General features: G+C 37.8%; 3 protein-coding genes, 3 long non-coding RNA genes, 1 other non-coding gene and 2 pseudogenes across 76 annotated transcripts, besides 30 other annotated features; 6 read left to right on the plus strand and 3 right to left on the minus strand.

The window, feature by feature from the left end:
* RN7SL854P (RNA, 7SL, cytoplasmic 854, pseudogene) lies at nucleotides 109934–110228 on the minus strand (annotated as a pseudogene).
* On the plus strand, nucleotides 141386–723455 carry PDE4B (phosphodiesterase 4B). Of its 12 annotated transcripts, none has more exons than NM_001037341.2 (17): nucleotides 141386–141506; nucleotides 262121–262232; nucleotides 267473–267711; nucleotides 596336–596530; nucleotides 606523–606559; nucleotides 606669–606739; nucleotides 614914–614963; nucleotides 681384–681496; nucleotides 704403–704496; nucleotides 710491–710669; nucleotides 712044–712142; nucleotides 712283–712447; nucleotides 714543–714642; nucleotides 716572–716726; nucleotides 716819–716941; nucleotides 717663–717845; nucleotides 721189–723450. In NM_001037341.2, the coding sequence occupies exons 2-17, from the start codon at nucleotides 262191–262193 to the stop codon at nucleotides 721552–721554; spliced, it is 2211 nt and encodes a 736-aa protein (NP_001032418.1). In that variant the 5' UTR covers nucleotides 141386–141506; nucleotides 262121–262190; the 3' UTR covers nucleotides 721555–723450. The 12 variants fall into 12 exon arrangements, with proteins under 12 accessions (NP_001032418.1, NP_001284369.1, NP_002591.2 ...); NM_002600.4 differs by lacking the exon at nucleotides 141386–141506 and adding an exon at nucleotides 141771–142124; NM_001297440.2 differs by lacking the exon at nucleotides 267473–267711.
* Nucleotides 161048–161277: an enhancer, noted in NCBI's record as "active region_1145". NCBI's record gives its function as "activates an Ori minimal core promoter by ATAC-STARR-seq in GM12878 lymphoblastoid cells {active_cell/tissue: GM12878}" and the evidence as "EXISTENCE:reporter gene assay evidence [ECO:0000049][PMID:35858748]".
* Nucleotides 189934–190200: a silencer, noted in NCBI's record as "fragment chr1:66306741-66307007 (GRCh37/hg19 assembly coordinates)". NCBI's record gives its function as "represses an EF-1alpha promoter that drives an FKBP-Casp9 reporter gene in an ReSE screen in HepG2 liver carcinoma cells {active_cell/tissue: HepG2}" and the evidence as "EXISTENCE:reporter gene assay evidence [ECO:0000049][PMID:32094911]".
* Nucleotides 352444–353026: an enhancer, noted in NCBI's record as "NANOG hESC enhancer chr1:66469251-66469833 (GRCh37/hg19 assembly coordinates)". NCBI's record gives its function as "activates a minimal SCP1, AML or CMV promoter by ChIP-STARR-seq in naive H9 embryonic stem cells {active_cell/tissue: H9 hESC(naive)}" and the evidence as "EXISTENCE:reporter gene assay evidence [ECO:0000049][PMID:30033119]".
* PDE4B-AS1 (PDE4B antisense RNA 1) lies at nucleotides 391376–399594 on the minus strand. The gene is made up of 3 exons (NR_123718.1): nucleotides 399407–399594; nucleotides 395102–395137; nucleotides 391376–391607 (listed from the first exon to the last, which is right to left on the minus strand). It is a non-coding gene; the product is annotated as a PDE4B antisense RNA 1 (long non-coding RNA).
* Nucleotides 443337–443422, minus strand: RNU4-88P (RNA, U4 small nuclear 88, pseudogene; annotated as a pseudogene).
* Nucleotides 577285–577468: a silencer, noted in NCBI's record as "fragment chr1:66694092-66694275 (GRCh37/hg19 assembly coordinates)". NCBI's record gives its function as "represses an EF-1alpha promoter that drives an FKBP-Casp9 reporter gene in an ReSE screen in K562 erythroleukemia cells {active_cell/tissue: K562}" and the evidence as "EXISTENCE:reporter gene assay evidence [ECO:0000049][PMID:32094911]".
* Nucleotides 631211–631510: an enhancer, noted in NCBI's record as "active region_1146". NCBI's record gives its function as "activates an Ori minimal core promoter by ATAC-STARR-seq in GM12878 lymphoblastoid cells {active_cell/tissue: GM12878}" and the evidence as "EXISTENCE:reporter gene assay evidence [ECO:0000049][PMID:35858748]".
* Nucleotides 631561–631640: an enhancer, noted in NCBI's record as "active region_1147". NCBI's record gives its function as "activates an Ori minimal core promoter by ATAC-STARR-seq in GM12878 lymphoblastoid cells {active_cell/tissue: GM12878}" and the evidence as "EXISTENCE:reporter gene assay evidence [ECO:0000049][PMID:35858748]".
* Nucleotides 650266–650325: an enhancer, noted in NCBI's record as "active region_1148". NCBI's record gives its function as "activates an Ori minimal core promoter by ATAC-STARR-seq in GM12878 lymphoblastoid cells {active_cell/tissue: GM12878}" and the evidence as "EXISTENCE:reporter gene assay evidence [ECO:0000049][PMID:35858748]".
* Nucleotides 682389–682448: an enhancer, noted in NCBI's record as "active region_1149". NCBI's record gives its function as "activates an Ori minimal core promoter by ATAC-STARR-seq in GM12878 lymphoblastoid cells {active_cell/tissue: GM12878}" and the evidence as "EXISTENCE:reporter gene assay evidence [ECO:0000049][PMID:35858748]".
* Nucleotides 682479–682528: an enhancer, noted in NCBI's record as "active region_1150". NCBI's record gives its function as "activates an Ori minimal core promoter by ATAC-STARR-seq in GM12878 lymphoblastoid cells {active_cell/tissue: GM12878}" and the evidence as "EXISTENCE:reporter gene assay evidence [ECO:0000049][PMID:35858748]".
* Nucleotides 685812–685861: an enhancer, noted in NCBI's record as "active region_1151". NCBI's record gives its function as "activates an Ori minimal core promoter by ATAC-STARR-seq in GM12878 lymphoblastoid cells {active_cell/tissue: GM12878}" and the evidence as "EXISTENCE:reporter gene assay evidence [ECO:0000049][PMID:35858748]".
* Nucleotides 685922–685971: an enhancer, noted in NCBI's record as "active region_1152". NCBI's record gives its function as "activates an Ori minimal core promoter by ATAC-STARR-seq in GM12878 lymphoblastoid cells {active_cell/tissue: GM12878}" and the evidence as "EXISTENCE:reporter gene assay evidence [ECO:0000049][PMID:35858748]".
* Nucleotides 688862–689156: a silencer, noted in NCBI's record as "tiled region #6178; HepG2 Repressive non-DNase unmatched - State 24:Quies, and K562 Repressive non-DNase unmatched - State 24:Quies". NCBI's record gives its function as "represses a minimal TATA promoter and a strong SV40 promoter by Sharpr-MPRA in HepG2 and K562 cells {active_cell/tissue: HepG2 | K562}" and the evidence as "EXISTENCE:reporter gene assay evidence [ECO:0000049][PMID:27701403]".
* Nucleotides 699105–699154: an enhancer, noted in NCBI's record as "active region_1153". NCBI's record gives its function as "activates an Ori minimal core promoter by ATAC-STARR-seq in GM12878 lymphoblastoid cells {active_cell/tissue: GM12878}" and the evidence as "EXISTENCE:reporter gene assay evidence [ECO:0000049][PMID:35858748]".
* Nucleotides 700747–700836: an enhancer, noted in NCBI's record as "active region_1154". NCBI's record gives its function as "activates an Ori minimal core promoter by ATAC-STARR-seq in GM12878 lymphoblastoid cells {active_cell/tissue: GM12878}" and the evidence as "EXISTENCE:reporter gene assay evidence [ECO:0000049][PMID:35858748]".
* Nucleotides 700847–700896: an enhancer, noted in NCBI's record as "active region_1155". NCBI's record gives its function as "activates an Ori minimal core promoter by ATAC-STARR-seq in GM12878 lymphoblastoid cells {active_cell/tissue: GM12878}" and the evidence as "EXISTENCE:reporter gene assay evidence [ECO:0000049][PMID:35858748]".
* Nucleotides 703462–703962: an enhancer, noted in NCBI's record as "NANOG-H3K27ac hESC enhancer chr1:66820269-66820769 (GRCh37/hg19 assembly coordinates)". NCBI's record gives its function as "activates a minimal SCP1, AML or CMV promoter by ChIP-STARR-seq in naive H9 embryonic stem cells {active_cell/tissue: H9 hESC(naive)}" and the evidence as "EXISTENCE:reporter gene assay evidence [ECO:0000049][PMID:30033119]".
* Nucleotides 721697–721786: an enhancer, noted in NCBI's record as "active region_1156". NCBI's record gives its function as "activates an Ori minimal core promoter by ATAC-STARR-seq in GM12878 lymphoblastoid cells {active_cell/tissue: GM12878}" and the evidence as "EXISTENCE:reporter gene assay evidence [ECO:0000049][PMID:35858748]".
* Nucleotides 722157–722206: an enhancer, noted in NCBI's record as "active region_1157". NCBI's record gives its function as "activates an Ori minimal core promoter by ATAC-STARR-seq in GM12878 lymphoblastoid cells {active_cell/tissue: GM12878}" and the evidence as "EXISTENCE:reporter gene assay evidence [ECO:0000049][PMID:35858748]".
* Nucleotides 723153–723332: an enhancer, noted in NCBI's record as "active region_1158". NCBI's record gives its function as "activates an Ori minimal core promoter by ATAC-STARR-seq in GM12878 lymphoblastoid cells {active_cell/tissue: GM12878}" and the evidence as "EXISTENCE:reporter gene assay evidence [ECO:0000049][PMID:35858748]".
* Nucleotides 731037–731086: an enhancer, noted in NCBI's record as "active region_1159". NCBI's record gives its function as "activates an Ori minimal core promoter by ATAC-STARR-seq in GM12878 lymphoblastoid cells {active_cell/tissue: GM12878}" and the evidence as "EXISTENCE:reporter gene assay evidence [ECO:0000049][PMID:35858748]".
* Nucleotides 746179–746358: an enhancer, noted in NCBI's record as "active region_1160". NCBI's record gives its function as "activates an Ori minimal core promoter by ATAC-STARR-seq in GM12878 lymphoblastoid cells {active_cell/tissue: GM12878}" and the evidence as "EXISTENCE:reporter gene assay evidence [ECO:0000049][PMID:35858748]".
* Nucleotides 749212–750411: an enhancer, noted in NCBI's record as "MED14-independent group 3 enhancer chr1:66866019-66867218 (GRCh37/hg19 assembly coordinates)". NCBI's record gives its function as "activates an origin of replication core promoter dependent on BRD2, BRD4, P300/CBP and CDK7 cofactors, and independent of MED14, by STARR-seq in HCT116 cells {active_cell/tissue: HCT116}" and the evidence as "EXISTENCE:reporter gene assay evidence [ECO:0000049][PMID:35650434]".
* Nucleotides 749903–749982: an enhancer, noted in NCBI's record as "active region_1161". NCBI's record gives its function as "activates an Ori minimal core promoter by ATAC-STARR-seq in GM12878 lymphoblastoid cells {active_cell/tissue: GM12878}" and the evidence as "EXISTENCE:reporter gene assay evidence [ECO:0000049][PMID:35858748]".
* Nucleotides 750073–750122: an enhancer, noted in NCBI's record as "active region_1162". NCBI's record gives its function as "activates an Ori minimal core promoter by ATAC-STARR-seq in GM12878 lymphoblastoid cells {active_cell/tissue: GM12878}" and the evidence as "EXISTENCE:reporter gene assay evidence [ECO:0000049][PMID:35858748]".
* Nucleotides 750253–750382: an enhancer, noted in NCBI's record as "active region_1163". NCBI's record gives its function as "activates an Ori minimal core promoter by ATAC-STARR-seq in GM12878 lymphoblastoid cells {active_cell/tissue: GM12878}" and the evidence as "EXISTENCE:reporter gene assay evidence [ECO:0000049][PMID:35858748]".
* Nucleotides 765415–788529, plus strand: LOC105378776 (uncharacterized). Its single transcript, XR_947467.2, has 3 exons — nucleotides 765415–765472; nucleotides 765824–765936; nucleotides 788316–788529. It is a non-coding gene; the product is annotated as an uncharacterized LOC105378776 (long non-coding RNA).
* Nucleotides 795457–795506: an enhancer, noted in NCBI's record as "active region_1164". NCBI's record gives its function as "activates an Ori minimal core promoter by ATAC-STARR-seq in GM12878 lymphoblastoid cells {active_cell/tissue: GM12878}" and the evidence as "EXISTENCE:reporter gene assay evidence [ECO:0000049][PMID:35858748]".
* Nucleotides 795517–795566: an enhancer, noted in NCBI's record as "active region_1165". NCBI's record gives its function as "activates an Ori minimal core promoter by ATAC-STARR-seq in GM12878 lymphoblastoid cells {active_cell/tissue: GM12878}" and the evidence as "EXISTENCE:reporter gene assay evidence [ECO:0000049][PMID:35858748]".
* Nucleotides 829518–830148: an enhancer, noted in NCBI's record as "H3K27ac-H3K4me1 hESC enhancer chr1:66946325-66946955 (GRCh37/hg19 assembly coordinates)". NCBI's record gives its function as "activates a minimal SCP1, AML or CMV promoter by ChIP-STARR-seq in naive and primed H9 embryonic stem cells {active_cell/tissue: H9 hESC(naive and primed)}" and the evidence as "EXISTENCE:reporter gene assay evidence [ECO:0000049][PMID:30033119]".
* Nucleotides 830149–830778: an enhancer, noted in NCBI's record as "H3K27ac-H3K4me1 hESC enhancer chr1:66946956-66947585 (GRCh37/hg19 assembly coordinates)". NCBI's record gives its function as "activates a minimal SCP1, AML or CMV promoter by ChIP-STARR-seq in naive H9 embryonic stem cells {active_cell/tissue: H9 hESC(naive)}" and the evidence as "EXISTENCE:reporter gene assay evidence [ECO:0000049][PMID:30033119]".
* SGIP1 (SH3GL interacting endocytic adaptor 1) lies at nucleotides 882237–1100015 on the plus strand. 55 transcript variants are annotated; one of them, XM_017002506.2, is made up of 27 exons: nucleotides 882469–882548; nucleotides 883122–883244; nucleotides 974723–974786; nucleotides 981946–981970; nucleotides 984820–984891; nucleotides 988653–988709; nucleotides 991686–991740; nucleotides 992420–992595; nucleotides 1009389–1009400; nucleotides 1016406–1016417; nucleotides 1019871–1019895; nucleotides 1020820–1020871; nucleotides 1022157–1022242; nucleotides 1025880–1025972; nucleotides 1028554–1028628; nucleotides 1030745–1031245; nucleotides 1038024–1038151; nucleotides 1039066–1039192; nucleotides 1043315–1043380; nucleotides 1044310–1044369; nucleotides 1068170–1068281; nucleotides 1078140–1078295; nucleotides 1082624–1082756; nucleotides 1088211–1088413; nucleotides 1089534–1089598; nucleotides 1090148–1090312; nucleotides 1091949–1100015. In XM_017002506.2, exons 2-27 carry the CDS (start codon nucleotides 883235–883237, stop codon nucleotides 1091969–1091971), a joined length of 2553 nt encoding a protein of 850 aa, XP_016857995.1. In that variant the 5' UTR covers nucleotides 882469–882548; nucleotides 883122–883234; the 3' UTR covers nucleotides 1091972–1100015. The 55 variants fall into 55 exon arrangements, 54 of the variants coding, with proteins under 54 accessions (NP_001363464.1, NP_001363478.1, XP_047288015.1 ...); XM_017002508.2 differs by having other exon boundaries at nucleotides 984823–984891; NM_001376535.1 differs by lacking the exons at nucleotides 882469–882548; nucleotides 1043315–1043380 and adding an exon at nucleotides 882237–882283.
* LOC124904196 (uncharacterized) lies at nucleotides 942591–961471 on the plus strand. Its single transcript, XR_007066156.1, has 2 exons — nucleotides 942591–954844; nucleotides 955316–961471. It is a non-coding gene; the product is annotated as an uncharacterized LOC124904196 (long non-coding RNA).
* MIR3117 (microRNA 3117) lies at nucleotides 977316–977393 on the plus strand. The gene has a single exon (NR_036060.1). It is a non-coding gene; the product is annotated as a microRNA 3117 (primary transcript).
* Nucleotides 998011–998180: an enhancer, noted in NCBI's record as "active region_1166". NCBI's record gives its function as "activates an Ori minimal core promoter by ATAC-STARR-seq in GM12878 lymphoblastoid cells {active_cell/tissue: GM12878}" and the evidence as "EXISTENCE:reporter gene assay evidence [ECO:0000049][PMID:35858748]".
* A 1319-nt stretch (nucleotides 1100016–1101334) lies between the features above and the next one.
* DYNLT5 (dynein light chain Tctex-type family member 5) lies at nucleotides 1101335–1127923 on the plus strand. 5 transcript variants are annotated; one of them, NM_152665.3, is made up of 5 exons: nucleotides 1101335–1101460; nucleotides 1103532–1103653; nucleotides 1119263–1119354; nucleotides 1125155–1125279; nucleotides 1126127–1127923. In NM_152665.3, exons 2-5 carry the CDS (start codon nucleotides 1103535–1103537, stop codon nucleotides 1126328–1126330), a joined length of 540 nt encoding a protein of 179 aa, NP_689878.2. In that variant the 5' UTR covers nucleotides 1101335–1101460; nucleotides 1103532–1103534; the 3' UTR covers nucleotides 1126331–1127923. The 5 variants fall into 5 exon arrangements, with proteins under 5 accessions (NP_689878.2, XP_047304624.1, XP_047304631.1 ...); XM_047448668.1 differs by lacking the exon at nucleotides 1126127–1127923 and adding an exon at nucleotides 1122709–1122851 and having other exon boundaries at nucleotides 1124390–1125248; XM_047448675.1 differs by lacking the exon at nucleotides 1126127–1127923 and adding an exon at nucleotides 1122709–1122851 and having other exon boundaries at nucleotides 1125155–1125243.
* Nucleotides 1127924–1144856: the final 16933 nt, after the last annotated feature.

Genomic DNA, 1144856 nt, shown 5'->3' on the forward strand with positions numbered 1-1144856 from the left:
CCTACACTCAGATTTGTGAACACTCAAATTTCTATCCTCAGATTTTCATACTCATTAATTTTGGGCCAAAATTCATACTACCTATGTGGTCTAGAAAAACAACAAGGAACATATTTAGTTTTAAGAGTCCTGTATTGCTTGAGCATCTAAGATACATTGTAGAAGCAAATGCAAATAGCTTCTGGGAAAATCCACATTCAACCAAGACCCTGGGAGACTTCAAAATTCCAAGGAATATAAGGTCATTAACAACATTACTTACACAGGGACATGATCCCTTGACTGACAGTCAGCAGGAACAATGGATGACAGTATCAGAACCACAGAGACTGGAAAACTTGGTCAAATTGCTAAGGAAGGCAGAGGAGAAAAGGGGAAAAGGTTTGGTTCAAGAAGGCAGTACTGAACTTCAGCAGTCCTGTAACTTCCCACTCCAAAACTCCTAACAGAGGAGATCCTCCTTTTTTCTTGTGGTTTAAACCAGTTTGATTGGATTTTATACTGATAGCTAGCAATATCTCAACAGAGAGGGAGAAAAAGGAATTGAATTGAGGTGAAGGCTGGCAAGATGGCTGAATAGGAATAGCTCTGATCTTCAGCTCCCATCGAGAACAACACAGAAGGTGGGTGATTTCTGCATTTCCAACTGAGGTACCTGGCTCATCTCACTGGGACTGGTTAGACAGTGGGTGCAGCCCATGGAGGGTGAGCAGAAGCAGGGTGGGGAGTTGCCTCACCCAGGAAGCACAAGGGGTTGGGGAGCTCCCACCCCTAGCCAAGGGAAGCCGTGAAGGACTGTGCCATGAGGAATGGTGCACTCCAGCCCAGATACTATGCTTTTCCCATGGTCTTCGCAACCCCCACACCAGGAGATTCCCTCAGAGGCCTAAACCACCAGGGCCCTGGGTTTCAAGCACAAAACTGGGCAGCTGTTTGGGCAGACACTGAGCTAGGTTCAGGAGTTTTTTTTTCACACCCCATTGGCATGTGGATCACCAGCAAGACAGTACTGTTCACTCCCATGGAAAAGGGGCTGAAACCAGGGGGCCAAGTGGTCTAGCTCAGCAGATCCCATTCCCATGGAGGCCAGCAAGTTAAGATCCACTGGCTTGAAATTCTCGCTGCCATCACAGTAGTCTGAAGTTGACCTGGGACACTCAAGCTTGGTGGAGGGAGGGGCATCTGCCATTACTGAGGCTTGAGTAGGTAGTTTTCCTCTCACAGCATAAACAAAGCCACCAGGAAGTCCTTCTCTGCGGAGCCCACCACAGCAAACCAAAGCTGCTGTAGCCAGATTGCCTCTCTAGATTCCTCCACCCTTGGCAGGGCATCTCTGAAAGAAAGGCAGCAACCTCAGTCAGGGGCTTATAGATAAAACTCCCATCTCCCTGGGACACAACACCTTGGGGAAGAGGTGGCTGTGGGTGCAGCTGCAGCAGACTTAAACGTTCTTGCCTGCTGGCTCTGAAGAGAGCAGCAGATCTCCCAGCACAGTGCTCAAGCTCTACTAAGGTACAGACTGCCTCCTCAAGTGGGTCCCTGACCCCTGTGACTTCTGACTGGGAGACACCTCTCAGCAGGGGTTGACAGACACCTCATACAAGAGAGCTCAGCCTGGCATCGGGTGGGTGCCCCTCTGGGACGAAGCTTCCAGAGGAAGGAACAGGCAGGAATCTTTGCTGTTCTGCAGCCTCTGCTGGTGATACCCAGGCAAACAGGGTCTGGAGTGGACCTCCAGCAAACTCCAGCAGACCTGCAGCAGAGGGGCCTGACTGTTAGAAGGAAAACTAACAAACAGAAAGGAATAGTATCAACATCAACAAAAAGGATGTCCACACAGAAACCCCTTTCAAAGGTCACCAACATCAAAGACCAAAGGTAGATAAATCCATGAAGATGAGGAAAAGCCAGTGCAAAGAGGCTGAAAATGCAAAAATAGAACTCCTCTTCTCCTCTAAAGGACCACAACTCCTCGCCAGCAAGGGAACAAAACTGGACGGAGAATGAGTTCTGAAGTAGGCTTCAGAAGGTGTGTAAAAACAAACTCCTCTGAGCTAAAGGAGCATGTTCTAACCCAATGCAAGGAAGCTAAGAGCCTTGGAAAAAGGTTAGAGGAGTTGCTAACTAGAATAAACAGTTTAGAGAAGAACATAAATGACCTGATGGAGCTGAAAAACACAGCACGAGAACTTTGTGAAGCACACACAAGTATCAACAGCCAAATCAATCAAGTGGAAGAAAGGATATCAGAGATTGAAGATAAACTTAATGAAACATAGCAGGAATAAAATATTAGAGAAAAAAGAATGAAAATGAATGAACAAAGGCTCCAAGAAATATGGGACTATGTGAAAAGACCAAACCTACATTTGATTAATGTATCTGAAAGTGATGGGGAGAATGGAACCAAGTTGGAAAACACTCTTCAGGATATTATCCAGGAGAATTTCCCCAATCTAGCAAGACAGGCCAACATTTAAATTCAAGAAATACAGAGAACACCACAAAGATACTCCTCAAGAAGACCAACCCCAAAACACATAATTGTCAGATTCACCAAGATTGAAATGAAAGAAAAGAAGTTAAGGGCAGCCATAGAGAAAAGTCGGGTCACCCACAAAGGGAAGCCCATCAGATTAACTGCGAATCTGTCCACAGAAACCCTACAAGCCACAAGAGAGTGGGGGCCAATATTCAACATTCTTACAGGAAAGACTTTTAAATCCAGAATTTCATATCCAGCCAACTAAGCTTCATAGATGAAGGAGAAATAAAATCCTTTACAGAGAAGCAAATGCTGAGAGACTTTGTCACCACCAGGCCTGCCTTACAAGAGCTCTTGAAGGAAGCACTAAACATGGAAAGGAAAAAGTGGTCCCAGCCACTGCAAAAGCATACCAAATTGTGAAGACCATTGACACTATGAAGAAACTGCATCAACTAATGGGCAAAGTAACCAGCTAACATCATAATGACAGGATCAAATTCACACATAACAATATTAACCTTAAATGTAAATAGGCTAAATGCTCCAATTAAAAGACACAGACTGGCAAATTGGATAGACTCAAGACCCATCAGTGTGCTGTATTCAGGAGACCCATCTCACATGCAGAGACACACATAGGCTCAAAATAAAGGGATGGAGGAATATTTACAAAGCAAATGGAAAGCAAAAAGAAGCAGAGGTAACAATCCTAGTCTTTGATAAAACAGACTTTAAACCAACAAAGATCAAAAGAGACAAAGAAGAGCATTACATAATGGTAAAGGGATCAATGCAACAAGAAGAGCTAACTATGCTAAATATATATGCACTCAATACAGGAGCATGCAGATTCAGAAAGCAAGTCCTTAGAGACCTACAAAGAGACTTAGACTCCCACACAATAATAGTGGGAGACTTTAACACCCCACTGTCAATATTAGACCAATGAGACAGAAAATTAAAAAGGACATTCAGGACTTGAACTTAGCTCTGGACCAAGCGGACCTAATAGACATCTACAGAACACTCCACCCCAAATTAACAGAATATACATTCTTCTCAGCACTACATAATGCTTATTCTAAACTTGACCACATAATTGGCAGTAAAACACTCCTTAGCAAATGCAAAAGAATGGAAATCATAACAGACCGTCTCTTAGACCACAGTGCAATCAAATTAGAACTAAGGATTAAGAAACTCACTCAAAACCACACAACTACATGGAAACTGAATAACCTGCTCCTGAATGAATACTGGGTAAATAATAAAATTAAGGCAGAAATAAATAAGTTCTTTGGAACAAATGAGAACAAAGACACGATGTACCAGAATCACTGTGACACAGCTAAAACAGTGCTTAAAGGGAAATTTATAGCACTAAATGCTCACAGGAGAAAGCAGGAAAGAACTAAAATCAGCACCCTAACATCACAATTAAAAGAACTAGAGAAGCAAGAGCAAACAAATTCAAAGCTAGCAGAAAACAAGAAATAACTAAGATCAGAGCAGAACTGAAGGAGATAGAGACATGAAAAACCCTTCAAAAAATCAATGAATCCAGGATCTGGCTTTTTGAAAAGATTAAAATAGACCACTAGCCAGGCAATTAAAGAATAAGAGAGAGAAGAATCAAATAGACACAACAAAAAATGAAAAAGTTGATATCACCACTGATCCCACAGAAATGCAAACTATCATCAGAGAATACCATAAACACCTATACACAAATAAACTAGAAAATCCAGAAGAAATGGATAAATTCCTGGACACATATACCCTCCCAAGATTATAGGAAGAAGTCAAATCCCTGAATAGACCAATAACAAGTTCTGAAATGGAGGTAGTAATTAATAGCCTACCAACAAAAAAAGCCCAGGACAAGACAGATTCACAGTCAAATTCTACCAGAGGTACAAAGAGGAGCTGGTACCATTCCTTCTAAAACTATTCCAAACAATAGAAAAAGAGGGAATCCTCCCTAACTCATTTTATGAGGCTAGCATCATTCTGATACCAAAACCTGGCAGAGACACACGAAAGAAGAAAATTTCAGGCCAATATCCCTGATGAACATCGATGCGAAAATCCTCAGTACAATACTGGCAAAACGAATCCAGCAGCACATCAAAATGCTTATTCACCACGATCAAGTCAGCTTCATCCCTGGGATGCAAGGCTGGTTCAGCAAATGCAAATCAATAAACGTAATCCATCACATAAACAGAACCAATGATAAAAACAGCATGATTATCCCTATAGATGCAGAAACGGCCTTTGATAAAATTCAACAGCACTTCATGCTAAAGACGCTCAATAAACTAGGTATTGATGGAACATATCTCAAATAATAAGAGCTATTTATGACAAACCCACAGCCAATATCATACTGAATGGGCAAAAGCTGGAAGCATTCCCTTTGAAAACTGGCACAAGACAAGGATGCCCTCTCTCATCACTCCTGTTCAATATAGTATTGGAAGTTTTGGCCAGGGAAATAAGGCAAGAGAAAGAAATAAAGCATATTCAAATAGGAAGACAGGAAGTCAAATTGTCTCTATTTGCAGATGACATGATTGTATATCTAGAAAACCCCATTGTCTCAGCCCCAAAACTCCTTAAGCTGATAATTAACTTCAGCAGAGTCTCAGGATACAAAATCAATGTGCAAAAATCACAAACATTCCTATACACCAATAATAGAGATCCAGATCATGAGTGAACTCCCATTCACAATTGCCACAAAGAAAATAAAATACCTAGGAACACATCTTATAAGGGATGTGAAGGACCTCTTCAAAGAAAACTACAAACCACTGCTCAAGGAAATAAGAGAGGACACAAACAAATGGAAGAACATTTCATGCTCATGGATGGAAAGAATCAATATAGTGAAAATGGCCATACTACCCAAAGTAATTTATAGATTCAATGATATTCCCATCAAGCTACCATTGACTTTCTTCACAGAATTAGAAAAAAACTACTTTAAATTTTATATGGAACCAAAAAAGAGCCCATATAGCCAAGACAATCCTAAGTAAGAAGAACAAAGCTGGAGGCATCATGCTACCTGACTTCAAACTATACTACAAGGCTACAGTAACCAAAACAGCATGGTACTGGTACCAAAACAGATACATAGACCAATGGAACAGAACAGAGGCCTCAGAAATAACACCACACATCTACAACCATCTGATCTTTGACAAAACCTGACAAAAACAAGCAATGGGGAAAGGATTCCCTGTTTAATAAATGGTGTTGTGAAAACTGGCTAGCCATATGCAGAAAACTGAAACTGGACGCCTTTCTTACACCTTATACAAAAATTAACTCAAGATGGATGAAAGATTTCAATATAAGACCTAAAACCATAAAAACCCTAGAAGGAAACCTAGGCAATACCATTCAGGACATAGGCATGGGCTAAGGCTTCATGACTTAAATACCAAAAGCAATGGCAACAAAAGGGAAAATTGATAAATGAGATGTAATTAAACTAAAGAGCTTCTGCATAGCAAAAGAAACTATCATCAGAGTGAACAGGCAACCTACAGAATGGGAAAATTTTTGCGATCTTTCCATCTGACGAAGGGCTGATACCCAGAATCTACAAAGAACTTAAACAAATTTACAAGAAAAAAAATCAAACAACCCCATCAAAAAGTGGGCAAAGGCGATGAATAGACACTTCTCAAAAGAAGACATTTATGCAGCCACCAGACCCATGAAAAAATGCTCATCATCACTGGCCATCAGAGAAATGCAAATCAAAACCACAATGAGATACCATCTCACACCAGTTAGAATGGTGATCATTAAAAAGTCAGGAAACAAGAGATGCTGGAGAGGATGTGAAGAAATAGGAACACTTTTACACAGTTGGTGGGAGTGTAAATTAGTTCAACCATTGTGGAAGACATTGCGGCAATGCCTCAAGGATCCAGAATCAGAAATACCATTTGACCCAGCAATCTTTTACTAGGTATATACCCAAAGGATTATAAATCATTCTACTATAAAGACACATGCACACATATGTTTATTGCAGCACTGTTCACAATAGCAAAGACTTGGAACCAACCCAAATGCCCATCAATGATAGATGGATAAAGAAAATGTGGCACATATACACCATGGAATACTATGCAGCCATAAAAAGGATGAGTTCATGTCCTTTGCAGGGATATGGATAAAGCTGGAAACAATCATTCTCAGCAAACCAAACACTGCATGTTCTCACTCATAAGTGGGAGTTGAACAATGAGAACACATGGACACAGGGAGGGGAACATAACACACCGCGGCCTGTCAGGGGATGGGGGGCTAGGAGAGGGATAGCTTTAGGAGAAATACCTAATGCAGATGCAGCAAACTACCATGACATGTGTATACATATGTAACAAACCTGTACGTTCTCCACATGTATCCCACAACTTAAAGTATAATTTTTTTAAAAAAGCAAAAATGAATAAACAAAAAAAACAAAAAAAAAAAAAAAGAAAAAGAAAAAAAAGAAATTGAATTGAGAGTGGGGTGACTGATCACAAGATAGCAACACAGTGTGATTGATTCCCAGAAGGAAGATAGATGGTTATTCTGCTTTTGGTATTGGAGAACCAGGCCTACTAAATGGAAACGGGAGGAGGTGGTGGGGGGAATGACTAATTCTCTTGAGGGAAACTCACAGTCTTTAAAATTAACAAAAATCAGCTGGGTGCAGTGACTCACCCCTGTAATTGTAGCACTTTGGGAGGCTGAGGTAGGCAGATTGCTCGAGCTCTAGGAGTTCAAGACCAGCCTGAGCAACATGGCAAAACCCTGTCTGTACAAAAAAATACCAAAATTAGCTGGATGTGGTGGCGTTTACCTCTAGTCCCAGCTACTCGGAGGGTGAGGTGGGAGGATAACTTGAGCCCAGGAGGTCAAGGCTGCAGTGAGCTGAGATCGCGCCAGCTTCGGCAACAGTGAGAACTTGTCTCAAAAGAAAAAAAAAAATAACAAAAATCCTGATCCAGGCAAAACTGAAAAATATTTAGTGTTTTTTCATCTTTTAGAAATGAAAATAATTCACATAGTTAGAAATTTCTGACAGCACAACATGCATCCAGCAGTGAAGACAAGTGAGCAGCTATTGACTCTGAAACAAAATACACATAATGAAAACAAAAAACAGAAGAGGTTCTAGACAGCCTGTTTGAATGCAGATTCTCCCGGAAAATTTCAGGACAGTTGATACAGGAAGAATATTCCAATTTCTTCTCAAAAAAAGTACTCAGTACAAAAGGATAATTGCGTTGAATGCTGTTGGACATTGTATGCTGAAGTGCCCAGTAAAACTTTCCTCAAAGTCTTTATTTTGGTATAGTGACAAGGTGGTCTGTGTTGAGGACTCCTAGAATAATTCTAGATTTGCAATCTGCTTTTGTCCCTACCTCATTTTGTGCCATTCTTTGATCTTTCCCCTCACTGGTCCTCAATTTCCTAAATTGTCGAGTGAGAAACATGCTTTACTGAATTTTTGAGGTGTCTTTCAACGCCAAATTTCTAAGATCATGTTTCTTTACCAATATCCCTCTTAACCGAGATTACCAGTCTCAACAGTGAGGACAAAATAAGTGCTGACCGAGATGACATTTTTCACTCCTGGATGTATTTTTCTTTTTCACTTAGCACTCTGGGTTTTTTCGATGTGCTGATTTTAATTTCACGGGCTCTTCTGCAGCTACACTTCACAGGCTTTGAAGTAAGACCCATGTGAAACCAATGTGCTGTAGCCACAATAGTTAAATTTCCAAGAAAGGAGTGTCATGTGGATAAAACTGGTAGGAACTGTGAATAGATTGATATGGGTGGTGGCTGAACTATTACAAGCAATTTCATGTAGTTTATATTGACAACGCACTGGGATATGTGATGGACACAAATACATATATTTTAAAGCAAAACATATGTCTATGTGTGATAACCTATCTTTATGAAATTCTCTTTAGTACATATTTTGCCTACAGCTCCAAAGCCTGTGTTTCCAGGCACTGTAATTCCATGGGAAGGCTGTCAGGGAAAATTTTTTACTCTGTAATGGATAAATACTTTGTAGTAAAGCTGCACTAGACTTCTTTTAGATCCTCAAGAGGGCACGATGCCCAGCTTTCGGCTGCCAGGGCCTTTGAACTCTTTGCATTAAAGGTATTACACTTGTCCAGGGAATTAGACTCAACTTACTTATATCCCCAAATTCTATTACTTTTATCTCTTGAGCATCTTCTAAACCTATCCACAATTTTCAATCCCCTTCATCACCATTCTAGTCCAGGTTTCTGTGATATCTCACTAGATGCTGGCAATTGTCTGTTTATTTCAGGCATTTGGGTGAGTGTGCAATGGTATGATATAGCATTGTTTGGCATTTCTCTCATGAGGAATGAAATTGAGGCTCTTTTTAGTTATGATTTGTTCATTCAGAGATCCGTTTTTTAAAAGTAACTGATTAAGTCTTTCTAAATGGTTTGCTTCTTTTTCTTTTCTGTGTAATATTCTATGATAGGGCATATTACTTTAACCATTCACTGACTGTAGGACATTGTAGTTGTGACAAGTTTCTGGCTATTACAAATAAAACTGCCATGAACATTTGTATACAGGTTTTTATGTGAACATAATTTTAATTTCTCTGGATTGTTGAATGGAAATGCTAGGTTGTATAGTGAGTGTATGTTTTTTTTAAAAGCAACTTGATTGAAGTATAGTTGACAAATACAAATTACATATTTAAGGTCTATTACTTGATGTTTTGATGTATGTATACATTGTGAAATGACCACTACAAACAAGCTAATTAACATAACTATCACCTCATGCAGTTACTGTAGTTACACCATTTTCTTCTCTTTTTTTTTTGTGGTAAGAACACTTAAATGTACCCTCTTAGCAAATTTCAAGTGTACAATAGAGTATTATTAACTATAATCACCAAGCTGTACGTTAGGTTTCCAAAACTTATTCATCTTTCACAACTGCAACTTTGTACCTTTGTCTAACATTACCCTATTTCCCTTTCAACTTCAGTCCCTAGCAATCCCCATTCTACTCTCTGCTTCTATGAATTTGACTATTTGAGATTTCCCGTTTAAGTGAGATCATGCAATTTTTGTCTTTCTGTGTCTGGCTTATTTCACTTAACATAATGTTCCCCAGGTTCATCCATGTTGTCGAAATGTATTAGTCTGTTCTCACGGTGCTAATAAAGACATACCCAAGACTGGGTAATTTATAAAGGAAAGAGGTTTAATGGACTCACAGTTCCACATGGCTGGGGAGGCCTCACAATCATGGCGGAAGGCAAAGGAGAAGGAAAGGCACATCTTACGTGGTGGCAGGCAAGAGAGCTTGTGCAGGAGAACTCCTTTATAGAACTATCAGATCTTGTGAGACTTATTCACTACCATGAGAACAGTATGGGGGAACTACTCCCATGATTCAATTCTCTCTGCCTGGCCCCGCCCTTGACACATGGGGATTACCACAGTCAAGATGAGATTTGGTTGGGGACATAACCAAACCATACCACAGGGTTTCCTTCTTTTTTAAGGCTGAATAATAATCTATTGTATATATGCAACACGTTTTTTAATTGATTCATCCATTGACAAACACTTAGGTTGTTTCCATATCTTGACTATTGTGAATAAGGCTGCAATGAATATGGGACTGCAGATATCTCTTCAAGATCCTGATTTCACTTCCTTTGGATATATATTCAACTTTTTGAAGAACCTCCCTACTACTTTCCATAATGGCTGTACCAATTTACATTCCCACCAACAAGAGTTGCCTTTTCTTCACATCCTTGCCAACAGTAATTATCTTTGTCCTTTTGAAAATTGCCATCCTAACAGATGTGAGGTGATATCATATTGTGGTTTTGATTTGTATTCCCCTTATCATTAGTGACACTGAGAATCTTTTCATATACCTGTTGGCCATTTGTGTGTTTTCTTTTGAGAAATGTCTATTCAGGTCTTTTGCTCATTTTTAAATTGCATTTTTTGTTTGTTTTTGCTTTATTTGTTTCTTGCCATTTAATTATATGCATTCCCTCTACATTTTGAATTAACTCCTTATTAAATATATGGCTTGCAAGTATTTCCTCCCATTCTGTAGGCTGCCTTTTCACTCTGTTGATTGTTACCTTTGCTGTGCACAGGCTTTTTAATTTGAGATAATTCCACTCATCTATTTTTGCTTTCATTGCCTGTGATTTTGGTATCATATGCAAAAAAAAACCATTGCCCAGATCAATGGCAAGAAGCTTTTCTCTATGTTTTCTTCTAGTATTTTTATAGTTTTAGGTCTTACATTTAAGTATTTAATCTGTTTTGAGATGATTTTATTGTAAATGGTGTGACATACGGTCCAATTTCTTTTCTCTTTCTTTTCTTTTTTCTTTTCTTTTCTTTCTTTCTCTTCTTTCTTTCTTTCTTTCTTTCTTTCTTTCTTTCTTTCTTTCTCTTTCTCTTTCTTTCTTTCTTTCTTTCTTTCTTTCTTTCTTTCTTCTTTCTTTCTTTCTTTCTTTCTTTCTTTCTTTCTTTCTTTTTCTTTCTTTCTTTTTTGCATGTGGATATCCAGTTTTCCCAATACCTTTTATTGAAGAGAGTATTCTTTTTTCATCTGTGTTCCTGGCACTTTTGTCATAGATAAGTTGACTGTAACTGTATGAATTTATTTTGGGCTCTTTATTCTGTTCTATTGATGTATATGTCTCTTTTTATGCCAGTACCACACTGCTTCAATTACTGTAGATGTGCAATATATTTTGAAATTAAAAAATATGATGCCCCCAGCTTTGTTCTTCTTTCTCAAAATTAATTTGGCTTTTCAATGTCTTTTTTGATTCCATATGAATTTTAGCACTTTTTTATTTCTATAAAGAATGCCATTGATATTTTCACAGAAATTGCATTAGATCTATAGATCCTTTTATTAGCATAGATATTTTGGTAATATTAATTCGTCCAATACACAAACATTGGATGTCTTTCCATTTATCTAGGTGGTCTTTAATTTCCTTCATCAAATGTTTTATAATTTTCAATGTACAAGTCTTTTACCTCTTTGGTTAAGTTATTCTTATGTATTTTGTTCATTTTGTTGCTATTATAAATGGGATTTTTTCATAATTTCCTTTGCAGATAGTTCATTGTTACTGTATAAAAGCACCACCAATTTTCATATATTGATTATGTTATCCTGCAACTTTACTGAATTTGTTTATTAGTTATGACAAACTGTTTCTGAGTCTTTAGAGTTTTCTACTTATATGATCATTTCATCTGCAGGAAGAGATATTTTTATCTTTTTCTTTCTGATTTCGATGCCTTTACTTTCTTTTCTTGTCTAATTGCCCTAGCTAGGACTTCTGGTACTATCTTGAATAGAAATGGTGAGAGAGGGCATCTTTACCTTGTACTGGATCTCAGAGGAAAAGCTTTCAGTTTTTCCCTATTGATTATGATGTTACATGTGGGCTTTTCATATATGGCTTGTGTTGTGTTAAGTTTCTTCTATACTGATGTTTTAGAACTTTTATGGATATCAAATTTTGTTAAATGCTTTTTCTGATGTATTAAGATAATCATGTGGTTTTTATCTTTTACTGTTGTATATAATTTATCGATTTGCATATGTTGAACCATTCTTGCTTGGGTTACTAGGAATAAATCCAAGTTGGTATGGTGTATGATCATTTTGATGTGCTATTGAATTTGGTTTGCTAGAATTTTATTGAGGAGTTTTGCATCTATATTCATCAGGGATATTGGTTTACAGTTTTCTTGTGGTGCCTTTGTTTGGCTTTGGTATCAAGGTGATTCTGGCCTCACAACATGAGTTTGGAAGTATTCTCTTTGCTGCTTTTGGGAAGAGTTTAAGAATGATTAGTATTAGTGTTTCTTTGAACATTAGTTAGAATTTACTCATGAAGGCTGAGCTTCACAGGTCTTTAGCTTTACTTTGTTGAGAGGTTTTACATTTTGATTCAATCTCCTTACTTGGTTTTGGTCTGTTCAGGATTTCCATCTCTTCTTGATTCATTCTTAATGAGCTATAGTTTCTAGGAATTTATTCCTAGGTTGTCCAAATTATTGGCATATAACTGTTCACAATAGTTGCTTAAGATCCTTATTTCTGAGGCACCCATTGTAATGTCTCATCCATTGTAATGTTTCATGTCCGATTTTATTTATTTGAGTCTTCTCTCTTTTTTTCTTAGTTTAGCCAAGGGTTTGTCAAATTTGTTTATCTTTTCAAAAAACCAACTCTTGGTTCATTGATCATTTCTATTGTTTTACTATTCCCTATTTCATTTATTTCTGGTCTAATCTTTATTTTTTCCTTTCTTCTGCTAACTTTGAGCATAGTTTGTTCTTCTTTTTCTAGTTCCTTGAGGTATAAAGTTAGGTTGTTTATTTAAAATCTTCCTTCTTTTTAAATTAAAGCATGTATTACCATAAACTTATTTCTTAGTGCTGCTTTTGCAGCATCCCCTAAGTTTTGGTATGTTGTGTTTTTGTTTTCATTTGTTTTATATATATATATATATATATATATATATATATATATATATATATAAAACAAATATATATATATATAACAAATATATATATAATAACAAATATATATATGACATATATATAAAACATATATATATATATATATATATATATATACTTTTTTTTGAGACAGAGTCTCACTTTGTCTCTCAGGCTGGAGTGTAGGGGTATGATCATGGCTTACTGCAACCCTGACCTCCCAGGCTGAAGTGATCCTCCTGCCTAAGGCTCCTGAGTAGCTGGGACCACAGGTGCATGCCACTATGTCCAGATGATTTTTAAATATTTTTATAGAGACGAGGTCTCACTATGTTCCCCAGGATGGTCTCAAACTCCTGGGCTCAAATGATCCTCCTGCCTCAGCCTTCCACAATGCTGGGATCACAGGCATGTGCCACTGTGCCCGGCCTGTCTTACGATATTTTTAAAATTCCCTTTTGATTCTTTTTGACCCAATGGTTGTTCAAGCATGTATTTTTTCGTTTCCACACACTTGTGAATTTTCCCATTTTCTTATTGTTATTGATTTCTAGTTTTATTCTGTTGTGATTAGAAAAGGTACTTGATATGATTATTTGTTAAGGCATTAAATTTATTGGCATTAAATTTGTTAAGATCGATTTTGTGACCTAATATGTGATCTATCTTGGAGAATGTTCTGTGTGTGCTTGAGAAGAATATGTATTCTGCTGTTGGGTAGAAAGTCCTGTATATGACTATATTAGGTTAATTTGGTCTATAGTGTTCCTCAAGTCACCTGTTTCTTTACTGATTTTTATGTCTGGATGCTGTATCTATTATTGAAAATGTGCTATTGAAGTCTCCTACTATTATTGTACTGTTTATCTACTTCTCCCTTCATACCTGTCAATGTTAGGTGGTCTGATGTTGGGTGCATTATGTATTTACAATTGATGGATTGATCCTTTCATCATTATATAATGAGTTTCTTTGTCTCTAGAGACAGCTTTTGACTTAAAGTGTAATATATATGTATATATATGTAAAACATATATTACACACGCACATATACACATGTATATACATATACACAGACATATACACATATATACATGTGTGTGTATGTGTGTGTGTGTGTGTGTGTGTGTGTGTGTGTGTGTAGCCACCCCTTCTTTATTTTGGTTACCATTTGCATAGAATATCTTTTCCGTCCCTTCATTTTCAGCCTATGTGTGTCCTTAAATCTAAAATGAGTTTCTTATAAACTGTATATTGCTAGATCTTGATTTTTAAAAATCAAGTTACTCTATGCCTTTTGATTGGGGGAGTTTAACTCATTTATATTTAAAGTAATTTCTGATAGATGAGGACTTAATATTGCCATTTTGTTAATTGTTTTCTGGTCTCCAGTTCTTTTGTTCCTCTCTTCCTCTCTTGCTGTCTTCTTTTGTTATTTGAAGTTTTTTTAGTAGTAATTTGTTTTGATTCTTTGCTTTTTATCTTTTGCATATCTATTATTGGATTTTTTTCTGTGGTTACCGCAAGACTTGCATAAAATATTTTGTAGCTATAACCATCTGCTTTAAGTTGTTAACAACTTAGCTTCAAATTGGATACTAAATCTCTACACTTTTATTCCCTCCACCCCACTTTGTGTTCTTGAGGTCAGAGTTTCTGTCTTTTTATGTTGTTTATTCATTAACAATTTTTTGTATTGTAGTCATTCTTAACATTTTTGTCTTTTAACTTTTATATTAGTGTTAAAAGTAATTTACACACTGCTACTATGGTATAACATTATTCTGCATTTGCATGTTTACCTTTACAAGTGAGATTTATGCTTTCATATGTTTTCACATTGCTCTTTAGCATGGTTTCCTTTCAATTTGATGAATTCCCTTAAGAATTGCTTGTAAGGCAGGTGTAGTGATGATGAACTCCCTCAATCTTTGTTTGTCTGGGAAAGGCTTTATTGTGTTTTCATTTTAAGTAATAGTTTTGATGGGTATAGTATTCTTGGATAGCAGAGTTTTTTTCCCCAGTACTTTGAATACATTATCACATTCTTTCCTGGGATCCAAAATTTTTGCTGAGAAATTCACTGATAATTGTATATAGGAGTTCCTTTCTATGTGATGTCATTTTTCTCTAGCTGCTCTCAAAATTTTCTCTGCATCTTTGATTTTGACTATTTAATTATAATATGTCTCATTGTAGACATCTTTATGTTCAATCTATTTGATATCCTTTAGGCTTTTTAGCTCTGAGGTCTATTTCCTTTAGATTTTGGAAGTTTCAGACATTATTTATTTAAAGAAGCCTTTCTGCTCCTTTCTTTCTCCTGTCTCCTTCTGGAATTTACATAATGCATATATTGGTTTGTTTGATGGTGTCCCATAAGTCCCCACAGACTTTCTTCACTCTTTTTCATTTCTTTCCTTTTTCCCCCTTGTATAGTTCCAAATGACCTATTTTCATGTTCACTGATTCTTTCTTCTCCTTGATCAAGCTTGCTGTTGTAGCCTTTTATTGCCTTTTTCATTTCAGTCATTGTATTATTTCAGCTCCAGATTTTGGGGGAGTTTCTTTTTGTGTGTGAGATTGCTATCTGTTTGTTGAACTTCTGATTTTCTTCATGTATTGGTTTCCTGATTTGGTTTAGTTGTATATCTGTTGTCTGTAACTTGCTGAGCTTTTAAATAATTGTTTATAATTCTTTTCAGGCAATTTACAGATCTCCATTTCCTGGGGATTTGCTAGTGAAAATTCATTGTGATCCTTTTGTTATGTCATGTTTCCCTGATTTTTTTGTGTGTGTTCCTTGTAGGCTTGTGTTGATATCTACAAATCTGAAGAAGCAGTCATTCTTCCTGACTTTACAGGCTGGCATCAGTAGGGAAAGACCTTCACCAGTGGGTGGGTGTAAGGACTTTGGCTAGGTGGGGTGTGTGGTGGTGCTGAGTTCAGGGACACTAGGAGGCCACGTGTGGGCACTAGATTGAGTAGGACACAGAAATACTGGTTTTGGGGTCCATAGTTGTGTGCTCTTTGGCACCACTGAATCTGGGTGTGTGTGAGGATGACAGCTCCAGTGGGGACGTGGTGGCACCTAGTCTTGAAGGTGCATGCATGGTGGCACTGGCTGGTGGAGAGATAAAAGTGGTATTGGATCTTGGGGACATTTGGTGGCATTGGCAGAGCAGCGCCCGGGTGGCTCTGGTTTCAGGGATGTGCAATGTCATTGGCTCTGGGTGCCTCCAGCAGTTGTGTTCTGCATTGTGAAGACTGTGGGTGTCCTCAACAGCAAAGGCTGCAGAGGTCCACAGTGGAGGCAAGAGCAATTGTGGTCCTAGATGCTAAAGGGTGCTTGCATCCTCCTGCTTTTCTTTTATCCTATTCATCTTTGGATAGTTATTTAATTATTGTTTGTGGGGCAGGAGGATGAAGGCTGGTACTTCTTAGTCTGCCATCTGGTTGCCATCATTATCTGATTAAGTATTGACTATTTTTTCCTACTTTATTGCTTGCTTTTCTTTTCAATTTTATTTGTAAAAATTATTCAGGCATTTTATAAGTGAATCCTTTGTCAGGTATGTGAATTGAAAATACATTTTACCACTCTGTGACTTATCTTTCAACTTTCCTAATGAAATATTTTGATGAGTAGAAATTCATAATTACAATATATTATGGTTTATTATTATTTTTCTATGATTAGCATTACTTTGTCCTATTAAGAAATGTTAACCTATCCTGGGGTTGTAGATATATTCTTTTATTAACTTTTATAGTCATCTGGAGCTAGTTTTCTTTTCTTGGTATAGTATGAGCTAAGGGTCTCTATGTTAGTTTTATGTTGCTGTATAACCAATCACCATAAATTTAACGGCTTGAAACAACACGTATTTTATGACCTCAGAGTTTCCATGGGTCAGGAGTCTGGCCATGGCTTAGCTGTGTCCTTCACTCAGGGTCTCACAAAGCTGAGATCAAGCTGTTAACTAGACTGGGAGGTCTCATGTGAGGCTTGAGTTGTTTTCCATGCTCACATAGTTGTTAGCCGAATTCATTTTCTTTTGGTTGCAGAATTCATGGCAGCTTGTTTCTTCAAAGCTACCAAGGGAAAGAGAAATATTTTACTGCTTAAAGTTTTTCACTCTAGAAACTATGGTAAGGGACTCTTTTGATTAGGTGAGACCTGCCCAGGATAATTTGCCTTTTTATTAAAGGGAGATTCTATTGTCTTTCTTAAAATAAACTGATTAGAAACTTTAATTACATTGAAAAAAAATCCCTTGCCTTTGCCATATTCTATTGGTTACAAGCAAGTTACAGGTCTTTCCACCACTCAGGGGGAGAGGAATTTGTAAAGGCATGGATTCCAGGGGCATGAATCACTGGGGACCATCTTAGTATTCTGCCTACCATAATCCATTTTTTCTCAATGTATATAATTGACTCAGGCCTATTTATTGAAGACAAGAGAATATCATTTTCCTCACTGTACTGTAGGGTCACTTTGTCATAACCATATGTATGTGGGTCTGTATCTGCACAATAATTTGTTCTATTGATCTTCTTTTCTGCCTTTGTGCCAATGCCCATATTGTTTAATGACTGTAGCTTTACCACATTCTTGATATCTTATAATATAAGTCTCTAAGCTTTGTTCTTCCTCAGTATTACATTGACAATTCTTGGCTCTCTACATTTCCATACAAATCCTAGAATCAATTGGTTAATTTCCCAACCTGCCAAGATTTTGAGGAGGGGAGAAATTTTTTTGCCTTTATTAATAAATTTTGAAAAAATTTAAATTTTAACAATACCAGATTTTCTAATCTATAAACATGATATAGCTTTTTTATTTATATTTAAAAATTTTGTTCAATAATGTTTTATAAATTTCAGTATAGAGGTTCATATGCAATTTTCTTTTATTTATTCCTAGATATTTGACGGTTTTAAAAATGCTATGATAAGTGTCATGATTAAAAATTTTTTTTAGTTTATTGTTGATATTTAGAAGTAAAACTGGTTTTTATATATATCTTACATTATTTCTAAATATATTATTTCTAATTGACAAAAGATCTGTAGAACTTTTCAGAAATACTACATATAAAATGATATAATTTTGAATGACAGTTTTTATTTTTTGCTGTCGTACAATTCTTAATTTATTTCTTTTTCTGGCTTTATTGTACTGGCTAGGTCTTCCATTCTAATGTTGAATAAAAGTGGTGAGGGCACCCATATTTATCTTATTACCAATCACAGGGGAAATTTTTCAGTAATTCACTATTAATTATAATATATTTTCTGTGAAATTTTTTATTTTGTAGTTTCTCTTATCAGGATGAAACATGTAAGAACTATATTTGATGGCAGAAACCCATTATAAACATAAAGACACAAGTTAAAAGTAAAATAGTGGAAAATGTTATATTATGTGAACTCTAATTAAAAGAAAGTTAAATTGCCTATAATAATATGAGACAGAGATTGTAGGGCAAAGAATATTACCAGGGATAAAGAGAGAAATGCCATAATAATAAGGACATAAACTCCTTAAGAGGATATAACAATTCTGAATATGTATATGCCTAAAACCAGCTTCAAAATACTTGAAGAAAAATGGATAGAATTGCATGGAGAAATAGACAAATCCACAATTATATATGAAGCACTAATAATCATTTCCAATAATTGATAAAACACATAAAGAGAAGATCAGTAGGTATATAAAATATTTAACATCATCAAGCAACTATTCATAATTACATTTATAAAAGACTCCACCCAAACAGCAGAATATGCATTTTAAAGGATGCACATAAAACATTCACCAGGCCGGGCGCGGTGGCTCACGCCTGTAATCCCAGCACTTTGGGAGGCCGAGGCGGGCGGATCACGAGGTCAGGAGATCGAGACCATCCCGGCTAAAACGGTGAAACCCCGTCTCTACTAAAAATACAAAAAAAAATTAGCCGGGCGTAGTGGCGGGCGCCTGTAGTCCCAGCTACTTGGGAGGCTGAGGCAGGAGAATGGCGTGAACCCAGGAGGCAGAGCTTGCAGTGAGCCAAGATCCCACCACTGCACTGCAGCCTGGGCGACAGAGTGAGACTCTGTCTCAAAAAAAAAAAAAAAAAAAAAAAAAAAAAAAAAAAAAAAATTCACCAATATGGGCTGTATTCTGAGCCATAAAACAAATTTCAATACATTTAAAAGAATTCAAATCATACAAAGCAAGTTCTTTTTATTCAATGGGATTAAACTACATTCCAATCACCAAAAAAATGGAAATTTCCCAAATACATAAAAACAACATAGTACGGTTATAAATAACTCATGGACAAAGATGAAATCAATAGAAAAAATGTAAAATATTTTAACTGAATTAAAGTGAAAACATAGTATATCAAAACTTGTGAGATGTAGTTAAAGTACTACTTAGCAGGAAATTGACGGCATTACGTATTTAAATTAGAAAAGGAAGAAGCTGTCAAATAAATGACCTCATCTTCAATCTGAAAGAAACTACAAGAGCACATGAAATATGAAGTATGCTGAAAACAAGAAATAATAAATATCTAACCTGAAACAATGACATAGAAAACCTAAGAACAAGAGACAATATCAATGAAACCTAAACCTACTTCTTTGAGAAGATCAATAAAATTGATAAAATCTACCCAGACTGAGCAGGGAAAAAAAAAATAAAAGCACAGTTACTAAAATCAGGAACACGAGATGTGAAATCCCAATAGTTTCAACAGATATCAAAAGCAAAATAAGGGAATACTTCAAGCAATCTTACTTCAGTAAATTTTACATGTAGAAGATAGATACAGGCAAATTCCTGGAAAGATCTAAGCTACCAAATATCAGTGAAGTAGAAATAGCTAACCTAAACATTGCAATATCTATTTACAAAATTGAATTTGTAGTTAAAAATCTGCACAGAAAGAAAACTTCAGCACAGTTGGCTTCAATAGTGAATTCTACTAAACATTTAAGGAAATAATAATAACACCAATTCCACAGAAATTCTTCCATTAAAACCTGGAGGCATCATGCTACCTGACTTCAAACTATATGACAAGGCTACAGTAACCAAAACAGCCTGGTACTGGTACCAAAACAGAGATATAGATCAATGGAATAGAACAGAGCCCTCAGAAATAACGCCGCATATCTACAACCATCTGATCTTTGACAAACCTGAGAAAAACAAGCAATGGGGAAAGGATTCCCTATTTAATAAATGGTGCTGGGAAAACTGGCTAGCCGTATGTAGAAAGCTGAAACTGGATCCCTTTTTTTACACCTTATACAAAAATTAATTCAAGATGGATTAAAGACTTAAGCGTTAGACCTAAAACCATAAAAACCCTAGAAGAAAACCTAGGCATTACCATTCAGGACATAGGCACAGGCAAGGACTTCATGTCTAAAACACCAAAAGCAATGGCAACAAAAGCCAAAATTGACAAATGGGATCTAATTAAACTAAAGAGCTTCTGCACAGCAAAAGAAACTACCATCAGAGTGAACAGGCAACCTACAAAATGGGAGAAAATTTTCGCAACCTACTCATCTGACAAAGGGCTAATATCCAGAATCTACAATGAACTCAAACAAATGTACAAGAAAAAAACAAACAACCCCATCAAAAAGTGGGCAAAGGACATGAACAGACACTTCTCAAAAGAAGACATTTATGCAGCCAAAAAACACATGAAAAAATGCTCACCATCACTGGCCATCAGAGAAATGCAAATCAAAACCACAATGAGATATCATCTCACACCAGTTAGAATGGCAATCATTAAAAAGTCAGGAAACAACAGGTGCTGGAGAGGATGTGGAGAAATAGGAACACTTTTACACTGTTGGTGGGACTCTAAACTAGTTCAACCATTGTGGAAGTCAGTGTGGCGATTCCTCAGGGATCTAGAACTAGAAATACCATTTGACCCAGCCATCCCATTACTGGGTATATACCCAAAGGACTATAAATCATGCTGCTATAAAGACACATGCACACGTATGTTTATTGAGGCACTATTCACAATAGCAAAGACTTGAAACCAACCCAAATGTCCAACAATGATAGACTGGATTAAGAAAATGTGGCACATATACACCATGGAATACTATGCAGCCATAAAAAATGATGAGTTCATGTCCTTTTTAGGGACATGGATGAAATTGGAAATCGTCATTCTCAGTAAACTATCGCAAGAACAAAAAACCAAACACCGCATATTCTCACTCATAGGTGGGAATTGAACAATGAGAACACATGGACACAGGAAGGGGAACATCACACTCTGGGTACTGTTGTGGGGTGGGGGGAGAGGGGAGGGATAGCATTGGGAGATATACCTAATGCTAGATGACGAGTTAGTGGGTGCGGCACACCAGCATGGCACATGTATACGTATGTAATTAACCTGCACATTGTGCACATGTACCCTAAAACTTAAAGTATAATTAAAAAAAAAAAAACGAAGTGGAGGGACTATTTTCCAAGCCATTCCATGAGGCCAACCTTCCCCTGATGCCAAAAGCAGAAAAAAAAAAAAAAATCACAAGTAAAGAAAACTGCAGAAAAGTATCACTCCTGAACATAAACTCTAAAATTCCTAATAAAATTTTAGCAAATTATCCCAACATATAAAAGGATTATATATCATAACAAAGCAGAGTTTATTCCAAACATGGCAGGTTACTTTAACATCCTCAAAATGTTATATATAACACCTTACACATGATCCAGCTATTTCACCCAGAGATATGAAAGCACATGTCTGTACAAAGATTGGTACACCAATGTTCTTTGTCTGTAATAGTAAAAAACTAGAAACAACCCAAAGATCATCAACAGGGGAATGGATAAAAATTTGTATCTGCATCTAATAGAATGTTATTCAGTGACAATGAATTCCCTAAATTCCACTTCCAGCAACTACAGCAATATGTGCCCAGCATTATCTGGAACAAGGCTATTGGCCATGCATACTCTAGTCTAGAAGACTGGGCTTCCAACTGGGATTTATAGTTGGATTCAACAGCTCAGCCAGATGTGTAAGCCAAGGTTGCTGGAGAGTAAGGGAGTCAATAGAGGTGTTATGGCTGTGGGTAGCATAATAACATAGTAGAAAAAAGAGAAAATTGTCAGTGAAAATAAATCAAACCTGGAAGGAAAAGATTCCTGCTGAGTAGTACCTAGAGCTATAAGAGATGCAGGTCAGTCACTAGAACTTAACTTCATCAGAAATATACATACCTAAAGCCAGAAAAAAATAGGGTTCTAACACACTACATATGAGGAAATCAGTTTCCTAAAACAAAAAACCCTTATCGACACATAATGCTAATCCTATTTTTAAACCTAGCAGATTATGATCATTGTTTTAACATCTTACCCAGTTATGGAGAAGCATCTTAACCATTGGGAAGCACATGCTGGAGAATCCACAAATCAAAAATGTAGCTATTGGCTTTGTTGTATTGGTGAAATATTAGCTGGAGATATCAATTAGCTCTGAGTGGCTTGATCTGAATTTGGAAAGAAAAGATAATCCAGGCCAAGATGGTGGCGGTATGTACTCCTGTTGTTTGTTTTATTGTAGCTCGGCCATCCATCAGCATTCTAGAGCAACTCAATGGTACCAGAGTGTGGCTTACTTAGGAGATGGCTAGATAGGTGGGTGCTCATGGATCATTGCTGGGAAATGAAGAGGGGCAGACTTAGAGCCCAGGCCCTCAGTCCTAAGGTGACTATCGAATGTATTTTTTTATACCTAATGTTAATTTTTGAAAGCCTAAGTGGAAAGTCTGACCATTTATTTAATAACATCAATTCTTAGAAGATTAAGGCACTTACATGAAGTTGGAACTAACTAAAATAGTAAGCGGAAAAGTTTCTAAGAGCATATAAAAGTTTCTTGATTTTGGGAACTTTATATTAGAGCTGAAAAATTAAGGTTGATAAAGTGAATCTTGCAGTTCCCAAATTTCCAGAACACTGAGAAACGCACCACAGAACATCTATGTAGGTTATCGTATCTTTTTCTTTCAAGGACTTTTTGATTATTCAAATAATGAAGTAGCCATCCCTTTCTTTCAAAGTTTTACCATAATAAAGACATCCAGTGACAATAGAGTATTCTCTTTGTTTAAAACTCTATTGGGCGGGAAGGGGAAAACTATAAAACACACTTTTGAACATTTGCAGAGACTGGGCATTAGATGATATTTAGGAAGTACTGTCAACATTCTGCACGATAATAGTATGGCTATGTAGGAAAACCTGCTCATTCTTAGGTGATGTACAGTACTCCCTCTTTATCTCTTTGTCTGCAGTTTTGCTTTCCACAGTTTGTTACCAATGGTCAACCATGGTCCAAAAATATTAAGTGGAAAATTCCAGAAACAATCAACTCCTAAGTTTTAAATTGCACACTGTTCTGGGTGGTGAGATGAAATCTCATGTTGTCCTGCTCTGTCCAGCTCAGAATGTGAATCACCCCTCTGTCCAGCATATCCATCCTGTCTGCACTCCCCATTTGTCAGTAGCTGTCTGGATTATCAGATCGACCATTGCGTATCACCATGCTTGTGTTCAAGTCACCTTATTTTAGTTCATAATGGCCCCAAAGCACAAGAGTAGTGATGCTGGCAATTCAGATATGCCAAAAAGAAGCCATAAAATGCTTCCTTTAAGTGAAAAGGTGAATGTGTTTGACTCAAGGATAGAAAAAGAATCATATTCTGAGGTTACAAAGGTCTATGGTGAGACTGAATTTTCTGTCTCTGAACCTGTGAGCAGTATATTGTTATACTTGTTCTATTTTATTATTATTTATTGTTGTTAATCTTTTATTGTGCCTAATTTATAAATTAAACTTTATCTTAATATGCGTGTATATGAAAAAAGCCAATGTATATAGAGTTTGTTACTATCTGCAGTTTTGGGCATCCACTTGGGGTCATGAATGTACCTCCCATGGATAAGGAGGGACTACTGTATGCTGAAGTTTTAGACATGAAGTGTTGAAATGTCTACAAGTTACCTACAAATGGCTCAACCTATGTATACTTATCCTTATGTATATATATTATTTTAAATTATAGAAAAATGCTAACAATTATTAAACAAAGGTAGTAGATTTGTAGGTGTTCACTGTATCCTTATTTTAACTTTCTGGATATTTGAACATTTTTTATAATAAAATGTTGAGCTTGAGGTGTTGGCTCATGCCTGTAATCCCAGCTACATGAGAGGCTGAGGTGGGAGGATTGCTTGAGTCCAGTCCAGGAGTTTGAGAACAGCCTGGGGCAACATAGTGAGACCCCCATCTCAAAACAATTAAATAAAATATTGAAAAAAGAGAAATTTACAAAAGAAAATACTAGGAAAGATAAGCCTCATTAACCAGTATATTTGGAAATATTACCTGATGGACTTTCTTTTCCGTCATTTTCTGACCTCCTTATTCCACAGTCATTTTCCTACTAAGACTAAGTCAAGGGCTGAAATTTATTGGTCTATGGAATGGGGAAGATAAATACAGCTGAGACAAAGAGGTCACTATTCAACTTTGACTTTCAAAATAGAGTTGTTTTTTTTTAATACTGATGCCAAAACAATACAATAGAAAACAAAGACTTTATTTGAAAGAGCCATGCTTTGTTGGTGGTGGGATGGTGTTCAAAGGGCCATAGCTCAGAGGGTTTATGTGGGAGTTATATTCTTACTAATAGAAAAGGAGATTACCTTTTCCAGCATTATTGTGGGTTAAATAAGTTAAACTTTTTTCTATTAAAAAAACTAGAAATGCTCATTAAACTGAAATATCCTTTTAAATGCTTAGATGATCCTACAAAAATTAAGGCATATACTCATGAGCTTAAAAGAAGAAGGAATTAAAAACTAGGGCCATAAGCACCTGAACCTTATTTATTGCTGATTCTCTGCAGTGTTTGCTGGTCTAAGTAACATAAGGCTTGTGTTTTAGTAGCATCTTATGAGAAAATGAGATCTTGGGCCATCAGGAGACATGGGGTTAGAACTAATATCAGGTTACTTGAAGGGCTCCATCTTCAGTAAAATATTTGACAAAATCTAGCTCTTAGCAAGGAAGTATGAGTAAATGAATCTATTTTGTCTTGAGATCTGAGTGGGAAAAAAACCTTCCCTGATAATTCATAACCGGAGTCCTATCTTGACACAAGATTGGGAAATAAATTTATATCATTTGCAAAGTCTAGAACCAAGTCCAAACATTAACCTAAAAGTGGCCCTGTGATATAATATCCTTATTGCTTTTGCCAAAAGCAAATTCAAAACCACTCTGGAGGGAGTGGCCTCGTGGGATTTGCACAAAATCAGACAAACATGACCTCACAGTCCAAACATATAAAACGTGATATAATCTTTGATGAATAGGAGAGAGAAGAAAAACCTCCATATTTGACCCCCCAATAATTTAAGAAAATGGAATTATTAGATAGACTCTAAAATGAACATGAGTAACATCATTTAGGAAACAAAAGGATTGAAATATATGAGAAAAGAAATAGATATAAGCAAAGATTAGACAGATATGAAAAAGACAAGTATAACTTCTAGAAATAAAATACATAGTCATTGGAATTAGAAAGTGGTGAGTGCTGTTGATAAGTCTGAAGTGAATAGCAGGAGCAACTGGTAAATGTCTCTACAGGCTCATGCCCCCAGCTCAGCTACCCTCAGTTCCCGCAGAATAGCAGGAGCAACTGGTAAACCTCTCTACAGGCTCATGCCCCCAGCTCAGCTACCCTTGGTTCCCACAGATAAATTTTGCTAAGGAGAAGATCACAATCAAAATTATGAAACAAAAGAATAAACCATGCACTTTGAGAATGTCATCAGACCAAATAAAAAAAAAACCCACAGAAATTTTAAAATTAACATGTTGACAATCATTAGACAGAAAATAAATAATTAAAAGTGATAAAATAATTATTACTGATCAAATATAGCAAATCTTAAAAAGACAAAATATAACTTCTAAAAATTAAAAATGATCATTACAGTTTTTAAAATAATAGGAGGTTAAATAGCCAAAAAGAGATTAGCGAACTAGAAGATAAAGCTCATGAATTTACTGAGAATGCTTCCTGCAAAGATAAAAAAAGCTTACATTTAGAATGTGTATAGAAAAAAAAGATAAAGAAAAGGAATGTATAAAAGACATGGAAGTGGAGAGAGAAGGTATACTATGTGTCTAACTGGAACTCTAAAGAGAGATAATGAAGAAGATGAGGGAAAGATAGTAGGCAAAGAGTCTTCTGAGAGACAATGTTTCAGAATTGATGAAAAATATTAACCTAAAGACCCAGCAATCATAAGCCCAGGTTGTGAATAAAACTAAATCCACACCTAGACAGATGATGAAACTTCCAAACTACAACCATAAAGAAAAGATATTTTTCAAAAGCAGAGAAAAAAGACAACTTACAAAGGAAGAAAAAATAAACTCTAAGTAGGCTTCTCAAAAGCAAGAATAGAAACTAGAAGGCAATAGAACAATATCTGTAAAATAGTGAGATAAACTAACAATGCACCTGAATCCACCACTGATAGAACCTTGTTGAAAGAACCAACAAATGATTTAGTCAAGAAAGAAATGGAGCCTAGAAGCACAGAGTGAGGTACAGGATGTATTCTTAAGCAAATAAATTAGTCAGCAGGTGGGTAACCTGGGCATATTAAACAATAATAAAAATGTTGACAAACTCACAAGAAGACATTTCTCTATATGTTAAAGTATAACTGTCTGAGTCCATTTTGTGCTGCTGTAACAGAATATCTCGGACTGGGTAATTTATGTCACAAACTGGCTCATGGTTCCAGAGGCTGAGAGTCCAAGATTGAGGGCCTGGCATCTGGTGAGAGCCTTCTTGCTGCATCATAACATGGTGGAGGGCATCACATAGGAGAAAGAGAGAGAGCAAGTGAGGGCCAAACTCATCCTCTTATAAGGAACTTACTCCTGGGATAATGGTATGAATCTCTTAATGAGGGCAGAGCCCTCATGGCCTAACACTTCTTAAAGATTTCACCTCTTAACACTGTGGTATTGGGGGTTGACTTTCCAACACATGATTTTTGGGAGACACATTCAAACCATACCAATAACCTTGCACTGTTTTATTGAAATGGGCACTACAATATAAATCTTAAGCCTTACCACAATTATACAACCTTTCCCTTGAACAAACACAGATGGTGGGTATCTCTAATAATCCTCAGATTGTTGCCATGTCCCAGCCCATGACTGGGCTCAATCTCAGACTTTCAACCAAGAAACATACTTTCATCTTTTATAATATCATATCTGATTACATGATAGGGAAAACAAGATTGCCAGATTATTTAAACATAGATATCTGTGGTTACGGCTAATTGATCACAGTCTCCAAAAATTAAGTAGATAGGTGTGGCTTGACATATATAGGAAGAAATATTTTTAGTTTACTGAGTAGACAGGCATCTAATATGAGGATCCGTGGAAGAAATTCACAGCTTCTTTTTTTTCTTTTTAAAAATTTCAATACTTTTGGGGGTACAGGTGTTTTTTGGTGACATGGATAAATTGCATAAGGGTGAAGTCTGAGATTTTAGTGCACTCATCACCCAAATTGGTACATTGTACCCAATATGTAGTTTTCTTTATCCCTCATCTTCTTCCCATCCTCTCCTATTCTGAGTCTCCAAAGTCCATTGTACCACTCTGCATGCACTTGTGCACCCATAGCTTAGCTCCCATTCGTAAGTGACAATATATAGTATTTGGTTTTCCATTCCTGAGTTACTTCATGTAGAATAATGGCCTCCAGCTCCATCCAAGTTGCTGCTAAAGGCATTATTTTATTCTTTTTTAATGGTTGAGTAGTATTCCATGGTGTATTTATACCACAGTTTCTTTATCCACTCATCAGTTGATGAGCACTTATGCTGGTTCTATATCTATGCAGTTGGGAATTGCGCTGTGATAAACATACATATGCAGGTGTCTTTTTGATAGGAATTGCACTGAATCTGTAGATTGCTTTGAGCAGTATCGTCATTTTCATGATATTGATTCTTCCAATCCATGAGCATGGGATGTTTTTCTGTTTGTTTGTGTCATCTATGATTTCTTTCAGCAGTATTTTGTAGTTCTCCTTGTAGAGATTTTTAATCTCTTTGGTTAAGTATATTCCTAGATATTTTATTTTTTTTGCGGCTATTGTAAAAGAAATTGAGTTCTTGATGTGAGTCTCAGCTTGGACATTCTTAGTGTATAGCAGTGCTACTGATTTGTGTGCATTGATTTTATAATCTGAGACTTTACTGAATTCATTGATCAAATCTAGGAGTCTTTTGGAGGAGTTTTCTAGGTGTACAATCAAATCATTGGCAAACAGAGATCCTTTGACTTCTTCTTTTCCAATTTGGATGCCCCTTATTTCTTTCTCTTGCCTGATTGCTCTGCATAATCTCTTCCAGAGTAAAAACAGAGAATACACTTTTCAATTCATTTTATTAGTATTGGATGTCTCAATACCAAGACTAGACAAAGATATTATAAGAAAGAAAACTGCAGATATAAACAGTTGAAGATAAAAATCTTCAAGAAAACATTAACAAATCAAATCCAGCAAAACATAAAAAGGATAATATATCCCAACCAAGTGGGGTTTATTGCAGGAATATATGACTGGTTCAACATCATAAATCAAGCAATGGACTGCGTGCAGTGGCTCACGCCTGTAATCCCAGTAAGTGGTGCTGAAAAATTGGGCATACATGTGAAAACAAAAAAGAGTCTTAGTCTGCACCTTACGCTGCATAAAAATGTGAATCAAAAATGATTAATAGACTAAATGCAAAATCTAAAATCATAACACTTCTATAATAGAAAATTCCCTAAGAGAAAACTTTCACGATGTGGGTTAGGCAAAGAATTTGTAGACATGACACCAAAAGCTTATGTAAAAGAAAAAAATTCGATAAACTGGACTTTATATTAAAATGTAACATTTTGCTCTGAGAAAGACACTATTAAATATTTGAAAAATAGAAGGCATAGATTGGGGGAAAATATTTGCTAATCACATTTCTGACTAAAAGCTGCATTCGGAATATAGGGAATATTTAAAACTCAACAATAAGACAACAACCTAATTTTACGAAATGGACAGAACGTCTGAACCTTCACCAAAGAAGGAATTTTGGATGGAAAATAAGTATATGAAAATGGGCTCAGAATCACTAAAAATTAGGGGAAATAAAATAAGATACCAGTATGCATCTATAAGACTGTTTACAGTTATCTCTGAATATCATGTGCTGGAGAGGTTGTGGAACCAGTGGAGCTCTCCAACATTATTCGTCACGATAAAAAAGGATTTGACTACTTTAGAAAACAGTTTGGCAGTTTCTTATAAAGTTGAACACATATGGTGGACCATCAAGTGGTCCAACAATTTCACTCATAGGTACCCATTTAAGGGAGATAAAAATTTATGGTCACATAAAAATATGTACACAAATCTTCATAGCCACTTTATAATTGTAATTGTCATTGTCAAATTGTAATTGTAATTGTCAGAACATGGAAACAATCCAGATATCTTTCAGCTGGAGAATGAATAAAAAAACTGTGATACATCTATATAATAGGAGATAACTCAGCAATATCAAGGGACAAGCTATTGATTCCCCAACAACATGGATGAATCTTAAAACCCAAAGACTATGTGTTGTTTGATTCCACGAGCAGACCTATAGGGAGAAAAACACATCAGCAGGAGCAGGGGTTGGGGGTGAGGGGAAGGGGTTTTGTATAAAAAGGAAGCATGGGGAATTCAAGAGGAGGTGGATGTGTGATGGAAATGTTCTCTATAGAATCGTGACGCTATGCATGTGTCAAAACCCATCAAACTGTATGCCATAAAAGTGAATTTTACTGCATGTAAGTTAAAAATCTCAGCCAGGATATGGGAACAATATGGAAAGCCGGCTGTGTGTGACAAAGCGGCTCAGAATGTACTATGAATGAATCACATAACCGATACGGAGGGAGGTGGGGAAGTCAGGGTTTAAACTGAATGGATGCTGTAAGACTCAAGACAAAAGAACTGTATATAAACACTGTACTTGAGAAATTTGTTTTTTTTAAATTTTTAATTTTTCTGGCTATATAGTAGGTGTATATATTTATGGGGTATTTGGGATATTTTGCTACATGCATACAATGTGTAATAATCACTGTTTAGTGATTGGCTGACCCTTAGTTTTAGGAACATGGTTACCAGTGTGCATCTGTTGCTGACTTTAAAAATGCAATTATTAAAGTGAAGCTGTTTCCAATTGGCTGACTTTCAGAATTCTGAGCTGTCATTGATTGACTAGGTTTCAGAAACATGTTTATTGAAATGAATTGTCATTGATTGATTACGTAAATTTAAACTCAGCTGGGTAGTTACTTATTATAATAGCTAGCAAATAACTAGTCTTCTCATAGAAGTGTAAGAACTTTTTTTCTCAACAGCATATTCTCTAATATGAACCTGGATGTAATCTCAATGTCTACATAATATGCAAATGGTTAAGTAATTATGGTGAAGACATAATGGAATATTATGCAGTTAATAACCATTATTAATGTCGCATAGCTGCATAGTAAAAGATTTATAATGTAAGGGTACATTTAAAAAGATTTTAAATAGAATTTTCTTGTTTATGGCAACTATTTGAAAAATATGCGTGTGTGTGTGTGTAAAGGGATCAATTCATAGAATGATGAATAACTCTTAATGCTTTACATGTTTTTATATTTTATATGTATATATGTGTGTGAACACAAACATGTTTTAAAATAAAGATTAAAAAAGCAATTTAATAATTCAACAGATAACAGGAAGGTTTGAAATGTAATAGGAGATGTTGAAGACCAATATGCCTTTAAGACACAAATGAACTCATCTTATTAGAGGCCATAAAAGTGGAAGAAACACTGAACTTGGAATTTATGTCTTCATTTGAGTCTTTCCTGAATCACATTATTATTTATCTGACCTTGGGCGAACCATTTGTCCTTTGTGAGCTTCATTTGCCCGCCTTTAAAATATGACGAACAATCATATGCTTCATAGGTTAAGAGAATTAGATGAGACTCCTGTTATGAAAATGCTTTGTCTTGGAAATGCGGGCTCTTTTTTGGTTCCATATGAACTTTAAAGTAGTTTTTTCCAATTCTGTGAAGAAAGTCATTGGTAGCTTGATGGGGATGGCATTGAATCTATAAATTACCTTGGGCAGTATGGCCATTTTCACAATATCGATTCTTCCTATCCATGAGCATGGAATGTTCTTCCATTTGTTTGTGTCCTCTTTTATTTCGTTGAGCAGTGGTTTATAGTTCTCCTTGAAGAGGTCCTTCACATCCCTTGTAAGTTGGATTCCTAGGTATTTTATTGTCTTTGAAGCAATTGTGAATGGGAGTTCACTCATGATTTGGCTGTTTGTCTGTTATTGGTGTATAAGAATGCTTATGATTTTTGCACATTGATTTTGTATCCTGAGACTTTGCTGAAGTTGCTTATCAGCTTAAGGAGATTTTGGGCTGAGATGATGGGGTTTTCTAAAAATACAATCATGTCATCTGCAAACAGGGACAATTTGACTTTCTCTTTTCCTAATTGAAAACCCTTTATTTCTTTCTCTTGCCTGATTGCCCTGGCCAGAACTTCCAACACTATGTTGAATAGGAGTGGTGAGAGAGGGCATCCCTGTCTTGTGCCAGTTTTCAAAGGAAATGCTTCCAGTTTGTGCCCATTCAGTATGATATTGGCTGTGGGTTTGTCATAAATAGCTCTTATTATTTTGAGATATGTCCCATCAATACCTAATTTATTGAGAGTTTTTAGCATGAATGGCTGTTGAATTTTGTTGAAGGCCTTTTCTGAATGTATTGAGATAATCATGTGGTTTTTGTCTTTGGTTCTGTTTATATAATGGATTACCTTTATTGATTTGCGTTTGTTGAACCAGCCTTGCATCCCAGGGATGAAGCCAACTTGATCGTGGTGGATAAGCTTTTTGATGTGCTGCTGGATTCAGTTTGCCAGTATTTTATTGAGGATTTTTGCATCAGTGTTCATCAGGGGTATTGATTTAAAATTCTCTTTTCTTGTTGTGTCTCTGCCAGGCTTTGGTATCAGGATGATGTTGGCCTCATAAAATGAATTAGGGAGGATTCCCTCTTTTTCTATTGATTGGAATAGTTTCAGAAGGAATGGTACCAGCTCCTGTTTGTACCTCTGGTAGAATTCGGCTGTGAATCCATTTGGTCCTGGATGTTTTTTGGTTGGTAGGCTATTAATTATTGTGGTATGGTGCTGAGAAGAATGTATATTCTGTTGATTTGGGGTGGAGAGTTCTGTAGATGTCTATTAGCTCCGATTGGTGCAGAGCTGAGTTTAATTTCTGGATATCCTTGTTAACTTTCTGTCTTGTTGATCTGTCTAATGTTGACAGTGGGGTGTTAAAGTCTCCCATTATTATAGTGTGGAAGTCTACGTCTCTTTGTAAGTCTCTAAGGACTAGCTTTATGAATCTGGGTGCTCCTGTGTTGAGTGCATATATATTTAGGATAGTTAGCTCTTCTTGTTGAATTGATCCCTTTTCAATTATGTAATGACTTTCTTTGTCTCTTTTGATCTTTGTTGGTTTAAAGTCTGTTTTATCAGAGACTAAAATTGCAGCCTCTGCTTTTTTTTTTTGCTTTCCATTTGCTTGGTAGATCTTCCTCCATCTCTTTATTTTGAGCCTATGTGTGTCTCTGCACGTGAGATGGGTTTCCTGAGTACAGCAGGCTGATGGGTCTTGACTCTTTATCCAATTTGCCAGTCTTTTAACTGTGTCTTTTAATTGGAGCATTTAGCCCATTTACATTTAAGGTTAATATTGTTATGTGTGAATCTGATCCTGTCATTATGATGTTAGCTGGTTATTTTGCTCATTAGTTGATGCAGTTTCTTCCTAGCCTCGATGGTCTTTATAATTTGGCATGTTTTGCAGTGGCTGGTATCAGTTGTTCCTTTCCATGTTTAGTGCTTCCTTGAGGAGCTCTTGTAAGGCAGGCCTGGTGGTGACAAAATCTCTCAGCATTTGCTTGTGTAAAGGATTTTATTTTTCCTTCACTTATGAAGCTTAGTTTGGCTGGATATGAAATTCTGGGTTGAAAATTCTTTTCTTTAAGAATGTTGAGTATTGGCCCCCACTCTCTTCTGGCTTGTAGAGTTTCTGCTGAGAGATCCACTGTTAGTCTGATGGGCTTCCCTTTGTGGGTAACCTGACCTTTCTCTCTGGCTGCCCTTAACATTTTTTCCTTCATTTCAACTTTAGTGAATCTGACAATTATGTGTCTTGGAGTTGCTCTTCTCAAGGAGTATCTTTGTGGCGTTCTCTGTATTTCCGGAATTTGAATGTTGGCCTGCTTGCTAGGTTGGGAAAGTTTTCCTGGATAATATTCTGAAGAGTGTTTTCCAACTTGGTTCCATTCTCCCTGTCACTTTCGGGTACACAAATCAGACGTAGATTTGGTCTTTTCACGTAGTCCCATATTTCTTGGAGGGTTTGTTTGTTTCTTTTTACTCTTTTTCCTCTAAACTTCTCTTCTCACTTCATTTCATTCATTTGATTTTCAATCACTGATACCCTTCTTCCACTTGATCAAATCGGCTATTGAAGCTTGTGCATGCGTCATGTGGTTCTCGTGCCATGGTTTTCAGCTCCATCAGGTCATTTAAGGTCTTCTCTACACTGTTTATTCTAGTTAGCCATTCATCTAATCTTTTTTCAAGGTTTTTAGCTTCTTTGTGATGGGTTTGAACATTCTCCTTTAGCTCGGAGAAGTTTGTTATTACCGATCGTCTGAAGCCTTCTTCTCTCAACTCGTCAAAGTCATTCTCCATCCAGCTTTGTTCCATTGCTGGCGAGGAGCTGTGTTCCTTTGGAGGAAAAGAGGCACTCTGATTTTTAGAATTTTCAGCTTTTCTGCTCTGGTTTCTCCCCATCTTTGTGGTTTTTGATGATGGTGACATACAGATGGGGTTTTGGTGTGGATGTCCTTTCTGTTTGTTAGTTTTCTTTCTAACAGTTAGGACTCTCAGCTGCAGGTCTGTTGGAGTTTGCTGGAGGTCCACTCCAGACCCTGTTTGCCTGGGTATCACCGGTGGAGACTGAAGAACAGCAAATATTGCAGAACAGTAAATGTTGCTGTGTGATCCTTCTTCTGGTAGCTTCATCTCAGAGGGGCATCTGGCTGTATGAGGTGTCAGTCGGCCCCTACTGGGAGGTGTCTCCCAGTTAGGCTACTTGGGGGTCAGGGACCCACTTGAGGAGGCAGTCTGTCTGTTCTCAGATCTCAAACTCTGTGCTGGGAGAAGCACTGCTCTCTTCAAAGCTGTCAGACAGGGACGTTTAAGTCTGCAGAAGTTTCTGCTGCCTTTTGTTCAGCTATGCCCTTCCCTCAGAGGTGGAGTCTACAGAGGCAGGCAGGCCTCCTTGAGCAGCGGTGGGCTCCACCCAGTTTGAGTTTCCCAGCCGCTTTGTTTACATACTCAGGCCTCAGCAATGGTGGATGCCCATCCCCCAGGCTCACTGCCACCTTGCAGTTTGATCTCAGACTGCTGTGCTAGCAATGAGTGAGGCTCCGTGGGTGTGGGACCCTCTGAACCATGCACGGGATATAATCTCCTGGTGTGCCATTTGCTAAGGCCGTTGGAAAAGTGCAGTATTAGGGTGGGAGTGTCCCAATTTTCCAGGTACTGTTTGTCACGGCTTCCCTTTGCTAGGAAAGGGAATTCCCTGACCCCTTGTGCTTCCCAGGTGAGGTGATGCCCTGCCCTGCTCATGGGCTGCACCCACTGTCTGACAAGCCCCAGTGAGATGAACCTGGTACCTCAGTTGGAAATGCAGAAATCACCTGTCTTCTGCATTGCTCACGCTGGGAGCTGCAGACTGGAGCTGTTGCTATTTGGCCATCTTGGAACCTCCTCTTATTCACTCTTTCTAAGCATTTTTTTGTACCCATTAACTATCCCCACTTCCCCTCCCCCACTGCCTTCCCAGCCTCTGGTAATCATTATTCTACTCTCTATCTCCATGAGTTCAATTGCTTTAATTATTAGCTCCTCCAAATAAGTGAGGACATGTGAGAACATCTTTCTGTGCCTGGCTTATTTCACTTAACATAATGACTTCCCTTTCCATCCATGTTATTGCAGATGACAGTTTCATTCTTTTTTATGGCTGGGTAGTATTTACTTGATACATTTGTTTCTCATGGGAGTATGGGTTAGAAGTTTTGAAACTAATTAATTTGGATGTTAAGCTTGAACAAAATAAATGAATGAATAAATAAATAAATAAACACATTGTAAATGATCAAAGCTAGGTTTCTCAGAGTGGAAGAATGAAGTGTCGAAAATGAAAGTCAGGAGGGTTAGATGGAATCTAACCTTGATGCTCTTACCTTGCTAGGGTTTTCTGTGTTTTGGCTCCTCCCTGAACTTTCAGCCATCCCTGCAGGGCTGAGCCACACACAGTGACTCTCCACTTATTTGCTTCTCTTTTAGTGGTAGGCTGCTCTTGTTTGTGACTGGATTCTGAGTTCATGGTGGACATTCTCTGTTGTCTTGAATCAGCCTCAGTCTTAGTCATTTAGACCCAGTGCCTGGGTCTTGAGAGTGGGGCTCTCTGGGCATGCTATATTGATTTTACTACTTCTGTTGCTTTCCTGCTATACCTGTACTGTCCATTTCCAGAGAGCTGCACCAACCAGTGTCTTACTTATATTTGGACCTACAGTGTCTGTGATAATGCCTGGTACATAATAGACCTTTGGTAAATTTCTATTGCATGTAATTGAACGAAGTCGATTTGAGTGAAATGTTTAGGAAAACGAAGCGTTGACATTGCTTGTATTTCACAAGATAGTTAAAAATGAATTAACGAGGAAAATTCTGGTTTGAGAATCATTTTCTCTACCTCTTTATAACTATTTGAAATGACAGCATTCCCCATAATAGATTCTCTTTATTTGCCTCACTTCTCTTCGTAGGGGTGAGATAACTGAAATGTGCTGAGGAATTTCCATGTGGCAAGTGTCATGCTGGTCTTTTAAACACACATCCTCATTTAAATCCTGATGATGCTTAAAATCTCCACTGAGAAAATAGGGGACTTAGTAACTTTTCAAATAACTCAGAAGTAGTACGTAAAAGAGGCAGACTAGGAGTCTAGGCCTGAAGGCATGTAAATATCAAAACCAGCTTGTCAAACAGTGTGCTTCTCATAGAAAGATTACTTCTTAACTTGGAGATGAGAACTTTTCATGCTGTACAAACTCGCATGGACAGTGGGTGAGGACAGACTTCTAGGCTCTAAATCTCCAAGGGGTCAGGAAACAACCATGGGGTGGCCAATCGGAGTTGAACCCATTAAGTTACTTGTGAAGTGAAGAAAACATATCAATCAAATTTTTAAAAGTATAGTGTTTGCAATCTCTTGTCTTTCCAGAGCTCCCGACAACCGTCCTTCTGCTTTGCCTTGTGCTCTGCTGCCACCTGCTGGTCATCTCAGAGAAGGCAGAAGGAAACTTTGGGCACAGGGTCAGTGCTCTGGGATCTTTGCCAGTGCAGCCCTGCAGAGTGACTACGGTGACATCTGCAATTGTTTTCTAGGAGCTTGTGTTGACATTCTTGGCTTATCTCAATTCTTTCATTATCTGAAAAGTTTTGAGTAAAAGACCTGTGCCCTAAGGTCTGAAGTTCCAGCCTTCAAACAGGATGTGGGCAGAGGCCTCCCCTTGCTTCGGTAATAAAGTAGATGGATGGCTGATAGGGAGGGCCCAGCAGTCCCTGACGGGGAAATAGTAGGCATTTTCCAAATGAGAGCTCTTCCCTCTCCCCCTCCCTTCACCAGAGGCCCCTCAGGAGATGCTTGGCTCCTGAAGTCCCTGAAGTTGGAGCACATTTAGAAGCTAAAATAGTACCAAGATTTGGGTCTTCTCACTTGCAATTCAGGACTCCTCTGGCTAACGAAATTCTGCGTATGGACTTAAGCAAGAGAGAGCCCCCTAATATGGGAGTAGGTACAGAATTATAAAGTCTGCAGACACAGCAGGCAGGCGGCGGCTGACCTTACTATGCTGGGACTTTAAACAAGTGTTGCTAAGGTCAGCAGAGCATCCAGACACCAAATTGTGCAGTAGGATAGGAAACTATCTGTTAATGACTTTAGAAGTCTATCATTATTTTTCCACCATAAATCTTGGAAAAAACATTAGAAATAATGTATGTGTGCACATAGTCACACATATACAAAGAATGTAAAGAATATAAAATTTGTGATGAAAGGCTAAATACCAACAGTAGTTATCTGAAGGTGATTAGTGCTTTTCCTTATCTGCATTTTATAGTTTTTTTTTAAATGGTGAATATTTATTACTTAGTATCTTTTAAATTAAAAAAAGAAAGAGTGTCTCTTAATCAGAGACTCTGGCTGTATACATCTGGGACTTTTGGTTGTAAGTAGAATGGACCAGAATCTCCAAGGCAGGAGATGGGAAACAGAAAAGAAAGGTCAGCTCTGTTTTATTCTTGCAGCTCGCTCACCCCAGCAGTTTGAAGATAGAGGACAGGGCTATTTGGCTTCTCTGATGTCGTCACTCACTTGGCTGGGATGACATATGGCTGGTGCTGGAGTCCAGAGATCTGGCACTGGCTGTTGTTCTTATTCATCCTTAATCCTGCATCACCCTTCATCTCTGGCCACTACTTCTGTCCTAGTCCTCCCCTATCATGGTAATTGTCTTGTCCTCATTCCAATCTCTCTTTCTACCACCACACAAAATTTTGACAAGCAAGTGGCTAGAAACCGACATTGTTTGTTCAGTATTAAGTCAAAGGAGAAAAGGAGGAGGAACACAGAGGTGTGGTTTTGTTGTTGTTGCTTTTTTTTTTCTTGCCACTGGAAAGATTTGTGCACACTGACATTTAAAACTTATTAACCAGCCAGGAGTGGTGGCTCACTCCTGTAATCCTAGCGCTTTGGGACGCTGAGGTGGGCAGATCACTTGAGGCCAGGAGTTCGAGACCAGCCTGGCTATAATGGTGAAACCTCTTCTGTAGTAAAAATACAAAAATTAGCCAGGCATGGTGGCACACACCTATAATCCCAGCTACTTAGGAGGCTGAGGCAGGAGAATTGCTTCAACTTAGGAGGCGAAGGTTGCAGTGAGCCGAGCTCGCACCACTATACTCCAGCCTGGGTGACAGAGCGAGACTCTATCACAAAAAACAAAACAAACAAACAAAAAGACTTACTAACCAACAGCTTAACTTGGGCTGAGAGGGACTAAAACTTGGGTCTCTACCTTACCAAGTGAAATACCAGATGAGCAAAATCACGCTCAAGTTCTCACTCCCAATAAGCTTTTTCTTCCCCTATTCCCATTTTGAAAGAGGGTGAATATTCTTCCAGAATCCTAAGCATAAAATATGAGAGTTGCTGTGGAGTCTTCTCCCCATCTTATCAATTGCCAAGTTCTGAAGCTTCCATCTGAGGCCCTCCCTTCTCCCCTCCTTCCCTCTATGGGCTCCCTGTTTTACCCCCATCACCTCTGCTCTGCTCACAGCATGAGCCTTCTGAGGTTTCACACCCCCAGTCTGCCCTCATCCAGTCCATCTGACCTAGAGATGCTGCATTCATTCATCCGAGGGCCAGTTTTGACTGCCTTTTTAAAAACATTTGCGAGTTCTCTGGTATTGACCAAATAATACTTGAATTCTAAAAGTAGGTGTATAAACCCTTCTGCAGTCTAATCCCAGGTTATCATTGACTATTCCCTGTGGGATAACGTTGTCAACAGCCAAACTTGGTGGTTCCAGGCACTGTAGTTGACACTGAGGCTATAGACATGAGAATCGGATGCAGTGCTTGCGCTCCAGTAGCCCCACCTCCTGTTGGAGACACAGTCAGCAGTGGTGTAAGTGCTGTAGAGGGATGACGAAGGCTCTCTAGGAGTCTAGGACAGAGAGGGTCAGAGGCTTCTTTAGGCTAAGGCAGAGAAGGAATAGGAATTAACCAGACACCTTGAGGGTAGAAATCGAGGCTAGGAGACTGGTAGACATTTTAGGAGAGGCAACCAAGCAGTTGCATGAAATTGCAAGAATACATGCCAGGTGCTACTTCACATAGTTTAGGCTGCATGTGAGGAAGCAGTGGAAGAAGATGCAGGGGGCATAAGAACAACAGCACAAACATAAATTTCTTCCTTGTATTCTGCTTAGCACTTTTCATGGGTTTTCATGTTTACTTCTCAGGAAACACTAATATGGGTAAGGTTTGTTCTGCTACAATGTATGCTTCTGTAACAACAGTTAGCTTATACTTGATTGGAAAATAAGGGAATGATTTCAGTATAATGAAGTTGGGTTGGTTCAGATAGTCTCCCCACCCCACCCCGCAAGGCTAGGGGAATTAGAAAAGCAGGAATAAAATCAGAACGTTCAGCAGGAAATAAGAAAGCCCTCAGCTCAACTGTGGCTTAGACTCAGGGCCCTTACTGCTCTATTTTAAGAAAACTAAAAATGAGAGTCTGCCATGGGGCTCCCTCTCTAGAGAAGCCAGCTTTACGCAAGATCCTGGCTCTCGGCAGGTCCATGTCCCCCTCTGTCTACATTCACTGCAGCCCCTCTGGTTCAGAGCTCCACTTCTATCTGCATTTTCTTAGTGCCTACATGATACCATCTCCTCTCTATAACTCTGAGCTTTTTTGATAGCCCCTGAAGCAGCCTTCAACTGTGCTGAGCAGCCTTCAACTGTGCTGAGCAGCCTTCAACTGTGCTGAGCAGCCTTCAACTGTGCTGAGCAGCCTGCCTGGATCGTCCAAGTTATCTCCAGAGATTCCAGCTATTGTTTTTCTGTCTGGTTGCAAAGTTTCACAGCTTTTGAGAGATATGCTCAATTTCATTTTTTTCCCTTTAGTCCTTTATTTTTAGTGTGATTTTGTAGAATGTGAGATTTTTCAGGATCGAGTATGTTGTGCAATAGAAGACATGTACTATTGAATTCTTGTTTCATAGGAGAGGAAATAGCAGCTTAGATGCATGTAACTTGCTCATGTTTTTATGTCTGGTGGATAGTAATGCTGAATTTCATGGCTCAAGCTACTTTGTTTTATGGGGCAGATTGGATAGGGTCTTACATGCTGGCACTTAAAAATCTGTTATCTCTCGGCAACTGGGCCTGGGACTTTGCAAATCGCATTTCCTGAACTCCTTTGCTAGCTGCTTTCCTTAGGTTTTGCCAATGTGAGGCACTAGAAAGTGGCTGAGAAGTGAGAGAAGGGGGAAATGGACTTCCTGTTTTTCTATTCCTGTCCTTGTTTCTCTAGAGCCACAGACAGTTGGCTCCAGCCTCTCCATGTCCCTAAGTTGCCAGCAGCAGCTGGGTCGCCCTTCTTTGGCAGTCAGTGAACAGGCCATGCTATTGTCCTTCACCAGATGGGCTTTAAAATCCCTTCGTAATCCAAGCCCTGGCTGGATTCTTCTTCCTCAGTGGTCTGAGCACCAGCTTTCCAGAGCTTCCTCCAAGAAGTCTGAGCTCCAGGCCCCTGGAACTTCTCCCCAGCTCTTCATTCTGGAAACACCATCTCTCCCTTTTGGATTCCTCACTCCTAGGAGTTGCAGTTGCTTCCTGCAGTTCTTGTTCTCTAGGCCATTGCAGTGGGCCCTCTTGTTCTTCCAGCCTTCCAGCACTCGTGTGACCCATTCCTTGCACCAAATGCCTTCTCTTTAACAAACATAATGTGTTCTGTATCCCTGAGTGAACTCTGACCCAGATATCATGCTCATGAATATTGCTCAATAAAGAAACACGAGTCTTTGAAGGCATTTAAACTGAAAAGTGGCTCCTTGCTGCAGTTCTTATTTCTTCATTTGGCAGCATTTGACTCTGTTGACAACGCTTTCTTCCTTTAAATCTTATGTCATCTTGGTTTCTCTGAAGTAAGACTCTCATGGTCTCCATACCTCTCAGGCTACTCTTTCTTAGCCTCCTATGGAGACTCATCCGCCTTTATTCTGGTGTTTCCTGGGGCCAGATACATGCCTTTTTATTTCTCCAATCTACGCAATTTCCCTGGAAGAGCTCCTCCGTTTCCATAGCTTTAGGTGTTATCCATTTTCTGATGATGCACAGATTCATGTCTCAGCCAGACAGTTCTCCTCAGTCCCAGGCCCATTCATCCAGCTGTCCTCTGGACATCTCCATGGGAGTGCTCCCTATGTTGCATTAGAGGGCCTGGACTGTGATGGAGGGAGACCCGGTTTCAATCCAGATCTGCATCATACCCAAGGCATCCCAAAAAGTTGATAATCATCTGTGTTTCCCACCAACCCTTCTCTCCCTCTGTGTTCCTAGTGTAAGTGGCTAACTCTAGCATTCATCCTTGTCGAACTTGAAAAGCTGGGTGTCCGTGTTGACCCCTGCTTCTCCCTCATGTCCCATATACAAATAAGTCCACTAGATTAAATCTCTTCATTCAATTTACGTATTTCTATCATTACTGTCACAACTCTAGTCTGGCCCACTATAATTTCCAACAGCTTCCTCAAAGGCATCTTACCTTCCAATGATGCTGTTCTAAACATCAACTTCCACACAGCAGTTATTTTCCCCCAAATAAAAATCTAATCAAAGTCTCTCCTCTACTTAAAACTGTTCAGTTCTGATTCTCCTCTTGGAATGAAATACACTCTATAGCATGGCTTATCATACCTTGGTGATCTTGTAACGGGATGCTTCTAGCTGAGGGCTCTTTATTTTATGCAAGAAAAGACGCCATTTAAAGGTTTCCAGTTCTAATATCTCCAGGGGTACAGATGGAAGGCACCGTTAGGAACAGAGATTGCTCTGGGAGGGGTCACTTGTCTCTCTTACTTATGTAAATGTCAGTCAAGATTGTACCCATTGAAGGAAGGCATAATAGGGTTTATTTGAAACTTGGCTGTGGCTACCTCTTGGAAAGCACATGACTTATCTCCAGCGAAGAAGTCAATAGAAGTCTTTAAGTTTCTTGGGAACAAAGGGAACATATTTGACCTCTTCCTTTTTGAGTTTTGTGGTCATTAACACTTCGATGAATTGACAGTCTTAGCTGATATATTCCCTGGCAGCAAAGTTCCCCAGGAAAGAAAGGTGAGTTTGCATGTAGAGAGCTTATATTGACACAAAGGTATAACTGAATTCCCATCCACAGTATTAATATGTACCTGAGGTGGCTCTCAACTAGCAGGTGGATGAAAAGACTCATCCTGTAGATGTCAAGTCAGCTTCAATCCTTAGCCATGTCAGTGCTTGAGCAATGGGTCCATGAACATCTGGGCCATGGCAGGAATAGATATTCTTGGGGCCAACTGCATGGATTTTTTCTCTCCAGGGTTGACCTATTTCCAATTCTGAGGGAGACCAGCCATAGGACTGGCTATATAGTTTGAGAGGCCCTGTGCAAAATGAAAAGGGGTGTGTGTGTAACAACCCTCCCCACAACTTTTCATTGCTATGTAGTTTGAGAGGCCCTGTGCAAAATGAAAAGGCTTGTGTGTGTGGTGGAGTTGTACACACACACACTCACACACACACACACACACACACACACACACACACACACCCCTTTTCATTTTGCACAGGGCCTCTCAAACTATATAGCCAGTCCTTCAAATTCTGTTTACAGAATTTACCAACCTGGACCCATTAGCCAGCAGGTGGAGTGTTCACTTTGGACACTTTTTGGACACTTTTTCATGTGGAGTGATGAGTAATTTGTCTTCACAGGAGTTCATACCTACTGCAAGAATGGTGTGACTTTGCTGTCTGCAGTATCTGTGCCAGCAACATGCTCTGGCAGCTTGTGGAAGTCATAACCTGCTGTATGATATCTAATACAACATTTTTTTAGGCTTGAAAAGGAAGTGCAACAATGGGCACATGACCACAGGATTCAATGATTATACTATTTACTCTAGTACCCAGAAGTGGGTGCCCAAGTAGCACTGGCATGAGCTTGGGAAGGCTAGACTAAATAAAGCATTAGCACTGGGATAGCACCATCCGGGGATGTCCAGCATGTGTTAAACAGATCAGTGGCTAATATATGATGGTGTGCTCTCAATAGCTAGAATATATGGATCCAGGAAACGAGATGGAAGTAAGTGTCACCTCTTTACTTTCAGTGACTCAGCTGGGGAATTTACTCTTTCTATAGTGGGATGCTTAGGTGGTCCTCACAACTTTAAGTTCTGCTGGGTGGAGGTCCTCTTTCTCATAGGAGTGAAAATGCCTCTTCTAGGACGTGCCTGTACGCAGTGTTATAAGTTGGAAGCCATGACTGCCACCTGGCCACTTGGGGCTCCTCATGTGCATAACCCATCGAGCACATAAAGTGGCTAAGCTTGTTGGTATATTGAACCCTAATTCCTATGAGGTGCTGGTATTGCTGCTACACAATGGGGGGGATGAAGGAATTTGTTTGGAACTCAGAGAAGCCATGGAGTTTATTCAAACCTCTAGATCAGGAGCTGTCAAACTTGTTCTTGAAGGGCCAGGTAGGAAATATTGTCAGCATTAGAGGCCATATGGTTTCTGTTACAACCATTTAACTGCTATAGTAGCCTGAAAGCAGCCATAGACAACACATAAAGAAATGAATGTTGCTGTGTTCCAAAGAAACGTTATGTGCAAAAACAGGCAGCTGGTACCCTGCCTACAGTTTGCTGACCTCTGCTCTGGTACCAAGAATTACAAAGCATAGAAGAAGACGTTAAATGCCACCATGATGATGCAATCAGCCAAATCCAGAATGTGAGAAATTCTACAAGACAAATGATTTGCTTTCTTCAGCAGATAAATGATAAGAAAACAAAGAAAGAGGGAGAACTCCTATATATTAAGAGAGACTTAAGAATCATATTGTTAAAATTCAATATGTGAATCTTTGATTATAAAAAGATTACCAGTGAAAATCAATCATAGGCTGGGAATTACATGATGTTAGGAAATTGAAAAAAAATTTTGTTGGGTGTAATAACAGTGTTAGGTTATGATAAAGTCAAAGGTCCTGTCTGTCAGCCATACATAGTGGGGTACTTATAGTGAAATAATTCTATTTCTGAGATTTGCTTTAATATAGTCTAGCAAAATAAAAAAACAATTTTTTGTGTGTATGTTGATGGGGGGAGGTAAGTACTGATGAAATAAAAATAATGGCAAAATGTTGACATTAGTTGAAATTGGTTGTTGTGCACCTGAGATTTCATTATATTATTTTCTCTGCTTTTGTATTTGACAAATTCCATAATACAGAGAGTAAACAATAGCAAAAACAATTTTAATTAAATGAAAATGTTGAAGATATTGGCATGCCATTTTCTGTCACTTTGTTCACTTATGACTTAGGTACTCACCAAATGAAAAACATGTAGAATGCTTCATTCCATTATTACACAACTTTCTCAATTGTCCCTGCTGTGGTTCAGTGTCTAATCTAAGCCTGTGAAAGTAAATAATTTGTTTAAGTTGATTTTGCATGAGGAATTCTTTAGTCTTTTATTTATTTATTTCTATTATTCATTTATTTTTTTAAGACGGAGTCTCACGCTGTCGCCCAGGCTGGAGGGCAATGGCATGATCTCGACTCACTGCAACCTCTGGATCCTGGGTTCAAGCAATTCTCCTGCCTCAGCCTCTCAAGTAGCTGGGATTACAGGCACCTGCCACCACGCCCTGCTAATTTTTTGTATTTTTAGTAGAGATGGGGTTTCACTATTTTGGACAGGCTGGTCTCAAACTCCTGACCTCGTGAGCTGCCCACCTCGGCCTCCCAAAGTGCTGGGATTACAGGCATGAGCCATTGAATTTTTTTGAGACAGGATCTTGCTCTGTCACTCAGGCTGGAGTGCAGTGGTACAATCGTGGCTCCCCGTAGCCTTGACTTCCTGGGCTCGGGTGATTCTCCCACCTCAGTCTCCTGAGTAGCTGGGACTACAGATATGGCTAATTTTTTGTATTTTTAGTAGAGACAGGGTTTCACCATGTTGCACAGGTTGGTCTTGAACTCCTGGCTCAAGCAATCTGCCACTTCGGCCTCTCGAATCTTTTCATTGAGCTAAAATATGTCTGTTGAGTATGTATAAGAATACATGAGAAGACTATCCCCGTTTCCTAATTCTTCCAGTGAAAAATTTAGGGAAAGAAATGTTCATTTATTTTTTTCTTCCATCTGAACATCAGGCACATACACTCCATGACACACATACCCCGTACTCAGTTGTAAAACAACGGTTTACAAGTGTCAGAGACAGGTGTTTTACAACTTCGTACATTAACCTGAGGGCCTGGTACAAAGGCATTTGAGCTTACAACCTCTGTGACACTAGCATTGATATATACAAAGTATCTGCCACTGCCCGCTTTGCATGCACTCTAAAGTTTGTCTCCTGTTGCAATATTTTATTTTTAGATTAGGGAGAGTCTACATCTGTAGTGCCCTTCCGCCACCACTTTAGTAAATTTTATTGGCTCCTAAGCTTTCAACACCCGTGATGATGAATTACTTGCCTTTGATCCCCATCTGGTGGTTTTTTAGAAAACAAAACATGTCAAAAGGGCGGGGTGCAGTGGCTCACGCCTGTAAACCCAGAACTTTGGGAAGCTGAGGTGGGCAGATAACCTGAGGTCGGGAGTTCGAGACCAGCCTGGCCAACATGGTGAAACCCCACCTCTTGGAAGTCTGTTTTGGACTTCCATTTCCTTCTTAAGGATGTAGCCTAGGTTCAGAGGGAAGTCAAGGTCCTGGGAACAAGAAGGATAGTTTGTTTTAAGGTCAGAGCTCAACACAGTCCTTCAGCCTGCGGAGGCAACCCAGAGAAGAAGTCTCCCTATACTGTCAAGAGTAGCATCAGGAAGCAAGTGTCCTCCTCACACATCCTAATCTGAACATTACTGCCCCCCTCCCCTAAATACCACCACACACACTCATAGACAGTCCATTCAGCTCTGGGTTTCAAATGCATATGATTTGTCTTGGCCAAGATTGATCTGAAGTTCTACACAGGACTCTAGCCAGAAGCCTTGAAGCTAGGATCTGAAACCAACCCCCAAATCATATTCTAATTTCATTTATCATCCCAATGAGTGGCCGGCTGGTGGTATCATGGAGAAAGAAAAGAGTAAAGCAACGATCTGAAAACAATCTGTACTTTGCAATGTCTCCTTTAACAAACAGATAGTAACTGAACACCTGAACACCTACTCTGTGCCAGGTTCCCTGTTGCTTTTGTCACCTGGCCTTTCTCAAAGCACCAAACCTCTTCTCCCTCGGGTCTTTGTTTTTTAGACCAAGTATTTGTTTTAATATGTCAATCTAGGCTTCTTGATTATCCCAAGGAACAGTGGAAAAATTCAAAATCCCCTGAAACATCTCCTAGAATAAGCTTGCGTGGAGTTCTTTTTTTTTTTTTTTCTGTTTTGTTTTGTTTTTCTGAGATGGAGTCTAGCTCTGTCACCCAGGCTGGAGTGCAGTGGCACGATCTCGGCTCACTGCAACCTCCGTCTCCCAGGTTCAAGTGTTTCTCATGCCTCAGCCTCCGAAGTAGCTGGGACTACAGGCACACGCCACCATGCCTGGCTAATTTTTGTATTATTATTAAAGATGGGGTTTTGCCATGTTGGTCAGGCTGGTCTCGAACTCCTGGCCTCAAGTAATCCTCCAGTCTCCACCTCCCAAAGTGCTGGGATTATAGGTGTGAGCCACCGTGCCCGGTTGAGCTTGTGAGGAATTCTAATCTGGGGTGTTTCTATTTCTTGGAGGCAGTGGAAGCAGGCTGGGCTTTGGCAACCAGCAGAGTGAGGTCAGAATGCCCGCTCTGCTAGTTATTTGCAGCGTGATCACTAAATCACTTAATGTCTTTGAGTTTTGATTACACCTTTGGTAACATGGTGATAGTTATAATAATAATTACCTAGAGAGTTATTGGGGGATTAAATGCTATATGTATGCAAATGGATGGTCTATAGTAAAAGCCTAACACATATTAGAACCTCCTCATCCCACCAACCTCCAGTATGGTCTTCACTGAATTTCCACCTTGTGCTGCAAAAGTGCTTTTTACTTAAAAAAAAAAAAAAAAAAGATTTAGTTCTAAGACCTACCTAATAGCAAAGGTGGAAATCCATTTTCATACACAGTTCCAATGAAAGTGAGAAGTGAGCAGGAATAAGGCAGACAGTACTGTAGTCACTAATGGGAATGGACTTGGGGTGATGTAAATCAGTTTACCAAATAGGAGGAATACTTTCTTATGAAAGAAATATATTACCAGAAATACCACAAAACTGAGTAAATATCTGAAAGCAGAGCCACTTCATTTTCCTTTTGCCTCCTGGCAGAGTACCAAGCAAAAGCCCATGATAATCTTAATCTTCCGGAGCTCATGCTTTTGTCTTATCTTTTTCTCTGGACATGAGATTAATTGCTGTGTCCCACAATTAATTAATTGCATATTATGTGTGCACTCTGTTATGTATGCACTCAGTTCTCACCCATAAATTTCTTTCTTTCTTTTTTTTTTGAGACAGTCTTGCTCTGTTGCCAGGCTGGAGTGCAGTGGTGCGATCTTTGTTCACTGCAACTTCGACATCCAGGGTTCAAGTGATTCTCCTGCCTTAGCCTCCCAAGTAGTGAGGACTACAGGTGCATGCCACCATGCCCAGCTAATTTTTGTATTTTTAGTAGATACGGGGTTTCACCATGTTGGTGAGGATGGTCTCAATCTCTTGACCTCGTGATCCACCTGCCTTGGCCTCCCAGAGCGCTGGGATTACAGGCAGGAGCCACTGCGCTTGGCCTAAAATTTCTTACTCTTGGAGAGATGCATATCCTTTAGCAAGTGCTTGCATTACCAGAAAGGACAATCAAAACATTCTCTATTTACACATGATCTTTCCGAAGGGTATCTTGACAGGACATATATATCAAAACCCTAAAACGGGCATGCTTCTTAACCCAGCAATTCCAGTTCTAAGATATTATTCAAAGAAAATATTTAATATGTGTTAAAAATGTATGAAGTAGTATGCTATTTATAGGCTGAAATACCCTTAAGTTTTAAAGATATTATAGAATGCTATGTAGCTATTAAAATTGTGTTGTAGAAGAATAATGACATGGACAAATGTTCATAATTAATTTATAGCCAGAAAAACAAGTAGGTTATAAGGCATTTTAAAAATGAATTCATTGCTCTAAAATCTAGGCTTTACAAAGAGTCTACAAAGAAACCATCAAATTATTCAGCTATTACTCTAAAATAAAGGAATTAAAGGAAAATATTTGTTCTATACCTTTGTGCTTTTCATGTTTTAGCAGTTTTCTGGTTATTGTTATTGTTCATATTAGCAGCCAGTGAATGACACGTTCTTTCTCTCTAGGGTCTTTGGGATGCTGGTCCCACTTCCTGAAATATCATTTCCCCCTCTTTGTCTGCTGAAGATAATTATCTGGTCATTCTCCAAAACTCAGCTGATATATCACTGATTTCCAGAATTCTTTACTATGACCAGGCTTTCTTGTGTTTAAAACATCTTACATTTAAAACACACAAACACACACTCATTGAATAGTTACCACAGGCTAAGTACTGTCCTCAGCTTTTTTGTATGTTTTTACTCACTTATTTTTCACAATAGACAGGTGATGTAGAGAATAATATCATCTTCATTTTATAGATAATGTAACTGAGGCTCACGGATCAAGAAACCTTCCCAAGATCACACAGCTAGTAAATGGCTGGGTGAGAATATTGTTAACCCAGGTAGCCTGACTCTAGAACCTATGCTGTAAATTTCTCTGGTAACCCGCATTCTACTAACCTATTTTTTTTTTTTTTTTTTGAGACGGAATCTTGCTCTGTCGCCAGGCTGGAGTGCAGTGGCCTGATCTTGGCTCACTGCAACCTCTGCCTCCTGGGTTCAAGCGATTCTCCTGCCTCAGCCTCCCGAGTAGCTGAGACTACAGGCACACACCACCATGTCCAGCTAATTTTTGTATTTTTAGCAGAGACGGGGTTTCATCACGTTGGCCAGGGTGGTCTCGATCCCTTGACCTTGTGATACGCCTGCCTCGGCCTCCCAAAGTGCTGGGATTACAGGCGTGGGCCACCATGCCCGACCTCTACTAACCTATTTTAATAGCTGCTTTGCTTCTGTGCACATTAACATCTTTTGCACCTGCATCTTCTTGAATACAACAAGGCTAAATTTCCAGCAGCAAACATATTCAGAGATCAATATTTGCAGAATACAAAAAAAATCATCAGCAAGGCTTACCACTGCTATTAAATACTGAATAAGTGTTTTATTATCATACAGAAATGGTAGGAAAAGGAGGAGAAGAAAAAGAAAGAAAAAATCTAAGGGATGAAAGAAAGACAAGAAGAATAACAGGAAGAAAAGAGAATGGTTATAGAGGAAAAAAAGATCTGAGGCTTTGGGGACATTCAACTGACAGCTTCCTTACCTGTATTTTTCAGAAATCTTAATTCTATAATTTTTCAAAAAAAATTTTTTTTTTAAAGCAGTTGGTTGGGTGCAGTGGCTCACATCCGTATGCCCAGCACTTTGGGAGGCCGAGGAGGGAGGATTGGTTGAGCTTAGGAGTTCGAGATGAGCCTTGGCAACAAAGCAAAACCTGCCTCTCTACAAAATAATATAAAACAAATAAATTAGCTCGGTATGGCAGCATACACCTGTAGTCCCAGTCACTCAGGAGGCTGAGGTGAGAGGATCGCTTGAGCCCAGGAACTCAAGGCTGCAGTGAGCTGTGATCACAGCACTGTACTCCAGCCTGGGCAACAGAGTGAGATCCTGCCTCAAAAAATAAAAAAGAAAAAATAAAAAAAAGCAAACTTTTTCCAAGTGAAATTTAGTGCTGAAGACCAGCAAATAAAACAGATGACGCTGGTATTGGGACCAGAGTTTGCTGTACTCACCTGGGGAATTCCTAGCCTGCCCCAGCCCCATGGCAGCCCTGAGACATCTCTGAAGAATTATTAGGATACTGAGAACAGGTTGAAAACCACTGCCTTAAAATTTTCTCTGGGTGATGGTCACAAGTGTGCCTTTGTGAGTAGAATCCTTATCTCCTATAGGATCAAGGTTAAAATCTGTGATCTGTTTCTGAGACTCCATTGAAAACATACTAAATCCAAAGTTAATCACTAAAATAAAGTTAAGGAAAATGAAACTATAAATTATGAAATGCTTATATAATTTCCTTATATATAAATGTTCCTTTTGGCAGATTTTTTTTTCTACATGGATTTTATTGGTTAAAGTGTTTATTTAACTTTGGACTTCAGATGGCTTCTTTTCCTGATAAACATTTCTACACTAAGTATAGGCAGTACCATTGCTCCAGGGATTTTCAAACTGCTTTCAAAATTAGTTTTTTTATTCTGAAATGTTCTGTGGTTACTTTGATATACATGAATTCCTCTAAAAGCTTTTGAATGGAGCAAAAGTTGGTGGAGGGAGTTTTTCTAAGGTAACTTTATTTTCTTCAATGATTCCTTGCTCAAAACATAGAGGGGGTCTGACTTCAACCAGCCAGTCAACAATGTCAAATCTACTCATCGATGCATCAGCATCCAAGACAGAATTACTCAAAGTTGTTAGCAGTTATATATAAAATGTTATTCATTGATACAGTGTTTTGTTTATAAGAAAGATAACAATAGCAAAGTTTTGCAGGTCAAACCAGTATGCTAGTATAGGTTTTGGTCTATGTATTAGTTTATAGCTACCTTTGAGTGATGGAAGTAATAATATTGTTTGCAGCCATAACAGACATGAGTGGATGTTGTGACTAATGTTTACAGAGGATATGGAAGGAGATATTTATATAACACAGGTTGTGTTGCAGTTGTCTTCTCTAGCAGTTTACACATCTGGGACAGAGGATGTGTGAAGTATAGCACAACTTCTAGGATAGGTGGCTGGCTTACAGGGACTTCATGTTACCCAACTAGAATGGGCTCTCCAAGTATCCATTTTACATCCGTGTATCCTTCCAATAAGTCATTACATTTGCAAATACACCAACGTCTATGCATCTTTGATTCTTTAATTGTTAACAGCCCAGAAAAATAGCTACCTTTTCTGTATTAAAAATGTTCTATACTGGGTGTGGTGGTGCACGCATGTAGTCTCAGCTGCTCTGGAGGCTGAGGCGGGAGGATCACTTCAGCATAGGATTTTGAGACCAGCCTGAGCAACATAGAGAGATCCTATCTCCAAAAAATATTTCCCGATGTTCTAAATGCAATCATCTTGTCATTAATTTGATGTGCATTACCTCATTTTTTCCTCACGACAACCCTATGAGGTAGGTACCATTTATTTCCATTTATAAAAGTGGCTCAGGGTCTTTGACCTGCCCACCAATACACAGCTGGTTAAAAGCATGATCAGAATTGAAGCCAGTATTTATCTGACTCCAAAACCATGTCCTTGACTGCTCTGCTAATTGGAACCTTGCAATGTCTTCCAATTAGAACTGTAGCTTTATTCATTTTAATTATTCTTTCACAGTCTAGCTCATAGCAGGCATTTCAGAAATGATTTTTTTAAGGAATGAATGAGTAAAAAATGGTTATTGGAGTTGTGAATACCAAAATAATATACCAATTACTTCTTAAAGTCATCTAAGCTCTGTTTACCTCTCTCCATCTCTACTGTCAGCACTAGCCAGAGCCACCATCCATTTTGCCTGGAATTCTTCAGAAACCACCTAACTATTCTCCGTATCCTTGGCTGCCTATAGTTTATTTTCACTAAAGCAACCAGAGAGAGCTTGCTAGAATGCAAAACATTTCCCCTTTCCCCTCAAAAAACAATCTTCAATGGTTTTCCACTGCTTCTAGGATTAAGTCGCAGGTCCTTAACATAGGTTACAAAACCCTTTAGCCTCATCTCATACCATTTCCCCACAGCCCTCAGTGGTCCAGCCACTCCATCCTGCCTACAGTTCTCATGGTGCTGCTTCCCACCACAGGACATTTGCCTGTCCTGCATTCTCTGTTGGAAATGCACGCTCCTCTTCCGTCCACCCTCCACCTCTAGTAACTCCTCTTCATCCTGTACATCTCCCCTCAGTCCAGATAAATTTCTTCTAAAATTTTCCTTTATGGCACTTTGAACTTCTCCTTGTTAGCACTAAACATTGTTGCAATATGCACTCATTTGACCTATGTTCTGTCTCTCCCATGCAAGCTCCTTTGGGCATGAGCTATCACTATTTTCCTCACTTTTGTGAAGGCCATCCGTGTCTGTCCTGTAGTGGTCACTCAATAGATATTTAATACTCAAATATTTGTTTGAATGTGTGAATAGGATTTGGATATTGTGAGCTTGGATTTCCTGTTTCTGTTCTCTATCTTTATGATTTTTGGTGGTAACTATTTTGCTTAGGGCACTGTGATGTTTAGAACGGATTTAAAAACTTTTAGCACATCTGTTGCCAGGGCCCAACTCCAGGGAAGTTCACAGAGTTAAAATTAGAAAAGCAAAGTATGTGTATGTCAGGCAGACAATAAAGGGAAGTGATAGTCCCAGGATGGCTGGGTCACTGGCCACCTGCGGTTGTCTTCTTTCTCTTCTCATTACCACCTTCCATTTTCCCTCAAGTGGGAGAAAAAGTGAGTACAGAACGCAGACCACCTGCTGAGGTGGGTGCTGCAGAGAGCCACTGATTAAAGGTGGAGATGGAACTCCTTTTCTCAATTTCATCTTCTTGAACCTAATACCAGCTGTGTTTCAAGCTGAGCTACTACACGCCTGCTGGGAGGCCATTTGCTGCATGACACTATGAAAATGATGGCGTTTGCTCCTTCAAGTAAGAGATAATCAGCTTATTCAGAGCCTAAAGGAAGAGAAAGTTTTTTCAATTAGGTATGTACCTTTTACTCTCTATTCCAAGGGTTAAGAACAAAGGCACAAAGTGTGTGTGTGTGTATGTGTGTGTGTGTTGAGCAGTGCTGACCTGGGGTCCTGTATTTCTAAAGCATCTATCACTGTGGGAAAATTCAATTTCATGAAATTGAACTGGTGGGTGCTGTGCTGGCTCTTGCAGATATCTCTGGCCTGAAGCTCTGAATCCTGCATCTGCTTTGTCTCCGACCTCTCTGGCTCCATTATGAAACTAGAACCTACAGAGGCAGAGTACACACTCCCTCCTAGACCACATTATTAAAAAAAATACTTTCTCACCAAAAGAAGGAGAGAGAAGCCAAAGAGATCAACAAAGCTTTTCTCCACAGAGGCGCTACATGTTTATTTTCTAAGACCTTTTAGCTCTCACCTTAGAGAAATAAAAAATCAGTATGTCATTATCTTTCTGAGGGAAGAAATGAAATGTGCTAAGATGGATATTTTTCTTCCTGCTTTATTCATCACATCTGCCCTACATTACTAGCACTCTCAAGGAGGAGGAGCTTTTTTAAAGCTTTTTTTCAAACCCAAGCTCTTTGATTGAAATTTAGAAGTGTTAGAAGGTTAGGTACTGCTTTGGGTTGAGAACTTTGGGGTCAGAGTGTGAAATTTACAATCTAAATATTTCTTACCCTGATATCTAGGATACTAAACAAATAAATTTGTAGAAACTAGAAGCTCCCTAACAAAGTAAAGCTATTTACCTTTCTAGGCTGTCAATACAAGCTTTAAAAGATGATAAATTTGGAATATGGCATACAATTCATTTTGGACCATTGTTAGCCTTATTCTTTTCTGAATAGCACAGTGCCTAGGTCATAATAAGCCCTCAAGAAAATGTTTTAATGGGATGAATAACTAAATGATTCTTTCAACATCATCAACACTGTCCTCTTGAGTATCTAAATTTGTAGGGAAATTTAGGGAGGTCCTTGTCTCTCCAGCTCTTCTTAGCTATAGACATCAATAATGCTCAGCTTAAAGATCAGCACCCCAACCAGTCCCCAAGTTTGTGTTAGAAGACCTTGCCACATGCCTCACCCTCATCAGTGGGGGGATTCTGGAGTAAATCTTGTTGCTTTAAGCCCAGCATCTGCTGAACCTGCATGAAACCTTTTGAGTAAGATGCCTTTGTTCCTAGACCTAGCCAGCCTCCTTCCTGCGGCTAAGAATATGTCCCTATTTGACTGACCTGCAGGGGTTTTGCTTCACAATGGTCAGACACTGGACATCTCTGGACAATCTGACTGCAGGTTTCACCTCTGTCTGGTGGGCTACTTGCACAGATTGGACCCTGTAGTTTAAAGAAATTAACAATAACCAATATTTACTGAGCATTTATGTGTTTGGCAGAATTCGAAGTGCTTAGTCTATTCTAGCTTACTTAATTTTCATGATTGCCCTATAACAACCCTATAAAGTACTATTTTGACACGCTTTTTAAAGATAAGGGGATTGAGTACAGACAGGCAAAGAAGATTGCCCTAAGGTTAAATAGCAGCATGATTCAAGTCAGGTTATCTAATTCCAGAGCCAGTATTCCTAAGTAGTATGCCATAACTAGTATCACTTTTAGGCGGGAAGAATATTCAGTCATCACACAATGATACATTTTAGCAGCTGGTGCCCATTCTGATTAGTTGGGAGTTCCTTCTGTTTGTTAAATATTTTGAGTATCAGTTGTTCCCTTAGGACATTGTGAGGGAGATTCTTGGCCATCTCTTGGAATCTGCTCTGTAGCTAAGTTCATGATGCCACTCCACTTGGTTCTAGATTCCATGTCTTCTCAACCAGTCTCACAACTGAGGCACATGGCTATAGCAGATATGAAGAAGAACAAGTCAAGGTCCTTCCCCTCAATCTAGTTAAGACAGGCCTTGATTATTAAAGAGTGAATTATGTCTGATTTAGGACACCAGCTAAGAGTTTGAACTCTAAAAGTCTATGTAGGTGTTGATTAAAAGTGGAAGTGAAGTTCTGCTCCTGAGACACAGAACACTAACAACTTTCTATTGTATATAAAACCAAGAACAAGAGAAGTTTTTATTAAGTTCTGCTAGCATCTCTGACTCATAAATGTACAAGGAGAAGATGACCAGAATAGTCTTTGCAATGTTCAAGGTACTGAAATAGAAGTCCCAAATAGGAGACCTAGGAGTAAAGCTGTATGTTCTTTTGGGGGAAGTGTGGGTGGGGTGCCTCCATTAGATCAGGAAGAGAGAGTGTACAGAAAAGCACACAAGTCCAAGGGACTAGATTTCAAATCCAGCCTTCATCTTTTACTAGGACCCTTAGATATGAACATATCTTGAACATCCAGAATTCCAGTTTACTTCATCTGTGAGGAAGTATAGGTGAACATATGGGCTTTGCTACAGAATTCCTGGGTTCATGAACTTTTTTTTTTTGGACACAGCCTCACTCTCTCACCCAGGCTGGAGTGCAGGGGCATAATCTTGGCTCACTGCAACCTCTGCCTCCTGGGTTCAAGCGATTCTTGTGCCTCGGCCAAGTAGCTGAGATTACAGGCGCTTGCCACCACACCCAGCTAATTTTTGTATTTTTAGTAGAAATGGGGTTTTGCCATGATGGCTAGGCTGGCCTTGAACTTCTGGCCTTAAGTGATCCACCCACCTTGGCCTCCCAAACTGGTAGGATTACAGGTGTGAGTCACCACGCCTGGCTGAGCCACCCCGCCTGGCGACTTCCTGGTTTCAAATACCCACATTGCCGTGTCCTAAATGGCAAAATATTGGGGAAGTTTTTAACCTGTGAATGCTCCAGTTTCCCCATCTGTAAAATAAGATAAATAATAATTCATAACATTATTACAGGGATCAATGAATTCATTTAAAAATTAAAATAGTGCCTGGCACAGGGGAAGTGCTCAACTAATGTTAGTTATTGTTAAAATCGGCCAAATGGAGATACTGGCAATTACTTCAATTATCTTTCTCATGAGAATTCTATAAGGTAATAACCTACAATGAAATCAACTGGTATATAAAAGATGCTTGGTAATTGTTGGTTTTCTCTCTACCCCAGTAAATATTAGATCCCAGGTAGCAATAGAAAATATGGAAAATGCAAGGCATATTTCACCAGCTTTAGATCAAGCCTATGTTCACAATTCACTCAAAACCTATCTTGAATCAAGTTTGAATCACTAGCAGAAAAATAATTGTCTTTTCCCATGAAATCTCCTTAAATTCACATGTTATCACCACAGATGATTATTATGGTCCTACATATGCAACATTTATGCAAAAAAGTATGAAATTGTCTCTCATTAATTGCAAGAAGCTTACAGCTTAATTTTGGAAACATGATCTTTGCTCCCTAGGTTAGTTATCACTGGAAGGTAAGGACCCCCAAGCAATTAATGAGATTGCTTATACTATGTGCCAAGGAGTGAGGATAGAATGTTCATGATTCCTAATGCCCGCAAGCACTTTTTCCTCTAAAATGGCCATGAGGAGTTTCAGTTATTTCACTACATAATTTTCAATGAATGCATCCAACTTTGGAGCTTGATGGAATCAGACTGCTAAATATCTAATCCTAACTTGGGTATTTACTAGCTCTGTGACCTTTGTCAAATTAGTTAAACTCTTTGTACCTCAGCAACCTCATAGGTCCTCAAAATGGAGTTAAAAATAATATCTGCCTCCCAGGAGTGTGGTGAGGATTAAAAGAGTTAGCACTGACAAAGCATTTAGAAGACTGCTTGGTACTTAGGAAGCTAGCTATCAGTAAGTCTGCCATTGTCCACTGGAATACTTTTTTTTTTTTTTTTTCCAGGGAGAAAATATTTTCCTTTTCCTGGATAAAACTGTGTCTGCCAGGCCTCCATAGACAGGTCTGTCTCTTTAAGTTTCAAAATCAGTCTGGATTCACATATTAAAGATGTCCAGTTCAAGATACCATTTTCCCTTATATATTAGGTTGGTGCAAACGCAATTGCGGTTTTTGCCATTAAAATTGCTTTTGCACAAACCTAATACATATTAAAAGGTAGGACTACCTCTAGTTGCTGAACCTGCATCCTCCAGGGAAGGACATGCATTTCTGCTCTGTTCATTCTCCTTCCCGACAAGCTAGCTGCCATTTCTGACCTTTACCAGATAGCATCATGATCTGGGTGTTTCAAGAGGACTTGCTTTTATGGCTACTTTTGTGGTATTTCAATGCAGCTTCCTTGATGTTGGGAATGGACTCACCACCCCGCCTTTGACTCACAACCCGGCCCCATCCCACCTTGCTATCTATCCCCAGCCCCTGGTTTTCCAGTTATCTCTACAGCCGATTCTTCACCCTCTCAAATACTTCTCTTTTTTTTTTTTTTTTTTTTTTTTTTGAGACGGAGTCCCGCTCTTTAGCCCGGGCCGGATTGCAGTGGCACAATCTCGGCTCACTGCAAGCTCCGCCTCCCAGGTTCACGCCATTCTCCTGCCTCAGCCTCCCGAGTAGCTGGGACTACAGGTGCCCGCCACCGCGCCCGGCTAATTTTTTGTATTTTTAGTAGAGACCGGGTTTCACCGTGTTAGCCAAGATGGTCTCGATCTCCTGACCTTGTGATCCGCCTGCCTCGGCCTCCCAAAGTGCTGGGATTACAGGCGTCAAATACTTCTCTTGATCGGACTTAACATGAGTCCAATCTGCCCTTCTCTTTTGTGTGGCTCATAGCAAGACCACAGGGAATAGGTACTCGTCCCTTGCCCTGACAAACTCTGGGAGTGCTGGCCCATTGCAATGTGGCAGTTTTTATTCTTCACCCAAAGGCTGCTTTATCTTTCTTGCTTGAGGGTCAGGGCAAGTGTCTTCCAGCTTTAAAGCACAATGTAAAGCTCTCCTCGAGGCCAGTGAATGCCCCATCAGTAAGCTTTAAGGTGACCGAGATAAACTTTCCCCTCATTTTGGATGGGATAGGATGGAGTCTCACAGCAAAGTCATGCTTTCTCCGAAGAAATCTCTTTCCAAATCCTCTCTCTCTATATCCACTCTCTCAACCCTATTTTAGGCTTTACGTGTAGTTTGATATCTGCTATGTACCACATTCATCAAAACTGAGATAGAAAAGTTATCTTTTTAACATTCTGTTGTTATTATTTTTTTAAACCACAACTGGGACCAGGAAAGTCCACAGAATGTTCTTTTTTCTTACATTATCAAGGAGCTGAGGATTCAGCTGAAGAAAATTTTCTGTCAATCTCTATTTTGAAGAACACTGGAGAAGGATCACCTGTATAGAAGTAATTAGAAGTCAAAAAATAGCTGGGTCAAATCTCAGTCAGAAGATGATAGAAATCCCAAGTCTTAAACTGGCAGCTCAATTTAAGCCTATTTACGTTGTTGCATATTTTATTTAACCACTGAGAAAGGATGCCAATATTCAGCCTTAGGGACTTAGTTAAAAGCTTTTTAGATTGGTAGCTGCAGGATCTTGAAATGAATAACATTTTGAGGTTTAATAGTGGCTTTGCTGAAAACAAGCAATTCTTAATACATTTAACTACAAGAATAATAAGAAATATGGATTTATATTAACAGGAGCTAGAGATTTGATGTGGGGCTCCATGATGTAAATGGGGAATAACCAATAATCCTTAAGGGAGTTACTAAATAATACTAGTCTTTCTTCCATTTTTTTTAAAATTATACTTTAAGTTATGGGATACATGTGCAGAACGTGCAGGTTTGTCACCTGCATGTGCCATGGTGGTTTGCAGCACCCATCAACCCGTCATCTAGGTTTTAAGCCCTGCATGCGTTAGGTATTTGTCCTAATGCTCTCCCTCCTGTGCCCCCCAACCCCTCATCACTTTCAGGTACACCAATCAATTGTAGGTTTGGTCTTTTCACGTAGTCCCATATTTCTTGGAGGCTTTGTTTTTTCCTTTTCGTTCTTTTTTCTCTAATCTTATCTTCACACTTTATTTCATTAAGTTGATCTTCAATCTCTGATATCCTTTCTTCCGCTCGATTGATACAGCTATTGATACTTATGTATGCTTCACAAAGTTCTCGTGCTGTGTTTTTCAGCTCCATCAGGTCATTTATGTTTTTTAAACTGGTTATTCTAGTTTGCAGTTCCTGTAACCTTTTATGAAGGTTCTTAGCTTCTTTGCATTGGGTTAGAACATGCTCCTTTAGCTCAGAGGAGTTTGTTATTACCCACATTCTGAAGCCTACTTCTATCAATTTGTCAAACTCATTCTCTGCCCAGTTTTGTGCCCTTGCTGGAGAAGAGCTGCGATCATTTGGAGGAGAAGAGGCATTCTGGTCTTTGGAATTTTCAGCATTTTTGTGCTGGTTTTTCCTCATCTTCATGGATTTATCTACCTTTGATCTTTGATGCTGATGGCCTTTGGATGGGGTTTTTCTGTGGGTGTCCTTTTTGTTGATGTTGATGTTATTGTTTTCTGTTCGTTAGTTTTCCTGCTAACAGTCAGGCCTCTCTTCTGCAGGTCTGCTGGAGTTTGCTGGAGGTCCGCTCCAGACCCTGTTTGCCTGGGTATTACCAGCAGAGGCTGCAGAACAGCAAAGATTGCTGCCTGGTCCTTACTATGGAAGCTTTGTCCCAGAGGGGCACCTGCCAGATGCCAGCTGGAGCTCTCCTGTATGAGGTGTCTGTCAATCCCTGCTGGGAGGTGTTTCCCACTCAGGAGGCATGGGGGTCAGGGACCCACTTGAGGAGGCAGTCTGTCCCTTAGCAGAGCTCGAGCGCTGTGCTGGGAGATCCACTGCTGTCTTCAGAGCTGGCAGGCAGGAACATTTACGTCTGCTGAAGCTGTGCCCACAGCTGCCCCATCCCCCAGGTGCTCTGTCCCAGGGAGATGGGAGTTTTATCTATAAGCCCCTGATTGGGGCTGCTGCCTTTCTTTCAGAGATGTCCAGCCCAGTGAAAAGGAATCTAGAGAGACAGTCTGGCCCCAGGTGCTTTGCCATGCTGCAGTGAGTTCTGCACAGTCTGAACTTCCCAGTAGTTTCCTTAATACTGTGAGGGGACTGCCTACTCAAGCCTCAGTAAGGGCAAACACCCCTCCCCCACCAAGCGCAATTGTCCCAGGTTGACTTCAGACTGCTGTGCTGGTAGTGAGAATTTCAAGCCAGTGATTCTTAGCTAGCTGGGCTCTGTGGGAGTGCGACCCACTGAGCAAGACCACTTGGCTCCCTGGCTTCAGGCCCCTTTCCGGGTCGGGGGTGAATGGTTCTGTCTCGCTGGGGTTCCAGGCACCACTGGGGTACAAAATAAACTCCTGCAGCTAGCTGGGTGTCTGCCCGAACAGTCACCCAGTTTTGTGCTTGAAACCCAGGGCTCTGGTGGTGTAGGCACAGGAGGGAATCTCCTAGTTTGTGGGTTGCAAAAACCGTGGGAAAAGCGTGGTATCTGGGCCAGATAGCACAGTCCCTCAGGGCTTCCCTTGGCTAGGGGAGGAAGTTCTCCGGCCTCTTGCACTTCCCCGGTGAGGCAACGCCCCACCTTGCTTCTGCTTGCCCTCCATGGGCTGCACCCATTGTCTAACCAGTACCATTGAGATGAACCGGGTACCTCAGTTGGAAATACAGAAATCACCCACCTTCTGCCTTGGTCTCACTGGGCGCTGCAGACCGCAGCTGTTCTTATTTGGCTATCTTGCCAGCTCTCTCCTTGCCTTTTTTTTTTTTTTTTAAGGGACAGGGTCTTGCTCTGTCACCCAGGCTGGAGTACAAGGGCATGATCATAGCTCACTGAACACCCAGGTTCATGTGATCCTCCCATCTCAGGCTCCCAAGTAGCTGGGATCACAGGTGTGTGCCATCACACCCAACTGATTTAAAAAATGATTGTAGAGATGGGATCTTTCCCTGTTTCCCAGGTTGGTCTCCAACTCCTGCGCTCAAATGATCCTCCTTCCTGGGCCCCCCAAAGTGTTTGGATTATAGGCGTGAGCCACCGTGCCCAGCCCCTTTGTCCTTTTTAAACCCATATCAACCACTTAATAATAAAAAGATGCTACTTAGAGGGAAATTAGCATAAGCGTGTAAATACTGGGTATCATTGAGGAGTGGGAAAGCAGGTGCTTTTACATAATCCAGGTGGAAATGTAATTGTTGCAGCCATTTGGAAGAATAATTTGACAAAATGCATCAACAGCCTTAAAAATTACATATTTTCAATTCAGTAATTTTCTTTTAGAAATCTATCCTAAGGAATGAAAAATAATGCAAAGATTTTTTTCAGAGATATTTTTGTCAATGAAGCAATCTAAAAGTTCAATGATAAAGGTTTTACTGAATTATCATTTATACATCTGTTTGAATTTTATGGAATCCTGTAAAATTAGGATATGAGTCTATATTTATGAATAAAAAAACTGTTTAAAGAAAAACAACCTGAGTGTGGTGGCTCATGCCAGTAATCCCAGCCACTTGGTAGGCTGAGGCAGGAAGGTCCCTTGAGCCCAGAAGTTCGAGGCTGCAGTGAGCTATGATTGTGCCATTGCACTCCAGCCTGGGTGACAGAGTGAGACCAGAACTACAGGAGAATATGTGGAATCATATTCCATGTTTTAAAATTATATATTTACATATAAAGTATATATAGATCAGGAAGAACCAACATTTTAATGGTGGTTATCACTGAGTAGTGAAATTTTGAATGATTTACTCCCTTTTCCTACCTGTGTTTTCTAATTTTTCCATAACAGATATGAAAAATGAGCATTTAAAATGAAGAAAGTAATTAGAAGAGGTTTCATGTGATCCAGGAGCAAAAATATATCAAAAAGAAGGAAAGATGGATGCATCCAACATTAAATACAGAGGGATATAAGAGAAAATGTAGCTTAGTGCAAATGGAAAAGAAAACCAAAACTGGAATCCTTTTTGCAATAAATGTTATTGCTTACATGTTAATTGTCAGTTGTATGGTTCTGTGCAGCAGAGGTTCTCTAAGATACATAAGGCTTAGGATTAGGTAAAAGTAGCTTTTTTATATGGACACAATAAAAAATATACATTGAGCAGAGTTTAACTGCATTTCCTAGATTCTGAATAAATAATTCAATAATTGATCTACTAATATCAATAGATTTTGCATTATATGTTATTGCTTTTCTCACTGAATTGGGTAAAATTTTTTTTTATTTTTGCTTATTTCCTTTCTACAATAGAAAATATCAGTTATATGTAGTTAACACGTGGCCCATGGTAGTTTCAGTTTATTTGCATTTAGCTAAACCCTTCAGAATGACCTTTATACCAGACTCTTTCATCTGCAATACAAGCATATTATTCTGCAGGGCAAATGTTTCTAAGGAAATTTTATGGAAATGGAAAATCTCCAAACATACCATCTTATATCCAAAGGAGAAATTGACATGTCCATAAATAACGAATGTGATTTTTTTCAAGTCCAGTGAAACCAGCATTGGTTGTCTCTGTTCAGGATGGAGGCCAGTAATAAAAAGAGATGCCCTAACTCTGCTATGCATGCCCAAGAGAGAAATGTGCTCACATTATCTCTTAGCTATAAAGAATGAAAAGGAGAAAGTGTTTGTGGGAATAAATGGAAAATCATTAGTTGGCTTCTGTTAAGAGGGCAAGGGAGAGAGCTAATGCATTAAGGCCAAACTAGCTTCTCAGAATATGGTTATCAAACTTATCACCCTCCTCCCTCAACCGTCTCACTCTCTTCATTTTCTATTTCCAAGTGACATGAAGCCTTGGCTTCTAAGATAGTGCAGTAATGAATACCTAAATTCTGTATGTAAAAGAGCTCAACCATAAAATCAGCTACCCATACACCTGTAAAGCAGGAAGAGAAAAGAACCTTTTCCTTAGAATGGACTCTATACAAATGCAAAGACAGTAATGGAATAATAGGAAATAAAAAGACAGAGAGGCACAAAAATGCATATTTTGCAAAACTATATATACCAAATAAACTAAAAAATGCAGTGTTTACTTTCTTAAAAGAAACAGAAAACAAGTGATATAAGTAAAGAAACAAGTGGAAAAACATTCCCGTCTTTGAGTATATTACAGTCTTTCTTGCTACCAAAGACTTTTTAAAATATGATTTTTTTCATAATTATAGACATAATTAGGGACTTTGCTTCCTAATGTTTTCCACGATACTTAAAATGAAGATAGTCTGATGATCTAAATTAATCCTTAGAATGAAGGCTTGTTATTCCTGCTAGGAAAGATTTGTCTCCCTAGACTATCTTAGAAGCTAAAACCATGAACCAGGCTGTATTGTAGTGTCTGCAATGCAGCACTGAACAAGACAGAAAATGTCCCTGTTCCTGGGGATTTTACATCCTAAAGTTTGCATTTGTTCCTGTTCTTGCATTTCTCCCCGCCGTTTATTTTACCTTCATGATTTTGTGTATCTCTTTCTCCCTTTCTCTGTTTTCCCTATGTTCCCTTTTTCCCACTTATTATTTTCTGAATTGGACATAAATTAGAACAAAATATTTTTGATTATGCATTATATTTGTTGAAAAATTGTTTAGTATTTTAATTTTTAAAATAAAAAATCTTTAAAAAAAAGAATGGACTCTATACAAAGTAGTGTGTTCTGAGAGCAGACTAAAGAAAAGAGCATGGTCTCTGATATATGTGCTGTATAAGCAAGTAATAGAAAGTTTTATTATAACACAGCCACATGTATTTGTCTACATATTGTCTATAGCACCTTTGGTTCTACAGTGGCAGATTTGTGGGATCTAAAAATCAAAACAATTGAACTCATGGGCATAGCGTATCCAACAATGGTGGCCAGAGTCTGCTAAGGGTAGTAGGGGATTGTGGGGGAGGTGGGGATGGTTAATGCTTACATTAAAAGCAGTTAGAAAGAATGAATAAGACCTAGTATTTGCTAGCACAACAGGGTGACTATAGTCAGTAATAACTTAATTATACATTACTAAAAGAGTGTAATTGAATTGTTTGTAATACAAAGGATAAATGCTTGAGGGGATGAATACCCCATTCTCCATGATATGATTATTACACATTGCATGCCTGTACCAAAATATCTCATGTACCCTATAAATATATACGCCTATGTACCCATTGGGTAAACTCACTGCTGGATCATATGGTAGCTCAATATTAGTTTTTTAAGGAACTTCCAAACTGTTCTTCATAGTGTTTGTACCAATTTACATTCCCACCAACAGTGTACAAAGGTTCCCTTTTTCTACTCTGTTGCAGCATTTGTTATTGCCTGTCTTTTAGATATAAGCCATTTTAACTGGGGTGAGATGATATCCCATTGTAGTTCTGATTTGCATTTCTCAGATGATCAGTAATGTTGAGCACCTTTTCTTATGCCTGTTGGTCATTTGTATGTTTTTTGAGAAATTTATATTCAAATCTTTTGCCTATTGTTTAATCAGATTATTAGATTTTTTTTCCTCTAAGGCTGTTTAAGCTCCTTATATAAAACATGGTTATTAATTTCTTGTCATATGGGTAGTTTGCAAATATTTTCTCCTGTTCTGTGGGTTGTCTATTCACTTTGTTGATTGTTTCCTTTGCTGTGCAGAAGATTTTTAACTTGTTGTGATCCCACTAGTCCATTTTTGCTTTGGTTGCCTGTGCTTGCCTGGGTATTACTCAAGAAAGTTTTGCCCAGACCAATGTCCTGGAGAGTTTCCTCAATGTTTTCTTGTAGTAGTTTCATAATTTGAGTTCTTAGAGTTAAGTCTTTAGTCCATTTTGATTTGATTCTTGTATACAGAGAAGGATAAGGGTCTAGTTTCATTCTTCTGCCTGTGGATATCCAGTTTTCCCAGCATCATTTATTGAAGAGACTGTCTTCTACCCAGTGTATGTTCTTGGCACTTTTGTCAAAAATGAATTCACTGTGGGTGTGTGGATTTGTTTCTGGGTTCTCTATTCTGTTCCATTTATCCATGTGTCTGTTTTTATGCCAGTACCATGCTGCTTTGGTGACTTAGCTCTGTACTATAATTTGAAGGCAGGTAATGTGATTCCACCAGTTTTGTTGTTTTGTATAGGATAGCTTTGGCTATTCTGGGTCTTTTCTGGTTCCATATAAATTTTAGAGTTTTTTTTTTCTATTTCTGTGAAGAATGTCATTGGTATTTTGATAGGGATTGCATTGAATCTGTAGATTGCTTTGAGTAGTATGAACATTTTAACAATATTGATTTTTCCAATCCATACAAATGAAATATCTTTTCATTTTTTGGTGTCACCTTCAATTTCTTTCATCAATGTTTTATGTTTTCATTATAGAGATCTTTCACTTCTTTGGTTAAGTTCTTTCCTAGGTATTTAAATTTATTTGTGGCTATTGTAAATAGGATTACTTTTTGATTTCTTTTTCAGATTCTTCACTGTTGGCATATAAAAATGGTACCGATTTTTGTATGTTGATTTCGTATCCTGTAACTTTACTGAATTTGTCTATTAGTTCTAATAGTTTTTTGGTGGAGTCTTTAGGTTTTTCCAAATATAAGATCATATAATCTGAAAACAAGGATAATTTGACTTCTTCCTTTCCAATTTGGATGCCCTTTATTTATTTCTCTCATCTGATTTCTCTAGTTAGGACTTCTAGTATTTGCTGAATAAAGTTGTGAAAGTGGGCATCCTTATCATTTTCCAGATCTTAGAAGAAAGGCTTTCAGTTTGGGAAAGGCTTATTGTCTGGGAAAGTCTTTATTTCTCCTTCATGTTTGAAGGATATTTTTGCTGGATATACTATTCTAGGGGAAAAGATTTTTTTCCTTCAGCACTTTAAATATGTCATGCCACTCTCCTGGCCTGTAAGGTTCCCACTGAAAAGTCTGCTGCCAGATGTATTGAAGCTCCATTGTATATTATTTATTTCTGTCTTGTTGCTTTTAGAATTTTTTTATTTATCCTTGACCTGTGGGAGTTTGATTATTAAATACCTTGAGGTAGTACTCTTTGGATTAAATTGGCTTGGTGTTCTATAACCTTCTTGTACTCAGATATTGATATCTTTCTCTAAGTTTGGGAAGCTATCATTATTATCCCTTTGAATAAACTTTCTACCTCTATCTCTTACTCTGCATCCTCTTTAAAGCCAATAACTCTTAGATTTTCCTTTTCGAGGTTATTTTTTAGATCCTGTAGGGATGTCTCATTGGTTTTCATTATTTTTTTCTTTTGTCTACTCTGGCTGTGTATTTTCAAATAGCCTGTCTTCAAACTCAGCAATTCTGTCTTCTGATTGATCAATTCTGATATTAAAAGACTCTTATGCATTCTTCAGTATGCCAATTGCATTTTTCAGCATCAGAATTTCTGCTTAATTCTTTTTAGTTATTTCAATCTCTTTGTTAAATTAACTGATAAAATTCTGAATTCCTTCTCTGTGTTATCTTGAATTTCTTTGAGTTTCTCAATACAGCTGTTTTGAATTATCTGTCTCAAAGGTCACATATCTCTGTTTCTCCAGGTTTGGTCCTTGGTGCCTTATTTAGTTCATTTGGTGAGGTAATGTTTTCCTGGATGGTGTTGATGTTTATAGATGTTCTTTGGTGTCTAGGCATTGAAAAGTTAGGTATTTATTGTAGTCTTCTCAGTCTGGGCTTGTTTTAGCTGTCCTTATTGGGTAGGCATTCCAGATATTTGAAAGAATTTGCATGTTATGATCTAAGCTGTATCCACTCTAGGGGGCATCCCAAGCCCAGTAATGCTGGGGTTCTTGCAGACTCATAAAGGTACTACCTTGATGGTCTTGGGCAAGATCCAGAAGAATTCTCTGGATTACCAGGCAGAGACTCTTGTTCTCTTCCCTTACTCTCTCCCAAGTGAATGGAATCTTTTTCTCTGTTCTGAGCCACTTGGAGCTGTGGGTGGTGTGACACAAGCACCCCTGTGGCCATGATGACTAGGGCCGTACTAGGTCACACCTGAAGCCAGCACAGCACCGGGTCTCACCTAAGGCCTGCTGTAACTTCCTGGCTACAGTCTATAATTAATTCGTAAAGGCCATGGGGCTCTACAGTCAGCAGGTGGCAAAGCCAGCAAGGCTTGTGTCCTTCCCTTCAGGGTAGTGAATTCCTGCTGGCCCTGGGCAGGACCAGAAGTGCTATCTGGAAGCCAGCAACTAGAGTAAAAAACCTTAGAAGTCTGCCTGGTGTTTTCTTATACTGCAGCTAAGCTGGAACTCAAACCACAAGACACAGTCCTTCCTACTCTTCCCTCCCCTTTCCAAAGACAGAGGAGCCTCACCCCATGGTCACCACCATGTCTAGCCCACAGGGAATACTGCCAGACTAATAATGTTGTTCCCTTAAGGCCCAAGGGCTCTTTAGTCAGCTTGTGGTGAATGCTACCTGGCCTTGGACTCACCCTTCAGGGCAGTGGGCTCCCATCTGACTCAGGGCAAGTCCAGAAATACCATCCAAGAGTCAAGTCCTGCAATCTAGGACCCCAAGAGCCTGCTTGATGTTCTACACCCCTGTGGCAGTGTTGGTACCTAAGGTGCAAGACAAATGATATTTGAATAAATAGAAAAAGCAATATCCTTTGCTTTTTCTTCTGCTCTTCTCAAGTGGAAGGAGTTTTTCCCCATAGCCACCACAGCTGGTAATATGCTGAGTCTCACCTGAAGCCAGCAAGTCTTATAGGCTCACTCATGGCCTTTAACATAGTACCTGGGTATCACTGCTGGTTATTCAGGGCTCAAGGGCTCTTCAGTTAGCAGAGGAGGAATACTGCCAGAACTGAGTGCTTCTCTTCAAGGCAGCAGGTTTTCTTCTGGCCCAGGGTATGTCTAGGAATGTCATCCAGGAGCTAGGGCCTCGAATAAGAGCCTCATGATGCTGACTGATGCCCTATCCTGCTGTGGCTAAGCTGGTATCTAAGATGCAAGAAAAAGTCCTCCTCACTCTTACCTCTCCTCTCCTCAAGCAGAAGGAAGGGGTCTCTTTTGGAGCTGAGCAGCCTGGGTTTAGGGGAGAGGTGATACCCACACTCCCTTAGCTGCCCCTGGCTGGTGTCTCAGTAGGTTGCATGCCCCATCAGTCCACTGTCTCTGGGCCCAGTTCAGCACTAGGACTTGCCTGGAAGTTCCAGTCCTTGTGGCCTAGACTGCCTTTCAAGTTTATGTAGGGCCCCAAAGCATGTTAACCTGTGATGGCTAGGCTTATGGGAACTGAAGTTTGCACCACTGGGATTGGTGATTCCCCTCTTGCTATGGCTGATTTAATTGCTCTCTCCATGGGCGGGCATCCGCTGACTTTTGTCTGGTTTTGTTTTCTGTTTTAATAGGGCAGCACTGAGTACATTGCCTCACTGATGCTGCAATAAATATCCCTTTCCCCAGCACGAAGAAACACTGTCTGCACCAGGCTGCTGCTGCCAGGGGATAGAGCAGGGGCATTGTTGGTGATTCGAGAAGGTTTTTCCCACCTCTTCAGTGACTCTTTCAGCGATATGAAGTTAAAACCAGGTACTAAGAGTGTTCACCTGATTTTTGGTTCTTATGAAGGTGCTTCTTGTGTGTAGATAGGTGTCCTTGTGGCAGGGGGTTGGGGGGTTGATTGGTGGAGCCTTCTACCCCACCATCTTGCTCATCAATACACCATTAATCAAAAAGAACTGGGTGAATATCCTGACTTTGTTATCTGTATGAATGTATGTCTTCTAATCTCAAGATATTAAAATACATACCTTGCAGAACCATGGGGGATGAAGGATCATTTATAAATCAGTAAGCATGAGACAAAATATGCTCTTAACAAATAGCTTCTATTATAAGTAATATATAAAGTACATATTTCCAAAGGGTTGTTAAGTATGGTCACACACTGAATCCCCCGCCTCCTCTAAAGCATTTATCCAATAGTAAGTATCCATTAAGTAAGGGGAATTTTGAAATATGAATTAAGAAAGTAAATATTACATGGAATGAGCTCTGCTTATGGCCAAATATAGTGTTAGACAATATCCATATGTCACCTCATCAAACTCTAGTGCCTTGATTATGCATTAAATAAGGCTTCCCTAAACAAAATACTTTCAAATATTCCTTTATTTGGTTGCCCTGAGTTTTTACATTCTTGTCCGGTATATTGTGGTAAGATTCTGGATGTATTAGGGACATATGCTTAAATTTTTTTCTTTTTGAAATAAGAGTAAGTCTACTGTGAAAAGGGAAATGGGAAAGAAGAACCTACATTATGCTAAGAAAGGGCACATATAGAAGTTTAGGAGCTGGAAATTGATTCCTTTGCAATTATAAATTATCATATACCATTTGGAGTGTTCAGGTACTCTCAAGGAGATACACATTCCAGTTTGAAGACCAGTCTAAGGGAATGAAATGGCTTTGCCCAATATTAAATCCTGTAGAGGAGCAAAAAAAAAAAAAAGTAAGTTAGTATTAAAAATATACAAAAAAAGTGATTTACACATGTAATAATTAGAAAAAGTAACCTTTGGCTATGTTTACAAAGTGCATTATTATAATTAAACTTATTGGGTATTTATAACATCACTATGAAGAAGTTTGGAATTAGTATTTTTTTAAAAAAGAGGAAGTTAAGATTAAGAGAGTTTAAGTGGCTTTCTTAAGGTCCCAAAATGAAGTGGCAGAACCAGGACATAAACTCAGTCTTCTGGTTCTAAAGATGTGTACCAGATAACAGTTATTACCTACATCAATAAAATCTGGGACCATTGTAAATAAACATTTAAAATCTTTCTTAAATATTGATTTTTGAAAACTTCCTAAAATTAGAATTTTCAAGTGTTTTAATAAGGGAGTATGTAAAGTGTATAGATTTTTTTTCTTACTGCCCATGTTTTCTATGAATCATCAAGCTAAAAATTCTATTGCTATTTGGTTTTTAAATCAATATTTCTAGAGCATAACAGAATACACATAAAGACTAGCAATCAATAGCACCACAACAATTTCAATGGCCATGACTTTTTTTTTATATAAGATATTCAGTATTTCATTTTGGGATCTGAAACATTAAGGAAGTAATGTGGTGTTTTTAAACTTAACTGAGTACTAATCCTTTTAGTAAATTAGAAATTAAAGCTGACGTACTTCTTTCCAAAATATTCTTTCTTAAGATACTCTAACTTTACGGTTTTTCTCTCATTGTTAGAATGGGATTATTTACCTACTGCTAATTTTGGATTTAAGCTATTGTTTTTGGAGGAGATAATTTTAACACTAAATTTTGAGTCTAAAAACCTGTGTGGTAAAAAGGTAGTTTACCAAACACCATTCTATAAAATAATACCATTTTATAAATATAATTTTATAATACTACTCTTATAAATACCATATTATAAAAGAAGTTTTAGGAAATGCTTTCGGGTACTTAATGACTAATATATTGCATCTTCTACCGAGGAGAGCCTCTGAGTTTCGTGTCCTACATCCCATGGGAGGCCCCTACAGGGGCATGGAAAACCCATTGCATCTCATCACTGCTAACTGACAAATTAATTAAAGCTTATTTCCTGTCCATGAAAGCCAGTGGTCTTGCCATAAAAGGTGAGCTAGGAGATATTCATTTTTCATACTATAGCATATACATTTAAAGAAAGTGTGTGATTTATAGAAAGTAATGTATAAGAAATTACAGTTCATTCCCAAGAGGGTCACTCAAATTAGAAAGATCCATCCTAAAATCTAGGCGTATGGAGTTCCTCCACTTTAAAAATCATTTTCTTAACCCAAGAATGTAAGTAGGAGACTATCCTTTGATAACTATACTGAAAGAACAAATTTAAAGAAAATATGCAGATGTTTCAACGTTTAGAAACAGAAAACCACCACAGGAAATAATTAAATAGAAGCATAACTCCGGCCCAAGGACAAGTGTCATTTACCGGTGTAAGGTGAAATAGGAAAGAAAAGGGATGGTGCAGTGACTTTTTAATAATGCTATTTTTAAAAACAAGTAAATTCCAAGATGATAGATGATGTCTTTCTTACCTTTTTATTTTACTGGTATTTAGAAGACTTTTTTTAGTGAGATGATAATGATAGGAAATGGTGGTAATTGTTTATTTTCTAATTCTCCTCCTCTACAGAAAAAAAAGGCTGGTCTTATTATGTGGGCCTTCCTCTGCCTCATCCTAACTCTAAATGCATGTTTAACACCATAGCATCCCAAAGCCTGGGAGCCATGTGGGATCTGAGGATGGAGAAGACATGCATAAGTGAACAAGGTCCTTCTGATCTTTCAACACACTTAAGAAAAAAAAAATTTCTTACCTTGCCCCAAGAGGCCCCATATGGCTTTCCACCTGCCCACACTTTTTAGCCTCGTCTCTTCCCACTCTCCCATCTGCTCATTGAGCTCCGGCCGCACTGGCCTCCTTCCTCTCTCTTCAAGAGCCGCACATCCTTGCTTTGCCTCATGGCCTTTGTACCCGCTAGTCTGCTTGTTCTCTCTTCCTCATGGCTCTTCAGATGGCTGGCCTCTTCTCACCCTTCAGTACCCAGTGCCCTTGGCCATCCCATCTAAAGTGGCCCCCTTTCTCCTCCATTCACTTTCTAACATACCAGCTTATTTCCCTGATTTCACTAAGTACTAATTTTTATTATTTGTTTATTTCTAGCTTATTTGTTGCCTATCTCCTCCTGCTAGAATATAAGCTCCCAAACTGTAGAATGTTTATCTTTTTTGTTCTCTGTTGTATCCACTTTTCCAAGAACAGTGTTTGGCAATTGACAGTTATTTGATACAATTAATTGAAAAGAAAAAGTGCAGGTAGGGAGAAGAGAAGGGAAGGAAGGAAGAAAAGGAGAAAAGAAGGAAGTAAGGAAGAGGGGAGGGAAGGAGACTGTAGCAAGATTTTTTTTTTTTAAGTGAAATAAAAGTCAACTGATTTTGGCAATAGCATGAGTTTAAGAATATTTTGGTTATATCCTTATTTGATAATTATCTGTAACCTTCCTTAGAACGAAAATTTTGTAAGTACAAAAACCTTGTTGCTTTTCCACTATTGTATTTCCAATGTCTAAAATAGGGCCTGACACAAGGCACTAAATACATATTTGTTGAAGTAATGGATAAATGATGAGCTCCATTTAGGAAATAATGAGATATACTATTAAGAAGCAAGAATATTTTGAATGACAAGAAGTAATCTTTCTAGCATTTGAATTTGAAAATACGCGAAAAAGAAAACTATACATAATGCTAAATAAGGCCCAGCAAAAGCTTACATAGCAATGTTTAAAATAACCACAAATTGGCCAGGCATGGTGGCTCATGCCTGTAATCCTAGCACTTTGGGAGGCCAAGGCGGGTAGATCACCTGAGGTCAGGAGCTCAAGACTAGCCTGGCCAACATGGTGAAACCCCATCTCTACTAAAAATACAAAAAATTAGCTGGGCGTGGTGGCGGGCACCTGTAATCCCAGCTACTTGGGAGGCTAAGGCAAGAGAATCACTGGAACCTGGGAGGCTGAGATTGCATCACTGCACTCCAGCCTGAGCAACAAGAGCGAAACTCTGTCTCAAAAAAAAAAAAAAACCCACAAATTATTTCATAAAATTTGCTCAGATTACCTACTTGCCGCATACTGAACTAATAAAGAAAAGAATGCTCATTAGCACCAGTATGGCCCAGGTAATGTGCTTACCATTTTCACCTGTCACCTGTTTTACCTTACTGGATCCTCATAGCAACTAAATCACATCTGTTTTATAGATGTAATAGGGTGTCTTGGCTAGGCGAACACTCCTATAAAATACAATTAGGAATAGTCCTATAATGTCCAGGCAGGATCCAGAACACAGAAGCTCCTTGCACATGGAATTAGCCGATATGTCTCCCCTACTGTGTCCATTTACATACACTGATCCACACAGGGGCTGAGAAGCCTTCTGGGTGGAGGGCTTACACCTTCAAGTCACTGGATTTCAAGTACATATGAATGTGTTTGACAGACTCACATGACCCTGACAGATGGCAGCTTTTAGGGAACAACATGGAGCCTCTGAGAGTGGCATTGCTATGGCAAAGGAAGAATCTGGCATTATAAGCTACACCTAACCATATGGCTTGTTCTTCAGTGGGGCATGCTGGGTTCTTCTGGGGATCAGTCTGGTGCTGATAATGGAATCTTCTCTCACTCAGCCACTCTGCTGGAATGTTTGTACCCTGTGGAGAAACTGGCTGTATATTAGTCAGGGTTTCAGTTCTAGATCACACAAACTACTTTAAGCAGAAAGTGATTTAACACGGATGCTTACAAAGGTGATGGAAGGACCGGGGGACCTGGAATTAGCCTGAGCTTCTGGGAACAGTATTGAACAGTCCCTGAACAATACTGTAGATCCGGCCAGTTAAGGGTGTCATTCTCACACCATCACCACAACGTGGAGGAATCAGTAAGTTGCTGGAAGCAGAATACCCCACCTCATCCACAAGCCAAGGAGCCAGAAGATGCCACCACCACTGATGGCTCCAGTTCCACTCCATCTCAGCTATGATCCACGCTAGCAGAATGAATGCCCCATGCCCTGCCTCTTGACACCACAAAGCCAGGGACCGTGTCATCACCACTGCAGAAAATCCTTATGCTTCCATGATCATGATTGCCAGCAAAAATGACAAAAGCAGGAGATCAGCTTCCCTCACGTCACTCTTGTCTTCTACATCTTGGGTGGGTGTCTCTTCTTGGAGAAGCTAGGTCCCATACAGAATGTGAGCTGTGAAAGGGGTCCAAGAAATGTTATTTTTCATGTTTTACCCTCCAGAGTGCAGGGAACCAGTGTGCAATATCTGCTATAGCTTACATGTGTGAATTGAAAGTTATGTCTCTGGGTGCTGAAGCCCCTTAGAGCACAAGCAGTTTTGATGTGGGATGACTACAATAAACAGAAGGGGACTCAGATAATCTTGTGGGAACTTCCTCAGTGAAACACCCAAAGGAGAGTCTCTTCCGCATTTTTCAAGAATGACAACAGATATCTGGCAGAGAGGGACAGGGATAGCATTTCAGGTCCACTACAATCCAGGTATGTAGGTCTCTAACTCCACTAACATCTGAGCAGCAGAAAAAGAATGAGGACAACGGTCCCACTTGGGACAGAAACCGCAAGGAATTGTCAGTCCTGAAGCTTTGGGCTCTAAATTAAAGTTGATTCATTAATACATGTAAGCTCCCTTCGGGTCGTGTAGAGAACTGGGGACCTGGAATTGTCATTGTAACGTCAAAAAGAGGGGTTAAATTTCTCAAGATTACCATATTAATATACCTTGATTTGAACTCATGTGGGTCTTTTGGTTATGTTGGTGAAGATGATGAAACTTAGATCAAGTCATCACTTTGCCTACATAGGAGTGGACCTATAATTTGACTCTCTCCAAAGTGGATAGTATTTATATTGGGATACTTTTCACCAAAAGTGACAGAATATCATGCCTCATATTGTCTTACACAACAAGACATTTATTACTCCCCATAATGGGAAGTCTGGAGATGCCATGAGCAGGGTGGCAGGGCTCCAGCTCTCTTCTGACTCATTTAGCTCTTCCTCACTCTGATACTTCAGGTTGGAGACAAGATGGCTGCCCTGGTCAAGGCCTCAGGCCAAGCATGATGATGGCATTTTGAAGAAAGGTGTCACATTCACCTCTGGTTTTCCTAAGATGATGGAAATTCTTTTTTGTAAGTCCCCCGGCAGACTTTCTCTCATGTCTCATTCACTAGAACCAACCCCCTTCTCTAAGCCTATCCTTGGGAAAAGAAATAAGATGACTGTGGTTGGCTACACTAACTAGGATGCACCACTGTAGCTAGGAGTGGACTTGACTTCCCCTGAAGCACAAGGCAATGTGAAGAAGTGTGGTCACCTAAACAATATCAGTTATGCTAGAAAGGAGGACAATGAGGATAATGGAGGTTGGGTAGGCAAGGAATGATGCCAGCTTCGACCTCTCCATTAAATAGTTAACTATTTTCCTGGGGGAAAAATTATGAGAAAGTTACTTTTGTTAAGGTTGGGTGATACACTGAGGAATGAGGGAACACCCAAATGCCAGGGGAGAAGAGGCAAATTTAGAAAAGAGTGAGAGAGAAGATGGACTGTTTCAAAAGATGGAGCACAGAAGGGAATCTGTTGTACAATGGAAACAACAAAGGTGCTTGTACCATAGGTATGTACCCTGGTAAAGGTTTTTATGAGAAGGTCTTCTGAAGAAGAGGCAGGACACAAAGAATTCCACAGTTAAAGAGATCCAGGAGACCAGCTGGAGGAGTGTCTGACAAGAGAGCAGGAATAAAGTGACAGATGAGAAAAAGAAAGGAAAGAAAAGGATGAGGAGACCTGCTGGCCTGTAGTTAGTCAGTGCAAAGTGCTGTTGCTGGGATACCTGTTCAGGTGCTGCTGGGAATTACAGTCTCTGTCAGCTGGGTTCTGAAGAGAAGAAGTGGTTCTTAAGTAGCTGACACCCTTTGTGTCTCTGGTTATTAAAAATACAATTTAATGATGTGGGAATTCAGCAGAGCAGCAATTCTGAGGCTATCACCTTGCACTTACTACCTAGTAAGAGAAGTTTACCAAAAAAAAAAAAAAAAAAAAAGAAAGAAAAAAAGGAGAAGTTTACCACTTTTCTGTTTTCTCCTGGCTGACTTCGGAGCTGCAGAATCTGAGTGTGATCTGTCAAAGGGGTAGGAGCTCTAAATTAAAACGAACAGCACTATAGTTTTTCCTAAACCTTGCCCAGAAAGTCTTAGTTACTGAACCACAAACCAGTCACTGCTGTGGTCCTCTGGAATGCTTTCTAGGGATATCCCTGTACAGATGCTCTCCAGGAACCCTTTCAAACCTCAAATCTTTGTCTCCCCGATTCCTGTTATGTTGCATATAATGCTTAAGTTTGTAGTACCTGGCACCATTATGAATGAATATATGGTGATCTATGAATGGATATTTGAGCTTTACGGATATTTTATGATCTAGGTGCTATTTTATAAAATGTGGACACCTGGTGTTGGCATTTAAAAGAAGCTGACTTATGTAAGCATACTACTATAAAAAGGAGGGAAAAACTAGCCTTAGACAACAGCCCTCTTTTGGTGCTTACTTATCCAATCAAATTTTGACTCTTTGACTCTCACATATATGTCCCAACAGTTGTGGCCTGGTTGAGGTTGCATTATTTGTAAACTCTTTTGGCTCTGTATGTGGACTTGACATCTTGGTCCCATTCTTCACTCAAAATATTCTTCCAATTCCAGCTCCTATGGATTGCTATAAAGGAAATTTTCTGCAGCATCCCTGGACATGCTGGTGTTAGCTCCAAATCTCCTCAAAGAAGGATCAGGCAACTAGCATAAATCCAATCAGGAACATCTCTTTGCTCTTCAAGAGCTAAGCACTGAATGTGGCCATTTGATGTGTTATGCTGAATGTATTTTGAATGTGTTTAGAAGATTGAGCCACATGTTCCACTCATGAGCCTCAGCAGAAATCAAGGGAGAGGCTGATTTTCCTTTAGAAAATCAAGATTCCTTACCAGGAGAAGAAAGTATAGATATTGGGCATCAAGATTGATAGATGTCTACTGTAATCAGTCACATAGAAGTTTCAGGAATTTAATGGGTTCTCAGCCCAAAGTATTTACATTTCAACCCTGTGTAGTGATTTTCTACAAGGTTACGTTGCCTCGGCATCCATTTTAATAGGTTTAATTTTCTGATACCAGAAGTGAGCTTGGTCATCCTTGACATAATTTTCAGTTCTCTGCCTTTTCCCAGTTCCTTAATATGGTCAATCCAGATATCTGTCTTGCACAATCCCCTCCTGGTGACCACCTCCACATAGCACAGCTAGATGCAACCTACCGGACCTGCCCCACTGACCCCCACAACCCACATGGACTGCACAGACATGCTGCAGCAACCATCTCTCCCTCAAAGCATGACCCCATGGAATTTGTGCTGGCTTGCTCAAAATCCAGCAGTTAGAACTCCCCATGGAAAACCTGCATGGGTAATGCCCTGAACCACAGTAAAGACTTCAGTCCACAGGTCCCTCTTTCTCTCTCTTGCTCCCCACTCACTGGTTGAGTGTGTGTGTCCTGGACAGCTCCCCACTTTCCCTTGGCCCTGTGAGGCATGCTGCCCTCTTCTCTCTGATCTGCAAGTAATAAACTGCTTCTGTTATTTTACGCGTTTTGTTGAGTTGCCTCCTCTGGGTCTCAACTAGCCAACACATTTGAACTTAACATTTTTCTTCATCAGGGCTCTCCTAAAGAGTGGCTATCTGGTAGGAATAACCTGGACACAGATCAGACAAGAGTCACAAAGGTGTCATCAGTAAAAACAGGTTTTCTGTGAGAGGCACATTGCTCATGGGTCAGACGCTTAGGCATTTGGCTGGTCTGCCGCGATAAAGAAGAATCCTGTGAAAGGCTCATTGTAAGCATTCATGGCCAAATTCCTGGAGCCCCGTTAGGCAGGGCTACACTTTAGAGCCACTTTTGCAAAAGAGACCTCAAGACCAAATTAGAAAACAAAATACAACACCCTGAAATTAGATTTTTGAATATCGAAATAAAATTTCAGATTGTGGAGTCCAGGTTTTTTATACATCTTGAGAACCTCATCTTTCTTCTTGGTTATTTTAATTATGTATCTAATAAAGGCAGTAAAAATGACTTAAAATAAAAAATTATTTTACATTGTTTGGAATAGATCATTATTAACTTATTCCTAAATTATAGCATCTAAGAGAGTCTCTGCTGCACCTCATTACAAGATGCAAAAATACAGCAATTCCACAGTTGCTTTGTTGGAATAATTCCATAAAATGCAAAACACCATCAAAAGTACCAAAAAAAAAGGAGGCTAAAGATGTGAAGTTTAACATATAAAACAATCTTCTGAAGAGGAATGTGAAGCTCCTTGCACCATGTGATTAGGTATTAGCATATAACAGTATAAAAGGTCATACTTAACTGCAAAGAAATACTTTACTAATAATGGGGTATTGTTATGCAGAGATTGTATTTCTGATTAGAGAACAAATACCATATGTTCACCTGCTCCATGGGCATTCCAGTTTTGCATACCAGGCACGTACTCTGCTACATGCATGGCAGCACTCAATTTGGAAAGTGCTATGTTGCTTGACAACATCCCCAGATCTGCTCATTGGGAATTGAAGAGATTGCCAATCACACGTGGTCTTGACAATCATCCCATCTGCACATGCAGGAAACAACACTAATGGTCCTGTCATCCTTCCCCCCTCAAGTACTCAGGACAGACAATGCACTAGGGGATAATGAGGTCCATGATCTCAACCATTCCTGGTTCCTGCACCTGTATGTTTGCAGAGGCTCAAGGGGTTCCTCTGAAAGCTGAAGATCCAGAGGATAAAAATGATTCACAGATACATGCTTAGTTAATGAAGTAGAATCTCTTTGTTTATCTTGGATAAACACCTGGATATGAATCTGTGTCCAAGGCCTATATCACTTACTTTTATTGTTATTTGTGATTTTAGTTCTGCAGTTCTTTGAATACTAACAGCCTTCCTTCCTGGTATAGAGATCTTTCTGCTTTTTTCAAATCTTATGAAGGAGATAGGAGAGAGTATCAGTTGTGGTTGCTTATGCAGACAAGGTTAGGGGTGGGTATAATTAATTAGGATGCTTGGAAAGTTTGTGAGTTGCCAAAGTGATAAAATCTAAAGTACTGATGACACACTTTGGAGAGGATGGAGAAAGAGATCATGGAATTTTTGCATCATGGACATATTTTTCTCCTTTAGTCTATAAGAGTTTATATGTGCAATTCTTGGCACAAAGTAGGTGTTTAATAAATATATGTTGCATGTTGAATTAATAAAATATAAAAACATGATGAGGGCAGGATAATTTGATTTTCTAATTATGTCTGGGTAAAAATGATGGAGTGATGAAAAAGCATATAATTTCTTTCTAGTCCTTAATTGAATGAGAAAAGAAGTGTTCATTCAATAAGACAAATAAACAAATGCTAGCAAAAAATAATGACCAAGAACCTAACAGGAAAAAGGGAGCAATGGTTTATGGTATAAAATTTAAAAATATGTATGTAGCTCTGGAAAGAAAGAAAACTTCAGCTTTGCTGGCTCCAACTTCACAAAATTAGTTCTAGGGAAAGAAAATGTGTCAACCAAGTTCTGATAATTCTCTTTTTACCCTTCATTTGGAAAGAAAAGGACTTAGGAAGTGGTTTTCTAATTTATTCTCTTTAGTCCTGGATGGAGTAGAAGTAGTTTTGTGAAGAGAGAGGCAAGTGGGCAACCTTATCAACCAGCATTGACTGAGTCTGATGAAGCCTAAGTGCCAAAGCTCCATATGAAACAGCGGTAACAATACAAGGCCAAAGAGACCCGCACTGAAGAGGACATACCTCCTCCAGGCCAAGTAAATAACGCTAAGATTGTCAACCTGAAATAATTGAATATTAAAGCAATGCCAAGTGTGAGCTTCTATTGCAATGCAAAAGGGCATATTTTTCTATCTACTTTAGAGTGTTCTATGTTCCAATAAAATTCTTTGGGCTTTGTGCTAGTAAGAAATGTAACAAACCTGCATGTTCTGCATATGTATCCCAGAACTTAAAGTCAAATAATAAAAAAAAGAAATACCAATGAAAAATGACCCCCCCCCCCACTATTTAAAACTAGAAAATAATTTTACTTCTGCTAGGCTCATTTCTATCGGCACCACCTACCCCTTAAACACCTGCTTTTAACCATGTAACAAGATGCATTGTTATTTGTCCCTCTCTTCCTTTATGTTTATATAGAGTGGTTTTCACTTAAAATATCTGATGATTGCAGAGAGCAGCAAAAATATACTCAAAAGCATGGGGGAAATGATGGCTCTTTCTGTTCGTTTTTTCTCCCACAAATGATGCTCCATATAGTAGTTGGTTCATCCAGCAGGAAGAATGGCAGATGGAGTTTACTAATATATGAGTACATGAAATGGAAAAAAAAAAACAAATAAGCCACCAGGAAGAGGGCTTCCAGAAGAAACATTATGATAGGACATTTATTCAATAAATATGAGCTCAAACATATCTTATCCCTGGAAATCAAGTTAAAACACACAGCCTTGATATTCTTGCTATTTCTGAACCAGGTCCTGTCTAGCTTTCCTGAAGCTATCTAGACAGGACTAGGTTAGCATCTTTCCAGTACTGCAAAAAGCAAAACAAAACCAAACGTCAACAACAACAAAACCCTATGTTTTCTGTGTACTATTTAAACATTGTTGGCGGGCGTGGTGGCTCGCGCCTGTAATCCCTGCACTTTGGGAGGCCAAGGTGGGCGGATCACGAGGTCAGGAGATGGAGACCATCCTTGCTAACACGGTGAAACCCCGTCTCTATTAAACATACAAAAACAAAAATTAGCTGGGCGTGGTGGCGGGCACCTGTAATCTCAGCTACCCAGGAGGCTGAGGCAGGAGAATGGTGTGAACCCGGGAGGCGGAGCTTGCAGTGAGCCGAGATAGGGCCACTGCAGTCCGGCCTGGGCGAAAGAGCGAGACTCCATCTCAAAAAAAGAAAAAAAAATTGTTGAGACTTGATTCATTTGTTCAACAACTATTTAATAAGCTCTTACTTTGCGTCAGGTACTAAGTTAAACAAGAAAATATTTTAAATACGATCAACAAAGCACTCTGCACTCCGAATATTCAACTATATAAGACTGATTGGTCAGCGTTTTCTTGGCTCACCTTAGCAACAGAAGGCCACGCTGGCCTGACCTCAGGGGGCTGCATGCGGGAACTTGACTGGTATTCTCTCTCTCCCTTTTCTGTTCCCTGTTCTCCCTTTTGCTCCTCCTTTCTCTGTTTCCATCTTAATATCTCCTCTCTGTTTCTCTCTGCATATTAACTTTGTTCTCGCAAGCTACTTATTCTTACAAGCATACAACTGTAGCCACAGGGAGCTCTGGACTTGTATCCCTACATATTTGTTTCTGGAAAAGAAAGCAAGCTTCCAGCTTCAGTTAATTCCAAGGATCCTACTTGGCCTGAGGAGAAGCTCAACTTTGGATCAGGTGGTGGGTTACAACTATTAGCCCACTTGTGGTCATATGTCCACTCCTGTGGCCAGGAAGGTGGGGTCTGTTACAATTATATAAGCTAGCGAGAGGAGATAAGGAGTATAATGTTAGGTAAAGAATAGCTATTGCAAAGACCGCATGTCATTAGTGTGCTATTACAAAACATGCTATGAGAAAAACCATCTAAAATTATCCATTGTCTATTTAAAAGAACATACAATTTTAATTAAAAGAGTGCAAAGCATGCTATCAGAAAATCTAAACAGGAAGACATAAAATAGCTGAAAACAATTAAAAAAATACCTAACAAGGTATTTTCCTCTAATCATCAAGACTCAGCTTAAATGTCACTTCTCTGTTAAGTTTCTATCTGACCCTCAAGACTGTCTAGGTACTCCCTCTCATACAGTGCCAGTGTTTCTCCTCTCCCACACTTGCCACATGGAAATTCATTATTTGTTTAAAGTTTTTTCCTCTGGTAAGATTGTAACCTCCACGAGAGCAGGAACACATCTAGAGTCCAGCGTAATGCCTGACACACAGTAAACACTCAATAGATGTTATTTTAATGACTAAAATGAGGCAGTTTAAAACAATCAGATATAATTTTTACATTCTAAATTTGTAAGGATTTTTTAAACTGATAATTTTCAGTGCTATCTAGGATCATTAAAAAGGTAATTCTTACACACCACTGATAAAATTGTAAATTGATGCCACATTTCTAGAGGAAAATTTTGCAATTGGGACTGGAGCTCAAAATGTAAAATGTTCATAGCCTTTGAATTTTATTTAGAAACTTAAGGAAATAATCAGGCAGTTAGTTATACTCAAGGCTGTAGCTGCAAATGTCTCTTTTATAACTTTCTCCCTGTTTTCTTCTTTCTAACTACCTTCATCACCAGCTGTAAACCTCATGCAAGTAAAATATATTGGCTGTTATTTCTCCTTGCACAATTATTTAAAAACTGTGGCTCACCTCCTCTTACTCCTCAAAGTGTGATCTCCTGGCTCATCACCGATGTCTCCAGTACAGCTCTTGAATTAATTCTTAGTGATTTCAATATCTGAGTACATGATCCTTCCAAAATCCTGGCCTCTCAATTATTAAGCCTCTTTTCTCCAATGGTTTTCACCGCCGTCCTTTGAGATATCTACTTCCATGGTTTTCCTCTAGACTTTGTCATGCTGTTCACTACTGTAATCTTAGTTTTCAGAATTCCAACTCTCTAAGCAACACCCTCTGTCTTTAAGGTTCATTCCTTTTATAATATCCTTATAAAGACTGTTAAAGTACCCTAATTCTAACAATTCTTTCAGCCAACCAGGACTATGTTAGTCCATTTTGCATTGCAATAAAGGAATACCTGAGGCTGGGTAACTTATAAAGAGAAGAGGTTTATTTGGTTTGTGGTTCTGCAGTCTGTACAAGAAGCATGGCAACAGCATCTGCTTCTGGTGAAGCCTCAGGAAGCTTCCAATCATGGCGGAAGGTGGAGGGGGAGAAGGAATGTCACATGGTGAAAGAGGGAGCAAGAAAGGGGAAGAGGTGCCAGGTTCTGTTAGACAACCAGCTCTCATGTAAACTAACAGAGTCAGGACTCACTCATTATTATAGGGAGGGCACCAAGCCATTCATGAGGGACCTGTCTCCATGACTGAAACACCTCCCACTAGGCAACCCTACTCTAATAGTGGGGATCACATTTCAACATGAGATTTGGAGGGGACTAACATCCAAACTATATCAAGGACTTACAATCCACCCTGTCCTTCTCATTGTGCTAATTTTCTTCCTCACACCATTAGATTCTATGTGACTTCATTATAGTCATTCTCCTGTCCCTTTCTATCCTCATTGCACTCACATGGTCCAAATAAAATTCTGGTTAAAGCAACTTCTCTATTTATGTCTGCATCTAAGCTGCTGAATTTGCTGGTGGAAAATAAAAATCATGGTGACTGCTCTGTTTAAATTAATGATCTGCAACTGTAAGAGAAACCCTTATTATTTCCTGGTGACCCTGCTATTTTACCTTAGACTTTTTCCTTTCTCATCAGCTCTCTAAATCTCTAACATCTTCCCTTTCCTCTTCTCTCACATCTGATGCTCTTGATTTCTACTTCACAGAGAAAAATATAAGCAGTTGGAATGTACTTTCTACAATCGCTCCCCAACCATGTTTACCAGCCTACAGACACCTGTGCCTCCTCTGCTTATTTAAAACAAGCTTGTACACTATATCTCATCCTTTTCTGCTTACTCAAGGACATTGTTCCAGCAAATCTCTTCTCTCTCTCATGCATCATCAATTTTGTTTTATACTGGATCATTCCCACCCATATGGGACATTGTGCTATTTTTTTTTATTTTGAAAAAACCAGAAACCAAAACTGTCTCCACTTCTGCCATCAGCTACCAGCCTCCTTTTTCTGCTACCCTTTAGAGGAGATTCCTCAGAAGAGTTGTCTGTACTTGATTCTATTTTGCTTTGCATATTTTCTCTTGATTCCCTTCTAATTAGGTATTCATTTCTACCACTCTACAGAAACAGCTTTTGTCAAAATCATCAGTGATCTTTTTGTTTCCAGATCTAATGATCAATTATTAGTGCTCAGCCTATTTGAATTATCAGCAGCATTTGACATACGTAACCACTCCTTCCTGTATCACTTTCTTCACTTGGCTTTGAGACTGTCACTCACTCCGTCTCTTGTGGTTTTCTTCCTACCTACTGATCATGCATGTTTAGCCTCTTTTGCTGGTTACTCATGTCCCTGACTTAAATATTGGAATGCCCTGGGACTCCACCCATAGATCTTTTCTCCTTTCTATCTGTACTGCCTCCCTAGATGATTTTGTCTATTTATGTGGCCTTAAATACCATGCAAATGCTGATGACTTCTGAATTGTTTCCTCATGTCAGACCACTCCTCTGAACTCCAGGCTCATATATCCAATTCCTACTTGATCTCTCAGATGTTTACTTTGCATGTCAAACTTAATAGATCAAGTCCTGATCATCTGATCTCTCCATCTTGCTTGTCCTATAATCCTCCTTATCTCATTAATTGACAACTTCAATCTTTCAGCAGTCAAGGTTTAAATCTTAAAGTTACTACTAACTCTTCTCTTTCACTCATATTATCTATTAGCAAATTCTGTTGGCACTATCTTCAACGTCCAGAGTCTGACTGCTTCTCACTACTTTCCCTACTGTCTCTCTAGCTTAAGATACTTTCATCTCCCCAGATTGCTGCAAGACATCCTGGCTAGTCTCCCTGCTACCACCCTTATCTTATTTTAATCCTCTCAATACAGCATCACAGTGATCCTTGGAAAATGTAAGTCTGATAATTTCACTTCTCTACATAAAACTCTCCAGGGCTCCCATCTCCCTCAGATTGAAAATCAAAATTTTCATCAATGCCTATGATAATCTGGCAATCCATTAACTCTATGACCACATCTACCATTCACACACTTGCTCAGTCCACTCTAGCCACTCTGCTTCCTTGTTGTTCTTTGAACACTTAAGCAAAATTCTATCTTGGGACATTTGCATTGATACCACTTGGAATGCTTTTCTTCCAGATATGCATATAGATCACACCTTAACTCTTTTAGTTATCTGCTAAAATAGCACATCAAAATGAGACTTCATATTACCATTCTATTTAAATTATAACTTCTTTCCTGGCAATTCTCATTTCTATTCTCTGTCTTCTATCCTTCATTAGCCTTATATAACATATTTGCTTGTTGATTATGTGTCTTATTAGAATGTAAGCTTCAGGGCAGGAATTTTGTCTCTATCACCTGAAATACTGCCTATTGTATATTGGCACTCATACAGTGTTGTCAAATAAATAAATGAAATGCTTATCTATAAGATGAAAAATTAGGGACATTCTTAAATATCCAATAATATAATAATGTCTGAATAAGTCATGGCAAATGAATTATGTTTCTATATGATGAAACAAAAATATCCACCAAAATTAGCATTAAGAGAATATTTGATGAAAAGAAAATCCTTGAACTACCTGCAAAATGAAGGAAAATAAGATTGTAAATACATGCATAGTTAAAACTTGCATACGTGCATAATTTGGGAAATAATATAAATTATGTGTTTTCTATTATTTACTTTGCAAAAACATAAGAATGAAAGACTGGAAAGAAATAAGACAAAATAATAATAAATAGTGTCTCCTATTTAGTATTTCTGTCAATGAATTAGTCAATTCAATTAGAAAAGATAATTAAAGTAGCAAAAAAAATAAAGCAAAATTATCATTATTTACAAATTATATAATTATGCAAAACTAGAAAACCTAAGCAAACCAACTAAAAACCCAGTAGAAGCAAAAAAATTCAGTAAGACGATGGATTGAACAATTAGCAAAAATAAATAGCTTCTCAATGTACAAAAGATGATCAATATAAAATAATATGAAAGAATAGGTATGAACCGAAAGAAAGAGTATCTAGAAACAAACCGTGTAAGGAATGTGTAGAACCTCTATGAAGAAAATGTTTAAATTCTCTGAGAGATATAAAAGAACATGTAAGTAAACAAAGAACAAACAACATGCTATTATTTATTGATATGGTTTAGCTCTATGTCCCCACCCAAAAGTCATCTTGAATAGTAATCCCCGTGTGTCGAAGGAGAGACCTAGCGGGAAGGTGATTGGATCATGGGGGCAGTTTTCCGCATGCCGTTCTCCTGATAGTGAGTGAGTTCTCATGAGATCTGATGGTTTAAAATTGGCACTTCCCTCTTCACTCTCTCTCTGTCTCTCCTGCCACCATGTGAAGAAGGTCCTTGCTTCCCTTTCATCTTCTGTCATGATTGTAAGTTTCCTGAGGCCTCCCCAGTCATGCAGAACTATGAGTCAATCAAACCTCTTTCCTTTACAAATTACCCAGTCTCAGGGAAGTTTTTTATAGCAGCATGAAAATGAATGAATACAAGATATTGGTACCGGCAGAGTGGGGTACTGCTATAAAGATACATAAAAATGTGGAAACAACTCTGGAATGGGGTAATGGGTAGAGGTTGGAACAGTTTGGAGGGCTCAGAGGAAGACAGGCAGATGATGGAGGTTGAAACTTCCTAGAGACTTGTTGAATGGTTGTGACCAAAATACTGATAGTGATATGGACAATGAAGTCCAGGCTGAGGTAGTCTCAGAGGGAGATTAGGAACTTATTGGAAACTAGAGCAAAGGTCACTCTTGCTATGCTTTAGCAAAGAGACTGGTGGTGTTTTGTCCCTGCCCTAGAGATCTGTGGAACTTTGAATTTGAGAGAGATGATTTAGAGTATCTGGTAGAAGAAATTTCTAAGCAAAAAAGCATTGAAGATGTGACCTGATGGTTTCTAAAAGTGTATAGTCATATGCATTCACAAAGAAATTATCTGAATTTTGAACTTACATCTACTTATTATTACTGTTTTTTAAAATTTTTTATTATACTTTAAGTTTGGGGCTACAAGTGCAGAACATGCAGGTTTGTTACAAAGGTATACATGTGCCATGGTGGTTTGTTGCACTAATTGACCCATCATCTACGTTAGGTATTTTTCCTAATGCTATTCCTCCAGTTACCCCCCCACCCCCTGACAGTCCCCAGTGTGTGATGTTCCCCTCCCTGTGTCCATGTGTTCTCATGGTTACGCTTCCACTTATGAGTGAGAAAATGCGGTGTTTGGTTTTCTGTTCCTGTGTTAGTTTGCCAAGAATGATGGTTTCCAGCTTCATCCATGTCCCTGCAAAGGACATGAACTCATTCATTTTACGGCTGCAGAGTATTCCATGGTGTATATGTGCCACATTTTCTTTATCCAGTTTATCATTGATGGGCATTTGGGTTGGTTCCAAGTCTTTGTTATTGTGAATAGTGCTGCAATAAACATACGTGTGCATGTGTCTTTATAGTAGCATGATTTATAATCCTTTGGGTATATACCCAGTAATGGGATTGCTGGGTCAAATACCATTTCTGGTTCTAGATCCTTAAGGAATTGCCATACTGTCTTCCACAATGGTTGGACTAATTTACATTCCCACCAACCTTGTAAAAGAATTCGTATTTCTCCACATCGTCTCCAGCATCTGTTGTTTCCTTACTTTTTAATGATCGCCATTCTAACTGGCATGAGATGGTATCTCACTGTGGTTTTGATTTGCATTTCTGTAATGACCAGTGATGCTGCGCCTTTTTTCATATGTTTGTTGGCCACATAAGTGTCTTCTTTTGAGAAGTGTCTGTTCCTATCCTTTGCCCACTTTTTATTGGGGTTATTTGTTTTTTTCTTGTAAATTTGTTTAAGTCCCTTGTAGATTCTGGTTATTAGCCCTTTGTCAGTTGGATAGATTGCAAAGATTTTCTCCCATTCTGTATGTTGCCTGTTCACTCTGATGATGGTTTCTTTTGCTGTGCAGAAGCTCTTTAGTTTAATTAGATCCCATTTGTCAATTTTGGCTTTTGTTGCCATTGCTTTTGGTGTTTTAGTCATGAAGTCTTTGCCCATGCCTATGTCCTGAATGGTATTGGCTAGGTTTTCTTCTAGGGTTTTTATGCTTTTAGGTCTTACATTTAAGTCTATAATCCATTTTGAGTTAATTTTTGTATAAGGTGTAAAGAAGGGGTCTAGTTTCAGTTTTCTGCATATGGCTAGCCAACACCGTTTATTAAATAGAAAATTCTTTCCCCATTGCTTGTTTTTGTCAGGTTTGTCAAACAACAGATGGTTGTAGATGTGTGGTGTTATTTTTGAGGCCTCTGTTCTGTTCCATTTGTCTATATATCTGTTTTGGTACCAGTACCATGCTGTTTTGGTTACTGTAGCCTTTGGTATAGTTTGAAGTCAGGTAGTGTGATGCATCCAGCTTTATTCTTTTTGCTTAGCATTGTCTTGGTTATACGGGCTCTTTTTTGGTTCCATGTGAAATTTAAAGTATTTTTTTTCTAATTCTGTGAAGAAAGTCAATGGTAGCTTGATGGGAATATCATTGAATCTATGAATTACTTTGGGTAGTATGGCCCAATATTTTCATGATATTGATTCTTCCTATCCATGAGCGTGAAATGTTTTTCCATTTGTTTATGTTCTCCCTGATTTCCTTGAGCAGTTGTTTGTAGTTCTCCCTGAAGAGGTCCTTCACATCCCTTTTAAGTTGTATTCCTAGGTATTTTATTCTCTTTGTAGCAATTGTGAATGGGAGTTCATTCATGGTTTGGCTCTCTGTTGTCTACTATTGGTATGTAAAAATGCTTGTGATTTTTGCACATTGATTTTGTATCCTGAGACTTTGCTGAAGTTGCTTATCAGCTTAAGGAGTTTTTGGGCTGAGACGATGGGATTTTCTAAATATACAATCATGTCACCTGCAATCAGAGACCATTTGACTTCCTCTATTCCTATATTCCTATTTGAATCCCCTTCATTTCTTTCTTTCTTGTTTTTTTTTTTTGTTTTGTTTTGTTTTTTGAGATGGAGTCTCGCTCTGTCACCCAGGCTGGAGTGCAGTGGCACTCTCTTGGCTCACTGCAAGCTCCGCTTTCCGGGTTCACGCCATTCTCCTGCCTCAGCCTCCTGAGTGGCTGGGACTACAGGCGCTCGCCACCATGCCCAGCTAATTTTTTTTGTATTTTTTAGTAGAGATGGGGTTTCAGCGTATTAGCCAGGATGGTCTACATCTCCTGACCTCGTGATCCACCCCCCTCTGCCTCCCAAAGTGCTGGGATTACAGGCATGAGCCACTGCACCCAGCCGAATACCCTTTATTTCTTTCTCTTGGTTGGTTGCCCTGACCAGAGCTTCCAATACTATGTTGAATAGGAGTGGTGAGAGAGGGCATCCTTGACTTGTGCTGGTTTTCAAAGGTAATGCTTCCAGCTTTTGCCCATTCTGTATGATATTGGCTATGGGTTTGTCATAAATAGTTCTTATTATTTTGAGATATATCCCATCAATACCTAGTTTATTGAGAGTTTTTCGAATGAAGTGGTGTTGAATTTTACTGAAGGCCTTTTCTGCATCTATTGAGATAATCATGTGGTTTTTATCATTGGTTCTGTTTATGGGATGGATTATGTTTATTAATTTGCATATGTTGAACAAGCCTTGTATTCCAGGGATGAAGCCAACTTGATCATGGTGGATAACCTTTCTGATGTGCTGCTGGATTTGGTTTGCCAGTATTTTATTGAGGATTTTCTCATCAATGTTTGTCAGGGATATTGGCCTGAAATTTTCTTTTTTTGTTGTGTCTCTGCCAGGTTTTGGTATCAGGAAGATGCTGGCCTCATAAAATGAGTTAGGCCTCATAAAATGAGAAAAGGAGGCTTTTCTATTTTTTGGAATAGTTTCAGATGGAATCGTACCAGCTCCTCTTTGTACCTCCAGTAGAATTCGGCTGTGAATCTGTCTGGTCCTGGGCTTTTTTGGTTGGTAGGCCATTAATTACTGCTGCCATTTCAGAACTTGTTATTGGTCTATTCAGGGATTCGACTTCTTCCTGGTTTAATCTTGGTTGGGTGTATGTGTCCAGGAATTCATCCATTTCTTCTAGATTTTCTAGTTTATTTGTGTAGAGGTGTTTATTGTATTCTCTGATGGTAGTTTGTATTTCTGTGGGATGAGTGGTGATCTCCCCTTTATTATTTTTTATTGTGTCTATTTGATTCTTCTAACTTTTCTTCAATATTAGTGTGGCTAGCATTCTATTTTGTTAATCTTTTCAAAAAACCAGCTCCTGAATTCATTGATTTTTTGAAGGATTTTTCGTGTCTCTATGTCCTTTAGTTCTGCTCTGATCTTAGTTATTTCTTGTCTTCTGCTGGCTTTTGACTTTATTTGCTCTCACTTCTCTAGTACTTTTAATTGCGATATTAGGGTGTTGATTTTAGATGTTTTCCGCTTTTTGATGTGGGCGTTTAGTGCTATAATTTTTTCTCTAAACACTGTTTTAGCTGTGTCACAGTGATTCTGGTATGTAGTGTCTTTGTTCTCATTCATTTCAAATAGCTTATTTATTTCTGCCTTAATTTTGTTATTTACCCAGCAGTCATTCAGGAGCAGGTTATTCAGTTTCCATGTAGTTGTGAGGTTTTGAGTGAGTTTCTTAATCCTCAGTTCTAATTTGATTGCACTGTGGTCTGAGATACTGTTTGTTAAGATTTCCATTCTTTTGCATTTGCTGAGGAGTGTTTTACTTCCAATTATGTGGTTGATTTTAGAATAAGTGTTATGTGGTGCTGAGAAGAATGTATATTTTGTTGATTAGGGGTGGAGAGTTCTGTGGTCTGCTTGGTCCAGAGCTGAGTTCAAGTACCGAATATCCTTGTTAACTTTCTGACTCATCGATCTGTCTAATATTGACAGTGGGGTTTTAAAGTCTCCCACTATTATTTTGTAGGAGACTAAGTCTCTTTATAGGTGTTGAAGAACTTGCTTTATGAATCTGGGTGCTCTTGTATTGGGTGCATATATATTTAGGATAGTTAGCTCTTCTTGTTGCATTGATCCCTTTACCATTATGTAATGCCCTTCTTTGCCTATTTTGATCTTTGTTGGTTTAAGTCTGTTTTATCAGAGACTAGGATAGCAACCCCTGCTTTTTTTGCTTTCCATTTGCTTGACGAATATTCCTCCATTCCTTTATTTTGAGCCTATGTTTGTCATTGCATGTGAGATGGGCCTCCTGAATACAGCACACTGATGGCTCTTGACTCTATCCAATTTGGCAGTCTATGTCTTTTTATTGGTGAATTTAGCCCATTTACATTTAAGGTTAATATTGTTATGTGTGAATTTTGTTGTGTCATCATGATGCTAGCTGGTTATTTTGCCCATTAGTTGAGGCAATTTTTTCATAGTGTTGATGGTCTTTACAATTTGGTATGTTTTTGCAGTGGCTTGTACATGTTTTTCCTTTCCATGTTTAGTGCTTCCTTCAGAAGCTCTTTTAAGGCCGGCCTGGTGGTGACAAAATCTCTCAGCATTTGCTTGTCTGTAAAGGATTTTATTTCTCCTTCGCTTATGAAGCTTAGTTTGTCTGGATATGAAATTCTGGGTTGAAAATTCTTTTCTTTAAGAATGTTGAATATTGGCCCCCTCTCTCTTCTGTTTGTAGGGTTTCTGCAGAGTTTCACTGTTACTCTGATGGCTTCCCTTTGTGGGTAAACCGACCTTTCTCTCTGGCTGCCCTTAACATTTTTTCCTTCATTTCAGTCTTGGTTTATCGATGATTATGTGTCTTGGGGTTGCTTTTTTCGAGAAGTATGTTTATGGTGTTCTCTGTATTTCCTGAATTTGAATGTTGGCCTGTCTTGCTAGGGTGGGGAAGTTCTCCTGGATAATATCCTGAAGTGTGTTTTCTAACTTGATTCCATTCTCCCCATCACTTTCAGGTACACCAATCAAACGAAGATTTGGTCTTTTCACATAGTCCCATATTTCTTGGAGGCTTTGTTCTTTCCTTTTCATTCTTCTTTCTCTAATCTTGTCTTCATGCTTTATTTCATTAAGTTGATCTTCCATCTCTGATATCCTCTCTTCCATTTGATCGATTTGGCTCTTGATACTTGTGTATGATTTACGAAGTTCTCATGCAGTGTTTTTCAGCTCCATCAGGTCATTTATGTTCTTGTCTAAACTTGTTATTCTAGTTAGCTGTTCCTGTAACCTTTTATCAAGGTTCTTGGCTTCCTTGCATTGGGTTAGAACATGCTCCTTTAGCTCAGAGGAGTTTGCTATTACCCACCTTCTGAAGCCTACTTCTGTAAATTTGTCAAACTCATTCTCCATCCAGTTTTGTTCCCTTGTTGGTGAGGCATTGTGATCCTTTCAAGGAGAAGAGGGATTATGGTTTTTGGACTTTTCAGCCTTTTTGAGCTGTTTTTTCTTCATCTTTGTGCATTTATCTACCTTTGGTCTTTGATGTTGGTGACCTTCGGATGGGGTTTTGCGTGGATGTCCTTTTTGATGATGTTGATGCAATTGCTTCTGTTAGTTTTCCTCTAAGACTCAGGCACCTCTTCTGCAGGTCTGCTGGAGTTTGCTGGAGGTCCATTCCATACTCTGTTTGCCTGGGTATTACCAGTGTAGGCTGCAGAACAGCAAAGATTGATGCCTGTTCCTTCCTCTGGAAGTTTTGTCCCAGAGAGGTAACTGCAAGATGCCAGCCAGAGCTCTTCTGTATGAGGTGTCTGTTGACCCCTGCTGGGAGGTGTCTCCCAGTCAGGAGGCATAGGGTTCAGGGACCTACTTTAGAAGACAGTCTGTCCCTTGGCATAGCTCGATCGCTGTGCTGGGAGATCTGCTGCTCTCTTCAGAGCCAGCAGGCAGGAATGTTTAAGTCTGCTGAAGCTGCACCCACAGCCACCTCTTCCCCGAGCTGTTCTGTCCCAGGGATATGGGAGTTTTATCTATAAGCTTCTGACTGGGGCTGCTGCCTTTCTTTCAGAGTTTCCCTGTGCAGAGAAGAGGAATCTAGAGAGGCAGTTTGGCTACAGCAGCTTTACCACGCTGTGGTGGGTTTCACACCCAGTTCAAACTTACTGGCAGCTTTGTTTACATTGTGAAGGGAGAACCGTCTACTCAAGCCTCAGCAATGGCAGACTCCCTTCCCCCAACCAAGCTCAAATGTCCCAGGTTGACTTCAGACTGCTGTGCTGGCAGTGAGAATTTCAAGCCAGTGGCTCCTAGCTTGCTGTGCTCTGTGGGGGTTGGATCCACTGAGCAAGATCACTTGGCTCCCTGGCTTCAGCCCCCTTTCCGGAGGAGTGAATGGTTCTGTCTCACTGGCATTTCAGGCATGACTGGGGTACGGAAAACAAACAAACAAACAAAACAAAACAAAACTCTCCTGCAGCTAGCTCGGTGTCTGCCCAAGCAGCTGCCCAGTTTTGTGCTTGAAGCCCAGGGCTCTGGTGACATAGGCACCCGAGATAACTCCTGGTCTTTGGGTAGTAAAGACCATGGGAAAATCATAGTATCTGGGCTGAATAGCACCGTACCTCACGGCACAGTCCCTCATGGTTTCCCTTTGCTAGGGTATGGAGTTCCCCAACCCCTTGCACTTTCTGGGTGAGTCGATGCCCCACCCGGCTTCTGCTTGCCCTCTGTGGGCTGCAACCACAGTCTCAATGAGATGAACCTGATACCTTAGTTGGAAATGCAGAAATCACCTGCCTTCTGCTTTGGTCTCACTGGGAGCTGCAGACTGGACCTCTTCCTATTCGGCCATCTTGCCCTAATCCCCCAAACTTATATTTAAAAGGGAAGCAGAGCATAAACATTTGGAAAATTTGCAGCCTCACCATGCAGTAGAAAAAAACCCATTTTCTGAGGAGAAATTTAATGTGGCTGCAGAAATTTACATAAGCAGTGAGGAGCCAAATGTTAATAGCCAAGACAATGGGAAAGATGTCTTCAGGGCATTTCAGAGATCTTCACGGCAGCCTCTACCATCAAAGGCCTGGAGGCCTAGGAGGAAAAAATGATTTCATGGGCTGGGCCCAGGACCTGGCTGCTCTGTGCAGCCTCAGGACTTGGTGCCCTGTGTCCCAGCAGCTCCAGCTTCAGCAGTGGCTAAATGTGGTTAAGATACAGCTTGGGCCATTGCTTCAGAGGGTGCAAGCCCCAAACCTTGGTGGCTTGCACATGGTGTTAGGCCTTCAGGTGTGCAGAAGAAAAGGATTGAGCTTTGAGAGCCTCTGCCTGATTTTAGAGGATGTATGGAAGTGCCTGGAAGTCCAGGCAGACGTCTGCTACAAGGGTGGAGCCCTCATGGAGACCATCTACTAGGCCAATGCAAACGGGAACTGGGGGGTTGGAGCCCCCACACAGAGTCCCCACTGGGGCACTGCCTAGTGGAGCTGTGAGAAAAGGCCCACCATCCTCCATACCCCAGAATGATAGATCCACTGGCAGCTTGCACCATGCACTTGGAAAAGCCTTGGGTGCTCAATGCCAGCCTGTGAAGGTAGCTGTGGGGGCTCTACCCTGTAGAACCACAGGGACAGAATTGGTTAAGGCCTTGCAAGCCCAGTTTTCCCTGCATGCCCTCTTTCTCTCCTGCCCTCATGTAAGACGTGCCTTGCTTTCCCTTCATCTTCAACCATGATTGTAAGTTTCTGAGGCCTTCCCAGCCATGTGGAACTGTGAGTCAATGAAACTCCTTTTATTTATAAATTATGCAGTCTTAGGCAATTTTTATAGCAGTGTGAAAATGGATTAATACATTTGTGATTGAATTTATTAATGCAATATAAACCTTAAAAGCATACCATTGAGTTTTGGGATTGAAGAAAATAATACTAAAATCCATCTGGAAAAATAAATCTCTAAGAATATGCTGGAAAAAGTGATTAATGATGGTCTTGTCTTATTGTTTATCAAAATATCAAAACAAATTATGATACCATAATAATAAAACCATATTACACCAAATAAGAAATAGAGATTTAATGGGATAGAGTTCAGATATAGACTCAAATATATAGGAGATTTTATTATAAGTAAGTTACTTCCAAATAAGTTGGAATAAAAGGTCTTATTCAATTGATGTTGGAACAACTGTTTAATAATATTTATTTATAAGACCTATTTACACCCAACCCAAAAGGAAAAATCAACACCAAAATAACTGAGATGAATCATAACATTTACATGTTTAAAATGAAATGATGAAAGTTTTTTTCGATAAATCATAGATGCTTTAAAAAATCTTAAAGTTGGGGAGGACTTTCTAAAAGGGCTATAAAATGATATTAAAAATTGTAAAATATAAGACTGACAATAAGATTGACAATGAGGGCCACTGTTGCTGCTGCCACAGTGGGCAATTGCATGGTCATCTGGAGACCTATGGATCTACCACCCCATCTGCCATCACTAGTGCCCATGTACACCTTCTGGATGCCTGAGGATAGGCCTGCTGTACCCCACCACTGCCACCACTCATGCTGTCCAGAGGTCTGGAGATAAGGCCTGCCTTGCCCACTGCCACTAGTGGGTACACAGACCATCCGAGGGCATAAGGATGGGCTCACCCTACCTGGTGCCAGTGCCTGTGTGCACCTCCTGGGGGACTGAACACCAGCCTGCACAACTTGCTGCCATCACCACTGATGCTCACCTGTTATGCCACTGGGAGCCTGGCGACCTACCCACTCATTCCATTGCTGCAACTTGTACCTGCATGCACAGCTTGGGGGCCCAATGATTGGCCTACTGCTGCTACTGTCACTGCCAATGCCACACATCACCCAGAGGCCCAAGGACTGGCATACCTATTCTACTACCACTGGTTCCCAAGGACTGGCTCACCTGGGATCCCCATCCTAAGTAAAGCCTTACCATAGCTTTTATTAACAATCACAGCTTAAGCTACTGAGGCAGTTACAGACATCACTCATGCTGGTAACAGCTGACTAAACCATACAGAGACTACACTACTGTGTACATCCAGAATTGAAGACAAAGCAAAGGACCCTATCTGATAAACACTACGAATATATCTACAGGCAAAAGTTGTTCCCTATGAAAACCAATCCACAAAATTAGAAGCCACTGTCACATCAGATATCAACATAAGGGCATGAGAAACATGACAGATTTCTTGAAACAAATAAAAATGAAAACACAACATACCCAAACCTATGAGATGTTGCAAAACCAGTGCTAAGAGGGATGTTTATAGTAATAGATGCCTACATCAAAAAGTAGAAAGATTTCAAATAACTTAATGGTGCACCCCAAATAGCTAGAAAAGCATGAATAAACCAAACCCAAAATTAGTAGAAGAAAAAAATCAGAGCAGAAATAAATAGAATAGAGACCAAACAAATACAAAGGATCAATGAAATGAAAAGTTTTTTTTTTGAAAAGATAAACACATCAATAAACTGCTTGCTAAACTAAGAAAAAAAGAGAGGAAACCTGAATTAATAATATCAGAAATGAAAAAGAAAATGTTACAACTGATACCACGGAAATACAAAGGGTCATTAGACACTATTATAAACAACCATATGCTAACAAATTGGAAAACCTAGATAAATGGATAAATTCCTGGATACATAGAAACCACCAAGATTGAACCAGGAAGAAATAGAAAACCAAAACAGGTCAATAATGAGTAACAAGACTGACTCACTAATAAAACGTCTCTCAATAAGGAAAATTCCAGGACTGGATGACTTTACTCTTGAATTCTACCAAACTGATAGAACTAACACCAATTTTTCTAAAACTATTTTTAAAAATTGAAGATGAGGAAATTCTTCCTAACTTATTTTATAAGGCTAGGATTACCAGAATACCAAAACCAGCCAAGGACACAACCACAAAAGAAAACTATAGGCCAATATTTCTAATGAACATAGATACAAAAATCCTCAACAAAATACTATCAAACCAAATTAAATAACACATCAAAAAGTTAATACACCATGGTCAAGTGGGTTTTTCTTAGGGATGCAAGGATGGTTCACATATGCAAATTAATAAATGTGATACATCACATCAACAAAACCATATTATTATCTCAATAGATGCAGAAAAAGCATTTGATAAAATTCACCATTTAATCATGACAGAAATGTTCAAGAAATTAGGCATAGAAGGAACATACCTGAATGACAAAGACATAGCTAACATCCTACTAAATGGGGAAAAGCTGAAGGTTTTTCCTCTAAGAACTGGAATAAGACAAGGATGCCCACTTTCATCACTTTTATTCAACATAGTAATGAAAGTCCTAGCTGGAGCAATGAAGAAATAAAAGGAATCTAAACTGGAAAAGAGACAGTCCAATTGTCCCTCTTTGCAGATGACATAATCTTTCATACAGAAAAATTTAAAGATTCCATGAAGAAACTCTTAGAACTGATAAACAAATTAAGAAAAGTTGCAGGTTACAAAATCAACATACAGAAATCAGTAGTGTTTCTATATACCAGTAACAAACTAGAGGAAAAGAAATTAAAAAATAATCCCATTTACAACAGCTAAAAAAAAAAATACCTAGGGATAAATTTAACCAAGGAGGTGAAAGACCTCTGCAATAAAAACTACAAATCACTGATGAAAAAATTTGAAGAGGACACACACCCAAAATAGAAATACGTCTCATGTTCATGGATCAGAGAAATTAATATTGCTAATCATACTACCTAAAGCAATCTACAAATTAAATGCAATCTCTATCAAAATGCCAGTGACATTCTTTACAGAAATAGAAAAGCAATCCTAAAATGCATATGGAACTACAAAAGACCCTGAATAGCTACAGCAGTTCTGAGCAAAATGAACAAAGCTAAAGGCATCACACTACTTGATTTCAAAATATATTACAAGGCCATAGTAACCACAACAGCATTGCACTGGTATGAAAAAACAGACACAACAGACCAATAGAGCAGAAAAGTGAACTCAGAAATAAATCCATGTATTTACAGCCAAATGACTTTCTACAAAGGTGCTGAGCACCTACACTGGGGAAAGGACATCCCCTTCAGTAAATGGTGCTGGAAAAAAACTTGGTATCTATATGCAGAAGAATGAAACTAGACCCCAATCTCTTATCATATAAAAAATTAACACAAAATGAATTAAATACTTAAATGTAAACCCAAAACCATGAAACTATTAAAAGAAAACATAAGGGAAATGCTTTACAACATTGGTCTAGGCAAAGATTTTAAGGCTAAATCCTCAAAAGCACAGGAAACAAAAATAAAAATAGGCCAATGGGACATTGTGAAATTAAAAAGCTTCTGCACCGCAAAGGAGACAATCAACAGAATGAAGAGATAACCTATAGAATGGGAGAAAATATTTGCAAAGTATTCATCCAATAAGGGACAAATATCCAGAATACACAAGGAATTCAAACAACTTAAGAGCAAATAAACAAATAATTCCCATTAAAAAGTGGGCAAAGAATCTAAGTGGACATTTATCAAAACAGGGCATATAAATGGCCAAGAGGTATATAAAAAAATGCTCAATAGCACCAGTCTTTGGGGAAATTCAAATCAAAATGTCAATGAGATATCATCTCATCCCAGTTGGAATGGCTACCATCAAAAAAACAAAAAATAGCAAATGCTGGTGAAGATGCAGACAAATTCTTATACACTATTGGTACTTAATGCATGCAGGGCTTAAAACCTAGATGACGGGTTGATAGGTGTAGCAAACCACCATGGCACATGTATATGTATGTAACAAACCTGCACGTTCTGCACATGTATCCCAGAACTTAAAATAAAAAAATTGCAATTATAGCCATTATTGAAAACAATATGAAGGTTTCTCAAAAAACTAAAAATCAAATTCTCATACAATCCAGCAATCTCATGACTGAATTTATCCAAAGGAAAGGAAATTATTATGTTAAAGGGATATCTGCTCACCTATGTTTATTGCAGTTCTATTTGCAATAGCCAAAATATTGAATCAACTGAAGTGTCCAACAGCAGGTGAATGCATGTAGAAAATGTAGTGTTTATACACAATTAAATACTACTCAGCCATAAAAAAGGAATGAAACGGTGTCATTTGCAGCAACTTGAATGAGCTTGGGAGACATTATGTTAAGTAAATGAGTCCCAGAAAGACAAATATCACATGAACTCACTCATATCTGGGAGCTAGAAAAGTTGGTCTCACAGAAGTAGAAAGTAGAATGGTGGTTACTAGAGGCTTGGAAGGGTGGAAGAAGGAATGAATGGAAGTGGTTAATGGGTATAAACATTTCATTACAGAAAAGGCATAGGCCTAGTGTTCAATAGCACAGTATGGTGACTAGTTAACTATAACATATTGCATATTTCAAGATAGCTAGATGAAAAGATTTGAAATGGTCCTAACATAAAGACACAACTCATGTTTGAGGTGATGGATATCCTAGATACCCTGATTTCATCATTACACATTGTATGCATGTATCAAAATAGCACAAGTATCCCATAAATATTTACAATTATTATGCATCAATTTAAAAAAAGAGAAAAAGATCAACAATGGGCTTCTTCTTTGATGTATACAAAGCATATAGTAATAATAAATAAATAAATAAATACTTCAATAGAAAAAATTTAGGGGATAGCATAAAGAGAATGCTTACAGAAAAATATGAATTTCCAATGCACACATTGAAAAAGACTCTTTCATATCTTACTCATAAGAAATCCACGTCACAGTCAAAATGACAATGAGATCATTTTAAATTACCTTTCATATTGGGATAAATTACAGATTTTGATGATACTCACTGTGATAGTTTGAAGCAAAAGGTACTTGGATATACTTTTGGTGATAGTAATGGCTATTGCAGTTTCTCTAAATGGCAATTTGATAGTTTAACTAAAAATGTATACAAATATCCCTTTTGAGCCAGGAACCTGACACTAAACCTGGCACTAAAGATTTACCCAATGATACAGGTACAAAATTAAATAAGGTATATAATGATATTTTTTAAAAGGCAAAAGATTTATACAACCTGAAGAGAAACCAGAGTATTATAATGATATTTTAAAAAGTGGTATTGGTAATAACAAAACAAAATATTTGACTATAAATGTTCACCTGTAGAAAATTGGTTAAATGAAATGAACTTTTGAGTAATGAAAGATCATGTTACCAGAAAAAAGAATGAGATGGCTCTGTATATGTTAGCGTGAAAAAAATTTGCAAAAAATAAACATATAAGGTACAGGTGTTGTATGTAAACATACAATAAATTAAATACAAATAGTTTAAATATTTGTATATGAAAAAATATATGCTCATATATGCATGAACATTTTCTGAATGAAAACATGAAGAATTATTCCAGTGGTTGTTCTTGGGAAGTGCAGCCGGTGGGAAGAAGGACTTTAATTTTTATTTTTCATCCTTTGGATTGTTTGAATATTAAAATCATTTTCATGTACTATTATAATTTTCTTAGAGATATCATTATGTGCTATCTGCATGGTAGAACTATGTTTTTCATTTACTTTTGTTTCTTTATATATTTCAGAATTTTAAAAAATAATAAATTCTTTTTTTCTTTTAAACCCCAGTAGTTTTGAGTCTGGATAATCCTACATCCCCTGTGCCCTTCTGGATAATCCTGGACATGATGTGTTTCTATGTTAAATGAGTAGGGCGGTATGTTCTATAGAACTTTAGAAGACAGATAACAACAAAGGATTTCATTTTTAGTTTGAGAATTGTTAATCTGTAGCTTTTTCTCATGGAGCAATCAAATAATAGGGGTAGCTGATGGAAAAGGCACTCCTAGATAATGATATAAAACCATTTTCTCTGTGATGAAGCAACGTGACTCTTACTTTTCTTTATAGTAAAAGAACATGCAATCATACTACCCAAAAGGGAACTGAGTTCATTTCAGAACATTTAAAAAGATATAAAATTTCATATTTGAATGTTTTCACTGCCAATTTTTAAATCCTTTTATTGAAAATACGGGCTAAAGAAGAAAAGGCTTCACAGATCTCATGTCCAAAGCTAAAGAAAGCATATTCACTTTATATGTGATAATGGCTTCATCTTTACTTGCATAAAGATCTTTCACCTACATTAATTCGTTTAAATTGTCAGAACAATCCTTCGGAATTTGTATTATTATCACATCCCTTTATGAATGACAGCCTGGGGCTTGAAAGAAGTGAGTCACTGGAGGAGAGTTTCTGCACCAATGAGAGTGCCTGGGAAACACAGCCAGTGGTAATATTTACTGAATGAATGACTTCCTAATATCATACTGACAATAAACACGAGGACAGAGAAGGGAAGTCATTCATGTCCTCAAAGCATTGGATGGGCAGCAGTGGCATCATCAGGAGCCCCAGACAGTCCAGATCACTGCTCCCTGCACCTTGTCCTCAGCCCCAAGTGCACATACACCAAGGGCCCCATTGAGCTGGCTATCCAGCAAGCTAGCCACCTGGCCTTTACCCTCTGCAGCAGCCTAGAGCCACACACAGAAGTACATTAGGTTCTGGAAGAAGGAGGCCTTTCCAGCTTCCAGTTTCAGGAGCATCCGTAGTTACACCTTACTCTTTCTGCATGCCTGCCCATTAGCCTTGGCTTGACTGTATTGCTGGAGGTTTGCTTTCCACAGCCTTCTGATGCAGACATCATGAGCTTCTGGCTTCACATTCACAGTAGTGCCTGTTTTCCTCTGTGCATACACTCCCTCTACATATCTGCCTCCAACTTTGGCTCACCTGCACCCCTCTGGGTTGTTTCTATTCACCTAGAGCCTGTGAAGCTGGCAACCTAGGGAAATTCTTCACCATCCATCATTTTCTTCAATGAGGTATTCTTCTTTTGGTATTCTCCATCAGTTTTAAGATGCCCTTTAGAGCTTTCCTTTGAACCCTGTAGTTACTCTTACATGAGAATGTAATACATCTTTATATTAAGATTTCCCTGTTTAAATTACTGTGTGATTTCCGAACCATACTGATAGAGAGGGCTTGAAAGGACAGTAAGAATCTGGGGAAATAAAAGGGAAATTCTACCCCTCTGAACCGTTAATTTGGAACTCAGGTATTTATATCTGATTTGTCAGTTATTGAGCTTTCATAACTCTATATCTTTCAGTCAACTAAGAAGCATATTGGTTATTAAAATTTACTTATTCCTTGCAAGATAATACACATAAAAATGTTTAGAAAAACAATAAGTAAGGCCTGTTTATCTCATTATATACAAATTATGATTATATTCTTTAAGGAATTTTAGGGTTGTTTAGTGTATATACCTAAGTGTGAAGACAAAAATGACTCCATCTTGGATGCTAATTTGTCATGCTGACTTCTGATTATCTCCAGTACCATTAAAGCTGTCTGATTCCTATTTTATTTACTGTCCTTAGTGTAAAAACATGCACTTAGTGTAAAATCTTCCTTTAGAGCAAAACGACCTTGATGTTATTGCACAAATTATAGACTCTGTGCATAGTCTTATGATGCACATAGCATGCTTTCCTGTTCTGGAGAGTTGCCTTTTTCTCTATAGAGCACGTTTCCAATGGCATATAAGTCCTGAATTTGGGAAGTAATGGTACAGAGATCTACCTGTCCTGCTTCCCAAGACCATGGTTCTGTCCAAAAGTCACCCAATAAATCATGCTTTACCAATACATGGAATTTTCCTGCCTCGTTCTTTAGTTTCTTGGCCCTTTATGTGTTTGCAGGTTGCTTTGCATATATGGCCCTTTCATGGAACACTATGACTCAGACATAATAAATGGATAAGATTCTCAATTGTAGAAAGTTCCTTTCCATGTAAAGAATGAGACAAAAACTTGCAAATGGAATCCCAATTGATAATCTCATTTGATTTCTGTATTAACAGAATTTAATGATGTTTCTCTTTAGTCTGCTAAACTGCAAGGTTGCTGAACTGCAGCCAATTTTAAGGGATTTCTAATGGTTTAGGCTGGGTTAATTTTTTGTTTGTTTGTTTGTTTTGAGACAGAGCTTCACTCTGTTTCCCAGGCTGGAGTGCAGAGGCGCAGTCTTGGCTCACTGCAGCCTCTGTCTCCTGGGTTTAAGCGATTCTCCTTAGGCTGGGTTAATTTTGATTAATCTAGTGTAAAGAACAAAGAATAAGAAAGCTAAAGAGCTGATTTCTTGACTTGTTAAATATCTCCACTTAGAATGTTTTATTTACTGTAGTTATACTCCACAACCCCTCTTTATGCCAATGTGTTCTGCTGACCTGTGCTGTCATCCACCAGAAGAAACCTCAAGACAGCTGGGAAGAAATACAGATGAGCAGGGCAATGTGTGTGCTCCATATATGGGAAATTTTATGCAATGAAGATCATGAAAACATAGTCTAATATACAGTTAACATTTATGGAGCAGGTTCTATGTGCCAAGCATGTCTTATTGCTTATGAGAAAATGCCCGTCTGGTTTCATTGACCATTTTGAAACACCGCAACAGATATATTATACCCAGGAGATAACCTGCTGCTCTTTAGCTCTTCGGTCTCTCCACACGGGCTGGCCAGAAAGACACTTGACTCTGAGGTGATCCAATGCCCTAAAGCAGAAGAACCACACAAAGAAACCAACACAGATATTTAATTGAGCATAGTTTCCAAATAGATAACCAACAGATGGGATTACTAATGTGTTAAAAGAACTTCTGATAATCTAGGAAGCTAATAGGTCACTTTTCCAAAGTTTTGGAAGCAATTCAGGAGACATAGTTGAAAAATAATGATTGAACTCTTTAAGTGATTTGTTTGACCAGGTTACGTTTTGGTGCCATCATATTTACAATTCCTTATATTTACATAGCAAATTGGAAACTGGTGCTTTATAGTTTACTTGATGTTATCACATAGGTTTTCTCTCCTATGATGTGAAGTAGATAAGAAACTATTTTATTCCTCAGATAGAAGAGGAAAGTAAGCTAAAGAGAAGTTACATGATTGACATGTAACAAAAAGACACACTGGAAATGGACCCTTGTCTTCACATTTGCACCCCTGATCTCCCTTGACTACACCACACTGTCTCTCAAATGTCACCACCTGGGCCTCAGTATGTTTTGGGTGTTTTTTTGTTTGTTTGTTTTTGTTTTTTTCTTTGGGGTGTGTGATTTGGTCTGTTATTAAAAGCATTAGTAGGTCGGGCGCGGTGGCTCACGCGTGTAATCCCTGCACTTTGGGAGGCCGAGGCGGGTGGATCACGAGGTCAGGAGATGGAGACCATCCTGGCTAACACGGTGAAACCCCGTCTCCACCAAAAAATACAAAAATTAGCCGGGCATGGTGGCACTTGCCTGTAGTCCCAGCTACTCAGGAGGCTAAGGCAGGAGAATCACTTGAACCCGGGAGGTAGAGGTTGCAGTGAGCCAAGATCGCGCCACTGCACTCCAGCCTGGGTGACAGAGCGAAACTGTCTCAAAAAAAAAAAAAAAAAAAAAGCGTTAGTGAACAGTTTACTTCCTTATAGGACTTGAATACAAGAGAATCAGAAACATTGACCTTTTTAGGTATGTGTGAAAACAGGAAATTTTACAAATAAATCCTGAAAGGAATCACATTATTTTCTTGTTTTTCCCACTGAAAAACCTGATACATTGTAAAGAAAAAAAAAACAAAACAAAACAAGAAAATTCCACAAACTTACCAATGCTCCTCTTGGGAGTCGAAATACTATAAGCCTTGATTTCTATTCCCTCTGAGTCATAATTTTAACTTTTTAGGTATTATCTACCTAAGTTTCTAGAGTTGCTTTTTTAAAAATCGGTTTTTATAGATTTACTCCTTAAGTTTTACACTTAATTTATCTGTTTATAGTCATTTCAAACAATTTCAAGTAGCTGTTCTCCATAGGAAACCATATCACAATATCAGAAGCACCTAGGAAACATTTTAAAACACACCTCTGTTTTCTTTTTCTCTTCCCTACTGAGCTATGCCCCCATTTGTGAAGTCATTCCTTATAAAAGTCCTTGGAACAAATTCATGGAAGCTGGTAAGATCATTCTTCCCGAAGCCTTTTTGGCAGCATAATCAACAAGATAGCAAAGAATTTTACTGATGATGAACAAGAGTCCCAAATCACCCAAGCTTAGCAAAACACACAAAATAAACTAGGGCAATAAAATATGAGAAGCAAATTACATTTTTAATATTCTTTCCATGTTAATAATCTCTAGACTGTTACAATAGTTGCAAGGAATTTAAAAATGCATTACCTATGTACAGTCATGCTCCCAATGGTTTATTATAATAAGATTTTAATCTGACAGAGTTTTTCCAATTCATTCCTCCAAGATATTATTACTTTGCAGAATAACTAAAAGGTGAGCAAGTGCTTATCTGACATACTCTAGGGCATTTATCATTAGCTCTGGATACCTATACCTGAAGAATTCAACATAATCAACCATGATACTTAAAAATTAACTGTGTTAAAAAAATAAACATAAGCACTTTAGGGACAGCTTAAGTATTTCCCAGAAGAAAGACCTAGAATTGGGTGTGGGCCAAGGGAAAAGTTAAAAAGGCAGATTCTGGACACACAAGAATAAAGAGAAAGCAGAGAGAACGAGTGTCCAATGTTAGACATCCTTGACTTTGTTCATGGTCTCTCATTTTTCTAAGCCTTGAAATTGTAAATATTTGAAAATCCCTGCCCTCTCTGAGGTCCTCCTTAATCCTCCTATGTGGGACTGACTCTCTTCCTGATGTATTATCATCACTATAGGGACCTGCCCCACTTTTAGCTCTTTACTTAAGTAATAGTCTCCACTTCCTGCCATTGCTGTACTCCAGCTATAGCTAATTAGATAAGGAGAATAAAACAGATCTAAATGATCTCATCCATAGGTTGGCCAAAACTTTTGACCTGAAGTGAAAATATGGGCCAGACCAATCAAATTTGCCTCTTGGGATTCTGGAATTGAAATGCAGTTCCTGGGAAGAGAGCCAAGGCAAAAAATTACAAAAACTCAAAGGCTGAGTCTAGATCAGGAAAAGACTTTGTATACTTACTGATCTTATGCAAGGTAAAAAGGGGTAATTATTATAACAGAAAGTGGATAATCAGAAAAATTATCCAAAACTTGGAAATAGATAAAAGAGACTATTAGATATTTCTTCAGGGCAGTACTGGGCTCAGTTTTCTATTGATAGGGTATTTTATAACTCAGTGGGAACAGAAGATAAGTTATAGATTTTTGTCTGGTAGACAAGCAAACAATTTCTGTCCATTGGAACAGATACAGCAAAAGTTACAATTCATGGTGCAGAAAGACATTAACCACCTTTGCATCTAAGCCAGATATCTAACCTTAATATTCTTTTATTAAATTCCTTACATATATCTTGCTACTTAAATGTTCTTTGGGCCTGCTTCAATATATTTAATATGTTTCCCATTAACTAGTAAGTTAAATAAAAGCTTTGGGAAATATTTGTTTTATATTCATATGAAATCATTTTTTTTAGTATTTTGGGAATTCTTCTTTTTTTTTTTTTTTTTTTGAGACAGGGTCTTGCTCTGTTGCCCAGGCTGAAGTACAGTGGCATGATCTCTTTGGCTCCTGGGTTCAAGTGATTCTTATGCCTCAGCCTCCCAAGTAACTGGGATTACAGGTGCTTGGCATCACACCTGGTTAATTTTTGTATTTTTAGTAGAGCTGGGGTTTTGCCATGTCACCCAGGCTGATCTCAAACTCCTGGGCTCAGGTGGTTTGGCTGCCTCAGCCTCCAAAGTGCTGGGATTACAGGCGTAAGCCATTGTGCCTGGCCTTGGGGATTATTCTTTAACAGTTTTGGCAGTCATCCATTGATGTGCTAAATAAAACTCACCTAACAGAGATAAGTAAATTGTGTTGCCTGTTGTATACCTTATGGGCTACTAATCCCAGGTACATGTTTTCTTGGCTCCCAGTGTGAATTTCAAGTGATAGGAGAACTTCAAACTTTTCTGACTCTCTTTTTCCCTCTAGTTTCATTCCCTGCTTACTTGCCTGATTTTCTCATGGCCAGCATGTTATTCCCTATGAGTGGCAGTTAAAACTGTGAATTTGGCTTTATGATCTGACCATTTGGTGATTGCTGTTGTTAAAACAGAGATCATTAGACTGATGGAATGGACTCTGTGGCAATAAGATACCAAATTATAAACGAGCTAAGCCCATGCCAGGCAAGTGTTAAGTTATGCACCTTTATACATGAAGAATAAACTGTATTCTAAGTATCACAATGTTCTTTTTCTTCAGTGGCTAAATAAGTACTGACTTTGAGATAAGTAATACAGAAGCAATTGTGGCTCACCTACTGCCTCTTTGTTCAACAAGCTGACCTCTTTCTTCAACAGGCTATAACTACAGTTTTGATTGGGCAAGAGACTGATTTCAGTAACTTTGTCCTGATAAGAGAACACCAGCCATGGACTGGTTCTTGTCTGTTTACAGAGGCTGAGCACTGAGTGTCTTTGTGTCCTCTGCTTCACCTCTTAATGCACAGGGCCTAATTGTAATGCATTTAAATATTAGGTTTCCACCCTAAAGTAAACAAGGGACATATGTAACATGTATATTTGCTTACTACACAATTGCGTGTCCCCCTATTTGTGAGTATTCATAGCTTCTCCTATAACCTGTTGAGTATGTATACTTAGCCAATCTGTTCAGCATAAATTCCTGTTTCACCTTCCCTCCTTCAAAATGCCTGCTCTCAGTCTCTGCTGGAGGGTACACTTCCCAGTCTGTCAGGATGGCCACTCTGCAGGCTGCAACCCTTTATAAGAAATAAAGCTCTCCTCTCCAAGTCTATGAAAGTCATGATTCTTCAGCTGACACTGTGGAAGGAAGATGGAAATCCATTCTTTGCTGGGTGAGAGAAAACAGAATCCAGCTTGTTCGTTCATTTTATTTGCGTGTATTCATGAGCGCAAATCAGTTAAAAATTTTATGCCCACTAAGGAAAAAAAAGTGGTTTGAGCTCTAGACTCATGAGTTTTTGTATTATTATGCTGTGGTATTTTGTAAAATATATTTGGTCTTTGACCCCATTTCCTGGCATATAGCTCATAAAAGCTGTAGAAACTCAAAAATGATGTCTTTTTGTATGCTAAGTTTTTGACTGATGACTGGCAGCCTGTAAGTAGCTTCGGTATGGAGACTGGTCACCAAAAAGACCAAGGCAGGATTACAGGGTTGGGACTTTCAGCCCACATCCCAGCCTCCAGGAAGGAGAGAGGGGCTGAACATTTGTTGACACTAACGGCCAGTGGTTTAATCAGTCATGCCTACATAATGAATCCCTCATATACACCCACAAAAAACAGAAATTTGAGAGCTTTCAGGTAGTTGAATACATGGAGGTTGCCAGAGGGTGGCATGCCCGAGGAGAACATGGAAGCTCCACACCCCTTGCCCCTTCCCCCAGGCATCTTTTTATCTGTATCCTTTGTAATATCCTTTATAATAAACTCATAAATATAAGTAAGTTTCCCTAAGTTCTGTGAGCCACCCTAGCAAATTAATTGCACCCAAAGAGGGAATTGTGAGAACCCCAACTTGAAGTGGGCCAGTCAGAAGTTCCAGAGGCTGGAACTTACAACTGGTGTCTGAAGGGGGTTGAAGCCTTGGGAGACTGAGCTCTCAACCTGTAAAATCTGAGGCCATCTCCAGGTAGAAAGCATCAGAATTGAGTTAGAGGACACCCAGCTGGTGTCTGCTGATAGGTATGTGGGGGACGCCCCCCTCCCCACCATTTAGAAGACTGGTTGTTGATTGGTTGTTGTGGTGGTGCAAGAACAGAATAAAAGTAGTTTGTGGTTTTCTGCTCATGTGTTCACTTCATATCTGTGACTGGTTTGTAAAACAGACTAAAAACTGTGTGCCTGTGATCAGAAAAGCCTGTACCTCTCATTGTGTGTGAAATGTTTTTCTAACTCTGGAAAGTGTTAATACATTAGATTATGTTTCTGAAATTACTGAAAATTTTTCTGACTGGTTTAATAGATAAATAAGTGGTTACAAAAATACAATATTTACTAAATTTGCAAAAATAAAGAGACTAAACTTCTAATTATGTTAAATGTGCTAGACTTTTAAGGAAAGAACATCCTTACATAAGCCGCTAGCTCAAAATCATTTTTTTAGTAAAGTCTAAGTTTCTATAATTATGATTGGTATTTGGACAAATCAGACTGAATTAATAATTCTGGCTTAAAAATCAATCATAGCTTTTTGTTTTTTTTTCTTGAGTTATTCATGACGGAATGTGAAATAAGCATACTCAAAAAATAAAAAAAGGGTTCTGTTTGTTTTCTCATGAAAAGACATGTTCAGATGAACTTCCAAGCCTTGTTATATTGGCTTCCTGACAAAAGAGTTAACATTACTCCTACGTACTGATTAAGATTATGAATAATGCAAATTTGTGTTAAACTGAATTTAATAATAATTCCAACAAACACTTTCATAATGGTAGTCATGTTTTAGAGTGTGTTAACTTAAATATGATTTCCAGAATCCTTAGGTAATTCAGCTACTTGTACTAATGTTAAATTGAGTTACTTTTTGAATAATCTTTGAATAGCTGGATACTTTACAATTAAGATAGACTACTGAACCCTTGATCATTAAGCATAATTGTAAGTTTATTAACTTTTGCTTCTGATTTTACTATACTCTATAGAGTGGACGTGTCTTTGCGGTATGTTGATGAACATGTTCGTTTTTGCTTCATTATTAACGTAAGGAAGAAGAAAGGGATAAAAAAGAGGTGTGTGGTTGTGAAGTACTAAATTATTAGTATGCATGAGATTTGCTTGTCTGTTAACGACAGATTAACTACCTTTTGGTTCTTTCTGTAAAACAGAATTGTTACTTTAGTTAAAAGTTATAATTAATTTGGATGGTTGAGGCTATGTTAGGAGAACTATAACTGGGTATATGATTATATTTTTCATAGAAAAAGGAGAGTGCCTTTGTTTTAAAGGGCCGCTCTGTTCTAGAACATGAAAGAGCATAGTGAAAGATCAGAGCAGAGGGAGAAGACAAATGTCGAGAGGATTGAAAGGGGTAAATTCATCTGCTTTGGTTTATAACACTTTTTTTTTTTTTTTGAAGAGATGAGGTCTTGCTATATTGTCCAGGCTGGAATGCAGTGGCCATTCATAGGAGTAATCCCACTTCAAGCATGGGAGTTTTGACCTGCTCTGTTTCTACCCTGGGCCAACTCACCCTTCCTTAGGCAATTCGCTGGTCCTCTGCTCCCGGAAGGTCACCATATTAATGCTGAACTTAGTGTGGACACCAGATTGGAATAGCACACTGCAGCCTAGAACTCCTGGGATCATGCAACCCTCTTGTCTCAGCCTCTCCAGGAGCTGGGACTACAGGCCTGCTCCGTTGAGCCCCACTATAATACTTTTAAGCCTGTAAAGGACCTGTAAAATTTGTTAAATTTGGCAAAGTTCATACAATTTTGATGGACATGCTGATTTAAGGAGAAAAAAGGAACTTACAAAACTTTTACTGCCAAATATATTAATGTAAAACTAGAATATGGCTATCTCTTTGGTAAGATAAAAAAATTGATGTCAGAGCTTTACCCTCCATGTAATCTACCCAATATATTCCATAACTCATCAGAATAAGCTCTGTTTTTGGTTGGCTTTGTAATGTACTCTGTTAAAGGAAGAATATCTCCTCACTTACAAAGAGCTAAATTTCCATAATGTGCTTTTATATCCATTTGAAAATATTTTATTGTCACCTTGACTAAATAGATAACCAAATGTTATTTCTCAGAGATCCATAATCCAATATTAATCAAACTACCATATTTTTAAACACGTTTTGCCTTTATCAATGCTGGATTTCAAATTAAGAAAAAATAAAGTAAAATTTCAGGATTTTTTTCACACTTGAGGTTATTTTTGAAATTTCATACAAAGCCCCTGGAAATTTGCAATAATTTATTTTGTGCCTTATAAAAAAGTATGCTAAAATAATTAGATTTGTTTGGTGTGCTCCATATTTCTTAATTAGATTAACATTATTATAAAAGCTGTATAGGAAGAATAGTCAAATCAGAAAAGATGCCCAGTCTATCCTAGGTTACATTTGTATAGGAAATGTGCTGCTCATAGAGATGTTTCACAAATTGCACACTTTATGGGAAGCCCATGGAGATTTTTCAATGCTTTAGTAATCCATAATAGGGTTTTACCCTCAAGGGAAACAGTTATCAGCTTCTTAGGAAATAGTAATGTGCTCCACACTCATGTTATTGGTCACTGGATTAAAATAACCACAGCTACTCAGTCTCACTCTCAAACAAGTTTCTGTTTCTCTCTAATACTTGCTTGAAGAACAGGCTATAGCTTCTGGCTATAGTTTGTATTTTCAACATAGATGGACTGACTCAGACCCTGGCAGAAAAAACTTTACCAGATACTCTGAATTATTGGGTGCCTCAAAAAATAAACTCTTGGTGTTAGAGTATGCAGATAGCCAAACAACAGCCGAGAGGGGAGCCCCTGAGAAAAGGAAAATACCAGTGCAGAAAGAAACGCCCCTTAAGATGCTCAGTAATCATTCACCTTGCAGTTAACCTGTCAGAATGTAGCTAGATGCATGCTGATAAGGGGAAGAGGGCAAAGAAGAAATTCCTAAGAGATACAAGGCGCAATTTGTATCCAACACCGGGCCCACGCATGTGCACCAACTAATAGGAGAGAAGGATTCCACAAAGCTGGGGTGGGAACTAGGCGGGGGAGAAGGAGGGGCTTAAGGCAGGAATGGGAAAACTCAAGACAGAAAACGGGTAGAGACTTGAAACAGAGGCAGGAAACTCAAGAGAAAATCCTACAGCATCAAAACCCACCAGCGGGACTCTCAGGCTTCTGCAGGCCCACTCCCTTCAGCAGTCCACTCTGCCTAACCTTTTCAGAGTATACTGTCTCTAAATAAACTCTCTGCTTTCTATTTTCCTTCAATACATTCTCTTTTTAGGCTAAATCAGTTGCTTGGCAGAATTCTTTCTCCAAGTAAGACTAAGAACCGAATATTCCTGCACTTCCTGGTAACACTGGTACAGGTCTTCAACTGACCCTGCTTAGACAATTTTCAGATTGTACCTGAGTCAGGATTTTCGGGACTTTTTCCAGACTGGAAGTCAATGTACTTCTAAAATCTGACTTCTGAAGCAAGAACCACATCAATAACGAGAGAAATAGAATTGATTTTTTTTGGGGGGGTGGTTATTTTTGATATTACCTGAAATGTTCTATTTTTCATGGATATGTGAGGAAGTCCATTTTCCTTCATCTTAAGCCATTTCTGTCTAATCCATTTGGTAGATTATGCTTTTAAAAATTGAAATGAAATGTTAAGAAATGGTATTTGAGTTTCACTGACCCCCCTTTTACTGAATCTTTTTACTTTTCATGGCAATGGGGTTTATATATATTCTCTTTTTTTTTTTTTGACAAAGTCTCATTCTGTCACCCAAGCTGGAGTGCAGTAGCACAATATCGGCTCACTGCAACCTCCACCTCCTGGGCTCAAGCGATTCTTTGGCCTCAGCCTCCTGAGTAGCTGGGGATTACAGGCATGAGTCACCACACCTAACTAATTTTTGTATTTTTTAGTAGAGACAGGGTTTTGCCATGTTGGTCAGGCTGGTTCCTGAACTCCTGGCCTCAAGTGACCCACCCACCTTGGCCTCCCAAAGTGCTGGGATTAGAGGCATGAGCCACTGTGCTCAGCCTATAGTTTATATACATACCTTGTATTAGTCAATTTTTTATGCTATAAAGAAATATCTGAGGCTGGGTAATTTATAAAGAAAGCAAGTTTAATTGACTCACAGTTTTGCATGGCTGGGGAGGCCTCAAAAAACTTACAATTATCGTGGAAGGTGAAGGGGAAGCAGGCACCTTCTTACACGATGGCAGGAGAGAGAGAGAGAGGGTGAAATGGGGAAGATCCCCTAATATAACCATCAGATTCTGTGAGAACTCCCTCACTATTACAAGAACAGTGTTGGGGAAACTGCCCCATGATCCAATTGGCTCCCACCAGGTTTCTCCCTCAACACGTGGGGATTACAGTTTGAGATGAGATTTGGGTGGGGACACAGAGCCAAACCATGAAACCTGTTTTCTTTTCTACCAATACATAATTGCCAAATCAATTATGCAAACAAAGCTGTACCTGGAGTGCCACACTTGACAATAAATCTCATTTAATCAGGTATGACAAGCCCACTGATAAACAGCAAGGATTGATTTTATAAGAGGAGCCTATGAGTACATAGCCCTCTTAAGAAAACTGGCATGGTGCCTGGAATAGAAGATTCTTATCTCAGGTGATAAGGCACTCCTTAGCAGGCCACTCCTGAGCAAATCTTGGGAGACTCAAAAAGAGAAACATTCATTCAAATTTATAGGTACTGTAGGTAGAATCTGGTGAAGAATGTATTCTGGCTTGCTAGGCTCAGGATAGAAGGGCAAATAATAGAGACTTAACAATTAAATCCAAGATTCTTTATGAAAATCTCCAGACAAAAATCAGTTATCTTGCATTTGTAGTTGCTTGATGTTGAGTGGCTCTAGATTTGCAGAGTAAACTCAAAGAGGTCTGTGTAACTATTAAAATTTTTGTTGGTCTAAACCTTAGTAAGGCCAGCCATTTTGTGATTATTAATATTTGGAGATAATACCAAAGAGCGAGATTAACAGAAAATTATTCAAAGTTTGGAAATAGACAAAAGAGATCACCGGGTGTACTTTCAGTGTAATGTTGGGCTTGACTTTCTCTTGACTAGTGTATTTTACAACTTTTTGGTGCCAGAGACTAATTTATAGATTTCTGTCCAGTTTCCTTATGAATTTAATATTTAAATTAAATTACATATTTGATACATGCTCACTTTATATTTGTATGAGAATACAAATTTTTCCAACCTTTTTAAAATTATACTTTAATGCTGGTAATAATAATAGAGGTTATAAGATAGACATTTGGTATTATAATATGTCATATTGCTAAATATGTTTTGATGCCAAATCTTTGAAATCTAGTGCTAAATCCTGATAAGAATTGAGGCTTTTAACTTGCCCTGATGAAATCTCTCTTTCCCCATCTCCATGGTAGCCTTCCCTTGAGAATCAAGAACTCTGTGACTACAGTTATTGTAAAACCAGGGGCCTGATAGTAGCTACTGAAGGGTCTAGATTGGATTTTGAGCTCCCCCAAGTCTCATATCCAGAGAATTGTACTATTTTCCCCATCTGGAAGTTCACTGAAAAGCTCCATTCTTAGAATCTGTCTCATTTAGCCTTAATTATCTCCCAATATTTCCATCTACAGATAACAGTAACATCAGAGGTTAGGGTTCAATATGTGAATTCTGAGGGACAAAATTCAGTTCACTGTAGATTTGAACAGTATCAAAAGAGAGCTGGTTTTCCTATGCTACTACCAGGGAAAGTAGGCTTTAAGACAAAAGTTGTTACCAAAAAACCCTAAGGGGTTTATGATGACAAAAGGGTCAATCCATCAGGGAGATATACAACTATAAACATATGTGCACCTAATAACAGAGTCCCCAAATATGTGAAGCAGGAACTGACAGAATTGAAGGGAGAAATAGATAATTCGACAATAATGGAGACCTCAATACCGCTCTTTCAATGGTGGATAGTACAATTAGGCAGATTAATAAAGAAATAGCAGACTTAGCAACAAACTTGAACTGTATTAGTCAGTTCTCATGCTGCTACAAAGAACTGTCCAAGACTGGTAAAGGAAATAAGTTTAATTGACTCACAGTTCCCCAGGGTTGTGGAGGCCTCAGGAAACTTACAATCATGGCAAAAGGGGAAGCAAACACATCATTCTTCACATGGCAGCAGGAAGGAGAAGTGCCGAGCAAAGGGGGAAAGCCCCTTATAAAACCGTCAGATCTCATGAGAACTCACTCACCATCACGAGAACAGCATGGGGGTAACCACCCCCATTATTCAATTGCCTCCCACCAGGTCCCTCCCATGACACATGGGGATTACGGGAACTACAATTCAAGATGAGATTTGGGTAGGGGCACAGCCAAACCATATTAGGAGCTAACATCTATAGGACACTCCACCAACAGTAGAATATACATTTTTCACAACTGCACATTAAACACTATCCAGCATAGACAATTTATTAATAGGCCGTAAAATAAATCTCAATAAATTTAAAAAGATTGAAATCATACAAAATATGTTCACTGACCATAATTATGTTTACTGCCCATAATGGAATGAAATTAGAAATCAAGAACAAAAGTAAACTTAGGATATTTACAAATAAGTTGAAATTAATACGCTTCTAAATAACTAACAGAAGAACTCACAAAGAGAATTCACAAAGGTAAATTAGAAAATAAGCTGAGATAAATGAAAATAAAAACACAACATACCAAAACTTAGGAGATACATACAGGTAAAGCAATATTTCAAGGGAAATTTATGATTATGAACATCTATATTAAATAGGAGAAAGATCTCCAGTACATAGATTTTAACTTGTTACCTTAAGAAACTAGAAAAAGAAGAGCAAAATAAATCCAAATAAAGCAGATGAAAGGAAATAATAAAGACTAGTGGAAATAATGGAATAAATAATAGAAAAAATAGAGAAAATTAGAAAAATAGAAGTCAATTCTTTGAAAATAATCAACAAAAGTGAAAAACCTGGGCTGACCTAGAAAACGAGAGAAAAATCAAATTACTAAAATCAGTAATGCAAAAATGATATGACTACCTATAGAAATAAAATGATATGACTACTTATAGAAATAAAAAAGGATTATAAAGAAATACGAAAATTATCATCAAAATTCTTTGTCAACAAATCAGATAACCTAGATGAAATGAACAAATTTCTAGAAAGAATTCTCAGAAAGACAAAATCTTTGAGTTCCTAAAACTGACAATAGAAATGAAATAAAAAATCTAGGCCAGGTGCTGTGGCTCACACCTATAGTCCCAGCACTTGGGGAGGCCGAGGTGGGAGGATCAATTGAGCCAGGAAATTTGAGACTAGCCACAGCAATATAGTGAGACCTGTTTCTACCAAAAGTAATTTTAAAATGAGATTGGTGTGGTGGTGTGAACCAGTAGCCCCAGCTACTCTGTAGGCTGAGGCAGGAGGATCACTTGAAGTTGGGAGATCAAGGCTGCAAAGAGCTGTGATCACACCACTGCACTCCAGCCTAGGTGACAGAGCGAGACCCTGTACCAAAACTGAAACCAAAAAACCAAAAAAACAAACAACTAAATATACTAATAATAAGCGAATATATTTTATTAGCAGTCAAAAACTTCCCACAAAGAAAAGCACAGTTCCAAATGGCTTCACAGACAAATTCACTACTATTTTAAGCAGAATTAACAACAGTCTTTCATACTACTAAAAAAAAAAAAAAAATAGAAGAGGAGGGAATGCTTCCAAAATTATTCTATGAGGGCATTATTATCCTGATATGAAAATCAGACAAAGGCATCACAAGAAAAGAAAACTACAGATCAACATCCCTTATGAAATAGATGCAAAATTCTTCAACAAAATACTAGCAGACTGAATACATCAATATATAAAAAAATATTATGCACAATTACCAGTAGGATTCATCCCAGGAATGCAAGGTTGATTTAACCTATGACAATCAATCATGTAATACAGTGTATTAATAGAATAAAGGACAAAAAATCACATGATCATCTCAATAGGCACAGAAAAAGAATTTGACAAAAGACAACATCCTTTCAAGTTAAAAAACACTAAATAAACTTGGATTAGAAAGGAATTTCCTCAACTTCATTAAGGTCATCTATGAAATACCCAAAGCTAACATCATACTTAATGGTGAAAGCCTGGACCCTTTCCATTTGCTATTTGAAAGAAATAAAATGCATCCAGATTGGAAAGAAAGAAGTAGAGCTATCTCTTCTTTTTCTTGAAGAACAGTGCAGTTCAGAATGAGCCAAAGCTCACCACTCCCAGACAGTACTGCACATTTCTTAGCATCACTCCAATAACCATAATGATGACTACTAATATTCTAAGAGCAACTCAGTGTGTCCTGTGTGTCATACTAAGAATAATCTTTTTTAAAAACTTTTATTTTAAGTTCAGGGATACATGTGAAGGTTTGTTACATAGGTAAGCTTGTGTCATGGGGGTTTGTTGTACATATTATTTCATCACCCAGGTATTAGGCCTACCACCCATTAATTATTTTTCCTGATCCTCTTTCCCCTCCCACCTTCCACCCTCCCATAGGCCCCAGTATGTGTTATTCCCCTCTATGTGTCCATGTGTTCTCATCATTTAGCTCTCACTTATAAGTGAGAATATGTGGTATTTGGTTTTCTGTTTCTCTGTTAGTTTGATAAGAACAGCTGTCATTATTTCTATTTACAGATGACATTATATTGTTTATAGAAAACCCTAACTAACCCACTAGAGAATTATTAGATGCAATAAATGGGTTCAGCAAGGTTGCAGCACAGAAGATCAATGTACGTAAATCAATTGTATTTTTATACTCTTGCAATAAAAAATCCAAAGATAAAATTCAGTAAACAATTCAATTTAAGATAGCATAAAGAGAAACTGTGTTCTTAAAAAGAGAATAAAATTCCTAGAAATAAGTTTAACAAAAGAAGTACAGGAGTCATACACTGAAGACTACAAAACATTGTTGAAACAAATTAAAGTAGACCTAAATAGATGGACATACACCACATATTTATGCTTTGGAAAACTCAGTATTGTTAAGATAGCAATATTCCCCAAAGTGATAAACAGATTTAATGCAATGTCTATTAAAATTCTACCTGTTTTTTTGGCAGAAATTGACAAGCTGATCCTAAAATTCATGGAAATGCAAGGAACACAGAATAGACAAAATAATCTGAAATAAAACAAAGTTGGAGGACTCACACTTTCCAATTTCAAACCTTACTACAAAGCTACAGTAATCAAGATAGTGTGGCACTGGTGAAAGGATAGAAATATCTATCAATGGAATAGGTTTGGGGTTCCAGAACTAACTCCTTTCATTTATGAACAATTTATTTTTTGATAAGGAGGACAAGACAAATGAAGAAAGAATAGTCCCTTCAACAAATGACAGTGGGATAACTATATATCCACTGGGACAGAATAAAGTTGAACCCCTACCTCACACCATATACAAAAATGAACTCAAAATGGATTAGAAATCTAAACATAAGTAAACCTTAACATATAGCTAAAACTATAAAATTGTTAGAAGAAAACCGGAGTAAACTTTTGTGCCTTTGGATTAGCAATAATTTCTCACATGACACCAAAAGTATAAATAACAAATGAAAAAATAGATAAATTGGACTTCATAAAAATGAAAAGCTTTTGTGATTCAAAGGACTTAAGGAAAGTGAAAAGACAACTCATAGAATGGGAGAAAATATCTTCAAGTCATAAATTGGCTAAGGAAACTATACATTGAATATATTAAAATCTCTTAAAACTCAACAGTTCAAAAAAACTCAATTAAAAATGGACAAAGGATTTGAATAGACATTTTCCAAAGGAGATAAACAGATGGCCAATAAGCACAAGAAAAGATGCTCAACATAATTAGTCTTTCAGGAAATACTAATTAAAACCACAAAGAGATACCACTTTACATATTATAGGAGACTACAATAAAAATGACAGTTAAAAAGTATTTGGGAGGGTATGAAGAAACTAGAATCCTCATACATTCCTGTATGAATTGTCATGCACTATTAATAAAAATGTAGAACTGTGCATTTGCTTTAGAAAATAGTTTAGCAGTTCCTCAAATGGTTAAACATAGTGTTGTCGTACAACCCAGCAATTCCACTCCCAGATTTACACCCAAGAAAATTAAAAACATATGTCTACACAAATTCCTGTATGTGAATGTTCTGAGGAGCATTATTTTTAATAACCAAAAAGTGAAAAAGTGAAAGCAACTCAAATGCCCATCAACCAATGAATGGATGAATAAAATGTTGTATATTCATATGACGGAATATTATTCAGTTGTAAGAAAAGGAAGTTCTGATATATGCTACAGTATGAATGAACCTTAGAAACGTTATGCTAAGTCAAAGAAGCCAGACACAAAAGGCCACACATTGTGTGATTTTGTTTATATGATATCTCCAGAATTGGCAAATCCCCGGGGACAGAAAATAGTACAGTAATTGCTGGGGTGAAGATAGGAAATAATGGGTAATTTCTGCTAATTAATATGGGATATCTTTTGGGAGTGATAAAAATATTCTGGAATTAGATAGTGATGATTGGTATACTACTTTTAGAATATACTAAAAACCACTGAATTGTATGTTAAAAGGATGTACTTTATGGTGTTTAAATATATCTTAATAAAACTGTTATTTTACAAAACACCTAAAAACATCTGCAATACAATTAGTTGAAATGAGTTTATGGAAACTTTTGTTGTTGCTGTTGGATTGTATCCTGTTGTTCAGCTGATTTATATTATATGTAATCTTCATTTCAGATGGATCTTGCAAGTTATTCTTCCTTTCCAGGATTCAGCTTCCCTTTCTAAAAAAGTTTCATCTCTAATAATTTGTTTTATAAATTTCATGGTTTGTTGTCCTTTATATCCTTTCTGTCATTCATCACTTCTTTGTCTGCTTGGATTCCATGGTCAATTATTAGAATCACTCCTTGACTTATACTCTCAGCGTCTTCCATTGACCTGGTAAATCCAAACCCTAATATAATGCAACATTAATTCCTCTGTGCCTGCAGCTGGGTAGGTGAATGTGGTTGGAGAAAACTGAAACATAATGTTGACTGTTCTATTCTTGACTATTAACTTCAAGATGGTCCTGTTGCTGTCTGACAAACCTATTGTATATTGATCCTTAGCTAATTCAATCTCCGGTCTTTCTAAAAGGAAGGAAAATAAAGAGAAAAAGGCCACTTTCTTTCTCTTTCTTCAAACTTCCTATACTTCATCTCCTCTCTTCTCCCTGTGCTGATGATTATGATCCTCTACTTTCAGTAAGAAAACAGGCACCTTTGTAACATTTCAATGTAATAGCACCATCACATCTTCCCAGCTACCTGCAATTTTATCCATAGACCACAACTTTATTCCTAGTTCAATGGATGAACTGTTCTTGTTCCCAGACTAAGCCTCCCTCTGCTGGTACACAGGTTCCCACCCATCTTTTCTCTTTTCTCCTCCATGATATTGCTCCTGTAAATGACTTCATCATGTTTTTCAAGCTACTGGATTACTACCACACAGCATACAAACATGCTGTCATATCTCCCATCTTAAAATATTGCCACATCCAGCTGCGGTCTCATTCTTTTGTTCCTGTTTAAGAAATGTTTCCAGAAAACCTGTCTAAAGCTATTGTATCCACTTATCTGACCCCTCCATTCTTTCTTCAATCTACTTTATTCAAGCTTTTTTTCCTTACTCCTTTGACTCTTACAAAGTCATGAGTTGATCTCCACATTTACAAAAACTATGTTCAGTTCTCAGTCTTCATATTATTTAAATGAAATCACAATTTTTCATCATTGGTAAGTTTCTTACTTCTTTAAACATTCTATTCACTTACTTTAGGAGTATCACTTTCTCTCTTAGTTCTCCCCCTGATTTTCAGTCTCCATTGCTGGGTTTTCCTTATCTCCATAACCTCTTAAGTATTGATGTGTTCTAGGGTACACCTCTGCTATTCTCAATTGAAACTCATTACATAGGTAAACTTATCTGTACTTATGACTTTATGTACCAGCTACATATTGATGAATTCCAAACTTTTAGGGCAGCATTCAGTGTGAAGGAGATGTGTGCTAACAAATGTGGAGTGTCAGGGGCTGAAACTTTCTAGCTAGTGGAAGCTATTCCACTGAATCTTGTACTAGGTCACCAAGTAGTTCTAGAAAATGAGGGCCCAGTGACCAGCAACATGGGCTAGATTTTGCCGTATCTTAATTCATAGCTGAGCTTGCATTTCTGCACCTTAACTCTGGATTTTAATGCTGAACCTTAACTCTTGGACCTCTGCACTTTACTTAAACTGGTATACCCAAATCATAGCTGTGCTTCCTTTAGAAAAATCAGTAGATCCCAGATGCTTGGCCAAAAGTCCCTTGGCAAATTCTGTTTTGAACTAGGCAGATGCTAACTCTGACCATTTATAGTTTTTGGCAGGCTTGGTACTCAACCTATTCAACACTATTCTAGACACTTAGCATCATTCACAGCACATGGGTGTATTTAATATGTGTTATATGTTTGATAAATGTTGGTTGAATGAGGGAATACAGAACAAAGTCTTATACTGGCCATGAGGGTTTTTTGTTTTTATTTTTTATCTTTCTAAGGCTTACTTTTGAATGTTATCAGAAATGAAGATGTTTTCTGCCCTTCCCTACCTACAGAGTTGATGTGATATGTAAATGAGCCCTTTGGAGGTAAATATGCTACACTCAAATTCACATTTTCACATCACTTTGTCATTTGTAGAATTTACTACCCAAAATCATTTGGTAAACATGCATTGCTATAACTTATTAGAAAATTGTAAGACAATGCAAGTTTTCAGATAATAGCAGGCCATTGGTTAATAAATCAAGTTCAGAATTCTCCAAATTCTTAGATATAAACTTATTGATATGTAGCATAAAGGGGTTTTGGTTGGTTTCATTGTGGCCAAGCAAATTGATTCTATTCACTAGTCAGGAAGGAAGGAAGTGACTCAAATCCATCTAACGAGTTTTATATGTATTTACTCAATCTTCCAACGGCTCTCTGGATTACATATTGTTGTGCATATTATGAATGACCACATATTACATATATTCAAGGCTATACAAAATCCTGGCAACTTCTACTGCCAGGAAACTGTATATCTTGGGAAACTGTATACCCCAGTATAATAAATACTGTCAACTTTAGTAACATTACTGTTGTAGGTCTTCTTGTAGATGAAATTAGAGGATTTTTCAAACATTGTGTGTGGTAATCCATATGAGCGCTTTAGAAAACCAGGAGGTACTGGGGCCGGGCGTGGTGGCTCACGCCTGTAATCCCAGCACTCTGGGAGGCCGAGGCAGGCAGATCATGAGGTCAGAAGATAGAGACCATCCTGGCTAACGTGGTGAAACCCCGTCTGTACTAAAAATACAAAAAAAAAAAAAAAAAAACTAGCCAGGCGTGGTGGCGGGCACCTGTAGTCCTAGCTACTCAGGAGGCTGAGGCATGAGAATGGCGTGAACCCGGGAGGCAGAGGTTGCAGTGAGCTGAGATCGCACCACTGCACTCCAGCCTGGGCGACAGAGCGAGACTCTGTCTCAAAGAAAAAAAAAAAGAAAACCAGGAGGGACTGAAGTTATTTTTGAGGAAGATCGTAGGGGGAAACATGAAGATTTGAATTGCTTTGAAGCTGTTCTTTCACCTTAAAATTAATCATTGTTTACTTATGCTTGCTCTCCCAAAGAATGAGTTATAGAGGTGAAACCAGAGCAAGTCTAAGTTTCCCAGACTATTCATAACCCTGTTGTTCCCGGATTGACAATGATCCTTATTTTGAATTTTTGCTGGTGGCTGTCTATGAGATGAGCTGTACATTCTTCTGAGGTTGACATTATTAGAGGATTGCTCTGTTCCTACTTAAGGGCTGAGGTTTGAGAACAGCAGAGTTGAATTTGTAGATATTACAAGTTCATCAAATGGCTAGGCTCAACTTTATGTTTGAAGTCAGCCAATCTTGGCCTAAAGTCTAATATAAAAGAGCTTTCAAACGGGGATATGGATAAATATATCATTTCGTTAGAAATTGTCATTCCTTTTGACACTTGAATATATGATTAATCAATAAATAAGAAAGATTACATTCCTGAAATAACCACATGAATCATGGTTGATAACATGATTATACTCTGCATGTGAAAATTAGTTTGACCTTTTCACAGAAAGAAATCACTGAAAGTAATGTTATTGTTCTGTGGCACATCAAATTTTTTCCCCAACATTAAAGACAGCCTGGCAGATAGAAACACATAATTCACATTACATTTAATGACTTTTAAATTTATCTTTTAAAATATTTAAATAGATAAAAATTATAAAAACTCACTGAAAAGCTTATTACCCATGTCCCAGATCCTACTCCATCTCCAGAATTAAGCATTTTTATTTGTTTGTTGGATATACTTTCAGAGACTTAAATAATTTGTATTTAACTAAGACAAATACATGTTCTTACATTTATCTATTTGTTATCCAAAGGTAATCTACTTTTTAAACTTAATAACATATCTTAGGAAAATTTCTGTGTTGGTACACAGAAGGATTACTCTTAGTTTTTTCATTTTTTTTTTTTTTTTTTTAGCTGCATAGTAGTATTCCATTGTATGGCTATATCTTTGTTATAAAATACTTGAGCTATTTTCAATCTTCTGTCATTCCTAAAGATGTTGCAACAAATGCATTTGTATATGTATTATTTCATATGTTAGTCAACTTTAGTAACTGTTAGTATATTTGCTTTAATATATTCAGTATATATAATAATTGAAATACAATAAAAATGAGATTTTTGGGTCAGAATGTACATACATTTTTCAATAGGAATCTACATGATTAAATTGCCTGCCAAAGAAGCTGATTCAGTTTGTACTCCCCCAAGCAAAAGGTGAGAGGTGCTTCCAAATTTTCAAATAATTTATCCCAATTCATCTTTTCCTTTTGACTTTACTTATTGTTGTTTGTTTAACCTCTCTTTTATTTATTTTTCTTTTTGGTATACAGAAGTTTTCTTTTTCTTACACAGTCAAATTTTTCAATCTCCTTTTAATGGCTTTTGAATTTAAGATTTGTGTCCCTGTTTTATTCTAGAATTTTTCTTGTTTATTCTTCTGCATGAAATTTAGAAATAGCTTTTTTGATTCTAAAAAATTATATTTTGGAGTAATTACTTTAAATTTATTAATTAATTTAGAACTATTGTCTTTATTATGTTGAATCTACCTGTTGAAATACATGGAATGTTTTTGTTTGTTTATGTTTTCTTTTGTGTCCTTCAGTAGTCAACCAAAGTTTTCTGCATATAGACAGTCATGCATCACTTAATATTATGTTTGGGGAAATGTATGGTTAGGTGATTTTGTCATGCAAACATAACAGAATATGCTTATGCAAACCTAGATGGTATATCCTACTACACAGATAGGCTATACGGTATAGCTTTTTGCTCTCAGGCTACAACAGCATGTTACTGTACTGAATACTGTAGACAATTGTAACACAAAGGAAATTATTTGTGTATCTAAACATAGAAAAGGTACAGTAAAAATATGGTATAAAAGATTAAAAATGATATAACTCTAAAGGGCAGCTTCATTATAATCTTATGGGACCACTGTTGTATATGCATTTATCACTGATCAAAGCATTGTTATGCAGATCACGACCCTATGGATCTTAAACATTCTCTGTTTAGTTTATTTTTGGATATTTCAGCTTTTTTGTTGCTAATGTGAGACATTTTATTCATTATGTCTAACTGGTTGTTGTTTGTATATGTAAAAGCTGTTTTTCTATATATTGATACAACACATTGTTTGTAATAGTTTTTAATTGATTTGCTTGGAGTTTCCAGATATTCTCATATTTTTCACAAATAGTGAAGGTTTTAGTTCTGTATTAGTCAGGGTTTTCCAGAGAAACAGAATCAACAGGATATATATATATCCTGTTGGATATAAATATATATATATATATATATATATTTATTATGAGGAATTGGCTCACATGATTATGGAGACTGAGAAGTTTGACAGTCTGCCACCTGCAACCTGGAAGCACAGAAAGCTGGTATTATATTTCTAGGCTGATTGAGTACAAAGGCTTGGGAATGAGGGGAACTGATGGTATGAGTTTTAGTCCAAGTATGTAGACTTGAGAATCTGGGGGTCTATGGTGTAAGTCCCAGTCTGAGGGCAGGAGAAGAATCAATTTTCCAGATTAAGGAGTCAATATGAGATAGAGAATTCTTTCTTCTTTGGCCTTTATGTTCTAATCAGGTCCTCAATGGACTGAATGATGCCCACCCACATTGAGGGGGGCAATCTGCTTTCTAAGTCTACCAGTTCAAATGCTAATCTCTTCCAGAAACACACTAACAGATATACCCACAAATAATGTTTTACATTTTATTGATACATAATATTTTATACATTTTTGGAGTATTTTTTTTTATGCATAGATTATGTAGTGATCAAATCAAGGTATTAGGGGCATATATCACCTTAAGTATTTATCATTTCTATGTCTTGGCAACATTTTAAGTCCTCTTTTCTAGCCACCTTAAAAAATACAATATATAGAATGACAATATAGTCACCCTAGTCCACTATTGAACATTAGAACTTATTTTTTCTATTTAACATGAGTTTGTACCCATTCACCAGACTCACACCCTTCTTGGCTTCTGGTACCTGTCATTATATTCTCTATCTCCATGTAATCAAGTGTTTTTAGCTCCCACATGTGAATGAGAACATGTGGAATTTGTCTTTCTGTCCTTGAGTTATTTCACTTAACATAATGTCCTCCAGTTCCATTTATGTTGCAGCAAATGACATAATTTCATTCTTTTTTATGGAGGACTAAAATTATATTTCAGAAATAATGTTTAACTAGATATCTGGGCATCTTGTGACTCCGTTGAGATGACACAAAAATTAACCATGATTAACCTTCTGAATTCAAATGGTTAGACCTTTAATTTATTTTTCTTTCATTTTTTTTTCTTGAGACGGAGTTTTGCTCGTGTTACCCGGGCTGGAATGCAATGGCATGATTTCGGCTCACTGCAAAGTCCACCTCCCAGCTTCAAGCGATTCTCCTGTCTCAGCCTCCCAAGTAGCTGGGATTACAGGCTTGCGCCATCACACCCAGCTAATTTTGTATTTTTAGTAGAGACAGTGTTTCTCCATGTTGCTTAGGCTGGTCTCGAACTCCCGACTTCAGATGATCGGCCTGCCTTGGCCTCCCAAAATGCTGGGATTACAGGTGTGAGCCACCATGCCTGGCCATTTCTTTTTCTTCTCTGCATTAACTTATAAGCCAAGCGTAATGTTAAAGATAGTTATAAAAATTGCATCATGGTACTTTCCCTTACTTTAGTGGAAATGCCTTTACTGTTTTATCTTTAATATGGCTTTTGAGTTGAGGTAGATAAGTTTACCTATCTCAGATCTAGAAAAGATCCAAATAAGCTCAATTAGAATCCTTGTTGATCAAGGATTTATATGCACCTAGATAACTGGGAGGTTTTTTTTCTTAAATAAAAAGTGGTTATTAACTGAGTCTTCTGGTTCCCAACTAGTGACATAGAAGCAAGCTGGCTCTGCTTTCCCCCACAGAAAAGCAAAAACAAATATAAAGGCATCAAGATCATCACTAGCAATATTCCAGAACTCAAATATGAGGAAACAGTTCCTAGGGCCACAGAGAAGAGGAAAAATTCCAAGCAGATGGTATGAAACCCCAAAGACAAATCTATAACAATAATAGCTATAGAAACCTGTTAAGAGTTATGCAATATAAAAATTTTTAAACTGCAACAACATAAAGTAAAAATGTGGGAGGGAGTTAAAATGTAGAGTTTTTAAATTTTTTTCTGTGATTGTTTGTTTCTATTCTTTTTTTGTGATCTAACATAAGTTGTCATCTCCTTAAAATAGCTTCTTATAGCTGTAAGATGTTTTTGTAAGCTTCATGGTAACCACAAAGCTAAAACCTATAATAGATTCACTAAAAATATAAAGCAATGAATTAAAACATACTACCAGAGAAAATCACTAACCACAAAGGGAGACATTAAGAAAGGAAGATAGAAATAAGTTACAAAACAACCAAAAGATAAGCAAGAAAGTAGCAACAGTAAGTCCCCATTTATCAATAAACATGAAAGTAAATGGATTCAATTGTCCAATTAAAAGGCACATAATAGATGAATGAATAAAGAATCAAGAACTATGGCAATCATTAAAAAGTCAGGAAACAACAGGTGCTGGAGAGGATGTGGAGAAATAGGAACACTTTTACACTGTTGGTGGGACTGTAAACTAGTTCAACCATTGTGGAAGTCAGTGTGGCGATTCCTCAGGGATCTAGAACTAGAAATACCATTTGACCCAGCCATCCCATTACTGGGTATATACCCAAATGACTATAAATCATGCTGCTATAAAGACACATGCACACGTATGTTTATTGCGGCATTATTCACAATAGCAAAGACTTGGAACCAACCCAAATGTCCAACAATGATAGACTGGATTAAGAAAATGTGGCACATATACACCATGGAATACTATGCAGCCATAAAAAATGATGAGTTCATGTCCTTTGTAGGGACATGGATGAAATTGGAAACCATCATTCTCAGTAAACTATCGCAAGAACAAAAAACCAAACACCGCATATTCTCACTCATAGGTGGGAATTGAACAATGAGATCACATGGACACAGGAAGGGGAATATCACACTCTGGGGACTGTGGTGGGGTCGGGGGAGGGGGGAGGGATAGCACTGGGAGATATACCTAATGCTAGATGACACGTTAGTGGGTGCAGCGCACCAGCATGGCACATGTATACATATGTAACTAACCTGCACAATGTGCACATGTACCCTAAAAACTTAAAGTATAATAATAATAATAATTAAAAAAGAAAAAAAAAAAGAATGGAGAAGTCAAGAAAAAAAAAAAAAAGAAAAGAAATACAGCAATGAACATGGCATTTGTGAGAAAAAAAAAAAAAAAAAAGAATCAAGAACTAACTATATGCTGTTTACAAGAAACTTACTTTACCTGTAGAGACACACATAAACTAAAAGTGAATAGGCAGAAAAAGATATTCCAAACAATTAGAAACCAAAAAAGAGCAGGAGTCACTAAAGTCATATCAGATAAAATTGACTACAAATCAAAGACTGTAAATAGAGACAAAGAAGGGAACTATATAATGATAAAGGGCTCAATTCAGAAAGAGGCTATAACAATCATAAATATTTATGCACCCAAAACCAGAGCTCTCAATTATGTAAAGAAAACTTTAATAGATCTAAAGGGAGAGATAGGCTGTAGTACAATAATAGTAGGGGACTTCAGCACCCCACTTTGAGTAATAGACTGATCATCCAGACAGACAATCAACAAAGAAATATAGGAGTTAAACCACACACTAGAACAAATATGCCTAACTAACACTAATAGAACATTTCATCCAACTGCTGCAGAATACACATTCTATTCATCAGCACATGGAACATTCTCCAGAATAAACCATATTTTAAACCACAAAACAAGTCTCAACAAATTCAAAAAAGTAGAAATACTATCAAGTATCTTTTCTGACCACAATGAAAACAAACTAGAAATCAATAACTAAAGGAACCTGGGAAATACACAAACAAAGAGAAATTAAACAACATGCTCCTAAATGACCAATGAGTGGAAAAAGAAATTAAGAAGGAAAATTTAAAATCTCTTGAAACAAATAAAAATGGAAATATAACGAACAAAAATCTACGGAATACAGAAAAATCAGTACTAAGAAAGAAGTTTATAGCAATAAACACCTACTTCAAAGAAGTAGAAAGACTTCAAATAAGCAACCTAACAATGCACCCTTCCCAGGCCCTTAAAAAGCAAGAACAAACCAAACCTACAATTAGTAGAAGGAAAGAAATAAAGATCAGAGCAGAAAGAAATGAACTTGAGACTAAACAATCAATACAGAAGATCAATAAAATGACAAGATGGGTTGAAAAGAAAAAATCAACAAATCTTTAGCTACACTAATTAAGAAAAAAGAGAAGACTCAAATAAATAAAATCAGAAATGAGACAGGAGATGTAACAACCAAGACCACAGAAACATAGATAATCTCATATGAAAAGTTATTATAAACAACTACATGCCAACAAATTGGAAAACCTAGAGGAAACAGATAAGTTTTGAAAATGAAGAAATAGAAAACCTCAACAAACCGATAATGAGTAATGAGATTGAGTCAGTAATAAAACATCTCTCATCAAAGAGCACCCAGGACCTGATAGCTTCACTGCTGAATTGTAAAAAAGCACAAAGAAAATGTAATACCAATTCTACTCAAACACTTCAAAAAAATTGAAGAAGAGGGAATACTTCCAAACTTATATGAGGCCAGCATTATCCTGATACTAAAACCAAATAAGTATACCACAAAGAAAAATACATGCCAATATCACTTATTAACATAGATGCAAATATCCTCAACAAAATACTAGCAAACTGAATTCAACAACACATGAAAAAGATCATTCAACGTGGTTAAGTGGGATTCATCTCAGGGATGCTAGGATGATGGTTCAACACACACAAATCAAGAAATGCCTACATTAAAAAGTCTGAAAGGGCACAAATAGACAATCTAAGGTCACACTTCAAGGAACTAGAGAAAGAAGAACAAACCAAACCGAAACCCAGCAGAAGAAAAGAAATAATAATTAAGATCAGAGCAGAACTAAATTAAATTGAAACAAAATAAAATAAAAAAATCAATACAAAAGACAAATGAAACAAAAAGCTGATTGAAAAGATAAACAAAATTGATAGACCACTAGTGAGATTAACCAAGAAAAGAAACGATCCAAATAAGCTCAATTAGAAACAAAATTGGTTATATTAGAGCCAATACCATAGAAATACAAAAGATCACTCAAGGATACTATGAACACCTTTATGCATACAAACTAGAAAACCTAGAGGAGATGGATACATTCCTGGAAATACTCAACCCTCCTAGATTAAGCCAGGAAGAAACAAAAACTCTGAACAGACCAATAACAAGCAGCAAGGTTGAAATGGTAATTTAAAAAAAAATTGCCAACAAAAAAAAGTCTGGGACCAGATAGATTCACATCTGAACTCTATCAGAAAGTCAAAGAAGAATTGATACCAATCTTATTGACACTTCCAAAAGACAGAGAAAGAGTGAATCCTCCCTAAACCATTCTATGAAGCCAGTATTGCCCTAATATCGAAATTAGGAAAGGACATAACAAAAAAAGAAAACTCCAGACCAATATCCCTAATGAACATAGATGCAAAAATACTCAACAAAATACTAGCTAACCGAATCCAACAGCATATAACAAAGATAATCCACCATGATCAAGTGCTTTCATACCAGGGATGCAGAGATGGTTTAACACCTGCAAGTCAATAAATGTGATATACCACATAAACAGAATTAAAAACAAAAATTACAGATTATCTCAATAGACACAGAAATAGCATTTGACAAACTCCAGGATCCCTTTATGATTAAAAGACTCAGCTAAAATCAGCACAGAAGGGACCTACCTTAAGGTAATAAAAGCCATCTATGATAAACCCACAGCCAACATTACACCAAACAGGGAAAAGTTGAAAGCATCCCCCACGAGAACTGGAACACAAAAAGGATGCCTACTTTCATCACTTCTCTTCAACATAGTACTGGAAGTCCTAGCTAGAGCAATCAGACTGGAGAAAGAAATAAAGGGCATCCAAATCAGAAAAGAGGAAGCCAAACTGTTGCTGTTCACTGATAATATGATTGTATATCTAGAAAACCCTAGAGACTCATCCAAAAAGCTCCTAGAACTGATAAATGAATTCAGCAAAATTTCAGTATACTGTAATGTGCACAAATCAGTAGCTCTGCTATACACCAACGGCGACCAAGCTCAGAATCAAATCAAGAACTCAACACTTTTTTACAACAGGTGCAAACAAAACAAAAAAAACTTAAGAATATACCTAACCAAAGCCGTAAAAGATCCATACAAAGAAAACTACACTACAAAACACTGCTGAAAGAAATCATAGATGACACAAACAAATGGAAACATATCCCATGCTCATGGATGGGTGGAATCAATAATGTAAAAATGACCATACTGCCAAAAGCAATCTACAAACTCAATGCAATTCCCATCAAAATATCATCATTGTTCTCATCATCATCTACCATCACTGAGAAAACAATTCTAAAATTCATATGGAACCAAAAAAAGAGCCTGCATAGTGAAAGAAAGACCAAGCAAATATAACAAATCAGGAGGCATCACATTACCTGACTTCAAACTCTACTATAAGGCTACAGTCACCAAAACATCATGGTACTGGCATAAAAATAGGCAAATAGACTGATGGAACAGAATATAGAACCCAGAAATAAAGCCAAATACTTACAGCCAACTGACCTTTGAGAAGGCAAACAAAAACATAAAGTGGGGGAATGGACATCCTATTAAACAAATGAGATGGAATAATTGGCAAGCCACATATAGAAAAATGAAACTGGAAATGAGGATTTCTCATCTTACACAAAAATCAACTCAAGATGGATCAAAGACTTAAATCTAAGACCTGAAACCATAAAAATTCTAGAAGATAACATTGGAAAAACCCTTCTAGACACTGGCTTAGGCAAAGACTTCATGACCAAGAACCCAAAAGCAAATGCAATAAAAATGAATATAAATAGATGGGACTTAATTGAACTAAAAAGTTGGTGTGCAGCAAAAGAAATAATCAGCAGAGTAAACAGACAACCACAAAGTGGGAGAAAATCTTTGCAAAGTATGCATCCGATAAAGAACTAATATCCAGAATCTACAAGGAACTCAAACAAATCAGCAAGAAAAAAAAAACAGACAAACAATCCCATCAAAAAGTAGGCTAAGAACATGAATAGACAATTCTCAAAAGAAAATATACAAATGGCCAAAAAATATGAAAAAATGCTCAACATCACTCATTATCGTGAAAATGCAAATTGAAACCACAATATAATACCATCTTACTCCTGCAAGAATGGCCATAATTAAAAAATAAAAAAAAATAGATATTGGCATGGACGTGGTGAAAAGGGAACACTTTTACACTGCTAATGGGAATGTAAACTAGTACGACCACTATGGAAAATGGTATGGAGATTCCTTAAAGAACTAAAAGTAGATATACCATGTGATCCAGCAATCTCACTACTGAGTATCTACCCAGAGGAAAATAAGTCATTATATGAAAAAGACATTTGCACATGCATGTTTATAGCAGCACAGTTTGCAATTGTAAAAATATAGAATAAGCCCAAATGCCCATCAATCAACGAGTGGATAAAGAAAATGTGGTATATATATTCCATGGAATGCTACTCAGCCATAAAAAGAAATGAAATAATATAATTCACAGCAACCTGCATGGAGTTGGAGGCCATTATTCTAAGTGAAGTAACTCAGGAATTGAAAGCCAAACATCAAATGTTCTCACTTATAAGTGTGAATTAAGCTATGAGGACACAAAGCCATAACAATGATACAATAGGCTTCAGTGACTCGGGGGGAAGATGGTAGGGAGGCGAAGAATATAATACTACACATTGGGTACAGAGTACACTGCTTGGGTAATGGGTGCACCAAAATCTCAGAAATCACCATTAAATAACTTATCCATGTAACCAAACACCACCTGTTCCCCCAAAACCTATTGAAATTTACAAAAATAGCAACAACATCAAGTCAAATACTCCAAAAGAGAAAAAAATGTGATACATCACATCTATAGAACCAAGAACAAAAACCGTATGATAATTACAATAGATGCTGAAAAAGCGTTTGATAAAATTCAACACCCCTTTATGATAAAAATTCTTAACAAACTGGATATGGAAGGAGCATACCTCAACACAACAAAGGCCACATATGACAAATTCACAGCTAACATTGTGCTGAATGGAGAAAAATTGAAAGCCATTCCTCTAAGATCTGGAGCAAGACAAGGATACCCATTTTCACCATTTTATTCAACATAATACTGGGAGTCCTGGCCAGAGCAATTAGGCAAGAGAAAGAAATAAAGGGCATCTAAATTGCAAAGGAAGAGTTCAAATTAGCTTTGTTTGCAGATGACATGACCTTATACTTAAAAAAAATCTGAAGACTCTACCAAAAACTATTTGAATTGATAAATAAGTAAAATTATAAGAATGCAATATCAACATAAAAAATCAGCATTTATATATGCCAACAACAAACAATCTGCACAGTAAATCAAGGAAGCTATTTACAACAGCTACAAAGAATATAAAATGCCTAGGAATCAATTTAACCAAAGAAGTAAAAGTTCTACATAAGGAAAATTATAAAATTCTGATGAAAGAAAATTGAAGTGAACACAAAAAATGGAAAGATATTACATGCTTATGAACTGAAATAATTAATATATTTAAAATTATAACATTATCCAAAACAAATTACAGATTCAATGCAATCTCTATCAAAATGCCAATGATATTCTTCACAGAAATTTAAAAAACCCTTAAAATTTATATGGAAGCACAAAAGACTTTAAATAGTGAAAAGAATCCTGAGCAAAAAGGACAAAGCTGGAGGCATCACACTGACTTCAAAATATGCTATAAAGCAATAGTAACCAAATCAGCATGGTACTGGCATAAAAACTGACACAAAGACCAAGGGAAGCGAATAGAGAACCCAGATATAAATCCACATATTTACAGTAAACACATTTTTGACAAAGGTATCAAAAACATGCTATGGGAAAAGGACAGTTTCTTCAATAAATGGTGCCATGAAACTGAATAACAATATGCAGAAGAGTGAAACTAGACTTTGATTTCTCGTAACATAAAAACATAAAATCAAAATGGATCAGAGACTTAAACTGAGGATCTGAAACTATGAAACTAGTAGAAGAAACTATCGGGCAAATGCTGCAGGACATTGGTCTGGGCAAAAAATTTTGGGGATAAGACCTCAAAAGCACAGGAATCAAAACAAAAGTAGACAAATGAGATTGTAGCAAGCTAAAACAGTTTTGCACAGAAAAGGAAACAATCAACAAAGTGAAGAGACAATCCATAGAATGGGAGAAAATACTTGCAAACTATCTATCTGACAAGGGATTAATAACCAGAATATGTAAGGAGCTCAAACAACTCAAAAGCAAAAATCCCAAATAATCCAATTTAAAAATGGGCAAAAAAGCTCAACACACATTCTCAAAAGTAGACATATAAATGGCCAACAGGCATATGAAAAAATGTTCAGCACCACTAATCATCAGAGAAATGCAAAACAATGAAATGTAATTTCATCCCAGTTAAAATGGCTCTTATTAAAAAGGCAGGAAATAATGGATGCCACTGAAGATGTGGAGAAAGGGCAACCTTCATACATGACTGGTGGGAATGTAAAATAGTAGAGCCACTATGGAAAACTCTATGGAGCTTCCTCAAAAAACTGAAAATAGAACTACCATATGATCCAGCAACTCCACTACTCTGTATATGTCCAAAAGAAAAAAAATCATTATGTTGAAGAGATATCTGCACTCTGTCTATTGCAGCACTATTCAGAATAGCCAAAATATGGAATCAAATTATGTGTCCATCAGTGAATGAATAGATAAAGAAAATATGGTCTATATACACATTGCCATATTTTTTAGCCATAAAAATGGGGAAATACTGTCATTTGCAGCAACATGGATGTAACTGGAGGTCATTATGTTAAGTGAAAAAGCCAAGCACAGAAGGAAAAATATTGCATGTTTTTACACATACGTGGGAGCTGAAAAAGTGGATCTCATTGAGATAGAGAGAAGATTGGTAGTTACCAGAGGCTGGAAAGGAAAGGGAAGAGGGAAAATGAAGAGAGGTTGATGAATGGGTACAAATACACATTTTGATAGATGAAAGAAGAAAACCTTGTGTACCTTGTGTTTGATAGATCAGTAGGGTGACTATAGTTTACAGTTATCTATTGCATATTTCAAAATAGCTAGAAGAGAATAATCAAATGTTGTTAGCATAAAGAAAAGACATTTAATGTGATGGATATCCCAATTACACTGATTTTATCTTTACAATTTATATAAATGTATTAAATTATCACATGTATGCCCCAAATATGTTCATCTATTATGTATCAATACAAAATTAAATTAAATTAAAAAGTGAGAAACTCTTAAAAATGGCTACTGAATTTTTCAGATGCCTTTTTAATGTCTCTAGAATAAAAATTTTATGGTTCTTTCTATTTAGATCTTTCCCTATGATTATTTACCTGAAAAAAATTGTTAATATTGAATTATGCTTATAGTCTTGGATTCTTGATTTAAAAGTAAGACTGGTCTATAGGTTTCCTTTATGTGTGGCCCTTATTAAATTTTAGTATTAGTGCTAAATACTTTATAAAATTTAATTGAAAATTTTCCTTCTTTTTTACACTTTTTAATAGATTAGATATCATGAGAATTATCCATTCTTCAACGGTTTGGTAAAATTTCCTTGTAATATTCATATTGGCTTGGTTACTCATTGGAGGAGGGCAAGGAATTGACAATTTTCTCAACTTTTTCCCTTTGGATTTTCTCTGTCCTCTAGGGTCAGTTTAGGTTAATTATATTTCCCACTAAAAATACCCATTTAACCCAGGTTTTCAAATGCATTTGCATATAGTAGAGCATGTACTGTCAATTGGGGCAATATATCTCCGATATTACAATTCGGAGATATTCTAATTCTCATTAGGGAAAAATTAAATTAAAATTTTCTTGTGAAGCAAAAATGAAAAAATGGTTGAAGAACATTATAACAGATTAAAGTAGTCTTTAGAATTATATTAACATTCTTTATTTCTATGTTTAACCCCTTATAATTTCTTACTTTGTATTTATTTTTTTTATTAATTTAACAATTATTTTAAATATTAAAAAGGCTGGCTTTTCAAATTACACATTAGCTCTAATCACCTTCCTTTCTTAACTCATTTATTAATTCTTCTAAATTGTTTAATATTTTTTAGTTTTCTTCTATTTAATAGTTGTTTTTCTAACTTTTTGAGTTGGTGCATAATTCATGAATTAAGCTTAAGCTGTATCACGGAATTCTATTCAGTAGTGTTTTCATACCTCATTATTTTCAAGAAATCCTACAATTTTTGTTCATAAAGTTATTTAAGAGAGTTTTTTGTTTAGAATTTTCACGTGGAAAGATTTTTATTTTTCTGATTTTTCTATTAATTTCTGTTTTTATGGAATTGTGATCATATAGTGTTGTCCATAATTTCCTATTTTTGCATTTTATCTTTATGGTTTAATAAATGGCAATTTTTATGAATATAATATTAGCCCTTAAAAAGAATATGTAATCTCTACTTTTGAGGCACAAAGTCTGATATATGTAGAGTTTGACTGAGGGAGATGAGTAAAACTGTCCTATTTTTGGTCTGTTACTTTCCATATGTCTTTATATCTCTTGTAATAAAACTTGTATATACAAATTTCTGCTATGTATTTGGTTCATAGATATTTATAAATTTCACATCTTCATTGTGATTTTTACTTTTTCTATCATAAAGTGCTTTTCTTTGTTTTATTTAATACTTGTTTGTCCTGAGTCCAACTTGTCTGAAATTAAAGTCATAAGTACTGCTATATTATTATTATTCCTTTTCCATGTATTTGGGTGGGGGGAATGTGCAGGGGCATTATTTGGGTAAAACTCTGCTCTTCCTTTAATTTTCAACCATCTGAACCTTTTTTTTCCAATGTGTACTTATATATAGCATGGAGTTTTGGTTTTAATGCAATTTGAAAATGCTTTTAAAAAATAGCTTAAAATGTGTATTGATTGAAAAATATTTGTCACAATTCTTTGATATATACATGGATACGTGTGTGATTATACACATGCGCATGAGTTTATGGTTCCTCTGACATTTAACAAGGTGTGCACTAAGGTGCAAATTTGCTCTCCAGCTGCTACCTTTATAATTCCATCTTTATATACTCATATTCTCTATTGTTTTGGATATAACAGTTATGAGCAATGATAAATTGGTATGTATCCTCTTCTTTTTCCTATACTGCATTTTATCAGCTGTCATATTTTGTTTAAAAATTACATTTCTTAGTGTTTATCTTTTTATGTTATGCGTGCTTACTCTACTACTTGTATGTCAGCTTTAAATGACATTTTCAACCTCAACAGTTACAGGTGAGTCAGTCAATGAACTTATTCTAATTACCACCATCTTTTTTCTTTCCCTTCCTAACATTTGTGATTTGTGTCATTTCTATATTTTCAAAACCTATAACATTCAAACATTTTTTGTAGTATTAGTTTTACAGTAAAAATATATTTGGTGTTCACCACCAGTCATTTTGAGAAAGTTTTCCCTTTTTTATTCTAGTATATCCCCTTATGGGAGGAATATTCTTTGAGTTTTAATGTTTAAAAATATGACATTTATATATGATGAATAACTAGCCAGATATAAAATCCTTAGATCATTATTTTTTTTCATGAGAATATAATAAGTTTTGTTTCCATTCTCATTGGAACAAAAGCCCATTGTCATTAGGCTTTGAATGTTGCTTTCAAGAAGACTGAGGGTAGGTTGATTTCTTTTTCTTTCTACAAGAATTGATTTTTTTTTCTTTTCTGCTTCAAAGGTTCCTTACATATATATAAAACTCAATAATTTGTTAGTATATTTCTTTGTTCAACCATCATGAATCATTTTTTTCTACTACATGGTATTTATTTTGAACATGTAGATTGAAGTCTTTTTTTTATCAGTTTCAAGAAAGTTTTTTAAAAATTTTGCTTAAACATTTGCTCTGTTCCACTGATAAGGTTTTCTTCTTTTTTTTTCTGGGTGATTTTTTTTTTGTTTTAAAATTATTATTATACTTTAAGTTTTAGGGTACATGTGCAACATGTGCAGGTTAGTTACATATGTATACATGTGCCATGCTGGTGTGCTGCACCCATTCTTCTTTAGAGACTCCAATTATATGTGTGTTGTATTTCATCTATCATTATCAGTTTCACACAAATACTTTTATTTGCTATGTCTTACTTATCTGCAATACTTAGTCCTTTTTTGTATTTCTTCCAATATTGTCTTCATTTCTGTCATGGTTTGCTTTTCTTCTTCTTTCTGCTAAAAAAATCAACTAATTTCATCCTCCTCATCTCTCTCTTGAGTTTCTTCATTTGTGCCTTTTGGTTTTCCTTAATAGATGATGTTTATTTCTTAACATATCAACAAATATGCTTAATTTAGAGAAACTATGCTGCTTATGAATAAGAGCAAAGACTCTAGAACAAGATTAACTGTGTTTAAATACGGGGTCTTCCTCTAACTGTGTGATCTTGAGTGTTACTTAACTTGTCCCTTAGGTCTTTAAATCTATATAATGGTAATAATAATAACAATATCTAATTTACAGAGTTGTGTTGAGAATCAGTTGAGTTCATATCTCTACAAAGTGGTAAGAATATTGCCTGGCAACAGTAAATACTATGCTAAAGTATTATTAGTTTTTTTCTTGCATTTCGAAATTTATAGTCACAATTTTAATTGTCTCTGTGACAACACTTTTTCCTCTCATCTATTAAAAAGTTTTGATGCTAATTTTCTGAATTTTAAAAATAGTATGTCTGTATCTGTGTTATGCCAGTTTCTTCTTTATCACTGCTCACTATTGAATGAATTATTTTTCTGGTCAAATTCCTTAGAGAAAGTTCCTGAAGTGGAGGTTGCAAAGTGGCTTTCCTGTTCTCAAAACAAATAGCTCCCACTTAATGATCCCCAATAATTGACACCTCCCTCTACCCATGCCCATAAAATACTCCCACATTGACTCTGGACTTAGCTACATGACTTGCTTTAGCCAACGGGACATTAACAAACACAACACATACAGAAGCTTGAAACTTGAAAGTGTGTGAACACTACAGCATGAACACTAGGCTGCCATTTCTCTTGCTACTGGGAACATGTCTACCTCCATGTGAAAAAGCCTGACTAGCTTCCTGGGAAAAGGCCCTAGGTGTCCAAGCCATCCCTTCCAGAGGCCCAGATTTGTGAGTAAGACCTGCTGATACCGCATGGGGCAGAGATTAGCCATTGAGCCCACACAGCTGAGCCCATCCCAATTTTCCATCTCACTAAATTGTAGGCAAATCACTGGTAGCTTTTTAAACCATTGTTTCGGGTGGCTTGTTATGCAGCAATAGATTATGGATTCACTTTTACTGTTGCCTCACAAACAGACTGCTTTTAGTAGTTATGGCATCTTTGTATACTCACTTCCTCTGAGACTCTGAAGGGAATTATGTCCAGAAGATCCTTTTCCAGTAGTTCTCTGCTCCCCAGTTCTTAAAAAGAAGGAACAGGACTTTTACATTTCATAGTGATTTGACCATCTTCAAGCACTAAAGTTTTGCTGACCCTGAGATCTGCTCCTACCATGTTTCTGGGAACTCCCTGTTCTCCTTTTGTCATCTGTATGTATGTATCTCTTTTGCCTTCTTCCTTCTGCTTCTGCTCCAGTTTTTGAGAGACAGCTTTGCATTTTACGACACACCTCTCATTTCCCAGAAAACATACTTTTGCTGGCACTTTCTGATACTTCTAGTGCTGGTTCCCATTGCCTCTCCCTGGGCCTTTTCCATATGACTTCTGCCCAAACTCAGCTGCTTTTGGTAACCTTTAGAAGCGCTTTGGGGTTTGTAGGTAAAATCTATATAAATTTGTTGAAAATGGTGTTTGACAGTTTTTTTCCATTCTCTTTGTTAGTTTATGTAATTTTTAGAAAGAGATGAGAAAGATGCTTAAAAAGCTGACATCATTTTCTACTGGAATCCGTATATAATTCTTTTTGCAGTAAGAACTCTTTGGACACATTTTTCTGAAGATGATGTAATAACCTTGGGAGGCTTAGTAATTATTAATACCTTTCAAATTTCTCATATTCAAAAAGGGGCAGCATGATGCTCAAATTGGTTCTTTTTTTCCCCTAGATTGAACTACAATTTAGATTCCTTACACTCTCTTTAGGCAATGGTTGCCTTATATTTAATACATCTAACTAATCCTAACTGTAGTTCAGAAAAAGAGATTCCATTATCATCATTTTACAGATGAAAACTGTGAGAACAATGACTACATTGCGGATTTTGTTGGCTTCCTTTCAGGTGCTTATTGCCTCACTATTATTAATTTTGGCTTTGGGCTCAATTTCAAGGTTATGGATGAGGTAGATGGTATAGTGTAAGCAACAGGTCCAAAAAGGCAGAATAACCAGCGAACACTTGGTAGCATCTCAGATGTGGGGAAATAGGTGTTTTATACTCCAAACGCTAGTGTTTGAATATGTTTCCTCCAAAACCATGAAGGGGAAAGTTCATTAAGTTCCTACACTGATAAGCTCTTAGACATGCCTTTCAATGTACAGGCATGTAAAGCTATTTTGGGTGAATGGGTGAATAGTAGGTTATTAGGTTATTGCCCTTCTTTGGGAGGTCCCTATTTGTCCTTTAATACACAGTTCAGATGGGATTTAAATTCCCTGACCTGTTCCTTCTCTTACATAGAAAAAATTGCTTCCACTTATGCAATTGGCATGTGCTTCTGTTGTGAAATACTTGTGTTGTTTGTCTCGGGCTTTCATAGTTGGTTCTCCTATTAGGCAGTGAGCTCCTTGGGTGCAGAGACTATGTCCTAATCGACTCTGCATCCTTAGCTTCTGCAAAGTGCTCAGTGCACAGTAGGTGTGCATGATGTTTATTGGAATAAATCGAGAAACAGGCGAATGTTGTCTATTAAAGTCATTTTGGTCTCTAGCTACTGTAGTAGTTGGATAGGCAAAGTTACTTCATGCCTATCTTCCTCCTCTTTTCCTTGCCAGCTTCCTTCTTTTTTTCTCTGACTGAAAGGGCTGGACAACCGGGGAAAAGGAAACTTGTGCTTTCCAGCATACCTCTCCCACTCTACACACACACACACACACACTCTCTCTCTCTCTCTCTCTCTCTCTCTCTCGCTCTCGCTCTCGCTCTCTCTCCATCCTGTTGCATTTTTAAAGCAGGCTCAGTCAGGTTACTGAGTGCCTGTTGCTCCATCACACGAATTCCCAAGTTGTGGGACTCACCTTCAGGGGTGTCTTGGTGGAGCACCTCTTGGGAGGTGATCTGACCTGTTGGTTCAGGAGCACTGCGCGTATTCACTCTGGCGCTCCTTTGTGCAACAGGAGACCAGAGGACTCCCACGGTCCCACTGGCTCCTTCCACGTAATGTGCCCCGCTGGCTCTCTCGCCTCCCCCAACCCGGGGGTCTGCGTCCCCTGCGCCCCAGTCCCTCTTTGTGCAGCCAGTAGCTGCAGAGCTCTTCGTCTTGTATTCATGGCAGATGCACAGCGAGTGACTGACACGTTCCAGGGACGGCGAATGGGAAAGAGCGCGGGCGGCCGGGGGAGGGTGTGTAGTGGCAGACGGCCGCTGGGATTATGAATGGGGGCTGGGGGGCCGGCGAGTGTGGGGTTCAAACCAGGATTTTCGGTCTCTGGCTTTGGATAGGCACGCAGGGCTGTGCGTAATCCTTCAGCTCTGGTGGTAAGGGAGATGCAGTGAGCTCCCGGCTGGGAGAGAGGGTTATTTTGCAAAACTCCCCTGGTACCGTGCCCGCGGAATATTGCAGGAGGTCTGTGAGGTAGGTGGGGGAAAAAATAACCTGGGAGGGCAATCAGGGAGAGGCCAGACGACTGGGGACGGCGTGCTTTGCACCCTAGAATTGACAGGTGGTGGCCTCAGCAGTTACAACCTACTACACAGCATCTCGTCCGTGCGATACGGTCACATTGTTATTCCCCGCACCCGGCTGAGGAGCGCAGCGCGGCAGACCAAGTGGCACCGGCGAGCTGTCTCTCTTCCGGGGGGCGGGGGTGGACAGTAGGGAGAGGGGGTTTAAAGGGCCAGAGGACGAGAGAAGAGCTGAGGGGCGCGTCGCCAGCGCCTGTGTCTCCCTGGCGCGGGTTCCCCAGGCTAGCCCGCTGGCCCGTCCGCGCGCGCGCCCCCGGCCCGCGCGCCCCTTCCCGGGGCTCCTGGCCTCGCCTCAGCGGCTGCAGGCTCTTCGTCGCGGGCCGGGCTGCACGCGAGCGCCCTCCGGGCAGACTTTCGTCCCCCACCCCCGGGAGCGCGGAAGGCTCACTCGCAGCGCATGGTCTACCCGCGCCGGGCGGAGCCCCGGCGTCCAGAGCGCTGCGGCCGCGGCGGTGCAGCAGAGGCGCCTCGGGCAGGAGGAGGGCGGCTTCTGCGAGGGCAGCCTGAGGTAAGGGCTGCCTAGGAGGCTGCGGGTTTATTTTTCCTCATTCTCTTACTTCATCACACACTGAAGCCTCAATGGAGAGTGTAGGGTGCTGTGGGGCTGATGTGGGGCAAAGAGGGAATGGGGCCGCCGGGCCTGGATGGTCGTCTTGACGGCGTCATTGTCGCCCCTTGTAGGAAATCCGCCAACCGGCCCCTAGCCTTTCGCCCTCATCTTCTCTGCTTCGGCTTCCGCCCTTGGACCTCTTGACAAGTCACTGGGGAGGAGAGGATGGAGAGAGGCTAAGGGAGAATGGAGAGAGGCAGAAGGATTCAGGGCTTGGAAGCCCTGGAGTAGGTGACGGATGGGCGCGCGGTGCCCAGTGATTGACTGCAGGCAGCGGGCGCGGAAGGGAACCTGAACTACCCAAGAGTTTGCTGGGCTGAGGCTCCAGGATGCTCCTGCGTGCCCTGGTGGCTGGGGCACCAAGGAGGGGCGCACTCAAGCCTCGGCATCACCAAGGCTCTGCCAGGAACTTTTGGGAAGATTTGTCTGGTGTTTGGTGAGGGGGCTTGGACCTTTCTAGCTACAAGAGTGTGTTGGGGAAGGAAGAGGCTCTCCTCCTTTCTCCTGTCACTTTCCTTCATGCCTACTCTCTTCTTCCATCTTCCTGTTTTGCCTCCTTCCTTCCCGTTTTTCACAGGCCACCTTCCTTGTGCGGTACTTCAAACACAAATCGGAACCCACTATGGCCAACAGCTTTAAAGCGTGTATAAGGAGGAGCGCACAGAAGAATCGCTCTTAATTACAGTAGTTATATATGTGTGTGTGTGTGTCTGTGTGTGTCACACACGTGCCTGGGATAATTTTTAGCAAGACTTTGAGACGGTCACCTAAAATTACATTGTACTTACATTAGGTTTACATCATAATTATATGATGCCACTGAACAGAAATGGTAACTCTATGCATTCTGCATCTTAGATCTGAGATATAACTGTTCTTTGAATCACATGCATCGTTTAATTTCAAAGATTTCCAGCTGCTGGAAAACTCTTGGCTAAGTTATAAGAATGAAAGGCACATTAAGCATAAAAAAAGTAATAAATGTCCAGATACTATTTTTATTAGTAGATCATACTCCCCCTCCGTTTCCTTTTGCCAAAAGCTGTTATTATACCAATTATATTCATAAAAACGAAACAAATTTGGAGATTTCAGTGTTTTTACCTACAACCTGAAGTGTAGGTAGGGGTCTAGAATTTATCTGTACATGAATTCACAAGAAGATAGATAAGGCCAATGATTTCACTGCAGGTAAAGGAAGTTGAGCTTCTTCTCTCTCAGGATACCTCATTTCTTGGTATCCCAAGAGAGAAATCCCCTTAATGTCAATAAATATAGCATTGGTCTCTTCAGCTCTTCAAATCAATACTTGTAGGACTTGACTGTAATATGTTTGCTGGCTGTTTCTATTCTTTTTCATTTTCTAAACAACAACGTGCCAATTTTGTTAATTTACAAAAAATAAGTAAGATTGTTAAATGGACTGGAATTTATGAGATGGCATGATCGATGCATTGAGGCTGTTTATCTATATATCTATCATCTTTCTATTTTTCTTGTTACAGTTGGGAGCTAAACAATGTTGCAGTGTGTCTACTTGTATTTTTATCAGCTGATTTGCTTTTCAGTTTCTTTATGGCTTGACATATTTTGCAAAAATGAATTGTCTTAAATTTCTCTAGAGAGTAACCTGTTAGACATACTGTTTGCTTTCAAAATAGGACTGTTTTTTGATTTGAGGAATAAGAAATCAATCATACATGGTTTTCTGATCTTGGAGTCCTTTGCCTGTCTAGAGACAGGTATTTAAGTATTTAACAGTAATAGTTACTGTGTATGTACAAATAAAGGCTTGTTTGATAAAGATACTGGACACAGAAATAATAATTCCATTTTGGTTTACAAATGCAATATTTAAAATTGTGAAGAAATAAAGAGTTCTAGGTTACTCCTAATATCTTACTTGACTTAATTTGGCTAAGGAGCAAGAGGTATATGAAGAGGTCTTCAGTTAGAAAGATTTGGTGGTTAGTAATTTATTATCATGTCATACAATTTCACCCATTTCTATTTCCAAAAACCTTCAAACAGCATAGTTTGGACAAGGTTTAGGATGTTGCTGACCACAAAACAAATGAGTTCCTTCAGGCACTGGCTATTGTAGCCACCATGTGGTAATACAGTGGACACTGTGATGTGCCAAATCGTTCTTCAAGGAGGGACTTGTTGCCCCAGCTTCTGGGAGTGTGGTCAACAGATGGCCTTCAATAGTCAGACTCTTCAGGGATTGCCTGAGCTGTAGAAAGCTCCCTTGTCCAAGGTCACACCCCTTTCCAGCGCAGCTCACATCCAATGGCTGATCCATGTGGGAGTATAAAGGTTGGGCCATTGCAGCACAACTCTGGAAAACTCTGAAGGATCTTTCTAGCTCTGGAGCTCCCTGAGGGCTTGCATTGCAGCTCTACTTCTCTCTTTGGTCCTTTCTGTTTCCTTCCCCATCCTTCCTCAGGTGTGGATAACAAGGCGGTTCCCAAGAAAATAGGGCTTTGAACTTCATTTCAGAATTAGCTTGCCAGGGAAACCCACCTGTGACTATGTTCTTACCCCATACATTCATTTTGCCAGTTTTAATCCATTGGTCTTTTGAAATGTGGTGTTTCAACCATCAAATATGATATAGAAGATGCATATGTGGAAGGAATTTATAGTTGACAGTTTCTTTTTCTTCCAGCACTTGAAAAATGTTATGTCACTTCATTTCAGGCCTCCCTGGTTTCAATGAGAAATTTGTTGTTGTTTGAATTGACGTTCCCTTATACACAATGCGTCATTTCTCTCTGGAGAGTTTCAAGAATATTTTCTATATCTTCATTTTTTGGAAGTTTGATTATGATGTGTTTTGGCATGAATTTCTTTTGGTTTGCTCTGTTTGGGATTTGATGAAGTTTTTAAAATGTAGGTTTGTCTTTCACCAAGTTGGGAGATTCTTAGGCATTATTTCTTCAAACACAAAAGTGTTTCAGCCCCACTCTCTTTCTTATCTGCTTCTGTGACTCTGATGATATGAAAGTTGGATCTTTTGTTGTTGTCCTACAAGACCCCGAGGCTTGGTTCATCATTTTTTTTTCTGGTATTTTCTCTTTGTTCAAATAGAAAACATTCATTGGTCTGTTTTCAAGTTCGCTGATTCTGTCCTCTGTCTTCTCTACTACAGAGCCCATCTAGTATTTTATTTTGATTACTATATTTTTCAACTCAATAATTTCCATTTGGTTCTTTTTGCAGCTTATGCTTATTTGCTGAGACATTCTATTTTTTCATTAGTTTCTAGAGAATTTGTATTTGCTTGCTGAAACTTTTTTTTTTTTTTTTTTTTTGAGACAGAGTCTCACTCTGTCACCCAGGCTGGAGTGCAGTGGCATGATCTTGGCTCTCTGCAAACTCTGCCTCCTGAGTTCAAGCGATTCTCCTGCCTTAGCTTCCTGAGTACCTGGGACTATAGGTGCGTGCCACCATGCCCAGGTAATTTTTTGTATTTTTAGTGGAGAAGCGGTTTCACCATTTTGGCTAGGATGGTCCCGATCTCCTGACCTCATGATCTGCCTGCCTCAGCCTCCCAAAGTGCTGGGATTACAGGCTTGAGCCACCGTGTCTAGCCTGAAACATTTTTTTTTTTTTTTGAGATGGAGTCTCGCTCTGTTGCCTAGGCTGGAATGCAGTGGCACTATTTCCACTCACTGCAAGCTCCACCTCCCAGGTTCACGCCATTCTCTGGCCTCAGCCTTCTGAGTGGCTGGGATTACAGGTGCCCGCCACCACGCCTGGCTAATTTTTTTGTATTTTTTAGTAGAGACGGGGTTTCACCATGTTAGCCAGGATGGTCTCGATCTTCTGACCTCGTGATCCACCTGCCTCGGCCTCCCAAAGTGCTGGGATTACAGGTGTGAGCCACTGCGCCCGGCCAACATTTTTAGAATAAATGCTTTGTAATCTTTGTCAGATAATTCCAACATCTGATTCACTTAATTGTTGGTGTCACTTGATTGTCTTTTCTCATTCAAGTTGTGGTCATATTTTGGACATTTTAGCTATTGTGTTAGAAGGCTCTGGGTTTCTATTTAAATCTTGTATTTTAACAGATAATCACTCTGTTTAGGGTAACACACAGATCCTGGCCTACTTTTGTGGGCAGTGGTTTCAATGACAATTTAATTTCTAGAGGCTTTGAGGTGCTGTTAGTCTGCCTGGTTTGTCTGGTGCTTCCGGGGCTCCCACTGAACGCTGCTGGTGCCACCTGAAGGGGAAGAAGAAGCCTCCCCAGGCCAGGCCCTGTTGTGCCTCTAGGTTAGAGAAGTGTCTCTAAGTGACTTTCAGCCTTGCAGAAATAAGGAGCATTCTTAGACCTGGAACTTGTGGCAGGATTCCTGGTGCCAGTGCTCTGAGGCCACCTAGTATTGTCAAATGGACCCCAGTTAGATGCAGACAAGGAATGAGCCTACCTAGATCATTTCCTACTACTAGGTTAGGAGTCGGGAGACTCTGGGCCTGGGTAATCTGCTGTTGAATAGAGAGTTGGAAGACATCCACTGCTCTATTGCTCTACTGTTCCTCCAGCCTAGAGGTCACTAAGCAGTCCATTTCCCTCTTGCCACCATTCTCAGTCCTCCTTGGGATGCCCCTTGCATTATTTTTATTTTTTAATTTTAAAAATGTTTAAAAATTTATTTATTTATTTATTTATTTTTTGAGATGGAGTTTCGCTCTGTCACCCAGGCTGGAGTGCAGTGGTGCATCTCGGCTCACTCCAACCTCTGCCTCTCGGGTTCAAGCAATTCTTCTGCCTCAGCCTCCCAAGTAGCTGGGATTACAGGTGTGTAACACCATACCTGGCTAATTTTTGTATTTTTTTTAGTAGAGATGGGGTTTCACCATGTTGGCCAGGCTAGTCTTTTTTTTTTTTTTTTTTTTTTTTTTTTTTTGAGACGGAGTCTCGCTCTGTCGCCCAGGTCGGACTGCGGACTGCAGTGGCGCAATCTCGGCTCACTGCAAGCTCCGCTTCCCGGGTTCACGCCATTCTCCTGCCTCAGCCTCCCGAGTAGCTGGGACTACAGGCGCCCGCCACCGCGCCCGGCTAATTTTTTGTATTTTTAGTAGAGACGGGGTTTCACCTTGTTAGCCAGGATGGTCTCGATCTCCTGACCTCGTGATCCACCCGCCTCGGCCTCCCAAAGTGCTGGGATTACAGGCGTGAGCCACCGCGCCCGGCCGTGCCAGGCTAGTCTTGAACTCCTGACCTCAAGTGATCCACCTGTCTTGGCTTCCCAAAGTGCTGGGATTACAGGCGTAAGCCACTGCACCCGGCTTTTTAAAAACACTCTAGTTTAAATCCTCAACCACATTATCCATTACTATCATTGAAAATACTAGTTTGATTGTATTTCCCTGTAATATATATCTGTTAGGTGTGGAGACATAGTTTAAACCTTAGTTCAAGATAGCTTATTTAAATTAAGTTAATTAATATTACTGTAATTACAGAATTAAATGTCAAATCATACCCTGTCTGTAGAGTCTAAGACAAAAATCTTGGTATGTGACGTTTACTCTATGGAACATTTTTTTTTCAAGTTATCTTAATGCATTTGAAAAATATTAGTACTTCTTATTTATTGCCATCTTTGTGGGAAAGGCTAAAAAATCCTTTATCCTGTGGACACTTTAACCTTAGAGAAAGTAAATGACATTATTTCCATAAGCAACTTGCTGATATTTTGAATGGATTAAGGAGCAGATACCAGGATTCTGTCTTTGGCTCTCCTAGTATATCACAGTGCTGACTCATAGAATTATGGCATTTTCAGAACTGAAAGTGATCTTAGAGATCACCTATTTCAACCTTATTGTTTTATATTTTAGAAAACTGACATGTTAAAAAGCCATAAGGAAATCTAAGTTCCTTCAGTTCAGTGATGGCAGGGCTTGTTTATTCTGAGTTCTTAGAATTTCCTAATTTGATATTTTCTTTAAGAAATCAGAATTGCCTTCCTTTGAGAAGGCTTATTAAAAATTTATTTTGAGGTATAATCTCTCAGTACCCCTTTTTTAACAAGAAAAACTACTTCAATAAGTTGGGAGGACATGATTTTTTTAAATAAAAATAGGCTTGTTTGAAAATCTGAGGGACATATGGATTAATTATCCAGAAAAATGAACATATAGTCAAAAATTTGCATTCAATATTAAGTATTTATGGATTCCTAGGAAAGACCTCCAGATACTGTTTTGTGTTATACTCATGCACTAACTGTGGATTGTCTTTGTTGGGGAAAGTGATAGGGATAATGACTTATTTTATAGTCTGGGTCAGCCTTAAAGGCCTGTGGATGGTGACAGTTGTCCTGGGCATGCTACATTGGTATACTGCAGGATTTGTCTCCCTGCAGATTCTAGAGTGGCAGTAGGTGAGAAGGATGTAGCAGGACCAGCAGGTGTTCAAACAGACTGACTGTGCGAAATACAAACAGGGAACTCAGCCCACAGTGCTTGCTCTCTCCTCCCCCATAACACACACACATACACTTACAACATATATTAAGATTCCTTAGAAAGATTCTCCATCTGTTTCTTTCTGCTCTCACCTTCTTACTATATGGAGAAACAGTGTCCTTTTGAGATCATTCTTTTTCTGATAAGATTGCTTTAGTGGTCATTTAAAACCAATTTCACCTATATCAAATGTTAAGGGCTGAAAAAAGAAAGATTAAAGCAGCATCTGCTGTATATACTGGGGGGATTTTTCTAAGGGTAAAAACAAAAGCACATCCATGTTTTCCTTATATCATGGATTAAAAAAAATTAAAACCATAGAATGATAATGACTGAATTCAGAGATCAGGAGGCAAGGCCAGTATTGAAATTACTTTTAAGCAGACTGCCTATATATACTTAAAGGAAGCTCCTATATACACTTCTGTGACTAGTACAACTCCCTGGATGAGAAATAAGACTGAATTGTTTTGCAGTGTCATGATGTGTACCAGAGTGAAAAACTCAATGCAGAAAAATGGGAATGTTGTACAAAAAGATATAACAGAATGAGGCAGTTTTTTTCTAGTTAATTTCCCTAGAAAGCACTTTGTAGGACTTCTATTTGCAAGGTTACACTTTAGTAACTGAATAAGTGAGGACTGGGAATTGGAAGTCCTGAGTTCCAGTGCTGCTATGCAATTTATTGGGTCAGTGACATCCTGTGTGTAAGCCTAAGGGTATAAAATAAGGCCAGCTTATGATAATCTCTAAAGTTCTTTCCAGCATTATCATTTGGTGAAACTTCAGATTAGTGGATATTGTTCGACAAAACATTTGAAACAATTTGTGGTAGGCCCATGCAATTAAGTATTATCCATAAGAAAGATCTCCAGGAAGTTAATATTTGAATTTGAAAGTAGTATAATATCTTGATATGGTCAGAATTTGCAATAGTAAGAGTGGTCACGGTTGGGCTAAGACTATCCAACTATATGGGTATAGCACATAGCACAATTTGGGGAACAAACATTTTGCTGAAATGATAATGACAACGGTCATGATGCAAATATGGATGGCACTAGATTTAACTGGACGGAAGGTGTGGTAGATACTGCAGATTGGCTGAATATCAATTCATCCCCTTTCTCTCTCATCTTCCTCTGCTATACAAGTTGGAAAGCAAAACATTCAATTTTCCAGCCTCCCTTGAAGGTAGCAATGGCCCCTATGACAAAGATTAGATGAAAGCTTCTGGGGAGCACTTCCCTTCTCGAACAAAGCTTCTTAAAACGAAGTCTGTTTCCCCTGTCTCTTACCCCTTCTTACTCCATAGAGCATGGATGATCCTGTGAGTGGCCATCTTGCAAGGATGAGGAATAAATCCATAGGCTTAGGATGATGAAGTGGCAAAACAGATGTAGCTTGGATCCTCGGTGGCATTTTCAAGATGTATCAGCCCTGCACTGCCTACCTCCAGGCTTACTATTCCATGAGAAAAATATAAACCCCTTAATTGTTTCTTCCACTATTTTGTTAGATTATTTGTTACTTCCAGCAAAATACTTTTCCAACTGAATACATGAAGTAATTTTTAAGACCTCACATTTTACATTTTTGAAGGATAAAATTAGTGTCTACAGATCTATGTAATTACTGACCTTGGATATGAAACTTAGGGTACTTTGTACCAATACTTTCATTTTGAAGAAGTTTGGGTGTGAAAATTTTGGATAATTTGTATAATTTTCATCTTATTTTTCATTGCATGAAGAATAGCATGAGACTTCAAGAGTCTCTGTTTTGCATTGCTTAGAGAATAGTTCAAATTTTATTCAATGGGTAAAATTTATATTAAGAAAACTCTTTCTGTGAGTCATACCTCCTACTTAGCCATAATCTTCGGTAAGATAGGGATACAGCTGAAGAATACCAATGAGTCTTGAAAATAATTGTTTTCCCCATTTGGATTATAGGCAAAATGTATAGCAAAGTGGGTTTCCCTCTTTACTATTTAATGTGAGTTTGTTTCCACCAAATTTCTTCTGACTTCACACTGTCACAAACTGAGAAATACTTTAAAAGGAGGAGTGTAAAGGTGAAAGAAGGTTGGAATTTGCAGTACATGGATATAAAAGATGGAAAATAATTTTGTGCATATGACAAGGAATCTACAGACTCTCCATTTGGATTTGTCTGACTTAGTGCAGGGAATTAATTTTTGCTTTAAGCCGTGTGATAAGAGAAAAAGAAGGATTCAATTGGGATATGTTGATAATATTATAGCAGTTAAGATTGCATTCATTTGGGAGTAACCAATAATTTGACATACAATGCTACAACCAGCAAGAAGTTTATTTTTTTTATACAACATAAAGTGTCAGCAGGAAGATAGTTCTTAATAACCGAGGAAACTATGAAGGAATTGGGCTCCTTCCTGCTTTTGACTCCACTGTAATTAGTGTCTCCTGGTTGAAAGTGTCACCAGTTTTCTCCTGGTGAAAAGACAGTTAATAAAGCTTCCAGGCATGACATCTGTACCACAGGCAGGTAGAGGTGGCCAGGCACAAGGCACACAGCAGCTGAGTCCGTCCTTTTTAATAAGGAAAATATTAGCTTCCTGGGAAGTTGCATCTGGTAGACTTCTAATATCTTATGCACCAGAACTATGTCAATGGCCATACCTAAGTACAAGGAATTATGAGAAATAGTTTGTTTGTGTTTTAATTGTTGTCTGGAAAAATTGGTACCTCCCCCAAAATGTCAGGATTCTGTTATATAATGAAAAAAGGGAAAATAGATATGGGGTAGGAAACCACTATTGTCATTGCATATGAAAATATTTTACAGCTTTTAAAATATTTGCGGTGTTGTCTCATAAATTTGTAATCTGGAGATTTCTTAAGATATGATAGTTTAAAATGGTTATAAATTTTTATTTGCCTCATTATCTAATTTTTTTAATCAGTTGTCATTGTGTCAAGAGAGCTGACTGATATATGAAACTGAGTGATAGTATTGCTATTAAGGGAATTATAAGCAAAAAAGTCACAATTTCCTTCTACATTAATGATGACATATATAAGTGTGAAATTCTGAGAAATCAGATAGTGACACTATTGTGTACTATTATGTATTATTTATTTATAAAATGTATTTGTGTACTATTTATTTATAAAATGTTATGCTTTTTTGTTTTCCCTAAATTTTTAATGACATATATTAATATTATCCAAGAGCAAATATATTTTTTAAAAGAATAAAATAAACTTGGCTTAATCTCAGCATTTCTACTTTGCTATACTCATTCAAGATATTGACAAAAATATCCTTCATAATTGAAGGTTTATTCTCCAATTGATGTAGGCACTCTACTTAGAAGCTGTTTATCCACATCAAGGCTAATGGATTTCTTTTTCTAGTTAGTTTTTTCACATTAAAATAGGGAGAGGCAACTGTTCTCACCACACATCAAAAGGATGTTATAAAGACAAATGAAATAATGGATGTGAAGTGCATTATTCGCTCTAAAAGGTGTTATATAAATTCTATAAATAGTATTATTAATGTGTAAAGAAGATGATGGGTGATCATTTCCAAAAGTGAGTATCATAACCAGGAATTTTGAGTGTGGTCTTCAATACAAGTTTTTCAAAGAGAACAATAAAAACAACATATTCTTAAGTTCTTGCATTGAAATATCACTGGTAAACCTCACTGTGAGGGGAAGAGAATGTACAGAAAGGGCTTCAAAGCCAGGCAATTTCTTGAATAATGCAACATAGTAATAGATTTTGCCCAGATATAAAAAGTCCTTTGGGTCTCTTAAATGGTTTGTGAGATGGGAAAACTCGGATTAAAATGTACGATTCCAGTGCTGGAAATAGAATCTTAAATCTAGAATGGAACTTCCAATGCCATATCTTGGAAACAATGAGGTTCTGCTTTACTAAAAAAATCTTCAATAAAGGCTTTTGTAATACTGTCAGTAAAGGTTTTTGTCAGCCCTTTGGACGCCAGCTTTTATTTCTTGAAAAGTAAATTTTAAATAGGAAGTTGTTCCTTATTTCTAACCATGGCAAATGTCATGCTTTCTATGTGCTGGTCACTAGGGAAAATGAATTGTATGATATGCTGATAATGCTTGACTTTGAGCCAGGGAGCAAGGCTTGTGTCTTAGTTTTGTCACTAACTTAATTGTGTAACTGGGAAAATTATTCAATTGTTTCATGTAAAGAAACAGTCTTTAAACTACATCATTTTCCTCTTTAGGCTTTTTAGGCATGCTTAGGGGACTTGTCTAATGGAGATCGTAGGGGAAAGTCACACCTCTGTGGGAAAAATACTGGGTCTCTTTCATGTCAAATTTATGGTGATGAGTGTTTACATGAAATTGTCATGTGAAAAGTGATCTGGAAATAAGTACAAGGAAGGAAGCTTTGCTTTTCTCTGTGCTTTATGCTCTTGCTTGATTTGTTGAAGATCAATGCTAATGTGTGGGGTTCCAAGTGGTGTATGCTAAAGAGACAGTAGCTAAGAAGGAACAAAGGTGGTTAGTTAAGGAGAGCACGTCATACTTTGTAAATCAGATTGTCAACATTATTTTATCTCTTTTTGCTTTACCCCAAGTCATTAGAAAGTCTTGTTTAATTGTCTTGGCTGTCTTATGAAAATTAAGAGGGAGGTTAAATTCAGGCAAGTGTTTTGGACAGGAAGTAGTTCCCCTTGGCCTAAAGCACTGTGGTAGTAGCAGTAGCAGCAATAATTAGAGAGTAGGGAATTCTTAAGAGAAGATAGGGGAGAAATGAAGAGGGGAATAGGGGAATTGTGGCTGCCAAACACCACTAGAGGTCCAGCTGTCATTTTCCAAATGGATAATTTTCTTCCACTGTGCATGACAGAAATATATTTCTTGGTCATGTAATGATACTGAGCTATTCCAGGTGGGCTGGGAGGAGGAAGTGGGAGCTCTCTGACCTGCTGTTTCAGGTGAGTCATGTCGTGGCTGCTCTGCTTCTTGTAGTCACCCAGGGACCTTAGAGTAGAGGTGCTTATTTTTAAAAATTCCTTAATTAATAGACTTTATTATTAATTTTAATTGATACACAATATGTTAACATATTTAAGGGGCACATCTTTTTTTTTGGGGGGGTGGGTGGGGGGTGGGAGGACTGAATCTCACTCTGTCTTCCAGGCTGGGGTGCAGTGGTACGATCTCGGCTCACTGCAACCTCTGCCTCCAGGGTTCAAGTGATTCTCCAGCCTCAGCCTCCCGAGTAGCTGGGATTACAGGCGTGCACCACCAAGCCTGGATAAGTTTTATATTTTTAGTAGAAATGGGGTTTTGCCATGTTGGCCAGGCTGGTCTCGAACTCCTGAACTCAGGTGATCTACCCACCTTGGCCTCCCAAAGTGCTGGGATTACAGGCGTGAGCCACTGCTCCTGGCCAGGGGCATGTCTCTTTTCAGTACATGGATTTCAAAGATGTCATGACCAACTCCATTCTGACAGAGCATGGTGGAGAAAGAGTGGGTGAATATTATGGTGTCCTGGAAGAGGCACACATCCTTTATATTTATATTATTGTTTAGAACTCAGTCTTATGGCCAAACCTAATTGAAAGAGAGACTGGGATATTTTATCTAAGCTGTGTGTCTAAAGAAAAGAAAGCAGATATTTTTGTGGATAGCTAATAGTATCTGCAGTACAATCATTGTGCAGCTTTTTTTTTTAAACCTCTTTCCTACAGCAGATTCCTTGTTTCCTGATTTTTATATCTTCCTGTTTCTTGGTTTAATCTTTTGTATTGATAGGTGGAGCATATCTTCCAATATCTTCCTAAGGAAGAGTATTTAAAGGTAGAACTTTTGAAATGTTTTACATCTGGAAATGTTTTTCTTCTATTTTACACCTTGTGGATGTAGAATTCTAGGAAGCCATTTTACTCAGAATTTTGAAGGCATATTTCCATGTCTGTTGGCTGTCATTTTAGCCATTAAGAAGTTTGATGCTATTTTGAATCTTGATCCTTTAAATGTGAAGTCTTTTTCTCATTTGAAGCTTTTTAACATCATCTCATTCTCCTTGAAAATTTTGAAATTTCAAGATTATGTACCTGGGTGCAGGTCATTTCTAATTTTGGTGGGGGAGCTCAGTGGGTCTTTTCTTTCTGGATACTGTACTCTTCTTTAGTTCTGGAAGTTTTTCTTCTATTATCAATTTTATTAATTCTGAAGTCAATTTTCCCCCATTATTTAACATCTCAGATCAACATGCACCTTTAATCGATGGTGTCTTATAAAAGCCAGATGTCAATCATGAGTTGGTTGTGTAAAAAACATTCTATTGACACCTTCTGACATGACTTTGAAACAAGTGCTAACATTAGCACTATATTAGTGCTAAATTATTTCATTTGGTTTTCTTGGTTCTGTTTTCTAGAATTTCTATTACTTCTTAGTGATACATAAAATAATGCTTGTTTTTGATTGTAAGGTACACAATTATTTTATGTATGACTAAGAAAAAATACTAGCAATGAAACTGTAAACAGTGTTTTCTAATCACTTACACAATTAATTTTATTTTTATTGAAAGAACATGCTTACACTTAAATATAAAATATATGATATATTTCTCCCATGAATGCATAACAAAAGAACACATACTAAAATAGCTTAGATGAGTTATTCTAAAAACTGATTCACTTTCAGAGTTTTAAATTCACATTTGAATCCGTCTCTTCAGAATCCTGAGTCACTAATATCTGTGTTTATCCATGCAGTTCCACTTTATGTACCATCAGTAGAGCTGGTCCTGAAAAGATGCTTAGCAATTATGTTGATCGAGCTTGCCTTGTGATTCCTGCTTTGGGGATGTTGTTAAACATGCTTGATTCCCCACTGATCCTATCTCTTCATTACAGGTATATGATTTCTAGATGTTAAAGGATGCTCCATTATTGTTTCTTAGATTTCCTTGTGACCAAACTCTCATTACTGCTATCTCTCTGACGGCAGTTGTAAAATACTGTCAATTGTAGGGCATATCCTGATTTCAGGGCTGTAATTGGAAAATATACATGGTATTTAGATGCTGAGCCATCAGGATTAATCCTCTAAAAATTTCTTATCTTTTAAAAACAAATTTTCTTTCACATATTACATATTGTTCTGTGTATAGTTACTCTTCTACTGTGTACCTTAATTGCAAGGTAAAGAGAAACTTGAATTTTCTTAAAGTGAAACAGAAATGGCAAGAATCCCTGGGGTCCTTTTACCTCTAACAGCAGCACATCTGCTAGAAAACTCACCTGACCTGGGAGATGATCAAATCATAAAGAGAACCACATTTGTGATTCAGGCACCCCTTTGCAGGTACCTCAGAGAATCATGTCTAGAAGCAGTGGGAAACATTTCTCCAGCTGTCCCTCTGCATAGATTCACAGATTCACAATTATATTATACACATCGTTCTATAACTGCATGTATTCACTCAAAATTGAGTAAAAAAATCGATTTCTCGCATCATTATGAAGGGCTGTATTGTATTCTATTGAATAAGTGTACTATGCTTTATTGAATCCATTCTCTAATGATGAATATTCAAATCACTTTCATTTTAATTATTGGAATTTACCAATGCTTTAATAAGTATCCCAGTATAAATGTTTGGAATTGCTGAGTTAAGGGCTATACACAATTTAAAGGCTTTTTGACATAAACTTTTCTTCCAGAAAGTGTATACCAATGTATGGTTTCACCAACTGTCGATTGTAGTGCTAGTTTCCTCCTATCCCTCTAATCCCATTTCCTCATATCCCTCTAATTCTCGATTTTGTCAAGTCATTGGTCAATGTGAGGAGAGAAAAACGGTCTCTTGGCTATTTTCAATTGGTTTTCTTTAATTACTCATGAGCCTAACGAACTTTTCAATGTGATGTGGTGTCCTCTGAGAGAGAAAGCAGCTGCCCAAGTAGGGTTGGAGTGGGCAGGGCAGCTGGAGTGGCCCCTTGGTTGGTGTCAGTAGAAGGTATCTGTCAGGAAAGGAGTAGTTACTGCTTTGGAGACCTGGAAGGTTTGGAGAACTCTGTGATTTAAGCCCTTTAGCCTTCATGGAGATCCTTTTTGTTACCTTCCCAAAGTAGCTGGATGCCTTTCAGGTTCCACAGTTATTGTTACTTTGACCATAGTGTCTGCGTGAATACAGAGCATCGACCTCTAGACTGTATAATCCTCATCTAGTCCCAGAGACAGGATGGCCTAGGGGCAATAAGTAGGTGAAGTGTAAGTAGGGCTTTGAGTCAGTGAGGATTAAAGGGAGTGTTGGGTCCATCAAGTAGGTAGACAAACACTTTTTTTTTTTTTTTTTTTTGAAGCAGACTCTTGATCTGATGCCCAGGCTGGAGTGAAGTAGTACAATTCTAGCTCACTATAACCTTCAACTCCTGGGCTCAAGTGACCCTCCTGCCTCAACCTCCCAAGTAGCTAGCACTACAGGCATGCACCACCACACCTGGCTAATTTAAAGAAATTGTAGAGACAGGGTCTTGCTACGTTGCCCAGGCTGGTCTTGAACTTCTGGTCTCAAGCAATTCTCCTGCCTCAGCTTCCCAAAGTGCTGAGATTACAGGCATGAGCCATTATCCTCAGCTGGAAGAGCATAAATGTTTGAAGGCAGACAGTATAAGGCATAGTGAGGGAATAGTAAGTCTAGACAATTTTCCACATAGGTGAGGAATGGGAGGACGTGTTTGAAAGGTGGGCTGAGATCACACTGTGAACTTTGAGCATATGAAAGTGAGTTTTAGGAGGGGGATCTTTATCTTAATGGCAGTGGGGGCCCTCTGAAATTTTTGGAATTCTGATGTGGTGGGACCTGACAAGTGTCATGTAGTAGGAAATTTAATAGCATTGGAAAGCATTGGAAATGAATGTGGGTAGTACAAAAGGTTTCTATGTGTATCCTGTACTTGGTAAAGGGTAGAACCTTTTCAGTTATGGCTGATTTGTGTTTAGAGGGACATATAATCAGTTGAATGCTTCTAGTACATGATTGTTGTTATTTTCTATTTCTCAGAAAAAGACAACTTAAGAGTAGCTCATTTTTTGGACACACAGATCAGGCTTTTACAATATGTTTAGGTTTTAACAGAATAACAGAAAGTGGAATTGTTTTTTGAACATGTTATGTGGTGTGTGGGTAGATATTTAGTCTTTAGAAATGCAAAATGGGCTGGGCGTGGTAGCTCATGCCTGTAATCCCAGCACTTTGGGATGCTGAGGCGGGTGGATCACTTGAGGTCAGGAGTTCGAAACCAGCCTGGTCAACATGATGAAACCCCGTCTCTACTAAAAATACAAAAATTAGCTGGGCATGGTGGCACGGGCCTGTAATCCCAGCTACTTGGGAGGCTTAAGCAGGAGAATTGTTTGAACCTGGGAGGCAGAGGTTGCAGTGAACTGAGATTGCACCACTGCAATCTAGCCTGGGTGACAGAGTGAGACTCCATCTCACAAAAAAAAAAAAAAAAAAAAAAAAAAAAAATTGCAAAACGAATTCAGAAGATGCATCAAAAACAACCTATAGAATTGCCATGAGATCGTCAGCTTTGCCAAATGACAGCAAACATATAATTTCAAATGGAAAATACACTCATTAAGCCATTTAGACTAGTGAAGTTATATGTGTTATATTTTATATTCCATTTGTATATGGACTCATTTTTCATATTGAAATATTAGCATAAATGAGGAGATCTAAACACTGCCTTCATTTGATTGGGAAATTATCTTAAGTACATGATATAGGATATTTAAAGAGGCTTTAGCATTCATAGCTTGGAATTGGATAGTTTATGGTTATTTTCTTATTTTTGTTGAAATTTAAACTGCACTTTCTGAAATAGCATTTATTATACTTTCAGATATCATCTGTCTTGACTAGGAAGTCAGTCACTGAATGAGTAATTTTGTTTCTGGTATTACTGCCTGACAAACTGATTTTCAGAGATGGTCATAAAAGCAGCATTAATGATCATTTTTAGAGATAGAATGACAAATATCTTGATAAATCATGCCTTGTGCTTAACTTATTTATGAATAGTTTCTGCTGTGGATCTTTTTGGTGCTCTTAAAATGCAGTTAAATTTGTAGTTCAAGAATTGAATTTTTATTCTTCCAGTAATTGCAGCCAAGGGCTGCACTCTCTTTCAGCCTAGATAAGCCACAGTGACATTCCTAGGCCAAAAGAAGGATGCTTGTTGAAAGCTGGTGGGCAGTGAAAAGGACAGGCAGTGTATAGCTTCCCTTTCAAATGCAGAAACAGGGCTTCTCCAAGGTGGAGTGTTGATAAATTATGGGATATTCCAAAAGTCCTTAGTCCACACTTTCTGCTCTAGCAAAGGTAATTTTTGCTATTTATTTTGACCTAAGTACCTTTATAAAGATTTTGTTTTTTCCTCTGGAGGAAGGTAACTAATATTTATTGAGCACTCACCATGTGCCAAGCATCTTAGGAAATGCTTTAAATGCAGTCTCATTTAATTCCTACTATTACCTTGTGATGAAAGCATTATTATACTAATTTTGAGGATGAAAACATTAAGCCTCAGCCAAGTAATTTGCTTAAGTTTATATAGCGAGGGCTGACTTGTTTTTTTTCTTTCACCAACCCAAAGTCTATACTTTTTCTAGTGCCTGCTTAAGACTCAGTATGTTAAAACTTTAAAAATATTTATTGAGAGTTTCAGTATGTTCCAGGTATATAACTTAGATATATTTATTTTCATTTTAAAGATGAAGAAATGGAGAGGTTCAGATTAATACTTTTTTCAGCATTACACAGAGCCAGGATTCAAACTTAGGTCTATCTGACTCCAAAGCCTATGCTCTTACCTACCACATTGACTTGTAAGACTTTTTCTTAAAGGGTTATATTTTAAAATTATTATTAATATTTACAATTATTTTCTATTTAATTCTTTTCTTAAGTACATAAATGCCATAAGTGCTACCCCCTTTTCATGCAAATATAGTGAGTTAATGTGGAGGATCTACTACTAAATGCCTTTAGGATTCTGCTAAACGCTTCGAATACGTTAGGGTTTCTCAACCCCAGTGCAATTGATACTTTGGGCCAGATGATTCCCTGTTTGGGAGACAGCCTGTCTCGTGCATTGCAGGGTGTTTAACAGCATCCCTGGCCTCTACCAACTAGATGCAAACAACACTCTCTTTTCCCCCTACCCAGTTGTGACAACCAAAAATGCTTCAGACATTATCAAATATCTTTTGTCAGAGAGGAAATCACCTGAAGTTGAAAACTAATGGTCTACATTATCTCATCTTATCCTTAGAACACCCCATGAGGCTCATATCATTATGATCTCAGCTTTACACAATAAGAATAACTTGCTCAGGGTCATATGCTGAGAAATAGTATCTTCAGGGCTCAAATTGAAGGCTTACCTATGACTTTGGACTAATTTTTGTTGTATTTCATGGACTACGTCTTGTCTTCAAACTTAACTTGAGCATCCTCAAGGCTTGGCTATGTCAGATTCTCCTTTTTCTTTTGCCCCAAGGGCACCTAGAAAAGTACTTAATACCCAGCTGTGCTTTGACAGATGTTCATTAAGCAAATGACCCATTTTATGTGGGTCATATTTAAATAAGCATATTTTAAATAAAATAGAGCTGAGTGCAGTAATTAAGAATCAGACACATCACAGGTTTACATCTCATTCCTGCCATTTATTAGTTATAGGATCATGGAAAAATTTTTGACCTATTTGATTTCCTCATTTGTTTGTGACTAATAATCCCTCCTGTGGATAATGTGAGGAGTGAGTTAACATATAAAGTCATCTAGCATAGTACAAGACACAAGGTTACAAAGTTAAGTACATGATAGCTACTAGTAATACAAATAATATTAATATTAATGATAGTAAGGTGGCTTGGATTTTCTCTTTATATTATGACATAATTTACATATACTTTTATTTCAATAAATTTAGAAAAAAATTTCTTGTCTGCCTAAGACAACTTGAAAGCTGCTGTTTCATTAACGTTAAATAAAAATTACATGAAATATAAAATATACAGAAGGTAAATGAGGAAATTAGGGGGAAAAAGTAAAGCCAAACAAACAAACCAAAAAAAACCCCAGGACCATTAAAAGACAAAATTAACATATTGTAGTACTGAGGTTTCAGTGAGGAATTAAGCTTAGTTCCTTTCATTTCACTAAAGAAGTTTTAACCCTTGTGGTGGCTCAAGGGCTAGGGCTTCTTTTGGCTTTGAGAGCAGATGAATTGACTCATCCCTGACCTCAGCCCTCAGCCTTCTGCTGATTTGGCATCTCTAGCTTCCTTCCCCGAGGTCTGACCTTTTGCCTCATTTCCTCTGACTCAATTTTGGGTTCTGTTCTTGGCTTTCAGTTTCTGCTCTGAGAGTTCCTTTTCTAAATTTCTGGGTCCTCTTGTAGGTTAGTTACTCACTTGTTTCAGTTTCTCTGCTGGTCTCCTTCTTAGGGTATGGCCCTCCATGCTCTGCCACACCTGGGTTGCATCAGCTGCTCAAAGGCAGCATTTCTCACCTGCTGCTGCTCTCCCTGATCCAGGGCCAACTTGGACAAATCCCTTCCAAATGTAATTGGCCATAATCATGTAGGTTTTAACTATAGGTTGGTGGCATTAAATTTCCAAGACAGTAAAATGTCAGGGTGGAAATTCATTGTTTTTAGATACTGGAGGGACTTTCTGTGTTTTAAATGCCTCTCAATTATTTTTTTCATCCATTGGCACACTTTGGAATGTTAATATTTGTAGTAAATACTGAACTACATAGATAATGCTGTTTGTGGTTCTAGGAATTACATGCCTATCCTAGGGACTGAGGGGACGACTGTCTCAGCCTCCTATATGATATTATGTATAGAAATGCACTGGTTGAGAAGCTCTATTCTAAAGTCTCCATGAAAACACAAATAGATAGCACTGGGCAGGGGTTGGGAGAGAGTATAACACCTTAAACAATTATTCTCTAGCTTCTTTATTTCTATTTGCCTGTCAACTGCTTTCTAAGGGTCCTAGACAGCCCTGGAAAAGTTGCCCCAGGAATACAAAACCTTAAGAATGAAGATAAGGACACTAAAGTTTCTGTAGGGGCTGGAGAGGGAATACCTAAATCTATTCTAAGACATGTTGGGAGATACTAAAACTGGAACGAGATTGGGAACAGGCAGAGAGTTAGGAGGCTACCGAGGGAGTTCAGGAATGAGGTATTGAGGGTTTGGTTTATTAGCTGCTCACCTGTAGAGGAGTGAGTCACTTATTTAAATTCATACAGAAAATATGTAAGCATATATGGTGGGTTGGTTGTTAATACTTTGTCAAATGCATGCCACTTAACTAATCGTGGGAGGTCACTATAATTACCATTTAGATGTGAGAGGTATACGGAGGGAGAAAGAAGTCAACAGTAATATGCAAGTTACTATTTTAATTAATTGGGGGAATTGAATTGCCATTCACTAAAGAAAGACTAAGAAAAAGATACAGTTTTGCTGGGGGAAATGGCATGTTGAGTTTTGAACGTGCAAGTTTGAGATATTTTTGCCATATAAAATAATACCTATCTGAAAAGTATTTGGAAGGTGGTCTGGAACTCTCAGGAAAAAGCCAGATCAGAGTAAACAGATTTTAGAAGTGAACAATATAGAGATCTATACATTTTCATTGTGGGCCCTGGAAATCATATTCAAAATAGTATGAAAAATGTGTGCCAGTGTAGTTTTTCTGAGGAGGGGGTCCTCTATAGTTTCAAAGAATCACTGCTACAGATAGATGAGATAGGTAAATTAAGACCTTAATGGCAAATGGGTAGAAATTATGATTTTTAAAGTAAAAGAGGAAAATGAATCAAGGATAACTTCAGGGTATTTTTTTCTTTGGCAGCAGTGCAAGAGTAGGAGAAGAAATTGGTTTGTGAAGCTATGGGGTTAGAAATACTGAATTTGAATTAGAATGTAGCTTTGAAAAATAATGTGTCCAATAGGCAGTAGGCACTGCGGCAAAAAAAAAAAAAAAAAAAACAACAGTTGAGAGATCTGGAATATAGATTTGTTTGTCTTCAGTGTTATGCTGATAATAGAAGCCCTGAGTGTATGTGAGCTTTAAGCCAATTATTAGACTAAAAAGAGAACAGTGAAGAAGTCCAAGTTTTGAGCTTTGGGTATTACCCAGAGTCGAGAGCCAGGTGAACAGAAGGGCTGGGGCACTCTGGGCACTTGACAGAAAATTCAGTCGTGAATTGACTACAGCACATTGCTTGCCAAAGCCTTGCCCGAGGCAGCTGCTGGTTGATGGAAACAGCTCAGGGTGTGTGTCAGCACTCTTCCTCTAGCTGGCTGGACTGGTAGTCTTCAAATCCTTTTGCTCCCTCATCCTTATAACAATATTTAAGTCACATCATCTTATTATATGTACATATGTTTAGATGCTGTAGAGAATATGTGAAAACAGAAATTTATGAAGATGAAATACATTGATAAAAGATGAATGTAATATATATATTCTTATAACCAATGGATTATTTTGTGCACCTTCTGTAATGCTTTTTTTTAAAAGAAACTTTATTGAGATACTGCTTAAGTACAATAAGTTAAACTCATTTAAAAGGCTACAATTTAGTGACTATTGACAAATGTGTTCAATTATGAAAACACCACAATCAAGATATTTCCATTACTCTCGAAAGTTTCCTGGTGCCTCCTTGCTGTCCATTCCTCTCTCTAACCCATCCTTTGGCAAACACTGATCTGCTTTCTTTCACTGTGAATTAGTTTTAGTTGTTATAATTTTATATAAATAGAATCATATAGTATCTGCTTTTTTTTGTTTCTGTCACTCAAAGGATGCTTTTTTTCTTATTGCTGTATGGGATATAGCAAAATGTCTTTATACATTTACCTGTTGATTGTCATTTAGGTTGTTCCCAGGTGTAAACTATTACAAAAATACCAGCTACAAATTTTTTTTTGTATAAGTTTTTGCATGGATATATGTTTTTATTTGTCTTGAGTAAATACCTAGTTATGGAAAAGCTTGATTTTTCTAGGTAATTAGAAAGTGCTTGGCTATGCAAAAATTATTGCATTTCCCAGCAAAAGTGTGTTCATTAATTCTTCATTCAACACACATTTTATTTATTTATTTATTTATTTATTTATTTATTTATTTATTTATTATTATTATACTTTAAGTTTTACGGTACACGTGCACAATGTGCAGGTTAGTTACATATGTATACATGTGCCATGCTGGTGCGCTGCACCCACTAACTCGTCATCTAGCATTAGGTAATCTCCCAGTGCCATCCCTCCCCCCTCCCCCCCACCCTCAACACACATTTTTAAGCAAGCATAACTTGTGCTTTAAGAGCCAACATAAATATTACATCTCTGCTTTTGAAGAAATTTAATTTAAGATATATAAATTTGGAAGCCATATAGATGATTAAGTTGGTGTTTCAAGTCACGAGACAACACAATTATTTATCAAATGGTAGTTCAGTTTGGGAATAGAAATTGAGTACTGTTGGCTCTGTAAGTGAGAAAAAATACAACCAAAATTAAAAATTAAACTGAGAATAAATGCAACATGGTATCCTGGATTGGATGCTGGAATGGTAAAAGGACCTTAGTGGAAAAATGGCTGAAGTGTGTATGGAAACTCTGTACTATCTTTACAACTTTTCTGTAAATTTAAAATGATTTGAAAATAAAAAAGTTTATTTTTAAAAAAAGGTTCATTGAGAAACCAATTGTAAAATTAGGAGTTTCTGTTCAATAAAATTTGTCCTGAAGCTAAAAAAATTTAAACTGAACTAAACATTTGATCATATATGACAAAGATACATTCTTATTAAATAAAATGCACTTATCAGTCAATAATAACAATCCTACTCTCTTCAAAGAATATTGGACAAAGTATATAAAAGCAATCAGTAAAAGGATTCATACATATTGCTATATAAGGAAGGAACCATATTCACCTGCCTCAAGTTTTTACATAAAAGGACTTCAGCTACAGTACCTTGTTCCGTTTCCTCATTTCTGACTCCATCCTAAGCTAACTGATCTTAATAATTGGTGAGAAAAAAATAACAACTGCTTGGCTCGGCTCTTTCTCAATTTTCTCTTTTCCTATAGATGCACCTCAGCTGCTTGTGTTTCAGTTTTAGAAGAATCTTGGAAGGTCCAAGTGTTATCAAAAGTCAAGTATTCTTTTCTGATCAGCCTAAACATTAAGAAAGCTATTTTTTAAAATCAGTGTGATTCCTGTTTCTGTTTTTAGTGATTATTAATGCAGTGTGTGTGTGTGTGTGTGTGTGTGTGTGTGTGTGTATGAGAGAGAGAGAGATAGAGAGATTTGGTTTTGGGGTGGGGTGGTGAGTACAATTAATTATCTCAACCCTTGACAGCTAATAAACGCTTGAAGATATATTAATTCTCCATAGTAACCAAATAAGTGCAACTTAAAGCAAGGTTGCTGCTACCGAATTGATAATTCATAAAAGGTTTCAGAAGGAAAAATAGCCAGTTTTGAAGAATTTTTAGTGAAAGGACCTTTAAACTGTGAGTAGAAATATAAATTGGTACAATTTTCCCCAAAGGCAAATTGGCAATTTGTATCAATAACCATAAAATGGTTCATACTCAATTTTGATTTTATGATAAAATCTATGGAAGCAATCACAGATTTCATCACAAAGATTTATAAACAAGGATGTTAGTCAAGCACTATTTATAATGGACAAAGAAAGCAAAACAGCCTTATTATCTAATATGGGGATATTATGCTACTTACTATTAAAGCCATGAAAATCATTTTTTGAAGAGTATTTGTTGATTTGGGAAAATTAATATGATACAGTATAAATTAGATAAAAACAAGATACAATACTATATGTGTGTTTTAATTCGAATTTTGTAAGCAGCTTCTATGTAATAAGTTTTGTAAAAAGCATTTTTATAAAATTATAATTTTGAAAAATAATTTTGTAACAAAGCCAACACAAATACATTCATAAACATATTTGTAAAAAAGTATTATTAAGTGAGATGATTCTTGTGCTCCAGACTTGTAGCTGAGGTTCAAAACTGTGAACAAAGTTTACTATGTACTGCACAGAAATGGTAATTTTTGGGGGTGCACAATGTTTGTGAGGAGTGGGCCCAATTAAAAGGGTGTCCTCATGATGCCTGCCTGCCACACAGGAGGCATCTAAAGCCAGTGTGAAATTGTTAAGCAGAGAACCAAGAGCCAGGAAAATAATCATAAGAGGGTGACAATCTCTCCCAGTTAAGTTAGGAGAGATTTATTCGTTTTCTCTTCCCTGTCTTTGGTGGAGTTAGCCTTTAAGAGAAAAGAGGCAGTATGTAAGGGTGCTGCTTCTTGCATTCAGAACCTTGTTGACAGGGAACCCAAGTGTAGCTTTCATTGGTGGCAGGGTAATGGAAGAGCTTTAAATTTAAGGTTGAAGATTGAAATTTGAAAATGAAAGGACTGAGCCTTAAGTATCAAAGCAAGACTCTTCTGTAACTCTAAATTTACATGTACATGTCAGTACATACATGGCTTGCTGATGGGGTCCCAACTCACTGCTGTGTACACATGAAGTGGTTTTTATTTATTTATTTTTACTGTCGCAGGTCAAACTCTAGTCCCTCCCTTTATTATTGCAACTCTTATTGATGTGTTGACCAGACTCTATATCTAAATTCGTTGTTTGGTTTTTATAGGATTGTGTATGTATTTTGTACATCATGAATGAATGAAAAGAGCTAGAAGCATACGCCCTAAAAATTGAAGATTAATTAATGATCTTTTAGTCATAGATTTATCCATTTTGTTTGCATCTTTAGACTTCCTTGTATTTTCAAAAACAATTATGTATAATAATTTATAATCTCACAAAAATATATATTTCAAAAATGTCTTCTGTAAAATTATAATTGAAGATGATATTCATTGTGTTACTTGATTTACATATTTTACAAGGACACACACATTATTTTTATTCTTAAAAAATTAACACCTCAGGAAAATGTTTCTTCAGATAAACTTGTAAAATTTCTTTTATCAGATACAAATATAGGGCCTCTTCTGCTCTAGTTGTCAAAAAAAAAGCTAAATTCATTGCTCAGCTGTCACTGTTATTGATTTTGCCCTCATCATGTCTAATTTAGAATCCTTCAGCAGCCTTCTAATTATTCCCTGCTCTAACCTCTTCCACCCTCAACAATGCCTTCCAAGGGATATTTCTAGCCTGCAAATCTAGCTATAGTTATTTCCACACTTAAAATTCTTCAGCCACTTTCTATGTCACAAAACCAAACTATGGGCCTGGCACTCTAAGCTTTTCCTGCTCAGGACTCTGCCTAAATGTCTTTTCTTGTGTATTGTTCTTTTCCTGTTTGCATTCTATTCTTCAACCTTATTAAATTACTTGTAATTTTCCTAGAGAGCTGTGATCTTTTCATGCTTTTGCTCTATTTCTTGTGTTCTTTTCTCTTCCATCCTCCTTCTTCCTATTGTCCCTGTCTCTGGAGAAAATTTTTTCTTTTCCTTTAATGGGCTCCCTTTTACCTGGCAGAGTAATCTATTCCTTTCTTGTGTTCCCAGCGTCACATGTACAGAACTGTAATTCTTCATTTTCTTGTGTGTGTCTTCTGTATAAATATTAGGAGATTCTCAAAGGCCAGAACCACGCCTTTCTCAATTAGCTAAGGGCTTATTATACAATGAATGTTTAATACATACATATATATATATGCATACATATATATTCACACACACACACATATATATATATATATATAAAATAACAAAAATCTTCAAATACATTGCCTTTTAAAATCCATGCAACAAACTCAGGAGGCAGATGTTATTATACAGGTAAAGAAATGGAAGCTTAGAGATATTATATTTATTGCGTTGTTATTTGCTTAATACCTGTCTCTTCCACTGGACCATAAGCTCAACAAAGTCAGGGATAGTATTAGTCAAGGATAAGCTAGCATAGGTTGCAATAATAAAACACCCCCAAATTTCAGTGGCTTCTTAAAAACCCCAACATAGTTTGTTTCTCACTCATACTGCATGCCCATTGTGAGTGTGGTGCTCTTCTGCCACACTTAGATTTTACTCTGGGATCAGTCTAACAAAACAGCTGCTACCTTGAACATTGCCAATTGCCATAGCAGAAGGAGAAGGGATGTGGAACCACACAAGGGCTTTTGAACTTCTGCCCATGTTTCATTGGCCAAAGCAAGCCACATGACCTGTCCTAAATACAACAGGATGGGTATATATAATCCACCTAGAGGGATGGCACCACAGAGAAAAATGAAATATATGGCAGACAAAATAATCTATCATAGATAACCCAACTGTTTTGTCCACGATTACATATCCAATACCCTATGCCTGATTCATTGTAGGTCTCAGTATATGGTGATTGCATGATTGAATGTCAGAAGGCTTGTAGGAGTGCCGGAACTGTTATTTGATTAGTCTAACTCCAGAGACCAGTCTGAATGACTTTGCTATTTATATAACTTGGTCTCAGATATTTACGAATATCCATTCTCTGCTTATTCTCTTGTTTGTTTTTGTTTTGTTTTTTTTTTTTTTTGAGACAGAGTCTCGCTCTGTCGCCCAGGCTGGAGTACAGTGGCGCGATCTCGGCTCACTGCAAGCTCCGCCTCCCGGGTTCACGCTATTCTCCTGCCTTAGCCTTGAGTAGCTGGGACTATAGGCGCCCGCCACCGCGGCGGGCTATTTTTTTGTATTTTTAGCAGAGACGGGGTTTCACCGTGTTAGCCAGGATGGTCTCGATCTCCTGACCTCATGATCCGCCTGCCTCGGCCTCCCAAAGTGCTGAGTCACCGCGCCTGGCATATTCTCTTGTTTTTGCTTTGTTTATAATTGTTCTGTAAAGGGCATGAAATTAGTTGCTGTGACTGTAAAAGAATTACAGAAGGAATGACCGCAGAGGTAGAAGGATTCCACCAATGTATAGCTCCAGAGAAATCATGTTACGAATTCACAAGGAAAAGAATAAGAGACAGTATCAACAGAGCAAGAGATTGATTAGACAAAAAGACTACGATTTGGTTGGAAAAGGTCTTTGCTGTCAGATATTTCAGGGGAGTTATGGGGGCAACTAAGTGAAGGTTTTCAGATTTAATCAAACTAAAAGATAGAAGTAATAGCAACAGTATATATCTTTCAGAGCATTCTGAGACTGAAATTGGGAATGGAGGTGTGGTTGAGATCCCATATTGAAGGAATACAGAGATTTTCTCTTTGCAATTGAAATATTCAAGTGGGCTCATTCTCCATTTTCTTAGAAATAGAGAAGGAAAGAACTTTAAAAATTGAAGAATGGATTTTATCTCTGAATAACCACATTAATCTCATTGAATGACAAATCAATCTGAACAATTCACTATGGAAAAAAGAACTTCAAATATTGTAGGTTAGATAGGCACTTTTTGCAATTCTAATAATCTTGTTTTATGGTTAAAATAAAATATGAAATTATAAAGATTAATTGAAGTATTGCTTTCTCACTAATGAGATTAGATTGTCTGTGGTCAGAAATGTGTGTTAGTACAAGAGATTTAGTAGGGGTGAGATGAATTTCCTGAAGAGGAATTCTAGAGGCAGAGTAAGAGCATATGTTTTAAGTAAGATGTATCTTAGCCCTTTAAAAAATTACTTTACCACCTTAAATTTAGGTTTTAATTCAGTCTGTAGTCCTTAATAGCAGTGAGTCAATGGGAAAATTAATCCCTTGGGTTCTTCCTTTCTTCATCTACAAAGTAGAGATATGGTATTTACATTGACATTTTATTTAATAAATAATAATGCATGGAAGTATTGACAATCAATGGTAGCTCCAAAGATAGACAATTAGAAATAATTACAGAAATAATTACTCAGCCATCCACTTTCACTCCTAGGAAAGAGCAGGAAAAGTGAGATTAGATGGACAGAATTTGATCAACTCTGGTTTACTTTTTGACACATTGAAATCTCTGTAAGGTAAGTCAGGCTTAACAGTGCTGCATGGTGGGCCCCAGCCCAGGAAATTATTTTTCCTTAGAGCCTCAGAATTCATTTAGCTACTTGGAATTTTAATAAAGAATTTTACCAACCCTGGCCATAATTTACAAACTCTGTGGCTTGCCTGAATCCACTGAGGAGAGATGAGTACATTGCATGAGACAGGGCACTCTGTCTCTAATGATGACTCCAGCTGACCACAGCTTGGTCAGGCACAGTGGAATGCAGCTTATTCTGCCCCTAGAAAGGTTAAAGTGGTTGCGTCATTTATAAACTGTCAGTCTTTTTTATTCTTGCTTAAGGTTGCAGGAGAGTAATTGCCATAGCAACAGTTATCCCTTCCAATGCTGTTAAGTACAAGGGTGCCCCTTGGTAGAATGATTGGAGATTCAGGAAGTTCTAATCCTGTTATGATTTATTCAATATTTCTTTGATTTTGAAACTATTTAACAAGTTCTTTGCACATTTTCCTGGAAAGTAGCATAGATTCTGTATAATAGCTCTTAGGGCTAGAAGCTGTCTCCTAAAGAAGTCTACTTTCTCCAGTCCTGGTCTTCCTACATATAGAAGTTCTCTATTTCATGAAAACTAAAAAAAACCTGCTTTATCCAGTTACTTGTGTCTTAAATCTATTTTGTCTATACTTCTCCCTAATCTACTTCTCTTTCTGACTTCTCATTTTAGATAATGGTACTAACTTCTCTTTCTACAAACAGAAACTCAGAATTGAGTGTCATTTTATACTCATTCTGCAATCTAAAATTGATCTGCCAATTTTGCCTATTTAGTGCAGTTGTTCTCATTCCTGGCATGCATAAGAATCAACTGTAGAGTCTTTAAAAAATGTCACCCTTAAAACTTATCCCTGGATATGCTGGGATATGAATGTCCATCTTTTGTATTGTGAAAATTTCAGAGATATTGAAAAGTACAATATAAAATAGAAAAATAAGGTATAAATATAGCAAAACAACTGTTTAGCTCCAACTTAGCTCAGAAAAACAGAACGTTACCAACATAGCTGATGCATCCTATGTATTGCTGGTCTAGCATTTCCTTCTTCCTCCCTTCAAGGGTAATTTCTACTCTCAATATTGTATTTATTTTTCCCTTAGATTTCCTTATAGGTATGTGTCTTCCTGAGCAGTAGCTGGTTAAATTTTGTTTGATTTTTATGTAAATGCCATACTGTGTGTAATCTATGACCTGCCTTTTTTATTCTCTATTATAGTTTTAATATTTATTCATGCTGATGCCTGCACCTGTGGCCCACTTATTTAGTGTAGTACTCCACTAATGACTATAGCTCAATTAATTAATCTTCTCTCCCGTGAATGGATATTAAGATTGTTTTCGGTGATTTTTTTTGGCCAGGTGCACATCTTTAGTGCATATATCTAGGAGTGAAATTGCTGTCTTAAACTTTACATTTACATTTTCAACTTTGCAAAATGATGCCTTTTTTTCCCCAAAGTGGTTGTATCAATTTACTCCAACAGTCATGTATGAGAATTTGTGGTGCTTCATATCTCTGTCTTTACTTGTTACTGCCTGCTATGGTTTGAATGTATGTGTCCCTCCAAAATTTGCATGTTAGAACTTAAACCCCAAACGTGGCAGTACTAAGAGGTGAGACTTTCTGGAGGTAATTTGGTCATGAGGGCTCTGCCGTCATGAATGAGATTAATGCCTTATAAAAGGGCTGGAGGGACCTAGCTAGGTCCTTTTTCCCTTCCGCTGCTTCTACCACATGAGGACACAGCATTTGACCCTTCTGGAGGACATGGCAAGCAACAGGTACTATCTTGGAAACAGAGAGATCCAACCCTCACCAGACACTGAACCTGCCAGTGTCTTGATCTTGGACTTCCCAATCTCCAAAACTGTGAGAAATTAATTTCTATTATTGATAATTTGCTCAGTCTGTGATATTTTGTTATAGCAGCAGAAACATACTAAGACACTGCTCAAGATTTTTTTTCCAATTTTATACTAGACGTTGTAAAGTGGTATCGCATACTGATTTTAATTTCCATTTTCCTGATAATTAATGAGGCTGAGCTTCTTTTCTTATTTATATCTGCCATTCTTGCTTCCTCTTCTGAAAAATTCTTATTCTTCTCTCCTGTTGTTCATCTGCATTTTAAAAAATTCTGGACAGGCTGGGCACAGTGGCTCGTGCCTATAGTCCCAGCACTTTGGGAGGCCGAGGCGGATGGATCGCAAGGTCAGGAGTTCGAGACCAGCCTGGCCAACATGGTGAAACCCCGTCTCTACTAAAAATACAAAAATTTGCTGGGTGTGGTGGTGTGTGTCTGTAATCCCAGCTACTCAGGAGGCTGAGGCATGAGAATTGCTTGAACCCAGGAGGCAGAAGTTGCAGTGAGCCAAGATCGCACCATTGTACTACAGCCTGGCCGACAGAGTGAGACTCCATCTCTAAAAAAAAAAAAAAAAAAAAAAAAAAATTCTGGAGAGGTAATTCTGAAGAGCAGCCAAGGTTGAGAGTGACTGTCTTTATGTCTTACTTCTGTCCCTTCCTTATTGTTTCCACTGCGCCTGCACTGGTTCAGGCCCTTGCCATGTTATAACGTCTCATCTGTTTGCAGTACTCTTTTTACTGGTCTCTGAGCATCCAGTCTCCCCACTATCAATTCATCTGACCATTTTCTTCTCCCTGGACCCTAGTTCTGACTGATCATCTAACTCCCTTGTTCAGAATATTGGTGACTTCCACTTGCCTGCAAGTAACATCTGAACGTCTTATATGCCTCTTTGATGAATACCTACCTACATCTCTAATGTTGCTTCCCTCTAGTTTCATCATCTACACTTTCTTTCTGCAGATTCTAATATCTTGTTATGTCAATATGAACACTATAGTTTCTTCCTTCCATGCCTGGCCACCCATGAGCTCCACTGCTTATCTGCTATGTACCCCTTAAAAATGAAAGCAATCATCCATTCTCTGTCTTCTAAACTATTGCAACATGTAATTGTTTATATTTCCCTTGTTCTCTTGACCACTTTCTACCTGGTGTTATAGTTGTCTTTGCCAGGTAGCAAATCCAGGAAGTTATAATCCTTCATTCTCACCCCCCATCTCAGTGCATTTTATATACTAGGGGATAGCAATTGTTTTGTGAATGAATAAAATCATGCAATGGAAATAGAACCCAAGTCTCAGGATTGTCTTTTTTTATTTTTATTTTTTGTAAAATCAATCAATTCCTCAAGGTCAATAACTGAGTCTTCTCAGGCTGGTGTGTTCTTTTTCCTAGGGTATCTTTCACATACTTAGTGTGAAGATAAAAGGAGACCATTGGCTTCATTGTTTAAGCAAACATATTTAATATTGCACAATCAACTAACTGTACCCTTAAGACCATAGATACATTAAAAAAATTCTTAGTGATGAAAAACAGTAATATTTTAGTGTGAGTATGCTTAAAGAAAATAGTTTAAATATTTTAGGAATTAAATCTGGTGAATAAAATGAACTAGGCAATACTACTTTTCATAAAAAATATTGACAGTGCTCTGTATGCAAAAATATTAGAGGATTGATTATGTGGAAATATAAAGGAATAAGACTGAATTTCTTATGTGACTTATAAATTACCCCTAAAGTAATTTATATATGAATACTTCACCTACATATATATATACACATATATATTTATATATATACAAATATATACATACATATATATATATACACACAATTCATAAACCAATAAATTCTCTGATGTGCATATTTGACAACCATTGCTGGCATTTTACAATTTCATTTACAGCAAGCCCTTCTTGGTAGTTTCTTTGTGTGATTGATGCTGAATACAGCTTTGTTGCTGCCTCCTCAGGTCTGAGTTGGTGTGCAGGCAATAAGGAGGTCCAGCTTTCTGAAGCCCAGTTGAATCAGGCTCTCTAGTGATGCTACAGATCATCAGAATGGTTCATTTGGGTGATAACAAAGTTACATTAAACACAATCTATCTCTCATAATGATGGCAGAAGAATGTGGGTGTTTTCTTTCATGAAATCCCCCAGTACCATTTGGATCAGTAGCAGACATGATTAACTGGTGACCCCAAAGCATTTCTTATTCCTTACCTCTTTTATCTCTTTTCCCCTTCCATTAGAATTTGAAAAGCCAGATACATACATGTGACCCTGTTCTGGCCAAAGAAACTTAAGTTTCTGAGAAAGATAATTTGCTTCCCAAGGAAAGGGGTGTATGAAGAGAGGTCATTGACATTGCTCTTCCCCACCTCCCCTTTTTCAATTGTGGACATTGTTGTGATGATATTATACCTGGAACTGTAGTGGTCAGTCTATAACTACAAGGGCAAAACCCTAAAACAATGAGGTGGTGGAACACAAGGATGGAAAGAGACTGGTTCATGATGACCCTGTTTAGCAAAGGAATGAACCCTGGAAATACTTTCCTCCATACATATGCATAAGTAAACAATAAATGCTTTTTTGTTTGCTGCTCATGGATTTTCTATTACTTGAAGCTAGATACATCCTAATCGATAGAATCACATGTTGAAAGAGTCTACTATCCATAATTATCTCAATAATCTGTTTGAAAACATCTATTGGGGCCAGGTGCAGTGGCTCACACCTGTAATCCCAGCATTTTGGGAGGCTGAGGCAAGCAGTTCGCTTGAGCTCTGAAGTTCAAGACCAGCCTAGGCAACATGGACAAACCCCATCTCTAAAAAAAAATTAAAAACAAAATTACCTATCTATCTATCTATCTATCTATCTATCTATCTATCTATCTATCTATCTATCTCAACATTCTCTTGGTGAGTTTTCTGTTATCTGTCCTGAAATGAGCTTCAAGAATCTCCTTTAGTTTTCCTTTCCTGAGATTTTTTTTTTCTTTAAAAACAACTTCTTACTCATCTTCCTTATATGCTACATCCTTCTGGTACTGGCTGTGAATACTTTTACAGTGATGGTTTTATCATCTTTATGGCAATCTGACTCATATTTAAATTTCATCATATTTTGCATCTGGACTAACATAAGATATTCTGTATTCAACGACATGGAAGACTTGCCTGATTTACTGAGAAATTGCTAATTTTGTCCCTTTAGGGAGTTTTAACAAACTCTTCACCTACAGGATAGTTTTCCTTTCCAAAGTTCACATTTCATAGGAATTCATGAAACTTATTGGAAAAGCTGGCTTATGGGAACTAGGTGTATCCATAAATCCTCTTGATACTTCTTGCAAAATAATATTAGTAGTCTAAGTTGTTATTTTTCTGTCCCTGCCTCCTAAGTTACTGATCATTGGACTTAAAGCATAGATATTTAATAAATATGGGACTTTTTATTCTAGGGAAGAAGTTGCATATAAGCTGCTAATATTCAGGTAGAATTTTTTAAAAATTTGCTGAGGCTGAGTGTGGCCTAGCATGGTAGTGAAGTCCCTGGGACCATAATATTTAATAATAGAGGGCTTCATATATTTTACAGACTTTTTCCTCCTGAGGTCCCACCAGGTACTCAGAGTTACTTTGAGGGAAGATTAGAATGAATCCTAAGAAAACTGCCCTTGTTCTCTATAGTGCTAGCTGGGGGAAGGAATAGTAGCCACTCTGAGATTGCCCACACCTACCTCCCTAATCTTCATATGGACAAATGCCTTAATCTGCAGGAGGAAGAGTAACTAAAATTGTAGCCTGAGAGAACTGGTGCAAATCCACTGCGTCTTGGGGAAAAAAACAGGAAAAATAAAAATGTTCTACTCTGGGAAGGGGCAGGAATGTAGGTTTTGTCCAGCAATACTTCCGGAGGAGAAGGAACACTTAGGAAAATTACACCCCCTATTGTGACCCAGGTTCACAATGCCTGATTAAGAATGAAGCTGAATCAGAATATTAGATGCTTTCCACACTCTTTAGCCCTACCCCACCATGTACATCAAATAAAAATAATTGTGACATACAACTGGGAAAGCTCCAACAAGGAGTTTCTCTTTTGAGAGAGGTGCAAAGGGATAGCCCAAAGCAAAGAAGGAAGGCTTCTGAAAAATTACTGCATACATTAAGCACAGGGTATCACTAGAGAAATTTGAATTCTGAAATTCACTGCGTGTAATCATAGCAACTGCAAACATCAAAAACAGCCCAACACCTGATTAGATTAACACAACCCCCTTCCCTACGCTAAACATTTAGCAGAACAAAAGGCTCACTCATCGTCAAGCATTAAAAAACATTTACTTCCATATCTACTGTCAAATTTTTTGTTGAAAGCTGGCTTTCAACAAAAAATTACAAGGAATACAAAAATGCAAAAAAAAGTCATTTGAAAAGACACAAATCAGAGCCCGTCTCAGATATGACATAGATATTGGAACTATCAGAAAGGAAATTTAAAATAACTGATTAGCATGTTAAAAACTCTATTGGAAAAGTTAGACAACATGTAATGGCAGATAGATAATTTTAGCTGAGAAATGAAAACTGTAAGAAGCAAAGGAAAATGCTATTAAAAAAACCCCACAGTAACAAAAATAAAGAATACCTTCAACTGACTCACTAGTGGACTTACATAGTTGGGGAAAGAATCACTGAATTTGGAGGTAGGTGAATGGAAATTTCCCAAAATAAAACTCAAAGAGAAAATAGATTTGAGAAAACCGAAGAAGATCAGAGCATCCAAGAGCTGAGACATTATCAAACAGCCTATTCTACATCTAACTGGAATCCTAGGAGGAGAAAAAAGAGAAAACTAGTCAGAAAAAAATATTTGAAGAAATAATGGCTGAGAATTTCCCAAAATTTGGTAAAACGACACCAAATTATAGATCCAAAAGCTGGAAGAACATCAAGCAAGATAAATGCCAAAACCTCACACTTCAACATATAATGTTTTTAAAAGTTGAAAACCAAATACAAAGGGAAAGTATTGAAAGCAGGCAAAGGAAAAAAGTCATATTATCTGCAGAAGAATAAGAATTATAGCAGGCTCCTCATCAGAAAACATGCAAGCCAGAAGACACTGAAGTGACGTATTTAAAGTGCAAAGAAAAAAATTGTCAAGCCAGAATTCTATATTTTTCCTAAGTGGAAAGAAAATTAAACGCCTTCTCAGAAAAATAAAAACTGAGAGAATTAATGGCTATCAAATCGAATCTAGGAGGAATGTAAAGGAATCTCTTCAAGTCAGAAGGAATGTCATATAGATCAAAAAATGGATCTACACAACGAAATGAGGAACATCAGTAATGGAATAAGTAAAAGTATAATAAAATATTTTCATTGTTATTATTATTATAATTCTGAAACAGAGTCTTACTCTGTTGCCCAGGTTGGAGTGCAGTGGCGTGATCATGGCTCACTGCAACCTCTGCCTCCCGGTTTCAAGCCATTCTCCTGCCTCAGTCTCTCGAGTAGCTGGGATTCCAGGTTTGCGCCACCATGCCTGTCTAATTTTTGTATTTTTAGTAGAGACAGGGTTTCACCATGTTGGCCAGGCTGGTCTTGAACTCCTGACCTCAAATGATCCGTCTGCCTTGGCCTCTGAAAGTGCTGGGATTACAGGGGTGAGCCACTGCACCTGGTCTCCTTATTTTTATTCCTCTAAAGGATAGCTGACTGTTTAAAGCAAAATTGTAAAAATATATATTGTTTTTGTAACATATAATCAAGTGAAATTTATGACAAAAATGATACAAGAGATGGGAGGGAGGAATTAGGAATCTACTGGTTTAAGGTCCTTATACTACACATGAAGTGATGTAATATTATTTAAAGGTTGACTTATTTTGTTAAAATATGTAATTATAACCCCTAGGAAAATCACTTAAAAAGTTTAAAAAAGTTATAATTAATAAGTCAATTTAGGAAATAAAATGGAATAATAAAAATGTTCAGTTCAGCTCAGAGATGGCAGAAAAGGAGGAAAAAAGAGACAATGAGTAAATTAAACAAATAGACGACAGCTAGCAAGATGGAATATATAAACTCAACCAGATTAATAATAACTTTAAACATGAATGGTCTAAGCATGCCAGTTAAATGTCAGAGATTTTCAGATAGGATAAAATAACAAGATCCATCTGTATGCAATGTACGAACAACAACAACAAAACACTTTAAATATAAAGAATTATATAAGTTAAATGTAAGAGGATATGGAAAGATATACCATGACAATGCTAACTGAAAGAATTATGGATAACTATATTAACTTTAAACAAAGCAGACTTCAGAATAAGAAATATTATCAGAGACAAACAGAGGCATTGCCTAATAATAATGGAGCAAATTATCCAAGAAGATATAATCCTGAATGTGTATGCTTGTGATGTGACCTCAAATACATGCAGCAAAACTACCAGATTTGAAAGAGATAGAAACAAATTTACAATTATAATTACAAACTTCAACACTCCTTTCTTATTGACAAAACAAGAAGGCAAAAATCGTTAAGGATATAGATGGCCTAAACCATGCTATAAAAATTATGTATTTGACCTTTATAGAGCACTCCAATCAACAAAAACATAATTTTTATTTTTCTCCAGTGAACACTGAACATTCACAAAGATAGACTATATTCTGGGCCATAAAACAAACTTTAATTAATTTAACAGAATAGAAGTTATACTAAGTTGGTTCTTGGATAAGAATAAAGCTAAACTAGAAATCAATAACAAAAAGATCTATTGAAAATCCTTCAATATTTGAAAATGAAAAAATACTCTTCTAAATAAACTCAGGGTTTAACTAAGAAGTCTCAAGGATAATTTAAAACAAAACGAAACAAAGCAAAAAGCATCTGGTACAGATAACCAAGGGGAGGAGAAAAGCTAGAATGAACCATGTTGTATTAGGTTATAGTCAGAGATGTTGGTACGATCTCATGTTTAGCTTAATATAAATGTAAATGGAGAGATACAAAAATAATTATAGCTAAATGTGTAAATTAGCTCTTTCTGTTAAGAACTAGAGTCAGTGACACTTCAGTGGCAATGAGCATACAGAGAGGTTTCTAAACACAGTTCTTCTAAAAGGAACAAGGGACTCTTAAGACATGGCCAGTTCTAGGGCTGGACAGGAAAATACAAGATGTGCTTGAAATATCTAGTAGTGTCAGAAAATAAATAAGTGCTCAGAAACAAGTTTACAGAAGCCAAGCTGAAAAATGCTTCCCATGGCCAAAATTGGAACAATTTGAGCAAGAAAATAAATTATGTGGCACTGGGCTACAACACAAGTATAAAATAAATACACGTGCATCTACATTGATATAAACAAATGATTGAAAAATAAATAAATTGAAGGAGACCAACCTTTCTTACAGAAATATTACATAATCTATGAAATATTGTCTCCTCTAGGGGGTCAAGCTTAACTCTCTCTGCCTTGAGTGTGGACTGTACTTTGTGTCTTGCTTCCAAATAATTGAATCTGCAAAAGGAAATAAAGTCGCTTCACAGTGGAGAACTCTCATAAACACTGACTTGCCTAGGTGACCAAGGTTAACATCACCAGTGATGAGTCATGTTGATAGCAAGTAACCTCTGATAAAATGAGATGAGAAGCACACTTCAACTCTGTGGCCTTCTTCTCCAAAACACCTAGCCACATTTGAATGAGAAAACCACCAGACAAAACCAAATTGAGCAACATTCTACAAAATACATGAAAGCTACTCCCCAAATCTGTAGAGGTCATCAAAAGCAAAGAAAGAGTGAGAAGCTCTCCCAGACAACAGAAGAGCATGGTAAGGAGACATGACATTTCAGTGCAATGTGATCCTGGAATAGAGAACAGGACACTAGTGGACATACTAGTGAAATTTGAGTTATGTCTGGAGCTTAGTTAATAGTAATGTATGAATATTAGTTTCCTAGTTTTGAAAAATGTATTATGTTTATAGAATGTGATAACAATAGAGAAAACTAGGTGATGGGTACAAAATAATTCTCTGAATTATCCTTGCAGCTTTTCTGTCAGCCTAAATTTACTCTAAAAATTGTTAAAAATAATTTGAACTAAAGGAAAATGCAACATATCAAAATTTGTGGGATGCTACTAAAGCAATGCTGAGGTACATTTTTAGTGCCAAATGCCTCTATTGAAATGAAGAATGAGCCAAATTCAGTAACCCAAGCTTACACCTTGAGAAATTAGAGAAAGAAGCTTAGAGAAAGAAGAACAAGTTAAAAACAAAGCAAGCAGAAGGAAATAAATAATAAAGATTAGAGCAGAGGTTAATGAAACTGAAAACATAAATTCAATAGACAAAATTAATGAAACCAAAAGCTGACTCTTTTAAAGGATCAATATAATTGGTAAACCTCTTGCAAGGCTGATTAAGAAAAACTGACACACATTCCTAATAGCAGAAATGAAAGAGGGGACATGACTAGTGAATTCACAAACATTGATAGAATAGTAAGGAGACCTTATAACCAATTGTATGCCCATAAATTCAGCAGCTTTGAGGGACTGGATCCATTTATTGCAAGATAAAAACTATCAAAAAGAATATTAGAAAACTTGCTAGTTCTATGGCTATTAAGTAAATTGAATTTTTAGTTTAAAACCTGCTAAAGGAAACTCTAGGCTCAGTTTATTTCACTGGCAAATTCTATGAAACATTTAGGATAAAATAGTCCCAGTTCTTCACAATCTCTTCCAGAAAATAGAAGAGGAGGTAGCACTTTCCAACTCATTTTATGAAGCCAGCATTTTATGAAGCCAGTCAAAGATGCTATAAGAAAAATAAACTCTAGATGGATATCTCCCAGGAACATAAACATAAGATTCCTCAATAAAATATTAGCAAATCAAATTCAGCAATATGTAAGTGTGAGACTCACCCCACTGATGAATATCTAGAGCTAAATGAAAGCAAAAATGTCTTCATTCATTCAGCTATTTTAAAAAATTAAACACACATTTATTCAGTATTTACTGTATGTTAGAACATATATCGGGCTCTGGGGGTATCACTTAAACAATGACAGGAAGAAGAACTTCTGTTGTGACCCCTGGAGAAAGAGATCAGTCATAACCATTGGTGAATTCCTTTTAGGAGACACAAAAATGACAAGACGTATGCATGCCATCTTCTTGAGATTCCACTATATTGCTGTGAATTTGATGTTGCTTATGAAATCTTTGGACTCCTAATGATAGGTGTAAGATTGAAAGAAATAATCACAATGTCTAGACAAATTTTTATGAAGATTCTGAGGTAGGAGGTAAAACTTAAGGCTTTGGAAGCATATAGGAACACATTCAGTGTTTCCATTGCAGGATGAAACTTTAGAAGACAGAAGATCTGGAAGTTGAACAGCTGCTGTCTGTAAACTTGAATAAGGACTGAAATAACTTTTGGCTAAAGATAAAAAAAATGATATGCCTGCAAGAAATGTATTTAATTGGCATCTAGGTAACTTGGTCGAGAGTGATTTAAATTAAATGTGGAAATGAAGAGAGGATTTGGTCCAGATAAACATATGACTCTAATTTCTATGTGTCGAGCACAGAGCGGGAAGGCAAGACTGAGAGTTTTTGTGGCATCCAGTGAACCACTGTGGCATTCAGTGATTCAGTTCCTAAGAAAACAATTAGGAAAAGGCCCAGGAATGCTAGTGGTAATTCAGATACCAATTCAAAGATCATAGGAAATATGGAAAGTACATTGAGATTATAACTTGGGAAAGTATAATTGGTCTTATATGTATCACTGAGTCCTGGTAGGATAGAAGTCAACTTTGGAAATGGTGGAAAGGTATGTCTTCTGACAAGTTCAATCAGTGGTTTTCAATAGGAAATAAAGAGTGAGGGTCGTGAGCATCAGAGTTTCATGTGGAATTTTAAAAGATCTGACTGAGTATATTGCTCATTAAAGTTATTAGGTGGGTATAAATAGTATAGCAAATGATTAGAAGATTATAATAGTCATTAGTGTTGCTCAATAATATTTTGAGTTCTACTCTTGAGCTCAGGGAATATAGCCCTTCTGTGCCTCTTCTTTAAAGTTAATGTGACTTTCTATGATGAATGAAAGTGAGCAAAGTGAACAATGTTATCAGGATTTGGAGCACATTTGCATGAGTGAGAAATAAATGATTGCTGTATTAAACCATTTAGATTTAAGGATGATTTGTTACCATTGCATAATCTAGCCCATCTTCATTGATACAAAGATGTATGTCATTGTAAAAATTTATAGATTGGTGACAATATATAATAGATGATTACAGAAGTGGATTTCAACCAAGTTTTAACTATAAAAATGTTTTCTCGAATACAAGCTTACAGAGATTCCCAGTATATAAAGAGATAAATTATGCAACCGCTTTGTTAGAAGCAAAGCTGCACTGGTCTCTAGCCAGCCTTTCCACTTCTCCCCTCACCAGACTTTAAGGCGTCTGAGGTCCTTGTGCCCAATTTGTAGAACCTCTAAAGCATAACAAAACACAGTTGAAAAACCATAGCTATAGGAAGATAGATTTTTAGCTCAATAAAAGGAAGTACTTTCAGTCAGAAATGTCCAAAGATAGAATTGGCTACTAAAGTAGTGAGCTGCTGTCACAGGAAGTGTTAAAGCACCGATTGGTTATACTAGGCAGATGTAGTGATAGAAGGTATTCTGTCATTGGCTGACCACTTCTAGCATCAGAGGTTTTGATTCTTAGGCCTCTTCCAATGGATAACCTCTTCTATTATTCTTTATCTCTTTCTCCGCCTTATTTTTCTTCATTAACATTATCACTTGTTTATGTTATATAAAAATTCATCTATCTGTCTAGCTAGCAGTGTACTGAACAAATTATTAAATTTTCAGAAATTTTTTGAGTCAGTTGTTAAGCACAGACATTGTTAAAAATCAAATTATTTAAACTTACAATTAAATTATATCAAAAACTAGGTAATGACACTCAAAATGCATCACTTTCTAATTACTTGGCTACATTTTGCTGTTACCTGTGCTCTTGAGCTTATTTATATCTATCATGTCTGTATGGTGGATATATTATATAATGATGTGCTATATAATAGTGTGCTATGACACTGAGTTTCTTTAAGCAAGTTTCTTTCTTTCGTTCTCTGTTTTTTTGAGATGGAGTCTCACTCTGTCACCCAGGCTGAAGTGCAGTGGTATAATCTCAGCTCACTGCAACCTCCGCCTCCCGGGTTTAAGTGATTCTCCTGCCTCAGCCTCCAGAGTAGCTGGGATTACAGGTGTCTGCCGTCATGCCCAGCTAATTTTTATATTTTTAGTAGAGATGGGTTTTGCCATGTTGGCCAGGCTGATCTTGAACTCCTGACCTCATGTGGTCCACCTGCCTTGGCCTCCCAAAGTGCTGGGATTACAGGCGCCTGGCCTAAGCAAGTTTCTTTAAGCAAACATTTGGGATATGATGTTGAGTTTCTTGCTTAAAGAATGTGTAAAGCACTTAGTATGGGCCTCTTACACAGTAAAACTTAAATGCATGTCAACTATTAAGTTTTTATACCTTATATGAAGGATTTTAAGGTTCACGTCTATATGCAATGTAGAATTTTAAGAATGAGAAAGGGCGGAAAAACCAGTCATCATTTGCTGAGCCTCTACCATGTGCCACAGACTGTTCTAGAGAATTTACACTAATGGTCAAATTAACCCTTCATAGTCCCATGAGAGAAGTATAATTTGGTATAACTAATACCATTTTGTAAATATGGGAACTGACAGAGGCTTATATATAGCCACGTCTTCATGTCTAAATTGAGGCAGAATCCAGATGATAGCCCACTTATTTTTGACTCCAAATTTCATTTTGCCACTTCCTGGGTTGTACTGGTAAGTTCTAAATCACACCAAAATCAATAGAGAAGCCAAGCCCAACTTTGCATCCATGGTGTTACATTGGTAGTTTGAAATCAGTTATGGTGCAAATAATTACATCACAGGAATCATCAAACTCTGTAAATCAGAGCCTCATCCCTGGAGAACTGCTTGTTAAATATTTACCAGCACACCACTCTATCCATCTATAGCTCTCAACGCCTCTGGAATTTAACCTCCATAAAGATACAGAACATAACTTTGTTATGGTCTTTGTTGTCAGTTCTCAACAAATATTTACTTAGTGAATAAATTAATAATCAACAAATAATAGGACAAGCAGGAATTTTTAAATAAGCAAGTTGAGAAACCAGGGAACATGAATGGGAAGGTTTAGATGAGACTGAAATTGCTTTCTGTCTTTTTCTGGTATGCCTGCTTTGGCTGTTTCATAGGGCAGTACATAGGAAATGGCATCTAACACTCTTCAGTTTGTGTATAGAAATCATCCCTCTCTGTTCTCCAAAGAGAGCTTCCCAAAGCAATTCCTGAGCCATTCACAAGTTTCTGAAGAAAATTTGACATTTTTCCTCTCTTGTGGTGTTCATCGTAAGTGTATTTGCAAGCAGGAGTCCTGATTTTATAAGCAGAGAAAAAATTTTAACCCAGAAAAGTGTTAATTTTCAAAATACGATATCGGCAAACCTAAAGGAGAAGCCAAGACCAATTAGGTGGCCCTCAGAGAAGGCTGAGCAAGTGAAAAATAAAGGCAAATCCAACCATCTTGAGTAGGTTTCACTGAAAAGTTCTCTTGATTGAAATCTATTGATTATCTTAGTGAAGTCACTAGAGGCATCAACTTTTGACCAGTTTGGCCACATTTAAAAAATGTTTTCTGAGGACATTTGCACTGCTGTAGACTGGGGTACATGAGCTGGAGCACTACAGGCAGTTTCCAAGCTGTCTACATGTTAGGTCTGCATGGCAGTTCAAAAAATTGAATTAATGTCCAGAAATTAAATATCAGAGGATTTCTACTAAAAATCTGGATTTCTGAGTTGTCTTGAAAATTCAGTATATCCAGTAACACCAGACCTGTATTCCCACAAGGCAAAAATCCACTTGAGTGAAGTAGCTTTACTCTCTTTTTTTTTTATTTATATATTTTTATTTTTATTTTTTTCCGAGATGGAGTCTTGGTCTTGTCGCCCAGGCTGGAGTGCAATGGAATGGTCTCAGTTTACTGCAACCTCCGCCTCCCGGGTTCAAGCGATTCTCCTGCCTCGGCCTCCAGAGTAGCTGGGACTACAGGCACACACCACCACACCTGGCTAATTTTTGTATTTTTAGTAGAGATGGGATTTTACCATGTTGGCCAGGCTGGTCTCGAACTTCCTACCTCAGGTGATTCACCCGTCTCGGCCTCCCATGGTGCTGGGATTACAGGCGCAAGCCACTGCACCCGGACTTAGTAGCTCTGCTCTCTTTAGATGGGTCATACATTCTCCAACTCACCGCTATCCTTACCATGTCCCCATGTCCTATACATGGTCATCTCTACTCTGTAAGATCATTTATCTGGTCTTGTCTTCCTCTGATATCGCCTCAGAGTCATTTTCCTCATGTAATATTGATTACATGTGATGGTTGGGTGACTAGTGAGGGCTACAGTCTGTTGTTTAGCATCCAGTAATTCTTCTGCGAGGCTGTTAACCTTCCTGGTTTTCATTTTCCTCAGGTGTAAGTGAAGTGGCTGAACCAGGTAAACACCGGGGCATCCTATTGCTCTGGCCTTCTATGCTCACACATACTAAGCTAAGCACTTGTACTATTCTCTGACAGCTTTTTTTTTCCAACTCCTCTACATTTTTGTTTCAACTCCTTTACTTTTTTGTTTCAACTCCTTTACATTTCTATCTGTATTGCTATATCTCTCTTTCTCCATCTTTATCTCTGTCTTTATCATCATATAAAAGATTATTGTTCTCTTACTCTCTATTTTAGAGAAGGATGCCTACAGCTTATCCATGGTAGAGAGGAAGGGTGTTGGATCTTCATGAAGGCAAAAGGGCATGCCTGACCGTCCATTCTCCATTCTTCCTTCCTATGAGAGACACTGCTTTCTTTGTTTATAGTCTTCATGGGGCTTAAGCAGTAAAACACGCTGATTCTAAAAGAGGATTCCAGAACTCAGGGAGAAGACTTCCTTTTTACTTCCGCCATACTTCCTGAGTATAATTTGCTCATAATATAAACAGATCAACTGCTGGAAATGTCACTGTATACTTTTTAAAATTAAACATACCAGCCAGCACCAGTTTTTTTTTTTTTAATCATTAAGCTACCATGGTGATAGATATCCTAGACACATGTATATAAACAACAATTTACATTTTTCTATATATACTGCCCTAGAGATTATTTATATATCATGTATTGTATATACAAAGGACAAAGGGCTTATCACATTTAAATGGATAGCTTCTGAAACAGTATTTCTCAAGTCTGGTTCACAGGGATAAAGATACTACCTACAGGCCGGGCACAGTGGCTCACACTTGTAATCCCAGCACTTTGGGAGGCTGAGGCGGGAGGATCACCTGAGGTCAGGAGTTCAAGACCAGCCTGCCTCTACTAAAGAGACAGGGGCAAAACTCCATCTATACTATACTAAAAATACAAAAATTAGTCAGGTGTGATGGCCCATGCCTGTGATCCCAGCTACTTGGGAGGCTGAGGCAGGAGAATTGCTTGAACCTGGGAGGTGGAGGTTGCCGTGAGTCTGGATCATGCCACTGCTCTTCAGCCTGGACGACAGAGCAAGACTCCATCTCAAAAACAAAAACAAAAAATACTATCTACAATTCATTAGCATCTTCAGTAACTTGAGAACCAGAGTATATGGGGAAAGCTGACGAACAACCTTACTGGCATGGATTTTGTTTTCTTTACAATTCCTATATTTTTAACTTTTATTTTAAGTTCAAGGGTACATATGCAGATTTGTTACATAGGTAAACTTGTGTGTGTGTGTGTGTGAGAGAGAGAGGTCTGTTGTACAGATTATTTCATCACCCAGGTTTTAAGCCTAGTACCCATTAGTTATTTTTCTACCTCCACCTTCTGAAAAGGCCCAGTGTGTGTTACCTTGTTCCCCTCTATGTGTCCCTGTGTTCTCATCATTTAGCTCACACATGTGATTTTATTTTAGCACAACTCCTGTAGTGTACTTTTGCAGTATTTTCTACCACTTTGGATATAAAACATCATTGCAAAAATAAATGCATTTTATTTTAGTGTCATAGCTAGCTGGGTAGTACACAGTTGTTTGAAGGGATTGGGTTTTTTCCTCTTGACTTCCTTTTTTGTTCATTAGAAGTGTATGTCTTGCCAGTGAAACCTCCGCATGTACTTTTTATTTAGAGTCCGTAAGAACGGACATTATTTTTCAAAATGGGTAAAATATTTCACTAATGCATTTGTTATTTTGTGTTCTAGATCATCAAAAAAATGAATATTGACAAGAAATTTAATTGCCCCTTGCTTGTGGAGGAGGACAGAGATTATGTGGAAATAAAAACTATAGTAGAAACACACTTTCAAGCCTTTATAAGGTGTCTACTTTAGAAATAATTTTGTTTAGAACAGTTTACATTTTGATCTAATTAATCTTTTCTTCTTCCTTCCTTTAGATTGTCACTATATATATACGTATATGTATATATATACGTATATGTATATATATGTATATGTATATATATGTATGTGTATATATGTATATATATGTATATGTATATATGTATATGTGTATATATATGTATATGTATCTATATGTATATGTGTATATATATGTGTGTATATATATACATATACATATATATATGTTTTTTTCCTCCCATTTCTTTATTGTAGGAGCAGATAGTGCTAGTGATCGATTTAGCCCTGAAAGATGACTTGATAGTACTAGGTTACTCTAATAGCATTCCTTTACTTTCTTTTTCCTTTAATAAGAAAGGCAGGAAAAAAGAAATTCTGTTTTTCTTGGTGTTTGGAAAAGCTTCACTAATGTTAATTATTCTTACTGATTCATAAGCTCAAGAGGTTTCTGTTGATTAAAAATGACAATTGCAAGCACAGTTTCTGTGGAACCAAAAATACCTTGAAGCTAGTAAGTGTTTTGTATAATTTCATTGTGTTGGATGATGAACTTAAAAAGGTTGTATTAAGAAAAATAATTTATTGCTGAAAATCAGTTGTAACTTGTGGCTTGTGCAGTAGGTGTGTAAGATATCGAATTTTTGCTGTATACTTTAGGATTTGGAAATACTTAGACTATAAGCTATAAACTTAAGTTATGAAATAACAGTTATAAAAATCTCTATATTATTTACCTCCAGCTTTCCAAGATTAGATCTTTTGTTAGATGCATGTTTTGCTGTGATTTTATTTTATTATTTTATACTTTCATTCAATACCAATGATTTTTTTTTTTTAGTATTCTCCTATTATCTTTTTCTTTAAGTTCTGGGATACATGTGCAGAACATGCAGGTTTCTTAGATAGGTATACATGTGCCATGGTGGTTTGCTGCACCCATAAACCCATCATCTACATTAGGTATTTCTGCTAATGCCTTCCCTTCCCTTGCCCTCCACACCCTGACAGGCCCCTGTGTGTGATGTTCCCCTTCCTGTGTCCATGTGTTCTCATTGTTCAACTCCCACTTATGAGTGAGAACATGCAGTGTTTGGTTCTCTGTTCTTGTGTTAGTTTGCTGAGAATGATGGTTTCCAGTTTCATCCGTGTCCCTGCAAAGGACAGGAACTCATCCTTTTTTATGGCTGCATAGTATTATATGATGTGTCTATGTGCCACATTTTCTTTATCCAGCCTATCATTGATTAGCATTTGAGTTGGTTCCAAGTCTTTGCTATTGTGAACAGTGCTACAATAAATATATGTGTGCATGTGTCTTTATAGTAGAATGATGTATAATCCTTTGGGTATATACCCAGTAATGAGATTTCTGGGTCAAATGGTATTTCTGGTTCTAGATCCTTGAGGAATCACCACACTGTCTTCCACAATGGTTGAACTAATTTACACTCCCTCCAACAGTGTAAAAGTGTTCCTATTTCTCCACATCCTCTCCAGCATCTGTTGTTTCCTGACTTTTTAATGATTGCAATTCTAACTGGCATGAGATGGTATCTCATTGTGGTTTTGATTTGCATTGATTTTAAATATATATAAAAAAAATAAGCCAAGTGAAGTTAGTATGTGTAAATTGCACCACATGAGGATAAAAAAGATGGCTGAATTTCATAGAAAACTATATTGTGGCATCTAACCATATCCTTAAGACTCAGTTAATAAATACTTCTGTTTTATATGTATATGTTTGTGTCTGTGTGTGTGTGTACGTATAAAATGGTGAGAAGTATGAAAAAGTTGTAATAGAAGCAAATGAACATAAATTCCTCAAAAGAAAGATAGATTGGACCAAGACATCATATTCAATGTTGCACACTTTAAAATAACTGATTTATAATAAAAGTTTTAAAAGAAAAACATATAGTTATACTAATTAAGCTTGATGTACAAAATAATACCAAATTGGATTTAAAAAGAATTATTTTCTTAAGATACTAAAAAATTATCCTGATTTTTAATGAGTAGTTACAATTTTATTATAACTTTTTAAAAGTTTGTTTGCCTTTAGCATTTCTTAATATTATTGTAAGCATTAACAATACTAAACAAAACAAAAAAGAGTTTGAAGATTCAGTCGAGACAAATAGAAATAACAGTAAAAAAAGTTCCCAGAAAATGCGAGCTATTTAAGGGCATGAGCCATCTCTTATGTTATTTTGGTTAAATAAATGTCTCAGATCGTTAGCTACGAGACCCTGTGCTGGGCACTGGATGAATTAGACACACTTCCTCTGTCCAAGGTCAGATGAAGTGGCTATCTTTGCTCCTTATGTGCATATTTTTCACCTCTGTACTTTTGGTACCTAGCATAGAGCTGAACTCGTAAAAGGCAGTCAATATCCCCTTGTCGCATTGAATCAAATGTTTGTTGTTAGACTGAACAACTGAAATTTCGGAATCGCTATGTTGAGTCATTTTGGGCTTCTCAGAAATTTTGTAAATGAAACAGAATACAGGTGTAGGGTATTTTGAACTTGCTAGGATGCAAATTATTTAACAATATTCGAATGAAATCATTGTACTTAGAGGCCAGGCACGGTTGTTTACACCGGTAATCCCAGCACTTTGGGAGGCTGAGGTAGGTGGATTGCCTGAGCTCAGGAGTTCTAGACCAGCCTAGGCAACATGGTGAAATCCCATCTCTACTGAAAATACAAAAAATTAGCTGGGTGTGGTGGCACATGCCTGTAATCCCAGCTGCTCTGGAGGCTGAGGCATGAGACTTGCTTTAACCCAGGAGGCAGAGGTTGTAGTGAGCCAAGATTGTCACCACTTCATTCACTCCAGCCTGGGTGATAGAGCGAGACTCTGCCTTCAAAGAAGGAAAGAAAAAAAGAGAGAGAGAGAAAGAAAGAAAAGGAAGAAAGAAAGAGAGAGAAAGGGAAAGGAAAGGAAAGGAAGGAAGGAAGGAATTATTGCACTTAGAGTTCATTGCCATTTCTAGTTATGTTAATGCTTAGTATAGAGGAGTCTGGGGTAAGGTACCTGTGTGATCTTGGGGAAGCAGCCTACTGTCCTCAAACTAGGGATTTCTCCATCTTTAACATGAGGGCCAAAAACGGGTTATGAACCAGAAGTCGCAGTCATCTAAGGCTTCAAGGGAGGCCTTGAATTACTTAGAATGGTATGCAAAATGATTTAAATATGTTTGAAAATATGTTTTTTTACTTGGAGAGGATCCAAACTTCAATAGATTCTAAATAAGCCTATATTGCCATCTCTCTGGTCTAAATTATCTCTAGAGTTTATTTTACTTCGAAAAATAGTTTTTAGTGTAACATACAAAAATTTTAATCAATAGATTAAAAGTAGGCAACAAACCATCAACATGTTATTATATAAGAGAAATTCCATTTTGGATTGTTGTCTGTTTTCTACCCTGATTGAATAATTAAACCGTCAAGCAGCTAATGAACATTTATTGATAATTATTATCTATTCTGAGTGGCAATAACAAAAGGAAATAGTGAAAGATATACCAATAACTTTCTTCAAAGAATCCATTATCTAATTAGAAATATTAAATCAACTTAGTCTTTCCCTTCGATGTAGTCATGGAGGTGAATCTTACACCATGGACAATTAGAGGGAGCTATATTTAAGACTATATGGGTTTTAAGCGAAATAGATCATTTCTAGGGTATTTATTAGGGAGATACTATTTTCAAGATGTTGTGCTAATCCAGTCATGCCAGGCATATTTATTGAGTATTGACTTGCCAGACACAAAAAAACACTAATAAATACTATGTATGGTCTCTCAACATTAAGAAAGTGGTTTTTTTTGCAGGAAATACAAAAACAAATAATTATAGTGTTTTTATTCAGTATTATAATTCATATATGAAAGAGTTGCATGGGAGAACAGAAGCGGCACTCTAAGGTGACCCCTTTTTGTGATCCCTGGCTCTTAGTAGTTTGAAGTCTTATTGAGTGGTATAATAAAACATGCAAACAACTAAAACATAGGACAACATATATTGTATCATGATTAGCTGCAAATTGCCATGCTGTTTCTGAGGAAGGAGGTATATTTATACCAACTGTAACAAGGAATATTTAATTCAGCAGATATTTATTGTTACTGGATTTAAGTCCTATAATGTTCATCCGACTTGTTATTCCAAGCTTAAGATGGTACTTAGCACTTGGCATGTATTCAGTAAATATTTGCTGAACAGATAAATACATGAAGACCCACTTCATGCCAAGAATAGTGCAAAATACCCACAAACATAGAGGCAGAGAAAAATAAGTTTGTGCCCTAAAAATGCTCACAGTCATCATATACATGCGTGTGTATTTATTTTCAAATCACTATGTTACATGGTAATAGAGTTGCATGCAGAGCACAAGAGGTACTTCTGAATCTTCACAGAAGAGACATTGACATTCTCAGAGAATGGGTGGCGTCTAGGAGGATGAATAGGAGCTCATGCCAGGAAGATAGGGAAGTGGAGGAAGGAGTTCCAGACAGAGGGTGTTACATATGCATAGGCACTGGCATTTGAAAGTTTATGGATTTGGGGGATAACTATCAAATGTGTAGGATGTATATGGGTAAAGGAAAGGAGAAAGATGAGACTGGAGATGTAGACCATTGGGGACCATTTCTTAAAGGGCCTTTTCTGTCATACTAAGGAGCTGGAGTCATTCTGAAGGCCTGAGGTACACTGAGGAATTATGAAGAAAAGAGGTTATATAGGAGGTATACTCAGGAAGTTTCCAGAAAGAGTGAGGCTGAGAAGGCCCAGCTTCCAACACACGAGAGACATACTTACACTTCCTAGGAAGGCCCCTAGAGAAGAGAATTACAAAGATTCATTTGCTGGCTTCTCTTTCATCATTTGTTTTTATCATTTGGAGCCTGGATACTCCAATACCTATATGGCAAACTTTGCCCTTTCCTTCCCCAAGGTACAGCTGTTAAGAGAGTGCATGAAAATTTCCCACTACCAAATGCCATGGGTGGTTATGAGAAGCACCTCTTGTTAACAGTTAAAAAGTAAAATACATTTTGGACTTTCAGCTTTTCATTTCCTACCTATGGGACATGGAAGAATGTTCATTGGTGTATATAAACTTGAGTTTCTTAATGTGAAAAATAAGGATAAAAGTTTTTAAGTATATATATATGCGTTTAATCAGTCTGTTGAATTAAGTCAGTAGGTGTTGAAAGACAGGATTTGTTTTTTTTCCCTTAAGTCTGCTTTTATCTTACATTTGCAAATAAGAAGTTTTGTATCCAAACATATTATTCTTCCAAAAATTTTAAGGATAAAGATGTACTTTTAAAAGAAGCTATAACTTAGCATTTTCTTTTGGTTAAATATAATTATTCTAAAAATGGCATATCTCTACATTATGTTTGCTTGGTAAAACTGAATATTACTCGCCTGTTTCCACAGTATGACATAAGTGGAAATAAGACAATTATAGAACATCTTCATAACAAAGTTACCATATAAAGCTTATATGAGTGGATGGCTTAATTAGATTGTTTTTAAAGTTTCAGGTAGTTCAGTTTCTTTTTTCCTGGTTTTTACTTTCTGTTTGACCTTCAGAGAAACTAACTGTATTTACCTCAAACATTTCTTATCCACATGTCTTCAATATATAATCATAATATTTGGTACATCTGAAGTGCCTGACATCTGACGCTTCTGAATTGCTTCATAAATGTGGATTTAGGCCTTGGGGGCCAGATGGCAAAAGTCAACAGAATAAAAGTATTTATTAGGTATTCATGATTGTACTGGGTGCTGTACTGGATAACAAAATTGAGAAAGAAAGTATTTTCTATGATTTCAGGTATCCTACAATTTAGCTAGGCAGTCCAAACACAAATACATTTTTGAAGAGGAATAAAAGTAGTGCGCATGGAAGTGTTTGGCATCGCCTTGATGATAGATCTAACATTACCAAAGAAATGTTGTCTCAGAGCTGGACTCTCGCAGACCGTTGTGTTCTCTTAGACAAATGGAAGCTTTCCAGCTAAAACTGGCTTAATTCATTACTATTTACTTGGTAGCCAAAATAACTTACTGCCTTATTTTGTGTTGGATTTGAAATTCAAAAAAAAGTAAACAAAACAAAATAAAAACAAATTTGAGTTTCTTGTAATTTATTTTATTATAGGGAGTTTTGTTCCAAGACTGTTTAGTGACCAAAACCAAAAAGGCTGCTGTCTTTAATATGTAGTTTATTCTCCCCACAAACACATTACTTGAACAGCAACTAAAAAAAGAGATAAAAAGAAGTGGGGAGGATATACTAGGCATTCTCTTCTTCTTGGCTCAAAGCTTAGAGGTTGTGACCAGCTGGACAGCTTTCCAGAAATCATAAGCAGATACTGGGCCAATTGTTTTTATTACAGAATTATGGAGGAATTCTGAGGTGTAAATGATTTGTAAAGCAGCTCTATTTAGGAGTAGTTTTGCGGAGGTTTGGATCAATTCAGTGGGTTGTAGTTTGACATATGAAGTGATAACTGTATGCCTAGACAGTCCCAGCTGCTGAATTTGCAACTACAGTGAAGAGTTCTGCCCACCCCCATCTGTCTAAGGGGCATCTCCACCTGTCATTTCTGTACTCTGGCCTCTATGACATGATAAATTGCTTTTAATTAGAATTGCAGACAATTTTTCATTCTCTGGATAATGTCCCAGCGTACAACATAACATCCAACATAACTTTGGCAGTTCAGAAGTGAGCTTAAACAACATGCAGTACTTCTCTCCACAGTTATAAATAATTGTAAATAATTTGTTGAGAAATATACACTCATTGCAATATAAACATGAAATGCCTTTATTTTTCCAATCTAAATTTTTAGCCCTGCTCTGTGGATCATTTTCTAGCATCCTTTAACAAAATCTTGGCTAGCTTCTATAGCTTCCTAGCCACTTCTCAGTTATTAAGACTTAGTCTAGCCCAGTTTAGAACTTCAGTCTCGTGTGAGTCAAAGCTCCCTCTCTCTACAGCATGGGCTGGAGTTGTAACCCTAACTTTATTGTAGGGGTGAGATATGGTCTGGCTCTGAGATACCGTCAATGTTTTACTCTTTGAGATGAATAAGCTCTTCTGGTTTAAGGAAATGTGGGCGGAATGAAGGAATAGGGAAGCAGAGCTCTTGGTATAGCTGGTCTCATATTGATGATGCTGAACAGTGCTCCTGCTGTCACTGTATTCCATCCAGTTCTGGTCTCTGTCCATGTAGAGCGATATCCACCTAAGTGCTGTGCATGGTCCTCGGGGTGTCAGCTTTACCCCTGCACCCTTTATCTTTAATGACTCTTTCAGATTGAGGAAGTCAGATTTTTCTTAAGTTCTGCATCTCCTTTCTCCGGATGGGTGTCTCATTACAGGAAACCATGAGAACTCCTCCAACTTTTTCTCCAGTCCCTATGCAGGGGCTTAGAGAATAGGGAAGTAAATTACCATCTTGTTCTTCAAAGCCACACTGTATCTTAGTATCTTTAAGCTGTGCCTGGCTGGCCGCCTCCTCCGTGGGCTTTTCCTCTTCAGAAATCAATTTTTCAGAAGAGGGTCCCAATCCCTGTGTTCACATATCTTTCAAACTTCAGGTGTTATGGTCTAAGTTCTTACTAATCTTGTTTGACTCCATGACAGCACTAGGTAGGCCTACAGGTTGTTTCCACCCAGGAAGCATCCAATCAGGGTGGATGTCACGACCTTCCAGTCTCTATCAATGGGTCTCTAGGAGCCACTCTCCCTTAATTCCAGTGAGGAGAAAGCACAGAGAGAGGAGGGTGTGGTTTCTGTCCATGAGCTCTGCATTTCCCAACCCCTTTGGGGGCTGACAACAAACTTCACTAGACTGGGTTAAGTATAGAATAAAGTATATTTTAATAGATAAACATAGGGCAAGGTTGTGGAATTCAGAGAGGCAAAAATGAACACAGTTGAGAAATCGTAGAACATGTTTGGAGACAAAGAAATAGGTCAGTTTGGTTGTGGCATAGGAGGTAATAAAAATCAAGTTTCAGTAAGAACAATTTCTGACATATTTTTAATGGCCTTGAATGCTAGGTTGATGAGCTTTGAGTTAATTTAATTTATGAAGGGTTAAGAAGCTAAGATGCTAAGAATGTAGCTGTGAATGAAACAGAGGGGCAAATTCTTACAAGTTTGGATATTGTTGCCTACATTGTATTTCCAAAGCTTTCTGGAGTAGTAGCAAGTGATTCTGAAAGCTCTAGAATTCTAGCTGTGTATCTAGTGTTAGTTAGAGTTACTTCATTTATAGTTATAGAGAGGAATAGTTTTCATTTCAGTTATCTGGCACAAATGGAGTGTTTTTATCATAAATTTGTATTACTAGCAATTTCTCAGCTTTTGGCAGATAAACTTAATAAGACATACCAATCCATGATAACCTTTACTTAGAGTTACAGGGAAAAACAGTACATTCTTTGTGTATGGTAAACAACTCTTTCCTGGTATTGATTCAATGTGGGAAGAACTGTAACAACAAAGCAGCAATATGACATTAAATTCTTGTTGACCACATTATCTGTTGTAGATTTAAAAAAACCTGTTTTCTGCTAACAGTCATAACATTTTCTAATATTGTTGGGCAATAGCATTGCTTGCTTTTGTTATGATCACTGTTCTAGATACTGTAGTTGTCATGACAACAAAATAACACTAATAATAACAACAATATATAACATGTATTGAGCTCTTACTATATGTCTTCCATTTTGTAAAACATTTTCCATGGGCTCATTTGAGCCCCACAACAACTTCATGAGGAAGGTACTGAGGGAACTGTGGCATAGGGAGGTTAAGCTTTTTGACTATGATCACATCACATGTAAAGGTGGAGCCAGGATATTGTTCAGGCAGTCTGAATTCAATTGCTGGGCTCTTCAACATGACAGCTATGGCTGGGGCTGTACAGAAGTCAGGATTGACATTGTGTTATATTCAAACATATGAGCAGATTGGATGGCTGTGGCCTTCAGATCTTTATTTAATACAAGTTGATGGGGCTACCTCTTTCTCTTAGCCTCTTTCCTTGCTGAAAGTCCCTGAATCCCTTTGTGATTATAGCAGAATGGATATCTCTAAAGCGTGGTGACCTGGTGAGTTGTCATGATTTTCTGCAGTTCTCAGCAGCCTGTGAGTGGCACAACTGAAATCATTGTCCTTTCTTCATTGTCACTCCTACCTTCATGTAAGTGTTGAACACATAGAGAACTAAGAAGCAGAAGGTATTAAGGGAAAGTCCGGAAAGGTGGCAGTTCTTTAGTATACTATCATCATTTGACATCAAGCCCTGAGCTTGGAACATTTGGAAACTCAGCTTTATTAGTACAATAAGAGCTCAGCAAGCTCAGGAAGATGACTTCATCCAAATTAAATGAATGGGGGAGTTAATGTATTGATTAATTTTGTGAATTCATAAATCGTAAGCAGATGACTGGGCCAATTGTTTTTGGAACATTTGGAAACTCAGCTTTATCAGTACAATAAAAGTTGAGCAAGCTCAGCAAGATGACTTCATCCAAATTAAATGAATGGGGGAGTTAATGTATTGATTAATTTTGTGAATTCATTAATTTTTTAATGAACTATGAGGTATAATTTTTAAACAATAAGATGGACCCATTTTAAGTGTACAGCTTTATCATTTTTTTTTTTTGAGACGGAGTCTTGCTCTGTCACCAGGATGATGTGCAGTGGCGTGATCTTGGCTCACTGCAACCTCCACCTTCTGGGTTCAAGCAGTTCTCCCGCATCAGCCTCCTGAGTAGCTGAGACTACAGGCATGTGCCACCACGCATGGCTAATTTTTGTGTGTGTGTGTTTTAGTAGAGACGGGATTTCACCATGTTGGCCAGGATGGTCTCGATCTCTTGACCTCATGATCTGTCTGCCTCAGCCTCCTAAAGTGTTGGGATTACAGCTGTAAGCCACCACGCCTGGCCCAGCTTGATAAATTTTGACATATATGTCTGTGAAATGTCAACCACAATCAACATGTAGGCCTTTCTATTATCTTAAGAGTCTCTTGTGCCAACTTCTAGTCACTTCTTATGCCCTACTCTCAGCCCAAGCAAACACTGATATGCTATCACCATAGATTAATTTTTCTTTCTAAAGTTTCATATAAATGGAATAATATATACTCTTTTGTGGCTGGCCTTTCTTATTCAACAAAATGTTTCTGAGATTCATTCATGTTGTTTCATGTACTAATAGTTCATTCATTTATGTTGCTGACAATATGTTATTGCGTTGATATATGACAAATCATTCATCCATTTACCTTTGTTGAACATTTGAATTCTTTCCAGTTGCCAGCTATTATGAATAAAGCTACTCTCAATATTTGTGTAATAGTCTTATTGTGGATGGAAGGAAGTTTCTATTTCTCTTGGTATATCAGTCAGGGTCCAATCAAGAGACAGGAACCACACCATTTAGGAAATATTTAATTTAAAAATATTATTAAAATCACTTAATAGATAATAATTATTAATAGAATACTATCATTAGACCATTGGAGTAATGGAAAATTGGCTATTAAGAGGTAAAGAGAATTCTAGAGAACATGGGATTAGCAGAATAGAAAGAAGCAACCACTCTATTTGAGAGGGCATGCTCATGGCTCAATAGATAGTGGGGTATTTCTGTAAAATGTCTCACTAACAGGACTCCACTGGCTATTTGCCTTCAGAAGTGCAAGGGGTAAGTGTTGATGGACAGGAACTGTACTTCAGAACTCACTGGAGAGATACTCAAGGAGGGGTTGGGAAGCTGTTGAAGTGGAGGTGCCTTACTTGTCACACTCACTGGGAGGTGATTGTCTGGGTTACCAAGGAAAGCTTTTTACCCAGAGCAGGTTCACAGTGGCACTCCATAAGGATGCATCCTAAAGGGGTTTCAGGGGAAGCTGAGAACAGGGAGGTGCCAGGCTAGCAGTACTCCATTGGGAAGCATCCTGAGGAGGTGTTGAAAGAAACTGGTTAAGTAGAGTTGTCCGGCCAGTGACTTTTCTCTCTGGGTGCCAGTGTATGCCATTCAAGGGAATGTGTTTAACAGGTGGCACTGGTGGGGATCCCACTCTATGGGCCCGGGAGGAAGCTTCCCTGCCAGTGGCACTCCACTGCAAAACTACCTGAGGGAATGCCAAGGGAAGCTGGCCATGAGAACATGTCATATACTTTTAGATACTGGGCACTGCAGAAAAAGAAAAAAAACAACAACACAACTGTGTGCATTTTGAGAGCCTGATGCAAGAAACATACCAGAACCAGAACAAGAACGCCCCTTTTCTCTATTGTCTTTTTGGAACCCTCTGTTACAAAGGGTTGTGACACCTGGCAAAGAATAAATATAGGATTCAGTTCGATTATTACAGCCAGTTATTGCAAATTGGATATGGAACTAAGAGTCAATAAATTGGTAACTGACACACTTGGTAAATGCATAGGAGCACAGTCACTGAGTCATATGTTATGTTTGTATGTTTCTATAAGCAATTGCCAAACTGCTTTCCAAAGCAGTTGCACCATTCGCATTCCCACCAGCAATACATGAGTGTTTCAGTTACTCCATATCATCACCAACGCTTAGTAGTATTGCCCTGCACTTTTTTTTTTTTTTTTTTTTTTGAGACAGAGTCTCTCTCTGTTGCCCAGGCTGGAGTGCAACTGCAACCTCTGCCTCTCAGGTTCAAGTGATTCTCCTGCCTCAGCCTCCCAAGTAGCTGGGATTACAGGCGCCTGCCACCATGCCCAGCTAATTTTTGTATTTTTAGTAGAGATGAGGTTTCACCATGTTGGCCAAGCTGGTCTCGAACTCCTGACCTCAGGTGATCCACCCACCTCAGCCTCCCAAAGTGCTGGGATTACAGGGGTGAGCACTGTGCCCGGCCTGCTCTGTACTTTTTGTAGTGAATTTGTAGTGCATAGTGTAGAATGGTGTAGTGAACAATGAAGTTATTGTAGTGAGTTTGATGCAATATCACTTTGTGGTTTTAATTCACAGTCCTCTGATGGTGAAGGATGTGGATAGTTATTTTAGTTGGCCATTTGTGTATCTTTTTATGAGAAGTTTCTGTTCAAATCTTTTGTCCATTACAAAAGTGAATTATTGGTTTGTGTTCTTATAGCTGAGTAAGAGTGTGTTTGTGTGTATTTGTGTGTATATGTGTGTTTGCATGTGTGTGTATATATATATATTCTAGATGTGGGTGTACCCCCAAATATATGTTACAAAAGTTTTCCCTCAGTCTGTATCTTGCCTTTGCATTTTGTTCACAATGAGTTTCAAAGAGCAGAATTTTAAAAACTTGATAAAGTCTAACATATTTTTAACACTTTGTGCTTTTCTTTCCTATCGAAGAAATCTTTACCTAGGTAACAAATATTTTCTTTCATGTTTTATTCTGTAAGTTTTAGTGTATTAGCTTTCACATTTAGGTCTGTGATCCATTTCAGATTAATTTTTTGTATGAAGTGAGATAATACTTGAGGTTCACATGTATGTGAATATGAGTCCTCCCCTTACCCCAAGGGATGCTCAATTGTTCTAGCAACAATTAGCTAAAAAGTCTTTCTATTTCCCATTGAATTAGTTTAGATGCTGTCAAAAATCAATAGGCCGAATACGCTTGATATGTTTCTGGATTCTCTAATTTGTTTCATGAACCTATGTTTTATCCTTATGCCAGTACCATATTGTCTTGATTACAGCAGCTTTATGGTAAAATTTGCCATCCAACAGTTTAAGTCCTCCCAATATGTACTTTTTCAAAACAGTTTTTGCTATTTTAGCATTTTTTTCTTTTTTTGCATTTATATACACATTTTTTCTATATATATGTTAGAATCATATAATTAATATTTACAAAAGCATTTGCTGAGATTTTGATTTGGATTAAGTTGACTCTATAGATAAATTTAAAGAGAACTAACGTGAACAATCTTAGTCTTATGATTAATGAACATTGTATGTTTCTCTATTTATTTAGGTCTTTCTTTCCACAGTGTTTTGTAGCTTTCATTGTACAAGTACACATATAAATTGTTAAATTTATTTGTTAATCATTCGTGGTTTATGATGCTATTTTAAATGGTATTTAAACATTTATTTTCCAACTATTTGTTGCTAGTATATAGAAATAAGCTTAATTTTTAAAATATTGGGATTAAATCTTGAGTCCTTGTTAAATATAGTTATTGATTCTAAAAGGTTTCTTCTTTCTATTTTTTTAAAGGAGGTCTGTCTTTCTTGTCTGTATGGTTTTTATCTCTTTTCTCACCTTGCTGCTCTAGTGTTGAATAGAAGTAGTGAGATTGGAGTTCTTGTTTTTGTTATCCGATATTGGGGGAAAGCATTCTTTCATCATTAAGTAGGATGTTAGAAGAGTTTTTGATAGATGCTTCTTCTATTGATAGTTTTCTGAGAGTTTTAAAATATGTTTTAATCAGGAACTCTTTTTCTGCATCTACTGAGATGAATGTGTTTTAATATGTTAATGCAGTGAATTACACTGATTGATTTTTGAATATGAAATCAGCCTTACATCTCTAGGATAAATTTTTCTTGATTATGGTATATTATCCCTTTTTTGTTTAGTGCTGGATTCTATTTCCAAGAACTTTTGAAGATTTTATATCTATTTTCATGAAAGACATGGATTTGTAGTTTTATTGGTTTAATTTGTCTGGTTAGACTATCAGGGTTATGCTAACCTTGTAAAATGAAATGAGATTTTTTTCTCTCATCTCCAGGTTTCTAAAAGATTTTATGTAGGATTGGCATTATTTTTTACTTAAATATTAGATAGAATTATTCAATAAAGCAATCCGAGTTCAGAAACTTTTATGGTTCTTGTTCAGATTTGAATAAAGAATTCAATATTTAATTGACATAGGAGTATTCATAATGTTTTCAATAAACCTACTTTATTTCCATTTATTTTTAACTCCTGTTTTTATCTTTTTTTCCTTCTATCTAGTTGAGCTTACTTTGCTCTTCTTATTCTACAACATTAATATGAAAGCTTACATTATTGATTTTGGATCTTTGCTCTTTTCTGTCTTGTTTTCTAATTTAAATCCATGTCTCTCACTGTAAACACTGCTTTAGCTGTTTATCACAGAATTTTATATGTTTTACTTTCATTTTTATTCAGTTTAATATGTTTTCTAATCTACATTTACTTGGGGATTTCCATGTGATTTTTTTCTATTGATTTCTAGTATAACTCTGTTGTGGTCAGATACATCTTTTGAATGATTACAGTTCTTTTAAATTAATCAAGACTTGTTTATGGTCCATGCTATTATATCTCTTGGTACACTTTTCATATACTTGAAGACAATTTGGATTCTACTGTCATTGGGTGTACATTTTATAAATGTCAATTGGGTAAATTTATTGATAATGTTAAGAATTATTTATACTTACAGATTGCCTGTCTGCTTGTTTTTTCAATCACTGAGAGAAGAGTATTGAATTATCCAATTATAATTTTACATTTAGCTATTTTCCTTTTCAGTTCTGCCAGTTTTTGCCTCTTGTTTTTTGAAGTTCTGTTATTAGGTGCATACAAATTTATAATTTCTATGCCCTCTTGATCAGTTGACTCCATTATCATTGTGACATGCTTCTTTTTGTCCTAATTACATTCCTTGTTTCGAAGTCTACCTTATCTAATGTTAAAAACAGTATTCTTATGATTACAATTTTTGTGGTATATCTTTTTTGTCATTTCCTTATAATGTATCTATAACTTTACATTTTAAGTGGGTTTCTTGTAGACAGCATAAAGTTGGATCCTGCTCTTTATTTAAAGAAGTTTGTCAATCTCTGCATTTTAATTGGAGCATTTAAACTTTTATCTAATGTTATTATAGATATATTTCAGTTTTAATCTACCATATTTCTATTAATTTTCTATTTGTCTTTCCTCTTTTATTCTTTTTGTGACTTCTTTTATTTTAGTTGTGTATTTAAAAATATTTTGTGTTATTCTTCATTATTAGCTTATGCATTATAACCCTTTTTTTTTTTTATTTTTGAGACGGAGTCTCACTCTGTCGCCAGGCTAGAGTCCAGTGGCACAATCTCGACTCACTGCAACCTCCACTTCTCAGGTTCAAGTGATTCTCCTGCCTCAGCCTCCTGAGTAGCTGGGACTACAGGCATGCACCACCACGCACAGCTAATTTTTGTATTTTTAGTAGAGACGGGGTTTTACCATGTTGGCCAGAATGGTCTCAATCTCTTGACCTCGTGATCCGCCCACCTCAGCCTCCCAAAGCGCTAGGATTACAGGCATGAGCCACCGCGCCTGGCTGATTTACTTTTAAGAAGTTGTTCTAGGGAGCTTTGCTCAATCTGAGTTTGAAGGCAGAATTAAACTAATACCCTAAGGCATCTATTGTATATAATGAACTATTTTCTTTCTTATGTGCCCAATATGGAGTTATTTATTGACCATCCTTTGGAAAATAAATAAAACAGTCACTCACATGGTTTTCTGTGCCCAGTGGTCCACATGAGAGCCTAGGGTTATTATAGATGATCTAAGAAAGTTGGCAATATGCTTATCATGTTTACCTTCAAATAACATTATACCTCTTCACACATAAGAACCCCAACCCACCTATACTTCTACCTGTCCTCTCCTCTCCTTTTAAAAGACTGTATGTTTTGCTTATATATATATGCAAATATATATATACATTTATTATATACATAATAAATGCATGTTCTTTTTTTGCTTTAAATAGTAAATTTTGTTTTAAAGAAATTAAAAATTAGAAGCAATTTATTTTATATTTCCTCATATGTTTACAAATTTTCAAGCTCTTCATTCTTTTTTTGTGGACTCATTTTCATTGATTCTTTTCTTTCTGTTTGAAGAACTTTCTTTAACGTATCCTATAGTGCATACCCACTGGCATTAAATTCTCCCAGCCTTTTTTTTTTCTGAATGTGTTTATTTTGCTCTCATTTAAAAAATATATTCTCTAGGTATAAAATTCTAGATTGTCAGTTTTTTCTTCATCATTTTAAAGTCATGGCTCCAATGACTGCTGCACACATATTGGTGTCTCTGTAAGTAATGTATCTTATTTTTCTCTGGATGCTTTTAAGTATTTATATTTATCATTACCCTTTGGCAATTTAAATATGAAGTGTGTGATATACTTTTCTTGTATTTATTCCACTTGAGTTTGCTGAAATTCTTGCAAGTAGGTTTATACTTTTCATTAAATTTATTAAAATTTTAGCTTTTGTAAAAGTATTTTTCCATTTTCCCCATCTTTCCTCTCCTCTGGAACTCCATACCTCCTAGTTAGACCTCTTAGTTTTATGCTTCAGGTCATTGAGTTTTTGTTTATTGTTTTCCTATTTTTTCTCTCTCTGAACTCCATTTGGATATTCTTTTTTGGATATGTTTTCAAATTTACTATTTTTAAATTTTCATTTCATAGTATCTGATCTGCTCTTAATATCATCCAAAGAAATTGTTTTTCAAATATTGTTTTTTATTGTTAGATATTTCATTTGATTATTTTCTACATTTAATTTCTCTCTCATGTGTAAATTTTCCTTAATATTAAGAAATAGTTATAATATCTGCTTTTACATTCTTATTTAAGCAGATATTATATTATATTATATTATATTATTCTATCTTTTCTGCCATTTCAGGGTTGGTTTTTATTGACTGATATTTTCCCTGGGTAACATATTTTCCAGTTTCTTTTCCATTTGTAATGATATTTTATTAGATATTGGAAATTGTGAATGTTACATTGTTGAGTATCTTGATTTTGTTTTGTTCTTTTAAATTATATTGATTATTTTTCCCCAGCTGTTGGTTGGTTAACTGCAGCTTAGTTTGATCCTTTTGAAGCTTTTAAAGAAGTTTTAATAGAATGAGTCTCGAGTAGCCCTTTTTCTAGAGGTAGATTAGTCCTACTACTTGCACAGAACTTCTAGATCTTTACTGATTACTCCAAGTGGTCAATGAGGAATCTCTGCTCCATCAGAACTCAAATGTTTCCCATTTCTGGGTGGGCTCTAGGAATAGTTGAACTGACAGCCACCTGATTATTCCGTGTTCAATTTTGTGTCATTTCACCCCGCATAGGTATGTCTTAATATTCAGTGGATTCAAGAAGATTTCTGTAAATATTTCTGGAGCCCCCGCTTTTTCCTATAACTACCTCTTCTCTATAACTCTACTGCATATGTTCCAGCCTCTGGAGTCTGCTTGAAATCTGATCTTTGCGTCCTTGATTTGGTGAGGACTACTGTGTTCTGCTTGGGATCTATTTTCCCTCTCTGATGTACAGAACGTGGCTCTAGGCAGAAAGCCAGGGCAAACATAAGGCTAACCTCATTTGCCTGCAGTCATAGTGATTGCAGTCCTGTATCATCTCTTTTTCTAGGTCTGAAAGTGTTTTTTTGTATCTTTTCCCAGTTTTCTTTTTGTTTACAGTGGGAGACTACATGTGGGCTCATTGTTTCATAACTAGATGCAGAAGTCTCCCAATTTATTAATTTTTGATTGAAGATAAAACTTTTTATGACCAAAATATGCCTATCTATTGTTTTAGGCACTATCTCCCTAATACCACTTGATGGATGACATTAATAATTGAAAGATTTACTGGTGAACATGCAATCAATGTGCAAGGAGATAGAGTTTTTTAAATTATTTTACTTTAAGTTCTGGGATACATGGGCAGAACGTGCAGGTTTGTTACATGAGTATACATGTGCCATGGTGGTTTGCGGCACCCATGAACCCATCATCTAGGTTTTTGTCCTAATGCTCTTCCTCTCTTGCCCCACCCCCACAACAGGCCCTGGTGTGTCATGTTCCCCTCCCTATGTCCATGTGTTCTCATTGTTCAATTCGCACTTATGAGTGAGAATATGCAGTGTTTGGTTTTCTGTTCTTGTGTTAGTTTGTGAGAATGATGGCCTCCAGCTTCATCCATGTCCCTTCAAAGGACATGAACTCATTCATTGTATGACTGCATAGTATTCCATGGTGTATATGTGCCACATTTTCTTTATCCAGTCTATCACTGGTGGGCATTTGGGTTGGTTGCAAGTCTTTGCTATTGTAAATAGTGCTGCAATAAACATATGTGTGCATGTGTCTTTATAGTAGAATGATTTATAATCCTTTGGGTATATACTCAGTAAGGGGATTGCTTGGTCAAATGGTATTTCTAGTTCTTGATCCTTGAGGAATCACCACATTGTCTTCCGCATGGTTGAACTAACTTACATTCCAACCAACAGTCAATCAAAAGCATTGAGATAGAGATTCTTAAGCGTTTGCTTGGCTTGGCCTCAGGAAAGTCTTAACACTGGCAGTCCCACAGATATACTCCTTCCTTCGAAGTAGCCCCACCTCAGTTTAATGCAACTGCCTTGTCAGTGGATAGTGTCAGATATCTTGGAGTTATCCTTGACTTCTGATCTTGTCTTTGATGGTACAATTGAAATTCTGTCAATTGTGTCATCAAAATAGCATCTTGTCCCATTTCCATTACCATCATGCTGGTGCCTGTTCTAGCTCCCTAACTGTTTTCTCTGGGATTTTTCTTACAACCTGCACCCACACCTCTCCCCAGTTTGATGTTGGCAGAGTAGCTAAAATACTGCTTTAAAAATGTAAGTCATATATAGTAATGTTCTGTTCTAAACTTTAATAATTTTTTATCTTACCCAGAGTCAAAACCAGATTCCTTAGAATAGCCTACAAGGCCCTATACAAAGTAGTCTCAGTTAATTTCTCTTTTCCTGGTACTCATTGCATTCCAGGCATAGTAGTGCCCTTGATTTTTCTCAAACACACTAGGCATGATTCCACCTCAGGAATGTTTTCTGTGATTCCACCTCTTAGCATTACTCTTCTCTTTACTTTTTTATTTTTATTTTTTAGAGCCAGGGTCTTGTAGTTTCAAAGGTGACTTTAAATAAAACTTTGCTCATGTTAAGAGAAGCGATGTGGATACCTGATGCAAAAATAAAAAACAAACCAGGTGCAGTGGTGTGCACCTGCAGTCCCAGCTACTAGGGAGCCTGAGGCAGGTGGCTCTCTTGAGCCCAGGAGTTTGAATTCAGGCTGGACAACATAGCAAGACCCTGCCTTGTCACCTATTTTTTATCTTGCCTTGAATGTATTTTTTTTCCTGTTTTAATCATTGTAACATCTCTGTTGCCAAAAACACCATTGGGCATACGGTCTAACTCCAGATATATTTGTTGGATAAGTGAATACTTGAAGTCAGATATCTTAATGACTAGTTACTTGTGCCTTCTAGACTCAGTATTTCTTTGCCTTTGGCAATGTTGTACAAGATTCCAGATTCCTGATCTTGACTCCTTTTTTTTTTTTTCTCTCTAGACTTCACATAGGCCACCATGTTGCCATGTTCTCTTTTTTGCAGGCAGGTTACATAATACAGATGACTAGCCTGGAGCTTTCTTTTGTATTCAAACATATATTTCTGGCTTTGCACAGTTGTTATTTTGTCTGAACTTCGAAGTTCCCAAATAGACTCAGGGATCTATCTCTTGTAGTGGCTTATTTCTACTGAGAACTAATTTTGTCATTTGTGGTTTATTTCTGAAAGTTTCATTCTCAAATGGCAACATTAATTTAAATTCCAGGGCAACTCATTGTAGTCCCTAGGAACCACTTTGAAAGTGTTAAAAATGAGTTCAGTTCAGCTGAGAAGATTTAAATTCATATAATCAGCGTTTATTCCCTGCCACCTCCTTATTATAAATGGTGGTTAGGTGTATAGGCCAACCCACAAAAGCCTATTTTATTCACATGAAGCTGATCTGTAGTTCTAATACTACCATTGTACATACCTGATTTATAATCTTTTTTACACAAGAAAATGTATCGAAGTTTTAAACAGCCGTGATGGCTATTTGGCTGCAAGTTCCAACACATTAATCTACAAACATTTTTAAAACATAGCTTGATGACAAGTTTACATCTACTTGGAAATATTTCATCATCTTGGATAAAATATGACATTCGATGTTGATTAAATATTGTATACAGCAATTGGAAATTAGAAAGTGTTAAGTAGTCACATTTAGACTTAATTTTATAGTTTTTTCATCTATCTTTTATACAACATTTTGGCCCTTCCTTTCAGTCTGTATACCGTATTTTCCTCTTTTCTGTCTATATCTTCTGGTTAGTAAATCACATATTGAGACTGACTGTTTTAGCATTTAAAAGTTTAGCAATTTTGTTAAACAAAAAGACAGAAAATTTACTGCTGAATGGCAAGGGACCATTCTGGTGGCCTTTGTTTTGTTTTAATAGGGTGGTTGAGAGAAAAAAAGATGCAGTTCAGCTCTGAACCATTCTGTAATAGACCATTATTAAGAGAGATGGGAAGAGGGAGCCCTTTACTTCCATTTCAGAGATGTTTGCACTTGGAAGTATATGAATTCTTATGTTTTCTTCGGAGCTGTTTGAACTTTATTATATAATGTACACATTGGCATCCAATTATTCACCTTCAGATATTTGTGTGTTGCCCAAATATTCTAGCACAAATGCTAGAAGTGCCTAGCATTTCTCAAACTGACACCTATGGGTTCCCTGGATCTTTGAGAACTTATTTTTGGTTATCCATGAGTACAGTAATAATGTTTAGATTTTCTATTTCATTATATAAAATAATTGATATAAGATATTCTAGATTATCTAGATGCCCCTTTTGCACTGGTTTACATTTACATTGGAACAAAGTAAAGGTCAATTGATATCACAAAAACTAATGCAGAGTTTAGTCTTAGTTTAAATTGAGAAAATAGTTGGGAGAATTGAACAAGCATAAGACTCTGGTACAAAGATGTAAAATACAAAAGAATATGCATCATGCCACATTTACCTTTTAGGTGAATGTATTGAGTAATTAGGTAGATACCATCTTTGTATAAATTACAACACTTCTTTCTTTTGTTTTGCAAAGTTATGAAAATATTTTCATTAATGATATTTTAAAATTTGGTATTCAGTTTTGTTGTAGAAAGATGTGGACCGTCATATAAAATGAACGATTGGTCGTCAAAAGCGAGCTTGCTGTAAAAAAAGGAAAATAACAAAAATTAATTAATGGTCAATATATGCTCAAAACAACAATGATTAGACCAATGGTAACTGACATACAATGTACAAATACTGTAGATAAATACAGCTTTCCACTACCATACTCATTGTTGGCAACTATCTTTTAGAAAAAAACATTATATATCACATTAAATTAATGAAGTTAAATTAATTGCTTGTTAAGAAATTTCTCCACTCTTCTTATTTCCCTATAGAGAGATACACATTAGAAAAACACCTCTGACATCTTGCCCTACCCCTCGTTTTTGCCCATGCAGGAGTAGTGAATTGTGTGGTTGGAAGATGAAAACCACTGATCTATGTTCTTTGATTGGGTAGAGCTAATCTGGTGAAACACTGTAGGCATTATGAATTAAAACTCTCTCTCTGTTTTTTAAAATTTTTCTTTAAGTTCTTGGATACATGTGCAGAACATGCAGGTTAGTTACATAGGTATACATTTGCCATGGTGGTTTGCTGCACCTATCAACCTGTCATCTAGGTTTTAAGCTCCACATGCATTAGCTATTTGTCATAATACTCTCCCTCCCCTCACCGCTCACCCTCTGACAGCTCTGGTGTGTGATGTTCCCCTCCCTGTGTCCATGTGTTCTCATTGTTCAACTCCCACTTGTGAGTGAGAACATGCAGTGTTTAGTTTTCTGTTCCTGTGTTAGTTTGCTGAGAAGGATGGTTTCCAGCTTGATCATGCCCTTGCAAAGGACATGAACTCATCCTTTTTTATGGCTGCATAGTATTCCATGGTGTACATGTGCCACATTTTCTTTATCCAATCTATCACTGATGGGCATTTGGGTTGGTTCGAAGTCTTTGCTATTGTGAACAGTGCTGCAATAAACATACGTGTGCATGTGTCTTTATAGTAGAATGATATATAATCCTTTGGGTATATACCCAGTAATGGGATTGCTGGGTCAAATGGTATTTCTAGTTCTAGATCCTTGAGGAATTGCCACACTGTCTTCCACAATGGTTGAACTAATTTACACTCCCTCCAACAATGTAAAAGCTTTCCTATTTCTCCACATCCTCTCCAGCACCTGTTGTTTCCTGACTTTTTAATGATCACTATTGTAACTGTCATGAGATGTTATCTCATTGTGGTTTTGATTTGCATTCCTCTAATGACCAGTGAAGATAAGCTCTTTTTCATATGTTTGTTGGCTGCAAAAATGTCTTCTTTTGAGAAATGTCTGTTCATATCCTTCACCCACTTTTTGATGGGGACATTTGTTTTTTTCTTGTAAATTTGTTTAAATTCTTTGTAGATTCTGGATCTTAGCCCTTTGTCAGATGGATAGATTGCAAAAATTTTCTCCCATTCTGTAGGTTGCCTGTTCAGTCTGATGATAGTTTCTTTTGCTGTGCAGAAGTGTTTTAGTTTAATTAGATCCCTTTTGTCAATGTTGACTTTTGTTGCAATTGCTTTTGGTGTTTTAGTCTTGAAGTCTTTGCCCTTGCCTAGGTCCTGAACGGTATTGCCTAGGTTTTCTTCTATGGTTTTTATGGTTTGGGGTTTTACATTTAAATCTTTAATCCATCTTGAGTTAATTTTTGTATGAGGTATAAGGAAGGAGTGCAGTTTCTCTCTTCTGCATACAGCTAGTGAGTTTTCTCAGCACCATTTATTAAATAGAGAATCCTTTCTCCATTGCTTGTTTTTGCCAGGTTTGTTGATGATCAGATGGCTGTAGATGTGTGGTGTTATTTCTGAGGTCTCTTTTCTGTTCCACTGGTCTTTATATCTGTTTTGGTACCAGTACCATGCTGTTTTGGTTACTGTAGCCTTGTAGTTAGTTTGAAGTCAGGTAGTGTGATGCCTCTAGCTTTGTTCTTTTTGCTTAGGATTGTCTTAGCTATACAGGCTCTTTTTTGGTTCCATACAAAATTTAAAGTAGTTTTTTTCTAATTCTGCAATGAAGGTCAATGGTAGCTTGATGGGAATAGGATTCTATCTCTAAATTACTTTGGGCCATAAGGCCATTTTCATGATATTGATTTTTCCTATCCATGAGAGTGGAATATTTTTCCATTTGTTTGTGTCCTCTTTTGTTTCCTGGAGCAGTGGTTTGCAGTTCTTCTTGAAGAGGTCCTTCATATCTCTTGTAAGTTGTATTCCTAGGTATTTTATTCTCTTTGTAGCAATTGTGAATGGGAGTTCACTCATGATTTGGCTCTCTGCTTGCCTATTATTGGTGCATAAGAATGCTTATGATTTTTGCACATTGATTTTTGTATCCTGAGATGTTTCTGATGTTGCTTATCAGCTTAAGGAGTTTTTGGGCTGAAATGATGGGTTTTCTAAATATAGAATAATGTCATCTGCAAACAGAGACTGTTTGACTACCCCCCTTCCTATTTCAATAAGCTTTATTTCTTTCTCTTGCTTGATTGACCTGCCCAGAACTTCCAATACTATATTGAATTGTAGTGGTGAGAGAGGGCATCCTTGTCTTATACCAGTTTTCAAAGGGAATGCTTCCATCTTTTGCCCATTCAGTATGATATTGGCTATGGGTTTGTCATAAATAGCTCTTATTATTTTGAGATATGTTCCATCAATACCTAGTTTATAGAGAGTTTTTAGCATGAAAGGGTGTTGAATTTTATTGCAGGCTTTTCCTGCATCTATTGAGATAATAATATGGTTTTTGTTATTATTTCTATTTATGTGATGGATTACATTTATTGATTTGCATATGTTGAACCAGCCTTGCATCCTAGGGATGAAGCTGACTTGATCGTGGTAGATAAGCTTTTTGATGTGCAACTGGATTCGGTTTGCCAGTATTTTATTGAGGATTTTTGCATCAATGTTCATCAGGGATATTGGCCTGAAATTTTCTTTTTTTGTTGCGTTTCTGCCAGGTTTTGTTATCAGGGTGATGCTGGCCTCATAAAATGAGTTAGGGAGGAGTCCCTCTTTTTTTGTTGTTTGGAATAGTTTCAGAAGGAATGGTACTAGCTCCTCTTTGTACCTCTGGTAGCATTTAGCTGTGAATCCGTCTGGTCCTGGACCTTTTTTTGGTTGGTATGCTATTAATTACTGCCTCAATTTCAGAGCTTGTTATTGGTCTATTCAGGGATTCGGCTTCTTCCTGGTTTAATCTTGAGAGGGTGTATGTGTCCAGGAATTAATACATTTCTTCTAGATTTTCTAGTTTATTTGCATAGAGGTGTTTATAGTATTCTTTGATGGTAGTTTGTATTTCTGAGGGATCAGTGGTGATACATCCTTCATCATTTTTTATTGTGTCTATTTGATTCTTCTCTCTTTTCTTATTATTCTGTGTAGTGGTCTATCTATTTTGTTAATGTTTTCAAAAAACCAGCTCCTGGATTCATTGATTTTTTGGAGGGTTTTTGTGTCTCTGTCTTCTTCAGTTCTGTTTGCTCTTCCTTCTCTAGTTTTTTTAATTGTGATGTTAGGGTGTCAATTTCATATCTTTCCAGTTTTCTGATGTGGGCACATTTAGTGCTATAAATTTCCCTCTTAACACTGCTTTAGCTGTGTCTCAGAGGTTCTGGTATGTTGTCTCTTTGTTCTCACTGTTTTCAAATAACTTCTTTATTTCTTCCTTAATTTCATTATCTACCCAGTTGTCATTCAGGAGCAGGTTGTTCAGTTTCCATGTAGTTGTGCAGTTTTTTTGTGAGTTTCTTAATGCTGAGTTCTAATTTGATGGCACTGTGGTCTGAGAGACTGTATGTTATGATTTATGTTCTCTAGCATTTGCTGAGGAGTGCTTTACTTCCAATTATATGGTTAATTTTAGAATAAGTGCGATGTGTTGCTGAGAAGAATGTATATTCTGTTGATTTGGGATGGAGAGTTCTGTAGATGTGTATTAGATATGCTTCTTCCAGAGCTGAGTTCAAGTCCTGAATATGCTTGCTAATTTTCTGTCTTGTTGATCTGTGTAATATTGACAGTGGGGTGTTAAAGTCTCCCACTATTATTGTGTGGGAGTCTAAGTCTCTTTGTAGGTCTCTAAGAACTTGTTTTATGAATCTGGGTGCTCCTGTATTCAGTGCATGCATATTTAGGATAGTTAGCTCTTCTTGTTGCATTGATCCCTTTACCATTACGTAATGCGTTTCTTTCTCTTTTTTGATCTTTGTCAGTTAAAGTCTGTTTTATCAGAGACTAGGATTGCAACCCCTGCTTTTTTGGCTTTCCATTTGCTTGGTAAATATTCCTCCTTCTCTTTATTTTGAGCCCATGTATGTCTTTGCCACGAAATGGGTCTCCTGAATGCAGCACACTGATGGGTCTTTATCCAATTTGCCAGTCTGTGTCTTTTAATTGGGGCTTTTAGCCTATATACATTTAAGATTAATATTATTATGTGTGAATTTGAGCCCCATATTTCTTGGAGGCTTTGTTCATTCCCTTTCATTCTTTTTACTGTAATCTTGTCTTTATACCTTATTTCAGTAAGTTGATCTTCAATCTCTGATATTCTTCCTTCTGCTTGATCAATTCAGGTATTGATACTTGTGTATGCTTCACGAAGTTCTTGTGCTGTGTTTTTCAGCTCCACCGAGTCATTTATGTTCTTCTCTAAACTGGTTATTCTAGTTAGCAGTTCCTGTAACCTTTTATCAAAGTTCATAGCTTCCTTGCCTTGGGTTAGAACATGCTCCTTTAGCTCAGAGGAGTTTGTTATTACCCACCTTTTGAAGCCTACTTCTGTCAATTCTTCAATCTCATTCTCCATCCAGTTTTGTGCCCTTGCTGGAGAGGAGTTGCGATCATTTGGAGAAGAGGCATTCTGGTTTTTGGAATTTTCAGCATTTTTGCCCTGGTTTTTCCTCATCTTTGTTGATTTATCTACCTTTGATCTTTGAGGCTGATGACCTTTGGATGGGTTTTTGTGCGGGGGTCCTTTATGTTGATGTTGATGTTTATGTTGCTTTCTGTTTGTTAGTTTTTCTTCTAACAGTCAGGCCCCCTCTTCTGCAGGTCTGCTGCAATTTGCTGAAGCTCCACTCCAGACCCTGTTCACCTGGGTATTACCAGTGGAGGCTGCAGAACAGTAAAGATTGCTGCCTGCTCCTTACTCTGGAAGCTTCATCCCAGAGGGGCACCAGCCTGATGCCAGCTGGAACTCTCCTGTATGAAGTGTCTGTCGACCCCTGTTGGGAGGTCTCTCCCAGTTAGGAGGCACGGGGTTCAGGGATCCACTCTAGGAGGCAGTCAGTCCCTTAGCAGAGCTCAAACACCGTGCTGGGAGAATCCACCTCATCAGTATCAGCTGCTCTCCTCAGAGCCCACAGGCAGGAACGTTTAAGTCCACTGAAGCTGCGCCCACAACCGCCCCTTCCCCCAGGAGCCATGTCCCAGGGAGATGGGAGTTTTATCTATAAGCCCCTGTATGGGGCTGCTGCCTTTCCTTCAGAGATGCACTGCCCAGTGAGGAGGAATCTAGAGAGGCAGTCTGCCCACAGCTGCTTTGCCATGCTGTGGTGAGTTCTGCCTAGTCCAAACCTACCAGCCTCCTTAGCACTGTCAGGGGAAAACCGCCTACTCAAGCCTCAGTAATGGCGGATGTCCTTCCCCACACCAAGCTCTATGGTCCCAGGTAGACTTCAGAGTGCTGTGCCGTTAGTGAGAATTTCAAGCCAGTGGTTCTTAGCTAGATGGGCTCTGTGGGAGTGGGACCCGCTGAGTGAGACCACTTGGCTCCCTGTCTTCAGCCCCCTTTCCAGGGAAGTGAATTGCTCTGTCTTGCTGGGGTTCCAGGTGCCTCTGGGGGGTGGCGGGGAGGGGAGGGGAGGAACAAAACTCCTGCAGCTAGCTTAGTGTCTGCCCAAACAGCTGCCCAGTTTTTTGCTTGAAACCCAGGGCCCTGGTGGTGTAGGCACATGAGGTAATCTCCTGATCTGCAGATTGCAAAAACTATGGGAAAAGCGTGCTAGGTGGGCCCAATAGCACAGTCCCTCACGGCTTCCTTTGGCTGAGGTAGGGAGGTCCCTGGCTGTTTGCATTTCCCAGGTGAGGCATGCCCCACTCTGCTTCTGCTCTTCCTCCGTGGGCTGCACCCATTGCCTAAACAGTCCCAATGAGATGAACTGGGTACCTCAGTTGGAAATGCAGAAATCACGCAACTTCTTTGTTGGTCTCCCTGGGAGCTCAGACTGGAGCCGTTTTTATTCGGCCATCTTGCCAGATCCTCCTGAATTCAGTCCCTCTCTGATACAGTCTTTCTCTCTGTCTCCCTCTCTCCCTCCATCCCAACTCCACCACCCCCACTCCTTGAAACTAGTACAAAGCTCTGATCCTGTGTGAATTGTAGCTGCTCTGTAGACCTAAACTTTCTATAAGTAGGCTGTCCCAAGATTTGGACTCGGACAGGTTATCCTCACACCAAGCCATGTTCTTCAACAGCTTTATCAGTATGAAAGATGATATTTTGCTCTCCACTTGTCTCTTTCATTTGATTAGTTCCAATCTTGGGAAAGGGAGGGGTTAATCATTATTGAGCCTCTAAAACTCCAACTTTTTTTTTATTTTGTAAATTTGCCTTAGTTTTATGGTTATATGGGCACTAGATGCAAATAATTGTATTTATTTTTATGTTACATAAATGTAAGTACAATTATAATGAAAATAATTTAAGCCAACACCAAAAACCCCTGAACATGTTTTTCTTTTAATATGCATCCATATAACATGTAAGTAGGAGAAAATTTGAGGCAGCAGAATTGTCACTAACACACTCAAACTCAATCAAAATAAAGATTAAAGCAATTTCCCCAGAAACTTTTAAAAAAATAAAGTCAGCAACAACAACAATTTTACAATATGGTAATGATGATAAGTGGTTTTTGAATTTCCCTGTATTCACCACAAAAAGTGAAAAAGAAACTTTTTTTTTGCTTTTAGACAATATGTGTGACAAAACTAACTGACAAAATATGAATCCTAAAATATTACTAGGTCACGTAAAGCTACCAACAGCAATAATACCTGCATCATAGCAACCTCTAGATATGACTACCCATTTCCTGGAAAGACAACAGAGGAACATGTTATACCTCTCTATAGAAATGCAGTCAGCATATTCCAGTCAATGGGAAGAACCCTGCTGGAGAAATGGTATCTTTAACACATAACTAAAAGAGTAAAAAAGGATTGATTAGAGAGACTTCCAGGGAATATTGGCATATTGAGCAGCTGCAATGTATGACTCATATTTGAATCTTGACTAAAATTATAAAAATTGTAAGAAAAGTTAGAAAACGTGAATATAACTGAGTGTTTGCTTTATTAATCAAAACTTTTTTTGATGTGATAATGGTATTGTGGTGTTTTAACAAAGAATTTCTAACTTTTAGAGGTGTTTAATGAAATATTTACATGTAAAATAATATGGTGCCTTGAAAGGAGGATATAAAATGAGGTATAGATGGAATAAGACTGATAACAAGTAAATAATTATTGAAGCTGGATTATTGAGGTACATTATAGTATTCTCTTTAGTGTGGAATATGTCTGAAATTTCCTATAATAAAAATTTTAAAAGCCCCTTAGGAACACAAAGGGACATTTAAATGAGACGATAAGGACCAAATGATGGACTATTAGACTTCAAAAAAAGTGTTTTCATAGTTCAAAGAAAAGGAAGTCCAAATAAGATTTTGAAATCCTAGGTATCTAGTAAAATTATTTCCAATTCTGTTCAAATATTAGGTGTCCCTAACAATCTACAATAACAGGTAAGAGCAAAGTTATTTCTTTTAACTTTGGAATGTATTTCCTTCTTACAGTTAAAAAGGCTTATCTGATAGATTGACAATTTCCCTAAACATTTATCAAATCATAGCTTTACAATACGTGTGGCTGAGAATGATTCACTTTAGCCCTTTTGGGAGCTGGGGCATCTGAGCTCCTGAGCTAAGACTTCCAGCCTCTAGCTGTGTGCAGCCTTGTCTTTTTTATCTTAATGAACTATACAGATATTGTCATTTCTAAATCCCTGTTATGCCCTAAAAATGCATGGGAAGCACTAGACTATACTATAAATCTGACTTGTGATTCCCTCTACTTAGGAACTATTCTCTATGCCCTACATCATTGTTCAGAAGGTTAGTGTCTTTTCCCAAACAGAGATACACACTTCAGATAGAAGCAGATGCCAATCTGTCAACTAACATGTATTTATTGATTTCCCAGACACAGTGGGAAGGGAAGATACATACTTGATCTTACCATCTGTTCTCTCTAAAAATCCCTTTATTTCTCCACTGGCTTTGATATTACAGAGTCACTAGTGCACTCGAGAGTCTACGGTCAGTTAATAGACATTTAATGAGTGGATAACAAATATCTGTCTAAGTGTTGGATTCTAGAGCTCAAGAGGTAAATATGTAAGACATGGTTCTTGCTATCCTTTTCTTAGTTCTCAGTCTCTTTGCTCTCATTGCTAACTTTGACACCAATGAACTCTACCTTGTAGAAACTTTCTAATTCTTAAGTTTCCAGATGGCTCCCTATGCTCTCTCTGCTCCAAGCTGATTGCATCATTCTAAAAATTCACTGATTGATGCTGCCTCTGATGAAATATAGGCATTTCTATCATCATCTCTCATTTATTTAACAGTATTGATATTACTACTATGTTCCGGGCTCAGGGAACCCATCCGTCCAGCAGGAGACAGAGACTGCTAAAGACTAGTAAAGTACAAGAAAGCGCAATTAATTGAGAGAGTTCTGAAGGACACTGTCTGGTGCTAGGGAGGCACTTCATAGAGAATGTGAAAATTAGCCAGAGTTTCAAAGGATGACATACTGAGTTGAGTTGACGTTTTATTTCCACTGTTCCTCCTTCTTCCATATAGCTGGGATTAGCCATAGAGCATTCACCTATTTATTCATTCATTGAATAAATACTTATCAAGCACCAACTATGTGAGAGGGACTCTGCTAGGCAGATTCAGCAGGTGGATGGTCACCAAACTGGCAAAGGGACTGTATAGCAGGGGGCCCCCAACCCCCAGGCTGCAGACCAGTAGTGGTCTGTGGCCTGTTAGGAATTGGGCCACGCAGCCGCAGGTGAGCTGTGGCTGAGCCAGCGAGCATTACCGCCTGAACTCTGCCTCCTGTCAGATCAGAGGTGGCATTAGGTTTTCATAGGAGTGCAAACCCTCTTGTTAACTGTGCATGCGAGGGATCTAGGTTGCACACTTTTTATGAGAATCTAACTAATGCCTGATGATCTGATGTGGAACAGTTTCATCCTGAAACCACCTCCCTCCCACCACCCCGTCTGTGGAAAAATTGTCTTCCACAAAACTGGTCCCTGGTGTCAAAAAGGTTGGGGACCACTGCCCTATAGGGAATACAGATAATCTGGGTCAGTGACAGGGAGTCACTAATACAGGATCAGTCCAGACAGAGGAATGGGAAATCTAGTCTGATTCTTGGAAGATATTGTATCCTCAGGAATTTGTGACAGTTGTATAATCAGACAATTTTGGAAGTGTAGGCATGTAATGCAGTTAAATCATTGTCCGTTTCAGATACAATCTATCCCATTTACATTAGTTCACATCTCAAATATGTTATCTTGAGCAAAGTTATCCATTCTGTGTCCTTGTTTCCATATTTGTAAAATGAAATAAAGGATAGCTACCCTGTAAGTTCTTGAGGGATATTAAATATAATTTATATCATTCAAGAATTTTTGTCACCTGAAAGTGCTCAATAAATGCAATTGTTTAAAGTTATGGGATTTTGAACTAATATTGTTGTAGCATTTCCTGAAAGGATGAAACAGCAAGGTATGTGTGTATGTATCAGTGTGTGTGTATTATAGACACAAGGTGTACAAGACTTCACAGACTGTCACAGAAAGAATTACTTTGTGAACTACTGATAGTAATTAATCATCATGAATTTAAATATTAGTTGTCAGTTCTCAATGACAAGAATAGCATTCAGGAGGGTTAGAATTCCACTCTGTTTTTCTGAGAGGGAGGCTGGATGGTTTGCGTACATTTGTTAGTAGCTGAGTAAAATTCACCCCTTATAATCTGTGAGGTGATCTTTGTATTAGTCTATTTGCTTTAATTTTTACTGACCAGAGTGCTCGAAAAAGCTGCACTTATTACTTGGCTATACCATGTTTTTTTTTTTTTTTTAAATGGCACTTTTGTATCTTTTAGTAGGAAAGATGAAATTTCAGTTTATTTTGGTTTGTAACTTGTAACTTTTTTCATCAACTAACAGAAATCCTCTCATAAGGCAATTATAGCCTTTAGTCATTATTGCCATAACTTCCACTGCTTTCATTAGAGATGGTGAAAAATATGAGTGTGGTTGTGGAAAGGGTTTGAGAACTAAGACAGCTCACATATGTCATAAGATTAATTTTAGACTAGATATTTTTTCCATTCAATGCTCACTTACTTTCTCCATTTTTTACAGTATCTTGCTAAGATTTAAAATATCCAAGAGATTTTCACCCAGAGAGTATTGTTTCCCAAGAGGGTTAGTTCTTATGCATTTATATTCTCCAAGCTGAATAAATTGCAGAGCTAGGCCAAGAAATGTGTAAAAGGTTTGCATAACCTAACCATGTCTCCAGAAATAACATATTCATTCTTAGATGTTATTTTTGTCTTTAAATCATGTCTGGATGCTCACAACAGCACTATTGAGCATAAAGTGTATCATTTCTCCAGTCTTTCATTAATCCCCCCTTTGCTTCCTTGCTACCAGCCAAAAAACAAACCAGGAAACAAACACACTAACTAAACCAAAATTTTAAAGAATAGGAAGGCCAAAAATTACTTTCTGCTTAACATACATCAAAATTATTGAGGTTTTTTTGAGGTCTCATTGTAAAAATGAGATAAAAACAAACAAATTAATACCTTTCCATCTGTGTGCATTGATGGCACTCCTTAATAAAAAGTCTTTGTGACTAACAAGAAAATTAGCAAAAGAGTTATAATACAGTATTCGTCTTTCAAATCACCAAGAACCAAAGTTTTTAGTGAGAAGAGGGTTACAACCTTTTTTCCCATGTGCATTGGATCCTTTAAGTAAATTATCAGCAGTACGACAAATATCTTATTATTACTATATGGGTGTGACCAAGCCTGTTCTTGTTTAATTTAGAGCTAAGCAGGATAGAGTATCAGAGAGTATAGTAATAGATAGCAACATGCTGTGACTTAGGTAGGTCCAGGTAATATTAGTAGTAATTTTAATGGTCTAAAAGCTAGGTAGATAAGAATGAGAGTATCTGAGTCAAGAGAGTTAGACACCAAATTACAAGTGCCAAAATTAGAGGAAGAATCGGTAAGACTGAAGTCTAAGGGCAGCACTTCAGCCCCAGGGTATGATCAACATTGGAATCTTGGGCAGAATATTTAGATCCAGGGACAGGGGATGATGACAGGGACCTAGTTAACAGAACCGGAATTCAAGGTAGAGATTTGCTTCTAAGGACAAGATAGATACTTGGCTATTAGGGTGAGTCCTAGAGTCAGAATCCTTCAAATGATGATTTAATTTGATCTATTTGAAGTATGCTTTAAATCTCTTCATGACTAAGGTCAGAATTGATCCAGGACCTTGGAGTGCTAGAGCAGGGCTTGCAAGTGAGAGTTAAGATGTAAACTTTTCCCATTTATTCTTCATTCCCTAGTGACACATAGTTCCTTTTTCTCTAATCTGAACTAGTCTGTTAGTTTAACTGTTGACTTAACTTACAGCATGGATTAAAGACAGGAATTCTAGTATTAAACAGATGCCCTTACTAGCTTTGGGACCCAGGTTAGCTTATTCAACTTCTCGAAGCCTCTGTTTCCTTATCTACAAAATGCAAATAAGAAAATTATTTCACAGCATTATTGTTAGCATTGATGTAAAACACTTGGCATAATGCCTGGCACATAGCTAATTAGAATTTGTACTTTATTTTTATTTCTAACTAACTACCAGCTATGAAAAGAAGACTTCAGTTGCCTGAAAGGTTGATACTTAGGCACAAGTTGACACACAACTTTCCATCGTCTGACCATGAATTGTGCAGGCTGCTCCTTCTGCCTCTTTCATTGTGTCTGTCTGCCTGGCTGACTTGTGTGACAGTCCCATAATAATTACCAATAAAAATCATGTAATAATGCTTGCCAAGAAGTATAATACATGAAATTCTATCTCTAGATGTCTACTTAATATATTAATCAATTTCACCTAAGCTTTGAATATGATTTTCAACTCTTGAATACAATATAATATGGAGTGCTTTTTTTGATGGATGTGATTCTTTTGTGAAAACTTAAGCATTGTACCAAGAATAAGATGTGAATGTGTTTTTTTAAAGAGTAGGTGAAGCTAAAAATTGTGCTCTAATGGTTACTATTTTGGTTTCATGCATGATTTTATGGCAAAAACCTACATAAATTGTGTATAAGTTATTCAATTTCTTCCTTTGGGCTTATCAAACTCACAGGTTTTTCCCCAAATTTATGTGTGCAGATATAGTCATATTTCAGGAAATGTGAAGTTTTAAAAATTTTCTTCCTGACTGCTCACCAAATTACTTAGATTTTTTCCTGAAATCATTCTCAGGAAAGTGGTCACATTTACGAGTGATAAAATTACATGTGCAATTTATTGAATAATTGTTAATAATTAATGACAAATAATGAACTGCAGTCAGGAGACAGATTCTGGCCTCAAATAATTTACAGTTCTTAAAATTATGAGTAGATACTTCTCGGTAGGGTCCATGTTTCAGTTGACACTGGGCTCACTCTGAGAACAGGAAGTAATCAGATTACAGTGATGGTTTAACGCTATCTTACTTAGAACTTAGATCAAAGAGTTACAGCAGCTTTATAATCCTCAGCACTCAATGAATAGATTGCCAAAGTAAATCTCAGTTTGTTTAATGTCTAGTGAAGCAGAGGAAAAAGCAGCTATTAAGCATCACAATTTTTAAAGGAGGACAGAATGACAGTGTTAATGGATGTGGAATTTTCTCTGTCCTCAGTCAGCATGCTTCATTGAATACTTATGGAATGAAAAGTACTTGGTGCAAACTACTGTACACTAAGCGTTGTGGTGGGATATAAAAAAGGTATAATAAAGGCATTTGTGTAGGACATTGCAGGTAAAGAAAATTCTTTCACATATATCATCTCATGTGATATTCACAACTTCCATGTGAGGAAAGAATATAGAGGTTATCATTTTTTCCCACTTTACTGATAAAACGACTGAGGATTTTGAGATTAATGATTTATTCAATGACCTGCAGAGCTAGCATTGGATCCACATCTTCATATGCAAATAAATATTCATTCATTCAAACATATTAATCTAGGGACTACTATGTGCCGAGTACTGGTGCTATGCCAAAACAAAAAGCCCCTGCTTTTCCAGAGCTCATATTCCACACGGGGAGGTAAAACTATAACAATTTCAAGTAAAAAATGCTGGGCTGTGGAGGGATGGTGCAGATGTAAGTAAAGCGTACTGACAATTCAGAAAAGGAAGTCCTTTTACTCTGGCAAGAAAGATAGGGATGTCTGCTAGATTTTGAAGTTGTGTGTAGTGGGAGTTCTTCAAAGGGAAGTTGGGACTGGCTCAAGCACAAGATAGAACTCGGGAAGTAAGATGAGTAGGGGCAGCAATGAAACGTGACGGGAAAGAAAGGTTGGGGATTATGTCCCAAAGAGCCAGATACATTTGTTTGAACTTTCTGTGGTAGGGATCACTGAATATTTTTAGGTATCAGAATGATCACCAGAAAATAAGACCAAGATGGTAGAGTGTGATATGTAGATATAAAGTGTGAGATTGGAGACAAGAGCCAGTTTTTTAAGGACCAGTTGGTTTAAAGCTTTTATCTTCTACAATTATGTTGTACAATGCAGTTATTACAATAATCATCACATACTTTCCTCAGTTACTTCTTTGAAATATAAAAAAGACATTTAAAAATGTTTGGGAAATTAATGAAGAATTTAATAAAAAGTAACCCTTTTAGTTGAGTATATGGAATGAACAATTCTCTGGTTACCAAGATCATTGTCTAAGACCAACATTTTATGAAAACGTGGAATTCTACATATATGTGTTAGGGCTTGAAATATATTTCATAAATAGAGGTAGAGATTTTTAAAACAATTCTGATTATTTTCCTTATCTATAGTTTGTTCAAACACATTCTTTGAAAGATTTTTTTCGGCTTAGGATTGACTTGGTGATGCGGGCTCTTTTTTGGTTCCATATGAACTTTAAAGTAGTTTTTTCCAATTCTGTGAAGAAAGTCATTGGTAGCTTGATGGGGATGGCATTGAATCTGTAAATTACCTTGGGCAGTATGGCCATTTTCACGATATTGATTCTTCCTACCCATGAGCACGGAATGTTCTTCCATTTGTTTGTATCCTCTTTTATTTCCTTGAGCAGTGGTTTGTAGTTCTCCTTGAAGAGGTCCTTCACATCCCTTGTAAGTTAGATTCCTAGGTATTTTATTCTCTTTGAAGCAATTGTGAATGGGAGTTCACTCATGATTTGGCTCTCTGTTTGTCTGTTGTTGGTGTATAAGAATGCTTGTGATTTTTGTACATTGATTTTGTATCCTGAGACTTTGCTGAAGTTGCTGATCAGCTTAAGGAGATTTTGGGCTGAGACAATGGGGTTTTCTAGATATACAATCATGTCGTCTGCAAACAGGGAGAATTTGACTTCCTCTTTTCCTAATTGAATACCCTTTATTTCTTTCTCCTGCCTAATTGCCCTGGCCAGAACTTCCAACACTATGTTGAATAGGAGTGGTGAGAGAGGGCATCCCTGTCTTGTGCCAGTTTTCAAAGAACAAAGCTGGAGGCATCACACTACCTGACTTCAAACTCTACTACAAGGCTACAGTAACCAAAACAGCACGGTACTGGTACCAAAACAGAGATATAGATCAATGGAACAGAACACAGCCCTCAGAAATAACGCCGCATACCTACAACTATCTGATCTTTGACAAACCTGAGAAAAACAAGCAATGGGGAAAGGATTCCCTATTTAATAAATGGTGCTGGGAAAACTGGCTAGCCATATGTAGAAAGCTGAAACTGGATCCCTTCCTTACACCTTATACAAAAATCAATTCAAGATGGATTAAAGATTTAAACGTTAGACCTAAAACCATAAAAACCCTAGAAGAAAACCTAGGCTAATATTACCATTCAGGACATAGGCATGGGCAAGGACTTCATGTCCAAAACACCAAAAGCAATGGCAACAAAAGCCAAAATTGACAAATGGGATCTAATTAAACCAAAGAGCTTCTGCACAGCAAAAGAAACTACCATCAGAGTGAACAGGCAACCTACAAAATGGGAGAAAATTTTCGCAACCTACTCATCTGACAAAGGGCTAATATCCAGAATCTACAATGAACTCAAACAAATGTACAAGAAAAAAACAAACAACCCCATCAAAAAGTGGGCGAAGGACATGAACAGAAACTTCTCAAAAGAAGACATTTATGCAGCCAAAAAACACATGAAAAAATGCTCATCATCACTAGCCATCAGAGAAATGCAAATCAAAACCACTATGAGATACCATCTCACACCAGTTAGAATGGCAATCATTAAAAAGTCAGGAAACAACAGGTGCTGGAGAGGATGTGGAGAAGTAGGAACACTTTTACACTGTTGGTGGGACTGTAAACTAGTTCAACCATTGTGGAAGTCAGTGTGGCGATTCCTCAGGGATCTAGAACTAGAAATACCATTTGACCCAGCCATCCCATTACTGGGTATATACCCAAATGACTATAAATCATGCTGCTATAAAGACACATGCACACATATGTTTATTGCGGCATTATTCACAATAGCAAAGACTTGGAACCAACCCAAATGTCCAACAATGATAGACTGGATTAAGAAAATGTGGCACATATACACCATGGAATACTATGCAGCCATAAAAAATGATGAGTTCATGTCCTTTGTAGGGACCTGGATGAAATTGGAAATCATCATTCTCAGTAAACTATTGCAAGAACAAAAAAGCAAACACCGCATATTCTCACTCATAGGTGGGAACTGAACAATGAGATCACATGGACACAGGAAGGGGAACATCACACTCTGGGGACTGTGGTGGGGTGGGGGGAGGGGGGAGGGATAGCATTGGGAGGTATACCTAATGTTGGATGACGAGTTATTGGGTGCAGCGCACCAGCATGGTACATGTATACATATGTAACTAACCTGCACAATGTGCACATGTACCCTAAAACTTAAAGTATAATTAAAAAAAAAATGGGGAAAAAAAAAGAAAGATTTTTTTCTTCATATTGTACTCTCATCTTCATTCAATTGCTTTATTTATTTTCATGGATAGTCAAAGTAGTTCAAAAATTGATATAAGGTTGTGGGGGCGGAAGTTTTTTTAGAATTTAAAGAACAGTGCAGATGAAAGGAGTTTTATTACATATCCTAAATCTTAATTTTTAGCCTGAATCACTTAATAATTACTTTATAATAATCAAATTATTTTATATTTTCTCACTACTCACCAATAGATTCACGGTATGCTTTTTATTATAAACATTTCTGTGTATAATTTAATGCTTGTCAATACTTACAGAAATTCAATGAACTGAAATATTGTCCCTAAAAAGTTGTCAGTATCTGTTTTTCTGGATTGTAAAGTTTATAAATATGATAGCACACAATGGAGCAATACTTAATATTTTGTCAAATAGTTAAAACAAATATATATATACATATTACATGTACATACATACATATGTGTATGAAGTTTTATTTTTAGAGTTAAATTTGTTAAATTAGAAACATAAAATGGAAATATTATTGTATTTAGTAGTAAATCTTTTTATATAGGTGTCAGTGAGTGTTTAAATTCTTCGGAGTTCTCATTAGTAAATTATTTAAATTATTGGTGGCCAGAGTTCCCCAAATATATGGTCTAACAGCTGTTGATTAATAAATTTTCATAATTTATGACACATTGTATGTATATAGAATTATTAATAACTGTTACTTATAATCATACAATATGAAATATTTCCGTGGTTGGAAAATATAGCCTGAAAGTGTGTTTCTGTCCATTTTCAAATTAGTGTGATCATTCATAATTGCTACAAAAAAATAAAATATCTAGAAATACAACTTACAAGGGACGTGAAGAAGGACCTCTTCAAGGAGAACTACAAACCACTGCTCAAGGAATTAAGAGAGGACACAAGCAAATGGAAAAAGAGTCCATGCTCGTGGATAGGATGAATCAATATCATGAAAATGGCCATACTGCCCAAAGTAATTTATAGATTGAATGCAATCACCACCATGCTACCATTGACTTTCTTCACAGAACTAGAAAAAAACTGTTTTAAATTTCATATGGAACCAAAAAAGAGCCTGTATAGCCAAGACAATACTAAGCAAAAAGAACAGCTGGAGGCATCATGCTACCTAACTTCAAACTATACTACAAGGCTACAGTAACCAAAACAGCATGGTACTGGTACCAAAACAGACATATAGACCAATGGGACAGAACAGAGGACTCAGAAATAACACCACACATCTAAAACCATCTCATCTTTGACAAACTTTGACACAAACAAGCAATGAGGAAATGATTCTCTATTTAATAAATGGTGCTGGGGGCCGGGTGCAGTGGCTCACGCCTGTAATCCCAGCACTTTGGGAGGCTGAGATGGGCGGATCATGAGGTCAGGAGATTGAGACCATCCTGGCTAACACGGTGAAACTCCATCTCTACTAAAAATACAAAGAATTAGCTGGGCGTGGTGGCAGGCGCCTGTAGTCCCAGCTACTTGGGAGGCTGAGGCAGGAGAATGGCATGACCCTGGGAGGCAGAGTTTGCAGTGAGCCAAGATCATGCCACTGTACCCCAGCCTGGGCGATAGAGCAAGACTCTGTCTAAAAAATAAATAAATAAATAAATAAATAAATAAATAAATAAATAGTGCTGGGAAAACTGACTAGTCATATGCAGAAAATAGAAACTGGACCCATTCCTTACACCCTATACAAAAATTAACTCAAGATGGATTAAAGACTTAAACATAAAACCTAAAACCATAAAAACCCTAGAAGAAAACCTAGGTAATACCATTCAGGACATAGGCAAGGGCAAAGATTTCATGACTAAAACACCAAAAGCAATTGCGACAAAAGCCAAAATTGACAAATGGCATCTAATTAAACTAAAGAGGTTCTGCACAGCAAAAGAAACTATCATCAGAGCTAATAGGCAGCCTACAGAATGGGCAAAAATGTTTGCAATCTATTCATCTGAGAAAGGTCCAATATCCAGAATCTACAAGTAAAATAAACAAATTTACAAGAAAAAAAAAACAACCTATCAAAAAGTGGGCAAAGGATATGAACAGACATTTATCAAAAGAAGACATTTATGCAGCCAACAAACATGAAAAAAGCTCATTATCATTGGTCATTAGATAAATGCAAATCAAAACCACAGTGAGATAACATCTCATGCCAGTTAGAATGGTGACCATTAAAAAGTCAGGAAACAACAGATGCTGGAGAGGATGTGGAGAAATAGGAACACTTTTACATTGTTGGAGGGAGTGTAAATTAGTTCAACCATTATGGAAGACAGTGTGGCAATTCCTCAAGGATCTAGAACCAGAAATATCATTTGACCCAGCAATCCCATTACTGGGTATGTACCCAAAGGATTATATATCATTCTACTATAAAGACACATGCACACTTATGTTTATTGCTGCACTATTTACAATTGCAAATACTTGGAACCCACCCAAATGCCCATCAATGTTAGACTGGATAAAGAAAATGTGGCACATATACGTCATGGAATACTATGCAGCCATAAAAAAGGATGAGTTCATGTCCTTTGCAGGGACGTGGATGAAGCTGGAAACTATCATCCTCAGCAAATTAACTCAGGAACAGAAAACCAAACACTGCATGTTCTCACTCATGAGTGAGAGTTGAACAATGAGAACACATGGACACAGGGAGGGGAACATCACACACCAGAGCCTGTTGGGGAGTCGGGGGAAAGGGGAGGGAGAGCATTAGGACAAATACCTAAGGCATGTGGGGCTTAAAACCTAGATGACAGGTTGATAGGTGCAGCACACCACTATGGCACATGTATACCTATGTAACTAACCTGCATGTTAAGCACATGTATCCCCAAAGTTAAAGTAAAATAAAAAAAATTATAAAGACAATATGAAAACTTTTGGAACATACTTAAATAATGAGAGTATTTTTTGAGTGCTATGATGTGCCAGGTATTATCTAAAGTCTTTACATAGTTATCTTGATGTCTACTTTATGCAAAATTTTATTCCCAGTTTAGAAATGAAGAAACTGAGACACAGAAAGGTCACACCCTGGTTTCTTCCCTCCTTTTACCCTCTAGACTCCCACTGGTGATTTTATTGGCTGAACTCAGGAGTTAGCTGTCAGGGGTGCCTGAGATATGCAGTAGTCAAAATTCTTCCTCCCAGGCCATAAAATACAAACCCAAAGCAGGGAAGGGAAAAGAGTGGGTCCCAGGGAAAACAGGCCCAGAACTAACAGATAACTACTGTGTAGCAGGTGCAGGTATGTGCTATTTTTTTTCTGATATTTATAAGATTTTGTATGAAATTTTACTTGGTCATTTCTTTGTTTTAAAAATGTTAAGCTCCTGCTAAGTAATTGTGACTGAAATATATATAAAATAAACAGACCAGTAGAAGAAGAGACAAGTTCATAAATAAATAACATATAAAACATAATTCTATAAGGTAAATATGTATAAAATGTATTATAGAAAAATATGAGAAGAGATTTAATTTGGACTGGAGGAATCAGAAGTCTAGAAAAGCTAAGAAAAAGAATGTGACGTGAGCTGGGTTTTGAAAGAAATAGGAAACTAGAACCCAGTTAGGTAGGCATTTAGGCACAGGCTAAACATAAATAAAAGCATGAAAACTACAACGGGAATTGTATATCAGGCACAATGACTTGCCTGTATAGCTGTAGTACAAGGAATATGGAAGAAAGTGGAAAGATAATTGTTCACTGCATGAGCTCAAAGTCATTTATACATTTGAACTGTATTCCTAACCAAACTTAAGGGCTGTTTACTTCCCAGATTTCTGAAGATTGGTTGTATCCATCTTTCTCTTCTCATTGTTTGCACAGACCAGCATAGTGTTAATGCTGTTCTTGGTCTATGTATCATTCCTTCATCATATAAGGACCTTGGAATTACAAAGGAAAAATGCAGTTGGCTTGCCTTCCCCAAAACATCTGTATTTGCTGCTTCCCAAAACATTAATATGCATCATGGTTACTACAAGACTTGCAAAGGTGATGCTGATGTGTCTGTGTCTGGCTTGTTACTGTTTGTACCTTCATTTGCTAGATTTGAAGTCTGGCCAGGGAAATAATGTGGGCAATTGCTCAAGCTATGCTGCTTCAGCTTCCCTTTAATACCTGGTCAAGAGCAGTCTCCAGTGATGCTGGGTACTCTGAACACCTCTGCTGCTTCATGACGAGTAAGGACTCAGAATTTAGACAAGGGTGATTCATACCAGGCCTGAGTAGGTGGCCATCAATGTAATATAAATCTTTTAAAGTAGAAAAGTATTTCCATGCTTATGCTGGTCATGCTGCTCACTCCTTCAGATCCATTCTCTGCTGTTCTCTGTGCTGTAGGAGGTTGATCTCTCTAGGACCTCTTGTTATGGTCTGAATGTGGGTGTCCCCACATCAACATTCACATGCTGAAATCCTAATCCTCAAGGTGATGGTATTAGGAGGTTGGCCTTTGGGAGATGATTAGGTGATGAGGATGCAGCCCTTATGCATGAGATTAATGCCTTCATAAAAGTGACCCCAGAGGGACCCCTCGCCCCTTCTGCTATATGAGGACATGGTGAAAAAGCACTATTTGTGAATGAGGACGGGATCCCTCAGCAGACACCGGATCTACCAGTGCTTTGATCTTGGACGTGCCAGCCTTCAGAACAGTGGGAAATAAATTTGTGTTGTTAATAAGCTACCCAGTCTATGGTATTTTATTACAGCAACCTGAGCAGACAAAGACAGTGCTCCCTTGATCTTTGGACTGCATTTGATTTTTGCCTATGGGAAGCAGTAATAGAAGAAGCCAGGGAAAATGAAGAGTAATTGAGGTATTTCTTACCTCTCTTTCTCCTTCCTAGGCCACAGTGTTTGCAGAGCCTATTTTCCTTTAATTACTGTGAGATAATGAGGCGACCCCCTCATTGCTGACTTCAGCTTTTGTCAGCTTTCAGTAGCACTGTACCTTTCCTTGCCCTGCAGGCCTAGGGATGGTAACAACTCCTCATTGTGACTAGTCCTTGGGTGCTTCACCATTCCTTGTCAGTTTCCATAACCCTGCCTGTACCTCTATAAAATGTCCCTTCATTCAGTGCTCTTAAATTAAATCCTTTGAGTGCATTCTTTGTTTCTCTTCTGCATGCTAGACTACACCATGCAGACTCCTCCTTTTTCAGGACAGTTGGATGGCTCAGATCTCTCAGGAATTTCCCTTAGTCATTTTCCCTCACCAAAGTCCTGTTCACTTTCTGGGCAGCCTGCATTCAGTTACTGATCATTGTGGAGGTATAAAAGGCCTGGTTTGCTTGGACCCTGGCTGGGGCAGCCATGGGGTTCATTGTGACTGTTGTTGAGACTGTGGTTGGCACCAAAACCTAGCATCTCCGCCTGCCAGACCTGCTTCCTGTCCTCACTTCCACAGATGCAGATCCTGAGAGTACTCCCTAATAATTTTCTGGAATGCTTACCTCAGTTTCATAATCTACTTCCCAGAAAGAGCAATTTACAAACACCATTTCTTTAAAAGCACGTGTGCTGGCTGATTGTTATAAAGATTAATTGTCTTCTCTTGTCTATAATTGCCAATACGACCCACAATGGGCATAGTTTTGCTTTTGTGCCTTCTCAGTTCCCTTTCCTGGGATCCTTTATGGTCTTATACTCTTATGCTAATCTGTACTCTTAAAAAATTATCTAAACACACTAATTAAAGCAACCTTAAGTTACCAATTTATGCTTGCTAAATCAGCAAACATTTAAAAATATTATAGCCTCCAGTATTGTTAAAGTTGGTATGGCACAGATACATTTATACAGTGCTAATGGCATTATAAACCAAAATAACTCTTGAGAAAGATTGCATGACATTATATATCATTATGCTATTTGATCTAATAAGTGCTTTCCTGAGAATTTGTTCTTCAACAATTAAAAGGAAGAGCAAATCTACCTGTACAAGTTATCATCTGTTTTGCAAGAAAAGACCACCACTCAATATCTGAAATAAAATACTGAATTTATTAATATTTTAAGCAAGGGAAAGCCTTGCTTGTGAGGCTCAGCCTTTCTGAGCAAAGCATGAAGCTGATTTTATATGGGTTTTTGGCAGTGTGGAGTCCAGAAATTTGAAGTTCTTCTGAGATGTCACTGTTTAGTGATTGGCTGACCCTTAGTTGTAGGAGCATGGTTACCAGTGTGCATCTGTTGCTGACTTTAAAAACGCAATTACTAAACTGAAGCTGTTTCCAACTGGCTGACTTTCAGAATTCTGAGCTGTCACTGACTAGGTTTCAGAAACATGTTTATTGAAGTGAATTGTCATTGATTGATTATGTAAATTTAAACTCAGCTGGGTTGTTACTTATTATAATACCTAGCAAATAACTAGTCTTCTCACAGAAGTGTAAGAACTTTTTTTCTCAACAGCATATTCTCTAATATGAACCTGGATATAATCTCAATGTCTAATATGCAAATGGTTAAGTAATTATGGTGAAGACATAATGGAATATTATGCAGTCAATAACCATTATTAATGTTGCATAGCTGCATAGTAAAAGATTTATAATGTAAGGGTACATTTAAAAAAGATTTTAAATAGAATTTTCTTGTTTATGGCAACTATTTGAAAAATATGTGTGTGTGTGTGTGTGTGTGTGTGTACAGGGATCAATTCATAGAATGATGAATAATGCTTAATGTTTTACATGTTTTTATATTTTATATGTATATATGTGTGTGAACACAAACATGTTTTAAAATAAAGATTAAAAAAGCAATTTAATAATTCAACAGATAACAGGAAGGTTTGAATTTTAGTAGGAGATGTTGAAGACCAATATGCCTTTAAGACACAAATGAACTCATCTCATTAGAGGCCATAAAAGTGGAAGAAGCACTGAACTTGGAATTTATGTCTTCATTTGAATCTTTCCTGCATCACATTATTATTTATCTGACCTTGGGCGAACCATTTGTCCTTTGTGAGCTTCATTTGCCCACCTTTAAAATATGACTAACAATCATATGCTTCATAGGTTAAGAGAATTAGATGAGACTCCTGTTATGAAAATGCTTTGTCTTGGAAATGCGGGCTCTTTTTTGGTTCCATATGAACTTTAAAGTAGTTTTTTCCAATTCTGTGAAGAAAGTCATTGGTAGCTTGATGGGGATGGCATTGAATCTATAAATTACTTTGGGCAGTATGGCCATTTTCACAATATTGATTCTTCCTACCCATGAGCATGGAATGTTCTTCCATTTGTTTGTATCCTCTTTTATTTCGCTGAGCAGTGGTTTATAGTTCTCCTTGAAGAGGTCCCTCACATCCCTTGTAAGTTAGATTCCTAGGTATTTTATTCTCTTTGAAGCAATTGTGAATGGGAGTTCACTCATGATTTGGCTCTCTGTTTGTCTGTTATTGGTGTATAAGAATGCTTGTGATTTTTGTACATTGATTTTGTATCCTGAGACTTTGCTGAAGTTGCTTATCAATTTAAGGAGATTTTGGGCTGAGACAATGGGGTTTTCTAGATATACAATCATGTCATCTGCAAACAGGGAGAATTTGACTTCCTCTTTTCCTAATTGAATACCCTTTATTTCTTTCTCCTGCCTAATTGCCCTGGCCAGAACTTCCAACACTATGTTGAATAGGAGTGGTGAGAGAGGGCATCCCTGTCTTGTGCCAGTTTTCAAAGGGAATGCTTCCAGTTTGTGCCCATTCAGTATGATATTGGCTGTGGGTTTGTCATAAATATCTCTTATTATTTTGAGATACGTCCCATCAATACCTAATTTATTGAGAGTTTTCAGCATGAATGGCCGTTGAATTTTGTCAAAGGCCTTTTCTGCATCTATTGAGATAATCATGTGGTTTTTGTCTTTGGTTCTGTTTATATGCTGGATTACATTTATTGATGTGCGTGTGTTGAACCAGCCTTGCATCCCAGGGATGAAGCCCACTTGATCATGGTGGATAAGCTTTTTGATGTGCTGCTGGATTTGGTTTGCCAGTATTTTATTGAGGATTTTTGCATCAATGTTCATCAAGGATATTGGTCTAAAATTCTCTTTTTTGGTTGTGTCTCTGCCAGGCTTTGGTATCAGGATGATGCTGGCCTCATAAAATGAGTTAGGGAGGATTCCCTCGTTTTCTATTGATTGGAATAGTTTCAGAAGGAATGGTACCAGCTCCTCCTTGTACCTCTGGTAGAATTTGGCTGTGAATCCATCTGGTCTTGGGCTTTTTTTGGTTGGTAGGCTATTAATTATTGCCTCAATTTGAGAGCCTGTTATTGGTCTATTCAGGGATTCAAGTTCTTCCTGGTTTAGTCCTGGGAGGGTGTATGTGTCCAGGAATCCTAAGCCAAAAGAACAAAGCTGGAGGCATCATGCTACCTGACTTCAAACTATACTACAAGGCCATGGTAACCAAAACAGCATGGTACTGGTACCAAAACAGACATATAGACCAATGGAACAGAACAGAGCCCTCAGAAATAATACCACACATCTACAACCATCTGATCTTTGATAAACCTGACAAAAACAAGGAATGGGGAAAGGATTCCCTATTTAATAAATGGTGCTGGGAAAACTGGCTAGCCATATGTAGAAAGCTGAAACTGGATCCCTTCCTTACACCTTATACAAAAATTAATTCAAGATGGATTAAAGACTTGAATGTTAGACCTAAAACCATGAAAACCCTAGAGGAAAACCTAGGCAATACCATTCAGGACATAGGCATGGGCAAGGACTTCATGTCTAAAACACCAAAAGCAATGGCAACAAAGGCCAAAGTTGACAAATGGGATCTAATTAAACTAAGGAGCTTCTGCACAGCAAAAGAAACTACCATCAGAGTGAACAGGCAACCTACAGAATGGGAGAAAAGTTTTGCAATCTACTCATCTAATAAAGGGCTAATATCCAGAATCTACAAATAACTCAAATAAATTTACAAGAAAAAAACAAACAACCCCATCAAAAAGTGGGCAAAGGAGATGAACAGACACTTCTCAAAAGAGGACATTTATGCAGCCAACAGACACATGAAAAAATGCTCATCATCACTGGCCATCAGAGAAATGCAAATCAAAACCACAATGAAATACCATCTCACACCAGTTAGAATGGTGATCATTAAAAAGTCAGGAAACAACAGGTGCTGGAGAGGATGTGAAGAAATAGGAACACTTTTACACTGTTGGTGGGACTGTAAACTAGCTCAACCATTGTGGAAGACAGTGTGGCGATTCCTCAAGTATCTAGAACTAGAAATACCATTTGACCCAGCCATCCCATTACTGGGTATATACCCAAAGGATTATAAATCATGCTGCTATAAAGACACATGCACACGTATGTTTTTTGCAGCACTATTCACAATAGTAAAGACTTGGAACCAACCCAAATTTCCATCAATGATAGACTGGATTAAGAAAATGTGGCACATATACACCATGGAATACTATGAAGCCATAAAAAAGGATGAGTTCACGTCCTTTGTAGGGACATGGATGAAGCCGGAAACGATCATTCTCAGCAAACTATCACAAGAACAAAAAACCAAACACCACATGTTCTCACTCATAGGTTGGAATTGAACAATGAGAACACTTGGACACAGGGCGGGGAACATCACACACTGGGGCCTGTTGTGGGGTGGGGGAAGTGGGGAGGGAAAGCATTAGGAGATATACCTAATGTAAGTGATGAGTTAATGGGTGCAGCACACCAACATGGCACATGTATACATATGTAACAAACCTGCATGTTGTGCACATGTACCCTAAAACTTAACGTATAATAATAATAATAATAATAATAATAATAATAATAATAATAGCATCCCTTGCTGTGTTAAGAATTCTGTAGATCTGTGCTGGCTAATAAGACAGCCACTAGCCATATGTGACTAGTGAGTACCTAAAATTCGGCCAGTTTGAATTGAGGTATGTGCTCTAAGTTGAAGATACATTCTGGATTTCAGAGAGTTAGTATGAAAAAAGGAACATAAAATATCTCATCATTTTTGAATATTAATTACATTTTGAAATGACATTTGTATATATTTAATTAAATAAAATCTATTGTTAAAACAAAAAAATAAATTGCTGAATCTATCCAAAAAAAAAGAAAATGCTTTGTAAACTAGAAAATATTATACAAACTATTATTTTTTCATCTTTCAATTTTCTAATTGTCATAATATTTGTATGTATTTATGGGGTACATGTGGTATTTTGTTATATGCGCTGACTCTAATGATCAAGTCAGAGTATTTGGAGTGTGTATCACCTTGAATATGTATTATTTCTATGTATTAGGAACATTTCAAGTACTTTCTTCTAGCTGTTCTGAAATATACAATACAGTGTTGTTAACTATAGTCACACTATTCTGCTATTGAACATTAGAACTTATTCCTTCTATCTAACTCTATGCCTGTACTCATAACCAACCTCTTTTTATCTCCCTACCCATCTACTTACACACCCTTCTCAGCCTCTGGTATCTATTATTCTACTGTCTACCTACATGAGACCAACTTTTGGTTCTTACATGAGTGAGAATATGTGATATTTGTCTTTCTGTGCCTGGTATATTTCACTTAACATAATGACCTCCATTTCCATCCATGTTGCTGCAAATGACATTATTTCATTTTTATGGCTCAGTAGTATTCTATCATGTACGTATACCACATTTTCTCAATCCATTTGTTTATAGAAGCTTAGGTGGATTCCATATCTTTGCTATTGTGAACAATGCAGCGATAAACATGTAAGTGCAGCATCCCTTTTATACACTTATTTATTTTCCATTGGAGAAATACCTAGTAGTGGGATTGCTAAATTATATTTTTGTTGTATTTTTAGTTGAGAAATCTTCATACTGTTTTTCATAGTGTTTTACTAATTTACATTCCCACCAACAGTGTGTAAGAGTTCACTTTTCTTCACATTCTCACCAGCATCTGCTATTTTTTTTGTTTTAATAGTCGTTCAACTGGGTAAGATTATATCACATTGTGGTTTCGATGTACATTTCCCATTTTTCCCTCCCTCCCTCCTTCCCTCCCTCTCTCCCTCCTTTCCTTTCCTTCCTTCCTTCCTTCCCTCCCTCCCTCCCTTTTTCTTTCTTTCTTTCTTTCTTTCTTTCTTTCTTTCTTTCTTTCTTTCTTTCTTTCTTTCTTTTCTTTCTTTCTTTCCTTCCTTCTTTCTTTCTTTTTCTTTCTCTCTCTCTCTTTCCCTCCCTCCCTCCCTTCCTTCCTTCTTTTCTTTCATTTTCTTTCTCTCTCTCTTTCCCTCCCTCCCTCCCTTCCTTCCTTCCTTCTTTTCTTTCTTTTTCTTTTTCTTCTGTTTTTTTTTTTTTTTTTTTTTTTTACAGGGTCTCACTCTTTCACCCTGGCTGGAGTACAGTGGTGCAATCTTGGCTCACTGCAGCCTCTGCCTCCCAGACTCCAGAGATCTTCCCACCTTAGCCTCCAGAGTAGCCAGGACTACAGGTGCCCACCAGCATATTTGGCTAATTTTTGTATTTTTTGAAGAGATGGGGTTTTGCCATGTTGCCCAGGCTGGTCTCAAACTTCTGATCTCAAGCAATCCACCTGCCTCGGCCTCCCAAAATGCTGGGATTACAGGCATGAGCCACCATGCCCAGCCCAGCACTTATTTTCATATACCTATTTGCCATTTGTCTGTCTTCTTTTGAGAAATGTCAATTTATGTGCTTGCCCATTTTTCAATGAGATTTTTTTTAACTTGTTTGAGTTCCTTCTATATCTGGATATTAGTCTCTTATTAGATGAATAGTTTGCAAATAGATTATTCCAGTCAACAGATTGTCTGTTCACTAAGTTGATTGTTACCTTTGCTGTGAAGACACTTTTAAATTTACTGTAGTCTCATTTGTCTATTTTTGTTTTTGTTGCCCGTGCTTTTGAGGTCTTAGCCATAAAATCTTTTCTAGACCTATGTCCAGAAGTGTTTCTCCTTTGTTTTCTTCTAGCAGTTTTTATAGTTTCAGGTCTTATGTATAAGTCTTTAATCTACCCTGAGTTGATTTTTGTATTTGGTGAGAGTTAGGGGTCTAGTTTCATTCTTCTGCATGTGGCGACCAATTTTCCTAGCACCATTTATTGAAGAGAATGTTCTTTCTCCAATATATATTCTTGCTTCCTTTGTCAAAAATCCTTTGGTTGAAAATACGTGAATTTATTTCTGGGTTTGCTACTTTGTCCCGTGGTGTATGTGTTTGTTTTTATACAAAAACCATGCTGTTTTAGTTATGACAGTCTTGTAATATATTTTGAAGTCAGGTAATGTGGTGCCTCCAGCTTTGTTTCTTTTGCTTAGGATTGCTTTGGCAGTTCAGACTCTTCTTTGTTAACACATGAATTTTAGGATTGTTTTTTCTATTTATGTGAAAAAATGGCATTGCTATTTTGATTGGAATTATATTGAATCTGCAAATTGCTTTGGACAGTATGGTTATTTTGATGATTTATTCTTTTGATTCATGAGCAGGGGATGTCTTTCCATTTGTTTGTGTTATCCTCAATTTCTTTCGTCAGTGTTTTGTAGTTTTCCTTGCAGAGTTCTTTCACTTCCTTGGTTAAATTTATTCCTAAGTATTTAATTTTATTTTTTAGCTGTTACAACTTGTGTTGCCTTCTTGATTTCTTTCTCAACTAGTTTATTATTAATGTATACAAACAATACTGATTTTTGTATATTGATATTATATCATGAAACTTTACTGAATTTATTAATTTATTAGATCTCAGTTTTTTTGTGGAGTCTATAGATTTTTTTCTAGATATTGAATTACACCATCTGCAAAGAAGGGCAATTTGACATTCTCATTTTCAATTTCATTCTTTTGCCTGATGGTTCTGGCTAGGACTTCCAATACTATGTTGAATAGGAGCAGTGAGAGTGGGCATCCTTGTCTTGTTCCAGCTTTTAGAGAGAAGACTTTCAGCTTTCCCCATTCAGTATGACGTTAGCTGTATCTTTGTGGTATATGGCCCTCATTTTGTTGAGGTATGTCTCTTCTATGCCTAATTTCATGAGGGTTTTTATCATGAAGGGATGTTGAATTCTATCACATGCCTTTTCTTTGTCTAGTGACCTAATGAGATGGTTTTGATCCTTCATTCTTTTATGATGTATCACATTTATTGATTTGCATATATTGAATCATCTTTGCATTCCTGGGATAAATCCCACTTGATCATGGTGTATTATCTTTTTGATGTACTGTTGGTTCCAATTTGCTAGTGTTTTGTTGAGGATTTATGTTTCTCTGTTCCTCAAGAATATTGGCCTGTAGTGTTGTTGTTGTTTTCATGTTTTTGTCTAGCCTTATAGAATGAGTAATGGAGAATTTCAAACTATATTATTAAGGTATCAGATTCAATATTAATACTGTAGGTAACTCAAAGCTAATTGCTAAAAAAATAAATAAAATGAAGTTGTAATTTTTTGAAACATAAAATGCTTCATAATATGAAGTATGTTTGGAATTGAAGCCAAGGAAAACACATGCTGCTTCTCAAACTATTTGTCCTTTAATGAGGTGCCAAATAACTCAACATCTGTCTGAGAGTTGGTCATGGCATAAAGGGGGATAACTTTTCTAATATACTATGTGGCTGCTGCTTCATTGGGGAACCTTAGAACAGATGCACTGGCAATGTGGTCTACATTGTACCTTTGCTAACAAGCTTCCTTTGATTTGGAGTCATTGTGTTCAGTAGACATCTTAATGGAAAAGCTACAATTTTGTTCCTATGGAATACATGACTATTGGTATAAACAGTAAATGTAATACACACTTCTTCCTATTGTGAGGTGTCCACTGGCTTCACAGTCCTACCAAAGGTTAAACATACCCCAAAACCGAATCATGCCAAGGCAAGCTCAATAATTTTAAAGTCCAGCTTTTAAAAACTTAAGCAGCTAAGTCACTAATGAAAAAATATCCTATCTGTACCACTGAGATGAGAAATTTAGAACTGCTAGAACTGCTAATCTTATAATTACTAGGAGAATTCTGCAATTTAAAGCTTGACAAATTTTTTTTTTTTTCCTAACTGGCAAAATCTAGCATTATCTTTGCTTATTTTAAAGTTTTAGGTTGATTATTTGACTTAAATGAAATTTAAGATAATTTGCCTTATATTGGTTTTCATTTTCATGGAAAGACCATTTCTATTACATACCATTCATATGTGAGGGTATGTGTGGGTGGCTGAGCACATCAGGTTTCATGTTTATTTTAAATACAGTTAAAATCTAAACTGTTCTTTCCCCTAGAAACTGGGGAATTCTGGAGATTAATCAGTGGATAAACAGACTTTATAGCAGATGAATATATCATTAGTTTCAGTTGAGCTTTGCTTACTGTGGTAACTTGAATATCCAGATGAATTTAATCAATTAACAACTAGACATTGTGACGGATTGAAGTATACATGTTCTTAATCTCAATGTACTTTCACTCTAGCTTTGGAGACAGAATAAACAAGTTAACCAATTAAATAATACCTGTAGTCAGCTGCAATCAGAGTTGTAGGAGGGAGAGAGTCCCACGAGAGTGGTGGGGTTTAAGCTAGTGTCAAAGAATTTGGATACATGGAGGAGAGCAGACAAGCAAAAGAAAGAAGAGTATGCAGGCGTCTAGAGGAGACATAATATAGAATATTTACATATGTTTTGCAAGTGAAGTCTGCAGTTCTATATCCTCAGTTTGAAAACACACACATATACACACACATACACACACAGACACAACTGCAGAATGAACAACAAAGGGACTGAGATGAAACAGCTGCTGTGGTAGTTAGGGGCATTGGTTCTGGGGTGAGACTGCCTGGATTTATGTTCCAACCTTTGTGATTCGCTCTGTGACTTTGAAGAACTCACCTACCTGTACTAAGCCTCAGTTGTTTCATAGGTGAAATGGGAATGACTATAATAGTACCAGATGAAAATGGGAAAATTGAAGGAGAAAAAGTAATTAGAACAATGTCCAGTGTGTGATTAGATGTAAGTAAAACTTATTATCATTTGCCATTTGTGGAAATGTGTTCATAATTTTGTTACCTGTGGTGTATTGCTACAGGACCCTTGAGACCAGAAACTTCTTTTATTTTTAATTAATTAGTTAATTCAGCAATCAGATTTTGAACATTCATTTATAACAAGTGCTAAAGATGAGATAAGTTGTCTAATGACAGGCATCTGCTCTTTGTACATTTTATATGATTAATAGTTGTTGAAATAAGGGAAATAATTATCAGCGGTTGGAAGTATATATTGTCTTAAAGGTTACTTCTTTCTTTGGTAGTTCAACTAGTACTTTTTATAGCCCTTATAAAGTTATGGTATAATTTTTTATATAACTATACTGTATAAATCTTTAGGATCTCATTGGTGTATCATCTTGTGGATGTCTGTCCCAGTAAAGAACTTAGACTATCACATGTAGTCAAGCTCATTGTTACAAAACATGCGCTTCTTATTTTAATTACAGAAGTCTAAGTTTAATAAAAATGTTGAATAGATTCAATTCAATGTAATGAATGTTAGTTATTTCATTTGTTTGATATTTCAGTGCTTTAATGGATTTAATACTAAAATGCTTTTTTATTTAATGAAAAGCATGGCAGAATTTTATTGCAGTGCAAGGTGCACTGTACTAATAGTACTTGACATCTATATAAATTGTTGTGTTGGATTGAATGATTAGTATTAAAAAGAACATAATATTTTTACTTCTCATTGTGAAAAATAAAATCAGTCTTTTAGAGGTCAAATAATTATTCTAGAAGTCATTAATAGAATTGGATACTGCCCGAGATGATCCATGATGTCAGGCCCATGTGATCTGATAATCTCCTTTATACTTGTTCTTTTCTGAAATAAAGCTGATCTATTAATCTCATGTGTTTTTAATTTAAATTCATCAACTTCTGCCTTGATGTAAGAGAAAATCTTATAATAGGATTTCCCCAAATTTTGATTCCTTGCTTTTAGAAACCTAGCAAAGCCATAGATTACAGAATTCTAGAGCTGGAAGAGAAGATATTCCCTTTATTTTATAATCCTCTAATTTTACTGGTGAGGAAACTGAGGCCTGCTGAGTTATCATACTTGCTTAAGACAATAGTCACAAAACCAGACTGAAGCTAATGTTTTCTGTTTCCAGGTATCTATCTACAAACCAGAGACTCATAATATTGATAGTAACTAATTTAAGAGCACACAACTTAAATATTTTGACAGGGCTTACCACAAATGAGTCACTATTTTAATTGAGTGACCTTGTTTAAATAGATCAGGATCTTGTTTTACTGTTAAAGGGAATCACCAAGCAAAACATGCCTCAAAACCTATTTATGCCTTATAGTCTTGAAAGTCATGATGTCTTCAGCTCCCTAATATCAGAACAGTATTTTCTAAAAAGAAAATTGTGAATAACCCTTCACTTAGCTTCTCTCCACTTAAAAGCGTGTCTGCATCTGTACCCACCCTAACCCCAGTCCCTGCTTCTCCCTAGGGATAATTGTCTACCTGTGCTATAGGTCTCTCTTCTTCCACTTCATCAGTTATCCTTTTACCATCAACCACTCCCTGTACATCAGCTCTTTCTTCTAAAAAATAGACTTATTCAAGTAATCTCCTACCCACCCGCCCCCAATAAACAATAACCTTTTATTCATCTTCTGTTGCATTTCTTCTTTGGGCATTACTCCCTTCTCTTTTTTTCTACAGAGATAAATTCCATTAATAAATTATCTACATTTGCTACTTCCATTTTATTAGCTCAAATTCACTACTCAGACAGTATTTTCACAAATTTTCATAAATTAAAAAAGTACCTATTGAAAATAAATAAATAAATAAACATTACCATGAAAGTAAAGCTTGAAAATAAAATTCAATAGAATAATTTTTTATTGTACCCCCTAAAGGAGGAAGAAATGAATTGATGGGTGGTGATTGTGAAAGAGAAGTATCTAGGAGGCATTCTTTGGAAGGAGTATTCTTTCTGCATTGTTTTTTCCCCACCAGTCTTTGGACATTTTAGGGACTCATGGTTATTGTCTACTTAAATTGCTCACAAAGATAAACTCATTAGTGGACTTATTTTTAATTAAAAATGAACATTTCCTAAATTTATATTAAAATGCAAAGATCTTTGACTTGCTGAACAGTTTTTAATAAGAAAAAACAGAGTTGGTGAGCAAAGCACATGAGTAGATATTTCTCAAAAGAAGACTGACTTACAAACAGCCAACAAACATGAAAAAATGCTCAACATCACTAATCATCAGCGAAATGCAAATTAAACCCACAATGAGATACGTTACTCCTGCAAGAAGTACACTTTACTCTTTACTCCTGCAAGAATCGCCATAATTAAAAAAGAAAGAGATGTTGGCATGGATGTGGTGAAAGGGAATACTTTTATACTGCTCGTGGGAATGTAAATTAGTGCAACCACCATGGAAGACAGTATGGAGATTCCTTAAAGAACTAAAAATAAAACTACCATTCAATCCAGCAGTCCCACTACTGGATATCAATCTACCCAAAGGAAAAGTAATCATTATATGAAACATGCACACATGTTTATAACAGGACAATTTTCAGTTGCAAAGATATGGAATCAACCTAAGTACCCACTGAACAGTGACTGTTTAAAGAAATTGTGGTATATATATGTATACCATGGAAGACTACCCATCCATAAGAGGGAATGAAATAATGTGTTTTGCAGCAACTTGGATGGATCTGGAGGCCATTATTCTAAGTGAAGTGACTCAGGAATGGAAGACCAAATATCGTATGTTCTCACTTATAAGTGGGAGCTAAGCTATGAGGACACAAAGGCATAAGAGTGATATAATGGACTTTGGGTACTTGCAGGGGAAGTTTGGGAGGGGGGTACCAGATAAAAGACTACATATTGGGCACAGTGTACACTGCTTGGGTGATGGGCGCACTAAAATCTCAGAAATCACCACTAAAGAACTTATCCATGTAACCAAAAACTACCTGTACCCCAAACAACTGTTGAAATAAAAAAAAAGAAAAAAACAGAGTTAGAGGATTTACACTAAGTGATTTTAAGACAATATTCTATTGGCATAAGGATAGACACTAAGATAGAGAGTCCAGAAATAATTCCATGCCTATACCAGCAAGTAATTTTCTAAGTAACTTAAAGAGGAAAAAGGTAGTATTTTCAACAATTAATGTTGGATGTTATATGGGAAAATTAATTTGTATAATAACTCATGCTATATAAAAAAATTAACTCAAAATGAACATATACATATGAAACTTAAATATATAACTTCTAGAAGGAAATATAGGAACATAATCTATGAAATGATGGGTTGATCAAAGATTTCTTAGAACACAAAATGTCAGACCATATAAAATTAATAAATTGGAAAATTCTAAACCTAAAAACTTTGCTGTTTAAAAGACATTGTGCAGAAAATAAAACGACATGTCTCAGCCTTGAAGGAAATGTTTACAAAGCATATATCTTGTAAATAATTTGTTTTCAAAACATGTAAGCAACTCTTACAAACCAGTAGGGAGAAAAATCACCAAATAAAATTATGGGGGAAAAGTCGAACATCATTTCACAAAAGAAAATATATGAATGGAAGATAAACACATGAAAAGATGCTCAACATTGTTAGTTCTTAGGGAAATGTAAATCAAAAGCATAGTGAGATACTACTATACTCCCACTAGAGTGGGTAAAATGAACAAAAACAGGAACAAAAAACCTGGTAATAGTAAGTTTTGGCAAACGTGCAAAGTGTCTGGAAGTCTCATACACTGCTGCTGGGAATGCAAAGTAGTTTAGCCATGTTGATAATTAACTTGGTAGTTTCTTTTAAAGTTGAATATACATTTACCAAATGACTCAGAAATCGCAGTCTTAGCTACTTACCCAAGACAAATTAAAACATATGTCTTTAAAAATATTGTACTGTACTTGAATGTTCATTGCAACTTTATAAGGTGTGAGGGGATGGAATTTATCACAAAGAGGCAAAATGATGGAAAAATTCTGTGTCTTAGTTTTAACAATGTTAGAGAACTGTATACATTACTCAGCTTAAAGTAGGTGAGTTTCAATACCATTTTTACTTCAGGTATGCTGAGAAAATGATACTTCAGGCTGGGTGCGGTGGCTCACACCTGTAATACCAGCACTTTGGGGGGCCGAAACAGGTGAATCACCTGAGGTCAGGAGTTCAAGATCAGCTTGGCCAACATGGTGAAACCCCATCTCTACTGAAAATATGAAAATTAGCTGTGCATGGTGGCAGGCACCTGTAATCTCAGCTACTCAGGAGGCTGAGGCAGGAGAATCGCTTGAACCCGGGTTGCAGAGGTTGCAGTGAGCTGAGATCACGCCGCTGCACTCTAGCCTGTGTGACAGAGTGAGACACTGTCTCAAAAAAAAAAAAAAAAAAAAAAGACACTTCAACCACAGGATAAATATGGGGTCTACATGAACATTGACCGTGTTTCTCACCACACATAAACATTAATTTTATGTTCTGTCAAATAGTAAAAATATACTATTTACCTTCTTTAAATAAGTGGATGAATGTCTTGTAAAAATTAGGATGGAGATCATTGCCTAATTTCCCATTAGGCATTAAAAATCATGACCAGATAATAATGAAACAGGAGAAGTTACAGATATAAATCCTGGAGAATAAAGGCAATTTTCTCTCTATTCAGTATTACTTAACACAGTATTAGATTTAACATGGTTTACAAATGATAATAATGACAGTTGTTTTATTGTCATCTGGGCAAAGATGAAAAAGAAAATAATAATAATAATAATAATAATAATAATAATAATACTTCAAATTATTTATAGTAATTCCCTAAGAAGTGAATAGGAAGATTTTCTGTAACCTTTGCATTCTATATTTGAAGGATGTTGGTATTTGTTTTAAAAAATGATCTACATTCCATTTTTTATATATGCATGTGTGTGTGTGTATGTGTTACTAGTCTGTTCTCGCACTGCTAATAAAGACATACCTGAGACTGGATAATTTAAAAAAGAAAGAGGTTTAATTGGCTCACAGTTTCACATGGATGGGGAGACCTCACAATCATGATGGAATGCAAATGAGGAGCAAAGTCATGTCTTACATGGCAGCAGGCAAGAGAGCTTGTGTAAGGGAACTCCCCTTTATAAAGCTATCAGATCTCATGAGACTAATTCACTATCACTAGAATAGTGTGGGAAAGACCCACCCCCATGACTCAATTGCCTCCCACTGTGTCCCTCCCATGACATATGGGAATTATGGAGCTACAGTTCAACATGAGATTTGGGTGAGGACATGGCCAAACCATATCAGTGTGTATATACACACACAGTCTGTGTAATGACAGTCTGAGAAACAGAAGTAAGCCCAAAATCTTTCTGTGATCCAGGCAATGTTATTTAGCTTTATGATAAAAGAGAGAAATAGTTATTGGTTCCTATTCACCAACACTGAGGGAGAGTATTATAGACTACATTTGTGGCTGGATAGTAATTTGTCAGTATTTGTTGTTTGCTATAATCATTCATGATTATATATAGTCTGAAAGACTTGGGATAAATGCCATTTAAGAAATTATATTATTTCTTCATCTTATGATTCGTCCTTTTGTGGTGATTGTAATGTTTACCTTGTTAGATTCATCTTGACCTCCTGTCTGGATCCCTGGAGACTGTGAAGCAGTTGTTATATTCTTTTGTAATAAGAAAATTTAGGCATAAATAGCTCAAAAGCAGAGTTATGTAAGGTATTGTTATTTCTATTGTGTTTTTTAAAAGGAAGTGAGGTTGAAAGAGGGCATTTTGTGGTGAAATGAAGAGCATGAGACTTAACTGAAATGGTGGGATTGTGATTCAGCAAAGTATTTAATAAGGACCTACTCACATGCAAGACTTTGCCAGGCATCACTCACTGTTTCATTTAATCCTCAAAATAACCCTGTCAGATATATAGGATGCATTATTTCTATTTTAATAAATAAGAACACAGTTTCAGAAGCGTCAAATAAATTGCTGAATGTTCCACAGTTACTATGGACAGAATTAGAATTTCAACCCAGAGTTTGTCTGAATCCAATTGCAGAGACCTTACCTGTACACAGATATATAATGCATTGGCTTGCATAGAATAAAGTTTATATTGGAGAATCTTCAAATGCCTATCATCAATCCTAGAAATATTAATGCTCCTGTCTTCCTAAAGGCATGCAATACAATTTCAACTTTTCTTTTAGATTTAGGGGTACATGTGCAGGCTTGTTACTTGGGTAATACTGAGGTTTGGAGTATGAATGGTTCCATCTCTCAGGCAATAGGTAGTTTTTCAGCCCTTGACCCCTTTCTTCTTTTCTCTCTCTAGTATTCCCCAGTGTGTATTTTTCCCAATGCTTAGCTCCCACTTGTAAGTGAGAGCGTGTGTATTTGGTTTTCTATTCTTGTGTTAATCTGCTTAGGATAATGGCCTCCAGCTGCACCCAAGTTGTTGCAAAGGACATGATTTTGTTCTTTTTTATGACTGCATAGTATTCCATGCTGTACATATACCACATTTTCTTTATCCAATCTACCATTGATGGGCACACAGGTTGATTTCATAGCTTTGGTATTGTGATTAATGCTATGATTAAAATATGAGTGCATGTGACTTTTTGGGAGAATGATTTATTTTCCTTTGGGTATATGCCCAGTGATGGAATTGCTGGGTCAAAAGGTAGTTCTGTTTTAAGTTCTTTGAGAAATGTCCAAACTGCTTTCCACAGTGGCTGAACTAATTTACATTCCCACCAACAGTGTATATAAGCCTTCCCTTTTCTCTACAATCTTGCAATCATCTGTTACTTTTTGACTTTTAAGTAATAGCTATTCTGGCTGGTGTGAGATAGTATCTCATTGTGATTTTGATTTGCACATCTCTGATGATTAGTGATGTTGAGCATTTATTCATATGCCTTTTGGCCACTTATATGTCTTTTTTGAGAAGTGTCTCTTCATGTCCTTTGCCCATTTTTAATGGGGTCGTTTTTTGCTTGTTGAATTGTTTGTTTCTAAAGATTCTGGATATTATACCTTTGTCAGTGCATACTTTGCAAATATTTTCTTCCATTTTGTGGGGTTTCTGTTTACTCTGTTGATAGGTTTCTTTTCTCTGTGCAGTATTTCTTTAGTTTGATTAGGTCACACTTGTCAAATTTTGGTTTTATTGCAGTTGTTTTTGAGGACTTAGTCATAAATTCTTTGCCAATGCTAATGTCAAGAAGGGTATTTCCCCACCATCATTCTTCACAGCATTGGAAAAAACAATCCTAAAAATCATATGGAACCAAAAAAGAGGCTGCATAGCCAAAGCAAGACTAAGCAAAAATAACAAATCTGGAGGCACCACATTACCTGATTTCAAACTATACTATAAGGCCATAGTCACCAAAACATCATGGTACTCGTATAAAAATAGGCACACAGGCCAATGGAACAGAATAGAGAACCCAGAAATAAACCAAAATACTTACAGACAACTGATCTCTGACAAAGCAAACAAAAACATAAAGTGGAGAAAGGACACCCTTTTCAACAAAGGGTGCTGGGATAATTGGCTAGCCAAATGTAGGAGAATGAAACTGGAACCTCATCTCTCACCTTATACAAAAATCAACTCAAGATGGATTAAGGACTTAAACCTAAGACCTAAAACTATAAAAATTCTAGAAGATAACATTGTAAAAACCCTTCTAGACATTGGCTTAGGCAAGGATTTTATGACCAAGAACTCAAAAGCAAATGCAATAAAAACAAAGATAAATAGCTGGAACTTAATTAAACTAAAGAGTTTTGCATGGCAAAAGGAACAGTCAGCAGAGTAAACAGAAAACCTGCAGAGTGGGAGAAAATCCTCACAATCTATACATCTGTCAGAAGAATAATATCCAGAATCTACAACAAACTCAAACAAATCAGCAAGAAAAAAACAAAAAAATCCCATCAAAAAGTGGGCTAAGGACATGAAGAGACAGTTCTCAAAAGAATATGTACAATTGGCCAACAAACATGTGAAAAAATGCTCAACATCACTATTGATCAGGAAAATGCAAATTAAAACCACAATGTGATACCACTTCACTCCTACAAGAATGGCCATAATAAAAAAAATAAAAAATAAATGGTAGATGTTGGTGTTGATGCAGTGAACGGAGAACACTTCTACACTGCTGGTGGGAATGTAAACTAGTGCAACCACTATGGAAAACAGTGTGGAGATTCCTTAAAGAACTAAAAGTAGAACTACTATTTGCTCCAGCAATCCCACTACTGGGTATCTATCCAGAGGAAAATAAGTCATTATACAAAAAAGATACTTGCACATGCATGTTTATAGCTGCACAATTCGCAATTGCAAAAACGTGGAACCAACCTCAATGCCCATCAATCAACTAGTGGATAAAGAAACGTTACATATGTATATATATATATGTAATTTATATATATAATATATATTATATATATTCCATTTTATATATATATATAATGGAATAGTACTCAGCCATAAAAAGGAATGAATTAATGGCATTTGCAGTGACCTGGACGACATTGGAGACATTATTCTAAGTGAAGTAACTCAGGAATGGAAAACCAAACATCATACGTTCTCACTCATAAGCGGGAGCTAAGCTATGAGGATGCAAAGGCATAAGAATGACACAATGGATTTGGGGACTCAGGGACAAAGGGTGGGAAGGGGGTGAGGGATAAAAGACTACAAATAGGGTGCAGTGTATGCAGCTTGATTTATGGGTGCACCAAAATCTCACAAATCACCACTAAAGAACTTACCCATGTAACCAAACACCACCTGTTCCCCCAATAACGTATGGAAATAAAAAAATAAAAAAGAAGGGTATTTCCTAGATTTTCTTCTAGGATTTTTATAGTTTGAGGTTTAATATTTAAATATTTAATCAACCTTGAGAAAATTTTTGTATGTGATGAAATGTAGGGGTCCAGTTTCATTCTTCTTCCTATGGGTAGCCAGTTACGCCAGCACCACTTATTGAATAGGGAGTCCTTTACCATTGCTTATTTTTGTTGACTTTGTTGAAGATTAGATGGTTGTAGATGTGTGGCTTTATTTCTGGTTTCTCTATTCTGTTCCATTGGTATATGTGTCTGTTTTTGTTTGGGTACCATGTTGTTTTAGTTACTATAGCCTTATAGTATAGTTTGAAGTCAGGAGCTATGATACCTCCAGCTTTGTTCTTGTTTGGGATTGCTTTCACTATCTGGGCTCTTTTTTTAATTTCACACGAATTTTAGAATAGTTTTATTCTAATTCTGTGAAAAATGATGTTAGTTTGACAGGAATAGCACTGAATTTATAGATTGCTTTGGGCATTATGGGCATTTTAATGATAGTGGTTTCTCAAATCTATGAGCATGGAATGTTTCTCCATTTGTTTGTGTCATCTGTGATTTCTTTCAGCAATGTTTTAGAGTTTTCCTTCTAAAGATATTTCACCTCCTTGGTTAGGTGTATTCCTAGGTATGTTACATTTTTGCATGACTATTGTGAATGAGATTACATTCTTGATTTGGCTCTCAGATTGAATGTTATTGGTGTATAGAAATGCTACTAATTTTTGTACACTGATCTTGTATCCTGAAACTTTACTGAAGTCATTTATGAGTTCTAGGAACCTTTTAGTGGAGTCCTTAGGGTTTTCTCTGTATATACTCATATTGTCAGCGAAGATAGACAATTTGACTTTTTTTCCTATTTGGATAACTTTTATTTCTTTCTTTTGCCTGATTGCTCTGGCTAGGACTTCCAGTACAATGTTGAATAAGAGTAGTGAGAGTGGGAATCCTTGTCTTGCTTCTGTTCTTAAGGGGAGTGCTTCCAGCTTTTGCCCATTCAGTATGCTGTTGGCTGTGGGTTTTTCATACATGGCTCTTATTATTTTGAGGGTATGTTTCTTTGATGCCTAATATGTTGAGAGTTTTTTCATGAAGGGATGTTGGATTTTATTTAAAGCTTTTTCTGCATCATTGAAATGATTATATGGTTTTTGTTTTCAATTCTGTTTATGTGATGAATCACATTTATTGATTTGCATATTATGAATTAACCTTGCATCCCAGGAATAAAGCCTACTGGATCATGATGAATTAACTTTCTGATGTGCTTCTGAATTCAGTTTGCTATATTTTGTTGAAGATTTTTGCATATATGTTAATTAGGCATATTTCTGTAGTTTTATTGTTGTGCCTTTGCCAGATTTTGGTATCAGGGTTATGTTGGCTTCATAGAATGAATTAGGGAGAAGTGCTCTTCTTGTACATTTGGTAAAATTTGTCTGTGAGTCCATCTGGCCCAGGGCTTTTTTTGATTGGTAAGTTGTTTTATTATTACTGATTCAATTTCAAAACTTGATATTGGTCTATTCAGAGTTTCAATTTATTTCTGATTCAATTTTGAATTTGATATTGGTCTGTTTGAAGTTTCAATTTCTTTCTGATTCAATCTTGAGAGGTTGTGTGTTTCTTTGTTAATTTAGCTAGTGTTCTATTCATCTTGTTTATCTTTTCAAAGAAACAATTTTTGGTTTCTTTGGATGGATTTATGAGTCTCAGTTTCATTTAGTTCTGCTCTGATTTGAGTTATGTTTTTTCTTCTGATGGCTTTGGGATTAGTATGTTCTTATTTTTCTAGTCCCTCTAGGTGTCATCTTAGATCATTGATTTGAGATCTTTTTAACTTCTTGGTTTAGGTGTTTAGCACTATAAACTTTTAACATTGCTTCTGCTGCATCCCAGAGATTTTGTATGTGTCTCTATTTTCATTTATTTCAAGAAATTTTTTTACTTCTGCCTTAATTTTTTTTATTTACCCAAAAGTTATTCAGGAGCAAGTTGTTTAATTTCCATGTCATTGTGTGGTTTTGAGAGATCTTCATGGTATTGACTTTTATTTTTATTCCAATGTGGACTGAGAGTATGGTGGGTATGATCTTGATTTTCTTGAACTTATTGAGACTTAATTTATGGATGAGTCTGTGGTTGATCTTAGAGTAGCATGCAATGTTTTAACACTTTCTTATATTGATTATGTGTTATTGAAGCCATATCAGAAATGTATGCAACAAATAATTGTTTTGCCAATAGAAATGGAAGATTAGAAGGATCAAATGACTTGTTAATGATTTCATAGTCACTAATTGAGCTCTTATTGGTAGCTAAGTATCAGTGATAAGAAGTTTTGTTTATGAATCAACTACTTTCCTTCATCTTCCTGATAAAATTCCACTTACCTTACAAAAGCACAGTTCAGATTTACTTTCTTGATGAAGCCTTCCCTGGTCCTCCTAGGCAGACTTACATAACTTTCCTCTAAGTTATTGTCACACCTTGTAAAGCATCTCTGTCATATAACTGATTGTATCAGTTGTGCATTACGATTGTGATGATACTCTACTTAGATTCAACAGTCCTTGAGGACAGAAGTCATACTGTTTCATCTATGATTCCTCAATGCCTATACAGTACACAGCCCTCAGTAATGCTCAATAAATTGTTGTTGGATACATGAATGAATAAATGCCCAAGTACATGACTATATGAATTCATAAATAAGATTTTGGTGGGTGCAGAAGTATATTTTTTGGTTTTAGAATGCTTTCCAATATATAAATAAGCTTTTGCTGAAACAAAACCAAAACTAAACAAAACAACCCTTTAATTTAGAGTCTGCAGATATAGGCACTGTAGTGGAACAAACTGTGGACCAAAAGCCAAGTTATGCAACCAACTAGGTGAATGACAGGTCAGCTTTTATGGATCTCTATATTTTATCTGTAAAATAAGGGAATCATGGTATGGCAAACATTACAAAGGTGGTATTTTAATAAGTAAAAGTTGAAAATCACTGCTCTAAGACATTTTATGGAAGTGGGTATAATAAGCACTACTGTAGTGGTTTTCAAGCTTTTCTTTTTAAGTGGCAGAACTTCTTGTCAAGTAAAATCTTACACAGAGTTCCAGAATGTAAAATAGTTAAAAATTAGATGTTGTAGCTGCTAAGTCTCTTTGTCCTCTAATATTTGTTCCTTCTGGCCTCTCATTTCCTGCATATCAAATGTATTAGGTGCTTGTCAAATTTCATGGATGAGTCCATTCTTAGGGCAAAGCTTAATTTCTCATCTTTAAAAATAAATATAGCCTGGGCAATATGGCGAAACCCATCTCTACAAAATATGCACACACACATGCACACACACACACACACACACACACTAGCCAGGTGTGGGAGTGTGCATCTGTAGTCCCTGCTCATTTGAGAGGCTGATGTCGGAGAATCTGTTGAGCCCACGAGGTTGAGGCTGCAGTGAGCCATGGTCGTGCCTGGGCAATAGAGCAAGAGCCTGTCTCAAAATAATTTTTAAAAAATTTAAAAAAACAAAAATAAATAAGGAAATGATAGTTTCTAAATATGAAGACACTTAAAGACCAATAAAAATGTATTTCTATGTTCCTTTATGTTCTATCAAAACAATATTATGTGGCATTCTAGTATTACCACATGAGTTTCAGCCTTCTGCTTTTGAAATTGTTTCTGTTTACATGCTTATTTTTCGTATGTCCACATAGACCTGAATCCCCTGACATTTTAATAGAGCTGGGACAGACAGGCCCAAATTGGATGTTGCTTCTAGGTAGGGAATCACTGGCAGACTTCATATCCAATTATATTTCAGTTAAGCCAGTAAATATTAGGCCATTAATTCATTTGAAGTCCTGGAAAGATTTCTCACATTTTTGTTATCTTCCTCTTATGAAGTCTGTAATGATGTAGTATTTATATTTCTGAGAAAGGAATGCACAGAAATTTTGTGTGCTTGCTTGCTTAAAACAAGAATGAACTATTGCCCTTTGTTGTTTCAGTGGTCTTCCCAAGAAAGGAAAAAAAGTTACTTGATGAAGAGTGTCTGGGGTCTTTGAGTCTACATAGAAGACTTACACCAAATTACTGTCTGTGTCCCATATACCCCATGAAACATGTTTGAACAGCACTGTACAGGTGGACAATTTTTTGAAGTCTAGAGACATAGCACTTGTGAATGAATGTCATGAGTCTTCTGTATTAACTTAAAAAAAATTTAGTATTGGATCAAAGTCTAATTTAGAAGAAAAAATACTTGGTGAATTCTTGTTGAAACATAAGATAAAACAGAGACAAATTATTATGCTTTTTAAGTTATGTTTTAGATATACAGTTTTATACACACAATTTACGTTTTCCAATTTAATGTAAATTCCTATGAGATTACATGAAAGAGTAGCTGTTCATAGGCTCCATATGTTCTGCCAACTGCATATCTCTCCTTTATGTTTCATCATTAAAAAAATCTTCTGATTCCTTTCTTGTTCTGAAATACTACTTTTATTCCCAATTATCCTGTTTCTTGGCCCTGACCCATCCTATTTGCTGCTTGTTCTCTGATAAACAATGCTTATTTGCTGCTTCCAAGTGGCAGCAGACGTAATGGTTAATTTCATGAGCTCTGCAGGCATAGTGCCTGGGTGTGAATCCTGTCTCTCTGCCTTTTCCTAGATTAGTGAGCTTAGATGAGTCATTCACCCTTTCTGGGCCTCAGAATTCTCCCCTGCAAAATGGAGATAAAAATAGTTGTGAGAATTACATGAGATGATAGATTTAGGGACTATAGAATAGTGCCTGCCATAAAGTTATTCATATCTCTGTCAGAAGAGTAGGAATATGTATCCTGTCAATATAGCTGACATTTGCAGTTTACCAGGCATTCTGATTCTATTTCCTGCCCCCTCCTATCTGCTGCTTTTGGATTATCACACTTTCAGGGAATCTAGCAAGAGGCCTCAAGCCTATCTAGTCTACTCATTCAAACATTTTCCAGCAAATATTTATTGCTTGGCACAAGAGATATAGTGGTTGGCAGTATTCTCTATGAGCTTCTGGGAGGCATAAACCTATTCATTCATACAAACAAATATGTAATTGTGAAAAATACTGTGAATAGAAAAATAATGTGATAATACCTTCTTACAGGTAGGGGAAGTCCATAAAGGCTTTTCTGAACAAATGACATCAAAGCTGAAGGCTGAAGAATGGGTTAGCCCGGCAAAGTTGAAGACATGTTATAGTGTAGGAAAAGTTTGGAGACAAGAAGGGCATGCTGGATACACTCTACATCCAGTCGAACTAAAGCTAAATGAGTTACAGGGGAGAGTGATGTGGCATAAGCATAAGGTGGGGAAGCAAGTGGAAGCAAAAATAGGAAGTTGAGGTTTAAAAGTCAAGCAGGGACCAGATCTGTAGGGACTTGTATGATTAATCTTCATATTAAGGGTTTTGCTTTATCCTAAAAATTACAGAAAGCATGAAGAATGCAAAGCTGGGGATTAATATAAGGAATTTTGCATTTTTAAAAGATCACACTGGAGAATAGAGAGAGGGGGAGTGGAAGGGCTTCTCTCTTTGTTTCTTAGTTACAATACCTGGAAAAGGACAGTAGCCTCCTCAATGAAGCTTTCCTTGATAACATTTTGCCCATAGAGGTGGCTTCACTCATTTTTTCACCTAATGAACCCATGATCTGTTGCACTTCTCACACTGCACTGTGAACCTGACCCAGGCCAAGGTGTTCAGTATTGTAGGATGAATAAGCGTTGATTCTCCTCTCCTAAGATGAGACAGGGGCATTTTAAGGCCAAGGACTATGTATATTCGTCTTTGTATTATCCACGGCATCTAGCAAGTCCCTACCACATGTTGGGCTCTCAATCTTTTGTTGATGTTGTTGTTGAGAAATCAGATGAAAAGAAGTGGTTTTTCATGATGGATGGAAATGGGGGTTTTGGATCATGGATGCAATTTAATTTTTTATACTCTCATTGAAAGTTGGTAATATTAATTGAAATCCTAGAGTGGCTGTTTGATAAATACCTTTGAGGGTAGCATTAGAAGATCTAAATTTGAGCATGAGCAGATGCCCAGCAAATATTAAATGAATTGAATGTGTTTCAGCCATACTTGCCTATTACATCTGTTTGTAGATCTTCTGTGGTTTATTTTAGGAGACGGAAAAAATTCTCTAATCCATCCTAAACCTCCACTAATGCCATCTTCACTTTGGCACAGTGATAACTCAGAGATGAAAACTCTCAGGTGTGGAGAGAGCTTGCAATACCAGGTTATTAATAGATTTGAATACAGGGATTTTTTTGTTCTTTTCCTTTTGTTTAAGATGAAACAAAAAATGGCTGAAATGAAAGTGATTTATATGCCTCTTTATGGTATTTTAAACCATAAGAGATTAATCAGTGATTACTTTTTTTTAGACTAGGAAAAATAATTCAACTCTTTAAAACTTACCCACTTAGTATATACTGCAGGGAAATTCACTAACAAATTCATTGAGGCATTATTTACACAAGCAGAAACATGGGGTTAGTTTGTCACTTTCTCTCTGTTGTGTTATTGTTGAACATTAGCATTCAGCTCAGCAAATTGAATATTAAGAATTCTTTCTTTTTTTGTCACCATGTGTATTGATTTCAAATGCATGCCCTATTAGTAATTTACAAAGAATGTATTTTATAGTAGAAATTGGTTTAAGTGGTTGTTCAGGAGACATGTTTTACTCAAAGCAGCATTTAGCCTGGCTACTTTGCCTTTTGATGATTATTTAAAAGGATGCCATTATGTCTTTGTTACTTATTGTTCTCTCAGGATAAGCTAATGGTTTAAGTTCATATTAATCCCTAGCACTTTTCAGTTTTTATCTCAAAAGTCATTGATACTTATTACTTAATTGAAAAAACTGATTCTTCTCTCCAAGCAATGTTTGTGTCTAAATATTGAGCAACTTTACAAATAAAATGACCTTTCTTATTACATATACTTTTTTCCCCTCAAATTTACTTGCTCTTTATTTTTTGCATCATACAACTTCAAAAATTTTGGGGAGGAAGCACATTTGCCTCTGTTTATCTCCATCATATTAAAATAAGAAAGCAGCAATAACTGAGTGCAGTAGTCCTGAATTTCTGAAAGTGTGAAGAGAGCAGTAGATGCAAATTAAGGGGGAAAGTCTAATATTTTATGTATCAAATTCTGATATGTTTATCTAATTGTTGAGTCTTTAGAGTTGTTTTTTATAGTTTGTGTTTATTTCTGCTAGTTTTCTGGAATTTCATTAGTTTCATAAAGTTTACGGATGATTATACTCCAATCCCTTTATTTGACAATTGAGGAAACCGAAGTCCCAGAGCTAAGTGGATAACTAGAGCTAGGTGGATGTCGGGGCTGGGAGTGGAGACAGCAGTTCAGGCTCTGCTTTATCCGGCATGTCTTCCTTCAGTTCATAGTACAGTACATGCTAGCACAAACCAGAAAACCTTCTTTTTCTTGAACTAAACCTTGATGTTAGTTTTAAAAGTCAAGATCCCATGGTCTAGTTTTGAGGTTCTTAGACGTTTATACTTTATGAATTGATAAAATTTCCAAAGAATTAGGAGACTTACGTAGAATTGCCAATTTTTAGTTTTCTCAGTTCAGAACATTAAGAAACAAAGCAAAAATACACCAATGCCTCATTATATTATTGTCATTTCATAAATGGACATTTTCTCATCTAAAAGGAGATGAGTAGGACTTTTCCTGTTAAGCTAGAAAGGGCAACTGTAACCCAAAACAGTGAACTAAAAGCCATCAAACTATTTCACGTTCTGTAAGGATAGACATACACAAGGGTGGTCTCGTACCTCGCTCTGAGGCAGAGGCAGCCAGATGGGTTCTGATTCTAATCCTCATCCTGGCAACCTCTGAACTCTCATATACATAGACTCTAGGTGGGGAGAGGAGGTGTTGGAGAAGTGCGTTATTGGCCTACTGAAAATGAAGAACCATTTCTAGAGACAAGTGCCTTCAACAAAGGACAGGTTAACTTCTGTATCCCTTAGGCTCCAGTTAGGAAAACAAAAGGATTTAATACAAGCAATTTGTCAATTCTCCTGGAAGAATAAAGAGGGTCTCCTCTCTCCAAGTCTCTTCTAGTCTCCTACCAGTGATTTCCATTGTCAGCACCTAAAGGAAGCCACCTAGAAAGAGAATCTGTTAAATATAGTTTGCGATGTAGTCTGCAATGTAGTTTGATTCACATAGCAGAATTTAGAATGATTGGCTTGGGGCTGAAAGACATTGGTAAATAACTGACAGTATCTCTTCTCTCCATTGATCACTTATGGAGAAGGATTTTGTGCTTTTTTGAGAAGGAGAAAGAGAAGTGGAGAGATATAGCAAGGAACAGAGAAGAAATAGCAGCAAAGCAGCCTATACATTTAGGTGTATCTATACATTTAGTATACATACATTTAGTGATATATATATTTAGTGTGACAAGGATGCTTGAGCTTATTCTGGATCAAGTGGACATTGCAGCTTGAGCCATCATGTCATTATTCCAATCAAGAGAGTAGACTATCGGGCAAGGGGACCTTACCAACAGGAGTTTCAATGTGTGCCAGTGGGGGTGGAACTGAAGTTACTTCTCCCCAGTGTGAAAGCTCCTACTGCCCCGTTACAGGAAGGGCCTCATCTCAACACCTTCCTTAGAGAAGGCGTCAAAGTAAGTCTGATTTTACCAGAGAAGCAGAGACACTCAAAAAGGACTGCAATTAAATGCTTAGTTAAGTAAGAAGACTTTTCCCTCTTGTCATTAGTTCTTCTACTCTGCCACAATATAGAAAGAGTTAGAACCTGAAGATAAAAATAGAGAGGAAGAATAAAAGAGTAGTACATTCTTTCTTCCCACTCCAAGTCCCAGACACTGGCCACTGAATTAAAACAGTTATACGATGGGAGTTATGGAAGCAATCTGAACTGTTGTTAAGGAGGAGAGAATAGATTTGATATTGCATATGGAAAACAGTTATTGGAGAAAAATGAAGACTAGTTCATATCTGTGCTCTACTGAGTTCAGAATGTTCAATAAATCAGTTACATAAGAAATAGAATGAAAGCTTTTTGAACATCATCTGCAAAATAAAAGATATTTTTTAAATTGGAAAAAAAGTAGTATTTTTAAACTCAAAATATTACTTTTGTTTTTCTCATTTCTGCATGGTTTTGTCTAGCATGTGTCCATGATATAGAATTTTAAAATAATTATCACTATTCACTGAAATTCCTTTTAGCCAGGTATCACTAGTACTGATAACTCTAACCTGTGAAAGGTGAAATTCACACATTAACACAGAAGTCAGGGTCCTTTTCCTCATTTTAGCCTTTAAATATCTGTGGAGAAAGGGGAAAGAGGAAAAGGTGCAATTATATAAAGAATATTCTAGTGTGAATAAAACAGAACGTTATGAAGGACTAATATAAATTTAAAAGCATCTTTTAAGTGGTGAAATATAAAACCACAGGGAAAACTATTAAACATATATCAGAAATGGAATCTGTCATCACATTTGTCACCTTGGAAATTTTTAGAAAGACTTTGTTTTAATGAAGCATATGGTGTTTTGCTTATTCAGAAGCAAATTTTATAAGGGACAGTAATCTCAGATTAAGAGAACCTGATCTGTCCTCTCACTTACAACATTTGCCTTAAATATGAGGCATTTAAAAACTTTAGTATCTTTTAATATCACTCCTTTTTGTCCTTACGCTAGTAGGGAGCATGGCTCCAGGAAACTGATCACCTTAACTTGTATTACCAATATCAGAAAAAAAAGATATAAAGACCATTTCACCTAGTTTCACCTTGAAAAGATGTAAATAAGACCCAATCAGTGGTACAGTGATAGGTTAATAGTCTTGGTTTTAGAACAAGAATGTTCTGGTCTTAACCAGTAGAGTGCATGCCTTTGGGCAGGCTTCATTACTGTTCCCAAGAAATGATTCCCTCACTTGTCTTGATAATTGTGCCTAGCTCATTTGGTTGGTTGCTTTTATGACATAATTGAAATCATGTACGTAGAGTGCTTAAAAATGGCTGAAGGTAAATCCTCCATCTCTGTTAGCCTAAACAAAAGGCAGCAGAGGTTCCTGAAAAGAATCTCCATTGTCATCTGTGAGTGAGGACACAAAACTATTTTTGCCTTACAAAAACAAATTGAGATAATGCTTGCCGACCTTTTCTCAAAGTATCAAAACCAATCTAGATCTCCAAGTAGGTTCTACTCATTTATTCTTTCAATACTTATTTATTGAGACTTGCTTGTGTCAGTCACTGTGCTAGGAACTGAGGGGAGATATTTAACAATTACCTTCTGACTATTGTAAAGTTTTGGAAGCAAGTCTGTATTAGTCAGGATCCTAGTAGGAAATAGATTGTTCTCTTAAAGAAGCTGAAAGAGAGTTTAATGGAGGTACTATTTACAAAGGGTATGGGCAGGGTTGAGGATAAACAAAAAGGGCTATGAAATACCAGGAGGCTAGCAACAATGGGAAGCTGCTTCCGGTTCTACAGCTAAATAGGGAGGCCTGCAGGATCTGTGACCTCAAGTAGAACGTTTTAGCCATGGCTACACTATGGCCAGCAGAGAGGGTCCCCTCTTTCCTCCTGCCTTCTGATCTTTTGCAACTGCCTCCATTGGCTGAACATACCCAGGAGCCAGAGGGCTAGACAGTACCTGAGAACCAGCCTCCCAGGGCACAGACCAGAATGGAGAAGGGCCAAGAGTGGGTCTGAAGGGGCAGATGAGGAATATCCAGAAAACAATCAATCTATATTTCTTGCTTTTTTTTTGTCTTATATAACATATATTGACTTTTTTCCCTAAATATAAAATAATGTATTTTTATTGTAGAACATTTGGAAAACTGCCTTGTAATTTGTGATCCTGCTTTTTCCGAGTCAGGACATGTGTCCGATTGAAGGCACATGAATTTATATAGTAAGTTATCATACTCAAAGGATCATAAAACAAATTTATTTCCATGGCTAAGACCTTACAAAAATACTCTTGCTTGTAAAAAGACCTACTGATGTTACCCTGGACCATTTTGTCTCTCTGCCTGTTGTAAGCTTCCTCATCATGGCATCTTTCTACATGTATTGCACTCTTGGCATTCCTTTTTATATTTTTGAACATCATATTGTTCTACATTTTCTCCACTAAAGAAATTCAACTCACTTAGAAAACCTTCTATAACCCTTATTCCATTATTATCATTCTTCCATTATCATCATTTCACATAGCATCTTTAATATTTTTTATATGCTCACAACTTTACAGTTATAATCATTGAGTATGTATAGTTTTATATCCTGCGTTTAAAACACATTTAAATCTTGCTTTTCTTAAATTTAGGAGTCTGAACTTTTTTTTTTTCAGGTTTAACCCTAACTATAGAGGCCCTCAATATTGACTATAACCCTGATAAAATATCTCTTGTTGCTTGTCTACTTTTGCTGGGTTTCAAGCAGCCTTTGAGTAAAAGTATTAAAATTCTGCCTGCTGCTGTTTGGTCAGCATTAGAGGGGCATCGTAGTTCTAATCATTCTTTGGTGTATGCCGAGGAAATTCTTGTCCTTTGCATATTGAATCAAATACCTGAAAAGCCCATGGGGTTCTCTCCCTAGAGCACTTATAAAGGCAAAGTTTCTCCCTTCCCCCATTCTCTTATCTACTTTGTCAGTTTCACTGCCAACTCCTGCATAATGTAGTCAAATTATGTGTTAGAAATTCAACCCTGGTTTCCTGGGTGATGGTACAATGCCACTGCTTAGTATTCCTAGTCACATAGCTACAATTTCATCATGCTGTTAATCTATATATATCTTCATGCTAGAGAAGCAGACTTTTTTTTAAATAAGGCATGCATTAAGGGTTAAATGGACACAGTGAAAAAAATATGTAGGAGTCCTTGAGCTCAGCAACAATACAGGATATTTTTGGTACTAAGACCTTGTGAAACCATTATATGGACTAATACTTCTTGGATTTTGTATTTTTTATAGTACATCTTTTTTCAGTTAAATTCTGCAAACACCGAATTCTTTGTATTGTCTTGTAGTCTGTTGTATGACAACTTTATATTTTAAAAATTTTATTTTAGACTTAGTGGGTACATGTGCAGGTTTGTTACATGGATATATTGAGTAACGCTGAGATTTGGGCTTCCAGTGAACCCATCAACCCAAATAGTGAAGACAGTGCCCAATAGATACTATTTCACCTTTTACCCCCCTCCCACTCTCTTCCCTTTGAGTCTTCATAAACCAGTAACTGCTTTGCCTTTGGTTTCCACAATCAGAGTGCACCCTTAAATTCTGGTAGTGTTATAGAGGTTCTTTGTTTCTGCAATGACTTCCAGTGATCTACACAAAGCCAATGTCATGAACTACAGCATCTCTATCTCAAAATAGCTAGATTTGTGTGACTTAAACCAGGAAATTCAAGCTCTAACTACCGGTTGCTAGAATTTTCTGTGATAAGTAATTGCCTACTAGTTTATGCAATAGACATATGAGAGATTTAAACTGGTGGTAAAAATTAAGATTAAGGTTTTTTTCTTTCATGTATATATATTCTGTATTGGTTTACTTTTCTTCACTTTTTTTTTGACAGTATAAAGCAGTCATATTCTTTAAATTCTGAACTCGTCATATTTTAGCTGTGTTACCTTGGCCAAATAATTTGTTCTCTCTGTTCCTTTGTAGAAAAAGTGATGAAAATAATCTAACAAACTGTTGCAAGCATCAAATAAAATATTTTATGGGAATATACTTTGTAAACTATAAAACATTTGTGTAAAATGCATGTTATTTTTAGATTCTTCATGATCATTATTTGGGAGCCTAATTGTTACTCATTATTCTTACTATCTTTTCCCAAATAGCTTTGTACCAATTTCTTGGATTTTTGTATTAATATTTTGTGAAGCTCTTTTCTCAGCATATCAAACTTAATTGGCTTGGGAAATTATGATGTTTGCTTTTACATGTACATTGTACATATTTCAAATGTTAATTTAGAGAGTATGCCACATATTTTTCTTTAAGGATACAGAGCTGTTCTTTTTTGTGTGTTTTTTTCTCCTGTAGGTATTAAAAAGTGTCAGCAAACTGCATTGAATAACAGACATCCTAAGAGGGGATATTTTCCACCTCTATAATGAAGAAAAGCAGGAGTGTGATGACGGTGATGGCTGATGATGTAAGTTTCAAAAGGTCCCAATCATGTTTGGTCTGTTCAATAAAGAAGTCACTGGATAATTCTATTCAAAGGGCAGCTGGGGGCATTTAACACACCACTCTGTGACTAGGTGTTTCTATGACATGGGCACAGCCAGCACCTGGACCTGACGTTCTGTGAGTTGGACAGCAGGAACAATGCCCTCTTTGCATCTTGGAAATGGGCTGAGTTTCACTTTTATGGTTTTCAATCACAGAACCACCAATCTCTAGTCTATGCCCAGATCCTCACTCTCAGATAATTCCTCTTTCCACACTGCTTGCATTATCATCAGTTCTCTGATAACTTTCTTCCACACTTTTACCCATGTACAGCTAACCCTTGAAAGTCACTTCCTGTGGTGGGGTTTTTGACAACTACTCCTAAGAAGCTTGTGATACACACATCCCCTAGGCCTTTGCTACTGAAGTGTAGTCCTTGGACTAGCAGTATTAGCATTACCTGGGTGTTTATTGAGAATGCAGAATCTCAGGCCACACCTCAGACCTACAAATCAGACTATATTTTAATGGGATAGCAGAGTAAATAGGTATGTACTTTGTTTGAAAGCCCCGATCTAAATCATCTGAAGAAATCTGTAAACTATCTTCTATAGCTTTGGATCTTGGTCCTTAATTATCTCTTTGCTTTCAATTGACCAATCCTTCATTAGTGTGTCTTTAATTGTCTCATCTTTACCCAATTACTGTTTGTAATTGAACTAAAAATTATGTGCCGCTGATCAGATATGTGAAAGGAAAGAAGGGAGGGAAGAAGAAAAAACAATTTTCCTTGTTTTCTGTAATAATCCATCTTGTTAAGCTCCTGTTTCACAGATGCTCACCCTATGGGCCCTGTGGTCCCTTTGCCTCATACCGTAGCAAAGCCTTTGGCAAGAATGCTAGAACTAATTCTCAGCTTCCTTCTGTGTTCCTGTAGGACCCACAGTGCAGAGGGAGAGTTAGGTGTGCTATTTAGATTTTTCCTTCCCAAATACACTCCTTTTCCATTGCCATTTCTATTTTTTGTGTCAAAGAATCTAGTTAATGTGTTCTGTTCTGTCACTTGTGGCAGCATTTACTTCTTCTTCTTCTTCTTTTTTTTTTTTCTTTCTTCCTCTCTCCTGGACCAGAAGGGCATTTCCTTAAGTTATAGTCTAAGTTCTCAGTACCAGCGTTGCTCAGGATACCTAAAAGAAAACTTCTGGAATTTAGAAAACTTTTTTTCTTAAAAAAAAAAAAAAAGGCTTGTGATTGTCCCTTAATACTATTTGTATACTGTGTGCGCCAATATTTTGTTTTTTGGAAGAATAAAACTGAGCAATGCCTTCCATACGGACAAACCATTAGTTCTTTCTCATTGCATCCTTAGAATAATAATCCTGATCCTCCCTGAGGGAATGGTGGGCATAGTCAAAAGAAGAGGAAGGTTGCCTGCAAGAAGCATGCAATGGATATGAACATTAACCCCACCATATTGAATAAATATTACCTAGATTTACTCTGTCCACTGTGGTAGCCACCAGCCACATGTGACTATTAAGTATTAGTCTAAATGGAAATGTGCTGTAAGCATGAAATACATCTTGGATTTTGAATATACAGTGCAATACAAAGCATTTCATTAATAATTTTTGATAATATTACATGTTGCAATGGTTATATTTTGCATATGCAAGCCTAAGTAAAATATGTTATTAAACTAAATTTTACCTGTTTCTTTTTACTTTTTAAATGTATCTACTAGAAAATTTAACATTACACTTTTGGTTCTCATTTGCATTTCTAATCACAGAAATTATATGTGCAAATATATTAGGAGATTGTTTCAAAGAAGGGAAAATAGTAAGAGCGATAAAAATTATTCCAACAAACTACTCTTGTAATTGATGGTGACTGCCTACAATGAAATCAGTTTTTGAAGAAAAAATTACTTTTATTATTGTCTCATGGAGTATCATGACATTTAGCTTCAATAGGGACTCTGACTGTCATTTGCTGCTTTCCATAATTTCCATTTCTGATTTCATAAGACTTAAAAAATTATGTCCTGTGGTCCAAATTGAATGTGTACCGAAGCACAGTAGGAGACCTTAAAAATACCTTATTCCATTTTCTCACTATGAGTTTAACCAAAAGAATTCAAAAAGTAGAGAATGCTTCAAAAATGACTGAAATAGACAAAACAAAAGACAAGTAACAACAGCAACAAAACCTTGACTACTTAAGCACCAGCATTTCTCATCTGGACATTTCAATGGTCCTAACTTGGTTGGTTTCGATATGGGGATATGACAAACAGCTCAGTCCTTTGGTGTCCCCTCCCCCTCCTCTCTGTAAACTTCTACTTAGGTGCAGGATTTTACACTACCTTTTCCTTTGTGACAAGCTTTTCAAATTTTATTGGCAAGAATACTGACTTTTAAACAAACAGTTATTCAGAAACAGAAGGATAATCCAAAACTACGTTGTTTCCTTAGGGATTTTTCATATTACCAGGGAATTTTGGAAACCATGATACATTTTAAAAGTTGTGATTTCCAGAGGTAACATTCAAATTAATGTTCCTTTCTGCAAAATATTTGAAAATTTAGGAAAGGAAGTTCAAGATCACAAATCAGTAATTGAGAATTGACTAAATTAAATTTTACTTTGAGGTTTTTAGTAATTTTAGAGTAGTGGTGTATAAATTATGGGTATGAATTACAGAGTGTGAAGTAATTATGAATAAATCTGCATGAGTTAATTAGTGTTTGTAAAACAATATTAAGTTTTCATCTTGAATTTAATTTCTGAAAAGCTATTCCATTATGTTCTTACTTTGTGGCAATGCATTTAATATTAACTGAGGTCTTCTGGAACAAATCTTTTTAACTTAAAGAATATTTCAAATTTGAAAATTTGAGCTTGTTTGCAAATTAGTGTGGGAAATATTTTGTGATAGGTGTGACTTTTTTATTTTTCAAATAACAAGTGCCAAATAGTACCCATTTAGGTCACTTACTACAATTAAACCTGGATGGTAATAGTTCTTTTTTCTAAAGAAGAAAAATATCTAATAATCATATTAGGAGGTTAGGGTGGTTGGCGGTTTAGCTACATGATAGATATCCTTATTTCTGTTCTTTGGTAAGGTGTGTCTTACATAAGAGATAAAGTATATATTCAAGACTTTGCTTTCCAGATAACCAGTGCTTTCTTTACATGCATATTTGGAACTAGACTGATTTACCATTATGATTTCCTTTAGTTTATTCTTAAATCTCTTCAGGAAGATTTTATATATTTTGTCTCCTAAAGAAGTTTGTAAGTCTTTTAAAAAATAAACATATATATTAGTTTTTCCCTTTAGCCTCTAATTTACACACATAGACACACACACACATGCACACACACATACACACACAACATACAGTAAGTGCTAGGCCTACAATGGATTTGATATAATAACTAGTTACTAGACAGTGAAACACTGATACATTCCAGAATGTTTCAAACTCTGGAAAATTTTAAATTGTTTTGTCTTCTTCCTGATACTGAACTATGATTCTACTGAATTTCAAATAAATAGTATTTTAAAATTATAAGTCAAGCACAAGAAAATATAATGGTGTCTCATTTTCTGGTATGGAGGGTGGGGCTCCTGAAAATTCTCAAGCCTGTTCTTGCCTAGATTTCTATCATCGAAGTATAGTCTTGCATGCATCAGATAAGTATAAATCACTAGATTATATGTTCTATGAGAAAAGATACCATTCCTCTTTTTGCTATTGTATCCTTAAATAGCACAGTGCAAAATAATAATAGATGTGTGTCAAATATTTGTTGAATTAACCCAGCTAGATCCTCAAACTTGAGTTAATTATCCTTATATGAACTAGGATAGGGGCCGTGGGGTAGAGGAGCGGAGGGTAAAGAACTTTGTTTAAACTTTAGGAGGTCTAGTCTCAGGTTCTCCTAACTCGAGTCTGAAGAGCTAGTAGGAAATACCTGTCTTTAGTGTCACAGAGTAATTTTCAGGTGAGAGACTGTAGCCTGATGCTAGGACTTCCGTTATTCCCTGCTAGCTAAGTGTGAACAGTGAAAATTGTAACTTTGAAACCTTAAGTTGATATCAGTGACCATTGCAGGGCTATAACATTTTCTGTCTTTTAGCTGGTATGAATGGTACACCAGGCAGAGGCTCATTTGGGCCTCCCACTCCCAACAATCTCAGGACCCATTGTCACCAAAAGATATGGGAAGAATAAATAACTTGTATCATTGAGTACCGCACAATGTCTTTGTCTTCTCACAAAGTGTATGATTAATGTCAGCATTAGGGCATGTACTTGAACGTGGCAGTTCAAGACTGAATAAAGTATACTTCTTTTTCTGAGTTCTTACACAATTTGAAAAAAAAATCTCCAATTGTAAGAAGACCTTTCATAAGAACATAACAGTCACCTCTAATTATCAACATTCAGCTGTTCTAAGATAGATAATATTTTTACTTTAAAACACTGGATGGCTAGGCGTAGTGGCTCATGCCTGTAATCCCAGCACTTTGGGAGGCCGGGACAGGCAGATCACCTGAGGTCAGGAGTTTGAGACCAGCCTGGCCAACATGGCGAAACCCCGTCCCTACTAAAAATACAAAAATTAGCCGGGCGTTGTGGTGTGTGCCTGTAGTCCTAGCTACTTGGGAGGCTGAGGCAGGAGAATCACTTAAACCCAGGAGGAAGTGGTTGCAGTGAGCTGAGATCACTCCAGCCTGGGTGACAGAGCGAGACTCCATCTCCAAAAATAAATAAATACATAAAATAAAATACTGAACGAGAAACTTTATATTTTCTCATAGTTTGTTCCCATAGTTGCAGAACGATAACATTGATTTCCAAAATATATTTTTGATTTTAGCAAATATCATTTTAGCAACTTATGAAAAAAATTAAAATAGGAAAGAAGGAGGCCTCCAATCCACATGCTACAACTAGTAAACATTATCTATATGCCTAAAAATCTCCAGGAATATGCAACTGATAAGTTTATTCTAAAAGCTGAGAATCAGCCTCTTCTATTGTTTTCTCTTTAAGCTTTTGACATCGTTGTTAGATTCTGATTGTGAGATAATCAGGACATCATAAGTGACAGCTTGATCATTTAGTTTCTTCTTTCACTCCATTTAACATTTGAATTTCATTTTCTTTCTCTTCTTTTTTTCTTTCCCTGTGGTTCCTCCAGAATGTTAAAGATTATTTTGAATGTAGCTTGAGTAAATCCTACAGTTCTTCCAGTAACACACTTGGGATCGACCTCTGGAGAGGGAGAAGGTGTTGCTCAGGAAACTTACAGTTACCACCACTGTCTCAAAGACAGAGTGAAAGGGCAAGGACTCCTGAGGGAGATGGTATTTCCAGGCCGACCACACTGCCTTTGACAACGCTTCCAAGCATTGCTATTACAACTGTAAGCCAGGAGTGGTGAGTAGCCTCAAAATCAAATGTCAATTCTAAATTTTTATTTTCCAATTTCTCCAAATACAATTTCATAGTATTAAAATGTGAGTTTTCTGTGAAATACCTAAGATGATTGACATTTTGAGAATTCGTTTCCCTTTAGAATCAAAGATAAGGTCTTGTAAACAGTGGAGATATTTTCTAGTTCTTCAGAGTGGAAGGAACATGCTTCATTTAAAGCTACTGAGGAAGGAATGAGATACATTTACATTAATGTAAAGGGATAACAAAATTACTGCTTATGATCTAACTTTTTTAAAAAGAGCTATACAGTGTGCATCAGTATTTTTTGACTTAGAAAAACAAATTACATGTTACTATATGTATATGATGTTCTTATTGCTGAACTCTACACTTCTCCCTAGCTTCTATTTATTATCATCCTACTTTATTAATCTCAGTTTGTGATTATCTATAAAATAAAACATTTCATTGTAAATTGAAAGAGTAATGAAAATTGCGCTATGAGAGATGCTGGCACTGTTGTGCAGAGTCTATATTTGTGAAAGAGGCTATTTTAAACCAGTGTTGAAAAGTTAATCATATAATCTTACAATTGTGGTTATTGTGCCATGACTGCTTCAAATATGTGCTTTATTATATATTTAATAATTAGTACATTCTCACTTTTCCTTTTCTGTTTTCCTACATCATTTTAAAATATTTTTCAGGAAGGATTGGCTTACATATCATGGAGGTTTATCATGAAAGTGAAAAATATTTTCTCTGATATGATTTTAAATTAATAATGTGTTGCTTTTAAAATCACTTTTTGTTTACATAATTTATCAAGTGAAAGACTAAGCATTAAATTATTGTACAACATTATTGTAGTAAATTATTAAAAATCTATTATTTTTATGGTGTACCATGTACAGAGCTCTGCCACATGCTGAGCTCTCCAGGGCTGATGAGTAGCCCAGTATGTGCTCTTTGAATAATGATATACGGCATCTTGACATCCTTTAGTCAATGTTTACCTGACACACTGAGCATTAGATCACTGAAACTCCAGGTATCACAGTTAATAGCATCAAATATTTAATCAGACAATCTGTGTGATAGAGAATCATGCTAAAACATTTTAAAGAAAATGGGTTAAAAATTTGAGAAGGACTGTCTTACATCTTCTGTTCAGCTGAATTAACATTATATAAGAGTCATAGCCAATCATGGAGAATTAAAAGGGCACATAGGGCTCCCCTATAGGATACTCAATCACATAGCTTATGTGATTAGTCTTGATTATGTGTCTGTATAATTACGGATTTGGAGTCTTAAAGATTTCCAGATTTATTTTTCAGCAGGTTGGCAGTGATACAATTCTATCAGTTGTTAAAGTATTGAAATGCTTTCATACCAGTTGGTAAATATATGCTTTCTTGAGCTCTCTGATTGCCCCTACTACTCTCGCAGACTATTCTCCTGAAGCCTCTAGAATTTCTCACAATCTAAAAACAAAGAGGTGAAGACTGGCACAGAGGAATCTGGTTTTGGTGGGTGTTGGTGCTATATCTGTTGTTAGCTATTTTGAGTAACACCCTGGGTAAAATGTACAGTGCCTTGTAAAGTTTGAGTTCATTTAATTCAAAGACATTTTGGGAGTTGTAGAATTGTTCCTTCCTTAGAAATATCAAATCTAGACTCTGCCATTTGGGGCATGCTTGTTTCTCTTTCCTAGTTGAATGTTTTTATTTTTAAAGGAGGGCAATAATATTTACCTCATAGGCTATTGTGAGGATTAAATGATGTAATCTATCTAAGGTATTTTGCTTAGTAAAATGCATATGGTAGGTAATCAGCAAATGTTGATTTTTGTCCTCTTGATCATTATCCAATAAATATTTTCTGGAAATTAGAAACCATGTCTCTAGTATCAGTAGCCTCATTCTTGGCGTCAGTATTTTAGGTTGAAATGGAAAATTTAGCCATTATTCATGTTCAATAGTCAGTGAGCACCACATATTGGTAATTCATTTATAACATGTGTGTTTTATTTCAATTAACAGGATACTTTTTAAAGTATGAGAATAGAGTATGCAGATAACTCTGAATTTATTTTAAAACATAAGTAACTAAAAGCATTTCTTTTTTTTTTTTTTTTTTTTTTTTTTTGAGACGGAGTCTCGCTCTGTCGCCCAGGCTGGAGTGCAGTGGCGGGATCTCGGCTCACTGCAAGCTCCGCCTCCCGGGTTCACGCCATTCTCCTGCCTCAGCCTCCCAAGTAGCTGGGACTACAGGCGCCTGCCACTACGCCCGGCTAATTTTTTGTATTTTTAGTAGAGACGGGGTTTCACCGTTTTAGCCGGGATGGTCTCGATCTCCTGACCTCGTGATCCGCCCGCCTCGGCCTCCCAAAGTGCTGGGATTACAGGTGTGAGCCACCGCGCCCGGCCCTAAAAGCATTTCTGAACATCTCTTGAAAATCCAGCTTCCACTGGAATACTGATAGCTGAAGACTGGTGGAATTATTGGTGAAGGAATCTGATTAAAAAATGATTTGACTAGAAGTGAGGGAACTGGGTTCAAATTATCATCAATGCCATCAACTTGATGAAAGTTCATAGAGATAAGGAGTACTGCCTAGGACTACGTGAGAGAAAGAATTATGCTTACCACTTAGAGTACCAAGAATATGGAATCAATTTCCATGCCAAGACCAGCAATGAGCAAATGTTTTCTCTAAAGGACCAGATAGTAAATATTTTAAGTTTTATGAGCTTTGCAGTCTCTGTCACAACTACTCATCCTTGCTGTTATATTGTGAAAGGAGCCATAGCCAATGTGTAAACGAAGAAGTGTAGCTGTGTTCCAATAAAACTTTGTTTACAAAAACAAGCAGCAGGCTGGATTTGGCCTGCCAGAGTTTGCCGACTTTGAAAAGTCTCCCTTAGAAAAGTTTCCCTTTCTAGGCTAGTAAAGATCTCTAAGACGTGATCCTAGGATTTGATCATTGTTTTTACAGTTATCAAGGACAAAAACTGACTTTGAGGTCATGGCTGATGTGCCAAATAAGTCATAAGTATGGGACTGTGTGTTCTAGATCAAGCCATCAAAGACAGTGAAATAATTTGAATCCGTTCTAATGAAAAGTACTGCCTAATTTTATATAAGGTTTTATATAAAAACATTAACATGATTTTATCATATGTTTATTTGGAGAAAACAGGCCATCATTACAGAAAAAAGGCCGGGAATATAAGAATAGTGATTTTATTTGTCATGGAGCAAGAAAGAGTTAGAAAGGACTCAAGCCCAGTTTTATTGGGTGACTTCCATTTTGTAGCCTTTCAGATGAGTTTCTATTATAATACAATCTCCAAAAGACACAAATGAACAAACAATGGAGATTACAATACCTACACTTCAAAATCATGTGGAAAATTAAAGAAAAGGTTTGCTATGCATGTAGCACAATCACTTGTTCTTAATGGTTATTTTGATATTATTATTATTGTCATTTTTATTGTTACATTTAGACTGAGTAGCCAAAATTATGCATTTTCTATTATTGGAGGTTTTAGGGGAAACTTAGCTCCTGAGTTCTTGGAACCAACTTGGAAATATGATGAAAGAGGAATTCAGATATGAAAGCAAGATGTTATCTTTAATACTGATAAAGTTGATACTGAAAAATATAATTTATGTCTGTGGGCAAGTGGGTTCCTAATATTGAAACCTATAATTGCATAGATGCTAGACCTGGGCAGGATCCCCTCACCTCTTATACACACATAAATAGAAGGCCTACCCCTACAAAACTTGTAGCATGGAGGATCTGTAGAAATCCTACTCACGTGAGAAAGTAGAGGGAAGGATTGAACTGTACATGGCCAGTTCCCCCTTATGAAAACACCAAGAAAGATTAAATTATTCATTCTCTCTGGGAAATAGTGAGTAAGGCGGCAGAAAGAGGCTGGAAATGTGATGCTGGTGGCATTCCAGACACTTGCAAGACATATCAAACATTTCCCAATTTTTAAAATCTTTTCACCTTAACTTTAGGGGCACATTAGGGATGTGCCTGTTCTTTAGAGGAAGATATCAGGAGTATACCAGTACTAACTTACTGCCATCTTTGTGAAGCTGTTCTCCCAATATTGACCACTGCCCTTTTGAGTATTCCCCCCAACCCCCTCCCCCACAAAAATCTGAATTCAAAGTTTCCTGCTCTTGTAAACTGAAGTTCAAAAAATGAAGTTCTCACATTTATCTTCCATGTCTTCTTGATTTTCTCATTTTGTTAGCAGGACCTTGAAGCATGGTTTAGAAGGAGGGTTTCCTAACCAGCTGCAGCCTAAGTCATCTTCCACTGTAAAGGCTGTAGTTTCTTCAGGCCCATAGGAATTGTATTCGTATAATACCAGGTCTCTGAGGGACTTCACTTTTTAAATAGTTACTGATCTATAGGTTATGCAATGCTGCATAACCAAATTTAGATAATAAGCCAATTCTGGGCCTTGAACATCTATAGTTAATCTATAACTTTAATCTTCTTACATGAGGGTCTTAGAACACTTTACTCTTTCAAGCCCTTCCCTGCTTACAGTTTGTTTTTGTGTATTTTAGTTATTTCTCTCTCTCTGTATATCTTACCACACAATACATTAGCATTATTTTTTGCATTCACCGTTTGATTTGGATTTTCCCAGATACTTACCAATGTTTTGGTTTTAATTCCTCCTCATATCTTAGAACCTCTGCTGGAATTATTTGCCTTTTTGCCTGAAGTAAATTCTTCAGAATTTATTTCAGTTTGTCTGAAAATGTCTTTACTTTATTTCAACACTTTGAAACTATTTTTCCCTGCTTTTTGTCTTCTGTTGTTACTATTAGGAAATCAGCTATCACTCTAATTGTCTTTCTTATAGATAATCTGTCAATTGTTTTTTGTCTCTGGATTTGGGCAGTTGAACTTTGATGTGCCTAAGGATGGATTTCCTTTCATTTATCTTATTTGGGATTTCCCGGACTTCTTGAATATGTAAATTTATATCTTCCTTATCAGATCTGGAATATTCTTTCATTACCTCTTCAAATATTTTCTCTGCCAATCTTTCTCCTCTGCTGTTGGATTTCTGATTAAATGTATTTTATAAACTTCTTTGTCTTCCATTTCTCTTAATTTATTCCACATTTTTTTCTCATTTTGTCTTTCTGGGCTGCATTCTGATAATTGTTTCTAATCTGCCTTCCAGTTTGCTAATTTTTTTTTTTTTTTGAGACGGAGTCTCGCTCTGTCGCCCAGGCTGGAGTGCAGTGGCGGGATCTCGGCTCACTGCAAGCTCCGCCTCCCGGGTTCACGCCATTCTCCTGCCTCAGCCTCCCAAGTAGCTGGGACTACAGGCGCCCGCCACTACGCCCGGCTAATTTTTTGTATTTTTAGTAGAGACGGGGTTTCACTGTTTTAGCCGGGATGGTCTCGATCTCCTGACCTCGTGATCCGCCCGCCTCGGCCTCCCAAAGTGCTGGGATTACAGGCGTGAGCCACCGCGCCCGGCCGCTAATTTTTTTTTCAAACTATGTCTCATTTGTTATTAAACCTATTATATTTTTTTAATTTTGATTATTGTATTTTTACATTTTAAAGTTTGTATTCATGTATTTAAAAATACACTAGATAATGTTATGTGGTTTTCTATTCCCTGCTATCTATTACTGCATAGCAAATAATCCCAACATTTACTGGCTTAAAATAACATTTTTATCTCAGAGTTTCTATGAATCAGGAATCCAGCTGTGGCTTAGCTGTGTGCCTCTGACTCAGAGTCTCTCACAAGACTGGAATCAAGTAATTGGCCAGTACTGTAGTCATGCATATGGGTGGAAAGGTGGGCAGAACTGCTTCCAACCTGATCAACATGGTTGTTGACAGGCTCAATTCCTGGCTGTGGCTGACTAGAAATACCAGTTCCTTGCCATGTGGGTCTCATAGACCTATGTGAAGGCTATTTATAACATGTCAGTTTGGTTTCTCCAGAGCAAGTGTTTTGAGAAAGAGAGACCAATAGAGACTGAGCAAGACAGAGGTCAAAGTATTTTTACAACTTAGTCTTAGAAGTGACATCCCATCACTTTTATATATTCTGTTCATTAGGTCTTACACATGCACAGGGGAGGGGATTCTGCAAAGGAATAAACAAGGAGGTGGAGATCATTGGAGATCAGTTTAGAGGCTGTATATTGCACTGCAGATATTTTCAAGCTTTTAGAGAGCAAGAATAGTTATTTTACCCTTTTGCTCATTTTAGTAACTAAAGTTTTCAGTGAGTCTATTTTCTATTATCTGTGTTTCCTGATAGTTTTTGCTCATGCTTTTAAAAAACTTTATTAAGAAAAATAGCTAATGCATGCTGGGCTTAATACCTAGGTGATGGGTTGATAGGTGCAGCAAACCACCATGGCACATGTTGTATGTAACAAACCTGCACATCCTGCACATGTACCCCGGAACTGAAAATTAAAAAAAATTCCTTACTACTATTTAAAAAAACTTTATTAAAGTACAATCAGTGTGCAAAAAAGTATACCTATCATAAGAGGGCATGTTGATAAAATTTCACAAATTGGACACAACCACAAAACCAGGAACAAAATCAAGAAGCAAAACTTTACTAGTGTCTCAGAAGCTCTTCTTATGCACCCCCCGAGCCCCTGCCCCATCACTACCTCCTCCATACCTCCAACAACATCTATTAGTTTTGTCTGTTTTTGAACTTTACATAATGGAATCACATAATGTGTAATATTTTGCATTTGACTTATTTATTGCCCTCAACATTAGGTTTAAGAGGTGTGCTTAATTTTTTAAAATTTATTGTGTGCTGCCACAATAAATTAAATGTCATTGAAACATTATTTGTAGGCACAGTTTAAGGTATCAGAATAAGGTTCACCATAGAGAATTTGCATTTGATTCTATCAGGTCTCTAGGGGCACTGGGGCATTGGTAGATTGATCAGAGGGTTTCTCAATCATCTAGCTGAAACATGATCATAATCTGTTAAGGTCCACTGCCTATGACCCCACGCCCTCAACCCCTGGCCCTGCTTGAATTATCACTGAGGCTACCCTTCTGGCAGTCTCCTGGATGTAGAGTAGGGGTGTGTTTACTTCTATTTTACCTTTGCAATGAGAAAATAGCCCTTTGAAGTTCTGGTTTAAGTTGGGAAGACTCTCCTTTTGAATGCCTCACCCTGGCATGGCTGGGCTTTGATTACAGTTCCCCCTTGACCCTCAAGGACATCAGACTAATATTAACTTTTACTCTGTGTGGTAAATATCCTCAGGGCAAAAGCAACTTTGACGTCCATTATGCACCTTTGGTGAGAAAAGTCCCCTTACACTTTGACTTGCTATTTCCTTACTAACTTGGCATTTCTTTAGTAGCATCAAGAAAATAAGATGATAGTTTTCCTTATTTTTAAAGCAAAGGTTTTGTTGAGATAACCTTGTGAACAATATTACAGAAAACTTTCATAGCTACTTGCTATGGAGATCTTAGGTCCTTTCATCCCACACTTGTTTTGGCTATAAAATTGCCTTTAGTACATTCTTAAACTGAAGCTTCTGATGATAATTCTTAAGTTTGTGCTCCTAAGGGCCTACTGGGACCTATTTCTTTGACTTTTTCTCCCGAAGACACTATCTTTCCCCAGTATCTGAATGTTTTTGGCTTTGAGTAAAATGTTTGCTTATTTTATGTAGTAGATATTAGTGTCTTTACTGTTTTATCTCCCTTTCAGAAAGGAACATCTGAGTTTGCAATAGTTTAAACTGAATCTTGTTTTACTGTCTTTTCTTCCTTTGTACTTGTAGGCCTACATAGAATTGATTACTTCACTTCTTTTGCTTTCTCTTGCTACTTGATCTAGGTATTGTTAATTATCCACGGATGAGGATAAATAACAAATACACACACACACACACACCCCTTAGGCATATCATATTCAAACTTCAGAAAACCAAAGACAAAGAAAAATCTCTAAAGAAATCAAATAATAAAAACAGACATATAGAGGAACAAGAATAAGAATTATACTGGACTGTTTGTCAGAAACCATGAAAGCAAGAAGAGAGTGGAGTACATTATTTAAAGTGTTGAAATAAAAACTTTCACCAGGCTAGAATTTTATAACCAGCAAAATTATCCTTCAAATGTGAAGGAGAGAGGGAGACTTTTTCAGAGAAACAAAACTGAGGAAACTCATTGTCAGTAGACCTGATTTATAAGACCATGTTAAAAGAAGTTATTCATTAAGAAGAAAAATGATATAGGGCACAGATCTACACAAAGAAGAGTGTCAGAGGAGAAATAAATGAAGATAAGATAACATTGTTTAGTTTTTTCAAGCTAAACTTTCTTAACTATATAAAACATAACTGTTTCAAGCAATACCAACAATGCACTGGGTGGTTATAGTATAGGGGTAAGGGAAATGAAAGACAACAGTGTGAAATGAACAAGCAGGAGCAAATGGGAATATTCTGTTTTAAGATATATATACTACATGTGAAGGCAGACTTAGGTTACTTAAAATATAAATATGTATTATATATAATATATGTAAATATATATAATATGTATTATATATATAATATATGTAAATATATATAATATGTATTATATATATAATATATGTAAATATATATAATATATATTATCTTTATCACATCTGGTACAGCAGCTGCAATTGGAGTCATCACTTTGTTAAACTTATGATAAGGCACTGTCATTCTCCAAGATCCATCTGTCTTCTGCACAGCCAAATGGGAGAGTTGAATGGGAATAACCACTCGTGCTTCTTTCAAGTCCTTGATAGTGGCACTAATCTCCACAGTCCCTCCAGGGATGCGATATTGTTTTTGATTTACTATTTTTCTAGGTAGAGGCAGCTCTAATGGCTTCCATTTGGCCTTTCTCACCGTAACAGCCCTCACCCTACCAGTCAGGGAGCCAATGTGGGGGTTCTGCCAGTTGCTAAGAATGTCTATGCCTATTATGCACTGGGGAAATGACCACAGGATGAGTCCGGGAACCCACTGGATCCACTCTTTGTTGGACCTGAGCTACAACTCCATTAATTACCTGACCTCCATAAGCCCCTGCTTTAACTGGAGGACCACAGTGACATTTTGGGTCCTCTGGAATCAATGTCAGCTCAGAGCCAGTGTCCACTAGTTCCTTAAATGTCGATCATTTCCCTCTCCCCAGTGGGCAGGTACCCTGGTAAAAGGCTGGAGGTCTCCTTGGGGAAGGATGGGAGAAAGATTCACTGCTCAAATTGTCGATAACGTAGTGAGGTCCTTCCTCAAGGGTACCTGGCCTCCCCTTCATTCAAGGAGTTCTGGGTCTGTAAACTGGCTCAAGTCTGGAAATCGATTGAGGGGCCATTATTCTCTGTTTTTATAATTTAAATTAGTCTTTTGTCCATTCGACCTAGAAGTTTTCTGCTAGTATAAATTAAGTACGAATGCAGTAGGCTTCCTATCAATTTCACTTCTAGGAACACCGTGATTAATTAGCCAATGCCATAACTCTACACGAGTCAGACCATTCTGATTGCCACTTTGCCTCTGCTGTCCAATAAGGTAGCTACGCCCACCTTGCCTTTGAAGGTTGAGTGCCACCACTTGGCTCCTGCCACCTCAGGATCTAATTACTCCCATTGTATTTAAATTTTGTGGTTGAGTGACTGCAGTTCCCACTGTTAGATCTGACATACAGAGAAGAGCAATTACAGGGCTCTTCAAAGATGCAGGTGCCACCCTCGCAAATCTATTTTGCAAGGCATTGGTCAAGGGTGTATCTTCTGGACCCTCCCAGCTGGGATGAGAGGTCTAAAGTGACTAATCCACTCCATCATCCCAATCTCCCTAAGCCTCTGGATCCCTTCCTCTCCATTAAACCAAGGGAGATCAGGCATTTCCAGCTTGCTTACAGTGGGCCATCTTTTAGTCCATATTTCAGCTAACCAAGCAAATAAACTATTAGAACATTTTTTAACTCACCAAGCTGCAACATTAGAAGCAGAGTTCCTATGTAGTGGGCCCAAATTAATAAATTCGGCCTGATCCAACTCTGTATTCCTTCCACCATTATCCCACACCCTTAATATCCATTCCCATGTTCTTCAGATTTCTGTTTATATAAATGAGAAAACTCAAGCAGTTCTTTTCCAGTGTAGCGCACCTCCTCATGGGTCACACTCTCAACCTTACTTCTAGGGGCCCGCCGGGACTTTAGTCTAGTTATAGGTCTAGAAGCAAACAGGCAGGTTGGGGGTGGCTCCTGAGGAGAATCAGCATTACCTTGCCTGGCAACCACCTCAGGGGAGGCCATCACTGTTGCCTCAGGCGGCACAGGGTTTATCTCTTCAGACAAAGGTAGAAAGGCTGATGGCAGCATGGGTCGGGGAGGGGATGTTGCCACTACTGGGGATGGGGAAGCTGTTCCTTCTGGCAAAAAAGATTCATCAGAGTTTACAAATTCAGTATCCCCAGCTTCATCAGTGTCTTCCCACATGTTCCTGTTCCAAGTTGCAGGGTCCCATTCTTTTCCAATCAATCTCACTTTAATAGACACCTGGTGAGGCTGTGCATGCACCTTCTGTTGCAGGTCACCCACTTTCATGATAAGAGTTTGTGCCTGTTTTTCCATAATTCCCGCTCTTTCTCTATAGGAAATAAGACTTTCACTTAGGGCAATCTTAACAGACTTGAGGTTCAGTATTTGCTTCTGAAGCCAGGAGACAGAATCCATGAGTTTATCATTTTCTTTCATCACTTTGTCCACTGAACTTAGGCGCAACCAATCAGCTTCATTACGTTCCTTGGTTCTGCACATATGGTCAAAGGTATTATGTATAGAGTCACTAAACTCCTTGCCTCTCATGAGTGGTGAATTGGGAGTGTCAAATGCATTTATTTTGTATAACTCTCTAAACAATCCATGCCAAGGACTATCAGTGTTCTCCATACTATTAGAAGTAGAATCCTTAGCATTTTTGAGTCTAATCATATTAAGCAGCCAACTCCAGAAACTCCCAAACTAATGAAAGAACTCCATTCTTAAAATACTGTTCCTCTAGAACCATTCTTGGTACCAAAATCTATATTTGCCAGAGTTCTCTAGAGGGACAGAACTACTAGGATACAAAGTCCCACAATAAGCTGTCTTTAAGCTTGAGAAGCAAGGAGAGTGAGTCTGAGTCTCAAAACTGAAGAACTTGGAGTCCAATGTTTGAGGGCAGGAAGCATCCAGCATGGGAGAAAGATATAGGCTGGGAGACTAGGCCAGTCTCTCCTTTTCACGTTTTTCTGCCTGCCTTATATTTGCTGGCAGTTCATTAGATTGTGCCCACCAGATTAAGGGTGAATCCTCTTTCCCGAGCCCACTGACTCAAATGTTAATCTCCTTTGGCAACACCCTCACAGACATGCCCAGGATCAATACTTTGCATCCTTCAGTTCAATCAAGTTGACACTCAGTATTAACCATCACAGAGGGCCACTGTTCTCCAGACTCCAGAATGATAGATCCACTGGCAGCTTGTACCCTGCACCTGGAAAAGCTACAGGCATTCAATGCCAGCCCTTGAGAGCAGCATTGGGGGGTCGAGCCCTGGAAGGCCACAGGGGCGGAGCTGCCCAAGGCCTTGGGAGCCCAGCCCTTACATCAGTGTGCCCTGGATGTGGGACATGGAGTCAAAAGAGATTATTGTGGAGCTATACAATTTAATGACCACCCTGCTGGGTTTTGGACTTGCATAGGGCCTGTAGCCCTGTTCTTTTGGCTGATTTCTCTCTTTTGGAATGGAAGTATTTACCCAATGACTATACCCCCATTGTATCTTGGAGGTAACTAACTTGTTTTTTATTTTACAGGCTCATAGGCAGAAGGGACTAGCCTTGTCTCAGATGAGACTTTGGACTGTGGAGTTTTGAGTTAATGCTGGAATGAATTAAGACTTTGGGAAACTGTTGGGAAGGCATGATTGTATTTTGCAGTGTGAGAAGGACATGAGATTTGGGAGGGCCCAGGGGCAGAATGATGTGGTTTGAATCTGTGTCCTCACTCAAATCTCATGTTCAATTGTAATCCCCAATGTTGGAAGTGGGACCTGGTGGGAGGTGATTGGATCATGGGGGCACTTTCACATGAATGGCTTAGCACCATCCCCTCAGTGCTGTCCTCATGATAATGAGTGAGTGAGTTATTGTGAGATATGGTTATTTAGAAATGTGTAGCACCTCTCCCCTCTCTCTCTTCTTCCTGCTCCACCCATGTAAGATCTAACTGCCTCCTCTTTTCCTTCCACCATGATTGTAAGTTTCCTGAGACTTCCCTAGAAGCAGAAGCAGCTATGCTTCCTGTACAGCCTGCAGAACAATGAGCGAATTAAACCTCTTTTCTTTATAAATTACCCAGTCTTGGGTATTCCTTTATAGCAATACGAGAATGGCCTAATACAAAAAGGTATACAGTTTGGGAGAGAGGAAATAAAATTATCTTTGCAGATGACATGACTGTCTTTACAAAATATCCTACAGACTGGCAGAAACAAACAAACAAACAAGAAACACCTCTCCTTGAAGGAAATAATAATCAATATAACAAGGTTTCAGTATACAGAGTTAACATACAAAATCAGTTGCTTTCCTATACACTGGCAATAGACAATTGAAATTTGAAATTATAATAATAAAATGTCATTTACAGAAGTGATACCCTCCTTCCCCCAACGAACCCACCAATTCAACAACAACTCACAGACAAATTCTCTTACTGAGAAATCCAAAACTAGTTGAGAGCCTCCTGCACCCAGACACATCAAATCCCACAGGAAAATTCAGGACACCCTCATGTCTGAATCCCTACCCACAGCTCAATGCCACATGATTGAAAGGAATCATAGCTCCCAGCTTCTCCCTGGAGAGTAAAAGAGTTGGACCATGTGTATGACACTCTTCCAACTTCTTCCTCCCCAAAGGATGGGCCTTTCTCTTTCCAGTCTTGGAGCAGTAATGGAACCCAGCATAATCTAGCCATCCAGGGGCTGGTAAGAACAAAGACAGAAGTTTGCACTGACAGTTACCATATCCTTTCCCTCAGCTCAACACAGAGCAAGAAAATGAAAAATCCCTGCTTCCAACATCTTCTTGGGAAGGGAAGAGTTAGTCTGCTTGGCCAATGCCCCAGTGTTTCTGGGAGCTTCCCAAAGGACTTCCTCTGTCTGGCTTGTTTTGGGGTACTTATGGGACCTGGCATACTCTAGCTGCCTTGGGGCCAATGAGAACAAATATGGTGGTTTGATCTAGCATGCAACTAGATGATGCAGTCCCACCCACAAGCTCAGTGTAGGGTGAACAGGTGAAAAACCACAGATCCCAGCTTCTCTCTCTGTGTGTCATGGGAAGAGTTGGAAAGGGCATCAAATGATTCAACTTTTCTGGGGGCTACTTGAGGAATGGCCCCAATATCACTTCTATTGGAACACTGATTGTACCTAGCATACTCTAGATGGTAGCTGCTAAGAACAAAGAAAACAGATTGGCAGGTTGGAGAGGCCCCGAGAATCCATGGCTGAGCTGGTTAGTGAGGGTCTTCTCCTTTATAAGTTTAGTCTGTGAAGATTGGGAGAGGTCACTGTTTTGTCTAATATACCAACCCTACACAAAGAGTCAAGGAAAATAAAAATAACATGGAAATGGATTCCAAACAAAGGAACAAGATAAATCTCCAGAAACAAAGCCTAATGAAAGAGAAATATTTGATTTACCTAACAGAGAACTCAAAATAACCATTATGAAGATGTTCACCAAAACCAAGAGAACAATGCATGAACATGAGTATTTCAACAGAGATATAGAAAGTATAAAAAGTACCAAAAAGAATTTGTAGAGCTAAATAATACAATAACAGCTCAAAAATTCACTAAAGCAGTGTGACAGCAGACTAAATCAAGCAGAAGAAAAGATAAGCACACTTGAAGACAAGTTATTGTTGTTAGAAATTATTCAGTCAGAAGAGCAAAAAGAAAAACGAATGACAAAAATAAAGACAGCTTAAAGGACTTATGGGACACCATCAAGTGGACCAATGTGCACATTATAGGAGTTCTTGGAGGAGAGAGGAGAGAGAGAAAGAACCACAAAACATATTCAAAGAAATAATAGCACAAAACTTCCCAAATCTGGGGAAGAAAATGCACATTCTACTCTAGGAAGCCCAGCAGATACCAGATGAAATGAACGGAAAGAAACCTACACTGAGATACATTATAATTATATTGTCAAAAGTCAAGGCAAAGGGAGAATTTTCAAAGTAGCAACAGAAAAGTGATTTGTCATGTACAAGGGATTTCCCATAAAACTAAAAGTGGATTTTTCAGTAGAAAACCTTGCAGGCCAGAAGGGAGTGGGATGATATATTCAAAGTGCTGAAATTAAAAAAAAAAAACCTGCCAATGAAAAATACTTGGCATGCCAAAATTCTCCTTCAAAAATAGAGACTTTCCCAGACAAATAAAAGCAGAGAGGCTGGGCGCTGTGGCTCATGCCTGTAATCCCAGCATTTTGGGAGGCCACGGCGGGCGGATCACTTGAGGTCAGGAGTTAAAGACCAGCCTGGCCAATATAGTGAAACCCCATCTCTACTAAAGATACAAAAAATTAGCTGGGCATGGTGGCAGGCGCCTATAATCCCAGCTACTTGGGAGGCTGAGGCAGAGATTGCATTGAGCCGAGATCATCGTGCCATTGCATTCCAGCCCTGGCAACAGGGCGAGAATCCGTCTAAAAAAAAAAAAAGTGGAGAGTTGATCAGCGCCATACTTGTCTTAAAAGGAATGCTAATGGAAGCTCTTCAAGTTGCAACAAATGACACAAACGGTAACATGATAGCACAAGAAAGTGAAACTTGGTAATGATAAATATATAGGCAAATTCAGACTACTGCAAACACTGTAACTGTTGGATGAATCACTTTTAATTATAAAGTTAAAAGACAAAAGATATTGAAAATATCTGTAATTAAATATTATTTAAAGGGATATGGAATATAGAGAGATGTGAATTTTAACATCTATAACATAGTGTGTGATGGGAAAGAAGTGCAAGTGTAGAGAAATTGAATGTAAGTTGTTATCAGTTTAATATAGACTATTTTAAATAAATTATAAGATAGACTAATAGATATTTTATGTAAGCCCCATAGTGGCCACAAAGAAATACCTATAGAAGATACAAAAAAGGAAAAGAGAAAGAAATCAAAGTATATCAGTACAAAATATTCACTGCAACACAAAGGAAGACAGCATGAGAGAGTAAGACATAGGAGGTCAAGGTAGGAGGATTACTTGAGCCCAGGAGCTTGAGATCAGCCTAGACAACATAGCAAGACCCTATCTGTAAAACAATATATTTTTAAAATTAGTTGAGCATGGTGGCATATACCTGTAGCCCTAGCTGCTCAGGAGGCTAATGCAGGAGGATTGCTTAAGCCTAGATAACAAAGAGCTATGATTGTGCCAGTGCACTCCAGTCTGGGTGATCCTGTCTCAATAAAAAATAAAAGACAGAGAAAGAATAAAAAGACAGCTGTCAGAACCACAAGACAAACAGACAACAATGAACAAAATGGCAATAGTAAATTTTTCTCTATCAATGCTTACTTTACATAGACATGGATTAAATTCCTCAACCAAAAGACAAAGAGCAGTTGAATGAATTAGAAAAATCAGAGTAAACTATGTGCTGTCTATAAGAAACTCACTTTAGATTTAAAGACACAGATAGTGAAGGGATGGAAATATATATTCTATGTAAATGGTCACCAAAGGAGAAGTGGCTATACTTATATCAGACAAAATATATGTAAAGTAAAAATTAGCACAAGATACAAGGAAGAACATTATATAATAATGAAAAGGTCAATTGAACAGGAAGATATAACACTTATATGTACCCAACATCAGAGCATCTAAATATATAAAGCAAAAATCGACACACCTAAAGAAATAATACACAAAAAATACAATAATTATAGGAGGCTTCTTTACCCCATTTTTAATAGTGGATAAAACAACCAGACATAAAATAACAAACAGCAGACTTGAACAGCACTATAGACCAAATGAGCCTAACATACATATATAAAATATTCATCTCATAGCTGCAGAATATACATTCTTCTCAGGTGTACATGAAACATTCTCTAGGATACATCACATGTCAGGTCACAAAACAATTCTTAGTAAAATTAATAGGATTGAAATTATACCAAATATCTTTTTGGAGCACAATGGAATGAAACTAGAAATCAGTAGCAGAAGGAAAACTGGAAAATTCACAAATATGTGGAAATTAACACACTCCCGATATCCTAGTATTCTTCGCTTAATGGGTCAAAGAAAAGAATAAGGAAAGAAATTAGAAAATATTGAGGCAAATTAAAATAAAAATACAACATACCAAAACTTATGGGATGCAGAAAAAAAAAAAAAGAATGTGATATGCTGGTATAGGACATTTACCATGAATGGAATTAACAGGATTGATTATAGCTCTGGGTGAGTCAGTGAGTGAATGTGAAGGCCTAGGATGTTACTATACACTACTATAGATTCTATAAGCACTGTACACTTAGGCTACACTAAATTTACAAACAAATATTTTTCTTCAATAAAAAATTAATCTGAGCTTACTGTAACATTTCGTTTTATAAAATTCTTAATTAAAAAAACTTCTTAACTTTTTATGATAATACTTAGTTTAAAACACAAACACAGCCGGGTGTGGTGGCTCATGCCTGTAATCCCAACACTTTGGCAAGCTGAGGTGGGTGGATCACCTGAGGTCGAGAGTTCGAGACCAGCCCGACCAATATGGAGAAACCCCATCTCTAATAAAAGTACAAAATTAGCCATGGTGGCATATGCCTGTAATCCCAGCTACTCAGGAGGCTGAGGCAGGAGAATCACTTGAACCTGGGAGGCGGAGGTTGCGGTGAGCCGAGATCACGCTGTTATACTCCAGCCTGGGCAACAAAAGCGAAATTCTGTCTCAAAAAAAACAAAACAACAACAACAACAACAACAACAAAAACACGTTGTATAGCTGCATAAAGATATTTGTTATATCCTTATTCTATAAGCTTTTTTCTTTTTTTTTCTTTTTTACGTTTTAAAGTTTTTTGTTAAAAACGAAGACACAAGCACACACAATAGCCTAGGTCCTTGCAGGATCAGGATCATCAACATCTGTGTCTTCCACCTCCACATCTTGCCCCACTGGAGGGTCTTCAGGAGCAGTAACACACATGGAGTTGCCATCTCCTAGGATAACAATGCCTTCTTCTGGAATACCTCCTGAAGGACCTGTCTGAGGCTGTCTTACAGTTAACTTTTTTTTAATATACATAAGGGTATATTATAAAATAATGATAAAAAGTCAGCACAGTAGGTTTGTTTACACCAGCATCACCACCACAAGCACGTGAGTAATGCTACGACATTATTATATCACTAGGCAACAACAATTTTTCAGCATCATTATAGTCTTATGGGACCACCATCATACATGTGGTCCATCTTTGACCCAAATATTATTATGCTATACATGACTGTATTGGAAATAACAAGGAAAGAAATAGGAGAACCTCAGTTCCCAAGGTGGAGATCAGTTGTTGTTAAATATTAGAGTGCGTCAGAATCACCTGAAGGACTTATTGAAACACAGATTGCTGGACCCTTAGAGTTGAGTGTCTAGGGTAGGACCTAACATTTTGTGTGTCTAACAAGTCTCCAGGTGATAGTTATGGTATTGGCCTAGGGACCACATTTTGGGAACTATCGGCCTAGATTTTCTCCAAAAGTAGGAGGTTAGGTCAACTGCTGAGAATAAGGGAAAGTGGGCCCTTGAACTCTCCTTTCAGCCAAAGGCAGGCATGTTCTAAACACTGAATCATGTTAAAAGTGAATTTTAATCTGGGGGCAATTCTATGCCAAGCCAACTGATTAGTGGTGGGATTAATTCCTAGGTTTTAGATAACAGCACTGCTTTGCAAATGCTCACAGCTTAATGATACCATAGAATTATTATCAGCCTCATTTTCACTTGTGTAGGAAGAGGCACGGAAATAAAGAAGGCAGGAGTCTTCTTTCAGGTTTCCTTATGGTGGACTCTTTCATAAGAAACAGTTCTGGCTTCTCCTTTGTTGTTCCCTCAAAGAAGATTATAAATATGGTTGCTTGTCTCCCACCTCCATCTGCCTGAGGGCTGTGCTTTGCTTCTGTAAATGTTTCAGTTGGAACATGTTGATTCTGTTTGAGCATCTATTAACTTAGGTGTGATGTCTAATGTTCACTGTCTCAACGTTCACCTCCACTGGGGAGAGTGGTGGCGATTTCCCTGCCTCTGTCTAAGGCTGGAAACATTCGTTATTGTGGAGGGGAAAGTGGTTGGTTCACTGAGGTGGGGGCTCTGAAACACAGGATGTGCTTTATTGCTCCCACAGTCAGTCACAAGTTGACAGTCGCATGAGGCTTTCAATAAAAATATTTTATACTTTTGTGCTGCCTCTCAGCTGCAGATCCTAAAGCCCTGTTTTAAAGATCAAAATACCCATAGATGTGCAAATGCCAGGGATTCAACAAAAGCTGGTGCATGGATGGGAAACTGATGACACACACATCTGTTCAGCTCTCATCAGGCTTCACCACCCACTGGAATCTTTTGGCTACAGAAACTGAATTTGTGATTCGTGCTTCAAGTACTGCAGTCAACAACTCAGCAATTCACAAAGTCTCTTCTGTGATTGCCGTCTTAGGTATGTGAGGTAATGGACAATGGATATTTAAAATTGTGCCTCAACCCTGCTTTACCTCATCACTTATTCCGGTATCAGCCAAATTTATATTAGAATATGGGAAGTGCAGGTTTTATATAAAAGGTGCCTAGGATAGATTCTGGCCTATATAGCTCTAATAATTGGTATAATACTTTACAATATAGATGATATTCTCACTGTAACACATTATAGTATACAACGTCCATTCTGTCCCCTACTTTATTTAAACTCAACTCCATAAGAACCTTGTGAGATGGGCATTATTCCTTAAGGTAAAAGAAGAACAAACAAAAAATGGCTGCAACCAAAATGTAATAATTGGTGTGAATAGTTTTATAATAAAAAAGAAAGACTTCACTTTGGATATTTGATGGCTGACACCTTTCAGTTTCCCACCTATCTTCCTTTTTCTCCTTAGCCCCACATCCTGAGAAGATAAGAGAACCTGGGCTCTCCTCCACTGGTGCCCATGGGGAAGTTCAAACCACACAAATCCCTGTCCTCTAGGAATTCTCATTCTAGTCCCAACCCTCTTAACTATGATAAAAACTCTAAACCATCAACACCACCCCCATCTTGACTTGTGTCACCTTAGGTAGAATCTGAGCCCTTCACCTTGGGGAATATGTGAGTAGTAAACTTTATTTTATATCTGTAATTCCTATGTTTTATTCATCCTAGCATTCATAAATTTCTGAGGATGCTGGATGTTCATATAAATAGGTTTATTAGCTTTAGATAGACTAATGATGCTTTATTCAAATGTGTGGTTATTTCAGATCAAAGAAAAGGAAGCATTGTGCTTGACACAGGGCTAAGAACTGAAAAATGAACAAAATATGGCCTGTGCCCTTTCCTTAGTAGTTATGGTCTGGTAGAAAAGGCAGACATGTACATTAAAAAATTATAAAACAGTGTCATATGTAGCATGTACAAGTTATTGTGGGAATGCAGAAGAGAGAGTGGCTGGTTTTTCCTTGGTTTAGCAATATGTGTGTAAAGTCATAAGAGCATGAAAGAAGATTGTATGTTGAGGAAACTATTTTTAGTTTTATTTGGTTGGAGAGCTGTATTAGTGTGGAGAGATGCAATTTGAAAGGGCCTTAAAGGCTCTGCTGGTACATTGGATTTTATCCTGAGGGCATTGGTGAGTTTTGAAGGGCTTTAAGAAATGAAATAAAAGAAGAACACTTTTGAAGAGTTCACTTTGATAGCAGTATGGAAGATAGATGGGAGCCGAGACAGAAAGATACTTGAGAACAATACTACTTTAGTCCAAGTGAGCAATGACAATGGCTAAATCAGGACAAAAGCAGTGAGAATGGTTAGAGGAGGACATGTGCCAGACACTGTTCCAGGTGTTGGGATATAAGGTTGAAAGAGGACAGAGAAATTCTGTTTTTTATGATGTTTTTATTCTAATAAGGGTATAGAAGAGAACCATTAAGATCCATTCTCTTCTCTCCAGCAGTAAGAAAACTCCACAGATGCAGCTGAACACATGACTACCCAGAAAATAGACTACTTTTCAGCCTTTGTTGCAGCTTCCTCCAAGTCTAGCTATACTAGGTTCTGGCCAAATCATGCCCTTGAAATGAAGAGGCATCCTCCTCCTTTCCCTTTTCCCTTTCTACTGGTTGGAATGGGTACACAGTGATGAGATTTCTTGCACCATGTAGCCAAGGTTACCACAGGCCTGATAGAACAGCAAGACAAAAGGGCTCTGAATATGTAGCAACTTCATGGACAGCTGTCATACCAGGCTGAACTTTAATGTGAAATAACTAAAATTCTGTCTTGTTGTTTCTGGGTGTCTCTTCATCACAGAAGCTGAGCCTACCTCATAAGTAATACTGGGGGAGATATACAGTCATAATGGAGATTTACATGAAGAGAATGCTCAGGTCTTGAACCCCACAAAGGCAGTCATCTAAGTGTATAAATAAGTTATATAAGTATAAGCTGAAGCTGAGTCTCTTAAGCTTAATATATAATTATTCAAAATAAGTACTAGTTGTAATTTATATGCAAGGAAAAGCTTTGTAGACTGTCTGAGCTAGTCAGTGAGGGCTCCTCAGACAAGAAAGATCCACTTACGCAAGGCACTTACACGTGGGAGTGCCAGCCAGTGTGATGAAAGAGAGACTAGAGCTGAATATCTCATCCTATGTCTCATTATTTGAGGAACTTACTAATCCTGTATTAAGAATTTGGTTAATTATTTGATAAAGGCATGAGTTTGTTCATTGAGCTGCAAGCTGATTACAGTAGTAATTACAATAACTAACAAGAAAACTATAGAATGAGATAAATATAATAAATGAAATAAACAAGGTGATGTGATAGAGTAAATATAAGCTGAGCAAAAGAATGCTGCTTTAGACAAGTTTGCTACGGAAGTCCTCCAAGAGAGGTGATGTTTGATTGATACACAAATAATAAATGGCAGTTATTGTATAAAAAGTAGGGGGCAGGGTAGGAACTTTATAGGCAGAGGGACTACAAATACAAAAGCTCTGAGGTGAGAAAGAGCCTGGTATATCTTCATAGGAGAAAAAAGGCCGGGGTGAATGGAGAATGGAAAGCGCGTGGGGAGAAAGAAGGAAGTTGAAATTGTAGAGGGAGGGAGCAATTAGATCATCGAACTGCTTGTAGGCTATATTAAGGAATTTTGTTTTATTCTAACAGCAAGGGGAAGCCATTGTACAGTTTTAAACAAAAACATGACATTATTTGACTTTAAAAAAATAATGTTTTGGTTATGTATAGAATGAACCATAGAAGCAAAGTGGAAGCAGAGATTATTGCAGGAAGGTAATTTGAAACAGGGTGATGCCAGAGGGAATGGGAACAAGTGAAAGGATTTAATTGCTTTTTAGAAACATTGATAGGGCTTACTATGAGATGCAGGTAGAGGTCTGAGAAAAGAAGTCTTCAAGAATCAATCATGCTTTTTGCTTGATTTGCTAGGTTGATAGTGGTACCATTTGCTAAAGCTGAAAACACTCAGGGAAATATTTTTTGGGGTATAAACCAAAAGATCAATTTTGGACAAGTATAAAAGTGTTGATGGCTATAGGAAATTAGGTGTATGAATCTGGGTTTCAGACGAGAGAGTGAAATTTCAGATGAGAGAGAGAATAAATATAGTATTAATACTTTAATAGCTCATTTTATTTATAAAATATTTCAAATATACTAAAAGTACAGAAAATAATTTCATAGGCATAATCTCTTGATGTACCCACCATATAGATTTAACAAATGTTGATATTTTGCTTTTTTTTGCTTCAGAACTTTAAAAAATATAATGTTGCAGATAAAGTTAAAGGATGAGAGCATTCTTAAGGATGATGGGAAGACAGAGGTTTGAATGTTATCTTACTTCTTGTTCACTCCCAATGCTACCTCTTCTGCCAGCAGACAGGTCCTAGAGGATAGGAATGAAGCCTCAGGTTCTGTCACAGTCTTGCCAAGGAGTGCAGAGGAATTTCTCTTCTTTGGGAAGAGGAGAGCTTGGGCATCAGCACTGAAGAGCCCCAAGATTAGGATCAGAATGCCTGGATCCTGGGACAGCTTCGCTCTCAGAAACTCATAATCTCCCACAAATTCACATCTAAAGAAATATACCAAAATTCTTATTTCCGGATTCCTAAAAACTGAGAAGTGACCAAACAGGCAGCTGGACCTTTTCTATCTCTTGGGTTGGGAGAGCATGACGAGGCCAGAGCAAGAAGATCAGAAAGGTTTCCTTCTGATGCCTTGACGTGGCACCAGCAAGGTGTCCTTTACCAGAGGAAAAACCAGAAAGGAGAAAACCTTTAAGATATACCTCATGAAATAGAGTTACTGGGGGAGGCAGACAGTGACCCATGACAAAAAACAAAGTCCTTGGGAGATTCAAATACAAAACAGAAAAAAACTTTCTGGAACCAAAATAATTTTAAGAATTTGACACAAAAATATGTATACATTGTGAAATAGGTAAATGACAACATGTGCATTACCTCATATACTTATTTTTTTGTGATGAAACACTTAAAATCTATTCTCTTAGCAGTTTGCAAAAATATAGTATGTTGGTGTTAACTGTTGTCATCATGCACAATAGATCTCTTGAACTTATTCCTCCTAGGTGAAGTTTTGTATTCTTTGACCGACATTGCCTCAATCCACAATCTCTCCATTTTCTCTGGCATCAGCCTTTTCAAATCACCTTCCTGCGATAGTCTCTGCTTCCACTTTGTCCCTACAATTCATTCTACCCATACCCAAAACACTATTTTTCAAAGTCAAATTACATCATATTTTTGTCCAAAGCTGTGTAATGGCTTCTTATTGCTGTTAAGATAAAACAAAATTCCGTTCCATAGCCTATTAGCAATTAGGTGGTCTAACTACTCCCTGCCTCTACCATCTCAACTTCCTTCTTTCTCTTCCCTTGCTTTTCATTCTCCAGACACACCGACCTCTTCAGTCCCTGCTAAGCATAATTCTACTCTCCACTTCTGAGTTCAATTTTTTTACACTCCATATATAAGTGAGATCATGTGGCATTTGTCTTTCTATGCCTGGCTTATTTCACGTAACATAATGTCCTCCATGTCCATCCATGTTGTCACAAATGACAGAAATTCCTTCTTTTTTTTTTAAAGAATAAAGAATATTTCTTTTCATATATATGCCACATTTTCTTTCTCTGTTCATCCATTGATAGACACTTAGGTTGATTCCTTATCTTGGCTATTGTGAACAGTGCTGCTATTAACATGGTAGTGCAGATATTCAACATAGTTATTTCATTTCCTTTAGATGTATACCCAGTAGTGAGATTTCTGGGTCATATGGTAGCTCTATTTTTAAGTTTTTGAGAAAACTTTCTACTGTTTTCCACAATGGCTGAACTAATTTACATTTTCATCTACACTGTAAAAGGGTTTCTTTTTCTCCACATCCTCTTCAACACTTATCTTTCACTTATTTGATAATAGCCATTCTAACAGGTGTGAGGTAATATCTCATAGTGGTTTTAATTTGCATTTCTCTGATGATTAGTGATGTTGAACGTTTTTTCATATACCTATTGGGCATTTGTGTTTCTTCTTTTGAGAAATGTCTATTCAGATCTTTTGTCCATGTTTAAAATTAGTATTGAGTTGTTTGAGTTCCTTATATATTTTGGCTATTAATCCCTTATCAGCTGTGTGGCTTGCACATATTTTCTCCCATTTTGTAGGTTGTCTCTTTACTCTGTTGATTGTTTGCTTGGCTGTACAGAAGCTTTTCAGTTTGATATAATCCCAATTGTTTATTTTTGTTTTTGTTGCTCATGCTTTCAGGTTTATACCTAAAAAAAGTATTACCCAGACCAGTGTAATGGAGCTTTTCCCCTATGTTTTCTTCTGGTAGTTTTTCATTTTCAGATCTTACATTTAACTCTTAAATCAATTTTTAGTTGATTTTTGTTTATGGTATGAGATGAGGGTCTAATTTCATTCTTTTGAATGTGAATATCTAGTTTTGCCAACATCGTTTATTAACGAATATTCTCATTGTGTATTCTTAGCTCCTTTGTCAAAAATCAATTGACCATTAATGTGTGGATTTATTTCTGGGCTCTCTGTTCTTTTGGTCTATGTATCTGTTTTTATGACAGCACCATGCTGTTTTGATTATTATTGCTTTGTGGTATATTTTGAAATCAGGTAGTGTGGTGCCTTCAGCTTTGTTATTTTTGCTTAAGATTGCTTTAGCTATTCAGGGAATTCTATGGTTCCAAACAAATTTTAGAATTGGTTATTTTATTTCTGTGAAAAAATGCCATTGGAATTTTGATAGAAATTACACTGAATTTGTAGATCACTTTGGATAGTATGGACATTTTAACAATATGAATTCTTCAAAGCCATGAACATAGATTCCCTCTCCATATATCCGAGTCTTCTTCAATTTCAATGTTTTACAGTTTTCAATGTGCAGGTCTTTCACCTCCTTGGTTAAATTTATTTCTAAGTAATATTTTTGTAGGTATTGTAAATGGGATTGTTTTCTTGATTTCTTTTGTGGATAATTTGTTGTTAGTATATAGAAATGCTACTGATTTATATGTTGATTTTATATACTGAAACTTTACCGAATTTTGTTTAATAGTTCTAATAATTTTTTGTGGAGTCTTTAGGGATTTTTATTTATAAGATCATGTCATTTTTACATAGGAACAATTTAACATCTTCTTTTCCAATTTGGATGTCTTTTATTTCTTTCTCTTGCCTAATTGCTCTGGCTAGGATGTCCAGCAGCATGTTGAATAGAAGTGGTGAGAGTGGGCATCATTGTCGTGATTCATATCTTAGAGGGAAAGCTTTTGACTTTTCACCTTTGGATATGATGTTAGCTATGGGTTTGTCATATATGGTCTTTACAGTGTGGGGTACATTACTTCTATACCTAATTTGTTTAGTTGATTTTATTATGGAAGATTTTTGAATTTTGTCAGTTGCTTTTTCTGTATCGAGAGGATCATATGGTTTTTGATTTTTTTTTTAGATTTGCATATGTTGAATCATCCTTGCATCCCTGGGATAAATCCAACTTGATTATGGTGAATGGCCCTTTTAATGTACTGTTGAATTCAGTTTGCTAGTATTTTGTGATGATTTTTGCATCTGTGTTCATCAGGGATATTGGCCTGTAATTTTCTCTTCCTGTAGTGCCCTGTCTGGCTTTGGTATCAGTTTAATGCTGGTCTGAAAATATTTATGTAGCTCAAGAGCAAGATTAGATATAGAAATGTGGACTTATAAGTTTTGGGGCAGATAAATTGATAGTTGAATGTTTTATAGACAGGGAAATGGAATCCACAAATGAGTTTCTAGAATGAGAAAAGGACAACATTTGAAAGGAGGGGGAATGCAAAGAGCAAGTTAAGACAATGGAGATGACCAGCCCTGACCATACAAGAACAAGATCAGAGACAGGAAAAAGAAGCAATTAAGCATACTGCAGGTAAGTCATGTAAAATAAAGGCAGGAAGTGTAGCTTGGGTCTGGAGATTTGGAGAGCATTTATGACTTCCCATTTCCCCATAGGCCCTATGAATCTAGTAGTCCTGGTTCTTACATGGGGAGCATTCCTACCAGAGAACATGATAAATATACCACTCAAAGCTATAGCTGCTACCTGGTCACTTTGGGCTCCTTATACCAGTAGATGAATAAGCAAAGAAAGAAGTTAACATATTCTCTGGGATAATGTATCCTGATCATCAAGGAAAGTTAAGGCTGCTGCTAAATCATGGAAATAGGCAGCACATATATTGCAAGGAGAGTAAAGTTGAGCAAAGGCACTCCTACTTCTGTGCCTTGACTCCCTGCCCATGTGTTCTCCTATTTGGACTGTAGAACCACATAATGGCTATTGGTTTAAAGTGTATTCCTCATCCTAAAGTATAGGGTTCCATGCTATAGAGTGTCATTTTCCCACTAGCACCTCAGTGGCAAATTTGAGTCCATTACATATTTTTCTATTGCTGGCAGCTTCTGGATGGTGTGGTGGTCATAGGATTAGTGCACTCCCTGGCTATTTCCTCTACATCACACATCCTTTGCTGTAAAGTGATCTCTTGGCCTGAGTAAATATTTTGTAGATTCCAATTTGGTTGTCATATGCTTTGAGTTTTTGGATAGTGAACTGGCTGAGACACTGTAGGCAGGAAAGGCAAACCCAGACCAAGAATACACGTTAATTCCGGCTACAGTAAACATAACCTTTCCCTGGGTGAAAGGGTCCTTATGGAATCAACTTGCCACCGAATGGCAGGTTGGTCTCCTTGAGAGATGGTCTCAACTTTGCTTTCTGTTGCAAGGAGGTCCAACATTCATCAACAGCAGTTACTAAATCAGCTTTGAAGAGATGGAGCCTATGCCGTTAGGTCCATTCATAGACTCTGTCTCTATCACTGTGGCTACACTGTATGTAAGACCACTTTCTAGGCATTAAGGTGGTCAAGTATAGAGATTTGCTGACATATCTGGCCCAGTCATCCTTGGGGTTCTGTAGGATTCTTCTGCAGTGGATTCTGTCTGGTAGGCACAAATGTACAATAGAACAATCCCTGCACTTTGTGCCCACTCTCATAGGTTCATCCATATGCCTCTTACCCAGACCTTTTCATACCTGGTCTTCCAATCTTGTTTATTTCAAGGCTGTAACCAGTCAGCTAGGTAAGTCATTAGTCCTTATATCCCAGTTTTATGCCACTTTTCTTCTTTCCCTAACTACTGTTTTTCAGTGCTACTCTGTGGTACAACAGCAATTCATTTTCATCTTACACCCACACACTGAGTTGATCCATCCATGTACTAATCTTGGGCTTTTTCTCCCTCATCAACAGGTCACAGGAAACCCTTCATGAATTCATAGGTGTGAAATAGGGGAGAAGCATTATAACAGTGACAGAAAGCATGCGGGTTTGTGACATATGTTTGTGTATCTTTCTTATACCTTCTTACACCTGCTCAAGTTTGACCCTGGGCACATCCTATCCATGTTATGGTTGATTGCTGCTGGGGTCACCTGATTTTATGATTTGTTGGATCTATTGGTATCTGTGGTGTGCTAGTAAATGATTACTTCTGAAAAATACTGCCTTGGCTTGTAGCATTTGGTGGCTTCTATGGCATAAATATGTCTACTATGGCTGATTTCAAGTGCCAAACTGATGTCAGAATGTGGAGTTAGGAAGAGATGTGATGGTATGAACTGTCTCTAGCACATCACTATCTTCAGCTGGTGAGAGCAGTTCTGGTCACGTGGTCACTTGATGTCATTTGAGTTTCCATGGTTTGTTACTCATTTTCTACTGGGGCCCAATGGTATGCCAGGAATTGTTTATCAATAGTTCATAGTCCTGTACTGTAGATGTCATAGCCTTGCCCTGGAACCCTAGAAGTGTGCACTGTATAAAACACATTTTGCTACTACAATTAATTCCAGTACTATAGGTGATGTGGTGCAAGCAAGAGTCCTGGACCTTATGCAGACCCATTTGTTGCCTGGGGCTCCTCTCAAAAGTTACACCTCTTTGCATCGTTTGGCAAATAGATCATAACAGTAGTCTCAAGTGTATTATATGTTGCACCTCAACATCAAAGAGGTCTGCTGAACATTGTGATTCTCTTTCAAAGCTAGGAGGCAAGATAGTAATTTGCCCTTTACTTTGGAATACATATCCCAGGATGCTCAGAACACTCGGACCCTAAGATGTTTACCTATGGGGCAGCCTCTTGAATCTTCCTCTAGAACACACGTTTCTTTCCAAAGCATCCAGAATACTTGCCACTTTTTGCACATCAGGCACGGTTAACATGACATCCTCAATATAGTGGACCAGTGTGATGTTCTGCAGAATGTCCAGATGACTCAAGGCTGTGCTGACAATGTTATGACAAAGAGCAGGAGAATTAACACAGCCCTGGGGCAAGACTGTGGATATACACTATTATCTGTTTATGTGAATGAGAACTTCTTCCGATCCTTCTTTCTGATAAAAATGAAAAAGAAAACATTTGCCAGTTCAGTGGCGACATACTTTTGGTGTGCTTGGTGACTCTTGGTTAACAGGTGGTCCACAGTTTTTGCAAGGCCAGGCTCGGCTCGTGTATTAAATAGGACCCCATTAGGGACCACCATTCCTGTCTCCTTGAAGACTTGGAGGGTGGCACTAATTTTTGCCATTTCCTTGAGATGCTGTTATGGGTTGAATTATATCCCCAAAGGATATATTGAAGTCCTATCCCCTGGTATCTATGAATGTGACCTTGTTTAGAAATAGGGTGGATGCAGATATTATTAGTTAAGATGAGGTCATACTGGAATAGGGTGGACCCTTTCCCAGTATGACTGGTATCTTTATCAGAAAAGGGAAATTTAGACACAGCTATAGACACAGAGGGAAGACAGTTATGTAAATCTGGAGGCAGAGATTGGAGTTATGCTGCCACAAGTGATGGATTGCCTGGGGGCTACCAGAAGATGGAAGAGATGAGGAAGAATCCTCCTTCTAAGACTTTGGAGGGAGCATAGACCTGCTGACACCTTATTTTTAGATTTCTAGCCTCCAGAACTGTGAAATAAACTTCTGTTGTTTAAAGCCACTTAGTTTGTGTACTTTGTTATAGCAGCCATAGGAAACTAATACAGATGCAATATATATACTATATATAATATATATGAATACATATACATAAATATATATACTATATATAATATATGCATACATATACATAAATATATATAATCATATATATTTATAAATTCATTATCCTCGTGGAAGTGTCTTACTGGCATATCCAGGATCATTCTCTGGGCCTTTGCTACAACAACAGCTATAACTTTACAATTCAATGAACAAAGGGTTCTGCCAACTGCTAAGTATGCCCATCCCAATTGTACATTTGGAAATTGTGCAAAGGCCCACCCGTACCCATTGTGAGACAGACATGGTTTGGACTCCGGTTGCTAGTTGACTTCCATATACCTCTACTCTTAGCAGGAGGGTAATGTATTAGTCAGGGTTCTCTAGAATCATATATATATTATATATATGAGAGCTTATTATGTATTAACTTACATGATCACAAGGTCCCACAATAGGATGCCTGCAAGCTTGAGGAGCAAGGATAGCCAGTCTGAGTCTCAAAACTGAAGAACTTGGAGTCTGATGTTCAAGGGCAGGAAGTATCCAGCATGGGAGAAAGATAGAGGCTGAGAGGCTAGACCAGTCTCTCCTTTTCACGTTTTTCTGTCTGTTTTATATTCACTGGCAGCTGATTAGATGGTGCCCATCCAATTAAGATTGGGTCAGCCTTTCCCAGCCCACTGACTCAAATGTTAATTCCTTTGGCAACACCCTCACAGACACACCCAGGGTCAATACTTTGTATCCTTCAATCCGATCAAGTTGGACTCAGTATTAACTATCACAGGCAATGATGGTGTTTGGGATCTTTGGCTATCAGCATCAATCTGTATTCACGTGTTTGGAAATATCTGAGTAATTTACGGATTGATCGATGGTGTTGCAACATCTTTCTTGTTTTTCAGTTGATGTGTTTTGGGTCACAGAACTGGCTCAGGCCTAAAAGCTGAGCATGGAAATAAGGCTTTTCACTGAGCATAGCTGACCTCAAACTTCTACTCTGCCGTCACGTATCTCTTTTGAATATTCATATTCAAATACCCTTATTGGCTGCCTATCTATCTTGCCCCTAGGGACAAAATGTTCTATGAGCCCTTTCCATAAATTCTGTGGGTCATGCCTTGCTGACTCATTCTGAACTTGCTGTGGATTATAGCCTTCTGTCCACCGCTCTTCTATTGGGTACATGCTGCCACCTAGCCTCTGCTCTTCTCAGATCCTATCATCTCCATTGCTATTAGGGAACCCACTACCATAACAATATCTCACATCATTATTCCCAGGGGTCCTTCTGACCTTATTGCCTTGGGCATGTCTTATGGGCCTCCCTAAGGAATATGGTCGGTACAGGGTTTTCTGTCTCATAGAACGGACCCATTGCTTGCATGTTGCTTCTGTGAGCCTTTTAAGCCCTTCCTCCATCATTTGCTACAGCAATTCTGGCATCTCTATTTTGTTTACTGTAGGCCTTTCCTTTTCTCAGGCTTTCAAAGTTAATTGTATCAGCTGATTACAGCAATCACTGGGGCTCTTGCCAGGGCATTAAATCCTGTGTCACTGGAAAGTGCCACTATATTGCAAAACACTCCCTAACACAGCTGTATAGCCTATCTTCTCTTGATTTAACCCCCTGAGGAACCACTTCCAGTTCCTGATGGTAACATGTTATCCATGTCTTGATGTTTTTAGGCATATAATTTCTTTTCTGCTTTACCTGTCCCAACACTTTTGATCAGGTTATGCTGAGATTTTACTCTAATTATGAACCAAGAGAGGAAGTGGAGCAAGTCCTGAGAAGGTAAAGAAATGTTATCTAAGATACCTGCCTCACTTGATACCTTTGTATAACTTCAAACGTGTGTGTGTGTGTGTAGCTCTGTCTTCCAATAAGAGATAATTGGTCACATTTTCAGGTGCATAGGACTCAGGATAACCCAAGATTTGAGATTCTTAACTGTGTCGATACAGATATCCCCATCCAAGCATCAGGGCCCCACTCCCTTCAGGGCTCTAAGTTTGTGTAAGAGACCTGCCTAGACTGAGATCCAGCTTTCTCTGATGCACTGCTAACAATTAATTTTGTTTTCTCTTGTTCTTCAACCGTGGCTGCCATCCAGGTGCAGAAGTGGAAGTTTTATTTAAATAGTGCCTAGGAGTTCCTGTTACTCTCACTTTGCTAATTTACTTTGTTGATTAATAGACTTGAACCTGTCATTTTCTCTCTTCAATCACTGGTGCTGAGCAGTAGCCAACCAATTCCACATTCTTATAGTTGTTATTTCTTCATATCTCTAAAACACCCAGAGTATTGTCGCAGCTATTGCACCGCTTCCACCTGTATCCCATCACAGGACAGCATAGGTGAAAGCCAGTAAAATGCACCAGCATTCCAAGGACTATCAACATTCCACCTATCACCAGCAATAGGGTTCTCATTATCATCCAGCTGGAAAATGATCCAACTCCAGGATCCCCATCTTTACAGTCTGTCTCTTAGAAGTGCTTCTTGTATCAGTGGTCATAGATTGGGTTCCATTCAGGTTAGGGATCCTTGTTTAAGTCACTTATTGGGGATGTGCTCAATAGGGGAGTGAGGGAAGCAGAATAGGATGGGGAAAACGCCAAGCAAGAATGTGGTCTCAGGAGGGACTAGCTTCAGTCTGATCCTACAGGACACTGGAGCACAAATTACACAACAGAACTAGTCGTACATAGAGAAAAAGAGGCTGGCCTTGTGTATCCCATGCCAGGAGGTCATTGGCTGAGTCAACCCTGGAGAAGGGAGGGAAAGTGGTGTATCCACCCAGGCAAAGTGGCTTCCATCTGGTTCAGGGCGATTCTCTGGAATAGGGGTGAGCTGTTTGTTGTTATCTCCAAAAGTCACAGCAAATGGGAGATGGTACAACCAGAAAAGGGAATGTGGGCAAACACCAGCCACATTCACCACAATATTACAGAGCTATTAGGAACTATAATGATCAGCATGAAGTTTTTCTGTGTCCTAGGTAAGAAATACATTTCTTTAAACCGTCTGGAAATCTTCTATAGTCTTGGATAAGAAGGTTGTGTTTATCTTTCCTCCTTTTTAGTGGAATTATACTCAATCCCAAATGCCCATTCACTATGTTTAACAAGGGACCGTCACGCAAATAGCATCTCTCTTCCTGGTCTGCTGTCAACTCTTCAAGTCTCCACATCAAAAATGTTATTCCCTACTGAGTTAACTTTACTTTTCTCTCTCCTTACCTTTGTTCTTGCATATAATGGTTGCAGTGAGGGATTATGAGAACATCTCCTTTCAGATACGTTGTCACATTCAGAATTGTGTGATCTAGCATGAGAAAGGCTTAACCTTTTTCCTTTCCATGTGCCAGTGAAAATTTCTTTATACTAATACACGTTATTTCTGAAAAGGGGATGAGAGAAAGGGACAAGAGAAGGGATGATACAAAAGTAATGTAGAAGTGGCCAAGAATAAGATTTGGCTTTCCTATTTTTTTAGTTTGAGTTTGGAAATTTATGCATTCTTTTTGTTTGTTTTTGATCCAGTAAAAAAAGTGTCACCTCTCGTCAGGACTTCAATAGTTCTGAAGGGTCTGGAAGTAAGTCATTGTCTCCTGAGTTGATTTAAGGCAGTTTATGATGAGAGTCATTCTGTTTTTTATTCCCTAAAACTCTGAGCATACTGCTGAGTGAATAGTCTGTGCTCCACAACTACTTGAAAAATGGTGATGCAGGCCAAAGTGTTTTGAAAACTGTAAAAATCCATGCGGAAATGAGGTAATATGATTGCTTTAAATTGACCTCTCCAAAGGCTCTTTCACCTTTTACCTGTTTTACCTGTTTTACCCCATATATAGATCCCAATGTTCTTCCTCCTACTTGATGCAGAATGCCTGTTTCATTTTCTCCTTTTTAGCCATAAAAATTCCAAGTATAATTCTAGGGCTTGGTTTGAATCCCACTGTGAGGAAACAAATCCCGATACTCTAAGGTTTGGCAATGGAGGATGAATATCCCTTTAGGGAAAACGATGGCTGAAACCTGTGGGTTTCACTCGTGTCTACTGAGATTCTCCTAAGGGACCTTCTTTTCTTAGGACAGTGTTTTCAAAGTGTAGTCCGCACGTCAGAATATTAGCATTACTAGAGAACTTGTTAAAAATGAAAATGATTAGCTCTACCCCAGACCTATTAAATTTTGAACCCTGATTGTAGGACCCTGCAGTTCATGTTTCAGTAAGCCTTCCAGGTGATTGTGAGGCCCGCTAAAGTTTGAGAACCATTGTCCTAGGGAATCACTTACTGATCACTTTTGATACCACCCCATTAGCTTCAGGAAGTCCTCCTCAACTTAGCACTTTACACCAAATTAACCCTTAATTGTTGTGGCACAGTCAAAACATTTAAACTAGCTTTCCTACCTAATGCCTTCTCCATCATAAAAAGAAAGTGAATTCCTAACATTAATGTATAATTAGGCCAGGCGCGATGGCTCATGCCTGTAATCCCAGCACTTTGGGAGGCTGAGGTGGGTGGATCACCTGAGGTCAGGAGTTTGAGATCAGCGTGGTCAACATGCTGAATCCCCATCTCTACTGAAAAAATACAAAAATTAGCCAGGCATGGTGGTGTGTGCCTGTAATCCCAGCTGCTCTGGTGGCTGAGGAGGGAAAATTGCTTGAACCCAGAGATGGAGGTTTCAGTGAGCCAAGATCATGCCATTGCACTCCAACCTGGGTCACAAGAGCAAAACTTGGTCTCAAAAAAATAAAAATATAAAAATAAAAATAAACCCACCAGTTTTATAGTCAGGCAAACTACACTTTGACTCCTGCTTTTCACTCAACCACGTTGATAGGAAGGCTCTGCATCTGTTAAATGATGGTAATAGTAATATCTACCTTTTAAGACTATGGTGGAAATTAAGTGAGTTGGTGAATGGAAAGCACTTAGCAAAACGTCTGACTCATAGGTGGTTTTCAGTAAATGATAACAAATCATAATTTAGCTTAGTCATCATCATTTCATAGCCCCCTATCTGCAGTGGGTCTCAGAGACTAGCTCTCAGGCCACCTCCACCGGGCATGGAACATTTTTTACCTTTGGAATTTAGAGGCAACCCTAAGCATGTCTTGGGCCCTTAGGGTGTAAGCCAAGAGAGAAGCAGGAATTCTCTTCTGTGTCTAACTTCCACTGTCCAAATTCTAACTTCCACTGTCTTAAGACCCTTCTGTCACCTAGGATATTGTTTTTGGGAAACATCAGGCCCATTCCCAACATTTACAGGGACTGAAGCAGGAGTACAAATGGAAGGCCCACACATCATATATGTATTTATAATTTACAGAGCAAGCTGAAAATGTTTTATACTCTGGGTAGGCAGGATATCAGCCCACACAATCCCAGGAAGCTGTGACTATGTTACATTATGAGATAAAGGGACTTTGCAGATGTGATTAAGTTCAGGGCTTGAGATGGGGTGGTGATCCTAGATAATCTAGTCCGATGAAATCACAAGGGTCTTTATAAGAAGGAGGCAGGAGAGTCAGAGAAGGAGATGTAACAAAGGAAGCCAAAATTGGAGTTGTGCAAATCCATGAGTGAGGTAGTGGGCAGTCTCTAGAAGCTGTGAAAAAGCAAGAAAAGGGATTCTTCCCTTGATCCCCAGTGGGAGTGCCTTGCTGGCCCATTTTAGACTGCTGACCTTCAGAACTGCTCCTTAATATATTTGTGTTGTTTTAAGTCATAAAGTTGCAGCAATTAGTTACTACAGTGATAAGAAACTAATAAACCTCCTACCTTCATAACAGTACAATTTTTAAAAAATGTGTACATATGTTTTTATAAGACTGAAAGTTGGCAAAATATCAATGGTGATTGAATTTGATTATTATTTTGCATAACAAATGGTCTTTGAATGACTCAATAATATTTGGGTGAATAATAAAATAAAGAATAAAATAAAGATACAATTTATTATTATTATTTTCTGTTTAAGATGGAGTCTCGCTCTGTTGCCTAGGCTGGAGTGTAGTGGCATGATCTTGGCTCACTGCAATCTCCATCTCCCAGGTTCAAGTGATTCTCTTGCCTCAGCCTCCCAGGTAGCTGGGATTACAGACATGCCACCACACCCAGCTTATTTTTGTATTTTTAGTAGATACGGGGTTTCATCATGTTGGCCAGGCTGGTCTCGAACTCCTGACCTCAAATGATCCACCTGCCTTGGCCTCCCAAAAAGCTAGGATTACAGCTGTGAGCCACTGTGCCTGGCCTCATTAATTATTTTTATCTCATAACACTTATTTTTCTTTCCTGTATTTCAGCACAATCATGAGTTATATGGTTCAGAGAACTTGTTTCTTATACACAGTATTGCCAAACTAGGCCACCATACTTGAATTACTGTAGTTCCTAGCTAATATTTTTAAATTATTTTCAGTCTGGAGAAACTTGGTTCTACTGAGGCAGTAGCAACCTAATTGTCATTAAAACTCTTAAAGAATACTGGATTAAGAAATAGATTATTAAGTTATATATCACGTTCATGCATTATAAGGGGATTGTCTATGATGCATGATCTCATCATGATCTTATCATGATCTCAGAAAAAAATTACCAAGTATTTAACTTAAGCAAGTGATTACTGTTATGTATATTTTGCTTTTCAACACCTACAAATCAATATCTAGATGCCTAGAGTTTTACTTAAGTTTCTTTTTTCCCCCAATCTTTTCAATGGTGAAATATTAGAAGAAAATTTTAAAAACAGAAGTATGATGCTTAATTTGATCAGTTCTCTCACTACATTTGATACTATTTCTAAATAAGAATGACCAGTCTGCAGGTTCTCATTTGTTTGTGCATGAATTCCTTTGTGTTCATATAAATATTTTCTATTTCCTTTTTCTAATTTTTAAATATTTTATTGTTGCATCTCACATGTAGTTTATTTCAATTTAGAAAAAAGTGTTCAAAATATTTGCAAAGACTTTGTATTTTTTTTAAAATGAAGTAGCCAAACCTAGATTGTTAGTGTTTTTATAAACTTCTGCCATATAATAAGTGGCAAGCAACAATTCATACTGCATCAATTTGTGATTCTCTTGAGAATCGCAAACAAGAACACAGAGACATAAGAAAACAGACGCTTGGCACTTGTGGAAAATGGTGTGTTATTATACAAGAATCTTCTGCTTTAGTTCTGTCAGAGAGGGCAGAATTGAGTAAATACTTTGTCTTTTCTTTTACCAAAATCCTTCCCTGTACCCTGGAGCCCTGTCCGTCCATCCATCTCAGATGTTAGTTTCAGCACAGTCCCGTAAACCTTCAGGCACTGACACATAAAGACCTTTTGTTCTGAGGACTGGGAAGAGAGATGTAGAAAAGTGTTTCCCTAGGGCGTGGACAGTTTATACTACATCCACTAAAGTCAAGTGCAGTTCTGAGGGAACCCTTTTATGGGATTTTGCATTCTCTACCCATAGAAATGTGTCTTTCTCCTCTTATTGGAAAAACAACAACAAAAGCATAGAAATAGTAATAGAACTCACCGCAACAGCATAATGCACCAAGTGGCACATGTGTGCACACTGACACTCACACAAGTGAAAAACTGAAGCAAGTCGCCCAAATTTGCATGGGTAACAGATTTGGGATTCGAGCCCATGTCTACTTCACATTGAGTTCATTCTGGTACGTCATCTTGCTTCCTCAAGAGCAGGGTGTTATCCTTTCTCTGGTTTATCTAGCAGCTTACCTGTATTTGTCACTCAAAACTGACTCACATTTCACCTCCTGGGGAAGGTGCCCCAATTCCCTTTTGAACTTTCTACAGTAACATGCTCTTCAGTCATTTATAGGGTTACGTGCTGTTCTCACGCTGGCCTCTGATTCTTTGAGGACAAGGACTGTGTTTTACTGCTTTCTGCATTTCTGAGGCCTAAGAGAGCGCCTGGAATATATTAGGAGCTGAAATATGGGATAATAAGAAAGCTCTTAATTTTAAAAAAGAAATATGCTACCACTATAATTCAGCATATTAAGCAATAAGTATGGACATGAAATCCAGAAGTCACATAAATTCATCTTTAGGTCCCAGATTGATAGCTGCTGGGATATTTTTAGAGAATTTTGAAAAGATTCCACAGTTTTCTTCAGCAATTTATTCAAATATGGGCCATTCTATACTGTCAGCAAATTCTCTCTGATATTTAACCTGAAGCAGTAACCTATAAATGGTATGCTGAGGCTCTGAGAGAGCTGGTATAATTGCCAAAGTTGCAGTCTTACTACTGGGATATATTTAAGGTTTGGGAAAGTCTTAATTCAGCACATTTTGAAGAGCAGTATTTTTAGTTCCTTGGGTGAATGGTCCTGTTTTAATTCAGGAAACAAAAGGTGCTGGTTTAGCTAACAGTTTGATTTCAATCTCTGAAGCCTTTCCACCAATTATTTTCTTTTTCAAGCAAAATCAATCTTTCCTCCATGTTCTCAAGTCCAATTTATTTAAAACACACACGTACATGTCTGCAGGCACACATACATACACACACATAGTATTACAGTACAACTATTATATACTGTTTTAGATGTAGATATAGAAAGAAGTATAGATATAGATTGCGGTTTCTTGAGTTTCTAAGAGTTTCCTTATTGTTTGCTTCTCCAGTGACTTTGCAATAACCTAGCAAACTTCCAGTAAATGTTCGCGAAATACGTGAATAGTAAATGAGAGAAATGAGGTGGAGCTTGAAATAATCCTGCCACCTTTGTTCCTATCACTGTAAATGTTATGTATACCTGTCTCTTTTCGTAGAAAGTCTTGCACATATGTACCCGGAGAAGAGACAGTCATTGGTGTGATTGCTGTCTTAGAGGGTATGCTCAGCTTGAACTTTACCAGGAAACAACAAATTATTTTTGAAAGTGATTGAAAATTTATACTCCTACCAGCCATGTATAAAGGTTCCTATTTATCTGTGTACTCTCTGATCTTTGATATTGTCAGACTTAATTTTTGCCAATCTAGTAGGTATGTACAGGTATCTCATTGTGACTTTACTGAAGACTGGACAATTTTCAGATATTTATTTGCTCTTTATTTTTTTATTTTCTGTGACATCTCTGTTTAGCTTTTTTGTTCTCTTTTGTTTTTCTTCTTTATTACTGATTTGCAGGCATTTTTACATTTATGTAAATACTAATATTTTGTCTCAGGCTGGCTTGTCTTTTTACCCTCTTTCTGGTGCTTCTTGGTGGATAACATTCTTCATTTTGATGTAGTTGAATTTCATCACCCTTTTATTTTATATGGTCAATGCTTTGTGCTTAAAAAATCCTTTCCTACCCCAACTTTATAAATATCTTTTCCTATATTTTCTCTAAAAGTTTTAAGGTTCGCCACCATTCGTTGACTGATCTTTCTCTCAGTAATTTCCAATGCCATGTCTGTTACACAGCAAGCTATCATTTATGCAGGGGTCTGATTCTGGGCTCTCTATTTGTTTGGCCTGTGTGTCTGTCCCTGAGCCTAATTAGTAATTTATATCAGTAAGGCATTTTCTCCTACTCTGTCACTCTTCAGAAATGGTGAGTTCTTCCTGCTCCTGTACTCATCATGTAAATTTTAAAATCACTGGTTAAATTTTATGAAAACCTGTTATAACTTTCATTGTAATTGTATTGAATTTAGAAAGCCATTTCTGGAAATTGGCATTTTTTTGGTATTGTGTCTTCCTATCTATTAACATTCTGTATTTCTTGATTTATTTAGGTCTGTCAAAGTCTTTAGAAAATATTTATAATTATTATTCTTAGGTCTTGCTCCTCTTTGTTACATTACTTCACTTTTGCTACTATTGTAACTAGTATATTTTAAAAATATATATTTTCAATCTGTGGCTGATCATGGAAATAAAATTAGATTTTATATTTTGACATTACAACCAGCTGTTTGTTATTGATTATTATGCATAATAACTTGTCTTGAGAATCTTTTGTGTTTTACATAAAAATCCATTTTCTGCAAATATTAACACTGTGTTTCTTCCCTTCTAATCTTTACTCCTTTAATTTTTTTCTTGTAATTGTATTGGGTGTTTAGTACAGTGCTGAAAAGAAGTGCTATTATAGTCATGCTCGTCTTGTTTCATATTGTACAGGGAATTGCAATCAGATTATGTCTGTTGTAGGCTTTTTATAGATGCATTTGATTAGGTTATGGGCGCTTTTTGCGTTCTTAGCTTTATAAGATTTTTAAAAATATGCTTGTGTTGGATTTTTTTTAAATTATATTTTTCCCTGCACTTATTGAGATGGTTTTTTTAAAAAATTTATTGATATGGTGATAAATATATTTTCTAATGATAAACTGCCTTTTCCTTCCTAAAATAAGCTCAACTTGGTCAAGATATATTATTATGGTTTTAAATTTATATTTGGAAAGTTTGCCTATATTTTATTTAATTTTTTTGCATCTAGTTTCATAAGTGAAGTTGACTGATATTTTTTTCCCACATTGTGGTATTTTAAAAAGTATCAATGATATGGTAGGCTCTTAGAGTGACTTGAAGATTGTGCCCTCTTTTTATCTTTTGGGGAAGAGTTTAAAATTTATAAATAATGTGGTAGGATTCACCTATACAATATCTGGGTCTGATATTTTCTTCATGGGAAGATTTTTTAAAACTGTGATTCGTTTTTAACCTATTTAAAGCCTACTCTTTATTCTTAATACTGTTTTAATGTTATGTTTTTTCTAATAATGTGTCCATTTTGACTAAGTTTTTTAGTATGTTGGTATAATGTGATACACACACACACACACGCGCGCGCGCGCGCGCACACACATACACACACGCAAAATACCATAGTGTTACCTTATCTTTTTAACCTGTTTTATCTGCAGTTGTATATCTGCAGTAATCTGCAGTTTTGTATCTGTAGTTATGACTTATATAGTTATATTTAAAACTTCTTTTGAAACAAATGTTCGTAACTGCATATCAGAAAAGTATTACAGAAGGTATTTAATCATTTAAATTTGAGTGTGTTCTGTGCTTCCCAGATGCAGAAATAAAATATTTTCTTTTGTTTTATTTTCCAACACAAGAGGGCAGCATTGCTGCACTGTTAATTTCCTGTAGGCTAACACCGCTGTGCCTTGTGTAGGTTTAAATATACAGCACATCTCTTTCAAATGGATAATCATTTGAGGATTGCATAAATGTGGACCTTGTCTATTTTTCACTTACATGACATTCATTGAAATTTAGTTTTGAAAACAATACTCTCTGATTAGCATTTATACATGTTTTATATTTGCTTCATTGTTTCTGATTCTGTAACAATCACCTCATTCTGAGAAGACTAGGTACTGTTGTGTTTGATAGTGTGTATGTATGGTAATTTTCTAGAAATCTGAATTTTTTTAAATGGGCTTTTCAATGATATTACTGAGAAATAGGTAGGGTACTATTTTGACATAAAGGATAAAGAACCCACAAAGTCCATGAGCTTCCTGTCGGATATGAGAGATTAAAACTGCTGCTGACTACACCACCAGGTCCATGTCAATTAACTCATTTGCAGATGGGAGGTGAGAGTGCAAAAATAATATTAACATTAATATTAAGTACCATTACTGGCTACTCATTATAGCTTAGATTCTTTATTTGCTCTACTTAGATTTATTTTTATAACATCATCCTGTAAAGTAGGTATTATTACCCCCATTTTTACAGATGAGGAGGCAGAAGCTTGGGTTGGCTAACTCACCCCTTAGTTCATGAGGGTCAGAAGAGGGTGCTGATTAATAAATCCCCAGGCTTTCTCACTACTGCACACTGCCTCACCATCAACAGCAAAACAGGTTGAATTCGACGATTCAGTAAAAAAGTAATTTTGATAGTTGAGTTCCTTTATCCCTTACCACGTCTATTTCACATATATGATTATTATTATTTTGGTAGAGATGAGGTCTTTTTATGTTGTTCAGGCTGGTCTCAAACTCCTGGGCTCAAGCAATTCTCTTCCTCCTGAGCCTCCTAAACTGCAGGGATTACGGGCATGAGCCACGTGCCTGGCTCACATATTTGATTTGGTCTAGGCTATCTTAACAAAATACAAAATGCTTTGTAAAGTCTACATTTTATTATTGCATTTGCTATTTTTAGCTCTTTATGTCTGAGCAATTGTTTAATGCCTGTGCCTGAGAATCTTTTTCTCAACAGGGGAACTGCGGGGGAGATTCCAGAAGTTCCTTTTAGAGTTGTTGTTTCACTGTATCAGTGCATCGGTGACTGAGAAGGAAGTATTTGCTTTTGTGTGGCAGCGCAGTAAATTCGCAGAACACAGTTCCAAGAAGCCCAAGGCACTAGCAAGAATGATAGGTCACCATCTCCATTATCTGTCGGTGGTGGATATGGAAGATAGCATTCTATATTAACTTTTGAGAAAGAGAAAGTTAGGCAAGAAGAGATTGCTGAAATAGATTGTCTGTGATTGCTGAGGTTGAAAGTTTTTTATTCTTGGCCAAGGAATGTATCTTTTGGGTTTAACATCACTTTAGGAGTCAGACAGCCTTGAATGTTAGACTGAGCTTTGCATTTTTTAGGTCATGACTTTAGGCAGATTCCCTGAGCCTCAGATTCATCATCTGTGAAAGAAAGATAAGACTAATACCAATTTATCCAGGCTAAAAATATATATAAAAATATATTTTTTCAAACATACACATTCAAAAATAATGACCATATTTTTAAATGCTATCCTACGTTGTGTCAAGGGCACCAGTTTCTAACTTAGAGACATTTGCAATTTTGAGCAGTGTCTTCTGAGGCCACTGGGTATCTCTAGAAAGCTTGAAGTTTAGGAGTAAACAGAAAAAAGCTTGTGAACATGCTTTATAAACTGTAAAGATTTGTAAATATATAAAATCATTATAATGGCTCCTCTCTCTGAACTCAACTTCCACTGGATACATGGCATATACTTTTGCATGTATCAACTTAGCTCAAATCAATAAAAAACATTTTTGGACTCCTGGTAAGTCCAAACATTTATTCATTAAAAAAATTATTAGGGACCTAAATGTACACTGTTTTAGGCACTGGAGATTGGACAAGAAACAAAACAGATGAAACCTTTGCCCGTGGAGCTTGTATTTGTAGAGGTGACATATGTGGATCACACATAGGTAGGATGTTTCATAATAATATAGAGAAAAATAAAGTCTAGGCAAATGGCTAGAGAATGGTGGAGGCTTGCTACTTTAGATGGAATTGTCCAAAAGCCTTCTTTGAAGAGGGAAAAAACTGAGCAAAGACTTGAATGAAAGAAAGAAACCAGCCATACATCTGTCTAGAAAAACTGAGTTATTGGCAGAGAGAACAAAAAGTCAAAGGCCTTGAAATGAGGATGTGTGCCTGGTATGTTTGCAAAATGGCAGGAAAGCTATGGTAAACCATACAAATTATTGGGTTTTCCATGTAATCCATTGTCTCTTTGAGAGACGATATCTATTATAATATTATAATTTTATAGCTCCTCTTTTATAGGTGTTCATAATAAGAATAAAGATAATAATTAGTACTTTTTGAGTACTTGCCATGTGCTATATTTGTCCTTACAACCCTCCCAAATAAATATAATTATCCACCATTATACAGAGACTCTAAATAGCTTTCCTAAGGTAGCATATTCAATAAGTTGGTGAGGCAACGGTTTGTCTTATTTCAAGTGCAGGGTGCATAATAACTCAATGGGAAGACAGATGAGTGAAAAATGCGTAGTAATGTCAGAGGGCTTATGAAAGGTACCTAGGGAAGGTGTCATGAAGTTACTTAGGGAAGGTGTCATGTTATGCCATAGAGGATCAGTTCCTTAAGGAAGGAGAAGATGGATTGGGAGTGGAGAGAGAATTTCCTGCGAGAAACAAAGGCATGAAGGCTTGAAAGAGCATGGGGTACATACGCAGTAAATAACAAACAGTTAAGTGCGGCTGAAGAGTCTGTAGCATGCGATTTAACACAGATGCTTCTCCACTTATAATGAGATTACAACCTGATAAACCCATTATAAGTTGAAAATATTGTTAGTCGAAAATGCACTTAATATACGTAACCCACAGAGCATCATAGCTTAGCCCAGCTTACCTTACATGTGCTTAGAACATTTACTTTAGCCTACGGTTGGGCAAAATCATCTACCACAAAGCCTATTTTATAATAAAGTATTGAATATCTCATGTAATTGATTGAATACTGCACTGAAGTGAAAAACAGAATAATTGTATGGGTACTCAAAGTAAGGTTTCTACAGAATGTGCATCCCTTTCACAACTTCCTAAGGTCAAAAAGGGGTCAGTTGAACCATTGTAAGTTGGGGACCATCTGCAGACATGCTCAGGTGCTACTTTGCCAGGCAGGGTCTGCTACTGTAACATAAGACACCTCCCAGCCATGGCTGATTGGACAGAGGTGGAACTCTGACCCACAGGTAGCAGAATCCACTGTTTTACTAGGGACATAGGATGTGTGTGGCTTGACTCAAGCAGCTGAGGTGACTGAATCAGATTCTGACTTTCAAAACATTGAAGCAAGGATGCAGAAACTGTTGCTAGTCCATGAAGGGCCCTGGGATAGGGAGATTATCCAAATTTGGGTGGCTCAAGAGGTCATTGGGCCATGGGAAAGCTGATTAGGAAGCTATCTACAGAAAGAGAAAAATGGAACAAGTACAGAGAGAAGCAAAGATGGAATATTATGAAACCTCGGAGAGAAATGGAGAGCAGCAGATCCTCAGTTTCTGTTGCATTTCCAGTTCTTTAGGCCTCACGAGGCAGGTCTATGTCCTGTCCTAGATCCCAGAGATCTTTCTATCCCAAAATTAGGGGGGCCATGTAATTTAGATCCAAAATGGCACTCTTTTGAAAGTGAAAGTGGCTGCTATTAATAATTACAGACGAAAACCTCCAAATCACTGGGAAAACTGGGTTGTATGTGGTGGTGGGCTAGGAAGTATTTAACAACTGGGTCCCCAGGAAACAACAGCAACAACAAGCCAGAATTTGATTGGTAGTGTTTGTCGATTTCCATGTTGTAAATACTCTCACCATAGCTGATTTCCAGCTACCAACTGGCTTGGAAAATTCCTGAAAATTTAATAATCACCTTTCTCAAGATGCGACAAGTCAGCTCCCGTACACCACTGGATGCATACTGCCTTACCTAAAGTACTCTCCTTCTATACTAACCCCCTGCCCCCACCTTTATTTTTACTTGGGTTTTGTGAGTTTATTTGAACCTTGCAACTCCAAAAGCACCGATTAGAACAGTAGTGCGTTTGGCCCTGCGACTGCAGGCAGTGGGAGGCCTGCCTACAAGCCTGCCCTCCAGCTCCTTGAAGAGAGAGACTATTTTAAACTTCCCTTTCCTCCCCAGCATGCCCAGCACAGCGAGGAGAATGTCGCAGCTGTCAGTAAATGCCTACTGCATTAATGCTTGAGGTGTCCCTCATTGCACCCCTGCAGCAAGGTTGGCCAGCTGTGATTTACAATTTGCCTGTCAGCAGTGGGAAAGTAACTTTGTGACAGCAGCAAACACCAGCTTCTCAGAGGATTTTGAGACCTGGGTTCTGACATTTTTACCTAGATGTGATTGTTGTCAGCTTATCATCCCCTGTCAAGTTCTAGGCTTCCTTGAGCAGAAAATGAAGTTTATTAACTCAGTTATGGGATGCTCTGACTCTTTAGCCACATGGGTGCTAACTGCTTGATCAGTGCCTCTCCTTAGTGTGTTCACATTGGCCTGAGGCGAGCCCTGTCACACTCATTCTTCCTTCTTCAAATAACACAATCATTGCCTTCCAAAAAGCAGAATCATCCATCCTGTTTTAGAAACAAACTGGTTACCCAAACTAATTAGCTGAGCTTGGACTGTACAAATACCTTTTTACCTGGAATCCAGGTTTTTCTTTACATTTTCCTCTCTTTTATCCCTATTTATGCTTGTATGTAAAAATCTTTATACATTTGCAGAAACTGGTAAATTATCAGAAGAATTTGGTTTCTGTCAGCTTTCCTAAAAGCAATTATTTTCCCTGTTTCTGAGAAGTGATAAGAATAAAAAATATTTCCTCTGAACTTTCTGAATATATTATTGTTAAATGATTGATATAACACTTACACTGAGAAAAAAATTTATTCCAGGTCAGGCACATGGGTGAGCTGACACACACATATACTTTCTTCTCTAGCAGTTCTCGGGTGAAAGAGAATCAGGTGAAATGAGAATTCTATGCTTGTACTAATACTGTCTTTTAAAGTTGTTTATTTACAAAAGTCTTCCCAGGTTACATGCCAAGCAATAAAACGGTTAAACAATTAAAAGGTTTCCAAGACAACTTATTGCAAAGTACCATAAAAAGTCAGCTATGATATCACACTTGTAATTGAAGACTCTAAGTCTCAGCTTTCAGTAAGCATGCATTAGTATCAAGAAGGTCAAGATTCATGGATTCTGGTATTTTTGGTTATGGCAAGAGAAATTAACTTTTATAAACCATAGTGTGAAAATCAATTCACCAGAAAACTCTGTGTGTTTACAATGTGTCCATTAATGTCCTGGCTAATGTAAAATGATGAGGACATGAGTCTAAGTAATAGATGTTCATAAAGTGGAATATATAGAGATGTTTCTAGAGCATTATTTAAATTTTGAAAAAGAATAACAATTCTACATCTCCAGTAAGTGAGCATGATTTAATTTGGACAGATAGTGAACTGCTATCTGACCATTTAAAACCATGTTGTAGAAGAATATTTGCTGCTGTGAAAAGATATTCAGAATATATTGCTAAGTGGTGAATTCAGCTACAAAACACTATAATAACAATTTTTGCATATTGTGTATGTGCATGTGTGTGTGTGTATTACATATAGGACTAGAAAAATATAATAATTTAACAGTGGTTATACCCAGTGGATATATCTGGGGAGAGTGATTAAGTCATATTGCTCTATTTGCCTATTTGCATTTTTCACTGTGCTGTTTTTACTGTTGAAGCACGCTCGGCTGTTTTAGTTACAGGAGAACTTATTCTCATGAGTGTACTGAATTTTGAAGGGGATAGAATCTTACACAATTAACTAAAATGAGACATATATATGTGCCAAATGTATGGTGTAGGGTCCTGTAATTCATTACATTCCTGCCCTTTTATTTAGGGACAGGTTTTAGAAAGGTGAGTGGGGGTAACCTAGAGGAGTGAAAACACCTTGGGTAACATGAATTGATGCCTGCTTAAAGAGTTAAGGCATTTCCTCCCCCCCCCATGGAAAAGGAGAACAAAGCTTTTACTGTACGATTAATTAGAATTCAGCTTTGCATAGTCTGTGGTTACAAACTTCAGTGAAATTGGTGCAGGATCCTATTCTCAAAGGGTTACAAAGCACATATTGTTGTCAAAGTACCCAGTACAGAAAGATAGCATCCTCAGAATAAAAATTAAGTACATTTTATATGAAGCGATACACATTAGACACTTTCATAGGTTTAAATATTAAACAGTGGTGAACAGTTCCAGGAATCTTGTGATTTTTTTTTTTTTCATAAAATGAATGCCCTTATTTCCCAGAAATCCAAGACTTAACATTTCTTAACAGCTTATCTGATGGGAACAAACCCAAACTGGCATGTAAATATTATCAACCAGGAGGGTTTCCAATTAATAGATCAAGGTAAAACAAAAATTACATTTTATTCAACTTTTGCCACTAGTGCTTAGCACAGTGCATAGCGTATTATTGGCACTCAACAAAAACATGCATATTTTTCTTTAAGACTGTTGAATAAACAGAACCAACGACAAAAATCACGTGATTATCTCAATAGATGCAGAAAAGGCCTGCAACAAAATTCAACACCCCTTCATGCTAAAAGCTCTCAGTAAACTACGTATTGATGGAACATATCTCAAAATAATGAAAGCTATTTATGACAAACCCACATCCAGTATCATACTGAATGGGTAAAAGCTACAAGCATTCCCTTTTAAAACTAGCACAAGGAAAGGATGCCCTCTCTCACCACTCTTATTCAACATAGTATTGGAAGTTCTGGCCAGGGCAATCAGGCAAGAGAAAGAAATAAAGGGTATTCAAATAGGAAGAGAGGAAGTCAAATTGTCTCTGTCTGCAGATGACATGATTGTATATTTAGAAAACCCCATCATCTCAGGCCAAAATCTCCTTAAGCTGATAAGCAACTTCAGCAAAGTCTCAGGATATAAAATCAATGTGCAAAAATCACAAGCATTCCTATACACCAATAATAGACAAACAGAGAGCCAAATCATGAGTGAACTCCCATTCACAATTGCTACAAAGAGAATAAAATACATAAGAATACAACTTACAAGGTATGTGAAGGACCTCTTCAAGAAGAATTACAAACCACTGCTCAAGGAAATAAGAGGGGACAAAAACAAAAGGAAAAACATTCCGTCCTCATGGATAGAAGAATCAATATCATGAAAATGGCCATACTGACCAAAGTAATTTACAGATTCAATGCTATTCCCATCAAGCTACCAGTGACTTTCCTCACAGAATTAGAAAAAATTACTTTAAATTTTACATGGAACCAAAAAAGAGCTCGTATAGCCAAGACAATCCTAAGCAAAAAGAACAAAGCTGGAGGCATCACGCTACCTGACTTCAAACTATACTACAAGGTTACAGTAACCAAAACAGCATGATACTGGTACCAAAACAGATATATAGACCAATGGAATAGAACAGAGGCCTCAGAAATAATGCCATAATCCGATCTTTGACAAATCTGACAAAAACAAACGATGGGGAAAAGATTCCCTATTTAATAAATGGTGTTGGGAAAACAGGCTAGCCATATGGAGAAAGCTGAAACTGGATCCCTTCCTTAAACCTTATATAAAAATTAACTCAAGATGGATTAAAGACTTAAACATAAGATCTAAAACCATAAAAACCCTAGAAGAAAACCTAGGCAATACCATTCAGGACATAGGCATGGGCAAAGACTTCATGACTAAAACACCAAAAGCAATGGCAACAAAAGCCAAAATTGACAAATGGGATCTAATTAAACTAAAGAGCTTCTGCACAGCAAAAGAAACTATCATCAGTGTGAACAGGCAACCTACAGAATGGGAGAAAATTTTTGCAATCTATCCATCTGACAAAAGGCTAATATCCAGAATCTACAAAGAACTTAAACAAATTTACAAGAAAAAAAACAATCCCATCAAAAAGTAGGTGAAGGATATGAACAGACACTTCTCAAAAGAAGACATTTATACAGCCAACACGCATATGAAAAAGAGCTCATCATCACTGGTCATTAGAGCAATGCAAATCAAAACCACAATGAGATACCATCTCACACCAGTTAGAATGGCAATCATTAAAAAGTCAGGAAACAGCAAGTTGCTGGAGAGGATGTGGAGAAATAGGAATGCTTTTACACTGTTGGTGAGAGTGTAAATTAGTTCAACCATTGTGGAAGACAGTGTAGCAATTCCTCAAGGATCTAGAACTAGAAATACCATCTGAACCAGCAATACCCAAAGGATTATAAATCATTCTACTATAAAGACACATGCACACGTATGTTTATTGCAGCACTGTTCACAATAGCAAAGACTTGAAACCAACCCAAATGCCCATCAGTGATAGATTGGATAAAGAAAATGTGGCTCATATACACCATGGAATACTACGCAGCCATAAAAAAGGATGAGTTCATGTCCTTTGCAGGTACATGGATGAAGCTGGAAACCATCATTCTCAGCAAACAAACACAGGAACAGAAAACCAAACACTGCATGTTCTCACTCATAAGTGGGAGTTGAACGATGAAAACACATGGACACAGGGAGGGGAACATCACACACCAGGGCCTTTCGAGGGGTGAGGGGCTGGGGGAGAGATAACATTAGGAGAAATACTAATGTAGATAATGGGTTGATGGGTGCAACAAACCACCATGGCATGTGTATACCTATGTAACAAACCTGCATGTTCTGAACATGTATCCTAGAACTTAAAGTATAATTTAAAAAAAGAAAAAAAATGCATACTTGATTGAGCTAGAAAATGTGCTTGTCTGGAGGTCTCTAATCTGTGTTGCTAATACATAGAATGACATAATAGAAAGACTATGGACCGAGAAACCAATACTCAGACCAGCTGCGATTGAGTTCTAACGCCAGCTCTTCTGTTAACTCAGTGTATGGGTTCTTCTCCTTGTGGCTCCATTTACCCATTTGTTAAAAAGAGGATTGGACTAGATTAACTCTAATGAGAGTATCTTTCAGATCAGAATACCTAAGGGTTTCTTTTCTTTCTCTATTGCCAAAGCTCATGTATTTATTAATGTATTCCACAGATGCTTATTGAATGTCTTCTCTGTATGTCAGGCATTGTGCTATGTCATGCAGAACAGGCCTGTAAACAAGGCACACACAGTCCCTGGCCTTGGGGTCCCTTCCTCCAGTGAGAAAGTTGTGTTCCCTCCTACTGGGTTGACTATAATTTTTTTTTTAATTCACTCATTGTTTAAAGCAAGATCTTAGAGGAATGGGAAGTTATTCTTATTGGGAGAATTGCTTGTCATCATAGAGTTCTCTTTGATGAGATAGAGAAATTTAGAAAGATTAAACTCCTAAATTGCATTTCCTTGTGAATTGTTGTAATGGACCAGAATAAACACAAATTTGGTGTTTTCTAGCATTTTAGTGACAGTGTGGGTACACCTCACATTACAATGTAAATCCATTTTAAAAATGCAGTTAGTAACTTATGTTTTATTAACTCTCGTATTTTTAGAGTACCAGAGTAAACTGACCGTTTGAAGGAATGCTTCATATAGTGAGTCATATTGTCATGTAATTATGACCCAACCTATATTTTTATTTCATTAAAGGACTTTTCTTAATGCAAAGCATCTTTAAACTTCCATGTAAAGGAGATAATTATATTAAAATATTCATAACCACATTTTGACACAGCATTGCTCGTTTTGTTCCTTTGATCTAATAGTTTGTAGAAAATAGAATGTAACAAATTATCTCATTTAATTTTACCTGAGAAACACCGTACTTTTTCAGGGTGTATAAGTCAGGATAAGCTGGCTATGATGCTATAACAAACAACTCCAAACTCTCAGAGGTTTAAAACACTATAGGTTTTCTTCTTGCTCATATGACACATTCATCTTGGGTATGGATGAATTGGACTGATCACAATTACTCTGGAACCCAGGCTGACAGCCGCCACCATCTCAAACATTTTCATGGTAAGTGCAAGAGAGCAAAAAGAGCTCTGAGAGGGTCTCACTTTGGCAAAGAATTGTGTGGTTATATCCAGTTATAAATCACTGGCTAGAATTAGTCACATGCTCCATATTTTCACAGAGGGGCAGGAAGTACTATCCTACCATCTGCCTAGGAAGAAGACAGCTGGGACACTTGATGAATAATGCTAATTACTACCAAACACGGTATGGAAGAGTTGTTTTCAGGCATTAGCTCCCTTAATTTGCTAGAGAATCAATTAACACTTGGTTAGCTTAGCAATGTATTTAGTTGAAAAAACTTTTTTCTGAATATTTCAAAGCACTAACTTTTTTGAGAAGATCTACTGCATTGTACTACATATTGCTGGAATTCTAGCAACATCTTCAAATTTTAGATTTGTGACAATATTTGTAATGATATGTATTTTATACTTTTGCCCATGGATATTAATGACATTTTTACTGTGATTCTCAAAAGCATTAAAAAAGAAGAAAGGTTAGGTCATATAAATGGTATGATTAGTTTTGTTTCTTTATTTCTTTTTCCCTTGGTGTTTTTTTAGACGCAGAGTTTTGCTTTGAATTGCTCTTCCAGTATTATTTTGAGAGTGCTCTACTAGTGCTTACTCATTTTCCATTCTAATAACAATTCTAAGCCAGAACAAATAGGAATTTATCAGAAAATTATGGTCCACTCTCAACTACTTCTAAATATCAATCTCAAAAGTTCATTTAATAATTCAACTTTCTTAGGTATAGTAATAAACAATGTATAAGTGCCTTTTAATATACATCTTAAAGTATTATTTTTATATTTATTAATACTTGTATTCATTTATAAATTTACTTATTTAACAAACTTTTATTGTACTCATGTAGCAGGCATTCAAACTGATTTAGTGGTTTAAAATATATTTAATTGTATACTAAGAATTTATGAGAATTTACAAATATTTTCTTTTTTTTTTTTTCTAAGTAAGTTTGTTGTGCTTTAAAGGTTGTACGGTTCTATTCTTCCATATGAAACTGACAATACAAACCTAAAAATGGGAAATACATTTTGGACTACATGTCCAGAGGCAGGGGCTAGACTACCTTCTTTCCTATGGCTTTTTGCAGAAGAATGATACATGTATTTGGAAGATAAATGGCAGGGAGGTATTAGTGTAATATATTGCTGTCAAATATTCTGGGATTCATACTTTATTCACTTAACCAGCCAAAAGTGACTATGTGTTTACAGTGGGTCTTATGATTTGGTAAGGACTTAAAATATAAAGATTAAGACATGAGCCATATTCTCATGGAGTTCACACTCAACTGGGGGAAATAGATATGCCAATATACAATTAACAAGTATATAATGTAATAAGTTCTATGGTAAAGGTATCTACTGAGCACAATGGAAATACCAACCAACCTGGAGGCATCAGTGAGATCTTCCAAGAATGGAAGTGACATTCGATTAGGTCTTGGGGTGAAATACACTGGGGAAGAAAGGAAGGAGAACATTGCATCTATAACAAGCAATGCATGTATAACAAGCAGCATGAGTGACTAAATGAGTGAACATGTGAAAAAATGTGCACCTGGAGGACTCCATACATGAGGTGTGCGGTGCAGTAGCAGGAAATGAGGCCAAAGGAAAACCCGGGTCTGGACAGGACGGGATCTTGGCTTGAGTTTGCCTCAAATAAGAAAGGATAGGCTAAAGGATAAGAGAGGAGAGGCTAAAGAGCTTCTGGAGAGGCATTAACTAAAGGGATTGGAATTTATCTAGTAGGCATCTGGGATCATTGAATTGTATAAAGCAAGAGTGACATGGTCAGGCTGTTATATTCAGGAAAATAAGTAATTGTAGTGAGAGACAGAGAGGAATAAATTAGAGACAGTGAAGCCTGGAGGCACAAAAACTTACATCTTGGCTTCATCAGCTTAATTTGCCAGTGACTAGACGCTAGGCAATTGAGATAGGTGACTAATTTTTGTACTTTAATTTATAATATTATGACTATGTGCTTAGAAAATGACACCTGGTCCTTTAATAACTTGATTGCTTTTTCTATATAAAACATCTCCATTAAATTTTCTTTGAAGTACCAATGCATTTTCTAGAAAGCAGAAGACATGTTAATAGCAGCGATTGCCTTTCTCTGCTATGAACATCTATGTGGTACTAAGTAGTTATTTAGGCATCTCTATTAATAGACAGTAATAGGTATGCTGGGGAGATTTCTAAGGGAATCATTTCATGAAGCACCTTATATGACTTTAATAAAAAACCCATTAATGAATAAAGGAATAAGTTGATCAAGTCACACATTTGTAGCCACCAGCATAGTTTGGAGAATGATATGTAGTGGAAGTGAAATGAAAATGCTGAGAGTGATATTTATTCCAACTATTTCCGAAGTAGAATATGATAGTCCCTGAAAATATTCAGAGAGGATGGTGTTATCAGCAGTATGAGCTGTTTTTGAGAAATCGAGAATGTAAATGAGGGAGAATGATTCATGCCAAAATTGACTAACTCCAAGTAATCATCTCTAGAATGCTTAAGTAGGTATTTTGCTATATTCCTGTAGCTATAACAATATATCATTTGAAAGATTTTCAGAAATGAGCATCATTATCAATAATGAAAAAAGTAGGTCATAATCTCTTTTTCCTTTGGACTTTTAAATGCCAAGTCTTGTATCTTATGAATATAAAATCCATTATCTGTGTTACCAAGATATATCCATCATTATTGCTTCTCTCTGTTTTGAAATAACATCATTTTTCCTAGGCAGACTAGGTAGATTCTGGTATAAAAAATTTGGTAATATATTATGACTGTGCATTTATTGGATTTTATGTTTATTTTAAACTTATATGTTTTGATTTTTAAGTTTCTAAACATTTAGGTCCCTTGCACTTTCGCATAGAAGTGTGTTTTAATGCATATGCCTTGTGGTCAGATAGCCAGTTGTTTTGGGAATCAGTTTGCCATTTAGACACTCAGTCCCCCAAAAGGCCGGGAGAATATTCCTTCAAATGGCCCACTGGGCAAATGTGTACACTTCTTTATCTTGCCATATTTTGGAGAGGATATTTTTTTGTCAATTGGGATTATGCATTTGTTAGAGCCTGTGAGTTCTTGGGAGATCCGTGTATCTTAGCTTTTTGAGTTTTAGAATTTTTTCTCGGTATAACATTTTAAAGGTTAGATTATTTGGGAAGAGGTGTGATAAAGCTGAATATATTCCTGTGGAAGAAACAATTTGTAATCTGGATTAGCTTTCTTTGACGGAAAGTAGTTTTGGCCAAAAGGTGACAATATTCTTCAACTGGTAAGTGTGGAATTGGATGAGAGACACAATCAATCTGAAGGTGTATGCTGTTTACCAAAAAGTAGACTAGAAATGGAGGAAAATGAGGAATTAAATTCTATCTAATATACTCTGATTCACTTAGTGTTTCTGCATAACTATTTCTGGACATTATTTTCAATTTTTTCCTTTATTTAGATGCAGTTCCACTGTAACTAGTCTTACTACAAGCAAGCCTTTTCAGTAAAGAGAGGAGAAAATATACTCTACTGTTTTTTATTTCTTTGGAATCAAATGTTTGTTGAATGCTACATTGGGCCATGCATAGAGTTGAACATGACAAATTGTTGCTAAAGAAAATTCTAGACTGGTGAATAATTTGTCTTGAATGTTTTTTGATTGCATTTAGGTAAAGTTGTTGGAGCAAAGTGTTCTGTTGGCTGCAAATCTATCCATTCTGTTTGTTTCAGAAAAACCCAGGGCTAGCCAGCTTTGAGCATTAGTTAATTGACAATATTAGGAAAAAAAATCAGCTCCAGAACCATTTCCATTGATTGGGAAGACACACAGAATTATTCCTTAAAGTGGTCCCATTTCCATAGAAGGAAACTGAAGGTAAATGAGTGACAGAATTGCTTCAACCCACAGATAATTATGAATGAATGTAGATTTACTAATGTAGGTACTCAAACTCAGTGACTATGTTTATATTGATATATAAAATATATATTTATCTTTATGATTTTATGTATAAAATAATATATACTGTATTTTATAGAGTAACTGATTTTTAGAAGAGACATTTTGGTTGGAGAAAGATGTTTAGAGTGAGACAGCTGGGTTTGAATAAAACTTCAGTACTTAGTATTTTTCAGCTTTGAATCTCAGAACAAGAGTTTCTTTGAATGTACAATGGGAGATGAAAGTACATATCATGCAAAGTTGTTACTATATTTGCAAACTTGGACACAATAGACACCTAGGAATTGGTAGTTATTATCCTTTTGCTACTAATTTATGTTTAACAAATATTCCAGCGCTATTGTGATCAGAAGACTGCAGGAAGGTATTGTGGGAAAAACACTAAAAGGAACAACACAAGATCTCTCTCTTTAAAGGACTTTGATACAGTTTTTGAAGAGACAGACACATTCATACATCCAATAAATCTTAAAGAATTCTAATCTAAAGCATACAAAACAATGCAAAACCATTATAGGACATAAATGTAGCACTGGGTTTTTTTTTTTCTTTTTTCTCTTGAGACAGTCTTGCCCTGTCACCCAAGCTGGAAAGCAATGGCACGATGCCGGCTCACTGTAACGTCCACCTCCTGGGTTCAAACAATTCCCCTGCCTCAGCCTCCCGAGTAGCTGGGACTGCAGGTGCATGCCACCATGCCCAGCTAATTTTTGGATTTTTAGTAGAGATGGAGTTTTGCCATGTTGATCAGGCTGGTCTTGAGCTTCTGACCTCAGGTGGTCTGCCTGCCTCAGCCTCCCAAAGTGCTGGAATTACAGGTGTGAGCCACTATACCTGGCCTGGAATAATTTTTATGTCACCAAGATGGAAATTTTAGATCACGGTTGCCCTCTTTTCCAATTTCTACTTAGAGATTTCCTCCTTACATGTGGCGATAATAAAGTACTTTTAATAAACTAAAAAATGTTCTTAAAAACCATTATCAATAATTATGATGTGATCAATGACAATAAATAGACTATTTGTAATTATCATGGATTGCTTCAACCTGATTCTATATTAAGGTCTCATTGTTATTTCTAATAAACTACTGATTGCTAAAGCTGCATTTTTAAGTTGGCTCATTATATAGGAAATATTCAGATGTTAACATAACTATAGGTGCTCATAGTTGATCACTCTACAATGCTTGGGTGTTGCCATTCCCTTCTCCCTGGGTCATGGCAGACATTACCTATTAATCAAGGCATCTTTGTTTCTATTCATTGCAGTCTCACAAACCTTCTCATGTCAGTGTGATATGGTTTAGATTTGTGTCCCTGCCCAAATCTCATATTGAATTGGAGGAGGGATCTGGTGGGAGGTGAATGAATCATGGGGGTGGAATTTCCCTTGGTGTTCTTGTGATAGTGGGTGAACTCTCACAAGATCTGATGGTTTAAAGTGTGTGGCACTTCCCCCTTGCTCTCTTTCTCTTCTGCTTCACCATAGTATGATGCGCTTGCTTCCCTTTCACCTTCCATCATGACTGTAAGTTTCCTGAGGCCTCCTAGCCATGCTTCCTGTACATCCTGTGAACTGTCAGTCAATTATACCTCTTTTTTTCATAAATTACCCAGTCTCAAGTAGTTGTTTATAGCAGCATAAGAACAGACTAATACAGAAATTTGATACTGGGGGAGTGGGGCACTCTTATAAAGACAGCTGAAAATGTGGAAGCAACTTTTGTAACTGGGTAATGCTCAAAGGTTGGAACAGTTTGGAGGACTCAGAATAAGACAGGAAGATGTGGGAAAGTGTTGAACTTCCTAGAGACTTGTTGAATGGTTTTGACCAAAATGCTGATAGTGATATGGACAATGAAGTCTAGGCTGAGGTGATCTTAGATGGAAATGAGAAACTTATTCAGAACTGGAGTAAAGTTGACTCTTGCTATGTTTTAGCAAAGAGACTGGTGGCATTTTGCACCTGCCCTAGAGATCTGTGGAACTTTGAACTTGAGAGATGATTTAGGCTATCTGGTGGAAGAAACTTCTAAGCAGCAAAGCATTCAGGATGTAACCTGGCTGTTTCTAAAAGTGTATGCTCATATGCATGGGCAAAGAGATTATCTGAAACTGGAACTTATATTTAAAAGGGAAGTAGAGTGTAAAAGTTCAGAAAATTTGCAGCCTGGCCATGTGGTAGAAAAGAAAAACCCATTTTCTGGGTAGAAATTCAAGCCTACTTCAGAAATTTGCATAAGGAAAGAGGAGCTGAATGATAATAGCCAAGACAATGGGGAAAATGTTTCCAGGGCATTTCAGGGACCTTCACTGCAGCTCCCATTACAGGCCCAGAGGTGTAGGAGGGAAAAATGGTTTTGTGGACCTGGCCCAGGGCCCTGTTGCTGTCTGTAGCCTTGGAACAAGGCACCTTGCATCCCAGACACTCCAGCTCCAGCTGTGGCTAAAAGGAGCCAGGGTACAGCTCAGGCCATTGCTTCAGGGGGAGTAAGCCCCAAGCCTTGGTGGCTTCCATCTGGTGTTGGGCTTGCAGGTGCACAGAAGACAGGAGTTGAGGATTGGAAACCTCCACCTAGATTTCAGAGGATGTATGAAAACATCTGGATGTCAAGGTAGAAGTCTGCTTCAGGGGTGGAGCCCTCCTGGAGAACCTCTACTAGGGTAGTGTGGAGGGGAACTGTGGGGTTGAAGCTCCCACACAGAGTCCCCACTGAGACACTGCCCAGTGGAGCTGTGAGAAGAGGACCACTGTCCTCCAGACCCCAGAATGGTAGATCCATCGACAGCTTGCACCATGTGCCTGGAAAAGCCTCAGGTACTCAATGCCAGCCTGTGAAAGCAGATGTAGGGGCTGTATGCAGTAAAGCCACAGTGGCAGAGCTGCCCAAGGCCTTGGGAGCCCACCCCTTGAATCAGCATGCCCTGGATGAGAGACATGGAGTCTAAGGACATTATTTTGCAGCTTTAAGATTTAATGACCACCCTGCTGGATTTCAGACTGGCACGGTGCCTGTAGCCCCTTTGGTTTGGCTGCTTTCTTCCTTTTGGAATGGGAGCATTTACATAATTCCTGTACCCTCATTTTATTTTGGAAGTAATTAACTTGTGTTTGATTTTACAGGCTTATAGGCAGAAGGGGCTTGCCTTGTCTCAGATTAGACTTTGGACTTGGACTTTTGAGTTAATGCTGGAATGAGTTAAGACTCTGTGGGACTGTTGGGGAGGCATGATTGGTTTTGAAATGTGAGAAGGTCATGAGATTTGGGAGGGTCCAGGGATGGAATGATATGGTTTGGGTTTGTGTCCCCAACCAAATCTCATGTCAAATTGGAGGCGGGACCTGGTGAGAGGTGATTAGATTATGGGGGCAGATTTCCCCTTGGTGTTCTTGTGATAGTGAGTGAGTTCTCATAAGATCTGATGATTTAAAAGTGTGTGGCACTTCCTGCTTATCTCTCTGTCTCTCCTGCCCACTTGTGGTAAGACGTGCTTGCTTCCCATTTACCTTCCATCATGATTTAAGTTTCCTGAGGCTTCCTAGCAATGCTTCTTGTACAGCCTGCAGAACTGTGAGTCAATTAAATCTCTTTTCTTCATAAATTACTCAGTCTTAGGTAGTTCTTTATAGCAGTGTGAGAATGGACTAACAGAGTGTTTCAGGTAGTCACAGCCAACTAGTTTGACTTGACACATGTGATAGGATCTATTTTTCATCCCATCATAAGCATTTTTGAGTTTGAGAAAGTTCACACTCACTATGTTAACTGAAGCTACCTTGTAGCCCTGTAAATCTATTTTTAGGAAACTTGATCTACTAGTTATAATTCTCCCTTTTTCTTCTGGTCTCATTATATGCTAGAATTCCTTGATTATCAACTCTGAAAACATGGCAGAATGCAGTGGTTCACAAATATTGGTGTGCATCAGATTCACCTGAAGACTTGTTAAGGGATTTCTGGGTCCCACTCCCCAGAGTTTCTGATTCAGTAGGTAGCAATATTTTAAACAGGTTTAGAAAGCTTTTAAGAGATATAAACTCAAGTGATGCCTTTGGTGCCAATCATGGAGCCACATTTGGAGAACTACTGACATAATGAAAAGAACATAGACTTAATTACAGAGAAAAAAGCATTGAGAGCATCATTACTAGATTCTTGAAACTCAATTGTTTTCAATGAAGTTTTCCCAATAATAAAGCCTGTATCATGGAATTACTTGAAGCATTACCTGAGAAATATTTCAAATATTTAGCAGTAATAACCCCTCAGTGAATGTACATTCACTGTACTTTTTGTACTTTGTGCACTTTGTAATAAAAAAATCAGATCTAACATTGTTCTATGTACCATAGGGAAATGGAGATGGCGATGTATAGTTCTTGTTCTTTCTTCCATGAACTGTTGTTACATATTCTAATCTTCAGAAACTCACTTTGTGTTATCCTATACAGCATACCATATTTGCTCTTTGCTCTGAAAAGCTTGCTTTAGGCACTAAGGAGAAAGTTTTACTTTTTTACTTTGAGTTTGGAGAAGTGCACAAATGGTAATCCAGCAGGTAACTGTGTATAAAAGCTGTGGAGCCACATTAGGCTGGGATTTCCCTCTTTACAGGTAATATTTTTAAATGAATGTGATAATACTTAGAGCATATTTTACATCCTGCAAAGGAGTATACTATTCAAATATTTGTGCCAGATTGCGTTGTAAATGCAGCACCATTTAATTTTAATTTAATTTAATTTTTAATTTTTTTTTTTTTTTTTTTGAGATGGGGTTTTGCTCTTGTTGCCCAGGCTGGAGTGCAATGGTGCGGTCTCAGCTCACTGCAACGTCCGCCTCCCAGGTTCAAGTGATTCTCCTGCCTCAGCCTCCAGAGTAGTTGGGATTACAGGCGCCCACCAGCACACCCGGGTAATTTTTGTATTTTTAGTAGAGATGGGGTTTCACCATGTTTGCCAGGCTGGTCTCGAACTCCTGATCTCAGGTGATCCACCCGCCTTGGCCTCCTAAAGTACTGGGATTACCAGTATGAGACACTGCTCCTGGGTGCACTACCATTTAATTTTAAATTTTCACTTATTAGTTCACTTGAATTGCCCTGAAGAATACTTGGTCCGAACATTTACATCTATGGATAAGGCACTGAGAAACAGAAAGCCTGAAGGAATTTCTCAAGGATGATGAAGAACCTGGCTTAGGTTTGATCTCAAAACACAGACTCCTTATAAATAATTCACTCACTTAGGTCATTCTCCTCCATGATTGCTCTTCAGTTTACCAGAGGTTTAATTTGTTTCCCCAAGTATTTTCACATGCAGATTCTTTATATATTACTGTATTTTTGTGCTTAGTAATCTTAATAAAAATATCAAGAGTACTGTTTAGGAAATATGTTATCTATGGCAAAATAGTTCTTAATTATAATGTAGTGTTTTTGGACAGTATAAATGATAGCTTAGAATTGAAAAGAGAATTACTATGCTTACCATAAATCTCCTTGACAACAAGTTCAATGTTTTGAATACTGAATCATTTAGAATTTTATGCAGATTTATAGGTCTCTCACCTTGGCATCTCATTCCTTTTTTATACATCTGGGATTTTAACAGATGTATAAAATCTGTTATAATTATTACTGCTTTATTTATCCCCATAATTGTTACTGCTTTAACAAATATTTTTGGCCGTCCAACTCATTTGTATTTGAAATGTTTGCCTAGTTTTTACTATCATCATCATCATCCATCATCTTCATCTTTCTTCAATATTTATTGAGCTTTGAAAAACTGTGAAAATCAACTTCAAAGAACATCTTGATTACTTTACTGAAATGAAGGTCCTTATTGGAACCCTCACTCCAGAAAAAAAGAAGTGATTCACAGATTCTGGGTCTTCTTTCTAAGGGATATATAATGTCAGTTAGGCAGTTACCATCCCCCAAACTGCTTGCTTCTCATTTTGTAATGAAAAGAAAGCTCTCTCAGCATATAGTATTCTGTACAGATTGCCTTCCTGCCTTTGGCGGAGCTCCTGTTTCTCTGTGAATCATTCCTTGGTACACAGTGTTACCATTGTGTTATCTGAAAGAGCGAATCCTGCTGGGTGGTGGTGCCGCTACTCCATTGGGAAGGTCACAAGTTCATGTCTGCTTTGCCTTCTGTCTAGTGAAATGTGTTCCCACTAAGGAATAGAGAATTGCAATATTTTTCTGCTTATGGAAGGTCAGGCGTTCAGTGGTACCCTAGCAGTGTTGGCTAAAAGGCCATCAATAGTGGCAAATTCAAGGCAAGGCTTAATCTTGCCTGTTGTCTATCATTCCACATGTTTTTTTACACCTCTTCTCAGTGGCTGAAAAATGAATTTGCTTAAGGACTTGGTTGAAGTGACTGAGGATGAAGCAGGAGGCCCTTAATGGGACCCTGGAGTGAAAGCGCTTGCAGTTTAACTAAGTGGTCTTTATTGATTAAGCAGGCATTTATTGAACATCAGCTCTATGCCAGACACTGCTTTAGGTGCTGGAGTTACTGAGGTAAATGAAACACCAAAGGTCTCTGTTGTTTCAGGGCTTTTATTCTAGTGGAGGTGTCAGGCAATAGCAATGGCAGAGAGTGAGTGACAGAAGCTGTTAGGAGATTAAAGCTGAGGAAGGTACGAGAAAGGGCAGGGCTGTTGTTTTACATCAGGTCATTAGGGACAGACTTTCTGAGGAGAAGACGTATGAACAGAAGAGAACCATAGAAAGATCTAGAGAGAGAGCTTTCCAGAAAGAGGTAAAAGCAAACAGATCCTGAAGTGAGTGTGAGTCGCCATGAGACGGGTGCCACAAATTCAACATTTGTTTGAAATAAGAATATTTTGTTGATAATGATTATACACATCTATATAAAATACATTTGAAAACACGACATTATGCACAAAAAACCATCACCACTTTTAAAAATATGTGTATATAATGAAGGTATAAAATAATATTTTCTGTCATAAATTTTTCCCCAGTAGAGCCATCATAGGGTTAAAACAATATGTTTTATACATAATGTACTGTAACTGCTTTTTTAACAACTGAAAATGTACAGAAAAATGGTGTTTTGACTGTCTATCTTTAGTCTTCAGCTGTTGCTGTCACGATTCAGAAATTTGGATCTCTGCCTTAAGAAGCACATTTTCTTAGCTATAAAAAAATCTGATGGAATCTACAACTGTAATCATAGGCTGTGACTTTAGAATATAAATCACTTGTTATAAAAGGGGGGTGTTGGTGTTTCTTTTCTTTTCATTTGATTCTCATTTGTGTTCTCAATATGCTTTACTTTGAGTTTGTTCGTATTTGGATGAAGATAAAATTTTCCTTGGCTTCAGTGTGTGGCAAGCAGTGCCCATTTATTTTAATAGATACTGTACCAACTAAATCCCAATATGTGTCAGGAAATTCAGAAAACTGAACCCAGAAATGATGCTAGACACAGATAGAAAGGAGGACTTCAAAAATTCCTACATGTTACTTTGGTGATTGGTGTGAAGGAGTACTTTATAGTATCTTCTAAAAGTACAGTTACTTTCAGAAAAATGAGAAAAATTTAAAAAGATTAAAAAACACAGTATCATTAGAATTTGGTCTCTTGCCTCTAAATTTTCTAAATTACCAAAAATAAAATAAAAGAAATTTATTGGCTATAGATAATATAGCACAAATTGGATAATTTTAAATCTCAGACATGTAAAATCAGTACAGATTTCACACCAAAACACTATTTGTAGCAATAGTAGCCATGAGAATTAAGTATCTGACCTGGGAGGCCCCAAAATATCAATCTCAGGTGTGTCCGTTAGAAGGTAAAAAATCTGGAAATAGAATCCTGAGATGATATTTCTACCTATAATACTTAAGGTAAAGAAAAGGAGGTACATAAGAAACGTTTCTAGATTTTAACACAAGAGACAAATAAATTCTTTTTGACATGAAAGACAAATAAATTTTGAGTTGCAAATGAGTGAACATGCCAAGGTACGTTAAACTAATATACTTTCTTCCAAAACTGGCTTAAGATTGGTAAAAGTGCATTCAGGCGAAATTATTTTTAAAAATTACTCATTAATAAAATTTTGCTAATTTTTGTTGCTTATTCAAATTGCTTTGTGTTGTCCTGAAATATGAAATTATGGAGAAACAATTCTAGTTTCAGGATACAACTTAATTGGAGTTAATAGGTTTTTAATACAGTGTGTTGTATTTATGTGTATATAAATATGGCGTATTCATGTTTCCTTTTTTTTTTTTTTGCAATAAAGTATAGTGGATTAAAGCCTAAGTTTTGAAGTCAGATGTTTTTGGGTTCCAATACTTACCAACTGGTTGACCTTGGGTAATTCATCTAATGTTTCTGTAATTCAGTTTCTTTATCCGTAAAGTGTAGATTATACAGTTCAAAGGGGGTATTATAAGGTTAAATGTGATAATGTGATGATAATGTATATAAAATTAACTAGTACATAGCAAACTCTCAATAAATAATGGTTATTATCTCTTAGTTCCCAGTGGTTCTCTCTTTCTCTTTCTGCCTTCCCCCCAAGAAAGGGCTGGAACTGATTCTTTTCTCATAGCCCTTAGAAAGAACTAACTCAGCTGATGCCTTCATTTTTGGACGTCTAGCTCCCAGAACTGTGAGACAATAAATTTCTGTTGATTAAGCCACCCAGACTGTGGTATTACCAAGAAGTACTAAGGTAGTGCTGTAAAAATACTTTAAAATGTGGAATTTGGAATTTGGTTGGCAGAGACTGGAAGAGATTTGAAGTGCTTGGTAGGAAAGGTCTAGATTGCCTCCAGGAGACTATTGTTAGACTTATGAATGTTAAAGATGTTTCTGATGAAGTTTCAGACAGAAATAAGGAACATCTTCTTGGAAACTGGAGGAACGGTGATCCTTATTATAAAATAGAAAAGAACGTGGCCTACTTGTGTTCTAGTTTCTTTGTGAAAAATAGAACTTATAGGTGATGAACTTGGATATTTAGCTGAGGAGCTTTCTAAGCAAAGGGTCGCAAACACATCCTGGTTTCTCCTTACTGTTTATAGTAAACTGTGAAGGGACAGACTACATTGAAGAAGGAGTTGTTAAGCAAAACGTAACCAGAGTGTGAAGACTGGAAAAATTCTCAGCCTATCTACATTGCAAGAAATGAGAAAACGTGTTCTGGAGAGAGCATCAAAAGTGTGACTAGACAATCATTTGCTACAAAGAGAAGCATGTGACTCATTAATCCAATCAACCATCTCAGCAAAAGACAGGAATAGATATGTGATCATCCAGGAAACATCTGTGAAAGACCCTCTTGTCTGGTGGTTTGGAACCCTGTGAATTGCACAGGAGGCCAACAAGATTTTTGAGAGTTTTCTATCAGCAGAAACACTACAAACTCTGACTGAAGGTGACAGAACTGGGATGAAGTGAAGGAAAATGGTCAGACTTCTGGGATTCTACAAGCAGGAAATGGGTTGATTGAACTATCTGGCTGGTTGATAATGCAGATAGTTTTTAAGAAAAGAGAAGAATGATCCAGAAGGTAGTTTAGAGGCCAGCAGAGCTGCTTCTGTCATCATTGGTCCAGAGAGCACAAGCCTGGCAACACTGGGGCCATCGCCTCATTGGTTCCAGAAAAATAGGACCACCTCCTTGGTTTCAGAGGGCAGGTCTGGCCACTAATGCTCAGGTTCTAGAAAACTGGTGCCACCCCATTCATGGGCCCAAAGGACAGAACACTGAGCCAAAGAGGATTATTCTCAAGCCTCAACATCTAATGGAATTTTTCGTGCTAGGTTTTGGACTTATGATCTCTTTCTTCCTTTTGGAATAGGAATGTTTGTCCTGTGCCTGTCCCACCATTGTATTTTCAAATCAGATAACTCATTGTCTGGATTTATAGGTTTCCAGATGGAGAAGAACTTTGCCGCAGGATGAATCATACTTCAAGTTTCACCCATAATCGATTTGGATGATTTAAATGAGATTTGAGGCTCAGAGTTGATGCTGGAACAATTAAGACTTTTGGAGGTGTTGTGATGGGGTGAATGTATTTTGCATATGACAGACAACGACATGAATTTTTGGGGTCAGAGGATGGACGTTTATGGGTTTGTGTCCTCCCCAAATCATATGTTGAAATTCTAACCCCCAGTACCTCAGAAAGTGACCTATTTTGGAGAAAAGATCTTTACAGAGATTATAAAGTTAAAATAAGGTCATTAAGGTGGGTCCTAAGCCAACATGACTGGTATCTTTATTAAAAACGGTAATTGCAACATTGAGACAGCATAAAGGGAAAGCCATGTGAAGAGGCATAGGGAGAAGGCAGCCATCTATAAGCCACGGAGAAAGGCCTGCAACATATTCTTCCCTCACAACCCTCAGAGGAGCCGATTCTGCTGACACCTTGATTTTGGAAGTCTAGCTTCCAGAACAGTGAGACAATACATTTCTGTTATTTAAACCACCCACTCATTTGTACTTTGTTATGGAAGCCCTAATAACGTAATATATACTATTGTGTATGTCAGAGGTTCAGACTGTATTATCAAAAAGGATCTAATTTATATTGTATAAGGATAGTTGAACGAGTATAGTTATTTAGGATGGAAGAGAAAAGTATTAAAGAAAATATCTTTGCAGGGCTATATATGACCCAGGAATCCTACATTTGGGTATTTTCCATAGAGGAATGACAGCTTATATTCACACAAAAACCTGTACACGGATGTTTACAGAAGCTCTATTTATAATTGAGCTCAAAACTAGAAACAGCCCAATTGTCCTTCAGTGGGCAAATAAGTAAACAAACTGGTAGAGACTTACAATGGAATGCTATTTGGCAATAAAAATTAATGAACTATTAATAAATGTACATCTTAGCTAAACTTCAAGGACATTGTGCTGAATAAAAACTTGATCTTAGCAGTTTAAACGCTATATGATTCCATTTATATGATATGATTGAAAAGACAAATCAGTGATGGAGAACAGATCACAGATTGCCAGGGATTAGTGGTGGCAGGAAGGATGTGACTATAAAGGTGTAGCAGAGAAAGTTTTCTGAGGGTGACACAACTATTCTATATCCTGAACATATTGGTAATTGCAAGAATATCTATGTGTGTCAACTTTCATAGAACCCTACACCAAAAAAGGTGAATTTTATTTCGTGATAAATTAAAAAGTAAAACAAAAGAGACAAAAATAGTAACCAGGGAAGCTTTCAAAAAATATATGTTCTTGTTCAAGACCAGCATGGCCAACATGGCGAAATCCCATCTCTAATAAAAATAGAAAAATTAGCCAGGCGTGGTGGTGGGCGCATGTAGTCCCAGCTATTCAGACGGCTGAGGCAGGATAATTGCTTAAACCTGAGAGGTGGAGGTTGCAGTGAGCCGAGATGGTGCCACTGCACTTCCAGCCTGGGTGACAGAGTGAGATTCCATCTCAAAAACAAACAAACAAACAAAATATATATATGTTATCTTTAAAAGTCTTTGCTAAAACTCTCAGCATGCTTACATATCAAATGTCTCAAGCCTTTGATTTTACATATGTAATATTGCAGTGTTTTGATTATATGAAATATTATATTGAAGTAAATTTGATTAACTCTAAATTTAATTTTAAATTTAAATTTAAATTCTAGGACTTTATAGCAAGTCTTGACAAATAAAATTCTATTTTCTTCGTTATGAACTAATGAGCCATCATCATTAATGTTACTGAAATTTTTAAAAATTCTAATATGAACAGATTTAAAATAAACAGACTATGTAGTGAAAAACAAATCTTGAAATTAAGTCAGCTGATCTTGATCTAACCTACCATTTTGGAAGAATTTTCTACATTGATATGTATTATGTACCCTTATAAGGCTCATAGTAGTAAAATATTAATTTAGGAAAATATTGTCTCTGTGAAATAGCTTGTGAATGTCCACTTAAACACATAATGGATCTCTGCATATTGTTCTTTTTTTAAGAGCAGTGGAGTGGATTTGATTTAATATTAATGTGTGCTATACTCTATGATCTCTGTAGTATCACAGTTAACTGGACTTATATAGGCAATTATTTACATTTAAAATTTTACAGTGTAGATTAATACTATGTTATTTTTTTCTTATCTATTTCAGACAAGACTACTGACAAAGTAGGAAATAATAAAAAGATAAAAGCTTATTTTAGAGAAAGAGGTTTTCCCAAATATAACTTTGTTTCTAACAGCTATGTCCTTAATATTTTATTCATTTGAAATCACCCTTATAGACAATTTGCTGACAGGTTAATATTATCTTTGGGAACTGGAGTACCCTCTTTTAGTGTGGTTTTTACAACATCTACCATGGGAACAGCTTCCCCTTCCATTTAGGTATCTGACTCATCCTTGCTAATATATCTTGATTTAATGATGACCTAGGGAAGAAAGAGAGGAACTCCCTTAGTATTTTTATTCTATGTAATCTGCCTTCTCAGAATGTGCCTTGTGAAAGAAGCACCTAATTACTCTGCTAAAACCAGAAAGCACTGTGAGGAGAAAGCCTGGCAAGTTTCTCCTACCAGTCTGCCACCTAATGAATAGAAATTGCAACACACTGGTATTCTGCTTTTGCACTGCGGCAGGAATGTGAATAATAATAATTATTATTATTAAAAGAACAAAGAAATGTTAGCTAAAATGGTAAACATAGATAAACTGCTGTGATTTAAGAAGTTTCCATTTGGAATCCTCTGTAAGCTCAAGTATAAAAAGGATATTGGCTGTAATCACTTTCAAGACAGTAACAAAAATGCAGGGCTAATAGCAGGGCATGATTTGACGTGCCAAATTTATTTTTCTTTCATATATTTAACTGCTAAATATTAATCAATCAGAATACACAATGTCAGCCTCTGAAGATACAAAGGTGAATACGATAGTTTATGTCCTTGGAGAGCTCATAGATTAGGCCAGGAGACAAATGAAAAAAAGTACCATAACATATCACAAAACATTCTGAGGGAGACAGCCAATGCTGGTGGAGTACAGATGGATGAAACAGCTGACTCTTCTTATGGAAGTTGAGAAAAAATTTACTGAAGAGTTTTCCTTTGAATTTAGCCTTAATGGATGAGACATGACATGCTTGACAAAGATGATAGAGAAATAACACTTCAGACAGTGAAAACTGCACAAAATAATAAATATACAACATTTTGAAAATGCTACTGCTTAATGCCAATATAGCTCTTACTCTAATTTGAGAGAAATAGCTTATTCCATTTTGTTTGATCCCTCCTCCTTTGTCTTATTCTGCACCAAGGCGATCAGTTATTTATTCATTCAATGAATATTTGTTTAAATACCTACTATGTAGCAAACAGTATTTGGGGAGCTGAGATTACAGGATCGAACAAACAAAGCTCTGTTCCTTATGAAAGTTAAATTTCAGGAGGAGTAAACAGATGATAACAAAGTCGTTAAGTAATATCGACTATGATAAACAAGTAATTAATATTATACGCTGACAAGTACTATGGAGAAAAATGAATCAGAATAGGGGAGGTCGGTAGGTTTAAACAGGGTGATTATGGGGGACTTCATGAAGCAAGCGATATTTGGGCAGATGCTGAAGGAGATGAGGGAACAAACCATGCAGATATACTGGGAAAAAGGAAACTTGAACAACATTTTCTGTGAACAAAAAGGAGGCCAGTGTGGCTGAAGAAGAACTAGGGGGAGAGTTGAAGAAGACGAAATAAGAGAAGTACTGCAGTTGGAGATGGGGAAACCTCATGTAGGGACCTCAAGGCCACTGTGTAGACTTTGCTTTTACTCTAGGTGATGAGGTGTCATTGGAGGGCTTTGAGTAAGCAATTCTTTCTTGAATGGGACCATCTCTAAGAAACATGAAACCATGCTCAAGCATCTAGGATACAAGCCTCCCACCTAGGATTCAGGTGACTCTATCAGGTAGTATGGGCTAAAACTGATCTTTCTGAAGCACCATTTTCCTAAAGATGAGTAATTAAATAGCATCATATGGATAAAAGTGAGGTATTCACATCATCTTATAAAGATATCATGCTAGATAACTTCAGACTCAAGGATGTTAAGTATATGTGAAGATGAACTTCTAGCAATATGACTGGATCACCGTGGGAGCATGAATTCCGTCTTCTGTCCCATAAGGTATCCTCTGTTATAAAAAGCTTGGATAGCATTGGTGAAGTATAATAAAATGGACACTATAGTTAGAGTGGAAAGACCTGGTTTTGAGTATTGGATCAACTGCTTAAAAGCTATGCAATTTTATTTTTTGATTTATTTATTTTTTTTTGAGATGGAGTCTCACTGTTGTCTGCCTGGGCTGGAGTGCAATGGCACAATCTCTGCTCACCACAACCTCCACTTCCTGGGTTCCAGTAATTCTCCTGCCTCAGCCTCCCAAGTAGCTGGGATTACAGGCATGCGCTGCCACGCCCAGCTAATTTTTGTATTTTTTAGTAGAGGCGGGGTTTCACCATGTTGGCCAGGCTAGTCCTGAACCCCCCACATCAGGTGATCCGCCCGCATTGGCCTCCCAAAGTGCTGGAATTACAGGTGTGAGCAACTGTACCCGGACTTGCGTCTTGATATTCTTATCTGAAAATGGGTATAATAATTTACAAATAATGTACATTTGGTCTACAAATATTTATTGACTGTCTACTCTGTGCCATAGTCTATCCCAAATTCCAGAAATACAGTATTGAACAAGACTCAGCCCAGCCCAAAAGGATTTTATATTTCAAACAGGGAATTTCAACAGTATTTGTCTGATATATTTATGAGGATCAAATAAAGTAATATATTAGAAATGCTTACTGCCATATATGGCACTCAGTAGGAATGCAAAAAATGTAAGTTACATCTCTATAATTCTTTTAAAGAGTTGCCAGTTAATTTTCTAAGAGAGCTAGATAACCATTTTTATTCAGTTGAATATTATCTTCTTTTCAATCATGTTAGAATAATTCTCTAGCTTCGTTTTTTAAAACAAAATATAAAAATTGGGAGAAGTTGCAATTTGGGGGTTGCTGTAGTTATATATAACAGTATATTTACTGTTATATACTGTTGTATAACAGCATACACTGCTGGAAGAGGTATGTTAGTTCATTGGTGCTCTGTTACCTTGTCTTTGACTGAAGGAAGGGATCTTGTATAGCTTTACTTGAATAGAGTCTAATGGTTGTGTGTTGTTTTAGAAAAAAGGAACCAGCTAGTGAAATAAATAAAGACATGATCAATAATAATTCAATTTTATTAATATTGATAGTCTTAAATCTGTTCCTCTTTTAAAGATTTTTTTTTAAAAGCTTCTGGATTGTCTTTTTAAAAAAAGCTTCTTAATTCATTGTCTTCTCAAATATCCAGCTTTGTATTTACAATAAGTGGGAACCATGTTATTTTGAGTGCCATGTTGTGCTAGGTATAATATTATTGTATACAAACTGCAGTTTTGTCCATTTAAAATACTTTTGTTTTATAATAGTTGAAAAGTAGTTACTCGTAGAAAATTTATTCCAGGTCAACTTTTAAAGTTTGAAGGATATTGAATATAAAAAGTATGTAATTATTTTCATCCAAAATAATTGTATTACAAAGATGTTGAATTTTAAAAACATTTTAAACCAAAGTTATCATAGTGTCACTATAAATTTATAATATTTTTGGCTGTAATTAATTGACCTTTCTTTTCAATTCAATGAAAATCAAAATGTTTCCATTTTTCCACAATATTTATAATAAGTAATGCATTATTTAATTGTTATTGACTATATAACTATTCAAATCCTTTAATGATATTTTATTATGATAAATTATTGATTCTTATTGCTTTGACAGGATGTGAATATCAGAAATTTCATTATTTAAAACTGAGACAGGCTGGGCACGGTGGCTTGCACCTGTAATCTCAGTACTTTGGGAGGCTGAGGCAGGCAGATTACATGAGGCCAGGAGTTTGAGACCAGCCTGGCCAACATCGTGAAACCTGTCTCTACTAAGAATACAAAAAATTAGCCAGGCATGGTGGTGGGCGCCTGTAATCTCAGCTACTCAGGAGGTAGGATCGCTTGAACCCGGAGGCAGAGGTTGCAGTGAGCCTAGACAGAGCCACTGCACTCCAGCCTGGGTGACACAGCGAGACACTGTCTAAAAAATAAAATAAAATAAAATGTAATTGAGTTATAAAAAATAAATAAACCTGAGACATACCTTTAATTGGATTTCTCAAATAATTCTCAAGTATCTGTACATTGATAAATTAATTGGGAATTACTCATTTCTCCTTCTGAGGTGCCAAGGGCTAAGGGTTATACATGAACCGGAAGGTTTTCATTTTATTCATTAGTTCCTTCCTAGGCACCTGACAGGGCAAATAGATTCTATTTGCCTTTTCTCCTGTTCTCCTGGCTGTCTCTCTCAAATAGTATACTTTGCTGAAATATAGCATAGGATTTATTTTTACTGTGCTTATGTTTACTTTTTCTTAGATAGCATTGGCTATTTCCTATCTTGTAGGCTCATCTTTGATTTCAATATTTGGCAAAGTGTCTCATTTTTTTTTTTTTGGCAGTTTGGCTCTAAAAACAAACTTTCCTCCTCTTGCCTTAAACATTTTTTTTTTCAGAAATAAGTAATTCAGACTTTCAAAGAGTCCGATTATCTTTTAAATTTTATATTTCAATTGGCTGTCTTTGGTATTCCTATCTTTTTTCTAGAGTAGGTAGAATTAACAGACTTTACATATTTTTGTGAACATCACATCTTAGAATGATTCTCAAAATTTCTTTACTTGGGAACTTGGCTGTCATAGTAGGGAAAGTGAAAAAAGTAATGTGGAATCCCACGTGATGGCACATAATTTGGCAATAATAATTGGAAAGTAATTATAATTGCACTATTGTACTGCTTTAGGTAAGTTTATGTCAACATTTCTTTATCTAAACTCCAGTTCACATATAGCTATATCTGGGTTGTGAAATTTGCTGTAATATTTTTAGAAAGAAATTCCTAAAATGCTTACTATATTTTGGCAGTTTTGAAAAGTAAATATGAGAAGTATCTTTTGTAACTTCAAATTGCTGGGGTTTTTTTTGCCAATACATCACTATGAATAATGGCAAAATCACATATTTTCATGTCCCAGTTTTAAATCATATTATTGCTGGAGGAAAGTCCCAGCTTTGTTTTCATAATTCAGCAAATAATAGGTAGCTTATAGCCATATTTTCTCCTGTGACATTACTAATAGTTTGTCTTCTCAAATAGGGCAGTTAAAATATCTTTAGATATTAAAACATGCATTAGAGCCTACTTGAACAAAATTACAATTTTGTAATTGAATTAAAGATCATTCCATTGGGAATCAAAAAACCTGGGTTTTAGTTTTAGCTCTAACATCAGCAGCTAATATGATTTTAGGTAAGTTGCTTAAATTCTCTAGCTCTGTTACCTTGTCTTTGGAATGAGAAGCTGAACAAGGTGATTACTAGGATTCAGTGCAAATCTAAAATTCTATAACTGTGCTTTTGTTCATAATATATTTTAGTTAATTATTGAAATGTTCTGCTTTCCAGAGTAGTACCGTAAACCAGTAATTTAAACCCTTCCTACTATGTTTCAACCACTTTCCCAAGGGCTGGTATGGGTCTTACTTGCTCCTACATGTAGGAGTTAGTCTGCTCTTATTTAGTCCTTTAGATATTTAGCACATTTTAGCCTGAATATCTGACACAGATGAATGATTTTTTTTTTTTTTTGAGACAAAGGCACACTGTCACCAAGGCTGGAGTGCAGTGGCGTGATCTTGGCTCACTGCAACCTCCACCTGCTTGGTTCAAGTGATTCTCGTGCCTCATCCTCCTGAGTAGCTGGGATTACAGGTGTGTGCCGTCAAGCCTGGGTAATTTTTGTATTTTTTTAAGGAGAGACGAGGTTTCCCCATGTTGGCCAGACTGGTCTCAAACTCCTGGCCTCAACTGATCCGCCTGCCTCGGCCTCCCAAAGTGTTGGGATTACAGGCATGAGCCACCACGCTCAGCCCAAATGATTTTATAAGCGTAGAAGACATCTCTCACATCTTAGTGGGAGAATTAAATGTCTCTCTTTTTCACTGAAGTCTTACCGAGAATCATTTCTTTTCTGTCACTCTTGCTGATCTTGCTGATGAGCCCTAGTTCTGCTTTGTCAAACTTATTTGAGATCAGGCTGGCCCTTGTGACAATCATTGCCGGTATAGACTTTTCATAACATCCAGAAACTTCAAGCACCACTATATTGTTTCTACTTCCTCATATGCCTTTTAAAGTATAGAAGCTGTATTCCAATATATATCTACATGTTAGGTTACAGTGATCTGCTTTTGGACTTGAGGCATTTTTTGGACTCGCCTGTCCGTAAGTCTCACTTGCATTCTTTGTGAACAAAGAATACACCCACTCTCAAATGTATATGCCCACACACAAGCATACAGTATCTTGTACACCTATCTGCACACACACAAACACATGCATAGTGCTTGACTTTGGACTCTGTGCTTTAACTGAGAGTATTCATTTTTCCTGGTTGTTACCTTCATTCCAGTTTTGTGAGCTTTGCTGTCAAAGTGGCTGTGCATCTAGCATAGAGTGGCTGCTGTTGGCAACCCATGAACAATGAGCTTAAACAGAAGAATGAGGGTAATGTTTATTGTAATAAAGATTGGGCATTAAATTCCTTGGGGGAATGAACCAAATCCAATGTTTTCCTGTTCGCTGACATTTTTTATATTGATGCTGTTTTGGATCTTCTGGAGAAGGGAGGAAAAAAAAACTTCAGCAAATCAGCTCTTTCATTCAAAAATGGAATTCAGAAGGCTATTTTAGCTAGCTTTTTTTGACAATCCTGGATTTAATCAGTTTTTACTGTGATGAAGACAGTTAGCCTCACAAATTTTGTGGAAATCTAAAGCGATGAAGGGTGTTGTTAAGGGGGAAACAGAGTGCAATTGTTTAAATAATCCTGGGCCAATAGCATTTGGTAGGTGGAGTTACTGTTGTGTGCATTACAGAGCAAGATAATTCTGAATGAAGACTTTAAACATTACACATGCTGGACGGATTCTGGGTCTGCTCTTTGTGCAAACAAAACAAGTGACTAGGTTTTGCTTACTATCCATTAGTGAATGCAGCTTGTTTAATAAGATTTTTTTTAAAAAAATGCATGTAAAGGATTTATCAAAAGCCTTTATGAATATTTCATGAGTTGATATATTCAGCTGAATGAATTCAGTGAGTGTCAGTGTGTAGCTTGCAGACAAACCTCATCCACAAGGAGGCTACTGACATTGGAAGCACTTTGGCGCATTTTCAGAGGCAAAGCCAGCCTGATAAAGCTCCTTGTGACAGCCTGACTTGCTATTCTTCGAGTATGCTGCTCTTGCTCTAAGACGCTCATACATTGGAGTCACAGCTTCGTAAATTAAACTGGAAATAGTTTGCAGACTTATCAGTCTTCTGACCTGCAGCAGTGTCTCTGCTATGTTTGAGATTTTTGTTTTGGATGGTGAAAGCTAGCACTCCTTACAAGACATGACAGCAAAAGATTCTTCAAAGGAACTTACTGCTTCTGAACCTGAGGTTTGCATAAAGACTTTCAAGGAGCAAATGCATTTAGAACTTGAGCTTCCGAGATTACCAGGAAACAGACCTACATCTCCTAAAATTTCTCCACGCAGTTCACCAAGGAACTCACCATGCTTTTTCAGAAAGTTGCTGGTGAATAAAAGCATTCGGCAGCGTCGTCGCTTCACTGTGGCTCATACATGGTAAGATAAGACTTGGAGGTATCTACAGTGCTTTTCAGATTCTCGCATTAGCACCAGTGATCTAGCAGTGTAGAAAATGGAACATTTGAGTTTTGTTCCTAAAACATACTGCAAGTGTGAAATGAATGGAGACCAGGTCAGATGAAGAGTACATAAATGCACTGTGTGCTAAATTGTCATTGTGCTACTAGCTTTTTCCAGATAAAATATGCTTTTAACTGTAGAGTCTTTAAAATTACTGCTTATCAGAATACATAGCTAATTCTAGGTAAGTCGAGTAATAAATGAATTTTTAAAGTCAGTTTTTTGTTTCATATCTGTTGAGGTGGTAGGTGACTTTTTTGTTTTGTGATTGTTAGTGATTTTAAAAAAATAATTTTGGGACATGAATAAGTGTTTTAATCTTAGTTCTAACTTATTTTTAAGATAATGTATAAAGTCTAACTTAATGTATTGTACCATCATGTTTATAGCATATAAACCAGTGAGTTTTTGATTTATTGACTTATCTTTACAATACTTAAGGAAAGGGAAAACTAAGTTCCCACTTCTGAAATTGCATGGTCAGTTACTTTAATTTTTGATTCCAAAATGCTGTTATCTTTAAGAGCTTCTTTTTTTAAAAAAATGGACTTTAAAATTTATAGCTATTTTTTAAATACCCAGCAAATAAATTCAAGAACCCTCTGTAAAACTTGCACTGAGCCTGCCACCTTTAATATACATGTTTACAAGGTATGTAAATATAGTAGGGTAACGTCCTTAAACAGTATAATGATGAAATGTAAGGAAAAAACACGATGAAATTAAATCACTTTTACTGTGAAAGCCAGGCCACTTCAGATTTTTTTGGAGGCTATATTTTCTTTCAGATTAAGGTACCTTTAAAAATTGAGTAGCTGTACCTTAGTTTTTTCTAGCAGGGACCATAGCAATATAGGGAGCATGTACATTTTAAAGGCAATTCTAACACAGTGATTTTGTGACTACATGCTGGGTTGCCAATCAACATTATAAATTGAGGAGATCTGATTTTTAAAAATTAATATTCACTTGAATTATTTTCTACTTATCTAAAATGTTTGTCTGCTTAATCTACTGTATAGTGCATTGGCAAATTAAAGTTACGCCTAGAAATATATAGCTTGCCTTTGATAGATACCACATGCTTAGCCAACACATACTTTGCCTGGCATATATGATGTGCTTATTCTTGCTTTCTGACAATGGACTGTTCATATAATGGCTTTATTGCAGATTTTCTTTGGTCATCTTCTTGATGTATTACATCATGTTGTTTAATTGTAATCTCTTATTTGCAGAATACACGTGGTTAGTCTTTCAAAGCCTACTAATGATGGTAACATTGTATAAAGGGAAGGTTTATGTATAAGGATGTACTGACTTGAAGAAGTCCTCTCTTTTGTGCTTTATCCCACCCCTAACATGTATGTATTTTCTTATAGTTTGCTGAGTAGTATAACTGAATAGGGAAGATATTAGTTATGAAAATAATATATACAGAAAATACACAATTAATAGATGCACATTTTTTCTTGAGTTAATATTAAATTGCTATTTTAACCAAAAGGATATTTAATTTTAGATAGCTAATTTTTAGATAATGATAAGTCTTCTTAAACCCTTGGTAATATTTTTCTTTATGTAGAGTTTTGGTTCTGAACACAATAGTGTGACCTTTCTTTTTCTTATAATAGATTTTTGATGTGCTAAGAACATAGAGCTATAAATACTGGAGTTTTTTACTTTTCCAAAGAACCCCAATTTTAAAATGATTAAAGAGCTAGTTTTACTCATGCATTATACAAATTTTCTGGCAGCAAAAGGAACAATTAAATGGTATCTGAAGTTACCTACGCTAATAAGATGATATTCTTTTAGTTGAGTTAAAACAAAATGTTACAATTGCCAAAAAAAATAGGACTTTGATATAATGCTCTATAATATAGATTAAAATAATTCATTAATCATTAAACTTGTGAAATAACTTTAGTTTTGACTATGATTCATTTTCACCCTTTTTTCTTTCAACTCACACATTCCCCTTCTGATGTTTCTTAGTAAAACAGTTTCACAGTTTGTTTTCAGCTCATGACTAAGTCTTTATTTATATTTATTTCTATTGTTTTATCTGAATACATGCTTAACATTTTTCAAATTTATTTTCATACAACATGCAATGAAAATCTCTTTCTAGAAAATAGACATGTATCTTACATATTTTTATGACTTTTTCAAATCTTAAAAATTTTGCCTTTCCCGGGGAACCCCGATAAAGTCTCTAGCCTAATGCTTCATGCTTTCCCCTTGCTTCGCCTTTTTGTCTCTTGAGCACCCTAACGTCTTTCCAATGAATATAGATGGCTCTGTATGGTCTGCTCTACCTCCTGTCTCTAAGACTCGTGAGAATAATAAACTTTTCTTTCTTGAGTTTCCAAAAAATTTCATGTGCTTTTTTACATAGATGAAATGGTTATATGAGGAAATAAGAGCATAAGTACTTTATTTTTGCCTCTTTGTCATAGTGAAATGTAACCAGCCTTTCACGATCAACAATTGGTATTTTTCCAAACCATGCACTTAAGTTAGAAATTCCAAGATATGCACTTAGAAGTCTCTAAAAACATGTTATTACTTTACAGTAGACAGTAGGCTTCTTTTAAGAAGATTGGATTGTTTTGATTCCAGCATTGAAATTAAAGTAATTTTCATGATGAAGCTAAACAATGCAGAGGATGCAGTTTATATGCAAACCCACTAAACAGTTTTTATTTGTAGATTTCATATTTCAGTCAGATGGATGTGTAGTTCTGGCTTTAAAAACCCAAATTATGAACTGTGGACTAATGGCAGAAGATTTAAGAAATATTTATGAAATTCTGACTCTGGGCTATTTAAAAATATCTGGGGGAAATGTGGATATTCAATGTGTTATCACTAATCAGAGTATTTACAAAATCCTAAATCTGGAAGGAATTTGGATGATTATCTCATTGCTTCCTTTTACCCTTGGGCAGGACCACAATTACTCCATCTTTAACATATGGGAATCTGCCCTACTTTTAAGACTCTAGAGAAAATAATTCTAAAATCTCACTTAGTATACAATCTTACTACTTTATAGTCCAGGTACTAGAAAATTATTTGTTATGATTTATCTATATTATTTATATATTATATATAATCTTTTTTCCCCTCAGTGGATATTATTAATAAAAAAGATGCGTAAGAGCCTGCATGAATCTGAAGATCATTATTAACTGGTGCCAGCGTTTTCTTTTTCATTCACTCAACATATGTAATTGAGCACTGCTGTGAGCAAGAAGAGAAAAAAAATCTGATTCAACCCACATGTATTCCAACACCTACTATATTTTAAGTTTTTTACTAGAATGTCTGCATATGTTATCCCATTTAAGTTTCATTTGGAATATAAGTATACTCCAAATTCATGATCCTTTCAATATTACCTGCTGCAGATATCAAAAGTATTTTGAATTGCTCTAGCTTCTTATAGGTGTTTATACTCCATTCATCATTATTTTGACTCTGAATCACTATCTCAAATTTCAAAATTTTTCTTTGAATTTTGAAACCCAAAAGTGGATACCATACTCTTTGTTAGACGATATGAGAAAATATAGATATGAAACATGTAATAAGTTGCAAAGTGTCAATGGAACCTTCAGAATTACTGAATTGGAAAATTACTGCCAGAGTTCTCAGGTCAGCATAGTATTTATCCCCAATCCCACATCAGGGATGACAACTTATGAAGCACAGTGTTATCCTACTTGGCCTGTATGGCCTGCCTGTGCTTGCCTGGTACTTGTCACACAGTGTCCAGCTTTTATAACCTTCCCTTCTTTGTTGATATCCCAACTTCAGTCGTCAGTTCTCTTTCATCATTAGCAACTTGATGCTCTCTGAAGAAAGCTACTGCAATGGTCTTGAATATATCCTGGGCCCACTGCACCCCCCTGACCCACCCCCGCCCCCCACCCTGCTGCATTGCTGCTCCTTTTTGGAGCTCTCTTCTTGTATTTGTGAGGACTACCCTCTATCTCTCTGTCCATGCTTGCACACAGGAAACAATATTTTTGTAATTAGAAGTTAGTAGGAGAAAAGAGGCTTGTATTCCTTCTTCTCGTTTAGTTTTACCTGTATCTTGGAAATCTTTTCTCGTTTTAACAAAGGTTTATGAAGTCTTTACTTGTCTATCTAATATTTGAATACAAAAGTTTTAAAAGCCATAGTTAGTACTCTAAAGGGACTTATATTTGGCAAGACAACACTGGATTAAGTGGAGAATAGGAAAAAAAACAGTGAATATGGCATATGATTGACCTTAGAACTGCCGACATGCTTGCTGTATTATACAACTTAGTCCTAGTTTGTTAGCTAACTCTACTGAATCTGTGCTAGTAATATTGATCAATTGCCTTGAATTCTATCCTGGTAATATTGGAAATTTTTTGAGAGATGTCTGTCTTTACATGTTTATTGATTCAACATTTGTTTGAACAAAACAGTTGTTAAGAGCCTACTATGCACCAGGCTCTGATCTGGGCTTAGGAGACACAAAATGAGAAAAAGCCCTTGTCTTCAAAGAACTCCTATACTAGCTGGAAGACAAACTTATGCAATAATAATTAACCAATGGTGTGGGAATAATGCTACTGAAGCATGTTGTTCAACTTGTCATGAGGGCACAGAAGAAATAACTACCACTAGAGAGTGAGTCAATGTGTTAAGGGAAGTTTCGAGAAGAGATGACATTTGTGTGGGGTTGTGACAAATGAATAGGAGTTTTCTAGGAGAAAAGTGGGCAGGAAAGGTATTTTTTGGCCAAGGGAGCAATAATTAGGAAATCCTGTTAACAAATAATAACAATAATAGCTCTAATATATTCAGCACTTATATAATGTGTTGGATATTAATTATAAATGTATTTACTCATTTAAGCATATAAAACCCCCTGAGTTATATACTATTATATTATTTTCATTTTATAGGAAAAGGAATAAAGGTCAGACAGGACAAGTAATTTGTTCAAGTTTACACAGAAAATAAACAGCTGAGTTGGGATTTGACTCTGAGCACGAGTGAAAATACACATAGTTCACTGGGGTTTCAGCCTAAGGATGCAAGGTGGGAAAGCTAGGAAGTAAGACTGTGCCAGCAGATTGGAGCCATTTGCTAGGGCTTCCAATATCATGAACAAGAGTTGGAGTTTTAGCCCATCCATTCTCGGTGAGGAGCCACGACAGGTTATGAGAAGGGGATTGCCATGTATTATTTTTATTTTGGAAAGGTACTTTGCAGGTCAGGTAGAGAATGGATTAGAGGACAAGGAGCTTAAAGGTAACTGGAAAAGGGACAATGTGCATTTGAGAGATAATGACTTCTACTTATTTTGTATATCCCGTAACATTGAAAACTATGCATATGACATGTTTTATGACTTAACAAATTATGGTTTATGGAAACTGGGAGGAAAGCATGTGAACTTGGTGTCTCTTGCATTTATCACTTACACCATGATGCTGTAGATAGTACTAGCTGGTACAATACCCCCACATGCATCAAACAATCAGCAAAGGTGCATAGGAGGATGTGTGTATCTGAGGAAAACCCTATTAGCTCAGTCCTAATTTACTAGAGGTGCTTTGTATTTTACTTTAAGTGCAGACTCCTAGTGGGTTAAAAAAAAAAAAAAAGCAGATATTATCTTAGTCCACAATCTGAATCAAATGGCAGTAGAAATCTATGCCTCATAGCCTGAGTCTGTTGCTTTAATCAGAGCAAGCATTTTATCAGTACATCTATAAATAGTGTTTTCCTGGCCTTTTAGTGTCATCAAGTCTTCAATATATTGGATTTTTAAAATACTTACAGTAAAAAGGGCTTTGCAAAGTAATGGTGACAACCCCCAGGACACATGCCGGAAGGTGGCCCAGCAAGCTTGCCAGCTGCCTTTCTGCTAAAGGCTAAACCCATTTTGCTAAATCCCACTTGCGTTCTCTTTCCATTCCTTTCTGTTTTGTTATCTCTCAGTTTTTCTCCTTGGATGTTTATAGTGCTTCCTTCTCTAACATCACTGTCAATGCACTTGCAACATTATGCTAGAAGCATTTAAGCGATTTCTTAGAAAAAAATCTCAAACGCTTACCATGGTTTTCAGGCCCTACATTATCTGGCCCCAGGCTGCTTCCAACCTCCTCTCCTGTTCTCCAGCCCTGTGAGCCTGCTTTCTGTTGTTCAGCAAACTAAGCCTGTATTCACTTCTGGCCTTTGCACTTGGTTTTCTTCTGCCTGGAAGAAAAGTACCTGGATGTTAACACGGTTTCTCCTTATGTCCATTCAGGATTCTACTATCTCCAGGTATCACTATCCGGAGAGGCCTTTGCTGACCTCCCTATCTAAAATAGCACCCTTTCGCCTTTTACTTCCTTGTCTTTTTGGTACTTATTATTACCTGAAAATACATTATAGACATGCTTATTTGTTATATTGTCTTATCCTTTCATCATCTGCCATCCCTGCTAAATTTCATGAGGGCAGTGATTCTGTCTTGTTTTCAGTATCCTCAGAGCATACAAGAAAGGCAGTCATTTAACAAATACTTGTTGAAGAAATAAAGAATGAATATGGTTTCTGTTTCCTGCTCTTTATTCTATGAGCATTTTTCCTATAGCTTGATATGATGGAAATGGAAAGGAAGCTTTGTTGATACTTACTCTATAAGCATTCTTCTCCAATCATCTCTCAATAGCTGTGCTCTCTTTCTGTCAGTAGAGCTACTGCAGCTTGCTTCCTATATTGTATTCTATGATATTGCAGGTATAGATTTAATTATAATATCTCACTAGAGCCTAAATGCTTTACATAGTAGCCTATTTAATTAAGTCACCATGTACAAATCATACCTCCTAGTCTGTAGTGCTGTAAAGTAAATATTTGTCTGTAGCACTGTACAATTATTTATTTGGTTTTTCTTCATTCATCAAGTAGCATGGTTGGTGCATCAGCTCAGGAAAGCTCTACATATCTCTCACCAAATGCCTGAGGAGAAGTGTTGTATGGGGGAATCTACTTGTTATTTTGCCTTCAAAATATTTACATAGTGTACATTAGAATGCTTAATTATCTATATTTTTCCACTGATGCAACATTTACAATATTAACTCTAGCAGCAGCTACAGCAATTTGAGCTTTTAATAGGATTTCCCCAGGGAACTTGGAAGTAAGAAGTCTATGACTTGCAGAGTGAGGAAATTGCAAGTTAATAACCCTTGTACTCTAGAAAAGACGTCACTGAGAGGGAAACTGTTCACTTGGTTCTGCCTCATTTTTTCTTTCCTGAACTAGGAGGTTGGGGACCTCTGTCACTGGTAGTAATTTGTTTGACATAAATATGTTTGAATACCACTGTGTACTTTAGGTTGAAATGAAAAATAACTCAACTTCTCAGGTTGCTTCTTCCTGGAACTTAGGGAGAATGAGGATGACTGCTTCTCAAAACCTTTGTAAAGAGAATGCCTATGAGATGATGTGCTCCCTTGACAGACCAAGGCTTGTCCTCCTCTTCCAAACTATACCTCTCAAAACTCAGCTTTATTGCAAACTATGCAGATTGGAAGTCAGGGGATGGAGGATAGTGTAGCTTCAAAGAGTGCTTCTTTCAAACTGTATTTTCTGGAAAATCAGTGATCTAGGAGCCATTTGGAGATTCCTCGAAAAAGAGGGTGGTGATGATCTGTTTCCTGGTTCTCGGTCAGAACAAAGCAACATGGATGATTATATGCTTGGAGAATTTTGGAGGATTCTCACACAAATTCTATAATCTCCAAGTACTTGAAAACCACCAGTTTAAGAGTTAAATGAGTAGAGGGAGAAAAGAAATCTGTTTAGTTGTGCTTGATAAAGTCACAGACATTTCCAGATAATTTATAATATTAAAATCATCTTCATCTAATATGTCCAGGAATGGCAGCAGGATAAATGAGGAGGATGAAAGCAACTGTGGGTCAGGGAGACATCACTGGTAGTGAACATTTAAAATTTCAAAGTTGAAAGAATAGTACAATGAACACCTTTTACCTAGATATACTAATTGTTAGTGGTTTCTCTTATTTACCTCTTTGTCTCTTTCTGTGTATAAAATCATATATATGTTTTCTTTATGTTGAAGAGAGCACATTTCGATGGAGAGCAATAGTTTTGGGATCAAAAGAAAAATATTATTTATTTTAAAACAGTTTCCATGTATCAAGCTTGCTGTTATTACAATTCATCCGTGTTTTTGCATTTATTAGTAATTTATTCCCTTTTATTATTAGGTGGTATTCCTTTGTATTGGGTGTACTACAACTTGTTTATCTGTTCACCAACTGGATCAAAATTTGGATTTCCAGTCTTTTGGCTATTATGAATAAAGGTGATATAAACATTCATGTATGGTTTTCTGGGTAAACATATATTCTAATCTTTCTTGGGTAAATATCTTAGAGTGGCATTGATGGGTTGTATTGTGAAGTATATGCTTTTTTGGTTGTTATTTGTTTTTATTTTTTTGACATGGAATCTTGCTCTGTCACCCAGGCTGGAGTGCAGTGGCATGATCTTGGCTTACTGCAACCTCTGCCTCATGGGTTCAAACTAGTCTTGTGCCTCAGCCTCCTGAGTAGCTGGGACTACAGGCACGTGCCACCACACCCAGCTCATTTTTGTATTTTTTGTAGAGATAGGTTTTCACCATGTTGCCCAGGCTGGTCTAGACCTCCTGGGCTCAAGCAATCTGCCTGCCTCAACCTCCCAAAATGCTGTGATTACAGGCATGAGCCACCGTGCCTGGCCTATAGTATATGCTTTACTTTATAAAACACTGCCAAACTGTTTTCCATCATGGATGTCCCACTTTATAGTCTTACTAGCTATATATGAGAGTTCTTATTATTCTGTATGTGTGAGGGCATTTTGTATTGTCAAGTTTTTTTTAAATTTTCGTCATTCTAACAGATAAGTAGTGGTAACTTACTGTGATTTTAATTTGTGTTTCCCTTATGACTAGTAATACCGAACATCTTTTAATGTCTTTATTTGCTATCCTTATCTCTTTGGTAAAATAAAATTGTTTATATAAGTCATGTATCAATAAACTTTGCAAATATTTTAATTTTTAAGAGCACACTGACATATTGGCAAGTTATGAATACATTTGTAGCACCGGTTTAAAAAAGAAAACTATTAAAATATAGTAGAGGGCTAAAGGCATCTATCATAACATGATTTTTCTTGCTGATAAATTATTGGTTTTCATTTCTTAAAATGGTTTCTAAGAGATGATGTCTATAAGATTCAAATTTTCTTCCTCAAGAAGGAAGTTTTTTTAAAAAAATAAATCTATAATAATTTTATAATATATATGAAACACTATATAATGCCTTAATGTAGTATACTGTAGAACTTGGGGTTCTATCACTGTATAATTTTGACGTTGTCTGGAATTTATTTTTCATGGTGAATCTTTGTTTTATGTGACTTCATCTGGAGTTGAGAATGCTAGGTTGGGTATCAGTATTTTACCTTGATTTGCTCTTGAAACTTTAGATCAATCCTAGAACTAATTTAATTGTCCTAGACCTCAATTCTTTAACTGGCAAAATGGAGAAAAGAGTTTTATATTCAGATATTTGCAAATGTTAATTTAATTTAAAAAATATCTACCTAGACTGTGAGTTACCTATTTCTTGAGATAATGTATTAAAGTACTTAGAACAGTACTTCAAGCATTATAAGTTGTTTAATAGATGTTACTGTTTAATTATCTGACTAAATCTCTAAACATACACAAACATTCATATTATTGTCAGGGTTGGTTGGTAAAGCAGGAACTAGTTTTTTTTTATTTTTTGAAAAGCATCAGTATGTATGGACTGTGCCAATTTGGAAGAGTCAAAGTGCATGTGGGTTAGTAAAGAAGTACATTTATAATATCCACAGTGTGACAATTCAGTATACTAAGAAACAAAGTATCATTCATTTGCTGTCATGTAATAATCATATCCTAATGAACCAAGCTAAATTATACTAAAATGCACTAATTATCAGAAGACCCAGTGTGAATAGCTTACATTCCCGATAAGAAATTTTATTGTCTTGTTTTGCTCTCATCAATACATTTAAAAAAAAAAAACATTTATCATCTTCACTCTGTGAAAGAGATAGGAAGAGAACCACTTTGAAGTCATTCCATCCACTTGTACCAATAAGCTTAAAAGTAACAAGACAAAGCAAAACATAAGAAGATGCCTTGTCTATTTCAGGATCCGCATATTAAAAGCCAATATAGGATTCAGTGAACAAATGCCTTGGAAGAATTCCAGTGTCATCAAACTTATTTATCTCAAAACGTCTCCTTCCATCCTTTCTGATCCTCTACAAAATTAATAAGCTGAGACTATTTGTTGCAGCACAGAGGATCTGAGCATGCTTCTGTGGCTTATTTCTGCTGTAATTCCCTCAGCAGTTTATACAGGAATTCTTTATCTCACCATCAGGATTCTTTAGGCCAGAAGAGAGGTCAGAGAAGACTGGACAAATAAACTATGGGATCTAAGTCTTTCTTGCTAAGGTCCTAACTGCCCAAGACTTCCTCCTGAGAGTCTACTGTTGAAATTCATATGCAAATTTCAGTTTCATGGGATTAACCCTGGCTGTTGTCTTTACCTGTCAGCCTGCTCAGCCAGGTGTGAGTTCACCCATAAAACAGTGTCTTTCACATGCTCATTTATCAAAACGACATAGAGACTTTAGGATGCCAGGTGATATGATGCAAAAAGCACAACATTTGGTTTCTAACTGCATCTTTTACCATACACTGTTTTTGGGCAAACCATTCAACCTATCTTAGAAAAAGTAGAAAAATTAGAAAAATTAGAAAAACTCTACTTGTATTTCATTAGGCCTTTATGAAGATTAAATGAAGTAATGTGTGTATGATGGTTAGTATAATCCCTGGCCAATGGCAGGTAATAAAAGCAGTCCTTAGTTCACTAATGTATCGAGAGCTTATGATTTTGTGTAAAATTTATATAATATGTATCATAATGTAAACTACTTAAAGATCTTTATAACATGGTTTAATTAAATCAGTTTCATTGAGCAAATGTGGTGCATCTTAAATCCATTCTTTTAGACCACTTAGATATTACTTAGTTTCATAGGATATGACTTTATCATAAAGCACATATTAATTATCCTTACCACAATAAAATAAAAAGTAATAAATCCTTATGTGTTATGGTGTGTAATCACTCTCATTCATCACAGAGACCATTCCAAATTGCAGATTTTGACCATAGAATAATCTTTTTTCTTTAAAATTCCAGTTACCTTCTTGAATTTGATACTTTCTCCATTAGTGAAACTATTAATAGATACCAATGAAGCACTGTTTTTTTTAAGTTAACGTAAAAAACATTTAATGGTCTTTTCAAAGTGCCAGAACATCTCTGAAGTTGTTTTCCTTAGTGGGATCTAACCTCCTAGTGACTTGTTTATATCAGAAAGTTTATTCATGAGAGGCAGTGGAAAAGCACCTAGGGATCTAGATTGACAGAATCTAGACATGTTTCCTGGCACCACCACTTACAAACTGTTTATTTATTTGTTTATTTATTTATTTATTTTTTGAGTGGAGAAGGAGTAGTTCTTTAACCTTTGGGAGCATCAACTTCCTCATCAGTAAATAAGAGATAAAACAATATCACTGATTTCTCTACTTATATGATTTTATATGATTATATAACATTTACAAATATTAATTAGTATGGTTGAGAAGCATGGGAAAAGAAAGATAAAGATTACTTTACAGAAAGTAAGGGTACTCCATCATTAAAATATAAAAATCAAAGAGCTTGACTTAAGTGCCGCAGGTGTATTTCGGTATATGTAAAGAGCATCCCATTAATAAATATTATCAAATACCATACACATTGCTCCAGATTTATTTTATAAAAGGGGGAAGAGTTTCTGCTTTATGGGACCATGTAAGTGAGAGACTGGAGACAGGAGACAGACTAAGTGGTACCTTAAGATCTCATCTACCCCACGGGTCTTTATATCACTTTTAGCTTCCTGCAGAAAGATAATAACAAGCTCATATAACCAATATATAATGAAGTGAAAGTTGCCTTTATTCAGACAACTTTACAGCATTTAAATCAAATTGCTCTTTATTTCTTGGTCATTTCAAAGAATATTTAAGGATGAAAACAAAAATAAAGGTTATTGCTTCTGCTTTGAGAAAGTTTTCCTTCTCACATAATCTTTGATCAGGCTATTGTGTCACTTGGCAACTTAAAGGCAGGAAAAAGTTATATCTTTAAGTCCAGGGATTCTATTTAAATGAATTGCCATTGAAAAGTGGTTATTCAAATCAACTCACAGCTTAGTAACATTGAAAAATAAAGTAAACTACTTTTGGGTTTCACAAGGATCATGCCAAGTTTCTGGGTCTGTCTAAATTAATAAAAATAAGACTTAGGAACCTGTATGGAAATTGTAGATTAAATTAAGCAACTGCTTCATCTGAATAAAGCTTTGCAGAGTCTAATATTATGAAGGAGCTATCTTCATGAATACAGTGCTTGCTTGGGATTCAAGGGATTTGAGTTTTAATGCCAGCTGAATCCCTAATGCCCACGGAGCACATATGCATTCATTTGATGCTGGTAGCTTTTCTGTCAAGTGGGATTAATAATTACCTGCTCTACCACCCTTACCTTATGTATTATAGTATGAATATTCAATACCAGTGTTCACGGAATGCTCTGCCTTTCTGCAAAATAACATGGCAGAAGCATTTAGAAAGGAAAAAAAGTTTCTAAAAAAGTTTTATGCGTATCAGATTTTCAAAAATGTGTCTCAGCTTTAAAATACATTAATGAATTTTGTATTTTATATGAACCCTAAAAATGCTCTTGCCAAGTACTTAGTTATCTGAAAGCTAAGATAATTGTTTTGGGTTTCTTACAGCTTTGCTGCATTTGTGTATGTTAGTCCTTTGTCAATGGATAAACACCAGATTGACATCGCTTAGTGAGTTAACTCTGATGGGTGGCTAGTATTTTCGTTTTTTATTGATTACAACCAACAGATATTTATTGCTGGATAATGCAAACATGAGGCACCATGCCATCAAGGAGCTTTAATCTGGGTAAGGAGAGTATATAGTCATTTGGCATGTCAAATGATTAATTTTTCACAGATACAAGTGTTAAGAGTATATCAGTATAGCCAGGCATGGTGGTTTGCACCTGTAATTCCAACCACTTGGGAGGCTGAGGCGAGAAAATTGCTTGAGGCCAGAAGTTTGAGACAAGCCTGGGCAACATGGTGAGTGATATGGTTTGGCTGTATCTCCACCCAAATCTCATCTTGAATTATAGTTCCCTTAATCTTCATGTGTCATGGGAGGGACCTGGTGGGAGGTAATTGAATCATGGAGGAGGTTCCCCCATGCTGTTCTCATGATAGTGGGTGAGTTCTCAACAGATCTGATGACTTTATGAGGGGCTTTTCCCTGCTCTGCTCTGCACTTTTCCTTCCTGCAATCATGTGAAGAAGGACGTGTTTGCTTCCTCTTCTGCCATGATTGTAAGTTTCCCGAGGCCTCCTCAGCTATGCGAAATTGTGAGTCAATTAAACCTCTTTCCTTTATAAATTACCCAGTCTCAGGTATTTCCTAACAGCAGTGTGAGAATAGACTAATACAGTGAGACTCCCATCTCTACAAAAATTAAAAAAATAATAAATTAGCCAGGCATAGTGGCAAGTGCTTGTAGTGCAAGCTACTCTTGAGGCTGAGGTGGGAAGATCCTTGAGCCCAGCAATTCCAGGCTTTAGTGAGCCCTGATTGCATCACTGCACTCTAGCTTGGGCAACAGAGTGAAACTTTGACTCTGAAAAAAATATATAAAAGTATAAAATACAGGGCCAGGCATGGTGGCTCATGCCTGTAATCCCAGCACTTTGGGAGGTTGAGGCAGGGGGATCATTTGAGGTCAGGCATTCAAGACTAGCCTGACCAACATGGTGAAACCCCATCTCTAATAAAATGCAAAAATTAGCCAGGTGTGGTGGCAGGCACCTGTAATTTCAGCTACTTGGGAGGCTGAGGTGGGAGAATTGCTTGAACTCTGGAGGTGGAGTTTGCAGTGAGCCGAGATCATGCCACTGCACTTCAGCCTGGGTGACAGAACAAGAAAAACGAACAAAACAACCCCCCCCAACCAAAACCAAACAAATGAAAAACAAGTATAAAATACAATGCTCTCCCACTGCTACCAGGTGGAAATGATCTAATTATGAAACTACAGGTTTGAAGAGCAATGGTTCCACTTCTTTTTCCAAATGGCTGTGAGCCTTGAGTCTGCCCCTGTTATGGTGACATACTGAGCAATTAATCAGTAGTGAGCTATACTTGAGAATCTGGTGTACTAGCAATAGGCTAGGTAGTCTGCTGATGTGAGCAGGTAGGAAATATCTCCTAAGACAGAGGGAAACAAATTCGCATTTTAATTTTTTTCACATAAAAATTAGGCAATGATAGAACAATTACATCATATATTTCTTATATCATTTAGTCTTCATCTCCATTTGCAGATGAGAAAGTTGAGACTCAGGAAGGTCGATTAATTGATACCAGGTAAACAAGCTACAAAGAAATAAACCAAGATTTAGTACATGTGTTCTGATTTGGAGTAACACATTTTATATGCTGACAAGGTCCATAGATACAGAGGTATATCATTACACAACCCGCCCCATCCCCTTTGCAACTTCCAACTCCCAGCTCCTGTGGGAAAATATCCAGGGTTACTGGATTCACATGTTCCCTTATTAAAAGCTTCCTCCCAGGAAGGCTTGTAAAATTCATTTGCTCTTACACATAATGGACTCATGGGGTTTAATTTGGGGAGAATAAACCATTAAACTAGAAGAATTAATTTCTACTTACAGAATTTGGCACATTAGAGAGAAGAGACAAAGGGGAGTATTTTGGAGGATGAAAGGTTATGTTCCAGGCATGGAACATAGACGATGGGCTGAATGTCCAGGCATGTCATTGTATTTGCAAACCATTCATTCACTCATTCATTCATTCATTAGCATTGTCAACCACCTGCTTGATTGTGCCCATTTCCTGCCTTTCCTGTTTCTATAGATGAATTATCTGTGTACCTGGTTAAGGCCACCCCTTACTGTGCACTGCATTATATCAGTACTCACCCACAAGGGCTTTGCTCTTGCACTTGTCCCCGCTGTCTCCTGTATCATCAGTTTTCCATTCTATTAAATGGTATCCATTTATAAACATGCTATTTCCCTTTAAAAAGCCCTCTTTGACCCGAGGCACTCCTCTATCTATTGCTGTATTTCATTTCTCCCTTATAAGCAAAACTCTCCCAAATAATTGTACTGCTCTACTGGTTTCCTCTCCTCCAGTCATCTTCTGGAAACTTCTAACCAAGTTTTCTCCTCACAATTCCACTAAAAGTGTTCTTCCTGAGATTATGACATTCCATGTGCCAAATATAATGACCAATTCCTTCACTTGGCCTCCAGAACACTGAATGTCTTTCCTTCCTCATGGGCTTCTCTTTCTCGGTTGGTTCCTCCTCATGTTCCTCAAGTCTAAATATTGGAATGCTCCAGAGGGTTGTGGACCTCTTCATTTTTGTCCTATAATAACTCCCTAGGCCAAGTATCTCAATCTAAATAACATCCGTATGCTGATGCTTCCCAAATTTATATCTCTAGCCAGACTTTTCCTCTGAACTCTAGATCTATGTCTCTCTCCAGCAGCCTTCTTGACAGCCAAAACTTAGCACATCCAAAATGGACATCATGGCTTTCTCCCCCCTACACCATGCCCTTGATGTAACATGTTCCAAATCTTTTCCATTGCAGTAAAATGCAATTCAATTTTTCTAATTACTCAGGTCAGAAATCTTGGAGTCTTGCATGATTCCTGTTTTTCTCTGATATTTCCCATTTCAAATGCATCAGCAAATCCTATCAGCTCAACATTCACAAGGAAGCGAGACTGTCACCACTTCTCATCACCAGCTGTCGCTGTTCTGATCCAAGTAACCATTACCTCAAACCTGGATTATCAAATTAACATCTTACTGGATCTCCCTTCTTTCATTCTTTCCCCTTTACAATTAATTCCTCTTGTAGCTGCCACAGTGATCCTTTATATTATCTGATCAGTTGTTTCATTCCTCTATTCAGAATCCTTTAACAACATCCTATTTCACTCAGAGTATGGGTCAATGTGCATGTACCATGCCTACAAATCTACCCTGGTCTCTACCTATTACTTCTCCAACTCCTTTCCTTCCCCTCACACCATCCCAGCCACACTGCTGCACTTGGTTCTCAGGCTAAGCAGGATTTCTTATCAAGACCTCGGCCTTTTCTTGTTGTCAAGAAAAAACTTTCTCCAGATATCTGTATGGGCTTTTCTTTTCTTATTTCAGGTGGTGTCTTGAATTCATCTAATTGGAGAAGACTTTTTGGCCATCTATAAAAAATAGCAGTGCACATCTTTGCCTTTCTACCATCATTATCCCTGATTTGGGTTCTTTATAGCACCTGATGTATATATCTACATATATATGTATTTTTCTATATCTACATCTATTTCATATCCATATGATCTGTATCTTTATCTATCTATCTATCTATCTATCTATCTATCTATCTATCTATCTATCATCTATCTATCTAATCTTTGGTATTGTCTGTCTCTTTTCTCTCTCCAATTAGAATATAATCTCCATGAAGACAAAGAACTTTGTCTATTTTATTCATTTCTAAATCCTCAAAACTAGAACACATGGTAGCACATGGTAGGTAGTTAATACATATTTATTGAATGAATAAGTGAATAAATAGACAAATGAGTTGCAGACTGTTTGGGTACCTTCCAGTTTTAAGCACTGAGGCCCCATGTTGAATGGGAGAGGGAAATGTGAACAGATAATTTAAAATATTATGTGATAAATAAAATAGTAAAAATAACTATTGCCTTTCAAAGTAATTTTATCTGGAAATATAAATTTTAAAATTTAAAAAATATTATATAAAATTTAATAAGAGATTATTTTCTTTATAAAGAGAAAGAGGGGCATTTGGCAAGTATACTAAACTTAATAGCAAGAAAACTTAAATTCATATTGTGATTACATTGTTTACTAGCTGTAGAATCTTAGGAAAATAACTCATCTAGTCTCTTCCTCCCATTGTACCTAGTATACTATCTAATTTATTTTATAGTTGTGAAGATTTAGTCAGATAATATCATACATAATGGGCATTAAGTAGATATTATTTTTATTTCTTTCCATATCTAATACTATACTTTACATTCATAGGTTAACCTTCTGTGATCTGTCTTATTCCTCTGCAATTTTTCAATGACTTTCTAAATTCCCACTTCATTGACTTTCTTCCATTTTCTTCCTGTGAGACTTTTTGACATCATGTGATGCCATACTCAGCCTCATCATCCCCACGAAGATTAATCATCTTTCTCTCCTTGCTTCAACAATATTGCATGTGATATTTAGCTCTATTTCTATGGATGGAAGCAAGGAGAGAAAGATGATTAATCTTCGTGGGGATGATGAGGCTGAGTATGGCATCACATGATGTCAAAAAGTCTCACAGGAAGAAAATGGAAGAAAGTCAAGGAAGTGGGAATTTTGAAAGTCATTGAAAAATTGTGGAGGAATAAGACTGATCACAGAAGTAACCTATGAAAGTAAAGGAATCATATAATGTGTACTCTTTTGTCTATTTTTTTCACTCATCAGAATTACTTTGAGATTCATGCATGTTGTTTTATGTATGCATAGTTAATCCTTTTTATTGCTGAACACTATTCCATTGCATGGATATACCAAAATGTGTTTATTCATTCACTTGTTGACAAGCATTTGTTTTTATGTTTTTTTGCTATTACAAATAAAACATTCATCTGCCAAAAAAAAAAAAAAAAGAACTGGTGAGTTCTTTAGCTCTATTTCTATGGATGGAAAGCTGGATTAATTTTCAACATTGTAGGACAGTAATAAGTGAATATTTATTCTTTAATTGGAATTATGTTTCTTTGAGTTGCTTGTCACTAATACGTAGTGAATCAATGGAAATGAAAAGGACACTCATAAAGTAACTGCATAGTGAGTACATAAACCAAAACCATGGCTATCTTTTTACCCTGTGCTACAGCAAGGCTAGTGAAACAAGAGCAACATGAATATTTTTAAGAAAGAGTATCACAATGGTAAATTTTATTTGTAGGGCATTATGTAGAAGAGAAAATTTTCAGGAATAATTATATTAGACTCATCTCTTTGATGACAGACACTATTTCCTATTCATATTGCAAAATAATTGGCAAGTACATGTTTTAAAAAAATGAGTGTTTTTTTTCCTGTGAGACATCTGTATTTTACTACAGGTGGGACAAAGTTATTTCGGTCCTTATTTTGCCACTAGGATATTGGCAGGCAGAGGGTGACAAAATAATGTAACATCTGAAATTTCAGGCTATGAGGAAACTCACATACATACAATTTGTCAGACAATTAGGATATTTCTAAAATGTGAACAGATGTATAATAGAAATTAGCAAAATGAAAAATGACCTTTTTTTGTTTTTGATGGATACATAAAGAATTTATATGCAGTTTTCTAGGTTAGCCTAGTTAAAACCTCTTCTTTCTACATATTCAGTTAAGAAATAATTGTTAATTGAGACCAAGACATTATAATTGTTTCCCTTTTGTATTATAATAATGAAAAATATCAAGAATTATATCTTATAACTTTTTACACAGGTCCAAGTGATGTTTTCTGAACTTGCATGCCACATTTTTTTAGCCAAGTGTTCACCAGTTGGGAACTCCTAGGGGTTGTTTATTTTTCAGTGAAAGACAATCTTTTAAGGAGTTTATGTCCTAAATATTTTCTGGTTTTGCAGTAGCATACATCAGACATAGTCATTGTGTTTGGATTGGGATTTTCACTTTTAACATGTTCTCAAATTCTCTAGGCGTTTAATGTTTCCATCTGGTCCTCATAAAAGGTTTCACATTTGTAATGCAGCTCAGGCTCCTACTCAGAGAGCATCATTATAATTCTATCCATGACTCTAGTTTGATAGAGCAGATACTTTTAAAACTTTGGATTTGTTTTTTGCTTTTGTGTTCTGTCTTAAACCTAGGAATAACACTTGAGTTTAATGGTTGTTTCTCTCTGAAAATAATCATAGTGTGCACACCATGACAACAGGCTCACACCCCACTTCCTTCTGTGCCGTTTGAAGCTCCTAGGGCAGAAGGAGTAACCACATTGTGAGCCCAGTATGAGGAAACTTAGCAGTCGTCTTACTTTCTCTTCATTAAACAATCTGTTCTCAGTCATCACAGATGGAGAGGATATTTTCAAGGACTTGAACATTTTCTTGAAATAGCCAAACAACTAGGAATCTCCTTTTGCCATGTTAAATAATAGGTTCTAGGGCACAATTTGAGCAAAGTTCACAGCTTCTAGCAAGGTCTTTTTATGTAGTTAGGTGTGCAGTGCATGTGGATTTGTTTAGTGAGTATGTACTTAAGTAACACTATATGTCAGGCAATGCTCTAACTAAACTTCACAAATAGTAACTCATTTAATCCTCACAGTAACTTTATGAATACGGTACTATTAGTATCCCCATCCAAGGATGTAGAAACTGAGGCATAAGGCAAAAAGACCACAGCTAGCAAGTGGAAGAGCCAGAATTAAAACCTAGGTGGTCTGGCTCAAGAATCCATGGTCTTAACTGTGAAACTGTGCTATGACTGAATGTGTTCAGTGTCAGATTTTCAAAGATCTATTATTATCTTCCCAGAATTGAATTGCACACTTTGTGTAACTCTCCCCAACACCATTCTTGATTCATAATTGGTACTCAGTGAATGTTTTTTTACCTTAGGATTTAATTAAGAGTGAGTGAAATGATAACTGATTTTGCCATCATTTGAAAAAAAGGCAGAACCAAAGGTGAATCATAATGGTAGCCAGTGGACAGGCAGTTTTTCATTCAGAAGTGTCAATGGATCCCGTTATCCAAGGATAACCTATATTTAAGGCCCAGATACTTCTAAGATGATGCTTTGGATTCTACATTTTCAAATCTGGAAGAACTATCTTCATTTCACTAATTGTTCTTTACTGATACAGTTTTTTTAAATTTAAGTGTGGTGAAACACAACCCAAAATTTACCATCTTCGCTATTTCTAGGTGTACAGTTCAGTAGTGTTACGTAATTCACATTCTTGTGCAACCAGCCTCCAGAACTCTTTTCATCTTTCAAAACTAAAAGTCTATACCACTTAAGCAACCACTCCTCGGTTTTTCTTCCCTCTAAGCTCTCAGAAACCACCACTTTTTAAAAAAAAAATAACTCATCCACCTATGGAAATTTAGGTTGCTTCCACCTTTTGGCTATTGTGAATAATGCTGTTATGAACATGGATGTAAAAATATCTCTTTGAGACTCTACTTTTATTTCTTTGGGGTATATACCCAGAAATGGAAGTGCTGAGTCATATGATAATTCTATTTTTAATTTATTTCCCATACGGTTCTCCATAATGACTGTATCATTTGACATTCCCACCAACAGTGCATAAAAGTTCACTTTCTCCACATTCTGACCAATATTTATTATTTTCTGTTATTTTTTTCTGATAGAAGTTATCCTAATGGGTGTTAGATGGCACATCATCTTGGCTTTGATTTGTATTTTCCTAATGATTCGTGATGTTGAGCAGCTTTTCACGTGATTATTGGCCATTTAGTATCTTCTCTGGAAAATGTCTGTTTAAGTCCTTTGTACATTTTAAAATTGGCTTGCTGTGTTGTTGTTGAGTTGTAGGAATTCTTTATATATTCTAGGTATTAGCCCATTGTCAGATATATGATTTGCAAATATTGTCTCCCTTCTGTGGACTGGCTTTTCACTATACTCTTGTGTTCTCTGATGCACAGAATTTTTACATTTTTATGTAGCCTAATTTATCTACTTTCACTTTTTTGCCTATGCTTTCTGGTGTCATAGCCAAAAAATCATTATCAAATCTAGTGTCATGAACCTTTTCCCCTATGTTTCCTTATAGAAGTTTTATAGTTTGGGTCTTGTGTTTAGGTTTTTGATCCATTTTGAGTTGATTTTTGCATATCGTGTAAGATTAGAGTCCAACTGCTTTCTTTTGCAGTATCCAGTATCTTTTGCAGTATGTTTTGTTGGTACCCAGCTCTCCCAACACCATTTGTTAAAGAAAAAAACCATACAGATTTAAGGGAAACTCAGACCACATAGCTATAAACCTGGAGTTCCTCTCATACTTTGGTCCAAACCATAATAGATTTAGAAAGAATCACGACTAAAGTTCTCAACTGGGGGCTCTTTTCTCCTGGCGAGAACATTTAGCAGTAGGTGGGGACATTTTTGGTTGTCACATCTTGGGGTGGGAGTGGGGGTAGCAGTTGTTACTGGAATCTAGTGAGTAGAGGTTACGAATGTTGCTAAATACCCTGCAATAAACAGCTCCCTAAAGCAAAGAAGTATCTGGCTTCAAATGTCAGTAGTGCTGAGGTTGAGGAACCCTGGCCTAGAGTATAGGGAAGTACAGGTTATGTTGTAGGACTGGAAAATTGGGGAATCTCCTTTTTTTGCCATTTGAGGGCTTGATGATCATTGCACAGGTGACTACCTAAGTGTCCAATTATTGACTACTTGGTAGTTGGTTTTTTAAAGATACCTGAATTTCATATACATCCAGTTAGGTTTTAACAACAGAATGCTATTTTGAGCTTAACTTTTGCCTTTAAGACTGTTCTTCTCACTTTCTTTCACCATAATTTTGTCCATTTATGCATTCATTTTCTCTTTTCTGTAAGAAAACAAGTAAATAATTGTAGGATTGATCATAAGAATTGGAGTCCTATTAGACTATACAATAATCAAGGATTACAGAAATGCCTAGAGATTGTTTTGGCCTAGCTGCTCCTCCTACTTCTGAGCTACTTACAGGAGAAAGATGCCCAATTGACAATATAAACATGAAATTAATTACTTTATAATAAATAGTTAATTTATAACACCCAGGCTTGTGTTTAAAATTCCAGAGCTTGGCTCTCTGCTGAACTGAGCTGGAGTACACGACTTCAGCCCAAAGTAATTTTATATTGGGTGTTTATGGTCAGGGAAACTTCGTTGCAGAGGTCATGCTTGAGCTGAGACCTGACTGGCTAAAAGCCTCAAGCCATGAGAACATTTGGAAGAAGAGTATTTCCACAAGAAAAAAAAAACAGAAAATTAAAGTGCAAAGATCTTAAGGTAGGAATAAACTTGGCATGTTCAAGAAATAGAAATAAGGCCAGTGAGGCTGATGCTCTGAGTTACTGAGGATAACAGAAGTATGATGCAACTGCTGAAATCAAATTAATATTTCTTTTTCCAGAGGAAAAGGTGGGGGGTGTTTGATTAGAACTTCTCCTGGTATAAGGGGAGATTCTCTCAACCTTGGACACCTGAAGTTGGCAGGTGTGTAAAGCATTGGTTTTGTATTGCATGGTTGGTTCACGTTATCAATTACTGTTTAAGTATTTATTTATTCACTTTTCAAAAACTGCTAATAATTTTCTATATTCTAGGCACCATTATAGGGCTAGGCATTGGAGAAATTGAGATGCATAAGACAAAATGCTTATGTTTAGGAGCTCGTAGTGTGCATTTATGGATTGGATAGTTGGATAGAACTCTTCTAATTATTGACTATGTGACCTTGGGAAAGTTATTAAACCTCTCTGTGTCTGAGTATCTCCATCTCTAAAATGAGATATTTATTGCAGTTACTTCATGGAGTTGTTGTGAGGATTAAGTGAGTTAATACCTTTAAAGCAGCACCTGAGACGTAATAACCACTCAGTAACTTAGCTATTATTGTTGTGGTGGTTTTACAGAAGCACAGGAAGAGACTCATTAATTCAGTCTCAAAGGTTAGAGAGAATTTAAAAGAAAAGGTGAAGTTTGAGTTCATTCATTAACTCATCATTTGTTTGATAAATATATATCAAGTGCCTACTGTATTCCACATACTACTTTTCTGCTACGGCACATACTTCTTTCTTGCTGCCTGGATTATCTTTGACACCATTATTCAGCTGTCAAACTTTAACATCCACATCATCCTCTTCAATGTAACCTTCTTCAGTTTAAGGAAGAGTATATATTAGAGATAAAAATTGTACAAATAATAATTTAGTTACAATTGTCAACCATGATATCAAGTGTAATCCAGTCAGTGAGAGGAAAAATGCAAGGAACATCTAAAAAGTGTGAAAGATAAGGAAATGTCTTAGCTAAGAGATGCAATATATGAGAGATAAGAAATGCAAAATATCATAAGAAAAAATAATCATAATCATCAACTTTGTAGGTTTCCCAAACTTCTTATAGTTTATGTATTTATCTTCTAATTTTCTAAGAGTTGAGCACTTATAACCAAAAGGGCTTCAATGCTTGCTTTTGAGTCAGCCATAAGTGGATAAGGAGCAAAAGGATGCAGCTTGCTTTCAACGCCAAGTCAGACTTGTGTTGGAGGAGGTGTTTAGGGATGGGTTTTCTAAGGGAGAAGAATATGTAGGGCACCTACTGAAGGAGAAGAGTATGGGCTCTTTGGCCATTCTTGCAGAGAAAACAACAGAGTGTGGGTGGGATAAGGAGCAGAACTAGGCTAGAATAGGGAGCATTAGGTTGGAACAGGAGGGCTGGAGGGTAGTTCTCTGGAATTTTGATTGTGCCTATATAAGCAATTCTTTGCCTTTTTTTGGATTTACATACTTGATGTCTTCTTTCAGACTGTTGAATATTAGAGCAAACATTTGAGAGCAGAGAATTTATTGTATTTGTGTAACCAGTATCTCTCATTCTGCTGCATATATATAAGGCCTTTAGTAAATGTTTGCTGAATTTCCCTATCAATTTATATATCAATTAATGAGATAATAAAATGAGATTGGAAGAAGAGGATCATATCCAGTAGACCTAGCCTATAATTTGTTCAATATTGATGTGTTTAAAAATTAAAAAAGCTACCTAGATAAAAGGCCAAAATATAACATGTAGTTATGACAGTCAGGGTTTATTTAGCATTTCTATAAGCCAGTAGCCTTTCAATTTATTCTGCATGTATTCAGTGGTGGTGGTAGACAACTGGTTTTGAGTCAAAATTGCATATAGGATCACATTTTCTTGCTAATTCAACTTTCTTAGTTCTAGGTTGGTAAATATTGTAGAAAAAGCAAAATGTTTCCCACATGTCTACAGATTTTCTTGCTTTAATAGCTTCATTTGTGATTTTGGGAACCAGAATATTTTTAAATAAAACAAGTCATTTATTCCTGGAATAAGTCCCTATGCCATGCATGTCTTGAGATTAGAAACTCAGCTGAGAGCAACTAGTGATTATTCCCTGACTACAACTATTTGTGAGATACAGAAATCTTAATGATGATAATCCAGTATTAGTGAGATTTTTAAAAAATATATATATATATATTCAAGGGTGCTTTCCAAGAACAATTTATACCTCACCAATTATTTACTGAGTTGTATGTGGAAATTGGAATTAACTGGCACCATTTATTTCAGTTACATTTTGAAACCACTTACAGATTGACACCTGGGTAACTGGCTATATTTTATATAGCTCTGCACGGATCATAGAGTTTTAGAGGTAGAAGTTAGTTTTTTCTTTTAGTGTTACTCTTGTAACAGGATGTATTTAACTGTTTCAGCAAAAGGAAGACAGACGTTTCCATCTAAAGAGTATGTGGTTTTAGGCCGGGCACGGTGGCTCACACCTGTAATCCCAGCACTTAGGGAGGCCAATGCGGGCGGATCACGAGGTCAGGAGGTCGAGACCATCTTGGCTAACACCGTGAAACCCCGTCTCTACCAAAAATACAAAAAATTAGCCGGGCATGGTGGTGGCGGGCGCCTGTAGTCCCAGCTAGTCGGGAGGCTGAGGTAGGAGAACGGCGTGAACCCAGGAGGCGGAGCTTGCAGTGAGCCGAGATCGTGCCACTGCACTCCAGCCTGGGCGACAGGGTGAGACTCTGTCTCACAAAAAATAAACAAAATAAAATAAAAAAAGAGTATGTGGTTTTGACTTTTATAATACAGTAGATTCTGCTTGAATAAATTTTAAGATTAAGTATTTTAATGTGCTTTGTGTAGATACAACAGAAATATCAAAGGACAATTCCAATATGAGGTTAATATTTTAATATCTTATATCAAAATATCTGAGCACCTAGAAACTGGCAGTGACAATTAACAGCTTAAATGATTCTTCAAATAATTCAATTTAAGGGTAGGATTTGGAAACAAGTAGCATTATCAGACTGAAAATAACACCATTTTATAAGAATGTCTATGGATACAATCTTAAGTTAGTGGCGTATGCCTTTTATATATTTATCCAACCATTATCCTCTATGTGCAAAGAATGTGATCTAAAGAATGTGTTAAGGCAGATAATACGTGTGTATTATAATAATTAAAAGGTTCTGTGATACAGACTCTGACCTGAGGATAAAGTACTACAAGATATAATAACTACCATAATTTTATATTTTATAATGATAAAACTACCTATAGAATGAAATACCTTATATCTTACTTTTTGCTGCTTTTGGGTTAATTATGCACTTAAATAAATGGATAGAGTTCTTACTTACCGTTTTCACATTTAAATTCATCCTGATATGATGACATATAGTTTTAATGACCTGGTTAATACTGATGAAAACTTTCAGTGGCAGTGCCTGGGGCCAGTAGTCTGCTGCATATTTTATTTTTATATTATTGCAATAATAACAAAAGATATTGGTGCTTCTTTTCACCTACAAATAATCAATTAAGGAACTGAAGCTTAATTTATTTAAAAAGCAATTTTTAGAACAAGTCGATAGTTCACATAGAGCTATTTAAATGTCCCATGCAAATTGATGGAATGTTCTAGCAAATATTATTTAGAAAATTATTATTATTGTTATTCTTTTTTTTTTTTTTTTTGAGATGGAGTCTTGCTCTGTCACCCAGGCTGGAGTGCAGTGATGTGATCTTGGTTTGCTGCAGCCTCTGCCTCCCAGGTTCAAGCAATTCATCTGCCTCTGCCTCCTGAGTAGCTGGGACTACAGGTGTGCATTGAAATGCCTGGCTCATTTTTGTATTTTTAGCAAAGACAGGGTTTCACCATGTTGGGCAGGATGGTCTTGATCTCCTGACCTTGTGATCCGCCCCCTTGACCTCCCAAAGTGCTGGGATTACAGGCATGAGCCACCGTGCCCAGACTAGAAAATTATTTTTAATAGCTCACATTCTTTGCCCAGTCATTTCACACCGGTATTCCATAAGAGTTCCCTTGCAGCCAGAAACAGAAAGGATTAGATTTTAATATCATCTAACAATATTCTTTTGTTGTTTAATCACACTTTATAGTGCTAACCCAAATCTGATCTGGAAATCTGTTCAGATCCAGTTTGAGGAACTAGTTGAGTAGACAATACTCTCAGAGAGCTACAGGAACTAAATGTACATCTCTTGTTCATTTGTAGACATCATTCAAGCCTCAGGCTTGGATTCTTCGTTTAGGTCTGCCAGTCAACAAGAATTCACTGGGTGGTTACTCATGACAGAGACCTGTATGAGACTGTGTACATAGAAGTCAAAGAAAAATAGTTACTATCGACAAGCATATATTGATACATATAGGCACAATTTTTCTTTCAAAAGTTTGCATTACTGTTGAGGAAAGTAGACATCTATATTTTTATAATGCCTATTTGAAATTTGTCCAGGAAATTCTGTTGCTGGTCAACAGTGTAGCTAGGCCTGGTATAAGAACAGGTCAGGTACAGTAGGATTCTGATTAAGGCAGGTGTCTGGCATAAAAATAGTGAACGTTAGGAAGGTAGGATTCCTGGTATATAGCATTACTTAAAGAACACTTTGAACTCTTTTTTTTTTAATATACTTTAAGCTCTACGGTACATGTGCACAACGTGCAGGTTTGTTACATATGTATACATGTGCCATGTTGGTGTGCTGCACCCGATAACTCGTCATTTATATTAGGTATATCTCCTAATGCTATCCCTCCTCCCTCCCCCCACCCCATGGACAGGCCCTGGTGTGTGATGTTCCCCAACCTGTGTCCAAGTGTTCTCATTGTTCAATTCCCACCTATGAGTCAGAACATGTGGTGTTTGGTTTTCTGTCCTTGTGATAGTTTGCTGAGAATGATGGTTTCCAGCTTCATCCATGTCCCTACAAAGGAGATGAACTCATCCTTTTTTATGGCTGCATAGTATTCCATGGTGTATATGTGCCACATTTTCTTAATCCAGTCTATCATTGATGGACATTTGGGTTGGTTCCAAGTCTTTGCTATTGTGAATAGTGCCACAATAAACATAAGTGTGCATGTGTCTTTATAGCAGCATGATTTATAATCCTTTGGGTATATGCCCAGTAACGGGATGGCTGGGTCAAATGGTATTTCTAGTTCTAGATCCTTGAGGAATCGCCATACTGTCTTCCACAATGGTTGAACTAGTTTACAGTCTCACCAACAGTGTAAAAGCGTTCCTACTCCTCCACATCCTCTCCAGCACCTGTTGTTTCCTGACTTTTTAATGATTGCCATTCTAACTGGTGTGAGATGGTATCTCATTGTGGTTTTGATTTGCATTTCTCTGATGGCCAGTGATGTTGAGCATTTTTTCATGTGTCTGTTGGCTGCATAAATGTCTTCTTTTGAGAATTGTCTGTTTATATCCTTTGCCCACTTTTTGATGGGGTTGTTTGATTTTTTCTTGTAAATTTGTTTAAGTTCATTGTAGATTCTGGATATTAGCCCTTTGTCAGATGAGTAGATTGCAAAAACTTTCTCCCATTCAATAAGTTGCCTGTTCACTCTGATGGTAGTTTCTTTGGCTGTGCAGATGCTCTTTAGTTTAATTAGATCCCGTTTGTCAATTTTGGCTTTTGTTGCCATTGCTTTTGGTGTTTTAGTCATGAAGTCCTTGCCCATGCCTATGTCCTGAATGGTATTGCCTAGGTTTTCTTCTAGGATTTTTATGGCTTTAGGTCTAACATTCAAGTCTTTAATCCATCTTGAATTAATTTTTGTATAAGATATAAGGAAGGGATCCAGTTTCAGCTTTCTATATATCGCTAGGCAGTTTTCCCAGCACCATTTATTAAATAGGGAATCCTTTCCCCATTTCTTGTTTTTGTCAGGTTTGTCAAAGATCAGATGGTTGTAGAGGTATTATTTCTGAGGGCTCTGTTCTGTTCCATTGATCTATATCTCTGTTTTGGTACCAGTACCATGCTATTTTGGTTATTGTAGCCTTGTAGTATAGTTTGAAGTCAGGTAGCGTGATGCCTCCAGCTTTGTTCTTTTGGCTTAGGATTGTCTTGGCAATGCGGGCTCTTTTTTGGTTCCATATGAACTTTAAAGTAGTTTTTTCCAATTCTGTGAAGAAAGTCATTGGTAGCTTGATGGGGATGGCATTGAATCTATAAATTACCTTGGGCAATATGGCTATTTTCACAGTATTGATACTTCCTATCCATGAGCATGGAATGTTTTTCCATTTGTTTCTGTCCTCTTTTATTTTGTTGAGCAGTGGTTAGTAGTTCTCCTTGAAGAGGTCCTTCACATCCCTTGTAAGTTGTATTCCTAGATATTTTATTGTCTTTGAAGCAATTGTGAGTGGGAGTTCACTCGTGATTTGGCTCTCTGTCTGTTATTGGTGTATAGGAATGCTTGTGATTTTTGCACATTGATTTTGTATCATGAGACTTTGCTGAAGTTGCTTATCAGCTTAAGGAGATTTTGGGCTGAGACGATGGGGTTTTCTAAATATACAATCATGTCATCTGCAAACAGGGACAATTTGACTTCCTCTTTTCCTAATTGAATACCCTGTATTTCTTTCTCTTGCCTGATTGCCCTGGCCAGAACTTCCAACACTGTTGAATAGGAGTGGTGAGAGAGGGCATCCCTGTCTTGTGCCAGTTTTTAAAGGGAATGCTTCCAGTTTGTGCCCATTCAGCATGATATTGGCTGTGGGTTTGTCATAAATGGCTTTTATTATTTTGAGATATATGCCATCAGTACCTAATTTATTTGGAGTTTTTAGCTTGTAGGGCTGTTGAATTTTGTTGAAGGCCCTTTCTGCATCTATTGTGATAATCATGTGGTTTTTGTCTTTGATTCTATTTATATGCTGGATTACGTTTATTGATTTGCATATGCTGAACTAGCCTTGCATCCCAGGGATGAAACCAACTTGATTTTGGTGGATAAGCTTTTTGATGTGCTGCTGGATTCGGTTTGCCAGTATTTTATTGAGGATTTTTGCATCGATGTTCATCAGGGATATTGATCTAAAATTCTCTTTTTTTTGTTGTGTCTCTGCCAGGCTTTGGTATCAGGATGATGCTGGCCTCATAAAATGAATTAGGGAGGATTCCCTCTTTTTCTATTGATTGGAATAATTTCAGAAGGAATGGTACCAGTTCCTCTTTGTACCTCTGGTGGATTTCGGCTGTGAATCTGTCTGGTCCTGGACTTTTTTTCTTGGTAGGCTATTAATTATTGCCTCAATTTCAGAACCTGTTATTGGTCTATTCAGGGATTCAACTTCTTCCTGGTTTAGTCTTGGACTCTTACCATTGATTGTGTGGGGATTGTAAATGGTGACAATCTGTTGGTACCTTGGAGAGCTCCCAATAGCCTCTATCTTTGATTTGTTAAGGTGCTACTGAGGCTTTTTGTTGTCTTAGCTTTAGGCATACTTTATAAGCTCTGTCATCCTGGTGGATCTAAAAGGTAGTTAATGCAGCTGTACTTCAATTTGCTGTGTTAGGCTGTGTGGTACTCGGACATTATCTACATTCTGTTAAAACCTTTTGGCCTTCACACCAGATCTTAGGCAATATTTTTGGGTTCCTCAAAGTTTCCTATGCACTAAGGAGGATAGATAGGCTTATCAGTTCACAATGTTGGCACACTTTGTCTCCAGGGGAAAGAGCATTTTTTGGCACAGACAAAAGAAGTATTGCCAAGAACAAGGTAGCATATGCTCAGATCCAATTAGTGGCAGAGACAATAAACACAGTAAGAGTTCAGAGAAGGAAGTTGTTTCTGAGGGCTATGGAACAAGTGAAAAGCTCCATGCAATAGCAGGCCCTATAGTAATGAAAGCATTCAGGTGGAAGAGGGAATTCCAGGTGAAGGAAATGGTTAACAACATTCTATTGATTTCAATTGAAGAAAATTACAAGGCAAAATTTTTATTTTTAATTAGCCTATAATCCACCTGAGGGAGAAAAGAACCATGAAAGCAGAAACCAACATTAGATCAACTACCATTTATGTAGTAAAAAGAGTAATAAGATATAGTGTAAACTTAATAATAATGTTTAGGAGATAAAGCCTTAGGAATAAAGGATCTGTGTTGGGTAGGGTTATTTAGGGCACTCTTGATTTCAGTTATTATTTTGTTTCTTATATTAGTACTTCATTACTATATGTGTCTCAAGTGGAGAGTTGAACTCAGGAAAACAGCCTCAGAAAGAAAAAGAAAAAAAATACTACATACTGATCTCAGTTATACATATTTTGATAATTAATAATGTGAATTGTTTCAGGCGGTTTATTTTTTACCTTTTGTGCTGCCTACCCACTACTTTTCATATTCCAGCCAGCCTCTTGACTTTGGTGTTCTCCATTCTGAGAGACTGTCCATACAAGTATCCTCCATTAATGTGAAGTAGAGTTGCTTATACTTACAAAAAGTCCTAGAGGATAGAAAAACAATCAATAATGGGTGCAAATAATAGATAAACACTATTTTTGATAGTATTCAGTAGGTCTCTTACCAAGTTATTTTCAGAATATCTCTAAAAAATATTAATCTAGCATCACTATACCTTAGAGTTGGAAGTGCTTCAGAGATCATCTCATTTACCCCTTACTCAATCAGATAGCCATCCAACTTGCATCACTTCTGTGATTACTAGGTTCTGTCTGAACATTTTCAGATATGGAAAGCTTGCTACCCCCAAGGAAGCCATTCTGCTGTTGACCAACACTTAGAAAGGTATTGCATTAAACTAGAATTTGTCCCTATGACTTTAAATAGATTTTTCCAGTTTCTTTCCAAAGAAGCTACACCAACTGTGTCAATTCATACGTTTATTCAACAAAATGTACAGGTCATATAATATATGCAAGGAATTTTCTGAGCCCTACAAATGATAACTTGATAAACATGGATATAATACTGTCTTCTATGAGAAGGCAGATTCTTAATACATTTTTTTGGATCAGTAAATAGATGGATAGATGAATCTTTTTCACCATTAAATAATGGTAAACTCTTGATATATAGGTAAAGTTGGTGTATTCCTTGGTAAGTGAAGGATGTGGAATGAGCATTTTAATATCCTAATATCCTCTAGAATGGTGATGTATTTTATTTCATAGCCTATCAGTGTAAAAAAGAGGCAAATACAATATTTATATATTTATTTTCAAATTATAAATATGAATTACTTAACTAAAGTATTATGTATATGAACTAAATAGATGTTTTTAAAGATTTAACATAAGTATATATAGCTATATATTTTAATAGTTTATACAGTGCCCTATATAACCCACAAGTATGATTTATAGCTTTGTTAATTATTTAAATATACTGCCTTTCTAGAAAACCAGCATTTTAGTTGTCCATTACATCTTAGTTGTTTTCCTAACTGGAGTCAAGTGATCACAATATGGTAGCATTTAAGATTTGGCTTAAGAACATATTAGAACTCACCAAGTTTTTCAAAAAATAGGCTTTGAGACAATATTAAGAAACAGAGTACTTCAAGGAAAGAAGTGATAGAAGTAATTTATGAAAAACAATTTATATGAAAGCTTTGTACTTTCAATATAAAAGTACTATAGAAGTAAAACACTATAAAGATGGATAAAAAGGAGAAGTTTGAAACTGTCAAGTAAGCTAAATTCCTTATCTCTTTACAAGCCTAATAACCCAGTTGGAATAACTCATAGAGTATAAATCTGGGATCTCATTAAAAATAAATATTTTCCAGTAACACAATGATGCAGAGGCAAAATGTATGAAATAGAAAATAAAAGAAAGAAAATAATGACTTCATACTCTTCTTACCTATTGTCTGCTATGCCAGTTTGGATTACCACACCACAGGTTTAGCTTGAGACTGAACTCATAATTTCTTCCCAGACTAATGTTTCCATGTGAGTTTCCTAATTCTGTGTATGGTGTCACCATTCTCTGGGTGTCCCAGGCCCCCAACTTTAAACTTAACCCCTGTTCCCCATTTCATGACTAATTGTTTACCAAGTTATTTTGATTCTCTGCAATATCCAGCAAGCAAATTATCCCATGTACTTAGGTACAGTAAAAATTTAGGACTGCTAACAACCACAAAGGTTTGTGCTTTAAGTTTAGTTGTGAGCTCTGAAAAATGTTAGAGTATTAAGTGTCAAACTTAAGATGGCAAGTCCATTTTCATAATTTAGTTTTTAGTTTCAATTTTGAAGAATCTCATCAAATGTATATGTCTCAGAATACAAACCTTTAATAATATAATTATTTTTCTGGTCAGTTACATGTTTTATTGTTTTCTTGATCCTTAGACTTACAACTTCAAATAAAAATGTAAATATCTGCAACATTTGGGCAATATTGCTTTATAAATGAAACTGTACATACAAGTTCAGTTTTTCACTTTTACAAACCTAGGAAATGCCCTTGAAGCATGAATGACAGTGTTTCCTCAAGAGGTTCACATCCTATTACAGTAGAAGGCATGGTCAGGACTCATGCCTACACTTTCAGCTTTGACCCACCCTGGCTTTGGATCTTGGGTAAATGGTTAGTCTCACTCAGAATAAAACTTATACTAGACTTTTCATGTCAATGGTCCCTTTCTATGTCTAGCTAACATTGTGCCTCATGTCCTCTATTATCCCCATCTGGCCCTAATTAGGTGAGGCTGTATCATGGCAGCATAGCTTCGGGATTAAGCTCTCAGGCTTGAAGTCAGATTCTTTGGGTATATGTCCCTGTTCTGCTACCTATGGTAACAGGACAGAAGCATTTAATCTCTATGTTTTGTTGTCTGATTTGTAAAATGAGGTAATAATAACACTTAATTTATGGGTTTGTTGTGAGAATACCACAGGTTAATATATAAAAGTTCTGAGGACTAGCACATAATAACTACTATGTGGTTGCTATTATTGATATTCATATAAAGCACTCAGCAATGTGCCTGGTATATAGTGTGTGCTCACTAAATATTAACTGTTATTCTCATTGCCAGACTCCACTTCAATTTCTGTAAGCTTTATTTCAGACTTTGGTCACAAAACAAAATAGATGAAAGTATATCCTCATAACACAAATGCGTGTTCTTCACCTCAACAAACCAACCAATTATGGCGTCCTGAGGGAGGGTGTGTGCGTCACCTTGCAATGTTGTAACATATGCCTGCAAAGGACTATTCTACAATACATGGCTCAGTAAACTTACGTTTTTCTTAACAGCTGCAAACTAAGATTTGTTTTGAATAATCCTATTAGTTTGTGCCAGTGTTACTGTGAAAGTGCATATTCAAATTCTTGGCCTTTGTTTTACCTGTTAGCTTTAATGTATTTTACTTTTTAATATTATAATCTACTAAAATCTAAAAATATGTGTATTAATCTGTTTCATGCTGCTGATAAAGACATATCTGAGACTGGGAAGGAGAAGAGGTTTAACTGGACTTACCACATGGCTGCAGAGGCCTCAGAATCATGGCTGGAGGAAAAAGGCACTTCTTACATGGCAGCAACAAGAGAAAAATGAGGAAGAAGCAAAAGCAGAAACCCCCGATAAACCCATCAGATTTTGTGAAACTTATTCCCTATCACAAGAGTAGCACGGGAAAGACTGGCCCCCATGAGTCAATTACCTCCCCCTGGGTCCCTCCCACAACATGTGGAAATTCTGGGACATACAATTCAAATTGAGATTTGGATTCAGACACAGCCAAACCATATCATTCTGTGCCTGGCCCCACCAAATCTCATGTCCTCACATTTCAAAACCAAACATGCCTTCCCAACAATCCCCTGAAGTCTTAACTCGTGACAGCATTAACCCAAAAATCCACAGTCCAAAGTCTCACCTGAGACAAGGCAAGTCCCTTCCACCTATGAGCCTGTAAAATCAAAAGCAAGCTAGTTACTTCCTAGATACAATGGAGGTACAGGCATTGGGTAAATATAGCCATTCCAAATGGGAGAGATTGGCCAAAACAAAGGGGTTATGGGGCCCATGCAAGTCCAAAATCCAACGGGGCAGTCAAATTTTAAAGCTCCAAAACGATCCCTGACTTTATGTCTCACATCCAGGTCACACTGATGCAAGGGGTGGGTTCCCATGGTCTTGGGCAGCTTCACCCCTGTGACTTTGCAGGGTACAGCCCTCCCTCCTGGCTGCTTTCACAGGTGGGTGTTGAGTATCTGCGACTTTTCCAGGCACATGGTGCAAGCTATCGGTGGATCTACCATTCTAGTGTCTGGAGGATGGTGGCCCTCTTCTCACAGCTCCACTAGACAGTGCCCCAGTAGGGACTCTGTGTGGGGGCTCCAACCCCACATTTCCCTTCTGCATTGCCCTAGCAGAGGTTCTCCATGAGGGTGCCGCCTCTGCAGCAAACTTTTGCCTGGGCATGCGTGCATTTTCATACATCTTCTGAAATCTAGGCGGAGGTTCACAAACCTCAGTTCTTGAATTCTGTGCATCTCTGGGCTCAACATCAAGTGGAAGTTGCCAAAGCTTGGGGATTCCACCCTCTGAAGCCACAGCCTGAGCTGTTTGTTGGCTCCTTTCAGCCAAGGCTGGAGTGGCTGGGACACAGGGCACCAAGTACCTAGGCTACACACAGCATAGGGAACCTGGGCCTAGTCCACAAAACCACCTTTTCTTCCTAAGCCTCAAGGCCTGTGATGGGAGGGGCTGCTGTGAAGGTCTCTGATGTGGCCTGGAGACATTTTCTCCATGGTTTTGGGGATTAACATTAGACTCCTTGCTACTTATGCAAATTTCTGCAGCCAGCTTGAATTTCTCCCCAGAAAATGGGTTTTTCTTTTCTATTGCATAGTCAGGCTGCAAATTTTCCAAACTTTTATGCTCTGCTTCCCTTATAAAATTGAATGCCTTTAACAACACCAAAGTCACCTCTTGAACAGTTTGCTGCCTTAGAAATTTCTTCCATCAGATACCCTAAATCATCCTTTTTAGGTTCAAAGTTCCACAAATCTCTAGGGGAGGGGCAAAATGCCACCAGTCTTTTTGTTAAAACATAACAAGAGTCACCTTTGCTCCAGTTCCCAACAAGTTCCTCATCTCCATCTGAGACCACCTCAGCCTGAATTTTATTGTCCATATTGCTATCAGCATTTTGGGCAAAGCCATTCAAGAAGTCTCTAGGAAGTTCCAAATTTTCCCACATTTTCCTGTCTTCTTCTGAGCCTTTCAAACTGTTCCAACCTCTGCCTGTTACCCAGTTCCAAAGTCACTTCCACATTTTCAGATATCTTTTCAGCAACGCCCCACTCTACTGGTACCAATTTACTGTATTAGTCCTTTTTCACACTGCTTATAAAGACATAACCAAGACTGGGAAGGAAAAAAAGTTTATTTAGACTTACAGTTCCACATGGCTGCAGAGGCCTCAGAATCATGGTGGGAGGTGAAAGGCACTTCTTACATAGTGGTGGCAAGAGAAAAATAAGGAAGAAGCAAAAGCAGAAACCCTTAATAAACCCATCAGATTTCGTGAGACATATTCACTATCACGAGGGTAGCATGGGTAAGACCGGCTCCTGTGATTCAATTACCTCTCCCTGAGTCCCTCCCACAACACATGGAAATTCTAGGAGATACAATTCAAGCTGAGATTTGGGTGGGGACACAGCCAAACCATATCTGTATGTGATTAGATAGGAAGCTTGCTCTAAGTTGGTAGAATGTAATTTAATGCAAGAGAGTTTGAGTTGAAACAGTTTGAGATAAATATGATTTATATTACAAATATTTTACAGCAAACTTTTTCAATTTGTCATTATTGAAAATGTTTCAGATAAAAATGAAAGATGAAGAGTCTATTGACTCTTTTTTCTTAAGCTAAAATAGACAATACCAATATTAATTTATATATAGTATGTATGAATGTTACTTTTGCTTTTTGATATGAAATATAAGTCATATGTTACTATAATAATAAGCACTACTGACAAAGTTTCTTCTTAATTGTAATCTTTACAGCATAATGAATTCATCTTCCTACATCTAGACATGCAATAATGAAATATTTTAAATACTGAATTTAGGATGAATTTGATTTTATATATGCTTAAATTTGAAATAACCACTTTCAAATTTCTCACCCAGTGATTATAACAATAAATGATCTTTGCTAGATATACAAAGGTACTTTCAAGCAATATTCCTTTTGTTGCTTACCACAATTATGAAGTCTAATTTCAGAAATCTCAGATTAAGTGGGATAGTCAAGCATAGTGACAGAATTGGTATTTAAACCTGGACTGCTTCAATGCCTAATCTGTTGAGGGTTTTTTTTTTTTTTTATCATGAAGGGATGTTGGATTTTATTGAAGGCTTTTTCTGCATCTATTGGGATGACCATATGGTTTTTGGTTTTGATTCTGTTTATGGGGTGAATCACATTTATTTATTTGCATATGTTGAACCAACCTTGCATTCCAGGAATAAAGCCTACTTGATTGTGGTGAATAAACCTTTTGATGTGCTGCTGGACCTGGTTTTCTAGTATTCTGTTGAGGATTTTTGCATCTATGTTCATCAGGGATATTGACCTGAAGTTCCCTTTTTTCAGTGTGTCTTTGCCAGATTTTGGTATCAGGAAGATGCTGGATTTGTAGGATGAGTTAGGGAGAAGCCCCTCCTCCTTGACTTTTTGAAAGGGCTTTGGTAGGATTAATATCAGTTCTCCTTGCATGTCTGGTAGAATTTGGCTGTGAAGCCATCTGTTCTGGGGCTTCTTTTGGTTGGTAGTTTTTGTAGTTTTTTAAATTACTGATTCAATTTGTGAACTTTTTATTGTTCTGTTCAGGTTTTTGCTTTCTTCCTTATTCAATCTACTATTTGACTCAGCAATCCACTACTGGGTATATACCCAAAGAAAAATAATTATATCAAAAGACATATACACCCATATGTTCATCGCAGTGCTATTCACAATAGCAAAGACATGGAATCAACCTAGGAGCCCATCAGCAGAGGATAGGATAAAGAAAAGTGGTACATATACAACATGGAATACGATGCAGCCTTAAACAAGAATGAAATCATGTCCTCTGCAGCCAACATGGATTCAGCTGGAGACCATTATCATAAGTGACCTAATGCAAGAACAGAAAACCAAAAACTGCATGTTCTCACTTATAAGTGGGGGCTAAGCATTTAATACTCATGAAAGTAAATACAGGAATGATAGACCCTGGGGACCACTAGAAGAGGGAGGGAGGGAAGAGGGCATGAGCTGAAGAACCATCTGTTGGATATTATGCTTTCTGCCTGGGTGACAGGGTCATTGGGACCACAAGCCTCAACCACAGGCAATTTACCCATGTAGCAAACCTGCATGTATATCCTTTAATCCATAATAAAAGTTGAAATTAATAAAAATAAAATAAATTGTACAAAAAAACCCTTGGACTTCTAATGCCAAAGACTACATTTCCAGGTATTTAAAGTAAATAGACTAAAATAATTGATTAGAGAATTTTAGGTGAGAGGAAAACACCCTTTCTCTGTGGATTAATAAAAACCCAATTAATATTCTTTCTTTTTATTCTCACCTCTCATTCCTTTATAGAGAAGAGCAATGGAAAGAAGAAGGGAGCAGGGAAACATGGTCAAGGAAGGAAAGTGATTCTCAATCAGGAGAAAAGGTAGCTCTCACTGGTGAAAATTTGGTGCAGTACAACCAAAATACAAAATCCAGTTTACAAAAAATGAAATATTTCAGTGACCCATATATTTATTTTTCTGTGTTTTTCTGCATGGGTTTGGGTTTTTTCCCTATTATTTCAGAATTGGGCTGTAGCCTGCAAGTAAATTAAAGAACACTTGTTTTCATTTTTAATTATTGATCAGCTGTCTCTAAGGTTCATTTACTATTAATGCAGAGGTAGAATTGTGTTTTTTCCATACTCTTTAGTTCTTGATGAACCCCATATGGTTCTGGTGCTCACAGCTCTTCAATAATTCAAGATTATCATGGAAAAATAATCAAGTTTTGAAAATCTAGATCAGTGGTTTTCAAAGTTTTTTCTCCTGTCAACAATAGAAATATTTTTTTTCTAGTTAAATTATGATCTGGACTCAAACTTTTAAACTGTGTTTAAGTGGAGCTGCTTGGCTTTTGTATAAGAAGGAAGGTTTCTCCATGACTCAATTAACTTTCCATCCTCTCCGGTGACCCCAGAGGTAGCTCTTTCAAAGGTTGGGGCTCCTGTTGAACAGAATTTGAAGTACACTGAGATAGATGAAAAGCAGTTAGGATGTAGCTCAGGCTGAGTTCTGAGATAGAGCTGATCTGGGTTCAAACCATGAACCTCACCATCAACTAGGCTTGTTACCAACAGCAGGTAGCTGAACTTCTCTAATATCAGTTTCCTCCTCAGTATAAGTGGGGAGAAAATAATGCCCACCTCATAAAACTGTTTTGAGGATTGAAATAATGCATAAGAAGTATTTGGCATGTATTGTTACTTGTGTCAGTTAATAATCTCTTCTGAGACATATTCTATAGTGATACAATGTTGGCAGTATGATGAAGCCATAGAGATAATGCTACTCAGAGTACAGACTGCTTTCTTGATGACAGACCTGAATATTTCAAATTATAATCCTAGGAGGCTATAGTTTATGCTTTTTTCCAACTCTAAGATTTGTATAAAGACACATATAAAGTGTATCCATTTTGAATAATACATTTAAAGGGATACTTTATCCCCTAAGATGCTGCACTGGTGAAAATCCCTAGGATAATGTGTAATCTTCTTTGACAGTATGTGCACGTAAAATAGTTTCACAAGTGCAAGATGGCAAATGTAATCTTCCCATGTGCAAATAGACTTTATTCCATTGAGGGTAGAGTCTCTACAGCTGAGTTTTTTAATGCCATGGTATCATTTATCTAATTTTTTTTTTTTTTTTTTTTGAGAAGGAGTCTCGCTCTGTCAGCCAGGCTGGAGTGCAGTGGCGCGATCTCAGCTCACTGCAAGCTCCGCCTCCCAGGTTCAAGCCATTCTCCTGCCTCAGCCTCTTGAGCAGCTGGACTACAGGCGCCTGCCACCACGCCCGGCTAATTTTTTGTATTTTTAGTGGAGACGGGGTTTCACCGTGTCAGCCAGGATGGTCTCGATCTTCTGACCTTGTGATCCACCCGCCTCAGCCTCCCAAAGTGCTGGGATTACAGGCGTGAGCCACCACGCCCGGCCTCATTTATCTAATTCTTAATAAGCAATCCATTTTGCTTTGTTTCTTCTCTCCCTCGCTTCCTTCTCTTCTTCCTTGCTTCTATTTGGTGCCAAACACCGCGTTTTATTTATGATATTAAAAAGTAAAGTGAGTGTGATGGTGGCTGGTCACCCATTGTTTTGAATTAATAACAGAAAAAAAGAAATATTTTAGTGGCCCATATGTTTATTTTTATGTGTTTATGTATGTGGTTTTGGGGTTTTTTAGTGCCTTCTATCCCTAGAAGTCACTTTAATCTCAAGACTGTCCAAATAAACTTTTCAGCAAAAGCATCAGGTGAGAAGTCTGGGAGAAACCATCCTATAAAACAATATGAACAGAATGGAGCAGTGAACACAATGCTCCCATTCTTTCTCTGTCCTCCAAGCCATCTTTCTTCTTATAGACTCCCTGCCATGTGTTGCCTGGCTCAGGTTCTACATGTTCATCCTGCCATATTGGCACTGGCTTCTTTGAATTCTGCTCTAGTTCTGAGACGGTGGCGCTTTATTCACTACTAACTCCCAGGACCAGTGCATGCTATTCTTCAATTTATTGTGTAGATTAAAAGGTATCTTCTTAAAAAATGATGCATGCTGCTGGGAAATACAGACACTTTAATTTTACTTAGAATCTTACTTGGAATGTGTTAGTAGCCAGATAAACAAGCAAGACTGACTCAGGAAAGAAGCCAGAGAAAGGGTAAGTGTGTCAAGCAAAAGTAGACAGCAGCACCAAATTGAAAAAAAAAAAAATGAGAGGAGGAGAAGAGGCTAAAGGTACATCTCCTTTTACTTTTCTTTCTTTCTTTCTTTCTTTTTTGTAATTTTGCTTTAAGCTTTCCATTCAAATTATCTTATGCTTCTTGGACTAGCTATTAATATTAGACTTATGGTTGATTAGCATTTCAAAGAGATAGAGGCAATGTATGATGATTCTGAGTCACCTACTCCATTGAATGACAGCTTGACTAACCCAGTGACACATACAGGTCTCAGCCACACCCCTATCCTGAACGTGTCTTCTCAGAATTCTCTCCCTTAATCTTGATCTTTGTGTTCTTCTTTGACTTTCCATTTTATGTCTCTTTTGCCTCTTGTAATGAATTCTCTGTTTTCCTAATCTTCCTCCTTACCTCTTTCAAAGTCTGTGTATTTCTTTCTCCCTCTTTGTGAGTGAGCTTTCTCTCTCTCTTTTTCTCTAATATTTTGCATACCCTTAATTCTTATCTGTACAAGCCATGGATTTTGAATTATATATTTGAAATATTAACTGCAGCTATTTAATAAAGATTTACAACTCTAGGTTTCTGTTAAATAACAAGTAGTTGAAAGTTAAAAATTTCACATTTTACAGGAGAGGTTTTTTGCTATGTAAGCCACTTCTTCTTTGGACTTTAGGTCAGAATATTTAAGTAGAAAAAGAACTATCAGTTCTAATTTAAGCTGTTATTTTAATGTTATAGACAGTAAATTTAAATTATTCATGGCATTATGGAATATTCCTGGGTTTCCTGATCCTCTAGTTTTAGGCTACAGTGTTTCATGAACTGGCTTAACTACAAAAACCATTATCTAAAATCCATACCAAACATTAAAAGGGCAGAAAAGGGGAGAAGGCATACAGACATTGAAAAATTCTGCACAAACTTCAGCCTGTAAGTGCTTTGAACTCACACACAACCTTTAATGTTTTCCTTGCATTCTTTGAATGAACCTCACTTTTCTGTTCAGAACCCTAGCATGTCTAGGAACTTACATTGCATGTGCTTAATCATGGAAGTGACCATATGTTCTTTTTATTTCTAACTTTATTTGGCTCTGTCTGCCCTGACTTTTTCCTCTCTGGTCATAAAGTTTTTATCTTACCATTCAGTTTCTCCCAGAAAGCCTCTGAACCAGTCCAACTTTGTTATTTCTGTCTGCTCCCCGAGTCCTTGATGGAAGTGTGGGTGAGGATGGGGGACTGTTTAAACTTTTCCCTTTTAGGTTACCATCTTATCTCCTTGCTCTCCCAGTATCAATATTCTCTCTGCTAGAGAGCAGCTTCTCAACCTACTTGGGTCCCTTAGGGATGTCTCTGCATACTAATCTTTCAGTACTTATCTGCAATCCATTACTTACCCTCATTAAATACAGTTTGGATCATTTCCCAGAGTCAATGGCAAAAATAAAAAGGAATTTTTAGTTTAATTAAAGACTGGCACCATTTTTTAATTAATTTTTTGACAAATAGTAATTGTGTATATTTATGGGGTATAATGTGATGTTTTGACACATGTTTAGATTGTGGAATGATCAAATCAGAGTGATTAGCATATCCATTACCTCAAATATTTGTTATTTCTCTGTGGTGAGAACACCTAAACTCCTCTCTTTTAGCTATTCTGAAATATCTGCTACATTATTATTAACTAAAGTCATCTTCCTGTGCAATGGAACACCAGAACTTATTCCTCCTATCTAACTATAACTTTGTACTTATTGACCAACATCTCCTCTTTTCCTGTTCACTTCCCAACTCCCAGCCTCTGGTAACCACCATTCTCCTCTCTACTTCTATGAGTTTAACTTTTTTAGTTTCCACATATAAGTGAGATTATACAGTGTTTGTCTCTCTGTGTGTGGCTTATTTCACTTAACATAATGTCCTCCAGGTTCATCCATGTTGTTGCAAATGACAGAATTTCCTGTTTTTGTAAAGGCTGAAAAGTATTCCATTGTGTGTGTATATATATGTATATGTATATACACACTTTAAAATTATTCATCAGTTTATAGACAAAAGTTATTTCCATATCTTGGCTATAATGAATATTGCTGCAATGAATATGGGAGTGTAGACATCTCTTTGGCATACTAATTTTAATTCCTTTGTGTGTACACCCAGTAGTGGGGATTGCTGGATAATAGGGTAATTGTATTTTTACTTTTGTGAGGAACTTCCATGCTAGTTTCCAAAGTGGCTGTACTAATTTACAGTAGCATCAATAATATAAAGTCTTCCCCTTTTTTCCACATCCTTAACAACATTTGTTATCTTTCATCTTGATAGTAGCCACCGTAACAGGGTGAAGTGATATGTCATTGTGGTTTTAATTTGCATTTTACTAATGACTAGAGATGTTAAGCACTGTGGGCATTTGTATGTCTTCTTTTGAGAAATGTTTATTCAAATTCCTTGCCCATTTTTAAAGTTATTTTTTTCCTTGTTATTGAGTAGTTTGAGTTCCCTGCATATTTTGGATATTAGCCCCTTATCCAGCATATGATTTGCAAATATTTTCTCCTAATCTGTGGGTTGTCTCTTTACTCCCTGAATTGTTTTCTTTGCTGTGCAGAGTTTTTTGGTTTGATGCAATCCCATTTGTCTATTTTTGCTTTTATTGCCTGTGCTTTTGGGGTCATATCCAAGAAATTTCTGCCCAGACCAATATGGGTACTCTCCCCTAAGTACTTTTTAGTAGTTTTACAGTTTCCAGTCTTATGTTTAAGTCCTTAATCCATTGTGAGTTTATTCTTGTATTAGGGGTGAGATAAGAGTCCATTTTGGTTCTTCTGTATGTGGACTTCTGTTTTCTCAACAGCATTTATTGAAGTGACTGTCTTTTTCTCATTGTGTGTCCCTAGTGCCCTTGTCAGAAATCAATTGACTATTGATGTGTGGGTTTATTTCTGTGCTCTCTGTCCTATACCATTAGTTGAGGTGTCTGTTTTTACGCCAATATCATGCTGCTTTGCTGTTTTGATTACTGTGGCTTTGTATATTATTTTGAAATCCTGTAGCATGACGACTCCAGGTTTGTCCTTTTTGGTCAACATTGCTTTGGCTATTTGGAGTCTTTTATGATTCCGTACAAATTTTATAATTGTTTTTTCTGGGCCAAGTGTGGTGTCTTATGCCTGTAATCCCAACACTTTGGGGGGCCAACACAGGCAGATCATGAAGTCAGGAGTTTGAGACCAGCCTGACCAACATGGTGAAACCCCGTCTCTACTAAAAATACAAAAAGTTCGCCGGGTATGGTGGCGTGACCTGTAGTCCCAACTACTTGGGAGGCTGAGGCAGGAGAATCACTTGAACCTGGGAGGTGGAGGTTGCAGTGAGCCAAGATCACACCACTGCACTGGGTGACAGAGTGAGACTCTGCCTCAAAAAAAAAAAAAAAAAAGAAATAATTGTTTTTTCTATTTCTGTAAAGAATGACATTGGGATTTTGATAAGGATTGCATTGAAACTGTAGGTCACTTTGGGTAATATGGACCTTTTAAAAATATTAATTCTTCCAGTCTATAAACATGGGATATCTTTTCATTTGTCATCAATGTTTTATAGTTTTCAGTGTAGAGATCTTTCACTTTATTGGTTAAATGTAGTCCTAAATATTTTGATTTTTTGATGCTATTATAAATAGGATTGTTTTCTTATTTCTTTTTCAGACACTTTGCTGTTAGTGTGTAGACATACCACTGATTTTTGTAAGTTGATTTATGTATCCTGTAACTTTACTGAATTTGTTTTTCAGTTCTAGTAGTTTTTTTTGGTGGAGTCATTACGATTTTCTTTATATAAGGTCATGTTGTCAGCAAATGAAGATGATTTTACTTCATCATTTCCTATTTTGATGCCTTTTATTTCTTTCTCTTATCTAATTGTTCTGGCTAGTACTTCGAGTGCTATGTTGAAAAGAAGTGATGAGAGTGGGCATCCTTGTCTTTTTCCTGATCTTAAAGGAAAAGTCTTCAGCTTTTTACCATTAAATATGATGTTAGGTGTGAATATTGGCATCATTTTCAACAATAAAAATGTTTTTAAAATTTTATGTTGTGGCAAAAATTGGCTATGCAAGATATTTTTATCATTTTATAAAAGATTATGGATCAAAAAATATTAATGAAAATAAAACAAAATATATTAAAGCTTCCTCTATTATCTTTATTCAACTTAGGTTTAAATTGTATGATAAATTAGAAATGGAAGATATTAAGAAAATAAAAGGCTTTATAGAACTTTTGTAGAAATTTGAAAGATTTGCATAATTTGTATAGAGTAAAATTGGGGACAGTTTTCCATGAGGTCATAAGTACAGGATAGGAGGGCATTAAGGTGGTGGAATAAAATTGGTACATACTGGTATGGGACATAATTACAGCAAAATGTGTGCAGGGGGTAGGATTCATTTATTCAGTCAGTTGGACAGTCAATTATATATTTTACAAATTGTCTAGTTAGTGTTATTTTGTGCCAGTCATTATACTAGGTTTTGGGATTTCAGTGGTAAATAAAAACAGACAACATGAAGTATAACTGTATAAGCATTCATTGAGTAATAACACAATAATTTAATGATTATGTATGTGTTTGGCAGGAAGACAACCGAAGCCATAGAACCACATAGCAGGGGGTCTTGTTATGCAGAGTGTAGAATCAGAGATTTCCATGATGAAATGATATTGAATTAAATATTAAAGTGGGAGTGAAGAGAACATCCTTTCTGTTTTATTTTGAGATTGGCAACCCTCGGCATTCTTAAAGTTCAAGGGGAAGGATTCAGTACCTAGGGAATAGTAGAACATATGGAGGAAAAAAAGATATCTGCAAGATATCTGAGATGGTAGAAATAGGAAATGAAGTTGTAGGATTTTGTGGTGGGGAAGCGGGTCACAGTTTAGTGCTTTCCTTAAGACAGGAAAAGATACTTGTGATTGTTTTGTAAATAGGCTCTTGAACAGGGAGGAAACTGGTGAAGCTATTGCTTTAAGAATGGTGGCAATAGATTGTTGAGCGATTGGAATAGCTTAAGAGTGAAAGACCAGGTCAAGTGGAAGATAGCTGCATCTAAGCAGTCATTGAGTAATAAGGTCATGAATCGAGATAGCTTAATGTCCACGTGAAAATTATCTTCTATGTTTTCTGTTTTCGTGACATGTTTTCACTCCTATTTTTTTTAAAACAAAATGCAGTTGTGTGTATCTCAGAAGTCCTATTCAGTAAAAATTTTCCCTATACTCTCAGGAAGAGTTTTATTGCAACTCCCCCAGAATCCCACAGAATTTGATTTCTACCTCTTAGTGCACACTCTATGAAACAATGAATTGTTTATGTTCTTGTTACCTGAATAAAACTGATAATTTCTCATGGGCTTGGAGAGTTGTTATTTATTTTTTATAGCATACACAAGGCAGAATTTGGAAAATATTGGACACACAATAGATAACAATTAGATATTGTTATTGATTGACTGAGTGCCTAGATGAAGAGAATCAACATTTGCATTTTTTATATTTTCCACAGGTAGCCTGTCTTGTTGCTTTTCTTCTTAGTGTATCTTTAAGTAAAAGACTTCATAATTTGGAAAATGCCAATACCTTTATTGTTGAAATCAATTGCATGCCTAAAGCAGACAGATTAACTGCTTTTCAAGACATAGAGAATTCATGGTAACTGGTTTATCTAACAGTATTATTATTCAGTTTCAGAATAATACATACCAAAATATGTTGTGTTTTCCCATTCTTAGTGGCTGTTCTAACAGGTTCACCAACAACGTTGTTTACTTCTCTCTTTCTCTCTCTTACTTTCTCTCATGTCTCTATATATCTATAATCTTTCTATCTATCCACTGATCTATAATCCCATGTATATACATATATGTACCCTGAAGCGAGATAAACATGGATTTAAATCGTGTTGCCTTAATTTAACTATGACTCAGAAATGTCATACAGTCACTGAGCCTCAGTTTCTGCATCTGAAAATGGTAAATAATTTCTCTTATCTTGCAGACTTTAAGACAGGATTAGAAATAACATCTTGTGAAGTATTTAATAATTGGTAGACAATTCACAGTGGCTATTATTTTGGTGTATACTTTATGGTACTCATTGTTATGTAGTTGTATATAGGCATAAATGGTTAATGCTATTCATAACTGACAATGTATTCTGATCCTTTTTGGTGGACAACTGAGAGAAAAGTCTGTGGTTTCAGATTCTGCCCCTTTAGGAATGGATAATTGAGAGGAAGGAGCCGGGATTCTTCATTCCTCTCCCTCCATTAGCATCCAAACTGGAACCTTCATGATGGAGGATAGGATGGATTCTCCTGTTAGAGAAGATAGTTGCACCATCTGAACACTGGTTACTCAGGATTCTATGTTTATCTTTTAACTTTTTCAATGAGGACGACTATTGTATTGGCAGAAAGAGTGCTTTTTGATATGGTTTATGTATATGCCCAACTCCTAATGCACAAACCTGTTAGTAGAGCACATTCAGGATACTCAAGCCCTGACTACTGTTGAATAAAGAAACAATAACCCTATTTTATTTAGAGGAACCACCTCAAAGTCTCTTGCAGTAATGCTCAATTCTCTTCCCTTCCTAACTCACCAGGAAGAAGGGGGCTGGAGGCACAAATACATGTTTCTTCCCACTCCCAAAGAGAAAGGCTGTGCAGTGGGAGTAGGCTAGATGTTACAATTCTTTGCTCCATTAGGGGATTAAAATGACAGGTGACACTTCTCTTTTATAAGCTAGGCACCTAGGAAAAAAAGGTTGCTTGTTTTGGGTTTGCTTTATAATAAGAAGAATATGCTGAAGCACAGGGTGCTAGAAAATAAAAGATGGGTAAGAGGTTTGATGAAAGACTGGGAATAAAAGTAGTTGCATTTCTAGAACAGCATGAAAATGTAATCCTACAATGTTTGAGATTGCCATGGATGAAGTTTTAAAGAAGTGACTTTGCTCAGGAAATTAAGTTTTTGATCAAGGAGAGTAAAGGTTAAGAAAGTATTTGCAATTTGGTATCAGGTTTAGAGAAGACTTCAAGTGTTATAGTATAGAGGCCATTTGGAAAGTCAACCCTTAGCCTAAAGTATGGAGAAAGGGGAGGGAGAGGAGGGCTTTTAAAAGGAAGTAGGAAAGACAAAATCGTATCTTGCTCATTTGATAATTTTGCCTAAAATCTGATGGGACTGATCTTAGCTTAGTGGCCCCATCTTTTTAAAAACGTTTCAGCCCATCTTTTCTGGAATTGGTAAGATTGGAAGTGGATAGCAGCTGGGCGTGTCTTCAAATGATTTGTTGTTGAACAGAATAATTCCTTTTCTAGAACTAACCCATACTAAGGTGTTGTATAGAGGTGGAGTAGGGTGGTGATAGCTAGTTATTTATTGGGCAAACATGCTAAGCAAAGTAGCTTAGAAAGTATAATGGCACAAAGATAAACTGTTGGCTTACTTCCTGCTTAGTGAAATATTGTTTATTAAGACTCAATTCATAGTTGGCTTCTATTGATTTTTTACCATCCAGTACTCAAAGATGTGCAAAAATGTTCCAGCATTTGCTCAATAATCAAATGATCACTTTCTTTGTATTGACAATCTCTCTTGATGTTAGTTTGTTCCACATGTCATCCAAGGCTGACAATCGTTATAGTAGCCTCAAGTTTTTCGTCATTACAACTTCTTGACCTCTCTCCTTCTTTCTCTTTCTCCAACTTAAGACCCAGGTATATAGAACCATTTGCAACTTCTACAACATACTGTCATTGCTTATACTTTACCCAGTGGTTGGAACATTCTAACTTACTTCTTCACTTGCCTCACTCTACTGAATTCTCAAGACGGGGCTCAATGTCCTATAGGAAGCATGGCCAGTTGCAGGATGAAGTCAAAGATAGCTGTCTCTGCTACGTGCTCCAGTTAGATTTCTGTGCTTTGTAACAGCATTAATCACAACATATAGCATGTCATTTTCCTGCTCCTCTCTTTCTGGGTCATGAATAACTTGAGGAGGAAGAATCTATTTTACTTTTGCTTTGAAATACACACACACACACACACACACACACACATACACACACACACACACACAGAATACCTAATGTATGATTCAACATAATGTCTGGCTTAGTAGGTCATCAGTAGGTTCAAAGAATAAATGAATATATGAATTGCAAGTGCTTTGCATAATGGATATGTAATAAGTAACTGTTAAATAAATGTTTTCAAAGGAGTTACTCTTCTTGAAGAAAGCAAACTTCTTGATTCTATTTTTATTACAAAAGTTTAAAGATATATTTAATGAGACATTTTCAAAGGAAATGCCATAAATGGAGGTCATTAATCATTCACTAATTCCTTTTCAACCAACTTCAGGTGATTGTTTCCCCCAAATCAAATAAATGTTAAAATTATTTGTATAGCTGTTAAAGTGATTGATATAACTTACATTTAAATGGAAGAAAAGTGTTTTGATAGTAACATTTTCAGCCCCAAGATAGCATGTTTTCCTCATGTGTTTTCCAAAGAAAGGAAGCTAGATTACTATGACTTAATTTATAATATATTTCAACATTGATGGATGAAAAAATAATGAAGTGTTTATTTACCTGAAGAAAGTAAATTCAAGGTCCAATATATCTTAATATACTGATTTATTGCTTATGTAATGTATAATATTAATTATGTACAACTGCATTATACAACATACATAATGGCAGTAATTATGTTCGTGTGTCTGAAATACATTTTTGAATGAGGTATTTATTTATTGAATTCAAAGGGCAGAACAATAAGTTAAAAGAAAGTATAAGGCATGGCCAGAGCTCGGTCCAGTTTCCAGCATACAACAAGCTCTCCATAAAGCATAATTTCTCTTTTAAGGATATTGTCCTTAAGGCAGTGTGCTGTGGTAGTGTTGAGTCAAGCAGTCTGGACTTAATAAGACGTTTCCCTGGCATTCAAAAGTTTTTGATCTGTTAAAGGTAGAAAAATTTTTATTAAAAAGACTATTTTGTATTAGCCAAAAGGGGATATAATCGTTGTTAATGTAAAAATAGATATGATGTATTACTTAAAAATTTTTGACTCTCTAATATCTTTCAAATTTCCAACACCAACAGTAATATAAGTCCAGTAAGCCATGAATCAAATTGGAACTGTACTTCAGCAATGGTGTAGTTCTTTGCAGTGCAGTCTATTATGTTAAGTAGTTTCTTACCGTATGAAATTCATGTGTTCTTTTCATAAACCTAGGATTATAAAAAGTCTAATGTGATGTGTGAGTTTAAGGCTATGAATCCAGCTTTAGGGAGGTCTCATTAAGGAAAAAGGGGACAGATGGATCCATGTGCCTACTGTGTGTTATAGTGCCTACTGAGTGCTTTTGGAATAAAAAGATGAGTAAGTTTGAGCCTTTTAACAATAGCTACTTCCCTTAGAAGGAGGAAAGGAAATTACAGAATACCTCTTTGAATTTTTGACCAGTTATAAATTTTTTTTAAAAGTGAAATAAAGAAGTTAACTAATTGGATTTGCTTCACTATTTCAGTCAATCTGTGTTGAATCTTTGAGCAAAACTGGTTGAGCAGCTTACATGACAGCTCTCCAAGTAAATGGAAAATTTCCCAAGCTCATGCTGGTTAGGAAACAGAAGTCCTCTTTTAAAGCAGTGCAGAACTCAGCAGTTTGGGTTTCATTGAACTGGCTTAGTGGTTTCAACTTATATAACTTCCATATGGAAAGTTAAGGGGAACATAGAAACCAAACCCTCTTATTGTACCACCTGAGAGCAGCTGCTCTTTCGGGGGTTTCTGGTACATTGCCTAGGACCCTGGAGATCTTTTATTTTTCCTAAAAATCTGGAATTCTGTCCAAAGACCAACGAAACCATGAAAGTCAAACTTATGCAAACTAATTTCTAATGGCAGTGAGAGGAGGAAATCCAGTTTAATCTCCTTTTTAAAGTGCACAAACACTTGGAACTGTTTGACCTAACAGTCAGCAAAGGGTCCAGAGAGAACCAACACAAAACAGGCAACAGGATTGTGTTCTCTAGTAAATCATGGATGGTGAAAAAATTTTGTTTTTCTTTTGAAATAGTCTAGAGGCAAATGAGAATATTAGGCTGAACACTGTAAATTACAGACAACTAGGAACCATGATTGGTAAGGACTAAAGATGCAATTTTGAAACTAAAACAAACAAAAAATTTATGTCTCACTTGGTTATGGGAGGACATTGAGAATCAATGAAGGTCTGTCAAGTATTATACTAAATGTATTATACTAAATGTATTATATGTGCTTTGTCATCTAATTTTTTATCACTTCTGTGGGTAGGAATTATTTCAACCTAATTTTTGCTTCTGAAGAAACTGACAGAGAGACGGAATGTGTTTCTAAAGGACTGAAAAGGGGTGAATTTAGGATCGAATCCTAGGTGTGTTTCTACCTGTTTTAAACATACTGCTTTCTATTTTGAGGTGTTTATAATATTTCTTTTAGGTATATGAATTTACAAATGCCAAGAGTGGGTTGAACCATTCTTAAAATATTGATAGTTTCATAAAAAATATTGTAAAAATCTTTACATGCCTAAAATTGATTACTTCTCTGAGAAAGTTTCTACATGATTGAATTTGTGTGGCCGAATGAAAAGACATATGTTTTAGAAGAGAAAAGTAATGAATGATTGATGATTGTGCAGTGTTTCTATCCAGTGATTTAGAACTCAGCTTGTTTGAATTGCTTTAGCAGAGGGATCACAAGCGATATATATTTTTTAAGTAAATGTTTAAAACATTGGCTATATCTTTAATTAGAGAAAAATTTCTGGACTCACGACGAGCACAGAAATTTGAGAAAATTAGTGTAATTAAAACTCAGATGTCCAGCAAGTTTGTATTATATTTCTTTTGTGCTTCATAAGATGTGAATAATATTTTCCAAATAATTAAGACTGAATGTTAACTCTGTGAGAAAAAGAATTTATTTTTAGAAATTTGAATAAGAATCTCCCTTTAAAATCCACATTTCCATGCCATATGTGATCATTTTATGAGTAAAATTTTACCTTTCCTAGAATCCAAGATCATTATTATAAACATCAGCTACTGAGTTACTCTGTTAACTGCCATTGATACAATTTTTACAAAATATAAACTTGAGTAACAACTGGTCCTAGATTTAACAAACAGAAACAAAAATTACCCATTTATTGTAATAATGACATATTTTTAAATCTTCTATAACTGGAATAAAATAACCAGCCACTATATGTATCTGATCCTCTGCATTCTCATTCCAACTGCATGATGAAGGTCAAACTCCTGCTCAATGCATGATCTTTGTCACGAGGTGGAGCTTACCAGGACTTATGACTGTTTACAAACTGACCTTTTTCTCCTTTGACCCCTATCTTTTTCTTAGTATATGTGCTGCTGAAGTAAGCATTCTCCTTTGACTCTTTCCCTTCATTTTATTATTATTTTTTTCAATTTTTCTTTTCAATTTTTTGTGGGTACTCCCTTCATTTTAGAATCTCAAAGTAGCACTTAGTCACCAAATGTCTGTTTCTTCTGTTTTGAAGTCTAATCTAACTCCTCTGGCTCCCCTGAGCTAATGCTGATTCCCAAAGAGAAGGCACCCTTAACTCAAAGTTAGAAATATAATCAAAGTCCCTAAGTTTCCTCAAATATCTCTTTCTAGCATGTCTTTCTGAACTGAGTCTTATCAGAAATTTCTCCTGCAAAAATACTTTCCTGGCTTGTACTTCCTAATTTTATTCAAGAATGTAGCAGGAAATTCATGAAGCATTGATGAAGTGTCTATTATATGGAAGATACTCAGGTTCTTCACCACAAAGATGGCTAAGACGCATGCTCATCCCCCAAGATGCCCATGTTAAAGTGGGGGGCAGGGACATAAAGATGTAATATATATATAGATGATTGTGAAATGATATAGACGAGATTCAATCAAAGAAAAGATGTTCTTGAAAAGCAAATCTCCCACCATGATTAAGAGTCTGACTAAGAATATGGGAATGAACGTGATAGGCAGTGGGCTGAGAGATGTGCAAATAAATGCTGTGTTCTAGGAACCATGTATAGTTAAATAAGGCTGAGCATAGACATGAGAGAGATGGGGAGTGGAAGGAGGGCAGGCTGTAAGGGTGAGAACCATACCACAAATGAGACCATGCTAGGGAATCAGACTTGATTTTACACATGATGGGCTGCTTTTGGAGTGTGTTTATTTTAGATGAATTATTCTGTAGCAACAGTGCAGAAGAGATATTTGAAAGGGGCAACAGTGGAGGCAGGAAAACCAGTTAGGAAGTGATTGTTGTCATCTGAGCTGGATAGGATGAAGCTTTAGATTGGGTCCATAGCGATAGAGATGGAGGAGAGAAAATTTAGAGAAATATTTATTAAATGTACGTGATATGGAGAGTTCTAAATGTTTACCTTGAGCAGCAGGAACAGATGCAGATTTTGTGGGGCCTGAAAATAAAGTAAAATTATTAATTCAAAAGCAGGTATGAAAGTAAATATTTATTTAAAATGAGAGAATAAATCACAAGGTTACACACTTTAATAAAATGACAAGCCACAAACCTCACAAAATTGAGAAAAAGAAATGTATTTTATATAAGCACAAACTCAGTATTTCTTCAGTTCAACTTTCCTTTAGCCATATTCCAAAACTATCTGTACTCATTCTAATATCTCCCAACGTGAAGAAATATGATAGAGATGAAATCAGAATTCAAAGAGAATCAGGAGTGAGCAAGATACATCCCAGAACCTTTGTTCCTGGTGGTAAATTAAGCAATCATGTCTGGCGAAAGTCAGCACTTGTTATTTCTTATCTGCGTAAAATATTTTCCATTTTAAACCAAGAAGACTCTGAATTATCGGGAATTACATGTTTTTGGCCATAAGAGTGGAATAATGACTGTAATCATTAACAGTAAGGAGTGAGGGAGGCTACTCAATGAGGAAAGAAATGTGTAACATTGCTTCACTTAGGAATATTATCCCCCTCTGCTATTCACTCTTTTAGTGCCTTCCTGAATAGAATATCCTCCAATATTCAGATACAATGGGCTCTAGCATACTCTTTAAGAACCAAAATCTTGAAATCTATAATGAATCAATGCAGATAAACTTTTCTGAACTTTAATTAGATTTTTATCTATTTGATGTCTATGCACAGAAACAAGATAGCAAAACTAAGAATAAATAGGATTTTATAAATTGTTTTATTTAAAGAATAGCAAATATTAACTTTAGAGTATTAATTCCTGTGATTTCCTTGATATTTTTTAAGACAATCAGTGATTCCTATGAGAAATGTGGCAAGACTGGTGAAACATGCCATCTTTTAAGCTTTCTGTTCTTCCTTTGAGAGACAGCCCAGCATAGGGATTAATGCAGGAACCATGGAGTTTGACTGATTTAGTTGGACTCCAGGCTGCTTACTGGTTATATTCTACTTAACCTTTATTTGCCTCAGTTTCTTCATCTGTTAAATAGGGATAAAATGACACCTACCTTACTGGGTTATTGAGTGGATTATAGGTGTTAATATATGAAAATATCTTAGAAGCAATGCCTGGCTTCTAAGGTGGCTGTTATTGTTGTTATCCAAAGAGAAGGAAACATAATTTTCCTTAGACTAGCCTAGAAGTCCCTGTACAACTGAGTCAGTCAGATCTCCAGACTTTATTCCTAGCTACTATACCAGGTATGCTGAGCTCCAGCCCAGTGTTGCTCAGTGTGTTCCATATGGATGTTCTGAGATAATTTGTTATGCCCAGTAAGTGTAGAGCTGAATTAAATATTTTAGAGGTGGCAGAAAGTTCCATATAGTTTTTCATGCTTTAGACTCATAACTCCAAGGCTATATGGATGGTCTCTGAAGATGATGGGGCAATATCCTTTCTATCTGTTACCGTGAGCTTTCACTGAACATGACCATAATTGACTGTGCTAAGACTTTGGCCTTTCCTACTTTTGTGGTATAAGTTCAGACCCTTTGAAGAAGCAGTTCATAAATGCAATTAAATAAATTTCACCCCAACATTAGCTGTCCTGTCCTGACAAGGGAAGTGTTGCTTGTTTACTTAGCACTTGTGTCTTGTTAATACTGGTGATGGCCATCTGTGGGTATGAAGAGCTAATGGCTGTTAAGTGACAGACGAATCATTTCCACAGAGCATGCATACACGTTCTTTCTTTGGATGGCGTCTACAGTTTGTCCTTGGCAGACCATTGCTATTTTCAGACTTGCTTCCAGTATCCTCTTGTATGTGTTGCCTCACAGTAACTTGTCACTTCACTTAAGCAGAAAGCTCACGGTTCTCTCATTGCTGTACCTCCTGTACTAGCCTCTGAATGCAATGTTTGGGTGACTGCCATTATCACTTCCTTTGGCTTTTGATCACTAAACTTCCATTATCCAGGCATCACTTGTATTTATGAGTAAACTTTTCCTTTTGCACCACCCCCATACTCCAAGTCTTATAGATGAGCCATTTCCTGACAGCTAAGGAGCAATCAACTCCACTGTCCTCCTACATAATAATGAATAATCTTTTCTTGCAGTCAATAAAACAGGCTCCCACGATCATATCCTTTTATGACTTGGGGATGCTGGTGAAAAATCTTGACCAGATATTATTTGATTTGGGAGAATAGAGCAATGTAAATATGGCATTCAATATGCTTTAAAATAATTATCTGGAAGGTGTAACTTTCATGCTAAACATGATTTACACTACAAAGAAAGTAGTCTAGGAGAAATAAACCACGGAACTTGTGGGCATTTTGTAATTGTCTAATCTAGCTCCTTTATTTTATAGTTGTGGATGCTGGGGCCAAGTAGAGTTGACTTTCTCAAGGGCACATAGTCAAGGAGCAGTGGAGATGCTGGAATAGAGTCTTCTGATTCACAGCCTATTACTCTTCATTCTCGGATGTTTTATAACTGATAATATCTTTGAAAATATCTAAATATTTTTGTTTGGGAGGCTACTTGAGATCACTTCCTTTTCACTGATAGGTCAGAGGACACACAAGAAGTCCACTCTTAACATATCAGTAAGTGAGTGATGGATGAAGTGAAGAGGTAAGTGTAGACACCTCCATTTTTAAGTTACATTGTTGGGGAGATGGGAAGAAATGCTTAATGAATTAGCTCTCCGTCTTTAGTCAATCTATCTACTATGATTTATCCAGTAATGCATTGGCCCCCGGAACTTGGTGCTTTTACATCTAGCACATCTCCATATCTTATATTTGAGTAAACTTTTAAATATTTATTAATTGTTATTCTGAGAGTGGAAATATCGTAAGTGTAGAATAAGGAGATTAGGCTCTACTCTAAATTCTATTGTGAACCTGAATCCTAATCATGACAAAGTCACTACTCTTTGCCTCAGTTTCTTCACATGTAAAATTGAGGTGCTGCTTTAAATAGCATCATCTAAAATTCATTTCAGATATTGTGAATGGAAAAGCTACAATCTCTGAATGTTACAACTGTCAGGTCAGTTACCCTCATGGATTTCATACATTTCCCATGCCTGGTTGTTGGCAGAGGGAAAAGAGTGGGAGTGTGGTGTCTGTGTTAGTATTGCCAGCTGATGGGCTTTAAAACAGGAGTAGTATGGTTTGAGTAACAAAAATACCTTCTTAGGATGCCTCACCAAATAATAGAGGGTGCTGAAGAGAGTATCTAAGTAAGAGACCTGGCTATTTCTGGAGGTTTTTCAACTAGACCTACGTTTAATATTTAAAAACATGAAAACTCATGTAATTAACATGTAACTTATTTGTATTAAAATTAGTATGCTGACATGATATTTTCTAAAACTGGGCCACATATGCATGGATTTCCTAAATAATCCTTCAAGAGAATAGAGCAGGAAATGAAGTGATATGCCCATTTGCAGTGTGGTATGGGGCTTCCTGAATGTATAAATGTGGAAGGCAGCAAGGTGGGGTTGGATACCAGTAATGCCAAGAACTTAATTTCAGCATTTCAACCACCGTGTACATCCTCAAAATGCCTTTCACTTTAATTTTGTATAAATACGAATTGGATCCCGGGTTACCTTTTGCTTTAGAGATGAAAAAAATGTATTTACGTTTCCCACACAACTGCTAGGAATTAAAGTAGTGTGAAAACTCCACACAAATAAATAATACATTTAAAACTATTTTTAGAAGAATAATTCAAAAAGACAGTAGTTTTGGGACATAGGCAACAAAAAGTCCCTTTTACCTAGGTTTCTTTGATTCAGAGATTCAGCATACGGATTTATGGAGACAGATTATATCCTCAACAAATTAAAGAATACAGGATATACACTGTTGTCTAATATAATATGAGGAAACTTTAAAATTTATTTCCATGAATTCTATGTTCAATTGGAAATATATGTTCAATTGAGTATCAGTAGAAAAATCTATTGTTTTTACTAATGACTCAGCTGCTTAAATGATCTATTGTATCGGTGGCCAGTGGCAGGAAGGAGGCTCTGTGCAGTATTGTTGTAACCATGACATTAGTGACATCATTTAGCAGAAATAGAATTTGGGACATTTGGAAAACAAAGCAGTGGCCTCTTGGCTCAACTTTGTGAGAACCTAATAAATTCTAAGAAAGTATAATGGACAGTGTTGATTTCTCCATATATATTTAGTGATTTTACATGTATGCACACACACACACCTACATACATAAAGTATTTCATTTAAATTTACCTACTAATGTATGATATTCGCAATGCCGTATAGACTTTGGGAAGAATGTTAATCTTGTATTGCAAAGCCATGCTCTACTTTAAAAGCAATGCCTCCAGATGTACAGCATACTTAACAGGGCCAAGAAAACATGTAACGTTGATTCTGTTCTGAGATACACCTTTGTTAAAAAGAATCCCTTCAGTTTTTCCTGTCTGACTAAAAATGATGAAAGGCAGGGTATCCTGAATGGCTGTGTTAGAACATCGAGGTATTGGAGATCCGTGAAGGAGCATCATCGTTACTATAGAAACAAATGCTGCCCCTGTCATGGACATCCAAAGGACAGACTGAAAAATGAGGAAGGGAAAAGCAATGGGAGGAAGAGGTGCCATGAAATGAGAATAAAGAAACTACACAGGAAGGACTGAATTAAGAAAAGAACAGCCTGAGGCAGAGTGAGGAATCTAGACACAGAAAATTCCCAATGGAAATGTAAAAAACTGGATCACCACTTGTGTGGGTACAAAGAAATGATGACTTTTCTGTTTTTAAAAGTTAAATTTTCTTCTAAAGTATAAGTATGTTTTTGCCTTTGGAACAACTTTTTGTATCCTGAAGTCTCTCTTATGGCACATGTATACATATGTAACAAACCTGCACGTTGTGCACATGTACCCTAAAACTTAAAGTATAATAATAATAAAATTAAAAAAAATTAAATTTGAAAGAAAACAAAATAAGTGAAAGTATTGAAGATTGTGATAGAAAATGTGTTTGAATAATGAGTATTAGAATCTGTGACAAGTCACTCGACCTCACCTTAAAATAGGGAAACTAATAGCAACCTCATGATTATTGGGTCAGTATAGGAGAGAACCAAATTCAAACCCTGCTCCATGGAGTGAACATTTCTATTTTGGGGGAAAGATTAGGGAACGGAATCTGGGAATATAAATTATTCATTTTAGTATTTCAGAATGAAGAGAAAAGAGAAGATTTCTTTTCCTTTATTCCTCTCGCTGAAAAAGAATAATTTGTTCATGTTTGAAGACTGTGAACAGAGGTAGAAAACATTTATTATATATATGTAAATATATAATTAGATGACAGTTTACAAAGTGAATGAATAGATGCTATTAAAATGCTACTTTTGACCTTCAAAAACATCTCAAATAGGGTTGATATTATTTGGTTATTTGCTGATTTGGATAAATTGCCAAGCAGAATTTTATATCAAGAATAGAAGATATAACGTTTTTCTATAACATTTGATATGTTTTCTGGAAATGTTTACTTATAGATTATTATCACTCATGTATTGTGGTAGACAAGGTGATGTAGCATCCAGATACCTCTTAAAAGAAACACTTCCCAGCTCCTGCCTTTTTATCCAAAGTCATACTATTCACTCCTTAGGGCAGCCTACTTTCATAGCTGATGAAGGTTGGGGTATAAAGGTATGGCCATCTTCTGAGGTTCTGTTGGGTTTACCAAGGTGGTGGGGCCTGCATTGAAGCTCAGCTTTTCTTCTGCCAGTCCTGCTTCTTCCTCATCCCTTTCATGTTGTTGAGTCCAACAAGACAGTTCTTAATAAACATCCTGCATGCTAAACTTCAATTCACAGTCTGATTTCTAGAGAATACAACTGGCATCATATACTTTACTATTACAAGTAAAATATCATATGGATAAATATTTTCTATTTGAAATGTCCGTAAAGTTTTACTTTTAAAATCAGTTTTCACATGTATGCATAGCTTCAGATTACCTGTACTATCCTTTAAAAATTCACAAAGAAAGCTAAAAATGCTTGCAAAAATTGTTAGCTCATGTTTTATATGCAGAATCTTAGTGACTAAGGAATTTTAAGAAAATATTTATAATGATAGGGTTTCAGGAGACCCTAGAGATCGCATCAAACCCACTTGTACAGATAACAAAGCTGGAGCCTAGAGGGCTAAGAGGACTCTTTCAAGGCCATGCCAGGGCTTAGAACACAAGAAGTCCTACTACTGCTTTAGCTTTCTGTGTTCAGGGACCGAGTTTTTTTTTTTTTTTGCCTTTCTTCTCTCTTTTCTTTCCTCTTCTGTTTCTTTAACCTAATTTGCTTCCTCATGTTCGTAAGCCACAGCTGTTTCCCAGAACTGTGAAATCCTTTCCGAGAAATGATTAGGAGTGTGATGTGTGTAGGGTGGTATAGAGAGAGCACCTATAACTCCTGTAATTCTGTCAACTTGTAACTGTGCTTAAAATTTATCAAATTAGAGGGTGTTTTCTGAGCCTCATGACACTAGCGGTTTTCCCAGATGAAGTGAATGTTACCCAGGTTTCCTCTGAGAATCCAGAAGGCAGGCTGATGGGCAGCTTCTTCATTTTACATTCGAGACTACACATTTGTACCTTCCTCCCATGAGCACAAAAAAAGTATTCAATATTTCTTAGGCATTAGATGTAATAAAGTGTCATTAGGAGTTTTATAGTGTAGAAAAATGTATTATTTCCGAGCCCATTTTAGTCTTTCTATGTGGGAGACAGTGTATTTACTGCTAAACATGTTCTACAGTATATGGCCTGAATATATTCTGCAGTTATCTCATATCTAAGCAGGTATTTAAGTAGTTGAGATCCATTTATCTTTCCTGAAATGCCTTAATAATATTTTATAACTCATTAGCGTGTACAAAATACTTTTACGTATGTGTATTAAATGTTTGTTGAATAAATTATACATGTTCTTATATTCAGACATTAGAAAAGAAAGTTATGTAATAATCTCACTTAATTTAAGCCTCAATCTATGAAGTAAATATTATCTTCTCCATTTTCCAATAAGAAATCTAAGAATCTGCAAGTTTAAGTTCTGATAACCACTGGCTTACATTTTCTGTTTATCATGTCCCAGACATGTTCTAGGAGCTTTATGTGTATTAACTATTTCTTTGAACAACCCAGCTGAAGTTGGTACCATTATTATCAATGGCATTTTACAGTTGAGTACAATGAAACACAGAGAGATAGAGTAACCTGGCCAAGGTCACACAGTGGGTGAATGTTAGGAATGGGGGCTGGGCGCAGTGGCTTACTCCTGTAATCCCAGCACTTTGGGAGGCTGAGGCGGGCAGGATCACCTGAGGTTAGGAGTTTGAGATCAGCCTGACCAACATGGTGAAACCCCATCTCCACTAAAATACAAAAAATTGGCCGGGGGTGGTGGCGGGTGCCTGTAATCCCAGCTACTTGGGAGGCTGAGGCAGGAGAATTGCTTGAACCCAGGAGGCAGAAGTAACAGTGAGCTGAGATCGTGCCACTGCACTCCAGCCTGGGTGACAAGAAAGAAACTCCATCTCAATTAAAAATAATAATAATAATAAAAGGAATGGGATGCAGCCTAAGTAGGATGACCAACTATCCTGGTTTGCTCAAGACTGAGGAGTTTCCCAGGACACAGGATTTTCAGTGCTCACACCATAACAGTCTCAGGTAAGTGGAACAGTTGGTTGGCCTAAATCCAGGTTGTGTGCTCAAGGACCTACACTTTTAAGCACCTAGCTCTTCTGTTTCTCATGCAGAAGGCGGTGGATCCAGGGTTTGAACCCTCATTGAGTGACTCTGAAGCTTGTGCTTTTATATTTCCATCATGTTGCCGTGATTTGTATTTTAATACAAATATATCACAAAAAGTGATCATAGATTACTAACGTGTAATATGTTTGGATAGGTAATCATATACCAAAGCCTTATACATTTAGTTAGACAGGAACATGCATTCGGATATTTGTCATGATTCTTTTGTAAACAGCTTTATTGGGGGGATAATTGATAGCAAAAAAGCACATATTTTAGGTATACAATTTGGACATATCCATACACCCATGTAACAGTCACTATAACCAAGTTAAAAAACATATTTATCAGCTCCAAAAGTTTTCTCATGCCCCCACCTTTTAGTAAGTTCTAGATATCTGTTCAACATAGTGCCTATATCTTGTGCTCTTTAAAAGTTGTTAGGAGAGTAGATCTCATGCTTTCATTCCTAATTGGCTTCGTCTCATTTGACAATTGGCTGTTTAATTTTTCTTACACTTCAGTTTCTCCCAAAAGCCTATTCCCTATTTTCCATAAGTTACTACAGACTTGTAGTACAGATTGATATTTTATTCTTCCCTTTCCCATAGTTCACTCCTGAATGATATCTTTCTCATGTGTACCCTACTTCAACTTCACTTTCCCTGATGGGTCTGAAATATATGATGTATACATTCAGTATCCACAGATACCTGCCAGTTTCCTCTTCTGTCATGGTTCCTCCTTATCTATAGGCCCTTCCTTCTCAAAGTGTTATTGTTTCCCTAATCCCAACTCCTCACATCTCTTCAGTTTCATGACATCTTCCTATAATATTGTGCCGATAAAACTGCCTTCAGATTGGAGAGAAGGGAGAAATCAGTGTAAACTAGTGTTGTCATGGACACCTTTATAGAGGTGATATTAGTCAAACTGCGTTTTAAAGAGTGCAAATGCGATTTAGATGAGCATCAGTAATATCAAAGTCTTGATTTTACTGATTTAGATTTGAAGGAAGATTACATCTAGGAACTAAGGAATATTAAATTAGTCTTTCTTTTTTATTTCATGAACTTAATCATGAGTGAACTACTAGCTGACTTATGCAATTTCTAGACTCTGTCTTTGAAGGCAGTGTTCTTAAATTGTGGAGGCACATGGTGCTTAATTGTATTGGAGGTTGGCTTTGCATTGTAAAGAGCATGTTTGCGTAACGCTTATCAGGTGAGTTACTTTTGACTGGCATTTATTTAACTTCCTTGAGCCTCGATTATCTTTTGGCTAGCCAAACTTACCATGTAGAGTTGTTGTAAGAATAAAAATAGATAAAGGATTAATAAAATAGCTAGTTTAGTGCCTGGCACATAGTAGCTATTATTAGTCTTACCTAAAAAGTTGTTATTCTGTTCATGGATGAAAGCAATTGATTTTCTACTTCTTTCAATACTCTGATGAGATAACAAGTACATGAGAATGGATGACTGTGGTTAGTATTGTAGGTCAGGAATAAGAAATTATTTTTAAACTCATCCCACTCTTTCCTTCTATAGCAACTCCTTCTTTGTCTGGATTGAGATTTAAGTAGATGCTTTTCTCCAGTGCTTCAGTACTGAATGTTTAAGAATGCCAGGTATTTTAATTTAAAAGCATACTTTTTCATCAAAAATGATGCATTAAAAATATTAATGTTAACAGTAGATAACATTTTGAGATATAAATATAGCACACTCTGAAAAAATTTTTCATTTAAGCATGTTGATATGTTAGATGTTAGATTGAGGTAGACAGAGGGTTTGTGATTACTTGTTTTGTCTACAAAAAGGTAGCTATCAGAAATGTTCAATATTGTTCACATTCATATTTCAACAGAACTACCACTTTTGGTAAATACCAATATGTGTAATATTTTCTGGCTACACTTCCCTAGAACAAAATTTATATTTTTCCCATAATTGATTTAACTTCATTATTTGAATATATCTTATAGTCAGGTATGTAGGTGATGCTTACTTTATTTATGCTACTAACTTTTTTTAAATTTACTTATTGAACAGTGCTTTTCAGGCTAATGGGGCCTCTGGAGGCAATAAGAAATAGCTGGGAAAAATAGATGAAATGTTTCATTTTAATTTCAATTGTTATTTGCATGCAATTTATTTTCTTTCAGACCTTTTCTCTATTACAGAAGTTATGGGGGTTGGAGGGAGAGAAAGGCAACGAGAGAGAGATGTGTGTAAAATTGCCTTTCCTGGCTGTGGTCAGAAGGGCATATGACTGTGGAAGAATGGTCAGAGACATGCAATGCTAATTGCTTTGAAGGTGGAGGAAGGTGGCCAGGAGCCAAAGAATGAAGGCAGCATCTAGACATGGAGAAAGCAAGGAAATTTTATATCTATCTATCTATCTATCATCTATCTATCTATCTATCTATCTATCTATCTATCTATCTATCTATCATCTATCTATCTATCTATCTATCTATATCCTTACTTGGGAAGAAACTTTGTGGATGTGATTAAAGATATGGAGCTTGAGATGGGTTATATGATTGTGATCAGTCTAATCACATGAATCTTTAAAAGTGGAAGACCTTTTATGCCTTTCCTGGCTGTGGTTAAAGAGAGGTGACTACAGAAGAATCATCAGAGAGATACAATATTGATGGCTTTGATGATGGAGGAATGTGATCATGAGTCAAGAAATGCAGGTCATGTTTGGAAGCTGGAAAAGGTAAGGAAGTAGATTCTCCCTTAGGGTCTCCAGAAAGGAACATATCCCTGCTGATACCTTGACTTTTACCCAGTGAAACCTGTGTCATATTTCTGACCTCCATAAATGTAAGAGAATACATTTGTGTTGTTTAAGTCACTAACTTTGCAGTAATTTATGACAGCAGCAATAAAAACTAATACATGTGTACATTTCAGATTGTATTGAAGGAAATAAATATATTTTCGTTGTTTTGAATGTATGTATATTCATCTCTAGCATAATCTGTAGTAATATAAGCTTAAATTATCATCCCCTACCCAAGACAAATTTATTTATAGGAGTCCCCAGTTTGGTGCACCATGAACTTGCATAGAGGGAACTCTTTCCTTATTTCAAAGGATATTTACTGAGCACTTAGTATACACCAAGTGCTAAGTGCTGGATATACTGTAAATAATAATAGACATGTTTCCCACTCTTACTACATTATTGCAACATTAGTCATTACTAGTTCTGCCATTTTTTCTCATTTTTAGATTGTGCTAAAAAGGAGGAAATACTAAAAGAGTATTGTACTAAAAGAGTCCTTGGATAAGGGCCTCTTTCTTTCTTGGTTTGCAGTTAGCACTGTTCCAACAGTATGAAGACATAAACAATTTTTAAAGAATGGAAGCCTTTTTGAGGCTAATACATATTATATTCGTTCATTTTCATGCTGCTGATAAAGACATACATGAGACTGGGCAATTACAAAAGAAAGAGGTTTATTGGACTTACAGTTCCACATGGCTGGGAGGCTTCACAATCACTGGGGGAAGGTGAAAGGCAAGGAGGAGCAAGTCACGTCTTACATGGATGGCAGCAGGCAAAGAGAGACCTTGTGCAGGGAAACTCCCATTTTTAAAACCATCAGATCTTGTGAAACTTATTAACTGTCACCAGAACAGCAAGGGAGAGACCTGCTCCCATGATTCAGTTATTTCCCACCGGGTCCCTCCTACAACATGTGGGAATTATGGGAGCTATAAGATGAAATTTGGGTGGGGACACAAAACCAAACCATATCATTCTGCCCCTGGCCCTTCCCAAATCTCATGTCTTCACATTTCAAAATCAATCATCCCTTCCCAACGGTCCCCCAAAGTCAACCCATTTCAGCATTAACTCAGAAGTCCACAGTTCACAAAGTCTCATCTGAGACAAGGCAAGTTCCTTTCGCCTATAAGCCTGTAAAATCAAAAGCAAGCTAGTTACTTCCTAGATACAATGGGGGTACAGCTATTGGGAAAATACACCCATTCATAATGGGAGAAATTGGCCAAAACAGAGGGGCTACAGGCCCCATGTAAGTCTGAAATCCAGCAGGGGAGTCAAATCTTAAAGCTCCCAAATGATCTCCTTTGACTTCATGTCTCACATCCAGGTCATGCTGATGGAAGAGGTGGGTTCCCATGGTATTGGGCAGCTCCACTCCTCTGGCTTTGCAGAGCACAGCCTTCCTCCCAGCTGCTTTCATGGGTTAGCATTGAGTGTCTGTGGCTTTTCCAGGTGCATGGTGCAAGCTGTCAGTGGTTCTACCACTCTGTTGTCTAGAGGACGGTGTCCCTCTTCTCACAGCTCCAATAGGCAGTGCCCCAGTAGGGACTCTGTGTGGGGGCTCTGACTACACATTTCCCTTCTACACTGGCCTAGCAGAGGTTCTCCATGAGGGCCCTGCTCCTGCAGCAAACTTTTGCCTGGGCATGCAGGCATTTCCATACATCCTCTGAAGTCTAAGCAGAGGTTCCCAAACCTCAGTTATTGATGTCTGTGCACCTGCAGACCCAACACCATGTGGAAGCTACCAAGGCTTAGGACTTGCACCCTCTGAAGCCATGGCCTGAGCTGTACCTTGGCCCCTTTTAGTCATGGCTGGAGAGGCTGGGATGCGGGAACCAAGCCTAGGCTGCACACAGCACAGGGGGCCTGGGCCCGGGCCATGAAACCATTTTTTCCCCCTAGACCTCCAGTAAAGGAAGGGGAGGGGCTGCCATGAAGATCTTTGAAATGCCCTGGAGCCATTTCTTCCATTGTCTTGGGGATTAACATTTGACTCCTCATTATTTACACAAATTTTTGTAGCTGGCTTGAATTTCTCCTCAGAATATGGGATTTTCTTTTCTATCACATTGTCAAGCTGCAAATTTTTTGAACTCTTATGCTCTGCATCCTTTATAAAACTGAATGCCTTTAATGGCACACAAGTCACCTCTTGAATGTTTCGCTGCTTAGAAATTTTTTCCACCATATACCCTCAATCATCCCTCTCAAATGCAAAGATCCACAAATCTCTAGGGCAGAGGCAAAATGCCACCAGTCTCTTTGCTAAAACATAACAAGCATCACCTTTGCTCCAGTTCCCAACAGGTTCCTCATTTCCATCTGAGACCACCTCAGCCTGGACCTTACTGTTCATATCACTTTCCTCAAAGCCATTCAACAAGTCTCTAGGAAGTTCCAAGCCTTCCCACATTTTCTTGTCTTCTTCTGAGCCCACCAAACTGTTCCAACCTCTGCCTGTTACCCAGTTCCAAAGTCGCTTCCACATTTTCAGGTATCTTTTCAGCAGCCCCCCACTCTACTGGCACCAATTTGCTGTATTAGTCTGCTTTCATGCTGCTGATAAAGACATACTGGAGACTGGTCAATTTACAAAAGGAAGAAGTTTATTGGACTTACAGTTCCACATGGCTGGGGAGGCCTCACAATCATGGAGGTAGGTGAAAGGCACATTAAGTCACATCTCACATGAATGGCAGTTGGCAGAGAGCTTGTGCAGGGAAACTCTCATTTTGAAAACCATCAGATCTTGTGAGACGTATTCACTATCATGAGAATAACGCAGAAAAGACCTGCCCCCATGATTCAATAACCTCCCACTGTGTCCCTCCCCTAACATGTGGGAATTATGGAGGCCACATGCTGAAATTTGGGTGAGGACACAGAGCAAAATCATATCACATATATATTCAGGTATCTTAATATTTTCTCATATAACATGGGATCAAAAGAGAGCTTATTTTCTTTGGCTATATCACATTGTTTTTAAGATACCTCTTACAATGGAACCCCTGAGAATTTAAAACAATTTCTGGCCAAAATGGCAGTAACCAAGGAAAAAGCTCAGTTAGAATTCCAAGTCCATACACATTTGGAATCCAACCCTGACTTCAAAAACAGTTTTTAAGTAAGTCATTCTGTGAAAATTAAATTATAAATGACCCATATGTAAAGATTAATTCTTTAACTACTATAGCATAGCATGCCCCCTGAATGTTAACAGCTCTTATTTGTTTCAGAAGGGACTTCAGGCAACAATTTATATCTTGTGGTTTTCAATCTGGCTTCATTTGTCACCGAGTTGTGAAGCTTCAGGATTAAATTTTGTAGGGCTAGTGAACACAGACTCCTTATCAAATGTTCTTGACTATTACTAACTCTTTCGGTATTGTGCAAAAAGTAGAAAGAAAAATACATAGGACCAAAATATCAAGGAGTTTTTACTTGCTGTAAAATTCTTCCCATATTTAAAATACATAGTACAATACTTGTTGTTTCCTTAAAGGAACATTCAGAAAAATGTAGCACTCTTTATGTGCTTTCCAATGTGGTAGTCATTAGCCAGACATGTGAATATTGAATGCTTAGATTATGGTTGTCCAAACTGTTTACACGTGTAAAATACACACTGGATTTTGAAGATTTAGTATAAGATGAAAACATTTAAAATATATCATAACACACTTTGTATTGATTACATGCTGAAATTGTAAAATTTTGATATATTTGGCTAAGTAAGATATATTGTTGAAGTTAGTATTGCCCATTTCTTTTTACTTGTTTTAAAACATAGCTACTAAAAAATTTATAATTCTAAGTGTGCTTTGCTTCTGTGACTCACATATTTCAGTTGGACAGTGCTGTTTTAGGTGTTAAGTTAGTTATTCCAATTGTAGGAAAATACAGGGAACCATGTTTGGATTCTTAAATATGAAGTGTGAGGTCAGTGTCTCCTGCCTTGTGAAGCCACTCCTGCTTGGTCCTTCTCTTCTTCCTGAGTCTGGTGTTTCAGTGGGGGTATCTTTCTTGTAAAGAGAGTGAAAAATAGGTGTAATACATATAAGAAAATGATTAGAATGTCACTGAATGTCATAAAAAGAAGTGAATAAAATTGAGAAAGAAGAGTGGGCAGCATATTTATTCTGTCAGCTATAACTATGTTCTTTGTCCTTTTTCAGGGAATCTCTAGAACACGTTCTTTGAAAATGAGAAAGATAGCCTGTTTATTCACCAGATAAAGATTACATGTGGTCTTTAGCAAGAAACATGAACTCAGGAGGATGACAGATTTTAACCTTAATTTGAATGGAAGGGAAGCATTGTATAAGAAGGATTAAATAATGTGACTTCACACTGTCTTCATACTAGATAATAACTGAAAACTGATTGGCAATATAACATTTATTATTTTCCCTGTAATACCGTTATTAGAACACAGGAAAGTGGTTATCCAAATGCCCATGCTTTCTAAAGAAGAAACCAAAGGTCTGATGTCTGGATATGAGTTCAGACTATCTTTCCACTAAGAGTAAAGACTTCTCGGTTTCATGAAGGACAGGCTGGTGAAAGGCAAAAAGACAACCTATAAAATGGATACAGAGAGAGAAGATCGAATCATAAAGTCTCTAAGCCTTTGTCCAATTATGAGATATTTTTCTTTTGTTTCAAGACTTTACTGAAGTTCTGTGAGCTACACTCATTGTGTAAAATTGATAAAGGTTAATATTACCATCTAATCTGTTGAATATTATTTTATTTAAACTGATATACCAAAGGAAATCATGAGCTTTGTGTTAGCAAAAGGGAGAGATTTTCAGTATTCTCTTACTGCTTACAAATAACTGTTTTATCACACACCAGGCCTGTCAGTGGGTGGAGAGCAAGGGGAGGGAGAGCATTAGGACAAATACCTAATGCATGAGGAGGTTAAAACCTAGATGATGGGTTGGTAGGTGTAGCAAACCATCATGGCACATGTATACCTATGTAACAAACCTGCACATTCTGCACATGTATCCTAGAACTTAAAGTAAAATAAAAAATAATAAAAAGAAGTTCTTAATTTTATCTCCAGGGAGAGAGGGACATAATTGTGAGGTTCATAAAGAAGCAAATGAAAAGTGATCATACTTGATTTCCCAAATGGATCTTTGCTTGTTTTAGGAGCAAGGATAAGAGGTTGCTTATACACCTAGTTTTGCAAAAGGTTGAATACTTTAGCCATCTTAGCATTTAAACATTGCTGATATTCTATATCCCAAGCCAGGGAAAAGAGATTCTGACTAAGCAAGAAAATCCGAACACTGAAATACCTTAGTTAAAATGAAAAGCAGGAACTACTCTGGGTTTCTTTACAAAATGCAATTTTTCCTCTACAAATAAACTCATTGGTGCTAATCTTGTAAACAGTGGTAACTATGGCACCTAAATAAAAATGGCACTTTATTTCGTTAGCATCATGGAGGGTTTATAGGAGATTACTTTGAAAGATACTCAGGGAGACAACTTGGGGATTCTGTATAACTCTCTTAAAAGAATTCAGAATGCTCTCAGATGATAGAGGAAATTAGGCTTTTTCTGCATGACTTCAAGTGAATTAGGAAGAAGAAAAAATGTTGAAGGAGAAGGACATTTTGTTCAAGTTTACCAAAGAGCTTCCCAACAAATAGAGATTATAGTGAAACTGGTGGCATTTGGAAGCCCTAAAAGTTCAGCTATGAAATAAAGTGTAAAGCAGAGGATTGAAAATTGTTGTAAGGTATGCTAGAGTGGAATTTCAGCCTTTGGTAGAAATTAGGTAGGATGCTAGGCAAGCTGACCTTCAAAGACCCTTCAATGCTAAAATTCTATGAAAAGCAGTGATTGATTTGTGTTAGTTTTCTAAAAAGAAACTTTCAGTATCTGTATTGCATTAAGTATTGCAAATCCAAATGAAATGCATTATTATTTAAAATTGTTGACCATTTTAATACAATTCATTGTGCTCTCTTTCACATCCTTCTTTAGTGCAGTGAAGAACATGCTTATTAGTATGGATCCTCATGTTCCAGAAGAGTCCTTTTTCTGAGTGGTAAATCAAGCATGTTGGTGTCTCTGCAGCAATCCCAAATACAACATAGCCTGGTAGCTGGTGGTACTGCTGGTACTGCTTGTCTCTAGCTTGACCTTATTAAAACATTGATCAGCAATGGCCTCATGTAGCTTATTTGCACACAGCGGCCCCATAGTAGATATCATTTGTTTCATGCCCTAGTAGTTTTGCCCAATGAGTAGTTTAAAAGACACTAAACTTAAAATCCTCACAGCACTGCAAAGATGGGAGTTTGTCTCTAGTTTCTCACTCAGTTGGAATGACAAAAGGTTAGAGCAAAAAGAGGAGGTGAATATTGTTTACTTCAGTGGTTCTAAACCCTGGCTATCCTTTAGAATTGAAGAGTAAAAAATAATTACCAGAGTCTGAGCCCCCTACTTAGGGATTCTGATATAATTTATCTACAGTGGGTGCTGGGCTCTGGTATTTTTTGACAGCTCCCCAGGTAATTCTAATGTGAAGCCAAGGTTGGGAAACACTAGTCTTTTCTAATGTTTTTCTTATTATACTTTGTTTTGTTTTTTAAATTGACACATAATAATTATACATGTTTATGGAGTATATAGTGATGTTTTAGTACATACATAAAGATCAGATTGGTGTCATTAGCAGAACCATCATCTCAAACATTTATCATTTCTTTATGTTGGGAATATTCAATATCCCAACAGTTAGGGAACTGTTGTATCTTCTCTCAAGTCTTTTAAAAACTTAGGTTATAATCAGAATAGAGCAATTTTTTTAATTAACATTGGGTAAAATAGTTTCTTTTTTTCCTTTTGATATGTTCGTTTCTTAAATTTAAAAGTAGGAAATGTCTAAATGTGTTCAAATAAATGAATGATCAAGGCCAAAATCAGAAGCAGGTTTTATATTTTATGGAAGGTACTTTTGCATAAAAGAATCCATAAAGAACATCCAGTATGTTTTCTCTGAGTCCTCTGAAATGAACAGGTGCTCTCCTATTTAGTTAGACCTCTCACTACTGAACATTATAATAATGTTTGGGAAAGATCAGAATTAACAATGAGTCAGTGAGTTACCCAAAATTGAGTCAGTGCTTTTCTTCGGAGAGTAATAAGATAAGTTGTGAACAAAAACTGAGGTATGATTAAACGGAAGTAGATTTTCATACACCTCAATATTACTTATATTTTAGGTTTCGCTCAAGTTTTTCTTAGCCTTTATCAGCAAAAATAGAATTTGCTTCCAACGGTGCTAATGAAGTGTTGTCAATGAAGGAATTACAGGGGTATAGTCAAGGTAAGGGACAAAGCCAGGGTTGATGCAATGCCAAGAAGCTAATGACAGTGGGAAGCCTAGGTCTGAAAAAGTAAAGGTGCAGAAAGTAAAACAGAGTTACTGGGGCAGGAGCTGATGCAGAAGAGAAGGGCCACTCAATGGAGCTGTGGGATTGGAAGTCACTAGCTGTTCTGCACTACTAAAAAAATAAAGAAATGAGGAAAAACAAGAAAAGGAAAAAAAGGAGGCAGTCCAGAGATAGAGAGGGATACAGAATAAGTAGCTATGGTCTGTCTCTCTTTTGCCCTCCAATTTCTTGCTGGTATTTACTGTTAGCCAAATGAAAGCCAAGTGGAGCTTCCTCCTTAGCCCATTTACCAGTAGAGTTCTCATTGACTCTTTTCCTCAGGGCTGTTTTCCTGGACTCTGAAGTCTAATGTTTCCTGATACCTCTATGGAAACTTAGGGTTGCAGTGTGTTTTACTGAATTCTTGGACACTGCACTTTGCTTTCCCATCTTTATTAGAATGCTATATCTTATGTTTTAACTTGAGTGCCAACTCTTAACTATTAGTAGCATTTACTAAAAAATATTCTGAATGAGCTTTATGTCTTTGATATTTCTTGCCAAATCAGAGGTTAAAAAGAAAAAAAAGTTTCAGAAACTTTATAGTCTTTTCCCCTAAACTATATTATTGCTTTTCTCATTTTATAACTCTGCAACATGAATTTGGCTATAAAATAAAAATTTCGTTACTTTTAAATAATAAATACAAAATTAATGTTTTCTTATTCTTGCTATGTAAACATTTCTATGTACTTCTTTAGATTTCTGCGTCAAACTTTTTCTTTCAAGATTTTAAATCAAAGGCCAGAATTTGCTTAGAGGTAGATTTATAAATAATGTATTAAATTAATTTTTTAAACATCAAAGAAATCACTTATGGTATTATTAATGAAATTGGAATTAAAGATTGAAATCAACTAGTTCTTAGTTAACATCAATCTTTATTAATTCATCTATTCATTCATTCATGGAGCTAAATATTTATTGAGTGGTTATTACCGTATGTCATTGAATGTAAGTTGCCATCAATTTTAAGTAGCATCCTGATTTCAGAAACATTAACATGTAAAAAAATGCATACTTTAGAATTAATGAATAATATGTGTGGTGGGTGTATTTCAATTTAGAATAACTTATGGTTGGGAAATAGCTTATGATCTAGAATTGATAACCAAAGGCAAGCAAAACAAAACAAAACCGGATTACTGGAGTTTCAGTTGTCATTTTTATACGTTGCTTTTCTTTTTTCAATAAGTCTGTTTATGTCTTGAATGCGGGAACTGTATTGTACTTCTTTGACTTTCTCTGTGGTGTGATTACAAAATGTAATCATAGAATGTTAGTTATGGAAGAGACTTTGGTGATCATTTAGTCATCTAGTCCAACTTCCTCATTTATAGAAGAAGGAATCAGAGAAGGGCTAGCTTGCCTGATCACCTAGCTAGTTAGTAGCAGAGTGAATGAACACTGAAATTCAGTTCTCAAATTCTTGTTCCAGTGTTTTATCTATTATTATACAATGTAGGTTTTAAGAGTAGATATCAATGAATATACATATGCATGTTGTACGCTTACCGAGTTCATAATTAACTCCAATATTAGTCCTCCGCTTAGGTGCTAGGGTTTTACTTTTATTTAACCGTAGTACAAAAAGGCTTAGTGGTATCTTTTGTCATCTTTAGATATATACATGTGTTAGTAGTAGGTTTTACTTTAGCAAAACTTCATCCATTTCCTGTTATATTAAATGGCTCATTCAGTCTTCTTTTGGGTGCTTTTGTTCTTCCTTCTAGTAACAAAAATTATAACTTAGAAAAATATATAAATAATTTATATGTATTTGTATATTTAAAAATAGAATATGTATCATTTGATCTTTCAGTATTCAATCCTTATCAAGCACTTAATTTTTAATTTCTGTGATGAGTGTTTTCATATAATTTATGTAATTTTGTTGCACTTAGTAATGAGATAGTCCCTACCCGCAGCCTCCTCCATCCCCTACATTACCTAAATTAATTAGTATACATTTTTTAGTCATGTAGATACAGAAAAAGCTTGCCCTGAAGCTTTGCAGATTTGGTGAGTAGTATTTATTATGCAAATTTCCTAAGTGTTCAAAGATAAGTTATTTTCCAGCATTTCCAGTAGGAAATGATTGGTAGTATTTCTGTTGAGTACACAAAGCTGATTTCGCCTTTGAATTTAACTATCACACTTTAGCACCGGCTCTATTGAAATGTTAATGCACATGTGACGTGCCAACATTTAGAAAAATGTAAATAAAATTGGAAAGTTCCAGGTGAATTTATATGTTCCCTAAAAGCTGCAGAATATAATTACTTTTTGACTTTCTTCATTCTGGCTTAAAAGTTATAGTTTCATGTTCATTTCTGCTTTTCAACGCCTTGTATCTTATGTCTCATTCACCCTTCCCCACTAATCTCCTGAAGGCATAGCACATGAAGCCTATTATTTAAGAATGTTGGCTTTTTAGTTTCAAAGGTTTAAATATGAATCTTGGCTCAGACTTCTAACTAGCGATGTGATTTTAGGTATGTTACTTGATCTTCTTAGACTTAGTTCTCATATATGTAGAATATTAAAAAGATTAAAACCTCACAAGATTATTCTGAACATTCAGCAGGAAAAGTAATATAATCTTTTTTGGTTCAGAGCAGTTTTAGATACATTTAAGCTGATATTTTTATTTTATAATATTCACACAACAAAAAGTAGATTGCTGAAGCTAAGAAACCTATAAGACACAGCAACCACATTTTCTTAATCCAGTCTATCATTTATGGACATTTGGGTTGGTTCCAAGTCTTTGCTATTGTGAATAGTGCTGCAGTAAACATACGTGTGCATGTGTCTTTATAGTAGCATGATTTATAATCCTTTGGGTATATACCCAGTAATGGGATGGCTGGGTCAAATGGTATTTCTAGTTCTAGATCCCTGAGGAATCGCCACACTGACTTCCACAATGGTTGAACTAGTTTACAGTCCCACCAACAGTGTAAAAGTGTTCCTATTTCTCCACATCCTCTCCAGCACCTGTTGTTTCCTGACATTTTAATGATCGCTATTCTAACTGGTGTGAGATGGTATCTCATTGTGGTTTTGATTTGCATTCTCTGATGGCCAGTGATCATGAGCATTTTTTCATGTGTCTTTTGGCTGCATAAGTGTCTTATTTTGAGAAGTGTCTGTTCATCTCCTTCGCCCACTTGTTGATGGGGTTGTTTGATTTTTTCTTGTAAATTTGTTTGAGTTCATTGTAGATTCTGGATATTAGCCGTTTGTCAGATGAGTAGATTGCAAAAATTTTCTCCCATTCTGTAGGTTGCCTGTTCACTCTGATGGTAGTTTCTTTTCCTGTGCAGAAGTTCTTTAGTTTAATTAGATTCCATTTGTCAATTTTGGCTTTTATTGCCATTGCTTTTGGTGTTTTAGACATGAAGTCCTTGCCCATGCCTATGTCCTATGTCCTGAATGGTACTGCCTAGGTTTTCTTCTAGGGTTTTTATGGTTTTAGGTCTAACATTTAAGTCTTTAATCCATCTTGAATTAATTTTTCACTCATAGGTGGGAATTGAACAATGAGAACACATGGACACAGGAAGGAGAACATCACACACCAGGGACTGTTGTGGGGTGGGGGGAGGGGGAGAGATAGCATTAGGAGGTATACCTAATGCTAAATGACGAGTTAATGGGTGCAGCACACCAACATGGCACATGTATACATATGTAACAAACCTGCACGTTGTGCACATGTACCCTAAAACTTAAAGTATAATAATAATAAAATTAAAAAAAAAAGACACAGCAACTAAACGTCAGTGCCTTGGGGGAGCTATATGTATAATTGTTCTCGCTTCCGTGAAAAGCCAGGAAGACAACACAACTTGGAGAACTATCCCTGAAGGAATAGCACAGAGCAGAAATACAACTCAAAACCAGCGAAGCTATCCCCAGGGATACAGAGAAAGAGTCTGCAAGCATTTTGCAAAGCAGGCGTTGAAAGAGAAAAAACTTCCTTGGAGAGTTGTGTAGCAGATATTAGAATTAACCAATAGATAGAAATATAGAAACAGAATTGATGAAGAATTGATAAGATTTTGAGAGAAATGACATCACATTTTTAAAAATCAAAATGCAGTGAACCCCTACCCATTTAAAAATTTATATTTTAACATTCCTGAATTTGGAATTGATTAATGTCCTGTCTTCCCCCATCAAGTTGATTTTCTATCTTATAATCAAGTCATAATCCTGGATTGGGGCAATAAAATAATATATGCTTTGCTATATTAACTAATACACTTTGAACAATTGCAGATGAAAATATAAAAAAAATTCTTCTCATTTAAATATAATCGCTCATACAAACACACTTTTATATAAGGCCATTACAATATAGGCAGAAATGGGATATAGAATATAATGAGACACTGAAGAAGAGTAATCTGGGATCATGGAAAAGGAAGATCCAAATGAGATCATTTTTCATTGCTTTGATCAATTCCTTAATTGTACAACTACAAATCTGTTATTTATGGTTTGTAACAGATAGGTACATGTTCAGTTCACTCTTTGGTTACCTGTAGGTAAGTGTCACCTCACAGTGTGGCTAAATCACTTCGAATTGAATTTTTTGTTGTCTTCATAAAGTCCTGAATTAGAAGAATTCCATTCTTCTATGAGACATAGATACTAAATAAAGCTTTAAATTGCAAGTAAGAATTATTTGACAAAGAGAACAGGCTGTGGCCATTCTAAGAATGGTTTCCAGATAAGCCTGTTTCTGTTCGGTAACTGTGTTAACACCCTGCTGTGTTCTTACATGGTCCTCTATTGTGTATTTTAACCTGGGCATTGAAGTGCATCAGCAAAGTCTGACCAATAACTCCAATTGACTTTTCCAATCATGTTCCCATTATTGAGTCTTTGACATCCAAGGAAAGCATGTCTTTCTCTGAGCATCCTCTGTTTCTTTTTGTCTCTTATTTTATGCCACTCATAAAGCTTCGTTTATTGTGAAATACCCTCCTTGACTTATCTCTGTAGGATGAAATCCTAACCAAACTTCAAAGCAAATCTCAAATTGTCACTCTCCAATAAGATGAATTGATTATCATAACATTAATTTCTTTTCTCAGCTCTTCCATAGCATATGATTATACTTCTGCCTTTAGCATTTTCTACAGTTAGTTTTGCATTATACTATTTTCTAGATTTATGGCTCTGATTATCTACAGTTCTGTCTTTCCCAGTAGAGGTCACACATTTATTGAGCACATACTATATTTGGAATTAGCAGTGTTGAAATGAGATGGCCGTATTCCTTGCTTTCTCAGATCTCAAGTCTACTGAGGACATAAAAAGGATAATCTCTAAAATGGAATATTGGTACCATTATAGATAATAATAGGGTGTCATGGGGCTAGGAAATAATGTGGGCCTGGGTCAGAAAAAACTTCCTGGAGGAAATGAAAACTCTGTAAATTGGCCCTTCATTGTATCTCTCACTTAAACCATTTTGGGTGGAATTATGTTTCCTGTGAATCCTTAACTTATATTTATGATTACAAAAAATAAGATTTACTCCTTTTTGATTCTTTGTGTAAAGCTCTGTTATAATATTCCTTCCATTCTTCCTTATATTTACATGTATGTGCAAGTGTGTGCATGTGCATGTGTGTACTATGTATTTTTGTGTTTGCTCATCGAGGGGGACTTTGAAATCTTGATCAGGGTATACACAGTGTTTCTTTACACTTGTTACTCTGAAATTATCTGTTTCACGTTCATACACTTTTACAAGGCTCTGAATTCTTTTTGGGCAAGTGCCACCACCTTCTCATAATCATAGCCACAGGTGGTCAGCTCATATAGGGCAGGCACCCTGTAAATGTGTTGAGCTAGATTGATTAATGTGTCTATATGCATTTTTTTTTCCTCAGGAGAAAAAGGTCTGTTGAAATCTTTAGTTGGAATATGTGAATATTCTTGTTACTATATATAGTCTGTAACTATATGGAGGAAAAGCTTTGAGGGTGGAAGAGACATTTGCAAGCTGGAGAAAAAAGAATGTGTCAGTATATGAGGGAATGGTAGAGGGAAAAGTAGATGGAGTGGGAAGCTGGGGGCGGTGAAAGGTGGTAAAGTGAGACACTAAGTGACAATAAACCATTTAAAAATAATTTGTCCCAAAGTTCTGGCTATTCTGAATTCATCTTTGCTGAGAAATTTTACATTTTTGGCTCACCTTTTGGGAAGGTGGAGATTTAGGCTAGGGAAAAAGTAGACAAGTACAAGTTTCCATGGAAACAATTACCATAAAATATCGACCAACAAAGATATTAGGAAGCAGGAAAGGAAAGAGAAAAAAGCAGGAAAGAGATAGTTGCCATGGAAACATGGACAATCAGAGACATGCACTTGAAGTGATTCCTTCTTATTTATTTTAGTTAAATACCTGATTAAAATTGTTATACTTTAGTTTGTGGTTTATTTTTAAATATTCATAAAGATTTGTTTAAGAACATGTTTTTCTATCTTGGTAAGTTATAAATTCACAGGAATTCAGGGAATATCCTTTTATTTTGATTGGATATGACATCATTTTATTGATTACAAAATCCATTTAAAATATGGCATTTAATATATAAGCTATGAAAGCATTATTTTATAAAAATGACTGTTTAAAATTTACTCTTTCTTCAGAGTAAATTATGTTAATAATTTTTCTTAATGAATGTTAACATTTTTCTTAATGAAGTTTAAATTATTGCTTTTAATTTGCATTGACTAGCAGCATAAAATACTCTAATAATATTAAGAGAGGGTCATTCCAAGCATTTTGATACAATAAAAGCAGGCTCACTTTTTCTCCAAACAATTTTGTATGACTTAAATTTTGAGATCCTTTTTAGGTTTACAATTTTATTTTGGTTATTTTGGCTGTCCACTTACTATATAAACATGAAGGAGTTACTATTAAAGACAATATATCTGTAGTGGATAATTATATAAAGATTAGATGATTCAAAACTGTCCCATCTATAGATAAATGCAACTCAGAGAAATTTGGATTGATAAAGCAGAATATTAAACTCCAATGTTGGCTATAAATTTGTAGGATTCAATTTTAAAGTTCCCTTTGAAGAGTACTTTGGGAATATATTCTGAAATGATTTCTTATTTTTTCATTGCTGTAAAACTGAAATGTAAGGAGCTTACATCATTTCCCACCAGATACTGATAGGAACTTAAGTATTCCCTTAAGTGTCAACTTAAATTGAATTACCTTTTTTGAGAATTACTTTCCCCTCCTGGCTGTCACCTCTTGTCATCTTCTTTGGCATCCAGAGTTCAGCATTCTAAAAGAGGAGCATGTAGACCTCCTGTGGACAGCTTCCCTGTTATGACAGATTTTTTGTATCTTAAAAAGTAGCTTCTTTAGATGCTGTAAGACTACGTGTTATCGATAACCTTTGCAAAATAAAGCATGTTGATTTTTCAGACTCTGTGGGCAACTGAAAAGCCCTTTTGTTTTCTTAAGGTCATAGAACTTTATAGGTAGGAGGAACTTAGAGGTTAATTTGTACAACTCTTTAATTTTAAAGCGGAAAAATTTGAGGTACAAAGAGCCTAGGTGACATGCTGAAGGCCATGTCGCCTGTTTGTCAGTTTAGTGTTCTCTTCACAGCACCAGTACATCTCCAAGACATGGCTTGGCTATGTTTTAGCCTACACCTTCATCTCTCTTAATCTACCCCTAAGCCACCACACGTACATGTACACACATAAACCGCTCACTATGCACAGGAAGCTTTAAGCCAAATCATTCACTGCATGCTTCTCCTATAAAGAAAATTCTGAAGGTCCATGAATACCATGTAGGCTGCTTAAGAAATAATGAGCAAGCATTGAAGTAAAAGAGTGGTGTCCTTATTTCTAAGTAGAATTAACCTTCCCCTCCAAAAGATACACATCCACATCATTATCAAGTGTAAAAGACAGCTGATTTCCAAAATCATTTGATTTGGACTTTCCTTCTCTTTTCTTAGTGCTAACATTTTTCACCCATGTTGCTAACATTTTTTCAAATGTGTGGATATTTCCTTATAATTTCTCTAAGAGAAATTCTACTACTAAAATGCTTTTACCAATTTTAGTTTGTAGACTTAACATTTCTGGGGGAAAGGAGTGCAAGCAGCTAGGTGGCCCTCCAGACTACTAACAAGCTGGAGAGTGGAGTTTTCCCTGTTAAAGAGTGACTATGGCTGTTTTGAGAATCTTGGTGCCTATACAATGCAGCCTTTCAAAATGGTTCCCACATGGCCAACTCACTAGGATTCTCTGTCTTTCCATTCTAGTTTAGTTATTAAATTACACAGAATTATTCAGGTATTTAGTCCTAAATACCTGCTCTGTTCTAGGTAACCTGCTAGGTTCTAGGAACATCAAGGCAAATCATATATGGTCCTTGTCCTGGAATTTTTTCAGTCTAGTGGGGATCAAAGTGGAACAAATAGAAAATAAAGTATAATACATTGCCATAATAGAAATGGGATCTCAGAGCAAACACCCCTAATGCACATCTGTGGAAACTGTAGGATTGATGAAGGTGGAGGTGAAGTAAACAAACAAAATTTAAACAGCAAATAAAAAAAATCCCACTTCTCTAACACAAGTTGTATTCAGCCTTTAGCCCTTTTTTTTTTTTGTACATTCAGCCAGTTCCTTATAGAAACATATTTGCCCTTGTACAGTGATTTGACAATGCCCTCGCTGGGGTTTGATGGCCAGGCCTGCCGGATCTTGTGATTCTCTGGGACAGGGATTGTGTCCTGCTGTGTCTGCTGTGAATTGGTGCGCCCAACAGATTGAACCCTTCCATGGCACATCTACGCACCTTTCTTTACAATGTCACCTAGTACTTAAGAGCAATCTGTGGGATTAGGCAGATCTGTGTTTGATTTGAGGCTTTACCACAAACTGTCTACATTATCTTGGGCAATGAGACTTTATTTCTTCAAACCTATTTCATGTTATTATGGTAAGAATTCAATGAGACAGTGTTGGCAAAAGTTTTAGAAGAGTACCTAGACAGGAAAGTCTCAATAATATGTCAAGTGCTTTATGATGACACGTATGACTATAGAAGGGATGGGGAAACTAGGTACTAGCAGTCTTAGGAGCCCAGCTCTGTACACCCAGCTCATATCACCCTCCTCCACTCTCTCTTGTCCCACCTCCCTTTCCTTTCTTGGCATGTGGTGATGCAACTGTGTCTCCCCCTTGTGCTTTTTGAAAAAAAAATATTTGCAGCCAGCTCCAAGTTTTAGTTGGCAACAAATCCGATAGTAAACCAGATAACATGCTTCTCTCCAAAGTAAATATAAACTGTATCAATAGAAATGTAGTTTTTGGAACTCTGGAAATTCTTCTCTGGCACCCCTGTGGACCATATTTGAACACTTAGCCTAGTTTCAGATGCTGCCTCTAAGGACATTAACAAACAAGAATGAATCCTAGGAAGGGTGTGTGTATTACTTAATGGTATGAAAACCATATCATAGAAGAAAAAAGTTCAAAGACATAGAGATAATAGTGTGGAAAGGAGTAGACCCAGGGTATATGAGAGCTAAATTTAATACAGATAGGGCTTTAATGTCGAGTGCAGTGTTCCTTGGGAACTTCAAGGCTGGAATCCCTCAGCCATTGCTTATATGTTTTGAGCACTGTAATTCGATAGGTGGATAGCACCTGATCTTCAGGCAGGCAATCTTACCCATTTCAGGCTCACTAGCTGTGTCAGAGAAGGTTGTGGAAATGTGATTGCTCATGGATATGTCCTTGGAAGAGGGACTGGAAGACCTTTGGTTTAATGAATTCATCTGCACATTTATAATGGTGAGCATATCCAAATGTTTTCTTGGTCAGAAAAATTTAAGTATTAATAATACCTTCCTTTTGTGAGGAATTGTCAGGTCATGCTTCATTTTGCTCAATAATTATTTTATCTCCTTTCTAATAGTGCTGATTAAGCACTATTTCATTTATTTAAGAAAAGCTTACTGAACGGAGATACTTGGACAAAAGAGAACAAAGCCCATGCTCGTTGAAAACCTAAGTCCTATGAGCAATGCCTTTATTTAAATTGTACTAATATTACACATAACAATATTTACCATTTTAACCACTTTGAAATTTACAGCTCATGGCTTTTAGTACATAAACACTATTTTGCAACCATCACAACCATCTAGTTTCAGAATATTTTGATCATGACCAAAAGAAATTCTGTACCCATTGAACCAGTTGCTCCTCATTTCCCCCTCCCCCAGTCCTTGGCTGCACTAATCTGCTTTCTATTTCTCTCTATATGAATTTGCTTAAGTTGTTGTTCATATGAATGAAATCATATAATATGTGGCCTTTGTGTTTGTCTTCTTCCACTCAGCATAATGTTTTCAAGGTTCATCTATGGTGTAGTATATGTCAGTACTTCATTCCTTTTTATGGCTGAATAATATTTAATGTTATGGATTCACCATCTTTTGTGTATCTGTTTGTCTGTTGATGGACATTCGAGTTGTTTTCAGCTTTTGGCTATCGTGAATAGTTGTGATGTAGAGCAGGTGAGCCCCCAAATTGGGTCTTAGCGCAGGAGGGTTTTTGGCTCTGCCCAGGAAAGAATTCAAGGGTGAGTTGGTGATGTTAGACAGCAATTTTTACTGAAGTGGCAGTGCACAGCAGCAGCAGAAGTGTTGTTTCTTGTAGAGGAGGGCTACTCCACAGGCACTGTGCCCAGAGTAGCCCTGCTCTTCAAGGAGTGGTACCTCTGCTACTGCTATACACTGCCACTTCAATAAAAATTGCTGTCTAACACCACCAGCTCACCTTTGAATTATTTCCTGGGCAAAGCCAAAAATTATCCCATGCTAAGCCCCAATTTTGGGGTTCACCTGCCCTACATCAGCTGGGCTATGAACATTTTTGTACAAATTTTTGTTTGAACAGCTGTTTAAAATGCATTGGGTGTATGCCAGAGAGTATCATTATTGCTGGGTCATATGGTAATTCTTTGTTAAACTTATTAAGGAAGTATCTATTTTTCTAAGTGAGATTTCCAGGTTTTATAGTTACTGGTTTACATGCAGTTTGTGGAATTAGAAAAGGTTCTCAGGGCCTTTATTCCCTCTTTTTGAGAGATTTAGCAATATTCTGTTTGACATGAGAATTTCTAAAAATCCATTTATAATACTGACCAAAATTATAATCCTGTGAATAAATTTTTAGGAAAGATCTTATCTAGGAGGGGCTTTCTATATGCCCTACATATCATTCCCATTTCACAAGGAGTTGTGCAATTGGAGCCCTGGCCTTGCTGCCTCAAGTTGGTCTCTGGCACCATGCAACGGGAAGAAGACCTCTGGGCTTTGTGAGCTGAACTTTGGCTCATGCTCATGTTCACCAAGCAGAAATGTTCTTTCCAATTTTTAGGTTTTTCAGGAGAAACTGAATATCTAAATTTTTATATGATGATCTTCTATGTTTTTAATGCCGGCAACTCATTCACATTTAAACAAAACAAAACAAAACAAAACAAAACAAAACAAAAAAAACAAAACACCATGGGCCAAGCAAAACAAGTCTGGGAGCTGAATTTGATGTGCAGGCCATTGATTTACTACTGCTTTCTTTTTCTTTCTTTCTTTTTTTTTTCTTCTAACTTTTGTTATAGGTTCAGATGGTACATGTGCAAGTTTGTTATCTGGGTATACTGCGTGACACTGAGGTTTGGAGTATGAATGAATCCATCTCCCAAGTAGGAAACATAGTACCCAATAGGTAGTTTTTCAGCCCTTGCCCACCTGCTCTTCTTATATTTCCCAGTGTCTGTTGTTCTCACCTTTAAGTCCATGTGTACTTGATGTTTAGCTCCCACTTGTAAGTGAGAACATGTAGTATTTGGGTTTCCATTTCTGCATTAGTTTGCTTAGAAAAATGGCCTCCAGCTGCATCTACGTTGCTGCAAAGCACATGATTTCATTCTTTTTGATGGCTGCATAATTTTCCATCGTTATATGTAGCACATTTTCTTTATATAATCCAGAGTTGATGGGCACCTGGGTTGATTCAGTGTCTTTGTGAATAATGCAGTGATGAACATATGAGTGCACCTGCCTTTTTGGTAGAACAGTTTATTTTCCTTTGGGTATATACTCAGTTAAGGAATTTCTGGATTTAATGGTAGTTCAACTTTTAGTTATTTGGGAAATCTCCAAACGGATCTACACAGTGGCTGGGTACATCCCCACCATCTGTGTATGAGTTCCCCTTTCTCTGCAGCCGTGCCAGCATCTGTTGCTTTTAGACTTTTTAACAAAGACCATTCTGAGCAGTGTGAAATGGTATCTCATTGTGGTTTTGATTTGCACATCTCTGATGATTAGTGATGATGAGCATTTCTTCATATGTTTGTTGGATACTTGTATTTCTTCCTTGAGAAGTGTCCTTTCATGTTCTTTGCCTACTTTTTAATGGGGTTACTTGTTTTTCGCATGTTAATTTGTTTAAATTTTTTTTATAGATTCTGGATGTTTGGCCCTTGTCAGTTGCATAGTTTGCAGATACTTTCCCTTATTCTGTAAGTTGTCTGTTGACTCCCTTGTTAGTTTCTCTTGGTGGCAGAAACTCTTTAGTTTAATTAGGTCTTACTTGTTAATTTTTGTTTTTGCTGGATTTGATTTTGAGGACTTAGCGTAAATTCTTTGCCAAGGCCAACATCAAGAAGGGTATTTCCTAGGTTTTCTTTTAGGATCTTTGTAGTTTGAGATCTAACATTTAAGTCTTTAATCCATCTTGAGTTAATATTTATATATGATGATTGGTGGTGTTCAGTTTCATTCTTCTAGGTCTGATTGCTTTTTCTTTATGAGCATACCACCACTCAGATGATTACAATACAATAAAATCAATAATAGCTAATGCATTTATGCTAAATACTGTGTTCTGGCACTAGTGTAAACATTTAACACGTGTCAACTTAATTTAATTCTCATGACAATTCAGTGAGGTAGGTGTAATTTTATTGCCATTATTGCAATAGCACACTTTTCAGAGTACTTTGGTTATTTATTTATGAACTTGATTTCCTTTATATGTTGAAAGTTCCTTGTGGGCATGAACCACGTTTTACTTACATTTATGACCTCAGAACTGAGTCCAGTGCCTAGGATATGTAGATATTCTCTAAATTTTGGTTAAGTGAATGAATGAATGGTATACTGCCCTGACTATAATTCTGGTCTGCCCTGCAATAGTAAGAATACTCACTAATATTTAAGGCTTTCTGTGTGTTTGGGACAGTGCCAGGTACTTCTGAGAGATATTAATTTATTATTAAAGGCCACATTGTGAAGAACTTGGGTTCTCAGTCTCTAGAAATAAATAGACTTCCCGATTCAAATCTTGCCTTTACCAATTTTTGTTTGTGTGATCTTGGTCAAATAACATAACTCTATGTACTTTATTTTTTATATCTTCAGATGGTGACAATGATGTAATAATAATCATACCCAACCTCTTCAAATGATTATCACATTCTCTGTACTGTTCTAAGCAATTTGTAAAAATTATTTCTCACAATGGTAGCCAGTTCGTGGATTTTGTGAGAATTAAATAAGTTAATTCATGTAAAGCATTTATATTTTGCTTGGCACATAGTAAGCACTGAGAACAGTTGGTTCTTTGTATTATAACCATTTTACGAAAGAGAAAATTGAGTAGTAGAGATACTGAGTCCATTTTTTTAAGGTTGCATGGCTAGTAAACTACAGAATTGAAATTGAGACTGCTTTCTACCTTGCTTAAAGCCTCTTTCTTTCTTTCTTTTTTTTTTTTCAAGATGGAGTCTTGCTCTGCTACCCAGGCTGGAGTGCAGTGGCATAATCTCAGCTCACTGCAACCTCCACCTCCATGGTTCAAGCAATTTCCCTGCCTCAGCCTTCTGAGTAGCTGGGACTACAGGCACATGTCACCACGCCTGGCTAATTATTATTATTATTTTTTGTATTTTTAGTAGATACGGGGTTTCACCATGTTGGCCAGACTGGTCTCGAACTCCTGACCTCAGGCAATCTGCCCACCTCGGTCTCCCAAAGTGCTGAGATTACAGGTGTGACCCACCAAGCCCGGCCTAAAGCCTCTTTCTTTAATCACCATGTTGTGCAGCCCATCTCCTTATATACACTTTCCCCTTTTCTCCACCTATGTAGCATGTGCTTAATCTCTAGAATCGAGACAAAACTGGTTATTTCTCCCTTCTCCAACCCATTCTAGTGTTTACTGGGCAATTCGTCTTTTAAAAATCATGACAGCTTCCTCATTATCACTATCATAAATTGTACTTTAAATCTGTTCATAGATCTTAGATCTTGTCTTTTCATTTTTTTCTGCATCACAGCCTAGCACAAAACCTCATATGAAAAGCGCATAATACGTGAGAGGTTCTAGCAGGTGGGAAGAACCACTTTATCACCTTCATCAAAGAACACTCCTGTTCTCTTCAAGTGTGGGCCACTTAGAGTTTTGGATGGATGAGCATAAAGGAGAGAAAGAGACCCAATCTAACCCCCACAATCCACTCATCAATTCCCTTATTTATTCAGGAAATACATGTAGATATAATGAATAAACCCTGATGATAAAAAATGGGATGGATTTTGCCACCAGAGAGCCTGCACATCTTTCTCTTATAGTGTATATTGATTCTCTTAAAACAGAATTAAAAATGAAAATGTATGCTCTGAACACACTCTCTCACTGTCTCGGTTTCTGTCTCTCCCTGCTTCTTTTCTCTCTCTCTCTCTCTCTCTCTCTCTCTCTCTCTGTCTCTGTCTCTTGGTCTCTCTCAATTTCATTTAATGCTTTTTTATTTTCAGTGGACCCTGGGGAGTGGACAAGTATTTCTAGTTAAAATATAACTATTTATAGTTAAACTCCTGCTGATTGGGTCACAGTTACACTGGTGCCCTATTTGGTGACTTGAGGGAGCTTGAGGATTTGGACCCTTTATCTCTGTCATTTTGTATATCTGGCAGCCTACAGGTTACATGTGAAATATGCCACATGAACCTGCCAGTGCTTTAAGTTCCCAGCAGATATTCTGCAGAGTAGTAGCACATCGTTTTTGTAGTACATCTGTAATGCCATGTAATGCCACTCACCAAATTCCAGCAAATTAAAGAAACTTCAGAGAATTCACCACAAACTGATTAGAGAATAGAAAGAGTTATTTAGAGAAAAGATTAAAGGAGCTAATTAGCACAGCTTGATGGAGTGGGGACTAAAGGGAGAGCTAATGGCTCTTTGATATTATTTGAAGATACTAAATGTCAAGGAGGAAAAAATATTTTGTATAATGCAACAAAGTGCTATTAAGAGCAATGAGACAGAACTGAGAATGAAAGTATTAAAATGAAGTATGTGAGAACTCTATTAAAATACAATTTGTTAAATTGTGAAGTAGTCTTTCCAATTATGAGGTAGAAGATCTTCCTCAAAGAAATAAAAATACACATATAAATATATACTAACAAGCTTTAATGAAAATAATTTTAATACTTGTTGGACAGTTTAAATGGCCTGCTGTTTTAAACGTTTATTAATTTCAAATTTGAGCAATTATTTCATCCCAACAAAAGCCTGTTCTGTCCTCAGATATTTCTACATATCCTGAAAAACCCTAGGTCTCTAACTCTGTAAGAGAGGCTGAGAATACCAATATTTTAAAAATTATTCTTTAGGATTTCGTTTCATTGGCACATCTCTGAGAATAATGGGAGCTATTGACCAGATTGACATTTCTGTGGTTTTGTGCCATGGCATTTTCCATTCCCAAGTGAGAAAGTTATTCCAGTTCATACAGAAAAAATTGTGTCAAAGTGTTACCAACCAAATTCCACAAATCACCATGACACTACCAATAGAACATGCCTGTAATGTAAGTTGTTGAAAACTGAGCAAATAAGATGCGTTGACAAAACCAGTCAGTCTAAGAATATTGTTATCTTTTTACCAAGTGAAAAGATACTGCTTTATAACTTGAATTGTAGTATTGGGGAAAAAAGGGAAAAGAAGAGACTTCATTACATGAGTAAAATTCAAAACATAATTATTGAAAACATTAGCAAAGGTTTTACTGTTTGGATGTTATTGCAGAAATAGCCTGAGTTTATAATAAAAATGATAGGAAGTCTATAGAAAACAAAGTGGGAAAAGCATGTCTTCGCCAGTGTGTCCCCAGGTGCTGAGGAGCCCCATCTTAGAGGCAACATCAAGGTGTCACCATGTGTTACAGGTACACTCTGGCCTTCTTATCGCTTATTAGAGTGTTGGAGATTTTTATTTTGAAATATTAAATGTATTTTTCTTTTCTTCTTTGTTAACTTTTATTTTAGAATTGTGGGTCCATGTGCAGGATTGTCACAGAGGTATATTGTATAACGCTGAGGTTTGGGGTATGACTGAACCATCATCCTGGTTTTGAGCACAGTACCCAATAGGTAGTTTTTCAGCCCTTGCTCCTATCCCTCTCTCCACAACTAGTAGGCTCCAGTGTCTGCTGTTCCCATCTCTATGTCCATGTGTATCCAATATTTAGCTCCCACTTGTAAGTGAGAACATGTTGTATAAATGAGAAAGAGATCTCCCATCTTCCATTTGGTCCTTAGTCCAGAACTTCTAAAACATTCTTCCATTTTTTGTGGTCTGACTTACTCACGGCTACTGCATCTTTTACAAAGCTTTCTCCATGGTCTTTTGCTCCATGTGAGGAAATTCAATTTTAGTCTCTATTTCTTCCTTTTCCCCCATAAAAATTGCTGTTTAGTCATAAGAGATAAGGCATCTAACATTGGCATCAATTGAGATTAATTCACCTACTGCATATGTCTCTTCTGTTATCAACGTTCTCCATTTCATTCAAAAACTTCAGTGCTAGGTCCTCTTCACTTGAATGTTAAGTCCCACCAGCCTTTGTCTGAGAATCTTACATAGATGATATTCCATGTCCCAAACATTCTGAGGTCTACACTTTCCACATAGAATTTCAACAAAATTCACCTTATAAAAGAAATTTAGTGAAAATAAGTCTCTTTGAAGTAATGTTTAAAAAATCTCATTGAAATATATATTCTAATAACATCTATCTATACTAATTTCTCAAGTAGAATAAAGTGTATATAATAAATAAAGAAAATTCTATGTATGGAATTAGCAATTCAATTCTATATTGTTGATGATTCTAAAGGAAATTTCATGTTTTATCAGGAACCCTGGTAGCAATATGAACTAGTAGAAAGTGTCCAGCCTATAGTAGTAGTACTGGAGAGATTTGGTCAGTGTTGTAACAGTTTGCTCTGCACGACAGGTGGATATATAAAAGCCCATCTTTTCTTTACTATAAAACATTCTACACGGGAGTGAAAAGTAAAACTCTCTCTCTCTCTCTCTCTCTCTCTGTGTGTGTGTGTGTGTGTGTGTGTGTGTGTGTGTAGCTATGAATACTCTGGATTTGCAAAAACACCACTTTGCCCATTAAAATAGCATGTACTCATTTCACAAGTCATCTAGTCTAACATGTCATCAGATTCCTGGAAAGGAAGCTTTTAGTGAAATACTCTTTAGATGGACTAATATATTTTATACAGTCTTATAATACAAAAGGAGAGTTGGAAGGGCATATGCAGAAAGAAGTAAGAAAATAAAATCAGAGGAGCATTAAAACAAAGGAATATGATAGCATTCACTCCCATTCCCCAAATCCCAGCATTGATTAACCTGGTCCTCATTGCATACTTCATCAGGTGCTACTTTGCAGTCTTCTTTTACTATTGACTTTTATGCTTATTTTGCTTTTCACATCTACTGTCCTCTACTGGCTGAGAACAAGGAGCCTCCTTTGTTCTCTCTGGGCTCCTTGCTTATCCACAGTAGGAGAGCATTTTAAACCTAAGTGAATACCTACCTGTGGAATCGATATGAAGATTAAATTCTTATGAAGTACAAGGTATAAAAAAGTTATCTGGTTTCCATTACTTCTGTTTCTCTTTTGACAGGACTTTCTCTTTTTCCAAGGCCCATTCCCATTTCCTTGAGTAAGTGTATAGGCTCTGGCATCAGAAGACATGGGTTTGAATCTTGGCTCTGTCATTTTCTAGTTAAGTATCCTTGGGTAAATTGGCTCAATGTGTTGTGCCTCATTTTGTCAGTTTTAAATGGAGATAGTACTAGTATCTACTGTATAGGAATTTTGATAGGATTGAAATAATATATATATATATATATACAGTGCTTATAAAGCGCTCAGTAGAAAGGCTCAATAAATAAATATTTGTGGTAGTCATTAATAATATATATTTATCCATTTGATTTGTTTTCCAAGAACAAAATTTAATTCATTATTCACTGATGAAATTTGCTTAAAAATATTATGAGTATCATGTAGGTTTGAAATACTATGCTAGGCATCTGTGAACAAGACAGAAATTGTGGTTTTTCTGTATGAGTTCAGAATCTAGTGGGAGATAAAGACAAGCAGGAGGCAATGGGTAGGACAATTACTATGATTAGGCTTGACCTTTGACTCATTCATCCCTCCTCCATAGCCAATCACAAAATCCTCTCCAAAGAAAGAAATATTTTCTTCAAAGTATTTCAAAGTCTCTCCTTTGCAGTCTTCTGCCGCCTCCCTCATCCTGCAGTTTGTTGTTGCTTTGTGCCTATTACCACAACAGCCTTCTAGTTAGTGTCCATGCCTATAGTATTTTCTCCTTCATTCTCTGCCTGCGTGGCCACATTAATCTTCTTTAAACAATGCTTTCATCATGTCACTGCCCTGTTCAGTAACTTTAAATAGCTCGCTTGTGCCTCCTCTGTCAAGTCTGAAGCTATCTGCTAACTTATAAGACCACCCACCATCAGTCCCCAGCCTAACTATATAATCATTTTTTCCACTTCTCCTCACAGTATAGCAGGCATTCTAGTGAGCATGAAAACTGCATGCCAGGGACACTCAATCCTACCTCCAGACTTATCACTATTGTCATAGAAATGACTAACCTTTGAGTGCTTAAGGGGTGCTAGGTATTGTACTCGCTGTTTTCCACAGTTTATCTTTAATTTTTATAAAACCAAGATTCTTCATAGACCTTATTATACTGATTTACAAATGAGGAAAAGTATTCTGAGAGGGTCAGGAATCCAGGATCCAAATCCATGTCTGTTTCATCTCAAATTCCTCCTTCTTTTCACTGTACCTCCTCCATTCCATGCCGCTCATTTGACCCAGAATGTTTTTCTCCTCATTCTATCAATACAAAAACCTTAAATTATCTCCATAACCTAAGTGCTGGTTTAAGTTCTATCTGTTTTGGAAAATCACTAACTCTTTGGAAAATCTGTAACTCTCCCTTCACTAATTTCCTTCATTGTTAAACTCCTGAAATGCTAACCATCAATATCACCTTGTTCCTAACCTTTACACTTGTATCATATGGTATTATTCTGTATGTGCCAGTCTTCTTTCTTCAGCTACATTGTAGGTATATTAAGCATGAACACTCCATGTTATGTCATAATCTCTCAGATGAGTGGCAGTTTTTCTCAGCCTGAAGTGTATACATAATACACGCTTGTTGATAGGATTATTTGTCATCCTCAGCCATTGAGTTATCTTATTTTCTTGGGTCCATGCGGTCAGTACAGAAAGGGTAAGCCTTAATTCAATTTAAAAAATTATACCTCTTACAAGAGAGATAGAAAATATAACAAGAGAGTACATGTTGGGGTGAAAGAAAATAGAAAAATAAAAGTGGGGACAAAGTTGCTGGGAATGTGACTGAAAACATACAATATAATGCTGGAGGTAGGTCCTGTTTCCTATCAGTCAAAGGTGAAAAAACAGGAGCCTTCTCTCTTACAAAATGTATTGTTCAGAAGATAAAACGCAAATCAATCGCTCATAAGCAGTAAATCTATATTTGGTATCAAGACCAGACAGAAATTTCTCCCCATGCGTTCTCATTAAGAGGAAATTGAGTAAAGTCGTGAACACCCTTGCAAACATTATTACAGTATTAACAATAAAGAGCTTCTTAGGAATCTTTCTTATAATGACCCTCAGTCTGGCCAATGACATCATAGCAACAAAGTGAAATACATTAAGAACAATTCCTCAGGTGGGGACCAGAGCAAACTCTGGTTTAGACCCCAAGAAACTCATCCAGTAGAAGGGCTGAGGGATCAACCCTCAAAGTAGGTGCTGTTCCAAATCAATGCTCTAGGGGTCTGGAAGCTCAGGTGTGGAAGTGAGGATCAGATATGGTAGGTCTGGCCTGCTTTTAGTCTTTTTTCAGGTATGTGATAGTATCTTCATTCTACTTGGTGATCTGTCTAGGTTTTAGTAGAAATTTAGACTGTGGCTAGCACTACAGTGGAAGGGATTCTCTCTGCTGGGAACAAGGCAGAGTCCCAAGCATTGGGCTGAAGTTACAGGCATAGTTCTTGTTTTGGTTGGAAACAGAGGTACTGATCAAGAAACCAAAGTGAACAGCCAGTCACATGCATAGAGTTAGGGCAGGGATGGTGGGGGATGTGGGATTAGCTTGATGGACTTAGGGATGTGCTGGTTCACTCAGTTAGGATGCACCAAGTATCACGATTAGTAAGGATGGGGCTGGAAATATACCTATGCCAGGCTCTGTTCTCATTGGCTCAGCAGTGGTCCCCAGTGTGTAGAACGGAATCGCCTGGGGATGCTTGTCAGCATGCACATCCCTGTGCCCTACCCAGGACCTCCTGAGTCAATGTCTTTGCAGGCAGCTGCGGGTTTAACAACCTCCCCAAGTGCTTCTGATGTAGACTAAAATTTGAGAACCATTGAATTAGGGAGTAAGTGGATGAACCTACAGGTTTGAGATATAAGTATCTGTTCTTAGGCTGACTTGAAGCTAACATTGGACACAGAGCAATTTTAGTGGGACTTAGAGGAATAGACACCATCAAATTTTTCATAAAGCATTGAATGATGAAATGGCTTGGAAGAAGTCATTGAGTTAAAAATGGAATTTTTATGACAGAAGTGCAAACAGGAAAATTTAAATGTCCTCTTAATAATGAGAGAAGGTGCACATTTAATGAATGGGGAAGTTTTAATATGAGCTAGCAGCACACCCTGCGTTTACCTTCATGGAAAGCAGCTCTCAGAGCACCTGAGAAGTTTTATTTTGGGAGAAGGGAGATCTAGAGGGCCCACATGCAGCTAGGGAAATAATAACTTGACAGCAGATGAAAACAAAATGATAGGTTGCTGTAGGAAACAGAGTGGCTGGGTACTCTGACTAGAATGTTTCCCTGGTTCTGAATACATTATAACTGCACCAGCACGAAGATCCAGGGCATGCAGTACATATTTCCCTTGGTCTTGACAGGTTATGGGGAATCATGACAAGCTTTGCCTTGTCAAAAAATAGATGTTTTGACTGCAAGTTTGCGCACCTGTCTTTGATGATGAGGAGCTCATCCCACGCTGCTGCTTGTTGTGTTATTGTTTCATTTGTTTGTTGTGATTTAAAATGGAGAAAGAAAAGAATTGGGGAAAACGTTTGAACCAAAGCAATCAGATAACTTCAATAATAAAATGCTACCCAGGCTTTTGTGATAGGAAACCTATGCAATCCCACTGCTAATTCTGTTCTCGCTATAGGGATTCATGGAGCCTATTTTATCAGCTCAGTGGGGTTCAATGTCTCTCCACTCCGATGGGAAAAAAGTGGAATTATCACCAGGGTAATGAAAAACACCCCATCCCATGTTTATAGCATGTTTTATTAAAAGCATGTTGCTTTGGCCTCATATACCAATTGCAATATGTGAGTGTAAGATGCCAGAATAGCTCTCAAGGGAAGCACTTTCCTTCGTGCTAATTTAAAATTCCTCGAAGAGCACGCAGTCAGGTGTGGTGTTAATATTTTGTATCTTTTCTACCTGAGATTTTCATAAAGGAGATGATAGGTGGAGTAGAGTAAAGGGTCAGCTGAGTTTTGGAGCCACCTGGCCAGGGCTGGGAATTTACTATGATTTGCTTTCACAACTATTCTTTACATTTCTGATAGCCCACACTCTCTTATTTTATGTCATAATCATTAGGGAATTTGAATGAGTGTTCCTATTATGATTAAGTAAATAACATTTTACTTATAATTTCTGTTAATAACCACATTTTACTTTGTATAAATTAATTTTCTATTATGCCAGTGGAATTTTCACATTTGACTCTTTGTTTCTGCGAACCTTAACCCAATGTTGATTTTTGCAAACTCCACCATTAGTTCCTTCCAATTAGCATTTCATTCTCCAGCTCATCTTTATCCTAATTCTTTCAAAACTTTAGGGCCCATATTAAGTTCTAGGACAATTAATTCCTACCACAGTGTGTAGTTGAGTAGAGGAGGTAGACTTGTAAAGAAATAACACCAATATAGTGTGACAAAGATAATAATAGAGGTGTTTAAAGAGAGAAGTTTAATTGAGAAGAGTGATATTTCAGTTAGGTCTTAAAGGACTGAGTGGAAATTCACCAGACTTTGAAGAGAAAGGTGCTTATGCCTGGGAGAGAGACCTGCATGTACAAGGGCATGGAGTTATGGAAGAACAGAGTGCTTGGCATGTTCAGAGACTAGTGGATAAGTCTGTACCTGTTCTTTATATTCACGTATTGCAAAAGATAAAGCCAGAAAGGTAGGATCAAAATTGTGAAGTTCCTTATGTTCTATACAGTTGGGCTTGGTCTTTCTCCTATGGGTATTGAAAGGGCAGTCAATGGCAAGTAGGCCAGTATTTTTAAAAGTATCTTACAAAGATTACTCTGGCAGAAGTATGCAAAATGATCTGGAACAGTCCAGACTAGTGGCAGGGAAGTCAGTTAAGAGTTTACGGCAATATCCTTCGCCCACTTTTTGATGGGGTTGTTTGTTTTTTTCTTCTAAATTTGTTTGAGTTCATTGTAGATTCTGGATATTAGCCCTTTGTCAGATGAGTAGGTTGCGAAAATTTTCTCCCATTTTGTAGATTGCCTGTTCACTCTGATGGTAGTTTCTTTTGCTGTGCAGAAGCTCTTTAATTTAATTAGATCCCATTTGTCAACTTTGGCTTTTGTTGCCATTGCTTTTGGTGTTTTAGACATGAAGTCCTTGACCATGCCTATGTCCTGAATGGTAATGCCTAGGTTTTCTTCTAGGGTTTTTATGGTGTCCAACAATGATAGACTGGATTAAGAAAATGTGGCACTTATACACCATGGAATACTATGCAGCTATAAAAAATGATGAGTTCATGTCCTTTGTAGGGACGTGGATGAAATTGGAAGTCATCATTCTCAGTAAACTATCGCAGGAACAAAAAACCAAACACCGCATATTCTCACTCAAAGGTGGGAATTAAACAATGAGAACACATGGACACAGGAAGGGGAACATCACACTCTGGGGACTGTTGTGGGGTGGGGGGAGGGGGGAGGGATAGCATTGGGAGATATACCTAATGCTAGATGACGAGTTAGTGGGTGCAGCACACCAGCATGGCACATGTATACATGTGTAACTAACCTGCACATTGTGCACATGTACCCTAAAACTTAAAGTATAATAATAATAAAAATAAATAATAAAAAAAAGTTTACGGCAATAATTCTGAGACTAGCTGAGGAACCACAGCTTGAGCTGAGGTTGTTGGGTTGGAAGAACATTGCTAAGTAAAGGTTAAATGAACTTGGTGATTGCCTGTGTGAAGCAGAGAAGAGGGGTGGGGAGGACACAGTGAATCTGAAGATTCTAACTTAGGGAATTGGCTGGTGCTATGTCAACTCAGACAAGGCATCTGTGAGAAGAGGGCTATTTATTTATTTTTTAAGGACAGGAAGTTAGTAAGTCAGTTTTAGGATGATGAGATCCAAGAACCTCTGAGTATCCAACTGGAGATGTTTAGTATTTAGTCAGATAAAGAAGCCTGGGGCTCAGGAGGAAAGTCTAGACAGGAGACATGGATTTGGGAGCATGGGGACTAATTATTGGTCTGCCTGAATCATGAATTCACAATGCTATTAATATAACCTATTCGTACAGCTGCATTACATAGATGTCTCATTTACAGATTCTACTCTAATAATTCTTAAATATTTTTACATTTTTTGCTACTGTGTCAGATCTACCCTATGCTATACTTGTATTTTTGCACCTTTTTAGACTAAGTGAAGTAGAAGCCTGTTAATTTATCTTTTTTCAATGTCAATACTATTGAATATTCAACAAAGAAGTGGTCAGAACTTGGGCTTCAGAGCCTAGTAGTCATTGGGGCTTTTTTTCTCTTCTCCCGGACACAATGCCATTATATCCCTCCTCTTCCCCCATCTCCAAGTAAGATTTAGCTACGTGACTAGCTTTTAGCTCTTGAAATGTGAGTAGACAGATCATGTCATTTCTAGGTAGAAACTTTAAGAGTTAGTTTGTGATTCATCACATCCTTTTTTTCTGCATCTGCAGCCTTGGAGATAGAAGCCCTACCAACAAGGGTTCCGAAGTGACTGTATTGAGCAGAGTTCTCCATATGACCCACATTAGACACGTAGTGAGAATGAGAAATAAAATGTACTGCACTAAGCCACTGAGATTGACATTGTTGTTATGAAAGCATAAGCTAGCCAGTCTGGTTGGTAAAGAGGTAACTAGACATGGACTCAAGTCCTGGCTCTGTCACTAACTGACTAACTGTAAAAAAGTTACACAACTTCTTAAAGCTCCAGTTTCTTCATTTTTGGAAATAATTATACTGAATTTGCCAAAACTCTGTGAGAATTAGAGACAAGGTATACAAAGTACCTTGTAAACAATAGCCATCCGCTACGTAGCCGCTATTAAAGTCTGCATCCATCATTTTAGATAGTTACTCAATTTTAGTGTTTTGATTTTGTAATACCTTATGGTGGCTATCGCTCTCAGATTTGTGTTGTGTTCAGATTTCTTGAAAATGTTTTCTCCATGTTTATCTGAGAAATTGTTAAAAATAAAAATAATGAAAGCAAGATATGGCCAAGGACAGGACTGAGTGGTCATGCTGACATAGATCTTTTCACATTTATTAATGGCTGTCTTTAGATAAAGTTGTAAAATTAATTCACCTTGCAATGGCCCCAAACTCCCCATCTTGTTTCTGAGGATACAGAGGTTTTTTTTTCATAGGTATCCTATAAAAGAGTTGCTTAGCCAGTCACCTTGCTACGACTGCATAAGATATAATCACATCAACTTCTTAAACATTTGTAAACTTCTTAAACATTTGTAAACTATTTGTTTTGTGGTATGTTGGCTTTTTGTCTCAAACAGCTGATTGTTCTGTGTATTATGAAGTACTCAAATCATTTCTGAGCCATTATCTTTGCTCACAGGATAATTCTACATCAAAACTTCTGTCATTATGCTATTATAGAGTTATTTTTCTATCATGATCTGATTGCCTGCTTATACTATCCACCTTATTTAAAATGCTTCATTGGTCACACAAGATTTTATCTATTTGTATATAAACTAAAATTCAAAATCTACTTATGGAAAAATATCTCCTATACCCTTGATCTATGTAGATGACAAACTCAACTCTTAGGAAAGAGAAGAAGGGATGATAGGAATTACATCTCATAATTTCATTTTGAAAAACAAAAGTTGGTTGGTATCATGGAAGAGACAGGAATTTCAGGAGAGAGTGACCTTAGCTAATATACAGATAACAAAACTGTAGAAAGACAAGAGTATTAATAAGGCAAATGTATTTGTAGAATAGCAGAAAGAAAGGATTACCTTCAGAGGTAGGCTTGGTATAAAAGGAAGTATCTCTTCTTATGATGGACGAGCTATAAAGCTATAAAGCCTATTTCTTCCAGGGGTGATACAGCTGGAAATATGCTTAGATTCTAAATAGGTTTAGATAGATTTATAAATACATCAATAATGTACCATCAAGGGCAGGACAGGTCATAGGAACATAAATATGATATTTTTGAGGGGAACTTTGGGTGGCCTATCACCTCATACTCTTAAGAGAAGACTTATGTTGGATGGTTCAGCAGCTTGACCAATTTTGGGACATTCCTTTGTTCTTATAAGTGTTATCATAGTCAAATTACTCAGAGGAACAAATAGTTACAAACTCCCCGAGGTCTTAGATGACAAAATTATATATATATATGTATATAATATATGTGTGTGTGTGTGTGTGTATGTACGTATATATATGTATGTATATATGTGTATGTGTATATGTATCTGTATATAAGTATATGTATATATGTGTGTGTATATGTATATGTATGTATATATACATATATATGTATGTATACATATGTGTATGTATGTATATAGACACTGACATTACTCATAATTAAAAAACATCTTAACATTTTTGAGAAAGAGGCAAGGACTTCTTTTACGCTGTATGACGGGAACTAGAGAATGTTGAAAGTCATAGGTCTGAAAATGTTTAATTACAAGTGCGTTTTCTTTAAAATCTATCCTTCAGTTGAGATGACAGTAGCTGTCACCACACCCCTTTCCCTAGGTAGCCAAATTAATTGGGAAAAGAAAAAATGTGTTCATTGGAGTGGAGTCTCACACACTATCACAGTGCCCTTGACAGCACCCTGTTGTGGCCCCTGTTCCACCTATGTGATGGCCTTTCAGACATGACAAACAGTTTTTCTAGTTTCTTTAGGTGAAAAGATTTAACTGCCAATTAACGAGACACCCTAGGTTTAAAAAAAAGTGACCGTAACTTCGTAATTTTATTTTCCTAGCATCTGTTCTATTCAAGCCAAGCCTACTGCGGTGATCTTCATCAAGACAATTCAGGGGTTTCCTAGCAACCAAGTTTCCTGTGGTTTCCTTGGTTATATGTAATGACATAACTCTTATGGGCAACTTCACAAAAACACAGAAGAAAGCCCTCCTAAAGAATGAAATTCCAAAAAAAATCAGGTTACTGCTCACTGAGTGTCTCTGTTTAAAATGGAGAAATTTATCTTCGTGAATGTTAATGACACTAATAAATAATTATGTAGCAATTGCAAAGTAAAATCACATGGTTATTTGATTTCTTTCATTGTTTTTGTTATATGCCTGATCTTAATTTGATTTCTGAAATCAGGATCCTTTTTCCATCTCTTCTAATTGACTGCCACATGCTTAGACATATCCAGCAGATGAAAATTAGACAGTTAAAAAAATTACATGAGAGGTCATTTATTAAAATAGCAGAGTTGTAGTTGCTCAAGAGTAGGAACCAATAATACTGCCTGTTTTTTACTAATAAAGTATATTATGAGGTTTGTATGGCAGTATCAAGGGTTATTGGTGGAGGCCATTAAATAACTGTTAATGTATACTGAGAAGTAAATTTTCCATGCCAGCATGACCAACATTAGCTACTTTTATGTACTTAATTGTTTTTTCCTTCTATATTCACAAAGACAAATTATACTGGGTAACTGTAATCTTTGGTGATATATCTAATATCCATAATATGTCAACCAAAGAAGAAATATAAATTTACACAATTAAGAGTAAAATTTGTGCAACATCGGCTATTCATCCTTGCATTTTCAGTGCCTATCATACAAGGCGGCTTGTGATAAATATAAAATATTGGATTAATGAATGACCAGGGCTCAACAACTCCTTTGGTTTTTCCAGTGGAAATCAGAATTTAATATGAGGATCCCCAGATTAAAGTAATGCACACTTAGAAAAGGAGAAAAATATAATTAATACATCAGAAATTTTTGAGTTAGAGTACAGTAAGTCCTCACTTGTTGTTGATAGGTTCTTGGAAACTGTGACTTTAACTGAACTGACATACTGGATAGTAGAACTAATTTTACCATAGTTTAATTGATACAAGCAAGAGTTCAGTTCCTACAGCATACAGTATATACAGTACCTTGTTTCCCTTAAAGTCACACTTTTCAAGAATCTATCCGTGAGGACTTACCATATATATTCCTCTGCATACTATTCATTTATTAATTAAATATTTATTATGGACCTATTAGGTACCAGGTTCTGTGCCAAGTGCTCAGAGTACAACTGAGAACAAAATTAAATATGATTACAGCCTCAAGAAGCTTGAAAATTCAAAATGTTTAGGAATTATAAATTAGCTAAATGATAATACAAACAAAAGTACAAATACTGTAAAGACAAGATACTGTAAACACAAGATAGATTAAGCCACGAGTTTAACAAAGAAACCTCTTCTGATCTGGGGGTAGAGTGTCCAGGGATAGCTTCTCAAAGGAAGTAGCATTTAAGCTGAGAGATGAAGGCCTAGGTAAGCATAACTGGGAGAAAGTTGGGTGTGGGTGGGGAACAGCAGAGACAAAAGGATAAGCATGTGCAAAGACTTTAGAGGAGCCCAAAGAAGCAGAGAGACCTGGAGTTCTCATTTCTGTCAGTGGGAATGAACCTAGAATGAGAGGAGATTTCAGAGGGTTTCAAAAGGATTCCTATAGGCCATGTTGAGCATTTAGCAGAAACAATCTAGAAAAAGTTCGGAAATGTGGTTCATAGTTACAATTTAACCTTTGTAGTATTAAATGTATTTAAAAAATCACCTAAGACTTTGATCTGAGGGTGAAAGTTTAATTCTGAAGTTACTGAAATAGTTGAGCCCCAGTAGGACAGGGTTTGTGGCATGAATAGGGCATTCGGACAGACTGTGCTCATGGACTAGGGGTCAAACCAAGGAGAAGCTGAAGTCCAGCAGCAGTGTCAATTATCCAGGCAGGAAGATTGAAGGCCTAAGGCTCAGAGCAGGCAAAAAGCATGGTAATGGGGTGGGGTGGAGAAAATAGCACTTATTTAAGATGATTTTATTACGTATTTGTATATACATTATTTCATTTAATTCTAAAAACCACATGATGAGGTGGGTATTGCTTTCTCCCTTTTTATATTAAGAAACTGAGAAATAGAAAGTGTAAAAAGCATACCCTGGATGACATGATACCAGTGAGGCTGGGATTAAAATCTAGGACTTTCTTGAGTTCTAAAATTGTGCTTTTTTTTCAGTGTAATACATTATATTTCCACTCTTCTGTGCAGTAACTTGGGTCAGAGTCTTGATATCAATATGGACCGTATGTCATAGCTGACCACAGCCAATGAGAGAGGAAGATATTTATCCCAATCTTGCTTTCCTGAGGCTTCTAACCAATAAGCTATACTAAGCCTAACTTAGTTGAAGAAAATGCCTTCTTTAACTTTATTTAAATAGAACCACTTATTTATGTATTTATTTATCCAAGAAACTTTATTAAGTTATCTTTAAAATCACATGCTTAGCAATCATTTTGAAAGTGATGCATTTGGTATTTGACGTATTCAATTCTGCATTGAGATGAGGGGAAAAAAAGCATAACACAACTTATGCCGCTCATATCATTAAGACAAATATGGAAAAGTAGAAGGGACCCAGAAATCATTTGGGCCCTTGATGTTCTTTCATTCATTCAATCAATTTTTTATTGAACTTCTCCTATATGCCAGGCACAGTTTTAGGTATTCTGGATATTCCATTGAACAAAGTCCTTGATATCATGGGAAATAGACAAAAACACATAATCTAATAAATTATAATTCATAGTCAGGCAGCAAGAAATAATATGAAGAGAAATGGATGAGAGCATTAAAAAGTGATCAAGTAAGGCCTCCCTGAGGCAGTGAAATCTGACTAGAGACCAGAAAGAAGCTAAGGAGTGATAAATGGAGGAAGACAATTCAAGGCAGAGTGAGGAGAAATCTCAAATACTGAGACATACAGCATGCTTGGTAGGTTGGAGAAATGACTGCGCTTCAGATTTTCTGAAAACTTAGTGATTAATGATTTTTCAAGCTAATAAACTGAGTTTACAATCCTTGTATAACAGAAGAGACTCAAAGATCTACCATTTAGTCAAGGAGCTATGCAGCTGAAACTATATAAATCCAAATCTAGCCTCATTTAATATGAACAATTGTGTTAAAATCAACTTCTTTTCTGCATTAAGATTTAGTCCTTTAAAGTTTTCAATTAGCAATGACTGCGCCTCAGATAAACCTCATTGGCTATGATATTGCTACTGTGCAAAGCTGATTTAGTCCTTTAAAAACTAAAAGCCACTCTCTTGGCTTACGAACTTTGAGAATCACTTTAGAATTGTTTAAGGCAAAGACACAAACTGGGTTAATTTCATAGTAAAGATGGTTCTCTGTTGTTTGCACAGTATTTTATTAATTCCAGAATCATGGAACATTAGAACTTAAAGTGATATCTGAATTCATCTAAAGCACCATAATAGTAGCTAACATTTATAGGGCCAGCTGGCATTCTAAATGCTTGACTCATATTAGCATATTTTGTCCTCATAACCTTTGCAGACATAAATATTATGCCTCTGTTTTTAAATGGGGGAAACTGAGGAATATAGGGGTTAAGTAATTTTCCCAAGGTAATACAACTATTAAGCAATGAACCTGTGCAGTCTGACTCTAAAGTCTTTGCATTTAACCATTGCATACTAGACAGTTGGAAGAAACTGAGACTGACTGGTTAAGTAAAATTTCCAAGATCACACCTTTGGAAAGCAAAGGTGGAATTTCAGCCTTGACCTGTATGCCCTTAGAATTTGAGTTCTTAATTACTATTCTGTGCTACAAGCATCATTCATCTTGGTGAACATCTAGTTTAAACTCCACTTTGAGAGGTAATATTATTCAGTAGAGTGTACATAGACTTTTTGAACTAGAAGAGTCTTTTTTTAAATTCAATTATATACTTGCTATTATAGCTTGCAATCTTGAGCAAATAACTTATTTAAGTCTCAGTTTGCTTATCTATAAAATTTGGGTAGTCATACCTGCCAAATTACATTGTAGAGAGAAATAAATGATGTATTGTGTCTAACATAGCATTGAGTATGTATGAGGCAATTGACATATGGCGCAATTACTGTAATTCTGGAGAGGAAACTAAGGTCAAAGGAACTGTGTCACATAGCTAATAGTGGAATACCTGGGATACAAATCAGGTTCCCTGATTATTATATTTCTTGCCTTGAACTAAAAAAGTACTAAGTAGTGACAAGATTCACAGAAAAATAACCTGCCAATTTCTCCATATGTCTGTTGTTATTCCAACTCAGAATCTGTGATATTAATAGCCATAGCCAATTTGCTGAACTCCTAGTGTGAACCATGCTAGTTCTCTATGATATATGATGTCATGGATTGCTGTGTAATATCATATGTATCACTCTTGCTTTCCCAATTAGATCATAACAATCATCTCACAGGGATTTGTTTCTTGTTTGATTGTTTTTGTGTTTCTTCTGTATCCTCGAGCTTCACCTTCAAGTGTGGGAGAAAAGGTCTTTTATGTTAACCCACAAATCAACTACTTTAACTGCTTCTTAAATTTTTAAATATTTTATTTTATACTTTTAATCAATACATGCTATTGTAAATGTTTATGGGCTACATAATGATATTTCAATACATATAATGTGTATTGATGAGATCAGGATAATCAGTATATCCATTATCCTCCTAACTTATCATTGCTTTGTGTTAGGAACATCCAATATTCTCCTTCTAGCTATTTGAAACTGTATATTATTGTTGACTATAGTCATCCTACAGTGCTATAGAACACTTTGACTTATTTCCCCTATCTAGCTATAATTTTGTATCCTTTAAAAAATCTGTGCATATACCCTTTTCCTTACCCTTCCTAGCCTCTAGTATCCTCTGTTCTATTTTTCACTTCTATAAGATCAACATTTTTAGCTTCCTCATATGAGTGAGAACATGCAGTTTTTAACTTTCTGTTCCTGGGTTTTTTCACTGAAACTGCTTTGTTGAGAGATCATTTACATGCAATAAACAGTATCAACTTTAAATGTACAATTCTATGAGTTTCGACAAATGCATACAGTTGCATAACAACCACCACAATTATGACATAGACTACTTTGTCCAAAATGGCTGCCACTTGTGGCTACTGATCACTTGAAATGGGGCTAGTCCTAATTAAATGCGGTATAAGTAAAAAAAATTATATATATATATATATATATATATATATATATACTGCATTTCAAAGGCTTAGTATAAAATTTAAATATCTCATTAATAATTTATGTTGATTATATATTGACCATATTTTTATATATCAAGTAAGTATATTTAAATTAATCTTACTTTTTTACTTTTAAATATAGCTAGTAAAATATTCAAATTACATATGTGACTGGCACTATATTTCTATTGGGCAATGTTTTCATAGAACATTGTGACCACTTCTAAAAACTTATTCCTTGCCACTTTCTAAACAATCTCCTTCCTGCACCTGAACTCTTGGTGATCACTGATATTCCCTCTGTCACTATAGTTTTGCCTTTTTTAGAACATCAAATAGTGTGTAGTTTTTCATATCTGGTCAGCATAATGCTTCTGAGAGTCATCCATGTTTTTATGAATCAGCTGTTTGTTCCTTTATTGTTGAGTGGTATTTATCATGGATATTCCATAATTTATTTATGTACTTCTCAGCTAATGGACATTTGGGTTGTTTCCAGTTTTTGATTCTTAATGAAGCTGGCATGAACATGTGAGTACAAGTTTTGTATGGACATAGTTTTTCATTTCTACTGGATAAATATATCAGAAGGGGATTACTGGATGGCATAATAAGTATACGTTCAACTTTAGAAGAAACTGCCAAACTGTTTTCCAAAGTGGTTATAATACTTTACATCTCCACTAGTAATGTATGGGAGTTTAAGTTGTTCCACATTTTCAACAGCTTTGTATTGTCAGTCTTATTAAATTTTAGCCATTCAAGTGGATGTCTTTGGTATCACATTGTGATGGTTTTCATTTATGTTTTCCTTTATAACTAATGATGTTGAAGATATTTGTATGTGTTTATTTGCCTGCCATTCATATTTCTTCCTTGGTGAAATGTGTCAATCAAATCTGTTGCCCATTTTTAAATGTTATTTGTCTTCTAATTGAGTTGAAAGGGTGAAGTTATTTATAAACACTGGATATGATAGTTTCTATTTTTACATCTTCAAATTTACTTTTTTTTCTGCAGTGTTTAATATCATGGCAATACAATGCATTGTAATTTTTCATTGCAGATTTTCTTCTCTAAATTTCCAGTTGGCTCTTGGTTATAGCCTATACTTTTTTCTTCCATTATTTTATATTACTCTTTCTCTCTATCTTCTTGAACAAATGAAACATTTGTAGTACTTTTTTAAAAAGATCCTTGTCTACAAATTCTATTATATCTGTTATTTTTAGTCTTTTAATTTGTTTATTTCTCTATTGTTTATTGTCCTCGTTTTTCTATCTTTTTATTAATTATTGGACTTTTTAGATAATACATTGTTTGCTGCTGGGTTTTTTTTTTTTTGTATTTTTTAAAGTGGTGATAGATTTTGTTCTGGCACCATTGGGATACTTTTTGAATCAGTTTGATCCTTCTGAAGCTTACTTTTAACCTTTATTAGAATTGGCCCAGAGCACCAATTAGTCTAGGGTTACTACTATGGTGATAACTATATAATGATTCTTGCGGATGCTCCATGTAAACACACTGCTTGGTAGAAACATGAATTAAGACTAACTCTATGTAAGCTCTGACAGTTGTTCAGAGTCAGGTTCTTTCTTCAGCATTGGGTAGTTTCCTCTCACACAATTGCATATCAATCTTCAGCCAGACTCAAAGGGATGCCTCAGCAGATTCTCAGAGCTCTATCTCAGTGCAGCTCCTTCATCTCTGGTACTTGTTCTTGCAATTATAGCCATTTGGCCTTCCATAAACTCTGATCTCTACCTTAACTCAGAACAAATGCCAGTCTCTGTCTGGGTTCCCCATCTCTGCACTGCAGCCTAGCAACTGCTTTCAGGCTGTACACTGGACGTTCATTGAACTCACCCTGCTTCTTTACCTTTTCTCAGGAATCATGATCCATCATTTCATAGATTTTCTATTTCATTATTCCATCATGGCTGGAAGCATAAGGCTAGATATTTTAACTTTGAAATAAAATATCATCTCTGAAGCCTGCAAAGGTTACATATGCAGCCTGAGTTTTTCCTTTCCATTGACAGTTCAAAACATGGGCACTCTGCATGGGTCTTCAAGAGGTTAGTTTTAAATTTTTGCTCCCTAGGTTCCAAGTAAAACCCAGTTAGAAATATTAACACTTTAACATTCAAGAAAGAAAGTCTAAAGACTATAATGGGCGTACCTGTTGCTAAATTTGTAAGGTTTCATTTCTAAATCAAATTAGAGCATTAAAAAGCAACTTAATTGGAGTACTTTTCTTTAACTCTCCCACAAATGGCTTTGCTCAGCTATATTTCATTATTGTGCTTTTAGCTTTCACTAAGGCCATACAAAAACATCACACCTTCTGGTAACACATGCACACACAAATATAGATACAGTGAGAATTGAATTACCGTAACACATCTCCATCACTTCCTACTACTAAATGTAATTCTCAGATCCTTTGTTCCTGGCTTGGTGAAAATCTTGAAAATTTTTTTAAACAATTTCATTTCATTTTAAGTTCTGGGATACATGTGCAGCATGTGCAGGTTTGTTACATAGGTAAACGTGTGCTATGGTGGTTTGCTGCACCTATCAACTCATCACCTAGGTATGGCCCCAGTGTATGTTGTTCCCCCGCCCCCGTGTCCATGGGTTCTCATGGTTCAGCTCCAACTTATAAGTGAGAACATGCGGTGCTTGATTTTCTGTTCCTGTGTTAGTTTGCTGAGGATAATGGCTTCCAGCTCCATCCATGTTCCTACAAAGGACATGATCTCATTCTTTTGTATGGCTGCATAGTACTCCATGGTGTATATGTACCACATTTTCTTTATCCAACCTATCATTGATGGGTATTTGGGTTGATTCCATGTATTTGCTATTGTGAATAGTGCTTCAGTGAACATATACATGCATGTATTGAAGTAATACATTAGTGGATGCCACTTAATGTGTTTTTGGTAGTTTTGACTCTTATTTCAACTTCATTGTTCTAATTCCTTTTTCTTTATGTCATTTTGATTTTTAATGGAAGAATTACATTTTAAAACAATGAGTGAATAAAATTGTTTTTCTATTTTGGCAATCCTAAACACATAGTTGATATTCAGTAAACTCTGATAAAATGAAAGTAATTGCTAATAGACTAAGCTAGTGAACATATGCAAGAAATTGATTACAAGTCCATTTATCTCAGTCCCAAGCACATATTGACACCTACAATATATAAAATGTTGAGGTGGGCGCCAAAAAATAAACTGACAGAGATGTGGTCTTGTCATGGAGCAATCACTTATGAATTTGATTTTGTATTGATTCAGTCAGAACAGATTGCTTTCTCTGCTTGAAATGCTGCCGCTTCCTGCAAGACACCATACTCAGATAATCTCTCATGTTTCTTACTTAATTCAAGCCCTTCCTTTAACATCACTTCATCAAAGAAGTCTTCCCTGGCCATGTTTCCTAAAATACAATTACCTGTTTATATTTTATTCTCTTACTCTGTTTGTGTCTATATGTATATATACAGACACATATATATGTACATTTGAGACAGAGTCTTGCTCTGTTGCCCAGGCTGAAGTTCTGTGGTGGGATCTCGGCTCACTGCAGTCTCCCCCTCCTGAGTTCAAGCAATTCTCCTTCCTCAGCCTCCCAAGTAACTGTGACTACAGGTGCGCACCACCACGCTGACTAGTTTTTGTATTTTTAGTAGAGATGGGGTTTCCTCATGTTGGCCAGGCTGGTCTCGAGCTCCTGACCTCAGGTGATCAGCCCGCCTTGGCCTCCTAAAGTGCTGGGATTACAGGTGTGAGCCACTGTGTCCAGCCTGTGTTCAAATTTTTCTTTCACTTCTAACCTTAATTTCAAAGTAAGATCTGTGAGGATAGGGATTTGGGCTGATGTGTTCAAACAGTATCCATGAGTCTTAGAACAATGACTAGTACATGTAAATGCTTAATAAATATTCACTTAATCAATAAATGAATTTAAAAAGTGAATCCTCTATGATTAATCTAATCATAGATATGTTTAAGTTTAGCCTGAATTGTCTGTAGCTTGCCAGAATTTCCACTGGTAGCCAGCTGTGTTTGAACTCATGAAAAATACTTTCCAGCTTCACTGTTGTTGTGAGGAGAGTATTCTATGTGTGGAGGTTAACTGCACATCCCCAAAGCAACATTATTGCTGAATAAAGATGCCTAATGCCTTTACTATTAATTATCTGTGGCTATGCTAAACTGTAAGCTTTTGAGTTTTTATCTTTGTATTTTAATAGTTAATTTGAATAGAACCCAGTAATTTTTTTATTTTTATTTTTTATTATACTTTAAGTTCTAGGGTACATGTGCACAACGTGCAGGTTTGTTGCATATGTATACATGTGCCATGTTGGTGTGTTGTACCCATTAACTCGTCATTTACATTAGGCATATCTCCTAATGCTATCCCTCCATCCTCCCCCCACCCCACAACAGGCCCCAGTGTGTGATGTTCCCCTTCCAGTGTCCAAGTGTTGTCATTGTTCAATTTCCACCTATGAGTGAGAACATGCGGTGTTTGATTTTTTGTCCCTGCGATAGTTTGCTGAGAATGACGGTTTCCAGCTTCATCCATCTTCCTAGAAAGGACATAAACTCAACCTTTTTTATGGCTGCATAGTATTCCATGGTGTATATGTGCCACATTTTCTTAATCCAGTCTATCATTGTTGGACATTTGGGTTGGTTTCAAGTCTTTGCTATTGTGAATAGTGCCACAATAAACATACATGTGCATGTGTCTTTATAGCAGCATGATTTATAATCCTTTGGGTATATGTCCAGTAACGGGATGGCTGGGTCAAATGGTATTTCTAGTTCTAGATCCTTGAGGCATCACCACACTGTCTTCCACAATGGTTGAACTAGTTTACAGTCCCACAAACTGTGTAAAAGCATTCCTATCTCTCCACATCCTCTCCAGCACCTGTTGTTTCCTGACTTTTTAATGATCGCCATTCTAACTGGTGTGAAATGGTATCTCACTGTAGTTTTGATTTGCATTTCTCTGATGGCCAGTGATGATGAGCATTTTTTCATGTGTCTGTTGGCTGCATAAATGTCTTCTTTTGAGAAGTGTCTGTTCATATCCTTTGCCCACTTTTTGATGGGGTTGTTTGTTTTTTTCTTGTTAATTTGTTTGAGTTCTTCGTAGATTCTGGATATTAGCCCTTTGTCAGATGAGTAGATTGCAAAAATTTTCTCCCATTCTGTAGGTTGCCTGTTCACTCTGATGGTAGTTTCTTTTGCTGTGCAGAAGCTCTTTAGTTTAATTAGATCCCATTTGTCAATTTTGGCTTTTGTTGCCATTGTTTTTGGTGTTTTAGTCATGAAGTCCTTGCCCATGCCTATGTCCTGAATGGTATTGCCTAAGTTTTCTTCTAGAGTTTTTATGCTTTTAGTTCTAACATTTAAGTCTTTAATCCATCTTGAATTAATTTTTGTATAAGGTGTAAGGAAGGGATCCAGTTTCAGCTTTCTACATATGGCTATCCAGTTTTCCCAGCACCATTTATTAAATAGGGAATCCTTTCCCCATTTCTTGTTTTTGTCATGTTTGCCAAAGACCAGTTGTTTGTAGATGTGTGGTACTATTTCTGAGGCCTCTATTCCGTTCCATTGGTCTATATCTCTATAATCTAAGATCTTTTAGAGTTTTTTGGGTTTGTTTTTGTTTTTAAGAAGAAGATTTCTGCATCATACAAATATTCTCCTTTAAATATGGAATTTCATCATCGTGTTTTCGGGGAGAATGGATGTGTATACCTAAATATTCTTTATTTTGAAATGTGATGAAAATGTAACTAGTACCAGACAGACTGAATTCTGTAAATCAGAATTTATTATTCTAGCAGCACATGGGAAATATTGAAATTCATTTTGCTGTAAGTATAGCTGGTGAAGTGAGCAGTATTGTTGGTTTAGAGATGTTGATGTTTTGGAAAGTTGCCATTAAGGCCTTTTAATCTTACATTTTGGACTTATGAGAAAAATCCCCGGGGCTATTCTAAAATCCTAACAGATGCCTTCTGCTAAAATGCGTACAAAATATATCTCTTTTTCTATATTAGACTTTCATATTTATTTAATACAGGAAACAAATATCTTTTGTATTAGAAAAAAACACAAATATAAGGGATCTGCAAGATCCTTTAGATCTACTTCTTCAATTTCCAGTTGAAAAGACTGAGACTCACTTTCTTGAGTCAGTACAGGACTTTATCAATGACAGGAAATTAATAACAGGCAGTTCTAGAAAGCAGAAACCTACTATTCAAATTACTAATATGCCAAGGTTTCAAATAGTTTAGTTATTGTGCCTTAAATATTGTTACAATAGTATTATTTTCCCATTACAGGTATGTATACCAGAGAATAAACCACAGTCTACTTCTAAGGAAATTAATTATATAAAAGGAAGGATCCTATGGTTCTTTATGAAAACAGTATTTTTTTATAAAACTGATCAATTAAAGCTCATTATTAGCACTGAAGTAGAATTACTTTTTCTCCCTAGGAGAACTGAGTTGTAGGAATGCTTTGTAAATGTGTTTTTAAATTGTTGATTTTATTTAGAATTGGCATCTTTTGCTAAAGAATCACTATGAGTCTTCACCGAAAGGTTGAAATGAGTTGTTGCTATTGTTGAGCATTGTGGGGTAAGAGAAATCCTGCCTCACGCAAATTTATTTACATTGCTTCATCCCTCTCTGTATCTTCAGGAAGTTCAAGGACCTGCAATAAAACTGATGCTGAATGTATTTCTCCAAAGAGTTGGAACTTTACAATATTTGTCCTTTTCCTTTCTTCAGATTTCTTTTTCTTATCCTGCTTCCTATTATATGTCTTAATCTTTTGATATGAGGCCAGCATATGTGCCATTGAAAATGGTCTTAGAGTTTCTCTTTTAGTGAAATTGAATATTCTCCCATACATATTAATAGTGATATGGTTTAGACAATAATTTAGCATGATAAAGCTCTAGAAGCAGCCTTGGCTTTTCTAGTGAACATCATGGCAATCCTTTTAAACTTATTGGTTTAGTATGGTATAAAACTCACAGGTAAAAAAGAAAGCAAATAAATACAAATAGATAAATAAGGTATTTCCATAGCATTCAGTTGGTGTGACAATCATTATACACAAAAATTTGCTCTAGAGATTTCCCCCTGTGCAATCTGTTGGAACTTCTTGGGCTTCCATGTGGTCTCTGAATGAAATTCACTTTTCATTACAAAAATCTTTTTATACTGAATCATATGCTCCATTACTTTCTAGGAAATGGGAAATCATTGCCCACTGTATTGCACAAAAACATACCAACTACCTACAAATGAAATTAAGATCGAGAGGCATTATTTTTTTATTATTTCTTTATTTTATTATTATTATACTTTAAGTTTTAGGTTACATGTGCACAATGTGCAGGTTAGTTACATATGTATACATGAGCCATGCTGGTGTGCTGCACCCATTAACTCGTCATTTAGCATTAGGTATATCTCCTAAAGCTATCCCTCCTCCCTCCCCCCACCCTCCAACAGTCCCCAGAGTGTGATGTTCCCCTTCCTGTGTCCATGCGTTCTCGTTGTTCAATTCCCACCTATGAGTGAGAATATATGGTGTTTGGTTTTTTGTTCTTGCGATAGTTTACTGAGAATGATGATTTCCAATTTCATCCATGTCCCTGCAAAGGACATGAACTCAACCTTTTTTATGGCTGCATAGTATTCCATGGTGTATATGTGCCACATTTTCTTAATCCAGTCTATCATTGTTGGACATTTGGGTTGGTTCCAAGTCTTTGCTATTGTGAATAGTGCCGCAATAAACATACGTGTGCATGTGTCTTTATAGCAGCATGATTTATAGTCCTTTGGGTATATACCCAGTAATGGGATGGCTGGGTCAAATGGTATTTCTAGTTCTAGATCCCTGAGGAATCGCCACACTGACTTCCACAATGGTTGAACTAGTTTACAGTCCCACCAACAGTGTAAAAGTGTTCCTACTTCTCCACATCCTCTCCAGCACCTGTTGTTTCCTGACTTTTTAATGATTGCCATTCTAACTGGTGTGAGATGGTATCTCATTGTGGTTTTGATTTGCATTTCTCTGATAGCCAGTGATGGTGAGCATTTTTTCATGTGTTTTTTGGCTGCATAAATGTCTTCTTTTGAGAAGTGTCTGTTCATGTCCTTCGCCCACTTTTTGATGGGGTTGTTTGTTTTTTTCTTGTACATTTGTTTGAGTTCATTGTAGATTCTGGATATTAGCCCTTTGTCAGATGAGTAGGTTGCGAAAATTTTCTCCCATTTTGTAGGTTGCCTGTTCACTCTGATGGTAGTTTCTTTTGCTGTGCAGAAGCTCTTTAGTTTAATTAGATCCCATTTGTCAATTTTGGCTTTTGTTGCCATTGCTTTTGGTGTTTTAGACATGAAGTCCTTGCCCATGCCTGTGTTCTGAATGGTAATGCCTAGGTTTTCTTCTAGGATTTTTATGGTTTTAGGTCTAACGTTTATGTCTTTAATCCATCTTGAATTAATTTTTGTATAAGATATAAGGAAGGGATCCAGTTTCAGCTTTCTACATATGGCTAGCCAGTTTTCCCAGCACCATTTATTAAATAGGGAATCCTTTCCCCATTTCTTGTTTTTGTCATGTTTGTCAAAGATCAGATAGTTGTAGATATGTGGCATCATTTCTGAGGGCTCTGTTCTATTCCATTGATCTATATCTCTGTTTTGGTACCAGTACCATGCTATTTTGGTTACTGTAGCCTTGTAGTATAGTTTGAAGTCAGGTAGCGTGATGCCTCCAGCTTTGTTCTTTTGGCTTAGGATTGACTTGGCGATGCGGGCTCTTTTTTGGTTCCATATGAACTTTAAAGTAGTTTTTTCCAATTCTGTGGAGAAAGTCATTGGTAACTTGATGGGGATGGCATTGAATCTATAAATTACCTTGGGCAGTATAGCCATTTTCATGATGCTGATTCTTCCTACCCATGAGCATGGAATGTTGTTCCATTTGTTGGTATCCTCTTTTATTTCCTTGAGCAGTGGTTTGTAGTTCTCCTTGAAGAAGTCCTTCACGTCCCTTGTAAGTTGGATTCCTAGGTATTTTATTCTCGTTGAAGCAATTGTGAATGGGAGTTCACTCATGATTGGCTCTCTGTTTGTCTGTTATTGGTGTATAAGAATGCTTGTGATTTTTGTACATTGATTTTGTATCCTGAGACTTTGCTGAAGTTGCTTATCAGCTTAAGGAGATTTTGGGCTGAGACAATGGGGTTTTCTAGATATAGAATCATGTCATCTGCAAACAGGTACAATTTGACTTCCTCTTTTCCTAATTGAATACCCTTTATTTCCTTCTCCTGCCTAATTGCCCTGGCCAGCACTTCCAACACTATGTTGAATAGGAGTGGTGAGAGAGGGCATCCCTGTCTTGTGCCAGTTTTCAAAGGGAATGCTTCCAGTTTGTGCCCATTCAGTATGATATTGGCTGTGGGTTTGTCATAGATAGCTCTTATTATTTTGAGATACATCCCATCAATACCTAATTTATTGAGAGTTTTTAGCATGAAGCATTGTTGAATTTTGTCAAAGGCCTTTTCTGCATCTATTGAGATAATCGTGGTTTTTGTCTTTGGTTCTGTTTATATGCTGGATTACATTTATTGATTTGTGTATATTGAACCAGCCTTGCATCCCAGGGATGAAGCCCACTTGATCATGGTGGATAAGCTTTTTGATGTGCTGCTGGATTTGGTTTGCCAGTATTTTATTGAGGATTTTTGCATCAATGTTCATCAAGGATATTGGTCTAAATTTCTCTTTTTTAGTTGTGTCTCTGCCAGGCTTTGGTATCAGGATGATGCTGGCCTCATAAAATGAGTTAGGGAGGATTCCCTCTTTTTCTACTGATTTGAATAGTTTCAGAAGGAATCATACCAGTTCCACCTTGTACCTCTGGTAGAATTCGGCTGTGAATCCATCTGGTCCTGGACTCTTTTTGGTTGGTAAGCTATTGATTATTGCCACAATTTCAGAGCCTGTTATTGGTGTATTCAGAGATTCAACTTCTTCCTGGTTTGGTCTTGGGAGGGCGTATGTGTTGAGAAATTTATCCATTTCTTCTAGATTTTCTAGTTTATTTGCATAGAGGTGTTTGTAGTATTCTCTGATGGTAGTTTGTATTTCTGTGGGATCGGTGGTGATATCCCCTTTATCATTTTTTATTGCATCTATTTGATTCTTCTCTCTTTTCTTCTTTATTAGTCTTGCTAGCATTCTGTCAATTTTGTTGATCCTTTCAAAAAACCAGCTCCGGGATTCATTAATTTTTTGAAGGGTTTTTTGTGTCTCTATTTCCTTCAGTTCTGCTCTGATTTTAGTTATTTCTTGCCTTCTGCTAGCTTTGAATGTGTTTGCTCTTGCTTTTCTAGTTCTTTTAATTGTGATGTTAGGGTGTCAATTTTGGATCTTTCCTGCTTTCTCTTGTGGGCATTTAGTGCTATAAATTTTCCTCTACACACGGCTTTGAATGTGTCCCAGAGATTCTGGTATGTTGTGTCTTTGTTCTCGTTGGTTTCAAAGAACATCTGTATTTCTGCCTTCATTTTGTTATGTACCCAGTAGTCATTCAGGAGCAGTTTGTTCAGTTTCCATGTAGTTGAGCGGTTTTGAGTGAGTTTCTTAATCCTGAATTCTAGTCTGATTGCACTGTGGTCTGAGAGACAGTTTGTTATAATTTCTGATCTTTCATTCATTATTTTCAGTGCACACCTGAATTGAGAAAAGCACATTAATGAACTTGGGTTGTTGATGTCAACCCATTTTCCTGTATTTATTAAAAATTATCATGTATTCTGAGCTTAAAAATTGTTTTGATTTCTTCACTTAAAAAAGGTTTTCAGCTGTTCACATAATTTAGGAAACAGCAAAACAAAACAAACAAAAAAAAAAACCTGCCTTCCCATGAGACTTTCATGGTAAGTCCACCTGGATGACCAAAAATACTTTTTATTTGTTAGCATTCTTGCTGCAGAAATAACATATTGTTATGCAGATATATTCACTTCAAGGCAAAACACCAAATTATTTTCTAGTGTTTTTCCCTTTAGGAGCTTTCATGATTCTAAACCTTTCATGAGATAGATAAAGTAAGTCTTTCTGAAGATTGGATACTGTAAAATCCAAAACTATTCTAAGCCACCAGGTGAATATGATCAATCTGAGTTGTGTAAGCCTCAACTCAAGACAATAAAAGCTGTTTGTAGCCTTATTGATGCCAAGTATATGTCAATATAAAACAACAGCAACAACAAATCTCAAAACATTGTGATGAAATTAGACTTAAGATATTTAATTTGGATTTTTAAAAAAAGATACACATTTATTTTTTTAAATAATTAAATTGATAAAAATTATACATATTTATGGTACACAGCATGATGTTTTGATATATGTATCCATTACCTCACATACTTATTTCTTTGTAGTGAGAATATTTAAAGTCTACTCTCTTAGCAATTTTCAAGTACACAATACATTGTTATTAAAGAGTCATCAGGCTGTGCAATAGATCTCCTGAAGTTATACCTCCTGTTTAACTGAAATTTTGTAAGCCTTTCACCAGGGTCTTCCCAATCCCTGTCACCTGCCCACCCCAGTCCCTGGTAGCCATCATTATACTTTCTGCTTCTTTGAGTTTGATTTCTTTTTTTTAGATTCATCCACTTGGATTAAAAACTAAAACATAAGACCTGAGACTGTGAAACTACTAGAAGAAAACATAGGGGAAAAGCTTCTTGATAATGGGCAAAGATTTTCTGGATATGATCCAAAAAGCACAGGAAACAAATGCAAAATTAGACAAATGCTATTGCATCACACTAAAAAGCTTCTGCACAGCAAAGGAAACAATCAACAGAGTGAAGAGACAACCTATGGAATGGGAGAAAATATTTGCAAACCACACATCTAATAAGGGATAATATCCAAAATACATAAGGAACTGAAACAACTCAATAGCAAGAAAACAATCCAATTTTTTAAATGGGCAAAGGACTTGAAAAGACATACGAATGGCCAACAGGTTCATGAAAAATGTTCAATGTCACTACTAATCATCAGGGAAAGGCACGTTCATTTCAGTATCTTTTATTAATGACATTATGGTATCTATATATATCTGTTAGTATTGATTTTTAATTATAGCATCCAAAATATTCAGTTTCTGCTTACAAAGCTGTTTTAAGTTATTTTGATTCAACTGACTCATCAAATCAAACAAATGATTTGATATCATTTTCCAATGAAATTAAATTTCTTAATTTCTGTTTTTGACTGAATGCAGATAAAACTCTTGGTCATACAGAAAGTCTGTTCCCACACCATTGCCCTCATTCCATTATATGCATTTTCTACTCAATGTCTTCACTGTAGTATTGATGGTGGATGGAGAGATAAAGTCTGCATTAACTGAAACAAGTTATTTGAATATCCCTTGCTAATCAGTAAGGTAATTAATGCATTGTAACTAGGATGTAGAGCCTGTGAAACCCTGTTGTATAATGCCATGGTACAGACATATCTAAAATAGACCAACAGATGTTTTGAGAAACTTCTTAAAATTTTCTTTGCTTCTTTGGAGTTTCTTTACCAAATTATAAGTAAGAATACAAATGTAGTTGGTGATGATGAGATAATTCTTTGAGCAAAACAATAGAGCTGTAGATGAGGTTAAAAAGTTCATATTAATATTGTCAAGAATTTTTTCATATAGAAGTAATTTTATTTTTCAGATTTTTGAAAGCTGGAGAGATGAGGATGGGGGAATGAAGGAGCAGTAAGGTTTGCCCAATTGATGACACATTTATGTATAATTTTTTCATGCTTTGGAAAACAATTTAAAAAAAAATTGTTCCAAGAAGTTTTAAGCACATTATAGATATGAATTAACTGCATAGTATTAGTTTAAAAATTATTAGAGCATTTGTTAATTTCATATATGACAGCATTAGATAATACTAAGTTCTAATCTTTTGATTTTTCTAGCTCATAGCCCTATTCTGGGTCTCCTTTTCAAGTTTTTTAATATATTCATAATTTAATACATTACCTTTTAAATATTATTTTATTTTAGATTTAGGGGATACATGTATATGTTTGTTACATGGATATATTGAGTATTGGTAGTGATTGGACTTCTAATGTACCCATCACCCAAATAGTGAACATTGTGCTCAATAGGTTATTTTTCAACCCTCACCCTTTTCCTCTCATTAGTAATTTTTTTGCAGTAGGTATTTTTGTTAGGCTATCAGACGTTGAATTAGTGGAACTCTTCTTAAAATGACCCATAGGTGACTCAGTTCATTTCTGTGCAGTACTCTTAAAATAGAGATTTTTCTGACTTTCTAGTTGAGAAAGATCATGTAATTAATTGTCAAAACTTTTAAATCAAAATGCTAGCCTTAATATAAATTTCCAACACTGCAGTGGAGTCAGGGTACCATATAAACCTGATTACTGTGGCAAAAAGCTTGAAGCTTTCATAAATGCAGAACAATGCTGGTAAAGAGGAACCTGATTTTAAAATTATTGCTTAAACCTAGGTTTTCAATAAAGAGCGGAAATTGATGAGCGTTTGAGGGAATAATAACCAATGGTTACAGTCAAAATGGTAACTTCTGTGACATTTCTAAGTATGCAAGTGTGAGATGGAAGTATTTGGAGGGACTGAGAGCTCTTCACTACCTCTAATTTAGGCAGCTTTCACTAGATTGGGAGAGTTCCAATATATATACCTAGTTGCAGGTGTCCATCCTTGAAGAAAGTGAAAAAGGTCAATGAATGAACAGATTCCACAAGTCTTGTCTGCTACTAAACCAACTGGTCAGTGTTGTTGTGGAAATAATGTGTGAAAAGCATAGAGCACAGGTCCTGGCACATAGTAAATACCAAATACATGGTGGATATTACTAAAGGAGGTAGCAATGCTTATTAGCTAAAAGCATAGATTCTGAAATTTAACCATCTGTGTTTTTGTCTTGCTTCCACAATAACAGCTGGGTAAACTTGGGAATGTTATTTAACTTCTCTGAGGCTTGTGAGATAAAAATAGTACTACCTCATATGGTTGTCAAGGAAATAAACGAGAATATATATAATGCGATTAAACCAACTCCTAGTATGTAGTAAGCACTCAATGTAAATATCAGTTATTTCTACTACAACTGCAACTATGATGAGGGTGATGACTATGACTGCTATCACCACTGCCTTCTGCAACTACTGCTGTCTGGCCTATCTTATTAGGAATTGGCTGGGAGCTTGTAGAAAAGCTTTGGAAAAGCAGAATTGGATAAGTCAGGACCTGACTAATCTGACCAATTTGGGCAGAGCTGAAGCTTACTTTGTAACGCCCTGGAAGCAAATATGGAAAAACAGATTATCATGAGGATTAAACTATCTGATAAAACAAAACACTTTTAGCAAGATTATCAAATTATTTATAAGTAAATCATGAAATGGTGCTATTTTAATCACAGATTTAAGGCACACCAAATTCTTACCCCACATGAAAAGACCTGAACCCCAAGATTTAAGAAAAAACTTATATACACTTTAAAATAATTTTCTAACAGTTATTTTGTGTGCTGCAAAAGAACTGACATATTTTCTTATTGTGTAAAATATATATAACAAAATTTATTGCTTTAAACATTTTTAAAGAGTTTGGTGACATTAAGTACATTAACACTGTTGGGCACCCATCATGACCATCCATCTCCAGAATATTTTCATTTTTCCAAACTGAAACTCTTTACCCATTAAACAATAATTCCACATTTCCAGCTGCCTTAAGTTCCTGGCAACCACCATTCTACGTTTTGTCTCTACACACTTGGCTATTCTAGACACTGAATATAAGTAGACTCATAGAATATTGTCCTTTTGTGTTTGGCTTATTTCCCTTGGCATAGTATCTTCAAGCTTCATCTATGTTGTAGCATGCATTAGAATTTTATTGTTTTTTAAGGCCAAATAGTATATTTCATTGTATGTATATGCCACATTTTGTTTAATCCATTCATCCGTTGGTAAACATTTGAGAAGAAAGGCACTGTCCTCAACTTGATTTCAGCTTTCTCACTGGCCATGGATCTATCAGTGATACGTTCTATAAGATCCATCTATTTTGGCCTGATTTGTAGTTGATTAGGAGTCATACTTCTTTAGATTAGGTATTTTTGTCTTGTCTGGTTATGGTTTCTTACCAAAAATAAACAATGCCAGGGTTCACTATAATCATTGTTTCTTAATAATGAAGCAACTAAATGGTACCAGGTTCTTTGGCAAGACTAAATGTTTTATATTGGAAACCCACAATTTATGAATCTAAATGAATCTGGAGCTCTGACATTTTAGAACCTTTGCATTTTGTTCAAGGATGAAGATGAACAAAATTACCAAAGAGCAATGTATATAAAAAGTTGATTAATTTATATACATTGAGTACTTGTTACAGGCAAAGAATCTCCCGAGGTGCTGGGAGGATTATAAAAAAACTGTAACTAACTGAGTCAGGCTTATGACCTTACATTAATTTTTGGAGAACAGGAAGACATCCCTGAAAAATAAAAGTACTAATAAAAAGGTAAATTTTTTTTCTAACTCTTCCAAATTTAATGTTCTTGTATTGCTTGCTTTTGTACTTTTCATTTAGATCATTTATTACAATTTATAATTTATATATTTGGAGAAATTATTGATTGAATGTCTGCCTCACCCCAGACTATAATGAGGACAGAATTGAGGTCACGTCTCTACCAGTGTGACTAGGAACATTGGTAAATGACCATTGAATTAATTAGTTAAGTAACCACATGAGCACAAATATAAAATTTAAGTCATGGGTCAGTAGCCGAAAGAAGATAAGGAAAGATTTACTGATTGTCTACAATGAGCCAGCTGCTTTACAAAGGTACAGATGACAATTACAGGCTAGGCAGTGAGAACATATCTAACTCTGCAGGACCCTCTGCCATTGATGCTGCCTGACTGTTACACAGATTGAGTCTCTCTTTATCTCCCTTGTCACTTGTGTTTTCCTGTGTCACCTGTGTTTTCCTTCTGTGCCTCTATCATTATTGCCTCAACACCTTATCATATTTAATAATTTTAAATTGTTTTTCAGTTTACCAATGGCTTCATGTCCATCCATCAGCAAATCATCATAGCAACTCTCCACTTTACAAAGGAGGAAACAGACTCAGAGAAATGTGATGACTATCCCAAGATACCACAAAAGTAAATACAGAACAAAACTTAAAACTGGGTCTTCCACTTCCAAAGCTAGTGCTGCCCCAAGCGATGGGATTATATTGCACTTTGTAGTGACTGTGACAGCTTTTAAAGTGACCAAGTTTCTTTTTGGTTCCTTTTCTCTCTTGGTGTAGAGTTTTTGAGACACAATTGCATTTAGAATTCTCAAGTACTGAAAGGTGCTTTTCCCCATGGATTTGAATCAAGTGTGCGAATTGCATCCAAAAAGGTTAATCTGTTTACCCAACTAGAACATTTTGCACTGCAGAAATAAAACTAGAAGTTGCATTGCTGGGCTGCTCCAGATGTCCTGTGCTTTGAGCTGCTTTATTTGCATTTGGTATTTCAAAGCTTGTGATCAATTTACAATTATAATTGTCACCAAAATTTTACTTTAACTAGCACTTTGGGAAGGAAAACATCAATTTACATTATTTTGCAGAGTTTGAAAATATCTAATGATTTATAAAACAAAAATGGGTTTCATCAAGACAAGTGAGTACAAAATTGCTGTTGCTGATCTATGTTGTAATCATTTCCTAATACAAGATCTTGTTATTTTCATACATGCATTTTGTATTCACTATGCTAGTCCATAATAAGATAATTTTAATCACTGAGTTATACAGCTGCTCTAAGAGAGTGAAGAGCATAAACATGAATAAGAAAATCAGACAGCTGATTATAAAAATGTATTATTGGATATCTGTCTTGGCGGCACATGTAACTAGATTAACAGTGAGCATGATTCCATATGTAAGGTGTTTCTTACTTTTCATATCTCCTTTAAGATATGCAAAGATATATTTACTTTATATACTATCAATAGAATTCTTGTCAGTGGAGTTAGAGGAATTCCTAGAAATAGCTCAGTTTCTTTAAACTATAATACTACCAGAAAGAAAAGACGTCATAAATTATGTATCAAATATATTGTTTTGAGAGTCAATAGATAATAGCAAACATTTATTAAGTGCTTACCTTAAGCTAGGCTCTGTGCTAAGAACATTATGTGCATAAGGTCATTTAATCATTTGAGAGTAAGCACTTCTACTATTACGAATTGCTATGGCCTGAATGTTCGTGTCTCCCTAAAATTCACATGTTGAAAACCTAATTACCAGTGTGATGGTATTAAGGGGTGAGGCCTTTGGGAAGTTATTAGATCATGAGGGCAGAGCTCTCATAAATGGGATTCATGTCCTTATAAAAGAGGCCCGAGAGAGTTGCCATGGCCCTTCCACGATGTGAGGACACAACAAGGAGGCGCTGTCTATGAACCAGAAAGCAGGCCCTCACCAGAAACCAAATTAGCCAGCACCTTGATCTCGGACTTCACAACCTCCAGAACCCTGAGAAATGAATTTCTACTGTTTATGAGCTACTCAGATGATAGTATTTTGTCATAGTTACCTGAACAGACTAAGACATGAATTCTATCTCAAAGATGAGGAAACTAAAGTTGAAAGTGGTTAAGTTTCTGAAGGTTCTGCAGCCAGCAAGAGATATATAAAGTACCAAATAATAAAATAAATTTTCAAATAAAAGTCAAATCCAAGAAAAGGCAGAAAATACTAATTCTTAGTTCAGAATTTTATTATTAGTCTGAAAAAATAACGTAACTTATATGCAAATTATACAAGCTTAGAATAAAAAGAAACCCCTTAAAGACTCTCTGAAAACACAGACTATGTCTTACTTATTTTTTCATCTCCTTGCATACAGTAGCCCACAATTTTTTTTTTTTTTTTTTTTTGAGACGGAGTCTGGCTGTGACACCCAGGCTGGAGTGCAATGGCACAATCTCGGCTCACTGCAACCTCTGCTTCCTGGGTTCAAGCGATTCTCCTGCCTCAGCCTCCCGGGTAGCTGGGACTACAGGCACACATCACCACACCTGGCTGATTTTTGTACTTTTAGTAGAGACAAGAGATCACCATAGTGGCCAGGCCGGTCTCGAACTCCTGACCTCAAGTGATCCACCTGCCTCAGCCTCCTAAAGTACTGGGATTACAGGGGTGAGCCACCACACCCAGTCATATAAAAAATATGGAGTTGAATTTTATCCAGTGTCAGAACCTTCCAAAATTGGGGAGTTTACAATCCAATTTATTCTTGAGAAGTTCCAGGTATCAAAAAATTCTTTTATCTTTTAAGTAATAATGTTTCTCTCCATAATTTCCCTTTGTTGAAATTGTGTGATCATGGAGCCTAAATGACCATTGGTAATATAATATTAATATTCAAAATGGATGATGCAATTCATACTGACCTGTCAGCAGCCCAATATTAATTTAAACTACTGACCTACATTAATTTACCTCAGAGCAATGGTTCTCTTTTCTTGCTTACTTTCGGGTCAACTTCAAACACACCAATGCCCCGTTTTCACGACAGATAAATTGGTCTGCATATCTGGAGTTGATCTGAACATAAGCATTTTTTAACAACTCCCCAGATAGTTCTAATGTGCAGCCAATATTGAGACTCACTATGATAGAGAAATGCACACTAAATACAGAGGGTTGTTGCCAAGCAAGGAACTACCTGGCTGCCCAGCCAAGACAATCCAGAATAGCATTATTTTTATGAATTCATCAAGCATTTGGGTCCAGAATTTGATCTTAACCTTGCATAAAAGTTAATCAGACCCTAGGAAATTGATAATATGTTAATCAAACATGAAATTGTCTCATATAGAATATAGAATGCCAGACTATGGGGGCGTCCCAGTAGGCACATTCGCTGTCTGAAAACTTGTTCCTCTTTTTCAATTAGTTGTGTGGACAAATTTCTCAGATCATTGCACTGAAGAGCTAGAATCTGAGTGGAAATAGTTGATAGTGTTGGTATATTTTGCTGAAGATGTGAAGAATCTTGATAAAATGGCCTTGTTTTGATGATAATGCTCTTTTGTTTAAATTCTGATGTCCTATAGATTCAAGGTCCTCTGGATATTCTAAATTAATATTGCCAAGTTAACTTATTTGACTCCTGTTTTTCTATGACTTTGTACGTAATCCTCCTTCTTTCTTTATATATAATACTTTATCTTACAGTTTTAGCATTGGCAACATTCTATTTCTTTTATATTTCTTGATTGTATTAGTGAAATTCTAGCACTCCTTAAGCATGGTTTACAGAATGCTTATCCAATGTGTGGAAGACAGAAACCTTAGAGGGTTAGAACAAACATTAGAAGAGCAGTTCGTTCTTAACCTACTTTTCTGCTGAGATGCTCATTAAAGTTGATGTTCACTTGCATGGGCATGCCCGGATTTTGAAAACCTTGTCAAATTATCTCTATTTCTGGGTTTTTTTTTTATCTGGGTCTCTCTCATGTTTTAGGCTTTCCTCAAATGTCTGATGATTCTTGATTGTCTGTTTATATTTAGGAAAGGGTCCATTAAAAAGCTGGTTTGGACCTCTGTGTTCAAGGGTAGTCCTAGCTTTAGCATAATGAGACAGAGAAAGCAGACAGGGCATTCAACTAGGTACTTTGTGCTGGGCTCCCTTCCTCCCCCCAACTCCCACCACACACATCCTGGAAGGCAGCAATGCTTCTGTTTCATCATACAGCATAGTCACATCCTTTAGAATTCTTCCAATTTTTTTGCCTCAAGATTGGACTGAGGGTGTCAACATCCGGAGGTCAGTATAAAGACCCCCCCAGCCCACCACCCCATGCAAGATCTTGCTCTGTCACCTATGCTGGAGTGGCAGTTGCACAATCACAGCTCACTGCAGCCTCAACCTTCTTGGCTCAAGCTATCCTCCCACCTCAGCCTACTGAGTACCTGGGATTACAGGCATGTGCCACCACACCCGGCTGATCTTTGTATTTTTTTGTAGAGATGGGGTTTTGCCATGTTGCCCAGGCTGGTCTCCAGCTCCTGGGCTCAAGCAATCCTCCATCCTCGGCCTCCCAAATTGCTAGGATTACGTGGGTGAGCCACCGCACCTGGCATATATAAAGACTTCTAGACAAGGGTTCATTCTGGTTCCCTTTTCAGCTACAGCCCCAGGATGTCACCTGGCTGAGTCCATCTCTGCCCGCCCTCATTATTTGCCACCCCTCCAATCCAGCTTTGGTCTTCCAAAGTGCCGGTGACTGCCCCATACCCTCTCTTGATCATTGTGTATTGATTGCTTTCTCAAAAATTCCATTTTTTATTTTTTAAATATCTAATGAGGAGAAGGAGACAATTACCTGTGGATAAAAGAAAAACAGACATTCAGGAAAATTATTGAATGTGGACTGCAGCATAGGTAAGTAGGTTGTAGATTATTCACAATTCCATTGGCTCAAGCTATATTCCATCACTTTGTTTTCTCAAGAAAAGTCTTACTAGTTGCCAGAAAAAAAAAGTTGATGATCTTACAGAGATTTTCTTAAATCGAATTCATGGGCCAAGATACTTGAGTGTTACCGAGAAATTACTTCCCACCCTCTTCACAACTGTTTATAAGTGAACACTCTGTTGTGTCACTGATTTAAAAGTGTCATTAAAAGAATTGGGAGTCCAGAAGACCTTCACAAGCCATAATTATAGAAATTATCTGGGAAGGTAACTTTTAATACTGGTGGATATAATATTATGCTTGAGTGCAGTTGGAAGAGATGTGGTAGAAACAGACACAGATTTTACCTAGGTTTTTTTTTTCTAAGTTTCCAGGGCCACAGTTATTTCTAAAGTATTTTTGTATGTTCCTCATAATACCCAGCATATAGCTTTATCCATAGTGAGTACTCAATTTTTCATTGATAAAGTGAGGTAGTTTCTGGGATCCTGGCAGTCCACGGACTTATAAAATATTAGAGCTGAGTGGAATTTATCAGCCCATCTGAGTTTTCTTTGGTTCTGGTACATTTTTCTTTTCTATATGTCATTATTACTTAAAAAGAGGATGCATATGAAAATGGATATGTACAGATAAGATGTGATTGCTTCTTTTTCTTAAAAAACCAAACCCTAAGGAATCGCCACACTGACTTCCACAATGGTTGAACTAGTTTACAGTCCCACCAACAGTGTAAAAGTGTTCCTATTTCTCCACATCCTCTCTAGCACCTGTGGTTTCCTGACTTTTTAATGATCACCATTCTAATTGGTGTGAGATGGTATCTCATTGTGATTTTGATTTGCATTTCTCTGATGGCCAGTGATGATGAGCATTTTTTCATGTGTCTTTTGGCTGCATAAATGTCTTATTTTGAGAAGTGTCTGTTCATATCCTTCACCCACTTGTTGATGGGGTTGTTTGTTTTTTTCTTGTAATCTAGAACTAGAAATACCATTTGACCCAGCCATCCCATTACTGGGTATATGCCCAAAGGATTATAAATCATGCTGTTATAAAGACACACGCACACATATGTTTATTGCGGCACTATTCACAATAGCAAAGACTTGGAACCAACCCAAATGTCCAACAATGATAGACTGAATTAAGAAAATGTGGCACATATACACCATGGAATACTATGCAGCCATAAAAAAGGATGAGTTCATGTCCTTTGTAGGGACATGGATAAAGCTGGAAACCATCATTCTCAGCAAACTATTGCAAGGACAAAAAACCAAACACCGCATGTTCTCACTCATAGGTGGGAATTGAACAATGAGAACACTTGGACACAGGAAGGGGAACATCACACAGCCTGTTGTGGGGTGGGGGGAAGGGGGAGGGATAGCATTAGGAGATATACCTAATGTAAATGATGAGTTAATGGGTGCAGCACACCAACATGGTACATGTATACATATGTAACAAACCTGCATGTTGTGCACATGTACCCTAAAACTTAAAATATAATTAAAAAAAAACCAAACCCTATTATTTCATTGACAGATTGTCTTAGAGTTGATAGCATTTAATAATTGAGTAAGTACAGTCCTTCCTTGTTCCTAACGTGCCCTATTTTTTCTTTCTTCTCTACTTTTGCATATGCATTTTCCCTCTTTCTTGTTTCTTGGTGAATTCCTAAACCTTTTTTTTCAAAATCACCTCAAATGTTACCGCTTTGAAGAAGCCTTCCTGGATTCTCACAGGAACAGCTAATGTCATCTCTTTTAACATATCCCCTTCTTCATCTCTATGTATACTGTTCTTCAATTTCATTTTATAAGTAGCAAAATTCATCCAGAGAGATGAAGGAGCATTTACAAGGTTAAACATCAGAAGAGCCTTAGAGATCCAGAGGAATCTATTTCAGATCCATGTAATCTCCATGTGGCCAGCTGGGCCATGTGGCCTAGTCTCGATTTTGGTTGAATTTCAAAGGTGTTTTATGAAGAAATAGGGGAGTAAAGAGGTCAGAAGTTCATTTTGAGAGATGCTTTCGGAAGACCTCTTTACCACGTAATTTGTGTATTCGGTGGTGTGTTTTCCACTGTGATTTTGGCCAGGGTGCAGCTGTACTGAGACATTCGTTACATTGAGTCTTGTAGAATCAGGTAGGGCCTGACCTTTTAAGACCATTATTATGGAGTAGAACACAGAGAAGCTGCCTCTGCAGCTGGCAACATGTATGGGTAATGGAGCGTATCTTCAGACTGTAGAGAGAAAAGAAGTGCGTGTATTCACTTCCCAGGAGAAATAATATTGTCTAGCATTCTCTATAAACCAAAATACAAAAGCAGTCCTGTGTTATAGGACTCTGCCCATAACTGATGTTATTGCCACAATTCCCAGTTCTGTTTTCTGGGCACAAGCTTCTGCTGGGATTTCCAATTAGCAGAGGGAGCTCTGCAAGAGTTTTGGATTGTGGACATTGTCACTGTTCTGGGTTAAATTGTGTTTCCCCCAAAAGATGTTGAAGTCCTAACTCCCAGTGAATGTTACCTTATTCAGAAATAAGGGTCTTTGCAGATAATCAAGTTAAGATGAAGTAATTAGAGTGGGCCCTAATCTAATATGACTGGTATCTTTTAAAAAAGAGAGAATTTGGACCTTGGGACAGATATACTCAGAGGGAAGACAACATGAAGACACAATGAGAATGCCATCTACAAGCCATGGAATCTCTGAGGTGAGGCTACCAGAAGCTTAGAGAGAGGCATGGAACAAAGATTTTCCCATATATCCCTCAGAGGGGATGAATCCTGCTGACACCTTGATTTCAGACTTCTAACCTCCACAACTGTGAGACAATATATTTATGTTGTTTAAGCTACTCAGTTTGTAGTACTTTTTTACAACAGCCTTCGGAAACGAATACAGTCACTAATTTGCTTTCATCTCTGTGTCACCTCTCCAAATGTCAGCTCCTTGTTTCCAAAATGAGGGAACTAGATAACATGATCTCCAGCTCTAAACTTCCCTGATCTTTCTAGAAGTTTGATAAGCTGGTTCTGCAGCTGTGCCTCTCTTCCCACTTCGTCTTTGATTCCTTGACCTAGACCCTTGGTTTGGATGGGGTATGCCTAGGAGTAGCTCACCCTTCTCTGATCTCCTGGGGGAATTTAATTGAAGTACATTCTCCTCCTGCCCAGTAGTGATGTCAAGAATTAGAGGAAAGACGTGCTGTGTCTCATACATCATGGATCTCTGACTCCTTCTTTCCATCATATCTCCTGAAAGTTTCAGGCCAGATATTTTACATTAGAGATCACAACTTGGACTCAGTACACAAATGGGTTTTATTTGCCTGTACCATTTTTTAATTTTTTAATTAAAAAAATTATTTGCCAGGATGAAAATTCTAAGGTTTCACATCAAAATCTGAATTTCTGACATAGCAGGCCAGGATTCCCACACAATAACAATGACTATTTCCAGCTCAGTTCTGTTGAAAGGTGGTTGCCTTTGAAAAAGTCTGCACTCTCTATTTTGCACTGCCTCTACCCCTCTCTATTTTTCCTTCACCAGCTCCAATTCTGGCTTCTCTCATGAATGCTATCTCCATGGGTCCCACAGGCATTTGAGTTTGGGACCTCTGTGGACATTATGATGAGAACTATTTATTTCCCTACTATTTTATCTGGGAGTACAGAATTTAAGTCATTTTATATGTCTCACATGTTATATCAGAGTACATTATATATCTACAAATGTATATGCCCTTTAATGATTATGCATGTGTCCCCATAGTGTCATGTACATTGTGGACACTAAACAGGTATGTATTTTAAATGTTTTTGTCCACTCTCTAAAAACCAATCTTTTGGTACCATGAGGTCCTTAAGGATAGACCAGAAAATAGTGCTGCCTCAGGGGGTTACTATCCTCTCTGAGGAAGTAAGATATGGAGTCAGGCAGGTAAAGGATCAAGAAGAAAGTGAAAAGTGCGAAGACAAATGCAGGCATAGCATGAGGATAATTCAGGGGAAGGAATGAGCACTTCTGAGTGGGGCCATCAGGAATTTTGCAGTGGTAATGGGGGACATTTTAGCTGAGACTTGGAAAAATGGTAGAATTTGCTCCAACATGAGGAAATATGAGCATTGAGTAGGCAGGTATGGGGGCAATTTTGAAAACAAATAGTTCAGTTTGACTGAACTAAGGGAAATCGTGGGAAATGAGCCAGAGGGGATAATTTAGAACTATCTAACCATGGCATCAACATCAGGTGTAAGGAGTTTAGACAGCACTGAGTTATTAAGCTCCTGGAGGAGCTATATTTATTCTTTGTCCGTGAGTAAGAACTAGACAAGAAAGATGTGCCTTGCCTCTGTTGTTCCAAAAGGAAAATGGCCATTTATGTTTGCATCTACTCTGAGTTTCGAGGTAGAAAATCTTCCTTTTTAATTTTCTTCATTCTTGTATGAGTAGCAATTTTTAGGGAAAGCAGCCGAATACAGTTCTTGGCAGTATGTTCTAAAATAGCAACACAGCATCCTTATCTCTGCTATAACTTCGTATCCTCCAGCTTTCTAACAGGAGCATATTGGCATCTTTCACAGAATTATGCTCAACAACTTATTAGCTGTTCATTGAGAAAACTTATTTGTCATTTTGAAACTTGAGTCAGGTAAAACATTTTCTTTCACATTTTTTCTTTCTCCTTTTCACCCTCTCAACTTTCTCTACTTCTTTCTGTCTCATATCTCTCATTGTCTCCTTCCGTCCCTGTCTTTCTTCCTTCCTCCTTTTTCTTCCTTTCCTCCTTCTGTCCTTCCTTTCTCCTTTCTCCCTCACTGCTTCCTTCTCATCTTTATAATAAAGCAGTTAAGAGCAACAACTTTGAAGTCACATGGCCGAGGCTATAATCCTAGGCTACTGACTGATTGTAGAACCCTGAAATAGCTACTTAGCTTCTTTGAGCGTCCATTTTTCCATCTGCAAAATGGGATCATGATAATAACTACTGCATAAGAATATTGAGAATATTCATGTGTTAACACATGCAAAACACTCAGACCATGTGCCAGGGACATGTTAAGTGCTCAGTAAGTGTTGTCTATTTTTATTGTTATTATATCTGCTGATTTTTTTCACATTTATCCTCACTGAGTTTGGGTTCTTTTAAAATTGTGTAGAAAAATACATTATAATTGTTCTTTGTTTAATTTTAGACCCAAGAGATATATTTTGATATTAAAAAGATTTTTTGTTATTGTGGAATAACATATAGAATCCACAACCTAGATCCATATAATTTGTTAAATGTATTATTGGACTATGACTGATTAAGTGGGTTAATTTTATACATGTAACCGTAAGATCACTTTTAGAAGACTATGGCCATATTGTAGATGCCTTCTTCTATTTGCTGATTGAGATAGAGGAACATGACATATTTTATGTATAAGGAGTCAGAGGATCTTGAGTTTCTTTAGGATTTTTTTCTTTCTCTTCTTTTCTTTTTTTTTTTTTTTTTTTGAGACAGAGTTTTCCTCCTGTTGCCCAGGCTGGAGTACAGTGGTGAGATCTTGGCTCACTGCAACCTCTGCTTCCCGGATTCAAGTGATTCTCTTGCCTCAGCCTCCCAAGTAGCTGGGATTACAGGTGCCTGCCACCACGCCTGGCTAATTTTTGTATTTTTAGTAGAGATGGGGTTTCACCGCATTGGCCAGGCTCGTCTTGAACTCCTGACCTCAGGGGATCTGTCTGCCTCAGCCTCCCAAAGTGCTGGGATTACAGATGTGAGCCACCATGCCTGGCCAGGATTTTTTTTCAAGAGCTCTATATTTTGACCATTTATCTGTTTCTCTTTTCTTTTTCCTTTATTGGGTGCTTCCAGTCTATCATATTTTGACATTTGAAAAGATCAGTATTTTTCCACACGCTAGTAAGCATATTTTACTTGAAATAGGTAGGCCCATGAAATTTTGATTCCTTTTTTTGAAGACAATGATTTTAACAAGAGAAAATGGCTTGCTTTATGTCTTTTCTAATAACTGAGTTCAACGTGTATGATAAGTGAGATTCTAACAGTTTTGGCAAAAGTGCACAAATGTAACTTTCTTGACAGCATTTTGAATGTTATCCCTCCACAGTAGCTTTTATGTCTGTCCAACTTGCTTTCTAAGACACTTACTTTCATCGGCACTTTCAGATTTTTGAATTATACTTTCTCAATTTGATTTTTCAAGTGAGTTATTAGGATATAGGTGGGAGTGGAGAATGCCTGCCTGCCTTTCTTCCTTTGTCATTCCCTCTCTCCTTTCTCCCTCCTCCCCTCCCTCCTTTTCTCCCTCTCTCCCTCCCTCCTTCCCTCCCTCTCTTATTCTTTTATTTGTCTTTTTTTTTTAAAGGCTTTAATGTTATTCTGCTTCTGTTAAGCTGGCAAATATTGCCCTTAAATAATCATCACAGACACTTTCACCCTTCTTACCCTCAATTCATCAAATAAAAACAAATTAATTATGGTTAGATGCATCTACTAAATTGTGAGTGCCTTTAGGCCAAGAGCAGATGCTTTTCAAAATACGTAGAAGAATGAATTTACTCACAGTACTTGTGATCATTAAATCCCTTAGCCTACCAGTGGCTTTTTTACTTGACTTGTACACTGGGTTAAAGGCTCTTGCTCTCCCTGTCTACTTCCATAGGTTATCATATGACAATAATGATAATAACAATACATAACTTTTGTTCAGCTCATGAAAGTTTTTAAAATGTTCCCATATACAAAGTGATTAATGAGAAAGCTCTTTAGAAATACAAAAAGCAAAGCAAATGCAAGGTATTGTTTTCATTAGCAAGTTTAAAGAAAACTTCTGCACTGAAATGTCTGTGTGGTGCCATTAAGCATTTAATTTTATTTCTCAGGTTATGGATTTGTCTCATGAGAGGCGATGTGCTTAAGAACATCAGTTTGAGTGAAGCAGGACTGGCATAATGCATAAATGTACTTCCAGGGAAGTCGGGAAGACACCAAAAAATGTGCTTACTGTTGCCATAGCTTGAAATGGAAAATGATCATTTTCCTTTGTTAGTTCTGAAGAGCTAGCAGATTGACAGTAATACGAAACAGGATCTAATTTTACACTGATGCAAATTAGATAAAATATAAAAATTCTGGTTCTAGAAAGAACACAAGTACTTGCTTATAAATTATTCAATTGGACACTTTGAAAAGAGTCTGCAGTGCTCCTATTTCGGCAACATCCAAGTAGATGTTAGAATGACGGAATGTGTTATTTTTGAAAGTGACTTTATGGATCATCTAATCAGTTGATTTGATGGGGAAACTGAAACACATAAAGGCAAAATACTTTTGCTATGACCATGTGACTTTTTAATGGCTGAACTAGACTCTTTCAATATATCATCCCCCATATTTTGCCTATAATATTTCAAATTCTCACTAGATAGAGCTCACTGAAGGTAGGTACAGCAGGTCCTCTAGTAATGCAGTTTTGTTCAATGTTGTTTCCTCATAACATCAATGAGGGGAAAAAAAAAGTTAATTCCTGGCTCAAGCCACTGTCTGGGTGCAATTTACGTTCTCCTTGTGTTTGCGTGGGTTTTCTCCCAGTACTCCAGTTTCCTCCCACATCCCAAAGATATGCTCCTTAAGTGAATTGGCTTCTGTAAGTGGTCCTAGCCTGAACGAGCTGTGTGTGTGTATGCGTGTGTGTGTGTGTGTGTGTGTGTGCCCTGCGATGGAATGGCAGCCTGTCCAGGGCTGGTTCTCACCTTGCACCCTGAGCTGCCAGGATAGACTCTGGTCATCTGTGTGCTTGAAGTGGCATAATTACCTTACTATTTTTTTTTTTTTGAGACGGAGTCTCAATCTAGTCCATACTGATATTTCTTTCCTATATCTCTAAATGCTTGGACTAGTCATTTTGCAATTCATGATGGCCCATACTATTCCTTTTTTTTTTTTTTTTGAGATGGAGTCTCACTCTGTCGCCAAGGCTGGAATGCAGTGGCGTGATCCTGGCTCACTGAAACTTCTGTCTCCTAGGTTCAAGCGATTCTCCTGCCTCAGCCTCCCGAGTAGATGGGATTACAAGTGCCAGCCACCATGCCCAGCTAGTTTTTGTATTTTTAGTAGAGATGGGGTTTCACCATGTTGGTCAGGCTGGTCTCAAACACCTGACATCATGATCCACCTGTCTCGGCCTTCCAAAGTGCTGGGATTACAGGCGTGAGCCACCACGCCCTGCCCCTTACTTGTTTTAATTACTTTTTCTGAAATGTATGTATATATAGTTCACATTTATTTCAATGCTTAATATGAGAAGTGTTTTGGGCTTTATTTAGAAATTTGGTGATGTTTTGGACACTGTAGGAACTTCACTCTTGTTTACATCAATTAGCCTATGGTAAAATTGGTTTCCTTATCTGGGATTTCGCTTAAAGTTGCAGTTTCCAAGAACCTATTGATGACATTAAGTGAGGACTTACTGTAGTCATGAATCCATTAATTCATCCATTCACCCATTCATCCACCCATCAGTCAAAAATTTGTTGAACATTAATTTTAAGCCACATATATTAACATTGTGCTTTTGTGTTGTTTTGTTTTTGAGATGGAGTTTCGCTCTTGTTGCCCAGGCTGGAGTGCAATGGCGTGTTCTCGACTCACTGCAACTTCTGCTTCCCAGGTTCAAGCGATTCTCCTGCTTCAGCCTCCTGAGTAGCTGAAATTACAGGCATGCACCACCACACTAGGTTAATTTTGTATTTTTAGTGGAGATGGGGTTTCACCATGTTGGCCAGGCTGGTCTCGAACTCCTGACCTCAGGTGATCCACCCACCTCGGCCTCCCAAAGTGTTGGGATTACAGGCGTGAGCCACTGCGCCCACCCAACATTGTATTGTTAAGTGATAAAAGTTCAGGGATAAATAAGATGAGGTGGCTGATCTCAAGGAGCTTATAGTCTTAGTCACTAAGGGACAATAAAAAGGAGTGAATTAATTACTCTGCAGAGTAAGTCAGAGAAATATTTTGAAAAGAGATATTTGAGTTGGAACATGAACACAAAGGTCAGTTCCTAACTAACAAAATAATCAAGATGATAACTTTCTACTAAGCTTCTGATATTACTAATATGAAATACAAATAAATTATTTCAGAGGTAGAAGCTTTCACTATAGTATTTACTCTATGTACCCCCCTACACATTTTTAAACTTTAAACTTCTTGGTCCATGATGCCATTAACTCATCCCAGCCCTGCCTTATTAAGATGAAAGCTTTGACCTAAAATATATATGTTTCAGAAAACCTAGAACAAAAAGTAAAATGATAATTTATTTTCAAACCAAACCAACAAACAGAACTGTCCTTAAAGCTTCTCCTTTTAGAAGAGTTTCAGTTAATAAATAAATGTAGAAGGAATTAGAGAAATACAAAGTTGCCATTAGAACCCAGGAGTAATAATAGTTGCAGGCAAGATCCACCAGTGAATGATAAAATTATTGGTGAAAGTTTGAGAAATGACAGATATGTCTATAGTGATAAAGTGTTTATTTCAAGATATTTTTAATTACAAAAGCAAAAATACTAATTTTGTAATGGAGACACCAAGCAGATTCCACCTTAACAAGGTGATACATTTAATATCAACAGTAAGAAGACAGGTGGGCATCAGCTTTTACCTCACAGGATATACTTCAAGCGTGCATCACTTACAAGGACATTCTGCAAAATGACTAATCTGTTCTCTTTAAAAATATCAAGATCACGAAAGACAAAGAAAGAGGGGGGAACTATTATAGACTGAAGATAAATAAGGCAATTAAAAAACTAAATGGAATATGAGATACTGGATTGGATCATGGAATAGACAAAAGCCATTAGTGGAAAAACTGGCAAAATACCAGTAAAGACAGTAGTTTAGTTAATAGTATTGTACTATGACAATTCCTTAGTTTTTAAGATTGTACTATGAATATGTTCTAGGAATACATCTCGCATGAAGGTATGGCTCTGCATACCTTAGGGGAAACAATAGGGGAGCTGGCTGAAGGATGAATGGTACACAGCAACTCTCTACTCTTTCTGTAGCTTTTTTGTAAGTTTAAACTATTTTCAAAATAAAAATGATGTAAATAATTGTCTTTACACGTTAGGGATACTTCTAACTGATTTGAACTTTTAATAAAGGGTATATAATGTTGAAAGCTGATCCAAATCATTGTGTTAAAGGAAATTTGAAACAAAGGGAAAAAGATGGTTGTATTTCTGTAACATCTTTATTCTAGTACTAAAGTATAGAATTTAAATAAAATATATGATTTAGTTATAGATTAGTCTTAACTAATATCAGAATTAGTCTTAACCTGTCTTGTGCCCCACCTCTGTTTACATTACCCTAAAAATAGTATATAACACAAAACAGAAAGCATGCGATTTCTCAAGTATATTCAGGAGGTTGATTCTGGGGTGTAAAAAGGTGTAGGGCTATACGGCCCGTCATTAGCAAAGAAAACAATTTTCTTTTAATTTAGAAAACATTTTTTTATCCCCAGGAGATATTATTGGCTCAAGATTACTGGCATCATAGTGTTGACTTTTTCATTATGAACTTTCTAATAGCTAATATTTTTATTACTCCAATTATGTCTTTCTCAGTTTCTTCTTTATGGCTGAGAAGATTATTTTAGTCAGCTTGTGACTTTGATTGGGGGATTTTCTAAGCTAAAGTGTAAGAGTTCTTAGGTAATTCTATTTCAGTGTTTAGAATGCTAGATGTCTATACTTTAAATCATGTAAATGTTTATATGTTTGACCTCAACTGATGTAAGTGGGTTTTATTGAGCATTATTTCTAATAATACCATGTGTTTGAAAATCCCACTATTTTAACATAGGTAGATTCTGGGTTTAATTACTAAATTTTTTTCAAATTCTGTGCAATCAAGGTGAAAGGGTTTGTTTCCAAGGAAACAAATGCATTCCATTTTTATCACATAAAATGTTTTCTGCAAGAAAATTCCATAACCAGTCTCCAGGGAGATACCGTGTCATAAAATAGCTCTCCTTGGAGATTTTTCCAAAGGAACACTTTATTTTATTTTTGTTCCCTGAAAATAATACTGTATTTGTGTAATTTTCATTGTATTGAATTTTTAAAAAATTAACAACAGAGTTGTTGCCATCGTCTCATTAGAGTCATAAAATGTACAATTTGGGGAGAATGTGATTTTCCTCTGACCATTAGGTTGCATTTATATCGGAGTCTAAATAGCATGTATTCAAGATGTTCACTTGAGAAGAAACAGCCTGTTCTAATGATGATATTTGTCACCTTGAAGGCTTCATTCTTTATTGGTATTTATTTGATGTTGGACATAACTTCTTCTTCTTAAGAAAATTTGACAGCCACATAATAGTCTGGCTTTGCATATCTATTAGTCCATTTTCACACTGCTGATAAAGACATACCCGAGACTGGGTAATTTATAAAGAAAAAGAGGTTTAATGGACTCACAGTTCCACATGGCTAGGGAGGTCTCACAATCATGGCAGAAGGTGAAAGGTACGTCTTATGTGGCAGCAGGCAAGAGTGAAAATGAGAGCAAAGTGAAAGGGAAAACCCCTTATAAAACCATCAAATCTCATGAGACTTATTCACTACCATGAGAACAGTATGAGGGAAACCACCTTCATGATTCAATTATTTCCGACTTCCTCCCACAACACATGGGAATTATGGGAGCTACAATCAAGATGAGATTTGGTTGGGGACACAGCCGAACCATATCAGCAAACTATTATGATTGAATTAAGAAATAAGGAAACTGAGGGAAGTAGATTTGCTTTACACAAATCTGAGGGATTCTTCTTATGTACTTCTTTTTGTAGTAGTTGGCCTTGCCCATGTGAGTGTTTGCATCTAGAGACGTTGTGTTATTCCTCTTGTAGCTTGGACCTAACATATTAAGTGCTACAAAATGTTTGACAATAGAATAAAATAATAAAACATTTATACATTAAGAAGACACATTTTTGAAATAGAAAACAAGATAACAGTGAAATTACAGTGGGTGGGGATAGCATAATAGTCAAAATTAGAAGTCATAGCTCTGCCCCTTACGAAGTCTGTAACTTAGCATATCATTTAAACCTCTCTGTGGCCGGGCGCGGTGGCTCACGCCTGTAATCCCAGCACTTTGGGAGGCCGAGGCGGGCGGATCACGAGGTCAGGAGATCGAGACCATCCCGGCTAAAACGGTGAAACCCCGTCTCTACTAAAAATACAAAAAAAAATTAGCCGGGCGTAGTGGCGGGCGCCTGTAGTCCCAGCTACTTGGGAGGCTGAGGCAGGAGAATGGCGTGAACCCGGGAGGCGGAGCTTGCAGTGAGCCGAGATCCCGCCACTGCACTCCAGCCTGGGCGACAGAGCGAGACTCCGTCTCAAAAAAAAAAAAACAAAAAAACAAAAAAACAAAAAAACAAAAAAAAAAACCTCTCTGTAAAATGGGGAAAGACATATCTATTTCATAAGGTTGTATATTAAGATAATATGTGTAAAAAGTGTGTGTGCTAGAGGAATTTCTTTAAAATATGGGAACTATTCCATAAAAAGCACTGTGATGCTACACATAATATGACTTTGTCTTAATTCAGGAGATGTATTACATTTTTCTTGTTTTTAATGCAAATTCCATGCATGGGCCAGCTAATGTGAAATAATTTAATTACCTTGCTAGGTTAACACTATCATCTAAAAAACAGAAGTTATTTTTAAAACATTCTGTGAGAGTTTGGACTTCTCTCAGCCTAACCCTAATTCTACAAATCCCCAAAATTCCAACTGCAGAGATCCAACATGCAGCTATCTAACTCATCCCACATGGCTCAAATCTTTACATGACTTAGAAGTATAGATTATCAATCAAAGCAAATGGGAGAATGGATTGATTTGTGAAATGGCAACAGGTCCCTCATGGGAGACCAAGTGGAGCCTCCTTAAAAAGTTTAGCTTGGGCAATTTGTGAACAAAAGGGAGACACTCATGACTCATGACAGACAGTAGCGTACAGGAAACAGTAAATACTGACAACAAAATGTGGCATTTGTAAAACGTTCATTCATTTATTCTTTCATTCATTCATTCATGTGACAATTGTTTATTTAGTGGTGAGTGCCAGGGACTAGGCTAAATGCTGTCCACATACATGATCTCATTTGAAATCACATGAAATTTGGGAAAATATGATCAATCCCATGTAGTGGATGCTGAGGGACACCTCACAGACCCCCACTTAAGGACCGAACTACACTCACTCTCCCAGCTGTCCCCAAATGTTGGCAGTCAAAGCCTCTTATATGATTCTCTATCAAGATATGTGCTCTCAACCAAAGATAGACACCTCACCCAGAATCATGGTCCTTCCTGGGGGCAGCCTGCATCCCATGACTGATTTATGTAGGCTATACCCTATACTCAATTTTGAACTATACTCAATTTTGAACATCGCTGAAGGGTCATCCCAGCTCCAGATCCTCGGTAGGCTCACCTGAGGCCCCTGTTGCAACAGAATCACAGATCATCTCCCTCTGTCAAATCCTGTTTTTCTCACTTCTTATGGGTGTGTTGTTCCTAAAACCACTAGCCAAATAAATCTGTAGCACACAAATCTTAAAGATTCAGATTCTATTTCTTGGAAATTCATTTTACAAGTGAAGAATCTGAAGTTTTATTATTTCACCCAAGCCCATGTAGGCAATATGTGGTGGGATTAGGATGCTGTCTCCAAATGTCATGCATGTTGTAAAAGCCCAGCAATTAGAAATGGGGTTCAAGGTTGGAAATGGCCCTTATAAGGTTAGGCCTTTACCAGGTTTAATTTTTCAATTTCAGGTTGGCAGTCCAAAGTCTCAAAATTAGTCAAAAGTGTTGTGCAAAGGTAAAAAACATATAAAGGTAGAGTGGATATGTCCAAGTGTCCCCAATAGCAGGAAGAGGGTAAGAGCTAATGAGCAAATGAAGCTTGGTGGAAGTATTGACAACTAGAAGAAGATTTTCACACCATTTTTTTATATGGGGGCTTTGCTAATAAGTCAATTCCACTAAGCAGCTACTTATTTGACCTTATTATTTCCAATATGTAATAAAAATTGGAAGATCAAAATAAAGAACTATAAACAACATAAAATATTTATGAGAAATCATGTTTAAAGAACGTATTAATGACATTGAAAACAGGTCCTGAATCTAGAATGGCTGTACATAAGAGAGAAAATGAGTACTTATATTAAAAATATGTATATGTTGGCTATGAAAATGGCAAAATCAGATAATGCTAATATTAACTTTCAATATTTTCAATATTTTCTGAATGCCAGATATATATATATATATATATATATATATATATATATATATATATATTACTAACCAGGGAAAGGATGATGATTTAACATTTTGAACTCTTTTAGTAATAACACATTAATTCAATCAACAATATTTATTGCGAACCTACTATGTACCAGACAGTGTTCTAAGCAATGGGAATAGAACAATGAATGAGAAACATGGTCCCTGTCACAAGACCGTATATCATACCAGAGGTAGGGAGACAGTCAACAAGCAAACACATATGGAAACAAGGCCTCTCTGTCAGCTGACCTCTAAGCAGTGAGGTTTCAACCACTTCAGGATCTGTGAGAAGAGCCTTCTAGGCAAAAGACCAATGTAGAACCCTATGAGGGAATAGGAAGAACTTTGGAAAACAGAAAGAAAAGCAGTATGGCTGAAGCAGAGCAAGTGATGGGGAAGGTATAGATGAGGCTTTAGGGTTAGGTAAGAGCCCATCACTTGTGGGCTAGGAAAGAGAATTTGGATTTTATTCTAGGTGTGATGATAAGTTTTTAGTGTGTTCTGAACAATAGAATGACATGATCCTTTTTTTATAAGATCATTCTGACTTTAGAGTGTCCCTGAAAAACTGAGTATATTCAATGAACATTCAGGCATTACTTATTGAACTGAAGAGGAGATAGTTGGAGAGCACTACAGTATAGCTGGGAGAACATAAGCTTTGTAGTCTGATAGATCTACTTCAAAATCCATCTCTGTTTCTTTCTAACTGGAAGTTATCTTCTGAATTTTAGGTTTCTTTTTTATTTGTAAAATAGGATAATAAAACTTAGTTTGCAGGGCTATTTTTAGGATTGGCGACTCATGTTCAGTGGCTGACACAGTGTTCGTGCTCCGTATTTTGTGATGGCAATGAATGTGGAGTACAGGAACATAATATAAATTATACTGACTTTTCTCTGATCTCATTTGTTGTTGGTGCTATAAAGGCCTGCAGATAAACTCTGACCCTTCTTAAAGAGACAAATAATTGTTTTATTGGCCTTTTAGTTTCAAAGGAAGTTAGACATGAAGGCCTGCTGAGACTGCGTGACTGGATTATTTCTTTCGTATTATTTCTCCCTCTTTTTTCCCCATTGTCTTGAAATTGTGTACCTCAGACCTACTGTTTTTGTTGTCTCCAGATCACACAGAGCAACTTTTGATGGAAACTTGGGCTCACCAGCATACATTTTTGCAGTGTGTGCATTTGCACTTAACAATTCTCTTCTTGGCTTTAGCAATGATTCAAGAAAAAGACCCCAGAGAAGACCAAGGTCATCCAACTTGTTTAACAGGCTTTTTAGGACTAGGGGACTCAGATAGAGCTCAGCAGTGGCATATCTTAGAAAATGTTATGTTTGGAAATTCTTTTCTTCTGAGGTGGCAGTGAGATGCAAGAGTTGATATACCAGGGCTACTTGCTTTGAGGGCATGCATCAAGGACAAGGAACCCCAGCAATCTCCTCCAATGTTGCATTTTTAGGATTTTGTTTAAAGTGAAAAAAATAGGAGGAAGAGGAGGAAATTGGGAGATAAGGACTCAGATACAGAAGCAGGAAGGTTGCCTCTGTTTTTTTCAGTGAGTGATTCTCTTTGTACAGTGCTATTCACATTTTCCCACAATATAATGGTTCACAAAATTTGTAAGGTCCAGGTGATCCTCTCAACTTCCCATATATTAGAGACAGCTTTGGGTATCACCATCAAACAAGTATCTGAAGAAATCTCAATGAATGTTATTATTATTATTGCTTATTTATGAATCTCATTTCACAAACTTGGGAATAAAGTAAATATTACTGTCTTTACTTTCACTAATGTATCCTAATTTCTGTCTCCGAGTCCTATTTTGCTTACCTAGTAGAAAACTTAAGCTTAGGTCTTTCTGGCATTCTCAACCTCAAGAGTGAATCACAATTCCTTGGGCTTACTGCAAAGTATGAATATAGGACAACCTTGTCTTGAGTCATTGAGCCTACAGGCTGACTTGACCATAAGAAGTCTGTTGTTTCTATCCTCATAGCTTCTTTAGGTTTACTATAACAGCATGTGTTACCTCCTTGTAATCCTTGGGGCCCAGGAATCTTAAGCAAGTCTTCCTTTGATCCTCTCTGCCTAGAAGCCATCTCCTTCCTGGTGTCTTGCTACCTTCTCAATATACTTTGGGGAAGCAGAGCCCAGGCCCTTTGTACTCTTAGGCCCCAAACCTGGAAGGTGGGGAGTAGGAGGGAGTTGGTAGCTGGAGTTGGGCTTTCACTCTCTATATGTCCCTTTTATCTACTGTCCTAAAAGCTTTCTGACTTTCCCTATTTCTCCCCTGGGAGACAAGTGAGCTCAGGGCCTGCCTCTTGCTTCAGTGGAAGAGAAGGGAATAGGAAAAAGGCAGAGAGAGAAATGCATAGGTTGCTATCTCAAAACTATATACACAAAACTGGAAAAAAAAAAAAAAGACTTCTAAGGCTGCCCTTAAAGAGTGGAATCTTTTCTAAGATGAGATAGAGATTACAGATGAATATGTTGAAACCAAAAGAACAGTTTTCTTGTTGTGCCAGAACCATGCTGGCTTCCTAGGGAAAACATACTCTGATTCAGCCAGAGAAACAATTATGTCTTAGGCAGATAGTTACAAAGCTGGCACCATGGAGTTGCTTTGAATAAACCAAAGCAATTATGTGGTCATTTAAAAACTTCTCTATTTTATAATTGAATGCACTAAGATAGAAGTGGTACCTAGAAGAGCAGAACTCTCAAAGGTACCACGGCCTTTTACCACATCTCTCCTGAGCCTCTCTTTTATTTTTACAGTATTTGATTCTTCTCTTTTTGATATTTCAGGGCTGGAGGAAACTCCTACTCATGTTATCAGACACTGTATGCCTTATTTTACATATGTGCTTAGACTCAGCGTCCAAAGGGTACCATTGTGGCTTGTTGGGCTGAACATGGGTCCTTGACTTGGGAAGCATAGGTACACGTTCCTTGCTACACTTAATTCATTTGGTGGTCTTTAACAGGTTGCTTATGCTATCTAAGGCTATTTCCTTATTTTAAAGAGAGAAGTGAAAAATATCTAATGCACGATTTTGTTCTGAGAGTCAAATGAAACAATGTGATGAGAGGTTGTTTGTAAAATACTGTTTTATACAATTATTTCCTTTTCTCCAAAACTGTTTATTACATGTGTGCCATGTGCCAAATACTTTGTTTGGTCTAGGCTTTAGAGCCGTGTAGATAAATAAAATGTAGTCACTTCTGTCAAGCAATATAATCTGGTGAGGGAGATAAAACAGAAAGATACAGCGTGAAGTCATATCTGTAGGGATAGAACTATGTCATATCATGCATAATTACATAGTCGTACAAAAGGATAATACTAGAATTGGCTTCCTGAAGAAGTTGATTCCTGGGTTGAGTCTTATAGGATGAAGAATTTGGTGGTATGAGGTAGATGAATGAGAAAGACATGCCAAGGTATCAATAACAGAATGAACAGACAGTGAAGCAGCAAGCACCCATGTGTTGGTGTGTATTGGTGGAAGCAGAGGGTGGACAGACATATCAATATAGCTGGCACTTACAGTTGGAAGCAATATGTAGCTTGAGATAAATATAGGCAGGTAGTTAAAGAACAAAGATTACTTTGATGAAGAACTCAGATGTAATTTTTTAGGTGATGAGAAATCATTGAAGAGTTTTATACCATCAGATTTTTACTTTTTATAGATAACCCTAATGAAGGGATTCGCAGTGTCAGCAGTTAATTTGAGTTATCAGGACTAGAATCAGAGAGACAAGTCAGTCTCGCCATCAGGGGAAGCAATGATGAAGATCTGAATTAGCACACTGGCAATAAGAATAGAGTGTGAAGAATAGGGCAATGCTTGGAGATTGACTTGGCTCTTGGAGATAATGATTGAAATATGGAAATCAAGGATGATTGATGCCAATGACTGGGAACACATATAGAGATAGAAACAAGTTTAGGAGTGGATAAATTTAGTTTGGGGTGCTCAATTTGAGGGCTATGTGAGGCATTCAGTTTGAGATACACATTCAGATGCTGGAATTATGAACATGAACCTCAGAGAAGAGATCTGGGCCAATAATATAGATGTATTCGTATACTTAATAAGTACAGCTTGAGAGACTGCAACCATAGAAGTCTCGTGGTCAATTTTTGCTCTCCAATACTCTCATTTTGATAATTAAAATATCTGGTTTCATATGGTAGTTAAATTTCAAGTTTGCATTTTAAGCTAAAGAATCTGCCCTCCCAAACTTTGGACATGAAAAAGATGGAATGAGGGAGGAAAAATTGGGCCATGAAAGGTCTCTCTTGACTAATACCAATGTAATCTGGTATTGGGTTGATCTGGTTGTTTCAGATGTTTCAAGGTGATTCTTTCTCTTGTGGGTACTTTCATGGGCTCATTGAAGAATTGCCTACTGAACTATGCTAATTATAGCTCCCTTGATGTCAGCAGTGTGTATCCTTAGGCTGGCTACTTACAGCCCCTTCCCATCCCTCCCACTCACCATGCAGTTCCACTTTTTAATGGTCCACTAGTACCACCCTAATCTAAGATATCCTTTCTACTTTAAGTTCTGCTCAGGTGCTATAGCATTTATCCTGAAACATGGACTAGTTGATATTTGTTCTTCCAGGGCTTCAACCAAAACCAAAGTAGAATGAACCCCATTTTTATCTTCTATTTCAGAGATATGTGAATTGTTCAATTAGAAGTGGTAATTGAAATGATGAGATCCTTTTTCTTCCCACCTTCACCCTCGCAGTAAGAATGCTCACAAAGGGGCAGGGCACAGTGGCTCATGCCTGTAATCCCAGTACTTTGTACTTTGGGAGGCCAAGGCGGGCAGATCTCCTGAGGTCAGGAGTTTGAGATCAGCCTGGCCAACATGATGAAACCCCATCTCTACTAAAAATACAAAAATTAGATGGGCGTGGTGGCAGGTGCCTGTAATCCCAGCTACTCGGTAGGCTGGGGTTGAACCCAGGAGGCAGAGGTTGCAGTGAGCCAAGATTGCACAACTGCAATCCAGTCTGAACGACAGAGCAAGACTCCCTCTCAAAAAAAAAAAAAAAAAAAAAAAAGAATGTTCAAAAAGGAAGATAACTGGAATGCAAAATACAAACAGATTGCTGGGAGACAAACCATCATTCAGAAAGTGAGCTAAGGCAGGGAAGGACAGAGACAGAGAAGCAATGGTTGAGATAGAAGGAGAACCTGGAGAGTAAGGAGTCAAATAAATTACAGAGTAAAGAGGTCTAAGAAGGAGGACATAGTCAACATATGGGATGTTGTGAAGAGATGCAATATTATGAGGACTAGGATAGGAAAATATTAGATTTTGCTATGAGATCAATTGCTATCCTTGCAAGGAAATCCAGTTAGAGAAAGGGAAATGGCAAGGGTTTTTGAGAAGTGTGGATGAAAGAGGAGAAATATTAGATATTAGATACAGGAGATGTGGGGTCAATATAGAGTTTTTAGAATTGGAGAAGCCAGCAATGTTCACAGGCTGAGGGAAAACAGGCATAGTGAGGGCTTATTTGAAGAGCCAGGAAGGAAGAAGGATAATTGATGGTAGATGGTTAAAGCTGATTATTTCTCTTTTGGGCACTTTTGATGTCTCGTGGGGTGTAGGAAGGAAGGAGATCAAGAGCATAGTGAAGAGGTTAGGACTGATTAGAAGGAGGGGTAGCTCATCCGCTGAAAAAGGAGAAGTGTGACATAAGCATGCATTTTGATTTGTTTGTTCATAGTGGCAGAAAGCTGAATGAGATCATGTCTGATGGCTTTAATTTTCTCACTGAAATAGGGGATAAGGCTCTGTGCTAAGTGTGGTGAACCAGGATCTGAGTCACTTCTAATCCACTCATTTAGAAATTATAAAGACTGAACTGAATGGAGTGGTATTATTATACCTAACATACAGATCTGGAATCTGTGATTCAGAACACTTAAGTGGCTTGCTTGAGGCTACCCTAGTGGCTAATGTTAGAGTCTGGACAGCATGAAGAGTCCCCAGATCATCAGGTTATTGGCACTTGACAGTCTCAAGAAATTCTTATGTTCCATCTTTATCGGCCCATCAAAGAATAAGAGGTAAAAATAGAAAATTGCAAAAGGAGTTGTAAATTTATATATTCTTTATCACCTTTCCCCTCTCCTTTTTATAACCAAACTTTAACATTTACTGAATATCTAATATCTTCTAGTCACTGTGATAAACGCTATTCTGGGAAATCAAATATGTAGCTGATTTATAGTGAGCACTTATTATGTATCAGGAACTATTCTAAGTATTTTATGCTTATAAATGAATGTAATTATTTTATGAATGTAATGAGGCTGGAGAACTCTTGTCTCCATATTATAGAGAAAGAAACTGAAGTCCAGTGATGTTAGCTGACTTAAACACAGATATTAAATGACAAAGCTAGGCTTGTCTAGCTACAGTTCCCACAGTTTAAATCATTACAATATACGTAGTTTCTACTCTCAAGGAACTTACCTTCTTTTGGGAAAGCAAAAGGAAAACATGGTTGGTTTTAACAAATAAAGCAATCAAAAGCCAGATGATATAACACTACAGAAAAAGTAATGGCCTGGCACTGTGGGTCACGCCTGTAATCCCAACACTTTGGGAGGCCAAGGTGGTTGGATCACCTGAGATCAGGAGTTCGAGATGAGCCTGGCCAACATGGTGAAATCCCGTCTCTACTAAAAATACAAAAATTTGCTGGGCATGGTGGCGGGCACCTGTAATCCCAGCTACTTGGGAGGCTGAGGCAGGAGAATGGCTTAAACCCTGGAGGCGGAGGTTGCAGTGAGCCGAGATCATGCCACTATACTCCAGCCTGGGCAACCAAGCAAGGTCGAGCAAGACTCCATATCTACAGATTCAAAAGAAAAGTAATAATATGGGCCATCATGAATTGCAAAATGACTAGGCATTTAGAGATACAGGAAAGAGATGTCAGATGGACTAGATTGTCTGACAGGTAGGATTAATACATTTTGTTAATACAACACTAATGGCTAACAGGTGTTTGTTGAATTTAGTTGATCAAAGAGAAATAGTCCAGTCAGCCTTATCATTTATGTGCACATATATAAAACTTTAGACCTTTATATTAAACCCAAATCACCAAGCTGGACTTTGCCTTCTTTCAAGTGTTTTCCCTTAGAACTTTTATTGCCAGCAAACCTAAGCTATAACCTTTCCAGCCACTGGGATAGGTTCTACTAACACTGAACTCCAAAAACACCTCTCCAAGTGGGAGAGGGCCTTGATCTTTTTCCTTTTAGCTAAGGAAGCTCTTTGACCACCATAAAAATTTGCTGGTTTTCTCCCTACTTTATCAACATATCAAAGGTATACTGAGAAAGGCAGCTTATATTGGGACCCAAAAGGTCTAATTATAACCTCTGTATTTGTTTTCTATTGTTGATGTTACAAATTACCACAAATTAAGTGGCTTAGAATACCAACCACTTATTGTCTCATGGTTCTATTCATCAGAAGTCCAAGTACAGCATGGTTCAACTGCTTGAAATCTCCAAGCCAAAATCAATGTGTCAGCATGTCTGCCTTCCTTTCTGGAGGTTCTAAGGATGAAGTTGCTTTAAGTTCATGAAGATTGTTGGCACAATTCAGTTCCTTGTGCCTGTAGGGCTGAGGTCCCTGTTTTCTTGCCGAAAACCAACCAGGAAACTCTCTTAGCTCCTTAATACTGGCCAGTTTCCTCATCCCATTGTTCCCTCCATCTTCAAGCCAGCAAAGGCACGCCCTTCTAATGCTTCAAATCTCCTGGGCTTTCCACATCGCTCTCCCTCCAGTAGGAGAATGTTCTCTACTTTAAGAGCTCATGGGATTAGATTGGGCCCATCAGGATATTCCAATATCGTCTTCCTATCATAAGGTCTGTAACCTTAATGGTATCTGCAAAGTCTCTTTTATCATTTAATGTAACATATCTATGAATTCTAAGGGATTAGGGGATCAGCATCTTCTGAGATCCTTCTGCCCACTCTACCATCCCCCTAGAAACAAGGGAGCATTACTCAGAATAGCCACTTAAATAATTCCCCCTCCCCCCTCAAAAAAAAAAAAAAAAACAAAAAACAACAACCAATGGGCCAAACATACAAAAACCACATCTGCACCAGAGCCAGGTATCTGCTGACTCTCCAGCTCTAGTCAGAGAAGAGGTGAACATGTTTTGAAAGGAAATATTTTTCATCAGGCATCCCATTGTATATGTTGGACGTTAGACCATTCTTTACCTATATGAGGTACTTAGTAAATAGTAGCTGCTGTGATGGTGATGAAGGCAGTGATCCCACTAGACTCAACTTAAGACAGAATGCTAGCTACTGAAGCAGATTCAAAGCAATCAAACTTAGCTTTTGCCTTAGGGAAAATGACAGGTACACAAACACAGGATGGAGCAGTAAACGCCTTGAAAAGAGGGACCTTTTTTTTTCCTTTTGATGGCTGTTCTTGATGCTTGTTTTAAACTGTTATCACCCAATTAAAAATGATGCAAAGGGTGGAAAGCAGGGTTTGTTAACACGGGATTTACCCCAACTGCCACTCACTTCCTGTGTAGTGCCAATCTTGCAAATCCAGAAAGGCCAGCCACTCGAAACCGCCTCAGAGAGGGCCAGGAACCAGGAAAGGTCAGCAAAGCCTCTTGGATTTAAAGTAAAGAACCAGGAAACAAAGGGCTCAACGCAACTTTTACAACTACAAATTAAATGCAAAAAATGACACATCATTACATAAGCAGCATAAAATATAATTTAAATGTCAAAAGAACTGAAGATTCTTGAATCATGTAAGAAAAACTTGCAGAATGTGTTAAATGTCTCAATTTGTACTATACCAAAAAAAAGTAAAAAGTAAAAATGGCATTGTTTTATAATGCAAAAATACAGAAATCAGTCTTGTTTTCCTGCTGTTTATAGAAATCCTTAGGCTTATTTTAGCCAACTTTAAAAATATTCATCTTTTAAAAATTCTCATGACTTTCAGGGACTGTGGATATATTTGAGGATAAGAGGGTATTATTTAACTTAAGACAGTGCTTAAATGTGATATGTGTGCCTATTAAAGTTACAGTTAAATCTTTTATATGGATGCATTTTCATTGGGAGGAGTAGGCGTTTCACAGATTGCTCTACTACTTGGAATATGATTTCACATACATTTTTGCTCTCTTGAAAATTAGCTTTGTGGCAATTGGTTTCCCTACTTCTGCCACCCACTTACATTTTAGATCTTTGTTTTGAAGCTTGTGAGATATATTTAACAACATCATATTAACATTTTAGGTCTCTGTCTGAATACAGTAGTTCCACATTCTTTGGCAGATGCAGAATTTTTCTAGTTTTTGGTTGTCAAAGATATCAATGTAAACAAAGCTAAATGTGTGTGTATGTCTATACATGCATTTGTATGTGTATGTGTGTAGTATAAGCTATACCTAGAAAATTTACTCTTCAATCATTTATTAAACATTTATTGAGCTCTTACTGTGCTCCCTGCCATTACCTAAGCACTGAGAATACTAAGGTTACTAGGACACAGTACCCTGGATTCAGAGAGCTCTCAGAATATTGGTTGAGGGAAACTTGGAGCAGTATATTGTGGTAAATGGCAGCCAGCAGTGCAGATAGAAAGCTTTGAGAATATATATATATATATATATATATATATATATATATATATGAAGAAACTTACTTTAAACTAGGGCAGAAAGAATTGAGCAAAGTTTCCCGAAGATGACTTTATTTTAGTGAATAAGTCTTATAGAAGTAATTTGTTTATTCAGGTTTCTAATACTTTTGGCATTTTCTCAGATTGGATGAATTCCTCCAGTTTAGTGGAGGGGACATATGAAGGAAAGGAGAGTGAGTTAGGGAAGAAGAGAGAGTGAGGAGTAGTCTCAGAAAGCCTCCTCAGAAAGCCTCAGAAAGTTATAGCCTCCTGGGCTCTTGCCTCTGGGAAGAGTATACATACAATACTTGCCGGGCCTATGAAAGGCTGGACCTGAAGGGCATCTTAGGTCAGTTTCCTTTATGACAACATTTTCCTGGACAGTCTTCAGTAGTGCTACCTGAAGTCACATAGGCTTCCCTCCCAGGTCGGTCATTCTTCAAACTAGGGCACCAACACAATGTATTCTGCACCTGAGGTATCATGAAAACAGCAAGGGAGTAGAAACATAGTTGACTCTTGAACAACATAGGCATTAGGGGTGCTGAACCCTCGCACAGTTCCAAATCGAATATTACTTTTATTCCCCCCACCAAACTTAACTACTAATAGCCTACTGTTGCTCAGAAGCCTCGCAGGTAACATACTCAATTAACACATATTTGTATATGTATTATAGACTGTATTCTTACAATAAACTAGATTAAAGAAAATGTTATTAAGAAAATCACAAGGAAGAAAAAATATACTTATTATTTATTAAGTGGAAAAGGGTCATCATAAAGGTCTTCATCCTTGTTATCTTCATGTTGAGCAGGTTGAGGAGGAAGAGGAAGGGGGTGGTCTTGCTGTCTCAGGGGTGGCAGAGGCAGAAGAAAATTTGGGATAAGTGGACCTGTATGCTTTAAACCTGTATCGTTCATGGGTCAACTTTAATTCTACATAACCTCTAAGAAAGTCAACAGTAGTGCTAAAAGATTTAAAGTCACTTCTGCCAGTTTACATGTTGCTTTGCTTGGCTCACTTCAAAATTAGGAAACCTATAATCCTTTGCCAAGAATTCAGTATGCAAATATTTTCTAATAAAGAAAATCATAGGAGGAAGTTGAATTTTGTTGCAGTATGCCAACACACTAACAGTGGTTTTTTTTTAAATTTTTTTGACAGAATGCAGTGTTAGAAAGCAAGCATAATAGAGTTCATTTACAAGAACACCTGCTTTAAAAATAACCCTACTGTTAGGAGGAAACAACTTCTGGACTAGTTCTTTTGAATGGAAAAATCCAGAAACGAACAGGAAATAAAGTTGTTGTGTGTTACATACAGAGCATTTGCATCATGGGAAAAGCTTTATATTCCTTTTGAAGTGCCACAATTATGTTCTCATTTAATAATATTGTAATGTCGGTGCTTTGATCTTTTGTTATCTGTCCACATTTGGTAATTTTGTGTCTTACAGCCTTCAGTTCAGAAAAAAAGTTAGTCAGAAAGAACAGTTGAAGGTTTCCTTCAATACTCAGTTCAGCTACCAGAAAAGGTCTCCACAGAAGATTTCTCTCCCAGCATCAGAGAATGGGTGGGTAATATAGAGTAAGCTAAGGGAGAGAGAACAGTTCAGCTCGCATCTGTGCTTCGCATCTGTGTTGTAACAGGCATTTATAAAAGGCTGTAGATGCAGTACGAAGACCATAGCACAGGAGCCACACAGCTGATTAGAGTAAGAAGCCCAGAAAATGCTGGAAGAATCAGAAGAGCATCAGTTTAGTTCAAAAGATGCTTATGAAGGACTTCTCTTTTGCTAGACACTGAACTGCAGTAAAAGTGAAGACAAGGGTTTGTCTTTGTTTCTAGTGAGAGAAACAGGTTCATTCACAACTAACTGTATTATGAGCCATTTATACACCAAAATGCAGAATTCATTTTAGCCAGGGGAAGTAAGGATGATTCATTGAGTAGATAATGTTTAAGTGGAGACTTGACAATAGGGACAATATTTGCAGGTAGAAAATGGAAACGTGGGAATGGTAGGTGGATCAGGCGTTACATCTGGAATCCACTGCAACAATCTGAGCACGGTTGAAGTAAGGAGTAATGCAGAGAGATGAGACTAATAGGGCTTTGGTTAATTGGAACAGGACAGTGAAGTCAGAAGATCCTTGATGCTGTGCCAGCCAGGGTGCTTCTAGGGTGGGAGGTGATGCCATATAGTGGAATAGCAGACACTGCTGGGCATACCTCCTTATGAACAGGACTCTAATTCTAATTTGAAAGCCAATGTGCTTAACATAAAATCACCATTTTCTCAGAACTACCTTGTAGCAAGGGATGGCTATGTAACATAGTTTAGGCCATTGAGACATAAGCAGAAGTTGAAATATAAGCAGAGGACATTCTGAAAGCCTCTTGAAAAGGAGAAAGACACAGCTGACATCTGCCTTTTTCATGTTGCCCTGCACCCTTCTTTCTACTCGATTTGTAGGAATGGGCAGCCATCTTGTAACCACGATGGCAGATGTCTTGTGGGCAGATGTCTTGTGCTAAGGATCCTAGAGCAGGAAGAAATAAAGAGCTTGGTTGAGTATCTGCAATAACTCAGGTCTGCCTACCCCAGACTCCTTGTTATGGGAGAAAAATAAACTTCTTATTTGCTTAAACCACTGTAACCAGGTTTCTGCTAGAGCAGCTAAATTGAATCCTTACTGATATAGTTGGCCTGTGGGGAAAAGTGAAAATAGTTGAGCAGAAAAGTTGAATGGAAGTTACAAGCCCTAAGAATTGCAAGGAGGGAGAAAGGAAAACTTTCCAGATTTTCCCAAGTCAGTACCGTGCAAACGGTTCCAGGTTTTTTTCCATTGAAGAACTGCACGTTATTACATCCATCCATTCAACAATTAAACAAATATTTATTTATTTATTGTGCCACTGTTATGTGTCAGACATTTTACTGGATGCCAGGGATACAAAAAGGTATATGATGAGACCCTTCAGGAAGCACATGATCTAATAGAAACAAGCGCGTCAAAGTTAATCATAAATAGTTTGGATTTGAAAACTGTGATTTATAAATTTATAAAAATTCCTGAAACTCTAGTAGAGAATAAATTATTTTCTTCCAGCTGCACCAAAGATTTGGAATGTAAATTGGTTACTGATACAAATTGAGCATCCCTAATGTGAATATCCGAAATGATCCAAAGTTAGAAACTTTAAGCATTAACATGACACTCAAAGGGAATGCTCACTGGAGAATTTAGACTTAGATTTTCAGATTAAGGAGGCTCAATCATTCAACAGGTAAGTATAATGCAATTATTCCAAAAATCTGAGCTCCAAAAGACTTCTGGTCCCAAACATTTTTGGAGGATAAGGGATATTCAACCTGTACATTAGTGCTGCGGAATAAAAGAGGCCATGGTACTTTTTCACCAGTGACTTTGAGTTAAAGGAGCACAAAATTAGTGTCTTTCTAAAGGAAAATGAATTGAGTAACTGGAGAGGTATTCTCTTGGGAGACACATACATACCACCAGTGGACAGTTATGGATGGCTAGTCTACTTTCATACACTTCCAAAAGTTCCCATCTCCACTTTTAAAAACCACTGCATCCCATCAAAATTCTAACTTTTTACAATAGTAGAATGGACTGATGTGTGAAATAGAATCTCTTTATGCCTTGATGAACCTATGGTGGCCGTGAGTAGCAATCTACAAACTTGACTGCTAGCTTCTAAAACAAACATTTAATATCAGCATTAACCTATTCCTTTCCAGACATTCATCAAACATTATTGATCACCCCCTATATGACAGACACCATGGAAGGTGATGAGAAAACAAAGTAGGGTGGCATGGTGCTTGCCCTTAATTTTCTGGGAGGCTGTGTATCACTGCAAAAGGAAATAGGCAAGGAGCAGGCTCTCCAGTGCAGGCACCTAAGGGAACTGCAGAAAATACATGGATGGTTAATTAGTAGGAAGCCAAGCAGATTTGATAGTATTAGAGTCCAAGAGAACCTTGTAGATAGTATAACTAGCAATGCTGGAGAGCGTTGCAACAGTGGGCAAGGCTACTATTTCTCTGCCCTGATATTTGGACTTTACAAATAGGTGGATAAAAGTTCCCAGGTATATAACTGACCCTTAGGTGCTATGGGCTCTTATGGGCTCCAAAAGCCAAAACATAGGCCTTTTCTGGGGATAAGGGCACCCCATCATTTATCTTTGTATGATGAATGCAGTTATGTTTTGAAGTCTTGAGTCTCAGGGAACTTTGGAGGTCAAGTCATTTCTGAGCTTTTTATTGAAGTAGCAATCCTGTGGTCTTCAGATGATGGGAAGTGATTTCCGCAAAAGCTTTTATGCCTTAATTGCTTGTCCTTTAAGAAATGTGGTATGAGATAAAACAAAGAAGGTGCCTTTCCAGCCAGTTCATTACAGCTTTGCTTCCCACAGTGCATTGTTGTGCTTCTCTGGATAAATACTAAGTAGTGTTTTTCTCCTAATTATTTCCTCAAAGTGATAGTATCAGCCCTGATGTTGAATAATGATCTCTGCTATTATTAAGATTTTGTGTGTGTCTGTGTGTTTTGAGAATTGTGTGACTGCTATATGACTGCAATATTTGCTTCGCTTCACAAAAGTCAGTCAGGACAGGAAGGCATTTGACAGGTTAACTAGTCCACCCCTCACTTCTGGAAGTAACCTTTAACATCTGCTGTTAGATATTCTTCTTCTTTTCTGTTCACAGCCTAATAGAAATATATCAACACTACTCATCCTGAACAAGTTTAGGAGAAGGCCATTGCCTGGGTAGCATGCTTTTTTTTTTTTTTTTTTTTTTTTTTTTGAGACGGAGTCTCACTCTGTCCCCCAAACTGGAGTGCAGTGGCGCAATCTCTGCTCACTGCAAGCTCCGCCTCCCAGGTTCACGCCATTCTCCTGCCTCAGCCTCCCGAGTAGCTGGGACTACAGGCGCCGGCCACCATGCCTGGCTATTTTTTTGTATTTTTAGTGGAGATGGGGTTTCACAGTGTTAGCCAGGATGGTCTCAAATCTCCTGACCTTGTGATCTGCCCATCTCGGCCTCCCAAAGTGCTGGGATTACAGGCGTGAGCCACCGTGCCTGGCCTGGGCAGTGTGATTTTATGGACTTAGTCTACCATGACTTTTTCCCTTGGATGAGCAGCTAAACAGTTACCACTGTTGCACAACTCCACTGTTCAAATCAGAATCTATGTGAATGGTGGTCCTGAAGTTGTGCAATAAAAAATGCACAGAGTCAGACCTCACAACTCTGAGCTAAGATATAGATATTTGAAATGTGTCCACCACATTTCAAGCATCACACTGTTTGGGAGCCTGCTTGCTATTCTGAAGACTCAAAGTTAAATATTAAAATTTCATGTAAATTTTGCTTCTATTCTATTATTTGTTTAAGACACAAATCCTATTTTAAACTACGTACCGTAGAGGAAAATTAGTGTTCCATTAAAAGTGACCATGTTTAAAAATCTGTACTTTCTTGTTCCTATTGCACACTAAAAATGATGGGTAAACACAAAGGACAAAGGACAGCTTCTCTAATGAGCTGTATGCAACTCTAGGGCCTGGAAATTCAACCCATTTTGAATTTGTGGATCTATGCTCTCAAGGGTTTATATATGACTACATTAATAAATCAGCCAATAGACTTCAAATAGGTTGACAGCATGTGAAATCCAAGTGAAAAATTTTGTGCAGTGAGGAGCAATTCATGTGGAAGAAAAGCAAAAATAACATATTTGATCAATATATTATACTTCAGAAAGCACTTGCACATGAGACTGTGACCTTTGTCAGTCAAAGACCATTTTCAAATTATTTGTGTTCCCATTGCTATAAGCAAAAGTAAATTCCTAATAAATATTTCCTAAGTTAATTCTTAATAAATATTCGTTATCATATTTGGCCCACCTAACAGCCCCGTAAGGTCAGGAATACTATCATTTTGCAAAGGATGAAACTGAGGTTCAATATTGACTTGCCCAAGATAACACTGTTAGCTGATGGCAGGATTGGGAAAGGGAACCTGAACCATGTCCCGTGATTCATCAACAGTGCACTGTCTATGACACCAGCTACCTTCCACATGCCCACACTCACAGTTTCCTCTTAATAAACACACAATTTCAGGGGAGAGGAAAAACAGTCCATGCATTTTGAGTTGCTTTTTCTGGTTCAAATGCCTGGTGCAGAGTAAAAGCTATTTTCTAAATCTGGTAAATCTTCTTGTCTGCTTGGATTCAGTCAGACTTCAGAATGGAATGAGCAAATTATAGATGGCAGTAATAGGGTGCTTCCAGTGGGGCGTTTCTTAGCCACTTTATTCTGCTTCTTGGAGCTCCACTTGGAGATGTTTTAAATCACTCAGGAAGAGAAACTAGAGTGAGAAAGCCAGACTTGTAAGGAGCTCTGTCCTAACAGGTGTCTTTAATGATTTGCTATTACTTTATCACTTGAGGCACTAATTATTTGGAACGTACCCAAGTAAACCCTACCAAGTCTTGCAAAAAGACAATAGAAATGAGGAAAACATGTTTTCTCTTCTTTGGGGCATCACTATTTCATCTGTATCATTAAAAGAATACATTCTTGGGCCAGGCATGGTGGCTTATGCCTGTAATCCCAGCACTTAGGGAGGTGGAGATAGATGGATTCTTGAGGTCAGGAGTTTGAGACCAGCCTGGCCAACATGGCAAAACCCTGTGTGTACTAAAAATACAAAACTTAGCCGAGCTTGGTGGTGAGTACCTGTAATTTCAGCTACTCGGGAGGCTGAGGCACAAGAATTGCTTGAACCTGAGAGGCAGTGGTTGCAGTGAGCCCAGATTGCACCACTGCACTTCAGCTTGTGTGATAGAGTGAGATGCTGTCTTTAAAATAATAATAATAATAATAAAATAAATAAAATAATACATTCTTAGGAACATAAGAATTTGCACTAGCTTCCCCAAGGAATTTTCTATGATCTGCTCACTTGTTATCTAAATCCTGTCTATTCTTGAAGGATGCTGAAAGCTTTCTATGCCGATTCTATTTCACACAATAATGTCCATGTCTTACTTTCTATAGTTTGTTGTTTTTTAAACATCTTTATTGATTTATAATTTGCAAAGCATAAAATTTATCTTTGTAATGTTTACAATTTAATTATTTTTAGTATATTTATGGAATCGTGCAATCATCAACCACATTTAAGTTTAAAATTTTTGGGTATCTCCCCTAAGAAACCCTTTATTAACATTCACTCTCCATGAGCATTCACTCTCTACTACCACCATCCTTAGCCCTAGGCAATACTAATCTATTTTCTGTCTCTACAGATTTGCCTATTCTGGATATTTCAAAAAAATGAAATCTTACAGTATGTGATCTTTTGTGATTGACTTCTTTCATTTAGCATAATGTTTTTAGGGTTTATTCATGTAGCATGTACCTGTACTTTATTCCTTTTTATTGTTGGATAATATTCCATTGTATGGCTACACCATATTTTGTTTATCCACTCATCAGTTGATGAACATTTGGGTTCTTTCTAGTTTTTGACTATCATGAACAATGCTGTTATGAGCATCCATGCACAAGTTTTTGTATATAACTAGGAGAGAAATCGCTAGGTCATATGGTAACTATGTTTAACCTTTTGAAGAATTGCCAAATTTTCCCAAAGAAGGTGTACCGTTTTTCAATCCCTTCAGCAATGAATGAGCATTCTGATATCTCCACATCCTTGCCAATGCTTTTTACTGTTTGCCTTTGTTATTTTAGCTACCCTAGTGAGTGTTAGTGGTATACAATTGTGGTTTTAATATGCATTGCTCTTGAATGATGATGGTGAGTATCTTTTCATGTGCTAATGGCCATCTGTTTATATTTTTTTTGAGAAACATCTATCTAAATCCCCATTTAAATTATTATATTTTTAAACTATTGAGTTATTTATATATTCTGGACACAAGTATGTCTGATTATTGATTATATAATTTGCAAATATTTTCTCCTATTCTATGGATTGTCTTTTTACTCCCTTGATATTATCATTTGTAGCACATTAATTTTGATGTGGTCAAATTTGCATTTTTTTCTTTTGTCACTTGTGCTGTTGGTGTCCCTTCTAAGAAACCATTACCTAACAAAAGGTTATGAGAATTTACTCCTGTGCTTTCTTCTGCAACTTAAGGTTTGGGGGTGCTGGGGTGCTAGTAATCCCAGAACTTTGGGAAGCCAAGATGGGAGGATAGCTTGAAGGCAGGAATTTGAGATCAGCCTGGGCAACATAGTGAGACCTATCTCTCCAAAAAAGTGAAAAATTATCCAGGTGTGGTGGCACATGCCTGTAGTCTTAGCTACTCAGTAGGCGGAGGCAGGAGCATCCCTTGATCCCAGGAGTTTGAGGATGCAGTAAGCTATGATTATGCCACTGCACTCCAGTCTGGGTGACACAGCAATACCCTGTCTCAAAAAATATATAAAATAAGATAAATAAAATGAAAAATAAAGTTTGGACTCTGATAAATTTTGAAATAATTTTTTAATATGTTGTAAGGTAGGAGTCCAACTGCATTCTTTGTTATGTGGGTAGCCAGTTATCTCCTCACCATTTGTTGAAAAGACTGTTCTTTCCCCATTAAATTGTTGTGGAACCCTTGTAGAAAATTAATTGGCCATACATGTGTGAGTTTATATCTGGACTCTCAATTCCCATTCCATTGATCTCTATGTATATCCTTATGCTAGTATCACACTGTCTTATAACTAAGACTTTGAAATCAGGAATAGTAAATCCTACAACTTTGTTCTTTTTCAAGATGGTGTTGGCTATTTAGGGGCCTTTGTAACCCCATAAGAATTCTGGAATCAGCTTTTCAATTTCTGAAAGAAAAAAAAAGGGCCAATGGAATTGTGTCAGGCATTGCACTGGCTCTGAAGATCGTTTTCACATTATTCATTGCTAACATATGGAAATAAAATTGATTTTTATATGTTGATCTTTTGTCCTGCAACCTTACTGAAGTCATTTATTAGCACTAATATTTTTCTATCAGATTCCTTAGGATTTTCTATTTACAAGATTATGACATCTCCAAATATAAATTGTTTTACCTCTTCCTTTCCAACGATAATGCCTTTTATTTCTTTTTCTTGCCTAATTGTACTGACTAGAATCTTCAATATAATGTTGAAAAGATGTGGCAAGAGCAGACAGCCTCGTTTTGTCCCTCATTATAGGGGAAAGCACCCAGTCTTTCACTGTTAAATATGATAGTGGCTGTGGGTTTTTCATAGATGTCTTTCATCGGATTGCAGAAATTCCATTATATCCCTACTTTGTTAGGTATTTTTTCATGAAAGGATGTGGAATTTGTTATATGCTTTTACTCTGTCTATTGAAATAATCATGTGGCTTTTATTCTTTAATTTGTAATTATGGTCTATTACATTAATTAACTTTCGTATGTTAAACCAACCTTGGATTCCTGGGTTAAATCCCACTTGACCATGGTGTCTAATGCTTTTATATGCTGCTGTATCCAATTCGCTAGAATTTTGTTGAGGAATTTTTATATCAATATTCATACTGGATGTTAGCCTGTATTTTTCTTTCCTTGTGATGTCTTCACCTGATTTTACTATCAAAGTAGTACTGACCTCAGATAATGAGTTGGAAAGTGTTTCCTCTTCTTTTATTTGTTGAAAAAATAGATTTTATAAGGATTTGCGTTACTTCTTTAAATGTTGGATATAATTCACCAGTAAAGCCATGTGGGTTTGAACTTTTCATTGTTGGGTGTTTCGTGGAACAAAGGACTTACAGGCAAAGAGAACAGTAAAATGTAATAGAACTTTTTTAAGGAGCAATTAGAAAGCAAAAGCAGCTGAAGCTGAAGTGACTCCCCATTGCCTACATGTTAAAATTTAATCTCATTAGTCTGGTTAATGGCTCTTCCTAATGTGGAACTTGCTGAACCCCTCCAGCTTCATTCATCTCCTGTCACTATTTCTCTCACACTTTAAGCATCTTCCATGCTGAACTCATGATAATAATAGTTACTCTCTTCCAGGCATTGTGTTAAGTCTGACAAAATCTCAATCAACCATTATATTCAAATTCCCAGAAATAAGGCTGCTCTTATTTCATGACTTTGTTCATGAAGCTCTTACTCCCCAGAATGAACTATGCCTTTATTCGTTTCTTCTCCCTGTCTGCCTCTGTCTTGTGAGGCTGAAAAATTCCTATCTGTGGTTTAAAACTCACCTTGAGTGTCACCTAAATAAAACACCAGTGAAGAATGTCTAACAATCTGGGTACTTTTTGTTAATCTGTCTGTTTCTCACCTATTGTAAGTCTTTTGATGGCAGGCACCATATTTGATTCATCTCTTTATTTCCGATCTTCCAGAGTGCCTGTCACATAGTAGACACTCAATAAATAATTGTTGAGCTAATGAATAAACCTGGCTATCCAGAATGAGGCTCTCCCCAGCATTTTGGAGAGCTGAGATGTTATTGTACTTCTCTATGTTTCTTATAGCACCTAGTGCAACACTGAGAAACACTCATTGAAGTTAACTCGACTGAATGATAAATTAATATTATAATGTCAGTAGCACATTTTGAACTCTTCAGTAAAAAGACACCATAAAAACCTCAAAGTAGCTGTAAAAAATAGAAATGATAAAAATCTGTTTAGATGACATCTTTTAAGAAAATACAAAAACAATTCTGTTATGTTTTGATACATAATTACACTTGAAGATTTTTGGTGTAACAGAGCTGTGTTTGAGAATTCTAGTGATCATAATAACAGCACTGCTTGATGCTAGGGGAGGGTAAATCCATTTTAGAAGCTTTTCAATGACAAGCTTTGTTCTCTGTATCTGGAAGCAATTCCCAGTGCTGTTTACTTAAATGCTTTATAATATGGAAAACTCAGGAGCATTGTAGGATCCCCAAAGACAGGAGAAGATTTAATGTTTCTTAAATTCTCCCTCTGTCACAAGATGAAGATGAGCAGGCAGGGTGGCAGCACTGGCTGTGGCAGCAGCAGCACACCACCACCTATGCAAGGTCTGTACTTTTTAACACAGCATTGGAAGCCAGTATCAGTCATGGTTCTCCAGAGAAACAGAACTGATGAGGTATGTATATGTACATATATATAAAATATATATATGATTAAGTGTGTGCATATATATGTGTGTGTGTGTGTATACACATATATATATTTATATATGTGTATACACACACACACACACACACACACACACACACACACTAAGAAGTTTATTGTAAGGAACCAGCTCACATAGTTGTGGGATCTGGCAAGTCCAAAATTTGTAGGGCAAGCCAACAGACTAGAAACTCAGTCGGGAGTCAATGTTGTAGTCTTGAGTCTGAAATTAATAGGTTAGGCTAGCAGACTGGAAACTTAAGCAGATGTCAGTGCTAGAGTCTTGAGGCAGAATTTCTTCTTCTCTGGGAAATGTGTTTTTGCTCTTAAGGTCTTCAGCTGAGCAGGAGACCCCACATGCATTATTGAGAGTAATCTCCTTAACATAAAGTCAGCTGATTGTAGATGTTAACCACATCTACAAAACATCTTTGCAGCAACATACAGATTATTGTTTGATTAAATAAGTGAGTACTATAGCCTAGCCAAGTTGATACATAGAACTAATCATCACAAGGTCCTTTGACACATGGAACATGCTTCCCTCTCCCACCTTGTATTTTCCATGACTTCTCATGCCCCACACCAGATTGCAAAGCTGCTCTGAAGAAGCCCTGCAGTTCTCTGCCTTTTGGTGCCTTTGCTGTTTTCTCCATCCCTACTCTAGATTCTCTCTCCTCCCAGTGTCCAACCCAGTTGTCAAATTCCTACTCTCATCTCTTGGATCCTGTGCAAATGTCATTTTCCTTCCCAAACCTTGGCTGCTTTCTGGTTTAAATATCGTCTCTTCCTCTCTTGAACCCCCAACAGATGTCCTTGAAGTAAAGCCTCCTTGCTCTGCTTTGCATTATTTGTAAATGTATTCATGGCAACCATCCCCTCTCCCTTGTAACCTGAGGGGGGTCAAGAACCTCATGGGTTTTTTTGTTTTGTTTTGTCTTGTTTTATTTTAATGTCTTTGTTCCCAAAAGGGTATAGAGCTTCCATTCATATGGCAATCTTTATTCTTTTTCTGTGCCCTGTGCTGTGCTAGCTTCTCAGGAATATGAAGATTAATTAGACAAGTTTCCAGCACTCTGAGACTTTATAGCCCAGTGCGGAAGGCAGATAAGTCAACCGTAGGTGTCCACAAGAACTCATTGAACTGAATTAATTCTGGCTGTAGAAGTGCAGTCACTTTCCTTTTAGTATCTCCTTACCTCAATACTCCTACATACAGACATTAGCCAGACCAGACAGCAGGCTTGTAGTGGGCTGGAAAGGTCTGTCCTCACAAGACTTATAGAGGAGTAGTGTGTGTGATGTGACCTGAGGGGCATCAAGGAGGTTCGCTGATCCAAAAATATCTCTGTTGCTAAGATGCCTGATATACCATCATTTGTGATTCATTCATCTGGGTTCAGAATTATCCTATCTCTAAATGCACCTGGGAGGAATTACTAAATGCCTACATTAACTTTTTAAAATTCTTTTCCCTTCTTTCTTTACCTTTTTATCTTCCCTTTCTCCTTTAAGGCAGCTAAATTGCTCTCCCTGAAAGACTCCCACCACACAAAGGAGTTAAGAGCTCCTCCCCTTGGTCCCAATAGCACCTCGTGCCTGTTACAGCAGAGATGTTTTATCCTCTAATTCTTATCTGTTTATTGCTTACCTGAGCTCCTCCACCAGACTGAGCTCTTAAAGGGGAAAACTGTTTTTCATCTCTGTAATCTGAACATAGAGCACAGTGCCAAACACACCGTGGAATGTTCTGTAAGATTCCTGGAATGACCAGGCGGTTCTCCATGAAGATATACCTGTTTACCCTTCTTCTTTGATAGAATGACCCATGAGCATATGTAGGGGACAGGCTTGATAAAAGAGAATTGAAGGGCAAAGAGAAGAGAAGAGAGATAGGAAAAAAGGGACTCTCGGGAAATCACTTCTGTGCCTAGGGCCGTCCTTGATCCTGCTGTCTGTTGTCCACTTTTTGGTTTCATTCATGGATAAAATGCCTTGTGAATTAAACATGCTGTTTTCTTTTGTTTTGCAATACATGATCTGAAGTACCATCAGCTGGCAGGGGTTTTTCCAGAAGCATTTTGTCAAGTGGAAAGGTGGCTACACATGCTCCAATTACAAAAGCAAAAATGCTTTCAAATATCTTTTCCTTCTGCATGGATTGAGAACACAAACCTCTTCTCATGCCTGTCTCTTCCATTCGCTACACCTTTGCCTTTGCTCAAGGAATATGCTTGTAAAGATATCCAAAAAGTGCTTTTTCCAAGCCCCTTGTGGTTGCAGAATGCAGACCTGCAAAAATTTCCTCAAGTAATAGGATGGGAACTATAAAATTGCATGTAGGCTGGCACAGTGTGTAATCTTGCACTTTGGGAGGCTGAGGCGCGAGGAATGCTTGAGCCCAGGAATTTGAGACCAGCCTGAGCAACATAGTGACACCTCATCTCTACAAAAAATAAGAAAATAAGGCAGGAGGATCTCTTGAGCCCGGGAGGTTGAGTCTGCAGTGAGCTCTGATCCTGCCACTGCACTCCTGCCTGGGAAACAGGAGTGAAACTCTGTCTCTGGAAAAAAAGAAAGTTACATATAGATTGGAGCTGAAATCAAGATGGAAGCCAAGGTGCCTTTGGAGTCAGCTATTTTCTGTTTTTCTCTCATTAGCTGAATGAGCTCTTTCTTCTGCTCTCCTTCCCTCCACAGACTCATTCCATTTTCCTCTTGCTCCTCTTTCCCTATATGTCTCTTCTCTTTCCTCGTGTCTTCTGCCTACCTACAATTTCTGCTCCCTCACAACTTCACAGGACCCATCATGGCTGCCCCAGACACTCACTGCCTCATGATTTCAGATTCAAAAATATATGCCTCCACGTAGATACCCCATGGTTCATACTTATTTTAATCTTTCCAGAAATATGTTCTTAAAATTAATTTTTAGCAAGGTCAATCAATAAATTGGTTCATTTGCCCTAACATAATCTAGAGCTGATTTTATATTGTTACCTATCATTTGTAACCACTAGATTATTTATTTTTTATATATACATATTTATATATACATGTGTATATATCTATATATACACATATATGCTATATATAGTACCTATAGAATGCCAAGATTTGTGCTAGGTACTGGCAATACCATCATGAGAAAACACAAATCTGCCCTAGTGATATTAATTTCTAACTGATTACTTTCCTTCTAACTTGCCCTCATCTAATCTAACTTCAAATGAGTTCTCTTTCCAACACATGAATCAAACCATGATATTCCCTGCTTAAAATCATTACTGACATTTATCATCTAAATTCACATAAGGATGTTTTACTACCTGCTTCTGTTTTTATTTCTGACCCCTGCCTGATTTCTTGTACTTTATGCTTCTACAAAACCAATGTTAATCCATGCCCTTGACTTGGCACATGACAGAATCAGGAGAAGTAGAAAAGGGATGAAGTAAAGATAAACTTGAGAGACAGGTTGATTCAGTGTCTAAATGTTATTATCCTAACTAAAGTGTAAATATCACAAAACCTAATATTACCTTAATATAGTAAACATTTGATATATTTTTGTTAGAGTGGATTAAAAAGTGGCATTTGTGGTTTTATCTGGCTTCAGATTCATTAGGAATGAGTGAGTGAAAGGAACCTAAAAGGGTGAGTTCATTGGTACATGAACAATTTAATCCTTTTTCGGTCTCAATAGCTATTATTGTGGCTAACAAAGCAACTCTTATAAGTTGCACACAAACAAGAAGTAGGAGAGTGTTTATGATGTCATCATAAATATTTATAATAGGGACATGATACAATGTTTTGTGAGACATTGTTGAGAAAGGTTAGACAGTGAATGCTCATTTAGATCAAAATCAAACACCTGACACTTGTTGAGCATTTTTTAATTTACAAAGTATACTCACATTTATTATCCTATTTAAACTCAATTTTTCAATCTACATTGGACCATTATCTTCACTGGGTAAGCATTCTCTAATATCTCCATCCTTAGACTCCACATTCCCCATCAGAAAAAAAAAACAAACAAACCTGTATATCTTCTTTCTTTTACAGCAAAGCCCAAGAGTTGTCTATGTTCATTATCTTGACTTTCTCACCTAACATTCTTGCGTCAGTCAAGTCAGATCTGGTTTTTGTTCCCACAACTTCACTGAAATTGCTTTTATCAAGGTCATTAGGAATGCCCATCGTGTCTATTCACTCTCTCCTCCTGGAAACACTCTTCTTCACTTGGCTTCAGACACAGTATATTTCACTGGTTTCCCACCTACCTCACTGGGTTTTGCTCCTCCACACTTTTAATGGTCCCGCTCCTCAGTTATTGTCTCTCTTACTCCCAAGGTGATCTCAACCAGACCCTAGTTTTCAACATGATTTGAAAGCTGATGGCTCCCAATTTCTATCTTCAACCCAGTTCTCTCCCTTGAGCTCTAAACTTGTGTAGCCAACAGCCTTCTTAACTCTCTTTAGATAGGCATCTCAAACTTACAATCCTAAAACTGAACCCTGGAGGACCCTGCTGTAATGCCAGTGCTCCCCTTCTCAGCAAGTGGTGCTAAATTCATGCACAGATGCCGCCCTAGCTGAAAATGTAGATGTCATCCCTAAGTCCTCTCTTTTCTCATTCGCAGCATCTTGTCTGTCCACACGTCCCTAGAATCTGACTAGTTATTACTACCTACACCTCTGCCAACCTAGAGAAAGCCACCTTTATTGTCACTTAGACTTCTGGAACAGCTTTTTAACTTGGTTCTTCACTTCCTTTCTAGCTCCTTTTGCAGTGCAGCCAAAGTGATACTTTCAAATGATCCAGTGGTATTCCCTTTACATTCTGATGAAAACCCAGTTTTTTCTAGAACTTATAGACCTTCATGACCTGGGCCCTACCTTTCTGTTCAAACTTAGTTCTACCTTAAGGTATTTGCATTTACTGGCTCTGTCTAGAATTTTCCTCTACCAGACCTTCTCATAATTCATTCCCTCAACTCCTTCTGATTCTACTCAAAGGTAATCTCTCTTCCTCATCCTACAGCTTTTTGTCCCTTAACCCTCTTTATTTTCCTTATTCCCTTACTGGTCAATATAGTATATATTTGCTTAATTATTTATGATCTCTCTTTCTCTCAGTGGAATATAATTCCAAGAGGTTTGTTTTCTCCTGTATTCCCAACATCTAGAACAGTGCTATAATATTGTAGGTGTCCAACAAATAGATATTGAATGAAAGAATGAGATTTAAATATAAACCTTTTAACTAGAAGTCAAGTGTTTTTTTTTCATGATCAAAGCCCATGTAAAAAGTGATCATCTTTTCATATTTTTTGATATCTCTAGCATATTCTGAGGAAGTATTTTGAGAACATGATTTCAGATTCTTTTGGATAAATGGAGATACATGATATTAGAGCACTTGTGTAATTGCAGTTTGTGTTGATGAGGTATGGGTTTATGATAGAGACATCAGCATCATCTCCATTGGTACAGAAGCATTTCACACTAATATTCTACTGCATAGATTGAGGCATAATTCCAACAGTGGCAGGAGAATTGCCCTAAAAATATAGGAATTCACAAATTTTAAACTTTTGACCCAGTGAAACTTAAAAGGGCAGCAGAGAAAACACAATGGTATTACACCAAACTTAAAAGCTACTGCACAGCAACAGAAACAATCAAGAGTGAGGAGATAACCTATAGGATGAGAAAAGGTAACTTGCAAACTGTGCACCTGACAAGGGGTTAATATCCAGCAAAAGAACAAGCAATGCTATTTCAAAATGGGCAAAAGACCTGAATAGACATGTAAATGAGTGACAGGTATGTCAAAAAAATATTCAACATCACTAATTGTCAGGGAAATGCAAATCAAAACCACACTCCAGTAGAGAAAGGGGAACTCATATACTGTTGGTAAGAATGTAAATTAGTACAGCCATTCTGGAAAATAGTAAAGAGTTTCCTCAAAAAACTAAAACTAGAAGTACCATATTATCCAGCAATCCCACTACTAGTTATATATTCAAAGAAAATCAGTATGTCAAAGAGATATTGTCACTCCCATGTTTATTGCCGCATTATTCACAATAGCCAAAATACGGAATCAAACTAAGTGCCTATCAGTGGGTAAATGAATACAGCAAACATGGCATATATACACAACGGAATACTATCCAATCATAACACAAAATGAAATCCTGTCATTTGTGGCAACGTGGTTGAACTTGGAGGACATTATGTTAAGTGAAATAAGCTAGGCACAGAAAGACAAATACTGCATGATCTCACTCATTTGTGGAATCTAAAAAAGATGATCTCATAAAAGTAGAGATTAGAATAGTGGTTACCAGATGCTGAGAAGGGTAGTGGGTAAAGGAAGATGGAGAGAAGTTAGCAAAAGGGTACAAACTTACAGTTAGGAAGAACAAGTTCTGATGTTCTATTACACAATAAGGTGACACGTAATAAAAATGTATTGTATATTTCAAGATAGCTACGAGAGAGAATTTTGAAAGTTATCACCACAAAGAATGATAAATGTTTTAAGTGGTGAATGTGATAATTACCCTGATTTGATCATTACATAATGTGTACATGTATTGGAACATCACACTTACCCCATAAATATGCACAGTTATTAGAGGTCATTTATAAATAAAATAAAACTTTTTTTTTTTTTTTGAGAAAGAGCCTCACTCTGTTGCCCAGGCTGGAGTGTAGTGGCGCATTCTTGGCTCACTGCTTTGCCTCCCAGGTTCAAGCAATTCTCATGCCTCAGCCTCCCAGGTAGCAGGGACTACAGGTGGTGTGCCACCACGCCCAGCTATTTTTTTTTTTTTTGTATTTTTAGTACAGAAGGGGTTTCACCATGTTGGCCAGGCTAGTCTCAAACTCCTGACCTCTCACCTGCCTTGGCCTCCCAAAGTGTTGGGATTACAGGCATGAGCCACCACACCTGGCCAAAATAAAACTTTTTTAAAAAGGAGAGAAAATTCAAGTATTAAAAAGCCACTTCAGACAATCTGTTTGTAAAGTGCTATAGATAATAGGATTTTCGACATGGGCTTGAGTAATCTTGAGGGTTTTGCCTGGTGCCTCAAATCCTCGCATACTGGGGTAGTGTCTTTTATTCCTGTAGAAATAACGTAAAAGCTCTAATATTCCCTGTCTTTATAGGCCATGAATTAAGTGTTCCCTACACTTTCCTGGGAAGCATTTGAAATTGCTTCAAAATTTACAGAGAATAGAGCAGCTGCCATTTATTGTGCACCTACTGTGTGCCCAGCATTTTAAGTCTGTTATCTTATTTGATCTTTAAGTTCCTGAATTAGGTGTTTGTAGTAGACATTTATAGTTTTGTCAATCTGGAATAGCCTCCTCCCTCTTCTAGGAAATGACTCTTCCCATTCACATGCTGGATGTTTTAATAGGGACTTTACATACAGCTCTTGCCTGCTGGCCAGAGGAGTTGTCTGGGACCAAGAATGAACCAAATAGAGTCCTCACACAGGATTTTTACAGTGGGTGTTAAAAGGGGAAAATTGTGCCCTCTGATCACAATACCATAAGGCATAACCCATGCCAATGTCCCACGGTGTAGAGGAGTAGGACTGAGAGAATTTACCAGGTATATGGAGAATAGAGACAGACCAGAAACAAGAGACCCAAAGGTGTTTGAATCCTTTCTGTCTTCTTTGAGGTTGGCGCTGCCTCTACCCTTTCAATCCTTTCAATTGCTTCTTTATATGAACCAATGGCTTCCTCATTTGCTTATGTCTATTTAATTGGCTATTTGACACTTGCAATTGCAGGAGCTCTACATAGTGCAGTAAATTATATCTCCTTTCTATGGATGCAACCCCCAACGCATAAAAAGTTAAATCACTTTTTACCAGTTACGTGGCTACATGAGATTAAATTCAGGTCTGTGGGTTCTAATAACCTTCTGCTCTGTCCAGTGCATTACATTGCCATTCTTTTTACACCTCTGAAAGGGTCGCACTCAGCAGATAGTTAAATATGTGACCCAATCTATTTGTTTTTTTTTAAATGTAGACAAGCATCTAATGTAGTTACAAGAATAAAAAGATATCTAAGTGTCCTCACACACGTCCTTGCTTGTTTCTTTATTTGTAAAATGGCCAAGTTGAAATCTATGACCTCTGAATTTTGTTTCTCATGGAAAGTTGTCTAAAATCAAATAGATTCTTAGTGCCTCTGAAGATCTAATTATACTGACTGTGCCTCTAGGATTTATTTAAATGTGAAAACAAAAGGAGGTGCCTCTATCAGACTTCATGATCATGAGCCAAGTTGGCTTCCAGCCCTCCAGCAATAACTCTAGAGTGGCACTCTCAGAACATCAGTATCTTATTATTTCCAGATCAGACTCCTATCCTAAAAGACATGTGTGCATTGTCAGGAAGAAATTTTAAAATACCCAGAAACAACCAGTCTTCTGGAAGATGAAAGGCATTTTTTTTTTCCTTGAAAATTGTAGCATACAACCCTAAATCTTGAAAACGCATTATTTTGGATTGGTTGCTATAAGCACCTTCCTTTGGCATTCAAATTGGGCATCTAACAACTCCTACAGAACATCAGCAGCGATATAGATGATTATGCTGAAGGTAAAATTAGTACAGTGAAGCCTGTTTCAGCACCGACATGCACAAACAGGTACAGGCGTCAAACCTGAACACACACACACACACACACAATCACACACAATGGTCTTTTTGTTTTCTTTTTAATGTATTCTCAGAAAGGGTGCTAAGAAATTGTCCCCTTTGTCAGCTTTTGATACTCACTCAGTCTGAAGTATCAGAATAATCTTACCCTAAATGCATTTCTGGTTTAATACTCAATTCTTTGTAAAAGAAAATTGGTTCACTTTTTAAGAGCGTCTTTTTCCACAGGTGCTCTAATTATTTTTAAGTTCATATTGATATGATATTGTATTGCTTACGAGATGTTTTAATGCAAATTACCTATGTAAATTATTTAAGTTATGTACCAAACCTATAAGGTTATTATTATTATTATTTATATTTCTCCTGCTTGTCTTTCATCATCACAGAAGCTCTATTATTATTTGCATTTAAAGATGAAGACACTGAGGGTCTATGGAACAAATGACATCCTGGGACACACTTCCTAGCTGTGTGTCCCAGGATAAGGCAGAGCTAATAAGTATATCCCAGAATAAGTCACTTACCCCATTGATACTCTACTCTGACTTCAGATAATGCAAAGAGCAAGGGATTTACAACCAAACATGTCTGGGTTGAAATCTCAAATTCACCTACCAGCTTTGTGACTTTAAGCAGGTGACTTAATCTCTTGGATCCTTTGTTCTATTATCTTTAAAATGAAGGCAATAATAGCCAAATTATAAACTTTTAGTAAGTATTAAATAAGCAACTATATGAAGCCCTTAGCACTCATCAGTGTAGAGTAGGTGCTCACTGAATGGTGCTAGTTTTAATTCAAGTGCTCTTGATTGCAGAAAAAAAAAAGTCACCTATTTGATGTTGATTATCTGAGGATCTACGGAAGCTCCAAATATTCAGTGAAACTTTTATAGTGTAACGTGGTCAGTGCTAAGGTGCCCTGAGGCTCTAGGGATGTTCTCCCTCCTCACTTTATCCCTAATTAAAAACTAATGCAGAGGGACAAGACTTGTGATTTCATAGGCCCTTTGGTGGTAAGGTTCATGGACTTCTCTTTTTTTTTTTTTTTTTTTTTTTTTTTTGCTATTCTGGTGACCCATTCACATATAGCATCTAATCTGTGACTTCCAGCGAAGGGAAAGAGTCAATTCCATACTCCTGTGATGCTCTCATTTGGGACTGGTGTCCAACAGAGCAGGTAAACTCTGTGAGAGAGTGCATCAGATCTTGGGTAAGCCAGCCAGCTTCTCTCTGTTCCATGACTACAGATCTCAGCTTGATGCCCAGCCTATGCAGGTTGAGTATCCCTTATCTGAAATGCTTGGGACCAGAAGTGTTTCAGATTTTGGATTTTTTTTCAGGTATTGGAATATTTGCATATACTTACTTGTTGAGCATGCCAAATTTAAAAATCTGAAGCTCAAAATGCTCCAATGAGCCTTTCTTTTGTGCATCATGTTGGCACCCAAAATGTTTCAGATTTTGGAGCATTTCAGAATTGCGGTTTTTGGATTTGAGATGCTTCATCTGTACTTGCTTCTGGTCATAGTGTATGAATGAGGTGGTGCTGGACGTTTGATAAACTGAGGAGTGAGTTAAGTACTATCAGTTGTTACAATAATGGATCAATTAATTATCAATTGTGTTTTTGACTGTAAGAAACAGAAGACCCAAGTCAACTTTTATTACTTGAAGGCAAATAGTTCTACTGTGGTCATGGAAAGGCTACTGAGCTTCTTTTAGTTCAGTTTTCCAATATCCTAAATCAGGGTAATAATGCTACCATCCTTCTAGATTTGTCATAATGTTTCTTACTGTAAGAGATTAGCCTTAGACTCCAAAGAAGTGTGCTCAACTCCTTTCCCCGCCTCTTACTAGCTACAGTAATCTAATCTAATTCTTCCCGAGACTCACCTGCAGAATGGAATTAACAATACCTTCCTCAAAAGATGTTGTGAGTGACCAATAAGATTTACTGGTAGGTAGGATTGCACAGGGGGCAATACCTTGCATCACATCCCATACACTGATGTTTGTTGAAATTAAATCTGACGTCTGTATATTTAGTCTCTTATCTATTAAATGAAGATAAGGGTACTTTTCTCAGAAGATTGTGATGGGGATTAAATGCAATGATATATGTGAAAACACTTTAGGAACTCTATAATAATGTATAAAAGTAATTATTAGTACTATTAATCTCTTATAATTATTTGTATTATAATATTACATAACCATTATATTATTTTTGTATCTCTTATGATTTCTAAGTCAATAGTATAGATTCTTATTTTTCATATTAAAGAATTACTCATGTAAAGAAATTGCTTAGAAATAAATTTTCAAATGTTTTAGTCCATAAGATATTGTCTAGAGACACATTTATTATAATATACCTTAACAAAACAGTCATGTTTTAGCATGTAAAATTGTTGAGTGAAATAATTTTTAAAATGTCATTTAAAGTTAGTGAGGTTAAAAATTAGTGAAATAAAATAAGTGCTGCCTGTTTAAGTATTTAACAGCTGCCCAGCTTCCCATCACACTTCAGATTTTCAGCACCACCCTATAGAAGATCTTCACCTGGTACTGGTGTGTGACTTACTGCTAAGTGAAGCTGCCTGCTTAGGTGAGGTTGTTTTGGTGTCTTTTATCATGTTAGCTGTTGATGGACAGCCTATGTGCATTTGTACTCTCAGATAACATTTATTCCTTGTTGTTTTTCCTCTAGTGAGCTTTAAAAACAAGTCTTGTGGTGCATTTGTCTATAAGTATGCAAGTCCCTGCCATAGACTTTTTCCATTATTTCCTGATGTTACCCAGCCCTCTCAGCTAGAAACCAAAATTTACTCCATCAACAAGACATGCTTTAGTAGATAGCAAAAAGAGAGCCATTTGCAGACATAATCCTAGAGTAATATATTTCGTATGTGTGTTCTTTTTTCCCCAACCCAAGAAATTACTACTACTGGTGGTTCATCTCTTATGAAAAGACCAGCAATCAGGCCGGGCACAGTGGCTTACACCTGTAATCCAGTGCTTTGGGAGGCCAAGGTGGGTGGATCACAAGGTCAGGAGTTCGAAACCAGCCTGGCCAACATGGTGAAACCCCATCTCTACTAAAAATACAAAAAAATAGCCCGGCGTGGTGGCAGGTGCCTGTAATCTCAGCTACTCGGGAGGCTGAGGCAGGAGAATTGCTTGAACCCGGGTGGCTGAGGTTGCAGTGAGCCAAGACTGTGCCACTGCACTCCAGCCTGGACAACAGAGAGAGACTCCGTCTCAAAAAAAAAAAAAAAAAAAAAAAAAAAGAAAGAAAGAAAGAAAAAGAAAGAAAGAAAGAAAAGACCAGCGATCTCTATTATAGGCAGTAGGGCATAATGCATTTGAAATATAGAGTCTAAGAACTTAAATTCGAGCCCTGACTCTGGATATTCTGTATGAGTTACTTTGAGCACGCTCTGTCTCTCAGACTTAATTTCTTTTTCTTTTTCTTTTCTTTTCTTTTTTTTTTTTTTTTTTTGAGACAGAGTCTCGCTCTGTCACCCAGGCTGGAGTGCAGTGGCGCGCAATCTCAGCTTACTGCAAGCAAGCTCCACCTCCCGGGTTCATGCCATTCTCCTGCCTCAGCCTCCCGAGTAGCTGGGACTACAGGTGCCCACCACCACGCCTGGCTAATTTTTGTATTTTTAGTAGAGACGGGGTTTCACTGTGTTAGCCAGGATGGTCTCGATCTCCTGACCTTGAGATCTGCCTGCCTTGGCCTCCCAAAGTGCTGGGATTACAGGGGTAAGCCACCACGCCTGGCCACTTAATTTCTATAACTTACATTTGAATTCCTGCACTGCTGCTATATCTAATTAACCATTTCCTTGGACAAGTCATGCAATCCTTCTTAGGCTCACTTTCTGTTATAAAATGAGAATAAAAATTTTTCATACTTCAGAGAATTGTTGGGAAGATTAAGTAATGTAAAGTTTGAAAAGTATGGTTTCTGGTATTTATAATAGCTATTGTTATTAATACTATGATTATTTTAATATTAACATGGTAGAATTTGATAAGAGATGCAAATTGCAGTTCATTATTTTTTCTAAGACTATTATCTGAGGGGCAATGGATTTCTCTCAGGAAACTCAAAGAAATGCATTTTTCCTCCTTTAATTTTAGTGAGCTAAATAAAATTCATCGTAAAAGAACTTAATTGTGCAGATAATATAATTTTTATAGAGACAATTCTAAGAAGTACACACATACACAAACTAAAAAAAAACTAATAAATGAGAGTTCAGCAAGGTGGCAGGATATAAGATCAATACATACAAATCAATTGTAATTCTATATAATAGCAATGAATAATTTGAAAATTAAAAAAATAATTCCCTTTATAATAGCATCAAAAAGAATAAAATATTTAAAAATAAATTTGCCAAGGCAGTGCAAGACTTTTATGCTGAAAACTACAAAACATGGTGAAGAATAATTAAGGAAGACCTAAATAAATAGAAGAACGTCCTATGTTAGTGGATTGGAAGACTCAAATTTTAAGATGGTATTACTCCCCAGATTCGTTTACAGATTCAAAATAATCCTTATCAAAATTCCAGTTGCTTTCTTTTTTTTGGAGAAATTGACAAGCTGATCCTAGGATTCATATGGAAATGCAAGGGACCTATAAAAAACAAATCAAACCTTGAGGGGAAAAAAAAAAAAGAAATTGGAGGATTCACACTTTCCAATTTAAAAATTTACTAAAATGGTAGTATAGTACTGACATAAGGTAGACATATACAGATTAATAGAATAGAATTGAGAGGCTAGAAATAAATCTATGCCTGTATAATCAATCTATTTTTGACCAAGATGCCAAGGCAATTCAATGGGGGAGTGGGGGAATCGCCTTTTCAACAAATAATACAGAGACAACTGGATATCCACATGCAAAAGAATGGAATTGGACTTCTAATTTACTCCATGTACAAAAACTAACCAAAGTGAATCATAGATCTAAAAGTAAGAGCTAAAAGCATAACAATCTAATAAGAAAACACAGGAGTAAATATTCATGACCTAGGGTTAGTCAATGGTTTCTTAGCTATGACACCAATTACATAAATGACAAAGAAAAAATAGATGAAATGGATTTCATTAAAGTGAAAAACTTTTTGTTCTTCCAAGGACGCTATTAAAACAGTGAAAGGGGGCTGGGCGGGTTGGCTCACACCTGCAATTCCAACGCTTTGGGAGGCCGAGGTGGGCAGATCACGAGGTCAGGAGTTAGAGACAAGCCTGACCAACATGGTGAAACCCCACCTCTACTAAAAATAAAAAAGTTAGCCGGGCATGGTGGCGTGCACCTGTAATCTAAGCTACTCAGGAGGCTGAGGCAGGAGACTAGCTTGAACCCAGGAGGTGGAAATTGCAGTGAGCTGAGATGGTGCCACTGCACTCCAGCCTGGGCAATAGAGCAAGACTCTGTCTCAAAAAAAAAAAAAAAAAAGTGAAAGGACAACCCACCGAATGGGAGAAAATATTTGTTAATCATGTATCTGATAAGGGACATGTTTCTAGAATACACAAAGAATACTTACAATTCAACAACAAAAAGCCACAGACCGTAACTAACAAATGGGCAAAGGATTTGAATAGGCATTTCTCCAAAGAAGAAACACAAATGGACAATGATCATATGAAAGTAGACTGTCATACCATTAGTCATTAGGAAAATGCAAATCAAAACCACAATGAGATATTGCTTCACACCCACTAGGATGGCTATGGTCAATAAGACAGCCGATAACAAATGCTGGAGAGAATGTAGGGAAATTGGAACTCTCATACATTTCTGGTGGGATTGTAAAATGGTGTGACCATATTGGAAAAGTTTGCCAGTTTCTCAAAATGTTAAACATAAAGTACAACATGACCCAGCAAGTTTACACCTATGTTTATATACCAGAAAAATGATCACATAAATTCATGCAAAAACCTGTACATGAGTATTCATAAAAGTATTATTCATACATAATAGCTAAAAAGTAGAAACAACTCAATGACAATCAACATAAACAAAATGTGATATATGAGTACAATAGAATTTATTTTGGTAGTAAAAAGCAATAAAGTACTGATATATGCTACAAAATGAATGAATTTTTAAAACTTTAAGTGAAAGAACCCATGCAATGTGTGATTCAATTAACATGAAATATTCAGAATGGGCCACTCCCTGTTAGTTAGGAGTAAATGGAAATGGAGTTTCCTTTTGGGGTGATGAACATGGGGTGATAGTGGTGATGGTTGTAAACTGTGAATATATTAAAAACCATTGAATTGGACATTTTATAAATGTAAATTTTACAGCATATGAATTGTATCTTAATAAAGCAGTTATTTAAAAGGGAACTTAAGCATTTTGATATTTCTATGGAAGTGAAAAAGAAAATAGGTTACTTCCTTTCCATTTTCAAGAGTACAAGCAAAGTCTCTCCCTGTGGTTATGGTGGTAAATTAGCGTGAATCATGTGGTGAATTAGCCACATGTCATCTTTAAAATTCTCCTTATCCAATATTCCTAGATCATCTTTGCTAATTTTATATTTTCTTCATAATCTAAAAACAATACTTTAGTAGCATTCTCAAAAGTCATTGTATTGCCAGATTAGATTAAATGTAACATATGCACCAATGCCTCTCTCTTTTCTGTTCAGTCCTTCTCAAAAATTATATTACTCTCCAAACAACCTGAGAAAATAAAGCCTTTTCCTGTAAGAGAGTTACCTTGAACATTCACTCTGACCCAAAATATTATTTTCATGAAAATCACTTCTATTTATTATGAACTAGACCAACTATCTTCTTTCTCATTAGCTGAAAACCTCCAGACTGGCATTTGCTTTTATTCATTTATAAATTAATTCATTTTTCAACAAATATTTATTGAGTTCCTACTTTGTGTTAGGCACTACAGTAGGCACTGACAATAAAGCAGTGAAAAAATACAGAAATCCTCTTTCTCCTGGAGTCACATTCTAGTGCAAGGGTACAGATGATACATATAATAAATATATGGTATATTAGACAGTGATGTTGTGAGAAAAAAAAAGCAAAATAAAGAGAGTGCTGTTGTGGTAGGGTGGTCAGACAAGACCTTGATAACGAGGTGACATTTGAACAAGGACTGAGTAAGTGTGGGAGTGAGCTATGGAGCAAACTGGGTAAGAGCACATGAGGCAGAGAGAAAAGCCACTGAAAAATTCCAGAGGCAGGAGCATGCCTGGCATGGTGTAGTAACCACAAAGGGTCACTGTGGCTTCAGCAGTGTGGGGAATGGGGAGAATGAGGAATGAGGACCGTACCTACCGTCTTGGAGACCGTTGTAAGAACTTTGGCTGTCATTGTGAATAGAAGGGAGGCCAACTGGAAGATGTTCAGCTGGTTAACGATGTGTGACCTGAGTTACATTTCTAAAGAGTTATCTTAGATGCTATTTTGAAAATAAACTGTAGCAGGACAAGGGCATAAGAGGAAGTCCAGTTAGAAACTGTTTTTCACAATTAAGTTTCGACCATCTGTGTACCTGTATTATTTTTTACACCTGTTCCTACTATTGCACAAAATGAGTCCTGTCCTGAGGTCAGCTTCTCTGAGACATTGTGAGGTCAAGAAGATGAGTTATGAGGCAAATCTGAAATAAGGAAATAAGGCATCCCTTCCAGGAACACAGATCCAACTAAAATGCAGGATTATCAGCATCCAGAAGGAAGATAAATGACACTGTGCCCTGAAAAACAGACAAAGGGGAGACCATTCAAACATGCCTTCTCATTTGATTGCAAACCAATCTTTTTCAGTATGAGTCATCTACATTTTACTCAGAAATCCAGAATGCCAGGACCCTTGTCCTCTCTGTTGAATGCCTTTGGAGTATAATTTGTCACTCTGGGAAATGCCATCAGTTCTTCAGGGATCAGAGGATCTTTGAACCTAATACTGTTGTGTCGGGTTAATTGTGATTTCAGTGGCCTTTAAGTGCTATTGTATCTGCTTAGAGGCCAGTCTTCCTGGGCCAGCGGTGAAAGTTTAAATATACACCAGCATGCTTAGAGCAGTCAGGGGAGTTGGCACCAAATCTGAAAGTTGAATTCATTATTCCAGTCACACTGTTATTTCTTTGTGTAACATAGATATTTTCTTTGCTCTCTAATCTTCTGTGATGAAAAAGACCTATAATCTCTCCAGGGTTTTCGCCTTTGTTGTGGTCTCACATATGTCATTCAGGAAATCTGACCCCGTGTGTTAGGTGTTCTCTCATGGTGCACTGAATGAGCTAAACAACGCAGAACGAGTCAGACAGGAGGTTGGATAGCTCCAAATGCAATGCAAACCAGAGAAGGGGAGAGAATTGTATTTGATTAATCAGATCACTGTGAACTTTGGCTAAAAGAAACTCCAGAACATGCTGACATATCACCAGGAACAGAGGAGAAAATGCAACATGAGAATGAAAACAGAGGATACTGTTTAAAGGGAGATATTTCTGCAATTTGGGAAACTCAAATTATTTCTTTTTTGGAGGCATATTGGAAAAAATCCTACACGCATCATGGGAAGCTATCATTCAGATTTGGCTACAGATTGATTTTCTCACTGATTTCTTAAGCAAACTATTGACAATGTTCCTGTTGAATGCTTACATGTTGATTGTTAAGTCATTTGTATTTATATAGAAAATTATATTTACTCTGCAATAGTAAGTGGCATGCCATCAGAAAGAAAAATAAAAGGACAAAGAGTTAAGTAATAATTATGTAGCAGCAAGAACACAGGGAAGATAATGAAAATGAACTAAGTCCCTAGGTGTGGGATATGAATAGCGTACCAGCTTTTCAGGATGTTGCACATTAGTTCCTCAACAACATTCGTGGATATGGTAGGTGTTGGTGATGCTATGAACATCAAATTTTATCTGACAGTTCAGGAATGAAGCTGGGAGATGGTGTTATATTTAAAAACACTGAATAATGAGAAATTTTAAATAAAATGTTTAGGGAAAATACTATGCTTTGCAAAATTATATGATTTTTAGGAAAAATGCATTGAGTACATTTACACATTAAAATTTCCTTACCTTTTCAAAAATTATAGGAGTAGCTTGTGAATTGAGTGGAGTTTTTCTGTAAGAATAAATTATCTGTTTCCTCAGGTCAGGCTACCATCTGTGAATGATATTTATTTTTGTCTACTTGAAATTTAAATATGACTATTTTAAAAAAGCTTTTCCCTGTTGGATTCTTACTAAAAGAAATAGAAGATAATGAGCAGTTATGACAAATTGTAAAGATTTTCTAACTACTCCTAGATATATATTTTTGTGTGGCTAATGAATAGTTGATGAGTATGTCTTTTATCCTCTTTTTAGAGCTATCAGAGAGATTTAAAATAGTTCATATTGCTTAAAATATTTCTGGTGTCCATGAACTGTGTCTCCATTTTGAAGATTAACACAGCAAAAACATGGAATTATGGGTGGTGGAATGCAAAGGGTATCACAAACTAGAACCAAGCAATAATTTGTGTAGTTTTTAAACTGATTTACCCTTTTGTAATATTATAGTACCAGGTTTACATGTATAACAAAGCAGAGGAGTATGGCCATACATTTTAAATAGGAGCATTGCTTGTTTGGAGATTAAACTTTGAACTGCTCTGAATGTCAAGGCTTTTTGGAGAGCAGAAATCGTGGCTGGCATAATTTTTGTGTGCAGTGCCTACCTGGCATGATACTTTCGGGTGGTGTTGATGAGTAAATCAGAAAAGCAAAGCACTCTTAATTAAGAGTTAGAGTTACTTACTCTTAATTTTGAACATAATTAATTCTCATAAATCAGTCCACAATTTTGCCTGCTCACATTTTTTTTTCTAGGATTGGTAGAAAATATCAGAGACATTCAAGGAAAAGGAATTTAGAATTTTTACTATTCCCATAAAAAGTGGAATTCAAAAGAGGATTTTGAGTAATTGGGTCGAAAATGAAATCTTTTCTTCCCATTTTAATAACTTAAGTTGAAGGCAGTCATGTACTTTATGGGATGGAATATTAGTCTTCTGTAACAAAATATAAAAGGAAGCATTTCCTTGAAACTAGAAAACATGGGGTTAGACAGTTAAGAAGGTTCTTGTTGGCTTTCAGACTTTTGATATATAACTAATGTCATTGTAATTTTCTTTAAAAAGAATATATTAAAAAGGGAAAAATTATTTAAATTTATCTGATCACAAAACTCTTTTTGGAGGTGAAGTGCCTATTAATATCTCAGTGGACCTCTGGAACAGCCTGGGTGGTGTGATGTTGCTTCAGTGAAACAAACACTGCCTAGAGAACCAGATCAATACTGTTGAAAATTACAGCTTGTTTACCAGCTATATAACCTCAAGCAGGCCTGAGCTTTAATTTTCTTGTGTGTAAATGAGTTTATAATGCTTCCCTTGAAATATTGTGAAGATTGTGATGTAATATGAAGCACCCAGCATAGTTCCTGGCACATATGAAGCACTCAATAAAAACTAAACTTGTATTGAGAATGAAATATAAAAAAAATTGATATGTGACTCATTGTGGTGTTTAAATGAGATGTAAAAGTACTTAGCGCAGGACCTTGTCCAAAGAATTAACTCAGCAAATTCTAGCTTTCTTTTTAAAAAATTTCAACTTCTGTTTAAGATTCAGGGAGTATATGTGCAGGTTTGTTACACTCGTATATTGTGTGATGCTGAGGTTTGGAGTACGATTGATCCCATCATGCAGGTAATGAGTATAGTACCTAATGGGTTGTTTTCCAGCTCTACCCTTATCCCCTGCTTTTGGAGTCTACGGTGTTTATTATTCCTGTCTTTGTGTCCATGTGTATGCAATGTTTAGCTCCCACTTATAAGTGAGAACATGAGGTATTTGCTTTTCTGTTCCTGCATTAATTCACTTAGGATGATGGCCTCCAGCTGCATCCATATTGCCGCAAAGGACATGACTTCATTTTTTCTTATGGCTGCATAGTATTCCGTGGTGTATATGTACCACATTTTCTTTATCCAATTCACTGTGAATGGGCACCTATGGTGATTCTATGTCTTTGCTATTGTGAATAGTGCTGTGATGAACATATGAATGGATGTGTCTTTTTGGTAGAACAATTTATTTTCCTTTGGGTATATGCCCAGTAATGGGATTGCTGGATTGAATGATAGTTTTGTTTTAAGATCTTTGAGAAATTTCCAAACTGCTTTCCACAGTGGCTGACCTAATTTACATTCTTACCAACAATATATAAGTGTTCCCTTTTCTCTGCAGCCTCATCAGAAGTATTGTTTTTTGATGTGTTGATGATAGTAATTCTGACTATTGTAAGATGGTAGCTCATCATAGTTTTTGTTTGCATTTTTCTGATGATTAGTGATGTTGAGAAATTTTTAAAAGAATTAATTTAGTAAATATCAGCTTCTTTCCTTTTTTCATCTCCTCATCTTCACATTATGTATTATGTATAAGTTGGCAAGCTCTTTTTTTGGAAATCCAGATCCTTTCAGTTATAATATGATGTTTAAAGGAACTTTTAAAAATTACACTTATCCATTGAAATGGTTGATTCACTCATCTTTTTGGTATGTACTTAGTACTTTCTATGTACCAGGTACTGTGCTGGCTTCTGGAATCTGAAGTTGTATAATTATCAGATAGAGTGAACCCCCAAATAAATGAATGATTATAAATCAGCATGTTAAAACAATTATTGGTGTGTATACAGTCTTCTTTGGGCACATGGATACACCTGTATCAGATTGGGGGTAAAGGAGGTGACCCATAATCAGAATTTTGATGGATAAGTAGGCCATAAGTAAACGAAAATCAGAAGGAAGACTTTCCAGGCATAATATAGCATAGCATGACTCATCCTGGAGAATAACTATTGATGTTCTAAGACACGAGAAGGAAAATGATTGCTTGTGACAACGCTGAAAAGGCAATAGGGCTGGATAAGCCCTCAAGAGAACTTCAACTTTCTCCTGAAAGCTGTGAGGGACCATAAAGATATTAAAGCAGAGACGGGCATAAGCCAAAATATGGGGCCAACCTGGAGTCAGAAACTGGTCAGGGTGTTTCCCATAGAAGCTAAGGGTGCTTCCATTGAAATCGAATTGTATTCTATTTTAAGAGGAAAAAACTCAAGCAAGTGCTGCTAAACCCGCAAGAGTCTATTTGAATTTACCTATAGTCTTTGAGGTGGCCCAATGGCTTGGACTACTCTTATATGGCAATTTGCAGTGATCAAAATGGAACATCACAATTAAACTGTTGAATTGTTAAGTGGTAAAATGTTTTCAAGATTCAACAGCTGAAGGCTTGGAAGCCTGCCTAGAGTATCCTTATAAGCCCTCTACCTGATTAAGATTTATCTGTTTTTATGTAACTCACTAAGAGTTAAGAATAACTTTTTATTTTCTCCAGTTGAGCTAATTTGACTTACTTGGGTTTTTTTGTTTGTTGGTTTGTTTTTTGATGCAGAGTCTTGCTGTGTCACCCAGGCTGGACTACAGTGGTTTGATCACTGCTCACTGCAACCTCCACCTCTTGGGCTCAAAGCAATCCTCCCACCTCAGCCTCCTGAGTAGCAGGAGCCACGGGCTTGTGTCACCACACCTGGCTAATTTTCATATTTTTGGTAGAGATGGGTTTTTGCTGTGTTACTCAGGCTGGTCTCAAACTCCTGGGCTCAAGCAGTCTGCCTGCCTTGGCCTCCCAAAGTGCTGAGATTACAGGTGTCAGCCACTGCACCCAACTTTACTTTTTTAAGTTACTTTACCTACAAATTTTTTCCTGCTGAACTACAGCTAATGGTGAATTCAGGTGAGAAAATAAAATGGAACTCTACATTTTCAATTACACCACGTCAATTAATTATAGGTTAACGATCACTTAAATGCAGTAGGGGAGCTAAATTTTATGAACTCTAGGGGAAATCCTTGAGCAAAGAGAAGAATTATGTTTATAGTAAAACTACTTCTTAATTTATTTGTGTTATATGTATTCATTTTGTACTACATGATTCTCTAAAGCAAGGCACACTTACATTTAGTAAATTTAGTAGGTGGAATTATGTATGGGCTTAACCTAAAACAGTGTTGCCTACTATATTCATCCATTCTCACACTGCTATAAAGAACTACCTTGGCCAGGTGTGGTGGCTCATACCTGTAATCCCAGCACTTTAGGAGGCCGAGGCGGGCGGATCACAAGGTCAGGAGTTCGAGACCAGCCTGACCAACATGGTGAAACCCCATCTCTACTAGAAATACAAAAATTAGCCAGGCGTGGTGGCACATGCCTGTAATCCCAGCTACTCAGGAGGCTGAGGCAGGAGAATGACTTGAACCTGGGAGGTGGAGGTTGCAGTGAGCCGAGATTGCACTCCAGCCTGTGTGACAGAGCCAGACTCCATCTCAAAAAAAGCAACAACAACAACAACAACAACAACAACAACAACAACAAACTACCTGAGACTGGGTAATTTATAAAGAAAAGAGATTTGATTTACTCGCAGTTCCACAGGCTAAACAGGAAGCAAGGCTAGGAGGCCTCAGGAAACTTACAATCATGGCAGAAGATGAAGGGGAAGCAAGGCGCGTCTTACATGATGGCAGGAGAGAGAGAGGGAGGAGGTGTCACGCTTAAACCATCAAATCTCATGAGCTGTCCCTCACTATCACCAGAACAGCATGGAGGAACCTGCCCCTATGATCCAATCACCTCCCACCTGGTCCCTCCCTCAACACATAAGAATTACAATTTGGATTACAATTCTAGATGAGATTTGTGTGGGGGCACAGAGCCAAACCATATCACCTACCAAGGCAATTATATTAGAAGCTAAATTATAGATGTGTAAACATTTCCAGAAACCAGTAAATACTTCTTTATTGAACTAGTTGAAAATCCATGGAGCCCAACAGAGTGTATTTGTCACTGCCAAACACTGAGAAGAAGCCAAGTTTCAGACTCTGCAAGAGCTCATTTTGACAACCATTAGGTTACAGTCCTATGTGTAGTTCTGTTGTGAAGAATATTTTGTTAGCTAAAAGAAGACTCATTGCTTTAATTATCTAAGCCAGTATGAGAAAAATTGTGCCTGAGACCAGGTCCCTGTGATGAAAATAAAACCGGTAAAATAGTAACACTTGGACAAATCCAAATATATTATCTCTGACTGTTAGTCCCTGATAGATACAGACAGCGGAAAACTTCATTCCAATCAACAACTTTTTTATTTATAAACATTTAAGACTTTAAAAAAAGTATTCTTTTTTGGGCACCGTGGACATTTTTCTTCTCTTGAGATGTGAGCCTTAGCACGTGCAGTGTGAGTGAAATGCCTGTACTGTCTACTTTGGTGAGGACAATGTATGTAACATTTGAAGAATGACATTACTTCTTCCTCTCTATGCTATATAATAGAACTGCATACATCCTGCTCCAGCAGAACACACACTTAAAAGTCAGTCTTGTATGAATCATCACATATTTGCTCTCTTTAGCATGGAACTATGTATTAGGAGGGTACAAAATAAGTGTGGTGCACTTGCCTCAAATTTGGGACAGAAAAACAAACTCTTTCTGTTAATGAGATTATTTCCATGAAATGTCATGCAAAAGATTTTTTAGGAGAAAAAAAGATTGATAAAGGACACATTCTTATTCAGTTTAAAAGCTATTTAGTACTTAGAAGCTGGTTAAAGGCAGATGGCTCAGGCTATCAGTTCAGTAGACCTAAAATTGACCTGAGAGCTGATTTCAGGAAGGGATGTTAGCTTGCTCCTAAGACCTTCCTCCCTGTCAGAAATGCAGCTTCCTCTTTGATTGCATAGTTGACTCAACAAAGGCAAGATTTCCCACGCTGAAGACAGATGGGAAAATTCCAAGGTTGGAGGTCGACTGGCAAGAAGCAGGCAGCTAATCTAACGGATAGTGTCTTGAGAGAACCCCGCCTACAAAACCACAGATCTAACACAGCATGGGGGCTAGGCATCGCCTAAAATCTGCAGGTCCATCCACTCTTGGAACATTCCCTGCCTGAGATCACAGCTACCCAAAGCAAGCTCTGTTGTGCCAATCACAGTGAATTAGTCAGATAGCTAAGACTTCCCTCTTAAATAATGCAGTAATTTAATTTTCTTGTGATAATTAGAAGGTTGAAGGAAATAAATCTCTTAACTATAGCCCTCAATTTATTCAAATATAAGTGCAGATTATAGCACAGATGAAGCTATCATATTAAAAGATAATCAAGTTATAAAACTGGTATTTCTATCAAGGCTATTTGTATCAACTAATTAAAAGTTATCTTTTGAATTACCATGCCTGCTGAATCAGCTTTCAGTAAATAATGCTAATGTACTTCACATAAAATAGTTCTATTTAAAGTAAACTATTTCTTAAATATATGAATTATTCAGACTTTGTTGTGGATGGTATGCAAAGAAACATCCTAATCACAACTAATCTCACAATTAATCTTTATTTTCCTTATGTAGCATAAAACTGCATTCACTTCTTAAATGAACACTTATTGAGAGTGCTACTCTCTTTTGCTCTCTGGTCAGTGGCCCTGGCAATACAGTACTTACTAAGAATTAGTCCTTGCCAGGTTCCTGTCTAGGTTCCTCCTCTAATGGGAGGGACAGATATCTGCCAATAAGAAGACAATCTGAGAAATGGCATAAAAGGGCTATGCATAAAGCTGCATGAGGTCCCGAGGAGAGCTAGCACCTGCTTCACAGAGGAGGTGACATTTGACTTCAGTCTAACAGTGTGACAAGGGAGGCAGTCCAGACAGAGAGAAAAACAAATGCAAATGAATGGAGACAGAAATGGGCAGGACTGGCTCAGAGAAAGATAAAACCTACAGTATGGTTATGTGTATTGTTTATTTCCGTCTCCCTCTTGTCCCATGTTACCCCTACCACAAACTGGGATGTGAACACCATGAAGGCAAGAAATGTTGTCTGTTTTGTTAATTAATATATGCCAAATGGTTAGAATGGTGTTTAGCACATGGTAAGGGCTCAATGAATACTTGTGAAATGAGTGAATGCATATGTGTGTGTTAGAGAGAGTTGTAACTGTGTGACTTGGGACTTAGGCATATCCAGGAATTCAGGTGACTTTGTAGAAATAACATCTGACAAGCGTTGGTCTTTGACCCTCTTACCTCCTTGAGAATACTTGTCCTGAAGGAAGATTTTATTTGAAAACTAATAATCACTCTGTAAACTTTATTCTGACAGCAGCAAAGTTTCAAAGCCTAAAAGATCTCATTGTCCTTGAGCAGTGTCATAAGCTGCAGGCAGGAAAAGTCAAGTTTAGGTTGTGTCCACAGCGCATTGAAGCCAGATAATAAATAATGCAGACTCTGTGACATTTTAGGAACCTTAGTTCAAGGATATTTACTGTTAGGCCTCTGGTGTTTTATTGATTTCCAAGTAAGCCACAGGAATGCCCTGAAGCCTTTCCTAAAGGTGGGATCATCATGGTTCAGTAAATAGTCAAAGCTTTACAGGAGTCGATACAGGCTTTGGTGGGCATTGTTTTTTTTAGTAAAAATCTAGTGAAATTCCAGTCACATCATCAAAAATCACTTTCTAAGATACAAAGGACCAAGTGTTAGAATTGGAATTATAATTCACATTTTAAGATACCATCAGGTAGCCTCACAATGCCTACTATTCCTTAAAAAAAAAAAAGAAAAGACAATGAAAGGAGAAAATTATGTATACATCTCTTATTCTAACTTAGTATTTAATAAAGCTCAGGATAGGTAACATATTTTGAAGTTACCAAGTAATGTTTTTTTCTCTTCTCCCCCCCAAAAAAAGAAGTCAAAATAAACAAAAATTTATTATATTGTTTTTAAAAACTACTTTAAATATCTACTCTATGCCAATTTAGGGTACCTTATACCCACTACTTTATTCTTCATAACAATCTATTAGATAGGAACTCTTATCCCTGTATTGCATATTAAAAACAGGCTGTGGCAGTGTTAACTTTTTCATTTTCATGAAAAAAATATTGAGCAGAAGCTGAATGAAAACTCGGTTCCGTGTTATTCTAAAACTCTTTCTACCATATGATAAATAAATACAACTTTTATAATTACTGATTTCTTGATTGCTAATGGCAGTGATTTTAATTTTTAAGTTGTTATTTATAAAGTTTATAAATATTTAAATTTTAGTTAATGAATATGTTTAAATTTTCTTGTGGTCTTTAAAAACAGAAAAATGATATTTATTTCCCAATTTATCCAGAGCTATTTGGTGCTCTTAACTAAAAAGATTTTCATTGTTTACAAGTGCAAGTCAACAAATTTTTATGGCACTCATGGTATGGGCAAGGAGGACTATATAAGATATGCTGCGTGCTGAAAATGTTGTAAATAAGTGAAATATCTTCAAGGACCTTTTGATTACATTTGGATAATGAAATATACATGCTCAATATCTAGTCTATGAATGTCAATCAACTGTTCAGAAAAAGATCTATCTTAACTTTTTTTTTCTTTTTTTTGAGACGGAGTTTCAATCTTGCTGCGCAGGCTGGAGTGCAATGGCGCGATCTCGGCTCACTGCAACCTCCACCTCCGGGTTCAAGCTATTCTCCTGCCTCAGCCTCCTGAGTAGCTGGGATTACAGGCACCTGCCAGGAAGGACTGGATAATTTTTTTATTTTTAGTAGAGACGAGGTTTCACCATGTTGGCCAGGCTGGTCTCAAACTCCTGACCTCAGGTGATCTGCCTACCTCGGCCTCCCAAAGTGCTGGATTACAGGCGTGAGCCACCATGCCCGGCCCTTAACTTTTCATGACTTTGATTGATTCAAAGTTACTGATTTTTTCAGTTTGTCAGCCTTACCATGGAAACTCACTCAGCATATGAATTTGTAATCTCAAAGCACCATCATATAGTGAATGAGCAACACCAGGCTATATAAGTGTCTGTGCATATTTAGAAAGCAATGATAATTTTTTCCTTTATTTGTCAATGGTCAGTGCAGGCTGCATATGAGATGGGTAGCAACACAGAAAATGATGGAGGGTAGGAAGTGAACACAGAAACAGAAGTTATGTGAAGAAGATCCAGGAGAGTGAGAACTACTCATTGCAAATATAGCCCTCTTTATGGGCTGCTCAAACATCAAAAATGTATTTGAAGGAAAAAAAAAGTATATCATAATAAATACTCAGTCAATATAAACTAACCTATTTGTTCCTTACTGAATTTGCAATGTGTAGGATGACACAGATGCCAATCAATAGTTGCTGAATGATGAATAGACAAATGGTCCAGGACATTCAGGTCATTTGAACAATTGTAGTTGTCAATAAATGATTAATTAGCTTGCTGTATAGACTGCTGTAGGCTTCCACCTCTGGCTTCACTGCAATTTCTGGACTGACATGGTAGATTGTACACTTCTTAAAAACACAGGGAACCCTCAGAGGGTGGGAATTTTAAATAAGTCTAAGTGTGATTCTAGAACTTCTAGAATCCTTTCTTACGAGTTCGGAATCCAATGCTTGTTTCTTCAATGAAAACAAGGTCCAGGGAGGAAGGAAATGGGGCCTAATTGACCAAGAGTCCCCCTAAAGATCCATCCCTATTCTATAGAAAGGATTTTAAAACCTCATTGACAAGGTAGATTAACTGAAATAATAACTTCTAATGCTCATGGATTCATTTAACATTTTTCAAACACAGCATGCCATTGTGTGCCTGTTTAGTGGAAACAGAAATGAGTAACATGTTAATACTTTTCAGGAATTCGCAGTCAGGTAGGGAGGAAGCCAACATGTGAACGAATACATGTATTGCAATCTGGTAAGTGTCTGTCATGATAAAGTATTTATTAAGAGGAATTAGGAGATACGTATGGAGGAAAGGGGCAGAAAATATGTGAACATGTGAAACAACACAGCAAGTTGAGGAAATGGAAAGATTATGACACAGGTGGATATTAAAAGTCACATCAGGAAAGTAAAGTTAGAATGTGAATCAAGCTACGTATCATATAGGGTTTGTTGTGACATGTTAAGGAACAGAGTTTTTTCATAAAGTCTTTGAGAAGTCCTGGAGGTTTGTAAGCAGGGAGTGGCATGGCACAATTTATAATTTAAAAAGATAATCATAGAAATAAAGCTCAAGTCAGGGAACTGTTCAGAAGGCTGTAGCAGTAACTCAGGAAAGAAATGATAAAAAGACATGAATTAGGGCAGCCATTGCCAGAAAAAGAGAAAATTAATTCAAAAAGGCAAAAGAGGTGGAATACTCCAGGGTAGGTAACAACTTGGGCAGCTATTCACTTGTTTATGACACTGGCAAGATTTGGGCCGACCACTGGCAGATAAAACAGATTGCCCACAGTTATGAAGGGGTCTTATTTGCTTTTATTGTTAGTGGTAGTGGTGATCAGATGTGGAAGGCAAGAATGATTCTCAAGTTGATAGCTTGATTTACTCTGTGGACTGAGAGAGAGAGAGAGAATGTGTGTATGTGTGTCCACTATCTAGCACTGTGCCTGGCACTGAAACACAATAATACATATTTTAAAATAAATATCTGAAACTAATAGCTGTCCCATTTAGAGTGTCTCTGAGGTGTTTTATTCATGTGTCATTTCATTATTACTGTGCATATGCAGAGTAATTCAAGGACATGTCTCTACTAAGAGATGAAGCTGGGTACAAATCTGCATGTAACAGGCCTCAATGCCCATATCAATACCATTGTGCTGAGTGACAGGAATGATGAATCTAGTCATGGTAGAAAGTTTAGGGCTTGCTCAGTTAGGAAGTTCAGACTTGTAAATAATGTACAAGATATTTGGTAGCTTGAACTGTAATTTATTGTCTGTTTCACAGCTAAATGAATGGGAGAGGATGAAAACAAAACTTATTGTTTAAATCCAAGTACTAAAGAACACTTTAGATACCCACCCTTGGGTAAATATTACCCGATTGGCAAGAAGTTTGTTATTCTAGCTAACCTAAACTCTTAGTGCTGACATTTAAACACATGTTCTCTTGTTCGCTCCTCATTGAAAAAGCAAGTCTCCTGCACAATGGCCTTTCATATTTCTGGAACCTTTTTATTAATTTAGAGGAATACATATCATATATACTGTTAGCTAATGGGATAACATAATGAGCTGATGATACTGTTTCTTGGACAATAGACAATTACTGAAGAATATTGTTTCTGTGTTTCTTACCCTTGGCCAGGTTGACTTTCTACATTGAATAGCTTTAGATTCTATTGAGTGTGGCTACATAATCTTGAGATTGACATTGGTGTTTTCACCCTTATTTTTACTCCCAATCTTCTCTCTACTCCACTTTGTAGTTATTTTACCACCAGCATTGTTTGCCAACAAATACTCCAGAATGAAAGGGAAGATGAGATTGCAGTCAGTTCCCTACTTTTCACTCTGGTTAGAGTGTTCTATGCCTAGCTTTCCTAGGGAACTTTAAAAACGAACAAAAATCTATCTTCAGTGCATTTATTAGTTTGATTTGCTATGATTGGCCTTGGATAGCCTTAGTAGTTTGAAGTTCCCTTCTTTTAAAAAAATAGAGGGAAAAAAAGATAGAGCAAAGACCTTTACTTTAAATAATTATATTAAATGCTATTTTTTTTGATTTCAATATATTATTATTTACTCAGGCAAGAAAGACCATTCCTCAAAAAAGGGCTTAAAAAGTCAGTAAATAATATGTTATGCCTAGCAAGCAAAAAAGCAGTTGGCTCTGCTTCTTTCTTTTTGGTTTTATTTTGAATGTTTTTGAAATAAATGTTAATTCGCAGAGCACTAGCTTCCTTCCTGTCAGTTGTCACAGGGTTTTTCGGTGTGGTTGTTGTTTGCTTCCTAAATGATGGTAAAGCTTCGTTATATCTGTACCTATTTTTTTCTGAACATTTGGACATTTCTTGGAAACACGTCAGAATTCATCATTTGGCTTTATTATTGTTTTGGGGAAATATAATAATTTGTTTAGAATTTTTATACAAAACATATATAGAGAATGATCTTTAATAATTTTTTAAAGAGACATTAAAGAAAATTGCTCTCCTATTTAAGTTAAATGTTTTAGTAAGCATTCTCTTATTTAATTCAGTTTTAATTGCATTATTAATTATCATGAACAAAATATTGCTAGGGAAAAAGCTGAAGAGATAATCTAATTGCAGCTTTTACTGCTTTGAATGATAAAGTACCTTTGATTTGGTGCTGAGCCAGGAGGGCTTGATTGATAATATCTGTCTCAGATGTCACCCTGGGAGAAAAGAATAAAACCTCAGTAGAGTTGGTGCATAGCAGCTGTCTCCGCTGCTCCAATTTTTCTGCCCCATTGACGTCATTGGGAGGTTTCAAACCAGTCCAGGGTGTCTAGTAAACCTGCACATAAATGAAATGAAGAAACAGAAAAACAGTGATTCATAGCCCCACTCTCACTCCAAAGAGGTGGCTGTTATAGCCTTTCAGATAATGGGCAGATGTTTTCTCCTTTACTGAATTTTAAAAAGAGAAAAAAATATCATCAGCTATCCAGAAATGTGGGAAAGCCTCAGACAAGGAATGTGAATTGCGTAAGCCCTTCTGAAATCAGATTATATCACAATGAGCCACATTTGTCCAAAGTTCTCAGATATCATAACCTGTATCCAGCTTGTCTTTAAAGTCAGGAATATCTGAAGCAGAATGTGGCATGGGAAACAGCTTTCTTTGGAGACAAGACTGCTCTCACCACCCAGACCAGTTCCCAACACCATTTCCTCCCCTTCTGTCTTCACAGGCAGCCTTTTGTGCTGAGTTCTAAATGAGGGGCCCCCATAGACAATGATAGGAACACAGAGTAGAATTACAGTGTTTTCCAGTAAAGATTTTTTTGTTTCCTTGTTTGGGGATATGTCTTTTTTATCAGCTTAATACATTAAATACATGATAAACTCTAATCCTCCAAATAATATCACAAAGAACCATTTCTAAATGCTATCACATAGCAATTTAGGGATACAGCTGAGCATTAATGATAAAATATGTTCAGATGCTAATTTTTCATCTGCTGGGCAATTTGGCTGCTGGGAGCAAAAGAATGTTCTCCTTTTCCCCTCCCCTCATTTAACACGAGCAATGACAGGAAGGACTCATAATAACTGAGTAGCTTTCATTTCTTATTTATCCGACAAGTTCCATGAAATACAGTTGAAAAATACCTGAATCTGTATAGCACTTTAAAGTTTGCAAAGCATTATCACTTTCACTTTTTCCAGTTGCATTTGTTAGACAAAACTATAAGGCAGATGTTATATTTATCACCATGTTTTCCAATCCTGTGCCCTATCTTTTGAAATCACTTCAACTTAGCAGAGACGTGTTGACCATTTATTACATGTGGTAAATTATTTAAGGTAAAAGATACATAAGATATAGTTGTCAGTCTTAGTGAGCTTAGAGAACTGAGGACAAAACAAGCATCCACACGTACCTTAAATCACAAGGCAGAATAACATAGGTGCATAAGACAAAGTGTTGGCACCTGACAGTGGGTCTTGAATGAAGGGGGCATTTCAGAGCAATATTCAAAGACTGATAATGTTTCAATAGGTAAAGATGATGGATGTGGCCTTCGGGAGTCAAGGGACCTGCGTGAACAGAGTCAAATAGGCAAGATGATCTGAGGGATGATGGGAATGACACAAACAATGTTTGGAAACTGAAGGCAGGGATCTGGTGAAAGGTAGGTCAGGCTATTAGTGGCTGACCCTAAATGCCAGGGTGAGAAGTTTGTAATAATAATGAGACATTTAAATGCTGAAGCTAGGGAGTAAAACAAATCTGTCCTTTAGTAAAATCCATCAAGCAGTCAAGTGTAAGGTACATGAGAGAAAAGAAAATCTGGCTCATGGTGCCAATTAGGAGGTTCCATATAAATCCAGGGTAGGGAGGTTTGAAGAAACAGAATTATAGGAATTTATTTGTTTAAAAATATTTATTGAGCATCTATTATCTGCCAGCCACTATTCCAGAAATGAGAATATGGCAATCATAGACAAACTCTCTGCCTTTATAGGTCTTTCATTTTAGTAAGGAAGAAATGAAAAGCAAAGAAAAATTTTACCAAAAGCTATGGGTTAGAACCAACAGCACTTAGTAACAGGTAGTTCTGGATGGAAGAAGATTCAGGATTAACTTAGTAATTTCTCTATTTGAGAGAACATATCCCTTAACCTGTTAGCTAAAAGTGCACTTACTCTATGAATTTAGCCTTCTTCACGTGCTACAGTAACACTTCACATGGATACCACATAGCTTAAATATAACGAGGTGTAGAAGCACACTTGGCAAAGCACCAAGTAATACATAAATATTATCCTTATTAGTTGTGAATGGTTGTTTTTACTGTATTGTTATTATAAGAAAATAGTAATACCTCAGAGTTTTTCTTTTTTTTTTTAACTCTTTAACTTTATTGTGCCCCAGTTTACTTTTTTTTATTGTACTTTAAGTTTTAGGGTACATGTGCACAACGTGCATGTTTGTTGCATATGTATACATGTGCCATGTTGGTGTGCTGCACCCATTAACTCGTCATTTAACATTAGGTATATCTCCTAATGCTATCCCTCCCCCCTCCTCCCACCCCACAACAGGCCCTGGTGTGTGATGTTCCCCTTCCTGTGTCCATGTGTTCTCATTGTTCAATTCCCACCTATAAGTGAGAACATGCGGTGTTTGGTTTTTTTGTCCTTGCGATAGTTTGCTGAGAATGATGGTTTCCAGCTTCATCCATGTCCCTACAAAGGACATGAACTCATCGTTTTTTATGGCTGCGTAGTATTACATGGTGTATATGTGCCTCATTTTCTTAATCCAGTCTATCATTGTTGGACATTTGGGTTGGTTCCAAATCTTTGCTATTGTGAATAGTGCCGCAATAAACATACGTGTGCATGTGTCTTTATAGCAGCATGATTTATAACCCTTCGGGTATATACCCAGTAATGGGATTGCTGGGTCAAACGGTATTTCTAGTTCTAGATCCCTGAGGAATCGCCACATTGACTTCCACAATGGTTGAACTAGTTTACAGTCCCACCAACAGTGTAAAAGTGTTCCTATTTCTCCACATCCTCTCCAGCACCTGTTGTTTCCTGACTTTTTAATGATTGCCATTCTAACTGGTGTGAGATGGTATCTCATTGTGGTTTTGATTTGCATTTCTCTGATGGCCAGTGATGATGAGCATTTTTTCATGTGTTTTTTGGCTGCATAAATGTCTTCTTTTGAGAAGTGTCTGTTATCTTCTTCGCCCACTGGTTGATGGAGTTGTTTTTTCTTGTAAATTTGTTTGAGTTCATTGTAGACTCTGGATATTAGCCCTTTGTCAGATGAGTAGATTGCAAAAATTTTCTCCCATTCTGTAGGTTGCCTTTTCATTCTGATGGTAGTTTCTTTTGCTGTGCAGAGGCTCTTTAGTTTAATTAGATCCCATTTGTCAATTTTGGCTTTTGTTGCCATTGCTTTTGGTGTTTTAGATATGAAGTCCTTGCCCATGCCTATGTCTTGAATGGCATTGCCTAGGTTTTCTTCTAGGATTTTTATGGTTTTAGGTCTAACATTTAAGTCTTTAACCCATCTTGAATTAATTTTTGTATAAGGTGTAAGGAAGGGATCCAGTTTCAGCTTTCTACATATGGCTAGCCAGTTTTCCCAGCACCATTTATTAAATAGGGAATCCTTTCCCCATTTCTTGTTTTTGTCATGTTTGTCAAACATCAGATAGTTTTAGATATGCGGCATTATTTCTGAGGGCTCTTTCTGTTCCATTGGTCTATATCTCTGTTTTGGTACCAGCACCATGCTGTTTTGGTTACTGTAGCCTCATTGTATAATTTGAAGTCAGGTAGCGTGATGCCTCCAGCTTTGTTCTTTTGGCTTAGGATTCACTTGGTGATGCGGGCCCTTTTTTGGTTCCATATGAACTTTAAAGTAGTTTTTTCCAATTCAGTGAAGAAAGTCATTGGTAACTTGATGGAGATAGCATCGAATCTATAAATCACCTTGGGCAGTATGGCCATTTTCACGATATTGATTCTTCCTACCCATGAGCATGGAATGTTCTTCCATTTGTTTGTATCATCTTTTATTTCATTGAGCAGTGGTTTGTAGTTCTCCTTGAAGAGGTCCTTCACGTCCCTTATAAGTTGGATTCCTAGGTATTTTATTCTCTTTGAAGCAATTGTGAATGGGAGTTCAGTCATGATTTGGCTCTGTTTGTCTGTTATTGGTGTATAAGAATGCTTGTGATTTTTGCTCATCGATTTTGTATCCTCAGACTTTGCTGAAGTTGCCTATCAGCTTAAGGAGATTTTGGGCTGAGACCATGGGGTTTTCTAGATATACAATCATCTCATCTGCAAACAGGGACAATTTGACTTCCTCTTTTCCTAATTGAATACCCTTTATTTCCTTCTCCTGCCTAATTGCCCGGGCCAGAGCTTCCAACACTATGTTGAATAGGAGTGATGAGAGAGGGCATCCCTGTCTTGTGCCAGTTTTCAAAGGGAATCCTTCCAGTTTGTGCCCATTCAGTATGATATTGGCTGTGGGTTTGTCATAGATGGCTCTTATTATTTTGAGATATGTCCCATCAATACCTAATTTATTGAGAGTTTTTAGTATGAAGGTTGTTGAATTTTGTCAAAGGCCTTTTCTGCATCTGTTGAGATAATCATGTAGTTTTGGTCGTTGGTTCTGTTTATATGCTGGATTACGTTTATTGATTTGCATATGTTGAACCAGCCTTGCATCCCAGGGATGAAGCCCACTTGATCATGGTGGATAAGCTTTTTGATGTGCTGCTGGATTCAGTTTGCCAGTATTTTACTGAGGATTTTTGCATCAATGTTCATCAAGAATATTGGTCTAAAATTCTCTTTTTTGGTTGTGTCTCTGCCAGTCTTTGGTATCAGGATGATGCTGGCCGCATAAAATGCATTAGGGAGGATTCCCTCTTTTTCTGTTGATTGGAATAGTTTCAGAAGGAATGGTACCAGTTCCTCCTTGTACCTCTGGTAGAATTTGGCTGTGAATCCATCTGGTCCTGGACTCTTTTTGGTTGGTAAGCTATTGATTATTGCCACAATTTCAGACCCTGTTATTGGTCTATTCAAAGATTTAACTTCTTCCTGGTTTAGTCTTGGGAGGGCATATGTGTCGAAGAATTTATCCATTTCTTCTAGATTTTCTAGTTTATTTGCGTAGAGGTGTTTGTAGTATTCTCTGATGGTAGTTGGTATTTCTGTGGGATCTGTGGTGATATCCCCTTTATCATTTTTTATTGCATCTGTTTGATTCTTCTCTCTTTTCTTCTTTATTAGTCTTGCTAGCGGTCTATCAATTTTGTTGATCCTTTCAAAAAACCAGCTCCTGGATTCATTGATTTTTTTGAAGGGTTTTCTGTGTCTCTATTTCCTTCAGTTCTGCTCTGATTTTAGTTATTTCTTGCCTTCTGCTAGCTTTTGAAAGTGTTTGCTCTTGCTTTTCTAGTTCTTTTAATTGTGATGTTGGGGTGTCAATTTTAGATCTTTCCTGCTTTCTCTTGTGGGCATTTAGTGCTATAAATTTCCCTCTACACACTGCTTTGAATGTGTCCCAGAGATTCTGGTATGTTGTGTCTTTGTTCTCGTTGGTTTCAAAGAACATCTTTATTTCTGCCTTCATTTTGTTATGTACCCAGTAGTCATTCAGGAGCAGGTTGTTCAGTTTCCATGTAGTTGAGTAGTTTTGAGTGAGTTTCTTAATCCTGAGTTCTAGTTTGATTGCACTGTGGTCTGAGAGACAGTTTGTTATAATTTCTGTTCTTTTACATTTGTTGAGGAGTGTTTTACTTCCAACTATGTGGTCAATTTTGCAATAGGTGTGGTGTGGTGCTGAAAAGAATGTATATTCTGTTGATTTGGGGTGGAGAGTTCTGTAGATAGCTATTAGGTCCACTTGGTGCAGAGCTGAATTCAATTCCTGGGTATCCTTGTTAACTTTCTGTCTCGTTGATCTGTCTAATGTTGACAGTGGGGTGTTAAAGTCTCCCATTATTATTGTGTGGGAGTCTAAGTCTCTTTGTAGGTCACACAGGACTTGCTTTATGAATCTGGGTGCTCCTGTATTGGGTGCATATATATTTAGGATAGTTAGCTCTTCTTGTTGAATTGATCCCTTTACCATTATGTAATGGCCTTCTTTGTCTCTTTTGATCTTTGTTGGTTTAAAGTCTGTTTTATCAGAGACTAGGATTGCAACCCCTGCCTTTTTTGTTTTCCATTTGCTTGGTAGATCTTCCTCCATGCCTTTATTTTGAGCCTATGTGTGTCTCTGCACATGAGATGGGTTTCCTGAATACAGCACACTGATCGGTCTTGACTGTTTATCCAATTTGCCAGTCTGTGTCTTTTAATTGGAGCATTTAGTCCATTTACATTTAAGGTTAGTATTGTTATGTGTGAATTTGATCCTGTCATTATGATGTTAGCTGGGTATTTTGCTCATTAGTTGACGCAGTTTCTTCCTATCCTCGATGGACTTTACAATTTGGCATGTCTTTGCAGTGGCTGGTACCAGTTTTTCCTTTCTATGTTTAGTGCTTCCTTCAGGAGCTCTTTTAGGGCAAGCCTGGTGGTGACAAAATCTCTCAGCATTTGCTTGTCTATAAGTATTTCATTTCTCCTTCACTTATGAAGCTTAGTTTGGCTGGATATGAAATTCTGGGTTGAAAATTCTTTTCTTTAAGAATGTTGAATATTGGCCCCCACTCTCTGCTGGCTTGTAGAGTTTCTGCCAAGAGATCAGCTGTTAGTCTGATGGTTTCCCTTTGTGGGTAACCTGACCTTTCTCTCTGGCTGCCCTTAACATTTTTTCCTTCATTTCAACTTTGGTGAATCTGACAATTATATGTCTTGGAGTTGCTCTTCTCGAGGAGTATCTTTGTGGCATTCTCTGTATTTCCTGAAGTTGAATGTTGGCCTACCTTGCTAGATTGGGGAAGTTCTCCTGGATAATATCCTGCAGAGTGTTTTCCAACTTGGTTCCATTCTCCCTGTCACTTTCAGGTACACCAATCAGACGTAGATTTGGCCTTTTCACATAGTCCCATATTTCTTGGAGGCTTTGTTTGTTTCTTTTTATTCTTTTTTCTCTATACTTCTCTTCTCGCTTCATTTCATTCATTTGATCTTCCGTCATTGATACCCTCTCTTCCAGTTGATCGAATAGGCTATTGAGGCTTGTGCATTCGTCACGTAGTTCTCATGCCATGGTTTTCAGCTCCCTCAGGTCCTTTAAGGACTTCTCTGCATTGGTTATTCTAGTTGGCCATTCATCTAATTTTTTTTTCAAGGTTTTTAACTTCATTGCCATGAGTTCGAACTTCCTCCTTTAGCTTGGAGTAGTTTGATTGTCTGACGCCTTCTTCTCTCAACTCATCAAAGTCATTCTCCATCCAGCTTTGTTCCATTGCTGGTGAGGAGCTGCATTCCTTTGGAGGAGGAGAGGTGCTCTGCTTTTTAGAGTTTCCAGTTTTTCTGCTCTGTTTTTTCCCCATCTTTGTGGTTTTATCTACCTTTGGTCTTTGATGATGGTGATGAAGAAATGGGGTTTTGGTGTGGATGTCCTTTCTGTTTGTTAGTTTTCCTTCTAACAGTCAGGACTCTCAGCTGCACGTCTGTTGGAGTTTACTGGAGGTCCACTCCAGACCCTGTTTGCCTGGGTATCAGCAGTGGAGGCTGCAGAACAGCTGATATTGGTGAACAGCAAATGTTGCTGCCTGATCATTCCTCTGGAAGTTTTGTCTCAGAGGAGTACCTGGCCGTGTGAGATGTCAGTCTGCCTCTACTGGGGGGTGCCTCCCAGTTAGGCTACTCGGGGGTCAAGGACCCACTTGAGGAGGCAGTCTGTCCATTCTCAGATCTCCAGCTGCGTGCTGGGAGAACCACTATTCTCTTCAAAGCTGTCAGACAGGGACATTGAAGTCTGCAGAGGTTTTTGCTGCCTTTTGTTTGGCTATGCCCTGCCCCCAGAGGTGGAGTCTACAGAGGCAGGCAGGCCTCCTTGAGCTGTGGTGGGCTCCACCCAGTTCATTCTTCCCAGCCACTTTGTTTACCTACTCAAGCCTTGGCAATGGCGGGCACCCCTCCCCCAGCCTCGCTGCCTGCAACCTTGCAGTTTGATCTCAGACTGCTGTGCTAGCAATGAGTGAGGCTCTGTGGGCATAGGAACCTCTGAGCCAGGCGTGGGATATAATCTCCTGGTATGCCATTTGCTAAGACCATTGGAAGAGTGCAGTATTAGGGTGGGAGTGACCTGATTTTCCAGGTGCCATCTGTCACCCCTTTCTTTGACTAGGAAAGGGAATTCCCTGACTCCGTGGGCTTCCTGGGTGAGGCGATGCCTCACCCTGCTTTGGCTCATACTCGGTGTGCTGCACGTGCTGTCCTGTACCCAGTGTCCAACACTCCCCAGTAAGATGAACCCGGTACCTCAGTTGGTAATGCAGAAATCACCCGTCTTCTGCGTCACTCACGCTGGGAGCTGTAGACTGGAGCTGTTCCTATTCAGCCATCTTGACTCCACCCCCTGGAGTTTTTCATTTGGTAAATTGTTTCTCATTTTAATTATTTGAAAGCAAAGAGTTGAAATATATTTATATTCATTATGTGTCTTCAAATAATCTCAGAAAAGTTTGGACCTTACCTTACCATATAATCTTTTGATTTTGTTGCTGCTGTGATTTCTGCTTACATGTTAGTGTAGTATACATTATGAAAAATGGTATGTATTGTCTAGGGAGCTCCTAAAACTTGTATCTAGGACTCCAGTACCTAATGGAGAAAGAGGTCAATTCAGCAAAGAATGTGTTTTATGTATTGATAAATTTTGTGAGCTACATCCTCATAAGCATTTAATACTTTAAACACTTAAGCATCTTCTTTGAGGTTATTTATGTGAATGATTTATTAGAGAGTTTAGGTTATTTCTCCTATACATTCACAAGTCTCATAACATTTAAAAGACTGATCTGTTGCTCCTGTTATTAGTAAAATTCATTTTACAATGTATATTTAAAAATTAGCAGAAATTAAAATCTTAATTCACATCAAAGTAAATGTGAGCCACATAATCAGATTACTGTCGAGTCAATAGACTACCTAGGGTTATCAATAATGACCCTACTTATGTGTCTGCCTTTTTGTCAAGTTAAGAATAAGAATCTACATGCAAGTGGAAGGGGAGAATCGAGAGCGTTACCTAGATAATTGTCTTTAAGGAGTATTAGTCCCTTTTCACGCTGCTGATAAAGACATACCCGAGACTGGGTAATTTATAAAGGAAAAGAGGTTGAATGGACTCACAGTTCCACGTGGCTGGGGAGACTTCACAATCATGGCAGAAGGCAAAAGGCACGTTTCACATAGCAGCAGACCAGGGGGAATGAGAACCAAGCAAAAGGGAAAACCCTTATAAAACCATCAGATCTTGTGAGACTTATTCACTACCTTGAGAATAGTATGGGGGAAAACACCCCATGATTTCAATTATCTCCCACGGGTCCCTCCCACAACACTTGGGAATTATGGGAGCTACAATTCAAGATGAGATTTGGGTGGGGACACAGCCAAACCATATCAGAAGTCTTTTTAGGAAAAATAAGATGATAATAAAATGAACTTCTTACATTGATAACTATCCCTGATGTACTAAAAAAGGCTTACTTGGTAAGTATTTACTAATATATATGTGTATGTCTAGGGCCTTGTGTCCAAAACTGTTCTATCTCTCTCTCTCTGTGTCTCTTTGTATCAATTGAAGACTCTTTTGTGATCCTTTCTACCCAACTGAAGATCAGGCAGATAAGCAAATAATTTGATCAGTGACTTCTTTTTGCCTATAAAATTTTAATTTAAAAAAACCATTTGGTAATCATAATCCCCTGTTGTCTTTTCACTTAGAATTTAGACTCAACCGAACTGATCTCAATCTCTGACAAGCCCTTCCCAATTCTGCCCACTGCCCTTCTGCATCCTCCTAGCTCTTCTCACTGTACTGTCCTTACTGTTTGCTTGTCCATATCATGCTGTGCTTACCTATTTATATGATTCTTTCACCTCTTGGCCATGAAACCCCGGAAGATCATGACTGTTTCCTTCATATTTATACCCATTACCCCTAGCGGAGTCTCAGTCACCTGTGAGGTTCTCAAGAAATATAGGAAATATCCGTTAAAGTGAATATTCTTTTGACAATGGAGACATGGCTTTCATGGTTTCGGGGAAAACTTTTATTGTCCTAAAAAAGAGTCCCTTTATCCTTTATGCCAAATACAAAGGCTGTATCTCTCATCAAGTCTTAGGGTAATTTCTGAGTCTTGAGACATATGGCAATTAATAATAATAATAATAGCAGGAGCAGCAACAGTTTACTGAGCACTTGGTGTTTGCCAGGCCTGTGTTAAGCACCAAACATATAATCATACCTCAGTCTATCTATATTTTGCAGATGAAGAAACAAAAAGTTTAAGGTACTTGCCCAAAGTCACACAAATATAAAGACTTGGTAAAGTCAAGATTAACCCAAGTTTTTCTGCCATTAAAGCCTACTTTTAACAGTTATGAAGAATTGCTAAATTGACACATAACAAATCCATTTAAAAAGATATGGATTTTATTTGTACACAGAGCTGGAATATGTCTGTCAGTGTGGGAAGGTACCTGACTTCATGATCATATATGGAAAGAAAGTAAGATGTTTCCACAAGAAAGGAATTTCATGTTGTTTGTCTAGTCCTTTAAACATCTGGATATATTTTGAAACTAATTTTTTAAACTGCCTTTGGTTTGAGTCTTTGAAAATGAAAAATATATTTTATGAAGCAGTCACTGTTCAGGGAGCCAAAATACTTGAATTCTAATCTCAACTTTGTATTTTACCAAACCAGATTCCTGAAACATCCTAGGCTATTTCTTGGTTGTCAAATCAATGATGGAATGATATTGTAGGTTCACCATATCCCGTTCCTTCCTGTTCCTCTAGTGTGCTTCACTTACTTCGGAGAAGTCACTGAAGACCAATTTCAAATTATTTTTGGTGAGAAAAAGCCTGAGACCTGTGAGGGATACTTCAGGGAAATGTTATCATCTCAGAGCTTTAAAATAATCATCTCCCCTGGGTTCTCCGTGGTTTGGAATTCTTATGAAGCTTAATGCGTGAAAAGGACAACAGTTTTCAAAATGTTGGCAGTTTCCTACATTTGACCTTTTAACATTTAGAAACATTGGTCAAGGTATGTTTAAATTCTTTAAATTGTAGCTGACCTTTGGAGAAATAAACATAAATTAAGGTTATTACCTACATGGAATGCTTATATGGAACTATTAGCAAAGTAAAAGTAGTACGTTAAGTACACCATGGAAAAATGCTTTTAGAGACTGAAATCATTATAGTGATAGAGTCACTGAGCTGGAAAGAAACTTGGGAAGCCATCTAGTTCACCCTTCTGTCTGAGGCCATGTCACATTTGAACCATAACAAGAGATTTGAAATCTTTTTTTTTTTTTTTGGGAGATTCAACAACTTCTCTTGGTATCTAGTTCTAGTAACTGACAATCTCACCTGTCAGCAAGTCGTTTTTCATAGCTAACCTAAATCCCTAGGGCTGCACTTTGAACTAACTCACTTTCTTCTGTTCTTAGATGTAGAAAACAGCTCACATAATGACTCCTTTTGCACAGGAAGATTGCTATCAAGATGTTATTCAGCTCTCATCCTAAAGCCAAATTCCCTGAACCTTTCTTCACAATTTCTTTGTGTCTAACCTTTTAGTAACTTACCTTTTGCACATATGGCTCTACCCAAGTCTTCATCTTCTCAATTGTGAGACCCACAATACTATCTAATAGCATACTTAGCTATTATACTCGATGAATTGCTTAGTTGAATATGCTATGTTAACATCATAACTTGGATGCTGTTTCTGTTTAACAAAACATATAATGAAAACTTTTCCTTTAAACAATAGAAACAGAAAACATTGTATTGACAGCAAGAAAGGTTACAAGGGTGTCCATCGCCTTAAAATTCCCCAATTTATAAAAATCATGGACTAAAAATGAATAAATTAAGGAAGATAATTTAACAAATGTTTATAACTCCTTTACATTTCTACTCCATGCTGAGCAGAAGGTTAATGAAGTAAAATAAGTTTTGGTATCAAACAACTCCAATTTCGTACTCCATGTAACTGGACTTAATGAGCAAGTATATTCTAATTTCTAAGGTTTATTGGCCTGATCTTGCAGAATATGAAAATAATAAAAAAGGTGAGTTCCTTGAGGACAGGGTCATTCTTATTTATTTTTGTATCTATGTGAGTTCCTTGAGGACAAGGGCCATTTCTTATTTATTTTTGTATCTCTAGGGCCTTCCCCAATTCATAACAGAGATTAACACTCACTTATGTTTGAATTTTACTGAAAGGTTGCTCGTGAGAATTAAATGAGATTATATATGTGAAAATATTTGGTCAGCTGTTAAACTCTATATAATTGTGAGTCATTACCATTAGTAATTTTAAAAGAGTGATGATTAGTAATGAGTTTTTAAAAATTAAACCAAACTTTGGTTTACAGCTGTCTTTCCAGGAACATTTGTTATTCATTTGTTGCAAATCTACACATGAGTTTCCTAAAATTAATAATCAGTGGTACAAAGCTGGCCATTTGGAGTTTAATGCTTAGACTCTTTTGAGCAAAATGAGAATGACAAGCGAACTCAGATGTGACCAAGGTGACCTCCCAGAGCCAATCCAAATTCACTCTGGCACCAGATGAATAGGACTACCCTGAAAAATTTATAATTTTCCAGAGCTTCCATGACCTTGTGTTCATTTCCCTATGTGGGAGAGAAAAATCAGTGGTATCTTTGACTGACAATAGCACCCAAAGGTTTAAATAACATTGCTTCATTTATTAACAACATGACTAAAAGGAGTCTTTAAGTACTTGACCTTCTTTCATGGGGAACAGCCAAAGGGCCAGAGGAATACACGGACTTAAAAAGCAGTGTTTATGAATAATACTTTAGATCTTTCTAAAGAGCACCATCCCCTGTTTTGCTATTTGGTTTACAAATACTTAGTTTAAGAAAGAAGAACTTTGGAATCAAAGTAGTTCAGATTGAGATCTTAGCTCTGCTATACAAGTAGGTCCTTGGGACAATTACTTAGCTTTTCTAACCTCAATTTTGCTTTCTGTAAAATGGAAAATATATTACCTAGCTCATAAGTTTCCTGGCACTGTTGGGTTCTTGGTAACTTCATTACCTCCTACACCTTCTGATCTCCTTCTTCACCTATTTTGTTAGTGGCAGTTGGCTGGCTGATATGATTTACAAAGCTAGTATGTCCAATGTATATGAGACCCCTGCAAGAAGCAGCAAAAACTATTTGATAAACATTTTATTGAATTTATTTCCAAGAGTGGTATTGATTGCATGATAATGACACAAAGCTATAAACCTCCTTCTTCACCTATTTTGTTAGTGGTCGTTGGCTGGCTGATATGATTTACAAAGCTAGTATGTCCAATGTATACGAGACCCCTGCAAGAAGCAGCAAAAACTATTTGATAAACATTTTATTGAATTTATTTCCAAGAGTGGTATTGATTGCATGATAATGACACAAAGCTAGAAACCTCAGAGAATGTATTGCTTTTTGAGGAATTAACTTAAAACTAGAAAAATACAGCTTTAAATGTAAAAATTGACTAGCCTGCCAAGGGCAAATAGCATAGGAAGGAGTTCTGGAAGGGCAACTGGCGGCCCTGGGTTTAGGCCCACCTGTGCCACAAACTAGAAAACCCTGGACAAGTCACTTTTCTTCTCTGAACTTTACTTGCTTCATCTTTAAAATAGGAGGATGATGCCCTAGGCCTTTTTCTGCATCAACAGTCTACAGAGCTGAGAGTCAAGCATTGATACTCTCCCAAACAGATGCTGCCTAGGCACAGAAGGGTTCAGGCTCCATCTTGTTTTGCTGTCAAACCTTCAAAAAGTGAGGACTGTGGCCTTTAGGCCAGCACATCTCTGTAGAGAAAACATCAGTTGCCCCACTGTGAAGATTCTGAAGGCAGTTTGGTCCCTCCTCCCCCAATTTATTTTCTAGATGAAGAACATGCTATCTCATTTAGTGAGAAAGTTTGTCACAAAAAAGAAAAGTCAGCCATAAAAAATGATGAGTTCATGTCCTTTGTAGGGACATGGATGAAATTGGAAATCATCATTCTCAGTAAACTATCGCAAGAACAAAAAACCAAACACCGCATATTCTCACTCATAGGTGGGAATTGAACAGTGAGATCACATGGACACAGGAAGGGGAATATCACACTCTGGGGACTGTGGTGGGGTGGGGGGAGGGGGGAGGGATAGCATTGGGAGATATACCTAATGCTAGATGACAAGTTAGTGGGGGTAGCGCACCAGCATGGCACATGTATACATATGTAACTAACCTACACAATATGCACATGTACCCTAAAACTTAAAGTATAACAATAATAAAAAATAACAAAAAAGAAACATAAGAGCTCAGGATAAAGAAAATAACAAAATTGGAATGCAAACCATACCAATTTGAAAACAGGCAAATAATTTATTTTGCTAAATCAAATTTCAGAGATTGAAGTCTGGATCTGTTTATGTTGCCGCAGTCCCTCTTGAAATTACCAAATAGGAGTATCACTCTTGGTAATTTAATTTTTATGGAGCTGGAAGGTGTAGATATTTGTGAATCTCCCACTTAAGGCCTAAATTAGATTTCTTCATTTAGAATAAGAAATATGTTTAAAAAGCATACATTTTATTTTTTTCTCCACGTTTTCTGCACCTGAAAAGGGATCGTGTCTAATTGTATGCTCAGCTTAGAGCCATATTCTTGGCTTAACAGAGATAAATCAACTCACTCCACTAAACTAAAAGGCAAAATAACTTATAGATGTTAATCTCTCATAGCTTGCAGCAGTCTTTCCTATTATTAGAGGGAGCAAAAAAAATCAGCCAGAGACACACATGATATTTATACGTATTTAAAACGGAATATTCAGGAATGTTGTTTCTCACAGTTAAACCTGTGCTGAAATACTTTACAGATATGCAACTTAAACTACAGTGAAAAACCATCTTTGCTGTTTTCCTGTGTGCTGATGAGAAAGAATATACATCTCAAAGAGTAGTGGTTTCTTCAAAATCCCCAATCTACATCTTGGAACTCTATTCTGTGCAAATTCATTTCTCCTCAAAGATGAAAATAAATAAACTTATTTAAGACTTAAGGGTAAGGCAAACAAAAAATGCATAGACAAAATTTAGAATACCTAATAATCTGGGATTTAACCTGAAAGTCTTTAAAATGCACTAGCATTTAATTTGAGAGAGAGAAAAAAAAGAAGACCCTACTGCTGTATATTTCTGTTCAAAATTTACTGCTGTTTCTCTGGAATAGAAAAGAAGCAGTTTCTGTTGAGTTGGCAAATTAATGTGCTTGAACAGAATAAAGAGAGCAGGCCAAGGAAATCACACTGCTTTTAATACTTTCTTTGCAAAGAGCTTTTTTGGACCAAGTCCATGACTGCTACAAGTAAGTACTCAGTTGCAAGAAGAATGTGAGTAGAGATCAAGTAGGCTGGAGCTTTTTGTTAATTCACTCTTAATGTTACTAATGTTAATTTGAATCTGGAGACTTAAGATCAAACCAAGCGGCTAATATTCTGCAAGGCCCCGTTCCCTTTCCTAGTGATTCCTGGGGGTAGAAATCATTTCTTAAACCTAATATAAAAATCTACTCTTCTGAGTGATTGCAAAATAGCTGGTGTTAGAGTTCTGTATCTTACCTTTCTATTCACTTATTATGTGCACAGCTACTTTTTAAAATATTTTTTCTATTTATAAAAGAAGTGCATAACCATCATGGAAAATTTATAAAAGTAACAAAAAACATAAACAAAAAAATCATTTGTATTTGACAAAACATTCATAAAGCATAGTCAAGCTAGATAAGCAAAAAGTGGCATTTATTTTAAGTATAATTCATCTTAGAGAAACTACAATAGAAATACATGTGTTTCCAAAGCCTCAAAGACTGTTAAGATTCACTTGGGGCCTCTTTCTGCTCCTCTCTGCACTTCTCCTGTGTTTTTATTTTATTTTATTTTATTATTATTATGCTTTAAGTTTTAGGGTACTTGTGCACAACGTGCAGGTTTGTTACATATGTATACATGTGCCATGTCGGTGTACTGCACCCATTAACTCGTCATTTAGAATTAGGTATATCTCCTAATGCTATCCCTCCCCCTTCCCCCCACCCCACAACAGTCCCTGGAGTGTGATGTTGCCCTTCCTGTGTCCATGTGTTCTCGTTGTTCAATTCCCACCTATGAGTGAGAACATGCGGTGTTTGGTTTTTTGTCCTTGTGATAGTTTTCTGAGAGTGATGATTTCAAGTTTCATCCATGTCCCTACAAAGGACATGAACTCATCATTTTTTATGGCTGCATAGTATTCCATGGTGTATATGTGCCACATTTTCTTAATCCAGTCTATCGTTGTTGGACATTTGGGTTGGTTCCAAGTCTTTGCTATTGTGAATAATGCTGCAATAAACATACGTGTGCATGTGTCTTTATAGCAGCATGATTTATAGTCCTTTGGGTATATACCCAGTAATGGGATGGCTGGGTCAAATGGTATTTCTAGTTCTAGATCCCTGAGGAATCGCCACACTGACTGCCACAATGGTTGAACTAGTTTACAGTCCCACCGACAGTGTAAAAGTATTCCTATTTCTCCACATCCTCTCCAGCACCTGTTGTTTCCTGACTTTTTAATGATCGCCATTCTAACTGGTGTGAGATGGTATCTCATTGCAGTTTTGATTTGCATTTCTCTGATGGCCAGTGATGATGAGCATTTTTTCATGTGTTTTTTGGCTGCATAAATGGCTTCTTTTGAGAAGTGTCTGTTCATATCCTTCGCCCACTTTTTTTGTTTTGTTTGTTTGTTTGTTTTTTTCTTGTAAATTTGTTTGAGTTCATTGTAGATTCTGGATATTAGCCCTTTGTCAGATGAATAGGTTGCAAAAATTTTCTCCCATTTTGTAAGTTGCCTCCCATTTTGTAGGTTTCTCCCATTTTGACACGATCCCTTTTCAGGTGCAGAAAATGTGGAGAAAAAAATAAAATGTATGCTTTTTAAACATATTTCTTATTCTAAATGAAGAAATCTAATTTAGGCCTTAAGTAGGAGATTCACAAATATCTACACCTTCCAGCTCCATAAAAATTAAATTACCAAGAGTGATACTCCTATTTGGTAATTTCAAGAGGGACTGCAGCAACATAGGTTGATGGTAGTTTCTTTTGCTGTGCAGAAGCTCATTAGTTTAATTAGATCCCATTTGTCAATTTTGGCTTTTGTTGCCATTGCTTTTGGTGTTTTAGACATGAAGTCCTTGCCCAGGCCTATGTCCTGAATAGTATTGCCTAGGTTTTCTTCTAGGGTTTTTATGGTTTTAGGTCTAACATTTAAGTCTCTAATCCATCTTGAATTAATTTTTGTATAAGGTGTAAGGAAAGGATCCAGTTTCAGCTTTGTACATATGGCTAGCCAGTTTTCCCAGCACCATTTATTAAATAGGGAATCCTTTCACCATTTCTTGTTTTTGTCAGGTTTGTCAAAGATCAGATAGTTGTAGATATATGGCATTATTTCCGAGGGTTCTGTTCTATTCCATTGGTCTATATCTCTGTTTTGGTAGCAGTACCATGCTGTTTTGGTTACTGTAGCCTTATAGTATAGTTTGAAGTCAGGTAGCGTGATGCCTCCAGCTTTGTTCTTTTGGCTTAGGATTGACTTGGCGATGAGGGCTCTTTTTTGGTTCCATATGAACTTTACAGTAGTTTTTTCCAATTCTGTGAAGAAAGTCATTGGTAGCTTGATGGGGATGGCACTGAATCTATAAATTACCTTGGGCAGTATGGCCATTTTCACGATATTGATTCTTCCTACGCGTGAGCATGGAATGTTCTTCCATTTGTTTGTATCCTCTTTTATTTCATTGAGCAGTGGTCTGTAGTTCTCCTTTAAGAGGTCCTTCACGTCCCTTGTAAGTTGGATTCCTAGGTATTTTATTCTCTTTGAAGCAATTGTGAATGGGAGTTCACTCATGATTTGGCTCTCTGTTTGTCTGTTATTGGTGTATAAGAATGCTTGTGATTTTTGTACACTGATTTTGTGTCCTGAGACTTTGCTGAAGTTGCTTATCAGCTTAAGGAGATTTTGGGCTGAGACAGTGGGGTTTTCTAGATATACAATCATGTCATCTGCAAACAGGGAGAATTTACTTCCTCTTTTCCTAACTAAATACCCTTTATTTCCTTCTCCTACCTAATTGCCCTGGCCAGAACTTCCAACACTATGTTGAATAGGAGTGGTGAGAGAGGACATCCCTGTCTTGTGCCAGTTTTCAAAGGGAATGCTTCCAGTTTTTGCCCATTCAGTATGATATTGGCTGTGGGTTTGTCATAGATAGCTCTTATTATTTTGAGATACATCCCATCAATACCTAATTTATTGAGAGTTTTTGGAATGAAGCATTGTTGAATTTTGTCAAAGGCCTTTTCTGCATCTATTGAGATAATCATGTGGTTTTTGTCTTTGGTTCTGTTTATATGCTGGATTACATTTATTGATTTGTGCATGTTGAGCCAGCCTTGCATCCCAGGGATGAAGCCCACTTGATCATGGTGGATAAGCTTTTTGATGTGTTGCTGGATTCGGTTTGCCAGTATTTTACTGAGGATTTTTGCATCAATGTTCATCAAGGATATTGGTCTAAAATTCTCTTTTTTGGTTGTGTCTCTGCCAGTCTTTGGTATCAGGATGATGCTGGCCTCATAAAATGAGTTAGGGAGGATTCCCTCTTTTTCTATTGATTGGAATAGTTTCAGAAGGAATGGTGCCAGTTCCTCCTTGTACCTCTGGTAGAATTTGGCTGTGAATCCATCTGGTCCTGGACTCTTTTTGGTTGGTAAGCTATTTTTATTGCCACAATTTCAGACCCTGTTATTGGTCTATTCAAAGATTTAACTTCTTCTTTGTTTAGTCTTGGGAGGGCGTATGTGTCGAGTAATTTATCCATTTCTTCTAGATTTTCTAGTTTATTTGCGTAGAGGTGTTTGTAGTATTCTCTGATGGTAGTTGGTATTTCTGTGGGATCTGTGGTGATATCCCCTTTGTCATTTTTTATTGCATCTGTTTGATTCTTCTCTCTTTTCTTCTTTATTAGTCTTGCTAGCGGTCTATCAATTTTGTTGATCCTTTCAAAAAACCAGCTCCTGGATTCATTGATTTTTTTGAAGGGTTTTCTGTGTCTCTATTTCCTTCAGTTCTGCTCTGATTTTAGTTATTTCTTGCCTTCTGCTAGCTTTTGAATGTGTTTGCTCTTGCTTTTCTAGTTCTTTTAATTGTGATGTTGGGGTGTCAATTTTAGATCTTTCCTGCTTTCTCTTGTGGGCATTTAGTGCTATAAATTTCCCTCTACACACTGCTTTGAATGTGTCCCACAGATTCTGGTATGTTGTGTCTTTGTTCTCATTGGTTTCAAAGAACATCTTTATTTCTGCCTTCATTTTGTTATGTACCCAGTAGTCATTCAGGAGCAGGTTGTTCAGTTTCCATGTAGTTGAGCAGTTTTGAGTGAGTTTCTTAATCCTGAGTTCTAGTTTGATTGCACTGTGGTCTGAGAGACAGTTTGTTATAATTTCTGTTCTTTTACATTTGTTGAGGAGTGTTTTACTACCAACTATGTGGTCAATTTTGGAATAGGGGTGGTGTGGTGCTGAAAAGAATGTATATTCTGTTGATTTGGGGTGGAGAGTTCTGTAGATATCTATTAGGTCCACTTGGTGCAGAGCTGAATTCAATTCCTGGGTATCCTTGTTAACTTTCTGTCTCGTTGATCTGTCTAATGTTGACAGTGGGGTGTTAAAGTCTTCCATTATTATTTTGTGGGAGTCTAAGTCTCTTTGTAGGTCACGCAGGACTTGCTTTATGAATCTGGGTGCGCCTGTATTGGGTGCATATATATTTAGGATAGTTAGCTCTTCTTGTTGAATTGATCCCTTTACCATTATGTAATGGCCTTCTTTGTCTCTTTTGATCTTTGTTGGTTTAAAGTCTGTTTTATCAGAGACTAGGATTGCAACCCCTGCCTTTTTTTGTTTTCCATTTGTTTGGTAGATCTTCCTCCATCCCTTTATTTTGAGTCTACGTGTGTCTCGGCACGTGAGATGGGTTTCCTGAATACAGCACACTGATGGGTCTTGACTCTTTATCCAATTTGCCAGTCTGTGTCTTTTAACTGGAGCATTTAGCCCATTTACATTTAAAGTTAATATTGTTATGTGTGAATTTGATCCTGTCATTATGATGTTAGCTGGTTATTTTGCTCATTAGTTGATGCAGTTTCTTCCTAGCCTTGATGGTCTTTATAATTTGGCATGTTTTTGCAGTGGCTGATACCGGTTGTTCATTTCCATGTTTAGTGCTTCCTTCAGGAGCTCTTTTAGGGCAAGCCTGGTGGTGACAAAATCTCTCAGCATTTGCTTGTCTGTAAAGTATTTTATTTCTCCTTCACTTATGAAGCTTAGTTTGGCTGGATATGAAATTCTGGGTTGAAAATTCTTTTCTTTAAGAATGTTGAATATTGGCCCCCACTGTCTTCTGGCTTGTAGAGTTTCTGCCGAGAGATCTGCTGTTACTCTGATGGGCTTCCCTTTGTGGGTAACCTGACCTTTCTCTCTGGCTGCCCTTAACATTTTTTCCTTCATTTCAACTTTGTTGAATCTGACAATTATATGTCTTGGAGTTGCTCTTCTCGAGGAGTATCTTTGTGGCATTCTCTGTATTTCCTGAATCTGAAGTTGGCCTGCCTTGCTAGATTGGGGAAGTTCTCCTGGGTAATATCCTGCAGAGTGTTTTCCAACTTGGTTCCATTCTCCCTGTCACTTTCAGGTACACCAATCAGACGTAGATTTGGTCTTTTCACATAGTCCCATATGTCTTGGAGACTTTGTTCGTTTCTTTTTATTCTTTTTTTCTCTTAACTTCCCTTCTTGCTTCGTTTCATTCATTTCATCTTCCATCACTGATACCCTTTCTTCCAGTTGTTCGCATCGGCTCCTGAGGCTTCTGCATTCTTCATGTAGTTCTCGAGCCTTGGCTTTCAGCTCCATCAGCTCCTTTAAGCACTTCTCTGCATTGGTTATTCTAGTTATCCATTCATCTAATTTTTTTTCAAAGTTTTTAACTTCTTTGCCATTGATTTGAATTTCCTCCTTTAGCTTGGAGTAGTTTGATCATCTGAAGCCTTCTTCTCTCAACTTGTCAAGTCATTCTCCGTCCAGCTTTGTTCCATTACTGGTGAGGAACTGCATTCCTTTGGAGGAGGAGAGGTGCTCTGCTTTTTAGAGTTTCCAGTTTTTCTGCTCTGTTTTTTCCCCATCTTTGTGGTTTTATCTACTTTTGGTCTTTGATGATGGTGACGTACAGATGGGTTTTTAGTGTGGATGTCCTTTCTGTTTGTTAGTTTTCCTTCTAACAGACAGGACCCTCAGCTGCAGGTCTGTTGGAGTTTGCTAGAGGTCCATTCCAGACCCTGTTTGCCTGGGTATCAGCAGCGGTGGCTGCAGAACAGCAGATTTTCGTGAACCGCAAATGCTGCTGCCTGATGGGTCCTCTGGAAGTTTTGTCTAAGAGGAGTACCCGGCTGTGTGAGGTGTCAGTCTGCCCCTACTGGGCAGTACCTCCCAGTTAGGCTGCTCGGGGGTCAGGGACCCACTTGAGGCAGCAGTCTGCCTGTTGTCAGATCTCCAGCTGTGTGCTGGGAGAACCTCTACTCTCTTCAAAGCTGTCAGACAGGGACGTTTAAGTTTGCAGAGGTTACTGCTGTCTTTTTGTTTGTCTGTGCCCTGCCCCCATAGGTGGAGCCTACAGAGGCCGGCAGGCCTCCTTGAGCTGTGGTGGGCTCCACCCAGTTTGAGCTTCCTGGCTGCTTTGTTTACCTAAGCAAGCCTGGGCAATGGCAGGTGCCCCTCCCCCAGCCTCACTGCCACCTTGCAGTCTGATCTCAGACTGCTGTGCTAGCAATCAACGAGACTCCATGGGCGTAGGATCCTCTGAGCCATGTGCAGGATATAATCTCCTGGTGTGCCGTTTTTTAAGCCCATTGGAAAAGCGCAGAATTAGGGTGGGAGTGACCCGATTTTCCAGGTGCCATCTGTCAACCTTTTCTTTGACTAGGAAAGGGAACTCCCTGACCCCTTGCACTTCCAGAGGGAGGCAATGCCTTGCCCTGCTTCAGCTCGCTCACGGTGTGCTGCACCCACTCTTCTGCACCCACTGTCTGGCACTCCCTAGTGAGATGAACCCAGTACCTCAGATGGAAATGCAGAAATCACCCGTCTTCTGTGTCGCTCATGCTGGGAGCTGTAGACTGGAGCTATTCCTATTCGGCCATCTTGGCTCCACCCTCTCCTGTGTTCTTAAGTATTTTGGTAGTTCAGCCTTTTCCAACCCATGTGACTGAAAGCATGGCCATGCCTAAGTTTTAGAATTTATGGCTCATCTATGCAGAGAAAAACTTAAGCATTATACTCTCTCTCCTTTCATACTTAGATTATTTAGAAAGAGACTCATGGGCCCAACTGAGGTCAATAGCCCACCCTAGCACAGTCATATACAGCACAGGCTGGGGCAGAACAGTAAAATGTCAAGACATAGTTGCTTCTACTCTACTCAAGTGGCCTAGGGAATGGGGACAAACTTCCTCAAAGAAAGAGGCTGAGCAAACTTTGTAATAAATCTCCCTTTTAAACTTGGGATTTCTTCACCCAGAGATAACTACTGATAACATTTATATATTTTTTCTTCTGATTTTCTCTTTGAGCTTATGTATTCTTTAATGCTGTTAAGGTAATTCTGTTTGTAATTTTGAATCTAGCTTTTTCCAATCCATCTTTCTTCATTAGCCCTCATCCATAGTTTACTTTTAACAATAATAACTACAAAGTAACAGCAGTGACAATAGGTAGTATGTAGCAAGTGCTGCATTGCTGTTAAGAACTTTGCATTATCTTATTCACTCTCACAATAGAATAATATATATTAAACCTGTTCACAGTTTGCTATGGCTTACAACACACTTTCATAGATATTCCATTTGATCATGCCAACAATGTTGTGAAAGATGGCATTATAATTCATTTCCCTTTTTATGTCTAAAATAGATTCTGTCTGTGCTAGAAAGGAACATTCACTAAAAGTTATACAACTAGTGAATGGTCCTCTCTAGCCAGATTTTAAATCCTGTTTCCTTGAGCTCATGCCCTGTTGCCTCCCCTGGCATTTTTCTGCATTCAGGTAGACTGCTCAGCTGTTCTCCATCATCTTCATTTATGCAGTCCTGCCCCTCCCCTTGCCAGGGACTTTCTAGACACTCACAGTGACTATAGGGACAAAAAGGGAAGGTGGAGAGGTGCGCTGAAGCAATGTGCTAGGAATCAGGGGTTTCTACACTATGATCTCCCAGGACACTCATGGAGTGGCGATGGAAGTGTGGCTTCCAAGTTGTCAGACACAGTCTCTTTTCCCTCAGAACCTGTACTGCTCCTCACCATGGCCTGCCACTGCTAGGCACTCTCGGACCTGGATATTTTCTCTCAGGGTCACCTTTTTTTCTTCTTCCAATCCAGTTTCCTTCAGGGAAACTTGGAATTTACCCTACAGGAGTGATATTCAATTATGAGCTAGCTTCAGAAGATCTACCGGAAAGCTTCTGATTCAGTGTCCCTGAACGTTCAGCAACAGGAGAGTGTCTAGGCTGGAGCAAAAAGAGAATCTCTAGCGGGGGGATACAGCCTAACTCCACCCTCCAGCATTTTATCCCAGATATAGCACAAAGACCAAAGATTAGAGGTAATCTGATAATCTTGAACAGGAAGGTAGAGGAAGCAGCAAGAAGGTAGAAGACTTGGTTAGGCTAGGTATACCAAACATTCTGTATTACTTCCTATTTTAAAAAAATTCTTTGGGTGGGATAATAAGAGATACTGTAAAACGTGGATCACATACTATAATGACCTTCATTCATTTTGTAAGCAGTTGGCTTGGTTCAGAAATGTGCTTGCCAATAATAAGTTGCAGGTAAGGAAACTAGTAAGTGACAGAACTGGGACCTAAACCAGGTGATCTGGGTGTGGCTTGAGTGGACGTGGGCAGCCAGTCACCCATGGAACACAGAGTATGGACCTGACATCATTATGTGTGGAAGTTCAGAGATTGCATGGTCCACTAGCTCAGGAACAGGTTTCATTTGTCTTTGAATCCCTAGCATGTAAGTTAAACAAACTGCAGATATATTATTAGGGTCAACATGAGGAAAATTCTGCATTACAGCCCAGCTTATCATGGACTGATTACTTCTGCTGCCCTTTAGTGCTGTACTGTTTGTTTTCCCCAGGCAAAACATCCAAGGCTGAGTCCACTTGGTGAAAGATTACCAAATCTTGTACTGAAAGGAAATACTACATTTCCCCTGTAAATAGTAATGGAACTGACTAAATAAGCCCAACTTATATGGCAAAATTTTTCAAATTCTTGAATCAGGCTGAGGTAAATGGAGTTAAAAGATTAGGATTTTATTTTTGTTTCCAGAGTAACTTGTTTATACTCATGCTGTTTCTTTATCTATTATATTTCTAGTCTTCAAGTGCCATTATTTCTTACAAATCATATGTAAATTTATAATGATATTGTTATAATATTCATTAATTAAAACTCACTAGCAAGATTAAAGCCAATTTCTTAATGCAATTTATAGTGTTAACAAAGATTTCAGAAACTGAACCCCAATTATTTACATAGATGATATTTTGATGTTGTAAATATTTATGACCCATGGGTCACTGAAGATATAAATTAATTTCCCATCAGTTAAGACCAGCAGTTTAAGGCAAATGAAAAACATTTTCAAAACAGGAATTTATTGTATTTTTAATAATAGCTCAACTTTATTGCTAACCTCGTTACTGGCAAGAACTTGAGAGACAAAATCAAATTTGGGTTTCTTTCTAAAATTTTTTAAAGTTACTGGGAAACATAGTCTGTTTAATTTCTCATATGATACACAAAGGGGAAAAAAACTATTCTAGGATGTAGTCCCAGTCGTAATGGTGAGTCATTGGCTGCAGCAGTCATAATGATAGAGGATTCTATTTATTGCTGTTCTCTAAGCCTCACACAATGAAGCCAGGCAGAAATTATATAATTATTCCTCCTGGATGGATCTTCTCATTCGTTTGTAATTACAAAATACTCTTTGAGTACTTTTATATCCTGAAATTAAGTCTTCAGAATTGCAGAAAGAACCGTAAGGTTTGATCTCAGGCTTGTTTATCCTCCTTATATTTTATTTTGCCAATTAATAGTGTAGCTTCCCAGGTGCTAAAATGTGACTTCTTTATCTTTTGTGTGGCTCAATTACTTAGACTAATTTTAAATAAATCCTAAGGGAAACCTCTTATTTTCACAATTACATGGTATATTTTTCCACTGCTTATAACTTCTTCCTGTATCAATTAAGTAGCTTAAGTTGCTAATGTTCCATGCTCTCTAGGTGTGCCTCTTTCAATATTTCCTGTCCTTTTCGCCACTGCTCATAAATGGTTTCTAATCATTCTTATAATTGTACCTTCTTGGAGCCTTGAGAGACAGGCACAGGTTCTCTTACATAGGCTATTATTGATATTGGTTGCTTTTATTTTCCCTCCAACCCCCACTCCAGATAACAACTGTTGAGTGCGTACCATGTGGCAAACAATGGGAATGAAGAGATTAATGAGCCCTCAAAGAATTCATGATTTACGTAGCACATACTTCTAGCTAACTGTTCTAGCTACACCAGCCAGTTCTAGAGAGGTACCCATGGAGGTTTTGGATATGTGCTTAACTCCTTGAAGATTCTTCTGGAATGATGCCTAAAGTAATTGTCAAGAGAAGCTATGCTAATCTTCCTCTTCAGAATATTCCCATTTCTTTCTTAGTTATAGGTATGAGGAGTCTAAAATATGCTTTAACATAGTAAGCTTATTGTTATAACTGGAACCATGCAAAATCTTAATTTCCTATAATATAATTTCTTGCTCCTCCAAAGTCATTCAAATATTAAATTGGACTTATTCTATATGTTGCTTAGTGGAAAGGTATCACAAATAAAAAGTGGGCCACAATGAGTAGGTCAATTAAATAAATGCAAAAAATATATTGATTTATTAATTACAATATAATACTGTGCTAAATGCTTAGCTTGCATTATCTCATTTAATTCTTACCAAAACTCTTTGAGGTGATTATTGTATACACTCCCATTTACAGATGAAAAACTGAGGTTTAAGGAAAAGATGTGTATGCCCAAATTTCTTAATGACTAAATGGCAGCAGACCAGGACTGTCTTGACTACAAAGAACATGTTCTAATACTGTACAGCTTCAGACTCCTTCATGAGAGCTGTGATGCTCAATAATATATGTCAGGATATGAATACTTAGACTCATGCCAGACCATGTCATAAGCCTTAGACCTTTTTCATTTGTGTTTATAGATAGTGACCTTTTAGTGCAGTGACAATTTCTTACCACACAGCAATCTGCATGCAAGGAATTGCTAATATCTGCTTTGCTCAGAAGGAAGCTTGTATGTAGCATTAATTATGGCACCATTAATCCATTCAGTTATTTATTGAAACTATTATTTGTTGAGTTTCTGCTACATGCTTGGAAGTTTCATGTGTTATCTCCTTTAAACTCACTGTAAAAGGCATGAGGATACCAATTTTCTATATCTGCAGTAATTTTCCCAGGGTTACGTAGCTCCTAACTGGATGTAGTGTCTTGGATTCAGACCCAGCTGTTTGTCTCCGAAGTCTATACCAAACTACCCTGGTAGTTTAGAGCTTATGTTTACCAGAAATTTATGTCCCACCAGCACGTAATTTTTAAACCAACTCTGTTGAGGTATAATTTAAATAAATGAAATGCACATGTTTTAAGTGTGATACATTTGGTAAGATTTGATTATGTATATACCCTTGTAGCTACCACCCCCACTCAAATTATACATTTCCATCACTCAGTAAATTGCTTTGTGCCCTTTTGCAGTCTCTCTTACTCCTTGCCCCAGGCTACCATTGATCTGATTTCCATCACTGTAGACTAGTTTTTCCAATTCTAGAAGTTCATATAAAAGGAATAGTACAGTATATACTCTTTTTTGCCTGATTTTTTCACTTAATGTAAAGTTTTGTGAGATTCATACATGTTGTTGCCTATTCAATAGTTCATTCTTTTTTATTACCAAATAATATTCCATTATATCACACATCACATTTGTTTTTCCATTTGTCTCCTGATGTGTATATGGTTGTTTCTAGTATGGGGTGATGTTGAATAAAGCTGCTATGAGCGTTCGTATCCCAGTTTTATTGGCTCATCCACTGTTGTCCAAAAGAATTTCTTGAACTCTGCATTTGTCCTGAAGGATTCTCTGATTGTTCTTCATACAAGAACTCTAGGAATATAACATGGAATCCAGCTAATTTCTGAAACTCATGTATTTAATTATACATTTACACTAACGGCCGTGTGCACTGAGAAAAATCCTCCTGATTAATGGCATTGCTTTTAGAGTCAGTGATCTTTTATTTCTCATGCAAGTCATAGTCACCACTGTCAGTCAGGCTTCTCAGTTCCAAGCAACTGAAACCAATCCTGGCTCCCTTAAAAAGTAGATGAATCTGGCCAGGCATAGTGGCTCACGCCTGTAATCCCAGCATTTTGGGAGGTCAAGCCGGGCAGATCACGAGGTCAAGAGATTGAGACCAGCCTGACCAACATGGTGAAACTCTGTCTTTACTAAAAATACAAAAATTAGTTGGGTGTGGTAGTGCGCGCTTGTAGTCCCGGCTACTTGGGAGACTGAGGCAGGAGAATCGCTTGAACCCGGGAAGCGTAGGTTGCAGTGAGCCAAGATCGCACCACTGCACTCCAGCCTGGGTGACAGAGTGAGACTCCATCTCAAAAAAAAAAAAAAAAAAAAAAAAGAAAAAGGAAAAAAAGAAAAGAAAAGAAAGTAGCTGAATCTATGAACAGGGGAGAGGGTAGTTCATACATACAATCACAGGAACCTATAGAACGAGGTTTGCCAAACAGGCAGGAGCAAGAAAAACTAGGCAGCTGCCAGGTCCACAGCCAAAGTCATATAAAAAAAATCAATCTGTTGCAGACACTGCTGTCACAGCTACTGACATTAGACTCATCGTTTCTGCTCCTGATCATAAGACCATATTAGTTATGCATGACTCACTTTCCAGTACCTATTCCATTTCTTTTTTGCCTTCAGATGGTTGTGTCTAAGAAATTTCCAGAAGTCCTCAACCTGGGTGGGATAAGAGTAGTAGAACAAGAGTAGTGGGCAGCCTAGAGGTGTGGACCAAAAGCACTTGCCTTCTAATTATGACATCAGGGCTTGCTTAAGCAGTTCCTCCTGATGACAGAGCACAGCAGGGCAGGGTATGCCTGACTGTAAGAAGTGTAAAAAGATAAGATGTACCATTCATGGACAGCCTTGCCACATGGTCACCTGAATTCCGCGTGATATGAACATAATATTACAAGGTTTATAGATTTAATCTCTCCTAATACTCAGACACTATCCAGGTGCAACTTATTTGTATAAAAGACATGGCTTTCTCCAGCTAATCATATTATACGTTCCAAGTCTCTTCTCTCTCCTTAAATTCTGGATGAGTATTTCACACCTTTGCCTCTCTTTAAACTCTCAAAACCTATCCCCACTCTCAGCTGATGATGCTTCTTTCTAATTTACTGAGTAGACAGAAGCAATAAGGACTTTCACAGACTCCCAGTTGATAGGACCTGCACTCAAATACTCTACTTTCCTGCCTATAGATTAATTATCTATGCTCCTATCTAAGGCAAATTAAATAATAATGCTGTATAATGGAGTAAATGATTTTGGTTTATTAATAATAAAATAACACTCTGCTAAGTTCTATGCATGCATCATCTCATTTAATCCTCTCAGCATTTTCACGTGGGTGCTTTAATTAGCCCTGGTTTATAAATAAACTGTAACTTAGGGGAGCGAAGTAACTTGTCTAATGTTCTACAACTAGTATTTGGCAGCAGACCAAGTTTGCGTAACTTTGAAAGCTTCAGAAAATTTTTAATCCCAACTTTGTGATGTTTTCAGTGTATCATAGAACATAGCATTGTTGATCATCAGGTCTCTCATTCCAGGTTACCCGATAAGCCTTCAGCCTGCATCCCAGCTGGCGGATATTCTTACCCAGTGTGAAACCCAAACCTTTATACTTGGTGAATCTAACCCTTGAGACCCTGAATGCATTTCACAAACAGAGATTTTTCTTGCTTTCTACCACCAGGCATGGAGTATCCAAAAGTACTCCAGCACATTCCTTGGATACCTCAATATTATTCTCTGCCCTCTTTGTGCAGCAGCAACTATTTACCAAGCCTATGAACAAACTTGGATGTGGACCTTAGTCTCCTCTTCCAAGATATATCACACAAGGTTCAGCCACTGGGAAACTTTCTCTTCCCCACTGTCCTTCATGGCCAACTCTAGGTGACCTCCCCTATTTCATGTCACAGAATCTGCTTACAGTTGGTACCAAACCTTTCCATCCTCTTTCTCTCATAACCTAAGTAAAGGCCCAATGGGCCTGACCCTCCATTACTTTTCTGACATCCACTTTCCTTCTTACTCTTTTGTCTTTCTGTACATAGGCATCCATACTTTTCCTCATGCCATGCCAGCCTTTGCTCTTGCTGTTATTCTGTCTGAAATGTCCCTCATCCCAATATCCACGTGAAAACTCCCTCCTCTTCTAGCGTTTGCTTGAATCTCACATTCTCCAGGAGGCCTAGCTTTCCCCTCCTCTCTCACCAGAACTCCTGATCTACACTACTCGTTTTACTTTTTTGTAAAAGTAAAAGTGCTTTTCACTTTCTAATATACTATATAATTTACTTACCATTTAAATTTTATTGTCTTTCCCCCCACCAGAATGTTAACTCCTCGATGTCATTTCTTTTGTGCCCACAAGCACCTAGAAAAATCCTGGCCCATACTGGACTCTCATTAAACATTCAATGAACTGACCCTAATCTTAGTGACCTCCATCATGATATATGCTCCCTGAGATCTGCTATAGACTCCATACAACCCCCGACATGGCATCACAGGACAAGCACAATAACAAGGATAAAGTGGAATAGCTGCTTGTGCTGCAGCACAATACAGCAACGAGACCTCTCTTCCTCTGGATACCCCTCAAAGATAACAGCTGTTCAAGTCACCTGGCCAGTGAGTCCAAACAGCACACCATAATGTGGTACATACCGCCTCCAAAGTCTATGGAGGTCCACTCTAGTTTTGTTCCTCCTCTTTCTCAGCAGTGGCTCAGTCAAGCCTTCTTTTCTTTTTCTTTTTTTTCCCCAGTTAGGTTCTTCCCATTTATTTTGTCTCCAGAGACTCTATGATTAATTAGCCAATATTTCTTTATGTGTCATTAAACTCTTAAAGGAAGACTCCTTTCTAAGGAAGCTGTAGGAATCTCCTGGAGATGATATTACAGTGGCATAATGTGAATAATTGTCTCAAGAAAGAACCAAGATACCTTGACTTTCTTCTTCTTTAGAGTGTTTTTGCTCCCTTCAGAGAGAATACCTTTTTAGGTATTTTCTTTCAGACTTTATGGTGAAAATTATTAGTCTTAAAATCCTTTTCAAGATTTACCTTAAGATGCCTATTAAGTACAAAGAATATCTTTGGTGCCCAGACCTGATATCCAGGTGTTCCATGGAATATCTTGATCCCTAGATCTTTGCTACATACCTATAGCATTTCTGTCTTTATAGCAATGTAAACTAAGCACTATAATCACTTTTACTGCAAAATCGTAGGCTACATAGAGTCTCTTGAACTGCCTTAACACAGTTTCTGCATTTTTTTACTTTTAGGATTTCCTCTCTGAAACCTGAATATGTAAGCAATCACCAGCTGTATATATTAAAGCCATTGTTTTTTCTACTTGATGGAGACCACGTGTATGGCTGGATGACCCTGTGTTAAACTGCATTTGGACCATTGCTCTTGACCATATATTTATTTTCACTTAGAATTTTAGATTGTTTGTGGATTTTGGCTCCAGTATAGATTTAGTGCTCTACTTTTTCATTCATGCAGTTTTTCATCACATTGCCCCTGAATGATTTTTTGGAAGTGGAAATATGATTACCTGATTATCTCATTCATAACTACATAAAATCTTTCTATGTTCTCCCATCACTTTCAGGAGAAGAGTTTGAATTAATTAGCATGACCAAACGCTTCTTTATAATCTAGTACTGTTTATCTTTCCAAACTTTTCTGCCAGCCATACAGGTGCCTACAGTAAAAAATAATATTTTTGTATCAAAAAGATGAGACATCAGGCCAAACATACCTGTGGCAAGAAACACACTATGATCTTGGGCATGTGATGATGAAGGCTAAGCAACATCCCATTTTTCTCAAGTGAAAAACTATCTTTGAATCTTGGTTCTTGAAATGTCTACTAGCTCCAAAAGTGGAACAAGCATTTTCTACAGGAAACTGTACATCTGGGATTAGTACTATTTAGACTTTAAATGAAGAAAAGCCTCTGTTTAAGCAAAAGGAAAGATCAAAAGTATTCTCAGATCTTTTATTCATTCATTACTTTCCCTTCTGGCTTTTTTTTCCCTGTAACTTTGAGAGATTTTTGAAGAGGAAGAAGGCAGTAAGGTCAGAATAAGGCACACACAAGGGAGTTGGAGGTGAATTCTTGTTTTCTCAGCACTTGCTCTTGGTTAGGTATTGGGCTGAGGGATTGCACATATATTATTGCATCAATTCTATGATACACATTGCTTTTATATTTTAATATCTCAGAAGTATGTGTTGAAATCAATAGTATTTTAGATTTGATGAAATATGCCTTGCTTGATCTGAACACCAACTTTATTAACAAATTTATTTATTTTTATTTTTTTAACATTAACTTTATTTTACAGATTAAGAATCTGTAGATCAGAGAGATTATTTGCCCTGTGTCACAAGTGGTAGAACCAGAATTCAAGCAGAGGTCTGAATTACTCCAAAACCCATTAACAAATTGTAGACATTACTTTAGATTTGGGATAAATACCTAATGTTTATTATGACAAATTCAGGATCCAAAATAATCTTGACTGGCAACAGCAGCCTGAGACAAACTAAATAAAACTGAAAGTGATCCCCTCTCATATCATGACCTTGTTGGAAGAAGTAAATAGCAATGAGAGAGTCAGGAATTAGACAGAAGTAGAACAGGTACTGGAGTGTGGTAGGGGTTAAAAAGTGAAGAGCAGTGGGTAAAGATGAGAGAAAAAAGTCTAGACTCTAGAAATAGGCAGTAGAAACTTGCTATGACAGGTGAGGGAAAGTTTAGTATGAGGTAATGGGGTGTTTTGACAGGCAGACAGAGCCCAGGAGGTGCAAAGCTCAGCACAGGAAGTACAAAAAGATGCAACAGAATGCCTCAGAAATCTCTTTCAACAGCTAGCAGGTCATAGGCAACAAGCCAATGGGAAGGTTTTAGCATTAGCCAATGCTAGCAAATATTTTCACTGTAGAAGCATATAGTTTTGAAAGTCAGTGAAGAACATCATTTTTTCTAAGATGGTTCATAGGTCAAAATCCTAGGCCTGGGAGATGCTAGAAGGTGATAAGAGAACCAGCAGTAACATAATGCCAAGATGTTAGATGTTAGATGTTGATGTTAGAACTCCTAGTTTGTAGCTATGCTATACTAGAAAAGGAAGAAGAGTGCTTCAGTAGCTCCTATGACTCCACAAGAGGGTAAACATACAATATTACAGAGGAGGGAGGAGTTGTAAGCTGGCCATGTTACTGCTGGTCAAGTAACATAATATTCTACCCTCAGCTGTACAAGGGCTTAGATTCCTTTGGGGATGGAAGAGCAATATGATGGCTTCTTTCTGCAGGAGGCTTCAGAGACAGGAGATTGAGTCAAAGCTGAACATGCCCCCAGGTAAAGCAATGCCCCATCCACATGGAGGCCATGAACCAGAGAGAGGCCAGGGAGAACTCTTCTGGACCAATGAGTGAACAGTTACCTAAGTATATCTCTGCCTCCCCTATTCTTTCTGGAGTTAGGCCTTGAAAGGAGAGCTAAAGGGATGATACATCCCCAGACTCTGTCCCCATCTCACAAGGGGCTACACTGGCAGGATGAGTAAAAGAGCAAAGGCCAAATGTTGAGCCAGTGGTGAGGGGAAGCATGACATTTGGTATGAGATTGGAGTTTTAAAGTGGCATGGAATGTAGTTCCAAAACTGAAAGTGCTTGCAAAGTCATGGGATTTGCCTGGGATGTTATTGAAATGTAACAGCAAAGGGAAACTCAAAAACCATGTGAGGTTTGATTTTATGTGTCAATTGACTGGACCACTGGGTGCCCAGATATTTGGTTAAACATTATTTTGGGTGTGTCGGTGAGGGTATTTCTGATTGAAATACCCTCTATTTTATTTTTTAAAATAAATAACATAATTATGTATATAATATAATATAAATAATTTTTATTTATTTTAAAATATCCTATCTATTTCAATTGATAGGTTAAGTAAAGCAGTTTGCCCTCCTCAATGTGCATGGGCCTCATTTCCTGTTGGTTCTGTTTCTCTGTAGAACTCCTGATGAATACAGTATATTTGAAGAAAGCAATTCAAAAAATAAAAAGTCGTTCTTAATTTATCCCCAACAGAGTTGAGATTTTGCAATAAACTGGTTACAGTTTTGTTATAAAGAGGTATTAGAGTACTCAGTTGTGAATGTTCAACTACACCTCTGAATTTCCTGCATCACTTTTGTGGACTCATTTTCAGTAGACCTAGCCAAACAGTCTTTAAATGAACATATTATATGTTACTTTTGTCAAAAGCACATCATATTATTAGACAAAGCAATGCAATTTGGCCATGAGACTGCTCTCTTAAGACACCTCTGAAAGTGTCTCAAAGCATAGTCAGCTATTAGCTAGGAACAGAATTTCACATATTTACTTCCAAACTAGCCAGTGCATGGTGTGCAAGAGAATAATGGAAAAGAGATGCAGAAACAACTCGTTTCAGGCACAGGGAAGGGGAGGCTGGTTGGAAAAGAAAGCAGTCTTAATAGCACAGTCATTAATTTGCCAAATTCTTTTCTGGACTTGACTGTGACTCTCTGGGTAGTGTGTTATCAATTTCAGCCTCATTACCTATGCACAGCAAGGGAAACTGAGGACAAATCATGTCCCTAGACTTCAGCCTGTTATAAATTCCCTTGCATTTGAGATCAAATAAAGCCTCGAACTTAAATTACTCTCTTCTTACATCATCATGTCTGCTTCATTTGCTCCAAGTTTATTCTCCCAGCATAAAAAATAAGGAAAGTCATTAAGTACAAGAAGGGAAATGGAGTGGTTTGTAGTGGTGTCAGCTTCCCCTCTCCAGATCCTCTCCCAAGTGTGTCATTAGCCTCAGATGAAGGCCATCTGAGGCTATTATACTTAGTCATTGTGTGTTTACCCCAGCATTGTAGCTGTCATTGGCTAGGCAAGAAAAAAAAGTACATCTGGCTGGGATTGTAAATGACACTTGATAAAGGTATTCACAGAAGTGTAGGCAAGGATATTGAGATGCGCAATGACTAGCAACAGTGGGAAGTGGTCACTACTGCTAGGCCTGAAGAAGCAGGAGGAAGAAATGATTAATGTGGCATAAAATGCAGCAGCCACAAGAGCTGCAGTGTCAAGCAGGAAGGAGCAAGAAGAGAGGTGCACTGCCATCTTTCTCCTTCTGCCTGTCTGTCTCTTTTTGATGTCTCCTGTTGGCTGAACTCGACCAAAAGTCAAAGGGCAAAGGAACCCATGGTCAGTCCCTTAGGTCACAAAGATGGAAAATGGATTGGAGGGTGGGGATAGGGAGAGGCAAATGGAGAATAATTAGCTCAGTTGTTTTGCATATTTGTATGATTTGTTTAATTATTTTTATTAGTTTTGTATTTAGTAAAAGAAAATTTATTTATCCATCAAGGCCTAGGTTCTGTTGCGCAATTATTATTTATTATCTACTGACATTCCTGGTACTGCAACTGTATCTGGGATCTTTCAAACAATATTTCAATATATTATGCTTTAAGTTTAGGGAGAAGAGACATGCACATACAAAAAGTGGGGCTGGAAAAGTAGCTTGAGACGAGATCATTGAGAACTTTTACTGGCTGGTGAGAATTTTGATAGGCAGTAAGAAGACATTGAAGGATGTTGAGGAAGGGAGTGTTTTACTTAGAAATGTGTTATAGAAAGATTAAGCTGACAACATTATAGCAGATGATTTGATGGAGGAGAAATTGAAGGCAGGGAAAACTGGGGAATCAGCATTAGCCTGGTAATTGATTATCCTTCCAACACCTCTGTAAAGCTGTTGGGTGCAAATTGTTAGTGGTTTACTATCTAGTGCATGGGAACTGCAGGAAGATTCAATGCACTCCAAAATAGTAGCTTCTAACTACCAAATTAAGGACAAGGAGGAAGCTAGGTTACTCCTAAGTGATGTCGGCCGATATCTCAAATGCAGTGACAGAGAGGGCCTCATGTCATGAAGTCCAAGGACAGTGTCATTAGGGCAGGAATTTACTGGCCTCCATGAGTGGGAAATGAAAGTGGTCCCAGGTGTTCACTGTGAAACAAACCCCAAAGTTACACAATCTCTTTCTAAACTGTTTGGAAAGTACAAAGAAGGGAGGTAGGGAGATGACTCCAGCCATGCTTTGGGCTCAGTGATTACTGCTGTTTCTGCTGACAGCTCGTCTCTCATGGAGATGAGCCATATCCTTAATGATCTCATTTCATTCTGTTTTCCAAAAAGTTATACTCCTCCTAGATAATCAATCCTTTTCAATATCAGTGCTCACCAGCCACCCCCAGCCCAGAAGATGTTAATCTTTCCATGACCCCTCTGGGACCTCTTTCCCACCCTTCAGAAATGCTATGATCTTGGAAGAAATCTGCTGTTAGATCCTTGTACATATGCTATTCTACCACTAGACTACAGTTCCTGAGAGCAGAGATGATATTTATTCATTTTAGCACTCTTAACACTTATTACAAGGCCTAGCATTCGATAGAGTTAAATACATTTTGGTTGGATGGTTGCATCCAGCTACAGATGGATAGCTGTAGCTATCTTTAAAAAAGCTGTTTTATTGGGTTTTAATTGTGGGATTTAATTATGTTTTGTTTATAGAAAAAAATCATGTTCTCATCGCATTTACTAATCTGCATTATTTCTGCCAACAGTATTTGATAGCATCAGTGTTCCTGTCTTCTCAGTTTGAATAAATAAAGTCAAGTTACCACTCACTTAGGGTATATAAATATGTAGGGGTCCCATTCTCACATGGTTCTACTATAATGGAGAGCTTAGCCATGTATGGCTTCTCAAATACAGGCTCAATAAAGATAAGTAACTCAAAATTTTTCTAATATGATTTCTCCTGGAACATGGTGCAGTGGCGAGGGCAACATGATGGCAGGGGTTAGTGGCAGTATAGGTAGACATGTAATGCATGATAATGTGAAGGTGGCATGTTTCTCATTCAGCTCTGTTGGCTGCTACTAAGAATTCATTGCTTTTACTTTGTGCCATAGAAGTTTCACAGAGGTTGAAACTTATTAGTAAATCATCACAGAGAGCAACTTTATAGTTGATACAAATCACCTTGCACATTACAGCATTTTCTTACATTGTGGTTTCAGTTGTGAAGATGTGCTATCTGTTTCCATTCTGCCTGTGGTGTTAGAGAACAAGTCATGGGAAAAGTTGAAATCCAAAGAAATGTGCAAAGCACAACATTATCCCTTCCTGTTGTTCCTGGTCTCTACCTTTGGATTCTGCACCATGTTTTTATGCTGAAAGGTGTTTTAATGATGGCTGGGTTGGGCAATGACATGTGAAGAGGTGTCACTTCACCTGGCCAACACAGAGTTCAAATTATCCAAATAAAACTACTAATTGGGATCTTCAGATCAAACACTGTCAAGAAGACTATTATTGAGGAAGGATTCTGCATGACCTTTCAGAGAAACAAGATCAAAGAGTAGGGATGAAAATGAGCCACATTGTTAACAATAAAATTAGAGAGCAGGAACTCAGCAGGACTTGTAGTTACCACATCTGTAAGGGAGTTAGAAATGAAGCAGCAGAGACAACATACTGTGTACAATTCTGGAAACATTTATCATTTCTCCAGTTTATTATTTTTATGATTTCTTGACAGTTTTTCTATAGTGATTAGTATGACAATGTATAAAACTAGAAGGGCCTGCCAATTTACCCTCCAAGGCAACAAGGAATTAAGGGCAAGAGGAAAATTTCCAAGAGCTGGAAAAAGCTACTTAATTACAGGACAAACTAAGTAAAAGGAAAGAAGAGGGAAGTATCTGGAGGCTTGGAGGTGATCTGGGGCTGAGCAGCCAAAAAGTTCACAAGATTGGATGTTTCACTTGCTATTGGGAAGAAGAGAGGAGTAGCTGATAAGAAGAATGCTCTTTGATCCCCTCTACTTCAAAGCATTATGGATCTAGATTAATATTCAGTACTTCTTTACTCAGGTACTTTTCTTTAAGCTTCACCTCCCTTCCATTAGAGCGAGAAAACATTTTGTAGTTTCTAAATTGTCTCTTCATAAGTTCCAAGGGATAAAGTGGGAGACATTCAGGAGCCTGGTACATTAGCATCCTCTTAATGCAGTATGAAGTTGAGGGGCTTTTAATGTGGATATCAAAACTGATTATTGAAATTGCAAAGAAGCCTTGTATGCTGCTTGCAAGCTGAGATGGATGATGACAGTGGAGCCTTTTGCATTATAAATTAGAATGGCTCCTCCCTTTTTAAGTCATTGCTCTTTTAGGTTGCTAATTTATCTTTTTATCTGTGATTTATCCTTCCTTGCTCACATTCTTAAACGTTTTTCCCTCTGCTGCTATGTTTTAATAGCATAGACTTGGATTTACTGTGACTGATTTGGCAAATTTCAAGCTTTAGAAAGGTGCCTTAAAACTGTTGCTGAGAGCTTTCTGGAGATGGGTAATAACATTGATTGGAATTGATAGTCTCTTGAACAAGAGAAGTTGAAAATGTTGCCAGGGCTCCAAGGAATGACATAAAGTTGATATCTTCATTTATTTGTCCAATCAAGACTTGGCTATTTCTGTCTAAAGTAGTAAACAGACATATTATTTTTACTGCTATTAAAAGTAGCAGTAGCAATAACAATATTTATATAACATATATTAATATTTCAGTTAGGATTTTTTATTTCATACCACATAAATTATCTTTGATAAACTTAAACAAAGGAGAATTTATTGAAAAGATTTTGGGAGCACCTACAATCATTGCAAACCTGGAGAGCCAGCCCTAGAAATAGGCAAGAACCAAGGCAGCCCTAGAGAGAAAAAGCAGGACCCTTCAGAGAGGCTTCCTAACCAAAACCATTGGAAAGTGGCCACCCTCCTAGGATAAAGAGAAATTCCAGCCATTTCTAGCCTCTTTGCCCTTTAGTTGGGATTTAAATTCCACAGATAGGGCATCTTGTTTGACCTACCTCGGATCACATGCAAGCCCCTTGTTTAGGTTGTGTAGACCCCCTGATTATTTATTATGTCAGCAGACTTTATGTAATAGGAAAGACAATTGCTCAAGGGCATAGAGAGATATTGTTAAAAATGGGAATTGAATGCCCAGCAACCAAAAAAATAAATCCATGGTACTTTACTTTTTATAAAAAATGTAAAACATATTCAACTTAACCTTTGCAGCAACACTCTGAAATATACAGGCAGTATTAAAACTGTGTTATAGATTAGGTAATTTAGGATTAAACATATCAGGTAAATTCTCCCAAATCACATAGTAATTCAGTGACAGAATAATATTCAAAACCAAGTGTCCTCATTATATATTTTATGTTTTTCTTTGCTTTCTTTCCTATTCTTTGGGGCTTTGATACACAAACAGATAAGATCATTGAGGAACTTCAGTTCCAAAATATTTTCTCCTTTTATCCCTCTGGCCCTCCCACCCTCTGTCATCACTCCTTGTATCTTTCTTTGTTCCCTTTGGCTAATATTATTGAAAGCTTATTGAATCCTCTTCCCTTAATTAATTTGAAAAGATGAACTTCAGGTACTGAGTGTATTGACTTTTTTTTTTTATCTCCATGTCTGTATTAATTAGGATGAGTTTTGGCTGAATATGCTGGAAATCCTAAAATAACAGTTGTTTAAACAGAAAAAGGTCTATTATCCCACATAAAAGCCAAGGAAAGCCAGGTCTGGTGTGGCTGGGTCATCAGTAACCCAGCCTCCTCTGTCTTTTTGTTCTACCATATTAGCTCTGGCTTCCAATTTCCAAGTCTTTTTAGAAGTTATCATGACGGCTGGAGGGCCAGCCATCTGGCCAGATGTTACAGATTGGAGTAAGGAGTAAAAGCAGAAAGGCAAATGAGGGTTTTCTCTCGCTGTACGTGGTCTTCCTAAAACATCTTAGAGTTTCTTCCCAACAACTTCTGCTTATATTTCATTGGCCAGGACTTAATCACATGGCTACACTAGTTCAAGGGTAAATGTAATATCTCTTTCTGAACTAAGGTTGCTTGCCTTTAATGACAATATTTAATTCTTGGTATTGTTGTGAGGATTAAATGAGGTAATGTGTGTGCATTTTCTAACAAAAGGGTTTGGTAAATAATAAGCACCTAGTAAAAGTTGATTCCTTTCTACTATCTTCCTGAGGCCTAGCGTTCAGAGCACCCATGCAGCCTCCAGTTGTTCATTTCCCATTGCTTTTTGTAGAATCTTATGGTCTAAAGGAGAAGATAAAAGTTTTAAACTCAGTTAGGACTTCATCCAAATGTTAACAATTATGCTGACTAGCTGTATCATCTTGAGCAAATTATTCAACCTCTCTGATCATTCGTTTCCTCATTGTTCAATGTGAATAATATTATAAAACCTATCTTGTGAATTGTTGTAAGAATGATATGATATATGTAAAAATATGCTCCCAGTTTAGTTCCTGACATAAGAATAGACGCTCAAGAAATGTGAGTTGTTCCTCTAGCCCTCTCTCCATCACAAAGATTTGCAGTCACTTATTAGTAAAAGCCTTTCTCCTTGGGAAAAGAAAAATTGGCATCTTAATGGCTTTTCATTATTTTTTATAAAGAAGAATAAAGTAAATGAATAATAAAAGATAATTTAAATAGTTTTGTTTTTCTGCTTGTGAACTCAGAATACTTCAAATATGATAGTTCCTCATTATTATTTTTTAACGAAACGTTAACTCTAGTGTATATCCATTGAGTGTTCACACAATGTGTGCCAGGTGTGTTCCAGATCATAGAAATTCAGCAATAAGCAAAAACCGACAAGGTTTCTTTCTTTCCTGAAACACATTTTAGAGGCACAAATAAATGAATACATAAATAATATAGTTTCAGGTAGTGATGCATGTGGTGAAGAAAAATGCACAGGAAAACGAGATAGAGAAGGATGGCTAGTGTCATGTCAGATAAGATTCTCAGACAGAACACCCTCAAGGAGGTGATGTCTGAACTCCCTGCCCACCACAACAAACAGCCTACAGGACCTTAAGGAAAAGGCTGTATTTAGGTTGATTACTCAGTTTCCCTGAGAGGCCATCAGAACTAGCTCCAACTTGCTTCATATTCAATTTTCCCTCAGTTATCCTCAGTAGTCCAAGCCTCCCATAATCATTTTAGTATTTTGCTCCATAAGGCTTGACACATTTCCTAAGATAAATGAATCTTCCCTAACCTTTCCACAGTGCTGCTGAAATTCTGAATCTGGAAATCATGGAGATTTCCTCCATCCCTAGACTCCTAGCTGATTGTTCCCTTTCCTTGCTCCAACTGACACCTGGCTCTCCCTTGGCCTCTGAGCTACACTTGCAGTGTTCTTTTTTCATTCCCCCCCAGCCCCACATTCAATGCACTGCAGTGCATAGAGAAAGAGGAGGGCCCTCCACTTAGAGATCATTTTATTCCCTACCTTTCTCAAAAACCTTGCTTTTTTGAAGTGCATGCCATCAGACTATACACCTGCTACCCTTCTTTGATGTAGTCAGCCACAGATTTCTGGATCACACCCTCGAATTCACTGAATATTGCAGCATCTGACTCACTCTTTGTCTCCGTGACAAATGGTGGCATCATTTGTGATAACTTCTACGTGCATGTAGATGATGCATTCAATACCCTGGTCTTATAGTTATTTGCTATCATTTTGAATAACCTTTTCTTCCACATCAACTAAGCCATCTCCTCTCCCATGTTTACCTTACACCTTTTAGCTTACCAGTAACTCAACTGTCTCCAAAATCTTGATGTCAAGCATTTCCACTTGATGCCTGACTCTTACTTCCCATCTTTCCAGCGCATCTCTTTCCACTGCTTAGATTTCTACTCCATTACGACTTCCAGCTCATAGACTCTGCCACTTCTCGCTGCTCCCCATTCCCCTCAACCCCTCTCACACACATTCTCCACTTCTTTCTTTGCCAAGCTTAAATGTAAGTATTTGTCATTAAAATTACTCCTTCCTAAACACACTTAGGTGCCCACCAAAATTCTGGGCAAAATTTCGGAGCTGGTCAGATCAATTCTTGCCTACCCAGAATTGGCTCAAGTGCAGCAAAAAATGGCTGGAGAAAAATAGTCAAGCAGCCGGGCACAGTGGCTCACACGTGTAATCCCAGAACTTTGGGAGGCCGAGGCAGGTGGATCATCTGAGGTCAGGAGTTCAAGACCAGCCTGGGCAACATAGTGAAACCCCGTCTCTACTAAAACTAAAAAACTTACGTGGGCACTGTGGCGTGTGCCTGTAATCCCAGCTACTCAGGAGGCTGAGGCAGGAGAATTACTTGAGCTTGGGAGGCAGAGGTTGCAGTGAGCCGAGATTGTGCCATTGCACTCCATCCTGGCAGCAGATCAAGACTCTGCCTCAAAAATAATAATAATAATAATAGTCAAGCAAACAACTCGAGCTCATTCTAAACTAATGACCACAAATCTCAGATGAGCTGTCAATGTTACTCTGCAATTTTATTGCAAATTCTGGTCAAGTCACTCTCTTAGTCTCCAGAACAACTATTTTATGTCATCTCATCTCTACTTAAACCTCCAAAACTATGCCCGTCTGTCGCATTCTTACTGAGAAAATAGAAGAAATCACAAGAGAGCTAATTTATCTGTCACCGAATCTACCAATGTGTTCTGCCTTTTCTTTGGACACAATTCATGAACCATATCCAGCATTTCCACTGTACTCTGGACACCACTTCACCTTGGCTCCTCGAGGACTTTGCACCTGCATCTGTCTCCTCCCTCACCTTGATCATCAATTTCTCTCTCTCTCTCAAACATAAAAACATGACATTAAAGAAGCCTACATGGGCTCTGCAACCTCCTCCAGTTACTGTGTCATGTCTGGCCTCTGCTTCACAGTCAAGCTCTTTTAAAAGTTGTTTTTATTTTCTCACCCCCCGTTCTCACCTCAACTCACTTCAGCCAGGCTTGGGTCTGCTACGCCCAAATGGAAACTACATTCTCAATATTCTCACTTTTGCCAAAACTCATGGCACAATATCAATCCTCATTTTACTCTTCTCAGTCGATAATATTTCTAAGAATTCCTGCGTTTTTGAAGTGAACTCAGATATTTTTCCACATATTTTATAATGGGAGTCTTTGAGAGATATGAGCTCCTTGACCTTCATTAAGTAGATTTGAATGGAATTCAATGAAGGTCTGTTTCTCCCTAGGCACAGGTATACCAGCTCCCATGGCATTTCTCCTGATGGGCTCTAGAGCAAGACGTCTTATGCACAGTTCCAGCCAGAATTCAACTAGATTTGGGCTCTAGAAATTCTAAACTGAATACCTGGGCCCAGTAACCAGGGCAGGGATATTTGATGTTTAATCCAGCTGTGAAATCTTTTTAAAATCACCCTGTGTTTAACTTTGTAAATTATACTGTTCTTTGAGTCTCCTGTTTTATTTTGTTTTCCTGGTTATTGGCATTTCCAATTTCTTATTTTTGTTTATTTGCTTAATGGATTAGTAACTCATCAATAAATTCCCCCTTGGGAGAAGTAACACATTCATTGTATGTGTCATGTTTGTCTTAAAGAAAGCCTAGCTCATTGGATTATTTCTTCTGTTGGTGCAAACACTACAGACCTAGGGCAAACACTTGCTTATGTGCATACTGAAATTCATTGTCATTCTGCTTCTGTATCTTCAGGTCCTAAGCCTTGTGGAATTGGTGTGAGGGTCAGGAAGTGAAGTTGTGCAGTGCAGGAATTAGAAATTCCAACAGACCTTTTGATTTGTCTAGCAAAATGCTTTTAATTTTTTTAACTTAATTTTTTAAAGCTGAGCATGCATTCAGTTCACCAAGACCCCAACAATCACTTTTTATTATCTTTCTATCTCTTGTCTGACCAGTTTTATTTAAAATATCTTTGTTGAGGGTCTTCTACAGGTCAGGCACTGTACTAGGCTCTAGAGATATTGCAGGAACAAGATAGCAAGGTCCCAAATCTCATGAAGCCTGCATTTAATGGAGAGATACTGATTAAAAATGAAGCAACAAATAAACAAACAAGAACATTCCAAATAATGAGAAATGCAATTAAGTTAATAGAATAAGATGATGTGGTGTGAAAAGTGTGCAGAAGGAGGTGTAACTATAGATTGACTAGACCAGAAAACCCTCCTGAGGAGCTGGCATTTGCTCTGAGGAATCAATAATATGAAGGAGCCACTTTGTGAAGAATCAGGGAGAGGATGCTAAGCAGAGCCAACAGCAAGGTCAAAGAGCCTGTGGCAAGGAAAGTTTGGTTTGTTGCAAGAAAAGAACAGTCAGTGCAAAATAGAAGCAAGAAGGAAAATTGTATAAAATGAGATCGGAAAGCAGAGAGCAGATTGTGGAAATTCTTATAGGCTATCGTAAGGATTTTGGATTTTATTTTAAATGTGATGGACAGCTATGGAAGATTTTAAAGCATGATCTAGTTTATAGTTTTTAAAGTTTACTCTGATTACTGTGGGTAAAATAGTTTATAGAATCAAAGAATGGAAACAAGAAGATCAATGACTGTTGAAAAAAATCCTCATAACAGATAATGATAGCTTGAGTGAGGTTTGGAACTATTAAAGTGAACAGAATTACAAGGATAGGACAGACATTGGAAATAGAGCCAACAGGACTTGCTGATGTATTAAATGCATCTCGTGAAGGAAAGAGAGGAATCAAGGACAATTCCAGATTTTGGGCTTGAGCAACAGGCTAGACAAGAGTGTCATTGATTGAGAAGGGAAGGACTGAATGAGCAACAGACTTAGTTGGGAAAAGAAATAATTCTGTTTCGGCCATGTGGCGTCTAAGATGCATACGAGACATCCATGTGTAAAGTTGTGTAGGCACTGGATATATGAGTCACTGCATCCATTTACATTACCCCTAAGGGCTTCTAAGTTTGTGTCTTTGGTACAGACCATAGGTTAAGAACACTGGTTCAGGAGTAAAAAGATCTTTGCTTGAATCCAGTTTTTGATGCTTAACAGCTCTGTGACCTTGAGCAAAATTCTTAAGTTATCTAGACCTCAGGATCCCTATCTATATAATCAGGTTAAAATATTATGTACCTCATAAATTGATTGTGAAGATTAAATAATGATATATGCAAAGTGCTAAACAAAGTGTCCAGAAAAATATAAATATACAATATATATTAGGGATTATTTATTGAACATCTACTCTGAGATATGCCTTTTGTATATATTACTTCACCTAGCCCTCCCACATTCCTAACATCAGCTCTCCCAGCTAAATATCACTCTACAGGAGACTGAGAACAGATTGATACAAACACAGATTTATTTTTTCACTTTTCAAAGAAAATGTACATACCTGCATGGACTACCCCTGACTTACCAACATAGGTAGCATTTCTAAGAAGCTGAAATGGTTAGCTCTACACTGAAATCCACATTTTTATGGATATGCCTATTTCATATCTCTTCTTTGATGTCTGTCATTTCAAACTTGACATGATCTGATCTCTACCCCAAACCCAAATCTTCTGCTGACTTCCTCATCTTAGTTGAGGACATCTCGGGCCTTTTGATTGCCCAGGTATAACACCCTGTAATCATCATCAGTCCTTGTCTTTCTCACACATGCTTTATGAAAGCTTTGTATGAAATGGCTTCATGGTACCCCACTCTCATTTCCTGCTACTCACCCCCTCACTCACTTTGCTCCAGCCACACTGGCCTACTTGCTGTTATTCAAATACACTAGGCATGCTCTTGCTTTTGCACTTGCTGTTTCCTTAGCCTGACACCCAAATATCCTAGACATTCCCCCAGACATCTGTCTTGTTAACCTGACCACCTGTTCAAAATTAAATCTCTCCTGGCACTATTTCCCTTCCCTTCCTTTACCCCGGCTCATTCGGAGAGACACTATACTCTCTGAAGCCAGTTTCTCTGGAGTCAATTCTTCTATCAGTAAAGATCCATTGGTCCTCTGCCTGCTGACTCAGCCCCATGACATGCATTAGGGTTGTCTCTAGCTGCAATATAAGAAATCATGCAACTTTGGGAGGCCAAGGCGGGCGGATCACGAGGTCAGGAGATCAAGACCATCCTGGCTAACACAGTGAAACCCCATCTCTACTAAAAATACAAAAAATTAGCCAGACATGGTGGTGGGCGCCTGTAGTCCCAGCTATTCAGGAGGCTGAGGCAGGAGAATGGCATGAACCCGGGAGGCGGAGCTTGCAGTGAGCTGAGCTGAGATCGCGCCACTGCACTCCAGCCTGGGCGACAGAGCAAGACTCCGTTAAAAAAAAAAAAAAAAACATGCTATAGTGACTAAACAGGGCTTTATTTGTCTCATGCAACAAGAAGTTCAAGGGTAGATAGTCTAAGGCCTGACACGACTCAGTGTGTCACCAAAGATTCGGAATCCTCTTATCTTCTTTTTCTACCATCCTTGTGCTTATCCTCAAAGCCATACTATTGCTACTGATTTTTTATGAGTTCCCTATTTCAGGCAGAAAAAACGAGGAAAGGGTAAAAAGCAAAAGATAAAGAGTTCTCCTATGTTGTAAAGTCTGTCTTCTATAGTCTGCACTGCCTGAAATTGCTTATTTTTCAGCTATTTTTAACCTATAAAATGGCAATTTCATAAGGTCTGACCTAATATTGGGGAAGGAACATCTTCCCCAGAGGCTTTTTTTTGAGATGGAGTCTTGCTCTGTCGCCCAGGCTGGAGTGCAGTGGCTCGATATTGGCTCACTGCTAGCTCTGCCTCCTGGGTTCACGCCATTCTCCTGCCTCAGGCTCCTGAGTAGCTAGGATTACAGGCGCCCACCACCATGCCCGGCTAATTTTTTTTGTATTTTTAGCAGAGATGGGGTTTCACCGTGTTAGCCAGGATGGTCTTGATCTCCTGACCTCGTGATCCGCCCGCCTCGGCCTCCCAAAGTGCTGGGATTACAGGCGTGAGCCACCATGCCCGGCCCCCCAGAGGCTTCTACCTGCATCTCATTGGCCAGAACTATGCCACTTGGACACTCTCAGCCTCAGGCAGAGCAGGACATAAAGATTGTGTGAGCCTTTAAGGCAGCCACTTCAGTGTTTGCCATCCACAATTTTGTTCGTTTTGAGTTACCAATCTTCCATGAACTTATTCAGCTTCCTGGCTTTGAGCCATCCCCCTCAGAGCCTCTGTTACAAGGCAGCCACCACTGTTTCATAGACATGGGGGTTCATAACTCTTCACTAAATCCCTACTCCACACCTCAGCACATGAGAACTTTTGGGTCTCTTATGTGATATCTACAGATTTTGAGGAATTACATTTCAGAGACTGGGGCAGTAATGATAGAATCTCGGGCCTTCTGTCTAAATAAACCATACTGTCATTTCCATTCTACCACATTATCCTGTGCTCGTGTGGCTAAAAAAAAAACCCTGCAGAGCTGAACTTCTAAATCTTTATACATATTATTTAATCTAATCCTCACAGCAAGCTTTTAGCTCTCTCTTCTATTGCTATTTTATACACGAGGAAACTAAATCTCAGAGAGGTTAAATCCAAGGCCCTTTAGCTAGCAAATGACAGAGCTTCTATTCAAACTCAGGTCTGCCTCAAGCCAAAGCCTCGTCCTGATCCATTTCATTAAATTACTACCAAGTATTACAGATCTTTCCTAGGGCAATCATTTTCTTCTATATAGGACTCCTGGAGTCACTCTGAGTATTTCTAATGAGGCTGACAACAAAGGGAAGCTTGGAAGTTTCTAAGCAGTCACTTCCACAGAGTTGCTTAATTTGCCCTAATTCCTGGTTTTTGCAGCCCCTGTCCTAGGCTCTTGCTCACATATGGACTTGAATTTGTGGAAAGGTCAAAAATGATATTCTAGATGGAGAGATAGTCTTGGAGTACAAAGAACATAAGCAGAAATGAGTAAATAAAGCTCTAGGAGAGCGTGTGATCCAGCTCAATTAAAGGTTAGATAAGCCATGGTGGCACATAAGCTTTGAAGGTAGAGTTCAAATCATACCATTAGGATTTTGACTGCCAGGCAGAAGAGTTTGATCTTTCTTCTGTTGGCAATGATGATGTATTGGAGGTTTTGACACAGGAGAGTTAAATTATACTTTGTGTTTACAACTTTAAAAAATCAAAAAATTTAAAAATTGCCTTGAATGCAAAGCAAACATAATAATCCTACCATAGGGATTCCAAGGCAAATTTGAAAGTTTTGTGACATTTTCTGTTATCATTTCTGTTTTCCAAGATAGCAATGAGATTTAATTTGCGCATCACAAAGACCGTTAGCCTTTAAACAGACAAAACAGAAAATTCTTACGTCTAAATTCAATTTTTGTTGTAAGAACAAAAGTTGCTCCTACTAACGTTAAATAACAAATGACCGGAAGCATCTTGCAATTCAATGTTAAAATAGTTCCTGACCAGGTGCAGTGTGGCTCACGCCTGTAATCCCAGCACTTTGGGAAACCAAGGAGGGCAGATCACGAGGTCAGGAGTTTGAGACCAGCCTGGCCAACATGGTGAAACCCTGCTTCCACTCAAAATACAAAAATTAGCGGGGCACAGTGGCATGTGCTACTCAGGAGGCTGAGGGCCAGAGAATTGCTTGAACCCAGGAGGCGGAGGTTGCAGTGAGCCGAGATTGCACCACTGCACTCCAGCCTGGGTGACAGAGCGAGAATCTGTCTAAAAAAAAAAAAAAAAAAAATTCCTAAATTGTAAAACCAGCATGGCAAACGAAATGAATATTATGGCTTCCTTGTCTAGAGTAGAATGGTCATGATTCAGAATATAATTTTTTAAAACATATTGAAGAATATTGAATAATTTAAGTGACTCATTAATAACATTGAGAAGCTACATGCAATAAACTCAGCTAGACCATTTAAGGTACTGGTTTTTATTTGTCCAAGTAATGTCACATTATTGAGGTGGCACAGAAAACAGTAATCCATCTGTGAGTCAGAAATATGTGAGTCAGCAACACTGTGTGAAGAGCCCTCTGTCCTTTTGATTACTCAAACTGATGTTTTGATTCAACTGAGTAATTTACCAGTAAGTTAAGATAATTGAGTATTAAAAAGGAAATCCATGTTGAGAGAATTGGTTGTGAAAAGATGAAGTGAGGAAATGGAGTTATTGACAGAGCTGAGAAGTATTCAGGGATGTCTGTATCAAATAAATCAACCCTTCAAATGACTTGTTTTACTGTTGGTGATTGAGTGAGTCCAAGGACAGGCTTCTAAGAGAAGCAGTTAAAAGAAATGCTTTGCAAATGTGTTTCCTCAAATACTTAAATTTGAAGGCAGTAACTATTCAAAGGATGGATTTGCAAAATAGCAATGCCTTCTTTAAAAACAGGTGTTTAAATTGGTATTGATATCTGAAGAGGAAAATGAACTCACATTGGTTAAAAAGTAAAGACTTCTCTATTCACTTCAAAACACTGGTCTTATTTCCCTCTTTTGAAAGGCTTCCTATGGAAAGAAAAATCAAAGCCTATCACGGTGATTCAGGAGTTTTATACTCCATGTGTGGGTCAAGTGTGAGTGAGGTAAAGGATTGTGACAGTTCCTCAAGGATACTGTCATAGTGAGGCCATCTCCCAAACCTGACTGGTTCCACCTTAATTTGGCTTTGGGGAATGAAATTGGGGACTGTCCAGCCCGATGAAGGGCAAGCTAAGACCTGCTCATAGGCATTTGGTTTAAATTACAAGAAGATTAAATTTCTAAAAATAATGGCAAAGAACAGCAAAGCCTGGAGACTGAGCTTTAATAGAATCATCATACCATTTATTTTTGGAATGTTGACGTTTCTGAAACTCCTCAGATGCAAGATCAATGCTAAGTAGTTTTATAGAAATTGGATGCATTTTCCATAAGATTACCAGCAGAGCAGAGGGCAGTGATATGCAAAAGCAGTGCAGAGACAGTGCCTCAAATACACTGCAAAGCTCTGTCCGGGCGCCTCTCCTGAAGCACCTGGCATCAGCACTACATTTTCAGACCTTTATCTGTTAAAATGTTTTTTTGCCCTTTTGGGGATATACAGTGTGCTAGCCTTGTTGTCTAGCTGCATTGGTCATTCATCATAGTTTTTCTGTAGTTCTCATTGTTTTAAACACATTAGGGAAGGATTGGTAAATAGATAGTATTCTATATCATGATAAAAGCTTGATAAAATCACCTAGGAAATCGGTGTAGAAAAAGAAAAGAGCGTAAAGCTGAGCCCAGGGGCCCTCCAACATTTAGAATTGGAAAAAAAGTTAGAGTTTGGAAAAAGACCTAGGAAGCCAAGAATATAGGAGAAAAACCAGGACAAGACATACCTTGAAAGTCAAATGAAGGATAACTTGGGTCAAATATTCCTGATATTTGAGAAAGATAGTGACTAAGAATTGACCATTGGTTTGGACAAGACGTAGGCCACTGATGATCTTGACCAGAGGGATTTATTATGAAGTGTTGCGGGCCAAATCCTGATTCTAGTGTGTTGAGAAGAAAATAAGTGTTAAGGAAATGGAGACAGCAATAAAGACAACTTGTTAGAAAGTTTTGTTTAAAAAGAATTGCCGGAAAATGAGGCAATGGATGCAGGGGTGCATGGAATAACCACAAGTCTTTTTAAAACACGTATTTATAAGGTACAAATGACATGCCAAAAATGCACTTCTTAAAGTGTACAATTCAGACACATATACATTTATGAAGCTATCATTACATTGAAGATAATAAATATAGCCATCAAACCCAAAAGTTTCCCTTTGCAACCCCTCCCACCTCTCCCTGACACCACCCCTTTCCCCCCAGGAAACTACCTATCTTCTTTCTGTCACCATAGATTGATTTTATTTTCTAGAATTCTATATAAATGGAATTATACATTATGTACTCTATTTATCAGACTTATTTCACTCAGCATAATTAGTTTAGGATTCATCCATGTTACGGCAGTTGTCAGTAGTGCATTCTTATTTATTGCTAAGTGGTATTCCACTGTATGGGTATATCACAATTTGTTTATCCATTCACCTGTTACATTTGGATTGTTTCCAGTTTTTTTTTTACTATGCCAATGCTACAATGAATATTCTGCATAGACTATTATATCATCTATTAATAAAAATCATTTTATGTCTTCCTTTTCAGTGTATTTGCTTTGATATCATTGTCTTTCCTTATTGCACTGGGTAAAACCTCCAGTAAAATGTTGAGTAGAAGCGGAAAGAACAGGCATTCGTACCTGGTTCCTAATTTTATAGAGAAATAATTCAGTCTTTTATCTTAAAGGATAATGTCAGCTGAAAGTTTTCACAGATGCCGTTTACCTGGTTGATATGTAAATATATGTGTGTGTGTGTGTGTGTATAAAGGATGGATGTTGAACTTTATCAAATGCTTTTTTCTTCACCTAATTATGTGATTACATGTATGTTGGTTTGTTTTTCAGTCTGTTAGCATGGAGAACTACATTGATTTTTTTTTGTCTGTTATAACAACCTTGTATTCCTTGGATACACCCTACTTAATCATAAGGTGTCATCCTCTTCATATGTTATTAGATTTGATTTGATATAATTTTGTTAAGAATTGTTCCATGTGTGTTTATGGTGATATTATTCTTTTGGGTGATTGTCTTTGATTTTTATATGGGAGAAACCCTGACCTTATACAGTGAGTTGAGAAATATTCCCTCCTCTTCAATTTTCTAAAATGATGTGTAGAGTCAGTATAATTTTTTAAATATTTCGGGCAGAAGTCACCAGTGAAGTTATCTGGGCATGCAGTTTTCTTTATGGAAATGTTTTAAACTTTAAAATTCAATTTCTGTAATAGATACAGACCTATTCACATTATTTCTTTCTTCTTGAGTGAATTTTGATAGATGGTGTTTTACAAGGAATTCGTCCACTTCATTGAAGTTGTCAAATGTACTGGCATAATTATTATTATTATTTTTGAGACGGAGTCTTGCTCTGTCGCCAAGACTGGAGTGCAATGGCAGGATGTTGGCTCACTGCAACCTCTGCCTCCCGGGTTCAAGTGATTCTCCCGCTTCAGCCTCCCATGTAGCTGGGACTACAGGTGCATGCCACTATATCTAGCTAATTTTTGTGTTTTTAGTAGAGACAGGGTTTCACTATGTTAGCCAGGCTGGTCTCAAACGCCTGACCTCAGGTGATCCGCCTGGCTCAGCCTTCCAAAGTGCTGGGATTACAGGCATGAGCCACCGTGCCCAGCCTGGTATAATTTTTTTTATGATTCTTTATTATTTTTATAGTATCTTTAGAGTCTATCCTGTTATCTCCTCTCTCATTCTTTCAGTAACTTGTATCTCTTCTTTTTTTTTCCTGGTAAGTCTGACTAGAGGTTTGTCAATTTTATTGATTACTCAAAACCTGTTTTGGCTTCACTGATCTCTCTCTCCCTCTCTCTTTTATTTCCGCTCTATCTTTATTTTTTCCCTTCTGCTTCCTTTGTGATTTATTTGCTTTTTCTTGAGCTAGAAACGGAAGTCATTTTTTCTATTTTTTTAATAAAGGTATTTTAGAGCTGTAGATTTCCCTGAACATGCTGCTTTAGCTGCATCCTACAAATTTTAACATATAATGTTTTCGTTGTCATTCAGTTCAAAATACTTTTCTCTTTTCATTGTATCTTTAGCTCATGAGTTGTTTAGACTGTATTTAGTTTACAAATGCCTGGGGCTTTACCAAAAATCTTTCTGGTTTTGATTTCTAGTTTAATTCCGCTCTGATCAGAAGACAAACTTTGTATGACTTCAAATTTTTTTGATGTTTTGAGACTTGTTTTATAGACTAGAACGTCAGCTATTTTGGTGACGTTTCACGTGCACTTGAAAAAATGTCTATCTTTGTCAATTAGTTAAATTGATGATGTTGTTCAAGTCTTCTATATCCTTACTGGGTTTCTGTCTATTTGTTCCATCAATTATTGAGGCTATAATTGTGTAGTTTTCTATTTCTTTTTTCAGTTTTATCAATTTTTGCCTTATGTAGTTTGAAACTCTATTAATAGGTACAGAAATATTTAGAATTGTTATATTCTCAAGAACTGACTCTTTTATCATTATGAAATCATCCTTTTTATTCCTGGTAATATTCTTAACTCTGGAATCTACTTATTCTTTTATTAATATAGACATTCTAGATTTCTGATGATTAGTGTTATCATAGTTTATCTTTTTTCATTCTTTTCCTTTTAACCTATTTGTGTCTTTATATTTAAAGTGATCTATTATAAGCCACATGTAGTCAGGTCATGCTTTTTTAATCCATCTTGAAAATGTCTTCCTTTTAAATGTGATGTTTAGACCATTTACATTTGAAGGTAATATTGCCATGGTCAGGCTTAAATCTACCATGTTGCTATTTGTTTTCTATTTGTCTTATCCATTCTGTTGAAAAAAAATGTTTAGACAAGTTAAATTTAACAGAGTTTAACTGAGCAAAGGATTTTTTCAGAATCGGGCAGCCCTCAGATCAGAACAGGTTCAGAGAGCAGCATTCCACAGTATGGGCAGCAGCATTTATTAATAGAAAACAGTAATGTACAGAAACAGCTTGATTAGCATGATTACTTGGCCATCCAAAATTGAAGCTTGGCTGCTGTGATTGGCTGAGCTCAGCTATTTGTTACATAAGTATAAGCCTAAGTTAAGCTTTCAGTTAATTTATATCGTAAAAAGTACAGAGGAAGTTTCAGGCTAAATTTAGCGGTTCATTATATGCTTTTTCCTCTTTTTCTTCTCTTTTTTGGATAGTTGTTTTATGCTTCCATTTCCTTTGTTAGCTTATTATATATATCTCTTCATTTTTAAAATTTTAATAGTTACTTTAGGATTTAGAGTATAAATTTTTAGTTTATCACAGTCTACCTTCAAGCAATATTTTACCGCTTTATCTAGCTGTAAGAATCTTCAGAATACCCTTCTATTTCCCCCTTCTTTGCCTTTGTACTCTTGTCATATAGTTTACTTCTACATATGTCATGAACTTCACAGTAGATTGTTATTATGTGTGCTTTTCAATCACTTATCTTTTAAAGAGATTTTAATAAGAAGAAAAAAAATGTTTATTCCTTTGTATAGAACCAGATTTCCATCTGGTATCATTTTCCTTCTGCTTGAAGGATTTCCTTTAACATTTCTTGTACTTTGGGTTTGCTGGAGATGATGAATTCCTTCAACTTTCATATGTTTGATGAAAATCTTTTTACTAGTTATTTTTTGTTTGTGGGTTTGTTTGTTTTTGATACAAAACTTTACAGCTTGATTGTTTGCTCATGCAAAATACAAAACGATGATGCAGGAGAGAGTAAATGTATGCAGAAGGGTAGACCATGAGTAGGTGAGGGAGGACAGGGTTCAGGACAGAGGAGTTGGCTTCTGATAAAATCACAGAAATGTATCCATAGCAGCAAGAAGAAAGACAGAACAGTTGTTTACACGTGTGAGTTGATTGATTCATTAATGGATCCAACCAAACTGGTTTTAAATCCACGATGTACCATTTAATAGCTAAGTGGTTGTCAGCAAGTTATTTAAGCCTTTTAAATTTGAATTTTCACGTCTATAAAAACAAGTTCCTTCCTTCCTCAGAAGGTGATTAGAGCAATGAAATGAGGTAATATATACCAAATGTACAGCACATGACCTGGCACATTGTGCCCACTCAATACCTGTGAGAAAAAAATATATAGCTTTTCTATGCTTTACTGCCTAAGTACAAGTGGAAAGATTCTGAAATATCATTTTTCCACTTCTACTTTCTCTGCTTCCCTTTCTCTCACCCCTCCTCCCTTCCCAAAAGAACATATTTAAAATCCAAATGCCAGGCTGTCTGCAGGTGCAGTGTTCAAGACTGATAACATTTGGAGGCCAGATGTTAACTGACATAAACACTATTAAGTGCTATGTAGACCGGAGGCTGAGGCATTGATTTCCAATTTTATGATTATTATTTGAATTTACAGCAAACCATAATGCCATTCCTTCCACGTCTCTACCTCCACCAAAAAGACAATATATGGCCTATTCATTTTCAAGAGAATATAAATTGTTTTTAAAAATATGAAGTTCTTGAAATATTAAGTTATGCTGTTTCACAAACCTGGAACTGAAAATGCACCCTTGATGTGCACCTCAACACCTCCCTAGAGCTCTGCTTGAAAGGTCAAAGACTTGTGAAATTTGATCTGAAAACCAGTCTCATTTTCTGAAATAAATGCAGAGTAATAACGACAAAAATGCTTCAAACCTGGGACAAGTTTTTACATCAACTTATGTTTTAAATCTCAGTTTCCTTAGACTTGATGTGGGAGCTGGCCCAATGACAATAAATAAATATCCTTTCTCTGAGTAAAGAAATACTTTGTAAAAACAAGTTGGGTCTGCTGTGAACCATGGAGGTTATTGTTGGTGTTTAATGCGCTCACACAGTCAATTATTCTTTCATTAATCTATTGAGCAGACATTTGTTCATAACCTGCAGTATGTCCCAGGAAAGTGCCAGGCACTAGTTAGTATACCGTTAAGTGCAACAGATGGCCCTCGTGGGGCTTAGAGTTGTGTGAGAGAGGAAGGCAATAAAAGGGGAAAAAAAAGACAAATAAATATAGCAAAAAGCTTTAATAGGTACTGTGAAGGGAACTTACTTAAATAATGGGTTAAGGAAGGAATTTTTTAGTAGATGACTTAAACTAAAGCTTAAAGAATGAGAAGAAGGCAGCCATCCAGAGAGTAGAGGAGAAAACAAACAGAAAGACCAACATTTATTCATTCATTCACTCGACAAATATTTATGTAGCACTTTCTACCAGCCAGGGACTGTTCAAAGCAAAGCAGATATACCAGGAAGGAAAACACACACGTGCAAAATTGCTGAATTGAGAAAGGATTTGGCATGTTCTGGAACAGAAAGGAAGCTTCTGAGGCTGAATCACACTGAGCAGGGCACAGTGTGGTATTGGATGAGGATGGGGGGTGTGGCAAGGGCTAGATTATGTGAAAATTTGTGATCCATGGCAAGGAGTTTGGATTTTATCCTACAGGCAGTGACATGATTTTATTATTGTGTTAAAAGATTGCTCTTGCTATGTGGAGAAGGTTTGGAGGGTGGAGTTGGGCACAGTGGAAGTGGAGAGATCCATGGGGTGGCTATTCCAGTTCAGATGAGAGATTTTAATGCCGTGGTGGAAACAGAGATACACAAAACAGTACAGTTTCTGTATAGAGTGGATAGGACCTGTTGGTCAACTGAAAAGGAGAAAGGAGGTTGGGAAGGGAAGTAAAATCATGGATGATTCTGGTTTGTACAACTGAGTAGATGGTGGTTCCATTTACTACTATGAGGGAGAATGAGTGAGTAGGTGGTTGGGAGCAGGGAATGAAAACTAAGGGGGCGGGGAAGGGTGGGATAAAGATTAAACTAAAGTTTCCTAGCCAAGTCTTGAAGAATTAAATCAATTCAAAAATTTAATTCATTATGTCAGTGGTTACTATGGCCCCATCACTGGAATATACAAACAGAAGCTAAATGACCATTTATCTGCAATATTTTAGATACAGGTTTCAAACATATATCTAGAACTGATTTTCAAATGGTAGGTGAGAACTTACAAAAGAAAGCAGCAATTTCTTGAAGCCATCACTACTTTAGTAAAAACTAGTTTTCCCAGATCAATCTCATTTCCCTAATTGATCTTGAGCTATTGGAAGCTGGCACCATATTTCTTAATAAAAATCTTATTTAATTAATAGATTGTCTTATTGGCAGAGATACTTAACTTATGAATTAAAGTATTTATATTTTACTAATAGAGCATTTAACGATCTCTTATGATAACTTTAAAAAATGGAGAATGTAGCCTGGAAAATATTGAGCGAGTAGAATATTTTGTATACTCAAAGTGCACCCTGGGGCAGAATCAATGCAAAGCCACCCCCCTCCCTGGCCCTTTATAATGTCTACATACAGAAAACATTCCCACACAAAATTAATCTCTTTTAGAGAACTTTTCCTTTCCTTAGAATTACAGTTTTATAAAAAGTGGTAATTACTATTAAATGTTGTAACATCGTTTAGGGGTTTTAGTAGATAAAAGTTTGAAATCGAGTCTGTGAAATTTCAGCCATAATTAGAAAACATAAAGAAAGACATACTTTGTAATTCCTATTATTTCTGAGAAACATTTTTTACCTGGAAAGGGATAGACAGAGCATTTTGTAAGCTTGCTAGAAATAATGCTCCTATATTTATGAAGAGGGAATGTTTACATATGGTCTTGTTCTGCTTGTGCATTAAATAGTATGACATAGGAACAACACAATGGGAAATTACCAAAGAATCACACTAAAATATACTCCTAAGCATTTGAAACAAAACTTTTAAAAAATGATACTTAACAATTTCAGTAGAGAAACTAAGTGTTGATATTCTTTTTTCATTGTTCACCCATTTCTTGATAGTGAAATGTTTACAACCCAAAAAAAGGATCTCAATCAATAAGTAAAATAATTTGCAAAATATATTTATCATCAAAAATTAAAGCTTTCTAACAAAGGAACATTGAGAAGTACTTGTGGCATTTCCATCTCTCACCACATCAATACCAAAGAATGTGAATGATTTTTGCTGTGTGTGGTCATTGGGCCTCTCCTTTGGGCTTAGAGCCCTGTGGAAGGCATTCTAGCCCCTCCCTGCAGGTGGTATTTGGTAGCACATCCCCAGTTCTTCTTTATGGAGCTAACTTTTAGGGGTTGATTAGGGTACAGGGCAAGAGATGACTGAGTATCACCGTATCACCCACAGTCAGTCTTGTTGAAGTTCGTCTGTGCTGTCTGTGGTGGGTATCAAGGGGAGTTTATAAAAATTCCTTGGTCCCAAACCATTCATTTGTTCATTTGTTTATTCATCAGACGTGATAGGCATGGCCCTTAGCACTGGGGTTAAAAATAAGAAAAAGATTCAAACCTAAGTATCATCTGACTCAATTCTTTAAAGTATAGAAATGAGGATAGGAAGGAACTAAAGGACAAGTTTTACCACTACCTGTATCTGATCTTAACTCAAATGACACCGCCTGAGAAAGGTGGATGGTGTTTCCCGGTGAAGTGCAATAGACAACCTACATGGCTGGATAGAGCGGACCTGCTGACTACCCAAACTAAAGAAACATTATTCCCTTTGTCTCTATCACACTACTATGTTTTATTTTCTTCATGGTATTTCTCACTATCTGAAACTATCTTACTTTCCTATTTGTTGTCTATCTTTCCCTCAGGGACCTTGTTCCATACACTGCTGTATTCTCAGGCGGAGAACAGTGCCTTGTTTCATAGTGGGTGCTTGCTAAATATTTGTTGAGTAAATGAATGCTCATCACCATTAACATAAAACCACACTTGATAACCAACATTTTTTCTATCTCCAAAATGTCTGCAAGTTGTCTAATCTTGTACCTCAGGGATCTACCTCACAACTTCATTTCTGTGGGAAAAGACTGAGGTGTGGGGGGCAGGATACAGGGAGCCCCTGTTTCATTTCAGTTAGTTCCCCCACAGAGCTGGAAGTAGAAGCCGGATCCCTAGAATCTCAGAGCTCTTCAGCATTCCTGTGCTACCTCTGGTTGAGCCTTTCTGTGGAGAAAGCAGTTTTGGATTACTGCCATGAATGTAATTTTCAAAGGCCCTGGAAGAAGAGAAAGCAATGGAAGCTGCTTCTAGACTTCAGATGAGCTGAACATCAGAGTTCGTCTTCCTAGTCTGTGGAAGGGAAGTCATAGACTTTGGAACTGAATTCTTATGGCATAACTGTAATATTCTGCTGTAGCTGTGGCCAGAGGAGTTCTGCCTGCCTTCGTCTAGGTCGTGGGCTCTATATTAGGCTGGCTGTGTTTTTCACAGCTTAGTCCTTCATTAGAAATTAGGACTGGCTGCAGCCTGCAGTGACTAATTATAGAAAGATGGGTCATTGTCATTGTGGGTAAAAACACATGTGCCTGTTAAACTTCTCTGTCTATAGGGATCAGATAGTACATTTGAAGTGATAGCCAATATAATCACTTAAGTAAATGGATAAATATTTATTTGTTTTTATTAAAATGATAGACAAGCATTTGAAGACATTCATTTCTTTTTCTTTTTTTTTCTTTTTGTGAGACTGAGTCTCACTCTGTTGCTCAGCTGGGAGTGCAGTGGCGCATCTTGTCTCACTGCAATCTCCGCCTTCCAGATGCAAGTGATTCTCCTGCCTCAGCCTCCCGATACAGTTAGTTTCTGAGTACAACCGAGGAGAATATTTTCCAATAGAAATTTTAAGAAACACAGCATTTTTTCATGACTATGCCTACCCCCACAACACACACACTCTATACAGAAACATACACCTTATTATAGAAACATTTTCTGTAAGCAAAAACTCCTAGGACGGAGTTCCTGGGATACTGAAGGGAGAATGCGGAAAGAAGAACCTAGTGACTCCCTTTAAGAGCTCCACTGAGGTCATCACCTGCCAGAGGTTTTAATCCAAATGAAACTGGCTTTTTGTCAGATGCGAGAAAAAACTATAAGATCTTTGCATTCATTTAACAAATATTTGTTATGTGCCTTTTGGTGTGATACTCAGCTCTAGGCCCTGGGACTACAAAACTAAATGAAGGCTTCATTCCTGCTTCAAGGAGGTCACCATCTGGTGGAGTGAGAGAGATAAGTAAACACAAGAGTATAGTCTAGCATGGCCGGTTCTGGAATCAAGGAGTCTAAGGGGACATCTGAGGGGTCAGGGCACAGATTGTAAGGTGTAATGAAAAGAGGTCACACCTTAGCAGTTTTCAAATGAAGCTTCACATTTTTCAAATGAAGCTTCACATTTTGGATCCTCCATTTTCTCTTCTTTGAAATGAGGCAAAAAGAATTAGCCTGCCAGAGTTGTTATAATTCAATGATATAAAAGAGACTCAGTGAGTAATTTCTAAGAAAGAAAAGCAAAATTGAGACAGCAAGAGCTCTCTCCCAAAAGGCAGTGAACCATTCTGCGGACCTGTGGATTTGAATCTCTTTTGTGGAGTTTGCAGTCTTTCTAGCGGGTTATTTGTTAGAATAAGCCAAAGAGGTTCACCTAGAGAATGACTAAGTTGCGAAAGAAAAATCTCCTCTGGTTCAGAAATGAATTATTCCTAGGATGTTGCTTCATGAGTCTTTGTTACAGAAATTGGAGTTTGTGCAAGTAATTGGGGATCAGGAAACAACCACCCTGGGGACAATTGCAGGCAATTCTGCGACCACCTGGCTTAACTTGAATTCTAGGAAGTAGAGCTTCTCTTAGGTTAATCAAAGGTTTCATGGTACACCTTGTGGCTCTTTTCTTTATCCCTGATTTTTCCTCCCAGGCTTATGAATAAGGCTTCAGTTATGTTTCTCCCTCCAAAATTGCCAGCAGCCCCACCTGCTGGGCTTGGAGGCTGGGGCCTGCAGCCTAAGGACAGTGTGGCAGTCTGCTGCCATCTGCTGGCTCACGTGTCACCAGCTCAGGGCTGGCTTTGCAAGGATTCCCCAGGAATAGAAACCACCAGGAGAATAACTGTGGGCCAGAGAACGTTCCTGCTCATATTGAAAAATGAAGAGATGAGAAGATGGCAGACACAAGCTGGTATAAGAAGGCTTTTCTCCTCCTGCGAGTTTGTGTAAAGATGTGACCATCTCAAACAGCTAAGCCAGTGATATTTCTATGCAGATTTGTTTTGCTCAGGGAGAACATAGCAGTGCTTTCTAAAAAATGTATCTTATTTTATTTAGATCACTGTCTCACAAGGCCGAACAAATAAATTAATGACACATCTCTGTAGATTCATTTAAAGGAAACAGCAGAAACACAAGGCAGTGGGGTCTGAGGTGGGTATAGGGAAGCAGAAAGAGGGGAGGGATTGGAGAAACATTTCGCAGTAAGTTATAGTATATTTTAGTTGGTTCTGTCCACATTTTTTGAAGACCTACTGTTTACAAGGCTCTGACCCAGGTGCCTGGGATACAAGAATGAGTAATACTTAGTAATACTGAGTCCCTTCTGGCTTGGAGATAACAATGTATTGGGGAGCAGTAAATAAATAGAGAATTAAAACAGAATTGCAAGTACTGTGATAAAGTACTATGGTAAAGGAATCTAGGAGAGCACAGAGGAGGAGCATGTGTCAAAATCAAACTGGACTGCAGTGTCAGAGAGCGCATACTCTGGGAGATGGCATGAACTGAATTTTGAAGATACTAGCTCAATGGAGACTGTAATGGGAAAGACATTCCAGTTATGGGAAGCACCACTTCTCATACAGCCCATCACCCACCATCACTGCCTGGAAGAGCTGAGAACACTAGATACAATGCAAGAGAAGGCTGTTAAAACATTAGGTCTCAGATGAGCAATTGATTCAGTCCAGGGATATTGGCAGAGGCAGGGAGAAGAAGGCAGATCCAAGTGAGCAGGCAACATAAATAATCTTGAAGATCAGAGAGCAGGGCTTGGCAGGGTCTTTGGACCCAGGGAAAAGGCCACTTTCAATGCCGTGTATATATGGGCAACCCCTTCCAGGCAGGTATAAGTCACAATCAAATATTCAGAAACTTGTGAGTAACTTCCTGTCTTAATCTATCTGAAACTTCTGTGTGACCTCATTTAAATGTTGAAGTAGCTACAAGCTCAAAGTTATCAACTGCAACATTATTCAGAATTGCAAATATGAAGAGTGAAAGTAGAGAAAATGCTTGAGAAAATTGTGATACAGCAACTGAATGAAGCAGCTCATGGAAAATGCTAATTCTGAAAACTGTAGCACATAACAAATACTTGTGAAAAAAATCAAGATCCAAACCTGCAGGAGAAAAAATATTCAGAAGAGAAAAAAATAAACTGCTAGTAATGATGTTGTTCTTTTCTCTATTGTCTACGTTTTATATAATATTCTTATATTTCTTTTATAATGATTTTTTTAAAATATAAAGCAGCCTAAAGGTGAAATATGTGTCCTGATGAAGGCAGAGGCAAAAATTACCCTAAACAAATAATGGCCCTATTTATGTGTTTGTTTCTGCTACTGTAGATTCCATTTTCTTCCTAATTGTATTTCAGTTTGTGTGGTATATTCATTTTGCTTATTAAGCCTGTCCTCAGCCTTCCCTTTGCCCACACCCCTCCTCACTCCCTGGATCTGTGGGACGTATTGTGATGTCTGCCCGCTAATTTTGCTGTGACTGGGGCTGGTGTCTGGTTGGTGATTCATGTTTGTTCCAAAGTTGTACATCTGTGTTGGTTGCTTTGAAGCAGTGCCCCAGGGAATATGAAAGGCCATTTGTCTCCCTAAGACTGCTTCTTTGCATCAGAGACTTCTTCCCTGGCTTCGTTTAAATTCCAGCAAGCTCTCCTGAGTTTAAGTAGGGTAAGAAGGAAAGAAAACAAAAGCAAACAGGGGCATCATGGAGAGATCATTGGAGTCAGGGTCTAACCCCAGTTTACCTGGCATAAGTGAACTTCTTGGATTCTAATACTAGGGACAGAATGCCTATGACACTCATTTTAAGGGTAATGCTTTGTGGACTTACCCTCTGCCCACTAGGAATGCCTTTAGCAAAAAAGAAGGCAGAATGAGCCTTGGTGGAAACCCTGAATGGAAAGAGTTCTAAGAGCTCGGTGGGCATACCCACTTGGCACCTGCTCTAAGATTTTAGCACAGATACACACAGCAGTGGTATTCATAATATTTAATGACTGGCACTGCATGAGCACTGATGAATTAATGGACACAGGCACAGTGCTTCCAGACACCAATCCTTTAGTTACTGGATCACCAAGAAGTCCAGCTGACCCTGGAGGGCCTGGGGCAGTGGATGGATGCTAACAGTTTTAAAAGTATGTTAGTGTTTTAATATCCAGAAAGGTTGCACAGATACATACCAGATGAATAACAACATAAATACATGAAATTTCTAAACTCATGCCCACCATTAAGTTTTGTGTAATCCCCTCTTCACTTTTTAAGAACCTACCTACTTTGCCCTTAAAAATAGTTCAGAGCCCATGACCTACTGTTTCTAGGGGTTTGGGTGGCACACAAAAAAGCCCTTATCCACAGAGGGGCTTTTTATTTTGCTCAACTACGATAGATCTCACCCAAGGGAAGTTTGCAAGTCGCTTTATTATATTTTTGCTTGCTGCAATGTATGTGGCTAACAACGTAGCTCTGCCTCCAGGCAGGCTGGCAAGCAGGCTGCTAGTATGAGTGATTGTCCACCTGCCTGTCTGCCTGCAGTCTTTGAAAGGCAGCCCCATCCCAGACCATTAGCCTACTGAGAAAATTCATCTACAGTACCTTGAAAGACCAAACATATTGGATTGTTATAGCTTTTCTTTGGCCTTTTACCCAGACATTATCATTTTCTGCTTCTTATCAGACACCTGGAGTTTGTGGGTTGTCTAAAAGCAGCTTCTGTGAATGGTCTCTGGGGAAGCCTTATAACCCTGCCTTCTGTCATTTCTTCTCCTCATGTTTCAAGGAAACCTACAGCTTCAGGGTAATTTGCTGCCTCCCCGTTTTCATTCAAGAGAGCAGCCAAGGTTGCTTATAGTCTAACTGGCTCTTTATGTACCAAATTACTTTTGGTTGAATTCAGAGACTAAAGAGGAATTTCACTCAGTTATCTATTGGGCCATTCTGGAGTTCTGTCATTAGGAAAGTCTGAGGTTGTAAAGAAATTAGTTGCAAGACATGAGTCTTCCAATTCTGCTCTGCAAGTTACTAGCCTATGACTCTGAGAAAGGTATTTACATCTTGCTAAGCCTCATTTACCTCAAATGTAGAGTAGGATCATTTTATATACTTCACAGGGTTGTTAGGAGTAAATGGAATAATGTATTGGGAAGCACTTTGTAAAGTGAAGAAATATAAGCAAAATCCACCCAAAGTGAGCTGGTTGTAAGAACTAGTGAAAGGAAAGAACCAAGAATGTAGACATAAATCATGGCCGCTGAATTGGTATACAGGAAATTCACTGTTGTGGTCTAATTTGAAAAAAGGAGCATCCTCAGCCCCATATCTTTTGTTCACCATCTCTCTGCAAAGCTTTAGCTGGGGAGCAGTGAGAGTTCTGGAGAAATACTAGGGAAGAGGATTACTGTCAATTTGAGGCTAAGAGAGATTGTGTGTGCAGGAAAAAATGCATATGTAATGATAAAGGAGAATGTGAAAAGGGCACAGTGCCCAGGGAAATACCAGGAGCGTGGATACAGAAAACAAGAGACAAAATCTCTACTGCTCCCGTCTGTGTGTTCATTGATCAGAGCATGTTCAAATAATTCTGGGCTTGAGGGCACCTTTCTAGAGTGACGAAGACCGATAGGAAACCTCATGACACTCCTCTGTGGGAGCCAGTGAATGCATCCTCCCCCAGAGACAAAGCTCTGCAGCCTTGGAGAGTAATTTGGTGTTAGCAGATTAATTAAGTCATTTTCTGTGGTTAAATTTGCAGATGAATATTAAATCTCAGGCTGGGCCTCCCATCTAATAACCCAGTGGAGGTTGTCAGGATAACACTTTGTTCCTGAAACATTTAGAAATACGTGTATTGTATATTTAATGAGACTGTGATATTTATTCATGACAGGAAGAAGTCTTCCAGACAGGAAGACTTTACTCATGTGATAGTTCAGGGTCTGACACCTAGAGCTGTGCTGAATGCCCCCTCTAAAGTTGCTTATTATCACCAAGTTGTTGTATGCCTGGCACCAACGCCGAATTTGTCCAAGTTACTCATGTCACTGAAAGGCCATGGAGTTTGCTCCTGGGTTCAAATTCTGGCTCCATTATTTGCTAATGGTGGGCATGGGTAAATAACTGAACTTCAGTGCGACTCAGTTTCCTATACATAACATGAAAATAATAATGACTGCAACTCTAAGCTGTGTTGAGGATGAAAACTTTCCATAGTACATACAGTTTTATGTAAAATGCTTAGTGTATAGTACCTGCCACACGTTGGTTCTCAGTGTATACTATGTGTCCTCCTCCATGGTTATCATGTGACCAGAGTTTCCCACTTTCTCTTTAAGCTTTGATGTGGAAAATGGCCCTTCCCCAGGTCGGAGTCCACTGGATCCCCAGGCCAGCTCTTCCGCTGGGCTGGTACTTCACGCCACCTTTCCTGGGCACAGCCAGCGCAGAGAGTCATTTCTCTACAGATCAGACAGCGACTATGACTTGTCACCAAAGGCGATGTCGAGAAACTCTTCTCTTCCAAGCGAGCAGTAAGTACAAGCTCTGTCTGGCTTCCAGTTTCACATTTACCTCATCTCTACCCAGGTCACAGTGGCAGCAACAACAATTCCCCATTAATCTATGGTAAGGATGAAGGAAGAAAATGAATATGAGCAGGGGTGACGTGATGACCATTTTAAGGACATTAATGCTCTATAGCATGCGGAATATGTAGCTGGGGTCTCCAAGGGTTTTGGAAAACCTAGACACAGTGTTTACTTTACATCTTTTACTGATACCTTAAAAAAATTATTTTGCTTCATTTCCTGAACTGTTGAGTCATTTATGGCATGAGAACCTTAACACTTTTTATACATCACACTTGAAATTTCAGCTGTGTGTGCAGTTTTCATGAGGCTCCAGCAAAGAGGAAAAATGGTGATTGGTTATATGCATGCTGTCTCAGTAGCCTTTGCTTGGTGACTTTAATAAGATGTCATTCAGACACATGCCTGTGTCCCTTCTCTGAAACTTTAACACAATGCCCACTTGTTGCCTGGCTCCTTGGTGAGACACAACACACTCCACCGCCCTGTAAAGCACTGCTGATATTTTTGTTTTGCCGCTATTAATTGTAAATCTCTAAATTTTATTTAAAGAACAAGATCTAGGTTGTGTCACCCATTTATTAAATTTCCAAAACCAAATAAAATTGGATTCTGGAATTCATGCCTTAAAAGGTTTCTGGGCACAGATACAATTGTTTTTATATTATATGTCATAAAAGTATCAGTAGCTCCCTAAGGTCTCCAGTTTGGAAAATTCCACTCTGTTCTCTTCTGCTATTGGAAGGGAAGTCAAAAATTTCACCCTCTGGTGAAAGGGGGAATTTTGAAGCTACCAGCAAAAAAATATTCCTTGAGGCATTTCTGCCAGCACATTTTAATAGACGCACCCCTGCCCTAAAATATCTCAATCATTGTGTGGGCCCAAATTCATTTTTCAGTCATTTGGCAAAATTTACTGATTCTCTCCTTTGTGCCACACATTGTGTCAATCTCTGGTGATAAAAGACAAACAAAACAGTGTAAAAATCACAGATGAGTTAAAAGCATATCTCATTCTCAAAAAATGTGCATGCTGTCAGGGAGGTTACAGCTAAATAAGAAAGATAAGAGGAACACACACATACAAACATAACAGAGTGAAAGGAAATAACATTTAATGAGCACTTCCCATGGAGCCGAGCTCATGTTCTTATGTTATCTCTGTTAATCTGTCAGGTAGGTGTCTTTATTATCCCCACTCCATAGATGATGAAACTGGGACTCTGAGAGATTGAGAAACTTGCCCCTATCCCATGACTGTGTATCATGCTGTGTCCCATGATGTGGCTAAGCCTGACCATATTAAAAACTTTTGGAATCTTTCCATCCATGTTCTTCAAATTGCAAAGTGGCATCTCTACCACTAGGTAGAAAACAAATGACTGCAGAGTAGAGGTGTCCAAGGCTGCAGGAGAGGTAGGTAGCCAGCAACTTTGCTGTAGATCTTGTAGAACCCAAGGCATTTCTGACAAAAGTTTGAATGGGGGTCTTTGAATGCAAAGATATTGGGAATTCTTTCCTTCACCAAGATAAACACCTTTCTAGGCTTCATCATGGAAGACCGTAGGTCATGTGGTGAGCTCAAAGTAATTAGAGCTTAATTCACATAGTATTTTACAGGTGCAAGATTAGCTTTGAAATCTTGTCATTCCCCAAAAACTAATTCCCTGGCTAAGAGCTCTCCAGACTCAAGCCAAACGGCAGGAAGAATCTCAAGGTCATTCAGAGTCGCCCCAGAAAACTCTACTGCACTTCCAGATTAAATCTTGTGTTTCATTATTTGGAATCAAAAGGTTGTAGAAATGTTAAATTTGAAGAGACCTTAAAGATCACAATCCAACTGAATCTACGGCAGTCAAAAAAGAGGTGTAGTTCTAAATGACACCGCATCCAGCATCCCTGTTACTGGTAGTTTACTGTCCTTTCAATTTTACTGGCCAGTAAAATTCCCCACCACCCGCCCCACCCCCTGCCCCCAGTAACTTTAGAACCTAAATTTTCCAACTTTAAATTTAGGCAAGTAAAAATTATATATGTAAATTATTTAATATCATTCTCACTTTTTAAAGATAAGGACTTAGATAAAAAGTAGTATGGGCACAATTTCATAATAAAAAGCAGCCTTTCCCAAGAAAACAAGGTTGGCAACATAATACCACCCTATCAAAAATACTGATAACAGGATATATTAAAATCTTTGTGTGAATGAAAATAGCACAAGATTTTGTTTTCCAAATATTTCAGTACCACAGAAAAAAACTTTTATATATTTGTCAGTTTTGGAATTATATTTCACAACACGCTGAGAAGTAGAGTTTGAATAATATTAAGCTTCTTCTAGTAATTTAGTTTTAAGTTGGCAAATCCAGTTTCACATAAATATCTGAATCTGAACTAAAGTAATGCTCTTAAAGCTATTTCATATGATTATTAACTCTTTAAGATGAATCGAAACAGAGGAACAGCAGCTCCCCACACTTCCCGCCCCTTTTTTTGCCTTCTACCCATAGATCCAGGAAGCAAGAAGGGTGCTAATAGACCAAGAGTCTAGATGTGAAGGCCACTGGGTGGGGGCTGCCGGATGTTCCCTGCTCACAGACCTCATACCCAGCACAGAGCTGTCATGAATTTTTTATGAATGGTGGAAAACTTTGCATAATTCTACTGCATTAAATCCTAGTAATAAAGGAAACACTAGCTTTTAAATTTTTCTCATCTGAATTTTTTCAGAAGAGTAACAGAAAATTATAGTCAGGGGAGAGTGAGTGAAAAGATATTAAGAGTAAAAATGTGAACAAGAAAAATTAAAAGTAGCTTTAACTTTGAGCAACAAAGGAGAGGATCAGAATAAGGCTTTATAGTGAAGTAAAGCAAGATCACCATTGGGTCCCAAAAGGCAATTTCAGATGCTTTCCTAGATGTGGCAATAGTTTGCTGGTTTCTGTTCAGTTCCTGTGTTGTAGTCATCCCAAACGTAATGCCTTCGTATACTGAGGTACAGATTGCCTCATGGGAACATAAAGTACTGGAAACTAGTAAGGCCAGTTTTACTGCTGAAAACTGTGGCAGGAACCACCATGGACAGAATGGAGTTTTGATTATCCACCTGCAAAGCCACAGGAAAGGAAACTCCATGTTTTTTTTCATTTGGTCATCCCATTTTGCAAAGCCTTACACAGACAAGAAGCTTTTGAAAGCCACCATTTACGTGTGGACTAAGTAGTCTCTAGAGAGAGCCTACTCATTTTCAAGGGAAATGAGACCTAAGAACCAAGAGGAAAAGCAGAAATAATAATCCACTTAAATTTAAAACCTGTTTATTGATGGACTAGCAAAAAGTGCAGTGTGGTTTCTAAGACTTGAGTTAGACTTACACCATCACACTTACTAGCACCATGGCTTTTAAGACATTGAATCTCTTTTATTGTCTCTAAATTATCTGTAAGTAAAAGCACACATTTATTGAGTATTTTCTGTATGCTATCTGTTAAAATACTTTACATATGTTAATTCATTTAATCTCCATATCCCCAATGTGGTAGGTACTATAACTTTCTTGTTTTAATGATGAGGATATTAGGGCACAGAGAAGTTAAGTGACTTCTCCAATAAATGGGAACAAGACGAACCCAAGAAGTCTAGGAGGTAAACTATATGGATATCCAGTATGTAAACAGACTCTAAGTGAGGCTGAAAAATACAAAATAATGCTATTAATTTCTGTTCTGCCTACCTTTCCAGCTGTTAGGAGGATCATATTCATTCTCTCTTTTAATAAGTATGTAAATTTAGGAACTTTGTGAACAAATAAGACAGTTTCTGTGTCTTCAAGGGTACGGAAACATTAGAAGTCAATAGGCAATTTTAGCAGTTTCAGATAAGGGCAGGCATAGAGAGCTATGCACTGGTTTGAAAGGTCTGGCCAGGCAGGAAAGCAGCCTACTCTGAGGAGGTTACAGCTCAGCTAGAGGAGTCAGGCAGGCAGAGGAAGTGCAGGAGAGGCCAGGTGCTAACTAATCCTCCAGTTAGTGTGGGAGCATTTTGGAGAACCACAGCTCAGTGTGGTTGATCCAGAGGATATGAGAGGATGAGGAAGTGGTGAAAAACAAGACTGGAAAAGTGAGCAGGAACCTCATCATGAAGGGCCTATGTTAAGGAATTGGCCTTTATGTTGCAAGTGGAGAGTTACTAAGCAGATAAACATATAATGCAACATTTTAAAAAAATAGCTCTGATTGCAGTATAGAAAATGGTTTAAAGGGTAGGGAAGCTTAAAGGCTAGTACTCAAACCTACAGAGCCAAACAGGAGGCTGCCATGATATTCATGTAAAAGAGGATGGGGATTTATATTACAGATGATCTAGTGAGCAGTTAGTACATATTTGCAAGTCAGGATCAGCAGGAGTTAGTGTTTAATTGAAGGATAAGGAAGAGGGAGGTTTCAGGCTTGGTCGAGAAGATAGGTGGTTGCACTATTTCCTGGGATCAGGAGCATTCTCTTACTACATGAAATAATGTACATGAAAGTGCTTTGTAAACTGTAAATATAACATAAATATGAGTCCTCTTGATTGCAATGGACAGACATGAATTAAGATTAAAGAAGCTCTCATCAGCTGGAAATACAGACATGCAACCCTTTAATTATGGATGCCCTTCAACTTACAATGTCCCAAAAAGCCCATCCTAAGTTGAAAATGCATTTAACACACCTAACCTACCAAACATTACAGCTTAACCTAACCTACCTTAAATGTGCTCAGAACACTTACATTAGTGTACAGTTGGGCAAATCATCCAAAGCAAAGCCTATTTTATAATAAAGTGTTCGATATCTCATGTAATTGAATACTGTACTGAAAGTGAAAAACAGGAAGGTTGTATGGGTACTCAAAGTATAGTTTCTGCTGAATGCATATGGCTTTTGCGCCATTGTGAACTCAAAAATTGTAAATTGGGCAGGGCGTGGTGGCCTGTAATCCCAGCACTTTGGGAGGCTAAGGTGGGTGGATCGCTTGAGTTTGAGACCAGCCTGGACAACGTGGCGAAGCCCTGTCTCTACAAAAAATACAAAAACTTAGCTAGGAGTAGTGGTGCGTGCTTGTGGTCCCAGCTCCTCAGGAGGCTGAGATAGCAGGATCACTTGAGCCAGAGAGGTGGAGGTTGCAATAAGCTAAGATTGTGCCACTGCACTCCAGTCTAGGTAATAGAGTGAGACTCTGTCTCCAAAAAATAAATAAATAAATAAAATAAGTAAAATAATCGTTAAGTTGAGGACCATCCATATAAAAATAAAGATACCTACTGGTATTGATAATAACTATAACTCAATAACTAATCTGCTTTTATGTGCTAAGCACTGTTATCAAGAGTTGTACATATGTAATAATTAATTTAATTTTCACAGAACCCTGTTTGACAGGTAAAAATGTTGAGACATGGAGAGGTTACCTAATGTCGCATAGCTAGTAATAATGCAGCTGAGAAACAAACCAATTCACTTTGGCTCCAAAATCTGTGCTGTTAACCACTATAGTATATATCTCTCCATATGACAGACAAAAATTAAGGAAATTACAAGTTAATTTCTGTGTGTAGTGAGAAAACAGAGAAAGGTGGAATGAATTAATAAAATTCAGAGTGTGGCAGTGAAAGGCAGTATTTCTGCTTTCTAGAAAATCATTTTATTGTTTAGAGCAGACCTACATACACTCAATTCTATGACTCAGTACTAAGACTGGAGTGCTCATTTCGTTATTCTACAAATTTGTAATGTGCTGGCTTTGTCACTAGATGTTGCTCTTGCAATGCAATGATTCTGAATATCTGGACTTGCTCCTGAGAGGCATTGCCTTCTCCAGGGGTTTGGGAAAGTAAGAAGTGTATCAGTTTTCATAATCAATCAAATGTTTTATAATTTCTATGCCATTTGATTCTTAACTAGTGATTTATCAAATTATGATTTTTAAAAATTTATAATAGTTCCATAAATAATCTGGTTGCACTCTAAGAGAAGTTTTTTGTTTTGTTTTGTTTCTTTTCTGTTACTTTCTATAAATTATCTGATAGATTCTCTAATAGCAATTTTCTAACATACAGCATTAGCTTTGGCAGCTCAAATTGTTTAAGGGAACCAATGCTGGGCATCTGTAAAATCCATTTTTTGCTTCTGAATGTTCTGTTCTCCTAAACTTCAAAAGTTCCATAATGATAAAGTCATGTTGACATTATGCCCTATTAATGTTTCTTTATCTCCCTTTAATCTTTGGATTGTACAGTTTTAATAACTCCTCCAACTCATTCAACAGTACATCAGCTCAAGGTACCACCTATGCATGAGATTTACTTATATTAATTAGCTTTTATTAGATACTAGACTCTGGAAATCCGGGAGTCATAGAAGATGCACTTAAATCTAAATCCGTTATCTTGTCCCAAATTCATCCTGTTGTCTTATGAACAATGTGAACTTCACATCAGAAATCAGAACACTTCACTTGACTAGCCTAAAAAAAAAGAAAGAAAGAAGAAAAGCAAGAAAGCAAGAAAGAAGGAAAGAAAAGAATCAGAACAAACCACAAGATCTTCACCCATCTCAAAGTTCATCTTGGGAAAAAAGGTTGGAAAGGGTCAGTTTCTGATACAGTTCACCACACTCCATTTATCACAACTGCTCCTGTCTTGATTATTTTTTCTTTTTTGTATCTCTCCAAGAACCCTGAGGCTCTTCCTTTGGCTCCCTATTTATATGTACCCCCACCTCATGGGGCCACTTCCTGCCATGGCCTTAACTATCCCTACTTTTGTAGGAAACCCCTAAATCTATAGCTCGAATTCCCATATCTCAGTCTTCCTGCTCGATGTCTCCACCCGGATACAAATCAGTACCTTTAAGTTCAACGTGTACCTTAAAAACTCAGTGACTACCTTAAACTCCCCCAACAGGAGGGGAAACTCCTCATTTCCTTATTTCTACTCACGGCTTCACTGTTTTCTCAGATATCCATTTTTTAAATTGAAAATTATATTTCTTTATGACCCCTTATCCAATTAAATGTCAAGTTCTGCAAAACCTCTGGGCTCTCTTCAAGTTGTCTCATTCTGTCCCTTTCTTGACATTACCTATTGGTTCTCATCAGAATGGGTGCAATTTCTAACTATTCTTTCCAGGTCTGTCCCCACTCCAATCTATCCCTCCACATCCAAGGCATTTTACTTTCTAAAACACTTTTCTGTTGGCCCATCTCACTTTCCATCTCACTAAAAACCTTCCCTGGCTCCTTTCTCTCTCCTCTCTCTTTTTCTTTTCTTTTCTCTTTTCTTTTCTTTTCTTTCATTCTTTTTTTCTTTTCTTTTTTTCTCTTTCTTTCTTTCTCTTTCTTTCTTTTTGAGACAAAGTGTCACTCTTATTGCCCAGGCTGGAGTGCAATAGTGCGATCATGGCTCACTGCAACCTCTGCCTCCTGGGTTCAAGCAATTCTCCTGCCTCAGCCTCCCAAGTAGCTAGGATTACAGGCATGTACCACCACACCCAGCTAATTTTGTATTTTTTTTTAGTAGAGACAGGGTTCCTCCATGTTGATCAGACTGGTCTCAAACTCCCAACCTCAGGTGATCCGCCTGCCTCGGCCTCCCAAAGTGCTGGGATTACAGGCATAAGCCACCACGCCCAGCCTGGGTGATTTCTTTCTATGGAGTTAAGTACTGACTCTATAATCTTTGTCTGGACTGTCCATAATATGAGCGTGGGAGGCCTTCTATCCTTATTCTCTACAAATGTCTATAGCTAATATGCTCTGCTCCACCCAAATAGCCATCAAACATCTTAATAAGCGTGTTCAGTATTTTCCCATTTCAGTACCTTTGTTCCTGCCATTTCTCTTCATTGGCAGCATCTACCATCCCTGACTTTTTAAATCCTTCAAAGTTCCTCTGAAACACTGCTCACTCAATCAAGACTTTCCTACTTTCTCTAACCTGTAATTGTCATGTTTCCTTTGGACTTCATGAAGTATACCCATTGTTTTTAATTCTCATTCTGTATTAAAATGTCTATTACAGTTTTTAAAATATTTTTTGTTTCCCCTACTTTGTTTCAGTTTTGGAGTTCATGGATATTTTGTATGATTTGATATGTCAACTATGCAGCAAGTCATAAAATAGGAAGCATAGGCTGGGTGTAGTGGTTTACACCTGTAACTCCAGCACTTGGGAGGCCAAAGTGGGCCGATTGCTTGAGCCCAGGGCTTGAGAGCAGCCTGGGCAACATGGCAAAACTCTGCCTCTACAGAAAAATACAAAAATAAATAAATAAAATAGCTGCGTGTGGTGTTGTGTGCCTGTAGTCCCAGCTACTCCAGAGTCTGAGGTGGGAGGATTGCTTGAGCCTGGAGGCAGAAGTTGCGGTGAGCTGAGATCACTCCACTACACTCCAGCCTGGGTGACAAAGCTAGACCCTGTCTCAAAACAAAACAAAATAATGACAACAACAGCAAAAATGAAGCATAGTGTTTAAAAGCACAGATTTTTGAAACCAAACAGTCTAAATTCTTACACTTGGAATCAGTCTCAGTTCTTCTACTTACTAGGTATGTGCTAGTTAACTGCTCTGTGGATCGATGTCATTTATATAATAGCAATATTAAGAGTACCTGACACACAGCCCTGTTACAATAATTAAATGAGATAATACATGTAAACTGCTTACCACAAGACCTGGCAGACAACAGTAGTGACACAAATAATGCTTACTCCTTGTCAGTATTCTTTTTATTGTCACTGTACAGAGTGGGCACAGAAGACACTTGCCAGATTAAATTGAAGTTTGGAGGTTTCTAGCTGAAGAAAAAGGTGGAAATAAAAGTATCATATTAAATAAGATGTCAAGTTAAAAGCCTATGACAGAGGAGAGGCCCAAATGGATGCATGTGTTGTTCGACTCTGGAGCCCCAGGCCTCGTGTGGTGCCTGGTACAGGGCACATGATTAATAATTATTGGTTGCACTAATGTAGTTAACAAAGAAGGTGCCATATTTGTGTGACAATGATGAGGACAGGGAAGGTAGGCCAGACACTGAGGGAAGTTCACTGTTACTAATTTCTGTGCTGCTATGATGATTCACACTGTAATAGCAAAGTGGCCTGATTTTGTGACTGTAGCTCAAACCAACATGTCTTCTAGTACCTTCAATAGAGAGTTTGCTGAATGTGGGTTTAAGTAGATTTCTCAAAGTATGTGCCAGAGAGACAGTGTGCACTTCTGAAAACACATTTTTGACTCTTCCTAAATACAGATTTACATAACACTAGGTACAGCTTAATCTGTTCTTTGGGACAAAATGGAGTGACAATGGTATGATTATGGCAGGTTCAGCCATACACTCCTATTAAAAGCTTTTCCTTAGGTACTTTAAGAAAAAGTTATATTACAAACAAAAAGTAATGGGATTCCCAGACAGAAATCTGTGTTTAAATGGCATTAAAGCTGTGGTTCGAATCAACAAAAGCCAGGAAATCCAAAGTTAACCTTTATCCAGACTGTTATACCAGTTTTTCCAACTGTGTGTGTCCCTGTGAGCAGCCCTCCCTTTGAATTTCCTGGCTCTGGCAACCAAAATCCACAAGTCGCTTTGAATTACAGTACTCTGGATCTGTTATTTAATGGGAATATATCCTGAGGATATATGCTTACTTGCAAATGCTTTTATGTGTAGTCACTGTAAATTCAGGAGTCATGAATCTAGTACTAATTTTTTCCTTTCAAGCTCTTGGAATACCCTTTCGTGCCAAATTGTGAGTCCTGTCTTATATCCAGGTAGAAGAACTTGTATAACATTTGTGTTGTTAACACTGATAAAATTTAATATTATAGCTTATATGTCACAGTTATAATTCAAGTAAATTTCTAAAGGTTCTTTTTTTCTCTTTTCACCAGACACGGCGATGACTTGATTGTAACTCCTTTTGCCCAGGTATGTATTATGCTGGCCCTGGCTTGCTTTCACTGTCGCTGGTTTCTAAGTCTGAACCTGGCCATTTGTCTTCTTTTGTCCTTAACCGTTTAAAACATTTTTCTTCTAGGTCCTTGCCAGCTTGCGAAGTGTGAGAAACAACTTCACTATACTGACAAACCTTCATGGTACATCTAACAAGTAAGGATTGACTTTTTTGTGGAGTTTGAATCCCTAACATAAAGGCAAAAAATATTGAGCAGCATTTAAAAAAATACAACTATTACATGGAAAATTGTCCTCTAAGCTAAGTTAATATACACAATAAAATTTGAAAACAGGATGGAGCACCATAGTATTTTAGAACTCATACAACACTATAAGTAACCTAGTCTGGGTCTTATTCGTCTTTGTACCCATAAGACTCAGTACCAAGTAGAAATTCACAAATGAAAGAACAAAAGGAAGATTTAATTTTCGTTGACTTTTACATTTACTACTTTGACCAGTAACTGCCATAAATTCTATTAAAATTCTTTTTGAATAAGTTATTAATGAATTCAGATATTCAAACTTAAAATTAAATGTAGCAAAAAGTTCAAGTTCAATTTGCCTAATTTTTGATTGTCTATAAACAAGTTCATGCAGTTTAATGAATAAGAGTGGGATTATCTTCTCCTCCACCTTCAATTAATTATATGATCTTGGCATTTAAATTAATGTTGCTGATCCTTGATCTCCGTATCTATAAAATGAAGGGTTTGAACTTTATATTCCTTGCAGTAACACTTTCTCCAAAATCATTTCGAATCTATGAGCTTAAGCTAAGTTCTATTCGGTTCACTCTTCTGCATGTTTTAAAACAGTATCACAAAGGTCAGAGAGTCATAGAACCCGTGATCCTGGAATGAGAGGACTGGAGGAGGCCTTTGAGACCATTGATTCTCTTGTTTAGTAGAAACCTAAGCTCTCAAGAATCCAGTGACTTGCTAACAACCCCCTCCCCCCGCATAAGTTAGAGACACAGCAGGGCCAAAACCTGTATCTAATTTTTCAGCCAGTGTTCACTACAGAGTATCCTATATCTCCAGTCTTTGTGAAGTTATTTTTCAGTCCTTTACTTTGCTTTCACACACATTTTCATAGAATAGTTTCATTAAAAGTGGGAGTAAACCCTGCTTTGAATGTTTGCTTTTTCTTTCACTGTTTTATGACTAGGCTTTCTTGTGAGATGACTCTGTATACTCTGATCAAACTTCCATGTGAGTGATCTTTCTCACATGTTGTATGACTGTGTCACCCTCCAGCTTGAGGCATTTCAGTGGTCCAGTGTTATCATTAAGATAAAGTTTAAATGCTGGTGCTTGGCACTCAAGACAAATTAATTTGATTGATAGTTGCTTGGGTTTATATGTAGTGCAATGTATATGAAATCTAGAGGCTTGTCTCAGCCTCTTTTGGGTAGAACTCCATTTATTTATTTATTTATGTATTTACTTATCTATTTATCCATCCAACTAGTATTTATTTAGTACATACCATCCATTCATACATGGATATATGCATTTAACAAATAACTACTGGGCACCCCCATCAGTACCAGGCACTGGTAATATAATAGTGACCAGAGCAGACAAGTCCTCTCCTCTTTTAGGGCTTACATTCTAATACAAAATGCTGTAGGATGCAGTGTAAACAATCAGACCAGGTCTCTAGCCACATGGAATTATGTTCAATAATCATGGTCTGTTGTTCTCTGCATACTCTCTTCTCTATCCTAATTATGGACTTACTGTTCTTTCTTCCTAAAATGTCTGTTTCCACTTGCCAGTGTCTGCTTGGCCAAATCCTGATTGTCTATGTCCCATCTCTAGTATCACCTTCACTGAGATGCTTTCCCTGACCTCACCAAACCTGGCTGAGTGGCCCTCATTTGGATCCAGAGTACTCTGAAAACCTTATCACTATCTTTATGGATCTCTGCCCACCACTAGACTGTGTGCCCTTTAGGAGTAAGAATTGGGTTTAGTTTTTCTTGAATTCCCAAGAATAGCAGAATGCCTGACATACAGTTTGTGCTTCATAAAAATTCATCACATATATGAACTTCTGAATAAATAATTGTTGGAGGAAAGACCACCAATTATTTAGAAAATTATATTTGCAGGATTGATTCCTTCTCTATGTTTTTTTCTTTGTAGAATATGGCCTCTGGCTTCATAGCCCATTTCTACCCCCTTGAAAATGATGCACTTGGGCAAGCTAATTACTCTCTCTATATCTCAGTTTTCTAATGTGTAAAATAGGGTTGTTATGAGGATTAAATGAATTGATATTTGCAAAGCACTTAAAACAGCATCTTGCACAAAGTAGGTGCTCAATAAATGTGAGCTATTATAATGGATCGTTACATTTCTCTTGCTGAATCCAGAAGTGGTGTAACACTTTGGGGTTTTCATATCTGTTGTCAGCTTAGATCACCATAAATGATATTCATGGTATTGAACAAATAAAGGTATTGTTACCCCCACTCTATGGATAAGGAAACAAAACTTAGGGAGAATAAATGACTTGGGCAAGAACGTACAGCTTCCAGTGGGCAACAGAGTTTTCCTTGAAACCTGTAATCCTGACTGTCACTGCAGTGCTCTTTTCATTTGCCAAACCTGTTAAGTCTTCTGGGTTATAGGAAGAAGTCCCTGGAAGGCTTTGGAACAGAAAGACATTTAGGAAGAACTTATGGAATAGATGAAGGTCAGAAAGCCTGAAGACAGAGACAGTAGCTAAAACAATATTTTCAGGAATTAAACATGAGGGTATAGCTCTAAACCAGAATGATGGAGATGGCAATGGGGAGGAAGGGATTAATATGGACACATTTTAAAGGCTTCTTAAGCATGGCTGGACTGAGAACCACTACATTGCACAGCACTAGGGAGAAGGCGGGGTGGGTGGTGGTGTTCTCATTCTTATTTGTTAGCATGGGTTTGAAGGTTTTTTACCTCTGTTAGTAGTATCAGAACATTCAGCCCAACCCTGCTGATTAATAAGCTGTGCCAACTGAAACAACTTTCTCAATAATCAGGCCTTTCCAAACCCTTGAGGGTTTTGGTCCTTGTGAACTTTTAGGAACCAAGTACCCCAAGACCATAATTGCCATAGCACAGCTGAAGCACAGCCCTTCCCACACTCTGGCTGAGGACTACCCTTCAAATCACGGCCCCTTGTGTCACCCTTGGTCCAAAGCAAGCCATGCTTATCACAAAAAGCAGGCCTCCAGTGGTAAGATAGTTGTATCTAATGATCTTTCTCAAATTCATACCCATGTGTACAGAGTTGATCCTGTTACTGATTGCAAGTACTACCTTGTCACCAACAAAAATTCAAGAGAGGGCACATTTACCACTAGAGCTTCACCAAAGGGAGTTGAGAGTGGTGCAGTCTAGCTCAGACTCAGTCCTGAATAATGGATTTCAGACATCAGGGAGCTGAAATCAATGAAATCAATTAGCCATCTCTGGAGCAGTCTGGCAGGGGCAGGCTGGAAAACTGAGTGTCCATTTAATGCACTCCATTTTATTTCTAGATAGTGAATACCTTCAAACAACTAAAGAAAAGCCAAGAGAAGGAACTGAAGACAATAATGTTTGGCAGGAATGGATACAACATACAGAAAGCATACCCCCACCCGAACACACACACAGACACACACACAAACACTCACACATATACACAGAGTTATCTTAACAGCTGAAACTGTAGAATTCATGGAACTCAGATATTCCTTTCTGATATACTTGACTTCAGATCCAGGGTGCCACTCCCTGCCTTGAATGTAGCATTTAAGCAATAATTGTGTCCTAGGAGTGGTTTTCATGAGACATCTGGTTAGTGTGGTTTATTGTAGGAAAAGGAACTCCCACATAGAACTATACTTCTCATAAGTCAAGATTTCTTTTATCTTTTGGCTCTTTGCTGTGCATAAAAGCAGTCCATTGTCTGCTTGTGCTTTACCACTCAAAGGGTGGAAATCTCAAAGTTCCTGTTGAGGTGGTTTCCTTGCACCTTCATGAAATATCCCATTGAGGGATGCTTGATTGGACCTGTATTTCTTGGCTGCAAATTAAAACCTACACTTCCTTTGTCCCAGGAGTTAATTTTGAAAATATGGCTTTCATTTAGAGTTGTTAATTCAGATAAGCGTTCTTAAAGCACTTGCTGACTTTAAACAGACTGCTGGAGTAATCAGGTGCGCAAGTGAGTGTGCCCACCATTCAGCAGTCTGATAGCCAGGGGATGGAGCTGGGAGCAAATAGGTGTCATTTATCAATCGACTCTGTCATCAACATCATGAATGTCACCTGTGGCTATCAGGAAATAATGTAACTTCTTTGTATTAACATTCTTCCAAAGCATAATTTAATGAACATGTATGTAATCTTCAGGAAAGAACTAATAACCACTTAATTTTTTTAGTGCATATCTATCCAAAATGTCTTTTATTGCTGTATGTACTTTGGCATGTGAATTAAATTAACTGAGGATCATAAAATGTTTAGCGTTCAGAGCTGGAATGAACCTAGCCAAATTTCCTCAGATGAAGTGAAGCAACATAGGTAAAACTCCTCACACAGGACTCAGTACGTTGTAAATCACCAGTAAATGTTAGTTGCTGCCTGCTCTTCTCAAGTGAGGAAGAAACTAGGAGGTTCCGTGAATTGCCCAAGGGCTATACAGTGGGAAGGTGCCAGAGCCAGGATTAGGATTCCTGTCTTCTTAGTCACAGTCCAGTTCTGTCTCCACTGTGCTATTCAGGGCTGGAAAGTATGAACTGCTATGGCCATATTATCTTCCCTATTTATATCACCATCTTCAGCAATCAGCCACGTAACTTCTTATGATTCTTCCATAAGTTACGGACTTTGGAAACTGAGCAACCAATACCACTTTCCTCTGGCATTCCTTACAATTTTCTGTCTGGCATTCTCATGCCCTACAAGCAATCATGTGGCTTGCAGAAGTCATTTATTCATTGAAAATGTATTGAGCCTCTTCTTTGCACCAGGTCTCATGAATAATTGACAAACCAAATAAACATGGTCCCTGCCTTTCCAAAGCTTCCACACAGAGATGCTTATCTGAATTGACAACTCTAAATAAAGCCATATTTTCAAAATTAACTTCTGAGACAAAAGAATTTGTATAGTATGAGTAATTTCCAAGAAGTCATTGAGAGAATTAGGCACTGTGATTTGACACGCTATAAAGAAAGTAGAGATTTCTGACATTTGGGGTCTCCTAGTTCAGTTTCTTCTTTCACAAAAGTCTTCTTTGGAACTCAGGAAAAGGTGTAAGATAAAATTATTAAAATGCATTATTAATCCAGTGCGTATGTGTTGAGTACCTCCATCATAGCAAATATTATGCCAGATCCCTGTGTTACAGTGGTGCACAATGTTCAATCATTGCTTAAATTTCTCATAGATGAGTTGAAGAGAAAGACAGGAAAATGGGAAATACAATATAGAATGAGCAATGCAGTGGTTCAGTAAGCACAGGAAACTACAGAACACAGGTGAGGGCCACTCACAGAGGGAAGGCTCCTCTGAGGAGGTGATGCCTGAGCAGAGTCCTAGGACATATGAAAGAGCTAGCCACATAAAGAGAAGAAAAGTATCCAACTGAGCAAAATGTGTGCAAAGGCACAGCAACAAAAGAGAGTGCTGTGTTCGAGGAACAGCAAGTGGCATATAGAACCAAGACTGTATGTGAAAAGGAAACCAGATAAAATATTCATATAGAGTATTTGGTTCTCAAATCACTTTCACATCAGTGGGTTATTCAATCTACATTCTATTAACATTTTGGAGTTCCTACTATTTGCCAGGCAATATGGCGGGACCTGAAGAGTATGTAAGCAAAGAGATCAGAACTGGATCCTGCCATCAACAGGTCACAGATTACCAGTGGAGATAATATGTGCCAATATGGACTGTAACATGAAGAAATGACCCTAAAGGTACAAATAAAGCACCATGAGAGATTAAAGAGACCATTCTTGGCTAAGAGGATGGCATCCTTTGGAGAAGGTTTGATGGGTAACTTAACCTTAAGTTAACCTTAACTTAACCTTTGATGGGTAGATTGTTTGGTGTGGAGACAGCTTCCTTGACAGGGGAATGAATGGCCTGAATAATGGCAGGAAAGGGGCAGCACATATTCAAGGAAAAAGAAGTGTTCAAGTTTGGCCTTGGCAAGTGTGAGTCAGCTCTGTCCCTCATTCATTCACTCTTCTATTCAATAAGTATTTACTGAATGCTTGTCATATGAAGGACCATCCTGGGTGCCAGGGATCAAGCGGTAAACAAGTTGTTCCCTGCTCACATAATGTTTACATTTAATCAAAGGAACTATGTATTGAACACTAACTAGACAGAGCCTATTTAAGCTATAATTTTAAAGTGCTACAAAAGAGAAGTACAGGATGCATGAGAGCACAGAGCCAGTCAGTGGTCTGAGATGAAATGTCAGGCAATGAGGAATTATGAGAGATAAGCTGGGAAAAGGATGTTGGGGCTAGAGAGCAAAGACTTTGAATGCCAGGCTAAGGATTTTGGAATTTAATCTCTTAATTTTCCTGAAAAACAGCCCTCAGTATTAGTGCAGGTGTTATCAGCATATAGTATAGTGGAAAGAGCATGCACTTTGGGTTCAGAAAGACTTAGCTTTGAATTCTGGCTGTGCCAATTATAAATCATGTGTCAGTATGTTTCTTAAACTCTCTGAGCTTCAGTTTTCTTATCCTTAAAATGGGGTGATAATACTCCCAGTGGAAGCTAAGAAATACCTAGCACAGCCTAGCAGAGAAAAGCAATCACTATATGATAATTTCCCTTCTCTTGTCACATGTGAAAATTTCATACCACTGAGAGTTTAAAAGTACCCTGCCTAAGATCACCCAGCTAGTAAATTAATGGTAGATGTGGACCCTGTCTATAGACTACGGCTACTAGGTATGGGTACCTACAAGCTAGATTGTCCCTAAAGGACCAGAGATTAATTCAGAGCAGTAGAAAAACCTAGGGAATTAATTCTGTGGCCACACCAGTAGGAAGACTCTTCTTTAGCAACAACGATGCAGGCTGTTCTTTGTCATTTAGAATTTGGCTTCGTTCTCACGCTTGCCTGTGCAAGAGAATGCAAAAAGAAGTGAAAACTACAGATTCCCAGGCCTCATCTCGGATATACTGAAATAGACTCTTCAGGGTTGGAAAAAGAAATTTAATAGCTCCCCAGATGAGTCGGCTGCGTATCCATGTTTGAGAACCACTGGACTAGAGTCTCACTCTCTTGCTCATTGCAAATGTCCTGTTACTCCTTAGTGGAGCAGAGAATCCTTAATGCCAGTGTTTCTGAAAATGTGGTCCTCAGACCAGCAGCATCAGCACCACTTGGGAACTTTTTATAAGGGCAAACTTTTAAGCCCATCCCAGGCCTACTGAATCAGCAACTCTGGGGGTAGGGCCCAGCAGTGTGTCTGAATAAGACTTCCAGGTGATTCTGATGCACCCTAAAATTTGAGAGCCCCGCTCAATAGTATTCCTGAGAAGTTTTCCAGCAGTGCATCAGGAAACAGGAGAGTCTGGTAGAAGTTCTGCAAAACATGAGAAGAAGGGTAAGAGCAGTGAAATTGAAAGGTTAGGGGCAGAGAAAGGAAAAGAAACAAGAAAAAAGGAGGAGCCCCAGTACTATGGGAACATGGGTTTGCTTGTTTCATTTAACCCCTGACATCAGCAGGCTTGTTATGATGTAGAATGACGTCCCAGTTCCTCCATGAAAATTCTGTTCCCTAAGTAAAGCAAGCTGGATGACTGTTCCCAGTGGTTGTGTGACCTTGGCAAGTGACTTCACCTCTCTAGGTCTCTGTCTCCTGAGGTACAAAAATTAGGGGCCTGAAGTGATTGATCGCCAAGGGTTCCTCTGGCTATAACTTTTTACAGCACTGCCCAAAGGAATTGAGATTCACTCTGGCATTTCGAGTGATGCCTGAGCAAGTGACTCTTTTTCTCAGGGCTTCTTGGAACAGCAAAACTTAAAACAGGGGGCTGGTTTGGGACCTGGAGTAAACAACTTCCTTCCTGGAGAGTCTGAGCATCCTGAGGACTTGCAGAGGGAAATTCCAGGCCATCTGGATGTGAGAGAATTGCAGTCATCTACCCGGGTTACAGGAGCTTGCCTTCCGGAGATGGCATTATGTCACTACATAGTTCATTATGACCTGGAAAAGTCCTCAGTAACCATGAGGGTGGGGTGTCGGGGGTGGAATGGGCAGTTTTGATACACAGACTCAGTCCTTCTTTTCTCTGTCTCCACAGGAGGTCCCCAGCTGCTAGTCAGCCTCCTGTCTCCAGAGTCAACCCACAAGGTAGGCCATGTCATAAGGTCTATCTAGATGTTTCAAGATAGAATAATAAACATGCCTCTTATTCAGAACTGTTTTTTAGAACAATAGTGTTGTTTGCATATTGTGGCTCTCAAAAGTATGTCTCTTGGTGACTTTTTTCTAAGGTACACTGGAGCATTACTTCACTCTATTAAAACCACATTAAAAGCAGTACTAAATAATTTGCCCATTGTATGTGCAGGCTTTCAGAATATGATAAACATGGGGTAATGCTGCCTCTTCCCCAAAGAGGAGCAGGAGACAGAGTTGTATTGACAGTGCAGCTTGACCTCAGCTTGCTGGCCCCAATAAACTCCAGGAGAGCTAACATCGAAGACCTAAGGTGCTCCACGTTCGCCTGAGGGCCCCTGCGGATATGTTAGTGGTTTCCCTCTTAATGTCAACTATAGATTCCACTTGAATCTACATCCTTTCCAGGTGTGAAACCAAAGGCTCTTTCCAGGTCACGAATCATTTCTTTTGGAGGGCATCCAACTTTGTTCCTCAACGGTGTTTTGTTTTGTTTTGTTTTTTGTTTTTTAAGAACCTAACCTCTCATCTTTCAGGACAGTGCATCCACTTTTCTTGGTGTGTTGAGAGCTGCAGAGAGGAAGGGCCACCTTGAAGGAACACCATGGAGTTCTGTTGGAACTGAAATTCTTCTTCACACAAAATGCAACCAGTTCTATGATATTTGTTAAAGTCCAAATAATGTTTTCTCCTAAATCTGTTCCCTACTAATGTAGCAGTAGATTTGAGAAAAACCACAGGAGAAACAATTAAGATGAACTCACACTGAGATCACCTAATGCCTGACACCTAACGATGCCTCACATGCTTTTCTATTTCCAGCAGCGCTTCATACTTAAAATCTTTCTCTCTTGGTTGTTGTGTTTTCTTTCTGGTATCCTGATCATAAGTATAACGGAAGTATTACAAAAGCTTAGCTTCTAAAAGAAGGGAACAAAAGCAGCAGATTCTATTGGCTCATTGGCTTCTGAAGTATTTGTGGTGCATGCTTTTTAAAATATTTTTATAAAAGAAAGATTGAGAACGAGAAAAAAAAGTGAAAGAAAGATACTAAGTAAAGGTGAGTTTACTCTAGAGCCTCGTAATATGAAATATAAAGAAGTAAACAGTACTCTATGGACTTCAAAAACCTGGTGTGCTGCATGTACTATTTCTTTTAGAACTTTTATAAAAAGAAACAAAATAGGATGTTTTAACATATAACTCGTGTTACATACTTGGAGATCGAAGGAGGTAGTTTTGAAACTCCAATCATTTCATCATATTGGCCTACCAGTGAGGCAATGTTGCTCACATTTCTGTTAGCCAAATTTACATCAATTTGATTATTTAGACTATGTTTTCTTTTTCTTGTAATAAATACTGACAAACATTAGGAGAATATGTACAATTTATGGTTCTATAAATTAGCTCATTAACCAAAGATGTGGTTGGAAAGATCCTTTTGTGATTATTGGCACAGCAACTACAGCTTGACAACTAGGGATTCTTTTGATAAAGTCTTCTCAAACAATGGAGCAAAGAAATGACAGTACCACTCAGGCAATTTGTTTCCTTCTGTCTCTGTGGCAAACTACAAAAATCTTGGCTTTTCACTGGGAAGAGAATGTAGTGATACCAATTACTACGTAATTACGGGTTTCAAAATCTCCTTAACGTTTAGCCACGGTTAGAAAAGGAAGGAGGAGACACACATCCCTTGTTTTGTTCTTATTATCAGCTTAAATAAGTCAGGCAGATTTTTCCTGTTATTTTAATATTTATCAGCATATGACAAAGAGGTGTGTTTAAATAGAAACTTTAAAGGGGAATGAAAAATAACTGGCTCAGAGCAAACAGAATTGAGAACTGGAGTGCTGCTTCAAAATATGATTTTTCATGATAGTAAGATCAGGTTTTTATTTCTCAGTACTGAAGTTGAATTCATGTATTTCAATTGAAATCTAAGATAAAAGGTACAAGAAATCTACATCAATTTAAACAGATTTAGCAACAACCTAGTTTGCTCAGAAAGCCTGACTTAGATAACTGTATTCTTGTATTGGAGCAATTCAGAGAGAGAGAGAGAAATACCAAATCTTAAAATGCTTTATTATTTTGAACATATAAATGAGAAAAAATGCAATTTATTTTAAAAGCTAATTGTCAGAAACCATGGTAAATTGGTACATTTACTTTTACAAATTGATTATTAACTGAAATATTAAATGGATACATCAAAGGAAAGCTCTCCATTTGAAATACCCCTCTTCGGCCAGGCATGGTGGCTCATGCCTGTAATCCCAACACTTTGGGAGGCCAAAGCGGACGGATCACGAGGTCAGGAGTTCAAGACCAGCCTGACCAATATGGTGAAACCCCATCTCTACTAAAACTACAAAAATTAGCTGGGTGTGGTGGCACGTGCCTGTTGTCCCAGCTACTCGGGAGGCTGAGGCAGGAGAATCTCTTGAACCTGGGAGGCGGAGGTTGCAGTGAGCCGAGATCGCACCACTGAACTCAAGCCCAGGTGACAGAGCAAGACTCCATCTCAAAAAAAAAAAAAAAAAAAAAAAAGAAAGAAAAAGAAAATAAAGAAAGAAATACCAGAAATACCCTTCTTCTCACTATCCAGCCAAGGTTCTTATCAGCTCTCATGGCTCAATGCAAATGTCCTTACTTTGCAAAGACATCTTATTTTTTTTTAAGTTGGCATAATTGCTCCTTTTTTGTGCTATGGCAACAATTTAATTCTCTGATATACTTTAATTCAAGGCTTCTTGTGTGTCTCTCCCATTGGAGATAAAGCTCTTGAAGACAGGGACTGTGCCTTATCTATCTTTTTATTACTCATGGTGCTTTCGCATAGTTATTTTCACATAGTAAGAACACAGTAAGTGTTGAATTGACCGGGAAAACTACATAAAATTTGGGGACTTTATGTGAAGTAAAATACATATAAAATAAACTTTTAATAATGAGCCAATATTTTTATCTCTATTGCTATGAAAATTATTCAAATTGTGTTTTTTCACTGTTAACAATTAGTTATTGCACTGAAGTTAATAGAGGTTTGAAGCACACTCTATAACTGCTTATATATGTTAGTGTGTTCGTATAGGTTTTGAACAAAAAGAGTGAAATCTAAGAAGTTGGCATTTAGCACTTTGAATAAGAAAGCCAGAGTAGAGCAATGGAGAATTTCAAGCCCAGAAAGAACAACGAGGAAGCCATATGCTCCCAGGTTGAGGAGAAAGACGCAGTAAATCCTCCTAGGGGTGTCGAAAATGCCAATGTTGTAGTTTAATGAGCATCTGAATTTGTTTCACATTTTGCCTTTCACAAGCATAAATTCCAGGCTCTCCCTACATGGTGCTCAAGGATTGAAACAGAAAGGAAAAAATAGAAAAAGAAAGAAAACTCCAAAATAAGGCAGGAACTCGAATTCTGTCACCTGTACATATTCACAACAGAAAATTGAAGTAATTCTCAGGATTTCAGGTCCCAAAACTATTTGCAACAGGAAAATGGGGTGCATGCATACACATGTGTGTGTGATAATTGTCGCCTTTTTTCCATTCCATCCTATCCTTTGCTCTTCAATAGTAATCACACATATGTCATGACAGTAAGAATTTACTGAAAAGATAAATTATCAAGTGTTCGCTGTCTTTACAAAATGATTTTTTTGCTTTATAGAAGGATTGGAGAAGCATCCTTTTAATGGCTAGCACATCCGAGTCATGTAAATGTGACTTGATGTAAAATAATATGTATCATGTATACAATATTTTAGCAGCCAATTTGATACATAAGGTGGGGTGCTCTCTACTAAATTTCTTTTTCTAAAATTTATCAGTAAATTTACTGAGCAGGAACATTACCACTGGTAACAGATCAGATGTTATGAAAAACACCACAGAAGTCTATGGGTCACTGGAAATGACAGCAAACCATAGCACCAAGATGACTAGGGAATCACTTTGAGGACTTCAAGCCAGATTGCTGCAGATACTAATGATATCAAAGCCTGGATATCCATAGCCTTGATTTATGGTGATTTTCAACACCAGTCAATTAGAATGCATTTCAAGAAAAGACTGTGTTCAGAGAAATCGTATGAGACATTTCTTTTAATATGTGTCTAGGCCATTCTGGGGAGGAATTGGCTTTTTACCAACTGATAAAACAGAAGAAGAGGCTTTCTCCTTGGAAACCTATTTCTCCATACAGGTTCTGCCCATAGCTTTACTTGATTATGACTATCCCTCCGGAGGTTCATGTGGGTGTACCAGATGCAGGGTCTCTTCAAGTAGTGGACAAGAGGGTCAGTGAGTTATCTTCGATTTTAAGGAATTCAGAAAGTCATGACATTGATTCCGTTCTCATTCTTTGCCAGAACTTTCAGGACCTGTGATGAGACAGGGTCTATATGTGCATGGGTAAAGGGCTCTCTGAGAACCACAGCAATAGCCTGAGAGCAGTGCTGCATCAGATGACTGGAAATGAGGCCCAGCACAAGCAGAACCTTTGCTTGGTTTCTACATTAAGCAAGAACTGTCAGGCAGGATTACAACACTTACGGACAAATAGGAATAAAATCAATCTTGTGACCAAAGGCTCTGACCAGTCATGATAAAGGAAAGATTAGAGGGAATTATAAGAAAAAAGAAAAAGGAAAGAAAAGAGATAAAAAAGAATGGAAAAAGAAAAAGTCAGAAATATCAAACTATGTTTTCTTCCTTATTCTGAATTCTGTGTGCTGAATTAATGGAATAATTGCCTTAATTACTCGCCTTCAGCGTTTAGACAGCCTGCATATAAAATGATAGCAAAAATGCACCAGAAAAGCCCCAGTTATTTTGAGAATAATTTTCCAAATGGTTGTTTTGTAATAATTGCTTTTGTCTAAAATAGCCCTCTTATGAAAGTTTACCCCAGAGCATCAACACTGAGCTGTTTATATTGATTTGCAGTTATTTCATACATATCTAAAATTAAGTATTGGTACTCGCAAAAACATTAATACCTCAGCTAAAGTGCAAACGTTAAAATGTTTCCCTTAAGCAGATATTGTCAAATATAACACCCTGCTTATTATGGTTATTTCACTAGTTCAAAATTAATTTGCAAATTTAGCATAAATATTTCTTCTCTTTGAATGAAACCGAGGAGGCCTCATCTAAGTTCTCACTAGCTGCCTGAACAGTTGAGTCCGTTCCGTGTTGACTCCACTTCACATTTTTGTACTGCTGAGAAACAACATCCACCCACCCTCCCCTTGAAAGTTGGAATCATGCATGTTAGTAAGTATTTCAGTTATGCTATTGACGTCAATGGAGTCATTAAATAGATTGCTGGCCCTCCCAGAGGCAAATCGCTGCCAGGGACCTAGATACAGACACGTTTTTTACAAAGACAACCATCAGGTTTTGCTATAGCAGTAAGCCAGAGAAAGGGAAAAGTTTATACTGTAGCAGACCTATCTCCAAACACAGTTTCTTTCTTTCTTTTGCATTTTAGTTCCGGCCTTTCTTTCTCTTTGGTTACAGTAGGCTCAAGCAGATACCCAGATACTGTTGCCTGAATGTTTTGTGTGCAAAAGCATCTCCTGTAATTGAGACCATGAAGGGAGGTACCCCACTTTTAAAAATGAGTCTCACATTTTGCTCTACACAGCCTATCTTGATGTTGACTTGGTTGCATAAATTATTTAGGCAAATCACTATTGTCTGCCAGTAAGGTCGTGTTTGATATATAGTTCCCTGAATAAACAGTCTCCTCCAAACACACACACACTTTTGTACTTTCTGCCATCCCTGCGTGGCATGTCGCTGCATCCCCTCATCTATGAATCAACCTTTTTGCAGCTAGCACTGTGCTGTAGCATCAGGGATCTGCAGCAAAGGGTGGAGGAGGAAGCTGGGAAGAAAGCTTCACTTCTCTCAGCTGCCTCATCTGCAGCGCTCCCACAGGAGGCTGTCCACGTGCCTGTGTCCTCCCAAACCCTAGCTGCTGCCTGCCTCGAGCCTGGTCATGCAGCTCCCAGGCATGGCAGGCAGAGCCCTTTAGGAAACATGTGCCTCTTTCTGGGCATTCTTGACAGCTCTATTTACCTGCACAGCCCCAGGAGTCAGAGCCAGAGATTCGCCTCACACATCTGGACTCTTCCACCTCCAGGATCGAAGTTAGGGAGACATCTTGAGCAGACAGATTTCTTCAAATCTGGTTGTCAGAAACTATCCCATTGGTTTTAGAACCCATTTCTCTCTTCAGTCCTGTACCTTCACTCCCTGGAGACCCCCAACCCCCATTACTTATCAGTAAGTTTGTATATAAATGCCAGACATCTGACTACCTCTGGTAACCCCTTTTGGTTCATCTGGAGACCCAAATTCATTCACCTACACAACTGTCCCTTTTTCTGTCTTTCTGACTTTGAGTAGCATCTTCATCATCCACCCTTTTATCTCCCTCTTCACCTACCACAGCCAACTCCTTTAGTCTTTTTCTCTAATCTTTTTCCTTTTCTCCCCCACTTCCTCTGCCTTTGTTTATTGTTCCATCATCCTGTACCTAAAGCATTGTGGTGGTCCTCCAACTTGTTATTATTGTCCTCATTCTTTCCCCACTCTAAACCAGCTTCCATTCTGGTACTAGAATTCTTTTTTTTTTTTTTTTTTTTTTTTTGGAGGGACGGAGTCTCACTCTGTCATCAGGCTGGAGTGCAATGGCGCACAATCTTGGCTCACTGCAACCTCAGCCTCCCGGGTTCAAGCGATTTTCCTGCCTCAGCCTCCCATGTAACTGGGACTACAGGACCCCACCACCGTGCCCAGCTAATTTTTTGTATTTTTAGTAGAGACAGGGTTTCACCATGTTGGCCAAGATGGTCTCAATCTCTTGACCTTGTGATCCGCCCACCTCAGCCTCCCAAAGTAGAACTATTCTTATAAACCCCAGTTATGGTTACATTATTTTCTTCTTTAGCTATACTTTGCCTTCAAGATAAGACCTAAATGTCTCACCAGGCATGCAAAAGCCTTTAGAATTTTGCTCTCTTTCTTTGTCCTCATCTCCCACTTTACGCTGCCACCCCCCTGCACAACTGATGGCTGAAGTGCACTGAATATACATCCCTGAAATACACCAGGATCTTCTTGCTTTCCTGCTTTCATATATGCTGTTTCTTCTACCTGGTTGCCTTTTCTCCAAAATATCATTTACATATTCAGCTCAGGGATTATTTTTCACATTGTCACTGTGAACAAATTCTATATATCATCTGATTCTTGGATTCAGGATTAAAATAAATATATAGTCTCAATTCAGGGCCTGGGCCCTGATATATACTATGTGCATAGGAAATACTACTTCCTTTACCCATTTCCTTCTGGAAAGTGCATTTTAACCCTTCATCTTCTTGATATACCTTCTGCAACTCACCCAAAATTACTGTTAATTATTATCTCAAAATCTCTGTTATTACACTTGTCATACTGTATTGTAATTATTTCATTTTTTCCCATTCTAAACTAAAAGCATCCCAAGTTCAAATACTAATCCTCTTTTTCTATATCCTCAATTTATAACATAAAGCCCGGGACATAGCAAATGCTCAATAAATGTTTATGGACTGAACAAATAGGGATGAAATAATGCCCATGCCTGAACCAGATAAGATTAGAAAGGAAGTGAGGCTCATGTTCAGCTTTGTTAAGGCTTACTGAAATATCTGCTAGCTCTCAGGACATGTGCATAGTGCTGACATCCCTTGCTAATCTTGACAACGTGTGACTTTCAAGGCACTTGAAGTGAACTCTTTGTTATCCATCACTTCAGGAAGAAGTGGCAGTGTTAAAAGAAATGGAAGAAAAACAACTAAATGAATTTTTATCATACTATATTGTTCTCTTAGTGCCTGGCATTGTGCTTGCCACAAAGTAGGCACTCAAGTAGCATATTGAATGGAATTGGTTTGAGAACCCAGTTAATCCTTCAGAGAAGTTACTTCTCTGAGACTCACTTTTCTTGTCTGAAAAATGGGCATTTTTTTTTTTTTTGAGATAGAGTTTCACTCTTGTTGCCCAGGCTAGAGAGCAATGGTACAATCTCAGCTCACTGCAACCTCTGCCTGCCAGGTTCAAGTGAGTCTCCTGCCTCAGCCTCCCAAGTAGCTGGGATTACAGGTATGCGTCACAACACCCAGCTAATTTTTTTTTTTTTTTATATATTTTTAGTAGAGAAGGAGTTTCACCATGTTGGTCAGGCTGGTCTCGAACTCCTGATCTCAGGTGATCCACCCTCCTCGGCCTCCCAAAGTGCTGGGATTACAGGCATGAGCCACTGCGCCCAGCTGAAAATGGGCATTTTAATATTCTATATGTTAAGATTGTTGTAAGGGCTAAATGAGAAAAGCTTTATATAGTGATTAAGAGTGAAGACTCTGGAGTCAGACTGCCTCTTTCAAATTCCAGCCACACCACTTTGTGACCTTGGGACAAATTGCTTAACCTCTCTGTGTCCTAATTGCCTCGTCTCCAAAATTAGGATGGAAATTGTGTGTTTTGGTTGTAAGGATTAAATATGTTAACATGTATAAAGCATGTAGAAAGTCCCAGTGTTAGTATTGGTGTTATTAGTGTTATATAACATGACTCAGATAGTACTCAGCACATAGCAAACCACCAATGTGTGGTAGCTAAGATCCCAGCCTTCTGGTATCAGTAGAGAACCACAACAGAAAGCCCTGTTGAGCTCTTTCTAGAAGGTTCTGGTCTACTTTGCTTCCATAATAATACCATCTGAAGGGAGTAATTTTTGAAGTTTAAGACTTTTTTTTTCCTCCTGAGACTATAGAAATCTTGTTATATAGAAATAGTTTTAGAGCTGAAGGTAGAGTTCTCCAGCTCATACATGGGAAAGCTGAAAAGTCAGGAGGGAGAATGGAGCTGACACCAAATATAAAGGGACACCCCTAAATACAGCTTTTTCTCTTAAAAGCAGAGTGCAAAAAAAGATTGTCAAATTACTTAGGACTTCTGGTAAACCAAATCTTAGTTAACTGAAAGCCCTGTCTTGCATAAGCCTGACAGGATGCCACTTTATATGATAGCATCATTACAGCTTGTACAGCACATCAAAGTTGTATTGAAATACATGTTTCAGGGTTGGTACACACCTATTCAGGCATAGGTGTTACAACCCAGGAAGCTTAGCAGGGAGTAGCGCTAGGAGCTGGTGCAAAGCCTCCCTTTGCAGAGAGGACAAAACCCACTAGCAGAGTCTGCAGGAAGGGAAGAGGATTGGCCCTTTTGGGAAAAACTTTACACCCTCTCCAATTACTGCTGAGAAGGAAAAAGCAACCTCATACCCATCTTAACCCATTCTCCTCTCTTTATTGGAAGGGAGGGAGATAAAAAAGGAGGTTGGAGTTAGCCTAGAGAAGAATGAATATGGAAGTTTGCTAAGAGACAAGGAAGGAAGAGGACCACCGAAGTTCCTTTTTCTGCCTCCTGCTTCCCCAAGTGGGTATGATCCTGGGGGCAGGGTGAATTCTGCTTGCTTGCTTCTGATCAACCCCGAGCCAGCACATTATGAAGTTGCCTCCAGAACTGTTCTCGGAAGCCAGGAGCATTTCAGGGAACAGCCTTTCACCCAAGAGGAGGGAAACAAAGCAGGGACTGTCCCCTCAAAATAGAGAACAGGCAACAGAACTCACTGGATCTTTTTCTTGGTTTATTGTCTTGACTTCCTCCCAGTCAGAGCTGTTGACAAGCACCAAAAGCGACCCCTTGGAGTTTTCTGTATTTTTCCTACCCCCTGTCTGGCTGTGTCCACAGAGTAAGCTGGGACCATGGCGATTATCCAGCTTATTTGAATCTTACAGGCAGCCAGGTCAGATAATGCTATTTTCTCTCTGCCCCCTCAGTTGTATTTGGGGCTTCAAATTTCTAGGGTCTAGTCTGGCTAGCACTGCTGGTCTAATAAACTAGATAATGTCCAAAGCCCACATGTGTGCCTCTGATTTCAGGAAAGGTAAGGGGCTAGTGCTTATTCCATTTCTGGTATGTGCCAGGCACAGTGCTAGCCCCTTTGAATATATCACGTCACCTAATTCTCCAAACTAAACTTCTTTGCGTATATTATTGCCCCTATTTCACATATTTGGAAAAAGAAGATTCAGGAAGTATGTGGGGCTCACTCAAGACCACAAAGTTAGTGATAGAATCAGAACTGAAAGCTAGATCTGTATTTCTTGAAAACCCATGCTCTTTCCTCTGCAGTCTAAACCACACTGTCTCTGCCTCCATCCCACTGTAAACCTCAGATGTTATAGCTTATCAAGAAGGGGATGGGGAAAATGTCATAGCAAGAAAGCGAAGTGACTGGACTACCAACAACCTTAATAATTATTACATACTAGAGGACTTTCTTTAATTTCTTTCTCATCTATCCATTTTATTGTAAGTAGTAAGCAAAGGTGTAAGTCTTGAGAGAAATACATCTCACACGTCCATTATTCATTCATTAATGTATTTAATAAACGTGTTAAATTCATACTGTATACAAGGCACTGTGTTAGCCACTGAGGATGCTGTGATGAAGAGAATGTATTCAGACCCTGATCTCATAGATCTTACGGCCCAGGAAATAATGCATAAATAAATTCATGACTATACACTTGATAATTGTAATGAAGGAAAGTACAGAATGCTATGATATTGGCTCACTTTTTCACCTGTAAAAATGGGAATAATACTAGTACTTACCATTAGGGTTGCGGCAATATCTAAATGCGTTATTTTACGTAAAGCATTTAGAACACGCCTGGCACCCAGTAGTATTTAGTGTTTAACTATTATGATCATTAGTTTTATCACTATTTATCATTATCATCATTATCATTAGTCTAGTGTTATTATTGTTATCATTCTGGGGCCTAAAGTAGATTAGAAGATAGGAAAGAACTCTATAAATAAATGACTTTAAACTGGAGTCCTGAACACTGAGTAGCTGGGGTAGATCGAGGGGCGGTGGTCCTGAGAGAGTAACCAACACCTCAGAGATGCCACAGCCAGAGAACTGGGCACTTTGAACAACAGTAAGGGACGCAGCCACAGAGACTGAGAGATGCCAGGTTAAGCAGAACATTTGTAAGTCATGGTAGACATGTAGATTTTACTGCAAATTCAGTTGGGAGCCATTAAAAGATTTTGAGAAACAGATTGACGTGATCTGATATGCATTCTATTTATTTTATTTTATTTTATTATTTATTTATTTATTTTTTGTTTTTGAGACAGAGTCTTGCTCTGTTGTCCAGGCTGGAGTGCAGTGGCACGATCTCAGCTCACCACAACCTCCACCTTGTGGGTTCAACCGATTCTCCTGCCTCAGCCTCCCAAGTAGTTGGGACTACAGGTGTGCGCCACCACGCCAGGCTAATTTTTGTATTTTTAGTAGAGATGGGGTTTCACTATGTTAGCCAGGCTGGTCTTCAACTCCTAACCTCGTGATCTGCGTGCCTCGGCCTCCCAAAGTGCTGGGATTACAGGCATGAGCCACCACGCCCGGCCTTATATGCATTTTAAATACACAACTTCTCTTTGAGCCCCAAGTCTGGGTTAGTGACATCTCATACATGCTCCCAGTACCTGTATTTTCTCTGTAATAATACTCAGCTCCTGCCCCTTCCATGTACCTCCTGGTTAAGAAGACAGGCTCTGCAGCAAGACTGCCTGCACTTAGTTCTAGTTCAATACCTTTCTTTCTCTGTATGATTGTAGAGAAGTAATTCAACATCCCTGGGTCTTGATTTTCTTACATGTTTAATGGGGATAATAATAGAACCTTCTGCATAGAATTGTTTTAAGAGCAAAATTAAAACACTTAGAACAGTGGCTGGCACACATAAAGCACTAAATAAATATTAGTTGTTTTTAATATATTGTAACTGCCTATTTTCTTGACTGTTTATACACTAGACTGTATGCTTAGTTCCTGGCACAAGGCAGGTGTTCAAAAATATTTACTGAAAAAAGAATGAACAAGGAAAGAGAGGTAGTGCAATAAATTGTAACTAAAAGAAGAGAAAGATTGCTGTCCTATTCATGGGAAAATAGGCTTTCTTGAAACTGGGGTATATTCTGATAAGGAGGAGCCTGCTTATGGGGCCAGAGAAACTGAATGACTTTGCAGCTGCCCAGCTGCTACAGCTTTGGGGAACTTGAAATAACATCCGTGGAACAAAAATTTGTTTCAGAATCTGTGATGCCAATCTGGACTGCCATCTGCACAAAAAGAAAACTGGGCTCATGAAAGAGCTTTTTCATTCTCTTGGGCTATGTGACTATCTCTCTGGAAAGCAAATGCAAGGCTAAACCTCCGGAGTTCTCCATTTGCTGCCTTTGGAAGGACAGTCTCACCAAAAGAGCCAGTCATCCTACTAAGAACATAACACTATGACTTCCTTTTCATCCCTGCATTGCTAATAGGGCCTCAAAGGAACAAGGGCTCAGTTCTGTGAAGTAAACACACACCTTTAGTGTAGTGAATAAACACTGGAAGAAGCTTTTCACATATTTGTAAGCTCGGAAGTCTTTTAGGCATTGAGTAGCAGCAGCTCCTTTATTGCTTCATGCAGCTGCACGGGGTACCTGCCCGGACAAACAATGAATCCTTCAGCTCTCTGAATGTTCCAGTTCTGTGCCGTGTGTGTGTGTGTATGTGTGTTTGTGTGTGTGTGTGGTGTGTGCATGCATACGTGCATGTGTGCTGGTTTGTTACTTGTATATCCCAGGGGAAAATAAGGGTTCTTTGCATGCTTTTTGTCAACACAATGGGTCTCTGTTCTCACTGACCTGGTTTTCCTTTATTCCTTCCCTCTCATCACAAGTTTAGGCAGTCTGGCTTTCCTCATCCACAGAGCAAGGCCTTCCCCTGATTTACCCCTCTCTGCATGCTCTTCACACTTCCAAACCATTTTCCATATAGGCCCCTTAAATCTAATTTAAATACTTCCCTCTGGAAAGCCTCAAATGATGAGTCCTGCCTAATTGCTCCCTCCTGTACATGTCCTATGTTGCTTTCTAAAAGCATCATAGCTCTTTATGTCATGGGCATAAGTTCTTCCTTCATTATTTGTCAGGTGTGTGTGCACTCCTTAAGCTAAAATTTTATATTATGGCATCTCACTGAGCCAAGAGGAAGGAGGAGTACTTGTGTGAATAAGACCTAGACTCTGATTGTGAGTTTAAACCGTTTGGAAATAAGAAATAAGATACATTACTTGAGGCCAGGAGTTCAAGACCAGCCTGGCCAACATAGTGAAATCCCGACTCTACTAAAAATACAAAAAATTAGCCAGATGTGGTGGCACACTCCTGTAATCCCAGCTGCTCAGGAGGCTGAGGCAAGAGAATCGCTTGAACTCGGGAAGTGGAGATTGCAGTGAGCCAGGATTGCACCACTGCACTCCAGAGCGAGACTCTGTCTCAAAAAAAAAAAGTAAGATACATCAAGATAGGGACTGTGTCAGTCATGGTCCTCTACAGAAACAGAATCAGCAGTAGGACAATATTCACTTTAAGAATTTGGCTCATGAAATTATAGTGGTTGACAAGCTTGAAATCTATAGAGCAGAAAGTAAATTCAGGCAGTAATTAATGCTGCAGTCTTCAGGCACAATATGTTCTTTTCCAGGAAGCCACAGTTTCTGCTCACAACTGACTGCACAAGGCCCACCAACATCATCGGGGGTAATCTCCTTTACTTTAAGTCTATTGATTGTAGATGTTAACCACATCTACAAAATACCTTTCACAGCCAACACCTAGATCAATATTGATTAAATAACAGGGCACTATAGACTAGCCAAGTCAGCACATACAACTAATTATCAAGGACCCATCAACCAACAACCCCAAACACCTGTCTTTGGAATTAGACTGGAATTATGCCTAGCTCTTCTACAAACAAGATGTATAAAATCCAGGACAATAAAAATTTTTGTATTATTTCTGATTGAGTCTTCACTTCAAAACAAAATAAAATAATCATTCATCCTAGCTCACAGAATTGTTTTGAAAACCAAATGATAGTTCGAAAGACCAGAAGCGCAAGCTATTGGTACTTTGAACACCTTGACAGTGCGCAAGTAGTGGCAGCACACCTGTTAAATATTGGTGGCCACACAAACACATCACCATTCTCTCTACTGAGCAGACATGAGAGAAGAGAAAATCTTGGGCTTTTGCTTTACACGAATGCCAATCAATTTGTGCCTAGTATCTGGAACACACAACTGATTATCTTAAACTCAATGGAGGGAAATATCTTTAAAAGAAGTTAATTTGGACCAGAAATATCTCAGGGGAGGTAGGAGTGAGGTTGGAGCATTCTTTATGTACATTTCCACAGAGTTGAGTATGAAACTTTATTCCCTGTAAAAACAAATTGGAAATTTGAATGTGAATCCAATTTGCCAGGTTATCCTTGAGACGCCCTTCCTTCTCACACCTGGATATTAAAACTTATCTCCATTTCCCTGTGAGTCTTGTATTCCTGTCACTAAAAATTCCTCCAGCCTCTTTGCAGAGCACATTGGCACCAGGCCCCCTTCTAAAGCCACAATGCCGAAGTTCTGATTGCACCTCCGTATTCCTATGTTTCCGGTAAGTCTTTTAAAGACATTTGGCTCCTGCCTCTGGTCTTGAATATTTTAGGCCTATTGAGTTTAGAATCTAGAGAAAATAGCAGATTAAATGTAGCTCAGGAACAAGAGGGTGTTGTCCAGAGAAAGCTGAGAGTGACTGGCACAGCAGACGTAAACATCGTCACCAGGGTGTACATAGCTTTAACTCAGGTACCTGCACGGGCATCACAGGCAGCATGGCACAGATAGTTCACAGGCCTGGGTATCTATGCTTATGGACTGGCCTTCCAAGTGCAGTTTCCTGCTCACTCTTATTTATCTTCTGATAAAGAATTGCTCCCAGCAAATTACTAAACTAAACCTACTGCTGATACTTTTACTCCAGTTGTAAAAACACATTACTCCCTCTGCTTCTGCAGAAGTGGAACATGCTTCTACAATTCCCTTTTCTAAATTTGTTGATGGATTACTTATTGCCCCACTCCTCAAGTTTCTGTGGAGGGGATTCCATCTAATCTTTAACAGGGAACAGTTTTTGGGAAATATTACCTTTTCTCCCTTCTGTGCTGCGAGAGCAGAGGGCAAAGACAAGTAACAGTGAGTGGGAATTATAGGAGAGGTTTTTGCCTCAGTGAGCCTTTTAACCCACTAGAGATCTGGAAGAAAATGGAGTGGGTTTCTCTGGGAGGTGATTTGTTCTGCATTCCCTTGCTAGAAGATCACTTGCCTAGACATATGTAGGAAGTTTAACATGGGTTTTCCTCATTCGGAAGAAGGGTGGATTCAATCACTTCTGAGATTTTTCTTGTGTTAGGAGCATATATGATGGAACTGTGTTTTGGTAAATCAGTTTCAGTTCTACACTGCCCCTAAAGTATTTTGCTTGTTTTCAGAGGTCTGTCCATAAAGCATTTGTTTCAAATACAAGGCATGGGGGAGGAGGTGTTATCACAATATCAAACCCCTGCTAAGTATCAGATTTTCTATTAGGTACTCTGCAAAGGAGATCTGTTTTTATCCTCAACAACCTTCTATTAAGTCAATATCATTATCCCATTTTTTTTAACCAATAAAACTATGCCTCCATGAATGTAACTAGTAGTATAAAGACACTCACTCAGCTTGTAACAGACAGACCTAGGATCGGAACCATAAAGACACTCAGCTAGTAAGCAGTAGAGTTAGGATGTGAACACTGCCTTGTTTGGCTCAGAAGCCTGTGTACTTGGCATGAGCTCTCTGTGCTGTCCAGTAAGTAAAGGTGCATGTGATGCCCACACAGGTACCTGCGTTGAAGGTACGTACACCCTTGAGATGGTGTTTACATCTGTGGTTCCAATCACTCTCAGCTGTCTCTGAACAATACCAACTTGTTCTTCAGCAACATTTAATCTGTTTTTTTTTCCTCCAGATTCTAGAACTAGAGAGAATTTAGAAGAAAATACATTTCAAGCTTTAGTTTTCCCTCATGGGAATAACTGAGCCAATAGGGAGGTGGCAGTGTCTTCCTCTCTTCTAGGAATAAGTCTCCTTCCCTGAAAGACTTTTGGGTTTTGAGTAAGCCATCCTGGCAGGGAAAAGAGGCAGGGGAGAATTTTTAGGACGTAACAGAGCTGTGGGAGACATATCTCCAGTGCATTACTCACTGCTTAAAAGACACCCCCAGCCTCTGACATCACAAGGAGAGAGAATTAGATTTCAGATCAGTAGTGAAACTGAGGTGTGTCTTGCTTGAACACAAGGAGGCAGCCATCCAACTCTAGGCTGGCTCTGGAAAGTCCCATTTTGAATAATTTGCTTCTTATGATGCTTTGTTCAGCTTCCCTACCTTAAGTGAAACTGTGTGACTTAAATGAAAGAGCACTGAGCTGAAACTCAGGAAACCTAAATTTCAGTACTGGCACCAACCAGGTGTGTAACCAGAAGTAAATCCTTTAACCTTTCTAGACTCAGTCATCTTTAGTTTAAATTATTTTGAGTCTTTGAGTCTTAGAATTCAATCTTACTTCAGATTTCTATAATGGCTCCTGGCCCAAAAATAGTGGTGTGTGGGTGTTGACATGGATAATTCTTTGTCACGGAGGAAACAGCCCCTCAGTAAGAATCTGGAATTCAAGCCTAGGTCTCTTTGGTCTAACTCCAAAACCTAGGCTTCTTCCACCTCTCCTACCCTGACAAGAGGCCATACTATTGTTTCATAACAAAGTGTATCTTTATTATTTTTATAATCCCTGTTAGCCTTGTCATTGGCACAGTTCATTAGCAAACATTCATTGAGTGCTTATGAGTGCTGGGAAAATAAAAAGGAAGGGGACATGGTGCCTGACCTAAGCTTAAAAGCATTTTCATAAGGAGATTCTGGAGCCACACTGCCTGGATTTAGATCCCAGTTCTACTATTTTTAGACTAATCATTTCTTAAACTTTCTGCATACCTCAGTTGCTTCATCCTCATTTTCTTCATCTTTAAAATTTTCCTCTTAGAGTTGTTTTAAGGATTAAATTTGTTGCTTCTGTAAAACATTTAAAATAGTGCCAATTATAGAGGAAAGACCAAATACATCATTGCCGTTATTGTTACTATTATATATATATGTGTATATATGTATATATATATGTATATATGTATGTCAGTCCCCTTGTGTCAGGAGTCTTAGAAGGTTGCAACTGGGTCTTGTTTGCTGGCACTTAATAAATGTTTGTTGGATCCAATTATTCAACACATATTTACAATGTTTCTACTATGCGCAAAGCCCTCTGATGGATCCTTGGTAGAATCCAGAATTTTTACAACTTTTTAAAAAATTACCATGTTTTAGAGCTTGCGTAAGTATAATTTGGAATTTTTTTTCTCTTTCAATATTTCTCTTCTTTCTTTTTCTGTGGCCCTTGTATAGAAAGTATTGAGGAACTGAGAGGAAGATATCTCACACATATGCTTGCTAACTTAATCATATGAGCCATCCTGGAGGAGGTGGGGTTAACAACACACCAAAAAGAAGATTCTTCTCTTTCTTAAATGATAAATGTCTTTTAGAACTCTGATGTCAGACAAGAGAGTACTGCTTACTTTTAATGGGTTTTCTGTGTCAGAGAGAGAGAAGGGAGAGAGAGCGAGAGAAAGAGAGAGAGAGAGATTCATTCACCACTTTCTCATTGACTCATTCATTCACCCTAAAAGCACCTGGCGAGTACTCACCACAACATGAATCAGGCATTATGCCTGGGTAATGCTGGATAATGGAGATACAGAAATGAATAAAACATGGTTTCTTCTTTGGGAGAGTTAACAGTCGTGGGGCAGACAAACATAACTTGATTTATAACGCAGTGTAATAAGAATTTTTCAGAAGCATGAATAAAGTGCTCTGGAAGGACACAGGAAGGCAGGTAGTTGGGAGCAAGATCCTATCCTAAGTACAAATAACACTCTGTACTGAGCTGTACCTAGGAAATTTATAAATTGGATTTTATTAAATTTTAAAAATTAGTATTTCCCATAGCTCGGTCATTCATTATACGCCAAGTGTTCAGCCATTTCAGCTCAAGTTAGCATATTCTTTGAGCACCTATTATAACCAAGTGGATTAGGAGACTACATATTAATTCTGACCATGACTAGGACAAGGAAGGTATAAGATATATGATTTGAACTCTGCCTTAAAGAATAGATAGTATTTCATAAGGCAAAGTGAGAAATAGTTTTTAAGAGGGCAGACCATGCTCAAACAAATGGAGGCCAGCCAGGTGCAGTGGTGCATACCTGTAGTTCGATCTACTCAGGAGGCTGAGGCAGGAGGATTGCTTGAGCCCAGGAGTTTGAAGCTGTAGTGCACCAAGATCATTGCAGTGAATAACCACTTCACTCCTACTGGGCAACAAAACAAGACCCCATCTCAAAAAAATAAAGTATGCAGATGAAAAAGTATAGGTTTAATTGCTTAGTTATTGGAATGAAAGTCACCCTAGGGGATTAGTGAAGAAAGGATAGGGTGTAGGGATATGCAGGACATTAGACAGGAAAGATGGCTGGGCAAAGAAAAAAGGGCTTTGCATACCTTCCAAGATTTTATTTTGTGTGCAGCGAGGAGCCACTGATATTTGTTCATCAGGGAAATACATTATCAAAGCAGTGCTTCTTGGGATGGTTAATGTGGTTTTGGCTACAGTGACAGGAAGCAGATTCAGGCTTGGAATCAGAAAACATAACAGAGATTGATGAATTGGGATTACTTGTGTGATCTTGAGCAAGTTCATAATCATTTCTGAGCTTTAGCCTCCTCATCTATATAGCAAGCAAGATGAAATTACGACAAGAGCAACAATCACAACAACAATGTTTATTGATCATTACTCTCTGAATAGCATGGTGGTAGGGCATTTCCTTGTAATGTTTAAGCCTCAAAACAACTCTGTGAGTTCTTAAAAAGGTAAACGTAAATTTACCCATATGACCCACCAATTCCACTCTTAGATATCTACACAACACAAATTGAAGACGTATAGTCTTTCAATATATGTTCCACAAAGTCGAACACAAATGTTATTAGCAGCATTATTTATTTGTTTTTAACTTTTGATTTTTAAAAATATATTTAGGGGGTACAAGTGCAGGCTTCTTACATGAATATATTGCATAGTGATGAAGTCTGTGGGCCTTTATTGTATCCATCACCCAAATAGTGAACATTGTACCCATTAAGAAATTTTCAACTCTCACACCCCCTTACCCTTCCACCTTTTGTAGTCTCCAACAGCCATTATTTCACTCTATATGTCCATGTGTCCACTGTTTAACTCCCACTTATAAGTGAAAACATGCAGTATTTGATTTTCTGTTTCTGAGTTAATTCACTGAGGCTAGTGGCCTCCAGTTCCACTCATGTTGCTGTGAAAGATACCATTTCATTATTTTTATGGCTGAGTAGTATTCCATGGTATATATATCTTAGCTGATCCTGACTCAAGCAGCAGTTGCCCAGACGGATTAGAGGAGTGACAGGAACCAAGAAAAGAGCTGTACAATGCTGCAGGCAGGAAGTAACAAGAGCTTACCAAAGGCACTGTCAGGAAGAAAGAACCAAAGGTGTTGACAATGAAGCCAAACTAGGGTAAGGCTCCTAATTGTACCATATTTTAACTTCTCTAAACAATCATTTAGGATGCTTGATTCTATGAACAAGAGAAGACAAAGAATAGAGGACTTCCTTTCCTTCAGCAAACAGCTGACACACTTTCCCATCATAAACTTCGTAATTCAGGATGTAAAACCAGATCCAACAACCAAACCCAGCTAGAAGGTTAAATAAATAAGTGCTAAATAAATAAACATGATTTTTCTTTTCCTTGGCCCATGAGTCTCCATAGAAGATGCCATGTGCTTCTGGTAATTGAAGTCTACTAGTCAATTTTCCTTTCTTTGTAAAATTGGGGGAATGGCCTACTCAGGGTTATAAACTGAAACTTTGAGGAGTTGGAACTTTTTGTATGTTTTGTTTTACATTTTCTCGTCATGAGCCCCATCATTAATACTAATTATGAATCACAGGTGAGGGAGTGCACCTAACATTTCATCTTTTATTTTGAAATGCTATTAAAACTCAAAAGGCAGAAACATAGCCTGTGGCCTTGGCAGATGCAGGACTAGGTGATTTAATGGGGTTTTTCCTGCATTACTTTCTATGACTGATATTTTGTGGTGCAGATGTGACTGCCACATTGTGAAACATTATTATTAATAAATCCACATTCCCCAAAACAAACAAGACAGCATGGCAAACAGTGGTGTTTGCTCTGTATACATTTGGGTTGGTTTTTCATCATTTCCTAGGACCAAGGCCCTGCTGCTTCCCATCACATTGGTGAAAAATGTGAGAATTCACAGTTTGCCTATTTTGGCAACATAAACATGGGAAAACTTGTGGTCACAGGGTCAGGACTCTTCGTTCTGGAGGGCCTGGTAGCAAGTGGATGGGGTCGTGAGGGAGCTTCCTTAGGGAGGACAATATTGAATCTAGAAGTTCACAAGACTTAGCCCATGTAATAAAGAGAATATTCTGAATACCCTTTAATATTCAGTCTTTCAGTCACTGTCCCCAAAGAGCCAAGAAAAGCTAATGTATGCCCCCCCATGGTAATTAATGTTCAAGCTTGAAGAAACTTGAAGAAATCTTAAACGTAGCAACACTAACTGCCAGGTTTGTTAGCTGTTATAAGAATTCAGCCAGTCACAACACATTCAAAATGCCATTATTAGACACTGACTATGTGTGTAGCAGGGTTCTAAATTACAGTCCCAGTCCTCAGAGGGATTATAGTGAATGCAGGTGGGGATAATATTTAAATGTGACACATTTACATATTAACTAACAATTAAAGTGGATGGTGGTTTTCTTCTCAGTGAAGACTTTCAGAGCTGTCCTGCCCCCACAACTGGCGAGTGGAGCCTCCATCTTCGAATCCAAACAATTCGATCTCACTCTATTAGAGATAATAGAAAGGTCATGAGTTTTGACATCAGAAACTCACAAGTCTTAATCACACATTGCCTGTGTATTAGGTGGATTGTAAACTCCCTGAGGGCAAAGTCTGTTTAAACACTGCGTATCTCAGAACCCAGCACAGTGCCCAACATTTAGTAGGCACTCCACAAATATTTGATGTTGAACACATAAAATTAGCTGTAATCCTAGCAAAGTTAACTTCTGAGTCCAGCGTTCCTCTTGGTGAAACAGGAGGAATCACACCTGCTTTAAAGGAGCTGAGAGGTTGACTAGAACGGAGGGTGAGGAGGAAGACTCCAGACTTTCCTTGCCTGGGCCCAAATTCTGGCCTGGCAATCATTAGCTCTGTGATTTTGAGCAAATAACTTGTCTTTGCCTCTGTTTCCCACACCAGCAAATAAGGACAATAATATCGCCTACGTTTTAGGCTAGGCATAGTGGCTCATGGATTTTTGGAGGCTGAGGTGGGAGGATTTCTTGAGGCCAGGAGTTTGAGAGCAGCCTGGGCAACATAACAAGACCTTATACCTACAAAACAAAACTTTATAAAAGTAGCTGAGCATGGTGGTGTGTACTTGTAAGTCCTAGCTACTTGGGAGGCTGAGGCAGGAGGATGACTTGAGTCCAGGAGTTGGAGATGGCAGTGAGCTATGATTGTGCCACTGCACTCCAGCCTGGGTGACAGAGTAAGACCCTGTCTCTAAAAAAACAAAACAAAAAACTGTATTAGCCCATTATTGCATTGCCGTAAAGAAATACCAAAGGTTAGGTAATTTATAAAGAAAAGAGGTTTCGTTGACTCACAGTTCTGTATGATGGCCTACAGGAAGCATAATAATGTCATCTGCTTGGCTTCTGGGGATACCTGAGGAAACTTAACAGTCATGGCAGAAGGTGAAGGGGAAGCAGGCATGACACACAGCCAGAGCAGGGGCAAGAGAGAGAGGGCAAGGTGCCACACTTTTAAATAGCCAGATCTTATGAGAAATCACTCACTACCGCAAACACACCACCAAGGGAATGGTGCTAAACCATTGATGAGAAAACCAACCACATGATTCAGTCACTTTCAACCAGGCCCCACCTCCAACACTGAGGATTACATTCCAACCTGAGAGTTAGGTGGGACATCCAAACCATATCACAAACCTACTTTTTCAGTTTGTTATGAGGATTAAATGAATATTTGTATAGTTCTTAGACTAGGGCCTGGTACATAGTGTGTTCTATGAAAATAGTTTTAAAATGCCTTATATAGCCTGCTACAAATGACGCTGAATAAATGTTAAAGAACGTGAAGTTTGACCCCCATTTCCTAAACTAGCGCCTGGCTTACTATAAATACACAGAATGGAATATAATTATTAATTGGGTGTTACAGGTTTTCTGAAGCTCAAGCTAGAAATATGGGTTTGTGGGCTAGAAATATGGGGAAGAGCTTCATCAAGGACAAGGAACAAAATTGTACCTTAGTGGAATTAAATGGCAGTGATAAGGAGTTCACAGAGAAGGCATATAATCTGCAAAAGCTGGAGGAAAGAAGGATCAGGTCACAGTCACAAGATGCTCCACCATCAGCAGGACTTGGCACCAGTTTCTGGGAGAATAATTTGTCATGATCCAGCTTTTTAAGTGAGCTTGACCAAAGCTCTGCTTTAGTTCTGTGGTTTCAACTGCACAGATTAATACTTTGATGGCTGCTTGTTTATTCATTTATTTATTGAGGAAGTATTTATGTAGATTCTACTATGTGCCAGACATTTTGCTAGGCAGTGGTGAATAAAATAGAAATGGAAGACTGGGCAACATATACCTGGGTCTACAAAACAATAAAAATAAAAATAAAATAGCCAGGGGCAGTGACACATGCCTGTGATCTCAGCCTCTCAGGAGGCTGAGGCAGGAGGATCCCTTGAGCCCAGTAGTTAGAGGCTACAATGAGCCATGATGGTGTCTCTGCTTTCCAACCTGAGTGACAGAGCAAGACCTGTCTCAAGAAAGAAAAAAAGAAAAGAAATGGACTTCCTCTCTTTTGGACCAGGAGGGAGAGACAGACTATAAACAGGAAAATAAATAGATTTTGATAAGTGCTTCAAAGGATATTAAAAGGGCACGGTATTGCTCAGATGGAAAAATGGGAAAAGGTCTGTCCAAGGAGGTGATATTTCTATGGAATCTAGAAAGATAAGAAGGAAAAAGGAGACTATTCCAGGATGGGAAACATAATATTCAAAGGTCTTGAGAAAGGTATATTTGAGAAAGAAGGCCGGTGTGGCTGGAACAGAGTGAGCTAGGAGTGAGTGGTGAAAAATGGGGTTGGTGGCATATAGACAGGGCCAGGTCTCGCAGGATCTTGTAGGTGGTGGTAAGCTATTTGGATTATATTAAAGCAAATTGGGCAGCCACTGAAAAAAATGGAGAAGAGAAAATGTTATATATATATATATATATTTTTAAAAATGTAACTCAGATTTCAATGTGTAATAAATTGGATTGGAAAGAGAGGATATGAGGGGAATGTTGAAGAAGTCTGAGCAAGAGGTGATGCTTGCCTAATCAAGAATGGTAGCAGGAGGAAGTGAGGGAAGTGGACCGATGTGTAATATATTCTGTAGGTGAAATAGATAAGATGATGCTGATAAATTAGATGGGGAGGGACTGAAAGTAGAAATAGTAAGGGAGAGAAAAGATTCAAGAATGAAATCCAGGCTTCTGGCTTGAACCACTGAGTGAGTATTAATGCCAATGACTAAGTTGAAAATGTTAAAAGAGGGAACATTGAAAGGTGGATTGAGGAAAAACTCAGGAGTTTGGTTTTAGATGTTAATTTTCAGTGATCTGATGTAGCCAAGAAGAGATATCAACACAGCAGAGAAAAGATTAGGCAGAGAGATAAGTTTTAAGAGTTGCACAGATCTAGAAGGGGTGAAGGGCAGTGGGACCCAGAAAGCAGGTTGAGGTGTTGGCCTTTGTTAACAGCAGGGACACCTGGTGAAAGAAGAAGAAGGGAAGATGTGGGTGTAAGTGGAGGTGATAATCATCATCACCATAGCTTATATTTATTGATGTGTACCAGGTAATGTTCTAAGTAAGTTTCATTTATTAACTCAATCCTCTTAGTAACCTTATGAGTAGGTTTGTACGTACACTGTATCAAAACTGAGAGAGTCTCATCTGATGGTCTACATTGTGGAAGGGGAGTCAAGAGGGACATTTGAGGAGAGAAGCTAGGACACAGTTGGGATAGAAAGTATTCAGTGGAACTTCCAGGCAAGACTGAGAGTTCCTCTGAGATTTTAAATTATGAATATAAAGTGAATCTAACCCAAAATGCAAATGGATTTTCCACAGCATTCAGCAATCAGACTTCAGTGGCCTGACTTAATTGGTGCTTCATGTGGAAGCAGGGATAATTTCCAATGCCAGGAGTAATAATCAAGTACACTATTATCCCTTACTAGTATGCTAGCACTTTATGTACTTTCATGAAGCTGCCTTGGGGACTTGGCCACAAGAAACCTTCCACCCACCAGGCTACCCCTCAATCCCTGCTCAGAAGCAGAAACCATGGCTCCATGAAAGAATAATATCTAGAGTGAACTACAACCACTCATCAGAAGGATGAAGAAATTGATGGCTGACTTTAAGCCTCAATTCTGGAAGAGGTCCAAACTGGATGCTTTGTCTTCTACCTCACAGCTTTCCAGGTTCCTCTCAGTGACCAGGGTACCTCCTCTACCTAAGAAATCACCATCAGCTCTCCCCACTGCCAAGAGCTCATAAATGAAGAAGGGATGCAAAATCTTTACTTGACACAGAAAGCTTTAGGTTGACAACAAATAGCAATAGCTAACATTTACTGAGCATGTCTTTTATATCAGGCTGTGGGCTAAGTGCTTTTATATGTAGTATTTCCCTTCATCTTTAAAACAAACCAGTGAGATAGGAATCCTTATGATCTCATACTACAGATAAGAAAAGTGAGCTTTAGGGAGGTTAAATAATTTTTCTCAGACCAAGAAGCTAACAAGCAGAGCAGCCAAGAGTGGAATCCAGGCAGTCTGACTCTAGATACTAGGCTCTTTTAACAAGTACAGTATAATGGCAAATCAGCCAACATCTCTGCTGGATCAAGCTGTTGTATATATCCATTTGTTGTCACATGTTGTCACCTTTCTATAGATGTTACTTAGAAAACAAATGGATTTTATTTCCAACTATATTTAGACCGGTTTCTACTCTCCCATGTTCTCAAAATGAGACACTAATTGTGGGGGAATTATGGAATTAATAGATTTTATTATTTCCCTCTTTTGAAAGCAAACATCCTGTTACAGAGTCAAGTTTATGGTTTGTTGGTTTTTTGCAAGCCTGGTGACCTATGTTAAGAGAATTTCCCCTGAAGTCAAATGTGCTGACACATGTGACAGCATAAGCTGCACTCCATGGGCTCCAAGGACTGGCAATAATGACCTGTTTTTTTTTCCCACCATGTAATTATGAATTGAGATTTGACTTTTAAAACAAATTCCCAGATAATTGAGGTCAATATGAAAATTTTAGTTTCAATATCCGAGTATCTTAACTGTGTAGATTATTTGTGAGTATACTGATAATAAGCTCCTTATGTTGTCCTACTTTTAGGTGGTTGTAGCCTGTGAATTGTTTTTTTCATAAATGAGGGATATATGGATTTGCATGGAGCCATTCACGCATTCTGCACATAATTAGAGCCAAATGGTACTCATTAAGATTGAACATGAGATGTTAATTTCCATTAGCGCCTGGGGAATCTGCATTTTTAAATAAAGCCCCAGATGATTCTTGTATAAATCGAAGTTTAAGAAACATTGAATAGATGTGCTCTAATTGTTTGATTTATTTTCTCTTCTTTTCCTATTAAGGATAAGAAAAATTAAATGACCTTTAACAGGCTTGACTATCACTACAATAGTAATAATAGCCAATAGTTGGTGAATGTTTATCTTTGCTGAATAGTGTTTTATATATCTATTTCATATGTAACACATTCTTAGGCAGAGATTATCATTAGCCCCATTTTGAAGATAAAAAACAATGAGATGGAGAGAGTCTAAGCAACCCAAGATCTCATAGCTACTGAGTGGCAAAGCGAGGGTTTAGAATTATACTTTTGCCTTTGAAGGCCAAGTCATTATCTGGAGACAGATAACAATGGATATAAATCACAGCTTTGCTACTTACCAGCTTGAAAGATGAGTTTAATAATACTGACTTTGCATGGTTATTGTAAAAATGACAGAATAATGCATATAAAGCACCAAGTATATGCCTGCCAAGTAGTAGATACTCATTAAATGGTGGCTATTAAATGTCAGCTGGAAAGTTGAACAGGTATTCCATGATTTTGATCACTGTAATCAGTGAACACACGTAATCCAAATACCTGCCTACATATCGTACACTGTTCTTATTGTTTTAACTCTCCAAATTATTTACATAATTATCTCTACCTCCTCCTTCCCACTATCTCTTTAGATATGATCTGTGCCTAAGACTCCCTAAGACACTAATTCTACATGATTTGAAAAGTAACATAAATACTTCTATTGTTTTTCTATCCTAAGGAAGTTTGAATGAATTTAAGATATTTTCCAATGACTTTAGTACGAATGTTTGCAAAGGGCCAGAGCTCCCTGGAAGTAAGTTGAAAAACAAACCCAGCTGTAATAGCCTGGTGACCCAGCAGCCCAGACCTGCCATTATAACCCATTTGGGGATTGCATGGTAATTGGGTCCATGGCATTTGGCTTAGTGGTTCTGATTGTGACACATGATGATTCAAGTTTATTCATGGACACACTAAAGCATCACAAAATGACCTTTTTTGAGGTCCTTGAGGTCAGGCGGGGAGGGAGGGAGAAGCACTGGGGCACTCTAAACAAAGCAGCTTTGTTTTTACACCGCTTGCTTGGACAAGTGTCTCCTCACGTGCAGCAGTCATTTGCTGTGGAGCTCTTGGCAGAGTAACTAAAATGTGACAGAAATGAAGGGCAAATTCTGAAATCCCCTGGAAAATCACCCTCCCAAGCAAATATTTGCCGTGGTATTGTAGCTCGATGACTTATTTTTTGTCATTCACTTTTTTTGGCTCATTCCTTTCCTTTATGGCCATTTAAAAGGTGGGTAAACTGAATATTTATTGAGCATCTACTATGTGCATTGCATGTACCGTACTGAGTTTATGGAAGATAGAGTCTGAGCTGAAATCATTTACCATCTCTAGAATTCATCCTCCGTGTCTGCAAAATGGGGATTTGGGCTTCATCAGTGATTCCCAAGTTAGTTTATAGTTTATTAAACCATATTCAGCAAGTGATTCCCAAGTTAGTTACATAGTTTATTAAAGCATATTCAACATTGCATCTTCTATTTAAAACACACACACAAAATCTTCAGAAAAATCTTTAGAAACCAAGAAAATAAACTTTAACAAAATCTTCTCAGCCAATAGACATACAAAAAGCATAGAATCTCAACAAAAGGGCCACCTGAATCTGCATAAAGGCTAGGTATGTGATTTTGTTGTTGTTGTTCTCAACCATATAAAACTGGTTGAGAACTCCAGATCAGATAATCTCTAAGATTTATCTCAGGTTCAAAAAGCTCTGTGGCCGGACATGGTGGCTCATGCCTGTAATCCCAGCACTTTGGGAGGCCAAGCTGGGCAAGTCCCCTGAAATCAGGAGTTCCTGACCAGCCTGGCCAACATGGTGAAACCTCATCTCTACTAAAAATACAAAAATTAGCCAGGTGTGGTGGCAGGTGCCTGTAATCCCAGCTACTCAGGAGGCTGAGGCAGGAGAATCACTTGAACCCAGGAGGCGGTGGTTGCAGTGAGCCAAGATTGCACCATTGCACTCCACCCTGGGTGACACAGCAATACTCCGTCTCAATTAAAATTAAAAAAAAAAATCTGTGATTTTATTTGGGCTTCTCTCAACAAAGTTGGTGTTTTTGTAGCTCAGAGAAGATATATCTAGCATTAGAGAAGGATAAATCATTATGGCTTAAGAGATAATCAGTCATTTCTAATATCAACTTCTGATTGTTTATTCATGGACATATGTATGTGCTGACCCACAAAACACAATTTTCTAATTGATTCTACTGATATTGGCCATCAAATCTAATTAATTTAGACCCAAAGTGAATTTTTTTGGTTTTCTAAAGTCAGTCTTCACTATCTTCGTAGCCCAAATTAGCCAAATAATTTAGGTAAGAAGTATTTATTCTACCATTTCTATCAGGTTTCTCTCTGATGCCTGTGCTTTGCAAACAGGTCAGTAAAAGAGATAAAAGAAATAAGCAATAAATCTTAAGTTTTTTTCTTGTCTATCTGTATTTTATCTGTATTTTTTTGTTATATTAGCTATTTTTTTTATTAATTCAGTATGTTCCAGCAAAAGAGGAGAAAAAAACACACAGTAAAGGGAAAATCAAAGAGGAGAGACACGGTTAAGAGACTGACTACATTAAAAGAGAAAGGGGAGGAATGAAATCCAAAAAGAATTTTCAGGGAAAATCTCTCAGTAAAAGAAAAAAAGAGAAAGATATTGCATAGGATGTGTTTCATGACTCATGCCTGGCTCTGTACCTGAGTGATTCATTTGGTGGAAAACATAGCTGGCTCAGAGAACCTTTCACAGGCCCCAGACTTTGTTGAAATCATTTGAAGCTTCATTTTGTGTGTATATTTTCCTCACTTCTTTAAAACTGAAATATTAATTGCTTATGAGAAATAGGCCCTGATCATTGGAGTTTATGTGTATGGCCACTTGAGATTTAGAAGTAGATCAGGGACTTCGAAGTAGGGGAAGTGTTTAAGAACCTGGGACAGGTTTGTTCCTAGTGGCTTTTCTTTATCTCCCAGCAGGAATAAATAGTAGGTCCAAGGGAATCCTGTTGGATAGAGTTCAAAGGGGACAGGCCCTTGGTAGGGGCAGACTAGATTAGTGGCTTTCAAACTTTTTTGATCATGACTCACAATAAAACATATATTTTACATTAAGACTCAGCCCCACATGTCTGTGTGTTTTGTGAAATAATACTTACCTTTACTATATATGCTTTACTTGATATTTTCTATTCTATTATATTTTATTCCATTCTATTCTTTTTGTTTTGTTTTGTTTTTTGTTTTCTGACGGAGTCTCACTCTGTCATGAGTGCAGTAGTGCAATCTCGGCTCACTTCAACATCCACTGCCCAGGTTCAAACAATTCTCCTGGCTCAGCCTCTCATGTAGCTACAACTACAGGTGCATACCACCATGCCTGGCTAATTTTTGTATTTTCAGTAGAGACAGGGTTTCACCATGTTGGCCAGGCTGGTCTTGAACTCTTGACCTGAAGTGATCCTCCCATTTCAAAGTGCTGGGATTACAGGAGTGAGCCGCTGTGCCCGGCTCCCATTCTTTTCTTTTGTTGTTTTAAATAAATGCTGGCAAAGACCTATTAAAAATATTTCACAGCTCAGTAGTAGATTTCTATGTACAACTTTCCAGTTTCTGTCCTCTCTGCAGCACCCTCTAAACACACACATTGTTAAAATACAGCACAATATAGCCAATTTTCAGGAACATCTCTCTGGCACTCCATCCTTCACACTAAAATACTTGCAACTTCTCGAACACCATACTGTCTTTCACTTCCTTCACGTGTCGCCCTCTCTGCTCAGTGCACTTGAGTACTTTCCCACTCCAATTCCCCTTTGTTCATCAGGCTAATGCCCGCTGGTTTAGACCCAATTCAGAGGTCAACGTCTCTTATTAGGGCTGTTTGTTTTCTGCACTCTCCTGAGCATCCGGGGCTTATCTTTATCTCAGCCTTATCATGCTGTGTTATGATGACCCATTTATATGTTTTTCTTTCCCACTAGACTTATTGGTGGCAAAAACTATGTCTTATTTGATATCCACAGGACCTGGCCTAATGCTTGGCACATACCTGATTAATAAATTCTGGATGAATGAGACCTACATACTGGTAGGCACGTGATAGGGAGTGGGCTGACTTCTTGGTAAACTGTAGTCTGTTTACGATAAACAAGAAAGCATACTTTTATGGAGAATGCTCAGCTTCTTTTAGTTGATGTGCTGACCCTCATTGCAATTCTTTTTCTGTTGCCAATAGGAGATAATGTAGCAAAGTAGCTATGAAGTCAGACTGAGGAGCTGCACAGAACTGGATTTGACTTCTGGCTCATCAGTTACTAGCTTTGTGACCTTAGGCATGTTACTTAATTCTTTTAAATCTCAGGTTCCTCATTTGCAAAATAGGAATAATAACCTTCTGTGGCTGTGGTTAGGATTGTGTGAGTGTTATTAAATAATGGCATATGAGCTCCATGAGGTCAGGATTTTTGTCACTTCAGTTCATTGTCATGAACTTAGAAGAGAGGCTGGCGCATATTTGTTGAATCAATGAATATTTTGTACATAATAGACCATCAATAATTCATAGCAGCTCTTATTCATGTGAATTTTTCACCAACTCTTACACGAAATTTTTTGGAGTATGTATGATGTGCATAATAATTCTGTATCCCTTCTTTAGTCAGAAGTTAGGGACCCACCTGTGAGGTGACCCTTCCAGAGCCTCAAATTCAGTGACACAAGATGCATGTAGAAACAGTTGCCTTTCGAAAGAAGTTGTTTTCAGGCTAGAAATTAAGTTTAATCATTCCAAGGCTGTTTGATTCTGTGGAAGTTCTACAGTTCTGTTTTTGAGTCATCGCCCATCGGCATTTGACTCTTCGTGTCTCTTTTCATACATCTCTTAGCCATATCACCATTTGCTGAATATTAGACTCACACAGATTCAGATTCAGAGTCTCGGGGGAAAATGATTGCATTTCTAAGTGTTCTTGGAACTGTTTCACTTGCTTCCTCGACAGATATCTTGTGTAAGGTCCATAAGGATAGAAAATCCATTATTACCTAAGACCCTTTACTGTTTCCCATTTCATGAATAGATGTTTGTATTTCAGGTTTTCACTTGGGTCTTTCCCATGTTCAGTACTTTTATAAGTAACTTATTGTGCTACAACGAAGGTATTGTTTTAGGCTTTTTTGAATTTCATCAGCATGCAGACATCCCTACGTACTATATTTCTACAAAAAACCCACAAACTTTAAAAAGTAATTCCCAAACTCTTAAAGAAGCCAGGCCAAATAAAAGGATGGCATTGCTTTATTTCTATGGCATATTGAAACAGTAAGAATGAAAAGAGATCCTCAAGAGAGCGGTTTTACCTTGCTTTTACTTTCTCATGCATTTATCCAAAAAGTCCTTTTTATTATATTATTCATTATATATTATTCATTGCAGCTCACTCCTCAGATAATTAACCCACTTCTATGATAATAATGTTACTCCATTCATAAGGACTCTGCCCCTTAAAGGTGCTACCTCTCAACACTATTGATTGGGGATTAAGTTTCCAACACATGTGCTTTGGGGGACACATTCAAAGCACCAGAGGGCCTGGTCTAATGATTAGGAGTAATCATTAGAATGGTGTAATTCATCATGGTGTAGGTAGTAAAGTTAAATGATCCAATTTATTAGTCCATTATTCATTCATTAGTCCATTATGGTTGCTTACCTTACATATGACTAGGTTGGTGAACAAGGTTGTCCTATTACTTATCCTATTATATGTAAAAGTCTGCCCAAAGCTGTTTTAATCATTTGTATGAATGTAGGTACCATTTCAAAGTGCACTCCTTATCATAAACTCTTGAGATACATACTAAGATGATATAAAAGAGAGTGGCAAATCCTATAGCACTGTGCTAATTTAATAACTTACAAAGTTCATCAATAGAACAATATACTTTTGTTCTCATGCTGACTCTTGTTCTCAAGTTGAAGATTACTCCAAAGTCACTATAGTCATATTATGCTGTCTGGGGCTCTTCATTGAAATTTTGAAAATAGGAGGAGGAGCATATCCAGTGGTGAAAGAGAAAACATTTTGGTAAGTGGAAATGGGAGAAAAGGAAGCTTGCCTGACTACCTAATAGGCCTTACTTAGTTGCTTCAGTGATGGGGACCTAGTAGACCACAGAAGGGCCAAGCTGTCTGGAAAAGAGAAGGGTTGTCATTTCTGGAACCCCTACTATGTGCCAGATACTTCATGGGTCTTTTACATCTTTAAGTTGAACCTATGGGGGATTTTATTGCATTCGTTTTAAAGATAAGTTAACTGCTGTCCATTTAAAAAAGTAAGTACAGTTGCTTTGCAAGATCACACAACTTTTATGGGGCAGGGCCTGGGCTTGAGTCCAAGACTTCAAAGCTTGTGTTCTTTCCACTAGCCACCTACTCTCAGAATGCTCCTGTTAAACCCATTATGTGGCAAGTCAGGTATGTGTTGCACTTGACATCTTTTTTAGTTTTCCACTTGTACAAACATTCCCTGAAAAATTGTGGAGAGGTTCCATACAGTGGAACTTGAGATTTCATCTACTCAGCCTTCTACCCTGAAAGGTTCCTCTGAGCTCATCACTGTAACCTGAAATGTCTTTCACATGGATCTGAAAACATTTAGTGAAGTAGAAAGTACTGTGCTCATAGTAGTCATTCTGTGGTACCTTTTTTTCCTTTTTAAAAAAAGGAAAAAGTTTAGTTGACACCAAATAGTTGTATATATTTGTGGGATACAGAGTGATATTTTTATATATGTATACACTGCATAATGATCAAATCAGAGTAATTAGCATATTCATCACCTTAAACATTTATCATTTCTTTGTGTTGGGAACATTCAAAATCCTCTCTTCTAGCTTTGAACGTATACAATAAATTGTTATTAACTATATTTACCCCATAGTGCAATAGAAAACTACAACTTATTCTTCCTATCTAGCTCTAATTTTGTATTCCTTACCCAAACTCTCTGTCTTCCTCTTCCCACTAATCTTCCTAGCTTCTAATAACCATAATTCTACTCTCTATTATGAGCTCAATGTTTTTTAGCCTCCAGATATTAGTGAAACTTGCAGTATTTGTCTTTCTGTACCTGACTTATTTTACTTAATGTCCTCCAAGCTCATCCATGTTGCTGCAAATGACAGAATTTCATTCCTTTTCATGAGTGAATAGCATTCCATTATTATATGCCATATTTCCTTTATCCATTCATTTGCTGATGGACATTTAGGCTAATTCCATATCTTGGCTATTGTCAATAGTGCTGCAATAAACGTGGGGTGCAGATATCTCTCCAATACATTGATTTATTTTCCCTTGGATAAATACCCAGTAGTGGGATCACTGTAATATGGTAATTCTATTTAAGCTTTGTTGCAAAACCTCCATACCGTTTTCCATAATAGCTGTGCTAACTTACTTTCCCATCAACAGTTTATAAGAGTTTGCTTTCCTCCACATCCTTGCTGGCTTTTGTTATTTTTTATCTTTCTGATAATGGCCAAAAGCTTTTAGCTTTTCCTCACTCATTGTGACATTAGCTGTGTGTTTGCCTGTTTTGTGTTGAGGTTTGTACCTTCTATGCCTAATGTGTTGAGAGTTTTTATCATTAAGGGAAATTGAATTTTATCAAATGCTTTTTTCTGCCTTTATTTGTAGGACTTTTTAGTAACAAATTTCATTATAGAATGTAAATATTATAAGGAAAAAATATATGTTATAATATGAATTAATAATGGCATGAATATTAAAACCAAACAAAATGCATATTGGAAAAATTGGCACTATTGCACAAACACAGACATCTAGGGGAATGTCTTTCTCTCTGGTGTTCGTGTTTTTACCTTCTTCAGCCATGTGAAAAGACTTTCAAAGGTTCTATTTTATTCTCAGAGTTGACAGACTCACCCTTCAACAGAGTGGGCATCAAAAGCCAATAGCTGCCTTGAGTAAATTAATTTTTGTTGATTTTAGTTCCCCTTTAAGACTTCCTGAGATACTGATCATGGAAATGAATATTAGCGATTTAATTCTGGCACCTCGTCAGGACTCACACTGCATTCCTGGGTGCAGCCTGGAACATCACTGCTGGCTGGACTCACTTCTCCTTGCCCACCAAGGGACCTGAAAACCACATTAAGGTGGAGAGGAGAGTGTGGCACCTCCTTGCTCAGAGATCGGCCAGTTCACTGTACTTTATTGACTGTGGACTGTTGATTTATCCAGCCTTCTCATTTCACATGTGAGGGAGGGCGATTTGGAGTGACTTCTGTGCACTTACATAGCTGATAATAGAGGATGGACCAGAATCCACATCTCCAACTACCAGTCCAGAATTCTTTCCATTCCCCAGTCACTCACTTATTCATACATTCATCTAACATTTATTGGATGCCTACAGTGTGTGTATAGCTGTGACTACAAAGATGAATTGGACGCAGACCCTGAACTCAAGATCTTTACCCTGGCTTGTGTTTTTGATTTCCCAGAGGGTCTGAGGTCCATTAGGAAGGTGACTATCTGCCAGGGCAGTCTCTCCATGCCGGCTGGATTAGGCAATCACTGCTGGCCGTATGCAGTCCCGTTTTCAGTGTCCAAGTCTATTCTTCATAGATGGCCTATTCTCTGTTTTTCTGACTTTCTTACTGGGGTTTCTCACCCAAACATAGCATTACTGATAAATAATATTTAAGTGGCTGAGCTCTGAAGATTAAGCTATTAATATCACAAACAGGCTCCATATTCTCTCTAGTAAAGAGCGAAAAAGAGTCAGTATGTATGTGTGTGTGTGTTTACACATATGAGCATGCGGTGTGGCTCTCTGAGACACTTAGAAGAAAAGTTCCTGCGTGCTCATGAAAGGCCCATAGTACAGCTATGAGTATATTCCAGGCCTCACATGGCTGCAGTATTCACCAGATTACCAATATTAGAGAAGCAGATTTTTTTCTATGGGTAATTTTTAATAATTTAAGGGCTCTCATTTCTCATTATTTCAGAAATCCAACTTGGAGCTTCTCATTTGATCAGCAAGTATTTTCCAAGGGCCTCCTGTATTCTCAGCCCTGTAAGAGGTTTGGGCCTTGGAGGCTGAGTCAGAGATCATGATATTCAAACCGTTTTCACTTTCATTTTGTTGTTGTCATTTTCTCTCCATTTGATCCTGAGGTAAAAAAGGACTAGTAATATTATCTCTATGTCACAGAGGAGGAACCAGAGGCACAGAGAGGCTTAATGACTTGCCAGGACCCTCAAGGCTATAAGCAGGAAAGCAGGGGCGAGACCACCAGGCTTCTTACCGCTAGGACAATGCTTTTTTTTTTTTCTAACTATGCCAGATTGCCAGTCCATATTTTTTTTAATTCAGGAAGGATTAGAGAAAAAATATTGCAAGCATATAAATGTAATCTCATGATAGAATAGTAACAATTACATAAAAATACTAAAGTTCATTTTAAATACTACCTAAACTAGGTCATGAATTCATCCTATAGCTTTTTCTCCCAGCAGGCATAATTGAGTTGCTTTCCCAAATGCCAGGTTATTCTACCCATGCGAGTTATAAAGACCTTTTTCTTGAAGGGATTACTGCTGAACTTCTCCTAAGTCATGACTTTGTGATGGGAGAGATATAAGTAACATGTTCGTTGGGCTTTTATAACTCTAGAGAAAGCTCTTCCTAAATCTTGGAGCTTACTGCTCAGCCAACTTATTGACTTTGTTTAGGAGGTGGCCATTAGCCTCTCAAACCACAGAGGTTTGGACTGTTCAACTACAGTAAGCCCAGAAGCAAAGAGAGATTAGAACACAGCATCACTGGGTGAAAATGGGGAAAGCTAAACTGCTTCGAAATTGCAGTGCTCTGTCCTATACTCATTTCTGGAGGAATCAAGAAGAGCCTGAAGCAGAAGTGACCCACTGGCCTTGGAGACAGGAGGCAATGGAAAAGCACAGTTCATCCACAAACCAGCCTCTCTGAGCATCAGCTTCCTAGCTGCGTGACATTCCCAAGACTCTTCCCTGCACTAATTTCCACATTTATAAAAAAGAACCACAGATGTGTCCTTGATGGTCATCTTACTGTCATCTGTTACCACCACATACGCTGTCTTGTTATGTGGCTTGGGAAAATCTATAAACTGGTCTTTTGGCTTTGATCACCTGATTGATTTACTGTCAGCAGATGATATTAAAATTAGCTTTCATTTGTTGAGCAAATCTGGATGGGCAATTGAGGTGGAAACAGGGAGTGGCCTGGGTGGTGGCTGGAATTAGAATAGTAATCTCTTGTGTTTTAGAGGTTACAAAGCACTTTCCCACATGTAGTCTCATTGAATTACTACAAAGTCCTGCAAGGGCTGGTATTCTTAACCTCATCAGACAAATGAGAAATTGATGTTCCGAAAGATAAAGTGACTGGTCAGCATTCACAAAAAGATTTGGTGGCAGTACAAAAAGTGGAATAAAAGCAAAAGCTCTTGCTTGCTTTCTGGTGCAACACATCAGAGATTGATTAGAATCTACTATAAGGCTTTTTGGCTATGCTGAGATGATCGACAATTAATTATAAAACACTGTCAACATAGACACTGGTGCTCTTCTCTTTCTGGGCTTTCATACCTGCTCTTCTTGAGGTTTCCCTCCCCAACCTCTATCTGTGTGTAACTCCTTCAGTTTATCACTTGGAAACCACTTCCTCTAAGAAGACCCAAGACCTTGCTAGATGCCCATCCTATGGGTTTCCATGGCATCCAAATATTACCCACACTCTGTTCATACCACTCTAATTCAATTGCCTGTGTTGGAATATAGCTCCATTTAGGCACTAAGAATACTTATTCACGAGTCATTCATGAGTGGTTATTTTTTCACCATTGTAACCACAACACCTTGAACAGTAGACCCTGGATAAACATTTCTTGAGAAAATGTTGCCTGATCTGCTGTAGCCAAGAGGAAGTTTTGCTTCCACATTGCCCTCAGGGCTGGGAGGGAATTAGAATCTCTTCCCCTACCCTCCTGCTTTATTAAGGTATAATGGACAAATAAAAATTATATATATTTATGGTGTATAGCATGATGTTTATATATATATGTGTGTGTGTGTATATATATATATATATACACACACACAGTGAAATGATTAAATCAAGCTTGTTAATATAATCTGTCACCTCATAGACTTTTTGTTTATGGTAAGAACATTTAAGATCTACTCTCTCAGCAATTTTCAAGCATACAATACCTTATTGTTAGCTAAAGTCACCGTGCTGTGCAATAGATTTCCATAGCTTATTCCTCCTAACAGAAACTTTGTACCCTTTGACCAATCTTTAAAGCCATCCAAGACAGTACCATTTCCAGAAGGAGGCTCTTAGGAATCCAAAGAAACCAAACTCTAGCTATTTGCATAAAATGTTAGATCATTCCCAGAAGTAAGCCTTAGAGTTGAGAGAGTACTAGAAGTGTGACAAGGATGGAGGTTAGCATTTGTGTATCCTTATGGGAAAACAGGTAAGAGCGGATATTTTTGGAGTTACTGGGAAACTTAACCATGACACTTGGCCTGCTTATGTGTCTGGTATTATTGCTGGGAACCAAGCTTCATGCCAAACCTCTAGCTATCAGATGTCAGTTTTGGGAAGAGACTTGAACTTGCTTATGTGGTTATTTATAACAGTAGTTTTCTATTTTGTGTCAGGTTAGAAGACACCATCACACCACTGAAATATGTTATCAGAACCACATGCAGATAGAATATCGTAAATATGGTAGATGATGAGCAAGACCTAGGACTCACAATTCAGGAAGATACAGAACCCAGCATTTAACCTAGTACCTACATGTACAAAATCCTTTCAGGTATTTAGGAGTTAATAAGCATATTAATATAATCATCCTACAAAATGAATTTGTCCAATCTTGTCAGTGAGGTCATTTCTGCAAAATTTTAAAGGGCTTGTAGAGTTTGACAAGAGATAAACATTACAGGCATTGTGCTGAATTTTCAGCAAAAGCAGTCATAGGCAATATAAAACAAAAGAGCACGACTGGGTTCTAATAAAACTTTATTTACAAAACTAAGAAGTGGACCACCATGTTTGCTACATCACGGTTTTCTGACCCTGGTAAAAATACACCTATCAATTCCCATTTTTACTCTTTCATTTCCTTCTGGAAATCTTTCCTATGTTCTCCATCATCCATAAGCTAAAGCCTAAACTCCTTAACTCTGCTCTGATCTGAACAGTCCCTCATATTTAGTGGTCCTTTTCCTCTCTTTGTGCTCAAGTCACATTTTTCCATGCGGATAATGCCATTCTCAATGCTTTCTACTTAGTCCAATTCTACCCATCCTTTAAGGTAGATGTCTTCAAATGACATAGAGGGGTCATATCAGAATCATCTGGGAAGCCTTTTGACAATAAACACAGTGCTCCTCTCCCACACTAAATTCTCGTAGACCCAGTGAGGAGAATGGGGAAAGCAGGGACATACAGGGTTGGAAAATGTCCCTCGCCTTATTCAAGAAATTCTCACCTTCTTTTAAAACTACTGCTATAGGACATTACTAAAATCCACTTCCTCCAAGAAGCTCTCCCTGATCACATAAACCCATACTCAGCTTTTCTTTCTGTGGACCTCCTCAGTCCTCAATGCTCACAAAATTCATTTTAACACCTAGAGTATTATTTGGCTATTTAAGCTTTTCCTGTGCCAGGCACTGTTATAGGTACTGGTGTACAGCAGTGAACATGACAGTGAATGCCCTTCTCTCAGAAGATGACACTCTAATGACTTGAAGAGACAGACAAGTCCATGTGCCCAAAAGAGTGAAAAGATAATTTCAGACAATGGAAACAAGATAATGGGATAAGGAGTGACTGGAAAGCAAAGCGTAAGGGATGGTTGGAGGGATAAGGAAGTGCTGTTTTAGATAAAGAGGCCAGGAAAAGCTTAAGAAGTCTGTAATTGAGCTTAAAATCAAAATGCAAAAACCCAGAGGAAAAGAACTGCAGGCAGAGGGAATAGCACAGTTTTATCTTTCCCTTCTGTGAAAATCCTATTGAATATAGAATGTTGGAGAAGCAAGACTCATAGAGATATGAAAAATAGTCTTCTTATTTAGGGTTGTTAGATAAAATATGGGATGCCTAGTTAAATTTGAATTTCAGATAAACAACAGGTAATTTTTTTAGTAGAAAGACTGATTGTAGTATAATAACTGAAAAAAAGTATTATCTGAAATTTAAATTTAACTGGGTGTCTGGTTTGTTTGTTTGTTTTGGGTTAAACCTGACAAGCCTACATTTTATTCATAGGAAAAAGGTGGACCAGGGTGATTTGTGTCTAATATCCTCCAGCTCCTTTAAAGCTGTACTGAGACAAAATCCGAATCTAAGCAGAAGCAATTTAATTTGGTGTTGCTATTTCAGAAGATCTTATATTGTTTTCTGACTGTCTCATTGGATAGTAATTTGTCTTCCTGGTAACTCCTTAATAACAGATTCCCTATGACTTTTTAAAAATCATATACTAAGTTCAATATTAAGTAATTAATTTATTCTTTTATCCTTCATCTATCACAAGCCAGTAATAATAGTACTTTCCTGAATAAAAGGTGACAGGCCTCCATTCTCAAGTATAGTAGGAGAAATTAGCAGACATAACTCATTTAAAATCAGCTTGGATCATGACAAAGGGCCGCAGCAGAGGCACCCAATAGACTGCGTTTCTGAGTAGGGAGATCCAGCATGGGAATCAAGGAAGCCTGATGTAGGCCTTGATCAATGGCAAGAATTTCAATAAGGGATTATAGAAGACATCATCCAGGAAAAATAGATCAAAGACAATGTGCTGAAAATAACAGAACTTGTATTGGTAATAAGTCCGTCTCTGTGGTTGAAACAGAGAATAGCTAAATGATAAGAGCATGAGATGTTAGACCTGGGTTTTCACAAACCCTGTACACCAAATTAAGGGATTTTATTTGTTGTCTTTATTTGATACCTTTGAAAACTTGTGGACGTCTAAATATTTTTGAGCTGGCACTTGATGTAAAAAGGGTCACAAATGAAGAAAAGCAATCTGATGCGGTGTAAAAACATGGAGACCAGTAAGAGAGTGACTGCAGAAGTCCTAGTTATTCAAATGAAGACTCAACTCTAATTTATAATAAGACAAAAGGAAAGAGGGCACTGAATGCAATAGATATTTTTGAGATAGAAACTCCGGAGCCTGCCAACTGGTGGGTTGTAGAAGTTGAGAGAAATGGAGGAATTGAAGATAAAGCTGAGATTTTAAATCAACGTGACTGGGAGAAAGACGGTGCCATTCACAAAAGTATGGAAAACCTAGGGAGATTGGTAGATTGTAGGTGGAGAAGACTTAATCATTTTTAAATATTGCATTATAGAATGTATAGCTATAAAGAGCATCATGATAATGCCCAATCCCTTTGTTTCATGTAGAAGAAAATCCAGTGGGAGTAAGTAACTTGCCTGTGATCACTCAGTAAGTTAGTGAAATAGCCAGTTCTGGAAATCTGATGCCCTATTTTCCCTAAACAGTGTTTCATTCATAAGATGGGCTGTCTTATGATGAGTTTATAGAAGTAGAATAATTGTGTGGTGCTGTGCAGTGATCAGTTGGAAATACAGATGTGGCACTTTTGTAAAAGATCGGGGACAATGATTTGGGAGGCATCTAAATGAAAATAACATTTGAAGGTGCGAAAACAAATGTGGTAGCCGAAATAGACGTAGTGCATTTAAGTCAAATGTGACAGATGACAATGGGGACTAAGAAGAAGTCTCCACTGAATTTCACATTTAGAAGGCCATTGGGATGAGAGAGAAAGAGAGGGAGAGAGAGACAGAGACAGAGACAGTGCAGAGTGAGGAGCTGGTGCAGAAGTGGAAACAAAATTTAAAATTATTTTTCTGGAAGCTGACAGTAAAATGAGAAAGATAGAATATCATTGAAGCAGGGCCTAAAGAAAAGCTTTCAGGTTGTTGTTGGATAGGAGAAAAATAAATGCACATGTAGGTAGAAGCAATGAAAGCCATGGAGAGCAAGAGGGTAAAGATGTAAATGAGTGAGGATAGTACTGAAATTGGTGAGGTCCTGCAAGAAACTAGAGGAGACAGAGGAGCAGGAACCAGGAGGACACTGAAGCAGATGGTTAAAAGCGGAGATAGAGAAGCCTCCACAGCACAAAGTGGTGAAGTGGATGGAATTCAAATTGACCTTTATCTCATCAGTGAGGTAGAAAGTTGTGTTCTTGGTTAAAAGTTAGAGGATAGAAGTGGGAATGGGAATTTGTGAATAGTGGAAATGTCTTGACATAATGACTGTGGAGAATCAGTAGAGAGATGTAAACCCAGATTGAGGGCCTTGCTGAGGGTAAAGTAGTGCATTTGTGGTAGACCTAATCAATCTAGTTTCTATGCTGTTCAACTATGGAAGCAGAAGAGAAAATATGAACAATGGGAGATTTCCAGGAATTTTCAGGTGGTGGTGAGTACCGGTTTTTTTGTTGTTGCTGTTGTTATTGTTGTTTTTAAATTACTGTTGATGGAATTAATGTTAGGTAAAGAGTCAAGCAGACTGGGCAAATGTCTGCTTGCCATTTGCTGAATGAAGGAGTTAAGTCGAGGGCCAAGGTCAGGTTCTCAAGGGTGCTTTTGTGCCAGGCTTTAGCTGCATGTTGCACACATTATTTTTTTATCCTTGTGATAATAGGAAAAATTAGATAAATCATAAACTTATGAGGTAACCATTACTACCCCAAATTTACAGATAGAGATCCTGAAACTAAGATTGAGTGAACTGTGTACAAAAAGACCCACAGGAGTAAATGGCAGAACTTTTTCAAACCCTGCCTTGCCGTTGCCTCCAGTAGCCAGGAAGGAAATGCAAAATTGGGCAGATAAGGTAGCTGAGGTCAGATGAGGAATTTCAGAAATAGAGATGGAACACTTCCTAATGATAAGCTCCAAAGTGAAGCAGTGGTGACAGAGGAAGAATCAAAATGCTGGTTATAGATGTCAAGGTGCAAGGAATTAGAGAGTTCATGGATTTTTTTCCGGAAACTTATTATTGAAGTATCATATGCAGAGAGAAAAGTGCACAAATCACAAATGTAGAAATCAGTGATTTTTAATAAAATGAACATACCTATGTAACCACTACCCAGACCAAAAGAACAGATAACTGCCAATTCCATAGAAGGCCCCTGGAAGTCCCTCCTAGTCACTAAACCCCAAAGGTAATTACCATCTTGACATCTTGGCTTAATATCAAAGATTAGTGTTTGTCTCTTTGGAGCTTTGTATTAATGGAATCATACTATTTAATGTACTTTTTAATATCTGGGCATTTTTTGCTCCACATTTGTACTTATGAGATTCATTCCTGTTGTTTCATGCTACAGTTGTTCCAGTAGATTTAACCACTAATATAACCATGCAAATAGTTGCCACCTTTTCTAATGAGAAAAGAGTCCCATTATGTGAGGCCCATAAACAAAAGATTATGTATATTTTTATGCATTTTTATTGGATAGAAAGTGTGGGCAACTTGACAGATACATTTCTGACATATACAGAGCTATGCTAACATTGCATTTAGATATAGTTACTAAAAAATTATAAGAAAGTTCTGCATGTTCTACTCTATAGTACTACAAACAGCCTTGTAATTAGAAAAAAGAAGGTTCAAAATTTAGTGCAATTTACACATACATTGTCGATTCAGGAAAGAGGCTAGGATTCAATGAATGCACTGACATTTTGAAACAAACAAACAAAAAATCCTGTGTCTTTATGAGTGTTTGGAACTTCAGGATTCACCAAACTATTCTTGGTTGTTTGGAAATGATGTACACTTAGTCCTGGAAGAAGATTTAAGGAAACACCACCTGCCTTTCAGTAGTATGTTTCTGGGAAGGCTCTATGTTAACCATTCTGCAATACAAATATAAATAACTAGATACACTTTAAGACACAAGACGTAATGGTCTAAAAAATGATGTTCCAGAGCAGTTGGAAATGCAGACAAGTACATGATTAATATTGCAAATGGGTTTATAAAATCTCCAAGTTGCTCAACCTCCCTTGAGACTCAGTTTCTTCTTCTATAAAATAGAGATAATGCTCCATCTAGCTCCCTGGGCTTCTATGTGAATCAGATGACGTGGTATATAAGACAGTACTTTCCAAATTGTAAGACAAGAATATGGTATGATTCTTACTTGCGGTAAATCCTTTTCAGTTGCTCATTGCAGGTCAATGTGAAGGGGGAATACCCAGATACGTAGCACCACAGATTGCAGCAAAGTTTAGCCAGGTGATGAATAAGTTTGCCTTTGGAATCAGACAGTCTTGGATGGGAGTACAGGCTGTGCCACTCACTAGCGGCTGTGTAACTGGAGGCAAGTTATTAATCTCCTAGAGCCATAAATTTCATTTCTAGAATGGAGATCATAGCATTTGTTAGACTTACCTAGAGGAATAGGTAATTGTAAGAAATGCACCCCTCATGGCACCTTGTGCTCAGAATTATACCAATAAATAGTGTCGGTTACCATAATTCTATTATGATAATAGCAATAATAATAGTATGATGGCTTCAAGCAGCCACTTAGTGCTGTTGATGTACAAGGCAAACATTGACGTCCTGGGGTAGTACCTGCCAGGCTCTCCCACTGTTTTGTTACTTCATTATTTAAGGGAATTTTTCCAGGCTGATGATAGCAGGCTTGGAACCTTGGTAGCTTACATCCTGTGGCCTCTGGGCACCTACAAAATTCAGGTGTCAAGGGAGCCTCATGTGGGAGGGCCTCTGATAGAGGAACTACTCTCCTCTTCTCTGCTCCCAGATTCTCAGGTAAGCCCTGTGCCTTTCTGTAATTTCTTGATGAGTTTTAGAATAATGGAACATATGAGCAGAAAGAGACCTCTAGACATCATTTGGTACAACACCCACATTTCATAGCAGAAGAACTAGGGCTCATAGAGGCTAAGGGGCTTTCTTTTAGAGTGAGCTGGTGATAAAGCCGGGACTATAACTCAAATCTCCCAATACCCAGTTCAGAACACTTTCTTCTCTTCCCCGCTGCCCTCAGGAGGTGGCTTCACCTCCACTCTCTCAATGCAAATGGAGGATTGTTATCTGCTTTAGATTTGGGCTTGAATCTTATTCTCCATGGAATCCCTTGGACAATGCTTTGCACATAATAGTTACTCAGAAAAAAAGTATCTTTAAGTGGAATTCAATTTCTAGGATACCCTCTTCTCATATTCAATTTTTAGAGCAGAAACCAACCTTAAATATCATCTTTAAATGACCAAGTTCATTTCTCTGTGCTGCACATGTCCTACTTCCTAGGAACATTCTCCTCTAGTTGTCCTGGGCAGTCAAGCCATCTTTCCATTGCTCTTCCACTGCCCCCACTGTACAGCTACGTGCTAATGCTTATGTCAAGATAGCACAATATAGTGGCTAAGAGTATAAGACCTGGAGTCAAGAGAGAATGAGGTTCCTGGCTGACACTTACTAGATCTTTAATGACTCTAAACCTGTTTTCTTATCTGTAAAATGGGGAAGGTAATGCCTACTTTGTAAGGTGTTAAACACTAATAGTATGTAAAATCTTTAGTATAGTGCCTAGCCCATATTGAGTGCTCGATAAATGTATTAATATTAGATTGCATCACAATGTATACATTGATATGTCTGTCTCCCCTGTTGAACTGTTATCTTTGGGTACAGAACCTTGCCTTAGTTAATTTTGTATCCATGGGATCTTGAACGGTGTTGTCTGGTGCAGAATAAATAGTCAAGATTTTTAGGAGAGGGAGAAAGAGAAGGAAGGGAAGAAGGGAGGACCAGTTATGCGGTGCAGCTGAGCGCCAACCTAAAAAATTAAAGACCTGGGTTCAAGCTTCAGCTTTTCCATCTACTGGCTGTGGAGTTCTAGGCAGTTACTCAATGTCTGTGAAACACATTCTCTTTATCAGCGAAACAGGTTTGCTAATACTGACATCATAGCATTGCTATGAGGATAATTTGAGACAATGTGAGACTGTTTGCATATTGAAATGTACTTTACAGATTTATACAAATCATCATTGCTATGAGAAGACATGCCTTCACTGTCTCCCTTATTTTACCAGATAATCAGCCACTTTGCAGTGACTCCATCTATGGAGCAGAAAGCACCCCGTTAGGTGCTGTGAGGAGGCCTTTGCTTTCAATATGTTTACTATGCAGAAGGGAGGTTAGAATCCACAACCTCCACTCACAGCCATGGCAGGTAGCTTGAGAGAACTTCTGGCTGGGAGCCTTTGACCTCCACTGACCTACCTCTCCGAGTGCCCAGCAGCAGCAGTCTCTGAAGTGACCCCTAATACGGCATGCACATGCCAGGCCTGCTCAAGTTCATCTTTGGAATGCTGTGTCCTTTGTCAAATGTCACCAGCATCATTTTCTCATTTCCCTCATGACACACATTTTAAAGCAGCAAAGTGTATTCCCCATGATGTAAATGGTACAGTGGCAGAGAGTGGAGACAGAGGGTGCCCTAATGCCAGTGGAAGAGAAAGTCAGGGCTGATTCCTGACCGCCACTTCCCCGCTCTGAGCACCGCATATAGGGATCTGCTCTGAGACCTTTATCTTTACCTTCATACAGAGCTTCTCCTTCCTTACGTATAAATCCCCAAATGTATAGGTCTGGGAACCTCTAGAGAAACACGGATATAGAGAAATTCACCTCAGTGCCTCTTATTCTTCATCAGGGATCTATAAAGCTTTTTCAATAGTAAAAGCAGCTCCTTTTAAACACTCCCTGAAAGCATTACCTGATTTCCTCACATCTAAATCCACATTTCTTTAACCTACTCTTTTCATCTAAATGAGAGCTTTAGGTGGATGTTGAGCCTCCATTCTTAATTCTGGAGGCTTGGGTTTCTCCAGAATGTTTAGAAGGTTTGGCTCACATGGGTGTTGGTATTAGTTTCCTATTACTGCAATAAATATTACACAAACTTAGTGGCTTAAAACGACACAAACCAAGGTTTTGGCAAGGCTGCGTTTCTTTCTAGAGACTCTAAGGGAACATCCATTTTCCTGTCTCTTCCAGCTTCTAGAGGTTGCATGCATTCCTTGGCTCCTGGCCCCCTTTCATTTTCAAAGGGAGCAATAGCTGGTCAGACCTTTCTCACCTTCCGTCACTGTGACACTAAATCTTCTGCTTCCCTCTTCAGCATTAAGAACACTTTCAATTACATTGGGCCCCACTGGATAAGCCAGAATAATCTCCTTATTTTCATGTTACCTCACTAGCAAACTTAACTCCATCTGCTACCTTTTGCCATAGAACAGCACATGTTTACAGGTTGCAGGGATTAGGATGCAGACATCTTTAGGAGAGTGATTTCAGGATCTCAAAATTTCTCTATAGCAGGATCAACAAACTACAGCCCATGGGCCAGCCACATGTTTTTGCAAATAAAGTGTTACTGGAACACAGCCATTTGTTTATTTATGATCTGTGATGACCTTCGTGCTAAAATGGCAGAATTGTTTGCAACAGAGACCATATGGCCCACAAATCTAAAATATTTATTGTCTGGCTCTTTTGAAAAAGTTTACCTCTGCTCTGTAGCACTTTCTGTGTCTTTGGTTCTGACTGTGACTCTTTAGAACATCACTCACAACCTTGTGGATATCTGCTTCATGTTTTAATTACAACCCCAACCCCACTTTTTAAATTCTAGCAGTGTTCTGCCTGCCTCTCCAGCAGTTCCTCCTCTATCATCAATTACCATAAAATTATTTATCCCTTGTAGTAACTCCAAGCACCATAGAGTGTTAAGTCTCTTTACTTTTTCCCTCTGCTTAAAATGCACTTACCTTCTTTCTCTATCTCTTGCCAGGCAAGCTCCTATTTATCCTTTAAAACCGTGCCAATGCATAACTTCCAGGAAGCCTTCTCTAACATGCCCATCCAAGGAGAAGTACTCTACTCTGAAATTACTTCTAGAATTCTAGAATAGAATTACTTCTACTCTCAAAACAGTCTTGCTGGACTGTAAGTGCCTCAGTGGCAGTGACTGAGTGATTTACCCTTCTTGTTGCCCCTGAACCTTGCTGGAGAAACTGGTTCTTTCTATTTCGTGGAGGGAATGGCTCTTTTCTTGAAGATTCACTTCCCTTCTCCTGGCCTCAGTCTCATCATGTGTGAACCAAAGAGTTGGATTAAATACAGTCAGTCTCTAAGGTCCCTTCCAGATTCAATAATCCTTTCCATCCCAGAAGATTTGGCCTGGTTCCTTACAGATGCTGAGGAGAAATCTCCTGCATTAAGCTTGCACCCTGCAGAGTTGGAAATCATCCAAAACATTTATCACTCATAGCTTTGCTTTGACTGTGTGGCAACTGGGAACTGAGGAAATGGGGGTAGAGTGACTGGAAGAGAACAAGGAGTTGCTGAGATAATTTGGGGGAGATCTCTTGTAAGTATTTGGCCCTGACCTTTCTTCAGGAACCAATGAGAAGGCAGCACAGTGGCCTGGAGAGTTGTAATCCTTCGCAGCAATCCATGCCTGGGGCTCCTCCACTTGTTATGGATGCACCCTAAATCCTTGCAACCACGTGGGAGTCAAGACAAACTCAATGTGGTCCAAATTCACATGTCTCCCCCTCCTCCCCTAACTCCCTCACATGTATCAGTGAGGGAGTTTCTGCTCTTGTGTCCCACTCTAAGGCTTTGTGACAATTTTGGACACAATTGTCACCCTTTGTGATGATTTTGGAAACTCGTCTCTCCAGTCCTCCATATCCCATCCCTTAAACATATACTTTTTCCTTCCAAACATTGCTTAGAACTTAGCTCTTCTCTGTTATCCTATTGCTACCATCTATTCTAGCCTACACAGGTAATCCTGACAGTAGAATCTTCCCCAGGTTCCCAACTCTAGCTACTTCCCATTGAGAGCCATCTTACATCCTCCTGCCAGCTTCATAGTTGCACATTCCCTCTCCCCTCATGCCTCACCCCTATTCAAGAACCTACAATAGCTCCATGCATTCCTGCATCAAATCCAAACTTCTTGGTCTCATTTCGTAATCTGGCTCCACTGTTTTTTGTTTTTGTTTTGTTTTGTTTTGTTTTTTTGGAGATGGAATCTCACTCTTTTGCCCAGCCTGGAGTACAGTGGCGTGATCTCGGCTCACTGCAACCTCTGTCTCCCAGGTTCAAGCAATTCTCCTACCTCAGTCTACTGAGTAGCCGGGATTACAGGAACCCACCACTATGCCTGGCTAATTTTTGTATTTTTAGTAGAGATGGGGTTTCACCATATTAGCCAGGCTGGTTTCGAACTCCTGATCTCAGGTGATCTTTCCCTCTCAGCCTTCCAAAGTGCTGGGATTGTAGGCTTGAGCCACCGTGCCCAACCTCCACTGTGTTTTCATCACTCTATTCAGTGAAACCTATCTTGTCTCTGCTTCACATTTCATTTTGGCCGCCATGCCATTCCGCGTATGGTTACCGTTGCCTGGCTTGTAATTCAGCTTAATTCAGTGCATTTTCACAAACACTTATGAAGTACCTGCTCTGTCCAAAGCACAAGCACACCTTTGCTGCTCCCAGTCCTTCTCTGATGATCCAACTGCAGTCCATGGTTTGCCCTTGCTGTTTTCACTTTGTGTCTATGCACTCCTCCCCTCCTGGAGCACATTCCTTGAGGACAATGACAACTGTGTCTTTCACTCTCGTACTTACTGGGACCTACTGTTAAGTCCAGGCTCCCAGACCACCTTTACCCATACATCATTCTCTTCCCACTTGTTCTGTCATCTATAAATTAATGATAACAAATCTATCTCACAAGGTTGTTTTGAGTATTAGAGATATTTTGTTCAGGGTTGACTATCAGTTGATGGTTGCAATGATTAGCATTATTTTTATATCCATCCCCTTAGGGTCTTTCAGTTTTTGTTGCACAAGCTCTTAAGCATTTGGAGTTAGAGAAAGTAAAATGTGTTTTATTACTATTAAACATAGAAGTTATTTCTGTTCCTGAGTCTTGATTGGAAAATTCCACACTCAACCCCACGAATTACTGTAGGTTAATGCATCTAATTTCACCTGTTCATAAGGCAAATGTTTATTTATTTTATTTTTTATTTTTTGGAGGCAGAGTCTCACTCTGTCACCCAGGCTGAGTCTCACTCTGTCACCCAGGCTGGAGTGCAGTGGCACGATCTTGGCTCACTACAACCTCCGCCTCGTGGGTTCAAGCGATGCTCCTGCCTCAGCCTCCTGAGTAGCTGGGATTATAGGCACACGCCACCACGCCGGGCTAATTTTTGTATTTTTTTTTAATAGAGACCGGATTTCACCATGTTGGTCAGGCTGGTCTCGAATTCCTGACCTCATGATCTGCCTGCCTCGGCCTCACAAAGTGAAGGCAAGTATTTATTAAATGCTTGCTGTTTATCAAGCACTGTTCAGTCCTTACCATTAGCAACTTCAGTGGCCTTCTTTTTTTTGAAGGTGAGTCATTCCCTCTTCCTCATCTCAGACCCAGCCCTCCCTACCTACGAGGAAGTGTAGTATGGGAACTGTGGAATTCAGAGTTTTCACTGAGGGCTTGGTTCTGAGCCTTGGCCACGTAAACCTCACTCACTCTCCACCCTCCTGTGTTCTTCTGAGGCTGTGTCTGCTGGGTACCAGCTAGAGCCTTCTGTCTGCTGGCTACCTAGCCTATTCAGTTTCAGAAAAATAATTTCTAATCCAAACTACAACTATTTGAAATCCAGTCAGAGTGTAGCAGTAATTCATTCATTCAATAAGTTCAATCAGTGAGTAAATTCAATTTAGTAAATGATTGCTAAATTAAAGCAATCACCCAGCAAGGCTGATTCAACAATCTCAAAATGTCTGCTGTATGTTTCTGCAACGAACTTTGTAGTGTAATCTCTTCATTAAAAGATTAATATTCCCTTGTTTACTACTATTTCAAATAATACAAATTCACATAATTCAAGGAAATCTTCCAAACTAGATAACATGATATTATATGGTAAATGCCAGAAGAACCAGCAAAACAAAAAACAAAAACATCAAACCTTCACTAATGAGAAAACAACCTTTAAAAATTGCCTTAGGCATCTATAATCTAGATTATCCCAGTTTTAAGACTTTGCAGAATCTGTGTCTAGTTGTTATATGTGTGAAGCTGGCAACAAGAGGCCAAAATATCAGAAGTGACATGCAAAACATTTACAGTCCTGTCTGTATGTGTGTGTTCAGGGGGAGATTGATTTAAGCCAATATTTTCTACCTAGCCTGCACATTTATGTTGGCAGGATTTCACTGGTAAATATTGGTCTAAACCAAACACTGAAATCTTTAATCACATTTAAACAGACATTGCATTATACTGCATTAGACACTGCATTAGAAAGGAACCAACAGGGAAAAAGTAAGCACAGCTGATAGCTACAATCTTTCAAGGGTAAAAAGGAAAAATCAGAATTCAGTAAGAGTCTTCAGAGGGAGAAATGCCAAGAAAACCATAGCTGAAATACAAAATTTTGTTTTTCTAAAGTCTGGAGCTGAGTTCAGTTAAGTGACGTAGTTTACAAACCAGGGGAAATTAGGGCCGGAACGGAAGTACTGCTAAATTAGGAGAAATTGGCCAAAGGAAAGTGAGCTAGCTGTGACATACACAGTGTTGGCTTCTTTCTCTCATTCTCAAACAATTCTTGTTTGCTACTGTGTGGAGTTGGGTTGCCATGAAACCTGAGGCCTAATTTTATATTTCATTGGAAGTTCTGAATCTGTCACATAAAGCAACTGTTTGTCTACCCACAGAGGCTGCAAAAATCATAACTGTTAATCTTTCCTAACACACACAGAAAACCCCAACCCAAAAAGAGTTGCTTGGCTTTCTTTGTTCAGTGTCTTCATTCACATCCAGGGGTTCTTACTGAATCATCCAGAACCCCATAAATCACCTCAAGAGCCTGTGAGTCTCCTACTAAAGTGTTCCTTCCTCCATCCCTCACCACCTCTGCTGCACCAAACCCTACCCCGCACACTTCAGACACAGCCCTAGACTGCTTAGATGCTTACTAAGAAAGTCTTTAGGAGGAAGGGCTGTTTTATCTCTGAAATCTATGCTTATCCCTTCTTAATTAAACTGTCAGGCCCCACATTTTGGTGTAGATGATAAGATTTGAGAGAAGCAGGGATCTTGTTGGGATGAATGGTCAGTCCCACTGAAGGGTGCCTCAAAGAAAAACTGTTTTTTTTTTTAAATTTCTTTTCTTTATTATTATTTTTTTAAGTCAGGCCTAGTGCAGTGCCTCACACCTGTAATCCCAATACTGTGGGAGGCCAAGGTGGCAGGCTCACTTGAGCCCAGGAGTTCGAGACCGGCCTGAGCAACACAGCAAGACCCTCATCTCTACAGAAAATTTAAAAATCAGCCAGGCATGGCGGTAAGCACCTGTAGTCCCAGCTACTTTGGAGGCTGATGTAGGAGGATCACTTGGCCTAGGAGTTCGAGGCTGCAGTGAGCCGTGATCACGCCATTGTGCTCCAGCCTGGGTGACAGAGTGAGATCCAGTCTCTAAAAGAATAAAATAAAATAAAATAATTTATCAGCTCTTAGGCAAGATTGAGGAGGTGGGACTCCCAGGAAAAAAAATGTTGAAGGACTCATTGTGGTTATTGCCAAACCTGGCTGAGGATGGAAATCACCTGAAGCAATTCTAAAAAGAACAAATTCCCAGAACTCAGTCTGCCAAGACTGCTTTATACATCTGGGGTTTAGCCTGGGAATCACCCCCAGGAGATTCAGATGCACCTCTTCTATAGACTGGTATAGTGATGAATATCAACTTTGAATTCAGGCTGGATTAGAAACCACGATCTAATATATACTTAGTGTTGTAACTTTGGGCAGATTATGTAACCTCTCTGAGCCTCAGTTTACTCATCTATAAAACAGGGATAATAACTATTTACTGGGGGTGTGGCAAAGATTAATTAAATATTATACATAGTCTCTCACACACTGCCTGACTTATGGTGGGTCAAAAATAAAGTTAAGCCAATCCAAATGTCTCCTTGAGACTCACCCAACTGAGATAGCCCCTAAGGCATTCCTGATCACACTGGAGGCAAACTGCCTCAGTCTGAATCCACTAAGTCTGTGATTCTGGAAAGTTACTGAATATTAGCAAAAAATCATTATTTTTATTACCACCTCTTTTAAGACAAGCAATTATGGTGGAATGAATGCTGGCCTTTGAGTGTTCACGTCCTGGCTATAGACTTATGACCTAGAATAGTGCTTCCCAATAGAAATATAATAAACACTCTACAGGTAATTTAAAATTTTCTAGTAAACACATAAAAAGAAACAGGTGTAATTAATTTTATTAACATATTTTACTTAATATATGCAAAATAGTTAACATGTAATCAAATATATGCATTTATTGAGCAATTTACATCATTTTTTCATACAAAGACTTTGAAATTCAGCATGTATGTTACACTTACAGCACATCTGACCAGAGACTAGCCACAGTTTAAGTACTCAGTAGCCACATGTGACTAGTAGCTACCATATTGATAGCACAGTGTAGACATTCCAGATTCTAAAGCAAGTCATGTCACCTTCATGAGCCTCAATAATCTCATTTGTAAAAATGGAGATAACTTTAATGGCTTTGTTTGCAGAAGAAAATCAGTAAACTTGAAAGCGCATGTCAACTGGTAAAGACTGTATATAACAGGTTTTCTGCTCTTTACAACACTTAGACTACAAAATACAATGCGATTTTCATAAAGTGATGTATCCAAGGTCGTGTGTGATCTGAGACATCACTCAGGATAGCATCAGGCAGAGACACTCTCCTCTAGGCAGATGAAAGAGATTTTAGCTAGTAGTGTTTCAAGAGGTTGGAAATTTCTTAGTCCTCTTCTCCTCCTCACCCAGCACCTTCACTCTCAACAGCAAACACATTTGCTTCTACTCTTCACTGACTCTTGAAATTCCTTCGACCATTTTCATTCTACAAATAAAGATAAAATTGAGGGATAAATAACCCTTGTGTTCCCTCTGATAACATCTTAATTTGAGGCCTCCTTACTTCTTAAGCTCCTATCTTTTTCTACAAATGATATTCTCTGATGTTAATAATTTACCAAGTGCTTATTCTCTGCACTCTTATAATTTTTATAAAATTCTGCTACCAGAGCAATAGCTCATCTTCTTAAAGATTGTATTGTATATATCAAGAGCACTGAACTTGGAGTCAGAAAGCCTAGATTCAAGTTTCCAGGTTCTACATTTTCTAGTTATGGGATTTGAGGTGAAGCCTGTAGTGACCAGAAGACATGAAAATTCCCTGAGCTTCATCAGGCTTTTCCTCTATAAAATAAAGACAATAATACCTCTCTCGAAAGGTAGATGAGGATTAAAAGAGATAATGCATAAGAAAGTGGTCTATAACTGCAAAGAATTAGACAACTATAAAATGGTATTTAGGGATTTATAAGCCATTTTGTGCATGCTATTCTTCCATTGAGCAGTTTCCAATGGTTCCTTCTTGCCTGCCAAATAAAGTCAGATTCCTTAATCTAACATTAAAAACCTCTCCAAAATTTGGCCCTGACCACACTACTTTTGGAAGTTTATCCTACTCAACCCACTTACTCAAATCAAATGTTCTAACCAACTAGAACTCTCATATTTGTCCTACCCAAACAACACTGAATGGTGTGACCTATTTCTAATTTGGTATATTTCTTAATGCTGTCCATTGCCTTACCTCATTTTCCAACCTCTCAAACTTCCACCCATTCTTCTTTACCAGGCCTCCAAATCTCTCATGATCTCGTTTTCCCTCATGTCCTTGAACTCTATCTCTGCAGCCTCTGAACTTTGCTTGTGTCTTTCTTATGACAGCTATAAAAACCCACGTGGGATTCTAGTAACTCTTGGTGCACAGAGACTTGCAACAAGATGCCTGAATGTGGGTACTCAGTGAGAGTTAAATATCCAAATCTGCAAGTGATTTTGCAGAAGTGCTATTGAGAGGCAAAATGTTTCCCATATAAAAACTAGCCAGCCTAGAAATCTAATCAACACATGAATGCAAAAGAAAGATAGAGCTGATTAGCTGTGGTAACACTGAATAAATCAGTAAAAAGAAGGTGATTTGTTTGGAGACTAGCAAAAAAAGAACAAAGGACAAGTATTGGACATTGTGTCTTTGATACTGTTCAGTAGCAAAGGCCCCTTTCTTTTTGGTAATGCATAGCCCATCTGTTGATATGTTGGGCATGTCTACATTTCAACTAATATTTTCTGAGCTTCTACTAGGTAATAGATGCTTGATGCACAAAAAACTAAAAAAATAGATTCTCTACCCTCAAGAAGGTTAGAATCTAATAGATGAGAAAAACCAAGAGAAATATTTGTAATGAAATATGGTCATTTGGAAATAGAGGTTTGCATATGGTGTTGTGAGATCTTAGAGGAAGGAGGCTTAATCCAACCTCAGAATATTTAGAAAACTTTGTAGAGGAGATGACACTAGGCTGCATCCTAAAAGATAAGGAAGAGCTAGCCAGGTGAACAAAGTTGGGAAAGGCATTTTAGGCAGATAGAAATGCTTGAGCAGAAACAACTATTATACAATCTATCTCAGCAAGGGAGCTGAGTATATCAGGCTTGAGGAAAGGAGCCATTTAAACCATCCAACTAGTTCTCCTGCTCTGATTTCATGCTTACCAAGCCATCTTATGGTTAGAATTTGGCCTCCCACATAGGGAAACATGTGATTACCAGAAGACATAAAAAGCTTTTTATAAATTACTGTTCTCTATTAATTCATTGGACTCTGATTTGCCACTGGGCTCTTGTGAGTTGAACTAGTATAAACTGAATGAACTCAAAATACACTAACAAAATTACATTTCTGGACCTGAAAGGCTGAAGTGACTTGAATTTTGGTCATCAACCAAATTCCACCACCTTAGAGGCCATGTGGTTCTAACTTATGAATGTTTCAAATCCATTTACCTCTCTTCATCTCCATTGCTATTACATGGTTGTAGCTATCATCATCTCCAGCATAGACTGCTGTAATAAAGAAGTCATAATGCCATCTTAGTCCATTCTTGCTTCTATAACAAAATATCTGAGATTAGGTAATTTTCAAAGAGGAGAAATTTGTTTCTCACAGTTCTGGAAGCTGGGAAGTACAAAATCAAGGCATTGGCAGGTTCAGTGTCTGAGGAGAACTGCACTCTCTGCTTCAAGATGGCCCCTTGTTTATGTGAAGGACCTCTTCAAGGAGAACTACAAACCACTGCTCAAAGAAATAAAAGAGGACACAAACAAATGGAAGAACATTCTACGCTCATGGATAGGAAGAATCAATATCGTGAACATGGCCATACTGCCCAAGGTAATTTATAGATTCAGTGCTATTCCCATCAAGCTACCACTGACTTTCTTCACAGAATTGGAAAAAACTACTTTAAAGCTCATATGGAACCAAAAAAGAGCCCGCATGGCCAAGACAATCCTAAGCCAAAAGAACAAAGCTGGAGGCGTTATGCTACCTGACTTCAAACTATACTACAAGGCTACAGTAACCAAAACAACATGGTACTGGTACCAGAACGCAGATATAGACCACTGGAACAGAACAGAGTCCTCAGAAATAACACCACATATCTACAACCTCTGATCTTTGACAAACTTGACAAAAACAAGCAATGGGGTAATGATTCCCTATTTAATAAACGGTGCTGGAAAAACTGGCTAGCCATAAGTAGAAAGCTGAAACTGGATCCCTTCCTTATACCGTATACAAAAATTAACTCAAGATGGATTAAAGACTTAAATGTAAGATCTAACACCATAAAAACCCTAGAAGAAAACCTAGGCATTCAGGACATAGGCATGGGCAAAGACTTCATGACTAAAACACCAAAAGCAATGGCAACAAATGCCAAAATAGACAAATGGGATCTAATTAAACTAAAGAGCTTCTGCACAGCAAAAGAAACTATCATCAGAGTGAACAGGCAACCTACAGATTGGGAGAAAATCTTTGCACTCTACCCATCTGACAAAGGGCTAATATCCGGAATCTACAAAGAACTTAAACAAATTTACAAGAAAAAAACAACTCCATCAAAAAGTGGGCAAAGGATATGAACAGACATTTCTCAAAAGAAGACATTGATGCAGCCAACAGACATGAATAAATGCTCATCATCCCTGGTCATCAGAGAATGCAAATCAAAACCACAATGAGATACCATCTCACGCCAGTTAGAATGGTGATCATTAAAAATCAGGAAACAACACATGCTGGAGAGGATGTGGAGAAATAGGAACGCAAAAAATTCCTGTGTTGAAACCAGTAGGTTTCAACACAGGAATTTTGGGGGGACACATTTAGATCATAACAAATGCTACCAGCAACTAGGATGGATAATTAACTAGGTTACTAGGTAATGTTTTATGTGTTTTGGTATGGTTTACCTCATTTAATCTTCATAACTATCCCACAAGATATGCTTACCCCCATTTTAGAGATGAGGAAATTAAGGCTTAGAGAAATTGAGTAACTCAAATGGCAAAGCCAGATATCAAACTCGTGTATGTCTTCCTGTAGATATGGGGCTCTTGAATACTATTTAGCTAACCTCATATTTCTAGTCTCTAGATTTCATTCTTGCCTTCAAGTTCATTCTCCAAATTGCAGCCAGAGGGATCTTTTTAAAATCCAAATTTGGCTGGGCCACTCCTTTGAAAGAGCTCCACCAAGTTTTCCAGTTGCTTCCAGAATAAAATACAAGATCTTTGCATGGCCTTCCATGGCTGTATATAACTTGATCTAGCTTCTCCTATCAGTCTTTCCCTGTCTGCGTTCATGAGCATACTCTGATGTTCCCCTTGCCTGGAATACTTTCCTCTCCCTTGACACTTAATTCTTATTCCTCAAAATCTCATAACTTTCCAAGGCAGGCCTTCCTTCACATCCCACTTTTCAGATTTTGGGTCCCTGGTTATCCCTATTATAAATGTTTATAGCATTCTACACTTCTTAGTATCTCTGTTCCAAGTTGTACTAAGTTTTTGCATAATTATTTTTCTATTCCTCTTAGGATATAGGCTTCAAGTAAGCAAAACCTAATATTCAGCACTATACCCTTAGAGTTTCATGATGTGCCTACAACATAATAGGCACTCAAAAATTTTACTCATTAATTATTTATCGTATCATATTCAATAAATAATAGCCAACATTCATCTGGTACTTGTAATGTACCATGCACTGTCCTAAGCACTTTACATTTATTTATTTGTTAACCAGATGCTACAGCCCATTAAAATAGATACTATTATTATTCTCATTACACAGATGAGGAAACTGGGGCACAGAGAAGTAACATCTTATGTAACAAAGTTTTATAACAGTAAGTGGTGGTACTGGAATATGAACCAAGGCAGTCTAACCCCAGAGACCAAGCTTTTAATCACTGCTCTATATCCTTCATAAATATTTTGTCAATATATTTACTTTGTTAGAAAAATAATTGGACAGCAGCTTGCCTCTATCCCTATCACTTTCTTGTGTCATTGGTCTTCAATACCAATACAGGTAGATAATTAAGTTCTTTGAACATCCCTTCACATTGGTGGTACATGTTTTAGCTGGATGAGAACAGATTCTCGTTAGCATATAAATGCCAAAGGCAGAGTTCTGGAGAGCAGGTTTTCCTAAGGGTAAGGACATTAAAAGAGTGGGAGGTAGACCAAAAGGAAACAGTGCTATGAGGCTGGCACATCAAAGACATAGTTTTGCCTTGACTAAGCCTATCTCTGTAAAAGAAAGAGAAACTTAGACCATTTATTTATAACAGGCCCAGTGGTTTAGCAAAAAAGTTATGGAATTTAGAATCAATATGTCAATCAATATAATTAAAATGTCTCCTTCATTCTCCCTCCTTTTCCCATCTTCCCCTCTCAATCTCTCTGTCCTTCTTCTTTGCCTCCCTCCCTCCCAGCCGCATCATATCACTTTGAGCAAATTGTTAAATGCATCCAAGCCTCAATTTTCTCACATTCATAATGGAAAATGTATGTCATAATGATAATAATTTCTCTCTTGGGGTTATTTTTCAAGGAAAAAAATGAGATATGCAAGTGAAAGTGCTTGGTAAACTGTCAAGTTATATATATAAGAGCCAGTTGTGATTAGAAGTTTTGTTTTACTTGTAGTCTTAGAGGAATTTGCTAAAGAGATCGGCATCAAAATGACCTACTTTTCACTGTTATTTCCCTTAAGGGCAGTGAACCTCTTCTTTTATGAATCCACCCAGAGTGAAATCCCTGTCATATGCAATTGCAAAGTTCCATATCTATAAAGACATGCTAACAAAGTTCTGCCTAAAGAAAGGCTATATAGGGCTTGCAAACTTTGGTCTTGGAAGAATTGCATTGCAGTGTGTACATGTTCTCCTGTTCTTATGATTTGTTCCATAGATACTTTACCCAAGGTTAAAATAACATGCCCTCTTGAAATGTTGCACTCTAACCTGAGTGTGCTTCATTTACCAAATATTATATATTTGGACATAATAACTCATGATGAAGAAAAATTATATCTAACTCTAAGGGAAAAAATCACAACCAAGATTGCCAAATAAATAGATAAATAGGCCAGTAGCCTCAACCTAACACCTTTGCATAAAGAGATGCCAATTCCTATATGTATGAAACTATTTTACATTTTATCAAGTACTTATTGCACTATGGGAAGGAACCGAAGAATGGAGTAAGTATGCTAACTTAAAGGCATGTAGAGCCATAGGAGCAACCCAAACGTAAGACATCTACAGGGCTAGAAGCTTGTGAATGAAGCTAAAAGTAAAGCTGAATGTAAATAATCCAATTAATACACACTTCTCATTTACAAAGATCAGAAGATTATGGGAGGAAGCTGAGAAGGCGCCTAGCTTCACAGACTTACTATTTATACAAGGAAAAGGGATTTCCAATATAATCATTCGCTACAATGGACAATACCACTCCTGAAGTGTATTGTTCATTGCTGTAATCCAGCACCCACCCAGCAGCAGGCTTGGCACATAGCAGATGCTCAGTGTACTTTTGCTGAATGAATGAACAAACAACTTCCCTATACAATTCTCCACATCTGAAAGGCCACTGACCTGGTATGTCAGTTAGAATTTTGTGAAAAAACGATCCATCAGGTCAGCTCTATATTTTAGAAGTGGAAACCAACAGTCTCTAACTTAAGACAAATGTCAAGAATGCATTTTTCTGAAGTCCTACAGTGGGAAGGACGCTTTAGGATTTCATGGCCAACCTTACAAATGCTTCCTTTCCCAGGGCCAAATCAAAACTCTGTCAATGACTCAGCTGTCAAATACATGTCAATATATCATCAGGAAAGTGACCCAGGACCAGAGAAGTGGTGGGAAGGAGGGGAGAAGTTCCTGACACGTGCCGGATGCTGTACCAAAGGCTTGGCGTATACTGATTCACTTAATTCTCACACCTAGTTTAAACTATCTTCCTGTTTTACAGGTGAGGAAATGGAAGCACAGTGGGCTACTTTTCTTGTCTAAGGGCACATTGCTATTAAATGGCACAGTTATGATTTATAAACAGCTGGGGCAGACTCTACTGTGTTCCACTGAATTTTGAGTTAGTAGGGCATCCTGGTCTATGTCACATTAAAACCAACATTTGTCGTTGTTTTTTAGCTATGTGAGATTTACTCAAACTCTGTTGATACCCATTGTTATAGCTAAACAAAAGGAAAGGAAATGTTTTTTAGAAATTCTGCTCTTGTTTTTTTAAACTGGGCTTCCCCTAGATGGGACTATCTGTTGAAAGCCTACATGGACAACCAGAAAGACAGCAAAGTGCACAAATCACAAGTTTAGAAATCAGTGAGTTCTTATAAAGTGAACATACCTATGTAACCAGTTCCCAGACCAAGAAATAGATCATTGCCAACCCTATAGAAAGCCCTTCAAGTCCCTCCTGGTCACTAAGCCCACAAGGTAGCCAATATCTTGACTTCTATTACTATAGATTAGTTTTTGCCTCTTTGGAACTTTATGGAATTTGACCCATACTATTTTTTCATATACATTTTAATATTTGGTTTCCTTTGTTCCACATTTATGTTTATGATATTCATTCCTGTTGCTGCATGTGGCAATTGGTCCAATTGTTTTAGCCACTAGAATAACTTTGCAAATAGTTACCACCTTCTCTAATAGAAAGGGAGTCCAATTATGTGAGGCCCATAAAGGTTATGTACAGCTCTTTTCTGTGTGCTTTCTGTGGATAGAAAGTGTGGGTGACTTGACAGATAAGTTTCTGATATATAGAGATATGTTGGAATATCATTTAGATATAATTTATAGGAAATTTATATTTGGGTAATATTGTGATGCTTTCAATTGCTAATCATGTGTAATTGAGGGCAGAGCATTTTTTCCTCTCAGCCTCAGTTTTCTCAACTGTATTACAAGCCATGAGACTTAAGGTTTCAAAGTTAAATGATGCCAGATACATAAAGGGCCCCTGTGCCTACTTTTCCAAGAGATCAGTGTAGTCATAAGATTACACTTCCCTGCACAGATTGCAGGGCCAGCTTTTAGGGCACCTGAGGTCTTTCACCAGTGGGGCCACTGATTTCATAACTGCTAAAATGTGTCCCCATGTTTTCTAACTATGAGCAACTAGCTATTTGTGGCCAGGCAGAGGTTTCTAATTACCCTTTCCTGTCACTCTTCTCTGGATCTCTCCCTCTTCCCAACAGGACTCTGCTAACTCACACACCCATTTCTACTAGATTGGCATTTAAAAAGCTGGGGAAGTTGGTCTATGAACCTAAGTATTAGATTAACTGAAAAATCATTGAAACAGAAAAAAAATAAAAAGATCATTGACTGAAAATAAGAATGTTGCTCAGCAGTTTGTACAATGTGATCCTATTTATGTTATATACATATGTATGTTTACACAGACACACAAACACATACATGACATGCACAAAGGAGTCAACAATGGTGATCTCTGACTGCTAAAAATGTGAGATTTTTTATCATTTGAATTTTTGGCTTCTCTGCAATTTTCTATTTTTCTAAATGTGCCTATATCCCATCTGTAACAATAAATGAGATATTTGCAAAATATATTTAATACTAAAAGGTTTACAGTCCATTTTTGTGTTTATTCTCTGATTCTACCTTTCCCATGAGAATAGGATATTTTTCTTATCCTCATTTTAGAGATAAATAAATTTAGTCTTCGAGAACATAGGTAATTTACCCAAGGTAACCCACTGAAGCAAGATGCAGGACAAGAACCATACCAGGTCTTCTGAGTAAATATTGCACAGCTTCCCTGTGCATTAGGTAGATCAGAAAAGGGAAGTGGAGACTTCAGAAATGACAACATTTAGGAAAGCAGTTATGCAATTTTAAATGGAAGAGATCCGAGGGTAAGATGCAACTTTAAATGCAGCATTTTCAGGAATAGGTGCATCTTTCAGTGCTAAACTGAATCCTCTGTTTCATAGACCAAGATATAGTCTTGCTAGGAATCTGGAGGGAACTATTTGCTCTAATAATTTAATCTCTGATTTCTTAGTTTATGCCTTAAGGTAAATAAGATAATCATCCTACTTCCGTATCTATCACACAAAGATGTTGCAAAGATTAACGAATAGTGTGCTGGGAGCTCCTTTGAGAAAAGAGCTATTTGAATACCATATATCATTAGCAGATTAATATTATAATTATTTACTAAATTTCTCTTCCTGTTTCTCAGAGTCAAATGCAATACCCAGCAAACTTATAGAAGGAAGAAAATCTTTCTGTGCCACTCTTGTTGGAGTGAAAGAGGGAAAGAAGAGAGCAAGAGAAGGGAGGTTGGTTCTCCCTACTTCTTCCCTCTGGAAGTTTTTGAAAGCGAAGTTCAACTGCATGACCATACATGGTCCCATGACCTACTCTTACTGCCTCTGAGATTTGCTTCTGTGGTGTTAAACATTGTTTCTTTTCAGGGCCATCTTATGTAAGACAGGAAGAGACCCAGTTTCATGGGCATGTAACCTGTTGGGTTGCACAGGGCCCTATGCTCAGAAGGGCTCCATATTTGCCATCTTAAAACTTGTAATAATACTATCTTTGAACTTGTGTTTTATAAATGATGTCTGATGGGACAATGGAGTATGTGCCAGTGGCTTGGAGCCTTGGCTCATGCACTTCCTCACTTCCTGTCACCTGCCTGTCTCCCTGGACAAGATCCTAACCATCCTCTCCTCTGCTCGCTGGTGCCCTAGGAATCGTCCAGCTTCCTTTTTCCCACCTGCACTTGTGACCATTGCTGCCCTCCATCCCCAATCAGGGTATAGGCACAGGGAGGGTCTGAGTTAGCCACATGTGCTTTGTAGCCTCAGATGGGACATGTTAGCAGCCGTCTTTGCCCTGGGCTGGCATGGCTGTGGTAGACAGAGGCCAGGTCTTGATGGGGATGAACCTCTTGTCCACCCCTGTTTCAGGTACCCAGCATGTCCCTGCTAAGAGGTTGCAGTACCCTTAGCAGTATGCTAAGATCCAAGGGGTTGTCTGCTGTGGATAGGGGCTTGGGGACCATGAGAAGGGAGAAATACCTAATTCGACTTCCCCAGCTCTTGTGCCTGGTGGGGACACAGCTTGTCAGTCTGGCGGCTATCAGGAAGGAGTAGCCAGCTGCTGGTGAGCTATGTGCGTGCCCTTAGTCATAAGAGGCAGGGCCTTCAGGTTGCTGTGAGGGTCTGCACTCACCTCAAGGTATCCCAGTGCCTGAAATAATACAATATTTAAACACACCAAACCATTAATTGTGACAAGTGTACCATAATAATGTAAGACATTAACAATGGGGAAATTAGGATGTGGGATATGTGGGAAGCCCCTGTGTTATCTTTGCAATTTTTCCGTCAGTCTGAAAGTATTTTAAAATAAAAAGTATATGAAGAAAAAACCACCATGACAAGTTGAAAGAGAGAATGCAGAAGAAAGGAAAAAACTTTATATTTTAGTATCTTTTATAGCAATTTTACTGCTTTTTCAACAAGGGGCCCTGCACTTTCATTTTGTACTGGGCCTTTCAAATTATGCAGCTGATTCTTACTGTAAAATCCCTTATTGAATGTGCAATTCAGCTATCTCTCTTTCTTTTCTTCCTCACACTCTTTTCTACCCTTCAATGCCAGGCCTTAGGATTTCTCCAATTGCCATTAGTAATTCTCCTATGCATCTATCACCTACTAAGAACTGGCTACCATCCTAGGCACTTCATATATTTTATCTTATTTAATCCCTTTATAACTTTATGAGATAAATATTTTATCCTTCTTCTACAGATGTATGAAATTGAGGTCTAGGACCACACAGTAAGTGGTAGAAGAGAAAGTCAATATTCATGATTCTCACTCCAAATCTGGTGCTTTTTTTCACAGTGCTACAGATGGACCATTCAGCCTTCAGGTGCCCAGGTATTTGTAGGATGCTTAGGCAATTTGGTTTCCATTCCTCCAATTATTTACTGAGTATCTCCTAGGTGCTAAAACTACAAAGTTATATCAGGGAGGCCAGTCCTGCGCTGCTCTGGTCATTTTCTTTGATTGCATTCATAGGTAGCAGGTGTTTGATATCCCCCTATTTAGTACACTCTAACCTCTGTGCCCATGGCTTAGTTGCCATGATAGGAAGACTATAAAGTGGACACAAAGTCTTGACTGTGAATTAAGAATTTGGAAAGTGATACTCTAGCCTAACTAACATTGCTTCAAAATGTATTAATTTTTGCTTAAACATTTTGATGGCTGATCTGAAGAAGAGAGGACAATGGAGCAAGGTCTCTTCATATCCATTACCTGTTCACCCACATCTCACGTTGTACCAACTCTAGAAGTACCTGAGTGCTTGTTCCATGCAGTAGACAATGAATGAGCTCACTGGTGTATCTTTGAAGAGTCCTTCTCTTTTTTGTACTTCTGCGGGTATAATTACTGTATGTATTTCCTTGGTCAAGCTTGAATAGAAATCAGATCCCTTTTTTCCTCTGCATGAAGGAGAAATGTGATGTATCATCTTGCAGTCATTTTGCATATCAGTGGATTCAAAAGGCTAGGAGCAAGCTACTTTCTCCCCACCGTCCTGGTGAATGTCCAATATTAGTTACAGAGAACCACAGGTTGTGATGTGGAAGACATGAAGGTAGTAAATCCCCAGCAGCTGGGAAGTGGTTGGACTTTTTCCTTTATTAGAGGCAGGGAATGAGAATGGGAGGGTTCTGTCTCTTCAGAAAAGGCTTCCTTGGAAGAAGTGCTCTTCTGGAAGCAAACAGAGGAGGCAAGGGGTTGTTTCGGACACACTAGAGAGTAAGTCAGAGAATCTTCGTGTTGAGGCAGCATTGCAAAATTGAAGATGAAGAAAGGAAGGAAGGTATGTGTAAGTCTGGCTTGAAATGAGTTTTATTAAAAACACCTCAATTCTTGTCTGCACATTTTTGAAGAGTGTGAAAAAAAAATGGAGGAAGTTACCTCCAGTGGTTTTGTGGCTTTTTAAGCATGACATACAGGATATTGAATTTAACCCCTGTTTATCTTGAAGTGTATGAATATTTCGGGGATAAACAAAGCAACTATTCTTTGAAATATGCGTCTGTGGCCAAGTGATTCCAGTTACTTGGAATCACAGTTCTGTTGATTCTCTTTTCTGCTTCAAGTATTTGCACACCACAGACATAAGATTATTCATATAATAATTTTTAAAAACCATGTGGTCTTGCTAGAATTTCTGTATAAATGTATAAAAATGTCTTTTAAATATGGCAGGAATGTTATATTAGAACTCCATGTGAGATTTTACATTTTATTAGTGCCTATTGTGTGTTTGTATTTCAGAAATCTTGGTAGAGTTTATAAATGCTATTTCTCTCAAAAACAGTCGTGTATATAGGAGAGTCCAAGTGCTTTTTACAACTCTCTGTAGCTTCATTAATTCATCTAGCATTTATAAAGTTATTTCAGTGCTTATTAAGATAGATTTCTTAAGCCAGTAACCTGAAGTATTTGTTTAGATTCACAAACTTTTGGATATAAAATGACATGTTAAGGATATGTAAAAAGAATTTTAATTATCTAGCAAAAAAATGTGATTTTCACAACAATATTTTTTGTGTGAAATACCAACAATATTTCCAGAAAGTCTAGAGTCTTAGGGCAACAAATTGGAGCCCCCAGCTTTAATCAAAATAAAAATCTGCAGAGTGTTCACATCTGGCTCCACCTGAAAGTCCGGTTCAGAATTTCCCTGTGATCCTGGCACTTGCAGAAGGGAAGTTTTAGCTTTGTTTAGTATAACAAGAGCTGCAGGACTCCCAGGCCAATAAACGTGTTCACGTAAAACTCCAGACAGCTTCTTTTAGACTGGAGTCTTATCAGGGAGACCTCATTTTCCCTCTAATTAAAGGAAAGATTTAAGGGAGAGAAAGGAATAGCCTATGCCTCTTACTTGTGCGGGTCAGTGTTCGCTGAATTAGAAGTTATTCCAACATGAACACAATCCTCAGGATGAATGACTGCCTAGACTTTGAACGTAATGGTCAACCAGTTTTCACCCGAATTTTGACTGTTTCATTTAGAAGAAAAGCAAAATGAGAAAAAGCTTTCCTCATTTCTCCTTGAGATGGCAAAGCACTCAGAAATGACATCACATACCCTAAAGAACCCTGGGATGACTAAGGCAGAGAGAGTCTGAGAAAACTCTTTGGTGCTTCTGCCTTTAGTTTTAGGACACATTTATGCAGATGAGCTTATAAGAGACCGTTCCCTCCGCCTTCTTCCTCAGAGGAAGTTTCTTGGTAGATCACCGACACCTCATCCAGGCGGGGGGTTGGGGGGAAACTTGGCACCAGCCATCCCAGGCAGAGCACCACTGTGATTTGTTCTCCTGGTGGAGAGAGCTGGAAGGAAGGAGCCAGCGTGCAAATAATGAAGGAGCACGGGGGCACCTTCAGTAGCACCGGAATCAGCGGTGGTAGCGGTGACTCTGCTATGGACAGCCTGCAGCCGCTCCAGCCTAACTACATGCCTGTGTGTTTGTTTGCAGAAGAATCTTATCAAAAATTAGCAATGGAAACGCTGGAGGAATTAGACTGGTGTTTAGACCAGCTAGAGACCATACAGACCTACCGGTCTGTCAGTGAGATGGCTTCTAACAAGGTAAGAGATGATCTTTTTATTCATTAAAGTGTGATCATGCAGGGAGCTCCAGCTCCCCTCACCCCTGTCTGCAGCAGAGTGCACCAGGGAATGCTACCAACTCTAAGAATATGTTTGTTGCTTTGTCTAGAAGATTCTCTTCCAAAGTGTCACACTCTACTTGTGTCTTGATGCTACAGCAAAAGTTTAAAATCCTCAGTACGCTTCAATTTCCAGAAACAAAACTTCTCTCTTACTGATGCAGTTTGGAATAGGTTTAAGGTGAGAGATGTCTGTCTGTAAAGCTTCCAAATCAATATAACATTGAAAGTGCTTTAAAATTTTTTTACAATTATCAGGAAGCTAAAATCTGAGTTAGTCTTGTTGCATTGCAATCAGGTGTCACATATTTATTTTTAAACAAGAAAGTAGTTTAACCTTCATATATCAATGGGAAAGAATGGTCTGTGTTGAAGTTTGATAAATTCCCTCTAAAAAGAAGGATATCCTGGGATTTTCTAAGATTTCTTTTGCGATGCTGGCATGACCTAAGATAAAAAAGAAACAATATGCTTTGTCTCCAAAACCAGAGGTTTTCTTTAAGTTTGCTGATTTTCATAGTGAAATCATTTGAAATTGCTTCATGCATACTGCCCCCAAAATGGTTTTATTTACAATCCCCAGACAAAGCTTAATGTTGAAGAGCCTTAATTATCTATCATTATATCATTTGTTTAATTAACACCTGGACTTAGAATGCTAATTTATGTAGTGAGAGTTGTTGCTTTTTGTTTGTATTTTTACCTTGGAGAATATTATATTAAATACATATTGCTATAAAGTTATACAAAGTTATATATGTGTGTGTACACACACACACACACACATACACTTTGTTAAAAAGCCTTACACCATACCCTCATAGGTGCACATTTCAGAGTCCCAGTCATTCTAGCCTGAAGTATCATCTTGTTGTCTACGTTTCTGGGGCTGAGAAGATATTTTGCTCCACACCTGCCAGCATGCCCTTTCCAGCCCTGAGGTGCACCAGTGAGTGTGTGTCCCTTCTCCAGCTTTCCTGGGGTAAAAGTACCACCTTTGGATCAAGGCTTGCTGGCTGCGGCTCAGAGGATCTGCGCAGAGGAAGCAGTGTGTCCTCAGGAGATCCTGAAGGAGGGGAGGGGGGACTCTTCCTACTTGGAACTCTTTGTTTATTGGTTAATGAAAGGGCAAAAATAAGTCCCTTTCTAAAATTTTAGTTTAGAGTTTAAGTTGGAAGGGAAAAAAAAAGAAAAGAACACATTTGAGGATTAACTATTTATTGACTTTTCTCTGAAGTTCTCAATTGAAGGTTAAACTCAGGGATTTTCCAGGCTGGGGTAAAACTCAACCAACTGCTTCCCCATGAGGAGGGCTTTGCTGTGTAACTTCTCCAAATCACACTGGGACTCCATGTAGAAGGACTTTCACAAGGCTTGAGCCTACTTTGGAGCATTAGCAGACACTCTGTTCCCTGTATTTTGTGGTAATTGACGGCTATGCAAGATGTAGATCCAACATTTATGGGGTAGTTTTTCAACAGCTTTCACCATAGAGAACATGGCAAACTTCAATAGTCACCAAAATATACTAACTAGAGTCACCAAGATAAAGCAGGCAATTAACTCCAAGAAGAGAAAAAGAGTACCCCCTGAGAAACTACAAATTGCCATTAATTTTCATTTTGAGTGTCAATATGCTGTAGTATTCTAATCCCATTCATGCCTAGAGTGCTGGAATTAGACATTGACTGTCTTGCAAATTTATTAAAAATAATCTTATTCAGCATAGTAGTTAGTAAGGCTCTGAGACCAGGCACTCTGTAGACACGGGTGAGGATTCCAATCCCTCAGGCTTCCGCTCCTCCTTTATGGTGTTGTGTGCAGGAAGCAATGAAAGTTGAATAGAGCTAACCCTAACAAAAGGGCTAACCTTCAATGCTGACACAGTTAGCTTAAGTAAAAAGCATGCAGCCTCAGTCATTTTCTAGTTCTACAGTGGAAAGGTTGTCAGGGAAAGCAATTATTTAGTGCATGAATGATGCCCAACTGACAGCTAAGATTAATTTTTAAAAATATCTCTTTTTACTTTACTACCTTTAAAAAATTATTGATTATTCAGATAATTGTCTCAGGTTAAGCTTGAGCATAACATGCACCATGACACATATGATATAAGGCAATGAGGCCAGGGAGTGGTGGCTCACGCCTGTAATCCCAGCACTTTGGGAGGTCGAGGCAGCACTTTGGGATTGCTTGAGCCCAGGAGTTCGAGATAATGCAATGCAAACATTTTTGTGGCCACCAGAAAGAAATTGATCTACACCAGTTCTTTGGGAACTGAATTATCCATGGCAAAAAAAAACTATATTCCATATTCAGTTTTCAATGTTGCTGAAATTATCTGAGATTTCCATCCAAGTTGACATCTTAAAACTTTATCATGATCATCACTCCCTTTACTATGTAGTCTTATTTGGCCATATTTTGCTTACCCTTATCAACTAAGGAGCCAGTGTAAATCTCTGAGTTGCAGATCTGGAAGTGATGTGAAGAAATGTTATAGAGGGAGTGTACTTATCAGTGGTATCCACTACATTTTTGCAAAAACTCTGTGTTCCTAGTTCTGTTTCAGCTACGTGGCCACTAAGTTTTGTTTGCAATGTCTGATCTTAAGAACAGCGATAGGTGAAATTGTGTTATGCTGAGGGGTATTTGGGAATTACATAAGTGCAGTCTACATGCAACTGGTAGAGAGTTAACTGTGTTTGGTGGAGGAAAAGCAAGCATCTTTCATCTTTACTTCATCTAGGTAGGGTTGTGCTTTTTTAGTTTGTTTGTTTTCCTTAATCCTTTAAATTTTGAAGAAAACTGAGTGATTCAAATCTCCTAAAAGACTTTCTCAAATGTACTTCATAGCCTAGAGAGTTAGCTAAGAAACATCGTCCTCTGTTTGGCCCAAATTTCTCTGATCCCTTAATGCTGGCCACAGTCCAGATGGAATTCCAGAATTTTAGAGAATGGTGCTGCCAGGTAGGTTAGTCTTGTAAATTATTTTCCTCCAAGAATTACTAGAAGATGGAATAAGTTCAGCAGAAGTTTTACAAGGCAATGGTATTGTTATTTAAGATGAAAAGGATGGCTAGTGAACCTCCTGCCAGCTGCCCAAATTCGATTAGACATGTTAGAGCTAGCCGTTTTGCTTAACAACAGATTGCCTTCTTAGAATTGTTCATTAATTTTGTGTTTCAATTTTCATCACCTCCTGAATTAGAAGAATTGTCTTACACTTCAGCAAAATGCATCAGAGCATGAGTTCCTCAGTGGCAAAACAGTCAGATGTTTTGAAAACAGGATGCTTTGGCTCTCCATTATAAAAAGAGGAACGGAAAGAGAAACAGTATAGAAAGGAAGAAAGCAAATAGCCTCAGCAGGGTCCCCAGCCCAACAACGGCATAAACAGTGACCTATCTTCCTGACCTTCACTGTGGCTCAGTTCCTGACCTCGTGTCACCAAAGCCAACCAACGTCATTAGAGGAGGATAGGAGGAATGGCGCAGCTGCTGTGAGGGTGACTACAATTTCCTGTCTCCTTCCTGACAGACGCAGTCAGTAAAGTACAGGGTTGCAACAACAGTGGCTGAGGAAGGACCAACCCAGAACAATCCCAGGGAGGCGTAATTGTGACTGGCGGGGAATGGGGAGGTGTTCCTTCCCTCATTGTACTGAGAAACCTAGTCTTTCACCTAGAATTTTCAGGTGAAAAACGTCAAAAGGGTCATTCTTACCCAGAATGCTAAATGTTTTTCAAAAGATGAACATACTGTGGTATTCAGAAAAGCTATATTCAAGCAACTAGTCACTGTCTTCACTTCCCCCACAAACGCCCTCCACTGTCCTTTTCATTCTCCATTGGTTTGGCTCTGGGGCTGTTTTATATGCAGAACAAAGGTTGGGTGCTGCTGGGTGAAAATGGATATTCTGTTGTTGAAGAGTGGCCCTGTGTATTAGTACTTTTTTTTTAGAATGAAGCATTAGGACTTAGCACTTGAGTAAATGTTTGCTAAGATAGAAATGGAAGATAGATGGTCCTTCTTCTCTTAAGGCATTGTGAAGTCGGCTACAGATAACCATCATGAGGAAGTGAGTCCTCCTGGCTATGCAGGCTTATTTTTCCAGTTCTTCAGGTGCAGCCATACTACAGTACTAAACATGGAGCACAAAGGCAACTAATTGCCAGTGCTCTTGGGTTTGCAGGATAAAGTCACACTATTCTACCAGGCCCCGAGCCAGCTGGGAATTAGGCTGCATGACACTGGATGGTGATCATGACAGGCTGATTGCCCTAATGAGGGGTGAACCATTTTGTATTTAACTAAATAATCAATAACTATGGAAAATGCCAGCTCCTGCAGAACTGACAGGAAATAGATCTTACTGGCCAATGGATTCATCTTAGAACTCTGTAAGAGAGAGGGTAGACAGGCGCTCAGTCCTTGAAAGGAATATTCATGCCACTTTTGCCTAAAATGTAATGATATGATTACAGCAGTGCCGCCCTTAGCATAAGATGCATCCATTTGCTGGGCCCTGTGCTGTAATCAGAGGGCCTTAGCCTGGCCTTCCTTCTGCTGCCCTCCACCCAAGGAAGTAAGGAGTTGGCCGGGCCAAGGGAGCAGCTTTGCTCCCCTCTCTAAACTACATTTTGCATCTGCTGGACCCCCACATTCTCTGTCCAAATGGCTTTGAACCCACTTCCCGGCCACACAAGCCTCTTCCTGGGATGTGCTGCAGGCATACACACCCTTAGGCCTAAGGAGTTTAACCAAGAGGCAGCAATGAGAGGTGTGAAGAGACTTGTGTAGGAGGAACTTGGGTAAGCAGGCTGCGGTCCAGGGCTCACGACGGCTGCTCACAGGTCCCTGGAGATGGAAGGACATGGGGAAAGAGGAGGGCCAACCCATATCCAAGGAGTTCAAGAATTCTAAATTCAACCTGACCTTCCAGGCTGTTATGGAGGGATATCTGTCAAGGTAAAGGAGATAGCTCAATGTATATCTTTGTATATTTAGACTTACAGTGTGTGGCCCCACACATGTTAGAGGTGACCCTGGATTAGAGGGCAGAATAGAATTAAAATCAGTTCTGGTAGCCAGGTGGGCACTCACACATTTTTTTGGTTCAACTTTTCTCTCTTTACTGCTCAGATTTATATAGACTAAATTATGGAGGGAGCAAAATAAAGTGAAAAGAGCCTAGGAATAAGCCATGAGTTTGAGTTCTAGCCCTGCCTTTACTTAGGTATAGTAATATAGACAATAAAACTATTTGGAATCTTTCCATATTCTCTTCTATAAAACAAAATAATTGGAAAAGACCCAGCTCTTCAGTTTATTGATTGAATAATATTAGTAAACAACAGAACTACCTTTACAGGTGTATGCAAACATTGTGCTAAGCTCTTTACCTCATTCTGTAATCAATATTCACAGTAACACTTTGAAATAGGTACTGTTATTATTCCTGCTTTACAGATGAGTAAAGTGAGGCATACAAAGTTGAAATAACTTGCTTAAGGTAAATCATAGAGCCAGGATTCATATCCAGTCCATCTGACTTACCATCAATGATCCCAATGAGGCATATAAAGAAAGAAAAAAGTTTAGAGTTATTTAATAATTCTTCTAAGGGGATTTTGGATTGGTTGGTGGGTGATCTTGTTCTTTCAACTGTGGCAAGCATTATTAGTGAGGCCTAGTTCAAATTTATATTCTGTAGCTACCATACTCACAGCCTCTAGGATGGCCATTAATTGCCCTAAGCTCAGTCTTCTTGCCTGGGAAGCAGTGTAAGGGGAAAGAGCAATCGCAATTATAGAAAATGGTTATAAAGTGCTCATAAAAATGCAAATAATAGTATTAAACTAATCCATTGCCTATTTCAGATCAATTTGCTCACTTCACTATCTGTTTCTTAAAATTCTCCAACATAGCCTAAGATAAGATAGTAAAGGTCTGTTCAAAGCACTGTAGACTAACCCCAAATTCCCTTTTTCCCTGCTTCTCAAAATAAAAAGGGAAATAGAGATAAGCTATTCTTGGCCGGGCGCGGTGGCTCACGCCTGTAATCCCAGCACTTTGGGAGGCCGAGGCGGGCGGATCACAAGGTCAGGATATCGAGACCATCCCGGCTAAAACGGTGAAACCCCGTCTCTACTAAAAATACAAAAAAATTAGCCGGGCGTAGTGGCGGGCGCCTGTAGTCCCAGCTACTTGGGAGGCTGAGGCAGGAGAATGGCGTGAACCCGGGAGGCGGAGCTTGCAGTGAGCCGAGATCCCGCCACTGCACTCCAGCCTGGGCGACAGAGCGAGACTCCGTCTCAAAAAAAAAAAAAAAAAAAGAGATAAGTTATTCTTATTTTTTAATTTATATGATCATTCAAATGATTTGGGCAATTTCATTATATGCCACAACCTTTCCAAGGCATGGAACATGACCATAAAACAGAGAATTAATGCTTCAGTAATATGTAAGGGAAATTTTTGGAAGTAACATGTCCACTGTTTTCCTTGGGCATTGTCTTCAAATAAAGATGAAAGAGAAGATTAAGCTATTTATTCTTTGTCATTGTTTCAGTTACTCTTTCTATGACAAAATGGAGTTGTATTAGTGAGTATTAGTATTAGTGCAATTCAGTATTCCAAGTTCTAGTCTTCTCAAAACTTAGCAAATCAAAGAGTTTGAAAGTTATTTGGTGCTTTGTAGTAAGTTTGATTTGTAATCTGTTTTGTTTTATTCAAATAGTTCTTCATTGGTTTTAACAGAACCATTTCTTTACTCAATGGTAATCCATTTGGCCCAATCTTTCTGCCTAACTCACTTGAAAGTCCTCAAGTGAGCAAGTCTCTAAAAAACAAACAGAAATGAAGAGGACATTGCCTTTGATTGTTTTACCTCTGGCTACCTGATAAGAGAGCATAATAGTCTCAAAATCTGATAAATAAATCATTTTAAGGGGAGTATCTTTCTCCACATTGGGGAAAAAATAATAGTTATGTTTAGATTGTCAAATGTAAATGTAAATGTAGAACACTAGTCTTCAAAAATAGAATTCAACCCGTTAGCAGAATAAATGTTTAGTCTCCATTTTTTTAATACTTTTTTCTCATCTTTTAAAAATTGTTTAGTTTTTTTTTGTTTGTTTTTTTTGTTGTTTTTTTTTTTTTAGAATATGTCCGAGTCTAAAAGGCTCCTAGGTTGTATGCCATTGTTGTCTATGAAAGAAAAACCAAGGGCGATGGTGCTTGCATTTGCAGTATTCTTCCAAAACATTTTTCTTCTGAGTAAAAGTGTGCTCAACAAGTGGAGATAGCTCAGACATCTGGAAGCCAGGACTTACTAAACAAGAAGATGCCAGGGCAAATTTGTGCCACAGTCAATAGGTTTCACACTCTTGAAGGCATGGTGCCAGTTGTCAATATGCTTTCCTGAGCATCCTTTCCCTCTAGCATTTTTCAGGGACCTACCAGCACCTCTCTGTCTTGCTCACTTGTACGTGATGTTTCCCTCAAGTGGTGCCAAACTGTTTAGTCTCTTGTGTATTTCACTGTAACTTCCTTTGTTTGATTGACTTTAAAGTAGCCAAGTGCTTCCACAAAGAAAGGACTGTTAAGTTATTTAGAAACGAAGAAGACAGTAAAACTCCTGTTTCTTTTGTTTCTGCTTTGGGAAGTGCCAGATAATTTTTTCTTCTTATGGAATAGATTTTAAAGCTATAAATCTTGCCATTCTGTTCAACAGTCACTTTTTTCCTTCTGCTAATTAATTGTAATTTTAAAATGTATCAGTTTTGAAATCTAGAGCCCCCAAAGATTGAAGTTTAGTAAATTTATTAAAATAAAATGTATCTTCATGGCTCAGTAACTTTCATCTTCTAATTTTTTTAGCTACTCAAAATAATTATAATTTTTTAATTAACTATTAAATACTTTACATGGCTGCCATCCCCTCACTCTTTGCTAACAGCATAGTGCATAATGTTTTAACTTTAAGCAATTATAAAAATGAAATTTGAATACACATACTGGGAAGTAAAAATGACTAAGCCAATTTTTAAATTTTAGATTTAGGACAAGAGGTGTTGGCATTTGATATCTAAAAAGATAGATTTTAAGTAGTTGTTTTAGAAAGAAAATAGTAAAAAGAAAAATTATCAGTAAATAAAAATAGATTTCAACTCAATTATATAGGCTATGCTAAAGCCAATCAGACAGGGCACAGTGAAGTATTAATTTACCAACTATCTAATGTCTTTGGTCACTATTGATGAAATTTGATAAATCAAACCAAAAAAGATCTAAACATTTTCTTTCTAGTTATAGTTTTACATGATTACATTAGACAAAGTCCTAGAACTTTAAGCCTAGAAGAGAGCCTTAAGTATTATTTTCTATTTCTATTTGAAGTCATTTTATAGATGAGAAAAAGAGGTGGCTTTTGCCACTAATGACAAGTGAGGATTAAAGTACCTAATGTACTCCAAATAACTTTGTAAAATATAGAGCACATTCTAAATGAAAAGTAATTTTATTATGGCATGACTTCTCCAAAGTCTTAAGGTGTATTAGTGGGATTCAGGTATTAAAGTATAGGTCTGATCATAAATCTGGCTTACTGTTCATCTTCAGCAAAAGGCTAGATATGTTTGAGAAAGACATGGGACATTCTCTCTTTTGTTTACATTGACTTTTAGACTTCTCATTCTTCATTTACGTTTCTTGAGTAAAAGGTATACATAAGTGTCTTAATAATTTCAAGTAAAGAGAACTAATTTAGTATGCCTGAAAATTTAGTGATCAAAACATAGCAAGAACTAGTTGGAGTGAGTTACTTTAAATGCCCCTGGTTTTAATTTCAGAATTTTTAAAAAAGCCTTAAATTTTTGAGGCTTTTGATTGTTGTTTGCTTTCTCACTCATTCCAATGTCAAAGTTTAGGTAGTAAAAATACCCTGTGGTTAGTGTAACTGCCCTTAACTTCTTTCTATTTCTTTCTTTCCTCTCTCTGAAACTGAAGATGATAAATTGGAAAGTTTTACCACTTGGATTGTTAAGCCTTGGGTTCTCTCTGCCACTTTGCAGAGCTGTTAGCATGGAAAGTTGAACGTGAGATGGTGATTCCAGTTTGACCCTCTCCCTACACCCTAGAATGTTTCTGCACAATGAGCCAGATTATGTAAAGCTCTCACAGCTCAAATATAATTTCTAGACTCTTGAGTCATATTACCAAGATCCTAGTGGAGTTAGGTACAATGGTGTTGGCAGCTGCCTTGTAAATAGTTTAAATCAAATAAGTCTAATTCACAGCATATAGAGACACATTTTTATGTATTTAGCCAACTTAAAATCAGTCTTAGTATGTGTAGATCCCTAAGTTAGCTGATACTGCAAGTATTTTGCCATAAAATTTGGATAAATAATAAACTATTAATGTAATTATTTAAATGTCGGGAAAAATCAAGGGAAAATGACTCGAGGAATTGAGCATCTTGGGATAATATTTATTAAGGGAAATTATTCCAGAAGATCCTTGAGAGTCTAACGTTAGCTCTTTTTTCTCCATAATTTCTAATCATTATTTACATTTCAAAGTAGAACAAAGTAAAAGAAAATTCCTTAGTATATAATGTAAGAAATTAAAAGAAAATTTCGAATTCTTAAGTGAGTAAGAAAGCTTAGTGTTTTGGTTATTGGAATAAGATACAGAAAACCTGAATTAAAAAGCTAAAAAGTGACTGGGCGCAGTGGCTCACGCCTGTAATCCCAGCACTTTGGGAAGCCAAGGTGGGCGGATTACTTGATGTCAGGAGTTTGAGACCAGCCTGGCCAACATGATGAAATACTGTCTCTAATTAAAAAAAAAAAAAAAAGAAAAAAAAGAAAAAAAATTAGCTGGGCATGGTGGCACACACTGTAATCCCAGCTACTAGAGAGGCTGAGGCAGGAGAATCACTTGAAACCAGGAGGTAGAGGGCAGTGAGCTAAGATCACATCCACTGAACTCCAGCCTGGGCAACAAGAGTGAAACTCCATCTCAAAAAAAAAAAAACAAAACAAAGCTAAAATGAGGCCAGGCCAGTGGCTCACGCCTGTAATCCCAAAACTCTGGGAGCCCTAAGAGGGCGAATCACTTGAGGCCAGGAGTTCAAGATCAGCCTGGCCAACACGGAGAAACCCTGTCTCTACTAAAAATACAAAAAATTAGCCGGACGCAGTGGTGCATGCCTGTAGTTCCAGCTACTGGGGTGGCTGAGGCATGAGAATCGCTTGAGCCCTGGAGGCAGAGGTTGTAGTGCACCAAGATCGCACTACTGCACTTCTGCACTCCAGCCTGGGTGCTGGGTGATGGGAGTGAAACCCTGTCAAAAAACAACAACAAAAAAAAACAAAAAAAACTAAAATGGAGATTTTATTGAGGGAAAATCCATTTACAGGCTAGGAGAATCATTTGTGTATAAAAAGGAAAGGCACAGATTTTTTTTAAAAAAGAGAGACTAAAATTGTTAGTAGCTCCTCTTGATTAAAACAGTGGACTTCCAACTTCCTCTCTACCCTCAATGTCAGAAAATCTATGGAAAATATGGCTTAAGAATATTATCATCACTTGAGAATAAAGAAACAGAGGGATTTACCCTCCATCTTCATATTCCATTGACTAGAAAACTTCCCCTTGGCTCAAACATGTCATCAGATCAGACCCTGTGCTATGATTCTGCTCCTAGGACGCCAAACTGTGGGGCTTTTTTTGAAACCCTCCCTTAGCTATTCTAACTTCCATAACATTTTCAAAGGCCATCCTCTTACCTATCTTATCAATTAATACCATAGCTAACATTTTAGTTATCTGGGATTTTATTTATGTCTGCTCAGATTGCAAGTTTGAATGTTTGAGACTCCACTTTCCTTGCAGGATTCGGGCTAATACATGCCAAGGAGGCATAGATTTCTTTCTGTTTAATTGTAAGGATGGAAGTGAAAAGCAAAGAAAGTTTTTGTCAGTTGGTGGTAGTTGATTTTTGGTTTATTTTAAAAAGCTGTCTGCAGTTTTCTTGATCATTTAAGAAATTTGTTGACATGGCACTTTTAATAGATTATCCTGCTTTTAAAGAATGCTGGCATGGGTAATGACCTCACTGGTGGGCACAGAACAATAATAAAGATAGAATTTTTTTTTTTGTATTTTCAGAAATTTAAAGTTATGAAACATTTTTAGACTATCCAGTGGCAATGTGCATTTCCAGTATACTTTTGTATGATGGTGAGAAGCTAGGGACCTTCTAATGGGTCACTAATGAAATGGACTCCAACTCCCACTCTGGATCTCTCACTCATAATCCACAAGGATTAATTTAACCTGCCAGATGCTACCCATTTAGCAAGCTGAAAGGACACAGTGCCCCCCAATGCCTGTAGCCTTGTCTGCTGTTATTGCTATTGCTGGCTCCATTCTATAAGTGAGTCAGATGATTTAGATACATATATGTTTACTAATGCAATGGGTAGTTTTTCTTGGCCAGGCTCAGTATATTATTTGTGTTCTTGTCAGGGAGAGCTACCAGTGAATTTTTTCCTGCTGTATTTTAACACTCAGGAACTGGTTGTGCAAAGTTTATTTGCATCTTTCTTGTGCATTGCATGGGAGTGTCCTTGAGAATATCTTGTAAACATTTGCTAGTATTGTTTTTTAAATATTTAAAAATCAGTATCATTTAATTTCAGAGAATTTGCTTCAACTTACTGGAATTAATTAAAAATGCTTTTGTATTTATATTTTTTCTTTTACATATTTAAAGTATTAAGATAAAGTCATTGTCTAATGTTGTCTGCCATAGTAAAATTTGCAAACTGAGAAAGGTCACATACTGCTTTTCAAGACTCTTTAGGGCCTTTAATACAGTGCTAAAATAGAAGAACTTTGTCAAAAATAAACAAAAGTATGAACTCCTTGGTAGGAGTAGATTCTCTTTGTTTTAAAAAAGTTAAATACATTGGGTTAAAATGAGCAAAATATGAGCTCCTTTTCGTAAAGTTAATAAAGGAGGAATAGAGATTAGGAAAAATTCAGAAATTTCCAATCACTGCTTTTCAAATCTAATCACATGATCCAGGACTTCATTTCCCAGAAAACTCTGCATCTGCCCGAGGGAACATTAGTTATGAGACAGTGCAGAGATTTCTAAGGCCCATTTCTTCACTTAAAGTTTATGTGCTCTCAAAGCTTCCTGTGGTACCAGGATAGAGCATTAAATAGCGTTATTCTCTTTGAGTTATAGCTGTTTCTTATTTTTGTGTTGTTAGATCCAATGTAGCATGGTAATAAAACATATTTGAAGCATCCCTTCCTGCATACACAGCGCTCTTACCTGTGTTCTCGTATGACACTCACCCTGAGGAAGGTCTTATTGTATCCCCATTTTCAGATATGAAACTGAGATTCGGGAAAGATAACCGATTTGTCCAAGTCCTTTACCTACTAAATGTCAAGACATAGAATCAAATCTTGTTCTCTTTGCTCAAAAGTTGAGCAAAGTTGTTCTCTTTGCTCAAAAGTTGAGTTAAAAATAAAAGTTAAAGGGAAATCCACAATTTATTATATTCTCGTATAACTTGTTAACAAAACATATCATCACAGAATTTTAAAGCTAGAAATCAGCGAAGTCTTGTTTTTCAGACCTCAGTTTAGATATCACCTCTTAGAAAGACCTTCTTTTATTACCCTAATTCAGCTGCTTGTTGGTTTTGCAATTTACTATCACAATTTATGGTTTTTGGTTTTGATCATGGAACTTGGTTTTTACTGATATCTTTCATTAGACTGTAAAGTTACTGAAGACATGAATTGTGTCTACCATGTTCACTAGTGAAGCCCCAGCAGTTACACTAGCTGTAGACACATGGTAGGCATTAGAATAAATATTTTTTGATCAATTGCATGAGGTTCAGAAACTTAATCTAATTTGTCCAAGACCAAGTATTTGTTAGTGATAAATCCATTAGAACCCTGGAATCCTGTTTCCTGTTGTGCGGCAATGGCTACATGTAGGGGCCTGCCATGCCTAATTCCAGCTTTCTAATTGTTAGGTTGCATGAGAAACCCTCATCTGGTTCCCAATGACCCCCAAAGTACCCTGAAAAAAGGGAAAGCTTATTCCTACCCTTCTCTTTCATCCAGAGTCAGATAACAAAGAACAAAGTTGTCAGGGACCAGTGCTTTCTTCCTGTGAGCAGAAATGTGAAGCATGGTTTTGGTTGGGGTTTTTGTTTGTTCGGTTGGCTTTTGGTTCAGTTTTGCAATATTTGGCTTACTATTCTCTCAAAAAGTCTGCATCCTGTGGACAAGAATCTAAGCCCTTTGGAGACTAGCAATGGCTATTCCACACTCTCTGGGGAGCCTATTTATGAGCACATGTGTTTGTAATTCAGCCACTCTCCATATCTGTTGGAGAATAGCAGCCTAATTATCTGCCATCATTTGGTTATGTTTTTCATTCCTGGCATATTGGTGACACTCCTCTCACCTGAGCCACATATTCAATTAATTCATATGTGTTACCACATTGATCTTAACTGTGAAAATCTGAGCAAAATGCATACTTGGTGCAGTTATCCTCATGTCAGGTAGTCTGTGGTCAGTCACAGCTTTTAGTCAATAGATAAAAAGTTGTAAAGTGTCTTAATTTGAGAAAATTGGCTAAACCAAAGAAGCATGAATGGATAGTTACCAACAGCTGGATTTCTCCAAATAGACTCTTTTTTTACGGTTTAACTTAAGCATAAGACCATTTTGAGTTATGGTGCTTTTCATTTGACTTGCTTCATCTATCTTTCTGGCAATTCTTGTTTACGCTCCTTAGACTGGTGAATAATCTAAATGTCAACCAGAGAGTCTGAACTTCTATGAGTAACTCATGTGTCACATAATCTATGTGACATAGTAGTGCATCACACCTGCAGCAGCATGCTATGGGAATTCTGTAATTAATTATATATGCTGCTGTCAACAATGAAAAGAAGGTGTTCAAGTATCAAAGAACCAACTGAAACTTCCACCCAAAAGCAAAGCCAAAGTGAGAAAGGTACCATGAGCTCAGATTATTTTGAAATTTACAGATAAAACCTAGCTTCAAGTACAAATCCTGTGGAAGAAAGAGCACACACTTGGTCTCAGACACCTTGGCAGCCACTTCACATATGTTATTCCTAATCTTCCCATTTCAAAGATAGAAAATTCTAGTCTCTAAGAGACTCAATGACTTGCTAAGTTTCTCAGACTAAGTTACAGTACATATTTTATTTCCAGACTCAGTTGAATTCTCAGATGCTCCTATGTCATATTTTATTTCCGGACTCAGTTGAATCCTCAGATGCTCCTATATCATGCTGTTATGACGTTGGGTTAGCTGAGGTCACTGGTAAGGCAAACCTGCAACCAGCACTCCCTCTACTTCATGTTTGCAGTAGAAGCTGCCTCTATAAACCTTCCGTGAACCTAACAAACCTATGCATCTTGAGGTGCATTGTTGTTCAAAGCATCTCTCCATCTCTTCTAAATTATGATAGCTAATAATGGAAAACACAAAATACATAACAAGCCCAACTACCTTTTTTAATAGGATAAAATTGCATAAGAAATAGCTGTCTATGAAATTTATGTCTATTTTATGTTATGAAACTATTTTCATCTTTTATAGTTTTAGTTAATAGTTTATGTGTGCAAACCTCCAACCTGTTACAAATTTTCCTCAATTTGCCGGTGCATACTCTAGCTTAGGGATTACTGAAATATCAAAACAGATAATAATATATATGCTTTCAGGGAAGGAAAGGATAGATCTATGTAGTCCAAAGCTTTCTTTTATTTTTTTGATAGGCCCTAGAGTTGATCTTGAAAATTGCCAGATTAATAGGCTGTCCCAGCCCTGAGAAATCGCTAATCTAGAAGTGGCAATTCCCAAGGCAGGTTTTGAAGCATTCCATTGTCTTTTACCTCAAGGGATGTATGAAAGTCACTAGCTGAAATCAATACAATTAATAATAAATACAATGTATTCTACATGGTATTTTTAAGGGGTAGAGTAATAATCTCAAAAACAAGCTATGATAGATTTTTGTAGCTGCAAAAAATATTAGAAACTTCAATAAGGCAGGATTTAAAACAACCTAAGAGGTACTATAGACTGAAAATGGAATTAACTTCTTAAAGAGAATCATGACCAATACGTAAGGGTTATGAAAAGAAAGTATAATATTTGAGTGGTAGTTTCCCTGTTCTGTGTAACTACTTTCATGTCAGATATGAAGGTCCTAAAACATAGGTGTTATTTTTCACTAGTCAGGAAAGGACACTAGACTGGATGGTCTGTGGGTCTGATCCACAGTAAGTGTTCTGATTGCTGAAAAATACTATAAGTTGTAGAGCTTCTAGCTGCGAAATGTTTCAAAATAAACCTTTGTCATCTACTTTGGAATCATATTAATGCCCTGTGGCCTTAGAATTGACTCTAGAAGCTTTCAGTTAAATATTAGCCGTTATACCTGTACAGAAAAAGTTGTAGAAAGGCTTAAAAGGAAAAACAAAAGAGTGACTGAATAATGTACCTTGATTCCTTGATTTTTCTCAGTTACTATGATGATTTTTGTCATCTGTTGAAAAAGGTTTCTGCTAAATTTAATTATCAGATCATCATCTCAAATCTTCAAAGTTCCTTTTTTTGTCTTTCTCTATTAACAGACAAATTAAAAGGGAAGGATCAAGTATATGAAATGAAATTGTGATGCTCCAGGAACAGTTTTAGGTCTTACGTTTCTCATTGGAAGAAAAGTCCTCTGTCAAAAAGAAAATTTTGAAAAGTTTAAATTATCTAAAAATATACAGTGCCCCTAAACTTAACATATATAATGAGTGTATGGCCTGGAAATCCAATCTCTTCATAGGCTATTTGCACATGCAATATCAGGACCATACTTACAGTTAAAAAAAAAAAAAGATAAAGAAAATTCTTCTTTATCTGAAATTCAAATTTAACTAGGTGCCCCGAATTTTTATTTGCTAAATCTGGCAACCTTATATATGTGGAAACATAATATAGTTTATAAATATTATATATATAGTTTAAAATGCATAGTGAATGTATCAGTCTTTAGGTATAAATAGTTACAGTATCTTTTGTCCATTTGATTACATCACTGCAGCAACTTTCAGAGTTGAGAGAATGTTGGATCATGAGAAATTGCTATAAACATTCTTATGGGAATCACTTTGGGTCTAGGAAACGTCAATTTTTTAGTGTTCCAATAATGTGTGTTATATCATCTCTTGAGAAGTTTTCAGAAATTCTGAGAAAAATGGACAGCAGAAAAGGGTTAGATAGATAGGAAGAAATATGTAATAATTTGGGGAGCTGTTCAAGCCCTAATCTCATTTAGGAGATTAGTTATAGAGCAGCTATATTCAAATTTGTTTGATCTTTTGATATTTTTCAATTCTGTATGAAGGCATTAATGGTTTTTCCCTGCTTTGCCTTTTAATATGTCACTTGAGCAGAGACTTGTCCTCTAACTAGCAAGTAGAATTGATTCTATTGTTGCTTCATCATAATTTTTGATGCAGAATAATGGTAGATATATTCATGCTTGTTTTTCGTTGTATACTTACCTATTGATTACTACGTTGCTGAGCAGTTAAGACAAGAAGCACTCAATTCTAACATGTTTAGAAGAGTTTCTTTCTGATTTGGCACATGGACAGTGAGAATGATCTCACTGTGTTTGTTCCCTGGCACACCAAAGGTTTGCTGCAGATGTTAGTACAGCAGAACTTGTTTGCTAAGATGACCCATTATGGAACACTAGCTGATTAAGCAGACGTTAATGGACAATTGCATGTCCATTATTACTTCTTTGACCATGTTACCAACTCAATTCAATTGCACTTGCTTTTCAAATAAGACAAACCTGTCAATAAAGAAACTGGACATCAAGTTTCAAATGATTGGTAGAGTTTATAGGGAAACACAAAAAGGAGGGAAGAGATGAGATGCACATTGTCAAATAATCTGAAATGTTAAGAATTGTGGAAATTGTTAGTTTCATAAGGAGTTTTAGACAAGCACACTATATCCCTCATTCTGTTTATTTCTTTTTCATTTAAAACTTAGATTTGCTTTACTTCTTTGGGTCTTCATTTCTTCCCATGCAAAATTCCTGAAAGTCAAAAGGAAGATTAGAAGCTAGCCATTTTACCACTAAAGAAACTGAGCCCCAAGAAGTTAATTCAGCTTACCCAAGATTACATATTTGCTTAGGGCCAGAGCTAAGACAGGGACAGACTCTGTTTACTTCATTTCTCACTAAACTGTACCACTGCAGTTTCGACTTCTTTCTACCACTGAAGGCACAGAATGCACTGAAGGCATTCTGTGCCTTCAGGAGGAATTTTCAGCCCCTTCACTTTCCTGATGCCCGGGAATTCTTTTTAAGTTATGACTAACAAAGTATAAAACATGAGTCAAAAGTTAGTCCCTAATAAAGTCATTGTGACTTTAATGACTTCGGCAGTTGTTTCATTCTGCAAAAACAGGAAGATCCCACACAATAAGGCGCCTGTCTCACAGCTGGGCTCCTGCGTAGACGGCCACCCACAAGAGTAACTAACTGCTGGGGCTGCCTTCCTCTCTTTGACACCTTTTTATTCTCTGTTCTTACAGTTTTCTCCTACTGACCTCATCCTGAGGTTATCCATGAGAGGAAGGTACCTGCTTTAGCTAGTCTTTGATAGGGTGAAGAATAGTTTTAATCACTTAGGAGTCACTCCTAAGTGATTTTCAGGTCACCCTCAACAGGCCTAAATTAGTCTTAGAAGAAGCTCTTTCATGGGCTTTATACTAGCTTCCTGTGTTATCACTATTCTGGACTGTTTTATTCTCAAAAACATAAAATCCCCAAATTTTAGATTTGAGAAGAGCCTGCGATCATTCCAGTTCACTCCTCCTATGTGATTAGTTTAACTAAGAACTCATTACCAAGATAGTGCCTATCTTGCCTGCGGATCTTTGCATAAAGCTCAAACTAATTCTCCCATGAGAAATATAGAAAAGTGAAGAAGTGTCCTATCACTTCAGAAGAAACTGGCTCAGAAGAAATAATCTCTGTATGCAGTGTTAAAACTAAAGAAAAATTGAAGCCATCAAACAAAATGTTCCTATCAAGTGTAATTGAATTTTAGCTTTTATTACCTATTCTCTACTTTTAAAATAACTTTTCACTATTAAAGGAACTTATTCCAAAAATCAGACAATTTTATAGAAAAGGTATATTCTAGGCCAATAATATTAAATCACATATCTAGAAAATATACCTTCTTCCCTTTTCAAAAAATAGAAGCAATTTCTAGCAGTGTATGTGAATCTAATGTTGGGCATAAGCTTAAGAAGGCATCGGAGGAATTTTTTATTAGAGTTTATTCACAAATTTTGCTTGTCTGTGTTGAAAAGGGGCATTGGCCATTTCCTCTGGGGACATTATTTCTAGGTAGGCTGTAACAGGGTTTTCCTGTGAAGGCAGATTCTTAGGGAAAATAGTATCTGTGTACATGAGATGGTAGAGACACATTTATCTTTAAAATAATGTGTTCCTGTTTGTGGATTTCTCTACTGAATTTAATAAAGTAAATAATGCCCATTTCCTTCCAATCCAGTAACTCCTTGGGACACAGTTTTACCCAGGAGCTATTTTACCTTCGAGTCTGGATGAAACGTGTAACTTAATAAATAGATTCCAAAAGTCTTACACTATGAAACTCTGAGGGATGATAAATGCTTCCCTTCCTTTGTTATGGTCTGAAGCATTTTCAATTTGAGTTGTTTTCCTCAGTCATGTAGAGGGAGTTTTGTTTTCTGGGAAGTCTTGGTTGCTGGTAAATAATGTGTCCAAACTGTAGGAGGCAGCCACAGAATTTATCATACAAGTATGAAATGTTAGGGTTGATCATTCTCATTTTACACATGAGAGGTGATGTAACTACACAGGAGAGTGAGAGCTGAGAATGAAAAGTCAAGATTTGTCTACTACATTGTGGCTGCCTCTGGCTCAACAGAAACACTCCCATGTGGGAGTCAGATGCTGAAAGCCCAACTAAGCCTAGCTCCTCAACTGTCTCCTCAGGCTTAACTTCAAACATAATTCATATCTATTCTATTTCTTAATGTGTCTCATCACACAGTTAAACACTAGTCATACTAACTGGACTCTACATATACTAGAATGTAAAAGATACCCTTCCACCCCCCGCCGTCTGCTCCTTGAAGGCCATGTCTGCCTTTCTTAGTTTGTACAGAGCCCAACATAAATGGGCCCTTCATAAGTGCTTTTTGATGAGAGCAATGATTGCTTTCACATCAGTGTGGTTGGGCCCTCCCTTATGGAGGAGGAAAACCAACAGTTGTTGCTAAGCAACATTTAAAGGACTAGGTTAGTTTCTGACACTAAGTGACCTCCATTTGCATACTTCGCCATGTTGTGTGTTTTATGGTTGCCTTAAGATGACTATGTTTTTTGGTAGCATTGCTGTGCCCTTAGCAAAAGGCTCATAGGAGAATTAGTTTAAGCCTGGGAAGGAGGAAGGTGATATTCATCTGTTAATGACTTGCATGAGTACACTGATCCCTTCAGTAAACTATGCGGGAAAGGTGAGGAGTTTGGTTTATTTTCAGCCCTGCAGCTGAGAGCCACCTCCCTGATTCCATATTGAAAGTGATTGACAATGTATCCCAACAGGGTCCTGTGGCAATGGAAGACTATAGAAAGAAAATAAACAGAGAAATCTTTCCTCTTATAGCCTTTTATGATTCAGTTTCTACCTGCTCCTATCTTCTGAGCAGAGTTGCCGATATAGCTAGTAAAGAACTGGTCCTACCCTCTCTAGACTGTTTGCTGTTGTGGTTAAACAACATGCCCTAATATATCTATTCCTACTAGAATGAAAGCTGATTAAAAGCATGAAAAGAGTTTTTGTTTGTTCCTTTGTTTTTTTTTCACTGCTATATCATCACTCTTTTCCCTGGTCATTTTAGGTATTCAATAAATGGTTGGCAAATACGTGAAAAAAGGGCATTATTGAACTACTACAAACCTGATTGACTCTAAAACATTCCTAAGTATTTCAGAGAGACTAAAGGAGCCAAAATGAGACAATTGTTTGAATGTTATATTTGCCTAAGTCTAGTGCAGAGAAAATTATGGAAGAAATCATCTGTCTCTAAGCTTTTTACAACATATTTTTACAATGATCCAATTAAAGTTCACTTCTTTGCCAAAATTCAGCTTATCGGTCAGAGCATATAAACTTGTTTTCTTCAGCTTCTGAGTCTTCAGCCTAGGTGCCTGTCTTTTGAGGATTTAAAATGAGAGGCCATTGTGACTGAGCAGTTGTGTCTTTAAAACGAAATAATTTGGAATTCATGTGATTCACCTGGGATTCAAAATTGCACAGAGGTTCAATAAGTAAAATATGCTAGCTGAGATGATTGATTCAGAGATGCCTGGTTACAAACATATTGTATCATGGGAAACACACACACATACGCAAGCAGGGTTACCCAGAAGGAGGATGATTGGACATCTTTGAGAACAATGCCTGGTGCAGTGAGCCAGCAGGCAGAAATACTGGCTTGCATTGGCTTCACCTCCAAAAGCCAGGTCTCCTAGGCACAGGCGATGGCATGACTCCGGGCTTGGATGCTTGAAATAAAGCTATTGTTGGATGCGGATGCTCATTTGAAAGGGGAATGCCTCACAGGAAAAAGAGCCAATTGCAAGTTGGGGCTGTTGCCATGGTGCTTTGCTATTCCTTCAACTTGCTATAGATGAAATAAATCCTGGGAGTACAGGGGTAGGGTAACAGAGGGGAAAGATGAGGAGGGAAATGGGGTGAACCTGGGGCGGGGAATCCCACTGCAGTAAAGCTCTAGTGTTTCCCCTTGCCTGTGCTTTAACGCTGACAAGGAGAAGGGAGGGGCTGGGAAGAAGGGAGAGAGAAACCTGCAGGGAAGGAATGACTTTCTCAACATGCCCTGGATTGCTAAAATAAAATAAAAATTAATTTAAATCCTCAGATTTCTAATGTGAGTTAGAAGATGTAACACTAAATCTCAAACAATTCACCATTCTTTCAGTAAATGAATGTTCATATTTCCTAACACACTCTGGATCCTAGATGGAAAGGTTAAAAGAGTTTAATACATTTGTCGAATGCAATCTAATATGCATATTAATGAGCTGATGGAGGGCAGAAACTTACATGCTGCATAGGAAGTACTTTTCAAATAAAATAAATTAATTCCATTCCCATTCATTTTACTATGAAAAGAGGCTAAATGCACTGGCACACGCTTGGTGTGTGCGACAAATAATCCTCCAAAAAGCTAGTTCACAAAAATTCTTGTGTACTGGCAGCCTAGTCTAAAAACAGCCATGGTCCTAACCTTTTTTAAATGTTTGCTTAAATGTTCAGAAAATCGATTAATCAAATGCATCATCACTTTGATCAATTAGAGCGGCTGGATTTTTGTGCAGAGGCTGCATCTGCAGAATTCTGGTCTGCAGTGGAGAGAGAGGGTTAAGGAACACCTAGTTGAAATGGGGGAGGGTACTGACTTCAGATTTACTTAAATATTCATGGGGCTTCCTCCATTTTAATCTTCTCCTTTTTAAAAGATGGCTGTGTTTCCTAGTCTGGCAACTCCTCAGGAAAGAAGAATTTCTTCTTCCTTGCAGAGTTCAGCTGAGTAGGACTAATGTAGAAGAGTGGAAACCCCTTCGGCCACCAGGGCTATTCATAATTCATAAGTGCTTCAAACCAGCCAGCTGAATACATTTGGACAGGCTCTTGCTCCTTCGTGCAATTCCTGATTTCATTACTCTCTTCTGCCAGGAAATAAGCAGGGAGCATAGGCTTCTTGCAAGAATGGAGTGCGAAGATGGGCTTTGTTTGGCTTAGGAAATGCCATACATTTTGGAGGTTTTTGTCTTTTCTAAGTTTTGATTATTTTATCACTGAATCTGCAGGGCTTTCCTGATCCTTTCGGGATTGCTCTCTCAGAACTGTGAATTCTTTCAAAGGGATTTGTGGATTGTGGCAAGGAGAGCATTCCAAAATGCCTGAGGCAAATTATTTGTTATCTGTATCTTGGGGTTACATCAAGGTGGGTTAATTTGATTGTGTTCTGTGTCTTTGATAAAATGTGAAACGTACCTCTGTGTGTTTTTTTGTGAAGTACAGGACATCTGTAATAATTTGATTTGTGTGTTCATTTAACCCACTGGGACCTCTTATTTTGAAATAAGAGCATGTTATATTACATTTTATTTAAGTGTACTATGCTGTGTTTTAATCCTGTTCTTTTTACTGAATTCTGTTTTTTAAAAGATGCTTCTTTTTTTTTCTTTTTCCCTTGAACTTTTCACATATAATCTCCTCTCACCAAATAGGTTATTAAATTATATTTTAGAGGTAATTTCAGACAAATGTATTTTTAAAAGTAGGTACAGTTTCAAGTGGAATTATCTTGACCTCTATTAAAATTCCTTTTCCTATGTTTGCATCTTCAAAAGTAATCAGATGTTAATTCTAAGAAATCTTAAGAAAACCTCTTTTCCAAAAGTGACGTTGGAATAATTTCAAATTGAAGAGATATATTTTGTAGAAACAGTATTATTTATCTAATGGTATCTGCTCATCCAACCTCTTGATTCCTGGACAGTAAAGTTGGAAACATTTAAAATGAACATTTGCTCTTTTTAAAGTGGTTAATGCATTTTTGTTCTTTATAAACAGTTCAAAAGAATGCTGAACCGGGAGCTGACACACCTCTCAGAGATGAGCCGATCAGGGAACCAGGTGTCTGAATACATTTCAAATACTTTCTTAGGTAAGATATTAACTGGGAAAAACCTGTTTTATAACTGGGGTTTTCAGAATTAATTTCTACAACCTATCAAGGACATCCTCATGTGAATTTGGGATGGAGTTGAGTCATAGAAAAATCCATTTAAAATAATAACTAAGGCCAGTCTTCAAAAGAAAAAAAAATAAGCAGGAAGATCATGTTTTTGAAAAAAAAGAATTAAAATACCCATCCAAGACAGAGGGTTATTATGGGCTAATTGTATTTAAACGGCCCTCAGCCCCACCTTGTCTGCCTGCCTACTTCCATCTTTGCTAAGACCTCTGAAGTAATGAGGGAAATCCAATCACCCAAGCCCTAGAGGCAGCTCCATTAGCTTCTCTGACATGGTAGCCTTTCACTTCCTCCAATAACTGAGCTTTGAGCAAAAGGTTTCCTCTATGATGTTTTGTAGGGGATATGGTTGAGGAATAATTCTATAGTGATTTGGTCCTTGAGAATAAGCTTTGGAAATAATTTGACTATTGCTTTGCTAAGTTATTTATTAAAGAAAAATGGATGGTAAGGGGGAGAATTTTAATATTATCTGAAGGATTTCATCTTCTGCAAGCAGCCTCGTTCTCTTCCCAATCTGATGCTTTATCTATTATTCTCTGTTGTTACATTACTGGTATTTAACACATGATTTGCTGACCAAAAAGATTGCATGAATGGTCCTCAACTATTGTCATGCGTGTTATTTGATTATTTGGGATTTTTGAATTCAGTCTTAAAGGCACTTTTGTCTAACGAACCTATTTGGACTATTTTGATTTAAGAAGTCCTACAGAATCTGCAAATCTGTACATCAAAGTAAATGGATAGCATTTAGATTCTGATTTTGTTGACTTTATATTGCTACTGAATTACGCTTGCTTATGAAACCTCACTTTCCAGGGAAGCGACCCATTCTCACAGCTGAACACTGCATCCTCTCTTCTTTTTGGAATAGCCATATGGCATTAAATCAATGAGCATTTTCCTTGATGCCTTACTGAAACAAATACCTTTTCTGGTTTTATTTCTAAAATCAATCCTATTTCTCTAACACCAAAGCAGTTCTTGCTATCAGCAGATCAATCAGCCCTCTCTTTGAGCAGCCTCATACAGAGCTTACTGCATTACTCTGCAGTGGATGGTCACCAGACGTGATTAACAAGTGCCTTTCTAACAGTTTCTAGTATGTGAGTGTCTGCAGCACTTGATTTTCTCCAGCTGCAGTTGCAACGCCTTTGTCAGAGAACAAAGGAGAAGAATTTTCATCCATCCTAGCTCCCAGAGGTGCCTGGAATCTAACTTTACAGAAAGCATTAAATACTGATCCTTTTCTTCTCCTTTTATCCATTTGAAGACAGGGATCTTCTGCTGAGCATTTCAGATATACCCTGCTCTGTGTAATGCCCAACGATTTTTCATTAGCTGGGAGCTGTTTTAGGGACATTTTACAGGTTAATGACTGTGGGAGAGGAGAATAAAATCAAAACTGCAAGAACCCATTTTTGTCTTCATAAGCATTGCATTTTAAAATACGAGGGCTTGAAGACTTCTCAGAAGAGACACTCACTACTGGAGTTAAAGTTATATGAAGTCCCTGAGCCCTTAATCATCCAAGACTGGACCTAAGCAGTCCTCTTCGTTTGTAGTCTCTTTCAATATCTGCTTATCAAGGACAACGAGAATATCTTAGTCTACTAATTAATCTTTTTTATCACCATAGTCTACCAAGAAAGAAAGCTGATAAGATAATAAAGATGATTCATTCCTCAGAGTAGGAAAAAATAAAAAGAAAAATTTAAAAAGATGCTAAATATGAGCGCTGAGTCTCAACACTGTCTCAAGATGAGGCAGATGTCAACTTTCTTGCCTATTCTGCTTGCTATTTAGGCATATCTCTTGAGCAAAACCAGTCATTTGTCTTCTCATTGTTCCAAAAATTAAATTCAAGAACAAATTGTTGAGGAAGGTTATTAGAATCTCAATCCTTATAGACTCTTAGCATTAAGAGGGTGGTGTGTGTCAGTGGGTGTATGTGTTTGAGGGTGGATGTGGTAAACCCCATCAAACAGACTAGACGGGCAGATTAGAATTTTAAATGTTCTTGAGAAAATATAGGAAGAAAAAAACCTGTAATATTAACAAAAGATGCATCAGTTGCCTCACTTGTAAAATGGGAACACTGGTATAGATGACATCTCAAATCCCTTCCAACTCTAACTTACTATAACTCTGATATGAACTGAGTTTATCAGTTTTGCTAAGACATACCTGGCCATCTAGATTCTCTGTGGTGAACCCTAGGCTTGTAATCTGACAATCTCAAAAAACAAATAAACGAAGTTTGTTTCCAGACTGCCAGTGAAGGGCATGGAACTCTTAGTCTTATCCTGTGAGCATGATGAATGTTCCTGGAAGACCATAAAGCCTTCTTCATAAACTTTCTGATCTGCATGGGACCATAAAACCTTGTAGTCCAATTCCCTCATTTTATAGGAGAGAAAACAGGGGACCCAGAGGGATGAGGTAACTTGACCAAGATCGCTTGGCTAATACTTTCCTCAGCCAGAACTAGGACTTGGCTTTCTTGGCATCTAGACCTAAATACCCTGTCAATCCTTTAACGAGGAAAGAAGGCTGTTAGGAACGCAGAACATATAGAAGAAAATCACATAAGGACTCTTAACTGATACATATATCATTTTGGAAACAAGTCTTTAGGAATCAGGATTGTTGGAGCTAAAAATAAAATGTTTATTAACAGGCCGGGCGTGGCAGCTCATGCCTGTAATCCCAGCACGTTCAGAGGCCGAGATGGGCAGATCACCTGAGGTCAGGAGTTCGAGACCAGCCTGGTCAACATGGTGAAACCCTGTCTCTACTAAAAATACAAAAATAGCTGGGCATGGTGGTACATGCCTGTGGTCCCAGCTACTGGGGAGGCTGAGGCAGGAGAATCACTTGAATCCAGGAGATGGAGGTTGCAGTGAGCCAAGATCACACCATTGCACTCCAGCCTGGGCGAGAAGAGCAAAACTCTGTCTCAAAAAAAAAAAAAAAAAAGTATTAACAGTTTCTAATAATATAAAAGGTTCCTGTAAGACCATGGCAACCACCTCAGTGAGCACAAAATAAGAAGATCTTAGCAATTTACCTTAAACTTGAAGAGCAATATTTCAATAAAAGCCATTAAATGTTAAAAATGTGTCATCCAGGGAGGAGGGAAATCCCTTAATCCAGAGATAGGTGAAACTTGTGTCATTCCTATCTTTTAAAAAAAAGTGGTGCAGGAGGACAGGGAGAAAGGCAGGCAGTAGACTATATTTACCAGTCCAGGCACTCATTGATGCTGTCACATAATGGGCTCCAGGTTGCTGGTGCAAGGGGAAATAGAAGTGTCTAATTTCAAGGGAAACAAAGCAGGACCTAGGGAGAAGGAGAATAAATAATGCAAGATTTTTACATGTTATATTACAATTTAGTTAATATTTTCATGAACAGAGAAAAGTTATCCTTTTAAATCCTCTACTTACCCTCTCAAAACCTAGAACTTAGAATTTTCAAGATGCAAGGAAAAGAGCTTAGGAATTTTGCATAATTGAAAAGTGTGATCTAGCAAGACATGAGCCTCAAATTATGCCATTAACAGAATTTGGATGAGACTACTTTTTTATCCGCTTTTTGTTTGTTTTATACAGGCCAACTGTTTGCTCACTGTATTCTGACTATTCCATAAATGTAAATTCACTCAGTGTTTATTGTGATTTTTTTGAGTCTGAGTTTCTGATTATTTCCACACTGTGCTGGCTAAGCATTTAATAGAGGAAATTCAGAATAGGGAAACCTATTAGTTGTTCCAATGCCTGCATAGGGAAACACCCATTAATGTCAAATTGGCACTATTTGTGAATAATGGTCTTCTTCATTATTGCAGTGTTCCAGACACAGTAGTGGTTCAGCTCAATTACTCACTGTTGCAGGGAATCTTTAATTAAACAAAGGGAAAAGGCTGCTGGTCCTACTAGAAATGGTTATATGTGCAGTGACACAGGAGAATCTAAGAGCCTCTTTAACCGGAGGTGAAGAATGGTGGTAAAAAGGCAGGCCCTATGGTAGCCTTTCATTTTAGCAAAAAGTAGTAGTTATTAGGAGTAAAGTGACAGGGAGAAAAGTAATTTCAAACTAATATAATATATAGGTTTTATGCCAGAGATTGTGTGGCAGGAAAAAGATTTTTGACAGGAACCTCAAGGCCTGGGTTCTATGCTACTAAATCACTGTGTCTGGAGCAAAGTAATTGCAAAATAAATATCTGTTAAATAAATTGCCCTCTGAGCTTGGGCAAGTTGCTGACTTCATCTGAAAAATGAGAGTGTGGGATTGTTATTGGTTCTTAAACCTGGCTCTGATTATCCAAGTCACTTGGGAATCTTTTAAAAAAAATACTGATTCAGTAGGATTGGGTGGGGCTTATTCAGAAAAATCTGTATTTTTCTGAAGTTTCCTGGGTGCTTCTGATGCTGGACTAGGTTGGAAACCCCTAAACTAATTGAGATGACCACTAAAATTCCTTCCTAAGCAAAAGTCATAGGCTTGTGAGTGTAGGAGCTTGTGGACACCTAGAGACAATACTGATATGTTAGGGATGGATAATTCCCTTGCTTCAGTCCCACAGAGAGCAGGTGAGGTATACCACGAAGCCAGTACTGTCTCACTGTGCTTGCTTTGCTCTGATGAAGTGTCCACAGGGGCCTATGAGCAGCCAGAGGTCTCTGGGGAAAACATGTGACTGTGCCATTATCTGCAAGAGTCAAAACAAATCGTCTAGATCCCAGAATGCCATCTGGGAGCATGTCATTTTCAAATGGCAAAGTTGTCTTCCTACTAATTTTCACTGTAACCAGCGGAGGTAAATGTAGGTACTTTTGAAAGCTGCATTAACTCTTTCAGCCACAGGGTGTCATTTAGTTCAATAAAGTAGTTTTTATGCAATTTAATAATTGCCTCTGTGCACCCACCAGCATCCCTGTGGCCTGAAAGAGTTAATGCATTTTTTTCAGAAGTACTGAAGATACATCTCCCTGTGAAGTGAAATGGAATATTTGATGGCTGATATTTTTAATAGCACAATGTAAAGGAAAGAGCTTCTATAAGCAGGTAGGCACTTTTTTTTTCACTAATCCTAGCTCTGCTGTTACCTTGTTGTAACATAATTTTAAAAAATATTATGAAGTATCATAAATATTTAATAACCTTAAACATGTTAATAAGTGTAATGCTTATTACAAACAAGAGGCCTTATTGTTATTATTTATTGGTAGAATTAATAGACTCCAGGCATGAAATAAAACCAAAATTATAGTCTTCCTCTAAACCTCAAATGGTAATAAACCAAGCCCTTAAAGTAATTGTTTGAGGATTATGAACCATTTATATTTCTAACATATATACTGCTTATTTAAACTGAGCCCTTGCTAAAGCCATATGGATTTTTAAATTTTTTTTAAGTAAAAATAAGATGAGCAGATCATGAAGCCTGTTTTTATTAATCTGATGGACATTTTATTATACAAAAATATGTTAATCCCTTTATTTAAAAATCTACATATAAGTATTAGTGCCCCACATTGCAAATGTATAAGTGTGTACTCCTTATACACTCCTTATATACCCCTAAATTACACTGAAAACAGAAGATTTGGTCTTGGGTCCTATTTTTGCTGCTTTCTGGACAAGTTACTTCGTTCCTCTGGGCCTTAATTTGCCTAGCAATAACATGGAACAACAAATCTTATTTTTCTCAACAAATTTTATATTTTCCCCACTTACTTTATAGAACTGCCCTAGAGATACAGTGAAATAGTGCTACAAGATTTTATTTTATAAGATTCTAAAGCTGTTATAGATGGTTAGAGTTGTTTTGAATATTGCAGTGGATTCTCATAGACACATGTGCTGAAAAACATATTCCTTTGTCTGTTGCAGACAAGCAGAATGATGTGGAGATCCCATCTCCTACCCAGAAAGACAGGGAGAAAAAGAAAAAGCAGCAGCTCATGACCCAGATAAGTGGAGTGAAGAAATTAATGCATAGTTCAAGCCTAAACAATACAAGCATCTCACGCTTTGGAGTCAACACTGAAAATGAAGATCACCTGGCCAAGGTGTGTATAAGCTCAGGTTTTGTGCATGTAGCTCTCTGCTTTACAGCAGACGGATGACCGTATACCTTTTAGAAAATAGTATGGATTGCTTTTGCATTATTATTACATTTTGTGTTAGGGAAGCTCATATGAAATGACTTTACTGTGAGCAGTAAGGCCTTCTGAAAGCTGTCATTTGAGGAAGGTTGATTGAACATGAGACCAAGTCTTGGGGGATAGCCTGGATCTCTTATGCTGGGTAGCCATTAAGAATGCCATTGTTGGGGCATCTGATGGAAGATCCTTTTTCCATACCAAAGAACCACTTTTTTTTGTTTTGTCCTGAGTTAGGTTTTTATGGACAGTTCATTATGAATGAAGAATCCTTCTGAAGAGACATGGGGAAAATCCAAGGAAAGGTCAATAGGCAGGTCTGAATTATCCCAGAGGACATTTCAGGGACTGTATGCCAAGGACCAATGGGAAAATCTGCACTAATCTGTAGTGCTGGAAAAGAAATAAAGAGAAACTGACAGCACTGACTCTGGAGCCCAAACTCCAGTAGTGGAGGGAGGCATAGAAAGAATTCATACATCCTTTAGGAGGCCACACAAAGTGACTGCTGAGGTCCTCTCAGCCTTGTGAGAATATGAAATGAGCTTACTGTGAGCAGTAAGACCTTCTGAAAGCTGTCATTAGAGGAAGGTTGATTAAACATTAGGCCAAGTCGTGGTGGAGAGCCTGGATCTCTTACTCTGGATAGTTACTAAGAATGAAATAAATTGGTCCTTAAATCAGATAACCTTGGAATAATCTCACAACACAGGCCTGAGTGATGTTTCTTCCAGGTCCGTCTGTGGCCCAGGAGCCCTAGGATGTAATTCATGACTGGCATTCTTCATGACCTTTTACATTCAATTGGGTTGACTTATGCACATTCTGATAGCTGAGTCTTCCTGATCTGGCCTTCAGTGATGATAACCAAAGGGCAGAGGAGTTTTCCCTGAGACTGTTTTCCAGCTGTCACTAATGGGCCAGTAAGCAGCAAGGGGAGAGACAGGGACATTGAACTAGAGTGATCTCTATTCACTTGTGGCCACCTTTGAAAGCAACATTGGTTGAAGACTGATGCATGTCCAATATAGGTCAGCAACTAAATTTATAAATAGATACTTTCCCTTTTCAGAATAAAAAATGTTCAGAAACTTGTAGCTATCATGAAGAGGACACCCGACCTCCTAGGTCATTTAACTTTCAGATTTTCACACAACTAAAGCACTCTAAGGAGACACTCTAAAGACTTAAACAGCCAATGTCCAAAAAATAAATTAAAAAAATGAGGCATGTTAGCACAACTTTCCTTATTCCTAAATTCCTTTAAATTTTTAATTATAGGAGCTGGAAGACCTGAACAAATGGGGTCTTAACATCTTTAATGTGGCTGGATATTCTCACAATAGACCCCTAACATGCATCATGTATGCTATATTCCAGGTGAGTGAACAGGAGTGAATACTGGCTTTCCAATTGGATGGCTCTTTATGATTTTTTTTTTCCATCTTACTTTTCTGATTTAACTTTCCTCGACTTTTGGACATCTACTTATTTATGTTCTAATCCATTTTACAACACAGGAAAGAGACCTCCTAAAGACATTCAGAATCTCATCTGACACATTTATAACCTACATGATGACTTTAGAAGACCATTACCATTCTGACGTGGCATATCACAACAGCCTGCACGCTGCTGATGTAGCCCAGTCGACCCATGTTCTCCTTTCTACACCAGCATTAGACGTGAGTAATTATGACCTGTTTTGCATTCCTGCCCATCCTCCTTCAAAAATGCCATATCAGCTGGATGTAGTAGCATGTGCCTGTAGTCCTAGCTACTCGGGAGGCTGAGTTGGGAGGATTGCTTGAGCCCAGGGGTTCAAGGTTACAGTGAGCTATGATTGCTCCCCTGGACTCCCGCTTGGGCAACCCTGTCTCTAAAAAAATAAAAATAAAAAAAATTTAAAAAGTGCCTTACAATATACAATATACTTACAAAATTAATGTAATTAGACCACCCTGCATACTTGAACAGGTTCTTTATAAAATGTATCACATCCATTAACTGAGCTATTTATAAAAAATGAATGACATTTCTACTTGTTTTGCTTTCTAATATCAGAGTAACCTTCCCTTTACATCTCTTACTATTAAAAGTATTTAACTGTAAAGCAATTAACAGAATTTCAGGGCAGGAATCATGTCTTATTCTTCATTGTATTTCTACTAAGGGATGCAGTGTATCTCAAAATATCTTGTTCAGTGTCCGGTAAATAGTATATTCTCAATATGCAATTACTTATCTGAACTGCCCAATGCCACCCTAGGTATATATAGAGCACTATATTCCAAGGGGGATATCACAGAAATATAAAATACTCTCTATATTTCTTATTAGTAATAAGCATCCAGAGGCTTAGTCTCCTAAAAAATTATAAAACTGATGCAATGTGTTGAAGAAGTAGTAACTAAAAATCTAGAACAGAAGAATTAATGATGCTGAAACAAGGAGAAACAATATTCATATTTGCCATACCAACTCTGAGAAGGTGGCCGTGGCTCCCTTCCTTCATAGATTAATGCATTTGTGTATACCGATATCATCAACAATGTGTACAGCAGGTCATACTCTTACTTGACAAATGAAAATGATGGTCAAGTACTCCCAAAATGTGCTGGACCACTGCAGGAAGAGACTGGCCATGCCCTGTCCAGCCTCACCTTTACAGATTCAGTTTGGAAGGTGAAAAAAGATTGGCCACAACTTTTTTGTGGCAACTCTATTGCTTGTGTTGCATATTTTCTAAGAAAAGAAATCCAAGAAATCTTGAGAAAGTGAGATGGAGCTAAGGGTGTTTGATCCCTCTGAAGGAGAGAAAGAGTACTGTTTTTATACCCTGTGTAAGTATCATAGAGTGAGGCAACACTATCTATCAACTGCTCACTGTTATTAATAGTATACCTGCTGTGTGGCCAGAAATTGACAATGATGAGTGCTGCAAACTTTTTAGAAAAGGGAGAGCTCAATGAGTGCTTGGGTAATGTGATTGGTCTTTATAGGAGAGGTGGAAACCCACCTCAAGCTGGCATTTGAAGGACCAGAAGATTTAACTAATCACAGAGGATGAGGAAAGACATTTCAGCTCTAGAATGAGCACCAGTATATACCTTATTAATACTAGGTTTGAATCATTGTGCATGGGTGGGGGCAGAGAAGCATTCATGACATGACATGAAGGAATTCAGCAGTGGGGCCTCAGGTTTCACTTCTTAGAAAGGTTCTCAAATCTTCCCCTAGTAAGTGATTAGTGGGTACGTACTGAATGAATGAATAATATCTGAAAGCTTGTGACCACACCATAAATTTAGCTTTGGGAAATAATTTATTGCTTATCTTATGAATCGGGAGTTTGGCCATTTTTCTCTAAGTTATTCAGCTAAGAGTATATGAAGGTTGTTATGTCTCAGAGCAGAGCCAGTCTGACTTGCTTCTTTGACTTGTATCTGCTTGTGTTACATAAGCACCATGCTGCCACATCACTGGTCCAAGAAACAAACATTAGACGTTTACACACTCCATGAGATTTGTGCTAATATCTTTCCAAGCATCAGCCTTTAGGCTTGATGTGAGATTGAGCTCTGGCCATCATCCCTTTCACATCAGAGACTTTATGATGATGAACAGAATCTACATTTACTTAAATTAGTATATTGAGATATTACATAAATCAACAATCCCTCTCCCAACAAGAATAAAGTAGGATACTTTACAAATGAAACTGAATAAGCAGGATAGGCGAATTGGATGTGTAGTTAAATGTGTTTATTTGCCCGACAGGCTGTCTTCACAGATTTGGAGATCCTGGCTGCCATTTTTGCAGCTGCCATCCATGACGTTGATCATCCTGGAGTCTCCAATCAGTTTCTCATCAACACAAGTGAGTTCACCACTACAGCAGTCATTCCAGATAATTGTATGATTCACTGCTTAATTTTTTTCCTCCTAATGTTTTCATTATGGATAATCACAAGGATAATAATGAGGCAATCCTTCCATTTCTCTCAAACTGGTCAGGCCTTTCGTGGATACTCAGTCCAATCTGGCAACACAATGTTTGAGCTGCATGGAGAACTTGGAGAGGGTCATAGGGGAGCCATAAAAAGTACTCAAAATTTGGCAAATACAATATGTAAGGAAAGAATAATAGATATGGAATTATTCATAAAGAACAATAAAAGGTTTGGGGATCCCATGATAATGACTTTTTATATTATGCAAAACTCTCGCACAGAGCATAGTAACTCACTACTGTCCCTATCTGCTTGGGAAGCAGCCACAAATGTTGAATCTGCACATGGGAACCTCCAGGTAAAAATAAGATGCCATAAAAAGCACTGGAATGAGTTTCCACAGTTCAGAAGGAAGGGTCATTAAAAGTTCCATACATTTTCTTCCAACTGCATAGATTTGATTATGGATTGGGAGTAGCAATGACCTGAGTGACCAGGGGTGGTCTAGCCTTAGGATTCCAAGCCATACTCAAAGCTTTTGTCATGCTTAAAATGTTTAGTTTTCATACCTTTGAAAATCCATTCATTTTCTCAAATAATGTACTATCTCTAAGTGCTGGAAATCTAAGTACTTTGAGAATATTGGTTATTGTAGTCATGAATAACATCAAGTACTGACAGTTTTCTAGAAATGCTTTTTGAGCTACTTGCTGTAAAAGAGTCCTGATCATCAGTCCTTGACCTTTATCCAAAGAATATCTGAATGACCTAGGTTTGGAGTACACTGGGTCCTTTTACTTCATTCTTCTGTTGAACAAACAAAATGTTGGGGCAGCTACATGTCTGCATGGATTGTATCAGTTGGTAGAATGTGGTGTCATGAATCATATATAGGCCAGTTAGCCTCACACAGAAAAATGGTCTATCTACCACAGTCACCTATAGCACTGCAACATATAAAGCCTGCTTGTAGATCTGTGGCCTTGATCACAGGATGAACAAAACAAGAGTACTCATTGGAGGTTGTAACTAAGAGCACACTGTTAAAGCAATGATATATGTGTAACAGAACCTGTAATTAAGTAACACATTACCACCACTTGTCTGGTATTCTTGATTAAGAGAAAATGTGGTTTCATAAGTCTGATGACCATATTCTCAAGCAGACTTCTGTCTAACAAAAGATGCCTGTGATTCTTCTATATAAAAGGCAGGCTGGAAGCTGCAGCTTAGGTTTCCAGATATTGCAATTTCTGGTGGAGAGAGCCAAAAGACAGAAAATTTGACATCAGAATTGTTCCCAAAAAGTAGTAATGTTTAGTATCATATTAATAGAAAGCTCTAAAAAGTGACAGTATTTGGGTAAAATGAAGTTTTACATCAAGCATTATCTTTAACCATCCAAAATTCACAATTGCCGGAGATTAGGGAGAATGTAAAATGTGAATATAGCTTGAAAGTCTCAATACAATTCATAAAGTTTAGTGGTACTTTCATGTTGTTCTTTTCCAAAGTACAAAATTTTTGAAGATACATAAAAATAGGATTTAGCTGCTCAGGAATGCCCTTACCTAATATTAAATTCTTCATCTGAGATATAGAAGGAGTAAAAGGATTTTAAAATACAATGAATTTTAATCACAGGGAAAGCTTATACACCAGTAGAAGCATTTTTTGCTTAGAAACTGATGACTTCTGTTTGTAGAGGGCCACTGCTTCTCTAAGAGGAAATGACATGTAGCTGGTGGTTCTTGAAATAATTTGGAGAGAACTAGGTCTGATTTCACTTTGAGATAATGCCAACATTCAAATCATATCCCTTTTTAATTAAGTCATCATTTGGTCTGATTTATTAGATTCAGAACTTGCTTTGATGTATAATGATGAATCTGTGTTGGAAAATCATCACCTTGCTGTGGGTTTCAAACTGCTGCAAGAAGAACACTGTGACATCTTCATGAATCTCACCAAGAAGCAGCGTCAGACACTCAGGAAGATGGTTATTGACATGGTAAGACTTTAGCCTCTCTACATTCCTCACTTACTGCCATTCTCTCTGATAGACTGAATTTATTAAGAGTTTTCATTTTCTTTTTACCCAAGGTGTTAGCAACTGATATGTCTAAACATATGAGCCTGCTGGCAGACCTGAAGACAATGGTAGAAACGAAGAAAGTTACAAGTTCAGGCGTTCTTCTCCTAGACAACTATACCGATCGCATTCAGGTATTTGAGGAAAGTCTTTGATTTAACACAAAACCAAACCAAACTAAGCTGAACAACAATTAGAAAAAGAAAACAAAGATAAATTCAGTTATTGGTATATCCTAGGCTACTCCTATAGCTTAGGGCTTATTTTAAGAACAAGCTAAGGAAAATGGACATTCAAGTTTATCTTCTAATTTATGAGGAAAAATAATCTCTATTTGTGGAACTGCTTATTAGTTATATAAATAAATCGCAAAATCTATTTGTAATAGGGCATACGTGACTGTTGGTTCCAAAAGCTTGTGTTTGGATTTAAATCCCATTGACTTGAAGTTTGTTAGGTCTGTTTTGGATATACAAATTGCCATCAGCTGTTCTCCTCTTTCCACAAGTGGAAAATATGAAGTTATCTACTTTGAGTAATTCTTTGCATTCTTTCCAAACTGAGAAAAGGAAATGATAGCAGCATCTGACCTCTAATGTTCCTTCCAATTTTTAAATTCAATGACTGTCGGTCTAAGAAGACACACGTTTTCCCCTTTGGGACTCTATAAAAGTAAATAACTGACCCAGGCTAGCATCATTGTAATTCCATTTTTTTTCGGTGCATATGTCATAATTATAATGCAACTAAAATGTTCTCGGGTTTAGTACCAAGCGTACTAGTATGAGAGGCATGAGATGTTCCGGCAGTATTTACACCTAATTTTATGAGATTTCCAAAACTTGATGATTTCAGGTCCTTCGCAACATGGTACACTGTGCAGACCTGAGCAACCCCACCAAGTCCTTGGAATTGTATCGGCAATGGACAGACCGCATCATGGAGGAATTTTTCCAGCAGGGAGACAAAGAGCGGGAGAGGGGAATGGAAATTAGCCCAATGTGTGATAAACACACAGCTTCTGTGGAAAAATCCCAGGTATCTAATATGAGATTTTCAAAGTTTTTGTGAGCTCTGCTGATTATAGAGCTGGAGGGTTCTATTTAATTCCGTTTTTCCAATAGAATATGTATATATGAAACAATAAGGAGACAACTACGCATTTTGTTCCATTATAGTCAGGACTCATGCGACTTCTCCATTACACTCAGTTTCACAGGGTGGGGAAAAGTAGTCATCAGAAACCCATCAAAATTTGGACTATGTGTCCCTAAATCATTTAGATAGTTGTCTCTGATGTTAGCAAATCCAGCTGAATAATATGAACATCAGTGTCTCCTCCATCCCAACCCTCTGGATTTCTCCTAGCTCTGTCTTCATTCAAGAACTCTACTCCTCATCCTTGCTTCCAGCCCTCTGTTTTTATCTTCTGTCCTTAATCAAGCCCACGGTGACCATCACCAGAGGCAGTCTCTTTTACTGCATAGTCAAAGCCCTGTCTTGTCTTCCCTCCCAAGGATGCTTCTATGCTTTTGAGAACATGCTGACATTTTCTGGTTGTGTCCAAAGCAACACATTCTGTGTGTGCTCAGGACAGGGGACAATAGTCTGGAGGGGTGAATACAGAAATGTCCAGATGCCAATAGCTGCAGAATATGCAGCAATGGAAAGTATCAGTATCCATACAAAGATTTTTCAAGAAAACGAATGGGCTGAGCCAAGTAGCTGAGATTGAGAATGAGTTCATAGACTGTCCAAGATCTTTATCCCAAAAACATTTGGATTGTTTATTTTCAGTATTTATCCTCTTTCCCTACTACCTGGATACTCCAAATTTGCATATACTTGTAATATTAATATACAGTTCCTTTGCAATATTTATTTTGTTGCTTCTTAGAGAAACCCAACTAAATGAGTTTAAAAAATCTGTGAAAGGGCTGGGCACAGTGGCTCATGCCTGTAATCCAGCACTTTGGGAGGCTGAGGTGGACGGATCACCTGAGGTCAGGAGTTCAAAACCAGCCTGGCCAACATGGTGAAACCCTGTCTCTACCAAAAACACACAAAAAATTGGTCGAGCATGGTAGTGTGTGCCTGTAGTCCCAGCTACTCGGGAAGCTGAGACAGGAAAATTGCTTGAACCCAGGAGGCGGACGTTGCAGTGAGCTGAGATTGTGCCACTGCATTCCAGCCTGGGCAACAGAGCAAGACTCTATCTCAAAAAAAAAAAAAAAAAAAAAAAAAAAAGAAAGAAATCTGTGAAAGTGCTCTGAAGTCTAATATACTGTAAAAATGCAAGTTAACATTGTTAATGAGGGTTAATTCGAATAGCCCAAAGGCTTAAGTGGAACAAGATATGAATCAGTAAGGAGGAATAACACCCTTTTATTAATAGCAGTGATGTTTTATGTTTATATGATGTTCTGTGGAGCATTTCACACATTTTCCATACATTATCTTACTTGGATCCCCAAACAGCCTTGCAAGATAGATAAAGTAGATATTTCCCCAGCATGTCAGGTGCAAAGCTGTCCTCTTGGTCCACTACAGCAGCTCTCTCATCCAAAGCTCTTCACTCTCCATCTTAGGGACAGGTCTTCCTGTTGCCATGACATCGTTATCCACTCTGGTATTTCCCACCAATGGGCTCTGCTGAACACTGTCTGATTGGCCCAGCAGTAAAGCTCTTTACTGGGTGCTCTCAGGATTCATACAGCTCTCTCGTCCTGTGATCTAGGGAATAAATAACTAGCAGCTACCTTTCAAAAACATTCTCAGCATTTCTTAGCAGAAGCAAAACAAGCGAAGAAAGGAAATGACTGCACTGTGTTCAGCTTATTCAATTTTCTCCATTACCTTGAGCTTGTTATTTTGGGTCCCTGGAAAACACCTTGAAAATAGTCTCTAACATTCATTAAGCACACATAAAGAAGTAAAAGGGAGGGAAAAGGAGTGGGTGGAAGTGAGAGAAATATCTGAATCATGTACGGTTGAGTTTTTGTAACCAGTATAGATCAGAGATTCCCTGACTTTGCTGTGAAACTTCCTTTTTAAGGCTAGGAAAGCACCAGAAAGAAGAAGAATAAGAAAATATATATATATCATACATATATATATACACACATCATACATATATATATATATATATACACACACATCATACTATATATATATATATATATATATATATATATATATATATAATTTTATTTATGAAAGAATCACATATGACCAAAGTTCTTGTGTACAGTACAACTTGGATGTATTAAATGACTGGCCAATTACCAACATGTTAATAAAGGAAAGTTTCCAGTAGTGTGGAAAGAGACCTATATAATGTCCCATGGGTGGGTGCCCTTTGACCATCTACCCCTAAATCCCAATGCAGCATCTCTGTAGCTCCCCAGACCATGGCAGGGGAATTCCCTTCCCTCATTCAACTAGTGCCTGTTCTTTCTCTCTACTTGTCCCCACCCCCAGTGTTTCCTGTTTGTCCAACAATGAGGAGGCCAGCGTAAGGCCACACTGCTAGCTCATGCAGGATGCATAGCCCCTGAGTAAACCATAACAGAGCCATAAGCCTGGTATTTAATCACAGGAACATCAGCAAAAGGAACTGCTTAATTGTTTTTTATTTTCCCTTCTTTCACCTGTTGGAAATGACTGCGTGCTCTGTAGATCCAAAACAATTGCATGGATGTCCACCGAGGGGATATGTGTTTCTTTCAGGGCTCAAAGTATTTTCACGTGTTTCATCAAACTCCTCTACCAGCCAAAAGCATTCCACAGAACTTGAGAAATTCCAGAGTAGTCAGGAGCCAGCTCCTCATCACTTTGGAATAGCAACATATTTTAAAGTTAACAAGGAAAAAATATTGAGTCAAAACACGTTAGACCTGGGCCTGCCTTCTTCAGAAAATGACTCACAGAATCCAAGTAGTGGCAAAGTCATTCTTTGTCTTTGGGTCCCTGGAAATCATGAGGATTCCATCCAGACTTCTTATCTGGCGCACATAAAAGGAAATGCAGTCTGTTGTAGCAAGATGAACACGGGCTTTGGAATCAGATGAAGCTGGGACTGAGTCCCAGCTCCACCAGTCACTAGTTATGTGACCTCTGACAAGATATTTAATCTCAATAAGTCGTAGTTTCTGCCTTTGTAAATAGTAAACAGCAATACTTACCTTCCAGGATTAAGAGAGAATACATCGATTGCATTCAGTGTAAGACCCACTGTATTGTGAGTGCCCAAATCATGGAATCCATTATGATTGATCTTTCTGAAGTTATTAATGTTCTTTCTTTGCATGGAAACCAGGAAACCTTGTTTACTTTTCAAGCACCATCACAATAACAGATGTGTCATCTTATTTTTCTCCAGGTTGGTTTCATCGACTACATTGTCCATCCATTGTGGGAGACATGGGCAGATTTGGTACAGCCTGATGCTCAGGACATTCTCGATACCTTAGAAGATAACAGGAACTGGTATCAGAGCATGATACCTCAAAGTCCCTCACCACCACTGGACGAGCAGAACAGGGACTGCCAGGGTCTGATGGAGAAGTTTCAGTTTGAACTGACTCTCGATGAGGAAGATTCTGAAGGACCTGAGAAGGAGGGAGAGGGACACAGCTATTTCAGCAGCACAAAGACGCTTTGTGTGATTGATCCAGAAAACAGAGATTCCCTGGGAGAGACTGACATAGACATTGCAACAGAAGACAAGTCCCCCGTGGATACATAATCCCCCTCTCCCTGTGGAGATGAACATTCTATCCTTGATGAGCATGCCAGCTATGTGGTAGGGCCAGCCCACCATGGGGGCCAAGACCTGCACAGGACAAGGGCCACCTGGCCTTTCAGTTACTTGAGTTTGGAGTCAGAAAGCAAGACCAGGAAGCAAATAGCAGCTCAGGAAATCCCACGGTTGACTTGCCTTGATGGCAAGCTTGGTGGAGAGGGCTGAAGCTGTTGCTGGGGGCCGATTCTGATCAAGACACATGGCTTGAAAATGGAAGACACAAAACTGAGAGATCATTCTGCACTAAGTTTCGGGAACTTATCCCCGACAGTGACTGAACTCACTGACTAATAACTTCATTTATGAATCTTCTCACTTGTCCCTTTGTCTGCCAACCTGTGTGCCTTTTTTGTAAAACATTTTCATGTCTTTAAAATGCCTGTTGAATACCTGGAGTTTAGTATCAACTTCTACACAGATAAGCTTTCAAAGTTGACAAACTTTTTTGACTCTTTCTGGAAAAGGGAAAGAAAATAGTCTTCCTTCTTTCTTGGGCAATATCCTTCACTTTACTACAGTTACTTTTGCAAACAGACAGAAAGGATACACTTCTAACCACATTTTACTTCCTTCCCCTGTTGTCCAGTCCAACTCCACAGTCACTCTTAAAACTTCTCTCTGTTTGCCTGCCTCCAACAGTACTTTTAACTTTTTGCTGTAAACAGAATAAAATTGAACAAATTAGGGGGTAGAAAGGAGCAGTGGTGTCGTTCACCGTGAGAGTCTGCATAGAACTCAGCAGTGTGCCCTGCTGTGTCTTGGACCCTGCCCCCCACAGGAGTTGTACAGTCCCTGGCCCTGTTCCCTACCTCCTCTCTTCACCCCGTTAGGCTGTTTTCAATGTAATGCTGCCGTCCTTCTCTTGCACTGCCTTCTGCGCTAACACCTCCATTCCTGTTTATAACCGTGTATTTATTACTTAATGTATATAATGTAATGTTTTGTAAGTTATTAATTTATATATCTAACATTGCCTGCCAATGGTGGTGTTAAATTTGTGTAGAAAACTCTGCCTAAGAGTTACGACTTTTTCTTGTAATGTTTTGTATTGTGTATTATATAACCCAAACGTCACTTAGTAGAGACATATGGCCCCCTTGGCAGAGAGGACAGGGGTGGGCTTTTGTTCAAAGGGTCTGCCCTTTCCCTGCCTGAGTTGCTACTTCTGCACAACCCCTTTATGAACCAGTTTTGGAAACAATATTCTCACATTAGATACTAAATGGTTTATACTGAGCTTTTACTTTTGTATAGCTTGATAGGGGCAGGGGGCAATGGGATGTAGTTTTTACCCAGGTTCTATCCAAATCTATGTGGGCATGAGTTGGGTTATAACTGGATCCTACTATCATTGTGGCTTTGGTTCAAAAGGAAACACTACATTTGCTCACAGATGATTCTTCTGAATGCTCCCGAACTACTGACTTTGAAGAGGTAGCCTCCTGCCTGCCATTAAGCAGGAATGTCATGTTCCAGTTCATTACAAAAGAAAACAATAAAACAATGTGAATTTTTATAATAAAATGTGAACTGATGTAGCAAATTACGCAAATGTGAAGCCTCTTCTGATAACACTTGTTAGGCCTCTTACTGATGTCAGTTTCAGTTTGTAAAATATGTTTCATGCTTTCAGTTCAGCATTGTGACTCAGTAATTACAGAAAATGGCACAAATGTGCATGACCAATGTATGTCTATGAACACTGCATTGTTTCAGGTGGACATTTTATCATTTTCAAATGTTTCTCACAATGTATGTTATAGTATTATTATTATATATTGTGTTCAAATGCATTCTAAAGAGACTTTTATATGAGGTGAATAAAGAAAAGCATGATTAGATTAGTCTGTAGGCCCACTTATTTCACAATTAGTTCTGACATATGAAAAGCAGATCTTTCTCTTCTCTTGTGCCATTCCCCACAAAGAAAGCCAACCACTGTGTCCAGCCAACATCACAACTGAAGTTTCAGAATCTATGTCCAAAAAGTCCCCTAGTTTGGAACATTTCGCTTTTTTCTTAGCAACTGTTCACCCAGCTCAATGATGCAGGAAGGGGGTTGAGGAAGGAAAACAAAACAAAACCACTTTGCTCATCTCGAACTATTTCCTTCTACCTCTTTAAGAGTCTGAAGAGTTTAATCTACTAGATAAATAAGGGAATCCCCAACTTGGCTGAGTCCTCTAGAAAAGTGAATCATAGATTATAGAACATTAGTATAATGCAGTCAGAGAGTCCCATTGATTCATTTGACACATGAAGAATCTGAGGTCCAAAGAGTCATCTTAAACCACAACCCACAGAGCATGGGTGGACACTCAGGGTTTTCTCAGTGATCCATGCAGCCTCTTGTTGGTCATATGGCTAGGATTTTCTTTCTGGAAAGAACTTTTTATATATAAGAAAAATACTTAATGCTTTGTTGAAATCTTAAAGTCAGCATTTTAAAATATTTTATCCTGAGAAGAGTGTGTGTGTGTGTGTGTGTGTGTGTGTGTTTATGTGTGTGTTTGTTGCAGAAGGTTGCAAACAAGAATCGGTGTTGGCCCATAATAATTTAGCCACAAGGGAGTGCTCTGTGAACCAGTAAGATGGTCTTCTCTAAACACAGCTGAAATTAAGATGAGCCGACATTTCAGAACCAGCTTGCCTGCTAGTTGCAGAGCTATTTCCAACATTTTCCATCATCTCTGATATCTGATTGTGCCTCACCATCTCTGAGAGTTTGAAAAGGAGCAAAATAAATTGCTTACAATAGCCAGAGGTGTGAGTTTTACAATGCCCAGAGCTAGAAATATTTGCAGGTTTGTTTTCTACTGAGAAGAGGTTCTTAATTAACCCTTATTGCAAATAAGAATCATGTGGGAAATACATATATTTAAAAACACTTGTTTGGGGCCCATCCTCCTCCCAGATTTCTGATTGAATTGATCTTGGGCAAAGCCCTGGGCATCAGATTTTAAAAATTTCCCCCAGGCTGGAGTGCACTGACATGATCTCGGCTCACTGCAACCTCTACTTCCCAGATTCAAGCAATTCTTGTGCCTCAGCCTCCCATATAGCTGGGACTACAGGTGCATGCCACCACACCTGGCTAATTTTTTGTATCTTAGTAGAGATGGGGTTTCACCATGTTGCCCGGGCTGGTCTCGAACTCCTGAGCTCAGGCAATCTGCCCACTTCAGCCTCCCAAAGTGCTAGGATTATAGGCACAAGGCACTGCACCCAGTCTCTCCCTAGGTAATCTTAACGTGCAATTGGAGTAGAGATCCACCGCTCCAAAACAGAGAATCATGCCTGCAGCTGAGGTGTTCTTTCACCCCCACTGTCTTCAGATATTCATTGTGAACTCATCATGGACAGCATATTATGCCCAATATAGCTATTTTAAACAGTAAATTTTGTTATATCCTGGTTTTATCTTACTGGCTGACTTCTAACTAACTTTTAGGTAAGATGAAACTGCACAGTTTCACTAGTTTCCTATACGGAAATCTCAAGAACCAGGTCAGACCTCAGGCATCCAAGCTAACTAGACCCTTCATGAGTGCAGAAACCATGCCTAGTACTTTCTCCTCCTGGCACAGCGTTCATGCTCAGACATTTGTTGCATCAATCTGGATGTTGATGATGTAAAATTTCAATTAACAGGAAGATCAGAAGAATGCACACTCTAGGCAATTTAACTTTCAGCTTTTCTCACTTAATTGCAATAATCTGTTCTCAGATGTCTCCCCACCCAGCACTGAACCCTCTCCAAGACAGAACAATGTTTTTTGCCTGGTCTCTTTTTTTAACCTTTGTATTCTTCACCAACAAACACTATACCAGCCCTAAGCGAAAGGAGAACCGGTGATGTTTGTTGAGCTAATGACCCAAGACACAAGTAGAACCCTTTTTATTGAAATTACTTGTGAAATATGGATCTACTTGATTTTCTTGCCAAAGGAGTAGAGTACACTGGAAAAAGCAGAGTTTGACAAACCTGTGTTCCAAGTCTTTTCCTGTACCTTCCTACCTGTGGGGATTTGGGCAAATTGCTTAAATTTTTGAGCTTAAATGTTCTCATCATTAAATGGAGCTAACAATAGACAGCCAAAGATGAAATCAGGCATAGTGTTACATACAGTAGATGCTCAATAAATCTTTGTTATCTGAATGTATGTACTCGTGGATGAAGGGATTAATTAATATTTAAAAACATCCAAAAATCACCTCTAAAAGCAGAAGGCAGCAACACATTTTGATTAATTTAGGGTTCTTGAAATCAAGTTCCAGTTAATCTAGATGTTTCTACATAAGCTTCAAGATTCTGGGAGGATAAATGCTCTCACTTTAACCCATCATATGGGACTATGCTGACACTGATAGGCTCATTGAGTTGGAAGGAAACATGTAAATCATATTATTCATCCTCTTCAATGCTATAGAATCCCTCCAAAAATATGCCTGTTTGAAAGCATCAGGTAATAGATAACTCAGCAAGGCCCTTTTGAAATAATGTAAATTATTAGGTTTCTGGGAATCAAAGTGTACTCTTCTAGAGCAACCTTTCTTGTTTGATTTTTTAAAATATTTCTAGCTAAATAAGGTATGTAATTTCTCCTCTAATTTCCTGTTCCACTTGAAAATAGGAACCAGACTTTTTGACTATGTGACCTTGGGAAAGTTTATATCACCTCTCTGCACTTCGATTTCCTCATCTGTAAAATAGAAGTAATAATAACAGCACCTATTTAATAAGATTATCTTGAGAATTAAATGAATTAAAGCTGTAAAATAGTAAAAATAGTGTCTGGCTCATAATATGCATGAACAAATGTTAACTATATACAGCTAAATGTAGCATGTTTTCTACATTGTAGCTCCTTCAACCATTATTCATATGACCTATCTTCATCGTTCTGGTCAAATTATTCTGGGCTTGCTCAAATAGACAGTGCTCTTTTAGGGTGAGTGCCTCAGAACCAAGCACCATATTTCACTCATGGTAGGGCACAGTGTGATTCTTGCCCTTCTTTTTTCTGGGCTGTATTCTATAATCCAAGATTGTATTCATTTGGAGGGATGTCAGTGACTCATCTGGATAATTCATAAGATGCTTACAGGCAAACCAAATGCTTCATACCTTTTCACATGAACCACTGTTAAACTAAATCTTCTCCACTTTGTTCTTATACAATGAAGTTTCTGAATTTTAGTGCAGAATTTATACTTCTCTGATACATTTCATCTGAAAAACAAGTAGGGTATAAGAAAGAGGGTTTTCAGTTTGAGTGTCAGATTGACCTGTTTGTAAATCCCAGCTCCAGCATTACCTGTACAATGTCATAGAAGGTATGCAATTTATTTGACCTTCAGTTTCCTTTTCTGTAGCAGAAATATTATATATGTATAAAATTATTTGGAGGCCAGGTGCAGTGGCTCACGCCTGTAATCCCAGCACTTCGGGAGGCTGAGGTGGGCAGATCACCTGAGGTCAGGAGTTTGAGACCAACCTGACCAACATGGAGAAACTCCCTCTCTGCTAAAAATACAAAATTAGCCAGGCATGGTGGTGCATGCTTGTAGTCCCAGCTACTCAGGAGGCTGAGGCAGGAGAATCACTTGAACCTGGGAGGCAGAGGTTGCGGTGAGCCGAGATCGCACCATTGCACTCCAGCCTGGGCAACAGGAGCAAAACTCTGTCTCAAAAAAAGATATTATTTGGAAAGGCAAAGGTAAGCATCTAGCACATTCAGGGCATACAATAAATGAGGGTTATTAGTAATATTAATACCCTACTATGATGATTAAATGAGATAATATGTGCATGGAAAAAAATCTTCATATTGCTGTTTTAATTCATTACTTTTGGCCTAAAAATTATTTTGAATTCTCATCCTGATAGCTCACAAACTATGCCCTTCCTACCAGAATTTATTATCTAAAGATAATAATGTATTTTATATTTTTGTTTACAGTTTAGTAAAATGTTAACTAGAACAGGACTGGGATGGGTATGTGTTAAGCTGCCTAAAGTCTGCCTCATCAGCATTGATCCATTAGTCAATGTTCCATGGGCAATGGCACTAAGTCAATTATAAATTCACCTATACACACCATCACCTAGGCCAATCTGGACAAAAACATATCAGGAAAAATGTGATCAAAGACTTTTCTGAAATTCAGACATACCATGTCTAAAGCATTTGCCTTCTTAGTATAATCTATTAGCTCTAACTAACGGAGGAAAGAGACTGTGATAGCATGTCTTGTCCTTAGGGAATTAATGCTAGTTACTGCCCTCTCAAACGGCCTACAAACCATGAGATAATAATCCATTCCAGAATTTTTCATACAATTGATGTCATGCTTGACATCGTGTAGTGCTGGACTCTTTCTTTCTAAAGAGTGGGAAAATATTTGCCTATCACACACCCCCAGATTTCTGGTCTGCTTTGTGTTCTCTCTGATTTCTGATAGATCACCAATTATAAGCCAAAAACACATTGAAAAGCCCTTTCAGTATTGTGGGAAATCATGTGCCTAGAAACATGAAACTACTTAAAGAACAGAGATGCTCTCCCAACTCCCCTTTGCTTTACGTGGCAAGTCTAGCAGAAGCACATGATATTTGTGCACACGGATGCAAGTTAAAGACATATTCTTTTAACTGAAGAACACTGTCTTCTTCCATCAAATACAGTTTCAAAAAGGATCCCCATGGAGTAGTGAAGGATGACAGGGGAATCTATCTCATTTGAATGGGTTCTTCAGAACCTACCATTGATTAATTCAGTAAACATGTACTGAGTCCTGAATACTTTCAGGCACTGTTCTAAGACATTGTCCCTATGTTTTAAGTATTGGAGTATATAAGAAAATGGATGTACAAACAAAAACCTTCAGTCCAGTATAAGAAATGCTGACTAAAGAAACACATAAAGAACACAAAATTGGGAGCATCTAACTCCTTTGGGAGAGTAAATTAGGGAACATTTCTGATAGAAGGACAAGGTTGAGTCTTTAAGAATGTGTAGAAAGCTGTCAATAAACCTGGATCGAGAGATGAAGAGCAGGAAGAAATTTGTTACAGGGGAAGGGAGAGCATGTACAAAGTAGAGAATGGGAAAGAGTATTTTTGAGGCCATTCATAAATTCATTTATTTCAAAACTATTTATAGAGTACATACTGTGGACCAAGTATTCTATTAGACCTTAAGGATACAGGGACATACAAGCAGAGGAAAACCCTATTCATTAAGTAAAGCTGCAGTCAAAGAGACAGATAATAACATTTTTAAAAGTGGATGTGTTGGGCGGGTGCGGTGGCTCATGCCTGTAATCTCAGCACTTTGGGAGACCGAGACGGGCGGATCATGAGGTCAGGAGATCGAGACCATCCTGGCTAACACGGTGAAACCCTATCTCTACTAAAAATAAAAAAAATTAGCCGGCCTGGTGGTGGCACCTGTAGTCCCAGCTACTCAGGAGGGTGAGGCAGGAGAATGGCGTGAACCCGGGAGGCAGAGCTTGCAGTGAGCCGAGATCGCGCCACTGCACTCTAGCCTGGGCAAGAGAGAGAGACTCTGTCTCAAAAAAAAAAAAAAAAAAAAAAAAGTGGATGTGTTATTAGGAATTGGTACAAGTTATCCAAAGGATGGAAATACACTAATGTGAGACTAATTTTTAAAAATCACCTTGGCTAATTTGTAAGAAAAAGGGAAGGGAGCCCTTTATGACTATAAAAACAACTTGTAATAAAGCCCCGTAGTGAGTGGGAGGAGCAGGGCATCCAGGAGGAACTGAAAGCTGACTGGTTTCACTTGGGGTAGTGGAATCGTCAGAATCAATGCTGGTGAGGTGGCACAGGCCAGGTCCCACAGGACCTGCTGGACTATTATAAGAATGAGCTCTTTCTTAAACATAATGAGTGTCTGCCAACATTTTTAAATAGGGAAATGATATGATCAGATTCCATTTGGAAAGATCATCCTAATTGCAGTGCAGGAACAAATCTTAAGAGGACAATAAAGAAATGGGAGATCTGTTAGCAGGCTATTGCAGTTATCCAGCCAAGATGAGATGATACCTTGGACTAAAGTGAGGCTGAAAGATGGATATAAATGGATGGATGTAGACTTATTTAGACATTGCATTTATAGATCTTAGTGATGGATTCTGTTGAGAAGAAAAAGAATCAAGACTAGATCCCGAGTTTTTGCCCAATATGACTAGAAAGGTTAAGTCATTCTCTGAAAAAAAGAAACACTGGGAAAGTATTAGTTGGCACAGAAGCATGATTCCAGTTCTGAGTGTGTTGATGTGAGTGGCTTTGTGACACCAAAGTGCATGTGAAGTAGACAATGGAATATGACAGTCTGGAATTCAAAGAAGTCCAGGATGGGAATTATCACAGGGATCATACATAAGGAATCTGAAGCCATGAGATGTCCCAGGGAGAGAGTGTGGAATGAGAAAAGTTGTGAGAGACAAGACTGACACGTCAGGTACTCTATTAGTTCATAAGAGACATAAAAAGATCGGCATGTAAAGGAGATTGATAAAGAGAAACCAAAGAACTAGGACAACTACCAAGAGACTCTGGCTTCTAAGAAAGCTAAACAAAGAGAGTAAAGAAGGACGTGGGTCACAATATTAAATCCTCCTGAGAGATTTATTTTTTTAAAAAAGGAAAATATTTATTTTATTTAGAAATACGAATATCACTGATGAACTTGGAGTGATGGTACATTAGCTAGTTTTTAGTAAGTAAAGAGTAAAAAGGAAGTAAGAAAAAAATAGAGGCAGTGAGAACACATAAGAAGTTCAGGTGCAATAAGGAAGATTGAGATAAAGCGCTATCTAGAAGAGGATGAGAGGTAAGGGAAACTTTTCTTTTGAAAGTACTAAACATACTTAAGAGCTACTTAAGTATATTTTAATGAAAATGGAAAGCACCCTGCTAAGACAAAGCAATTGAAAATAGAGGAGAGAGATTGAATCATTGATACTGGCTGCCTGAGAAGCAGAAATAATGTATTCCAAAGCACTCACAGAGGGATTAGTCCTGGAAGAACTTTCACAGTGTTGTCGCAGGGCTATATGCACAGCCCCACCATATGTCATGGTCTTCTTGATAATATTATGTTAATCTCTGATTCTCTTGCAGATTTAGAAGCGGCAACACTTCTCTTGCCTGAGATTGGGATGATGTGGCTGAGACTGCCTTCCTGGCAGCCAAATGGGCTATTCAGCAGTCACAACCCCTATGGGTGGTTGACCGGGGTGCCCATTTGAGCTGGGTGTGCTATGTGACCACAGATGGCTTCGGCTGGGGCCTCCGCTTTTATGTAACCATGCCACAAGAGGCACATTAGGTGATCACCCACACGAGCCTGTGCTTGGCTCAGAGCCACTATTGTCTGTAAAAGGTATAGTTACTCTGCTAACACTGTACATACAGCTTGTGCCCATGGCTCGCACCCAGGCTTGCTTGTGCCTAGGTTCGCTCATGTCCAGTGCATGAAGCGCTTGAGAATGCCAGTAGGCTTTTAGTCCCAGTAATGGAAGGTAGCTGAGCTCTGGTATTCCTTGACAGAGAAACAGCTAGCAGCTGTATATGCCGCCCTTCATGCTTGTGGGAGTGTGACAGGATGGGCTGCAGTTGTCATGCAGATGATTTACCAGATAGTGGGATGGGGTAATGATGCGTTCCTGGGTAATGACCCCCAGGACTGGGACAGCACAGACACCCAATTTAGCAAAGTGGGGTGCCTACTTAGAGTAGTGGAGTACTCTGAGTACAAGTCCCTTAGCAGCAGAGCTGCAAAAGGTCTTGGGACCTGTAGTCCTAATGCAAGATAAGGCCATAAGGCCTGAGGCACCCCCATATTCCTGATGGGGCATAGTATACAGATGAATCTAGCCGGGGTGCTACTGCTGCCTGGACCACTGTTACAGTCCAAGTTACTATAGATACCATATGGTTTGAAAGCAGGTGTGGACAAATTTGCCAATGGTCTGAACTCAGGGCAGTGTGAATAGTGACCACTAAGGAGGTGACACCTACAGTAATCTGCACCAATGACTGGGCAGTTTACTGAGGCTTAACCTTGTGGTTAAATACCCAGAAGTTACAGAAGTAGCTAGATGGTCACCGGCCCATGTAGGGCCAAGCCATGTGGCAAAACTTATGGGAGGAAGGATGACCTCCTCTGACCAGGTATGGGGATGAACAGTAACATGTTGTTGCCTGCCCCAATGCACATAAAGGTAGGGAAATAAAAACCTGGCTTAATGTAGAAAGCAACATTGGGGTAGTGTCACCATGGGGTGGTTACCTGCCATAACTTAGAGTTGTTGCCCCCTGTATTACTACTGTGGCCTCTGGGTCCAGGGTTCCTCTCTGTGGGTACGTCTCCCCACTAGAAAAACTCCCTCAGCCTTACATTCCATTCCCATTCCCTTGGGGGTGGAATGTAAGGCCTATGTGTCAGACCCGTGTGTCCAGGGCCTGTGTGTCCAGAACCTATGTATAAGGCCTATGTGTCAGACCTGTGTGTCCAAAGCTAATGTCTCCTTTGGCTTAGGGGGTGGAATGTAAGGAAAATAGATGTGCTGTGGTCAAGAATAAGCTGAGGCAGATAACCAGTCCAGCATGACTCAGCAAATTTGGAGCGCAGGCACACACCTCCGCTCTTATGTAACCATGCCGTAAGAGGCACATTAGGTGATCACCCACATGAGCCTGTGCTTGGTTCAGAGCCACTATTGTCTGTAAAAGGTATAGTTACCCTGCTAACACTGTACATACATCTTGTGCCCATGGCTCGCACCCAGGCTTGCTTGTGCCTAGGTTTGCTCATGTCCAGAGACAGAACAAAGCCACATCAAAACTATATGATTCAAGTGTTTTTCCAGCTACCCACCTGTCATCCACTGACTCCCCTTGGACCTCAGTTAGAACCTGACACCAGGATATCGGGCTGTTGTAAATTTGGAGCTGGCATGGTCACTTTCTCCAAAGCTGCCTGTTATTTCCTCCTCAACAGCAATCTCTTCCTCTTTGGTTGTAATTACATGGAATTGCAAGTCCCTTAGTTACTTCCTCAATTATAAAGAATTAACTTTCTGGGACCTGCTTTTACCAAACTCTCTTGAATACTAATGTTTCTTAAGTAGTCTAAACTATCTCCTCTGAGTCAAATTATTTTGCCTCTTTTGAGCTCTCTGTGTCTAAATTGTCACTGTAAGAATCCTATCAATGCCAACCTTGATAGTGTGTCTAACCAGTCATCTGTTGGTCAGTCAGTCAGTCAAGAAAATGATTTACTAAGTACCTAAGACCTGCTACGCGCTTTCTAGTAACTGGAATAAGTAGTTGCTCTTTTTGTCCTGTTAGCTCTCCTATTTTTCCTTTTCCTAGGTCTTTTGCAGTTAATATAATAAACTTACCCTACCACCTCAGGTTTTTAACATGCTATAACTTTTCTACAATCTATCTTGCTCTCCTATCCATTTCACAGGCACATAGAACTTTAGAATTGGAAGGGAACTTTGAAGTTAGCAGATCTGGCACCTCTTACATTTGAATGTGCATATAAATCACCTAAGGATCTTGTTTAAATGCAGATTCTGAATCAGTAGGTCTGGGGTGAGGCCTGAGATTCTGTATATTTAGCAAGCTCCCAGGTGATGCTGATAGTGCTGGTACTTGAACAACCCTTTAAAGAGCAAAGATCTAGTCTCCTGGTTCATGACTAAGAGTGTACATCAGAATGCCCTGCTTTTGCAAAATACAGATTCTGAATCAGACTCTAGGCAGTGGGGCTGGGACATATGAAGTTTGAAAAGGCAGTCTCAGAATTCCACTTCCAGTCAATATGGAATAACAGGAATTGGATTCATCATCTGCCTGAAACAACTAAAAGAAAAAAAACTGAAAAATCATGATTCACTGGTTTTCAAGACATGAGTGAATAAAAGAGTCATTTCTGGGGACATGAAACAAATGACATAAGCCCCATGATTGTCCTAGTTTACTGCCTTGAAAGTGTCTCCAAGCCATGGAATAGAGGAGAGTAACCCAAGCAGAGCCCGGCTGACTCCAGAGCTGAGAATCAGGCAAGAAAAAGATGGGCAGAGTTCTCAGAGCAGAGTACCAGAAAAGAAGGAGCTTCACAGAGAGAGGAATTCAGAAAGCCCCCTTCAAGTATATAGCAGAACACTGATTAGCACACAAGTGCCAGAAAACTACTCAAGGCAAAGAACTGCTAGAAAGGATAAGAAGTAACAAAGCCCTGTGCTCACACAGGACTGACAATAGTACCTGTATCCATCAGCCAAAAATGTCATGATTCAGGGGGCAATTTCAGAATACTCAGGAAGGACTTCCACAGGTAAGGAATAATGAGTTCTAGAGTGAGCACTGCTACAACCCCACCTAACAAATCTTAAAGGCAAGATTTAAAAAGATCAGTGTTTTTAAGCAATTTAACTGTATTGCAGAATAAATCTCAAGAATATTTATAGAAATACAAATTATCCAGCACCAAAGTAAAATTCACAGTATATGGCATTCAATAAAAAATTATCAGGCATGGAGAGAAGAGACTGTAATTGATAGAAAGGAGAAAAATCATTAAAATACTGACTCTGAATGTTAGAATTAAGAGACAAGAATAGATTTGTAATATTTCATATATATAACTCTCATGTATATAGGTTTTCATCCACAGTTGCAGGCTCATAACTCCCATAGCCCTTGTTACAAACAGATCTACAGAAGTTACAAATAGACTCTTTTTCTCTCTCTCTTTCTGATACTCGTCTGCCCTCCTTTCACCTGCCTAAGGCAGGACACTCATCTAATTGTGGATCATGAAACACTCATTCCAGAGGGGGAATCCTGCCCCATATCCTGGAGAAAGATATGTTGCAGAGATGCCAAGTAGAATCTGAACAGACAGGACTTGCTGGGTGTAGATCACACTCTTTTTGTTCAATCATATTTTGACATGGTTGGCCATGCTTCAATCATGCCTACCCACTGAAGTCTCCATAAAAGGGCCAAGAGGACAGGGTTCATGGGGCTTCTGGAGAGCTGAACTCATGAAGGCTGACAGAAAGGTAAACAAGAACTCAACCACATGCTGGGAGGGTGGCTCATCCCAACTCCAGGGAGACAGAGGCTTCTGCACTCAGGATCCTTCTGGACCTGGCCCTATGTATCTCTTCATCCAGCTGTTTATTTGTATCCTTTAAAATGTCTTTTATAACAACTTGGTAAATGTGTCTCCCTGAGATCTGTGAGCCCCTTTAGCAAATTAATGGAACCCAAAGTGGCAATCATGAGAACTCGAACTTGAAGCAGGTGAATCAGAAGTTCTGGAGGCCCAGACTTGCAACTGACATTGTGGGGTTGAGGGTTGAGGGTTGAGGCTCAGCCCTCAAACTGTTGGATCTGATGCTATCTCCAAAAGACAGTAATGGAATTCAATTGAAGAACACCTAGCTGATGTCTGCTACAGATTTGATTGCTTGCTTGCCAGTGGGGAGAAATACCAAAGTATTTTGGTATTGACTATTGTTTTGGTGTGAAAACAGAGGAAAAATTGTTAGAGTTTTTCTTAACAACAGTAAAAGTTGTATTCCATATGTTTACTACGTAAAGTAGAGATAGGGAAGATATTTTCAAAATACAGTAAATAGGGTTAATTTTAGAAGATTAGATATTGTGGAAGAAAAGATTAGTGAGCTTAAAGATGGAACAACAAAAACCAAATGAAACACAGAGAAAAGAGAATTAAGAAAAAACAAAAATGAATCAATCATCGTTGTGATCATTGTGATTTGGGACAATTTCAAATGACCTAATAATGTATAGTTGTCCCTGAAACTAATTTTCTTCCAAAATCCAAAAAAATTAAATATCTACAATGCTTATATTATATATTTAGTATATTAAAATATTATTTTTTAAATGCTGGAAATTTTCCAAAATTGATTTAAAAAAATACATGCACAAATTCAGAAAGCTCAAAAAACCCAACCACAAAAAAACTTGAAGAAAATTATGTTAAAGCACATGACAATCAAATTGCTCAAAGCCAGCGATAAAAGCCTTAAAAACATTCAGATAAGGGGAAAATGTCATGTTATATACAGAGTAACAAAGGTTACTGAACATAAGTTCAGCAGATTGCCTGCCAGAAGTAATGGAAGCAAGAAGACAATGGAACATCATCTTTAAGACACCAAAAAAGAAAAGAAAAAAAAATCCTGTTAGCCAAGAACTGCTTACTAAATGAAAATACCTTTTTAAAGTGAAGGTGAAATAAATACCTTTTCAGACATAAAAAAGATAAAAGAATGCATGGTCCCAATAGATCCACACTACCAGAACTGCTAAAGGAAGTCCTCAAACAAAAGGACTTCCTTCAGATGGAAATGTGAATCTACATCCAAGAATGAAGAACACTAGAAATGGTAACAATACTATTACATACATACCTTTTTCTTATTTAAAAACAAAAATCCTCCTTAAAAGATAGTTGCGTCTTTAAACAAAAATAAAAACAATGCAGTATATAATTTATGTTGTATATATAAAAGTAAAACAAATGACAGCTACAGTATAAGAACAGAGAATGAAGAAATGAAAGCATATTATTGTAAGGCTTTCTATTACATGTGTGTAAAAAAAAGAACATCTTCAAAGTAGGGTGTGGTAATGTACACTTGTAGTACCAGCTAATTTACCGGCTGAGGTAGGAGGATCACTTGAGCCTAGGAGTTTGAGTTTGAGTTTGATTGTTTTTCTCAAAATATTATTTGGGTTCTGTTCTTTAAAAAATGGATTAATTCATTCTTTCAGTACCTACGTATTTAGTGCTGGAGAAATAGAGATTTAAAAAGACAATCTGTGACTTCACTGAGCTTCATTGAGCTTACCTTATGGGGGAAAAGAGAAGGTAAGAGAATCTTCCATTATAATATAATACAAAAAGTACCAAGCTAGCAGTAAACAAAAGCCATTAAGAAATAATAGAGAAGAGGTTTTGCTAGATCTATTAAGGAGCCGGAAGGGATGTGGCAAGCATTCTGGGAAAAACTGATCAGAATTCTGTAGTTGCTTCATAATTTAGTTTGATCTTTTATGATTTTATTTAAATCATGCACATCTGTGCTTGGGCATTTATGTGCAAATGTGTTAGTGCATTTACATAGTGCCTGACACAGGGGTTGGCAAATAGAAAGTACTCAATAAACATTTGATAAATCAACAAAAATTACACACACACACAAACACACACACATTTTATCCACCAGAAACTGCCTTCAACTTTTTTCTTTTGTGCTTGTTTCTTTCTGCTAACTTTGGAACACCTACAGCTGCCCAGGCTTGGACCTAAGGGTTGAGGTTTCTCCCCAGTCTGGCTTATAGACTTCTATCAACACACTTGCCTTTGGGACTGTATTAGTTGATTAAAGCTGCCTTAACAAATGACTACAAACTTGAAGGCTTACAACAACAGAAATTTATTCTCTAACAGTTCTGGCAGCCAGAAGTCCAAAATTAAGGTACAGGCAGAGCCATGCTCCCTCCCAATGTTTCTTGCCTATTCCAACTTCTGGTAGTTCCAGGCATTCCTGGGCTTATAGTTGCAAAACTCAAATCTCTGCATCTATCTTCACAAACCTCCTCTGTCTCTGTATGCCTGTGTCTTTTCTTCTCCTGTCTCTTATAAGGATCTTTATTATTGGACTTAAGTTGCATTAGATTATCCAGGATGATCTTATCTTGAGATCATTAATTACATCTGCAATGATCCTTTTTTCAAATAAGGTCATATTTACAGACTCTAGGGGATAGGACATGAGCATATTTTTTGGGTGGGCCACAGTTCAACCCACTATAGGGGCATTTCGAGCAGGTTCAGGATGATAGTGAGATGAATAAGGTACTCATATCAGGTACAAAATGTAAGGGAATGCCAAGAAAAACCCTCAGTAATCAAAATAAAGAATATTTTAATGCAATAATTCTTGAAAAATCAAAATTAATGCTAAAAGCCAATGATGAACAAAGTATAAATTTTTAAAGTACAGACAGAATCAGAATTACTAATTTTTTCTTTCCTTTTTGATCTCCAATATGGTTCAGCTTTGCACTAATTTCCAGCAACAGCCCAAGCTTCCGATCCATAGTGAGGATGAGTTCAACCAAGTCCACTGTTTCCTTTGTCACAATTTAGATCACTCTTCTCAGAAACATTGCTCCAGGGAGCTTTACTCAGGAGACCAGGCTGCTATAAACTGGGCTTCCCACTTCCAGTGCAGGCTTATTTATCTTATGAATTGTGCAAACACCTCCTGAGAAGCTAATTAAAATGGAAGTCAGTGCTGCCAAGTCCGGGAAGCCTCCAAATGAGCATCATGAGGCTGCCAGAAAGCATAATTAATACACACACTCAACTTCTCACTGTGGTTTAAGGGAGGGTTGGGGGAGAAGACTCTGAAGGACAAATTAACTCTGAAAGGTGAATATAAAGTGGAACTTTCTGAGCTCCACTGCCAAGCACAGCATGGGCCAAATGAAAGGCACTGGGTATGGGTATAAAGAAATACTTGGTGTTGGGTGGATGTAGTTTAAGAACAGGAATAAAACTGAACTCACTGCATCTTAGTACCATTAAGAAACAAAAAATGTTATTTATATTTGATTTGTGTGCTACACTTGAAGTTAAATTAATAAGACATATCAGTAAGCTGGGCCTAGAAGTAAAATATAAATATAAAATCTGATATAATAACCATTGAGAAAGTGTAATAAAAAATAAAATCACATTTCTAATAGTGATGTAGGATTTTTCTACTCGGTCACTTTGCAAGTTGAGGACCCCTGGCTGGCAACACCCCACCTGGGCCTCTCTCAGCCATGCTGATGTGCCCCAGTTCATCTGTGTTATAGCTTATACCTGCGTTTAGTGGTTCCTGAGCTCTTGTACCATGCTCAAGAAGAATGAGGATATGCAGGGCATTGAAGGGTGAGGAAGATGGAGAATAACGATGAAAATGGCTTTCAGTGGAGAAGTGATGTGGGGTGAGGGTTGTGGGAGTGGATAGTTGCCCCATGGCTGGGTCTGGGTCCCTTCATGGACTCAGAATGGGGAGTGCATACTGATTGGTTTGTGAGTACGCAAAAAGGTTAAAGTGAAGACACCACTCAAAGGTGGGCATGACTGTGTAGAAAAACCAATTAGGAAAAGGTAGGTATATGTTAAATAAGTGAAGGGTGGAGATTAATCAGATGAATGTGTGCCAAATAAGACGACAAGTACTCAATCCAGTCCGAAGATTTAACTTGTAGCTTGGTTTTCAGGCTTTAAACTGTCTTTAGCTTGGACATGGGGTTTTGCCAGGGACCTGCCCCTATCTGCTTAGGCATTTGTCTGCCTCTGTCAATAGCTTGGCAAAAATATTTTTAAATACCTAGAAACAAACTTAAGAGGAAGTAAGTAGGACCTCTAAGAACTCAGAGACTTTACTTACAGCCATAAAGAAAAACTTTAAAAGACTTTACTAAGTGGTAATATGCATTACACTGGGTGAAAAGACTCCGTATGGTAATATAAATCCAACTCAAATTCAGACATAAACAGCGTAATTTTAAGAAAAGTATCAGTGGTAGTTTTGGAGAGGATTTAACAACTTGATTTTTTCACATCTTCTTTTAAAACAAATAATTTCAACTTTTATTTTAGATGCAAGGAGTACACGTGCAGGTTTGTTACAAGGGTATATTGGGATGCTGAGGTTTGGGGTACAATTGATCCCTTTCCCAGGGTACTAACCCAATAGTTCTTCAACCCTTGCCACCCTCTCTTCTTCCCAACTCTGGTAGTCCCCAGTGTCTATTGTTGCCATCTTTATGTCCATGAGTACCCAATGCTTAGCGCCCACTTATAAGTGAGAACATGAGGTATTTGGTTTTCTGCTCCTGCATTACTTCATTTAGGATAATGGTCTCCAGCTGCATCCATATTGTTGCAAAGGATATGATTTTGTTCTTTTTTATGGCTGCATAGTATTCCATGGTAACAACCTGATTTTAAAATTCATCGAAAAGGTCAAAGCAAGAGAGTAGCTGAATACATTTTGAAAGAAAAAATAGATGACATGGGTCGGGCACAGTGGCTCACGCCTGTAATCCCAGCACTTTGGGAGGCCGAGGGGGGTGGATCACGAGGTCAGGAGATCGAGACCATCCTGGTTAACATGGTGAAACCCTGTCTCTACTAAAAAATACAAAAAATTAGCCGGGCGTGGTGGCAGGTGCCTATAGCCCCAGTTACTCTGGAGGCTGAGGCAGGAGAATGGCGTGAATGCTGGAGGCGGAGCTTGCAGTGAGCCGAGATCACGCCGCTGCAATCCAGCCTGGGCGACAGTGCGAGACTCTGTCTTAAAATAAAATAAAATAAAATAAAATAAAATAAAATAAAATAAATAAAAATAAAAAATATAAAACGTGAACTTCCAGGTAACTAAAATTATTACAGAACTATAATGCTTAAGAAAAGGGATAATGTTACTGGCTAAGAAAATTGACACATGAAACAAAATAGCCTATAAACTGAGCTCCCTATGTGTAAGATTTTAATGTGGACTAGAGGCTTTGTAGTAAGTGATTTTTGAAAGGAAGGCTGAATAAATATTGATCTAATGTGGAGCTATTTATTAATTATTAGAGAAAAATAGTTGCCCCTTTCATATGTCACTTAAATTGAAATTGATTAAAGATAGAAATGAATTACAAGAAAGTATATGAGACCATCTGATCTCAAGATAGAGACAGATTTTTCGAAGCATGAAAAGAAGGAACAGTATAGAGTAAAAAATCTTTTCTCCATGAAATTTAAAATCTTTATATCAAAACTCACTGTAAGCAAGTTAAAGGAAATAATACATGTGGAAAATATTTGCCACATGTATGAATCATGATTATTGGCCTTGTATAATAGATGTCTCAAAAATCAATAAGGGTTGATTTTGATTGTTAAATCAAGAAGAAAAAGAAAACATGCCAGGTCCGGTGGCTTGTGCCTTTAATCCCAGCTATTCAAAAAGCTGGAGTGGGAAGATTGCTTCAGGCCAGGCGTTAGGGACCAGCTTGAGCAACATAGCAAGATCCCTGTCTCTCAAAAAATTAAAAATAAAAAAATTAACCAAGTATGGTGGTGCATGCCTTTAGTCCAAACTACTCAGGAGATTGACATGGGAGGATCCCTTGAGCCCAGGAATTCTAGGCTACAGTGAGCTGTGACCTTGCTGCTACACTCTAGCATGGGTGACAGAGTGATGTCCTGTCAAAAAAAAACAAAAACAAAAACAAAAAACAGAAAGAAGAAAGAAAGAAAGAAAGAAAAGATGAATACTATACACACAAAAAAATGAGTGAAACTCATGAACAAAGGGTTCATTTAAAAAGAAATCTAAATGGCCAATTTTGTGTGAAAAATGTTAACTTTATAAGTAACAAAAGAAATGCAAGTTAAAATAAAAACAGATTACCATTTCTCAAACTGATAAAACTATTTTTAAAAAATCAAACCCTATATGTGATAAATAAAACTCAAGTCTCTACATGCTCACTTTTGGAAGAAGTGTCAAGCAGTGCACTCTTTTGAAGTCTTTTGACTATTATATATCAAAAACCTAAAAAAATCCTGCCAATTCTTTACTAATTCCATTTTTAAATAGAACTGAGGAAATGATTTAAATGTACACATAGGTTTAAGATAAGATAGTCATTACAATATTAACAATGGCAAAAAACATAAAATAGTCTTAGTATCTAACAACATGAAAATAATTATATAATGGAATCCTGTGATATTATTAAACTAATATTTTGAATAATAATTATACATCGTAATGCTATATTTAGGTTTAAATTTATTAAAAGCTGTATAATAAATATTTAATAAATAAATACTTGAGCATGCAAATACATACTACAGGAAAAAAGAAAAATTATCCCTGACATATTAACTTTTTCTCAGAGCTAAGCTTTTGATTGGCTTTTTTTTTACACTTTTTCATGTTATGTTGTCCAGATTTTCTACAATTAGAATACATTATTTTATAATCAGGAAAAAAATTAATTAAAAATTTTTAAGGCTTGATCACCAGCTCATAGGATATCGACTCTAGAAAAGAACATTAACAAAAACCTGACCTGCCTTCTCATTTTTCCCATAAAGAAACCAGAGAATCAGAAAGCTAGATGGTTGGCGAAGGCCAAATGCTATTTGCAAGCAGAGTAAATGTGCCTCCCCAAATGTGCAGCCAAATAGGCCTCCCCAAGATAGCCTATTTCAAAGGATCCCTTTACAGGCACCCAGAGGGAGAAGCCACCAGCCCCCAGTGTTCTTGGGGACACGGCAGGCTAAGGGTAGTTTTCCAACTCATCTCAAGTTCTGGCCATTCTTGTTGAAAAGTTAAGACCAGAAAGTAGAGCTATGACCAGGCCTTAGTCCTGCTGCCCAAGAGACCAACCCGCGCCTGCATAGACCTCTGAGCAGATTCTGAGTTCCTTTCAATCTGGAAGGCTGCATGCCTATTTGAGAGGTGAAGGAATTGAGGGAATCTGCAAATTCTACCCACCTCACATCCAAATACACCATGGTTTTCCACTCCTGCCCTAACACTCAGATCTCCTTTATCTAAAAGTAGGTGTCAGTAGTAGTAGCAGTGGTGCTGGGGTCATTCCATAGATTACAATGTGAACGGTAGAGTTGTGGCAGATGGTGGCCTTGGTCTGGGAGGACTTGAAGGAGTCTGCCATTGAAAAAGGGCAGAAATGTACAGGCGTGCCAAGCAAAAAGAACCATGTGCAAAGGCCCAGGGCTTTGATACCGTGTGATGAGAAGTTCAGCAACGTAGGGTGTGGGGGCAGGAAGGATTGACATCTGATGTGGCTGGATTGTGAAAGGCCTTGAAGACTATGCGAGGGAGGACTATGGGAAGTCAACAGCAGGGTGTGGGAAATGGAAGGGAGTGGCAGGTGGGAACAGCGGGGGCTAGGCCCTGACAGAGGAGGAGCCATGTACCAATAGGGGATTGGGCAAACTGGACCAGCAGATAAATGGAAGTACATCCCTGATGGACTGCAGCCAAATTCAGCCAACAGCCCCAGCTCCAGGCTCAGGCCAGCCTGGACATAGTGCAGGAGGATCTAACTGGCCAGGGCCATCTCCCCTGCCCCAGCTGCATATTCCCCTCATGTGGCTCAGAGTGGACAGCTAATAGGGGATCTGTGTTTCAGAAGAAAAGGATGAAACAAGGCCATACCAAAAGAGGAAGCAGCAGAACTTTGCTCAAAAGAGTTATCAGCTGCAGGGAGTCTCCAGAAATGCTGAAAGGAGGCCTGGACAACAACTGCTTGACTGAGCACAGCCAGCTCTGTTCATGGATGACAGACATGCTTCGGTGGCCAGTGAGCTTAGAAGACAGAGGCCTGTGTTCACGTCCCAGCTCTGCCACATCTATAGTGATGGGCAAGTCATTTATCCTCTCCAACTCTCAGTGTTCTCCACTTTCCCTGTCAAAAGGGCATAATAATGGTCTCTATTTCATATGGCTATTGAGACAATAAAACAATTTATTGCATAGAACATTAATAATTCTGAAGGATTGTTGTTAACTTTTTAATCTTCTTCTTTCATCTTCCGGGGACCCAGATCCATTATTTGTATTTGTATTCCAAGAGAAGAGGAACGGGTATGTGAACAGCCACATATTGGGTCACTTTACATGAACTACCCTCTGAATTCTCCCATGGGCCCCACAAGAAGGGCATTAAGATCTCTCACGGGCAGAGAAGTTGAAATTCAGAGAAGCAAAATCACCTATGTAATATCCCAAGCTAATTTAAGGCAAACAAGTAATTCTGTCTACCCCCAAACTCCTGCCTGTCCACCAACCAGACTGCCTTCCCCAGCTCAAATCTCCACAACCTGTTAGTGCCACCTGCCCCTGTACACCTGCTGCCACGGGAACAAGGGTCCCATCCCCTCAGGCCTCACGCGGACCGGGAACATGGCCTTTGTTTTACTGGCAAAGCTGACCCAGGCCAGGACACAGCCAGATCCACCATCCCTGGGCTCGGGACTATTGTGGGTCACAGATATCCCTTTGACAGTGAGATGTCACACCTGGAACCCACTACCTAGCAAAACATAAGAATTTGGAGTAAAACACCATTTTTAAAAATCTACATGTGCCTTTATCCCACAGGGAGTTCCTGAGGCTTCAGGGAGACTTTCAGGGGTCCAGAGAACCCAGAGGGATAAGGGGCTGGGAGTAATTTTAATGGTGTAGGATCTCATAGGATGGAGTGAAGTGGAGAGTTGCGGGAGGCATTTTTACACTGCTTATCCCACAACACTCTCTAATATGGTTTAGCCCTTTCACCACACAAAGTAAGAAGCTGACGGTTAGACACACAGGGGAGAGGCTGCTTCATATGGCAGAAAGAGCTGGGACTGCCAGTCCATGAGATGTTTGTTACAGTTCTCATTTCTTTACTTATTTTGCTGGGTGATCTTGGGCAAGTGGCCTAGCTGCTGTTACAACACAACCACAATGATAACTGCCATTCATTGGGTGCTTCCCAAGGGCTAGGCCTTGTCCTAGCCTCTGAACGTTTATTATTGCATTTCCTCTTCACAATAACCATAGGAGGTAGCCATGATTTTCTCCCTTTCGTGGATGAGGGTTGAAGCATGCTGCAGACTCAAAGCCCCTCCCCAGGGCTCTACATCTACCGTAAGGCCACCTTGGGCAGACACTTCTCCTTTATAGAGCAGGGAGCCTCTGACAATGCAAACGTCAATGTCAGATAATTTTTTTTCTTTTAACAATCGTCACTCTGGATGATGCTGGGGTGGTGTGTGTGTGAGGAGTGTTTCCTAGAGAGACATTCATGACAGTTCTTAAGGTCAGGGGCGGTATGGCTGGAGCCACATTTGTGAAATTTAATCACCAAGATTCCCCTTCTTTCAAAAGAGTAGAGCTCCTTCTTCTCCTTTCCAGGCTCTCTGTTTCCGGAGCTTTGGGCTTTACTCTCTAAGAGTTTCAGATGTGTTGAAACTCTGTAGAATTCAGGGGAAATCTTGCTGGGTCAGAGCCTGCACAGTTATCCCTCTGGGAGTTTCCAGCTTTGTGTGGGCTCAATGTCAACAATTTTTGTTCGAGAAGCTCTAGAGCTGGCCAAAGGCCAAAGTTACCCTGGCCAGGTTGTTGGTGAGAAAACTTAAAGGTTATACTTCTATAAGAAGAAAGAGAAATTGTCTTAGCCACAGGCAAATGACAAATGTGTACAAGGGTTTTACATTTGCCATCTCATTCAGCTTCCACACGGGAGACAGGGGATAGTATCCCCATTTTAAAGAAGAGAGAATTGAATTGGCCAAGGTCACCCAGATAATAGTAGAATTGGGAGAGATTTTTCTTTTCAAAACCAGCTCTTCATTGCCCATCGTTCCTTGCTAATTCTCCAGCTGAGACACAGGATCATGTTGCAGTATAAGAACATACCAGACTAGCTGGGATTAAATTTTGGCCTGACTGTGGGCTAGTTACTTAATCATTCTGAATCTCAGTTCCTCATGCATGAAATGAGGCTGAAATTACCAGTATTTGCTTCACAGGGCTCTTGTGAGTTTTCAATGGGTTAATATGGGGGAAATCTTAGAACAATGTACATGACATAGTGTCAGCTATTTTAATCATATAACTTGATTTAAGAAATGCACTGTTGTTTTAGCAGGTATATAGTGTACACTAGGGGAAGGAAAATAATTCTCAGACAACAAATCAGACTCTGTGCCGGGTGGGTGCTTCAGACTCATAACTCATTTAGAGTGTTACCACAGTCCTATGAGTGAAGCACTTAACAGATGAGGAAACTGAGAAATAATGTGCAATGTGACTAATGTTGCTCAGCTACAGAGTATTCGAGCTGGAACACAAACCCCAGGCTGACCCTAGCACTTCTACCTTTCCCTCTGTCGTGGTGTCCGACGCCACTGGATGGAAACGAAGCAGCCCAACAAGAAAGCATGTGCTGGAAAACACATATATGTGACTAGAGGACCACCAGGGAGGGAAGGGCTGCCATCTTACTAACGTTGCCTTATTTTACAAATAAGTTATTTCCTGACCTAGTCTTCTGTACATTTAATTGTGATTAATACTGAAAATTAAAATGCACAAAGCACAGAGGAACCTGGTATTTCAGGAGCCTCCTGTAATTGATTCAGAATTTGAAGACATTCATCTGTATTTGTTGTTTATTGTCTTCCTACTATGTGCTGGATCTGAGGGTTAGAAGGTTAATGGAGGAGTGACACAAAGATTAAATAATGACACACTGAATGGCATGTTCACTAATGATGATAAGCACCATTAAAGACAGCTGGATGGAATTTAAAGGGGTAGATGGTAGTCTGGTCTGATCTAGCCAAGGGCCCAAGAGACAGCATGCAAAAGTCTAAAGGAAGAAGAGAAGGAAAGGATAAATATCACAGACAGAAAGAAAAGCATGAGCAAAGGCTTTATGGCAGAAGGAGCATAGACTATTTGAGGAACTGAAAGATTCTCTCTGTGTCTAGACCACAGAAAAAATGGGTTAAAGAAGTTCAAGATGAGGTTGGAAAGGCAGGAAGGGGCCAGAGTATGCAGAACACTGGTTATCATATAGAATCGGTCTTTGTTCTAAAAGGATGGGGAGGGATTCAGATAAAAAAAATTAAGATTTTTTTACAAGGGCTGTAAAATTGCAAGTAATCTGTTTAGGTTATGATTAACACAACATCATATCATTGTATTATATACTAACATATGGTTAGTATCCATCATATTGTGAAGGTATGACAAACAGCCTTCAACTTACATCCAATTCTGAGGATAATTAATGGCTATGGGAATAATGTGTTGAGACTCAGTGGGTATATCTGGATCCAGTAGGAATGAATACTATTATCCATTAACAATATAGGCCTGTCCAGGCACAGTGGCTCATGCCTATAATCCCAGCCCTTTGGGAGGCTGAGGGGGGCAGATTGCTTGAGGCCAGGAGTTTGAGACCAGCCTGGCCAACATGGTGAAACCCTGTCTTTACAAAAAATACAAAAATTAGCCAGGTGTGGTGGCGCATGCCTATAGTCCCAACTACTCGGGAGGCTGAGGCATAAGAATTCTTGAACCCAGGAGGTGGAGTTTGCAGTGAGCCGAGATCGTGCCACTGCACTCCAGCCTGGGCGACAGAGAGACTCTGTCTCAAAAAACAAAACCAAACAATGTAAACCTGGAATAGACTGAAGCTGGGTGTTCTAACTGTGGCTGCATAAAGCAAAGGGGCTCTGTCATAAGACTGCCCCAGGTCTGAATCACAGCTGTGCCACTTGGTATCTGCTGGAACTTGGGCAGTTTACTTAGTAACTCAGAATCTCAGCTTCCCAAGCTGTAAAATAGACATAGAAGTACCCATCTTCAAGGGACTTTATGAGGATTATTGGAGTTGAAATGTTTAACAATTAGGCACATGATGGACTTCATAATAATAAACTTTCTTAATGTATAAAGAGAATTTGGAAGTATAATTGCAGAATATTTAAAGTTGAAACTACCTTAGGGTAAGTGGGAAGGAAAAAACAGAAAGGACAACTTATTTCAACTTTTCTCAACATAAGTTATCTTTAAGTATGAGTGCTACACAATAGACCTTTACAAAAACAACCAAGAGGGCAGGTGTATGCTCTGCATGCATTCATTCACCAGGTTTGGTAAATGAGTTACCCATTTACCCCGGTAGTATAAGAGATTATTAAACTGTGGCACCAAAAGACAGACATACTAGATGTTGGACACTTGAGCAAATTTGTAAGCTGTCCATCCAAATTTTTAAGCTGCAAAAAGGAAATTGTTAGAAAACCATTAGATGACTTGCACACATTGAGGAGATGAGACAGTTGGGATGCTGAAGATTAAGAGGATTTGTGAAGAGGATTTCATCAGAGAGAGGTGTTAGTGAACAGAGTCTCAGATAACTCCCGGGTTTTAACTTTTTCAGGCATAGTGCCAGGTACAAAGTTGATATTCAACAAGCATTTATTGAATGAATGATTGAATGAATAACTGATATATCACTATAACCTGAAATAGGTAAGAAATAGGGAAAGAGCATTAAGAGTCTTTAATCTTGAGGCTGCAAATAAATTATATCACATAAAATTAAGAAAGTTGGCTGGGGGCAGTGGCTCCCATCTGTAATCCCAGCACTTTGGGAGGCCAAGATGGGCGGATCACGAGGTCAGGAGCTTGAGACCAGCCTGGCCAATATAGTGAAACCCTGTCTCTACAAATAATACAAAAAATGGCTGAGTGTGGTTGCTCATGCTTGTAGTCCCAGCTACATGGGAGGCTGAGGCAGAAGAATTGCTTGAACCTGGGAGGCAGAGGTTGCGCTGAGCCGAGATCGCACCACTGCACTCCAGCCTGGGTGACAGAGCGAGACTTTGTCTCAAAAAAAAAAAAATTTTAAGAAAGTTTGCAGGTGTGATGAGGGAGCCAATTTTTATAATCTTTGAAGAGTATGGAGTAAAATTATAGAAGACTAGAAATAGTTTCTCCTTTACAAAAAAAGCTGAATTTCAGAAATGATAAAACTGTGCCATTAATTTTGGCAAAACACTAAAGTGTATTTCTAAACAGTTAGTCATGAAAGTAGTCTTCACCAGGAGCTAGCATTTGTCTGTTAGGGTTACTAGAGTAGCCTGAACAGGAACATACTAAAAATAATGTATTCTGATTTTAGGGAGAGATTTGATAGCTGGGTAATTGCAAAAATGTGGTTGCAATGATAAGACAGGCATAATTGTAGTTTGTAACTACCTTACACAAATTCATTAATGGCAAATTAGTCTAGATGGAATCCCTAGATTCAGGATGTAGAGTAGTGGTTTGCAGTCCTGGTCAACTGTTAAACAAGGAAACTTTTACAACACATCAATATCTGCCTCCACACTCAGAAATTTAGATTTTTTTTGTCTGGTATGGAGTCCAGCCATTTGAATATTTCAAAAATTCTCTAGTGTTCTAACATACAAAGTTTTAATCACTATTTTCTTAATGTTCTATTCTTGGCCATGGACTTTACAATATATTTTTAAGGAACATATTGAATGAAGACAGAAAAACTCCTTGTGTTGTGTTTGTAGATGAGTCAAAACTAGAAAATGATGACATTAAGCCTGAAATGAGCAAACAAATGAAAACCTTCAACAAGACAGAAAAATGAGCAAAGACACTCACAAAGTAAAATGTCTTGTTACAGAGGTATTTTGCTAATGAAATGAGTCAACACGTAGAAAGAACTTAGAGCAGAATTAGGTACATGCACACTCAATACATTTATCACACCAAATCCTGCTCACCGTAGGTCAGCATTCTCTCCATATTAGAGAAATGAAGGTACAAAGAATGTGCCCTTCTAGCCTAAGATCATGCAGTAAGTTGCAAACCTGGGCTTCAAACCCAGTCCTGACTCCAGTGTCCAAGTTCTTATTTACTATTCTGAGTGTTAGTGTGAACTTTGATTTTAGGACTGAAAGGGATGTTAGAATTTACCTCAGACATTTTAGAGAGAAAAACTGAGGTTTGGAAAGGTGAGTCATTTGCCCAAATGCACAAAGATAGAGAATGGTAGAGGAAGAAGAACGAGGAGGAGGAGGAGGAGGAGGGGGAGGAAAAAGGAAAGGAAAGCAAAGGAAGGGAAGGGAAGGGAAGGGAAAGGAAGGAAAAGAGGACAAAAGGAAGGAAAGAAGCCAGGTCCTGTGTTTAGGGACCTTTCCAAATCAAAGGAAATCTGGGAAGGTTCTAACTTATTTCACGGAAAAGGAGTGCATCAGGAGGGAAATCCACAAGAAAGCTTTGAGAAATGCTCTCAAAGAGGTTCTGACTCTCACAGGTAGTGCTAGACGTTTCTCAGTAATCCTGAGATCAGTCTATTTCTCTCCCTCACAGCCCCATGCCTGGACTAAGCCTGTTTTGTCTTGTCTTGTCTTGTCTTGTCTTGTCTTGTCTTGTCTTGTCTTGTTTTGTTTTGTTTTGTTTTAGAGGCAGGGTCTCACTCTGTCACCCAGACTGGAGTGCAGTGGTGCCGTCAGGGTTCACTGCAGTCTCTACCTCCCAGGCTTAAGTGATCCTCCAACCTCAGCCTCCGGAGTAGCTGGGACTACAGGCACACACCACCATGCCTGGCAAATTTTGTTTTGTTTTGTTTTGTTTTGTTTTTGTAGGGATGGGGTCTCACTGTGTTTTTCAGGCTGATCTCAAACCCTTGGCTTCAAATGATCCTCCTGACTCAGCCTGCCAAAACACTGGTATTACAGGTGTGAGCCACCATGCCTGGCCTAAAGGTTTAATTAAAGAGGTGAACTCCCATGTCAAGGAGAGTGTTAAAAGGTAAGAATTGAAGTTTGTTTTCTCTGGCTTAGGGAAATCCTGACCCAGAGATGTGGAGAAGGATATTGAAGATGTTTTATACCAAATTATAAAATCTTGGATTAGGAGATTTCAGAAGACTTCCTAACATGTACTGTGGCTGCTCTTGCCACATGAAAAAAACCCATGGTCCTGTAGAGTATGCTCCAGTGATTTCTGGGAATCCCCAGGTGGAATCCCACATGTACTCATGAACCAGCTTTATTGGCTACTATGTTGCTTCTACCCCGTTTTTTCTTTTTTCTTAAACTCATTCTGTGTAACGAAGCTGCCTCACTCAGTAGTGAGAATGAAGATTAAATGAGATAGCACATAGGCACTCAATAAATCAAAATTTGTTGCAATAATGCCATTAATAATGAAGAAAAATAACTCCGCTAGTCGCTTCTGCTATTTTAAACTAGATGTCCACTGGAGTCAAGAGAGACTAGAATAAACTACTAAGGAATATTTGAAGGGAAAGATAATCCTTTTCTGTCAAAGACAGTGATTCAGGCTTCAAAGGCAGGAGGATGACCCAGTCTGGACACAATAACAATTCCAGGCACAAGTTGCTATGTGTTGCAGGCAGGATCTCCTAAATGGAGTCCTGGTGGACACCTGTCCTAAAAGCACCCAGAGCTCACACTGCTCCAGCCTGCACCTCTCACCTCCAGCCACCTTGGAGAATGAAGATAAAGACAGTGATCACTCCAGAGTGCATGCTGAGGCTCAGGGCCTGTGCTACATGCTGCAAGTATGTGACCTCACTGAGTCCTCACAGCAACTTATAAAGCCAATGCCCTTTACAGAAGGAGAATATATAAATTCATAAGAGTTAAATACCTTGCCCAAGGAAGTGTCTATTTTCTGACTGTAAGACACATCCTTAACCCCTCTGTATATGTCAGGAGTTTCCGGTAAATGTTCTCTACCTAGACCTGCAAGAAGGACTCCTTCTCTGCTCATCTGCTTAGACCCTAAAACCATCCCCACATCCTGGCCTCCTATGAGTCTAGCCTGGCTGCTTTGCATCCTCCCCTCATGGGAGTATTTGTGAAGAATGGATTTAGCTTCTTGGCTCTGCAGCTTTGCTTCTGAGCCAGACAGAGGACTCACATGACTCCAAGTGTCAGGTCCCCAGGGACACCAGTGCGAACACCAGCTGCAGCTGTGACTCCTTTTGCACACACTGTTTTTGGAGGAGCTCTTACCACACTCTGAGGGACTGAGCACACTATTCACTTTCTGAAGGGTACTGAAGGAACATCTGGGGTCATCCTGCCTTGGTCAATATCCCTACATCTCTGCAGTAAAAGGCAAGCTCTTCTCACCCTTCCAAGCACGGAAATGCCTGCTGTCAGGGAGAAAACTTCCAGCAAAAGCTGGTGCTTTTGGACAGTACCAGATCTCCCTATCCCAGCTGATTTTCATAATTTCCTAGTCCTGAAATCGAGGCAGCATTTGCCAATGTCTATGCTTCTTGCTGGCAAGAAGATACAGTCTCAGCAGAATCTGCATGCAGCACTTTGGGGAAGAAAACTTGAGTGTTTTCAACATCTATCCTGCAGGCTTGATGTCCAGGTTTCCATGTAGGTCCTTGAAAGTCATGTCTAATAGAGTTGTGTACTACGTGTGCCTCAAGCTCCAAAATCCTTTGTCAGCAGCTCGAAATGACATCTGCTACTTGCTTAAAACCTCATGTCCTTCTTGAAAGTATTAGCCCCACTCTCACATTAGTTTAAGATCCTCATCAGAGAATTTTCTAAAGAGCCTGTATTAAGGATTTCACGGGAAGATATCCTTGATCTTCCTCTGTAATGCATCTCAATTCCTTATAACCTAACCCAAATACAACAAACCAAAATAATTTTGAGATCAGACAGACTGAAGCTGAAATTACCCAAAATGCCACTGGTCAGGTTTCCTGGAAACAGACTCATAGAGGGAGATTTTTGCCAGATGTTTCTTGGAGAGTGCTCTCGGGAACATCTATAAGGGACCAAGGGAAACAGGACTGGGCAGAGAGAGTTGAATAGAATGAAACAGAGGTTTAAGCTGATCCCATGGGGGAGTTCTGAATCTGGGTTGGCCTTTTAGAGATGTCTCAGATTAACCTCTCTGACCTTCGTATCTCTGCACAGACCAGCTTCCAGGGAGAGGTTGTGTGTAACCTTGGATAAGGCAGTTACCTTTGGTAAAGAGAGCCATTTTCAAAGAGGAATTTACTTATGGGCCATCAGCAGGCAATGTTTGCAACCACTGGGGGCACTGAATGCCTTTGTTTTAAAGGTGGGATTTAGGTGGCACACCACAGCATCCACTGCACAAGGAAACTCTCTTACTCTCTAGGAAACAGAGGCCTAGAGAAGAAAAGCGGGTGGCCCAGGGTCACACAGCAAGGTGATGGAATAAAAAAACAGTATGGACTGCTATGGAAACCGGGAGCATTAAAACAAAAAAGACAAAAACAAAACAAAAAACACTAGAATTGCAATGAGGACCATAAACCTCAAAATGTTTTCCCTCTAATATCAATATACCTATTTTTTTGCTAAGCATATCCTATTGTGCCAGCCAGTGTGTTAAGTATGTTACATTAATTAATATATTAACTAATCAGAGGGAACCCCATAAAGTAGGTATTATCACCCTTATTCTGTAATGAGGAAACAATTTAGTAGCCTAGCAAAGTGTCTAGCACATATTAAACATCCGTCTGTCTCCAATGCCTGTGCTTACAACCCACACCTTCCTCTCTACAATTCACCTAGGAGCCTTCTCTCTACCATTGTAAATTATGCTATCGCCCCAATCATCAACAGTTTAAGAGAGGAACAAGTCACCATTCTCTGCCCAGCAATCCCTCACTGCCATGAGAACTGCTATTTTTGTCACCATTTGTGATTCCTTACTAGTCCACCACCATTCTTATGCTGGCTTCATAAAATGAATTTCTAGTTTATCCGGCCAAAGGCCCATGGATCACAACGCTGTGACTAAACATTCTTTCAAGCATACAGCAAATATTTATTGGGTGCACGCTATGTGCTGGCGTCCTGCTAAGCACTTTGCATTCATTCTCTCGTACCACCCTATGAGGCAAATATTTTGATTCCTACTTTATAGATGAGAAAAACAGAGGTTTAGATAGTGCAATCACTGACCCAAGATCACGTAGCCTGGATTTAAATGCAGATCTGTTTTGCTTTGACAAAGCTGGGTTCATTCATTCTCTGTTATTAAGCAAACATTTATTAAGTTCCTACGCACAACCCAGTACTGTGCAGAACTGCACTGGAGATAGAGCTCCACTCAGGACATATGCTCTCATTCCTTGCCTTTGTGGCAGTTGCATTCTAGAGGAAGAGTCACAAATACAAAGGCCTCCAGGGGCTTTGAGTTAAGTGGATGGGTGGGGAGTGCAAGGAGGGGACAGCTGTTCTCTGCCTTCTTAAGGCAGTGACTACTCAACTCCAACCAAATGTTGGTATGTGAGAATATGGGCCCAGAATTGCCAGCTTTTCCATTCTTCAAGAGGAGCCAGAAATCTATATTTTATGCAAAATGCCTTGATGTCTTAAAATTGTGGACTAAGCCAACTATTCTGTTAGCATGAATGTGTGTTAAACAAAAGGCATATGTGGGCCAGATTAAGCCCTGGGGGACACCACGAATGCCATCTTATTCTGAGACTCCTAGAAAGTCAGCCCACTTAAATCCAGGTTAATCTCATGTCGAAATGTCAAGTGCACCCTACATGTTCCCTGAATCTGGGGACTTTGCCTATGGTACAGGAAGCTTTAAGTCATGACTCAAAGTTTTCTTGCTAGAGAAACCCTACAGTTTATTTCTCTTATTCCTTGAAATTCCATTCTTCCCTGAGTCTAGGCTATTAGCTGACCTGCTTCTGTCAGGAAATAGCTGGATTGTGGGTGTCTACAAACAGTAAGAGAAGGCTACGTGACCACCGCTCACAGCCTCCTTCCCCCTTCTTGTTCCTGCTGCCACCAGATGGTTCTGAGATAATGCCACGTCTTTCCTGCAAGAAACAACATTTCCGAGCCATTCTGCTGATCCCTTCTGGCTGTCTTGGGAATGCAATTTCTGGGCCTCTCCCCTCCTGTCATTGCTTCCCCTGTCTTATCTTCAGAGGGGTAGGGGACCTGAGCTGGTCCCTTTCCAAAGAGAGTCAATCATCCACCATGCTGGAAGTACAGGGGCTCACGTAGATGGTGTAAACGTGCAAACTCGAGTTCTGGCTCGCCCATGTATGCTTACAGTATGTTTGGGACCACCCAATCATTTCCAAACTTATGTGTGATACCAATCTCACTCCTTATCTCTGCTGTGAAGATTCATATTCTCTAATCAAACAAGTGGAGTTCTTAGTCTCCCAAAAATCCTGTGGGAGACAAAACAAGATGATCTTTGCCCACAAACCTGGCATCCAGCCAAGCTTTGATCTCTGATTCCAGCCCCTCCCTCAGTCCTCAACATGATTCTCCCATGATGTTAAACAACATCTCTTCATACCTCTGTTGATGACACAAGAGTCAAAGAGTGGGGATCTAATCAGTAGTTACTACCTGCTCCTGGATATTAATTGGTAGGAAGGAGAATTTGGCCCCTGAGATGAGATCAGTATTAGCTGTCAGAAAAAGCTGGCATCATTAATCTGTTTCAGTGTGAACCTGAGGGCTGACATGCAAAGATCTGGGGCTGGCCGGATGCAGTGGCTCATGCCTGTAATCCCAGTACTTTGGGAGGCCGAGGTGGGTGGATCACCTGAAGTCAGGAGTTCAAGACCAGCCCGGCCAATATGGTGAAATCCCGTCTCTACTAAAAATACAAAAATCAGCCAGGTTTGGTGGCATGTGCCTGTAATTCCAGCTACTCGAGAGCCAAAGCAGGAGACTCGCTTGAACCCAAGAGGCAGAGGTTGCAGTGAGCCAAGATTGTGCCACTGCACTCCAGCCTGGGCAACAGAGGAAGACTCCATCGCAAAAAAATAAAAAAAATTAAAAAAAAAGGGAATAAAAAAAAAGGGAAGAAAAAAAAATACCTGGGGTTTCTAACCCAGGGAATATGGAAGATATTCTGAATACATTGCTTGACATTGGCAGACATTGGCTCTTACATTTTACATTTGAGATTTCAGTTATTTTCAAGCTAACTTCTAAAGGCCATGTCAAGCCACCATTTTCAAATTTTGCTGAGGCACAAATTTGGATTGCACAATGAGAAGCAGGTAGTTTGACAAATGAATGAGCCCAGCTAATTGCCTGATACCTACCTTTCTATGGTATTTTGTCTCCACTTAATACAGGATTTCCTTTAATCTTCACAAAGAGCCTGTTGGGGAGGTATTATTACTCTCATTTTACAGATTCATGAATAGATCATGGGCTATGGGCTATGGTAATCTACATAAAAATGAGAATTGAAGAAAATCTCAAATAGTATCTCATTTGCACGTCAAGAGTCTACTGGACTAATTTTTTTCTTCTCTATTTGGAACAATCTAGTTGAAAAAAATACATCACTGCAATGATCTGGAAAGAATCTTTCAACTATACCTCAAGCATCAACTGAGGCCTTCTAGACTATGAGATGTATGAGATGTAATTAGAGTTACCACAGCCTCCAATTCCACCACCTAGATGAGCCTGAATCCCAGACTTGTTTGCCAATTCTCTGAGCTTTACAATCATAAGGGAGTTCCCTTGTCTACAAGCCCTATCTTGATTTCTTTGGTGAGGTCTATTAAAAGCCCAACAAATGTTTTAGGGTTCTGTAGACTTTGCAGACATTTTATTTGCTTGTTTGTTTGGGGAAATGGTGGTTAAAGAAGAGTTTCATGGAGAAGCACACAGCTTGCCATCATTTATCTCACTCTTCATCCCTCTTTTCCCCCTTTCTTTTTCTCTGGCCCTTTCCCAGCCCTCAGGAACAGCAATTTAGTAATGCAATCCCCTGGTCCCTTTCTCTGAAGAGTCACCAACCAACTCCCAGGCCTTGAGGGCCTTAGATTTCCCTCAAGTGAGACTATCAAGGCATTTTCCTATGAAAATATTCTATGTATGTTGCTGTAAGAATAATATTCTCTCCCTTTGGTGATAACAACTATGAGAACTATCTCAACCATGGAAGAGGCTGCCCCAGGAAGTAAGGAGATTGATTCCTCTAGGCCAAAGACCTAGAAAACCGTTTATAGGGACATTGGAGAAAGATTTATATTGATGATTATGCCAAAGTACCTGCAAGATCCTTCAACCCAGAGATCCCCCAGTGCAAGATTTCTGAGGACTCCCAGATTTTGACAGCAGACAGACCTGGATTTGCATCAGTGTTCCATGTCTTGCTGATTGTCAGATTACAGGATGGTATATACCCCATCTAAGACACATTTCCCACATCTGTAAAGTGCACATGATAAATGATAAATGGCAAAGTGTTCCTTAGTTATTTAACACAATGTCCTGCTACATAGCAATAGCAACATAACAGAGGGCTTCTAGTATTATCTTTATTTTACTGTCATTGTTTTGTTGGTAGGTTGTCTACCTCAGAGAAGCAGCAGGACTTAATTTTAAACAGGTATTCAATTAGAATCAAAGAAATAAACTCTAGCACCACTTCTGCTGCATAATATCTGAGCAATGTTAAACACATCACTTAACTGATCTAAACCTCGGTTTCCTCACTTGAAACTATGGGGTAATAACACTCTTTTTTTGATTACCTCAGTTGTGTTACATGAGAAAATTAATGTAACTGTACTTTAAAAATTATAATTACCTTAAAAATTAGTTAAAATGGGAAGATTTACCAAGCAAGTGGAAAGCAAAAAAAAAAGCAGGGGTTGCAATCCTAGTCTCTAATAAAACAGACATTAGGCCAGACGTGGTGGCTCATGCCTGTAATCCCAGCACTTAGGGAGGCTGAGGCGGGCAGATCACAAGGTCAGGAGATTGACACTATCTTACCTAACATGGTGAAACCCCATCTCTACTAAAAATACAAAAAATTAGCAGGGTGCAGTGGCACGCGTCTGTAGTCCCAGCTACTCAGGAGGCTGAGGCAGGAGAATCGCTTGAACCCAGGAGGTGGAGGTTGCAGTGAGCCGAGATTGCGCCACTGCACTCAAGCCTGGGCAACAGAGCGATACTCCATCTAAGAACAAACAAACAAAGAACAGACTTTAAACCAACAAAGATCAACAAAGACAAAGAAGGGCATTACATAATGGTAAAGGGATCAATGCAACAAGAAGAGTTAACTATCTTAAATATACATGTACCCATACAGGAGCACCCAGATTCATAAAGCAAGTTCTTAGAGACCTACAAAGAGACTTAGACTTCCACACAATAATAGTGGGAGACTTTAACACCCCACTATCAACATTGCACAGATCAATGAGTCAGAAAATTAACAAGGATATTCAGGACTTGAACTCAGCGCTGGACCAAGTAGACCTAATAGACATCTACAGAACTGTCCACCAAAAATGAACAGAATATACATTCTTCTCAGCACCACATAGCATTTATTCTAAAATCGACCACATAATTGGAAGTAAAACACTCCTCAGCAAATGCAAAAGAACAGAAATCATAACAAACACTCTCTCAGGCCACAGTTCAATCAAATTAGAACTCAGAATTAAGAAACTCACTCAAAACTGCACAACCACATGGAAACTGAGCAAACTGCTCCTGAATGACCACTGGGTTAGTAATGAAATTAAGGCAGAAATAAATAAGTTATTTGAAACCAATGAGAACAAAGACACAACATACCAGAACCTCTGGGACACAGATAAAGCAGTGTTTAGAGGGAAATTTATAGCACTAAATGCCCACAGGAGAAAGCAGGAAAGATCTAAAATTGACACCCTAACATCACAATTAAAAGAACTAGAGAAGCAAGAGCAAACAAACTCAAAAGCTCACAGAAAACAAGAAATAACTAAGATCAGAGCAGAACTGAAAGAGATAGAGACACGAAAAACCCTTCAAAAAATCAATGAATCCAGCAGCTGGTTTTTTGAAAAGGTTAATAAAATAGAACACTAGCCAGACTAATAAAGAAGAAAAGAGAGAAGAATCAAATAGACACAATAAAAAACGATAAAGGGGAGATCACCACTGATCCCACAGAAATACAAACTACCATCAGAGAATACTGTAAACACCTCTACACAAATAAACTAGAAAATCTAGAAGAAATTGATACATTCCTGGACATACACCCTCCAAAGACTAAACCAGGAAGAAGTCGAATCCCTGAATAGACCAAAAACAAGTTCTGAAATTGAGGCAGTAATTAATAGCTTACCAACCAATAAAAGCCCAGGACCGGATGGATTCACAGCTGAATTCTACCAGGGGCTCAAAGAGGAGCTGGTACAATTTCTTCTGAAACTATCCCAAACAATATAAAAAGAGGGACTCCTCCCTAACTCATTTGATGAGGCCAGCATCATCATGATACCAAAACATGGCAGAGACACAACACAAAAAGAAAATTTCAGGTCAATATCCCTGATGAACATCAATGCGAAAATCCTCAATGCAATACTGGTAAATTGAATCCAACAGCACATTAAAAAGCTTATCCACCATGTTCAAGTCTGCTTCATCCCTGGGATGGAAGGCTGGTTCAACATACACAAATCAATACACGTAATCCATCACATAAGCAGAACCAATGACAAAAACCACATTATTATTTCAATAGATGCAGAAAAGGCCTTCAATAAAATTCAACACCCCTTCTTGCAATAAAACACTCAAAAAACTAGGTATTGATGGAACATATCTCAAAATAACAAAAGCTATTTATGACAAACCACAGCCAATATCATACTGAATGGGCAAAAGCTGAAAGCATTCCTTTTGAAAATTGGCACAAGAGAAGGATGCCCTCTCTCACCACTCCTATTCAACATGGTGTTAGAAGTTCTGGCCAGGGCAATCAGGTAAGAGAAAGAAATAAAGGTATTCAAATAGGAAGGTAGGAAGTCAAATTATCTCTGTTTGCAGATGACATGAGTGTATATTTACAAAACCCCATCATCTCAGCCCAAAAACTCCTTAAGCTGATAAGCAACTTCAACAAAGTCTCAGGATATGAAATCAATGTGCAGAAATCACAGGCATTCCTATACATCAATAATAGACAAAGAGAGAGCAAAATCATGAGCAAACTCCCATTCACAATTGGTACAAAGAGAATAAAATACCTAGGAATACAACTTACAAGGGATGTGAAGGACCTCTTCAAGGAGAACTACAAACCACTTCTCAAAGAAATAAGAGAGGACACAAACAAATGGAAAAACGTTCCATGCTCATGGATAAGAAGAGTCAATATCGTGAAAATGGCCATACTGACCAAAGTAATTTATAGATTCAATGCTATCCCCATCAAGCTACCATTGACTTTCTTCACAGAATTAGAAAAAACTACTTTAAATTTCATATGAAACCAAAAAAGAGCCCATATAGCCAAGGTAATCCCAAGCAAAAAGAACAAAGCTGAAGGCATCACGCTACCTGACTTCAAACTATACTACAAGGCTACAGTAACCAAAACAGCACGGTACTGGTACCAAAAAAAGATACATAGACCAATGGAACAGAACAGAGGCCTCAGAAAAAACAGCACACATCTACAACCATCTGATCTTTGACAAACCTGACAAAAACAAGCAATGGGGAAAGGATTTCCTATTTAATAAATGGTGTTGGGAAAACTGGCTAGCCATGTGCAGAAAACTGAAATTGGACCCCTTCCTTACACCTTATACAAAAATTAACTCAAGATGGATTAAAGATTGAAACATAAGACCTAACACCATAAAAACCCTAGAAGAAAACCTAGGCAATACCATTCAGGACATAGGCATGGGCAAAGACTTCATGACTAAAACACCAAAAGCAATTGCAACAAAAACCAAAATAGACAGATGAGATCTAATTAAACTAAAGAGATTCTGCACAGCAAAATAAACTATCATCAGAGTGAACAGGCAACCTACAGAATGGGAGAAAATCTTTGCAATCTACCCATCTGACAAAGGGCTGATATCCAGAATCTACAAAGAACTTAAACAAATTTATGAGAAAAAAAAAACCACATCAAAAAGTGGGCAAAGGATATGAACAGACACTTCTCAAAAGAAGACATTTATGCAGCCAACAGACATATGAAAAAATGCTCATCATCACTGGTCCTTAGAGAAATGCAAATCAAAACCACAATGAGATAGCATCTCACACCAGTTAGAATGGCTATCATTAAAAAGTCAGGAAACAACACATGCTGGAGAGGATGTGGTGAAATAGGAATGCTTTTACACTGTTGGGGGGAGTGTAAATTAGTTTAACCATTGTGGAAGGCAGTGTGGAGATTCCTCAAGGATCTAGAACTAGAAATACATTTGAGCCAGCAATCCCATTACTGGGTATATACCCAAAGGATTATAAATCATTCTACTATAAAGACACATGCACACGTATGTTTATTGCAACACTATTCACAATAGCAAAGACTTGGAACCAACCCAAATGCCCATCAATGATCAATGTTAGACTGGATAAAGAAAATGTGGCATATATACACCATGGAATACTATGCAGCCATAAAAAAGAAATGAGTTCATGTTCTTTGCAGGGACATGGATGAAGCTGGAAACCATCATTCTCAGCAAACTATCACAAGGACAGATAACCAAACACCATATGTTCTCACTCATAAGTGGGAGTTGAACAATGAGAACACATGGGCACAGGGACAGGAACATCACACATTGGGGGCCTGTTGGGGGTGGGGGCGAGGGGAGGGATAGCATTAGGAGAAATACCTAATGTAGATGATGGATTGATGGGTGCAGCAAACCACCATGGCACATGTATACCTATGTAACAAAACTGCAAGTTCTGCACATGTATCCCAGAAGTTAAAAGTATAATAAAAAAAGATGAGTCAAAATGATGGAGTTGCCACATCTACCTTATGTGCACATCTCACAGCTTCTGTTTCTGGGTCCTATTCTTCCTGGTGTTTTTGTGTTGTCCTCCTCTTGTCTGGGATCCACTGAAGCTCACCAGCTTGTTCATGGTCCTGAGCTGTAACCCCAAATATGCTCCACTTAATCCCTCCTTCCCTGGCCAAAAGCTCAAAAGTGGCCCCTACTAAGAATTTGCTCATGACTTTGTAAGCTAGCACTGTTTGAGAACATAAGCATATTTTCAACAGGGGCCTTCTAGAGAATTGTCCCATAAGCCAACAGGAAGATAAAGATAGTAGAATTATTTTAAAGGGGATAGACCTCATGTTGCCTATGCAGAAAGAGTCTGCTTTATCTGAAGCTAGGCCAGACTCACTCTGTGTCATGTCCCATTGCTTCTTCTATCCCAAGCCTCTATGGATCAGTTGTGAGATCCACAGACACTCATATCCTGTAGCAGCTTTCATTCCATACCAAACTATGTCTCCTGTACAACCAGAAGCAGAGGCATAGATCAGATGACCTCTGGACTTCCCTGCCAATTCTTGGAATGAAGTATCAAAGGGATTCCAGGCAAAGTGATTACAACCCTTGGTCATTTCTTCAACAACAAACATTTACTAAACTCCTACATTAAACCAGGCATTATGCCAGAATCTGAGCACTCAAAGCTGAATAAGATGCAACATAGCCCTGAACTGGGTGCTAACCTCCTCCCATGAAACTCAAAGTACCATAAATTCCTATTTGAAAAGAAAACCAAAAATTCTTCCCAGGCATTTTCTCATTTGATCATAAGCCACTCTGTAATCTAATAACTGATATCCCCATTTAATATAGGAGGTAACGGGGGCTCTGAGGGATTTGTTTAATGTAAAAGAGACATTAACTAGTAGAGTTGGAATTTGAGGAGGGCAGGCACTTCAAGGGAAAGGCAAGCCCATTGTTTTTGGTCTGTGCTGTCTGTCCTTGGGATTCTGAGCCTGTTAAAAGCATTAGTGTGAACCAGACAGAGGTGTACATATATGATTAACTCACCCTAGTACTTCTGGTGTTTCAGATAACCCCTCCTCCAACCCCCTTGCTCTCTCTGCAACCTGCCACTTAAGCCAGGGTAAGTCAAATGCAAAGACAAGGGTGGATTTGCACCCTCTAGGAAGGCAGCATGGACCTTGAAGGGTATGCTGTCTCTGCTTACACCATTATCTTTCTCTTCATCAGAAGGGCCTTGATTAAATAGCAAGCACATTTCAGAATTGGAATGAGAAGGTAATACATAAAACCACAAGCCTAGTTTTAGAACAGTCTCAAAGCTCCTAGGCTTTTTGCCTAGAGAAAATAATTTGGTCAGAGGGCTTTTAGCTCCTCGTTTGGGTGTGGGGGGACTATAGTGATCTGTGTTTTCCATGACAACCACATTTTTTCTATAAATAGATCTGCCCCAAGCAGGGTGCAAGCTTGTAATTAGTTCTTAATACATTTTCACAAATGACTGATCAATGACTGGAAATACATATCCCTTCTCCAGTACACAACTTACTTGTTTCCAACAGTGACAGATTTCATAGGGTTTCTTTTGCATTACCGGGAAATTTACTCTAGTGTTTATGGAAGCTGTCAGGAGTGTATCTAAATATTCAACTCTATCTAAAAAGATTCTGTAATTAGTATCTCTCCAGGCCAAAACAGCTTGAGTCTCAATAACTCAGTAACAAAGCATTATTTCTCTGGCTCTTTTCCTGCCAGCTGTTGCAATAATGAGAGCCCACCCCAACCCTTCTTTTGCTTGTTCTGGGAATCCTCGGGGAGTGGCCAATGTCATATAGGCCCTTGAACAGAGTTCCTGGACACCGAGTTTTCCCTGTTCCTCTTCAGAATTGCAGTGGTGATGTCTTCTGTCACTGCCGATACCAAAGGCTTCATGATATAAGCACAATTCTGGAACATGGTGACCTCTCCATTCCAGATGTGAACTTACTCTGGCTCAGGCAGTATCGTTCATGAGGACGTGCCTTTGGAGGCCCATCCCACCTGTTCTTCATATGTGCTCGAAAGGGTCTGTGTCCCATGACGAGTACAACTTAGACTGCCAAGCTGGGACCCCTGCTGCAAGCCAAAGTGAGCAAGTGTCTGCACTGGCTTTGTATCAGGAGTTGAACTATCCTAGATTTGAACCAGAAGCTGATGATAAGTGTGCTGACAACACTTGAGTCTCTTTTATTCCTGATGTAAGTAGTTAAGCTAATTCTACTTTTGTTCTCAGAATGACCGGAGGAAGGAGAACCAAGCTCATTTACTCTTTACTTTGGAAAAAGGAAACAGCAGAAACTTGGGGCACAGTCTCTTAATGGAAAGTCACCTTAGAACATAATTTCTCAACAAGAAGTTGAGTCACATATCCAACAAGTGCAACAGGTGGGTTTATAATGGCGATGGAAAAGATAATTTGGAATGAAGATTCTTTCAGATGCTGCATTTGTTTGTTATTTATTTCTGTGTCACTCCATATAGGAGTTAATGCCACTGCCAGAAATACTTAAAGATCTCAAAGAAATATAAAAAAGAAGCCCATATAAGTAAAAAAGATAAACATGATTGGGGCATAAGATAGAATTGAAATGAAGCTCATGTAAAAATGCCATTCAAGCAGCCCTAAGCTTCCCAGCATTGACACACACACACACACACACACACACACACAAGTCTGATAGAAGTTATGGGATTCCTAGATTTCTTAGGATTTGTTTTAAGTTTCTCAAGAAAAGATAGCTATTCCTGATACCAAATAGAAATAAATTTCTCCCAAGAAGACTTATAAAGTGTGTTTCATGAGTAATTCCAGAAAATGTGGTCAACAAAAACCAAGGAAAGCGTTCAGTGGGCAGAGAGGGTGATGTTAAGAATGCAAATAGCAGTGCATGAGCACAGAAGATGAGAAGAGGCCCAGCCGAGAACTGTGGAGGCTCTTGTCCTCTTCTTCCCCTTCCCCATACAGGCCTCTCTTTTGCATGGTTTTTGCCCCATCTAGCATCGTCCTTCCAGTTCTTTTTTCCTTAATGGCTCTGTCCTTTTCAACCTCTCTCTCTGTACCGAAGTAAAGTTGTTTCCTCTTCCTGTCCTGAAGTTCAGAAAGAACAAAGTACATGCCCAAGGTCATACAGCTGAGTAGTGTAGTTTACATGTCTTAAGGTTTTGAGTCAGACCTGTGTCAAACCAATCTCTATCCTTAAAGATTTACTCAATATTTAGCAAATATTTATAGAATTCAAACTGGGGTGATCCCATCTAGTCTTAAGACTTGAAACATGATCTGTATACTCATGTCACCCAAGTGTATACTTCTGGTCCTGACCTCTTTCCTGAAATTCCAACTCCTACATCCAATGCCTCTGAGCATGTTCACTCAGATGTCTGGTAAGCAACTCCAAGTGTCCAGATCCAAAGTACCATGAGTCTGGACTTTTCCTCCAAAGCTTTTCCTGCCCATGTCTTTTGCATCTCGAGAAATGATATCTCCATTTACCCAGATGCTTAAGTCAGTTTTCTTACCCTTCCCTCTTCAAATACATTAGGAAACCTATCTGCTCCAACCCAAGTTCAGCCACTTCTTGCCATCCCCAATACTATCATTCCAGACCAACTCTTCTCTCTCCTTTTCTAGTGTTAACATAGCCTCCTATACAACTTCCCTATTTCTAATCTTGCCCCACTCGCCACACAACAGCCATAGCAATCTAGTTAAAACTAAATCAGATCATGGAATTTCCTTGCTCAAAACATTCCAATGCTGCCTTTGTATTGAACAAAACTTAAATAAGGGAGTGGCTTGAAGGTTGTATACAGCCTGGCCCCTATCTCTCTGAACTCATTTGCAAGCATTTCCCCCTTTTATTCACTGTGCTCTTTTGTGTGTGTGTGTTTGTGCATGTGGGCATATATGTACATTTATGTATGTAAACATAATTAGTATTGTGTTTCATTGACAAACCATAATTTTATATAACTTTATGGGGCACAATGTGATATTTTTATATATGTATACAATATGGAATAATTAAATCAAGCTGATTAAGATATCTATCACCTCACTTATTTTTTGTTAGGAAACATTTGAAATTTATTCCCTCAGTTGTTTTGAAATATACATTATTATTGACTATAGTCAGCCTATTGTGCAATAGATTGCAAAACTAATCCTCCTGTCTAACTGAAACTTTTTACCCTATGACCGGCAACTCCCCATTCCCTCCCTCTTCTCCCCACCTCCTCACCCAGCCTCTGGTAGCCATCATTCTACTCTCTACTTCTGTGAGTACAACTTTTTTAGATTCCGCATAAAAGTGAGATCATGCAGTATTTGCTTTTCTGTGCCTAGCTTATTTAACTTTGCACAATATTCTCCACGTTCATCCACATTGTCACAAATGACAAGATTTTCTTCTTTTTTAAGACTGAATAGTATTCCATTGTCTACATGTACCACATTTTCTTTATCTATTCATCTGTTGATGGACACAAGTTGATTCCACATCTTGGCTATTGTGGACAGCACTGCCATGAACATAGGAGTCCAGATATCCTTTGGACATATTGATTTCAATTCTTTTGGACTAATACCCAGAAGAGGGTTTGACTGACATATGATAGTTCTATTTTTAGTTTTTTGAGGAACTTCCATTCAGTTTCCCATAATGGCTGTGAGTCTGGAGTTTGTTCCTGCCGGTGGGTTCGTGGTCTCGCTGACTTCAAGAATGAAGCTGCAGACGTTCGTGGTAAGTGTTACAGCTTTTAAAGGTGACACGGACCCAAAGAGTGAGGAGCAGCAAGATTTATTGTGAACAGCGAAAAACAGAGCTTCCACAGCATGTAAAGGGACCCAAGAAGGTTGCCACTGCTGGCTGGGATGACCAGCTTTTATTCCCTTATTTGTCCCCTCCCATGTTCCATTTCTGTCATATCAGAGTGCCCTTTTTTCAATCCTCCCTGTGATTGGCTACTTTTAGGCTCCTGCTGATTGGTGCATTTTACAGAGCTCTGATTGGTGCATTTTACAGAGTGCTGATTGGTGCATTTTACAGAGTGCTGATTGGTGCATTTTACAACCCCCTTGCTATCTACAGAGCACTGATTGGTGCATTTTACAATCCTAGCTACAGAGTGCTGATTGGTGCATTTTACAATCCTCTTGTAAGACAGAAAATTCTCCAAGTCCCCAATCAACCCAAGAAGTCCAGCTGGCTTTACCTCTCAATCCCCCCTCTAAACAGGACACTCCAACTGCTGCTGGGAATTGGGCGATGACCACTCTAGCTACTTCCTGATGGATAGGGGTGAAGAAGGGGCCCTGCAATTGTAGTGTCCTCCAGAGGGGAACTCTCTAGGCCAGTCAAAGGGCCACTGGGTCAGTCCAGGGGTCCTCGGTAGAAGTTGTGAGTTGAGCTCATTTGGGGTTCCATTTGTAAGACCATCTGTAGCTTGATGGCCTCAATCCTGGAGGTAACAAATTTGACAAGCAGGTAAAAAATACAGGGCCTGAAGGCGAGTAATAGCAAAATGGCTGTCACAGGACCTAGAAAAGGGAGAAGCCATGTCACCCAACTCCAGAGGTTGGTATAAGAGTCTGAAAGGCATTGTCTGATTTCAGAAGCCTTTTCCTGTAAATGCCAGGCAGCGTCTCATACTCTCCCTGACTGGTTAGTGTAAAAACAACACTCTTCACCTAAAAAGGTGCAGAGTCCTCCTTTCTCAGCCATGAGGAAGTCTAGGCCTCAGCAGTTTTGGAGAGTCAAAGAGTCTGCTGCCAAAGAGTCTATTTGGGATTGTAGAGTAAGGATAGATTTAGTTATTTCTTGCAAACTGTCTGAGAAATCCTTTGAGAATGTGTGGTAGTAGGATAGCGAAGTGGACAAACCTGCTACTCTGGTTCCTGTAGTAGTGGCCATCCCTAAACCTATAAGTAGGGGTATTACTTGTATGGCCCTGCACTGACAGACTTGAGCTTTGAGGGGCACTGATAGGTTCTGATTTCCTGGGGCATTGTGAATGTTGGGACTTAGGAAGATTAAGGTACAAGTGCCTGTCCAGTTGGTGGGGAGGCAGATATAGGTTGAAGTTCCATGTAAGAAGAATATGCCTTGGCTGGGTAGACAGAACAGGTTGTGTATGTTGAAAAGGTGTGTGAGTTTGTTGTTTTCATTTTCCCATACTCCTAGAGTACTTGCCAAGGTAGCTCCAGAGCAGCTGAAAAGGGGTGTTGGGAGCAAATTGAGTGGCTCCCTGTGTTCTATTTTCCCATTGGAGAAAAAAACCATTTTGTATCTACTAGGAACCATTCAAGGGAGTGATTGAAAGAGGGGATGAGAAGGCATTCATTAGTGGTGGGAGCGCTGCTGCAGGGGGTCCAGGGTGAATGGTCATGCAGGGAGTATGTTTGCCATTAAAAAACCTGGACTGTTTATTAAGCAGGGAGGAGGTGATAATTTTTGGAGGCCCTGAGAAGAAGGCAAGCTGTCTGAATGGAGCTGTTTGGGTGACTCGGAAGTTACTATGATCAGATGGGGCTTGAAGTTGTAGAATGTAATTACACTGATGGGATAGTAGATGCCCCAGGGGCAGGCCTAATAACAGGTCGCATTGGATGCATAAAAGGGCTTGGAAAGTTAAGATGGTATTTGTAGTTGCAGGGCTGTGTATGGGCTTTTCATTGCTCATGTAATAGGTGAGGTTGGAAATGTAAGAGTGTAAAAGTTGGATTGTGCATCCTGTTAGGGTATTCTAGGTCCTATCAGAGATGGGGAAGTTGGCTAATGATTGCATATTTGGAATTTGGAAAGGGTCTTTTCCTTCATAAGAGGGATGGTAGGTTAAGTTGGTAAAGACCCAGTTTTTTGCAGGAACAGGAGTGGCAACGTAAGCATGCCTGATAGAGAGATGCAAAGCCAACAGTCATTTGCCAGGGAAGGACTGGACTGGTTTAACAGAGAGTGGGTTAAGTTTAGAGTCTTGTAGAGGTAACTAGGAGCTAGTGGAAGGGGAGGGGCAACTATGTGGGGTATCCAAGTAGGCAGGAGGGATAGATAGGCAAAGAGTAAGTAGGAAGGTAAAGAGGGTGCCCTGAAAGATGAGATCATTTTATCCAGTCTGAGTTAATGGTAGGAGTAAATTGCTGTCAGAAGGAAGGATGATAGAAGAAAGGTTGATGTGATTAGGATTTCATCCTGGAGCTACAGTATATAGTCCTACTGCAAAGAGTACAGCTAGTATCCTGGTTAATAATGTGATGAAACAGTAAAAGGATTCCATTAAAGGGGCAAGGAGAGGTGTTAAAGATTATGTAGGTTTTCACTTATCTTTTTTAAGTAGGAAGGGGTTTTTCTTCAGGATCGGCTGTAGGAGTCTTTTTAGTCTGGGATTTTTCTTTCCAAAATAGAAGACACAAGTCCTCCAATGGCTCACAGGTGTATCGAGGCTGGTCTGGCTGATAATGGGACTCCTGAGCTCTCGGTCCCGCAGGTTCTTCAGGGGGTGTCCAAAGCTTAAATCGGTGTGGTGAATCCAAGATTCCACTCCTGCCACCTTAACTGCAGTGGGGGTAGAGAGGATTACCGAGTATGGTCCTTCCCACAAAGAATCCATAGATAGGGAGATAGAGGGGAGGGATTCAAACAACACTAGATCTCCTGGTTGAAATAACACCGTTTCCTGTTCTCTGTGACATCCTTCACATAGGATTTAAGTTTTGTTGATATTTTGCCAAAGAAGTTATATCTTTGACCAAGTTGGCCATTTTCTGATCAAGTAGGAGGTCATTTGTGAGAAAAGGTCATCCATACAGCATTTCATGTGGACTGAACCCCATTTCTTGAGGAGAATTTCGGATTCTCAACAAGGCCATGGGGAAAAGAATAGGCCATGGGAGATGAGTTTCTTGAGTTAGTTTCCTTAGGTGCCTCTTGATGTTTCATTTGCCTTCTCAACCTTCCCTGAGGATTGTGGCCTCCAGGTGCAGTGAACGTGATATTGTATCCCTAGCACCCTGGAAATTCCCTGGGTTATTGTGGCTTTAAAAGCTGGACTGTTGTTGCTTCGTAAGCTTTAGGGAAGTTCAAATCTAGAAATTATTTCATAAATTAGGACTCTAACCACTTCCTGAGACTTCTCTGTCTTGCAGGGGAAGGCTTCTATCCAATTTGTAAAGGTATCAACACAGATCAACAAGTATTGAAATCCCCTTGACTTAGGCATATGGGTGAAGTCTAACTGCCAGTCCTCTCCGGGATAGTGCCCTATTCTTTGTTTTCCCAGAGGGGCCTTAAGATAGACCAAGGGATTATTCCTTTGACACCTCACAGGCTTTGACTACTTGTCGGATGGTCCAGAGGAGATTTGGCCCTGTAAACAGGGATTTAGCCATTTGATGAGTGTTCTCAATACCCATATGAATAGTTTGGTGGAGGGGCTTAAGTATTTTCCACTGGCTGACTTCGGGTATGAGTACCTTTCCCTCTTCTGTCATTAACCACCCTGAGGGGAGAAAACTATGCCCCCGTGAAAGTCCCCATTTTTTTTCAATTGGGGAATACTGGGGCTTAATCTCTTGGAGAGGGTTGTTCCATACCAAGTGTCCTTCCATAGGTATTTCTAATGGGAAGTTCTGCTTGGCAGCAATTTTGGCCTCAGCGTCTGCCCGATGGTTTCCTTCTGCCTTTTCTCCTTCACCTTTCTGATGGCTTTGGCAGTGTAAGACTGCTACCTCCTTGGGTTTTTGCACTGCATGCAATAACTCCATGATTTCCATGTGGTATTTAATGGGGGTTCCCCCAGAGGTTAGGAACTCCCTTTCTTTCCACATTGCAGCATGAGCATGTAGGATTAGATAAGCATACATGCTATCTGTATACACATTTATTCTTTTTCCCTTTCCCAGTTCTAAGGCTCAGGTAAGCACTACTAGTTCTGCTAACTGGGCACTGGTCCCTGGGGGAAGAGGCTTACTTTCAAGTACTGTTACATCACTAACTACGGCATAACCTGCCCTTTGTTTCCCATTCTCCACAAATGAACTTCCATCAATATATAGGTTAAAGTCAGGATTAACTAAGGGGACTTCTAAAAGATCCTCTCAGGTGGCATAAGTCTGGGCTACAATTTGTTGGCAGTCATGCTCGATTGGTTCCCCATCCTCTGGGAAAAAAGTGGCAGGGTTGAGGGCTGCACACATGCGTATTTGAAGCACTAGTCCCTCAAGGAGTAGTGCCTGGTATCTAAGCAGGCCATTGTCTGATAGCCATAAACTTCCTTTGGCACCTAGTATGCCATTTACGTCATGAGTAGTCCAGACAGTTAGATCCTTTCCTTGTATTATTTTGATAGCCTCTGATACTAAAATGGCCACCACTGCAACTACTCATAAACAGTGAGGCCAGCCTTTTGCTACTACATCAATTTCCTTACTTAAGGCCTGACCATCTCACTGTATCGGGGGATCTATAGTAGGCAAAAGCCAGTGATTCCAAGGAACCCCCACAAATGTTTTAATGTCTTAGGGCAAGGATAAGCCAGTATAGGCTGTATTCCTTCCTTGCTGAAGGCCCTGGCTCCTCTGGCTAAGATTATGCCTAGATATTTGACTTGTTGTAGGCAGAGCTGGGCCTTTGATTGAGACCTCTTGTACCCTTCATTAGCTAGAAAGTTCAAGAGATCTAGAGTAGCCTGCTGGTATGAGGCTTCTGAACTGGTAGACAAAAGTAAATCATCCACATACCGAAGCATCAGAATGCCTGGACTTGAGAAGTGGCCTAGATCTTAGGCCAGTGCCTGACCAAACGGATGAGGGCTATCCCTAAACCCTTGAGGCAAGACCGTCCATGTAAGTTTGGATGGGTGTTCTGCGGGATCCTCAAAGGCAAAGAGAAACTGGGAGTCAGAGTGCAAGACACTGCAGAAGAAGGTATCCTTGAGATCCAGAACAGTGAACCATTCTGCTTCCTCTGATATTTGAGAGGGCAGGGTATAGGGGTTGGGTACAGCTGGATATAGAGGAATTACTGCCTCATTGATGAGTCTAAGATCTTGCACTAGTCTCCACTGACCATTCAGTTTTTGTACTCCTAGAATTGGGGTGTTGCAGTGACTGTTGCATTTTCTTACTAAGACTTGAGCTTTTAAATGTCTAATAATATCCTGTAATCCTTTATAAGCTTCAGGCCTTAAGGGATATTGCCTTTGATAAGGAAAAGTGGTGGGGTCTTTTAGCCTGATTTGGACTGGGTGGACATTTTTTGCCCTTCAAAATTGTCCTTTCAATGCCCAGACTTCAGGGTTGATTCCCTCCTCAAATAGGGGACAACAAATGGGTATCTTGTCCCCCATATTCATGTAGATAATAGCTCCAGCTTTGGCTAATATGTCCCTCCCTAATAAGGGTGTGAGACTTTCAGGCATAACAAGAAAGGCATGTGAAAAGAGCAAAGTCTCCCAATTACAACTGAGGAGGTGGGAGAAACACCTGGTTACAGGCTGTCCCAGGATCCCTCAGATGGTAATGGACCTTGAAGACAGTCGTCCGGGGTAGGAGATTAACACTGAGAAGGCTGCACCAGTGTCCAGGAGGACATCAATTTCCTGGCCCTCAATGATTAAACATACACAGGGCTCAGTGAGGGTGATGACATGAGCTGGAGCTTGCCCTGGGCACCCTCAGTCATATTGTTGGATCATCTGGCCCACAGAACCTTTGTACTCTGCAGTGTGCCTTCCAGTGATTGCCTTGGCATAGTGGACTTGGGTGAGGGGGCAGCTCGTTTTTCATCGGACAATCTTTTTTAAGGTGTCCTTGCAAACCACACTGATAACCAGCCCTACCAAGTGATTGGCCTGCTCCATTTCTGTCCTCTCTGAACCACCATGGTTTGTTTGTCTGAGGGCCACGACTAAGGCTGTGGCCTTTCTCTGAACTCACTTTTCCTTTTCAGCCTGTTCCTCTTGGTCCCTGTTACAGAACACCGAGGTTGCCAGGTTTAATAATGCTTCCAGATTTTGTTCAGGGCCAGGGCTCTTTGAGGATCAATTGACCCTTGACAAAGTCGGGTGACAGGGAAGTTTATTTTCTTAAGGCCTCCCATAGCCACTCAAGGAAGGCAGAAGGATTTTCTTGCTTTCCCTGAGTTATGGTGGACATCACTGAATAATTCATGGGTTTTTTTTTCTAATTCTCCTTAGTCCTTCTAGGACACAAGTCAACAGATGTTTTTCACTCTAGTCCCCATGATCTGAGTCTAGGTCCCAGCTGGAATCCATACTGGGGACAACTTGCTAACTAGTAGGGAATTTGTCCCTTTCTTCAGCTGTCATTCTATCATTTACTTGACTAAGATACAAGGTATCTCCAAACTCGGGCTGGAGCTAAAGTCACATTCTTTTCATTAAAGGCCAGGGTTTGATCTAACAATAGCATGACATCTCTCCAAATGAGGCCGAAGGTTTTCCCTAGACCCTTTAGGACATCTGTATACCTATCAGGATAATCTGAAAATGTCCCCAGGTCTACCTTGATCTGCTTTAAATCAGAGAAGGAGAAGGGGACATGTACCTGGGTTGGGCCAAATTACCCTCCCCCTACAGCTTGAAGGGCACATAAGTGATAGCCTGGGGGGTTTTGTGATCCCTTGGAGATTTCTTTGCTTGTTCCCTTCTGGGTGGGGGAGATTAGAGGAAGTTTATCATTAATAGGATGGGGAGCTGTAGGGAGGCAAGGATATGGAAGTAAGCTGAGAGGTCCTCCTGTAGGATATAAATTGCAAGCTTTGCATAGTTGTGGATTCTCCTTCATAGTACCTAATTTATGCTTCCCTGAGGTGGCCATTTTTCCCCATCAGAGAATACTGGGGCCAGGCTGTAGTGCAGAAAAAAAATAAGCTGCTTATTTTTCAGGGTTTGTGGATCAAATTGATCCCAAAGGCTTAGGATGCATTTCAAGGGTGAGCCTGTTGATGCCTGAGTGTTTCCCATCTGAAAGAAAAAACTGCCTACAGTTTTGGTTTGCTTGTTTGTTTTTCCCCCTGCCCAAGAACCTGCAATGGTCCCTGGACCCTGCTGTTCGGAACAGTTGCACTCACTGAAGCAGCAGAGGAAACACTAGTTTTCCTCAGAGACCACAAAGAGGACCAAGGAATGTCGGATTTAGTGGCCCTTATCAATGCATTCTCGAAAATCTGCACCCTTGCCTTTCCTCTTAGGACACAAAGAGGACAAAGAAAAATCGGATTTAGTGGCCATTACCATTGCATTCTCAAAAACCTGTTAGAGTCCTAACAATTCTCCTGTTAGTAATGGGACCTTACCCTTGTCCTATGAAGATGATATGCCTCAAAATGGAGTGGAGGGCCATACCCTGAGGGAGGGAAGGGATAACTAAGGTTGGAAGAGTGAGGCCTTTTGTTCTCACTTCTCATCATATCAATGGGAAGGTTAAAATTTCTGAGGCTCTCAATATCCTAGCTTCAGGAATAGCCTTTGTTAGGCCTTCTGTAGGGGTGGGTTGCCCCTCTACACCTGTGGGTGTTTCTCGTAAGGTGGGATGAGAGATTTGGAAAAGAAAAAGACACAGAGACAAAGTATAGAGAAAGAAATAAGGGGACCCGGGGAACCAGCGTTCAGCATATGGAGGATCCCGCCAGCCTCTGAGTTCCCTTAGTATTTATTGATCATTTGTGGGTGTTTCTCGAAGAGGGGGATGTGTCAGGGTCACAAGACAATTGTGGGGAGAGGGTCAGCAGACAAACACATGAACAAAGGTCTTTGCATCATAGACAATGTAAAGGATTAAGTGCTGTGCTTTTAGATATGCATACACATAAACATCTCAATGCTTTACAAAGCAGCATTGCTGCCCGCAGGTCCCACCTCCAGCCCTAAGGCGGTTTTTCCCTATCTCAGTAGATGGACCATACAATCGGGTTTTATACGGAGACATTCCATTGCCCAGGGACAGGCAGGAGACAGATGCCTTCCTCTTGTCTCAACTGCAAGAGGCATTCCTTCCTCTTTTACTAATCCTCCTCAGCACAGACCCTTTACGGATGTCGGGCTGGGGGACGGTCAGGTCTTTCCCTTCCCATGAGGCCATATTTCAGACTATCACATGGGGAGAAACCTTGGACAATACCTGGCTTTCCTAGGCAGAGGTCCCTGCGGCCTTCTGCAGTTTTTGTGTCCCTGGGTACTTGAGATTAGGGAGTAGTGATGACTCTTAAGGAGCATGCTGCCTTCAAGCATCTGTTTAACAAAGCACATCTTGCACCGCCCTTAATCCATTCAACTCTGAGTTGACACAGCACATGTTTCAGAGAGCACGGGGTTGGGGGTAAGGTCACAGAATCTCAAGGCAGAAGAATTTTTCTTAGTACATAACAAAATGGAGTCTCCTATGTCTACTTCTTTCTACACAGACACAGTAACAATCTGATCTCTCTTGCTTTTCCCCACACCTTCTAGTCTAAGGAGAGATCCTGAAATTCCAGATAGTCCCCCACCAACGGGGTTTTGGGCAAAAATTACGTCCTTTAGATTGGTGAGCCCAGGTGCCTAAAGAAGGGAACAGAGTCCCAAAATTTATACTAGAAATCATTCTTATAGGAGAAACTAGAAGAGCACCAGGGACAGGGAGTGGTTTTTTAGAAGTGGGACTAGCCTCTGAGAAGAGAGGTGGGAGGAATTTTGTCTGACAGGCATTAGGACCCAGGAGGCAAGAGTCAGGGTAGATAGGAAAGATGGGTGAGTCTCACTTAGACAACGTAACTTTGAGAGTTCTGCTCATGGCTGCAGGGTCAACTAACTTTTTGTTGGGACCCTGGAGCTGAATGGCTTTCCTCTCTGTTGACCCTTGGCTCAGCCCAGAAGTGCAGGAAAAGTGGAAGCTGGTTCCACACAAACCAACGCTTCTGACTCCAAAGAGTTAAAGGTTGTTAGAGAGCCCTTTCCCAGAAAGCCTGACACCCGTGTCTTTAGTCCGGCAGCTGACAGGTGCCTAGTGTTTAGCCCTTGAATTCTAAAGAAAAATAGGACAGAATAGCAAGTGAAAGCATATCACTGTGTGGTGATATCGTGGACAAGACCCCAAGATGACAATGCTGCCCTGGGGAGTGACAGACATCTGGCAACCTGCTCAGGTTCCCTTCCACACTGTGGAAGCTTTGTTCTTTCACTCTTCACAATAAATCTTGCTGCTGCTCACTCTTTGGGTCCGTGCCATCTTTAAGAGCTGTAACACTCACCACAAAGGTCTGTGGCTCCATTCTTGAAGTTAACAAGACCATGAACCCACCAGAAGGAACCAACTCCAGACACAGCTGTACTAATTTACATTCCCACCAAGATTGTCTCTTTTCTCCACATCCTTGGTAACACTTGTCTTTCATCTTCTTGATAAAAGTCATTCTCATTGGTGTGAGGCAATATCTCATTCTGGTTTTAATTTGAATTTCCCCAAATGATTAGTGATGCTGAGCATTTTTTCACAAACCTGCCAGCCATTTGTATGTCTTCTTTTGAAAAGTGTCTGTTCAAGTCCTTTGCCCATTGTTAAATCAGGCTATTTGTTTTCTTCCTATTGAGTTGTTTGAGTTCTTCACATATTTTGGATATTAACCCCTTATCAGATGTATGATTTGTAAATATTTTTCCCACTCTGTGGGCTGTCTCTTCAGTTTTATTAATTGTTTCTTTTTTTTTTTTTTTTTTTTTTTTTGAGACGGAGTCTCGCTCTGTCGCCCAGGCTGGAGTGCAGTGGCGGGATCTCGGCTCACTGCAAGCTCCGCCTCCCGGGTTCACGCCATTCTCCTGCCTCAGCCTCCCAAGTAGCTGGGACTACAGGCGCCCACCACCATGCCCAGCTAATTTTTTTTTTTTTTTTTTTTTTTAAGTAGAGATGGGGTTTCACTGTGTTAGCCAGGATGGTCTCGATCTCCTGACCTCATGATCCGCCCTCCTCGGCCTCCCAAAGTGCTGGGATTACAGGCGTGAGCCACCGCGCCCGGCCTAATTGTTTCTTTTGCTGTGCAGAAGTTTGATGTAATCTCTTGTCTATCTTTGCTTTCATTGCCTGTGCTTTTGGATCCATATCCAAAAATCATTACCCAGACAATGTTGCAGAGCTTTTCCCATATGTTTTCTTCTAGTAGTTTTATAGTTTCAGGTCTCAAAGTGTGGATGTCAATGGATAAAGCTGTGCTTCACCAAGCAATCTCTTGTTCTTTGATCAGGAAGAGAGCAGTGCGATGATGCAGGCACCCTAGGGACTCCAATTTTAACAAAGGAGATTTCCAGTTTTGGGGTATAGTATTGGCTGAGATTCAGGCTTCCCTGGTCTAGCATCATTGGTATGAGCTGAGGTATTTGTTTCCAGCAGTGGCAGTGGTGTGGACACCTCCTCCACAAGGGGATTTTGAGCCTGAATCTTTGGCCGTCCTTGGAATTCCATGCACTTCCTAAGATCCTTATTAAATTTCTTTTCTGTTTAACCTAGTAAGGGTGGATTCTGTGTTTTCAGCTAAGAACACAGGTGACATATGGATCATCTGAGCTATGAAATGGTTTAGGTCAGTATCCTTGACCTATACAAGCCCCTCATCAGTAACCAACATAGTGGTCTTTCACCAACATATGTCTTTCACCTCCTTGGTTAGATAGATTCCTAGGTATTTTATTTTTTTAAACTATTATAAAAGTGTTTGAGTTTATTTGATTCTCAGCTTGGTTGCTGTTGGTGTATAGCAGAGCTACTGATTTGTATACATTAATTTTGTATTCTGAAACTTTGCTGAATTCATTAATCAGCTCTAGGAGCTGTTGGGAGTAGTCTTTAGAGTTTTCTAGGAATATGATCATATCATCAGCAAACAGCGACAGTTTAACTTCCTCTTTATCAACTCAGATGCCCTTATTTCTTTCTCTTGTCTTATTACTCTGGCTAGGATTTCCAGTACTATGTTGAATAGAAATGGTGAGAGTGGGCATCTTTGGTTCCAGTTCTCAGGGGAAATGGTTTCAACTTTTCCCCATTCAGTGTAATTTTGGCTGTGGGTTTGTCATAGATGGCTTTTATTACCTTAAGGTATGTACCTTTGATGTAGGTTTTGCTGAGGGTTTTAACCATAAAGGGATGCTAGATAATGTCAAATGCTTTTTCTGCATCTATTGAGATGATCATGTAATTTTTGTTTTTAATTCTGTTTATGTGGTGTATCACATTTATTGACTTGCATATGTTAAACCATCCCTGTATCCCTGGTATGAAACCCACTTGATCATGGTGGATTATCTTTCTGATATGCTGTTGGATTCAGTTAGCTAGTATTTTGTTAAGGATTTTTGCATCTATGTTCATCAGTGATATTGGTCTGTTATTTTCTTTTTTGTCATGTTTTTTCCTGGTTTTGGTATTAAGGTGATCCTGGCTTCATAGAATTATTTAGGAAGGATTCTTTCTCTGTCTTGTGGAATAGTGTCAATAAGATTGGTATCAATGGTTCTTTGGATACCTGTCAGAATTCAGCTGTGAATCTGCCTGGTCCTGAACTTTTTTTTTGTTGGCAATTTTTAAAATTACCATTTCAGTATTGCTGCTTGTTATAGGTCTGTTCAGAGTTTCTATTTCTTCCTGGTTTAATACAGGAGAGTTGTATATTTCCAGGAATTTATCCATCTCCTCTAGGTTTTCTAGTTTATGTGCATAAAGGTGTTCATAGTAGTCTTGAATCATCTTTTGTATTTCTGTGGCATCAGTTATAATAGCTCCCATTTCATTTCTAATTACATTTATTTGGATCTTCTCTCTTCTTTTCTTGGTTAATCTTGCTAATGGTCTATCAATTTTATTTATCTTTTCCAAGAACCAGATTTTTGTTTCATTTGCCTTTGGTATTTTTTTTGTTTCAATTTTATTTAGTTCTGCTCTGATCTTTATTATTTATTTTCTTCTGCTGGGTTTGGGTTTGGTTTGTTCTTGCTTCTCTTGTTCCTTAAGGTATGACCTTAGATTGCCTATTTGTGCTCTTTCAGACTTTCCTCTCAGCACCACCTTTGTGGTATCCCAGAGGTTTTGATAGGTTGTGCTTCCATTATCATTCAATTAAAAGAATTTGTTAATTTCCATCTTGATTTCATTGTTGATCCAATGATCATTCAAGAGCAGGTTATTTAATTTCCATGTATTTGCATGGTTTTGAGGTTTCTTTTTGGAGTTCATTTCCAGTTGTATTCCACTGTGATCTGAGTGAGGACTTGATATAATTTCAATTTTCTTAAATGTATTGAGACTTGTTTTGTGGCCTACCATATGGTCTATCTTGGAGAATGTTCCATGTGCTGATGAATAGAATGTGTATTCTGCAGTTGTTGGGTAGAATGTTCTGTAAATATCTGTTAAGTCCATTTGTTCTAGGGTATATTTAAATTCATTGTTTCTTTGTGTTGACTTCTGTCTTGATTACCTATCTAGTGTTGTCAGAGTATTAAAGTCCCCCACTATTATTGTGTTGCTGTCTATCTTATTTCTTAGGTCTAGTGGTAATTGTTTTATAAATGTGGCAGCTCCAGTATTAGGTGTATGTATATTTAGGATTGCGATATTTTCCTGTTGGGCAAGTTCATTTATCATTATATATAATGCCCTTCTTTGTTTTTTCTAACTGCTGTTGCTTTAAAGTTTGTTTTTATCTGATATAAGAATAGCTATTCCTCCTCACTTTTGGTGTCCATTTGCATGGAATATCTTTTTCCATCCCTTTTCCTTAAGTTTATGTGAGTCCTTATGTGTTAGGTGAGTCTTGTAAAGACAGCAGATACTTGGTTAGTGAATTCTTATCCATTCTGCCATTCTGTACCTTTTAAGTGCAGCATTTAGGCCATTTATATTCAATGTTCATATTGAGATGTGAGGTACTATTCTATTCATCATGCCATTTTTGCCTGAATACCTTGGGTTTTTTAAAATTTATTATATTTTTGTTTTATTGGTCCTGTGAGATTTATGCTTTAAGGAGTTTCTATTCTGGTGTGTTTTGAAGATTAGTTTCAAGATTTAGAGCTCCTTTTAGCAGTTGTGGTAGTGCTGGCTTGGTAGAGGCAAATTCTCTCAGCATTTGTTTGTCTGAAGAAGACTTTATCTTTCCTTCATTTATGAAGCATAGTTTTGCTGGATACAAAATTTTTGGCTGATAATTATTTTGTTTAAGGAGGCTAAAGATAGGACCCCAATCCCTCCTAGCTTGTAGAGTTATTGCTGAGAAATCTTCTGTTAATCTCATAGGTTTTCCTTTGTAGATTACCTGATGCTTTTGCCTCACAGTTCTTAAGATTCTTTACTTTGTCTTGACTTTACATAACTTGATGACTATGTGCCTAGGTAATGATCTTTTGTGATAAATTTCCCAGGTGTCCTTTGAGCTTCTTGTATTTGGAAGTCTAGATCTCTAGCAAGGCTGGAGAGGTTTCCCTCAATTATTATCTCAAATATATTTTCCAAACTTTTAGATTTATCTTCTTCCTTGGAAACATCAATTATTCTTAGGTTTCATCATTTAACATAATCCCAAACTTCTTGGAGGCTTTGTTCATTTTCTTTTATTCTTTTTTCTTTATCTTTGTTGGATTGAGTTAATTTGAAAGCCTTGTCTTTGAGCTCTGAAGTTCTTTCTTCTACTTATTTGATTCTATTGCTGAGACTTTCTAGTGTATTTTGCATTTCTCTAAGTGTGTCCTTCATTTCCAGAAGTTGTGATTGTTTTTTAATTATGCTATTTCACTGAAGATTTTTCCCTTCATGTATTGTATTATTATTATTTTTTAGTTCCTTAACTGGGACTTCAAATTTCTCTGGTGCCTCCTTGATTAGCTTAATAATTGACCTTTTGAATTCTTTTTCTGGCGATTCAGAGATTTCTTCTTGGTTTGAATCTGTTGCTGGTGAGCTAGTGTGGTCTTTTGGGGGTGTTAATAAAACATTTTTGTCATATGTCCAGGATTGTTTTTCTGTTTTTTTTTTGTTTTGTTTTGTTTTGTTTTTCTCATTTGGGTAGACTATGTCAGAGGGAAGAGCTGGGGCTCAAGAGTTGCTGTCAGACTCTTTTCATCCCACAGGGTTCTCCCTTGATATGGTGCTCTCCCCCTTCCTGTAGAGATATAGCTCCCTGAGAGCTGAACTATAGTGATTGTTATTTCTCCCCTGGATCTAGCCACCCAGTGGGGCTACCAGCCTTCTGGCTCTTATGAGGGGCTGTCTGCACAGGGCCCTGTGAATCATCTTCAGGTCTCTCAGCCACTGATATCAGCATCTGTTCTGATGGAGGTGGTAGGGGAGTAAAGTGGACTCTGTGAGGGTCCTTGGTTGTAGATTTGTTTATTGAATTAGTTTTGTGTTGGTTGGGCTCCAGCCAGGAGATGGTGTTTTCAAGAAAGCATCAGCTGCAGTAGTATAGAAAGGATCAGGTGGTGGGTGGGATCATAGAGCTCCCAAGAGATTATGTCCTTTGTCTTTGGCTACCAGGGCAGGTAGAGAAAGACCATCAGGTGTGGGCAGGGTTAAGCATGTCTGTCTGAGCTCAGACTCTCTTTGTTCAGGGCTTGCTGCAGCTGCTGTGAGGGATGGGGTTGTTATTCTCAGGCCAATGGATTTATGTTTCCAGGGAGATTATGGCTGCCTCTGCTGCATCATGCAAGTCACCAGGCAAGTGGGGGAAAGCCAGCAGTTAGTTGCAGTCCTCACGCAGCTCCCATGCAGCCCAAAAGGCTGGTCTCACTCTCACCATGCCCCCTAGTAACACCAAGTTTATTTCCAGGCAGCTGGTAAGCAGGGCTGGGAACTTACCCCAGGCTGCCAGCCTCCTTGCTGAGAAAGCAAGTAGGGCTTTCAGGTTTTGTGCCTCCCTGCCTGTGGCAGTTTCTGTGCTGAGTCTGCACTCCAATTTCCGCCTCCCCCAGGGTTCTGTTCAGGAAAACTTCACATTCAGTCAAAATTGTTATGCACTTCAGCTAGAAGTTTCCTTCTCCCTGTAGTCTTTTCCCAGTTCCTCTGGCAGCCCTCCCCAAGGACCCCTGTGAGATAAAGTTAGAAATGGCTTCCCTGGGGACTGAGAGCACCCACAGTGCTCTTCCCGCTGTTTCTTCTACCCCTATATTTCACTTGGCTCTCTAAATTTGTCTCAGTACCAGGTAAGGTCAAATTCCTCTTCCACGATTTGGACCTTCAGGTTCCCCAGTGAAGGTGCATGTTTGGGGGCAGAAGAACTCCATTGCAAACTTTGGGCACTCACAGTTCTTCAGGTGTCTCTTGGAGCATGCAGTGGCAACCCACTTCCTTCAAAGGGTCCGTGGATTCACTTGGCTTTCCTGGTATGTTCCTGCAGTAGTTCTTGGAGCAAAAGTTCATGATGTGAGTCTCCATATGCTGCTCTGTCCATCCAAGTGGGAGCTGCAAGTTAGTCCTGCCTCCTATCTGCCTTTTTTTCCAACCCTGCCATTGGTCTTTCTTAACAGCAGGAGAGGCTCCCTTCATCCTCTGCCTTTTATATTTTTTGTGGTGCTTATTAGCCCTTGTTACAGTTACCTAGCTCAAGGCTTATTGTAGTTTCTTTCATTCTTATTTTCCCTTTCTGTCTGCATTCCTTTAGCTTTCATTGACCACCTACTCTGTGCCAGACACTAAAGACATATTAGAAAAGAATTATACATAATTCTTTTCTAATTATGACACAAATTCTTTATGTCTAATTAGACATAAAGAAAATATATTATACTCCCTTCCAAAGAACTGACAGAATTCTCAAATGACCAGCAAGCAAGCAACAACTAAAAGGCTGTATGATGTTAAGTCATCTACAGCAAAGTAAAATAATGCAATAACTAAATGCATAGGCTTTGGAGTCAGAATCACCTACACACAGATTCAGGCTCTGAGGCTAGCTGGTGATTTTTACTAAATTATTTAATCCCTTAAGCTTCAATTTCCCCATCTATAAAATAAGGTTAATAATGAGTTATGCATAGGGTGGTTGTGAACATGAAATAAAATAGTGTACACTAAGTACTTAATAGAGTGCCCAATTTTTTGTAATATTCAATAAATATTATTGCTAAAAACAAGTTTGTCTGAGGATGTCAGGAAATCCCTCACAGAGGGAAAATAACATTATTACTTAAAGGAAGCATTCTTAATCTAAGCAGGCAGATGCACCTGTGCATTTTGTTTCTTAGTCAACAATTATTCATTTTAAAAGACTGTTTCTTGAAACATCCTGGGATGAGGAGTATCCTGTTTTGATTCTTCTATTTTGCAAACAGAGAAAATGTCAGAAGCTAATCAGCTCATCCAAGTGCATACCAGTTTTGTTATTTAACCAGTAAAGGCTTTCTGTGAGAAAAGATTATGCAGTTAATCTACATTAAATACTTACTCTGTACAAAGCCTTGTGGGGGATATAGAAATGTAAAACCACTAAGAGACACCATGTGATGTCACTGGGAGTTAATGTTGATTCCAAGATGAGCACTCCACAAAGGCAGAAAAGTTGAAACTGTCATTCTGTATGCCAGACTACAGTGATAGGTATAAAGAAGAGATCATGGTCAAGAGGAATGATCAGAAAAGACTGTCACAAAGGAAGTGAACTTGAAAAGCTGGGCTTAAAAAAAGAATGGAATTTAGACAATGGGTAGAGAAGGGTATGGGGAGTGTATTAGGAAAAACAGAATTTGAGCAAAGGGCATGGTAGTGAAGACACACAACACTCAGGAGAAATCAAGCCGGCAAATTCTCTTTGTGCAGTTAAGAGGTCAAATGACTTTCCCAAGATCACACAATTATTTAGGACTAGGATGGGGTCTTCTAATTTGCAGTTTGACTTGTTCTGCCATGTGCAAGATTTATAACTGATGATTGGGTGTTGCAAGAAGGGCAACATTTCATCATCCTCAAAGAAATGAGACAAAAAGACTGTCTCTAAGGCTTATTGGATGCAGATGTGGTTGCCTTAAAATTCCAGCAGACTCGTGTTTACCTTCTGTGGCTGAGCAGGACCATCCTGTAGGAAGGCTGCTACTGCCGACCTGGTACTCCCACCACATCCTGACACTCAGACTCTGAGTATGTAGCTTTATGGGAATATCCAAGGCCATAGGACTTCCTCAGGACAGCCCTGGCACATGGCCCAGAAAGGTGTTTGGGCCACATAGTCTATCATGGCTCTTCAGAGGGACAGCAGTGCAGGGAGCATTTCTGGACTTTATTTCCCTGGATTGAACAAAATTTGTGAGTTTCCAGTTAGAGTTAGCTCTTCTTAGTGTTGTCCTTTTTTTTTTTTTTTTTTTTTTTTTTTTGAGATGGAGTTTCGCTCCTGTTGCCCAGGCTGGAGGGCAATGGTGTAATGGTATACTCTTGGCTTACTGCAACCTCTGCCTCCCAAGTTCAAGCGATTCTCCTGCCTCAGCCTCCCAAGTAGCTGGGATTACAGGCGCCTGCCACCACACTCAGCTAATTTTTGTATTTTTAGTAGAGACAGGGTTTTACCACATTGGCCAGGCTGGTCTTGAACTCCTGACCTCAGGTGATCCACCCACCTTGGCCTCCCAAAGTGCTGGGATTACAGGCGTGAGCCGCCATGCCCAGCTGTGTTGTCCTTCTTGATAAGCAGTGCCATTTAGAAGATTATATGCTGGAGAAAGAAGATCTGGGTTCAAGTCCTTTTCTAGCTTTGTGATTTGGAACAAGTTGATTATGATATCTTGTTACCATGAGATTGGTTATGCCAATCTCCTTATTTTATGGGTTAAAAAAACCCCAGAAGCTCAGAAGAGTTTAATAACCTGTTCAAAGTTATATGATATGTTAAATATATAAATCTCCATTGAATAATATCACCTCTATCTTCCTTACAAAGCTTTTATGAGGCTCAAATAAGAAAATAAATATGAATATTCACCACAGTACTTGACATGGATGCTAGGAACCCTTAATGTTCCCTTTTCCCAGTAGTAAAGCAGTAGTAATCAGTCACACACACACACATGCACACACACACAGACACCCCACATATACAGCATAGTGCGTAACACACATACATATAAGATTTATTTAAAACGACCTTGAGAAGAAAATTATTAACTCTGGGTCAGATGTGTTTATAAGCCCATTTCTGGGACCACATTCTGGGCTCTACCATATTGTATCTTGGGGTCATGGCTCTCTCACAACTGGAGAGAGGTGCTCCAAGCATCAATTCATAAAAGCTGTTACTAGCACACTATCTCTATCCTGTTTTTTTTAAAATAATACTATCTACCTTGCCTTTTATGAGGTGCAGAGCCTAGCACAAATGTGTCTAATCAGGCTGATCAAAACAAGGGGAATTGCACTGGTATTTGGGCCTGGGGTGCACAGCAAAAGGTCAAAGACTTACACGACCAGGAAAGCTTGTGACTTGGTTATTCCACTTATGATGTGGTTTTTATATAAATGGCCTGCATTCATTTAAGGACAAACATAAGACAGCCCTTCTCCTAGCTTCAGAATAGACTGAAAGTGGAGGAGAAGAGCAGAGAGAAATTTTGTTTTTTTTTTTGGTTTGGTTTTAGGAAATAATTTACAATATTTATATTCTAGGAATTGCCCTAGAGAAATTAGAATTTTTTAATTAAAAAATTTATTTTCCTCTTAGCTTCTTGCAATGTCCACATTATACGGTGCATTAAAGCTATAAGGTCTTATTCCTATTTCAGCAATTCTCAATCAGATAATCTCAGAATGCTTGTTAAAACACAGATCTGTGGGCTTTGATCCAGATCAACTGATTTATAATTACTTGTATAAGTAAGTCAAATAAGTTCTTGGTGAAATTCTCATGTCCACTAGAATTTAGAAACCACTGCACACTCCCTTCTAGCATCTGAAATCACTTCTATTTTTATAGATAAAATAGCCTGCTTTTCAAACTCTTCCATATTTGTAGCTTTGGGTTTCTAGATCTCTTTTAAGCTCACCAAGATCTAGTATTCAGCCTAGTACTCAGCCAGCGAAATTAGATGGAGTAGAATGGAAATTCTACTTGTGCTTCCCATAATAAAGCTTCACTCTTCCCTCTTCCTGCTTCAACTTTCTCCACAAACACACAGCAGTTAAATATACATATTTTTAAAGTTCTATTCTTATGCACCACAGAGCTTAAGAAACACTGCTCCCCTTGTGGTAGGTGCTGGACCAGCCAATGTTTTTGATTAGTAGGTGAGGCACATGAGGAGTTTGTGGTGAATGCATCAGTGGGAGGAAGAAAGGCATGAAATGAAGAATCGACATGATTGTGGTGCCTGGAGCCAGAGAGTTAGCTGCTGGTTCCAGCTCTGGTATTAACTGAGGGTGTGATCTGAGGTGAGTCATGCCTCTCTTTGGGCCACAGGGTGCCTTAGGGCTAGGCAGAATTCTTTAAGGCAGAGCTTCCTAGCTTATATGTAGTATCACACTGGTGTGCCACAAACGGATTATAGGTGTGCTATGAATTACTGCGTTCCTCAGCTCTCAGAATGTGCCTCTAGCCAAGAGAAGCCTCATCAGAGTCTTCTTGGGGACTGGTCTGAGCAGTGTAGGAGTCCAAGGACCACCCTCATAGTCCCTAGAGGAGGCAGTGGGCACCATGAGTCACATTTACCATGCATTTCTCCACTATAATGCCCTGAATGCACACAGCCAAGAAGGTAGGTGTTCTACTGCATGGGCATCTCAGCAGCCATCCATCCTAGCAGTTAGCACCGCAGACCATTCTAGGTAAGGCCTGAGGATCAGTAGGTAGTTTGTGTCCAGCTGCCCAGAAGCTTAGAGCTTAGCCCAAGATGTGGCCAGTGGGGATGAGTGAGTGCAGAAACATGGTGGGGATTTCTGGTCTGCCCAGCAACACGTGATAGCCCAGAATCTGTTTTCACATATATCAGATACTCCTGTTCATCTTCAGCAGATGGACAAAAAAGTCCATTTAGTGGTTTCCATGCTAGCTGTAGGGCAACTGCTCTTACAATGCATATGCAATATACAAATTAGACCTTCGTTATTATTTTGGAATGCTAGATAGCATAAAAGTCTGAATTTAAAGTACCTTTGCTCTATCATAAAAAATTAAACATTAACTTGTCAGTATAAGAAAAGGATAAGCTATTAGGTTCTTTAATTTCAAATGTTGCAAATCTTCAAATAGTTGTAAACAATGGTTTTAATTTTTTAAATTATCTTATTGTGGGAATGAAGGTTCTTGTTGATACACACCACTAGGAATTTGAAACAATCATCATTAAGAAGTCTTACTCAGAGTTTTGCATAGCTATTTTGAATATGGTATCTGTTGGTAAAAAGATATGTCAATGGTAATAAGTTCAAATTTCTAATTTTTTAAAATTATTTTATTTGGAACCTTTATATAAATTTAATATTTGATATTTTTCTAAACATCTTGTATTTTATTTTTCCTATAAGGATATAAATATAAAGAGTGACAATTTTTTTCACTGAACTTTGTTGAGCTATTCCCAGATCACCCTCCAGGTTTTGTAGAGAAAACATTTGTACAAAACAAAAAGTTTTTCTATGTGTGGAAGATGTGACAAAGATTGCCTACAGTGTTTTAGGGCAGTGGTTCTCAACTGGGGATGATTTTGCTTCCCAAAGGGCATTTGACAATATTTGAAGACATCTTCTGTTTGTCACCATTGGGGAGCTACTTATGGTGTTTAACAGGCAGAGGCCAGGAATGCTGCTAAATACCCTACAATGCACAGGAAAATTCTCCATAAAAAGAATTATCAGACCCAAAATGTCAATAGTGCCAAAGATAGAAACTGTGTTCTAGAGCCTGTCTCATTCTTATATCCTGATTCAGAATTATAAATGTTCTCATAGTGGTTGGCAATAACGGATGTGGCCAGAAATGGCCAGCTCTAATCTCCTAACTGCATCTATAATAGCAGACCCTGTAGGCAAGCAAAATGTGGGGCAGGACTTCCTATAGGCCTCCTTGAGATGGTATGCATTTCAAAGCAGCAGTTGTGTAACTTTTATGGCTACAAAGTTAGTACACCCAGGTGAGCATCTTCTTCTCCCATTTTATTTTTTTTAAATATCATATTCTAGAAATGACATTTTTGTTCCATTGGATTGTGACTCATGTTATTTTTCAACAACGCCCCTTCCTCTAGCCCCAACTCTGGATCTCACCATGACTAGCCTGGCTGGGATGGGTGGCCCAAAAGGCAGAGATTTGCACTGAAAATCTTTTCAAATCATTCCCTTCTCCTTCCCGTTCGAATTCGAAAGGGGAATTCAAATTCCTTCAAATTTATTTCGGAGTCGAAGTCATCCTATTGTTTGGCATTAATGTGCTACTTCTAAGACTAAACAAATCTTCCATATCCTTCCTCTCTGATGCACTCATCCTCTTGGTTGTTTTGTTTTGTTTTTTAACACGTCAGGATGATTCAAGTGACTAGGGATTAAACCAGTCTGGACAGCCATACTCCTTTATCAATACGACTCCTACCACTCCTTCAGTCAATTTTTACAACAGGTTCACATCTACCATCTGGTACCAAGAGCAGGTTTAATGGAGCATCAGACACTTTTATTTGTCCTAGGACTTAACAGAGGATTGGCAATTCTATTAATAAATGTACCTGGATAGAAGAAAGATCAATAGATCTAGGGTCTTTGTTATATAAAATTAAGCAAGTTATTCAGTCATTAGAGCCTCATTTTGCTCATATAAAAGAGTAGTAGTGACGAGAGGGCTGCTGATTTTTCCCCAACTTAAAATGAAAGAAAAAGCACTGAGAAATTTTGAAAAGCATGTCAGTATTAGGAAATGCACACTTTCATGGTATTGACTCATTGTTAATGTATCATTTATACTGAAATGAGGAAGTTGGGTTTTACAGTTGGAATCAGGAACTAGTTTACATCCTTTGCAGGGTTTAGAGGCCCTGGAAGATTATGGTCATCAGCGTGACCTGGATAGCGCTTTAATGCTGGCAAAAACAAACCATCAATTTATTTAAGAAATACATATTAGAAACCTAGTATGCTCTTTGTAAACAAATAGTACAAAGTTTTTTTTCTATTTTGCAGAGGAGAAAGCTGAAGCACCAGATGGTTAAAAGGACTGTTCAAGACAGCCTTGCAATTTTGACCAAGGAAGAAAGCTGAAGAGTGCTAGGGCAAGAGAGGAACTACGTCCAGAACAATTCATAATTCCAAATTCTCACTTCCATGATTTCAATGCTGAATGTGTACTTCTCTAGCTAAAAATACAATTGCTTAAGTAAAATCATCATTATTTACAGTCTTGCTGAATTGTGGTGTTGTTATTAACCAGAAACAACAGCTTAAGTCATTGTGTTTTGAAATACTTGATTTATTATCCTGATTGTTTGAAAATGCTACCTGAAATTTTTCCTGGCACTTTTGAGTCATTCTCACCAGGTACACACATCTGGTGTTTCTCCATGACACAGTAGCTGTTCCCCCTTTAATTTCTTTCTTCTTCCTAACAGACACTGGAGTTATAATATCAAACTTCCATTCATGATGAATATTTGAACTACCATGGAGACTGAGAGTCCAGGGAAGAAAATATGTCCTGTTGATATGTATCTCAATGCATCTTCCTTTCTATCTTCTTCCTGGGGCAGCCTCACATATAATTCAGTTAGGAACCCCCTAAATCCTGATCCATGTTGGGAGCCCTCTGAAACTTCAATGTGCATTAAACTCTCAAAACTTCCCAGTCTCTGAAGTTCCTCAATTGTTCAGCATTCCCTACTTGAAAGGCAGAGGACCACATCCTCAGGTCTCCTTTAATTGCATTTACCTGAGACTTGAATTCACTAATTAGGTATGTGGGTGTTTAGACAAAAGACAGAAAATTAGAAATGTGTTTGGAGAACTGGCTGCAGGTTCTGTACTAGCACTAAACTCTGTATGTTTGCAATATTTGATATTTTCAGTTTTTTCTATTTTTAGCCATAATAGGTGAGTGGTGGTATCTCATGGTGGTTTTAATTTGCATTTCATTGCTGATTGGTGATTTTGATAATCTTTTCTAGGTCTTATCTAATCATTGATGATTTTAATCATCTTTTCTAGGTCTTATTATCCATACATACAACTGCTTTGATGAAGTGCACTGAATATGTGTGTGTATATATCTATATCTATATCTATATATATAGATATATATATGGTCCTAGATTTCTTAACAATGGGGGTACATTTTGAGAAATGCATCATTAGGTGATTTCATCATTATGCAAACATTGTAAAGTGAACTTACACAAACCTAAGTAGTATAGCCTACTTTACACCTTGGCTGTATGGTATAGCCTATTGCTCCTAGGCTACAAACCTGTACAGCATGTTACTGTACTGAATCCTGTAGGCCATTGTAACACAATGGTAGGTATTTATGTATCTAAACATAGAAAAGATACAGCAAAAACACAACATTATAATTCATAAGACCAATGTCATATGTGTGGTCATTGACTGAACCATTATTAGGTAGCAGATGAATGACTGTTTATATATATCACCTCTCTCTCTCTATATATATATACACATACACACTTATAAGTATGTATACATATATGTGCATATAGGAATGTACACTTATGTATATACATATGTATATGTATGTATACATGTATGCATGTATCAGTTTGTATACATATATGTACATACTTATACATATACACATATGTACACATAGGTATACATGTGTATATAGGGAGAGAGTGAGTGGTGGTATAAACATGCATACATTTGTATACAAACATATATACATACATATATACACACATATACATGCATATACATACATATGTATATATGCACATAAATATACATGTATATACACATATACACACATATGTGAATATGTGCATAATATACATATATGTATATATACTCCACACACCACACACTATATATCTCCCTCATATACATATATGTACATATATGCATACTTATACGTATATGTGTTCATATATGTATACTTATACATATATGTGTTCTTATATGTATAATTGTGTATACATACATGCATACATATACATACATATGTGCATTGTGTATGTATATATATGCACATATGTATGGTACATATATAAGAATTTATACACATACACATATGTGTATATGTGTGTATATAGAGAATGCTAATATACACATATGTGTGTATATATGTGTGTGTACATATAGAGGGTACATGTGTGTATATATACATATATGTATATATGTGTATATATACATATATACGTATATATGTGTATAAATGTATATGTGTATGTATATATACGTATATATGTATATGTGTACATATATGTACATGTACACATGTCCCCCTGAACTTAAAATAAAAGCAAAAAAAAACTTATGAAGTTACAGTCATCAAGAACAGTATATGGCATTGGCATTAAGAAAGGCAAATAAATCAGTGGATCAGAATAGGTGGTCCAGAAATATATACATATATATGTGTATATACACATATGTACATGTATGTATATGGGTGTGTATATATATACATACATATTTATATATATATATAGAGAGAGAGGGCATAAAGGACTTGGTTAAACATTACAGAGAAAGTGCCTATAGATGACATGGTGAAAATGTATGACGGGCTTATGAAGAAATTAGAACACTGTGCATTCTAGAGCAAGGCATCATGTCAGTTAATAAAATCAAAGAAAAAGTTCTAAGACAAAACTGTTGTCAGTGGAGCAGATGACTGGAGAAAACACTTTTAAAAGCCATCCAGCAGAATGCCTCCTCATCCCTGGAGGTTCCACTTCCTGCTCCTTCAATTGCTCTAAAGTTTCTTCTCACCTAAAAATGTAGAATACAGTGTACAATAACCTTTTAATCAAAACACAGCTTTACAGTTAGAGACTGAAAGCCTGGCTTTGTTGTTGCTGTTGTTTAACAGCTAATACAGGTATTCTGGAGGAGCTACTGTGTCGCTCCGTTACCCTGAACACATTATTTCTTTCACTGTATTAACCCATTTATGCCTGAGGTTGCATTTTTTTGAATTTTTGCACTCAGACCTTGGCAATGACCTTGAGCAGTAGGATATAAATAACTCCCACATGCTTAGTGTTCCATTATTGGGTTAATGATAAGTCATAATTTTTGTTATTAAGTACCTATGTGCAAGTAAGTGTAAGAAATTGATTGCTGATAAGCAGCATATAAGTGCAGAGTCAGGAATGATGTAATGCCAAACAACCACAGATTGTCCACCTGGGTGGCTGAGATAGTGACACTTTTGCTTTCTGATGGCTCAATGTACACAAACTTTGTTTCATGCATAAAATTATTAAAAATATTGTATAAAATTGCCATTAAGCTGTATGTATGAGACACATAAGACATAAATGAATTTCATGTTTAGACTTGGGGCCCACCCTCAAGATATCTCATTATATATGTCCAAATATTCCAAGAGCTGAAAAATCTCACAGAAACACTTCTGGTCCCAAGCATTTTGGATAAGGAATACTCAATCTCTATATATAATCAAGTATTCTATCATTGCAAAACATATTCTGTGAGCCTGTAGATTGTCTTTTTATTCTCTTTGGAGTGTTTTTTAAGGAGTACAAATTTTAAATTTTGATGAAGTCCAAATTTTTAATTTTTTTTCTTTGGTGAATTGTGTTTTTGATGTCATATCTAAGAAGGTTTTGCCTAACCCAAAGTCACAAAAGTTTCCTATGTTCTAGAGGTTTCACAGCTTTAGGTTTTAAATTTAAATTCATTTTTGTTTATTGTACAAATTATGAATCAAGCTTCATTTTTTGCATACAACTATTCATTTTTTCCAGCACTATTTGCTGAAAAGATCATCCTTTCTCCATAGAATTTCCTTTGTACCTTCACTAGAAATCAGTTGTCTCTCTCTCTATATATATATATGTGTGTGTGTGTGTGTGTGTGTGTGTGTGTGTGTGTGTGTGTGTGTGTAGTTTATTTCTGGACCCTCTATTCTGATCCACTGATTTACTTGCCTATCTTAACACCAATACCATATACTGTTTTGATGACTGTAACTTTATAAGTCATTTTTTTAACTTTTAAGTTCAGGGATACATGTGGAAGTTTGTTACATAGGTACACTCATGTCAGAGGGGTTTGTTGTATAGATTATTTCACCACCCAGGTGTTAAGTCTAATACCCATTAGTTGTTTTTCCTGCTCCTCTCCCTTGCCCCACTTTCTACCCTTAGGTAGGCTCCAGTGTGTATTGTTCCCCTCTATGTGTCCATGCGCTCTCCTCATTTAGCTCCCACTTATAAGTGAGAACATGAGGTATTTGGTTTTCTGTTCCTGAGTTAGTTTGCTAAGGTTGATGACTTCCAGCTCCATCCATGTTCCTGCAAAGGACATGATCTCATTCTTCTTATGTCTGCATAGTATTCCATGGTGTGTACGTAGCACATTTTCTTTATCTAGTCTACTATTCATGGGCTTTTGCATTGGTTCCATGTCTTTGCTGTATAATGTCTTGAAATCATGTAAGGCTACTCCTCCAACTTTGCTCTTCTAATTTTGTTTATTTTTGAGACAGGGCCTCCCTCTATTGCCCAGACTGGAGTGAAGTAACATGATCATGGCTCACTGCAGCCTTGACCTCCCAGGCTCAAGTTTGCTCTTCTTTTTCAAAGTTGTTTTGGCTATTCCAAGTCATTTGCACTTCCATTTGAATTCTATAATCAAATTATTAATTTTCACAAAGCCCTGCTCTGGAAGTCCATCAGGCTCCTCTTGTGTTCCTCCTCCCTGGTCACACCTGGACTTCCTCAAGGCAATAAGCTCTGGCAATGGCTTCAACTTGCTTGCTTCAGGTGTCACTGTCCCTCATTGCCTGATGTCTAGAAACTTCAAAAACTCTTTCACGTATTTTTTTTTCTTTTGTTGTTATTGTTGTTGTTTCAGGCAGGAGGATAAATTCAATCCCTGCTACTCCACCTTCCCTGAAAGTAGACTCGTGTTCACATTTTTCGAAGTATCCTTATATTTTAGATTAACATATTGAGTGATGTACAGATAAAATGACAAGACATCTGGAATTTGCTTTAACATACTACTGACATCTGAAAGTGTGGGGGGCCTAGATGAAACACAATTGGCTCCAAGTTGATAACTCTTCATACTGGGTGATGGGTAAAATGGAGATGAAAGAAAGAGAGAGAGAGAGAAAGAAAGGAAAGGAAGAAAGAAGGAAGGAAGGAAGGAAAGAAGGAAGGAAGGAAGGAAAGAAGGAAGGAAGGAAGGAAAGAAAGTTGGTGTGAGCTTAAAATTTTCCATAAAACAGTTTTCAACATAAAGATCTTGATACTACTGCCTAGCTCAAGGGATTGTTGTGAGGATTAAATGTGGAATTGTATGTAAATTGCCTAGAACTATGCTTAGAACTTAACGAAGAGTAGCTATTAATACTACATAATTGTATAAAACCAACTACCAAATATATATTAAAGAAGTCTGATAAAAATTTCTCCTGAAAAGAGATAACCCTTTAGCTAAGAATGAATGCAGGTCTCTGCTCACCCCCACCACCTTCCTATTCCCTCCCGTGGTGCTGTCTTTCTAATGTCACCCTGAGCTCTGGCTGCCTGGCCCAAATAAGTCAACACGTCAGCATCAGGAAAGAGGTATTTGGAGAAGGATTAGAGAGACAATTTTAAGCTCATACAAACTTTTCTTCTTTCTCTCTTTATTTCTCCCTCCCTCCCACCCTTCTCCCTTCCCTCCCCTCTCCTCCCCTTCCCTCCCCTCCCCTCCCCTCCCCTCCCCTCCCCTCCCCTCCCCTCCCCTCCCTTTCCTTTCCTTTCCTTTCCTTTCCTTTCCTTTCCTTTCCTTTCCTTTCCTTTCCTTTCCTTTCCTTTCTTTTCCTTTCCTTTTTTTTTCTGTGCATTAGTTCCTTCAGGGAGTCTCCCAAACCCACCAACACTAAATTTGGTACCTTTTCTCTGAATTTTCCTGGCACTCTGTCCCTCCTACTGTCAAAGCACTTAAATAGGGCCTGGTAGCTCTCTAGTTTGGAACCTCTCTCCCAATTCCTAAGATTTCCTTACATTTGTTTCCATATCCTTAGAGCCCAGCACATAGTAGACACTCAAAGCATGCTCGTGGAGCTGTTTAACTTCATGGTCCCACCTGTCCATCTTTGCGACCCTCTTCTCTATGTGCTTTGTTTCTTCCTCTGTGGGCTTTGTTCCTGCCTCTGTGGGCTTTGTTCCTGCCTCTGTGCACAGCCTGCTGGGGTGACGCTTTCCTGTTTGAGAGTCTTGACATTCAGTTTCTGTTTATGTACTTACTCAGGCTCATTATAAGAACTGGCTCTTTTCTTTTTCAATTAATTGCACTGCCATGAAAACTCTGTCTCTCCAACCCTTCTCCAAATACCTCTTGTTGCTGTGTTGAGTTATTTGAGCCAGGCAGCAAGAGCTCAGCAAGACAGTAGAAAGACAGAACCAGGAGAGAGAAGAGGAGGGTGCTGGAGATGAACAGAGACTGCAGGGGTCTCCTTTCAGGCTGGTCCAGAGCCCCACATCTCTTAGTATGCACTCAAGTAGACCAGGGTGAAAAATTCAATCATGAAAACGAAAGAACTTAGAACCACAAATGTGAGGGCTAGGAGGGGCATCAACATAACTGAACCTTTCATACTTGCTCCAATCACCAAACACACATGTGCACACACATGTGCAAATGCACGCACACACATGCACACACCTTGTCAGCTGGACTTGTCTCTGAAGTTTCCTTAGGTCATTGTGGAACAAGAGAACAATTTGAAAATCACCGGCCAAGTTGGATATTTTTAATTTGAGGAAAGGCACAGAGATGTTGAGTCTGGTATCCAAATCTCACAATTTCTGGTTTCTTTTCTTTCCATTAATTAATCTACACTGCCACCTCTGACCAAAACAACAACAACCATGCTCCATAGATGTATCTGCATTCTGGATGTCACAGCCATAGAAATCTTCCCAGTGTGAATCAAATATTAGTAGACGTGTTGCTGGAAAAATCACAGCTTTCAAGAATGAATCTGAAAGATTTCAAGCTTTTCTCAGAAAGAAAAGGCCGCGTGATATCCAGATTGAGATTATTTGAAAAGCTGAGACTGGGGAGATGAATCTTCTGCTTGGAAGGCCAGAAAACAACGAAGGCCATTTTGTGTGCCTGAGAGAGAGAGAAAGTGGTTTTACACCACCATCTAGTGGTAGAAAGCAATACTGTCGCTAAAGCTCAAAAAGGGTTCATGATTTTTTTAATTCAACCGACAAGGATTTATTCTAAAGTCTCTGATTTGTCAGAGCTTATACTAGACACTGGGGATATAGCAAATGTTAATTACAAAAATCCATATACCAATTTCAGAAATCTCTCTCCCCCTGTTATTCTTACAAGCATCTCTAGTCTGCGGTCTTCACTACCAGGTCCCTCTCACTCCTGAATCTGTAATCCAAAGTGACCCTCAGACAGCTCAGATACCAGAACATAGAGACCTCTTAAACGCCAAGCTCCTGATGTGGACATTTCTGGGGAAGGGGAGGCTTTCACAAGTTCTCCTTGAATGATAACCATTCAGTTGCTATCAGTCTGAGAATGCAAATATATGTGCTTTCTTGAGTCTTGGAGAATGAGACATCAAGATTCAGGTCATTCTCATGGAATTTTGGAGAAAGATTCTTATGATGGAATAGGACATTATATGATGTCTTGAAAAGGACAGCCTATGATGTTCAGGGCTCAAAAAGTATCTGACCTATAATCCAATGACCTATAATCCAATGATGAATTACACACACACACAATAAACATAATTTTAATGCATTGTTACACTTATTAAAAAGTGAGGGAAAACTTCTGAGGCTCTAAGAGTTAAGTAAATAATAACAGAAGCAATGAACTACAACCTGAGCAGGCAGCCGTAGCAGTAAGCAAGTGAGCAGAGGAGGGAGTTATATGGTGGGATTGTCTGGAAATAAATACTTACATTGCTGCAATCAGCACCTCCAATATAGGTTATTGGATTCTTACAGATTGTATTCCATAAAATATAGCTCATAACGAAAACAGAAAAACCAAAACCAAAGAACACACAAGGAGCACATGAGAGACAGCAGAAATAATACATGAAAGATTAGACTTTCAAAGACCAGATATTGGAGTGATCCGAAAAAGAATGTGAAATGCAAACCAAAAATAAAATTCTAAGTCCCCCCAACCAACTCAATGGACCCCTCCTGTCAGCCAAGGGGATTCCAAAGAAACATAAAATACTAGTTCCAGCCATGATGCGAAGGGCAGGGGAATTGGACATGCCTCATTACACCCTCCTCTCTTTGGAATTCAGGCACAACTGTCCAGCATTAAAATTAAAACAGAGATCTCAAGACTGACAAAACAGACTCTGGTAACATTAAGATACCAACTTCCAACCTGACTCAAGCATAGCATCACATGACAGATAGCAGGGCCTGAAAGAAACAAAAGTATTTTACCCCAAATTATAATTCTTTGCCATATTTTGAAATGGCCCTGCAAAGCTGTCTCCTGTGGGGAAAATTTACATTCTGCAGAGAATCCCCTTCCCTTTCCAGGTATTTTTCTGACCCTGAAGGGATTAGATGAGAGTTTAGCATTTTTAAAGGTATGAATAGGAAATATTAGAATATTAGCCATTTATTACTTCTAAGAGCAGCTGCCTATGAGACTTCACCTACATAATAAGAACTGTGGTCTCCACATCACCTTACGTTAACCCAGACACTCCTTTCTGTTGATTCCAGGTCTTTAGATAATAACTAACTCTTTCAACAAATTGTCAATCAGAAAATCTTTGAATTCATCTATGACCTGTAAGCCCCCACTTCAAGTTGTCTCACCTTTCCAGACCAAAGCAATGTATACCTCATATGTATTGATTGATGTCCTGTGTCTCCCTAAAATGTATAAAACCAACCTGTAACCCAACCACATTGGGCACATGTTCTCAGGACCTCCTGAGGCTGTATCATGGGTCATGGTCTTTGCATTTGACTTAGAAGAAATCTCTTCAAATATTTTACAGAGTTTGGCTTTTTGTCAACAGAAACAACCATGTGTAAAAGGTCAAAAGAAATGGAAAAGGAAATTTTAAAAAAGCAAGAAAAACAGAATGTGAAAACTGGGCTGGGCGCAGTGGCTCATGTCTGTAATTCCAGCACTCTGGGAGGCCAAGGTGGGAGGCCTTGAGCCCAGAAGTTTGAGACCAGCCTAGGCAACATGGTGAGACCCCCATCTCTACAAAAAAAACACATTCAAAAAATAAATACAAAAGTTTAAAAACCAATATGGCAGATTTTAGAAAGAACTAAATAAAACTCGTAGATTTCAAATACACACCCGGATCGCAATGGCTGAATGAAACAGCAAATTAAACAAAGATGAAAAGACTATTAGAGAGTTGGAAAATATAACTTGAATAAATTACCTATAACACAGCCCAGAGATATAAAAGGATAGTATATCCAAACAGATGATCAAGATACATAGATGAGATGATGGAAGCAAATTCTAACGCAACTAATTTGGAGTTACAGGAGTAAAAGTTGGTGCACAAGCAGGAGGAGGGCTTGCAAAGCAGCAGTTAGGAAGGTAGGGCGAGATGGTGAGCTGAAATGATCATGGTGGTTATGACGATGATAAAAAAACTGAGGATTCTGAGGTTAATAGCCATTTTCACTATTTTTAAAGCACATCCCACAAGGAGTAGAGCTGATCAAATGATAAAATGAAAGAAAATACACAAGAGAGTTGCTGCTATTTTTAAACGATGAAACTGAATGAAATGGTGTTTGGGAGGAAGCAAAAACAAACTTAAAAATATACAATCCATAGTGATGGACTTGGGAACATAGGATCAAGAATGCTTTGTACACTTTCTTCTTTGTTTTCTAAAATTTCTACAATAAATAGGTAGACAGGGTCTATTGCTTAGGATTGCAAGCTGTATTAGGTTTGCATGGGAAGAAAAAAATGATTTCTCTGTACCCTTCAGGTTCTTTGGCTGAGCCATGAATTAAATTGACATAAGGCATATTAACAGGTGAAAAATAATTTGAATTGTGTATGTATGCACAGGAGTCCCACAAAAATATGAGACTCAAAGAAGAGCTGAATGATTGATGCTTATATATTATGGAATCCTGAGCTACAGACAGAAAGAGGGGTTTGGGGCTCCTAAGGAGTAGTGGGGACAAGTTATGGAAGGATGAGGGGGGGGAAATGTACAGTGAATAAATGTGGTCTCATTATACAGATAAGGATCTCTCAGGTGGTAAGAGTTGTCTCAGGAGCAGCTCTTTCCTTAATACAGATATCTTTATTAATAAAAATTTTCCTTAGAGATGCACATTTATTTTACAAAAGGGTAGCTATTCAGAGCGCTCTTGCATCTAGTTTCTCAAAATAATCTGCTAATAAATAGCATGCCCAAGAGGAATATTTAGGGGTGATTTGTCCTGAGCTCCAACAGTTTTTTAGAGCTACTGTAACAAAATACCACAAACTGGGTGGCTTAGAACCACGGGCATATTTAATGTCTCACAGTTCTGAAGACTAGAAATCTAAAATCAAGTTGTTGGCAGGGCCACACTCTCTGTGAAGCCTCTCGGGGAAAATCTGTTCCATGTCTGTCTCCTAGTTTCTGGAGTTACCAGTAATCTTCATCACTCTAACCTCTGCCTCCTGCGTCATTACACAGCATCTCCCTGTGTGTCTGGGTCTCTGTGTCTCCTCTCCTCTAACAAGGATACCAGCCTTATTGGATTAGGGACCCACCCTACTCCAGCATGACCTCATCTTAATTATATGTTAACTTAATTACATTTGCAACAACCTTATTTCCAAATACAGTCATATTTGGAGGTTCTGGGAAGCACATGACTTTTAGGGGACACTATCCAACACAGTACATGGGTGTTTGGTTTAAATCTTGGCTCTGCTACCAATTAGCTACGTAAACTTGAACAAGCTAGTGGCTATTTTGAGCACCCTGTTTTCTTATCTGTAAAGTGAGGACAAGAATACTCACTCCATAGACCTTTTGTGAGGATTACTGTGAAGGGCTGTGCTTGTGCCTATTGCAGAGTAAATACTTAGCAGGAGAGAGCTATTATTTTTGTTTTCACTGTCAGAAAAAATTTTTTTTAACAAATTTAAAGACAGAGAAAAAAGAATCACCTTGTCAGTGGACCAAAACATGCCATTTAAACAAAGCAAGCTTTGGGAAGCACCATGTCAACCTAACATTCGTTTCTCTCTCACATTATATTTAGTACCTAGTAAAAAACCTAATTTAGCTCAGGATATACTAGGTTCTAGTTAACTGATTGTTTCTGATGCAGGAGATAACATTTGCATCTATTTCAGTCTCAGGCTAAGAGGCTCAGAAAAGATACACAATTTTAGCTAAGAGTACCTGCCTAATCTAAAAGTATCTATTGCTACATTTTTTCATTTTTTTTTTCCTACTCTGCACAAGCTTGACTTTCCAGTTCATTTTAACTTGATGTCAAGTATATCCAAGGCCTTTTGGTTAAGAGAAGGGAGCCGTATAATCTACTTGACAGAAAATAGCTTCCTTATCAACCTAATTAAATTTCTCTTCATTAAGGTTGCATATTATGGATTTAAAGATATGTTATCTGGGAAGGTTATGATACTAACTTATAAGAAATTATTAACATTTTAGGATGTATTATTTTTCCAATAAATTAGACCCTTAAGAGGGCAGTTCTTTCTGAGGTGAGGAAGGAGGTTCAGGAACATTCCAGAGCCTGGTTCACTTCAGGGTACACTTTTTATCTGGGAAAAGGTAGTGAGAGGGTAACTGAGAGCCTCTGAGAGGCAACAGATTTGCCACCTGAGAAAAAAGCCCCTGAGGCAATGACTGTGTTACTTACATGTGTATAATGTTCCATGTGCTCCTCTGAAAATACCCATGTGGCTTTGTGTACACATATATTTAAAGAATGTGTAAGCAAATATAAGCAGGTTATGAAACATACACACAAAACAAAAAGAAGTTGGGTGCTGGAGACACCCTGCCAGAGCCCACAGTTAAGCTCCCCACATCCCAGCCTGTGATCTGGGCAAGTAACAGAAGTTCATTGGGCCGGTTACATCAGAGCCCCTAGGGTTATTTTAAAGATTAACTTTGTTACTATTGTAAAACACGTAGAATATTGCTTTACACAATATAGGTTTTTAAAACGTCCTTAGTAATTCGCTTTTTTCTTCCTGCCAAAGACATGAAGATGTTGTGCCTCTATTTGTTCTTCATAATCTCATTATGAGTTTTGCTTTGGAACAGTAGGTTATAATCACCTGAGGATTCCCTTTTGAGTTGATGAACAGGATGAAGCTAGCCCGTTTCCAGCTGAATCTACATCAAATTAAGGAAAGCAAAAATATTTTTTAAAGAACAGACTGATGTTTAGTAATGGAAGCAATAGTATTTTAGTAGTGAAAAAAAAAAAAAGGCAGTGCCTGCTATAAAGACTGACAGCCTGAAAAACCTAGTATGTCTCTGTGGGTGGATGCTAACACAGTTCTTTATTTTTATTTATTCATTAATTATGTTGTTTGGTAGAGACTGAGTCTCACTATGTTGCCCAGGCTGGTCTTGAACTCCTGGCCTTAAGCAATCCTCCCACGTCAGCCTCCCAAAGCACTGGAATTACAGGTGTGAGCCATGGTGCCCAGCCCAACAGTTTTTACTAGTACCAAAGTAAAGAAGATTTTTAAAAAGGCATATTCTGTCTTATTGCCGTTGTTTCTAATCAGGAAGGCAAACAATGTAGACAGGAACAAGTTTAACCTTTGGGGGAAGTGTTTGTTTAGTAAATATCACATTGTTTAATCCAAGAAGCCCTTTTCCTTCAATCTGTTAGCAAACAGAGGCCTCCCTGAAAATCAGTGTTGTGCATCTTAAATAAATATCTTGACTGGACCAGACCAGCTGGGTCTGACCACAAGGGGAAGCATATTCTGACATTAGGCTTTCTCTCATCAACAGGTTGGATGTGATGGGCCATTGAAAAAGGGATGATGGGTCCTTAGGTATAAGGAGCTGATGGGCTTATGGAGAGAGCCAGATGTGAATGCATTTTGAATGGGCTGATTCCTTGCAATGTATTTTTTTTCAAATTATTCTATTATCATAATGATCACAAGAAACAATGGTAAGTCCCTGTGTATTTTCAGTCTATATATGCCCTGGGCCCTGTTATTAGCCTCCTCCTTCCCCCAGGATGTGTAGAAACATCAAATAGAGCCTACTAAGTCTCAGACATTATTATAAATAGTTGGATACAACAGTGAGGGCCTCTGACCTCATGGAGTTTACAATCTAGAGAGGAAAGGGGGCTACCCTGGTTTAGGTGTCCAGGGAAAGCATCCCCCGAGAAGTGACCCTTAAGCACAGACATGAATTGGTGATAGAACCATGTGATGAGGGGCTCCAAAGCCAGACTGCTTGAGGTCAAAATCCTGGTTCTGTGTGAAGTTTCCAGAACTTTCTATGTCTTGACTTTCCTATCTGTAAAATGGAGATGAGAGTAATTGCTTCATGGTGTTGCGAGGATTAAATGGTTTAGCAGTATATCGTCAATCATAAGGCCGTATTTTTTCCCTACATTTTGACATCTCAAGATCAAGAACTTCTTAGAATGAATAGGGCTTACACTCACTGATGGGCATGCAGCAGTCCTGATAAAGTGGTTAATGATTGCTTAGGAGCTAAGACAGTTGCTGTCCCAGGTGGCATGACACATTTGCATCTGCTCTGTGCCACAAACCATTAAGGACCATTTGAGGAAGAAACATGAAGCCTGATTGTTGGAAAACATTTTGTGTGACACCCTGTAGTCAGATCTAAGATGCTCAAGTATCAAAACTGGGAAATGGGTGTCAGCAGCTTGGAAGAAAATTCTGGAACTGGAATCCCGGAGTGAAGTATTGGTAAAAAATATGACAGTATGAGTCTCTTCATGGCTCTGACATCATTATGTAGACAAACCCGGACTTTGGCAATTCTGTCAAAACTGATTGAGAATGGGCAGACTCCAAATGTAAAGAAGGCTTAGAAATTGATTAAATAATTTATTTTACTTATATTTTCCTTTTTATGTGTGAACAAGTATGATCTCTAATTTTTAAAATTACATCCAAATAAGGATCATTTTTCAATAAGAACAAATAAAAATTCAAAGTGACAAGAAAGCATGGCTCATATTTAATTGGCCACAGTTTTTTTCTTTCTTAGTGGCTCATAAAATAATAATACATCTTACAAAGGATGCATCTTAGAGTCCATGAAAGGTTGGTGAATCTTTTACAACAGTGCCTGGCAGTAGCAAGCTTTTGGTAAACCATTATCAGTATTTCTCGGTTCTTTTGGGGACAATGGTGCTCACCTCTAAGTTTTACTGCTCAGTGTACATCTCTCACTTTCTAAGCAAATCTCTTCATTAGGCTCTTACTACAATTCATGGAGAAAGGAATAAGAGCTAGCACAGAGGAGGTGCTCAGTAATTATTTATTGATTAAATGAATGAATGACTAGATTCCTGCTAAGCCCCCTCCTATTTCAGAGAGCAAGTGTAAGAAACTTCCATTGCCTCTCTAAGGACTGTCCTTGTCAGAAGCTACCCTAAAATTGTAGGCCTTTCCTCTCTCCACCCAGCACTCCAAGTCATAATTTGCTTTCCAGGATGGTGTGTCTCTGCTGTAGCCTGGGATAGAATGGGGCGGCAGAGGTCCCCCTTTACCCCGCTTTGTGCATTGCATGCTCTCAAAGTCTGGCACATTAAGCTATACAGATATATGCAAATTTATATACTGAAGTCCTGGTATAAATTATAGCTCTGTAAGAATACTCTTCTAGTCGTCTTTCTCTCCACCTTATCGTCTCATTCTTCACCCATCTCTCTCTCTCTCTCTCTCACACACACACACGCACACACACACATAAATAAGCACAGGCATTGAGGGGATATTAAAATAATTCTGAGTTGAGGAGAGAGAGTTCCAAGGAATTCAACAGAGAAACTGGTGAGGGCTTTTGAAAAGCAGATGCTGATCCCTGTCCTCCGTGGGTTTAACTCCAAGGTGGTGAATGCACTTAGAGAAAATTGGGGATTTTGGAGTCATGGATGGAGTCCTGTGCTCTGCTTCTCTTGTGTACTGGGAGGCAGCAAGCACCCATTCCCTATGTCATCATGGTTTTGGGAGTAGAGAGGAGACACTGTCTGAGACTTCCAGGCCCAAGGGCCAGAGGCAGACTCTGAGCTCCTTCACTGGCTGTCAGAGCATTGAGAGGAGCACCGTGCTTCTGGTGCAGCCTAGAGAATCGTGGATGTGACGCTGGAAAGTAAAGGAGCTGACGGTGCCTGGAGGCCAGGGCAATTCCCCCATTATGCTATTGTCAGGAGACTCTGAGAGCCCCCAGAAACCTAAATGCCATAGCAGAGGGAAAAAAAATTGGGAAAAAGTATAAAGGGACAGCATTTTTCCTGAATCACCTAAGAATACCGGGTATGACAAACTTTACTCTTAATTGGCAATGTTGCATCCCATTACTGATGGAGTAGGAACTTAAGGAAAAAGCCATGTTTAGTTCAAGAGGAAAAAAAAAATTTCCTATATGTCTAAGTATGTGGCTTGAATATTCTTACCTGCTGTATGCATACATTCTAAGAAAACTCATTAATCTGGAGGAATTATGGGTGGAAGCAGTGTAGTCTAAACCTATAATGAGAAAGAAAATCTCTTCAATTAGCAAGAAGTTCCCTTGCTCTTGTAGTCAGTTTCTTAAAGGAATATAGACCAAAGGCTTATCCGAATCATGAAAAGAAAACAATATTAATTTCTTGTGAATGTTCTCTTTGATTCCAAAGGAAGAACTCTGGATGCTTTTTATTGTGTGCATTGGGGATTTGAGGGATGCTGGCCATTCTTTTCATAGATGAATTAACATGCTAAAGTAATACCCAGAAAGCTTGTTTCCCTAAAGAAAAAATATATAAACTTAACTATGTAGAAATTCCAGCAAAAAGATTGAAGGACACCAAGGACACCTAAGTAATAGAAATGTGAATTTTGAGAAACAGCAGTGGAATAATTTCCTAAAAGAAATGTCTCAGATGCTAGATGTGAAAGAAGAGGCGAATGCCAAACTGTGGAGTGAAAGCACGAGGATTGGAACAGGAGTGCAAAAGGAGTGTGAGAGTTAAACCCTGGAATTAATGAACAACTCTGAACTTATTCAAGAAGTAATGGATGGTTATATCAACTGGAAATATTTCATTCAATAATAAAAGGTTGTCATAAACAAAATTTTAAAGTAGAACATTAAGAATGGTAGAGTTTTTGTTTTGTTTTGTTTTGTTTTGTTTTGTTTTGTTTTGTTTTGTTTTGTGACGCAGTCTCGCTCTGTCGCCCAGGAGTGCAGTGGCGCGGTTTCAGCTCACTGCAAGCTCTGCCTTCCGATTCACGCCATTCTCCTGCCTCAGCCTCCTGAGTAGCTGGGACTACAGGCACCCGCCACCACGCCCGGCTAACTTTTTGTATATTTAGTAGAGAAGGGGTTTCACCGTATTAGCCAGGATGGTCTCGATGTTTTGACCTTGTGATCCGCCCACCTCGGCCTCCCAAAGTGCTGGGATTACAGGCGTGAGCCACTGCGCCCGGCCAAAAATGGTTGAGTTCTTAATTTAGGATTCTTTGCCATTAGCCCACAGATGTCTGTGACATATTTGGCGCCCTCACCTTCAATCACTGGGGGGATTCTGAGCCTTCCCTATTATTGAATGGTGAGTATCATATGTTCCAGAATTAACCAGGAGACACAAGCTGTACATGCTCATGCGCGTATCTTTCCCAACTTAGGTGCTTTGCTTCAGTGAATAAGCCAACTGGAGCGGTGGCCAATGGTGGGTGCTCCTGGCACCCCCTTCGACTACATCAGCACCAAGACATGCTTTTGTTTGTTGTGTCTTTAAAAATCTTGCTTTCATATGAATTTCTTACATTTGTTAGTTTTAAAAATATACTTAAATTAAAAATCATACATTTCAGACTCTATTTTTAAATTTTTTTATTTGTATAAATTTAAGGCGTATAAGTGCAGTTTTGTTACATTGATATATTGTGCAGTGGCGAAGTCTGGGCTTTTAGTGTATGCATCACCTGAGTAACGTACATTGTACCCATTAAGTAATTTCTAATCCCTTACCCTCTTACCACCGTTTCACCCTTCTGATTGTCTAATGTCTATTATTCCACACTCTATGTCAATGTGTACACATTATTTAGCTCCCGCTTATAAGTAAGAATGTGCAGTATTTGACTTTCTGTTTCTGAGCGGTTATACTTAAAATAATGGCCTCAAGTACCATCCATGTTGCTGCAAAAGAACATGATTTCATTCTTTTTTATGGCTCAACAGTATTCTATTGTGTGTGTGTATATGTGTGTATGTGTCTGTATGCATAAATACCACATTTTCTTTATCCAGTCATCCACTGATGGACATTTTAGATTGATTTCGTATCATTGCTATTGTGAATGATGCTGCAATAGACATAGAAGTACAGCTATTTTTTAATATAATGATTTCTTCTCCTTTGAGTAGATACCCAGCAAGATTGCTGAACTGTACATTAATTCTATTTTTAGTTCCCTGGAGACTCTATTTTTTCTATTTTCCAGTCTTCACCAGTTTTCCCAGTAATCCCATTGTCTGCTCCAGGATCCAATTCAAGACGCCATATTGTACGTAGTTTTCATGGCTGTATATTCTCCTCCAGTCTATGACAAGAAGTTTTAATAAATAAATGTTTTGATATCTAACAATTCTTTTAATCTATGTAAATTGAAAACAAGAGAAGAAAAAGTCCAAAAGTTATATATGGCTACGACATATGTTAAGGATGACTGAGACACAATACAGTGCCTTAAACTGCACTAACAAATTTATTTAAATAAGATAAAATTCAACAATTTTAATGTACAGTCCTATAAATTTTGACAAACACATACATCTGTGCAGCTGTATGTTATAATCAAGACATAGAATAGTTCCATCACCCACAAAAAATATTTTATCTATAGTCAATCAGTGCCCTAAAACATCCAGCCAAACACTCCCCTAAAACACTCAGCCGTGGCAACAACTTTATTGGCATGACGTTGCTCATATATCCCCTTGTTATCTTTTAATTACTGTGGACTATGTAGTGATTTCACTGCTCTCATCCCCAGTATTGATTATTTTTGGCTTCCCTCTCTGATCAGCATAACTAGAGATTCATCAGTGTTATTGATCTCAAAGAGCAAGCTTTTGATTTCATTGATTTTCTCTGTTGTTACTCTGTTTTCTATTCCACTGATTTTTGCACAGATCTTTATGATTTCTTGCTTTCTGCTTTGGGTTTAATATGTTCTTCTCTTTCTAGTTCCTTAAGATGAAAACCCATATTACTGATGAGAGGTCTTTCTTCTTGTCTTATATAAGCATTTAATGCTATAACTTTCCCTTCATTACTGCTTTAGATGCATTACACAAATTTTAATTTATTGTGTTTTTATTATCATTCATTTTTAAACATTTTCTCATTCCCATTATGCCTTACTCATTGAGTCATAGATTACATAGAACTGCATTGTTTAATTTCCATTTTCCCCATAATTTTCCAGGTATTTTTCTGTTGATTTCTAGATCAATTTCAGTACGATCAGAGAATATGGTTTGTATGATTTCAATTCTTTTAAATTTGCTAAAGTTTGTTTTATGAGTAAGAAAATGGCAATCTTGGTGTACTTCCATTTGCACTTGAAAATAATGTGTATTGTGCTATTGTTCTATTGTGGGATAGAATGTTCTACTAATGCCAAGTAGGTTAAGTTTGTTGACAGTGTTACTCACATGTTCTCTAAAGTTATTGATATTTAAAATTTATCTGTTCTATTAATTACTGAGAGAAGAAAATTAACATTTCCAACTATAATTATGGATTTATCAATTTCCCTTTTAATTCCATTAGTTTTTGCTTAATGTATTTTGAAGCTCCATTGTTAGGTTCATACGCATTTATGATTGCCATGTCTTCTTTATCATTATGTCATGTTCCTCATGATTCCTGATAACATTTGTTCTAAAGTCTACTTTGATATTTAGTCCCTTCACCTTTCTTTTGATCAGTGTTTTTATAATCCATCTTTTTCTATTCTTTTAATTTTAACCTGTATTTAAAATGAGTTTCTTAAAGACTATATAGAGTTGATGAGTTGCTTGTTTATTAAATTTGATAATCTGTGTCTTTTGTTATGTTTAGACAATTTGTTTAATATAATTATTGATATATTCTTATTAAAACCTACCATTTTGTTAGTTGTTTTAAATTTTTCTGTCCATCCTTTGCTCCTCTTTTTCTGCTTGCTTTGGATTGGTTATCTTTTTACATTCAATCTTATCTACACTTTTGGCCTATTATTCATATATCTTTTAGAAATGTTTTATTTTTAGTAGCTGTTTCAAGCTTTATAATGTGCATCATTAATAAAGCACGGTCTTAGGCCGGGCGCAGTGGCTCATGCCTGTAATCCCAGCACTTTGGGAGGCTGAGGCAAGTGGATCATCTGAGGTCAGGAGTTTGAGACCAGCCTGGCCAACGTGGTGGAACCCCATCTCTACTAAAAATACAAAAATTAGCTAGGCGTGATGGCGAGTGCCTATAGTCCCAGCTACTCAGGAGGCTGAGGCACAAGAATCGCTTGAACCTGGGAAGTGGAGGTTGCAGTGAGCTGAGATTGCACCACTGCACTCCAGCCTAGACAACAGAATGAGACCCTATCTCAATAATAAAAATAAAAATAAAGCACAGTCTTACTAAAACAATATCACACTACTTCGAAGGCTTTAAAAACCTTATAGCACATGCTTCCAATTCCTCCCTCCCATAACTAGTGATGCTATTGCGGTCACACATTTTAATTTTGCATATGCCAAAATACATCACTCTTATTTTTGCTTTAGAAAACCAATAATCTTTTAGAGTAATTAAAAAGAAAAAACTTTTATACTTATCTTTATTTTCATCACTTCCAGAAATCTTCATTCTTTGTATACATCAAAATTTCTCTCTCGTAAAATTCCTTCTGCCTGAAGAGCTGTCTTTACACATCTTGTAGTGCAGGTCTGCTGATAATCAAAGATCTTGGCTTTTGCTGTCTAAAAGAGTATTTATTTCTCCTTCAGTTTAAACTGTATTTTCACTGGGTATAGAATTCTAGGTTTACAGACTTTTTGTTTGTTTAAGTGCTCCAATGATATCACTTTATTGTCTGCACACTTGCATAGATTATGACAAGAAGTCTGTTGCAACTTTTTTCTTTTCTTTGTTTCTCATTGTATGTGTCATTTTCTCTATAACTTTATTTCCAGCAGTGTGCTGTATCTTGCGGTGTGTGTGTGTGTAGTGTTTAATATTTTTGTGCTTGGGGTTCTCTCAAATTTTTGGATCTGTTGTTTGTCATATTTCATTATTTTGGGAAAAATATTGGCTGTTATCTCTTAAAGTACTTTTTCTGTTTAATTTTCTATCTTCTTCCAGGGTTCTAATTACATGTATATTAGACCACTTGATAGTATTCCAGAGTTCCTGTATTCTCTGTCTCTTTTCCTTTTTCACTCTTTTTTTCTCTTCGTGTTTTACTTTGGGTGATTTCTTCAAGTTCAGTGATTCTTTCCTCAGCTATATTGATTCTTCTGATAATTTCATTAAAGTAATTTTTCATTTCTGTTGCAATGATTTTTACTTTAAGCTTTTCTATTTGTCTTTCTCTTTATTTTCGATTCTCTAGACAGACATTTCCCATCTATTCATACATGTTGTCCCTATTCTCTCCTAGAGTGTTTAATAAATTAATCATAGTTAATTTAAATTCCTGCCTGATAGTTCCAATATCTGGGTAGGGTCTGAGTTAGATTGTTGATTGCTTCATCTCTTGACAGTGGTTGTTACATCTTTTTATTGCATGCTGGATAAAGTATACAGGACAGTAGACATTAAGATAAATAGTATTTATGCCTAGAAATAGGAATACTTATTCTTCTATTGGTCATTAGTGTTGGAGTTTGAGTCAATATGGTCAGAAATTCAGCTGGGTTTCAGTTGTATTGTTGCTTCAGTGCCCTGCCAGTTTCATTCCTCTGGCATTACCTTATGCTTAAGATGGAGACTGGTTTACCTGATAATTTTACTCAATGTGCCTGATCTATCCTCAGTTTTAGGCCTTCTCTGAGTATCTGCATATCAAAGAAGTTGTCTCTTCAATTTTCTGGCCTTTTACCCAACAGTAGGCTGCTATCACTTGTTACTTGGCGCTTGCTAGTATGGTAACGGGGAGTGAGAGATGTTTTCTGTTGTTGCACTTCAACCAAATTCCTAAGCAGACCCTGTGGGAAGTTTTGCTGCCCTTCCACCAACAACTTAAGTCTTTTGTTCCTTAGGGTAGAAGGGACTTGGCAGGATTTTGTGCTTTTCCCATAGCAGAGGCAGTTCCCCTTGTCCAGGCTCGTATTAGTTAAGATTTGTCATGTTTCTGGAATCTTCTGTTGTGGAACAGAATCAACATTCTTTTTTTAACTTTTATTTTAAGTTCAGAGGTACAAGTGCAGGTTTGTTATAGTACATAGGTAAATGTGTGTCATGGGAGTTTGTTTTAAATATTATTTAATCATGCAAGTATAAAGCCTAGTACCCATTAGTTAGTTTTTCTGATCCTCTCCCTCGTCCCCCCTCTACCCTCTAAATGGCCCCAGTGTGTGTTGTTCCCCTCTATGTGTCCATGTGTTCTCATCATTTAGCTCCCACTTATAAGTTAGAACGTGCAGTATTTGGTTTTCTGTTCCTGTGTTAGTTTGCTAAGGATAATGGCCTCCAGCTCCATCCATGTTCCCACAAAAGATATGCTCTCATTCTTTTTTATGGCTGTATAGTATTCCATGGTGTATGATATGGTTTGTCTCTGTGTCCCCACCCAAATCTCATCTCAAATTGTATGCTCCATGTGTCAGGGGAGGGACCTGGTGGGAGGTGATTGGATCATGGGGGTGGATTTTCCCCATGAGAACCATGCTGTTCTCATGATAGTTCTCACAAGATCTGATGGTTTAAAAGTATGGCACTCCCACCCTCACTCTCTCCTCTGCTGCCACCTTGTAAGATGTGCCTTGCTTCCCCTTCACTTTCCACCATGATTATAAGTTTCCTGAGGCCTCCCTAGCCATGCATAACTGTGAGTCAATTAAACCTCTTTCCTTCATAAATTACCCAGTCTCAGGTAGTTCTTTATAGCAGTGTGAAGAAAGACAAATACAGAAAATTGGTATTGAGAAAGTGGGGCACTGCTATAAAGATACCTGAAAATGTGGAAACAACTTTGCAACTCGATAATGGATAGAGGTTGGAACAGTCTGGAGGGCTCAGAAGAAGACAGGAAGATGTGGGAAAGTTTGGAACTTCCTAGAGACTTGTTGAATGGACTTAATCAAAATGATGATAGTGATAGGGACAATGAAGTCCAGGCTGAGCTTTTCTTAGATGGAGATGAGGAACTTATTGGAAACTGGAGTAAAGGTCACTCTTGCTATGCTTTAGCAAAGAGACTGGTGGTATTTTGCCTGTGCCCTAGAGATCTGTAGAATTTTGAACTTGACAGAGATGATTTAGGGTAGCTGGTGGAAGAAATTTCTAAGCAGCCAAGCATTCAAGATGTGGCCTGGCTTTTTCTGAAAATGTAGTCATCTGTGTTCACAAAGAAATGGTCTGAAATTGGAATCTATGTTTAAAAGGACAGCAGAACATAAAAGTTTGGAAAATTTGCAGCCTGACCATGTGGTAGAAAAGAAAACCCCTTTTTCTGGGAGAAATTGAAACCCCATTGACTGCAGAAATTTGCGTGCATAAATAAAGAGAAACAGAATGCTAATAACCAAGACAATGGTGGTGTCTTGCCCTGACATGTCTCCAGGGCATTTCAGAGATCTTCATGGCAGCCCCTCCCATCACAGGCCTGCAAGCCTAAGATGAAAAAATGGTTTCCTGGGCAGGGCCCAGGGCCCCACTGGTCTGTTCAGACTTGGGACATAGCACCCTGCAACCGAACCACTCCATCTCCAGTAATGGCTTTAAAAGGGGTCAAGGTACAGCTCAGGCCATGGCTTCAAAGGGTGCAAGCCCCAAGCCTCAGTGGCTTGAGGTATTAGACCTATGGGTGTGCAGAAGACAAGAGCTGAGATTTGGGAACCTCCTCCTAGATTTCAGAGGATCTATGGAAATGACTGTGTATATGTGCATATTTTCTTTATCCAGCCTATTGTTGATGGGCATTTAGGTTGATTCCATATCTTTACTATCCTGAATAGTGTTGCAATGAACATAAGTGTGCATGTGTCTTTATAACAGAATGATTTATATTCTTTAAGGTATACACCCAGGAATGAGATTGCTGGGTTGAATGGTATTTCTGTCTTTTGGTTTTTGAGGAATTGTCACTCTGTCTTCCACAATGGCTGAACTAATGTACACTCCCACCAATAGTGTATAAGCATTCCTTTTTCTTTACAACCTCGCCAGCATCTGTTATTTTTTGACTTTTTAATAATAGCTATATTAGTTTGTTCTCACACTGCTCTGAAGAACTTCCTGAGACTGGGTAATTTATGAAGAAAAGAAGTTTAATTGACTCACAGTTCCATAGGCTTAACAGAAAGCATGACTGGGAGGCCTCAGGAAACTTACAATCATGGTGGAAGGTGAAGGGAGAGCAAGCACCTTCTTCACATGGTGGCAGGAGAGAGAGAGCAAAGGAAGAAGTGCCACACTCTTTTAAACCATCAGATCTCATGAGAACTCAATTACCATTGTGAGAACAGCAAAGATAACCTGCCTCCATGATCTAATCACCTCCCAACAGGCCCCTCCTCCAATTTGACATAAGATTTGGGCAGGGACACAAATCCAAACCATATCAATAGCCGTTCTGATTGGTGTTAGATGGTAACACCAGAAAAGTGTCTGTTCATGTGCTTTGCCCACTTTTTAATGGGGTGGTTTGTTTTTTTCTTGTAAATTTGTTTAAGTTCCTTATAGATGTTGGATATCAGAGCTTTGCTGGATGCAGAGTTTGCAAAATTTTTCTCCCATTCTATAGATAATCTGTTTACTCTGTTCATAGTTTCTTTTCAACTCTGTTTACTCTAGTCACTGTTTTATCTCCAGCACCTGGAACAGTGCCTGACACATAATGGTCACCCAATAAATATTTATCCTATGAATAAATGAATGTATAAGAAAGTCCCTCTGTTTTTCTAGGTATAACAAATTTCATCTCAGGCTGATAAACAGGTAATATAAATTACATTTCTTAAGTGAAATTCATGTTGTTTTGCAAACTGCATGTTGAATCCATTATTCATTTTGGATATATCTCTTCTAAAAAGAAGCAAATAAGGACAATTAAATTTAGAAAATTGGTTTTCGAGTAAAACATAAGAAGCATAAGGAGAGATCAGTCACCCAACAGGTATATCTGAATGCCTTCCATTTGTCTAGCTCTATGATATGCACTATGGGGAGCAGGCACACAAAAGTACTGGAATGAGTCTCAGCAAATAGCTACAAGAGAGTTAGGCAGAAGTTGATAGAGAAAAAATCAAAAGAAAAATAAACGCTAGATCTGCACATACCTGTGCCTCATTGAAAACATTTTTTAAAGATTTAGACAAAGAAGAAGTTAAAGTAGCTGAGACCCATGATAAGAGGGTCCAACCCACAAGGATTTATTGATCATTTTGGTTGACCTAAGAATGTCCAAGCAACATTCATCTACAAGCCTTAATTACTGTTTCATTTTTTTATTTTCTGGCTACCCTACCTCTTGAAATATAAAATATTCTCTAACAATAAGTTCTTTCTAAATTGTTTTTTATGGTGAAAAAAAAAAGCTGGGAAAAAGTCACTTTCTATGCTGCCACCTTACCCTATTGTCATGGTCAGACTATGTTGCCTTGGTAACAACATCAGATAAAATATGCTGCTTTACCCACCTGTGATGTCATAGCAGATGGCATTATCTTGGCAGCAGAATAAAATAGCCTCTCTCTGAACTTGCTATTTGGACTGTCTCAGAAACCTCATTCATAGAAGAATATCACACAATGTCTATTTCAAATGTGGTACCATTTCAGGCCCTAAATTTCTCCAGAGCACATCTCTCTCCCTTCATGCCAATCAACACAGGACTGGAATATAGCCGGTTGGGAGGAACAGGGGTCCCTGGGTTCCTGTAGTTGATATATTTGTTGCTTACACAGTGTCCATTCTCTCTATACTTCCTTCTTTCTAATTCTGTTTAGAGATTCAGCCCTCTTGCAGTCATATTTGTGACTCAGAAAAACTGAAGGCATATGCACTCTGGAAACAGATCATAACTAAGCCAATCACGGAAACCTCATCCGCTTATGAGTGATTTGTTCAGACACCCAGTTTTAAGCTAGTCAGTGCACAGGCATTTCCCTGGTGACTGTACTGGTCCAGAGTTGAGCACATGACCAGTTTGGCTCAATCAGATTGCAAAGAACTTCCATTCCATGGTTAGAGGAAAGAATCTCTTTCACCAGGTCAACAAGAACAAGGAATAATCTTGCCACAGTTACAGTAACCAGCCATGTTGAAAGCATGAAGGATGCCAGCCTGAGGCCAAAGCTGGCACCTGGTGACAGGACAGAGCAGAGAAAATGGCAGAGGAATGGAATCAGAGCTCTTGATTGTGCCTTGCTTGTAGACTGCTCCACCACTGGACTTCCTGATATGTGATAAAATGAATTCTGTTATTGTTTAACATAGTTTAGACTCAAGGTTTCCTGTTTCTTATAACCGAGGGCATCTTTACTGATATGGCTCAAGTACCCAATAACAAACATGGATCTTGGACAAATCGCTTCATGTCTTCATATCTCAGCTCTCATATTGAACAATGAAGGGATTTGATTGAAAACCTCTAAATTGTCCTTCTGGTATTCTAAACTTCCAAGTCTAAAATGCAAAGCATAGTTCTAGGCACCATGAAGTTTTTAAAAGTGTAAGAACCCAAGTGACCAGTTGAGGCCCAAAGCTTGGGAGAAAACGCATTATAAAGCATATCCCATTTTATGAACAATGGACCTCTAGAAGTTTACCTGAAAAGCTTAGTGAGAAGTGCCAAAATGATCTAATCTCTAGTCAATATAAGAAGAATCAAGATGGGAGAAAGGTAGAGGGGAATCTTTTGGAAAGTACAGAGTTCACAAAGAGAGGCTATTTTCTTCTTCACTATCACCTGTGCAGGAGGTGTGGCTGATTGCTTCCCTTCCTCCTAACAAGTGGGGCTCCAGTAGAAACTCTTACAAAGATTGGGCATGCCTGCAACAAGGGGAAACTTGAATTGGTTCCCTGCTCAGAAATATTCTTGGCTAGTGGCTTATTAATCTGCCCCTTTACCATGCCAAACAGGAGGGAGAGAGAACTATAAAATAGCAGTACTGAAAAAAAGAGGTAGAGTCTTGGGTATACTTGAGATTCCTGTGGATGGCACCAAGAAAGGTATTTGGGCTTAACCTGAGGCATCTGCTGAATCAGGGAGCCAAAGCAGGAGGGAGCAACTTTTTGGGGACCCAGGGGATGGTTAAATTGAATACAAGCCAGATTTCCCAAATCATAGTATTGTGCAGAGGAGAGATGTCCTATAGCCTAGAGAGAGGATTTGAATGTCTGCTGTACCTAACACTAGGTATGTTCTATTGCAGATGCACAGTAAATATTTACAAAAGGAAGCTAGGAAAGAAATAAGTTAGCTGGTTAGTTCTTTCTCTATAGTACTTTGCATGGTCCCTGTGTAATTCTTTTAGAAAGATGAAGATAATAAATGCACTATGCCTAGGCTCCTACTACTCCTCTTCACCACACTGTAGCTTCTAAACACATTCTTTCTCCTCCCTCCTCATGCCTTTCTACTCCTTTATGCACACCTGGAACTCCTGATGTATCAAACCTGCTTGCTGCTCCAGCAGTACAACATGTCCTCTCACACGCACACCAGGGCCTGAGCCCTAAATGCTGAACCCCTGGTATGTCTGGAAAATCCCTCCTCCTCTATCGAAACGAGATCTTGAAGTATTCCCTAACCTTCCCATATAAGATTTCCAGGACACCCAGTGCATTTCTTTTCATTATTTGTTATTTACTCCCTGACTCATGTTTAGCTGAAGTCTCATATAATCCAAATTTGCTACTTTTCTTACCTTGAATTAGCACAATTTACTATTTTCTGTATTAGTTTCCAGAGAACATTTTTCCATTGCTCTCTTCCTAATTCTCTGTCGTGACAAAGTTCTTTGGAATTCAAGTTGCATTCTCCAGGGTGTTATCTACTTTTTTCATTCTGGAAAAATGTTGACAGAACTGCCCATACAGAAAAAACCACCATCATTCTCAGCAAACTATCACAAGGACAAAAAACCAAACACCGCATGTTCTCACTTATAGGTGGGAATTGAACAATGAGAACACATGGACACAGGAAGGGGAACATCACACTCTGGGGACTGTTGTGGGGTGGGGGGAGGGGGAAGGGATAGCATTTGGAGATATACCCGATGCTAAATGACGAGTTACTGGGTGCAGCACACCAACATGGCACATGTATACATATGTAACAAACCTGCACATTGTGCACATGTACCCTAAAACTTAAAGTATAATAATAATAAAATAAAATTAAATTAAATTAAAAAAAGAAAAAAGCCTGTTATTTTTATAAATAGGAAGGGTCTTAAAGATTATCTAATCAACATCCTTGTTTCAATGATAAGGAATTTGAGGTCATCAGAAGTGAAATGACTTCTCTATGTTTGTGGAATTACTTTATAGTAAAACCAAAACACAAACTCTGATATTGCAATAGACAGTAAAGTATTGCTGTTTTGTCTAAGACAAAGCAAAATGAAGCATCTTAACTGAGCTCATTCATAATTCCATATTGAAAACACCAAATGTGCCCTGAGTGATCTTCACAATCATTTCAGAACCTCTGGCCATGGCTTTGAATGTAGGGTATTTCAAGCCAATGGAATACATGGCAGGACCATAGCATGTATAATAAAAGAGAATCAACATGTAAAAATACACCTAGTAAAAAATATCATACACTCCCTGTACCTTTCTCAGATTTTGGCATTCTTAAAACTGAGAAGGACTTCATAGGTTACTCAGAGAAGTGACTTCTATATGTCAAGCATTTTAGCAGACTATTGACATACCAGACCTTATTTACTCATCACAAAACAAACTCATTGAGGAAAGTGTTACCTCTATTTTTAAAATGCTAGGACTTGAGGCCGGGCTTGGTAGCTCATGCCTGTTATCCCAGCACTTTGGGAGGCTGAGGTGGGCGGATCTCCTGAGGTCAGGAGTTTGAGACCAGCCTGACCAACATGGCGAAACCCTGTCTCTACTAAAAATACAAAAATTAGCTGGGCATGGTGGCAGATGCCTGTAATCCCAGCTACTAGGGGGGCTGAGGCAGGGACAATCACTTGAATCCAGAAGGCAGAGGTTGCAGTGAGCCTAGATTGTGCCATTGCACTCAAGCCTGGACAACATAGTGAGACTCCATTTCAAAAAGAAAAAAAAATTGCCAAGACTTGGATTCAGATAAGATAAATGCCTTCCTCAAATTTCTAGCCAAGTAATTATGGAGCTGGTGTACAAACTCAGGTGTGTCCAACTTCAACACCTTCTTAACCCTTTGCTCCTAATCAGATTTACTCCCTCTAATCACAGGATTCTTTACAGATTACATGAAGTGAAGTTCCCAGCTTCAGCTGGAAAATCTCAGTCTGGGGTGGATTTTGTTTTGAGAAGCAGCTCTCTTTCTATAGTTGAAAATTCTGGGTTTTCTTCCTAATTTTAGATTCCCAAATTTGCCTACCAGAAACTTCCACTGAGTCTTTATGCAGACTTTTGGAGCAAACCTAACCAAGCTAATTCTTTGTGAGGACACTTCTAAACTTCTTCCATTGTTCCTTGAGCTTGATTTTGTTCTGTAACTAACTAATTGAAATTAGGTAACTGTGAGTCTTCATTTCTTCAGGGAAAACATCCAGTGTTCACTCAACTATTATCGGTAAACTTTTCTTCCTAGGCTCATTCCTGGATGGCATTTCTTGTACTTTATATTCCAGTGTAACTGTATAAGTATAGCTCTCAGAACAGGACATGACTACTCCTCCTGTAGTCTGTTTTCAACTTGATATTACATTTCAATGAATGCAGCCTAAGTTTATTAGCTTTTTCATCAGGATCCCAACACACTAAAGACATATTTTCTGAGTACGACTCTACAAGGCTTAACAACACTCAAGAGACTCTCAGAAATTTAGCCAACACTTGATTCATCCAATTAAAAGGAAACACCATTAACATGCAGTCAAACGCAACTGAACTGGATCTTAACTCCCAACATTCAAGACTTTTATGGGAAATCACAAGCTACTTAGCTCTGTGTTACTTTGCTGAATTAGTTACAGGACCAAATCAAGCTTTGTGGGATTTTTGCCAGCTTCTGTGCAGAGATATGCATTGGCCTCCATCTAATGCCATTTCTAGAAACATCCCAGTTAGTGGAACACAAAAGCAGTAAGACCACAAATTCAAGGCTGGGTCAGACACTAATAAATTGTTTTATTTCACTCACTGTACTTTTTAAAAATGTTCTTTTATTTTAATGAAATTAAAAGAGAAAGCACCAGTTAGACCTTTCTCTCCCACACAAGGGAGAATCGGCAGCAGCCTAGAGAATCATGTATCTCTATGTCCTTAACAAACAAGAAAGATAAGGGGCAGTAGTGGACCTTTCTACCAACACTGAATAACACAGATCTGCATACTGTTAATACAAAAGAGTATAAAGGAAGAAAAATATTTATAAATTTGTGATAGATAAAAAGGATCAGCTAGATTGTAAGCAGCATGAGAACATTTCTGTCATTACAATCCTATTCCATATGTGACATATAATGCTGTATCCATTTGGATGAACAACTAAATGAACCAATAGAATCTAATCTATAAATGGTTGACACTGGTGTGAATCATGAGGTTAAGTGTTTCCTGGTGGGGGCTCTAGATTCTCTTTCAATTAGATGGTTTCAGAGATTTTTGCTGCCATTGACAATTAGCAATCTCTATAAGCAATGCTCTTAGACAAAGTCAAATTCCTCAGTCTTATGTTCCTTCATAATTCAGGTGGATAAATTGAGTGAATTGAGCTCTTCCGCACATACAATTCTATTCAGTTATCTTAGGAGAGAGAATATGGTCAAGAAGAGTATTTTAGGAGAGGTATTGATCAAAGGGAACAAATTTTCAATCAAAAGATAAATAAGTTCTGAGGACCTAATGTACAGGGTGGTGACTCTAGTTAATAATACTGTATTGTATACTTGAAATTTTCTAAAAGAGTAGCTCATAAATGTTCCCACCACACACACATACATACACACACACACACACAAACACACACAAAGATGTGATATGAGGTGATGGATGTGTTAGTTTGATTGTGTTAGTTGTTTCACAATGTATATGTATATCAAATAATCACATTACATGCTTTAAATATATACAATATTTATTTGTCAATTATACCTCAATAAAGATAGGAGGAAAAAATAATCTTTTAGAGCTGGTTGATCTGGTCCAGATATAGACTTTCTAAGTTAATATAACAGGTCCTATAACATAAGCAGGTTTGGAAATAAACCAACTACTTCTTAACAATATCCTGCCTGGATTACTTTTTGTATCAAATAAGGTCAAAAGTAATATAAATAAGACAAATATGTCATCTTCATAACTCATAAGAAATGTAAATTATCTTAGAAAAAAATAATATTTATTAGGTGAGGAGTGTTGGCTCTTAGATAATTTATGATGTGTCATCAGTCACAGATCTTGTTTTTAATAAAGTAATTTAAAAGCAGAGAATTATCAGTATCTCAGTCTTCCTCCTCACTCACAAAATGAGAAATCATATCTTTCCATTTGTGAGATATCAAATCCTGGACCAAGGAAATCCTTTTGTGCCTAGCCAAAGATGTTAGAAAGGATAAAGGAATGAGGCCTCATTTTTTTTTTTGTATTTGACCATGGAATCATTTTATATACAGCACTATTAGTACCCAGGAAAACCAGCATTTGAAATAACACAATTTAGGCATGCCAGCTGATGGTGGAGAAAAGTTAACTATATTTCAAATATAAACTGGCCTTCAAGGTACTAAGTAGTATACATTATTATCTTGTTAAATATTCACCGTATATCTGCCTGGTAGGTAATATTTTCATTTTATTTTATCTTATTTTTTAACTTTTATTTTAGGTTTAGGGTTACATGTGCAGGTTTGTTACATAGGTAAACTCACATCATGGGGGTTTGTTGTATTGATTATTTCATTACCCAGGACTTAAGCCCAATACCAAGTAGCTATCTTTTCTGCTCCTCTCCCTCCTCTCACCCTCCACCCTTAAGTAGAACCCAGTGTCTGTTCTTTCCTTCTTTATCTTCACACATTCTCATCAATTAGCTGCCACTTATAAGTGATATTTTATTTTCTCTTCCTGCATTAGTTTGCTTAGGATAATAACCTTCAGCTCTATCCATGTTCCCACAAAATACATGATCTTGTTCTTTTCTTATGGCTGCATAGTGTTTTATGGTATATATATACCACATTTTTCTTTATCCAGTCTGTTACTGAAGGGCATTTAGGTTGATTCCATGACTTTGTTATTGTGAATAGTGCCACAATGAACATTTGTGTGCCTGTGTCATTATGGTAGAATGATTTATATTCCTCTAGTTATATACCCAGTAATGGGATTGCTGGGTCGAATGATAGTTCTGCTTTTAGCTCTTTGAGGAATCACTATACTGCTTTCCACAGTGGTTGAATTAATTCACACTCCCACCAACAATGTATACGTGTTCCATTTTCTCCACAATCTCACCAGCATCTGTTGTTTTTTGACTTTTTAATAATAGCCATTCTGACTGGTGTCACATGGTATCTCACTATGGTTTTTATTTGCATTTCTCTAATGATTAGTGATATTGAGCTTTTTTACATATGTTTGTTGACCACATATATTTCTTCTTTTAAAAGTGTCTGTTCATGTCCTTTGCCCACTTTTTAATAAGGTTGTTTTTCTCTTATAAATTTGTTTAAGTTTATTATAGATGCTGGATATTAGGCCATTGTCAGATGCATAGTTTACAAAAATTTTCTCCCATTCGGTAGGTTGTTTGTTTAGTCTGTTGATAGTGTCTTTTGCTGTGCAGAAGCTCTTAAGTATAATTAGATCCCATTTGTCAATTTTTGCTCTTGTTGCGATTGCTTTTGGTGTCCTGTCATGAAAGCTTTGCCCGTTCCTATGTCCAGGATGGTATTGCCTAGGTTGTCTTCCAGGGTTTTTATAGTTTTGAGTTTTACATTTAAGTCTTTAATTCATCTTGAGTTGATTTTTGCATATGGTGTAAGGAAGGGGTCCAGCTTCAGTCTTTGGCATATGGTTTGCCAGTTATTCCAGCATCATTTATTAAATAGGGAGTCTTTTCCCCATTGCTTGTTTTTGTCAGCTTTGCCAAACATCAGGTGGTCATAGGTGTGTACCCTTATTTCTGGGCTCTCTATTCTGTTCCATTGGTGTATGTTCCTATTTTTGTACCAGTATCATGATGTTTTTGAGTGGAAGTAGTGAGAAAGGGCATCCTTGTCTTGTGCTGGCTTTTAAGGGGAATACTTCTAGCTTTTGCCCATTCAGTATAATGTTGGCTGTGGGTTTGTCACAGATGACTCTTATTATTTTGAGGTATGTTCCTTCAATACCTAGCTTGTTGAGAGTTTTTAAATGAAAGACTGTTAATTTTTGTTTGTTTGTTTTTTGTTTTTTTTTTGAGACGGAGTCTCGCTCTGTCGCCCAGGCTGGAGGCAGTGGCGCGATCTCCGCTCACTGCAAGCTCCGCCTCCCGGGTTCACGCCATTCTCCTGCCTCAGCCTCCCGAGTAGCTGGGACTACAGAAAGAGTGTTAAATTTTATTGAAAGCTTTTTCTGCATCTATTGAGAAAATCATGTAATTTTTGTCTTTAGTTCTATTTGTGTGATGAATAACATTTATTGATTTGTATATGTTGAAACAACCTTGCATCTCAGGGATGAAGCCTACTTGATCATGGTGGATTAGCTTTTTGATGTGCTGCTGGATTTGGTTTGCAACTATTTTGTTGAGGGTTTTTGAATCACTGTCCATCAAGATATTGGCCTGAAGTTTTCTTTTCTTGTTGTATCTCTGCCAGGTTTTGATATCAGAATGACATTGGCCTCATATAATCAGTTGGTGAGGGGTCCCTCCTCCTCAATTTTTTGAAGTAGTTTCTTTAGGAATGGTACCAGCTCTTCTTTGTACATCTGGTAGAATTTGGCTAAAACCCCATTCTTATGTGTAGAGAGGTGTAATTTATGAGAGCTAAATAAATGAGGCTTTACAATGCCTGAGAATATCAGGCGATTTCCTTAAGAAACTTATAAATATAAGTAAAAATTAACTTTATAATTTCTAAGGATTTCTATCTCCCCATTAGTTGTGAATATGGAGGCATGGTGTAAACTTAATATTCTGGACAGGAAAAGTAATTTTTAGCTTCACTTAGAAAAGAACTAAAAAAGAAAAAAAACATAGACCAGTGCCTGTTCCAAACCCTTTCTGCAATGCACAGAGTTGTAGAGTTTTAGCTCTGCCCAAGAGAAGCTCAAAATATGGAAATTATTTACTCATCCATTCAACAGAAAACAAAATTGATTGTCTACAGCACTGAGAAAACAGAAGTGAATACTAGAGACAAAGTGTCTCTCCTCAAGGATCTTACATTCTAGTGTAGGGAGACAGACAATAAATAAAAAACACAAACATAATATAATTCAGGTAGAGATAAATGGAATTTTTTAAAAAATTGCAGAATAAGTGCAAGGAGACTGATGTGAGATGCATACATTTCTTATAGACAGCAATGTCAGGGATGACCCTCTGTGAAGGTGACAGGTGAGCAGAGCCAAAATGCAATGAGAAAGTGAATCTAGCAGAACCCAGGCCTGGCAGGGTCCTCTAACGCAGTGGTCCCCAACCTTTCTGCCACCAGGTTCCAGTTTCAGGGAAGACAATTATTCCATGAACTGGTTGGTGAGGGAGGTGGTTTCAGGATGAAAGTGTTTCATCTCAGGTCATCATCAGGCATTTGATAGATTTTCATAAGGAGCACGTAACCTAGATCCTTCGCATGCACAGTTCACAATAGGGTTCGCGCTCCTGTGAGAATCTAATGCTGCCACTGATCTGACAGGAGGTAGAACTCAGGTGGTAATGTTCTCTCGCCCATGCTCACCTCCTGCTGTGTGGCCCATTTCCTAACAGGCCATGGACTGGTACCAGTCCACGGCCTGGGGGTTGCGGACCCCTGCTCTAAGATTTCATCAATCTCTGTCCCAACCATTGCAGCAGCTTCTTCCTTGACAGCAATGACATTTAGAGGTTCAGGAACATGGCTCGTGTTTTCTCCAAGGATGTGCAGTAAGAGCATAACTTCTATTCCTCATGTAGTGCCTCCTTTGTCACCACCAATTTCTATCTCTTTTTTCTACCATCAATATTTTAATACCAGTGGCCTGCCTCTAAAGATTTCATGGCCCAACTTTTTAAATGTCAAAAAAAGTATGAAAATATCTGTTTCTTTAGGAATCTTGGTAAAAGAAAATTAAAAATATATATATAAAGGAAGTAGTTTGGGTAGCTTGAACAGTCTTCTCTATAACAAGAATCTTCAAAATTGTTTTCGTAGCAGAAGTCTCTTCTCAGATGAATCTTATGTAAAACAGATTATGTATTATACAACAGAGAAAACAGCAGAACTGTTCTGGATAAAGCAGAGATCTGACTTCCCAGAAACTGCTTGAAAATTCCTCAAAGGCCCTGGAGCAAGATCTCTTTGGACAATGGAAAGAAGATTAAGTTCATCAAGAGTGTCTTTTTAAAAACACTCATTCAAAATATTGAATGATATTCAATATTCATTCTTTGAATTTCTGCTCAATGCAAGGCAATGCCCTATAAACTGAGAGCAACAGTGAAAGACAGGGAAGGGATAGAAAGAAATCACTTCTTGATCTCATTCGGAAGGAGATAAAACAATTCATTATAATGGTTAAATATATGAGATTTGGAGCTATATAGCTTCAAAGCCGAGATCTTTCACCTCTTATCTGTGTGGTCCCAGGTAAGTTAATTAATCTAACTATGCCTCAGCTTCCACAAATGTGAAATAAAACCCATTAACTTGGTCCTTCACCAAATTACTGGTCCCTGCTAGGTGAGTATCACATTTTTTCTTTAACAAAAGCTTTACTGGATTGAACAGTAAGGATACAGCACAGTAAGGAATCTGTATGAGTCGGGAATCAAGGCAGAGTGCTCTGGCACCCAGTGGATGATCTTACAGTGGGTCCGTCTATAATCATTCCTATACCCTCGTTACCTCCTAGTAACTAGGAGGTAATCTGGTCAAAGATTCATGCCTCTAATATGTTAAATGAGATAAAAGCCCCATCCCTGGCCTTGGAGCCTCAAAAGTTTCTTTGCAAGGCTTAGTTACTAAAATAAGTTTCTGGAAAGCGAGGACCTCAGTCTGTCTATTCAAATCCCAGCGCCCTTTGTCCCAGGTCTGTCTTTCGGAGCTACCAGGCTGCAGACAGTATTCACAGTTTTGGTTCTGCTTCTTTGGAAGTATCACTCACAAATTAGATGTCATTTCAGTCTGGCATGCAGAGGTCCTTTCTTCTTTGGTATTAGGAATAAACTAGTTCCTTAAAAACAAGTATGAAGTCTGCCCACCTGGTCACTGTTAGAGGCAGGGAAAGAGCTTAAGTGACTGTGGGAACACAGTGTTTGAGCATGCATGTGTGTGCAGGAGTTGTGAAGGGGTAGAAATGAATGCTGAAGCAGACCTCTTTGATCAATACACCGACCTCACAGCAAGGAGAGTATTAAATAAAATCATGTATATAAAGCAGTTCAACACTTTATATTCATTCTATTGTAGGGAGACAGACAATAAGCAAGTAAAAAACACTCTGTGTTTGTTTTGCTGTTCTACTCAGTAACCATAAAGTGTACTTGTGTTGGTCAAGAGCAATTTGATTGCAAGAAATCAATTTAGTTTAAACTACCTAGACAAGGGGGAGTTATTTATGTATCACTCAGAAAAATAAATATCACACTTAGTTATCTGAGGGAATCATATATAGTAGAGGAAATAGTTTCACAGATGTTGGAAGCATGAAAGGGCAAAAAAGGGACCCTGAACTAACTCAGAAATGGTAACTGCAGGAAGAAACTACCTCCTCTAGGAGGGGGAACGCTGGGGAAACAGAATAGAAGGAGTATGTTCCCAGGGCCATGGATTTCAGGGGAGGTGCTCTGTGGACTAAGATTGCTGAGGAAGAGGCAGCTCCCTTCCAGCTGCTGTTGGCGCCTCTGGGGGCCTGTGCTAAGGCTGCTACTCAGGGGCCAAGACACTGGAAGCTGCAGCCAACTGCCACTAGTGCAAAGATGCTGCCAAAAACAGAAAACAGAAAGGACAGGCTCTTTCCCTTGGGCATTCTTATGTCCTTTAGTGCCTCTTATAAGCTCATGGGAAGCCAGCTAGCAGAGGGGCCTGGGAAATGCAGTTTGCAGAATACAGAAGGGCTGATTGAAGCTGAGAGATAATAGGTAAATAACTGGCAAACTGGTTCATGGAATCCAAGGAAGGCTCAACTCAGAAACCATATGAACCAGGACCTGCATGTAGCTAGGACTTCCTGTTTCTTCTCTAAATTCTGTTTCTCACTGCTCATCAGCTTAGGCAGTTCTGTTCTCCATGGCAATGGCAGCACATGGCTGCCCAAATCCCCCACATCTGACTCCCAACAACCGTGACCACCAGAGATAAATTAAAAATTAATTAAATTATACCTGCCTTTACTTGCTCTAGTATGACCTGGACCCAAATTTGTAGCCTTTTGAATTTCAGATTTGTTTTTTCTTTTCAAGGTAGATTAAATAAAATTGTTGACTTAGGGGAAATAGAGATGAGTGCATGTCAGTTAGAAGTCACAAAGTGCATTTTTTATTCTATTTCATATTATTTCAATAATGAGTCATTGTATAATATCTCAGGAGACATCAAAATTTTCAAAGGAATTATACTTACAGTATAAAAATTTAACACATACCTCTGTTCTGCTTCAGAGTACCATAGTTAACTCTTAGGCATGATTCTCCCTTTGTGGCTCCTTCCTCTCCTCCCACATCCTTTTGGCTAGAATTCCATTAACAACTGCACCACAGTGAGAAAAGGAAGAGAAAGATAAAATCAATGAAATTTAATTCAGACTGTTATGTTTGTACTTCAGGATTTTCAAGCATTTGGCAACAGGCACAGCAGCAAAACAAGCCTACAGAGCCCTGGCCTGCTATGTATTCGCTCTTGACCATGACTCTTTTCTGAGCTTGGGTTTTTAAAATTTTTATTTTTATAGTGAGAATAATAACAATTACATTTTTGCAGATAATATGAGAACCAAATAAGATAACATTTGCAGTTAAAAAAAAATCACTTCTCAGCCAGGTGCCGTAGTTCAAGTCTGTAGTCCCAGCACTATGGGAGGCCGAGGCGGGCAGATCACTTGAGATCAGGAGTTCAAGACCAGCCTGGCATGGCGAAACCCTGTCTCTACCAAAAAATATAAAAATTAGCTGGGCATGGTGGTGGATGCCTGTAGTCCCAGCTACTTGGGAAGCTGCAGCAGGAGAATCGCTTGAGCCTGGGAGGCGGAGGTTGCAGTGAGCCAAGATTGCACCACTGCACTCCAGCCTGGGCAAGACAGTAAGAACCTGTCTCAAAAAAAAAAAAAAAAATTCACTTCTTAGGCTCCCTCTGTCTTCTAAACATAAACACTCTAAGGACCAGCATGAATGGAGCTAAGGACAGGCCCCCCAGGCTTGCATATGTGAGGCAGGTGGCCTTTGCTGACCTTGCAGCTTGCCTATTCCACTGCCAGGATTAGAGGTCAGCAGAGTCAGGGAGGCTCAAGGTCAGGGAAAAGGAAGTTCAAATCTCAAAGTGGCCTAAGGCTAAGAAGAACCCAGAACTCAGAAGGGGCATGGCTACTCTGGAATCTAGCTCAACTCTCCTACGGATGCATTCACTTGAGTGGAACAGCCAGGATTGAAAACTCTGTGCACAAGCTGTTTAACAAGAAGACAGCAGCCCAAAGAACGTGTGAGTAAAGGCAGAAGAATCACAGTCACTTATTTTTAACAAAGTGAGTCCATTTCAATTGAGCTGTGTCTTTTGTTGATACCTAGTGGCTCAATCAGTTACTCAAAGGCAGCAGTTTTAAAACTTCCAAAGACTTCGTATTTGATCCAGGGTAAAACCTAAACTCCTTAGTCCTACATCCAGAGCCCTTCACAGCTATAGCTTCCATTACTTTCTCTCCGTAAGACAGCTCTTCCTCAATTGTGTCCAGCATTCTCATGACTCTTTGCCTTTGACGTAGGTTGTTCTCTTTCCCAAACTGCCTATTATTACTTCTGCTACTCGCCTTTTAAGGCAGAGATTGAATATCGTTTCCTCCCGGAAGCTGCGTGTTCTTACCTACTTCTCATAGCACACCCAACACGATACATAGCAATAAAAATCACTTGTCTCCCAACTAGACTATGAGTAATTCCTCTAATAAGAAGCTAGGGCTGATTCATCATACACTCCACCCCCTTGTCTCTTTCTATCCCATGTTTGGCATTTGTAACATTTTGTGAAATACCAGTTAGAATGGCTATTACTAAAAAGGCAAAAAATAGCAGATGCTGGCAGGATTTTGGAGAAAAGGGAATGCCTATACACTGCTGGTAGAAATGTAAATTAACTCAACTATAGTGGAGAGTAGTGTGGCAATTTCTCAGAGACCTTAAAGGAGAATTACCATTTGATCCAGCAATGCTATTATTGGGTATATACTCAAAGAAATATAAATTGTTTTATCATAAAGACACATGCACGTGTATGTTCATCACAGCACTGTTCACAATAGCAAAGTCATGGAATCAACCTAAACGTCTATCAATGGTAGATTGGATTTTAAAAATGTGGCACACATACATGATGGAATACTATGCTGTGATAAAAAGAATGAGATCATGTCCTTTGCAGCAAGATAGATGAAGCTGGAGGCCATAATCCTAAGTGAACTAACACAGAAACAGAAAACCAAATATGCATGTTTTCATAGGTGGAAGCTAAACATTGAGTACACATGGACACAAAGAAGGAAATGACAGACACTGGGGCTTACTTGAGGGTGGAAGGTGGGAGGAGGGAGAGGATCTAAAACTATTTGTGTACTTCACTTATTACCTGGGTGATGAAATAATGTGTACACCAAACAACTGTGACATGCAATTTACCCATATGCCAAACCCGCACATGTACCTGTGAACCAAAAATAATAATTAAAAACAAACAATGAAACAACAAAAAAGTGGGGTCCCCAGAAAAAAAAAACTTTGAAAGAATGAAAAAAAAATCTCTAAAATGAATATTTACCCCCGAACACACTCTTCTATGTGATTTCCCTTTCAATGAGAATAGCATGGTATAGTGGATAGTAGGTTCTAGGGCTTCACAGGACTTATTCTAGTTCTGGTGTCCCACCTATTAGCTATGTCCCCATAATCAAGTTACTTAACTTCTTTCAACCTCAGTACCTGCGTTCTTTCATTTTTATAATGAAAATAGTAATAATAATAATTACATTTCACAGAAAATGCAAGGTTCAAATAAGAAAATATTTGCAGTTTTTAAAAATATAAATGGAGAAATGCTATACAAAAGTTAAATATTTAAACATGAGAACAACTACAATTTTTAAAAACTGATTTACTCAGGGGATAGGGTAGCAATTAAAATTCAACCAGAACCAAAAAACAGCTAAAAAAATTAAAGGGGGGAAATAGAATGAGGGCATTTCATAGGTGGTTTCCGGTAAGAGGTAAATAAAAGTGGCTAATACTAATGTCCGAAATAAAATTTTGAAGATTTTCAGAGATGAATCAGCAGCTTCCTCATCAAAGAGTGGGAAAATTGCTATCACTGTTTTAACATTGATAATTAAATCAAAATGACAATAAACTAATTGCTTGCTATTAGAAGGCAATAAATAAAACACAAGTTTATATTTGAAATACAGCAGACAATTTTAAGATTTTTTTCTTCTGCTGTGCATCACCTTCACTTTATTGTCACATCAATTCTTTGGAACCACCTCTCACTTTTACTGTCTTTCTCCTTCTTGCCAGCTCCTCTCAGTTCTGACTTTAAATTTCTGCCTTTCCTCTCCTATGAGAATGATCTTTTAAAACAACTTTGAAGATCTTTCTCAAAACAACTTGGAAGATTAGAGCATACAATCAGATCACTTATAATCTCAACTTAGATTGAATCGAGACGCAATTCCAGTTACAAGAAAACAAGGTTAATTCATAAATGAGAACTTCAATTGTACTTTAAAATATAAACTTATGCAGTACTTACTTAATTATGTCATTGCATGTTGCCTCCTGTTCAACAGCCATCTCTTTTTTCCTGCTCAGCGATGCTGTAAATCGGCTTTCTATCCCAGCTCCAGGGGGTGAATGTCAATTATTACAGTTAATCTAGAATCACAATAATTGCACTCCCTTCACCAGTGATTGGTTCCATCGGAGGCATGTTATGTAATCCTGGCCAACTAGGCTAGAGGGAAGTATGCTTCTGGACTTTTTGAGGAAAGATTTTTAATCCTGATAAAAAGAGCTAGGTGATGAGAAATAGCTCATTTATGCTTCTCCATATGATTGTGTGAGCACATGACCTCTGGCTTCAGCAAAGACGAGGAGAGGCAATGCCTCCAGAGTAGAAAGGTTCGAGACTCCTGGATCATTTAGAAGAGGACTGGATTAGCACACTATGAAAACGTCCACTTTCAGATGTGATATTATGTAAAGTAACAAATCCTTTATTGTTTAAGCCACTTTCAAATTTTGTTCCATTTTGCTTTTCCAGCTGAAAACATCCTAAGACATGTAGTAAACTTTTGGTGAATTGAATTGTCTGGCTAACCAAAAGTTTTTAAAAATATCTTCCAGATTATCCTGAGAGAATACTAACACTGCCATCCCCCAAGTTTGCCTGTGAAATTCTAATGAAATACAGAAATAAATGCAAACATTCAATCATATAAGAACTACCGGGAGGGAGGAGCCAAGATGGCCGAATAGGAACAGCTTCGGTCTACAGCTCCCAGCGTGAGCGACGCAGAAGACGGGTGATTTCTGCATTTCCCTCTGAGGTACCGGGTTCATCTCACTAGGGAGTGCCAGACAGTGGGCGCAGGTCAGTGGGTGCGCGCACCGTGCGTGAGCCAAAGCAGGGCGAGGCATTGCCTCACTCGGGAAGCGCAAGGGGTCAGGGAGTTCCCTTTCCTAGTCAAAGAAAGGGGTGACAGATGGCACCTGGAAAATCGGGTCACTCCCACCCGAATACTGCGCTTTTCCGACAGGCTTAAAAAACGGCGCACCACGAGATTATATCCCACACCTGGCCCGGAGGGTCCTACGCCCACGGAGTCTCCCTGATTGCTAGCACAGCAGTCTGAGATCAAACTGCAAGGCGGCAGCGAGGCTGGGGGAGGGGCGCCCACCATTGCCCAGGCTTGCTTAGGTAAACAAAGCAGCCGCCAAGCTCGAACTGGGTGGAGCCCATCACAGCGAAAGGAGGCCTGCCTGCCTCTGTAGGCTCCACCTCTGGGAGCAGGGCACAGACAAACAAAAAGACAGCAGTAACCTGCAGACTTAAATGTCCCTGTCTGACAGCTTTGAAGAGAGCAGTGGTTCTCCCAGCACGCAGCTGGAGATCTGAGAATGGGCAGACTGCCTCCTCAAGTGGGTCCCTGACCCCTGACCCCTGAGCAGCCTAACTGGGAGGCACCCCCCCAGCAGGGGCAGACTGACACCTCACACGGCCGGGTACTCCAACAGACCTGCAGCTGAGGGTCCTGTCTGTTAGAAGGAAAACTAACAAACAGAAAGGACATCCACACCAAAAACCCATCTGTACATCACCATCATCAAAGACCAAAAGTACATAAAACCACAAAGATGGGTAAAAAACAGAGCAGAAAAACTGGAAACTCTAAAAAGCAGAGCGCCTCTCCTCGTCCAAAGGAACACAGTTCCTCACCAGCAACGGAACAAAGCTGGACGGAGAATGACTTTGACGAGCTGAGAGAAGAAGGCTTCAGACGATCAAATTACTCCGAGCTACGGAAGGACATTCAAACCAAAGGCAAAGAAGTTGAAAACTTTGAAAAAAATTTAGACGAATGTATAACTAGAATAACCAATACAGAGAAGTGCTTAAAGGAGCTGATGGAGCTGAAAACCAAGGCTCGAGAACTACGTGAAGAATGCAGAAGCCTCAGGAGCCGATGCGATCAACTGGAAGAAAGGGTTTCAGCAATGGAAGATGAAATGAATGAAATGAAGTGAGAAGGGAAGTTTAGAGAAAAAAGAATAAAAAGAGATGAGCAAAGCCTCCAAGAAATATGGGACTATGTGAAAAGACCAAATCTACGTCTGATTGGTGTACCTGAAAGTGATGGGGAGAATGGAACCAAGTTGGAAAACACTCTGCAGGATATCATCCAGGAGAACTTCCCCAATCTGGCAAGGCAGGCCAACATTCAGATTCAGGAAATACAGAGAACACCACAAAGATACTCCTTGAGAAGAGCAACTCCAAGACACATAATTGTCAGATTCACCAAAGTTGGAATGAAGGAAAAAATGTTAAGGGCAGCCAGAGACAAAGGTCGGGTTACCCTCAAAGAGAAGCCCATCAGACTAACAGCGGATCTCTCGGCAGAAACCCTACAAGCCAGAAGAGAGTGGGGGCCAATATTCAACATTCTTAAAGAAAAGAATTTTCAACCCAGAATTTCATATCCATCCAAACTAAGCTTCATAAGTGAAGGAGAAATAAAATACTTTACAGACAAGCAAATGCTGAGAGATTTTGTCACCACCAGGCCTGCCCTAAAAGAGCTCCTGAAGGAAGCGCTAAACATGGAAAGGAACAACCGATACCAGCCACTGCAAAATCATGCCAAAATGTAAAGACCATCGAGACTAGGAAGAAACTACATCAACTAACGAACAAAATAACCAACTAACATCATAATGACAGGATCAAATTCACACATAACAATATCAACTTTAAATGTAAATGGACTAAATGCTCCAATTAAAAGACACAGACTGGCAAATTTAGATAAAGAGTCAAGACCCATCAGTGTGCTGTATTCAGGAAACCCATCTCATGTGCAGAGACACACATAGGCTCAAAATAAAAGGATAGAGGAAGATCTACCAAGCAAATGGAAAACACAGAAAGGCAGGGGTTGCAATCCTAGTCTCTGATAAAACAGACTTTAAACCAACAAAGATCAAAAGAGACAAGGCCATTACATAATGGTAAAGGGATCAATTCAACAAGAAGAGCTAACTATCCTAAATATATATGCACCCAATACAGGAGCACCCAGATTCATAAAGCAAGTCCTGAGTGACCTACAAAGAGACTTAGACTCCCACACATTAATAATGGGAGACTTTAACACCCCACTGTCAATATGAAACAGATCAACGAGACAGAAAGTCAACAAGGATACCCAGGAATTGAACTCAGCTCTGCACCAAGCGGACCTAATAGACATCTACAGAACTCTCCACCCCAAATCAACAGAATATACATTTTTTTCAGCACCACACCACACCTATTCCAAAATTGACCACATACTTGGAAGTAAAGATCTCCTTAGCAAATGTAAAAGAACAGAAATTATAACAAACTATCTCTCAGACCACAGTGCAGTCAAACTAGAACTCAGGATTAAGAATCTCACTCAAAACCGCTCAACTACATGGAAACTGAACAACCTGCTCCTGAATGACTACTGGGTACATAACGAAATGAAGGCAGAAATAAAGATGTTCTTTGAAACCAACGAGAACAAAGACACAACATACCAGAATCTCTAGGATGCATTCAAAGCAGTGTGTCGAGGGAAATGTATAGCACTAAATGCCCACAAGAGAAAGCAGGAAAGATCCAAAATTGACACCCTAACATCACAATTAAAAGAACTAGAAAAGCAAGAGCAAACACATTCAAAAGCTAGCAGAAGGCAAGAAATAACTAAAATCAGAGCAGAACTGAAGGAAATAGAGACACAGAAAACCCTTCAAAAAAGTAATGAATCCAGGAGCTGGTTTTTTGAAAGGATCAACAAAATTGACAGAATGCTAGCAAGACTAATAAAGAAAAAAAGAGAGAAGAATCAAATAGACGCAATAAAAAATGATAAAGGGGATATCACTACCGATCCCACAGAAATACAAACTACCATCAGAGAATACTACAAACACCGCTACGCAAATAAACTAGAAAATCTAGAAAAAATGGATAAATTCCTTGACACATACACTCTCCCAAGACTAAACCGGGAAGAAATTGAATCTCTGAATAGACCAATAACAGGATCTGAAATTGTGGCAATAATCAATAGCTTACCAAGCAAAAAGAGTCCAGGACCAGATGGATTCACAGCCGAATTCTACCAGAGGTACAAGGAGGAACTGGTACCATTCCTTCTGAAACTATTCCAATCAATAGTAAAAGAGGGAATCCTCCCTAACTCATTTTATGAGGCCAGCATCATCCTGATACCAAAGCCGGGCAGAGACACAATGAAAAAAGAGAATTTTAGACCAATATCCTTGATGAATATTGATGCAAAAATCCTCAATAAAATACTGGCAAACCAAATGCAGCAGCACATCAAAAAGCTTATCCACCATGATCAAGTGGGCTTCATCCCTGGGATGCAAGCCTGGTTCAATATATGCAAATCAATAAATGTAATCCAGCATATAAACAGAACCAAAGACAGAAACCACATGATTATCTCAATAGATGCAGAAAAGGCCTTTGACAAAATTCAACCACCCTTCATGCTAAAAACTCTCAATAAATTAGGTATTGATGGGATGTATTTCAAAATAATAAGAGCTATCTATGACAAACCCACAGCCAATATCATACTGAATGGGCAAAAACTGGAAGCATTCCCTTTGAAAACTGGCACAAGACAGGGATGCCCTCTCTCACCACTCCTATTCAACATAGTGTTGGAAGTTCTGGCCAGGGCAATTAGGCAGGAGAAGGAAATAAAGGGTATTCAATTAGGAAAAGAGGAAGTCAAATTGTCCCTGTTTGCAGATGACATGATTGTATATCTAGAAGACCCCATTGTCTCAGCCCAAAATCTCCTTAAGCTGATAAGCAACTTCGGCAAAGTCTCAGGATACAAAATCAATGTACAAAAATCACAAGCATTCTTATACACAAATAACAGACAAACAGAGAGCCAAATCATGAGTGAACTCCCATTCACAATTGCTTCAAAGAGAATAAAATACCTAGGAATCCAACTTACAAGGGATGTGAAGGACCTCTTCAAGGAGAACTACAAACCGCTGCTCAAGGAAATAAAAGAGGTTACAAACAAATGGAAGAACATTCCATGCTCATGGGTAGGAAGAATCAATATCGTGAAAATGGCCATACTGCCCAAGGTAATTTACAGATTCAGTGCCATCCCCATCAAGCTACCAATGACTTTCTTCACAGAATTGGAAGAAACTGCTTTAAAGTTCATATGGAACCAAAAAAGAGCCTGCATCGCCAAGTCAATCCTAAGCCAAAAGAACAAAGCTGGAGGCATCACACTTCCTGACTTCAAACTATACTACAAGGCTACAGTAACCAAAACAGCATGGTACTCTTACCAAAACAGAGATATAGATGAATGGAACAGAACAGAGCCCTCAGAAATAACGCTGCATATCTACAACTATCTGATCTTTGACAAACCTGAGAAAAACAAGCAATGGGGAAAGGATTCCCTATTTAATAAATGGTGCTGGGAAAACTGGCTAGCCATATGTAGAAAGCTGAAACTGGATCCCTTCCTTACACCTTATACAAAAATCAATTCAAGATGGATTGAAGAATTAAACGTTAGACCTAAAACCATAAAAACCCTAGAAGAAAACCTAGGCATTACCATTCAGGACATAGGCATGGGCAAGGACTTCATGTCTAAAACACCAAAACTAATGGCAACAAAAGCCAAAATTGACAAATGGGATCTAATTAAACTAAAGAGCTTCTGCACAGCAAAAGAAACTACCATCAGAGTGAACAGGCAACCTACAAAATGGGAGAAAATTTTCACAACCTACTCATCTGACAAAGGGCTAATATCCAGAATCTACAATGAACTCAAACAAATTTACAAGAAAAAAACAAACAACCCCATCAAAAAGTGGGGGAAGGACATGAACAGACACTTCTCAAAAGAAGACATTTATGCAGCCAAAAAACACATGAAAAAATGCTTACCATCACTGGCCATCAGAGAAATGCAAATCAAAACCACAATGAGATACCATCTCACACCAGTTAGAATGGCAATCATTAAAAAGTCAGGAAACAACAGGTGCTGGAGAGGATGTGGAGAAATAGGAACACTTTTACACTGTTGGTGGGACTGTAAACTAGTTCAACCATTGTGGAAGTCAGTGTGGCGATTCCTCAGGGATCTAGAACTAGAAATACCATTTGACCCAGCCATCCCATTACTGGGTATATACCCGAAGGACTATAAATCATGCTGCTATAAAGACACACGCACACGTATGTTTATTGCGGAATTATTCACAATAGCAAAGACTTGGAACCAACCCAAATGTCCAACAATGATAGACTGGATTAAGAAAATGTGGCACATATACACCACGGAATACTATGCAGCCATAAAAAATGATGAGTTCATGTCCTTTGTGGGGACATGGATGAAGTTGGAAATCATCATTCTCAGTAAACTATCACAAGAACAAAAAACCAAACACCGCATATTCTCACTCATAGGTGGGAATTGAACAATGAGAACACATGGACACAGGAAGGGGAACATCACACTCTGGGGACTGTTGTGGGGTGGGGGGAGGGGGGAGGAATAGCATTGGGAGATATACCTAATGCTAGATGACGAGTTAGTGGGTGCAGTGCACCAGCATGGCACATGTATACATATGTAACTAACCTGCACATTGTGCACATGTACACTAAAACTTAAAGTATAATAACAATAAATAAACAAACAAATTAAAAAAAAAGAACTACCAAACTTCTAAAAGAATCTAAAATACCCAAAACATAAAAGATTATATATAATATTTTGAAGAAAATTTAGATGACATCAGATACAAGGTTTGGTAGACTCGACCATATAAAAATTTAAACTCCTAAGCATGACAACTATTTCCATAATCAAAATTAGTTTAGAAAAACAAATTAGGAAAAATATAGGCAACATATATATAACAAAGTGTTAACATCCTTAATATAGGAAGATATCATATAAGTCAATAAGAAAAGGGCATTAAAAGGAAAAAAAGGTTAAAAGTATACCCATTCAATATACAAAAATTGAAACTTCATAATTAATATAACAAAAATAAAGAAACAAGGAAACCCTATTCTTTGATTATCAATTTGTCAAGATTGTTAATGTTAATGAAGGCATGGTGAAATGGGTATTCTTACAAGATAGAACTGTGTTGCAACTTTTCCTGATTAAAATTTGGTAACTAATACCAAAAGTTAACAATATTCATCATTTTGACCCAATTATTTTGCTTTGGGGTACTTGTCATTAAGAAAATAGTCAAAACTATTTACAACGTTATATGCATAATAACTCCCATTTCTGATTTTATATACACATATATATACACACATATACATATATGCCCCCAAACTATGGCACTTATTATTTAAAAGTTAGTACTTCCATAGGAAAAATTTCTATGCCACAACTAAAAACCATTTTTAATAAGCAACATGCAATAAAGTTTGTGATAAAAAGTGAAAAAATTGGATTCAATATTCCATATATACAGTATGATCTTGATTTTAAATGTGTTCTACATACATTTCACCCGAAGTTTGCAAACACAAAGCTCAAGTGTACAATGGAATTTTAGTTAAATTTTGGTGGAAAATTGGGTTGGTGAGGTTCCGATAAAACAGAGAAAAGAAAACAATTTGCAGTTCAGTGGCAGATATTACTATTTCTAAAAATCTAGCACATACCAATCTTCCATTTCTTTTTAGTTTCTCACTGGCTGTGTAGCTCTGTGCATTCCCAGGTCCCCACCATGATGATAGGCCTCCTTGCAAATCTTGAGCTACTACATTTCCTGTTACTTTTTCTTCAAGGAAATACATCTCCCCCTTTGTCTTGTCCTTGTCCATCCAAGTCATGTTCTGTGAAAGTGTATTGGGAGTATGTGGTAACAATCCTACCTATTGACACCAAAAAGGCTTGTCAAGTGCTTTCCATCCTGCTTCCCCTCAAATAAATCAGAAGAACCATCTATCATAATCTGCCATTAATCAAGAAGGCAGGAGCAGCGGCTGTGAGTTTTTAAAAATTATTTTTATTTAAAAATAGCATTTCTTATACCTGATCAATAACTATGTGTATATATTTATATCTTTAGCAATACTTATTTCTGGAAAGGATTACTGAAGATTTTTATCTTTGTTTTTATGTTTTTTTCCTATTTACAAAAAACCTCTGTAATAAGTATGCAATCAGAAAACAAACCAAAATGATTTTCTAATGTTTTTCTATTCTGTTTATTGAAAATGCATGTAAAGCATGCTGAAATACTCTCTTGCATTTGTAATATTGACTCACAAATGTAACTGAATCTTTAATGAGTTTGGATAAAACAATAATTTTTGAAGCAGTAAGGATCATCAGTAGGAAAAAGACACTGCTTCTTACTGCAAAATTCTATTGAGGTAGAAAGAAATTGAGGATCATTACAATGGACTTTTGTTCAAAAGGTGCATCATTCTCTAGTTTAATGGACTTGTAAATGAGTCTGAACATGAGTCTAAATGAACAAGAGCCTAAAGTGAACTTGACAGTTGACATTTTAAAATAATAGTGGGCTATCAATTTATTTTCTTGTCATCCATTTCTCTCTGCTGGAAGAGACTACACATGCACAGGAAGAATCATGATTCGAGAGTTGTAGTTCATTAGATAAGGCTGTGTGTGTGTATGTGCATGTATTTGCACATATGTGTGTTTATGAAGGAATAGCCCTGATCTTTGGATTGAACTGTGTATTATATAATTGATTGTATGTTGCACAATGCTCTCAGAATCAAACTTTGAATTAATTTATTTATAAAATTTTCCCAAACTTTCAGTCTCTCAGAGCCTACCTCTTCTGTCAATATTTATTCATATTAACCTATATTTCATTTATCCCATTCCCTTCATCTTTCCTTAACTGCCCAGTGCTTAAAATGCCATTTGACTAACAGTATTGTTATACGTTCATCTTTAAACAGAGAGAGGATTTCCTACCCATCCCTGTACCTAAACCCAGAAAAGAAGAAACAGGGCTGATTTTCCTGTTCTCCAGACTACTTGAAAGCTAATTTTCTCAGCTTCTTGAATCATATCTCTGACTAACATTTGGGCTAGTCATGAAGAGAAGAAAAGGAAGTGACAAAGAAGACGCTCTGGAATAAACCCTAGGAAGTATGTGCCTGGCTGGGTGATCTAGTAAAACAGCCTGGGGTTTTTTTGTCAGGCAGTTCTAGCCCCCATACCTTCTTTCTATGTGACCATGAATATGTCATTAAAACTGAGTCTCAGCTCCTTCACTGTAAAATAGGACAATATGTTTACCTAGCAGGGTTATTATAGTATTAGAAACATTATATGTAAATAATTATGATTGTATGCCTATATCATGTATCTAATATCAAATATGTCCCCCAATATTAAATATTCAAGTAAACATTTAACTTTGAACAAGTGATTAAATTTCTCCGGGCTTCAGTTTTTTTTTTTTTTTTTTTTTTTGTACCTGCAGTGTGAACAATGCTTTTCCTCACTTACCTCCAGTTTTCATTGATCTATAAAAAGATAATGCAAGGGATACGCTGTGTTTATTTTTGATGCCAAAAAAATTGATTATATTTTTCAGGACTCATTTCTTTAACCGATTGTTTACATAATTACCATCCAAGATTACTATGAAGATTAAGTACATAAAGTGATCCAAAAATATTAACTATCATCATCACCTACATTAAGTAATTTTATCTTCCTTACATTGTCAGACCTTGTTCCTGATTTTTGGTGTGAAAAATATTTCTGTTAAATGTGGGCAAAATTTAGCTGTTCTATCTGGGTCCACACTATCTGGGAAGGCCCTTTTGATTCTCCTGGAGGTTCTGTCAACCATTTGTAGGAGCAGCATAGGCACACTGGCTATGATCCTCCTATGACACTTGTTCTCTGTGTTCCGGATACTCTGGCAACTGTGCAAATTATTTCATTGCTGAAAACTCTCCACTCACCATGAACACCACAGGGCGCTTGAGCACTCATGGCCAAAATCATTAAAACCCAGTCTATGGAAACATATGAACATGGAAAGGACAGTGTCCCTTCACTAGCAGCAAGGATTTGCACTGTCAGAGTACAGATCAGGCAAAGCTCCAGGCTGGCTCTCCTGCTGAGTACACTGGCATTTCCAAACTAGTCATGTTAACATGTATCCCCTCAGCCACTGATCAGATTTTTAGTCATCTAATTACACTGTAAAAATGGGCTTTTCTTCCATGGACAGCTTTGTGAACTCTTTTAAGAAGAGAAATAAAATAGATCAGAGAAACCTGCTTCTCTTAAAACTATATAAAATGATAGCTGCTGATTTTCAGGGGAAAACAAGTAAACTGAAAGGTAATTGAAAGGTAAAGTGGGAACCAGGGAATAATAAAGGCAAGCAGAGCTGTAATGAGAGTTATCCAATTATAATTGTGGGGAATAAGAAATGATTCTCCATCAAGCTCTGTATCGCAAAAAAGCATTCATTTAAGGCCTTCAATTGTGAATAATTTTTCCAAAGATTTAAGTGAGGTTACAATAGGTGGTATACAAACAATCAGTTAATGAAATGAGCCATAAGCAGGATGAGTAGTTCTAATATTAACTATAAATTCAGCTTCTCCCTTGCTTTCTCTTCTTACAGAGCAACGAGAAATGAAAGCTGGTTGATGGATATAAATAAAACAAGTATATGTGCAGTACAGTAGAATTGCTTAACCGGAGGCCTGGGGTCAGTCATCTGAATTACAGGCAATAGAGTCTGACTGTCTGGAGATAACAGATTTGCAAAACCTGAAAATCAAAGCTCATACTCTTATTTCATATATGGACTCCTAAAGTGTAATTTTTTATTTTAAGAAAGAATCTTAACAGCTATTTGGTGGCTTTTTAAAGATTATTAAAGACAAATTCCTTTTTGGATCTTAAATAAGATAGAATACAGAAAAGTTTAAATGAAAGAATTAACCAATAGTAATCCCAGCACACAGAAATAACCACTGTTGGCTATTTTATGTATTTCATTCTAATCTTTTTTTGTTGGATGCATATATATAAATCTATTAAAAATGATTCTCACTTTAAAATTTATATTCTGCCTTTTTCATACTGATTGTTATTTTAAGCACAGAGTTAACAAGTTTGATTGTCTAAAATATTCACAGCATTTTGTGAACAGCAAACTAGGAGAGAGATTCAAGGATGGTTACAGGAGAATAAGCTCTCAACTGTAAAATGAATGTCCATGAGTGAAGTAAGTTAGAAAAAGCCTTGGTGAATAAAATAAGAAAAACATCAGGATTAGAGGGGAAACTCAGAGAATGTACAATTCAACTCTGGTGCAAATGTTTAATTCCGTCTAAAGCAGCCTTGCTAAAAGTATTCCTTTAGCAGTACAGACAGTCCCTGACTTAATGATGGTTTGGCCTACAATGTTTTGAGCATGTTTAAGGTATGCTAGGCTAAGCTATGATGATCAGTAGATTAGGCATATTAAATGCACTTTCAGCTTATGACATTTTCAATTTAGAATGAGTTTATTAGGATGTAACTCTGTCTTGAGAGGTGTCTGTATTTCCCAATGGAGCGCTTTCCATTTTCAGACAGTTCTTACATTAGCTAGAGCAATGCTAGTGTTTATAAAAGATAAAGTGTTCAAATCTAGTTAAATAGCATCCAAAATATGTTGCCTAATTAATGACAGGCTCCCCTCCACATATTGATTCTGGGCCTAGGCTCCTTCCGTCTTTGGCACATAGCTTCAAAGGCTTCCAAGTTCATCAGCATCAAGCCAGTGGAAGAAGAAAGAGCATAGCGGACTGTGCAAAGAAGGTGTTCATGGGCCAGGCCTGAAAACAGCCCACGTCACACACCCTTGGTCAGAACTTAATCACAAGCACACACCTAACGCAAGGGAGTCTGGAAAATGTTATCAAAATGTCGGCCCCAGATGAGGAGAAATAGGTTTGGAAAATAGGGCCAATCTCTGCCATAGTTCTATTCATTAAAAAGTTCATCCTCAAAATGAGCCAAAATTCTGCATAAATTGCTTCTGATTTTTTCCTCCAGGACAACATAATTCTCATCCCACTTCCACAAGATAACCCTTTAAATGCTCAAAAAAATAATTTTGTATCTCTCGTATGTCTTATTTTGTTCAATGTAAATACTCCAGGTTTTCTTCTTTTTTTTTTTAATGTGACATTGCTATTAGAGTCATTTTGAGTTGTCATAGAAATAAGCAAATTTATGTGCTTTCATACTCCTTTAAGGCGTGATTTTTTAGGCAAAACATAACTAATATGCATAATAAAACTCTTTAGTCATCTAGAAACTATTTAAGATCACAGGCAAAGTATGTAACACATTTTTAAAATGACATGCAATGAGATGGTAGAATGGAAATTGTTTGCCCTATGTTAGTATCAACTAAAGCACCCATATAGATATCAGGACACCAAGATGAGCCAAAGACAGAGTGCCCAAATCTATATGCTCCCCATATGTAGATTTATAAAGAAAATGATCCTGAGAAACTAGTCCAAGTCTCTTAGATCCTTCAGCCAGATGAAAGATTAAAAATGGGGTCAGAAAGAAAAAATAGAAAAGGAGATGTCTTTGAGGAGTGCATTTGTCTCACTGTGAGTCTCTACCTGACCCAACTTTGGAGCAGAAGTAAAGTGGCAATCTTTTCACATCTAGTCTAGTGAGGCGATCTTCAAAGGGACCACTTGGAGAAAATGTATGTGTTCTCTGCAAGTGAGAGATGCCAAGAATATTGATATCTAAGAAAGCAAGAACTGAGGTCTCACTAAAGGGTGATAAAGAGACTGACTGGTTAAAGGCTCAGAGCCAGAAGGGCACTCTCACATTGGGATCAGCCTTTACTCCAAAGTTTGTCAGAGCAAACAATGAAAGAATGTTTCCTGTGGGCCATGTGTAGGCCTCACAGGAGAGTATCAATCAGTGTGGAGCTTCTTGGGGCCTACCCAATAGAGGGACCTAGAAAAGCAAGAAGATACCTGGAAGCTGAGAAAGTCATCACAAGTCTTATAATCTAGAAAAGGGATGCATCTGCCCAGGTCAAAAGAAATGGAAGAGCAAGGAATCAGCACAGCACATTCATAGAGCCCACAAAAGCACCCCAAGAGAAAGTCAGCCTTGATGATCTGTTAGGCCCATCCTGTTAGGATGGTTAAAGTCGATGCCAATTTAACCATCCACTTGGGACACAAGGCATAAAGCTACACAGCCAAGTAAACACTGTTCTATCCCCTTACCTCATCTCCCATATGGCACCATATGCAAACTATAGGTACTGCGTGGAGACCAGATGAGCAGGAACAGGAGGAGAAGAAGAAACTCACAATGCCTCATCCCCACTGTGGCCTCCAGTCTTAAGCAGACCCAGAGAGGGGAGGCAACAATGGGTGAGTTCAGAGTTACGATTAAAATCCGACGTGGCAGTCCAAACACTGAATTGAGACTGTTCTTACTACATGAAGTAACCTTCAAGACTAAGCAGAATATTTATGGAACCTCCCCAATTTGCCTCCATGGATAGGGGAAGATGATCACAAGTCATTCTTGTCCAACATACTGATTCCATTTGGGTATTTGGAAAATTCACTAATGTGGAACATCTCTTTCCCAGATGATTATGGATAAAAGGAATTTAGTGTAGCCACAGGATATTTATGACATGAAATGAACAAATAGGTACATTCCTGCATTAGAATGGGATTGGCTATGGTAACAAATAACCCCAGAAACCATAGTGTTCTTATGCATAAAAGTTTACTTCTCATTCACAAAGTCTTCTTTAGATCACACAACTCTCCAAGGCTATTCCTTTCTGCTATAAGCTGAATGTTTGTGTCCCCCCCACAATTCGTAAGTTGAAACCCTAACCTCCACTGGTGACATTAGGGGGTGGGGCCTTTGGGAGGTGATTAGATCATGAGAGTGGAGCCCTCATGAATGAAATTAGTGCCTTATAGAAAGACATCAGAGCATTTGCTTTTACTCTGCTCTCCATCATGTGAGGATACAAGAAGTTAGCAGTCTGTAACCCAGAAGAGAGCCTTCACCAGAACCCAATCATGCTGGCACCCTGATCTTGGAGTTTCAGCCTCCAGAATTGTGAGAAATAAATGTCTGTTTTTATAAGCACCCACTCTATTTGTAATGTATTATACCAGCCCAACTGACCAAGGCACCTTCCAAGCAGGGATCCAGCCTCCTTCCATTCTGAGTCTATGCACCAAACAAAGAGCTTCCAAAGTCACAAAAGACAGAATCTGCAGAGCTCACACCTGCTCTTAAATGCTGCAGAGCGAAAATAACTCATGTCACTTTTGCTCACAGACCACTGTCTGGAACTTAGTCACATGGCTCCATCTGACATAAGGGCCTGGGATGTCTTCCTGTGTGCCCAGGAAGGAAAGGAAAGCTGAATGTGATAAGCACTAGTTATTTCTATCACAAATCTTCTGCACAGCAGCTGCAACACTGATAAGAAGAACATTTAATGTTGCACCACTAGAAGGGTTGTAAGATCCAGTTTTCAGCTCAGGTCTCTCTTGGGAAGTGACTCTTCACACCAAAAAAAAGAGAGAAATGAAATAATACATTCTTTAATTATAGTGGAAATATATAATCTAAACAGAGAATACACATATAAAGAGATAAGAACAGTCAGGTTACCAAGAATGTTGCAGGTTTAAATAAAGACATATCATTATTAAGTTAAATATTAGAGACTAGCAAGTTTCAAAGTATGTTTGGAGAAACACTCTCTGAAGAGATCAACTGATGCAAATTAGTATTTGAAGTACATATTAAGTATCAGCATTAAACAGAGACATATGCAATTCATGCTGAGTGTTTTGAAAGAGCAATAATAAAATATACTTATTGTAATAACAGGGTAAATAGACTCAATATGCTCAAAAATGGGGAAGGTAAAAAGACATTTTATCTTTACTAAAAATGCATTATTAATATCATTTTATAGACGAAGAAAGAGGGGACTCAGAAGGTCATATCAGGATTCTTTTAGCTGCAAGCAACAGAAACTCTTTTGCTTAAACAACATAGAAATGCACTATCTCACTTAACGGTGAGTCTAGAGGTCCAGAGGTGGGGCACACTCCAGGAATCAAGTCTTTACCATGTTACCAGGGCCCCATATTATTTCCATCTTTCCATTGTGTCACCCATAGCATCAGCTGATTCCTCTTTTGGTCCTAAGATGGCTGCTACCAGAAATGCTCCCCACTTTATACCCAGCAGGAGAGAGAGAAAAAAAAAACCTGCTTTCCTCTTCTTCAAAAGCCACCTGTTTCTCATTAGGCTAGTGGTTCACAACTGGGAACAATTATGCCTCCACAAAGGAAATTTGGTGATGTCTGGAGACATTTTTGGTTGTTGTGACTGGGAGCAGTGGTGTTCCTGGCATCTGGTGGGTAGGGTTGCTACACAGGATATGCACAGGATAGCCTCCCACAACAAAGCATGATCCAATACAAAATAGCAATAGTGCTGAGGTGGAGAAACCCTGTATTAGACAAAAGCTTCCTAAGGCCCCAAAACACATCTGCGCTCATCAGTGTACCCCTAACACCTAGTGGAGTGCCTTACACAACTTTCCTCTAGACACAGGCCCACAATCACCTTGCAATTTATTATTGGGGTCCATGTTTACATAGAAAGCCATTTTCTCTGGTTCCAGACACTTTGAAGCTAGTGTAGTCTTGTCTCACAGCAGGATGAAGTCTCAACTATATGCAAGACTTTAGCCAGAGGTCTTTAGAGCTCCTGATCTTAGTGAATTTTCTTCTCCAAGCTGTTGAAAAGAATTCTGTGGTTTGAGTGATCTACGAGAAAGGAAGACAAGTTGCTCACTTCACTGAGCTGATTCTGGTGATCCATATCTGTATAAAAGCATAGGTGAGTCTCCATTGCCTGGGTGCCTTGGAGACATCAGGGATTTAAAAGGTCCTGAGGATTAGGAAGGGCCTTCAAGACAGACTGTTGAGAGTAGGGACTTTTAATTCTCATGTGTTTTGTCACCCTAGCTTCTCCCAAGAGACTGCTGGTAGGGTAGGATAGGATAATGTGTATAAATTATCCTTTACATAGTAGCAGTTAAATAGATGCTTTCTTCCTGTTTCTCTTTTCATCCTTGAGCTTTTAAGTCCCTATTCAGTTTTGCAACCAAAAGGTAAAGTCTGGGGGGGAATACAGAAACTCTGTTTTTAATGATGTTGAAGAGAGGAATCTAAAAAAGAACCTTGTAATAATCAAGGAGCCCTGACTTCCACCTTCACTGCTCTTCACATTTACTAGATCATTAGACTGTTTTGTTGAAACATAGAAGCTAACATTTAAAACAGAACTGGAGAAGGAAGACAGGTCCTCTAAATAGTGATGAAGACAAGGAAGATACAAACAGAATTCAATTAGTTGACAGTGATGTAGTCTGCTGTGTGTGACACTGTATTGGACACTGTGGATGACTTAGGCTTAGGTTCCATCTCCAGTTGTTCAGAACACTTCTAACTTAAAATCTCATGGGTGGCACAAGGTATAAATATTAGTAAAACTAAATATCAAGTGTCCATAATTAATAACAATTTATTACAACTCCCAAAGAGAAGTTTCAAGACAATATAAAAGGAATAGCCAAGTGTAGGGTAGTAAGAATAAATGGTAGGCAATTACCGCAAAGTGGAGATTGCTATAGCTTAGCTTCATTTGAGAAGTTTTCAGAAATCAGACCAGATAAGAGATAATTTTTAAAAGACGCACAGGATTTAGGTTGCATGGATTTACTACATGTTGCCCAGGCCAGTTTACCCAATATAATTTTTTTATAGGAGTAGATGTTGATTTGTTTTGCTTGCTTCCAAAACATACACAGCTCCAGAAAATGATTCACCTTTTTTTGTATTTTCTTTTTGAATTGAGATTCCTGAAAACTCTACTTTAAAAATAACAAGTTCTCAAGGTAGTTTCATACATATGTATTTCCCATTGCTCCCTGTGGTTCTTCTTACATAGTGCTTAGAATCTGGGTAGACATAAAACACCAAGGAGATTGTGAATTAATAGTTCTGAACCACACTAACAAAATTTTAGACCTTTCCTATCCCCAATTTCCTTCTGTGGCTCTTATTGTCAGTGGCCTCTGTTTTATTCCTTTAGCCTCTGGTGCCAATCCCCCCACCTTTACCATCTGCCTACTGATCTCTCTCCCCTACAACACAAGAGTCTTTCTAAAACTCAGATCTGGACATACTACTACCTTGATTAATGCTGTCAATGTTTCCTCCTCATTACTTGCAGCAACAGTCTGCAGGGTATGCATATTCCTGTGGATAATAAACAACATCCCAAGGAGTGCTCAAACAAGGATAGTTTTAAAAGAATTGATTTTCAGATATCCAACTTCTATTTATTCTCTTTCCTAAAGTTGATGTGCCTGAGAAAGCACCTGTGGTCACAAAATCGTCAATTGTTCCTTTTCAACTTTCCCAAAAAACAGGCAAATATCACACTTTTTCTAAATTGTTATGGGAAATTCTCTAGGTTGTAAACACCTTCCGGGAACCACAAAAAGGCAACAATTTGAAATATTAGTGTACAACAATTCGAAATATCAGTGTCGTGTAGAAAGTGAATATCCCTCACAAATGGGTAATAAACTGCATTGCAAGTTTGGTGAGTTTCATATTCATTGTTTGTAAAGACTGAGAAAGAAATTGAAGGAAAACCCAAATTGTTAGCTAAGTATAGTTTGATAATGGATCATTATATAATTTTTAGTCACGTGACTCATAAAGAATTCTAAGAACTGAGGGACATTGCTGTAACAAAACTTTTTCCATTTCCATCTATGTATTTATATGAAAAGTTTCTCAGACCTCCATCTTTAAAAATGAAAAAAAATGCAAAAGAATTGATGCTGATCCTTGCCTCATTCTAGCAAAAAATTGACATTCATCCATGGGTTTTAAAACTAACTTTCAGAGGGCACTATCTCTTTTATTAAGAGATTCAATGCCCATAGAAATTTTAAGTTTGTTTAATATTTATTGAAATTTATAATTCAATTATTCTTTTTGACAGACTATCCATGCTCTATATCAAGTTTGAACAGGTTTACTAGCCAAATATATTCATTGTTAATTTAGAAAAATGTCTTCATTTAAAATGTTTTCAAACTTATTTTTGTATTTTAAGTTTTTGGATAAGGGCTTGAGAAATAATTCTGTGCTAACGATTGTAATGATAAACTCAATCAAGATGAAAATTTAATAAAAATATATTATGGTTCCAGAAAAATTCTTAGCTGTTACATTTTTAAGGGAAATATGAGGGAAGATCAATAAAATGCTTTCATAAAAGAAAGTAATTACCAAGATAAAATTTTAAACAGGACCACACTTCTGTGTGAGAGTAGTTTTGTACACATGGAATGTCTACCCATTGTCAATCATCTTAGGAAGAAGTCAATTCTCAAGCAAGCAAGGAAGTTTCAAGTGGTGGCCTTTAGAATTGTTGAAAGAACATTTTTCTCTTGCTGATCAAGATCTTATTTTGGCTGGTAATTACTTATACTTTGACACATGGAAAAGTTGACGATAACTAGGCACTTTGAATCTAAATGATAGCAGAGGGAAGATAATCAATTGAGCCACTATTTTAAACACCAGAAATTACAGTGAGATTTTTACAGTTTTCACAGAACAAGGAGCTTAGCTCTAGGTGGGGAAAGAAGCACACACACATACAGAAATAAACAAAAAATATATTTTTTAATATATACTTCACAGTATCTACTTAAAATATGAGAAACCTAGAAATAAATCTAACAAAATCTGTGTAATATTTTTATGGAAAAGAATTATAATATTTTACTGAAAGACTTTAAAGAAGCCCTAAATACATGTTCATAAATTGGAAGACTCATAGGATGTCAATTCTCTCCCAAATCAGTTTATGAATTTAAAAAGATGAAAAATAAAATCCCAACAGTGGTTTTCACGTAACTTAATATTAAAGGCTGAATTATGGACTCACCAAATTCATATATTGAAGTACCTCCAAATGTAACTGTATGTTATAGATGGGGTCTTTAAAGGAGTGATTACATTAAATGAGGCTATTTGAGAATTCACTAATCCAGTAGAACCAGTGTCCTTGTGAGAAGGGGAAATTTGAACACAGGCAAGTACAGAGGGAAGATGACGTGAAGACACTGAGGAAGAGGATGGCATCTTTAAGTCAAGAAGAAAGGCTTGGCACAGATTCTTTCCCCATTGCCTTCAAAAGGAAGTAATCCTGCCTCACCTTGATCTTGGACTTGGAACTGCCAGAACTGTGAGAAAATAAATTTCTATTATTTAAGTCACCCAACCTGTGGTACTTGTTATGGCAGCCCTAGCAAACTCATACACTTGATAAGCCTTTTCTAAAATTTTATATTGAGGAAGCCCATGAACAGGCAAGACAAATTTGAAGAAACACAAGAGCTCTAAAGGGTATTAATAGTTTATTACAAAACTATATTAACTAAAAGACAGAGTAGTTTTGGTATAGAGACAAATAGACTAGTAGAACAGAATAGAGAGTGCAGAGATAGAGCCTGTGTTTACCAAAAGCTGATGCATGAGAGATGTTGGAGTAAGATTCAGTAAAAGATGCTATAACAACTGAAGTTCTCTAAAAAGAAATAAAAGTGAATTCTTACCTCACATGATACGTAAAAATCACTCCCAAATGGAATAGAGTCTGAAATATGGAAAGAAAACCTTTAAACACCTAGAATATATTGGAAAATATCTTTATGTACTCAAGTTAGGAATAGAGTTATTAAATAAGACACAGTCATAAACACAAAGGGAAAGTAAACAATAACTCTACTACATTAAAATTGAACACATCTGTTCACAAAAGACACAACACATGTGAAAAGGCGTTGTATAACAGCACAAATATTTATAACACGTAATCAATAAAAGAATTATCCTCAAAATATATAAATGACAATTATAAATCTGTAAGAAAAAAATAACCCAACAGTCCAAAAGAGATGAACAGGCAAATCTCAGAGGAGGAAACTTATGAAAAGAGGTTCAATCTCATCTCTAACTTGCATTCCAGGGAAATAAAAACTAAAACCGTTCCTCACATAGGCAAATGTTACAACATCTGCTACCACCAAATGCTGAAGAGGATGTGGGCAAGGAGAAAAGGGTATACATCTCTTGTGGGCAAATACAGTGGTAGAACCACTTTTGAGGACAATTCAGCAATATTTAGTAAAATCAAAACTAAGCATACCCTATAATTCAGTAATCCAACTCATATATATATATATATATATACACACTTAAACACATTTTAATGGGCATACAGAGACATGTACAAGAATTTTCATACAAATACTTTTGTAATAATAATTGAAGAAAGCCTAAATATTCATCTATAGGAAAAGAAGTATATAATTTAACCGCAGTGAAAATAAATGAATAAGAGCATCACAAATAAATATGGATGATTCTCACAATCATAATAATTAGATAAAAGATTAAGTTGCAAAAGAATGTATATAAATGTGTGTATGAACACAAATACCTATATATAAAATGAGATGCCATTAATATCAAGCTAAAATAAAACCATTGTTAATGGGAACATACAAATGAAATTTTAAAAAAGTATTTTTAAGGAATTGGAATTTCAAGCCCAAATTTGGGACAGTATTTCTATGTGGGTGGCGGCATAATGTGGGGAAGGTGATACACAGAAATACCATCGATTTTGGTAACATTTCATTTCTTAAGTTTATTATGATAGATTTGTACCTTTCATATATTTTAAATACTGTATAACACATTAAAAGGTCTGTTACATCCAAATTATTACAAACAAGTAAAACTTTATTAGCAGTCATTATCTTCTTCCTAGCCATCATTTATCATTTCCCATAATTACTTTTATCATTTTTCAGAAGCATAATCTTCCTAAAAATATAGTTGTTTACATTTCAAATGGGTAGAGGCAGACTATGTTGTAGAAAAACTTGATTGAAAGAGGGTCTTTATTTCTTTACATTGAATGGCAACAAAATGCAACAGATAAATCTTTCACATGACAGACCAAAGAAATTTTTCCTTAATAAGAATGACCATAATTAATCATCTAAATGGGAACACTTTTGAGAAAGAAATAGAGAAATATTAAGTTAAATTAAATTAAATGGAGAAATAATAAATGGGGCAAATGAAGTGGAAAGAGGCACTGTCCGAGACAAACTTACTCTTAGTTGATCATTTCACTAACCAATGCCCTTTGCTTCCGTCACTGATTGCTAACCTGGGCTTTCTTCTTAGCACACAAAAGTACCTGAATAAACAATATATTTTGTGTCCCTGTCATAGTTTTCCCTTTATAAGGGCTAATTCCTAGATTTCCGTTTCTGATAAATTGTTGAGCGATCTGGAGAAAAAATTTCTGGTATATATCACCAAACAGTGCTTGATAAGTGTTTTAAAGATACAGTTGAGCTGGAGAAAAGTAAGGTCAGAAAAAGTGAATGCCAGAACAGACAAGAAAGTGGGAAACAAGAGAGATAAAGGAGTTCTTTGCCTTGAAAGTGGCTTTGGTCCTTAATGCTTCAACTGGGAGACCAGAGACCAAGTGGGAGGATGGTCCAGAAACCACTTTTTCCATCTGGGACATGAAAAATGATATCCTCAAGGAGTAATTAGAGGAAAGATGCTCTTTAGTGAAGATATTTGTCTTCTCCACATTGACCGTGAGAAGAAAGAGAAAAAGAAAATAAATCTCTGAGTGTTCTCAAACACAAGCCATCTGTCACATGACTTTGGGCAAGATTTCACACTTCAGTGTGGCCAGTGAACTTGAAATTTAAACAATTTAAAAAATTTAGTTGAAAGTAGTCCCATGGTGGTAGTGTTTGGTGGTAACTTACTGACAGAACATAAATAGATCCTTTTTAGGGAAAATTACATTTAATCACATTAAATCACCCACAGAAAAAGTGATACAGATAAGATTTCCAGTCATATGAGCTCAGAAGTCATATGAAGCAAGAGTGAGCAGAAACAATAAACTGCAGAGTTAGATCTGATAAGATTTATAGATTAAAATTAGTAGGTATTTTTAAAGGCTGTTTAATATGCTTAAAGAACCAAGGGAGTATTAAATAATGACCAAGAAGATGTGAAAAGGAAACAAAACTTTTAGAAATGAGAAATATAATAACTAAAATTAGAACTCGGTGGACAGGCAGAATAGAATATTAGACAAAGCTAAAGATAGAGAATTAAAGGCTATGAAAATTTCACAGATTGCATTACAGATTATTTTATTTTTAATCTTTTTTTTATTCCAGCATACACTTGTAAACAACTCATGGATCAAGTAAGAACTCATAATGGAAAACAAAATACTGAATGTAAAAACTAAAACACTGGTGGGGTCCAGCCAAAGCTGTATTTAAAGGAATTGTGTACTGTAAATGGTAATACTGGGAAATAAAAAGAAGGAAGGCTTAAAATACATGAGCCATGCATTCACCTTAAGAAGTTAGAATGAAAACAAGAGAATAAACCCAAGGAAAGTAGAAGAAAGGGTATTTATTATAAAAATAAAATCAAAAATGGATTGAATAGACAACAAAGATACAATAGAGAAGTTTGGCAAACCAAATTCAGTAATGTATAACAAAATGAATATGTAATATCTGTGTGGAATTTATATCAGCTATTCAAGATTTAAAATGTTAAAAAGCCAAGTAATGTAATTGGACACCTTATGTTCTTAAGAAAGGAGAAAAAAGTATGAAAATCTCAGTAGATGTGGGAAACGCACTCAATAGAATGTAACCCCCATTTATGATGATAAACTGAGAAACAAAGGGAATTTTCTTAATCTGATATTGATTTGCTCTTTAAACTCTATGAGGAAATATCATATTCAATGTGGTACTTACCATTGCTTCATTTTATAGTAGAGACCAACTTATACTGTAATAATATAAACTCCTGCAAGGAAATGTGTTTTCTGTATGGGTACTAGGTATACTGGGTCGCATTTTAACATAACAATAAATAGTTAACTTTTCCACTGGACAAATAAACCTTGAGATACATGATTATTGGAACAGGACAATAATACAGGACCTTGCATCTAATTAGTAAGGTGGGTTCAAAAATTGCATGATGCACCATGGAAAATCTTTCTCATTTTATGAGAATGACATTTGAAAAAAATTGAAAAAAAATTGTTACTTGGCTGTTTCTAGAATTATCCTTTCTAGATTAAAAACAAAAACAAACAAAACTTCCACTTATGATCTCTGAAGGCAGAGAGAACTGGGCTAAAATTCTAATTCTTCCTTTTACTAGCTATTTACTCTTTGGAAGATACTTAAACTGCCTGTTTCTCAGTTTATCTGTAAAATGGGAATGATCACATCTGTATCATAAGGTGTTATACAAATTAAAGAAACACAGAATTTACCATGCACCCGGCACAAGGTCAAAGCTCAACAAATAGATAACAAATTCATATCTATTTGTATTTCCATGTCTATTTCTCTTTTGGAGTAGCTCAGACTTTAAAATCCTACTTACACATTCCTGATTTTATATTTAGCTGCACATTGGGAAATGAAGGCAAAAAGTCTGCATCTAAGACTAGGACTGAGTATTAAAGGTGGAACAGCACCCTCCTGAGGACAAAGTGGATTTGACAGCCATTGTCACCTCAAGAGTCCTTAGACGGTAGCTAGCTGCCACTTGCCTTGGGAACCAGAACCAGCAACATAATTGGCAAGGCTCAGGGCAGAATAAAAATATGGTGCCCTTTGTTTAAAAAGTATCTAGAATTTTGAGACAGCAATAACAGAGCATTAAGCCAAGCAAAGGACCCCTTGAGCTATAGGGTGTTTTGTTACTCCATGGTTGCATGCCCATAAAGCATCTCTCTCCATTTTCACTCATAGAGAAACAGGATTTGGTTCTTATTATTAAACCAAAAGATCTCTTATGTATGATCTTTAGTCAGTAAAACTTAGTTTCAGTTTGGTGTTTTGCTGGAAGACATATCCGGACAGTCAGTTTCCTTCCACTGGGTGTTTTTTTTTTCTTTCTGTAAACAAACTTTATTTGCATTCTCTTATTAACATTAAAGGTTTACTGAGTTTAGTAAGAATAAAAACTCTCTGTAAATGTAATTACTTTTAGAATTTATTTCCTTTTAAAAGTGTTCCTAAAGGAATTCCTGAAACACATCAAATTTTTCAGATCGTTACCTCTGAGGAAAGGCAGAAGTGATGAGAATTTTGGAGGAGAACATGGGAGAAGAGCTTCGACTCTACCTATAATATTTTATTTCCAAATCTAAATACATATTAAAATTCAATAAAGCTGGGTGGTAGGCATACATATAATATATTCAACTCTGTAAGCTTCTGCCTTTGCAATTTTTTATGATAAAAGTATTTCCAAAAATCCTAAACTAATTATGGTCTTTAAATATAATTTGGGGGAGTTAAAAAAAGAATCTGAATTTAAGTTCTGCCATGCAGTGTGGCTGCATGAACTTGGCCACGTTCCTTTAACTCCTTGAGCTTCCATTCTCTTATAAATTGAGAGGGTTGAACATATAATCTTTAAAGCCCCTTTTAGGCTATTAATCTTTACTTCCATGAAACAAACAATATATTTAGAACATAATTTGATATAAGTTACAATTTCTCAATGTGCATAATTAATTGTGAAGTGGTGGGGCAGTGGGGTAAAACTTGGTAAACCTAAAGTCTAACTGAAAAGAGAATACAGTATGTGGGTATTTTTCCTTCTCTCAACTTTGCTTTTAAGAGAAACAGGCTAACCATGAAAACAAAAACAAACAAACAAAAACACATCAAAAGCCTCATGTCAAATATTCAGAAGTTTCCATTTTTTTGTTGTTATTGTTGTTGTTGTTTGTGGTTTTTTGTTTGTTTGTTTTAGAGACGGAGTCTTGCTCTGTTGCTCAGGCTGGAGTGCAATGATGCAATCTTGGCTCACTGCAACCTCCGCGGTTCAAGTGAATCTCCTGCCTCAGCCTCCCAAGTAGCTGGGATTATAGGCACCCATCACCACGCCTGGCTAATTTTTGTATTTTTAGTAGAGATGGGGTTTCACCATGTTGACCAGGCTGGTCTTGAACTCCTGACTTCAAGGGATCTGCCCGCCTCAGCCTCCGGAAGTGCTGGGATTACAGGCGTGAGCCACCTCGCCCAGCCTATTTCAATTTTTAAGGTAGAAAATTTGAAACTTTCAGCTGCGTGTGGTGGCATGTGCCTGTATTCCCAGCTACTTGGGAAGCTGCAACGGAAAGATTGCTTGAGCCTAGGAGTTTGAGGCTGCAGTGAGCTATGACCATGATGCTGCACTTCAGCCAGGGCAACAGAGCAAACTTAAAACAACCTTTGCAAAGATTATGACAGTGAAAGAAGTCTAGCACAGCTGACTCCACAGGCTGGCTTCTAGCCCCACAGGCTGGCTGTCCTCACTCATTCCTGGGTGTAGGCCAAGCTAACCATGGGAGGAATTTAGTTTATAGTTTAACTTTAATGTAAGGATGATTGATAATAGTCCCTTACTAAAACTGATCCCCTCCTGTTCAGGAATGGAAACCACCTTTGTCTGAATTTTTGGCATGAAAGAACAATGATTAGAATTACGGGAGGGGCCTGAATTCTGCTAAAATGTAGGTGTAGCTAAACAATAACCAGCCATTGTCCCTAGCTTGTTTTTCTATAATCTCTTAATGCTCAGGAATCATATGGCCAGAAGTCACAAGATTTGTGACTTTGCCAATTTCTCCTATAGATAACATCACTATTGTAAAACTTAAGATTGGTCTTTTGAGATATTTTTCAGACTTTTGCATTCTGGCAACTCACCCGACTGAGACCAGTGACTCATGACTCAGCTGGTCCTGTGTTTCCCACCCAGAGGTGGACTCAGCGCATGAGGACCATCCGTTTTCCACATTCCTATGATTTCATCACCAACCAATCAGCAGCACCCATCCTCTAGCTCCAAATTGCCCATAAAAGCCCTAGCCTCTGAGTTCTCGAAGAGGCTGATTTGAGTAATAATAAACTCCTATTCTACCACTTGGCTGGCTTTGCATTAATTAAACTCTACTGCAATAATGCTATCTCAGTGAATTGGGCTTATCTATGCCACAGGCAAGAAGAATCTGTCATATGATTACAAGACCATGTTAAAAAAAAAAAGAAAGAAAATTTGAAACCTCTATTTCCAAATATTAGGAACTTGGAAAAATATGCACAAAGCTAGGATTTCTAGTAAGGTGGGGTTCATATACTTTCCTGATACACTTTCCTGATACAGTTTTCCGTGTCAAGAGAGATAAGTCACTAGGTGATAAGCTAGATGTGATTAGGAGGGGGTGGTGAAGACTGTGACAAACTAGAAAGAGTATGTCCTAATTGGATAGTCAGCATTTAGCTTTAGTTTATTATTCCCATGTGTCAGTTTGAGGCTGACATTAACAAAGCTTCCCATTTTCCAAAAGAAGACCCAGAAACCAGAAGATACAGAAACCTGGACTTTTGGATATTTTTCGTAGTTTTTATTTGTTGGTAAATCATGCAGATCTTTTCTTAGAAGTGAGTTGTCTATCAGATAAAAACATCAAAGGGCTCAATTTAATTCATACTATTAATGTTTTACTGACTTCTGGGCTTAAGTGTGTTTGTTGGTTATGTTCTGTTTTGAGGTTTTCAGTAACATTATTATCATGTCTACAGGAATTGAAGCTATTAGTTACTGAGCCCCAGGTTATTACCCCATACACACATTTTTCTGGTGACTTCAGCTCCTAGTTCATTCTCATGCTGTCTGTACTACTTATTATATCTGCACTCTTGGTGATTTCAACATATGCATATGTGATACTTTCACAGCCTGGCTGCTCAGATCCTTAATGTCTGCCCCCCAAAGATCTTGCTGTTCACCCTACTGCAGCAACCTTACTCCCCAGATCACATGGTAGATGTCAAGACTCCTAACTTCAATCCGGCCATAACCCCACCCCACTCTCTGATCACCATCTTTCATCTTTCCAGTTTATTCCCTCTACCCTGACTGCTGGTTCCAATGTCTTTTGACTCTTCAAGTCACCTACCTTCAATTGACCATTCTACCTTTTTACTATCCCTTTGAGGAAAGAAAAGAACTTTCATATGAGCAATTGAGCCCTTTCAAATTATCAGACTTGGAGAGGCATTAAAATGAGACAGCAATCATGTCCTACTTCCTCCCTTAGAGCTATGCATTAATCTCTGGAAACTGCATGCTATTGCACCAAGTAGCTATTAATTAACCTAATAAGGCTGCACCGGACACTACAACCCATACCCTATAGGTTAACAATGTGTAGCCAATCACTAATCAATGTTATTTCTATAAAACAATGAGAATTCCTGACAAACCACTTTGCACCAGCCCACTCCTGTACCCGCTTTTATTTGCCTTTAAAAATCTGCTTGTAACAAACAGAGCTTATATCCAAGGTTACCCGGGTCTGAGTCTTCTGGGCAGCTATCCTCACTTTGGCTCAAGTGAACTCTTTAAATCACATTTTGTGCTTTAGCCTCTTTCTTTTAGGTTAACACCTTAATGCCCCAATATCCTCTCTTGCTTCTTATCCAGTTACAAATTCCAATGTCAATATTTATAGTCACTTACTTGCACATATTCAATTCCGTACCCATCTCTCTCTTTATTTTACCTGAAGGCAAAACCAGAATCCTGGCTAAATCCAAATCTCCAGTATTCCACATCTGCATTTCAGCTGGGAGCGTCTAGGGGAAAACATTCAGCTATGCCAATGGCAGTCACCTTAAATTCCTGACTGGAACCACAAAGGGGACCCTTAATTTTTTCAGATAATTGCCCTATATTTCTCTAGTTTACTATGAGGTAAATGCTAGTAGTAAGAGGTACATATGTACAATAGAAAAAAGAGAGAGAATATTATCATCAGAGAGTGGTGAGAAGATTATGAATATTGCAAATGAATGAATTTGCAGTATGGTAAGAAGGAAAGATTTTTGAAGGACAAAAACTAAATCATGCCATCAACAGTAAGCACAGTGCTTCAGCAAGACATAAAGAAGTGTTAAGGGCAGAATGGATAACCTTCTAAGTGTGGCTTGAGAATCAGCATCCATACTGGAAGCCCGCTAGCTTAATATTCACTGAGGAGAAGGATCAACGTTTGTTAAAGCCCTAAAGACAAAGCAAGGTGAAAATGCTATTGCTGAGCGTTTTAGTGCAGCTCTTGAATGTGCAATGGTTCAAGGCCTATTGATCCCTGCACATCACCAAAAGAGTAATGATGAGGCCAACAGACACTGGGGCATTCTGGGGCTGCCCTGGAGAGCATGAGTTGTGTGGGTGAGGAGAGGAGAAGATTATCGGCTTTTGCTAATTTTTAATGCAGATGAAACTGATCTAACTGTTCTATTTTGGGAAACGTTACCTGAGAGAATAACCATCAATTAGGTAGAAATTTGATCCCCGTTTTAAAACTGCGAAGAGACTGCGAAGGGCCAAATCAAACTATAATTTGGTTGGAACTGCATCAAAGTAATACATGTGAGACCCCTTTCCAACACTTTAGAGTTATAAGCAAATGGACGCAGGAGTAACTTTTTAGAAACTGATCTGCTTTATATTTTAAAAAGGAAAACTTCTATAATTAAATAACAACAATGACAAAACAATCACTTTGGGGTTATATTTAGTCATTTATAACAATAGACTGAAATCTTGAGGGAAAAAACTATATCTTCTGTTCTTTTATTCCTAGCCCTAGAAAATTCTATTAAAGCAAACGCTCAGAAAATATATGTAGATTAAATAAATCACTGAAAATAAATCATAAGACAGGTATCCTTAGATATCAGCCAAAAAAAATCCCAGGAATGTACATATTTTTAGACTATAACTAGAAACTTTTAAAATACCTTTTTTGAAAGATTTTTAAGTTTAAGAGAAGGGAAAAAAATGGGTGTTAGAACTCCTTCTCAGTTAATTAAAATTCTTATTTTCTCTGAGCATTTTCGCTAATTGGTAGGAGAGGGCAAGATGGCTGACTAGACACAGACAAGTAGAACAGCTACCACCAAGGGACCGAAACTACTGGAACACTCCTAACAGATCTTCAGAGGGGAAGCACGGAGAGTAGACAGAGGGAAGACACAGAAGCTGGGGTGAAGGGGGAGGAAGCCGGGAACCCTCCATAGGGCTACCGTGGGCTGGGACTCATTCCTGGCCCCCAACAGCTCTTGGGGAACAGGTGAGTTGAACTGGGGAGGAACAACCCACTCTCACCATGGGCCTCTGGAATCCCGGCAGGAGGAGACCCCCTCAACCACCTTGGACACTCAAATTAACAGGGAGAGCTGCTTAGAGAAGTGGGAGGGGCAGCGGACCAGCTGTCCTGAAGCCCAAAGGGTTTGGTGCAGGAGCATCTGTAATGGAGCGGCTGCCAGAGATGGCCGTCCCCCTAGGCTTGACTTGCTCCCAAAGGAGACTTTATCCTTAGGGGAACTATGGGACATGAACTCTGCAGAGCAGTCTTGCCCATTAGGCTGGGTGGTCTGACCTGAGCACCTCTTGGTCTGCTGACCTCTCCCAAGGCCCCAGCATTGCTGGGCCTGCTTGCAGGGCAGCCTTTGGTGCCCTGAGGGCCCACATCATAGCTCCTGCACTGGTGGGCCGTGCCTGACCAGCAGAGAGCTCCAGTGGGGTGGTCCTCACCACTGCACACCAGCCCAGCCCACCTTCTCCCTCCCAAAACTGCAGCTTCCCCCAGGTCCAAAGCAACCGTCCACATTGTTTGCAAAACACGGGTGAGCAGGTTTTGCCTTCCTTGCCCCTCCTGCGTGTGTGTGTGTGTGTGTGTGTATGTGTGTGTGTGCACCCTGCCCTGTCACTGCTGCAGCAGTGGAGCAGTCCATCCCCACCATCAACTGCCATTGCAGTGGGAGCTTTGACGTGCAGAGCCAGCCAGCCCTGCCCCTGACAGCACCCACCCCTTACGCCAATACCACTAGGGGAGTGAAACGAGGCACAGAAAAGAGTGGATCCTCCCACGCCCTAAGAAATCAACCTTGCCTACAGTGCACAGAGAGGGCACACAGACCTGCACCCACCAGTGCCCCACCCCTGTGCCACCACCACCACCAGCATGACCTTGCACACAACTGCCAGCAGGGCCCCTGGCCTCCAGGATTGCCTCCAGGATTGTGGTGAACCCAGGCACAGAGGCAGGCACTCTAGCGCCCTGCTGCAGCCAATGAGCATTCGCCTCCCCACTGCCACTGAGGCTGCTGCTGGCACGTGCAAATGAGGATGGATCCTGCTGTCACTGCAGTATGAAACACTTTGCCTGACACCACCCATTGGAGGGTAATGACCAGCAGTCTGGGAGTACCTCACCCCTGGACCCCCAGCGCAGTGGGTTCCTAATCTCAAGGAGTCAGGGAACAAAGTCAGGGCCCAATAAAAGTCCCCCACAGTCAGAACACACAGTCCAGGAGTTCAGAGCTGAGTGTTGGCCCCCTAAAATCTTCCAGAAATGAAGCCACTTGGCTGAATCACCTTATACCACAGTCAAACCTCAGGGTCATCAAATAGGATAACAGAAGAAAAGAAAAGCCATCCAAAGGTCAGCAATTTCAAAGATTAGAGGAACATCAGCCCACAAAAGTGAGAAAGAACCGGTGCAAGCACCCTGAAAACTCAGAAACCCAGAAACCCAGAGTGCCTTCTTTCCTGCAAAGGACCCCACCACATTTCTAGCAAGCATTCTGAACCAGGCTGAGATGGCTGAAATGACATAAATAGAATTCAGAATATGCACAGGAAGGAAGATCATTGAGATGCAGGAGTTCATTGAAACCCAATGCAAAGAAGCTAAGACTCACAATAAAACAATGCAGGAGCTGACAGACAAAATAGGGAGTGATATGGCTTGATTCTGTGTCCCCATCCAAATCTCATCTTGTAGCTCCCATAATTCCCAAGTGTTGTGGGTGGGACCTAATGGGAGATGACTGAATCATGGGGGACAGATATTTCCCATGCTTTTCTCCTGATAGTGAATGGGTCTCACAAGATCTGATGGTTTTAAAAATGGGAGTTTCCCTTCACAAGCTCTCTTCTTTTATCTGCTGCCATGTGAGATGTGCATTTCACCTTCCACTATGATTGTGAGGTCTCCCCAGCCATGTGTAACTGTGAGTCCAGTAAATCTATTTCTTTTGTAAATTGCCCAGTCTCAGGTATGCCTTTATCAGCAGCATGAAAATGGACTAATACAATAAATTGGTACCAGTAGAGTGGGGCGCTGCTGAAAAGATACCCAAAAATGTGGAAGCAACTTTGAAACTGGGTAACAGGCAGAGGTTGAAACAGTTTGGAGGGCTCAGAAGAAGACAGGAAAATGTGGGAAAGTTTGGAACTCCCTAGAGACTTGTTGAATGGCTTTGCCCAAAATGCTGATAATGATATGGACAATGAAATCAAGGCTGAGGTGGTCTCAGATGTAGATGAGGAACTTGTTGGGAACTGGAGCAAAGGTGATTCTTGTTATGCTTTAGAAAAGAGACTGACTTAGCCTCCTAGCCTACATCTTTCTCCCATGCTGGATACTTCCTGCCCTCAAGCATCGGACTCCTAGTTCTTCAGTTTTGGGACTCGGACTGGCATTCCCTCTTCCTCAGCTTACAGACAACCTACTGTGGGACGTTGTGATCATGTGAGTTAATACTACTTAATAAACTGCCATATATATATATATATATATATATATATAAAGTAGTAATAAACTGCCATATATATATCATATATACTTTATTAAGTAGTAATAAACTACCATATATATTATATATTTATTTTACATATTTTATATATATATATATATATATATATATATATATATATATATATATATTCATCCTATTAGTTCTGTCTCTCTAGAGAACACTGACTAATACAATTACCAAGAAAAAGAAGTCCAGGACCAGACAGATTCTCAGCTGAATTCTATCAGACATTCAAAGAAGAATTGATACCAATCCTATTGACACTATTCCACAAGATAGAGAAAGAGGGAATCCTCCCTAAATCATTCTATAAAGCCAGTATCACCCTAATACATAAACCAGGAAGGGACATAGCAAAAAAAAGAAAACTACAGACTATTATCCTTGATGAACATGGATACAAAAATTCTTAATAACATACCAGCTAACTGAATCCAACAGCATATCAAAAAGATAATCCGCCATGATCAAGTGGATTTCATACCAGGGATGCAGGAATGGTTTAACATCTGCAAGTCAGTAAATGTGATACACCACATAAATAGAATTAAAAGCAAAAATCACATGATCATCTCAATAGATGCAGAAAAAGCATTTGACTAAATCCAGCATCCCTTTATGATTAAAATCCTCAGCAAAATCAGCATAGAAGGGACAAACCTCAATGTAATAAAAGCCACCTATGAAAAACCCACATCAACGTAATACTGAATGGGGAAAAGTTGAAAGCATTCCTTTAAAGAACTGGAACAAGACAAGGATGCCCACTCCCACCACCTCTATTCAACGTAATACTGGAAGTCCTAGCCAGAGCAATAAAAAAAAGAGAAAGAAATAAAGGGCATCCAAGTGGGTAAAGAGGAAGTCAAATTGTCACTGTTTGCTGATGATATGATTGTATAACTAGAAAATCCCAAAGACTCCTCCAGAAAGCTCCTAGATCTGATAAATTAATTCAGCAATGTTTCAGGATACAAAATTAACATACATACTTAGGAACCAAGGAAGTGAAAGACCTGTACAAGAAAAACTACAAAACACTGCTGAAAGAAATCACAGATGAAACAAACAAATGGAAACACATCCCATGCTCATGGATAGGTAGAATCAATATTGTGAAAATGACCATACTGCCAAAAGCAATCTACAAATTCAATGTAATTCCCATAAAATACAATCAGTATTCTTCACAGAACTACAAAAAAAATCCTAAAATGTATATGAAACCAAAAAACGAGCCCACATAGCCAAAGAAGACTAATAAAAAAGAACAAATCTGGAGACATCACATTACCTAACTTCAAACTATACTATAAGGCCATAGTAACCAAAACAGCATGGTACTGGTATAAAAAAGGCACATAGACTAATGGAAGAAAATAGAGAAACCATAAATTAATGCAAATAATTACAGCCAACCGATCTTCAACAAAACAAACAAAAACATAAAGTGGGGAAAGGACACCCTATTCAACAAACGGCACTGGGATAATTGGCAAGCCACATGTAGAAGAATGAAATTGGATCCTCATCTCTCACCTTATACAAAAATCAACTCAAGATGGATCAAGATCTTAAATCTAAAGCCTGAAACCATGAACATTCTAGAAGATAACATTGGAAAAACCCTTCTAGACATTGGCTTAGGCAAAGACTTAACGACCAAGAACCCAAAAGCAAATGCAACAGAAACAAAGACAAATAGATGGGACTTAATTAAACTAAAGAGCTTCTGCACAGCAAAAGGAGTAGTCATCAGAGTAAACAGTCAACCCACAGAGTGGGAGAAAATTTTCACAATGTATACATCTGACAAAGGACTAATATCCAGAATCTATCAGGAACTCAAACAAATTAGCAAGAAACAAACAAACAATCCTATCGAAAAGTGGGCTAAGGACATGAATAAACAATTCTCAAAATAAGATATACAAAAGGCCAACAAACATATGAAAAAATGCTCAACATCATTAATGACCCAGAAATGCAAATCAAAACCGCAATGTGGTACCACCTTACTCCTGCAAGAATGGCCATAATAAAAAAATCAAAACATAATAGATGTTGGCATGGATGTGGTGAAAAGAGAACACTTCTACACTGCTGGTGGGAATGTAAACTAGTACAACCACTGTAAAAAAACAATGTGGAGATTCCTTAAAGTAGAACTACCATTTGATCCAGCAATCCCACTACTGGGTATCTACCCAGAGAAAAAGAAGTCATTATACTAAAAAGATACTTGCACACACATGTTTATAACAGCACAATTTGCAATTACAAAAATATGGAACCAACCCAAATCCTCATCAATCAATGAGTGGATAAAGAAATTGTGGTGTGTGCGTGTATATAGGAATGATTGAATCCTACTCAGCCATAAAAAGGAACATATTAATGGCATTCACAGCAACCTGGATGGAACTGGAGACTATTATTCTAGGTGAAGTAACTCAGGAATGGAAAACCAAACACCGTATATTCTCACTTATAAAAGGGAGCTAAGCTATGAGGATGCAAAGGCATAAGAATGATATGATGTACTTTGGGGACTCAGAGGAAAGGGTGGGAGGAGGGTGAGGGATAAAAGACAACAAATTGGGTTTAGTGTTACTGCTCAGGTGATGGGTGCACCAAAATTTCACAAATTGCCACCAAAGAATTTACTCTGTAACCAAATACCACCTGTTTCCCCAAAACCTGTGGAAATAAAGGAAAATGCAAAAATAAAAAAGGATGGCCGGGTGCGGTGGCTCACACCTATAATCCCAGCACTTTGGGAGACCGAGGCGGGTGGATCATGAGGTCAGGAGTTCAAGACCAGCCTGGCCAAGATGGTGAAACCCTGTCTCTACTAAAAACACAAAAATTAGCCTGGCATGGTGGCAGGCGCCTGTAATCCCAGCTACTTGGGAGGCTGAGGCAGAGAACTGCTTGAACCCAGGAGGCGGAGTTTGCAGTGAGCCAAGATCGCGCCAGCGCACTCCAGCCTGGGTGACAGAGCAAGACTCCATTTAAAACAAAAACAAAAACAAAAAACCAAAAAAAACACCAAAATTCTTTGGAAATAATGAAAACAAACGTACAATATACCAGAATCTCTGGGACACATCTAAGGCAGTGTTAAGAGAAAAATTTCTAGCACTAAACTCCCATACCAAAAAGTTAGAAAGATCTCAATTTAACAACCTAACCTCACAACTAAAGGAACTGGAAAATGAAGAGTAATCCAACCCAAAGCTAGCAGAAGACAATAAATAACCAAAATCAGAGCTTAATTGAAGGAGATTGAGACATAAAAAAACCATTCAAAAGATCAATTAATCCAGGAGTTGGTCTTTTGAAAAAAAATTAATAAAATAGATAGACCACTTGGTAGACTAATAAAGAAGAGAAGAGAGACGATCCAAGTAAACACGATCAGAAATGACTAAGGGGATATTACCACTGACCCCACAGAACTACAAAAAAAATCAGAGAATATTATGTACATAAAACAGAAAATCTAGAATAAATGAATAAATTCTTGGACACACACACACTCCCAAGACTGAGCTAGGAAGAAATTGAATCCCTGAAAAGATCAATAACAAGCTCCTAAATTGAGTTAATAATAAATAGCCTACTAACTGAAAAATCCCAGGACAGACCGATTCACAGCTGAATTATACCAGATATACAGATAAGAGTTCCTACTGAAACTATTCCAAAATATCGAGGAGGAGGGACTTCTCCCCAACTGATTCTATGAGGCTAGCATCATCTTGATACCAAAACTTGGCAAAGACACACACAAAAGAGAAAACTTCAGGCCCACATCCTTGATGAATATTGATACAAAATCCCTCAGCAAAATACTTGCAAACTGAATCCAGCAGCACATCAAAAAGCTTATCCACCATGATCAAGTAGGCTTTATCTCTGGGATGCAAGGTTGGTTCAACATATGCAAATCAATAAATGTTATTCATCACGTAAGCAGAACTAAAGACAAAAATCACATGATTATCTCAATAGATACAGAAAAGGCTTTGGATAAATTTTAACTACTTTTCATGTTAAAAACTCAGCAAGCTAGATCTAGAAGGAACATACCTCAAAATAATAAGAGCCATCTATGACAAACCCACAGCCAACATCATACTGAATGAACAAAAGTAGAAGCATTCCTCTTGAAAACCAGCACGAGACAAGGATGCCTTCTCTCATCATTCCTATTCAACAAATATTGGAAGTCCTGGTCAGAACAGTAAAAAGAAAGAAATGAAGGGCATCCAAATAGCAAGGGGGGAAGTCAAACTATCCCTGTTTGCAGACAACATGATCCTATATCTAGAAAACCCAGTCTCAGCTCAAATGCTCCTAAAGCTGATAAACAATTTCAGCAATGTCTTAGGATACAAAATCAACATACAAAAATCACTAGTATTCCTATACACCACCAGCAGTCAAGCTGAGAGCCAAATCAGAAAGGCAGTCATATTCATAATAGCCCCCAAAAGAATAATATACCTAGGAACACAGCTAACCAGGGAGGTGAAAGATCTCTACAAGGAGAATTACAAAAACACTGTTCACAGAAATTAGAGATGACACAAACAAATGGAAAAACATTTCATGCTCATGGACAGGAAGAACCTTAAAATGGCCATACTCCTCAAAGCAATTTATAGATTCAATGCTATTCCTATTAAACTACCAATGATATTCTTCACAGAACTAGAAAAAGCTATTTTAAAATTCATATGGAAACAAAAGAGAGCTCAAATAGCCAAGGCAGTTCTAAGTAAAAATAACAAAGCTGCAGGCGTCATACTACCCAATTCATGCTATGCTACAGGGCTAAAGTAACCAAAACAGCATGGTACTGGTACAAAAACAGACACATAAACCAATGGAACAGAATAGAGAGCCCAGAAATACGGCCATACACCTATAACTATACAATCTTCAACAAAACTGACAAAAATAAGCAGTGGGGGAAATGACTCCCTATTCAATAAATGGTACTGGAATAACTGGCTAGCCATATGCAGAAGATTGAAAGTGGACCCCTTCCTTACATCGTGTGCAAAAATTAATTCAAGATGGATTAAATGTAAAACCCCAAACTATAAAAACCTTGGAAGACAACATAGGTAATACCATTCTGGATACAGGAACAGGCAAGGATTTCATGACAAAGATACCAAAAGCAATGGCAATAAAAGCTAAAATTGACAAATGGTATCTAATTAAACTAAAGAGCTTCGCACAGCAAAAGAAACTATCAACAAATAAACAGACAACCTACAGAATAGGAGAAAATTTTTGCAAACTATGCATCTGACAAAGGTTTAATATCCAGTGTCTATAAGGAACTTAAACAAATTTACAAGAGAAACAAACAACCGCATTAATAAGTGGGCAAAGAACATGAACAGGCAGTATTCAAAAGAAGACATATATGCAGCTAACAAGTATATGAAAAAAAACTCAGCATCACTAATCATCAGAGAAATGCTAATCAAAACCACAATGAAATACCATGTTGCACCAGTCAGAATGGCTATTACAAAAATGTCAAAATATAACAGATGCTGGCAAGGTTGCAGAGAAAAAGAAAGACTTATACACTGTTTTGGGGAGTGTAAATTAGTTCAACCATTGTGGAAGACAGTGTGACAATTCCTCAATTATCTAAAAACAAAACTGCCATTTGTTTGACCCAGCAATACCATTATTGGGTATATACTCAAAGGAATATAAATTGTTCTATCATAAAGACACATGTGAGTATATGCTCATTGTAGCACTATTCACAATAGCAAGGACATGGAATCAACCTAAATGCCCATCAATGGTAGACTGGATAAAGAAAATGGGGTACATATGCACCATGGAATACTATGCAACCACCAAAAAGAATGAGATCATGTCCTTTGCAAGAACACGGATGGAGTTGGGGGCCGTTATCCTTCGCAAACTAACACAGGAATGGAAAACCAAATACCGCTTGTTCTCACGTATAAGTTGGAGCTAAATAATGAGATGACATGGACACATAGAAGGGAACAATACACACTGAGGCCTAGCAGAGGGTGGAGGATGGGAGGAGGGAGAGGATGAGGACGAATAACTAATAGGTACTAGGCTTAATACCTGGGTGATGAAATAATCTGTACAACAAACCCTCCGACATAAGTTTACCTATATAGCAAACCTGCACGTGATGCCTGAACTTAAAATAAAAGTTCTTTAAAGGACTGGTTTTAGCTCATTTTTGTGGGCTGTGTAATTAGAGAGTAAATTCCATTTATTTGAAGATGCAATTCACTAACAATTTTGATCAAATTTAGAATGAACGTTAACAGTAAATTCAGAATTGAATATGTTGATATTGGGTTAAATTAAGAAGCTTTTTAATAGTCAAATAATTATAAATAGCTTTTATTGAAAGGTGTGCCCCAGTAATATCTGTTATTTGGGGGTCAATACAGTTAAACTCTCTCATAAAAAAAGAAAATTGTGTTGCATTTTGAATTAACTTGTTGACAGTCTGATTGTATAAAACATGCAGTTCACTGTGCTCCATGCGGTTCCAAAATAGACATTAAAGAAGATTAAAGGAATAAAAAACAAAGTGCTCAGTGTTCTTAGTGTTCAGTGTCCTTTTAGGTACTGAGAACTGTTTATGCCACCTATGATATTACTATTTGTATTCACATGGCTTCTTTTCTGGATGATCTTGTTTCATACTTCATCACCTTCCTTTTTCACTTGATTGCCAGATAGACCGAGGATCCATGCAGACTTGAGAAACAAGTACTCTAGTTGTATGAGCCTGGGCAAAACACACGCACACACACACACACTCACACACAATTTCCCTGTTGCCTCAACTTCCTCATTTGTAAATTCAATTCAATATTTTGAGTGCCTCTCATATTTCAGCATTTGTGCTTGGGTATTCACAAAGGTGATCTGATTTCATCCTCATTAAGAATTCTGTAGGTAATTGGCCGGGTGCGGTGGCTCACACCTGTAATCCCAGCACTTTGGGAGGCTGAAGTGGGCGGATCACAAGGTCAGAAGATCGAGACCATCCCGGCTAACACGGTGAAACCCCGTCTCTACTAAAAATACAAAAAATTAGCCAGGCGTGGTGGCGGGCACCTGCGGTCCCAGCTACTCCGGAGGCTGAAGCAGGAGAATGGCATGAACCCGGGAGGCGGAGCTTGCAGTGAGCCGAGATCGTGCCACTGCACTCCAGCCTGGGCGACAGAGCGAGACTCCATCTCAAAAAAAAAAAGAAAGATTTCTATAGGTAGTCATTCTCATTTTATAGAAGAGGAATCAGGGACTCATAGAGGTGGTTATTTCACCGAGATCAGGTGACTAGTAGGAAGAATCAGAATGAAAAACCAGATCTATATGATTTCTAAGCCCAGGCCTTTGCCACTAAAACCTGCTGCTACCTTCCAGGAAGAATTGTATTATAAATGGAATCCATAAAACTGACCAAATGAACAAAAATGAGTAAAAATAAGGAATACGTTATTAATCCTGAATCCAAAGAAAGATTCCTGCTTCATACATACCATAGACTTTGATTGCTATTGTTTATATAAAAAACAGCAGTCACCCAAGCTAAACATTTGGACTCAATATCCTCCATTTGCTGCATCCCCCATATTCAATGTAAATATATGACAGTACATCCCATTTTAAGAAAATTAAATTTACAATATTTGTCATACAAAGAACGTATAGACTTGGAAACATCATAAACCTTCCTTCTGGTTCAACTGCTTCATTTTACAGATGAGTAAACTGAAACTTGAGAAGTTTAAGTCATCCACCCAAGGTCATCCAACAAGATAGCAACCGAGGTGAAACTAGAACAGAGCTCTCCTGATGGTCTATTAGCACTCCTTTCTTTATATCATGCCGTCACCTTTGCAAGGGATGCTATGGTGCTATCAAATGACAAATTCATCAAATATTTACTGAATGCCGATTGTGTGTCAGGCACTGTGATGTAATAGTAAGCAAAAGAGTGTAATGGTAAGCAAACAAAATAGAGTCTTTGTACTCTTGAGACTTACAGTTTAGTAGGAGTTAGAGACATTTATCAAATAATCACACTAATATATAACTGCACACCATAAAAGCACTATAAAAACTACACAGTGCTGTTATGAGAATGTATAGCTAATCTGCTCTGACAGAGCAGATTAGATCTATGGGAAGTCAGGCTAAGTTTCACCAAAGAAGTGATGTTTGAACTAAAATCAGTGTGAGTGGTGGCCCATAGAGGAAAGGAAAAGCAGAGTGCCTCCTACCTACCTATGGAGACTTGGTTTCCAAAAACCCAAAGCATATCAAAGTCAAAATTAAGTTCAAAGATATAAACCAATGACTCAGAAATGTGGTCCCCTGAACCAGTGTAATGAACTGACAATCAAAATTAAAACATGTCCTGAGATCAAATGCTCAGCAGTTCATTTTAAGAAGTAATCCACCGATGCTAGGAGGAATATTCAAAAGCACACCGAAGTCAAATACGTGTGCACTAAAACTCTAGGGTTGTTACATGTGGTGGTTTGAAAATGGAGATTTGCAAGTAACTATAAAATTGATGAGTGTGCGACATTTGTTGTTGGCAACTTGGAACCATCACCATCAGTCCCTCTTAAGGCTGAAAACTATAATGCTCAAAATTCCTATCCCTGTAAATTTCAGGGTTAGAAATTTGCCAGTGAAAGAAACTTGCGTGAGATTTGAAAAGCAGACGTGAAGCAGAAACTATTATCTTGGAAGATAATGGCCATCCTACATGACAGGCTTCCAGACTTCACAAGCTACTTTTAAGTTGCAGTAGTTTACAGATTTTCCCACAAGAGGCAGCTTTCTGTTCCAGTGCTTTCCCTAATATCACAATAAAAAATTTCTCCAATTGCCCAGCTTCAACACTCCAGATATTTCAAACCCTGTAGATCCTAACAATTTCTGTAAACTCTAATTCCCATATTAAAATACTTATTCTTATAACACTTGTCATGGCTCCATTTTCCCAACCAACCCCAAACTAATGCAACTTTGGGTATTAAAAGTAGTCTCAGGCACATATAAATTTATGGATAGGGATCTTTTATTGGTTCTCTCACCCCATTAGATAAAAAGATATTAATAACCTTCATTTTCAGCATCAATGAGCATCATTACAGCAGGCAGTGGCAAAATAGTTACTTAAATTATCACTGTAGTCATCTGGAGTCAAGTACCAATAGAAGTCAAAGACGTAAGTTGCTGCAATAGAACATGTATATAATGGCTGTGGGATGAAATGATTGCTTCTAAATGTAATAAAGAACTTGGGGGTGGGAAAGAATAATGCACTTAAGACTCTAAAAAATCCAGCTCAAGGCTACGTAAAAAATCAGAAAACTAAAACTGTCCCAAAAGAAACTCTATCTTCTGTAGCCTCAGAGTTGAAATCCTGTGGGTGGCTGAACTACGATACAATTTGAATTCACACCCACTCAGGGTCTCTCATGTTAAATTGAGGACATTGATTGGGAAAGAACTGGACCCATAAAATTGGGAAGAGGATATCTGACCAGATTGTGATTAAGCTAAAAACCTGAAACCTCCATATTTCCCTGCACTTTCCCTGCCAGAAGAAGCAATCTTCCCTTTCTTGTGTAAGAGGGTGACTCATCTTGCTCACAGGCTAATGACTACTCCAGGGATAGCTTTCTTATAAGTGAGTGCTGATCTTTAAGACTAACCCCCACCAATTCCATTGATTCTAGACCTTTAATATGACTCAAATCCCAGTGTACACCAGATGGGCAGGTATTAAGCGCAAAAGTTTGACAGCTTATATCAACAGAAACTTGTAAAATACGGATGAGAAGAGTCCTTAAGGGTGTTAGACCAGTGTGGGAGGAATATAATATTGGGTCAGACTGAATTTAATATGGATGCATTAACTAGAGATTATGAATTCAGTGTACTATCTCAAGTAGCTAGGAATGATTCTAACAGTTCTTGATTGGTTGACTGAAATCTGGGCTCAATAGTGGCTTATAGTTAATGAAGCTAAGATATCAAAACTCTTTTGCTATACTATAGAGCAAGGCTTTCAGTTTTGGCACTATTGGCATTTAGAGTTAGATAATTCTTTGTGGGGATTAAAATTGGTCATTGGGACTGTGGATTGTAGATGTTTAGCCATATTCCTAGCTATTGGAGGCCAGTTGCACCTCTCCCAAGTTATGATAATAAAAAATGTCCCTAGACATTGTCAAATGTCCTCTTGGAGAGCAAAGTGTACCCCATTTGAGAACTACTATTGTAGAAAAGAACATCCAAAGGTTTATGGAGATGTGAATGCTGGAGTAGATTTATTATGAATGAGCTTCTTACCCACCTGCTAGTTATGTCACCTGGGAGGGTCCAGAGTACACACACTTCATCAAGGCTTTGAGAAATAAATTGGCAAAGGCAGCATCAACATCCATAAAAAGGCTCCATAGTGGCAGTTCTCTGCAAAGAAATAAGTGATGCTGCCATGGAAATGAGCCCCTTGAATTAAATAGGTGATGGGATCCCAGAGCAACAAGGTACAAGAAGTGATCAGAATGATTTGGCCTATAGAAATCTTTGGTGAGAACTAATTTATCATGGGGTTCCTAGGACCATAATGAACTACCTACTAAAGTCTTATTTGTGTTGTATAAGCAAAATAAACACATAAAACCCAAAAATTGGTCTGGAGACAGAGGTCCAACATGAATCACTACAATTGATAGTCATGCTTCCTCAACAAATTCTCAGACTTGAGTCGTATTATAGATCTAGATCCCTTTTTAAAAGATATAGTAGACAGAATAATGGCCTCCAAAGGTATCTACATCTTCATTTCCAGAACAAATGAATATGTCATGGCAAAGGGGAAACTAAGGTTACAGATGGAAATAAGGTATTCTAATTAGCTGAACTCAAAATAATATTACCCTGAATTATCTGGGGTGGGGGGTCCAATGTAATCACAAGGGTCCTTAAAGAAGGAAGAGTGAGACAAAAGAGTCAGAACCAAAGAGATGTCATCATGTTTAGTCCAGTGAGACCCATTTCGGACTCCTGACCTCTAAAACTTTGTGTCATTTTAAGCCACTACATTTGTGGTAATTTATTATGGCAGCCATAGAAAACTAATACACTAGGTCACTGTGAGTAAAGGCTCTGCTACACTTACAAAAATTTTATACTGCAAGTCTTCCTCCCAACATTTTCCAAGGGGACTGTGTCCATTTACCACAATAACTGTGTGCTGGGAAAATGAAACCAGCCAAACTTTCCAGGGTTTCATAGAAACTGAGTCTAAACTGATGCTCATTCCTGGAGATCCAAATACCACTGTGGTCCAGTAGTCAAAGTAGGGACTTCTGTCTCACTGTAGGCCCATTTGATCTCCAAGCCTATGTATATTTTCCTAGTTCTGGAATGCATAGTTAGAAAAGGCATACTCAGAATTCCTATGTTAGTTCTTTGATCTGGGAGTGGCAGATACTCTTGCCAGATAGACCTCTCCTTATTAAAATAGTAAACTAAAAGTAATGCTACATCAAAGACTTGGAATATGGAGGGTTATTGGTCCCTATCACTTTGCCCATTCACCCTATCTGGCCTGTGCAGCAATAAGATGAATCTTGAATTACCATAAACTTAATCAGGTGGTGACTTTAGTAGAAGCTATTGACCAGATGTGGCATTTTACTGGAGTAAATCAACACAGTCCCTGATATTTTATCTGCAGTGTTGATCTAGTGGATGTTTCTTCTCTATACGTGTTAATAAATACAAGTAGAAAAAAAGTTTCCCTTATATGGCAAGAGCAGCAGTACACTTTAACTATGTTGCCTTACTTCAACCTCTAATACAATCCAGTCCTCAGGAACCTTGATTGCCTAGCAATTCCAAAAGATATTATTCTAGCCCATTGCATTGATGATATCAGGCTGTTTAGGATTAGCGAGCAGATATCAGACTGTTTAGGACTGGTGAGCAGAAAGTAGCAAATATCTTAGTATACCTTAATAAAATCCATGACAGGTGTTGAGACCACAAAATTCAGGGCTTGTAGACTCAGTAACATTTCTAGGAGTTCTTTAGTCTGGAATATATTGAGATACTCCCTACAAAGTAAGGGACAAGTGGTTTTAACCACTAGAAAAAGCCATAACACTTAGGATGCCCATTTGGATCTTGAGGCTATCTATAATTTACTTAGCCATGCTGCTTTGATTCATTTACTGAGTAACCTTTTCACACTGCTAGTTTTGAGTGGGATACAGAGCAAGAGAAGGCTCTGCAACAGGTACAGTTCAAATCGCTCCACCACTTGAGCCATATAACTCTACAGATCCAATGGTGGTGAAGTTCCTGTGACAGATCCGAATGTTGTATGAAGTCTTGGCAGCCTCCTAAAGATAAATAACACTGCCAACCTTTTGAATTTTGTAGTAAAGCTATGTTGTCTTCTGTGTTAAATATTTTCTTTTGAGAAACAGCTTTCGGCTTGCCCACCAACTTACCATGTGACCTCAGCCTCAGCCATCCAGATTAATATTCCCCAAGTTCTTTCCATATTTGTGTAAGCTCTGTTTTCTTTATTAAGCCCAATTATACCTGTTAATACTTGCATTTGCTCTATTTTCTTGAACAAACCCAGACTGATTCAGTTAGTGACCATCTAGTGTTGGTTTATATTCAGTACCCTTGGCCCCTGTGGTAGTTGTGCCCAGTAATGTAAAACTGCAAGTGGAAAATGGATACCGTGGAAATTGTTTGGTAAAACCAGAAAATGAGACAGAGCCCCTTTCAAGCAGGTCCTGTGAAGAAGCCAGCAGGAAAACCAAGAGCAGATTAGGCAGGTAGACCAGAATACAGCAGTGGAGGGTGTTCCATAATTCAGAGTTCATCCTCTGCACACTGATACCACACTGCAAACACAAATCATTCTAGGCTTCACCTGCTGTTTGGAATGAATGCAATCCCTAACATTCTTTCCAGGTTTGTCAGGGTAGGTTCACAACCAGAGAAACTGAAACTACAGATGAAAGATATCAATGATGTGGGTTCAAAGAAACTGAAAAAGGCATGGCCTGACAATGGGGCTACAAATATACCCAGGGTTATTATAGATCAGAACTATAGCGCAAAGCTTATCACCCATAATATTAAATTAACATACTGAATTATAATCAGCTAATGCCTTAATGAAATTAGCAATCACTACATTGCTTTGCTTCACAAACAGAATATATTTCTCATCTCAAATCCATTTCTCAAGTCCACTCTATGCAATAGAATTTATATTCCTGTCACTATTTATCAAGCAACCCTGAAATTGAAATTATTTATTCAGCAAGACCTTTCTCTTATTCCATTTTATGGGTCTAATAACTTGGTTTAATTGTCAACTATAAAAGAGATAAGATTAGAGAACTTAGTAATTTGTCCTTTTTATGTTAGAAATATTTCACCATGGCCTAGATCCAAGGAGATGAGTAACTAGGGGCACAACAATTTCTTAAAGAAGGAAAAAAAGCAATTGTATAAGCATCTCCGATATTTTGGGTATAAACCCTAAGCCTTTCCAAATCTTTAAAGCCTTAGGTGAACAGGTTGCATGATTAATATTATAGCTTAGACACATATTGATCCATTTAAATCCTCAGGCTTCAACAAATTTTGTCATACTATTCATACTGTTAGTAGATTTTGAAATGAGTTGGACTGGATACTGTTCTTGTTCTGGACAATAATCACAAAACCTAAAAGAAGCAATTGGAGTTTATTTCTACTGGACTGTGCATATACAAGTGTGTTTATCAGCTGAGATTGAGCATTAAAGCACTGCACATGCACGTGTGATAGGCCTGATTACAGCAGAAGCCTCCAAGGCTCCTCCTACCTTTCTCTGCTTCTGTAGTGCCCTCACCTTGAATAGGATCTGTTGACAAGGCCCCTTCTGGACAGTTGCTGACAGGCACAAGGAGCTTATGGGTTTTGAATGGAAAGGATTTGCTAAATAAAGCTTCAATCCAAACTTCACCCCTCCCTTCCAGAGGTCAAGGCACTGAAGTTCTTGGTAGCTATGGCAATTACAAGGTGAACCAATGAATTATTGACATCTTAGGGTTTGCTACTTGACACTTATCCCCAGTTAAATGCGGTTAGAAAATTAAGTTCATGCAATTATATTTTCCAAATGAAAATACAGAGCGAGACAGCTTTTTTTAAAAAAAATAAAAATAAAAGTAGCCATATAATTGAAGATGGTACTGCCTCTGCAGTTCATTGTCAAAGATTGATTATCTCCTAATCTAAACATCAACACATTATCCTTTTGAAATTAAGTATACCAAGAGTCAAGACTCTTTTACTTCTAGGAGTTAATTCTATATAACCTAAGTTCCTCAGCTAATATGACATGTTATGTATTCAAATGTCTTTTATTTCCTTTTGATTTTTTTCCCTCGGTTCTAGCATATGATTTATTTAGTTTGTAATGGTCACTAAAAAGAAGGTAGTGGATACCAGTGAAAAACACTATTTTAGGATGACAATGGCCTTCTTTGGGCTTGACTCTTAAAAGAAATTATGTTATTTTATGATATTCTGATTATTCTCTAACTTCATCCACATCTTTGAACTAAGCTGAACCACTGACCTCTTATTTTGGCTAGTGACCTTGAAAAAGAAAAGAACTTCAGGTCTCACAGAGCTCTTTCAAAGTAAATGATCTTAAATGACTTCACTTCCGTTGTCTCTCACTCTCTAATCCACTTTTGGTACTGTCTGACTTGCACCTCCTTGGCTTTATCTCCTATTTCTAGCATTTCATTTGTTTCTTGCATATGCTTACAAGTCTCAATATTAATGATTTTTGACGTTTAGTACTTCCTGGAATGGACTGAATCATTTAGGACTCCTTTTCAAGTGACAGATAGCCAAGTTGAATTTGCTTGAGCAAAATGGAGAAGTTACTGGTTACTACTATGGACACAATGTCTGTGTCCTGTCAAAAATTCATGCTGAAACTTAATCTCCAATGTAGTAGTACTAAGAGATTGGGACTTTAGGAAGTGATTAGGCCATGAGGGCTCCTCCCTCGTGAATGAGATTAAGGCCTTTATAAAAGAGGCTCCACACAACATTCAGCCCTTTTTCCCTTGCACCGCTTTTGCCATCTGAGATATAGCATTGCCTCTGGAGGATGCAACAACAAGGCACCATCTTGGAAGCAGAGACTAGGCCCTCATCAGACACGCAACCTGCCAGAGCCTTGATCTTGGACTTCCCAGCCACCAGAACTGTGAGAAATAAATTTCTGTTGTTTATAATCTACCCAGTTTATAGCATTTTGTTATAGTAACCAAGCAGACTAAGACATGTATAATATACATACATATGTAAATGTTTATGTACATAATATAGAGATTAACATAATGAAGGTTTAGTTCTCACACATTCAAAGTCTGATGAGGACCAGGCAGCTCTCTGAAATTTGGAAGGGGAAGAAAGGTATGGAGAATATGCAGGATGTTTGTAAAGGCCAGGCCTGAAAAATTCCATTGGCCTTAATTTCGTCATATGACTCCATCCAGCTGCAAGGAAGGCTGACAAATACAGTCTTCCTGTGTATCCAGATGGAGAAAGTGGTGTGATAAGCATGTACCACTGTCTCTGACACAATTTTATTTATTTTTCTTCCTAATATTTTGGCTAGCATCCATAAAATAGTATTAAATATTAAATAACGGTGATGATAAAGAACAATTGTCTTATTTTTTATTTTTATTCTTGATAATGAAAATGTTTTCATTATGTTTCCATTTAAAAAATGGCCTATTTGGGGTCAAGATATGTATTTTCACCATCCTGGGGAAGTTTTATATCTCTTTCTTTGTTAAGATTTATTTATTTCATGAGTGATTTAAGTTGAAATTTATCAAATCTCTTTTTGGCAACTATGAAGACAATTATATGCTTCTTTTTAAAAGCTTAATATTGTAAATTATATTAGTAGACTGTTAATGTTGAATTATTTTTTCTTACTTTTAGAGTAAAGTCTAATATAATATACAATGTTCTTGAAAAGCTCTATTATGTTGGCTGTCATTTATTTCAATTTTTGTATCAATATTCATAAGTAAGATTGAGCTATATTCTATTTTTAATTATTTTTGTCATGTTTTATAATTCATAAGTTGAAGCTTTATGGAGCTTTTTCTCTTTTTCCAGTTTCTTGAGCTGTCAAAATTGCATCGGAGTGATTTGATTCTCCAAAGAGAGAAAGAATTCCACTATGCTTGGGACAGTTGCTGTTGTTGTAGGTTTATGCTTCAAGCACATAGCCACTGGGCTATCAATGTTCAATCTTGGCAGTACCCATTATATCACTGCTTATAGCTATAACATTTTTAAATGTTTAATGAGAATGTTTTTATTACTTCCATGCACTCTTTCTGGCTCTCAGTATGCTCTTTTATCACAGCAATCTGCTCTTATTTATTGCTGCTGTATCTCTGAAATTATATCAAAACTAAAAAACAGATTTTTTGAAAAATGCCTCTCAAGTTCTCCACATTTCCTCTGCCTCGGTGGGGACATTTCCTATGCTTCAGTGAGCTGTAGTTATTTTCCTTCTCTTTTGAAACTGTTGAATTTTCTCATAGATTCAGTGTTACTGCTTATCTTTATCAATGTAGGTCTAGATTAAGCAGTACTCCCAGCTGATATAAATTCCTTCAGCACTCATGTAGCTATGAACACATGGCTCTTGGGATGCTCATAGTCCAATGGGTGAAAAGCATACAAGGGCATGTCTTGTCTTTGGCATAAGTGGGCCAGCACATAGAGTCTTCCCCCCAGGGAAACAGGAGCATGACTACAGGTTCTGCTGGTTTCTCTCTGGATACAATCATATTATGGGTTCTGTTTGCCATAGAAACTTGTGTGTATATATATATAGTATACACACACACACACACACACATATATATACACATATATATACACACATATATACACACATATATATACACATATATATATACACATATATATATACACATATATATACACACATATATATACACATATATATATATACACACACACACATACATAGGCACAGTAGTCAGCATATGACAGTCCAATGTAAGTTTTGGTTTAAAAAAAATCTATCATGAGAACTCATCAACATGGCCCCCAGTGACTGGTTTGAAAAGTGAACAATGATCCAAGCCAGGTCAACCACAGTCCTTCCCTGGAAGTTTTTTGAAGGAGATCTAGCCTAGTAAATCTGTGAAGAGGTGAGCTTAGAGGATGCTAATGGTCAGGCCTGATCATGTGGAGAAAAATTAGTAAGAGAAAAGGAGATGACATGCTGGAAGAGACAGAGAGAGTTCTGAGTACTTGGTTCAGGTAACAAAATTTCCTGGATTGTCCTGGTTCTTGCTTTCCCTCAGCTGTTCAGTTCTTGCTATAATTCTATGAGCTACCTCAATAAATTCCATTTTTGCCCATGTTAGTTGAAGTTGGAGTTCTTTTATTTCAGCCAGGAATAGAGTAACTATGGGAACCCACACACACACAAATATATGTATCTCTTTTTCATCTATATCATCTCATGGAATTCCAATTTTTCAGTCTTGCCAATTTCCAGGACTTGGGCAACATATTTTTCCATCTACATTCACTGAATTACCTCAGTGGGGATAGCAAAAGGGGCAGAGTCAATTGTCATGTTAAGAGCACTACCTTGGAGATACACAAACACATACACAAATCTGGATCCATATTTTAATGCTAATTTTCTTTCCTCCTTTCTTTGTGACTCAATTCTCATTGTCTTCTTTCTCTTTCTAAAATATAAACAAATTTCCCCTTCAACCTAAAATTGGGAGATAGTGAAGAAGCTCAGCTTTTATAGTAGGAATATAATAAGATTTCATTCTGAAACACTATGTAATCAGCCATTACTACCATACAAATGTTATTTTAGAAAAAATGTTGAATGTCTAGTGACTTCAGCAATTTAGTTTTTGGTCTTGGACCAGTCATAAGTACCATATCAGAGCCTGGTATGATCTGGGTTGACATTCACATCCTGAGCTGAACTCCTGAGCAATTCTTGCACTTTGATGCAAGTCAGTTATTTACCCAATCTTTTCCATATACCATTTGACTTTCATTTCAGAATTGCAAAAAGTATTCCATGGTTTTGGAGGCTAGATATTCTCCTTTGCCCTTGCTGGCAAGCAAAAATTATACGATGAAGTGATAAAATTTGAACCACAACCTAAAGTATTGTCTTTGTTCTTGATCAAAACAATTTTTTTTTCAAAAACCTATGAGAGGCCAGGCATGGTGACCCACACCTGTAATCCCAGCACTTTGGGAGGCCGAGGCTAGTGGATCACTTGAGGTCGGGAGACCGAGACCAGCCTGGCCAACATGGTGAAACCCCTTTCTACTAAAAAAAAAAAAAAAAAATCAGGTGGACATGGTGGGGCATGACTGTAATCCCAGCTACTCAGTTGGCTGAGGCAGGAGAATAGCTTGAACCCAGGAGGTGGAGGCTGTAATGAGCCAAGATCTCACCACTGCACTACAGCCTGGGCAACAGAGTGAGACTGTCTCAAAAAAAAAAAAAAAAAAAAAAAAAAAGAAGAAGAAGAAAATAAAAAGAAAAAAACCTATGAGAAAACACCACAATTAGGATAATCTCTTTTGATTACATATTTGAGCAAATTTTATTGAAACAGAACTTCATTCATTGGATGTTCTATTGGATATGCTATTGGTAATAGCATCTTCTTTTTAAAGGATAAAATACACACAACTGATGAAGTTGCGGTGAAGTTTAGCCTTTGGGATTAGCTTTACCACCTTGAAATACACATCCCTTTCTGACAATATCTACAAACTTCTGCTTTTCCTATAAATAGTCATTGACCAAAAGAATCTTTCCATTGACTTGCTGTCTCTAGATAGTTGCTGCAAGTCTAAAAAAACTTGAAGTGTACCCATACCAAACCTATCTGAGAGGATTGCTCTAACACACTGTAAAACTTACATTGGGAGGAAGAAGGCAGGCAGCCTGGGTTTCTCCACCTTTCCCTTACATCCTAACAATGGCCCCCACTCCTGCACCTCAGTGCTTGCACTCACCTCCAGATTTTACATGATACTTTTTTCTTACTTACAACTCCCTATATTCTTTAGAACTACCACTTCAAGCCCATTCCAATTAAGTTCTGAACTCTGAAATTTCACCTCTGTAAAAAAAAAAAAAAAGTCTTTCCTAATTAACCTCATTAGATTTTGATTTCCTACTTAGCAGCCTTTCAGAAATCTCCAACATGTTACATCTTTGGATGCATCACCTGGTCTTTCACTAACTTGTTCTCTGTGCATTTGGTACAACTCCCAGTTGGCTGCAAACTTCTTTGATGCATCTGCCAGCCCTTTGGTAGTAATAATACTAATACTAAAAAGCTAACATGCAGGTCTTATTATGCTCCAGACAAAATGCTAAGTAATTTACTAGCAGAGTATTTGAATACTGTCTGGCACATAGTAAGCCATTAATACAGGTTTGTTATTATTACCATTTATAGCTCAATTAACTTGGCATTATTATTCTCTCCATTTCAGGATAAGAAAACTGTGAGGCACAGAGAATTACATAAATTGCTCAGAGTCACAGAGCTCATTATGTGGCACAAACAAAACTTGGTGCCCATCTATTTGACACGAATACCCATCAATGTTCTTAATCATTACAAAACATTTGCTAAACACACACACACATGCACACACACACACACAAATCAATCCTTTTTGCAATAATACCCCTCCAGTTTTCAGAGCAGTGTAAGTTGTACTCAAGGCAGGTTTTACTTAGGAATTCATTCCCCTTTTAAAATTTAACTGTCTTAGAGACATAAGAAAAAAGTCACAAGTATTTGTATCTCCCTGAAGAATTTCATTTTAAAATTTAGAGGCCACTGAAGTATGTGTCCTTAGGGAGAACAATGGGTTTTTCAAAACTTCTAAATTGCTAAGGAGCTGTGTTTTGCTTTTCAACTATTAATATGCTACTTCAGTCAGTCACCAGTACGTCATATTTGCTTTGGTAGAAAGAGCTAGGCCATGTCCAGGGCTGAGCAATAGAAAAAGTTCATGAGTATATTGCTAATAGAAATGATTAATAATACATTACAGGCTCAACCCTGATCATACCATGCATCTTCTTCCAGTTATTTTGAGTACATTTTCATTGGATGCTCACAATTGCTCTCTATTGTAACAGCTTTTCTCCTGGTCATACTGTGAGATTATACAGGGAGAAATGCCCACTTCTGATGTTGTTTTTCCTGAGTTCTAAAGAAGGCGTTCCCTTTCCTCCCATCTCCTTTCCTTTTTCTCTGCCTTCTCTCTCTCATAGGCTGCCCTGCCCTTTTCTTCCTTCGCTGTCTGAGCTTTCTTGAAGGGAACCAAGGGTCGTAGATCCCCCAGGGCTGGGCCCTTCTGAAAGGCTCCATGGTCTCTGGAGAGCAGTCAGGTGACAGACTGAACCCAACCGGGCCCAGTGACACAACTTCCCACTTAGGCAACTACACAGCCCCCAGATCCCATTCCTGGCAGCTTCAAAACCCTGGGCTCCGCCACAACCAGGCACAACTGCCTCCCTCCAGGTTTCCACTTGGGTGAATGAATAGGCTTGAAGGCGACTCCAGATGCAGGAGGCGCGTCGCGGAGAAACGTGTCATTTAGGAGAAAGTTTGTTTCCTACAGAGACTGCAGTTGGCAGCTGCAGCCCCAGTCGGTTGCGAGAAAAGCTCCCCACCTGGGGAAGCGAGGCCGCTCCCGTGTGCGCTCGGCGGGGAGGACGCGGTGGCGGCGGGACTCGAACTCGGTCGTCGAAGGGCGCCCCGCAGGGTCCCGTCTGTAGCCCGGACGGCGAGCCCAGGTTGGAGTGGGAGGGAGCCGGCGTGCACAGCTGTCTTTGGTCGGGCTCAGGCTTCCGCTCCCTGCCTGCTCCCCTTTCCAGCCTCCCGCCCCAGAAACGATCTCGAGCGTTGCCAGTTTGATTCCAGAGCCCCACTCGGGTGGGTTCTTTTGTTTCTTTGTTTTAATGACAGTTCCCAGCCCTTCAGCATGTCATGCGCAATTAATTCCCTGGCTCTCACGAAGGCAGCTGGGGTGAAATTTCTTCTGCATCATCCTTTTGGGGATGTTTATGATGTGACGTCAGTCGGATTGATTTTTCTCTCTTGAATGAAGGATGGGAGGGGAGAAAGAGAGACGGAGAGAGAGAGAGACGCACAGATGTGCACGGAGGCCACAGACACTGACATTTGGAATTCCTTCAGGGTAAAAGGACACCGGAATGGGAGCTTAGAAGTGTGTTGCTAAGATTTCCGGCTGCACGGAATTATTAAGTTTTTCTTAAAAAAACAAAAAAAGAAAGAAAGAAAGAAAAAGAAAAGAACCCCCTCCGCAGCGAGCCACTTAGGTGCTGCTTTCACGCCAGAGTCCCCTGTTAAGGTGGCAGCCCTTGATAACTAATCTCGGGCACCCAGCCGCTTCTGTAAGCTTAAGGAGACGACGAGGAGGGGCGGGGGAAGTGCGTCACCAGGTGGGGAAGGGGCTGTGTATTTGGTGACAAGCGGGAGGCGATGGGGGTGGAGGGGAATGGGGACGGGAAATAGGTTCTGTGTGCTCTCCGGGGGTATTGTGTCAGGAGATGCAGGCTGGCTACCATGTGACGCGGTCCAAAGCTGAAGGGATTGGCCGAGGCAGCGCAGGCGGTGCAGCTCGGCCAGCTTGCCGTTCCTCTCCCTTTCTCTCAGCATCTTCTTGGTAGCCTGCCTGTAGGTGAAGAAGCACCAGCAGCATCCATGGCCTGTCTTTTGGCTTAACACTTATCTCCTTTGGCTTTGACAGCGGACGGAATAGACCTCAGCAGCGGCGTGGTGAGGACTTAGCTGGGACCTGGAATCGTATCCTCCTGTGTTTTTTCAGACTCCTTGGAAATTAAGGAATGCAATTCTGCCACCATGATGGAAGGTAGGATGCTTTCTGCTATGGTTGACTGGCTTCAGGCAAGGTTTGGGCAGAACAGCATTAAAGAATATGTGCAGCCAGTGTATGTGGCGGTTCTAGAACCTGGTTGCCAATGTTTTGCAAGCAGAAATGCTGCAGTTTGCTTGCAGTGGATCTGGGCTCAGACTAATGGAATCAAACCACAGGGCTGCTGCCTAGCTCAGAACCTACAGAGCTCCCAGCTCCTTTGAGAGAGAAAAGCCTAAAGTGTTTGCAGGGAGCTGAGATGGAGCTAGGAAAGAGCTTGCAGAGCAAATAAGTTGGGCGAGAAGATAAGGTTTTCTGTTCTGGGTTCCTGGGACTACACTGATTAAACATTTACAATGGAAACTTGTTTTCTGAAATTGACATTAGACAGGAGAGGTCATTAACAGAGTTATCCATACAGACATTTTCAGTGAACTGTTTAAAATTGTAAAAATTCTCATAAGGTATTTTTATCTCTGCAGTTTACATCATATTATTGGGATGGGGAGGGCAGCAAATTTGGTCCATAAACTGTAGTTGTATGAGAATGTCATTGCAACAGAATGAAAAATATAAGGAAAATATCCGGGCCTCTTGCCTCCTGATTCGGGGTCTTATCAGGTTAAAAAAGAATTTTGTGCTCCCTAAATGCTTTCCCTGTCCAATGGATTTTAGCCAAGTATCAAATGATTATTTGCTGATGATCTTTTCGCATATTCAATATTGAGTGTAAGGAGGAACTTTCCCTGGAGAGATGCTATTTAAACTATATTTTATTCTGCTAAATTACCCTTCCCAGTCTGACACTGTGACAGCCAAGATTGTCTCCAAAAAGCAGCAAGCTGATCAGGAAAGAAGCAAGCAGCTCTATGCAGGCTTTGATTTTCTGTTTTCACACTATAGGATGGTGCAAAACTCCTGGCCTTTCCTAAGATGACAGGCAGAAATTTGTCCCCAGCCTGGATTTCACAATGCAGAATTGAGTGCATAATGGGTCTCAAATCAGCCATGAAAATGGCAGAGAGGCCACCTCTTAAGCCAAGGTTTGTCCTACGGATTTTAACTATTCCTTAGAAATTTACCAAAATGGAATAAGAGGAGGAAGGTTTCATAAAAACAGCAGTGTAGCCTGTACTTATTTGGCAGAAATGAATTCTTTTTGCTCTCCCTGTCATCATGTCAAACATTGTTAATGTGATTTGGGGGAGTGAAGAATTCTAGAGTCAAAACCCACAGATTTTAGAAGATAGCCTTAAAAGAGAGGTTGGGTATGATTTTGTTATGGAGCTGAGTCTTGTTTGCAAAAGGCTCTCAAGCTAGCCCTTTAAATCCAGGCCTAAATAAATTGAGATTGCTAACACTCTCAGATTAAATCATTTTCATTAATTCAAAATTGATTTAATCTTTGAATAACAAGGCAAGACAGAGTGTTATTTATGCACTTTTCAATTAAAAGCTCATGTGGATTATCTTCTTCAGAAAAAATATCTTGCCTGTAGAGGTACTGTATTTCTCCAGCTCAACTTCATATAGCTTTCTTAAAAATGCATCTGCACACATTCTGATTAGATTTCAGTGTTGCATAGAGAATTGGATGCTCTTTCTTTTCACTTCTTGCCTTGCAAACCATGGCACTAAAGTATCTTCTTTGAAGGTTGTAACGTTTTTTGATGCTCATGAATGATTCTCCTGGTAATATGGTCTATTGTGCCATCCAAGAATGTCAGTTCAAAGCTCTGTGATAAGCTTATCCAGGCTGCCTAAACCAAAATGAGAACTGCAACAAAGACTTGTGCTGGAGCTGAATTAGCACTATTGCTCTGGGTTTGCCAAATTTATCTAATGAACAATGTTATCTTAGCACTGGTATGAATTAGTATGAATTATACTATGGATACAGTTGTCTTTCACCAGATCTTTTGCAAGAGAAATTGGACAGGTGTTCCCACTGGCTTAAATAGCTAAATGAAATTAACATTTATTTCTACCCATAGCTCCTACTTAAATGTTTTTAAGCCTTATTATCTTAATAGTTCGGTGACCTTAGAAAGGCAAATAGGAGTTTAACCAAAAATCAATTTGCTATCAGTTGCCTTCCAACTTAGTTGACAGTCTTTTTGGCAATATACATTCATGTTTCTGGTATTGCATGGCAGAATTTCACCTCTGAATTGCTCTTATTCTGAAGGTGTGGTATATAATTATTATTTCAACTTAACTCATCTCTAGAGATTGCCAGCCTCTGTACATCTACCACAATAACCTTGGAAAGATAAGGAACCTCATAAAAGGCACCCCAAATTTGTCATGGCAGCTCTTCGTTGAAACATTAGTGGACTCTGAGAATGTGCTACCAAACATCTAGTTAAAATCATATTTCTTCTGAACTAGTGTGTCTCACACACACACAGAGTCATCCACCCAAACACATTTCTGGAAAGGAAGAAAACATATATTTGCACTCGTGTGGCTGTACATTTCTATATTGCTAAAGTGTTTTAGTCTGCTGCTCAGAAAAAGCATGGCCATGGCAACTTTTCAAAGGCACTTCTCTACTTTGTGTAAAGCAAGAGTAAACAAATATTCAGCAGAATGGGTCATAGTAAACTACGTTTTGTTTGTGTGGAACAGGATATAGGCTCCATTCATTCAATGCCTATTGGAAATCCATCCAATCATAGATGATAAATGTTACTACCTCCTCAGTGATCCTAATTTTGTGGAAGTCAACGAAATAATTCCCCAGGGACCACAAGCAGGTGATTAGTGGTTTGTGGCTCCATGGTTCTTTTAACATATTTTAATTAAAAAACATATTTTAGGGGACTTGATTTGCTGCTTCCTGCATACTTTATCTTTTGGCAGTGGTTGGCATTGAGTTGTTTCTTTTCTAAAGAAAGCCACATGATCTGGAGCCTTCTGTAGTATAAATATGAAAGGAAAGATGATGAGCAAAGGGAATTATTAACTATGGAGTGTACATATTGGCTAAGCTTACAATGAAGTCTATGTGGTTAGGGCAACTATTCAAGGACTATTTTTTGATATATTATTATTAAAGTTTGAAAATGGCATTCTTTAGCTATCCTTTCTAAGATAACTGGAACTAAGTCAGAGTTTCTTGGGCTATCTGTCTATTTGTGAGGGTGTCTAGAAAGTACTTTCCTTGTTCACGTAGGCCCAACTGAAGGCGTTTTGCGTTTTTAGTTCCATATTCAGGCTCTTAGGTGCTATACTAGAAAGATAAGTTTCTGGGTGCCAATGGTTTCATTTTATATGACAATTTAAAAAATTAACAAGCAAATATTTTTAAGGGCTTACTGGGTTTAATTACAATATTCAGGATAATTTAATATATTTTATTATATTTACTACTCATAATAACCTGAAACTAAGTATATTGTATATACGGTGCTTTTTTCAGTCCTTTTCTACCTTTCAAAAGTAAAAATAATGCATTGAGGCAAAAAAATGGTGGAGTGAAATTTGAACCTACATCCATTTAACCACAAAGCTCATGTTTTTGACCCTCTAGGAACCTCTTAGTTTTGCTTTGCATCAGGTTGGGCATGTTAACCTAATTGAAAAATAGGCTGTAGTGCCTTTGGTTGCATATTCTGTGTCTCTCTGTTTTAAATATGAATATTGACAGAACTATACTCTTTAACTTCTTATTAATGCCTTTTATGTCCAAAATCATTATTTAAAAAATTTTGCATAATTGAAGAGTAACTAAACTTCTGTTGTTGCAATAAACCTTATAAACACTAAGAACTTCTTCTTTTCCTATCTAGAAACAGAGTTTTACTAAAATAACATTTGGAAAATTCTTTGGTTTGGTCAGAAAAGAGCAAGACATCTTGAAGCTGGAGCTGTTCATTTTGTATTTAGTTAAGAAGTTTTAAAGGGAATGCTTCTAATTTTCCTACTGATTCTCTTCTTTAAATGATGAAATTACTTTAGAAAATCTAAACATGCAGATAGAAGATTCCAATATATGTTCCATCACCTGTGTAATTTCTCATCTTCTCCAGTGTTCTGTATCATAAAGAACCTCTTTAGATATATATGTTCCCATCCAAATGTCAGGGGTCATCTTTATACTTCTAAAAAGAATATGGAGTCTTTAAAAAATTAAATTAGATAAACCATACTAGAAGACTCTGGATCATTCTTTCTGTTGGATGTAGCACATACACTATCCATGTTTCAAATAAACAAGGTACAGGAAGTTACCAACTCACAATTTTTATGTTCCTGAAAGTTTGTTTGTGAGCTGGTTACTTGGAACATGTTTTCCCATAGGAATAATGATACAAATAATAGAGTCTCACACAAGTCCATCAAAGGCTATTAACCCAATATCTAGCTAACATGCAAATATTTGCCATAAAATGTGTAAAGAACAGTATGGTTCCCATAGTAATCAAATAGAAGAAAATTATGGCATTAAATGTGTTTTTAATTTTGGATGTTGCTGTTTGAAGGAAAGAAGCTTTAATTGGAGGACAATGAAGAGCTGGAGAAAAAATTAGAAGGTATTTTCAGAATACCATCAAATACTTTAGGTATTTTCAGAAGTTTTAGATACTCATGACACTGGATTTTTCAATTATGTTCAATTTTACCCTCATACTTGTGGCTTATCTTTTCTCAATTCAATTTTATCATACAAACTGCTTTTAAATTATGAGTAAAGTCATGATGTAAACTCACAGACTGAATTAAAAGTGGGAGAGAGAATTTGCTGAGATAATTCTAAAGGAGTTGGAAGAGAGAAAAATGATAAGGGATTATTATGAATTTGGGCTCATGTGTCTGAGTAAGTCCCATTTGGAGAAATTAACTGAATAAGAAAGAGGTCATAGGTAGAACAGAATTGAGGAGCATAGTAAAAGCAGGAAAAAGTACGGTGTGAGGCAGAGGTATTGGGTCTCACAGGTTTGTGTGCTAACTACCAAATGTAGGTGTGGGCACATAATGGCAAGCTTTCCATGGGAGAGAGACTGGGGAAGTGTATTTAGACTTGGGAAGCGATGGGCCTCTATTCTTGGAACTTGTATGTTGGTTAACTACATCTGCAGGATATTAGAAAGATCTGATATTAGAAAGATATTAGGCATCTAGAATTAAATACTTCACATGGCATGACTTCCTTGTTTAAGAAAACTTCTATATCTTCCCATTTCTCTTAAAATCCATAGGCTACAAGACCCTGCATGCTCTGGCCTGCTGTGCCTTTTCAGGCTCATCAAATACTTCACTCACACTGAAAGCCACACTGCCTGCCTCCTCATGTTTAGAATAAACACTTTCATGCCTCAGGGCTTTTTCTTTGCCTAAAACACTCCTTTTGCAGGTCATGGAGTTACCAATTCTCTTGTGGTCCCAGCAAAACTGTCACCTCCTCAGGCAGCCTTTGCTATCATCCTTGTCATCTCAAACATATATCCTGGGCTACTGAGTCCATCTCAGCCCGCTCTCTCTCCTCAGAGCTGTGTTTATGGCTTGTGGTTGCTTTCAGTGCATGGGCTGAATCTCTCACTCAAATGTAAGCTCCACGAAGGCAGAAATCTGGTCTACCATTTTCATCTCTGTATCCTTAGCTCTTGGCACACTATAAATACTTAACATGTTTATTAATTGAATAAGTGAACAAAACTAGATATAAATGGCTCAGATAACTGTATACTATTCATTATTAGGTATTATTTTGGGCATTATGATGGACGTAAGAAAAAAATGCTCAAATATGTATTCTCACTGGAGAAATAAAATCAATAAACATGAAACAATTAGGAAATAAGACAATATTCTGCAGTGATAAATTGTGAGAAATAGATAATATATATTGAGATGCAAAAAAAAAAGAAATAGTTCATTTGAAAATATGTACTTGAGCTTGAATTGTTTTGGTGATGAGCTCCTAGGAAATGATTTCATAATGAAAAGAGGCACATTGTAGCACCACCATTCAAAGAATTCCCAGAGTCAGTTTTGTCAGTATGCTGGATGCTTTTTTTCTTTTCTCTCTTCCTTTGCCTTCCTTGCATTTCTGCCTTTCCTTTCTCTACTTTTCTCATTCTTCCATCCCACCTTTCCCTTCCTGGGTTCTCATTCCTTTTCTCTGGTTTATGACCAAGCCTGAAAATGGTGGCTTATAAAGCCAGCAGGTTCGACTTGGAATGTGGGAAAGTATTTTTAAATAAATGAGTGAATGTAAACGAGTGTAATGTTGTTCGGTGTATTTGTGTGTACAGTGGCAATGTCATGGAATATGAGATTTTTCAGATGCAAATTACTCCTGATTGAAGAATTTGTTAATCTTAGGAGCTCAATGTGTTAGCTGATTTTATGCAGTTGGGCTTTTTGGTTGAAAGAACATGAACCCAGAAGTCAGACTTGAGTTTGAGTCTAAGTGTTGTGACTGCCTGGCTGTATGCCATGAGAAAGTTACTTTACATTCCTGGGCTCTGTTTCCTTGCAAACAAAATGAGATAATTGATGTGCCATACCTCTAGAACTTCCAGCTCTAACAGTCTCTGGCATTTTCTGAATGATTAGGATTCCTCACATCTACTCCCTCCAAGGTTTGAATTCTAATGACTGACTCCTTTTCCTCTCACCTCAGAATATATTCATCCCTGACACACAAATAATTCAAATGCATTACTATCTACCTTTTATTAGTTTAATTTTTCTCTATGTTGTTTATTCTGCATCCACAATTTACTTTTGCCTCTTTGCTGTACTGGAACACAAAAAGTGCATTTATGGCAACCCTCTTCTGCAACTCCTAGTCTGGAACTGTTTATTTATTCATCAAATATTCTGTATCGAATGCACACTAGGCATTATTCTAAGTGCTATAAGCTCAGTAGTGAACAAAACAGATTAAAATGTCTGCCCATGTGGGCATCCTTTTGCAGAAGTCAGTCAGCATGAGTTTATGTGATCCATGGATCAAGTGACAGGTGAGCATTCAGAAGTCTAGCATTCAGATACCCGTTCTGTGAATGTCTTGTGACAGTGCCCCTTGGGCTCATTCTTCTCACACATTTAATAAGTGAATGAGTGTCATGTCCTTGTCTTAGCTCACCATTCCAAGCCCAAAGTTACAGCTGAGAGCTCAGCAACAACTCTAGGCTTGAACATTTTCACAGAAAAGATGTAAATGCCATGAAAGTGTCATTCCAGGATCAAAATTACACATCTACTCACATGTTTTTTGGTGTATACCAAAAACTTTCATTTTTATTTTTGGTTCATATCCACTTCTGTTATGTGTCAGGACTAGTGGTTTAGGATTTTTGAAAGCTTGTGTGGAGTTACCTGTGTTTCTTCTCTTTAACAAACAATTTAAGGAGGAAAATACTGAGCTCATTTAGGGCATTGTCAAAGATTATGTGACATTTGCACATGCTTAAAAGTTTTAAAAATGCTTTATTCATCTAACAGATACACCTGGAGTGTTTCTGATATCTCAGTTGCTGTACTAGGCACAATGAAATGGCAGCAAAACACAAGGCAACAATGTCCCCCTTCTTCAGAAGCATGGAGTCTAGTATATGATACCACATTAGCATGTACATATTTTATTCGTGCAATGTCTCTGTGTGGTAGAAAGAATAAGTACGGTAATCCTCCCTTATCTGCAGAGGATATGTTCCAAGATCCCCAGCGGATGCCTGAAACTACAGATATTACCAAACCCTATATGCACTATGCTTTTTCCTATACATATATATGAGATAAAGATGATTTATATATATAATTATATATATACCTTCATAGATATCAATCAGTAGGTATCAGTTTTACCTATGATCATTTTACCTTTATCACAGGTAAAATTAAATTTACCTATGGTAAAGTTAATTTGTAAATAAGGCACAGTAGGAGATTGGCGACAATAACGAATAATAAAATTTAGAACAGTTATAACAATCTGCTGTAATAAAAGTTATGTGAATGCGGTGTCTGTCTCAAAATATTTTGTTATACAGTATGCACCTCTCTTCTGATGATGTGAGATGTTACAGTGCCTACATGATGAGATGAAGTGGAGTGAATGACGTATGCATTGTGACACAGCGTTAGGCTGCCATTGACCTTGAACACAGGCACTGCGATATGCAACAATATGATGACTGAGACGACTACTAAGTGACTAAGAGCAGGTAGTGTAGACAGCGTGGATACACTGGACAAAGGACTGATTCGTGTCCCAGACAGGATGGAGTAGGATGGCACGAGATTTCATTACACTACTCAAAATGGTGTGCAATTTAAAACTTATGAATTGGTTATTTCTATAATTTTTCATTTAATATTTTCAGATCACTGTTGACTGTGGGTAACTGAACCCACAGAAAATGAAACCTTGGATAAGGAGGGACTTTTGTGTTACTATCCTTATTTTAAACAGAAGGAAACTAGGGCCCACTAAGGTTAAGTGACACTCAAGGTGACCTCCTTACTAGTGGCAGAACCAGCACTTATCAGCCAGGCTTGACTCCTAGTTAAGTGCTGTTTATTTGTATAACGGCGTAACTGGAAAATCTTGCTCATATCCAAAGTGTTTGGCCTAGGTCTCTGACTGGCAAGTAAACAGCAGATTGTTTAAATCTGACTGGATGTTTCAAAAGCCTTCTTCAGAACTAAGCAAGTTAATTTTATTATCAGGTCATGATCTTTCAGAACAGTCATCAACTTGAAGAAGGCCACCTCACACAGAAGGATTTTATCCCAGTGGGCTCTTTTCAGTAGCTCAGTAGAAAATTTCCACAATTTTCTGAGGAAGAGCGTCATGATGTGATGTCACTAGTCCAGTGGACTCTAAACTTTCACAGCTTACCTTCTACCACACGTTTTATCAAAAAGCCTGGTTCCCACCACGAACAAAAGCCCTTTTTTTTCCCTGAGGAGGACAGCTCGGTGTTCACTGATATTTTATGAAAGCTGTGGCTGTTATCATGAAAACATGATAATGTGTGCCATCATTTGAAGATTAACCAAATGGGTTCAACCTCATTTTAGAGTTGCAGAAACCAAGGCCAAATGAAAAGACTTACCTAAGGATTTTTATTCTCTCTGTAAGAGGACAAGTCAAAGTTTATTTTAGTAATGATTCCAAAACTGTGAATAGACAAAGACTTGGAGCCCATGGTGTTTTTCACGTTCAAAGGTGCTGAGGCTGGCTGGGTGACTGCCAAGAGACACAAATGAATGTGTCCCCAGGGTCATTGTTCTACTGAGTACACATACAATGTGACCATTTATAGCTCTCTCCCCTGATTTTCTCAGTGAGTCAGTACAGTGTGGGGGGAAGGGCCAGGACTTGAAGAGGGACTATACCGCCTCTGTGACTGGGTGACCTTGAGTGAGTTCTGGAACGGTTGGCCTCAGCTTCCCCATTTGTAAGGGGAGAATAATGCTGGCTACCTACCTCGTAGAGTCATTATGAAGAGCAAATGAAATAATAAATATACATCTGAGAGAGTGTGGTGCAGATGCCAGTTTTTTTCTCAGACAGTTTTTTCTCAACCTATATACCCATGGTAAAGTTTAATTTATAAATTAGGCACAGTAAGAGATTGGCAATAATAACTAATAATAAAATAGAACAGTTTCCATTGTTCTATTGGGTGTTACTTGTGGATTTCTTAGCCTTTGGAGGCTAGACATTACTGCTTGCTCTTTTGCTTTTTCTGTAGATTATTGCTGTACCTCTCCTGAAGACAGGCCTTACAGATTTCTTTCTCCTCTTCACCATACTATTAAGTTACAAGCATACTCTATCATCCTTTATTCTCAATGTCCATGTGCTAGGCCACCCCTTTCTTGAACATGTATGGCATCACTAATCAATCACAGCCATCTTTCTCCCTAGCTTTAGTATCTATCTCAACATCATATTCCAGGAAATTCCTGTGAATTGATTGGAATTGGCACATGAGATGATATTACCTTGCATTCCTTACCACAAGCAGTTTCCCAAAGTTGAAATACAGGGAATAAAACCAGAATACAGGCCGGGAGAGGTGGCTCATACCTGTAATTCCAGCCCTTAGGGAGGCCGAGGTAGGTGGATCACTTGAAGCCAGGAGTTAATAGACCAGGCTGGCCAACATGGCGAGACCCTGCCTCTACTAAAATTACAAAAAAATTAGCTGGGCATGGTGGTGCGCACCTGTACTCCCAGCTAATCATGAGGCTGAGGCGGGAGAATCACTTGAACCTTGGAAGCGGAGGCTGCAGTGAGCTATGATCACATCACTGCACTCCAGCCTGGGCCACAGAGGGAGACTCTGTCTCAAAAACAAACATACATATAAAAAACCACTAGAATATAGGTGATCTACCTGTGCACCCACCTTTACAAATGCCCTTAGTGAATCACCAAAAATGACATGTCAAAAATTTCTCACAGCAGCAGTTCTGGTAACAATGGCCTGAAATGGTCTCTAAGCCCGATTGTAGGTAGAACCTTACTCCTGTGCTATTGACTGTAACCATTAAATTTCTCTTAGCCTTCTTGTGCACTAATTTGAAGAACTATGTCTACCAGGTAGCCAAGCTAGAGTCACTGCTTGGATTAATTCCTAATTCCTCCTTCCTTCCTGTCCTACATCAGTAGGTCCTTAAGAGCTGTAGATTGTCTTTCCTAAATAGCTCTTGACTCTGTTCTCTCTCTTTCATCCCCTGCTAACACATCTGATCAGACCTTGCTGCTTCCACCTTCCAATGAATCCTCCTCACAGCCACAAAAGACATCAATTTCCTCATCTGCCTTTGATTGTTTACCATGCTTCTAAGATGAAGTCCAAATGCCTTAGTGTGCTGTGCAAAGCTTTCACACACAGGCTGCCTTCAGCCTCATCTCTCACTGGCCCAGCCAGACAGAGCTCCTTGCCATTCTCTTGCCCTTGGACTTGCCATTCCATTCCTTCTCTATATGGAAACAGTCTGTTCTGACTTTTCAAGTGGACTAACGAAAGACTGTCTGCCTTCAGTGAAGCCTTCACATATGCAGCAGGTTGAGAATGAGAGCACTAGCTTTGGAGTCAGGCTGATCCAGCTTAAACCTGTGTGTGTGACTCTAGGGAGCTAGTGAACATGTTTCCTCCTCAGGAAAGTGGATGTGACGATAACAGTCTTTCTCATGGGTAATTTAAACATGTAAGTTTGAAAAAATTAAATCAGAAAGTGCACTTGTAGCACTTGGAGTTCTCCAGAGAGACAGAACTGAACAAATTGTGTGTGTGTGTGTGTGTGTGTGTGTGTGTGTGTGTGTGTATACATACAGAGAGAAAGAGAGAGAGGAATTTTTAAGTAAGGAATTGGCTCACATGATTGTGGGGACTGGCATGGCAGGTCCAAAATTTGTAGCACAGGCTGGCAGGCCAGTAACTCAGGCAGGCGTTGATGGTGAAGTCTTAAGATAAAATGTTAAGCTCCCAATAAATCTTAATTACTATTCTCTTTTAGGCATAGCACATTCTTATACCTGCTTTGTTCCTTGCTCAAAAACCAAGGACTATGCCACAGTAGAGACCATATTTTACTCACTTTAGGATTCCCAATGTGTGCATGTGTGTAAATGCTCAATAAATACCCAGTTTTAATAAATGAATCCTGTGTAAGGATCACAAACTTTTGGTGAAAGAGTCAAGCCACCCAGCATATGGTTATTATGAGAATTAAATGAGTTAAAATATGCAAAACATTTAGAAGAGTATTTGGTCCATAGTAGAAGCTTATTAAATGTCATGTGCACATCAGAGGTCCCAGTAAAGTTCCTGGATGCCAGGCAATACCCTGGATCATGCTTCCTCTGCTCTTCCCAAAGCACCCATCTGCCACGTAGGATCACACTGGCTGAGAGCCACATTCTGGTTCCAGGAGTGTGCAGTTAATATAGTATCTCACATATGTCTGCCTGACTCCTTTAATCATTTCCTCTGATTTTAAGAGGACAGGTTTCATTGCAGAAAACTTGCAAAATAAGAAGATACATAGAAGAAAATTAAATTCCCAAATAATCTCATTGTTAAGAAAGAACCAACCACTACTACAGTTTGTTGAGTGCAGAACATGAGCTTTGGAGACAGACAACCTGAAGTTCCTTAACCCTTGGTGATCTCATCAGCATCATAATTTATTTTACTATTCCTCTGTCGTCAAATATTTAGGCTTCATTTATATATTGAGCAAGAATTGCTTAGATTAAGGAGTCTTGTGGTACGGTATGACTTCTTGGCTCCTATTTAGTAAGTTACCCTGATGAGGTGGTGAGAATTCTGCGTTGGATTCTAGTCCTGGCATTGCCCCAGGCAGTTGAGTGACTTTAAATAAGGCTTTAACATTGGGGAAAGAAAGCAAGGTAGTGAAGAGAAATTGATTTTAATTAGAAAAATTCTAATATCTCCTGGCACCTTTCTTTATTAGTTATGAGGATAAGACCAAGAATTTGCTAGGTGGGTAAGAACAGATTTGGAGTGTCCTTTCTGCAAGTCCCGACTGTGTCTGTTCGGTGAAGTCATCACCTCTCTATTTTCCCATCTGTAGACTGGTAAATTATATGAGTGTTCCTGACTTTCTTACTGGGTTGAATATTGAAGTATTAAAATATATGTGAAAATATTTTGAAAGCTGTAAAATTTTTATGTAAATATAATGTAGTATTACAGCATTATTAGTTTCAGTATCTTGGAAATTCTGGTTTCAATTGAAGAGTTGGGTTAGATATTTTGAAGGCACCAACTCATTTTAAAACTCTATGATGAATCCCTGCTACAGGCAACCCCTTTCCACATATCCTCAAATTTCCATGTCTACAAATGATTTTTTTTTCATTTTTGGATACCAGAAGATAAGCACCTTTCCAAATTTAGTGATTTATTTCAATGGGGATGGATATATGGAATTTTGTTAAACTGAATAAAAATATTGTTAGCAACAATGGATACATAGTGGGACAATTTAAAATGCAGTTTAAAGTGTGTTCAACTGAAATCTATCTTGGCCTAGTTACAAACCCAAATATAGTTCTGTATACAATTTCAGCAAAGTCTAATCCTCTTTATCCAAATGCCAGATCAAACGATTTCATCTGGATTTCTTCTCTTGAGTTTCCTGCTATCTTCTGTCTTCATGGCAACCCAGTTCAAGTTGGCACAATGAAGAACAGAGCTCGTCGCACTCTTGATCAAATTTTAACTAAGACACATAGGAAGTGTTGTAGTGACAGTGCAAGGCGATGAGCTAGCCAGGGGTCTAGGTGTGAGACACAGGCGAGCAAGACACATAGAGATCTTGCTGTCATGGAGCCTGAGTTCAAGTATGAGGACACAAGATTAACAAACCAAATGAATGAACAAGATCATCTCAGATTACGGTAAAATCAGTGAAAGAGGCAAAATGGAATCGTGGTGGAGAATGGGAGGGGTGGCGGTGAAGGCTACTTTAAGTGGTAATGGAAGGTTTTTCTGAGAAGGGGCACTTGAACTGAGACCCCTATACCTTGTGACCCATGAAGCTCTGGAACAGCATTTCAGGAGTGAAAACAGTAGGGTGAAGTGCCTGGGCCTTGGTGAACTCAAGGACAAGAGGGAAGCCAGCATGGCCAGAGACCAGTGAGGAAGGGAACAGAGGCAGGAGAGAAGAACAGGAGATTCACATCAGGCAGGGCTTTATGAGCAATGGAGGTGGATCTGGAATGGATTCTGAAGCAATGGAAAGCCACCGGAGAGGGTGAAGGAGAAGGTCATGCTTTTGCTTGCATCTTTAGACAATTACTTGGGTTGTCGGATGGACTTTAGTAGCTACAGATGGCATTCTAGCTTTTTTTATTTTTTATTTTATTTTTTTGAGGAGGAGGAGGGATTGTCTTGAATCTGTGTTTGAGTAATAAATATTCTGATTTTATTTAAATTTTATGTTTATTTGTGGGAAAGCTGATGGAGATTGGAAGGGATGGTGGTGCCCTCCCCCAAGCCACTCATTGGCACCATCACTATTGAGGTCGGTAGGCTCAAAGTGAAGGTTTAATTTAGCTATTGAATAAACCCTTTCTAACCCAAACGGTTCTGGCATTAGGCTTTTTCAGAGACATGCTGACAGCTGAAAAAAATGAAGATATTAGAGATCCAAGGGTATCATGCACTTTTTTTATGTACTTATTTTTAAATGGCTTTGAAGCACTTCAATTATTTGATAGCCGTTCTGATACTGAATCAGTTTGTTTATTAGGGGGGCTTTTATCATTTCGTCACTGAGGCTTTTTCTCTCTAGGCCAGATCAGAAAGATAGAAATACTTAAGAGATCTTACTGTTGACAGAGGTTGACCTCTCCATGTTTCATTTTTCTCTCCAAATGTTTCCATTAAAAGATTTTGTGTCCTCTCTGAATGTCATCTACTGAGATACCTACTGTTCACCTTAACTAGATTCACCTGTGCACTTCTCCAATTCATAGCCCTCTCTTCCTACCTGCAGGTGCCAAAACTTACTATGCCCTAAATTGCATTTTTACCCAAGATGAAAATATATGCAAGGCTTCCTGTAGGTGGGAATTGTTCCTGGTCTAGTTTCCTTTGGGACAGGAACAGGCCTCTAGTTTTCTTTTATAATTTCTTATGTAATATAGCAGCTAAATGCACAGGCTTGAAAGTTAAAAAACACTTGGGTTCAGATCCTAACTCTGAGACTTGCTGGCTGTGCCCCCCTGGGCAAGCCTGAGCTTAAGCTCCTTCTGGCTACCTGCCTTCCTTCCTTCCTTCCTTCCTTCCTTCCTTCCTTCCTTCCTTCCTTCCTTCCTTCCTTCCCTTCCTCCTGTCTTCCTTGCTTCCTCTCTTTCTTTTTTCTTCTTTTTTCCTTTTTAAGCTATCACAAATTACAAGCTTGTCAGCAACTATTTATTGAGGTTTCAAATATTGTGCTAGGTACTAGATGTACATAGTGAGCAAACCTCATGAAACAGACATTGTGAAGCTTACAGTTTAGTGACAATGACATTAAAATAACACAGATAACTAAATGATTATAAGTGAGCAAAGTTATGTGAAGGAAGCGTTGAATGGGATTCTCGAAGAGCTTTTTAAATAAGGACCTAACCTGGTAAGGTGAGAGTAAGTCAAAGTGGCAAGCATTAAATGACACTATGTGTGTGTAGAGTCAAACATATTTCCTGTTACTTTTACATTCAATTGCTCATGTTATCCTTATTATTACCACTGCCATTGGCATTGTTAATATTATCAGCACCCCCATGCTTGTGCATATCCTTGAGTCAGTGAACTTCCCCAGAACTTGCTACAAGATGATACCAAAATGTTTTTTTACAATACTCTTGGTCACTTGCCTTGATGTGCTCTACATCTGTGCTTCCCAACCCCTGCCAGCTTGCCTAGTTTCTGACCAGGTTATCTGAGCAGTTTCTGGGGCTACACACTCATATTTTGGTTTCCATCTATACACTGACTCCCCAGAATCCTTAGAAGACCTCTGATCTTATTGCTCCATCTCCTAAATAAGTGTCATCTAAACCCAACATCACAACTGCCCTGTTGCTCTGTTGTTCCAGAAGGAAGCAGGAATCTTTTAGGGAATTTTCCAAAAGAAAAGAAGAGTCCCTCCCAGTATCTTTGAGTTCTTTTGAAGAGCTCATTGCTATACCCACTCTGCTCTATAAGCACCTGCTCTGGCTGAATTATGAGACTGAGGGATATTCCTTCTCATTATTCTTGAGAAAGTCTTTCTTGTTCACCACTGGCCTAGGTCCTAGGCCATAAATCTAATCTTCAGACTTCATCATTTCTCCACACCAAAGGCTGTGAAATTATGGTTTATTTTTTATTTTTTATATTGTCAGTGCATATGTGTTACATACACCTATGTATGGCGAACTCTTGATTTTCCTAGCAGATTGGTGAGAGGAAGAGCTCTTAATAGGCAATAGCCCTGAATCACCTCTTCTACTAAAGTTTCTCATAACTGGCTTTAGTTTTCCTTTCCTTTTCTTCCCATTCTCTAATTAGACCTCACCAAAAGATATTTGCCCTGTAACTTGCCAAAACATAACTGCCCCAGAACAGCCCTAGATCTCTGGATATTGCATAATAAAAAGAAGACTGAGAATAACATTATCCAAGAAGTGTTCCATAGTTTCTCTTAACAAGTAGATACAGCTATTACCACTGCCCCTCCCCCAAGAGGAGGGAATATTCAAATCATGTTCAGATTTATTAACATAAAAATAGCTATCATTTCTTGAGCTCCTGCGACATGCCGGAAATTGTTCCTAAAGTATCTATAAACATTTATCTCATTTAATATTCACAACAATTTCATAAGATTGATACTACGATAATTATTTCTATTACACAGATGAGAAAACTGAGGTTCAGAGAGTTTATGACTGGCTCAAATATTTAGGACTTGAACTCATCTGACGAGATCAGGCACATTCAAGGTGGTATGACCATAGACTTGAACACTGATCTATCTGATTCTCAAACTATATTGTGAAACACTAAGAAATGGTGTCTCTTAATTTTTACCTTTGAGGATTTAAACTTACTATATTCCCATATAGGGGCAGAACAATGGCATTCTCTGCACCACAGCAATTGACAGTGATAATAACTAAGATTATTATAGCATGCTTACCTACTGTTCCTATTACATAGATGAGAAAACTGAGGCTCAGAGAGTTTATAACTCACCATATCAATGGTACATCAGCAAATGATGAAGAGGTAATGAAACTATTATTAAGGATGCCTTTGTTCTGGTTATTTTAAATCAGATTGGTTTGTAGTTTCTCATATTTTACTTTGTAGTTTTCTGTGGCATTGTATGATAAAGCAAACTTTAATGAATGATGTTGGATGTTTCAGAGAAATTTGCAATGCCATTTTCAGCACTTAAAGCAATTCTCCTATGTTAGAATGTGATATCTATTTCCACCTTTTGCTTAACAATCTATTGGGCGCATCTCCTACTTTCAGTTGTAATAAAATTTAAATTTTTTAGCATTTCAAAGGCAATTCAATCATCAGTTGACTTCTGTTTAATATGAAAAATATAGTCATTCTGACTTTGTGGTTTGGAAAAGGTTGTAGTTCCCAACTTTATATTAATACTTTCATTGTAGTTAAGGCTTAACACTTCTTTTGATTTTAATATTCTTAACAGATGCTCAACTCTCAATAACTATAATAAGATATACATTTAAGAAATATGTAAAAACATGCCAATCCTCTCCAAGTTTATTTATAGACCTGAAATTGAGTATTTATGCTGTTTACTCTGCAGCAAATACAAATACTGCCCTTAGGTGTTGCCTTTTTACTTGCAGGTTGTGTTTCTTGTTATCATCATAAATTCTTTAGTCAGAGCATGAAAAACAATTGCATAGATGAACGCCATATATAAGGCACCTGCCTCCAACGTGTGCAGAAGTCCAAGATTGTAGATTCTGAGATAAAATTAACTCATAGAAGATGACCCAAGGTTGGTAGTAATGATATTCATTATTAATTATTCTGCACAACTTATCAGTGTACCAGGCTCTGAGTGAGGGGTTGTATAAATGGTGGATCACCTATCTCTCACCATACCTCTATGAGGAGTAGTCTTAATCCCATTTGATAGATGAAGAAACTGAGGCTCAAGATCCCATGCACGGCTAGGGAGTAGCAGAGCAGGATGGGACCACCGGGTCCTAGCTGGTGTGATCTCTGAACCACTGTGTTTACCACCAGGCATCATGATGGGCTTGTTAAGAAAGCTGAGTTGGAGAGGTTCTTGTCCCTTGTCATGAGCGGAGACTTTATGCGGAGCTGCTTGATCACTTCTCATCAACTCCTCTGAGTTCTTGGACATGCCCACTTTGTTGGCTATTGGCTATGTATCTGAAAGAGTCTTTACAGACTTCAGAAAATTCATTTAACAACACAATTTCTGGGGCTATGCTACCCTTGATGCTTCCACCTCACCTTTCTTTTCTGCACTGTGTGCTCATTTGCGCCATCACACTGCTCCCCCTTTTCTTCTGCTCTCTTACCTGGTTGGCATAGTGCTGCTGCTGCTTCCTGTGTTACTCCTGTTCTGTGGTCTCTGCCTTTGTTCTTCCCTCACACAGGCAAGTTTATATAGCAGCAAAGCATTGATAAGACAGCAGCCTTTTGAGCTAGGCTGCTTGACTTTACACCTTAACCCAATTTCACTTACTACTCCACTATTTTGGCTAATTTACTTCTCTTCTCTGTGCCTCTACTTTCTGTTTTCTCAGCTTTGAAATCAATACCTGTCTCATGAAGTTATTTTGAGGAATAAATAAGTTAACATATATAAAGTACATAGCTTAGTGGTTGCCACATAATAATTGCTCGCCTAATTAATCTTCTTTTTTTTGTTTACATTTCCATGATAAGAGGTAATTTACATCAGGAAATCCCATTATTTGGGTGAGAGAGAAAACGACTTCAACCACTATAAGGAAAACGCTTCCTTCAGGAAGAAAAAGCAGATAAGTTTTCCCTTTAAGGTGCTTCTCATTCCCTAATTTTCAAGCTCCCCTTGGCCACAGCAGTGAGTTGGCTGACTGCCACTGGGACCTCAGAGACCAACACATCAGCCAAGTTTTGTTTTTCTCTTAACTCTTGCACTTCCCATCTCCCCAACTCCCAGCTGCCCTTATTCACAATGCTGGGACGACAGCTCCATGTTTGGGTCACGGTTGAACTGGGTCTTGCAGTCTTCAGCGGGTAGGCAGAAAGCTGGGGGAATGGTGGCTTCCTGTTCATTTGCACCACAACAGTCAGGCACTGGGGAATAGATGATAACTTTATATGCATGCGGGGAACAGAGACAGTAAAGAAGAATTCAGAATGACCCTCAAAGCCAGCTGCATACGAAACTTTTCATGAAGCATTTAATTTATGCTCACTGCCTCTTGTTATAGATGGCATTTTTTTTTTCATTTTAAAAATAAAGTCATCAAAAATGAGGCCAACGGCTGGACGTGGTAGTTCACACCTATAATCCCAGCACTTTGGGAGGCCAAGGTGGGTGGATCATTTGAGGTCAGAAGTTTGCGACCAACCTGGCCAACGTGGTGAAACCTCACTTCTACTAAAAATACAAAAATTAGCTGGGTGTGGTGGTGGGCACCTGTAATTCCAGCTACTCGGGAGGCTGAGGTAGGAGAATTGCTTGAACTTGGGAGGTGGAGGTTGCAGTGAGCCAAGATCATATCACTGCACTCCAGTCTGGGTGACAGAGCAAGACTCCAGTCAAAAAAAAAAAAAAAATGAGACCAAGGAAAGTGAAATAATTTGATTAAGAGCTACAGGATTTCAATACCTATGCTCTTCATCACCTCCTAGTGCTGCTCCCTTCACTTTGCTATGCATCCTTCTTCCTACACTAACCTCTCCTGGCCTCAGTGACTTCATCTGTAAAATGATAGGTTTGTCACAATGATGTTGGAGTTTCCTTCCACCTCTGACATTCTGGCACTCTTGGGTTGGCATCCAAGTTTAGAAACACTGTTGCCAGTGGTCACTTTCTGAGTGTCCAGCAGGATGTGTCTGGACAGGCCTCATTTATTCATTGCTGCTTGGTTTATGCGGCAGTCATCTGTGACTCTCTCACTGAATCACATTACAGCTTACATTATCCTGTCTCCTGTACCAACCAAACATACTTTGTTCCATTACCACTGAGCAAATCCTCTAAGGAATCTAACACAGCTCCAAGAATTTTCTTCTGGTATTTGCTTAATGTGTGTTTCCTTCACCCATGAGTCAATACAATTTCAGAACAAGATGCTCCACAAAGTCTAAATGAGGTTGGGGTCAAGTATAGACAGGAAGGAACACAACAACCATTGAGCTCTACTGAGTTAAAAATCTTTTTCTTTGCTTTTTACAATCTTTTGAGATTAGATGCTTTCTCCAAGGTTCAGACAGAATAAGGTCCTTAGCCAATGCAAATAATGCAATTTTGAGTCTGCCTATATGTTATCCATGCTACTGTAACCTTTCCCTTGGTATAACATGATGAGCATCCCTAATCCTAGAAAATCTGAAATCCAAAATGCCTTAAAATGTGAAAATTTTTGAGAGGTAACATGATGCCATAAGTGGAAAAGTCCACACCTAACCTCATATGATAGGCCACAGTCAAAATGCAATCAAAACTTTGTTTCATGGACAAAATTATTTAAAATAGTGCTTAGAATTACCTTCAGGCTATGTTTATAAGGTATGTATATAAAACATAAATGGATTTTGTGTTTAGACTTGGGTCTCATCCCCAAGATACCTCCTAAGGCATATGCAAATATTCAAAAATCTGAAAAAATTCAGAATCTAAGACACTTCTGGGTCCCAAGCATTTTGGATAAGGAATACTCAACCTGTAATAGAAAGAGTCACAAATTGGAAATATCGTTCCAACTTTGCTACCGATTTTTAACATATTGTTTTGATTAAGGCACTCATCTATACAATGCATCTATAAAAGTGATTATCTTTAAAGTGAGTAACCTTAGAGATGCTCTATCTGGAGCCAGGTTAATGCTTAAATCATCTCAACTGGTTAGGAGAACATTAAATCATCTTTCATTCTTCTTTCTCCTTTATCTCATAAGTTCAGTCACCAAGTACTATCAGTGCTCTATTCAGAATGCCTCTCCGTATTTTTCTTCCCCTGTTTCTGTCACCACCACTGTAAATCTGAACATTATGCTACTCCCGGAATCCTGAAATAGATTTCAAGTTGCACATATTCCCAGGCTCTACCCAACTTCCCTCCTAGTCCTTCATGTGTGCCCTCCTCATATACATAGTGCTCACTTCTTGCTCACATCTGAAACCTCCATTTTTCCTTCTCCATCACTTGTGTTATCAAGTTCTCTGGGTTTCAATAAACAGAACCTATCCAAAATATATTTTCTGTTCTCCCACATCCACCATCTTTATCTTATATCTGAACCTTTACCAGGGCTGTTTTCTGCAACTCTGTTCATTTAATTCTTCCAAATCTTTCATGGCCCAGCCCAAGTACAGAAAAGAGCCCTGTCCCTCTTGTTCATCAAGAGGGATGTATCCCAAGCACTAGTACAATCCCAGGCTCATAATAAAAGCTTAGTAAATATTGGTTGAATTAACAAATGACTCCTTTCCACAAAGGTTTCCCTGACTAATGCAGCCCAATTCATGTCAGAATTTTCTAAACCCCAATGGCATCGATTTAGCAGCTATATGGTCTTGTAGTTTCAGAGAATTGCTTTGTTTTCATCCATTTAAGGAAGACCAAAATCAATGAAACTATAAGAAGGTGTTGACCTGGATGAATCCTAGCTCTGGCCATATCTCTTACAGGGTAGAGGAGAAAAAAGCACTACCTATGTATCAGGCCCAGTTCCAAGTGCATTATCCATACTGTTCCCATTAAACTTACAACAGTATGAGGTAAGTGCTAAATTATCCCCAATTTATTGATGTGAAAACTGAGATTCAGAGAGGTTAAGTAACTTGCTTAAGTTAAGAAAGCTAGAACATGGTTAAGCCAGGATTTGAACCCCGCGATTCTGGCTACAGATGTGCAATCATTAGCATTATTCTATGTTACCTCTCACATCACTGCAAAACACAGGAAAATATTGAGTATCTCACCAGAGTAATGCCAAGACTAAAACAAACAAACAAACAAAAATAGCTCCTAAGTCAGCCTCTCTGGTCAATGGAGCATAATATAATCATCTTATTAGGAATGGACAGCTCTTTAGATTCAGCTCTTGCTTATTCATAATCCCCGGTGATATGCTCTACTGGCTGCTTATAAATAGGTCTGCTCTTGTGTTTTGGCCCTCAGTGATGACAACTTCACCCTAGCTGGAGCTCTCCTTTTTTCCTTTGAATTCGCGGGCCCTCTGAAATGCCACAAGGCTAACGGCAGGATGTGCCTTCTTTAAGGAAGCCCTACTTCCTGGAGCTTCTCTGGCAAGCTGTCCTAGGCAGCTCTTCACTGCAAGCCTCTGATCAGCTGAATGAAAATGAAGTGGGCATTTGTATTTCCCCACTGATTGAGTTGGCTCAACTTGACGTAGGTTCAAATTCACAAAAGCGTGTGCAGACTTGCTTCCAGGCTTGCAATGGAGCTGGAGGAGGGCAGGCTGTGTGCCCGGCTTTCTTGCAAAGCATGGCCTTGGATATGTGTCACTGGTACCCTCAAAAACCAAGTCTCCAGAATCCCCCACCCCCACCTACAAGTCATGGGATGATTTGTGCAAGGTGCCCTACTTCTGATGCCAACTGGACCCTGTTCAAATGAGCGTGGAGATCAGAAAGTATTCTTTAAAGGGTGAGTGAACCCATCATGGCTAAAATGATCTGTAATACAAAATATCTCAAACTGTCCCCCCATTGGTTAGTTAACCTTAATATTTTTGCTCTACTTGAAAGCTTTTCCCTTAGAAAAGCCTAGCTCTTAGTCACTGAATGCCAGTTATTTAAGAGAATGTCAGCCTGGTTGAATTATGTTTTCTGAATTCTTGCTTGACAAACAACAATTATAATAGTACCTTGATATTTACAAGTTTAACATTCAGATTTTTTGTATTTGTACAATGCGCTTTAGGATCACAACAAGGAGTAATTTGTAGGTACCCTGAGATGTGACTATGAATCATCCACTTAGGGATGCAGAGGTTTAGGTGAGGGTCAGTCAGAGAATATACCTAGCTCAGTGCCCAGCATCCACATCTCAACAGGTCTGTTATTTTCTAGAGTAGTAATTATAATTTAGGGATTCTTGTCCAATGTCAAGGGTGAACTCTATTTCTGAATCAGTGAAATAGCTTTAGATTTTTGTACAAATGATTGTGACATAAGGCTTTTGGAATTTTCCCATTCCATACTCAGAGCAGACATTGCTAATAAATCAAGTGCTCTAATCAAATGCAGCCTGAATCAGAATTTTCTGCAAAAGGTTAATTGGATGTGATGCTTGAAAATGTGAAAATTGCTCAGTATTGCTGGGCTTTGGAAGGTCTAAAGTAAACTGCCTATTTTTTTTCCCTTTAACTTGAGCCTGACATTAAACTCGGATTTCTCTATCCTCTCCTACACATGTTTGGGTCTCTTAGACAGAACATACAAAGCATTCTCCAAACACATCAGGGAACTGGGTCACTTCATTTGGTCTGCACACCTCTGGCAATGGGATTGGGATAAATGTTTAGGGAGGAGTAGGTAACGAAAAGGAGGAATAATTATCAGATTTCATGTGGAGAGAAATAGGTAAGCACAGGCTAGACAAAATTTCCATTAGGCAAAATAATGTCCCAACCAGAAACTCACCTATTGTTACCAAAAACAGTCTACTTCTTGGCCTAATTTATGAATTGTGCCACACCTGAAATTAACTTTTGTTAGAAGTGGAAATGCACTAATCTATAGAAGACACTTACACTTTGTGGATTTGTGATTCAGTTTTAAATACTTAATACTTTTTGAATTCTTCCATTGTAACAATCAGATGCCTTATATGGTAGGCCTGTTTGCATGTCAGTTTGCCTGCTGGAGCATGAGCTCTGCGAGGATGGGGAATGGGAAACACTTTTTTAAAAAACTTGCTTCCAGGAAACTATCAGTATGCCTTCGATGTGGTAAGCGTGAATGAATAACTGATATTTAGTATGACTGGTTTTAATCACAGAGTCTTATTCACCATGAAGCCGTTATAGACCTGTTCCAATGACAATTTATCTTGATTCCAGGTTTTCCAAAATTGGAGACAATGGCATTCATCTCTCTCTTGCTCATTTTACCCTGAGAGTTGGGCTGGCTTCATGGGTCTGCAATCTGCACATAAGGGCCCATGCTTAGAGGGGCCCTACACTTGGTTTAATACTCTGCCGTCACTTTCTTAAAATTTGTAATAATTTTTGACAAGAAGCCCTGCATTTTCATTTTGCACCAAGCTCCACAGATTTTGTAGCCAGTCCTGCCTGGCTACATAATCTGAAGACTAAGCTAACCCACAACGGCCCATCTAGCACAGTGAGTATATTAGACTATATATTATATTACATAGTGTATAATACTGAAAGTATATAATACTAAACAACCCTGAAAGATTATGTTGTATTGCGAGTATCATTAATTAATAATAGCTAACATTAATTGAGCACCTACTATGTGCCAGACACTGTTCTGGCTACCAAACAGGCATTATCTCATTGAAGCCTCAAAACAAGTCACAGAATTAGACTATATTATATAGTCTAATATATTCACTGTGCTAGATGGGCAGTTGTGGGTTAGCTTAGCCTTCAGTTTGTTTTTTCTCACTTCAAGTTGAATTCACAAATAATGTCTGGTTTTGTGGGTGTGTAGTTCTCTTTTTTTAGGAAAAAAAAAAAACCTTCTACAGCATCCATTTTATTAGAGGGAGACATTCTTTGTCACTTGGGTTCCAGATTAATAATTCTAGAATCCTACCATGCAGGAGTTGTGATTTGGTTTCAAAGAATCAAAGAGAAAAATTTTAAGAGGAGGGAACCCAGAGAAGGGCTAGCAGGTGTAAATAACTTCCATGCCCTTTATTTCATCTGGGGATGAGGGAAAGGAGAAGGATGCTAAGCAAACTTGAAAGCTCCTCAGGAGATCCTTAGGAACCCCGTACTGCTGGGCCCCTTTCTCCTGCTTCCCTTCCAGGGCTCAAGCATCCTTGGGCAATGCTTCTTCAAATTTTGTGTGTGCAGAAAACATGTACCAATCTTGTTTAATATATATTCTGATGCAGAAGGTCAGGGGTGGGGTTTGTGATTCTGCATTTCTAACAGGCTTATAGGGGAGGCTGATGCTATTGGTTCATACTTTGGGTAGCAAGCTGACAGGCTTGCCATTTTTCAAATATTAGGGCAGATCCTGAATTCCTGTTTTATCCTGACTTATGGAGCTACTACTTTTCCTATAAGTAGCCTGGCTTAACCTATCTTATAAATACAAATACCTACACACACCTACATAAGCACATGCATGAATGCTATGACTTAGAATGTTTAGTGCTTCGAGGAAGAGAAAACTCTAACTCAAACTGCCTTAGGTAAGGAGGACATTTATTATTTTATACAACAGAAAGAGCAGAGGGAGTCAAAAGCAAGCTTGAGGAGCAGTAGAGTACATGGCTCCGCAATGTCTTCAAAGACCTGGGCTTTCGTTTCTCTACTCTGCCATCCTCTGCCTTCAGTACATGGCTGTGACTGTGATGGACATCACTTTCAGATAAAACAATGTCCAGAGGCAGAAAGGAGCTGTCTCTGGTGTCTCTGTTTAGAACCCAGACACATTTCCCAGAAGCCCCAAGCAAACATCTCACACTTCATGTCGCTGGTCTGTTTCCAACCCAGTTATTTAGCCGGGGGGGTGGATGACTGGGATTGGCTTAGCTTAATGAAGATAATCAGAGTCCACTTGCTGGAGCCAGGGAGGAGGGGGTCAATGTCCCTTTAAACAAGTAAATATGCAGAGGAATGAATATCTGAAATAAGTCTAAATTAGGCTGGAAAGAGGAAATTTCTCATAACTGAGGGGAGAGAGAATAGGTACTAAGTTGGCAAATTACCAACATAGTGTATGTGTCTACTCACATATACTCCCCAGCAAATAGGCTTTATTTCAAGAAGAGCAATACACCAACTCATCACAGATCTGCAGCAGAGAGGTCTGGAGGCTCAAACCCTTCTCTTTGCTGTCATTGAATTTTTCTTCCCTGAAGCTGACCTCTAAATATTTAGTTTGACTGTGCAAAAATAACCTTTACCGCAGCTTTCTACTGGGAAGCTAATCATTGATGCATAATTACAATGTAGGGCAGAAATAAGTACCCAGTTGATTTTGTTGTTGGTTTGACTTAATTGAAATACTGTATGTTTTTCAGGCCCACCCTCATTAGTTCCGCACTCTATCCTTGTAGTTCATCCCTAAACAAATAGAGGGAACTCTGATGCCCAACGCTTTCTTGATCCAGTCCTTGAAATCTCATGATTGATTTTTGCCAGCATTGTACAATGTGTTTCCTCTGTTTAGACACTAGATAAATTTTACAGTAAGCAATTATGGATAAATTTTACCATAAGCAATTAAAAAACAACCAGGTTTCTTAATAACATTCCTGGGAGACCCAGTGAACTGCCAAAAACTACTTTTAAAAGTGCGTTAAGAGAATTTATTTCTTGACATAAATTCCTATAACAAGAGATGCATTGAGTGTAACTTTTTCCTCATTTACTAATAAATATTTACTAATAAATGTTACTTTTTAAAAAAAGAAAGCAGGACAACATGTTGGACAAAAACACAAACTCTGAAGCCCAACTACCTGGGTTAAATCTCAGTTATGCCACTAACTGTGTGACCTTAGGCAAGTTCTTAAGCTTTATGCTTTGGTTTCCTTTTCTGTGAAATGAGGATAAGAATAGCATCTACCTCTCTTGGCCTTTGTGAATGTTAAGCGTGCATATAAAGAAAAGTGCACTTAGCATAGAGTAAGCCCGTTGTAAGTGTTAACACATTTATATTTTTATATGCCTTCTTCCATGAAGTAGCACCTGTATTTACACATATTTTCTCTAGTCCCCCAAACAACCCTGAAAGATTAGATAATATTGCAGCTATTATTAACTCATAATAACTAACATTAATTGAGCACCTACTATGTGCCAGACACTGTTCTGGCTACCCAACAGGCATTGTCTCATTGAAGCCTCAAAACAAGTCACAGAAATATAATTTTTCTCCTTTTACAGATGACAAAACTGAAGGACAGAAAGATCAATTAAATTGCTCAGTGACATTCACTTTGTTTGGTAGTGGCATTATTGAGACTGGAACTCAGTCAAGTAGACTCTCACATGCTTAACTTTATGCTACTTTTGATATGGGCATACATAGACTAAGGTGTTAAATGACTTGTTCACAATCTTTCCACTACCCCTTGTTCCCTTCCCTCAGTTTGGTCAATAAGCATGGTAAAAAATCTACTCTATATCAGAAAATGTGTGGGAAGTCAGAGATTGTGATCCATAGAACATAGCAGAACTTGAGAAAATGAAGAGATATGTTTAAAAGGGTACTAATAAGTATTCAATCGAAATTAGAGTCTACAGAGCACTCTCATATTGAACTGAACAGAATTAAGGCATTAATTGTCTCACGAGAAGTACCTGCTTTATAGAAGCTTGCTAAAACATGGTGCTTCTGGTAGGGTGCAAAGTAAAATACTACATTCATGGCACAAATGAGGAAGACACTCGGTCCCACCTGTCGGACTCTCTTGCCCCTCAAGTACTACGATGTCATAGTCTTCAACTGACATTGTTACTGCTTTAGATAGCAGAGGCCTTTTATTCAAATGGAATATTAAAAGGGGAGGCCAATGTCTGAAACAGATATATGTTTTATTAGTACTCATTTCTACATTCAGCGTTATAGAAAAGTTACAATAAAGTCCACAAACAAGACCAGTTAAAATACACCAGGATTAAATTTTGCTTCCCGTTTTCATCATTTTGCTTTTGGTTGCCCATTCCTGATAAAATCTTGAGTCACAGATAGCAGTAGTCATACATCTAACAGCTCCTGACTTCCCAAATCGAAGATTTCTTCTGTATCAGTTTAAATAGGTGTGGGAGTTTCTTTTAGCCAAAAAAAAAAAATCTGGCTTTCATTCACTGACATATATTAGTGAGCACCTCCTATGTGCTAAGTACCCAGCAGAGTGCCAGAGTATATGACAGACAGGGTAGACATGGTCCCTTCCTTTGCAATTTTGGAGAGCGGCAACTTCTAATCTAGACTCTGCACAACAGCTAGTTTTAATTTTTCATTTCATTTTTCCAAATGCAATAGATATTAGAGGAAATTTTAAAAGAAGAATATTTGCTAGATGAGGGTTTCAGGGAGATAAAATTCTTCTCTGCAAAGGGGGGAAATTCTCTATCTGATAGAATTTTAGAAGGGATTGAAACAATAGCAGGGAAGAATTCTGGGGAATGCAAAAGAGGGAGTATATGAACAATAAAGACTGGGATAGAGACTGCAGTGGAAGCACGAAGCTGAGAAAAGACAAAGAGGACTAGTGGGTAGGTTCCCTCCATTCACCAAGGAGGGGTGGCAAAGTATTTTACCACCAGCGGCAGAATATGCTTAGGACCGAAACTTCTTGCTCAATTTGTTTATTTGTTTTGGTTTTTTTCTTTAGCAAAAATACTTTGGGCCTTCTTAGATGTGGAAAACTTGCCCCTGGGCAGAGCCAAGGAAAATCAAGGGGAAAGAAAAAATTGAATTGCTCTACAAAAGGAAGTTGGAAAATTTTAAGTATTTAGGAATTGCCCAGGAGGGGACACGGGAAGGAGGAGCATGAGCAAGGTTCTGGAACAAGGTGATGCACAGAGGGGCCAGGCAATTTGGCAGGTGAAAGGTTCTCTGTGATAATAATGGCCTGTGATTTTTAAGAATAGAAATGTTTAAAATGTTATCTGCCTTGCTGTAATGTAATCCTTTGTTATTCCATATTTATTGTTGCTGTTGTTAAAATCTATTACTCACACTCTCTTGCATGTGGTATTTATAAGAAATTGAAGAAAAAAACAGGGAGGCAAGAGCATTGCCCTGAATTATTGGAAACATTAGTATGAAGTAGAAAGAGAAAAAAAAATCAGCTACAAGAGGAAAACCACAACATCAAGAATTTGGTATAAATACACAATCTGAACAAGAGATGCCTAAGAGGGATACAACCCACCCAGTAAACCTTGGGATAATAGGGGAGGGTCAGTGTGTCTCAGGGCCGGCACGGGAGGTACTTCTACTTTAATACTGCAAAGTGTTACATAAGGCCAGAGGATTTGGAGCTGTCCCTCTGTCTGACTCCCGGGTTATTTGGAGGAACATGCCATGTTGCAGCAAGAAGAAACTTTCAAGACACAAATCTAGTCCAGAGCCTTCCTTTAACAGATTTGGTCACCAAGACAAGAGAAGAGAGTGACTTGCCCGATTCCACCAAGGTGAAGGGGAAGAAAGACAACTACCAGATCTCCTGACTGTGACCCTGGCTCTCCATCCACTCGGCTCCTATCTCTTCACAAGGGAAGACTGTGCTTTGATGATGTTTTGGGAAAGTGCTAGTGATTTAGAGTTCTCCAGCAGGCTGATTGGCTTAGCAGCTGGGAAATTCTGAATCACATCGGATGGAATGTTTTGTTTACTTCCTCCCAGCAGTGCTAAAGGGGAGAAAGAGTTTGTTCCCCCACCCCCCTCCACCCAAGTAATTTGCTGGAAGCAGTAAATAATTTCCCAGTTCATCTGATCTCCCTTCTAACCAATGTCTTCCTGTGGTAGTTGAAGAGAAAGAATATCATTTGAAATACTTGACTTATTTTCAGAAGCTAGCAAAGAGAAAGATGAATGTCTCTTCCTTAACTCTTAGAAAGCTACTATCCCTTACTGTTAGGGGCAAATTGTAACGCAGAGGTCCTATCTAGGGCAGCCAGTCCTGCCATGAATAGATGTGTGTCCAGAGATTGTTAAACCCAGACTGTAAGCAATCATATAGTTCAACAGGTCAGAAGCCCTTTCTTAAACCAAATTAAAGTCAACATTCAATAAACAAAAACTGATAAAATTGGAGCGGCTTAGATTGAAGTTAGGAGTTGAAAACATCTTAATCTTCCCCTTACCCTGCTGTAATAGTCTCTGAGACAGATCTCTAAAGAAGCAATTTGGAAACGACTAAACTAGTTCAGCTGACTCACTCTATCAATGGTGATTTCAGAATGACCTTCCCTATGTCCCATGGCTAAGGAGTGGCATACCTGGACTTGAACTCAGGTCTCCTCAGGCTCAGTCCATTGACTCTTCTATAATTCACTAACATGGTAAAATGCTGTCATGACTTATGCCTCATCTGGAACTAAGATCTCCTTGGAAGCAGAGAGTGACCGGATGAAGTTAGGCAATATGTTACTGTATCCAGTAACCAGGGAAAATTCAGTGACATTGAGTCAGAGGAAGCTGTGGTTTGACCTGACCAATATAAACAAATGTACACAAGCAAAGCAGGCGTGGAAATACATATATTTCATGTGATTCTTGAGATAGTTAGGATGTCTGTGTCATCTGCCATTTCCTCTTTACACTGGTCCACATACAGCCCAAAGATGCCCTGCAGTCGTGAGCAGACAATACAAGCAGGAAATCATGCTGCATCAGTTATTCTTTTTGTAAAAATGTAATGGTAGGAGGTGTTCACCAGTCCACACAAAGGTAAAGAAACTAACTTTGATCTAGTGGTCACCAAGAATCACACAATCTACTATCTGTGGGCTTTTAGGGTAGTTACTTCAGTCCCCTCCTTCCCAAGGAGGAATTTACAGGGAAATGAGATTTTACACCTAGAGTCCTCAACTTCATGTCTGGGGTACAGTAAGCTTGCAATAGTACTAGTGAGTATTTTTGTTATGTAACTAGCGTAATAGTAACACTTCTTACAATAACCCTGTGGGGCTTATAATGATCAGTCCTCATTTTCCAAATGAAGAAAAACTGAGGTCTGGAGAGCTTAAGTGCCTGGCCCGAAGTCATACAATCTGGAAGGGGGCAGACAGTAGATGTAAAACCAGGACCCCCTGACTCCACTGCCAGTTTGCTTTGTGCTACAGTGATTCCCCCAGTAAATTTCTACTTGAGTTCCATGTCTGGGGAAAAACGTTTCTGCTAATGCATTGTCATCTGACATGTAATTTGGGTGTCTCCCTTTTCAGTTTAGTGCTAGAAAACTTGTAACCAAATTTATTGCCCAGGTATAATACTCTAACTAATTCTGAAATAATTTATCCCTTTTCTTTCATTTATATGGGCTCTTATTTTTGATGGCCTGATTTTCATTTATTTTATGTTTGAAACATCTTACCATGTTACTCTTGGGATGTCTTTACAAAAACTGTCATCATTATCAGAAATGAGTAGAAATTCAAACTTAATTATGTTAGAGTTGTATTAAGGGGTAAGGGGCATAAAAAGGATAAACCAAGGTTTCTGGCATCAAGAAACTTACAGATTAATTGGGGACAATAGAGCTATACATGAAAACGATGAGGCAGTAAAAAAATTCCAAGTGAGAGAGGTATGAGCAGAAAGTACCTCTGAAGAGAGAGAGATTTCTAAAATTGGAGGTTGTATTGGAAAAGACTTTCTGAAATTTGGGCTTAGATTTCCAGAAAAAGCTGGTCACGGTGGAATCCAAAAGCTAGAAGACTCTCGCTCCTCTAAGTTAAATAAATCATTTGCTTACACATTTATTCAACACACTTTTGTTCACCTCCCTGTGCTAGACTCTGTGTTGGCACTGGGTGGTGAGTACACTAAGAATTGCCTTCGCTCTTGTAGAATATAAAGTGTAGGTTTTCAAGAAAAACATTATTAATGCTACTATGTTATATTTCTAGAAGAAAGTAGAAAGCAGGAAATACTGAAATCAAGTGTAGTGTAAATTGTAAGCAGTCATCTCATTCTCATTTGCCAGCCCATGTAATAGTAAATTTTATTTCAAGTAAAATATTTTAGGTCCTTACGGCTTCAGTTAGATTCAACCCAAACTAGCCATTACACTGAATGAAAGATATATTCACTTAATGTCTTACTTTTATTGGGAGAAATTAACCATTCCGCTAGAATATGTTGGAACAACCAGAAACTGTAAATCCTGTTTTTAGAGGAACACCAGGGTGGTTTCCCTAGCGGTAAACAACCCACCTCAACACAGTCTGTCAGTTTATTTGCTATTTGCATTATAAGATCTTTTAAAGATCGATGTGAATAATGAGCAAGAGTGATCCCTAGGGGCCATCAACTTTCTTAGGCACTGATTCTTATTCCATCCATCATTTTTGTTTCAGAGACTAATAACAACTAATAATTTGGAAAAGGTAACTTTTATATATTTGCCTCCAAAACCTTTTATTTTTTCCATCAAGAAAAGAATGCACTTTTTCTGTGGGATGAGTTCTTTCTATCACTTTTTGAGTAATGAATATTAATCCTCGTATGCAGCAGAATCTAGTCCAGTGGAATAGCACCATTTAAGAGTGTGTTGACCTGAATTGCAGTCCTAACCATACCACTCGATGGGTCTAGTTTTTCATCTGTCATGTGGGGATAATAATGAAAACATGATAGCTATGAAAATATAGTATAAAACATAGAATGTTTTATTGTTTTTGCCTTCCTCAGATGCATTTACTCTTTTTTATTTATTTATTCTACCTTAAGTTCTGGCATACACGTGCAGAAAGTGCAGTTTTGTTACATAGGTATACATGTGCCATGGTGATTTGCTGCACCCATCAACCCGTCATCTAGGTTTTAAGCCCCACATGCATTAGGTATTTGTACTAATGCTCTCCCTCCCCTTGCCCCCCACCCCCTAACAGGGTCCGGTGTGTGATGTTCCCCTCCCTGTGTCCATGTGTTCTCATCATTCAACTTTCACTTATGAGTGTGAACATGCAGTGTTTTGTTTTCTGTTCCTGTGTTAGTTTGCTGAGGATGATGGCTCCCAGCTTCATCCATGTCCCTGCAAAGGACATGAGCTCATTCTTTTTCATGGTTGCATAGTATAACATGGTGTATACATACCACATTTTCTTTATCCAGTCTATCATTGATGAGCATTTCAGTTGGTTCCATGTTCCTATTTCTCCACAGCCTCTCCAGCATCTATTGTTTCTTGACATTTTAATAATCACCATTCTGACTGGTGTGAGATGGTATCTCATTGTGGTTTTGATTTCATTTCTCTAATGACCAGTGATGATGAGCTCTTTTTCATATGTTTGTTGGCTGCATAAATGTCTTCTTTTGAAAAGTGTCTGTTCATATCCTTTGCCCACTTTTTGATGGGGTTGTTTTTTTCTTGTAAATTTGTTTAAGTTCCTTATAGATTCTGAATATTAGACCTTTGTCAGATGGGTAGATTGCAAAAATGCTCTCCCATTCTGTATGTTGCCTGATCACTCTGATGATAGTTTCTTTTGCTGTGCAGAAGATCTTTAGTTTAATTAGATCCTATTTGTCAATTTTCATTTTTGTTGCAATGGCTTTTGGCATTTTCATCATGAAATCTTTGCCTATGCCTATGTTCTGAATAGTATTGCCTAGGTTTTCTTCTAGGGTTTTTATGGTTTTAGGTTTTACATTTAAGTTTTTAATCCATCTTGAGTTAATTTTTGTATAAGGTGTAAGGAAGGGGTCTGGTTTCAGTTTTCTGCATATGGCTAGCCAGTTTTCCCAACACCATTTATTAAATAGGGAATCCTTTCCCCATTGCTTGTTTTTGTCACATTTGTCGAAGATCAGATGGCTTTAGATGTGTGGTGTTATTTCTGCGGTCTCTGTTCTGTTCACTTGGTCTACATGTCTGCTTTGGTACCAGTACCATGCTGTTTTGGTTACTGTAGCCTTGTAGTATAGTTTGAAGTCAGGTAGCATGATGCCTCCAGCTTTGTTCTTTTTGCTTAGGATTGTCTTGGCTATATGAGCTCTTTTTTGGTTCCATATGGAATTTAAAGTAGTTTTTTCTGATTCTGTGAAGAATGTCAATGGTAGTTTGGTGGGAATTGCATTGAATGTATTAATTACTTTGGGTAGTATGGCCATTTTCACAATATTGATTCTTCCTATCCATGAGCATGGAATGTTTTTCCATTTGTTTGTGTCCTCTCTTATTTCCTTGAGCAGTGGTTTGTAGTTCTCCCTGAAGAGGTCCTTCATGTCCCTTGTTACCTGTATTCCTAGGTTTTTATTCTCTTTTTGCCCATTGTGAATGGGAGTTCATTTATGATTTGGCTCTCAGCTTTTCTATTGTTGGTGTATAGTAATGCTTGTGATTTTTGCACATTGATTTTTTGTCCTGAGAAGTTGCTTACCAGCTTAAGGAGTTTTTGGGCTGAGATGATGGGGTGTTCTAAACATAGAATCATGTCATCTGCAAACAGAGACAATTTGACTTATTTTCTTCCTATGTGAATACCCTTTATTTCTTTCTCTTGCCTGATTGCCCTGGCTTGAACTTCCAATACTATGTTGAATAGGAGTGGTGAGAGAGGACGTCCTTGTCCTGTGCTAGTTTTCAAAGGGAATGCTTCCAGCTTTTGCCTACTTAGTATGATATCAGCTATTGGTTTGTCATAAATAGCTCTTATTATTTTGAGATATCCACCATGATCAAGCAGGCTTCATCCCTGGGATGCAAGGCTGGTTCAACATACGCAAATCAATAAATGTAATCCATCACATAAATAGAACCAATGACAAAAACCACATGATTATCTCAATAGATGCAGAAAAGGCCTTTGATAAAATTCAACATCCCTTCATGTTAATAACTCTCAATAAACTAGGTATTGAGGGAGCTTTTACTATTTTTTAGTAATAGTATCCAAAATTTCTCTTGGGAACTAGCTGCTACCCCATATAGCACAGAGCATGTGGCACAGACCTGGCCAGTCAGAATAATAAATGATGATGCTCATGAAAAAAATAAAAAGACCTCAGCAATATGCTCAGGAATGCAGGTATTATTCAAACTGGTTAAATAAGAATGAATTATGAGAATTGTATGGGATGAGGTACTTGATCTCTTCTCCTGAGCTTATACCTGGAAGGATACAAGCCTGAGGCTACAGTCTCCAAATGGTGAAACTTGAGAATGAGGTACCCAGAGAGAAAGAGTTTTATTTTTTCCTTTTCAATGTGTATCTCTTTTATTTCCTTTTTTTGTCTTATTGCATTAGAAAGGGCTTTGGTGCAATGTTGAAAGGGAGTAGTGAGAGAGAACATCCTTGCTTTCTTTCTGATCCTGGTAGAAAAGCTGTGAGTTTCTCCCCATTAAGCATAATGCTTTGTTAGCTGTAGGTTTTTTGTAGATAGTCTTTATCAAATTGAGGTGGTTCTCCTCTATTCCTAGTTTACTGAGATTTTTTTTTAATCAGAAATGGGTGTTGGATTTTGTCAGGTGCTTTTTCTGCATCTATTGATTTAAGAATGTGATTTTTCTTCTTTAGCCTGTTGATGTAATGGATTATTTTAGTTTAACATTTATTTAACATATTTCAAATGTTGAACCAGCATTGCCAACCTGGTGTAATTCCCACTTGGTTGTGGTATATAATTTTTTTATACATTGTTGGATTTGATTTGCTAATACTTTATTGAGAATTTTTACATCTGTGTTCATGAGATATATTGGTCTGTAGTTTTCTTTTCCTACAATGTTTTTGGTTTTGTCCTCATAAATGAGTTAGTAAATATCCTTTCTTCTATTTTTTGGAAAATATTATAGAAAATTAGAAAATTTTCTTTTCTAAATATTTGGTAAGACTAATCAATGAATCCATCCAGGCCTGGTGCATTCTGTTTTAAAAGTTATCAACTATTGATTCAATTTCTATAATAGATATAGACTTATTCAAATTGTCTGTTTCTTCTTATGTGAGGTTTGACAGATTTTGTCTTTCAAGGAATTGGTTCATTTGATCTCGGTTATCAACTTGTGGGCATAGAGAAGTTTATCATATTCCTTAATTATCCTTTTAATGTCCATAGAATCTGTAGTAATGTCCTCTCTTTCACTTTTGATATTAGTAATTTACGATGTCTCTCTTTTTTTCTTAGCTAGCCTGGCTAGAGGCTTATAGGTTTTATTGATCTTTTCAATAAAACATTTTTTGGTTTTGTTCTATTATTATTTTTAATAGTCTTAATTTCACTATGTGAAATGCCATCAGTGAGCATGCATAAATTCTGCCATTATCATCCTAGGAACTTTTTGAAACTTCCCCTGTTTTGTTTGGAAGTGGGGTGTAGAGGGAAAACAAAGTTGATTCCTCCATTGCTATAATCCAGGTATGCATTCCAAAGAGTACACTCAGATTCATTTGGGTCTTTCTGCACATTCCTGGGCTGTGAACTGTGTAAAATACTTTACAATGTTAAGCATTTTCCTAAGGCACTAATAGTCAATAGACAAATGTCTTGCAGGTAAGTTAAATTTGAAGGAATTTTCATATCCTCTTCCCAACTATTTGATCTTTGTTAATAGTGTGATATCCAATAGTTTCCTATTTTAGAAATTTCATTGCCATCTATCCATCAAATCATTCATTATATATGTATTTAGCAAATATTTACTGAGTGCCTACTGTATACCAAGCACTGTGCTAAGCACTAAGGATTTAGTATTGAGCAAAACATATGTAGTTCCCTACTGTCATGGAGCTTAGTCTTTTTGTCCTCATCACTTGCTCACCCACCATGATTCCATCCTCCATTTAAACTTGTAGTAAATTTCCAGTCTCCCAATAATTCAATTTGAGAATTATTGCTTGGGTCTGTCATTCTGTTTCTTTGCTATTCCTGTCTCAGGTCATATCCACTTCATCTCCCCTATAAGACTGTAATTCCTGATCTCCCTGCTACCAAAGTAGCTTGACCATAGTCCACATCCCATACAGCATTTGTAAAATCATCCTCTTGGAAATAAATCTGATGATAAATCTTAGTGTAACTGTGAGTGGGTCAACCAGATAAGTGCCTCCCAATGGGATGCAATATAAAGTACTCAGCACCACCTGGGAAGTATTCCTGCCCTTAACAAACTAAAGTTGAATTGGATTAGGCCTTTTAGAGTAAACTACAAGTTATAGGAAACAGAAAAGGTAGAAGAAAATGTTAAATGAAACCAAAAAGGAAGCAAACAGACAAATGGAGTATATGAAAAGGTCCTAGGACATTACATCAGGTTTCTCCAGTAACTCAACGTTAACAAGGTGGAGGGAAGAGAAAGTGCTCTCAATTAAGATCTCTAAGAATCATTACAACCTAGTACAACATGAGACAGTGATTGGGGTCCCAATTTGAGCAAACATACTATTAAAAAGATATGAGACATATGAATGTAGACCTGATTAAATGATGCCAATAAAATATTTTTAATTTAGTTAGCTTAGAAAACTGATTGTGGTTGGATAAGAACAAATTCAGATGCACATATCTAGAAATGACGTGAGGTGAGAGATTTGCTTTAAAATCATTCATCTTGATAATTGAGTGTTTGATGTACAGAGGGTAATTTTTATATTACTCTCCTTCATGTTTGTTTAAAGAGTAAAATTTTTAAAATTGTTCAGTCATGTAACTCTTAAAAATAATCTGCAAGTTCTCTGCTGGCTACAGAACACAATCTAAGCTCATAAGCTTGCCATTCAAGTCCCTTTATAAAATGGCCCCAAACTAGTTTTTGACCTATTTCTGCATTCCCCATGATTCTTCCTTGCTTAACATTCCTTTTCCTAAACCCACCATATGCCTTTTCATGACTCCAAGTCTTTGTGAATCCCATTCCCACTGTCCAGAATTTCCTTGCCCTTCTTCTCAGGTGACAAATTTACTCATCCCTAAAGTCATAGCACAAAATATTTTCCATTGGGACAAACATCTTGGCCAGAATTAGTCATTTTCTTCAAGCTGCTTCTTTTTCTATGACTCACTTACAGGATTCACTACATTCTGTTGTAATTATCAAGCCAATGTCTCTCTGTCTCTGTACTCCCAGCACCACCATAGTGTCCAACAAACAAGAGGTGCATGATAATCGCCTGTCAAATGAATGCCTGCAGAGTGGATCCTTTCTCTGTGCATGTCCTCCTCATGACCTAAAGAGAGAGAAATACAGAAAGACCATTTTTCTACCTTGCATTGTTTTTCTCCTATCCTATAAATCTCAGAGATTTGACTTCCCTAAAATGGAAAGATAATCACAGTTCTAAACTCCCAGGTGACAGAAATATGCTAATATTTCACTTGTAAACACCACCAACAAATGGACTCTGTCATTAAGATTTAATGATTTTTAGCATAGCTGGGATTTATCTTTAGAGAAACACTGAGACTTGATTCCTTTAATGAACTTTTTTTCCCGACCCAGCAATACCTAATTTCTACCTAATTGCTTTGTGTTGATATTCAGTTTAGTTCCTTGGGTTCCTCCCCGAAATATGTCCTTATGGAGGTTGCTCCCAGGCTGTTTAGCTGCAATGCATTATGTTGTCCTTAAGTCTTGAATTCAAATGCTTGAAAACATGCACTTCCCTTTTGTTTTTTTCACTCTTAGGGACTTTGTGTATCATCAACTTATGATAGTAGTTTCAAGCTCTCTGAGTGATTTTAAGTTCATAATTTTCAGGTAAAATATAACCCACAAGACTGAATATGCAGCCCCTACATAAAAGGGTCTCCTCTTCAGTGTGGTGCTAGGATATTTTAAAGAGCCTACAACAGAGAGAATAAAAATTTGACATGAGTCATCAACTAATGAAGGACAACTACAATGCGATATATCCATAAGATGAAATATTATTCAGCAATTAAAAGGAATGAAGTACTGATACATATACATATTATAACAGGGTAAGCCTTGAAAATATTGTGTCAAGTGAAAGGACCGAGTCAGAAAAGATATATTGCATTATTCCACTTATAGTAAATGTCCAGAATAGGCAAATCTATCAAGAGAGAAAGTAGATTAATGTTTGCCTGGAGGTGGGAGGGTTGGGGGGAAATGGGGAGAGACTTCTAATTGGTGTAGGGTTTCTTCGTGGAGTGATTAAAATGTTCCAGAATTAGATAGTAGTGATGGTTGCACAAGTCTGTGAATATACTAAAAATCATTGAATTATGCACTTACAGGATATGAATTATTTCTTAATAAAGCTGGTTTATCAGTCAGAATGGCTATTACTAAAAAGTCTAAAAATAACAGATGTTAGTGAGGTTACAGAGAAAAAGAAATGCTTATAAACTGTTTGTGGGAGTGTAAATTAGTTCAACCATTGTGGAAGACAGTCTTTCCTCAAAGACTTAAAAACAGAAATACCACTTAACCCAGCAATCTCGTTACTGGGTATATACCCAAAGGAATATAAATTATTCTATCAGAACGACACATGCACTCATATGTTTATTGCAGCACTATTCACAATAGCAAAGACATGGAATCAACCTAAATGCCCATCAGTGGTAGACTGGATAAAGAAAAGGTGGTACATATACACTATTGAATACTATGCAGCCACAAAAAAGAAAGAGATCATGTCCTTTGCAGGAACCTGAATGGAGCTGAAGGCCATTATCCTTCGCAAACTAATGCAGCAACAGAAAACCAAATACCGTATGCTCTCACTTATAAGTGGAAGCTAAATGAGAACACATAGACACGCAGAGGGGAACAACATGCACTGGGGCCTATCACTGAGCAGAGGGTTGGAGGAGACAGAGGACCAGGAAAAATAACTAATGAGTACTAGGCTTAATACCCAGGTGATGAAAAATAATCTGTACAACAAACCCCCATGACAAAAGTTTACCTGTGTAACAAAGCTGCATGTGTACCCCTAAATGTAAAATAAAAGCTAAATTTAAAAACAAAAATAAAGCTGGTTTATTTTTAAGCTTAGGCATGATAATTGGATACAGTATTTTTAGGGTAATGCTTGCTGGTCTATCAAACAACCCCAAACCTTATAGTGGCTTCACACTAGCACATTTGTTTCCTCATTCACATAACAATCCAATGCAGGTATTCCTGGTAGGTGAGGAGCCTCCCACGCAGTCATTCAGAAACCCAGGTTCTTTCCATCCCTGTATCTCTAAGATCTCAGAGTCCTCTGTAATCATCTGGCAGATGGGGACAGGGAGCGGAAAGAGGCATATCTATTTCTCTACCCTCTCAGCTTGGGAGTACCCCATATCACTTCCACTCAAGTTCCACTGTGTTGTGTGGCACACCTAATTGCAAAGGCCTCTTGGAAAAGTGACTTAATTGTGTATACAGGAAGGAGAGTAAGCTGGTTTGGCAAATGGCTAGCCATTCTCTGCCGTGGTGTCCCCACCCTCTTGATCCTCCCTTATTGGTGCTTATCTCCAACTCTTTGCCATGTTTTATTCATCACCTAGTATAATTCTGGATTATATACATTCTCATTGTTTAATTAGGCACATGTGTTATACATCTATGAGAACAATTAGATTGTTTTTGATCCATTAAGGGAAAGGAGAATATGCTTTATATGCAGAACATAGGAGTTATCAACCTGTTCCTTTACTCTCCTTAATTCACTGCCTTTGTCACCAGACATGTCTTTCTTAAGCAAATCTATCCTTGTTACTTCCCCTTCTCGGAACATTCACTGGTTCCCCCTTTCTTATACCTGTTGTTTTCACATGTCTGTCTGTGGATTGCTTGAATGTAGAGTAAAATGGTCAAAATTAAGACATTGTAGTCTGTTGCATGTGTGTGCACGCACGCACATGTATATGTGTGTATATAGTTGATGTCAGATTGCCAGCTGCGCTTGCTCAAGAAATTTATTTAGAGATTATGTCCCTCTGATATTTTGGAGCGTTAAACTATTATTTTCTTTTATGAAACCATGGTGCTAGCTGATTATTTTTAAATGTTCTTCCATTCCAAAATAGATTTAACCTTATACTTTGTCAAAATGTGGGCAAGCATATGACTTGAGAGCAATAGAACTTTTTAAGATGTCTTTTGAGCAGAGTTTATGAAGTTGCCACTCACAGAGCACGTGGAAGGCACATCATCTCCATAGTCCTGATCACATGGTGTATAATTTTGTCCTTCTGCTTAGAAGGCTTGGGTATATATGTGTTCATGGAGATAACAGCAAATGGTCTTCCAGGAATTTAGAAAGCATTGCAAAGAGGATGGGAGGGTTTATATTAGGTCCTGTGTGAATTTCCAATAAGACTGCCAGTGATAGAACAAATTAAGGTCCTAATTACCGTCAATAATGTGCATCTACAAGACCCCATTTCATTTGGCCAACTTTTTCACTCTTAAATTTACTTGGCCTTATGTTTAGATCCAACTTGGATCTTACATTTACTTGTAGATGCATCCCCAAATCCTCTCTACCTGCTGTGGTTTTGGAAAGGAGACATTTCAAAAACCTCAAAATTGGACCTAAGTATTCTGGGCACAAATTTAAATTTAATAAATATATAACCTATCAAACCTATGTGTATTGACATTCTGTATGTGGCTCATTGTGGGTCTTCAGGAAAGTCATGCTGGCCCACTGGGGTTCAGTTTTCACCAATAGAAAAATGATAGTGGTCCAGTCTGACTTCTAAAGCCTCTTTACTTCTAACGCTGTATACCCTAAATTATTCATGCCTGGTGCATGCATAGTTTGTGGTAATATCATATTAAGGACTTTATTTTCCATTCACAGCTAGAATCTGACACACTTCAAAGTAAATAAAATGTGTGGTGTGTGTGTATGTTTAAAGCTTAAATAGAAACCACCTGTCATTTGAGTGTCTTGGAAAGACAAGTAGAGGCAGCATTTGCCTTTGTTATCAGTGACTCATGCTCCAACAGATCCAGGCTTCAGTAGCAGTTTCGTCAGTACGCTAGGAGCCATGTGCAACATGTCTAGTCTGCAGGACCCGTTTTCCTAGGAACACGTGTGCACTGCACTGAGAGTGAAGATGGAGAGATCCAAAGTGAGCCAATATTTATTTATATATTGCAGCAAGAGGTCAGAAAATAAGAATTCACAGTAATAAGATGCAGATGGGACTTGGGATGGGTCCTTCTGGAGTCCTAAAGATAAATATTGTTTTAAAGTTGTTAACAAAGAAGGAGGTACTGTGTTAGCACTCGTATTTTTCTTCTTGAAAAGAAGGTGTTAATGTAGTATCAAGTTAAAAATCACTGAAGAGGAGGAAAAAATTGGAAAATCTGTCTTTCCTGTGAAGTGAAATAATTGTAACCATGTAGCTTCCCATTGCTGAGCCCAAGTAGTTGAACAGTGTAATGTGGGGTTAGGAGCATGGGCTTCTGGAGTCAGCAGCCTGGGTTCAAAGTCTGGCTGAGCCGCATAAAAGCTTTATGAAACATTTCAAGTCATTTACCTTTGTAAGCCTCAGTGTCCTCATCTACAAAATAAAGATGATAGTACTGGCTCATGGTAAGGATTTATAGAGGTAATAAAACCAATGCACATGTGAACACTCAAGGAATTGATAGCCATTTTTCTTATTACCTCAACCTTTAATATTAATACATATCTCAAGATCTCCCAAATCAACCCCTTCTATATTTTTACTCCAGAAATCTATCTGTTTAAATTTTCTAGAAAGATTTACAGTGTTTCTTTTCTTCTCCTTCTCCTCTTCCTCTTCTCTTTTTCCTGATCCCTCCTCTCAGAGTAGATAAGAACGGTACTGGCCACAAGCCAGACTCCTCTTGAAAGAATATGCTTTCAGATTAGCCATGTGTCATCTGAAGTTGTGGATCTGGGGATTAGTCTTCAGTGATTACAAATCAGACAAGGGGTATTATTGTCTTATTTTCCCTCCCACCTTCTCCCCAAGCAGAGCTGCTGCCTGCTCAGGGTGGCAGCTTCAGCTGGGTCATGCCTGGTGCTTGGCATGCAGCTGCAGCAGTGAGAGCTGAGGATGCTTCAGGGTGTTTTTGATGTTGTTCTGTTTTGTTTTTGAGAAGGGCAACTTTTAGTGCATTGGAACCCAGTGTCTTGAATAACTACCTGCCTGTTAAATGCTGGTAATGTATTTTGCCCCAGATGAAGTGCAGGTTGCTACTGAGACCATCCTTCTCTTATCTCTGCCTGTTAAATGTCTTGCCCATTCTTTGAGATTTGTTTCATATTTCTATTCCTCCATGAAGGCCTTTCTTGGTCTCTGTTCTGGACCTCCTTTCCCACTCAGTTCATGGCATGTGCTTACAGCCTGGATCCCTAGGTCTCCTTGATTAATCTGGTCAAGTATCCAGGTCTACATCATATAAACTCCTTAAAAGAATGTTTGTTGTTTATAGACTGACCCTGAACAATTTCTTTTAATTTACGTGTGTCTCGGTTTGATAAGCATTCTCTGCTTTTAACCTAATCTAACCCTGATGCTTAACTAATTAATTTCATCCTTCCCGGCTTCTTATTCTGACCACAACAGGGCCTGGTCTCATGTAAATGAAGGACAAAGAGGAAAGAGGTTCATGGGACTATTTTAACTGATGGGTGTTACCTTCATTTATTTGTATTATAGTGACAAGTGTATTTATCCTATTTCTTTCTTGTAAGCATGATTCCAGGGATTTGTTTTTCTATGTAAAATGGGGCTTTGAACATAGGAAGTGCTCAAATGGTTAATAATTGGAATAGATACACTAATTATCAGTTTAGAAGAGTGATACTAATGCAGTCCTGTGTGTGTGTGTGTGTGTGTGTGTGTGTGTGTGTGTGTGTGTGTTGCATACCCAAAAAGAAGAGGAGGAGGAATAGGACAATGACAGCAGGCTCAACCATAGGTTACATTTTGAAATTTTTCTTTTTTCCCTTCTTTTTCACTTTCCCTTTCTATAGGAAGTCAGGATTCAAGACCAGATGTTTAATTTTAGCACCAAGGTTGGTTTCTATGAATCATTGCTCTATTAAAACCTATTCTAACCAAAATATCTCAATGTTATTTAGAAGTTGGTGTGACTTTTTAAAAAATTTACCTCTTGCAGAGATATTTATATTTTAATTTTTTTCCATTTTTAGAAATACATTCCTATTACTACTGGTACTGGGCATTATTGGGGGTAGAAAATATCCAATGTCATGTAATAATAGTTCCCCAGTCTTGTCTATCACCAGAGTCACATGGGAGCTCCTATTCCTGAGCCCATCCCTGGAGATTCTGAGTCAGGATATCTGCAGGTATCTGCAGGAACTGGAAATTTGTAACTTTAAAAAGCTTCCAAAGTGGGGCTAATGAGCAATGGATGTAGGAACTGGGGTGAAAAGATCAGGTCCTATTCATTAGGAGTTTATAAGCTGCTCGGGAAGATCAAATCATGAGAAATGCTAACTCACAAGCTTGAATTATGTTATGAAATGCCTTACATATTTAACCTGCTTAGCTATGTGTGAAGCATTTCATAAAGGGAAATTTCACATAGCCCATCCCTCCTACAAGGTAGGTAAAGCAATTGTTTTTATTCACTTTTTTCTTAAGGGGGTATTGAGGCAAAGACATTAACTGACTTACTTAGAAACTCAAAGTCCTGACTGAGCCCAGCTTCAAACAGTACATATCCTACGCCCTTAATTGTACAAATGGACTCACTGGTTCAAGGTATTTTTTTTTCTTTTGAGATGGAGTTTCACTCTTGTTGCCTAGACTGGAGTGCAATGGTGCAATCTCAGCTCATCACAATCTCCGCCTCCCAGGTTCAAGGGATTCTCCTGCCTCAGCCTCCCGAGTAGCTGGGATTATAGGCATGCGCCAGCACACCCGACTAATTTTGTATTTTTAGTAGAGGTGGGGTATGTCCATGTTGGTCAGGCTGGTTTCAGACTCCCAACCTCAGGAGATCCACCCTCCTCTGCTCCCCAAAGTACATGGTATTTGTTTGTAGTGAAGCAAATATCTACAACAGCAAGTCGAGAGAATTAGGGGGTATATCTACAAGTCAGATGAGACTGATGATTCAGAGACACATCTCTAACCATGTGTTTTCCTCTTTAAGTATCCAGGAAGTGTGGTTTCACTTCTATTTATTTTGGGGTCTGTAAAATTACATACACATTTACTGATAGGAGTAGCCAAGTCTTGTTATTGTTGCTGTTTATTTTAATTTTCTTTTAAGAAGCTAAGGTGGAGAGAAGTGACTACCTATCCTACCATGTCAGTACCCAACATGCTGTTTCCCGAAGCTACATGTACTCAGCCTCACCAATCTCTCACTGTCCCAGACCTTCATGTTAGTGTCTGTAGAGACCCCATTAAGGTTGAGATGATAGGCATAAGATGGTAGACATAGGAATGCCTATTATCAGAAGTCTTTATAAGGTTTCATAAGATGATAGACATAGACATTTCATAGGATAGAAAAAGAGATCCACATGAGACTATGGCAGAGGGCAGACTTGAAATGAAAAATTTTTAAAGCTGTGCATCTGGACCATGTTTCTTAAATTCTGTGCATGTAGCAAGACACCTGTAGAATATTGTCCTAGTTCATTAGATCACATTATTCGGATTCAATCTTAACATGTTCTGTTTCAGTTCTAACAGACTGCTTGTAATTCTCACAATCTTCTTACTTTTTTGTCCACCCTTGCCTTGGCTCCTTGTACCTATACTAATGGAAATAATCTTTGTTCATGCTTCTTGGATCACCTTTCCTAACTTTATAATACCTAATGAAGACTTTCCTCAAGCATCATTTATTGTTACAAAACCTTTCTGAGCAACATCCCACCCAAATACAACTGGTCATTCTCTCCTCTTCCCCATCTTAGTAAATGCCAACTTTGTCCTTTCAGTTGCTCTAACCAAACTTTTTTTATTCATTCCTGATTTCTCTCCATTTTTCATATTCCACTTTCAATCACCAACTATTCTATTATCTCTACTGTCAGAATATGTCTCAGATATAATCACTCCTCACCTTCTCCAAATCTTTCACTCTGATCTAAGGCACAATATACACACATATGTTTATTTTAATAGCCTCCTAATTATCTTCTCTGTTCCCATTTTAGCCCCATTTCTATGAGTTACCTACATGACAAGCAGGGTGACCCTTTCAAAATTTAAGGCAGATCATGTCACATATTTTCAATATACTTGAATGGCTTCCATCACACTCAGAAAAAGACCCAGACTCCTAACCATTATGTCTGCAAGGCCCTATATAACCTAAGGCCCCACTACAACTCCAGTTTCCACTTCTGCTTCTCTCCAACCACATGAGGGTTTTGCTGTTTCCTGTACCTTTAAGTATTTTCTTGTCTAAGGGTCTTTGCGCTTACTCTTACCCTTGCCTGAAACCCTCTTCCCCTGATAACTACATAGTAGGTCTCTACTCAGATATCACCTAAAAAGTCTTTCTTGAGCATACCACCTAAAATAGCGATCACTACCTCAAAACTCCCTATCTACCTGAATCTGCTTTTTCCTATTCGTAATACTTCTCTCCATCTGACACAAGATGTTTATTTGTACATCATCTGTCTTTCCATATACAGCAGGAATTTTGTTTGTTACTATGTCTTTAACACTCAGTGTGATGTCTATGTGATCAATAAATTAATAACATCCAATATAGCAATTTATTGTAGATATTTCTTTATATATTTGTTTTATCTTAATTATACAAGAATTCTTAATTATTTTTATCTTCAATATCTGGTACATAGTAGGTACTCAATAAATGTTTTGATTCATGCATGACTACATAGCGCTTTTTATGAAGCACCACGCAATGCTGAAATACTTAATTGCTAATTTTACTAGCAGAATATATAACTTTATTCATACAGTATAAAATCACAAAAGCAAACATACATCACTAAAAAATGAGCTGTTGTAACTAACAACCAGCTGTTTCTAAGTGTTATGCTAAAGCGTATTTATTTCTTCATTTGTTTGGATCTGTGCACTCTAACCTATAGAAAAGCCATCATATATACCAAAAGCTTAAGCAAATGTATGGAAAATTTGGGGAAATTTTGTAACATTTTCTCGTCACAATTACTTATCTTCTTAGTGGTCAAAAACTCAAAATCTCACTCTATTGAAACACTCTAAGACATGAGAGTATATAATTAAACTTCACTGTTTTAGACCAATAAACCCAGTCTGTTTAAATTGCCAATTGGTTCATTTAAGGCAGCATAGTACAGTGGTTTAAGAGTCCAAACTCTGCATTCAGACTGTATATTTTTAAATTCTAGCTTGAAAAATTACTAGTTATGCAAACTCAGGCAAGTTCTCAACCTTTCTTTTCTTGTATGTAAATAGGGGTAATAATATCCCTAGCTCATGGTGTTAATGAAAGTATTTATGATGTAACCATAAAACCCATAGAATAGTGCCTTATAAATAGTAGGAGCTCAATCTTAGCTATTGTTACTGTTATTATAAAATATAGTTTTTATTACATTTAATTGTATATAATAACTCTTAACAAGGTTATTTCCTAATACGCTCTGCCAATCTTGACTCAAAGAATAAATAAGAATTATTTATGATTAAATCCATCTCTATAAAAATAATTCATGTGTTGAGGTTCATACCTTCTCTTAAGTTTAAAATGCTTTGCCTGTCGCATCCTCAGCTCAGCTCAAGATGAGTTATTGTACATGATTCATGAGAAAACTCCAAATTAAGTTTTATTTTGTACTCCCTGCTGAAGACTGAAGAGTGATTACCTTCGTAATACATGGCATCAAATGTGAGTTAGGTCTTGATTTATTTAACAATTCACCACTAAAAAAGAAGACTGGATACTTTCACCAAATTTTACTTCAACAAATGAAGACAAAGGACACTAATTAGGATTTGCTTCACAAATTGTTACTGTTTATTTTCTTTTAAGAAGCTAAGGTGGTACTTTGGCATCAGGAAAATTATACAAAAAGAAAAGGAGAGGCATTGAACTATATCTCTGAGACAAAGATGATGGATTCTAAGTATCTTACCTCACAAAAAGAAGGGACTGCCTAGTTAGTGGTGATAACAGGATCAGTCAGAATCCATGTCTTCCACAGTCTACTCAATGCACTTTCCATTCTGCCATGCTTTTAGAGCTGGGAAAGAGGTTGGTTGTGGGTTATCTGGAAATTTGGGAAAAGGTCATCTTGATTTTAAAAGGGCTCATAAATTCTGAATGAGACTAAGTGGACTAGAATAGTAATGGGATAGATAATGTAAAACATTATTTGTATAACATTGCCTCTGAAAATGAAAACCTTTGCTCAGAAGTATTTGTTCTCAGAGGAAGTGGCCAGATGAACTGGTGAATGAAGGTAGAAGAACCTTACTGTCAGCATCCCTACCAGGGATACTTTGTATGAAAACAGGTCAGGTCTTAGCACCACAAATATGAATGGAGAGTCATTGCTCTCTGGATGATCTGAGGAAAGCCATTTTGATTAAGTTTTTGATTAAGTGAGAGGAAAATACACTTCAGTGGCTGAAGATGATTTTTTTTTTTTGTAAAGGGCTTTGCCAATTTATGTCAGTGGAAAAGGAGTTAACAGTTTCCAGTCAAAGATGTAGGAAGTAATTAGAGTCATCAGTGCATGAAATAAACATCATAATTATATTAGAAATAATTGATAATTGATTCATAAATATCTGAATTACACATGGCTTTTTTTAGATGCTGCCTAAAAACTATTTATCAATGAGAATGTGAGACAAATATGCCTATAAGTATATCAAAGTATATGGTTCTTCAGAAAGATGATCCACCTTGAACAATTTAGGATTTTGTTAAGATAAATTAGCCCCAGATTCTCATTCTTAAATCCTTAGATCTTTGTTTAACAGAGGGGCAACAAGATGCTGTATGCTAGGAAAAAAAAAAAGAAGCAACATAATCTACAGGCATATGTTGCTTTTAAAGCAAACTCAACTTAAATTTGGATTTGTACAAAAATTAGATGATTTTATTTCACACATATTTATAACATTTTTATATATATCAAATCTCTGATGTGTTTGACATCAATTGATTGATAAATATCTGAATTACACATGGCTTTTTAGATACCACCTACAAAGTATTTCTCAAGGAGAAAGTGAGATATGTCTATGCTATATAAATAAAAAATTCAGCTGTAATAGTAAGTCAGAAAAGTTTACGTGGTTTTGATGAGACTGAAAGATGGAATTGTGCAAGAGATGAGCCATTAGCGCTTTTCCTAGTAGTAGGAAAGTTGGGATACATCTAAAATATTCTCAAAGTGTAGTCTATGTAATGTTTGCACTGGAAAATTTTAAAGTGCTTATTATAAATTCAGATTCACCCCATCCTACTGAGTCTTGGGGAGTAGGCCCCAATAACTGCATTGCACTTACTTCCTTAGTTTGCTCTTACGCACTTTCGTTCTTGTCAACTACTGGGATTAACTATTTGCTCAAAGGCTGGTTTCACCTTTGCAGAAATTCATGATCCTCATTTTTATTTTCATAAAAAAATACAAGTTCCTTAGTTCATAAACATTCAAGCACAATCCTTTAAGCCCAAATACCCTTTCATTAGGTAAACTTAAGAGGAAACTCTTTTGCAGCCTCAGCTGTGCTTCATTTTACATCCTTGGATAAGCCTTCCTATTCCCCATTTATTTCCCTCCTACATCCGAATTAGTAGTGTCCTTCTTCTGCATACTCCTTAGTCACTTCGTATTGCATTTGTTCACATAGCTTGCTCCTGTCTGCATCACTGATTATCAGCCCCATGAAGGGAGGAATGTTATTCATCTTTGATGCCGTCTCTCCTAGTACAGTAGTCAACACATAATACCTGCTCAATAAATTTTTGTTGCATGGCTTTAGCTTTGGTTCATAAAGGTTAATGTTTCATCTCTATGGTGAACTAAAAGTTGTACTTGGCTAAACTTGGGACATTTTTGCTGAAGAGTCTAGTTCCAACAGGAAGCCAGTGATTCCCAAGAAATGCATTTGAGGTAAATTAGTAAGTAGAATCCTTAGAGGCCTGTTTTGTTGGTGTTGTTGCTTTTATTTATCTTTGAAATGGTACCAGAGGCTTGTCTGATTAAAGTGAAATTGTTGGTTTGGTGTCTACTTCCAATTAGACTATAAGCTTCTTGAATTTATGAATTGTATCTCAATAATCTCCATATTTTCAATACCTATATCTAGTATAGGTGCTAAAAAGAAATAAAGTTTAAATTAAGCTGAATGTTAGTAAGCATCAGCCATAGCCCTTGAAGATAATAAATGCTTATCAGATGCTGTTTGGATTCTCCAATACCTAGATAAATAAATTTATGTTCCTCAAAGAGAAGCAAATCTCTGAATCTTTAAGTTGGAAAGGACTTCACAGGTTATCCATTCCATTGCCTAACAGTGCAAATATCTCTTCTGTAGCCCCTGTTAAAAATCCTCTAACCCATGTTAAAATTTCTCTAGCTCCAGGAAGCTCAGTAACACCAAATGCAAACAAGGACATTTAAACTGATCTAAATGTTCACAAGTTGGGTTTTTTCTTCTTTTTTCATGAACTAGAATCACTCAGGTCAATACTGTACTATGTTAGCTTCCTTAGCAGGTTGTAATTTTCAAGGATTCCCATATTGGTATACATCTAGGGATATCTGAAACTTGACAGTAATTTTAACAGGTTAATGCACTATGTTTAATTAACAGAGAACAGCTTTAAGATAGTGGTAGGTATATGAAGCAAGCAAAACCTTCTTCCCTGTAGCCAAATTTCTGTGCTCCTGGGTATTATTCAGCAAATATGATAGATGAACATGTGGGGATTTCTTTCCTGGTGCTTAGTGTTTTCCTGACACCAGTGCTGTGTTGACCTTTCTTCATGCCCTTCTCAAATGTTTCACACAACTATAGACTGGCAGCTAAGTATACCACCCTTCTCCCTCAAAACAAAAAGAAAGAACAAGCATTGTAAATTCTTACTCTTTCCCTTGAACTGAATTCAGGCAACATTTCTACCTGGAAGTCTTCCTTGAACTATGTTCCAGTCACATGTGTGTTTTCTTCCATTATCATAATTATTTCTTCCCTCTGGGTCTATCTCCTGCTCTGTGCCTTTACCTCTGGTCACAGGATGATTTTCTATCTTGGCTGGAGGCCTTTCCTTATTAATCATTTCACATGTGCCCTTCTCTATGGTGCTTCTTGCATTCTTAGCCATGTTCTAGTTTGTTTTGTTCTGTTTTATTGTTTTTGACAGTCCTCTATAATCTTACATTTGTTTTGTGCTGAACTCTACATTCCTGAGACTTTGATCCACTGTTTTTGTATCTGCCTTAAGTTTAATGTCTATTAGGCCTTCCCTCATGGAGTCTGAGACTTTACTTTTGTGCTGTGACATGTCAGAACGTTTCCTTCTGCATGGAATAGGTCTAGGATATCAAGTTATGCTAACTTTGGATCTGCAGATTTTAAAGTCCGTGAGAAAGCAGGGTGACTCTTTAAGCCCTCCCACTATGGGCAGTGCTATTTTGAGAAAAATTAAAAAGAGCTTTGGAGTTTGTGTGTGTGTGTGTGTGTGTGTTTTGTTTTGTTTTTGTTTTTTGTTATTTTACACCCAGCTAATTTTTGTGGTTTTTTGTTTTGTTTTGTTTTGTTTCAGTAGAAACAGGGTTTCGTCGTGTTGGCGAGGCTGGTCTTGAGCTCCTGACCTCAGGTGATCCACCCACCTTGGCCTCCCAAAGTGCTGAGATTACAAGCATGAGACACTGTGCCAGGCCAAGAGCTTTGGAGTTTTCTAAGGAATCCAGTGAATACCAAGTTCCATGCTTATGAAAGAGTATGTGTTAGAGAAATTCCAAGTTTAATACTGTCTCCAAGTGCTCTGCGAAAATAATTTAGTGATTTTCTGTCTAATTGATTTACCAATTCTTGAGAAAGAGGTCTTAAAGTCTCCAACTACAATTGTGGATTTGTCTTTTTCTTCTTTCCGTTCTATCAATTTTTGTTGCACATATTCTGCAGCTCTATTGTTTAGTGCCTAAACATTAAGAATTGCTAATGTCTCTTTTATCATTATATAATTTTGCTTTATGCCTTCAGCAATTTTTCTTGTTCTGATGTCTACATTATCTGATACTAAGTTAGTCCTTTTTTCCCATGATCAATGTCTTCATAATATATTTTCCCATGTTTTGCCTTCAATTTGCCTAGGTTATTATATTTGAAGTGAGTTTCTTGTACACATTATATAGATGGGTCATATTTTTAAATCCCCTTGACCAATCTTTATCTTTTAGTTGGTATATTTAGGACACTTACTTACACTTAATATAACTGATTAGAGTTTAACTATGGCAATTTTTGTTTCTTTTCTGTTTCCTCATTTCCGTTTTCTCTTTCCTGCCTTCCTGAAGGTTACTTGAACATGTTTTTTCAGAATTATATAATGTTTTTAAGTGTATCTCATTGCATAGAATTTCTAGTGGCTGCTCTAGATATTACATCATATTTACATAACTTATTACTGTATACCAATGTCTTCATTTTACCAATTTGAGTAAAGTATAAAACCTTACTTTCCTTTATGCCCTTTAATCCTTCCCAATTTGTGATACAATTGTTTTAAATATTTCCTCTATATGCTTTTAGCACCACATCAGAAAGTATTATAATTTTTGCATAAACAACCAAAAATAATTTATAAAGCTCAAGAGAAGATGGAAAGCCTATTATATTTACCCATATTTTTGTTTACTGTGCTATTTTCTTCTTTCCTAATGTTCTACATTTTCTTCTTTTATTTTTTCCTTCTATTTAGAGCATCTCCTTTAGCTATTTTTTTAGAGTAGGTCTGCTGGTGATAAATTCTTACTTTTCTTTCATCAAAGAATGTCTTGATTTTCATTCATTTCTTTAGGATGTGCTCACTGGGTAGTAAATTCTGAGTTGATGGTAGTTTTTTGTTGTTGTTTAGTTTGTCTTGGCACTTAAAAGATATTGTCCTGCTTTCCTCTAGTCTCCACAGTGTCTGATAAGAAATCTGCTGTCATTAGAATTGTTTCTTTCCTACAATTATCATGTCATTTTTTTCTGTTTTCTTTTAAGAATTTATTATTTGTATTTAATTTTCAGAATTTCAATCACAGCATATATCATTTCTTTGGGTTTATCCTTTTTAGAGTTTGCTCAGTTTCTTGAATCTGTGAGTTTGTGTATCTTGACAAATGTAGAAAATTTTAAGCCCTTATTTCTTCATCTACTTTTTCAGCTATGCCTTCTTTCTTCTCTCCTTCTGAGACTCCAAATGATAACTATTTTGTTATAGTCTCACATGTCCTTAAGGCTCTGTTCATTTTTTTTTTCTCAGTCTATTTTCTCTATTTTCTGATTTGGTAATTTCTATTGTTTTATCTTCTGGTTCACTGATTCTTTTCTGTTATTGAGCCATCCACTGAGCTTTTTATTTCAGATTATATTATTCAGATGAAATAAATCAACTTTCTAATCCAATCCCTGCAGTGTTTATATGACTTTTTTGGGGCCTCTTGTTACGTTGAAAACCCCTGTTCATAACAGATTAGAATTAGGCTTATTATTGCTTAATCCTAACTAGGTTCCTAGACTGCCAGTGCTTATGTGAACATTCTAGGATACTGCTAATTCTAGTTGACATTACCTTAACAAATTCTGGGGAGTCATCTTTCTGATAGTGGAACAAAGATCCTATTTAATTAACCACATTGCCTCTACCTTAAATAAGCCCACTTTTTCTAATTTGATCCTCTGTCAATCATCTTCACAAAGGTAAGGAAGATGAAGGCCAGAAAGGGAAAGGAGGAGAAAGAAAGGAAAAAACCCTTGTAAAACTTGGTAGTACTAAGTCTTCTCTCAATAAAAGCATCTACTTCCTTTAACCTTTACCTGGAACCTCTATTACTTGCACTTTTTGCTTTTTGATCTTCTTTTCATTAAACAAGACAATAACAAGAAGGGCAACAACAACAAAATCATGGGGGTATTACTTGATCTGAATTACAATATTAGCTCTTAAACTCAAAAACAAAATCTGCTGAAGTATTTATGGAAGTATGCTCTGTTTGTTATTTAGACCCTCTTTGTAATAATTTCACTTATTAAACTTCCAGTGGGGCCATGTTTTATTCTTTGATTCGGGAGATTGCCGGATCATCTTTTAGGATCACTAACTAAAGAAAATGGAATAGCTCCATATATATTTGTCTCCTTGAAAACATCAGAGTATTAAGGCAAATACTGCTGCTGCCTATAGCCCAAGTTGCCCCTGACTCACTGTAGTATCTCTGGGAAGGTACTTGCCCTCATTTTCCTTCAGCATCTCTACCTGCAAAACAAAAAAATATTAGAACTTCCCCTACTTCACTGGACTGTGGAAGAAAAGTAGAGCAAAGTGTTTCAATGTTCTGTGAAAGACAGATTTGTTCATATGTAACATTTGTCACTATTTGAGACCATATACTCCAAGGCAGAGATGTAGTCAGTCTAATATAGTCAGTCTAAAATTACTCTATAGTAATTTGACTTTTACAGCAAAATAAAAGAAATAATAATTACTTGAAGAAGTTAATTTTTCACTCTTTCTAGTTAGTTCTTTTTTTTTTTTTTTTTTTTTGCATTTTTAAAAATTTCACTCCAGACCTGTGATCTACAAAGCTCTAAGTGCAGTTAACTTTCACGGTGTCCTATTTTCATTCTTCATTCTTACTACCCTTTTGGTTTCACATTTAGTTTGTGTCTTATTCTTTGCAGATCATTAGCAATATATTCTCAGTTGAATATCTTCTTGGAAGGAACCAAAACTTCATTAGTAGCAGTAGCATTTGAATTTTAAGGTTTTAAATAAGGCAAACATACTGTCTCCTTGGTTTGAGAACTTTAAAGGTAAAATTTGGTAGAAATGTGATAAGAAAAGAAAAAAAATTCTCTACTGAGCACAAGAAGCAAAAACAGAACTCTTATTCTTTCTTAAATTTTCTCCAACAGTAAAACATGGGCCTGTTTTAATCAATATTAAATTATATCTTACATTCTGTTTAGCATCTGAATATGTCATCATTAATTTTTTCCACTTAGATTCCTAATACCTACATGGTAACTTTTTCTGATAAAAGTTTACATATATATATATATATATATATATATATATATATATATATATATATATATATATGTAAGGCTTGGGGTAAAGAGAAGGTGAAGGATTCAGAAATTTCTCATGACTTAAATGGAAAAAGAATGAATCAATTTAATGTTTGCTGAAGAGGCTAAGACCTGCCTATTTTAGACTTTGTTTTCTTAAATAATTTGGGCACAAAAAAAAAAAAGAAATTCTGTTCTTAACCCCAATTTCTCTTCTTTTCTCAAAAACAAACAAAACAAATTCCCTAAATACTGGACTAGAAGGGCAAGAGTCCCTGAAGCAAATTCAAACTGTTGGCTTTTCTGGGCCATAAATTCCAGAAGAATGGATTTTCCCAGGGGCTCTTGAGCTTGTGATGGGACTTTGTGCCTCCCCACCAACCAGCTTCCAAACAATGCCTGTGGTAAAAACCCAAATGCCTGTGAAAAACACTCTCCTGATGCCATATTTGTTTGTATGTAATTACCCCCAGCCCCTGAATTCTCAACAAATGAGAGTGTTTGACAGCATATTCCTAAGATATTTTCTTTAAGTAAAGGTTTTTATACTTAAGGAATCATATTCAGGTGTCGTGGAAATGTCTAGCTATTTAAACCCTCCATGGCCTATACAAATCTCAAATATTTTTCTGACTACCAAGGTTCTACTACATCCTTTTGGCCTGGCTTAAGTCTCATCTCTTCAATAAAATTATTATCCATTGTCTTGTGAAATTTATGTTGCATTTATAGACAGTGACACACAATTTGTCACATGATGATGGAATATTGCAGATTCTCTCTTTGTTCCCTGTGTGTGAGTTGCCCCATTCAGGTGTTAAATTCCTTGAGGCAGGATTAGACTAAGACCTCAAGTGACTCTAGGTACTAAAGGGATTTTTGCATCCCCTACAACCACCACGTCCAATTCAAAAATCAAAATGATGTCATTCAGTCACATAAGGATAAGAGAGGCTAGCAAATTTCAAAAATTTTCATACTCATTTTGAGAAATGTCATTTTTAACATTGTTTCCCATTTTTAGTGGGACAAGCAAATGCATACATGGCCCACTGGATAATCCTACTTACTTTGGAGATAAAAACACATGTTATTTTTCTTGTGCATTCCTAGGAACAATTAGAATCTACCCACATCTGTTTGATTAAGGAAGTCCTTTAGTAAACTGTATGAAATTGGATGACATGTTAGAAAATAACTTTCATCTAATTATGGGTTGTATAGGTGTGGATTCTGTATATCAGAATTTATTTTATTTTACTTTTTATTTTTACTTTTTACAGAGATGTGGCCCAGCCTGGAGTGCAGTGGTGTGATCCTAGCTCACTGCCACCTTGACTTCCTGGGCTCAAGTGATTCTTCTGCCTCAGCCTCCAAGTAGCTTGCCAAAACTTGGAAGCAACCATGATGTCCTTAGTAGGTAAATGAATAAACCCCGATACATCTAGATCGTAGGATATTATTCAGTGCTAAAACGAAATGAGCTATCAAGCCAGGAAAAGACATAGAGGAATCTTAAGTGCATATTACTAAGTGAAAGAAGCCAATCTGAAAAGGTATGCACCACCACACTTGGCTGATTTTTCAATGTTTTGTAGAAATGGGGTGTCCTTAGTTGCCCAGGCTGGTCTCAAGTGATCTGCCCCCCTCAACCTTCCAAAGTGCTAGAGTTACAGGCCTGATCCACTGCACCTGGCATATATCAGAATTTCTTAAAATGAGAAATACATTTTCTTTCTGTAGCCCAGCTGTCAGTGGCTCACTTGTCCTCCTTTTCAAACTGCCCCAACAAAATATCCACTCTTACCAACATTTCCATATTAGTGATCAATGTAAATTTTTTAAGGCAATGGAGGTATTTTTATATCATGCACCCACAGTAAACTTGACATCGTCTGTGTTCATTGACTTTTCTGTACAGTTGAGCACTGACCATCTTACTGCAGGAGTGAGAAGAGGTCTCTGACCCTTCCCTCTATCTACAGCCTTTCTACACATTCTGAATTTGGTCTGGAAATATCTTACCAAACCATTTCACCAACAATGCCATATTCCTGCTAACAAGGTATCTTGATCCAATTGTTAACAATAAAATTTTCTCAGATAATTGTACCTTGTTTAGGCCAAGAATCTGATTCTTAGCCTCAACATAAGCCCGTTAGAATGATCTAGGTGATGAACACAGATTCTTTCTCATCCTCATTTTGATAAAGTTCCTTCTTTTTCCAGTCCTGCTTACTGTATTTTTTCTTTTTAATAGACTTTTTAGAGCACTTTTAAGTTCACAGCAAAATTGAGCATAAAGTACAAAGATTTCCCATATATCCCCTGCCCCTACACATGCACAGCCTCCCCCATTATCAACATCCCCCATTAGAGTGTGAAGGGGGCCAGCCCCTCCACACCTGTGGGTGTTTCTCGTCAGGTGGGACAAGAGACTGAGAAAAGAAATAAGACACAGAGACAAAGTGTAGAGAAAGAACAGTGGGCCCAGGGGACTGGCGCTCAGCATAGGGAGGACCAGCGCGGGCACTGGTCTCTGAGTTCCCTCAGTATTTATTGATCACTATCTCTACCATTTAGGTGAGGGTGATGTGGCAGGACTATAGGGTAATGGTGGGGAGACAGTCAGCAGGAAAACGTGAGCAAAGATCTCTGTGTCATAAGTAAGTTTAAGGAAAAGTGCTGTGCCTCCATGGGCACGTAGGCCAGATTTATGTCTGACTTTACACAAACATTTTAGTGCAGTAAAGAGCAGTATTGCCACCAGCATGTCTCACCTCCAGCCATAAGGTGGTTTTCTCCTATCTCAGTAAATAGAATGCACGATGGGGTTTTACACCAAGACATTCCATTCCCAAGGACGAGCAGGAGACAGATGCCTTCCTCTTATCTCAACTGCAAAGAGGCCTTCCTCTTTCACTAATCCTCCTCAGCACAGACCCTTTACCGATGTCGGGCTGGGGGACGGTCAGGTCTTTCCCTTCCCATGAAGGCCATATCTCAGACTATCACATGGGGGAAACCTTGGACAATACCTGGCTTTCCTGGGCAGAGGTCTTTGTGGCCTTCCGCAGTGTATTGTGTCCCTGGGTACTAGAGATTAGAGAATGGCAATGACTTTTACCGAGCACACTGCCTTCAAACACATTTTTAACAAAGCACATCCTGCACAGCCCTAAATCCATTAAACCTTGAGTCAACACAGCACATGTCTCTGAGGGCACAGGGTTGGGGCTAGGGTTACAAATTAACAGCATCTCAAGGCAGAAGAATTTCTCTTAGTACAGAACAAAATGGAGTTTCTTATGTCTACTTCTTTCTACATAGACACAGTAACAGTCTGATCTCTCTTTCTTTTCCCCACGGAGTGATACCTTTGTTACATTTATAAACCTACATAGACACATCATTCTCCTTCAAAGTTCATAGTTTACATTAGGATTGACTCTTAGTGGTGTACATTCTATAGGTTTGGGCAAATGTGTAACAACACGTATTCACCATTATAGAATCATAGAGAATAGTTTCACTGTCCTAAAAAGCTGTGCTCTGATTTCCCTCCCTGACCCTACCCCTGGAACTACTAATCTTCCTATTTTCTTCATAGTTTTACTTTTTCTACGATTTCATATAGTTGGAATCATACAGTATGTATGTAGCCTTGCCTTTCCTTCCTTCCTTTCTTTCCTTCTTTCTTTCTTCTTCTTCTTTTTTTTTTTTTTTTTTTTTTTTTTTTTTGAGAAAGGGTTTCACCACATTGCCCAGGCTGATCTCGAACTCCTGGATTCAAAAGATCCTCCCACCTTTGCCTCCCAAAGTGCTAAGATTGCAGGCATGAGCCACTGTGACTGGCCTATGTAGCCTTTTCAGATTGGCTTCCTTAACTTAGTAATATGCATTTAAGCTTATTCCATGTCTTTTCCTGGCTTGATAGCTCATTTCTTTTTAGCACTGAATAATATTCCACGGTCTGGATGTACGATGGCTTATTCATTTATTCACCTACTGAAGGACATCATGGTTGTTTCCAAGTTTGGGCAAATATAAATAAAGCTGCTATAAACGTCCATGTGCAGGTTTTTGTGTGGACAGAGTTTTCAACTCATTTTACTAAATACCAAGGAGCACAATTGCTGGATCATTCAGTAAGAGTATGTTTAGTTTTATAAGAAACTGCTAGATTGTCTTCCAAAGTGGCTGTACCACTTTGCGTTTCTACTAGCAATGAATAAGAGTCCCTGTTGCTCTACAATTCTGTTTACCTTTCACATGGATTGATGGTCAATTGTGTCATAGCACTTACTACAACATGTGGCTGATTTGACACATAGCTCCCTTGTAATGGTCTCTTCTACTCATTTAGAAAACATGGAATACTGGTATGAGCTACAAGGCACAATGAATTTCCCTTGATAGGTCAAAAAGAGACCCAGCTTAGCAGGCACAGGGGCTCATGCCTGTAATTCCAGCTACTCAGGAGGCTGAGGTGGAAGGATTGCTTGAGCCCAGGAAGTGGAGGCTTCAGTGAGCCATGATCTTCATGTATTCCAGTCTGGGCAACAGAGCAGGACCCTGTCACCAAAAAAGATATAAAAACAAACCCAGCTGCGGCCCATTTCGGGTCCTCATTTGCTCTGTAACTTGCCAAGTTTTTCTTTTTAAAAAAATCTCTTATATTTCCTGTTTTTCTAAATAAGATTAAGAGATTCCAACATACTTTAAAGAATATTTATCTAATAATATTCTTAAAGAATAGAACACATATTCCGATTAGCATTGAATGTTTCTTAATGAATAATATTACAAGAAATGAAATAAGACTATTATTCATGGTTAACCAATAACAAGAGTGTGTTTTTCTTTCTTCACAACTTAAAGTTATAAAGTGGAAAGTGAGTATAAGTTTAGAAATTTTTAAATATTTTGGTAGCCATAAAATCTAGAAGTAAGAACAAAAGTTGTTCATAGAGTATTATAATGGGAATAAACAGCTATGTGAAAGGAAAAAAATATAAACTTTTTTTCATTTTAATGTAAAGGTGTGTACCTATCTAAAATTCTTAACACTTATTTAGTCCCCCAAATTATTTCTTTGTATTTCCTTGTAGGTCTCCTTGGGAAACTTGTTCCAATTCAACTATTAGACATATTGTTATTAACATTAACTTACTTTCTTACCCTGTAAATATAACTTTTTTTCAGTAGTTTTATCATCTGTGATGAGATTTGTTCAGTGGTTTGTTAGTGTGATGAAGAAGAGTGTGGTTTAGGAAGGTTGGTTCACAACTAAGCAAAGTGGCTTCAGAAAACTCACTTGGGTCTCTATTTCCCAGGTCTGGCCCTTAGCCTTGGAGATCCAGGTACTTGGTTTTGCCAGTGCTCAGTGATGAGCAGGCTCTGGGAATGTGGGAGCAGTCATGCGGCCCAGACTCACCAGAGATTTGCATATAAAGATTTGAATATAAAATAAACTCCGGTTTATTAACTTGTACTAAGGAAGAAAAGGCCAAGGAGAAAGAGCGGCAGTGGAGACGCACACTGAGGGCATCCCTCTCCTAGCTTGGGTGGGTTGCTGATATTCTCAAGTCCTCAGTCCTCATCTATACATGGGGATAATGATAGGACCCAACCTCACAAGATTGTGGGAGACTTAATGAGGTAATGTATAGAAAATGCATTACCACTCTGCTTGTCACTTTCTAAACACTCAAATATTAGGAGAAGAAAATATTTTTCGCTCCTTTGGTGGGTGCTTTCTCTCTCAGAATGAGATGTTTCCTGGATGTGTGTGGAGTCAGACTAAAATGGAATCAGGAGATTGTAATGAAGGAGTTCCTGGCTTGAGCCATCCTTTCACACTACAGAGACAAATTTTCCAGGGGCACGCTGTTTACTGGGAGCTCCTCACCTGAACCATGCTAAAGACACATTTATCAGATTTGTTTTGCTAAATATCGTTTTCATACACTTCGTGCTGATCATTGGCTTTTCAGCTGGCATGACCTTTCTTTAGCTCTGTTAACACCACTGTTAACAAACAGCTGGTACAGATGTGGCAATATCTTTGCCAGTGCCTGTGGCAGACATCAAGTGTCAACTGGGTTCTCTTCCTGCTGAGCCTGAACTCACCCTCCAAATTCTTCTCATCACTGACCTCCAGGCAGCCACTACCAATGGCTCATACTTTTTACTGGAAGTAAAATGTATTTGTGATCCGGGGAATAGGCCACAAAGAAGTCATCAGTCCCTGCTTATAGCTGAAAACATATTATTTCTCATCAGTGTGCTGTTTCTATTAATCAAGTTTTCACCATAATAAGGGTGATAACTTTCAAACCTTCCACAACCTCACAAAACATGAGCAGATAAAGATAAAAGTTATATTGGTGAACTCCTGAGTTCCACTCTCAGGTTTTGTGCATGTAAGGGAGCTTGTGCTTTTAACATTTCCATTTACTAGCTTTTCTGACCTTTTCATAAAATGTGCATTAAGAGTGATTAATTAAACAAGCCATAATATGGAATCCATATTATGGAATATTGCTTAGTGATAAAAGGAATGAAATACAGATGTATACAACAAACTGGATCTATCTCAAGGGCATTATGTTGTGTTGAAAAGGCGAATCTCAAAATGGTACATACTGTATGAGTCCATTTGTTCATATTCTTGCAATGACAAAATTAGAGAGATGGAAGAGAGATTAGTGGCTTCCAGTGGTTTGAGGAGGGGGAGGAGGAAGGTGGCCATGACTATTAAAGGGCAGCACAAGGAATCCTTTTAATAGAACTGTTCTGTAGCTTGACTATGGTAGTGAGCAAAAGAATCTACATGTGTTATAAAATCACATTTAAAATACAAACCTACACAAGTGCACAAGTGCACATAAAACAGGTGAAATCTGAATAGGTGGGTGTATTGTATTGATGCAGGATTTTTCTTCTCAGTCACTTTGCAAGGCAGCTGGCGTGCCCCAGCTAACCAATGTTATAGCTTGTACCCACATTCAGCAGTTCCTGAGCTCTTGTACCACGCCCAAGAAGAATGAGGATATGTTGGACATTGAAGTATAAAGAGGGCAGAAAAGAATTTTATTGAGTGATGGAACAGCTCTCAGCAGAGAGGGGATGCAGGGTGGGTGGGGTGGTTCCCCTACCAGAAGGCAGGAAAGTCCCCTGTGTGGCTGGGTCTGGGACCTTTTATGGGCTCAGAATGGGGAGTGTGTGCTGATTGGTTTGTGAGTATGCTGACAGGGTAAAGCAAAGACATCACTCAGATGTGGGCACAACAGTGTAGAAAAACCAATTAGGAAAGGGTCGGTATATGTAAAATAGGTGAAAGGTGGAAACAGATCAGAGGAAAGCACATCAAAGGGGAAGATAAGTTCTCAATCTGGTCCAAGGATTTAACTTTCAGGCTTTAAACTGTCTTCTGCTTGGTGGTGGGATTTCACTGGGAACCTGCCCCTATCAGCCTAGGCATTTGGCTGCCTTCTGCCACTCTAAGTATCAATGTCAATTTCCTGATTGTGATATTGTACAAGATGTTAACACTGGAATAGGAAATTGGGTGAAGGGTATGTGGGGTCTATTATTTCTTACAACTACAATTATCTCAAAATATTTTTTAAAAGATCTGCAATGAGCATTTCAAGAATTGCAATTGCATCTATTTCAATTGAGTATCAAATAAAGGCAATTATTCCTTCAAAATAGGAAAGACTGCTGCTCAAATATTTTCAAACTCAAGGTAGCTGTATTCTTAAAATTTTGTAATATTTTTACTTTGAAGACAGTCCCCAAAGATGTATTTACTCCCTCATCTGGCCTGACTTATCAATATTATAACAGAAAACTGGTTTAAAAAATTTATTTTAGTACATGTGCAGGTTTATTTAGTACATATGCAGGTTTGTTGTATAGGTAAACTCATATTACAGGGGTTCGTACAGATTATTTCATCAACCAGGTACTAAGCCTAGTACCCAATAGTTACTTTTTCTGCTTCTCTCTCTCCTCCCAACCTCCACCCTGAAGTAGGCCCCAATGTCTATTGTTCCCTTCTTTGTGTTCATGAGTTCTCTTCATTTAGCTTCCGCTTATAAGTGAGAACATGCAGTATTTGGTCTTCTATAACAGAAAACTGTTTATCCAACATTCTATTAGCCTGAGCACCTTATTTAAAACTTGACAGAATGTTTATGCTATTTGTTTTATTTTCTGTTTTAATATGAAACTGTAAAATAACTAAGCAAAAGTGAGATCTGGTGCTTTTGTCCCCTTAAAAATGGGAGGTAGGGGGAGTATTCTGCAGTACTATATATTTTCAGCCAGAGATGGCAAACATGCAGCAAGTATGTTTCCACTTAGCCCTGATTCTCCAGTCTATGACAGACATCAGATTGATCATTGCACAGAATTTTCTGAAGATCTTACTTCCTCAGAATCCTTCTCAACACACACTCAAGGTAGCCATTAACAGTAAGTTGCCATTGACACAAGATGGAACCCCCGAGTCAGCATTTAGGTACTAATTCTCCTTCTCAGAGTATGGGACTTTCTAGAGTACTCTATCCCCTGTCCATGCCAAGTAAAAAGGATTTTACGCATTAACGTTTTGTTTCCTTTCCCAGTTTCACCTCTTCTAAGCAAGATTCACATGCTTGCTGAATGTTTTTAGCTTGCATAAACAAAAAGTCGACAAATTGAGTAATTTTGCATTAAAATACAACATTACTGAAAAAGTAGTACCATATACAGCTGGTAAACTGTGAACAGATTTTAAAGTCCTATATAGTTCAAGCAGAAAGGGAACACAACTGGCCAGCATGGAGAAAAATGAGTTCTCCTGGGCAAGTATATATTTTTAAAAAGGCATTTGTCCCTTTTTCCAACAATTAAAGTAGCAACCTTAAGTGTTAAAGATTATCAGTATCTAGATGCTGACACTAGTTACTTGATTTGATAGTAAAGGGGTCTTTTAGTCCAAAAGCAAGAGAAATGGGTGATTTTAATTTATTTTCTTTACATGTACTCTATCCAGACTAGTATAAGGAAAGCAATAAAAACTAACACATCATAGAATGGTTTACCTGAAAGAGATAATTCATCTACTTCAAAGCCCCTGAGTACCTACTGTGTTAGAGCCACAGTTTCCCAACTGTGTGCCTAATTTAAATTTTAGCTTTGGAATGCTTTAAATTTCCCAGGAAAACGAAGTGAAATCTGTCAGATGCTGAATGAGCTTAAGGTACTTCACACTTTCAACCTCTGGCCACGTGTATTAGTTTGTTCTCATGTGCTATAAAGAAATACCTGAGACTGAGTAGTTTATAAAGAAAAGAGATTTAATTGGCCCACGGTTCTGCAGGCTGTACAGGAATCATGGCAGCATCTTCTGGGGAAGCCTCAGAAAACTTACAATCGTGGCTGAATGTGAAAGGGGAGCCAGCACTTGACACAGCCAAGCAGGAGGAAGAAAGGTGGCGCAGAGGTGCCACACACTTTTGAACAACCAGATCCCATAATAACTCAGTATCACCAGAACATCACCGAAGAGATGGTGCTAAACCATTCACGAGAACTCCGACCCCACGATCCAATCACCTCCCACCAGGCTCCCTCTCCAACACTGGGGATTACAACTGAACATCAGATATGGGCAGGGACACAAATCCAAACCATATTACCATGCCACATTCCTTTAGATGATGTCATATCCTTGCAAAGCCGAGTTTTAGAGGCTTACTGGGATGAAATGCAAGCACAGTCCAAAATGTAGAAAAAATGTACAGAAAAATGTAGAATGAGAAATGAAGAAGGCAGTGTTCTACCCAGGGCTCAGCAAGCAACATACCCCTCATTAGTAAATAATTATGGTTAGTTAAAAATACAATTCGGTTGTTATTTTTCTTTCAATTTATGTGTATTTTTTCAAACAACTACTAAGTTATTAAGGACATAAATGCTCAAGTTACTCGAACCTAACTACTTAATGAATGAAACTGTTAGGTATTTCTGTTTTATGAAAATATTACTTAAACATCAAATGAATTTGGGAACCTCTGTCCTAGGGCATAGGGGAGCATATTTCATCATGTTATTTCATTTACTCCTCATAAAATCCCATAAGATAGGTATAATCAGCCTAATTTTATACTTGAAGAAATTGAGATTTACAGAGTTTTAGTGACTTGCCCAAATCTACACCACTGGTAGGTGACTGGGGCTACAGGGGCTAAGTGACATGCCTAAAAATTCACAGCAAGTCAGAGGCAGAAATAAAACAAACAAAATCCTGGTGTCCTGATTCTCCTCCCAGGAGAATCCCTTTTACAAAGCTGTACTCTCTCTCCAAATCCTCCCACGCCTTCTCTCTTCTGAGTCTGAATGTACAGTATGAAAAGATAGACTTCCATGCTACACATCTTATTTAACTACGGGTGTATTTATGCTGCCTTAATAGCTGCCCCACTTGATTTTGAGTATACGAGGAAAATGTACAAAATACTATGACTGAGGATTTTTGTTCAGTCTGAATAAATGCTAAAACAATATTAAAACAACTTTAGGCTCCTGTAACCGAGGAGGCTGTGAGGTCTTACAGAGAATATTACCCTCTCCTCGGGTTTCCTGTGGCTAGATGGCTGATCCTGCATTTCAGGGAATTGGACACTTGGGATCTATTTTCAACCTGATGAACTCCAATTGAACACTAAAGAGAGTCTAGATTTTCCCTTCAGCCTTCACAGAAATGATCCCTGATACCATCTTTGTAACCCAGAGGGGCGGGCAGTATTAAAACCCAAGGTCCAATGAATGCTGATAGAACCTTTACAAGGTTTGACACATTGGTCTCCACTGTAATGGGTATTTAAAACACAGCTTTCTCGGGCTCAGTGAGTTTTTGCTTTGCCTTTGTTCAGTGGCATTTAACATGCAGCCTTATGAACAGCACGTTAAACAGTCAGCCTTTGTGCCTTTGGGCTCATTTCAATAGGTTTATAGAAATTTAATTTTTTAAAGAAAATTCATTACCGAAGTTGTGTGATTATGACTCACATTTAAACAAAAATTCTTATCCAAGGTCGAATCTTTTTTCAATTTGAATAGCTTTCGTTTGTTCTACCATTCTGCTAGAAACTAGGGATTCAAAGGGGAACTAGCACAGAGACCCCCCTCCTAGAAATGGAAGTCATGTCAATGAAAAGTCACACTCGTGGTAGTTGTCATAATAAGGCATTTACAAGCTCTGATGGTGGCAGCAAGGAAAGAATAACGAGTTCCACCTAAAGGATGCTACCAAGGCAACGTACATAGAGAAGGCGATGATTATGTTTTATCCCGAAGCACAAGTAGGAGTTTTGCTGGGTGAACATGTGAGAAAGGGAATTCAGAGCAGAGAGAAGAGTGTGCTCAGAAACGAGAGGCTGAAACAGTGCGCGATTAGAAAGGATGCAAGTGGTTGAATGTTACTGGACTATGAAGTGTCAGAGAGAGAGCAACCAGTAAAGCCAGTGGGTAGATTAGGTCATGATAATAAGTGGTCCCCTAAGCCATGCAAGCCTGTGGGTTTTACCAGAAAATGTGCTGATTTTAGGCAGGGGCATGACATGATTAGGTTTGCAAACTAGAAAACTCATTCCACCAATAGTGTGTAGAGTAGCTTGGAACAGGTAAGATACCAAAAACAGGAAGGATCTCTTGGGATGGTGTTTAGTAAACACTGTTTACATGGTGAAACCTTACTAATTTAGACTCGTTTTTGAAAATTTGTGGTGCTTTAGTGCTCAAACCTTTTCCTACTAGTCTAAACGACTTCTCCACATGAACACAGATTGTAGTGCTTCGCTTTCCAGTACACACATGCTGGTCCTACTCAAAAGAAGTAAAGGCCGGGCGCGGTGGCTCACGCCTGTAATCCCAGCACTTTGGCAGGCCGAGGCGGGCGGATCAAGAGGTTAGAAGATCGAGACCATACTGGAGAACACGGTGAAACCCCGTCTCTGCTAAAAATACAAAAAAAATTAGCTGGGCGTGGTGGCGGGCGCCTGTAGTCCCAGCTACTCGGGAGACTGAGTCAGGAGAATGGCGTGAACCTGGGAGGCGGAGCTTGCAGTGAGCCGAGATCGCGCCACTGCACTCCAGCCTGGGCGACACAGAGAGACTCCGTCCCAAACACAAACAAGCAAACAAACAAACAAAAACAAAAGAAGTAAAAAGATTCTGCTAAAAGCAACCTTTATAGTGCTTCAGAAAACTTACACAGTTTTCTCTGTCCATTATTTTTGTCAGAGTTGGGGAGGGGTTATTTGTTTTTGAGTATGTGCATGTGTGTGTGTGTGAGAGAGAGAGAGAGAGAGAAAAGAATAGAATAGAATCCTAACAATCTATAATGAGAAGAAAGCTAAATGATCTAGTCCAGTGTTTTCAAAAATTTATTTACTTAACCCCCACAGTAATGAAAACATGTTCCACTGGACCCAGAATACAGATACACATATAAAAATCAAAAGTGAAGTATTTTACAAAAAAAAGCAGAAACAAACTAAAATACCTATTCTTCCTGTATGTAAGGAGCCCTACTTTTTTTACCGCATTCAATTTCATTTTTAGAATGCTTGTCAAGACCCTGTAAATTGATTTCCTGACTGATTAATGAGTTGTTGCCTGCAGTTTGAAAAATACTAATTTAGTTCAACTTTCATTCTGATTCAGAAAGCTTTTCCTAATTACAGATTAGTAAAGCAATATCTCTAAATTAGTACATAGATCCCTTTCTCTGTAGACCTCACCTTTCTGATGCAATGTCCCAAACATATCTGCCTAATTCCTTTACATACAGACCAAGGAGCTGCTAACATCAGGTGTACATAGAGGAGACTTCATTAAGCTGAGAATCAGTGATCTGGAGAAAGCAGAACATTGGCCTCTCAGACCCCTGGGATTTTCTACTAGAAAAGCTTGAAAGTCCAAATAGATCCAAATTTGAAGTCCAAATAATAGATCTGAAAGATTCAAAGTTTGGGTGGGTGACAGAAAGAACCTTGTCATAGGATTTGAGAGACCTGAAACTCGACCCATGTGACCTGAGCTTCCCAAATACTGAGCCATGGAGCAGTTGCCTTAGAATCGCCTGGAGACCTTTTTAATGTATAAATTCCTGGGCCTCAATCCAAGAATTATGATGGAAATATGAACATTTTAAAAGCTCCCTGCATGATCCACATGTGACCATGATGGGTAATTTCTGATTTGGGCTTTCTGAACCCCGGGAACTTCTTCTAGAGAATGGTGGTAAGATCTGCCTCCCTGCCATGATTGTTATGGAGAACAAATGAAATACTGGATGTATGACGAGTTAATGGTTGCAGCACACCAACATGGCACATGTATACATATGTAACAAACCTGCACGTTGTGCACATGTACCCTAGAACTTAAAGTATAATAATAAATAAATAAATAAATAAATAAAAAGAAATACTGTATGTAAAAGCCCCAAAACAGTCAAAAGCCCTACAGGTGCAAGATACTAACGTAAAGATATATCTAATGCTCTCTCCTGGCTCACCTCGAAAATTACTAATAATAACTAGATGTCTAAAAAGAGAGATTCTTTTCTTGTAGTAAGTTTGCACATTTAGCTCATGGCAATACCAGAAATTTCCTAGAACTTAGGAAGAATATTTTACATAAATTTTTAGAAATGTTAGGAAATTAAGCCCTCAATTAAAACTTTGGCCTCTCTGAAAGAAAATAACATTCTGTGCTCTAGTTATTACCTGTGGGAAACAATGGGGTTTGTTTTTGTTCTTGTTTTCTCTGCCTTTCAAATATATATTAGAAGAAAGATATAAGAAAGTTCACCTTATACATCCTGCAAGTAGGTGAAGCCTAAATGAATCAGTCCTAAAATAGATGATAAATGTTAAGCTAATGCTTTTTGACAAGCATTTGTCTTGGAGAAAGAGAAAGAAATAGAATGTTCAGTTTTTGAGGACAAGGTATTAACAGTTTCTCAGGCTATTTATGGAAAAAAACTTATTTCAGTTCTTTCATGGTGCTTATCAAGTAGAGATTTTTATTTAATAAGCATTAGATGTGTACTAGGGTTATATAGAAATCACATCCTATGTAAGAATTATATATCAAATCCCATACTTTCTGAGTGACAGAATTTGGACAGTATCTATGTTAGTGATCCACAAAGTTAAATTTTCATTTTAAAAATGAGCAAACAATGCTTTCTCAATGGTTTCATATATTATAAAGAATTAAAGAATTTTTTAACTGAAACTAAAGGACTAGAATTAGAATATTCACTTGTATTGCTTCTGATACAGCATCAGAAATATAAATCTAGAACCGATCACACAGACCACACACTGTACTGGAAACACATTAAGAGCTATGAAACACATTGAGAGATGCTTGATTAAAAGCTTAATATAAATTCTCAGGGTAGAAAGCCTAATTTTTTTAAGCAAAATGATTAAAGCAAGGTCTAGAATGGAAGAATAAATTAGTTAGAAAAAGAGACCAATCTAAGTGTGGTTAAGATTATTATCTTTGATAGATCTATGTCTAAACAATTACTTTCCAACTTTCCCCCAATATCTTAATAACAAAAGTTGCTATGGAGTATTTTGTTTTCATTTTAAATAGCTAGATATAATCAACACCTAGCTGCTTTATCAACTTCAGATGAACTTTGGAATGTGTTAGTGGAGGGAATATACTAAGAATCGGAAAAGAGTCCAGAGGATATGGACTACAGTGTTTTGTCTTCTTTCCTTTTATTCCATAATTGATCAGAGAATAACAACACAGAAATATGTGTTGGGCAGCACATTATAGTTTATGAATCCCCGTTATATGTGTTAGCTTATTTCACTTTCATGGTAACCTGGTGAAATAGGTAGGATCTGTCTCTGGAAAAATATCTCTAAGATATGCTAAATATGATGAGATGTTTAAGAAGAAAAAGTGCTGGGGAGGGAGGGACATGTTTCTACCGATAAAAGAAGTTACTTAATTTCTCATCCCTTGGGTTTATTACCAGAGTTCTGAGTTTCGTCTCATAATGTAGCAAAATATTCCATGCAAGAAACCACTAGAATGCACCAGCAAAAGGAAGATGCCGAAATAATGAATGAAAAAGCATTTCCATCATGGTCGTCTCAGACAATGAGATTCCTCCACAGAGAAACAACATAGCATACTACCAAGTCAAATAACGTGAAAATACCAAAAGAGTCAAAATGGACAATTTATATGGTTTAAATTTTTTAAAAGTCGTTTTCTACATTAAGCTGTGTAAACTTCAATCTGAACCCTCACTCTACCATTGCTTTGTTATGTGACCTTGACCAAGTCCGTTTAACTTTCTCTCAACCCATTTTCTCATCCAATGGTAAATAGACAAAATAATGCTTATCTCATAGGATGGTTGGGATGATGAAGTATGTGATGTAATGAATATCCAATTCACAAACTATCACCACTTTGTAAAAATGTGAGTTACTGAATTGGATCAGCAGTGGGTTAACTGGTTGTTTGTACAGTCTGAGACATCTCAGTCTTCTCTGGTCAACCTGTAGCCCCTTACTTCTGACTGTGAATCATTTTGAGTTCTTTCCGCTCCCTCAAGCCAACATCCAATCATTCACTTAGTTTTTCCTACTTTATCTCCTAAATAATTCTTTAATCCACTATTTTTCTACTTCTCCATTTCTATAGCACTGTCCTCTTTTAGGGCTCCCATCATATATTTTGACTAAATAGTCACCATGTTCTCTAAACTGGTCTCCTTATGTCTAGTCTTTGCTCTTCACTTCATCTTCCCTGCTATGTACAAATCTAACCCCATAAATGTTTCACTAACATTACATTTGCTTCCCAGGGGCTTTCAACATGAAGTCCAAGCCACTTCCATGGAACAAAGGGACCCCCATGACCTGACCCTTTAGCCCCATCTCCTGTCACTGTCTTCTTCTTATTTAGTGTTATTTACAAATAGCAAATATTTTTAGTTATTCATACACAGCATCCATTTCATCCTTCTGTGTATGACTTTGGGAGACATCCTCTGAGTAGACATTAAAGGCTTTTCATCTGACCAGCCAATTGCTCTATGGCAGTAATTCCCAGATAAAGCCCCTTACCTTACCCCAGGTACCTCCCTTAAGGGGTAGAGAAATTTAAAAAATTATAAAGGGGGAGTTGTCAAGGCAGAAAAGAGAGATGTGACACCCCCAAGTCATCTTCCTAAAGAATTGTGATGTGGCTTTGTTTTTAACCTGGATACTTGAATTAAGGGGATTGATGCCTCAGTCATTATATCAAACTGTGTTTTAAAGGTGTATGAGAGGAGGCAGTCTGGATGTCACAAAACTACTGCGCTATCTAGTGTGTCTCAGAGCCCTTAACAAACACAGCCCAAACAATGACTCACAACCCCTTTATAGCCCAAAACAAGCTGGTATTTTTGTCATGACCGTTCATCAAGGTTTTTATTTTTGATCCAGAAGGACATGTAGGTGAAGGCTAATTTGGTGTCTGAGGGTGAATGGAAAGAGGATACAACGTTTTAGCATTATTGCTCAATACCACTGATTATGTCTGTGGTTCAATTAGCCGTGTCTTGAGAGAAAAGGCAGTGTGAGTCTGAACGCTCCCGGACTGAGGCCCAGTTTTCCAGGTAAAGTTTCGATTGCTTCGCGGTTCAGCCAAGACCACCTAACCTCGATGTTGGAATTCACCTGAGTATTCTAGAAGGTACAAGTCACCTTTTTTCTCCCTCCATGCACATCTTTTCATCTGGGGAAGATCTGAGGTGTCTTAGACATAGATAATTTCAAAATATAGGAAGCATGAACTTAAGTCCCAGATTTTTTAAAAATAGGCATTATGTAGTAGGAAAAAATACTAGGCCTGTAGTCAAGCTCAAATATGTTTAAATCTTAGTGCCATTTATTCACCACGGGGTCTTACATGAGTCAGTTAATCTCTCAGAACCTCTGGCTACCCACATGTAAAAAGCGCATGGATAATACCTATCCATCAGGATTGATTTAAGGATTAAACAAGACAAGGTATGTGAAAGGGTTTAGCATTGTATTAAATAATTAGCACACAGTAGGAACTATGTCTGTTTCTTCCTTTATCATCATTGGTAATGACCAAGCTCTTTATTTCTATTTCTGCTTCTGAAATAACTGGTTTGGGTTTTTTTCTCCTTCTATTCAGCTTTGAAAGCTGCAGGTCCAGCAAAAGCACGGTGGCTGTGTAATAGGAACAGATGGATGACTAGACCAGCCAGAGGAAAAATAAGAAGGTTCCATGAGGGAGACATGACAGAGGGCTTGGCTGATTGACTGTAATTTACAGCATCCATCATCATGAGTCCAGAAACAGATACTGTGTATTCTAAGCCTGACTCAGGCTCTGATTCCTTCCAAGGTGTTAAGCAGCTCATTTAGTATCTGACGAAGAGTCATCATAATGCTCAGCATAGCTGGGTTGTCTCTGCCAAGATAATTTATCATTCACTGTTTTTACACATTAATGCAAAAACTATATATATTGAGTTCCTACAGAGTGAGGGACTTAAGTTGGGGTTTGTGGATACATTTAGGCAGCCTGTAAACTCCCAGGAATGTTATACACGGATTAGTAGATATGTTCTTGCCTGTATTTTATGAGAGGATTTATAGCTTTTATTAGATTCTCACTGGAGTTTGTGACCAAAAAGAGATTAAGAGTCACTGCTATATGGTGTAAGACTTATCATACCATGTTCATGAATATGTTTTTCCTAGAATCTTAAAAGACATACCCTGATGAAAAAGGGATTGGAGCCATGCACTGTTTCTGTGAACTGTACTACGTTGTAAAAGGAATTTTACTACATTTGATTCTCAATAACAGAATTCGAGCAGGCATTCCAAGTTGTTTCTTAATTGCTGATGAAACATGCTTGAGTTTATAGTACTCTTCTCCTAACCATAAACTTTTCCTCACTCTCTCATATTTCAAAAACGAAACACTGTTTAGTTATCTCAAATGAAAAGTGCCTCGAGGACAAGGAACCAGGACTTGGAGTTTTATCACCCACAGTGTTCAGGTAGCCCAGTATCCTTGCATATGCATTATTTATAAATAAAACCTGCTAGACACTGGGGTGTGGTCTCAGGCAGACATGAACAGCAAGCTATGTCAGATGTGGCCCACCATTGGCCACTAGCTGAATGACAGAGGATGCACCATAGCGGTGGAGTGGGTTTGGCTGGAAATTGATGGCTGAAAGTATTTGAAGTGAAAAACCAGAAGTCATCTTTGTCACTCTGTCACTAAAATAAAAACTGACAATTCAGAGATAGAAACAGTACTGCTTTTCCCCTTGCCCTCTGGCTGGATATATTCTGTGACAGGGGATTCTCCGAAAGGTCTAGAGTAATGCCCCACCCCCCTACACCATCACCACCAGGGGACACCCTCCACAAAGATGCCTGACAACTGGCCTCTTCATATGCTTTAGAGGTGAAGCCTACTTAAAAAGTTAGCACTTGGTGGAAAGGGGATATTTGGTTCCCATTTGCCATCACTGACAGTTCTTTCTATTGCTTTTTATTTTCTCTCTTCATTTAAATTTCTTTCTCTATAACAACACTAGCAAGAAAACTGAGTAGATCAGACAGAACAGACCAGATAGAGCAGATGTTCCCAGGAGTGCTGGGAGAGGAGAATAGGGGAAGCATGCGGGGATCACCAAAGATCTTGTGAGCTGAGTTCAGCGTGTACATGGTCAAGGCATTGTGTACCCCAGATGCCCACTCCTCATCCACCCATCCAGACAGCGTGAAAATGGGGCAAGAATACTGGCCTTGGGTTTCCAAGAGTCCAAATGTGACCCAGGCTCATCACTATCTATCCATGCCATGTTGGCAAATTGCAGGACTTCTCAGAGAGGTCTTCCTCATCTGCAAAGTGGAGATGATTACACCCACTTCACAGTGTAGTACTGTGAGTTTCATGTGATAATGCATGAAAAGTACATGGCAGGCATTTAATAAATGCTAGCTTACAGCTAGCTCTTCTTATTTCACAGAATCTTATTTTCTGGGAGATTAAGATGTATCCTTTTAAAACCTCATATCTGATGATAATATTTCTAATCTGTAATATGTGTATATATATTCTTGCTAATACATTTCTTAAGCAAAAATAATTACACATAATTTGACCTATATTTTGATGATGAAAAGTTACATTTTTGTAACTATTTTAAACCATTTTAAAAGCGCTTTTTACATTGATCATTGTTTAGAATATCAATTAACACACTGTGCTATAATTCAGCAGAGCTACCAGACACTGTTGTTCTGCTTCGGGCTGCTGGCCTAAAGATAAAAGCTCTCTGGTTTTCTGAAGTATATGATGTTTCATTTCCCCTCTGGCAGCTCCCATTAATACTTATGTTTAACTTTGCCCCCTTGGCTCATTCTGATTTTCTGCTGTTTTTCTAGTCTGGAAAAGAGATTAACAAGATTTTCGCTGACCTTAAAACGGGAGGAGGCACTGAGTGAGAGTGTGAGGGTCTCTTCAGTGTTGTATGGACTCGCCATGCCTTATCTCACCTTTCCTTCTGCTTCTTCATTTACTTTGCTGTATTTTTAGGGTGTTTGCTGTATGTATGATACATGCTCTTTTACAAGTGTAGATTAGCAAGTAAGTATTTAGTCGAGGTTTTTTTTCTCAGTAATGGAGGAAGTCTTAATTTAAAAGCTCCTGGTTTGGTCACTTATATCCCACAGGGATGAAGGTCACTTATATCCCACAGGGATGAAGGTCACTTTTGACACTTGAGCCTTTGCTTGGCTTGGAGCCCTCTTCTCAGTATGGTGAATGTTCCATCTGCAGTCAGGACACTGAACTAGGATCACCAATGGGCACAAGATGAATGAGATAAAACGAATGCCTTCAATTGGCTTAAAATCTAAAAGAACAAAGACAATGTAAACTGTAATATGAGGCAAAATTTGAGAAGTTTTATAATGAAGTCTTAAGTGAAATTTGGAAGAAAGGGAAAAATATCCATTTTGAAATCCAACTTCCGGCAGGTATAGTGGGCCATTTCTGAGCCAGCTTGGGAAGGGGAAGGTTTCTGTGGCCATAGTTTGAAGACAAAGTCATCCAAAGAGAGAGTCATCCAAACAGAAGCAAATATGTAGAGCACAAATGTGCAGACTTGTTTAGGGAATAGAAAGAATTTTTGTTTGGTTTCAGAGTGGAGTGCTTAGAGTTACTGTGACAGATAAAACTGGAGAAATACATCAGACCAGGTCCTAATGCCACACCAAGTAAGGAGTTCTGTGTTCTGGTGACTTCATAACAGATTGAATTCTGCGAAATCACAGAGGTTTGCACTAGTTAAGCCAAATGGGAGAACTGAACAAGATGCATGGATGTATTTAGATGACTAGCAACTCAACAGAAGAGACTAGAGCTAGCCTCTGGTTTCAACTGAGTTTCAGAGGAGAAATATCTGGGCCAACCTGACTAGGATGCTAGCAAACTTTTGAATTCAGCATATAATTTATCTTGTAAATGTGACTATTTTAGAAAAAACAAAATACATTTGTGGAGAGCACCACACAATTAACTTCATTCAGATTTGGCATTTGGATCTTGGCTTTTCTGGAGATCCCATTTCTAATGATATCTTATTCTGGGCTTTTTTTTCATCATTATTAAAGTCACCCTTTACTTTCCTTCTGCCTTTGAAGTTACAATCTCGTCAGTTCAAAGTCTTTTTAGAGCACTTAACAGAAAATTTAATCAAAACGCTGAGCCAAATTTCAGCTAAAAAGTTATTAGCGTCACTGGAAATGTGAGTCAGATTTTCAGGTAATGCTATTCAGCCAAATAGGGTTCACCACACTGTTCTAGACATTTAGAAAATAATTAGATATATTTAGTGTAGAAGTAGATACAAAAACCATACTCAGAAAAACTAAAGCTACTCTATATGCTGGAGTACCACAGAAACTAGGTATGAGTTTGTGTTCTCTCTAGGTAAAGATATCAACATTTGTTTTTCTATGTGATTATATATAGTTACTTATTACACATATATACCTCTCATATTTAATGAAGCAAGTTGGTAAAGCATACCAAACTGAAGTAAAGGGATGAAAGTTTGAGACCAGGCTCCCCTAAAATTTTCTGTGTGGCTGTGGGCCTGTTGTTTGAATTTCCCTGGAGTTCAGTTTTGCTCATCTTACCGAACCAGACATTGATCTCTTACCTGATGTTATGTAATTTAGCTACCCATTAGTTGTGTCTTATCATTGCCCCTTTCTAATCCTTCAGTGGAAACTGATTAAAAGTCACCATACAAGAACAGGAACTTTTTGCTTAAATTAGGATTTTAGCAGGAAAGAGAAGGAAACAAAACACTTTAAAGTCTTCTTCAACCATCAGCTTTAGGGGAAAAAAGGAATTCAGTAAGTCATAGTATAGATTTTTTTTTTTTAATTCCATCGATTTTAAGGATTATCCTGGGGTCAAATTTCACATTCATATTCAATTTCTCAAAAATATTTATTGCATGAAAAAGAATTAAATAATGGCATTTGCAGTTACCTGGATGGAATTGGAGACCATTATTCTAAGTAAAGTAACTCAGGAATGGAAAATCAAACATTGTATGCTCTCACTCATAAGTGGGAGCTAAGCTACAAGGATGCAAAGTCGTAAGAATGATGCAATGGACTTTGGAAACTCGGTGGGAAAGGGTGGGAGGGGGGTGAGGGATAAAGGACTACAAACTGGGTACAGTGTATACTACTCAGGTGATGGATGCACCAAAATCTAAGAAATCAACACTAAAGAATTTATTCATGTAATCAAACACCACCTGTTCCCCAAAAACCTATGGGAATAAAAAATAAAAATTAAAAAACCAAAATATTTAATGTGATAAGTGATTGATTTTGCTAAGTTTCTGAATGCATGATTTATTTAGTCTTCATAGCTAACCTGTGAGATAAGATCCATTTTGTGGATATGAATACTGAGGCTGAGAGAAGTATAAGTTTATTCATAGTAACATAAGTAGCAAATGGCAGAACCAGTTAATTATGTGGGAGTAGAGCTCAGGGTTGCAGAGAAGGGATAACGGGGTTTAAAAACAACAGCTAGTTGACTTCCAAAGAGCCAAGCTTCTCTTCTGTGTAGTGCAGAGCTGTTGCTGGGGAGTGGCTTCACAGCCAGGGACTTTGTTTCCAGTGTCTCCCATGTAGGTGAGGCCACATGGTCCATAAGCCAAACTCTTGCTGGCCAACAGTATATAGCACAATTCTGTCTCTTCCTGGCTGAAGTGGTAAAGTATCTGAGGTGACTTCTTCACATTCTCTTCCTTTTCCGTGGCAATCTTGGAGGCCATATCTCAAAGGTGATAGCTTCATGCGATGGGAGAAGTCTATGTGAACAGATCGGATGGACACAAGAAAGAGACCTAACAGCACTCTCTGATGGTTTGGCTGTGAAAAGAAAGAATCAAAGATACTTCTTAGGTTTCTGGATGGAGCATCTCGGAGGATGTTGGCACCAGTTTACTTGGAGAGGGAACGCTGGCAAAAGAACTGGCTGGGGAGGAAGATGACAGATTCAGCTTTAGTTTATACATGCCTCATGTGAACACTAGATTGTCTTGATAGATTACTGAAAATTAAATGTTACAGAATCTTAGAGTCAGTATTATTCAACAGAAGTTGTCCTAGTCCACTTGTGTTGCTATAAGGAAATACCTGAGACTGGGTAGTTTAGAAAGAGAAGGTTTATTTGGCTTTCGGTTCTGCAGGCTGCACAAGAAGCACGGCACCAGCTTCCAGTGAGGACCTCAGGCTGCTTCCACTCCTGGCAGAAGATGAAATGAAGCCAGTGTGTGCAGAGGTCACATGGTGAGAGAAAGCAAGAGAGAGGAGGGGAGGAGGTGCCAGGTTCTTTTTAACAACCAGCTCTCATAGAAATTAACAGAGTGAAAACTCATCCACCGCTTTGAGAATGACACCAAATCATTCATGAGGGATCCTCACCCATGACCCAAACACTTTCCACTGGCACCACTTCCAACATCAGGGATCAAATGTCAACATGAGATGTGGAAGACAAACATCCAAACTATAACAGAAGGAATCGGAAAGCATACTGTTGGATGGTTTGTGAAGAGATGTGGATTTTCCTCCCCTTTCTGTATTAACAAAGGAAGAGAAAGACCTTACCATTTGAAATGGGTTGGACTCTTTACTTTTATATGATGTATACTATGACAGTTTACTATTTCTCAACTCTCAACTAAAATGGTAATAATAATTATATCAATAAATGATATTAATTTTTGCTTGGGTAGCACTTGATGTATATATCCAAACCCATTTTCTCATTTAATACAATAATCATGTGAAGAAGGCATAGAATGTGAATTCTTGAGAGATTAAATGATTTTTTTTGATATTACACAGTTAGTGGTAAAGCTAAAATCTGATGTCATGTCTGACTGGCAATGTAACAAAACTCTGTGAGGATTTGAGTTCAGGAATTACGGAGGTTTAAAAAGAAGTCTCTAAATTAGTTTAAATCCCAATTAAGATTGTCAACATTGGTATATTTACATATTGTAGCAACTGGAAAACTCTGAAGTGCTAAAAACTCAGACTTGGCTTATTACTGTCAAAACTAGAAAATTTTTAAGAGTTAAAAACTGTTCAGGTATTCAGCTGTTCTGGTAAATTAAATATTCTAGTTAGGGAGAGTTTGCATTTCATAACTCAGATATAGATCATAATTTAAATGCTAGCTTTTAAACAAGTATACAGCATAGTACTTTTAACACTAAAACAATACTCAATATAATTTTGTCTTTTGGTGTTGTAGAAAACACTCTATTTGTTTAGCTTATCATAGTAAGTATTATAGAAATTAATTACTATTTCCCTGAAGTTTTCTGGCACTAGGTAATAGACATTGCTGATAGGGAAAAAAATCAGAGGATGTCACTTTCTTGTCCTTCTACTTTGTCTACCTCTCTAGTACTTTCAACGACTGCCCATTCCACTTAGAACTTAAGTTTTTTTGTGTTTTGTTTTGTTTCTGAGTCAGAGTCTCACTCTGTCGTCCACGAGGGAGTGCAGTGGTGCAATCTCAACTCACTGCAGCCTCTGCTTCTTGGGCTCAAGGAATACTCCCACCTCAGCCTCCCAAGTAGTTGGGGTTACAGGCGCATACCACTATGCCCAGCTATTTTTTGTATTTTTAGTAGAAATGGGGTTTTGCCATGTTGGCCAGGCTGGTCTCCAACTCATGAGCTCAAGTGATGTGCCCACCTCAGTCTCCCAAAGTGCTGGGATTACAGGCGTGAGCCACCTCACCCAGCCTAAAATCTAAGGTCTTTAACCTGACTTTCTAAAACTTGCATGATTGGCTCCTGGCAACCTCATCTTCATGTCACTCTTCACCTCAAACACCACGCAATAATGCATATACGCACCTTTGATAAGTAGATGACTAAAGTGGGTAACAGTGACCTAATGGAAAGAGTGCTTCAGGCTTTTAGTAACTGGTCTCTGATTGCACATAATTAGAGGGTAATATTAGATGTTGTATCTCTAGTTAGAAAAGTCTCTGGCACATGATAGATGCTCAACAGGTTCCTTTTCTACTGACCACTGATTGAGAAGATGAAGATATCTTCTGATAGTGATGCCAAATGCTCCAGAGCTTGGATGACTCTAAGCATTGAAAGAAATGCTAGAGTCATATCCCTGCCCTATACTGGATAATTGGTGAAGAAAATACCAGTGATGAGAAAAATTATCATTCTAATCTTGCCAGTTGAATATGAGGACCTAGGATCTGAGAATCATTAGTAGAGCAACAAATATGTATTTAAATGTTTGAAATAGAAGATCTGTAAGTAAAGACAGAGAATAATGACATGACTGTTTACTCTAAAATTCTGAAGGGATGGCTTAATAAATCTGCAAGCCTGCCAAGGGTTAATTTTCCAAGAGAGTTGACTTGAGGAAAGACTAAGGGAGAGCAGGTGTTCACTGTAACTTGATGGATTTAAGTGATCCAACAGGATGAATTTCATGACAGTGAATTTATGTTACCTATTGTGATTTATAGCCAAAGGATGGATGGATGGAGGACAGATGAATAAATATATTGATGGTCATTATTATTATAAATCTTGCAAACAGGATCACTCTACATGCATCGTGGTAGCCTTTAAGGCCTCTCCAAAGAATTTAGAGCATATACTGCATATTAATTTTCCTTTAAAACTTTTTATTTCTATGTGTGTTTATCTGATGGCTGATTTTTTCAAAAATAATTTCATATTTACATACATAATTTTTAACTTTTTAAACCATTTATATCCCTTTTTAGAAGTAGACTTCATAGATCCTTATTCAATAAAGTTGGCTAATAGCCTGTGGTGTATAGAAAGGGCAGTACCATGTAATCTCCTACTTTATCTACCTCTCTGCCTCCACATGGTAGGTTAGAATTAAACAGAAGAATTCTAATAGGGGCTATGTTCCAGCTGTCTTTTTTTTTTTTTTTTTTTTTTTTTTTGAGATGGAGTTTAGCTCTTGTCACCCAGGCTGGAGTGCAGTGGCGTGATCTCAGCTCACCACAACCTCCGGCTCCCGGGTTCAAGTGATTCTCCTGCCTCAGCCTCCCAAGTAGCTGGGATTACAGGCATGTGCCACCACGCCCGGCTAATTTTGTATTTTTTTAGTAGAGACGGGGTTTCTCCATGTTGGTCAGGCTGGTCTCGAACTCCTGACCTCAGGTGATCCACCCACCTCGGTCTCCTAAAACACTGGGATTACAGGCAGGAGCCTCTGCCCCCGGCCTTTTTTGTTTTGTTTTGTTTTGTTTTTTTCCGAAACGGAATTTTGCTCTTGTTGCCCAGGCTGGAGTGCAATGCTATGAACTTGGCTCACTGCAACCTCTGTCTCCCAGTTTCAAGCTATTCTCCTGCCTCAGCATCCTGAGTAGCTGGGATTACAGGCATGCGCCCTACTCCAGGCTAATTTTCTATTTTTAGTGGAGATGGGATTTCACCGTTTTGGCCAAACTGTTCTCGAACTCCTGACCTCAGGTGACCCGCCTGCCTCAGCCTCCCAAAGTGGTGGAATTACAGGTGTGAGCCACTGCACATGTCCACCAGCTTCCTTTTTAAATTGATCTTTGAATAATTTAACTTGAACGATTAAATGATACATGTAGTAAGAATTTATAGATTTTACCAAAGGACTGGCCCCCTATTCCCTGAATGAAATATGAAAAGGAAAGGGCATATAGAAAAGCATTTCTGGTATTATCCAGTATATTTTCTTTTGAATTCATTTTCTTGTGGAAAATGGAGGGTTTTTTAAACCTCATTTGGTTTGATGAATTACAATTCAATTGAATTTTTCTGTTTATGCCTAAAAAGTCTATCTGAGAAGGACCATTAATTTAAATGCTTTCTACAAGTCATTGTCAGGCCAGGGAGGGACTGGAGATGGAAGGATGTGAAGAAAATAAATGACTGTAGTGTGAGAAAATGGAGGAGAGAAAAAGAAAGTAACCTTTTTACAGATCAAGGTTCTAAGGGAACAGGTCAAATTAATTTACCTAGTGTTTAAAGTATTCTCCTTCATGCAAAACTTGTGTGTCTCCCAAATAGGCTAGGCAGGAAACTCCAAATTCTGTGATATCTCTAACCCAAGTAGAAGGAGCACTGACCTACTTTCAGATCACAATGGAAAGACCAACTGATCAATTGAAGTTTGTAACAGACCTGCACAAAGAGAAGGCTTCATCAATGCTGTATTTTCCTGCTGCATGAAAGAGTTATACTTCTTGTTGTGAGTGTTTTAATCCCCACTTATATTTTATGATAGATGTTAGTCAATGACATCTCTTGAGACTGAGTTTGGTTTTGTTATTATTGCTCTAACAAAGAAAAGCTTGAGGTTTTGAAATTTTGATTATTTTCAAATTTTGATGATTTTCAAATTTTGATGTCATATTTTATTTCTAAAGGAATAGAGTTATGAGGCTCCTGTAAGTGTCATTTAGTGTCTTTTATGTGATCTGTTAAAAGAGCTGATTTCTGGTTGTTTTATAACTATCAAAATTCCAAGAAAAGCAAGAAAAATCTGCATAAAGTGATGTACAATATATTTTAGGTGTCGTACTGGGTTTTTATACTTATTTAAACCTTACAAAAACCTTTTATGATAGATAGCTGAGAAAACTGAGACTCAGAGAAGTCAATAAACTTGTCCTAGGAAGTAGTCCTAGGAACTTGTCTTAGGAAGAAGTTTCCAATCTCAAAGCTCATACTTTACAACTGTGTCTGCTCCCCATGGATCTTTGTACAGTTCTTATAGCTTAACAGAAGTTGACCACCTGCTTAAAATTCTTCCCAATTATATTCAACTGCATCATTACATTAATATTGGCACAGCAAACACCAAGTCCTTTTGTAGCAAACCTATTTCATGACCATCTTCTTTAACATTTTCTTCTATGTCACCAAAAGAATAAATATTTCTCTTTTAAAGTCATTTTTAGCCCCTTGAAGTTCATAATTACCCTCTAGAAATCTCAATTTTAGTGTCTCAGCATGAATTTTTTTGTATCAAATCTGAATTTCAAGTTGTCATTTATATCAGACCCTTTTGCAATCTATTGCTAATGGAGTGTGACCTTAAGATTTCTCCCAAAAGGTTCAGTGCTCAGCTCAGAATGATGAGGTATTATCTTGTAAAGAGGTTTTGTGCATACTTAGTACAGAGATCACCTGGATTTCCTTTAAGTCAAGTAGAAATGTAGGTGAAGCATTCAGACCAAAACCACATGCCGACCGACTTTGAACAGTTCATTTTGGTTAGAATTGCAAATATGTAGAACGGCTTGTAAACATTTACTGAATGACTGCCTTGCACCAGGTACTGCTAGACACTGAACTCTACATTTTCTACTTCCTGGCACTTGCCTTTATGAAGCATCTCTTATACCCTAGGCAGTAGTCTATCCACGGGAAATCATAAATATCATTAAAAAAATCACTGGACCAACTGGCCTCCATCTTAACTGGTCTTATGTCTTTCTGTAAGAACTTCTGATGACAAAGAATCTGAATTGGATTACAGTGACTATATTTAAAGCCTAGAGGAAAAGCTGATACACAAAGCACCTTAATCTTTTCTGACAGAAATACAGTGAGCATCATAATGAAAAGATATAGCCAGTCTAGAGTTGCTGTCAATATGCGGCATTGTGCCCAGGGCAATTAAATTTGCCTGTTTTTTATTACTGAGACCAAATATTTGGCCTGGGTTCCTGCAGAAAATAAGTAATTCCATTACATGTGATTCACCTTTGAGTAACCCTCCAAGTTAATGAAGACTGAAGCTGAAAATTTATATTTATTACAGAAATAATCCATTTAGCAAATATTTATGGGGTCCCTTTATGTTCACTGGGCAGTATATAAAGATTTAAACATGCAAAATACAGCCTTTGTGTATAAGAAATGTGCAGCCTAACTTGCCTAAAAATATCTCTCCATTTTTTCAAAAAAATCGCATTCTTGTTTTTTGTTTTTAATAAGAGGATAAAATAAATTATGATGACTAACAAAAGATATTCTGAAGTCACGAGGAGCCTGGACTCTGGAGTCAGGCAGAGGGTGTTTTAAAATGTGATCTGCTATTTATCACCTGTGTGACCTGGCATCAGGTGCTTCTCATGCGCCATGATATAGAATCAATATAATAGCTCCCATCTTATTAAATTGTGTTGAACTAAGATAAGAAAATTCCTGATAAATTTCCTGAAACATCACAACTACTCAGTACATTATGTCTATTAATTTTTTTATGATACATGTTTTGAGCTAAATTGAGTTTTTAGTGTATCATTGTGCACATTTCCCACCTAAAATGTAATGTGGCCTTAGCAAATCCCTCACTCTGAGTCCCTGCTCTCTGGCCGAAGGCCTGTGTACTCAGATTGGTCCATCTGGTATAGTTTGGGGCTCCTTCTCCTCCTTCCCTAATGCATCTATATACACAAATAAATATCAAAAAACTGGCCACCAATGGAATGTAGATTGCAAACATCAGCAAAAGTCATTAGTTTAAAAAAAATGATTATATAAACACTAAGCAGCTTTTTAAGAAATTGTTTAACAAACATTGATGACATGTCTTCTGTGCACTAGGTACTGCAATAATCATCATGACCATTCTGAAAGAAGTTGCTTGACTCTGGAGCCAAACAGACCTAGCTCAACATCTTGGTCTTGTTACTCATTTGTTTAGTGACTTTGAAAGAGAAACTTACTCACTTTGAGTCTGTTTCTTAATCCAAAGACAGGGAGTTAGTAATACCTTCTGAGGTTGTTGAAAGAATTGGTCTGCATTAAAGTGCTTGACACAGTGCCTGGCACATGCAAGGTTCTCAGTAAACAAGAGCTGCCTTTCCCTCACCCCTAGTGATTACAGAGAGAGAATTAAGATTGTCCCTCCAAATCGCATATCTTGTGAGAACACGAATCTTATATGGAAAGTAGCACGGTACCTCTTAGACTCTCTATCAATGTTGCTGCAAATGATAGCTGGAAGGCAGTCAAATTGGGTTTTAAACCCAGATCTTTGGATTCTGAGTATGGTCACATATTTTGTTCCCTTCCACCCTGTCACCCTACTTCAGTTTTTGGAAGCACGCATTTGCATGCTTCTGGGGGAGATACGTGAGGAACAGATTGCATTCCACTATTAACTGGGTTCTACATATTGATCCTAAAGAGCGGTCATTGCCAACTTACCTCCTCTTCTTAAAGCTCCTCTTCTTCTCCAGAGCTCTAGGTCACTCCTAGAGCTGGCTTTGTTCCTAGTCCTTGTCTTGTCCAAGCTCTGTTTAAAAGCACAGTGAGGGATGAGAGGCAGGAGGAGCAAATGCACCTCAGGAACATGATCTCCAAAAGTGGTGCCTTTTCAACAATTTTAAAGGCAGTACATTTATATAGAGGTTCTAACACCACAATAAAGAGCTATTAGAGAAAGCAATGTGTAGCAAGACTATGAGGTGAGTAAGGAAGGTGGGTAAAAAAGAAGTGCTTTCAAAGACGGAACGCCCTCTCCCGCAGGCTCCGCCTGCCCCAGTGTTAGAACCTGGCTTTGTCTTTGGCTCTTCTCTGGTTTGTACCTGCCCCACCTCTCTTCCCACCCCAGTCCCTTTAAGTTAGCTTGGGTGATAAGCTAAGATGCTGATAGGAAGGTGATCATTCTACATGTCTGCTAAGATGCTGATAGGAAGGTGACCATTCTACATTTGGCCTCTCCATGTTGTTCTGTTACCAGCTAGCAATGGAATGGCAGGAATACAGGACAAGGAGAGAAAGGAGGGGTTATTGGCAGGACTCTCCACTTACACTTCTAGGAGACAGCATCATGGGTTAAGGCCAGCAGCGTCTTGTGTCTGGTCCTCAGTTTCTGCCTACAGAATGCAAACACCTCAGTGTCTTCTGTTTGGGACTCAGCTCCAGGAGTGTGACCTCCACTTGGCGATCTACAGAAACAGTCTTCATTTGTATGGAGAAAAATATTTCAGGTGTGTTTTAAAAATAAAATAAAATAGAAATAAAACTAAACAAGCAAAAACTCTGTAGGTTCTTTGGAGTATGAGACTTTGATGTTTTACCTAAAATTAGTATAGAGTCCAAGTTTCCTTTCTAAAGGTTTCCTCTAAACAATTCTCCTTTCAGTGTAACATTTAAAAGTGGCTCAAATTCAAAATTTGATGTTTACTTAATGGATCCCTACAATTCCTATCAGCTGTACTCAGGAGAAAAGAAAATGGATAAAGATAGTTTATTTTTTCTGCTGTACTGTTTCTTCTTCACCTGCAGGTCTGTATACTCTTAAAGCCAGGAAATTCTAAGGTACTTTGTGGGAGTTTTTTTAGTTAGTTTAGGGAAGCTTCAGAGAAAAACACCAGTAAACACACTAATTTTTGTTTCAAGTTAAAAAGGTTATTTTTAAAAAGTTTTTTAAAAAAATGTCTTTCAAACTATTCTTGACCTGCAATCTATCATAATGTACTAGCCGTTCTGACACTGTTATAAAGATACTACCCAAGACTGGGTAATTTATAAAGAAAGGAGGTTTAATTGACTCACAGTTCCACATGGCTGGGGAGGCCTCAGGAAACTCACAATCATGGTAGAAGGTGAAGGGGAAGCAAGGCACGTCTTACATGGCAGCAGAGAAGAGAGACAGAGAGACAGAGAGAGAGAGTGGGAGGAGGAGATGTGCCACACTTAAAGCATAAACTCTTGTGAGAACTCTCTCACCAGCATGGGGGAAATTGCTCCCATGATCCAATCACCTCCCATCAGGTCCCTCCCTTGACATGTGGGGATTACAATTCCAGATGTGATTTGAGTGGGGACATAAAGCCAAACCATGTCACATAAGAAATGTATTTTATATCACCATCCAATTTGGCCAAGAGTTTCATGAAACAGTATTTATCCTTTCTATAGGCAATGCACGTTTTTCTGTTTCATTTTAAAATTGAGGTTTTGCCCTAACAAACCGCCTTCACAGGCTTCCAATGGGGCCTTATTTGCAGTTTGAAAAGGGGATTGAGAAATACTGCCTCTCTTTTAACACAATTGAGCCAATTATTTTAAAGAATGTTCTTTTCATGCAACATGGGGAGGTGAAAATAAACAAGATGCCCGCATGGATGGAGCTGCTGACTTCATGGAGCTCACCATCTAGTGGGATTAATATAACATTGTGATTTTAGGAGAACAGATCAAAGGAGCAAGCATCATGACAAAAATGCATTTGCTTATGAAAAGCTTTTTGCAAACTTCTGATACATGAGTGAGAAAAGCTGGATGTCTGCTGTAAATTCTCATGGAAATATTACTTTCTTGATTCTGAAGGTCACTATGAACAGGAATTTGTGACCGTATTGATGTCTTTACTAAATATCTGACAACTTTGGCAAAACAAGACAAAAACCAAAAGCAGTAACATGTGCCACAAACTTTTAAGCCAATCTGCCTTGTTTCTTTCCTTTCTTCCCCACTTGTTCCCATCCTTGTCCTCCCTTGTCACAGAATAATCTGGCTTGAACTATTCCATTTCTTTTTTATCATGGTAAAATACACACAAAATAAAATTTTCCATTTTGGCCATTTTAGAGTGTAAAACTCAGTGGCATTTAGTACATTCTCAATGTCATGCAACATAACCACCATCAAGTTCCAGAACTTTATATCACCCCAAAAGGAAATCTGTATTCGTTAAGCAGCCATTCCCCTTTCCCACTCCACTCGGCCTCTGTCAACCTCCAATCTGCTTTCTGTATTAATGAATTTGCCTACTCTGGAAATTTCATATAAATGAAATCACGTAATACGTGGCTCTTTGCGTTTGGCTCCCTTCATTTAGCATAGTATTTTCAAGGTTCATTCACGTTGCAGCCTGTATAAGTACTTTTTTCCTTTTTATGGCTGAATAGTATTCCATTGCATGGCTAGGCCACATTTTGCTTATCCATTTATCTGTTGATGGAGAGCCATTTCATTGTAAAAGGAATTTTACTCACAAAATAATTAGAAACTAAATGATTGGGCATATCTTTGCAGCTTTTATTACATATGTATTAAAAGTAGAGTCTGAAGGTTTTTGAAGAAATCTGATGTCTCTGTAGGAGCCTGAGTATGAGAAGTACTCTGTATTCAGAAGCTCATGAGATTGTGCTGGGCCTCACCTATAAATTCAGGATTTATCTGCATACATATGATGAATGAAACCACGTGAGTGGATGAAATCACCCTCAGAAAAGGATATAGAATTGCCTAGGACAAAGCCCTGAAGAACCCCAACATGCTGGGGAGTACTGGAGTAAGAGTAGCCTCCAGTTTCCTTGCTGGGGATGAAGATAATAAAACCTAACTTAGGCAAACTCTCAGGCTCACTACTTTAGGGAAAAATACCACCTACTTTTTCACAAAGTTTGTAAGAGATTTAAAGGAGGCAACATACGCATCCAGGGCCTGGGCAATAGGTAGGACCTCAGCACTGGTAGCTGGTAGTATTCCAATGACAAAATTTCTTTCTACTCTGTATTTTTGACACTATCACTATCATCGATTTCCACATCTGTTACTTTATTTATCTTATCTGGTAAGACATTGATGATATTTGTCTGGTAACATTATAACCGGGCTGCCTAGTTTGAAATAAGTTTTCAACCTTTTAAAAATCCATCTATATTTAATTTTGTGTGTGTGTGTGTGGTTGTTTCCCACAACACCAAAAGAAGCTAAAGGAATCTGAATTTGGTGGAGAAGTTAGAGGCACAGGCCAGACACACAGTGTGGCAGTTTTGGATCCACATAAGAAAGTGTTCTCAATTCCATAGCTTGGGAGAGAACCATTCTAACCCCAGATTATCAAGACAGTAAAATTATTTCCCTTTAGATGTTTTTGTTTTGATGTTGGCAAGGGAAGAGTCATCACATTTCTTAAGGGACGCTTAGTTTTTGCCCTCCCATTTTTGGTAAAAAATAGTTGACAAAAAAATTTGTGCTCCACCCTAGATGCAATTATATTGTAATCATAACTACCTGAAGTCAAAAATCATTGGATATACTGTTTTTAAAACTTATCGGATTATTGAACATAGTCTCTTAAATTTGTTATTCCTATAAGATCCTTGACTATTGCTGCTCTTTGTTGAAGAGTTTCAATATTTTTTGATGAATTCTCAAAAGACATGAACACACTTCCCTTCACTCAATTTTAACACAGTTGGTGTGATTGTTTTCTCCTTGGATCTTCTGAAAGATTCATTAAGATATGAATAACTTACTTTCATAACTTCATTTGCTTTAGTCTTTCAGTTTTCTTCATATTTTTTGTAAACTTCTTAAACCTTTCCACTTTTGAAGAAGTAAAAAGTTTTCAACCTTTTTTTTTTGGAGATGAAGTCTCACTCTGTCACCCAGGCTGGAGTGCAATGGCCTGATCTTGACTCACTACAACCTCTGCCTCCCAGATTCAAGCAATTCTCCCATCTCAGCCTCCCAAGTAGCTGGGACTACAGGTGTGCACCACCACTCAGGCTAATTCTTTTGTATTTTTAGTAGAGACGGGGTTTCACCATGTTGGCCAGGCTGGTCTCAAACTCCTGACCTCAAGTGATCCACCCGCCTCAGCCTCCCACAGGGCTAGGATTACAGGCATAGGCTACTGCACCTGGCCCAAACTTTTTTTCTTATTCAACAATTTGATTAGGGCATTTTTTTTCTAGAATTTCACATATTGTGGTGTATGCCTATTGACATTCTATGTATAAGTGTATTTCATGTGTTAAAAACATCATTTCCAGTGAAAGTAAAGCTACAGATATAGGCATGGCATTTTGTGAAGGTGTGCAGATTCTTTCGTCTCTTATCGTTGGCTGATTTGTTATAGGCTGAGAGGTTGAAACATAAAGGTAATGTAACTTGTATTAAGCTATGCAATTAGAACTGATGCTGGGAATGGACTCTCTGCCTCCTGGATCCTGATTCAGTGCATTTTTTTCACTGGAAAGTGGACAACACATGATGTTCATGACCTAGTTCATGTTGGCTATTGTCCAAACTTGGTGGTCAAAACCAGCACAGGGTCTGTGGAAAACTACTATTTCCTGTTCTGTTACCAATTTAATACAAAGAGTACTGGAATGTGTGTGTATTTTCTGATATATTTGGTAAGGCATGCTATTTTTTATCTCATAGGTCAAGTTACAGGAAGTAAAGCACTTGAAACCCTGAGATGATAATAGCATTGGTTTTACAGTCCTGTAAAAACCAGTGGTGATTGCTGAATATGGCATTCATTGTGAGCTCGAAGCTAAAACAGAAGCAAAGAGAAGCCAATTAGGAGACTTGAAAACCAAGGAAAATAGTAGGGATAGACTGATGATTATGTAACTATGATACTTTGTCCTTATAAGGGAATAAGACAATTAGAGGTGAGAAAGAAGTTTTTAATAAACAAAATGAAAAATAAAAGGGGAGAAGGTGTTTCTTAATATTATGGGTGGGTAGTTTTAAATGTCAATACATTTTCCTATAAACTCCTCATGTGGAGAGTAACGGAAAATAGTTTTATATGGGAGGACTTTTTTAAAAATTGACATTTTAAAGACCTAAGTGTCTTAAATGGATGACTATTAAAATACAAAATTAGACAGAACAGAGACATTTTGAAGATTGTATTTGAGTAGTATCCTAAGAGGCAGATAATGAATGACTCAGATAGTCTGAGTGGTTTGGGCTGACTCACATGTTTTGGAAAAATGTATCATCAACTCACTGAATCTGTCATTGTTTTTCCCTTTGTTCCACCTGGTAGTACCAAACAAATTTGAAATATCAGTGACTTTCTCAGCTCCAATTTCTCAAGAAGACTTTCCAAACCACCAATAATAAGTCTAAGGTTTGAATATATAAACATTTAGTATATTTGAATAATACTCACTAACAGAAGCACAAGGCATGTCTGTAACTATGGAACATGTGAGGGATGGGAAACACAAACAGCCTTGACAAGAGAAGTACAGAAGAACCAAGACTGGGCTTGGCTTGTCAGGATGGAAGAAAAGGGCTTTCTTAGCCAGTGCTGCTTGAATGGTGCTTCCTGGAAGATATTTGAAATCACAAATATTATCTGGACTTATAAATGAGGGAGCCTTGGCCTTTGTTCAAGAAAGGATCACAGCCTACTAGGGAAACTGACACAGGGACTAATAGGTGATACCATTTGATATATCATAATACATATAAGAGCAACATTTTGTGGGGAGCATAGAGTAGTCAGTGTCTTACGCCTCTAGGATTAAGAAGCCCTGCAGAAGGAGAGACATTTGGTCTGGGCCTTAAAGGATGAATTGAAATTCTAAACGTCCACAAAATAGAAAAAGCATTTCAACTGTAAGTAAGGACCGAACAAGAAAGAAAGAGACACAGGAGTGCAAATTTTGGGGTGTGTTCAGAGAATGGTTAATAATTCAATGCAGCCACAGACTGGAGGAAGCAGTAAAAGATAAGATGGGAATACGAGACACAAAGATGTGTCAGATCTGTGCAGTTCTCTTGGCATGGGCCACATGATCCATGTCTTGGCATTATCCCAGTCTAAAGAATATGTCTAACCTGAAAATGGCTATTCTTCTAAATCTGTGATTTGGCTTCCTGGCAGAACCCCAATATGGGTGATGAACAACAGTAGTCTAAGAAAATCTTGCAATCTTTTCTATACCCATGTATCCATATATCCTTATGTTGCTTATAGTGCTAAGAACTTATGGTATGAAGTCCTTGATAAGTAACTATTGAAAAAATGTAATAATGAATCATATGGACATGCAGACACACATACCTTTACATACAACTTCAGAAACTTCATTGCTTTCTAAACATTTAAGTCTAACTGGTGTGTTACAACCTTCAAAATATGTTCACTTGAATGTTGCTGAGAGAGTTTTTGACCCTTTGCTGTTTTCCCACAGGATTGAAAAAACGTACAAGGAAGGCCTTTGGAATACGGAAGAAAGAAAAGGACACTGATTCTACGTATGTACTTTAGGAGTTTGCCTCCTCGAAGAAGCTATTTGCATAAGAGATGCTCTTATCACAGTCAATATAAGATGGCCACAGTTTTCTCGGATATTGTGTACTATTTGCTTTCCTCATTTCTGAGTAAATTGTAATTATTCAATATAAACAGTTCTTAGATTTATGCTAAAAAGGTAAAAATTTTTCATCATGTGTTCAGTTTTTATCACATTTTTCTTTCTTTCTTTTTTTTTTTTTTTTTTTTTTGATCATTACACTTCCCAGCAGTCTCAGGAGGCAGAAAATGTGACTGTTACTTTTATGAAGGATAAAAATAATTCATTTCCACATATAGGGTTGACCTTACAATCTGAACTAAAGAAACAACAAAACACCTGTTTGGATAGATTAGACCTAGCCAGAAACAGAAATGTAGACTAGATAACATCTCCAAGCTCTTACTTGAGATGCCAAGATTTTGTACAAGCCAAATTGTAAATCAACCAACAGAATTCAGGAATTATTGGATATTTAGCAGTGAATAAGAAACAAATGCCAGAAACAACTGTGGGGATGCTTTTACATATTTAAGTGTCATATCCAAGAGAATTAATTGCCCACAGACACTGATAGACTCTGAAAATGTGCAATGACATAACAGTTTCATTCCACAAACTTCCTTCCACTTATTTGACCATCTTGAATTCTCCTGCAGAAGTATTTGGCTCTGACACAAAACCTCAGTTGCCTTTTGCAGCCAAGCAGGTAACTTATATATGTGAAGTCCACTGGCCGGGAACTTGAGACTCCAGCCCAAGACCAGTGTAGGGAGAGCACAACTATTCAGCTGCAGGTGGTTGTGACCAGGTAGAAATGCAGAACTGATGTAGTTTGCTGTACGTCAGAATCAAGCCCATTATACCCCTCATTTGGCTAGAATCTCTGAAAGAAAGTTAGAAAATGGGAAAAGCAACAGTTGTATGGGCACAGGTGAAAATGAAGAAAGCCACATTTATTCTCACCTTTAGCTTTTCATTCTGTATATTTTTATCATGCGTAAATTTTGTCACAAGATCCTGAGTATTTCCCTGGGCCCTTGTCCTTTAAGAATTTATGATTCATGAGATAAAATATCTACTACATAAATTATTGTTTGTACAACTAATGAGGTAACATATTTGAAATGACTAATATGGTACCTAATACTTAGTAAATGCTCAGCAAATGGCAGTTGCTGGTACTCTTATTATTACTGACACAAATTAGTATGTGTAAGTTCCTTACAAGCAACTAAGATGGGATTTCATGGGAATTTGAGGGTGAAAAATCTCATATTTGGATTGATGATCAGTGATGCTTCGGGGTGGGGGAGGAGACTTGAGTTTGGCCTTCAAGAAGATGAGGATGTGTATTTCATGCAAAGGGAACAACAAAAGCAAAAGTGGAAAGGTAGTAAAGTCCACTAGGCATTTACTGACAAGACAAATGGGGCAGTTTGTCTACTTGGGGTTACAGGTAAATGTGATAATGGAAGGCAAGGCTGGAAAGGAGACCAGGACCAGATAGGAAGGGCCTTAAGTACCAGGCTGAAGTGTGTGGGCTACTTCCATAGGCAGTGGGCCACCTTGAAACCATGAAAGTTTTTAAGCCAAAGAGTGCAAAGGATTGGGCGAACAAAGTTATTTTTTGTCTAGATGCCAAATGTTAAGTTCTTATATTTTCTTTTTGCATTTTCTTTTGTAACTATTTATTTCAAGAATATTACATTTACTGTTGTCCTGCAAATTTTTCTAAATAATTAAGTTAGCAATATTTTTCTGAGGATTATATAATTTACATTGTTTCTTAAGAAGTTTGCCATTTTCTTTCTTATACTTTAAGTTCTAGGGTACAATGTGCACAACGTGCAGGTTTGTTACATATGTATACATGTGCCATGTTGGTGTGCTGCATCCATTAACTCGTCATTAACATTAGGTATATCTCCTAATGCTATCCCTCCCCCCTCCCCCACCCCACAACAGGCCCCGGTGTGTGATGTTCCCCTTCCTGTGTTCAAGTGTTCTCATTGTTCAATTCCCACCTATGAGTGAGAACATGTGGTGTTTGATTTTTTGTCCTCGCGATAGTTTGCTGAGAATGATGGTTTCCAGCTTCATCCACGTCCCTACAAAGGACATGAACTCATTATTTTTTATGGCTGCATAGTATTCCATGGTGTATATGTGCCACATTTTCTTAATCCAGTCTATCATTGTTAGACATTTGGGTTGATTCCAAGTCTTTGCTATTGTGAATAGTGCCACAATAAACATACGTGTGCATGTGTCTTTATAGCAGCATGATTTATATTCCCTTGCCATTTTCTAATCATTAACCACCCAGAATATGTGATGATGCCTTCACTAGATCAGAAGACCTGGGCTGTAGTCCCAGCATTGCCAAAACTCCATGGCTTTGGGAATTACCCTTTACTTTGCTGGGCCTCAGTTTCCACACCTGTAAACAACAACAACAAAGAAATTTACACTAGATGGAATCGAATTTCCCTAAAGGGCCAGACACTATACGAGTCATATAAGGGAAGGCATTATAGGACTCATATAGTGCCAGGTGTTTTGTGGGACACTATTCGATGGATCTCAGGAGAACATCGTTAATGGAAACCAAATCCATTTCTGAATGAAGACAATGTCTGTAATTGACTGCACCAGAGATTTCTGGCATGTGAGGAAAGTTGGAATGGAAAAAAGCTTTCTCGAGAGAGAAAAGGTTGAACAACCTCTACAGGGCAGGCTGAACTAATTTACATGTAGCCAAAGCACTACTCTTCCATCATCATTTCTAAAGTTATTAAAATAACTGAGTTATTCCTCACAGCTACGGGTAGAGGCCCAATATCTCTCTGAGGTACTCTAACGAGACATTTGTTTAAAGAATCCCAAGTATCCTTCCTTAACTTATCATTTGAGAGTCCCAAATTACTTACGTGATAGCAAAATAGCTGAAGCTGGTTCCACCATCAGTGATGGTCAAAGGACAAGCTGTTTAGTATGTTTAGTATAAGCCTTTGCTTTTCATGAACTCCCTAATGCTTTCGTGAACTCTGTAATTGGATCATATATCATTCTCAGAAAAGAAATCATAAATGCAAAGGGGTTGGGAAAGCACTCTAGCAATTTGCTGTCCCTTCAGCTTTAGTAAATGCTTGTGTTTGTCTGTGATCATTGAAGCCTTGTTGATGCAAACTGTTTTCAGGGCTGCTACAACTCACTGTGGGTTGCTCAGCAACCTGCTAGGGTAGACACACCAGCACCAACTTCAGCTGATTGAACCTCCTAAGATATACAGTGGGGTTAGGACCAGAATTTCCTGATTTGGTCATCATTACAGCAGCTGATAGAGGAAGGGAGAGAGGTTGTGCTAAGTGGAAGGCCCTGTGCAGGACATATGTTGCGCTGATATCTTTTTTAGTCTTCCTAGTAATTAAATAAGGTTAGCAGTAATACATCAATTTTAAAGAGAAATATCAGTGCCAAAGGGGGATAAGTAACTTTCTGAAGGCTACCCACAAACTAAGACTTGGAGGCCATATTCTAGTCTAAAATCCAGTGTCTGTGCTTTCATCACCCAAAAGAAAAGATATCAATGGGTAGAATTAAAATCCAGACAGATAGGAGGGTAAAAAAAAAAGACAGTAGTTACAAAAGGTAACTGAAACTTTAAAATATAGATGCCAAAAGTCCATGGTAGATGATTCTTTTTAAAATAGAAGTCAGCAAATACAATAAGTCTGCCATGAAAAAGAAAAAAATTATTTTAAAATACAATATAAAACCTCATTAGAGGGGGTTAGAAAGTGAAATTAGAACACATGCCCAAGTGTCTGAGGCTGCTAAAATCTCTTCACTCCCTAACCTGGGTCATAGTGTATAAAAATTATTATTCTAGAAAACATTTAATGAGCATTTACTATGTTCTAGAGACTGTCTCAGGTTCTTCACTTATGTTAGTCCACTGAATCCTCTAATAGCCCTATGGGATATATGCTGTTATGATGGCTATTTTATAGATGAAGAAACTGAGAAACAAAGGGGTGAAGTAACTTGCCCAAGCTTCTGCAGCTAGGAAATCGACATTGGTTGATCCCATGCAGTCTGGCACTGGAGCCGGTGCCCTTAGCCACCATGCTGACTGACTCCACAGGACACATGAGCCACATTTCCATCAGTCGAGAAGACAAAGGATCAGAATAGGACTCCAGTGCTGCTATGTACAATCACAGTTTCTCTGATTAAAAATTGTGGAAGACCATCCCAACGGCTGCAATAAGCATGAGGTCAAATGCCTCCCATTTAAGATCCCCTACTGATATGACCTTGTACCTGGATTCACAGTGAGCAACACCACAGCCAGGCCAATCTCCGAGCTTTTGCCGCATCTATTTCTTGCTGTTCCCAAAGGCATCTCCACATGGATCAGTGCCTCTAAACACATCCTACCCAAAAGTTGATGCAATCACTTCTCTCCCAGCTCCATTAGCAGAGGTTGAAGTCCTAGTAAGAATTACTCATATGTGGAGATATTAAGTCCTAGTAAGTTGAAGTCCTAGTAAGAAATACTCAGTATATTGGCCAGGCACCGTGGCTCACACCTGTAATTCCAGCACTTTGGGAAGCTGAGGTAGGTGGATTACCTGATGTCAAGAGTTTGAGACCAGCCTGGCCAACATGGTGAAACTGCTTCTCTACTAAAAATACAAAATTAGCTGGGCGTGGTGATGCATGCCTATAATCTCAGCTACTTGGGAGGCTGAGCCAGGAGAATCACTTGAGCCTGGGAGGCAGAGATTGCAGTGAGCTGAGATTTTGCCATTGCACACCAGCCTGGGTGACAAGAGCAAAACTCCGGAAAGAAAGAAAGAAAGAAAGAAAGAAAGAAAGAAAGAAAGAAAGAAAGAAAGAAAGAAAGAAAGAAAGAAAGAAAGAAAGAAAGAAAGAAAGAAAGAAAGAAGGGAGGGAGGGAGGGAGGAAGGAAGGAAGGAAAGAAAGAGAGAAAGAAAGAGAAAGAAAGAAAGAGAGGAAAGAGAGGAAGAAGGAAGGAAGGGAAAGGAAAGGAAGGAAGGGAAAGGAAAGGAAGGAAGGAAGAAAGGAAGAAAGAAAGAAAGAAAGAAAGAAAGAAAGAAAGAAAGAAAGAAAGAAAGAAAGAAAAAAAGAAAGACTGACTCAGTATATAGATACAAAAAGAGAATTGGCTTTGATGAGTATGGATTGGTACCTATCCTCAGTGCTCTCCTGCTAGCCTGGGCTTACTATGACCATGATAACCCACTGGATTTACTCACCCATTTCATTCTCTCTGAGATTAATATGTTTTCATTATTTTTATCCTTTGGTCCTAACCAATCACCTGGCTCATTACAAGCACTTTTGTTGGCCAAGATTCTTCCTATCATTCTATTTTAAATAAAATTTTTTCAAACTGGTTAATTTCCACATCCAGGTAATGTCCAAAAGTCTCAAGATTTCTGTCAATTCCCATGGTCTTTCAATATCAGAATCTTCTCTGTTTCTTGTCCCTGTATCACTGATTCACCTCTGCATCTGTGTGGACACAGAACTCACTAGTTATGAAAAATATGCACTCTGTCAAGTGTATTATAATCCAAGTAGAATATTCTGCTAATTTTGAAGGGATGTTGGTGGGGAAAGGGAATCACACCTTGGAGTCCAGATGGCATCCTACCAACTCTCTGCATTGCTCTCTCTCTCTCTTTCTCTCTCTCTCTTTCTCTCTCTCTCTCTCTCTCTCTCTCTCTCTCTCTCTCTCTCTCTCTTCTCACGGGCTCCCTGCCATGAAGCAATAATTTTCTTACCTGATTGCACCTTCCGAAGAATGGTTCCAACCCCACACCAAACTCCTCAAGACATCAAAGTTCACCTCAAGCACTTATTAAGGTTTTCTTCCAAATAATGAGGCTCCCTTTCGAAGCATAATACGTATCGCTGTATGTTTTAGCCTCTTAAAAACTGAATTAAAATGGGAGGTTATAAAATTACTGTGGCTACCTTTTAGTTTCTCCCTCTGCTCTTGTAATCCAGTTTTCCAAAATACCTCTAATACCTCTCCTACACTGCCCTAAAGTCCAGTGTGGCTGTAAGTGGGCAGTTTTGTGTTCCTAGTGAAGAGACATCTTGGAAGAGAAAAGAAATTATAATCAACTCACAGTTTTGAATACCATGTGTCAGGAACTATTGTAAGTTCTCTCTATATATTATCTTATTTAAACTGGCTTAGAGAGGTTAAGTGTTCAAGGTCATAGAACTATTTGGACACCCAGCTTCATCTTACTCGAAAGCCCTTGCTCTTGACCACTGCAGCATAGTGCCACCATAGAATAGCTGCCCCGGGCTTTAGTCATCAGAAGGAGGCATTTAGCAAAATGTTGTTCTCCATTTCCTGCTCTTCTATAATGGAAGGAGAGGTAAACAGAGAAATATGGAGGAAAGTACCAATTCTCAAAATAAAGTTGAAAAATACCACAGAAGCTTTTTCATCTAGGAGGCAATTCAGGACCATTCGCAGAAGAAAAGATAAAACGGCTGGGCTCAGTGATGCTCTCCTGCAATCCCAGCTTCTCGGGAGGCTGGAGCAGAGGTTCGCTGGAGCCCAGCAGTTCAAGGCTGGGTAGTACGCTTTTGATTGCGCCTGTGAATAGCCACTGCACTCCAGCCTGGGCAACATAACCAGACCCCATCTCTCAAAAATACATAGATGAGAGAGCAAATTGGTTTACTTGCCTCATGATAGTTTTAAATGGAGCCAGCTAGAGTGGGACAGTTAGCCAGCTAGAGTGGGATAGTTTTAAATGGAGCCAGCTAGAGTGGAGTCTCTTTAATAAACTCTCCTCTCAAAAATGAACCAAGGCACTACCCTTCCCACATGTGGCTTTGGGCTGCAATTTTTTAATGAGAATTTCCTTCCCACATACACATACCCCACACTTAAATACCACTCAACCAATTTGTTTTGATTTAGTTTTCATTAGCCAGGTTTACTGGGGTGGGAATGCTGGGGAAGGGGAGGATGGTGGTTATTGGTTCTTACTGTTGTACTTTAGTCTATGTGGCAAGAATGATTCCTTATCATAATAGCTATCAATTTCTTTTTGTTACAGAGGTTCACCAGATAGAGATGGAATTGTAAGTATTTAAATAACCATTTTTACTGAGTTTGTGCTTCAATATATGCTATGTTTAAATTTCTCAAAGCCCTTTTTTTTTCCTGTAGGGAAAAAAATAGCTTGAATGACTTTTTGGACCTCTCACTATTGGAATTTTCTATATTAATTGCATGGGACATAAACATAGTCCTGGTCAAGCTAGACTTATTTATGGCATTTACCTAAAACCCTGCCCCAGAGCAGGCAGGAAAACAGATGGTGGGTCACAAGCCAGACAGTTCACGCAGGGGCTGCTCCCATCAACTGTTATTTCATTTCCAATTTAATGATGTAAAAGCTCATTATGGGAGAATGTTTTTCTCCAACAGAGGCCACAAAGTTGTAATGAAGCTGAGATCCAAGAAAATTCAAAGAAGCTTTTCCCCTTTAGTAGTTGTGCTGCAGATACATTTTCTATATTAAATTCAAAAGTAGGAGATGGTCTTGAAAACCACTTAAGCCTGAATTTACAGCCTGAAAGAGGAAAATGTGTCCACTGGGTTTAGATTTAACAGTTAACTCTGACTCCTTGCTGGCCACCAGAATTCTTGCTTTTTAAAGAAGTCCGTGGTGCATGGGCTTAGATTTATCCGAGTTGTGCTTACGGGAGTCTGCACCGACTCCTAAAATGACTTCCTTCAAATCTAAATCAGATGCCTATTCAGAAGGTTCAAAAGAACAGCTGTTACTGAAAAAAAAATGGACTTACATTAGGCTCATTGGGCTGGAGTGGGAACTAAAATAAACCTGATGGTTAAAAAATTTTTTAAATCACCCTTCACAATATTATACATAAACTGGGGTGTTAATTGCAGCTATAGCAGGAATTTTCCTTCCACACTTGACTCAAGGTTCTTAGCTTTGGGGCGCCTTTTGCCTTCATGTGGTTCTTACCATGAAATGTTAAGAAAATAGACTGAAATTGATCAGACATTGGGTAACACTATAATCAAGGCTCTATTCAGCAGGGGAAAAAAAAGACCCAGAAGACTCAGCTTCTCCTCACCTCTTGCTTCTGGCTCAGAGCCCTCTCGTTAACTCTGTCTCAGGTACTCTCTGCTTCTGTGTCTCTTCTTTGCTTCCGGCTTGGTCCCCTCCCTGGGTTCTCTGGTCCCCTCTGACCTTTGCAAAGCTCTGTTAGCTACTCTGCTTTCTATCCTTGCTGCTCCCAGACTGGATTGCTATTCCTTGCTTCTCTACCTCTGCCACTCTCAGTCTTGTCCTTATTTTCTTTCTCCAAACCCCTGCTCATTGTCTCTAAGGCCCCCTTGCTGCTTCACTATTCTCTGTGTTCTGAGCAGCACCAACTTAAATCTCTGGTAGAATGTGCACCCTGGTACCTGGTACAGCAGCTGACACGTGGCAGGCAATGATGAGTATGTGCTGCATTAATGAACCCAGCAGTCATTCTGGGGACGCATCCCCCCAGGGCAGGGCTTCATGCCTGAGTTCCCCAAGTCCTTCACCATTCCAAATCATATGACGTTCTTTATTAGCAGTTGTGCCCACTTTGTTACTTAATTAGAAATGCCATAAATATCACTGATCATGATTATTAGGAAAGATAAATTAGTTAATTTTGATTTCTTAGGAAATAACACAGACCTGTTCTGGAAAAGGCTACGTTCAAAATAAATGCACTTCCTCAGAAACAGGCTTTATAGGTAATTGGACATTATTAGCCAGCTGCTGGTTTTACCATTTAGAAATGTTCTCCAAGTTTTCCACGTTTACTATGGTCACTGAATTTTGGAAACCAGTGCTAACTGAGTTTCTGTCTGCATTCAGTTCTCAGAGATACCGACCTGATTTTCCTTCAAACTCAGACTGATTTCCTTCAGCCCTTGTTTCTATAGACCCAGTTCACTTTTGCTTGGCTGATATAGCTTTCAAATTATTGCCTTTTGAATGTCAAGTGTTGAAATGTGTGGTTTCATTAATGTAGTTCCACAAACTACAGGTGGTGGTGCACCTACCTAATGCTTATAAACTACTTGGTAAACACAAGCTTTAATGTACTGTTGTTTATTTAATGCCAGTTTCTCAAAATCTAACGAAGCTCATCTCTGGTGACAATGCTTCTGAGGTTTAACCTATAGAGGCTTCGCAGCAGGGCTGCATGCATGAAGGTGGGCCTTGCTCCCCACTGGCTGAATGTACCCATCACTGGCAGAGCTGTCTGTCATGGTGTCCGAGTGTGACAATGCATCCTAACCTAGACACAAACTCTAATTTATGCAGGGCAAACTAACTTTTTTCCAAGCAGTTCCAGTTTCCCTCCACACATAGACTTGGAACATCAGGGTCATAGCCTTTGCTGTGAGAAGGTCATTTTTTATCACCCTGAACAGGTGTGCAGGAAAGGGCACAGATTTGGAGCTATCAGCTGTGTGTGCTGTATGTATTTGTGACCCACAGGAAGGCTTTGATCCAGGCTAAACTGAACTTTTCCTACTTAGGTTAGAAATACAAACATTTTTATTCAGTCTCTTCTTGTGTGTCCTTGTGCCTGTTCTCTACGTGTAAATTAAATGCTGGCTGTATGAGAAATAGATCCACATGGTCCCTAGTGCCTGGGACATATCTTCCTCCTCCTCCCTTCTTCTCTTGGCCTAACCAAGCTGGCCTGCTGAATAGAGCCTCATTATGGGCCCCAAAGTCCACTCTTTGCTTAAGGAACCCTGCCAAGATTGGTAGGCCGTATGATTTGGCCTAGAGATGGTTTCTTCTATGGTATGTTTGCTGACTCCATGTAATTCTTTATATGTGTCTTGAAGAACAAGCAGATCTTTTAACCACTTTTTTCTACATGAAAACAATCAATTCCAGCAGCCCAGCCCACACGAACCACCCTACAATAGCAAAGCAGAGTGTGCGCGTGAAGGAGGAAAAAAAGTTTCGGTAAGGAAACAGATTTTAGTTTAAAATTTCCAAAGGGTTATAAAAAACAGTGAGTAAAATCCCAATTTAAAATTTGGAAAACACAGTAGTTTTCATTTACTCCATTTAAGAAAACTCTTAGGTATTTCCAAATGACTTCTTGAATGTCTGGGGCCAATTTTTAAATTAACCATATAGACTTTATGGACTGACATCTGAATATACTTTTAAAGAGTGATCACACATAAAAGATGTGTGTTACCTGTTTCATCGACAAAGGACAGGAATTCAAATTTTAAAAAGAATCTACTATCTATAAAGAAGCCTTTGGCTATAATAGAAATATCACCACATAAATTGAGTAGTCATTTCTTAGGATAAGCACTGTCTCAATAACATCAGGAATTTGGCAGAAACTTGATCTGTAGGAGCCAGTGTATTTGACCAAAGGACATTGAGTCGGGGATGCTGACCCTAGCCCAAACTCTGTAGTACCTATAGCCGTGTTGTACATTATGGTAGCCACATGTGACTATTTAATTAAAATTCAGTTCCTCAGTTGCACTTGACACATTTCAAGTACTTCATAGCCACTTGTGGCTAGTGGCTACCATCTTGGATAGCACACAGGTAGAATATTGCCATCTTCACAGATATTTCTATTGGGCCGTGCTGTTCTATAGAATTATTTACAAAGTGAGTCAGGTCTACCACAGTGGAGAAAAGATAATATTTAGGCAGTACGTCATGTACCTTTAACACGCCCCACCCAAGGATCATTACCTGGCCATGAGCTGACCTTGAAAGCCAGAGGCATTCCCAATGGAAACTGAGAATTTTGATGAATGTATAATTGAACTTAACTGTCACTATATTTATCTATTTAGCCCATCATGTTATCTAAGAACAGATAATGTATGCCTAACCAAAGTAAAATACCTATGAAGACATGATTAGCGTCACTGTGAGTCTCAGTTATCTTTAAATAATAATCATATTCAAGTTATAGAAGTTACTTATGTTAAGGTAGGATTTTTGAATTTTAAGAAATACAAAAAAAAAGGAAAAGGTAAAAATCTATATAATTACAATTCCAAGAGAAAAATCGTTGTTTATATGTTGGTGCCTAACTGATATTTCCTTTACTCTTAAGCCTGGTTTTTAAGTGGTGTTTCCCCACTTCACTGATATTCTTCCTTGCTTCTTCTTCTTGAAAGTTTTCCATTTGAAAATCAATAGACTCATTATCTTCACTATTACTAGTACTACAGTTGCACCTTTCTCAATGGTTAAACCAACAAAGAATTGTTTTTTTCTTGGGTTTGAGCCAGAAGAATTCCATCCAGGCTCTGGCCTAACTTTAACTTGATAATTTTCACTTGGGAAACCAAAGATATTTGTAAGAATCCACTGGCATAACTGAGACCAAATTCCTCTAATAAAGCCGTGTGTGTGTGTGTTTGTGTGTGTGTGTGTGTGTGTGTGTGTGTGTGTGTTGAATATCTGCCAAAAATAATGTATTGTTATGATTTGTTGTTTGTTTTTAGTATTCGTTTTTAAAGTGTCCCTATTTTTGAAGAAAAAATTTCTACAAGTTTTGTTTTCCCTTTATCTCAATCTTCCTTTGGTTTTCATGCAAACTGGGAAATTTTCACTCTGCCTAGATCGTCAAATTTAGAACTCAGCTTTCTTTCTACAGTATTAGATATATGTTGTCAGGAAGGAAAGAAAAACAAGTATATATATATATCTGTGTGTGTGTATAGGTATCTGTGTATGTCTATTTATATATATGCATGTGTGTGTATGTATGTGTGTATGTATATATGTGTGTACATATACATACACACATATATACATACACACATACATACACACAAATATATATATATATAAACTGTTTAGCTGAACATATAAGCCATCTTGGTTTTTAAGGGCCTTAGTTACGAAGATGAGATTATCATGGAAGCAAACTGTAGAACTTTGAAAATTTTGAACTCAGTAATTTATCTAATCTGTGGTTTTGGGTAACAATCCTAGATCACAAAATTCATGAGTTTACTTTTCTGGAATCTGCTTAGTCCTTTTGATCTCCTATCAATATAAATTAAATGTCTATATTGAACTTGTTTATTATACATACTTTCTAAGAAGGAGTGGAGCACTTTGCAAAGAAGTCATATACAAACAGACTGGTAAAGCAGAAATTAAAAGAGAAAGTAAATATGATAAAGAGAAAATAGGAGCCCTGTCTATTCCCAAGTGAGAGAATAATTTTTATTAAGTGGTACATTATGTAATGGACCAGTTCTCAACAGTGGCTTCGTAACGTACACATAGGCAGAGTTCGTATGACAGGTTTTACAAAGACCTTTGTTCAAAGTAGAAAAAATACCACTGAAGCACTAATTCAATGAAGGCAATTATATGGGAAGATTAAAATGATGTAGTCTGCATACAAATAATCTATGTCAGAAGTGGGACAAAGAGGGAGATGGTCACAGACCTTATGTCCATGGATGCTTGTCTGTGGAGGCATGGCCCAGTTCTTATATTTGTAAATTCTAGTGCAGTGGTAGTATATTGGAAGAAAGAGGGGATGAACACATTATCTATTTCTTGTGCATTATTCACCCTTGCCAAAGCCCTGCTAGTCCATAGAATGCCCAGTCAATATTCACTGTTATTCAATGATAACGATTATTCTGGGTTATCTAGTGATCCTATGTGCACACATAAAAATCTAATTTCTCCACCCATTTGTCAAATTGGGTATTAGTTGTTTACATTGCAGTTCAAGTGGCCTTTATTTGTTGTTGCAAAATTAGAGGTCCTGTGTCCAAGCCTCATGCGTCACCATTTGATGTGTGTTGTTCTGAGATCTGCTATGCGCAGTGACATACCCTTGCTCCATGTGCTAAATATAAGAATGTTGAATGAACCCTCCTTTACCAACGTGATTTGTGTTTGTCGTTTGCTCACAAGACATAGAAAATCTTGGCAATATCTATTTGGGTGATGCCACATCTTTGCTCAAGTGCTTGTGGCCATGTGTCATGGTTGTACTAGGGGACAAAGAAAACTTTAAGAAGAGAGTAGTGCTGATATCCAGTAAACTTGCAATGATGCGTGCTCATGGAGGCACAGATCACATGGGTGACAAAAATCCACCATTAATCCTCAAATTCTATTTTTAAAATTTGATAAGAAAAGCCATTTGAAAAAAACATTATTTTTAATAACTAGGAACTGAATGAACTGATTTAGAGCTGACTTACTCTGTGTTTTATCAAGGGGGTAGTTACAAAAAAATTGAGTGCTAAAATGCTAAAAGACTAGTTAATGACTTGGATGAGTACTCTTTGAATATGTTGTAACTAATTGTATATAATAGCAGCATGGAGGTAAAAGTGTTACCATTTAAAATACATATATACACGGCTATATCTCCTGTAGATTTAGAGGATTCCATTACAATAAAGGTGCTGCTAATTCTTCAGTAATTGAATAAAATTTGAACAGTTCATCGTTAATATCCCTGTGCCTCAGTATCCTACAATCTTTTGTGAAATAAGTACATATGCCCTTTTATGCAGTGTCACAGCAGCTAGATTTACCATTCCATTACACAAATGTGGCTCCTTAATAAACTGCTCTAATATGTCTTTCCAGTGCTGGATTTTGATAGCTTTTGCTAAATGCAGATAAGAGTTAAATGTTCTTTGTCCCTTTGTTTTTATTCAAATGTTTTCCTTCTAAATTCATTTTCAAATTTATTACAGAAGAAAAGCAATGGGGCACCAAATGGATTTTATGCGGAAATTGATTGGGAAAGATATGTGAGTATCAGAAGAGTGTTTCTCTTTATTAAGTATTTTACAGTTTAAAAATGAGTTGAGGCATTCTTATAATAGGACTTAGAAATAAGCGAAATGCTCTCCATGTCATTAGGAAGTGTCTGGCATATTTAGGATGGGGCTAAGAACAATAGAGTCTGTCAGAACTGGGTTTAAGATCTTGTCCAAGCTTGTCTAACTTTATGAGATTTTTTGTGATTTATTTATTTATTTTAGCTGATCAGCTATTGTTAATGTTAATGTATTTTATGTGTGGCCCAAGACGATTCTTCTTCTTCCAATGTGGCCTAGGGAAGCCAAAAGATTGGACACCCTGATCTAGCCCCCACACATATCAGCTGTGTGTGGCCTTGGAGTAGTTATTTGCTGGGTAGCAAAAAAGAAGTCAGTAGTTACCACGTGTCATTGTTGCAAGGATTCAAGGAGCTAATTATTTGCAAAACATTTCAGTAACCTGCCTAGCCTGTAGTATTTGTTCAAAAAATGCTTTTTTAATATTAAATCTGGGTGTTTCAGCCCTGGTTCTACTTCTTAGAAGCTTTCAGAATAGAGGCAAGTCAACCTGATTTTGGCAGGAAAGGCTTCAGGGAGGATGTGACCTCTGGGCAAAGGCCTAACATATACATAGAGGCTAACAGGCTGAACATTTGGGGGAAGAGAATTGCAGGCAGGGGGAACAGAGTTGATGAGGTCCCTGAAATGAGACAGTGCTTGAAGCACCCAAATCACAAATGTTGGGAAGGAGAGAACATGTGGCTGAGAGGGGATCAATGGAAGATAATTACAAATGCGAAGCTAGAGAGAGGGGCAGGAGCCAGCCCTGCTGGGCCTTATTGGCTACACAGAGGCACTTGACTTTTGTTCTAAATGCAGCGAGAAGCCAGGGACGGGTTTTTAGCAGGTAAGTTACCTCAGTACACTTGTATTAAAAAAAAAAAAAGCAACTCTGAGAACTGAAGAAGGAGGAAAAGAGGAAGACCACAATAAATGCTCAAAAAAATGGTGAGTTTCAGACATAGAAAGAAAAATACTGTATGATCTTGCTTATACGCAGAATCTAAAAAGAAGCCAAATATGGGAGGCTGAGGCACGAGAATTGCTTGAACCCGGGAGGCAGAGGTTGCAGTGAGCTGAGATCGCACCACTGCACTCCAGCCTGAGCAACACAGAGACTTTGTCTTAAAAAAGAAAAAGAAGTCAAATACATAGAAACAGTAGAAAAGTAGTCAGCAGGGATAGAAAGAGAAAGGAAATGGAAGAAGTAGGTCAAAGAGTACAAATTTGCAGTAAGGTGAGATGAAGTCTAGATATCTAATGTACTAAAAATTTGCTAAGAGTTTAAGTGCTCTTATACACACACACATAAAAAGGGCAACTATGGAAGGTAACAGAAATGTAAATTTAACCGTAGTAGTCATTTTGCTATGTATATGCATATCAAAACATATTGTACACCTTAAATATAGACAATAAAAAAGATTTTTTTAATGGGGGCTTTTTCCATGGTATGTAGACCCTCTTCTTTCTCCATGGTTATGGCATTTTTACTGCTTTATTAACTCCCAAAACTAACTCTCCAACTCTGCCTTCTCTCACTGACAGACCTATAACCTCAACTTCAACAGGGCCACCTACAAATGCTTCATCTTCCTCCCCTCTAGGACATAGGGTATAGTCTGAAACACCTGGGATCAAAACCTAGATCTGACATTTGTTGGGTGTGTTTCCTTGAGAAATGGCGTCTGATTTCTCTTATTTTCCCCCTTGATAAATGGGATAATTCTTTTCACATATGCTTGTTATGTGGCTCAGTGAGGTAAAATATGGGTCACAATGCTTACCATATAATAAGAATCCAAATATGATCATTCTAATCCCAACAATGCAAACTGCCTTTTTATGTTTTCAGCTTCTTTCCAAAAAATGTTAGTTGTCTGCTGTTAGAATTAGTTCAACTGGGAGTACCAGCACTCTCCCACAATTTGAGGGTAGAAATCTTGGATTCCTCTTTAACCTTCCCTCTGCTTTTTCTCCTATGGCTGACTGATCTGTTACCAAGAACCAGCAATCCATCCTTTCAAACATCCTTGATTCATCCCATCCCACCAATAACTCTATCCATATCCTTAGCACATCTTGCCTGAATCGATGCACATGTTTTAAATTAGTTTTTCTTTCTCCAGTTCTTCTGCCCCAAGGCTATCCTGGAACATACTTCCAGAACTCCTTAAGATTCTGCTTTCAGTATGCACCACCCTAGCTGAGAAGCTGCAGTAGCTACCTCAAGTCCAAACTCTTCCCCTGGCCTGTTGGCCTCCGTAGTCTCATCTCCCCATCTCCCGCTGTGCAGCTTCTTCTCCAGCCATGTCATCCTTGCTGTTGCCCCTCTGTTTCCCCATCTGAGTCACCCAGTGTCCACTCCCATCTTGGTGTCTCTGAACAGGCTCTTCCTTACCACCTAGAAGGAGCTCCTACTCTGCCCTCTCCTGTCTGTCCTGAAAGACCCATAAAGACCTCCCTGATTCTTTTAAACCTCACTAATTTCCTTTTCTTGGAACCCTGTCTAACACAGGTGTTTTGTGTTTTGTATTTTCTTTTTAATTTTTACCTACCGAAACACACTTCAATTTCCCTGAGGACAAATAATCTACATTTCTTATCACCCATGTTGCTTAGCACAGTCCTTGGCTTACAGGAAATGCATGTTAAATTCTGCTTGAATGCTTTCTTTCATTGACAGTTGATTCCTCCTCGTTTATTTTCCCAGTAGGAGGACTCTCCAAGTATCCTTGAGTAAATATCTAAACATATTGCTCAGAATTCACTTCCAAAAGTAAAAACTTCATCTCCTAAAAGAAAAGACTTTTCTATATCCTTAAATAGAAGACTCTAGAAAAAAAATAATTTCTTGATCACTGTTAGGATAATAATTACTTCATGTGCACTTGTGTTTTATAGAACTCACCTGAGCTGGATGAAGAAGGCTACAGCATCAGACCCGAGGAACCCGGCTATATCCTTTCTTTATTTTTTTATTTTAATTTTCATTCACTCTCAGAAAACAGTAGGATAAATTCAGATTTTACAAAAGTAATAAAATAACCGAATCTTCACAAGTCCTGTTATCCCTAATATTAGAGATGAATAAACAGCACTGAGAACACCCTGAGCTCTAGCAAGCAGGCATTTTGCCTTAATCTATTCATAGAAAAGAGAGAGGAGAAAGAGAAAAACGTGCTAAAAAAACGCTAATCCCTGATATGACTGTCATTTACAGTGACTAGAAAATAGCTCTTACTGTCCTCTCCCTACAATTCAACTCTGGGCAAAGCATGTCACACTGATGCATTTAAAACTCATCGAGGATCATTCATAAAGCAGCCTTCCTCTCTCTGTAGATGAGTAAGCTCACATGTGCTTGTCTGTGTGTGCTGAGTATGACACAACAAATGGTCAACTGCAGCAAAAATGTAGGATATTAGAACCATTGCTTCTTGAAATTCACCATCCTTGATCATGTTCTGAGGAAAGGTGAATAAATTCTAACCCCTTCCTCCTTTACTTTTGTATGTTTTGCTTTGATTTTCTGCCATCTAAGGATACTTTTGCTGTCTCTATATGCAATTGCTCTTGTCTTGGAGTCGTTGCCTCCCAGTAGAAGAAAGAGTTATGTATCTTTAACTGTGTTCTACCTACCAAAGGAAAGCACTTTTATTCTTCAAGTGAATCGGAAGAAGAAGAAGAATCACATAAGAAATTTAATATCAAGATTAAACCATTGCAATCTAAAGACATTCTTAAGAATGCTGCAACTGTAGATGAATTGAAGGCATCAATAGGCAACATCGCACTTTCCCCATCACCAGTGGTGAGTGTTGTGTGTGTGTGTGTTAAGCTTTAGTGAGATTGAACAGGGCTATGTTCTGCCTATATGCATTAAGTCAATCAGAAACTCCTTAAATTGAAGCCTGCATATGGTCACCATATCATGAATTCTATAAATCTAAGAAGCTCATTCTAGCTTGAGAAAATTGTACTTATTTTATATTGCAGTCCTTGTGCTTTTCAAAAAGGTGAAAAATATATGGAACCACATTTTCTTTTGACTTATTTTCCTGCAAGCATTTTAAAAAGAAAAAAAAATAAAAAGATTATCCAGAATTATCTCTCATGCAGACTTAGCAACTAGAAACAACATGAAGTTCACAGATTTGCTAACAGTGATTTTTAAAAACACATCTTAGTTTCCTTTTTTATGATACACCACATGAAAATACGTGGAAGGAAACTGGTTATTTTTTGTATTGCTATGCTCTAAAACCAAAAACTAATCCAAATCATAGTCTAAATCAAATTTAAAACTCATATCCTTCATTCTATTGTATTATCAAATTGACTTAAATAATCTCATCTTTAAGGTACCTCAGATATAAGTATTGTCCTATTTATATTGTTCAAGTAGGTATTTTCCTACAGACAAGCTAAGATTTGGGGTAAAAAAAAAAAAGAGATTATTTTTGCACAATTTGCACTTTCATTCCCCAATTCCCAGCTACTAAGTTTCTTTAATTGCTGAATTCTGGGTTCCAACATGTACAGCCTTTTCTCTGTTTGATAAATGCCACCATTGTTTTCTAAAAATGGTTGTGAGGAACAGATGAAGGCTCTCAAACTGGCAGCTAATGTGTTCTTGGCATCTTCTTTAGAGAGATGTGATCTCGTACAGCATTCCCCCTGAACAGAGCAGTTAATAAATGCTGAACCATTTTCGAGATGCTTCAGGAAACATCTCAACTAACCTTTCTAAATGAATTGTAATCATCCATCTTTTGAGAATAAACTTTTGCCTCCCTGGGATGAAAAGTGTCTATAATGACGCTTTCTTTAGTGTTTAATGCTTATAATGGACTTGATCACTACTGTTGGTAACAACCAAAATGATTGCTAAGAGAAACTAACCACAGTAAATAATATTTAAGGTGATTTTTAATCATATACTCCCCTGCTACTTTAAGATGTCTTCTTGAAAAGGGAAGCATGAAATGTATTAGTTTTCTTTTCCTTCTATAATGGAAGGTGCAGATTTTAAAGTTACATATTGGCCTGTGAGTTCTAGTAATGGTGGTATTTTAAAAGCACACTCTTTCACTTTTCAGTGGCATCTTTCAAATTATTTTTCACTTACTGAATAATATTTTTTACTGAAAATCTCCTTAAATGTCTAAAACCAGTTTACAGCCATGTCTGTGCAGTTTATTTTATTCACTTCTCTGAGTTTGTTCTCTGTGTAATAAACTGGCCCTTTGGAAGCTACCTGGGGTAAGTAAAAGAAGGCAAGTTCAGAGGATTAAGTGAACACATTTATGTGAAAGCAAATGTACCGGCACAGTCCCAGAAACATAGTGGATGTTTGCCGGAATGTAGCTGAATCCAGGAAGGAAGAGATTCCCTCTTTTGAATGGAATATGTATGCCTAAGTTTTCTGGTAGCTATTCCTCCAACCAGATACATTGCTAAGGATGCAGCAAAATGTGGTGGTTTACTCTAAGCTCTTCTCAACATCTATTTTTAAGGAAATATATTGACATGATGTGGTTAAGATTCTGATGAAAAAATGTTAAGGGAAGCAGAGTGAAAACTAGATGGAGACACCCAGAGAGAGTGACCTCGGAGTTACTCTGTTTCTGCAAACCAACAACGCCACAGACCAAGGGACCCTCAGCTCCCATTCCTGCACCCACACCTCCAGTTTGTTCCCTGTAATGTGAGAACCTGGATCTCCTATTTTTGTGATTCCTAAATATTTATAATTTTTCATAGTTGGTGTGGAAGAGTGAGCTGTTACTACTTTAGGAAAAGGTGAGCAGGTTTCTGGATGTACATGAGTTTAAAGAGAGGTTGTAACTGAAAACATATTCTTGGCTTTAGAATCTTTGCCCTCTCCTTGATAACCCGTGTGTAAATATAGATAGATATAGATATAGATAGTTTTGTTGTTGTTGTTGTTTAGACAGAGTCTTGCTCCGTTGCTCAGGCTGGAGTGCAATGGTATGATGTCGGCTGACTGCAACCTCCACCTCACGGGTTCAAGTGAGTCTCTTGCCTCAGCCTCCCAAGTAGCTGGGATTACAGGCACGTGCCACCATGCCTGGCTACTTTTGGTATTTTCAGTAGAGACAGTGTTTCACCACATTGGCCAGGCTGGTCTCGAATTGCTGACCTCAGGTGATTCGTCCGCCTTAGCTTCCCAAAGTGCTGGGATTACAGGTGTGAGCCACCGCACCCAGCCATGTACATATATTTTATAAATGACATATGCAGCACTTCCTCTCCAGAGCCAGATAAGCAGAAATAACCTAAAATCCAGCTGGTGCCATGATCAAAATGACAATGATTTTGGACTTTCATGTCTCCAGCCAAAAGAGCAGACAATTATACATCTATACTTTCTTCAGGCACTAAAAAGGAAATAGGGTCTACACAAGTTAATGATATATCAGAATATTTTATTTAAACTATGGTTTTTATACTACAAAAGCATCAATCATTACATTAATAGAAATGAGGAAATTTCAAATAATAAATTATTCATAACAATGGTTTACGTTGGACTTCTGATTTATGTTTCTTTTGAAGTTTTTAAGATAAAGTCGTGCCTCACTTATTCTTTTCATTTATTTGTTAATATGTATCCATGAACTATAACCAATTTGATCTCTTTTATCATGAATTGGTTTTATTATACTTGAATAGTTTCGCTATATATATTGGGCGGTCAAATTAACGAATGAAATGAAATGGGAGGAATGAATGAATCATATAATTATATGTATATACAATATAAACTTATCTGAAATTTACTTCTCAAGACAAAGTGTCAGAAGCAAGACAAATCAAGATTTTAATTGCTGGCAACAATCCTATTGTACAGTTAGACAAATAAACAAAATTTTAGTCCAGATTTTGCCTTAGCCCTTGATTTTGATATAGAAATAAAATATAATGTTGGCCAGGACAAGGCAGAGCACCAAAAAGGCAGAAGGCTAATGCAGGAGTTAACTCACAGGTAAAGGATAATAATTCTTTTTCTTATCATGTTCCAGCCTGCTGATAAGATACCAAGCTTACAGGGCAAAGAATGAACATCACCCAGGTTTGCCATCTGGTCAGGTTGATTTGGCATCTGTGTAAGTTAGAATATTTGTTAAGCTGTTTTAACAGAGACCAAAATAATAATGGCTTAAACAATATAGGTGGTTTCTTTCTCTCCCAAGTGAAAGTCAAAGCTGATAGACAGTCCAGAGGTAAAAGAGTCTTACTCCAGTGGTCATTCAGAAACCCAGGAATTTTCTGCATTATTGCTTCTCGTTTCCTAGAGTAGCACTGCTGCCTTACCACTGCAAGTACTTCCATGCACCAGCCTTGGGATGGAGGAAAGAATAAATAAAAAGCAAGTGGTTTTCTTTAAGAGTTTAACTCAGAAGTTGCGCGCATCACTACCACCCAGATCCCACTGCCACAATTTAATCACATGGACACATTCACTGCAAGGGAGTCTGGAAAATGTAGTGTTTTGCTAGATAAACATGTAGTAGCCAGCTAACATTCGGGGTTTTATTACTAAAAGACAAAAGAACAAATGGCTATTGGTGGACTTTGACAGTTTCTTCCACTGGGTCCTGAATTATATTGTATCTGCATCTTAAGGTTAGAATTAAGTAATCTCAGATTATTTCAGAGAGTTCATTAGGAAACGGGATTTCTTCCCATATATGTTTTAAAATATTCCCAGTACCTATTAAATCCAGAATGTTCTAAAATAATTTTCTAATCACTAATTTATAAATACTAGTGATACCGTGCTGCTTGTTAGCTAACAACAGGTTGAACAGAGACACTCCAGTGTCCCTCTGTTTATGCAGGTTCACTGTTTTTTAAGGCAGGCTGTTCCATTGCTGAAAGAAAAGTCTTCCTTTTATTAAACCAAATATGTAATTTTGTCCTTGATTGTAGTTGTACTCTTTAAAGGATGAACAAATGGTAAAGCCCCTTCTTTTACCAGTGAGTTTTCAATGAAGCAGAATGACTCCAACTCCAAGTTCAGTGTGCAAGATGTTTTTTAAGGAGTGACCTTGGACTTAATACCTGTGATGTGGGGTGGGCAGAGGGAGAAGTTGAGCTGCTTTACACAACGAACAACAGCCTGAGCTGATCCCAGGGAAACTCAGGAACTAGTAGGAGCCTTCAGAGTTAGTGTGAGTTTGGCTAAGATGAATAACCTTGATACTGCTCAACCAGTCAGTGCTCTGATGTGGGCCACACTAGGAAGGGGCATGCCCTTGGGTTAGGTAGCTCTCTGCAGTTGAGGCAGATCCTGAGGTGCTGACAGTTGAAGGCTGCCAATAGCCCTCCCAGCAACTGGTGCAAGGAAACCTTCTGAAGAAGATTCTGCATGGTGCATTTTGGTGTCCATCCCAAATTCTCTGTTCTTGACATAAGGCCTAGTGTGTCATTGCCATTCAATTAATGCTTGCAAGTGAGTGAGTGAGTGAGTGAACAAATACATGAATGGAACCAGGCTAAGGACACAGAACCATGGCATGTCACCACCCTCCAGTTTTACAACCATCCACTGATAACACCCTTCAGCCTCCTTTGTTCACCACACAATGATTCTCCTAACTGTGCCCTAATCCTGGGCACATATTTTCATTCTTTTTTTCCAGAACAACACTGCGTTTGAGAGACCTGGGGTGTCTATGGCATTGCCTAGACCTACCAGGCCAGAAACCCTATCAGAGAGAGTGATAGGTTCAGTTTGCCCTGTTTCTTTGCGCTGGCACCTAGGGTTATCACCTTCTTTTCCAAGTGCTTTCTGGCTATCTGTTTAAATATTTTGTTCTAGAATTTTGGGTTAATCACAAGCCAGTGTGTAGTAACAGAAGGCACATATCACATAGATTCAGATTGTCCTGGGCCCCAGCCCAGGTCGACCACTTTCTACCTGTGTAACCTTAGACAAGCCCCATAACTGTTCTGATCCTCCATTTCTGCCACTGTAAAGGAAGGATGATAAGAATCCTTAAGGACTTTTTGTGCAGAAGATCCTAATAACAGTACATGATGTGTAATTGGTACTCTGCAATTGTTCATTTCTTCATTACTTAACCTAGATTCTTTTAAAAAAACCACTTCTCCTTTTTTGAGGGTCATGCTCTGCTTCCCCATGTTCAGCCTTCTGACCTAACAGCATACTGTGTTTTCATGTCCTGGGTTAAAATGTATCTACATCTCGAGGCTAGAATTCTGTTAAAGCAGCTTGGAATTCTCTTGCCTGTCTCAGACTTTAATTCTGAGCCAAATCTGATCTGCCTTTTAGAGGAACTACTTTTAAGTTAGTTTTCTCCATCTTGGACAATTATGGTTGATTTCTCTTTAAACACAAACAGAAACTTTGTACATACCCCCTGAAGGAACTGAGGTACAGTGGGAAAAGTGCCAGCCCTGACCTCAGCCTCTTGCTAGCAGTACTGCTTAGGTAAGGTACTTAAACCTCAGTGAGAGTCTCAGTTTCTTTCTGTCTGAAATGGGACAAACAAACAGCTACCTTACAGGGTGGTTGTTGCCATGGTCATCTCTTTCTGCTAGTGCAGTGTAAAGACCACTCTCCCTAAAGGAGGAGATAGAGACAGATGCAACACGAACAGTTCTGTGGTTTGCTTGCCTTTACACCACACTCTTTACATTTAGGGTAGAAGCAAACCTCCATTATATCATACAAGAAAAGGCTTTGTTCTTAAAGAGTAAAATAATTTTTGAAGGAGGCTAAATAAAATAATCAGTGCAGGAATTAATTATAAGGAAATATGACTTCACACACACACATGCACACACACAAAAAAAATAACCAAAGTCAGAATTCAACATACAATTGAATTGAATTGAATACAATTCCCTTTAAGATAATTTGAGGGAAAAAGAAATGACACTTACTCCAATGATGTCCCAATTACTCAAACAAGAGGGTTCTACCTCCTTTTAGTTGATGACTTTTGGTATGTTGAAAACCCAGTGCCTTGGTTTCTTCATCTATTAATGGGGTGACTCCCATACCTACTTCATTGGGCTATTTTGAGGGTTGAATGATTTAATGTATGTAAAGTACTCCTAATAGAAGCTACATGTAAAGATTGTCTCATTGCTATAGAGCCTAGGGCACATTTTAAAGAATATCATTAATAGTGATAAATAACTCAAATTTCCAAAAGTAATTTAGAGCCAAGACCAGTAATTAATTACCCATTAATTACCCAAAGCATCAAACTGGGAAAAGGTGTTTTTTGTGATGCCTTTTGAAGACAATTCCAGAAGGAAGTATCCCTAAATTGTTTTGAGTACCATCAACATCCCCTGAATACATATGGTACTTCTTCGGGAGACTTATTGAAGGCTAACATTCACAATGGCACACTTCATTGTGCATCATGGATAATTGACTTTATTTCTAACTCCCCCTTCAAATCATTTCACAAAATATATGTTGAGCACCTTCCATGTAGCAGGCACTGAGAGCTAATACCAGAAATACTGAACAGTCTGAGAAAACAACATCTAGTAGCAACCAGAAGCTGAAATTTTTCTTGTGGTTCAAACGCTTGCCTGTCTTCACTTCAGTTTCCTGATTGGTTTTCTGCAGCCCACATTCCCCCTGGCCTCCATTTCTAGGTCTCCTGGCTTGCTCACCCTTCCTAGGGTCTCAGATACGGACATCTCCATTCCTTCCAAATCCCACACGGAGCACTGTCTGACACATCTGCACCATGTGCTGTGCTCAGCAGGTACCTTAAAACCTGTGGCTCCCATGGCTTTTGTGGGAGTGAGAAGACAAATGCTATGGTTTAATCTTTGATGTGATCTTTTCCTTTTATAATGTGCTCCCATGGATTCCTTTATTTTTGTTTTTCAGAGAGCCAATAATCCCTTCTGGCTTACCTTGAGAAGGTGTCTTTTAACTACAAGCATTTTGTTCCTTACTGATTAAGATACTGTGCTCTGGAGTAAGTCAGAACTAAGTTTGCATTCTGACTTTCCGTTTATTATCCATGTAGCCCTGAGCAAATTGCTTAACTCTTTAAGCCTCAGTCAAGGCTTAATCGAGTGTAAAATAAGGTTAATAATACTGCCCACTTCATAGGATATTTGTAAGAATTAAGGAATGCATATAAGGTGCTTAGTACTTTGTAAGTAAATTTATGTAAGGTCTAAAAGAGGTGCTTAGTAAATGATAGCTATTATTAATCAGGATAACAATAAAATATCAAAGTCATCCTTTAAGCTCATTGATGACTTTGAGAACTTATCATGGTGATGAATTTGGTAGTGGCAGCTGTGAACACGAGTGCTGTGTGTCACATACATTAATTCATTCATGCTCCCAACAACCTGTGAGATCAGTACTATTGATATCCCCACTTTACAGATGAGAAAGTTGAGACATTGAGGGATTTATTATCTCACTCGAAGCATCACAGCTAGTAACTGAAGTTGCTGGGATTTAAACTCAGAAAGTTCTGTTTCTAATTGAGAACTCTTAACCACTATATTACACTAGTTTTGATGAAAGCCATTGACTCTCTTTCTAGAAAAAAAAGTTCACTAGCTCATTCAAAATATTTTACATACAATTTCTGAATGCTCACATGAAATAAACTCTTTGAAGGATATCGATGGATGCTCAAAGGGCCCATAATCCCAGCCCAAAGGGCCCACCTCACAGACTTTCTCCCCACTGAGTTCATCCACATCCACCCATAGAAGACCATCCAGTCTTCTATGGTACAGCACTTCCTATATTGTACCACATGACAGGAGAGCGAGGCTGAGTTGACACCTTGCCAGGTCAGGCTTAAATGCTGTTGTGTGATATGTGATTTCTCATTTATTAAAATTATCTTATTATATATGCAGATTGTTTGCACTTTTGTTTTAAATGTTAAGGAATGATGTCCATTTTATATGGCTCATTTATTTCAGTTCCCCTAATCAGTTAATCAATTGGCAAGCACTTTTTATGTCAATGGCATATTATAATAATGCTATGTTTTATAAATGCCCAGTCATGATCAAAAGGATGAAATGAGTAGCAGCACTATTAAGCAATCTGGGAGGTAGTGATGCCCCTATTTTACGGAGAAACCAGCACAGAAAGATCAAGAGACAAGGATAAATAGAATGAACACAGGCTTTTGAGTATATATCTTATTATCTGTGTGGTCATAGGCGAGTTCCTCAACTCGGAGCTTCAGATCTCATGGCTGTAAAATGGGAAAAAAATTGTGTCTACCTTCTTATGACATGAGAAAATATTGTAAAATACCCAGTTCAGTGCTGTCTCCCAGAAAAGGTGCCATTAAATATCAATCACCTTCTCAGCTTTGCTTTCCTTTTCCTTAAGTTCAGAGACTTGTAGGAGGCAGAAGGAAAATAAAAATAGCGAGGGAGGACTTGAGCAAACTCACAAGGGCTGAGAGAAATGATGTGAGAGCAGGAGCTGACCTACCCTGGCGTGTAGGCTAGTGCCTTCTCCCTTCCTCTGGAAAGTAAGTGGTACAGTGAAGTAAAGAATCTGACATTGAGTCATGAAGGAACAATTAGTTTAATCTTCATCCTGGAGATTTGCAATGCATAACTTTTTAACCAAAAAAATATGAGGAGGGGGAAATAGCTTTGAACTGGAGACAGTCTGGTGTTGTTTGCCTGTTCCATGTGGCCCACCCACCCTTCCACCCCCAAATTAGCCTGCCAGAGAGCAAAATTCATGAATTTGCCGCTGCTTGGTAACACCACCCCCTTTCCTGTCCTCACTTCAGCAGAAGGTTCAGCACCCCATTGAGTTCAGTGAAAACAAAGAGTCATCAGTGGAGGAGGTGAGCTCCAGTCTCCTACACACCAGCATTCTCTCCTGGTAGAAGCAGTGCACAGTGCAAGGAGAGGCTAAAGATTGCATGCATTCTGATGCAAGGCACTCAGCCCAGACCTCTTATTTAGTAAATTAGAAGGCAGAGGTTCAGCTTGAGTTCTACTCATCAAGGAAAGCTTCGTAGGGCAAATGTGATTTGTATTGGTCTATACCAGGGATATCAAACATGGGGCATATAAACTGCCACTCCATCCCCAAATCTTCCACAGACATTGCCACTAAATCCCAGACATGGGCTTAGAAGCCAGCCCCCTCTAGACAGACCTGCAGGCAGCTGGACAAAAATCAGCTAGAGTTAACACATGAGACGCAACTTTTGTTTTTCCCAGGACTCATAGAGGATAGATGGGAAAATAGGTGGAAATTTTCTTTTTCAAAATATATTTTTTTCTTCTCAACATTTTAATAAACCATGGACTGTGTGCAGAAAATTAGTTTTGTATCTGATACATGCTTTTTCTTTCCTTCATTACTGATTTTTTTTTCCCTAGGAAATTTTCTGTTGCTTCCATTTCCTGACATTTAAAATCCACACCTTTCATGCCCACCTTACTCTGGTAAAAAGAAATCCCTGAGCTGTATGAATATTTAGTATTCAACCTGGAGTGCCTTTGTCATGATTTCTCCAATTAATGTTGGTTGTACCTTCTCAGTAGATGGTATTTTGCTCTCTTCCTGAAATGTAAGGGTTAGATTTTTCTTGCATAAACACAATTCCTACATCATTTTATACTGTCTGGGCAAGCTGACCTGATTTGAGGGTTCTGGAAACATGATCACCATGGTTGGAGATCACAAACACTCAATTTCTGTAACAAAATCAAAATTTCATTGAATAAGGCTGTGTACTCACAATATTGACACATTGTATAAAATGTTAGGATGGCCTCAGTAGAAGTAGCAAATTATTGAATTACATGTTTTTTATTATAATGTTAATTGCAATCAAAAAACGCTAACTTTTATACCTTTAAGGTCTGCCTTGATGTTAAATGTTAGTAGCATTTAGAATTTAAAACTATTTTGATTAGCTAAGGGCCATAGTCAGGGTAGAATGTGCTCTGTAAAGAAGCAACCAATTTTGAAAGTAAGTTTTTTACAGAAGCCTACTTTGTGAACAGTTTACTGAATGTTGGGTTTCTAACAACAAATCTTGCACCCAGAGCTTGTAGGTTGTCTACTTTTTCTCTAAGGAGGCATTTTCTCTAGGGCCCACAGCAGTGAATGACACATAGTAGGTACTTAGAAAATAATTGTTGATTGTCTGGGTGGATGGATGCACCACGGGACATTATATAAAATGTATGCCGTATCTAGCTCTGCTATAATGCAACTTACATTACTTGCATTATTTTACAAATAGAGCAAATTTATGGTCTCAGTTGCTTTGATCTTTTCCTCTTCAACTTAACCAAGTTTCTTTTTTCACTACTTGATGGGTGAACAATAAGATCAATAATTTCCTGTTTCTTCCTCTACAATGTGTAGGTTCTTTAAAAAAGTTTGTTAATGTGTTCTTTTCTGTGGGTCCTAGTGCACATCCAGTGAGATTGTTTTCTCATCTAAAGCCTGAGGTTTTCAGTCATTTAGTTGTCTTCAACCTTGAGGGTCACTTTATCAATGATTATCTTTCTTGTACAATTATACTTATTTTTTTACTAAGGAGTTTCTACAAATATGTGAATAATAGTATAAATAAGCATAACAGTATAAGAAAAAAAAAATCTATCCCTTTGCCCTCTGAAGGAGATTTTGTTTTAGTGGCAGCAGTCTACAGCAGTAAATGTACTTTTTATTGTTTTAGAAAAAAAAATCTTACAGTGTGAATCACTCATATTAATTATGTCAAAAAATTTTTCCTCAAAGACTGGGGAGAATGTCCTTTCTAAACAGAATGAAGGTGATATTTCCTTCTGACTTATGTCTGTCTAAAGGACAGCCTCTAACTGCCCATGGACCTTGGAGCTGTAGCTTGAAATAGCAGCCAGCACAGAAGAGGTGCAGAGCTGTGCCTGCCAGCCAAGCTGCCTGTCCCAATGTGGGCAACAGAGACAGAGGGCAGATGGACTGGCCTCAGTGTGTTTTGCCCAACTGAAACTCCTTTCCACTTTGTAACCTATTTGAAGCCCATCTTTATTTCATTATTTTTTAAACACAGCACAGGGAGAATCAAAATGAGTTTCCAAAGAGGAATGACAAATGACAGCACATATCATAACCAGGTATTTTCTGATATTTTTTCATCCATGCCTCTTCTCAACACCAACAGTTACTAAATGTCCACACCTCAGAACTCCTGATAAGTAACAGCAATAAGCCGCATTGGAGCAGAGTAAAGCCAAAATCTTCACGGTGGTCTTCAAGAGCCTCATTGTCAAGATTCCCCCATCCCTAGACTAACGCCTGCCATTCTTCCCTCTCCTTCCACTACTCCCTGGCTCCCTGGGAGCCCTCTTCCCCTAGATAGCTGTATTGTGACCTCCCTCAACAACTTCATCTGTTTGCTCAGTCACTTTCTCAAGGAAGCCTACCCTGCCCACCTTATATAAAATCGCAAAACCCTTTGCCCTGGAATTCCTGAACCCCTTTATTTGCTCTACTTTTTAAAATTGCATTTGCCGTCTTCTAAAATACTAAATACTTTCCTTATTTAATTATTACACAGCCGTGTGTTGCTTAATTGTTGTTAGGCAATTTTATCATTGTGTGCACAACACAGAGTGCACTTACACAAACCTAGATGGTATAGCCTACCACACACCTAGGCTGCATGGTATAGCCTATTGCTCTTAGGCTACAAATATGTATAGCATGTTACTATGTTGAATACCATAGGCAAATGTAACACAACGGTATCTGTGTATCCAAACATAGAAAAAGTACAGTAAAAATATGGCATGAAAGATTTGTTTAAATGGTATGCCTGTATAAGGCATTTACCATGAATGGAGTTTGCAGGGCTCAAAGTTGCTCTCGGTGAGCCAGTGAGTGGATGTGAAGGCCTAGGACATGACTGGACACTACTGCAGACTTTGTAAACACTGTACAATTAGGCTACCCTAAATTTATAAAATTAGCCTTATAACTCTTTTACTTTGTAAACTTCTAAATTTTTTAAAATGTATTGACTCTTTTGTTATAACATTTAATGCAAAAACATTGTACAGCTGTATGAAAATACTTTATACTCTTTCTTTGTAGTATTTAAGGTATTTTAATACTTTATAATAGTTAAATTCTTTATACTCTATTCTACAAGCTTTTTTCTATTAAAAATTTTTCTTTTCACTTTTTAAACTTTTTAGTTAAAAACTGAGACACAAACACAAACATTAACCTAGACCTACACAGGGTCAGGACCAGCAACATCACTGTCTTTCCCCTCCACCTTTTATCCCACTGGAAGGCCTGCAGGGGCAATAACACACATGGAGCTGTCACCTCCTCTGGTGACAATGCCTTCTTCTGAAATACCTCCTGAAGGACCTGCGCAAGGCTGTTTTACAGTTAGTTAACTTGTTTTTTATAAGTGGAAGGAGTATACTCAAAAAGTAACAATAAATAGTATAGTAAATACATAAACCAGTAACAGCCATTTATATAATCAAGTATTTGTACTTAATAATACAGCAGCACAGGCGGTTTGTTTACGCCAGCATCACCACAAGCACATGGGTAATGCATTGCACTATGACATCACTAGGCAATAGAAATTTTTCAACTCTGTCATAATCTTATGGGACCACCATCGTATACGCAGTCCATCGTTGACCAAAGCATCCATATACAATGCATGACAGTATTTATTACTGATTATCTTTCTCCTTCCCCTGCTCCCAGATGTAAACCCATTGGAGCTTTTATGGCCTTTTCTGTTGTTCACTAATGTCCCTAAAATAGTGTCTGGTATTTACTAGGTGCTCAATAAATATCTGTTAATGGCTTAATAAATGAATAATCCTTTTGCTCCTTGTGAATACCCAACCAGTCGTAAATAACTGAGACAAAGTGATTATTTTATAATAGAATCCCATTTATCAAAATATAAAGAATCAGATTGGGCATAGTGGCTCATGCCTATAATCCCAGTGCTTTGGGAAGCAACGTTGGGAGGATAGCTTGAGCCCAGGAGTTTGAGACCAGCCTGAGCAACATAGCGAGACCCCGTCTTTACAAAAAATAAAATAAAAATAAAATTACCCAGGCGCAGTGGCATGCACCTATAATCCCAGCTACTCAGGAGGCTGAGATGGGAGGATCACTTGAGCCCAGGAGTTCAAGGTTAGAGTGAGCTATGATTACACCACTGCGCTTCAGCCTGGGGAATAAAACTAGACCCTATCTCTAAAAATATATCATATAAATGAAAATAAAAAGAGGAAGATTCAGGATACAGCCATCCTATTTTTAAGGTTCAATGATTGCAGACTCTTAAAAGGCTTACAGATTCAACCTGACTTTTATGTCTTGATCCCACTCTATGATGCCTGATGCCAAAATTCCCATGGCAGCTCAATTCCTTGTTAAGCTAGGAAGCAAGCAGAGATGTAATCAGAGCACGAAACCTTCATGTAAGTGACCATCAAAACTGGTTTATATTTTCTTCATTCACCTCTATTAGCTTTGATTCTCAAACACAATTCAATTTTGAATTGGTTTCTAACCCCTCATGCAAAAATGTAGTCCTCAACAAAACCTAACTTGAGTGCATACTTGCATTTTACCATGTTATTTGGAGTAATAACAGCCAGAGAGAGACAGAGAGAGAGACTCTCCAGCTGCAGAGGATAAGGGTCTATGAGTTCCTTGAAAGCTGTTGATTATGGGATAAGCCACTTTTCAACAAGCTTTGTCAGTCAGAAATTGTGTTTTCTTAGACTATTGGACAAAAAAAAATCCCTGTACTTTGTAACCATTCAATGGTTATATTTTAGGTAAATTTATGCTTTACTCCAAAAATTCACTTACTCTATTTCTATTTACAAGTAAGCCCAGAGGAATATCACTCCCATTTCTCTTATTTATCTTTTCCATAATTAAAAATAAACTCTGATGCTATTAGCCCATTTTAAATCGAAAACATCTTTGTTTTTTCCTATCTTTGTTTTTATTGTTTTTTTCAACATTCTGAAGAAACCTTTAAGCTAAGAGGTCAGGATAATAGCCTAGGTGTTGATAGCTGCTGCCATAGCAAAACAACATATTAAATAAAGATGGTTTAATATATGCGGTAGCCTGAGGTGGAGAGATGTAGAGGAGGGGAGGGGTAACCTTTATCATTTGTGTGTTCATGTTTAGTCTTCTGATTTTAATTAAATAAGATGCATTTTATTTTAGAAAAGGCTGAGAAATTTACCTTATAAGTAAGAGTTTTAGTTCAAGGACTGAAAACTACAAGGATGTAGTCCCTTTCTTGGCCCTTAACTATTCTGAAGCATTAGTTTTTGCTCTAGGAGAAAATTCTGCCCTGGAGATCTGAACACATAATCTACACTAATGTTGTACAAAGCTGTGCCACTTCTTTAGAACATTTGCAACATGTGTAAGCACCTGAGGTCACTAACAGGCAGAGAAATTAACAGTTAAGTAGGAACTAACTGAAATATTTATGGAGCTGGTGAAAGAAACATTACAACTGAGGACACATAGCTTGTGCCATATATAATTCAACCTTATTTCAGACAACAATTTATTTTTTATATTTCAAAAGACACTGTGCTTCAAACATTTGTATAATGTTTCAATGGCTCCCCAAAAAGGGAATTTATAAACATGTGTTGAGTGCCTCACTCTATGTTTGGGGCTAGAGAGAATCCATGCATAGCCATTACTGTGAGCTAATAATCAAGTGGAGATATCTAAATAATACAGAACAAAATAAAAATTGCAGAAATGTACTAGCAATGGGTACCTTTGTTCCCTGAGGCTAATAAATGTCAGGCCAATAGAAAGGCCTTCAATATTTGTTTATTATTTTGAACAAAAGGAATGGGTCACAATCAAACCAGAGAAGGGAACAATTTATTTTGGCAGGCGAATCTGGGAAAGGTCTCATGGAAGAAATGTTACTGACCTTGAAGAATGAGTAATTTTGATTGGGGGAGAGGGAGAAGCAGCATGGGCAGGAGACAGGGAAGCGTGTAAGTGCACGGCACATCCAAGAGAGCCAGGAGAGTGCAGCGAAGTGCAGGCTTCATAGAAAGCCAACGGAGGACGATGAGGATGGGAAGGGAAGTTGGAGCCCATCACCAAAGCATTAAATTCCATAGAATGGAGTTGGCATTCTATTTTCCGGATAATAAGGAGGTTTTTTAAGGGCAGAATGATATATTCACTTCACTATTTTTGGAAAATGATTCCGAGGATAGTGTGAAGGATGGATTAGGAGATGAAGCTGGAAATAGGACCATCAGCTAGGAAGCTCATGTGCTGTCAGTGAAAGATAATGAAGGCCTCATTAAGACAGGTGCTGAGGAAGTAACAGGGCATTCTGAGGGGCCATTGACCACTCACAGGGAGAAGAATTCATAATTGTCTATGAAGAATAGGGGAAAATTAAGGATGGGATCAAAGAAGAACTGACGGCTCTAGCCATGGTGACTTGGGAGATGATAGGTTCTGGGTTCCCTGGAGAAACTGGAGCTTCTGGAAAGTCTCATGCTTTCATTTCATGACCGTGCCCAGCTACAATGCATGAGTAGTATTTTCCAACTCCTCTCAATATTACAAGGCATAATTTTTTTATTGTCAAGCCACAGATCTGTTTGATAAAAGTAAACCATTCAAAAGAAAGATTAGGCCAGGCACGGTGGTTTACACCTGTAATCCCAGAACTTTAAGAGGCTGAGGTGGGAGGATCACTTGAGACCAGAAGTTCAAGACTAGCCTGGGCAATATAGCAAGACCCTATCTTTACAAAAATAAAAATAATTAGCCAGAGACTGTTGTACATGCCTGTAGTCCTAGCTACATGGGAGGCTGAGGTGGGAGGATCTCTTGAAACCAGGAGTTGAGGGTTTCAGTGAGCTATGATTATGCCACTGCACTCCTCCCAGGGCACAGAGCAAGACAGACTCTGTCAGAAACAGAAAGAGAAAAAGAGAGAAAGAAAAAGAAAGAAAAAGAAAGAAAGAAAGAAAGAAAGAAAGAAAGAAAGAAAGAAAGAAAGACAGACAGACAGACAGACAGGAAGGAAGGAAGGAAGGAAGGAAAGAAAGAAAGAAAAGAAAGAAAGGAAGAAAGGAAGGAAGGAGGGAGGGAAGGAAGGAAGGAAGAAGGAAGGAAGGAAGGAAAGAAAGAAAGAAAGAAAGAAGAGAGAAAGAAAGAAAGAAAGAAAGAAAGAAAGAAAGAAAGAAAGAAAGAAAGAAAGAAAGAAAGAAAGAAAGAGAAAGAAAGAAAGAGGGAGGGAGGGAGGGAGGGAGGAAGGAAGGGAGGAAAGAGCAAGTTTAGAATGTGCTCAGATGCCCAGATGAAGTCCACACCTATGCCCTCTGTAGCTTGAACTAAAGACAGCAGCCTAGGAATGACCATATCAGACCCCCACAGGAAGCATTTATAAAAGCAGTGCCTTCGAGAGCTCCCTTAAGTAAGGTTATCCTGAACCTTGACCTGTTTCTTCTTGAAAATACATTTCACCTCTCTCATTTTCTCTTTATTCTTCCTCCCCATGCCTACGCTTTTAGAGGAAAAGTCCGGTAAGAAATAAGTCCTTCCCGCTTTTGGGGCAAACATTATTTATTCTGTTTATTTTCATTATCTGCATATCTAATGACTGACTGTGTTTAACACCTAAACAAGGTTTTGAACTTTAAAAACAAATCTTTGCGAACCATGACCAGGTCTCATTATGCCACATGGGAAAAAAGGAAGTTGGTTGCTAAGTGCTTTTACAACCCCGTTATTAAGGGCCCTGGGGTAATTTTGTAAAGATTCACCTCTGGTTCAATCACAGCCACACGATCAAATATTTTTGGTACTAAGTTTCATTTATTGCAGTTTCCACTGGAATTAGTCAAGCTACTTATACATATCATGAGCTAAGCAAATGTTTTATAAGTTAATTTTTGATTAGCGTACAACATAGTAGCATCTGGAATGCCTATGAAGCTGGCCCGGGAATGGGGAGTTGTAGGGAAGCTGGGGGGTTTTATTTTGTTTTTGTTTTAGTAAATCAAAATATTCCCTCCTGGAATTGTCAGAGTCTGGAAAAGAGAATCTTTATAAAATGTAAATTACCTCCTGGATGTTAATTTTTAGTAGCAGTGGGTGATTTTTAGTGGCAACACAAGTCTGATACGATGTACCTACATCGTTTTATTTTAGAGCAACACGAGGAACAGATTTCAAAAAATAAAATGAATTTGTTCTCTTCTTGGTTGCCTGGTTTGTTGGGAACATGTTCTCAGGATGCTGATGCATGGCTGACAGAGGTGACCTCTCTGCTGGAAAATAGGAAGATATTATGTTCCATGTTCACAGCACCAACAAGTGACCGGTTTGTTGTTAACGCACCTAGGTGGATGGTGCAATAAGTGCTTTCACCTCTTATGCTTCCCGCTGACCAAATCCTGGCAGCCACTGCACCACATACAGGATACTGTGCTTACAGAAAAGCTATAGGATAGGAGGGAGGCGGAACAGAGACACAGGAAGGACAAAAATATGAGACCAAAACATTAAAATGTCTCAAAATGTGAGCCCAACTCTTTTGGTTTCCAAAAATAAAATAGGCAGCTACAATTACGATTATTACTAAGCTAAATGGCCCGCTTCTGAGTAATTCAGAGTCAACTATGCATCGCCTGTTCTGTGGCAGCAAAATATTACTGGTGCTCTTTAACAGCCTTTTCTTACCCTTTACCAATTTCATTTATTCTTGTAGACCCTGAATATTTTCCTGAATTAACCAAATTTGGCCACCTCAAATATCCACAGGACTGTGTGGCCTGAAGTTTGCCTATGGTGCTTTAAAAATTCTCTTTTTCATTAATTTTTCTCCTGTTGTCCTTCACGGCAATTTTAACTACAAGAATATCCCCCCCATCATTCCCTCACCTCATTTTTCTTTGGAAATGTCCATCTTGATTCCTCAGCCTGGTCATTTTGATGATACCTTGGTTACTAGCAGGTTCTTTGTTTCTCTTCCCAAATGAAGTTTTAGAAGATCATCTCAAATATGTCTGATTGAATATAATAGACAGTCTCCGTAATCTAACTTGTAATATGTAGTCGACCCAAGTTTAAATACAGATAAACACCTACAATAGTGTGGCAAATTAATGCTTGCCAAATAGTTTGTCTTCACCCTAAAGCATTTAAAAAACAAATAGGAATCCTCGTAGGAATCTTAGTAATAAATGTAGTGATCATATATTCTAATCCTTTCCTAGAAAATTCTCTAACATTAATCACTCAATTTGCTAAAACGAGACTACAGAAAAGTCTTATTTGTTTAGTGCTTTGTAGTTTATTGCCTATTTTCATCTTTGTTTCCCCATAGCACTAAATTTAGCAAATTAGGATGTCACAAAACTTCAAAATCTGGGTTATTTAATGAATGTGACAAGGGGGATAGACTGTTTGGTTAGTTGGAAATGATAAACATATTGAAACACTTTATTCACATTGACTAAGACTAAGGTGTCATAGTTAACTGAATTTAAATTAATTCTGTTAAGCAAAAGGTAATAGAACTGCCGTGTCATAGAAGAACAGTGTGAAGGCTGAAGACATAGGCTGCAGTGTTTTCTTTTAGGTAGACATATTCATTTTGAAAATTATATAAATTTTAGAAATATACCACATTCTAGATCTTCATTCCAGTGACAAAATCATAGATTAGCAGTGTTTATCCACTTTGAAAATAGTTTCAACATATAAAATAAGAGTTATCTCTAAGTTGAACACCAAAATAAAAGTAGAAGGGAAAATAAAATGTTTTCCGCATTGGAAGACCAACAGAAATCTAGGTATTGAACACAGTATTTAATTAGAAATGAAGGAAATTTGTTCAGAAAACAAGTAGACCACTTGCAAAGTCTCTGAGTAATCAGACATAGAAATATAGCAATAATAACAGCAGATAGAATTTACTGAGAGCTTATTATGTATGATACAAATGGCTGCAATCAGAGATGAATTAATCTCCTGCAGATTCTGAACAAATGAATAGGTGTTTTGTTTGGTTGTGCAGTTAAAAACGATTTTAGCCCACATTTCAAAACTAGAACATTTCAAATTAAAAAAAAAAATCTGGATGCTCATCATCTCTCTGAAGACCTGGCAGGACTAAGCCCACATTCTCACGTGGCGCACATGGGGTGCACTGAACAGTGGCAAGTTTTCCAGAATCTCACAATGTGTATGTGCCTGACTCCCAGCACCCCCTCCCCATCCCCCACCCACTTTTTACTCCTGCAAGCATTTGGGTTTGCAACTCTGGACATAGATCTCTCAGCTTATAGAATATATCAAGACCAGATACTAAATCAGTTTTCTTCTGCCTTTGAAGAAAATTCTGTATATTGGTAAACAAAAAATAGAACACTAAAGGCTTTGACATTCTTGGGAAATGATGGGAGAAAGGGTAAAGTAAAATTGTGAACAGGAAAAGACCCTTCCCTCCTGGCTGATAATAATTTTTCTGTCCTTGTCCAGCATAGCCTAAGCCAGTTTTTGCTCTTCGGTGGTGGTAACTGACATATATAAAGCCCTTCCATTTGCTCCTGGAATTATTTTCCTATTGAAGCTTTCAGATAGCTCTTAATTATAGACCTTGAGGCTTTCTGGGTCTGTACTTTGCACAGCTTCTAGCTGTGTCTTTTGGGTTCTGTTTAATCAGCCTGTGACTACATGAATTTGAACAGCTATTCCCTGCTGAAGGCATTTTGCAAATGGAGTTTCCAAAATGCTATATTACAAGGTTGTCTTTTACTAGAAAAAAAATTAAACCTTGAACTTGTGATTAAAGTATAGGTTTATAACTCATTGGAAATTAAGATACAACTCAATTTGGGTGGATTAATATATTTGAAATTATTTTGAAAAAGTGTTCTGTATAACCTTAAATTAAAAGTAATAGCAAAAAACCGCAATTACTTTTGCACCTACTTTAATAATAAAGTGTCTTATATGTAAGGTTTTGCCTCTGAATGCTTGCAATCTAGACTCTATTTTTCATATTTCTCATAATTTCATCTTGGGCCACTTTTAGTCCTCTAATTGCTATATTTTAAAAGTGAATTGTTTGTCATGAAATTCCCATACTTCTTTCTACACCAAAGAACTTTTTAATCTGGTCACTAAAGAATAATAAAGTCTAAATTTTCATATAAAAAAGTATTTGAATTTTCCTCAAAGCACAGTATGGATTAGTCAATAAGATAATTTAAGCACAGAAATAGGTATTTATGTGGCCTTTTTTTTCTAATTTCATTTAAGGTGCATCCAGGCAGGTTTATAAGAAAGGTGGATTCAATAGGTAGCAGTATCTGGAAAATAAGGCAAATAATAAAGTCTATAATATTACAAGTAAATTGACTAGAATAATATGTCTAGTGTCCTAGCTACTTATAAACTGGTCTGAAAAATAACCACTCCTGGACGTTAATCACAATGACTCTCTGCTTTTGGAGTCATTCAACAATGCCAAGCTTGGCATCATAGAAGCAATGAGAAAATGAGAAATCAGGGATCTGAATTCTGTGTCTGGTTCTACCTGCCTACTAGCTGTATATCTCAGAGCCTCACCTTCCTCTCTATAGCATGTAGCCAGTTGAACTAGACATTCCTGGAGGCCTACCAGATGTAAAAAGCTACAAGTTTTTGCTTCCTATCTATGTTCTAGAAAGAACATCTTCTACATTTGAACAAACTCCTAGCTTTCTTTGTGTTTGTGCTCCTAGTTTTGGTTTTGGGAGGTAGCCTCTGGTGAATCCATGCATTAGCGCACATATTGAAAGGGAAACTGACCAACAGCTCTTTCCCTACTCACATGCTAGTCACTCGTGTTTATATCGGAAAGCTCCTAAAGAGGCAGAGCTATTAGAGATTGTTGGAATAAATTGATAGCAGCCATAATCAAGATTTGAAAAGCAAAAGAAAGAGGTCATACATCTGCTTGTTGTGCTTTTGTTGTTGTTGTTGTTGTTGTTGTTTATCATACTTTAAGTTCTGGGATACATGTGCACAACGTGCAGGTTTGTTACATATGTATACATGGTGCCATGTTGGTTGCTGCACCCATTAACTCATCATTTACATTAAGTATTTCTCCTAATTCTATCCCTCCCCCATCCACCACCCCACGACAGGTCCTGATGTGTGATGTTCCCCACCCTGTGTCCAAGCATTCTCATAGTTCAATTCCCACCTAAGAGTGAGAACATCTGGTGTTTGGTTTTCTGTCCTTGCGATAGTTTGCTCAGAATGATGGTTTCCAGCTTCATCCATGTCCCTGCAAAGGACATGAACCCATCCTTTTTATGGCTGCATAGTATTCCATGGTGTATATGTGCCACACTTTCTTAATCCAGTCTATCATTGATGGACATTTGGATTGGTTCCAAGTCTTTGCTATTGTGAATAGTGCCACAATAAACATACGTGTGCATGTGTCTTTATAGCAGCATGATTTATAATCCTTTGGGTATATACCCAGTAATGGGATCACTGGGTCAAATGGTATTTCTAGTTATAGATCCTTGAGGAATCGCCACACTGCCTTCCACAATGGTTGAACTCATTTACACTCCCACCAACAGTGTAAAAACATTCCTATTTCTCCACATCCTCTCCAGCACCTGTTGTTTCCTGACTTTTAGTGATTGCCATTCTAACTGGTGTGAGATGATATCTCATTGTGGTTTTGATTTGCATTTCTGTGATGACCAGTGATGATGAACATTTTTTCATGTGTCTATTGGCTGCATAAATGTCTTCTTTTGAGAAGTGTCTGTTCATATCCTTTGCCCACTTTTTGATGGGGTTATTTGATTTTTTCTTGTAAATTTGTGTAAGTTCTTTGTAGATTCTGGATATTAGCCCTTTGTCAGATGAGTAGACTACAAAAATTTTCTCCCATTCTGTAGGTTGCCTGTTCACTCTGATGGTAGTTTCTTTTCCTGTGCAGAAGCTCTTCAGTTTAATTAGATCCCATTTGTCTATTTTGGCTTTTGTTGTCATTACTTTTGGTGTTTTAGTCATGAAGTCCTTGCCCATGCCTCTGTCCCGAATGGTATTACCTAGGTTTTCATCTAGGGTTTTTATGGTTTTAGGTCTAACATGTAAGTCTTTAATCCATCTTGAATTAATTTTTGTATAAGGTGTAAGGAAGGGATCCAGTTTCAGCTTTCTACATATGGCTAGCCAGTTTTCCCAGCACTATTTATTAAATAGGGAATCCTTTCCCCATTGCTTGTTTTTGTCAGGTTTGTCAAAGATCAGATGGTTGTAGATGTGTATTGTTATTTCTGAGACCTCTGTTCTGTTCCATTGGTCTATATCTCTGTTTAGGTACCAGCAGCATGCTGTTTTGGTTACTGTAGCCTTGTAGCATAGTTTAAAGTCAGGCAGTGTGATGCCTCCAGCTTTGTTCTTTTTGCTTATGATTGTCTTGGCAATGAGGGCTCTTTTTTGGTTCCATATGAACTTTAAAGTAGTTTTTTCCAGTTTTGTGAAGAAAGTCATTGGTAGCTTGATGGGAATGGCATTGAATCTATAAATTACCTTAGGTAGTATGGCCATTTTCATGATATTGATTCTTCCTATCCATGAGCATGGAATGTTCTTCCATTTGTTTGTGTCCTCTTTTATTTCATTGAGCAGTGGTTTGTAGTTCTTCTTGAAGAGGTCCTTCACATCCCTTGTAAGTTGAATTCTTAGGTATTTTATTCTCTTTGAAGCAATTGTGAATGGGAGTTCACTCATGATTTGGCTCTCTGTTTGTCTGTTATTTGTGTATAGGAATGCTCATGATTTTTGCACATTGATTTTGTGTTTTCTAAGGTCATCTGGTCCACCAGGGTTCTGTTGCTGCTGGACAGTTTTCGTCATTCCCGACTACGTTTGTCAGGGGCTCCTCATCTTCGCCATCACATTCTCATCATTCGCATCACATTGGTAGAGGCTGCCCAGATCACTAGGCCAAGAACATTCAAAAAATCCTTATAAGCACACCTTCCATAGAACACCAAAGAAAAAATCCAGACAAGGAAAAGGGGTCTCTAAATCCTGCCTCTGATTTTTTGTAAGCTCTTTTTGTACCCTAACTATGTGGGAAATGCATTATTGTCTATATTTGCTAACATCCAGCTCTGTAGGGAAACAGTTTACTTCTCTATTCTCTAAGTACCCCCCCCCAAACTATCTGGAGAAAAACTTCTACGGCAAGACATTAAACATTGTCAGTAAAGTTTTCTTGTATGTTTCTGCCTTGTTCTTATGTACACATAACTAAAACTTACATACCCACATTAGCAAAGCTGTATTGTACAATGGATAGCCTCTCTTTAAGGTTCTCCAAAGCCTCCTATGGTTTAAATAAGCCCTAAACACTAGGACTGCCTGTCTTCCTTTGGCCTGATTCTCTGGAGTGTATGTTTGGTTAGCTGCTTATAAAGTCTTCTGTTACCCAAGACTGTTGACTGATCCATCATTCTCTGACTAGGTGTCTGTTCTCTCTTCCTTTTTGCTGATCACAGAGGCGCAGCCCGGTAAGAACTCTCAACATTTTTACCTTAAACATGTATAGAGAAAATTGCTGCCAAGGCAAGGTGGCCAGGTTGGTTTCCCATTAAATTTATGATAACCCAGTGTGAATGAGGCAGATGAAATAGGTTTACTGATTGAAAGCCTCTGACCCTCTTAAGTATCAAGGGCATATTTTAGAATTGTCAGAGCACTTTCCCATAAGTAACTAAATTAATAGATGGGAATCCCAACTCCTAGTACTAAACTTGGAAAATATATGGAGTGTGTGTGTATATATGTGTGTGTGTGTGTATGTGTATATAAAAGGCCTAGAGATTCACCAGAAAGTACCATAGAAGTTGATAGCAAAGAGATAATAAAGAATAATAAAATGAATAAGAATGTAAGGACATCATTTTTAAGCCATCATTGTTTGTAAGCCTGAATTCAAAATATGTTCCTGGACCATAACTTACAATGATCAGAATATACAGATACATCATTATAATTTCCATCTTGGGAGAGGGAGACACACTTTCAAGTCAATATTCCTAGGCTATCACATAATTCTAAATAAATTTCATCACAGAAGACAAACTTTGGGAGGGTAGATCAATATTAATTTGCATTGTTCAAAGTGAAAACTGTCGTTTTCCTCAAGTTGAAAAGTATCATAAATTTTTTTTTTTCTGTGACGGATCTCGCTCTGTTGCCCAGGCTGGAGTGCAGTGGCGTGATCTCTGCTCACTGCAACCTCCGCCTCTCGAGTTCAAGCAATTCTCCTGCCTCAGCCTCCCGAGTAGCTAGGATTACAGGCGCCTGCCACCATGCCCAGCTAATTTTTGTATTTTTAGTAGAGACAGGGTTTCGCCATGTTAGCCAGGATGGTCTTAATCTCCTGACCTCATGATCCACCTGCCTCGACCTCCCAAAGTGCTGGGATTACAGGCTGAGCCACTGCGCCCAGCTGAAGAGTATCATGAATTTAAAGCAACAAAAAGAAGGGTCTTTGTTAGGTTTGAAATGATCCCCATTTACCTGGTCAGTCCCTTAAGAGAGGAAATGGAACTGAAGACAACACTCTCTGAAATATCCCTAGGCCTGTGCCAATCCAATTAGTCAATTATTATTTGATGCAAATACCCTGCCCCAGGTGACCAGTTGGTGGTTCTCTGCTAAACTACATAGCTAATGCCATTCAAAGATGGTATCTGCAGAGACTGCTAATCTACGGATGATTCCAACCCAGCTGTTAAGTGACATCACAGATTATGAAAAGAGTGAATTCAATCATTCAAAGTGAGGAAATTTATTCACAACATACATATAACAACAAACAAGCATTGAAAGGGGGAAAATACAGTCGCTTGACAAAGGGAGGTTTTTGAATCCAATGGGCTTTTTTCCTGAATGTGGTTTGTGTGGTCGACATCACCTCAGTCTTTTTCTAGATATGTCATGCTGCAACATTAAGGTCATCAGAGATCTGTATGCCCATCCAGCAGATAGCAGGACTTTCTTTTCTGTTGCTGCTGAGTTGCTGCTGATCTTTCAAACATTTGTTGCTTTCTAAATTGATACTAGCTTTGTTCTTCCTAATTTCTAAACAACAGAGTTTTCTTGAATATTTCTGCCATGTTTTGGTTGCACTTAACTTGAGATTGTTCATTCATGAAGACTATTTAATAAAAATGTTACAGGGGCTTCTTCTTTAGTGCCTTTCAACTGTGAATATCCATTGAATGAATTGACACACCTGGGAATTGATGACTACAAAAGGAGCTCTGTAGCTTTCTTGGTTTCATGGATATTAACATTTGAAGGAGTAGGACAGAGGGACAAAAAGGTCTTCAATACAACCTCTGGGACCTCCTGGCTTTTAGGCCTCACAGTACTAGGTGGGCTGTGTTCCCTCAATGCCATTTATTAATCTTGTGATTGACTGCTTGGAACTAAAGCCCCTCTATCTCTTCCTTCAGATCTTATTAATGAAATTCTATCTGAGGGTTCATAACCCAGAAAAACATCTGTTATCTAATTATTTCTGTTATCTAATCATTTCTGTCTACAGAGCCTTCTTTTCCAAAAGCGAACCTGTATCCAAACTTCCATAATGTCCTCAGCAGATTTACATGGCCATATTTATTAGAAAGTATTTATAAATAGTGTAGTAATTCTCTATATGACACACTTAGTAGGGAAAAACAGATCACATTATTAGACAAAAAGCCAGAAAATGTAGTTTGAGAGATTGAGAAAGCATCAAATGGATCCTTGTTCAGATTGAAACTGCTCCCGTAGCATAAATGGGTTCAAAATGGGACAGAAAATGCTTATATAGCCTTAGGAACGAGGGAAAGAAGCTTCTTATAGGTCAATTACAGAGGTGCTAAACCTTGTCCTAAGCTGTTAATGTTATACTTTGAGAGAAGAAAATGTATCTGTGACCACCAGATTGAGCCTTCACTAAAATTAAAAAGTAGGAAAAAATGTGTTTGGTGGCCATCCAACAAATGTGTTCATGGTCTCAGCTTTTGGAATGCTTTCTTATATGTACTTCAGCTTTCCCTGTCCTCAACTCTGCCCCTGTCATTCTCCTACTGCAGGCATCCCAAGCCATGCTGTACCCCACGATGCAACCATCCTGGTGGTCTAGTTTTCTGGTGGCATCCCACACTAAGAACTTTTCACAACTTCTGGTTTTTAATCAAAACTCTTAATCTAATCAATCCTTTTACTATCTAAATAAGTTTATGCTAAGGCATTATAAAAACTGGAGATGACCTGCTCAGATTATTCCTACCAGGGCTATTTGTATTCCAATAATATCACAATGCCTTGAGCTAAAGACATTACTTCCAATTCATGAATTGATGGGCCTAGTGGCAGGCAAGTGAAATAAATTGGGAGGATGAGTGCATAGGTGGAATTCCCTGGCTTTCTGAATAAAACAGTTCATTCAATGGCAGATAGTTCAAGTTTCCCCTGCCTTTTACACTTGCTATCTATACCTTTTAAAATCACATTTGTAAACTGATGACTGTTTCCATTAGCAACCTGGGGACCACACCTGGCAAGGAGCATGCACTACTCCTAAACACATTCTGTAATTTTTAAGCATCAAATATATGCTAAACTTCGATTTACTTTCTTATCTACTAGACTTCAAGAGGTTTTTTTTAATGGACTAATCAATATTTGAATTTAATTTACCAAATCTACCCAGGTAAGGGGTTTTTCTTCTTCAGAAGACTTACGATTTACCCTTTCTTCCTCTCTATAATCTTTGAGTGAAATAAAAAACTGATTTCTGTGTGTGTATCTACAATTTCCTACTTAAATGCGGTTCTGAGAAAAAGTTCATTTCCCTATCTGCATTTATTTGAGTTCAGTTTAATTGCAATGACAGAAATAATACATATTGTACATAACATATATGTGGTCTTAAACCTTATAGTGTCTATTTCTAATTCTAGGGTGCAATTAAAAGGAACTTATCCAGTAAGTATATCTTAGCTACCAGAAATAGTGTATGATTTAAAAGAAAGAACAGTTCCTTGGATCTTGGAGTATATGTACATATGAATTATACATTCCTGGGCTTAATTTTTAAGACTTACAATTTTTTTACTTTTACAGCAAAGAATTCTTGTAATGATAGAGGGCACTTGTGGGTTCTGAGTGATTAATGTTTAAGTTCTGAAAATAAATATGTTTTTGGAAAAACATTGCTATTTTCTTTCTATATTTGTCAACTCTTGCTGTATTATTTAACTTTAGAAATGAATTTAATCAAGTGTGTATTTGTTGCTGGGGGTGGGAAGAACAGGCGGGCAGAAGGAACTGAAAGTAGAAGCAACTTACCCATTCTTGTGTTATTTGATATGAAAATTTTAGTCAACCAAAGTGATGCGATATAGGTTATAATACACATAGGGCACAATTTTCCTCTGCTGCATACAACACTTCCTAGGAAATTCTAAATTCATGTTTCATAGTTAAAGATACAACATTTTCTTGGCATTTCAAGAAAAGAACAGGCAGAGAATGCTGGATTCATGTATTACACATATGGCCTGGCTTAGTATTCTCTTAATTGGAAAGCAGAACCAGTCAAGGCAGCAGACATTCCAAGAATGGTGTGCTCTTTCACTAAGTGCTGCACTATACAAATCTTCTATTTGATGGCTTGTCACGGAAGTTCCTTAGTTAATGAGGTTTTACAAATGCCAGAGAAAACACCACTACATATGCCTAATATATGGCTGTTGCATTGCCAGGGGAGAAGGTTTGTTTTGCAAAGTTTTCATACTGAGTTGCTTATTGATGGGACTTAAATCTCTAAGTGTTTCCAAACATAGGTTATAAGACATATCAGGGAATGGTAAAAATTTGTCTAAAAAGTTCCTTTGTCCTGTGCATCAGGTGAAGAAGTGGCAAGACCCAGGCGTTCCACACCAACTCCAGAACTTATAAGGTGAGTGTGAAAGACATTAGTTGTGTTTTATGCAAGGCATCATGAACTTTTAACAATTAAGCAAATCTCCTTTGAGCTAAACTCTCAGCTCCCATTAACAAAGGCTCTACCAAAACATGTCAGTCCATATGTCCACAGCATGGTCCAAATATGTTATTATTTTTCATAAGTGCAGCCCAAGGGAGACCTTTAGGGAAATATTCTGCCCTTATCTGAAGTAACTGTCTATCAGAATGTGCAGGCCCCTTCCTGATGGGACAGCTAAAGTTTCTCTCTAAAGAGGTATTTTGGTGTCTGGAATGCTGATCTTCAATATCATTATATTACCCTACGAAAAGAAGCCTATTTAGTTGGATACCATCTCATGATACATTCCACCTGCCACACACCAAAGGAATCTTCCATTCTGTTTTTAGTTTTTGGCAAAGCATTGTATTTTACAGTGTATTCTGTGGGTTAGGTAAGTATTGTACAAATGGCATTGTTTTATAAAAAGACTGCTATTTCTATTTTGAAACTGGATTATTTTCAATCTTTATCCTCCTCCAACCTCTCCCCTCTCCTCTTCACCCCTTGCCCGTTACCATACCACATAGACCTCACTGGGATCAATGAGGGGAATCAGATTTGGAGAAGAAATGAAGATAATTATGCATCATTTTCTTAATAATCAGTCTGGAGTAATAATCAAGAGAAGGGATGCGAGTTTAACTTATTATCCTCCTGTTCCCCCTGATTTCTCAATACTTCTCTTTCTGAGATTTACTATCTTGGAGTATTAGGAGGTTACAACTAGTCTATTAGAGGATGAAACTTCTCGGTGGCTTTTTACTTAATATTGCTATGCTTGACTTTCGCTAATTATAAATTGCATTAACTACAACAAAGAGATGTGGTGAAATCAAATATAAATTTTACTTGAGATCTTAGGGGAGAAAGGTGCTTTGCAATAAACTCAGCTCTAGTATTATCTCTTCTAGGTATAGAAAATCATGATGCTTTGAAAGAGTTATTCTCCTTCAACTTATTTCTATTGGGTGAGCACCTCAGCTCTCCATTGAGAACTAAGGATCTCACCTTCTACCAATTCTTTTGTCCCATAATACATCTGACATCCTTATAAAATACTTTCTAGCCCTAACGGGGCTTGTATACACATGCATGCATGCACTGGTGCACACACACACTTGTTTCACTAAGAAAAATATGTGAAAGCTTGTATATCTTTTTGAGTATTAATTTTTGAGCCCTTTCCCTGTATTTTGCCTTAATGTGTGTGATTTAGCAAAAAGCCTCCAGATGACACTACGGCCCTTGCTCCTCTCTTTGGCCCACCACTAGAATCAGCTTTTGATGAACAGAAGACAGAAGGTAGGAAAAGAAACTCCATATATTATAGATTTGTTTTTTCTTTTATTAAAGTACAACTCTTCTAGATTAAATGTATGTATTTTGAGGTATATTTTTAATATATTATTTTCGTGGGAAAGAAAAGTTTCAATCTAGGTGTGCTGTCAAGAACAGAAGTTTAGTTTGAAAATCTCTATTATTTTAGGATTTGAAACTTTACTTCCAGAAATATCTAATAGCTAAGAAGCTCATTCTTCAAAACAAGTCAGTAAAAATTACTGCAAGTCTACACAAATCCCGGTCATGGAGTAAACACTCTGGGAACCAGACCATCATCATTTGAGGTGTCAACAGAATCACAAATGGAGACAGACCTTCATACATCCGTCATTGTCGCTGTCGTTGGGGTGTGGCCTCCCTGACCATCTTTGCTCTTTCCCACCTCATAATGAAGGCATCAATTGGATTGCTCACAACAGTCATTGTTTGCTGGCTCAAGACCCAGGAATGACCTTGAATCATTTAGAAACTTAGAAATAAGGCCAGGTGTGGTGGTTCACTCCCTCAATCCCAGCACTTTGGGATGCTGAGATAGGATTGCTTGAGCCCAGGAGTTCGAGACCAGCCTGGACAACATACGGAGACCCCCATCTCTACAAAAAAATTTTTAAAATTAGCCGGGCATGGTGGTGCATGCCTGTAGGCCCAGCTGCTCGGGAGGCTGAGGTGGGAGGTTCACTTAAGCCCAGGAAGTCAAGGCTGCAGTGAGCTGTGATCACACCATTGCACTCCAGCCCGAGCAGCACAGCAAGACCCCACCTCAAATAAAATAAAATAAAATAAAATGCTACTGAAGAAATATCTTTATTTCTGCCATTATTTTTGAGTTTACTTATTAAATATTTATTCCTAGAGTTAAACATTTAACATTTTTAAATTAACCATGTTTTTGGATGGCTGTAAATACCGTGTACTTTACTGACATAAAATCAGCTCTCTATAAAATGGATCTTATCTATCCCTGAAATGTGTTTATGTCTAATGCATGTATTTCCAATAGCTATGTTTGGTAATATAGAATGTTTTTATAAAAAATTATTTGACTTAGGGGCACCATGGTAAATGTATAATAACATGTTATCCTTCTAGGACCTATTGGTGAAGGGCCTTAAGTGTTAAAGAATTGGAAGCATAGTGGGTAGACTAAGCTACATTAACAAAGAGACCCCAAGTACAATAAATTAAACAAGATGGAATTTTATTACTCTTTCAGGTTAACTGTCTGGAAGTAAACAATATAGGACTGGTAAAGTAGTTCTGTTGTCTTTAAAATGTTACTTTTATCTCTGGCTCCAAGGAGGCTGCTGCAGCTCTCCTCCCCTCCCATTCAGAAGAAAGGAAGTGGGGTGAGGACCACTGGAACTCACTGCTAACTATTCTAAGAGCAAAACTAGAAGAGATACAAGTCACTTCCTGCCAAACCCCACTGGAGAGAATTTGGTGCTATGTAGCCAGCTAAAATTCTGTTACTATAGAAGAACTGGAGAATGAATTCTGGGAGATAGCCAGCAGTCAGCCACACCTGAATATTTTCAATGATTTTGTTAGGAAACTGTACAAAGAACATTTCTAAATACTCCTTAATGATTTTAATGTCCATAACTTAGAATCCCTATGTAAAGGTGGCCTTGCAGTGAGGCTATCAGTTTCCTTATTAACTCATCTGTGATCAATCTCACTCTTAATGACATATCGTATGGTGACTGGAGACGGGATTTGATTTGTTGCACCTACATCTGCCCGTTTAAGGAATCCCATAACTATATGAAAACTTTATGTAAAACATAGAAATCATTCTTAAAAATCATAGCTGTGTTCCACATGGAATTCATGAAGAAAATGCTGCTTCGTATCTTTGGAGAATGTTTGCTTTCATGTTAAAACAGAGCGAAGTCCACCTTTGAGGCTTGTGGTGGGGAGGAGATACACACCCAGACCTGTCCATGACTGTGGCCTCAGTTGTTCTTTAGATGATTTCAGCCCCTGAACTTCTGTAAAGTTCCTGCCTTTGCACCGATCACACTAGCTTTTTCGATACCCACACTTCCCTTTTGTATCTACTCATTCTTCTTTAGATTGATTTTTCTTTTTCTTTCTGTCTTTCTTTTTCGTTGTTTTTCTTTTTCTTTTTCTTTCTTTTTTTTTTTTTTTTTTGACAGAATCTCACTCTGTCACCCAGGCTGGAATACAGTGGCAAGTTCTTAGCTCACTGCAGCCTCGACCTCCCACAGCGATCCTCCCACCTCAGCCCCCAGAGTAGCTGGGATCACAGGCACATGCCACCCCACCTGACTAATTTTTGTATTTTTTGTAGAGACTGGGTTTCACCATGTTGCCCAGCTGGTCTCGAACTCCTGGACTCATGTAATCCTCCCACCTCAGCCTCCCAAAGTGCTGGAATTACAGCTGTGAGCCACCATGCCTGGCCTAGAAAGATCTTTCTATCACTAGTTGAAATGGTCTGGGGAAAAAATATGTATTTTAGAGTTAAAAGTCTGCTACATCAGATCTTAGCTCTTCTGCTTTTACCGTGGACACCTCATTAAACCACTCCTATCACTATTTTCCTCTCCCATAAGTGGAACTGGTATCAACCACATAGTGGTGGTAAGAGTATTCAAATAGACAGTAACAGCTACTGGCCTTGTGATACGTGTTTTATAGACATTTTATATATACTCTATTCATATATCTTTCCTCTGTTAATCCTCTTCATAACTCTCTAAGGTTGCTTTTATTATCTCCACTTTACACTAAAGGAAGGCAGCGCAGAGAGGTTAAGCAACCTGCCAAGGTCCTACGGTCAGTGCAGAGGATAGATTCAAACCACATCCAACTGACTTCCCAGCCTGTCCTAGACAACATAATGAATTACAGCAGTACTTGCATAGTCCCTGCCACAGGATAGGTACTGAGAAGCACTAACTATTTGCATTATCATAGGTATTTTTAATAATCAGAACAGGAAGCAAAAAGAAAGAGAAGAAATGTTAAATTCAGTGTCCTTAGGCCCAAAACCTAATTGCCCTATGTTCGGTGCCTAAGCACTCATTTTTCTGGTTCTCTTAACATATTCACCAAGTGTTTTTAGGATAGTTTAGTTTCTTTTTATGATGCTGTAAAAGGTTTATGTAAAGACCCTTCAAGGATAGGAACCACTGCATAGAATGCAGGCGTTTTCAGTTTTGAAGCATATTTATAGGAGGCTTTAAATCAACCAACTTACAGCAAAACAAATGTTCATGGGGTTAATGTCTGGATTTTCAAATGGGTACCTGAAACAGAGCCAGTACATGTACTGATACTCAGAATGTCCTTACGTGACCACCCAGGAAGCAAATGCAGATTCTGCTCTGAAAGTTTTTATGTAGCTATATGTACACACACAGACACTCCTCCCACCCACACTCACACCACACTCCTATTTCTATTCTCTGCTTGAAAAGAATAAGGAGCAGCACATTCCTAAGTTAATTTTTTAGTACTGAGACAAGAGGAAAATAATTTTGTAAAGCTCAACTTGAAATCGAAATTTTAAGTTCTAAAGTATGGGGATTTTTTTTAACTCACCCTGGGAAATCTTCTTTTTTGTTTCCAGTTCTTTTAGATCAGCCTGAGATATGGGGTTCAGGCCAACCAATTAATCCAAGCATGGAGTCGCCAAAGTTAACAAGGCCTTTTCCCACTGGAAGTAAGTTATGTGTCTGCTCTGTCTGGAAAAATAAGTGACTCATTTTAGTGTCTGTCTGCATAGTGAAATTAGGCAACTCTTAAAAAGTCTATGTAAGCAACATTAGAACTGAATAATATTAAGAAGAGATGTTATTCTAACAGGCTTTCAAGTTAAAGAACTCAGGGCAGGTTATGAAGACAGGAAGAAAATAACATAATAAAGCAAATTATTAACCTTGAATCATAGCCTTTTCTGAAATCCCACATGCTTATTCATTCATTTATTCATTGTACGTAAGTAAGAATAAGAAGCAAGGGAGCTAAAGAAACTACTGCATTCCAGGCATTAGGCTATCATATAACACAGAGGTGAACAAGTCTAATACGGTCTCTGCTCATCCTATAGAGCAACTGAGGCTGCACAGGACAGAAAGGACACATTGATAGGAAAGAGTGACAATTGGGGAACAAGAGAACTGAGGCTATATGGTAGAGAGAAGCTGAGATAGTAGATCAGAGTAAATGTATGTGAAAGTTGCCATCAGTCTGGCTTCTTCCAGCATGACCCAGGCGTCTGGGAAAGGAGGTCCTGAAGATCCAGATAGCCGTTCACCGGTGGTGGGTTGGGCTATTTGGACTGAATGGATTGTTCATCAGGTAAAGCCACCCTTCTTAAAGATTTATTGAATTCCCTTTTCAGTAGACTGCCTCTGAAGCATGCCTGTGGAAAGCACTCTTTTCAAAAAAAGGTGTTTGGGGAGGAGAGAGATGCAGAGGATGTTTTTACTCCTTTGGGCTCACATACAGACCAACCAATACTTTTTCCAGTTCAGCATCTCCAGAGCTTACGCCTTGGTGCCTAAAGGTGATCATGAGAATTAACCGCGGGGATTCATAATCAAAGGCCAAGAGGTTGTTTGTTGGAAATATTATTGCTATAAAGCCGTGTGATCTAGCCTTTCCAAAGATATTTCCCTCATTAAACAGGATAGGAAAAACATCATTATCAACAATTTTTTAAAAACTTCTGAACTTTGAAAAATGTATTTTTAAAATATTTGAACCACAGTGGCATGATTTTGAATGTTTTCCCCTGCAAAACAAAACTAGTGAAAAAGCTGTAACTTCCTTGAAAAGCTTTCTTTACAGACCTGAGCTATGCAAGTGATCCCTAGAAAACCCTTTCCTAAATGCCAAGAAAGTAAATGAATTGTTTATGGAGGTGATGTATTGGTTTTAACTATTGGTATTTCAGAGCTGTGAGTCTTACGTGCTGTGGTTACACTTAGCACAGCACAGGCTGTTGTTTAATTGATGTGCATTATATCATTCTGCTCATGTTGTAGTTGCAGCATAAGTTTTCTATTTTAGCTTATTAGGCTTTTACAGTATTTTATTTGTTTTTATGGTATTTTGTTGATTATGACCTTGATTTTTGGCAGAGATCCTTAATCAGGAGCAGAGCCCCTGATTGACTCTTAACTTCTGTGGGAAAATATGGTCCACTAGAGGTGTAGCTTTCAGAAGCTCATAATTAAGATTAAGAACCACATATTCCTAGGCTTTAGGATGAGGGTTGTTAGTCATACTTATTGTGTGGAAGAACAGGATGCTACCTAAAAATAATAAATAAAGTACGGGAAGGGGAGGAGGAGGGAGGAATGACAGAAAAAGCTTCTTCCTAATTTAGGCAAGTGGAAGGTACCAGCAAGCGCTCTCCAGCCATGTGCCTACCTGCCTCCCTCTGCGTTTAGGTTATGAGAGATTGGACGGCATTCAGATTCACAGCTAAACTTTGGGATGGCCTGTGAAATTAGTGTGAACTCTTTGAATCTACCAGATAGGACCAGTGACAAGAAAACATACACTTAAAGAAAGAGGAAGAAGAAATGAACCAGTTGAAACAGTAATTCCAAACTTTGCCCACAAAGTGACAAGTCCAGCTCAGAAGGGTGAATCTCTTCGTAGGGACCATGATACTTGATTTGGCTGTAATTTTTGTCAAAGGAATCTGTTCATTCCTCCTTGACCCAAGCAGTTAGTTTGCTTCTAACTTTAAAAAATGTACTAAAATTTAAGAAATATAATTTTGAGAAATCTTTCCCAACTCAATCTGGACACTAAGATCCTGACTGGATTAAAAACCCCTCACAGGAGCCCCCACCCAACCTGTGATTTCCGTTATCAAACCCTCGACTGTAACTGTCAGCGGACATGATTTCATTCAGTCAGTCATAAATCCCTTGAGGCCAAAGACTATTTTTATTCAACCCTATGACCCTAGTTCCTAGTACAGGAGGTAGGACGTAGTTGCTGCTTGAGGTTTGTGTGTTGAATCATATTTACATGAATAAAATGGTGATATTATTATTACTGTCCAACATTCTCTTGACGTTCTCTTATTCTCATAAAATGGAACAATCTGAATGGGTTCTGCCTCAGTTCTTTGGCTTTGAACTTCAAAGAAGTAGACCATTAATTGCTATTCCATTTCCAATAGCAGGAATATAACTGAAAGCCCAAATCCTGCTTATTTAAAGTGTATTGTATGACTTAGGAAGCACATGACCAATGATACTTAATTTCTCATCTTTTTGCAGCACCTCCACCACTGCCTCCAAAAAATGTACCAGCTACCCCACCCCGAACAGGATCCCCCTTAACAATTGGACCAGGTACGCTTTTGTTTTTTCAGTTCTGGGATGATGTGTCAAACAGAGCAGTGGCCCCGGATGAACATGCCCTTGATGTGTTGAAAACTGTAGGCTACACAAAAACATCACAATGTTGGCATTCAGTTTTGCTTTCATTAGAATTTCTTATGCAGACTTATTTTAAAGCACCACTTCCAGGTTTCACACACACAAAAAAGTAATAATTTCTCAGTTAATTTTTCCTTGGTATAATTTTGTTGAATGAGGGACATTTTGTAACACGAAATGAAAAAAATCTCAATATGAAAATTCATTGTTTAATTAACCCCTCACTTCGTTGGATCTCGTTTTAATGATTTACAAATTCATAGTCTCAAAGCACAGTTGGTATTTTTTCAAGAGAATTTTGCTAAGTCTAAAACTATCTAGTCTATGAAGACATAAAATGGTTCCCAGGGTGTGCAGCATACTGGTGGTGGGGAAATTCTTTTTCATTCAAGTATTTATTATCTCATGGCAAGGAGATATGTAAAGATTATGAAATATGGCAAGGAATTGCTACACACCTGTAGACAGATAATGCTTAAGGCACACCTTTACCATCTATTAAAATCAATACTATGTATTCATACAATTTATAGTCTGCCAAGTCTTACTGGACTAGCAAATCAAAAGTAGTAATAGCTGTTATGTGCCTGGGCCCTTAGAATGTGGTTCTTTATCACCTTCGGAATTCTGTTGCAGCTTCATCCTTTGCTATTTATGCAGCCTGGTGAGTTTGATAGCTGCAGAGTGGGGCATTCATCAACAAAAGCAAAAGCACGATGTAGTTATTTATGAAATTTATATTGACTCAAACCCAATAGAGAGTCATCCAGAGCTTCATAAGTAAAGATGTTTGCAGGTTCAAGACATTTTGGCCCCTTTTATTTCCACAAATTGTGTTAGATATAAATATACCTACTAGCACAAGATTATAAATATTGCGGACTATGCAAAATGCTTCCCCATTTATCTGTAGCCTTGGAACCTTGAAAGTTAATTCCTTTCAAGCTAGAAATATAGAAATACTAAGATGGCTCATATAGCCCAAGAGTTATATAAAGGTAAAGTGACTTCTGTTCATGCCTTCCAGTTATTTAGGTAGCAATTTGTAATGTGAATAATCTCAGTTTTTAAAAAGTGCAGTTCTTCATACAGAGCTGTAGAAGATCATTCTTAATTTTTTCTCTTATTATTGCTATGAGTTAAAAAGAATAGCTTATGCTAATATTTTAGCAAAACAGACATGTTGGTATCATGACAACATATAGATAAATATCACAGTTATGCTTATGAGGTTGACAGGTTAGACTTAATGAGAAAAGAAATTATTTAAAAATTTTTAAATTATTTTCTTCTCCATTAAGCAGGTATATATGTAACAGTTCTAATAAGTAGCAAATGCCTCCTCAATAATCTATGTGTGTGTTGTGTGTGGGGTGTATATATCTGTATTTGTAAGTATCTTTGTGGTGATACCTTCTTAATCTTTGTACTGTGTTTCTGGTGTTTTTTAAGGTTGAGGATATACAGCTAAATACGATGTGATCACTTCTTAAAATTAACAAATATTATAATCAGTTTCACCAAAGTCTTGATTTAATATACAAGAGTAGACAATCTTTATAAAATGTGAGGCCAACTTTGACTTCTCAATTCTTATATTGTGTGATGTGTATTTTATTAGGCCAGATTTTCAGAAGGGACCTTGCTTTTGGAATTTGCAGTCCCAGAGCCTGTACTTTTCTGTGAATCTAATACTGCCTTCTCAAAATGATCACACTTGGTGCACCTGTGAGCAGCCTTCGAGAGCAGTATCATGCACAGCACTTTACATGATGGTCAAAGTAGCTAGCTGTGCTCAGCTTGCAAAAAAGAGTAAACAATAGCATAAAAATATGATGCTCACTTTGTGGAGGGGGGATCTCTCCCCTCACCTTAGGCTCCTAATCCAATAAAGATATTTTTACATCATGAAGTATGCCCACTGAGGCACCTCAGACACCAATGTATTTTCCAGTCTTTGCCTCCCTCCCTCACTCCCCACACAAATAATAAGTCAATTAAAGTTTAAAATCAACTACTTTAACCACAGGAAATGACCAGTCAGCCACAGAGGTCAAAATTGAAAAACTACCATCCATCAATGACTTGGACAGCATTTTTGGGCCAGTATTGTCCCCCAAGTCTGTTGCTGTTAATGCTGAAGAAAAGTGGGTCCATTTTTCTGATACATCCCCGGAACATGTTACTCCGGAGTTGACTCCAAGGGAAAAAGTGGTGTCCCCACCAGCTACACCAGACAACCCAGCTGACTCCCCAGCTCCAGGCCCTCTCGGCCCCCCAGGTCCCACAGGCCCCCCAGGGCCTCCTGGGCCTCCTCGCAATGTACTATCGCCGCTCAATTTAGAAGAAGTCCAGAAGAAAGTCGCTGAGCAGACCTTCATTAAAGATGATTACTTAGAAACAATCTCATCTCCTAAAGATTTTGGGTTGGGACAAAGAGCAACTCCACCTCCCCCACCACCACCCACCTACAGGACTGTGGTTTCGTCCCCCGGACCTGGCTCGGGCCCTGGTCCGGGGACCACCAGTGGTATGTCTTATGCTTGAGTGTGCTTCTTGTGACGGGGAATGGCCATGGCTGCTGCAGTGTGAGCAACACCGTCCTCCTGCCTGGCAGCTGGCTTCAGAGCTTCAGCCCTCACTCCTCTAGTCTGGGTGTCCTGTGGCCCCACAGCATGTCCTAGTCCATCAGATGCTCACAGTCATGGTCCAAGTCTGTGGATGTGTTCTGCCTTGCACTCCCAGCCCTTAGGTGTGCCCTGCCATCCACGCTGCAGTTAAGAGGTCTTGATTTCTAAAACAAAGCTGTCATGCCATTGTTTGGAATTCAGGAAAGTTCTAGGAAGACAGATTTCACAGAGAGTGGGTTTCATGTTAAATGTCTGATTTCCTTGTCGGATGCCCCCACAAGGACACTAGGTTTTGTGGGCCAATGTGTTATGTGTGTATGTAGGCAAGCAGGAGGGGGTGGGTGGGCTTCTTTTTTTTTTCTATTTTTTTCTTTTCTTTTTTGGTTGTGGAAGAACCACGTTAACCCCTCTAATTTCTTTAAAAAGACATAAGGTTTGAAAAGGAGATTTTAGGAAGAAGCAAAAGAAAAAAAATGGGATACATATATTGCATCTGTAATCCAATCAAGCTGTCACTGAAGACAAACTTGATCTCTGTTCTCACCAGTTGACACACTCATCAGGCTATAGGTCAACTCTAAGTGTGGTGACAGGTGATGGACTCTATGCCAATTCTGATACTGAATTTTCTTTTGCTTATTTGAAGCTTCATTTTGTGTGTTTTAATTATGAAAGTATAGTAACACCTACCATGCATACCAAAGCAATATCAATATTTTCAAATGCATCTTCCCCCATATCATTTATTCCACTGTTGCCCAAATTTGTCTGACAACATCCCCCAGCGCTTTCCTTCCTGTGCATGTGGGTTCAGTTTAGGGGCCTTCAGGGGGTGCCATGTATTTGTTTTTCCTTTTGCTGTGAAAGAGGCAATAAAGTGTAAGGTACTTAAATCTAGTAAGAGACAGAAATTCTAATATTCAGTCATCATCACTGCCTCTTTCAATGAGGTCTTGCAGAACTTGCTCTGTGCTTGCAAATGCTTCTGTGCTTAAAGTGAGAGCATCCGTGGTGATCAAGAAGAGTGCTAGGAGTTCACCCGTACTGCACACAAAACCAGTGCTTTATATCTTTAGATGTGTATGCTTCCAGGTCCTCTTCCCCTCAAAAGGAAAACTATTCAAAATCAGCAAGTATTTTTACCATAAGACCTTTGGGAGCCTTTATTTTGCAAATAGTAGAAACCACAGTTTCTTATCCTGGGCACCACACTGTTTGTTTGTTTCTTTTCTTTTTTTTTTTTTTTTTTTTTTTTTTTTGACAAGGTCTTGCTCTGATGCCCAGGCTGGAGTGCAGTACATCTCAGCTCACTGTAACCTCCGCCTCCGGGTTCAAGCAATTCTCCTGCCTTAGCCTCCTGAGTAGCTGGGATTATAGGTGTGTGCCACCAGACCCAGCTACTTTTTTTCAGTAGAGACAGGGTTTTCAGTAGAGACAGAGTTTCACCATATTGGCTAGGCTGGTCTCGAACTCCTGGCCTCAAGTGACCCACCTGCCTCAGCCTCCCAAAGTGCTGGGATTATAGGCTTGAGCTACCGCGCCCAGCCCTAAATGCTTTTTGGCCCTAAATGCTTTTTGTACATTATTTCATACAACACCACCCTGTGGTAGATACTGTTATCTTTCCCTTTTTACAGATGGGAAAACTGAGGCTCAGAGATATCAAGTAATTTGCCCAAGTTTACAAGCTGGAGGCAATGAACTGGATTCATACTCAGGTCTGTCTGAGCTGGAGCCTATGTTGTTAACCAGTGTGCTCTCCAGGCACTTTTGTAAGGTTTGGTCATAAATATTCCAAACTTATTTGACTACTGACACCCATCTACACTGCACAGTGTCATCGACAAGATCACCAAAAGTCTTCTCTCAAAATGTACTCGTCTGTGCTCCTCTAATTCTAGAGGGTTACAGCATCCATCTCCATCCCTCTATTGTTCTTTCAGGTCTTTGAGGGGATACAAAGCTCCTTATCTACCTGTAAAGATAATAAAGAACCACTATGTAAATCCTCCAAACCACAAACCCAAAGACATTACTCGTCCGTTATAAAAGAGGGGTGTGTACTTTTATTTTCTATGCAGCTCTCTTAAGCCAGACTCTCAGTCTCCTAAAAGGACATTTAAAGAACACCCACTTCCCTCCAAGGGTAGGCCACAATGCTGTCCTCAAAGGAAACATCTTTATCAGGAGTAGAGAGGACAGGTGGCTTTGGTAATTCATCTGTGTTTCATCTAACACCTTTCATAAAGCTCTCGAAGATATTTGTTCAATTGAATTTACCACTGATCTAATTAGGAAGAAAGGAAACTTTGTTTTCTTTCTGGAATTTTTGAGAGTTTTGTTGTGATTTTAATGTTTAGCTTCCATACCTTTATTTGAAATTATTTTAAAATGTCACCAGTAAAGACTCTTGATTCTTCATAATTAAGCTGGAAAAAGCTTGACTTTACTGGTATTTAAAGATTGGATTTCTACGTAGAAAATTGAACTGGGCCACTGAAGTTTGTGAATAAATAAAACTCTGCAGTATTATCTCTTTAAGTAAGTCCCAGTTTATTTGCTGCTTAATCTTTTATTGGTGGAACATATACAAGCTGGAAGAAATATAAATTTAAGATTGAAACAATAGGGTATGGCCTCATGTTTTAAAGATTAGCAGTGCTTCTCACTACCTGCTTTTCATAACATTAGGCCTGATTAAACTAACTTTCTTGTATTTCTCGAAGCATATTTAATTGTATACCACTATGCACTCATTTTTAAAATTTTATTCACAGCAAGGTGATTGTCACTGACCAAGTATAGACAGTACTGATAACCTTGTGAATCAGAAGAGGTACCTGCTATTGAAAAGCAGTTGGAAGTTAAGAATTTGCTCCAATAACTTCAATTTCCTTATGTCAAAAGTTATAAATACCTGTTTTGGCCAGAACAGTACTTTACTGGAATGCTGGTTCTTGGCAAAGTCTCTCTTCTCCCATGTGGGTTGTGTGCCAGAGGCTGGAGGCAAAGAGTTTTGTTGGCTTGCACCATGTTTGAGGGCCAGGGAAAGAAAGGAGTAAGTAAAGAAAGAATGTTCAGTGCAACATTTTCCAACTTGGGAAACTAAAGATGTTATATGCAAACACACAGTCAATAAACAAATTAGTCTGAGCTACCTAGGGTTGAATTAACTGAATATATTTCCTAACTACAAGTCTTTTAGAGCAGCAATGTCCAATACAGTAGTACCTAGCCGCATGTGGTTATTTTAATTATAATTTTAGTTGCTTAACATTAATATAAAAAGTTCATTCTTTAGATACAGCAGCCACAATTCAAGTGCTCAGTGGCTATATGTGGCTAGCAACTATCTTATTAGACAGTTCTAGAATATTTTCACCATTGCAGACAGCTCTATTAGTAATGTTTCAGGGCTTTTAATGTGTTAGTCATCAAAAAGAGAAACATAGCATACAATCATTTACATACATATTTAGTGGTTTGTTCAAAGAAATGGTATCATTATGGTCTAAGAAACACAATTTGGGAAAGGTTGTTTAGTTTTTCACATATCTCAAAGTGCATATGTTTTAATTCACTTGATTCTCCCAGCAACAGCATGAACTATTAGCCTCATTTTGTGGATTAGGAAACTGTAGTTTAAAAAGGTAACTTAGCTGTGGTCACAAAGCTAGTAAGTAGCAGAGCCAGGTTATGGTCCCAGATCTGTTGGATTCCACGGCCTGTGCCTTGACCACTTCTCCCAGCTGCTTCCACTGCTCCAGCCCAACACACACATAAAAAAAGAGATGAAAGTTGAAGCGGTAGACACATGGTCTTCGGGGGTTGCCAAGCACATTGATTAGACCAGGTTGAGAACAACAAATGGATTGAGAGCATGTCAATCGTTGCCAACCTTTTTTAACTCACAAAACTCAGTGTATTTTGGGTTTTAAAGTTAAATCTTAAACAGTGTTGCTGTCCAAATCATTTTCCAGCATTGTTCTGGAAATAAACACTTTTCTAAGGGGGAAATGAAAATGCAATTGAAAATTGAAGAGTGAGGATAGAGATGTGCAAATGATAGCCATCTACACTCTTAAAATGTGTAACAATTGAATAATTTCACGAAAGTATGTGAAGCCTTTGTTCAGTTGTGAAATACCCCTCAGGCCCTGAACATCCCCTGCTAAGCCTCAGGGTTTGGTCAAGCAGGGTTTTAACTGAAATATCCTTTTGCTTCTTAGACATTCTCTTAATGTCGTTCTAGCTGCACAAGAAATCAATTACTTCAAATCAGTACAGAAAAAGTGATTTCAATGGGGCATCCGTAAAGGAAAACAATTAACTTTTCAATGAACAACGAACTTTTTTTTGACTTGTTAGTTGTATTTGTATCAAAAAACACAATCTTAATCATCATCACGGGTATCTACTACTTTCTATTTGTGTAGCATTTTATATAGTCAACATTTTCACAAGCATTTTCAATTAGTTACAAATACCTTGTAAGGTAGAAACAAGGCCTCACTGTTTAAAACAAGGAAGCTGAGGTTTCAGGCCAGTAGGGCCAGAACTCAAATCATCTGGTTCTTCATCCAGTGTTTTTCAATATTCCACACTGCCTTGGTGAAGTCTCCTTAGTACTTTCCCAGGCATCACTAAAAGGAGTTTAAATTTCTTTTTTCTGGAGCATGTAGGAAAAGGATAAACAGTTGGCTTTTTTTATTTTTAGATCAATTCAAAAGACTACTTCTTGGAAACAGACCTACAGATAGACATTTTGGACCTTTCCTATGCATGGTTTTCACGAAGCTAAATAGAACACCTCCTCCTCCATCAACACCAAAAAAAAAAAAAAATGTCCTGAGACTTCACTGTTTAAAGATTTATTGATCCCTATGCTGTTACTTCCGTCTTCTGAAAACATCCTGGGTGAAAATCTGACACAATAATCAAAAGAAAACTTTGTAGTGGGGCCTGTCAAAACATACCTTTTTTTTTTAAGAGAAGACTAGCCAAAGACTAAAAATATCTATATTGAGAGAGAGATGTGCAAGCCAAGCAAAAATAAGAACAGACTTTATGCAAAATGTGGGACTATACACCACAGTCCACAGTCCATCTCAAGCTATAAGAGATTGCATTTAAGAGCGTGAGCTTTGGAGGTACATACACAGTTTGAGCTATATGACCTGAGACAAGTTACTGAATATCTCTCAGCTTCAGATTCCACATAGATACCTAACAATACCTACCTCCAAAGCTTATCAGGGGAATAAGATCATACATGTAAAGTGCTTAGCGTAGACCTTGGCCCAGTGGAGAATAAAAAGTAAGAATACAGATGGTAGTGGTAGAGGAAGGTGGAGACAGAGAGGGAGCAGGGGTAATAATTAGTAGGTTTCACACGAATGTGATTACACATAGAATAAACAGCACAGAGAAACACACTCAGGATTTCAGATTATTTAAACAAGAGGAGCAAGGTTTAATCCCCCAGGGACTCTCCTAAAACACAGCAGATTTCTGAAATGATAGGTTTTGCTGCTCAACTTCAAAGCTTTTGAGAGTCTGAGAATTTGGAGACTGAGATGCTGATATAAAAACTCTCCAGAGATCCCAGTTTTGTGATGTGTTGTTTGGGAGGTGGTAAGGGGGTGGCAGGTGTGGGGGATGAAGTGTGGATATTTTCCCAGGGCAGGATTTCTTAGAATTTTCTTGGGATGATTTGAGACCTGTGCTTCTAACGGAAGTGACAAAAACCTCAGGAGTAGTCAGAACTTTTCTGAACAAGAACGGTTTGAACGTTGATTTGACTTTTTAAAGGTTTTTGGTCAAGTTTCCTTGTGTATCTCAGACATATGACTGAAGTTAGGCAGATGCCTGAATCCAGAGACCCCACTGGTGTGCTGACTGATGTGCATGCCAGCCTCTGTGTGTCTTCTGTGTTTCATACGTTTGTCATTGACAGCCAGAAAAGTAAATCCAAGAAGCTCTTTCAAAAATCGTCATGGGCAAACTCTGCATTGACAGATTCCCAAGCAGCCTCCTTCACAAAATAAAATCCTCTAAATTCAGTGCATGTCTGTTATCAAGATTCTAAATACAAAGTATTCATGCAACATCTAATCTATTTTCTCATATTTTGTCTTTTGCTTACCATCCAGTGTTTGGGTACATTGATAAAGTTGGTGCTCATAGCTTGACCACAGTCAAAAGCATAATTCTCTTAACCACATTTAAAGAAGAAAAACCTAAAATGGAAAAATCATTCATCTTCCTTCAAGTTCTAACCTCCATTTTCATCTTGGACATAAATTCTACATACATGCAAAATGCAAGAGAATTTATTATGTGTTTAATGTGTATGTGATGATAATGAAAGGTACCTACCATGCAGCAGAGAGTCTTAAGACCTTACCTCTGTCATAGAGCAATAAAAGGATTTACCTTTCACTGGGTGTCACATGACAACAAAAGGCAATGAGCTTCTACCATCAACCATAGCTGAAATCATTAATTTTTTTTCTTTATTAAGAAAAAAAAGAGAAAAAAGAAAGTGCTACAGTGTTTAGTGTAGTAACTGCCAAGGCAAAAAAAAAAAAAAAAATGTCCGGGACTGGCATTATACTGTGATAACAGCGCTTTGGCCCCCTGTGTTTCCAGCCATTTTAATGCTAGTTTGTTTTTCAGGTGCATCATCCCCTGCTCGACCAGCCACTCCTTTGGTTCCTTGCAGAAGTACCACTCCACCTCCACCTCCTCCCCGGCCTCCATCCCGGCCAAAGCTACCTCCAGGAAAACCTGGAGTTGGAGATGTGGTATGTTCCCTTCTGCCCTGGCTTGCTCAGAAACAGTGAGAATGACAAACAGAAGCTCCAAATGCCTTCAGGTCTAAGCGTTTAGAGAACTCGTACAAACAACCCTGACAGGTGGCATCTGAAAGACAGTCACTGCGGTATGAGTGTACATTTCAACCCTCCTCAAATTTCTACCATCTTTCAAGCCAAGGTCTAAAATGACAGGAATGGTACGCTTGGACCCTTACCTCTGCTACAGTGGGTTAGATACAAATGACGATAGTAACATTCATAGAAAGAGAGGTGTTTCACAGTATTTGTCTGATATTAGAAAACTCCAAGAGAGGGCAAATCCTGGTTTCTGATCCCAGAATACAGATGACATATTGATTGTAGGCACATGATGTGAATATACAGTGAAGGAGTGGTGGCTTGAGGAATTTGTTGCAGAAGTTTCTTGCCTTGTGTTTTAAGGCTGAGGAGTGGAAAACATTCTGTGTGAACAATTAAGAGAGACTTGTGGCAGAAGTAGATTTCTTTGGCATTTGCACACAGGAGTCAGAAACAAATGATGTCCATAGCATTTGGCTGGGCTAACGTCTAAAGTCGTTAGCTTTAGACGAGTATGAGTTCTCACTCTGTGTTACCTGCTGAGTCCCTGAGGGCATGTGAGTTCAGTCCTGAAACAGACCCACTGACCGTGTCACAGATCCCAGCTTCGCTAAGCTCAGCTTTAGCATGTTATGGTTTATCGTTTCTCCAGCTCCATTCCACAAACTCTCATATAGATAGAATTAATTTCAGTGTAAAAATGGTGTCATCTATTCTTCAGATACCTAAGTTGTCATATCTGGGGCTGGGAGACATTAAAAATATGGAGCAAAAATACTGCAACCTGTGTATCTAACTTTTCATCTCTTTTCTTCTCCTTACAGTCCAGACCTTTTAGCCCTCCCATTCATTCTTCCAGCCCTCCTCCAATAGCACCCTTAGCGCGGGCTGAAAGCACTTCTTCAATATCGTCAACCAATTCCTTGAGCGCAGCCACCACTCCCACAGTTGGTAAAAATTCTCTCCTCTCTTTTAATCCGTTTGTGGTTTTGACTGGCTATTTTTTATGATCTGAAATCCCCAAGGCCCTGTGTTTCTGGTTGAAATTGTTTTGCTGTGTGTTTTGCTACTATTACCTGACTCTTCTTTTAAAACCACCTTCTCAGCAAAGGAGGCAAAGTGCTTTACCTAAGCAAATGAACAAATAAAAGAACATTAACACCTGTGTTTTGCAGGAATTTTCTTATGCTGTTCCATACAGAGCTATTCAAAAAATAAGTAAGAAATCGCCAAGGAAGGTCTTGTAATTTAGATATTATTTCTTAAAATAAAAATAGTCTCCTTTGAGGGGAAATGTTTGTTTAAATTCCAACCATGAACCACATCAGAAATCACAAAATTTAGAACTTGTATTTTCTTGAAGCTTTCATTTCTTCATCATTTTTGGTTGTCCTTATGTTGACAGATGATATAAACATCGGCACTGTGAGACTTGAGCAAACTTTTCGACATTTTTTTTTCTAGTGCTTTTCAGTGATGTGTGGTCAGTTTTCCCAGAGAAATAAGCCGTTGGTGGCATTTTCAGGAAATGCCTTTATGCCTCTTTCCTTATGCTGTGACGAAAGTAAAGAGTTGAGAATGGCTGTTCAGCTGGATGGTTTTCCAAGGTTTCAATGCTTCATTTTGCCTGGAGCATCATCCCCCTTTCCAAAGCTGGTCTCTCTCTTTTTCCACCTCCCAGCAGGAGACAGGTTCCTATTGCCTCTCTCATTTTTGCATGGTGTCTCCCACCTAGGGCTTTCCCATTCCATTTTTCCCATGGGATCCCCGTTCCCCATTGTCTTCCTTTATTGTCAGAACTCCCCTCTGGCTCTTCCATAGTGTAAACCACCTGGCCCATCCCACATTGCTTGGGAGAATCGTTAACTAAAGCTAAATAACTTCCTTCTGCTACTCTCGGAAGAGCAGTCTGCCCAGTTGCCTATGTGAGAAGTAGCTTGATCAAAGCCTGAAGCTCTTCTGGAGAAAGAACTGCCTATTTTCCCAGATAAATAAGTTAAGGTGTGCCTTTTAAGGCCCCCAAAGGGAATTTCAACTATATCACGTGCCTTTATATCTTTAATCAAATCCTCCCAAAAGAACCTTTCAAGTTTGGTGAAAATAGAGCCAGTTACCTAGTTTCTTGTGAGTTACCAACAGACAGATATTTAACATTATTTATGTAGCCAAGTTTGCTCCTGTCTGCAACATCAACTGGGGCAATTTGGGGCTTCCTATCTTTGAATGCCTAGTAACTCATTTCCCTCTGTTTTGTTTGTTTGTTTCTGTAATTTTTTTAATTCTATCTCCTTAATACTCCTTGATTGCTATAAGCCATCCCCCACACTGCCACTCTTTTTCTAGATTAGTTGTTTCACCTCCTTCATGTGATTTGACTTGTCTGTCAGAGAGGAAAGTAAGAGTAAACTGTCACTCAGAAAGCTGACCCCAAGTGACCTCAGATAAACCTGTAACATGTTCTTTCAATGCACTGTGATTCATAGAGAAAATAGCACACACAAAGAATTTGAACTGGCCAAGTGCAGTGGCTCATGCCTGTAATCCCAGCACTTTGGGAGGCCGAGGCGGGCAGATCACAAGGTCAGGAGTTCAAGACCAGCCTGGCCAACATAGTGAAACCCCATCTCTACTAAAAATACAAAAATTAGCCGGGTGTGGTGGTGGGCGCCTGTAGTCCCAGCCACTTGGGAGGCTGAGGCAGGAGAATCCCTTGAACTCGGGAGGCAGAGGTTGCAGTGAGCCAAGATCGTACCACTGCATACTCCAGCCTAGGCGACAGAGTGAGACTCCATCTCAAAAAAAAAAAAAAGAGAGAGAGAGAATTTGAACTTTGTGTATGTTTGTACAATGTGTTTTTATACTCCCTGCTGCAGAAATCTCAAATCCTGGCCAGAAACTTTGATTCTTAACACATCTGGAATGGGTTCCTTCAAGATGAACCAGAGTGGGATTAAAAAAAAAATAGCCACATAAGAGGATAGTCACATTGCTTCATTACTAAGGAGCATACTGATTTAATCTGTTTGATTTTGTTATGTTTATTTGGTGTCCATCTTCCTGCTGAATTCCTCACCCTCCTGCCTCGTCTTTTCACCTGCTGTGGGTCAGCTGACAGCCACTTTTCTCCGAAGTAAATATATTGTCAAGACTGACTGTCCCCAGACTTCCTGTGCACTGCTCTTCCTCTCCAGAGAGGATGGGCTGTTCAACACCAAAGGGCCTAATCATAACTGACTTGGAATGTCAACTTAATGTAGTCAAATGGTGTGAGGGAGGTAGAGAATTTCAGCAGCAAATTCTCTGAGGTTGGTAGCTCAACATTTCCCTCCCACTGCAATACTTCTTTTTGACATTTCCTATGGTACTTGAACCAAAATTGGGGCAAATCTAAAGTAATTCAAGAACTAAAGTTTTAAGAGCAAGTCTAAACCTTCTACACAGCAATTCATATAAGAAGATGCCCCTAAATGACTTTGGATATGAAATCTCTCATGACAGCTGTGATTACACAATAGCAAATCTGATGCCACAGGTGAAAACAGGACTTTTTGTGTATTGTCACACTCGAATGAAGAAGAGCTCCTATACAACTGCCTTTTATTGAATTGAAGACACCCTCGATTGAAAAATGTACCATTATTTTTTATACGACTAAGAAAGGGGAGAAAAACTACTGGTTGAGCTAAGATAAAATGTTTTTTTATTACATTAATTATTTCAGACAGGTTATAATATGAAAAAGTGCACAGTTTAGAATCAATGAGCCAGGTATGGTGGTGTGCGGTGGTAATCTGGTGGTAATGCCAGCTGAGATGGGAGGATTACATGACCCCAGGAATTCAGGACAAGCCTGGGCAACATAGCAAGATTCTCATCTCAGTTTTTAAAAATAATAAATAAATAAATAAATAAATAAATAAAAAACAGTAATTTCTTTTGCACTAGTAAAAGCTCACAGGACCTCTACTATATGATTTGGGGGAAAATCCTATCAATATTATGAGGATAGAGAAATTGCTTAAAGTTATTCTAAGAAACAAGCACCTTGACATTTCAAGATACAGAGATAACAATAGAGATAATGAGGAATATTATCATTAAATTGTAAATATGGAGTCAAGCTAATAGAATATTTTCTGAGGAACATTATTATTTGTGGAATATTTTTTCTACCCTCATCCATTTCCTTCTCTGCATTTTTCTTTCTTACTGGTCTTTGTACAGATTTTATTCAATTTTCTGTTAAAGTTGTAATAGTATGCATAAGACCTGTGGCATTGAGTACTTTTTTAAAATCCCACATAGAGTCAAAAATCCCAATTACTTGCATTTGTTAGTTGCTGAGAAGACAGACCTTATAAAGAGCTGAATTGGTTAAAGTCCAGAGCACCAATTCATGATGTTGTGACCAATTTACAAAGACATTCAGACACAGCTGGATACCATAGACAAAGATGAAATTATGATAATGCTGTTCAAAATTAACGGTCCATAACTATCAAAGGCAGGTGCAAGGCAAATTGAATTTGGATATTGATGAGGCTGAAATGGGATAGTTCATACAGGGACCTTGGATTTATACTGTTGCTTTTTTATGGCCATGTTAAAAGCATCTACTTTCCCCATGGGAGGAAGGTGCATGCTGAGTGATCCTGTTGAGCTGTCACTGCTCTGTCAGGAGATTCTTGTTGATGGACATATGTCTGACCACTTGAGAATTGTGTTGGAGTGAAATACACTTGCATAAGTCAATTATTAATGACAGTTCCTTTAGCAACTCCCAGAGAAGGTGGGGCATGACTTCTTCCCTGGAGCTGACTTCAGACAAATTCACAGATGCTAAACCCTGGCTTTTTTTTTTTTTTAACATTTTAATTTCCTCTCATAGAATCATCACAAAATAAGAAAACACTTCTTTATATCGTAATCATAATTCCAGTGTTTTCAGTTTTGTTTCCTTTTTCCACTAAAATCATTCCTGTGTTTCAATCAGTAAAGTGGGCTTCTTGATTTCATTTGGGATTTGTATTTGTGTTTTTGTTTTCCATTCGTTTATGTTTCTTTGGTTCGTAGTGTCAGAAGACGATGTTTTTTATGACAAACTGCCCTCGTTTGAAAGGCGCTGTGAAACGCCTGCAGGTATGGTGCTAGCCAAGTGATCTCTAGAGACCTAGATTCCAAAAATCCAAGCCATTATCCATCTGAATGCTATAAACTTCATGGACATGCCCTCACCTCATGAGTGTCCAGTGCCTCTCAGATGCACCCTGTATATTTACTGTTCATCATGGAACTCGTGCCACTGAAAATTTTTAAGTGACTATATTCAAAAACAGCAGGTTGCATGACAGTTTCTCAGTGAAGAGGTTCAAAAAAGGTGAGATGCTATTGCTTTGTGAATTTACAAAGGAAAGAATAATTTAACTGCTCAGAATTACATGTCCGGTCACTGCTTTTTAATTTAAAAAATAATAGAGCATCATTAGTAATCTTGTTTTCTCTTTGATACATAGGTAAAGGGTGTTTTGTGTCTGGATGCCTAAGGTGATTCCAAGGGAGGGGATGGAAGATATGTGACATCTTCCCTGAAATTTATATTGATATGCAATGCTTTGTCATTTAAAACCTAAGCTAATGTTTTCTACAATCCATAACTCTGAGTTTATCTTTTTGGAAACATAGAAGGGGATGACATTGAAGATGAAATGGATACAGCAATTGCTGAATGACAGTTTGCCCAAATTAGTGCAGTTAAAATATGCTGACGCCCCTGCATGGCCAGGAAGACTTCTGCTCCATGCACACAAGCACCAAGTATCAAGCGACCACCAACACATTCCCATTCCTTTAGGCCTCCATAGCTTTGCTTTTGCTTTCTGTTTCCTGAACTAAAAAAAAAAAAAAAAGTGTAGATTGCCAGCCTTCCCTTTTTCCTGCACGCTAATGGCATGTAGTGCCTCCACCCTTCCCTATAGTGAGATTAATGACCTGCTCTGTAACTCACATTGTGTCCTTCTCTCTCCCTTTCCTTAACCCTTCCCATCCCGCTTCAACTCCTGGCCATACAGAGAATGAACAGCCTTCCCTCGTTTGGTTTGACAGAGGAAAGTTTTATTTGACTTTTGAAGGTAAGTAGTGCATAGCATACCAGATTCTAATTTATACTCCTCCTCATCCTTATTTCCCCATTTGCATTTCCAAATCCCAGTTCTCTTCAAAAGTTCTGGTCTCACTTTCTATATGAAAATGCTATGGCTACTTAGAAAATATTAAACACTAAAGGAAATATTACATGAATTTGGTTTGTATATGATCTTCAATTTTTTCACATTAAAAAAAGTTCAAGCTAATTTGCAGTTAATATTGGTTATTTAATTAACTATGGTCAATTGAAAATAAAACAAAACAAAACACACCTTTTTTGGCCAAGGAACTTAACTCTGTCAACCAGGGCTCTTTCCTAACTCTTTTGCAAATGCAGTGCAACAAATATAAGGACATTTTTGGTTGGTATTGGTATTTAACTTGTTTTGGGTAATTAATATTTTAGATGCAACATGCATTATTGTAAAATCTAAATATGTAAATACATTCTTATGACAAGGAATGCTGTATAAGAGATCAGAAAAATCGGGAAAAGAAAAAAAGGAGTTTATTAGTAAGTTTGTTCTGCGTCTCCTGAAATTGCAATTGAGATGACTGCAGTAAAATGGAGAACTATTGCTGGACTTGCCATTTAGAAGATTAAGGAAAATATACATAAATATAATGTCAAATATCTAACCTCATTCTTTGATCATTTGTTATATTCTGCATAAAGGGTAAGCATTCTTCTGTTTTATATTTAAGTTTTAATCATCTTAACAGGCCAGTCATTTGATTAAATGGTACATTTGAACTAATGATGGGGGAAGAAGTTAAGTAATTTAACTTAATTTATGGACCATCTTACACATAAAGATTTATCACATAAAATCCTGCTTTCTAGGATTTTAAATAGCTACATTTATCCCAGGATCAAAAGTTGGCCAAAACACATTCCACTCTAGATTTGAATCTAAATATTGAACTTGTTTTTGTGTTTCATGGCAACAAAATAGAATTTTCATAACTTGAGTGTGTGTTTTAATGCAACTTTAAAAATCAGAATGGCTGATATACATAAATAGTTTGTATAGTTGTGGCTTTTTTCTCTCAACAATAAATTTTGCTTGCAAGATAGTCATAGAGATAGAAGTTCTTAGCTAGAACTTATCCAGAAATAGCTTGGGTAGTATTAGGAAAGATGGTCTGATTTCAAATTTCTCAAACATCCTGATTTCCTGAACTAGCCTGGTCAGAAGGCAGGTGAATAAGCAGTCTTCAGGAGAGGATGTATCTTCTGCACATGAAGTCAAAGCCTTCATTGCCTTGGGTCATTAATTTTGTGATAACCAAGATGCAAAGTCCACAACTTGTGACCTCCTAAACTTTCTCTTTGAATTAGATGAAATTAGTAAGTGCCCAGGTATTTTTTACTAATCAGCATGTTGCCAAAGAAGAAACTACAGTTGCATAAGTTGGTAATCCTGAAGTAAAGCAATACCTGCATACTTAAAGGCACTTTGGTTCCATCTGGTCACACCAGATGATGCAGTTTACCTTCTTTTAACCAGGAAAGTAAACAAGGCACTTTGCCAACCCTCAAATCATTGTCTGGGCTCAACAACAAAAAAACAACTCTGACAGTTTTTTGTTGTTTGTTTTGGCTAGTGTATGTGTCAGCTTATTTGTTTATGCTTTATTGTGGACCTCTTTTGAGAGAGAGAGAGAGATCTTTTTTGAAGAAACCAATCTAAAGACATCTTTGGTTGTCTGTTTTGAAAATACATATTATCAATCAAATATAAATATTTAATAAATGTGTGGAATAACATATCACATTTTATGAAAATATATTTGTCAGTAGATGTCTGGGTATTTAAAGTTGGTAACATTGCCATTCTAATTAGTGAGACCCAAATTCCTTAAACATCTCAATTTGGGCCAAGAGAAGTCATGCAAGAAGCGTTTTAATAGAAATTAATTGGAATCTCTAGTACTGTATTATCTTAATCTTGGACTTTGTTCAAGTTTAAGTATAAAGAAGGCTTCTTGAAAGGATGTGTGAATAGCCATATCATGAATGTTGGTGTCACTGTTTCTCTCGCTAAAAAATGTTTATGCAGATACAAGTATATTCAAATGCACTTCAAGGGAAGCCTTAGAAGAAACTAAAAATGATGTCTTGCTATCTGAGCAAAAACGGCTATATTTTTTAAATGGAGATTTGTTTTCATCATGTATGTACGCTAGACTCGGGTATTTTTAGCTAGTAAAACCTAGAAGAATTTTTTTAATTTTTCTGCTGTGATGATAAAATGACATAGAAATGGTGACATTTTAATTTACCTCGAGAGTAGTGCCCCCACCTAAATTTTTATACTGCAAAAACATTTTCCTTCAACATGCTTTATTAAATAGGATTTCTAACATATTCTTGTAGGGCACTCTGGTTTTACCCACATTTGTTATTATTAATATTAATTAACATTATCTTTAATTCTTCATTCAGGGAATGTAGAAGAAGAAAGATTCCCACTTCAAAATAGTCATCAGTTCCAAATAGCTTTTCAATTTTTATTTATTGACTTCTAAATAGTATTTTTACAGTGTTCAAAACACTATTCTGTCTTGTTCATCATTTTGTTCTTACAATGCTTTAGATATCATTGTCAGTCAATGTTTGAGCTACTGATCAACCAATCAACTAAGTGGCGTATGACTTTATTTGAGGATAACATGGGTGCTTCACACTTCCAAATTTAAGTTAATAATAGAGATAGAAAAGTGTTAGTGGTTCTAATTCTCGAGTCCCAGTGCTTTTCTGAATGTTTTACTTTTAGAAACAGCTTCACTGAAATATTAATTTATGATAAAAATTCTATTTATTTTAAGTTGGGAAAAAAACAGTAAAGATTGCAAATGGTGATGACTTTTTTTTTTTTTTTTTGAGACGGAGTCTCGCTCTGTCGCCCAGGCTGGAGTGCAATGGCTCGATCTCGGCTCACTGCAAGCTCCGCCTCCCGAGTTCACCCCATTTTCCTACCACAGCCTCCCGAGTAGCTGGGACCACAGGCGCCCGCCACCACGCCCGGCTAATTTTTTGTATTTTTAGTAGGGATGGGGTTTCACCGTGTTAGCCAGGATGGTCTCGATCTCCTGATCTTGTGATCCACCCGCCTCGGCCTCCCAAAGTACTGGGATTACAGGCGTGAGCCACGGCGCCCGGCCCAAATGGTGATGACTTTTTAAATTCATCAAAGACTGTATCCTATTGAAGCTATCAAGTATTCTGAGGTGGGAGGGCAAGATATTTTCATGACAAATATTAAATAGAAGATATGACTGTTAGCTATTTGAGCAATTCCCTAGAGTATTTGAACATCAAGATGTTTCCAGAAATGTACTGCACTTCTCCTTGGTTAGCTTTTTTAACTACAAAATCATCTCGTATGTGGTGGTGAAAAACAAACAAACAAAAAATCTGCTACCTTAAGTACTTAAGTGGCCTCGTGTAGGAATATAAGCTCTGTCATCTACTCATATAGCCTCTTACATCTCACACACTCTCATCTCTAGACTCTCTGCGCTCCTGTTTACTCGTCTTTTCCCATCATTCCCACCAGGAATGCCACATCCCTAGCAGTACCCTTTTCTACATTTCAGTCTCTCAGCTGAACTTGCCCACGTGTTTCCTGACGAAATCCTGACTCTTAGGAGCCATCACTTCCATAGCACTCTCTATGGAGACCTCTCTTCAGTCTTCTGTGGATCGTTCATCATGGGACTAGGAGGCAGTGTTTGGATTCTCTTAGCTCCCTATTGCTGCTTCCAAAGCCTTCCTGATTGTGAGAGCAGCCGTCTGATAATTCCACCCTCTTCCACTCCTTATTGCTGTTAACAGTTGACTGCAGAGCAGTCCTCTGCATTTATCTTAGAGGTGCTGGCAGCTTGCGTGTCATCCTCTGTGCCACCTCACTTCCCAGCATCATCCTGTGACATAGAGTGTACGTGTGTGACCTGTCTCACATGCTGGCTCCAGGGCCTCTTGATTTTTGCTCCAAGAAGCTTTCTCTCCACTTTACTCGGTACTCCACACCTCTGGCCACATCCTGGAAGTCATTCCCCTGGCAAGTCTCATTTCAGCTGTTTCATCATTAAGAATTTGTCACCCTTTTTGTACACCAGGGACTTTATGAAGCAATATTCTTTCATTCAACAAATATTAAGTGACTGCCTGCTGTGTACTAGCACTGTCCTGGGCACTCCTTACTAGTGAACAAAACAGAAAAAATACCTGTCCCCACAGAGGTTATGTTCTACTGTGGAAAGTTAAAAAGATAAATAAGTAAAATATATATAGTATGAATATTGTAATGAGTTCTATAGGAAAAATAAAATAGGAAAGGAGAATGGAGCATAGTGAGGGTTGCAGTTTTAAATTGGGGAATTTGAGGTTGAAAAATGAAAAATAAAATAAAAATAATAATGAATATGAGTAACTAACATCTGAGTATTTACCATGTGTAAAGCAGCCTCCATCTATTATCTTATTTCACCTGCACAACTCACTGATGCAGAAACTGAGATTCAGATAATGTAAGTAACTTTCACAGGGTCACACAGTCAAAAGAGACAGAGTGGTGGAGCGCAGTGGCTCACGCCTGTAATTCCAGCACTTTGGGAGGCCGAGGCGAGTGGATCACCTGTGGTCAGGAGTTCAAGACCAGCACAGCCAACATGCCGAAACCCCGCCTCTACTAACAATACAAAAATTAGCAGGGCATGGTGGCACGTGCCTGTAATCCCAGCTACTTGGGAGGCTGAGGCAGGAGAACTGTTTGAACCTGGGAGGTGGAGGTTGCAGTGAGCCAAGATTGCACCACTGCACTCCAGCCTGGGTGACAGGGTGAGACTCCATCTCAAAAAAAAAAAAAAAAAAACAGAGTAATGATTCAAACTCTGGCCACCTAGCCAGAGGTCACTACCTCACCCTACTGTACATACCTAATCTCATTCAGTCCTTGCAACAAAGGTTTTGCCCTAATCTTCTAGCCTTCCAGCTCTCTAATTTCCTGATACTACACCTTATTTTTCCCTTTTATTTTTAGATGACAGCTAATAATTGTCCTATTTATAGGATACCAAATAATATTTCAATACATGTGTACTATGTATAATAATCAAATCAGAGTAATTAGCATATCCATCATCTCAAATATTTATCATTTTTTTGGGTTGTGAACATTCAAAATCCTCTTTTTGGAAATATACAATAAATTATTGTTTTCCCTATTTACCATACAGTGCTATAGAATACTAACATTTAGTCCTCCTATCTAGTTGTAATTTTGTACCTATTAACCAGCCTTTGACCCCACTGAGACCTCTGTCCTCACGTTCTTCCTGTTCTCAGTCCACTAATCCAGGTGGAGATATTCAAGTTCTTTTCATTATCCAGATGAGACCCCAGAGAGGAAAAATACGTTTCTGAAAGGACCTTAATCATTTACATAATAGGAGCTACATTTTTTCTTTTTGGAGTTATATTATCTCTGTGAAAAAAATAAACGCTTGGGCATTTTAAATGTCTGACCTTCTTAAGCAGGTTATTAAATACCCCTACTTAGTCATTGGCAAGTCACAATTATAGTCATAGAGCATTCGACTTTCCTTACCCTGACATAGCAATAAAGTAAGAAATGAACTGGTCAAATTTCTCACATGCAGCCACAAAGATACTAATTCATTCATTTGAGAGACACTAAAGGAAGGAAAATTGGAAGATATGACCAATTTTCTGGGGAGCAATGGCTATGCTAAATTCACATTATTCTTAAGTGGGAGGTGTTTGCTAATAGCACTTACCCCACTGAAGGCCCCTTTCAATCAATAACAGGAAAATTATTAAGTACCCACTCTGCAAATCACAGCATTAAGTACCAGGTTGGGGAAACAATACAGAAACATTAAAAGCAGTTTTACAAGACTGTCTTCATTAGAAATATTAAAACCACGCTCCTTAGCTATTCTGAGTTTTTATATATGGACTGTATTGTCTATCTAAAATGAAAAATTCATTCTATTAAAATAACTGAAGGTCACAGAGAGTTTTTTTTAATAGCCTCAACCTGTTAAGAAGATTAAAGTGGAGCTGAACCTGCAAAATCTTCTATCAGGCAGTTCTGCCGAGGATTTCAGTAGTACACTTTACCTCTTCATAATAAATTAGTTCCCTGGTTCTGAAAATTTTGACATTGACCAGCATGATGATCATACTTGGTTTCCTGCTCTTTGAGACAGTTGTCCTGTCTCATTCATGATTAGTGTACAACTGTCATGCTGATGTTAGAACAGAAAGCCAGCAAAGTGTCCCCTGTTTCTGGCCTGAGGTCTAGGCCAAAATGGAAGGAATAGGCTTCTAGAGAGGACATAAATGTACAGAATTCATGTTAGAATTCTACTGATGGGAAAGCTGGAGAGCAGGTGTGTTACCTTCTATTCCAAGCATGTCACCATGCAAGGAGTACCTAGTTGGTGAAAATATCATTTTGCTTGGATTCAGCATATCTGGGGTGCTGCTGTTTTTACCAGTAATGCTGATGCAGTGTATCGCTGATGAGCCCTTAATACGGGCTACATTCTGAGCTAGCTACTCCACATGCACAAGCTCATGTCATTCACACAACAGTCCTAGGAAGTGGGTACTATTGTTAATCACATTTTACAGATGAGTAAACAAAGGCTCTGAGCATTTAGGTAACTTTTCTGAGATTACACAGCTAGTTGGTGGTTAAATCAGTTAGAGGGGAGTTATTGATAACACAGCTAGTCAATGGTTAAATACGTTGAAAGGGAGTTACTATTATGTCACAAAACTGATGTTCCTAACCACTATGCTACTCAAGTCTTGGTTGTGCCACTCAATAACCACGTGATCTTGAGCATTTAATGTCTCTGGGTCTCTGTTCTATCATTTTTAAAATGGAAAGCATAATACCCACCTGGCAGGATAATTAGGAAAATTGATAAGATGCATTGTTTTTGTTTAATAAAGTACTATACATATGAAAGGTTTTAAATTATCCATGCTTTGAAGTTGCATTCAAATTAAAGAAGAATGAAAGGAAGAGACCAAGAAGGTATTGCATCCAAGATGCATTTGTTTCTCATTTCTGGTAACTTCCTGGTCTCTAAAGTGGCCTCTTGGGTGTCTGGTGGTGACTATACTTAGAAGCTTCTTGTATCTCTATCAGACTCACTGATAATGTAGTTTCTTCCTCTTATGGCCATAATGGTCCAAAACACACAGTTGTTTCTGAATATGTCTGTCATACAAAGGCCAATAGGTTTAAAATAGATAAACATTGGGCAACATTTGCTTTGCTCAAGATTGAAGCCTTTCACTCCCCAGAGAGGAATGGAACCCTGAGTGTCAGCTGCACTTCCCTGGGTGCAAAAGTAGATTCTAGAACAGGACTTCTCATCTGACTGGAGTAACCAAATGGGGAACTAACAAGAACAGCGGAAAGTCTTGAGCCCCACAAAAAGAAGGGTTGCTATGCGTGGACAATTTTAAAACCTGAAGCATAAGTTAAATAGTTCCCTGGAGCAGGAAAATGAGTAACAGAATAGAAAAGTTAAAGAATATTCACTCATTTATTTTTGCATTCAGTGCTTCACAACCAGTCCATGAGCTCTTCTAGCTACAAGCCCTTGTGCTGGAATTATGGAGGTGAAATAATAAAACTCCTGCCTTCCAGTAATTCACAAGAAATAGAAGAATAGAAGAAAGAGAAGAGTTCGGCACTTCCTATGCAAAGCATCCTGTAGCAAAGGCAATGGTAGAATTGCAAAAATGTTCTAGTAGGGTGATGGAAGAAACGGGAGCAACATTTATACCTACATAGACTCTACCCTGAAGCAATATAACATGTTGCTATGTTAGAGTCTAATAGAAAATCTTAGGTGATATGTAAATGTTAACCTAAGGTATGCTTGGTATTATCCTAGTATTAGAAAGATTCCTCAATTAATGCATATCCATTTGCTCTCAGTACACATATACATACATATGCACACACACACACACACACATATAGAGATAATAGAGAAAAAGATATGGAATATATATATCATATATATGATATGATATGTATCACACATATATTCTATATCATATGTGTGATATGTTGACATACTGATATAGCATACATACTATATATTGTATATCAGCTATATCACATTTATATATGATCTATATCATATATATTATATATGATCATAACCTACAGTATGATATATATCATAGGTTTTCATATATGATATATAATGTTTTTGTATATGATATATATGAAATATGGAATATGAATGATATATGGCATATCATAGATATTTCATATCACATATATAAAGAGAAAAAGAACTCTGTGTGTGTGTGTGTGTGTGTGTATGCGTTTATGCATGAGCTCTGGAATAAGCCTTCTAGATCTTAGTTATAACCTCAGCACAATGTGTGACTTTAGGCAGGTTACCTAACCTAAGACTTAGTTTCCTCCTCTGAAAACTGGAATAATAATGGCAGCTCTTTCACAGGGCTGTGGTCAAGATTAAAGTCAAACACTTAGTATAGTGCATGCAAAGCACTCAAATATAAGCAACTGTTGTCCAACTTCATGCATCCTCTGCTTGTAACATGGCTGTGTTTTACTTAGTTCTTGCCTGCTTTGGAGAAGTTTCAGTTGTGGCATTCTTGTCTTCTTCCACATAAAAATCTGACAATTTGATTCTGCTGAGAGTTGCTACATGGTCTCCCTTCCTTGTCAGCAGGGATGATAAGCAGTGTTTTCTCTGCTGGTACGGAGCAAGACAATGATTTGGAAGCATCATGCCACTGCGTTGCTGTACACCCTTTGCCTCTACCAGAGCCCATTATTAAAGCTGACTTGTTGAGACTAATGGTCTGCCTGCCAGTGTACTCCTGGGGGTTCTGTGTCAACACTGATGGGAGATGTGGCAGAAAATCTTTTATCCTCTCTTTTATTAAAGGATTTGTAAATCATAGCATTTCTGCCAATTTGACATATAATTTCAAACTTCCTGAGAAAAGAATGGAGAAGCTGAGAATTCCAGGGGGAAACTGCTTCATCTTTGGATGGTTCTGAGCCTTCAACATGCAATCGCTGGCTGATGACCTCTATAGCGTTTGTTTCTATTATGTCTTTTGAGAAGAGCTGTCCACAGACTTTGGCTGCCTACCCTATTTCAAAATACTGTTCTTATTAACCTCTGACATAAATGAATGAAGAAAGTATACTAGTGATTCAAAGAGATTTTATTAAGACTCAGGAGAATCTCCCACTTATAATCCTTTTTATGTGTCTGCTGTGGATATATTTAATCAGCACCACATATACTCCAAACAAATTTTAGACAATTACTTGTGAAAGGCTTTTGCAAACTATAAAGTACTATTCAAAAGTAATCATTTCCTAAGATAATAGTTAGTATTAATGAATATTTAATATGTGCTAGACATGTGCTAAGAATTTTATATTAATTGCTTCATTTATTAAATCAAAGATTGGCTGAGAGACATTAACATAAGGCATTAACATAAGTCACTGTCCTTAAGATTTGAACCTTTTTATGTCTTCAACTATTCTGCACTGTGTGTGTAATCATTTCTGCTACAGCGTGGACTGTCAGCAGACAAAAAAATTTCATGGACTTTGTGTTCTCTTCTGCTGACTTTGCCGTACCAAGTCACCAGGACACAAGTAAATATGGCCTTGGGGCTTCTTTTCTTGCTGACGCATATTCACACAGGCAGCGTGTGCTGTGTGTGTTTACAACTGTGTTTCTTAGTCTTCTATTCAGAGTAATAACAGCATGACTTCCCCTAAGATCTGATTCAGAGAATTGAAATATGCCCTGAGAAAACATAAGAGGTTTTTCTGGAGAAGTGTCCCAAGGGTAATATTAATTGTTCAAGGATGTTTCGGAAAAGTTGCAATCATCACTGTGGCAAATGAATCTAGGGAGAGGAAGCATGAGTTATTTAATGTCAGTTACTCCTTTCCTTAGGTTTTTGCCTTTTTTTGGACTTTACACACAGCCCATTTGCTATGAAACTAGCAGCTCAAATAGCAGGCTTTCAGGCAGGCAAACAATGGCAGACTGCATTCTTCCTACTTCTCCAATCATATTTATCAGTCCCATTGGGAGAATAACTTTCAGTAGTGCTCAAAATTACCAGCATCCAATTTGTAACTGCAAGGAACCATTCAAGAAATAAACACTTCAAGAAAAGAAATAAACCATTCAAGGAAAGAACACTTATGGGTTCTCACTCATAAGTAGGAGTTGAACAATGAGAACACATGGACACAGGGAGGGGAACAACACACACTGGGGCCTGTCGGGAGTTGGGAGGCAAGGAGAGGGAGAGCATTAGAACAAATACCTAATGCATGTGGGGCTTAAAAACTGGGTGACGGGTTGACGGGTGCAGCAAACCACCATGGCACATGTTTACCTATGTAACAAACCTACACATTCTGTACATGTATCCCGGAACTTAGAGTAAAATTTAAAAATAAATAAATAAATAACAAAATGTTTCTGAATTCCAGTTATATTAAAACAAAAACAAAACAAAACAAAAAAACTTCTTCATTACTTTGGTTCACAATTTATTTCTTTTTAATGAATTACTGTTTTTGGTAAAATCTGAAATGTTTTTGTTATAATTTGCTTCTTGCTATCAAACCATTTATTTTAATTTGGTCACTCATCTTTATTACCTTTATCTCACATTTTCATCAAATATTTTTAATTTTGAATATATTTTATATTATACATAAAATATAAACTATATATTATATAATATGTAAAATATAAATAAATATTTATACTATAAAATATATTTATATATTTATAATATAAAATAGTTATATATAAAATAAATATATATGATATAATTTATATAGAGATACACATTTATATATAATATAAATTATAAATATTTTAATAAATATTTATGACAGTTGATATTTTAATCTAAATATTATCTTTTCTCTTTAATAAATAAATGTAAAGATGACAAAAGAAAAAAGAAAAAGGAAAAATGTAGAAATCTCAATATTTAAAATTCCAAAGTAATTATCAATATGTACTTATATTTTTTCCTCAGTATGAAAGTAACACATACACATTATAGAAAACTTGGAAAAACAGAAAGGTATTTTTAAAAAGATCTATAATCAAATAGCTGTAGATGACCACTATTATCATTTTGATGTTTTTCAGTTCTGAGATTTTGCATGTGAATGTGAGTCTGCGTGTGTGCATGTATAGTTTATATTATCACACAGTGTATAATTATGCATCCTTTTATTTTAACATACGCTAATATTCCCTTTGACACTTCAAAGTATTTACAAATAGCTCACAGTTGGCTTTATTGTGATCATGACATTAATTTAAGCATATTATTACTTTTAAAAATTCAAATATGGGAAAGTATAAATAAAAGAGTAAATATCACCCCAAAATCACACTATTCAGAGAGTAGTAGAAATAACATTTTTGATGTTTTGGTGAAAATTCTTGATGAAACCCTGTCTGCATGTATCTACACACACACGCATGGGCACACATACACACACAAATATGTGTGCTGCATTTACTTGATCCCAAGAAGCCATACACTGGGTTATGCTCCATTGTTTTCACAACTTTTTGGGCACGAAATAAACTTTGTCAAGTGTAGAAAAGCATTTTTTTTTCTAACCAATAATAATAGACAAAGTGCTGGCCACTATCTTCAGTATAACCATCAGAAACTGAGCCTAAATCTATTTCATATTCAGAATCTGCAGACACATCTGAATCACTTCTGGCCATCAGCAGTTACAATTAATATCATAGTGGCATGATGATTTTTCTATACCACATATTTATAACCTTGACCTCTTTATACTCTTTGCATTGATAGTTTAATTTTGTGACACATCAAAAATTCCAGAATTTTATCTGCATTAGCTTTCCAGAATTTACTTATAAATTATTGCAAAGTAAATAATTTCCTTGAAAGTCAACAAGAAATTTTTGACAGATACAGTTATAGCACCTGAGTGTTCCTTTAGGATGCATGTCAGTCATAACCTACTTGTTTCATCTTTCAAAATTCTGTATCTTAGATTCCAAAGAATGTGACAGTTTCTCCCACCAGCAGTTGCATAGTCTGGTAGATGACTGTTAATTTTCCAAGAGAGTTGATGAGTTGTCCAGGGGCATTCACATCTTTGGCCCTTTTAAGCCTGTAGATTAGTGCTTCTCAAACTTTTTTTTCATTATCCCTCTTTCCTTGCCCAGAGAGCCTCTGTTAGACCTTGTTTTTCCCTAATTGCTCCCCAAGTCGAATTCTAATATCATAGAGGTACTGTACATCTGGTCATGTGCTATATGTATATTTGTGTGCTTTATATATTTAACAAGTAAGATTTCTTTCACCTTCCCCAAAGAACCAATTTTTATCCCCTTTGGGGTGATACTTCTGCTTTGAGAATGCATGCCATGCCTGCAGCTAGATCTCGGATCACAACTTCCTAGGATGTAGGGGCAAACATCTTTAACACAGGGTAGGGTTTAAGAATACAATGGAAGTTAGACCTGGTTTTCAGTCCCAGCTCCCCTACTTACTATAGAGCAAATTACCTTGAGCAAGTTATTTAATTTCACTAAGGTTTAATTTAAAAGAGTGTACCTCAGAGAGATGTTTTGAGATTAGAAGACATGAGGCATGTAATGTGTTTAGCACAGCGGCCATCGTATACAAGTGCTTTACATAAATTAGCTTTTGATATATTTATTCATATTCTTCATAGTGCCATGCTATAGCTGCCTGTTTCCAATGCTTGATCAAACTCTCACCACTGTCTATGTGAAAGTGTTTAAAATTTGGCTGTATGAGTCTTCATACTAAGACAAAGAAAATCCTAAGTTTTTAGACTGAGGAAATCAATTTGAGCAAGTGTACATTCACTTTTCTTTCATTTGTATTATGACTTTGTCTTCTGTCTTATGTTCATATTTAACAATAGTATTTTTGTTGAATACATGTGTTCTGACTTGGATAATAAAAAGCAAGTATAATATTCTCATCTTCTGAGTCAAACATTTTAGGAAGTTAATTCAATTGGGCATTAATTTTGGATGACAGTTTAGGTGCTCTAGGCAAAGACCCAGGTTGAAGAAAAATTCTCTACAAAACATGAAGAAAAATGTCAATTGATTGTATGTTCCTGGACTGAGCAGAATTTGAAAAGCAAAAAAAATATATATGCACATGACATACATATATAACCAGGGCAAGTGAGCAGAGACTTATGAAGAGGAAGACTGGAAATAACTCTAATCCTATTTACATACTCAGAAATCCAGTACTCTCAGTTCTACGCTATGAGAACTGACTTTCTTATTTATTTATGTATTTATTTTGGGCATCCATGCATGTTTATCAATCATTCGAATTTTTTTTTCTGTTTGTTTTTGTTTGTTTTGTTTTCTTTACTGTTATACTTTAAGTTCTGGGATACATGCGCAGAGTTCTGGGATACATGCGCAGAACGTGCATGTTTGTTACATAGGTATACATGTGCCATGGTGGTTTGCTGTACCCATCAACCCATCATCTACATTAGGTATTTCTTGTAATGTTATCCCTCCCCCAGCCCCCCACCCCCGACAGGCCCCAGTGTGTGATGTTCCCCTGCCTGTGTCCATGTGTTCTCATTGGAGAACTGACTTTCTTAAGTACACTTTCCTCATTTTCATGAAGGAGAACATGTAGCACTCTGAAAAGCATGTAGCAAGGATAACTCACCCAGTGCTACCATGGGTAAGGACGAGGCCTATGGGGCTCTTATATGGAAAAGTGTGGAGTCAAGTGAATCTAGATTTGAATTCTGACTCCACCATTTACTGGCTGCAAAAACATGGGTAAACGGTTCTCTCCTCTCAGACTCAGTTTCTTGATCTATAATATGTAGTAATGCCTATCTGGACACATGGTTGTAGTCATAATTAAATGATGCATTATGTGTAAAGCATAAAAGACAGTACCTAGCTCATAGCAAGTACTCAATAATATTGTTCCTCCCCTTTTGAGGTTTGCCCTTTTTCCTCTGTATTCTCACTCAGCAGGTCAATTGGTGCTACTTACCTCAGGACAGGAGAAGCCAAGGCAGCACTTAACAGAAGCTTCTTGACTTTTTTAAGCTTCAGTTTGTCAGCTGTAAAATGGGGATAACAATACATCTTTCTTAAAAGTGTGAGGATTTAATAAGGGAATGCATGTGGAACACTTAGCACAGTCCCCAGAATTCAGAAAGTATATGTTCTTTTAGTTCTCATCGTAGCATTATTATTAATTAGATTAGGTGATAGTATAAGACTATCAAAACACTCAAGAAAACATTACATAGAGATACATTTTTATATGCAGCATGCACACACACAATTTACACACATATAAGATATATTTTATATAATATTTTATATAATCTAAGCCAACTACAATCATAATATTCCAAGATTTAGAGAAAAGGGAAAAAATTAAAAATTTATATGTAGTAACTTTATTTTGACTTCTTTTCTCCCAAACCTATTCTAAACATTTTTGAAAAGTTTTTGCTATCATAAAAAGTAACTTTATTAATCATCACTTCAGCTAAGATTCACAATGTCACAGGAGCACACTTACCTTTTCAAGTTAAGCTCTCATGATACAGTTCTTTCTACTGAACTATATAGAAAGAATTTCTACATTTCTTTTTATTATTTCCTCATTTACTAAATGCATCTGGTGCTGAGGAGAGCCTGAAACTGTATGTTACATGACACGACTGTAAGGCAAATTCTTCTTCACTGCTAATGATAATGGCTGCCAAGTTATCGAGTTTTTACTGTGTGTCAGGTACTGTAATTTACATAAACTAATGAAACTCTTTGTCCCAGTGTTCACTATTGGTCACCTTGCAGTTACTGGATTCTGAAGACAAGCAGAGACCACAGCAACATGAAAGTATTTACTTATAACCTTAGTCCTCATTCTGATACACTTTTTCCCAAATTAACACTAGTGTCCATCCCCACCCATTACATGAATGCAGAACCCAATAAATTTTCCCATAAACATCTGGTCATATAAACAATGGATATACCATGCAAATACAGTGCATATTTATTGCAAGTGAAATTGCCAGTCTTAGGAAGGATATAGGATTCCATGAAGTCAGTGAAACTGATGATGTAAAGCTTTTCATCACACCTAAAGTCATTGTCAGTTTAGAATTTAACAGAAATTAAAATTATTAATTACTAAAGAAGAGGGAAAAACATAAGCTTACATCAGAGCCACTTCAAAAGAAAGACAAGAAACTAAGAGACCCTCGGAATAATGTATAAAACTCTCAATTAATTCTGCAATAATGGCTCCATTTATGATCTTGAATCAAAGCCAAACCTAAATCTTGGGTGGTGTGTAAAGCTATTAACATAATTTTATCAGAAAAATATACCCTTCCCAAAAATATCAACACAAACTATTTTTATTCATTCCAAGAACTCAATTATTAATGTAGCTTAAACTTTGTTAATAAAATATCCTTTCACAACTTTAGTTTATGACAGCTTAGAATCTTAATCAAACCCTTCTATCATTATGTACTATGAAATTTTAGTATCCATTTAAAGTACCTTAATTGTTAAATGATTTCTCTGTTATTGACTATCCTCAAATAACAAGAACATAGAACATCCTATATCATCATATTTAATCCTCCCAATGTCTGTAAAAGGTACTATCTTCATTATACAACATGATGAAGCTGAAACTCAGAGAGGTCAGATAATTTTTCAGGGTCACAGGGTAAGGGTAAAACCCAGATTCAAAATTAATTCAATCTCTTTCCAACATTCTTTCCCTTTGTCACTGCATTATGTATAACATATTCTATAAATTACTGTAGAATTGGGTCTCATTTATCTTTTCCTAATTCTAACTAATATAATCAGCTTTTAAAGAAAAAGCTAGTCTAATTTTCACTCTTTGCTGCTTCATACATCTTCTGGAGCGTCGTCTGTCTTCTATGCACTCTGAGACTTTCTGATGTCTCCATCTGTTGGTTATATCCCTGCATTGTCATCCCTGGGCATAAGGGTCATTTGCCTCCTGCCTGCAGCAGATCTGGTAGGGTGGGCAGTTGTTTGGCCTGATAGCCTGCAAAATGGGGACAGTCTTTAAACAAATCAGACCACTCTCTCCTGCTGCCCATGCTTCAGATTGTGTTTTCAGGGTGACTGTTTCCAACCTCAGATGAAGAGAAGGTAAAATATGCAGTTCTTATGGCATCTGGCATTAGTGGTGCAGATCCTTCCTTGGATAAGATTGAGAGCACTGGTATTATTGTCCTAATTTAGCAGAGGTGAAGCTAGAATCATTGACCAGCTCAGGTCAAATATTGAAGAAGCACAGTCAAGACTGAAGCCTACACCCTCTGACACCCTCCTAGACTCCTTATTGCAGATTTTTGTTATCTGAATTTAAGCAGGTTACTTAAGCACTCTAGCTTTCCCCATCTGTAAGAAAGAGACGTTTAAAATAGCACTTACTTGGTGAGATGGTGGTGCAAATTAAGGGAGATAACACATGTGAATCATTGCACAGAATTTGAACACATTACATAATAGATACTACCATTTATTGTTAATTTTGTGACAAATGCCACAACACCCCTGAGGGAGCCACTAGTTTGACATAAATTCACATTAAATGTAAAAACCACTGAAAATACGTTGTCTTCATGAGCTGGCTTTGATGACAGAAAGTGCTAAACTTCAACATTGCAAAGTGGAAGAGATTATACGGAAAATGGAGAAAGTGCACAGGAAGGGGAGACTGGCCTGCCCGAACGCAGGCTTGCTCACTGCACATGATTGGCGGAAGTGCATAGGAGGCAACCTGATTAAACTCAGGAGGTAAACACTCCTTTATTTATAAAGGAAACCTTCTTATACTTGTATTCAATTTCTGTACCTGTGCATTTTGCTTTTTTTCTCTTTCCTCTTTTTTTTCTAATTTTTTCTTTCTCTTCTAAAAAGTCTCTTTCTCTTCTTTAAACACTTACATATACAGTCTGTTCTCCTTCCCCACGTTCATTTTTCATTTGTCTTCCCATGAAATGCTTTCATAAATTAAGGACCTCATCTTTTAAAGATGTCAGATGTCATACTTCTGTTAAGAATTTAAATTATTTTTAGTCTCAGGCTGTCTACATGTGTACATCTGTGTGACCTTGCTTGGTAATGAGAGTCACAGAAAACCGCCTTTCAGAAAACACACAGTCACACACTGGTGACTCTCTGTGCCCTCTTCCATTCCTCAGAACCCCCTCAAAGTGTGCATGTCAATTGCTTCCCAGTACTCTGGAGATGCTTTTTTGTCGGAGGTCCACAGACTAATGGCAGCAACTCATCCTTCTAGGGGGTATCACAAACACGTTATCAGGTTCCTAAGATAACTCTCTCCTGACTTCTATGCTCCTTGAGCAAGGTAGGGAGGAGGGTGGCATCCAGAGTCAGTCAGTGCTTGGTTTGCATCACAGTTCTGTTTTGATTGTTTACTTGCCAGGTGACAATGGCAAGGCTATTGAATTTCTTGAAACCTCCATTTTCTCATCTGTAAAACAAGGGCAAGAATGCTACTTACCTTATAGCACTCATAAACTTACCTTATTACCAGGATTAATAATTAATATAAGTAAAGTCCTTTGAATAGTGGTTGGTATGCAGTAAGAGATAGAAATTTTCATTGCTACTACAATTACCATTAAGAGAGCCAGAAAATCTAGGATTGAATTTCAGCTTCACCACTTACCAGCAGAGTTACTTTGGGCTAGAGATAATGATACCTAACCTGTGTACACTCCAGTGTACAAAGAACATAAAGCCATATTAGTGTTTGATTTTTGTTGTTATTGAAGGACAGACATAAAATCCATGTCAATAAATACTGCCTCCATTGAATTCTTTGTAAATTATTATTAACAGCAATAATATAACAATTACAATATTAAACTGTTCTCTAACTTCATGTAGTGTTTCATTTGTAGTTAATATTATAATCCCCTTTTATACAATAAACTCCATAGGGGGAAGGATATGCCTCATACATTTCTCTGTATCCCTCGGCACCTAGCACAATGTCTAATTATTACAGGAACTCATATTTTAATAAATTAATTATGATTATTCAAATAATTTGTTTATTTGAATAAAATAAACATGCATTCAACCAACTTTATCTCCTATTGACACAAGTATTATCAAGCCACCAAAATCAATATAATAGCCACCTATGTGATATGTGAAAAATTAGGCACACATGCGCAGATTATATGATAGAATTTTAGTGATGGAAGGAAGCTGAAAGAATTCTACGCTAACTCCATGCTCAGTGAAGAATTCTATTTGTTTTGTATCTCCCTTTGTTTCTGCCTAAAAACCTACTCAACTTCAAAGAACCAACTCTAATTCAACAACCTCAGTAAAGCTCACCCTGACAAAAATGACAGCAACAAAAACAATAATATTAGTCATATGTTTTCAAGTACATACCATGTTAAGTACTTCACAAATGCTATCCTACTTGATGTTCACCATGCGCCTTTAACATTGATACTATCTTTATACCATTTTAAGATGAGGAAACTGATTACAGAGAGATTTAAATACATTGTCCCTTGACATACAGATGGTAAGCCAAAGAGCCAGGATTCACACCCAAGTCTATATGACTCTAGAGTCCAGGTTTCCTTTATTAAATCAACTAATAGCATCTGCTTTACCACTCATTTGGTAATTAATCTTTCAGTGAAATAATCCCATAATGATGTCACTTGAACTATTGTCTTACCTAACCTCTTGTTGGCATACATTATTGTTATTTAGTTTTCCATATGTCTTTTTTCCTGAAAGACTACATATTTGTGCCCTCACCATCTTGTACATGGTAGTGTCTCAGTAAATATGACAGAGCCACCCAAATCTCCAGTGAGGTTATGCTGTTTTCAGGGCAGTTTATTTTTCTGTTAGAAAGTTGTTCTTACTGTAAAAATTCTAAATGCCTATAGACAACTTAAAATCATAGAATCTTAAAACACAGACATTATGCAGTCTATTGCCTTCATTTCATGATTGAGAGAACCTTAACACCTAAGGTTAAGAGATTTCCCCAAGGCCACAGAGCTCTTAACTTGCAGATCTATAGCCTTGAACTCTGGTCTCCAGAGTCGCTGTCTGTTAATATTATTTCAGTTATTAGAAAAAAGTTTCCAGGCCCCTCTTAGTCTTCTTAGGCCATAAGGCTTGAATTTCTCATTATCTTGGACACTTTTCTGGTTTTAGCCCTGTTTTCCAATAATGCTACTAAACAAAAACTCTCTGAGGTGCTATGGGGGATGAAAGCATTCATTTATTACTCATATCATTTTTATTGAGTATAATCTTTATGCAAAATACCTGGTATTCTTGTCAATTAAACATTGATCTGCATTTTGATTTGGTCATTCTACTTTGTAGGAATAAATTACATCTTAAGGAAATTAAAAAAGGAACACAATACCAGTTTAAACAAAGATGGATTTAGATTGCTATCTAGAAGTGGTTCAACATTTGGATAATGTTTGTAGAATAACAAATAGTTGTGGAAAATGATATGTAGACCAAATAGCAATAAGGAATATTGTAAGTGGGAAAAAGTAAAACACAAAATGGCATATCAATTGCAATGTATAGGGATGTGAAGAAATTAGGGTTGTAAATTTTGGATCCTTAAAGATAAGAAGGTTCTTTAAATGTTTGTTGTTTTCTGTGTTTCTGCTTCCCTGGCATCATTGGTCAGTTCTACAATAAGGACTATAGTGCCCAGAAGTTAACATAGCTAGAGGATATGTTGTTGTTGGGGGGGCGTGGGGGAGGTGGGTAAGGAGAAATGGGTCTTGATCATGCCACAGATGGCCTTGTGTATCATTACACTGAACAGTGTGGTCTCTGACTTGTGGTTGTGTGTTCCAATTGCCATCTGCGAGCTTTAAAACAAAGCACACAAGCAAACAAAAAGCACTACGACCATCATTTCTAGTGATGTGTCTTACTCATCCTTTGATATAGCCCAAGCTAGGCAAGATGTTTAGAACTCAACAATAGAAAATTGATGATCAACTAAAACCTCCAGGTGCTTTTTTTCACATATTCTTCTACCAAGCAAGTTTTCACCAAATCACAATTGTTTCATTAATTTTAAACCTTGATATATAAGAACTTTACACTTGTTTCTGCTGATATTTTTCTTATAAGTTCCAGTTCAGTACCTCAAAAATATAAGAAAATTTTTAGCACTTTTAATGAATCTGCCATGATGATCATCATAAAAGTAGCTAATCATTACTGAGTGCTTACTATGGTTCAAGCGCGGTGCTAAATGCTTTGCCTCATTTTATCCTCAGAACAGGCCTACAAAATGGGTATCATGACATCATCCCTGCCAAAGATCATTTAGATAACAAGTGTCAGAGACAGGACTCAATCCCAGGTATGTCTGATGCTAAATCCCATGCTCTTAGCCACTACCATGTGCCATTTCTGAGCACTTTATTCAGTTTCATCCAAGCCACCAAAGAGCCCAGACTAGGGACCAATCTCTGAGATAATCCACTAGAGAGTTCCTTCGCAATGGATGTATAGCTACTGATTCATGCTCATTGGATATTGTGATTTATCTAATTGTCAATTCACTTGGCAAGACTATGATCCACACAAATTTTACTATTTTATTCACAAGACTATCATAGAAGACTATTAAATGCTTTGCAGAATTAAAAAATATTATGATGATGACATTCCCTTTATATACCAATATCTGCTTTTCTCATCATTTTTATCTTTTTTCCTAAGAAATCTCCTCACCTACATTATTGTCTCCTTCATTAAATGATGCACCACACTTTGAGCCTTGGTTCTATCAAACTGTAAAATGAAGACAATACTTACTTCATACATTTACATAGCTAGCATGCTCTAAACTCAAGTCCATTGTTTCAAATACTTCAGAGGCCTCCCATCTTCCGTTCAGGGTGTTCTAACCCCAGTTCCAGGACCCCAAGAACCTCAGGAAATTTATGATTCTACTTTAAATAATAAAAATGATGTATATATGTGTGCTTTGCTCTGAAAAGTATTCTTAGATTTGTATTAGATTATCAAAAAGGAATTATGATTTTAATGACTATAAAGACAAATTTTCCTAAATATTTATATAAAACTCTTCATGACCTAATTGCTAACTCCCCAAGCCTCATTTGCTTCCACATGTCACCCTTCAATACCCACCACACTCACATACACACACAAATACCACACTTCCCGTGGTTTCTTAAAATGTGTCTGCTCAGTTCCACACGTACATAGAAGGTGGACCTCCTTCCTTCTACACTTAGTAAGATTATCTTCATCCTCAGACCTCAGCTCCAATATCTTCTTAATGAAACTTTCCCTGACCTATACAAGCATCATTAAGTGCTTTCATAGAGCTTTGCTCATTCTTTGAAAGAATTTATCAAATCACTGTATTTGAATGTAGATTTATCTATCCTCCTCACCAAACACCAAGTTTCAATCACATAGTGGCAATGACCCTGATAGAGTGGCAACAGTCCAGCCCTCTTACCACTGTGGCCTCAACAGTTAGAGAAGCCATTCTTCTCCAGAAGCTGGTAGTTGCTCAATAAACATTTGAATTAATGAGTGATGAAATAAACTGAACAACACCATTACAAAATAATGGCCTGTGTTTATTGTGCCTTTACGGTTTATAAATGTGCATAAACCTTACTTTTCTGAGACCCAACCATGGATAATTCAACATGTATTTAGTGAAAGGCCAATATCATCCAGGCTGGGTTTTAGGTACTGTCAAGGTCTCATTACAGAAGCTAATGCCATTGTTCCTTCCTTTTAAAATTTAGAGCTCCGTGGGCAGAGAAGACTTAGCCATGCACACTCCAACTTCAGACTCACCCAGTGGCACTGTAATTGCCCACTTGGTACTATAATTGCCTACTAAGAAGGCAAAATAATAACGTCCTCAGAGTCTAAGCTTTGAACTCATACATACCCCAGTGCCAATCTTAAACTTTATGCATACCAGCTGTGCAGGACTGAACAAGTTGTATAAAGTCTTTGAGCCTTGGTTCCATCAAACTGTAAAATGAAGACAACATTCACTTCATACATTTACATAGGCAATATATGTAAAACACTTAGTAAGTGTGCAACAAATAATGTTAATGGAGGTCATTAAGATTAGTGAATGTTGATAATGCTGATGATCGGAATGCTGCTGCTGATGGTAACTCATTGAGGACAACGACCATGTGTTTTTGAATCCCCAGCACCTACCATAATACCTGATACATAGTAGATATTAGATATTAGATAACTGTTTGTTAAATTAATTGTCAATTGCCAAGTCCAAGATATTGAAAGCCAAGAGGAGATAAAAAAGAGACTAGCATGAACTAGAGTGATCAAGGGAAGCTTTATTGAGGAGGGAGGTGTACAAATGGTAGATTATGTTCAGACTTGGAGAAGAGGACAAAAGTTATTGAAGGCAAAAGAAAACAAGCCTAACACTAAAGTAAGTAGTCTATGCTGGGAGTGGGGTAGAGTAAATGCATTTTGTTTGGCAGGAAGGGGAAGCAGTGAGTATTACCAAAACTTCACTGTTCAATACCATGCCTAGAGATCAATAACAAAAAAAAAATCTTAAATGTTGATACTTTTCAGAAGCTACGGGTTACAGCAAAATGATACAGGAAACTGTTTCATTTAGTACACTGCATGGGTATAGTGGGAAAAACATGAGTTTTATAGGGAGATAAACCTAGGTTTGAATTTTTGTTTTGCCATTTAACTAACTATATTATCTTGGGCAAGTCACTTACATGGAGCTTCTGTTTCCTCTTCTATAAAATGGGAATAATCATACCTATCCCACAGGGCTGATGTGGAATTTGAATGAGATTATTCATGTAAGGCACCCATGTTCATACAGACATGCCTTGCCCATGTCTGCATGAACACCTGTATATAGCAGGTGTTCAACAGACATGAGAGCTGCTGTTATTTTTAATAGTGTGAATTAGTGCATTTATGTGTTGTGGTAAGTCGATGTGTATAGTTTGGTTGTCTATGTTTTTGGACATGTAAACTTGAGCTTACTTGATCTGAGAGTAACTGGGCTTTTTGAAATGGAAATAATCCAGAAAAAAAAAGTGGGTAATGTGATACCACTTGGCTGCTATTCAAAATGAAGAAATGAAAAATGTTTTGAGTATGGGCAATTGATTGGAATGAATGCTCAAATAGGAAACTAATAACTGTCTTTATTAACCACCTGCTGTACAAACTGTCATGCAAATACTGCCTTATGTTTTATGAGAAACATTTGAAAACCCCTGTGACTTTGTTCTGCTTGGATTTTCTTCTCTGTAGCAAAATACATAATTGAATTAATTTCAAGTGTGTTTGTCTGTAAACCAGCCAAATATTTCCTTTTAAATACTTGAGCTCTATGTTGAATATACAGAGTTACGGTTCTTAGCACATTTTGTTTTACATTAAGGGGTAGATTTTATTCCTTAATCCTTTAATGGGCTTTTAATTTCACATATACTAAAGTGTCTCCTATTTTCATAATAAATGAAAATTTTTCATTTCATGCAGGTTCTTCCAGGGGACCCAGCCCCCTAACCATGGGAGCTCAGGACACTCTCCCTGTTGCAGCAGCATTTACAGAAACAGTCAATGCCTATTTCAAAGGAGCAGACCCAAGCAAGTAAGCCTGATACTTGGTCCATTGTACTTTCTGAGTTCTGTCCTATTGAGTGTGGAACAGCCTAAATACAACCTTTTCATTTTTTCTTTTAAAAAGCAAAAAATAATTCAGTTAGCAATAGTAGATGGCACAGCTAGGAGAGAGGTGAAAATGTCATTAGGAATATTGATTTCATGCTTTTAAAAAATGTATCAAGAGAATTTACTCTAGAAATCTTTGATTCCATTTTGGTTCTAGAGAACTTACTCTAGAAATCTAGAAATCTTTGATTCCGCTTTGGTTGCAAGTAACAGAAAACTCTAACCCAGTCTGTCAACAATGAGGAAATTTATTGTCTCACAAAAGTAAATGTGCAGATCATGTCTTTTATTGTCTTAATCTTTCCTGGACAGGAATCACCCACATATAAATTAAAACAACGGTTCACTGGGATGAGAACATGAAAGAAAAAACACCTTCTCAAAACACACGAAGTAGCAAGGGAACAAATTTTCTGTGACCCCTACTAAATAAGGAAAAACTGGCCAAAAATGAAAGAGAAAGAAAAAATTATAACAGAGCAAAGTAAAAATTCTAGGGAAAATTCACCACTTTCTATTTACATGAGCCTGATTTCACTTATACATGTACATACTGACAATGGACTTGGTCTGAATGCATATGTGATGTAATTAAATATTTGGCCTCTTGCTAAGGAATTCCATGGATAGGATTCAGAAAATCAATGGTTTCCCTGAAATTATATTGTGTATTTTATGTGTGTGCATGTGTGCATTATTCTATAAAAAGAGTCTATAATAACATTTATCACTTAACAAAGAGATTTGTAATCCAAAAAAAGATTAAAAGTGATTAGTGATCTACACCAAAAACTAAACAACTAAGTCAGACTTATTTTCAATAGTGTCATTAATATAATTCCAGGCCTGAATTTGATCAATAAAGGGGAAACCTAAGTGAGGAAAGAATTGCTTTTAATTTTTTTACTTACAAAGACTAGGGCTTTGAAAAACTTAATATTTATGACAATAAGAACTGGAGACTAGGCATGGTGGCTCACACCTGTAATTCCAGCACTTTGGGAGGCCAAGACAGGAGGATTGCTGAGGCCAGGAGATCGAGACCACCCCTGGCAACATAGGGAGAGCCTGCCTCTGCAAAAAATACAAAAATTGGCTGAGCGGGTGGTGCACACCTGCAGTCCCAGCTACTTAGGAAGTTGAGGTGGGAGGGTTGCTTGAACCTGGGAAGCAGAAGCAGCAGTGAGCCATGATCACACCACTGCACTCCAGCCTGGGTGACAGAGCAAGACCCTGTTTCAGAAAAATAAATACAATTTTAAAAACTGGAGAAGAAAAAGTCGATGTGTATATAGAACACTAGACTATACTATAAAAATTTTTTGAAACAGTGATAATTAAATATAATTAGAACTTGGATCTCCATATATATTTTAAGTGGAAATTGGTATAACTAATCATGAATCCTCTCGACACTTCAGAAACACTAGTTTTAGACGTAAAACTCGAAATCTAACAATATTATACTGGAAAACTAATACAATTAGTAACTCCACCTTTAAGTGTACTAGCCAGCCACTAGGATCTTTCAACTTCATGTCTCTTTAAACAACATCTAGGTTTCATTCTATGCCCAGAATATTATAGAGAAACAAGCACTGTGGACCCTGGATTTTCCACGTCTTTTCTCTTTCATCTTCAAAACAGAAAGGCCATTTGCCACATCCCCATATCAATAGAAATCACAAGCTACCTCCTATAGAGCATACGTCTGAACTGTTAAGGCAAGTAGACATCATGAGCGTTAGCTGTAGATATGCTTTATTCATACGTATTTGTTCTGTAGAATCTTCTTTGGACAAAGAATTTGCATAATTTTCTGTTATTCCAGTTCTAAGAAAATTTATCACTGACTACTGACCTTATACCTTAGAAAATCACGTTGGCCTGAATTGAGAAAAGCAGACAGAAACATCCTTCTATGTTTTTATTTTATTTTTTGAGATGGGGTCTCACTTTTTTGCCCAGGCTGAAGCACAATGGCACAATCACAGCTCACTGCAGCCTCAACCTCCCAGTCTCAGGCAATTCTCCCACTTCAGCCTCCCGAGTAGCTGGGACTACAGGCACATGCCACCACACCCGGCTAATTTTTGTATTTTTTTTAGCGACGGGGTTTTTTCATATTGCCCAGGCTGGTCTTGAACTCCTGGGCTCAAATGATCTGCCCACCTTGGCCTCCCAAAGAGCTAGGATTACAGGCGTGAGCCACTGTGCCTGGCCAGAATTGCCCTTTTGAAAAATAAGAGTAGTCAGGAGTGAATGTATATACCTGAGTGAAAACCGCTGGGGATCACACAAGAATGAATTCATCTTTGTCTGCTTCCTAATTGGCTTTCATTCATTCATCCACTAATTTATTCAGAGAGATCTAATTGGTCTCCCTTCTTCCGCTTTTGCACCCCTACAAAGTCTCAACATATCATGTCACTCTTCTGCTCAAAATCCTCCCATCTTGTTCAAAGTAAAAACAAAATGCTTCATAATACTCTTACAAGACCCTCCATGATCTGCCCTTCGAGACTCCCCCAGCCTCACCCCGTGGCCGTGTCTCTGATCCCATCTCCATCACTCCTTTCCTTATCCCTGACCGTGCCTCCAACCCTCACCTCCATATTCACTCCACTCTAGCCACATGGCCTCATGGCGTCTCTCTTCCATCACCCCAACCCACCTGCACCTCATGGGTTTTCATTTGCTTCACTTTCTGCCTTCGTGAAATCTTCTCCTAGGTTCTGAGTGACTTGTCCCCTCATTCCCTTCATGATTCTTCAGTAAATTTATCAAAGAGACCTTCTTTGTCCATCCTATATAAAATAACAACACCGCTCCCCACCCCGTCAACATTTTCTTCCTCTTTACCTCATGTTCTCTGTCTCCATAGCCCTTCTCTCTAACATCTTTTATGTTGTTGTTGTCCATTATTTGTCTTCTCCCCCACTAGAATGTAAATACCATGAGAGCTGGATTTTGCCTGTTTGGTTCACTGTTGTGTCCTCAGCTAAACAGGACAAGGCATATTTGCTGAACAAGTTGAATTGAATTACTCACCTAATATTTACAAAATGGCTACTATGTACCTGCCATTGTGCTAGACAGGAGATATATTGGCGATAAAGACAGCTCATATGGAAAATAGGACTTGTGCATAAATATAATACCAAGTGCACCAGAGAACAGGTGTAAATATGGTGCAGTGGGAGTTAAGAAGCCGTTATTAACGTATTTTTTAATTCCAATAAGTGGTACAGCAGCCTGTCCCATCGGCCTGTCACAATATAAGCCAGGGTTTTCATCCTGGTTCAGTTTCCCAATACACTATGACAGGCGTGTAGGGTAGTCTGCACCTGTAAGCTTGATGTCTGCGGCCTTGGCATTCCAATGACATGGCACTTGAGCCAAATTAATATTAGTGTTTTTCCTATACCCTTCTAAATTAACTGAGTCTTTGACTTGTGGATGTATATGGAATCTGTTTTTAATTTTATTGCCATAAATAGTTGTAGGATATCCTCTATGCTGGTAGGTGGGAGATCCAATTTATTTCATTAAAATTTTGAAATCAGAAACTTATAAATGAATCATGAAATGACACTCATATATTTAATTTCATCTTCAGCAACCATTTTAATTGCTCTTCCTTTATCACTCACTTTCAAGGAAACAACTCAAGTTCTATCACCAGGTGGAAATAATGCCAGCCAAGGTACCAAACAGAGAAATGATGCAGCAAAGGCATTTGGATTTGATTTTGTCTATAGTTCCCTGTCATCCTGCATCAAAGCCATTTGTTCTCAGACCATCCATTGGGAACAGAAATCTACTATCTTAATTTTTATATACTATGATATGTAACCCATTTAAATATAGTTATACTGTAAATATTCGGAGCACCCATAACAGGTATTCTGACATGTAAGACTTTCTCAGTAGCTCACAGGCAGCAAATTCCTTACCTTTGCTACTGATTGGGGAAACACATCTCCCGCTATTAGTTCCTATTTAAAGAACATTGGTGCTTAAAAACAAGGGTCAGAGATTAACTCTCTAATTCCCTAGAAAAGCTTAGGTTACTCGGCTCTCTCTTATCCTTCTTTTATCATCACATTTTAATTATTTATTCAGTATCTGTCTTCCAGTTTAAACTAGAAATTTGCACAAGGACCATTTGTCCAATTTGTCACTGCCAAATCTAGCACATTACATTGTGCCTGGTATATTGTGTAGGCACCCTATAAATAAATAAATAAATGTATGAATTTATTTTTTAAACAATGAGTTCTTACTCTGAGTTCTACATTATGCACCGTTGCCTTCCCAGAACCTATGACCCAGAACTTGTCTTCACAATAGTAGATAAGATGTGCGTGAAACTGCAACATAATTTCCTAGAAAAAGATCTGTACCTATCTCCAAGCAAACCCAGAGAAAGGAGAAACCAAGGAAGGCTAAATGGAGAGGATATTAAGAAATGTTTCGGAAAGGCCTTCTTTTGAACTTAGTCTTGTAATATGAAAAGCAGTACATAAGCCAAAGAAAGGGAATTGTAAAGAAAAGAAGAGAAGCTACATCTACACAGATGTACACTGAGAAACAGACCTAGGGGTTTTGTTAGCAGTACATATAAATTGTATTTTATGAGAGAGATGCATCTCTGATGACCTCACACATTCCCTGAACAAAACTGGCCAGTGTTTCTGTGACCAGCTAGGGAAAATCCAGTGTATAAGTCACTTGGCTGGTTGACTTTGAAGTTTTGCCATTTTTTGACAAATGTTTCATTTGTGAGGATTCACATGATTTCTTATTTTATTCATGAAGTAAGCATCTATTCATATTTCCATCTCACATTATTTCCACCATTCAAACTCACATGAAATGTAGCCACCTTGCATACTGGTAGGAAAAATCCTTAAGTTAAAAAAAATTCTTTGGTGAGTATAGAAAATATTAAATTTTTATATAGAAAATTTCAGGTCAATTTAGACACTGGATGGATTAATAAGTCAGCAAAAGTTCTGGCTCTGACAGTTGTGATGCTGAAATGTAATTGAGGCCTCAGTGCTTCTTACACAGGACTACGTGGACTACTTCTCCCACCTTCTACCCAACACTGTAAGCCCTTTGAAAGCAGAGGCTATTTTGCTCATTTTTAAATTACCACCCCACTGGAAAAAATAACAAGAACAACTTGCATAGTTAGGAGTGAATAGACAGATGCCTGTTGAGTTAATAAATGCCACCTCCTCCCCTGTCTGACTTGCTTTCAAAACAGAAACTTTATCTCCTACCAAGACACCATTTAGATCTCATTTTGAGCAACTTGGCAAGAAAACTGAGAAAATTCCCTACCAGTTAAAGAACAGTTGAGCCACCACTGCTAATAACAATATTCTAAGTGATGGTAGGTGCTGAAATCTAATTTTATAAGTGCTCTAATTGTTTTCTAATAGCTGCCAAACAATATTCTACATGTCCACATATGGACAAATATCAAGAGTAGACTCAGCTTGAGGGGAAATCAAGGTTCAGAACCAATTTGGCACTAGTATACAAACAGGGTTAATGGATCTAAAAGGTAGAGAAGGAAGACAGCAGTTTGCTCCCAAACTGGGAGGTCAGCAGTGTTCTCCAGGAGAGATGGAAATGCAAACTTCCAGAAACCAAAAATCCCATTCAGAGCACTACAAAGTTATGGATTTAACACCTGAGTGAGGGAGGCTCACATGGCATCTTTAAGAAGCTCATCTGCTCCCAATCTCTGCCCCAAACCCAGCCTTATACCTACAAGGTTATAGCAGTTCCTCATTTAAGCTATTTTGAATGTATGCCAGACAGCACCTCACCTGAACCATGTGTGTTTCATCCATTAGAGTTACACAATATCCAAGGTGACTGTAGGACAACGTGGAGTCTCCATGCTCCAATGTGAGCAAAGTTTTCATTTATTAACATCAATTTCCCCAGAAAGTACATACCTGAACTTAGAGGTGAAGTACTACAAGAGTCAGCTGTGGAGACATTGGAGGAAATCATAAAGAAGCTCACTCACTTTAAGCATTTACTGTGTCCCAAAGAAGAATAAAATCCTTGTGAAATTTCTGCTTTAGCCAAGGTAGAGTAACAGACCAATTTACCCTTCTACCTCAAACAGCTTAAAAATAAGCAAAATATATAAAACAATGACTTGCAAGACACTGGACTTCAGGCGAAGGCAGTGATCCCTAAAAGGGGAGGTGTGCCCTATGATTGCTCCAGCTTACCTGCTTGAGAGTTTTCAGGCCTGGCATAAGGAGAGCCCAGCTGACTTCCAGCTGCTCATGGGAAGGTGTTTCACTGAGGCACTCTACTACAAAACTGGCCGAGGGAATTGCCAGGGGAAGCTAAGGTTGATGGGTGCTGCCGCCACCATGCACTGCAGAAGATGGCAGTGGAGAAGGTGTGAACATGGCAGGAGGCTGGAAAAGAATCCATCTGCATTGCAAGATCTGGGCATTGTGGCAGCCCAGCCAGTTGTACTACATGAGTCAGATGACAGGAAAGCTGTCTGTGCTACCAGGCACTGGCAGAGTTATATGGCTTGCAAAACCTACACTCTGGGGACACTACATGCACTGCAGGAGCCACACACAAGCCTCTTGTAACTTCAACAACCTAGCACTACGTAAGCCTTGTGCATTGCAAGAGCCTGCATTTGCAAGCAGGCTGGAAGGGTGAAGGAAAACCCCTTTCTCCTGCAATGTCTCTCTAGCGCCCTCTACTGACAAAACTAAGCATGGTTCCTGCAGGCAAAGAGAAAAATACAATAAAGATCCGTTAATTTTCTCAGAGCAGTCAGTAAAGGGTGAATTGGAACGGGGAGGCAATGATTGATTTTATATAGACATTGACACGGTGATTATAAACCTCATGTGGAAATTCAAAGGGCCTACCATAGCGAAAACAACTATGAAAAGGAACAAAGTTAGAGGACTAACATTACTTGATTTCAGAACTATCATAAAGCTACTGTAATCAAGACAGTGCAATACTGGCTTAAAAAATAGACCAAATAAATCTATAGAACAGAATGAATCGTGAATCCAGAAATTGACTCACACAGATAAGGGCAATTAGATTTCAACAAAATTTTCAAGGTAATTCGGTGGAGAAAGGACAGTCTTCTCAAAAAAATGATGCTGAAACAACTGGATATTCATATCCACACACACACAAAATGAACTGAGATCCATACTTGACACTATATACATTGTAAGACTAAAATAGGTGAAAATGGGTAATGAAGCTAAATGTAAACTCAAAGATTTTTTTTTAAACTTCTAGAAGAAAATATAAGTGAGACAGTTGCAGTGGCTCATGCCTGTAATTCCAGCAGTTCGGGAGGCCAAGGCAGGAGGACTGCTTGAGGCCAGGAGTTTGAGACTACAGTGAGCTATGCTCACACGACTGCACTCCAGTCTGGGTGACAGAGAAAGATCCTGTCTCAAAAAGGAAAAAGAAAATACAAATGAAACTTTTGTGACCTTCGGTTTGGCAAAGATTTCTTAAATAAGACACCGAAAGAATGACTGGATTAGATATAACCCATAAAAGAATAAATTGATGAATTAAAAACTTCTGCTCTTCAAATGTCCTTTTAAGAGAAAGAAAAAACAAAACAAGCCACAGACTGGGCTGCAAATTATATATCTGATAAATGACATTCCCAGAATGTATAAAGAAACCTTGACATTCAATAAGAGAACAAACAACCCTATTTAAAAACTTGGCAGACAGTTTAAGCAGAGGATAACTGATGACAAGCACATAAAAGATGCTGATGATCCTTAGCCATTATGGAAATGCAAATTAAAACAACAAGAAGATACCACTACTCACCTATGAGAATGGCTAAGATTAAAATGATCAGTTCTACCAAGTGTTGGTGAGAATGTGGAAGAACTAAAACCCTCATGCACAGCTGTATTTTCCACTTTAGAAAACAGTTAGGCAGTTTCTTTGAGAGTCTACACCTATTATGTGAGCTAGTGACTCTCCTCCTGTGTACTTACCAAGAGAAATGACAGGGTATATTCATACTAATACCCGTACACGCGTATTCATTGCACCTTTATTTGTAATAGGCAAAAACTGGAAAGAAGCCAAATGTTCTTCAGTAGGTGAATGTATTTTTTAAAACTGTGGTATACCCATACACTACACAGCCACAAAAAGAAATGAACTATTAGTGCACACAACTACATGAACAAGTCTCAAAATAATTATGTGCAGTGAAAGAAACAAAAAATCACACACCTTACAATTCTGTTATATGAAATTCTAGAAATTGCAAATGAAGTTATAGTGAAGCATATTAACTCTTGCCTAGGGACAGGGAAAGGAGGCAGTGGGAGAGATTACAAAAAGGGATTGCAAAAAAGCATAAGAAAACTTTCAGGGATGATGGAAATGTTCATTTTCTTAATTGTATGATGATTTTACATCATATAATCTCATGGAGTTTTACACTGTATATAAGTTCAGTTTATTATATATCAATTATATCTTCATAAAGCCTTTTTTAAAAAAAAAGAATTGTTTTTCCTTCCACGCTATCATCCCATTGTGTTAACTTATATGACTGAGTTTACAATTTTGACCAAATAGACAAATTAATGGAATGAAGAACTAGTTAAGTGCAAGGCAAAAACTTTACCTCATGAGTACATAAAACAACATGCTAAAGGCATTACTCATGTTACTCGAAGAGCTAAGTAAGACAAGTCCAGGAAATAATGTGATAACATTGTACAATATACTATCTTCAAATATGCTGCCAAAGATTCAGAAATCAAAGTGAGGGAGAACCACCAGAGTAGAGGATTCTATTCATGAGGTGAAGCTATAGACTTCTACAGAAAGAGAAAAGCTGTACTTTTCTTCTTACATTTCAAAACACATAAAACAAAATAGTCACTTTTTAAAATAAGTGCTGACCATTGAGTTCTCAGATAAGTTAGAAATGATACACTGCTGGTGAGAGTGTAAATTAATTCAACCATTGTAGAAAATAGTGTGGTGATTCCTCAAAGAACTAAAAACAGAACTACCCTTTGACCCAGAGATCCCATTACCGGTTATATTCCCAAAGAAATATAAATCATTCTATCATCAAGACACATGCATTGGTATGTTCATTGCAGTACTCTTCACAATAGCTAAGACACAGAGTCAACCTAAACGGCCATCAATGATAGACTAGATAAAGAAAATGTGTTACATATACACCATGGAATACTATGCAGCCATAAAAAAAGAATGAGATCATGTCCTTTGCAGGAACATGGATGGAACTGGAGGCCATTATCCTTCCCAAACCAACACAGGAACAGAAAAACAAACACCACATGTTCTCACTTATAAGTGGGAGCTGAATAATGAGAACATGTTGACAGAAAGAGAGGAACAAAAGAAACTAGGGCCTGCTTGAGGGAGGAGGATGGGAGAAGAGAAAAGTTCAGAAAAAAAAAACTGTCAAATACTATGCTTAGTACCCAGGTGACAAAATAATCTGTACACCAAACCCCCAAGTCACATGTTTACCTATATAACAAACCTGCACATGTACCCCTGAACCTAAAATAGAAGTTAAAGTATTTTTTAATGGAATTGTAAGAGCCTGCCTTTTATCTCTTCTGCTATTTAACATTGCCTCATAAATTGTTTTTCACAGCAGTTTTGATTCAGTGTATTGACATGGATTTTCTCTCTCTTTCCTCTCTGTGTTTTGATATGCCAGATGTATCGTTAAGATTACCGGAGAAATGGTGTTGTCATTTCCTGCTGGCATCACCAGACACTTTGCCAACAACCCGTCCCCAGCTGCTCTGACTTTTCGGGTGATAAATTTCAGCAGGTTAGAACACGTCCTGCCAAACCCCCAACTTCTCTGCTGGTAAATATGATTTTGCATAAATTTTTCAGAGATACATGTGGCTTAGTACTTTGTACTTAGATGAGGGATATATCTTAGCAACAGGGTCGCACTATAGTGAAATTACCACCACTCAGATATATTTGTAGATTCAAGCACAGAACTTTTACCAGCTATCAAAATTTGTTGTGGGTGGTTGTGTGTGAATGTGTGACTGCATATGCATATACGTGTTTTAATGGCCAACTATCTCAAGTGGTTAGAGAGACAGGGTAAGAAAATCTGTATCAGCAACAGTTTGTTCATCGTCTGTTTTACTCATTATCAACAGACAGTGGATGACAATGGTGGGAAATGAGCCAAATAACAAGAATAAAATCCTTTCATTGTATGAGCATCTTTTTATTTTTATTTTATTTTTGAGATAGAGTCTTGCTCTGTTGCCTAGGCTGGAGTGCAGTGGCACCATCTCAGCTCTCTGCAACCTCCGCCTCCTGGGTTCAAGTGGTTCTCCTGCCTCAGCCTCCCAAGTAGCTGAGATTACAGGCGCCCACCACCACACCTGGCTAATTTTTGTATTTTTAGTAGAGATGGGGTTTCGCCATGTTGGCCAGGCTGGTCTCAAACTACTGACCTCAAGTGATCTGCCTGCCTTGGCCTCCCAAAGTGCTGGGATTACAGCCATGAGCCACCACGCCTGGCCTTCTTTTTAAATCAATTGTGTGTGTAGGTGTGACTGTGCATGTGCATATGCATAATAAAGACATCAAATTCAGGTTTAATAGTTAATACAATTTCATTGTAATGATCATTGTTTTGATGGAATTTTACATGTATGACATAAAAGAAACTTATGCAAATATGTTTATATCAATGTAATTTTTCACATTTTCTAACTATTAAACCTGAATTTGATGTCTTTATTATGCATATGCACAGTCACACAAACCCACATGCATGCATGCTATTAAAATGATCAATTATACAAGTTAATTATTTGCAGTGAATGAGCTGAAAGAAGTCTTCTTGACAGCTTCTCCATCAAGTCCTGATGTTCATCTACAAACCTCTCTCTGAAGTGGCCACTTTTTTCTTTACTGCCACCTCCCTTGTCCAAGTGACCACTGTCTTTTCCCCATACCACTGCAATTGCCTTCTCTCCCTGAATCCAATCTTGCCCCTCTCCAATACATTTCAACAGCCAGGTGGTCTTTTGTGAGTAAATCAGGTCTCCTTTGTTCACAACTCCCTGGTGGCTTCGCATTACACCTGTCCCAGAATCTAAACCTGTTACCATTGCCTTTGAGGCCTTGAGTTGTTTACCCTTGTCTGCCTCTCCATTCTCATCTCCCACCATCCTGCCTCAGAATCCTTTTAGCTCCAGCCAGACCTGCCAATCTCAGAAACAGGCTGCATCCTTTCCCACAACAGGGCTTTGTAGTACTTGTTTCCCCTGCCTCGAATACTGTTTCAACCTTCTTCACCTGACTCCAACTCATCCTTTAGTCTCAGCTCTACTCTGCCTCCTGGACTATCCCATTCTCCTCCCCATACCCCCACCAACCAGCCCCAAACTAGTAGCTTGGTGCAAAAGTAATTGCAGTTTCTACCGTTACTTTTAAATGACAAAAACCGTAATTCCTTTTGTGCCAACGTAATAAATTCTGTCCCCTTGTTATTCTCTCTAAAGGTACCCTGTTCTTTTCCTTTGTAGCACTTACTACAGTTAATAATGACATATCTATTTGTGTTTCTTCATTCATCCATCTCCCCCACAAGACTGTGCAAACCGTGAGGGAATGGAAAAAGTCTCTTAATTCGAATTCTTGCTTCAGTTTCCCTCCATTTTTTGGTTGTGCACGTTGAGCCAGTTTATTTTTCAAGGTTCCTCCATCTGAAATTAGGAATTATGTGCCAATATCTTGCCAGTTTGTTTGTAAATATGACTGGTGTCATAGTTACAGCTTTTGTTGCATTGCATTTTTAGGCAGTTATGTTGCCAAGTTCTTAGGCATATGTGCAAAAGTTGTATACATATATTAACATACTGGTCTTATACATAGAATCAAACATCACTCAAAGTGGTTTTGCTTAACAAAATATTATATAGACCCTTAAATTATTATTTACAAAAGTAAAAAAAAAAGAAATAAAATATATCCCATTAATTTGGATCTTATGAACTCTACTTGATCACTGTAACAGGGCTGTGATGAGTGACCCTTTAGTCATCTATAGACTCTTTAGTTTCGTTATGCAGTGCCACTCCACTACCTCAACCACCACAACCATCCCCAGTTTTTTAAAAAGGCATTGTTGACCAAGCATGATTCTAGATTGCAGTACCAGCCTTTAGTGTCTATCATCAGCCAATTGTTTCCTTAATGTTTACTGAAGAAGACTTCATATGTCACCATGGCCCCTGGAGACATTTCAGTTTGCAATCCCTATGACAGGGGCCAAATTGAAATTTACATCTACTTTTTTCTTGTGAAAAAAGTTTGCTTGTAAAAAATATGCGGGAACAATTGTCAACTCAAGTATGAGACTGAAGAATGCTCAAGGCTTCTTGAGCATTTAAGAATTCCATCTCTGTGTAAGCATTTGATTGGCAAAGCTTTCTTGAATATTTATTAAAGCAGGTTCTCTAAGAAATTATCACAGACCTATGACAGCTTATTTTGCTATTAATCTCAGCAAATGTATTTCTTTAAAATAGCATTATATAATTGAGGGTTTCCCAGTTATTCAAATCTACTTAGTACAAATTAATGACATGTTGCTAGATATTAATTCTGAACCTCTATTTTGGCATGGTGTGAAAGTGTTATTTGTAGAACTGATATGGGCTGGAATCTGGCTGTTTCTTATTAGCTGCATGACCTTAAGCAAATTATTTAATTTCACTGACCCTCTGTTACTCTTACCTCCTGCCTGCTTGTATAGCAACAGCTCTGGGAGCTTGGGTAACTTAGATGCTTTTCAATTTAAAAAAACTCAGATAGCCCTTACCAGCATCCCTAGCTCAACTGAAAAGGGGCAAAGTCTTAAGGACCAGGTGTATTTTCCACCCCCTTCCTCCATTTCCAGGGCCAAAGAGCTTTGCCTCATCCTCAATAACTTTATATCCAGGGACAGCAAAACCACACTGGTCACACTGAGACTTGGCCACTCTTTCCTAACAGATCAGTGACAGTTTTAAAGCCCTGGTGTTTTTTACTCAGCTTTCTTGATTTATGAGACTTCTGGAGGCTGAATCATAGCAACTTACTTTTGACCTGTCTTTTCACTTTTTCACTGTATCAGCCTTCTCTCTTCTCAACCCCTAATTTTCTCTCTTTTTTTTTTAACAAGTTTGCTCATCTTTAAAAACAAAGACAATAATTCTTCCTTTGCAGGGTAGATTTTAATGAAATAGTTTATAATGCCTAGCATATAATAGGTGGTTAAGAAACTGTAACTACTGTTATTGCACTATATAGGATATTCTGAAAGTGAACTGTCAGCAAATGTGTGTGACAAGTAACTGAATCACTTGTGGCCTCAGCTTCCTCATTATACGGGAAATGAGTTATATGTTTGTACACTCTTGCCTGATTCTTTTTATCATTGAGATGAGCATTTGCAAGATAGATTGGGTAAGTGGTCTGTATACAGGCCTCTGAGCAAAGCTAAGACTCTCATAGGGATATAAAACTTCTTAGCTTATAGAGACTCTGCTCTTCTTCTGTATTATAACTACCAAAATTATCATTTAAACTCCAGGATCATCTTATAAGTGAAGTGAAATCTTTGATGATTTAAATGCTCATGGATGAAATATTATGAATGCTGAAAAGGCAGCATGGTAATTTTAGTATCACTCTTTTCTGCTTAGTTGGTGATAAAGACCATGTTTACATTTGGCCAAATATTTCACTGGATAATTTCTGAGAAACTACTGGTCAAAGTAATTCAAAAGTAAATAAACGTATTCAGTTCCTTAATTGCCTTAACTGACTAATTTAGACAAAGCTGGTTTCATAGAAAGGGATATTAAGTTTGAGTTAATAAATAATTCACTCTTTAAAGCTCCCAATTATCATCGCAATTAGTTAATATTACTGAGCACTCACTGAGATTGATAGCAACACAGTAGCTCCTCCTCGTGGATATTAATCTACCAACACCATAGCATTCAGAACTGTATTTGTATGAAAACCACACTACTGTTAATAGATTCATAATAATCTCTACAAATTGTCAAAAAATGGCTGTACATATCAGACGACAATTTGCTAAGATGCTTCGTGTAGGGTTTATATTTGTTTTAAGATGCTACTCAATCATTTTTCTTCCCAAATGAACAGTGATAATACACAAAATGATGCCAATACCAAGGAATTCTGGGTAAACATGCCAAATTTGATGACTCACCTAAAGAAAGTGTCTGAACAAAAACCCCAGGCTACATATTATAACGTTGACATGCTCAAATATCAGGTAAGCCTATTTACATGATCGGTATCTCTTCCACATGACATATTTGTTTTCTAAAGTACCTACTATTGAATAAAAGTAACTAAAGTAACACTTCTTTTAACAGTATTTAAAAGCTATAACTCATTTTTTTAAATGGAAACTTTAAAAGATAACTTGGGGACTACTGACAAAAATATTCATACATATTCTTATTAGTTTAAGCTTACAAGTAAAATATTTTATCACAAAATTAGAGAAATGTGCCACAAAAAAATGAAGTTGCAAAACATTATACTAATTAAGATTATAAGTTTATATTGATAAACAAGATGATTATAATTTTGTTAAGAACATTACTATACTAAAACCTCTTATTTTAAATGATTCAAGGTACACAATCTGCTTTTGTTTTTCTAGTAAGATAGTCCTATGAAAGAATTCTAATAAAATCTAACACTAAGAAATAGTTCAATAATAAAGGAATGTTTGATACTTACAATATATGAGAACTTTCTTTTTGTATCTAGAATTGCCCTTATCTCAAATTATTATTGATATACTAAATAAGCCTAATTCATACCAGGATCCTGATAGTGCCTGAGTCTCTCATTGGTTCCCAGCCACTTGACTGCCTAGATTTTTTTGGTTTTTTTTTTTTTTTTTGAGACAGAGTCTCACCCTATCACCCAGGCTGGAGTGCAGTGGCACAATCTTGGCTCACTGCAATGTCCACCTCCTGTGTTCAAGCGATTCTCCTGCCTCAGCCTCCTGAGTAGCTAGGAATACAGGCATGCACCACCAAGCCCTGCTAATTTTTTGTATTTTTAATAGAGACGGGATTTCACCCTGTTGGCTATGCTGGTCTGGAACTCCTGACCTCAGGTGATCCGCCCGCATCAGCCTCCTAAAGTGCTGGGATTACAGGCATGAGCCACCACACCAGCTGACTCCCTAGATTTTTTTAAACTTTTTTATTTTTTAAATTGACAGGTACAATTGTATGTCTGTATTAGGTACAACATGATATTTTGAATATATGTACGTTATGGAATGACTAAACTAACATACGTATTACCTCACATAGTTATTTTTGTGATGAGAACACTTTCCATTCACTTTAGCATTTTTCAGGAATACAGTATATGGTTATTACCTACAGTCACCACCTTATGCAATCAATCTCTTGAATTTATTCCTCTCATCTAACTGAAATTTTGTGTCTTTTGACCAACATCTCTCTAAACAAACCCCCACCCCACCCCACCACCACTACCTCAGCCTCTGGTAACCACCATTCTACTCTCTAATTCTATAAGATCAACTTTTATTTTTATGTTATTTTATTTTATTTTATTTTATTTTATTTAGTTTTTTGAGATGAAGTCTCCCTCTGTTGCCCAAGCTGGAGTGCAGTGGCACGATCTCGGCTAATAGCAACATCCACATCCTGGGTTCAAGCGATCCTCCTGCCTCAGCCTCCCAAGTAGCTGGGATTACAGGCATGCACCATCATCCTGGCTAATTTTTGTATTTTCGATAGAGACGGGGTTTCACCATGTTGGCCAGGCTGGTCTTGAACTCCCAGCCTCAGATGATCCCCGTTCCTTGGCCTCCCAAAGTGCCACTGTGCCCAGCCAAGATCAACTTTTAAATATTCCACATAAGAGTGAGATCGTGTGGGCCGGGCGCGGTGGCTCACGCCTGTAATCCCAGCACTTTGGGAGGCCGAGGCGGGTGGATCATGAGGTCAGGAGATCGAGACCATCCTGGCTAACAAGGTGAAACCCCGTCTCTACTAAAAATACAAAAAATTAGCCGGGCGCGGTGGCGGGCGCCTGTAGTCCCAGCTACTCGGGAGGCTGAGGCGGGAGAATGGCGTGAACCCGGGAGGCGGAGCTTGCAGTGAGCTGAGATTGCGCCACTGCAGTCCGCAGTCCGGCCTGGGCGACAGAGCGAGACTCCGTCTCAAAAAAAAAAAAAAAAAAAAAAAAAAAAAGAGTGAGATCGTGTGGTATTGGTCTTTCTGTGCCTGGCTCATTTCATTTACCACGTTTTTAATGCATTATAATTTTTTATTAAATATGTTCAGATTATTTTTCTTCAAATGAAGGAAGTTGTACTTTAATAAAAATCAGGACATCTCAAACTTGACTGTATTTCTCAATCAAATGCTGGTTCTGAATTGATGCTAAAAAGAAATATATGTGTATACATATTTAAATAATATAAATATTTATTTATAATATTTACATATACAACCTAGATACATATAAAACCTATACAATCTATAACATATAAAATAACACATTATATTCATAAATATAAATATTTATACAAATATTTTAAATATAAATATTTATACAAATATTTTAAATATAAATATTTATACAAATATTTTAAATATAAATATTTATACAAATAGTTTAAAATATTATATAAAATATGCAAATATATAAATATGATATATGTGAATATAATACGATATATTATATGTGAATATAATATGATATATGTGAATATAATATATAATATATGTGAATATATTATATGTGAATATAATATATTGCGTATTATATGTGAATATAATATATTGCGTATTATATGTGAATATAATATATTGCGTATTATATGTGAATATAATATATTGCGTATTATATGTGAATATAATATATTGCGTATTATATGTGAATATAATATATTGCGTATTATATGTGAATATAATATATTGCGTATTATATGTGAATATAATATATTGCGTATTATATGTGAATATAATATATTGCGTATTATATGTAAATATAGGTAGAGATCATTATTAAATATACATATATGTATTTTGGGGGGTGTTAGGACCTAGCAGATATATATATTAAATATACTTTTTAAATTTTATTTAATTGGTTTAGAATGCCACCCAGGTATCTGTACTTTGTATAAGTTTCTCAAGGGAGTCTATGCATCCTCTGCTTTGGAAAACATTTATTTAAATTGTTGTAAGAAAACCATTTAAAGTGAAATATCTATAAAATGGTGTATTTTCCAGAAATGCAAAAGAATATAATTTTTTCTTGTGAGAATAGTATATACTCTTCAAACATTATGGATAATACTGAAAAAATATATAATATGGCATAAATTCATCACTTACAAATTAAAATATAATAGAAAACACATTTTATTTAACTTCTTCCCAAAATATTTAAACATGCTTAGTGACTGCTTTATGCTTTGGGAGAAATGAAAGGAAATAAGAAAGGAAAACTCTAAATGTAATTTTTTCTCTGAATGAGAAGTTAAATTTCGAGGCAGAAGTTAACTTTCATGTATGGTTTGCATCCCCAAAGTGTGCAAATAAGTTGGCACTTCTTTCCCTTCGTGGACTCTAATTATATACACTGCATGTACATCTTCACTTCAGATAAAAAAATTTTTTAAATTATTAAATCCTATAGAGTTTTTTTCATTTCCGTATTTGTTATTAAGTAAATCTAGAAATTAGAATTCACCTATTGCAGTATGAGCTTTGTGTAAAGTATTAAAGTGTAGGCAAGGGCTGCGCACGGTGGCTCATGTCTGTAATCCTAACACTTTGGGAGGCTGAGGCAGGAGGATCACTTGAGCCCAGGAGTTCGAGACTAGCCTGGGCAACATAATGAGACCCCATCTCTACTTTTTAAAATAAATAAATAAAGTGTAGGCAAGATACTGAATTCTAGAATTAAGTCAGCTTTCTACTGGCCACTGACCTCAGGTGCTTAATATCCCAGAACTTCAGTTTCCTCATCTACAAATAAGGGTAATAATGATATCTACTTATTTTATAGGTTGCTATAAGAAGCTAATAATAGCCTAATATATTCCAAAGTACTTTGTGAAATGTCAACAGTCCTAGACTTGCTGTTTTATTTTAACGTGTTCTCTGAGGAATCCCTTTTGCTGTTGTTTAGCTGTGTTTTTGTTGTTGTTTTTCAACAATGCAAGGAATTGGGTGGAGAAGCACAACTAGCATTTTGTGGAAATGGCCCTTAAATTGCAGCATGTTTAGTTTCTGGCCCGATAGCATCCCCCCAGAAATTGGGACGATCAAAAACACATTTTCATATATCCACAAAGCACCTCCCCAGGTAGAGGAACTATAATCAGGTTGAGAACTACTGCTGAGGACAGAGTCCAGAAAAAGGGGTGGGGGAGGGGGATTCTGCTCTGCTTTTGATCTGCTTTAGTTAATAGATTTCTTAATAAATGTTTGCCTGCAGAAAGCATTATGCTGCCAATAATATTTAAAGTTTAAAAACTATAATGATTAACTAGCTTAAATTGTCATCAAAAGCCATATCTGTCATTTTATAAAAGAATCCATTTGGGGGCTTGTTTCTGCCATAACCACTCCTGCCTTGAGAGTTCAGTCTACCTTCAGGACCCTTCTCCATGGTGATCATATGTGCAGGCATTTCCTAGACAGTTGTTTATATCCTTCAAAATCAGCAAAGCTCATCACAGTCCATGAATAAAAATCCAAGGGCATAGACACCACTCATCTGATCCCTGCAATGTACATGTACTCATGAGAAGTGACTTTCTTAGACACCTATTCACCACCATAACGAACAATCGAGAAATTCCAACACTGTGAATTTTTCACTGTGGACCCAGAATTCACATCAATATTATTGTCTTTAGATAAATGTTTGTTGATTCTTCAAACCTGGCTTTTTCTTGGTCAAGCTCACAGCTGATTCTAATTAGTATCAACAGTAGATTCTAGCACTGTAGCACTTCCAGCTAAAGGAATCCCAAAGGAAGTAAAAACTAGAAGTAACTTCCTGTTACTCCCTTTGGGATTTGCCAAAGCAAGGCCTTGAAACCAGGTGTGAAATCCCAAAGGAGTAATACTAACCTACCCTAGTCTAACTCACTGGTTTGTTGTTGAAGAGCAAATATGGTAAGAATATTAATAGGTGACATTTATCAAAATGTATTCCTAGTGTGTGCTAGGCATCCTGCTGAGTGTTTCACAAAAAAACACCTCCTTCAATCTTCCTGACAACCCTATGGGTAAATATTATTGTTGTAATTCCCATTTAGCGGATGAGGGAAGTACAGAAGCTCAGAGAGGTTCTGAGCTAGGGACTTGTCCAAGATCACTCAGCTTGTAAGTAGAGTTGCAGAATCAGAACTCACACCTGGGACTGTCTAGCTTCCTGGCCTCAGCTCCTGGCCAGCATGCTATTCCACCTCCTTAACTGACACGAAGTGTACTGAAAACTCCAAAGTGCCACCGAGACTCTAATAGCTGCTTTCGTGTTTTTAGTCTGTAACAGTTTACTTGAAGCACCCAGCTCTCTCACAGCACGCTTCACGGTGCCTCTCACTCACGGTTGCTTGTGAGCAGCATAAACAACATATGACATTTTGTTTGATGTCTAAGAACATCCCTGTCATATGTTGTTATTTTCTTTCCTGTCGTTCGGCAAGGTGTCTGCCCAGGGCATTCAGTCCACACCTCTGAACCTGGCAGTGAATTGGCGATGTGAGCCTTCAAGCACTGACCTGCGCATAGATTACAAATATAATACAGATGCAATGACGACTGCTGTGGCCCTCAACAATGTGCAGTTCCTGGTCCCCATCGACGGAGGAGTCACCAAGCTCCAGGCAGTGCTCCCACCAGCAGTCTGGTATGAAGCCTCCTATTCTCTCCACCAAAGGGCTCCTCTGGGTCAAGAGGTCACAGACTCCTTAGCACTTGCGTGTCCTGTAGGAGGAGATGACAGCAGGCCTGTGCATTAGGGTTCAGGGCAGGAAATAGAAACCACTGGTAGCTATTTTAAGCAAAAACTAATTCAACAGGGACTTCAATGCTTACACAATGGTGGAAGTGCTAAAGGAACAGGCTGGATCTCCAAAAATGCCTCCCAGAGCTCTGCAGAACTGGCCTGCCACAATCCCGGGAAGGAGAGAAAGTAGAAGGCTACCGGTAGAACCATTGAATTCAGGAAGCCACAGCTGTAATTCCGATCCTAGGACCAGCAAGCTCCTATTGGTACCTCCTTAAGTGCTTCTTGGCACCCACAAACTAGAGGCTAGAGTGGACTCCTGTTGTTAGAAGATCCCCACATCTGAGTTAGATTGCTGATCAGAGGAAAACAGTCAAGAAAGCTGCAGGAGAATGGCCTCTGTCTCCCTTCTGTCTTCTAAATCTCAAACCGTGCATGCAATTGGTAAACCTAATTTGTACCTAGGACCCTAACTGCAAAGGCCTCTGAGAAATGTAGTGTTTCATTTTGTAGCCTCTGAACTATAAAAAGGCACACTAGAGAAGGTATGGGACTAGAAACTGAATAGATACATTGTGCCTATATCATCTATTATAAAGGACTTGTTCTAGAAAGAGCATTTCACTTTTTCCATACGACTGTCAGAAGCAAAAAGTGGAATTTGTTTTAAAAATGAATGTCAGCCAGATCATGACCCCAATTTAAATTACCTTAATTAATTGATTAACACTCCTATCTTCCCATGTATCTGTCTTAGCAGATTTATTTTAAAAAAAATTAATTCTACTTTGTCCTCTCAATGTTCATCTCATGGTGTTCTAGCTAGTTACAATAAGGACAGAGGAAAAAAGAGATTTATGTATGTCTGGGAGGGGAGAGAGAGAGACAGGGAATTTTTAAATTGTAGTGAAAGTTTTCAAGCTCTATTTTAAAAAATTAATACTATCTGGAAAAAAAACATGGCATCCAGTAAACAAAAACTCTTGGATATGCAAAAACCTTTTACCTAATTTATTTTTAGGAATGCTGAACAACAGAGAATATTGTGGAAGATTCCTGATATCTCTCAGAAGTCAGAAAATGGAGGTAATGGAATCACAAGTTTATTTTATTTAACATGTAAAGCTAAAATGGCTTTAGGTATTTGCCAACTATTACCCAAAACATGTAGCAATAAAAACAAGCAGAATATTTCACTCCATTTTTGCGTTTACTTATTTCAATTAATAAAAGCAAATAATTCTTCAATGAATTCTCTTTTTCCCCTTTTCTACAGACTCCACATCAAACAAACTATCATTTAGGCCTCTTAAGGAGGCATGTTTCCATCCTGTGTCAGATTCCACGCTCCCTGATTAGATATTTTTCACTCTCCTCAGATATTAATCATAGGTTGGAAAATACAAGGGCTTCCAAGTAGCACGTCTTCAAATTTTGAGGTACCATCTCATGGAAGTACACTTTTACCAGTGTGCAAATAGAATTGCTCATAATATTCAATGATAAACTCATTTAATCACCATTTTGTCAAAGAATCATGTCTGATTTTGTACGTTAACTTTTGAATGCAACCTCCAAAATTATATCCGAAATATTATGTTGACTGTTACCTTGTAATAATGTGTTTTTTTTTAGGGGTGGGTTCTTTGTTGGCAAGATTTCAGTTATCTGAAGGCCCAAGCAAACCTTCTCCATTGGTTGTGCAGTTCACAAGTGAAGGAAGCACCCTTTCTGGCTGTGACATTGAACTTGTTGGAGCAGGGTATCGATTTTCACTCATCAAGAAAAGGTTTGCTGCAGGTAAATGAGTATCTTGATTTTTTCATTTGCGAAAATAATGTTGCCTTGGCTACTCTTAAGAGGAATAGGTTGTGATTTTCTCATCTTTTTCCTCCACCTCTTTCCCACTCCCAACCCCCATCCCAATTAGAAAACCAACCAATTATTGAATGAAGTAGAAATAGGACAATGCACTAGAAATCAGAAGTCAGGAGGCTCTGACTTCTAACTCTGTTTCTTAAGTGGGGCTAGTTGTTCCCATTATATAGATGTATATACTGAGGTTAATGGAGTAAATCCTACTTTTATTATATTGACGAACAAGACAAATACTTTTTGCCTTTTATTTTTATTTATTTTTTTTTTTGGTGAGACGGAGTCTCTCTCTATTGCCCAGGCTGGACTGCAGTGGCGCGATCTCTACTCACTGCAAGCTCTGCCTCCCGGGTTCACGCCATTCTCCTGCCTCAGCCTCCCGAGTAGCTGGGACTACAGGCGCCCACCACCACGCATGGCTAATTTTTTGTATTTTAGTAGAGACGGGGTTTCACCGTGTTAGCCAGGATGGTCTTGAACCCCTGAGCTCGTGATCCGCCTGCCTCGGCCTCCTAAAGTACTAAGATTATAGGCGGTGAGCCACCGCACCCAGCCTTGCCTTTTAATTTATCTCCCACCAGAAAACTTTTTGTTCTCTGACAGGACTTCACAGAGTTTAGACTTGTCAGGTTTAGCTGAGATCTGGGAGAATCTATTTTTCACTTTAATAACAAACTCAAAGAATCTAGGCCACAGATCAAAACTGGTCACCCATAAGCTGAATGTGGCCATGAGACAGGTTTTATTTGGCACAAACAATGGGGTTTTATTTTGTTTTTCAATTGGGGGAGAGGAACTCTCTAATACTAGAGTGATTATACTTTTCAGTGATTTGCTGGGATAAATCCTGGTTTTTTTATGTCTATTGTACTGATGTAATTATTAATTATACCCTTTTCGCTCTCAAAAATGATCCAAATTGGAATATAAGTTATATGAGCACCCTTTCTTTTTTTTTTTTTTTTTTTTTTTTTTTGAGACGGAGTCTCACTCTGTCGCCCAGGCTGGAGTGCAGTGGCGCTATCCCGGCTCACTGCAAGCTCCGCCTCTTGGGTTCATGCCATTCTCCTGCCTCAGCCTCCTGAGTAGCTGGGACTACAGGCGCCCACCACCACGCCCGGCTAATTTTTTGTATTTTTAGTAGAGACGGGGTTTCACCGTGTTAGCCAGGATGGTCTCGATCTCCTGACCTCGTGATCCGCCCGCCTCGGCCTCCCAAAGTGCTGGGATTACAGGCGTGAGCCACCGCGCCCGGCCTATGAGCACCCTTTCTAACATAAGTTGGATTCTCACATCCAGAAATAAATCTCCCAATCTATTCTGGGCAAACCCCAAACCTCTGCAAATTGTTGATCTATGGAAATGTGAAGAGGCAACTAGCTGATCTGAAAAACTGAAAATTGATTTGGAAACTTTATGTATCTTTTATTCGTATTGTACCTCTGAAGTATGCAGTATCTGGCTCCTAGGGGTAGGGAAGGAGGAATAGAAAAGTTACCCATATAATAATTACATTATTGAACTACCAGATAACCTGTTGACATGCTGTTTTGTTTTGCAGGAAAATACTTGGCAGATAACTAATGAAATCTTATGCAAGGATTTGGAGGATTCATATAATGGAGAACTGATGTATGAGAAACAGATTTTAATTTTGGTTTGATGAAAACAAACCAATATCTGCACTTGGGATATATCAGGTGGAAAGTCAATGACTTTCATCTGTGATTTCCCTCACACACTACCATGATGACCAGTCCTACAGTATTTACTTCTAGGTGTAATATTGTTAATGGTTTTAAAATGTAATTATTGTATTTGTAAATTGTACTCTCATTCCAGTAAGGCAGTTAGACACTTGAGTTTTAGCATTTTACCATTCCTGAAATGGATGTAATTTAAACTGTGGTATGTAAATTTAATAGTAGTATTGTTGAATGGCACAATGCTTACAGAGGTAGATTGCATTTTGTCAATATATAAAATTTAAATATAATATTGATAGCTGTCATAAAGGGGGTGCCACATATTAAAGAAACTTAAGTGGAACCAGAAGAAAAAGAAACAAACTTACTTTTCTTCAATGCTTAGTATGTTTTACTCTAGTGCTAAATAAAAACTCTATCTTCAAATGTTTAGTGGGTTAAATTGAGAAACTATTTCAGAAAAAAATTCTAAGGTTACAGCATATTCAAAGAAAAGCATTAGTTACCACTTTTTAAAAAGCTTTTTTTTCAAACTGCAAATTTCATAAAAATGCAAACTGTGTAAACAGGGCCTCTTATTTTTATAACTTGTGTAAAAAGGGAAAGCAATTCATATTTAAAGTTTAAGTATATTAAATTATAATCAAGAGTAAAGAAGATGTTGAAGTCTTAACTACTTGCCCCTCTCTACAGTTTCGCAAATGTGGGGATTGCTGAATAATCAGTCAGACTAAAACCAAAATTGTGATTTTAAGATTTCAAGACTTTCCGTAGTTGAACTGGTTAAGAATTTTTGCTTAGTTACTCTGAATAGATGATCTTACTCATCCAGTATGGGGGAATGATACCTCACGTCTTCCTCTTTACCCACAGGAATCAAAACGCTGAGACTGAGAATTTTAGGGAAAAAAAAGTCCACTGTTTAGATCCAGAAGGAGAGTTTTAATCATTGTTTATATCATTTGAGAATGAAAAAATAAGCTTCATAAATGAAATTCTATTCACATTACTGTGTAATAAATTTCCTTTTGGATGATTAGGATTCATTGTATAAAACTGTAAATCTTTGCCATTCTTGGAGAAGCAAAAGGAGAGTTATCAAAAATGTATGTCGTTTCATCGTTGCAAGGTATAATAAAAACTGTAATTATTCAATCTGGCCCTGCCATATGAACATTTAGAAAGACAAACTTCTTCGGGAGTCTCAGTTGTAAAACCTTCCCTCATTAATATCTGAAAATGTTAGTCTTCCTTTAAGTCATAGAACTTATTTAAACATAAACCAATTTCTATTACAGGTTATGCTATTAAATAGCTGTAATTATTAAGTTATTATTTTTATAATTAGTTGTTAAATTTCATTTTACACCCACTCAAATTTAACAAAGAATCTTTAGCCCCTTTAAATTTTAGAATTAAATTAAATTTTTAAAGTTTTACTTCTAAAATGAGATTGTGACTGGCAATTGTTTATAGTGAAACTTTTTAAATTAATCTTTGTACTCCTCTATCAGTGCTTGCTACCAAGAGAATGTCCAAAATGATTTGTTTTACCATGGGAAAATTCTTACTATTCAACAAACTCTCAGTTGGCCCCCTACAGCAGTCTGGTGTTGAAGTTTCTTTGAACGAACTAAATATACTCATTTTATGTAAAGGTATCCAATTTGATTTTGAAACCAAAATAGAAAATGCAAAATTCTAAATTCCATGAAACATGGAATTTATGACACCAAAATCAATGGAGAGTAAGCAGCAGCAAACTGAGAATTATCCAGCATATGAATATAACAATGTGTTTTTAAGTAATCAATTCATTTAAAAAATTGAATATTAATACAAAGCATATTAAAAACATGTAAATATTACTGGTTCTCATGTCTTTGTATTTATATTTTATTTTGTTTTATTTTGTATAGATCTAGAATGAATTAGTAATTAAACACAAGGGTTTTTTTCCCAAAAAATAATTTTACTGATTTTTAAAAATTTAATTAAAAACATAGATTACAGTAATCTCTAACATTATTCAAATCTTTCTAGGGATTAAATTAGAAACTATGAAGAAATCCTATAATCTCTTAACTGGTCTTTATGGAACAGAATGGGAGTCAACAATTTCAAAATGATTGAACTATGAGTAACCAGAACCTCAATAGAAAATGTATCCCTTCACCTTTCAGAAAAGAGATCAAATAATAACACAATAAGCTGGTATCAGGGATTTGCATTTTGACATTTTGTTGTTTCTTTTTAATTTTGTAGATTATAATCTCCTGTTACATCTATATCCACAGTACTGTAGAATAAGAATTCATGTCCTGAAAATGGTCCCAGGCAATGAAAGAGTCTCAGTTATCAAAGACATTAAGTCAGATTCATTTATTCATTTTATTCCCAAGTCAGAACAAAATGAACTAGTAGGTAATAAAACTATTTTCAGTACTAGGGGTTAAAACAAAAAGAAATTGTTCTAGTTAACCAGAACACCATTTCCTGAACGTTATGATCTTTAAAAGGTTCTGCTTTAGCAAGATAAAAAGTATAAATGATGCTACTTTATTTTGGCAACATGGAAATTTTGTTTTTCTTTTCCAATAAAATCCATATTTTCGTGAAATTTTTAAAAATAAATTTGTATCAAGGATTAGTCTGAATTTTATCATAATAGAAATTTATAATTACTAAGAATTAAATTTTTAATCATTTTTAAAGCTGTGTTCTTCTCTACACCCACAGCCAAAATGGAAATTCACTGTATGGTATTTGGGAATATATTTCACCTGTAAAAGAAAGAATGTCCACAATTCAAACGGTTTTGAGTTAATAGATAGGAATCCCTCAGTCAAACTACAGAATTTTTTTTGTTTTATATATTCTTAGTCAGCAGAGTGTTTGAGCTATAATTACAAGTATTTCCACTTCTAAATCTTCTTTTAGAAAAGCAGATAACTATAATACCTTGGCTCTGCCACTGACTCCTGCCGTATGATATTGGACAAATCACTGCCCTTTTCAGTTTCTCATCTTTAGAATGGGGAGTTGGGATTGCCAGTGGTTTTCAAGCTTTTCTTAACAGCAGGGCTTTTTTTCTAATAAAATTGCACATGGAATCCTGGTAGGCAAAACAGCTCAAAGCAATGCAGGAGTTTCTCCAACAGTTTAAATTGGGGCTCCCCAGAGCATGGTTTAAATACCATAACAGTACACAATGATCTATCATGTGTCTTCCAACTCTGAAGTTCCACAGTTGTAATTTACTCAGATAAACCACCTTTTGAGGCTTTATAAGCAAACTTGTAAAAACACAGTAATTGAATGATATACAATAAAAACTGACAGAGTGTTTACCATGTACCAGTCACTAGAGATATTAGCTCATTTAATTCTCTTATCAATCAAAAAATTGTAAGTACTCTTTTTAATTCCTGTTTTACAAGTGATGACACTGAGGCTTAAATAGAATAATCTCCCCAAAATGACACGGCAGCTGAAAGTAACCCAGCTATTCTGACTGCAAAGGAAACGCCTTAATTGCTTTGTCCACCCTGAACAAAACAATCTGTTTTATGTCACTATACGTACTCCATTTGAATGCCAAGGTAGAAGGCACCATGAAAAACCATTACCAAAATAAGGATAATTCCAATAACAAAACTGTCAAAAAAGAATCACTGCTTCTCAAAATATGATTGGTATCATCACTTATTAATGTTTTGTATCATCACTTATTAATGATTTTGGCTTGGTCACCACTATGCCTGGAAGATAGTAGGCACTGATAAACATTGTTAAACACCGTAACAACACAAAATGATCTACCACATATCAATGTCTTCCATCTCTGAAATTCCATGATTCTACTTTACTCAGATATACCACCTTTTGTGGCATTATAAGGAAACATGTATAATCAAGTTCATACAAGCTATACACAGTAGGCATCGATAAATTTGTATTGACAGCATAAACTTCTAGGGATGAGATTTGGGAATATACATTTTGATAAGTGCTCCAAATTTGAGAATCATTGCTCTAGTAGATCTCTAAGGTCCTTCTTAGTTCTGACATTATATCAGATTTTAAGCATTAAATTCTAAGATGAAAACCATTTTTCTAGTCAGTTTATTTTTCATTCAGTCCACTTAATTTCCTCCAATCTTAAAAAATTTTTTTCCCTAGGAAAATCCCTATCTTTTTCTTAAAGTTACTCTGTTATACTATCTCAGTCTCAAAGTAGCCTGAAATGCATTTTCTCATTTTCATATTTCTGTCCTTTTCTTCAATGTCTTAAAAGACTTGAAGTAGAAGGGAAGTTGCAAGCTGTTATTTATTCAAATACAAAATCCTAATCAATGTTTCCTTCTTTGCAAGGGACATTCAGATCTCTAACTTGTGAGTTGAACCTATTTATTTTGTAAGCTTTTGACTTTACAAACATGTGGTAGCCTCATTCTAAAAGAGTTGCACGAATATTTTTTCTCAAAATAACCACAGGCTGTAAATTAAATTGAACAATACAGTAGAATATGCAGATACATACTAAACAGATGAGTGTGTGTGTATGTGTCTGTGTTTAAGCTTTTCCTTTTCCAAAAGATTATACATTTGAGCAAAATCCCATTCAGTCTAAATGTACTCATTTTGCCACATGGTTTTCTGATCAGCAATTTTTTTAAAAAATGGAAGTGTTACATTATATTTAATAATATCAAAACAAGAGTGATCTCTAAATATAGCTTTGAAAGTTAATATAATATGATGTGTCCATGCAATGAGTCAAATTAGATTGTTGATATAAATGAACAAATCAATCCAAGTTACATTGATTAAAGGGACTATTTGGATGACCAGCCTCACCATCTTTTACTGTGTGCACTTTCCTCTTAAGGTTTTATTGTATTTTCCCTGCTCCTTTAGGCTTTTTTTTCATGTGGAAAACAGTATCTAAATGCCATTCTCTCACTTATGAATTAAATATGGCTACCATTAATGTTCCTTTTTGTCAGTGGAGTGTATGGAAGGAAAATGAGATAGGAGTACATTGCTTAAGTCTCTAAATATTAAAAACAACAACAAAACACTTGCCTTTCTCTTGTGTCATTGCTTCAATGTTCTGTCATCTTCTGCAAGCTAGAGTTGCACTGCTGACATCTAATTAAGATCTAAATATATTTCATGAAGGAATGTCAAATGTAAAGTCTGTTGAGTTGACCATGGTGAACCTCTTGATTGGCCCTCACATTTAATATCTGATTTCTCTCCTAAATGGGTATGTCTATGAGGAAAAGACACCTATTTGTTGGCATTGACCATGGGTATAATAATTTATTCTCTAGGTTTAACTTCTAAAATTATTTTTCCTTTGATTTCTAACTGCCTCCTTCTATCCCTAGAGTAATACCTTGCCTACCTTAAATACATCTTTATCCTTGTAAAAAATGTTTTGGCAAAAAACAAATATATTTTTAAATGTCCCGTAATGTTTTAAAGAAAAGAAGTAAAGTGTATTTGGGCTATGCTCACCAATATTCCAGTATTTTACAAATTGTGTTCTGGAAGATGTTCATTGTGGTCTGAGAACAAATGGTCCTATACTATAATTCTCTCTCCTTGGACATTGACAATAAATGTTAGTGTTTTAATGAAGCTTAAGAAAGTTATTGAATCAGGTAAAAAAAATTTTTTCTAAGCACACCTTGAGAAACCTTTGGAAAAGTTTTCTTTTAACACTAGTTTATATATCCTTCAATAATTGTAAATAAAATAACCAGGAATGCTTTGAAAAAAATGCTTCTGGAATTTTGTTTTAATTTTAAGAGAATTCCTGTCATTTCAAATGAATTGTTATCTATTTTAAATTTCATTAGTATCTCTTAGTGAATTTAACTTTATCATCTAAAATATTCAAAACAAAACAATAAAATTATTTTAATTTTTGTATTATTTTTAAGGCTTGCACCTATGACCAGCATATCAGACCCCTATCTGTTGAAGATGTTTCCAATTCTTTGCCGTGTGGAATTAATGCCAGTGAATAATCTCCAGTAACGTTTTACTAAACAGCTTTAGGAAACTGAATCATGATAGATCAATGTTGACAGTATTTTTACATCAGCTTGTCAGAAATTATATTAAAAACACTTTGGGGAAAGCTAAGAGCAGTGCACTGTTTAGCACAGATTTTGTGAGATTCTATACTCTTTTAATGAGCATTTCATAGGGTTTTTTTTTTGCTGTTTTTTTTTCTTTTTTTGCTTTGCTTTACTTTGCCAATCAGTTACTTTTATACCAAATTAACGAAGTTTCTTTAAAAACTTCCTGGTTAAATTGTCTGTTATCATATAGAAAAGAATCAAACTGAATCACTTTACATTTCTCTAAAGATAGTTCAGTTTTTAATCCATCCAGAGTTTGTGAATCAGCCTGATAGATCATAAGCCATTTATAATTTTTAAACGTTCCATTGAATGAGTATATCATACAAATGTTAATTCCATCTCGCTCATTCAGTTTTACATTACTTTTATGAATTTTTTTTCTCGCAAAGTAAATGCTTGATGTTATTCATTCACCATCACTCTAAGGTATTTTAAATCATACAACAAGTAACTATCACAAGAACCACTGTCCCAAGATCCAAAGTCAGATTTTTTTCCCTTTTCAAGTTGCTAGAATGATAATTCATATAGCTGTGTTGATTTTTCAGGTCAGAATTTAGTTCTTGCTTTGTTAAATGGACATACATGAAAGAGATTGGCTCCTATCTAATTCATATTCTCTCTCTCTCTCTCTCTCTTTCTCTGTGTGTGTGTGGGGGTGTGTGTGTGTGTGTGTGTGTGTGTGTGTGTCTCTTTCCTCTCTGTCTAAGGGGAATTGGAAAATTGCTGCTGAATAATTTTTCTTGAAAAAGCCAAGTGTTGATATGATGATATATTAATCTTATCTATGAACAGAGCTTCACCACAGGCCAAGCAGTAATGTATACAGCTGGCTTTTTAAGCTGTTTGAACACTATTGTTTTCGATTAAAAAGAGTTTTTGTTTGTTTTTCACTTGTATAGTAAAAGATCATATGAATTAAATACTCGGATATTAATTTTCATTCTTACTAAGTGGCCATGTAAGGCATTGATTTTTTTTAAACTTGAACAATGCAAGAATCTAGGAATCTCAGAAAGATTTTGCTGTGTTTCTATAGGTAATGAAATCCTGTCAATTAAGGAAAATGCTGTGTGTAATTTGATTTGGTGGTAGCCTTTATTTAGAGCTCTCTTTGATCTATGTAGCAAAAATACACTAAATTTCTTTTTAATCTTGTACTAAGTACATAATTTCACAAAAATACCTTGGGCATAAAATACTTACAAAACTGTGAATTAAAATACTCAAGATACTTTCAAAATTTAGTCAAAATGTTGATTCCCAGCCTTTTTCCTACACGTCTATTTCAAAAGAGTATACTTTTTTCTGACAGCCATTACTGCTTAGTCTGTAATGAAAGCTTTACTGCTTCTATGCTGTGCTCAAGAGAAAACCAACAACGGAAGCGAAGACTTACTTGCTCCTTCACAGAATTGCAGCAAAGCTCTCTGCTGGGCAATGGTGACAGGAAAGTGTGTAATTGACTTGTTGAAGATAATCATGAGACCATCTTAACATTACTTGCCTTATAAGTTAGAAATAGTATGGATATCACTCTTTGTAAATAATAATTTTTGTAAATGTTTTTTGTTCATAATTTTCCCAATCACCTATTTCACAAAATCCTGAATATGCAATTATTTATTATGACACGTTACTGCAACTAGGGCTCCCATTCCAGAACAAAGTTTAATTCTATATGTAAGTTGTTACTGAAATGTGATTTCTTTTTCTGGAAAATAAATGAAAAATATGAAAATAAATTGAATTGTGAATATCTTTTGCTGTCAGCCTCTTAAAATTTTACCCGCATTTCTGGAAAACTTCATTCCATGTTTAGGGTAGGGATGGTGGGCCAAAGGTCTGTCAAAGGTCAAGGGTTAAGAGTTAGACAAATTTCAGCTCTGTGATTTAAATATCGACTTGAGCATGTTACTCAACGATTCTACATTTCCTTATCTTAAAAAAAAATAGAGTAATGTCCCCTATGTCATAGTCACTGAACAAATTCAATGAGATAATGTTTATTCATCACCTAGCAGTTCCTATCTAGTCCATAGTAGATATTCAATCAACAATCCTTTCCTGTTCTTATCTTTCTGTGAGTAGAGATTGGGATGGGCAAAAATATCTATTTCTCTTCTTCCAACACTATCCTAACACTGTGCTCCACCGGAATCCCAATGTATTACTGTCAGCTAATGCTAATTCCAGCAGGACACTCATCAAGAGCCATGCCCTTGGCTAGATGCTTGGAGGCATCTTGTTTCTGCTTCCAATGATTGCCCACTACAGGAGGGTCCCTATAGTGTTTATTTTGTTTGCTTTTGGTTTGGGGAGGCCCAAACCAGGCTTAGGCTGGGGATAGTCGCTGAAGAAGAGGAAAAGCCCATTCATACCAGCAGGTAGGTCCTCAACCCCAAACAGCCTCATTTCAAAGCTTCTTAGACATTAACAGGCTCAGAAGAGTCTTGTTAAGGAAAGCGAAGGAACCCAGCCCGGTTTGTAACACATTGGAGTTAAGACCATGAGTTTCAGGGGCCTTGGGCATATTATTTAACATTTTAGAATCTCAATTTTCCAAATCCTTTAAAGGGAAAACATTCCTTTCTTGACAGAGTTATTGGGACGACTAAATCCCAATGTTTGTCGGTATCTGGGGTATCTGGCCAATGTAAGTGCTCATTTACCTCCACATTCCACCGCCTGTGCCTTGGAGGGGGAACGTGCGAAGCAGCGTTAGGAGCCGGGAAAAGGGCAGGGCTACTTTACTTTGTCTTTGCGCTTCGGATTTCCTGTGCTAGGAAACCGCAGCACTTCCCACTCCTGCCCCTGATGTCTGCGGGAAAAGGAACTTGATGAGGGGCCCTAGGGGTGCAAATGTCTTTAGTCCCAAATGTCTTCCTCGCTACACAATGAACCAGTTCCCCTCCAGCTCGCCGCCAACCCAGGACGCAGCCCGGCTCAGAGTGACCCCCAGTGGGCAGTGAAGATGAGATCCTCTACATCCTTAGGGCAGCTCAGAGGGCCACTCAGCGGCCAAGTCCGGCCGGGGAGGGCCGAGGGCTCTGTTTGAGGTCACCCTGGAGACCGGCCTCAGAGTCCAGGGAGAGTGCGCGGGCGGCCGCCGGCTGAATGAAGCCTGGGACGCGGGAGCCGCGCCGCGCGCAGTGTCTGCAGTGCCGGAGGTCTGGGAGGCTCCGGGCGAAGCCTCCCTGCTGCAGGTAGGGTCGCCTCTCTCTGCAGCGCGTCTGGACCCCAAAGGAAGGATAGGGGGCAAGGGATCGGCCCTTTGTTGAGAAATGGCCCTACTTGGCCCCGATCTCTCCGCCACCTTATTCCTCCTCTCCCCAACACATAAGAAAAAATGATCCCAAATTTGGGAACTGAAAGTCGGTCCCAACGGTTCGTCCCCTGCCCCATTGCATGGCTGGGGGCTGGGCTTCAAGAGTGATGGCCAACGCAGAGCCGGCCAGCAAGGTCATCCCCTGACCCGGGGCGGTCTTCCTGTGGCTGGCCGCACCCATGAGGACCTCCAGGTCCCAACTCTGGCCTTTCTTGGGGAGGGGGCGGCCTGCAGGGCAGCTTTGGAAACAGCTGAGGCCGAGATGGGTCTATGTGGCTTTGCAGCAAAACCTGAATGACCCACCTAATCAGGCTGTGTGTCTTTCCACACTCATAAACACACTCACCTTCGTACACACGAACACAGACACACTTATACACACAGGCACCTGCACACACAGAGATGCACACTCACAGGTACACACTCAAGGACGCTCACACTCACGTGCACACACACACCACGCTGCCTGCCTCACCCACACACAGCACCTCTGCTCTGACATTGATGCCACTGGGTTTTAGGGTATGTTCTTGTGTGCCCTACCTACTCAACTGCCAGCTCCTTGAAGGCATGGATTCTCTTCTATTTTTATGCTTTGGTGTCTAGCACAGTATTTCCTTATCGGGGCTCTCACATTTATAGATTATGAAATAATTTAAATGAATACTTAAATTTGTAGGTAGACAATGAGGGCATTATTAGAGTTATAGTCCAAGTTCTGGGAAGTCCATTGCTACTACCAGCTTTTTAACAAGTATTAGTAGGAAGGAGGGAGTTTTCCAATAAATTATTTATTTAAAAGTTAAGTCCTATTTGCTCTTTACAAACTATGTAAATGTTGCTCGAGAAAACAAAACAAACAACAAAAAATCTTTGGGAAAGCAAGGTTAATTTTAATTTTTATTTATTTATTTATTTTCTAGCTCCCTACCCCTAATTTTATTTTTTAAAGTCATGGTGGGTCAGGCACAGTGGTTGATGCCTGTAATTCCAGCACTTTGGGAGGCCAAGGCAGGAGGATCACTTAAGGCCAGGAGATTAAGGCCAGCCTGGGCAACACAGAAAGATCTTGTCTCTACAAAAATGTTTAAAAATTAGCTAGGCATGGTGGTGCAGGCCTGTAGTCCTAGCTACTAGGGAGGCTGAGGTGGGTGGACCGCTTGAGCCCAGGAGTTTGAAGTTACGGTGAGCTATGATCATGCCACTGCACTCCAGCCTGGGTAACAAGAGCTAGATCCTGTCTCTAAAATAATAAAATAGGCCAGGTAGAGTGGCTCATGCCTGTAATCCCAGCACTTTGGGAGGCTGAAGCAGGATTGCTTGATCCCAGGAGTTCAAGACCAGCCTGGGCAACATAGACCCTATCTCTACAAAAAATTAAAAATTAGCCCAGCTTGATGGCATACACCTGCAGTCCCAGCTACTCAGGTGGCTGAGTTGGGAGGAACGCTTGAGCCCAGGTGTTTGGGGCAGTAGTGAGCCATGATCATGCCACTGCACTCCAACCTGGGTGACAGAACAAGACCCTGTCTCAAAAATAAAATATAACAGTGACAGCAAATATTAATTAGCAAAGTTGTATTATGGTTACATTTGGGGGGCAATACAAATATTGGTTTCTGATGTAGGATAGCATCTTTCTGCTATACATGCATATCTTTTGTCAATGACCTCCGTCTTCATCAGCTAAGCATTTTTGCTATAGCTTAATATCTGCTTATGTAAATAATTATACTATTGCATAAATAAGCATTTTCAGAGTTATCATAGTTCCAGTTTCACTGATCAGAATAACAACAAATTCTATATATTGCTCTTGAGGAAACCCCACTTTCCTGTTCAAAAATGGTAGGAAAACTATCTGTGTACTTTGAGATTAGTCCCTGTTATACTAACTAAAATGTTTCCGGATCTTTCTTTTGCTATTTTACAAAAGTCTTCTTCCATAGGTTATGATGATGTCAGACAATGCTAAAGGCAGAGCAGCTCATTCATGGAAGAAAAGAGGGAGTATTTCTTCTCTAAGTAATCATGAATTTTGGCGAAAGGAAATTCATGGGCGCATCAAAGAGTGAGTAACTGTCTAAAATTGTAAATTCATTTATTGAATAAATAGGTTCGTAATGTTTATTAGGAGAAAAAAACACTTCCTCGGGGACATAAAAAGAGATAAAATGGGCAAGTACAAGGTGCAGGTCATCTTTAGGGGCCATATTTAAAAAGAAAGAGAAAGAGAGAAAGCTTAAGTGATAAGTTAATCCTAGCAGCATTTTTGCTATTTCAAAAATCATCCCAAAAAACCCTCTGCTCAAAAGAAACACCACATGCAATGTAAACCAGACACGCTTATATGTCTTTTGAGTTCTTCTCCTCAATATTTTATAACATAGGTTTTGCATTTTTGTAATCAATACATACATATACAATGTACTTAACATTATTGTATATAATTTTGTCATGTATTTTCATAGTTTTTTCCATATCCTCTTAAATGACTGCATAATATTTTGTCAATTTATGATTCTGGGTTCCTTAACCATTCTCTAATTATTGGACACTTTAAGTTTGTTTCCATTTTTTTTCTTTTTTACTATATGTCTGTGCTTGGTCATTTCCCAGAAGAATAATTAGTAGGTCAAAGGGCAATAAGTAGATTTTTTGGTTCTTGCTACATGTTGCATCTTCTCTCCTAAAGATATACATCAATTTTTAATATTTTCATGGCATTTCCTTTTGACTGCTGTTGGGAAGAAAACAAAACAAATTATCGACGTAGCAGTCAATTAATAATAGACTTTCGTTCTTAGTTTCTATAGCTTTGGAGGATGTTGTATATTGAGTATATATTGGGAAGCAGGAGCTAGGGTGTCCTGCAGAACAGAGAGTAGAAGAACTGGAATAATTAGAATTCTGAAACCAAAATCTTTCTATTCTCAGAGTGTATTAATGCCTACTTGCAACTCCACATTCCAGCCCTGGAAGTCTGTGGATTACACATACAATGCCTTTTACAGGTGGGAAACTGACTATAAAGGAGTAGCAATCCCAGCACATGTCAGAAGTAAAGGTGGGAGAATGATTAATCTTTGTAATTTTTGCTTCTAAACTTTTCTGGCTGCTATTTCCAATAGTTAAGTGCAAGGGTTATTTTTTAAATTATTTAAAACTGATTGTTGGCTTAAATTCAACTTACGTTTTCCAAGAAACTATTTAAGTAATAGTCTGACATAAATTACGTACCCATGATATTTTTTTAAATACTGTCTCCAAAGATTAAATTGTAATTCCTATTTGCATGACTTTTACTTATCTTTTCCCCTTCAAAACAAATTTGTCATATAGAATCAGAGTGTGGCTACATTTGAAGAATTAGAGATCACTCTTTTTAACCTATTATTGATGAATATAAATACATATTAAAAATAAGAATACAAAAATCATATTTATCAACACATTAGGATAGATTTTTCACTGACAACTACATTTAAATGATAACTATTTTGGTTTTGGACTCCCAAACAAAACATTTAGAATGGAACCTCTATTTGTACTTTTTTTCTTAAATAGCAAATGATCAGCTTCCAAGTCCCCTTGCAATGCAGACTATTTAGGAGGCTCCCCCACCCCATGCTAACTTGTATTAATACTTGCTTTCCATTGGCTTCCTCACTGTCTGGAATTAGACAGTACAAGTTATTCTCCTTCATGAATGAGGCTTCAACTAGTAGAAAAATTCTGAAAGCTTAGTGACTATCAAATACAGGCATTGTTTTGAAATTGCAGTGTTTTATGGAAAAACATATAACTTTCATTTGAAAATTACTTTAAAACAATTTTGAAAATATAAATTTCAATAATGTAAAACATTCTGAAGTTTATTAAGGACTGAATACATTATCTCACTGAATCTCCCCCGCATTAATCCTACTAGGTAGGCATCATTTCTACCACTTTACTATGAAATAACTAAAGTTTACAGGTCAAGTAATTTGACTTAATGATTAGGATACAGTCCCAAATCCTGACTATGAGATACAAAGTCCACAGACCCCTATCTACTTCCATAGCACCATCTTCCCCACCATCTTGCGGGCATCATCCCCTCCAGCTATACTCAGTTATTCCTCAGTGCTCTATCTGGCCCCCAGCCATTGCCCCATGTTGCTTCCCCATGGGGTACCCCGACTCCTTGCCTGCAATGCTCTTCTTACACTATTCCCCTGGCTTTCTTCACTTCTTCCATCAGAATTTCGCTCCATCTCCACCTTTTTGGGAAGTGCTCTCTAATTACTCATCTATGACCACCTTTACCTCCAGACTGCATTGGATGATCTGCCTTTCTTCTCCTACTGCTTTTGCCTTCGATATGCACTATATTTGGTGATTTGCTTGTCTATCTCTTTCAACAGACTATGGACTTATTTGTCTTTTTAGCGGTAACCACACTTATAAGGAGGACATGAAGAGTAAAGGTAGACCTCCTTGAAAAGCTGCTTCTTATATGTGGTATAAGATCAGCACAGATTTAGCCCTACAGTCTTGGTTTCCATGTCTACAGTCTTCCACAGTTGTAACTAATGCTTAACAATGATCCCCAGACAGAATAAATATCTGAAATGCCTTCTGAATTACAAAAAGAAGATTAAATTTATATTAAATATTATTGTGAACTGTTTTCAAGATTGGGTCTGTTTTTAAGTTATCTTTTCAATTTAATGTAATTTTTATGTTTTATTAAAGAAAAAACAGAAACATCTTAAGCTGGATCTTATTATCCTAACTGTTAGTGTGTTGGCATATTTCTGTTAGACCTGGACATACATATATCAGACCCATGCTGTCTGAGTCCAGACAGTACACTACACAGTGGTCATCATACTCCATCTGTAATTTCAAATTATTTTTTACCTGAACAATTTATAATAATAAGGATGATAATAGCTAACATTTATAGGGCCCTTGCGATGAACCTTATTTATGTATCATAGAAGCTCCATAATAGGAGTTGGCAAACTATGACCCAAGGGCCTATTCCAATCTGCATCTGTTTTGCTAAATACGATTTTTACATAGGTGAAAAAAATCAAAAGGGGAACAGTTTTTTTTGCAGCATGTAAAAATAACAAGAAATTCAAATCTCTATATGCATAAAGTTTATTAGGACACAGCCATTCCTATTCACTTGTGCGTTGTCTCTGGCCACTTTCGCACTGTAACAGCAGAGTTGAGTAGTTACAATAGAAACCGTAGGGCCTGCAAATCCAAAAATATCTGCTATTTGGCCTTTTACAGAAATGTTTGCCAACTCCTGCTCTATAAAGATAGATGTTATTATCTCCCCCATTCGACAAATGAAGAAGCAGAAGCTTAGAGAGATTGAGGCTCCAAAGCTACAGAATTAACAAGCAGCAAAAATGGGCTTTTGTTTATTAGTTGAGTATTTTCATTTCCTGAAAATTGGCAATCCATGTGTGATTTGCATTAATAAAACTATTCTGTTCATTCACCAGAACCTTCTGTTTCCCGTCCACAGTAAGAGCAGGTCTTTACAATTACATCTTTCTTATTGGAAGCTCAGACTTTGGCAGACACTGAACAGTGTTTGAACAGATGTGCTTCTCTCATTTCCTTAAAATGGAAACAGAAGCTATGAGGTCAAGTTACTTTCACAGGATCATGTGACATGATGTCTAGGCTTGTTATCTGTGAGGCCAGGAGTTCCACTAGTAGATTAGGGACAAGGTTGGGGGCTGAACATTCTCTCCTTTGCCTCAAACCAAAATTACAGTGATGTCATGTTACCAGAACTTTCTGTATGGATCCCACAGCTCCCCGTGTGAACCCACTGATGGCATCTAACATACCAGTTAGGCCACACTATATGTATTTCTTCATTTATTCAGGATTTATTAGCTTCTATGTGCCAATTACTGTGCCACATATTAGGCATATAAAGGTGAATAACTACAGGTTTCTAATTTAGATAAGTTCATTTTTCAGGGAAACTGAGAGCTGCCTGGTAACTTTTTTCACATTGTCTAGGTCTTGCCAGTAAAAGTGACCAAAATGGAAATGATTGCATTCATTACTTCATTTCAACAGTAATGAATTTATTCTATCATTCAATCTATACTACTGTGAGCTGTTTACGGGCAATTGAAAATGGTGCTGCCAGAACAATTTCTTCATTTTGATACCTGAAGGAGAAGGCTAGAGATTAGAAGATCAGAGTTAGGAGATAAGTTGTATCACCATGTATGTTAAACTAAAGCCCCCAACAAGACCTACCTGAGATATAGCCTCCCCCAAAAAGAGAAAATAGTTTGGGAAAACTGAAATGGCCATGTTTCCAAATGAAACCACAATAACAACTAATATTGTATTGTCATTTTAGGTTATTAAGCCATTTCACATACAATATCTGTGTAAGTTAAACAGACAAGATATTTTTATCCCCATTTATGTTTGTAAATGGGGAAATGATAGATTGTGTTGGCAGAAAACTGGCTCATTATAGGGAGGAAAATGAAGCTGGCCTCCTACCTTATATGCTTTGCATAGGTAAACTCCAGATGGAAGACCAAAATGTGGGAATCTATTAACAAAGCTAAGAGAAGAAAGCACAGGCCCATATCTTTATGTTCTAGGAGTAAGGAAAGATTTCTGAAAGAAGATCCCAAAATGAAAACTCACACCATAGAGCAAAATAATTTTTGGATAAATATAACCACAATAAAATCTAGGGCTTCTGCTCAACAAAGGATACAATAGACATAATTAATAGGCTGGCTGAAGATACATACACGTTTTTTTAAACCCTGTACATTAACAACTTATGCTAGGAAAACAATTTTTAAAATAGTCAAAGAAGACAGCAATTTTCAGAAACAAAGCCCAAATAGCTAAGCAGAATATGAAGAGGTGCTAAAACTCACTTTCAAGCAGAAAAAATATAAATTAAAACAAAATACCATTTTGCACCCATCCAAATGGCAAAACAGAAGAAAAGAGAATAATACCAAATGTTGGCAAGGCATGTGAGAGTAAAACCTGATATCGCCATTTGGCAAAGAAAGTTAATGGTTTTTAGAAAATACAGGGGTGTGTCTGCTTTATCAGAGTAAGAGCTTACAGAATAATGGCTCACAAAGCCCTACATGATCTAGCTACCTGATACCTTTGCAACTTTATCTTCTTTCACTCCTTTTCTTCTTCCTCCCTCTGCTACTTGTCTCTATGCATTTTCTCAAACACACTAGCAGCCTCCTGTCTCAAAGCATTTGCATGTGCTGTTCTCTCTTCCTAGTATACCTTTCCCTCAGCCATCCATGTGGTTCATTTCCTCACCTCCTTTCTTTGTTCATGAAGGCCTACCTTGACCACTTCATTTGAAATTGCACATCACATCTTCTCCTCCACCCACTTCCAAACTCCCTTAACCTGCTCTATTTTTTCTCTTCCCTGAGGCATGTATCACCTTTTATCATAATATATAATTTGCTTGTTTAGTATTTTATTGTCTATTCTCTGTCTTGCCTTACTAAAGTAACAGTTCCATGAGAGCAGAGACCATAGTTTGTTTTTGTTTTTGTTTTTTTTCCAGTATTGCATCCCAAAGACCTAAAATAGTGCCTGGCATATAATAGTCACTCAGTACATATTTTGTGATCATCGAATGAATAATTGTTGCATTTTATCAATTCCTGAGCAAGCAAGTTTCTTTTGCTCACGAACAAGTTAGGTTCACAGGTCCATGCATGTGTTAAGTCCAGGTTGACTAGGGGCTTTCCTCTTATAGACATAAGATGCATTTACAGCAAATAGAAAAATGCTTGTTCAGATTTTCTTAATGTATACCTTTACCTCCATGCTGACACATTCCATTGTGCATCTATTTTTAAAAAACCCAAAAGAACAGTTTCATTTGTGTTGGAAATCTGTTGTAATAGGCCACACTCCTCCTTGATGATCTCCACAGCTTTGTAGAGGTATTCATGGCACCTGCACTACCAGCATCACCTCTGATGATTGCCCAGCGTGACACAGCTTTGAACCAATGCATTTCATCCAAGAGCTGCAACAAAAGTTCATCAGCTGTGCTTAACTATCACCTCCCTTGCTCTTGGATGAGCATTAGCTCAACAGGCTTCAGACACTAACTCTGATCTTCTATCCACATACTTAAAATTGTTGTACTTTGTCAATCACCATTTCTGGATTACCTTCAATTACTCCAGAGCTGCGCTTTTCACAGGTTGCATGGTTCATTCTTTATCCTTCAGCATCACTTCTACTCGAAAAAAATATGTTCCACAAGACAGTGTCATTTGTCATGTTCCTGCCTCTTTCATTTTTGAAAATTATCTTTTCTTTCCATTATAGCCTTTCTCTTACTAGTAAAATGGAGCAAATAATGTGAGTAAAATACCTAAAAACTACAGGCATACTTTGGCAATATTGCAGGTTTATTTCCAGACCATTGCAATAAAGTGTATTTTGCAATAAAGGAAGTCACATGAATGTTTTAGTTTTCCAGTGCACATAAAAATTGTTTACACTGTTCTGTATGTAGTCTATTAAGTATTCAATAGCATTTTATCTAAAGAAAAAATGTACATACCTTAGTATAAAAATCCTTTATTGCTAAAAATGCTAATGATCATCTGAACCTTCAGCAAGTTGTCATCTTTTTGCTAGTGGAGGGCCTTGCCTCAGTGTTGACATCTGCTGACTAATCAGGGATATGGTTGCTGAAGGTTGGGATAGCTGTGGCAATATCATAAAATAAGACAACAGGCTGGGCAAAGTGACTCACGCCTATAATTCCAACACTTTGGGGAGCCAAGGCAAGAGGATCACGGCAGCCAGGGGTTCAAGACCAGCCTGGACAACATAGTGAGACACCCCCTTCCCTACAAACAAATCAGCCAGGCATAGTAGTACCTGCCTGTAGTCCTAGGTACTTGGGAGACTGAGGCAGGAGGATCCCTAAGCCTGGGAGGCTGAGGTTGCAGTGAGCTTTGATCATACCACTATACTCCAGCCTGGGCAACAGAGAGAGACACTATCTCAAATAAAATAAAAATAAAATGAAATGAAATAATAAAATAAATTTTAAAGCTTGCCACATCAATGGACTCTTCCTTTCATGAAAGATTTCCCTGTAGCATGTGATACTGTTTGATAGCATTTTACCATGGTAGAACTTCTTTCAAAATTAGTCCATTCATCTCAAACCGTGCCACTCCTTTATCAACTAAGTGTATGTAATATTCTAAATTATTTGTTGTCATTTCAACAGTGTTCACAGCATCTTCACCAGAAGTAGATTCCATCTCAAGAAACCACTTTCTTTGCTCATTTGTAAGAAGCAACTCCTCATCTGTTTAAGTTTACCATGAGATTGCAGCAATTCAGCCACATATTCAAGTTCCATTTCTTTTTTAACCATTTTAAATTTTATGTTTTTTATTGAAAATTTCAATTATGCATATTCATGGGGTACATAGTGATTTTTCCATAAATATAATGTATAGTAATCAGATCACGGTGATTAGCATATCCATTATCTCAAACATTTAGTATTTCTTCCTGTTGGGAACATTCAATGTCCTCTTTCTAGCTCTTTGAATCTATGTATTATTTTCATCTATGGTCACCCTACAGTGGTAAAAACACTAGAACTTATTTCTCCTATCTAGCTATAATTTTGTATCCTTTAACAGTAAATCAAGTTCTCTTTCTATTTCCACTGCATCTGCAGTTACTTCCTCCACTGAAGACTTGAACCCGTCAAAGTCATCCCTGAGGGCTAGAATCAACTTCTTCAAAACTCCTGTTAATGTTGACACTTTGACCTCCTCCCATGAATCATAAATGTTCTCAATGGCTTCTAGAATGGTGAATCCTTTTCAACTTACTTTGCCCAGATCCATCAGAGGAATCCACATCTATGACAGCAATAGCCTTACAAAATGAATTTCTTAAATCGTAAGATTTATGGGGTGAAAAGAAGTTGGTGAATACATACAAAAATACAATTAGATAAAATAAGTTCTAGTATTCAATAATACAGTAGGGAAATTATAGTTAGCAATAATTTATTATATATTTCGAAATAGCTAGTGGGGGTTAGGGGAAAAAAATAGCTAGAGGAATTTTAATGTCCCCAACACAAAGAAAAGATAAATGTTTGAGGCAATGGATATCCCAGTTGTCCTGATTTGATCATTACACATTTTGTATGCATGTATCAAAATATCACATGTTCCCCATAAAAATGTATCACTATGATACATCAATTAAAAATACAAAAATAAGTAAATAAATGAGATGAAGGTCGAAATTACTCCTTGATCCATGGGCTGCAGAATGAATGTTGTGTTAGCAGGCATGAAAGCAACATTAATCTTCTTGTACATCTCCATCAGAGCTCTTGGGTGACCAGGTGCATTGTCAATGAGCAGTAATATTTTAAAAGGAATCTCTTTTTCAGAGCAGTAGGTCTCAACAGTGGGCTTAAAATATTCAAGAAACTATGCCGTAAAACAGATGTGCTGTCATCTAGTCTTTTTTGTTTCACTTATAGAACACAGTAGATTTAGCATAATTCTCAAGGGCCCTGGGATTTTCAGGATGGTAAATGAGTATTGGCTTGAACTTAAAGGCACAAGCTGCATTAGCTGCTACCAAGAAAGTCAGTCTGTCCTTTGAAGCTTTGAAGCCAGGCATTGACCTCTCTCTAGCTATAAAAGCCCTAGGTGGCATCTTCTGAAATAAGACTGTTTCATCTACATGGAAAATCTGTTGCTTATTGTAGCCCCTTCATCAATGATCTTAGCTTATCCGATGATCTTAGATCTTCTGGGTAACTTGCTGCAGCTTCTACATCAGCACTTGCTGCTTCACCTTGCACTTTTATGTTACAGAGATGGCTTCTTTCCTCAAGCCTCATGAACAAACCTCTGCTAGTTTCAAACTTCTTCCATAGCTTCCTCACTTTTCTTAGCCTTCATGGAAGTGAAGGGAGTTAGGGCCTTGCTCTGGATTGGGCTTTGGCTTAAGAGAATTTGTGACTGGTCTGATCTTCTATCCAGACCACTAAAACTTTCTCCAAATCAGCAATAAGGTTGTTTTGCTTTCTTATCATTCATGTGTTCACGGAAGTGACACTTTTAATTTCCTTCAAGAACTTTTCAGGCAGGTGCAGTGGCTCACACCTGTAATCCTAGCACTTTGGAGGCTGAGGTGGGTGGATCACTTGAGTTCAAGAGTTCGAGACCAGCCTGGGCAACATGGCAAAACCCTGTCTGTACAAAAAATTAAAACAAAATTAGCCAGGTGTGGTGGTGTGCACCTGTAGTCCTTGCTACTTGGGAGACTGAGGTGGGAGGATCACCTGAGCCTGGGAGTTTGAAGATGCAGTGAGCCAAGATCATACCACTGCACTCCAACCTGGGTGACAAAGCGAGATTCTGTCTCAAAAAAAAACAAAAACAAACAAACAAAAAATCTACTTAGTTATAGTCACAACTTGACTAATTGTTGGCCCAAAAGGCCTAGCTTTCAGCCTATCTCGGCTTTTGACATGCCTTCCTCACCACACTTGGTTATTTCTAGCTTTTGATTTAAAAGTGAGAGATGTGGGACTCTTCCTTTCACTTGAACACTTAGAGACCACTGTAGGATTATTAATTGGCCTAATTTCAATATTGTTGTGTCACAGGAAATAGGAAGACCCAAAGAGAGAGACATGGGAAATGGCTGGTCAGTGGAGAAGTCAGAACACACATAACATTTATCAATTAAGTCAGCTTCTTTATATGGATACAGTTTGTGGCACCCTAAACCAATTACAATAATAACATAAAATAACACTGATCATCGCTCTCCATAACAGATGTAATATGAAAATCTAAAATATTGTGAGCATTAACAAAATGTGACGTAGAGACATGAAGTAAGCACATGCTGTTGGAAAAATAATGCTGACAGATGTGCTCAATGCAAGGTTGCCACAAACCTTCAATTTGTAAACACACATTGTGTGCAAAGCAGAATAAAGTGAGTCACAATAAATGAGATATGCCTGTACATAAAAATCCAGCAAATTTGGAATAAACTAAATAACTGCAAAACTAACTTACCTTACCAGACAAATAACATCATCTACTGCTGGGGACAAGTTGGTATGCTTTGCTCTTGAGCATAACACTCATAAAAATATCCATGGATAGTCTTAGGTGGAAAGTTCCCAAGTAAAGGAGTTTCTATGCATATTTAATCTCATTCTACATCCTGTTTTTTGAGCAGAAGGGCTCTTATTTTTATCTGTGTTACCAGTACTTCCCACTGTGCCTGACATGTTGTGGGCAATAAACATTTGTTGAAAGAATGAAGAAAAATGGAAAGTACAAATGTACAAATTTATACCCTGAAGACCTTGTTTTTCTCTGTGCACTCTGAAATATCACCACTGGGAGGCAGCACATGATTTAATAACAGCTTATCTCCCCTCCGAAGAAGACACACTTAAATGATACTATATTTATAAACATGGTGGTTCCAGGCATTTCATAGTTACAAATAGAAGGAAAAGATGATATTCTGACCTTTAAAGATACTACTTTAATGTCTCTAAGGCCAGTTATGCGTTCAATATTATCTCTTCCTGCAGCTTCAAAACATCTAGGTATAATAATAACTCTGAAAACGTATGGAAATGAGTTCTCAATAATAATTAGATGCTATTGTGGCTGATGAGAATTAACTGAAATTATTGTTACCATCTCTAACTGTCATAATAAAAAGACATGCCTTGTGTTTATCTAGGTAATTCAAAGACTGGTCAGCAAGCAAATTTGCAAGATGTTTTTAAGAAAAAAATGAATTTCATTAAAGAGTAAATATGTTCTAACTTTTTCTTTTCTTTTTCTTTTTTTTTTTTTTTGATGGAGTCTTGCTCTGTTGCCCAGGCTGGAGTGCAGTGGCGTGATCTCGGCTAACTGCAACCTCCGCCTCCCAGGTTCAAGCAATTCTCCGGCCTCAGCCTCTCAAGCAGCTGGGACTACAGGCTCTAACTTCTTAAATAATTTTTTTGTCTTTTTCCTGCAAATAATCAGAATGCATACTATTGGATTAGCATGGTGCATTTCCAGTGTCAGCCAGGTACAAATAAGGAGGATTACTTTTGTTATTCTGGACCAATTTCATGCAGCTACTTCTGTATGCAGGCTGTCTGTCCTCAGCAATAGCACATGTGGTTTCAGATATTCACTGTATTTTTCATTGAATTACAAGTTGTTACTCTTCCATCTGCAATAATATTAGTTAGTTTGTTAAGTGTTCTCACCAGTGGTTTACGCCAGACTTTCTTTTATTACATTACTTTTCATCTACCTTTCTTTCTAAAACTTTATAACTCTCTGGGACACGTTTTGCCAATTGAATTTTTTTCTCCATAAATGCCAGCAAGCTGGTAAAACACATAGACAGCAAGAATATTTTTTATATTTAAAAAATAAAACCGTAGCATTCACTTTACAATGAGATCACGTGTCTAGAAGGGTTGTCATTGTAAACTAGGGAAAGTCTGATGACAGACAACTGAAACCCATCCATGTGTAATATTGTGATATATACCCCAAAAATGTATTGTGCCAGGTATATGGCACTGGTAATTAAAATTATAAATTTACTTTTTGGGTATCTCACATATTTATCTTTAAAGATTTCAAAGGATTTGAGTGAAGCTGTTTATCAATAGAAAATATGCCCAGGTTTTTCTAAACCAGTATTCTGAACTGATATTGGCAATTCCCCAATTTTAAAACATAAAACTGTTTTATTTCTAAAAATTTGCCAAGCTCATATTCTGGTTTAATGCTATTTGCCCATACCTGCAAGCATTTTAAATATTTTCTCTTTTCCTTTTTTCTTTTCTCAAGGAATAAATATCTTATTTTTTCTATTCAACATTTTCCTTCTTTTTTGTTCTCTCCCTTTTTCTAACCCATTTCATTCTAATGTGGGAACTATCAGATCTCAGATTTTTATAATACAGGTTTTAAAAAGTAAACATTTCCTATACTTTTTTATGATGTTATAGTCTTAATTGATGCACAGTCAGCCTTCCAAGGCACAGAAAGCAATAGACTAATTATTTTACCTCTGCATGATAAGAATTTCCAGGCTTCACATGTCCTCACTTATCAGTGGGAGCTAAATGATGAGAATTCATGAACACAAAGAGGGGAACGACAGATACTGGGGCCTACGTGAGGGTTGAGGGTGGAAGGAGGGAGAGGAGCAGAAAAGATAACTATTGGGTACTAGGCTTAATACCTGAGTGATTAAATAATCTGTACAACAAACTCCCGTGACACAAGTTCACCTATATAACAAACCTTCACATGTACCCCCTAACTTAAAATAATAGTTTAAAAAAAAAAAATTACCAGGTTTCCAGCAAAATATAGAAAATTTACTCCTCAAAGCCCCAGTTCCTCTCTAAAACTAATTCCAAGTTTTATGGGTTTTTACTGGTTTTTGTTTTGTTTTGTTTTTTGAGACAGAGTCTTGCTCTGTTGCCCAGGCTAGAGTGCAATGGCATGATCTCAGCTCACTGCAACCTCTACCTTCCTTTCGAGCTGTGCTTGTGCCTCAGCCTCCCAAGTAGCTGGGATCTCAGGTATGTGCCACCATGCCCAGCTAATTTTTTAAAATATATTTTAGTAGAGATGGGGTTTTGCCATGTTACCTAGGCTGGTCTTGAACTCCTGGCCTCAAGTGGTCTGCCCACTTCGGCCTCCCAAAGTGCTGGGATTACAGGCGTGAGCCACCACTGCCAGCCCCAAGTTTTATGATTTATTGATTACTTGTAGCATCCCACTTCCAGGTAGCAAACTCTGCATTAGTTAGACTTTCTATCAGATCTACTGCTGCATATAATAATAAACATTAGTTTAAACAAAATAGAAATTTATTTTTCTCTTACATAAAATAAGTCTGAAGAGAGGAAGTTCAGAGGCTTCTTTCTTATCTGTAATCTGCAAGGTCACCTCAAGACCCAAGATAGTGCTGAGCTCTGGAATATCCACATTCCAGTCACAAAGAAGGGTCAAAACAGGCTCCTATAGGCTGCATTAGTTCTTTTGAGGAACCTCTCAGAATTTCCACACAACAGTTCCACTTACATCTCATTCACTCATAAGCCACATAGGCCACAATAGCACAAAAAGAGACTGAGAATTTGTCTTTAGTCTGCACAGGAATATTCCTACAAATGTAGGATTCTGTTACCAAGGAAGAAGGAAAGAACAACTTTAGAAAGTAAATAAGAGTCCCTGACACGATGTTCATTATAATTTTCTTTATAATAGTAGAATATTGGAAATAGCCTAAAAGGCATGGATGATACATGGTTAAATGAAATCCAGAATGTGTATGTATTAAGTACTGTCTTGATATTTAAAGTATTGTTTGCTATTTATTGACATGGAAAGTTATCCATGATACATTTTAAATTTTTTTAAAGCATCTATAATATGAGCCCATATGTAAAATCAAATGTCTGAAATGATTTTTGTTAATGTTAACAGGGGTTAGAGAACAACTGAGGTTAATAATTTTTTGTAATTTTACTTTCTTCTCTATGTTTTTCTGTATGTTTTGAATTTGTAAAATGAGCATACACTGTTTATATGATTCCTATGGAAATAAAAGGGCACTGAACAAATTTATCTACAATAACTCAAAAAAAGTCAATCTGCAAAACTTTCTATTTGCACACCAATCTTCAACCAGTGGGATTTTTAAGCTGCCCTTATGACATTTACCAGTTTCATAATGATAATAATATTAAGTGCACTGATTGTCAATCTTCAGTAACTGATAGTGAAGACAGTTTATAAAAATCCTTATTTGCTTTTTTGTCTTGGAATTTTCACTCCAGCTAATTTGAGTTTTGTACCACCTCTTCTTCTCCATGAATTTTTAATATGGTGTTCAGTAGAAAAGAAATTGAGTTTTTATGAATACCTTCTGTATTATGCAAGTAAGTTTTAATTGCAGTGATTAATTATTTCATTGTCCCTATTTTCATTCTGTCTGTTATAATCATACTTGGGACTTTGTCACTAAGAGGTAAACAGGACATTTGAAATCTGTCTGCCTTTTATACATGTACATTAAGCCCTTTGCCTCATTCCCTTTATCTCTGAAATGGGTAGAATAATGAATCTTTTACTTACCTCAAAGGATATTGTGAAAGTAAAATGAGATAATTTATGGGAAATGTTTTACAAAGTTAAAAGTAGCATATATAGTAATGGAGCAGACTGACTTATCTTAGAATCAAGGGGTTTATGTAACATTGGGTTTTTTAAGCAGCAGTAATCATCTTTGGTATTGCCCACAACACCTGCAGCCAGTGTGGCCAAACAGGCTGGTTGCTACTTCAAAGGGCAGCAGTAAATTGAGGAAGGCAGGTGTTATAAGAATAAAGATTAAGTCACTCATCCAGAAATCCACCATGAAAAAAGCAGCCAGAATTTCTTCCATCATTTTCTTGGGCTGAGTGGGTAAACCCTAATTTATCATGTAAGTTGTATTGCATTAAAGGATTTTTAAAAATAGATTACCCGTGATTTTCTTAAAATATCGATTTGCAAGAAGTTCATTAATTCCAAACAGCGTAGAACTAAGTATTTTAAATTCCTTGCAAGAAAAAAGATCCCCAAAGATTAAGAGCAAATATCTATTTTTTATTTAATTAAAGCAAAAACATAGCCTGCTTAGAAAAGTGGTCACTCTGAACACACACACACACAAACACACACCCACACACACACACATGCTATTATATCCTCCCCTTTGAAATGACATCTGTCTTAAAGTTCATTTTCACAGGTGGAGAAAATTGAGGGTGCAGCATTCTGAGACTGTCATTAGTTACAGCTGAATTTCCTCTGAACTAAGTTGAATTAAGTAGTGCTGGAGAGACAGTGGGGCCTCCTCTTTGCTTGGGTCTCCTGTTTAGCACCAGGATAAGCTCATATTGCCTTGATAACGAAACCAAAACCCTTTTTCGATGTTGAAAAGGCCGATTGATGCTTATTAATGTATTATAGTTTTGGTGAATTGCGGTTTCCTCTACCACGTAGATGAGTTTCTCATTTTTCTTTTTCATACTAAAGGGATTTTGTGAACTACATATAATAGTGAACTCTTTATAATACTCCATGTGTATATAGAGTTGTCTTCCAACATTTTAAGCTTCCTCATATGTCCCCCAGCCCTGTTTGTGAGCTTTATCTACTTTGAGGAGAGGCTTTATATCAGTGGTGGAGATGCGATTGGCAATGGATTTTGAAGTATGTACTGTTACCCCATACACATACATCAACCCAGGATCGCTTTCTGGATAATTTGATGACCTGGGTAACTGCCCTGGGCTTCAGCCATCACATTGAGACCTGCTCCAAATAATTCCTCTGCATCTTAATATTTCCATCTCTAAAATGTTTTGGACTTTCAATATGCCACTAGGATATTTACATAAGACTTACTTGAAATTTTCTGAGAAAACTTCATCTTTGTAACATTTTAGCTTAAAGCAATATTGTATTTTGTTATTATTGTTATAATAATGACTAAAATTTGTTTTCTCCCTTGTTTTTAGTTCTATGAGTACTGTGTCTTATATGGAAGAACCCAGTCAGCGTGATGATATCTCTCGCCTTACAGTTCAGATGGAAAACACCTATCAGTTGGGTGTGTTCTTTTATCTCTCACTCCTATTTTAAACTTCTAAATTGGTGACTGATTCTCTTAAAAATGATATTTGATAACCTGGCATTGTCTTCAATTCTAGCACAATATAAGGGACTTTAATGAATTGAGTGATTTGATGTTGCTTTAGTTTCTTCCTCAGCAAAAAGGTAACAACACTTGCTGTCTTACTTTTCTTTACTAATGTTTCCCAAATGCCAAACAATTCACTGGGTGGCACTGATGCATACAGTATACTACTGACTTAACAAATTCACTGAGTATTTCTGGGTACATAGATATGACTTAAATGAAAGAGATAAGTATTGATATTTTATCCAACAAAACCAATCAGTGTTGTTAGGTGAAGGAAAAAAAAAAACTCAAAGCAAAGGCAAATGACTCATAGTCCCCTGTTGACAGAGACGTTTATCCATTACCACTGAGGTTTTGAGTCTTTGAAAACAAAGATCTTTGCACCTGCCGCTATACTCCCAGGTGGAGTCCGTGGCAAATATCTTTTCCCATCCATGTTTCCTCATAGACCCACTTGTTTTCTCTAAAAGCGTACCTGCCCACTATTACCTGAATTCATACATAATTACTGCTATATGGAAATTCCACAGAGATTTACCAAGGGGCAAAGAAAGACTCTATGGGCCAAGGTGATTCCATCTGTGGCCAGTTAACCCCAAGAAAATTATAGACCATCAGCCTGTCCCCTCTGGCCTTGTAGCCAGTTTTCTACAGGAGTCCCCAAGACTACATGGATTACACGGCTCCATAATTAGCCAATCTACTGGTATTTTCACAGTGCCTGTGGTGGACAGCTAATATTCCTGCCATCCAATATACTTTTATACTTCTCTGGTAACCTCACTAAATTTCCTTTGAAATTCCACCAACATCACCACTTTTGATCCTAGCATTCTAATGAAGCTGGCACTGGCTTTATAGATAGAGCAGTGACTGATTCTAGGATGGCATATAACCATGGTGAATCCAATCAAAGACTTTGAGATTAAATTCAGAAAATGTTGTTTGGCCTGTTGCAGAAGAACATAAAGCCCTGAAACTTGAAGGAATGTAGGGGCTCTGGCAGGATCTGCCACCTTGCCCTGACTTGAAACTGAGAGAAAACAACAGAATCCTGGTGTCATCATTTGAGTCCTAAATCCAATTGGCTACCCTTTAACTTTTCAGTTAGGCAAGCTAAGTTTGGGTCAGGTTTTCCCTCACTTGCAACTAAAAGTTCTTAGCCATGGGGTGTCTATGACTTTGAACTGTGCATGCTGGAAGGGTTTGAATCAGATTTGAACAAGACAGGGCCAGTGAAATGTGAATCTCTGTGTTTCTACATAAGGATATTTTTTGCAACTTGTTTTCTCAAATAAAGCATCTTATCAGTTTTAGAAGTACTGAGTATGAACCACATTAGAAAAGTAATTTTAGAAAAAGCTTAGTATAGATGAAATATACCTGTATTTTCCTACAATAGTCTATGTGAATTTTTTAATAATTAAAATATTTTATGCTTGACAATTCCCTTTTTATAGCATTCAACCAGCCATTTTATTAATACTTAATCAAAACTGTGTTTCCACTTCTACTTGTTTCTGGGTTTATTTCACATATGAAAGGTATTTTGTGAGTGTATTAGTCCGTTTTTGCATTGCTATAAAGAAATACCTGAGACTGTAATTTATAAAGAAAACAGGTTTATTTGGCTCATGGTTCTAGAGACTATACAGGAAACGTGGTGCCAACATCTGCTTCTGGTAAGACCTCAGTAAGCTTTTAGGCATGGCAGAAGGGAAGGAGAGTTGGCATGTCACATGGCAAGAGAGGGAACAAGAGAGGTGCCAGGCTGTTTTAAACACCCAGCTCTCATGTGAACTAATAGAGGAAGAACTATAGAGCAAGAACTCAGTAATTACCGCTGGGACAGCACCAAGCCATTCATGAGGGATCCACCTTCCTGGCCCCAACACCTCCCACCAGGCCCCACCTCCAACACTGGGGATCACATTTCAATATGAGATTTGAAGGGGACAAATATCCAAACTATATCAGTGGGACTTTGGTAAATAGTTTATCATATCTTTACAATGTAATACTGGCCAGAAAAGTAGAGGGAAATATCAGCCAATCACCAGCACTATTATGTTTAATTAATTTTTCATTCCATTCAATAATGTTTGCCTCATCTAAACACATCTTAAATGAGAGCATTTACATAAATAATTACAGCTACAAAAAATGAGATGAAACATGAGTATCATTCATGAGAGGAGAAAAGGGAATAGAAAAGGAAAGTGTGTTTCTTTTAATAAAATACCATTTATATATTTCTCATTAATTACTAAAACAAATATAAAAGAAAATGCAGGCTGTGGCATCTGTCGTATCTGAATTTGAATACTAATTTTGCTAATTCCTTGAGCAAGGTATTTAGCATCATTGAATCTCAGTGTCTTCACTTGTAAATAGGGATAATAGTCTATACATCACATGGATGCTATGAGACTCAAATGATGTTATATGTTTAAATCTCTCCATTCATCATGTTACTACTCCTGAAAGTGACTGACTCAAGGACCTTACTATAGATCACTAAGAATAAAAGCCTTCCATGATATTCATTGTAACTTCATATTAATTATGGAATAAGTTTTCCACAGGACTTTTTCTGGAACTGAGTATAGTGGCACCTGGTTGTTTGCAAACATGGACTGCGAGCACCGAGCCAAACTAGATTGGCGGCCATCTTTGCTACCACATCAAGACAGCCTGCCTTGAGAATGAAGCCAGCACAGTAGAAAGTAGATCCAAAATATTGAGAGAGAAAGAGAGAGATTATTTGAGTTCAGCTTCCATGAAGTGCTCAGGCCCTGTCTCTATGTCAGGTTTTCTTAGAGCCTGTCAATCTCTCAGCATTGATTTTACACCACCACATGGGGTCCTTCCTAATCCCACAGGCCTCACTGTCTCCAGACTTACGTCCTCTTTCATCTTGCTGCCTTCTCAGCAAGGTAAATCCCCAATTCTTCCTTCAGCATGCAATAACTACAATAACAGCAATAACACTAATAAGATCACATATCTAAGGAGTGTTTTATTGTGTGACAAGCACTGTTCTAAACATATTCAATTTATTGTCTCATTTAATTCTAACAAAAAAAAATGTAGTAATTATTATTATTACCCCAATGTGGGGTAGTGGAGGCCCACATACATTAAGTAAACTTATCTTTATCTACTTTTTAAGGACAAGTTTTGTTTGTTTTTAAAATTTTTTTTGTCTTGATCCTTCAGGTCTTTGCCTTTTGATTTCTAAAACACGTTTTTTCTCCTAAGGAAAAAAAAAATCTCGAGAAAGAAGAAAAGCTTTGCCATTCACATCAGTTTACTCTGAAACTAGTTTTAGGAGCTTATTTCAGAAGTCAGAAACTGAACATTGATGGATGATTCTGGATGTTTAGGGGAAAGGTAACAAAGAAGTAAGAAAAGAATACTTCATTACCATATTTCAAAGTATTTTCAAAACAGGATCTGGTTAATGACTTTTTTTTTAATCTAAGCGAAGTATGGAAAGGACATTGGTAGCACTGTACAACGGGAACTACTGGAAACAGACTCAAGTGCCACCAGGACCCTCTTTCCAGCACTAACCTATGTGCACTTTCTTCTCTTTTGGTGGCCTGGCCTCCTTACCACCATGAAAAACATGTCCTCCAGCAGGTCCTCAGAGTCACATGGTAACTTTTGCCACCAGAAAGAGGCTGACTCTTTTTTCCTACTTGCAGTTTAAAATAAAAATTCCAAAAAAAGACTCTCATTGTCCTGGCCTAGAGCATTGTCACCCTGGGTTAATCAACCATGCCCTAGGCTTGGGTTCGCAGGAGATGATGGGGAGATCTTTAAGAACCACTTTCTAGATTCAATCTCCACCCCCACCCTTCCACGATTTAAGTGGAATTCAACAATTTCTATATTATCATCAAAATAAAAATAACGATTTATAGAACCTCAAGAGGCTCACCTAACTGAACTGCAGTCAGAGGCTGTAACCTTCTGGTTAAGTTCAGCCAGTGGGAAACCTCAGCTGAGAGGCAGAGGGAGTGAGAAGTGTGAGGTGGAGCTGTTTATTTCCCTGGCTCCTGCCTGTGAGTTCATCACAGCCTGGTTACATTCTTCAACCAAAGGACAGAAACTGCTCCCAAGGGAGCCCTCTCCACATGACCCTTCTGGGATCTATTAAAAGCTCTTCCTCTATTCCCCAATCTTGGGGTGGGAGGGGTGGGCTGACAACCTTACTTTCACTGGCTGAGGGGTGCTGCACTATCCCTTGTGATTTTCTACAGCCCACTCAGAACTTCCTCCTGGAATTATTTTAACTATAGGGTGCCATATGTTTCATTTGACCCTGACAGATACAGTCATCACAAACAAACACTTATTACTAGATATTGACATATATTAAAAGAGAATTGAATAGAATTCTTGATCTCATTCCTTCATCTTTATCAATTCAACAAATAATGACTGGGCTTCTGTATGCCAGGCCCTGGGCACATGTTCATGTCATGCAATGACATTAGTATATGACCAAAGTGATGATATGGCTAATATTCCTGGGATGCAGGAGGAAGAAGATTCATTTGAAGCTTCTCCTCTGAACGTGGATGAAATGTGGTCGAGAATATAAGCTCTAGCATCAGATAAACCTGGGTGTGCACCCCAGCTCTGCCTCTCTGTGTGATTCTGGGCAGGTTACTCAATGTATATAAATCTCTGTTTCCCCACCTGCCAAATGGAGATAACAGTGAGATTCACCTCAGAGATCTATTGGAAGACTATATAAGGTAATATGAAGTGCTTATCGCACTGCCTGACATGTAGCAACGGCTTAATAAAAAGTATTCATTATTATATATGTATACAATATACAGTCATATATCATATATAATGATTATCTATAAAATTTAATTCTATTTAAATTCAGAAATCATACATTAAAAATTTCTTATGCCTTTAGCATTGTATTAGACTCTGAGGAGGATAAAATCCGAGCTTGCTTACCATTTCACTGGAAACGCAGGTATGCTTTAGCCAATATCAAGTGGATTAGGAGCCAGGATGGCAGTGGGGACCCAGTGCATGGAAAGGAGGGACATTTTTACCTGAGAGGAGGTAGAGTGCTACCTGGAGAAGAAGACATTTGAGATGGTCTTGAAACATGAGTGGCTGTTTCTCAGATGAACAAGATGGGGAAAGATATTCCATTTGAAAACTAAAGAGCAAGAGTAAGGACACAGGAGCACCTTTATAGACAGATGGAGCCTGTGAGGCTGGAGCAGTCCACAAGAGGGGCACTGTGGTAGCGGGAGAAGGGGCAGTAGGGAATCACACTTTAGACCTCGCTAAGGGGAATGTCATTTAAGATCTGGTAGATAGATTGGAGCGGGAGATATAAGAGGTAGAGAGCCAGTTATAAAGTTGTTGAGACTTTGAAGTATGTCCACAACAATGGGGCCTGGGAAGGAAGAGACTTTCAAGGTCAAACCCCAGCAGTATTGAACACACTTTTGAGATAGTCACGTAAATGTACGAAAATATTGTCTTCTTGTTCTCTCTCAGAGCACTTGACAGGAAACCTAATTAGAGCCACTTGTTTCTTTCAATAGAGTCCACCCAGAAGATTAAATCCCTCCATGTTTCCATACTCTTTTGATTAGCCTATGGGGTGGGTGGGTGTGATTTGAAATTACTTTTTAGAAATAAATTTTATGTGTATTTTCAGGTCCTCCCAAACATTTTCCTGTGGTCACCGTCAATCATATTTTGAAAGATGTAGTAACCAGCTATCTACAAGTAGAAGAATATGAACCAGAGCTCTGTAGACAGATGACTAAAACCATTTCTGAGGTACGTGTGTGATTTGCCCAAAGTGTTAACAATAGCTAGAATATTTGCTAAAGTACAACGGACCCTCTACTTTTTTGATGAGGGGAATTAATTTGCAGTAACAGTTAAAATGCGTATTTATAATTAGGTCATATTCTACATATATGTGTGTGTGTGGGTGTGTGTGTGTGTGTGTATATACATAAAGCCTTTGTCTAAAACAATCATGAGCATCATTTGCATGCATTATGTAAAAGTGTATAAAACTGCCCCATTTATAAAAGTGTTTATTGTAAAAGATACAACATTTTAATGATTATTTTCTCTTCACTAAGGCAGCTTCTTTGAGTGCCATCAAATACAGACATTGTGGTCTTCAAGCACATTTCTATTTTTACAAACCCCAGGGCTGCACTTCATCAAGGTTTCCTCTACTTTCTTTTTGATAACAAACTCTTTAATAAACATTAATGATTAGTTATATTACAGGAGACTCCAGATGTATGGTTTCTTAATTAGACATGAACAAGACAGTGTAACTCCAATGCCAACATTCTTTGACATGAAGCCATCTTAACATAAATTTTCAAAGAATGTAATTTATTAAATTCTGTGTTCTGGATTATAATTATTTCATGTATCTTAGAAAAGGTTGATTTATTGCTGGTGTTAAAATTTTGTTCCTGAATGTTCTATCTCAAGGGGACCATGCTTGAAGGGAATCATACTTACGGTTCTAAAACAATCACTGAAAGTATCTACAATGCATCATGCTATTAAATTAAATCCCTTATATTTATAACAAAGGTTAATGCTTTTGAGTTTCAATGTAGCTGAATGAAGACCCTCCCTTTTTTTAAATTTCTAGGTTATTAAAGCCCAGGTCAAGGACTTGATGATTCCACGGTATAAACTAATTGTGATTGTTCACATTGGACAACTGAACAGGCAGAGCATACTTATTGGAAGCAGATGCCTCTGGGATCCTAAAAGTGATACCTTTTCATCTTATGTTTTCAGAAATTCTTCTCTCTTCGCTCTTGCAAATGTCTATGCAGTTTACCTTGAGTGATTGAAAATAAGAAATCTAGCTCTTACTTTTGAAAATTCTGAGGCAGGCTGTATGTCTGTACACAAAAGTTTTACTGCCAAAAACTTTGAGAAAGAAACAACACTGATATTTCAAGCAACTGGAAGCTTTTGAATTTTTTCATATTCTAGTAAAGATTTGGGGAGGGGAGGGTAGCCACAGAAAGAATCTTGTTTATCTAAAGCAGGAACTTGATCTTGGTTTTGCTGGATTGCTTTCCATAGACATAGATTCTTATTAAATATTTGTTTTGGTACTAATTATTTTAATTATTCTTTAATTAGAGTGTTACAATTTCCTGCATTGTTTTTTAATAAAAAGAAGCTTTAGAAAAACTATGGCTATATACCCTGACCAATAAATGATAGTAGAATATTCAACATGGTATACACAAATGATAAATAATGTGCCTCAGTGCTGCATATAAAAGAATACTGGTTTTCATTTTGTACTTAATAAATTGAGCAGCATTCATTAAGTGCAATTATTGTTACATGTACCTGACAGTTGAAACTGCTGAGGTAGAATTAATGGCTTCATAACAATTATCGTGGTCCCACGGGCTGCAAGCTAAAACTAGAAGCTCTTGTGGCTTGCCTGCACTTTACACAATTGTGGGAGAACCGAAAGTTGGCTCTTCAGTAATGGAAACTATAAAGTGAATAAAGGCTTTTTGGGACACTGAAGTAGACATTGTGATATTAAATATACATGATGCTTAATACTAAATGTGTCTGTAACACATAAAATCATTTATTGGAAAGAGACATTGCTTTTAAATATCCTAGGCTAACAAACTTTTTCACAAAATATATGGCTGGCACCTTAACAAATAAAGCATGTGTAGTTACCATTTTACTCCTATGAATTTAATACTAAAGTGACCCAGTGAGGTTTTTGAATAGACGGGTGCTAAAATTTACAGGGCTGAAATAGCTTATTATTCTGCTGGTTAATGTATCTTACGCCACGGATCATTTATTTTTATGAAGCTTTCAAGTCTTTGTGTGCAAGTAAAATGATGTTGTGGCGTTGTTCTTGGATGGTAAGTGGACTGCCTAGAGGACATTTGTTAAAGGTCAAAGACAAATTGTACACATATGGAGAAAATTAGCAATGCTGTAGTCTTAAGGAAAAAATGATTTATCATTCATATCAAAAAGAGTTTAGCAAATGGAAAACCAGTTAATGCTTTAATTTTAAAATGTTTTGGTGTCTTACTTTTCCCTAAAAATGACATGTAGTAAAAAATGGATACTTTTAAAATCCCTTCCCTTCTGCTATTTTCTGGCTTTTAAAGTGATTATTCAAAATGAATTTGTCAATTTTCACTTTTTTTTTTCTGTTAGTGCATTAGTGGGAATATGTCTATGTAATAATTTATCACAACCAATATTTGTCAATCTCCATAGAACAGTTTTCAATCTGGATTAGATTACACGTATAACAAGTAAATGAGCTTCATATTTTCATTACACATTGGTGAACATCTCCCTTCGTGGAACAACAGCGGGGGTAATCATATCACTAATTTTGTATGAATAAATGAAAATGAAGAAACTTCTTTAACATATACAAAGTCTATTGTAACAATGACTGTTTGTTTTAGAGTTCTAAATTCTAATCCATGAGATAATTTCTTACTGTCTTCCCCAGGCTGTGTTGAGAATCGAAACTGCAAAACATGACGGCAGTTAAAAAACAAAAAAGAAAGCAGTTTGCCAGCATATTGCTACACACTGTAATTCAGATACTCAGTGATGAATTCTAGCAATTATATAGCAGTATAAGAATACATAGTAAAAACTCACTCCTTGCAACTAACTTGGGAGAAGCTAGTTATCACACAGAACTTTATCATGAGAAATTTTTAATGAAATTATCACACAGAACCTTATCATGAGAAATTTTTAAAACAATGACACTATAAATTTGAAGGAATTGTTTTACTTTGAAATGCCCTGAACTTCCCTGGTATTTTTTTCCTCTCCTAAAGTGCCATCCTTCTTCCCAGACCAGCCATGCCCATCCCTGCTCCAGAGCCTTCACTCATGCTTTCCTACCTTGGAACACCCCCTCCCACTTAAGCCACTTTCTTCGCTTTTCAGGGTCACATTCAGGTCTTACCTTTTCTCTCAGTCCTTCTCTATTCACTGCTTGCCTCCTGCTCTCTCTCTCCTCTGATTATTCTCGTGGTTGAGCTCTTGATTGTTCTCTAGCTAACTTTTGAATTCTAGTTTTGTTTCCCTTACTATTAATAGACTGAAGACATATTGAGGACATGGACCACATAACTTGACAGTGCCTAGAAATAAAAATCATTTTTACTTTTAAAGTTATCATTATGTGCATTGCACTGTGCTACATAACTCCCAGCTGCATAGATAATAGCAAACACAGTTCAACCCCTGAGGAACTAGGATCCTATAGGGGTGAAAAGAGAAGTACACAAGTGACCACAGTATAGGCTCAAATATGTTGTCATAAGAAAAATCCAGAATACATTTATCCAATTAACAGAATCAAGGAAGCCTTCATGAAAGGAAAGAAAATTTAAGCTAGACTGTGATGGAGAGATTAGAATTTCAACAGGCAGAAGATTACAGGAAGCCTAGGCTGGATAAAACACAGTGTTCACGAAGATAAGTGGTTAGAACTAAGATTAGAAGGAAGATGGCCAAATAGGAACAGCTCCGGTCTACAGCTCCCAGCGTGAGCAACGCAGAAGATGGGTGATTTCTGCATTTCCATCTGAGGTACCGGGTTCATCTCACTAGGGAGTGCCAGACAGTGTGTGCAGGACAGTGGGTGAAGCACACTGGGTGCGAGCCAAAGCAGGGCGAGGCATTGCCTCACTCGGGAAGCGCAAGGGGTCAGGGAGTTCCCTTTCCTAGTCAAAGAAAGGGGTGACAGATGGTACCTGGAAAATCAGGTCACTCCCACCCTAATACTGCGCTTTTCCAATGGGCTTAAAAAAATGGCACACCAGGAGATTATATCCCACACCTGGCTCAGAGGGTCCTAAACCCACGGAGTCTCGCTGATTGCTAACACAGCAGTCTGAGATCAAACTGCAAGGCAGCAGTGAGGCTGGGGGAGGGGCGCCTGCCATTGCCCAGGCTTGATTAGGTAAATAAAGCAGCCGGGAAGCTCGAACTTGGTGGAGTCCACCACAACTCAAGGAGGCCTGCCTGCCTCTGTAGGCTCCACCTCTGGGGGCAGGGCACAGACAAACAAAAAGATAGCAGTAACCTCTGCAGACTTAAATGTCCCTGTCTGACAGCTATGAAGAGAGTAGTGGTTCTCCCAGCATGCAGCTGGAGATCTGAGAGCGGGCAGACTGCCTCCTCAAGTGGGTCCCTGACCCCCGAGCAGCCTAACTGGGAGGCACCCCCCAGTAGGGGCAGACTGACACCTCACATGGTCGGGTACTTCTCTGAAATAAAACTTCCAGAGGAACGATCAGGCAGCAGCATTTGCAGATCACCAATATCCACTGTTCTACAGCCACTGCTGTTCTACAGCCACCGCTGTTCTACAGCCACCGCTGTTCTGCAGCCACCGCTGCTGATACCCAGGCAAACAGGGTCTGGAGTGGACCTCTAGCAAACTCCAACAGACCTGCAGCTGAGGGTCCTGTCTGTTAGAAGGAAAACTAACAAACAGAAAGGACATCCACACCAAAAATCCATCTGTACATCGCCATCATCAAAGACCAAAAGTAGATAAAACCACAAAGATGGGGAAAAAACAGAGCAGAAAAACTGGAAACTCTAAAAAGCGAGCGCCTCTCCTCCTCCAAAGGACCGCAGCTCCTCACCAGCAATGGAACAAACCTGGATGGAGAATGACTTTGACAAGCTGAGAGAAGACTTCAGATGATCAAACTACTCTGAGCTACAGGAGGAAATTCAAACCAATGGCAAAGAAGTTAAAAACTTTGGAAAAAAAGTTAGATGAATGGATACCTAGAATAACCAATGCAGAGAAGTCCTTAAAGGAGCTGGTGGAGCTGAAAGGCAAGGCTCGAGAACTACGTGAAGAATGCAGAAGCCTCAGGAGCCGATGTGATCAACTGGAAGAAAGGGTATCAGTGATGGAAGACGAAATGAATGAAATGAAGCGAGAAGGAAGTTTAGAGAAAAAAGAATAAAAAGAAATGAACAAAGCCTCCAAGAAATATGGGACTATGTGAAAAGACCAAATTTACATCTGATTGGTGTACCTGAAAGTGACAGGGAGAATGGAACCAAGCTGGAAAAAACTCTGCAGGATATTATCCAGGAGAGCTTCCCCAATCTAGCAAGGCAGGCCAACATTCAGATTCAGGAAATACAGAGAATGCCACAAAGATACTCCTCGAGAAGAGCAACTCCAAGACACATAATTGTCAGATTCACCAAAGTTGAAATGAAGGAACAAATGTTAAGGGCAGCCAGAGAGAAAGGTCAGGTTACCCACAAAGGGAAGCCCATCAGACTAACAGCAGATCTCTCGGCAGAAACTCTACAAGCCAGAAGAGAGTGGGGGCCAATATTCAACATTCTTAAAGAAAAGAATTTTCAACCCAGAATTTCATATCCAGCCAAATTAAGCTTCATAAGTGAAGGAGAAATAAAATCCTTTACAGACAAGCAAATGCTGAGAGATTTTGTCACCACCAGGCCTGCCCTAAAAGAGCTCCTGAAGGAAGCACTAAACATGGAAAGGAACAACCAGTACCAGCCACTGCAAAAACATGCCAAAATGTAAAGATCATCAAGGCTAGGAAGAAACTGCATCAACTACCAAGCAAAATAACCAGCTAACATCATAATGACAGGACCAAATTCACACATAACAATATTAACTTTAAATGTAAATGGGCTAAATGCTCCATTTAAAAGACACAGACTGGCAAATTGGATAAACAGTCAAGACCCATCAGTGTGCTGTATTCAGGAAACCCATCTCACATGCAGAGACACACATAGGCTCAAAATAAAGGGATGGAGGAAGATCTACCAAGCAAATGGAAAACAAAAAAAGACAGGGGTTGCAATCCTAGTCTCTGGTAAAACAGACTTTAAACCAACAAAGATCAAAAGAGACAAGGAAGGCCATCACATAGTGGTAAAGGGATCAATTCAACAAGAAGAGCTAACTATATATATGCACCCAATACAGGAGCACCCAGATTTATAAAGCAAGTCCTTAGTGACCTACAAAGAGACTTAGACTCCCACACAATAATAATGGGAGAATTTAACACCCCACTGTCAACATTAGACAGATCAACGAGACAGAAAGTTAACAAGGATACCCAGGAATTGAACTCAGCTCTGCACCAAGCGGACCTAATAGACATCTACAGAACTCTCCACCCTAAATCAACAGAATATATATTCTTTTCAGCACCACACCACACCTATTCCAAAATTGACCACATAGTTGGAAGTAAAGCACTCCTCAGCAGATGTAAAAGAACAGAAATTATAACAAACTGTCTCTCAGACCACAGTGCAATCAAACTAGAACTCAGGATTAAGAAACTCACTCAAAACCGCTTAACTACATGGAAACTGAACAACCTGCTCCTGAATGACTACTGGGTACATAACGAAATGAAGGCAGAAATAAAGATGTTCTTTGAAACCAACGAGAACAAAGACACAACATACCCGAATCTCTGGGACACATTCAAAGCAGTGTGTAGAGGGAAATTTATAGCACAAAATGCCCACAAGAGAAAGCAGGAAAGATCCAAAATTGACACCCTAACATCACAATTAAAAGAACTAGAAAAGCAAGAGCAAACACATTCAAAAGCTAGCAGAAGGCAAGAAATAACTAAAATCAAAGCAGAACTGAAGGAAATAGAGACACAAAAAACCCTTCAAAAAAATTAATGAATCCAGGAGCCGGTTTTTTGAAAAGATCAACAAAACTGATAGACCGCTGGCAAGACTAATAAAGAAGAAAAGAGAGAAGAATCAAATAGATGCAATAAAAAATGATAAAGGGGATATCACCACTGATCCCACAGAAATACAAACTACCATCAGAGAATACTACAAACACCTCTACGCAAATAAACTAGAAAATCTAGAAGAAATGGATAAATTCCTCGACACATACACCCTCCCAAGACTAAACCAGGAAGAAGTTGAATCTCTGAATAGACCAATAACAGGATCTGAAATTGTGGCAATAATCAATAGCTTACCAACCAAAAAAAGTCCAGGACCAGATGGATTCACAGCTGAATTCTACCAGAGGTACAAGGAGGAGCTGGTACCACTCCTTCTGAAACTATTCCAATCAATAGAAAAAGAGGAAATCCTCCCTAACTCATTTTATGAGGCCAGCATCATCCTGATACCAAAGCCTGGCAGAGACACAAACAAAAAAGAGAATTTTAGACCAATATCCTTGATGAACATTGATGCAAAAATCCTCAATAAAATACTGGCAAAATGAATCCAGCAGCACATCAAAAAGCTTATCCACCATGATCAAGTGGGCTTCATCCCTGGGATGCAAGGCTGGTTCAACATATGCAAATCAATAAATGTAATCCAGCATATAAACAGAGCCAAAGACAAAAACCACATGATTATCTCAATAGATGCAGAAAAGGCCTTTGACAAAATTCAACCACCCTTCATGCTAAAAACTCTCAATAAATTATCTATTGATGGGACGTATCTCAAAATAATAAGAGCTATCTATGACAAACCCACAGCCAATATCATACTGAATGGGCAAAAACTGGAAGCATTCCCTTTGAAAACTGGCACAAGACAGGGGTGCCCTCTCTCACCACTCCTATTCAACATAGTGTTGGAAGTTCTGACCAGGGCAATTAGGCAGGAGAAGGAAATGAAGGCATTCAATTAGGAAAAGAGGAAGTCAAATTGTCCCTGTTTGCAGATGACATGATTGTATATCTAGAAAACCCCATTGTCTCAGCCCAAAATCTCCTTAAGCTGATAAGCAACTTCAGCAGTCTCAGGATACAAAATCAATGTACAAAAATCACAAGCATTCTTATACACAAATAACAGACAAACGGAGAGTCAAATCATGAGTGAACTACCATTCACAATTGCTTCAAAGAGAATAAAATACCTAGGAATCCAACTTACAAGGGATGTGAAGGACCTCTTCAAGGAGAACTACAAACCACTGCACAATGAAATAAAAGAGGATACAAACAAATGGAAGAACATTCCATGCTCATGGGTAGGAAGAATCAATATTGTGAAAATGCCCATACAGCCCAAGGTAATTTATAGATTCAATGCCATCCCCATCAAGCTACCAATGACTTTCCTCACAGAATTGGAAAAAACTACTTTAAAGTTCATATGGAACCAAAAAAGAGCCCGCATCGCCAAGTCAATCCTAAGCCAAAAGAACAAAGCCAGAGGCATCACGCTACCTGACTTCAAACTATACTACAAGGCTACGGTAACCAAAACAGCATGGTACTGGTACCAAAACAGAGATATAGATCAATGGAACAGAACAGAGCCCTCAGAAACAATGACACATATCTACAACCATCTGATCTTTGACAAACCTGACAAAAACAAGCAATTGGGAAAGGATTCCCTATTTAATAAATGGTGCTGGGAAAACTGGCTAGCCATATAGAGAAAGCTGATACTGGATCCTTTCCTTACACCTTATACAAAAATTAATTCAAGATGTATTAAAGACTTAAATGTTAGACCTAAAACCATAAAAACCCTAGAAGAAAACCTAGGCAATACCATTCGGGACATAGGCATGGGCAAGGACTTCATGTCTAGAACACCAAAAGCAATGGCAACAAAAGCCAAAATTGACAAATGGGATCTAATTGACCTAAAGAGCTTCTGCACAGCAAAAGAAACTACCATCAGAGTGAACAGGCAACCTACAAAATGGGAGAAAATTTTCGCAACCTACTCATCTGACAAAGGGCTAATATCCAGAATCTACAATGAACTCAAACAAATTTACAAGAAAAAAAACAAACAACCCCATCGAAAAGTGGGCGAAGGATATGAACAGACACTTCTCAAAAGAAGACATTTATGCAGCCAAAAGACACACGAAAAAATGCTCATCATCACTGGCCATCAGAGAAATGCAAATCAAAACCACAATGAGATACCATCTCACACCAGTTAGAATGGCAATCATTAAAAAGTCAGGAAACAACAGGTGCTGGAGAGGATGTGGAGAAATAGGAACACTTTTACACTGTTGGTGGGACTGTAAACTAGTTCAACCATTGTGGAAGTCAGTGTGGCGATTCCTCAGGGATCTAGAACTAGAAATACCATTTGACCCAGCCATCCCATTACTGGGTATATACCCAAAGGATTATAAATCATGCTGCTATGAAGACACATGCACACATATGTTTATTGTGGCACTATTCACAATAGCAAAGACTTGGAACCAACCCAAATGTCCAACGATGATAGACTGGATTAAGAAAATGTGGCACATATACACCATGGAATACTATGCAGCCATAAAAAAGGATGAGTTCATGTCCTTTGTAGGGACATGGATGAAACTGGAAACCATCATTCTCAGCAAACTATCGCCAAGGACAAAAAACCAAACACTGCATGTTCTCACTCATAGGTGGGAATTGAACAATGAGAACACATGGACACAGGAAGGGGAACATCACACTCTGGGGAGAGTTGTGGGGTGGGGGGAAGGGGGAGGGATAGCATTAGGAGATATACGTAATGCTAAATGATGAGTTAATGAGTGCAGCACACCAGCATGGCACAGGTATACCTGTGTAACAAACCTGCACATTGTGCACATGTACCCTAAAACTTAAAGTATAATAATAATAATAAAATTTAAAAAAAAAGAACTAAGATTAGAAGAATACTTTGTGAGTGTCTGGGTAAGAAAATGAGTAATCATTAAAGGTTTTTCATTAGGCTAACAGTATAAATGAACGGACGCTCTAAGAAAATGAATATGTTGGAAAAGAACAGAAAGACTCTTTGGGGAGGTGAGAGGTAATAGAGGCTGGAAGAGGCAGTGGCATTGGAAATGGAAAGGAGAGGACAGTTCTATGAGACACTATGGGGGCAAGGTCTACATGAGTAGGCAAGGGGAAAGAGGAGTCAGAAGTGACCCCAACACAATATGAAGACAGTTGAAAGTTTCGAGCTCTGGACATTTGCAGACATTTGTAGGTCTGAGTCCTGCTGTCCCAGGCACAAGTTAAGTGACCTCAAATAAATTACTAATCTCACTAAGCCACAGCTTCTTCATTGTAAAGGAATGATAATACTGCTACCTACCTCATAGGATTTTGGTGAGAATTAAATACACATGTTTGCTAAACTCTTAACATCATAATTCCTAATAGAAAGCTCTCAATACAGTAGCTCTTAAGATTGCAGTTGAAAGTTTCAGTATGGGTCACTAGTTCAATGGACCTATTAACAAACATAAGGAAGTCAGCAGAGTTTGAGGAATAAAATATGAAATTTGATTTTGCACTTGTTGAATTTAAGTTAATGATGGGATATTAAGATGGGGTTAGCCTCCGGCAGCTGAGAACATGGGGCTGGAGCTGAGCTACGACATCAAGGTGAGAGATTTAGACTTGGCAGTCATCCACATTGAGACCGAACATCCTCCTGCTTTATAAAATATTCATTAGCAGAATCTTCAGCAAGTGTAGTGAGTACTAATAGCAAATTACTAAAAATTCAGTTAACTCTGGGAACATAACCAGAAACCACCCCTCAAAAACTAATAGGAAATTTTTTTTCCAAAACTAAAATTAAATGATGCCTTCTTTTCTTCATTAAAAAAATTCCCAGATGATCCATTTATGTTGTCAGACATCATAAAAAATGTAAGGGTTCTCTCAAAAATACATTAGCATCTTGAATGGAGGTGTCAGTGCTGTCATCTGCTGTCATTGTTAATAAAATGGCTTTAAAGAAAATACATAATAGGAGGTTCTTCCAACAGAGTCCAACAGATTATATTTTGGGAAATTAAGTGCTAGTTCAACTCCTTTATTTAAAAAAAACTCTTAAGAATTATCCAGTATATGGGAATGATTTTAAAAACAACAACGGTTGAGAAATTAGAGCTCGTAAATGTAGCCATCCTAGAGAATGAACACACTCTTTGTTGGGACCATCATTTGACCTGTGTTTCTAGATATTACTCAAAAATATATTAAGAAAACTCAATATTAAATAGTTATTCATAATTTACTATGCATTTTGCTCCCAAAATTCTTCTAAAGGAGTGGCCTGCGCCCGTTACCTCTGATTTTCTCTGCCACTTCTTTCTATGCTACTTTCACCTTCTGCAATCTAGTTCTCATCCCCACTAATGTGTTACTTTCACAAGCAGTCAAAGTGGTCCCCCAGGACAATCTGCAAAACATTTCTCCAGTTGCATCCACCTCAGCTATCTTCTGAATTCATTTCTTTTGAATCACGTTGTAATATAGATGGTTAGGTTTTGGTCGCTTTCTTTTCTTTTTTTTTTTTTTAGCATAAGTTTGACAAAAATCTCCTTTAGCTGCCACCCTTACTAGCTGTGTGTGACTTTGGTTTGCGGCGGCTAGTGTCTTGAGCCTTAGTTTCCCCAAAGGTAAAGATGATTATGATTACTACTTATGTTCTTGTCATGACGACTAAAAGGAAAAGTATGCATAGAATATCTGGCCCACTGTAGATGCTTACTCTCAACCTCTAATTTTTTCCTGCAGAAACTCTTTTCTAAAAAATTGAACAGATATTTTTGCAATTTCTGCTCACTACCCTAATGTAATACCCTAGATTACATTTTTTCTTTTATCACCTTTAATCATCTGCTGCTGCCTTCTTTGAATGACAATTTCTTCTCAAGTCCACATTTATTATACAGTCCTGTACATCTCCAAATTTAGCTTCTCGTGGCTGATGTCTACCTGTTTTTAAATGTTTCATTCGGATGTCTTAACTCTCACTTCAGTAATTTCTTGATTCCTTTGAACATTTCTGTTTACTGCCGCCTATTTTATCCTGTTAATTCTCATTTGAATTTATATATTCCTCTAGTATGTTCACACAGAATAAACATACTAAAGGTTTATTTAGACATATATATTATCTGTTTAAAGTCTCCTGTAATCTCTTCTTAATTTCTTTCCTTGCCAATTTGAGTACACTTTTGTTTTTTAATTTTAGTGCAGGATATAACTTGAGACTTGTGGTTTTCCACCCACCCACCAGGGTATTTCCCCACCTAGCAAGGCAAGGAACCAGTATAACCAGTACGGGAAGCACTAAGCTTCACTTTACATTTGTGATCAGAAAAGTTGCCCACGGATGATGATGAGGGTGAATCATCTAACTATTAAAAGGACAGAATATCCAGCCCGATTTGTTTAGGGGTTTCTGGGAAATAGTTTTTTAAATTCCTATGAAAAATATCAAGTTTAAAGACTCATAATTTCATGTTGAAACTAAAGGAAAATAAACTGTATGTTGTTGGTTAATTATATAATTATATTTATTTTTTTCCTTTAAGGAAATGTGTTATATAACAAGAACTTTGGTAGGACAGGTGTAATAATTTTTTTAAAATATATAGTTAAATTGCTTGCTTGCATCCCAATTCACAAGCACAAGTAAAAGCCATTTAAGGGCCCAATCATTTAAAGAAGAAATAGTATCAATCTTAAACACTCGGAGATTAAAGAAAGAAGGACCACTTTCCAACTCATTTTATGGAGCTAGCTTAACCCTGATAGCAAAATCACTGAAGTATATTACAGAAAAAACATAAATGTTACTTAAAAATTTATTAACATGGTATTATAAAAAACATCAATGTTGTTTATGAAAATATATGCTAAGCAAAATGCTAACAAATAAAGTGCAGTGGTATATAAAAAAGAGAATACATTATTAATTATTGGAAATATTTTTACAATTCATTTGTGTACAAATAAGTAAAACTTCACTTAAAAGTCATGCACTTTATTGTATGTGTATTATACTCCAGTGAATTTTTTTAAGTCACGAGGCTAAAGATTCTATTACAGCTTTTTTCTTCCAGATTTTTAAAGAACAAATAATGCCTTCATTCTGTAAGGCTAGAATAATCTTTATTGACAAAACATATAGATCAGTTTTATTTATGAACACAGATACAAAAATTCTAAATAAAATATTAAATGCAATGCTTCTGAGTATTAGAGAATGCTATACTGTGATCAAATGGATTTATTCTGAGAATATAGAGACATTTCAACATAAGAAAGATTCTCAACAGAACTCTTCACATTTACTAAAGAGAAAAATACCATATGATAAAATTAAATGTGTATTTTATGAAATTTAGAAGAATTTCCAACAAAATGAGTCCTTCAGCAATATGTAATAGGATAATGCTTTTAAGATAATTACAAATATTATATATACATGTATAATATAGATTAATTCATTATTTATTGTTTTATTTATTCATATTTCAACCAACAAATGTCATACTGAGTAGTGAATGCTAAAGCCATTTCCATTACAATTACGAACATGGGAGAGATGTTTACTGTCGTTATTATCATTTAGATCAGGGGTGTCCAATCTTTCAGCTTCCCTGGGCCACACTGGAAGAAGAGGAATTGTCTTGGGCCACACATAAAATACACTAACACTAACGATAGCTGACGAGCTAAAACACACACACAGACACACACACACACACACACACACACACAAAACAACAACCAAAAAAAACTCATAATGTTTTAAGAAAGTTTACTAATTTGTGTTGGACAGTATTCAAAACCATCCTGGACCTCATACAGCCCACAGGCCACAGATTGGACAAGCTTGATTTACATTTTTTTAATGATCACTTCCCTGTGAGGCCTTCCCTGGCCACCCTGCTTAAAACTCAATTCCCTTTATCCCCCCACCCAAGCTTTCCCATCCCCCTTCCATGGTTTATTTTCTTCTCAGCATCAATAATAATCTAATATTACTCCTGTTTACATGTGCCATCCATTATAATATGCACTTTTTCTGTTCTACTCACAGCTTTATTCTTACTACCCAGAACCATGCCTCGCGCATTACTCTCTCAATAAATAATTATTGAATAATGAGTAAGGTAGTAAGTCAAGAATATGAAACAATCAGCTTAAATCCTATAAAAGAAGAGACAGAAGTATCTTTTCATTGTAGATGATAATATTGCATACCTCAAAAATCCAAAATGAATTAGTCAAGCAGCTATTAAACTTAATAAAATTACTTGGCAAGGTGCTTGGAGATAAGATAATGTTTTAAAAATCAAGATTTTTCTTTGCACTGCAACAAGTAATTAGAAATGAACATGGAAGAAATTTCTCATTCACAGTGGCAAAAAATTCTGGTGTAAGTTTAAATTAAAAGGTATAATACCTATATAAACAAAATTATTTAAATATTTAAAATAAACTATATTGTTATAGTAATATATTATAAATAGGAATTCTTAACATCATAGAATGTAAATGTTTCCTACATTTGTATGTATGTAATGCAACTCAAATCATAATTCCAATGAGTTTTTTTAGTACAGAATAACAAATTCATATGGAAGCATATAAGTCTCATAATAGTCATAAAAATTATTTCTAGAAAAGCTATAGAGATGGGCAACTTTTCTTACTAGATATTAAAATTTACCGCAAAGCTACTACAGTCAAAATAGGATAGAGTTAACCCAGGGAAAATAGATCAGTGAACAGAATAAACAGACTATAATAGTTCAAAGTATAAAGGAAACAACATATGACTAAAGTGACGTGACATTTTTACGGGAAAAAGATAATTCATTTAATAAATGATGCAGGCAATATTTGCTATCCATCTGGAGAAAATTAAAATTAACCACTTCATGCTATGCAAAAATAAATGTAGGATGAATTAGATATGAATTCAAAGGATAAACAGTAAAATTACTACACTGAAACTTAGGAGAAGTCTTGTGCAACCTCACGGAAAGGGAGATCTTCCTAAGCAAAGCAGGAAATTCAGAAACTGTGAAAGAAAAAGACAGACATTGTATGTCAAAGGACATCCTAAATGAAGTAAAGACATAAAAGACTAGGAGAAAATATTTTACCTGGAGAGCAGTCAAAAAGTTAGTATTCTTAATATAAAAAGCTTTGAAATTTGATAAGAAAAATACATAGAAAAATGGGAAAATCATATGGACAGATTAATTTATACAAGAGAAAATACAAGTGGCCGATAAATACAAAAGGTGATCACTCCATAGTCAAGTGAATGCAAATCAAACCAAAAATTATGTTTAATATGTCACCTAATTTCACCAAATTTTTGCAAGTGTAATGACATCATAGACAGGTGAGAATATAGGCTCTCTTATAAATTTCTAGTGGAAATGTGAATTAATGCACGCTGTTTAGATGGTCATCTCTTGTTATATGTTTAAATTTAAAATACATATATTGAGATGTTATTGAAATATATGAAGATATATTAAATAAAACAACCACAATGAGATGTAGGACACTGTGTGTAATCCATTTTGGTGTAAAATAGGATGATAGATTCGGTAGATACTGTATTAGGTAGGTTTACTACCTTAAAAATAGGCTCAAACATAAAACAACTCAAAGGCTATTGCTTGTTAAATTAAGCAAGAGGGTGGGGATTTTATGGACTAGTCTTGGAAGTGGCACATATCACTACTACTCACATTTAGTTGACTGGAGCTCAGTCACATGACCAAACATAACCACAAAGGAGGCTGAGAAATGTAGTCTAGCTGTGTGCCCAAGAGGAAGGGAAGAAGAAATTTTCGGTGGACAGTTAAAAGTCTATGCTATAGAGATAGATCCACTAGATAGATTACATAGATAGATAGATTACGTAGATAGATAGATTACATAGATAGATAGACATAGATAGATAGATATAGATGATTAGATGATAGATAGATAGATAGATGATAGATAGATTGATAGATAGACCTGTCTAGCTGTATTTGCAGTTACACCACATGAATTCATTATAAATATGATTTTTACTTCTGGCAGAAGTTATAAGAAACTCTTAATAAGGGTTATATTATTACTTTAGAACCAAATAAAGGAGAGTTAGGCTTTTGATTTATTTTATGCTCCTGTGGACTGTTTGCATTTCCTAACCTTATGCATATATTCTCTTTTTTTCCCCTGCAAAAAAAGTGGCTACAAGATTTATTGAGAGACAAGGTTCCATTTTTCTTCTTTGTTTCTCCATGTACTTAAATTATATAAATACATTTATAATAGCTAATAAATATAAATAAGAATATAGTAAATAAATAATAAAAATATAATGCAAATATGTATTTACTGCTTTCCCCAGCAACCTGGTAAGCTATAGACTGACACAGAAATAAGTGTCAGTACATCAGGATATATGAAGAAAGTTGTTTACTGCATCTTTATTTGTAATGGCAAATACTGAAAACAATCTGAATATCTATTGATGTAATAAAAAATGTGGCAATACATATTATAGAATAGCAGTCCTCAAATGTTTTAGTCTCAGAACTCCTTTGCACTCTTAAAAATTATTAAGAACTTCAAAGAACTTTTGTTTATGTGGGTTGAATCTATGAATATTTATTGCATTGAAATTTAAAAGAAATTTAAATTTATTAACCCATTTAAAAATAATAAATCCACCATGTTAACACAAATAACATATTTTATAAAAACTTGGCCAGGCATGATGGCTCATACCTGTAATACCAGCACTTTGGGAGGCCAAGGCGGGTGGATCACTTGAGATCAGGAGTTCAAGACCAGCCTGGCCAATATGGTTAAACGCCATCCCTGCTAAAAATACAAAAATTAGCCAGGCCTTGTGGCATATGCCTGTAATCCCAGCTACTAGGGAGGCTGAGGCAGGAGAATCACTTGAACCCCGTTGCAGTGAGCTGAGGTCATGCCACTGCACTCCAGCCTGGGCAACAGAGTGAGACTCCATCTCCAAAAAAAACAACAACAGCAGCAATCACAACAACAACAAAAAACTACTTATATTTCACCAAAAAAAAAACAATTTGGTAAGAAGATTTGCATTGTTTCAGATTTTTGTAAATATCTAATGGCTGGCTTAGTAAAGACAGCTTGATTCTCATTCCAGTTTCTGCATTTGATCTGTTGCTGCGTGTGGTATTTGTTGACACACATGAAGGAAATCCAGCCTCATATAGATATTTACTTGGAAAGGGAAGATTATTTTAATAACGTTTTCAGATAGTTTTTAAATTCTTTTTTTATATATCCCCAAACTCAACAAGCAGTTATTTATTATAGTTAGATCGCCATGTAAATCTGAAGTCATATCAATGAATCATTTGTACTGTTAGATTAAAACTTTTATTTTGCGCTTTGAGTGGATATTTTACCCATTCATTATTTTATAATATCATGCATTGATCATTTGGAATATATTGTTTTGCTAAGTTATGCATATCTTCCGAATGTTGACACACAATGTCAAAAAATCAAATTCATTAATATCATCACTGATGCTGATGGTAGGGGATGAGTTTCCCAAAATTTCTCGAAAACTTAGATTTTATCATCAGCAACAAATACTGTCAGTTGTTTTCCTTGAAGTGAAAGTTTCACTTCATTCACTTTTCAAATCTTATTTCAATTCAAGTCCCAAAATCTGAATAACCAAATTTTCACTCTTTCTTTAAAAAAAAAGAAAAAAACAGTGCATCATGGAAAAAGCAGCTCACAATTTAATTACATAAATTTTAAGTTTTCAATTTAAATATATAAATGCTTATCCTTGAGACAGCCATCATACTTCAGTATGCTGCAGAAATGCTTCATCCAGTCTTCCCATTACATCACCCAGAATATTGAAAAAACATGTACTCAAGGGTTGAGATTAATGTAATTTTTACTGCTTAATCAAGGATATTCTTCAGTGAAACTGACTTGCTTTTTTTATTATTATTATACTTTAAGTTTTAGGGTACATGTGCACAATGTGCAGGTTTGTTGCATATGTATACATGTGCCATGTTGGTGTGCTGCACCCAGTAACTCGTCATTTAACATTAGATATATCTCCAAATGCTATCCCTCCCCCCTCCCCCCACCCCACAACAGGCCCCGGTGTATGATGTTCCCCTTCCTGTGTCCAAGTGTTCTCATTGTTCAATTCCCACCTATGAGTGAGAACATGCAGTGTTTGGTTTTTTGTCCTTGCGATAGTTTGCTGAGAATGATGGTTTCCAGCTTCATCCATGTCCCCACAAAGGACATGAACTCATCTTTTTTATGGCTGCATAGTATTCCATGGTGTATATGTGCCACATTTTCTTAATCCAGTCTATCATTGTTGGACATTTTGGTTGGTTCCAAGTCTTTGCTATTGGGAATAGTGCTGCAATAAACATACATGTGCATGTGTCTTTATAGCAGCATGATTTATAATCCTTTGGGTATATACCCAGTAATGGGATGGCTGGGTCAAATGGTATTTCTAGTTCTAGATCCCTAAGGAATCACCACACTGACTTCCACAATGGTTGAACTAATTCTACAATGAACTCCAACAAATTTACAAGAAAAAAACAAACAATCCCATCAAAAAGTGGGCAAAGGATATGAACAGACACTTCTCAAAAGAAGACATTTATGCAGCCAAAAGACACATGAAAAAATGCTCAGCATCACTGGCCATCAGAGAAATGCAAATCAAAACCACAATGAGATACCATCTCACACCAGTTAGAATGGCGATCATTAAAAAGTCAGGAAACAACAGGTGCTGGAGAGGATGTGGAGAAATAGGAACACTTTTACACTGTTGGTGAAACTGACTTGCTTTCAAAAGTCAGAGTGCCTGGTAGTAAAGAATATTTTGACTACTAGTACGGGTTGGTATAACTGCCTTGAATCACTAAGCAGCCTAAGTTTGGATCCAGTAAGACCATCCACTAACCTGTGTGACTTAGGGCACATTTACTTACTTCTACTGAGCCTCAGTTTCCTCATCTGCAAAATGGTGGCAAAGTACTTTCACACTCTCATACGTTTCCTGCAACAAATGTGTGAAGGAAAGTGTTTAAATTCCATGCATAAGGCCTTGACACAATTTAAGTGCCCAGTTTTTAGTAAATGGATTTCCAATATGGACTATTGTATTAATAAGAGCGGCACTTAGATGAACAGAGATTTTTTTTTTATTATTATACTTTAAGTTCTAGGGCACATGTGCACAACGTGCAGGTTTGTTACATATGTATACATGTGCCATGTTGGTGTGCTGTACTCATTAACTCGCCATTTACATTAAGTATATCTCCTAATGCTATCCCTCCCCCCTCCCTCCACCTCACGACAGGTCCTGGTGTGTGATGTTCCCCTTCCTGTGTCCAAGTGTTCTCATTGTTCAATTCCCACCTATGAGTGAGAACATGAGGTTTTTTGTCCTTGCAATAGTTTGCTGAGTTT

The sequence above is a fragment of the Homo sapiens genome, chromosome 1, assembly GCF_000001405.40.
Source record: "Homo sapiens chromosome 1, GRCh38.p14 Primary Assembly".
Classification (NCBI taxonomy): Eukaryota; Metazoa; Chordata; class Mammalia; order Primates; family Hominidae; genus Homo; species Homo sapiens.

What these genes read in the sequence shown, in the direction of transcription:
- PDE4B (NM_001037341.2), top strand. Translation starts at nt 262,191, where the DNA reads ATGAAGAAAAGCAGGAGTGTGATGACGGTGATGGCTGATGAT. An exon ending in TCATGTATGCTATATTCCAG is followed by an intron (nt 712,143 to 712,282) that starts GTGAGTGAACAG and finishes TTTACAACACAG; the next exon opens with GAAAGAGACCTCCTAAAGAC. An exon ending in TCAGTTTCTCATCAACACAA is followed by an intron (nt 714,643 to 716,571) that starts GTGAGTTCACCA and finishes CTGATTTATTAG; the next exon opens with ATTCAGAACTTGCTTTGATG.
- SGIP1 (XM_017002506.2), top strand. An exon ending in AAGGAGGAAAAAAAGTTTCG is followed by an intron (nt 984,892 to 988,652) that starts GTAAGGAAACAG and finishes AATTTATTACAG; the next exon opens with AAGAAAAGCAATGGGGCACC. An exon ending in TTGACATGCTCAAATATCAG is followed by an intron (nt 1,082,757 to 1,088,210) that starts GTAAGCCTATTT and finishes TCGTTCGGCAAG; the next exon opens with GTGTCTGCCCAGGGCATTCA.
- DYNLT5 (NM_152665.3), top strand. Translation starts at nt 1,103,535, where the DNA reads ATGATGATGTCAGACAATGCTAAAGGCAGAGCAGCTCATTCATGGAAG. An exon ending in GGAAAACACCTATCAGTTGG is followed by an intron (nt 1,119,355 to 1,125,154) that starts GTGTGTTCTTTT and finishes GTGTATTTTCAG; the next exon opens with GTCCTCCCAAACATTTTCCT. An exon ending in TGACTAAAACCATTTCTGAG is followed by an intron (nt 1,125,280 to 1,126,126) that starts GTACGTGTGTGA and finishes TTAAATTTCTAG; the next exon opens with GTTATTAAAGCCCAGGTCAA.